This window comes from Lithobates pipiens, unplaced genomic scaffold, assembly GCF_037356315.1.
Source record: "Lithobates pipiens isolate NorthernLeopardFrog02 unplaced genomic scaffold, aLitPip1_a1.2 Scaffold_18, whole genome shotgun sequence".
Classification (NCBI taxonomy): domain Eukaryota; kingdom Metazoa; phylum Chordata; class Amphibia; order Anura; family Ranidae; genus Lithobates; species Lithobates pipiens.
In genome coordinates, this window is record NW_027507758.1 from 432486833 (window position 1) to 433565681 (window position 1078849).

Genomic DNA, 1078849 nt, shown 5'->3' on the forward strand with positions numbered 1-1078849 from the left:
AGCTGTTTCATGGCCAGGTGTGTGTTATTCCCTCATTATCCCATTTACAAGGATCAGATAAAAGGTCCAGAGTTAACTTCAAGTGTGCTATTTGCATTTGGAATCTGTTGCTGTCAACTCTCAATATTAGATCCAAAGAGCTGTCACTATCAGTAAAGCAAGCCATCATTAGGCTGAAAACAAAACAAAACAATCACAGCAGAGAGTTAGCAACATTAGGTGTGGCAAAATCAACTGTTTGGAACAGCCTTAAAAAGAAACAACGCACCAGTGAGCTCAGCAACACCAAAAAACCTGGAAGACCACGGAAAACAACTGTGGTGGATGACCGAAGAATTCTTTCCCTGGTGAAGAGAACACCCTTCATAACAGTTGGCCAGATCAAGAACACTCTCCAGGAGGTAGGTGTATGTGTGTCAAAATCAAGAGAAGACTTCACCAGAGTGAATACAGAGGGTTCACCACAAGATGTAAACCATTGGTAAGCCTCAAAAACAGGAAGGCCAGATTAGAGTTTGCCAAACAACATTTAAAAAAGCCTTCACAGTTCTGGAACAACATCCTATGGACAGATGAGACCACGATCAACTTGTACCAGAGTGATAAAGAGAAGAGTATGGAGAAGGAAATGAACTGCTCATGATCCAAAGCATATCACCTCATCAGTGAAGCATGGTGGTGGCAGTGTCATGGTGTGGGCATGTATGGCTGCCAATGGAACTGGTTCTCTTGTATTTATTGATGATGTAACGGCTGACAAAAGCAACAGGATGAATTCTGAAGTGTTTCAGGCAATATTATCTGCTCATATTCAGCAAAATGCTTCAGAAGTCATTGGATGGCGCTTCACAGTGCAGATGGACAATGCCCCGAAGCATACTGCGAAAGCAACCAAAGAGTTTTTTAAGGGAAAGAAGTGGAATGTTATGCAATGGCCAAGTCAATCAGCTGACCTGAAGACAAAACTGAAGGGAAAATGCCCCAAGAACAAGCAGGAACTGAAGACAGTTGCAGTAGAGGCCTGGCAGAGCATCATCAGGGATGTAACCCAGCATCTGGTGATGTCTATGCGTTCCAGACTTCAGGCTGTAATTGGCTGCAAAGGATTTGCAACTAAGTATTAAAAAGTTAAAGTTTGATGGATGATTGTTAATCTGTCCCATTACTTTTGGTCCCTTAAAAAGTGGGAGGCACTGTTGTAATGTCTACACCGTTCACCTGATTTGGATGTAAATGCCCTCAAATTAAAGCTGAAAGTCTGCAGTTAAAGTACATCTTGTTTGTTTCATTTCAAATCCACTGTGGTGGTGTACAGAGCCAAAAGGATTAGAATTGTGTTGATGTCCCAATATTTATGGACCTGACTGTACATTATTATATACAATCTAATAGGGAGTTAACAATGATACATTTTTACCAAAGTATGGGACAAAACTATATAACAGGATGGGGTTTATTTATTAACGGCAAATCCACTTTGCACTACAAGTCCACTGCGCTGTGCAGTCACTGTAGATCTGAGGGGAAGCTCTGCTGATTTTATCATCCAATCATGTACAAGCAAAATACCGTTTTTTTATTTTCCTTGCATGTCCCCCTCAGATCTACAGTGACTGCACTTCCAAGTGCACTTGTAGTGCAAAGTGGTTTGCCTCTAGTAAATAAACCCCTATATCTCTTTTTCAAGATGAGTAGAATAAAACACAAATGCTCTCATTTTGTAGAAAGCAGACCGACCTCTACTTCCAGATGCGTTTAAAATAAACATTATGAATTTACACTTTTCCCTGCCATGAAAAATGCCAAAATCATGGGATATCTTTTCTTCAGATAAATTCTGCTTCCAATATTATTGCCTGTTTCTGTGTTTGTATCCATTTTTGCGGTTATGGATATTATGAGTACATATGTTATGGGTATGGCTGTTCAGCACCAGCAGTGTGGCGATGAGCTACCACTAGAGGGTGCTGTATGGAGGTGGTGCATCTGCTCTTCATTGAGCTGAATGAGCAATCCCTCTTTACAGGAGCTAATTTTTCAGACAGGATGTACACAATATTTTGACAAGTATACTGTATACAGCTGCTGCTGGGACAAGTACAAATGTTTATTTTTTGAGGAAATGCAGATATGTTTTAACTTTCCATTGCTCCTTCTATTTTCCAGGACTCAATCTCATTTCCACAATAACAGTCCACATGGCCAGGTTACTCCAAACATCATCTGTAAAAAATGATTTTTTTACAGGTAAATTAATGAAAACAGCAATTAGGTCTCTTGGAAAGTGATTTTATATATTATATATATATATATATATATATATATATAAAACACCCCTGGCAAAGAGTATGAAACCACCAAATGTTCATTCAATTGTAGAAGCAACAAACTAATCACAGACATGCCTCAAAACTTTTTTCATTTAACATTCCAACTTTCTGGCTTTAAGGAATCCTAGGGGCAAAAAAAAGGGTTAAAAGTGCCCGCTGCCTATTGATTTCACCGCTCCTACAGCTCCTCTAAGATGCTGCTTGCAGGACTTTTTTTAGCGTCCTGCCAGCGCACCGCTCCAGTGTGAAAGCACTCGGGCTTTGACACTGGAGTGAGAGGAAAGGCGCTTTAGAGGTGCTTTGCAGGCACTATTTTTAGCGCTATAGCGCCTGTAAAGCGTCTCAGTGTGAAAGTAGCCTTAAAAAAAGAAAGAAAATTGTTGTCAATTGCAGCTGTGTTTGCAGATCAAGCAGAAGAAAAAAATAGGAAACCACTCAATACTGAGTAAAATATTATGGAATCATGAAAAAAAACACTACAGTTCACCACTAGTACTTTGTTGCACCGCCTCTGGCTTTTATACCAGCTTGAATTCTCTGAAGCATGGATTTAACTATCCACAAACAGTATTCTTCATCAATCCAGCTCCAACTTTCTCTTATTGCAGTTCCCAGATCAGATTTGCAGGTTGGAGCCTTGTCATGGGCTATTTTATTTAATGTCCACCATAGATTTTCAATTGGATTGAGGTCCAGACTGTTTGCAGGCCATGTCATTGACATTATATGTTGCCCTATTGCAAGATGCATTATCATCCTGAAAAATGATGTCATCATCACTAAACATCCTTTCAATCGATGGAATAAGAAAAAAGTGTCCAAAATCTCAATATAAACTTGTGCATTTATTGAAGATTTAATGACTGTCATCTCCTCTGTACCTTTGCCTAACAAGCAAACCCATATCATCAATGATTGTGGAAATTTGCATATTTTCTTCAGTTTCATCCAGCCATCCACACAGTCCGGATTGCTTTTCTTTAGCCCATTGTAACCTTGTTTTTTTCTGTTTAGATGGTAATGATGGTTTTTCTTTGGTTATTCTGTATGTAAATCCACAGAGACATTGATTCCAGCTTCTGACCATTTGTTCCTCATTTGTTTGTTGTGCATTTTCTGTTTTCAAGGCATATTGCTTTAAGTTTTCTATCTTGACGCTTTGATGTCTTCCTTGGTCTACCAGTGGTATCCCTTTAACTACCTTCCCATTTGATTTGTACTTGGTCCAGATTTTAGACACAGCTGACTGGGAACAACCAACATCTTTTGCAACATTCCATGATTATTTACATTCTTTATAATACTCTCCTTTGTTTCAACTGACATCTCTCTTGTTGAAGCCATGATTAATGTCAATCAGGTTGGTGCAACAGCTCACCAAGGTCTTTTTTTTTTAACTGCAGACTAATTATCAGATTGATGCTGAAGTCCAAATTTGGACAATTGTACCCAAACCAAACTGTAGTTCAGGTGTAACCTTAAATTTGAAAAACACATAGCATGTGCTCTTCAGGAGACGGCGCTCTATATATATATATATATATATATATATATATATATACACACACACACACACACATATACACACACACTGTAATATTGGGAGTTATTTAGCTTCAGTGTAGAGCTTACCAGTGAGCTGCAGTTTAAGGGCTTTTTTTGGCCCATGTTTATTGAAGTAAAAGAAAAAAAAAACAGTCCATCCAGGATTCCCACACAGTGGTTTCATCTTCAAAGCAATAATGAAATAACAAATGGAAAATACCAAGCCACTTGGCTCTCTGGTCAGCACAGCTGTTCAGGCGGTGACCTCTGTCTTTTTGACCCTGTAACTGTGTCCCTGTTTGGTACCCACTCTGTACCTCTCGTGACACTCTCTCTTACAGTTTCCTGGTTGCTACAGCCCACCGGCTTGGGCCCTCTGTTTGCTCTGTCAGACTGTCCTGTGCCAGTCCTCAGGAGGGTGGAGCCCAGAACCCTGGTCCTGGCTCTGCTATAAGCCCAGGACCCACCTGTACAATCAACAAGCCAGACTCCTGGCTGTTCCCAAAACCCGGTCCCAGGATTCGAGTTTTCATCCTACCCAGATCGCTATGAAATCTCCAGGCTCCAGGTCCCCAACTGGATTTTACCAACCACAGAGGAAACTGATAAAACAGCTTCCTCCAAATTAAAAAATCCTCCTGGAGCCTCTCAACCTGCCTATTTGAGAATACGCTCATCTGTGTCTTTATGAACCTTGTTTGTGCACTGGTGCACAGTCATGTTGGAACAGTAAGGGGCCATCCCCAAACTGTTCCCACAAAGTTGGGAGCATGAAATTGTCCAAAATGTCTGGGCATGCTGATGCCTTAAGAGTTCCCTTCACTGGAACTAAGGGGTCAAGCCCAACCCCTGAAAAACAACAACATACCATAACCCCCCCCACCAAATGATTTGGACCATTGTACAAAGCAAGGTCCATAAAGACATGAATGGGCAAGTTTAGAGTGGAAGAACTTGACTGGCCTGGAGTCCTGACCCCAACCCAATAGAACGACTTTGGATGAATTAGGGCGGAGAATGCAAGCCAGACTTTCTCATCCAACATTAGTGTCCAACCTCACAAATGTGCTTCTTGAACTCGATAGAACATCTTTGGAATGAATTAGAGCGGACACTGCAAGCCAGGCCTTCTTGTCCACATCAGTGCCTGACCTCACAAATTCTGGTCAAACATTCCCAAAGACACACTCCTAAACCAATCAATATTGAACCCTATGGACTAAGCCCTTGTACACACGGTAGGACATTCCGACAACAAAATCCGTCCGATTTTGTCGGATGGATTTTGTCCAAAACTGGTGTTGCATACACACGGTCGGACAAAGTTGTCGGAAAATCCGATCGTTCAGAACGTGATGATGTTATTTTGTTACGACGGGACTACGTTCAGGCAAGTAGCCAATAGCTTTGGTCTAGAAATTTGACCTGAGCATGCGTGGCACTTTGTCCGATCGGAATTCTCTACAAATGATTGGACAAAGTCCCATCGGATCATGTTGTCGGAAAATTTTATAGCCCAGCTCTAAAACTTTGTCGGTCGGATATTCAGACGGAAACAGTCCGATGTAGCCCACACACGGTCGGATTATCCGACAACACAGTCCGATTGGACATTTTCCGTCTGAATATCTGACCGTGTGTACAAGGGCTAAGACTGGGATGCCATTAAAGTTGATATGAATGTAAAGGCAGACGTCCCAATACTTTACACACAGATAGTATATGAACCCTTATATATTTTCAGTGAGAACGGCTGGTAAAAACATGCTTACTATAAGTGTATGTGTTTTTTTTTCATTTTGGAAATAGTACAGAAGGGTTAAAACCCAGTGGGTTATTCTTTGTTTTCTCTGTACCCCTGAAGAGATTTCCTGTCTAGGAAATGCAACAGAAAATGAAAGGGAATCTTTACAAATTCAGTCACTGGAAGTATCTCTTGTTCTGGTGACGACTCTAATATGTTGGAGTTCTCCTCACGTCCTGTCTTGGTGCCAGTGCACACCACATGCAGTCCAGTGTGTTTTTTATCTGCATTAAAAACACATAGAAAGTAGGTTATATGGTTTTCAATGGCATAGTTCAAACCAGTGCTTGCAGTTCCTGTGCGTTCCAGTTGCAGAAAAAAAAACGTTAGAACGTGCTGCATTTTTCCTGCACTGGACTGTAGTAGAACGCTTTATAATGCATCAAAAACACACCGAAACGCACCTAAATGCACCAAAAACATCCTGGAACTCACACGTCCTTATTTGAGGTAAATAAAGAGGGGGGAAAATGCACTGGACAGCATAAAAAACGCACCAAAAACACATCAAAAACACACATGCAGAAAAGCATCTGGAAAGCACCTGGTCTGTGTTTCTATGGTGTGAACTGGCCCTGACTCTGGATAGTGGGCACACAGAGACCTAACATGGATGATAACCCTACACTATGCTATCCGAAGCTTGGGTAACCATATACATTTACTTTGAAAGAAATGCCATTCCAATGTTTTGTTGATAGTTTAGAAAAATAAATGCTCTTATTTACTTATTCACATATGTAAAATTTCCTGGAAATATGTATTGAGATCACCTTTGGGGCCACCAGTGACCACAAGTGCTATAATAGAGGTGGCCTTACTTATGGAATCCCTTTTTCTATTCATTTTTTTCTTCCCTTTACACAACATCCACTGCAAAATCATTCTATTTTCATGCAATAATTCTTAATGACACACAGGGATTCCAAAGCAGAGCTGGTATAATTGAAGCCTCAATTTGTTTAATCTATCTATCTATCTAAGGAAACTTAAAGAAATGTTTCATTTCTGAAATAGTTTCTGAAGAGTCAGATTAAGGTCATTCCTCCAATGTGGAAACACACGCAGGGAAATAGAGGGAATTGGAAATACAAACACAATCAAGCGCTATGAAGTTTCCTGAGCAGATCCATCATTGTCAGAACCCCTTTACTATATGAATATCGTATGACCAGAAAAAGGATTGCTGACTGCAGGAGATATTGTTTTCCTCACATAAATATTAACCTGTGAGTTTCTTGTGAGAAAAGACATCATGTACACAACATTTCAGCACCAAAATGTTACAATAAGCATTAATCAATCTATGACAATAATTACCATGGTTATGTTTAGTTTCATTTTTTTTTTAAATAAACGAGGGAAAAAAAAGTATAATTTGGAACATTCCGAGCATAATCAGCTTTGGGAATGTACGTTCCTATACAAAGTAGGCTCATTTACAATATGCGTATATTAAGTATAGATAGAGGGAAGACAGCATAGATGTTGTTTTCTTGACATTTATTAGGAAATAGGACATACAGCTTGCAGTAAGCTGAAAAGTAAGCAGTATTAGATTTGTTAACAATATAATCTCTTATATTAAACCCAAAAATAAAGCTTGATTTCCAGAAGGAAAGTCTACAACATAATATTTAGTGCGGTTTTACTAAATCACAGAGGGATACAGGAGAAGATATTCTAAAGGGTGCCTCTATATTCTGATAATTCACCCACCCAATGACAATCACATCCCTTTTGGTGGTCAGAATGTGGGGTGAGGCCTTTGTCTGTTCAACATTGGGACCAGATGCCTTGCATGGGGAAGGGGGGAAGGCACCCTTCCCATGGTTCAAGGCACCACCCTCCCCTGGCCACCTAAGTTGCATGCCTGTGTAATGCCGCGTACACACGACTGGTTTTTCCATCAGACTAAACTGGTGGTTTTTCTGAAGGATTTCCACTGAAACGGACTTGTGTCCACATGATCACACCAAAGTCCGATCGTTTAGAATGCGGTGACATACAACGTGTACGACAGGACTAGAAAAAGGAAGCTAAATAGCCAGTAGCCAATAGCTGCCCTTACGTTGTTTTTGGTCTATCGGAATAGCATACAGACAAATGGTTTTCCCGATAGGAATTGATTGCGTCGGAAAGATTTAAAACATGTTCTATTTCTAGGTGTGTCAGAATTTTCGAAAGAAAAAGTCCACTGAAGCCTACACACGATCGGACTATCCGATGGAATGATTCCGTCTGACATTTTCTCTGCCGGAAAGTCCGACTGTGTGTACGCGGTATAAGGTTCTTTTATAAATTTTAAGGGGGACGATAATTGTATATAATTTTACAATACTGCCTGGCTTCATACAGAATACTGTTATTCCTCTGTATGTGTGCTTTGAAGATATTGGGGGCATTCAGTAATGGTTCCTTCAAAAAGTCCTATACCCAATTCATGATAGCCTTGCAACAGTTTTCTTAAGAGTTCCAACAGGTGCAACAGATTCAGGTCATTCTTATTTGCTTCACATTCATAAAGTGTTGCTATTGCTGTGACAAATTGAAAAGAGAATTACTGCCAGTTTGTAAATAATGAACCTGGAGATACTTGAGATCATTAAAGTGATTGTAAGGCTTAGTTTTTTATTTGTTTAAAATAATAAACATGTCATACTTACCTTCACTGTGCAGTTTGTTTTGCACAGAGTGGTCCCCGATCCTCGATTTCTGGGGTCCCTCGGCAGAGCTGGTAGCTCCTCCCCTCTTCATATAACCCCGTAGGAGAAGCGCTCTCCCGAGGTGTCACCTTGCAGGCACTCAGAATGCCAGACTCGACCCCGCCCATTTGAGTGACAGCAGCGGGACCCAAAGGCTGCACTGCTATTGATCTATCCAATCAAGAGCTGAGACAACGGGCAGAGCAGAAGAGCGCGTCTCCGGGAGGCAAATACACGGCTCAGGTGAGTAAAACGGGGGGCCAGTCAGCGACAGAAGTTTTTTCACCTTAATACATTGGATGCATTAAGGTAAACATACATGAAGGTTTACAACCACTTTAAGATCAACACACAGAGACAGACCAGAGTCTTCAAAGTAGGGCCCTACTGTGTACATCTTTGCATTTGATACCCCCTACCTCCCACACCCACCACTGTGTCACATATTGCTGTGGGGATTGTGGGGTACACAGCCGACTGTATCCTAGCAACCAGTGACACTGTGCACCCGACAGTAGCCTGGCAACCAATGACAGGTTGGGAGGTAAGGTGCAGTATGCAACACTCTTTAAACATTTCTAGGGTTACTTTTACACTTATACACAACCTGCAGGCTCAGCGTTAATTTGCCGCATTTTATTTAATATGCATACAGTGCCTTGAAAAAGTATTCACACCCCTTGACATTTTCCACATTTTGTCATGTTACAACAAAAAATGTAAATGTATTGTATTGGGATTTTATGTGATAGATCAACATGAATTGGAACATAAATGTGAAGTGGAAGGAAAATGATAAATGTTTTTTAAATGTTTTTTGAAAACTGTGGTGTGCCTTTGTATTTAGCCCCCTTTACTCTGATACCTCTAACTAAAATCTAATGGAACCAATTGCCTTCAGAAGTCACCTAATTAGTAAATAGAGTCCACTTGTGTGTAATTTAATCTGTTTACAAATACAGTTGTTCTGCGAAGCCCAAAGAGATTTGTTAGAGAACCTTAGTGAACAAACAGCATCATGAAGGGACACACCAGACAGGTCAGGGATAAAGTTGTGGAGAAGTTTAAAGCGGGGTTAGGTTATAAAAAAATATCCCAAGCTTTGAACATCTCATAGAGCACTGTTCAATCCATCATCCGCCATCAACTGTAAACCTACCAAGACATGGCCATTCACCTAAACTGGCAGGCCGGCCAGGAGAGCATTAATCAGAGAAGCAGCCAAGAGGCTCATGGTAATTCTGGAGGATCTGCAGAGATCCACAGCTCAGGTGGGAGAATCTGTCCAAAGGACAACTATTAGTTGTGCACTCCACAAATCTGGCCTTTATGAAAGAGCGGCAAGAAGAAAGCCATTGTTTAAAGAAAGTCATAAGAAGTCATGTTTGCAGTTTGCAAGAAACCATGTGGGTAACACAGCAAACATGTGGAAGAAGGTGCTCTGGTCAGATGAGAACAAAATTAAAATTTTTGGCCTAAAAGTAAAACGCTATGTGTGGCGGAAAACTAACACTGCACATCATCCTAAACACACCATCCCCACCGTGAAACATGGTGGTGGCAGCATCAGGTTGTGGGGATGCTTTTCTTCAGCAGGGATGTGGAAACAGGTCAGATTTGATGGGAAGATGGATGGAGCAAAAGACTTGAGACTGGGGTGGAGTTTCACCTTCCAGCAGGACAATGACCTCAAATATACAGCCAAAGCTGCAATGGAATGGTTTAGATCAAAGCATATTCATGTGTAAGAATGGCCCAGTCAAAGTCGAGACCTAAATCCAATTGAGAATCTGTGGCAAGACTTGAAAATTGCTTATAGACACTCTACATCCAATCTGACAGAGCTTGAGGTACTTTGCAAAGTAGAATGGGCAAAAATGTCACTCTGTAGATGTGCAAATCTGGTAGAGACATGCAGCTGTAATTGCAGTAAAAGGTGGTTCTACAAAGTACTGATTCAGGAGGGCTGAATACAAATGTTTCCAGGACAGGCAGTGAAGGGAAATCTCTCCAACTAAACACAGACAGCAAAAATTAGACCGACAGAGTTACAGTATAGCCCTTACACTTATTACTAACACAAAAAAAAAATGTTGGGCTATAAAGTTTTAAAAAAAAATTCAAGGAAATCCTTGATTTCCAGATCACCATCAGTAATAACAAGGTATAATGTATTAGCCCCATGCCCTGTCCCTCTCACGTGTACAAAAAGACAATAAAAGAAACTGACACTGTGATAAAAAAAAGATATACAAATTTGTGCTTCATCTACTGGGTTATGTCCATGGTTCTCCTTAGTATAATATCACAATGGTCATTCAGAATAAAGTGCTTGTTTTGTTGTCTACATCATAAATAATCTACAAATAAAGAAATAGAACACGTTTCTGTATTTTTAATTTATTCATTTTCTATTGCAGCTATCATTGCTGCACAAAAACAGGACTTTTTCAGTGACCAAGGTTACATTAGGAACCGTGTCCTTCAATAACCATTGTAAAATGCCTTTACAGCTGGTAGCAGACTCAATGTACAATATATGCCATTTAAAGCTCTTTTGGCCATACTTCTCCTGTGAGTCACAGGAGTCCAATTAGTTCTACACTCCTATGGCCCAGGTTCAGCCGACAGTGGGCTAATGCACTCTGTCAGCTGAGGTCAAAGAGCTGGTTCTGACTCAGTAATGTCACAATCTGCCCACATGCTTGACCAGCAGCTAGCTCAGCCTCTCAGTGTGCCGCCCAAAGTCTGAGCCAGCTGCTCCTGCCCCCTCCACAGTCTGGTGCTCCAGTGAGTGCTTGAGGGGCAGAGCAGAGAGTGGTTACTGACAGTCACTGCTCTCTGCTCATTGAAGACTGAGGGGTCTTTGATCTCTCAGTTCTCAGTGTAGAGGTGGTGGGAGACAAATAAAGCATTCAATCGGTTGTTCACCAGTCCAAATGCTAACACCAACTCTGGGTAGAAAAAAAAAGCTTCTAAACCCCGTAGTTTCACAGGACCCTCATTGGCATTACAATGCCAGTCCTTTAGGACTAATGGACCCTATGTGGACCCTAGTGGTGGAAAACAATAGGCAGTGCCCACTTAACCTGGAAGAGGTACACACTGAAAGAAGGATCCTTACACACACTGCAGAGAAGAAGGACTTAAAGTGGATGTAAACCCACTCTCATCCTTTGTAAACTACTGCAATATTGGTTATCTAGAAGGATATACATACCTCCTGCATGTATAATTATCTGTCAAATTTCTCCCCTCTGTCTGCTATGAGACCCGAAAAAAACTGCCAATTTTGGGGGTGGGCTGTTTTCCAGAGCTCAGTGGGTGGAGTCGTGATGTCAGTAGACTCCCTGCCCACCTCTACACTCACCTTATCAACATGAATTTTCTCCTGTGTATTTCTTACACTGAACTTCTGCTATGATCACTAACATCCAGTCAAAACCCAGAAAAGTCCCCACATGACTTCAGCATGCCAAATCATGCTGAGGTGTGGAACAGCCAATGCTTGCAGAGCTGCTGAAGAAAGGAGTGGGGGTGTGAATTAAAAACAAAATGCATGTCTTAGGATAGTGCACGAGATATGTAAATCACCTGTCAATCACACCAAGGGGGAAGAACGGACGTTTTCTAAGTTTGTCCATTTTATTTCACTGAAAAAAGATATGAGGATTGCTCAGAGCTGGATTAACTCTTTGCGGCAAGACAAAAAATAAAATAAAAAAATTGGGTTTACATCCACTTTAAACACAGTCTGTCACATCTTATTGCTTGAATTGGATGGACTTTTTTCAACCAGATTAATTATGTAACATCTCCTGTCATCCACTGGGTAAATTAGAAAAGGTATTTTTTAAATACCCAGTGAGGGGCATTGAAATGACTCTGTCAATACGGGGTCACTTTCATTCATAGTGCCACCTGTAATAGAAGACATTCCACCTTTCTGTTGGACCATGTATTGAAAATCTGCCACATCTCCGCTGCCCAAGCGTTGTAAGTATTCGACCATTGGAAGAGCCCAATGCTTGTGCTCCCCCCTGGCTTCTATGGTTTTTCTCCATGGCTATTGTGTCCTGCTGAAAATGCAAATAAACGTATTTCTTCTTTTAGAGGTGGCCATTTGAGTAAAAGTGAATTTGTATGGACAGGATAATAAAAGAAATAATGGGATTTTTATATACAGCTTACCTGTAAAATCCTTTTCTTGAGAGTACATCACGGGACACAGGAGCTTCATTACATAGTGGGTTATATAGGCACCTCTGGTGATTGGACACTGGTTGACCCTAATTAAAGAGAATTCCTCCCCTATATAACCCCTCCCATCTGGGAGGCACCTCAGTTTTGTAGCAAAGCAATAAGAAACCACGTAAAACCCAAGAGGGGCGGGAGCCCTGTGTCCCGTGATGTACTCTCAAGAAAAGGATTTTACAGGTAAGCTGTATATAAAAATCCCATTTTCTTGATCATACATCACGGGACACAGGAGCTTCATTACATAGTGGGATGTCCCATAGCAATGCTCAGGTTGAGGGGAGGGAGACACAGACCATAAACATAGACCGCCAGGGACCTGAGGACCTAAACTGCAGCCTGCAGTACACTGCGCCCGAAGGCGATATCCTCTTGCCCTCTGACATCCACCTGATAGAATCTGGTGAATGTGTGGACTGATGACCAAGTCGCAGCCTTACAGATTTGAGCCAGGGAGGCCTGGTGATGCACTGCCCAAGAGGCACTGACAGCCCTAGTAGAGTGCGCTTTCACCTGAAAAGGAGGAATCTTCCCCTTTAAGCTATAGGCCTGAGAAATAACTTGTCTGATCCACCTTGAGAGAGTGGACTTTGACGCTGCCTGACCCCTTCTAGGGCCTTCCGGCAGAATAAATAAACAGTCAGTTTTCCTTATCTGAGCAGTTGCTTGAAGATAAAGACTGATTGCTCTAACCACATCTAAAGTGTGTAAAGACTTTTCCTCTATGGACTGAGGGTTCGGAAAAAAGGATGGTAGGATTATGTCCTGATTCAGATGGAAACCCGAAACCACCTTAGGTAGAAAGGACCCGTTGGGACGCATAACCACCCGGTCCTTATGGATAATTAAATACGGCTCCTTACTGGAAAGAGCTGCCAATTCTGATACTCTTCTAGCCGTGGATATGGCTACTAAGAAGACCAGCTTTTTAGTCAAGAGAGCTAAAGAAGCCAGATGCAAAGGTTCAAATGGTTGGCCCTGTAAGGCCGAGAGAACCAAATTCAGATCCCATGGGCATACCGGAGGTTTAACTGGCGGTTTTATCTGCATAGCCCCCTGGATAAAAGCCCGTACTAGGGAATGTGATGCAAGAGGTTTTTGAAAAAATACCGACAGGGTCGAAATCTGCACCTTGATAGTGCTTATGGCCAAATTCATTTCTAGGCCTGACTGGAGAAAGGCCAAGATTCTGTTAATGACATACTTTCTAGGATGCCACCTCCTGAGTTCACACCAGGAAACATATGTCCTCCAGATTTTGTAATAAATACGCCTGGAGGCCGGCTTTCTGGCATTGACCAGAGTAGAAAGGACTGGCCCCGAAAGGCCACGGTCTCTCAGAATGTGGGTCTCAGCAGCCAGACCGTCAAATTCAGACTGCGTAAAGCAGGATGGTAGATTGGACCCTGTGAGAGCAGATCTGGCCGGAGAGGGAGGGTCCATGGCCTGCCCACTGCTAAACTTCATGATTTCTGCAAACCATGGTCGCCTGGGCCAAGCTGAGGCCACCAAAAGGACCGACTTCGACTCCCTCTTGACCCTTCCCAGGAACCGCGATAGCAGCGGGCTCGGGGGGAAGGCATAGATCAGATTGTACTGATCCCAGGGAACCGTCAGAGCGTCTGACCCCTGGGCAAGCGCATCTCTTGTCCTTGACACAAACTTGTCCAGTTTCCTGTTGAATCTGGATGCAAACAGATCCACGTCTGGAGTGCCCCACTTGTGACATATGTTCTGAAACACGTCGGGGTGCAGGGCCCATTCTCCTGGGCATAACTGCTGGCGGCTGAGAAAATCCGCCTGCCAATTCTCCACTCCTGGGATGAAGACTGCAGAAAGACACGGAACATGTTCTTCTGCCCAGACAAGTATGCGATTCACCTCCCTTTGGGCCACCAGACTTCTGGTACCGCCCTGGTGATTGATGTAAGCCACTGCGGTGGCATTGTCGGACTGAATCCGAACCGGGAAACCTCGCAGTCTGTAAGACCACTCTATGAGTGCCATGTAAACTGCCTGAATCTCCAAGATATTTATGGGCAGCAGACTTTCGGTCGCAGACCATTTCCCCTGCGAGCACGTTCCCTCCAATACAGCTCCCCAGCCTGTCAGGCTGGCATCCGTTGTAACAATCTTCCATGAGAGGGGAAGAAAAGTTTTGCCTTTCAGCAAATTCCTGGTTTGTAACCACCAGACAAGACTTTTGCGTGTCCCGGGGGATAAACGCATAGGAAGATCCAGGGATTGGGGCTTCCTGTTCCAAACCGCAAGGATGCATCTTTGCAGAGGCCTTGAGTGGAACTGGGCGAATGGGACGGCCTCGAATGAGGCGACCATCTTTCCCAATAGTCTCATACACAACCGAATGGAGGAAGATCTTCTGCCTAGAATCAGACGCACCAGCTCTCCAATGGCCAAGGCCTTTAGCCTTGGAAGAAACACTCTGCCCTGAGCGGTGTCGATAATCAAACCCAGGTAATCCAACCTGGTGGTCGGTTGTAGGGACGACTTTTCTAGGTTTATAATCCAACCTAGGCGCTCTAGATGTTCTAGCGTCCTGGTGACGCTGTGACTTAGGCACGCTGCAGTTCTCTCTACGAGAAGCAAGTCGTCTAGGTAAGCCATGACGGCTATGCCCTGAACTCTTAAGATTGCTAAGAGAGGGTCCAGAATCTTCGTGAAGACTCGAGGGGCCGTAGCCAGCCCGAACGGCAAAGCCACAAATTGAAAATGGCGCCGCTCTACCGCGAACCTTAGAAACTTCTGGTGTGCGGGAAATATTGGCACATGGAGATATGCGTCTTTGATATCTATTGATGCCATGAATTCTCCCCCTTGCAGGGAGGAGACCACAGTGCGCATTGACTGCATCCGGAAGGTCTGGATGTGTAAAAACCGGTTTAGGTCTCTCAGATCCAGGATAGGTCTGACACTTCCGTTTGGTTTTGGAACGGTGAAGAGATTTGAATAAAACCCTGAACCCTGATCTTTCGGGCTCACTTCTACTATCACACCCTGGGATAGTAACTGATCTAAGGCCAGGAATAGCGGTTTCTGCTTTACTGGATCCTTGGGGATCCTTGACCTTAGGAAACGAGAAGGTGGAATCTCCTGAAACTCTAGCCTGTAGCCCAGAGATACTGAAGAGATCACCCACTTGTCTCGAATCTCTTCCCGCCAGGCGCCTGCAAACTGCAGGAGCCTTCCCCCCACTCTGCCGAGCAGGGGCGCCCCTTCACAAGGAGGTTTTGGGGGTCTGCTTGGCAGGCTTTCGCCCCCAAGTCTTTTTCTGTCCCTGGGCTCGGCCTTGAGGCTTTCTAGCAGAGGAGGGCTGAGAAGGCCGTCGCCACTGTTTAGAGCTTGATGCTTCGAGAGAGAGAGCACGCCTAAATGAAGGACGTTTGCTCTTTTTGACTGGAAGGAGAGTAGACTTACCTCCTGAAATATTTTGGACGAATTTATCTAATTCTTCCCCAAACAAACGCTCCCCTTTAAACGGGAACCCAGTCAAATGCTTTTTGCATGACAGCTCAGCAGCCCAATTCTTTAGCCATAGGGCCCTTCGCATGTGAACCAACATGAGGGACAAACGCGATGCTTGTTGGACAGAATCCAAAATCGCATCAATTATGAAACACAAGATGTGAGGCATCTCTGCATAATTTTTTACTTCCTCACTGGGAAGGAGTCCAAACATCTGTTTAACCTGTTCCTTGAGGAACTGACACAACCCCACGGCTGCGACTGTAGGCTGCACCACAGCGCCAGCCATGGAAAAGGAGGCTTTTAATAAGGTTTCCAGCCTTTTGTCAGTTGGATCCTTAAATACCTGCGCATTATCCAAAGGACAAGTTAGGTTTTTATTCACACAAGAAACAGCCGCATCGACAGATGGGACCCCCCACTTCTTGGTGAAACTTTCCTCCACAGGATAATGCATGGAAAACCTTTTGGGAGGAGTAAACAGTTTATCGGGATGTCCCCAATCCTCATACATCAATTTATCCATTAAAGGATGAATTGGGAAGGAACAAGCAGTCTGTGGGGCTTTCCTGACTCCCAGGGAAGAGACAGAGGATGTAGCGACTTCAGCAGCCGGCATTCTGAATGTGGTACGCACCAATTCAGTATAATACTGCACCTGCTTTCTGAGTGCCTGGGAGGAGGGGACTATCTCCTCTTCCTCTGACTCATCCGACTGCTCATGATCCCTATCCAAAGATAGGGATCCCTCCTCATTTTCAGAACAACTATCTGAGAGAGGGATTTCAGCAGAGGGAGGGGATCTACCCCTTTTCCTGCTATCTTTTAGGGAAGCAGAAATAAAATTCATGATCCTCCCTTCAAAACCCTCCAATGTAGCCCTAAGGGAGTCCTCAGTGACATAGACCGGGGCTGCGACATTAGGAGAGGCTGCAAAGCCTGAAAGGGGCACCGACTCGTCTTGAGAGGCAGGCTCCAGTCTTGCAGAGGGGGATGGTAATTTACAGGCACTTTTGGAACCCCTGGACCTAGGCGGTGACTTGCCAGTGCTCTTATTACCTCCCCCTGAGACCCTCTTACGAGGAGACATAGTACTAAGCTACAAAGCAGAGGTACTAGTACAAATGCGATCACTGTTGCGCTTAAAGTCTCACAATAAATCAATATATGCTTAAACTGCACAACCTGATGCTGAGTAGGTGTCTTAAGGTTTGCCTGGATCCAATCCCCACGGATGCTTACAGCCCACAGCTCCTGTGTCTCCAGTTACAGTCCCCTGACGCTCTGGGCTTTTTAAAACTGCCGCCTGGCGCCTGCGCAGTACAGCGCCGTGCACACTAACGTGCACGGCTCGCAACCACACCCCCCCCCTCCTCCATTAGGCCGGGAGCGCGCCCGGCTCGCGTGCACGCGCCCGCGCGCGTGCACGAGGACCGCGGAATCCGGGGGGGGGGGGGAAGGAGAACCCAAAGGGAGCAACGTGGAACCCCTGACCTGCGTGGGACCCCTTTTTACCTTTATCTGTGGCAGGAACTGTAATGGAGACGTGAGTAGCTGGAGAACCAGGCTTTCACTGAGCGTGTTTGTATTGAAAGGCATGTAAGTATGCATCAGGCTGCTCTTACTCCCTCTAGTGGTGGAGACCAGGTAAGACATACAACTACTCACAATGAAGAAATCCATTCATATACTTAAATATACAGGATGACTTCCCTTACCTGTCTCCGCCGCAGGAATTGCTGATATCAGACCAATTCCAGCCTTCACCCATCACGGCGGGTATTGTTAGCCAACCTTCAGGTATATCTGGGGCTCTTACGAAAAGATCCTCCCACCTGGGCCATGTAGAAAGCTCTGCCAGAAACTTTCGGGCGCTCTGAGTAAACAGTACCCCAAGTCTGGTTTTCCCAGAGCCCAGTCTTCCAATGGAGAGGACTTACAGGCAAAACCTTGTTTCTTCGGCAGACGAGGCCCGGGTACCATACCATCTTGGGAGTCAAATATCGGCCCGAGGTATGGATCCGGTTTGTTGTAGCCCTTCGGCCCTCGCAGGGACCTGCATAGAGCTAAGTTTTACGTGACCATCAACCAGACACTGGCGAAAAAACTGAGGTGCCTCCCAGATGGGAGGGTTTATATAGGGGAGGAATTCTCTTTAATTAGGGTCAACCAGTGTCCAATCACCAGAGGTGCCTATATAACCCACTATGTAATGAAGCTCCTGTGTCCCGTGATGTATGATCAAGAAAGAGACTTTATCTATGTTCCTGGACAGTTAGTCCTTAGGTAGACGATAGTGTTTTCACAGTGTCACAGGCACATATACAATGATATAAATTCCATTCAAATTATAAAGCCTGTCACATAAAAGTGTATGTAAACCTTAACAATGACATTCACCTATTTGCTCCTATTCAGTCTGTTTAATATACTATCAAAAGCATTTTGTTATTTCTAGATTGTAAGCTCTAACGAGCAGGGCCCTCTGATCCCTCCTGTATTGGATTGTATTGTAAGTGTACTGTCTGCCCTCATATTGTAAAGCGCTGCGCAAACTGTTGGCGCTATATAAATCCTGAATAATAATAATAATATCCTGTATGATAAATGTAAAAAAAAAACCTGTGGCTGCTGCCGGAAATCAAGTGCTGTCCTGTGCATTTGGCAGTCCTATATCGAGAAGTGTTGCAAGCCCTACCAAGGTTACTTCTGTGAACTAGAACAGCTAACCTAATGTAAAGAGATGAGTGGCGGTGTCCTGTAGTCCTAAGTAAATACAATATGGAAAGCGTTGCCACCCTAGGGCAGGAAGTGTATAACTAGTAGGACAATCAGATATGAATAAAGGGGGGAAGAAAAAGTCTAAAACATGAAAGCAAATGCAGTCGCCACATCTAAGACATGTTAAGTTGCAATATTAAATATTTAATTAATATTTAAATGAAATATTTCTTTTTGGGTTTACATACATTATACGTGACTTTCCATCTTGAATGATATTTTTGGGTTGATGTAAGCTTCATGATATTTTGTTATCAGGATTACAATCTGGCTTGTCTGGTCCCTGTGTATACTTTTCCTCCTATACAACCCTTGTTTCCCAGAGATGAAATATCATTTCCATTTTAGGGCAGACGTGACAGTGATAGCTGTCTGTTTTCCAAGGGTTGCTTGTTAGACATTGCATATTTAGTGTGTGATTTAGGAGCTACAGATCACACTAGTAATGGTATTTGTAGTCTTGTACAGTATAATCCGTCCTTTATCATCACGAAACACAAATCTGCAACTCAAGCCAGCACAGTATGGGATCCATTTATAAAGGTTTTCACACAAGATTCCCATAGCTTTCTCCCAAGGCTCACACATTTTTCTAATTGGATTCAATTGGAAAAATGTGAGAATCCTTGGAGAAAGCTATGTGAAAACATTTACAAATAAAGCCCTAAATGTTTACCTATTGACTAAAGCAGCAGTCATATATCATTAATCTGTGCAATAAGGAGAGGTTTGTGGGATGGTTGTAGCAAACAGCTTTATTATATACTGCTGCTGTTATGATAAAAATATGACAAAACAGAGCTTATGTGATAATACAGTAAAAATTTGTATGCAACCTAAAAACTAAATTTGACGATGTTATAGGAAATATTTTGTAGTAATGAGACAGATGCAAGCATCGCTTGATGAGCATGTGTCCAACTCCAAGCCTATATTAAAAATGGCATTTTAATCTAATAGAAAGCATGAAAGTAGAACTTAAGGAATTATCTTTATTGCCAATTTACACCATAGCTTTTATGGCGGGGATGCGGAAACCAGTATTGTGGCCCATGCTACATACAGTGATAGATGCAATCCTAAAGTTCCTGGTCAAGGGTCATTCCTTCTGCAAACTGAATGGAGGGAGTCGCTTGCTTGGCACTGCTGCCATCAAGAGAACGCCTTGTATTTTTTTCAATAAATACAGGATGTTTTCTGAATGGACAAAGTGGAGAGGAGATGTGGATGACATTAAACTATCCTCATTCAATCAGAAAATGCTTGAATTAATTTGGGAAAAAAAAATGCAAGGGGTTTTAGAATGGTGGCAGTAGCAAGTGAGTGACTTCTTTTGGTCAATATGCAAAGCCACTTAAGCAGGACCCAAAAGATTGTGTTTATTGCTGTATGTAGTGCAGGCTCCTACAGTGGTTTTCGGCATCCCCAACAGCCCACCAAATATCATATTTGGATGATTACATTGTACCAAGCTGAGCTGAATATAACGTGGTAATAAAGATAATTCCTGGGGTTCTGCTTTAAATGTATTTTTACATATCAATCTGCTACCATTCTCTGCAGAGAGAATGTGGGGCACTACTGTAAGCCAATTGAGGCTCTTAGTCTCAGTATTTAGTTGTATCCTTTTAAAGTGGTTCTAAAGCCTGAATGTTTTTTTTACCTTCATGCATTCTTCACATGAATATAAAAAACCTTCAGTGTGCACCTTTCCCCTCATACTCACTTGAGCCCAATCCCAATCCAGAGATGTGCCAGAGAGCTGAAGCTCTCCTGGGTCTCTGTCCCCTCATTGGCTGAGACACAGCAGTGGGAGGCAGCTCCTCATATAGACACACAGAGGTAGCTTGGAAGGGAGTATGCATGAGTGCCCCAGAGCAAGAAGCATTCAGCAGGAGGGAGGGGCCAGGAGCATCGGCGAGAAAAGAAGGATTGTGGCTGCACAGAGCAGGTAAGTATGACACGTTTAATATTAAAAAAAAAGAAATCTGAATCTTTACAAACACTTTAAGGCTCCATTCACACTTGTATGACTCCAAAGTTGATTGACTTTGGAGTGCAACTTTGATGCAACTTTGGATGAGTGAGACTTTGGCTTTGACCAGTGATAATGGACAACTGTTGCTCACAAGTTGAACTGGTACGACTTTCATGCAACTTCTGAGGGTTAACATTGAAGTCTATGGCCCTCAAGTTATTATTATTATATGCAATGTATATAGCATCAACAGCTTATGCAGTGCTTTACAATGTAGAGGGGGGACAGCACAATTACAGCACGGTTTATACAGAAGGTACAGGAGGGCCCTGCTTGTGGATCTTTCATTCTAAAGGGAGGGGGTGGTGGTACGAAAGGTAATAGCTGCGGGGAATGATTTTATGGGGGTGGCTCAGGGACAGTTGTTAGGTGGGTGTGGGATAAGCTTCCCTGAATAAATGAGTTTTCAGGGATCTCCTAAAGGTGGAGAGGTTAGGGACTGATCGGACATACCAGGGCAGGGAGTTCCAGAGGATGGGAGAGGCCCTGGATAAGTCCTGAAGGTGAGCATGGGAAGAGGTAACAAGGGAGCTAGAGAACAGGAGGTCCTGGGAGGAGCGGAGGGGACGATTTGAGCAATATCTGCAGATGAGGTCGGTGATGTAGCCAAGGGCAATGTTGTGGATGGCTTTGTATGTTGTGGTTAGCATTTTGAATTTTATACGGTGGGGTAGGGGACGCCAGTGAAGGGATTGGCAGAGAGAACCAGTAGTCACAGATCGGTTAGTGAGGTGTATTAGTCTAGCAGCAGCATTTATAATAGACTGGGGGGGGGGGGGAATAGCCTACATAAGGGTAGGCCATTAAGGAGAGAGTTGCAGTAGTCAAGGCAGGAAATAATCAAGGAGTGAATACGTTGCTTTGTGGTGCCATTAGTCAGGAAGGGTCAAATTCTGTAGGTGTTTGTGCTGTTGATCTTAATGGTAAAATCATGGGGAGGGGGTCTGGGAAGGAAGAAATATAACAAGCTCAGTTTTAGAAAGATTGAGTTTGAGAAAGTAGTGTGACGTCCATACCGATATGTCATTCAGTAAATTTGCGATCCATGAGGAGATTGAGGGGGTGAGTCAAGGAGTTGAGAGATAAATCTGGGTGTCGTCGGCATAGAGGTGGTATTGGAAGCCATGGGAGGTTATCAATTGGCCCAGGGAAGAGGTATAGAGCGAGAATAGCAGGGGCCCAAGGACAGAGCCTTGGGGTACCCCAACAGAGAGAGGAAGAGGAGCTGAGGAGATGGAGTTGTGGCACTGAAAGTGCGCTGAGATAGGTAAGAGGAGAACCAGGATAAAGCAGAATCATGGAGGCCAAGGGAGTGTAGTTTGCTGAGGAGGAGCAGTTGGTCAACTGTGTCGAAGGCAGCAGAGAGGTCTTAGCCCTTGTACACACGGTCGAACATTCCGACAACAAAATCCATCTGATTTTTTCCAACGGATTTTGTGCGAAAGTGGTGTTGCATACACACGGTCGGACAAAGTTGTTGGAAAATCCGATCGTTCGTAACGTGATGACGTTCGTTCATTTTGACGGGACTACGTGGCGGCTAGTAGCCAATAGCTTTGGTCTAGTAATTTGATCTGAGCATGTGTGGCACTTTGTCCAATCAGAATTCTCTACAAACAATCGGACAAAGTCCGATCAGATCATGTTGTCAGAAAATTATATATCCAGCTCTCAAACTTTGTTGGTCGGACATTCCGACGTAAAAAGTCCGATGTAGCCCACACACGGTCGGATTATCTGACAACATGGTCCGATCGGACCTTTTCCCTTGGAATTTCCGACCGTGTGTACAGGGGCTAAGAGTATGAGTATGGAGTAATGGCCATTGGTTTTAGCAGTTAGTAGGTCAGTTAGCAAGTAGGTCTGTTAGTTGCATGAAAGTCGGACCAAAGTAGTGCATGAACTACTTTAAAGTTGCTGCAACCTAAAGTCACACATATATGAATGGTTATCATTGGAAAACATGGGGAATGACTTGCCATGCAATTTTGATATCTAAAGTTGCATGACAAGTCACACAAGTGTGAATGAAGCCTAAGAGTGGACGCTTTCTCAGAGGAGGAGACAGCAGAGAGATGATCTAATCAATGTTGTGCTGCTTCTTCTCTGACCAATCTGAGGCTGGGGTGGGTCCTCAACAAGGATATTTAGCTCAGCATCAGCATAGTCAACAGCTGGCTTTACAAAATTAAAAATCCCTTCACAGGTATAAAAATGTGCATATTTGTACTTTAACTGTACAGTTAGTAATTTGCCTAGAGTTCAGCTTTTACGAAAAATAGATAACATGCAACATAAAAGTTTACAAAATATATTTTGTGTCATCTGCAGAAATCCTCACAGGAATCCGAAACCTTTTGCCATTTGGCAGCAGAATTGGTTTGAAAAACAGCACTAGGCTGACTAAAGATCCTTTGTTTGTTTAGGCATCAAACCGTGGAAATAAAATGTACTGGGGACGATTTTGCATTTTTCACCCTGGTGTGTGCCGAGTCTCCCAAAGGGTTCAGAGGAAATTTCTATTTGTTTTAATTTCCCTTGGGCAAAAAGGACTCCTTTAGTATGTCCCATTGTCTGACTCAGAAATACATATCACAACAGCGTTGAGTGTTTGGGAATTATTTTCTTTGATTGTTTTAATGCGTGTTGTGACATGCTGTAACCGTCCATCCACTATGAAGCCTAAATGAAAAAAGATAAGTGTGATTTATTAAAAAGAAAATTTTACCCCAGCCTGGGTTAACTTCAAATAGCCAGTGGGGATCAGCAGATCAGAAAAATAATCGTTTTTTTCCTATGTAACAAACACTGTTTGTATATATGACAAACATGCTAAAATATCCTGTAAGAGTCTCCTACCAGGTACCTTGGAGTCACATGTAGGTCCAAGCCTTGCTGATGTTATCTGTAGCAGATTTACCCTTCTTAAAAAAAATATATTTGAAAAAAAAAATCAGTCCTGTTTTGCATAATAATAATAATAATTAATCTTACTTACTGCTGCTTGGAATATCCAAATTTACTCCACAAAAGGAAACAGGTTGAGCACCTCCGCTATTATAAATTCCAGGTCCTATGCTAGTCATAGAATTTCTTTTGTCAACAGTTTAGCATTAATTTGATTGGCTCATTGGCTTTCTGAGCAAAACAATTGTTATACCATGTAGTCAAATGTGGACAATGCTTATAATTGCTTGGGACATTTAGGAAGTGTGTGCTTCATCCGTCAAAGTGCTTGTGATCGAAGGTCTTTAAATGGTGTTATCAATGATGTATAATCATTGCAAGCTACACTATAGAGTGGTTGTAAAATTTCTATAACACATATGACAACAGAACTCATCCTCAAAGGGTTCCTGTGCAAAGCGTGTGAAGTTTCCCTCCATCAGTTTTTCTGGATTTTATAGAGCGAATTGGTCTCTTTAGTTATTTTGAATTACAATCCTGCCATCTAGTGATCAAACTGTAAAATGCATGGAACTGTTATTGGCGTTGATTTACTAAAGGCAAATAGTCTGTGCACTTTGCAAAGTGCGATTGACTCTGCAAGAGCAGTTGCTCCAGAGCTTAGTAAATGAGCAGTAACTCTGCTGACTTCCATCATCCAATCGTGTGCTAACAATTTAATTTCCCTTGCACGTGATTGGGTATTCTTTGTACGGTGAAGCTTTACCTCATTTACTAAGCTCTGGAGCAATTGCACTTGCAGAGGGCAACTGCACTGTTTGCCTTTAGTAAATCAACCCCATGCTGTCATGAAAAGAAATTGAGGCCACCATATGTAAAAATATCTTCTTTTGACACTTTAGAAAGAGTTTTTCTGATCCTATCATTTCATACAAACCCCACTGAGCAGAAACAACCTTTTTCTGAAACTACTAGTTACTAGGTTGTTATACTAATCCTCTGGCTTCAGTACTTTCTAAATCACTGACTTGGAGCAAAGATGTTATATCAGAAGCTGAAAGTAAAGGCAGAAGACCATGTTTGTTTTGGGTCCTGAAGCCAGAGGATCAGTATGACAGTCAAGTAGCATTTGCTGTACAGGAAGTCAGCCTCGCTTTTCGCAGGAAGTACGTTTAGGCTGGGTTCACACTATAGCATGGAGCGGCTCACAGCAGGGGTCCGGTACGTCTCCACCCACTGGTTCAGGTACGATTTCAGCACAAATTTTGGGCTGAAATGGACCAAAACATACACAGAACTCCTGTGCAATTCACACCAGAGCCACTCTGGAGATGTGTGAACCAGCTCCATAGAGAGCCAGTCACGATCACCCAATTCACAATAGTGTGAACCCAGCCTTAAAGTAGAACTTTTTTTTTTCATTTTGGATAGAGTAAGTGAGGTTTATAACCCCATCTGTCCTGTTGGGGAGATTTCCCTTCCCATAGTCAAAACAGAAAGGGAGAAGAAATCCCTTCAAATTAAGGGAATCCCTTCAGCGGCCCCTATGTCACCAAAACTAGTGTCCCCGAGATCCACCCCCTTTTCTTACCTGAGCCCGTTCCAGCGATGTGCACAAGCCGTGTCTTCATCCTCATTGGATAGATTGATAGCAGCAGGAGCCATTGGCTCCCACAGCTGTCAATCAAATCTAGTGACCCGGGAGCTGGGGGTGGGGCCTAATCCTGCTGTCTGTGTCAATGGGGGACTCAAGAGAGCGCCCGCACAGGTGCCACCTCGGAAAGCAGCTCTCCTTGGGGGCACCCGATGAGGAGGAGGAGCCAGGAGCGTCCCCGGGCACCCCAGAAGAAGAGGATCGGGGCTGTTCTGTGCAAATCCCTTGCACACAGCAGGTAAGTATAACATGTTTGTTATTAAAAAAAAAACACTAACTTTTACAATCACTTTAAAAAAAAAAAAAAAAAAGTTTTTTTCTTTAGTTTAACTTCAAGTAACAAACAGAAATCAGAAAAGTTTTTTTTCCAGATCAGTGGCAAAGTATTGGAGGGTCAGTTTGATAACCAGGCAACTAATATCCTCAGAAGAAGTCAACAATTGCAGCTTCCAGATTTCTAAAAAAAAAGGATCAGGTTTTTAAAATGGATTTGAGAAGACTCATTTATTTGCAATGTATAAACATTAAATAAACGTTCATTATAGCAGTACAAGGCTTCCTGCCTGCTATTTTTCTTTTAGGGTATTTACATTTGTACAGTACATTAACACACATGTTAACCTGCTTTGCGTCAAGGTAGCCTATTCATTGCGAATGGGCTGCCAACGCATCCCAATGTTTCCAAAAAACTGCCAAGACAAAAGTGTAATTTGACCCTAATAGACTACAGCAGCAGTTCTTGACCCTTATTTTTAGCCCAAGTACAGGACACGTTTACACTAGAATTTTTAATTGCAAGCCATTAACTTTAGCCATTAAGCTGATCTTATCTGTGGAACTGGTCCCTGCATTATCCTGATTTAGAGAGACAAATCCTAATCCACCAATGATGTTTTTTTTCTACAAAATCTTGAGCATGAAAAACTCTGTTGTTAACCTAAAGAAAACAGTAGAGAACTTGCCATTGTTTAATTTAACCCCTTCATGACAGAGGGTAAAACAAATATTTAAACCCTACTTTTCATATAACCGATATGTGGCGGCTGTACCATGAAAAAAGTATACTGTTCTCTTTGTATTGATTCCTTTGTGTGAAATCTCTGTGTTCCTGCCAGTCCCTCTGCTTTCCTATTAAAAACTGACCACACTAGGCATGAGAGCACAGCATGGTCAATTCTCTAGCTATGCTGGGAAGTCAGCCAGCCCTCCTCCAATGATCAGACGTGTCCTGAGACATCCCTTCCAACACAGTCTTCCACTGGGAAGGCCAGTGTTCTGCTGTTTCTCTCCCCCCCCCCCCAGCTCTTATGCAGCTAAGGACAGAGGGATTGTAATTGCGTATAAAAAAGGGAAAAAGGTATTTGCAATGTAATTATATCTATACACAAATGTTTTACCTTTCATTTCTAATCTAAACTGAATGAGGTCCTTTTACAAGGTGAGAGTTTGCACCTGAACACAGTTTTGCAGCTTTGACATACAGTATGTTAGTACGTATCATCGCAACTACTTTGTGTATCCAGTTCGAGTATACCTAGCTTTTTTTTCAGAACATATTGGGTTTTCATTTGGTGGTAAGTGCTAATGAATATCTCCTATTTTTTTTTATTATTATAATAAAAGGAAAACTGGCACATAATAGTAAAATATATATTTTTTTAAATGTAACTGTAAATTTCTTGCAATGAATGTAACCTACCACCAAAGAACAACCCAAAAGAAATTATTCTGCTGCTAATGATCACAGCAATCATATGTGTGTATATTATTACTATATATGTTGTGTGTACCCATAGTATGGTCCAGAAACAATAGTGCACATTTTGCTTTTTATCTGACCTAAAAAACACACTGACCCTCATACTAAATAAAAAATTTTTTTTTTTTTTTTTTTTAATCCTACCTAAAATATACACTTTTTTATTTACAACTTTCTCTTGCTAGCAAAGAGAAAAGGGAACAGTGGGTTTGAGTTACTAAAGGCAAATATACTGTGCACTGCAAGTACACTTGTTTCAAAGCTTAGTAAATGAGGTAAAGTTTCACTTTGCAAAGAATACCCAACCACATGCAAGAAAAATAACAATAAAAAACATAATTTTTACTTGCACATGATTGGATGATAGAACTCAGCAGAGCCTTTGACATGCATTATAGAATATGTTGTGTTCAGCTATAAGCACATAACCACCGTCACTTGTGTTTTTCATTTTGAAAAATACACCAATAGGCATGCAATTGTAAATATGAGTGTCAGCAGTTACGTATGAATAGCTGTGCACTCAGTGTATTCTGTAATGCATATCAATAACCAAAATCAAGCTAAATTTTGAGGGTCCTGGGCGCCCCCAACAACAGGCTTATTTTACTCTGTATGGTTGCATGTCCTGATGTACAGTCACGTACAAGACCCTTAAAGTATTCATCAAAGCTTCTGGGACCTTCCTAAAACCTTTGGCTAAGCCTGATGTACACACTACCCTTAAACAAAACAGAAGCCCTTTAAAAAGAGGCCCAGAGGGAAGCTGTAAGGATAGAAATAAGGGTCTGCTACTGGTGACGTGTTTTTGAATACATATATAGTACATCAGTGTTGCCAACCTCCTGCAACTTTCTTTACTGGCAACACATGACATTTACTAATGGAAATATATAGGAATGTACCTCTCTGATCATGCTTTCTAAATTGCCTTAATTGTATGTTTCTATTACATTTGTGTATTCAGACAACACAGTGGGAGAAAAGGGAAAAAAGTATTTGATCCCCTGCTGATTTTGTACATTTGCCCACTGACAAAGAAATGATCAGTCTATCATTTTATTGGTAGGTTTATTTTAACAGTGAGACAGAATAACAACAAAAATATCATTAAAATGATAGACTGATCATTTCTTTGTCAGTGGGCAAATGTACAAAATCAGCAGGCAATCAAATATTTTTTTTCCTTTCACTATATAGTTGTCGAATTAGATTATCATTGATTAACGTAGTCTAGACCAGCCTTTCTCAACCTTTTCAACATGGAGGAACCCTTGAAATAGTTCTCCGGTCTCAGGGAACCCCTGCTAAAAATTAGAAATCTACAACTCATGATATATTAGTGTGATGGTCAGTGAGAAGCATGGTCCTTACAGGCAGCTAAAAAGATCAATGGTTCCAGTGGGAACTTATCTGAGAGGCAGAAATTGCCCAATGCTGAAGGAACCCCTAGCAACCTCTGGAGGAACCCTAGGGTTCCACAAAACCCTGGTTAAGAATCACTGATCTAGACATTGATAAGCATGTCTATGTCTTTATATGATGGGCTTATGATTTTGATCCTGTAATACTTTGCTTCCTTATCTTTTATTCTTATTGATCAAAAAACCCGACACTTAACTTGGTTAGTTGAATTTGTTATTAATTTTTGAGTCTAATAAAGCGTTTTATCTTTTACAAAATAAAATAAAAATAAAATTACTGACGGAGCACATTGTTTACTGACATCGCAAGATATAGACAGAAACTGCTATTAAAAGCCAGGACAAGCGATACTTAACCACTTGCAGTCTGTATAACATAATTAGACCCCTTTTACACTGCTCCGCCCATAGCGTCGGTGGTAAAACACGCTATTTTTAGCAGCGTTTTACCATCAGATTTGCGGCACATTTTGGGCAAACCAGTTAATATACGCTTATTGGGATTTTTTTAACCAAAAATATGTAGCAGAATATATATTTGGCCTAAATGTATCAAAAGAATTTGATTTTTTTACATTTTTATTGGATATGTTTAAATAACAGTGTCTATAGCATAAAAAAAATTTAAATGCAGTGGTAATCAATCACCATATTGCAAAACATGGCCTGGTCATGAAGGGGGGTAAATCTTCCAGTGGTCAAGTGGTTAATTAGAATAAACAATATGTAAAGAATAACAACACTCACAACAAAAAATCTGCTGTATTTATAAATAAAAACTCTAAACAGAGTGACAAAATATGAGCATGACTAAGATTACGAAAGAACAGGGGCACATGAAAAATAAGGTGATCAGTATGTATGGCCAGATTTTGGCTAACAGTGTGGGGGGGGGGGGAATATTCCTAATTACTGTACCACAACTGACAGCTTCACAGACACAAATAAACCTCAGGACAAAAGATCCATTTTAAAAAACAAAACGTTTCCATCATATATGCTTTTACGCACACAAAAATGACTTACTATCTGAGCCAAAAAAGAACTTCATTAAATCCAGCAACTTTTGGGACAATGAATACATATGGTCATGGCTATGCAATATACAACAAAATGTATAGAGTGCAGGGGTCAGCAGTATGTAATATACAAAACAACATATACACAACACATTAGTGCAGCATTCAGGATGAACCATCTGTTCACATATAAACCCCCAATACATTAGGGTTCCAAGAGTCCCTCTTTACATCATGGTCCCTTACACCATAGTGCCCACCTTACATCAGAGTCCACAGAGTTCCTCCTTAAATCAGAGTCTTGCAAGCATTCTCTCCCTATATCAGAGTCCACAGAGTTCCTCTTAAAGTGCAAGGGGGAACTTTGCAGACCATGATGTCAGGGGGAATGCTGCAAACTTTGGTGTAAAGGGGATCTCTGATGTAAGGGAGTCTCTGGCCACCACTGCCACCCCTTACATTGCGGTCCACAGCATCAATCCTTACATTAGCATCCTTCCTTACATCAGAGTTCTCCTTTACACCAGAGTCCACAGAGTTCCCCTTTTCATCAGAGTCTGCAGGGTTACCCCTTAAAGTGCAAAAAGGAACTCTGTGGACCATGATATAAAAAGGGAACTCTGGTGTAAGGAGGTCTCTGGTCACCACTGCCGCCTATCCGTTACATCACGGCTGCAGTGTTCCCCCTTAAGTTAGCATCCCTCCTCAAATCAGAAGTCTGGGGATGGGTGGAATAAAGTGATTGGACAGGAGGTGGAGTCAGGATTTAAGCCGCCTAGAGGGCAGCGGCCATGCCTTTGATTCAGAACTGGCTGAACACTGTGTGGTGGGTTGGTGAGTGGTGCTGTAGGGGGAGGGGGACGGACAGGTTGGAGTTAGAAAGTATTATTGGCTGTGGTGGTGGAGGTTCCTCCTTCTCCTGCTTACTGGGGCAAAGAAATGTACAGCTGTCACTGCACTGCAAATCTTCTGGCTATGGCTGCTGAGTCTATTTTTTTTTTCTCCTGCCCTAAATCCTGCTGCCGCACAGCACAGCCAGAGTAACATTTGGCTGGCTTTAGAACGGAGCATGCAAAGTTCCAAAGCTGGCCCATGGCCATGTTTTTTTTACATGCACCCGCTGCCCGTAACTAACATTTATGGACAGAGTAAAGATTGCCACTTTTTTGCAAACTATCCATAACTTTAAAGCCTCATACACACTATCAGATTTTCTGCTGATTTTTGTCTTCAGATTTACCAAAACCATATAATATGAGGTAAAACCTTAGGAGTTTCAATTTGTATGCAATCAGGCAGGCCCTTGTACTACATGGTTTTGGTAAATCTGAAGACAAAAAATCAGCAGAAAATCTGATGTGTGTATGGGGGTTTAGGGCTGTTGGCAACACTGATATCCATTCATATTCTTTATGTAATATGAGGACCTACCTAATTTATCCAAACAATAAGTATCCAATCAAGCAAACCCTGATCCTACAAAGTTGTTGGCAGATCTAAAGGGCGTGCGCTGCACATGTCCCACTGCGCTCTGCTATTGGCCAGTCAATCTTCTGGGACCTGTGACGTCTCCCAGAAGATTGCTGGCAGGGAGGGGCCATTTAGGGTGAGGTAGAGGAGGAGTCGACTAGGCAGCCGAGAAGAGGAAGAATGAAGTGGGACAGGAAGTCCCACTAAAAAGAATTTACCCACCCCCCCCAAAAAAATGACATGCCAAATGTGGCAAGTAAGGGGGAGAGGAGTGCTTAAAGCGGAAGTTCCACTTTTGAGTGGAACTCCGTTTTAAGATGACTAAGATAAACGTATACAAAATCATTACAAACTTTTTAAAAATGTGCAAATGTATTTTATTTTTGTTTACTATCCATACAGTATATTCTAAGCCCTTGTACACACGGTTGGAGATTCCGACGGAATGTGTCCTATCGGACCGTTTTGTCGGATAATCCGACTGTGTGTGGTCTCCATGGGACTGTTTCCGTCGGAGTATCCGACGGACCAAGTTTTCCAACTTGTCTGTAAAATTTTCCGACAAAATGCTCCAATCGGACATACTCCGATCATGTGTAGCCTACTCCGATGGACAAAGTGCCACGCATTCTCAGATCAAATTCCTAGACCAAAGCTATTGGCTACTAGCCTGAATGTAGCCGCGTCGTAACTAAATAACGTCATCACGTTATGTACAATCGGATTTTCCGTCAACTTTGTCCGACCGTGTGTATGCAACAGTTTTGGGACAAAATCCGTCTGAAAAAATCCAACGGATTTGGTTGTCAGAATGTCCGACCGTGTGTACAAGGGCTAAGAGTAACTAGCATTAAAAGCGCCTTCAAAAATACAGGACCAGTGACATAAGCAATTTTTTGCTTGCATAAGAGGTTAGGTTACTTAGTGATTAATGACCACAGAGATAAAGTAAATACTCCATGAAACTGAACATTTCTAAAGAATGGATTTGTTCCATTCAGACTTTAAACAATGTACGCTAAGCTGGCATGCAGGTAGTGTTTAGTTACTGCAGACTATTGTATTCACAGGAGAAAGCTGACTTGAGTTGCATTAAGGTACAGTTAAAAACATGTGAACTTATAACTTAGGTAGTAGAGCATACTTTTAAAACTTTTTCAACACAGAGGAATCCTTAAAAAAAAAAAAAACTTTCCAATCTTAGGGAACCCCTGCTAAAAAATAAAATAAAATGGCTATATCTACAATGCTTGATACATTAGTATGATGGTCATTGGGAAGAATGCTCCTTACACTTATGGTCAATGGAAAGAATTACTCCCTAGATAGCTAAAAGGATCAACGGTGTCAGTGGGAACTTATCTGAAAGGCATACATTTTTCATTGCTCAAGGAATCCCCTAGCAATCTCTGGAGGAACCCTAGGGTTCCACTGCACCCCGATTAAGAAACTCTGTATTCATTTTAGTAATATTTTTAAGTGCATATGTTAACTGAGTAAATGTCAACAGGTAGATCGCTCAAACCAGTGTATTTTAAATCTCTGACAACTAGTAAAAATTATAGAATACTCCTCAGAGTTAAGGAGAAAAGTCTCAGTGGTTGTCCAGACTGCAACATTTTGACCCAATATGGACACATCCTATAATTTCTTGGTAAAAGATCTGTCTATGAACAGACAACTCTGATAACAAATATGGTTGATTCAGTGATCCAATATCAACTGCGTTATTACAATTCCAGCATGTCTTGATCAAAGCCTACTATGCAATATGGGTGGTTTCATCGGTGACTGACTTTCTGCTTGTCACAGGTTATCATTCTCCCAAAATAATTTGTGGATTGCTGAAGTTACTTCAGAGATGTTGTTGGCCCCATGGCTGATTTTAGATTATTGCTCCACATACCCAGTTAAAGAGATTTGATTGATCACCCTTCTCCAGGCAGAGTCGTAGTTGCTCCATATTTTTGTCACGTAACAATGCATTAAAAAGAATAAACCTCTGCATCTCATTTACATTTATATGTGTAGTACCAATTGCTTTTTTTTTTATCTTGTTTTCATATGATGTGAAGAAATGAAAAGGCATAGGGCAACATCACACTTTGAGATCAAAGGTCACAACAGAGGTCAGGTTAAGGATCAAGCATCAGGTGCACAGATGCAGCCACATGCATTTACCAATAGCATTTTAAGTCTCTGCTTTTTCTATAATTTACAGCCAATTGAAAGTCAAGTGGCACTAAAACAAATCTGTTTCTTTTCTTTTTTATTGCTTATTGATATTAATCTCCATTACTCTGTTTTAGCTTGCAGCTGCAGGGCTTTATACGACATTAGTTACGATTTGGTGTTCTGGTAAGCACACTTTTTAATAGTGTAATACATACTGGATTTTTATATTTGCCAAGCAATACTGGTAAATGTTTTGCCATATCCATTAACTGTCCAGACTTTCATAACTCAAAAGTTTTTGTAAAGGTTCCTAATTTAAAGATGAATGCTACCCAAAACTGTCAAATAACTGACATGCTCCCACCCCCCCCCCCCCCCCCCCCCCATGTATGTCCCTCTAATTTAATAGTATTGAATTGAATTGGTATTTTGCTGCTTCAATACCGGGCACTTTTACCCCCTTCATGCCCAGGCCAATTTTCAGATTTCAGCGTGGTCACACGTTGAATGACAATTGCAACACTGTACACATATGACATTTTTCTTTTTTTTTCACACAAATAGAGCTTTCTTTAGTTGCTTTTTAATCACCAATGGGTTTTTTATTTTTTGCTAAAAAAAGAAAGAAAAAAGACCGAAAAAGTTGAAAAAAATAAATAAAATTACATTTTCCTTTGTTTGTCAGAAAATTTTGTAAATACATTTTTTTTCTCCTTCACTGATGTGCGCTGATGAGGCTGCATTGATGGACACTGATAGGCTGCACTAATAAGGCGGCACTGATGAGCTGGCACTAATATGCAACACTGATGGGCACTGATATGCAGCACTGTCTGATATGCAGCACTGATGGGCACTAATTGGCGGCACAGAAAGGCAGCACTGACTGGCTTTTCTGATAGACACAGATTGGCATCACTGCAGGGCACGGTTGGGGCTGCACAGATAATCGGGGCACTAAGAATCAGTGCCCTGATTATCCATACAGGTCTCCTATGAGGAGATGTCGCTGATTGGTTTCCCCTCTCCTCACACTCTGTCACTCATGGTTAAACAGCCACGTCATCAGCTCTTTACTGAGATTGGGGTTGCGCCGTGTCCCTGGGACACTGCACTCCCGCGATCGCCGCGCTGAGACTAGGGTGACATCATAAGATGTTGTCCCAGAATGAGAGGAGACAAATAGATAAATTATGGCAGGTGAGGAGGTTAAAGAATAAGTTCAACTTTTGTAACATGTTACACTCATATTCAGGGTGTAACATGTTACAGATTCACAGGCCCCTGTTCTTCCAAGCCCTCGTTCTGACCTCTCTTCAGGGGGTTCTTCCCTCCCCGCCCCCGTTAGTTGTTACAATCTGCAAACAATGTTAGTGTGCTGTGAATGGGAAAACATCAAGGTCCGACAGCCCTTGCAGCTAAACAACCATTGAATAGATGTCATGTACAATACTGTTCCATTTTCTAGACTTCCTCAAGAAATAGAGCAAGTGTCTTGTCTACAAGATTCAAACAGACTTGGAGGGCACACCCTAAAATGCATTTACATTCAAGATGGTGCTGCTATAAGACCGTAAACAGAACAAAATATATTACAGCTCACATATACAAAAATTTCATTTAAATCTTGCAAGGCTATTTAACACCTGAACATATTCAAAAATATGGGGATTTGGTTACACTATACAGCTATATAGTACTAAGCCCACTACTGCATCATCGGTCTACGGTGTACGGTCTTATAGCAGCACCATCTTGAATGTAAACACATTTTAGGGTTGTGACGGGAGGGCCCGTTGAACCCAGAATCCCTTGGAGAGGTTAGGAAACCATTGTTTCAGCTCCCCATGCACCTCCTATGTCTAAGACACCGTGTCCATTAGGGGCACAGGGTGAATGAGAAAAATGATGGACAGCCGTTTAACTGGTTTGCGACTGGCTTACGCAGTTATACTGTGACAGAATAGTTTCTCTGGCCAAAATCCCATACGTCCATTACTTTAGCGGCCACCCGTTGCACAGCGGGGGACCTGATGCACATGGCCGGCGGGCATGATTGCCGCCAGCCATGCATGATCTCATGCACGAGCGCCAACTCTCAGGGAAGAGGAGCCATATCATTTGTTCCTATTAAGTAACTGAGCTAGTCTGGTCTGGATCTTGGTTACAATATATCGGCTGTAAAATCTGATATCTGAAGGTCGAGATTGGAGGAAGTGGTGCACTCAAGAGGAGTGCAACAGGGATCCGTTACAAGGGTGTGCCCCCTAAGTCTGTTGTTTGTATATCGTAGGGGTACTGACCAGATCCCTTGGGCCAGAGCACCCCCTTCCCCCTTCATTACCTCTTATTAGTGTCCACCTGTGTTATAGGAGTCCTTATAGATCTCCATAAGAGGAGTTTGTCTCCCGTGGTTGAGATGCAGGACCTTTCATTCTATTAACAGTGTAGGACCCACTCATAATGGGGTACTTTGATGCAGTAGTGGGCTTAGCACTCTATGGTCATATGGTGTAACCAAATTCCCATATTTTTGAATATGTTCAGGCTTTTTAAATGTAATTTTTGTATGTGTGCGCTGTAATCTATTTAGTTTTGTCTACAATGATACACTCACCAGACACTTTATTAGGTACACCTGTTCAATTGCTTGGCAACACAAATTTCTAACCAGTCACATGGCAGCAGAAACTCAATGCATTTAGGCATCTAGACGTGGTGAAGACAACTTGCTGAGGTTCAAACAGAGCATTAGAATGGGGAAGAAAGGGGGCTGAAGTGACTTTGAACATGGCATGGTTGTTGGTGCCAGACAGGCTGGTCTGAGTATTTCAAAAACTTCTGATCTGCTGGGATTTTCATGCACAGCCATCTCTAGGGCTTACAGAGAATGATCAAAAAAAGAGAAAATATCCAGTAAGTGGCAGTTGTGTGGATGAAAATTCCTTGCTGATGTCAGAGGAGAATGGGAAGACTAATTTGAGAGGATAGAAAGGCAACAGCAACTTAAATAACCACTTGTTACAACCAAGGTATGCATAATACCATCTCTGAACGCACAACACATGGAACGTGGAAGCAGATGGACCACAGCAGCAGAAGACCACACCGAGTGCCACTCCGGTCAGCTAAGAACAAGAAACTGAGGCTACAATTCCCACAGGTTCACCAAAATTGGACCAAAGAAGATTGAAAAAATGTTGCCTGGTCTGATGAGTCTTGCTTTCAGCTATGACATTCAGATGGTAGGGTCAGAATATGTAATAAACAACATAAAATCATGGCTCCATCCTGCCTTGTATCAACGGTTCAGGGTGGTGGTGGTGGTGAAACGTAGACATGTGCAATTCGTTTCGTATTTGTTTTTCATCGAAATGCAACAAATTAGTTGAGTTCTCGGCAATTTTAATATTTCCAAATTACCGAAAACCCGTTTAACGCATTTTTCTGAAATTCAAAAATACATAAATTCAAAAGAACGAAAATCCGAAAATGAGAAAATCTGAAATAATAACTAACTAATAATAACTAACTAACTAACTAAATAACTGGCTGTTAGTGAACATAATGAATACGAATTTATCTGAAGTTACAAATTATCCAAAACAACGAATGCTGCATCTAAACAAATGGAACTTAACTAATTAATAATAATAAAAACTTTTTATTATTATCATTCATTATTATTATTAATTAGTTATGTTCCATTTGTTTAGATGCAGCCTGTTATTTCGGATAATTCGTGAATTCGGATAAATTTGTTACGTTCCCTAACAACCAAATTTTAAGTGAAATTCCAATACCTATAATTTAATAGTTAGTTAGTTATTTCGGATTTTCTTTCTTTTGAATGCTTCCTTTCTTATTTTTCGGATTTTCAAATTTCTAATTTATTCAAAATACACATTTCAAACATAACGAATGACCCGAAAAAAAAAACCCACACAAATGAAACGAAGACGAACAAATTTTTTAGCAGTGCACATGTCTAGTGTAATGGTGTGGGGGATATTTTCTTGACACCCTTTGGGCACCTCAGTACCAACTCACCATTGTTTAACCGCTTTACGACAGCCCCATAAGGGCTAGTTTAAACTTACTTCAAAACAAGGCTTCGGACAGGCTTTGCTAAACCTCTCTGAATGCCAGTCAAAGCCCCTGTCACTAAATAAAATGGTTATTTAACAGTCCAGTTTACACCTTGCTTTTGCTTGGTGCTTCAATGAGGCTTTGTGAGGCTTCAAGCGAGCTATAGAGTTCTATGGAGGCTTTGAAGATGCTTTGAAGCACCACTAAAGCTACATGGGGTGTCATTTTTGAAGCGAAGCCAAAGCAAAGCAAAGCAAAAGCAAGGTGTAAATAGGACTGTAAGATAACCTTTTTTTTTTGTTGTTGCATAAATGTTTTATTGAACGTTTTTCAGGGTACAGAATAGAAGATGAGGGGTGAAGGGTACATAAGCAATATAATATATACATATTTGAGCTACTTCAGCTTATGTTAACATATCCAATAAAGAGTCTCCTATGTTAAAAGTAGACAAAAAACAAAAAAACATAGAGAGCAAAACGTTATAGAACGATCCATATCATCGCAGTTAAGTCACATTTGATGTACTTTATAGGGTGCCCTATCCTCCTAGGGAGAGCACCAAAGGTGTTATCTAATTAGTATAGTTGTGTGAGTCGAGCTAATCATTGTGATCATTTCTTTCCCAGGAGGCAGGCTTTATAGTGATGGCCCTTATACGAGATAACTTTTTTATTTAGTGAAAGGCTTTGACTGGCGTTCAGAGAGCTTTAACAAAACCTGTCCGAATGCTTGTTTTGAAGCAAGTGTAAACTAGCTGTTAATGTGTGTTGAAGCCAAAGCAATTGTAAAATGAACCCTTACAGGATTTATTGCTACAGGGCGGCTGCTCTGTGCAGAATCTCCTTTTATATATGTGATTCTGCACTTCGGGGTTTTAGGCGTGAGCGTGTGCAGCCGGCGGCTTTCTCTCACTCTGATTTTACACAGCGGGACCCGCAGGCCCAATGTTCACTCGGTACTCTGACAGAATGACAGTTTGCCTTTGTAAATAAGGCAGACTGTCATTCTGTAAATACAGAAGACATGGATCCTGTGAAGCAGGAACATCGCTCCCTGTCTTCAAGTAGTAAGAGTACCTCCTTCACAGTTAGTAATCACTGCCTAGGCACACATTTAACCCTTTGAGTGCCCCTGTTAACCCATTCACTGCCAGTGCCATTAATAATTAGTACAGTGACTGTGCATATTTTTAACACTGATTGCTGTAATAATGCCACTGGTCTCTGAAAGGGTTAATCCTGTGTCTAGGGTGGTCCCTTCAACCTCTCAGACCTTAGATCCAATGTATTGTATAAATTCAGAGCGTTCTGGAATCAATTCTCGAAGGACAAATAAAACCACACACACACCATGGCGTCCTTCAAGAACTAATTGTATTGAGTTATTACAAAGCGATTGATATAGTAAATTTCGCGTCACACAGAATAAGACATGCGCAGTAGACATCAAGACGATTACAGCTGGTCAAGACAAAATGCTATTGTTCTTTGTTAATATGAGAAAAAGATAAGAGACAGTACATGATTTCTTCAGTAGCTAAAGGAATGCTGAGAAAATGTGTGAAAGTTTTAGATAAGTGTGTGAGAACAAATGAGTTAGAAGAATCTCATGTTGAGACAGTTATCTGAGAAGTTAAAGGGGTGTTCAAACTATACATATTGTAAAATGGAAGTTTGTGAATATTAAGATGGCTGACAGAAACAAGATGGATGCTTAATATAACCTTTCAGTCTCCAAGAGTGTCAGTTAGGTGTCCAATTTGTCCGCCACAATATTGAGTCTCACTATAAGGTCGCTACCTGCCGCCATTACTGGTAAAAAAATAAAATAAAACGATATCCCATAGATTGGTTTGTGCAAAATTTGCATCATATACAATCAATATATGCTAGGTAGGATTTTTTTTTACCAAGATTATGTAGCAGAATACAAATTGGCCTAAACTGATGAAGAAATTAGATTTTTTTTTTACATTTTATTTTATTGGATGCGTTTTAGAGCAGAATAATATATATATATTTTTTTCTAAATTGTTAGTGGTTCTTTGTTTCTGTTTTCAATTTATTTATAGATATTCTTTATAGCCAATATATATCAAAAGATAAAAAACACTTTTCTTGATCATACATCACGGGACACAGGAGCTCATTACATAGTGGGTTATATAGGCACCTCTGTTGATTGGACACTGGTTAACCCCAATTAAGGAGAATTCCTCCCCTATATAACCCCTCCCATATGGGAGGCACCTCAGTTTTTTGGTTGGTGGTTGGTCACGTAAAACATGTGCTATGAAGAGAGCTCTGTGCAGGTCCCTGCGGGGGCCTAAGGGGCTACAACAAACCAGATCCATACCTCGGGCCGATATTTGACTCCCAAGATGGTATGGTACCCGGGCCTCGTCATCCGAAGAAACGAGGTTTGGCCTGTAAGTCCTCTCCTATTGGAAGACTGGGCTCTGGGAAAACCAGACTTGGTGTTCTGTTTACACATGTGGCACGAAAGTTTCTGGCAGAGTCTGTTACATGGTCCAGGTAGGAGGTTCTTCTGAGAAAGAACCCCAAAAAAACCTGAAGGTTGGCACAACTCAGCCCGCCGTGATGGGTGAAGGCTGGAATCTGTCTGTTTTCAGCAATTCCTGCGGCGAGGACAGGTAAGGGAAGTTAATCCTATATATATTATGGATTTCTTCATTGAGTAGTAGTATGTCTTACCTGGTATCCACCACTAGAGGGAGTAAGAGCAGCCTGATGCATACTTACATGCCTTTCAGTACACACGCTCAGTGAAGCCTGGTTCTCCAGCTGTCTCACGTCTCCACTACAATCCCTGCCACAATAGAGGTAATACAGGGGTCCCACGTAGTCTGGGGGTCCCCACGCAGCTCCGATGGAGTTTCCCTTTCCCCCCCTGGATTCCGCGGTCCACGTTCACGCATGCCGAGGGCGCTCCCGGCCTAATGGAGGAGGGGGGAGTGTGGTTGTGAGCCGTGCACGTTGGTGTGCACGGCGCTGTACTGCGCAGGCGCCAGTTTTAAAAGCCCAGAGCGTCAGGGGACTGTAAGTGAGAGACACAGGAGCTGTGGGCAGTAAGCATCCCAGGAGATTGGATCCAGGCAAACCTTAGACACCTACTCAGCATCAGGTTGTGCAGTTTAAGCATATATATTTATTGTGAGACTTTAAGCACAACGGATAAGGAAGGGGCTTTACCAGCCCCAAAAAAGGGGGGGTGGGACTTTACATGAAGCACATGACTGCCAAAAAAGTAGTTGGGTGATCATAAGGGAATTTTATTTACATGATATTGGAACATACAAGTGACAATCACGAATTGCATGTAATCATACAACAAATGCACAGGTAAGTCATAAAATGAATGGACATACATTGTAGTATTCATATCAATGGTAAAATGATAAATGAATTAATAAACAATATACAAAGCAATTGTCATTAAAGGTAAGACCTCCATAAAATTCCCTGGTTCACCACAATCAAAATGGAATACAATCATAATTAAACGATATAACCTGCAGACCTAAGGCCTCACTAAGCCTGTAAAGATGAGTAGTTGATAATATTGTAGAGAATCGAAATCAAAAAATATATACGACCACAGCAATTATTGGCTCTACGCGTTTCGTGGCTTTCGTGCCACTCGTCAGGAGCAAGCACATATGGTATCATGGTCTGTAAAGATATAAATATGAGTAAAAGCGGAGTGGACAAAAACAAATATAATCAGGGGTGGGACGTAAAAAACTCCCCAACCATTATATGTATATATACTCACTAATATTCTATGTAATGATGATGTAGTGGCGGGGTACCACCAGTCATCCAGGGTACCCCCAACCGGGAGCCGCGGCAGGGGGCCCCGCAAAGATGAGACGGGTGCCAAACAAGGCCGGCACAGGAACTGAGGCATATCTATAAGAGAAGTGAGGTGGTGATTGGTGCATCAACATATAATAGTGAAGCAGGAGAGTGAAAGCCAGTACAAGTGAGTCCATGAGTGAAGGGAGAGGCAAAATTGCCACGGGTGAAGAGTAAAAAGTGAAGGAAAAATAAGAAGCCCACAAATGAGAAGTGGGATACTGAAAAGTAGAAGTGAGGGACATCGAGCCCACACTACAAAGACCGATGGGAAGAAGTGAGCAGACAATATGAAAGGTTGCCAATGGTGACAAAAGGAAAAAGATAAGAACCAGTTAAAACAGTGAGAAATCAAAACGACAAAAATACCTGACAAGATTTAATTCCCAGAGGAAAGGGGAGAAATGGAAACCCAAATGCTGTGATGTCCGATATAGAGAATGCCTCGAGTACCCCATCCGCCCGCAGAGGCATCCATATAACGCCAAACCGGGACCGCCCACCAACGTCACGCCGTGTGGCGAGGGAGAAGAGCGTCGCTAGAATGGCCGGAAATACATGACCAAACAGCACGCCTCTAAATTCCCCTCAGCCCACGAGTCTGGAAACAGACGCCGGTGCGCGACGCCTCCAGCAAAGGGACGCCGCACGCACAGCGTAGGTGCGTGACGTTGACGCGCAATAGCGGCGCATCCACCCGCCCCAAAGGTCGGAGGCGGGAGGAGACCCGCAATGCAGGTCACAGCTCCCGGACGGGGAGAAAACAACCAGACGGCAGAGCAGCCCCACCAATTGATCGCCATCAATAGCTGAGCAACTGGTTGAGTAACTTTTTTGGGGCTGGTAAAGCCCCTTCCTTATCACTTATATTGGGATGGAAATTTATGACCTTACCGGGCCATTATTTCATTTAAAGTCCCCAGGGATGGAAATGTGTGACCTTACCAGGCCATGATTTCCTGAAAGTCCCTGTAAACTCCTCCTTCTCTTTTCTCTTTTGCACTTTAAGCACAACAGTGATTGCACTTTGTACTAGTACCTCTGCTTTGTAGCTTAGGACTATGTCTCCTCGTAAGAGGGTCTCAGGGGGAGGTAACAAAAGCACTGGTAAATCACTGCCTAGGTCCAGGGGTTCTAAAAGTGCCTGTAAGTTACCACCCCCCCCCTGCAAGACTGGAGCCAGCCTCTCAGGATGAGTCAGTGCCCCTGTCAGGTTTTGCAGCCTCTCCTAATGTGTCAGCCCCGGTATATGTCACTGAGGACTCCCTTAGGGCTACATTGGAGGGTTTTGAAGGGAGAGTAATGAATTTTATTTCTGCTTCCCTGAAAGATAGCAGGAAAAGGGGTAGATCCCTGCCCTCTGCTGAGATTCCTCTTTCAGATGACTCTTCTGACAATAAGGAGAGATCCCTATCTTGGGACAGGGATCTTGAGAAGTCGGAGGAATTAGAGGAAGAGGAGAGAGTCCCCTCCTCCCAGGCGCTCAGAAAACAGGTGCAGTATTATACTGAATTGGTGCGTACCACATTCAGAATGCCTGCTGCTGAAGTCGCTACGTCCTCTGTTTCTTCCCTGGGAGTCAGAAAAGCCCCACAGACTGCCTATTCCTTCCCAATTCATCCCTTAATGGATAAATTGTTGTATGAGGATTGGGGACATCCCAATAAACTGTTTGCTCCTCCTAAAAGGTTTTCTATGCATTATCCTCTGGAGGAAAGTTTCACCAAGAAGTGGGGGGTCCCATCTGTTGATGCGGCTGTTTCTTCCGTGAATAAAAACCTGACTTGTCCCTTGGATAATGCGCAGGTAAAAGATCCTACTGATAAAAAGCTGGAAACATTATTAAAAGCCTCCTTTTCCATGACTGGCGCGCTGTAGTGCAACCTACAGTCGCAGCCGTGGGGTTGTGTCAGTTCCTCAAGGAACAGGTTAAGCAGATGCTTGGCCTCCTTCCCAGTGAGGAAGTAGAGAATTATGCAGAAATACCTCATATTCTGTGTTTCATGATTGATGTGATTTTGGATTCTGTCCAACAAGCATCACATTTGTCTCTCCTGTTGGTACACATGCGAAGGGCCCTATGGCTAAAGAATTGGGCAGCTGAGCTGTCATGCAAGAAGCATTTGATTGGGTTCCCGTTTAAAGGGGAACGTTTGTTTGGAGAAGAATTAGACAAATTCGTCCAAAAAATTTCAGGGGGTAAATCTACTCTCCTTCCAGTCAAAAGGAGCAAACGTCCTTCATTTAGGCGTGCTCTCTCTCCCGGAGCATCACGCTCTAAGCAGTGGCGACGGCCTTCTCAACCCTCCTCTACAGGAAAGGCTCAGGGCAGGGCCCAGGGGCAGAAAAAGACTTGGGGGCGAAAGCCTGCCAAGCAGAGCCCAAAAGCTTCCTTGTGAAGGGGCGCCGCCGCTCGGCCGAGTGGGGGGAAGGCTCCTGCAGTTTGCAGGAGCCTGGTGGGAAGAGATCCGGGACAAGTGGGTGATCTCTTCGGTATCTCTGGGCTACAGGCTAGAGTTTCAGGAGATTCCACCTTCTCGTTTTCTAAGGTCAAGGATCCCCAGGGATCCAGTAAAGCAAAAACCGCTATTTCTGGCCTTAGATCACTTACTATCCCAGGGGGTGATAGTAGAAGTGGACCCAAAAGAACAGGGTTCAGGGTTTTACTCGAATCTCTTCACCGTTCCGAAGCCAAATGGAAGTGTCAGACCTATCCTAGATCTGAAGGATCTGAACCGGTTTTTACGCATCCTTCCGTAAGGAAGGACCGTTCCGGTCCTTCCGAATGCAGTCAATTCGCACTGTGGTCTCCTCCCTGCAAGGGGGAGAGTTTATGGCATCAATAGACATCAAGGATGCATATCTCCATGTGCCAATTTTTCCCGCACACCAAAAATTTCTAAGGTTCGCGGTAGATCGGTGCCATTTTCAATTTGTGGCCTTGCCGTTCGGGCTTGCTACGGCCCCTCGAGTCTTCACAAAGATTCTGGACCCTCTCTTGGCAAACCTAAGAGCTCAGGGTATAGCCGTCATGGCTTATCTAGACGATTTGCTTCTCATGGAGAAAACAGTAGTGTTCCTGAACCACAGCGTTACCAGAACGCTAGAACACCTGGAACGCCTAGGTTGGATTATAAACCTAGAAAAGTCGTCCCTACAGTCTGCCACCAGGTTAGAATACCTGGGTATGATCATCGACACCGCTCAGGGCAAGGTGTTTCTTCCAAGGCCAAAAGCCTTGGCCATTGGGGATCTGGTGCGTCTGATTCTGGGCAGGAGATCTTCCCCCATTCGATTGTGCATGAGACTGTTAGGGAAAATGGTCACCTCCTTCGAGGCCGTCCCATTTGCCCAGTTCCACTCAAGGCCTCTGCAAAGATGCATCCTTGCGGCTTGGAACAGGAAGCCCCAATCCTTGGATCTTCCTATGCGTCTATCCCCAGGGACACGCAAGAGTCTCGTCTGGTGGTTACAAACCAAGAATTTGCTGAAGGGCAAAACTTTTCTTCCTCTTCCATGGAAGATTATCAAGACAGATGCCAGCCTGACAGGCTGGGGAGCAGTGTTGGAGGAGACGTGCTCGCAGGGGAAATGGTCTGCGATCGAGAAGCTATTGCCCATAAATGTCTTGGAGATCCAGGCAGTTTATATGGCTCTCATAAAGTGGTCTTACAGACTACGGGGTCTACCTGTTCAGGTTCAGTCCGACAATGCCACAGCAGTGGCTTATATCAATTACCAAGGCGGTACCAGGAGTCTGGTTGCGCAAAAAGAGGTGAATCGCATACTTGTCTGGACAGAAAAGCATGTTCCGTGTCTTTCTGCAGTCCTATTCCAGGAGTGGAAAATTGGCAGGCGGATTTTCTAAGCCGCCAGCAGTTGTGCCCAGGAGAATGGGCTCTGCACCCCGACGTGTTTCGGAACATATGTCACAGGTGGGGTACTCCAGACGTAGCTCTGTTTGCATCCAGGTTCAACAGGAAACTGGACAATTTTGTATCAAGGACAAGAGATACACTTGCTCAGGGGTCAGATGCTCTGACAGTTCCCTGGGATCAGTACAATCTGATCTATGCCTTCCCCCTGAGCCCGCTTCTGTCGCGGTTCCTGGGAAGAGTCAAGAGGGAGACAAAATTGGTCCTTTTGGTAGCCCCGGCTTGGCCCAGGCGACCATGGTACGCAGAGATCATGAAGTTGGCAGTAGGCAGGCCATGGATCCTCCCTCTCCGGCCAGATCTGCTCTCACAGGGTCCAATTTACCATCCTGCTTTACACAGTCTGAATTTGATGGTTTGGCTGCTGAGACCCACGTTCTGAGAGACCGTGGCCTTTCGGGGCTAGTCCTTTCTACTCTGGTCAATGCCAGAAAGCCGGCCTCCAGGCTTATTTATTACAAAATCTGGAGAGCATATGTTTCCTGGTGTGAACTCAGGAAATGGCATCCTAGAAAGTATGTCATTAGCAGGATCTTGGCCTTTCTCCAGTCAGGCCTAGAAATGAATTTGGCCATAAGCACTATCAAGGTGCAGATTTTGGCCCTGTCAGCGTTTTTTCAGAAGCCACTTGCATCGCATTCCCTGGTGCGGGCTTTCATCCGGTATGCCCAGGGGATCTGAATTTGGTTCTCTCAGCTTTGCAGGGGCAACCATTTGAACCTTTGCATCTGGCTTCATTAGTTCTCCTGACTAAAAAATTGGTTTTCTTGGTAGCCATATCCACGGCTAGAAGAGTATCAGAGCTAGCAGCTCTTTTCAGCAAGGAGCCATATCTAATTATTCATAAGGACCGGGTGGTCATGCGTCCCAACAGGTCCTTTCTACCTAAGGTGGTTTCGGGATTCCATTTGAATCAAGACGTAATCCTACCATCCTTTTTTCCGGACCCACAGAAGAAGAATCTTTGCATACTTTGGATGTGGTTAGAGCAATCAGTATATATGTTCAAGCAACTGCTCAGATAAGGAAAACTGATTGCTTGTATATTTTGCTGGAAGGCCCTAGGAAGGGCCAGGCTGCGTCAAAATCCACTCTCTCAAGGTGGATTAGACAGGTTATTTCTCAAGCCTATAGTGTTAAAGGGAAAATCCCTCCTTTTCAAGTGAAAGCGCACTCTACTAGGGCTGCAAGTGCTTCTTGGGCAGTGCATCACCAGGCCTCCCTGGCTCAGATCTGTAAGGCTGCAACATGGTCATCAGTCCACACATTCAGATTCTATCAGGTGGATGTCAGAGGGCAAGAGGATATCGCCTTCGGGCGCAGTGTACTGCAGGCTGCAGTTTAGGTACTCCAGTCCCTGGCGGTCTATAATTATGATCTGTGTCTCCCTCCCCTCAATCTGAGCATTGCTTTGGGACATCCCACTATGTAATGAGCTCCTGTGTCCCGTGATGTATGATCAAGAAAATGGGATTTTTATATACAGCTTACCTGTAAAATCATTTTCTTGAGATTACGTGGTTTCTTATTGCTTTGCTACAAAACTGAGGTGCCTCCCATATGGGAGGGGTTATATAGGGGAGGAATTCTCCTTAATTGGGGTTAACCAGTGTCCAATCACCAGAGGTGCCTATATAACCCACTATGTAATGAGCTCCTGTGTCCCGTGATGTACTCTCAAGAAAAGGATTTTACAGGTAAGCTGTATATAAAAATCCCATTTTCAAACACCATCACAGCTTGCAGTTATTATACCCCTCCACCCCTTTCCTCTCTCTTCCCGCCTTTTATTGCTTAGTGTCTGCCGTGTCTCCCAGCCTCTCCCCTTCATCTGCTCCCATCATTTCTACGTATCTCCTTGTCTGCTTAAACTCTCTTCAGACCTTCCACTTCATTTCAAATCCTTCCATTCCCTCTTCTCCACAAAAGATGTTCCATATTATACATTTTATTTTCTTACACCAACTCCCCATTGTGTGGCTTTCTATCTCCTGCCACTGTTGAGGTATTAAACTTTTGGCTGCATTTATTAGACAGGGCACCAGTTTTCTCAAGTATTGTTTAGTTGGCATACTAACCCCATGAAACAAACACCTTCAAGGTCTCTCTGGTATTTCTATATTGGCAATCGCCTTAATTAACTGCAACACTTCTCTCCAATAGCTTTTGATTTTTGGACACATCCACCATATGTGGGCCATAGTTCCCACTGTGCCGCATCCCCACCAGCATAACCTCCTTTTAACATTTATGTGCCTTAACAGGTGTAATATACTGGTGTGCTAGACATTTATAATTCATTTCTGTGGCGTTACTATCTATTTCCATGGTGTGTAATCTTAAGTATTTTCCCCATGTCTTGATCTTTTTTTTCGTTTTCCCGGTTATTCCTACTTCACTATGAATGGTGGTATTTCCAGCCTTTTCAGTCCCACAAGCACTTTATAGATCCTAGAGAACCCCCTCTTTGTGCCTACTGCTGTACATAGCAGCTCAAACGGCTGTAGGTTTTCATCGGATCTTACTGGTTGAGGCAGTGATGTGACAAAATATTTCAGCTGGGAGTACCGCCATTCATTAAGTACCATTAAATCATTTTTGTTTTAAATCCTGTAACGTGTGTATTTTACCTTTCACCATGATGTCTTTTAACCACTTAATAACCGCCCTATAGCCGAATGACGGCTTCAGGGCGTTTCTTAACTCTGGGAGGCCGTCATATGACGTCCTCCCAGAATTCCGCTCTCGCGCGCCCCCTGGGGCACGCACTCGAGAGCATCCGTGACCGCCGGGTCCACAGGACCCGGCGCATCACGGATCACGGTAAACGGCCGCTCATAGCGGCCGTTTACCACGTGATCGCTCCGTCAAATGACGGAGTGATCACTTGTAAACAAACCGGCGTCATGTTATGACGCCGGTTCCTCCCTCCCCCTCTCTGTACCGATCGGAACAGCGGAGGGGGAAGAGATCGGTGTCAGCAGCGATGTGGGCTGCATCTGCAGTGCCCACATCGCTGCTCACCGAAAATTAACCCCTCAATTCCCTGCAAATACTCTGCAATACCCTGCCATTACTCTGCATTACTCTGCAACACTCTGCATTACCCTGCATTACCCTGCATTAACCTGCATTACTCTGCAATACCCTGCAATACTCCGCATTACACTGCATTACACTGCAATACCCTGCAATACTCTGCAATACACTGCATTACTCTGCATTACTCTGCATTACACTGCAATACACTGCATTACCCTGCAATACCCTGCAATAACCTGCAATACTCTGCATTACACTGCAATACCCTGCAATACCCTGCAATACCCTGCAATACTCTGCAATACCCTGCAACGCTCTGCAACACTCTGCAATGCTCTGCAACACTCTGCAATGCTCTGCAACACCCACCAATACCCTGCAACACTCTGCAACACCCGCCAATACCGTGCAACACTCTGCAATGTTCTGCAACACCCTCCAATATCCTGCAATGCTCTGCAACGCAATACTCTGCAACACCATACTCTGAGATACCCAGCCATACTCTGATATATCCAGCCATAGTCGGTGATACCCTGCAATACCCAGCCATAGACACCCCCCCCCCTCCCGCCGCCCTCCGGTGCTTCTACCGACTCGCCAATACGATCAAATCCAGAATCTTTTTTTTTTTTTTCAGGCTTCCCAGCTTAGAGGTGAGATGTGGGTCTTATTGACCCCATATCTCACTGTAAAGAGGACCTGTCATGCCATATTCCTATTACAAGGGATGTTTACATTCCTTATAATAGGAATAAAAGTGATCAAAAAATTTATTTTTGGGGAAAAAAATGTCAAACTAAAATAAATAAAGTAAAATGAACAATAAAATGTTATATTTTTTTTTAAAGCGCCCCTGTCCCCATGTGCTTACATGCAGAAGCGAACGCATACGTAAGTCCCGCCCACATATGAAAACGGTGTTCAAACCACACATGTGAGGTATCGCTGCAAACGTTAGAGCGAGAGCAATAATTCTAGCCCTAGACCTCCTCTGTAACTCAAAACATATAACCAGTAAAAAAAAAAATTAAATCGTCGCCTATGGGGATTTTTAAGTAGCGACGTTTGGCGCCATTCCACAAGCCTGTGCAATTTTGAAGAGTGACATGTTAGGTATCGATTTACTCGGTGTAACTTCATCTTTCACATTATGCAAAAATTGGGCTAACTTTACTGTGTTTTTTTTTTTTTTTTTTTTTTTTAAGCACAAAACTGTTTTTTAAAAAAAAAAAAGCATTCGAAAAAATTGCTGCGCAAATACCGTGCGAGATAAAAAGTTGCAACGACCACCATTGTATTCTCCAGGGTGTTTGCTAAAAAAAACATATATATAATGTTTTGGGATTCGATGTAATTTTCTAGCAAATAAATGATGATTTTTACATGTAGGAGAGAAATGTCAGAATTGTCCTGGGTGCTCCAGAACGCCTGATGGCGCTCCCTGCATGTTGGGCCTCTGTATGTGGCCGCACTGTGTAAAAGTCTCACACATGTGGTATCGCCGTACTCGGGAGTAATAGCAGAATGTGTTTTGGGGTGTAATTTGTGGTATGCATATGCTGTGTGAGAAATAAACTGATAATATGACAATTTTGTGAAAAAAATAAAAAAAAAGTAAAAAAAAAATCTTGATTTTGCAAAGAATTGTGGGAAAAAATAACAACTTCAAAAAACTCATCATGCGTCTTACTAAATACCTTGGAATGTCTTCTTTCCAAAAACGGGTCATTTGGGGGGTATTTGTACTTTTCTGGCATGCTAGGGTCTCAAGAATTGAAATAGGCCGTCAGTACTTCAGGTGTGATCAATTTTCAGATATTGGCACCACAGCTTGTGGACTCTATAACTTTCACAAAGACCAAATAATATCCACCAATTTGTACTTATTTTTACCAAAGATATGTAGTGGTATAAATTTTGGCCAAAATTTATGAAGAAAAAAATTACTAATCTGCTAAATTTTATAACAGAAATGAAGAAAAATTCATTTTTTACAGAATTTTCTGTATTTTTTCTTTTATAGCACAAAAAATAAAAAACCCAGCGGTGATTAAATACCACCAAAAGAAAGCTCCATTTGTGTGAAAAAAAGGACAAAAATTTCATATAGGTCCAGTGTTGCATGACTGAGTAATTGTCATTCAAAATGTGAGAGCACCGAAAGCTGAAAATTGGTCTGGTTATTAAGGGTGTTTAAGTGCCCAGTGGTCAAGTGGTTAATTCTACATTTTTTTTTATCCATTCCCCAAACAGTCTCCTCCCATTCCCTAGTGGAAAAAAAATGCGTTTCTCTTAATGGTATGAAAAGGTAAATGGAATTCCCATTTTGCCTTTATGTACATCAGATCCCATATTGCCAAAATGTTCTTTGTTATAGCATGTGTATTTTCACTCAATTCTCTATACTCCGGTGGTATCCATATTATTTTCCCCAGTGCTGCGTTACTAATCTTGGTTTTCCAATTTAACCCATCTTTTTTCCTTATTCTTTTTTACCCATTCGAACACACGTGAGAGTACCGTATTTTCCGGCGTATAAGACGACCTTTTACACTTAAAAAAACTGAGCAAAAAGGAGGGGTCGTCTTATACGCCGGGTCAGCTGCTGGGATGCCTTCTGGATGTCCGGTAATACTGTATGTAGCTTCGGCTACATACAGTATATACCACTGAACCAATCCCAGTGAGCGATGTATTCAAATGAATACAGAGCCTGCTCGGATTGGAGTAGCAATCTCTGCCAATCCGAGCAGGCTACACACAGTAGCCTGCTCCGATTGGCTTTGAGAGTGAGGCGCGGGCTGATGATGTAAGAGCCTCCGCCAATCCCAGCAGGCTTTGTATTCATTAAAAAAATACATTGCTCGCCGTGATTGGCTCCAGCACCAGCAAGAAGGAAGAAGGAAATGGCTCCAGCAAGAACGAAGAAGAGGGATATGAAGCGTCGGAAGCCTCGGAATGGGGGGTCGTCTTAAACGGTGAGTATGGGCAAAACTTTTTAAAAACCTGCAAAGTTAGGGGGTCGTCTTATATGCCGGGTCGTCTTATACGCCGGCAAATACGGTAATATTGCATTATATTCGTTTTTGAGATTTGGCACCCCTAGCCCCCCCTTGCTTTTTATATCTTTATTCAGTACCAGCAGGCTTATTCTAGGCTTCTTATATAAACCTTAGCAATAGCGTTTTTAATGTCTTAAAGTATACTTGTGGGAAATTGGCAGTATTTGCATTTTATACAAGATCTTTGGCAAAATTGCCATTTTAAAGATATTTATTCTTCCTAGCCGAGAGGTATCTTGTTGCAGTTTTATTGATTTCCATTTTTATTTCATTCAGAAGTGGGATAAAATTTGTTATCTCCTCAGATGGTTTTATTTTTACTCCTAAATATTTTAGTTATTTTTCTCTACATATAAATTGGAACTCTTGTTGAAATGTCTGCACGTCCCGTTTCCTCACATTGATATTAAGAATCTCTGATTTAGAGGGGTTCATCTTAAAATGTGATATTTCTCCATAGGATTTTAATAGCTTCATTAAGTTGGACTGAGTTACCTTAGGCTTGGTAACGTAAAACAGTATATTATCAGCATAAGCCGCTAGTTTATGCTCCTCGTTAGGAATGGGCGAACGGTTCGGCCCGTGCATAAGTTCCGGCCAAACTTTTGGTGTGCGGTCGTTTGGCGAGTAACCAAACTGGTCGCTCGACCATTTGTTCAGCCCCCTGAACCGACCATAATGCATTGCAGCCTTGAAAAGTGCATTGTAAGCCCCGATTTGCTGAAGCAGTGAAAGCTTCAGCCAGTCAGGGCACAGAGCACTGTCAAGAGTCATGATTGGACACTGTCATCATGGCTTTTTTCCAATCATGGCTCATTCCCACCCCACAGTATAAAATTATTCTTTCAATGGCAGCCAGTATGATTTTGGCATGGAGAGAGATAGAACAGGGATCTGTTTAATGCTATTAGTGTACTATGCTGTGCCATTTTGCTTCAATTGTCAGTGTAGAATATTGATTAGTGTCAGTCTAGGGATAGTGTGAGTGTAGTGAGGAGGACCATCATTCAGCTTTGCATAGTGTACAGCTAGAGTAGGGGCAGCTCAGATAGTTTCACGGTAGTGTAGTGAGACCGTGTCATTCATACATACATTAGTGTAGAGTAGGGACAGCTCATATATTTTCACTGTAGTGTAGTGAGTCCGTGCCAGTAATCTTTACATAAGTGTATAGCTAGAGTAGGGACAGTTCAGATAGCGTCAGTGTAGTGATGGTTGAACACCGTCTATTTGATTGCGTTACTGCCAGTTTAATGCCATTTACTTCTGTGTGCGTTACTGCCAGTTTAACGCCATATAGTTTTGTGCGTTACTGCCAGTTTAACGCCATATAATTTTGCGTGCATTACTGCCAGTTTAACGCCAAATTTGTGTGCGTTACTGCTAGTTTAACGCCATGTCGTTTTGTGTGCGTTACCGCCAGTTTAACACCATATCGTTTTGCGTGTGTTACTGCCAGTTTAACGCCATATAGTGTTGCGTGCGTTACTGCCAGTTTAACACCATATCGTTTTGTGTGCGCTACTGCCAATTTAAGGCTATATTGTTTTGTGCGTTACTGACAGTTTAATGCCCTTTACTTCTGTGTGCGTTACTGCCAGTTTAACACCATATACTGTAGTTCTGTGCGTGTTACTTCTAGTTTAATGCCAAATAGTTCTGTGTGTCACTGTATGTATGGCACACTATATTGCAGAATATTATAGTGTATCCGTGGAGTGTGTCTGTGTAATGTGAGTACTCAAATTAAAGTGCACCAAACACCTCTTTACATTGATTACAGTGCATCTACATACAGATTTCAACTTCTTTATATGTGCTTATAAGCACCGCCCCCTCCCTCCCAATGTCTGGGAGGACAAGGAGGAGAGGCAGACGTTCCCTTGGCACTGTAAGGGGGCCAGCAACAAATGTGTCCACAGGCAAAAGGTGGACATGGTAGTCAGTCCTCAGGCAGGGCATAATTTCCTGTTTAGTGAGTTTGCCCATGGAATCCAGCCACAACATGCAGAAGAGGTGGTAGACTGGCTTACTAAACCTTCCTCATCCTCCAACACTCAAGCAGAGACAAGAGTGCTGTTCCCTGCAGTTGCCAGAGTGGATAAACCTGCCTCCTTGTCCACATCGATTTCTGTCATAGCCCCAACATCAGCAATTGAGGCAGCTGTGTTACTTGATCACAGCATCAGCCACTTGTGACTTGATGATGCCTAGCTATTACTGGATTCAGATTTTGGTTCTGAGGTTGAAGATGACAGGAACATGAACCTAGAGAGAGCCTAGAGACAGGGAGGAACACTGGTAGACAAATTGGCATTCAAGCCACACCGTATTGCCAAGTTGTCTCCAGTGGTAATAATGAAGATGGAGATGATGAGGTCACTGATGTGACTTGGGTGCCAGATAGAGCAGAGGAGGAAACTGAAGGCGAGGCAGCACAACCCCAAAGAAGACTGACAACAAGAAAGAATAGAGATCAGCCACCCTATTCCATCACATTCTGCAGCTGTTAACTCCCGGCCCACTCCCCAAAGTTTAGCTATCTGAAAACGGTGTCTCAGGCACATCAAACGTGGCAAAACACCAACCATTTGGGTACCACAAGGAATTTAATGTCCAACCACTCAGCCCTTTGGCAAGAGCACTGAAAAGCCACACAAAAGGGGCACAAATCTGCCCCTCCATCTTACCCACTTCAGTCTGCCCTGCGATACCGAGTAATTACCTCTCGGCAGCCTCCACTGACAGGGATGATGGTATAGCACAGGGTGTCCCAGGTCCTAGCAGCACATCTGCCAGAAACACACCACCAGCTGTAGACTGACGACAAATTTCTCTGCCCCATCTGCTGCAGTGGAAAAAAGAATACAGTCCCTGCCACCCACACGCCCAGCATCTGAATGCAAGCCTGTCAATGCTGTTGGCTCTCAAACTTCTGCCTTTCAGCCTGGTGGATTATGCCTCCTTCCGTGAATTCGCACAATGTGCTGTACCACAATGGCAGGTTCCCAGTTGCTGCTTTTCACGTAAGGCTGTTCCATCTCTCTACCATCACGTGGAAGGGAATGTTCTAGCATCATTGGGCAAGGCAGTCAGCCAAAATATCCACCTTACTGCTGACACATGGTCCAGCAAGCATAGGCAGGGATGATATATTTAGTTCACAGTACATTGGGTAATGCTGCTTGCAATTCAAAAGGGTTGCAAGATGTACTAAAGCAGGCCAGAAGAGTCTGTAGCCATTTCAGGCGGTCATACACAGCCAGTGCTCGCTTGGCTGAAATTCAGCGGGAATTCCACCTGCCTGTAAACCGCCTGATTTGTGACATGCCCACCAGGTGGAACTCAACTTTGGGAATGCTGCAGCGGCTATACATGCCACAGAGGGCCACCAACAAGTATCTGTCCCAGTACGGCACAAAGATAGGCTCAGGCCACCTCTGCTTTTTTTACCCATGCCAATGGCTGATCATTAAGGACGCATGCACTGTATTGTCACCATTTGAGGAGGCCACAAGGATGGTGAGCAGTGACAGTGCACACATCAGTGACACAATCCCTGTTGTGTTCCTGCTGGAGTAGACTCTGTGTGGCATTATGGACAGGGCACTGGAGGCAGAGCAGCAGGAGGAAGAGGAGGACTTCCTTTACTCTCAAGGCCCACTTTAACCAGACACAATCATTCCTATGTCACAGAACACACAGGAGGAGAGAGGGGAGGAGGATTCTGGCACTTTCATAGACTTCGAAGAAGAGGAAGACATGCATCAATCTGTAAGCGATGGCTTTCCAACCCCAGGACCCTTGGGAGTAGTACATGGCTGGGAGGAGGAAGTTCCAGATGCTGTCATCCTGAATGACCCGAGGAGTCTGCTTCTCAAGCCTCGGCAAATTTGAGGTGCATGGGCAACCTCATGCTTCAAAGCCTACGAAAGGACACAAGAATATGTGGCATAAAAAGATTACTGGTTGGCAACTCTCCTTGACCACCGTTATAAGGGGGAAGGTCTCAGAACTCATCCTGTCCCCACAGAGTGCAGAAGATTAAATCTCCTGAGGACACGTTAAAGAGGATTTTATTGAACGTTTTTCCTCACTCCAGTAGGCTACAGTGTAATGGAAAACATAGTTTTGAGTATTCTGTTAGTCAAGAGAGAAGCGTTGGAGGTGTCTGCCTAAGTGAGGCATTTCGGATTTTTTTTGTCCTCAGCGCCCAGGGCTGTCAGCTGTCCACATCCATTCGGCAGCGTCAGCATTGCATGGTGGACGATTACCTCTGGGCCAAAACAGAGATGGAGTGCTTTCCAGCTGATGATCCACTGACTTATTGGGTCATGAGAATAGACCACTGGCCAGAATTTTCCCAGTATGCTATGGAGTTGTTGGGCTGCCCTGCATCCAGGCATTCAGTGCTGCAGGTTTTGTTACTGATCATAGAACGCATCTTTTCCCAGACTCAGTGGACCGTTTGACTTTTCTAAAAATGAATCAGTCCTAGATTGCCAGCTATGAAGCGCCTGATGCCGATGTCACTAATGCCGCGTACACACGATCAAACAATCCGGTGGAAAAGTCCGGCAAACTCAAGTCCGCCGGACAATCCGCCCGCGTGTAACCTCCGGCGGACTTTTTTTACCCAAAAGTACGGGCGGACTTAGAACGTAGTTTTGCACTCCAATCTTACCGCCAGACTCGCATTTCGGCAGACAATCCGGCCGTGTGTGTGCCAGTCCGCCGTACTTTTGAAATGAATGGACTTTTCCCGCCCGGAGAAAAGTCCGCTCATTTTGAGCGCGGCTCCAGGTAGCCGGGGCCAGCGAAGGGGGCGTCGCTGGCCCCGTCACCTGGTATGGACTTAAAGGGGAACCCCTACGCTGAAAAATCGGTGTGGGGTCCCCCCCCCCCAGGTCCACATCAGACCCTTATCCAAGCACGCTACCCGGCCGGCCAGGAAAGGGGGTGGGGACGAGCGAGCGCCCCCCTTCTGAGCTGTGCCAGGCCGCGTGCCCTCAACATGGGAGGTGCCTTAGGGAAGGGGGGCCGCGGGGCCCCCCCACCCCAAAACACCTTGTCCCCATGTTGATGAGGAAAAGGGCCTCTTCCCGACAACCCTGGCCGTTGGTTGTCGGGGTCTGCGGGCGGGGGGGCTTATCGGAATCCAGGAGCCCCCTTTAATAAGGGGGCCCCCAGATACCAGCCCCCCACTATTTGTGAATGAGTATGGGGTACAATGTACCCCTACCCATTCACCTGTGAAAAAAAGTAAAAAAAAAAAAAAAAACACAACACACAAGGGTTAAAATAGTTTATTGCACAGCTGCGGGGGTCTTCTGTCCGTCTTCGGGGATCTTCTCGCCGGACTCCTCCGCTATCTTCTGCTAGCTCTTTTGCTAGCGGGGGAGCCCGGCTTTCTTCTTCGCCGCCGCCGCCCTCTTCTTCCGACTTCGGGGGTCTTGTCCCCCTCTTCAGTTCTTCTTGCCGGGCCACCGCGCCTTCTTCTAGCTCTTTTACAGGAGGGAGCCCGGTCTTCTGTCGCCGTCTTCTGTTCTTCTCTTCCTCTCTTCAGATGTTGCCTTGTCGCATCCTCCGCTCACAATGGCAGGGACACGGCCCGTGGCGACTTATATAGGGACATCACCGGATGATGTCCCCGCCTATTATGATGTCACAGTCCCAGCATCCTCTGGGAAAAAAAATCTAATCTTGTTCCCAATGCACTACATTGTGGCCTCATCATACACACTGGCTCCCCAGCTGTTGCTGAGCAAAATAAAGGCAGCTTGCAGGGAAAATTGCATTTATAAAGCCAAAAAAATGACATAATTGCTGCAGAAGATTCTAGACATGGTGCAGATCTGCCACTTTACAGGTACACTAAGGGGACGCCCAGGCACTATATTGGAAGGAATTTTTCATTTTTATGCATTCACTTTAAAAATTTAAAAATCACTGCTCATTTAAAAATTACATTTTTCACAAACTTTTTTTCATTGATACATGTCCCCAGGGCAGGACCCTGACCTCTATACCCATTGTATGACCAATTACTTGCACATAAGCCTACAAAATGGGTGCTTTTGATGTTCGTTATTCGGGTCCGAACTTTTGCGGTGTTTGAAAGTTCTGGTAAAAACTGAACAGAGGTCTGTTCAGCCCAACCCTACTCCTCACCCCCCCCCCCCCCCCATATCTGAGTTCTATCTGATCCCACAGTAAGGGGGACAACCTGGTCTTGTTACATTATGCATCTCAAAGGGTATAGATACTGTTCCGTTAACCTTTATCCTACCTGTAGGGTGGTTATGCAGTGCTTTAATCCAGTGGTTCATCTTTGGGCCTACTCCCATTACCTTCAATGTCATCAACAACAATCCCGTCTACCCTATCAAACGCTTTTTCAATGTCTCTTGAGAGTAGTAGCCCTCGAGATTTTGCTTTTTTAATTTTCTGCACTAGTAGCAACGTTCTAACCCAATTATCTCTCCCTTCCTGGGATGAATCTGACTGGGTCCGCATGGACCAAGTCATTCATTAGCACTTTCATCCTACTAGCGAATACCTTGGCAAATAGTTTTGTATCTGCTTTTAGCAGTGAGATAGGGCTATAGCTTGAACATAGGGTAGCGCCTTTTCCTTCATTTGGAATAATGGTAATGGCGACCACTAGAGCCTCCCTGCTCATTTCCCAACTCGTCCCTATCCCATTCATGTAGGTACGTAATCTGGGGATTAATATTTCCTTAAACCTCTTGTAGTAAAATGTTGTCAACTCATCTGAGCCTGGGCTTTTCCCTGAGGCTGTATCTTTTAAAGGTCCGACTAATCTAAACTAAACACTTAGTTTATCTTCTGGAATTTTGTTTAGGCTCACTTCCCTCAGAAAGGCTTTAATCTTTTCTGTCCTCTCCTTTTCACACGCTGGTGTCTCTTTCTGTTTTACGGAGTACAGTTCTCCATAGTATTTTTGGAATACTCCTGCCATTTCCTTTGTTGTATAAACCATATCCCCCGTGCTATTTAGAATTTTATTTATATAACTTTACAATTTTTATGTTTTTTTTATATTTTTGCCAGGTACTTCCCTGTCTTATTCCCCCCAAGATAGCCCTCCTTCTTAATTCTATTAAAGGTCATACGGGTTCCCTGTTCTATTATTCATCCCTTTTAGGGTGAGCGCATTATATACTTCTTGCTCGCCTTTTTATTTTTTATTTTTATGCTGCTGTTCTTGTGAATTGACTTAGTTAGTACTTCCATTTTTCTAATGCCGCGTACACACGACCAGACTTTCTGGCAGAAAAGGTCAGCCGGACTTTCGAACAAACGGGCTTTCCCACACACGAACGCACTAAAGTCTGTTCGAAAGTCCGTTCATTTTGAACGTGATGACGTATGACGGGACTAGAAAAGGCAGTTCAATAGCCAGTAGCTAATAGCTGCCCTTGCGTCATATCTGGTCCGTCGGAGCAGCATACAGATGACCGGTTTTCCCGATAGGAATTGAGTCAGTTGGACAGATTTGAAACACATTCTATTTCTAGGTCCGGGGGGGGGGGGGTGTCATTAACCACTTACAGACCGGACCATCTTGCTGGTCAAAGACCAGACCACTTTTTGCGATTCGGCACTGTGCCGCTTTAACTGACTATTGCGCGGTCGTGTGTCGTGGCTCCCAAACAAAATTGACGTCCTTTTTTTCCCACAAATAGAGCTCTCTTTTGGTGGTATTTGATCACCCCAGCGGTTTTAATTTTTTGCGCTATAAACAAAAATAGAGCAACAATTTTGAAAAAAAAAAACAAATTTTTTTAACTTTTTGTTATAATAAATTTCCCCCCAACAATATATAAAAAAACATTTTTTTCCCTCAATTTAGGCCGATACGTATTCTACATATTTTTGGTAAAAAATAAAAAAAATCGCAATAAGCGATTAATAGTTTGCGTAAAAGTTATAGCGTTTACAAAATGGGGATAGTTTTATGGCATTTTTATTAATCATTTTTTATTATTTTTTTTTTACTAGTAATGGCGGCGATTTTTATTGTGTCTGCGACATTATGGCGGACACATCAGAAATTTTTGGGACCATTGTCAGCTATACAGCAATCACTGCTATATAAACGCAGTGATTCCTGTGTAAATGACACTGGCAGTGAAGGGGTTAACCAGTGGGTGGCAGTGTAGGGGTTAAGTGTTCCTAGGGGTGTGTTACTAACTGTAGGGGGGGTTAGGCTTTCATTTAGCGAACAGTGATCTCTGCTCCAATCACATGGAGCAGAGATCAGCATGACTAGTTGCTAGGCAGAATGGAGAAATGCTGTTTACAACAGCATTTCTCCATTCAGCCGTCCCGTGAGACGATCGCGGGTATGCCCGCAGCGTTAGAGTCCGCGGGACCCGCGACTGGACTCACGGGGGTCCCGACCATCACGTGAGTGCGCCGGCGCGCTCACGATGGCAGGGCGGCATTGAAGATTGGACGTACCTGTACGCCAATATGCCTGCCCGTGCCATTCTGCCAACGTACATCGGCCTGCACTGGTCGGGAACCGGTTAAATTGTGCCGCAACAAAAGCACCCCATGCTTGTCAATGTGTGGGGTACCATTAAAGAGGAAGTAAACCCTGATGAGTTTACTTCCTCTTTCATTCCCTGCAAAGGCAAAGCATAATGGACTACTATGCATCGCATAGTAGTCCATTATGTGTCACTTACCTGACACAGGAGCCAGCGAAGTCACCGCTGTCCCCTGTAGTCTGACGCATCCATCTTCTCGGTGGGGTCTCGCAGCTCCGCCGCTGTCATTCGGCGAAGCAGTCACTCCCGCGCATGCGCACGGGAGCCAACACGCGTGGCAGCTCAGTTGTTGAAAATGCCGCGCTCAGTGCACCGCTGTCTACGGGCAAATATCTCCTAAATCGTATAGGTTTAGCAGATATTTCTTGGACCTACAGGTAAGCCTCAATCTAGGCTTACCTGTAGGTCAAAGTGTGTTGTAAGGGTTTACAACCACTTTAATAAGTGATTGAACAGTACTTACTGCAAACTTTAAGGCTTGTTTAATCTTTTTCCTATTGTTAAAAAAAAATTCCATCATCTTGGTACGCAGGTCGTTTCTAATTTACAATGTACACACACACACACACACACACACACACACACACAAATTGTACATTTAAAAAGCTACAGCTGAGGGAAATTAACCTTTAATTACCATTTGAACCACTTGCCGACCGGCTTACGCGATATACGCCGACACAATGGCGCGGACAGGCATATTAAAGTACCTGTATGTTGCCCTTTAAGATGCAGCATTGTAAGTGCAAGCCCCATGAGTGTGATTGCGGGTCCCGTGGACTCAATGTTCGTGGGGATACCCACGATCGTTTTCCCCGTTCTGCCTAGTGATAGGACACCAATCACAGCTCCCTGTGATCGGGAGCGGTGATCAGTGTCATTACACACGTAGCCCATACCCCCCTACAGTTAGAACACAGCCCTAGGACACACGTAACCCCTTCAGTGACCCCTGCTGGTTAACCCCTTCACTGCCAGTCACATTTACACAGTAATTCAATGCATTTTTCTTGTACAAAAGGGTTTTATTGAATATACATAATCAACAAGAACATACTAATAATTCAATGCATTTGCAATCGCACCGATTGCTGTATAAATGTGAATGGTCCTAACATATCGCCAAACATGTCCGATCTGTCCGCCATAATGTCGCAGTCACAAAAAAAAAAAAAAAAAAAAATAGCTAATCACCGGCATTTCACTTTTTTTGTTTATAGCGCAACCCCCCCCAAAAAAAAAAAAAAAAGCAGAGGTGATCAAATACCAAAAGAAAGCTCTATTTGTGGGGGAAAAAGGATGTCAATACATACACACAAGGGTATGTAAACATTTGATCAAGGCCATTTGGGTGATTTCTATCATTATGATCTAAAAAAGGAGCCAAAACAACTATGTGATAATAAATGGCTTCATATGATCACTAAAAGTTTTTTGCATGGATTAGTCATATTTTGATATATTTTAATGCCAATATTTCACAATTTATATGTACATAAAAGTCTGTGCGGAACAGCAAAAAGTTCATAGCGTCCAATTGGAGTGTTCAGAATGACTTTCCGCTGATCTCAATGCACCAGAAGCAGCACCTCTGAGGAGACTGAAGTATCTCTAGGCAAGTAGATATGAACAACAGTGGTGTGCAATCTGAGTGCACCAGGTTGACAGATTTATTGTGGTGAAAAGGCAAATTACATTGTGACTGTTAAAATCAGGCTCATCACATAGTAAGGGCTTCCGATGGACAGTCTCACAACACCTGGGAACCTCAGACCAAAATAGGAATACTGGGTGGATACACCTGCAGAACAAAAAGAACACACCGGTAGTACCACCCCCCCCATGCGTTTTCTTGGTCCTGCAGGTGTATCCACCCAGTACTCCTATCTTGGTCTGTGGTTCCCTGCTGTTGTGAGACTGTCTATCAGAAACCCTAAGGCTCCATGCACACTGAAGCTGATAAACTGCAGTTTATTGGAGTTTGGGCGTTTTTTGTAAAAGCCCATAAACTCCACTCTATGTTAGCCTATGTGTCCATGCACACATGGATGTTTTTTAGCTTTAATGAGCAGTGGAGTTTATGAGCTTTTTTCTGAACGCCAGAAATTCGCGTTCAAAGTGCCGTTTTGCAGCGCCAAAAAACGAAAAACGCCAATAAACGCTCATAAACGCTTGTAAACGCTCATAAATGCTCGTTCATTAGTGTTCGGCATTCTATTTTTCAATGCATTGTGGGATTTTTGGAGTGTCCTCTGTGTATTTTTATAAAAAACGCCCATTAACGCTAACGCTGTAAAACGCTCATAAACGCTAGTATAAAACGCTGTTAAAAGCAGGTTTTTAAACCAGCGTTTTGTGCCAGCAATCTGGCGTCCAGAAATAGCTTTTTTGAGCTTCAGTGTGCATGGAGCCTTACTACAGTGGTGTGAAAAAGTGTTTGCCCCCTTCCTCATTTCCTGTTCCTTTGCATGTTTGTCACACTTAAGTGTTTCGGAACATCAAACCAATTTAAACAATAGTCAAGGACAACACAAGTAAACACAAAATGCAATTTGTAAATGAAGGTGTTTATTATTAAAGGTGAAAAAAAATCCAAACCATCATGGCCCTGTGTGAAAAAGTGATTGCCCCCTAAACCTAATAACTGGTTGGGCCACCCTTAGCAGCAACAACTGCAACCAAGCGTTTGCGATAACGTGCAATGAGGCTTTTACAGCGTCCTGGAGGAATTTTGGCCCACTCATCTTTGCAGAATTGTCCTAATTCAGTTACATTAGAGGGTTTTCGAGCATGAACGGCCTTTTTAAGGTCATACCACAACATCTCAATAGGATTCAGGTCAGGACTTTGGCTAGGCCACTCCAAAGTCTTCATTTTGTTTTTCTTCAGCCATTCGGTGGTGGACTTGCTGGTGTGTTTAGGATTATTGTCCTGCTGCAGAACCCAAGTTCGTTTCAGCTTGAGTACACGAACAGATGGTCGGACATTCTCCTTCAGGATCTCTTGGTAGACAGCAGAATTCATAGTTCCTTTTATCACGGCAGGTCTTCCAGGTCCTGAAGCAGCAAAACAGCCCCAGACCATCACACTACCACCACCATATTTTACTGTTGGTATAATGTTCTTTTTATGAAATGCAGTGTTCCTTCTACGCCAGATATACTTGGACACACACCTTCCAAAGAGTTCCACTTTTGTCTCATCGGTCCACAGAATGTTGTCCCAAAAGTCTTGGGGATCATCAAGATGTGTTGTGGAGAAATTGAGACGAGCTTTGATGTTCTTTTTGCTCAGCAGTGGTTTTCTCCTTGGAACTCTGCCATGCAGGCCATTTTTGCCCAGTCTTTTCCTGATGGTGGAGGCATGAACGCTGACCTTAACTGAGGCAAGTGAGGCCTGCAGTTCCTTGGACGTTGTTGTGGGGTCTTTTGTGACCTCTTGGATGAGTCGTTGCTGCGCTCTTGGGGTAATTTTGGGCGGCCGGCCACTCCTGGGAAGGTTCACCACTGTTCCATGTCTTCGCCATTTGTGGATAATGGCTCTCACTGCTGGATTCCCAAAGCTTTGGAAATGGCTTTATAACCCTTTCCAGACTGATAGATCTCAATTACTTTCTTTCTCAATTGTTCCTGAATTTCTTTGGGTCTCGGCATGATGTGTAGCTTTTAGGCTGGGTTCACACTGCTGCGGGGGGAGATCCGGATGTGATTCGCACCGCAAATCACATCCGATCTCCGTAGCGATGCGAGTACAGCCATACAGATAGTATGGCTGAATTCGCATCGCTCCCGCAGCAAACTCGCACGGGACCCTTTTTTTGGTCCGCAACAGAATCGGATCGCATGGGTGTTCACACCATGCGATCCGATTCCTGTGCGAGTCGGCAGATCGCACTGCGATATGCGGACGGATCTGGGGGTGTCATTAACATATCATTGACACTCCCAGCCGTCCGCATAGGGCAGTGTGAACTGCCGGCGGGAGTAATGCGATGCGGGAAAACGCCGCGGATTCGCGGCGTTCCCGCATCGCAGCGGTGTGAACCCAGCCTTAAGGATCTTCTGGTGGACCTTACTGTGTCAAGCAGCTCCTATTTAAGTGATGCCTTGATTGTGAACAGGTGTGGCAATAATCAGGCCTGGGTGTGGCTAGAGAAATTGAACTCAGGTGTGGACAACCACAGTTATAGTATGTTTTAACAAGGGGGGCAATCACTTTTTCACACAGGGCCATGATGGTTTGGATTTTTTTTCACCTTTAATAATAAACACCTTCATTTACAAATTGCATTTTGTGTTTACTTGTGTTGTCCTTGACTATTGTTTAAATTGGTTTGATGTTCCGAAACACTTAAGTGTGACAAACATGCAAAGGAACAGGAAATGAGGAAGGGGGCAAACACTTTTTCACACCACTGTATGTGATGAGCCTGATTTTAACTGTTACATTGTGAGTTGCCACTCATCTTTTCACCACAATAAAATCGGTTAACATAGTGCACGCTAATTGTGCACTGCTGTTCTTATCTGTGTGCAAACTGTTGAGCACAAGTTTATGCTAGGGAATAATGCATGCACCTGGTTACATTCCCTATACATGAAAGGTCAAACATTTAAGTAAATTGTCTCTGGGTCAAGGTTTAGATTTGTCTACTATCATTCAGAACCAGGAAAACTTTGTAGAACTGTTACCTTGAAATGGCAATATCCTTAGTTCAGTCTTTTGAAGCATCTTATGTATTTGGGCCACTGAAACAAACAAATTAATGATAATGACAAGCAAATTATTGTATCTGATTTTAGAGTTCAATCCCCTATTGTGCACATGTGTGTCACCCCCTATATGGGTTCTATAAAACCAATAGGAAATAAAACAAAACAAAAAAAAAACACTAAACCAGTCAAGAACAGGTGACCGCACATTGCGGTTACAGAAGTTGGTGAATATTGTAGCGCTAACACAAATGCACTTATGCATATATTTTCTCTTGTATATCAATATAAGAATGTACAAAAGTAACATGTGTATATAAGAAAATTATAATATATCTATATCTACAGGGCTGCCTAATATTGATTGGACCCTGGGCAAACATTTTCTTGGGCCCCCCCCCCATGCAATTTCGTTTTCCACCTGCTCTGAGACATAAAATAAATAGCAGCTAGACTTAAAATCAGCTTACTGTATCAGATCAGGCAGCAATTGCGACTGGCTGCCAGAAGTTACTGTGTATCATTACCGCTTACTGACTGGTTGCTAGAGGTTTCAGCACACATTACGGCTCACTGAATAGACACGGGGTCTGCAGGTGAGTCATCTGTATACAATAGGGCAGAGCTGGGCAGCATTAGTAGCAGCACTTCACACTGCGATATCAGGACACAGCAAGGGACTACAACTTCAAGGGACGAGGGAATTTAAACTGAAATAGTTGGCAAGTATGAGGCAGCTGCTTGGGGCCCCACAACGACAGGGCCCAGGGCAGCTGCCCCTTTTGCCCTGCCTTAAAGACGGCCCTGTCTATCTATCAAAGTCCAATAATTGAAGAAATTAATTGAGAGAAGCCTGTACATCCACCACCAGTAGAATCAAGGTTGAAATAAACTGCCACTGTCCGGCAGGCAGGACATCAAAAATGGCACATGTTCAGCAAAGAGGAAAAGTATATGTACTCTTACCAGAGCTTTTATGACTTTGTCCTTGACATTTGAGTCCACCTGTTCTGGTAAGAGTACATATACTCTTCCTCTTTGATGAAGATGTGTCATTTTTGATATTTATCTATATCACTTCTGTACATTTGTTATTCATATATTTTCTTATATATATTAATATAAGTGCATTTGTGTTAGCGCTACAATATTCACCATTTATGTTTATATGTTTGTCACATTTTTGTAGCCGCTTCGTTTTCACTCATTTGAGGTTAGCGCAGTCATGCTTATATTCAGTTACAGAAGTTACTGTCATTTTCCCATTAAGACAATTAAATTCAGAGCTACAAAATCACATTGTATCATTATCTAAAATGCATGCCAATATGTGCTACATGCATTCCCAATCCCATGTAATATAAATATGGGAGAGAAAGAAAACATCATCAATGTGCCAACACAACAGGTAATGGCTTTTTTTTTTTTTTTAAACTTGTGCAATGAGCCTTGGCTACATATATAATGCTTTAGGATTTGAAAGGCTCACACTGTTTCATGTTCACATAACAAGGTCATCGCAATTAGCCCAAATACTAAGGCTATAATCCTGTTACATAATCTTTAAATGCAGTGAAGTGATCACCGAGTGGATACATTAGATAGACATTACACAAAGCACAAGAAAAGTTATTACTGTGCAATAAAACCTTTAGCCTGGCAAAATATCTGGGGTCTTTGGCCAGTTTTAAGACTACAGTTGTAACAATGGGGATTCCAGAACATTTTCTGAAATAAAGGCCCTCATAATCCCAATTATATAGCTGTCATTTATATTACAGGGACAGGACACGTGTAATAAAAGCACAAATTAAATCTGCCCAATTAAGGGCTGCAATACAGAAGTCATTTATTCCTTTACATACCTCAGAAAGTAAATTGAACACTTGAACATCAGCTAATGTTAGGTCAGCCCATTAGGACATCAGAAACTTCTGAAGAATTGTAATGACATGCACCATTAGATCTGAAGCCTTTTCTCTTAGGATATATAGTACTGTAGATCCTTTTTCACATTACACATTCGATAAGCCATTTTGAAAGCTTTACCAAATTAAAATTAGGCTTTCACACTGCACAATTTCAAAACTAAAACGAAACAGCTGTAGAATATAAAAGACACATACTCCCCCAGCTTTAATAGAATCATTTTAATTAGTTTAGCGTTGTAGCTCAATTTACAAGCAGTTATTGCCAAATACAGTACTCCACACTGTCAAGTTTTAAAATGTCACAAGACTCAGCAGGCTGATACTTGGCCTGAGTGTCAACAAATGCATTGATGAAAATCAACAGACAGCTACTGCTTTAGAGACCTTTGCTTTATGAATTTAACCATTTCCCATGCATTTCAGTGAAGTATATTACAGGCGTTTTCATAAAGGGTTACATTTGTGCTCAGTTTACCTCACTGAAAGCTGTGAAAAAAAATAAAAAAAATAAAAATCTATAAAATTACTGCCCCTAGGATTTATTGATCCCTGTGTAGAATATTTGGTGTTATGAGTAGGCTACAAGAAGACAGCACATGACACAAGAGGGTTTATTTACTAAAGCTGGAAAGTGAAAAAGCAGGCTCCCTTTTGCATAGAAACCAATCAGCTTCTAACCTCAGCTTGTTCAATTAAGCTTTGGTAATAAAACCTGGAAGAGGATTGGTGTCTATATAGAAGTGAGCCAGATTTTGCACTTTCCAGGTTTAGTAAATAAACCCCAAGGCAACAGGATGGAGGGTGTTCACCCTGCAGTGAAAAGAACTGAGCACAGAACACCACATGGAGCACAAATAACATCCCAGTGTATTATGTCAAACTATATTTACACAGTAGCCACAAAAAAAAAAAAAAAAAAAAAAAAAAAAGTAACACATACTTGCACAATGCCAGTTAGCATGTATATTACGAACACGTAGATATTAAAAAAAAAAAAAAAAAAAAAAAACCCCACACACATAAATGAGATGTCAGACCCCTTCCACACTGGGGAGTTTTTCAGGTGCTTTTGGGCTACAAATAGCACCTGAAAAACATCTCCCCTGCAGTCCAAGCTCCTGCCCAATGAAATGAAAAGCTAGCTGCGTTTTACAACTCCTGTTTGCCTCAGTGTGAAAGGGGTCTAACAGGCTTGGTCACAATACGCAGCTTTTCGGAATTGCTAACAGCATGTATAAAATAGAAAAACATAAATCAGAACATTCTTGAAGAATTTAAAGCGGTAGTAAACCCGCAATGTTTTTTTTTTTTTTTTTAAACCTGCAAAGCAAAAGGCATAATGAGCTAGTATGCACCGCATACTAGCTCATTATGAAATACTTACCTTAGAACGAGGCCCCGACATCTGGCCCGATCCACGCCGAGGGAGCCGACATGCTCCCTCGGCGTCTCTTCCGGGTATCGCGGCTCCGGCGCTGTGAGTGGCCGGAGCCGCGATATCGTCATTTCAGTCCGGCCGCACGAGCGCTGCCGGATTTTCACGGAGAGAACCCCCTTGTGCGCATGCGCCGCTGCAGTCAGCGGCGCATACCGAGGGGAATATCTCCTAAACCGTACAGGTTTAGGAGATATTTTTTTTACCTACAGGTAAGCCTTATTATAGGCTTTCCTGTAGGTAAAAGTTAAAAAAATGACCATACTACCACTTTAAGTATACCATAAGAACTGCTTTTGTTTATTGATCACAAATTCTGTGGGATGAATCAACATTTGAGAGCATACCTAGTCACAATAAACTGTTTAGAACCATTAGGTTGCACTCTGTAAAATGTTGTTCCGGGTTGGAAAAAATAAAGCTGCTTTTCTTTTGTGCATAAATTGTTCAAAAATAAACCTTTACACCAAGTCAGTTACATAGAAATAGTAAAAGGCAGGTCTAAACCCACTATATGGCCGTCTTTAGAAAGTGAAGCCAAACAGTGCATTGGCTAGATTAAGCATTCTATTCAGCCTATTTGGCAGTCAGAACATAATATTCAATAAAAAGGTTTATACAGCAGGTTAAGGAAAAAAAAAAAAAAAAAAAAAAATCAGTGGCATAAAAAATAAAAAAATTTAACATTGCACTAATTTAGAAAAGTATTTGCATTATATAAGTGCTTTTAACATATTTATTTTGGTTTTTAAAAGGACACCTACACACAAATAATGCAGTTGATTTACTAAAGTGCTGCTCACTTGGCAAGGGAATTTTAGCTTGGCTTAGTAAATGAGGTAAAGCTATACAGAATTCCATCATTCAAGCATGTGCAAGAAAAAAAAAATGTGCTTCTTTTTTCCCTTGCACATGATTTGGTATCATTTACAAAGCAAAAATTTCTCATCACATTCATGAAGCTACAAAAAGTTTCATTGTAACAGTCTAGTTCCCTTTAGTAAAATCAATCCCGATGACCCAGAATAATGAATAAGAATGATGCAGAGGAATAAAAGTCAGGGCTTCTAGTGTGAAAATCTGTGTCAAATCAGTGATACATAAAATTCTTAAGTTAATGGAGCAAAATAACAGCCAGGGAACAAGTATTCAGCAGGGTTGGCCACCAATATAGACCCCGCTATACATTCCCAGTAGCAGGTTTCTGTTGAGGAGCCCATTCAATCGACCAGTGCTGGTTGGCAGCTCAAAGATGCTTCATGCAGAAGTTATATCCTTATCATGAAGTAGCATAAAAATATATATATATATATATAACACACACACACGTTTAGCACATGAAAAATGTGCAAAATTGCAAGGCCCAAAAACATGCCAAAGTTGGCTCCAAAGAAGGGTACAGGAAGTCACTTTGACAGGTTTTTGGAAAGAGGGGGAGCCCATTGAAGCGAATGGTGCCGCTCCAAAACATGCCAAAAAAAGTGTAGCACTATTGCACACTACTCTGACTGAGCCAGTAAAGTTTAATTACCTCTGCCTTAGCCTATTATATTTTTGATACAATATAAGCATTATAATGATTTTCTATGGTGTTTGTATCAGACACTCACGTGTCATACATTCTATTCCCCTGGTTAGCGTTGTACTGGTGTACATTCCGACATGGGTCAGTATATTCTCTTCCAAGAAAAATGGCTTTATGTGGATACTATAGAAAAAAAAGTAAGTGTTTCCAAGACCTTTAGTATCCAAACATGTTGGACTTTCCAATTGGAGAGGCCTGCCTCAGCTTTTTACCGGTTGGCTACCTCTATCGGTCTTAGGCTCGATTCACACTAGCGCGTTTTTGATGCATTTTGCAGAAATGCAAGGAAATTTTTTTAACATGGGTTCCTATGGAACATGTTCACATCAATGCCTTTTTGTGCCTCTGCGTTTTTGGAAAGGGTCGGGGACTTTTTTTCATGCAAAATGCAGCGTTTTATCATGCAATAGAAGTCAATGGACCTGCATCAAAATGCAAGTACTGCGTTTTTACAGCGATTTTGCCTTTTGCATTTTTTGTTTTTTCATTTTTTTTTCACTGTATATATCTGGTTGCTAAGCAACCACAGTGTAAAACATTTTTTTTTAAAAAAGCGCGTCCAAAAACGTGGCAAGCACCGCAAAAACGCTCAAAAGCAACATGCATAGATGTGAATCGAGCCTAAATATTCACGTTTGCGATGCTTGCTTTGTAACCGATTCAGATTTTTCAAAGACAAAAATGCATATCTGTGTTTGTGACCAATCCCACTTTTATATTTTGTTATTTTAGATCAAAACATGGCACAGCACCTTGACAATCAAAGAAGAATACAGACTATGCTCTCACAGCTCCTTCTACTGGCCAGCAGAAGGAGCTGCGAGCTTGCTTATTGCCTGTATTCTTTGATTAACAATCCCCAGCTGGAATGTCTGCGCCCCCCCCCCCCCCCTGGTGACATCACGTCCGCTTCCACGTTCCAGTGGGGTCAGCGTGGAGCGTCCCATCTTCCTGGTTCACACAGACAACAGGAGTAAAGATTCTATCAACCGGGAGGACCGACAACGGAGACCGCAGAGTGACATCTGAGTACCCCAGGACTCATCCTCTGATGGCATCCTTTTACCCCATGGGACTATGTAAGTGTTCTCTGTGTACACTTCCTTGACTGAACTCTTTAGTACACATTAAGTTGGCATCTACCCACCTTCCTTTTTTTTTTTTAAACACTTGTCACAGAAGTACTGGACACCCTCTGAGGATGGCTGCCTTTTTTTTTTTTTTTTTCAAAAATTCATCAGATTATTAAAAAAGGGGTGTTCCAGACAATACATTTTTTCTTTTTTTTTTTAAGTCAGCAGCTACAAAACACTGCTGACTTTTAATAAGGACACTTACCTCTCCAGAAATCCCGCAATGTCGGCCGCCCCATTCCTGCCAGCGCCCCCATCTTAACGAAGGGTAACAAGCAGTGGAGCCTTGCGGCTTCATTGCCCGTTTCCTACTGCACAGCGCTTTGTGAATGGCCCCATTGTTTTCTGGGACACACAGGTCCCAGAAGGCAACAGGGCCACTCACCGAAGAGAAGGAAGCGCAGCGGAATAGGAAGAGGCAGATTAGGAAGACTGCCTAGCAATAGCGGTTTCAGGTAAGTGACATTTTTTTTTTTTTAAGATTATTAATGCATTTTTTTTTGGGTGGCCCTCCACTTTAATTATTGCCATTACAGCCACCTACTATTTTTCACTAAGTGCAACACACAACTTGGAGCACCAGAATCCCCCTTATATCTGACTATTCCAGATTCAAGATGCTTTGGAACAAAACTTCTAGACACCACCAGATGGCAGATGATGTTCTGTACTTCAGTAGCTCACACAAAAATACTGCTGATATTGGAACCAACAAAGAAGGTAAATTAACCCGATATTCTCTTTCCCCCCCCCCCCCCCCATTTTAAAACTCAGAACTGGAAATTTGCAAAACTGCTCAATACCTACTGTAACTATACACCTTACATTATCCCTCTACTGTCCCTTCCTAGACTGATCAAGTAAAGATAACTTAACTTTAGAGATAGGGTTTGTTTTTACTTGATGTTAACAGCCTTTCCTTTTGTACATACTGTATAGCAAACAATTCACCTGCTATTCTGCAGAAAGATCCGATTGTTATCTACATAGAACAACTGTATGCAAATATAAGTGGTTAAGCCTGCTGAATAATTTAGAAGCTGCCACGATAAAACCGGTTCTCAGCCACCAGTTAAAACATTATAACCGAGCATTATATAAAACATCAGATCTATAATGTTCAGTTACAATGTACACAGAGATATTTCTTGAACAGTGTACTATACATTACATACATGTGTAAGTAATACAAAATAAAACCCCAAGTTATCCTAATATATGAAAACAAACATGTTCTACTATTCTTACTGAATAAACAAGGTTTGTTACTCTAAAAAGGGAATGTAGTTAGGTATAACTGTATATCCAAAACAAACTGGCTTTTTAGTTACACATTGTGGGAAAAAAAAAAAAAAAAAAAAAATAAAAAAAATAAACCCAACCCCACCAGTTACATATGCAAATTAAATATTCATTTTTAGGGCAAAAGGGCCAAAATAAACGACATTTTCACTGGAATACTGCTTTAAAACGAAAGGGGGTTTTCTATGTCTAATACTGGAATTAGCAAAATGTTCATGTAACTTTAAAGTATGACTTGTTATAACCACCGCCTTAGCAAAGCAATCATATCCAAAACTGGATAAACTGCATTCTCAAAATATTCATGTAATTTTAGGCATGATACACAGATTACGCTTTGGTATTCAATAAAATAACAGTATAACTAATCAGATGGCAAAAACCTTACAAAAGGTTTTACATTAGGATTTGACATTCACTAAAACCAGTCACCAAAGAATAAGCTAGATCCGGAGAATACTGCCTCCCCCCCCCCCCCCCGATGTAACATTAAACCAGAGTAGTTAGAAATACATAGCGTGATTGATGCAATTAATGCAGCTCTGCCCACTTGAGTTGAAGGCAGTGCAAATAATTACCAATTGATGAATACCCAAGTACTGAAACGATTGTGAATAAGTAAACATAAGTAACAGTATGTACCTGCACATTCAACAAAAATTAGAACGTTTTGGTTTAAAATGGATACATTGTGCAAAATTGCATTTATACAACTACCAACTGTATACTTCTAAACATTGTTTACATAAATTAATATATACATATGCCCATACCATCTACTTAAGGAATCTTGCATATTTACATCCCTGCCAAAATTAAATTCAAAAATATAAAACTAAAATATATACATTTTTGAAAATGGCACCCTTCAGTAAGAGGGATTCTGATAGGACATCTGAATAATTATATATGCCGTTATCTAAAAATGTTTATTAACACAGGAAATAAATGTAAACAAAAACATAGATGGAGATACACAAGCTGGCGAGAGACTTCAGGTCTCCTCTTCATCTACAAGCAAAGGTTCTACTTCCAGGGCCAACAAGTTGGATTGTCTTGTCTTGTGCTTTCGATAAACAATGAACTGTGTAGTCATCTGTTTGTTGTTGAGGAAATTATGGCTGTATATATCCACACAAGAAATTGCGTATTAAAGAACCCACACTAAAAAGTTCACCCTACAGTAAAACGGATGACGCATACACACGACCAGACTTTCCGGCAGAAAACATTAGTCTGAATCTTTTCAGCGGATATTCCGATCGTGTGTGCACTTTAGCAGATTTTTTTTTCAAAAATTCTGACGAACCTAGAAATAGAACATGTTTTAAATCTTTCCGACGGAATCAATTCCTATAGGGAAAACCGTTAGGCTGTAAGCTATTCCGACGGACCAAAACGACGCAAGGTCAGCTATTGAACTTCCTTTTCTAGTCCCGCCGTATGTCATTGCGTTCTAAACGAACTGACTTTGGTGTGATCGTGTGTAGGCAAGTCCATTATAGTGGAACTCTGTAAAGCATTAAATGTAAGTGTCTATACCGTTTAAAATCCAGTAATACACACTGCAACTACTGGGCTTCAGCAAAATGGCAGCCTCCAGCAAGAAGAAAACAAGGAGCAATGCTGGAAGCAATTTACAGCACACACTCTTTTCGATAGCAAAATTATTAATGTGGAATGGATGTTCCTTGCTAAAGAACATTTTCAAGTTGTTATGGGTAAAGTTCTACTATAAAGCGGAGTTCCAGCCTGTAAAAATTGTTGTGCAGCGATTTTACCAAGAAGTGGGAGTGGGCACCTGGTTTTGACAGGTATCTGCTCCCCCCCCCATAACGTGCCAAATGTGGTAGTGGAGCGGGCAAACAAGTGGAGCTTCCCCTTTTCGGTGGTGCACCACTTTAAGTAACTTCCCTTGTTTTGTTAACTCTGGGACTTTGTAAAAGTGAAGAACTTTCATGGTCTATATAAAATATAGGTCAGTACATTAATGCTAGCTACATGCTTGATGGGGAGGGGAGGTTGATGACATGTTAATCGACCATGCTAGTTTAGAATCAACAGCACTTAGAAAGACTGGACAAAGTGGTAAATTCGCCTTGTTTTCTGGGCAACTGGAGCAAACTCAGAAAACGTTTGGGGAGATCTCTTTAAAAAAAAAAAAAAAAAAAAAAAAAAAAAAAGAAGAAGAAGAGGCACCTTTGTTGTCTATAGTTAACCAGAGGTCATTGATCCCTAGTTGCCCAGACTAAATTTAGCAGTGTCTTGGCAACAACTATGACAAAGTTTAACATGTTTTAGAAACACATAAAAAGGTTCACCAATCTGTGAAAAGCTGCATTTAAAAATTGGTCGATCAATTCCAGAATGTTCAACGTAAAATTGCAAAGACTTTAAATACCATCACTTACATTATTGGCTAGGGTAGGGTTATCCTCCATCATGTGTATTTTACCTCTCAGCAATTGTCCTTAATCTACCCTGGGACTGATATCAATGACCCCAAGTGCAGAGTAGAAGTTGGTAGTTTCCTACACATGGTATGGTCCTGCTCACATATGCAGGACTTTTGGAAATGTGTTGTCGTAGATCTTAATGCGCTTTTGGACCTGCAAGCCCCTTTAGATCCTGTGTTTGTCTGGGGAAGCTACATACTGAAGGTTTTTTTTTTACCTTTTGAACTACTTTAAGCCATATCTAAAAAAAAAAAAATCTCGTCCTTTATACACTAATGCTAAAACTGTATCTGATAAAAAAAAAAATATAAAAATATTTGCATAATATTTTTTGTGTGTATATATAGCCATTTTTCAGAGAATATGAATGATAACACAAAATTGAATTTATCAACTGGGTTTACTCTTTTTAAATCATAAATCACAACAGAAACTACTCAAATGACTCTGATAAAAAATAAATAAATAAATAAATAAATAAATAAATAAATAAAAGTTTACATACCCCAGTTCTTAATACCATGTATTGCCCCCTTTAACATCAATGACAGCTTGAAATCTTTTGTGGTATTTGCAACTGAGGCTCTTCATCTTCTCAGATAGCAAAACTGCCCATTCCTCTTGGCAAAAAGCCTCCGGTTCCTGTAAATTCTTGGGCTGTCTTGCATGAACTGCACGTTTGAGATCTCCCCAGAGTGGCTCAATGATATTGAGGTCAGGAGACTGAGATGGCCACTCCAGAACCTTCACTTTATTCTGCTGTAGCCAATGACAGATCGACTTGGTCTTGTGTTTTGGATCATTGTCATGTTGGAATGTCCAAGTACGTCCTATGTGCAGCTTCTTGGCTGATGTCCCTCCAGTATTTTTTGATAACATACTGCATTCATCTTTCCATCAATTTTGACCAAATTTCCTCTGCTGTTGTAGCTCACACATCCCCAAAACATCAGCGATTCACCTCTGTGTTTTTACAGTAGGAATTGTGTACCTTTCGTCATAGGCCTTGTTGACTCCTCAACAAATGTAGTATTTTATGGTTTTGGTCTCCTCACACCACATGACTGCCAGAAGGTTTGAGGCTTGTCTCTGTGCGGTTTGTTATATTGTAAGTGGGATACTTTGTGACATTTGCGTAGTAATGGGTTTCTTCTGGCAACTCGACCATGCAGCCCATCTTTCAAGTGCCTCCTTATTGTGCATCTTGAAACAGTCACACCACATGTTTTCAGAGAGTTCTGCATTTCATCTGAAGTCATTTGTGGGTTTTTCTTTGCATCCCAAACAATCTTCCTGGCAGTTGTGGCTGAAATTTTAGTTGGTCTACCTGACCATGGTTTGGATATTTTTATATCCCTTTGCTGTTTTATACAGTTCAACTACCTTTTCCTGCAGATCCTTTGACAATTCGTTTGCTCTTCCCCGTGACTCAGAATCCAGAAATCTCAGTGCAGCACTGGATGAAAGATGCAAGGGTCTGTCAGGAGTCCAGAAACTCACTGACCTTTTATACACGCATACTAATTACAAGCAAACAGATCACAGGTGAGGATGGTTACCTTTAGCCATTCAAACTCCTTTGTGTCAACTTGTGTGCATGTCATCAGGCCAAAATCATCATCAGGGTATGTAAACAGTCGATTGATAATAAATGGCTTAAGCCAACCACTAGCCATGAGCGAAAGAAAAGCTTGTGTTATCATTCACATTCTCTGAAAAATGGCCAAGAAATCATAAATTCTACCAGAGTATGTAAACCTATGAGTACAACTGTACACTGATAAGATTAACAACAGGTATTTTTTTACACATATCCAATTAAATATACAAATTTATAAGGTTGTATTCCAACAGACCAAAACAAGGCAAAATAACTGAAGTTCCTTGTTAGGGTTTACATACTTTTTAACTGGCACTGCTAAAATTTGGTCATAAAAATGTTAACGATGCAAGCAGACTTCACATCCCTACACATTAGTGCAAGGCACCACAGACTATTTACAAGGCAGGCAGAATATTGGCAGAAACACACAATCGGAATGAACCTTTACCTGACAGAGAAGGACATGCATTAAATATCCTGTGAAATAAAAATAAAATACTTTTCTGATACTGATAAGGGAGCTGCAGCATCAGATTAATCCAAAAACATATTTACAAAGTGATACAAGTATGTAGTGCAGCTTTATAGGCAAAATATATTCCACTTCTAGTACACATACAAAAAAAGGATACAAAAAAGTCCAGGACAAGGACACCAAAGCTGCCAATTAGCCAAGGCAAATGGTGCATAATATAGGTGTTCTTATTGTGTCGAACAGCAGGTAACTTCAAAACAAGACTTAATCCGTATGTGAAGTTTCCAACCATTGCCAATACAAACAACATATAGGAAGTTCCCTCTGTAGATTTCCTCTGGAACTGTAGAATATAAATAGGGGTCTGTAAACTCACAATCCTTAGCAATGCAAGAATGACAGTATCACAAGTTTTATACAATGCAGAACCCAGAAATGGCCAATAATGACTAAGAACCTCATAATTTAAAAGATACTTACATTTTTATAGAGTTGGGGAAAACGAGAACCCAAATAAAACACTGAGGAAACATATCCACAAATGAATCCAGACATTTCAGTAATGCCAAGTGTTTTCTATAATAAATGGAGTAACATTAATAATTTTAATTAAATGGGACCTTTCAGTAACTTTACAAGTCTACATAAATAAAAAGCACAACAGAATCATTTAAAAAGAGCTGTACCTTTAATAATTACAAACCATTTCTTGAGCTCCTGCCTGACCTTGGCGATGCTGAGATAATGAGGGTTATTTATGAAAGGAAAATTTGCATTGCACTAACAGTGCAAAGTGCACTTGAAATTGCACTGACAGTGCACTTGTAAGTAAAGTTGCTGTAGATCCGAGGCGGACATGCAAGGAAAAACAAAACAAAAAACAAAAAACAGCATTTTAGCTTGCACATGATTGGATGATAAAATCAGCAGAGCTTTCACTCATTTCAGATCTATCTCTCAGATTTACAGCAACTGCACTTCCAAGTGCACTTTCATTGCAATTTCAAGTGCACTTTGCACTTGTAGTGCAAAGTTAAAGCGGAGGTCCACCCTAAAATGGACCTCCGCTCATCGGAATCCCCCCTCCGGCGCCACAATTGGCACCTTTCAGGGGGGAGGGGGGTGCAGTTACCTGGATAATCCAGGTAACTGCACCCACTTCCGGGATAGCTGTCTGCGGAAAGGGGCGTAGATTACGCCCCTTTCCGCAACTGCCCGCCCCTTTGCGCAAGTGCCCCGCTGCCTGCTGGGAAACACACAGTTCCCAGAGGCAGCGGGGACCGTCCGGATTGCGCCGCGCGGCTCGCGCATGCGCAGTAGGGAACCGGGAAATGAAGCCGAAAGGCTCCACTTCCTGATTCCCATACCCAAGATGGCGGCGGCAGCACCCGAGTGTCGATCTAGAGATCGGCTTCGGGTGCCGACATCGCGGGCGCGCTGGACAGGTAAGTGTCACCATTTTAAAAGTCAGCAGCTGCAGTATTTGTAGCTGCTGACTTAAAAGAAAAAAAAAAAAAAAACGCGGAGTCCCGGCGGACTCCCGCTTTAATTTGACTTTTGTAAATAACCCCAATGTCATTATCCTGTTGCAGGCAGGAGTAAACTATTTCCTCAATATATACCCCTCCTACCTGTGCTCAGATAGTAATATTGTAACTTTGTAGCAAGTCAAAAATGTAAGAGGCTGCAGCAGAGCCTGATCCATGTTAGACAATCGTCTACATAGGTATATCCTGTTACTTGCACAGCACATGGCTAACAGTCATCCGAGCCAGCATCTCAACTAAGGAAGCAGATTCTCATGCTGGAGGGAGGATGACTAACAAAGATGGCTCCTTCTGGAGAGAAAATGAGGGGAAGGTAATGTCAGAAGCAGGACTATCGGGTAATAAATACTTGGGCGACGCTTATACTTTACCATACCTGCGTTTAAGCTGCATGCCAAGGAAAATTGTAATACATATTATTATATATTTATTACCGTATATACTCGAGTATAGGCCGACCCGAATATAAGCCGAGGCCCCCAATTTACCCCCAAAAAAACTGGCAAACTTATTGACTCGTGTATAAGCCGAGGGTGAGACATGCCTGTCCATCCCTGTGTGTGTGTCCGTCCATCCCTGTGTGTCCGTCCATCCCTGTGTGTCCGTCCATCCATCCCTGTGTGTGTGTGTGTCCATCCATCCATCCATCCCTGTGTGTGTGTGTCTCCATCCATCCATCCATCCATCCCTGTGTGTGTGTGTGTCTCCATCCATCCATCCATCCATCCCTGTGTGTGTGTGTCTCCATCCATCCATCCCTGTGTGTGTCTCCATCCATGTGTGTGTGTGTGTGTGTGTGTGTGTGTGTGTGTGTGTGTGTGTGTGTGTGTGTGTCCAGCCTACCTTTGTCCCGAGCCTCCGTCCCGTGCCTTGCCTCCGTCCCGTGCCGTGCCTTGCCTCCTTGCATCCGTCCCGTGTCGTGCCTTGCCTTGCCCCCGTCCCGTCCCGTCCCGTGCCGTGCCGTGCCGTGCCGTGCCGTGCCTTGCCGTGCCTTGCCTCCGTCCCGTGCCCTCTTCGTCGGCGGCCATTGTAAAATTCAAAAGCTGCGCCGCCGCCTTCGCCTGTGATAGGCGGAACACTGAATTTCCCAGCAGCCTGTGTTCCGCCTATCACAGACGTCGTATCATCCTCGTCCGTAGTACGAGGATGATACGATGTCCGTGATAGGCGGAACACAGGCTGCTGGGAAATTCAGTGTTCCGCCTATCACAGGCGAAGGCGGAGCCGGAGGCGCGGCTTTTGAATAGAATGGCCGCTGTCTGTCTGCTCGACACGCTGATCGAGCGGGCAGACAGCGATGACTCGAGTATAAGCCGAGGGGGGCACTTTCAGCCTCAAAAAAGAGGCTGAAAATCTCGGCTTATACTCGAGTATATACGGTACATCTCTGCAATACATGCATATTTCACCATATATTATTATATTGGATTTATATAGCACCAACAGTTTGCGCAGCGTTTTACAAAACGAGGGCAGACAGTACAGTTACAATACAATAAAAGGAGGAGTCAGAGGGCCCCACTTGTTAGAGCTTATCCCTTTAAACATGTGGCAAGTACAAAAAAAAAATAACTGTTGATTTGCAAGAAATATAGTGTACTCCTACCGTCCTCTTTAAAAGGATAAGTTCACCTTTTAGGAACAAATAAATGCACATATTTTTGCAGGGGAAAAAATAGAAGTGCAGTTATTATATTTTCACTAACAGGAGCCTGGAAAATACTGCACCCATGATCAATGGATCAGAAGAAGTGCAAAGCCAGACTCTTGCAGGCAAACCCTGCAGCTTTCAGCCGTACCTTCATATGAGCTTACTGTTTACAAGCTGCAGGGCTTGTGAGTGAACTAGGAGGTCACTCATCAGCGACCTTGCAGTCCATTCAGAACTACAAGTCATCAGCCACAATGGATGAAGGTAGTTGTAGTTTGTGCATTCCCAGGAAACTGAATGATTGACGCAGCTGTGTGGGAAGAGCCCAAATGGCTGCATTATTTTCTAACAGTGACAGTGGACACAGGGAGAAGATCCCCTGCTCGCTGTCACAGGAAGGGGGGGGGGGAGAGGTTGCAAGTGCTGGAAACAGTTACATGTTCCACATCACATTAAAAGGGCAAGTTCACCTTTTGGAACAACACTGCTGTGAATTCCTAAGCACTCAGTGTCAATCCTGCTTATGTCATTTCTGATGCATTGCAAAGTACACAGGTCTCTCCTCATCTCCTCTCCCTTGTCTCATCTCCATAACCCATCTCAGTGCACGACAGCGTACAGGAAATGATCAGCTATAAAGAATTCTAGCAAAAAATTAACAGGTTTTTTTTTGTTGCACTTATAACTAAATACTTTCAATGGTATACTTAGCAGATCAAAAGGAAGCAAAGAAGTTTTTTTGGGGAGGTTTACGGTCAGAATGTGTGGGGACATTTTTGTTAACATGTTTCCGGCATAGAAAGCAATTGGTTGAGGTTAGGGCTTAACTTGAAGGAATCACTCACTCATTTAAACACACACACACACACACACACACACACACACACACACCAGGAAGATTCACTCTGCAGTGAAAAAAAGTAATTGGTGTCAGATACAGTAACCCATACGGGTTGATTTACTAAAACTGGAGAGTGCAAAATCTGGTACATCTCTGCATGGTAGCCAAATCAGCTTCTAACTTCAGCTTATTCAATTAAGCTGAAAAGCACTGCTCTAAACAGGACACTTAGAGAGTCACCCTACAGGACCAGGTCTCTCTGGTATGTGCATCTCCCCAGATGATCCTGCAATAAGGAAAATAGTTACTCCTACTCCAGCGATAATATATAAAAGGGCCACTTCAATCAAAGATTGCCCAATACAAAGCGAGTACACAGGAGATAAAAGAAAAGATCCATGTCAAGATTTGGGCACCTTGTGGAAATTGTTCTTATTGCCCCTATGTGAAAAGAAAGAAGGAATTCACAAATGGAGAACCCTTCAAACCCAAACATTTTATAAAATTGCAACACAAAAAGGAGTCATTTACTTGTTACAATGTGAGTGTGGCTTCTTTTATGTAGGGTCTGGGTGCGACAATGCATTTTTTTGCAGCCAATTTGTCAGAAAAAGGCTGGTGTTAGCACTTGAGTCATCATAACACCATGGTTAATATGGTGTCAGGATGATTGAAGCGCATTATTTTTTATTATTATATTGTAATATGAAATTAAATATTTCAACTCACCATAACGCAGAATCTGACACCAGATGCAGCTCCATGCCACCAGATGCAGATTGCCACAGTCACTTGCCACATGCAGATTGCACATGCCGATGTCTACTGCTGCTAGACGCAAATTATCACTAAGCATAGAGGCAGTGGAGTGGTGGGTTCTGCATGAGAGAGGGAACAGCGGTCATGCGGGGCGGGCAGTGAGAGATCATGTCATCTCTCTGCTCCCCCCGCTTCACCGCTAACAGTTATGTGTAGGCGGGTGGGTCATGGGAGAGGTTATCTCTCTGCTCATGTGCTTCGCCCCCAACAGTGTAGTGGCGGGGCTGTGTGGGCACAAGTGCAGTGCTGGCGGTGACCTCTTTGCTCGCACGCAGCACCTCAGATTGTGGAGACTTTGCTCCCACCTATAAACAGGCGGTGGCCCGGGGCTTGGAGACCCCTGCTATAGGCTGTCCAACTTAATTGAAAAACAAAACTGAAATCTTTTTGGGGGGGGGGGGTCAAGTAAAATAAAATAAAATGTGGTTTCATAAGTGGGCACACCCTCTTATAACTGGGGATGTAGCTGTGTTCTGAATTAAGCAATCACATTCAAACTCATGTTAAATAGGAGTCAGTACACATCATTGCCATCATTTAAAATTGCCTCTAATTAACCCAAAATAAAGTTCCGCTGTTCTAGTAGGTCTTTCCAGTCATTTTCTCAAATTGTATCCTACAGCAAAAGCCATGGTCAACAGAGAGCTTCCAAAGCATAAGAGGGATCTCATTGTTAAAAGGTATTATTCAGGAGAAGAAGGTTACAAATGAATTTCCAAGGCATTAGATATAACATGGAACGTAGTAAAGACGGTCATCAAGTTGAGAAAATATGGCACAACAGTGATATTACCGAGAACTGGACGTCCCGCCAAAATTTATGAAAAAAGACAAGAAGAAAAAACTGGTCAGGGAAGCGGTCAAGAGGACTACAGCAAGATTAAAAAGAGCTGCAAGAATAACTGGAAAGTACTGGCTGTGTGGTATACGTGACAGCAATCTTCATATGTCTGGCCTTTGGGGTAGCGTGCCAAGACTTTTCTTTAGAAAAATATCCTAGCCAGACTAAATTTAGCAAACACATCTGAAGTCTCACAGAAGCATGAAGGAAAATGTGTCTGATGAAACCAAGGTTGAAATTTTTGGCCACAATTCCAAGAGGTTTGGCACAAAAACATTGCACCAAAAAGTACATCAAACCCATAGTGAAGCATGGCGGTGGCAGCATCATGCTTTGGGGCTGTTTTACTTCAGCTGGAACAGGGGCCTTAGTAAAAAGGTAGAGGGAATTATGAACAGTTCCAAATACCAGTCAATATTTGCACAAAACCTTCAGCTTTCTAGCAGAAACCTGAACACGAAGAGAAACTTCATCTTTCAGCATGACAACAACCCAAAGCATACATCCAAATCAAGGAATGGCTTCACCAGAAGAAGATTAAAGTTTTGGAATGGCCCAGCCAGAGCCCAGTACGGAATCCGATTGAAAATCTGTGGGGTGGCCTGAACAGGGATGTGCACAGGAGATGCCCTCGCAATCTGACAGATTTGGAGTGTTTTTGCAAAGAAGAGTGGGCAAATATTGCCAAGTCAAGATGTGCCATTCTGATACTCATACCCAAAATGACTAATAAAAATCAAAAGGTGCTTCAAGAAAGTATTAGGTTTAAGGATGTGCACACTTATGCAACCATATTATTTTTGTTTTTCCATTTTTACTTCCCTCCACCTAAAAGATTTCAGTTTGTTGTTCAATTGAGTTGTACAGTTTATAGGTCACATTAAAAAGGTGGAAAAAGTTCTGAAATTATTTATCTTTGTCTCATTTTTTTACATCACAGAAACCTGACATTTTAATAGGGGGTGTGTAGACTTTATATCCACTGTATATGATGGAGGACAATTTCATTTTTTTTTCAAAAATATTCTAAGGCCTCTTGCACACTGCAGCTTGAAAAAGCTCAGTACAGCTTATTTTTTACTGAGCTAAACTACAGTCCATTAATTCTAATGTGCCCATGCACACAGGCGAGTAAATAAGTGCGGTGTATTCTACAGGAAAAAAAATAAAAAAAAACTGCATTTTTTGTCAGCAATTTACGCCTTATGCATGCAAATGTGCACATTTGTGTGCAAATGCCCACTGACAATTTGTGAACGTGAAAATAAATTTGCGCACATGAAAATGTGCTAAATTGAGCAAAACGCATATGCATGAAAAAAAAAAAAAAAATAATAAAAAAAAAAAAAAAAAAAAGCCTGAAAAAAATATGCGCTCAAACAGGGGTATCACGTGCAAGAAGCCTAATACTCAAGCATAGCGGAATAATTTCCATTTTTGATTTCTTGTTTTTCTCTGATTGGCCAGCAGCCGTAAATAAAGATTTGAGAAGAGATATGTTAAAATTAGCTATTTTTGCAGTAGTGTCGAATTAGAGGGAATAGGTTTGGTTAGGCATTTGGTAATTTTTTTTTTTTTTATAATGTAATACTGTTGTGATTTCATGTATTGAATTTTATAAGCCGATCTCCCTGGATGTAGTTTTCTCTTTCCCTCACAAAGGGGCGCTGTAGATTCTCAACATGGCACACGAAGCCATAACCTTTAAAGATAGGGCTCCCCCCCCCCCCCCCCCATTTCCTTCTGGATGATGCCTGAGCGGGCTCTGCATGACTGGGCAGGACTGAAATGATGTCCCTGTTTGTGGGGCTTTGTCTGAGGCGTGAGCCCCATGCAGAAATGTGTTTGCGGTTGCCCACTCATGGCGTTATAAGAACTTCCGGTATTCCAAACCCAAAAGTGATGCCGTAACGTAGCGCATGACGTCACGCGCATGCGCAGTGGCAAGGGAACACAGAGGACTACATGAGGCGACTCAGCCTCAATTGTTTTGGGCCCTAATAAGCTGCTCCTCTGCAGCATTAAGTGCCAATTGCTCTCCCTACATATAAAAGAGAGCCTACAGGCAAGTTATAGGGCCTTCCACTTTTGTAAGTGGACATCTATCGCTCTGGGACCTATTTTTGAAAACTCCTATGGTTAATGGGGAATTTTTCCCTTACTCTCTTTTGTATTGCTTTTTGTTTTGTTCCACTTTGGGCACTTTGAAACGCATTTGCACTGTGGAAACTATTCCTTAGGAACCTATACTTTGAAGTGAGGAAACTCATTGCTAGGAGTTGGACACATGACGAGCAACTCCCTCTGAGGATGTGGATGAAATTAGTAAATGCAGATGATGTATAAGATGACGTACGAAGCTAGAGGGGCTGCCAATAAGTTTAGGAAGGTATGGTTACAATGGGTGGACTCAGAATATATTGGAAGAGGAGGGGTCCTAGACCATTAGATAGGCAAGCTCTATTGCTACTGCCTAATTTATGGCCAAGGGAGGATAGTTGGCCTACTCCCTTCACTATAGACAGACTAGACAAGGCAAACGAATGCTGTATTCGTGGAGATGTAAATGTTGATATAACCCCTATCTGGTGTACTGTATGAATATTTCTTATGTGCACAATACATTTTTTTTTATTATTTTTTTAAAGAAAACACTGTCTTTGATGTTTTTATGGAAAGCCATGAGCCTCATGGAGGTTTATCTTTTAAACTTTTTGAAGAATAAAATGTATATTTTTTTTTATATAAAATATGCTTCTTGATTATATTGGTTGGCATGAAAAAGTCCCATTGAAGTATGTTTATCCTATTTAAAAAAGGGATGATGGCAACTGTGGCCCAACACTGATGAAATTATTGCAGTATTCAATTAAGCTTTGACAAAATAACTGGAATCTGATTGGTTTCTATGCAGATCTGCACCAGATTTTGCACTCTCCACTTTTAGTAAAGCAACCCCACAATGTTGCAATTGTGTTGTATGCAAGCAATATTTTTCACTTGCTATCCCAAATTTTTTTTTCTTTTTTTAATATGAAAATGAACCACTTTTTTTTTTTGTTTTCATATCTGAAACATGTAGTGAAAAAACAGACTCAAATGTAACCACTTGTGGCGATCTCTGCCGATTCATCTGTCAAGGTGAGGCAGGATCACACATTTCTCGACAGTTCCATTGAAAAATAGTTTTCATTACAATGGTATTTTCCAATACCCCTCTGCAGGCATTAACAGGACATTAGACAGAACAAAGCATCAAAATACAGCAACGGTTAATCTGTAAATTTAAAGAAATATTCCCATAACAATTGTGAGAAATGTTTGTTTTAATAAGATGTAAAAGGAATACTGTTAAAGTGTTTAGGTTTGGGTTAATAATCTACCTGATCTACTTCTAGATCTGCAGTCTTCTCAAAGCTCCTCAGAAGCAGCTGACTAGGGAGTATCACAGACAATGTAATACATCCGATGACCCAAGCTATACACATTCCTTTAAGGCTTCCACTTCCTTGGGGGGAAAAAAAAGAAGAAGAAAAAAAAAAAAAAAAAAAATTAAAAAAAGAAGAAAAGTTTAAAACATTTGTAAAAAAAAAATGTAACACAAGCCCCCCCCACAAAAAACAAAAAAAACACCCAAATGGTATTCAGATTCAAGTTTCTTGACGCTGTCATTAACTAGTGTGTTCACATTGGCAGAGTTTTGCAGACTCTGCAGACATTGGTGTCGATGCAGCAGAGCTGTTCCTGGTCACGTGATGCATAATCTAAGTGTCATGGGACATTTTTTTAAGGTTTTGAGTCAAGCGATTACTGCCTCCCTGGTGTAGTTTACGTCCACGTTAATAATGACTTAAGACTGAGACTTAGGCTTCTTCTGCTGGACAGATGGGTACTTTTGAAACTAGCGACATCAACAGTGAAGGTGTCTAGGCCAAACAACAAAATGTTGTCCCTTGAAGGTAACTAGGGATGCACCGAATGGGTTTTTTGGTGCCGAAACCGATACCGAAAATGAAAAATACACTAGGCCGAAAACCGAAACCGATACCGAAACAGCACCGATACCGAAAATGACTGTTTTTAAAAAATATTTTTATACAGGAGGTGGCCAGAGACTGGCGACATGGTACAGGAGGTGGCCAGAGACTGGCGACATGGTTCAGGAGGTGGCCAGAGACTGGCGACATGGCTCAGGAGGTGGCCAGAGACTGGCGACATGGCTCAGGAGGTGGCCAGAGACTGGCGACATGGCTCAGGAGGTGGCCAGAGACTGGCGACATGGCTCAGGAGGTGGCCAGAGACTGGCGACATGGCTCAGGAGGTGGCCAGAGACTGGCGACATGGCTCAGGAGGTGGCCAGAGACTGGCGACATGGCTCAGGAGGTGGCCAGAGACTGGCGACATGGCACAGGAGGTGGCCAGAGACTGGCGACATGGCACAGGAGGTGGCCAGAGACTGGCGACATGGCACAGGAGGTGGCCAGAGACTGGCGACATGGCACAGGAGGTGGCCAGAGACTGGCGACATGGCACAGGAGGTGGCCAGAGACTGGCGACATGGCACAGGAGGTGGCCAGAGACTGGCGACATGGCACAGGAGGTGGCCAGAGACTGGCGACATGGCACAGGAGGTGGCCAGAGACTGGCGACATGGCACAGGAGGTGGCCAGAGACTGGCGACATGGCACAGGAGGTGGCCAGAGACTGGCGACATGGCACAGGAGGTGGCCAGAGACTGGCGACATGGCTCAGGAGGTGGCCAGAGACTGGCGACATGGCTCAGGAGGTGGCCAGAGACTGGCGACATGGCTCAGGAGGTGGCCAGAGACTGGCGACATGGCTCAGGAGGTGGCCAGAGACTGGCGACATGGCTCAGGAGGTGGCCAGAGACTGGCGACATGGCTCAGGAGGTGGCCAGAGACTGGCGACATGGCTCAGGAGGTGGCCAGAGACTGGCGACATGGCTCAGGAGGTGGCCAGAGACTGGCGACATGGCTCAGGAGGTGGCCAGAGACTGGCGACATGGCTCAGGAGGTGGCCAGAGACTGGCGACATGGCTCAGGAGGTGGCCAGAGACTGGCGACATGGCTCAGGAGGTGGCCAGAGACTGGCGACATGGCTCAGGAGGTGGCCAGAGACTGGCGACATGGCTCAGGAGGTGGCCAGAGACTGGCGACATGGCTCAGGAGGTGGCCAGAGACTGGCGACATGGCTCAGGAGGTGGCCAGAGACTGGCGACATGGCTCAGGAGGTGGCCAGAGACTGGCGACATGGCTCAGGAGGTGGCCAGAGACTGGCGACATGGCTCAGGAGGTGGCCAGAGACTGGCGACATGGCTCAGGAGGTGGCCAGAGACTGGCGACATGGCTCAGGAGGTGGCCAGAGACTGGCGACATGGCTCAGGAGGTGGCCAGAGACTGGCGACATGGCTCAGGAGGTGGCCAGAGACTGGCGACATGGCTCAGGAGGTGGCCAGAGACTGGCGACATGGCTCAGGAGGTGGCCAGAGACTGGCGACATGGCTCAGGAGGTGGCCAGAGACTGGCGACATGGCTCAGGAGGTGGCCAGAGACTGGCGACATGGCTCAGGAGGTGGCCAGAGACTGGCGACATGGCTCAGGAGGTGGCCAGAGACTGGCGACATGGCTCAGGAGGTGGCCAGAGACTGGCGACATGGCTCAGGAGGTGGCCAGAGACTGGCGACATGGCTCAGGAGGTGGCCAGAGACTGGCGACATGGCTCAGGAGGTGGCCAGAGACTGGCGACATGGCTCAGGAGGTGGCCAGAGACTGGCGACATGGCTCAGGAGGTGGCCAGAGACTGGCGACATGGCTCAGGAGGTGGCCAGAGACTGGCGACATGGCTCAGGAGGTGGCCAGAGACTGGCGACATGGCTCAGGAGGTGGCCAGAGACTGGCGACATGGCTCAGGAGGTGGCCAGAGACTGGCGACATGGCTCAGGAGGTGGCCAGAGACTGGCGACATGGCTCAGGAGGTGGCCAGAGACTGGCGACATGGCTCAGGAGGTGGCCAGAGACTGGCGACATGGCTCAGGAGGTGGCCAGAGACTGGCGACATGGCTCAGGAGGTGGCCAGAGACTGGCGACATGGCTCAGGAGGTGGCCAGAGACTGGCGACATGGCTCAGGAGGTGGCCAGAGACTGGCGACATGGCTCAGGAGGTGGCCAGAGACTGGCGACATGGCTCAGGAGGTGGCCAGAGACTGGCGACATGGCTCAGGAGGTGGCCAGAGACTGGCGACATGGCTCAGGAGGTGGCCAGAGACTGGCGACATGGCTCAGGAGGTGGCCAGAGACTGGCGACATGGCTCAGGAGGTGGCCAGAGACTGGCGACATGGCTCAGGAGGTGGCCAGAGACTGGCGACATGGCTCAGGAGGTGGCCAGAGACTGGCGACATGGCTCAGGAGGTGGCCAGAGACTGGAGACATGGCTCAGGAGGTGGCCAGAGACTGGCGACATGGCTCAGGAGGTGGCCAGAGACTGGCGACATGGCTCAGGAGGTGGCCAGAGACTGGCGACATGGCTCAGGAGGTGGCCAGAGACTGGCGACATGGCTCAGGAGGTGGCCAGAGACTGGCGACATGGCACAGGAGGTGGCCAGAGACTGGCGACATGGCACAGGAGGTGGCCAGAGACTGGCGACATGGCACAGGAGGTGGCCAGAGACTGGCGACATGGCACAGGAGGTGGCCAGAGACTGGCGACATGGCACAGGAGGTGGCCAGAGACTGGCGACATGGTACAGGAGGTGGCCAGAGACTGGCGACATGGTACAGGAGGTGGCCAGAGACTGGCGACATGATAAAAAGAGATAAGTGTTTGTGTCCCCTCGTGCAGCCAGTGCTTGTGTCCCCCTCGTGCAGCCAGTGCTTGTGTCCCCCTCGTGCAGCCAGTGCTTGTGTCCCCCTCGTGCAGCCAGTGCTTGTGTCCCCCTCGTGCAGCCAGTGCTTGTGTCCCCCTCGTGCAGCCAGTGCTTGTGTCCCCTGTGTAGTCAGTGATGCAGAGAGAGAGGAGAGCCGCCTCCGCCGTCTGGATCAATAAAGCGCCGGGAACATCACAGCTTTAATTTCAATAGCTGTGTGTTCCCCCGTTGCGCGCCGTCGCATATGGCCCCTCCCCCTTGTCCGGGGAACTGTGATAGACAGATCCCCCGTCCAATCAGGACGGGGGATCTGTCTATCACAGTGCCCCGAACGAGGGGGGGGACTGATTGCGACGGCGCGCGACGGGGGAACACACAGCTATTAAAATTAAAGCTGTGATGTTCCCGGCGCTCTATTGATCCAGACGGCGGAGGCGGCATTCCTGCGCTATACACCTCCCGTGATGGGCAGCACCAGGGGCGGGGGCGGAGCTATGCCCCGCCCAGGCCACGCCCCATTTTCGGCTCAATTATCGGCCGTTTTTTCCTTTCGGCAAATTGCCGAAAAGGGCCATTTTCGGCCGATATGTTTCGGCGGCCGAAATTTCGGTGCATCCCTAAAGGTAACCAAGCGATTTTTGCATGCAAAGAGTTTGTTTTGCCCTTGATCTTAGTCTATCAAACTGCAGTGCAGGGCCCACTAGGGAGAACAGAGTTCTAGAAAGGGACTCTAGCAGCTTGTTGTTGGGGTCCTTAAAAATAAGTGCATCCTCCACTAGATTGACAGGCAACAGTTCGAAGGATGTGATACTGCCAGATCCACAAGGCCCTCCTCAAATGGATACAAAGCTGATGGCTGCTTAGGAAGGACAAAATGGCTTGTCAGGGTTTTTCCAGGCTCCTTAATGAAAGACTCTGAATAGCGACAGTACCAGTAAAGTCTTGGCAGACAGTGCTGGTAGAGGCTTCAGGCCGGTTTTGAAAGGTGGTGCAATGTTTAAAGGATTAAAAAGAGGCAAAATCTCTGTGGCTGAAGTCTAAAGTTGGCCATACACTAGTAGAATTTTGTTGGAAAATTTTAGATTTCGGAATGTTTGTTTAAATTTTATAATGTTAAGTGGGGTGAACTTTAATTGAATTTTCGACCATAAAAAATTTGAGGGGGCGCATGATGGAATTTTTTTCTCCAACAAACTAAATTGTAAAACACAACAGAGTTTTGTTTTGCTTGGGAAAGATCTAACATATTGAAATGCACAAAATAAAGCTTTATTAATACATCTGCAATTAAGTATCAGATCTGGATAACATTTTAAGGGCTTTCAAACAAAATTCATTGACGCAATGATTTTTTTTCAAAAATTTCCATACAAACGTTCAAAACTAAAAAAATTCTACTAGTGTATGGCCAGCTTCAGGAGGATACTGAAGTCGCAATCAGATCAGATAAAGATTCTGCAGGGAAGGCTTCTGGGGGCCATAAGTCAGCATTCTAATGCACTACTTGGCCCATAAAATCCTGCATGACTGAGGTAAATTTCAGGATATGGCCAAGGAGGCAACTACACAAACCCGTCTAATGGCCAGTACACACGATCCGAATATATTACGAAAACGATCGTCTGAGGAAGAATCATACGATTTTCGGATCGTGTGTACAGCTGATCACGACCGTTCATCCACTCTTATTTGATCGGGCATGCATGAAAATTTTCCTCGTATGATTCCAGATCGTAAAAATTTTGGTCAGTATAGTTGTTGTCTGAAAATTCAATACAAATACATTACAACACATGACATCACTTACGATTTTTTTAAGACTTTATTTAGCTATTCAATTTCTACTTGCGACTATTAAGCGGAAACGGTCGTACGATATTTTCGGATCGTGTGTACGGGCCATAAGGCAGACTCATAGAATCGCAAAGACTTTTGCAGAGGGCAAAAATCCAGGCCGTCAGAGTCAGGCACCACAGTGGGGCTGTTCCCCCATGTGCCTAGAACTGTACATGTTGCACTGCAAGGCAGAACATAACATAGCTCAAGATGCAAGGCTAAGTCTCAGATACTCAAAAACCATGTTGCCGGATAGCAGTAGTGTCAGCGCCTGAAAGTAACCAGATCATAGTAGTCTGGAAACAGGAAAAACAGAGGAAAGTTCCACGTGTCTTTGTGATCAAGAGCAGAAGGGGGAAAAAACATGGGCATGCAAAGAGTAGGAAAGGTTACCCTGGCCCACAACTTTTTGGTTTCCAGATGTCTGGTCCCCCTGTAAGCAGCATTAGTCCCTGCATTCCTTGGTCCCTCAATGGTGGAGAAAGAAAACAATTTTGTTGCTCATGTGAACTAAGAAAGGCATAGCACAATATGCTAAATGTGGGCATTTTCAATACAGGTTTGACAAACAGGTGTAAAAATAGAAATGCAGAAGAAATGTTTTACCTTTCATGCTCTTGTTTTTTAATTTGTAGTAGGCAAACTGTGAAATCATTATGAGATCCATGTTGACATAAAAAATGGCAGTGACAATCTGTAAAGAAGTAAAAAAATTATATATAGTCTCAAGAAAATGAAGACCTTTTACACAAATGCTAGCGTTTAACAGTAACAGGTCTCTTGTTTGGATTTGTTGGGAACTTGGCTAATTGGTTCTGGAAAACGGTTTTTGAAATGAACATTGCTCTTTTACACAATTTAAATGAAAGCAACTCTCAAATAAAGTTTTTAACCAAAGATGAACCTGCAAAGAAATATGTATTTGGTTCTTCCATTGCCCAAGTCACTGAATTCTGCTATAACGAGGAGGAATCACCTCCCAGAGTCTATTCCAATGAGTAGCATTTGTATGTCCAACTGCCTTGTTTGGGGACAGATTCCCTGTATTACAGAAGAACTATACTCTTCTCTCAGTTTAGAGCTTAATTTCATGCATAGATATTTGTATAGCACAGACAGCAGAGCCTTTAAAACAGAGCTTTTAAAGGGTCAAAATAGCAGTGCTGACCGATGCACAAGGGTATACACCAACGCTACACACTTTGCAATACTTAAGAAGATGCCAGCCTCTGTGATTTGTCAGTCTTATGTTTGCTACTTAAACCGGACTGGTTCACTATACATACGCCAATTAGCACTATACCCAATTACCTCCGAGGAGTTTGCGTTTGCCAATGGTTTATCTCCCTGGATATATAAAAAAGTGTATTCAATTGCTTACCAGCAATACAGTCCTGTCTATCTCTGCTGCTGAAAAGTTCTTGAATGAAAAGCTCCTGATGAAGTGTTTTTCGTCGTGCAACATGTCAAGCTGATAACTGAATTACTAAAAAATGTATAGGTTACTTGTAAAGCCCCACTCTAGGCAGGAAAATTCCCACTGCAAGGGTTAAAATGATCAATAAAGCTGAACTCCAGAAACCCTAATTTATGTCTAGGAGGGAGATTAGGAAAAGCACATTTAGTTACCCAATCCTCAGCACCTCTGCATTGCTAGATTAATCCCTGCAGCTCTCCTCTCTCTCTGCTGTGGTAGTCCATAGGCTGAAACTGGACCTGAACATGCCAAGGGAGGACCAGGTTTGGGTGTAGTATAAAAAGGTGCAATACTTACCTCACTCACTCCAGCAGGCTCCCTCCATAAGTGCGAACAGACCTCCAAAGTCTCCTCTATCTGCTGCTCTATTCAGCGGTTGCCCTTTGGCGTCATATAAAAAAAATGTAGGACATATAGTTCTGTATTGTAGGACAGAGAGGGCTCACCCACAACCAAGAGCAAAAAATAAATAAATAAATAAAAAAATAAAAAAAGTGCCACAGCAAGGAAAAAGGTTTTACTATTACTCTACCGCTAGACTTTACAAGTTTTAACCCACTGCCAGGGTAACTTTTGTTTAACTTCCCCAGAAGTCCAGTGTTAAAAAGCAAAAAAAATAAATAAAAAAAAATGAAAAATTTAAAAAAGTGTGACTGCAACTTGCCCCTGCATGCCTGCAAAATGAGAATGTGCATTTTCTTCAGTACAGGCGGTCCCTGGGTTTCAAACAAAATAGGGACTCTAGGTTTGTTCTTAAGTTGAATCTGTTTGTTGGAACAGGTACATTTTAAGTGTAGCTCCAGCCAAAAAAATCTATTTTTAAGCTTTTTGGATAGCACAGGAAAGGGTTAACAGCCCTGTAATGTATATTTTGCTGTCTGTGCCCCTGTTCAGAGGATTTCACCACACTGTCTGTGCCTGTGATAATTGGATTTTGAAAATGTTGGGTTATTGTGGAAACATGAACTGCTGATAAAGCATCAGTGGAGACACGTTTTTCCCATAATAACTCTTACAGGAGTGAATTTTCCTTCCTAGGGGTAGATTTCCTCTCACTTCCTGTTGTCCACGTCCATTTGTAAGTAGGAGTCATTTGTAAGTCTTGAAAGTAGGGGGGACCGCCTGTACACTTCAGTTAGCATTTACATAAGATACTAATGTTTTAAAGAGCCAGCAATTCACAGCAAGGATGCAGTGCTGTATAGTATAAATGTTTTACCTGTATTGGCAGTTGTTTGGTCAGATAGCAACCTACAAGGTTTGTAAAGTCCCCTCCCAACCAACATAACAGAAAGCCAAGGGAAAGTGCTTGGTCAACTTTTCCATTCTTGTAGGCAACGTAAAGCTGACTGGAGAAAGAAGAAAAAAGGATTTTTTCATGTTAAAAACAAAAATGACATGACATAGGAACTTCAAGACACGGGTATTAGCTGGAAAATGCTAAAACAGGTCGATGGCAACATGCACGACAAGTAGAGGCGCAAAAGATCAGAAAATAATATAATGGTAACATGCTAATGTGATAAACTTTAAACCCACATTAAAGTCAGGTCAAGGAGCCACATGGCATATTTTGTCTGCAGTTTCAGCTCATGACACGTTTTGCATCAAAATAAAAAGCCCCATACACACATTTAAGATTTTCTGCTGATTTTTGTCTTCAGATTTTAGTGCAAGGGCCTGCCTGATTGCATACACATTGAAACTCAGTATATGGGTTTTGGTAAATCTGAAGGAAAAAAAATAAAAATAAATCTGCAGAAAGTGTTATAGTGTGTATGGAGCTTAAAATTAAAATTACAATTACATTTTAGTCAAAAGACTAAAACTAAATTGAAATGTTCATACCTCAATACCTTAAATAATAACATGAGATTTTTCACTCCAGCAGTATATAATGAGTTTGGAAATTGTAGAGAAATGTTAACTAATGCATTACAATTTAATTACACCCATTCAATTTCAGACAACTAAAATTAGTTTTAGTCAACTAAAAACAATTGCAGAAGACTAAAATGGGACTAAAACTAAATCGAAATTTTCTGCCAAAATTAACACTGAACCTCTGTCACCTTTTTGTTGTGTGACGTTTCCCTGTTGCAGATTTTCAGTCGCTTCCTATCTGGTAAAGCATTATCAAAGTGAAGGGAACCCCCCCCCCCCCCTTTTTTTTTTTTTTTTTTTTTTTAACAGATACACTTCAAAGAGGAACCACATCTTGCTCACATGATATGTAATATAAACACCTTTGCCACTCTGAAGCTTCCCTCCAACGACTTTGCATATTATTTTAAATATACTGCGATTTTGTACATGCTGCAAAAATCTCCCTCCAGTAAGCCTGGCTACAGCCATTTTAACTGTGGGCAGCTGAAGTTGCTGCCTGTTCAGTTCTTCTCCCTGAATCCGCTGGAACGGGGCAACCTTCTTTCCACTTCAGAAAGCAACAAGATCCACCTCCGGCCGGCCCCAGGTCTTCACTGTCTGCTTGAAAACACTGCCTGGTTGAGCGACCATTCGTCTCGTTTTACTCGCTGATGGCTGAGAAAATCATTCAGGGGAGTTTGGAGTCCCCATTAACCACTTGGCGCCCAATGTATGTCCTTGACTTTCCGGGGGTATATCTGAATGATGCCTGAGGCTACAGACATCATTCAGATATCGGCATTTTCAGCCGGCGATTCCCTGCACCATAAGAATGATCATAGCGGCTGTTTTGTTAAAAAAATTAAAGTAAAAAATAAATAAATTTAAAGCGCTCCTGTCCCTGTGAGCTCGTACGCAGAAGGCAACGCATACGCAAGTCCCGCCCACATATGAAAGCGGTGTTCAAACCACACGTGAGGAATCGCCGCGAACGTCAGAGCGAGAGCAATAATTCTAGCTCTAGACCTACTCTAACTCAAAACATGCAACCAGTAAAACATTTTAAAGCGTCACCTATGGGGATTTTTAAAATACCAAAGTTTAGCGCCATTCCACGAGCGCGTGCAATTTTGAAGCATGACATGTTGGGTACCTATTTACTCAGCATATCTTCATCTTTCACATTAGGCTAACTTTACTGTTTTTTTTTTTTTTTTTTGTTTTTTTTTAAAGCATGAAACTTTTTTTTCTGAAAAAAAATGTGTTCGAAAAATTACTGCGCAAATACCATGCAAGATAAAAAGTTGCAACAACCGCCATTGTATTCTCTGGGGTCTTTGCTAAAAAAAAAAAAAAAAAAAAAAAAAAGGATATATGTTTGGGGGTTCTATGTAAATTTTCTAGCAAAAAAAATATTATGCATTTTACATGTAGGAGAGAAATGTCAGAATTGGCCTCGGCACGAAGTGGTTAAGTGGACTGCTGTCAAAGAAGCCCGGTTTATTTCGGCCTAACCAAAAATTTTGCCTGCTATCAACTGTAAGGCAGGGCTCCTGGTCCCCTCTGCTCGTTTATGTATGCGACTGAGGCCGCATTGTCTGACCTTACTTGAAGGTGCTGTCCCCTTATTCTTTGCTGGAAGGACTCTAAAGTCCTCTGCACTGCCAGTAGCTCCCTCTGATTCAAGGTCCGCCTGGCTTCCACCTGAGCCAGATCCTTTTCCAGGTGGGCTCCCCAGCCAAAAGGAACTGCCATTTGTTACCACCAGAGCTGTTGGTCTGAACCACAACAGACCCCTGTCTAGTTTGTGACTGGTTCACTGTCACCACCACAGTGCCCTTTTGACTCTGGTTGATATGGGCATAGGCTGATCCAAACTCTACTGGCTGTCATCCCAGCAACGTAGGAGAGCCTGTAATGGGTGCTGGTGAAACCTTTCCCAGGGGACTGCTGGGAAACAAGATGTCATTAAACCCATCTCATGACATCTGATATGGGTTTCCTGATTGGTCTGAAGCGGTGCCACCACTAGACCCACTTTCTCCATCTTCTCTAATGGGAGAAAGATCTTCTCTGTTGAAGATATCTTGTATCCCAGGTTCCTGGGCTGGGATCAGCTGGGACTTGTCCCGATTGACCAGCCAATCAAGGGAGCACAGGAAAACTTGTGCCTCCTGTAAGTTCTCTTCCAGCTGCTGAAAGGATTGGGCAACAAACAGAAGATTGTCCAAATAGGGGATCACTGTAACAGCCCTGACACGCAGCGGAGCTAAGGCTTCTGCCAGGACTTTCATGAAAATCCTCTGAGAGGATGCTAGTCTTAATGGCAGTGCCCTGAACTGGAAATGAAGACCTTCTGTATTCACTCTGACTGCTATCCTGAGGAATTTCTGTAAATCTCACTGTATTGTCACATGCAAATATGCGTCCCTAAGATCGATCGTAGGATCGCAGGAGATTTGTTACCGTGAAGATAGGACTCCATCCTGAAACACTTGTATCTGATAAATTTGGAGGACGGAGGTGGAGGATTAACCTGAACTTGCTTGATGGTTTTCCGACTACGAATATGTGGGAATACACCCACAACGTTCTGCGTGTGGCACTTGGCTGATGACTTGTTGATCCAACAGCTCCCCTAACAGCAAACTCAGAGCCCCCGCTTTCTCCCAGTCTCACAGTAACCAGAAAAGTGGGAGGGGAAATTGCATTGATTTCCAACTTGTAGCCATTTCTTATTTCCAATATAAACTGGCTTGAAGTTGCGTTGGTCCATTGTGGGAAGAAGTCCCCCAATCTTCCTCCCACCGGGACACAGAAGTCACTGGGCCTTTGAGGCAGTCTGAGGAGGATTGAACAATATTCCTCCTCTTACATTCCCCTCCTGACCTGTCCAGTGTTTTTTTAGTATGACCCTCTCTGCTGTTGGGTCTGCTGCCTGTAACTTTGAAAAAAAACCTTTACCTTGTAAGAGGTGATCATCTGAGAAACACAATCCACAAAGCTTAAGCTTTGATGCTGCATCCCCTAACCAAGCTTTTAACCATGGGGCCCTTCCTGCGATGTTTACCAATATTGCTCACCTGGCTGCCAGCTTCACTGATTCAGCAGAGGCATCTGCTAGGAAGCTGACTGCTTTAAACAGTAATGCCGTGTACACACGGCCAGACTTTGACTGCAACGGTCCGACGGAACAAATCCGTTGGATAATTTGATCGTGTGTGGGCTTCATCTGACCTTTGCTGTTGAAAAATCAGACGGACTTTAGATTTAAAACATGTTTCAAATCTTTCTGACAGACTCGAGTCCGGTTGAAAAATCCGTTCATCTGAATGCTAGTCCGACGGACGAAAACAGACGCTAGGGCAGCTATTGGCTACGGACTATGAACTTCCTTATTCTACGTCATCACAGTCGAATCCGTTGGACTTTGGCGTAATTGTGTGTGTCCATTTCCGTTCGGAAAGTCCGTCAGAAGTCCGTCGAAAGTCCAGACATGTGTACAGGACATTAGGGAAAGATTTGAGCAGTTGTCTGGATATGCCTGCAGAAATGTGGAAACCTTAGCCAGCGGTTTATCCAACTTTGGGATTTTGTTCCAAGGATGGGCTGCATCCTTTTCACAGGGAAATCTGCATTGAAAAGCTGTCTGAAAAGAATGGTCTTCTTTCAGGGTGCTCACACTCTAGCAAGATCGATTCCACTAGAGATTTGTGCACGGGGAATACCCTGGATTTCTGTGCACTGACCCCCTGATACATGAGGTCATGCTTAGAAAGTTTCACCGACTCCTCTCCGATTTCCAATGTGTCATAGATCGCCTTCAGCAAGTCCTCCACATCATCCAGTGTCAATCTGTACCTGGACCCTCTGGAGAAATCGTCCTCTTCCTCTGAATCAGACCCGGAGTCCACTTGAGAGGAGGCAAGCGACCTGGGTTCCCTTTCCCTATCTTCCTGACTAGGTTCTGATAGGACAGGCATACTTGCTGCTCTGGATAGGGACATAGAGGGACCCTGCATCCTTTCCATCATACCTTTAAAAGACTGGAATGTGGGTGCAATCTCATCTTTAATGGACGGAAGGATCTTATGACATGCCGTCATAGAATCGTCCTTAACCAAACTGCTGACACATTCAGGGCAAAGTGTTTTTTCCCCAATTGGAACCTAGCTTTGACCCACAAATGCCACATCTTCTCCTGGGGGCTGCATCTGGGCCTTATCCTGGGCTTTATCCTAAAAGTCAAAAAGAAAAAAAACAAATGCACATGAGTGTCTGGCCCAGACCTTCAGCACCACTGGGATTGGGATCAAACAGAAGAAGTGCTCATCCCTTCACCTGTGGTTCCGCACCCACAGCTGAACGTGACATAATCAAGTGGGTGGAGTCGAGCGACATCTGCATTCAATGCACACAGTGATGGTATGAGGAGTTGGCATTTGGAGGGTAAAAGCAGATGGCAAGGAGTCAAAGTGTTGCCCCCTCACTGTCCGTTAAACACCTTCTGAACATTGTTCCATTGCAAAGGGATGGCAGTAGAGCCTCAGCAGCCTTTGGGTGATTTGATTTCCTTTAAAGCCCAGTTCAAATTATAAGAAAATCGGTTGAACGATTGGTTTTCCCCGATGTTTCATAGGAAGTCAAAACAGAGGATGTACTAATTGTACGAAAATTCTCATAAGACAAAGGCTTTTTTTTTTTTTTTTTTTTTTTTTTTTTTTTTTAATTGCTTCTGGGTATGCGCAGTTTTTTTGCAGCAGATCGCTTGTACAAAAACAGTACACATTAAACAAAAATCGTTAATCCTGTTCAGGTATGAGAAAAACTTCGCATTTTGCCCCCTTCAGAAATTTTTGTTTAGAAAGACTGAAATCAGGATGTTGTTGTGCACTATATGAAAATTTAGATACTGTGTACACAGCTTAAAGTAGAACTATAGGCAAAACTCCCCCCCCCCCCCCCCCCATTTTGGATAGAGGGAGGGAGGGTTATAACCCGTCTGATTTTTTTTTTCCCCCGCCATCTGTGTCCAATTGGGGAGATCTCCCTTCACATTGCCAAATCAGGAATTGAGAGGAAATCCCTACAAATAAAAAAGGATTTCCTTGGGGGCCCCCAGTTCACCAAAACTAGTGTCCCCATTGGAAGATTTCTCCTGGAGTTCTCCTCCTGTAATACCAGAATAGGTTGTTTTTTGCACTCTGTGTACCTTTTGGGGAAATTGTCTTGTTTCAGAAATGACAGGAAGTTGAAGCACAACTATAGGCAAAACATTTTCTTACAATTCAGATAGAGCAAGAAAGAGTCATAACTATCCTAGTCATTCCCCATAAGATTTTTCTTTTTTTTTCTTTTTTTTTTTTCGCCATCTGTGACCCATTGGGGAGATCTCCCTTCACGTCCTGTTCCATAGCCAAATCAGGAAGTGAAAGGAAATCCCTGCAAATGAAAGAAAATTTCTTGGGGACCCCCAGTTCACCAAATCTAGTGTACCCATTGGAAGATTGTATTACTTTTCTGGGGACAACTCAAAATTTGGGGGTTTTACTATGATAATGGTAAACAGGACAAATATAGAGGGGGAGTCTCCCTAACAGGCACAGACCACAATAAAAAAAAAAAAACCTGATAGGTATTCTAATTTGTCTCTACTCTATCCAAAAAAGTTTTACCTTTTTTAATTATACTTTATAGTATAACTAAATACAAAACGTGTTTTTTTTTTGTTTTTTTTTTTAAAAAACACATTTTGCCTTTAGTTATACTATAAAGTATAATTAAAAAAGATAAAACTTTTTTTTTTTTTAGCTTTGAATACATGGAGATGGATTTTAACACCTGTCAGTTTTATTGCGGTTGTGCCCGTTTTTGTCTTGTTTATCATTATCATGGAAAGTAAGGGCCAGTTCGCACCATAGAAACGCAGTCCGGATATGTTGTGCATGCGCATTTTTTTGACACATTCCAGTGCTTTTTTTGATGCAGCCCGGTGCATCCCCCCTCCCCTTTTTCTTAGCCTTAAAGCGGTAGTATAGTCTATTTTTTAACTTTTACCTACAGGTAAGCCTATAATAAGGCTTACCTGTAGGTACAAAGAATAGTCTCCTAAACCTGTACTGTTTGGGAGATATTCCCCTCGCAATGAAACGCTGACAGCGGTGCATGCACTCCGGGGATTCACAGCTGAAAGTCTGGCAGACGCCAGACCTTGCCGGAAAGAAATATCCGGCACGCATGTGCAGGAGTGATGACATTGCAGCTCCGGCCACTCACAGCGCCGGAGCCGCGATACCCGGAAGACACGCCGAGGAAAAATGTCAGCTCCCTTGACATGGATAGGGTGAGATACCAGTGCCTCATTCTAAGGTAAGTATTTCATAATAAGCTAGTATGTGCATACTAGCTCATTATGCCTTTTCCCTTACAGGTGTAGAAAAAAATAAAAATAAAGAAAGTCAACCGTTTTAAGGGCCAGTTCACACCATAGAAATGCAGTCTGGATGTGTTCCAGATGCTTTTCTGCATGTTTTTGAGGTGTTCTGGTGAGTTTTTGATCCAGTCTAGGGATCTCTCCCCATCTTTTTTTCTTAACTTTAAATAGGGACATGTGTGTTCCAGTGCGCTTTTGGTGCACTCTGATGCGTTTTACCACATTTCAGTACAGAAAAAAAAATGAAGCATGTTCTACTTTTTTTTTTTCTTTTTTTCCTGGAAGTCACTGGAACTGACCACACTGCTGTGAATTATACCATTGAAAACCACATAATCTATTATCCATGTGTTTTTGATGCAGAAAAAAAAAAAACACACTGGACTGCATGTGGTGTGAAACTGCCCCATCTTCTAATGGGGACACTAATTCTGGAGATTTGGGGGTCTCCATGGAGTTCCCTTAATTTGCAGGGGATTTCCTCTCACTTCCTGGTTGGCTATATGTGACAAGTGAAGGTAAATCTCCCCAATGGGGCACAGATTGGGGGAAAAAAAAAAAAAAAAAAACTTACAAACTTACTCCCTTGCTCTAGCCAAAATGTAAAAAGAAAAAAAAATTGCCTATAGTTCCAATTTAAAATGATTGTAATTATTATTTTTTTTTTTAAATAACAAACATGTAATACTTACCTCCTCTGTGCAAGGGTTTTGCATAGAGCGGCCCTGATCCCCCCTTTTCTGGGGTCCCTCCGCGATGCCCCCGGCTCCTCTTCTCGGGTGCCCCCATGGAAAGCCGCATGCTCCCCAGTTTTGCTGCTGCGTCTATTGACATAGACAGCAGGACCCCCCCCCCCCGTCACTGGATTTGACAGCAGCGGGATCCAATGGCTTCCACTGCTATCAATCTATTGAATGAGGACCCGAGACAGCAGCTGGAGCTGCTGTGCTCAACCCTGTTGCTGAAACGAACAGGCTCAGGTAAGTAAAAGGGGCATTACACTGCATAAAGTGTTTCATCTTAATGCATAAAATACATTAAGGCGAAAAATCGTGGGGGTTTACAACCCCTTTAAACGCTTGCCGACCGCTGCATTTACATTTAAGTCAATAGAATGGCAGGGCTGCGCAAATGGGTGTACCTGTAGGTCCCTTTGAATTTGCCGCTGTGCCATCACCGGCGCACGCACCCACCGCGAGCAAGATCGCAGATCCGGCGGATAAGGATACCTGTGATCGCCTCACGGAGAGGAAGAACGGGGAAATGCTGATGTAAACAAGCATTTCCCTGTCCTGCCTAGTGACACTGACCTGTAATCGGGAGGGCTAATCAGTGATTTGACACACACCCCCCCCCCCACAGTTAGAATCACTTTTTAGGACACACTTAACCCCTACAGCGCCGCCTAGTATTAACCCCTTCACTGCCAGTTACATTTACACAGTAATTAATGCATTTTTAAATCGCACTGATCGCTGTATAAATGTGAAAGGTCCTAAAAATGTGTCAAAATTGTCCGATGTGTCCGCCATAATGTCGCAGTCATGATAAAAAAAAAAGATATATATCTATCTATCTATCTATCTATCACTGATCGCCACCATTACTAGAAAAAAAAAAAAAAAATTATATATATAACTTTTGTGCAAACCAATCAATAAACGCTGAGGGAAAAAAAAAATATGTTTGTTATATATATATATATATATATATATATATATATATATATATATATATATATATATATATTTTTTTTTTTTTTTTTATTATTATTATTAATTTTTTTTATTTTTATGGGCAGATTTATTATAGCTAAAGCGACGCAGTGCCCAATACCAAAAAAACGCTCTGATCTTTTCACGGACAAATGGTCTGGGGATGAAGTGGTTAAATTGGTGTGTTTCTAGAACAAGACCATTTCCCCACACAGAGTGCAAAAAACAAGGTACCCTGGTATTACAGGAGAGCTCCAGTGACAAGAAGACAGGGCTCATTTGTGAATGAGGATATGAGAAGTGTCTCCCCCTGCTGGTAGTTGTAGTCCCCCCCTCATGTACACAGAGAGCCGGGGATGACCTCTTCCAGACACACACACACACACACACATGGTAATGCGGGATAATTACGGTAATGCTGCGAAGAGGAAGCAGACGATGGACACCAGACCGATGATGACACTCCAGTACTCCCAGCTGTTCTCCACACACTGCTCCAGCAACTGCCATATCCAGCCGCTACCATCAGGGCACAGCATCCGCTTCGCCTCAGCCTGGGACACGTTTACCAGACGCCATTGGGGCCCCCCGTCCGCCATCACACCGCCGCCCCCTTATCCTCAGACCGCAGGGCCCCCGGTCTCCCGCTCAGGGACACAGCGCCCCACATTCAGCGGACACAGCGGCCTGCCACCCTCCGCTGTCTCCCTCAGCGACACCTGGACAGTGACACCGGATGATCCGCCTCTCATTGGTTGACGCCACAGAAATCCCCGCCCCGAGTTCATTCCCCGCTCCAAGCAGCGTGTCCTTGGGTACGTCAGCACGGAGTGCTTGGCTGTCAGTCCTGTATACACTCTATACATCTACACAGGGCTCGAGTCCTGCGGGAACGCGTGGGAACGGCGTCCCCGCACTTTTTTCACAGCAGGAACGCCGTTCCCTTTGCAGGACCAGAGCCGCCCGAGGCTCTAACACAGTCCGCTAGCTGCTTTGTCTTCACAGAGCTGACATCGGAAGAGCAGCACAGTGATGCACGGAGGGCAGGGGCTGGCTCAGTTAACTGATTGGTTAATAGAACTGCTCTGCATTCTATCAACCAATCAGTTAACTGGGGCAGGTCCCGCCCTCTGTCCATCCCTTTGCTGCACTTCCGATGTCATCTGCTGTGTCCTGTGTAAGGTAAGACAGGGAAGAGGGCACTGTTATGAAGGAGGGAGGGGGAAAAGTATCAGAAACAGAAAGGAATGAGGAGGGGTGACATAAAAGGGAGGCAGGGCAGGAATGTGAAGGGGGGGTCTACAAAGGGGGTGAGGACAGGAATGTAAAGGAGGTGCCATAAAGGGGCTGAGGACATGTTTAAATTTTAAAACTAGCTACTTGGTCATCTTCTGTACTATGTCGCATTCGCAGTCTGATCATCTCCTGTAGTATGTCGCATTCGCAGTCTGATCATCTCCTGTAGTATGTCGCATTCACAGTCTGGTCATCTCCTGTAGTCGCATTCGCAGTCTGGTCATCTCCTGTAGTCTCATTCCCGGTCTGGTCATCTCCTGTAGTCGCATTCCCGGTCTGGTCATCTCCTGTAGTCGCATTCGCAGTCTGATTATCTCCTGTAGTCGCATTCGCAGTCTGATCATCTCCTGTAGTCGCATTTGCAGTCTGGTCATCTCCTGTAGTCGCATTCGCAGTCTGGTCATCTCCTGTAGTCTCATTCCCGGTCTGGTCATCTCCTGTACTATGTCGCAGTCTGGTCATCTCCTGTAGTCGCATTCGCAGTCTGATCATCTCCTGTAGTCGCATTCGCAGTCTGATCATCTCCTGTAGTCGCATTCGTAGTCTGGTCATCTCCTGTAGTCGCATTCGCACTCTGGTTCTCTCCTGTAGTCGCATTCGCAGTCTGATCATCTCCTGTAGTCGCATTCGCAGTCTGGTCATCTCCTGTAGTCGCATTCGCGGTCTGGTCATCTCCTGTAGTCTCATTCCCGGTCTGGTCATCTCCTGTACTATGTCGCATTCGCAGTCTGGTCATCTCCTGTAGTCGCATTCGCAGTCTGGTCATCTCCTGTAGTCGAATTCGCAGTCTGGTCATCTCCTGTAGTCGCATTCGCAGTCTGGTCATCTCCTGTAGTTACATTCGCAGTCTAGTCATCTCCTGTACTATGTCGCATTCGCAGTCTGGTCATCTCCTGTAGTCGCATTCGCAGTCTGATCATCTCCTGTAGTCGCATTCGCAGTCTGATCATCTCCTGTAGTCGCATTCGCAGTCTGGTCATCTCCTGTAGTCGCATTCGCGGTCTGGTCATCTCCTGTAGTCTCATTCCCGGTCTGGTCATCTCCTGTACTATGTCGCATTCGCAGTCTGGTCATCTCCTGTAGTCGCATTCGCAGTCTGGTCATCTCCTGTAGTCGCATTCGCAGTCTGGTCATCTCCTGTAGTTACATTCGCAGTCTAGTCATCTCCTGTACTATGTCGCATTCGCAGTCTGGTCATCTCCTGTAGTCACATTCGCAGTCTGGTCATCTCTTGTAGCATGTCGCATTTGCAGTCACTGTATTTTTATGTGAAATATATATATGCATATGAGCGTATCTTTTTTTTTTTTTTTTTTTGGTAGGGGAGTGGATCTTGGGTGGGAGTTCCCACACTTTTTTCCCCAGGACTTGACCCCTGCATCTACATACATAGCTAGGAGGACACAGGCTCATGTATATACACTGTATACATCTACATACATAGGAGGACACAGGCTCATGTATATACACTGTATACATCTACATACATAGGAGGACACAGGCTCATGTATATACACTGTATACATCTACATACATAGGAGGACACAGGCTCATGTATATACACTGTACACATCTACATAGGAGGACGCAGGCTCATGTATATACACTGTACACATCTACATACATAGGAGGACACAGGCTTGTGTATATACGCTGTACACATCTACATACATAGGAGGACGCAGGCTCATGTGTATATACGCTGTACACATCTACATACATAAGAGGACACAGGCTTGTGTATATACACTGTACACATCTACATACATAGGAGGACATAGGCTTGTGTATATACACTGTACACATCTACATAGGAGGACACAGGCTCGTGTATATACACTGTAAACATCTACATAGGAGGACACAGGCTCGTGTATATACACTGTAAACATCTACATAGCAGGGCACAGGCTTATGTATATACACTGTACACATCTACATAGGAGGACACAGGCTTATGTATATACACTGTACACATCTACATACATAGGAGGACACAGGCTCATGTATATACACTGTACACATCTACATAGGAGGACGCAGGCTCATGTATATACACTGTACACATCTACATACATAGGAGGACACAGGCTTGTGTATATACGCTGTACACATCTACATACATAGGAGGACGCAGGCTCATGTGTATATACGCTGTACACATCTACATACATAAGAGGACACAGGCTTGTGTATATACACTGTACACATCTACATACATAGGAGGACATAGGCTTGTGTATATACACTGTACACATCTACATAGGAGGACACAGGCTCGTGTATATACACTGTAAACATCTACATAGGAGGACACAGGCTTGTGTATATACACTGTAAACATCTACATAGGAGGACACAGGCTCGTGTATATACACTGTAAACATCTACATAGCAGGGCACAGGCTTATGTATATACACTGTACACATCTACATAGGAGGACACAGGCTTATGTATATACACTGTACACATCTACATACATAGGAGGACACAGGCTCATGTATATACACTGTACACATCTACATAGGAGGACACCAGGCTCATGTATATACACTGTACACATCTACATACATAGGAGGACACAGGCTTATGTATATACACTGTACACTTCTACATACATAGGAGGACATAGGCTCACGTATATACACCGTACACATCTACATACATAGGAGGACACAGGCTCATGTATATACACTGTACACATCTACATAGGAGGACACCAGGCTCATGTATATACACTATACACTTCTACATACATAGGAGGACACAGGCTTATGTATATACACTGTACACATATACATACATAAGAGGATACAGGCTCATGTATATACACTGTACACATCTACATTGGAGGACACAGGCTTATTTATATACACTGTACACATCTACATAGGACACAAGCTCATGTATATACACTGTACACATCTACATAGGAGGACACAGGCTTATGTATATACACCGTACACATCTACATACATAGGAGGACACAGGCTCATGTATATACACTGTACACATCTACATAGGAGGACACAGGCTCATGTATATACACTGTACACATCTACATACATAGGAGGGCACAGAGTCATGTATATACACTGTACACATCTACATACATAGGAGGGCACAGAGTCATGTATATACACTGTACACATCTACATAGGAGGACACAGGCTTGTCTATATACACTGTACACATCTACATAGGAGGGCACGGGCTCATGTATATACACTGTACGCATCTACATAGGAGGACACAGGCTTGTCTATATACACTGTACACATCTACATAGGAGGACACGGGCTCATGTATATACACTGTACACATCTACATAGGAGGACACGGGCTCATGTATATACACTGTACACTTCTACATAGGAGCACACAGGCTCATGTATATACACTGTAAACATCTACATACATAGGAGGACACAGGCTCATCTATAAACACTGTACACATCTACATAGGAGGACACAGGCTCATGTATATACACTGTATACATCTACATAGGAGGACACAGGCGTGTGTATATACACTGTACACATCTACATAGGAGGACACAGGCGTGTGTATATACACTGTACACATCTACATAGGAGGGCACAGGCATGTGTATATACACTGTACACTTCGACATAGGAGGACACAGGCAGGTGTATATACACTGTACACATCTACATAGAAGGACACAGGCTTGTGTATATACACTGTATACATCTACATAGGAGGACACAGGCTTGTGTATATACACTGTAAACATCTACATAGGAGGACACAGGCTCGTGTATATACACTGTAAACATCTACATAGCAGGGCACAGGCTTATGTATATACACTGTACACATCTACATAGGAGGACACAGGCTTATGTATATACACTGTACACATCTACATACATAGGAGGACACAGGCTCATGTATATACACTGTACACATCTACATAGGAGGACACCAGGCTCATGTATATACACTGTACACATCTACATACATAGGAGGACACAGGCTTATGTATATACACTGTACACTTCTACATACATAGGAGGACATAGGCTCACGTATATACACCGTACACATCTACATACATAGGAGGACACAGGCTCATGTATATACACTGTACACATCTACATAGGAGGACACCAGGCTCATGTATATACACTATACACTTCTACATACATAGGAGGACACAGGCTTATGTATATACACTGTACACATATACATACATAAGAGGATACAGGCTCATGTATATACACTGTACACATCTACATTGGAGGACACAGGCTTATTTATATACACTGTACACATCTACATAGGACACAAGCTCATGTATATACACTGTACACATCTACATAGGAGGACACAGGCTTATGTATATACACCGTACACATCTACATACATAGGAGGACACAGGCTCATGTATATACACTGTACACATCTACATAGGAGGACACAGGCTCATGTATATACACTGTACACATCTACATACATAGGAGGGCACAGAGTCATGTATATACACTGTACACATCTACATACATAGGAGGGCACAGAGTCATGTATATACACTGTACACATCTACATAGGAGGACACAGGCTTGTCTATATACACTGTACACATCTACATAGGAGGGCACGGGCTCATGTATATACACTGTACGCATCTACATAGGAGGACACAGGCTTGTCTATATACACTGTACACATCTACATAGGAGGACACGGGCTCATGTATATACACTATACACATCTACATAGGAGGACACGGGCTCATGTATATACACTGTACACTTCTACATAGGAGCACACAGGCTCATGTATATACACTGTAAACATCTACATACATAGGAGGACACAGGCTCATCTATAAACACTGTACACATCTACATAGGAGGACACAGGCTCATGTATATACACTGTATACATCTACATAGGAGGACACAGGCGTGTGTATATACACTGTACACATCTACATAGGAGGACACAGGCGTGTGTATATACACTGTACACATCTACATAGGAGGGCACAGGCATGTGTATATACACTGTACACTTCGACATAGGAGGACACAGGCAGGTGTATATACACTGTACACATCTACATAGAAGGACACAGGCTCGTGTATATACACTGTATACATCTACATAGGAGGACACAGGCTTGTGTATATACACTGTAAACATCTACATAGGAGGACACAGGCTCGTGTATATACACTGTAAACATCTACATAGCAGGGCACAGGCTTATGTATATACACTGTACACATCTACATAGGAGGACACAGGCTTATGTATATACACTGTACACATCTACATACATAGGAGGACACAGGCTCATGTATATACACTGTACACATCTACATAGGAGGACACCAGGCTCATGTATATACACTGTACACATCTACATACATAGGAGGACACAGGCTTATGTATATACACTGTACACTTCTACATACATAGGAGGACATAGGCTCACGTATATACACCGTACACATCTACATACATAGGAGGACACAGGCTCATGTATATACACTGTACACATCTACATAGGAGGACACCAGGCTCATGTATATACACTATACACTTCTACATACATAGGAGGACACAGACTTATGTATATACACTGTACACATATACATACATAAGAGGATACAGGCTCATGTATATACACTGTACACATCTACATTGGAGGACACAGGCTTATTTATATACACTGTACACATCTACATAGGACACAAGCTCATGTATATACACTGTACACATCTACATAGGAGGACACAGGCTTATGTATATACACCGTACACATCTACATACATAGGAGGACACAGGCTCATGTATATACACTGTACACATCTACATAGGAGGACACAGGCTCATGTATATACACTGTACACATCTACATACATAGGAGGGCACAGAGTCATGTATATACACTGTACACATCTACATACATAGGAGGGCACAGAGTCATGTATATACACTGTACACATCTACATAGGAGGACACAGGCTTGTCTATATACACTGTACACATCTACATAGGAGGGCACGGGCTCATGTATATACACTGTACGCATCTACATAGGAGGACACAGGCTTGTCTATATACACTGTACACATCTACATAGGAGGACACGGGCTCATGTATATACACTGTACACATCTACATAGGAGGACACGGGCTCATGTATATACACTGTACACTTCTACATAGGAGCACACAGGCTCATGTATATACACTGTAAACATCTACATACATAGGAGGACACAGGCTCATCTATAAACACTGTACACATCTACATAGGAGGACACAGGCTCATGTATATACACTGTATACATCTACATAGGAGGACACAGGCGTGTGTATATACACTGTACACATCTACATAGGAGGACACAGGCGTGTGTATATACACTGTACACATCTACATAGGAGGGCACAGGCATGTGTATATACACTGTACACTTCGACATAGGAGGACACAGGCAGGTGTATATACACTGTACACATCTACATAGAAGGACACAGGCTCGTGTATATACACTGTATACATCTACATAGGAGGACACAGGCTCTTGTATATACACTGTACACATCTACATAGGAGGACACAGGCGTGTGTATATACACTGTACACATCTACATAGGAGGGCACAGGCCTGTGTATATACACTGTACACATCTACATACATAGGAGGACACAGGCGTGTGTATATTCACTGTACACATCTACATAGGAGGACACATTAGTGTGTATATACACTGTACACATCTACATAGGAGGGCACAGGCGTGTGTATATACACTGTACACATCTACATAAGAGGACACAGGTGTGTGTGTATATACAGTACACTGTATACATCTACACAGGAGGACACAGGCTTATGTATATCCACTGTACACATCTACATATATAGGAGGACACAGGCTCATGTATATACACTGTAGACTTCTACATACCGTATATACTCGAGTATAAGCCGATATTTTCAGCCTCTTTTTTGAGGCTGAAAGTGCCCCCCTTATACTCGAGTCATCGCCGTCTGCCTGCCCGATCAGCGTGTCGAGCAGACAGACGGCGGCCATTCTACTATTCAAAAGCTGCGCCTCCCTGTCTGTGATAGGCGGAACACTCAATTTCCCAGCAGTCAGTGGTCCGCCTATCACGGACATCCGCTCATCCTCATACTACGGACGAGGATGAGAGGATGTCCGTGATAGGCGGAACACAGACTGCTGGGAAATTCACAGACGGAGGCGCGGCTTTTGAACAGTGGAATGGCCGCTGAGGCGCCGACGCCGTCTGTCAGACGAGAAGAGCGGCGATCCTGGCATGGCAGAAGCACACAGGCTCGGGACGGAGGCGGGACGCAGGCTCGGGACACAGGTAGGCTGGACACACAAGGCTGCACACACAGAGATGGATGGACACACACACAGTGGACACACACACAGGGATAGATGGACACACACACAGGGATGGACGGACACACAGGGATGGACGGACACACAGGGATGGACAGGCATGTCTCACCCTCGGCTTATACACGAGTCAATAAGTTTCCCAGTTTTTTTGGGGTAAATTGGGGGCCTCGGCTTATATTCGGGTCGGCCTATACTCGAGTATATACGGTACATAGGAGGACACAGGCTTATGTATATACACTGTACACTTCTACATACATAGGAGGACACAGGCTCATGTATATACACTGTACACATCTACATAGGAGGACAGAGGCTCTTGTATATACACTGTACACATTTACATAGGAGGAGGGATGATGGTATAGCAAAGGATGTCATAGGTCCTTGCAGCATGTCTGCAAGCAGCATACCACCAGCTGTAGAGTATAGCAGGGAAATTGTTCTGCCCCAGCTGCTGCAGCGGAAAAAAAAATACAACCACTGCCACCCACATACCCAGCGTCTAAACTCCAGCTTGTCCAAGCTGCTGGCTTTACAACTCCCGCCTTTCCATCAGGTGGATTCTGCCCTCTTCCATGAATTTGCAGAATGTGCTGTACCACAAACGCAGGTTCACAGTCACTATTTCTTTGCAAATAAGGACATTCCAGCTCTGTACCATCACATGAAGAGCAATGTTGTGGCATCATTGGGCAAGGCAGTCAGCCGCAAAGTCCACTTGATGACTCATGGTTCAGCAAGTATGGTCAGGGACACTATGTTTCATTCACAGCACACTGAGTAACTCTGCTTGCAACTAGGAAGGATGCAGGACAGGGCTCAGTGCTGGAGCTTGTTTTGTCGCCACGTCTCCATATAGCTGGAGGTGATGATGTGAGATTTGTCAGCCCCACCCCCTCCTCCTCCATGCCCTCCTCTGCTGAATTGTCCTATGAACCACTAGGACACCCTAGTGTAGGGGCTATTCAACGAGTCAGGCTAATAGATGCTAATAGATGCCCTACACAGCTCTACAGGGGCAGGCCTAGAGGTGGTTCATTTGAATTTTATGCTGTGGGGTAGGGGAAACCAGTGAAGCAATTGGCAGAGAGGGGCAGCAGTCACAGATTGATTAGTGAGGTGTATTAGTCTAACCTGAAGGAAAAACTTAGCAGAAAAACTGATAGTGTGTATGGGGCTTAAGTCATGAGGCCTGTTGAATAGAATCTCTCTTATGCAGGCCATACACGGTCAAATTTCGAACTAATTTTCTTTTCAAAATCAGAAAATTCGTTTTTTTTTGTGATCCGATGATGCCACCATTGATTTTCGAAATTCGGCCGACCAAGCCTTCAATTTCACCTTATATTGCTACAGAAAAGAATTTTCTTGGCTGGGAATCTTCTTTTCTCTCCATAAATTTTCTTTTATCTCCGTACATTTTCTTTTCTTATTACCGTATATACTCGAGTATAAGCCGAGATTTTCAGCCTCTTTTTTGAGGCTGAAAGTGCCCCCCTCGGCTTATACTCGAGTCATCGCTGTCTGCCTGCTCGATCAGCGTGTCGAGCAGACAGACAGCGGACATTCTATCCTTCAAACGCCGCGCCTCCGCCTCCGCCTTCGCCTGTGATAGGCGGAACACTGAATTTCCCAGCAGCCTGTGTTCCGCCTATCACGGACATCGTCTCATCCTCGTACTACGGACGAGGATGAGACGATGTCCGTGATAGGCGGAACACAGGCTGCTGGGAAATTCAGTGTTCCGCCTATCACAGGCGAAGGCGGAGGCGGAGGCGCGGCGTTTGAAGGATAGAATGGCCGCCGAGGCGCCGACGAAGAGCGGCGATCCTGGCAAGGCACGGGACGGAGGCAAGGCACGACACGGGACGGGACGGAGGCACGGCACGGGACGGGGCAAGGCACGGCACGGGACGGAGGCAAGGAGGCAAGGCACGGGCTCGGGACACAGGTAGGCTGGACACACACACACACACACACACACACACACACACACACACACACACACACACACACACACACACACACACACACGGACACACACACACAGGGATGGATGGATGGATGGAGACACACACACACAGGGATGGATGGATGGAGACACACACACACAGGGATGGATGGAGACACACACACACAGGGATGGATGGATGGATGGACACACACACACACAGGGATGGATGGATGGATGGACACACACACACACAGGGATGGATGGATGGATGGACACACACACACACACAGGGATGGATGGATGGATGGACACACACACACACAGGGATGGATGGATGGATGGACACACACACACACAGGGATGGATGGACGGACACACAGGGATGGACGGACACACAGGGATGGACGGACACACAGGGATGGACGGACACACACACAGGGATGGACAGGCATGTCACACCCTCGGCTTATACACGAGTCAATAAGTTTGCCAGTTTTTTTGGGGGTAAATTGGGGGCCTCGGCTTATATTCGGGTCGGCCTATACTCGAGTATATACGGTACGTTTCTCGCACGATTCTCCCATCATTGATTAGAAAATCGTTAGTTTTTCTAAAAATTTCCAACATGTCCGATTCCTCAAATTTTATTTCCGCACGAAAATCGGCTGTTGTTGCAGCCCACTAATGGTGCGAAATTCATACGAAAATTCTTATATCCGATTTTCGAAAGAAAATTCTTTCGAAATTCGAACCGTGTATGGCCAGCATTAGTGTCTATTGTAAAACATAACACCCCTGGTATTCCGGCCAAAGGACTGACATACACTGATCACTGCCAGCGCAGGCTGAACCATTGAACCTGCCAGAGAAATATTGTTTTTAAATAGGAATTCCAACTTCTTATGCGATGGATTCTTCAGCATGTGAGCATTGTGTACCGGACAAGTCACATTTTTATTCACAAAGGATATAGCAGCATCAATTGCTGGAATCCCCCAATTCTTATTAACCACTTAAGCCCCGGACCAATTTGCAGCCAAAGGACCAAACCCTTTTTGCGATTCGGCACTGCGTCATTTTAACTGACAATTGCGCGGCCGTGCAACGTGGCTCCCAAACAAAATTGGCATCCTTTTTTTCCCACAAATAGAGCTTTCTTTTGGTGGTATTTGATCACCCCTGCGGTTTTTATTTTTTGTGCTATAAACAAAAATAGAGCGACAATTTTGAAAAAAATGCAATATTTTTTACTTTTTGCTACAATAAATATCCCCAAAAATATATAAAAATAGTTTTTTTTCCTCAGTTTAGGCCGATACGTTTTCTTCTACATATTTTTGGTAAAAAAAATAGCAATTAGCGATTATTGCTTGGTTTGTGCAAAAGTTATAGCGTTTACAAAATAGGTGATAGTTTTATGCCATTTTTATTAAAAAAAATGTTTTACTAGTAATGGCGGCGATCAGCGATTTTTATTGTGACTGCGACATTATGGCGGACACATCGGACATTTTTGACACATTTTTGGGGCCATTGTCATTTATACAGCAATCAGTGCTATTTAAATGCACTGATTCCTGTGTAAATGACACTGGCAGTGAAGGAGTTAACCACTAGGGGACAGTGTGGGGGTTATGTATGACTTTATTTGTTTTTTTTTTATTGTAGAGCGCGTGGCCTGGCATGTGACGTCACCCTATAACAGGGAACAGACGATCGGTGACAGCCACAGTAGAAAGCACGGGGAGAGGTTTGTTTACACAGACCTCTCCTCGTTCTTCTGCACACTCACTGCAAAGTGTCACAATGCATTCCAATGCATAGACTTGAAGTGTCATTTTGTGATGCTTCAATAAGGGTAAAAAAAAGAAATAAAAAAGCAATCTTTACTGGCCATGGGGAATTTCAGTTTTCAGAACTGCAGGGCAATACAGGGCACACAGCTGTTTGTGTTACTGCACCGTGAAAGTCACAAGGAAAAGTCCCCTGAGGGGATAGTTTGCCTTCCTTATCATTTTAAATTTAAAATAACCAGATATAAAAAAAAATCTGTTTGCTTTGAATAATTCAATTTACATAACTTTCAGACTAGTGTACTAAGTGTATTTCAATAAATAGGATATCCGGTTGAAGCTGTGAGAAGAAGCCTGGGGGCTACATTTACCATATTTAACCACTTCAACACCAGCCTATTGTGACACTTTTCTCCTACATGTAAAAATCTACATTTTTTTCGCATTGCCATACTTATAATCCTCAAACATTATATATATATATATATATATATATATATATATATATATATATATATATATATATATATTTTATATATTTATTTATTTATTTATAATGTGTGTGTATATATATATATATATATATATATATATATATATATATATATATATATATATATAATGTATATATTTTTGTTTTTACAGCAGAGGCTAGAGAATAAAATGGTGTTGCATTATATTTGTGCAGTGGTTTTTCAAATGCAAGGGACTTAGGAAATTGTAATGCACAAAAACACAATATAATAAATATATGAACACAATATAATAATAATATATAAACACAATAAAATACACAAGAGTTACCTAACACGTAACGCTTAAAAATTGTGCACACTCATAAAACAGTGCCAAACAACATACCTAAAAATTTCCATAGGCAACATTTTATAAATGTACAAATCAGTGCTGCAACTTGACAGCTGGAATCCGATGGAAGCAGACAAGTGGGTGCCAGACCAACAGCCACATACTGCAAAGGTAACTTGAAAGGACTTCAGACGGCACCACCAGCAGACTGCAATAAAATCTTCTATAATTAAATAATCCACAGGGTGGAGGCATTTCCACCCCCAAAGGGCCTTAGTCATAACAAACATTAAAGCTGGAAAGTTGGGTACACACAGGCTTGTCTAAAGACAACGGGCACTTAAAAAAAAAACAGCCAACATTCGGCCCTGTGTGTATGTTGGTCTTCTGTTGGACGTGCATGCTGGAAAACCAGCAGCCGACTGACTCCCGATCAGTGCTCTCAGCCAATGGCAGAGAGCGCTAATCAAAGTGGAGTGGGGAGCATGCCCCTTTCAGAACACAACAGCCCAGGGAGGAGATCGCTGAACTAACCTTACATGGTTAATACAGCGGCTCTGAAAAAAAACTGATATTGTGTACCAGACTTAACTGTGAAACAGCACAATATGTAGGCAACACCCAGTGAGAGAGGAGGAGCAAAGAATGTAAGGCCGCGTACACACGCGGGGACTGTTCGCTCAACTTTGTCCGCTGAACAGTGTTTCGGCGGACAGTCCGCTCGTGTGTGGGCTTCAGCGGACAGTCTGACGAACAAAGTTTTTCGGAAATTCCGAAAAACTGTCCGCTGAAACTTGAGCGGACAGTCCGCCCGTGTGTAGGCTTGTTCGTCAAACTAAGTCTCCCGCATGCTCAGAAAGAATTTACACGCCGAAGGTTGCATTGCAGTGTATAGGACGTCGTTTTCTAGTCCCGTCGTACGTGCCGTTCACGTCATCGCGCACGGTTTCAGCGGACTGTTCGTACGTCGTGTGTGGGCAAGTCCGTTCATGCTAATTTTGAGCGGACTGTCCGCTGAAACTGTTTGACGAACAAAGTTGAGCGAACAGTCCCCGCGTGTGTACGCGGCCTAAAGCATTAACTTGGAGGGGATGATAAGAGACTATATACAAGATTTAGTAATGAGAACGGTATCATTAGCAGTAATCAGCATGGATTCATGAAGAATCCTTCTTGCCAAACCAATCTATTAACCTTCTATGAGGAGGTGAGTTGCCATCTAGATAAAGGAAGATCCGTAGACGTGGTGTATCTGGATTTTGCAAAAACATTTGACACAGTTCCCCATAAACGCTTACTGTATAAAATAAGGTCCGTTGGCATGGACCATACGGGGAGCACATGGATTGAAAACTGGCAACAAGGGAGAGTTCAGAGGGTGGTGATAAATGGGGAGTACAGAGGTGGCTAGTGGGGTCCCCCAGGGTTCTGTGCTGGGACCAATCATATTTATTTTGTTCATAAACAACCTGGAGGATGGGGTAAACAGTTCAATCTCTGTATTTGTGGATGAAACTAAGCTAAGCAGGGCAATAACTTATCGGCAGGATGTGGAAACCTTGCAATAAGATCTGAACAAATTAATGGGGTGGGCAACTACATGGCAAATAAGCTTTAATGTAGAAAAATGTAAAATAATGCATTTGGGTGGCAAAAATATGAATGCAATCTATACACTGTGGGGAGAACCTCTGGGGGAATCTAGGATGGAAAGGACCTGGGGGTCCTAGTAGATGATAGGCTCAACAGTGGCATGCAATGCCAAGCTTCTGCTGACAAAGCAAACAGAATATTGGCATGCATTAACCACTTGCTTACTGGGCACTTAAACCCCCCTCAGTCCCAGACCAATTTTCAGCTTTCAGCGCTGATGCACTTTGAATGACAATTGCGCGGTCATACAACACTGTACCCAAATGAAATTTTTATCATTTTTTTCCCACAAATAGAGCTTTCTTTTGGTGGTATTTAGTTACAGCTCGGAGTTTTATTTTTTGCTAAACAAACAAAAAAAGATGCAAAAAAAAAAAAAAAAATCATGTTTTAATAGTTTGTTCTAAAATTTTGCAAACGGGTCATTTTTCTCCTTCATTGAAGTGCGCTGATTAAGCGGCACTGATAGGCTGCATTGGTGGGCACTGATGGGCTGCATTGGTGGGCACTGATAGGCTGCATTGGTGGGCACTGATAGGCTGCACTGGTGGGCACTGATAGGCATAGTTAAGGCGGCACTAATAGGCACAGATAAGGCGGCACCGATGGGCACAGATAAGGCGGCACAGATAAGATGGGCACAGATAAGATGGCATGGATGGGTGGCACGGATGGGTGGCACGGATGGGTACCACTGATAGATGGGACTGATGGGCACTGATAGGTGGCACTGATAGGTGGCTCTGATAGGTGGCACTGCTGGGCACTGATGGGCGGCACTGCTGGGCACTGATGGGCGGCACTGCTGGGCACTGATGGGCGGCACTGGGGTGCAGCACCTTTGAGGCAGATTGTGGGCACTGTGGGTGGCACTGCTGGGTGGCACTGTGGGTGGCACTGTGGGTGGCACTGTGGGCACTGCTGGGTGGCACTGACGGGGGGCACTAACTTTTATTAAATTGGCACTGCAGGGGGCAGGTGGGCACTGGCAGGGGGCAGGTGAGCGCTTACATTACTGGCCGTGATCGGGACTGATGTCCCGAACACGGCCGCCGGTGATCGGCTTTTTTTCTTTCTCCTCGCGCTGTCAGCGCGATGAGGAATAATAGCCGATTACCGGCTCCGTACTATCACATGATCAGCTGTCATTGGCTGACAGCTGATCACGTGATAAGGGGTCGGGATCGACCCCTTGCACGGATCGGTGATCAGGCGAGTCTCATGGACTCGCCGATCACAGAGCGCGCCGCGCGCGCCCCTCAGGGGGCGCGCAGGCCGCTCGTACACGGGACGACGTCAATAGACGTAGTCCCGGAAATGTAGGTCCGCGCTAATGCCGTCATTTGGCAATAGTGCGGTACCGAAGTGGTTAAAAAAGGGATTCATTCCAGAGATAAAACGATAATTCTCCCGCTCTTCAATACTCTGGTCCGGCCGCATTGGAGTATGCTGTCCAGTTCTGGGCACCAGTCCTCAGAAAGGATGTACTGGAAATGGAGTGAGTACAAAGAAGGGCAACTAAGCTAATAAAGGGTCTGGAGGATATTAGTTATGAGGAAAGGTTGCGAGCACTGAACTTATTCTATCTGGAGAAGAGACGCTTGAGAGGGGATATGAGTTAAATTTAAATTACCATACTGGTGACCCCACAATAGGGATAAAAACAATTCTCAGAAGGGAGTTTAACAAAACATGTGGCCACTCATTAAAATTAGAAGAAAAGAGGTTTAACCTTAAACTATGTAGAGGGTTCTTTACTGTAAGAGGGGCAAAGATGTGGAATTTCATTCCCCAAGCGGTGGTCTCAGCGGGGGGCATCGATAGTTTCAAAAAGCTATTAGATATGCACCTGAATGACCACAACATACAGGGATATACAATCTAATACTGACATAAAATCACACACATAGGTTGGACTTGATGGACTTGTGTCTTTTTTCAACCTCACCTACTATGTAACTGCAATATCTGGAAAGAAAAGGAGATTAGGCTCTCTCACTCTCTCTGGCTGTCCCATAATTGAAAACAAGAACAAAAGTATACAAAATTGTTGCAATATTACAATATATATTCTACAAACTGGGGACTATATCAGGGGAGTGGGAGAGAAGCCACCAGAGAAGCCAAATAAATTATTTAAAATGAAGATCCAGGTCCCACCTAATGTTTAAAGTGGTTGTAAAGGCAGAAGGTTTTCTATGCATTAAGATAAAAAGCCTTCTGTGTGACATCCCCCCCTCATATTACCTGAGCCCCATCTCAATCAGTGATGTTGCACGAAAGACTCGGCTGCCTGGGACGCTCCCTCCTTATTGGCTGATACAGCAGCAAAGCCCCATTGGCTCCCACTGCTGTCAATCAAAGTCAGTAAGCCATTAAGGAGAGAAAGTGGGCAGGGCAGGGCTGGGCTACAGCTCCATGTCTGAATGGCCTGAATTTCAATCCACCTATGGCCATTCCCGTTTGAGGGGAGTCGACCTAGTGATCATCTCCTCCTAAATTGGACTGCTGCAAAATTTGTGTTCAATCAGCACATACAGCCAATTGACTGCAGCACTGATTGGTGTATTCTGGCAGAATACAATAATGCAGCGGTGAGGATTTCCCCATCAATTTCAAATGTGTAGGTGGGAAATCTGTTGTTTTTTTCAATCAACTCACTGGCTGTAATGTAATGTATGGCCAGTTTAGATGAAGTAATTTCTCAGGAACTTAAAGCGGAGTTCCACCCAAAAATGGAACTTCCACTTTAAGTGATGGTGACCCCCTGACATGCCACATGCTGGGCGCCCACAGTAAGAATGTGTCAGGGCTGGCTTAGCCATTCCTCCTCTGGGCTGGCCGCTCAGCTGTCGGCTAATTGCCAGCTCTCTTCTCTTTCCACAGTTACCAGCTGTTCCCGATGATGCTCGTCTGACCTGCCTATTTAAAGCCTTCCAGCTCACTTTTTCCTTCGTCTTCGTGTTGGTCACATCAGAAGAAACCATATCCTGCTGTTTGTTTCAAGACTGGCTTGCTGACATCCCTCCTGGCTTCTTATCCTGCTTGCAGTTGCTCTCCTTGTTTCCCTAACTTCTGGCCTGGCTGATTACCCGATCTGGTTAATGAACTTTGGACTGGCTGACTACCCGATCTGGCTACTGGACTCTGGCTATGCTTGACTACGCTTTTTTCTATTTACCTTTTTATTTTTATTAATAAACAAGTGTGATTTGATTATACTTCTGTCTCAGTCTGTTTAATGGTTTCTGACAGAATGCCGTGGAGAGGAGGGAGAGAGGAATGGGACTTCACACGCCCGAATCGCTGGACCGTGGGACAGGTGAATGTCTGATTATTAAGGGTCAGCAGCTATTCGAGTTCCAGCGAAAAACTATTTAGCCGGAACTCTGCTTTAAACATGCCTATAAGAACAGTGACCCTCAGGTCTTCAATACCAAGGTCAATTCTTAAACATTGCACACACAAAACCAGGTATGCTACACTGAAGGAACTGCAGAAAAAACATTACCCTGATCATATGTACCTGCACATAGTCAGTGTTTTATATGAATTACAGCTCTCACACCATTTTTGTAGGTAGAGAGTTAAACCTTTTTAGATGGAGAATAATGCTTAAATTCCTGCACCACTAACAGTGCTCAACTAGATAAGAAGTGAGGTAAAATCTCTCCAGTAGGGACTCAGAAAACATAAAAAAAATGTTTTTTAATAGAGTGGGAAGCAGGACAGGAAGTAAGAAGAAATTTCCCCAGTCGTGTCAAAAGACGGCAATAAAGGAGCATATTATAGATATTCTAAGATCCATAGTAGTGCTGAAAAAATAGATCAATTAAAAGAAGAAAGAAATTATAAATTGTTACTATGAGTAAAAAAAATATTCCTTTTTACTTTCTGTTCTGAAAGGGCAGGCTTCATTTTACTAGCAGTGTGCCCGAGGTTATTGACAAATATGTATTGATAACACCTTCTAGCTAATAGCTATGCTTCAATTAGTTTAGTGACCTTTAAAGCCCAACGCAGGACACAATACAATTAATAGTGTAGTGCCCAGTAGGCTACTAGTGTTAAATTTTGTTTTTGGTCTCCCAGGAGCCAGGGAGAGCAACAATTGTTTACTGGTGTCTATTCTGGGTTCTGCCGTTGCAGGCTTGTTTACTTTCCCCTGCATCCCACTGTGTTATGGGATATAGTGGGTGGAAGAACACAGACGTTGGCCTCTTCAAATGCCTCTTCAGCCAATTCCTGGTAAGTGGAGTGAGGGACCAGCAGGGGACTGAAGGGGTATAAATAGGCTGGGACCCAGAACGGAGCTCTCTTGTTCCCTGGGGGAGTAAGACCCAGCCTGAGGGCTGTGGCATCCCTCAGAATTTACCTGCAGCTGAAATAATCAGTTTTGGGGTCCTTGCTTCAGCTTTGGATGGGAGATCTCTGGCCTAGCCAGCTGTATTTCTGCAGAGAGCTCATCTAATGATCCACGACATAGGCCATTTAAGTACAGAAACTGACTGATACTACAGGCAGCTTCACAGTATTAAGGACACAGCGAGTACCAGCCTTCTGGACTTTTAGACTTGCTTTGGCCTCATCTGGGAGAACTCTGTACATTCAGGACTATACTTCTGTTGAAGAGTCCCTGTTTAGTACCTTCACTTTAACCACTTCAATACAGGACACTTATACGCCCTTCCTGCCCAGACCAATTTTAAGCTTTCAGCGCTCTTACACTTTCAGTGCCAATTAGTCATGCAACACTGTACCCAAACAAAATTTTTATAATTTTTTTCCACACAAGCAGAGCTTTCTTTTGGTGGTATTTAATCACCACTTTGTTTTTTATTTTTTTGCAATATAAGTGAAAAAACAGCAAACATTTTGAAAAAGAAAACACTTTTTTTTTTCGTTTCTATGCTAAAATTTTGCAATAAGTAATTTTTGTTCAGAAATTTGGGCCAAAATTTATACTGCTACATATATTTGGTAAAAATAACCCAAATACGTGTATAATATCTGGTCTGTGTGAAAGTTATAGAGTATAAAAACTATGGTGCAAATCATTCAAAATTGATCACAGCTATCACACCTAGGGTCTCCAGAGACGAGGCGGCCTATCTCGTCTCTGGAGGCCCTGAAATGTCAAGAAAGTACAAATACCCCCCAAATGACCCCTTTTTGGAAAGTAGGCAGTCCAAGGTATTTAGTAAGAGGCATATTGAGTTTTTGAAGTTGTCATTTTTTCCCACAATTCTTGAGAAAAGTAAGATTTTTTTTTTTTTTACACAAAATTGTCATAATAACAAGCTATTTCTCACACACAGCATAGGCATACTTCAAATTACACCCCAAAATACATTTTGCTACTTCTTCCAAGTATGGCGATACCATGAGACTTTTTCACAGCCTGGCCACACAAAGAGGTCCAACATGCAGGGAGCATTGTCAGGCGTTCTAGAAGCATAAATTGCAAATAAACATTTCCTAACGACCTATCACATTTTTGAAGGCCCAAGATAATTGAATTATCCACAAAATTACCCCATTTTGGAAAGCAAACACCTCAACGTATATTCTATGAGGCATTATGAGTCTTTTGAATGGTTATTTATTTTTTTCCAAAAGTCTTCGACAAACGTGGAAAGAAAATTAAAACTTATTTTTTAACAAAGTGGTCAATTTATAAGATATTTCTAACACACAGCATGTACATAGCAAAAATTACACCCCAAAATACATTTTTCTACTCATCCCGAGTATGGCAATACCATATGTGTGAGACTTTTACACAACCTGGCCACATAGAGAGGTCCAACATTGAAGTAGTACCTTCAGGTGTTCTAGGAGCATAAATTACACATATAATAGTGGGCTTGTGACAGGTACACGGGTACTTTGATGGGCTGGTGACAGGTACTCAGATACTCAGATGGGCTGGTGACAGGTACTCGTGTACTCAGATGGGCTTGTGACAGGTACTCGTGTAATCAGATGGGCTTGTGACCTGTACTCGGGTAGTCAAATGGGCTGGTGACAGGTACTCGGATACTCAGATGGGCTGGTGACTGGTACTCAGATGGGCTGGTAACAGGTACTCAGATACTCAGATGGGCTGGTGACAGGTACTCTAATGGGCTGGTGACAAGTACTCGGGTACTCTGATGGGCTGGTGACAGGTACTCGGGTACTCTGATGGGCTGGTGACAGGTACTCAGGTACTCAGATGGGCTGGTGACAGGTACTTGTGTAATCAGAGGGCTGGTGACCGGTAGTCGAGTACTCAGATGGGCTGGTGACAGGTACTAGGGTACTCAGATGGGCTGGTGACAGGTACTCAGATGGGCTGGTGACAGGTGCTCAGATGTGCTGGTGACAGGTACTCAGGTACTCAGATGGACTGGTGACAGGTACTCGGGTACTCAGATGGGCTGGTGATAGCTATTCGGTTACTCAGATAGGCTGGTGACAGGGGCTCGGGTACTCAGATGGGCTGGTGACAGGCACTCAGATGGGCTGGTGACAGATACTCGGGCACTCTGATGGGCTGCAGATAGGTACTCGGGTGCTCTGATGGGCTGGTGACAGGTATTCGTGTAATCTGATGGGCTGAAGACAGGTACTCAGATGGGCTGGTGAGAGGTACTCATTACTCAGATGGGCTTGTGACAGGTACTCGGGTACTCAGATAGGCTAGTGATCAGGGAATAGAACCTGGGACCAAACAACCAGATTAGTACTCAGTATGCTCTACAATAGGGCTATAGCAGTTATGATTTCATTTGCATCAAAAGTCAGTCTGGTAATGCAGGCTTTCTTCTAAACCCATCATATCTGCTTGTTTACATGCCAAATTAGTACAGCCCCTGCTGTACTACTGGACTGCTCAGGATAAAGCGCTACAGGTTTCTTAGACTCCAGCATTGCAGTCGTATCTCTACCTCCCTGTTCTGCAGGTCCGTTTTAAATCAAACCTCTCTGTTAATTGGCAGATTGATCCCAATGAGAGAAGAGATAGGCTTAGTAATTATGATTCAGGGGCCAGATGGTTAAATTTTTATGTTTTTCTGAGTTAACGATTGATAAAAAGCCACTATGTAAAAACATGGTTCAGGGTTCTCTATCCTAGGAAAAAACATGTTACTCTCATCTGTGCTCGCCTTTGGGGGATAGAGTGAGAGATATGAAGTCAGGGCAATTTGAGGTTGACTGTGATTAAACTGAAACAACATGGATGATATCTGATTCAAATTACTTTTTCCCCCTTGTGAGGTCCTCCCAAAAGAAAGGAGAAACATTCACAGTTGGTGAAGGGCCAGAAAGATGCTAAGCAGAAGAAGGAATGAGCCTGACTTATGAGTAGCTCAATCTGGGCACAGAATGTGTCCTACAACATAGTTCAGGTGCAGTGTTTGTAGGGTGGTATGGTGGACAAGGATCAATTTGCTGAATAATTACTTAAGTACCCACTGTTGAGTCTCTGAATTTATTACTGATGTCTTTCTGTGGAAATTCAAAACTTATCTGTCTTATACTGTTCAACTCTAATACACCTATTTTGACAAACATGCACATATATAAAAACAAAAGTCTGTTAAAGATTTGTCACTAATCATCACATTGCTATATTGCAGATTGTGTAGGTTTTATTTTCTAGCAAAGATTCATTACCCACAGATAGGGATGACCCCGATGTACGAGTCGAACGTAAGTCCCCAAGCCGTAAGGGGATTTTTTTTTTAAATTTTGGTGTGGGGTTCACCTTAAAATCCATGGAATTTCGAGTGACCCCCACGCAATTTTTTTTTAAATTTTGGTTCAGGGTTCCCCTTAATATTCATACCATTCATATTGACTGTGGGGGAATCCCATAGTTTTTTTCAATGACTTTTATGTGTATTGCCGGGACCGACAATTCATTATAGCTACGAGTACTTTTAAAGGACTTTTTTTCCTTTAGAAATGTAATTTTGCTCTCGGACTGTTCTAAACACGGGAAACATGCACCACTTTACAGGCGTACTATAGACACCCCCCAGTTATGAAATTGAAAGGAATATATTACTTTTATTGTTTCACTTTAAGCATTATTAAGATCACTGCTCCCAAAAAACGTCAGCTTTTAAAACTATTTTTTTGCATTGATACATGTCCCCTGGGGCAGGACCCAGGTCCCCAAACACTTTTTATGACAATAACTTGCATATAAGCCTTTAAAATTAGCACTTTTGATTTCTCATGTTTGTGTCCCATAGACTTTAACGGTGTTCCAACAAATGTTTTGCCTGTTCGCATGTTCTGCTGCAAACCGAACCAGGGGGTGTCCGGCTCATCCCTACTCACAGACATAAATGTCAATGGACCCGATATATTGTAAAATGAACGTGTTGCCCACAGATTCCTGCTTTCATTGTTTCTAGTATAGGTTAGGAAATGAAAGCCAACATCTGAAAAAAAATTTTTACACAACACAAATTTACTTTTGATTTCCTCCCCTGGCATCTTCACATAGATAGCCCACAATGCAGCCATACCTCTCATAGAGTGAGCATGTAACTCTGAGGGAGGAGAAAAACTCATAACCCATAGACTTGTAGGCAAGTTGGATGATTTTAACTATCCAAGAAGAAAGAATTCTAGATGACGCTACTGCATCTTTTCTTTGAGCCTGAGGGAAAGATAAAAAGTTTCTTCTTGCCTGATGATCATGCCAGATGCACTGATTGGGTATGAGCCAGATCCAGATTAGACCATTTTCAATTATGCTCTGACCGTTCTGATGAGTTGAAGGTTGATATCTTCCTCTTCCAGTTAACATGGAAAAAAAAGATGAGATCTTGGGTAAGAAGGTCAGAAATGGCCTAAGGATTATTTTATCCAAAAAATACTCCTTCATTGACAGGACATGCAACTCTGAGGCCGCGTACACACGCGGGGACTGTTCGCTCAACTTTGTCCGCTGAACAGTGTTTCAGCGGACAGTCCGCTCGTGTGTGGGCTTCAGCGGACAGTTTCAGCGAACAGTCTGCTGAACAAAGTTTTTCGGAATTTCCGAAAAACTGTCCGCTGAAACTTTGTTTCAGCGAACAGTCCCCTCGTGTGTAGGCTTGTTCGTCAAACTAAGTTCCGCGCATGCTCAGAAAGGATTTACACGCCGAAGGTTGCATTGAAGTGTATAGGACGTCGTTTTCTAGTCCCGTCGTACGTGCCGTTCACGTCATCGCGCACGGTTTCATCGGACTGTTCGTTCATCGTGTGTGGGCAAGTCCGTCCATGCTAAGTTTGAGCGGACTGTCCGCTGAAACTGTTTGACAAACAAAGTTGAGCGAACAGTCCCCGCGTGTGTACGCGGCCTGACACTTCCTTAGTCCAAACGATTGCCATTAAAAATAAGTCTACAACATAAGATTGCATTCAGGCAAGAGAATATTAGATCAAACAGAGGTTTCATTAAGGTCTTCAGGACAAGAATGAAATACATTTTAACCACCTATTTTGACACTGTCGACCCACATGAGGCAAACATATGGACTTGTAGGGTATTAAAATTCAAGCCCATGGTATGACTGGTATAGTTGATGTCAAGAGACTGTGGCACCTCATACAATCCTATGCTAAAACATCTCTTATTTTCTTTAAAGGCATAAAAGTTTTTGCTTGGACACTGCATGATCTTTGTGATGGTTGCCTTTCTTTAGATTCACCAACCAGACAAATCAAGCTAAAGATTGTAGCATATGATCCCTTTGTGAGATTGTTTCCTCAAGTTTGAGGAGAAGATAGTGGAAAATATGGATCGCCTGAGTTCAGAGAGCAGCTGTTGGTGATGAAAGAATTTTTGAGGATGTCCTTGGTCCTGTACATAGCCCCAGGGTAAGCAGCAAAGCTGGTTGCAAAATGATTATGAGGTATAGCTAAGCTTTGAAAAGGCCTATTGAAACCATCCAATGACCCTTTCTTACCTGGGAAATAATAATTTCCATGGACTCCACTCAAGTGCTGAACTTCCAGAAAGCATACTTTACCAAGAAGATCACAATGTAAATGCCCAATCTCCTCTCTTGAACTGGTACAGACACAATGGAACAATTCTGTTTCGTGAAAACACTGCAATTTGCTTTAAATGCTGGAAAATGAATCTATTTTTGAATTATATATGTGCAAGAGATTTCTTCAACCCAGACTGGCTTGAAAATAGACAGTCTTGTCCCCCTGGGACTGCCAAGGTGGGCGCACCTTCAAAATCCTTTGCCACCTTGGCCTTACTGGGCCTGACGAATGAAGGCTACTCTATTAACCAAGATGATGGGAAGATGATCTCTGGAGGTCCTGTTGATCTAAAAGAGCTGACAATATCCTTTTCTCTCCTGGGGAATAAGATCTGACTTACCTACTGAGATAGGTTTATCAGTTTCCCCAAGGGTTTTGCCAAAGAGCAGCTTTCCTGTGAAGTGTATTGAACATAAACTCTACTTAAGACAAACAAGGCTGACAGCGCTTAGGGGCTGAAGTGGTTAATGATGAAAATGGCTGTAATAATCCGCAGTATGCCCAATGCACTAACTTGCAATTTATTCACCTTATAATTTTAAAAACAGTACATAATCCATAATACATGGGGAAAAATCTTAAATGAACACTATGGTATTTTAAAGCTGGACCAAAGATTTGCTTCCACATTGCCTCTAGCCCCTCAGGAGAACATGTACGTTGAAAAATATTTTAGCCCCCAGGAAGCTATAGATCTCCAATAAAATATGCTCTATGATATCAGATCCTATTTTGCGTCCCGCGTCCTGCAAACTCGATGTTCGCTGGTGGCCCGCGATTGTGGCGAGTAGAGGCAGAACGGGGAGATGCCTATGTAAACAAGGCATTTCCCTGTTCTGCCTAGCAACATGACAGGGATCTACTGCTCCCTGTCATCGGGAGCAGTGATCTCTGTCATGTTGTAGTGAGCACATACCCCCAGTTAGAATTACTCCCTAGGACACACTTAACCCATTGATCGCCCCCTAGTGTTTAACCCCTTTCCTGCCAAATACAGTAATCAGTGGCTATTTGTAGCTCTGATCGCTGTATAAATGACAATGGTCCCAAAATAGTGTCAAGTGTCCGAAGTGTCCGCCATAATGTCGCAGTCCTGATAAAAATCGCAGATCATTGCCATTACTAGTAAAAAAAAGAACAATAAAAATGCCATAAATCTATCCCCTATTTTGTAGACGTTATAACTTTTGCGCAAACCAATCAATATACACTTATTGCTATTTTTTTAAATCAAAAATATGTAGAAGAATACATATTGGCCTAAACTGTGGAAGAAATTTTTTATTTATTTTTTTATTGCAAAAAGTCGTTATTTTTTCTTTTTTATTTATAGCGCAAAAAATAAAAAACTCAGAGGTGATTAAATATCACCAAAAGAAGGCTCGATTTGTGGGGAAAAAGGGCGTCAATTTGGTTTGGGTACAATTTCACACGACGGCATAATTGTCATCTAAAGCAACACAGTACAGAATCGCAAAAAATGCTCTGGTCAGGAAGGGGGTAAATCCTTCCGGGACTGAAGTAGTTAATTATTTTTTATAAAAGAGTAATAAAATAATATTGTGTGCACCATTCCATGACACATTTTTTTGATATGCATACAGTCAGGTCCATAAATATTGGTACATTGACACAAGTCTAATCTTTTTGGCTCTATACACCACCACAATGGATTTGAAATGAAACAAACAGGATGTGCTTTAACTGCAGACTTTCAGCTTTAATTTGAGGGTATTTACATCCAATCAGGTGAACGGTGTAGGAATTACAACAGTTTGTATATGTGCCTCCCACTTTTTAAGGGACCAAAAGTAATGGGACAGATTAACAATCATCTATCAAACTTTCACTTTTTAATACTTGGTTGCAAATCCTTTGCAGTCAATTACAGCCCAAAGTCTGGAACGCAGACACATCTCCAGAAGCTGGGTTTCATCCCTGGTGATGCTCTGCCAGGCCTCTACTGCAACTGTCTTCAGTTCCTGCTTGTTCTTGGTGCATTTTCCCTTCAGTTTTATCTTCAGCAAGTGAAATGCATGCCCAATCGGATTCAGGTCAGGTGATTGACTTGGCCATTGCATAGCATTCCACTTCTTTCCCTTAAAAAACTCTTTGGTTGCTTTCACAGTATGCTTCGGGTCATTGTCCATCTGCACTGTGAAGCACTGTCCAATGTGTTCTGAACCATTTTGCTGAATATGAGCAGATAATATTGCCCGAAACACTTCAGAATCCATCCTGCTGCTTTTGTCAGCAGTCACATCATCAATAAATACAAGAGAACCAGTTCCATTGGCAGCCATACATGCCCACGCCATGACACAACCACCGCCATGCTTCACTGTTGAGGTGGTATGCTTTGGATCATGAGCAGTTCCTTTCCTTCTCCATACTCTTCTCTTCCCATCATTCTGGTACAAGTTGATCTTGGTCTCATCTGACCATAGGATGTTGTTCCAGAACTGTGAAGGCTTTTTTAGATTTTGTTTGGCAAACTCTAATCTGGCCTTCCTGTTTTTGAGGTTCGCCGAAGGTTTACATCTTTTGGTGAATCCTCTGTATTCACTCTGGTGAAGTCTTCTCTTGATTGTTGACTTTGACACACATACACCTACCTCCTGGAGAGTGTTCTTGATTTGGCCAACTGTTGGGAAGGGTGTTTTCTTCACCAGGGAAAGATTCCTTCGGTCATCCACCACAGCTGTTTTCCATGGTCTTCCGGGTCTTTTGGTGTTGCTAAGCTCACCAGTGCATTCTTTCTTTTTAAGGATGTTCCAAACAGTTGCTTTGGCCACACCTAATGTTTTTGCTATCTCTCTGGTGGGTTTGTTTAGTTTTTTCAGCCTGATGATGGCTTGCTTCACTGATAATGACAGCTCTTTGGATCTCATATTGACAGTTGACAGCAACAGATTCAAAATGCAAATAGCATGCTTGAAATGAACTCTAGACCTTTTATCTGCTCCTTGTAAATGGGATAATGAGGGGATAACACACACCTGGCCATGGAACAGCTGAGCAGCCAATTGTCCCATTACTTTTGGTCCCTTAAAATGTGGGAGGCACATATACAAACTGTTGTAATTCCTACACCGTTCACCTGATTTGGATGTAAATACCCTAAAATTAAAGCCGAAAGTCTGCAGTTAAAGCACATCTTGTTCGTTTCATTTCAAATCCATTGTGGTGGTGTATAGAGCCAAAAAGATTAGAATTGTGTCAATGTCCCAATATTTATGGACCTGACTGTAGTTTCACTCCTTTAACACACACACACACACACACACACACACATACACATACATATATATATATATATATATATATATATATATATATATATATATAATCTCTTTATTTTTTCTTTATTCTTATTTATTTTCTATTACATTATTTTGTATAATTTGCTTTATTTAGCATTTATTATCTCTTATAATGATTTGTTTTTTTATAATAACTGTTTATTGATATTCTTTTGTTACATATACAGTATTTCACAAAAGTGAGTACACCCCTCACATTTTTGGAAATATTTCATTATATCTTTTCATGTGACAACACATTGCTACAATGTAAAGTAGTGAGTGTACAGCTTGTATAACAGTGTCAATTTGCTGTCCCCTCAAAATAACTCAACATACAGCCATTAATTTCTACATCGCTGGCAACAAAAGTGAGTACACTCCTAAGTAAAAATGTCCAAATTGGGCTCAAAATGTCAATATTTTGTGTGGCCACCATTACTTTCCAGCACTGCCTTAACCATCTTGGGAATGGAGTTCACCAGAGCTTCACAGGTTACCACTGGAGTCCTCTTCTACTCCTCCGTGACGACATCATAGAGCTGGTGGATGTAAGAGACTTTGTGCTCCTCCACCTTCTGTTTGAGGATGCCCCACAGATGCTTAATAGGGTTTAGGTCTGGAGTCATTCTTGACTAGTCCATTGCCTTTACCTTCAGCTCCTTTAGCAAGGCAGTGGTCATCTTGGTTTTGTGTTTTGGGTCGTTATCATGGTGGAATACTGTCCTGCAGCCCAGTGTCCGAAGGTAGGGGATCATGCTCTGCTTCAGCATGTCACAGTACATGTTTGCATTCATGGTTCCCTCAATGAACTGTAGCTCCCCAGTGCTGGTAGCACTCATGCAGCCCCAGACCATGGCACTACCACCACCATGCTTGCATGTAGGCAAGTCACACTTGTCTTTGTACTCCTCATCTGTTTGCCGCCACACACGCTTAACACCATTTGAACCAAATATGTTTATCTTGGTCTCATCAGACCACAGGACATGGTTCCAGTAATCCATATCGTTAGTCTGCTTGTCTTCAGCAAACAGTTTTCCAGATTTCTTGTGCATCATCTTTAGAAGAGGCTTTCTTCTGAGATGACAGCCATGCAGACCAATTTGATGAAGTTTGCGGCATATGGTCTGAGCACTGACAGGCTGACCCCACCCCCCCTTAAACCTCTGCAGGAATGCTGCTAGCACTCATACGTCTATTTGCTAAAGACAACCTCTGCATATAACACTGAGCACGTACACTCAATCTCTTTGGTCGACCATGGCGAGGCCTGTTCTGTGTTGGCCTCGCCATGGTCGACCAAAGAGATTTTATTATGGCCTAGGCCAGTGATGGCGAACCTTGGCACCCCATATGTTTTGGAACTACATTTCCCATGATGCTCCACTACACTGCACAGTGCCAGAGCATCATGGGAAATGTAGTTCCAAAACATCTGGGGTGCCAAGGTTCGCCATCACTGGCCTAGGCCATCTTTATGTAGAGCAACAATTCTTTTTTTTCCGATCCCCGGAGAGTTCTTTGCCATGAGGTGTCATGTTGAACTTCCAGTGACCAGTGTGAGAGAGTGAGAGCAATAACACCAAATTTAACACACCTGCTCCCCATTCACACTTGAGAGCTAACACTAACACTAACGAGTCACATAACACCAGGGAGGGAAAATGGCTAATTGGATACAATTTGGATATTTTCACTTAGGGGTGTACTCACTTTTGTTGTCAGTGTTTAGACATTAATGGCTGTGTGTTGAGTCATTTTGAGGGGAAAACAAATTTACACTGTTATACATGCTGTACACTCACTACTTTACATTGTAGCAAAGTGTAATTTCTTCAGTGTTGTCACATGAAAAGATATAATAAAATATTTACAAAAATGTGAGGGGTGCACATACTTTTGTGAGATACTGTACATATTGTTTCAAATTTTAAAGCATTATAGTTTCATTAAATAGGTGTTCTATTACATGAAAAGGGCACTGATGGGTTAACTGGTGTATTCTTCCTTTAGCTCTGCCCACTCCCCGCCTCCACATTGGGTTTAAAATTTCTGTTAGCGTCATTTTAATGACTTGAAAAGCACATGCACGCAAATCGTGTTGCCATGGCAACAGGAACGCATGCGTTTCATGCTGGCCACAGCGACTTCCTTCTTCCGGGTACCGCACTTCTGCTCAGGGGCTTCAGTGATGCCACCCTCATGCGCCAGAAGGGTCCGACTTGGATTTTCCAGCAGCTTACTCCATCCTTGTTGCCATGGTTGTTGGCACCTCTGCATGGCTATCCATGTCCCGCATACAGTAATCTATCAGTGCCCGAGCCAGCTCCAGAGTCAGCTTGGTAACGTTGTAACCATGCTTTATGGATTATGTACTGTTTTTAAAATTACACTGTGAATAAATTGCCAGCTAGTGCATTGGGCATACTGTGGATTATTACTACCATTTTCATCATTAACCACTTCAGCCCCTTAGTGCTGTCAGCCTTGTCTCCAGCTTCTTAGCATCCAATCCTATGCTTCTGAACAGCAGCACAGTCGAGCTGTTATTGTATACACCCCACAGTGGGTGGCTTTACAGGCAGTAGCACCCGGAACCCAGTTTTTATAAACTCTGCTTAGAAGCTGTATCAGCAGACTATTGCCTCAGCCAGAGCACCCTTCTGGCCTTTACGTATTGACTATTACTCTGGCATATTACTTAACTGATGGTATGGCATGATGGATACATATCTGCCTGTAGTTCTCAGCAAAGAGGACACCACTGATCCTGACCAAATCTCCAACTCCATTTGGAGAAATGCAACCCCAAATGTGCAATGAAACCTCCACCATGCTTCATTGTTGCCTGCAGACACTCATTGTTGTACCGCTCTCCAGCCCTTCATGAACAAATGGCCTCCTGCTACAACCAAATATTTATATTTTGACTCATCAGTCCAGGGCACCTGCTGCCATTTTCTGCACCCCATTTCCTATGTTTTCAAAACAGACAGCACTTGTACTTTTTAGAATTCTGCCAGCAGTCAGCCTTTTCACACAACAGCATACACCCACAACAAAGGGAGCAAGAGGATGAGTCTTGAGCATCAGCTCACATATTGAAGGCTTGTGGACAGCTGACAATACCAAGGTCTGGCTACCAGCTGAAGTGTGGACCTAGGAATTGAGACTTTATCCCTACCAAAGCTCTATAAAGCTTTCAGACTCCATGACCCAGAACAGATCTTATTATCTGAGACAACAAAAAATATGTTTTTTCCATGTCACTATAAACCTTGGAGCCCCTCACCTTGTGTATGTGAGAAACCTGTGTGACATATACACACCATCCATTACCTATTCCTGATACGTTTTGTGTAGGCATGAGCCTGAAACTGTATAGTAGAGAGCAAAGTTCATGGTCTAATGCAGTAATGTGAAATAGTCACAAAATGAATAATTTACTAGAAAAATCCAAATTCCCAAGTATAATTATTACTTGTTTTATTAATACTTTTGGGAACCACATCATTGCACACCATGTTATAAATTAACATGAATTGTTCTACTTAGTTAATAATTAAAATTGTGGCATACCACAAACTGCTTAAACAACTTAATGCATTTTAGGCTTTCCTGTATTCCAGCTAATGTCTCTGAAATGGTTCAGAATTGAGCTGAGAAGAGGGAAGAGAAGACTTTTGTTTCCTTTATTCCACATGAGAACTCCAGGGTAACTAAATAGCTTTTGCTTGGTTTGACAGACAATACTGTGAGCCAGCAGACTCATTCTCACATACCAGAGGCAGGGGCTTTCAGGGGGTATTCAGACCACTGTAATGGAAGGCACCAATGCATCTACAGGCACTTTGCAGGCTCTCTTCATTGCTTACAGACAAACTGGTGGAATGGATGCAAAATTCTTTTTGATAGATCACTTTTTACAATAATTGAATATCGAGGATTCATAAACACTCTGAAGGGGAGAAAAAAGGGCTCTGAAAAAATGTAAGTATGGAGAGTATGAACCTGCTATACTTAAATTTAGAACAGGTGGAATACCTTTTGTTTTATGGTTCTGTTTAATTGTATTGTTGCATGAAAAAACAGATGTAATTAATACGCATTGATTATGTTACAAGTGGCAGTGAAAGTGACAGCTATACAAAACTTTTAGGAATTTCCTAATTATATTTTAATTTTATTATTTTCCTAGTATGTACCAAATATGTTGTACAGTAAGAGTTTTCTCTAGCTATAGTGAAGTTGTAGGGAGATCTGTATTCCATTATTTATTTGGGTCACCCTGTGAATTTAAAGTGAGTTAAGACAGACATAAGTCCTTTCAGTTAATTTATTTAAAAGAAACTCAAGTCATTGTCCCAAATTTTCCACAGTAAAAAGCAGCTTTATTGGGCAAAGCTACACAAGCACCAATAATTTCATATGCCAGTCACATATGTGTTAAAGTAAGTAAATGTAATATATCTGCTTTATATATTTAATGACTGTAGCATTAAACTTAAAATTGGTTGCTTTTTTTTCTGCATACGTACATTATTTGTATTAGAATTACATTAGGCATATTTATAACACAGTGAATGTGACATTCACCATAAATTCTCTGCAGATAAATGTCCCTAATGAATGGGTTTTTAGACTGCTCCGATCTATTCACCATCTGCTTTATAAATATGCCCCATATATATGCCTCAACTTAATGGGGTTGATTTACTAAAACTGGAAAGTGCAAAATAAGATGCAGCTCTGCATTGAGACTGATCAGTTTCTAGTTTTTTGTAAAAGCCTAATTGAGCAAGCTGAAGTTAGAAGCTGATTGGATACCATACACAGCTGCATCAGATTTTGCATTCTCCAATTTTGGTAAATCAACATCAATGTGTACTACTAACTTGAAAGTTGTCGTAGAAATTCTAAATAAACAGATTAATACCACCAATCTCCTATGCTGGATTAAGGAAATGGGTTTAGGTAAATGACCATTATTTTTAATGTAATAATCATACTCTTCACTATGGCTCTTATCCTCCAGTCTTGTCATTTGAAGACTCATGTCCTGTAAGTAAAGCCCCATTTGGCCAGCATCTCCTTATGCCTGCTCTGGTCTGCTAGAAAGATGCAAGAGATTGTCAGAAACCATGAATCAGACTGAGAAGTACAGTTAAATCACACTTGTTTATTAATAATAATAATAATAATAATAATAATAATAAAAGGTAAACAGAGTAAACGTAGTCAAAACATAGCCAGAGTTCAGGAACCAGAACGGATAGTCAGACGAGCCAAACCGTCAGGGAGCCAGAGTTGATTGTAGTAGAAAAGCAAGCAGGATCTGGAGCCAGAAGGAATGTCAGCCATGCAAGTCTTAAACAGGAACACGGAAGAGCGTCTCTAGATATGTGACCAAGGTGAAGGCAGAGATCATCTGGACTGGACGGCTTAAGTAGGCAGGACTGATGAGCGGGATATCATCAACAGGTGAGGCACTGTGGAGAGATAGTAGCTGGCAATTAGCCGACAGCTGAGCGGCCAGCTTTGAGAAGGAAGGGCTGAGCCCAGCCCTGACAGTACCCCCTCCTCAATGACCCCTCCCCCTTGGAGGACCACCAGGCTTGAGGGGAAAAGTCTATGGAAATCATGGAGGACAGGAGCATGTAGTCCGAGAATGAAACCCAAGAGCGTTCCTCCGGACAGTACCCTTTCCAATGCACCAGATACTGTATGCGCCCATGGAACCTACGGGAGTCAACAATAGACTGTACTTCATACTCCTCATGGTTTTTAACCTGTACAGGATGAGGACGAGGCACCAAGGTGCTAAACCGGTTGCAGACCAAAGGTTTTAATTAGGAGACATAAAATACATTTGAAATATGCATATTAGAAGGCAGGTCTAATGCGTAAGCCACTGGGTTAATCCTGCAAAGCATACGGAAAGGCTCAATAAACCGAGGTGCAAACTTCAGAGAGGGAACACGAAGTCGGAGGTTGTGAGATGACAGCTAGAACCTGTCCCCAACTTGGAAGGAAGGTGCAGGCAAGGAGAGTAAAGAGGTGGACAGGACCTTGGCTACCTCCTGGGAGCATGTCTTACTGCATTGTGAGGAGAGAACCTCAGCACTGAGCCAATCAAAAGAGGGGTTGTGCCTCTGTAACCAAGACTAACCAATAACCAGTGGAAACTTAGGTGTGGAAATAACTTGGAATTGAATTATCTCATCTTGAAGAGCCCCTATGGCCATGGACAACAGAACAGTCTCATGAGTCACATGGGCAGGCCATAGAGGTCTTCCATCAAGAGCCTCAATGGCAAGTGGAGTGTCACACAGCTGCAGCGGAATCGAGTGCTTCAATACAAAGACAGCATCAATGAACAAGCCTGCAGCCCCAGAGTCGATTAGAGCCTGTATCTCGATGGACGACTCAGCCCAAGAAAGGGTAACCGAAACCAGGAGCTTATGCTTCTGGATAACTGGTGACAAAACAACGCCACCTAAGGTCTGTCCGTGACAGGACCTCAAGGTTAGGGCATTCCCTGGACAGGTAGGAGAAGACTTAAAAAAGTGACCTGCCTGAACACAATAAAGGCACAATCTCTGCCTCCTCTAAAGGGTTCTCTCATCCGCAGAGAGACACGTGAAGCCCAAGTGCATGGGTTCATATTCACAGACAGACTCGGTACCAGGAGGCATGGAAAGTGAGGGAGGCAAGGGTGGGACTGCAAAGTTCAGAGACAAATGTATAGGAGGCTTCCACAAGCACTCCTTAAAAGGGAGTCTTTCTCAGAGTCAGGAGTCAATGAGGATGGCAAATGTGATCAACCTCTCCAGCTCAGTGGGTATATCTCGGGCTGCTATGTCATCCTTGATGGTATCCGAGAGAGACCATGAGAAAAAGCAGCCACGAGGGCCTCATTGTTCCAAGCAACATCAATGGCGTAATCAGCAACAGTTCTTGTACTCTGTTTGATGGATATGAGGCACTTGGCAACAGAAGCGAAGCATGTGGGGACATAAAATACCCTTTTAAAAAAAGTCACAAACTCAGGGTAACTGGATCACCCCAAAATCGCTGGGGAAGCAGAGTGGTACCAGACATACCTCTTATAGAGGTAATACTCGAGGCAGGTGCCTGCACAGAGACTGGAGCAGCAGCAGGGATGGCCTGTAACACAGGTTGTACCAGAGCAGCCACAGTGGGAGATTCCAGGTGAGCCGTGCAACTCAGGAGCATTTGTAACACCATGGCAAACTGATCCATGTGGTGATCCTGCTCATCCAATCTGAAAAATATATTAGCAACAAGTGGATTGACTGCATCTTCTGAATTCATGGCCTTCACCTACTATCAGAAACCATGGATCAGACTGAGACAGAAGAACAGTTAAATCACACTTGTTTAATAATAATAAAAAAGGTAGACAGAGTAAATGTAGTCAAAACATAGCCAGAGTTCAGGAACTGGAATGGATAGTCAGACAAGCCAAAACATCAGGGAGCCAGAGATGAGCATAGTAGAACAGCAAGCAGGATCTGTAGCCAGAAGGAATTTCAGCCAATCAAGTCTTCAACAGGAACACAGGAGAGCGTCTCTAGAGATGTGATCAAGGCAAAGGCAGAGATCATCTGGACTGGGTGGCTTAAGTAGGCAGGACTGATGCGCAGGATATTATCAACAGGTGAGCCACTGTGGAGAGATAGGAGCTGCCAATTAGCCGACAGCTGAGCAGCCAGCTTTGAGATGGAAGGGCTGAGCCCAGTCCTGACAGAGAGATAGGTCTATATACCCTGTTTCCCCCGAAAATAAGACCTAGCGTAATTGTCAATGATGGCTGCATTAAAAGCCCTACCCCCCAAATAAGCCCCAGTTAAAGTCCTTGTAGATCTTATTTTCAGGGTAGGGCTTATTTTTGGGGAAACAGGGTAGGGATTATTTGGGGGGTAAGGCTTATATTGCAGCCATCACCGACAATCATGCTAGGTCTTATTTTCAGGGAAACAGGGTAGAAGGTCCTGGCCCACAAAAAACACAGGAAATTTCCCCAGGGGTTTTTTAGCAGCAGAGAGTTGGTATGAGAAATTGAGAATAATTGATGTGAAGAAAAATCATTTATTTAACAGACAATAGTAATTCCAAATGAACAATAGTACATCATCCATATAGGCAGTGCGACAAAAACAAACATGGAACATCACTCATAGCAAAAAGACACTCTATGTACAGGCATGGTTTGCCAATTGTATTTGTAACATATGTATCCACATGAAAAACCCCGATGCATTTCGACCCTTGCGATTTTCAGTCTCTTCAGGGGGATTTATATTCTAGGGAAATGTCAAAATATCTAATTAAAGACTTTGGACAAAATAAAAAATATATATAGGTGTAGCATTTTAAATTGAGAAAAATTATATCTCCATGCATATAGAGGTATAGTTACCAATGGGTGAATGAGGACATGGCCTATGGACATGACCACTAAGCAGCGGGTCTGGATTCTTACCCATCTGGAACAGTAGGCACAAGAATGAAATTGTTTGTTTTATCATAATCATATCATCTCATGAAGGGTAATGGAATCTGCTTTAAAGCAAAAAAAATATTTTTATCTTTGGATGGAGTGTGCAAAAGTTGTCTTAAAATAAAATAGTTACGTTTTGATTGATTTTCATGTCCAGATTTTTGTCTCCATGACTGAAAGTGAAGGAAAGATTTTCAAATGTGGATTCAAATGGCAATGAAACCTGACAAATGTGTTAAGTTTCCTTCCCCTTCAAAAATAAAAAGTGTTTTTACTGCTGTTGTGTCCTTTTGAACAGATGTATCCTTACAGGTATGGTTGGGGGACTGGAGATAAGGGCATTGCTCCCAGTGGGGACATAGAAATCAATACAACCTGAACCAGTTTCTAACCCTTCCCTGCTAGAATCAAAAAGATTATTACTAAAACAAGTAGATAAATGATGATGAATAAATTGTTGCAACTGCTGCAAAAAAGTGCTATAACTTTTAAATACAATGAACATATGAAAGCAGCGCTAGCAAATAAAAAGTGAAACACAGCATGTGTGCATATGTGAACGAATATCAAAAAATGTGAATTAAGTGAAATTCCTAAAATTATTGATAATAACCAAAAGTCCTTTGTAAATCCAGAATTCTTATAGTGCAAAAAATGCGAAAAAGTGAAAAAAAGTGTATCCCCCTTAGGAGACCACACTCACCAAACTAGAAGAGTCCTCAACTTTTCAGTCCAAGGATCAAGCACGTAAAACAGCCCCAAAATTGATGATGAAAAATTTCCAAAGATGAAAACATCCAATGAATACTTGATAAGGAAATGCCACACTCCACCGGTAAAAAAAGAGATGGAAAAACACCATTAGACTGTATAAAATACCACTCATTATGGCGCTATTTATAGAAGCGGAGAAATATGAACAAACACTCAGAAAGAACTTCCGAGATCGCTGCATTTTCGGAGTGCTTTCTACAGAGGAAGGAAATGGCGTGACTGGTTAAGCCGTTGGCTGGAAATTACGTTGACGCGTTTCGCCCCCCCCCCCCCCCCCCACTACAGGAAGTTATCAAAGACATCCATGTTTTTAGTAATGCTGTGTTTTACTTTTTATTTGCTAGCGCTGCTTTCATATGTTCATTGTATAACACACTATTAGACATCTTACAATTTTGAAAAATAATTAGTAAAATTGTATATTAATAAAGTGCAAAAAACTATTGGCCCAGGGCTTGGAAAATGTAGTCATTTTCTAAGCCCAAACCTTTTCGGTCCAAACATTCTACAAATCGAATACTATACTCATGCTCATATAATAGCCTTTGCTTGCAGATGGATGTGATAATCATTCATAGTTTACTAATCCCCAGATATTGTCATTCAGCATCATTGTTTCTTTTTCTTTCATCCAAGCTGTCATTGTAATCTTAGATGTATGCTAGGGCTTTTTGATCACTGTGACCTTGGGAAAAATGCAGATGCAATAGATTTCACATCTTATTGTATCATATGTAATGACATATCCTGTATAGGCCACTATTATGAGGATGTAAAATATGTGTAGGATGTAAAATATGTATTTCTATATGAAACAGTTGCTCCTTTGGCTTGCCTATTTTAAATTGCTTTTTATGCAGCGTAGCAAACCTTATTACATGTAGACCATAAATTCCCAAATTAATCGTACTTTTTAATTTCTACTTTGTTAAAACAGCCTATATAAAACAAATGTGCAAATTTTATATCAAATTATTTTACATATTTACCGTATATGAAAGTATGTTTGCTTCAAGCATCCTAGTATAGTATGGTACAGGAACTATTTAAACTTGCTATACAGTATGGCTTAAAAAAGGCAAACAAAAATGCACATATAAAGCCATGGTACATACAGTAGTATAGTAGAATACTACCTAGACCATATGAGAACATCAAAGGTTGCTCTGGAGGCACAGAAAGTTTAAAGAATAACCAAATCCGAGAACAAAAATTTAGTATATTGTAGTTTACAGTCCTCAGATTAATATATCTTCCTTCCTAGCTATCTTCCTAAACTACCAATTGCCCTGCCCCCGTGTAATGGAGATGAAGAGATATAGATATGTTTGTAGTCCAGATCAGAAGAGCAACCTAGTGTGACAACATGGACCCCCATAGATACAGTGGAAGAGTGACATTGCCTCCCAGGGACATGAAATGTGTTGTGTGCAGGTTTACCAAGCATAGCAAAGAAGAATAGGATGAGTGAACTGCGATATATATATATATATATATATATATATATATATATATATATATATATATAGATAGATATGTATATATCTATATATATATATATATATATAGATATTCTAGATTGTAAGCTCTAATGAGCAGGGCCCTCTGATCCGTCCTGTATTGATTTGTATTGTAAGTGTACCTTCTACCCTCATATTGTAAAGCGCTGCACAAACTGTTGGCACTATATAAATCCTGAATAATAATAATTATATATATGTATATATATATATATATATATATATATATATATTTTTTTTTTATTTTTTTTTTTCAGTATTAAACAAATTAAATATTCTTTATGAACAGTAAAGGAGCTTTCAATTGTTTTTCAGTTGGTTTTCTAACACCTGTAGTCCGTGAATATGCTCCTTCTTTATGCAGCCTCATCTGCCCATTCATGTCTATGGGGACATGTCTATGGAGACACAGCAGCTGCATGGACACAGATGCTTGCTACAATTTGACAACCACACATGTGCTAGTGAGCAGTCTGGAAAGCTGATGATCTGCGTTTGGGGTCCCTCACTTGCACAGCTGCCAAATGGGCATGAGTGTCTGTATCAGCGCAGCCAAGTGACGACTCTAGGAACAATGCCCCCCTGCACATAAGATACCACAGTCAAAACTGGGGAGGGGGGGGGCACTAATAATTTTCAGCACTAAATCATACCACTGAAAAAACTAAATAAATATATATATATATAAAATTACAAAATACAAGAGAAATCCTATATGCAATTATACCTTTTTATTGTACTAACCTAAAACTTAAAGTGGTTGTATACTCGATTTTTAAACTTTTACCTACAGGAAAGCCTACAATAAGGCTTACCTGTAGGTAAAAAAAATATCCCCCTCAGTATGCGCCGCTGACTGCAGCGGCGCATGCGCACAAGGGGATTCTCGGCCTGAAAATCCGGCAGTGGCCGGCGGCCGGAATGAAATCTCCCGCGCGCATGCGCGGGAGTGACAATATCGCGGCTCCGGCCACTCACAGCGCCGGAGCTGCGATACCCGGAAGAAACGCAGAGGGAGCATGTCAGCTCCCTCGGCGTGGATCGGGCCAGATGTCGGGGGCCTCGTTCTAAGGACGAAGTATTTCATAATGAGCTAGTATGCCGCCCTAATAGGCCCGTCCCTTAGGAGCACATGGACTCCAATGTTGTTTGTTTTTTGAAGCCCATGATTAGAGCCAGAGGCTCTAATAGGCTTCAAAAAAGGATGGGCTCAGGGCACAGAGCCCCCTAGGTCCTGAGACCCCTTTTCTGATTGGCTGAAAGGAGAAACAATCCTATTGGCCTAGGAGGAGGAGGGATGAGACGCACGGCTGCCGTGATGCCAAGGAAGAGAAGCAGCCATCATTGACCCCATCTCTGCCCTGCACCCCATATTTGTCCCGTCCCCCAGCAGCATCCATCCAGTGCTCAGTCCTATCTGCCTTGCTCCCTTCACCCTGCTCTGTGTCAGTGCCTTCCCCAACACACTGTCAGTTGTCCTTACTTCCCGCCCCGATGATCTGTGATGGAACCTACCCAGAGATTTACCAAGAGCCTGCTGAAGCCCAGGTTAGCCATGGAAATCAGACAGAGAACATCCAAGGCAATGGGACCTGATCAACGCCCAGTGAGTGCTATGGACAAATGGGTAGGGGGGTTTATAAAGTCTGTGGGGGGGGGGGGTAACTGAAGTGGGAGCTATACCAGAGTAAATTGTAGAGGGGGTACTGATGAGGGCCATGACATTAAAGAGTTGGGGTACTGATGAGGCTATGACAGGGAGAAAGAAGGTACTGGTAGGGGCAGAAAGTTGAGGGGGGCACTGTCCATTACAGACAAAAGTGGGGCTACTCATGAAGGTTGGGGGGATACTAATGACACTGCTGAGTCCCTTGTCTGTCTGTCTGTGGGTGGCTTTAGTTTACCCCCCAAATATTTTGTACCCGTTGCCACTGCACCCTAACTTAGTTGCCTGCCCTGAGTATGTGACTGTGCAGGTGTCAGTGTGTTCAGTATGCCACAGTGCAAGTGTCAGTATGTTCAGCATGTAACAGTACAAGCAATGTGTCAGTATGTTCAGTAAGCCACAGAACAGGTACAGGTACCAGTGTGTTCAGTATGTGACGTTGCAGGTAAAGGTGTTAGTGTGTTCAGTATGTGAAAGTACAGGTACAGGTGTCAGTATAGTTTGTATACCACAGTGCAGGTACATGTGTCTGTGGGTTCATAAGCAGCCCCCCTTTATATCTGGAGTCTCTCTTTACATCAGGGTCTGCAGAGTTCCCCTTTGCACTGTAAAGGGGAATCCTGCAGATACAAAGGGGAACTCTGAGGACACTGATTTAAGGGGGAAAGCCAGGAACTCTGATATGGGGGACCACCTTCCGTAGAGTGAATACACTAAGGTAAGAGGGGTTACTGATATAGGGGGGAACTTTTATATAAGAACCCCCTTACCTTACTGAATACACTCCTCCTTGCATTGGTGACCCCCCTCAGATTGGCCTCACAGCCTTGTCACTGCTCTCCACTCATGTGAACCATGCAAGTTTGAGTCGGAAAGGTCCTCTGGTGGCTCTGGTTTCATCCTATATTCTCCTCTCCACAGTCCACACATGTCTGACTCCTCCCATGACCCCTGTCCCAGTGGTGCTCCTGCTCTTGACTCCCCTCAAGGCTAACACTCAGAGAATGCAGACATGATACAAGAAAAGAGATGGCCAGAGATTTTGGACATGATACAGGAGTTGGTCAGAGACTGCGGACATGAAACAGGAGATGGACAGAGACTGCGGACATGTTACAGGAGTTGGTCAGAGACTGCGGACATGATACAGGAGTTGGTCAGAGACTGCAAACATGTTACAGGAGTTGATCAGAGACTGCGGACAGGATACAGGAAATGGTCTGAGATTGTGGACAGGATACAGAAGTTGGTCAGAGACTGTGGTCATGATACAGGAGTTGGTCATAGTGGAGTCTAAGGACAGCAGTTCTCCGACCCGAGGCTCCTGGCACCGGCAGACAGCACTCCCGCTTCCCCAGCCACTCCTGGCTGTTGCTGTGATTCAAAAAAAGGCACCAAGTGGCGCCGTTACATTGCTGTGGGTCCGACCCCGTGCCGAAGCCCAGCCGTGCACAGCCCAGCCGAGACCACTTCCCATGCCTGAGCATGGCCGAGACTGCCCAAGCCCAGCTGAGACTGCCCGATACAGTCTGCCCCTGGCAGGAGGGCACGGGTTAAAGGAATAACCTAGGGGGGCAATTTCCCCCCTTTCCCCCTGTAGAGACGCCACTGATTGTGCCAATGAATGGGAGCAAAACATCTTGCCTGTTCAGGCCCAGTCCTCATCACTTCCTTTAGGCTAGATATGGATAGACTGGGCAACATGGCAGGATAAAGCAAGGGAATATTAAAAAGATTATTTTTTTATTGACAAAGAATAAACAGAACAATTGAGTCCAAAGCACCAAATCTGGTTACTCTCTAAACTCTCCTCTCTATACTATGAGGGTGAGGGTGAAGTATATTTGTAGTGGGTACTTATCCTACCTGGAGGACGGAGTATGCTGGAAGCCATTGTTTCCTTTCTTCTTCCTCTGGATATCAGATGGATTCTTTTCATGCAGGGTATGAGCCTAATTGTCAGAGTAGCAGGATGATGATAGCAGGGGGTATTACATTTAGGTGGATAAAGTAGGAAATGTGCTGTGACTACAGCAACAACATATATTGCATATTTTATGCCCTGAGCTCCCTTCGCCATCTCTGCCCTCCGCACAGTGTTACATGTACCTGTTTTCATGTTTCCATCTCATGTTTGGCTTAGACTTATATAGGACATTAATCTTCTGTAATTAAAACTAAAAGCTCTGCTGTACCCTGAGACAAGGAAGGGTGAGAGAACTTCATCCTGGAATGCCCTATCGATAGTCATAATATCCTCATATTTTAAACAATTTTCATTATGCCATTTTTGGATGAAGAATCCTTATATTTCTATTCTTTTAATAATATACTAATAGTGACATAATGTACACTTCATTGTTTCTTTGTTTTTGCTTGTGCTAAGCATATTGCTACTTTTGCCTGATGTGTGCAATAAAGAAAGACATTCATTCTACCGGCTAATAAAAAGCTCCTGCCTATACTGTAGTTTGATGTCCTTGGCTTTTTCTAGCTGGGGGCATTGGTACTTATGATCACATGACAGCGTCATGAAGTCGGTTTAATCTGCATTCCACAGATTCCATTGGCAAAGCTGCAGTAGGTTAATAGATGGCCATTTGTTTCCATACTGGAAAATATTATTTTACATAACAAAGAAAAATGTATGTCCAACCAAACATTATTATTATTTTTTTATGTATTTATTTTAGCTTTGGGTGGAGTGGAAGTTGTTTAGGAACAATGACACCTTTATAAATATCTCTGATCTTTTACTTGATATTTATCCTGGAGACCATTATCACTAAGGCTCCATGCCTACTGGGTTTAAAAAAAAGCACAATTTCCTATGGCAGGAAAACAAAAACATTCAAATAGAGTGTTTTTGTACACACGTTTAGGTGCATTTAGGAGTGCTTAGTGTTTTTTTTTATGCCAGAAAGCCCCAATCAAAAATGCAAACCAGAAGGGTTTGTTTCCTGCCTCTAAATTAAAATACGCCTCTAAACATCCTGATGTGCATAGACACATAGGATAACATTGATGTGCTTCTACAGATAAAACACAAAACTAATGTGGAAGCAGCGTTTCTTAAAGCTAAACTCCATCTTTGGATACACTTTCCATTAGCTTGGCCCAAACAAATTATGTCCCTCACTATAATATGAGACCACTGGATGTGTGGTATAAGCTGTATCTAGCTGCGGCTACATACAGCATACCGTGCTGGGTTCTAGGTTTGAGCCAAGACTTCCAGTCTCATACCTGGAACACAGTAGAGTCTATCACAGTGGCGCTCAGCCATTCAGAGAAAGCAATGTATTCTATCGATGAATACAAAGCTCCCTCTGATTGACTGAGTCAGAAGTTGTGACATCATCAGCCCACCTCTCTGACTCCAATCAGAGGAAGCTTTGTATTCATTGATAGAATACAACACTTTTTCTGAATGGCTGAGCACCACTGTGATAAGACTCTAGCGTGTTTCGGGTATAAGACTGGAGGTCTCAGCTTGAACACAGCGTGGTATGCTGTATGTAGCCTCAGCTACATACAGTTTAAACCACACATCCAGAGGCCTCGCATGTTAGTGAGGGACATAGTTTGTTTGGGCCAAGCTGACCCAAACAAACTATGTAAAGTGTATCCAAAGATGGAGTTTAGCTTTAAGCCAGTGTGCATGGACCCTTAGACAAAAAGTGACAGGAAAGCAACAATTTTTACAGTTGTCACCAGACTTAAATCTTCCTTTGAGGACACTTGTTCTGAGAAACTGTCTAATGCCTCGTACACACAGTTGGATTTTCCGCCGGAAAATGTTCGATGGGAGCTTTTTGTCAGATATTCCGATCATGTGTAGGTTCCATCGGACAGTTTCCATCGGAATTACCATTGCACAAAATTTGAGATCTGGTTCTCAAATTTTCCAACAACAAATTCCGTTCACGCAAATTCCGATTGTGTGTACACAATTTTGACGCACAAAGTGCCACGCATGCTCAGAATCAAGCAGAAGAACAGCACTGGCTATTAAGCTTCATTTTTCTTGGCTCATTGTACATAATGTACGTCACTGCGCTTTTGACGTTCGGAATTTCCGACCAAGTTTGCGTGACTGTGTGTATGCAAGACAAGTTTGAGCCAACATCCATCGGAAAAAAAACATGTATTTTGTTGTCAGAATGTCCGATCGTGTGTACGGGGCATAAGAGAGGTTATGGCTATGCATACACTTTAGCTTTTGCCATAATATATACAAAGGAGGAACTCGAATGTGGAAACTGTGTCCAAAAAGGCAGACAAAGCACAAAGAACTAATCCCCAGTATTGCCTGTGGTCTCCCTGTGGCTTGTCTATTTCCAAATACTGGCTTGCCATGCCTTTTCTCTGCACTGTGTCACTGTGTAGAGATGATCACCTTGGTAGGATTTTTCTTTTTCGTGTCAGGGCCTCCAGCAAGGAGAGGAGTAAAGCCTCATACACACGATAGGACTTTGTACAAACTTTCCCTTGGATTTTTGTACAAAGGACATCGGCCCTGAACTTGTATTGCACACTCACGGCAGGACTTTTTCAGCCAACTTTCACCAAATCACGTGGTTTTTCTGCTCTTTACCGCCACCTTTGGTCAACTTCTGTATTGTTGTCTGATCTTTTGCATTGGTTCTGAGCATGTGTGTTTGTACTTTGTACAAAAGTACTATGGTTTTTCTGTACACACGATCAGACTTTGCTCCATTGGACTTTTGTTGCCAGAAAGTTTGTCCGTTTGCACAGCCAACAAAAGTCAGATGAAAACCGAAAAAGTTTGTCCGATGGAGCGTACACACGGTAGGATGTTGCTCCAAAACAGCTAATTTGCATGTTTGTTGTCAAAAAGTCTGATCGTGTGTATGGGCATTAAGCAGCACAATAGTCACATCAACAAACCTTGTGAGACTTGAGCCCCATACACACGGTCGGACTTGTACAAACTTTTCCGTGGACTTTTGTACAAAGTGTGTTGTCCACAAGTTTGTATTGCATACACACGGTCGGACTTTTTGACAACAAACACGAACGTAATGACGTCACAACGTACTGACGCCGCTTCAAAAGAGGACGTTCAATGACTCCAGCGCCACCTTTGGTCAACTTCTGTATTGTAGTCTGATCGTTTGCAATGGTTCTGAGCATGCGTGTTTGTACCTTGTACAAAAGTCCGATGCTTTTGCATACACACGGTCGGACTTTGCTCCATCGGACTTCTGTTGTCAAAAAGTTTGTCCGTTCGCAGAGCCAACAAAAGTCCGATGAAAACAGAAAAAGTTTGTCCGATGGAGCGTACACACAGTCGGATGTTGCTCCAAAACAGCTAATTTGCATGTTTGTTGTCAAAAAGTCCGACCGTGTGTACGGGCCTTAAAGGCCCATACACACGATCAGACTTTTTGACAACAAACATGCAAATGAGCTGTTTTGGAGCAACATCCGACCGTGTGCATGCTCCATCGGACGAACTTTTTTGTTTTTCATCTGACTTTTGTTGGCTGTGCGAACGGACAAACTTTCTGGCAACAAAAGTCTGATGGAGCAAAGTCTGATCGTGTGTACAGAAAACCATAGGACTTTTGTACAAAGTACAAATAGGCATGCTCGGAACCAATGCAAAAGATCAGACAACAATACAGAAGTTGACCAAAGGTGGCGGTAAAGAGCAGAGAAAACACGTGATTTGGTGAAAGTTGGCTGAAAAAGTCCTGCTGTGTGTATGCAATACAAGTTCAGGGCCGACGCCCTTTGTACAAAAATCCAAGGGAAAGTTTGTACAAAGTCCTATCGTGTGTATGAGGCTTAACTTCAGTCAGATGCAGCTGTGAGGCTATAGGCAAAGGAGAGTCTAGCCACACTCACATACCAGAAAGTTCAATGCTACCTTTTAGGTGGAATTCAATAAAATACATTTCCACATCACTGCATAGGCTCAGTTAAAATTTTGAAGTGTTCCATATTATTTATTTATTTATTACAGATACTTATATACTTATATACTTATATAGTGCAACAGTTCACATATATTCTGCACATTCACATCAGTCCCTGCCCTCAAGGTGCTTACAATATAAGGTCCCTAACTCACATTGTTTTTTTATCTTTAGGGACTCTTTAATGACTGAAATAGTACCACTGGATTGAGATAAGGCCAATGTGGTGCCCATATTTAAAACGGGACCAAAATCTTTACCAAGTGACTATAGACCTGTTAGTGTAACTTCTATAGTTGGGAAGCTACTGGAGAGTTTAATAAAAGACAATATAGATGGGTTTTTGCTGGAAAAAGTATTTTAACCACAATACTGGGCACTTTCCCCCCTTCCTGCCAAGGACAATTGTCGCACTTTAGGCCCATACACACGATCAGACTTTTTGACAACAAACATGCAAATTAGCTGTTTTGGAGCAACATCCGACCGTGTGTACGCTCCATTGGACACATTTTTTTGGTTTTCATCTGACTTTTGTTGGCTGTGCGAACGGACAAACTTTCTGGCAACAAAAGTCCGATGGAGCAAAGTCTGATCGTGTGTACAGAAAACCATAGGACTTTTGTACAAAGTACAAACAGGCATGCTCAGAACCAATGCAAAAGATCAGACAACAATACAGAAGTTTACCAAAGGTGGCGGTAAAGAGCAGAAAAACCACGAGATTTGGTGAAAGTTGGCTGAAAAAGTCCTGCTGTGTGTATGCAATACAAGTTCAGGGCCGACGCCCTTTGTACAAAAATCCAAGGGAAAGATTGTACAAAGTCCTATCGTGTGTATGAGGCTTTACTCTGAATGGTCTAAAGGCCCATACACACGATCAGACTTTTTGACAACAAACATGCAAATTAGCTGTTTTGGAGCAACATCCGACTGTGTGTACGCTCCATCGGACAAACTTTTTTGGTTTTCATCGGACTTTTGTTGGCTGTGCGAACGGACAAACTTTCTGGCAACAAAAGTCCGATGGAGCAAAGTCTGATCGTGTGTACAGAAAACCATAGGACTTTTGTACAAAGTGCAAACAGGCATGCTCAGAACCAATGCAAAAGATCAGACAACAATACAGAAGTTGACCAAAGGTGGCGGTAAAGAGCAGAAAAACCACGTGGTTTGGTGAAAGTTGGCTGAAAAAGTCCTGCTGTGTGTATGCAATACAAGTTCAGGGCCGATGCCCTTTGTACAAAAATCCAAGGGAAAGATTGTACAAAGTCCTATCGTGTGTATGAGGCTTTACTCTGAATGGTCTAAAGGCCCATACACACGATCAGACTTTTTGACAACAAACATGCAAATTAGCTGTTTTGGAGCAACATCCGACTGTGTGTACGCTCCATCGGACAAACTTTTTTGGTTTTCATCGGACTTTTGTTGGCTGTGCGAACGGACAAACTTTCTGGCAACAAAAGTCCGATGGAGCAAAGTCTGATCGTGTGTACAGAAAACCATAGGACTTTTGTACAAAGTGCAAACAGGCATGCTCAGAACCAATGCAAAAGATCAGACAACAATACAGAAGTTGACCAAAGGTGGCGGTAAAGAGCAGAAAAACCACGTGGTTTGGTGAAAGTTGGCTGAAAAAGTCCTGCTGTGTGTATGCAATACAAGTTCAGGGCCGACGCCCTTTGTACAAAAATCCAAGGGAAAGTTTGTACAAAGTTCTATCGTGTGTATGAGGCTTAAGGTGGTGTACCCCAAGGTTCAGTTCTGGGACCCTTACTTTTAAATATCTTTATAAATGATATAGGGTCTGGGATTAAAAACATTATTTCAGTCTTTACAGATGACACCAAGCTATACAGTAGAATAATGTCCTTACAAGATATCTCCAACTTAAAAGCCTACCTCAATGCACTGTTTATTTGGGCAAATGAGGTTTAATATTAATAAAAGTAAAGTTATACACTTGGGGGCTAAGAATATGCATGCACCATACATACTAGGGGGGGGGGGGCAGTGGCGGTGCATCCATAAAGGGCGCAGGAGCGCCCCCCTCTCCTCTCACTCAATCACTCTCTGACATACATACATTCATGCATTGCATTCATGCATGAATCTATCTATGGTCACCGCTGCCGCCCCCAATTCATGTGCCCGGCCCCTTGTTGGGCGCCGGGCATATGAATTACAGTGGCAGTTTTTTTTTTAAGCCCCTGATTATAGCCATAGGCTCTAATAGGCTTTCTGTTTAGAGCCATGGACTCCAATAGGCTTCCAAAAAGGTTAACAGTGGGCGCACTGCTGTGCGTTCACTGATTACTCATTGGTGTGTTAGGGAACCAAATATATTGCTTCCCTAACACTGACCCTGCCTCTCAGCCAATCAGGTTGCTCGGGTCTGGTTACCTGTCACCTGATTGGCTGAAACAACAGGCGCCGCTATTGGACACCTGACGGGAGGAAAGGACAGGAGAAGTGCAGGAGACACATGAAGGTGGGCACACTGTCACACCATCACACTGGCAGTTTTGGGCACACTGGCAGCATTGGGCACACTGGCACACTGCCAGAATTTGGCACACTGGCAGCATTGGGCACACTGTCACACTGGCAGAATTCGGCACACTGCCAGCATTTGGCACACTGGCAGCATTTTATGGACATGCTGGCAGCATTTGGCACAGTGGCAGCGTTTGATGGGCACAGTCGCAGCATTTGATGGCACAGTGGCAGCATTTGATGTCACAGTGGCTGCAATTGATGGCACAGTGGCTGCAATTGATGGCACAGTGGCTGCAATCGATGGCACAGTGGCTGTGTTTGATGGCACAGTGGCTACGTTTGATGGCACAGTGGCTGCAATCAATGGCACAGTGGCTGTGTTTGATGGCACAGTGGCTGCGTTTGATGACAAAAGTGGCAGTGTTTGATTTTTTTTTTCAAAATGTTTTCAGTTTGTTTGCCCCCCCCCCCCCATTTTTTTTAGCACCAGCTGCCACTGCTAGGGGGAGTACAACTGGGGGAATCAATAATGGAGAAGGATCTTAGTGTTTTGATAGATCATAATCTTAATAATAGCATACAATGCCAAGCTGCAAAGGCCTTTCTAAGAGGTACAGTGTAGACTACAGAGAGAAGGTTATCATTTCGTCACCACTGACATCTTCACTTATTGTTTCAAAATGCTCTTGGCAGGGCTTTCAGACACAACGGTACACACCCAATACTGAGTGAGACATTAAAGATCAAGAAGCTGTGATCTTATTTTAGCTTACTGAAGCTCTGCATGCACATGTGATTTCCAAAAAGTGCTAAAGGCACATTTATGTCATGTGCTTGTTCCTTGCTGTTTAAACCTAGTTTTTATAATAAACCTATTGGACTCTTTTGCAAGCACTGCATTGGGTAGCCAACTATACTGAGTTTAAAGTGATTGTAAAGTCTCTTTTTTTTTCCAATAAAAATAACAAACATGTTACAGTGGATTTGCACAGAGCAGCCCCGATCCTCCTCTACTTGGGTCCCTCTTCTGTGCTCCTGACCCCCCCCTCTCCTGTTGAGTGCCCCCACAGCAAGCAGCTTGCTATAGGGGCACCTGAGCAGAGTCACAGTTCTCTGTGTCGATTCAGACAAGGAGCTGCGGCCTGGCCCTTCCCCCTCTCTCCTGATTGACTTTGATTGACAGCAGCGGGAGCCAATGGCGCCACTGCTGTGTCTCAGCCAATCTGGAGGGAGAATCTCCGACAGCCAAGACACTCGTAGACATCGCTGGACAGAGATGAGGCTCAAGTAAGTATTAGGGGGACTGAGGGGGCTTTTGCACACAGAAGGCTTTTTATCTTGATGCATAGAATGCATTAAGATAAAAAAAAGCTTTCTGCATTTACAACTCCTTTAAGACTGTAAAGAGAAGGGAGCTTGACAGTAGCAACCGGGGTACCGGCCCCTATTCACGCATCCACCCTCTTATCTACATGCAAGGTGTTGGACGCATGGATTCCAATGGAGGTTTTTTTTTTTTTTGAAGCACATGATTAGAGCCAGAGGTTCTAATAGGATTCAAAAAAGGGTGGGCTCCAGGTGCTTACTGTCACACTGATTCTCCTCCCGGCCAATAAGGAAGCGGGTTCCTTGGCAGAAAGGAGAAGCGTATCCATTTTAAAGGATACGTTCATCTTTACCAACATGTTACATGTTACACCTGTATTTAGGGTTTAACATGTAACATGTTTTCGTAATCATCTGCCCCTCACACATGTGAAGCGCTGTCACATGTAAAATCAGCGTGGCTGTGCAGGAGCTCCTCAGTAAAGCATCCAATGTGAAAAGGGTCAACATTTTTAGTTGTTTTACTGTAAGACCCCTTTCACACTGGGGCATTTTTCAGGCGCTTTAGCGTTAAAAAAAAGCGCATGTAAAGCGCTTGAAATAAGCCTCATCTGCAATCCCAGCGTTTTTTGAGCGCTAGTGGGGCGCTTTTGACCCCTGCTAATGGCCAAATAAAGTGTCAAAAGCACCCACAAAGCACCGCTGCCAAAAGCGCTTTGCAGGCGCTTTGTAGGCGCTTTTCAGGCATTTTCCAAGGCGCTTCCCATTGATTTCAATGGGAAGGAGCGCTTTTGGATTAACCGCTCCAAAAGCGCTGCAAAGAAGCTGCTTGCAGGATTTTTTTTGATGCCCTGCCAGCGCGGCGCCTCAGTGTGAAAGCACTCGGGCTTTCACATTGGGATTGCAGTTGCGGCTTCTTTCAGGCGCTTTACAGGGTGCTTTTTTTTAAGCTAAAGCGCCTGGAAAAACGCCCCAGTGTGAAAGGGATCTCAGTGTGAAAGCACTTGGCCTTTCACATTGGGATTGCAGATCAGACGTCTTTCAAGCGCTTTACAGGTGCCTTTTTAAACTCTAAAGCGCCTGAAAAACACCTGATAAACGCCCCAGTGTGAAAGGGCTCTAAGCCCTTGTACACACGGTCGGAGAATCTGTCGGAATGAGTCTTATCGAACCGCGTCGTCAGATAATCCGACTGTGTGTGGTATGCATCGGACTGATTCCGTCCGAATCTCCGTCCGACCCAATTTTCCAACATGTTGGAAATATTTCCCGACCAACTGGGCCGGACGTACCTAATCCGATCATGTGTAGAGCATTTTCATCGGACCAAGTGCCACGCATGCTCAGATCAAATTCCTACATCAAAGCTATTGGCTACTAGCCTGAATGTAGTCCGATCGTAACGAAATTACGTCATCACGTTCCGTCGGACTAAATCCGACAGGCAAAATCCGACGGATTTGGTTGGCAAAATCTCTGACCGTGTGTACGTGGGCTAAGAGATATTTCAGCCTGAGGACTTTCTTTGAATGGGCTGCCGTACAAATGGGTATCTGTCATCTCATGTCTGTCCTAAAATGTCATGGATAATAAAAAGACATGTAAGACGTGAATCTGTTTGTGATTTCTGCACAATTGTCAGAGGTTTGGCAAATCTAGTGGCACTGTTTATGACACAGCTGAATACTCAAACATGTACAGTGTTTTTCTATACCTTTTTTGCAACCCTGTATGTCAACAATTTTTTTGCTACGGAATGTACTAAAGGAGATTAGAAGAACTTCAGGAAATACGAATTTGACCTTTAAAATTTAGACATTTTGAAATTGTTGATCTATATCTTGTTTACCACTTATATATAATCGTTGTTTTACAAGCAAAAAATGTAATACATTGCAAAGGATTTCGGAAAACACTAGGTGTTAGCTAAAGAGACAACGCAGCAGTAGTTGCTAGCTTGAGGCACTGCTTTATCTGATGGAAAATTGAGATTGAGCTGTGAGATTTGGGATGACTCACTGTTGAGAAATTGAGATGCCTCAATGCTGATAAATCATACATTTTTTTTGCAAAGATGTCATTCCCCTTAAAGTAAAGTTTTTTTTTTTTTTTTGTCCATAGATAAAAACAGGCTGCATAGGAAAAGTGGTGGTGGAGGGTGGTGGGTGAGTGAAGAAGGGGATGCCATCTTGCCAGACAAATTGCTTCCTGGAAAAGTTTGCTTGATAGTAAATTGTGTAGTTATTTGATGGTAAACTCTATATGAACTAGTTTAATTTTTTTTCTAGGCAGAGAGTCATATCTTTATCCAATGGATGTTTCAAATCAGGCCAAAGATAATCGAAATTAAATATGAAAGAACAAAATGCATATCTGAGGGATATTAAACCTAATCGTTAAATATGGAGACCCACCTAGTTATTGCACAATTAAAGAATGTCAGTTATATTTTTTATCTGGTTATCTTTTGTAACCTGCTAAAAAAAATACTTTTGGTAATCCGCACTTTAACCTCTAGAGATCCGTGCTATAGCCGAATGACGGCCACAGCGCGGACCTGCTTTGCAGGGACAACGTCTATTGACGTTGTCCCGTGCACGAGTGGCCTGCGCGCCCCCTGAGGGGCGCGCACGCCACACTCTGTGAGTCTATGAGACTCACCTGATCCCGGATACGAGCAATGGGTCGATTTACCACGTGATCAGCTGTCAGCCAATGACAGCTGATCATGTGACAAAACAGAGCCAGTAATCGGCTATTTTTCATCCTCGCGCTGAGAGCGCGAGGAGAAAAAAAAAAGCCGATCACCGGCGGACGTGATCGGGACATCAGTCCCGATCACGGCCAGCGTATCAGTGCCCACCTGCCCCCTGACAGTGCCACCTATAGAATAAAAAAGTGCCACCCATCAGTAACCACCGTGCCACCCATTAGTGCCCACAGTGCCACCCATTAGTGCCCACAGTGCCACCTAACAGTGCCCACAGTGCCATCTATCAGTGCCCACAGTGCCACCTATCAGTGCCCACAATCTGCCGCAAAAACAGTGCTACACCTCAGTGCCACATATCCGTGCCCATCAGTGTCATCTACCAGTGCCCATCAGTGCCCAGCAGTGCCGCCCATCAGTGCCGCCCATCAGTGCCCAGCAGTGCCACCTATCAGTGCCCATCAGTCCCATCTATCAGTGGTACCCATCAGTGCCCATCCATGCCACCCATCCGTGCCACTCATCCGTGCCACTCATCTGTACCACCCATCTGTGCCACCCATCCGTGCCACTCATTTGTGCCATCTTATCTGTGCCCATCTTTGCCCATCAGTGCCGCCTTATCTGTGCCCATCGGTGCCACCTTATCTGTGTCTATTAGTGCCAACTTAACTGTGCCTATCAGTGCCCAACAGTGCAGCCTATCAGTGCCCACCAGCGCCGCCTCATCAGCGCATTTCAATGAAGGAGAAAAAGGACCTGTTTGCAAAATTTTATAACAAACTATTAAACATGATTTTTTTTTTTTTTTACTTTGCATATTTTTTTGTTTGTTTAGCAAAAAATAAAACTCCCAGCTGGAATTAAATACCACCAAAAGAAAGCTCTATTTGTGGGAAAAAAATTATAAAAATTTCATTTGGGTACGGTGTTGTATGGCCGCGCAATTGTCATTCAAAGTGCATCAGCGCTGAAAGCTGAAAATTGGTCTGGGCAGGAGGGGGGTTTAAGTGCCCAGTAAGCAAGTGGTTAATCCTTTTCTTTCCTGTAAGATGATTATTTTCATGGGACATTTATGAAACAGTAACACACATTTGACTATCTATGGTTTATCAAAACTAGTAATATGTAACAAAATACATACTGATTATTAATTATCAATGACCTCCCAGTGCATAATATATGACAAACTACGTACTGTTTGAGACGTACTTAACACGTATTTGGTCTAAAGTATTCGTTTTGAGCTGTGGAAAATGTTTGGCTAGGATATAAAAACTCAGCAATCCTATCAAGGTTCCTCATTTTGTACCTACACTATCATCTCCCCCACCAAATAAATACTTAGCAAAAGTGAAATTGAAACTATTGGAAGGAATAAGGAGATGTTAAATCTTATTCTGGCCAAACATAATTAATTTGATTTTTCCTACAAAAATGTGTTGTAATAGCAAAATTAGTAATTTTTTTTTTTATTTGAAAAACGGAAGGAGAAAAACAGTTAGAAATGCACAAATTAGCAAATCTATCCGTTGGATTAAGGAAAAGAAAAAGTTACTGTATATCATTAAGAAAAATAAAAATTACAATTCTTGTATAATGTAAAATTGCTGACATAATAGATCAAAATACCGCACTACCACTATATGAAAATGTCCAAGTGTGCCACATTAAAAGCAGAATAAAGCTAGAGTTACACACATTGAATTCAGGATGGAAAAGGAAATCTAACATATTTTTCTATTGTCATTAATAGGGTGGATGGACGAATCTCCCCTACCGGCTTTAGTATTCTGACAGCTGACAACCATGGCTGTCAGAATACCCAAACATTGACTGCATCTGAATGGATGCAGTCACTGTTCAGCCAACAATTTTCAACATGTCTTCTACTAAGTTCGTATTTAGGCAGTGTAAGTTGAAGAAGATAGTATCCAACAAATCCTAAATCCCCAAGGTTGCCTCATGACCTTTTCAATTATGCAGCAGAAATATACAGTGCCCCCTATACAATTCCTACAGTATGCCGAGATCAAAATTTTTTTTCAAAAAGATTGGATATTGACAAAATCTTTCTCTCCCCCAGGTACTTTCCAGGTCCTAGATAAACCCTTGGAAAATTACCATGGGTTTACATGACCTTCAAAACTGCCCAGTGCCCAGACCCCCCATTGCCCCAGGAACTCCTAACCAAGTGAGCTATTTTTTTTTAAAGTGGTTCTAAAGCCTGGACATTTTAACCTACTGCATTTCACAAATTAGGGTAAAAAATGACCCAGTGTTTGTATCGTCCTCTCACCATCCTTTAGATTTACCTAAGTCTTATCTCAATCCAGCTCTGTGCTTGTCTGCAGCAGCTCTCTCCTCTCTCTTTCTGCTCACAGGGGCAGCAGCAGGAGCCATTGGCTCCTACTGCTGTCAATCAAATCCTGTGAGCAAAGAGCAAGGGGTGGGGCTGATAGACGAATCAATAGACGCACACAGTTTGGCTAGGCATTGAACCTGCACATCTGCCCCATAGCAATCGATTTGCTATGGGGGCAGACGGAGAAGAGAAAGAGGACAGAGTCAGTTGGGGACCCCAGATGAGGTGGTTTGGGGCGCTCTGTGCAAAACCATTGCACAGAACAGCTAAGTATAACATATTTGTTATTTCAATTAAAAAAATACCTTTACAGAAGGCCTGGCTAATCCTTCAACAGAGCTGGCTACATACTAAACAGACAACAAAAAAGAAAACTCCGCTCTAGGTGAGTGATAAGAGACAGGTGGGGAAAAGGACTCCTCCTACGGGTGCACGCCTCGCTTCGCCGGCCATGTGCAAGTACTCCTAATACTCAAAAGTCCCTTTTATTAGAAGTATAAAAACATGAAAAAAGACCACAGGATAGTACCCAAACAATAGCATTTAGACACGTTTCACACAGTGGCTCTGTGTTTACTCATTACGTTAACTGCTTCCCGACCAGCTGTTTTACTGTGGCAGGTTGGCTCCCCTGGGCGAGCTGTTGTAGCTTTATGTCGGGCCCTTTAATACCACTAGGGGGCACGCGCGTGTCGCCAGAGCCGCACACGCTCGTGACTGTGGCGCAACGTTGGAGCTTATGCACGTGCCTGGTGGTCGCGATGACCGCTGGCCACCCGCGATTGCTCTAAACAGAGACAGAATGAGGTCTGTCAATGTAAACAAACAGATCTTCCTTCTGTCAGGGGAGAGGAGCCATATCTGTTGTTCATAGTAAGTATGAACAATGATTGGTCTCCTCTCCCAGGCAGTCCCATCCCCCCACAGTTATAAACACTCCCTATGACACACATGTAACCCCTTGATCAGCCCTTAGTGTTAACCGCTTGACAATTATGCAGTAATCAGTGGCTATTTTTAGCTCTGATCGCTGTATAAATGTCAATGGTCCCAAAAAAGTGTCAAAAGTGTCCGATCTCTCCACCGCAATGTCGCAGTCCCGATAAAAATCGCTGATCACCGCCATTACCAGTAAAAAAAAAAAAAATAATAAAAATGCCATAAATATATCTCCTATTTTGTAGACGCTATAACTTTTGCAAACCAATCAATATACGCTTATTATTGCGGCCTAAACTGAGGAAGACTTTTTATTTTTTATTTTTGGGGTATATTTATTATAGCAAAAATTAAAAAAAATATTATTTTTTTCAAAATTTACGCTTTTTTTGTTTATAGTGCAAACAATAAAAATCGCAGAGGTGATCAAATAGCACCAAGAAAGCTCTATATGTGGGAAAAAAAGGACGTCAATTTTGTTTTCGTACAATGTCGCATGACCGCTCAATTGTCAGTTAAAACGACGCAGTGCCGAATCACAAAAAATGGCCTGGTCATTAAGGGGCCAAATCTTCTGGGGCTGAAGTGGTTAATGAGTAAGCACAGAGCCACTGTGTGAAACGTGTCTACCTGCTATTGTTTGGCTACTATCCTGTGTTGTTTTTACATGTTTTTATACTTTTAATAAAATAGACTTTTCGGTATTTGGAGTGCTGCCATCCCAATTTTTTCGCTTGTACTTACTAAACAGGCTATTCTAGTCAAATCATGGAGGGAAATACAATTCAAACTTATATAGAGGGCATACCAAACCACTAATATATCCCCCCTCCTAAAATTGGCTAGCCTATTACCCTAAATGCAAACTAAACAATTCAAATTTTATGCATCTAATGTGGAAATGTGCAGCCATTAAAACGTACAGGTGACTTGCATAATCATATACAGTATACACAGGATCTAGTGTAAAAGGTAAAGTCTAGGTTCACCTACAAAAGTTAAAAGCAAACTGAGCACAAAGGACATGACAACTTCAGTATGATATGCCTCTTGTTTCTTGTAGTTGGTGACCAGGTTTGCACACATCTCAGGAGGGATTTTGGTCCACTTTTCTTTACAGATCTTATCTAAATCCTTAAGGTTTCTTGGCTGTCACTTGGCAACTCAAGGTTTCAGCTCCCTCTATAAATTTAAATAGGATTAAAGTCTGGAGACTGGCTAGGCTACTCCATGACCTTAATGTGCTTCTTCTGGAGCCACTCCTTTATTGTCTTGACTGTATGTTTTGGGTCATTTTCATGCTGAAAGACCCAGCCATGACCCATCTTCAGTGTTCTTAGCGCCATTTTTCATTGAAAGTATTTCAGTAATTTAAACAGATTACAGATTAACTTAGATAAGAGTTGTTAATGTTTTTTTTCCTAAATCTAGAGTATGCACAAAGCACACTCATACATTAAACATTAATCTTCCAGGAATATAATTTGTAACATGTATAATGCACTCATTCTTGTTGGATTGCAGGAGTGTGTATTGGACAATAAAGGTATAGAAGTTCTTTCTATAATATTTACAGGATTGACTATTAATATGCTGTATTTTGCACATTGATGTATGCTGCCTATTTATTTTGAAACACATGGCAAAGGACCAAAAACCAAACCTACAGCATTTTTTTGCAGCACACCACAATGCAGGCCATGCACATTTTGTGCTTGTAGCATGGGTCAGTTGGCATGCCTAAAGTGAAACAATAATAATTAAACATTACTTTAAATATCATGTCTGGGGGTCCCCTTGTCGGATATTCCGATTGTGTGTGGTCTCCATCGGACTGTTTCCGTCGGAATATCCGACGGACCAACTTTTCCAACTTGCCGGTAAAATTTTCCAACAAAATGCTCCGATCGGACATACTCCGATCATGTGTAGCCTACTCAGAGTGCCACGTATGCTCAGATCAAATTCCTAGACCAAAGCTATTGGCTACTAGCCTGAACGTAATCCCGTCGTAACGAAATAACGTCATCACGTTATGTAGAATCGGATTTTCCGACAACTTAGTCCGACCGTGTGTATGCAACATCACTTCCGGACCTCTTCCGGAATTAATCCGTCGGAATTACTCCGACGGATTTGGTTGTCGGAATCTCCGACCGTGTGTACAAGGGCTTACAGTGCCACAGCAAAATGAAATTTCTAAATGAAAAAATTTAATTTAAAATTGCTTGCGGTTGTAATGTATTGATGGCTTCTGTCAATATAGATAAAAAAATCTAGGAAAAATTTGGCGTTGGTTCCCACCTCCCATTTCGTAACAAGCTCTTCAGGTCTGGTATGGATTTTAAGGGGAACTCCAAGCCAAAATGGAAAAAAAAATTGGTGTGGGGTCCCCCCAAAATCCAAACTAGAGCCTTATCTGAGCATGCAGCCTGGAGGTCAGGATGGGGGGGCAGCGGGCGAGTGCCCCCCCTCCTGAACCATATCAGGCCACATGCTCTCAACATGGGCAGGGTGCTTTGGGGTCCCCCCAAAGCACCTTGTCCCTATGTTGATGGGGACAAGGGCCTCTTCCCGACAACCCTTGCCGGTGTTTCTATGCACTTTATATATATATATATACTAACTGAACTGCCTGGATGCCACTAACTAACCTGCCTAATCTAGCTCAAGTTTTTTTATCCACTTTATCACACTATACATAGCTGCCGTGTAAGCAGCCTTACATAGTGTGGGGCGTGGACTTAGCCCCCTGAGCCATGACTGTCCAAAGGCACCCTGCCTTTGGTTAATCATGGCTCTCACAGCATATCACGCTGTGATTGGCCAAATAATGCAGGTCAGGTGCATGCTTTGGCCAGTTAGCAGCCATCAGTGCACTGCGATCTTGCAAATTTGCTTTGAACGCCCCATATGTTTGTTTGTTCTGTGAATAAACAAACATCAGATGTTGGAGTCGAACTTATGTTAGACTCCAACATCGGGACCATCCCTAACAGCAAGTAAAGGACCGTGCATTATAATTTTTACTACATGTTTCTCATGGGTCTAAAGGGGGCCTAAAGGTTTGGTGGGTGGATGGAGTGTTTATACTGTAACTGACAGATTTGTTTTATGTCATTCCTATTGCTGTCCTTGCAGATTTGTTTTTAAATTTACAAGCTCCAAGGTTGTCATCCCAATTCTGATTGCATAGCTAATGAATCACATATGAATCACATATCATAAGCAAGCATGCAGAAAATAAATTCAGAAAATACAGAACTGTCCTGCACTAGGGACACCCTAAAGAACAATACTATCTAAAATAAAAGATTGCCCCCCCATCTACAGTTTGCTTAAGACCATTTGTAAAATTTTGCATATTCTGTAGACATATGCAAATTAAAATTTATGGCTTAAATAGGCTGTAAACCTCAAAAAAATTAAAAAAATTAAATAAAAAAATAAATAAAAAAAAGAGAAGAAAACCTGCAAAACAAAGGTAAAATGAGCTAGTATGCATCGCATACTATCTTATTATAAAATACTTACCTTAGAACGATGCCCTGAATTGGCACCGGCACACTGCTGACAGGGCCAGCATTTTTCCCAGATTTAGTTACAGGTTCGCGGGCTCCGGCACTGTGATTGGCCACAGCCGCAATGACGTCACTCTCGTCATGCGCGGGAGCCGCCGGTCACAGCACGGGCCCTGAAGAAACGGCACAAGCGGGCCTTTTCTTCAGTGCACATGCGCCAATTATGTCAGCAGCAGCATATATAGTAAATATCTCCTAAACGGTGCAAGTTTAGGAATATTTACGGTACCTACAGGTAAGCCTTATTATAGGCTTACCTGTAGGTACAATTTAAGAGGAAGACTTTACTTCCTCTTTAACTTTCAATAATTTCTTTGTAAAATACATTTTTGAGTTGGATTAGAAGCATTGCATTTCATGATAGGCAAAAGCTGCATTCCAGCATATGGTGGTGGTGATATCATGATTTGGACCTGCTTTGCCTCTGGATCAGGATGGCTTGCTGCTATCAGTAATGGAATTATCAATTCAGAATTGAACCAGCACATTCAGGGTACTTGTTCATGAAAGAGTAGCTCAAGAGAAAGTCAGTCATGCAAAGACACTAATAATTTAAGTCAATCTGCTAAAGCATGGTTAAAGTAGAAGAAAGTTATTGTTCTGCAATGGCCAAGTCAAAGTCCCGATCTTCACTTTATAGAAATGTTGTGTGAAGCAGGCAGCTCATAATACAGCTGCTCTGTAAGGAAAATGGGATAAAACATACCCAGGTCAATGTGTACAACTAACTTATGTACAGGTACACTTTATTTCATTTTTTTTTTCAGTGAATAAGTGCAGACACTCCCCCTTTCAAGTTCCCCCTTGTCTCCGCCCTTACCCACCTCCAAGCATGTCCCTTGATTCCTCCCCCTATCCGCATCCCAGTCCCACCCCTTTTAGAGAATAAGTATAATTTTATGGTGTTAAGTAATTTGCATGGAATTTGTTAATGATAAGCTGTAAAATATATCCCTTGCAGCCATCAACTATATACCCCTCTTTCAAAAATAGTCCCCCCCAGCAACAATAGACCCCCCACAACAAATTACCTTAAAGCAACAATAGATCCACCCCAGCAGTAGACCCCCATCTGCGACAATAAACCTCCTAGCAGCCAGCATTAACAGACCATTTAGCAGCCAACAATAAAAGACCACTCCCTCATTTGTAGATTTCTCCCAGCAGCAATTGAACCCCCTTTCCACAGCAACAATAGATCCTCCAGCAGTCAGCATCAATAGACTCTCCAGCAGCCAACAATAGACCCCTCTCTCAACAGTAGATTACTCCCAGCAGCAACTGAACCCCCCTACCCCAGCAACAATAGATCCTCCAGAAGCCAGCATAAACAGGCCCTCCGGCAGCCAACAACAATTTACCCTCCCCAAGCAACAATAGATTCTGCAGCAACCAGCATCAATAGACCATCCAGCAGCCAACAAGAATAGATGCCTCCCTCAACACTAGATCCCTCACAATAATAGATCCTCTAGCAGCTCCCATTAATAAACCCGTAAGCACACCCCAGGACCCCTTGCCATTACATGTATTCAGTGTCGGAGGTGCAAGAAGTGCGTTCCCCCACATTTCCTCTGAAAAAAAGCCCTGCTTTATTTGATATGTGTTTGTCACAAAATTTGTTTTACAACATATGCATACATACTGGTATACAATTTGGTTCTGCATGTAAAATTATGGAATTACTATGATTTTTGCTTGTACCAGAATGTTTAACTTCATATACTAAGGCAAGTTTAATATTTCTACCCATAGACAATGCTGTAGATTGATGTAAATTAATGTCTAAATGCTGAAGTATCTCCAATTACAAACACCTGCCCAATATATTTTGTGATAACTTGCCTAGGGGGCAAAAGCCCTCCGGTCTCCCATGCCAGTCTTCTGTGCTTGAGAGTACTTTGCCAGTATGCTAATACTTGTAGTTTATCTGTGTAGCGCCCACCAAATTTAGGTGGGTACTAAATAGGTTTAGATAAGGTAAGTGTTAGGTAAATTTAGCCAGGGCCTTACACTTTTAGGCCTGGTTGTTTGTTTTGGGAGAGGGGAGTGGCAGAGTAGAGGGGGTGTAGCCATCTACACTCTAACCCGGAAAGATTCCCCTTTACCTTCCATTGGAAATGTTCTGGAAGGGAGGCGAACTTGGGACTGGGGTGCAGGCAGCTTGTATGGAGAGCCCTGGACCAATCATTAAATTGCATTGGCAGGAGCAGGACTCGCATATAAGCTGGGGGTCACATGCTTCCAGGGGATGGGAGGAGTCTGAAGCAGAGAAGGAGGAAAGATGTAGCGAACATGGAGCAGGCTTAAAGGCCTGGGGGTTCAGAGACCCCAGCGCTGGATAGCAGGAATGGGCTTGAAGGCCTGAGGGTTCAGAGACCTCAGTGCTGGATGGTCCTAGCGGCCATCATATAATCCGGAGAGGTGAACCAGGCATCCCAACCTGGGATGTACCCGAACATGCAGAGGAAGAAGTAACTGAAAAGAGGATGGAGTAACCTGGGATCGACCTTCTGTAGCAATCATGGACTATCGATGGGAGAGAGCAATGGGAGTGCAACCCAGCAGTGCTTATCCGTCAAGGACACTTTCCTAAACTGACACCGGGAGGATTGCAGGAGTCAAGATAGGCAAGTGAGGCCTGGGGCTTCTAACATCCACAAACCACAATGTCTTTCAGAGGGACATTGGTCAGTTCACTACAGGAAAGGATATGGGGACAAAAATAGGAACCAGAGTGTTAGAGGTAACTCATATTCCCTAACCATTATGTAACGTCCTTCAAGCAAGTAATAAAAGTTTTCTAAAGTTATCATGGACTGTCTGCTGTTTGTGGAATTTGTGCAGGGGTGGGAGCAAGTTAACAGAAAGGTAGGGAGTAGTGCGCTACATCTGCATGGCCTCACCTTTTCCAAATGTAGAGTATGCCATATTTAAGTACAAAAAAATAGGTATGCTATATAAAATATTTATGTTTTTTCTTTTCTAGAGAGATCTGAACAAAGGATGCAAGCAACCCTTGAAATAATGGACTGTAATGAACTCTTGACACATGCATGGATGTGAATTTTAATTTGTGGAATGAGTAACAGCCATGCACCATTTGTTTCAGCTGGTCTTGGAACAGAAAGATCTGTCCAGAGCAGGTGACTTGTTCTCTTTAGATGATTTTGAAATTGAAGGTAGCCTGTCTGAAGCTCTGGAACAAATCAGGATTATATCATCCTCCTCGGTAAGTAAAAATAAAAATGTTTTTAAGCCCCCCTGTGTGTTTTGATGCACATCGTGCTGAATGCTAATATACAGGTCCATTATTTCTGTCAATGTAGGGTGTGTAAAGATGAAGCCAATACTAGTGCTCCTACTATGTTTGAAACATTTCCTATGACAGCTTGTTTTGCTGTAACACAGAAACTGAGTCAGCATGCACCTGCTCTCAAGTTGATCTCTCTGGATTACACCAGTGTGACTTTGAAATTGTGCTACTTCAGCGTAATTTCAAAGCCGTAAATCAGTGCGATTTGAATCTCCGATTTCATTGCAGCTTGTGACTTAATTTTACTGATGTCAATGCAAGTCGCAATAAAATCACAGAAAAGTAGTGCAAAAATCGTTTTCAAAGTTGCTGTGACATGAGGCGCAATCGATTTGAACAGTTCCATTGCTGAAAATAGAGTGGGACTTGTCATGAGATTTTGTACTGTCCATTCGCATGACAAATCACATTGGTGTCAACAAGGGCTTTTGCTGATGTGGACCAGCCATAAGGTTCCCTGGCGTAAATTTAAATCAATGTCTATAAACATGGAAATACTCAAGCCGCGTTCACACGGGCGGACTGTTTGGCCAGCTTAGTCCGTCAAAACACATTTCAGCGGACAGTCCGCTCGTGTGTGGGCTTCAGCTGACTTTTTCAGCGTGCAGTCTGGCGGACTAAGTATTTCGGAATTTCCGTAATACTGTCCGTCATACTTTGGTTTCAGCGGACAATCCGCTCGTGAGTAGGCTAGTTCGACGGACTAAGTATGGCGCATGCTCAGAAAGGATTTACACGGCGGAAGGTTGCATTGCTGTGTATTGGACTTCCTATTTCTAGTCCCGTCGTACGCGCTGTACACGTTATCGCGCAAGCTTTCGACGGACTGTTTGTGCATCCGTGTGTGGTCAAGTCCATTCATTCGAAAGTAGGACGAACTGTCCGTCGGATTGTCTGACAGACTAAGTTGGCCATACAGTCCGCCCGTGTGTACGCGGCTTAAGATCCCCAGGATGTCTGTTACAGATCTGCAGCTTTGCTACTGATCTGTGACCTCTATTCCCAAAGACTAACAGGCCTGCTTGTACATTTAGTTTATTTATTTGACATAGTTACATTGGACCAGTATAACTTCATATATAACATAAAACAAAATGAAAAGTGAAGTGCAACCACAGCCAAAAACAAAGGCTAAGTAAAATGGGTGAAAATAATCAAAAGTGTAAACAATCCATGAGCACCTAACAATGAGCAAAGAAATAGTCCAAACCAATATCTGTTGCTAAGAGGTTCAGAAGAAAATTGATCATAAAATACAAAGTGAATCACACTTCTAATGCCGTGTACACATGGTCGGACTTTCTGGCAGAAAAGATCCGGTGGACTCATTCCATCAGATATTCCAATCATGTGTGGGCTTCATCTGGCTTTTTCTTTCGAAAATTCTGACGGACCTAGAAATAGAACGTTTTAAATCTTTCAGACGGAATCAATTCCTATCGGGAAAACCGTTTGTCTGTATGCTATTCCGACTGACCAAAAACGACGCAAGGGCAGCTATTGGCTACTGGCTATTGAACTTCCTTTTTATAGTCCCGTCATACGTCATCGCGTTCTAAACGATCAGACTTTGGTGTTATCGTGTGTAGGCAAGTCCGTTTCAGTGGAACTCTGTCGGAAAGGCCATCAGAGTTTATTCTGATGGAAAAAACGGTCATGCACGTGTCTAAGTCTTCATGAGTCACAATCCAAACTTTAGTGACCAAGCACACCACCGTATCCTCCACCGTTCTCTATATGTGCTCACCTCACATGGAGACCCACCATAGGGTCTAATGGCGCCTTCCACTCGGGGGTAACAATCCAGCAATCTGTAGTTCCTAGGTCCTAAAGGGACTCCCAATCACTCAGGTGTAGTTCCTCATGGTAGTGTGTCATTAGGTAGGGAAAAACTGAACATAGTGTTTTACCATTTTAAAAAACTTTTAATAAAACCACAGTATAAAACTCAAATTTGTGGATGCACTATCCTGGTGCATGCAGGTGAAGCGCTTGTATGACAAAGATGGACAATCACTGAATCACTAAAACATTCACAACTCCTGAGCCCAGTGTCCCCAGCGGCTCGTGGACTGCTTCCTGGATGTGTGTGATGATGTCACAGGCTCCGCCTCAAATCCGTTTCATTACTACACCCATGACTGATCAAGAGATGCCACGAGTGTAGTGACGAAACGCGTTGAGGCGGAGCCTGCGACATCATCACGCACATCCAGGAAGCAGTCCACGAGCGGATGTTTCAGTGATTGTCCATCTTTGTCATACAACCGCTTCACCTGCATGCACCAGGATTGTGCATCCGCAAATGTGAGTTTTATACTGTGGTTTTATTAAAAGTTTTTTTAAACGGTAAAACGATATGTTGATTTTTTCCTACCCTTATGACACACTACCACGAGGAACTACACCTGAGTGATTGGGAGTCGCTTTAGGACAGAGGAACTACAGATTGCTAGATTGTTACCCCCTGAGGGGAAGGTGCCATTAGACCCTATGGTGGGTCTCCATGTGAGGTGAGCACATATAGAGACAACAAGTGGAGGATACGGTGGTGTGCTTGATCACTAAAGTTTGGATAGTCATTCATGAAGACTTATGCCGCGTACACGCGAGCAGACTTTTCAACATCCAAAGTCCGACGGACTGATTCCGTCAGACTATTCGATCGTGTGTGGGCTGCAACGGACTTTTGATTCGCCAAAGTCTGACGGACTTTAGAATATGGAACATGCTTCAAATTTTTCCGACGGAACTCCGCCGGACCCGGTCCCTTCGAAAAATTCGCTCGTGTGTATGCTATTCCGATGGACTAAAACCGACGCTAGGGCAGCTATTGGCTACTGGCTATGAACTTCCTTATTCGAGTCCAGTCGTACGTCATCACGTTCGAATCCATAGAGTTTAGTGTGATTGTGTGTGGCCAAGTCCGCTCAGTCGAAAAGTCCGGCAGAACTCCGGCAGAACTCCTTCGGAAGTCTGTCGGACATAAGTCCTCTCGTGTGTATGGGGCTTTAGACATGTGCACTAAGAAGTGTGATTCACTTTGTATTTTATGATCATTTATCTTCTGAACCTACTAGCAACAGATATTGGTTTTCACAGGCTATTTCTTTGCTCACTATTAGGTGCTCATGGATTGTTGACACTTTTGATTATTTTCACCCATTTTACTTAGCCTTTATTTTTGGGTGTGGTTGCGCTTCACTATTCATTTTGTTTTACATTTTTGTGGGAACACTTTTTTGTGTCTAAGCAGCAACCATTTTCACGGTTTACACATATAGTAGCTCAGAAGTATTTTCATTTCGTATATACCATACCTGGCCAATGCCCCTGGAAGCTAGAAAGCACTGCTACTCCAGTGAGCTCCACTTGCTTCCAGGTCCTGTGCTGAGCAACCAGCTGCATGCATTGTGCAAAGTGTTTTCTGTGATGTCACTGCCTTGCTCTCCACCTTGTCCATTCAGACAATGCTTTGTGTTCATTCAGTAAAAGCAAAGCATTCTCCGAATTGTGCCTGTGCTCAGCAGTTGACTTTCTGTATTCAAAGTGCATTAGGCCAGCAACTCGGCACGGGACACAGAAACTAGTGGAAATCACTGAAGTAGCAGCATCTACTTCAGTGATATGCAGCTTCTAGAGGCATTAGCCATGTATGGTACTGTATATACATGCTTGAAATTCATCTTTAAGTTGCAGGGTTTCGCTATTAATTGTATCCCACAAGATCTGTGTTCACCTGCAGTTACCCAGTGTCACCCAGGCCAGCTCCCTTTCTAATTAGGCTGAGCTAATTTCTTCAATTAGTTTCAGTCTGTAGTTCTCAGTGTATTATATATAACATTATAAACTGGTTGGCATAAAATACATTTAATAACTTTCATGGAAAATCATGTAAACATTTCACAAAATTATCAGAACATACCATATCCTGCTTTATCCATTATATACGAAAATCAATCACTAACTGGAACCAAACACAGGCACATGTAATGCCACATACACACGAGCGGATTGTCCGTCAGAAAAAGTCAGACGGAAGCTTTTCATCGTATATTCCGATCGTGTGTATGCCCCATCAGACTTTTTTAACGAAAATTCTGACGGACTTAGAAATAGAACATGTTGTAAATATTTCCGACGGAACCAATTCCTATCGGGAAAACCGCTCGTCTGTCTGCTGTTCCGAAGGACCAAAAATGGCACATACTCTGAAGCAAGTATGAGACAGAAGCTACTGGCTATTGAACTTCCTTTTTCTAGTCTCGTCGTACGTGCTGTACGTCACCGCGTTCTTAACGATCGGACTTTGGTGTGATCGTGTGTACGCACGACAGTTTCAGCGGAACTCTGTCGGAAAAACCTTCAGAGTTTATTCCAACGGGAAAACCGGTCATGTGTAAACGGCATTACACTATGATTGTGTTTCTGGTTTTGTCCCTACACATTTGCCCTCTCTGCCTGTTAGCAAAAATTACCATTCTTTTCATTCCTTACCCTCTCATGTTTTAAAATGGCTACTTCTGTACATTACTAAGGTAATGGATAAAAATAGTCTGAAACAAGTCCTGTCTCATTCTTCTTCTTCATATCTTTTTCCCTTCAGCTTATAAAATGAAAATGTACAAGCTGATTGGCTGTGAACAAGTTGAGACAAAGTTTGTCTCAAATGCTTTTTATTAATTCTCCCTATGTATGCTCTCCAAACACCTCTTTCTCACATATTGTCCACCGTCATATCCTCCACACTTCTCTCCAGCAAATACTGCCTGCTGTCATACCCTCCGCACTCCATGAAATACCTGCCGTCATACCCTTGGCAGTCCTATTCAGCAGATACTACCTGCCATCATACCGTCTGCACCTCTCTCCAGCAAATACCAATGGCTGTCACACCCTCTGCACTCCTCTCTAGCAAGTATTACCTGCTGTCATATCCTCTGCACTCCTCTCCAGAAAATACTTGCTATGCTATCATAACTTTAGCACTCCTATCCAACAAACACTATGTGCCATCATACCCTCCAAACTCCTTTCCCAAAAATACTACCTGTCATCATACCTTCCACACACCTCTTCAGCTAATACTACCTGCCGTCAAACCCTCCACATTCCACACTCTCTCCTGTACATACTGGCCATTAGCCACGCTGCTCTCCTGCACATACTGTGCCCTGCTATACCATCTTGCACTTCTGTCCTTGCATATTCTTCTCACCTAGTAGTCAGGGGTTAAGCCTCTGTATAGTTAAGTCGTGTCTAATGGTGTATCATGGGGGTGGGTCACCTTGTTGGGCATATTTGTCTTGAGGTGGAGCTAAGAGAGATGTGTGAGAAGAGTTGGTCTCAGACAAAATGTAGGCTGTGAGAAAGGTGAGAAGCCACCTAGGAAAGCTCCTGTTTGGAAGGGACCAAAATTTAGGACTATGGGTGAAGAAATGTGGTACTCAGGAAAAGGCTGTGTGAAAGCCTCCGGTTCTTGGAGTTGTGAGATGTGCTGGAGAAGAGGGAAAAGAGCTTGGCAATGTAATGTGTTATGGAACTATTCTATGTGATTCAAGTAAAGCATGAGAAAGGCAACTGGCATGGACGATCCTTTATTTCAGAATATCTTCTGGTATATGAAGTGTGGGCCTTGGTCTAGGTGACCGGGAGTGCACAAAATGGTGGAGTGGATTACTATAGGTATATGCAGACCCAAGTTCTGTGGTAAGAAGAACAGGGGAAGTACCCTTCACCAGTTAGCAGGAAAAGGCAGCGAATTCAGGTTGCTGACAATCTTCATACCTTATATATTTTTTTTTTTTGTAAATAGTTTTTATTGAAAGATTTTCACGAAACTTTACAGTACAATGCAGGAATAGTCTCAAATATTTCCCCCATGCTGTCACAACATTACATAGCATAGTACAATCAGGTGGTGGGGGAGAGGGAAAAAGCAATCTGATGGACATACTGTAGAACAAAAAGAAACAAAACATTAAACAAACAACAAAGAACTCGAAATGGTTGGTCTGTCATATACCCAGAGGAGGAAGCCTATATGCATGATAGCAGTAATGTAAGTCACAGAAAGGTTAGTACATTATAACAGGAAGAGCCGAACACCAGGGTGTGGGTTCACGGCAGGGGAGTACACTTATACCATGCGTTCCAAATTTTCCATTTGTTATCAAACTGAATTTTTTTCCCCATCCTGAGGGCCAAGACCAGCTCATAGGAATAATGTAGGGAGGTAGTCGACCATACCTCAGAAACACTGGGGGCCTGGTCATTCTTCCAAAATCTGGCTATCAGAGACCTAGCCACCAGGAGGATATGGGAAACAACAATTCTGAAATCAGGTGGATATCTATCAATACCTAAGTTAAGAATTGCCAAGCCTGGTTCAGGGGTGGATAGGAAACCTGTAATATCGGAAATAGCTCTGAAAATAGCGTTCCAAAAGCTTCGAAGATGCTTACAGGACCAGAACATATGCAGTAAATTACCAACCTCCCCACAGTTCCTCCAGCACAAGGGGGAGGACTCCGCCAGGCCAAATTTGGAGATCCTAAAGGGAGTGAGGTACCAGCGTAAGGCAATTTTCTGGGCAAGTTCCCAGTGTCCAACACACCTGGAGGCCTTATAATTAGCCTTGAGTGCCTGACACCATTGTGCCTCAGAAAAGGCGCGGCCTAAGTCCTCCTCCCAGCGCAGGAAGGGACGAGATTTGTTAAAAACACATTTCTGCTGTAAAAAGTTGTAGAATAGGGATATACCTTTAGGTAAGGGGGGATCAGCAGCAAGAAAGCGCCAAAGAGAGTCGGCCACCGGAACATTGGTGACTCCACCACCCCGAAACAAATGGGCTATTTGGTAATATTTATAAATGTCAGTAGGTTTTAAGTGGAATTGCGTCCTCAGAGATTGGTACGGGACCATGGAAGGTCCCTGGAAAAGATCTTGCAATGACAGCAGCCCTTTCTTGACCCAGTCTCTGACGGAGAAGTTGGGAATTAGGAATTCTAAGGATAGTAGAGGAATGGGCAGAGGGACCAATTTACAGGACGAGGGTGTGGACCTAAGAAGATCTCGCCAGGCTTGCAGGGAAGCGCAAACTGTGAGAGGGAGGGACTGTAGAGGCCAGGGTTTAATTGAATCGATGAGGAGAAGAAGTTTTAGATCTTGAGTGGGGGTAAGGGCTCGTTCAAGGCAGCACCATTTCGGCTCGCTGGCCGAGTTAAACCAATGGGAGAGCTGTGCCAGCCTGGATGCAAGATAGTAGTCCTTGAGATCCACTAGTCCCATACCCCCAGCCAACCGGTGCTTCAGTAAAAGTGATCTTGAACATCTACGTTTTTTAGAGCTCCAGATGAATTTATTCATCAAGAGAGTGAGATCAAGGAGGTGCTTCCTAGAGGGGGGGGGACGGGCAATGCTCTAAATATGTACAAAATTTGGGGGAGTAATAGCATCTTGAAGGAGGCCAGTCTTCCCGACCAAGAAAGTTCAAACTTAGCTAGCCTGTTGGCCTCTGTCGTGAGTTTGTCAATAAGAGGAGGGAAGTTAGCCTCCGCTAGTCGGCTCGCAGATTTGCTTAGGTTTATGCCCAAGTACGGGATGGTGGAGTCACTCCATTTATATGGAAATGTGGTCATCAGTCTTGCTCGTAGGGAGGAGCCGAGGCCTGTATCTAATATTACTGACTTAGAGAAATTCACCTTATAGTAGGAGATTGAGCTAAACTCGTGGAGTATCTGATGAGCCTGTGGTAGGGAGGAGGTTGGGGAGGTCAAAAAAAGAATGATATCATCCGCGAAGAGGTTGATTTTGTGAGGGCCCTCCTGCGTAGATATGCCTGTGATTAGGGGGTGGGATCGGATTTTTTCTGCAAGCGGTTCAATAAGAAGATTAAAAATTGTAGGGGATAGTGGGCAGCCTTGCCTAGTGCCATTGGAAATGGCGAAGGGCGATGATAACATATTGGAGGTGAAGACCTGTGCTGAAGGGGCCGAGTATAGGGCAAGGATGGCTGATAGGAACGGTCCACTGAAGCCAAACTTCCGAAGGACCTCGTCCATGTATCCCCAATGGATCTGGTCGAACGCCTTCTCCGCGTCCAAGGAGAGGAGCAGAGAAGGCGTTCGACGGGCCTCTGCAAATTGAAGAACTCCCAGGACACGTCTAGTGGCGTCTGAGGCTTGCCTGCCGGGAGTAAATCCCGACTGATCCGGGTGGATCAGCTGGGGGATTAGGGGGAGGAGTCTTTGGGCAAGAATTTTAGCGTAGATTTTGACGTCGGTGTTTAGAAGGGATATGGGCCTAAAGTTGGAGAGGGTGTTAGGTTCTTTACCTGGCTTGGGAATCGTAACCACATAGGCTCTAAGCATCTCCTGGGGAAAGGAGGCAGATGAAAACGCTTCAGCCTAAATTTCCGAAAGCACCGGGGACAGAAGGTCTGCAAATGAACGAAAATAATCATTAGTCAGGCCATCTGGTCCCAGAGATTTGCCCAGAGGTAGGGATTGGATGCATTTTATAATTTCCGCAGGTGATATCGGTATGTTTAGGGGTGCCAATTGTTCTTCCGTAAGGGAGGGTAGATTGATAGAGGAAAGGAAGGATTGTATACTTTCTATCGTGGGCTGGGGCGTCTCGGAATCAAGCTTCAAGTTGTACAGAGAGGAATAATAAGCAGCGAAGGCGTCCGCAATCTCTTGCGGGTTAATCCTTTTCTGTTTATCCAAGGGGTGGTAAACATAGGGGATCTTAGCTTTAATTCTAACAGCCCTTACTCTATTGGCAAGGTATTTGCCAGCCCGGTTACTAGAGGAGTAGTGTGACAACTTCAATGCATGTACATATTTATCATACCTGGCCAGTAAAAGGTGGCGGAGTTCAACACGGAGCTGAGTAAGTCTGTGAGCCGTGTTGGAGTCCGGCACCAACTTGTTGGAGGATTCCAAAGACCGAATGTCCGCCAGAAGGTCATTCAGCTTTTGGGTTCTAGCCTTTTTATCCCTGGATGAGATTTGGAGCATTATGCCCCGCATAAAGGCCTTGTGGGCACACCAGAGGGTAGCGGGACTCTGCACAGAGTGAGCATTCAGTTTAAAAAATTCCGTCAGATTTTTGGAAATAGCAGCAACATGCGAGGGATTTTGAAAGAGTTGAGAATTCGCCCTCCAAACATAGGCGGAGCGCGGGGTGTGTTCCTCCACCACCCCAATAGAAACAGGAGCATGGTCCGACCAAGAAATATCGTGGATGGTGGAGGAAGACACCGCCTGCAACAGCAACCTGTCTACTAGGATCAGATCTATCCTAGAGTAGGTGTTGTGTCTCGCAGAGTGAAATGTGAAATCCCTTTCACTCGCATGTTGACATCTCCATGCATCAAAAACATCTTCAGCAGCAAGTAGAGGTTGGAGCCTCGGCAAAGGCCGACTCGCCCTGGACGTGGTGTCCAGGGCGTAGTCGACCGTTACGTTGAAGTCCCCACAAACCACTAGAGACCCCTTACGGCATTTGTTAACCTTACGAAAAAGTCTGTTCAGAAACCTTAGCTGGTGTACATTGGGGGCATACAAATTAACTATGGTGTAAGGCCTATTGTTCAGTAGAGCTAATAATATCAAATACCTCCCATCAGGGTCCATAATAGTGTCAGTGAGGGAGAAAGCTACCGAGTCCCTGATAGCAATAGCCACCCCTCTTTTCTTCTCAGAGGCAGAGGCCAGGAAAATGTGCGGGTAGTTCTTGTGCAGGAAGTATGGATTGGCTTTGTCAAGAAAGTGGGTCTCCTGAACACAAAGAACATCCGCATCCAACTTCTGAGCTTCCTTCCACAGGGAATTCCGCTTGACTGGATGGTTGAGGCCGTGGACATTAAAAGAGACGAAATTAAGCGGCATTGGAGGTAGCAATTAGGTGCAGATGAAAGGGGAGGCAACCAGGGACACAATGGGACCTCAGGGCTCCCAGCGAGACAGGCTTCCAAGGGTAGGCTAAATATGGCACACGTGGATTAGGGCTAGGCGATGCAAAGCCACTCGAGCAATGACAGACCGAGGTAGGGCTGCAACAGTGCAGTGGATAAAAACAATAAAACAGGAACCAAAAAAACAGAACAGAGGTCAGTAAAAAAGGGAATCTCTGGTGAGATCCGAAGGCACTATAAATGCCCATTAACTTGGGGGGTAAAGGAGAAAAAAGAGCGCTGGACGACCTCCAGCGACCGGGAAAGCAAAATCAAATAGTAGGTTGCAGCAAAGTTCTCAGGGGCTTCTTGCTTTGGTTTTCTTCCGGTGTCTCCTCTGAACCACCTGCCAGTCTTCCTGATTTTCCAGCCGGCTGGGAGGAGACGATGCCGACGGCCCCACCGGCTCCTCAGGGATGCTGTCGAGGGAACGTAGTAGATCCAGCCCTTCTTGCAGTGTAGAGACCACAGAGGATTTACCTTCATGGGTAATAAGAAGCTTCAGAGGATATCCCCAGCGGTATGGAATTCCGTGGTTCCGCAGAGCTTTAGTGACAGGAAGAAGAGCTTTGCGTCTCTGAAGGGTGAACTGGGAGAGATCAGCGAACAGCTGCAGGTGGGAGAATCTCTCTGGGAGCCGGGTCTCCTTCCTGAATGCTGAGAGCAGTTGCTCCTTGGCATGGAAAAAATGAATCCGCAGGAGAACATCCCGCGGAATATTGTCAGGCAGGTGGGACGGCTTAGGCAGTCTATGGATACGATCAATAAGCACATCCTGATCCGACAAATCGGGCAGCAGGGTTCTCATGAGATTCTGGACGTATTGGGCCAACTGGGCAGGGAGGACAGTTTCAGGGACCCCTCTGACTTTTATGTTATTGCGCCTGGACCTGTCTTCCAGGTCCGCCATCTTGGATTTGAGCCAAGCAATGTCTTCAGACTGATCATTGTGCGCGTCAACCAAAGTGTTATGGGCAACCGCAAAGTCCCCCATTTTTTGCTCCACATGATCTAATCTGCCTCCCAAAACACCCACTTCGGCTTTAAAGTTGCTGACACATTGCATAAAGTCTTTATGAAGTGAGGCACGCAGAGAAACTAACATGTCCTTCATGGTGGATTCAGAGACAGGCTGGTTAGTGGCAGGGAACTCAGCTATGTATCCATGTAGTTCTCTGGTGTCAGCAGAGGAGTTTTGTTCAGCGCTCACCTGCAATGCTTCTTCTGAGAGCCTTGGTCTGGACTTCGCTGGGCTGCTGCTGATCGGTGTGGACGTCCCTGGCGATCCCCTTGCTTGTGCGGCCAAGGGCGTCGGGCTCCCCGAAGAGGCCGACGAACGACCCGGGGAGGAGCGCGTGCTGCCGCCGGTGCCATCTTGGCCAGATTCGCGGGCCGCGGGCGGAAAGAAATCCGGCAGTTTCTTGGGCTGCCTGGACCCTCTCCGCTTTGTCGGCATCTCCGGAGGGTGAGGAGGCTTTCCGGAGTATGGTAACGTATGTTCGCCGGCTCAGGAAGTCCACAGTGAGGATCAAATCCCGTCGCTGGAGCGGAGCTCTTCTCCTATGCTGCCATCCACCAGCGCGCGGTAGCCACGCCCCCCCATACCTTATATATTAATATACTGCACATACTGCCCCCAGTAATACCTCTGGCACCCCTGTACTGGACATAACGCTAACTGTAGTACCCCCCTGCGCATACTGTCCACATTTTATACCCATAGCCACCCTCTTCTGTACATACTGGCCCTTCTTATACCCTCTTGTACCCCTGTTTTTGACATTCTACCCACTGTAATAACCTATGCACTCCTCTCCTGCACATACTGCCCACCTTCATACCATCTGCACTTCTTTCCTGCACATACTGTCATATGTTTGCAATTCTTCTACACATACCGCTTGTCATGCTCTTTGCATCTCTTTTCTACCTTCACTACCATCCACTGTTCTCACTTGCATATATTGCCTGCTGACATTCACTCCTCTCCTGCATATACTGTCCCTGTTGTTCTTTTTGGGGGAAAGAAGGTTGCATGGTTCAACAGGTTGTTATTTGACTGTAATACTATCAAAAAACTGTTCATGGGCCTTCAGATGGAAATGTTAGCTTAAAGAAGATTGAATAGAGTTCCTAATTTTAGCATGGTGTCAATGTTTCTTGGCTAGAAACAACACTGCAATGAATGGTTGAAATAATGTTTGCCTGAAGTTGCTCTTTAAAGAGCAACTTCAGCCTTTCCTCTTCCCCTATTGTTTCCCCTGCTTAACTGATACTGTGTTCTGCACAGAAGGAAAACTCCCCTAGCCAGGAGACACAGCATTGAGCTGCTGGGATCGTCCTGTCTGCAGCCACTGCACAGGTCCGGCACCGCCATGTTGTGGGATGGAGAGTTTACTGGAAGGGAGAATCTGCTTTAAGTAGTTTGTATAAGTAGCACTGACCCTGTAGGAGCTGCTGATAGTTTTAGGCCCTCTGCTCTTGTCTAGCCCTATGCGAGGCCTCACCCTCGCTGACACCACCGGAATACCTTATCTGAAAACATCCAGCAGATGCAAAAAAATTATACTGTACACACCACCCTTTAAAAAGATAAGCAGACTGTATTGGCAAACTAAGATCACAAAAATTATAAAGCAGACGGCACATGAAAATCATTACACATAAACAGAATAGTAAAGGGTACTATTGTAATGGTAAGGGTACAGTGTAATTCACAGGGTTACCTTTTAAAAGTAAAATCTCAGCTTATGCTATAACATCAGGGCCATAAGCGGTAGCTCCCAGGATGAGATGTTATACCTCAAGCGACCAGAGGTGTTAAATAAGGGTCAGAGTAGGCTATGTCAATTGAGGGCTCTCAAACAAAGGGACTAGGTTTAGGCCTTCAAACTTAAACTCTGTAATAGAATTCTGTTGTCAGGATAGAGTAACTCAGGCAAGTCTCTATGATGAACTTCCTGCCACCTACATTGGGGCCCTTTGAAACCAATGGTATGAATGGTGTTGGAGATGAGTCAATAGGTGGCATTTAACAGCAGTATAAAGCATGTAAATTCCTTTATGGTAACAAGTGCAAAGAGTAAGGCAAACCCAAATGTAGCAGCTGTGGTATAGGAAATTAGAATGTTATGTGGCAATAGCAGTCAGATGGGGAGCAAAGACAAAGTCTGCACCCTAGATGAGGACTCTCGTCTAGGACTCTACGGATAGCTCTGTCAGCCCCAAAGTAGTAATGAATTTAGCAACAGGTGTGATAAGTCTCTGAGTGAAGAATGCCAATAGTTGGGAATAGCTTGTTAATAGGTCTGGGCTGAAGGGAGTTAACGAGTGGTAGTAACTGAAATATGAGTCTAAAGCCCCGTACACACGAGCGGACTTTTCAACATCCAAAGTCTGACGGAATGATTCCGTCAGACTTTTCGATTGTGTGTGGGCTGCAACGGACTTTTGATTCGCAAAAGTCTGACAGACTTTGGAAAATGGAACATGCTTCAAATTTTTCCGACGGAACTCCGCTGGACCCAGTTCCTACCGAAAAATTCGCTCGTGTGTATGCTATTCCGACGGACTAAAACCGACGCTAGGGCAGCTATTGGCTACTTGCTATGAACTTCCTTATTCGAGTCCAGTCGTACGTCATCACGTTCGAATCCGTCAGAGTTTGGTGTGATTGTGTGTGGCCAAGTCCGCTCATTCGAAAAGTCCGTCAGAACTCTGTCGGAACTCCGGCAGAGCTCCGGCAGAACTCCTTCGGAAGTCTGTCGGACATAAGTCTGGTCGTGTGTATGCGGCATAAAACCCTCTCACCAAATTCCTTTCTCAACAGTCTTTTGGTAGCAATAGGTGAATCCAGCTCAGCAGCTTGCTCTCCAGGCACAGCACAGCTTGGCACAACACAGTTCTCCCCAATCCTCCCTGGTTGGTGTGCTTCCCCCCAACTGTCCTCAGCTCTTTCTTGGGCTTTTTCTTATATCTGACCTCTCCTGCTCCCAGGTTTCTATGGGCAATGTAGTTGCAGCCCAGCGATGATTATAGCTGAAATCCTCTTCCGAGATTACATCTCCCAGACTGCTCCTGTGTAAAGTTTTGTACAGTAGCTAGATAACTGCCATCAATTTTGTGTGCAAAGAAAGTTCTGCAACCAGTAACATTGTCCATTGTTATATATATGTTATAAGTAGCACTCTTAGACCCCTTTCACACTGAGGCGGTTTTCAGGCGTTTTAGCAAGAGAAATAGTGTCTGAAAAGCGCCTGAAAACCGCCTCCCATTCATTTCAGTGTGACTTTTCATACTGGGGCAGTGCGCTTGCTGCACTTAGGAAGTCCTGCAAGCAGCATCTTTGGGGCGGTTTGGGAGCGCTGTATACAGCGCCCCCCAAACGCCCTGCCCATTGAAATGAATGGCCGATTCTTCCAAAGTGACTTAAAAGTACATTGGATGCGCCGCAACATGGGTGCTTTTAACCCCTTCTTCGGCTGCTAGCGGGGGTTAAAAGGGCCCTGCTAGCTGGCAAAAAAGCTAACGCTTGGGAGGCCCCAGTGTGAAAGGGGTCTTAACTTTTCCTTAGCATTTGAAATATTGGGACTGATATTAATGTACAATATACTGTATATGTAAATTGCTGTGTAAATTGACAGCACAATATACTGTAATGCCGCGTACACACGTAGCCGACTATCCGGCGTACTTAGTCTGGCGGACTTCCCGCCGTACTGTCACACTGAAATGAATGGGAGGCGGTTTTCAGGCGCTTTTCAGACACAATTTCTATTGCTAAAACGCCTGAAAACCGCCTCAGTGTCACCTGGTATGGACTTAAAGGGGAACCCCTACACCGAAAAATCGGCGTGGGGATCCCCCCTTAGGTCCACATCAGACCCTTATCTGAGCATGCTACCCGGCCGGCCAGGAAAGGGGATGGGGACAAGCGAGCGCCGTACCAGGCCGCGTGCCCTCAACATGGGGGGGTGCCTTGTCCCCAAAGCACCTTGTCCCCATGTTGATGAGGACAAGGGCCTCTTCCCGACAACCCTGGCCGTTGGTTGTCGGGGTCTGCGGGCGGGGGGCTTATCGGAATCCGGGATCCCCCTTTTAATAAAGGGGCCCCCGGATACCAGCTCCCCACCCTATGTGAATTAGTATGGGGTACAATGTACCCCTACCCATTCACCTGTAAAAAAAAAGTAAAAAAAAAAACACAACACACAAGGGTTAAAATAGTTTATTGCACAGCTCCGGGGGTCTTCTGTCCGTCTTCGGGGGTCTTCTCGCCGGACTCCTCCGCTATCTTCTGCTATCTCTTTTGCTAACAGAGGAGCCCGGCTTTCTTCTTCGCCGCCGCCCTCTTCTTCCGACTTCGGGGGTCTTGTCCCCCTCTTCGGGAGTCTTGTCCCCCTCTTCGGTTCTTCTTGCCGGGCCACCGCGCCTTCTTCTAGCTCTTTTACAGGCGGTGGCCCGGTTTGCTGTCGCCGCTGTCGCTGTCTTCTGTTCTTCTCTTCTTCTCTTCAGATGGTGCCTCGTCGCTGCCTCCGCTCACAATGGCAGGGACGCGGCGCGCGGCGACTTATATAGGGACACTGGATGATGTCCCCGCCCATTATGATGTCACAGTCCCAGAGGATGCTTTTTTTTACAGGTGAACGGGTAGGGGTACATTGTACCCCATACTCATTCACATAGGGTGGGGGGCCAGTATCCGGGGGCCCCCTTATTAAAGGGGGCTCCCAGATTCCGATAAGCCCCCCGCCCGCAGACCCCGACAACCAACGGCCAGGGTTATCGGGAAGAGGCCCTTGTCCTCATCAACATGGGGACAAGGTGCTTTGGGGTGGGGGGGCCGCACGGCACCCCCCCATGTTGAGGGCACGCGGCCTGGTACGGCTCAGAAGGGGGGTGCTCGCTCGTCCCCACCCCCTTTCCTGGCTGGCCGGGTAGCGTGCTCGGATAAGGGTCTGATATGGACCTAGGGGGGACCCCCACGTCGATTTTTCGGCGTAGGGGTTCCCCTTTAAGTTCATACCAGATGACAAGGTCAGAGACGCCTCCTTCGCTGGCCCTGGCTACCTGGAGACGCGCTCAAAATGAGCAGACTTTTCTCCGGGTGGAAAAAGTCCGTTCATTTCAAAAGTACGGCGGACTGGCACACACACGGCCGGATTGTCCGCCGAAAATGCGAGTTCGGCGGACAGATTGGAGTGCAAAAATACTTTCTTAGTCCGCCGGACTTTTGGGTAAGAAAAGTCCGCCGGAGCCTACACACGGGGGGGAATGTCCGCCGGACTTTTCCGCCGGATTGTTTGATCGTGTGTATGAGGCATAAGTACCTGGAATAAATACATTATAAATAAATAATAGTATGTGTTCTGTAAAGAACACTTTCTCTTCACATAACTGTGGGTGTATTGTAAATAGACAGTTAACATGTAGGTGAGTAGTTTACAATTCATATATACAGAGGAGGTGTATAATCACTAGTGCTTGCAGGTCACACTCATTTCCTACAACCAAACCTTAAAGTTTGAGACATGAATGTTCTTTTTGATTTGCAATACATAAATTATACTTTAAAAATAAGAGAGACTTGTCAAAAAAGTCCTTACAAGCACAGTAACAGGGAGCAGTATAGAGTATAGAGTATGGAGGGGGGGGGGGGTTATAACCCCTGTAATTTTTTTATTTTTTTTGCTATATATGTCTCATTCCCTTGATTTCCTGTCCCATTACCAAGGCAGGAAATCCCTCCAAAGTGAGGGAAATTCCCGTTAGTCACCAGGGTTACCTGAAATACATTTCCACTCTCTTCCTGTTTTGATGACTGCACAAAATTTGGGATTTTGTTTCACTTTCATTTTTGGTGATAACAGTCATCAGGACAAGAGAGAGAAGAAAATCTCCCTAACAGGGACACAGACAGCGATATAAACCTGACAAGTGTCCCAATCCTTGTCCACTTAATGTAAAACTAAAAAACATTTGCCTTTAGTCATGCTTTAAAGTGATTGTAAAGTCTTGTTTTTTTTTTCTTTAAAAATAATAATTATGTTACCTGCTCTGTAAAATGATTTTACACATGACAGCCTGGATCCTCCTCCTCTGGGGTCCCTTGCCCTCCCTCCTGGCCCCTCCCTCCTGCCAAGTGCCCCCACAGCAAGCGGCTTTCTATGGGGTCACCCGAGCTGAGCAGCAGCTCCGGGTGTCTATTCAGACACGGTGCCGCAGTTTAGCCCCTGCCCCCTCTCTCTCCTGATCTCCAATGGCGCTTCTGCTGTATTTCAGCCAATCAGGAGGGAGAATAATGGATGGCTGAGGCACTTGCGTTACATCACTGGATCGAGATGGGGTTCAGTAGGGGGGCCGAGGGAGGCTGCTACACACAGGTTTTTTATCTTAATGCATAGAATGCATTAAGCCCCATACACACTATCAGACTGTCTGCTGGTTTTTTCCTTCAGGTTTACCAAAACCATGTAGTACAAGGGCCTGCCTGATTGCATACACATTAAAACCCCTAAGGTTTGACCTCATATTATATGGTTTTGGTAAATCTGATGGAAAAAATCAGCAGACAATCTGATAGTGTGTATGGGGCTTTAGGATAAAAAACCTTCTGCCTTTAAGGCTCCTTTAAGGTCCCTGGTTGAGTAGTTGAGGAGAAATTGACAAAAGAATCGAAAATGGGGTCAGCAGAGTTAAAGTGGTTGTAAACCCTTACAAACCACCTTGACCTGCAGGTAAGCCTAGATTAAGGCTTACCTGTAGGTCCAAGAAATATCTCCTAAACCTACACGGTTTAGGAGATATTTACTAAAAGATAGGCACTGCTGTCTACGGCGCATGCGCCATAGACAGCTGCGTGCAGGCGCACTATCGCTGTGAGTGGCCGGAGCATTAATACCAGGAAGAAGATGGACGCTCCGTGCTACAGGGGACAGCGGTGACATCGCTGGCTCCTGTGTAAGGCAAGTGACACATAATGGGCTACAATGCGATGCATAGTAGTCCATTATGCTTTACATTTGCAGGGAGACAAAGAGGAAGTAAACCCATCAGGGTATACTTCCTCTTTAAAGCAGAACTAAACTTTACCAGTCAACAATAACTATTTTAAATCTTTGCTACTAGCATTAGTAAATATATGTTTATTTATGTTAAATATTGTATCTACATTTCTTTATTTGCATTCTTGTTGCTGTCCTAGGCCAAAAGGATAACTAATGCCCCATACACACTATCCGATTTTCTGCTGATATTTTCCTTCAGGTTTACCAAAACCATATATTATGAGGTCAAACCTTAGGAGTTTCAGTTTGTATGCAATCAGGCAGGCCCTTGCACTACATGGTTTTGGTAAATCTGAAGACATAAATCAGCAGAAAATCTGATAGTGTGTATGGGGCTTTACATTCCAGGAGTCTTCATGAACATTTTTCCTTTCATATGAAGGAGGGAAGGAGAGGATTTCTCAGCTAAGCAAATCTTCCTAAGGGAAGATGGATTCCAGCAAGTAAATACTACGTGAATCATCTGCCCTTACTTTGATGGCTGCAGCTAGAAATGCTAGGGGGATGTTTTTCAAAGCGGTCTCTAAACAAAATAAAGCATAAAGACATGGAAGGATGAGTGAGTTTGAATCTTAAAATTAAATAAATTGCATTTTCGGTTTGTGGTGATCAGATGCAGTTTAGGTCTGCTTTAATAATAATTTTGCAGTGCCAGGGTCTTGATATGCTGCTAGCTAAATATAACATATATACTATAGGTATACTTATCCAGTTGATCATGAAGTTGTTATACAATGAAACCACTAGAGGGAAATATTGCAGCATGATTGGAGTACTATATGCAGGAGGCCATGGATTTACAGAACTGTCCTAAATTTGAAGTGAATGTTCCTGTTTTGGAAATTCCTCTATCCCTCACCACTTCTCAGATATTCCTCTTTTAGCTCTAGTGTATAGATCTTTATACATTATTGTTGATATATTAATATATACTATATTAGCCACATTTTTTTTATAGAAAATTGGATAGAGCGGGACAAGAGTTACATTTTCTGTCAGGTTTTTATCCAGGTCTGTGACTCTGTTATTAAAGTTTTCCTTTCCTGGACACCTCTACAAGGAATACATGGGGGGAGTTCACTGAGACAGGAAGCACAGACAGCACAATAATCAAAATATTGTGCAGCGTGAATCTGTTCACAGACCTTCCAAAAATGTGTTTTTGTTTACTTCCTGTTTTGACAGGAACTTTCTTACAGGAAGTAAGCAAAATCCCCCCCCCCCCTTCCCTTTGGGACACAGATGGCAGTAAACACCTGACAAATGCTTATTATTCTACATTCACACCTAAGCATCATGTTTTCAAGCATTTTTGATATTTGGAGCAGAATTGCACATTTTTGCAGCTTTTCTCAGGTGTTTTTTCAAGTGTTTTTTTTACTAAAAGATGTGGAGTGCTGCTTAACCACTTGCTTACTGGGCACTTAAACACCCTTCCTGCCTAGACCAATTTTCAGCTTTCGGTGCTCTCACACTTTGAATGACAATTACTCAGTCATGTAACACTGTACCCAAATTCATTTTTTGTCCTTTTTTTTTCCCCACAAATAGAGCTTTCTTTTGGTGGTATTTGATCACCTCCTGGGGTTTTTATTTTTTGTGCTATAAATGAAAAAAGACCGAAAATCTTGAACAAAAACGCATATTTCTTTGTTTCTGTGACAGAATTATGCAAATGATTAATTTTTCTTCATAAATTTTGGCCACAATTTATACTGCTACATATCTTTGGTAAAAAATAACCCAAATTAGTGGATATTATTTGGTCTTTGTGAAAGTTAGAGAGTCTACAAGCTTACAAGCTATGGTGCGAATCGCAAAAATTGATCACATCTGATGTACTGGTGGCCTATCTCGCTTCTTGTGATCCGAACAAGTCAGGAAAGTACAAATACCCCCAAATGACCCCTTTTTGGAAAGTAGACATTCCAATGTATTTAGTAAGAGGCATGGTGAGCTTTTTGATGTTGTCATTTTTTTCCCACAATTCTTTGCAAAATTAAGATTTTTTATTTTTCTACACAAAATTTTCATTGTAATAGGTTATTTCTCTCACATGGCATTGGATACCACAAATGACACCCCCCAAAAAATTCTGCTACTCCTCCTTAGTATTACAATACCACATGTGTGGGACTTTTTCACAGCCTGGCCACATAGAGAGACCCAACATGCAGGGAGCGCCATCACGTGTTCTAGGAGCATAAATTACACATCTAACTTGTTGACTACCTATTACACTTTTGAAGGCCCTGGAGCACCAGGACAATGACACGTGACACTGATGACAGATGGCACTGATACGTGGCAATGATGACACTTATACGTGGCACTGATGACAGATGGCACTAATATGTGGCACTGATGACAGATGGCACTTATACGTGGCACTGATGACACGTGGCACTGATGACACATGGCACTAATACGTGGCACTGAAGACGCGTGGCACTAATATGTGGCACTGATGACAGATGGCACTAATACGTGGCACTAATACGTGCCACCGATGACAGATGGCACTAATACGTGGCACCGATGACGCATGACACTGATGACAGATGGCACTGATAAGTGGCATTGATGACACGTGACCTTGACAACAGATGACACGTGGCACTGATGACAAATGGCACTGATACGTGGCACTGACAGATGGCACTAATATGTAGCACTGATGATAGATGGCACTATGTGGCACTGATGACACGTGGCACTGATGAAAGATGGCACTTATACGTGGCACTGATGACAGATGGCACTTATACGTGGCACTGATGACAGATGGCACTGGGGACAAATGGCAGGTGGCACTGGGGACAGATAGCACTAACAGGTGGCACTGGGGCAGGATGGCACTGGGGCAGGATGGCACTGGGGCAGGATAGCACTGGGGGAGGATGGCACTTTTTTTGAACTTTTTTTTTTTTTTTACACTCACGGCCGCTGCAGCTGTACATCTCTCCCTCCTCACACGCTGTCTGTGTGAGGAGGGAGAGCGGCGCTGAGAGATGATCTCATATGTTTAAATTTATTTATATATATATGAGATCATCTCCCATTGGACACGCCGATCGCGCTGTAAACGACCGCTGTGATTGGCCGTTTACAGCGATCTGTGTTTGCCTGTCTCCGGGAGACATGGCAAACACAGAACTTCCCCGATGCGCGCCCGCGGCGGTGCGCATTGCGGAAGTAAATAACAGGCCTCCCAGACGAAAGCGCCTGCTCTACGGCCGTCATTCGGCTATAGGGCGGGGGCGAGGAGGTTAAAAAGGGGCAGAGAGCTGCTGCTCATCTTATGCTTTTCAGTCGTTTCCATTGACGTCTATAGAGGCAAAACCGCACAGTTGTGCCTGAACAGTAGCTCATGTATTTTTTTTTTAGCTACAGGCGTTTTGCTACAAGCTACAGAATGCTCAGATGTAAACAAGGGCTATTGAAAACAATAGGTTTTTGCTTATTGAGGCTGGATTCACACTATTGCGAATTGGATGCGTGAATTGGGTGTTTCCAATTCACATAGCAGGAGATTGTGACCGACTCTCTATGGAGCTGGTTCACACATCTCTGGAGTGGCTCCGGTGCAAATTCAGCCAAAAATTTGAGCTGAAATCGGACCTGAGAGGAGACACACTGGCTCCCTGCTGTGAGCTGCTCCATGCTCTAGTGTAAACCTAGCCTTAGCGTTTTTGAGCTACTAGCTACAGTGTGAACAGGGCCTTAAGTCTTCCCTACTCTTTTATATTTAAAAAAAAAAAAAAAAAAGTTTTGGATGGAGTGGAGCTTTAACTTTAAAAAATGATTTATTGGACTAGACTTTCCCTCATTATTTAAACTAGGGGTTGGTAACAGATCAGACACTATCTACCTGTCAATCACAGGTATGTGACAAGTAGATAGTGACTGGCTTTTGTGGTCTGAACAAACCCACTGATGGGTAGTGACAACAGTGCAACAACACCTGTCAGATAACAGACAAGAGTTGTGTGTATTTGGAACAGGCAAGCTATTTGTATCTGGAGGCAATGAGACACTACTGACTTTGCTACCCTTACTTTTTAATATGGCCTTGCTTAGTTCGCTCCTATAAAAAAATAAAATGCAGAGTGGCACCCACACTAATATTGTATTAACACATGAACCTTCACTCACACTGTCCGGTATTTTCTTCTATGACCTTCATTTTAAAGTGGTTGTAAACGTCTGAAAGAAAAAAATAAACAAACCATATCCTCAATCTATAGCACCTAGCATGGATTCTTGCTGCTCTCTCTTTCCCCAAAAATCTGCATCTATCACTTCTGGCAGTTTTCTGACACCAGGCAGTCCATGGTGACAGCTACCCTTACCCTCCTTCCCAGCACGCAGCTGGCATTTGACTGCCTCAGATGTGTATGATTTCCTAAGGCTAAGTTCACTCATGTTTTTTGCGAATTGTATTTCTGTTTTTACTGCAAATAAAAGGCATTTATTTAGCAGCTCAGGTGTATTTTTGATGCAGTTCTGATGCAAAGTTGCAAGGCTCAGGACCAGGTTTTCAGTGCTGGTCAATACATAGTAGATAAAAGGTGCCAACTTCTGTAGTAGAACGATCCGTGCTGAAAACCTGAACCCAATCTGGAATTGAATCCTGAACACAACTAAACACATGTGTGATTCATAATCATTCCCATAGAACTGAATGAGCCTGGAATTTGCTCTTGAACCACACCACAGTGCTCAGAAAACGCACAGGACTCTTTTTAAATTCGCACTGCAGATGCACCGCATGTATGTGAACAACTTCAATGGAAATCAATGTTATTTCACATGTCATGCGAATAGAATGCTGTTCAAAATGCATCCATTTGGCATATATGTGAACCGAGCCTAAGCGACTGTTACATAGTTACATAGTTGGTAAGGCTGAAAAAAGACAGTTCATCAAGTTCAACCTGTGTGTGCGCTTCTATGTTAATATTACATTGTATATCCCTGTATGTTGTGGTAGTTTAGGTGCTTATCTAATAGTTTTTTTGAAATTATCGATGCTCCCTGCTGAAACCAATGCCTGTGGAAGAGAATTCCACATTCTTACCGCTCTTACGGTAAAGAACCCTCTACGCAGTTTCCAGTTAAATCGCTTTTCCACTAATTTTAGTAAATGGCCGTGAGTCTTTTTAAATGCCTTTTCCCTGAAAAGTTTTATCCCTATTGTGGGGTCACCAGTATGGTATTTGTACATTGAAATCATATCCTCCTCAAGCGTCTCTTCTCCAGAGAGAACAAGTTCAGTGCTTGTAACCTAGCCTTATAAGTAAGGTCCTCCAGTCCTTTTATTCGTTTTTTTTGCCCTTCTCTGGGCTCTCTCCAGTTACAGCACATCCTTCCTGAGAACTAGTGCCCAGAACCGGATGGCATACTCCAGGTGCGGCCGGACCATAGTCTTAGCCCCTGTACACACGGTCGGAGAATCTGTCGGAATGCGTCTTATCGGACCGTGTCGTCAGATAATCCGACTGTGTGTGGTATGCATTGGACTGATTCCATCCGAATCTCCGTCCGACCCAATTTTCCAACATGTTAGAAATATTTCCCGACCAACTGGGCCGGTCGGACGTAATCCGATCATGTGTATAGCATTTTGATCGGACCAAGTGCCACGCATGCTCAGATCAAATTCCTACATCAAAGCTATTGGCTACTAGCCTGAATGTAGTCCCATCGTAACTAAATTACGTCATTACGTTCTGAAAGATCGGATTTTTTGCCAACTTGGCCCGACCGTGTGTATGCAACAGTTTTGGACACAATCCGTCGGACTAAATCCGACGGGCAAAATCCGACGGATTTGGTTGGCAAAATCTCCGACCGTGTGTACAGGGGCTAAGAGTAGAGTAGAGTGGGAGAATTATCGTTTTATCTCTGGCGTTAATTCCCTTTTTAATGCATGCCAATATTCTATTGGCTTTGCTTGCAGCAGCTTGGCATTGCATGCCGTTGCTGAGCCTGTCATCTACTGGGATCCCCAGGTCCTTTGCCATCCTAGATTCCCCCAGAGGTTCTCCCCCTAGTGAGTAGATTGCATTCATATTTTTGCCACCTAAATGCATTATTTTACATTTTTCTACATTAAACCTCATTTGCCATTTGTTAACTGCCCACACCATTAATTTGTTAAGATCTTCTTGCAAAGTTTCCACATCCAGCGTAGAAGCTATTGCCCTGCTTAGCTTAGTATTGTCCGCAAATACTGAGATTGAGCTGTTTATCCCATCCCCACCAGGTCATTTATGAATAAATTAAATAGGATTGATCCCAGAACAGAAGCTTGAGGGACCCCACTTTCCACATTGGACCATTCTGAGTACTCCCCATTTATCAATACCCTCTGAACTCACCCTTGTAGCCAGTTTTCAATCCACTTACCGTTTAGTCAATGCTGAGAGACCTTACTTTGTACAGTAAACGTTTATGGAGAACTGTATTAAATGCCTTTGCGAAATCCAGATACACCACATCTACGGGCCTTCCTTCATCAAGATGGCAGCTCACAGCATCATAGAAGGTTAATAGATTTGTTTGGCAAGACGATTTTTCATGAATCCTTGTTGATTACTGCTAATGATATCATTTTCATTACTAAAATCTTGTATATAGTCCCGTATCATCCCTTCCAAGGCTAACTGGTCTGTAGTTCCCAGGGATATATCTTGGTCCTTTTTTAAAGATTGGTGCTACATTGGCTTTTCTTCAATCAGCTGGTACCATACCAGTCAGTATACTGTTCATAAAAATTAGGAACAACAGTCTGGCAATTACGTGACTGAGTTCCTTAAGGACCCTCGGGTGCAAGCCATCTGGTCCCGATGACTTATTTATGTTAAGTTTTTTTAAAGTCTGTTTCTGATTTTATCCTCTGTTAACCATGGGGTACTTCCTGTAATGTGTCATGATAAACATTGCAATTTTGGTTACTGAAGCATCCCGTTTTCCCTCGTGAAGACTGAGGAGAAAAATACATTCAAAACCTTTGCCATCTCCCCATCCCTTGTAACCAGAATCCCTTCATCATTCTTTATGGGCACCAATATGATCTGTCCTTCCTCTTTTACTAGTTATGTACTTAACTGACTGTGAAGGGGAGCATGTCCATTCCCTCCACTCAGGTGTCAGATTACACTCAGCTATGTGCTTAGTGCAGTGTATGACATCAGGTCCTCGCACCCTACTGAAGCTGAGAAATACACTTTGATCTGTGTACTTTGAACACCTTTGGGGAAAAGAGGGCTGCAGATAAACAGGCACAGCTTTTGTAAGAGGAGTGCTTCATCATTATGTATAACCTAAGGCTAGTCATTTTAGTGGCCTTTAAAATACTTTATTACCACTTTAGGCCCCCTGAAATGCAATTGGTTACACAGAAATTTATTTCATGGACTCTTGCAGAGCTTGCTGAGCTTTGACTGGTGTTATAGGTTTGCACATGCGTTGACATATGTTGATTTGCATTGTATTGTGTTCAATTGCCCATGTAACATGAATTATTCGGCTGAAACATATAGCCATGCATGCAAAAATAGAACAGGCTGCATTTTATATCAGTGCAACATACGAGACACTGTGTACTGTGCCATGCTGCGTTGCAGTGCACATGCGTTATGCATATAAATAAATACCTATAAATGAAACTGGTACAATAAATGGCACTGGTACCAATGCATGTAATGTGAGTTATCATTATGCAACTATTTTAATGGGCCCTAAATCAACGGATTAAAGAAGAACTCCAGCAATTACAGGTCTTTAAAAAAATTGTGAGTTAAGTCTGACAAGGTGTTTGCAACTCCTGGACTTCTCTTTTTTTTTACTGTTTACATTTTTACTGAGCATCAGGCATACAGATATCCCTATACTTCTGGCATGCTTATGTTGGACCTTTGGGTCTCTGAACCTACAGATGCAGAGGCCTTTGCAGCTACTCTGCGCACCACTTCTCACCTCTTAACCAGTCACAAAATGATTTGTATAATGGGGACTGAAGCAAAGTATTCTGTGAATGGACTGCAGAGGCAATGGGCAGGCAGTGTGGCTTTTCTAATTACACTTTAATTTACAATCTAGGATTAAGAGGTTGAGTTCTAACCAGGTTTTTAACTGTAGTGCTTTGGCAGCCTGGCTGCTGTGTAGCGGAGCACATCTCTTCTGTCAGTGCGCTGGGAGTGTAGTGAAAACTGTACTCATGTACTCATGGCACTCAGTAAAAATGTTAATAGTTGAACTTAACCAAAATAAGTCAGCTTATTTATAAAATGGCTATAATTCCTGTAGTTCCACATTAAGACAGGCTTTTAATAAAACTTGTGTAGGGATCTGCATCCCTCTACTGCTAATATCAGAGTGTTATGTACAATTATTTATTAGCACTTCCTGTCTCTGAGGAGATTACGTAGAAAAAACCCATAATGAGGAAATGGGGAGAGAGAGAGAGGAACTGTCAATGTCCATAACTGAACCTGGGGCCTTTTCAATGTCTGGTTGTGGTTCTTCTCGCCATGCCACCTGAGATGCTGGACAGCTCCCTGTCTGACCCCCAACAATATTGCCTTGCATCTTGTTTTGGCGAACCTTTAAGTCTTTGCTCCTCCCATGAACTTCCTGAATTAAGCCATGTCTCTGCACTTCCTGTTCCTCTCCAGCCTATGTCTTGCTCCTTGCTTACCTGCAGCTGTCTTTATCTTCACTACCATTTTTTACTGAAATTCTGCTTGATCCCAACTTGCAACCACTTGTTACAGTTATTTGGCTCTTGTTGACTGACTATGTTTCTGCTTGATCCCTACCTGCTACATCTGTTACAGCCCCTGGTTATCTCAACTCCTGGTCGGGCTATCCTGAGGGCTGCAACCTGGCACTAGCATGCAGCGAAGCCTATATCCATCATCAGGAGCTCTCATGAAGACCAGTTAGTGCTTAGACCCTGCTTCTCGGATGAGCCCACGTCATCCACCTTTGTGACCTGCTTGTGTACTATTCCCGTTGATCAATGTGAACCTCTCTACTGCTATAGCTACTGGTCTCTGAGCCTGACCCATGATCGTGACAGGAGCTGGCACCACATATCCACCACAAGAGCTGCAATACTGTATTTTGTCCAAGCCAGAAGCAGGGACTATTAGGGGTAATTGTTCCTGTGTTCTAGCTGTTTAAGTGTGGCTGCTCACAGCTTCTTGAGTTTGATTCTCCGTCCTATTGTTATCTCACATGCACAGTTCCAAATAGCTAAGTCTGTGTTACTGTATGTGTGTAGTGCTCACCTTCCACTATATCAGTAGGTGAACCTGTTTATTGCAATAGAGTTCTTATGCAGCTCCTGTTATTTTGATTATATGCAGCTCCTGTTATTTTAGTTAACCCTGTCCCTTCTGGTCTGGGATTCTATAGATAGTTTTAACTTTTATGGCTTGATAACCAGCAGGTTAGGAATCCGATGGCCACTTTGGTAGTTAGTGGTCCAGTTGCATGTCAGATTAGAAAGTACTAGGGAGGGACTAAAGTACAGAGTAGATAGGGTTTACTTCCTCTTTGTCTCCCTACAAAGGTAAAGCATAATATGCTACTATGCATCGCATAGTAGCCCATTATGGGTCACTTACCTGACACAGGAGCCAGCGATGTCACCGCTGTCCCCTGTAGCACGAAGCATCCATTTTCTTCCGGGTATCGCTGCTCCAGACACTCACAGCGCTGGAGCAGTGATGACGTCACTCCCGCGCATGTGCACGGGAGCGGTCACTAACGGCATATCGATGTTAGCAGCGGAATGCTCAGTGTGCCTGTGCGCCGCTGTCTACGGCTCATGCGCCATACACAGCGGTGCCTGTCTTTTTGTATTTCTTGGACCTACAGGTAATCCTTAATCTAGGCTTACTTGTAGGTCAATGTGGTTTGTAAGGGTTTACAACCACTTTAAGAATCATGTGTTGCATGTAGCTAGTCACTCTGATCTGGTATATGCACTGAGAATTCACAATATCTGTTGAAGGAAACCGCAATGAAAATAGGAAGCATCAATCTTGTTCAATACATAGGATATTTAGCTTACCTCTATTAAGTGTGTGCTATACAAGTATTAAATGCATTTAAATGACAAAAATGTTTTTTTTTTTGAAAACAGGATTACCAAACTAATGACAATGATCAAGCAGTTGTAGAAATTTGCATCACTCGTATTACAACAGCAATTAGAGAAACAGGCACCATAGAGAAACACGGCCAGGCTCTTGTGTCACTTTGGGAATCATGTTTGGAGCACAACCTTAAGCCACCAGCAAAAGATGAGGATACTCCACATGCCAAGATTGCATCTGATATCATGAGCTGTATTCTACAAGTAAGCCTATGGTTTTACAATTACAAATACAGTAAATAATGCATATACCACATGTTATATAGAATTTAACCACATGAGGACTCCCTTTCCCAGCAAGCTCGCAGCACATTTGTTACAATATTTTTGAAGCTATGTTATTTTCTATATTTTCAAACATTATGTCTTGCTCATGATGTTTATTTGTTCATTTTGTTCATTTGTTAGTAATGTTAACATATTTGTGTGGGCTACACTTATTTTTATTTTGATGGGGTTTGTATGTTTTATCATGTATCCACCTCAATAACACTCCACCTCAATAGCTGGTAAAATCATCTTCTAGTGGTAATATGTTATTGTACTCAGAACACGCTGAATTTCAAAGGCTGCGTTGGCCCACCTTTTCTCCACATCTACAAAGTAAAAATCTGACTGTATTCTAAAATTATCTTCAGTTTTACTTTCAGTAACTAACTAACACATGTAATTCAAAATAAATTTTATACCAAGGATATGAAAAAAAAGTTATGCCTGCTATAGCAGATATTAGACTCAGTTCACCAAGCTTTTGCAAATGGCTAAGGATCCAGTACAGTGACTAAGTGGTTAGAACTTCAGCCATGCAGCATTTATATCCTCAGTTCAAATTATGTCCTAGATGCTATCAGCATGGAGTTTGCTTGTTCTTCTTGTGGGTAGAACAAGCAGACACTCCAGGTACTCCGGTTTTCTCCCACATTTCAAAGCCATGCTGGTAGGGTAATTGGCTCTCATCTAAATTGGCCCTAGTGTGTATGGATGTGTAATAGGAACCTTAGATTGTAAGCCCCTCAAGGTCGGAGACTAATGTAAATGTACATGTTGGTAAAGCGCTGCATATATAACTGTAATTAATCACTTTTCTCCCAGGGTACAACTTTAGGCAGCAGATCTATGACCCATTATTTACACAGTGCCTTTTTATAATCCGTAAGCACTGTGTACCAAGCTTTCATTAGATGGCTCAATAAACAGACAAATTTTACCAAGTTAATCCAAGGGTTGGGTACCATGTCAAACCTGTTATTGATCATCACAGTGATTGCATGCTATTGTGTACAGTGTTGATCCCTCCCCTTCCTCTTACAACAGAGGAAGGAGAGAGATCGTAGTACTTGTCAATAAGGAAAGAATAAAAGGATTAGCATCTGCTTCCAAGCTTATGCATATACTGTACAGTAGCACTTTTATTTTCAGTGAATGGAATTTCTTTATGATTGGCCTTTCATGCAGTAAAATCCACATGTTTTACTACAGGAAGGAAAACAGACAAGTGTGACTTGGTCGTTGGAACTAAAAAACAGTTTACAATGTTTACAGGATGTGTGGAGGTACCAAGGGAATTATGCATAGAAAAGCCTTCGTAAAGTAACACCATGTTTGTTGAGAAAAAACAGTCCCTTCTGGGAGATCAATGTACATTGCAAGGATTTTTACAAACCTGGTATAATCTAAAAAAGAATATTCAGGGGTAAATAAATAAGCATGCCAACTCCCTAATTTATACTGTGGTCTTAGCGGTCCCTAACTAAACAAAAAAACAAAAACAGGTTGTGACATAGACATCACAGCCATAATGGCAATCACTCTTGAAGAGGCCACATGGCAGTGGTCTATCATCAATATGTGCAGGGTGTGCGGAGAACATGGCCCAGAGAAAAGGGGGCCTAGTGTGCCCTGACACACACTGCCCACATGGATTATAAAAAAAAAATCTACACCAAAAATTTCCCTGAGCCCAAAGTGGGTAAAAGTACTGTTTATATGCATCGGCAACTTTGAAACTTTTTTCTATCTTACCAGCTGCCTTTGCCAATGCTATGATTATAGTTTCGGCTACTGTTGCTCACAGCCAGTGTCTGGATGCAAAGGGATACCTGACTTGAGAGCTGGATTGTAAGAGCTGTAGCCCGAGCGGGAAGTAGCATCAGGTGGTGGCAGCCAGGGCCAGGACAAAGGGGGGCTGTGCGAGCATCATGCTGAGGAAGGGGGGCCCACTAGCGATGTGGGCGCTCATACTGCTCCTCACTGACAGTAGTGATTGTCACTCCTATCACAAGGAGCAGTGGCCAATAGCTGCAGATGTGGAGGGGAATAGGCATTCTCCTCCCTCCAACCTGCAGGTGGCAATAGAGAGCAGGTGCTGATACTGAAAACTCTCCTCAGTCTCAGCATGGTGCTACTGTGGCGGGCAGACTGCCATTGTTCCTCTTCCTTTGTCATGTGACATGTCACAGAGGAACAAGTTGCCTCACTGTGATCTTTGAGTACAAAGGGGAAGGGGACAACTAAGACCTCCCTCTTTCCTCCTCAGACCCCCTCCTTCTCCTCAGATCTCCCTCTTCTTCTCAGACCCCCCAGACCTCCCCTCTCTCCTCCTCAGATCCCCCAGACACCCCCTTTCTCCTCCTCAGGCCCCCTCTCCTCCTCATAGCCTTCAGACCTTCCTCTCCTCCTCAGACCCCTTAGACCTCCCTTATCTACTCAACCCCCCTCTCCTCAGAGTCCCCAGACATCCCCTCTCCTCCTTAGAGCCTTCAGACCTTCCCCCTCCTCCTCAGACCCACCCAGACCTTCACCCTCTACTCCTCAGACCCCCTCTTCTCCTCAGACCCTCCAGACCTCCCCTCTCTATTCCTCAGACCCCCCTCTCCTCCTCAAATCCCCCAGACCTCCCCTCTACTCCTCAGATGACCCCTCACCCAGACCTCCCCTCTCTGCTCAGCCACACTCTCTTCCTCAGACCCCTTAGACCTCCCTTCTCTACTCCTCAAATCCCCTCTCCTCAGAGCCCTCCAGACCTTCCCTCTCTTTCTCAGAGTCCTCAGAGCCCCTAGATCACCCCACTCTCCTCCTCAGACCCCCCCAGACCTCCCTTCTGCTCCTTAGAGTCCTCAGACTTTCCTCTACTCCTCAGACCCACCCAGACCTCCCCTCCACACTCCTCAGACCCCCCTCTCCTCCTCAGATCCCCCAGACCTCCCCTCTCTACTCCTCAGATGCCCCCCGGACCTTCCTCTCCTTAGACCCCCAAGACCTCCTTCTCCTCCCCAGACTCCCCCAGACCTCCCCTCTCTCAGCCCCCCTCTCCTCCTCAGAGCCCGCAGACCTTCCTCTCCTCCTCACACCCCTTAGACCCCCTTCTCTACTCCACAAACCCCCTCTCCTCACTCGTCACACCCACTTCCCTCTCTACTGCTCAGATCCATCTCTCCTCCTCAGAGCCCTTAAACCTTCCTGTCCTCCTCAGACCTACCCAGATCTTGCCTCTCTATTCCTCAGACCCCCTCTCCTCCTCAGATCCCCCAGACCTTCCCCTCTTTACTCCCCAGAAGTCTCCAAGACCCCCTTTTCCTCCTCAGACCTCCTCTCTCCTCCTCAGACCCCCATACATCCTCTCTCTCCTCCTCAGACACCACCCCACTTCCCCTTCTCAGAGCCCCCAGGCCTTCCTTTCCTCCTTATAATAGAAATAGCTGTTTGGCTATGTGTGAAATGAATGTGAGTGGGAGTGGCTTTTTCAGTATCCGTCACCCGATGTACTTTTACTGCCTCAACTGTTAGCTGTTATTATCATAGATTTATGTACAATTTTGTACGTAATTTCCTGCTTATGCTGGCTGGGCTGTGAGGGAGAAAGCGAAGAGAGACAGAGAGTCTCAGACACATGTGTACTGTCAATGCACCTACACCCCAAGACAGAAGGGATTTCTATGATCTAATAGCTTAACTGTAGTTTCTGAATGTATATTTAAATCCTTGCAACAGACAAATTATTTCTACTGTGCCTTTGTTATTGTTTCATATGCACAGTGCCAGATAGCTAAGTCTTTGCTACTGTATATAAAATAAAATGTATAGTCTTATAGTGCAGTAATTAGGAAAAACATTTTATTCAAATAGTTATTGCACTTGCATGTAAAAGGAAAAAAGCAAGCAGTTAAAGCAGTCCAGTCTGCAGGGCCGCGGGTCCTACCAGCATGCCCGTGCATGATGACATCACAGATCTAGCTCCATCTGATGCATTTCTCCACAATAGGCATCCTTTAATCTCACATACCCAAGGATGTCTTTTATGGAGAAACACATCGATTGTATAGTAATTTATTGTTTGATAAAACATATTGATTGTTGATTTTATCATATGTTTTGTTGACATTAAAATTTTAAAGAGACAGCACACTTTATTCTTCATGAAGTTTGATTTTGGGTCCGGTATTCAGGATTTTTTAGGTGCGGCAGTCATTTAATTTTCTACGTTTGTAGTATATTGGTAGGTGAATATGTTTAATGCAATATATAGTATTTTCTATGCAGCTTGTTATTCTAGTTAACCTTGTCCCTTCTGTGTTGGATTCTGTATCTAGGTTTAGCTTAGGGCTCAATAACCAGCATGGGCTAGAGCCAGGTTATAGCTTCCACTGGCCACTTTGGTATCACAAGCTTAGAGGTTCTGTCACATATCAGATTAGAAACTGTTGGGGAGGGACTAAAGCACAGAGTAGATAGGCTGACTCTGAGTTCCAGTGTCACAGTTCCAGTGCCACACCACAGCTCCTGCAAGTGAGATCTTAGCTTCAGGTCTCCAACACAAAGGCATTCACCATATCATCCTCAGGTGCCCCTGCAACCGGACCTGGGTATATATGCACTATTACACCAGGACACCTAGAGGGCCTTTTGCTGTTAATAGCTGTTTGTATATTGAATGTATGTACTGTATTCATCTTTTCTTATATAAAACTTGTATTATTTCTATACCGGTGTGCATCTGTATGTCGATGGTTAATGTTATATGCTGGTTGCAGTGGTTCTTCTTCTACCAAATACTTTGTTTAGATTATTGATTCATTTCCCAGCAAGAGAATCCCCTCTGTTCACAGAGGTCCTGTCCTGGATGGAGGTACTGCCAACTTTATTATCAAACCCACTCTTCCACCTGGTGAAGGTTCTGATCCTCTAAATGACCTATAGGTTAAGTGCAATATTCTGTCTGGGGAGGGCCATTTCTCATAGCCAACCCCCCCACCCTTCCCCAAAAGAGGGCTACACCCTTGCAGTGTTCTAATTAAGAACAATGCAGTGTCTGAATGGCTTTAGGAGTGATGAACCCTTTAGGAGCACTTCACCAAAAAAAAATTTAATTGAAAAGGATGCCTAAAACGTCACTTGAATCTTGGTCCACACTTCTGGAAAAAATCAGTCAACCACACAAGCAGAAAATTACATTTCTGGGGATGTTTTGTACACCAACTGTGTACAGAAGTCTTTCAGGTTGCCATATTGCATTACATCTTAAAAAAGATGAAAGCGTGCAAATTGAAAAGGAAAGGTAATTTTTAATTACATTCAAAAACAATATGGTATGTTTAGCAATTATATATGCTATATATTTTTTTAATTTGTCATTTTTTTTTCTGATGTATGTGTGCCCATCATGTGTTGGGGCACTGTTTCCTTCAAAATCAAATACTGCAAATCAAAAAACCACAAGTTGATAAGTAAAAAACTCTACATAAAGACGGTGTACCGACAACATAATCAAATCACTGGCACACACAGCGTGATGTATTGTACTGATTGTAGGCTGATCAGTTGTTCATTTATTCCATTTAATGGGAATTACCTGTAAAAGTATATAAATGTACTCCGGATGCCTAGCAATTTATGCTTGTTTGGAAATTTCTACAACTACGTTTGTGTACATCACTTAACTTATTTTACAATTTATATTGGCAGAATTATAACAAGCCTTCAATCATGTCCCTGGCAGTACCGCTTGCAGTGAGATTTCTTCAGCAGGGAAATAAGGAGTTGTGCAGAAACATGTCGAGTTACATTTCTCTGGTAGCCATTGCTAAAGCAGATCTGCTGGTGAATCACACAGAGGCAATTCTAAGGAGCATCCTGCAAGGTACTAATGGTTATTGCATATGACTTTGTTTTTGGCTGCAGTAAATATACAGAGTCATAATAAAAGGCATTATTATGCTACAATTTTGTGAACCATGCCTTATTATTGCATGTATTCCAAATGCTACATTTATTATTTTACAAAAGATATAGACTAGGTTCAGAGGCGGCTCTCTAATTAGGCAAATTAGGCGGCCGCCTAAGGCCTCGCCCTCACAGGGGCCTCGTGGCCGCCTAATTTACATCTGCTCGATCACTGGACTGAACAACAGGCTCCAGGTGCCATCTGTAAATGCCGTGCGGGCAGCCATAGGGCACACCGGGCGGGCCGCAAGTCCATGTGGGGCCCTAAAGAAACTGAGCTGCTCCTGCTCCTGCAGCCCGCGCCGCTCACCCACCTGGCCTCTCCGCGTCTGGCCGGCTGCCTATTGGGGTCAGGAGTCCAGCCAGGCTGCGGAAAATATCCCTGCCCTATGACTGTGAAGGGGTAGGAGGAGCTCCGGTGATCCCATCCCAGCGCCTGCTGCATTCTGGCCGACTACCCCCAGAGATCGTGAGTGCCCGGCCGTGCCGCCCTCCTGTGTGCCTGGATAGGAGGAGCGGCGGGGACAGCTGCATATGGAGGAATTTAGCTTTCCATATTCCTCCTGCAGCCGCTGAATGACCGCTTCTTCTGCGGGCATTCGCCGGCTGCAGAAAGAATATGGAAAGCTCAATTCCTCCATATGCAGCTGTCCCCGCCGCTCCTCCTATCCAGGCACACAGGAGGGCGGCACGGCCGGGCACTCACGATCTCTGGCGGGGGTCGGCCAGGCTGCAGCAAGCGCTGGGATGGGATCACCGGAGCTCCTCCTATCTAACTCTTTTACTGCCCCGATGCTTCCTGGTTCCTCACAGTTCTCCCTGCATACCCTCTCTGCTTCCTGGCTCCCCCCAGTGCTCTCTGGTCCTCCGTGCTCTCCCACTGTGCTGTCCAGCCCCCCCCCACTTCTCCCCCCGTGCTCTCCCCCCACTGTGCTGTCCAGTCCCCCATTCCTGTGCTCCCTCACAGTGCTTCCCCACAGTGCTCTCTGGTCCCCACAGTGCTCTGTGCTCCCTGGCTCCCCCCATGCTCTCCCCCCACTGTCATGTTCAGTCGCCCCCCCACTTCTCTCCACCTCTCCCCCAGTGCTCTGTGCTCCCTGGCTCCCCCCCCCACTGATTCCCCCCCCCCCAGTGCTCTCTGGTCCTCCCTGTCTCCCCCATACACTCCCCCCAGTGCTCTCCGACCAACCCGTGCTCCCTGGCTCCCCCCAACAGTGCTCTCCAGCTCCCCAGAGCTCTCTGCTCCCCGTGCTCCCTAACCTCTCCCAGTTCTAACTGCACCCCCAGTGCTCTCTGCCCCCTGTGCTGTCCAGTCCCCCCCCCCCAGTGCTCTCTGCCCCCCATGCTCCCGCTGTGCTTTCAACTTACCCCTGTGCTCTCCAGCTCCCCCCACAGTGCTCTCCAGCTCCCCTTTGTGCTTTCCAGCCCCCACTATTCTCCCTGGCTCCCCCCATGCTCTCCACTCCACTATGCTATCCAGCTCCCCCCAGTACTTTCCAACTCCCCCCACCTCCCCCGTTCTCCCTGGCTTCCCCCATGCTCTCTACCACACTGTGCTATCCAGCTCCCCCGGTGCTCTCCACCCCCCACCCTCCCTATGCTCTTCTGCCCCTTCCCCAGGTCTCTCTGGCCCCTATGCTCTCCATCACCCCCCATGCTCTCTGCCCCTGCCAGGCTCCCCACTCCCGCCAGTGCACCCCCCCAGTGCCCTAGCTCCCCCAGTGCTCTCTTCCCCCTAGTGCTCATGCCCCCCACACTCTTGCCCCCCCTGCTGCTCTCAGCCTCACTCCAATGCTCTCCGCCACCCCTGTTCTCTTTCTGGTTCTCTTTCTGGGTTCACCCCCGGGCAGCTCTGCTAGGTTTCCCCTCTTTTCACTTAGGCTGCTGCAGGGGTCTCTCAGGCTGGGGAGTGTGGAAGAGACCGCTATTATGGGCTGCTCAGTCTATTTTTTGTCCCAGTCCGGGCCTGGTGGGCAAGTTGAGCAGCGAGACTTGCAAGGATCGATAGTCCTGGAGACGAGCTCTAAAGACTTCCCAGGACTGGAGTACAGGCTGACTCGGGCCGGAAAACGAGGACAGATGGAAGGTACCAGATCCTCTGGAAGGAGCAGGACACTGTCCCCACCCAGACTGAGAATGGACCCTGCCTGCTGCTGGCCGTCATGAACACCCTGCTGGCATGGAAGGTAACGTACCGAGCATCACACACAGCTTCCCATAGACAGGCACTGCAGACTGGGACATGGTACACAGGAGGGGCTACAGACAGGAACGGGGCTAGAGATCTCTCTCTCCACCTTCCTCCCTACCCTCTCTTCCCCTCCCCCTCCCCTCTCTTCCCCTCCCCCTCCCCTCTCTTCCCCTCTCTCCCCTCTCTCTCCCCCGCTCCCCCTCTCTCTCTCTCTCGCTCCCCCTCTCTCTTTCTTCCTCCCCCCTCTCTCCCGCCTTCCCCCCTCCCCTCTCTCTCCTTCCCCCCTCCCCTCTCTCTCTCCCTTCCCCCCTCTCTCTCTCTCTCTCCCTCCACCCTCTCTCTCTCTCCCTTCCCCTCTCTCTCTCTCCCTTCCCCCTTCTCTCTCTCTCACCCTTCCCCCCTCTCTCTCCCTTCCCCCCCTCTCACCCTTCCCCCTTCTCTCTTTACCTTCCCCCTTCTCTCTCTTCCCCTCCCCCTCTCTCTCTCTTCCCCTCCCCCTCTCTCTCTCTTCCCCTCCCCCCCTCTCTCTCTTCCCCTCCCCCCCTCTCTCTCTTCCCCTCCCCCCTCTCTCTCTTCCCCTCCCCCTCTCTCTCTCTTCCCCTCCCCCCTCTCTCTCTTCCCCTCCCCCCCTCTCTCTCTCTCTTCCCCTCCCCCCCTCTCTCTCTCTCTTCCCCCTCCCCCCCCTCTCTCTCTCTCTTCCTCCCTCTCTCCCCCTCTCTCTCTCCCTCCCTCCCTCTTCCTCCCCCTCTCTTCCTCCCCCTCCCTCCCTCTCCCTCTCCCTCTCTCTCTTCCCCTCCCCCTCTCTCTCTTCCTTCCTCTCTCCCCCCTCTCTCTCCCCCTCCCCTCTCCCTCTCTCTTCCTCCCTCTCCCTCTCTCACTCCCTCTCTTCCCCTCCCCCCTCTCTCTCTCCCCCGCTCCCTCACTCTCTTTCCCTCCCTGTCACCCTCCCTCACTGCGCTGGGATCCCCCCACTCTCATTCCTCTGTGGATGTGGAATGATTCAATGACACCTCTTCCCATTCTCCCAAGGCAAAGGGGGAAATCCTAGAGGGCTTGTCACCTGTCCCAGATGTTGTATTGGCTGCATATATCTGAGGAGGGTGCTCTGGAGGTGGTGCTGATCGCCTGTGGGCTAGATCCACGCATCTTTCTGCAGCCATTTTTACTTGCTTGAATTTTTTTTTTATCCATTATGGGCGTGAGTGGGGCCTCGTGTCTAAATTTTGCCTAAGGCCTCACAAAGCCTAGAGCCGCCTCTGACTAGGTTTGATCTATGTTTATGTACAAATAGGATAACATAAAGATTATGTCCAGGGAAAAGTAAAATGCCCCCTGTAGTGGGGCTGTCCCCACACAGAAAAGGTTAAAGCGGTTGTAAACCACGGATGTTAAAAAAACAACAACCTGCAAGGCAATAGCATAATGTGCTAGTATGCATCGCATACTAGCAAAGTATGAAATACTCACCTTGAAACAAAGCCCTCCAGGACTGTACTGTCAGTGCTGAGAGGGCTGACATGTTCCCCCCGGTCTTTCTTCTGGGTTCACGAGCTCCAGCACTGTGATTGGTCAAACCACAATGACGTCACTCCTGCGCCCATGCATTTTGACACAAAGTTCTGAAGTTCCAGCAAGGTATGCCAGACCTTCAGAGCACATGCACCAGTGATATCACTGGCTGCATGCAGGGAGAATTTCTCCATAAACGGTGCACATTTAGGAGATATTTATTTTATCTAACCTTTTTATAGGCTTACCTGTAGGTAAAAATTACCAAGCAGGGTTTACAACAGGCATTGGTTAAAAGCAGAAAGGAAGAAGCCTCATAGTGCAGTAATTATGAATAACATTTTAATATAATAGTTATTGCACTTACCTGTAGAAGGAAAAAAACCAAGCAATTAAAACAGTTCAGTCTACATGGCAGCGGGTCCAGAGAAACGCATAAATAGTATAGGTCATTCATTGTTTGATAAAATGTATTGATTGTCACTTTATCATATGTTTTGTTCACATTTAAATTTCCAAAAGATGGCAGACTTTATTCTTTATGAAGTTTGATTTTGGGTCCGGTATTCAGGATTTTTTTTAGGTGAAGCAGTCATTTACGTATATAAAACATGCATGTATTATTGCATGTATTGCAAATGCAGCATATGTTATTTAAAAAAAAAAAAGATATAGACTAAGTTTCATCTATGTTTATGTGCAAATAGGATAACATAAAGCTGAAGTCCAGAGAAAACTAAAATGCCCCCCCTAGTGTGGCTGTCCACACACTGCAAAGGTTAAAGCAGTTGTAAACTGTGGATTAAAAAAAAAAAAAAAACTGAAAGACAATGGCATAATGTGCTAGTATGCATTGCATACTAGCACATTATGCCATGAAATACTCACCTTGGAATGAAGCCCTCCAGGGCTGTAAAGTCACTGCTGAGAGGACTGACATGTTCCCCTGGTCTTTCTTCCGGGTTTGCGAGCTCCGGGGCTGTGATTGGCCAGAGCCGCAATGACATTCTGGCACAAAGCTCTGAAGTTCTGGCGAGGTATGTCGGACCTTCAGAGTGCATGTGCCAGTGGTATCACTGGCTGCACACAGGGTGAATATCTCCTAAACGGTGCACATTTAGGAGATATTCATTTTACCTGCAGGTAAGCCTTATTATAGGCATACCTGTAGGTAAAAATTACCAAGCAGGGTTTACAACCACTTTAAGTGCAAACTGCACTTTTATTTACCCAATTCTCCACTCCCTCAGGCTCCTCTCCTCCCAATGCTCCAGTGGTGGAAAGCTCCTTGATATCATCAAGACCAAAGCAGAGCCCAAAGCCCTGCATTGGACATGAGGAAACCAAGGGACAGTCCAATGCCCAAGATTATAGGGGAGCAGAGGAGAACCCCAGCTGCTGGGGAGCAGAAGAACCAGTAAGTAAAACTGCTCTTTGCAGCCTCCTAGACAATAACGAACAGGTCACTCACAGTATGAAGGCAGCCCCACTGTTTTCCCTGGAGATAGGCTTTAAAATGGTTGTAAACCCTTACAAACAGGTAAGCCTAGATTAAGGCTTACCTGTAGGTCCAAGAAATATCTCCTAAACCTACACGGTTTAGGAGATATTTACAAAAAGACAGGCACCGCTGTCTACGGCGCATGCACCATAAACAGCGGCGCGCAGGCGCACTGAGCAGGCCGCAGATCAGGGTGATATGTCACTTGTGTCGGCTCCTGTGCGCATGCGCGGGAGTGACACTGCATTTTCTCAGGCTGTACAGGACACCGTTTCCTTTTGCCATAATGGAAATCAGAGAATGCACCAGCATATCATCGGCCTGAGCGGGATCCAGAGTGCTAAGTTGGGGGGTGCTGACAGACATAGTCATCTAGGTGTAGAGAGTGGATACAAAGGTTAATTGCACTTAACGACCACTAGGTATAGAATAGAGCTAGAAGTTGGGGGCAGGAAGGAAATGGTATAACCATATTCAAACTATATTCAAAAACAGTCATTGCTGGAGATTGTTGCTGCTCTTCTAACCAGGGCTTGAGTCATCTAATACACATACTAGGAACAAACAGAAGAGGACGTCACCATCTAAATGTAGAATGTTTATTAAAAAGGGGTTAAAAAACAAAATTGCACTGTGAAGAAGCATGGTGGAGCAATTCACAGTCTACAAAGATTGGCAGGAAAATGTCTAGTAGATGTAGAGTAGTGCCAGGAAGCTGCTTTTGAAAAGATGAGAACCGCTGTCAGGCTGGAACGCAAGTTCTCTTGCTATGACAGATAGGTATTAGTTATCAGTTCCAGAGTTTATTTCACCCTGCGGAGTGGGTTACGTGTTTCAGGGCACGGGCTACCCCTTTATCAAGCCAAAAGAAAGGATTGGGCAAGAGATGAAATATATTTAAAGCAGTGGTGAGCAGAGAGTGCTGTTTTGTTTTTGTTTTTGCCAAGGTAACAATAACAAATACTGGAGAATAGAAAATGTGTGATAAACTATGTGAGTTGAAATGGAATATTGAATTACAATAATAGAACTATAGAAACACATAGCATATGCTAAAACTAATTATGTAGTGAAGACTCTGCTTTGGGATTCTATAAATATGCCTGGTTCTGACAAGATAACCTATATTGTAGTAGTAGTAGATTATAATAAGGTGTACCTTGCCTATTAAAATTCAGAATATCATAACAAATTCAGAATATCATACCATGGGTTTCTTATCACATTCCTGGGATTGTCTTGAAGAATAGTATTGCAAAATAGGGAATGTATTGTAGATCTTATATTATAACAAGTTTTCCATCTGACTCTGTTAAGCTCAAGCTCCCTATTCACCTGTGAGGAGTTAAGGTGTTCAAAGAAAAAATCCAGTAGGCCCTCCTGCTCACAGTGCCTATTGAACTATTTCGCCTTTGTGCAGTCATTTGGTGTGCTTTCAATGACTCAGGCACAAAGCTCTGTAGTGGATTGCCCATGGACAGTTTTAATATGTCTGGGAACACTATAATTGTTACAAATCTGTTCTATAGCCTGGCAATGTTCGCCGAATATGGCTCTAAGAGCCTAAGAAATGGAATGGGATTTTCTGTTTGCTGCAATGGATTTTTGCCTGTGTTGGACAAATTGACATGTCCAACATTTTAGCCTGCAGCATTAAAACATACCAAACAGATTGCACAAAAAGTGGAGGGTCCTTGTATGCTTTTTTTCAACTTTTGGTTTAATGTTTACTTGGGGCTATATGGCTCTTGTTTGTTATGAGCTCTTTGGTAGATGACCATAGGTCTTGTGGGGATCAATGGCCCAAATATTGGGTCCTGTAAGAGGATATTCCAATGTTTAGCAAGGATTTTTTCCATACATCTGTATTTCAGATTGAAATTGAGTGACAAAGTGAACAGATACTGGGTCCCCATTGGGTTTAGGAGCTTTGTCTCTCTTATAGTCTCCCGGGTGGAGAAGGGATCTCACCGCTCCAGGAGCACACATGCAGGCTGTAAACTGTCTCTTTGGCTGGGAAGCCACAGATGCTGGCTATTACCACTGGCAACAGATGAAAAACAAGCTCTGGACTGCCTCACTCTTCAGAAGACCACTTTCTTTTATTGGAAAATCAATTTTTCCTTGTTCGCTGTGTTTGTTGAGCTGTGATGTGATTTTCCAATAAAAGAAAGTGGTCTTCTGAAGAGTGCGTCAGTCCAGAGCTTGTTTTTCGTCTATAGTCTCCCGGGTGTAAGAAGAATGCTTATTCAATAAGGTTGGTTTGGTAGCCTTTTTTTAATGAATTTTTTGTTTTGAAACTGATACATGTAATTAGTCTCAAGAGTGCAATTTTTACATAGGTGCTGAAATTGGCTGTGGGGAATATTCATTTTCCATTTAGTGGCGTGGTGGTGTTTTTAAAATGGTTTTTGGATGTGACGGTAGACCATAGTCATTGTTCCAACATGTGACAAAGTCTGGAACAGTGGAAATATGGGCATTCCATATGACTATATCATCTATATACCTTAAAAAAAGATATGTTAAACAAAGGGATTGTGATGATAGATGTATTGATATTTTTATAGTACCATTGTAAGGGTGGCATAACTGGGGCAAATCTTATCTTATCCCCAAATGTTATCCCCATAGTGGTACCTTACATTTGGAGGTAAATTTGGCCATAAAAATTGAAAAAATTGTGTTCCAGGCAGAACCTTGTTTGTAATGTATTTGTGAATGGCTGGACAAAAAAATAAAATCCATGGTCTTCAGCTCATAGCTGAGCATTGTAAAAGGGTATGCTTCTTCTGACAGCTGAAGAAACAAAAAAATATAAGAATATACACTTTTTGGCAGGAATTCAGGGACAAAAGAGGAATCTTCAACAAATTTTGTACTTTATGAGATGGTGTCATCATTTAAGTGTGTCTAGGACAGCACAAACCCTAAATACAGCCCTGTTCATTTGAAAAATAACATTTTGTACAAGCTGATGAGCTGTTGAAATTGTAAGCTCACTTCAAATAAACACATTTGATATATGGCATAATTTTATACATAGCATAATTTTTATCCTCCCCCTGCAGGTATTTTTTTTTTTTTGGGGGGGGGGGCACTCTTCTTGGTGCTGGAAGCTTAGTGAAAAGGAACAGGCAATCGGTTAATTCATTCCCCAGTGATCGGAGGCAGGTTTCTGCACAGATGTCAATAGAAATCGCACCCCAAAATCGCCAAAAGTAGTACAGAAACGACTTTTGGGAATCGGTGCGGCACTGCAAATGCGGCTTCGCACTGATTCAGACGTTGCCATTACCACCAATTTGACACCTCTTTTGACCTCCTAAAACATCATAAAAGGCTGTGAAAAGGAGGTTAGAACTTGAGCTTTACAATTATACATTCTCCAAATTTATAGAACAAGAAATAATTATGTATCAGGAAAAACCCCAAGTGTATTTTGTATCTGTATCAGGATGCAGTAATCACAGTTTTACTGACTGAGATCACGGAGAGGTAGCATCACATTTAGGGCAACCTATTCATTTCAGTTTGAATGGTGATATTTGAATGATGCCTGCAGTTACAGGACCCTCGGGAGGTTGGTCAGAAGATTTATATGGAAGGACAGGAGAGCACATATTTTTTATGGATCTCTGACAAGGCCACGGTCAAAGGGGGGTTTATACCTCCCAGACTTTGAGAAGTACCATGAGGCAGCGTTGTGACGGAGGGCGATCTATTGGGTGCATCTCAGAAAAAATGGGTATCACTGGAAGAAAATTTGTGTGGAAGATAATTAAGTCAAATAATGTGGGTACCCGGGAAGTATAGGGACATCCCTGGTGATGTTGCTCAAATCACAAAAGAAACCATAAGAGCCTGGGATAATCTATTTAAAACTAGGCTATGGCAATATAACAGCCCGTTAATGCCCTTGTCAGGTACAAACTATTTCCTCCCAGGTAAGGAGAACAAGTTATATCTGAGGTGGACACTCTCGGATGGATTAAGATTAAAAGATGTTATGGAGGGAAATGCCCTGTGTACAATAGGTGAACTAAGCAAGAAATATGGGGAATCACCATGGGATAGGTGGAGATATAGGAAACTCCAACATTTGTAGATACCCTCCCAAAATCCTTTTTTTTTTTTTGAGGTATTAGAGGATGAGAGATATATTATACATTTTGGATAGTCTCAATGTTAAATGTATAATCTTAATTGTTAAGTGTTAAATGTAATGTGTTTTGTAAATATGTAATGTATATGATTGTATTTTTATAGGATGAGTTTTTAACTGCTTGCCGACCGCCGGCTGTCAAATGACGGGCAGGTGGCACGGCTCTTGTGGCGGGAGGCCGTCATATGACGGCCTCCCATTTAAACAGGGAATGCGCGCGATCATGCGCGCGCATCCCTGTTCCTTCGGTGGTGGCGTGTCACGGAGACACCGCTCGGCTGTTTACCACATGATCGGCCGTGATGAATTTACGGCCAATCACAGAGGGTTACACCCCCACTGTGCACGGTGCGTGCGCGCGACTGTGCCATGCGTGCACGTCGGTGGCGGCGTGTTCCCGATGCTGGTAAACAGCCATTGCCCAGCTGTTTACCCACTAAATGTAAATAAACTGCGGTAACGATCGTGTGTGAGGAGGAGATTGCGGTAACATCTCGTTACCACTTACAGTGTACACCAATCACACTGATTGCCCCCCCAATAAAGAAGACCTGTCACCACCCATCATAGTACCTGTCACTCACAGTCCATCAGAGTACCTGAGTAGCTGTCACAGCCCATCAGAGTACCCGAGTACCTGTTACAGTCCATCTGAGTACCCGAGTACCTGTCACAGCCCATCTGAGTACCCGAGTACCTGTCACAGCCCATCTGAGTACCCGAGTACCTGTCACAGCCCATTTGAGTACCCGAGTACCTGTCACAGCCCATCTGAGTACCCGAGTAGCTGTCAAGTCCATCGGATTATCCGAGTGCCTGTCAAGTCCATCAGAGTACCCGAGTACCTGTCAAGTCCATCAGAGTACCCGAGTACCTGTCAAGTCCATCAGAGTACCCGAGTACCTCTCACACTCCATCTGTGTACCCGAGTACCTGTCACAGTCCATCTGAGTACCCGAGTACCTGTCACAGTCCATCCGAGTACCCGAGTACCTGTCACAGCCCATCCCAGTACCCGAGTACCGGTCACAGCCCATCCGAGTACACGAGTACCTTTCACAGCCCATCTGAGTACCCGAGTACCTGTCCCATTCCATCTGAGTACCTGTCACAGTTCATCTGAGTACCTGTCAGTCCATGTGAGTACCTGTCACAATCCAGATGAGTACCTGAGTACCTGTCAGAGTTCATCTGAGTACCCGAATACCTGTCACAGTCCATATGAGTACCTGAGTACCTATCACCGCCCTTCAGAGTACCCGAATACCAGTCACCAGGCCATCAGAGTACTCGAGTACCTGTCACCAGGCCATCAGAGTACCCGAGTACCTGTCACCAGCCCATGCCTTATAGAATATACATTGGGGTGTTTTCTTTCCAAAATGGGGCCATTTTGTGGGTAATTCCACTGTCCTGGTACTCCTGGACCTTCAAAAGTGTGATGGGTACGAATGAAATGAGATGTGTCATTTATGCTCCTAGAACGCCTGAAGGTACTACTTCAATGTTCGGGCCTATCTATGTGACCAGGCTGTGTAAAAGTCCTACACATGTGGTAACGCCATACTCGGGAAGAGTAGCAGAATGTGTTTTGGGGTGTAATTTTTGCTATATACATGCTATGTGTTAGAAATATCTTATAAATTGACAACTTTGTTTAAAAAAAAATGCGTTTTCATTTTTTCCCACATTTTCCAAAAACTTCTGGAGAAAAATGAACCGTTCAAAAGACTCATTATGCCTCATAGATTATACATTGGGGTGTTTGCTTTCCAAAATGGGGCCATTTTGTGGGCAATTCCATTGTTCTGGTACTCCAGGGCCTTCAAAAGTGTAATAGGTGGTTATGAAATGAGATGTGTAATTTTTGCTCGTAAAACGCCTGAAGGTGCCACTTAAATGTTGGTGCTCTGTATGTGGCCAGGCTGTGTAAAAGTCTCACACATGTGGTATCACCATACTCGAGAAGAGTAGCAGAATGTATTTTGGGGTGTAATTTGTTGTATGTTTTAGCTGTGTGTGAGAAATAACCTGATAATATGACAATTTTGTAAAAAAAAATAAAAAAATTAAAAAAAATCTTAATTTTTCAAAGAACTGTGGGAAAAAATTACAACTTAAAAAAACTCACCATGCTACTTACTTAATACCTTGGAATGTGTACTTTCGAAAAAGGGGTCATTTGGGGGGTATTTGTATTTTCCTGACTTGTTAGTGCCTCAAGAAATGAGATACAACTGATGTACTGAAGGCCTGATCAGATGTGATCAATTTTCAGTGATTGGCATCCTAGTTTGTAGACTCTATAAGTTTCACAAAGACCAAATAATATACACTAATTTGCATTATTTTTACCAGGTATGTAGCAGTATCAATTTTGGCCAAAATGTATGAAGAAAAATTACTAATTAGCAAAATAAAATACAAATAAAAAGGATTTTTTTTCACAAATTTTTTTTTTTCTTTTTAATTTATAGCACAAAAAAATAAAAAAACCCACTAGTGATTACATACCACTAAAAGAAAGCTCTATTTGTGTGGAAAAAAAGGATGCAAGTTTCATATAGGTACAGTGTTGCATGACTGAGTAATTGTCATTCAAACTGTGAGAGCGCTGAAAGCTAAAAATTGGTCTGGTCAGGAAGGGGGTGTAAGTGCACTGTATTGAGGTGGTTAAACTTTGCTTTTGAAGCTGAAACTGTTCTTTGTTAAATGTTGTCCTTATCTTTTCTTAAAAACAATAAAAGAGAGTTGAAAACAAACAAAAAAATCTGGAAAATTAAAAAAAAATAATAATAATTTCATGTTTGTTATAAAATTTTTCAAACAGGTAATTTTTCTCCTTCATTGATATGCGATGATGAGGCGGGAATGGTGGGCACTAATAGGCTGCACTGATGGGCGCTGATAGGCACAGATAAGGTGGCACTGTTGGGCACAGTATCTTTTTTTTTTCTCCTCATACTATCAGCACGAAGAGAAAAAATAGTCGATTACCGGCTCTGTTTACATCACATGATCAGATGTCATTGGCTGAAAGCTGAACATGTGGTAAGGGGTCGGGATCAACTTCTTACTCCGATCTGTGATCACCCGAGTGATCAGCCAAGTCTCATAGACTCGCTTATCACAGAGCATGCCGCGTGTGCCCTGCAGGAGGGCGCGCAGACCGCTCGGGCAAAGTAGGACCGCTGTAGCAGTCATTCGGCTATAGTGCGAATCTGAAGAAGTTAACTAAACTTTTCTTTTTATTATAAAATAAGAGCAAAATCACTATCATGCCATAATGGACCAGAGTAAGCATGGGTAACCTCGTAATCTGTACTGTATTTATCAAATATACCCATGTAAACTACACAAAAACCCAATGTGACTCAAGATTCCATCTCTTCTATCTGCTGCAATTAATTTCTTAATAAACAAAACACATTAGAAAAGATACAAGGTTCACTATGTTGCCAAAAATAGGATGAGACCTTCATGAGACCTTGAATGAATGCCCAGGTCATTTATTGATGCTGTCATTTATTTATTTATTGGTGTACACTATGTCTACCAGAATACCACATACTAAGAGAGGATTCAAGAAACCCCAGTCATAAATCTTTTTGTCTTGACCATTGCAAATAAATATAATTATTAGGTACAGGCGTTTTCTTTTGTCTAAAAGTAAAGTTAAATGCTTTCCAATTTGAATAGGATTCATTCAAGTTTGAGCAGATGTTAAAGATTAAACAATTCGTCTCACATTAAAAAAGAGCCAGTGACTTAATCTAACTAGATGGGGCAGTTCAAGGTTAAGAATGAATTTATGCCCCCTGGGCAGTTCAAAAGCATGGATAGTTGTATCCAAACAGTGAAATACAACATACTTCTACCAGTCTTATGAAAGCTAATTTTTACATGATAAAAAGAGTAACAGGTCCCCAAATTACTTTGGAATGGTTTCAATTTAATTATTAAACCAGCCAATAAAGGCAGAGCCATCATTTTGCTGGACAAAAGGAAAACCATACAACATTTGGGATTTCTTTTTTACTTGTGAAACCTACTTTTGTGTATCTCCTGAAGTGATCTTGTTCCTCGTTTATATAGGGAAAAATGTTTAGACCTTTAAAAAAAAAAAAAGGTTCCAAAAACACTGGTCTGATATATAATTAGCCTTGAAGGGAGCTCAACAAAATAGATGTCAATAAACCATTGGCTTCACATTTTGCCAGGAATCTCATCAAGGCTTACATTGGCTTTACATTTTGCCAAGATTCCTTGTCAAATCCATGAACCGAGTGATCAAGTGATAGAGCATGTCCCAAGATCAAGTAAAGAAGTCTTTTGGATCCACAATTTCACAACATTGTTCTTGCATGGCTCTAACACTGGCATGTTTTTAGATGATAGGTGTATTTATTCATACATTTTTATTCTTGAAAATGATGGGTGCTTGTATCTGCCGCCTACTAACAAATGCTTCTTGTTTTTTTCGTTTTTTTTTTTCTAACCCTCTTACTGTGTCATGATTTCAGCCTTTTTATTTTATTATTCATATTTTCACACGGTTTTGTTGATCACCCTCTGCCTGGTTTATACATTTTTTTTTTATTTCTCCATCATTTGCAGTTTTGTGTCAATTTCTGATGTGTATGTACCTGTTTAGCATTCTGGCTACATGGCGACTTTGCTTAAGCTGTGTTTGAACAAACACATTTGGGCATGTGCTGAGCGGGATCAGCTGCATTCTTGCTGGGGTTTGCTAGTTAGCAGATCAGCATCCTACGGTCATTTTGTTGGCAATAATAAGCACCTTAGGGTTTTATTTTTATGCTGATATGCCTAGCTGTACATGGTTCTCTTGTGACTTTTTTTGTTTTGTGAAAATAGCCATATATTTCCTGCAGTAAGTGTTCTACAGGGTGCACAACAATGACATTAGTCCATGTGAAAAAAAGTTTCATTCAGTCAGAATTGCCAGGCTGAAAATCCCCTGATGGGCCCTAATCTCTGCGATTAAGCCTTTTTAGAGTCAAACATTTCAGAAAGGTATAGCTTTAAGCAGGGACTTTTAGCATGTTGGTTCTAACTGAAAAAAAAAAAAAACAATGTGGAGTGATGTCGTCAGTGTGTGCCCTTTGTGGAACACTTATAGTAGTCTACAAAGCAGAGAAAGGCTCTTCAGGTGGGGAGAGTGGTGAGGTTTGAGGCCGCCATCATTTCTTTCAGTCTACCAACAATATATTTCCTCTAACCTTACATGATTTTGGCAATGTACATGAGTGCATATTTTGTAAATGGTCTGTTTACCATTAATTACGGGTGCTTAATTTGTCTATGGGGTTAGATTTGTAGCTGTACTATTTTAAGGGTCTGGTCAACATTGTCACTGTTGGCCAATAAAGGAGTTGATGTAAAGAGCTGCAAAACATTGCTATATCTTTTGGGACTAATAAGGAAAATTAAGAAGTGACAATGATGTGATGAACAATCAATCCTGAAAAAAAAAACCATTTACTTAACTACTTGCCTACAGGGCACTTAAAACCCCTTCCTGCCCAGGCCAATTTTCAGCTTTCAGCGCTGTCGCACTTTGAGTGACAACTGCGCGGTCATGCAACACTGCACACAAATAGAGCTTTCTTTTGGCTGTATTTAATCTGGGGTTTTTATTTTTTTCTAAACAAACAAAAAAAGACTGAAAGTTTTGAAAAAAGAAAAAAACTGTTTTCATAGTTTGTTATAAAATTTTGCAAAGAGGTAATTTTTGTCCTTCATTGTTGTGCGCTGATAAAGCTGTACTTATGGGCACTGATAGGCTGCACTGATAAGGCACCACTGATAGGCACTGATATGTGACACTGATGGGTTGCACTAAAAGGCACTGGTAGGTAACGCTGATGGGCAGCACTGATGATTGGGAATTGATTGGCAGCACTGATCGGCACTTATATGTGGCATTGGTGGGCATTGATAGGTGGCACTGGCAGGTGGCACTGGTGAGCACAGATGAGGCAGAGGTGGCTCTCTGTGTGAGGGACCAATGTCCCTCTGACAGTAGCCGGTGATCAGTTTTTTTTTCTTCTCACGCTGTCAACATGAAGAGAAAAAATGGCAGATTACCGGCTCTGTTTACATCATGTGATCAGCTGTCATTGGCTGACAGCTGATCACGTGGTAAAGGGTCCGGATCAGCCCCTTCTCCGATCTATGATCAGCCGAGTCTCCTTGACTCGCTTATCACAGAGCGCACCACACACTCCCCGCATGGGGTGCGTATGTTGCTCGAGCATGGGAGGAAAAACATGGATCAAAAAAAACAGCACGTTTATTATCCCTTTAAATAATGTGTTGTCATTGGAGTAGGCCATAATTGTCATAGCAATACCATTTTTTTTTAAAAATGAATCAGAGATAGGTCAAAGATATATTGAGTACTATACTAATTGACATACAGCCAAAGAACATCATTTTAATTTATTTTTTATAGAAAAAGCTTTGAAATAACAATATGATTATAATAATTAAACAGAATACAACATTATCAAGAAATCAAAAGATGCTGTTACAAAGTGAAAACAATAAAACTAGTTAACATTTTGTGTCTTAAAATATAATTATTTGCGAAATACAATGTTTAATATCCCACAGTAAGAATATTCCAATAATGTTTTGTTAATATGATACTTTGTATTCAAAAATCCTTATAGTTGCAAAATATATGTATTTTTGTTGCATAAAAAAATGTAACCTGAACTGTGACAGTTGTTTTTAATTTTTTTTTATCCCACAGAATTCAGAATTGTGACAGTGTGAACAAACTTTAGCTTTCTATGGTACAATTTTACAAAAATACAGTAGAATTTATTTCATGGCGTTCTTACAAGTTCAATTTACAATATAGTACAGCTTGAAATAATTACATATATAATGATGTTAAAACAAGTGGTTATAGTTAGTTTAATAAAGTCTATTGGAGTCATTGTTGCATATTTTCAATTCACATTTAATGAAAGCATTCTTGGCAAATCTGATCAGAGAGAATACTTTGCTTGCTGCTGCCCCAGGACTGATTATTGTTGTATGGGTACAATAGAGAAAAGGGAGGAGATGCTGTCTACAGTGATTTGCTGAAGATTTTAAATAAATTAGATAGCCATCATATCTCATACAGATGTAAACATACTTAAAGTGTTTGTTACCCCAACACTTCATATTCCTGATATGTGCCTGATATACCATGTACGGTACTTGCATGAGAAAGTATCCAGTTCTCTTTGTATCGCTTCCTTTGTGTGAAACCCCTGGTGTTCCTGCCAGTTCCCTTGCCTTCCTATTAAAAACTGACCACACTGAGTAAGAGAGCAAAGCATGGTCAGTTATCTAGCTATGCTGGGATCTCAGTGTACTCTCCACCAATGATCAGATTTGTCCTGACACATCCCTGCTACACAGCTATACTCTGGGAAGCTCAGCGTGCTGTTGCTTCTCCTCCCCCAGCAGCTGAGAACAGAGGGAATGTAACCAATTATAAGAAAGGGAAAAAAGGTATTTATAATGTTTTTTTTTTTTTTTTTTTTTTATCTATCTATACACAAATGTGTTGCCTTTCATTTAAATTTTTAACTGAATGGGTTGTTTTACAAGGTGATAATTTACAACCACTTTAAAGGCTAAGTTCATTTTTTTTTTTTCTTCTAAATTCCAATACAGTATACCATTAATGTTCCTCCTTTGCAGAAAAGAGCAATGTGGAGCAGAGCTGTAGTGTTAAAAATAGCAGAAGTGTGCCCCTGGATTTTGTAAAGCTCATCATGAACTATACAATCTGTACAATCTCTTCTAGATCTAGCATCAACTATGTAGTGCAAGAGCCTGCCTGATTCTATACAGGGCGATTGGATAGATAAGCGTGTCCTCTTAATATAAAGTTTTGGTAAATCTAAAGGAGATCGTACAGAGATTCTACAATCAGATTGTATAGTGTATGGCCACCTTTTATACACCTAAAATTAACTAGTTGCCCTTTCAGTGCTCTTAATTGTTAATGGTACCCTAAAACAGAAGCAAAAAAACACACATTTTACCATATGAAAAAACAAGTGAAAAACGCAGCAAACTGCAACACACCAAAATTTCCCATGAACTACTTTCCCCAGTTGTAAGGCAGCCCATTGAAATCAGTGGGTTGCCCTATGTCCATTGTGGGAAAAATTTGGCAAAAATTGTGCTCCCGCTATGCTAGGTGTGAATGGGGCCTGAAAGTAAAATTGGTGTTTCTACAAAAGAACAATAAGGCTCCTTTTACATTTGGGCGTTCCTGAATGCACGACAAAATGCACAGAAAACACGCACTTTTCAAATTTTTGGGGAATTGCGCTGCAAACGCACATCACACTTGCAATGCAATTAAATGTTAATGGCACTCAGAGCGCGGGTAGCAGGTTCGTGTCTACTGTGCAACAAACGCGCACCAAAAAGTGCAGAAAAAAATGTGCCACACTCTGCTCTAAACAAAAGTTCTGGAGATTCTATGGGGCATTTGTCATGCATAGGGCAGCCGTTCAACTGAATGGGCTGCTCTATGCTTGATGAGCAGAAATGCTCCAAAACACTCCCCCCAATGAAAAACCCTGTGTGCAGGAATGGTAGCTCTTGTTATGGGGAAATTTGACAGCTGAGTGTCTCTGTCCACTCCCTCCTATATAAAACAAGAATTTGTATAGTAATGAGGGAGGTGTGGTCCAGACTGATAAAACACGTCTATTCTGTGATGCAGCAAGCAGTGCATGATGGGAGATGATCTACATGATCAAAAAGAAACGTGAAATTTCGAAGCTTCCGTGGATAAGATAAGTGGGAGATAAGAACATTGAGATGGTTGGGGCTAAAAGGGCATTTGAAGAAGCTTCTATTATGAAAAGTGAAATTCTGCTCCAGCCTTTAAAGACTAAAGCTCCTCAAAGAAACACGAGTTTGGTGGGGGTTTTTTCTGCGTGTAAGAGCATATGCCTGTAAACTTCTGTAAGAGCCCTAGTGTACATGGACACATTGGCTGACATGGATGGGAGTTTCCAGGTAGAAAAAAATAAGAGCTCAAAACAGCTCAAAAGCCTTCTTTGAGCCTCTTTAAGATGCAGTGTGCATGAGTCCTAAATGTGTGCTTATGTGGTTTAGATCATGAAGATTGTTATCTGCATTTATGTGATTTAACAGCATTAAAGGATGCAGTTGTCTACTGCGGCGCACAGGATTGATTTGCTTGGCTCTACACCTTTTTCAAGGTGAGGAATAAATGTCTTTGCATATAATTTAACACAAGTATTTATTACTTTTCACAAGAATAAAATATTACTATTCCCAACAATTCCTTTATCCTCTTTCTCTGTTGAAGGCTTTGTTAAGGCATCATCCAACATCCGCATCTACCCCTGTGGCTGAGTGGTTATCTCAGGCTCTCAGCGGTACACCGAGAGAGTGAGCCATCTGCCGGTAATGCATCTGGGTGGATTCCGACATTATTGTCATTATCTCTGCCAAGCCTGTCAGGAGAGAACCTGTCAGGAAAGCTGCTACCTTTCCCATCTGATGCTGAAGGCTACCATTGGCTAACTGTCAAATGCACCACTGGCACAGACAGACACCTAACCATATGTAATGCCGCTTAGGCTTGCTCTGTTCGGAACTAGCATTACTTTCGGTAGTCAGTGACAGCCTACAGCATTTGATAGAGCCTTGCATGTAACTTCCATCCTCACATCTTCCTTTCGTTATCTTTAAAATGTTTCTATTGGCATCACAGTTGAACCCGAATAATAAAGGTTATATGTGCATTAAGACCAGTGGCTATATTACTCAAAACAGAACTTGAATATAACACATTTTTAGTCCAGTGTTACTTTGAAAACCATATGTTTTTTTTTTATGCTTAAGTATAATTACTTTAAATAAATCTCCTATTATACTTCCCTTAGCCCCCTGTATATAATAAATCAGCAAACAGCACAATGAGCCAGTCATGAACTAATAAAAAAAAAAAAAAAATTATATATATATATATATATATATATATATATATGAGAGAGAGAGATATCTATCTATATATATATATATATATATATATGTGCACTATGTTGTCATCCTAACATGTTTCAGGCAATATAAGCTGTTTAAAACATCACAAAACCACAGAGCAGAAGACTTGAGGGTCTCATCCTCCAGGCTATGTAGGGTTGCAGGAGCTTAAGAATCACAAGTGTAATTGAACACTTTTAAAATATTCCAGAAGAATAAACATTTCAAATATGTGTGTTTCACCTGTATATGTAGATGTCTGACTGGAGCATAGCGTTAAACAATCTTGTACAGTATACAAAAATTCGTAGCCATAGGATGTCTTGGCTACAGCAGACCAACTGGCAAATGCCAGAACTTCCATATTGCTACTCCTAGCTTGGCCATTCAGTTTCCAATCAAACCAGCCCTCGTAATTCCAGTGTTGTATAGCATTTCTTTATGGAATGACATATACTTTCTTGGTCAGAAGGCAATGATTGAGGCCAGCTGTACTGAGGGATTGATTTGTCTCCAGATGGACCTCAGCTCTAATTCACAAAGCTGATGATTAGGTGATGTCACTGAGGATACAGTGCTCTTCCAGCAGCAGAGGCACGGAACACATTAACAAGGGAACTACACATTCTGGCAGTCCTTACTGAATACACAGTTATCATCTGTTTACTGGTTATACTACTATTTCATGTCATAGAAAAAAAACTTAATGTACTCTAGCATTAAGCCAGTTTACGATGTGTACCATACATCAATAACATTTATGCTGATCGTGCATTACTTTATTTTCAACTGATTCCTGCTTAATTGTAACACACCCCCTAGCTTGACTAATTTTGACAAAAAAATCCAAAGAGTTGGGTTGAAAATTCTCGAATGTATCCAATCAGATGCAGTCACTGTTTCTTGTCTACAGACAGCCACAGGTACTGTGTTTGAATACAACAGCCAGCAGGGTAGATTCCTCAATCCATGCTCTTTAGTGTGGGGGGGGGGATCAAGTGATTTCTCGCATTCAATGATTCAGTGATTTCTAAAAGTACATAGCTAGTCTTATGTTGACTTTGATCATCCTTTTTATAGAGACATGTTTGCCTTTCCTAATGAAACACTAGTGCTCCTTATGTGCAAAGCTAAGCAAGGTCTGCTCTTGAGTGTAGAGTTACAGAATGTAAGGCAGGATTTAAATAGATTTTTTTAGAATGAATCGTTTTCCATATGCAAATTCAACATTATTCACTGTTTATTGTTGTGCATTTTATAGTTGTTCTTTGAGCTACATAGCAGACTACTGTATGCATATTATATAGTCCTCTAACCCTGCTTATTTACCATTTGTTGGCTTTCCAGCGCCAGAGCGGCCAGATTTCATACCCACACATTCTTTCTAAATGCTGATATTTTGCACAGCCATTTCATATTTTCGGTAAGTGGAAACTCCAACTCCTAGCAGAAGTTTTCTATTACAGTTCAAATTTACAGTAATAGTATTTGGACGACAGTGAACTAATCTTGAAGAAGGATTACTCAGCACTTTTAAACTGCCTTTGGACGTAACGCTGCTGGCTCAATTCTCGGAGCTGAGCCCCTCCCCTTTCTTTGGTGTACATTTTTGTTATGAAGTTATATCCGATACCACACTGTACACAATCTAATTCTAACTGTCTGACTTATAATCAAAAGACACAAGGGTTACAATAGCTCACAGTATAAGACATTCAGCACATCTGGGGGTGATTATATATAATTTACGATTTGTCAGCATTGTCTTTGGAACTGAGACAGTGCATGACAAACACTGTACCTGGAATTCCTCCTTGTTACAGTATATCCTGTAAAAGCTATCTGAAGAAATTTACAGCATCTTACATGCCGGCCTAAATAAGGATCAATAGTCTGTGCAGAGAAAAAAAATCTGTATGTACATGTAAGAAATAAAGTTATTGTTGTTTCAAACAATGACTACTACCTAGTACAGTTTCTTTACCTGCAGGTAATCATGCCGAAACAGAATCACTTTCTGCTTCATCTGCAGGTTCTACTTTATTCTGGTAAGAAATAAAGTTATTGTTGTTTCAAACAATGACTACTACCTAGTACAGTTTCTTTACCTGCAGGTAATCATGCCGAAACAGAATCACTTTCTGCTTCATCTGCAGGTTCTACTTTATTCTGATCTGCGTCTTCTCATTCCTTCAAGAGATTTTCAATGCGTTGAAGTCTGTCTGCTATGTCCTGATTTACAGCAATTGATTGTTCCACATTTTTATTCAATGTGTTTTTTGGCTGACACTTCGAATCCAGCAAGCTTGAAAAATCTTTTGTAATGCTATTGAGGCAGTCGCTACACGATCCCGATGTGTTTACTCGTAGGTGCCAAAGCTCTTTTTTCACAATCTGTAGTTCCACCTTAAATTCTTCAAAATACTGAAGCAGCATATTCTGTCTCATGTGAGTGTTCTCCAGCACCGTCATCAGCTTATCCCATTTTGTGTGCTCTTTTAGTTTGCAATCTGGTAAAGTCACTACAGTATAAAAGATACAAGTTGTCATTGTCTCTAGTTATATTGCTTAGCTAAACATTTTAAAGACAGCTGGCAAGTCTTACATCTTTCAACAGAAACCGTAAACTTAACAAATTTCCTATCAACGAAAAAATAAAATAATTTATACTGTATATACATATACAATGGAAGGGTTCATGTAACACAATTTGAAGAATAAAGAAATATATATAAAATGCAAAAAGAGTAGCATGTAACAGTATCATGATGCAAACCAGTTTAAAGAAAAAAAAATATTATACACATGTAAAATAATTTGGAGAACAATAACTAAAAACATAATTAAAAAACATTTTTTAGTACTTGCCTTTTTCGGTCACTAGTATCTGATTATCCAGCTCTTGAACATCGACAGCAATAGTCAGAGCAGAAGACAGACATAAAATTGCACAAAAGAATATCTGTAGTGCCATCATGATCTTGCTGAAGTTAACAGTGAAGAACGGTGGACTATTGCAGTTGCTGCCTTTTGTGCTAGTGATGTTCTCTACAGCAAAGCAGAGTGTGGCTCTGTGGAGAGTGAGGAGGAAGCCCCCTAATAAATGCTTTGGGAGAACCAGGTGAATACTGAAGGGCTGCAGTATTGTTCAGTGGCAGTATTCTGTAGAATATGATGTTACGTAATAGCAGTCATTTTAAAAGGGTGGAAGCCCTGGAGTTATGGCAGTTAAACAAGTTCCTTAATGGCTCATGTGGTGGGTGGATTCAGCCATAAGGTCAAACTTACATGGGGGTAACATAAATCTTTGGGGATTATCAAATAAAAAACATCAGGGATCTTTCTCCACTCCATATGTGGTTTATGATTTCCTCTATTGCTTCTGCTCGATGCAAGTTTTTTTTTTATTAGTTGCTAAAGGAACTGTAAAATCTCCTAAAATAATGCTTGCATAAATGTTAAGAAGTACAGTATCTCACAAAAGTACAACCCTAACATTGTTGTACATATTTTATTCTATATTTTCATGTGACAACATTGACGAAATTACACTTTTTTACAATGTAAATTTAGTGAGCGTACAGCTTGTATAACAGTGTAAATTTGCTGTCACTTCAAAATAATTCAACACACAGCCATTAATGTCTAAACCGCTGGTAACAAAAGTGAGTACATTCCTAAGTGAAAATTTCCAAATTGAGCCCAAAGTGTCAATATTTTGTGTGGCCACCATTATTTCCCAGCATTACCTTTTAACCCTCTTGAGCATGGAGTTCACCAGAGCTTCACAGGTTGCCACTGGAGTCCTCTTCGACTCTTCCATGACGACATCACACAACTGGTGGATGTTAGAACCCTTGTGCTTCTTCACCTTCCGTTTGAGGATGCCCCACAGATGCTCAATAGGGTTTAGGTCTTAAGACATGCTTGGCCAGTCCATCACCTTTACCCTCAGCTTCTTTAGCAAGGCAGTGGTCGTCTTGGAGGTCTCCGAATACAGGGGATCTGCTTCCATATGTCACAGTACATGTTGGAATTCATGGTTACCTCAATGAACTGTAGCTCCCTTGTGCTGACAGCACTCATGCAGCCCGAGACCATGACATTCCCACTACCATGCTTGACTGTAGGCAAGACACACTTGTCTTTGTACTCCTCATCTGATTGCTGCCACACATGCTTGACACCATCTGAACCAAATATGTTTATCTTGGTCTCATTAGACCGCAGGACATGGTTCCAGCAATCCATGTCCTTAGTCTGCTTGTCTTCAGCAAACTGTTTGCGGGCTTTCTTGTGCATCATCTTTAGAAGAGGCTTCCTTCTGGGACGAAAGCCATGCAGACCAATTTGATGCAGTGTGCGGCATATAGTCTGACAACTGACAGGCTACCCCCCCCCCCCCCCCGCCCCTTCAACCTCTGCAGCAATGCTGGCAGCACTCATACGTCTATTTCTCAAAGAAACCCTCTGGACATGACACTGAGCACTTGCACTCAACTTCTTTGGTTGACCATGGTGAGACCTGTTCTGAGGGCAACCTGTCCTGTCTTCGCTACAGTGCTGCAGCTCGGTTTCAGGGTCACTTGTTTGGCACCACCACCATTTATAGAACACCTCTTGAGGCGATTCAGTTCGCATTGTAGCGCTATACAAATTATTCATTCATTCATTCAAATTTTTTTTCAATGAATACAAGGCACTCTCTGATTAGATGAGATAGAGATTGTGATCCTGAGCAGGACCCAGTAGATTGTGGCTATCACTGGAGCCATGCTGACTATTACAATGGTTTCCAGCTTCCCCAGTGGTCCATCAGGTGTGAAATATGCATACTTATGTCAAGCTAGATGAATGTAAGCATACAATGAAAATCATACCTGGAGCTCAGCTTTAAGGTTGCATTATCACTGCTAATATTTAAAGTGGAACTTCAACCAAAAGGGGAAGTTTCCACTTTTCGGTCTCAGGGGGAGGGGTTACCTGATTTTGACATGTACCCACACCCACTTCCAGTCGGAAGGCCACGGCGGATCCATCAAAAGTTCTCCTCCCGGCCCACAACCTTCTGGGACACATCACAGGTCCCAGAAGGCTGCGGGACCATTCACAAAGCACAGAGGGCTCACGCACGAGCAGTGGGCAGCTGGCTGTGAAGCTGCAAGGAGTCACACCTGGCTGCCCACAGTTAATATGCAGGCACTGCAGACCCGAAGACTAGGGAAGAATCATCTCGGTTGGGGATGGCGCTGGATCCCTGGACAGGTAAGTGTAATTTTATTAAAAGTCAGCAGCTACAGTATTTGTAGCTGCTAACTTTTTAAACTGTATGCTCCTAGGGTGAAGAACTGCTTTAAGCAGCTGCACATGCATGAGCCTACATTCCTGTGGATGACATAACACCATCTTCATGTAGCCCTCTGTATGTTGATAATGTATTGTGTAATCTGGGCAAACAGTATTTACACGAACTTGAGCTTATGCACCAACCAAGCCATTTGTTAAATCCGAATTATCACCTATACACGGCAGGAAACTCTCCTGCATGCACATATGAATGTGTTACATGCAAGAAGAAAATCAGTGCTATGTGAATTCCACCATGCCCCAACTAAGTTTTTCTAACAATGCTTACCACAGCATTAGTATGTGGCATTGTAAAGTATTTGTGTTCTCTGATTGTGTTGCCTGTGCTGTGATTGAGTGCACTCCCTTTCTCTGACATTGTTGCTGTGCCTGGCTGCACTCTATCTGTGTATTGTGACTGTGCGTTGGGATTGAGTGTGCTGCTTTGTCCGTGCATTTCAGACTAATATGTGGGCTCTCTCTGCATCTGCACATTCTGCATGCTCTGTGTGATTTCTCTGACTGCTGTAGTGCTGTGCTTTCAGGGCTGACAGATCCAGCTATGGCTGCAGGAGTTACAGCCAGGTTTGGGACTCCATTTATCTGAGCACAACCCCTGAAATTGGGGACTGTTTCTGCAAGTTGGGTATGTCTGGTCAGCCTAACATAAAATATTTTCTACCCACCAAAATTTGTTTAGCTTTTTAGTGGGTTCGATAGATACTGGCACCCAAGATTTTTCTGCCATCGATTTCTTCTCTGAAGTCTTGCAGGTTAAAATTTACTGCTCTTTGTTATTTTGTCTGACCCCCTTATCTGATTAAAGTGGAACTTCACTCAGAAAGTGAAGTCCCACTAGTCCACTTCCTCCCCCAGTCTGTAATTTAGTTTCAGGTTTGTTTGGGGGCAGCAAATACCTCTCCTAGATGAGTATCATGTTTATTGCCATGCCCCCTTCCCTCCTGAAGCCTCCTTGTTCCACCCCCCAGAGGCTGCAGAACAGTTCACAAATGTTGTGGGAGTTCATACATGCGCCATGGAGAGCTGTGGTTCCTCAGGAAGTCACAGTCAGCACCCCTATTCAAGATAGCAATGCTGGAAACCCACAACGGTAAGAAGACTTGGCTGTGGAAAGATAGCACCAGACCCCAGTTACTGGTAATTACCTGATGTTTAAGAGTCAGCAGCTATAGAATTTTTAGCTGCCGACTTAGAAAAAAAAAGTCTGACATTCCTCTTTCCCCCTTTGCCTCCAGTTTTTCACAGAATTAAAGGCTAAGTTGACATTATGAGTAAAATGTCCCATGCACACAGGGGCCCCCAATTATTTACATTGCACTGTGCATTTTTTCTAAATGTGTTTGGCACACCTGTAAACCTCTGATGGTACCCCCTGTCTAATATACTTACATATTGTTTACTTTTACTTGTCCTTATAGCTTCTGGGACACAGCAAAGCTTAAGCGCTAGTTCTTGGCGTCACCCCAGCACAATTCTTTTACAAAAAAGGTGCATCTACCAGGAAACAGAGCACACACTGTGTGGGCTATGCTTCCGAAAAAATGATGCTGAACACAAGCATGGGCCATATTACTGATCAGGTGGACTATGCCTTCAAAGTAGTTGTAAACCTTAGACATGAAATGTGAACAAAGTATATTCCTCTATAGTGTGTACTAGCCTGAATCTCTGTGTATTACCTGAGGTTAGTCACTTCATTGAGTATATGTGAGGGATTACAACTATTTTTTAAAGGTTTCTCCTGTAAGTAACAACTTCTCATCATATAGCCAAAATATTTGAGCTTTAATTTGAAAATGATGTGCCAAATTCTGTTAAAATGCCGGCAAGCATGCACACAATTAAACACTCATTTATACCAATTACCTGAAAACTAACTAATTATCTGATGCATAGTCATCACTCCAAGCCACCAACCTAGAGGATGTTTAAAGTATAACCAAGGGAAGTTTTTTTTTTTTAGTTTTGAACAGACTAGAGAGGAAACACCTGGTAGGTTCTAATTGTTGTGTATGCTCCCATTAAGGAGAGTCACCCTCTCTATTAGTCCTGTATACCATAACCCTCCCCTTCTCTATCCAAAATAAAAAATACAATTTTGCTTTTGATTCTACTTTAACACCACATGTACCTCAAGCAATAATTCTAGACATATCAAGTAAAAAACATTTGTACTGCCCAATAATGTGTTTTATGTTGAACTTTGTGCACTGCTATCTGTACATTCTTTGTTAAATCATACCAGTTTTGTTTGTTGTAGACATCTTGCTGCAAAGGAGAAGAGTTAAAGTGGCACTAATGCCATAATGTTATAAAAAGTTGTTGGCTGGGAGGCTTTTATTGCTAAAGAGACTCTGTATATCTTTCTGCAATAACATGTCTTCAACCCAAAGGCATCTCTAGGATTGTGAAAGATCTGGGGCACCCTCTGTTTAATTTTCTGAAGAAAAATGATGCGGCGTACCATGGTGAATAGTGAGTGGTGTGGCCATGTTGCACTGGCAGTGGGAGGGGTTTTAAAGGGACAAAGTTAAATAAAATGCCACAATCCTCCAAGTGTATGTATAGCTAAAACATAAAAAAAAATAGATTTACCCCTCTATGTGTCCTGGTGGCCATTGTCAGAAAGAAAGTGGGGGGGTTTACTAAAACTGATGCACACCGCTGTGCACAGTAACCAATCAGCTTCTAGGTTGTATTGTTAAGGCTCCGTTCACACCTGAGCGATCCCAATCGTACAATTCTGCCAGCAATTCGAAATCATGGCAAATTGGGGGAGGCTTGTGTGATTTCATTACTTCTTAAAGGCATCTCAATTGCGGCGTGATTTTGCTACAATTGTCACGCAATAAATTTGCGGCAAAATGCAACGCTTGTCATTCAAAAAGGAGCAGGAACTTCTTTTCAGTGATAGTATTGCTTGTTGCAATTTTCAGCGATTGCAAAATCACGCTGTGATTGAGTTGTCATTAAGAAGTAATGGCATTGCACAAGTGTCCTACGATTTGCTGCGATTTTGAATTTTGATTTCAGATCGCTCAGGTGTGATCCTTAAGCTTAATTGAACAAGCTGAAGTTAGAAGCTGATTGGTGACTATGCAGAGCTGCACCAGATTTTATGTACACGAGTGTTAGTAAATCACCCCCCCCCCCCATAGTTTTATGCACCCTATAAAAAGTAATATATTTCTGTTATGTGTTCTAGTTATAGCACATTGAGCTCCATTCACAAAGGGATATCTATCACTTTAATAAATACAGTAAAATACCACTTAGCGTCTTTCATACAGTACTTTTTCAGGATTTGCGGTATTTAACTCATGAAGCCGTATTGTATTTTACCGAATGTCGTCATAGCCAGCAGACGGCAAGTCTTTTCCGGTTCACACTTCTCAGGGACTTGGCAGAAGGGAGCGATGGTGGAGGAGAGCTCAGTGGAAGAGAAGCCAAGCATCTTGGATCTGGTGGAGCACATGGTAAAGCACCTTTTATCCCTTGAATAGCCTCATCTGTCTTAGCAGTTATGCAGTTTCATGCGTTGCTGAATTGTGGAACATTCCTGGCTCATTTCTGCATAGTCCTACATTTGTGGCCTGCCAGTTCTGTGTGCCTTTCTATGCTTGCTGCTCGCCTGGCTTGTTGCTTGTGGAACACATTTATGCCTCATTTCTGCATGTTCATACCCGTTTTTAGCTTTACACTTCTGAAGTGTTCTTCTATGCTTGTAAAACACATGGCTCATGCTTATTTGCCCAAAAATGCCCATTGCAAATGTTTGGACTTTCTTCCCCATTTGTTTGGAATTGTGAAACATGCTCCAACATGTTTGCTATGCAGTTGTTTTATATGGTCTAGAATAGGAAAACTAGATAAGCAGAAACAATATTTACATTTTAATCTTAACACGATTTGGTTTTTTTTTCAGCTGAAAACATCCAACTTTGAGGCAGAGCTTGCATCAGCAGAGGTAGATATACCTATATGTGCTTATATATCCCATTTGTTTTTTGTTCTCTTTACTGTCAGCATTTCAATTCAACAGTTGGAAAAAAATATATATTGTTCTTTTTTCTTATTTTTTTCAATATCTTAATTGTTTTTTTCATGACAAATAAATATCCAAATATAAAAATACATCATTTACATCCACTAAATACTAATTAAGTTTATTAATTCGCCCCACCCCCTTTTTTTTTCTATTGCTAAAACTCTGGCGTGGCTCCCTACCCCATCCCTTCCTCTACTCTCTTTAATTATATATATCTCTCTGATTGCTTAAACTCTCTCCAGATCTTCCATTTACTTTCAAATCATTCTATTCCCTCCTATCCACAGAGCCTGAGATATTCCATATTATAAATTGCATCTACTTTTCTACACCAGCTTCCCATCCTAGGGCTTTCTTTCTCCTGTCACTGCCAGTGTAATCGTGAGAGTTCCTTGTGATATTTATTTGCTTTTTCCGGTGTTCTGTACCAAAGTGCTAAGCATTTATAATTATGTTTCTGGTTACAACTGTATTGTTAGAGTAATGTGATCAGGAGGGGGCAACCTCCTTCTGAATTGTTTATATAAGATTGTATTCTTGTTCTAATAAAGATTCTATGTTCAAGCTGTGCAACTGAGCTAGTCTCGTCTGGTTCTTACAATATATGGGCTGTAATATCTGATAAGGTCCAGACTGAAGGAAGTGGTGTATGACGAAAGCACTCAAAAGGAGTGTGGGACATTTTGTTACAATCCCGAATTGAGCCAGAAGCAAGAGAGGGGAAAAAGAAACAATGTTGAAAAGGTAAGTCACGATAGCTTCCTTCCAATCCTCCACCATGTGACTTAAACTGCTCTCACATGTACAATGTTAATAGTCTGCTTAAAATATGTGTCTAGTGTTGTTTGAAGGAATTTCATGTTAAAATAAGCATGTTTACTTTTTTCTTTTGTATGCACCCCAAATATTCATGCCAGAAAAGCTGAATAGAAAAAAAAAAAAAACCTCAGAATGGCAAATTTCAAAAGTGTCCTATTGTATTATGGTAAAGGTATGACATGTGCAGAATGAAAAAATTCCATTAGGTTTCGGTATTTACATAACTTCATTTGGTGCAATTCGTTTAATTTATTTACGAAATTTGCTTTGTTTATTCAAATCGATTTGGATTTAACTAGATTCGACCAAATCAAAATTTGAATTGATTCAAATTCCATTAAAATTGCATTCAAATTGGATTCCATTCAAAATCAAATTTATTTATTGAAAATTTAAATTTTGTAAGATGGTTATATTCTTTTTATTCCATTCTATTCTATAGTTTTTTCTATTCTATTCTTTTTATTTTCTGTTCTATTCTATTCTTTTGGAAAACAGTTATATTATGTTCTTTCTATTCCTTTCTGTTGTTTGTTCTATTCTTTTCTATTTTATTCAAATTCAAATTTCTTCTATTTAAAATTTTAATTTTGGAAGATGGTTATATTCTTTCTATTCTATTGTTTTTTCTATTCTAGTTTGTTCTATTATTTTATTTTATTCTATTCAAATTTATTTTATTCAAATTTTGGGAAATGGTTATATTCTTTGCATTCTAGTCTATTGTTTTTTTAAATTATATTCTATTCAATTAGAATTTTGAATGAATTATATTCAATTATAAGAAATGTAACAAGAAATGTGTCTGAATTTCAATTCAGAAAGAAACAAAACCGCACATGTCTATTCCTATCCAAACACACATATCTCAAATTTCTCCCCCTAACTGTGCACACTTTTGGCATTTTATTGTAGTTGCAACATTCATTACCAACAAAAAAAAAAAACTCACAGGGAGGATGGAATTGTTAAAACCAGCCAAGTTTAGAGTAAACAATAGATGGTAGTTTTATATCTCACATGTAAAGTGAAATCCTCAGCAACTGAAAATTATCTTTGTGTTTTTCATAGTGCCCCAAGCACAGCAATGTAAGAGAAGAAACCAATCCAAAAATAATCAGGTTGTCAACAAAGTTAGCTTCATTTGGAAGAAAATAAAGCAAGGTTAGCCTAAACCACTGAGAATGGTAAAGCCAAACAAGTGAACATGTTAGTGATGTCCTGTAATTCTCTCAGCAGATATGTCTTTCACAAGCTTCCACCATCTTGGCGAGTGACAAGGAAGGAGATTCACAAAGGACAACTACTGAAGAGAGAAGAAAATACCATTTAACACCTAATCAAGTGAATTATATAGATAGCACTTCAGAAGTGGATGATGAGGCTGCAGACTGAATTTAATTGCGCTGTGGTGAGAAACAGTCCAGTGACAGCGATGCTGGTTGCATGAAAATACCCCTAGCAAGACCCCAGAAAAGCACACACCAGGAAAGTTTGAGTGACAGCAATGTCAAGCAAATCTCCACTACATCTAACAAGAAGAGGAAACAATCAGAGGGTCGATAAAGCAATATGAAGTTCACATATGCAGAAAATGTGACTTTAGTAAAAAATCTGGCTCGTGCGTACGAGAAGTTGCAGGGCCCCCACATGCTTAATAGCGATCAAGCTTGGAAAAGAAAACAATGGAAAAACATTACAAGAGCTGTAAAATTCAGTGTGAGTAGCACCCTGTAGTGAGAAAAATCTCAAAAAGAGGTACCAAGACATCGAGGGCAACATCAAGAAGAAAATGGCATTGGACAGAAAAGAAAAGGTTAGTCTGATTATGCGTACTGACATTAGAAAGCATGACAAGTAAATGTCACTTCATCTTTTCCAATGTACATCTTATATGTTTTACTTGTTTTCTTATCTCCTTTCATCTAGGAAAAAAAAACTGGTGTCAGTTTAAGAACTTCTGTACATATGTTGGACAATGACCAAATGCTGATGCCCTTTATCCATGAACAGACTGTAACAGGACTGCTCAAAGGTTTCAATACCTTACTCAAAAAAGAAAGGTAAATAAATTGTGTTATCGAATATTCAGTATGTTAACTATTCATGTTCAGTGTTGTTGCTGGGTTCTCCCTTGCAGCCCTAATGTATGCTTGCCGGAGGAACTCCCCCCTCCTTCAAAATACAATGCTGGTTTGGCAGTCTTTTACTAGAGGTGACCATGGAGCATCTTTGCACAGCGCTGGATTTATTATAGACTTGGGTACATTTTCAAGAAGAGGAGTAAATGGGCCAACTTTGAATTAATCAGTATCTGTTCTGTTGCAGATGACCTCACAGATGAAAGAACACTGCTCCTCTATTCTGAACCAGATGTTCCTGATATAGCCTTCACTCCACCTGATAAGAATGAGGACAACTTCAGCCAGTCTCAAGAACAGCAACCTGATCTCATTGTTGAGGTAGTCAACCTTCTGCCAGATACTCAAGTTCCAAACCAATGGTTTCTAATTTATCACAAAGTTCAGCAGATGGTAACACTAGTTTGGGGTCTCCCACTCTGCCAATTCCAGTAAGCTCATAGTGCACTTTGTGAAATGTTAAAGGGTCATTTAAAGGCCATTGAAGTGGAAATGAAGGGCACGAAGGCATGTACACAGGAATTCTTTACAAATACAACAGTGCTTGGTGTTAATGCACTACCTAATTTTGCCTCATTCTGCTGTTGCCTTTTCATTACATTAAACTATAGCCACCACATTTATGTCTAATGTCTATTTTTTTATGTGACGCTTGTATTGTACTGCAAGAAAGTGTAACTGAAGGTGATATTTTTTTATTTTTGGATACAGCAGAGGGGTTAGAACATCTGACAGTTTTTCTTGCTCTCTGTACCCAATAGGGAGATTCACTCTCTCTATTTCTGCTGTTTCTGCTTATCAGTGAAAGTTAAAGGACTAGAAAATTCCACATTTTGTCATGTCATCCAACCAATAATAGAGGGTGAATCTCACCAATGGGACATAGATGGGTAAAACACACTGACGGGGGCCCGTTTCCAAAACGAAAATAACGAGTGCCCTTAGTTACACTTTTAAGTCCTTTTGGATGTTCTTTATGACAAAGTCATTGCTATATCTTGGCACATGTGTGCTTTTTTTTTGATGGAGAATAGGTATTGGCTGCTATTTACTAAATCTAGAGTCTAGATAATATGGTGCAGCTGTTCATAATAATGAAACTAATACTGAATAATGAAGCTTGGAAAATAACACCTAGTAGCTGATTGTTGGGCCCAGATTGTATGTGCTCCAGTTTTAGCAAATACCCACCATTTTCATTATAGACCATGTTGAGCCTAGTTCTTTGATCTTAAACATCTACTCATTAAGGTAATGAGATGTTTAGGGGTGTGTATCAGAGTGGGATGGGACTCCTAAGTTCCTTTTGACATATATCTCAAGACTTGTAAATACAGTGGATTTGCACAGTTCTGGTCTAACAATGGTTGTTTGGCCTAATATTAATATTGCTGGAGAACATATTGGTTTTATGTTTTATTTCTTTCTTTTAATGAAAGTTTTTGTGAGCAAATATATAAAAATGCTTTTATGTGTCATAGATTTTCGCCAGAGATACCTCCAAAGATCTTTGTGTAAAATTAATGTATTGCCACTACATGTGACATATTTTTATCCAACAAGCCCCTGTAGAAGACACATATGTCGAAACGCGTTGGGCGAGCTGTTGGCACCCTACATTGCTTTTAATCTTTATTTTAGACTTTCTATGTGATCACTAAGTCATTAATTATTTTTTGACTTCAATAAATCAACCTTTTTTATACCGCCTGACCTGCACCATGTGGAGCCTTTTTTCTTTTTTCCTTTTTTCTGTTTCTCTGGCTTAAACCTCCACAACGTCTCCCTCCCTATTTGGGTGAGATTGGAGCATCAGTACAACGGGCTACGTCTGAGCTGGACTACATACAACCTTGACGTTCCATTTGAAAGGATCCATCACAGGGCCTACAATCGTTTGGAGCTCATCAATCAGCTCAACAGACCTTCCTCTTTGTACTCCTTGGTCCCAAACTGTGACCTAAAGCCTTCTAGACTCAACTGTCATATGACTGTATGAGTCCAACTAAGTCGGTAAGAAGTACTTTATCCATTTCTCTCTGATGTTACAGTCAAGCAGACTCGTATGAATACACCCGCCTAGTCCAATTTCCCCCCTCTGTGACGGTTCGGCCACCCTCGGGCCTGCTACATAGTGGAATGTGCGGCCAATGTTGGACTTTTCTTTAGGCATTCATATTCATATTATCTTTGTCTTTATTTATATAATTTATGCTGACCACATCTATTAGTGAAGCGCTACACTGTTTTTATTATTTTATCCAAGGGCTCAGAGTTTCAACTGAAGCTGCTCAAACAAGCTTGTGTTGAAGTGAGAAGGTTACAGACAGCATGAAATTGAGCCACTTCCTGTGTTCCTTTGCAACAACTGCAGCCTTTTTTTCAAAAACATATTAAAAAACCTGGTATGATTTCCAGAGTAAGCGTTGACGCATACCTTGAAAAATAGCTTTATATGAAGTGCTGTCAGACTTCATGGCCACACTCATCATGATGGGATTCAGGCATTGGTTTCATAGTGTCTTGAACCTCAATATCAAGAAGAAATCCTGCATGATAGGCTAAGTTATGAAGGACACAGCAGGCCAAAAACATGTTGCCAGCTTTTTCTGGGCTATCATATATTTATTAAAGGGCATAAGAAGCAATAAAAGGGGAGAGGGTTGGCACAATTCATAAAGCACAGGTTTTGTATTTAATGGCTAGACAGAATTGTAATGTGGCGACCTTAGGCCATATGTAAACTCGCTTAGGTGGAAATGGTTAGACCAGGATCATGGCTACAGGTGCAGCTGTAATTCTGGCGTTAGTTTGTGGAGCATGCACTGTCCTCTCCAGCTAGCCAATAAATGAACAGGGGGCAGAAGGGGGCACCCTCTTGTAAACACCACCCAGCTTCCTTCCTGGGCCCTGACATTACAATGGGGAGCAAGGGAATAATGCAAAATGAAATTGGTTCAATCTCTTGTGTGAAGTAATGAACCAGAAACAACAAGGCTTTTAATCCTTTGGTTTAGTTGTGTATGAGCCATCACTAGCTCTTAGACAAGCCAAGCCAAGCCAAACATCTGATTTGTAATTTTTGTCTGCGAGGTGTGAGGAGTGAACAGAGGTGAGTCACATATGAACATATACTTCCACATATCATGTATGTGGCATGCATTGATTTATAATAAAAAGTATCTTACCAGGAAGCCAGCCTCCAGTTAGTATGGAATTGTCAAAATGCTGGTAGAGATGTGACTGTCTTAATATGTGTGCATCATGGACAGATCCTGGGAAGCCAGTGACCACATTTCTGATAAACACGTTTGCATCACAAACAACCTGGCTATATATATATATTATCAGAGGGGGCAAAAAAGGCGCATGAGTGTAGTCTGTTACACCCAAGACATTGGGAATCCCAGCTACCGCATAGAAATAATTCTTAACTTGATCCCACTCATGACATGTGGTAGGTATGTATATATATATACAGTATTTAAGTGCAATTTGTCCAAAATCCTGCAAGCCGTTAGTAAGTAGACGTGAAAAAGATGGCTGGGATACTCCAACTTCCTTTCCTGCTACCATCTGATATGAAGCCTTGCCAAGAAAGTTCAGGACAGCCAACAACTTGATCATTGGTGGAATGCCGTGACTGCGCTGTGTGGTGGGCTCCAGAAAAGGTCGCAATTCCCCAAAACAGCAGCATATCCAGCTCTTTAGACAGATGAAATTTAATGAGAGCTTCTGCTTCAGTGAAATCCTCAAGCAAGATGCACTGCTTAAATGAATGTGGGCACATTACAACCACTCTTCTTCTCCTCGCCCCCTTAGAATTTGCCTGAAATTCCAACAAATTAGCCTCAAAAAAGCTCCATTAGAGATAAAGGGGAGAGCAATGCTATGTCCATCTGCCAAATGTGAGTGTAGACTAGCCAAATGCTCATTAGATTGCGAATTGGTGCCCTTTTTTAAATACGTCCATGTTCTGCCCATTGAGATGGGGTGACCAAAGTCATAACTGGGGACAAAGAGAAGGCAAATGTATTAAATACTTTTTTCAGCTCTGTGTATACAATGGGGCAGCTCATGTCCATAATGGAGATGGTATTGACACATCTCCAAATGATCCACAATGCTCAAAAGTGATATGGTACAGAATTATTTAGACAGATAAAGGTGGATAAAGCACCTGGACCAGATGGCATCCACCCACGGATCCTAAAAGAATTGAGCTCTGTCATTTCAAAGCCATTGTTTCTAATTTTTAGGGATTTGTTAATGACTGGAATGGTACCACTGGATTGACATAGGGCCAATGTGATTCCCATATTTAAAAAGGGATCAAAGTCTTTACCAAGTATCTATAGACCTGTTGGTTTAACCACTTGACAACTGGGCACTTAAACCCCCCCTCGTGACCAGACCAATTTTCAGCTTTCAGTGCTCTCACACTTTGAATGACAATTACTCAGTCATGTAACACTGTACCCAAATAATTTTTTTTTCCTTTTTTCCCACAAATAGAGCTTTCTTTTGGTGGTATTTGATCACCTCTGGGTTTTTTATTTTTTGCGCTATAAATGAAAAAATACAGAAAATGTTGAAAAAAACGTATTTTTCTTTGTTTCTGAGAAAATTTTGCATATTATTTTTTTTTTTCATTAATTTTGGCCACAATTTATACTGCTACATATCTTTGGTAAAAATAACCCACATTAGTGGATATTATTTGGTCTTTGTAAAAGTTAGAGAGTCTAGAAGCTGTGGTGCAAATCATACAAAATTGATCACATCTGATGTACTGGTGGCCTATCTCGCTTCTTGTGACCCGAACAAGCCAGGAAAGTACAAATACCCCCCAAATGACCCCTTTTTTGAAAGTAGACATTCCAAGGTATTTAGTAAGAGGCATGGTGAGCTTTTTGGTGTTGTCATTTTTTTCCCACAATTCTTTGCAAAATGAAGATTTATTTTTTATTTTTTTTATTTTTCACAAAATTGTCATTGTAATAGGTAATTTCTCTCACATGGCATGTGTATACCACAGATGACACCTCAAAATAAATTCTGGTACTCCTCCTGAGTATTATGATACCACATGTGTGGGACTTTTCCACAGCCTGGCCACTTAGAGAGGCCCAACATGCAGGGAGCACCGTCACGTGTTCTAGGAGCATAAATTACACATCTTACTTGTTGACTAACTATTACCCTTTTGAAGGCCCTAGAGCGCCAGGACAGTGACAATGACGTGGCACTGATGACAGATGGCAATGATACGTGGCACTGATGACACGTGACACTGATGTGGTCTGATGACAGATGCCACTAATACGTGGCACTGATGACACTAATGACAGATGGCACTAATATGTGGCACTGATGACACGTGGCACTAATACGTGGCACTGAGAGGTGGCACTAACATGTGGCAGTGATGACAGATGGCACTAATACGTGTCACTGATGACAGATGGCACTAATACGTGGCACTGACACGTGACACTGATGACAGATGGCACTGATACGTGGCATTGATGACACGTGACACTGATAACAGATGGCACGTGGCACTGACAGGTGCCACTGATGACAGATGGCACTGATACGTGGCACTGATGACAGATGGCACTAATATGTGGCACTGATGACACATGACAGTGATATGACACTGATGACAGATGTCACTATGTGGCACTTATGACACGTGGCACTGATGTGGCACTGATCACAGATGGCAGTATACATGGCACTGATGACAGATGGCACTTATACGTGGCACTGGGGACAGATGGCACTGACAGGTGGCATTGGGGCAAATGGCACTGACAGGTGGCACTGGGGAAAATGGAACTGGGGACAGATGGCACTGACAGGTGGCACTGGGGACAGATGGCACTGACAGGTGGCACTGGGGACAGATGGCACTGACAGGTGGCACACTGGGGACAGAAGGCACACTGGGGACAGATTGCACACTGGGGACAGAATACTTACGGCCGCTGCAGCCGCTAATCTCTCCCTCCTCACACGCTGTCTGTGTGAGGAGGGAGAGCCAGCAAAGAGAGATGATCTCATATGTTTACATATGAGATCATCTCTCATTGGGCACGCCGATCGTGCTGTAAACAGCCGCTGTGATTGGCCGTTTACAGCAATCTGTGACTGGCTGTGTCCAGAGGACATGGCCAGCACAGAACTTCCCCGATGCACGCTCGCCGGAGCGCGCATTGCGGAAGTAAACAGGAAGACGTCCAGGGACGACCTCCCGGCAATTGGCGTCCGCTCTGCAGCCGTCTTTCGGCTATAGAGCGGACGCCTAGTAGTTAACTTCTATAGTTGAGAAGATACTTCTTTACTAAAAGACCACATACAGTGCCACATACCATGTGCCTTGCGAAAGTATTCGGCCCCCTTGAACTTTTCAACCTTTGCCACATTTCAGGCTTCAAACATAAAAATATACAATTTTAATTTTTTGTGAAGAACCACCAACAAGTGGGACACAATTGTGAAGTGGAACAAAATCTATTGGATTTTTGAAACTTTTTTAACTAATAAAAAAATGAAAAGTGGGGCGTGCAAAATTATTCAGCCCCCTTGCGTTAATACTTTGTAGAACCACCTTTTGCTGCGATTACAGGTGCAAGTCGCTTGGGGTATGTCTCTATCAGTTTTGCACATTGAGAGACTGAAATTCTTGCCCATTCTTCCTTGCAAAACAGCTCGAGCTCAGTGAGGTTGGATGGAGAGTGTTTGTGAACAGCAGTTTTCAGCTCTTTCCACAGATTCTCGATTGGATTCAGGTCTGGACTTTGACTTGGCCATTCTAACACCTGGATACGTTTATTTGTGAACCATTCCTTTGTAGATTTTGCTGTATGTTTGGGATCATTGTCTTGTTGGAAGATAAATCTCCGTCCCAGTTACAGGACTTTTGCAGACTCCAACAGGTTTTCATCCAGAATGGTCCTGTATTTAGCTGCATCCACCTTCCCCTCAATTTTAACCATCTTCCCTGTCCCTGCTGAAGAAAAGCAGGCCCAAACCATGATGCTGCCACCACCATGTTTGACAGTGGGGATGGTGTGTTGAGGGTGATGAGCTGTGTTGCTTTTACGCCAAACATATCGTTTTGCATTGTGGGCAAAAAGTTAGATTTTGGTTTCATCTGACCAGAGCACCTTCTTCCACATGTTTGGTGTGTCTCCCAGGTGGCTTGTGGCAAACTTTAGACGAGACTTTTTATGGATATCTTTGAGAAATGGCTTTCTTCTTGTCACTCTTCCATAAAGGCCAGATTTGTGCAGTGTACGACTGATTGTTATCCTATGGACAGACTCTCCCACCTCAGCTGTAGTTCTCTGCAGTTCATCCAGAGTGATCATGGGCCTCTTGGCTGCATCTCTGATCAGTCTTCTCCTTGTCTGAGCTGAAAGTTTAGAGGCACGGCCAGGTCTTGGTAGATTTGCAGTGGTCTGATACTCCTTCCATTTCAAAATGATCGCTTGCACAGTGCTTCTTGGGATGTTTAAAGCTTGGGAAATCTTTTTGTATCCAAATCCGGCTTTAAACTTCTCCACAACAGTATTACGGACCTGCCTGGTGTGTTCCTTGGTCTTCATGATGCTCTCTGCGCTTTCAACAGAACCCTGAGACTATCAAAGAGCAGGTGCATTTATACAGAGACTTGATTACACACAGGTGGATTCTATTTATCACCATCAGTCATTTAGGACAACATTGGATCATTCAGAGATCCTCACTGAACTTCTGGAGTGAGTTTGCTGCACTGAAAGTAAAGGGGCCGAATAATTTTGCACGCACCACTTTTCAGTTTTTTATTTGCTAAAAAAGTTTAAAATATCCAATAGATTTCGTTCCCCTTCACAATTGTGTCCCACTTGTTGGTGATTCTTCACAAAAAATTAAAATTTTATATCTTTATGTTTGAAGCCTGAAATGTGGCAAAAGGTTGAAAAGTTCAAGGGGGCCGAATACTTTCGCAAGGCACTATATGGTATGTGGCACTGTATGTGGTCTTTTAGTAAAGAAGTATCTTCTCAACTATAGAAGTTAACTACTAGGCGTCCGCTCTATAGCCGAAAGACGGCTGCAGAGCGGACGCCAATTGCCGGGAGGTCGTCCCTGGACGTCTTCCTGTTTACTTGAAAAGTTCAAGGGGGCCGAATACTTTCGCAAGGCACTGTAACTGAGTTCTTGCTGTAAAAAAAATATTTAAAGGAACAGACAGCATGGATTCATGAAAGACAGAAGTTGTCAAACAAACCTTGGACAGAGGGGTGGCTGTGGACGTGGTATACTTGCATTTTGACACAGTTCCCCACACACGGCTAATGTGTAAGGTAAAGACTACAGGCTTGGAAAGATTACTTTGTAAATGGATAGAAAACAGGCAAAAAAAAAACAATTTAGAGAGTATTGGTTAATGATTCTTACTCTGCTTGGTCTAAGCTGATCATTGGTGTACCTCAAGGTTCAGTGTTTGGACCCTTACTTTTTAATATCTTTATAAATGATATAGTGTCTGGGATTAAAAGTACCCTTTTAGTGTTTGTAGATGACGCCAAGCTATGCAGTGGAAAAATATCCTTACATGATGTCTCCAACTTACACGCGGACCTCAATACACTGTTTAATGGGGCAACTGTGTGGCAAATGAGGTTTAATATTGATGAATGTAAAGTTATGCACTTGGGGGCTTAGAACATGCATGCATCATACAAACTAGGGGGAGTACAACTGGGGGAATTCATAGTGGAGAAGGATCTGGGAGTTTTGGTAGATCATAAGCCTAATAATAATAGCATGCAATGCCAAGCTGTGATTTCCAAAGCAAGCAAAGTTCTTTCTTGTATTAAGAGAGGTATGGACTCCAGAGAGAGAGAGAGATAATTTTGCCCCTGTACAAATCATTAGTGTTGAGTTATTCACTTTAACATCATCAAAGAGGACAAGGGGGCACTTCTCACTTAATCTTCAACATGGAAAGGTTTCTTCACAGTAAGGCCCCCCCTTCCCCAAGGCACCCCCCCATGTTGAGGGCACGCGGCCTGGTACGGCTCAGGAGGGGGGGCGCGCTCGCTCGCCCCCCTTTCCTGGCCGGCCGGGTAGCGTGCTCGGACAAGGGTCTGGTGTGGACTTTGGGGGAACCCCCACGCCGATTTTTTTCGGCGTTGGGGTTCCCCTTTAAGCCCATTCCAGGCGGCGGAGCCCGCGACGTCTCCTTCGCGGGCCCCGCCTACCTGTACACGCGCTCGAAATGGGCGGATTTGCCTCCTCCTTACGTGGGCGAGTCCGTTCATTTCAAAAGTTGAGCCAACTGTTTGGCAAACAGTTCGCTGAAACAGTCCGCTCGTGTGTGGGCAAGTCCGCTCATGCAAATTTTGAGCGGACTGTTTGCCGAAACTGTTTGCCGAACAAGGTTGGGTGAACAGTCCGCGCGTGTGTACGCGGCCTAAGGCCGCGTACACACGCGGGGACTGTTCGCTCAACTTTGTCCGCTGAACAGTGTTTCGGCGGACAGTCCGCTCGTGTGTGGGCTTTCAGCGGACAGTCTGACGAACAAAGTTTTTCAGAAATTCAGAAAAACTGTCCGCTGAAACTTGGTTTGAGCGGACAGTCCGCCCGTGTGTAGGCTTGTTCGTCAAACTAAGTCTCGCGCATGCTCAGAAAGAATTTACACGCCGAAGGTTGCATTGCAGTGTATAGGACGTCGTTTTCTAGTCCCGTCGTACGTGCCGTTCACGTCATCGCGCACGGTTTCAGCGGACTGTTCGTTCGTCGTGTGTGGGCAAGTCCGTCCATGCTAATTTTGAGCGGACTGTCCGCTGAAACTGTTTGACGGACAAAGTTGAGCGAACAGTCCCCGCGTGTGTACGCGGCCTAAGAGCTTAAAAATGTGGAACAGACTCCCTCCAGTGGTGATTCTGGCCAGCTCAGTAGATTGCTTTAAAAAAAGGCCTGGATTCTTTCCTAAATGTACATAATATAACTGGCTACTGACATTTAGAGGTAAAGTTGATCCAAGTAATATCCAATTGCCTCTCGGGGGATCAGGAAGGAATGTTTTTCCCTGTTGCAGCAAATTGGATTATGCTTTGCTGGGGTTTTTCGCTTTCCTCTGGTTCAACTGTGGGTGTCAGTTGCAGGTATGGAGATCAAGATGCTAAGAGAGCTCCCCTTGCGGCCAAGTGCAGCGCGTCCCTGGAGTTGGGAACAGGGAGCGAGGTTCCCAAAGAAGCACGGTTGGCCAGGTGCTTGTTTGCAGTCAGATGGACTTGGCCACTGAGGGATGACCAGAGCAGGCAGAGCTGAATTTGCTGTATTCTGGTAAATGGAGAAACTGGGAGCCAGGCCTGAGGTCATACACGGATAAGTCAGTCCAGAGCATAAACGGGGATGAGCCAAGGTCAAACACGGAAGACAGGAACAAGCAGGGTCCAGGTACAAGCCGAAGGTCAAGCCAAGTAATCAGGAAACAGAGGCAGTTTTCAGAAGCAGGCCAAGGGTCAAACTGGGAGATCAAAGAGCGAGGTCTAGGCAAGCAGGGTCACAACGGGTAATCACAATCAAGAAGCAAGGTCAAGGCGCACAGGGAAGCTGAGGAGATAATCCAGCAATGTCCTTTAGTCCCAAGCTGCCTTAAATAGGGCCGTTGGCGTCAGCGCCTGTCACGCCACTTGCGTGCGTGTGGCGATGCACGCTGGTGTGTGCTGACACACAGCGCACACTCGTGCACGTCTCGGAACTCTCTGTGAGCATCCATGTAGGTTCTGGGAAACATTGCACTTTATGTGACTGCCATGTCCCTGACAGTGGGTTAAGGGTTGTGTATATAGGATTGTATGATTTATTTTTTATTTGTTGAACTAGATGGACCTGTATCTATTTTCAAAATGACTAAATATGTAACTTTCATCATTTCTGCATGCCTAGACCACTACTTCATTACCGCATGCATTTCATGTATTTCCTTCTGTGAATTTACTTTAGCGCCTTTTTATGTGGTATTTACTAGGGATGAGCTCGATGTTTGGGTCGAACACAAGTTCGACTCAAACATCGGGGGTTCGACGGTTCGCCGAACAGCAAACATTATGGGGCCTTTGCAGAAAATGCGCTGTGGAATGCCCCATGATGCACTGCAAGATCACAGTGCATTGCTGTATGTTGTTTGGCCAAAGCATGCACCTGACCTGCATGCACCTGACCAGCACGCTCTGCTAAGAGAGCCATAGTTGGCCAAAAGCATGGCTTGGCTCAGGGGGATTAAGTCCACGCCACACACTATATAAGGCTGCTTACACGGTGGCCGTATGTATTGTTGTTGGCGTTGACAGAGAGATAGCTTGACTTAGATTAACCAGGCAGGTTATTCAGTTAGTGGCAGTATATATATTTATATATATATATATATATATATATATATATATATATATATATATATATATATATATATATATATATATATATATATATCATTTTTTTTATTTACTTATTTATTGTGTGTGTGTGTGTGTATATATACACACACACTATAATATATATTGCTCTGCATTTAACATAGACTATAGACCAGTGATGGCGAACCTTGGCACTCCTGATGTTTTGGAACTACATTTCCCATGATGCTCATGCACTCTTCAGTGTAGTTGAGCATCATGGAAAATGTTGCTAAACAAAAAATACATCATGTCCGAAAGGCCACCAAGGAGAGGCAGACACTCACAGGCCACTAAAAGAGGGCAAGCAGCCTCTGTGTCTACAGTCAACAGTGGTCGTGGACATGGTGCATCCTCTACAGGTGGCCGTGGGGCACGCTTGTCCTTTTTTTCTGCTGATGGCCGTGTTATTGAGCCATAACATGCAGAAGAGTTGGTGGAGTGGATAAAAAAACCATCCTCATCCTCCTCATCCTCTGTCACCCAGGCTCAGGGTAGTTTGCCTTCCAACGCAGCTACCAAAGCAGCAAATTCCATCCGCTCCTTGTCCACAGTCAATCCTTCCATAGTCCCACCATCATGCACAGAGGAGTTCCCAGAATTATTCAACCACAGTGTTGGGTACAATCTGCATGGGGATGTACAGCGATTTGAAGACTCAGATGTTGGTTCCCACGTTGAGGAAAGGAGTAATGTGAGCCTAGAAAGGGGGTGTTTAAGAAGGACAAGAAACTGGCAGTCATGTTCCCCAGCATACTGCCAAGTTTTCTCCAGTGACGAGGAGGGAGAGGATGATGAGGTCACTGACTGTACTTAGGTGCTTGAGAGGAGGAGGAGAAGGAGGAGGAGGCACAACTCCATTGAGGCAGGATGTCCTTTAGGGGGCAGCTTAAGGGCAGCCACCCTATTGTATCACACCACAGAGCTCTGCAGGTGCAGAGCGCTGCTGAATCCCCACCAACTTTTAAAAGTTCCTTGTTGTGGGCCTTTTTCGACACGTGTGCAGCAGATCGCACCATTGTTGTTTGTAACTGAAGCGGATCAAGTGTGGCTAGAACAGCAGCCGCTTGGGCACCGCATGCTTGACCAGACATATGATGACCCGCCATGCAGTCCGTTGGCAACAGCACTTGAAAGACCCACTTTAAAGAAAAAGGCAGACTTCTCCTTGCTCCTCATATGGGATCTCCAACCCTACTATATCTCCAGTCCTCTCAAAAACCTGCATTGAGAGGAATGAAGGTATAGCAGCAATAGTGTCCCAAGTACTTGCAGCCAATCTGCTAGCAGTACATCTGCGGACGGTTGACACCACACCTTGGGTGTTGATCTTGATCTTTTAAAGTCCTTGATCTTTTAAAGTCCTTTAAGTGGAAACTCTGGTTTGGAAGGATTCCTTTTCTTTTATACACAGTGAGTTGGTAACTATGCACTTTCTATATGTTTTGCCATTTTGGAAGACACCAGGGCAAGATTTGGAATCTAATATGTAATAATTTTATAATTTTTTTACAGCAAACCAAAAACCTCTGAAGAAGACCCCAGTGTTAGGGGTTGAAACGCGTCAGTCACTGTCTATGCATAGATGCATGAAATATGTCAAGTGTTATAGACAAGTTTGTGTTTGCATCTTGTGTACAAATTTCAATAGTCCTTGTTACTAGAGTATATATGCTAATGGTTATATCTTAATTGTTATGTTTACAACATATACTTATGCAATTAAAAATATTTTATCATACATGCATCATGCTTGTTAATTAGTAAATAATGCTGCCTAAAAACCCCATTAGGGGAAAATTCCCATCTTATCCCAGTGTTGTGGCACCACCACCACCATAGGCCCAATTTTTCTGCCCCTGTTTAACAGGGGCATGTAATTAAAATTTTTGATATAAAATGTCACAGAAGGGCCTGTTCCTGTATCCAACAAGAGTATCTGTAAGGGTTTACAATGTTGTGGCACCACCACCACCACTGCCCAAGGCTCAATTTTTCTGCAATATTTCACAGTAGGGCCCGTTCCTGCGCCCAACAAGAGTAACTGTGAGGGCTTACAGTGTTCTGGTACCACCAACACCTAAGGCCTAATTGTCTGCAGAGTATGTAGGGCAGGCCGTATAGTATATATACTGCCGTTCAGAGTATGTAGGGACCCCCATGATATTTTAAAAAAAAATGGGTGCGGGGTTCCCCTTAATATCCATACCAGACCTGAAGGGCCTGGTATGGAATCTGGAGGGGTGACACCCACGCCATTTTTGGGGGGGTATTTTTATCTATATTGCTGGGATCAGACCATACATTACAGCTGCGAGTAGTTTTAAATTCAATTTTTTCCTTTAGAAATTAAATTTTGCTGTGTCACTGTTATAGACATGGGAAAGATGTGCTACTTTACAGGCATACTAAGGACACTCCCCAGGCACGATATTTAAAGGAATATTTCTTTTTTATTGTTTCACTTTAAGCATTATTAACCTCTTGCCAACCAGCCGCCGTCATTATACTGTGGCAGGTCGGCATTATCCCGCGAATCACCGCCATTGTATGTCGGCTCGCGGGATCGGGATGGCAGGAATGCGCAGAACACACAAATCCCTGTTCTGTTCTGTGAGAAATGACAGATTGGGAGCTCCTAAAAGGAGGTCACCCCCCCCCCCCCTAGTCAGTTAACCAATTGATTGCCCCCTCGTGTTAACCCCTTCCCTGCCAGTGCCATTTTTACAGTAATCGGTGCATTTTTATAGAACTGATTGCTGTATAAATGCCAATGGTCCAAAAAATGTGTCAAAAGTGTCCGATGTGTCCGCCATAATGTCGCAGTCCCGATAAAATTCACAGATCACCACCATTACTAGTAAAATATAATAATAATAGTAATGCAAATACTATAAATCTATCCCCTATTTTATAACTTTTGTGAAAACCAATCAATATGCACTTGTTGCGATTTTTTTTTTTTTTTTTACCAAAAATATGTAAAAGAGTACATATCTGCCTAAACTGAGAAAAAATTTGCTTTTTTTAAAAAAAAAAAATGGGGATGTTTATTATAGCAAAAAGTTTTTCAGTTTAGGTGCATCATCGCACGACCATGCAATTGTCAGTTAAAGCGATGCAGTGACGAATCGCAAAAAAAGGCCTGGTCATTCAGCAGCCAAATCTTCCGGGCTGAAGTGATTAAAATCACTGCTCCCGAAAAACACCCGTTTTTAAAACTTTTTTTTTGCATTGATACATGTCCCCTGGAGCAGGACCCAGGTCCCCAAAAACTTTTTATGGCAATAACTTGCATATTGTCATTCAAAATGTGACTGCATTGAAAGCTGAAAATTGTCCTGGGCAGGAGGGGGGGGGGGGGGGGGAGTACCTGGTGTTGAAGTGGTTAATGAAGCGTTATGCATTTTTTCAATGCGCATTTTGACACGTTTGTAGTGTATTTGTCAAACAAAAGGTGTGGTAAAATGCATGTCTGCTAACTGCATTTGGGGTGACATTAACCATGAATAGCACTCAAAAGAGCATATATATATTTTGACACAATTTTACAGCAACTTGGAATTGTGGGAAGAATTCTGCCAACAATTCTGCATTGCTCAGATGTGCATGGGTCCTAAAAGAAAATACTTTATAACTATACTGTGTGTGTGTGTGTGTATGTATGTATATATATATATATATATATATATATATATATATATATATATATATATATATATATATATATTTCTACACTTAAACATATATAGTTATAGTTATATTATCAATCTCTGTTTGCTGTTGCTGATATTAGGAAGAAAGAAGCCTCCTTCCTCACGTCACAGCAGCTTCTCATCCCTATTCTCCACATCTGAACTGGATAATCTGTGACAGAGATATTTTACAGACATGGTCAGTGAGATCTTCGGATCTCACCTTCATAAACTGGTCATCTGTGTAAAAGTGAATGACAGAAGGGTGTGTCCTGTGATGAGAAGTGAAGAACATGTTCTCCACTCCTCATCTCAGCTTCATAAACTGGCACCCCTGAGTGATCAGCCGTGATCATCAGGATCTTGGCTCTTCTCTGTTTGATTAATGTTCAATGTGTCACAGGAGTTGGACTTCCCGCATGATGTTGCTAATTGGGCCAGTGCTGTCACATATAGTGAGTCACATGCTTTTGCGTGCCACATCTTATGCTGAACAGAATGTTAGGGGGGCAACGTAAACATTAGCACAGTACATACTTCTGGAGACAGGGGGATTAAAGTACTTATGCTTTGCCTATTCAAGAAAGCATTACATTTCTGACCATTGCAACAATAAAAGTCTGCTATCATTATTAGGGCCCCCCAGGTGGGTTATGCCATAATACCTAGCATAATACTGAGCCCTCCAGCGCTGTACTGTGATTGATCTGGTGGGTCCCGGATGCTTCCATCTTTGCCCTGTCTTCCTTCCAGGCTCTGTGCCATCAAATGCTTGAATGGCTGGGCCACAATGACGTCACTCCCACACATGTGGGGCCATAAATGTCTGCTGAGCTGCGCATTTGCAGCTCCTTGTACATGACTACTGACAGGCAGGAGGAAGCATTTCTGACAGAAGAGACTGATAGGGTCTCTGCTGTCATAAGTATCCTGTCTGTCAGCAATAAAAAAAAAAAAAAAGTTTACTACCACTTTAATTATCGTGTTGTAATTGGAGTAGGCTATAAGCTTCATAGCATTACCATTTTTATCTTCTTTTTTGTTTTATGAATCAGAACTCAAAGATATATTGAAATAGTACTAATGTGCATCCAGATACAAGCTGCACAAATTAACATACAGCCAAAGAACATCATTTTAATTTATTTTATAGAAAAAGCTTTGAAACAACAATATGGTTAGAATAATTAAACAGAATACAACATCATCAAGAGATCAAAAGATGTTGTTACAAAGTGAAAACAATAAAAATAGTTAACATTTTGTCTTAAAATATAATTATTCCTGAAATACAGTGTTTAATATTCCACAGTAAGAATATTCCAATAATGTTTTGTTAATATAATACTTTGCATTCAAAAATCATTATAGTTGCAAAATATATGTATTTTTGTTGCAGAAAAAAAATGTAACCTGAACTGTGACAGTTGTTTTTAATTTTTTATTCCACAGAATTAAGAATTGTGACAGTGTGAACAAACTTTAGCATTCTTAAAATCCTATGGTAAAATTTTACAAAAATACAGTAGAATTTAGTTCAATTTACAATATAGTACAGTTTGAAATAATTACAGATACTGTATAATGATTAATTTAAACAAGTGACTATAGTTAGTTTAATAAAGTCTATTGGAGTCGTTGCATATTTGCAATTCACATTTTATGGCATTCATGGCAAATATGATCAGAGAGATTAATTAGCTTGCTGTTGCCCCAGGACTGATTAGAGAAAAGGAAAGATAAGCTGTCTACAGTGATTCGCTGAAGATTTTCCATAAATTCGACAGCCATCATATCTCATACAGGTGTAAACATACTTAAAGGATAAGTTCACCTTACCCCCCCCCCCCCCCCCCCCCAAAAAAAATCCAGAATTCCAGCTGCCCTATGTACCAGCATACCACTAATGCACTTCTTGTGCAGAAAAGAAAAAGCTTTCTCTGTCTTTCAGGACAGGCCTTACCCCAGCCCTTGGTGTGTTCATAGAAAACTCATTCATTACTTCCCACCTCATCCTGAATTTGATATTGTAGGAGATAAAACCAATAGAAGGAAGTAGTTCACCAGCTGATCTTAAGGCTAGCCTTAGATTATACAATTATCTTGAACACTTTTCCTTTAGATTTACCAAAACCATATAACATAAGGTAAAACCTAAATACCTTCCAATTTTTATGCTGTCAGGCAGGCCCTTGAACTACATAGTTGAAGGTAAATATAAAGGAAATTTAATAAGAAAATTGTATAATGTATGGCCAGCCTAACACAGACTGCACCTGCCTTACCCCTCCCCCACCCACTTCTGTGCTTAGATACACTCATTATGAGTCGATATATCATTATTTGTTCTCACTAAATACACAGCCAGTGATTTTTTTTTTTTGTTCCTTCATCTTGCACAGATTGTTTATTTGGTAGAGCGTGCAGCAGCTGAGTGGTCACAGCCTATCTGGAGCAGAGCTGTAGTGCTGAAAACAGGATAATCATCTGGATTTTGTAAAGCTCACCATACACTATACAATCTGATTATGCAATCTCCTTTAGATCTACCATCAGCTTTGTGTAAAGGCCTGCCTGATTTGATACAAATTGAATGTATTATTCAGCTGGGTCCTCCTATTCCACAGTTTGGGTAAATCTAAATCTAAAGAAATATGTACAGAGATTGTACAATCAGATTGCATAGTGTATAAATACATAGGAGGGAGTGGACAGAGAGTGTGGTGCGTTTCTACAGAAAGTGGGTGGAAATAAAACAAGAGGTGGTATAGTAATGAGGTGTGGTCCAGATAAAACCTGCCTATTCTGTGATGCAGCAAGCAATGTATGATGGGAGATCATCAGCAGGAATTGATGGCAGTAAAAAGCATTTTTTTTTCATTAAAAAAAAAAACCATGAAATTTTAAAGTGTCCGTGGAAAAGATAAGTGGGAGTTATGGACATTAAGATAATTGTGGCAGAAAGGACATTAGAAAAGGCTTCTATTTATTATGAAAAGCGAAATGCTGTCCGAAAAGGTGAACTCAGCCTTTAATGTGGTTCTAAAGCCTTAAGGTTTTTTTTACCTTATTACATTCCATGCATGAAGGTTAAAAATCTTCTGTGCTGCAGGATCCTCCCCATCCAGCCTTATACTTACCCGAGCCCGATCTTGATCCAGCGTTGTGCACCAGAGAAATAGCTCTCTCTGCTCTTTCCCTTTACTGGGCCATTGGCTTCCACTGCTGTCAATCAAATCCTGTGACAAGATAGCGGGGTCTATGGATGTAGACAGGGTGGTTCAGGAGTAAGCCCGCGTGAGTGCCCCCATAAAAAGCGGCTTTTTATGAGGCACTCACCGAAGAGGAGGAATCAGGAGTGCCGGCAGAAGGCACCAGTAGAAGAGTATTAGGGCTGCTCTGTGCAATACCATTGCAGAGAGTTAGTAAGTATAACCTCTTTATTATTTAAAAAAAAAAAAGTAAGCTTTAATATTACCTTAAATATAAAAACTTTTTGAGTATTTCATTGATATTTAGATTGAACATTTGGATTTGGCTAGTTTGGTGCTTGGACCAGGGAAAAACATTTTCCTAGCACTTTTTTAATTGACACAAGCCATTTGGTTTCCATAAAAAAGGCAATAAAGGAGAACTCCAGCCTAACGCGTTATGTGGTAGGGAAGTAGGGAGCAAATAACTCATTGGATTCTTTATCTTGCTACTTTACAGATGGGAATCATCTTTACCCTATATGAATAGAGTTTTGTAACCAATGCAAGGTAATATGTCATACTATATGGCTTGAAATTACCTGTGATAGTTGCTTATCAAAAGTGTTTGAATAAGTTACAGATCCTTGCAGCCTCTCTGTTTCTACTAACCTCTGTTTTTAACTCATGATTGGTCATGTGGTCACCTAATCCAGTGTTCCAAATGTTCCGTTCCTAGGTAATTCTTCTATGGCCTGCCATTTGCAGTGTAATCTAAGTGTCAGCACCTAAATGTCTTACTTTAGCTTCATATATTCATAATTGACTGCCTGAAAATTCTCCATCTTGGAAGATGGCCAAATCCAACTGATATGGGCCTCATGCCTTGTGAGAAAATTGATTGAGGAGAAGACAAGTCAAGAAGTTGGAAATTATCTTTCTCTATCCTTAATTGGACAGTATGTGGGCACTTTTAGACTTTTTTGAAGAAAGTGTCAGTGTGACACTCTAAGCAGTGTGTAGGAGACATCAGGGGGCTGATTTATTAAAACTGAAGAGCAGATGAGAACAAATGTGAAGTTGTTGTCCACAGCAACCAATGTGCATTCTTGTTCTTTTTTTCCATAAAATAAAAGGTAAAACCTTATCATTTGCTTCTGGCAACACCTACAGTTGTCTACTCATGTTCTTTACTTCAATTTTATTTAATAAGCCCCAGGGTTTAGAGACAGGAACTTTACATTGTCAGATCATGGGACTTTCATCATAAAAATAGGATAGAGTACCATTTCTTCCTCTCTTCTTCCCCTTACATAAACATATTCATTGGAATTAACCTTTAATTTATATGTTATCCATTGTTTTTAAGCTATCAGTGCTGATGAAAATATTCAGCCTCCCCATGTGGTTGAATTGGTGTTGTTCCCCATCCAATAACATTCCCCTGAATTTCACAGCCAAATTCTCCTGCAGATTTTACAATGTCTTCGTCATCGAGGACAGAATCCCACAGATTAAAGCCTGTGATCTCTCCAGAGAATGCTAATGATTCATCAAAACCCCTTCCACCACAGCAACCATACTTCTCTTGACCAAGTTGGTATAGACCTTTGTCAGAAATCATATGACCCTGGGCCAATCCAAAAGTAGCAATTTTATTTTCCCCATTGACCCAAAGTGTTGCTTTGCCATCTACAGAGTTCCATGTACCACACAAGTGATACCACTCTCCTACTTGGATTTCACTGTTTGCAGATAGCTCTTCCGTACCCACAACCAACACAGGGTACTCATGCTTCAAATACAGCTGGATTTCATGAGGGTCACGTCTGGTGCCATAGGAGACGACGATGGTTTTTTCTAAAGCTTCTGTTACTTTAATCCACACACAAAACGTAAAGGCCTGGAGAGACATCTCTTTAGGGAACACACTTGCAAAAATTTTGGGTGATCTCATTGGAAATAATATAGCTGTGACACAGTCTGAAAGAAATAAGGGAACAGACACATGCTGTGATGTTAGAACATGTATTGTGTTTTTTTTTAAAACAAGCATAATTATTACTCGGGAACTCACCACTGTTCCACTATCTGCTCAAACTGCCAAGAACAAGTACATGCCTACAAGATCATTGTTGTTTTCCCTCCTATTCTTGAATCAAGTCAAAGAAAATTGTAGTTGCATACAATTTGTTTTCTATGTAAGGATTTACCATTAGGACATACTTGGATTTATGTTATGGCTGTAAAAGCAGACATAGATATTTGTTGCCAAAACTTCTGTATTAGTTCATGCACATGATACATTTCAGCCCCTCTATCAAATTACATTAAATACAAGGAAATTTAAAATGGTGAAATAAGTTTATCCTTACAAAGGAAGTGTTACATAAACATATGTTAGAGTAGTATCTATAGTCAACAAGTCCATCTACCAAATGTTCATTGATTACTTGATTGATTTTTTTTTTTTTATTCAAACAATTTTTAAAAACAAACAGGTGGCAATTTTGTGATGGATCTCTTTCTTAGCAATCATGTCACATCATTATTTTCCTGAAAGAAAAATAAATAAAACACATGCTCAAAAATAAACAGCATACTGTCTAAGTTTAGTAAATCTGTGCCTATACTATGGTAAAATAGGTTTAAAACAATCCCTCATTGATCTCTGCAGCTGCAGACACTGTTGAGTAATTCATCCTCAAATTTAGTTTCAGACGTTTCTAACAGCTTACAGCACATGCTCTTTGTTTACATTAGAAAACTGGCAGGCTGCAAAGTTCCTTGCCACAAGAGACAATAAGCAGTGAAAAGCTGCAACTTTAGTGCCTGTGTTGTAAAATGTGATGATTCTTTTTTCCACAGTGCATACATCTACAAAGGTCATTAAGTTGCTAAAAGCTCCCTTACTGTTTGCTGTGAAGTACTAAAATATGTAAATACTTCAGTGTCCATAGTCTGCAGTTATTTAATCTACGCAGAGCCTACAATTTATTTCACCATTACTTATTCAATTTACAATCCACCTTCTGGTGTTTTTTGTTCACAAGTGTTAAAATTGATGGGACTGAATAAGGAGAATATTTGAAGAATAACTAAGGATCATTTATTTGTTTTAGTTTTGGATAGAATGCAGACATTTTTATTGGTGTCTGTACCCCATTGGGGAGAGTTACCCTTTCTATTTGTCATATTTATTGATATCAGCAAAAGTAAAAGTTTAAAAAACCCTACATTTTGAATTGTCACCAGAACAAAAATAGGGGGAACATTTTCCAATGCAGACACTATTTTTGGTGACCCTGGTGACAAGCAGGGATTCCCTCACTTTGGACGGATTTCTTCTCGGTTCCTATTTCGGTTATGGGACAGGAAGTGAAAGTAACTCTCCCCACAGATGGCAAAAAAACTGACAAGGGTTATAAACCTCCCTTACTCCATCCAGAAAAAAATAAATAAAATGTTTTGCCTTTTAGTTCTATATCTTTGAAAATGTTTGATTTACTTGAATATTAGCATTTACAACTGTCTGACCTTTAGAAAATAATTCAATTTGGGGCAAGTTTCATTGATGACATGTATGATTCTGCTCTGACTGTACAAATATGTTTTTAAATATTCAGGCGACGAGGGGCTTTGTATTCAGCTACCTTGCAAATTGTTTGCTTCTTACTATTAATTACGGTATATGCTTTGCTGCTGTCTGATTTTACCCTGATGCCAAAGGCATGCACCTACAAGTGCCTTATAATAATTATAGCCCTGGCAACAAGCATCGCACCTTTATAGCACATATGTCACCACAGGGAACAATGATCTTGATGGCAAACATTCATTGCAAATGTGTGAAAAGCTAAATTCAAAGTGAATATAAATTCTTTAGCTTTGTTGTAACAAAGAGTCGCTGAAAACCAATAATTTTAGTTTTCCATTGTGAAACATGCACACTGGTCTGTTGGTATGTGCAAATTACATATAGTTAATAATTTATATAGGAAGTTTAGAACTTTGAAAAAAAAAATTTGAAGTATTTAATACTTATGGAACTCTAGTGTGCTGAAAGGTTAAAATGTAACTGTCTAATAGGGTCATATGCCATTAGAATGATACTTCACTGTATAAAAGTTTCACTGAAGTTTCATGTTTCTTAAGGCTCTAATCTTAAACACTTACTAGTGTTCAAACAAAGATAACCAAACTCCAAAAGAAATTAAAAGATTACAAAATGAAAGCTAAAGTGCAGGGGAGCATTAGTTTGTCATGATTAATAAAATAGCACTCCATTAATGAAGCCTGCAGGGGGCCAACTCCAGGGAATGCGGCTGACTCATTTCCTGTGCATAGAGCCAGTGTGGCTTTAAATTATCCATGCTCATAGTTGGAACAAATGAAAGACTCCACATTTACTCAATTTCTGAAAACACATGATTTGTTCCATTTAATTGTTTAGATAAAACTTACTGAATATAACTTTTTCCTTCACTTTTGTTCACTTTGTTACAAAAAAAATATATCAGAAACACCGTCTGATATAGTCTATTTCATTAACAGACATTTGACTTGACTGTCAAGGGCTTGGTAAAATTAAAAACAGTTCTGAAAAAGACCAATAACAGTGTGATTAGAAACTCCCTTAAGAGCCTCGCTGGCTTCTCTCCAGACTTTGTGTGAAATCAAACCCAGTTGCAAAAGTTTCTTTGAAAGCCTCTTTTCAGTGCCTGAGTAACTTACAGCTACATCCTCTATGCTTGCAGATCTGACACATATGTGTTTCCAACTATAAATGTGTGCATATGTAGTTTAGATCATGAAGGTCGTTAGCTGTATTTACGTTATATAACAGCATTACAGGATACAGTTGTCTACTGGGGCACATAGGATTGATTTGCTTGTCTCTACACCTTTTTTTCAGGTGAGGAATAAATATCGTTTTTATTTCTGATGAAAATGATATGTAAATACCTCCTGTTTTAAAGAAGACCCTCAATTTTGTTAACTTATGCATAAAATTAACACAGGTATTTATTAGTTCTCAGAAGGATAAGAGCACTATTCCCAGCAATGCCTTTATCCTCTTCCTCTCCTTAAGGCTTTGTTAAGGCATCATCCAACATCCGCATCTACCTCTGTCGCTGAGTGGCTAGCTCAACATCCACATCTACCTCTGTGGCTGAGTGGCTAGCTCAGGCTCTTAGTGGCACACTGAGAGGGTAAGCTGTCTGCTGGTCAGGCATCTGGTAGGATCCCGACATTATTGTCAGTATCTCTGCAGAGCCTGGACTGGCTCTGTGATGTCAGCTGACAACGTGCTTCAGCCCACTGTTGGCAGAATCAGGGTCACAAGAGTGCAAAACTAAGTGCACTCCTGTCATTTATAGGAGAAATATGGCCAAACAAGCTTTGTTCATACTACTTTAATTAATCTCCAACTTCTGACACTTCTCAGAGAACACCATTGTCAAAATCTCCTTGCAGTAGTTTGACTTTATTTTTCTTTATACTGACCACAATGAAGGTATCACTCTCTTGCTTCCTTTATCCATATCTATACCATAATATGCAAATTCTCGGTTGAGGCTCTAGTTCTAGCCAATCGCATCAATAGATCAATAGGGTTGTACAGAGTTGGCCACAACTCAAACTCCTGAGCTCTGGTTATAATGTATATAACAGCATTTAGGCCTTCAAGGTACTCTGGAGGTAAAGTCATGGAGACATATTAATAGCAATAAAGTTGCCATTGGTGCAGCCAGGGCAGTACACCTTTGTGCCTTTAGGGTTTAAGTTGGGTTGATAAAATTCCCAGGATCCAATCTCTAGACAAGACTTAAATCAATATTTAGTATTAACAATGAGCTAAACATAATCCTGTCTATTTTTTACACTGTGATGATGATGTATCTTTTCGAGAGACGAGTAAGTGATCTCTCAAAAGTTAAGAGAAATCTCCTCTAAGGCTCGGGTCACACTAGCCGCTAGTTGCACTGAAAGTCGCTCGACTTTCAGTGCAACTTTGGAGTCCGACTATGATGTGACGTTTTGCACTCTATGGCATTGAAGTCGTATTAAAGTCAGACCAAATTAGTACAGGAGCCTTTTCTAAAGTTGGACAGACTTGTGTAGTATCAGTTAAGACAGCTCTCATATGGAAACATGGAATTTCACATGTCATCCAACTTGAGGTCTCACAAGTTGGATCCTATGTCTCATCAGTGTGAACTGAGCCTAAGACCCCATACACACTATTAGATTTTCTGTAGATTTTTGTCTTCAGATTTACCAAAACCATGTAGTGTAAGGGCCTGCCTGATTGCATACAAATTGAAACTCTTAAGGTTTGACCTCATATTATATGGTTTTGTTAAATCTGAAGACAAAAATCTACAGAAAATCTAATAGTGTGTATGGGGTCTTAGGCTCAGTTCAACTTGTGAGACCTCAAGTTGGATGACATGTGAAATTCCATGTTTCCCTATGAGAGCTGTCTTAACTGATACTACACAAGTCTGTCCAACTTTAGAAAAGGCTCCTGCACTACTTTGGTCTGACTTTAATCGAATAGTGTGTATGGGGCTTTAGACGGCTTTCACTGGCAAGGTATCCAAGTTGAAAGATTCTCCTCCCACTCCCATTTCTGTTCCCATGTAAACTGTGGCTTTAGAAATCATTTTCTGTCTTGATGACAATGATCACTTGAACAAGAGGATCAATCTTCCCAGTGGACAGCCATAAAAGCCTGACAGTTAATGCTACAGTAAAATTTTTTCACTTTATCCAAAACTTAGGTATACTTTATGTGTTATGGGGAGGTTAAGAGGTTATGCATAAGGATTAGATTAAGTGTTAAGACTCAGGTGAGATAGCATATATGTGTTACTGTCACAAAACATCTCTCATCTCAGGATTATTATTTTCCAGATTTTCTTTTTGTTGCTAAATCTCTGCCATTTGAAGATCTTTTTTATATTAGGTTATTTACAGTCAGCCCTCCTTGTTATGTTTTTTGAGTAGACAAAAGTCATGAAAAGTGGTAAATGACTGCTTAAGAAATGTAGAATATAATACTATACCACAATAAGACAACTTTAGTCTGGAAGTCAGGTGAAGAAAGGTATTTTCATACTAATTTGAGTTGAAAAAGTTCCTTATTTTGTTTGGTTATACTGTATTCCCATACAAGAGCTGCTTCATACACCTGATGGTCACTGCAACTAAATGCAAAACTATTTGTGTTTAGCTGTTCATTTAAATGTTTTGATGCTAACCAGGTTACCTAATAAAGTATATGTTAAACGTTTTTTTTTCTTTTTTTTCTTTTAGCTTTCAATAGATTTGGGATGTGTTCAGAAGTTTTATTGTTGTCTGTGTCCCCACTGGATGTATCACCCTCTCTATTTGTCCTGGTGACCATTGTCAACAAAACAGGAAGTGACTGGAATTCCCCTCACTTTAGGTTGATTTCCTCTCACTTCCTGTTTATTACATAGTTGGTAAGGTTGAAAAAAGACACACGTCCATCAAGTCCAACCTGTGTGTGTGTGCACTGTGTGTCAATATTACATTGTATATCCCTGTATGTTGTGGTAGTTTAGGCGCCTATCTAATAGTTTTTTTTAAATTATCTATGCTCCCTGCTGAAACCACTGCTTGTGGAAGAGAATTCCACATTCTTACCGCTCTTACCATAAAGAACCCCTTACGCAGTTTCCGGTTAAATCAATTTCCCTCTAATTTCAGTGAATGGCCGCAAGTCTTTTTAAATGCCCTTTCACTTAAAAGTTGTATTCCTATTGTGGGGTCACCAGTATGGTATTTGTACATTGAAATCATATTCCCTCTCAAACGTCTCTTCGCCAGAGAGAAAAATTTCAGCGCTAGTAATTTTTCCTCATAACTAAGATCCTCCAGTCCCTTTATTAGATTTGCACATCCTTCCTAAGGACTGGTGCCCAGAACTGGACGGCATACTCCAGGTGCAGCCGGACCAAAGTCTTGTAGAGCGGGAGAATTATCGTTTTATCTCTGGAGTTAATTCCCTTTTTAATGCATGCCGGAATTCTATTAGCTTTACTTGCATCAGCTTGGCATTGCATGCCGTTGCTGAGCCTGTCATCTACTAGGACCCCCAGGTCCTTTTCCATCCTAGATTCCCCAGAGGTTCTCCCCCTACTGAGTAGATTGCATTCATGTTTTTGCCACCTAAATGCATTATTTTACATTTTTCTACATTAACCACTACAATATAGGGCACTTTCGCCCCCTTCCTTCCCAACCCAATTTTCAGCTTTCATCGCTCTCGCACTTTCAATGACAATTGCGCGGTCATGCTACACTGTACCCAAATGAAATTTTTATCATTTTGTTCGCACATATAAAGCTTTATTTTGGTGGTATTTATTCACGACTCCGTTTTTTATTTTTTGCTATATAAGCGGAAATTTTGAAAAAAAACTATATTTTCTTTTTTCTATTTTAAAAGAAATCCAATAAAATCAAATTTTGTCATAAATTTAAGCCAAAATGTATTCTGCTACATGTTTTTGGTAAAAAAAATCTGTTAAGTGTATAATAATTGGTTTGTGTGATTACGGACATATGTCCGCAAATGATCATGTACATATGTGTGCAGGTGATCACGTACATATGTGTGCAGATAATCATTGGAACATGTGATTTTAGTGGGACATATGTGGGGGACATGTGTTTTTTTATTTGGGGACATGTCTTTTTATTATTTGGGGACATGTGTGTTTTGGGGACATGTGTGGTTACATGTGTATTGTGGTGACAGGTGTGTTTACACTGTGTGGTGTGTTGTGTGTTTACACTAGACTGGTGATCAGTTAGTAAAAAGCTGTAAAAACAGCTCATACTCACTGATCACCAGCCGGCTGCAGCGATCTGCTCTCCTCTCCTCAGCGATGACTTCTGTGTGAGGAGAGGAGGAGCCGATTGCCTAGCAACCGGCTGTTTGTTTACATCACATGACGGCCGTGATTGGACACGGCCGTCATGTGATCAGGAGGGCCAATCACAGAGCCCTCCTGCCGATCCGAGATGCGCCGTGTCCGGGTGACACGAGCACATCGGGATCGCGCCGCTGCGCGGGCACGCGCGCCTGCGATCCCCCTCCTTCTGAAGGACGTTCCTGAACGTCTTCTCAGAAGTAGACGGCTCCCACCCGGCCGTATATGTACATTGACTGGGTGGGAAGTGGTTAAACCTCATTTGACATGTAGTTGCCCGACCCATTCATTTGTTCAGATCGTCTTGCAAGGTTTCCACATCCTGCAGAGAAGCTATTGCCCTTCTTAGCTTAGTATCGTCTGCAAATACTGATATTGAGCTGTTTATCACATCCTCCAGGTCATTTATAAATACATTAACCACTTAAGTACCAAGCCTCTTTTTGAGATGTGTTGTTTTTGCTAGAAAATTACTTACCAAACATTATAAATTTTTTTCTAACACCCTAGAGAATAAAATTTCGGTTGTTGCAATACTTTCTGTCACACCGTATTTGCACAGCGGTCTTAGAAGCGCACTTTTTTTGGAAAAAATACACTTTTTTGAATAAAAAAATAAAACAGCAGTAAAGTTAGCCCAATTTGTTTTTATATTGTGAAAGATAATGTTACGCCGAGTAAATTGATGCCCAACATGTCATGCTTCAAAATTACGCCCGCTCGTGGAATGGCGACAAACTTTTACCCTTAAAAATTTCCATAGGTGACGTTTAAAAATTTCTAGAGGTTGCATGTTTTAAGTTACAGAGGAGGTCTAGGGCTAGAATTGTTTCTCTCGCTCTGCCAATTGCAACTATACCTCACACGTGTGTTTTTAACACATTTTTTATATGCGGGCACTACTCGCGTATTCGTTCGCTTCTGCAATTGAGCTTGGCGGGACATTTAAAAAAAATGTTTTTCTTATTTATTTTACCTTTTTATTTTTTATTTTTACACTGTTTTTTAAAAAAAAAATTGTGTCACTTTTATTCCTATTACAAAGAATGTAAACATCCCTTGTAATAGAAAAAAAGCGTGACAGGACCTCTTAAATATGAGATCTGGGGTCAAAAAGACCTCAGATCTCATATTTACACTAAAATGCAATACATTTTTTTTTTTTAATTGCCATTAAAAAAAGTCCCTTTAAGAGCTATGGATGGAAGTGACGTTTTGACATTGCTTCCGCCCTGCAATGTTATGGAGACAGGTGGGTGCCATCTTCCCCTCACTCGTCTCCATGCCCAGCAAGGGTGAACATCCGATCGCCTGGTAAGCAGCGGAGGGTACCCAGGAGCGGTGGGGGGCCCCTCTCCTGCCACCGATAACAGTGATCTCGCGGTGAATCCTCCAGAGAGATCACTATTATCGGAAACCGGACCGCCGTCCGAACAAGAGGATACCAGGGTTATGGCAGCTAGCTGCTGCCATAACAATGATATTCCTCTTCAAAGTAAGGATGTATATCGGTGTGTGGCGGTCCGGAAGTGGTTAAATAGGATTGGCCCCAGGACAGAACCCTGAGGGACCCCACTTTCCACATTGGACCATTCCGTGTACTCCCCATTTATCACTACCCTCTGAACTCGCCTTTGTAACCAGTTTTCAATACAGGTACTCGCCCTTTGGTCCATGCCGACAGACCTTAGCTTGTATAGTAAAAGTTTGTGGGGAACTGTATCAAAAGCCTTTGCAAAAGCCAGATAGACTATGTCTACAGGCCTTCCCTCATCTAGATGGCAGCTCACCTCCTCATAGAAAGTTAATAGATTTGTTTGGCAAGAACAATTTTTTGTTAGGCTAGTTCCCAGGGATATATCTTGGTCTTTTTTTAAAGATTGATGCTACAGTTGGTATTATACCAGTCAGTAGACTGTTCGTGAAAATTAGGAACAACAATCTGGCAAATACTTGACTGAGTTCCTTAAGGACCCTCAGGTGCAAACCATCTGGTCCTGGTTTTTCAAGTCTGTTTCTGGTTTTATCCTCTGTTAACCATGGGGGTGCTTCTTGTGACCTGTCGTGTGGATAAATATTGCAGTTTTGGTTACTGAAGTCCCCCGTTTCCCTTGTGAAGACTGAGTAGAAGAATTCATTCAAAACCTTTGCCATCTCACCATCCTTTGTAACCAGAATCCCTTCATCATTCTCTTTGGGGCCAATATGATCTGTCCTCTCTCTTTTACTATTCATGTACTTAAAGAATTTATTCTGATTTTTCTTACTCTTCTCCGCTATGCGCTTTTCATGTTCTATCTTAGCCACCCCGATTACACCATTACATTTCTTATTGCATTCTTTGTACAGTTGTAATGCTGATGATGATCCTTCAGCCTTGTATTTTTGAAGGCCTTTCCTTTCCTTTTATATGAATTTTTAAATTGGCGTTAAGCCACCCAGGGCTTTTATTAGCTCTTTTAAATGTATTACCCTTTGGGATGCACTGGCTAATACCCTTATTTAATATGCTCTTAAAGCACACCCATTTTCCTCTGTGTTCTCTGTTCCTAGAATTTTATCCCATTTAGTATCTTCTAGCAAGGAGCGTAGTTTCTGGAAGTTGGCTCTTTTGAAATTCAGTGTATTTTTATTCCCCTTATGTTTCCTATTTGTGTGATTTATGCTGAAACAAATTGACCTGTGATCGTTGTTTCCTAAGTTGTCCCGTATTTTTACATCTGTGATCAGGCCTGTATTGTTGGTAATTAGTAGGTCTAGTAACGCATTGTTTCTTGTTGGTGCATTTACCATCTGACCCATAAAATTGTCCTGTAAGACATTTAGAAAATGGCAGCCTTTGATGAATGCACAGTTCCTTCCACCCAGTCTATGTCTGGATAATAAAAATCCTCCATTATAATGACCCATCCTTGCCATCATTCCAATTAGTATTACTTTCTCCTTGTTTTCCTCCCTTTGTAAGGATTCCACCTCATCACTTGCTCCATTAGTTATGTCATCTCTCACATTCACCTGTATATCTTTTTTTGTGGGGTTTGTGATCCCCTCTCTCAACAACACAAAAATGGCATAACCTGATATGGTTTTTAACCATTTCTCTCTCTTTACAAAGTTAAACAAAAAGGAATACAGGCTTTATACCGTAAATATATATACTTTAAAAGAGGACAATATGATACTGAAGATCAGGAATATACTGTACTGTGCAAAAAAAAAAAAAAAAGTTGTTGTAGGAAGTACTTTCTGTTTGGTCTAGGAAAAAAATATAATAGCTTATAATCAGGACCCGAAATTACAGTATCCTAGATTTAAATTAAAATGTAAGCACTACAGAGATACACTAAACCTAATGCAGTCCAGATGTATCTACACATTTAATGCATAAAGTTTTTCCAATCAGAAACTTTCAGCAATAAATCATTTATTTTTATTTTTTTTGCTTTTACATGTTTTGCTCAAATAATACCAAAACATCATGGAAATAAGCCCCATTTCAAGAACAATATGTTACCAATCAATTTTTAGCGAGTTTATAACAGAATCAAGCCAAAAGGATTAAATACATTTGGATGGCCAAATAATGGACTAATGCCAATTTGACTTGAGATTTCAATATTCCTAATACAATTTGATCCTTTGTATCCTATAATTTTCTTTGTGTATGTATAATCCAATATCCTGACCACATGTTTATAAAATTTCTCAATTAAAAACATGTTTTGTTTATTCATAGTGCTCTTGAGGCTACAATTTCTCCTTGACACTAAGAGAATTTGGGTTAATTTGGATGTTTTACGTTTTGCAGACATTAAAGGGTCTAAGATGCAGCATGCTTAATCAAAGTGACATAAACCTATGTGTTTACCAGGTTGAATGACAGCTAGAATAATTGCCAACTTACATGAACTATCCAGAATGTAGAACTATGTATGTTGGCTAGAGACAAATGCCACATGACTTCCTAAAAGCAAACTTAATAAACATGCCTTTATACAAGAAACAGGCCTTTCTTCATGCAGCAAAAGATTTTAGACACCAACATTGCGTCCAAAGTAAACAATACTCAGTACGTGAATATATGATGTAAAGTAAACCTGTCATAAACCTGGCCAATTTATACTAAGAATTGAATTGCTTAGGTCTGCGATAGGTTTACTTTAAAGTCAATCTACAGACCATTTGAAGCTTTTTAGATATACATAAGAATTGAATCAGCCTAATGGAAACAATCTTGTGTTTTTTTTAAATTAGATATGTATATGGAGACAGCCATGTTTTCCAAGGTTGTCTCTGCTTTCTACTTAGTGATGCCACAGAAAGATTGTAATTTACTGTTTCTCTCTGTCCATACAAGTCTATCAATCAAGACTAGTTAGACATTGATAGACTCTCTAGACTTTCTATGATGCTAGTTCATCTTAATTTGGCAGGCCTACTTCAGTGTCACTGCTCACTTATACAGATAGCAGTAAAGGGGAATTTATAAACCTTTTACATAAAAAGGTATCAGAATATGGATCAGTAAGCAGAAAATTGCTTTGGGTGAACAATGACTCAAAAAGTGTTGTTGCTGAAAGCCTCTATTGGAGCTTACATCACCACCCAAGCGTACACCATGCAGATTTAATCCTTTTTACATTGACCCGTTCTCCAGTATTATCAGATAATTGCTTGGTTATGTAGTGGCAAAATTCAACATAGCTGCACATAGCATTGCTGCCTTATGCCGCGTACACACGGGTGGACTGTATGGCGTACTTAGTCCGTCGAAACACATTTCAGCGGACAGTCCACTCGTGTGTGGGCTTCAGCGGACTTTTTCAGCGTGCAGTCCGGCGTAATAAGAATTTCGGATTTTTCGAAATTCTGTCCGTCATACTTTGGTTTCAGCGGACAATCCGCTCGTCAGTATGCTAGTTCGACGGACTAAGAATGGCGCATGCCCAGAAAGGATTTACACGGCGGAAGGGGGCTTTGCTGTGTATTGGACTTCCTATTTCTAGTCCCGTCGTATGTGCTGTACACGTCATCGCGCAAGCTTTCGACGGACTGTTTGGGTATCCGTGTGTGGTCAAGTCCGTTCAGTGGAAAGTATGACGGACTGTCCGTCGGATTGTATGACGGACTAAGTACGCCATACAGTCCGCTGGTGTGTACGCGGCATTAGACATGTGCCTAATTTGCCAACATGCCAAATAAGTTTCTGATTTGGAAGAATGGGTACTGTCTGCTATTGCATGAGTTCTTATTTTTAAATTGTTTCTTTTTAGCAGAAGTTAGTTCAGCTAGTGATATAAAATAGCTCTGACACTGCTAATATTTAGTGTCTCAGATGGTTTAAAGAGAACCTGTCAGGAATGCTGCTACCTTTCACAGCTGAGGCTCTCATCTGATGCTGGAGGCTGCAATTGGCTGACTGTACAATGTATTGCTGGCACAAAGGGCAGATACTGAAGCATATGTAATGCTGCTTAGGCTTGCTCTGTTTGGAATTAGCATTGCTTCCTGGAGTCAGTGATAGCCTACAGAATTTGATAGAGTCTTAGCTGTAACTTCCATCCTGACATCTTCCTTTTCATTATTTCATATTTTTTATATTATCTAATTTTCAATATTTCATATTGGGTAGCCTTTGAACTGTCAAAAATAAAAAATAAATCTTTATATTGGCATTACATTTGAACCAGAATAATAAAGGTTATATGTGCATTAGGTAAGACCGCTGACTATATAATTCTAAGATTATTTAATGATTAAGTATAAATTACCTTTAAAGAAATCTCCTATTTGACTTCCGTTAGCCCCCCCATACATTATACATTGGCAAACAACACTATGGGTGTTATTTACTAAAGGAAAAGCCACTTTACACTGCAAGTGCACAGTCGCTGTAGAAACCCGAGGGGGACATGCAAGGAAAATAAAAAACAACAGCATTTTAGCTTGCACATGATTGGATTATAAAATCAGCATAGCTTCCACTCATTTCATATCTACCCCTTAGATTTAAAGCAACTGCACTTCCAAGTGCACTTTCAGTGCACTTTCAAGTGCACTTGCAGTGCAAAGTGGATTTGCCTTTCTTAAATAACCCCCAATGAGCCATTCATGCAATAAAACATTGCACTTTATTGTCATCCTAACATTTTTCAGGCACAAGAAGGTGTTTACAGCATCACAAAACCACAGAGCAGAAGACTTGAGGGTGTCATCCTCCAGGCTATGTAAGTGTTGCAGGAGAATGAGAATCACAAGTGTACCTGAATGATATGGAAATAATCCAAAAGGATAAACATTTCAAATATATGTGTTTTACCTGTATATGTAGATTTCTAACTGGAGCATAGCTTTGAACAATGTTCTATATGAATTCCTAGCAATAAGATGTCTTGGCTACAGCAGACCAACTGGCAAATGCCAGAACTTCCATATTGCTGCTCCTAGCTTGGCCATTCAGTTTCCAATCAAACCAGCCCTCGTAATTCTAGTATTATGTAGCATTTCTTTATTGAATGACACATCCTTTTTTGGTCAGAAGGCAATGATTGAAGCCAGCTGTACTGAGGGATTGATTTGTCTCCAGATGGACCTCAGCTCTAATTCACAAAGCTGATGATTAGGTGATGTCACTGAGGATACAGAGCTCTTCCAGCAGCAGAGGCACGGAACACATTAACAAGGGAACTACACTTTCTGGCAGTCCTTACTGAATACGCAGTTATCATCTGTTTACTGGTTATACTACTATTAAAACTAGATGTACTCTGTCATTAAGCCAGTTTACAATGTGTACCATACATAAAAACAATCTATGGTGGTCATGCATGACTTTATTTTTCACAATTCCTGCTGAATCAGATGACACCCCCTAGCTGGACTAATTTTGACAAATCAAAGGAGGGTGGAAAATTCTCTACTGGACAGCGACTGTATGTAATCAGAGGCAGTCACTGTTTCTTGTATACAGACAGCCATAGGTACTGTAGTTTTTTTTTAATACAGCAGGGTAGGTTCCTCCATCCATGCACTTTATTGTGGATGGAGATTTTGCTTGTTCAATTATTCAGTGATTTCTAAATGTGTATGGATATTCTTATGTTGGCTTTGATCATCCTTTATAGAGACATGTTTGTCTTATGTGAAAGCAAGGCAAGGGCTACTCTTCAATGCAGTTACAGCCTATAAGGCAATATTTCAAAACCTCAAAGATTTCAATTCTTTTTTAGAACGTTATAAAATAGCAAATATTTTGCCATTTGCAAAGTCAAACAGCAGTCGCTATAGGATTTTTTTGTGCTTTTTGTAGTTCTTTTGACTGTGAGCTACATAGCAGACTATGGGGGTTATTTACTAAAGTAAAATCCACTTTTCACTGCAAGTAGTAGCTGTAGATCCGAGGAGGACATGCCAGGAAAATAAAAAAACAGCATTTTAGCTTGCACATGATTGGATGATAAAATCAGCAGAGCTTTCACTCATTTCAGATCTACCCTTTAGATTTAGAGCGACTGCACCTTCAAGTGCACTTGCAGTGCAAAGTGGATTTGCCTTTCGTAAATAAACTCCTATGGTGGTTTTTTCACGAAAGGCAAATCCACTTTGCACTGCAAGTGTATTGAAGTTGCACTGAAAGTGCACTTGGAAGTAAAGTCCCTGTAGATCCGAGGGGGACATGCAAGGAAAATAGAAAACCGCATTTTAGCTTGCACATGATTGGATAGTAAAATCAGCAGAGCTTCCACTCATTTCAGATCCACTCCTTAGATTTAGAGTGGCTGCACTTCCAAGTGCACTTTCAGTGCAAAGTGGATTTGCCTTTCTTAAATAACCCCCAATGTATATTCTATAGTCCTCTAACCCTACTTAATTACCATTGTTGGCTTTCAAGTGCTGGGGCAGCCAGATTAAATATCCAATGGAAAATCCAACTCCTAGCAGAAGTTTTCTATTACAATTCAGATTAATAGGAAAAGTATCTGGATGACAGTGAACTAATCTTGAAGAAGGATTACTCAGCACTTTTTGACTGCCTGTGGAAGTAACGCTGCTGGCTCAGTTCTCGGAGCTGAATTCCTCCCCTTTCTTTGGTGCACATTTTTGTTCTGAAGCTATATCAGATACCACACTGTACAAAATCTAATTCTAACTGTCTGACTTATAATCAAAAGACACAAAGATTACAATAGCTCACAGTATAAGACATTCAGCACATCTGGAGATGATCGTAAATGTTTTCCTATTTGTCAGCATTGTCTTTGGATCTGAGACAAGTCGTGACAAACGCTGTACCTGGTATTCCTCCTTGAAAGGCGATTTGAAGAAACTTGCATTTAAATGTATGTGAAGCCTCTTGCACACCGACCTAAATAACGATCAATATTCTGTACAGAGAAAGAACAACTGCATGCACATGTTAGGAATACAATGACTACTACCTAGTACAGTTTATTTACCTGCAGGTAACCGGCTTTGGTTGACCAAGTTTTGTGTTTGCAGGAGGTCTTGAAGAACTGGATCTAACGTTTGTGCGAAAACAGAATCGCTCTGTGGTTCGTCTGCAGGTTCTACTTTATTCTGATCTGATTCTTCTCTTTTCTTCAAGAGATTTTCAATGCGTAGAAGTCTGTCTGCTATGTCCTGATTTACAGCAATTGATTGTTCCACATTTTTATTCAAAGTGTTTTGTGGCTGACACTTCGAATCCAGCAAGCTTGAAAAATCTTTTGTAATGCTATTGAGACAGTCGCTACATGATCCCGATGTGTTTACTCGTAGGTGCCAAAGCTCTTTTTTCACAATCTGTAGTTCCACCTTAAATTCTTCAAAATACTGAAGCAGCATATTCTGTCTCATGTGAGAGTTCTCCAGCACCGTCATCAGCTTATCCCATTTTGTGTGTTCTTTTTGTTTGCAATCTGGTAAAGTCACTATAATATAAAAGATACAAGTTTTAATTGCCTCTAGTTATCTTGCTTAGCTAAACATTTTAAAAATGGCTGGCAATTCTTACATTCTTACATCTGTTAAGAGAAACACTAAGCTTAAGTTTCCTATGAATGAACAAAAAAAAGTGATACAAAAGCAGCATTCATGTAAAAGAATTTGAAGAATAAAGATAAAAAAAGCATATGTGTGAAACAACTTTAAGAATAAAGAAATATATATATATATATATATATATATATATATATATATATATATTATTATTATTATTTTTTTACACAAAACAAATAAGCATTCATGATGCAATTTAAACAAAAGTAAATGTAATATCTATAAATATAGATATTACACAAAACAAGCATTTGTGTAAACCAATTTGAAGAACAATAACTAAAAACATAAGAAAAAACATAAGGAAAAAGTTTCTAAAAGCTTTTAGTACTTGCCTTCTCCGGTCAATAGTATCTGATTATCCAGCTCTTGAACATCTACAGCAATAGTCAGAGCAGAAGGCAGACATAAAATTGCACAAATGAATATCTGTAGTGCCATCATGATCTTGCTGAAGTTAACAGTGAAGAACTGTGGACTATTGCAGTTGCTGCCTTTTGTGCTAGTGATGTTCTCTAAAGCAAAGCAGAGTGTGGCTCTGTGGAGAGTGAGGAGGAAGCCCCCTAATAAATGGTATGCAAAAGCCAGGTGAATCAGAAGGGAGCTGCAGTATTGCTCAGTGGCAGTATTCTGTGGAATATGATGTTACGTAATAGCAGTCATTTTAGGGGGTGGAAGCACTGGAGGTATGGCGATTACACAAGTTTTCCTTAATGGCTCATGTGGTGGGTGGATTCAGCCATTCAGTCGAACTTGCATGGGGGTAACACAAATCTTTGGGGAATATCAAATAAAAAGCATCAGGGATCTTTCCCCACTCCATATGTGCTTTATAAATTTCCTCTATTGCTTGGGCTCGATGCAAGTCTGGCATGTTGTTTTTTTTTTACTCGCTAAGAGAACTCTAAAATCGCCTAAACTGATGTTTGCGTAAATGTTCAGAAGTATTTATTTTCATTTATGTATTTAACTTTTATGTGTGTGTGTGTGTGTGGTGTTATTAACGTTACCAAAAATGGATACATACAATAGGTTTTTCTAGGTTTTTTTTTGTTTTGTTAATATAATGTACACATTACATGTACATACAACAATACATGTAATATGAGTGTTCATATGCTTGACTAGCAAAATGTGCCTGGTCCTTAAATGTCTAATTCAGAATAGCGTGTTTCATTTAAAGCTGAACTCCAGGCAGATGAAAAAAAAAAAGAATGCAGTCATTTATTTTTGTGCTTTATGGCAACACACAGTAAAACATGTGCTTTGCTACAGAGTATTGCAATGCGCTTGCTCCAAATGTGTTGCAGTTTCATTTATTGTGAATGACACCCCATTGCCTAGCTAAAAATCTTGATGTGAATTTTTGATCCACTGCTGTTCATTGGCAGCCCATTCATAATATTATGGTTATGTTAAATCTGAATTCTATTTATGATCTTTATTGCATACTTACTGTACATTGGTCCAGCTTGGCACAATGCAGGTATGCATACCTCATACCCGATAGAATGCTGGAGAAGCTGACAACCACTGTAGTAATTAATGCTACTAGATAGCTATGGTCTTCTGGGTCCTGCACGCTAACCACAGGGGGTCACTTGTTTGGCACCACCACCATTCATAAAAACCCTCATAATTTTTCAATGTATACAAGACACTCTCTGATTGGATGAGATGGAGATTGCGATGTCACCACCTCTTCTACTGTATGTATTGTGGCAGTGATAAGTAAATGACTCCCTGTGCTCAATGTGCAGTGGTGCAGCTGCTCACATAGATCCTGAGCAGGAGCCAGAAGATTTTGTCTATCACTGGAGCGGTGCTGACTATTACAATGGTTTCCAGCTTCCTCAGTGGTCCATCAGCTGTGAGATATGCATAATTTTATTGTGTCACGCTAGATCAATGTAAGCATGCAATGAATATCATACTTGGAGCTCATCTTTAAGGCAAAGATCAAGGATGACTGTTTGAGTACAGCAGCTACAATGTTACATTATCACTGCCAATATTTAAAGCAAAACTTCACCCAAAAGGGGAAGTTCTCCTTTTTGGCCTCGCCCCTTTGGACAGTTTTTTGAGGGGATGGGCACCTGGTTTTGCTAGGTACCTGCACCCACTGCCAGTCGGATGTCCATGGTGGATCCACCAAACGTTCTCTTCCCTCAGCCCACAACCTTCTAGGAGGCATCACAGGTCCCAGAAGGTTGTGGGACCATTCAGAAAGTGCATCATAACTCATGTATGTGCAGTGGGCAGCTGGTTGTGAAGCCGTAAAGAGTCACAGCTGGCTGCCCACAGTTAAATACCAGCGCCAGGGACCCAAAGACCAGTGAAAAACAATCTTGGGTGAGGATGGTGCTGGATCCCTGGACAGGTAAGTGTCCTTTTAATAAAAATCAGCAGCTACAGCATTTGCAGCTGCTAACTTTTCATTTTTTGCTTCTAGGTTGGAAAAACTGCACATGCATGAGCCTACATTCCTATGGATGACATAACAGCATCTTCATGTAGCCCTCTGTATGCTGCTAATGTATTGTGTAATCTGGGCAAACAGTCACATATTTACACAAACTTGAGCTTCTGCACCAACCAAGCCATTTGTTAAATCCCAATTATTACCTTGCAGATATACAGCAGCAAACTCTCTTGCCTATTAATGCATTACATGCAAGAAGAACATCAGTGCTATGGGAATTCCACCATGCCGCAACTATGTTTTTATCTTAACAATACTTACCACAGCATTACATAGATCCCAGTTGTCCCTGATTTCGAGGGACTGTCCCTGATTTGGGGCAATGTCCCTCATTCCTCCTCATTTGTCCCTCATTTTGGTCTGATCTATATAGATGTATATAAAATGCACTTTTTATCTATCAAAAAGTGTTTCCTAGTGCTAAACCTTTCATCTGATTTCTAAATTGCTGCATTTGTAAATTGCAAAAGCCAATATAAAGGAATAGTAGTGGTAAAAAAAAGTGCTCCTGAGTTTAACCAATCTTGTTTTTTTGTACAAGTCTCCTTTAAGGGGGCATGATAAGGGGTGTGTCCAATGCCTGCATACTTTTGCTGATAGGTGTCCCTCATTCCCATCTCAAAAAGTTGGGAGGTATGGCATTAGTATGTGGCATTGTAAAGTATTTGTTGTGTCGCAAGTATGATTGTTTATTTATTTATTTTTTATCCTGCACTGCTCTTTTAAATTCAGCTTTAAGGAAGTGTTACACTAATCCTAAATGCCTAAATAGTGTATTTGCGAAATCTGACATTTACATGAAACTTGTACTTAGAGAGTAAGGATACTACCATTACTAACTTCTCCTGAAAATGGTATAATCTTGCCTGAATATTATGCAGGTCCAGTGGGGCACAAACCTGGGATTAGTATACAGATTGGGAGTTTGGACTCTATTTCATAATCAAAATATTGGTCTGGGAACATATTGAGACTAGGGCCGGCCAGGCAAGTAGTAATTTTAAAATGGGGTCAGCAATAGCAACCTGTAAGAAGGTGTAACATTGTTAAGTGAATTAACCCTACTTTCTCACTGTAGTATGGTAACAGAAGTTCTGTTCTCCGGTGAAAACATTTTCCCCAACCACTAGAAAGGATAGCTTATTCTAAGATTATGATGTATCATTAGTCAAGTAGAGTCAGCCATGGGAGGTAATGGTGAAACTCCTCATAAGTTTTATTGTCAAGCGACACAATACAGAGAGTGGTTACAGATGCAAATTTTTGCTGGAGTGACAAGTACTGAACTGAGAAAAAGAGGCTCTTCGGTTACAAGAAAAGCATGTAAAATCATCTGGTCATTCTAATAATTTAATCACATCTATGTTTAAAAATATTACCTTGCCCATTAATTAGACTGGACTTTTTTTTAGAGGGTAAGTGCCCTTTTTGACTTTATGGACTCTAAACTCTACCCACATTGTCTGCAGCGTTTTATGTAATGCATCCACACACCTCAGATGTGAGAATACAGTACGTTTATGCTGTTGGTATGCCTAGATCTAGTACAGTGTTGGCATACCCAGATTAGTATAGTATAGTGTTGGCATGCTCGGTATTCCCATCTTCTCCTAAGAAAATCTGCACATGCTGTGGGAGACATCATGGAGAATAATGGTTATCTCCACCACTCATGCACTCGGCATCATCATTATGCTCTATGGCAGGGGTGGCCAACCAGACAAAGACCAAGAGCCACATTTTTTACCAAGTTACCGCAAAGAGCCACATCATACGCATGGGCACACATGAACATCACCCCATCCCTTCCTCATACACACATACGTTTGCTCAGCTGGATTTATTGTAAATGTCACACACTGTTTTAACACTACAAAGACCACAGGCCAGTCATTTTCAACAATGAACACTGTGTGCACTCTCACACAGACAAACTCTGTTTAACCAAATCCATAACAAGAATAATAGAACAATTTACAAAACATTTTACCTTTTATTATGCGCATTATATGTGTTATTTAGTGGGACTTCTGGCAATCCTTGTCTTGAACAATCCTGTTCAAATCTGGCTTGTACTCCGTTGTTGTAACTCGAAGCAATTCTTTCACATGAGTGTCGGTCAGAACAGACCGATGCTTCGATTTCACGTGTTTCAGGGTGGAAAACACAGACTCGCAGACATATGTTGACCCAAACATTGACAGTATCTTAAGTGCAGCTCGTTTGACATTGGGGTATTTTTCCATTGGCACAAGTTTCCAAAACTCAATGGCCCCTTCCTTTAAAGCAGGTTTCAGTTTGTCCTCTTCACGAAGATCAATCATCTCCATCTCAGCCGCACCCTCATCTATGACTAGCGGGGCTTTCAAACAGTCCGTCTCAGCGTTAAATGGGTCGACAAGGAACGTAATCTGTGGCCTTTTCAGTTGTAGATCACGGAACCGGGCCACAAAGCTTTCGTGCAGCTTTTTAACCAGTGTTGCATATCTGGCTCTTTGCTTGTTCAGGACGGCGCTGGTGACCTGCCCACTGGCTTTTAGTAGAGTGGGAAAATGTGTTAAATCTCCCTTTTGAATATGCGCCTTGAACAAATTCAGTTTGTTGACAAATGCAAACACACTTTGCACCAGATCAGGCAGCATTTTTAACTTACCCTGCAAGGTCAGGTTCAGTTTGTCCAAGTGACACAGCATGTCAACCAAAAAGGCCAGATCCATAACCCACTCGAGGTCCGAGAGCTGTGGATAGTCCTTGTTCTTCTCTTCCATGAACAGTTTCACAGCATCCAAAAGCTGGAAGAAGCGAGAGAGTACCTGGCCTTTTGACAGCCACCTTACAGTGCAGTGTTGCGCCAGGTCACCTGGAAGCCCTTGGTCCAGCTCAGCGATGAGATTCTTGAATTGCCGGTGGTGAAGCGCATGTGTACGGATGTAGTTGACGATTGCCATCACAGGCTTCATGACACTGTCCAAATTCAATGTTTTAGACACAAGTTGCTCGCTGTGTATGATGCAGTGGAAATTCCAAAACTCTGGAAATGTTTGGTCAGCTTTGCACAGCCCCACAAGCCCATTCACAGATCCAATCATGGCTGGCGCTCCATCTGTGGCTATTGCAGTTAGTTTCGCTATGGGCAGATTTGCTTTCACAAATGCATCCATCATTGTATCTTTCACATCTATGCCACGGGTTCTGTCTTTTAAAGGCATAATATCGAGGAGTTCCTCTTTGATCAAACAATCGTTTGACACAGACCGTACAAATATTGCCAATTGAGCCTTGTCTTGTATGTCACAACTCTCATCCAATGCGACACTAAAATACTCACAAGCTTGAAGATCAGAGTGCAACTTTGACTGAATAGACGTGTTAATGTCTGATATTCTGTGCTCAACAGTGTGGCGGGACAGTTGGAGGTCTGATACCATTCGTTTTAGTTTGTCGTTTTCAGGAGACAAAATTTCAACAATGTCACAGAGGCATTTTTTAATGAACTCCCCTTCATTGTATGGCTTTTTGGCCCGTGCAATGTTCCAAGCCAGTTGATACGATGCAAGCGTTACAGTCTCTGTGTGCTTTGTAAGTTTTTTGAAAAACTTTGCCTGCTTTTCTGTCTGACTTTTCAAAGTAACCAACTTGTGCTTGCGAAGTTCAGTCCCTTTTGGAAATTCCTGGTCGATGTTAGCATGGAGTGAGCTGAAGTGGCGCTGAAGGTTTGAAGCTTTGAAATGCGACAAGGACACCTGACATATAAGGCAGAATGGCTTTCCATTACGTTCAACAAAAAAATATAAACTCTCCCACTCTGTTAAAAACGTCCTGTGTTCTTCTTCATATTTTCGTTTTGCTGTGCATTTTTTCCCTGCCATTTTGCTCTTACTGAAAAACTGCCCACGTGTGCATTTGACGTAAATACAGAGCAAGGGGGCGGGGTAGTGAGAGTGAGGGGTGAGCGGAGGTGTGTATGAGAGTGGCAGAGTTCTGGCCGAAAAATTTTAAACAAACTCCGACGGATTCGAACGTGATGACATACGACTCGACTCGAATAAGGAAGTTCATAGCCAGGAGTAGCCAATAGCTGCACTAGCGAATTTTTCGGTAGGAACTGGGTCCGGCAGAGTTCTGGCCGAAAAATTGGAAGCATGTTTTGCAATTCTGACGGACTTTCCGAATGAGCGGACTTGGCCACACACAATCACACCAAACTCCGACGGATTCGAACATGTACGACTCGACTCGAATAAGGAAGTTCATAGCCAGTAGCGTGAGAGCCGCACGGAACCGGGCAAAGAGCCGCATGTGGCTCGGGAGCCGCGGGTTGGCCACCCCTGCTCTATGGTGTCTCCTTGTGCATGCGCTGGATTACAGAAGAAGATACCAATTCAGATGCTGCACTAAAGCTCCAGGAGGTAGATTGAGTAATGTGGTTACAGTATGAAAGTTGCCAAATAGAGTGTGTTTGTGTGTGCATTGATGCCAAAGTTCACACAAAGGTGCCATTTAGAAAATAAAACATATGGCTATAGAATGTTATATTCTTTGAAACAGCCACATATTGTAGTTAAAAGTGGTCTGGGGCCAGACTTTTGTTTTATGAAATGTGATTCATGTTATGATGTCATTCAAAATTGTGCCGTATATGTTTCATACAGATGTGCCAATCCTATAATTACACAGCGTTAATCCTGCAGCAAAATGATTGCATAGCTCTGCTCTAGAAAACTACACATAATAATGTTAAAATGCATACAATTTACATAGCCAAATTGTTACCAGTACCTGTACTGTTGCCATTAAAGCACAGGCGCTAGAAGTGTCTCAATTCATAGCTCCAGATGAATGTAGAATTGTAGAATGTAGAAATTTTTAAATTTGGTACTGGTGACTAGCTTCCAATATGGTTGAATATGGTTGAATAATATGGTTCCAATATGGTTGAACAAATAGCTGAGTAAAACAATGACACTGACAGAAGGTGCAAGGTTCATAAAGACATGGATGAGTGAGTTTGGGGTGGATAAACTTGACTGGCCTGCACCTCAACCTAATAGAAAACCTTTGGGGTTAATTAGAGTGGAGACTGTGAGCCAGGCCTCCTCTTCTACATCAGAGCCTGACCTCACAAATGCTCTTCTGGAAGAATGGTCAAACATTCCCATAGAAACACTCCTAAACCTTGTGGACAGCCTTCCCAGAAGAGTTGAAGCTGTTATAGCTGCAAACAGTGAGCCAACTCAATATTGAAACCTACGAACTAAAACCGGGATGCCATTAAAGTTAATGTGTGTGTAAAGGCAGGTGTCCCAATATTTTTGACAATATAGTGTATGTTTTAATGAACACAGTAACAACTCCCAACATAAATGCTTGTGCACACAATAATAACTTCCAGCATTCGTGTCAGTGGACACAAAAATAACCCCCATCACGGGTGACAGTAGAAGCAAAAATGACCCTCCCTCCTTCATTGGTATTCAGCAGTAATAATATTCATACCCCCTCCAAATTCCCCTTTCATATTTCGTTTTTTTTTTTTTTTTTACTGAGCACATACTCTGCTCTTCTGCCTCTCTTCCAGATGACATCACACTGAACCATACTTAAGCCCCATACACACTATCAGATTATCTGATGAGTTTTTCCTTCAGATTTACCAAAACCATGTAGTAGAAGGGCCTGCCTGATTGCATACATATTGAAACTCCTAAGGTTTGTCCTCATATTATATGGTTTTGGTAAATATGAAGGAAAAACTCAGCAGATAATCTGATAGTGTGTATGGGGCTTTATACTATAAGGCAGAGATCACTCCACCTGACAATACTAGCATCATTTCAGTGCTGGATGGTGGAATGCAGAGAATTGTTACAAAAGGCCATAGATCCTGGAGCTAGTCTCTCAGGGTAGGAGGCAGGATTCCTGTATAGGAGATGAAAAGCTCTTGTTGGCACAAAAGTTTCTAGCCCTGGGGCAAGTGGTTTTCATTTTAACATACAGTACTAAGGTCAACCTGAGATCCTCTGAAGTTCATTTGTCACAAACTACTGTACAATATGTACCAGAGAAGTTACTGTTTCAGCTTGGACATCCTGGTTCTCTATTTGTTTCCTCTGCTATATTTATTACCCTGTCCTTTACTCTTGCATCAACATGGAAAATCAAGTTGAATTTTGTAATGTTCATTTAAAGTGTTCAGTAGTAATATACAATATAGGGCCTTTGTACATATTGAAACATCAGTAATTGTTTTTTATTTTTATTTTAAGTACAATTCCATGTAGAAAAAAAACATCTTGGTAGCACCTCTACCCCACACTGCATATACTATACGTAGATCGCATTTTGTCTGGAGGGGCTTTAATAGAGCACAATACTTGCCTCATTCCACAGTCCCATATGCTTCCTCCATTCTAGGTGACCTCTTCCCCAAAGCTGCTGGTCTTCCCCAACCCTGTTACTGAATACATCACTCTCATGCCCTGCCCCCTGTGTACTATGCAATCATGAGCCCTGCAGCCTGTGTGCTATGCAATCATGAGCCCTGCAGCCTGTCTGCTATACAATCATGAGCCCTGCAACTGCTGTGCTATGCAATCATGAGCCCTGAAGCCTGTGTGCTATGCAATCATGAGCCGTGAAGCCTCTGCGATATGCAATCATGAGCCCTGCAGCCTGTGTGCTATGCAATCATGAGCCCTGCTGCCTGTGTGCTATGCAATCATGAGCCCTGCAGCCTGTCTGCTGTGCAATCATGAGCCCTGCAGCCACTGTGCTATGCAATCATGAGCCATGAAGCCTGTGTGCTATGCAATCATGAGCCCTGAAGCCTCTGTGCTATGCAATCATGAGCCCTGAAGCCTGTGTGCTATGCAATCATGAGCCATGAAGCCTGTGTGCTATGCAATCATGAGCCCTGCAGCCTGTGTGCTATGCAATCATGAGCCGTGAAGCCTCTGCAATATGCAATCATGAGCCCTGCAGCCTGTGTGCTATGCAATCATGAGCCCTGCAGCCTGTGTGCTGTGCAATCATGAGCCCTGCAGCCTGTGTGCTGTGCAATCATGAGCCCTGCAGCCTGTGTGCTATGCAATCATGAGCCCTGCAGCCTGTGTGCTATGCAATCATGAGCCCTGCAGCCTGTGTGCTGTGCAATCATGAGCCCTGCAGCCTGTGTGCTATGCAATCATAAGCCCTGCAGCCACCATGCTATACAATCATGATCCGTGAAGCCTGTGCGCTATGCAATCACGGGCCGTGAAACCTGTGTGCTATTCAATCATGAGCCCTGAAGCCTGTGTGCTATGCAATCATGAGCCGTGAAGCCTGTGTGCTATGCAATCATGAGCCGTGAAGCCTGTGTGCTATGAATCATGAGCCCTGCACTATTTGCACTACAAACAGTAGACAGAACAAGAGAAATGTGTTGGAAAAAAGGAATTCAATGTTTGAAACTGTCACGATATTCTGTAAAATGAAACTGGAAGAAGTCTGTGGAGTTTCGCATTTGCATATCAGATGTTTTGAATTTTAAGTTATGCTTCCAGAATTATAGAATAGGAGAGAAGTGGCAACATTTATTACAGAGAACGGGTGTAGCTATAAAAATCTTAGGTGAGAATGTGATATGCAGAGAGCTAAATATCACGGTAGTCAGTATTTAGTGTGCAGTCATCCTGAGTACTGTCATCTCCTGGTATTAATAGCATATGATAGCAGAGGGAATATATCAAGCATGTTGGTGACAGAATAAAGCACCTTTCTAGGTTAAGGTTGGTGATGTTTTTTGTCTATGTTTACCACCCTTGTACCTGGACAGATAGCAGAAACAGTTTTGTAAACATCTTCATCAGATTGTATTGGTAAAAAAAATGATAAAGGAACTTTGGAAGTTTTGTTGCATAAAGGCACATACAACTGTCATGACACATTGTGTGCACATAGCTGTAGCGCTACCCCCTCAGGAGCCGCTTAGTATTCTGGGTATCCCGTTCACTACTGAGCCTGAGTAGAGTGTTGCCACTGTTGACACCACCGAAATACCTTGGCCAGATGACTCCCTGGCCATCACACAAAAGGATAAACACGCACATGCTGATGAGATAAATGTTTAATGACCCTGGTGTTAACCCCTTCCCTGTCATTGTCATTTATACAGTGTCAGTGCATTTTTTTTTTTAGCACTGATCACAGTATTGGTGTCACTGATCCCTAAAAAGTGTCACTTAGTGTCAGATTTGTCCGCCGCAATGTCACAGTCCTGCTAAAAATCACTGATCGCCGCCATTACTAGTAAAAACAATAAAAACAATAAAAAGTCCATAAAATAACCCATAGTTTTTAGACGCTATAACTTTTGTGCAAACCAATCAATAAATGCTTATTGGCATTTTTTATCCGAAAATATATACCAGAATACATATTGGCCTAAATTGATGAAGACATTTGATTTTGACATTTTTTTTATTGGGTATGTTTTATAGCAAATCCCCAAATAGTGATATAAAATGTTAAAAATAATTACGTGGGGGGCCCTTCAGGTCTGGTATGGATTTTAAGAGGAGCCCCGAGCCAAATTGTAACAAAAAAAAAAATGGCATGGGGCCCCCCTCCAAAATCCATACAAGACCCTTTTCCAAGCAAGCAAAGCAAGCAACCCAACCCGAGGGGCCTGATATGGATTTTGGGGGGACCCCCAAACTGTTTTTTTTTTTAAACATTGGTGTGGAGTTTCCCTTAACAACCATACCAGACCCAAAGGGCCTGGTACGGATGGGGGGGGGGGGGAACCCACGCCGTTTTTTTTCCTTGATTTTTATCCATATTCCCGGGATCCAGCAATACATTACAGCCGCAAGCAAGCTTAAATTAAATTTTTTCCTTTCTTTTTCCTGTAATTTTTCTGCGGGACAGTTAAACACATCACACGTATGCGGTACTTTACAGGCAGATTAAAGGGACCCCCAGGCACAATATATTTAAAGGGATATATCATTTTCATTGTTTCACTTTAAGAATTCTTAAAATCACTGCTCCTGAAAAAACTGATCTTTTTAAAACTTTTTTTGCATTGATACATGTCCCCTGGGGCAGTACCCCGGTCCCCAAACACTTTTTTAAGGCAATAACTTGAGTTAGCCTCTTGTAGCAAGGGAGATGTTGTCAGCACTCCTTCGGCCATGATCTGTCTCCCATAGCAACAGGAGCAGATCTGCACACCCGGGGCCCTCATCATGTACATAGGTAAGTAATTGAAAGAGTTACGTGCATGCATTGAGTCTGTGCTAGATGCATAGCCGGACTCCATACCATTACTGGAAGTGAGATAGAGGTGATACACTGGACAGGTGGATTGGGCATTGGCTCTGCGTGTCCCTCCTAAATGCACAAGTAACCATGCTGATGCTTAATACATCCAGAGAGCTTACTAAAGTTAGTTCATGTTTAGTCATCCATCCGGGTTGTGAGCTTGGCTCAATTAAAGGTACCCCATGTATGGCAGTGACCCTGTACAAAGTGCCTAGAATAGCCCAGAAGAACCTACCCTGGGGTAGGCCTCTCATGTGACCCTTGCTTGGCATCTAACAAGGAGAATGTAAATGACCCCCCCCCCCCCATTTACAGGAGTGAAAAAGGATACAATGGAACATTAGCTCACATTTGTTGTTGGGTCCAAAGAAACTGTGCATTACCTCTGGCTTCCTAGGGGTTCCTTGAGCAATGAGACATTTCTGTCTCTCAGATAAGTGAAAATTAACACTAATAATCTTTTTAGCCATCTGTAAGACTACGTTCACACTTGTGTGTTGCGGGAACATGTACAAAAGTGAGTGCATTCCTGCAACACAGAAAAATGTGCAGCCTTTTGGCAGACATGTGGCTGTGCCATTATATTTTTTTATGGCACCCTATGTATCTAGCAGTGATTGTAAAGTCTTGTTTACATTTTTTTTTAAAATAGCAAACATGTTACACTTACCTCCACCGTGCAGTTGGTTTTGCACAGAGCAGCCTGGATCCTCCTCTTCTCAGGTCCCTCCTTGCTGCTCCTGGCCCCTCACTCCTATCGAGTGCCCTCAGCCAGCAGCTTTCTATGGGGGGCACCCAAGCTTAGTCAGAGCTCTGTGTATCCATTCAGACACAGAGCCCTGACCTGCCCCGGCCCCCTTTTTCCCCTGACTGGCTGACTGACTTTGATTTACAGCCACAGGAGCTAATGGCGCCGCTGCTGTGTCTCAGCCAATCAGGAGGAGTGCCCCAGATGGCTTAGACATTCTTGGACATCGCTGCAGAGAGAAGGGGCTCAGGTAAGTAATTAGGGGGTGCTGGGGAGGCTGCTACACACAGAACATTTTTTCCTCTACAGTCCTCCGCTCTACCAACTGAGCTATTGAAGGAGCTACACAGAACATTTTTTATCTTAATGCATTGAGATAAAAAAGACTTCTGCCTTTACAACTCTTTTAAAGAGTCCTGCACTTCTTTAGTGTATATTTTGTGTATAGGATAGCCCATTGAAAAAGGCTGTCCTAAATGTGAGGCACAGAGGAAGTGTGCGCGCTCCATCGCACCTGCATAGGTGTGAATAGAGCCTTTGGGTGGATTCCTTCTACTCACCAAAAATTTAAGAAGAATTCTTCCTACTGACCATCATGCTAATAATCAGTGAACTGCAGATGTAGTAAATAATAGCAGTGGGTCCTGAGACCATAAAGTTATTTCAAGGGTTCTGCATGTAGAAGCGGTTGAGAAAGTCCGCTATAGAGAATCCATTCTTAGAAACATGGCACTAACATTTAAAAGTGTAATTGAGCTGGGCAGAGCTGAGAATCTTTATCTTTATCATGCCAATGGTGTCTCCAAGCCACATAAATCTGGCTGTAGATGGAGCGACCACAGGTGGCAGAAAAGAAAATCGTTTGATTCCCCCATCAACACAGTCAGTGTTGATTGGGAAATCCCTCCCGTGGAGCTATTGTGTTCTCCCTGGAGGAGGCAGAGGAGCCAGCCAGGAGAACGCACAGTGATTATTACTAGTGGCTGGCAATAAGCGCATGATAAATCAGACAGGCTGTTTGCACTCAAGTTGATCATTAAATCAACTTGATTATATTTAGCCTGGCCAAAGATGCTGCAAATTTTAGCCAGCCCCTGCTGAACCACACAAAAGATCCATGCTGCTCACAGGTGAGCCGACTTCAATGGCATGATCTCCTCACTGCAGGGTGCTCACCCAATTGCAGCTGAAGCAATAATGAAAAGAAAGTCAGGATGGCTGCATACCAAACTGAGATCAAAATGCCTTTATTCACATAAAACCACAAAGAACGTGAAGAGCACTACATGTACAGGCAAGGGAGGAACTGCTTACACGTTTCACACATGACTTGTGCTTTATCAAATCCCCTGGACTTTGATAAAGCACAATTCATTTGTGAAACGAATAAGCCATTCCTCCATTGGTTGCACATGTAATGCTTTTAATGTTTGTTATGGTTTTATGCGAATAAAGGCATGTGGATCTCAGTTTGGTGTGCAGCCATCCAGACGTTCTTTTCATCCCTGCTGAACCAGCCCAGATTCTAACCATCTATGGCCGACTTAAGAAACAAGTACCTGTATGTATTTCAGCTATCCATTAACAAATACATTTTTTTAAATCCTACCTAAAATACACTGACCCCATCCCTTGACCCTGACCTTGACCCTAACTCTAACACTGCCACTGACCTAGATCAAACCTAGATCTACCTATTTTTTCTTTATTTTTTTAACTTATTTTTTTTTTTAACCACATTTGTTTTTGTTTACATTTTTCTCCTCTAGCAGGAGAAAAAGATACAGTGTATCTTTCTCTCTGTTCAAGAGAAGAAAAGAACACAGGGCTTCACAGTGACTGATCCTCTGATTTTACTATCACATTGATCAGGCTATCAGGAACCGCCTTCTCGGAGAGAGCCCAGTCCCTGTACTGGGAGTGCTCTGTGCAGTGTGTCCCCAGTACAAACATTATGTATGCACATATGCAGCCTCACAGAAGAAGATGCCACACATGGCGAGAATGGATTAAAGCTGAAGTTTAAGTATGACTTTTCTTATATAGACCAAGCTGGACCAATGTAAGCATGCATATCTTTTACCTGATTGATACCTGTGGAAGCTGAAAATCACTGTAGTAGTCTACTACCACAGTGATAGTGGCAGTCTTCTAGGTCCATTGCTGACCAGCTGTCCTATTTGCATAGTAACCACACAGAGTCAACCATTTTGCACTGTTGTCATTGAGAGAACTATGCAGAAGGGCAACCGATTGGCACTGGACCTGGAAGCCTGCTGCTATTACAGTAGTAGTGGTGACTATTACAGTGATTTCCAGCTTCCACAAGGATTGCTCAGGTATGAGATATGTTTGGACTAATGCAAGAAAAATCTGAACTCAACTTCATCTCTAAACACTGCATTAAATTCACCCTTTGTTCCCACATTTATTTGAATTCTTGTTTGTAAAGCAGACCAGTCACTGGTTTGCACAGTATGTGCTCAGAACTTCAAACAACGGGAAACAAAATCACATTTGAATGCTCAATATCACTCATGTTATAATTGTGCTAAGTGTTCAATGACTGTACCAAAACACAGATGTCATCCATATGTTAAATGGATTCACAATTAAATGCCTGGAACAGTTTGTTATTTTTCATCTCTGTGCTGCAGAGGCACAGTTTTATATTTGTTTTGTTTACACTCATAAACACATATTTGAAAAGTATATTTTTTTTGCTCCAGTGTATTTCCCTTTATGTCAGACACTGGCAGAAACCCTCTGTTTTAGATTTTGCTTGCTGTGCCACCTGCTGGTAAAATCTGGTATTACAGTATATTTATTCAGTAGTTTCGCTGTAATTTGCCAATTTATGTACAATTTGAGACTTTGGGAATGGGGCCCCTTTTTATGACTACTCGGAAGGGACTCATTAGGAAGGAAATTTTCATTTATTCTTAATTTGGACACACACACACAGTAGTCTCAGTGCCAGAGTAAATTCCATTGGGCTTATGTATATCAAGAAGCAAGTACAGTACATGTAAAAATGACATAGAGCTTGAAAGCAGGATTTTGTTTAAAGTTTGTACATAATGTTAGCACTTGTATCGGTGCATTGTTTACTTATTTCAGATTTCTTAAGGCTTGCGTCACATTGTAAATGCACACATGAATTAAATTAGTTCTCAGCTGTGTCTCAGCTGGGTTAAGTCTTTGTCAATACTTGAGGATTTCCAGCATACTATATTACTAAATAAGCAGACTGCCCCTTAGTGTGAATTATTGACTTAGATTTACAGTATTTGCTACAATATCCTAACATGGCGCCTTAATACTTAGGAATTAGCACTGCAATACGGACCAGGCTGTATTATTTTTGTGTTATTCACTACATGAATGGGTTTTATTTTATCACATATGATATGCTGTAGGCAATTTTTTTTTTTTTGGGTCACATTTTAAAGTTGAACACCCAAGAATTATGTTTTGTTTTTTAAATCTACATTGATATGCAGTGCCTTGAAATAATATTCACACCCATTTTCCACATCTTGTCATGTTACAACCAAAAAAGTAAATGTATTTTATTGGGATTTTATGGGATGGACCAACACAAAGTGGCACATAATTGTAAAGTAGAAGGAAAATTATAAATGGTTTTCAATTTGTTTTACAAATAAATCTGTGAAAAGTGTGGGGTACATTTGTATTCTGTCCCCTGGACTCAATACTTTGTAGAGCCCCCTTTCACTGCAATTACAGATGCAAGTCTTTTTGTGGATGTCTCTACCAGCTTTGCACATCTAGAGAGTGACATTTTTGTCCATTCGTCTTTGCAAAATAGATCAAGCTCGGTCAGATTGGATGGACAGCAGTTTTCAAGTCTTTCTACAGATTCACAATTAGATTTAGGTCTGGAGTTTGACTGGGCCATTCTAACACATGAATATGCTGGAAGGTGAACCTCCGCCCCAGTCTCAAGTCTTTTGCAGACTCTAACAGGTTTTCCTCTATGATTGCCCTGTATTTGGCTCCATCCATCTTCCCATCAACTTTGACCAGTTTCCTTGTCCCTGCTGAAGAAAAGCACCTCCACGACATGATGCTGCCACCACTATGTGTCACAGTGGGGATGGTGTGTTCAGGGTGATGTGCAGGGTTAGTTTTTTGCCACACATAGTGTTTTACTTTTAGGCCAAAAAGTTACATTTTGTTCTCATCTGACCAGAGCACCTTCTTCCACATGTTTTCTGTGTCCCCCACAAGGCTTCCTGCAAACTGCAAACAGAAATTCTTATGGCTTTCTTTCAACAATGTCTCTCTTCTTGCCACTCTTCCATAAAGGCCAGATTTGTGGAGTGTACAACTAATAGTTGTCCTGTGGACAGATTTTCCATCTGAGCTGTGGATCTCTGCAGCTCCTCCAGAGTTACCATGGGCCTCTTGGCTGCTTCTGTGATGAATTCTCTCCTTGCCCGGCCTGTCAGTTTAGGTGGATGCCCATTTTTTTATTTGGTAAGTTTGCAGTTGCCATACTCTTCCCATTTTCAGATGATGGATTGAACAGTGCTCCATGAGATGTTAAAAGCTTGGGATATTTTTATAACCTAACCGTGCTTTTTAAACTTCTCTACAACTTTATCCCTGACCTGTCTGGTGTGTTCCTTGGCCTTCATGATGCTGTTTGTTCTCTAAGGTTCACTAACAAACCTCATTGGTCTTCACAGAAGAGCTATATTTAAATTACACGCAGTTGGACTCACAGGTGGACTCTATACTAATTATGAGACTTCTGAAGGCAATTGGTTCCACTAGATTTTAGTTAGGGGTATCAAAGTAAAGGGGGCTGAATACAATTGAATGCCACACTTTTCATATATTTATTTGTAAAAAAAAATTGAATACCATTTATTATTTTCCTTCCACTTTACAATTATGTGCCACTTTGTATTGGTGTATAACATGAAAACCCCAATAAAATACATTTATGTTTTTGGTTGTAACATGACAAAATGTGGAAAAATTTCGAAGTGTATGAATACTTTTTCAAGGCACTATATCTTGGCTGCAGCTAATTCTTTATCTCTCACATCCAAAGGTCCATCGGAGAAGCAGAAATTCTCTGTAATAGCCTGTGTTACATACAGTGAGTGCTGATCTCTTCCAGGTGCTGCTTGAGTAACTTCTGTATACTGAACATGGGGTCACTAGCTTGGTACCTCAACCATTCAGAGAATGGCCTGTTTTTGTTTTTTTCAATTTATTCAAGGTGTTCTCTGTTTGGATGAAGCAGAGAGGAGGGGTGAATGACATCACAATCTCCAGGTTGGCCAATCAGAGAACGCTTTTTATTTCATAAAAATTTGTAGACATTCTCTAAATGGCAGACATGCCGAGCAAACAATCTCCTGTGTTCAGTATACAGAAAGCAAGCTGCTCACGCAGCACCTGGAAAAGATCAGCATAGACTGTATGTAGCACAGAGAATTTCTACATCCCCAGCAACCCTCCGGATGTGAGATATTAAGAAATTAATGTAACCGAGTTAAACAAGTGTAGGTTTTAAAAAAGTATTTAGATTTTAATGTGATTTGATGCATTCTGATTTTGTGCTGAATATTTCAAAACTAATGGTAATTAAATAATTGTAAATTGTGAATTAAAAAAATAAACCCATTTATTTGTAGTCACTGTTGTGTAGTGGAAAACAGGATCATGCTATAAATGAATAGAAACCTAGAAATCTGACCTCTTTCTCAGTGTAAAATTACCTTTTACTGCAATCCATAGTCACTATCTAAAACTACTAAATACGGTGGGTTATGCTGTTGTAGCCTGTCATTTTTTTTGTTCAATCAAATCTAACTGTTTGCTTTATATGTATTCAGTAATTGGTGCTTGTTGTATAAAAAAAACAAATGACTGCATACAAGGTCAGGAGACAGGGAATTTGTCAGTGTTTGCACTGTATAAATGAAAGAATATGAGCCAATGTTTTAGCTGTAGAAAAATATTATTTGACATTTTTCTTTAGTGTAGAAATGCTCATACTTAACATATGATAACTACTGTTGATGTTTCCAATCAGAATTGTTTTTCATGCTTACAACAAGGTTACACAATGAATGCTAAAACCTTACTGGTCATAGGCAACAGCTGACTTGTTCTAATGCATGTTGCATTTAATGTAGGCTCCTTTTCATCTGTAGCTGTATAGCTGGTCTAGAAATCTGCAGTAACTACATTTAAGCCCAACTAAAGGTTACAGGCACCAATACTTGGTCATTTATTATTTTTTTTCTAATGATTCGTTTGTAGATTGGTCATTTGTATATGAACTTCACTCTCCTGCTTCTATTTTCTTTTCCATTCCCTCTTAAATTTAATGCTGAGTTGTGGTCAAGAAACATATTCACCCACCCAGCAAATCCGAAAAAGTCCTATAGGTTTCCCCAGCTCCGCTGCTGCACACCAGGTCCTGGTTCTTGTGTGCAGCATTGGAGTTGGCTGAAATTTGAGCTGTAGTTGGACCTTTTGCCATCGCCCAGCTCAAAAAAGTCTACTGAGAAATAAAAGGAGCTACTGTAGGTGGAAAATCATCATCTAAACGTATCTGCCCCAGGTGAGCAGGGGTGATTTCTCCATCCGCACTGTTTAGCATGGATGGAGGAATCAAGTGAATCGTTATCATTTAGCCCAACAAGAAAAAATGTACTGTGTATAGCTAGCCTTAAAATTTAATAATTCACAAACTGGCTGAATCACTAACAGAGAATATGGCAATTATAGTGTAGCACCCTCTATGAAGGTAAGTGCTAGAGGCAAGAATTTTGATTAGAGCAGGTAAATTTAGGCAGGCCTAACTGGAAGCTAGGTCTGTTTGTTTTGATCTGTGTTGGCTGGGAGTGGCTCAGTGCAGGCTGGTGACTCACAGACAGCATCACTCTACTTTCACCTCCCCTTTCCTTCTAGAGGATTCTAGATGAAAGGCAAGGAAGAGAGGTGGAGCTGTCTGAGGTGTCTCAGAGAGCCCTAACCAATCCCAAACTAGCATTGGCAGGGGCCAGGCCTCCTTGAGTCAGACCAGCTGGGGAGGAGTTGTTGGGTGGAAGAACTGAGGATGGAGTGCTAGGCTGTAGGGGGGCTTTGAGGGCGCTCCCTGTTCTGGAGGGGGGTGACCTTGGGCCTGGGACTCAGGTACAGGATGGATCCCTTCAAGAATGTATGAAGGATCTGAACAGGAGGCACAGAGAGGAAGCAGAGAGGACAGCGGGAGCTAGTACTGCCAGGGCAAGTCTTCAGGAGGGAACCACCAGTATGCAGCCAGGAGGGCTGGTGAGTGACATGTCCTTATGAGAGGACTAGAGAGGCATGCCAGAGAGGACTGGGAGGAAACAGTCAGAGCTGGGTGTGGAGACAGTAACGATTTCAGTGTCACAGGCAGTGAAGTCGGATAGCTGCAGCCAGGAGGGCTGGCAGGGCCTGAAGAGGGCTAACTGGGAGCAGTAGTCCACCATAGGTCAGCTAGCACACAAAGACTTCCTATTCTTTTGCTTGATTAAAGGGGCCTGCGGTCCCTGCGGTCTCTGCGGTCCCCGCGGTCCCTGTCTGCAAATGGCAATTTCTAGGGTCTGACTGAGTCAGTGTTGAGCCTAACCATGTGCTAGATGTACCTGAAGGGAAGTGTTGTGCAGGAGAGAGAGTGAGAGAAACAGTTTGCAAGCAAGTGTTGTGCTGGAGGAGACTGGAGATGTAAAGTGTATATAGTTGTCCCAAAGAAATGAGATACAATTAACCAATTTCTCGTTTTACTGGGAATCCCATATATTCCCATCCCTATCCAAGTTCAAATCTCTCAATAAAAATACAAAAACAAGCACATGAACTGTTCATTGTCTTCAAGCTAATTGGGAAGTAAATGCTGGCTGGGCAGAGTGACAGGTGGGCCACACAACTTTCAGCAGTCCCTACGGGGGTACCGCTACAATAGCACATTTTAAAGCCTAATAAAAGTTTTAGCAATAAATACCTATTTAAATTAAGACTGTATAAGAACTATGTTTTTTAAATGACCTATGAACTATGATCTTTAAAATTTAGCAGCACCAGACTGTATTCTGGCAGTTCAGACAGTATGCTGCAGGGAAGGACTGCTGCTCTGTGTAGAAGCAGCTGCCTCCTAGCAGATGTCTGACATGCCCCTTGCAAGGTCAGAACTACAGCTTTATGATTTGTAATGTGTGATCATGATTACAGAGCTATTGCTATATTCAGCAAGGTTCATATCGGAGTGCTGCAGTGAGACCGCTGTTTCTGCAAAGATCAGCAGTCTTTTTCTTCAACTGGAGCGGAATTAAAAAAGATAACATTCCAATTGCTTTCAAGCCTCTCACTTCCTAGAATGCTTCTAAGGCCAATGGCCTTCCATCACCTCCCTGATACGGATCTCTGGTCCAGTCCACCTTGACTCCTGGAGAGCACTTAACATTAGACATTTCCTTCAATCCCTGCCCCCATATCTTCCAACAAGCTCTATCTCTCCTAGACAAACTATGCCCAGGGCAAAATAAAGCCCTCCTTCTCTCTGACATACGCCATAATGAATACTCCACCTGGCAACTATAATCCTAATTACATTCAGAAATGGGAAGCTGATCTAAACAAAAATTTGAACAACAAACAGTGCAGAAGTATTATCTGGTTCCCTCTCGAATATTCCATATCCACAACATTGCAGGAACCAAATGTAAAACGTATGGCAAGATGGTACCGGACCCCTTCTGCTCTCCACACTGTCTCCCCTTTTATCTCAGACTGTTTATGGAAATGCCAGGAGGGCAGGGGAAACCTTTTACATGAATCTGGTCTTGTCCGAAACTGACACAATTCTGACAAGTGGTGCAGAGAATTTCCAAAATATTTATGGATTATGTCCTTCCTCTTTTTTTCTCCTACATAACTCCGAGATACCAATTAAAGCTTACGAGACATCAGTTCTAAGTCATCTGATCAATGTTGCCAAGTCCTGTATTTTCTTAAATTTGAAAGACCCGCATACACCCACTCTGTCACTATGGTTGTCCAAGACTGAAGACAAGACCTAGTCCTCTCCTCACACAACCAATTTTGAAAACTTGAATATTATAATAAAACATGGTTCCATTGGAACACCTTTCAATACTCAGACAAGGGAAAAGCATTACTTGAGACCAGTCATTGACTTATGACAAGTGACGTTACTGTTGGTCACTAACTACCTGCCCCTTACCTCTTATTCCCTTATGTGGCCCTCTCCCCCCCCCCTTCCCCTGGAATCTTTTTTTTTTTTTAATACTGGGATGAAAGGAGGAGGTGAGAATTAAGTTTTTCTCTTTTATTGTTCTGTTCCTCTTTTTTCAAATTGATATATATGATTATATCTAACCTAAACTTTCATTCCATCCACACCTCCATGTACCACATACGGTAGTTCTCTTCATCCTATTCAGGATACTGTTCTCCTCTCAATATATTCAATCCCTAATTTTCATTACCGGATATGTTTCCTCATTTTTTTACTGTGCGTGTTGATATTATATATATATATATATATATATATATATATATATATATATATATATAAAATCTCGTCAGGGGTTAGCTCAAGGGGGATCACCTTCCCTGGGAAAAAAAGTACTCCAAACAGCAGGTTTCCTAAAATCTGTAGTCAATCCAATTTTACGGTTGAAAATGTTTTTATTGGTAGTATAAAAAGCATGACAGAAATATGATTGATACATCAAATAAAATAAAGCAGCAATGAGCGGGCCAAATGGCTATCGCCTACAGCAGTGCTTGCACCTGAAATTTTCATAAACATCTAAAAATTCATATTATGTCAAGCGATAAATGATCAGGGGGAGAAAGAAAGGAAAAAGAAGGATAGGAAACAAAACGATTGGGAGAGAAGGAGGGAGAAGGAGGGAGGAAGGGGGTGGGGGAAGGAGTCTGCTGGGAGAGCCTGGGGTGGAAAGACAATAACTTGACTATTGAGGATCATCGTCATACATTTGATGGAAAATCATGGCAAAGGTTGAGTTGAGTTGAGCTTGAGGGGACATGCCAGCTAAGGTATCTGAGGAGGAGAAGCGCAGCCAAACAGACCACAAAACCTTATGTTTGTTATAAGTGTTATTGTCCAGCGCCAACATCTCCTCCATTCTCACAGTGTCATTCGACAGTTCTATTTTAAAAGGTTGCATGAAAATAACATAAATAAAAACACAAAATAAATCCTTGCCATCCAGGCACTAACTGAACATTGCAGGTTCCTAACTCACCGGTAAAGGGCTTCTCCCAGTCACCCACAAAACAAACATAATGCAAACCTTTTCTCTCACAAACAAAACTTCACATAAGCAGCTATCTCAGGCTTTGGCTTCCTGAGTCCCTGGCCAAGAGCCACTCTTTGCTCCGGACCAGCTTTATTTATACCACCTGCTGGTGGACACAAGTAGGCTGCAAAATCTAGTCCGGAACCAACCCTGGCAAAGTGGCTGTGTCAGAGGATCAACAGACTTCAGCGTCAGTGTTTCCTGTGTGCCTGTGGGATAGATCAGCACAACGGCGCACACGGGTGTGCGATGCGGCGGGTTTGCGTATACGGGTGCGCAAATTAGCGGGTCCGCATGCACACAGTAGAACGGGTTGGCGCACACATATGCGCGATATGGTACAACGGCGCGTGCGCGTGCGCATGCGCACGGCTATGTGCACCACCTGATCACTCTGGCAGGCCTATAAAAGGCAACCATTTGCTCTGTGTCTTTGCTGGTTTGTCTCTTCAGCTCCAGTGTTCCTGTGTTCCTGTGCCTTGTTTCCTGAGCCTTCCCGATGTGACCTGGATCGTACCTGACTACTCTCTCAAACCTCTCCTGTGATTGACCTCTGGCTTGCTTCCTGGATTCCCCTCTCTGCTGTTTCTGTGTTTGACCCCTGGCCTGCCTCCTGGACTTGTCTCTGCCTATTCCCTGTGTTGTGACGCCTGGATTTATGGACTGACCTTTTGTGTATGACCTGGCTTGCTCTTGGACTCTGATCTAATCTCCCTGGTGTTTGACCCTCTGCCTCCTGCTGTGCTTCACTCCAGGTGTTAGAACCCCTGCCGGGTGTTCTCTTCCAAACAAGTCCCAAGACCATCTGCACGGGCATCTCTTCCTTCAGAAGACTTCCTGCATACAAGTCACCTGCTGGCAACCCGTGCCCCTTCGTGTCCTGTACCCGCTGTTCCACCCTCAGGGGTACTGTGCACCCAGTTGCAAGGGAAGCCGCTCTCAGCGCTTCGGCCCCTGGTGAGTACCTGACAGGCTGGTAAAACCCAGACCGGATTCCACCTTAGTTCTTGACAAACAAACGCATGCGAGGTGAAACATAATGTCCGTCAATCACCTCCCCTTTCATAATGTCACTATCTATATGATAGACTAACACAAAGTGGCACATAATTGTAAAGTGGAAGGAAAATGATAAACGGTTTTCCAAATTTTTTACAAATAAACATGAGAAAATTTGTAGAACCATCTTTCTCTGCAATTACAGCTGCAAGTCTCTTTGGGGATGCCTCTACCAGCTTTGCACATCTAGAGAGTGACATTTCTGCCCATTCTTCTTTTCAAAATAGCTCAAGCTCTGTCAGATTGGATGGAGAGGGTCTGTGAACAGCAATTTTCAAGTCGTACTGCAGATTCTCAATAGGATTTAGGTCTGGACTTTGACGGAGCCATTCTAACACATGAATATGCTTTGATCTAAACCATTCCATTGTAGCTCTGGCTGTAAGTTTAGGGTCATTGTCCTGCTGGAATGTGAACCTCTGCCCCAGTCTCAAGTCTATTGCAGATTCTAACAGGTTTTCTTCTAAGATTTTCCTTTATTTGGCTCCATCCATCTTCCCATGGACTCTGACCAGCTTCCCATTCCCTGCTGAAGGAAAACATCCCCACAACATGATGCTGCCACCACCATGAGTGTGTTCAGAGTCATGTGCAGTGTTCGTTTTTCCCCCCACATAGCATTTCACCTTTAGGCCAAAAAGTTCAATTTTGGTCTCATCTGACCAGAGCACCTTCTTCTACATGTTTGCTGTGTCTCCCACATGGCTTCTCACAAACTGCAAACGGGACTTCCTATGGCTTTATTTCAACAATGGCTTTCTTCTTACCACTCTTCCATAAAGGGCAGATTTGTGAAGTGCATGATGAATAGTTGTCCTGTAAACAGATTCTCCCACCTGAGATGTGGATCTCTGCAGCTCCTCCACAGTTACCATGAGCCTCTTTGCTGTCTGTCAGTTTAGGTGGATGGCCATGTCTTGATAGGTTTGCAGTTTGCCATACTCTTTCCATTTTTGGATGATGGATTTAACAGTGCTCCATAAGATGTTCAAAGCTTGGGATATTTTCTTATAACCTAACCCTACTTTAAACGTCTCCACAACTTTATCCCTGACCTGTCTGGTGTGTTCCTTGGCCTTCGCAATGCTGTTTGTTCACTAAAGCCCCGTACACACGAGCGGACTTTTCAACATCCAAAGTCCGTCAGACCGAGTCCGTCAGACTATCCGATCGTGTGTGGGCTGCAACGGACTTTAGCTTCGCAAAAGTCTGACGGACTTTAGAAATGAAGCATGCTTCAAATTTTCCCGACGGAACTCCGCCGGACCGGGTCCCCTTCGAAAAATTCGCTCGTGTGTGTGCTACTCCGACGGACTAAAACCGACGCTAGGGCAGCTATTGGCTACTGTCTATGAACTTCCTACGTCGAATCCAGTCGTACGTCATCACGTTTGACTCCGTCGGAGTTTGGTGTGATGGTGTGTGGTCAAGTCCGTTCGGTCGAAAAGTCCGCCAGAACTCCGTCGGAACTCCGTCGGAACTCCTTTGGAGGTCTGTCAGACTTAATCCCTCTCGTGTGTACGGGGCATAAGGTTTACTAACAAACCTCTGTGGGCTTCACAGAACAGCATGTATTTATACTGAGATTAGGTGAACTCTATTTACTAATTAGGTGACTTCTGAAGGCAATTGGTTCCACTGGATTTTTGTGTAAAGGGGGTTGAATACAAATGCATGTCACACGTTTCACATATTTATTTCTAAAACATTTTGGAAATCATTTATCATCATGTGTGTGTATATATATATATATATATATATATATATACAATATACACATTTTGGTAAAGGGAAATTACAGTCAATAAGTAAAACCAAACTGTTAAACTCAGAAGTCTAATTCTAAACTTCATACATTTCCGAAAGCCAGAATGTGCATGCTTTTAAAAGTGCCTCCTGGTGCATGATTGGCTGATATTCCTAACAACCATAGTAATTTAGGAGGAAAACAAGCAAAAGTTTATTCTTCAAATATGTTTGTACTGTAGTAGTATGACAGTTTGGGAAAATATAATGGACTTTGTCAGCAGCAGCTGTACGCATTTTGAATTTAGTTACAAATTCAGTTTTCTGGAATGCACAAGATACACAGTATACATATAGTAAATGACAGATTTTATACAATTGAACTTTATTTAGATGTTAACAGCATGGAAATATCTAACACCAGTTTTGATATTTATTCTATAGGAATATACTGTAATTATTTGATTTTGCTTCTTGCATCTTGTGGATCTGGATTTTGGTCTATATTTGCAATATACCGTTCACTTATCCTACACTCATTGTTGTATCTATTGCTTCAGTGTTAAATTCAGGTATTTGGGTGGAGCCCCATCCCACCCCACTTTCTTCAACTTTTGCTATGGAAACATTTTTTGCTATCCTTTTTGTAATGGAGGAAAGGACTTACAGTACATACCCACTGTAGGTTTCTGACTGTCTGTTACATCCAGAATGTCTGATGCATCAACATGAAATTCCAGCCAGCACTCATATCCAACCTTGGAATTTTTAATCTGATCATTGATAAAACATGCAGAGAACAACACAGACTTCCACATGTGAGGAACTTTGGTAAACTTTTAGGTGCCGTAAGCTACCAAGAACCCAGATGACCTAAAACATTGTGGAAATGGTATTTTAGCACAGTGGCTGTTTATGGCATTAGTAGCTCACTTGTTGGATTTACTTGCTGCCTGGAACTGCTTTTTTATTAATACATTTTCAGTTGAATAAATGTTATGTTCAGTCGCTCATGAACATGCATGCAAGGTAAACACAAACAAGCTTGTAGCTGGCGCACAGTGACAATAATTCACACAGACGGGTGCAATAACAAACTTGTATTGAAGCAATGCAGCAACAGTTCACAACAATCCTGGTGGGAGGACTGCCCAACTAGGTACACTCACAGTTATAGCAACGTTAACAGAGCAGGTTTTTAGCCAGAGTGAGAGTGTCTGTCCCCTGGCTGTCTTGTGCTTAATCGTGAAGATATCCAGAAGAGATGTGACCCTACTCTTTCCCTCCTCGTCAGGAACGTTTCCCTTCCGCTAGTACTGTCCCTTACAGACGGGGTACCTTTCCCTGCACTACCCACTAGCATGAAGCATCCCAAAAGCCAAGAGGCAGGGCCCTAAATAGTTTCTGCATGACCCAAAATGGCTGTAAGAGTCACATGGGGCAACAGCATCCAACTGGATCATTTCCAGTGACCCAGGAAACCATAGAGGAACCAGGTTCCTCCTGATTTCCTCTCCAGCTGCAGAGCTGCAATTGAGCGCCACCTGCAGTGGAGAAAATAAACTGCACCTGCCTACAAGCACATTCATGTGGTTATATTACAACTATTCGGAAACAGCCACATTGGGGGATTGCCGTCATGTGACAGTAATACAATAATATTGCAGAACTGCAAAATTACTGCTGTATAATAAAAAATGCCCCCTGCTGCCCATAACTATCAAGGATCAGTAAGAGACAGATAGTAAGACTGTAAGCATTCAAAATAAAAAAAATAAAATAAAAAAAAGTAGTGATTTAAAGCCTTCTGACTGGAATTTATCTGATCATAAATGCACAAAACACCCTTGGCCATGAGGGGATAAACATATTCAACTTAATGAATAAACTGTAAATAACTATAAAATTCTGACGGACCTAGAAATAGAACATGTTTCAAATCTGTCTGACGGACTCAATTCCTATCGGGAAAACCACTCGTCTGTATGCTGGTCCGACGGACCAAATATGACGCAAGGGCAGCTATTGGCTACTGACTATTGAACTTCCTTTTCTGGTCCCGTCGTACATCATCACGTTCAAAACAAATGGACTTTCGAATGGACTTTAGTCCGTTCGTGTGTGGGCAAGTCTGTTCGTTCGGAAGTCCGTCGTAACTCCGTCCAAAGTCTGTCGGGAAGACCGTCGGACCTTTTCTGCCAGAAAGTCCAGTCGTGTGTACGCAGCATCAGACTGCAGAAAAAACAAAGATCCAATATTATTTGTAGTTTTTGAAGGAACATAATGTATGTTTGTGCATAAATGTTTTCTGATAACTTTGGTTCTGCAGTTTGTCAAAGCACTGTGGTATGTCAGGCAGGATTTTACATTTTCTATAGTCAAACAAATGTATATATAATATTGTTAGCTATACAGTCCAAGAATTTTCTGATAAATGGCCAAGTATGTGGAAAATGAGTTTAAATTGTTCAGAACTGTATGTGTCAAACCACAGGAATCTGTTTTCAGTCCAATGCATTGTTCTTTCTTATAGGTAATAGCATGCTGCTCCGAGTGCTTCCATCAGTCTATGAGATGAGGCCTCAACCTATACATCATTGCTTGAGGGAACTGGTATCACAGATGTCCCATTTAGATGAAGGAGAAACGCATCACATGCTAAGGTTACTACATGCTATTGCAAAAACAAAACAACCCAAGGTAATATATATACTGATTTGTCCATTGTTATTTCAGTTATAAATGGATGCCCCTGGGTTAATTTCAGATCTAGGAGCAAGACTTCCCAAAGTAGTTCTTAGTTTTTCACCCTTCTACTAAGAACCTCTCTTCTATTCTTGCAGCAGTAGGCATTTATTTTCTCCTGCTTTATTATTAAAACTCCAACACAGTGATTGAAGCCCCTTGTAACAGGCTCAGTGGGTTGGAGATCTTGAGAATAATGGTGTCAATAGCCTACCACTGGTGTTTCCACGCACAATTGAAGACATATCATTTTTGGTGGACAGGCCATTTAAGGTCTTCATGATTTAATAAAATGTATTATTGCCTCAGCTGTGGTGATAGAAGTCGTTGCTATTATCTCTTAAAAATGCTTGTTGTCTAACTGACTTTGGAAAACTCTGAACTCCTGGAGAGATTATGTAGGTTTCTGTTGAAGGAAATTGCAACCACACACAGATTGTCTGAAGTGTTGGCAAATCTGTACATGTGGATGCCCATTGTTGCATTTTCTATGAAGAAAAGAGAACAAGAATGTCTCTGTGTGCCATATTTACCCACTCTCTAAAAATAAAAACTTTGCTGTGAAGTTTGGGTAGAGGTCCCCAAACAAGAAATTACTCGTTAACAGCAGGGACCCTACAATATTACTTTTACATTACCCAGCAGAATAATATTTATTGGTAATTGTACATAGCCATTAAACATGAATGGACAACTTGCAGTCAGTCTTGATAACATTTTGAATGCTGTTCTAATTTATCTGGAGATCATATAGCTACAGGAGACCAATTTTATTCAAATATGAAAAAAAAAAAAAAAAAAAATATATATATATATATATATATATATATATATATATATATATATATATATATATATATATATATATATATATATATATATATATATATGACATTTTTTAATCTGAATTTTTAAATATGATTGGTTGATATAGGTTACTGAACTGTGCAGTTACATCATTGTTAACTGCATTGTTCAGAAGATACACCTAAGGTGGCAAATTATTTGCAAAGAAACAAAAGGTGGGGGGGGGGGGGGGGCGGTTGTTCAGTAAATCGTATTTTGTCTGCTGGCATTTGTCCGTTCAGTTACATGTTGCCCACTCAGCCGATGTTACAGAAACTGATGTCATGTACCTTTAGTGAAATAACAGGATGTAGAAATATGTGTTCTTTGGCTGCTAGTCATGTGATACTCAACGTTGGTCTCAAGATTAGACACACTTGATCTCTGGCTCTAGCTCTGTAATACTTGGGTGGTCAATCTTCAGCCTGTATTTATTTTGTAAGGTATAGTCCGAACTACTTTTTTAAGCCGCTGTCTATTACTGTAATATTTCCAAATTGACAGCCAATATATGGGTTATTTCATTCTTTGGGTCTTCAGTCTTAATTAATTTTGACATTCTAAGAAAATGCTAAAAATTGTGTACCTTTTTCCTGTTAAACATCAAACTTTCTGTACCTAGAAAGTATTAAAGAGCCTAATAAATGAAACAATGTTACCAACAATTACCAAATAATTAAAGAATAATGAATCCCATTCAAAAGTGGGAAAAAAATATATGTTGTTAAGTACTAAATAGAATATAATTCTATACAAAATTAAAATATATGGCAAATTTCACATTTAAGAAACATTATCATTTTTTTCCATGCTGCATATTTCCTTCATTTATACTAGAGACTCATTATTATACTTAACAAACTAACAGTATAAGGGTTGAATTTCTGTATAGCTAATAGTAGGTGGACACACATCACTTTGCATACAGTTTACCTATACTTCATCTACTGAGTCCCCCTACACCTTGAACCAAACTGCAGTCATACTAGGATGACCATTTGCCCAGCTCTTCCAGACAGTTGTTCTTGCTGTGAAGACATAGAGCAGACATCAACATGTCTAATAGTGCAGTGCTATCTTTCAACTTAAGGTAGAACTAAAGGCAAAACTTTTTCTTTATTTTGGATAGAGTAAGAGGGTTATAATCCCTGTCAGTGTCCCATTGGGGAAAGTTCCCTTCATGTCCTGTCCCACAGCTAAAACAGGAAGTGAGAGGAGATCTCTCCAAAGTAAGGGAATTCAGGGGTGTCACAAGGGTCCTCAGAACTCGTGACCTTATTGGATAATTTCCCCTCCATTTTCTGGTGTCAACACAAAATTTGAGATTTTCTTTTACTTTCACTTTGATGATAACAGTAAACAGCACAAATTAAGAAATCAATCTCCCTAAGTGGGACACAAATAGCAATAAAAACTGACAGGTGTTCTAAGGAGATTCACCCTGAAAGTAAAAAGAAAAGTAATAGATGGAAAATCTTCCAATGGTGATACTAGTTCTGGTGAGCTGGGGGTCCCCAAAAAATTCCTTTAATTTACAGAGATATCCTCTCACTACCTGTTTGGCTATGGGACAGGAAGTGAAGGGGAATCTCCGCAATGGGACAGAGATGGCAGAATTTTTTTTTACAGGGGTTATTACCCTCCCTTACTCTATCCAAAATGAAAAAAAAAAGTTTTGCCCATAGTTCTACTTTAATGCTTTTTTTACTGTATTTTTACTGTATATATACTGTATATAGTGATTGGCAGTATTATGTTCTATTAGCTTCTCATCTATATCTAGTGGCCATAATGTTGTATTTAACCTCCCTGGTGATATAATTCATTCTGGTTTTAGGTGCTGAAAGCGGTACAATTATTTTGCATGGAAATTTGGCGTTTTATATTGTAGTCCTGTAATTCTTAGGCCGCGTACACACGGGCGGACTGTTCGCCCAACCTTGTCCGCTGAACAGTGTTTGGGCGGACAGTCCGCTCGTGTGTGGGCTTTCAGCGGACAGTTTCAGCGGACAGTTGGACGGACAAAGTCTTTCGGAAATTCCGAAAAACTGTCCGCTGAAACTGTGTTTGAGCGAACAGTCCGCCCGTGTGTGGGCCTGTCCGCTGTACTTTCGAAATGAGCGGACTGTTCCCGCTCGGAAAGTCCGCCCATTTCGAGCGCGTGTACAGGTAGGCGGGGCCCGCGAAGGAGACGTCGCGGGCTCCGCCGCCTGGAATGGGCTTAAAGGGGAACCCCAACGCTGAAAAAAATCGGCGTGGGGGTTCCCCCCAAGTCCACACCAGACCCTTGTCCGAGCACGCTACCCGGCCGGCCAGGAAAGGGGGGCGAGCGAGCGCGCCCCCCCTCCTGAGCCGTACCAGGCCGCGTGCCCTCAACATGGGGGGTGCCTTGGGGAAGGGGGGGCCGCGCGGCCCCCCCCCACCCCAAAGCACCTTGTCCCCATGTTGATGAGGACAAGGGCCTCTTCCCGACAACCCTGGCCGTTGGTTGTCGGGGTCTGCGGGCGGGGGGCTTATCGGAATCCGGGAGCCCCCTTTAAGAAGGGGGCCCCCGGATACCGGCCCCCCACCCTATGTGAATGAGTATGGGGTACAATGTACCCCTACCCATTCACCTGTGAAATAAAGTACAAAAAAAAACACAACACATGGAAAAAGTATTTTATTGCACAGCTCCGGGGGTCTTCCGTCTTCGGGGGTCTTCTCGCCGGACTCCTCCGCTATGTGTGTGTAGCTCTTTTGCTAGCGGAGGAGTCCGGCTTTCTTCCTCCCCGCCGCCGGCCTCTTCTCCCGACTTCGGGGGTCTTGTCCCCCTCTTCGGTTCTTCTGCCGGGCCACCGCGCCTGGTCCGGTGGCCCGGTCTTCTGTCGCCGTCTTCCGTTCTTCTGTCGCCGCCTTCGGTTCTTCTGCCGGGCCACCGCGCCTTCTTGTAGCTCTTTTACAGGCGGTGGCCCGGTCTTCTGTCGCCGCTGTCGCCGTCGCCGCCGCCGCCTTCCGTTCTTGTTCTTCTTCTTGTTCTTCTCCTGGAGATGTTGACTCGACGAGCTCTCCGGCCGGAATGCCAGAGCCGCGCTGTGCGGCCACTTATATAGTGACAATGGGGCGGTGTCACATGGTATATGTCACATGGGTTGGTCACATGGGTTGATGTCACATGGGGACTATGACATCGTAAGGGGGCGGGGTCACCATGTGACCAACCCATGTGACATATACCATGTGACACCGCCCCATTGTCACTATATAAGTGACCGCACAGCGCGGCTCTGGCATTCCGGCCGGAGAGCTCGTCGAGTCAACATCTCCAGGAGAAGAAGAAGAAGAACAAGAAGAAGAACAAGAACGGAAGGCGGCGGCGGCGGCGACAGAAGACCGGGCCACCGCCTGTAAAAGAGCTACAAGAAGGCGCGGTGGCCCGGCAGAAGAACCGAAGGCGGCGACAGAAGAACGGAAGACGGCGACAGAAGACCGGGCCACCGAAGAGCCGAAGAGGGGGACAAGACCCCCGAAGTCGGGAGAAGAGGCCGGCGGCGGGGAGGAAGAAAGCCGGACTCCTCCGCTAGCAAAAGAGCTACACACACATAGCGGAGGAGTCCGGCGAGAAGACCCCCGAAGACGGAAGACCCCCGGAGCTGTGCAATAAAATACTTTTTCCATGTGTTGTGTTTTTTTTGTACTTTATTTCACAGGTGAATGGGTAGGGGTACATTGTACCCCATACTCATTCACATAGGGTGGGGGGCCGGTATCCGGGGGCCCCCTTCTTAAAGGGGGCTCCCGGATTCCGATAAGCCCCCCGCCCGCAGACCCCGACAACCAACGGCCAGGGTTGTCGGGAAGAGGCCCTTGTCCTCATCAACATGGGGACAAGGTGCTTTGGGGTGGGGGGGGGCCGCGCGGCCCCCCCTTCCCCAAGGCACCCCCCATGTTGAGGGCACGCGGCCTGGTACGGCTCAGGAGGTGGGGCGCGCTCGCTCGCCCCCCTTTCCTGGCCGGCCGGGTAGCGTGCTCGGACAAGGGTCTGGTGTGGACTTTGGGGGAACCCCCACGCCGATTTTTTTCGGCGTTGGGGTTCCCCTTTAAGCCCATTCCAGGCGGCGGAGCCCGCGACGTCTCCTTCGCGGGCCCCGCCTACCTGTACACGCGCTCGAAATGGGCGGATTTGCCTCCTCCTTACGTGGGCGAGTCCGTTCATTTCAAAAGTTGAGCGAACTGTTTGCCCAACCTTGTTCGTCAAACAGTCCGCTCGTGTGTGGGCAAGTCCGCTCATGCAAATTTTGAGCGGACTGTTTGCCGAAACTGTTTGACGAACAAGGTTGGGCAAACAGTCCGCGCGTGTGTACGCGGCCTTAGGAATAACTCTATTAAATCTGTTCAAACCAGAGTCTAGCAGACATCCCGGATATGATAAAGTTTATAATATAATAAAGAATAATAAAAATTATTAAATAATGTAATCAAATCCTAAAACACTGAAAAAGGGATACTTTTTGGTTGCTATGGACAATCTCCAAATTCCAGGTAGAAAAAACAGTATTTATAATATAAAAGTGCACGCAGGGCACTGCACAGACCACTAGGGACAAAGGGGGTGTGTAATCTTTTAATACAGTACTGTAATCTGTAAGATTACAGTACTGTGTGTGTTTTGTGTCTTTTTACTTTTTTGAATTTGGCGCCGATCTCCCCTCCCGTGTGCCGTAACGTCGCAGGGAACGGAGCTCGGAGGCATTCGGCACTGTGTGAATCGAGCGGAGGACAGCTCGATCTCACAGCGTGGAGGACATCGCTGGATCCAGGGGACAAGGTAAGTAACTCTCGCTGTGTCCTCCCTGCATCCAGCGATGCGATCCCAGACTCAGGATTACCGCTAGGGAAGTTAAGACCCCTTTCCCTAAAAATAGCGCCTGCAAAGCGCCCTGAAAGAGCCGCTGCTGTCTCTTCCGTGTGAAAGCTTTTGCACTGGAGCGGTGGGTCGGTAAAAAAAGTTCTGCTAGCAGCATCTTTGGAGCGGTGAAGGAATGGTGTATACACCCCTGCTGCCCATTGAAATTAATGGAGCAGTGGTTTTAACCCTTTCTCGGCTGCTAGTAAGGGCTAGTATAGGGCTGTATCGCCCAATAGTGGCCAAATACCGCCGCTAAAATGACGGTAAATCGGTGCTAAAAATAGCGCAGTTTTACCGCCGTTTTACCGCCGATGTCGCTCCCACCCCAGTGTGAAATGGGCCTTACTATATTAAAGAATAAAAGAACATTTGTTTAGAAAAGAAAACACCCTAAACACATTTGTTTTTGCCCAATTTGCGCAGAAAGGATGTACATTTATATATTTTCTGTATAAAATGGCTATGCTCATTTTTTATAAATAGACCCCCTAAGGTGTATTTGAATCAGCACAGTTTGCCCAGATTGCATTGGCACAGATTGCAGTGAAGGAAGCATATGAGAATTTGATTTGGGGACTTGGATATACCTGTATATTAACACATTGGGATATATTGTTTTATGTGGTTATTACTAGAATTTGGATTTCTTTTGTTGTTGCAGTGATTGGTCTCCATTGTATGCATATTTGCAAATGTGTTTTTTTTCTATGTTAAATATATGATAACAGAAATTGTGCCTGTCTCTGTATTCAGTGTAGCAGAATGGCATGTTTGCTGCCACTACCCCCTCCCTGTCACCGAATGCTAAGGACGATGTCAGCTTCACAGCTGACAGGCTCCTGGAAACCAGTGATGCTGCAGTGGCTGGAGCTTGATGGGGAAGCTGAGATACTAGTTTAACATGGTACATTAATCTGTCCCCTGCACCGACATTTGTGATGTAGAGTCATATTAGACACTCTTTATGAATTCCCCTGATTGTGTTTTCATCAGTGAGTATGTTTTTGGAAAATGATTGACACCCTTTTTTTATTCACTTTTTTTTTTTTTTATTGTTGGATCACATATGCAGTATTTATTGGTGGTAAACAAAAAACAAATATTAAGGTAAGAGACTAGCGCTGCACTATTAGTACTTTTGGTCCACATTATGACAGTCACAGCTCTCATCCCCAAAGCGCCGGAAGTACAGCGTTAGCTGTACTTTCTGTTATTAATGAAACTAGGATGTTTATCTTACATGGCAGCGATAAAGACCTAGAACAATTATCATTGGAGGAAATTTATTTGGACATAGCTCAAGACAGAAACATTTTTTCTAGAGTTTTTCTTTAATGTGGTCTGTATAGCTGTTTGGTTGGTTTCCCCCTCACTACTGGTGACATGACAGGGGCACAAACAGAAAAAAAAAAACTTATTGTCTTGTTTTTATTGCTGTCTGTGCCCTGTTTGGGGACAGTTTGGGGACAGTTTCCCTTGTTTCCTGCCCAGGTGAGTTACAGACAACAGTAAAGCTCCTTCTCCACTCTTTTCTTATAAAGTTTTGGATAGATTTATTTGGATTTAAGATTTAAAGGGGAAATATGGGAATGCAAAAATAGGTAGTACATGCTACCCTCATACCTGCATTGCATTTCTTTCTTTCCTCAGTCCTTTAGTTTTTGCAGAATAATATTTTATTTTATTATGTTCTATTAGCTTCTCATCTATATCTAGTGGCCATAATGTTGTATTTAACCTCCCTGGTGATATAATTCATTCTGGTTTTAGGTGCTGAAAGCGGTACAATTATTTTGCATGGAAATTTGGCGTTTTATATTGTAGTCCTGTAATTCTTAGGAATAACTCTATTAAATCTGTTCAAACCAGAGTCTAGCAGACATCCCGGATATGATAAAGTTTATAATATAATAAAGAATAATAAAAATTATTAAATAATGTAATCAAATCCTAAAACACTGAAAAAGGGATACTTTTTGGTTGCTATGGACAATCTCCAAATTCCAGGTAGAAAAAACAGTATTTATAATATAAAAGTGCACGCAGGGCACTGCACAGACCACTAGGGACAAAGGGGGTGTGTAATCTTTTAATACAGTACTGTAATCTGTAAGATTACAGTACTGTGTGTGTTTTGTGTCTTTTTACTTTTTTGAATTTGGCGCCGATCTCCCCTCCCGTGTGCCGTAACGTCGCAGGGAACGGAGCTCGGAGGCATTCGGCACTGTGTGAATCGAGCGGAGGACAGCTCGATCTCACAGCGTGGAGGACATCGCTGGATCCAGGGGACAAGGTAAGTAACTCTCGCTGTGTCCTCCCTGCATCCAGCGATGCGATCCCAGACTCAGGATTACCGCTAGGGAGGTTAAGACCCCTTTCCCTAAAAATAGCGCCTGCAAAGCGCCCTGAAAGATTTAAGATTTAAAGGGGAAATATGGGAATGCAAAAATAGGTAGTACATGCTACCCTCATACCTGCATTGCATTTCTTTCTTTCCTCAGTCCTTTAGTTTTTGCAGAATAATATTTTGAAGTGCCCAACCTCTAACGTTTTTTTTTTCAGTTCAAAAGTTTGCAGGGGGCGGACACAGCTCCACAATCGAGCCACTCCCTCAGTCCCTCCCTCTGGAGACTATGTGGGTGTGTTTTGTGAAGAGGTGTCCACCCAGGCTGCTATCTAGAACAAGTACCTTGTTCATGTGCCTCTCTTTCCATGGCAACGTGTCCCCAGCTAAAACCCGGAGGCAGGAGCAGTGTGATACACCCTTCTCTGGCTGTTATCTGCAAGCTCTCCTCTGCAAGACTCCAACACCTCTCCCCTGGGGTTTGATGTTCCTTCCTGTGTACTCCGAATTCCCTCCCCCCCCCCACTCATTCAAAGTTCATGTCAGCATCTCCTCCAGCCAATGGGGGGGGAGGGTGGAGAGTCACTGAAAACTACTCATGTACAGAGATGAACACTGGTGAGCTCTCTACACATAGCACTGTGTTATATCATAAGAGGAGACTTAGTAAGGAGCATAGTGACATGTGCCCTGTGTCTGTTCTCTGAAATGAACACAATGCTATGTGTACAGAGCATACCTGTGTACAGTACAAAGGAGAGGGAGACTGACAACTCCCCGATATGTCCCCAGAGTCCTTTATTGTACATTCAAATCATCCCTCTGTCACATACCCCACCCCCCACCACCACCATCCCTCTGTGACTGATCCCACCCCCCACTGCTCCACTGCCACTGATGTCATCCCTATCCACATCCCCTGTACTCCTATACAGTCCCACCATCCCCATCCCCTGTACTCCTATACAGTCCCATCATCCCCATCCCCTGAACTCCTATACAATCCCATCATACCCATCCCCTGTACTCCTATACAGTCCCGTCATCCCCTGTACTCCTATACAGTCCCGTCATCCCCTGTACTACTATACATTCCTGTCACCCCCATCCCCTGCACTCCTATACAGTCCTGTCATCCCCATCCCCACCCCCTGTACTCCTATACAGTCCCATCATCCCCATCCCCATGCGGCATGTTGTGACTCTGTACTTCATGTGATGGTGCTGTACGTCATGTGATGACTGTATGGCATTTGATGGCTCTGTACGGCATGTGATGGCACTATACTGCATGTGTTGGCTCTGTACGGCATGTGATAGCACTGTATGGCATGTGATGGCACTGTACAGCATTTCATAGCACGGTACGGCATTTCATGACACTGTACGGCATGTGATGGCTCTGCACGGCATGTGATGGCACTGTACCGCATGTGATGGCTCTGTACGGCATTTGATCCTGTAATACTTTTTTTACAATGAAGGGAACATTCTTGCTATAGGGCTACTAGGTAATACACCAATCATGGGGGAGCAAATATCTGTCCATATCTGAGGAGCTCTGTGCTTCAGTATAAAAACAGAAGTAGATGTGAATGGAAAGTTTCATTGTCTTATATAAAAATCCAGTCAATAAAAGGATTCATTCACAATGTTAGCTCTGATTTTATTTCATTTTACTATACCAGTACTGCATGGAATGCCTGTGTGCTGTCACACCATATGTGTATGCTGCTTTACAAATATATTGTTTTCACTCTAGTAGATAGTAATATGTAGAGTACATTTATATACACAGTACTATCAGTGACTTTTCCTACCTTACTCGCTTAAGTGCTGATATCTCTGCTGATTCTTCTGAACATTGGAACAGACTGAAGAAGAGGAGGTAGGAGGGACAAGGGAGGGAGGAGCAGCTATGCTCCTCTGGAAATCTTGGAAGCGAGCAGAGAGAGGCAAAATGACAGGAAAGTGGGTGGATCCAGACTCCAGAGCCAGACCATTGTCTGTATTATGCTGTATGAAAGTCTGTAGACCCTCCCACAGGTATTTAGCTTTATTTTAACAGAATAGGGGCACTTCTGAGAAAGTTGGAAAGATTTGCAGATATCAGCAGCTCACATAGAATAGATGTAAGCAAAAAAAAGTAAGCCCATACTTCTCTTTTCATGCAATCTTAATTAATTCAGTACAGCAGGTAGGGCTTATAGTATGGAGCTCCTTCACACAACCTCCATTGAGCTGTGGGGATCTGCACATCAGACATGAACACTCTCCATGTTTTATGTCCTTAACATGTTTTGTTGTTATATACGCGTCAGTAAAACCAATAAAGGTGTTTTAGTCATTCCAAGCTGCATGTTTAAAATGGTTTCTGAGAAAAGGGTAAAATGGCATAGAGCTTTGTATAACTGAAATTGGTATGGTACTAAGTGGGCATACTGCATCTGCTACATATTATGGATGTACATAACATATGGTGTTATCATGCTTTAAAATTAAATCAACTTTTACATACTTTTTGTTTTGTGATAAAAAAAAACGTAATATTTTTTAGTAATTCTTGGAACATAAGCACAAATGCTTTTTATTTAATAGAAGGCAAATGGGAATGTCATGCTTTGCATTAATAATGAGATGGTATAAATAGTGAAAATGGAGCATTCAGCAACATCATAACAATGTAGACTTCAAAATCTTTTTAACTTGAAACATGTATTTTTCTCAAGCTATATGTAATCACAGGATAATGTATACAAATGAAAGCCATTTACTTTGGCATGGGCTCATTTTATCACTTAATACAGTAAGGCGATTATGCAAGCAGAAGGCATGGTTCCTTCATGTGGCTACATAACATTTAACATATTGTAAACTGTGTCTGATTCCTGCTGAAATATTTGCCAATTGACAGTCATTTAGATTGTTGTAGCGTTTACTTACTTACTGGAAGTTTATAAAATTTAGAAAGAATCTTGTGTTAGTCTATTGTACAGAGTAAATTAGGAAGAGTGCAGTCATTTTATTTTCCTAGCAATTTATGTGCTCTGGGTAAAACAGCATTTTTTACTGTGAAACGCAACCTGGTTCCAGATTGACAAAGGAATAAGACAATACTATGTTCTCTCCTTTATTCTGAAAATATACCAGGGGATCCAGTTGAACTGGAGTAGGATAATAAAAGTTTGCAGACTGGTGGAAGTAATGCAAACAATCTTCGATATGGTGATGACACTACAATCATAGCTGAAAATGTATAAGGTCTCAAAGGTCTCATAGAAAAAATTACAGAACAGAATTAAAAAAAGGATTATATCTAATATCAAGAAAACTAAGGTTATGATAGCAGGGATGACAGCAAAATTCAGGGTTAATGGTACAGTAAATACATAGGAATGCCTCCCTGGATCAAATATTAATAACAAAGGGTTCAGTGGCACTTGGTAAGACGTAGAAAAAGTACTTGTGTGGAAAGAGTGCAGTGGTCAGGAGCATGGGATACATAGCCCAGGACAGAGAGTACAGTGAATGAAGCTGTCATATTTTTCACATATTATGAGAAGAATTAAATAACCGGAATGACAATTATACTTGGTAAAGTTGAAGAAAAGGCAGAAGAGGATAATAACCAATATGCAATGACTGAACACCCAAGCAAAAGACATATAATTCTGAAGAAACACTACCCATGTAGTTGCCATGTGTTAACATAAACTTGAACAACATATAATAAAAATAATAATAATTTATTCACACTGTAAAATATTGCTAATAACTACTGTATTATTACTATTATTATTATTATTATTATATAGCACCAACAGTTTACACAGTGCTTTACAATGTATAGTGGGGACAACACAATTACAGTACAGTTCAATACAAAAGGTACGGGAGGGCCCTGCTCATAGAGCTTACATTCAAAAGGGAGGGGGTGGTACAAAAGGTAATAGCTGCAGAGAATAATTTGATGGGGATGGCTCGGGACAGTTAGGTGGGTGTGGGGTAGGCTTCTCTAAATAAATGAGTTTTCAGGGATCTCCTAAAGGTGGACAGGGTAGGGGCTGATCGAATATACTGGGGCTGGGAGTTCCAGAGGATGGGAGAGGCTCTGGAGAAGTCCTGAAGACAAGCATGGGAGGAGGTAAAGCGCAGGAGGTTCTGGGAGGAGCGGAGGGGATGATTTGGGCGATATCTGCAGATGATGTTGTTGATGTAGATGGGGGCGATGTTGTGGATGGTTTTGTATGTTATGGTTAGCATTTTGAATTTTACACGGTGGGGTAGGGGGAGCCATTGAAGGGATTGGCAGTATTATGTGTCATTCAAAAATTAAAATGGATCTACAGAATGGTATTTACTACTGGTATAGGGCTACTAGTTAATACACCAATTATGGAGGAGAAAAGCTCTGTCCATGTCTGAGGAGCTCTGTGCTTCAGTATAAAAATACAAGTAGATGTGAATGCAAAGTTTCATTGTCTTATATAAAAATCCAGATAGTCAATAAAAGGATTCATTCACAATGTTCGCTCTGATTTTATGTCATTTTACTATACCAGTAAAGCATGGAATGCCTGTGTGCTGTCACACCATATGTGTATTCTGCTTTACAAATGTACTAATGGAGTACACACACACTGTCTCTTTCTAATCTTATGATAGTAATTCTTATTAAAACTGGGTAATCACTTACCATTGTTCAGTCCCTAGAAGCCAACTTCAGCCTTAGAAAGCATATAAGAAAACGTAAAACAGGATTAAAAGGAATACAGTTTTGTTTTGCACACATAGCTGATAGATAAACATAAGCAGTTATGGTTAGGCACCTCAATGTCATATACCGGGGGGGGGCAATTTCCCTATTCTGTGCTGCATCTAGTTATGCTCCCTTATTGTATATTTCCAAAGTGATTATGTTTTTATAATCTGAAATATGAATATTTTAAAAGCTTGAGAATAAATAGACAAGACAATATCATATCCTATAAAATATTATGATGGCTTTGAAAAAAATATTTTATTTTTATATTTTTGTCTTTTGATAGGTATTAACAGAGACTGTCCCCTTTCTTATGGAATATTTATCTGATCCCAGTTATAATGATATCATCCTTAACATACTCCTGGATATATCATCATATGAACCTCTAACACTGACTGGATCTCTTTCCACATTAAAGGAAGTCGGTGAACATTTCCCAGGACTTATTGGACAGATAGCAAAGATTTATGGAGCAGTGGGTCATGTGAATGAGGTATGTAGCTTCTGACTGTATATTGTAATTTCCAATTTAGCTAGTGTTTATCATATCCTTATCTTTAGTATTGCAGCAATAGTTCTGCTATTAGCATTTCATTACAAAATTAGGTCAAATGTTATAAGACAATGAAAGTTCGTGGTTGGTATGATGAAAACCGGATACTTAATATAATCTTGCAGATTAAGCAATACTAATGATCTAATACCTCCAACATAATTGCAAAATTACTATCATAGTTCAAATAAAAGTTATCTTTATATTTAGTAGTTTTGTAACTTTCATTTCTGTGAAGTATTCATTAAAAAATATTCAATTAATTTCATATTATGTTCCCATCTTATAAAGGGACCTAGGGTCTAAAACCCCAAAAATGTAATGAAAGAGCTAATCACAACTTCACAAATATGTACTATATGTATATAGAAATTTAGCAACGATTAACCACTTCAGCCCCGGAAGGATTTACCCACTTCCGGACCAGGCCATTTTTCGCGATACGTCGCTGCATTGCTTTGACTGACAATTGTGCACTCGTGCGATGTTGTACCCAAACAAAATTAATGTACTTTTTTCCCCACAAATAGAGCTTTCTTTTGGTGGCATTTGATCACCTCCGCGGTCTTTAATGTTTGCGCTATAAGCAAAAAAAGAGCAACATTTTAGAAAAATTTTTTTTTTTTACATTTTGCTCTAATAAATATAAAAAAAAAGAAAAAAAAAGAATTTCTTTCTCATTTTCGGCCAATATGTATTCTTTTCCATATTTTTCCACATCCCAATTAGGGTGTATTGATTTGTGCAAAAGTTATCAGGTCTACAAAATAGGGGATAGATTTATGGCATTTTTATTATTATTTTTTTTTTTTACTAGTAATGCCGGTGATCTGCAATTTTTAACGGGACTGCGCCATTGCGGCGGACAGATCGGACACTTTTGACACTTTTTTGGGACCAGTGACATTTATACAGATTATACAGTAATGCAATGATTACTGTATAAATGACACTGACAGGGAAGTGACGATCAAAGGGTTAAATGTTCCCTAGGGAGGTGTTTTATAACTGTGGGGGGAGTGGACTGACAGGGAGTAGACAGAGAGATCGTTGTTTCTAATCACTAGGAACAGACAATTTTACTCTACTCCCCTGACAGAATGGGGGATCTGCTTTGTTTACTCTGACAAATCCCCATACTTCCTCTCTGGGAAGCGATCGCGGATGGCCGGCGGACAGTGGCGGATTGGCTCCCTCCGCTAGCAAATGGGCACCTACAGATCGCCATGTATGCACCAGACGTCCAATGATAGCGATTTGTGCAGGAGAACCAACCTGCCGCAGTACAACAAAAATTACTGTGCAGTCTTCTTCCGTTGGATTTGTAGACAGGAAGCCATCCGTGTGTTTGTAAATATCAGTCTCCATATACCCTTTATTCAGTCATGAATATTAAAGGTTTTCTTATCTAAACTGATATCAACCACTTACCTACCAGGCACTTACACCCCCTTCCTGCCCAAGCCATTTTTCAGTGCTGTCGCAGTTTGAGTGACAATTACGCGGTCATGCTACACTGTACCCAAACAAATTTTTTATTATTTTCTTCACACAAATAGAGCTTTCTTTTGGTGGTATTTAATCACTGAAAAAATTTTTTTTTACTTTTTTTTTTCTCTCAGTAAATTTTGTAACTAAGTAACTTTTCTCCTTCACTGATGTGCACTGATTAGGTGGCACTAATGAGGAGGCACTAATATGCCGTACTTATGGGCACTGATAGGTGGCACTGATGAGCACTATTAGGTGGCACTGATGGGCACTAATAGGCGGCACTGGTGGGCACTAATAGGCAGCACTAGTGGACAGTGATAGGCGGCACTGCTGGGCAATGATAGGCGGCACGGATAGGCGGTACTGATGGGCACTGATGGGCATTGATGGGTGGCATTGATAGGCAACACTGATGGGCATTACTGATGGACATTGATTGACACCAGTGATGGGCATTGATGGGCAGCACTGATAGGTGGCATTGATTGCCAGCACTGTCTGGCATCGCTAATGGGCACTGATTGGTGGCACTTGTAGGCAGTGGTGGGCAATGATTGCTGCCACTGATAGCTGGCATTGGTGGGCAATGGTGGGCACTAATTGGTGACACTGTGCTGCACTATTGTAATCAAGGCACTGATGATCAATGCCCTGATTACATTCCTACATGTCCCCCTGTGAAGAGATGCCGCTGATTGGCTCTCCTCTCCTCGCACTCTGTCAGTGTGAGGCGATTACCAGCACTTCCTTGTTTACATAGGACCGGCTGATTGGACACAGCCAATCACATGTTTAAAGAGCTGTGGACGTGGCTCTATACAGAGATCGGGGTCGCGGCATGTCCTAGCAACACCACAAGGCTGCAATCTCTGAGCGCCCACAATCGCTGCACCGCACGCTGAGGGAGAGTTCGGCTTCAGGTGCCGACATGACGAGCGCCCTGGACAGGTAAGTGTCCTTATTTTAAAAGTCAGCAGCTGCAGTATTTGTAGCTGCTGACTTTAAAAAATAAAAATCGGTGGAACTCCGCTTTAAGGACAGAGCCTCGTTTTGAGATTTGGTGTTTACAAGTTAAAATCAGGTCTTTTTGCTAGAAAATTACTTAGAAACCCCACACAGTGTGTGTGTGTGTGTGTGTGTGTGTATATTTTATAACACCCTAGAGAATAAAATGGAGGTCATTGTAATACTTTCCATTACACTGTATTTGCGCAGCCGTCTTACAATCGCACTTATTCTGGAAAAAAAATACTTTTTCGAATTACAAAATAAGACAAGAGTGAAGATAGCCTAATTTTTTTTTTTTTTTCATATATTGTGAAAGATAATGCTATGCTGAGTAAATTGATACCCAACATATCACACTTCAAAATTGCGCCTGCTCGTGGAATGGCGACAAACTTTTACCCTTAAAAATCTCCATAGGCGATGTTTAAAACAATTCTACAGGTTGCATGCTTTGAGTTACAGAGGTGTTACATGTGGTTTGAACACCGTTTTCATATGCAGGCGCTGCTCACATATGCATTCACTTCTGCACGTGAGCTCGTCGGGATGAGGCACGTTAAAAAAAAAAACGTATTTATTTTACTTTATTTTTTATTTTTATACTGTTCTTTTATTCCTATTACAAGGAATGTAAAAAAAAAAAAAGCGATAGGACCTCTTAAATATAAGATCTGGGGTCAAAAAGACCTCATATTTACACTAAAATGTAATAATAAAAAAAAAAATGTCGTTTGAAAAAAAAATAAAAAAAGATGCCCCTTTAAGAGCTATGGGCGGAAGTGATGCTTTGACGTTGCTTCCACCCTGCAATGGTATGAAGCCGAGAGGGGGCCATTTTCCCCTCAGTTAGTTCCATACCACAGACTGAGAAGGATCCGATCGTCTCCACCGCTACCGACGGCTGTGAAAGCGGAGGCCATGGAGCGCAGCTAGGGGGGCCCTCTCCCTCCACCGATAAAAGGGATCTCGTGGCGAATCCGCTGAAGAGACCATTTTTATCTGAAAGCCGCCCGCCCACTGAAGAAGAGGATACCAGGGTTATTGCAGCTAGCTTCTGGCATAACAACAATACTCCTCTTCAAACAGCCGACGATGGTGGGCGGTCGGCAAGTGGTTAAGCTTTCGTAAATACGTTTTGCATACCTTTTACTAGTTTAACTTTAACATGTTGAAAAAATAATTTTAGGTCTGAAGATACATAAAACCAAAATATTATATATTTTTTGAAAGCAGACAAAATAGAGAATAAAATAGTGGTAGTTGCAATACACGATATTAACGCAAAGGTCTAGAAAATGCAACATTTCAGTACACAATGCACTAAAGTTAGGTTTAGGACAAGAAACACAAAAATATGGTAAAATATAAAAGAGCAGGTCACACTGAGTAAATAGATACTCAACATATCAAACCTTAAATTTTTTGTGGGCCTGTGAAATGGTGACAAAGTTTAGTACCCTATATTTTTCATAGGTGACACTTTAACAGCACCCTATAGGTCATCAGTTTAGCGTTATGGAGATTGTCTGGTGCTAGAAATATTGCTCTCACTCCAGGGTGCACGGCAATTTGTAACATGTGCATCTCAATTGATGTTTATAATTAGTAAGCGTCCCTGACATGCGCATTTATGTTTGTATGTGCGTATATGTGGAGATGGGGATTTGATGTGCTTGGGTGTAACTTACATTTTTTACAATTTAAGAAAAAGTTCTCTGTGTGTATATTTTTTAGTGACATGTTCTCTCTAATGAGACATTCGGGCTATAAAAGACAGTGGATGTCTCCCCTGTGCCCCACTGAATGTAATACAGTTCACATAACTCTGCATTACATGCTCTCCTGATCATACTGGCTGGGGAAACTATATACACACACACACACACACACACAGATACATATACCATATATATTCAAAACATGGATCAGGCTTCAGAGCCAAGGGAGATTTAGATGCACAGCTAAATCTACCACAATAGAGATTGTGTGGCATTTACTCCAGCATTTGGTCATTTGCATGGCATTGGAAAGAGTCTGGAGCAAGTTTAGTAATTTTTTTTAGCTTTACAGCACCAGGGACATAACACACCTCTAACATAAGTTTGTTCCATATCTGCCTGGCTACTGGAGGTTAACTTCAATCACTGTGAGTGTGAAAAAGTTGTGCCGTTTGCCCGCACTTTCCAGCCACCTTCTCTATTCATAGAACTCAATGTATTCTTTCCCAGAATGCCATGTTCTGTGATTGGAGGAGGCAAATCTTGTAATTTCTCTTCCCGTCCTACATTGACAGAATGCTTTGCATTCTGGGAAAGAAAAAGACATTCTATAAGTGGAGGAGAAAGGCAGAATGGTAGGGTGAGCAGTACAATGCTTTCACATTTGCAAATGTTACCATAGCAGTGCCAAAAGACCAGTGCTATGGCGAGGACACTGTAGCAGTAGTGAGACCATGTCTACATTATGTAGCAGCCACCAGGACACACTTCATCACAGGTAAGGTATGTCCCTGGTGCTGTATGGCAAAAAAAGTTAACTAAACTTCATCTTTTATTGACCAGCTTTAGCAGAATAAATGGGAATCCTAGTTGCAGCAAGTGCCTGTTTAAGCGCTTATATCATATTACAGGAGTCATATACATTTTTCATTGGAAAAGTTTTACCAGAATAAGCATATTTCATTCAGATAGTTGGCTGTTGGTGTCACAAAATATAAAAGAAAAATGTAAGAGGTGACAAAAAAAACAATTTTTTTTATGATCCTAAAAAAAAGCATTTTACATAAGAAAGGGCCTTAGTTTCATCTCAAAGTGAGGGGAAAAAAAAAGATGGTTTCTTTCTACTGGCACAAAAGCAGGATTTTTCTCTCTTCTAATATTTAAATAAAATATCCAAAATATCATAAAATAGAATGCATATTATTGTGTATTTTTATTTAATTCATTTTATGCTTTCAGCACTAAAAAAACATCGTTGGGCTCGCTCTCTGTGTTTTAATGTAAAAACAAAAAAAAAAACAAAAAAAAAACTGCTTCAGCCAAAACGAAATGGCATAAAATACTACATCCCTACATGTATGTAAACACTTTGCTTGAAGTTCGGCTTGATAACAGATGTTAAATCCATTCACTAAAATCTCATATAAGCTTGTACATGTTATGTAATTTTAGAAGTTGTTTTCAATCTTTTAAAATCTACAGCTTTTATTAAAAGAATAGCTGGTGATCCTGCCATGAAGTTCTTGTTCACATACTTTCTTATAGTGTGACAACTGTGCTCCAACTAGGGTTGCCACTTCATCCCTTTAAAACCGAACACATATTGATTACATAGGTTCTGTGGCTAAATAAGGTGGTAATTAAACTCACTTGATGCCTTATCTGCATTAAATTGGCCTCAGAAGTGTAATTCTTATGTGTTCGGGTTTAAAGGGATGAGGTGGCAACCCTAGCTCCAACTGTGCTCCTGTGTTGTCACCCTGTGTCACATGCTCTCCTGGTTGTGACCTTGTACAGGTACAGTTCAATGTTGTTGCTATGACATACCTAGTCCACAGCAACGATGCGTACCTCTGGAGTGCATGAATGTCGACAGGAAGAAGCTAAAAAAAAGACTGGCAGATAACAGTAGAATAATAATACAAAATAGGAAACAAAAAGGCGAAAATTGTATTTTATGAAAATAAAAACATGGAAGTTATCTAAAGGCCTGTACACACGATCGGACTTTTTGACAACAAACATGCAAATTAGCTGTTTTGGAGCAACATCCGACCGTGTGTACGCTCCATCGGACAAACTTTTTTGGTTTTCATCGGACTTTTGTTGGCTGTGCGAACAGACAAACTTTCAGATGGAGCAAAGTCAGATGGAGCAAAGTCTGATTGTGTGTACAGAAAACCATAGGACTTTTGCACAAAGTACAAACAGGCATGCTCAGAACCAATGCAAAAGATCACACAACAATACAGAAGTTGACCAAAGGTGGCAGTAAAGAGCAGAAAACCCACATGATTAGGTGAAAGTTGGCTGAAAAAGTCCTGCTGTGTGTATGCAATACAAGTTCAGGGCCGGCGCCCTTTGTACAAAAAAACCAAGGGAAAGTTTGTAGTCCTATCGTGTGTATGAGGCTTTAGTTACATAGTGAGAGAGATTTACTAAAACTGGAGCTTGCAAAATTTGGTGCAGCTCTGCACAAAAATCAATCAGCTTCAATATTTTATTGTCAACGCTTAATTAATCAGACTGCATAGCTGCCCCAGAAGCCTAGTACAGTACACACTAGTCGTTTTTTTTCCGTTCAACCCAACAGGGCTCAGGAGGAGCAACTGTACTAACCCCCCCCCCCCCCCCCGTCTGAACACTCTGGTCAGAGTGCTGATCGGGAGCCGATCGGCAGACCTTTTTCAGTCATGCCCCTTCGACAGGTACACAGGGGCTGAATGTCGGCCGGTTTCTATTGCTGTCCGTTATTGGCCCCTGTGTACTAGGCTTTAGTGCTTCAGTTTTAGTAAATCTCCCCCACTGCTTTACAGATACTGATATGTTGCTTGGATAAATTGTGATTTGCAGAACTGAATCCAATTACTGCAAATTGTTCCTTCACTTGATTACACTGTGTGTAATATGCTCTAAATGCTGAAGTCTCTTCTAGTATGTGGATTCTTGATTAAAGTTTATTATACTTGGAGGGAAATTAAAGCAATCTATAATTTCATCGCTGCCAGATAGAAAAAACAAACAGCAGCTATTTGTGTTCCAATTTATGAGGATTTTAAATGTACAATATAAAGTCTTTCATTGTGTTACTGCAATGAATATGTAATGCAAATATATACTCATATGTTATGTTTAATAATCACATACTATTCTGCTCTAATTTCATCTTTCTTAAGTTAGTGTTACAAATGAAAAGTAACATCTTTTTCGGGGGGGCCAATCCAGGAAAGTCAATGACTGCTTTACAATAAAAAAATAAAAAAAAAAAAAAAAAAAAAAGATCAAACAAGAAAGAATTATGTAAGCACCACAGTCTCACCTGATCAAAGCTTTCCCAAATTGAAAGAACAAAATAAACAAGGAGAACTCAATGACCATTTACCTGTTCAGTCATAAATAATTATTGGAAAATAATAATAAAGGGCTTCCACACATAGGTGCGAGGCATGCTGAGATGCACGCCGAGCATCAGGTACACTCTCATGGTGCCGGACCGGCTTCTGCTCTCTTTTACATCTTATATTTGCTGTACCTTACACTGAAGGAACTGGATTTGTAAGTGCTGCTTTTTAAGCTATTAAAAAACTTTACTACACTATTCATGCCTTTCTGTGGCCTTTCAAGGGGAGCCACATTTTGCAGATGAATTGGATGTGAGCTGGTTCTTCTAAGGAGTTACATTCACATATGCATACCACTTTCGTTTGGATTGAGATTTGGTTGCGCTATAAACAGCTGGTCTATGCTGTAAGACCCATGAAGGGGTACATCAGATGAAAGAGGTCTTCTGTTTACTACATGCCTGGTGATCACTTGGTGGCCCGATACAATCTGGTGAGCGTTTTGATATACCACTTCGGGTGAAGCACTTTACTTTGAAGTACTTGAAGCACTTATATTTAAAGCATTTAGCAACTATATTCCACGCCCTTTATTATTATTTTCCATTTTTGTTTATTCGTTTTTACTAATTTTAGGTGCATTATCAGTTTATGATAAGTGTATGACATTTGAATTGGCACCGTACCCATTTTTCTTTGTATCAAAAATAATTATTGTAATGCTTAGGACCTCTGTTAGGTCCACAGAAAGCAGTAAAAACTATCGGGGAGAGAACATTGTCATCGGGACAGGAACTGAGGGTCCAGACAGCAACAAAACTCTCCATTTGAAGATTTTCCTTTACTTCTTGACCTGCTCACAGCATTATCCCCGGGGGCAAGAATTGAGGAAAAGTTTCCTTGACAAAACTTCAGACAGCAATGAAAAGTGGAAAGAGGTTCTAACCGTTCCTCACTTGGTCTCAAAGTAGAAAGCATGGCTCAAGCTACACTTTTAGCAACTCTAGGGGGCTAGTAATTTTCCCTACAAATGCTATCTCTTGTCCTCCACAAAAAAGTTTATTAAAGCATGTAGAATTATTTTAAAGTAAATACTCTCACCAGTTATCACCAAACTATCTCTACAGAGCTTAAAAAAAAAAACATGAGCCCACAATCCAAGGTCCCCTTTCATGTACTAGGGCTAATTTTGGACAGAGGCCAATTAGCCTACCTGCATGTCTTTGGGGTGTGGGGGGAGTCCGGGGTGCCTGGGGGAAGCCCATGCAGGCACAGGGAGAACATGCAAACTCTAGGCAGGTAGTGTTGTGGTTGAGATTTGAACCAGCAACCCTTTGTTACTGCTAGGTGAGAGTTCTAACCACTACACCACTGTGCCACCCCTAAAGGTACTATGTAAAAGTACTATGTAAAAGTACTAGTTTCATCACCACTATCAACAAAGATGATTAGTTAATTCAGTTAGATTTAGTTAATTCAGTTTTGTTGAAAAAAACTTTCAAGTATGTTTTTTATTTACTTTTCAGGAAATCTATCATAAAAGTGATAGCTGCTTGGCTATCACACAGCCTCTTGAGCCTCCCAACTGGATGGGAAAAAGTATGTAGTTCAGGTGTTCTGACTTCACTTTGATTCACAGATTGCATGTCTTTTCTAAATTGATGAGTCAGATCATACTGGAACCAAAGGGTCAACATGGCAGTCAGCATTGCCACAAGGCTATCTTTAGCAGTTTACAGATATCTCACATAACATGTTTCAAAATGAATCTCTTTATTAAAAATTAAAATAATTAAACATCCAATAGAACTTAATGCAGTTAAACAAAATCCTCATTTAAAGTTGAACTCTCCAGCCTTGGAGCCACCCTCCCATTTTTCCCAGAACACACCCACCTTTATTTATTTAATGATTGATTGATTTTTATCATAGTCAATGGACATTGCAGGTCTTTCTTCCTCTTCTGGTGGGAAGATCCTGAATATTGCAGAGACCAGTGCCATATAATGTTATTCCTGACAGCTTGGGTTCACAGGGCTGGGGATATTCTTATTATTTTTTAATTTAAAGTCTAGCATTATTTAAAAGCAACTCTCAATGTAACATTCCCCTGCAACACCCATCATATTATTATTATTATTATCATTATTATTATTATTATTATTATATATAAATCCTGTATAATAATAATAATAATAATAATAATAATACGATGGGTGTTGCAGGGGAGTGTTACAGTGAGAGTTGATTTTAAATAATGCTGGACTTTAAATTAAAAAATAATAAGCTGGAGTTCAGTTTTAAAGTAGTACTCATAAAGTAAACCTGTGACAAATCTGGGAAATTTAAGCTGAGCGTATAATGACAAAACACATATATTTTATTTGGTTACATTTACTGAATACCACATGCAAAGGTAATCACATATTCATCAATAAAAGCAGATCAAGTAATATGAGCCCCCCTATCAGTGCAGTTAAATTTGGGGGTCCCTCCAAATAGAAATAAATTACAGGACAAATAAAAAAAGTAAACTGAATTGAATGATCAGCCACATTTGTTCTAAAAAAGAATATAAATTAGGTTAAAAAAAGGCACTTCTGATTTTTTTTTTCCACAATTTTATTGACTAGAAGAATACACATTACACAGGTAATTGGAACTGGCAAGTCATACATCACAGTTATGCATCACATTACAATATTTACAAAAAGTCTTTCTTCTTGCACTTAGCATCTGCAAAATATTTAACTAACTCATCAAACTGTTTCATCTTAAGGACACTGCTCTCGACTGCCAGTAGGCACAAACCACTTCGTCTTTCATGGGTCTTTATCAATACCATTTTGCTGAACGACCTTTCTCTCAAGCAACTAGGGACCATCATGATCAAATATAATTTAGGAGCTACTGTTTGTTAACCCCTGGAAAGGTATCATTAAGCCTTTCATTGTGTAATAAAACTGCCTGTTGAGATGGAGTGAGACATGACCAGAGTTTGGCAAAGGCTGCAAACTGGACAATATCCTCAACAAACACACTACTGATTTCTCAAAGGAAAGCACTAGTAAGTTTCTTAGCCTCAGTTTTTATCTCTGCATCAGGTAAACTACATAAGTCGACTATTACTTTGAACCTGTCATACATTGATTGGTATGCTACCCTGCACTCAGGGTAGGCAACAGACAACTGATCTAAAATAACATTGAACGTTTCATATCTGAATATTTCTCTGGGAGAAAAAACAGTTTCCTCTGAGACTGATGTTGGGCATCATATCACTTGTTTCTCTTTGTTGACCTGTCGGTAGATGATTTGTAGTCTGCATTGCCACAGAAGTTCCTGGCATCCAGTTCCAGTTTTTCATACCTATTTCAAAGCGATTCCAAAAACTTTTTCAAAGAATCAATTAGATCCATCACCAAGGAAGTCTGGGGCCCTGTTTACCCCCTCATAAGTCCCACACTGCTCTTTATTAGCACTGGTTGATAGGCTTTTGTTCACATTAGAGAGGGTCTCAATTCCCATTATAAATTAAAAAAAAAATTTTAAAATCTACATGAAACAGGTAAAATGCAGGTCTGAAGGAGGTCAACTGTACCTGTCAATGAATTTTGAATGATCCCAGAAGCATTTTTAACTATTGTCAAACTGATGTCAACACAGGCCTTAGTCATTGATGCTAATCACACTGTAAAGGGCCAAGATGTAGGCTTAGAATTAAAGGGGGGATAGACCCATAGCCTAAACCACTCAAAGTTTGTATGTAAAATTAGATCCATTTTTTACAAGTCAAAATATCTATTTATTCTCTTTTGAGGGACACAGGATTGCTTGATCTTCCAGGTTAAACTGCCACTTACAAGATGAATGGACACTGGAAAAAAATCTGTGGACTAACCCTGCTCAATACTAGCAAGTATCAAGTGTTTGCTACTGTCCTTGGGAGAGTGGCTGTGTTTTCTTCAGCTCTGACTTCAACGGACATCAAGGACACTTAAATACATGTCCCAATCTTTCCAGAACATCTACATTTTCCTACATGTTTCTGTGAGGCCTCTACATTTGCAATGTGTTGCCCTTATTGTCACGGTACTACTCACAGTGAGCCTACAGGCGAGCAGGTGACATGTGATCCCCCAGGGCGTGGAATCTAAGAGCCAGCCGATGTTCCGCCAGGGACCCCTCATGAAGGTTTGGGCTTAGCTGCATGCTAACCCCAGGTCATGACCCCCGGATTCACCCGGCTCGCTAGGGAAGTACCAGAAGACACTGTTAGACAAGGATGGATGGATGAAACAAAGGAGAGACAGATAGTGAGCCAAGGTCAGGGCGGGCTGCAGACAACATAATCAGAAAAATCCGGGTCAGTACACAAGAGATCAGTTCATGAGAGGTCAGGTAAAACTGGTTACACAAAGGGAGCTCAGAAACAAATGTTGCTCAAGCAATGAGTAGCTGGTTTGAAAGAGATTTAAATAGAGAAGCACATGAGGGGCTGGACAGGAAGTAGCAGGAAGGAAACATATATTAGGCAACAAGTGATGGGCGGCGACACCCATAGCTGCAGAGTGCACAGAGCTGAACACCAGCTAGTGGAACAGCAGATGCCAGCCGACCTACATCAGTAAAGTAAAGACACAAATCAGCTCTGCAGCTGATCTGTGACACTTATCTTGTCTGCACCTTGGGTGTTCACCAAGATACTATCCTTAGTATTAGCCCTGCTGTGCTCTAGTGGCATTCTCATTGTGGGATACTTGAACAACCTCCTTTTGAGGGTACAGTCGATGTGGCCTTTTCAGAAAACTGTGGCTTAAACTGTCCAGAAGTAGTGTTGGGTGAACAGTTGGAGCTGAGAAAAAGTTCAGCCTGAAAATTGGCTGTCCACCCATTTGGAGAGCGCTTGAAGTGGCAGGGCGTTTGACCGGTTGTTCGGCCCACCGAACGCCCCACAATGCACTGTCCACCACACAGTGCATCATAAGCCCTGACTGGCTGATGCAGAGAAGGCTTTGCCCAGTCAGGGCACAGAGCACTGTCCGAGCCATGACTGAAGACATTCTTGATGATTTAGCCCAATCTTGGCTCATTGCTCATAGACCCATCCCACGCTATAAAAGGTTCCTTACCAGAGGAGCCATTTGCAGTGTGATGTTGGAGTGGAGATAGATAGAACAGGGCTCTGTTTATTGCTTCTAGCGAGTTAGTGTGTTATAGTGTGCTATTGTGATTCTATTGTAAGTGTAGAGTGTCAGTGTAGTTTGAATATAGTGATAGGGCAGCATCAGTGTATTGCACCTGTGCAGTTTTACTGTAGTGTCAGTGTAGTGCGTCAGTGCAGTTTTACTGCAGTGTATTGAAGCCTGTCAGTGCAGTGTGTCAGGGCAATTTTACTGAAGTATATTGAAGTGCGTCGGTGCAATTTTACTGCAGTATATTGTAGTGCGTCAGTGCAGTTTTACTGTAGTTTAACCACTTCAGCCCCGGAAGAATTGACCCCCTTCCTGACCAGAACACTTTTTGCGATTCAGCACTGCGTCGCTTTACCTGACTATTGCGCGGACGTGTGACGTGGCTCCCAAACAAAATTTATGTCCTTTTTTTCCCACAAATAGAGCTTTCTTTTTGGTGGATGTGATCACCTCTGCAGTTTTTATTTTTTGTGCAATAAACAAAAAAAAGCGACAATTTAGGAAAAAATACATTCTTTTTTACTTTTTGCTATAATAAATATCCCCTAAAAATATATAAAAAATTTTTTTTTCCTCAGATTAGGCCAATACGCATTCTTCTACATATTTTTGGTAAAAAAAAATTGCAATAAGCGTTTATTGATTGGTTTGCGCAAAAATTATAGCGTCTACAAAATAGGGGATAGTTTTATGGCATTTTTATTGATAATTTTATTTTTTTACTAGTAATGGCGGTGATCAGCGATTTTTATTGTGACTGCGACATTATGGCAGACACATCGGATAATTTTGACACGTTTTTGGGACCATTGGCATTAATACAATCAATGCTAAAAAATTGCATTGATTACTTGATAAATGTCACTGGCAGTGAAGGGGTTAACCACTAGGTGGCACTGTAGGGGTTAAGTGTGTCCTAAGGAGTGATTATAACTGTGGGGGGGGCTGGCAAAAAGACTCACTATACGGTATCAGGGGAGGCGGTGATGCGGATGTGAGAGAGGAGAGGGGAGGGGCTTGACTGCGGCGTCCTCGTGGGAGATGGAGGAGGTCCCGAGGAGCAAGCCGGAGATGAGCACAGTGAGAGGGCGCTCTGCTCCGGCGTGAAGACCGATCATCCACGCCGACCCCCAGCCCCGTCCTCCCCGATCGAATAACCGCCAACAGTGATTCGTGGGTTTATGGCCGGCCCGTTCGTTTACCCGCCTGCCACTCAGCAAGCAGGGCGGGAGTGACTGAAGGGAACGGCGGCACGAGCGGCATGAACTGGGAACAACACTAAGGCGGACGGGAAGTAGGAGATTCTTTCGGAGATAGCGGAGCCTCCCCCGGACCCCCCCATGAACCCACTCAGGTCCCCGGTCCCCTCTGTGAGGACACAGAGGAGGGAAGATAAGGTCAGATCTTTCCATTTGGCAACTGCTTTAATGTGATTGAATGTTCTTACAGACAAACACAGTAATGGGACGGACAGTGTGATGAGAAAAGATAAGCAATATTGCAGAGGTCTGTAAGGGAAAAAGTGGTAATCCTGGTAACTCAGAACCCGGTTCCAGGAGGCAATGTTTAAAGCATAGAGGGACTAGGTCCTCGCACTCTCTTGATCCTCCTTTTGTTCTCGCTTTTTCTATGTCTGGCTGTTTTTTTTTTTTTTTCTCTCCCACGGACTGCTGAAGCTAATTAAGGGGACAGTACCACATTTCACATTTCACATTTTCAAGGGAGCTGGTGTAATTATGGTATAAAAAGTAGGGCTGCGGAAATTAACGATTAATTGTTCGATTAATCGTTAATTTCTTTGATCGATCAAAATAATTTTGATCGAGGACGATCCGCGGAGTGAGCTCCGCAGTCTCGCCCATAGGAAAGGCCGCGGCTTCGGCCTAGCTCCGGAGCCGCGGCCATCTTGGTCCACCCATCGGTGGCCTAGATGCGCGCGCTGGCATCATCATCGCGCGCCTGCTTGTGTCTACTCTGAGGACGGACGGGTCTGCCTGCTGTCTATTCCAGACAGAGCAGACAATAATGAATATTAAGGTATGGGGGAGATGTGAGGAGATGTGGGCAGTACTTTATGGGGGGGAGATGTGGGCAGTACTTTATGGGGGGAGATGTGGGCAGTACTTTATGGGGGGAGATGTGGGCAGTACTTTATGGGGGGGAGATGTGGACAATACAGCATGGGGGGAGATGTGGGGGAAATGTGGACCGTACAGTATGGGGGAGATGTGGACATTACAGTTAAAGTTAAACTAACTTTCTACGTTTTTCTTAAAGTTTAATAAAAAAAATTGTAAAAACTGTATATGCATTATAATTAATCGAAATTAGTCGATTAATCGATTAAAAAAAAAAACGATTAATCGAACAGGAAAATTTTAATCAGTAACAGCCCTAATAAAAAGCCTGCTAAACTGAGGAGCGGTAGTGACAGCATAAGAGAAATCTCCAGTTCAGGAACCGCTTAAAACAAGAAATAATAATGCAGAGAACCGGAAGGGAGAAAGTGGTATTGTTTTTAAATTAAAGTCGGGAACCCAGGAAGCTGTGATAAAAGTATATTGGGTTTAGGACTTTGCAATCCCTTTCCCCGTTATGGTTGTTTAATCTTCCCGTGGTGGACGATCAAAGGTAATTAAAGGGACAGTACTATATCTTATTCAAGCTGCTTTAATTACGGTTTAAAAAGACTGCAAATCAGAGGACGTGTGGTAATAGCACAAGAGAAACCTCCAGTCTGGGAATTTCTTAAAATAAAAGGAGAACCCTGGGGAAAAGAAAGTTAAAGGAGAACATGAGGGGAAAAACCCCCAAAACAAACGAGCCCAAAAACTCAAGGGAGAGTTTAAACACCAGTTCGATTCAAAAATATTTAAAAGAAACAAGTCAAAAAAGCCCGGGTCTCGAGAGAAATCAAAGGGGGGCGAGAGAGCGGAAGAAGGAGGTTGGAAAACCAGAGGAGGCAATGTTCCTGAAACTAGAAAACACAATTAAAGCGGAGATTCTAACAGTAAGGAAGGATATGGGGCATTTGCTGAGGCGAGTGGAGGAAATGGAGGAACAAACAGGAAGACAGGCCAGGGAAATATTGGACCTAAAAACACAAGTAAAGAAATCGCAGGAAGCGCATAGAGAGATCCGATATAAGATGGAGGAACAGGAGAATCAAAATCGAAGACAAAATTTGAGAATTAGATCACTACCAGAACAACAGGGAGAAGAGCTGGGCGTAAAAATGGGAATGTTATTCAATCCCTTATTGGGAAAAGAAGAAGGGACAGAGTTAAAATTAGAGCGTGCGCTCAGAGTGAGGAAACCTCAGGGGCTGAGGGAAGAGGTCCCGAGAGACGTAATAATAAAGTTTCAGTTATATGAAGACAAAGCTAAGATCTGGAGTAAGCTCAGAGGTTTACCCCCAATTCAATATGAAGGATCAACGTTACAGGTCTTCCCAGACCTGGCACCGGGAACCCTGGCGCGGAGAAGAAGATTAAAACCCCTATTGGACCAACTGAGAAGTGCAAACATAAAATACAGTTGGGGTTTCCCGGCAGCTCTTCTAGTGCAGAAGGAGGGAAGGACGGTTAAGCTCAAAATCCTACATGAAATAGAGGACTTCTGTAATAAAATAGGAATTCTAACCCCCCTGATCCCGTTAGACCCATGGGAGGTGTAGGGATAGCAGAGGTGTAGGAAGGGGGAAATGTATGAAATTTAGCGGATGTGTAACTGTTCTTCCTGGCTTTCTTTTTGTTTTTTTGTTTTTGGGGTTTGGGGGAGGGGGGGAGGAGGGAGGTGGGGGAGGGGAGGAGTGGTTGGAGGGAAAAGAGGGGGATTGGGGCCCCTGGGGGGGTAAGAAGAGAGGGGACGCAGTCAAGGTCAAACCCCAGGAGAAAGGGCTTGCAGAAGGAGTAAGACTTACTATGCAAAGCAGAGGCCTGGATAGGGCCGGGGGGGGGGGGGGGGGGGGGTGGGGGGGAGGGGAGGAAGGGATGGGGGGGGAGGCGGGGGGAAGGGGGGGGAAATGTTCCTGGCAGGAGAGGGGAAGAGGGAAAGTAAAGGAAAATAATGAAGAAAAGAGAGGGGGTTCAAAGGTATGTCATAAGGTGCAGAATAAACTTTCCCAGGGTAGGATCAGATGGCAGAGATAAAGTTTGTGTCATATAATGTTAAGGGTTTGAATTCTCCAGATAAGAGATTCAAACTTTTAAAAGAATTACAACAATATAAAGCAGAAATAATATTTTTACAAGAGACGCATTTAACGCAAGACACAAACGTGAAACTGTACTCCGAAAACTACCCAAATTGGATTTACGGAGATTCGCCAATTAGGAGGGCTAAGGGAGTGGCAATTGGGTTTGAGAAAGGTATAAAATTTGAGGTGTCCGATAGGCTGACTGACCCAGAGGGGCGATATTTGTTCTTGAATGGGAAAATAGGGGATAGAAATATCACCCTAGCTAATATATATTGCCCAAATAAAAATCCAGAGAGATATATGATACAAATATTAGGGAGACTCGCGGAGTTTAAAAAAGGAGATGTAATAGTGGCAGGGGATATTAATTTCTGTATGGACCCGGCATATGACAGTACGTCCGGTGCAAAGGGGAAGAGTGTGAGGAGTTTAAAAAAAGTTAGGCTTCGGTTGAGGCGAAGCCAACTGATAGATGTTTGGAGGATACAGCATGAAAAAATAAAAGATTACACGTTTTTTTCCCCAGTGCACGGGACGTACTCCAGGCTGGACTATATATTGGTTGAACACAGATTATTAGAGTCTGTTATGGAAACAAAAATAGAAATAGCAACTTTCTCAGACCATTGTCCAGTGGCAATGAAGATGAGGATACCCGGGATACAGAGACGCCCGTTTACATGGAGGCTAAATGAGGAGCTCCTTTGGGATAAGAAAACGGCGGAAACGATACAGAAAGAAATAGAATTTTACTTTATGACAAATGGTACAGGGGAGGTGTCGGGTGCTGCCCTCTGGGAGGGCCATAAGGCGTACGTTAGGGGTGTCCTCATCTCCATAGGGACCAGGAAAAAAAAGGAAAGAAAAGAAGAAAAGGAGAAGCTGATGAGAGAGGTCCACAGACTGGAACAGGAGCATAAAAAGCAAGGGGGCCGGCAACAAGAGATCTTCCACCGACTGATTAATAAGAGAGAGGAACTTAAAGATATTTATGACGAGGAAACTAGAAGGGCATTATTAGGTAGAGTTAGAGAAAGGTATTACGGGGAAAACAAAATAGGAAAAAGCCTAGCGAGACAAGTGAAAAGTAAGAGAGGGGTTAATTTTATAGACAAAATAAAGGATAAGAAAGGTAAAATGGCATATACCTCTAGGGAAATAGCGGAAGTATTCAAACACTACTATGAAGCACTGTACAACATGGAACAGAAAGGGGAACAGGGTAAAGGGAAAAAGGAGAAAATTAAAGAATTCTTGCATAAAGCTAAAGTACCCCGACTAAAAGATGGGGATAGGGAGGATATGGAGAGTCCCATTACTGAAGATGAAATTTATAAGGCTTTAAAAGAGACAGCTTCAGGGAAAAACCCGGGCCCAGATGGGTTTGTGACCTTGTATTATAAAAAATTTAAGGAAATCTTAGTCCCCCAATTATGCAAATATATAAACGGAATAGGCACAGAATATGATATGGGGAGAGAAACATTGCGAGCCGCGATCACGTTGATCCCGAAAGAGGAGAAAGATCAAACACTATGTGGCAATTATAGGCCGATAGCTCTGCTAAACACGAACGTAAAGTTATACGCCAAAGTAATAGCAGCAATACTAAAAAGAAATATGACAGAATTGATACACCCGGATCAAGTTGGATTTATTCCCGAGAGAGAAGGCAGGGATAATGGAATAAGGGCATTGCTCCTCATCCAAGCTTTAAAAGATAATGGGTCCCCAGGGCAATTCCTGTCAATGGACGCTGAAAAAGCCTTTGACAGGGTAGACTGGGGACTCATGCTAGAAACATTAGAAGAGATGGGGGTGGGTCCGAGGATGTTATACTGGATCAAGGCACTATATAAGAACCCACAAGCGACGGTAAGGGTTAATGGAGAATCTTCCACACTGTTACAAATGGGAAACGGCACCAGACAGGGGTGTCCATTGTCGCCCCTGCTGTTTGCGATCTCCCTTGAACCTTTGTTGGCTGCAATTCGAAATAACTCAGACATCAAGGGGATTAGAATGGGAGAAGAGGAGCACAAACTAGCCGCATACGCGGACGATGTGCTCTTCTTTATTACAAACCCCAGGATAACGATCCCGAACCTGCTAAAGACACTTGAAGAATATGGACAAATATCAAATCTGAAAATTAACCTCGGAAAATCAGAAGTCTTAAACATAAATATTAGTAATCAGGAAGAGGAGAGATTACGAGCACAATTCTTCTTCCCCTGGCGTAAAGAAATTAAATATCTGGGAGTCCTCCTATCGAATACCATAAGATAAATATACCTGAAAAATTATATCCCTCTATTAGAGGAAATTAAGAGTGAGATAAATAAAATTTCATCCAGTCCCCTCTCGTGGTTAGGTCGGATAAATGTGGTAAAAATGATTTTAGTTCCGAAGATAATATATAAATTTCAAATGATACCCATTGCACTCCCTGCGACCTATTTTGTAGTTTTAAGGAAGATAATATCGAAATTTATTTGGCAAAACAAAAAACCGAGAATCTCGTTCGCGGTACTAAGGAGGGGGAAAAAACAAGGGGGGGGTGGCAGCTCCAGATGTAAAAAGATACTATAATGCAGTGGTTCTTTCACGGGTGGTAGAGTGGGCGAAAGAGGTAAATGAAAAAAGATGGGTAGGCATAGAAAACACGCTTTCTCAAACACAATTAGGGAGAATAATATGGAATCCGCCACAATACAGGACACTGGGTTCAAATACACACGAGATAACACGACAAGTATTTAAACTATGGGATCAAATACACACACAAAATAAATGAGGATACAATTCACCTTTGATTTTTTTGAAAGATAACGAATATTTTCCATTAGGACAACAAGAAATAGGGGGAAATTGGATAACAAAAGATAATGCACAATTAAAAGACATTTTAGTAAAAGATAAATTAAGCACTTTTCAAGCACTAAGAGAAGACACAGAGTTGATGAGGATCGATGAATGGCGGTACCTCCAGCTACGACAGTTTGTCATAAAGTTACCCCATCCCTTACGGAGTAAAGAAGAGCTTAGACCTTTTGAACAGATATGTCAGAAGGATAAACTAATAAAAAAAAGAAAAAACATTGGTTTGATTTATAAAATACTCTCAGAGGGGGACGAGCTGGACGAACCGGCGTTCATTAAAAAATGGGAAAAAGAACTGGGGGTACAATGTAACACCCAAAACAGAAAGAAAATATTTACATTAACTCACTACGCGGGGGAGGGAGTAAACTGATAGAAACAAATTACAAATGCATAGCAAGATGGTACGCCACCCCTGATAAACTAAGTAGGTTCAGAAATGATCAATCTCTGGAGTGCTGGCGAGGATGTAAGACTATCGGGAGCATGGGCCACATATGGTGGGATTGCCCCACAATTAAAGAATATTGGAAGAGGATAATTGATATAATAAAGGTGGTTACAGGAAAAGAAGTTAGAGACGACCCATGGATGGTGTTATTCCACGGGACAGAGGAGCCAACAAAACAATATAAAGCATCATTAGTCCCCATATTACTTGATACCGCAAAAAGCCTAATTCCGAGAAAATGGCGAGAGAAAGAAAGTCCTAAAATCCAGGAATGGATTTCTCGGGTAACCGAAATTCAACATCTGGAAGGTGGGGAGGGAGGAGAAGAGGAATCAGCCATAAAGGAGGAGAGGGACAGGAAATGGGATCTCTGGGAAAAATTCAAAAAATCATGGCGATACGTAGAGGAAATAACACAGTAGTAATAACGGGAAAGGAAATGTGGAAGAAATGACTAAAGTAGAACCCCGAGTGAAACCAATCAGGAACAGAGGGGGGGGGGGGGAGGGGATAGATGAGAATATAAAGGGATAAAGGGAGGAGGCCCGATTGAGGGTGGACGTTTGACGTCTTGTTGCAAGCTCTGGGTTTCTGTCTCCTTTCTTCTACCTGTATTGGAATTAAAAGAGGGGGGGGGGGGGGTTTGGGAGGGGGTAAAATAATGTGAAGAAGCAGTGCGAGGGATGATATGGGTTAAATTCTAGGGATAGTATAGGATAACTTGGCTCTATTTTTGTTTTATATTTATGAACGAATAAAGATTATTGTTGGTAATGTTAACTTAAAAGATGAGCTACAATGATGTGAAGACGAGGAAAACTAAATGAACGTTAAGTTGATTGGCGCCTCGCAGATAAATTCGCTGATGTAGCAAGAAAGAAAAAAAAAGAAAAAATAACTGTGGGGGGGGGGGAGGAGCTCTGTGTTACATGTCACTGATCAGTGCTCCCGATTACAGGGAGCGCTGATCATTGACAGTGTCATTAGGCAGAACGGGGAGATGCTTGTTTTCATTAGCATCTCCCTGTTCTTCCTCACCATGAGACGATCGTGGGTACAGAGCTCCTGGCATGCATACGCGTGCCCGCAAGCCACCTCTTAAAGGGCAACATACAGGCACGTTAATCTGCCTGTACGGGCCTTTCTGCCACAGTATATCTGCGTAAGTTACTCGGGAAGTGGATATTGAAGTGCATCTGTACAGTTTTGTTGCAGTAAATCGAATTGCATCTGTGCAGTTTTACTGCAGTATATTTTAGTACATCAGTGCAGTTTTACCGCAGTATATTGAAGTGCATCAGTGCAGTTTTACTGCAGCATATTGTAGTGTGTCAGTGGAGTGTGTCTGTGTAGTGCAGTGTTTTACACCGCATTACATAACATTTACTACTGTCAGTCACTTTCTCCTTGACGAGGAACAGGAATTACTTAATTCTGATGTTAGTTCTGAGGTTTTGGGAGGTAGGAACATGTGCCTACAGAGAGGGGAGAGCACTTATAAACAAGACATTGGCAGCCATGTTCAAGTGATGATGAATATGGAGGGGATGATGAAAATGAGGTCACTGACAAAACTTGGGTGCCGGATAGAGCAGAGGAGGAAAGTGAGGGTGAGACGCAACCCCAACTAGGCAGGATGTCCTCTAGAGGCATCCATCATGGAAGAGTAGAGAGCGCCACACTATTCCATTAGATTGTTGAGTTCTTATCTCCTGGCCCACTTTCCACAGCTCAGCTGTCTGTCTTTTTTAGCACATGTGCAGCCAATCACACTATTGCAATTTCCAAACTTTGCCTCAAGCAGATCAAGCATGACAAATACACCAGACATTTGGGTACCACATGCTTGACAAGGCATTTTATCTTCCACCACTCAGCCCATTGGCAAGAGCACCTAAAAGCCACACAAAAGGGATGCAATTCTCCTCCTCCTCACCTTTCAGGTCCACCCCCGCTATATCTTATCACAGGTCCTTGCAGCACATCTGCCGACAGCACATCACCCGCTGTAGAGTATAATAGGCAAATTTCTCTGCCCCAGCTGCTGCAGCAAAAAAAAAAAAAAAAACAATACAGTCCCTGCCACTCACATGCCCGGTGTCTGAATTCCAGCTTGTCCAAGCCGCTGTCTTTACAACTCCTGCTTTTCCATTAGGTGAATTCTGCCCCCTTCCACGATTTTTCAGAATGTGCTGTACCACAATGGCAGGTTCCCAGTTGCTACTTCTAGGCATGTAAGAGCATTCCAGCTCTGTACCATCACTTGGAAGACAATGTTGTGGCATCCTTGGGCAAAGCAGCCAGCAGCAAGGTCCACGTTACTACAAACAGCATGGTTAAGGACAATATATTTAATTCACAGCACACTGGCTAACTCTGCTTGCAACTAAGAAGGATGCAGGACAGGACTCAGTGTTGGAGCTTGTTTTGCTGCCACATCTCTATACAGCTGGTGGTGATGATGCAAGATCCTTCTCCTCCTCTATGCCCTTATCTGCAAAATTGTTCTATGAACCACCAGTACCCCCTAAGCATTCAAGGGGATATTGAACGAGTCAGGCTAAAAGATGCCATGCAGCGATTCAGCTGGTCTGTCTAGGGGATAGGAGCCACATCGGAACAGATATTCTTTCAGGTCTGCAGGGGCAGGCTCAGAGGTGATTCATGCCACACCAGCTTGAGTCAGGAATGGTGGTGTGTGATAATGGCACTAACTTCCTGTCTGCCCTTCGATAGGGAAACTTGACACATGTGCTATGTCTGGCACATGTGCTCAATTTGGTGGTGCAGCACTTCTTAAACAGGTTGCAAGATCTTCTAAAGCAGTCCAGAAGAGTCTGTAGCCATTTCAGGCGGTCAGACACAGCCAGTGTTCAGTTGGCGGAAATTCAGCGGGAATTCCACCTGCCTGATTTGTGACATGCCCACCAAGTGGAACTCAACTTTGGAAATGCTCAATTTTTCCCCAACTGTTTGACCAGGCATATAATTAAATTTTTTGACAGCAAGGCCAATTTTTTCTTTCATCAACAGTACCACAATAGGGTTACGGTGTGAATACACAATACAGATGTGCCACTTTACAGGCAGACTAAGGGGACCCCCATGCACTATATTTAAAGGGATTTTCACTTTAAGCATCATTAAATCACTGTTCATTTAAAAATTATCCTTTTTATAAACTTTTTTTGCATTGATACATGTCCGCCAGGGCAGTACCCAGACCCCCCATATACTTTGCATGCCCAATAACTTGCATATAAGCCTTCAAAATGGGCACTTTTTTCCAGTTCAGGTCCCATAGACTTTAATAGGGTTCGTTGTTTGGCTCCGAACTTTTGCAATGTTCGAAAGTTATGGCGTGAACAGAATCGGGAGGTGTTTGGCCCATCTCTATCCAGAAGTTACAGTGGTTTGGGTGTTTTCTGTACTTACTAGTCCAGATATAGTTCCTTCCACAGAAAAAAAAACCCTTTAGATTCTCTAGTCTCACATTCCAATTCTGTACAGGAGTCACAGATGCTCAACCTTTGCATGAGAGTCCTAGGCCTGTTAGTAGCCTGCTTTAAGGCAGTTACATTTGTGAAGATTCACTTTAGACTTCTACAATGCATTGTCATAGGTCAAGTTAAACAGTTACCTGGACAGATCAATTCACATGGCACAATGCTCTGTAATCTAATCCTGTCTCTTGGGAGGATCAGCCTGTTGGGCTGAGAAAGAGCCCCTAGGTACTCTGCCAGTGCAGGGGATTTGGATCTCAAAAGTCACTTGTTTCATAGGGGTCAGATGGATGACATTCTTTTGTTCCTCATTGTGCCAGAAAGACTCAGCTGGATGTGGTATGTTGACCTGTTAAGAGTCCTGGAAGATGCTCTATGAGCTGGATTATAGGGATCTTCTGTTTAAAGTGTTTTTAAACCTTTACTTTGTAAAACAACCCATTCAGTTTAAAATAGAAAGGCAAAAAGCTTGTATGTATACAGGACACCGGAAGTGTTTTCTGTTCAGCAGGTATATTGCACCAGATAGTTTGCAGGGTGAGGGGTTCCGGGGTGATCTGGTTGAAAGAGGAGACTGATTGTCAGTGCTCTCTTAGTTGATAAATTCTTTTAAGGGACCCAAAGTTTCGGAGGTTCAAATAGATTTTGCTGGGAAGGACCTCCAAACTCTGACAACCAGGACTCTGGTCCCAAAGAGGTTAAGCCACAGGATGGGGAGGCTTGAAAGGCAGCAGAGGGAAATTATCATCTGTGTCAGGGAAGTAGAGTGGAGAGGGAGTCTCACAAGCTGTGAGTAAAGTGTTAGATCGAGATCTCAGAGAAGCTGAAACTCTGGTTGTTGACTTTCATGTGGCCTGTCTGGCACCCTTACCATGGAGGAGTCTGACCCCAGTATGGGACCAAATAGACTGGCGGTGCGCCTGCTGTATAGTTTTTTGGTACCAAGACTTTGAACTGTTGACTTGTTTTGGCTGAAGTAAGCTATTCTTGGTTTATCTGTTTTTTAAATAAAGGAACGGTTTGCTTTTACCAAACCGACTAGCTGTCATTCTTGAGCTATCTCATATCACTAATATATATATATATATATATATTTATGACAAAAAAAAATTAACTACCCTTTTTATAAGTGATCACTAGGGATGAGCTTCGTGTTCGAGTCGAACGTACGTTCGACTCGAACATTGGCTATTCGTGCGTTCGGCGAATTCCGAACGTTTTGGCCGTTCGCGTCAAAATTCGAGTGACGCGCGTGCGGACCATAATGCACTGCGTTGGCGCAGTGCATTGCTGCCCGATGATTGGCCAAGCATGCACTGTGACCCCGCATGCTTGGCCAATCGCAGCGCCGGCAGCGAGGAGAGCCATGATTGGCCACAGGCATCCTGCCTGTGGCCAATCATAGCTCAGGCTGTGTAGTGCACGCCCCACACTATATAAGGCCGCCTTTGAGGCGGCCTCGTGTAGTGTGTTACTTAGCATCTGAAGCAGTGGGTGTTCTGTGTACCTTCAACACAGTACACACCAATCGTTTTTGGCTGATTTCCTATCTTGCTGCTGTGTAGTGGTTGGTTGTCTGTGCCCTGACTGCAGTATACACCGCTATATTCACCTCACCTATATAGCTAGTGATCTAGCTTTAACCACTTAACAACTGCCCATTGCCGATTAACGGCTTCAGGGGGGTTGTTTAACTCTGAGAGGCCGTTAATTAACGGCCTCCCAGAATTCTGCTCTCGCGTGCCCCGAGGTGTGCGCACTCGAGAGCATCCGTGACCGCCGGGTCGCATCACGGATCACGGTAAACGGCCGCTCGTAGCGGCTGTTTACCACGTGATTGCTCCGTCAAATGACGGAGTGATCACTTGGAAACAAACCGGCGTCATGTTATGACGCCTGTTCCTCCCTCCCCTCTCTGTACCGATCGGTACAGCGGAGGGGAAAGAGATCGGTGTCAGCAGCGATGTGGGCTGCATCTGCAGTGCCCACATCGCTGCTCACCGAATTTAACCCCTCAATTCCCTGCCAATACTCTGCAATACCAGTGCATACTCTGCAGTACCCTGCCATTACTCTGCAGTACCCCCCATTACTCTGCAGTAACCCCCATTACTCTTCAGTACCCCCTAATACTCTGCAGTACCCGCCATTACTCTGCAGTACCCTGCTATTACTCTGTAGTACCCCGCCAATACCCCGCCAATACTCTGTAATACCCTGCCATAAATTGCCATACCCAGCCATACTCAGAGATACCCAGCCATACTCGGTGATACCCTGAAATACCCAGCCATAGACGCCCCCCACCCCTCACCGCCCTCCGGTGCTTCTACCAACTCGCCAGTACGATCAAAGCCAGAATCTTTTTTTTATTTTTTATTTCAGGCTTCCTAGCCTAGAGGTGAGATGTGGGGTCATATTGACCCCCCAGATTTCACTGTAAAGAGGACCTGTCACCCCATATTCCTATTACAAGGGATGTTTACATTTCTTGTAATAGGAATAAAAGTGATCAAATATATATTTTTGGGGAAAAAAATGTCAAACTAAAATAAATAAAGTAAAATGAACAATAAAAAAATAAAATAAAAATTAAAGCGCCCATGTCCCCATGTGCTCGCATGTGCCACACATGTGAGGTATCGCCGAGAATGTTAGAGCGAGAGCAATAATTCTAGTCCTAGACCTCCTCTGCAACTCAAAACATGTAACCAGTAAAAAAAAAATTAAAGTGTCGCCTATGGGGATTTTTTAAGTAGCGACGTTTGGCGCCATTCCACGGGCATGTGCAATTTTGAAGAGTGACATGTTTGATATCTATTTACTCAGCGTAACTTCATCTTTCACTTTATGCAAACATTGGGCTAACAAGTGGTTAATAATAGAGCTTGCAGTCAGTAGTGTTAGGAGATAGTGCGTGCTGTCTGCGTGCTCTGTACCCAGTACATACCGCTATAATATAGGGCAGGCCCCTACTTTCAAACATCCAACTTACAAACATCTCCTACTTGCAAACGCAAGGAGACAGCAGCAAGTGAGATGAAAAAAGATGGACGACAAAACAAATTATACAGGGGTGATAACCCTTCCCTATGTTTTCCAAAAAGCTTAAAGATAGTTTTTTTGACTGGAGCTACACTTTAAAAATGTACCGGTTGAAAATGACAAACAGATTCAACTTAACACAACAAACCTACACAGTCCCTGTCTTGTTTGCACCGCCTGTATACTGCTGTTCTGAGTATATAGGGCCTGGGGGCCACACGCATTTCCTTTTTTTAATATGGGTACGGGGTTCCCCTTAATATGCGTACAAGACCCAAATAGGCTGGTAATGGGCAGGGAGGGCTACCCATGCCATGTTTCTCAATGATTTTCAACCATATTGCAGGAACCAGATATAACATTAAAACCGCAAGCAGTTTTAAATGGTGTTATTTCCGTTTAATGTCATTTTGTGCAGGGACTGTTCTAAACACGGGAAACACGTGGCACTTCACAGGCATACTACAGACACCCCCCAGGCACCATATTTAAAGGAATATTTCACTTTTTTTTTCACTTTAATCGTCATTAAAATCAGTGCTCCCGCCAAAACGGCCGTTTTTAAAACTTTTTTTTGCAGTGACCCATGTCCCCTGAGACAGGAGGCAGGTCCCCAAACCCTTTTTAGGACACTATCTTGCATATTAGCCGTTAAAATTAGCACTTTCCAATTCGAACGTTCGAGTCCCATAGACTTCAATGGGGTTCTAACGTTCGTACCAAACGCGGGGGTCGTTCTCAAGTTCTGGTGCGAACCGAACCGGGGGGTGTTCGGCTCATCCCTAGTGATCACCTGGCCTCTGTTCTCAGCTGCATAAGGGGTTATAAAGGTGGGGGTTGAGACACCTTCTGACAATGTTGGGGGTGTGACAACAGCCACTTGAACAGAGCACAGGCATAGCCCTCTGTAAAATGCAGAGACAGAAATGCAAGCTGGGCAGGGGGCCATGTCAGCAGGAGGCAGAGAAACAGCAGTACACTTATTTTCCTTAATGAAGAACTGGACAGAGAGGCATGTCAGCAGTAGTCTGACCACTGGAGTACAAGCAGGCTACTCTCCCAAACAGAATGCAAAGAAGCAAATTGACCACGATCAGATGGATGTGCCTTCATGCCTGGGATGATCAGTTTGAAATAGGAAAGCAGGTGGCTGTCAGGATCACCAGGTATTTTACACAAATGAAGCAATGCAAAGAAAATTAAATATTTTTCCATACAAGTGCATGTTAACACAAACACATATAAGAAATATAAATTATAGAGTATAAATTATAGAGTACACTTGAAGGACCAATGCTGCTACATGGTTGCTGACTTTAATGGCAGCCTAGGTTCTGAGGGACAGGGCACGTCTTTATCAATAATTCCTATGATGCTAAATGCTGGAAAGGCTACTTTCTTCAAGGTCTAGTGTTGGACTTGAAAGACATTAAAGAGTCAGTTGACTTCTCTTTCTTCTTGATTAACTCAGTTGGCCTCTTTCTCCTTCTCAATTTCTCTTCTTGATTAAGACCTTTATACAGGGAGTCACACATGCAGCTCACACTGTCTGTTCCACTGTGACATTGTGGGATCTAAATCTGGTTCTCTTTGCCTATTTAGAATCCATTGTGGGGGTCTTGGTTGGATAGACTGGGGCTCCCTTCATAGGTTGAGTAGAGATTGCAGACTTCGCTACAAACGCTGGTTAAGGCTCCTCTGTTCAAGGTATTCTTCTCGGTGCCCCTTCTCCCCCTCGCCCTCCCCCGGAACCTGCGGACAACATGGGAGTTGTTTTGTTGGAATCGGGGGGGGGGGGGGGGTGAAGTAAGGTGTAAAATGGGTGTACAATAATTGTGATGAGGGGATAGGTGGGGGGGGGGATATGGGAGGCAAGGAGAATAGGGAAGGTATTAACATAAGCAATGTACCTGTTTAAATAGAACAAAATTATTTTAGATGTTTGGTTAAGCATGTTAAAAAGAAGTTTTTCTCTTTTTTTTTATCTATGTAAAATGACGGATGATTTGTTTGTAATGTATAATTAAATAATAAAAAGTATAAAGTTAAAAAAAAAGAATCCATTGTTGAACCCATTATAGACATTTCTTTCTCTACTCAGGAGGTGATTGTACTTTTTGCCCATCACTTCAGCAAGGATATGGTTTCTACATCATTCTGTCTGGTTCCTGTTCACCCAAAGGATTATTACCTCCATTGTCTGGATGTGGTTTGGGTTTTCAAAATAAATACTGTATATGTGGTTCTTTCAAAGACTGATAATTTCAGGTGAATCTTTGAGCTGTAAGCGGTCCCCAATTCTCTTGGGCATGTTAGCGTTTGTTTTCTGTGTTGCCCACCACTCTGCTTATGGACATTCCAGCAGTCTAATAAATCCTGTGTCCATAAATGGAAAAGAAAGAAAATTGAATTTTTGTGCTCACTGTAAAATGCTTTTCTTTAAGTCCATAAAGGCACACAAGTCCCTATTCCTCTGCGTTTATGTTCATGTTAGAAACTTATAGTCTAAAGGTTAATTCACATGGGCACTGACCCCTTTATCGTGTGAAGAACCTGTTTGTTTTTGGAGCAGCATGGAGTGGAAATGAAAAGACTCACACGCACAGCCAAGTTTTACATGTACACAAGGATTGATGTATGGCCTTGAATGCAAACAGTGTGTATTCAGGGCCTTATGCTCATCTCTGCATACCCATCAAACTTGGCTGTGCAGGCAGAGCAAGATTTAGACAGTGGGAGGGCCCAGGGGAACTTCAGGTTCGGGGGGGCCCCTTATACATAGAGTTGGTTTACATTCTCAATGACAGTCATACATTTTTAAAATTCTGAGGTCATACATGCAGTCATAGTGCTCTATGTGTGGTTTGCTTGAGCTGCCAAAATTCATTTTGAAAAACGATACAACATACCAGTCCAGAGTTTTACAGACGATTGCCAACAAAATATTACTTCACAAGATACACTTAATAAGCTCAAATAATTTTTTTATTATACATTTTATATTATTTTATTTTTTATTATTTTATATACCATTGTTTATATTGTTTTTATATAACTTTTGTGTAGAGGGGGGCCCCTTCTGTCAGGGAGACCCAGGGGAATTTTCCCTTTTGTCCTTTTATAAATGTAGCCCTTTGTGTAGGTAAGTCTGTGTCTCCATTCACCTACAGTATTTAAAGCTTCATGCTACTCCAAAAAAAGATAAACAAATGGTGCTTTACGCCAGGAGTACAGTACTGCTGAGTAATGTGTAAAGATGAACGGTGGAAATTCTTGTAAGCTCTGGGGATGAAGAATAACAGGGATTTGTGACTAAATTCCAGTAACAGTTGTCATTAATCATTTACAAGTTCAGATGCTACTTACTATTATGCCGTGTACACAAAATCAGAATTCCGTCCAGAAAAAGACAGATGAGAGCTTTTCATCGGAAAATGTGACCATGTGTATGCTCCATCGGAATTTAGCTGTCCGAATTTCCGCCAGCCAAAAATTGATAGCATGTTCTCAATTTTCCCGATGGAAAACTTTCTATTGGTAATTCCGATCGTGTGTATGCAATTCCAACACGCCAAAAATAATGCATGCTCAGATTCAACTACAAGACAGAAGCTATTGGCTACTGGCTATTGAACATCCTTTTTCTAGTCACGTCGTATGTGTTGTATGTTACCGTGTTATAAATGATCGGAATTTGATGTGACCGCGTGTAGGCAAGACAGCTTGAGCCGAATTCCGTCGGGAAAACCATCAGAGCTTTTTCCGACGAGAATTCCAATCGTGTGTACGCGGCATAACAATGCATTTTTAAATATTGCTCCTCCTAACAACCTACATATATTTGTAAATAGGAACAAAAGACAGCCATAACGTTTTATTGGAACTTCAAATTCACTAAATTAAAAAATAAATGCACCATTTTACCTTTGGTTATTTATAAGACAAAAAAACTAAGCATAGACCATGATAGTAAAACCAGTAGTCTAAGCAGTTAGTAAACACAAGTGTCATTTTGTGATGTTTCACTTAACATAGCTTTGTGAGTCAGTTCAGAAGGTCTTGGGTCCTTGGATCTTAGATCAGGAAGTTCTTGAATAACAAATCATCACTTGAGAAGCACAGCCTGTGACCACATTTAGCACAGGTCAGTACTTCCTTTTCTCATCATGCCAAACTCAGTGTGTTTACACTATTCCTAACTAGGAAGAAGCAGCTGAGTAAACAGCAGATACTGTATGTGACAATAATGTTTTCTATATGCTGAAGTGCTGATGGAAATATCATCATGCTCTATTAGTGACCCTCTCCATTCATTCACTGGTCATTACATGTATCGGTTGCACATCTTGATATTTGAGTTATCTGAGCACAGCGGCGCAGCGGAGGGGATATTATTACTCTCTGGATCGTATACAGCATAATTACTATGATAGATGACATTAGCCCAACGGTTGCAAGTTACATTTGATTTAGGTGATACCTGTTAAGGAGTATTCACTAGCTATGAAAGTGTTTATTTTTAAGGGGGAAAGAGGTACATGAAAACTCGAAGGAAGGAAGCAAAGTCCACAGTGCTTATCATACAAGTGGATGAACCACTGCAAACTTTAACTTGAATAAAATCTAATTTGCTCCCTCTACAAGCTCTGAATTAAAGATACAGTCAAGCAGAACTCCAGTCCAAAAATCCCAGAGCTCTTGAGAGGGGAAACTGATATTAAGTAAGTGGTAGAAACAGACTTAAAACAGGGGACATGCACAGAAAAACCTTTGTCAAGGGCTTAACGGGCAAATTGTGTAAAAACATTTAAAATAAGTATAACTATTGTTACCAGCATGGTTAAATATTGTCCATGATGATGGCTAAAGCTCTGTGTCAGTAATTCTTGGACCTAGAAGATGGGGGTAGACAACTGAAACCTTGTCTTGAGAATGAATTGTAAGTGCAAAGCAGCCATAATTACTTGCCTACTGGACTGGTTCCACATCACTAACCCATACTTTCTCTGTATCTATTCACTATCAGGGAAAAAAAAAACTACAAAAATGCTATCACATTGGTACAGTTGTCCTTTCATTCTGCACTGCACATTCCCCTTCTCCTCCAACATTTGTTGGCACTGTCAACAATATAAAGGGATGTGTCTGCATACTTGGTAGAGTTTCAGTAGGATGCAGCCCTATTGGTAAGATTTTTTTTAAACCCACCTGCATTATGCAATATCCACAGACAGTTGCAACCCCTGAAGCTCCATTGTTGTTCATGCTTCCTGGCTTCAAAACATGCATCAAAGCACACATGCTCAGGTTTTGCCTGTCCGCGGCCCACTATTTCTGAATGCTGGGGATCTCACCACTTCTGCCTGGACAGCCACAATAAATGAGATGATGCATATGCAAAGCCTCATTGTAGATAACAATGGTTGTATGGACCCGGCTCTGCTCCGCTCACAGTCCCGCCCAGTCCCGCCCTATGATGGACATAACACAGGGACTGGGCATGACTGTGAACCGAGCCGAGTACACTCGGCTACTCTCGGCTCCGCGAGAGGACCCAAGAGCCACTGTAACGACATATTCGGTGACCCATCACAGTTTGCTATGGAAGTGACGTTCTGTCCCCACCATCTTGCTACACCCACACTTGTCTACAGTAAGGATACACTAAGAAGGTGTAAAGCGGACATATTGTTACACCCACCGTAGTTTTGCATTTTACACGTATATTTATAACATTAAAGTTAGTATATAGTGAAATACAGTACTTACAACTCCATCTGATTACTTAGATGTTGAATTTTAAAAGCAGCGAACTTCTGACAGATTAGCAAACCTGTGAGATGAGCAGGGTTGCCGCTGCTTTTAAAATTCAAGATCTAAGTAGTCAGACGTTGTTCTAAGTCCCGTATTTCACTATATAAACTGACTTTACTGTTATAAATACGTGTAAAATGCAAAACTCTGGTTGGTGTAAAAACATGTTCGCTTTACCCCTTCTTAGTGTATCCTTACTGTGGACAAGTGTGGGGTGTACCAAGATGGCGGCGACGGAACGTCACTTCCATAGCAAACTGCGATGGGTTGCCGAATATGTTATTACACCGGCGAGATACACAGGACTGTATCTTGGCGGCGCATTTTAAAACTTCAAGACTGCAATGACAAGGCAGCAAATGACAATGGGGCAAGGTTGCAAATGACAATGCTACACTGAAAAGGCTGCAAATGACACTGGGCAAGGCTGCAAATGACACTGACAAGGCTGCAATGACACTGGACAAGGCTGCAGATGGATAGGCAAGGCTGCAAATGGACACTGATAAGGCTGCATTGATGGGCACTTAAATATAAGTTTTTTCCTTAAACTTCCCTCCAAAAAGTTTTTTCCTTAAACTTCCCTCCTAAACTTGGGGTGCGTGTTATACGCTGGTGCGTGTTATATGCCACTAAATGCACTATGGTATAGAAGGTAGGGCCTAAAAGTGACTCAAGCCCAGGGGCCCCCACCACCCTAAGTCCTGCCCTGCTTCTGGGTCTTGGGAAAAAGTAAAAACAACCCATATAACCATCTAATGCCATAATCTAGCTTTAATCGCCCCACCTCATGAATATTTTCCTGCCACTAAGCTCTGTCCCTGCCAGAGGGGAACTTTTCCCCATGATAACCACTCACATAAAGCACTCCAAACCCTGGGAGCTGGAGTCTTAAATAGGCTCTGCCTGACCCCAGATTAGCCCCCGAGGCCACATGGGACATCAGTGTCCAATCAGAAAACTGTCTCCCTGTGACCGCAGAAAGTCATAGCCGAGGAACCAAGCTCCTCACAATTTTCTTCTTCTGCGTTGCCGCTTTGGTCGAGCGCCTCCTACAATGGGGGATTCAGGCTGCACCTGAATACATAACGTTTCAAATTTTCTGTTCCATTAAAGCTAAAATGCATTGTCATGACATATTTACAATTTGCCTGTATACTGTACTTTTTGTGCAGGCTTTATTCCAACTTTGCCACAAGTTCTTGAATTATGCTTTTGATCATTCTGTAAACACAAAACCTATTAAATGTTCAACCAAAAAAAAAAAAAACATGTTGTGTACAGATCACAGAAACTTAGGGTGAAATCTGAACATATTCTTGAGGAAAATCTGCTGTCCTCTGCTAGAAAGTTGTCAAGGGGAAACTTTCTACTGTGGCTTTAGGAAAGAAGTGAAGTAAAACCTCCCCAGTAGGATGTACATGGCAAAAAAACTTACAAGTTATAACCCTCCCTTACCCTATCCAAAATTAAAAAATATAGTTTTGTTTTTAGTTCTACTTTAAGTCTGAGCTGATGGCCATGGGTGCCTGGATCACAAAACTGACCAGTTACACCGAATGACATAGTAAATGTAAAACCTATATACGTATTTAGATTCTTGTGATGTTGATGTTTTTGTAGTACCCTCCTAGGCCAGGTACTAGAAATGAGGCAAATTTTGTTTTTGACTATACGGTTAGAAGTGGAGACTGCATTACTCTGAACTCTGTCTCCCCCATCTTTCCAGAATCCTGGAAACATAGTGAGCAGGAGAGGGCAGAGTCTGAGCTGGCACTTGATACAGTCCTTGGTCAAGAAGAATGGTCAGCATGGGGCTGACAGATGTATATGGGACTAAGAGCAGAGAGTAGCAGGGCCCTTTGCCAGCAGGGAAGTGACCCAGCCGGGAAACTCTGTTGGACCGTCCAGCGAGGAGCCATACGTTCTTCCCTAAAGTCACAGGAACATTCAAGGCAACACTCAGAGGGGATCTTCCTGGGAGAAAATGTATGCAGAGCTAAAGCTGAGAGGAGGTCTTCAGACTGCCTGGGTCGCAATGAGTAGGCCTTAAGAGAATTCTCAGCAGAGAGACTGTTGCCTGTGCACCCCCTTCTTGTTAGAGTGATTGTTCCAGACTTGCTTCCAGAGTGTGCCTTAGAGAAGAGACAGCCCCTGTGCTATAACTTTGTGCTACCTTTTTTGTGGAGGTGAACTCTGCCTCATTTGCTTAGCTGCTTCAAGATAGTGTCTTAATTCAAGTTGTTTAGTTCTGGACATCCCAAAGCTTTTCCCAATCCCTATCCCAATTCTACAAAACAATAAATACAACAACAAAAAAACACAATTGCCTGTTTCCTGTCTGAGAACTGGGTGAGTTTGGATGCATCTGGCTGAAAATACCCTCTGCCTGGCTGCTTGCTCCATTAACAATTCAGAACTTTGATTTAAATCAGGGGTCTGCTGCATTTTGCTTTAACAATTAATGTTTTCCTTGTAATTTTTTTAACCATGCATATATTTATATCATGCATGAAGAAAACACCACAATTTATTAGACAGACAGATTAACGGTAATAAAAAATAACATTTAGTTGGTATAATATTCTCTTCTGAAATGTAACTATTTTTGGGGTGGCTCCACTGATGTACTTTGCATGACTCCAGACATGAGAACTTTTATTCAATGCCACAGTGAGCATGAAAACTGTGTCAGTGTTCCAGAGCAGAGGTAATTTGACTACAGAAATAAGTGAGCACTGAATATCTAGACAAGAACCAGACTTCTGCGATAAGCAATGAATAGTCCATTGAAACTAGTGACTTGTATAGCGCTGATAAAGGATGTAAAACTTTAGGACAATTCTTTTCAAAGCCATCCAACTATTGCATAACTCTATTCACTTGTTGATGTTAGCCATTTGGGTGTTCTACTTAAGATTATAGAAACAGTGTAAATATTCTATAAAGCACCTCTGACTGTTGTGCTGTTGTTGAGCACTCATTTCATGTGATATATGAAGGAAGTTCTTAGATGTGTCCCTATCAGTTTAAATGCCCACCACGACAAAAACCGATATTGGACTTTTTTTTTTTTAACCCAAGTATGTAACTATGTATCTACTGTAGGTATGAATGCAAAAATGACTCTTTTATCATTCAGGAGTACTAAGGATGAGCTCCAGGTTTGGCCTGAACAAAGGTTTAGTTAGAATTGTGTCTGTTCCTGGCCATATTTGGTCAATAGCTGGTCAAAGACATCACTGGGGAGACCCTACCTTTGTTTAATTTTAGCGATGGGGCCCCGAGAGATATAATTCACAGCAAGTCAGGGACATATATTTGGTTTTGTTTTTTTTAACCACTTGACCTCTGAAAGATTTTACTGACGCTGACACTGTATTAATGACACTGGCTAGGAAAGGGGTTAACATCTAGTGGCAATCAAGGGGTTAACGGTTTGCCTAACATTGTGTATTGTGAGTAATGTGTGCAGCTTTCTGATCTAGCTGTTTTTTCCCTGCTTTTTAGGGAGAAGAAATGTTCATATCAGATATCGCTGTTCCCTGTACACAGAGTTCTGTGTTTTTATAAACACAGAACTCTGTGTGTGATTGGACACAGCTGATCGGCAAGTTTCAGCTGAATTTATTGGCTGAAATCTGTTGCCAAACTCATGCCTTTATCCAGTCTCGGAAGAAGGCCGGTCATGTACATGAAGGCAACTGTGCCTGTACCTGTCACCCACTTGCTCGCAGTAAATTTACTGTGACCCGTCAGCAGGTAGTTAAATAAGGAACTTTGTTGGCTGTGTTAACTGTGTTAGCTTATTTAATTATCTTTGGGGTACTCATTTAAGAGGTGGGGTATCTGGGTGTTTCCTATTATTAAATGAGGCTTCCAGATTCAGCCCCAACCCGCAGACTCCCACAATCACCAGGGAGAGGCCCTTGCTGAACCCTGGCAAGGTACCCCCCCATGTTAAGGGCATGTGGCCTGGTATGGTTCAGGAGAGGAGGAGGGGAAAGGACATATGCATTTTTTTAATATGGGTGTCCCACTAACATCTATATTGGACCCTCATCTAGGAATAGATAACACTCATCTGGTATTGATGAAGGCAATCTCAGGCAATGAAATTTAAACAGCATTTTTTACATATGTAAATGTCAGTCTGCTGTAGAAGGTTATATTATATACATTGTACAGATGCACCACTTCACAGGCACCTTCGAGACATCTTCCAGTCGTGTTATTTGAAATAATTTAGCAATTTTAATGTTTCACTTTAAGCATTATTAAATTCACTGCTCACCAAAAAAATATGTTTTTTGTTTAAATTTGCTTTGATACCCCCAGTGCCTAGCTATTTATCTGAAAATGCTCTGCCTTTTAGCCCAGAAAATGGCCATTACTGTTTTTTAACATTCAGATTCAATTGACTCGGTTCAGGTTTGGCACCTGAACCTTAAGCCCCTTACACACTATCAGATTTTATGCTGATTTTTTTCTTTCAGATTTACCAAAACCATGTAGCCTGATTGCATACAAATTTAAACTCCTAAGGTTTGACCTCATATTATATGGTTTTGGTAACTCTGAAGGAAAAACTCAGCAGTAAATCTGATAGCGTGTATGGGGCTTTAGTCATGTTCTATAAACCCACCTCAAACTGAATCTAGGTATGTCAGGCTCATCCCAATTCAGGACCATATGACACTATTCCCTTTATGCTCTCACCCTTTACAAATAACCACTTGCCATGTAGGCCAATTCTGACACTTCTCTCCTAATCTCATACTTTTTTTTCTAGAAAATTACTCAGAACCTCAAACATTATATATATCTATCTATAGATAGATAGATATCTATACATATATATTTTACCAGAGGCCCTAGGGAATAAAATAGCGGTCATTGCAATTTTTTATGTCACGTGGTATTTGTGCAACAATTTTTCAAACGCCAACACTTTCATGAATTAAAAAAACAAAAACAAAACACAATATTTTCCCATTTTTGTTATTTAACCCTTTCCCGCCGAGCGTACGCACATCTGCGTACTCGGCTTCCGGGGGTTATACCGGGATGATGCCCGCACCTGCAGGCATCATCCCGGTACCGTTTTTTACAGCAGGCGATTGGCTATCCAGGCATAACAACCGATGCGGCTAAAAGCCGCTCGGCTGTTATGCCGGAGGAGCGGGAGGGGACGTCCCCCCCTCCCGCCGCCTCTCGCCGCTGTTACCGGTGCTCCCGCTCGATCGGGAGCACCGATTAAAGATCCGTCGGCTCTGGCTGCTGGGGAGGAACTGGAACGAAGCCGTAATCGGCTTCGTTCCAGTCTCCTCATCGTAAACACGGAAGCGACGTCATGACGTCACTTCCCGTTTACTCGGCTGCCAATGGCGCCGGTTTTAAAAAAATATCCGGTATTCAGAATCGCCGTTTTCGGCGATCTGAATACACTGAAGTGTAAAGGAGGGATGGGGGTTCTTTTAGACCCCCGATCCCTCCATAAAGAGTACCTGTCACCACCTATTACTGTCACAAGGGATGTTTACATTCCTTGTGACAGCAATAAAAGTGATCAAATTTTTTTTTTTTTTTTTTAAACAATTTAGTCATTTAAAAATAAATAAAATAAATAAAAAAAAAAAAAAAATTTTTTCAAAGCGCCCGCCGTCCCCGCGAGCTCGCGAAGCAAAGAAAACGCATACGGAAGTCGCGCCCGCGTACGTAAACGGTGTTCAAGTCACACATGTGAGGTATCGCCGCGATCGTCAGAGCGAGAGCAATAATTCTAGCAGTAGACCTCCTCTGTAACGCTAACCTGGTAACCGTAAAAAAAATTTAAAGCGTCGCCTATTGAGATTTTTAGGTACCGTACTTTGTCGTCAATCTACAAGTGCGCGCAATTATAAAGTGTGACATGTTTGGTATCTATTTACTCGGCGTAACATTATCTTTCACATTTCGCAAAAAAATTGGGCTAATTTTACTGTTTTGTTTTTTTTTATTCATGAAAGTGTCCCTTTTCCCAAAAAGTTGCGTTTAAAACACCACTGCGCAAATACCGTGTGACATAAAATATTGCAACAATCGCCGTTTTATTCTCTAGAGCCTCTGCTAAAAAAATCTATATAATGTTTGGGGGTTCCAAGTAATTTTCTAGCAAAAAATATGTATTTTAACTTGTAAACACCAAATTCCAAAAATAGGCTTAGTCATGAAAGGGATAATGTGAAAGATGATGTTACGCTGAGTAAATAGATACCCAACATGTCACGCTTTAAAATTCCTCACACTTGTGAAATGACGCCAAATAAGAGTACTTAAAAATCTCAACAGGTGATGCTTTAAACATTTTTTTACCAGGTTACCAGTTTAGAGGTACAGATTCTAGGCTAGAAATATTGCTCTTGCTCTAACGATTGCAGCGATACCTCACATGGGTGGTTTGAATGCCGTCTACATATGCGGGTGCTACCTTATTATTGTTTATCATTATTATTACTGATATTATTATAATTTATTTTTCCTTTTTTTGTGTTATACTGTTGCTTTAACAAGAATGAGAACACATTCAGTGTTTCTTCTTTTCTTTGCTTTTGTTTTTGTGTTGCTCTGTAGCCCTAATAAGCATGTTTTCTTTCTCCTTCTTGGTTTTTATACTTCTTAGTCAATTAATGTATGTCCTTTTTGGCTCCAATAATTAATACATTAAGATATTTGTACTTTTATTCTTTTATGTACTTATAGTTTTTAACACATTTTCAGGATTATTTGTATTTACTTAATTGTATAATTCTTAGCCCTGATGAAGGGAAAATACTAAGCCCCGGAAACGCATTGGCTGTTACAAAGAAAAACACCTTTAAAAGTCTGTAAAAGCTGGTGTGGTATTCCCATCCTGTCTAAACTTCAACAAAATGCTCTTGGGGGTTCAGAAACATCCCACAGTTGCTGGTGAGCAGCCTCTAGGACCACAAACCACCCATCTTGTTAAAATGCATATGTATAAGGCTCAGTGCTCCTACATCCCAAAGAAGTATTTATTTAAGTCTGTGTCATTGCACCCTGACACTTGTTCTGCTGACAACAGTCCACGAGCCTATTCAAAGAGGTATCATCATTTCCAACTAGTCCATCCATGGACTAATATTGAGCTTGAAAAATTGACAGATAGATCTGATTGAAATACACGTGTGTAAGGACCCAAAGAGGGGAGTTTCCTTAACTTTGTGGAGAATTCCTTTGCTTTACCATTGCATCTCTAGGCCAGGTAGTGAGGAGAAATCTCCTGAACAGACAGAAAATATATAAAATGAAAGCACGATCAGATTTTCCGACGGGAAATGTGTGATGACAGGCTGTTGCTGGAAAATCCGACCATGTGTATGCTCCATTGGACAATTGTTGTCGGATTTTCCGTGGACAAATGTTGGATAGCAGGCTTTAAAATTTTCTGCGAGCAAATATGTGTTATCGGATTTTCCGAGGGTATTACACAAGCATGCTCGGAAGCAAGGATGAACTGGAAATGGCCGGTCTTGTAAGCTAGCGTTTGTAATGGAGAATTAACATTCATGACGTGGCAAATTATGAACTCTTGAAATGCAGCGCACATTTGCTTCTTCTTCATTTAATGGGATAATAATGAAGCTGCTTTGCTGGTGATACTGATGGAGTTATGGCAAATAATATTATTATGCTTTTTTTTTTTGGCAAGTTACCACAACACCATTATCCCATTGTTTTTAAGATCAAAGACACAACTATGTTGGTGTCCCTTGTTTTACTTTGTGTTTTACTTCAAACTGTCAAGTAAAACACATAGCCAAGTATTATTCTACACAATGTTTTTATTGTGTAAACAATATTTAATCCTCTATTAAAGCAAAAACCAAAAATAGTGAAATAAATAGTGGCGCTAAAACTAATATACTAAAAATAAAAAATAAATGGATTTTTTATCTCAATGAAGAGAAAATATTGATAGTGTTAACAATATTCATATCACCTTATAATAAGTGAAACAACACTAATAACAAACTTGATAGTTTATAAACAATAATTAGTGACCTTATAAAATTTCTATCACCCTGTGACAAGTGAACAAAAAATGAAATGACCAAAAACGCATTTTTGGTGAGCATAAATTGTGTACAAAAAGTAAATAAACCATAAAGAACAGAAGAAATCCAATGATGTGATGTGATGCCAATGTCCTTTTCTTCTATTCATCCACCACACCTCTGTGCCAGTGATTCCACCCCCCTCAAGAACTGCACTCACCAGCTTAATTGGCCTCACACTCTTGTGTTTGGCTACACTCACTTGCCTTAACCCACACAACAGGGGGAAATGTAGTACGTCACTAAGTTCGTGTTTGTTGGTTGACAATTCCTTGCCGTTTGCATGCAAGACAAAATTCAGGCACACACCTTTGGACAAAAGTCAGAGGTTTTGTCTGTGGAAAATCTGATTGTGTGTACGAGGCTTTAGGCAGGCCACACATGGTCAAATTATGAATGAATTTTCAGCCTTCCATTTCACCTCATGTTGCTACAGAAAATAATTTTTGTGGCCAGGAATCTTCTTTTCATTCCAGGAATTTTCTTTTCTTGCACTCATGTGCATTCCTTTTTCTATTACATTTCTTGCACGATTTTCCCATCATTGATTAGAAAATAGTTTTTCAAAAAATTTCCAACATGTCCGATTACCGTATATACTCGAGTATAGGCCGACCCGAATATAAGCCGAGGCCCCCAATTTACCCCCAAAAAAACTGGCAAACTTATTGACTCGTGTATAAGCCGAGGGTGAGACATGCCTGTCCATCCCTGTGTGTGTGTCCGTCCATCCCTGTGTGTCCGTCCATCCCTGTGTGTCCGTCCATCCCTGTGTGTCCGTCCATCCATCCCTGTGTGTGTGTGTGTCCATCCATCCATCCATCCCTGTGTGTGTGTGTCTCCATCCATCCATCCATCCATCCCTGTGTGTGTGTGTCTCCATCCATCCACCCATCCCTGTGTGTGTCTCCATCCATCCACCCATCCCTGTGTGTGTGTGTGTGTGTGTGTGTGTGTGTGTGTGTGTGTGTGTGTGTGTGTGTGTGTGTGTGTGTGTGTGTGTGTCCAGCCTACCTTTGTCCCGAGCCTCCGTCCCGTGCCTTGCCTCCTTGCCTCCGTTCCGTCCCGTGCCGTGCCGTGCCTTGCCGTCGTGTCGTGCCTTGCCTTGCCTCCGTCCCGTCCTGTCCCGTCCCGTCCCGTGCCGTGCCGTGCCTTGCCTTGCCTTGCCTTGCCTCCGTCCCGTGCCCTCTTCGGCGGCCATTGTAAAATTCAAAAGCCGCGCCTCCTCCTTCGCCTGTGATAGGCGGAACACTGAATTTCCCAGCAGCCTGTGTTCCGCCTATCACTGCCTTCGTATCATCCTCGTCCGTAGTACGAGGATGATACGATGTCCGTGATAGGCGGAACACAGGCTGCTGGGAAATTCAGTGTTCCGCCTATCACAGGCGAAGGCGGAGCCGGAGGCGCGGCTTTTGAATAGAATGGCCGCTGTCTGTCTGCTCGACACGCTGATCGAGCGGGCAGACAGCGATGACTCGAGTATAAGCCGAGGGGGGCACTTTCAGCCTCAAAAAAGAGGCTGAAAATCTCGGCTTATACTCGAGTATATACGGTACTCAAATTTGATTACCTCATGAAAATTGGCTGTTGCTGCAGCCCATTATTGGTGCAAAATTCGAATGAAAATTCTTAGATAAGGTTTTCCAAAGAAAATTATTTCGAAATTCGACCCATGTATGGCCAGCCTTACAGGGAGTTTACTTTTCACTACTCGATCTAAAAACTTAAAAAAGAAAAAAGTTTTAGTTATATACAGCAGGTAAAATAATTACTGAACACCTCACCATCTTTCTAGGTAAATATATTTCTAGAGGTGCTATTGACATGAAATTTTTTTTTTTTATTCTTTATTTATATCCAACTTTTATCATTACAAAAAAAGAAAAAAAGATCTAAAAATATCACATATATAAAACATAAGGGGGAGAGAGCCATTATACCCTCACCCCATTACATCTAATAACACAATCACCTATACACATTTTTACTTACTTATTTCATGTTATCTATTTCCTCTGTCCCCTCATATACACCCACCCTCCCCATTACCTCCCCTCTTTCCTCCACCCCACCCTCATCCCGCCCCTTTTTAAATATATGGAGCCAATGGGGAAAAGAAAACCTCCTTTCCCTCTTCTCCCTACAACTTAAACACCTCACTGTATCACCTTGTTAATCCTGAGACATTCCATCCTATATATTTCATCTATTTTCTCAAACCATTCCTTTATCATAGGGCCTTCTACTTCCTTCCATTTTTTCCGGATCAAACTTAGCTGCGTTTAACAATTGAGGTGTCAGGCAATTTCTGTATTCTTTTAAGGGTATATCGACCCCATGGAATAGACACATCCAGGGGTTTTCGGGAACCTGCATATTAGTTATCTCCTTTACATATTTTAATATTTCCCCCCAATATCTTTTAATCTTTGAACAGTTCCACCATATGTGTACCATAGATCTTATTTGCCTGCATCCCCTTAAGCATTCCCTAGATTGCCCATTTTGGTATTTTGCTACTATATCAGGTGTCCTATACCACTTCACTAAACATTTAAAATTTGTTTCAGTCATCCCTATATTTAACAAGGAGCCGTGTATCAACGTTAATATTTTCCCTACCTCCTGTTTCTCACCTCGTGGGCCTATTTCCTTCTCCCATTTTTTTTTTTAAATGCCGGTACCTCCAGCTCCTTTTCTCGTACTAAGATCTTATATATCTGCGAGATCCCTGTCATGCTGTTTTTCCCTCGCATATACATTCAAAAGCGGTGAGTTCTTCTCCACCTTTCAGCGGCCGTGATAAGACAGAGACAAAATGTCTGAGCTGGAGGTATCAGCAATCATTCAAATCAAACATTCCTTTTTTCATCTTAAATTTTTCCAGTTGAACATTTTCATCTTTTATCCAATTCCCTCCCCATGCACTTTTACCTGGTGGAAAAATATCTTTCTCTTTTAAATATATCAGTGAGGAGTTATATTTCCATTTTTTTGTGTTTGTGTATTTCATCCCAAACTCTAATCATATTTCTAGTCAATGTAAGTGTAGTTCTCCCTAATGATCTATATTGTGGTGGTGTCCAAATATCCTTCCCCAAATTTGTGTCTGCCATAAAGTGCTCTATTTCCAACCATCTTTTTTTACTCTTTTGCTTCGTCCATTCTAAAACCCTTGTTAATATCACAGCTTCATAGTATTTTTTAAAATCTGGTACACTTGCTCCTCCCTGATCTTTTTTCCAATTGCAGGATCCTTAAAGATATTCTAGGTTTCTTATTTTGCCAAATAAGTTTTGTAATTAAGGTTCTAATACTTCTGAAATACGCCGGGGGTATGTAGATCGGGAGCATCTGGAATTTATACAGTATTTTAGGCAGTATTATCATTTTTAAGGCATTTATTTATGTCCAATCCAGGACAGGGGTTTCGTTGTGATTCTCCTTATTTCTTCTTTAAGGTCATCTAACAATGGGATATAATTTGCCTGGTAAATTTTTTCAAGGGATGATGTAAGCTTAAATCCTAAATACTTTATTCCTGTCCTCCTCCAAGGGAAAATAAATTACGACTGGAGCTCTGCTCGTCCTTTGAACTGATATTAATATTTAATACTTCTGATTTTTCTGGATTAATCTTGAAGTTGTATAGTTCTCCATATTCTTTTAAAGCCCTTAGGAAATTTGGCATAGCAATTCGTGTGTTGGAGATATAGAATAATACGTCATCTGCAAATGCAGCTAATTTGTGTGTCTCCTCCCCCACTCTGACTCCTCCTATGTCGGGGTTACCCCTTACCATCATCAAAAATTATTGACGTGACATTTTAACCACATGTCGGCAACAACCCATGCAATCCATACATACAAAGAAACCAAAACAAATAAGTTCAGAAATGAAGTTACATGTATGTGTAATAAAATGACACAGGGAAAATTTATTGAACACTTTAACTGAAATGTATTTAATGCTTCATACTAAATCCTTAGTTGGCAATGACAGCTTCAAAACACCTCCTATATAGAGAAACTAGTCACATGCATTGCCCAGGTGGTATTTTGGCCCATTCTTTCACACAGTCTTCAAATATTGAAGGTTCCGTGGGCCTCTACTATGAACTCTGATCTTTAGCTCTTTCCATAGATTTTCTATATTATTGATGTCAGGTGATTGGTTGGGCCATTCTGGCAGCTTTATTTTCTTTCTTGAAAACCATTTGAGAGTTTCCTTGGCTTTGTGTTTGGGATCATTGTCTTGTTGAAATGTCCACCCTCGTCTCATCTTCATCATCCTGGTAGATGACAGCAGATTTTTATCAAGAATGTCTTGGTACATTTTTCCATTCATCCTTTCTTCAATGATAGGCAGTTTGCCAGTACTGTATGCTGAAAAACAGCGCCACACCATGATGTCTTCACCTCCAAACTTCACTATTGGTATGGAGTTTTTGGGGTGATGCGTGATGCCATTTGACCTCCAAACATGGTGTGTATTATGGCATCCAAACAGTTAAATTTTGGTCTCATCTGACCACACTATATTCTCCCAGTCTTCAGCAATGGAATCTTGCTTAGTGAGCGTGCATACGGGCCATGGCGGTTGAGTACATTACTTATTGTTTTCTTTGAAGCAATTGTACCTACTAATTACAGATCTTTCTGAAGCTCTCCACAAGCGGCCCTTGGCTTATGGAGAACTCTTCTGACAATTCTTTTCACTCCTCTGTCAGACATCTTGCAAGGAGCACCTGGTCGTGGCCGGCTTTCAGTTAGTGGCTTTCCAGGCTTTTTTGCACCTCCCTTTCTTCATGTGTTCAATACTGTTCCCTGTTGCATTCCATTTTATGACACATAACTTAATTTCTGAACGTATTTGTTTTGGTTTCTTTGTATGTATGGATTGCATGGGTTGTTACTGACATATGGTGAACATTGCATGTCAATAGCACCTTTAGAAATAGTATATTTACCTAGAAAAAGTGAAGTGTTTTATACTTATTTTAACCACTGTATACACTTTAAATGGTTACAAATACCACCAGTGACATGCACAAAATTGTGAAAATTTTTAAATAAATATGTGAGTGTAATAATACATTTGAATGACATCTATCAAAACCAAGCAAACAACTATCTATCATCTTTGTGTGTCAAAGTCTAAACAATATAAGTGAAAAACACTCAAAGTGGTGCCCCTTTAATTTTCCATGACCAGCTATAGGCGACAGGCTCTCACTGTGGATTTCCCTCTCTTTCCAGTCAAATTCAGCATCGATGCAGCTCATAAAAACATAAACAAAAGACCCAATAGTACTCTCTATTTAAAACGTTTTCGGTCACTTTATTAAAGTAATAAAACGCTTAATAGAGTATAACGTGTGACGAAAACTGATAGAGCTGTGTAATCCTGACAGGGATCCACATAACAAGCAAGCTCCGCCCTATGCGTCACACCAATCTTATGAATTCTTCAAAGGGGACTTAAAAGGGTAAATTTGAAGTAACTGGCACACACAGTTCCCTGAGTGGATTTTAAACACATTGGAGTATGAAGACATTGGTATAGAGTAGTGTGAAGACACAAGTCGGTAGCGTGTACCTGTTATAGATGAAACAGCCTATAGTAGAGAGGGAGATTTTGTAGGCACTCCTTCTGCCAGCAGTTTCCCAGAGCAACAGTAGTGAATTTGCCCTGCAAAGGTTCCTATCCTGTACAGAAGTATGAAAGTACTTCTATGTAGTGTACCCCATGTGTAGTAAAGTGACCCTGTACAAGGTGCCTAGTGTAGTCCAGAAGAACCCACCTAGGGATGGGTCTCTCATGTGAATCTTGTTTGGCACCCAACAAGGAGGGAAACATGGAAGACGTGACAAATAACTACTACCTGCCTACGTGCTTACAAGCTTGGTAGTTTTTTTTCTGTCAATTGACCCTTTTACTAGTAGAAAGACAGTGATATGTTGACCAGGTAACAGGTAGACAGTAGTGGTTGTGATAAAATATTTAACTAGACATCTACAGTATATTGTAAAGTAAAGGGTCACAAAATGGAAAAAGGGTTTTTATTAAGTTCTTGAGAGGCATATAAAAGTGATTTGTTATGAAGACAAATGCCTCAACATGTAGCAATTAACTCAACAGGCAAAAATAACATATCAATACTGATTCTAGTAGTGTTCATATGTTACAGGGTAATTTAATATGCACTCAGAGCGACACTATGGGGGTTATTTACTAAAGGAAAATCCACTTTGCACTACAAGTGCAGTCGCTGTAGATACGAGGGGGACATCCAAGGAAAATAAAAAACAGCATTTTAGCTTGCACATGATTGGATGATAAAATCAGCAGAGCTTCCCCTAATTTCAGAGCTTCCCCTCAGATTTACAGCGACTGCACTTCCAAAGTGCAAAGTGGATTTGCCTTTCGTAAATAACCCCCTTATGTACAATAACTAGTTGCAGTGTCTTGAAACTGCTTTTTGCTATAGTGCCATCAATTTTAATAGGCCCCAAAATAACTACTTTTCCACTGCTGAATACTCAGCAAAGGCAGCGTGAAATAGAAAATAAAGTGGATTTAATTGTTTCAGTGTTCTTTTCATACCTGTGATCTTTATGTGCCAATTTTTACGCAATAGAAAACATTCATCATTTTTAGATAATTTGTCATTCCTTCCTTCAACACAGGATTGAAAGCAAATACAGTGTAGTCATTAAATAATTATTTACTTAAGTTTTATAATAGGTCTATCCTTTTCAGCTCATTGCATGTGTGGTTTGAGATTTTCTTGATATAAATATCTACTATTGTTTGTAAGCAATTTAACCATGGTTTGAGTTTGTCTTGTACACAGTTATATATTGTCCTGTATTAAGCATGTTTTATTGTTTACTTTATAGATGATGGCCAAGATGTGTCTAACGTATCTGGTGAATCAGTTGAATAACATGGAACACTCATTTCATCATTTACTCCTCATGGAGATTAGAAACCTCACAAACACATTTAATGAAGTCCTGGGCATTCCAGGAAGAGACATGTGCAGAATGAGTAACAGCCTGACTGCAATAGCCAAGATTCTGAATGAACACCTGACAGATGAAGCAACGCCAGCATGCAGGTAGTAGTGATTGCTATCATCTGTTCAATGCCTTAGGTTAGATTTTTCTATTAAGAGGAAACTGTGCTTATTTCAGAAATCTATTATGATACCTTGGATTACATCATAGTGCTTGCTGCTGTTATACAACCCGTTTAGCTTTCCAATATTATACACAAATGTTACTTAACCACTTCAATACTGGGCACTTTCAACCCCTTCCTGCTCAGGCCAATGCTTTTAGTGCTGTCGCATTTTGAATGACAATTGCGCGGTCATACAACACTGTACCCAAAAAAAATGTATCATTTTTTTCCCACAAATAGAGCTTTCTCTTGGTGGTATTTAATCAACACTGTTATTTTTTTTTTTTTTTGCACTACAAATAAAAAATACCCAAAATTTTGAAAAAAAAAATGTTTTTCTTTGTTTCTGTTATAAAACTTTGTAAATAGTTAAGTTTTATCCTTCACTGCTAAGCACTGATGAGGCAGCACTGATGGGCAATGATGAGGTGGCACTGATGACGAGCCACTTATATGCAGCACTGATAAGCAGCACTGATGGGCACTAATAGGCAGCACCGATGGGCACTGATAGGCAGTCATAGGCAACACTGATGGGCACTCATAGATGGCACTGTTGGGTGGCATTGATGGGCAGTGATAGATGGCACTGATAGGCAGCACCGATGAGGAAACACTAACAGGCATTACCGATGGGCAGAGATTGGCACTGTTTGCCATCCCTGTGGACTCTAGTGGGCATCTCTGGTGGGCTCTAGTGGGCATCCCTGGTGGGTCTGCACTAGGGTAGCACTGATACCAACTATTACTCATGCAAAAACTCTGATGCTTCACCTGGGCAGTTAAGGATGACCGGTGCGGTGTTGGGGGGAGTTACAAACACCAATCTCCCTGTATAGATTTCAATAAAGCAGCTGACAGACACTCCCCCCCCCCAAAAAAAAAGTGCAATAGCAATAGTTATAACGATGTGCCGAGTGTGCTCCTGCACCCGGCACAACATTAGCATAGTTGAAGAAATGGATTCTGACAGCTGCACTCTGATAAAAGCCTTTATTGTAATGAATAGTCAAAGTTCATGTAACAACAGAAGCAGGACAAACAGCTGACACGTATCACAACATCATTGTTGCTTAGTCCACAACATTAGCATAGCCCAGCCCTTCACTTCTCTATCAGCCACGATACCCCGCCTGACAGGCACTTTGTAGTTTCGGCTCGGCGGACGTCACTGAGTGGCCAACTGCCGGTGGAAAGGCGAGATTGTAGAGGACCCAGAGGAGAGGGGCATAGTGTGCTGCTGGAGCTGTGACCCAGAGGAGCCGCTGAGCTGAGGAGGATCCAAGCACAAGTCAGCAGATTACAGATCTCCATCTGCATATGGAGTTAACTCTTTGGATTGGGATTGGGGGCAGGGGAGCTAATTAATTGTAATATGCAGCATGAGGGGGTTAATGTATTGCCATTTGTCACTGATGCATTAGGGACCAGTGGCAGTTAATTAACCCCTTTGTGCTGCATTAGTGGCAGCAGTGTAAGTGTTAACATTGATACTGTTGCTACTAATTTAGCACAAAGGGATGAATTAACTTGCCACTGGTCACTAATGCATCAGTGACCAATGGCAATATATTAACCCCTCATGCTGCATATTACAGATACCATTGGTAGTTAACCACTTACCGACCCGTCATAGTACTGAGACGGGGTGCAAGCTACAGGCATACATCGCTGCTTGTTTCAGGGTTTTCGGGTGCATGCCCCCACCCACCTCCTCCCCTGTGATTTGACACAGCAGGAGACTGTCAGCAGATCCCAGCCAATGACAGACATCCCAAGGTTCCCCGTGAGGTGCGGGAGCCCCCCGTATTGCTGCTGCGGCTCCCACACACCCACAAGTGCCTCGCGATCTCCCTGGAATGATCGGTGCAACAGGGAACAGCTGTGAACACTGATCTCTGTATAGATTTTTAGCTGACAGACACTTCTCCTTCTCTCCCTCCCACAGCTGTGAGCTAAAAAGCTATACAGGGAGATCGGTGATCACAGCTGTCCCTCCAGCCGCACTGATCATTACCAGCTGTTCTGATTGCTCCTCCCCCGGACCCCACTATGTTCTTCTCCACCCCCCCTGTTCTTTTCCGGACCCCGTGTTCTCCTCTGCCCCACCTGTCCTCCTCTGCCCCCCCCTTGTCCCCCACAGCCGGTGTTCTGGCATATTCAGTCCGGTCATCATATAGCGTCCGCCCCGTACTGCGCATGTGCAGTACGGGGCAGAAGAAGCTTCGTAAAATTTCCGAAGCTGAACGGCGCCTGCGCCGTGAGTGGAGGTGGTAGCCCCACCATCCAAGTGGACATAGGGTTGTGAAAATTAGACGGCCCCTCGCAGGCGAGCTTCGCTCACCACGCTTCGGGCTCGGCCTCGCTGCGCTCGCCACGCTTCAGGCTCGACCTCGCTGCGCTCGCCTCTTTTTTATTCCTACTCTATGTCCACTTGGATGGTGGGGCTAGAACCTGGACTCAGTGCACAGGCGCCGTTCATCCTCGGCTATTTTCGGAATCTGTGTTGCTGTGTACTGCGCATGCGCAGTACACAGCGGATGCTATCTGATGGGGGACCTTATATGATAAGACACCGGCTCCCCTCCCCTCCTCTCCCAGCGGTTGGAGGGGGGGGCTGTCAGGAATTGGACATAGTAGCTGAGCAGAGTAAACTGTGCTCGGTTTATGAATGAACAGGAGCCTCTGTTCCCTGTTCATTCATATTTTAGTGCTGAGAAAGGGACTGGGAAATGTGTCCTGAGTCCCTTTGTCTGTTTTAAAGAGGAGATGTCAGGGGTCTGTTTAGACCCCTGACATCTCACCAAAGCCCCCCAAAATATATTTAAAAAAATTATTGTAAAAAAAAATGAAAAAATGAAAAAGTGTAAAAAAAAAAAAACTGACACCACTCTCCCCTACCCTACCAACACTGTCCACTGCCCCAACGTCCTCTCCCCAAAAAAGCATTGTGCATTTTTTTAAAAACAAATTAAATTGTAAAAAAAATAATTTATTAAAAATAAAAAAACTACTGACACTGTCCACTGCCACCTAGAGGCAGTGGACTTCACAGGCAGTTAAATAAAATCTGGCTAACATTTGGCCCGAGTGTATGTCAGTCTGTCGGACGAGCATGCTAAAAAAACTGTAGCAAACCAATGGCGGGAAGCACAGCTCAAAGTGTTCTGGCAGTGTTTTAAGCCCTTGAACCCTGCAGTAGCTCAGCTGTGTGCATTACACAGGGTTTTATTGCACCCCAACCCAACCACTAATGTGAACGAGCCCTAAGGGAGGTGAATTTCAAAGAATACATTGTGGTTAATAATAAAAAATGGAATAGGAGTTCTTTTGGAAAATTCTTTATTTTGCTCCAGTTTTCTGTACACTGACTTTTGTAAATCAGCACCACGGTCAGCAGTTGTTATCTAAATTTTTCACTTTGCATACAAATTCTGATATACTGTATACATAAAGGTTTGTGAGCAGACAGTTCCTTGCAAAGAGGAAGAAAGGTTACCTGTGTCGTATGTAGTTATTAGCCACTTCAGCCCCGGAAGGATTTGTCCCCTTCCTGACCAGGCCATTGTTTGCAATTCGGCACTGAGTCGCTTTAACTGACAATTGTGCGGTTGTGCGACATTGTACCCAAACAAAATGTTCTTTTTTCCCCCACGCATAGAGATTTATTTTGGTGGTATTTGATCACCTCTGCGTTTTTTTTATTTTTTGCGCTATAAACAAAAAAGGGTGACAATTTTGAAAAAAAGCACACAATATTTTGTAGTTTTTGCTATAAATATCCCAATTTAAAAAATAAATAAATACACCTTTCCTCAGTTTAGGCCGATATGTATTCTTCTACATATTTTTGGTAAAAAAATTAATACCGTATTTTCCGGCGTATAAGACGACCTTTTACACTTAAAAAAACGGAGCAAAAAGGAGGGATCGTCTTATACGCCGCGTCAGCTGCTGGGATGCCTTCTGGATGTCCGGTAATACTGTATGTAGCTTCGGCTACATACAGTATATACCACTGAACCAATCCCAGTGAGCGATGTATTCAAATGAATACAGAGCCTGCTCGGATTGGAGTAGCAATCTCTGCCAATCCGAGCAGGCTACACACAGTAGCCTGCTCCGATTGGCTTTGAGAGTGAGGCCCGGGCTGATGATGTAACAGCCTCCACCAATCCCAGCAGGCTTTGTATTCATTAATAGAATACATTGCTCGCCGTGATTGGCACCAGCAAGATGGAAGAAGGAAATAGCTCCAGCAAGAACGAAGAAGAGGGATATGAAGCGTCGGAAGCCTCGGAATGGGGGGTCGTCTTAAACGGTGAGTACGGGCAAAACATTTTAAAAACCTGTACAGTTAGGGGGTCGTCTTATATGCCGGGTCGTCTTATACACCGGCAAATACGGTAAATCACAATCACTGGAAAAATGTCTCCCGACATTTGGCCCGTGTGTACCTGGGTTTACAATGTTATAGAAGGCCATATGCTGCAGATGAAGGCAATAGAAATTGTAGGTGCAGCATATGTTGAAGGCATTGTGCTAATTTGGTAGACGGATGTTAGGCCCTATCAATCAACCCATGCTAAATTGAGGAGTGACACTACATATGGAGTTTGCAGAAGGCATGCCAGTGTAAAATCAATGTTTGCCAGCCAAATATGCTCAAGCTCAACAAGTATTAGCCTGTTAACTGCTGGTATTAATGTTACAGTAATTCCATGATAAGGTCTGCCTACAAAACACCTGCCATGAGGGCGATTTGGAGGATGCCACTGCTACCCTCGTTTCTTTCCTAAAGTGATAGTTGTCTGGTTGGCCTTTCATTCGTATCTAGAACAAGCATGCATAAAATGAGTCAGAACCTCTTATCTGCATACTTGTTTCAGATTTGTATTAAGGTGGTTGTAAACCTCAGACATGACAAAACCATATCCCTCTATAATGTGTACTTGTCTCAATTAATTTATGTCTGCTGATTCATTCCTCTGCTATGAGCATGAATCACTTCTGACAAGTTTTCCTGACACCTAGAGAAATATAGTGACAGAGGAGGGACCTCCAGCATATTGACAGCTTCAGCTCTTTTCCTGCGTGCTGTGTGAAGCGGGTGTGTCCCTTCCCTCCAATCAGCTTTCAGAGCTGTACGGTTTAGGAGCTTTCAGAGCTGTACAGTTTAGGAGATATTCCCCTCGGTATGCGCCGCTGACTGCAGCGGCGCATGTGCACAAGGGGATTCTCGACCTGAAAATCCGGCAGTGGCCGGCCGGCCGGGAATGAAATCTCCCACGCGCATGCGCGGGAGTGACGATATCGCGGCTCCGGCCACTCACAGTGCCGGAGCCGCGATACCCAGAAGAAACGCCGAGGGAGCATGTCAGCTCCCTTGGCGTGGATCGGGCCAGATGTCGGGGCCTCGTTCTAAGGTAAGTATTTCATAATGAGCTAGTATGTGGTGCATACTAGCTCATTATGCATTTTGCTTTGCAGGTTTAAAAAAAAAAAAATTGCGGGTTTACTACCGCTTTAACTCTCAGAAAAGCTTTATAATTCAGCACTTTGAACTGATGTAGAGAAGAGACGACTGCAGATAGACAGGAAAACGTATTAGGAGGATGTGTTTAATCTCTGTGTATCACCTGAGGCCAGTCACTTCACTGTGTATATGTAAGCGTTTACAACCACCTTAAAGCTGACATTTCAGCATGACAGGTTTCCTTTAATATTATAATTTTATGTCTTATTTCCTTTTATTTTATTGCTTGCATAAACTCTTAAGCCACACCTTTCCTTAATGCATTCATTTTATGACTGCAGTTAGTTGACATATGTACTGTTTCCTATTTAGGCAAATTAAAAAAATTACATTCAGCTAAACCACCGGAAACTATTTACACAATTGGATAATTTTGCTTTGTCATGCTAAGCTAAACAATCTGTCTAGCATTATCATCATCATCAGCAGCACTGCTGTATAAACGTATTGCTCTTTGTTGATGTTAGTTCTTTATACATGTAATGGTGCATCCATCTTCTGTTCAGTATATATGTCATCCTCCTTTGAGTATTTATTTTCATAATTTTCATTACATGGTAACTATTCTTTGATTGTCATTAAATACATTAACGTTCATCACTTAATAAGTATCCATTGATCTCGCTCAATGTCACGTGCAAAACTTATAGTCTGATCCTTACAGATGTGTTTTTTAAAATAAAATGTAAATATAACATTTATAAACATACAGTATAAGTATAGCACTTACCCCCGAAGGAGCTGCTGAATTTTTCTGGGCTTACTGATTACCTCCACCAGCTCGTATTCGTTGTCCTTGTCTAGGGGTTCCCAGGGTTGATGACCCAGTAATTGTAGAGACCGACACCTGAATTCCTTGTTAGGACTTTTATTTTGCATAAAACATTTGAACAAACTCAGTCTCTAAGTTGGGAATAGAGGGTATCGGGACAAAGTTTAGCTCAGGTGCTTGGAACTGCTGACTTCAATAAAAGTCTCTCTCTGTACATAATCCAGGGAACAGCCGCTCGCAACTGAATTCCTTAACTGTTGGATAAATCCTTGAGTTTGGGTTTAGCAGCCAACAGATAATTCTAGCTTTTCAAAGTCTCTCACACAGACTTGGTTGAAAAACTTAGTTGTAACCGGAAGGATAGAAGTAGGAACTTTTCTTACTGTACCAGAATCTTTCAGCCAGTCCGGTGATACCGTAAGAATTGTGGATTCAATCAATGTCCATGAAGCTCAGCTTCCAGGCACTTACTGAGCAGCCAGCCCTGTGCGTGGCTCTCTTACTGAAGAGTCCTCCCCTGGTCGTGTGTAGAGTTGCTGGGCCTCTCTAAACCTGAGACGCCACCGGAACACCTTAGAATCCTCCTTCCAGTTACTGCGCCTCAGACTAGCCAGTTTGGAAATGGATGGATCCGCATCCCAGGCCATGAGGGCCCCCGGATCTGGTCAGGAGGACAGGGACCATGGAGTTAGCAACAACCTCTGGACTGGAACCCAGAACCATGTGACTTCAGCACCTTAAGTACCCTCTCCCGGAATACACAGCGAGACAAACTCCCACTGATTGGCTCAGAGAGAAAGATTGGTACCTAATACATCCAACCAGACTGCGTTCTAAGGCCTCTCACAGGTGTGAACCCCACCTATGATCAGGCAGAACCTTGATACAGCCCAGCCAAACTGATGCCAAAGTACAATTTAGCACAATTAACCCCAAAACTTAACTATAGTTTTGGACAAAAACAAAATTTGCGAACATAGCGCATACTCATTAGGAGTACCGCGCTACATAAGTTCCAAGAAATCTATCACTGATAGGATGGCATGATAAAACAATGTTGCCAGTGTGCATTTATTAACAGACACACCAATAATAAAACAAAGCTGTTTATTTGTGGGGGATATGGGTTGGGGGAAGGGGGGCAGAGGCATCATTAGGACTAGGGAACTGAACATATAGACTGTCAGCATATATACTGTATCTCTTACCATAACACATTCCCATTTACTGCCTCCTAGAGCATCCTTGCTACTGAAAAGAATGCTCACTCTTGTCCCTATTTACAATGCAATACCTAGAACTTAAAGGAAATCTATGGTCACAGCTTCCATTTTATAACATCAGCATTGTAAAAGCAATAGGTATTTATGCTAATCCAATATAAGCTTACTTGAAAAATCTATAATTTTGTGAGTTCCACCTGATGCTGGCCATCTCTTTCCACAACTTCCTGGATTCTCTGCATGCTTTGCAGCTTCTCCTCTGCCGTTTACTTGCAAGCTCTAAGGACTAGGCAGCGACTCTTGTATTGACTTTGCCCATCTCTGTAGTTCAAAAAGGCAGGATCTATTAATTCTGTGGCACCGCAGTTCCTATCAATAGTGAATACATGTCACGTAATTCATGGAAGTAAATGTGTGAGGATCTTCACAAATTAAGTTTACAAATGTCAAGGTTGTTTAGATTTAGGCGTAGGCTAGAAATTACTTTGAATACAATGTGGAAATTAATGTATAATTTTTCATTTTGGCCAAAGATATGCTTTAAATCAGGAGTCCCCAACCACTGGCCCATATCCCACTACCAGGCTGTGGCTTCTCTGCAGCTGGGTCGCGGTGGGTGGGAGTCATGAGAAAGCCGGGGGCAGAGCAGATGAAAGAAGCGAGCGGGCAGGTGTCAGTAAGCCGGGGGACGGGCAAATAAAAGGGCTGGGAGGGTGAGAGAAGTGAGCGGGCAGGCCAGCAGAGATGAAATCATCTCATTCCACCCTCCCTGCATCACTGCTTTTCCACCCTCACAGCCAGGCCTCTTCAATTTCGGAGGAGCGGCAGTGGGGAGAAGAGAGATGACATCATCGCTCACCGCCCACTTTGCATCACCGCTCTCCTGCACTCACTGTGCCTGCCTCTGTTTTGAAATGGAACAGTGCTGCACCAATACAGTGACAATCCACATCTGGTGGCCCTGGCAGGTGACATGGCAAGTGATAAGCTACATCTGGTAGCAGGCAATGTGGCAAAGGACAAGCTGCATCTGGTGGTAGGCAATGTGGCAGGTTTTTACATCTGGTGGCAGACGATGTAACAAGTGACAAGCTGCATCTGGTGGCAGGCAACGTGGCAAGTGACTCGCTACATCTGGTGGCAGGCGACGTGGCAAATGGCAAGCTGCATCAGGTGGCAGGTGACATGGCAGGTGACCTTTGGCATCTGGTGGCAGGCGATGTGGCAGGTGACATTGCACATCTGGTGGCAGGCGACGTGGCAAGAGACAAGCTGCATCTGGTAGCAGGTGATGGTGGCAAGTGACACGCTCAGGGCTCCCACTGCATTATGGTGAGCTGAACTATTTTATTTTATATATTACAATGTAATAATAGAAATAATGTGCTTCAATCACCCTGACACCATATCGACCATTGTGCCATGATGATTGAAGTGCTAACACCAGCCATCACCCCAACAAATAGTCCACGAAAAATGTCTTACCCCCTGCGCTTGATTACTTGCTGGCACAATAAACAAAAGGATGGCCAACTATCCAGATTATGTGTTTAGTCAAACCTGAAAGAAACAAAGTATATTAACAATTTATGATCCCTCTCTCTCTCTCTCTCTCTCTCTCATCCCAATGACCCATACGCCTAAATTAGTTAGGAGAAAAACTTAGAGCTAGCCGTCATCACAGCCCCTATCCAAAATGAGTGAGAAGAAAAATGAAAACCAGAAATGTTACGTTTTTTTTTTTAAGACCAGAAGAGAGAACAGCTGCAAACTGAAATCTTATCAAAGTGGCTAGATCAGTATGAATGAAAAATTTACCAGCAAACATATGTCTAACTGACAAATATTCTGAAGCATTAACAATAGGACAAATAACCAAATTAGAAGATCCATATAATGTAATTAGACAGCCATTGCCCAATAAATCAGTTTTAAATCTATTAATGATCAATTTTAGAGAATTTCAGAGGCGCCTCTGATGATATCCACATAGGATGAAACGTGTCAGGCTAGCTGATGCAAGCACGCTGTGAACCGCAGATTTTTTATATGTCTTGATGTTTCTTCTGTCCTGTAAGTAGACTACAATAAATACTCATGTGTTTTACTTTTACGGGCTTCACTATTGCTGCTTTTTTTCTTCATTGGGGTTTACATTCTGGTAATGATTGCATAATACATCCATCTTCTGGTCCTGATGCTCTTTCTGATATTGATTAACCTCAATACTTTTATGATCTGTCTATCAAGTTTGGAGTGTGCCATTCAAGTCCATTATTGACATCTTTTTCATATCATTCTGGTAAGCAGATCTAGAGCAAGTGGGTGTGGTGTGCTTTTCATATGCACATTGAAACTTGGTGGAGGATCTACGTCATCTTTATTTTTATATGGACAATTACATTTAATGTTTAATTTATTTTGATTTTCATATGGACAATCACATTTCATTTTTGATTTATTTGAGCGCTGCACTTTGGACTTTTTATTTTCAATAGAGGAATTAGCCTAAGGCAAAGACATATTAACAGGAGGACTAAATTAATTCAAATGCATGCCATCACCTGCAGACGGAGGGTTAAATGAACCATTCCAAAATGAACCAATGTCTTACATGTTCTGCCTTATGAAAATACTTTGTCACCATTTTGTGACATGATAAAAGCCCCAATAGGATGTGCATCTCGAGAATAAACAACTTTATTAGTCTTGTAAAGCATAAGTGCTCTGTGGCCCCCTAAATTGGCTCTGAGACATACCAATAGTTTTCTCCTTTTAAGCAAGCCAAAATTATTAGCTTCAGAATATACAACACCCAATTCATTAATATTAGAGATAGAAATGTTCTCACCAGCAGAAGTAGAAGACTTCTGTTGCCCACTATTAGCTGCTTCGGGAGCTGGCTGAGTGGCTACCTCAGCAAGGGACCGGAATGTACCTTCTGCTGACCGAGTGGGGTGCTATTCTTGTTGAATGAAAGACCTGGTAGACTGACAGAGTGAACTGCGCATATCAGCAGCTGCTTGTTCCATTTTGGCTGGGTTATTCTGCACATTTTCAGGAGGAGAGAAACAGGAATCTCCCTCTAAGCAGCATCTCATCTGCCATTCCTCTGTCCTAGAGCTTGTGGCTTTCTCTATGAGGTGGCCAAGGAGGCTTTCTATCCTGTCAGGGGAGTGGTGCTCCATCCTCCCAGCCAGTCGCGGTCCGATTTCCTCAGAAGTGGTGACCAAGCAGGATGGAGCAGGCTTTACAAAAGGTTTGGTAGTGCGGGCTAAGAAGCAAAACCAATCTTTTGACAGAGGATGTCGTTTTAGAAGCCAGTAGCAACCTGTAAAATAGAGAGGGAAGGGGGAGAGAGCTTAAAGCCCCATGGGGGTGCCGCTGAGTGCTAGGGACACTGATATTCTCTTTGTAGTTATAGCCTTAAGCTTGTTTACATGTTTGTCTTTCATCATGATATATTCTATACTATTTTGGATACATTAGTGATGGCCATCTATGACACAGAACCCATCCAAAAGTTAAAATGTTACTCCGGGAAAGCATCTAATTAGATTGCTGAAATACATATATGAAAACTGGTGCACCAGTCAGTGGATCTGACATTTTGTTCAGTCAGCCTAATGATTTACACACCTCTGCTATGCTGTAAATGCTGAGCCAGTAAAAAGTGAAGTTCCTGGTTATACACGGCATCAGGCCATGTAAATTACCAGACTGACTGAACTGATTTATAAATCTTTGATTGACAAAGTAGATAATATATATGTAGTCAAATAGTGTTTTCCTGGAGTAAGAGTTTAAAAAGAGAAGTATGGACTTTTAAAGAAAAAAAACATTTATATTCGATCCTAAGCTGCATCTGTCTCCTGCCAGCTCTGCAGTGAGGACTGAGTGAGCAAACAACCGCGATTGCTCAGTTTTCCCCTCCTTTGTCAGACACTGGCTCTCTGCTATGCCCCTCCAGTGCTCACTGGATTGCCGAGGGGGTGTAAAGTGCTAGATTAGCCTCTCAGCGAACTGCTGAGAGGCTGAGCCAGCTGCCGATCCAGGCATCTGGATGGATCCTGACCATATGGTCGAGCTATTTACAGAAAGCAAGTCATAGGCAGCACTCCAAACAGCTAATGTTTTGATTTTCATATATTTATGAAAGCAACAAATACAGACACAACAGTACAACAGAGCACAAGATTGCCCCACAGTTTCTCTATTTAGACAAACTCTCAGCTACAAGCAACATATTAATTTTCATTAGAACAAGGAGGAGATCCAGGCTAATAGTGCAGCAATTATCAAACATCAATGCACATAGATAGATACCAGAACAAAGCTTCAGCTGAAATGCGGACACTCAGGATTTGGCAAAGGAATCACAATGTTTCTGAGTAAAAAACCCTTTCTTGAGTGAGATCTTTTTAGATCCTGAACTGACTCTGATGTCAGTCGACAGTGGGCTTTTAACCCGCTGTCGGCTGAAAACGAGTCATGGGAGTGCAGGTCTAAGTGCACTCCTGTGACATAGCCAAAATAGCTTTGGCTATACTTCTCCTTTAACTGTTCAAATACAAATGATATAGTCTGGATGTCATGGATTTCCACCACCAAAAAATCCAAACATTTTCCAAATACCCCATGGCAGTCAAAGATTAACAGGAGATTGTGACTACAGTTACAATAATCATCTCATTTTAGTTTTAGTTCACAATACTGATGGCTCCCACTGTCCTGATACCACACCTTAACCTTCAAGTTTAGCCCCACACTTCCCATCTGATCTGGACCTCCACTGGTGCTCATCTCTCAACAGCACCCACTCCTGCTGAACCAATACAGAAAGGGCTGTCTGACTACATACTTTACAGAAAAAAATGGTTTGGCTCCCCTGCACTTTATAGCCATAAGTTACATTGACCTTTCAAATGCATCATGGCAAACTGATGTTGATCAGGCCTCCCTAATTAGTTGAATTTCCTTGATCTGGTCAGATTATGGGGGGAGATTTTGTGATGGCAATCTTCTACAATGCATTAGGAAAGCTTACGCTAATTTTAGCAAAAATGTGATTGATTTCTTACATCTATTTTTACAGTATACATTTTTTTTGTCTGGTTTATTGCAATTTTGGCTATTTTTTGAGACTACTCATGGGACTGTGTATTGTTTACTTCCAGACTTCAGGTCTAGCTTAAGTATATTATTTTCACCCATTTCTAGTCAACAGTTCATACTTTCTCCATCTTATTTCTCAGTGGAGTACAAACTAAAGCTAAAACAGATGTTGCTTTTCTTCAGCATTGTTCTTTAAACTGAGATTTATAGCTCTATATGTTTAGTTTGGAATGCCCTTGTTTCTATTCATTAAGTACAATTAAGCATATTTTCATGCCTTACAACAGTATGTGATTTCTAGCATTTAGAGGAAATTATTTAACAACAATCTACTACTCCAATGTTTAAGTAGTTAATTCTTGCTGTCAGATATCATGTTGGACGATAAAGGGAAGTAATCTTCTTATGAAAGGCACAGTTACTGTTTAAACTCACTGTAAGAGAATCCATTTCCATGATACCTGGTGCCTAGGTCAGAGTCAGAAAAATTAGGCCAGACAAATGCCAGACACTCCCTCTATACTTCAGATTACTTTATAGGGTAAAATGGTAAATTAAATCTTTATAGTTACCATACTCAAGACATTGTCCATTAAAGCTGGTGAATGGCAAAAGTAATAGTGTTGCTCTTAGCTAGATGTTTTATTTTATTTTTATAACATACATAAATAATATTATAGAGGAACTTTGATTAAATTGGACAACTCATTTCAGGGATGGACTACAGCCAAATGGAGCCCTAGGCCATGTTACAACTTATCCCTTCCCTAGCTCTTTGATTGATATTGATAAGGATTGCAAAAGTCACAGAAAAGCCACCCCATTTGCTTTTCTACTACACACCAACTGTAGACACATACATCCTCCTATGTGCATAGCTTTAACCAATTGTGCTATACCCTTTGTTTACTGCAGGGGTTGAAAGGTTGTACCTGGCCCCCTTGGACATTCACTGTGACCTAGGCTACTGCCTAGGATGTCTTTTGAAGGTTCTGTCTCTGAAATCTTTACTTTTCTCTGTAGTTTTTGTAAACAAGTCCCCCAACGTGGCCTTTTTTTCAACAATATTTTCCTTTAGGTTGAATTCCAGGATGAGAAAATATTGTATATTCATATTTGAACTATGGCGTGCTTTGTGTATTTTTTTCAGATCTGTCCAGTAATCCAGTATAATGGCTTGCTTCTGTGCAGGAGCTTCCTGTTGGACCCCTCCCACAGCTCTGCTCACTGCACAGGCGATGTACAGTACAGCGATGATATCACTGCCACTTTTAAAAGGTAATATATGGGTTTGCAAAAGCATTTGGTGCACACAAAGTGGATTTCTATCCATTGTGGCTACTGAGAAATACAGTATATTTAAAGTTGTACTAAACTCACAACAGTAAAATCAGTGTGTATATGCAGTAAAGCATGCTTGTTATACTCACTGTGGAACCTAAGGGGTTAATCCTCCGCATTGTGTAAAAAGGCTGTTTTTAGATATCGTCTCTGATCCTCCCCTATTCCACTGTTCCCAATCAATCTCCTGATAAGATTCTGGGGACAAGCTGCATATGCTCAGTTTGGTGTGTGTTGCTAAATAGTTTTTTTTTCTTGGGAGGGTACATGTGATCAACACAGAGCTAATCAGCACTGTGAAGGCAAAGGGTCAGGAGTCAGGCAGCCTCATAGGACAGTCAGAGGAGAATGAAAACTCCTCCTACAGGCTTTAACCAGACACTGCTGATAAGAAAAGGTATTTGAAGGTATTTGGCAGTTTATATTTACTAAAATAATTACATTTTCTTGTTCTGTGTACTGTGGGAGACCAGATATAGTGAATGCAGGGTCCTGGTGTTAGTAACACTTTAGCTTCTCTTCATTTCTTCTTTTTTTTATGTCTTCTTTCTTCACTTTCTTCAACTTTTTTTTCTCCATTTCTGTTCTTTTCTATTTTCTTACTGTTCCTATATAAAGGTAATATAAAACGTGCTTTAAAATCCTTTATCCCCATTACTAGCATTAGGGAGTCAAAGTCTGACTATTCTGGCAGTGATGGACCTGTATGAAAATTATTTTCTGGGAGGAGCATGCGCAGAAACATCCAAGATGGCTGCATAGCCCTGGAGCTCCACACCGCAACGGGTCTCTAAGCCCAGCCACAGCACACAGGAATGCCGTTAATGGCCCACACCACTACTGACAGAGAGGGAATACCCAAGGAACCACCCAATGTCCTCAGGATCAGCACGCGGGGACCTCTCACGTCAGCTGAACTCAGCACAACCACAGCCCAGCCAAATCAAGATGGAGGCCACAACTACACAAGGCCCGAACCAGGAGGCAGAGGAGTCCATTGCAAACCAGGACGCAGCACAGGACATTACAAACCTCACACCACTCCCGCAGGAGCACACCACAGTGAGTACCTGGCACCACTCCACTCACTCCCCTGCATCCACTAAATCCCTGATTCGGAAACTGATGGAAGACCTCAATCTAACTCCGCTGAGCAAGGTGCTATAAGTTTAGAATCTGGGGCCTACCTGAGTCAGTCAAGGAGGTACATGCCGCAGTCCATACGCTGATAAAGGTCTTAATTCCTGCCATACCAGAACATTGCCTGGAGATTGACAGAGATCACAGAGCCCTGCAACCATTACGCATTGGATGGCCTACCACGGGACATTATTGTAAAACCCCATTTTTACACTGTAAAAGAAGAGGTATTGAAAAGGTTCCACAAAACTGACAAGCTCACTATCCAAGGTCATCAAATTCAGATTTCTGCAGAGCTGTCTCCTTATACTATCCAAAAAAGGTGCTCATTGAAACCACTTATTCAAGTACTGACGCAAAATGAAATTGCTTACCGATGGCCCTTCCCCTTTAGGCTGAACTTTTGTCATCAGAACAAGACATTTGGTTTCTCATCAATCACAGAGGGTGTTTTCTTTTACACAAAATAATGCTCCCATCTACTTTCAGAGGCTCTTCATCTGTGAAAAGGCCATTCCCACTGAGTCCTCTCACTCCGGTCTGGCAGCAACAACAGTCGAAATAAATTGAGGGAAGCTCATCCTACCTGAGGAAGGGGCCCAGGATGTGGCCAAAGATGTCTGGTTTTACACCTTCAGGAACTGAACTTTAGAGAGTAACTTCTCCATCACACTTTATTGATAATGCACTCCACGGTTTAGGCACAGGTAGAACCTTAAGACCCCGGAGTAGTCTCCCAGGAGAATGAGATAGCCCTGGATTCATGTTTATTCAGTCTTACTTAGGTTTACCTGAAGCTTTATCATTTACGAGCCCTTTCATTATGTAGCAACTGGGACTCTTGCCCTTATGACAAGAGGTCTAAATTTAGCGAGCACAGTTGACAGTTCTAATTTAAGTACCCAGGGTGATGCCTGTTTGTTTGTCCCCTGTCTCCCCAACCTGTGGGAGTCTGGCCCTACCTCAGGAGGACTGGGCATAGGGTTGGTGGAGATGAGGGGGTTTAGCACGCGGATCATATCAGTAACTTACGGCTGGGGACAGGTTTCTGTTAACGTAGTACTTTTCTTGTTGAAGAAAATGGCTGGGTAGCCGTGGCGCTTGCAATGCGCCTCCACCTGATGTTGAAGGATCCATGTTACTTTTTCGGGGTCAGACTGACGTCCCCCCCGATTAAGGGGATATCAACCTTTTTTTGGTTTGAGCCAGGAAGCAGCTAGTCCCTTCCTGACCTAAACCGATTTGGTAAAATTTCTGGCCTGTTAGTCAATCAGGATAAATCAGAGGCGCTGAATGTCAACTTACCAACTTCAACGCTCAAGAGTATCAAATCCCAATTCCCCTTCTCATGGCAACATTTGTCCCTTATTTGGGTATTAAACTGACCTCTGATATAACCTTGTTATACAAAACTAACTACCCGCCCTTATTCGCCCACCTATTGGAAGACGTGGTCCGATGCGAACCTGTCATGGATGGGTAGAATCGCATTGGTCAAAATGACAGTCCTCCCACGGCTACTGTATTACTTTCGAACTCTACTGATCCAAGTCCCCATCAACGCCATATGCCGCTTCCAATCCAAAATCCTCCATTACATCTGGGGTTCTAAAAGGTCCTAGAATAGCACGAGCAACAATGCACTCCCGAAAAGATGAGGGGGGTATGGGGGTACCCGAATTTTCGAAAGTATTATATAGCCGCATAGTTAGCCCAATTACTCTAATTGCACAGCCGTCATTATTGCCCTGAGTGGGTTACACTGGAGGCTCAGGCATGTGCTCCACTAGCAATGGACCTTATCCTTTGGACTTCCCCAGGCACTCATTCCTTAACCATATGGGAAATGGGCTTTAAAAAATTGTCTCTGAGGTCCGCAAACACTCCAGTGGCCCCACTCTTCAGCAATCCCCTGTTCTCCCCAGGCAGATAACCTGACAGGTTTAGCTGGTGGGTAAACAAGGGATTGTTCCGGATAGGCGACTACCTAGATCACAGAGGAATACGTCCTTCCTCACACAGGCAGCTTGGAGATGACTCCCATTTTCTCCAATCTTTACGGAAAAACAGGTCTGACCTAACAGTGCGCACCACCTTTGAGAATAGGTGCATGCAGGATTATGCTATCTCCAGGGGGGCATCTCCATGCTCTACAAACAATTCCCCGCCCCTCTCACCATGCTCTCGTACAAGGTGGCATGTGAGGGATCTGGAAATTAGCCCTGAGGCAGAGGACTGGCGTAAATGGAGCATAAGAATCCACAAAGGCATCCTCAATGTAGCCCTGATTGAGGCGGGATATAAGGTACACACCTTTCCAAAATGTATCCAGGAGCCTAGGACTTCTGCTTAAGGGGTTGTGGACCCAGGAGCCTAGGCCTTCTGCTTCAGGTGGGTTCACCACTCCATGTGTGGTGGATTTGTCCCAAGGTCCGTTGCTTCTGAATCAGGGTCCACTCACTCATATTATTGATCAGGGTGGTTAATATTGTTAAAGACGCCTCAGTCGCCCTCCTAAACAAACCAGTGGACAATATCCCTAGACACACTCAGACTTTAATATATTACATATTCTTAGTGGCAAAAATAGCAATTGCGTCAGCCTGGAAAAGCCCCATTGTAGATAAAGCATTGATGAAATGCAAACTAAATTGGATCATGTTAAACGAGAAAATAGTGAGCATTCTAAATGACAAACAAACCCATGGCTCACTTACCTACAGGCCCCAGAGATATAAGGCTATCCACTCAGAAGGCCGACCACGGATTCCTGGATGGACCCACCTTTCCCTCTTCTCTCTCCTCTTCTACCATAGCTTTATCTCATGCTTACATCTGGCATTATGAATCCATGATCTTCTCACTTTCCTTCTTCTTGGTTCTTGGACTTGCCTAGGAATATTGTTGAGTATAGTATAGGGTTCCCTATAGGGGACAGTTATGTTAAACAATTGCTGAATGAATCTTACCCACTACGGTATGAAGCCATCCAGACTATTTTGCTATGATTTTTACTGTAGCTAGGATGTTTCACAGAGACCAAGTTGTCCTACATACACACAACGTATGGCAGGGTGGCTGATAGAATGACTGCCCCGCAGAGTACAAGTAATCTACCGTGTTCTACCAGTATTTCAACACTAGACACTGTCCTGCCTCCCATCTTAGTTAATGTATGTTGGGGTGGGGGCCGCAATAAAGGACCTAACCTGCGATTCAGGTCTATTTTTGTCTGTGTTAAGCCTAGCATTCAATCGTTGAATTTGTAAACTGTTTCCATGCTTGAATGTTTGCATTCATGTTCAACAGTGTTTTTTTTTTATACATGTGGAGCATTTCTAGGACTGTTCGCTGTTCTACTGATGGTTCTTTAACAATCTACGTAAACGATTGATTAAAACCATTGAAACAGAAATAGAAAATTATTTTCTGTGGAAAAATAATACCTTTTTTGGATATACCACCTGGAAGGATGAAAAATGCAAGCATGCCATCTGTCCTGTACATATAGAGAACTTTACTCAGAAAATGAATGACTGCTACAGAGAATAAAAAGAGAGAAGACAAACAAAGCAAGCCATGTTAATTGTCAACTCCAGTCCTAACCTTTTTTTTATTTTTTAGAATGGGTAACCCAGGGGCGCCTGTCCATTAGGGGTGCATGGGCGCCACCCCCTCTCTCCAGGCCACCCCCTATATGCAATGGATAGATTCATAGCATGAATCTATCCATGGCTGCAATGATCGCCCCCTATTCATGCGTCTGGCCCCTTTCAGGGCACCGGGCGCATGAATTACAGTGGCCAGTTTTTTTTAAAAGCACCTGACTATAGCCAAAGACTCTAATAGGCTTCAAAATAGGGTGGGCTTGGGTCGCAGAGGATGCATCCGGAGCCCAACCAGGTGTGTTGCAACAACAAATGAATATGAATCTGATACCAGTTACCCAATTGGCTGAAAGGACATCTGATCCTATTGAATGCCTAGAAGGAGGGGAGGAGACACACAGCAGAAGCGAAGAGGAGAAGAGTCTATGCCTGAATGCTCGATCCCGCCACCATTTAAGTTGCTGCGGGGGGGGGGGGGGGGGGTAGGGGGGTTTGGTTGTTTGCCGCCTCCCCTAAACAAAAAACACCAGCCAACACTGGAGTAACCAACCCACACGTGTACGCAATCTCTTATAGAGACATAAACAGCAGCAACAACATATTTTTTGTAGGCTGGAGAAGTGCCTTTGTTGGGTTGCTTCCTGTATCTCCACTGGAGTGATTTCCTTTCACTTTGTATATTGGTGACAAGGTGTGTCCAGAATAGGAAACAAGAGTGTAGAAATCTCATCAGCACACCAAGGATTCCTCAAAAGGGTCCAAAGCTTTATTTACATGGTCACACGGTACACATACGGCAATGTTTCTGAGCCACGCAGGACTTCTTCGTCAGGCATATCACTTGACGAATGGGCCCTGTATGGCTGAGAAATATTGCCGTATGTGTACTATGTAACCATGTAAACAAAGCTTTGGATCCTTTCAAGGAATTCTTAGGGCCCGTTTACACTACCGCGACACGACTTGCGCGCGACTTATTAACGTGACTTCGACGCGACTTCGACGCGACTTACAACACGACAACAAGTCGCCTCAAGCACAGGCGACTTTGCCTGTGGCCAATCAGCGCTACTCAGCTCTTGTGACATCATTGTTGTTCCTGTTCGCTTCCTGCTTCCCTGTTGTGTGTCTGTGTCCTGTCACCACAATGTTGTCATTGCCTTATTTGATGACAGCTGTAGTAACTGCTGGTGTGGCAGTATTAATGGAAGAGGAGGAAGAGAGGAAGTGAAGGATGAGGATGAGAAGAAGACGCCGCTACTGGATCCATCCAATTATTGCAAGTAGAGAGCCAATTTTGGGCCATCTATGAAAATTTGCGTGTTTTTGAGGACAAGTTTCACAACTATACCCGGATGTCAATTGCAAGGCAAGTACATATGCTACTAGACTATTTTGTCCCATTTAATTTTTTTTTGAAAGATATATTTTGTAGCATTTAACGTAGAGAATAAAATGGCGAAGATTGATATTTAGCAGAATTGTTTGTCATCTACCTATGCTAAACATCAACTGGGGTGATCGGCAAGCTTGCATGTATCACACTGAAGCGGTGCGCTGGCCGGAAGGTGAAAAAAGTCCTGCTAGCCGCATCTTTGGAGCGGTGAAGGAGCGGTGTATTCACCACTCCTAAACCGCTCCTACCCATCAAAATCAATGGGACAGGGCCGCACAACCGCCGGCAAAGCGCCTCTGCATCGGCGCTTTTAAGCCTTTTTCGGGCGCTAGTGGGTGTTAAAACCACCCCGCTAGTGCCCCCAGACCACCGCTAAAACGACGGTAAAACACCGCTAAAAATAGCAGCCTTTTACCGCCGACGGCCGCACCGGCCCAGTGTGAAAGGGGTCCTAGAGGCATCAGATTTGCATATGTTATTACATCGGTAATAGTGTAGCCACAAATGTCAGATATTTCTTATGTAGAATATAGCAAATTACATTTTTTATTCATTTTACAGTTTTGATGAATTGCTTCGTCTAGTTTACAACCATCTGGAGCGACAGAACACCTCATATAGGAGGAGCATCTCACCTACTGAAAGATTGATTATTACGCTCAGGTAAACTATCTATTTTTTTGATGCACATTACTATTATCACATTGTTATTATATTTGCAACAATCTAGCCTGAGCTCATTTGTCTTGGCTTCTCCTACGGGTCATATGAGTGCAATTATTTTGCAATCCTGTGCCCCCTTTTCAGTGCAGAGTGAGCAGAAGTCCACTTTGTGCAGATATCACGAAGATTAGTTGAGACAGCGCATCATCCTTCATTTGCCAGCAGCTGGCTGGACTGATGACAGTGTCAGCCTCTCAGCAAGCTGCTATCCACCCCTCCACATTGAGCGTGGGGGAGCAGAGCAGCTGAGAGACAGCACCTCCCATCTTGGGGAGAGGACAGAACAGAGACATAGACGATGTATGTTGACTCAGTTCTGTGTGAAGAAACAGCAGTGGACAGATGCATCATTGCTGCGATGTTGCATCCACCTAGGTACGCAAGATTCTTCCAAATAAACATATTGTTGAAGAAATATTGCAAAATTTATCACACCAACATCCTTTTTTTGAAAAAAACTTTAATTATTAGAACAATATATAACAATATATCAACAAAACAGAATTTATTTTTAAATCTTACAGATTATGGTAAACTGGCTCATATAGTGAGGTTATAGAGCTGGTGGAAGGCCTTGGGGATGGTGTTGGTGGAACATTAGCTAAATTAGCACTGTATGCTTGGTTTAGTGTTGTGGAAGTTGCTGATGGCAGTGGGGATGGAGAGGGATAGGGTATAGGTGGATGGGCAGGATTAAGGCCATTTCCATACTCATCGGAGTAGGGACGGAAGCGAGGGGGATAGTAGGGATGGGTTCTGGGTGGTGGAGGGGTTGAGTAGGTATAGTAGGGTCCGGATGGTGGTGGTGGTCCAAACATGGAAGAGGATGGAATTGGATCATTTCTAATGCTTGCTTCCATGAGATCCATCACTGCCTTCTTTACTTCATTTTTCCTCTCCTGCGGAACTCTTTGTAGCATTCCGGCGACCATGAGTCCAAAACCATGGTTTTCAGAATGCAGTTCGTCCAATTTTTGGTTCATATGATCAACCAGTTCGGCAAATCGCTCTATGTTTTGGGAGTTACTTCCCCTTGCTGGTCTACTTCATCGTTGACGGAGTCGGATAGGCTCAGCCGGCTGCTGACTATTGGAAGCCTCTCCCTGGTTGCGGTCTGGTTCTTCATCTTGCTGTTCTTCCAGCAGCAAAGGATGATCCAAGGACAGCGACAACGAGCCTTCCACTTCTTGAGATGCTGCCTCCTGTGCTGCATCCTGCCCTTCATCAGCAACTTCCCAACTGGATTGTGTTCTGCAATAAACATATAAAAGAACAGTTAGGCACCCCCTTAGAATTGTATAGTATCACTTTACAAATATGTAAGATGTTATCTTACTCTCTCAGCTCCAGGAAAGGCCGCAGAAACTCAAGTTCGTCTGCGTGCACATAGGGTACGATACGTTTTCCTCCAGACCCACTCCTGGCCTCATTCAATTTGCGAATGTAGCGAGTAAAACAGTCGCGCAAACCCTTCCACCGGATTTGTAATATTGATACTGCAAAACATAAATAGGAACATAAAATGGTTTATGTCTTTTGTCTTTCAGATACCTGGCAACCGGTCATTCCCTAGTTAGTCTACATTATGAGTTCATGTTGGGCAGATCAACAATCAGCTACATTATCCAAGACACCTGCCAAGTCATATGGGATGTGCTTAACAGCATGGTTATGAAGCGGCCTACACAAGATAATTGGCGTGATATAGCACAAATATTTTGGCGTCGGTGCAATTTCCCAAATTGCATTGGAGATATAGATGGGAAGCATGTGCGTGTCGTTAAGCCTGTTGGTAGTGGAAGTATGTTCTACAATTACAAAAAATATTGTTCTTTTGTACTTCTTGCTGTTGCCGATGCAAACTACTGCTTCACCTATATCGATATAGGATCCTACGGAAGTAGCTGCGATTCGCGTATTTATGCAAATTCCTCCTTTGGTGAAAGGCTACGATCTAATCAGCTAGATATTCCTGAGAACTGTCCTCTTCCTGGCACAACTGAACCCCCAATACCCTATGTGTTTGTCGCAGATGAGGCTTTTGCATTGTCGCAACACCTAATGAGGCCTTACTCCAATAGAAATCTGACAACCCCCAAGAAAGTCTTTAATTACCGGCTGACAAGGGCAAGAAGGATGGTTGAGTGCACGTTTGGAATTCTTGCCAATAAATGGCGTTTGTTACATACGCCTATTGCATTAAACATTGAAAATGCAATTACTGCTGTCAAAGCAGCTTGCGTGTTGCACAATTTTGTACGGGTACGTGACGGGTACCGTTTTGAGGATTCCCTTATGCATGACTTGGAAAGTGCACATATCACTGCTGCAAGGGGATCCTGCGATGGTGCCACTGTTAGTGAAAAGTTTGCATCATACTTTATTTCACCGGCCGGTGAATTAGAATGGCAATTGGATGCCATTTCCTAACTGCTTTACATCTAGAATTTGCTAATGTGTTATTACGGTTATAATGTTTTCATGCTATGTAATCTTTATTTCATGTAATAAAAATGATATGTTGGTTAATTTTTTTTGTCTATAATGTAATAATAAAAGAAAACACTATTATTAACGATATTGATCATTCATTATTAACATTTATTAACACTAGCAGTTAACATCAGTGAAAGAATACACAAAAGTGACGTGGCAGGTGACTTGGCAAGTGACGTGGCAGGTGACTTGGCATGTGACTTGGCAAGTGACGTGGCAGGTGATGTGGCAGGTGATGTGGCTGGTGACGTGGCAGGTGGACAATCCACAACTTGTGGCAGGTGGCATGGCAGGTGACGTGGAAAGTGGACAATCCACATCTTGTGGCAGGTGACGTGGCAGGTGACGTGGCAGGTGACGTGGCAAGTGACGTGGCAGGTGACGTGGCAGGTGACGTGGCAGGTGACGTGGCAGGTGACGTGGCAAGTGGACAATCCACAACTTGTGGCAGGTGGCATGGCAGGTGACGTGGAAAGTGGACAATCCACATCTTGTGGCAGGTGGCATGGCAGGTGACGTGGAAAGTGGACAATCCACATCTTGTGGCAGGTGGCATGGCAGGTGACGTGGAAAGTGGACAATCCACATCTTGTGGCAAGTGACGTGGCAGGTGACGTGGCAAGTGACGTGGCAGGTGACATGGCAGGTGACGTGGAAAGTGGACAATCCACATCTTGTGGCAGGTGACGTGGCAGGTGACGTGGCAGGTGACGTGGCAGGTGACGTGGCAAGTGACGTGGCAGGTGACGTGCCAAGTGACGTGGCAAGTGACGTGGCAGAACACATGCATAATAAATAACACCATGAATTTTATAAAAAGGTTAAACTTACATTTGTCACTACGATCGGTCGGCAGCATTGTTTCCCAATCTTCAATGGTTAGTCTGCATATTTCCAACCAAGCACTATCCCTCTTGGATTGATCCTTGTAGTTGGGATCTTGCTTATTATATATGCAGGGTCGCTGCCTCACATGTCTGATTAGAGACTCATTATCCACTGGCTCCCTGTGCTGCACTTCTCTGCGGCCTCGGGATGACATGATATCTCAATTCTTCTTTTCTTCACCTCACCTCACACCTACCCACACTTCACTTCACACAGGAAGTGATCTGTGTATGGGAAGGGGGAGGGCTGCCATAATTGTGTTCTTCTTCCTGTTAAGTCGCTTGGTTACAGACAGTGATCCGACTTGTAGGCGACTTGTATTGAAATCTATGGGTACAAGTCGCCTATAAGTCGCCTTGAAGTAGTACAGGAACCTTTTTGGAAGTCGCTCCGACTTGAGTAGCGGTCATTAAGACGGCTCTCATTCACTTTAATGCAATTACTAATGTCAAGCGACTTGGGGCGACTTGCGGTCTGACAAGTCGCGTCCCAAGTCGCGGTAGTGTGAACGGGCACTTAGTGTGCTGATGACATTTCTACACTCTACGGTTTCCAGCCAGTGGTCATTACAGCACTCAGCATTACTACAGTCATTTTTAGGAACACGTGCGTGGGGAATATTACGTTCAGAATAGGAAACACGGGCTCATCACCACAACAGGGAGACTGTAACTTAAACCTGATTCAGGTTCCTACCCTTTCACTCAATGCAAAACAAATATAAATGCAATACAAGTCCAGCCTAAGCCCTTGTACACACGGTCGGAGAATCTGTCGGAATGAGTCTTATCGGACCGTGTCGTCAGATAATCCGACTGTGTGTGGTATGCATCGGACTGATTCCGTCCAAATCTCCGTCCGACCCAATTTTCCAACATGTTGGAAATATTTCCCGACCAACTGGGCCGGACGGACCTAATCCGATCATGTGTAGAGCATTTTGATCGGACCAAGTGCCACGCATGCTCAGATCAAATTCCTACATCAAAGCTATTGGCTACTAGCCTGAATGTAGTCCCATCGTAACGTTCTGAAAGCTCGGATTTTTCGCCAACTTGGCCCGACCGTGTGTATGCAACAGTTTCGGACACAATCCGTCGGACTAAATCCGACGGGCAAAATCCGACGGATTTGGTTGGCAAAATCTCTGACCGTGTGTACGTGGGCTTAGTCTTGCACAATTGTATGGGATCCTCCTGTACTGAAATTGCTTACTCTAATTTCACTGCACATTGAGAGTTTTTTACAGTCTGCAATAGAAGCTGAAGCAAGTCAGATAGTGCCCGCCTTATTTCCTGGCTGGGGCAACTTCAGCTTCATCTATTCCTTTCCGTCCTAGCCCTACTGTCCCTGGCCCACAACTTTCATTTGTTAAATGTTGGTTCTGTTAATAATGGAGACTCAGAATCACATGTGGGCATTATCTGGTGCTGTTTGCATGCACATGCAGCCTGCCTAGGATCACCCACTCTTCCAGACTGACATTCACCATTGAAGACGTTTAGATATTTGCATAACCCATTACTTGCATCATGACTCTTGAAAGCAGTACTGAGGCAGTTGTTGCAATGTTTTCATGAAGCTATTTAAAGCACTGTTGTAACTTCTCCCACCAGCCATGCTCTGCCTGCATCGTATATAGAAGCTCAGAGACACAGTGATGATGTTATTGGGTCTAAAATAGGGATGAGCTTCGAGTTCGAGTCGAACTCATGTTCGACTTGAACATTGCCTGTTCGCCTGTTCAGCGAACATTGATCCATGTCCCCTGGGGCAGGACCCGGGTGCCCAAACACTTTTTAGGACAGTAACTTGCATATTAGCCTTTAAAATTAGCACTTTAGATTGTGAACGTTCGAGTCCTATAGACTTTAATAGGGTTCTAAAGTTCACACGAAGTTTAGGTCTGTTTGCAGGTTCTGGTGCGAACCGAACAGGGGGGTGTTCAGCTCATCCTTAGTCTAAAATATAATATGTAATGAAAATGTAACAGTTTTATTTTTAAAAATGTAATTAGCATGTTGATGGGGGGACCTAGAGGACCAGGGATGGAAAAATATAAGCAGATTAATATTAGCTATATAATTGCTATTTTTATAAAAGGGTTTTATCATCCAGTTAACACTTTAGCATATAAGGCACATAAAGGCTTTGGATTGAGCAGGGTATGGTAGCTAATTTTGTTTTGTGTAAGCACTTTGCCTATATATGATGATCTTAAAAGCATTAAGATTTGGGGAAAAAAAATGCTTTTTTGGGGAGGGGACTTTAAATGAGAAACTGCTGTTCGGTAGCTCAGATCCCATAGGAAGGTAAATTGTACAAAGCAAAAATATCACAGATTCAGCTTTGTTTCCTTCGGTCAGTCTTACCCCATAGTCTACTCAGGAAAAAGTTGGCCCAGCTGCAGTGTCTGCTGATCATTTTAATCATTCCAAGGAACAAGAGTGTAAACACGCATGCCAAACTGTACCGTTTGGATCATTTTTATTAACGCCTGAATTAAATTATCTAATTTTCCTGTACTCGAGGGGTCTTGTTTGACATATGGTACAAGTTACAACTCATGTGTTTTTCATTGACTGTGCAAGTGGTCTGTCTTTTTATGATGATGGAATGGGCAGTTTAACTATGTTAAGAATTTGCATAGGAAGACAATAGGGAATTGCTCAAGAAAATAAAAAATAAAATGGGTTTGAGTTTGAAGAAATTGTTTTTTTTCTTCTTATGTTTAATTTATTGCATACATCTAAAATTGTTGGGGGCATTCTTGTGTGCTTCCATGTGGCGTTTCATGCTGTTTGTACTCCACTCTCATAAAGCAGATTACAGCAGAGGAAATTCTTCTTTGTAATGAATTGTAGCTGTGTGTTTTTTTAATATGACCATTTAGCTGTGTCATTTGTTGATGATAGTATGAGCTTGAATATTTCATAATAAGTGTTGGGGAACAATGCTCACTTGTTTTTTCCTCAAATGCGATCATGAGAAGGGATGAGTTCAGTGTTCAGTCTGGTATTGGGTGCTCACCTGCATTTCTACCACTACTATACACAGTATGACAGCTTTCTTCCTGTCAATGGTTAAGTATGTAGCGGGTGCTAGCACCCGCTCTGTTCTTAGTAACCAATAACATCACGCAGCCCATCTATTTGCCGCCCAGGAATCCCTGCTCATGCAAACAAAGGAAAACGGATGGTAGTTGCCAAATTATGGCATGGCCAAATTAGACCAGTGATGTCAGCCACCATCCCCGACCTTTGTCTACATTCCACATGATAGCTCAGAGGGCTGTCATTAGCTACAAGGAGGTTGCCATTTTTTTCTTTTGTAATTGACAATGAATTTATTCCGCCTGATATTTTTCAGAAAGGACTTCATAAAAATAGTTTTTTTGTGCCTGAATAGTAGTACTATATAGCCCTTACTTATTCACATAGAGGTGGGTGCATATCTGGATTCTCCTTTCCCTTAGGGGACTTCCAGATTTTGATATGCCCCCTCCATTTTGAGGGGATTTTGCTTCCTTGTATGGTTTGGGGAGGGGGGGGGGGGCTATGCATGCCCAGATTATTGTTGTGGTATGGATTTTGGGAGGATCTCATGCCCTTTTTTTTTTTGAATGAGCTTCCCCCTTAAAATCTGCACCTGAATTAAAAAATCTTGAATGGGTTATGGGGAAAGGGGGGCACATCATTTTATTTTATTTTTTGCATGCATCCAAAGGGTCTGGTATTGATGTTATGGGGGACTCCGTGCCATTTTTATTTTATGTGAGGCCCCCTAAAATCCATACCAGACACAAAATAGCTGGATTCTTGGAAGCACATCAGGGAAATATACCAATGCAAAAAAATAAAAAGTTTTGCACGCAGCAGTGATTTTAAAATGGAATTCCAGGCTAACCCTAACTAAGCTTAAACCTGCACCTACCTGAGCCTGCTCTGGTTTGATCACATGATCCGCTCCCAGCGGCAGATTTAGGGGAGATTTAGGGGAGAGAAGGGACAGCTGACAATGGATGCCCCATAGTAAGCCTATGGGTGATGTCACTTCACAGGCATTACAGCCTGCCCCAGCCTACTCTCCGCTGAAGCCAGACGCTGTGGAGATCACGTGACCAGACCAGAGTGCCCTCAGATTAGGCAAGTGAGCATCTCCCTTTCACAGAGTAGTTAGAATAGGATTTAGAAGGTAGATGGGAGCAGGTTTAACCACTTGCTTACTGGGCACCTAAACCCCCTTCCTGCCCAAGCCAATTTTCATCTTTCAGCACTCACACTTTGAATGACAATTGTGTAACACTGTACCCAAATTTAATTTTTATAATTTTTTTCTATATAGCTTTCTTTTGGTGGTAATTAACAACTGCTGTTTTTATTTTTTTGCTAAAAAACAAAAAAAGACCGAAAATTTTGAAAAAAAAAAAACAGTTTTATAGTTTGTTATAACATTTTGAAAACAGGTAATTTTTCTCCTTCATTAATGTGAGCTGGTGGGCACTGATAGGCTGCACAGATAGGCACTGATAAAGTGGCACTGGTTGTCAATGAGAGGTGGCACTGAAGGGCACTGGTAGGCAACACTGATAGGCACCACTAATAGGTGGCACTGATGATTAGACATGTGCAACTCATTTTGTTCCAAATTCGTTTAACGGATTTCGACAAATTTGTTAATTCCGAAATATCCGAATTAACGAAAACCCATTTAATGAATTTTTCCGAATATTCGAAAATTCGTAAATTGGAAAATCTGAAATAATAACTTTCAAATTATCTGTATTGGAAATTCCTTTCAAATTTGGCTGTTAGTGAATGTAACGAATATGAATTTATCCGAAGTTATGAATTATCCAAAATAACGAATGCTGCATCTAAACAAATGGAACGTAACAAATAATAAATAGCATTAATAATAATAAAACATTTTTTTATTATTTATTATTCATTTGTTCCATTCCATTTGTTTAGATGTGGCATTTGTTATTTCGGATAATTCGTAACTTCGTATTCATTACGTTCACTAACAGCCAAATATGAAAGGAAATTCCAATGCCAATAATTTAATAGTTAGTTATTATTAGTTATTGTTAGTTAGCCTTTCAAATATTTGGATTTCCCTTTTCTTATTTTCGGATTTACAAATCTACACATTTTTGAATAAATGAATGTACAAATTGTTATCATAACGAATGACCTGAAAAACGAAAAAAAAAAAAACAAGCATGAATAAAACGAAAACTAACACATTTTTCAGCAGTGCACATGTCTACTGATGAGTAGGCACTTATAGGTGGCACTGGAGGGCACTGCATAGCAGCAGTGCCTCTCCCTGTTTGGGACCGATGTCCCTCTGTCAGGAGCCAGTGGTCGGCTTTTTTTTCCCTCACACTGTCAGCGTGAGGGGAAAAAAAAGCAGATTACCGATCTTCTGTTTACATCACGTGATCAGCTGTCATTGGCTGACAGCTGAACACGTGGTAAGGGGCCGGGATCGTCCCCTTACTCTGATCTGTGATCAGCCAAGTCTTGTTGACTCGATGATCACAGATCACGGATAGGCAGCTCATGCTCGGGAGGACATCTATGGACGCCCTCCCGGCAATTAAAGCCTGTGCTGTAGCCGCCATTTTACTATAGAATGGACGGAGGTGGTCAAGCATAGCTAGGAACAGCTTGGAAATGTACTTTTTTTTTTTGCATTGGTACATGTCCCTCAGGGCAGTGCCCAGCCCCCATGACCTTTTTTGAATCCCTTGCCTATTAGTCTTGAAAATGTGGAGACTTGCTTTTATAGATTTGGCTCCCAGAGGACTTCAGTGGGATTTGGACTTGACAAAAGTTATGATATGATGTCTAATTGGCTCTTTTATGGTAAAAATGTTTTTTTTTGGCTTTTTTTACTGTTGCAATGAATTGTGGCCATTCATTAAGGGCAAAATGACAGTGTCTTTGCAGACTCCTCAGCTCCTTTCCTTATCGCAGTCAGGGACAATGCCCAGTGCTTCCCAATATGGGGGTTGCATGCGACTTTCTCCTGTGTGACAATTCTTGGGATGAACAGCCAATTGTTAGGCCCAAGCACTGTCTCATGACAAAGGGGCTGAAGTCATCGTTCTCCTTAGCATCTGACAAACGTTATTGCCAGCTGTGACCGAGTGACATCTTTGGGGCAGTTCTAGTAAGTGTTAGGGGTCAGGAAACCCCTTTCCAAAGTCATTATTGCTTTGCCCTGAATGAGGAAACATGGTGCATTGCAGTGCATTTTTTTCACATATATATATATATATATATATATATTCTTAGAAAAGGGGAGTGTAAGGGAAAAACTAAACCAGAAAGTATTTTGTGAACTGAGAAATATGACTACTGTTTTGTGAAAATTATATGGACTCGACTAAATACAACTTAAAATACCATATCATTATCCATGATATGGGCTCAACTAAATGACCATACTAATACCATATCATCATCAAGGAAGTCCGTGCTTAAAGACTTCTCTGCAGACTCTGATCCCAGGTACAATATGTAATGCCCAGCAGCTGTCCATGATTGCAGGTCTAGCTCTGACTGAGGTCTAAATGGGGAAGTACATTTGTACTAGCCTAAGGAGCTGCCCCCCAGTCCAGTCCTCCCCTGCATGTAAGCAGATTTGTGATTCATTGTCTGTCTTGCAGTTTTAAAGCAGTAGTGAAAATCATGTAAAAACAACAATTAAGAAATATAAAAACTATAGCCTTCTTCCTCAACCTAAGGCCCCTTTCACACGGGACGGATCCGTAATGATAATTAATGCTATTTATTATTGCCGTTTATCCCCGCTGAGCTGGCGGATGACAAGGCGGTCCCTGCACACTGTGCAGGGACCGCCCTGTCAGCTCTCCGCTCTCCTCTATGGGGGATCGGATGAACACAGTCCGTCTGTCCGTGTTCATCCGATCCACTCTGCAGACGGATATAAAAATAGGATTTTCCTCTGTCTGCAGAATTGGACCATTGTGGAGACAGACGATATTGGGTGTCTGCGTATGTTCATCTGCAGACACCCACTATCCCATAGGAATGAATGTATGTCCGTATTTCATCTGAAAATGGATGGATGAAATACGGACATACGTTCCGCATGTGTGAAAGGGGCCTAAACTAATGCACTTTCTTTTTAACCATTGTATGGTAGAAACACTGGACAAATGTTAGAATATTGGGTCATATGACCTTCTCTTTCATATCAAACAGAGTTCCTTCTAGCATGCAGACATGTGTAAAGTGATACACACTTTGTCAGTAGAAACAGTTGCTCATACTTGGCTCCCAGTAAGAAATGCTAGCCTGGCAGTTCTTTTCACAGTCCAGCTCTGGACTGTTCCATCATATACTTCAAAGCTGTTTAAAAGCATTAGCTTTTCACTGCTAAACACTAAAAATCATGTTAATTTAAAAGCATGAATATTGAAAATATATTGTATTGTGTGTGTGCATTCAGGGCCTTCTCTGCTTAGACTTTCAAGCATTGAATCACCTCACCACATGCCACCCACGATAAATGGTTAGTGGCCCCCTCTCAATAAATTGGATGACACTGACTAGTGAGGGTGCAGGCTGGGGAAAGCTTTGTCCACACCCAAAGCATGCTGTAGAAGTAGGAAGCGTTAACCCGGCTTTGCACACCTCATCCGACCCAAGTGGTTAGCAGATAAAAGCAGCTTCAGCTTAAACCATCCAAGCCATGCACCAACATGTTTCACCCCAGCATGCCCCCAGCATGGTGGTTTATATGAATCGAGCTGAGGCTGCTTTTACCTGCTAACCAATCGGGATGGTGTCAGGAGTCTATGGTAGTGAGCCCCTGTCGATCACCAACTCAGGTTTCCGCAGGGTGCGGTGTCTAAGCCCCAGAGTGCTTCTTCACCAGAGCCCCTGATGGTGCAGATGGACGTGCAGCAAGCTAGAACCAGGTTGCGGCCCCCAGGTACGCCAAACTGAGAATGCAGAGACCACTCATGTGTGCAGGGTACAAGCAGCAGATGACAGGAAATCCAGGAGACAAGCTGAGGTAAGGGTGGGTAAATGAAGCCGAGGTCAGTACATGGGTAATCAGCCACATTATAGACAAGTGGTAAGCAAACGGGAGCTCAGAGAACTGTGAAATTGCTCAGACAATATGGGTTACACTGAGCAAAACAACCTTAGACAAACAACCTAGGAGGTGGGCCAGGAAGTGATGGAAGGCAAAGAAATAAAAGCACACATAATAGCAGACAACGCCCATAGGTGAGCACAGCCAAACCACACATGTGAAAGTAATCAGGTAGAGAAACACTGCAGCAAGGAGGTAAGAGTACACAAGCAGGAAACTGCAGGCTAACTTGTTACAGTACCCCCTCCCCTCCTTTTGTGAGCTCTCCCCACTTGTTTAGGGCCAGGCTTGAGAGGAAACTTCTGATGAAAAAGTTTCACCAGATGAGGGGCAGAAACATCAGTAGAAGGAATCCAACACCTCTCCTCAGGACCATATTCCTTCCAGTCACTTCGATACAAAAGCCTCCCCCTGGAGAATTTGGAATCCAAGATTTGCTTGATTTCATACTGATCCGAGGTACTAATTGTTAGAGAAGGATGATGGAAAAACCTATTGATGATGTATGGTCTAAGGAGAGAAACATCTAAAACATTAGGGATTCTTAGATGTGAAGGGAGACGGAATTTGAAAGTGACAGGGTTAACTTGGCAAATACTTGTAAAGGGACCAATGAAACAGGGAGCAAATTTCATAGAAGGTACTCAGAGATGGATATTCTTGGTAGAGAGCCAAACCTTGAAGAAATTTGGGACTCACACGGTAATGATGATCTGCCGCTACTTTGTACCTGAAGCTGCCAGATATAAATTCTTGGAAACATCTGCCCATATAGAATTGAGAGATCGTTGCATCTCTGCAGCTGCAGGCACCTCAGCAGAGATCGGAACAGAAAATGATACTGAAGGATGGTGACCATATACCGTGAAAAAGGGAGACTCACCAGTGCATTAGTGTGATTATTGAGGGCACAGGGTAAAAGGTCTACCCAATCATCCTGATGGGCAGAAATGAAGGCACGAAGAAACCGTTCCACATTCTAGTTCACCCTTTCAGTTTGTCCATTTGACTGCAGATGAAAGGCTGGGGAGAAGTCCAACTTGATTCCAAAGGATGTGGCCAGAGCCCTCCAGAATTGGGTTGTAAACTGAACTCCTTTATCAGATAATGTGCGAGGGCATACCATGGAGACAAAAGATTTCCCTAATGAAGATGGAAGCCAAAGTGACAGCAGAGGGAGATATTGGAAGTGGAGTTAAGTGACACATTTTAGAAAACCTGTCCACAAACACCAAGATAACAGTAGAGCCCGCTGAAGGGGTAGTTCAGAGATAAAGCCCGTGGAGATGCAAAGCCAAGGTACACATGGAACAGGTAGAGGTAAAAAGAGACATACTAGAGCAGGCGAAGAGGACTTAGACTGCACTCAAATGGAGCAAACCTGGACATATTCTTCAGCATACTTCCGAAGTGAGGTCCACCAGTAGGAAGAAAGGCACAGGTGCATTGCACACCAGGATGGCCTGAGAGTTTAGAGTCATGCGCCCATTTGAGAAGCATGGAGTGAAGGGAGGGCACCACAAAAGGTCTTTCTGGGGGGATACGTGGTGACTGAAATGGGTGAAGGCCAGGATACAATTGGCAGGAATAATAGGTTTTGGTTCGATGTGACAATCAGAGTCAGCAATGTCAAATGATCTGGACAAGGCGTCAGCACAAGCATTTTTAGACCTGGGCCGGAACGTGATGTCAAAATTAAACCTGGCAAAGAAGAGAGGAAATCCAGGAGATAAGCCAAGGTCTGGACAGGTAGCAAACAAATAGAGATGGTAAATGAAGCCGGGGTAGGTACATGGGTAGTCAGACATAGTATAGACAAGTCGTATACAAACGGGAGCTCAGAAACCTGTGAAGTTGCTCAGGCAATGTGGGTTACACTGAGGCCGCGTACACACGCGGGGACTGTTCGGCCAACTTTGTCCGCTGAACAGTGTTTCGGCGGACAGTCCGCCCGTGTGTGGGCGTTCAGCGGACAGTTTCAGCGAACAGTCCGCTGAACAAGGTTTTTCGGAATTTCCGAAAAACTGTCCGCTGAAACCTTGTTTCAGCGAACAGTTCCCTCGTGTGTAGGCTTGTTCGACAAACTAAGTTCCGCGCATGCTCAGAAAGGATTTACACGCCGAAAGTTATAATGCAGTGTATAGGACGTCGTATTTTTCGTCCCGTCGTACGTGCCGTTCACGTCATCGCGCACGGTTTCAGCAAACTGTTCGTACGTCGTGTGTGGCCATGTCCGTCCATGCTAATTTTGAGCGGACTGTTTGCCGAAACTGTTTGACGGACAAAGTTGGCCGAACAGTCCCAGCGTGTGTACGCGGCCTGAGCCAGTGGAAGCCCGTCCATTAGGGGAACCCCAGCACTGCCACCTCTATCCACGGCCGCCACCCCCTATTCATGCATTCAGCCCCTTTCAGGATGCTGGGCACATGAACTACAGCAGCGGGGATGTTTTTTGAAGCACCTTATTAGAGCCAGAGGCTCTAATAGGCTTCAAAATAGAGCATTGCACCATGGGCCCACCCAGGTGTTACAACAGCAAATGAAAATTTGCTGTTGCAACACTGATCCTCCTCCTGGCCAATTGAGAAGCAGGTCTGATACCCATCCTCCGATTGGCTGAAAGCACAGCGATCCTATTGGATGCTCAGGAGGAGGGGAGGAGACGCACAGCGGAAGCGAGCAGGAGAAGACACAAGAGGCGCTGCCCGATGCCCGCCGCAGCCTGATGTCTGCCGATGCCTCAATCTCCGCCAATGCCGCTGATGCCCAGATCCCCGCCGCTGCTCAATGTGCCCACCGATGTCTGATCCCCACCACTGCCTAGATGGGGTTAGTGCCGGTGGACAGCGAGGGGGGTGTTTTTTTGCCATGCCCCTAAATGAAAAAAAAAACACACTACTGCACTGAGCATGCCTTATATAGGCAAGCAACCTAGGAGGTGGGCCAGGAAGTGATGGAAGGGAAGGAAATAAAAGCCCCAAAATAGCAATGCCCATAGGTCTCTGTTGCTTCCCAGTCTGGAGAAACTACTAGAAGTTAGTGGGCGGAGGCCAAGAGGGTTGACTTGCATATGTAGGGGAACTTGGCCAATCCCTAAGCAGTGGGCCTGGCAGGGTGGATGAGCCAGCCTTTATATATGAATGAACAATGCTAGCAGGGGAGTTGGGTGGGAGATGGAGTGCTGAGGAGACTGTTGGTGGCCTAGGAGGATTTGCCTAGGTCTTGGGGAGACCCCAGCTCCAGGCTGGGCTCAGAAGGATCCATTGAGATGAGTGGTTTGATATCGAATCTTGCCTGAAAAGCAGAGGGAGCAATGAGGGCAGCGTGAACACATCAGCACACCCAGGGACATTCAAGATGAGAAACTGCCATATGTAGCAAGATTTCTTAAGCCGCGTACACACGGGCGGACTGTCTGGCCTACTTAGTCCGCCGAAACACATTTCAGCTGACTTTTTCAGCGTGCAGTCTGGCGGACGAAGTATTTCGGAATTTCCGTAATACTGTCCGTCGGACTCGCATTTCGGCGGACAATCCGCCCGTGTGTGTGCCAGTCCGCCGTACTTTTGAAATGAGCGGACTTTTCCCGCCCGTAGAAAAGTCCGCTCATTTCGAGCGGGTATCCAGGTAGGCGGGGCCCGCGAAGGAGACGTCGCTGGCCCCGCCGCCTGGTATGGACTTAAAGGGGAACCCCAACGCCGAAAAAAATCGGCGTGGGGGTCCCCCCCAAGTCCACAACAGACCCTTGTCCGAGCACGCTACCCGGCCGGCCAGGAAAGGGGGGCAAGCGAGCGCCCCCCCTCCTGAGCCGTACCAGGCCGCGTGCCCTCAACATGGGGGGGTGCCTTGGGGAAGGGGGGGCCGCGCGGCCCCCCTACCCCAAAGCACCTTGTCCCCATGTTGATGAGGACAAGGGCCTCTTCCCGACAACCCTGGCCGTTGGTTTTTGGGGTCTGCGGGCGGGGGGCTTATCGGAATCCGGGAGCCCCCTTTAATAAGGGGGCCCCCGGATACCGGCCCCCCACCCTATGTGAATGAGTATGGGGTACAATGTACCCCTACCCATTCACCTGTAAAATAAAAGTACCAAAAAAAACACAACACACGAGATAAAATACTTTATTGCACAGCTCCGCGGGTCTTCCGTCTTCGGGGGTCTTCTCGCCGGACTGCTCCGCTATCTTCTTGTAGCTCTTTTGCTAGCGGAGGAGTCCGGCTTTATTCCTCGCTGCCGGCCTCTTCTCCCGACTTCGGGGGTCTTGTCCCCCTCTTCGGTTCTTCTGCCGGGCCACCACGCCTTCTTATAGCTCTTTTACAGGCGGTGGCCCGGTCTTCTGTCGCCGCCGTCGCCGCTGCCTTCCGTTCTTCTTCTTCTTCTTCTTCTTCTCCAGGAGATGTTGCCTCGACGATCTCTCCGCCACTTATATAGGGACAATGGGGCGGTGTCACATGGCTTTATGTCACATGGGTTGGTGTCACATGGTGACCCCGCCCCCTTACGATGTCATAGTCCCCATGTGACATCAACCCATGTGACCAACCCATGTGACATAAAGCCATGTGACACCGCCCCTTGTCCCTATATAAGTGGCCACGCAGTGCGTCCCTGGCATTCCGACCGGAGAGATCGTCGAGGCAACATCTCCTGGAGAAGAAGAAGAAGAAGAAGAAGAAGAACGGAAGGCGGCGGCGACGGCGGCGACAGAAGACCGGGCCACCGCCTGTAAAAGAGCTATAAGAAGGCGCGGTGGCCCAGCAGAAGAACCGAAGAGGGGGACAAGACCCCCGAAGTCGGGAGAAGAGGCCGGCGGCGAGGAAGAAAGCCGGACTCCTCCGCTAGCAAAAGAGCTACAAGAAGATAGCGGAGCAGTCCGGCGAGAAGGCCCCCCAAAGACGGAAGACCCCCAGAGCAGTGCAATAAAGTATTTTATCTCGTGTGTTGTGTTTTTTTTGGTACTTTTATTTTACAGGTGAATGGGTAGGGGTACATTGTACCCCATACTCATTCACATAGGGTGGGGGGCCGGTATCCGGGGGCCCCCTTATTAAAGGGGGCTCCCGGATTGCGATAAGCCCCCCGCCCGCAGACCCCGACAACCAACGGCCAGGGTTGTCGGGAAGAGGCCCTTGTCCTCATCAACATGGGGACAAGGCACCCCCCCATGTTGAGGGCACGCGGCCTGGTACGGCTCAGGAGGGGGGCGCTCGCTCGCCCCCCTTTCCTGGCCGGCCGGGTAGCGTGCTCGGACAAGGGTCTGTTGTGGACCTGGGGGGGACCCCACGCCGATTTTTTTCGGCGTTGGGGTTCCCCTTTAAGTCCATACCAGGCGGCGGGGCCAGCGACGTCTCCTTCGCGGGCCCCGCCTACCTGGAGACGCGCCCGAAATGAGCGGACTTTCCTCCGTGTGTGTGGGCTAGTCCGTTCATTTCAAAAGTAGGGCGGATAGTATGGCGGACTTAGTACGCCGTATTAGTCCGCTCAAAAAGTGGTGTGTGTGGTCAAGTCCGTTCATTTGAAAGTATGACGGACTGTCCGTCGGATTGTCTGACGGACTAAGTTGGCCAGACAGTCCGCCCCGTGTGTACGTGGCTTTAAAAGAACAGCTCTGTGCCTAACCCTTTTATTGCCTTGTCCAGGGAGCTCTTCAGAGCAGCCAGGAGGGCCGGTAAGGCCTGCAAGCAGTGTAGCTGGCAGCAGATCTACACAAGGAGAGGATAAGCTCCTGCATGCAGTTTGTCTCACGTTTTGTGTGATTTCCTAGAAGGGCTGAGAGCTCTTAGCCTAATGTCTCCTGTTGTTGTTTGATTCCATGAATCCCTTCACCCAATTCAAGTTTTTACCCCTAATAAAACATAAGAACAAAGCCAAAGGGGCAGACTTCTTGTGTTTGGATGCAAACAGAGAGTGTGTTGCCTGGCTGTGCAGGAGTTAGGTGGGCCAGTTACCAGCAGTCCCTAGCGGGGGGGACATGCAAAGTCAGACTGGCTAAATGTGCAAACTTATGGCTATGATGAAAGAAGGGGTAGCATTTCTAAACATCCTAGCTTATGAAAAAGAGTAGAGATTGGTGTGAACATCCAACCCAGCCAATTGACTCTCTCAGATGATGAGGGGATGCCTGGAGAAGGTTGGCAGTATATTGTGAAGAGTCAGCCCAGGGCCAGGTTGCCAGAGACTATTATGTGCAGACACAAAGCTGTTATACCTTTTTTTTTTTTTTTTTTTTTTGCATTGAAGCCAAAGGAAAAGCCTGTTTGTTTTGCTGATTAATAAAGTAGGCTTTATAAACTGTATTGCCAACATCTATTTACCCCCTGATCCTGACAATATACAGACAAAATCATGGCTTAATACAATCTTTACTAGCTATATACAGTAACCTCTTATGTCCCGGCCCCTTACCATGTGATCAGCTGTCAGCCAGTTGATCACATGATCAAAACAAAAGCTCGGTAATCGTTTTTTTTTGTCCTCACACTGACAGCGGAGGAGAAAAAAAAAAGCCGATCACCGGCTCATCTTAAAGGGACATCGGTCCCGAAACGGAAGGGGCAATTATGCCTCATTTATACCACTTAGGCTGGCTATAGACAGTTCGAATCTCAGCTGATTCAGAAGGAGCCAGATTTGAACCATGCATGGTCAGGCTGGATGTACCAAGCATGCAATTATTGTTAGCAGCTGGTACAGCAGCTAGCAATATTCACTGTTTTCTCCCTATGGGGATGACTTCCCCCGCCTGGAAGAATATAATGAATATAGTGGGAGGGATTCCCCGATCAACACTGTCTGTGTTGATGGGTGATTCAACCTAATTTCTTTTCTGCTAACCGTGGTTGCTGGAAAGAAATTTGCATCAATTATGCCTTTCTTTACTCACACTGCATATATATATATGGGACTGTAGACACAAGAGTTCCCCTCATTAGGAGTAATGCCAAACATAAGATACACATTTCTAAAAGTTTTGCTAAAAAGAATTATGGAATTTTTCCCTTAAAGCGGAACTACACTGCATCTGAGTTCAACAAACCAAAAAGCCAATTTAAAGTGGTTGTAAACCCTTACAACCATTTTTGACCTAGAGGTAAGCCTAGATTAAGGCTTACCTGTAGGTCCAAGAAATATCTCCTAGGAGATATTTACCCGAAGACAGCCACTGCTGTCTACGGCGCATGCGCCGTAGACAGCGGCACGCAGGCACACTGGGCAGGCCGCAGATCGCGGCGTTATGCCGCGAGTGTCGGCTCCCATGCGCATGACATTATCGCTGCTCCGGCAGATCACAGCGCCGGAGCAGCGAGATCCGGAAGTCACTCTGGAAACCATGGCAGCGGCGGACATGAAGACGGAGGACCGATTCGGGGGCTTCGTTCTCGGGTAAGTTATTCATAATGAGCTAGCATGCTATGCATACTAGCTCATTATGCATTTGCCTTACAGGGTATGTTTTTTTTTTTGCCTTTACTTCCTCTTTAATTCATTTTTACTATTCAAAGCAAACTCCCCATCCATCCATGTCTCCATGCTTTATTTTGCTAAGAAATTACTTTGAAACACACCGCTAGTATTTCTGGATGTGGCCATCTTGCGTAATGGCAGATGATTCATTATGAACCAAATGGAAACTGGTGTGAGCCGCTCAGTCTGTAAAGGGGTGCTAGTCCTAAGCCCACCTCTGTGAGTGTCGGCCATGGAAGAAGCTTGTCCCTTCTCCAGACTTCAGTGTGTGGTGAAATGGATGTCCTAGAAGCCACAGATTGACGCAGACCCGCTGTACTGTGGTATATAGCAACCTCAGCCTGGACTCCAACCAGTTGGTTGGAATCTAGGCTGAGGTTGCCATATATCACATTACAATAGGTCTGCATCAATGTGCGGCTTATGGGACATCCATTTCACCACATATGCCAGATGATTCATGTAGCATTTACTTGATGGAATCCATCTGCCTTTAGTTCAGGCATGCAGGTGAGAGGTCTGCTTATCTGAGAAAGCCCCTCCATCCCTCCTGAAGATTCCTTGGATGTATGGCATCATTTGCCCAAGCATGGAAACCAAGAAGGAACTGAAGAAATGTAAAAAATAAAACGTTTACAACAAGTAAATATGCTATACTTATCTATCTATTTACTAAGTAAGCTCCAAGAGAGATGTCCGTGGCCGGAGAGGGGGTCGAGGATGGCTGTGGGGGCTTTGAATACATAATGAGCTAGTGTACTATGCATACTAGCTCATTATGCCTTTGTCTTGCAGATGTTTTTTTTGTAAGGGTTTACAACCACTTGAAACAATCATATTTTGGAGTTTGATATGGAACTGTACCAATATGCCTTTTGCATTAAAAGATTATTTTAGAAGATTCTCTTTTTATGGGTATTCTCTCTCTAATTTAGGAAGGAACAGTGAGGAATGGATCAATGATGGTGCTGAAATGGCCCAGTTTTTATTGTAATACCCAGAAAATACATAGGACTGTTTTGCTATGTCCATGCCAGCTGTTCATGATTTCTCATGATTTTGAGAATTGCTCCAATGATTTCACAAAGTCCTCTTTTTCCACATGGCTCATTAAATTGCGGCCTGATGTATTCTAAAATACTGTTGTGCAGGATCATTTAAGTATATTATTTTTTAAATCAGAATTCTTTATACTATTCCAAGCTTCACTGAAAATGATTAAACCCATATGTTAAGTCCAAAACGCAGCACATTTACATTAATCGTTAATGACAAAGGTTTGAGATTAATATCTATCCCTATTGCTTAGAAATTGTAACTAGATAAAAACAGCATAGCAACACATGTTGTGTACTGATGGGCATATGTGATAAAAATGAAATATGTGTGCTATAAAGCCAAATGCCAAATAAAAAGTCTGCCAAATCTATATAGATTATTAGTTTACTGAGGTCTGAGCCATGCTAGGATCCTATCCAGCATGCTTACCAAGCTTTGAGAATAAATATATGCATGTATGTAAGCATATTTGAGGTTTTCTTTATAAAAAAAATTTATAAAAAAATGATAATAATAGTATCCAATGCAAAAGGAGAGGAGGACAATTTACTTTTCAAACAAAGGAGAAGGAACCCTAAATGATCCCACTTTTTTTTTCTTTTCATAAAACTATACATTACAGGATTCTAATGTGTACAGAGTCAGGAATCATCCAGTATCTGTTCCTTCTATCTTTAAGTAAGATCTCTGCCTCCAACCAGGATATTTCATAATGCATTTGTTTCATAAAGGAACATTGTTGGAAATATTGGGTGTCCTTTTGACTATTTTATTCTTGACTTTAAGCAGGCCATAGATGGTTTGAATCTCGGCTGGTTCAGTAGGGACCAGCCGAGATTCTAACTATCTATGGGCAGACTGATTGTGCCCAAGTCAATCCATCGACTGACTCGGTACAACCAGCATGCTGGAATTTTACATGCAATTTTTGCCAGCAGCTATAGCCGCTAGCAATAATCACTGTGTTCTCCTGACAGGGAAGGCTCCCTGTGTCCCCCCCCCCCCCTTCCCCGCCGGGAGAACACAACAGCTACTGTGCCTGTGGTGGCAGGAAAGAAAGTCACACCATCTATTGTCTGCCTTACTGCTGTCCTAACCAGGAAATATTGCAAGTCCTGTCTGTCTGCCTTTGCTCTTACATTAATGAGCATGTAAAGACAAAACCTTTTTTTTAGTTTACTTTTTGATGACAAAAAAAGGGTCTTGCACCATTTAGGTGTGAATGCAATTCAGTCATACAAACTGTGCACAGGAATGCGGTGCAAATCACATGCAATGTCTGCAACTGCATCAGTGTAAACCTAGCTTAAATTGTAGGATTTGTCATTACTTTCTATCTCAGTGACAATGGTCACCATACCAAACAGAGGGGTTAATCTACCCAGCGGGAAACACTGGAAGAGGGCGTAACCATTGCCCCACTTTATCCAAAAACCAAAACATTTTGCCTTTGCTTACACTTTAGAATTCACAATTAAACATTTGAACAGATATTGTATCCAGCCCATGCATAAAAAAGGAAACATTCTAACAAAGTTTCCTTACCATTTTCCTGTTACTCTCCTGAATCTCTATTCTAGATCTTGTAGCCAAGGCCTGCAGCAAATATTACATTCTTCTACCTGGTTTTCTCCAATGCATGCTCAGTATAGCTCTGAAGACTTCTATGAGGCTGGTAGATAACTGGACAGATGTTGAAATGGCTGGGAATTACCAGTAAATATAGTAAGAGATCTGCATGAAGGCGAAGGAGCATGGCATCCTACACATGCCTAAAATATTTAGATGAAGATTTTTTGGGCGTGTGTGGAATGCCCAATGTATCCTTGAAGTTAGAAAGATGCACAGATAGTTTACCAGTTAATATTCTGTGTAGCATGCATAAGTGTTGGAACTCATTTTTTTTGTTTCATTGTTGTATCTATCATTGAGTGAGGTAGATGCACCCTAACAACGTATGGTTGGGTTTTGTAGCCTTGTATTCAACTGCTACTCAGGTATGGCATTGCATTTTGTTTGAGATTAATTATGCTGTATTGTCTTGTTTTTTTCAATAAAGAATTCCTGATTTGTAAAAGAATGCCCATAACTGGTTCAAGATAACAATCTAGATCACTAATGTAGTAATTTAATACAGTGCGAGTATTTTTTAGTTTGAATATGAAAAAGCAGAAGTTTCCTAGGGCTTATGGAAACACATTTTTGGATTATGAGCTGTTTTTCTTCCCCTTGTTCAATGTGAATGCAAAAGTAACATGAGGCAACTCAGAATCAGCTCAAAGCAACATCTTATCTAATCCTAAACATCTTGAAACAAGTTAAAACTACAGCCGTGACCAAAAGTTTTGAGAATGACACAAATATAAATTTTCACAAAGTCTGCGGCTTCAGTGTTTTTTTATATCTTTTTGTCAGACGTTACTTTGGTATACTGAAGTATAATTACAATCATTGCATAAATGTCAAAGGCTTTTATTGACAATTACATTAAGCTGATGCAAATAGCCAGTATTTGCAGTGTTGACCCTTCTTCCCTTCTTATTTCAAGACCTCTGCAATTCTCCCGGGCATTCTGTCAATCAACTTTTTTTTGCATAAGCAATGCTTTGAGTTTGTCAGAATTAGAATTTTTTTTTTAACCCACCTCTTGAGGATTGACCACAAGTTCTCAACAGAATTTAGGTCTGGGAAGTTTTCTGGCGATGGACCCAAAATTTCAATGTTTTGTTCCCCAAGCCACTTGGTTATCAATTTTGCCTTATGGCAAGGTGCTCCATCATTCTGGAAAAGGCATTGTTCGTCACCAAACTGTTTTTGGATGGTTGGAAGAAGTTGCTCTAGGAGGATGTTTTTGTACCATTCTTTAATCATGGCTGTGTTCTTAGGCAAAATTGTGAGTGAGCCCACTCCCTTGGCTGAGAAGCAACACCACATGAATGTTCACAGGATGCTTTACTATTACATGACACAGGACTGATGGTTGCGCTCACCTTTTCTTCTCTAGACATGATTTTTTCCAGATGTCCGAAACAATTGGAAAAGGGATTCATTGGGGGATTCATCAGAGAAAGTTACTTTACCCCAGGCTTCTTTGCTGCCCTTCCTGACACCAGGCTATCCTTCAAAAGTCTTTGCCTCACTGTGTGTGCAGATGCACGCACAGCTGCCTGCTGCCATTCCTGTGCAAGCTCTGCACTGGTGGTGACCCAATCCCACAGCTGAATCAACTGTAGAAGATGGTCCTGACCCTTGCTGGAATTTCTTGGGCGCCCTCAAGCCTTCTTCCCAAATTCAGTGGAAATGTTTTTTTTTGTAATTTTTCAATTAATTGCACATTGCCATTATAAAAACGGCGGCAGCAGACTTTGCGAAAATTAATATTTGTGTCATGCCCAAAACTTTTGGCCACAGCTGTACTTACACGCCATCCTGCAGAACACGGCTCATCCACAGGAAGGAACAAGGTTGTTGCTGGTGTAAGCACTAGCAAGGACATTTTTAGAAGAAAGGCTGAATGCTGGTTGGAACAGTAAGCATTGCTGGAACAGGGAGGAAGATAAGATTTTAACATGGCAGGCTACTTTTTTAAAGGATACGCTCAGGGTGTAACATGTAACGAATGGACTGGCCCCCGACACCTCCCCGATCCCTGCTGTGACAGCTAGCGGGGTTATTCTAGCTCCCTGCTAGCTGTCACAATTTAAAAATAACATGGCTGAGTGGGGCTCCACTTGCCCGGCCGTGTCACTGCTTTACAGGGCTTTGTTCATGGAAAACTACAAGGTCCGGCAGCCTTTGTGGCTGTCAGCTTGTAGTTTTCAATGAACTACCACGCTGCTGTGGAGCGCTGTAGTAGTTCATTTATGCATCCTGTCAGATTGTAGCTGATTATCTATACAGGATGTACAGGCACACAGACAGATCTGCTGGAGACCTGCATGACATCAGCGATCTTCTGATCACTGGTGCAATGCTTTACAGGTTCCAAAAAATAAAATGAATTTATTATTTATTTGTTTTCCAAAAAGTGAACTTATCTTTTTAAGTACAAGTTCATTAAAGTGATAAAAAGGTTGTTCATTAATGTGGTAAAAAACCTTTCGGTACCAGTTTCTTCCCCTGACCCCAAAACACTTACAGGTTACATCCATTGAGGTGCCTGTTTGCAGCGCTGCTCTCTTCTCTTCTTCTTCTCATATTGCCCACAGTAGGCAGTGGAAGCCATAGGCTCTTGCTGCTGTCAGTCAATTTTTGTGAGAAAAGAGTGGGGAGTGTGACCAAGTGTGCTGTGTGTGTCTATGGATACACATAACCCTGCTCAGGAGCATGCCTGCACAAGTGCCTCTTCAGAAATGGGTTGCTGAGGGGGCACTCTGAGAAATACCATTGCAGGTAAGTAGACATGGGCCGAACACCACCCTGTTCAGTTCGCAGCAAAACTCCCAAACAGGGGAAATATTCTAACCTGAACAGCGAACCCCATTGAAGTCTATGGGAGTAGAACAGGAAAAATCAAAAGTGCCCATTTTGAAGGCTTATATGCAAGTAATTGGCCATAAAAGGGGTAAGGGGGTCCGGGTACTGCACTGGGGACATGTATCAATGCAAACTTTTTTTTAAAGATAATAGTTTTTTCAGGAGCAGTGATTTTAGTTATACTTAAAGTGCAACAATAAAAAGGAAAAAATGTCTTTCCTTTAAGTATAGTGCCTGGATGTTCCCCTCAATGTGCCAGTAAAGTAGCCCATCTGTAGCATGCATAAAACATGCTGCAGCAAAAATGAAATTTCGAAAGAAACAAAACAGAGTCAAATGCCATTTAAAATGACTTGCGGTTTACATGATTTCCGGCACCTGGCTATTGAAAAAATAAAGAGTGCCCCCCAGTCCATACCATGCCCTTTGATTCTGGTATGGATTTGGAGCGGAAACCCACACCAAAATAAAAAAAACACTTATCCCTTATCCGGACATGCAGCCTGCAGGTCAGAAAAGGGGGGGGGGGGGGTGAGCAAGCGCCCACTGAACCATACCAGGCTACATGCCCTCAACATGGGGTGGGTGGTCTGGGGCGGGGTGCTCTGCCCCCTCCTCAAAGCACCTTGTCCCTATGTTGATGGGGACAAGGGCCTCATCCCCACAACCATGGCTGGTGGTTGTGAGGGTCTGCAATCAGGGGGCTTATCAAAATCTGGAAGCCCCCTTTAACAAGGGGAACCTGGATCCCAGCCCCCCTATGTGAATGAGTATTGGATACATAGTACCCCTACCCATTCACCAAAAAAGTGTCAAAAAGTAATAAAAACAAGAGACAAGTTTTTCTTATTAAATCTTTTATTAAAAAATAGTGTCCCTCTATGACCCGAATGCCTCCCACTGAATGCCTACTCTGCGTTTTAACCACTTCCCGTCCGGCGCACGCCAATGTACGTCGGCAGAATGGCACGGCCTGGCATATTGGCGCACAGGTACGTCCATTTTTAAATGCCGCCCTGCCATCATGTGTGCGGTTGGGACCCCCGTGAGTCCGGTCGCGGGTCCCGCGGACTCGATCGCCGTGGGGATACCCGCGATCGTCTCACGGGGCGGCTGAACGAGGAGATGCCGTTGTAAACAGCATCTCCCCGTTCTGCCTAGCAACAAGTGATGCTGGTCTCTGCTCCATGTGATTGGAGCAGAGATCAGTGTTCATTAAAACAAAGCCAAGCCCCCAACAGTTAGTAACACAGCCCTAGGAACACTTAACCCCTACACTGCCACCCCCTGGTTAACCCCTTCACTGCCAGTGTCATTTACACAGGAATCACTGCATTTGTATAGCAGTGATTGCTGTATAAATGACAATGGTCCCAAAAATGTGTCAAAAATGTCCGATGTGTTTATTAATAAAAATGCCATAAAACTAACCCCTATTTTGTAAACACTATAACCTTTGCGCAAAGCAATCAATAATCGCTTATTGCGATTTTTTTACCACAAATATGTAGAAGAATACGTATTGGCCTAAACTGAGGGAAAAAAATGTTTCTTTATATAGTTTGGGGGATATTTATTATAACAAAAAGTAAAAAATAATGCGTTTTTTTCAAAATTGTTGCTCTATTTTTGTTTATAGCGCAAAAAATAAAAACCGCAGGGGTGATCAAATACCACCAAAAGAAAGCTCTATTTGTGGGAAAAAAGGACGTAAATTTTGTTTGGGAGCCACGTCGCACGACCGCGCAATTGTCAGTTAAAGCAACGCAGTGCCGAATCGTAAAAAGTGGTCTGGTCTTAAGCCAGCAAAATGGTCCGGTCTGAAAGTGGTTAACATTTTTTAAATTTTTTTTTCTAATAAAGGATTTTCAAAAACTCGTCTCTTTTTTTTTTCACTTTTTGTACACTTTTTTTGGTAAATGCGTATGGTTGTGGGGATGGGTATGGTTGTGGGGATGAGGCTCTTGTCCCCATCAATATGGAGCCAAGGTGCTTTGAGGTAGGGGGGCAGAGCCCTCCCTGCCCCAAAGACACACCCCCCATGTTCTGGGCAAGCCCAGGTAAGGGTCTGGTATGGATTTTGGGGGGTACCCCACAGGGTTTATTCTTTTGTTATCAGCAGAGAAACCAAGGAAGGGAATATTAGTACAATGACAGGGAAATTGGATAACATAATTTATATGACAGAATTGATTTCTGTGGCTCATTTAGACCTCCAGGCACGAGGGCATCCAGGGTATAAATCTAGAAAGTTTCCCTCTCACAGAGATGTTTAAAATGCTCTGCAAGAAAGAGAGTCCTTGGTATCTGTTCTATAACCCAGACCCAAAGTCCCTCAGTTGATCGCTGATGGAATTCTTTGAAATGTCTAGGAATACTTAGGGATACTTAGGTTACAGTCTTCGTCTACTGACCTACGATGTTCACCGAACCTTTTTCGTAATATCCGGATAGTACGACCAATATAAAGCAGACCACAGGGTCATAAGACACAATATATTAAAATCGGAAGAACAATTATAAAATTTGTTTAGGAGTTATGTTTTCCCTTTGGCAGTGAAGGATTTCTAAATGCGGATAACAAATTTGCAAGTCAGGCATTGTAATTTTTTTTTTTTTAATTTCATAATCTTTATTCATTTTCAACATACTTTTACAAAATAAAAGCAAGAAGAACATTCTCTATAGCATGTATAGCACTTATTTCTCCTTTACAAATACAATAATACTTTAATGAGTAATAAAAACCTTTAGAAAACATTCCTATCCATGATGTGTCAATATTTCTTCTATCTAACCCCTCTTTTCACTCATGACTCATATAATCCTCCTTCCCCTCCTACTTCCTCTCTCTCTACCCAACTTTCACCTCTCCCTTACCTCATTCTGGGTATCTCATTCTATCCAGCCAGGGTTTCCACATCTTTTTAAATTCTTTAAGATTTCCTCTCCTCAAATATATCACCCTCTCCTTCCATATTGTCTCCATAATTGCTATCTGCCAGTCCTCTACTGAGGGAGCATTTTTTGCTTGCCACCTTTGAGCTAACAATTTTCTTGCCTGAAACAAACATCTCAGAATTGCTTTATTGGTATGTCGCGATCTCCCTATTGCTTCACCCATGCCCAGCACACATATCCTGGGATCCCCCCTGATCGTTACACCAAATGTTTCATTCAAGGTGATAACAATCTCTGACCAGTAGCGAAACAATTTTGGGCATCGCCAGAACATGTGAGCTAGGTCTCCAGACTCTTGACATCTAGGGCACTTATCATCTGCTCTACGTCCGAAACTAAACAGTCTTTTTGGTGTATAATAGGCCCTATGCAGCAGCATTAAGTGTGACATCTTCTGGGCAGGCGAAACTGAGATTGAGTAACCATCCTCCAGTATTTTCCTCCACTGTTCATCCGTGAATATTCCCAACTCCTCCTCCCATTTCCTTCTGCATTTGAACCCTTCTGGGCTTCCTATACTTCCTTCACATATAACTGGATATACATCCGCTATAAATCCTTTTGTCCTCACTGAGGCATTTAATCTGCTAAAAATAGGGGAGTTATTCCACACAGGCCCTTGCCTATTAAATTGTTTCCCTAGGGCATGTCTAATTTGAAGGTATTTATAAAATGATTGTTTGGATATATCAAACTCTGATCTTAAAGCGCTAAATGTTTTTAATATTTTCCCTGTATATAACTGGGCCAACTTATCTATCCCTTTGACTTCCCAATCTTTATACACCCCTATTTCTTCCATTTCCTGCAGGTTCCGGTTATCCCACAATGGGGTGTACTGAGTCAAGCCTCCCAGGCCTTTAATTGCCTTAACTGCCTTCCACACCTTTACTACTAATTTTATTGTGGGAATTTTTTTTTTGGGAAATGCGTTTGCCTCCAGAGCTTCTACCATATTATTATGGGGTGTCTCCATTAATATTAAGGCCCTATTAATTCCTCCACCCATCTCCTCACTCATGTCCAGGTGTTGTAATTGCGCAGCTAAAAAGTAGCTCCTTGGATGTGGAACTGCCATTCCTCCTTTTCTTGTAGGTAATTGCAAAGTTTGTAGAGCTATCCTGGATACTCCCCCTTTCCATATAAGTTCTCGGAATAATACCTCTATTTTCCTAAACCACATTATGTCTACCCAAATCGGGGAGTTATGTAACACATACAATAACTGAGGCATCCATACCATTTTAATCAAGTTACATCTCCCTGCATTCGATAATGGGAGTCTTTTCCAGATTTCGATTTTCTTTTTGAATTTAGCTATTAATGGAACCAGATTATCATTTATATATTTATTAGGATCTCTTTGTATGTGTATCCCCAGGTATTTCATGCGCTCCACAACTTCCAGCTGCGCGCCTGTCCCTGGGCTTTGGACCCTACTTTTATCCAATGGCATAAGAACTGATTTTTCCCAGTTTATCTCCAGGCCTGAGAACCTCCCGAAATCTGTAATAAGTTTCATCCCTTGTCTGAGGGACTGCTCTGTGTCCCCCAGAAAAAGGAGAATATCGTCCGCGTATAGCGCTATCCTCTCTTCCCTCATCCTCCTTTGAAACCCGACCATATTCCTACTAGATCTAATTGAAATAGCTAATGGTTCTATTGCCAGAGCAAAGATCAGGGGTGACAGAGGGCACCCCTGTCTTGTCCCCCTCTCTAGGAAAATCCTATCTGAATATTCATTATTGACCCTAATTCTAGCACTAGGGCCATTATACAGAGTTTTTACCCATGCAATAAAATTAGGGCCAAACCCAAATTCCCCCAGTACCCGCCAGATATAGGGCCATTCTAAGCTGTCAAAGGCTTTGATTACATCTAAAGCCATTATTGCCTCATTACCATCATTCTCTATAGGTATCTGCATATTAAGATATAATCTTCTTATGTTCGTACTTGTAGTTCTACCTGGGATAAAACCTGTTTGGTCGGGATGTATCAGCCTGGAGATAATTTTATTCAATCTAATGGCTAATACTTTGGCCAATATTTTAGTGTCCGCACAGAGAAGGGAGATAGGTCGATAGGACTGAGTTTCCAATGGGTCCTTCCCTTCCTTGTGTAGGACGATTATTGTTGCCTCCGTCATTGACGTCGGCAATCTCCCCTCCTTTTTTGCCCAATTAAATACTTTAAGAAGCTCTGGAAGCAATATTTTACTGTAGTGTTTATAAGTTTCCGCAGGAAGACCATCTGGTCCTGGAGATTTCTTATTGGCCATTTCTGCTACTGCGCACTGAATTTCCTCTATTGTTAATGGGGCTTCCATTATCTCACTCTCCTCCTTTGTTAGGGACGGCATTTTGATATTCGAAAAGAACCTATCCATATCCTCACCAACCTCTGTCCCCCGAGAGGAATACAGTTTGGCATAGAATACCCTAAAGGTATCAGTAATCACTGAGCTCTGTGCTGATATTTCTCCATTCTCAGTCCTTATCACTGGGACAGTGGATGGCGAGGAGTTGCTTCTTACAATCTGTGCCAACATCTTTCCTACTTTTTCCCCTTCCCCATATTCCACTTGTTTCTGGAACAATCTTTTATTCTCTATTTTCCTAGTAACCACTACCTTATGTTCCTGTTGTTTCTCTAACCATATATTTTTTTTCTCTGGGGTAGGGTTTTTTATATATGCTTTCTCTGCTATTACTAAATCCCTTTTGACCCTGTTCTCATATTCATTAGAAGTTTTCTTGACATTCGCTACCTGTTGAATGAGAATACCCCTAAGATAGGCCTTCAATGCGTCCCATATTACTCCTACTTCTGCAGACCCACTGTTAAACTCCATAAACTCTGCCACTCTACGCAGCACCCTCTCGGGGTCTCCTATTAACTCAAACCACACTGGATTCATATTCCATACTCTTGGGGGCTTTATCCCCCCTAGATTTATCGTTACTGTCACGAGCGAATGGTCTGACACCCCTCTAGGTTGATAAGCTATTTCCCTTACTACACGGCTCGCCTCCTCATTCCCGAGGACTAAATCTATCCTTGAGAGTGAGGAGTATGAGCTAGAGAAACATGAGTATTGCAACTGGTCCGGGTTGCGCATTCTCCATATATCAGACAGGCCCCCCTCCCGCAAAAATCGGGACAGCCGGGTCTCAGCCTCCGTTTGCATATATATTCCTGGCGGAAACCTATCCTGGCTTTTATTTATAACCTCATTAAAGTCTCCCATCACTATAACAGGAATCCCCGATTTGTCCACTATAAATTCCATCAAACAATATAAAACTTCCATTTTAAATGGGGGAGGAATGTAAACATTTGCAAAAACATACTCCTGATTTTCAATTACACAGTGTAGAAAGATAAACCGCCCTTCTTTGTCTATATCGATCTGCCGGCAGGAAAACGCCACCTCTCTCCTTACCAACACGGCCACTCCCCTCGAATAAGAGGTGTGGACTGAATGGTACTGGACTTGAAATTTCCTACTCTGAGTTTTTAATATAGTTTCTTTAATTAGGTGTGTCTCCTGTAGGCAGATCAATCCTACTCTACACTTTTCCAGGGTGTCAAACACTACTGCTCTTTTTACGGAGGCTCCCAGCCCTCGGACATTCCAAGAGCCAATATTCAAAACTCTAGACTGCATACCTCTAGGAAGTGTGAGAAAAGAAAAAAGAAGAACGAAGAAAGAGTAAAACCTGAAGGCTCCAAATTAACATTTAAATTCCCTGAATTCCCTGACGTTAAGCAGAAATAATCCCAGCTTCTCCCTCTATAGTTCATGCCGAGGAGGCGAATGCAAGGGGGGGATGTAAAAAAGAAAGTGCAATCCCGCTTAGTGAGTACTTTGATAAAGCTATACCATCTTTTATACTCCCAAGTGACATCCCTTCTCAGTCTCCTCTTGTGAGCATGAGAACCAAACCTTCTGTCTACCCACACCATTACCCCGTATTTACTCATTACTTTTAAATTGACGTCAATAATTGTGCAAGTATTACCCATTTCCTTTTCCTGAATTTTGTATGCTTCCATTTTCCCTGTTCCCTCCCCCCTACCCTCTCCGTACCTATCTAGGTTACCCCTAGGGGCTTTTTCCGTGACCACTACACTCCCACACGTACCCTCATGCTCCCCCCTCCCCCCTCCTTCTCTCATACCTCCATCCCCACCCCCCTCCCACTCCCCCCCAGTACTCAACAACCCCCCCCTTTGACCCTCCCCTTTCTCAATCATAAATTCTTACTATATTGTGTGTCATTCCCTACACCCTGACTTTAATGTATCATCTACCCTTACTTCATTTACAGTGCACCCGCTACATCCCCCCTTCGCTAATCTTCCCCTCCCCCAATAAGAGAGGGAGGGGAAAGAAGAGGAAAAAAAAAAAAAAAAAAAAAGGATAAATGAGATGAAAAGGGGGTCGTACACATACATATGTAGAAAAGAAAAAAACACATCACTTCTTCAATAACTGATCTCCCTTCTCCTGCATCCATGCTTCTACCCTTGCCGGCGTGTCAAAGAATAAGGTCTCTCCCAATGCTACTACCCGTAACCTTGACGGATAGAGCAGAGCATATGTAATATCCAATTTCTGGAGTCTGCGCTTGACTTCTATAAACCCTGCTCTGCGCTTCTGCAGATCAGGGGAAAAATCAGAGTAAAACGAGATTTTGGCACCCTTGTAGATGACACTCCCCATCTCCCTGGCCCTCCGAAGCAAAACAATCTTATCCCGGAAATTCAAAAATTTGATTAATACAGATCTAGGCTGTCCCCCCCGATGCATAATTCTAAGCGGAACTCTGTGTGCCCTTTCAATAGCAAATTGTTGGGAGAAAGACTCTCTGCCAAACACTTCAATAAGCCATTTTTCCAGAAACTCAGCTGTGTCAGAGCCTTCACACTTCTCGGGAAGGCCTACCAGTCTTATATTGTCCCTGCGGAGTCTGTTTTCCAATTCATCCAGTTTCCCTTCATATTTGCCCATCTGTATTTTTAAATCTTTGACCTCTTGATTTAATGGGTACACCTCATCTTCAATCTGAGAAATTCTGCCTTCTGCTGCTGTTAATCTGTCAACCGTTAACTGAAGTTCCTGCCGTATAAAGGCCAGCTCTTCTTTAATACTTCTTGTTTGATCGCATAACTCCAATAATGATTGTTTACAAACATTAACAGCCCCAAGAACCTCCTTCAGCGTTGGCTCTTCTTCACCATTTATTGGGTGTACCAGCATGGGATCTGTCTCTGATCTTCCAATTGCTCCTGCATTTTTATGATTTATTTGTTTTACGCCTGCTTGTGACAGTTGCCCTTGACTCTTTCTATCCGTTGGAGGTTTCACTAGACTCCCCTGTCCCCCCTTGGTTGGCGTATTATCAGGGGTATGAGCATGGGCATATTTTTCCAGCTTGGCCGCAGCAGCTATCCCAGCTGTTGTTGCAGTAAACGGGGGGTCTTTTTCTTTATCTTTTTCTTTGGCAGATCTCAAAGATTGCGCCCCCACATTTTCCTGCCTAGCATGCTCCTCCCCCCTCCTCCTTGCAGACATCGTTCAAATCCGCAAGTGTCCCCGAAAAAAAAAGAGAAAAAAAAAACAATATCTCTTTTGAAGGGGGGGGGTAAATTTCCCTAGGCCAAGGCAAAAAAAAAAAAAAAAAAAAAGGAGAGGTCAGCTTCGGCTACTCCGCAGTTAGTCCAGAACTTTAAGAATGAATGGGCTAATTTGAGCTAATTTCTTAAAGGGCAAGCAGCAGCAGCAGGAGCTATTTTTCCAGTATATGTATTTATATATTTCTTTCTTTACTGCAACACTTTCCCCAAGGATAAAACAGCGTTCACAACAGCTCCCCTCTTACTTCTCCTTTAAATCAGCTCAAACAGGGCAATGATGGGGGGGATCTGGCATGAAATAAAAACGTCTCTCCACAGTCACTGCATAATAGTATATCTATGCCATTTAAATTTCTTCGCTGGGTTTAGCAGACTTTTACCTGGACGTGGCTGTACCTCATCCCCAGTCTCAGTAATGTGGCTCCTCTCTCGAGCGGATCTCACGGGGTTTCACCACCAGGGGCTGAGCTGAGAAATCTCTCCTCCGTTCACATTCCTCCACACCCCGCCGGTGTACGAGAGATCCCACCGCTCCGCCACACTCTGCCTCTCCCGACCGTCAGCAACCACTGCTGGGCACCGCAGGTCCCCCCAGCACACCGAGCCAGAGCCTTCTCCGTTAGGGAGATCAAGCGGGGATGTCACGGGCGCCGCTGGTGCCAGCTCCCGTCAGCGTGCAGTGAGAGCACACATCTCTCTCACACTCACTCCTCACACACCGCCGCCATCACCATCCGGTCACGCCCCCGCAGTAGTCCTTCTTAATTTAATTGCTAAACAGAAATTATTTTTCCGAGGAGGCATTGTAATTTTTTAATTCATACATGCCTTTGATTGAAAGGAAGATCAGGGATGGGGTGGGTTTTTTATGTGTGGATTTTAGTTTGCTTGGTGCAATGCGGCTTTTTATGTTTCTGGCCTTCCGATATGTGATCCTGGGTGCACTCAGGAGGCGTGTCTTTAGCGAGGGGTCTTCTAACAGTATCCCCCAATGTTTTAGAAAGATTGCTTCCATCTTTTTGTGCTGGGAATGGAATGGAATTATGAACCTGGTGGTGTGAGGTTAAGTGGAAAGTGCTGGTTCAGTATGTGAGAGAGATTAGGAATGAGCGGTGGAGGTTTCACCATCTAAAAAGTTAGCAAATGCTTCCTCCACCAAGGCTGACGGGTACCCTTTGTCTTCAAATTTGGTTTTAAGAAGGTTGCCTTGTGAGATATAGTCTGAGTTGTGAGTACAATTTCCCTTCAAATCGTTGAACTGGCTTTTTGGGATGTTGGATTTCCATCTAGGGTGGTGGCAGCTTTGATAATGTAAATATGAATTTCCTGCTGTGGGTTTTATGTAGTTTTTGGCATAAATAGCATTGGCAGTATGACTCAGCTCCAGATCCAGAAATGCCAAACTCTCAGGGCTACAGACGGACACGAAGGAAAGCCCTAAGTCGTTGGAGTTACAATGGGAGAGGAATTGTTTATACAGATGGTCCAGTCCTATCCCAGATGACAATAATGTCTATGTAAAGTCCAATCAAAATAATGTACTTGGAGAAAGGATTGTCATTCCAGTTGGACAGATGTTCCCATAGTCCCATGGCCAAATTGGCGTAACTGGGCGCGGGTTTAAAAAATGCAAAACGCACCACAAAACATGCCTGAAAAACGCAGCAACCGCATAGTTATGAACCTAGACTGAATCTTGATGTACCCAGTCAAACTATTTTTACTGTTTTGTATGATTCACAGTTTACCCAATCCCAGACATACTCTAGTGAAATCTGCTTGGTATTTTTCTACTTATAAACAAATCTTCAGTAATGAGGACCATGCATCTAGAATACATTAAGATGCAGAGCATATGTGTACAAATAACTCGATATCTGAAGGCTTCCCCCCAGGAAAAACACTGTTATCACCTGAGACTCACTTCACTATGTTCTAGTTTAGGATGTCTCATAAAGACAGCAGGAGAGGAATGCAGTGTGAAATCAGTTGCACATGCGTGGGTCCGAAATAAGTAACACTGCAATATCATTCATATTATAAACTTTTATGTTTAAAACATGATGTAATATAATGTAAGGAATGGAATATCACCCCCTGCACACATAAAAATGTTTAATATTTAAAACAATTGAGGTTCATAGCACAGTTATCAATATCTTATTACGCTCTTAAAGTTCCTAAACACTGTATTTGTTTTTTTTGTGAGTGTTCAAATATGTCTATTTTCTAAATCATAGTCTCTATCATTCTCATGTACTTCTTCCATTTGAAGAACCTAGTTGATCCTGCCAGCCACCTTTCCTCCTTGATCTAAACCTGACCACACAAAGCACATATGCACCTGTGCTTGGTGGTCAGTTTGCCTCTTTTGGCTGACTATTCAGAGGTACAGGACACTGTGCAGACACACAGCATGTCTGTATTGGGTAGGTTGTCCAGCCACCTGACCAACCACAGCCTGCCTCTGGCACACACCTCCTCCAATCACATCCTGCCTGCCTGCCAAGCATACCCCCTGCTCAAGCACATCCTGCATCTTGCCACAGGCTGAATAGACTATGGAATACAGGCACACTGTGTATCTGCACAGTGTCTTTTAATCCCATCCCCACTATAAGGAATAGATGCATGGTCACATGACATGATGATAACACTGTGTTCACAGCTACTTTAAAGATAAGTTAGCAAAGTGAACAAAATGTGAGCTGGTAATTTTAAAACCAGAAACAGAGGGAAATTAGTTGCAGCAATAGAAGTTTAGGGGACAGCTATTTACAGAAACTAATTTATAAAATAGTGTAGCAGGGACTGGAAATAGAGAGTGCATGAACCAGAAAATGGAGCTAACCTTAAAGTGGTTCTACAGCCAAATAGTTTTTACCTTTTTGCATTCTATGCATTAAGGTAAAGAAAAAAAAAATTCAATAGCTTTCCCCCCTCCTTACCTAAATACTTACCTGAGTCCTGTCTCGATCCAGCGCTGTGCTCATCTGCATGTTATTGGCTCATACTGCTGTCAGTCAAATCCAGTGAGCAGTGAGTGGGGGTGAGGCTAAGCCATGCTGTGTGTGTCAATGAACGCACACAGCCTGGCTCAGGAGGGAGCCTGCACATCTGCCACCATAGGTGGCAGACGGAGAAGGGGAGGAGCCAAGAGTCCCAGCAGGATACCCCAGAAGTACCCTTGCACAGAGCAGGTAAGTATAACATTTTTTTATTTGAGTAAAAAAAAATCGTCTATCCTTACAGCTGTTTTAACACTGTACTTTCACAGTTTTTGTAAAGCCATAATTCAGGAAGGAAGTTTTACACTCCTCTACAGCTATCTTTTCCTGTTACATTTCCAGAGTTCACCTGTAAGCATACTGTAATTCCATCAAATTCCAAACATTTAATAATCAGTTAAACTGTGTGGCTTAAAGAGAATGTATGCATTTTTGACTCAGAGCAATGATTCTCCTCCTTCCTCTCTTTATGGATGGGATGTGGATGTAAAGTGGATATAAACCCAGTGAAGTGAACAGCCTTAGATGATATACAGAGATTAACCACTTCAGCCCTGGACCATTTGGCTGGGCAAAGACCAGAGCGTTTTTTAGTGATTCGCCAATGCGTCGCTTTAACTGACAATTGCACCATCCAAACAAAATTGATGTACTTTTCTTCCCCACAAATAGAGCTTTCTTTTGGTGGCATTTGATCACCTCTGCGGTTTTTATTTTTTGCACTATAAACAAAAAAAATAGTTACAATTTTGAAAAAAAAAAAACGCAATATTTTTTGCTATAATAAATATCCCCCAAAAAATATAAAAAATATTTTTTTTCCTCAGTTTAGGCTGATACGTATTCTTCGACATATTTTTGGTAAAAAAAATTGCAATAAGCGTTTATTGATTGGTTTGCGTAAAAGTTATCGCGTCTACAAAATAGGGGATAGTTTTATGGCATTTTTACTATTATATATTTTTTTTACTAGTAATGGCAGCTATCTGTGATTTTTATTGTGACTGCGACATTATGGCGGATAGATCGGACACTTTTGGTGCTATTTTGGGACCATTCACATTTATACAGCGATCAGTGCAATTAAAAATGCACTAATTACTGTGTAAATATGACTGGCAGTGAAGGGGTTAACCACTAGAGGGTGCTTCAGGGGTTAAGTGTGTCCTAGGGAGTGATTCTAACTATGGGGGGGATGGTCTATGTGTAACACGACACTGATCACCGCTCCTGATTACAGGGAGCTGTGATCAGTGTCCTGTCACTAGAAAAAAATGGGGAAATGCTTGTTTACAGCAGCATTTTTCCGTTCTTCCTCTCTGTGAGACGATCGTGGGTATCCCCATGGATATCAAGTCCGCGGGACCTGCGATCACACTCACGGAGCAGGCCCACATTGCCGTGTCTTAAGGGCAATGTACAGGTACGTTAATATGCCTGTACATGCCCTTCTGCCGGCGTATATCGGCTTGAGCCAGTCGGCAAGGGGTTAAACAAATCTCCCTACATAGGTTTTACATGTATATCTGCTGTATTCAGCTTTATATACTGTTTAGAAAGTGCACGTCCTGTTAGAATTTTCTCTTCCTGATTCACCTGTGGGTGTGTATTCTTGCCATACACTGTGAGACAGCTGATTGGTGGAAAGGCACACACCCCCCTCTCCACATAGGCAGAAAAAGTAAGAAACAATAGAGAGCTATGCTGTGAATAGTCCAGCTCCCTGCTAATCTATCTATAGCACCCACCCTGATACAAATTTCAGGCTGGTTTTATCACAGTTGACAGAGAACTTGTCAGAAGTTATCATGCTGATAACAGAAAAATGGAGCAGGAGAAAGTCACTGGACTTAGGGCTTTGAAGATAGATAAGAAAACACTGCAGATATATGTGCCCAGCTCAAATTTCATGAATGTGGTTTACATCCACTTGAATTAGTTCAGATGGGCTGCCTACAAGCATGCAAACAGTGCAAAGCCTTATTGTTAGAAAAGCCAACATGCAAATACAGTGCTACAGAGGTACTCTATATTGAGTACTAAACTTTTAACACTCTGTGCTCACCCCTTCTACCGAATATACATAACTGCTGTGCTTATATATTCTAATTTATACATGAAACCAACAAATACATTTCATTCGGTTCAGTTTGCATGTTTGGCATTTTTATTTGTTGGTTATTAAACGCTTTCCTTTTTTAAAAATAACACAAAATAATTTTAAAAATATATTAAAAGATACATTTATAAAACTGTAAATTTAAAAAGCTAAAAATGTGAACATATATCTCCAATATTTTGTAGAATGTAAGGTGTTTATAAGCTGCTCTTGGGTAATCGTTACAAATTTTACAACATTTCAGTCAAAACTGAATTTTAATTCCTGAAGGTAAAACATATGCCAATACAGTACCTCAATTCAGGTTTACAACATTAGCATGCTTTAGTAAACTGTACCTTTAATCACAACTACTTAGTGTGTCTATGGAAATTATACCTTGTTTTTTTTGTTTTTTCCAGAATAAATCGGACCACCATTTGGTGGTAAATATAAATGGATACAGCGGGTAAAATAAGTATTGAACACATTACCATTTTACTAGGTAAATATATTTTCAATCTCATGATTGGTAAAAGCAAAGATCCCTCTCAAGACCTTCACAACCTTATTGTTGCAAAACATACTGAAGGCATTGATTACAGAAGGATTTCTAAACTTCTGAATGTTCCAGTGAGTACTGTTGAGGCCATAATCCAGAAGTGGAAAGAACATAATTTCACCATAAATTGGCCATGACCAGATGCTCATCGCAAGATTTCTGACAGAGGAGTAAAAAGAATTATCAGAGTTATGAATAAAGTAATGCACTCAATCATCATGGCCTGTATGCACACTCACCATGCAAGACTCCATTGCTGCATAAAAATTAAGTTGACCTGTTTAACCACTTCCCGACCAGCGCACGCTGATGTACGTTGGCAGAATGGCATGGGCAGGCAAATGGGCATACCTGTACGTCCCTTTAAATTTGCCGCCCTGCCATCGCGAGCGCGCCACCAGCAGTGGGCTCGCGTGCCGATCGGGACCTCTGTGAGTCCGGTCGTGGGTCCCGCTGACTCGATCGCCCGCGACCGTCTTACGGGGCGGCTGAACTGGGTGATGCCGTTGTAAACAGCATCTCCCCGTTCTGCCTAGCAATAAGTGACACTGATCTCTGCTCCATGTGATTGGAGCAGAGATCAGTGTTCACTAAAAGAAAGCCAAGCCCCCAACAGTTAGTAACACGCCCCTAGGAACACTTAACCCCTACACTGCCACCCACTGGTTAACCCCTTCACTGCCGGTGTCATTTACACAGGAATCACTGCATTTGTATAGCAGTGATTGCTGTATAAATGACAATGGTCCCAAAAATGTGTCAAAAATGTCCGATGTGTCCGCCATAATGTCGTAGTCACAATAAAAATCGCTGATCGCCGCTATTACTAGTAAAAAAAATTTTTTTTATAAAAATGCCATAAAACTATCCTCTATTTTGTAAACGCTATAACTTTTGTGCAAACCAATCAATAATCGCTTATTGCGATTTTTTTTACCAAAAATATGTAGAAGAATACGTATCGGCCTAAACTGAGGGAAAAAATGTTTTTTATATATTTTTGGGGGATATTTATTATAACAAAAAGTAAAAAATAATGCCTTTTTTTCAAAATTGTCGCTCTATTTTTGTTTATAGTGCAAAAAATACAAACCGCAGGGGTGATCAAATACCACCAAAAGAAAGCTCTATTTGTGGGAAAAAAAGGGCGTCAATTTTGTTTGGGAGCCACGTCGCATGACCGCGAAATTGTCAGTTAAAGCGACGCAGTGGCGAAACGCAAAAAGTGGTCTGGTCTTAAGCCAGCAAAATGGTCCGGGGCTGAAGTGGTTAAAGTTTGCTGCATAACATTTAGACAAGCTTGTGAAATACTGGAAGTATATCAGAATATAGTCTGATAAGATGAGACCAAAATTTAACTCTTTGGATGCCATAATACACACCATGTTTGGAGGTCATATTGCACTGTGCATCACCCCAAAAACACCATACCAAACGTGGAGTTTGGAGGTGGGAACATCATGGTGTGGCTCTATTTTTCAACAAACGTTACTGGCAAACTTCATACCTTTGAAGGAAAGATGAATGGAAAGACAGTCTTGATAAAAATCCGCTGCCGTCGACCGGGATGATGAAGATGAAACGAGGGTGGACATTTTAGCAAGACAATGATTCCAAACACAAAGCCAAGGAAACTCTAAATTGCTTTTAAAAGAAAATAAAGCTGATAGAATGGGCCAGCCAATCGCCTAACTTGAAAAACAATAGAAAATGTATGGAAAGAACTAAAGATCAGAAATCCTAGAAGAGGCCCACAGAACCTTGAAGATTTGTTGACTGTGTGGAAAAATGGGACAAAATCACACCTGAGCAATGCATGCAACTAGTTTCTCCATAAGGAGACGTCTTGAAGCTGTCATTACCATCAAAGGATTTTGTGCAAAGTATTGCATACATATCAGTTAGCGTGTTCAATACTTTTTCTCTGTTATTCCATTTTATTACACGTAGCTTAATTTCTGAAATTATTTGTTTTGGTTTCTTTGTATGTAAGCATTGCATGGGTTGTTACCAATGTTGTGAAAATTTAATGTCGATAGCACCTTTAAAAATATATTTACCTAGAAAAATGGTGACCTGTTCAATACTTACAGTGGTGTGAAAAAGTGTTTGCCCCCTTCCTCATTTCCTGTTCCTTTGCATGTTTGTCACACTTAAGTGTTTCGGAACATCAAACCAATTTAAACAATAGTCAAGGACAACACAAGTAAACACAAAATGCAATTTGTAAATGAAGGTGTTTATTATTAAAGGTGAAAAAAAATCCAAACCATCATGGCCCTGTGTGAAAAAGTGATTGCCCCCTAAACCTAATAACTGGTTGGGCCACCCTTAGCAGCAACAACTGCAACCAAGCGTTTGCGATAATGTGCAATGAGGCTTTTACAGCGTCCTGGAGGAATTTTGGCCCACTCATCTTTGCAGAATTGTCCTAATTCAGTTACATTAGAGGGTTTTCGAGCATGAACGGCCTTTTTAAGGTCATACCACAACATCTCAATAGGATTCAGGTCAGGACTTTGGCTAGGCCACTCCAAAGTCTTCATTTTGTTTTTCTTCAGCCATTCGGTGGTGGACTTGCTGGTGTGTTTAGGATCATTATCCTGCTGCAGAACCCAAGTTCGTTTCAGGTTGAGTACACGGACAGATGGTCGGACATTCTCCTTCAGGTTCTCTTGGTAGACAGCAGAATTCATAGTTCCTTTTATCACGGCAAGTCTTCCAGGTCCTGAAGCAGCAAAACAGCCCCAGACCATCACACTACCACCACCATATTTTACTGTTGGTATAATGTTCTTTTTATGAAATGCAGTGTTCCTTCTACACCAGATATACTTGGACACACACCTTCCAAAGAGTTCCACTTTTGTCTCATCGGTCCACAGAATGTTGTCCCAAAAGTCTTGGGGATCATCAAGATGTGTTGTGGAGAAATTGAGACGAGCTTTGATGTTCTTTTTGCTCAGCAGTGGTTTTCTCCTTGGAACTCTGCCATGCAGGCCATTTTTGCCCAGTCTTTTCCTGATGGTGGAGGCATGAACGCTGACCTTAACTGAGGCAAGTGAGGCCTGCAGTTCCTTGGACGTTGTTGTGGGGTCTTTTGTGACCTCTTGGATGCGTCGTCGCTGCGCTCTTGGGGTAATTTTTGGCGGCCGGCCACTCCTGGGAAGGTTCACCACTGTTCCATGTCTTCGCCATTTGTGGATAATGGCTCTCACTGTGGTTTGCTGGATTCCCAAAGCTTTGGAAATGGCTTTATAACCCTTTCCAGACTGATAGATCTCAATTACTTTCTTTCTCAATTGTTCCTGAATTTCTTTGGGTCTCGGCATGATGTGTAGCTTTTAAGGATCTTCTGCTGGACCTTACTGTGTCAAGCAGCTCCTATTTAAGTGATGCCTTGATTGTGAACAGGTGTGGCAATAATCAGGCCTGGGTGTGGCTAGAGAAATTGAACTCAGGTGTGGACAACCACAGTTCTAGTATGTTTTAACAAGGGGGGCAATCACTTTTTCACACAGGGCCATGATGGTTTGGATTTTTTTTCACCTTTAATAATAAACACCTTCATTTACAAATTGCATTTTGTGTTTACTTGTGCTGTCCTTGACTATTGTTTAAATTGGTTTGATGTTCCGAAACACTTAAGTGTGACAAACATGCAAAGGAACAGGAAATGAGGAAGGGGGCAAACACTTTTTCACACCACTGTATTTTACCACCTGTATCTCCTATTTTTTTTTTTTTATTATCAAATAGAAACTAACCTAAAAAATCATTACAACTTTAGCTGTATATTTCTTGCCATTACCATGATGACATACAAAAAACCCAAAGTAAATTCTCTTACTCCTGCTATTTGTGGCAATATCATATATGTATTTTATTTATTGTTTGTACCCATAGTAGAGTCCTAAAACAATAGTCTGCATTTTGTTAAATTTTTTTGTTTATCCTACCAAAAATGCACTGGCACTAAATAAAAAAAAGTTTCCTTTTAATGAGAGTAAGGGGATGGGCTTTAATGAGTGATCACTGTGATAGCCAATCACAGGCTATTATGACAATCATGCGAGACCAGGCCAGACTTTGTTGATAGCGACAGCTTAGTCACTGTGTTGGGAGCATGCTACGGAGCATGCCTCCAGCACTAAATGCCTCTGAAATAGACCCACCTCTATCCCCCACATATGTGTGTGTGACGTAGACGTCACAGGATTTATTTTATTGAATATAAAACCTTAACTGTAAACATAAGAACATAATCTAACTAGTGAGTTTTTTTTTTGTTTTTTATCTATATATTGCTATACTGGACCGATGGGGCGATTGCACTTCTTGGAAAAAGCCTCCTTGCTGAGATCTTGTGTTGTGCTAAGCAGGAACACGAATATGTCTTCCTCCAGTCAGAGCAACCCCCCACAGTAAGCAAGCAACTACTAGGGACACATTTAACCCAATGATCGCCCCGATGTTAAGCCCTTCCCTGCCAGTGTCATTAGTATAGTAACAGTGCATAAAAAAAAGTGTCAAGAGTGTCAGGTGTCTGATTTGTCCACCACAATGTCACAGCCCCACTAAAAATCACTGATCGCTGCCATTACTAGTAAAAAAAAAAAAAAATGAAAAGGCCGTAAAAATATTCCATTGTTTGTAGACGCAATAACTTTTGCGCAAACCAATCAATACATGCTCATTGGGATTTTTTTTTTTTACCAAAAATATGTAGCAGAATACATATTGGCCTAATTCGATGAAGAAATTAGATTTTTTTTTTTTTTAAATGTATTGGATGTGTTTTATAGCAGAAACTAAGAATTTTTTTTTCTCAAAATTGTCGCTCTTTTTTTGTTTCTAGCGCAAAAAATTTAAACCACAGATGTTATCAAATACCACCAAAAGAAAGCTCTATTTGTGTGGAGAAAAAAAGAACATCAATTGTATTTGGGTACATTGTCGCATGACTGTAAAATTGTAAAGGCAGTGCCGTAAAAAAAAGTGGCCTGGTCCTTAAGGGGGTAAAACCTTCTGGGGCTACTTAGTGGTGAAAAGCCCATTGCCTAGCTTTGTGTTTCTTTATTTTAAAAAGGTCCCCCTCCAGTAAAGTATTAATAAGTTAAGAAGAAGAAGTTAAGAAGAGGCTTTGGCTTTTACAGATAACTCATGTAAATGTTCACTTTAGTACTGTTATCTTGAATTACTACTTACAGGAAAAGGGAGAGATTTATCAAGGCATTTGATTCTGAATTTAGTGCCTATTCAATACAAAGATTAGTGACTCAGAGTTCAACATAACTGTTGCACAACTGTTGGGTTATTTTGTTATATAAAAGCTGGGGAATCTAGCTACTACATTCCTTTATACATGCATAAAAAATGTATCATCTGCTATGTGTTAGTATTAAAAAGATCAATATTAGGTCTGTTAAGACATGGTTTAGGCTGGTTTAGCTCAGTTTCTGACCATTAGAGAATGGACATCTGCTACTAGTAAATTTGTCTCAAATGTTGCCATGGATGAAGATACAGTGTAGAATAATATTATTATTATCCTGCAGTGTAGAACTAGACACAGAATTTACAACCAGGTGTCAATGAGAGACTTCCAAAGTTGTTACAGGCCTAGTAACTGACTTGTAACCATACATGTTCTGCTAAATAAATGAACACAAGAATTAGCAAACACAACTTAAAGTGGATCTAAAGGCTAAAGTTTTTTTTTTTAACTTAATGCATCCCCTGCATTAAAGTAAATAAACCTTCCATGATTAGCTCCCCCAAACCCCCTCGCCCTCCACTAAATACTTACCTGAGCCTTATCTCAATCCAGCGTTGCTCTTTCTCTCCCCCTCCTCACAGGCTCTGAAACAGCAGTGGGAACGATTGGCTCCTGCTGCTGTAAATCAATTCCAGTAAGGAGGGAGCAGTGGTGGGGCTGAATCGCGCAATGTGTGTTTATAAACCACAACATCTGTTCCTCCCATGTCAAGTGGCTTGCTATGAGGGCAGACACAGAAGAGGAGGAGCAGACAGCACTGGAAGAGAACTCCGGAAGAAGAGGTTCAGGGCCACTTGCTGCAAAACCATTGCAGAGAGCAGGTAAGTATAACATGTTTGTTATTTTATTTTTTAAAATTGCCTTTAACGCTTTTAATATTTACAGATCATCTTATTGTGTATGCTGTTTTAATTAGAATTATTACATGCATTTATTCTAGGAAAGAAAGCATCATTCGAGAAGAACCAGCACTTTATGTCCAAGATACACACCAGGTCTCTAGTCATAGTGGCGCAGAAGAGAAGAATATAGAAGTAGACATTCAAACTGATGGTAATCAGACTGGACAGAATGACACTGCTCCTGAAACAGTCTGTCTACATAATGATATCAGAGTATCCAATGAAGACAGTAAGGACATGGCATTTAACAGGTAATCACCATCTCTTGTATTAAGAGAGGTATGGACTCCAGAGAGAGAGATATCATTTTTCCCCTGTTCAAATCATTAGTAAGACCTCACCTGGAATATGCAGTTTTGGGCACCAGTTCTCAAAAAGGATATCGGGGAACTGAAAAAAGTGCAGAGAAGGGCAACCAAACTGATAAGAGGCATGAAGGAACTCAGCTATGAGGAAAGATTAGAGGAACTGAATTTATTCACTCTTGAGAAGAGGAGAATAAGGGGGGATATGATCAATATGTTCAAATATATTAGGGGTCCATATAGTGAACTTGGTGTTGAGTTGTTCTCTGTACGGTCAACCCAGAGGACAAGGGGGCACTCTTTACGTCTAGAGGAAAAGAGATTTCATCTTCAAGTACGGAAAGGTTTCTTCACAGTTAGAGCTGTGAAAATGTGGAATAGACTCCCGCCAGAGGTGGTTCTGGCCAGCTCAGTAGATTGCTTTAAGAAAGGCCTGGATACTTTCCTGAATGTACATAATATAACTGGGTACTAACATAGGTAAAGTTGATCCAGGGAAAATCCGATCGCCTCTTGGGGGATCAGGAAGGAATTTTTTCCCCCTGCTGTAGCAAATTGGAGCATGCTCTGCTGGTTTTTTTTTCGCCTTCCTCAGGATCAATTGTGGGCATAAAATTGGGTATTTGGATTGTACGATTATTTTTTATTTTATTTATTTGTTTTTAAGGTTGAACTGGATGGACTTGTGTCTTTTTTCAACCTGACTAACTATGTAACTATGTAACTATGTCCATTTGTCATTTTCATTTTATGGTCTGAGCCTGGGTTTCACACTTGTGCATCACAGACATCACATGTGATTGGCACGGTGCCAATCGCATGTGACATCTGTGCAATGGAAATTCAGCCATACAGCTGTATTTGCAGGAAAATAGTGCAGTGACTTTTTGAAAGACGCAAAAAACATTGTCCTGAGTTAGAGTTTGTGGCTTCCTTTAAAAGGGTATTTGATATTCCCGCACACTCTGCTTCTGCTGCCGAGTGCCTCATGTCCATCAGAGTGTGAGAACTGTTGCCATTGAATTCTGTACTCTGGCAGCAGAGGTTATGTGGAACATGAGACCCTCTTGGCTGCTTTTTCTCATGCTCTCATGCTCTTTCAGATACCATCAAAGATGAGATAGCAGCCCAAGATATACCCACTGAGGGAGAGATTGTGCCTTTATTGTGACCAGGAAGGTCACTTTTTGAAGTCTTGTCCTACTCATCCAGGGAACATCCAAACCTTGAGGTCCTGTAATGGACAGACCTTAGGTGGCATTGTTTTGTCCCCAGTTATCCAGGAGGATAAGCCCCCGGTTCCGGTTACCCTTTCTTGGTCTGAGCCGTCTGTCGAGATACAGGTTTTAATCAACTCTGGGGCTGCAGGCCTGTTCATTGATGCTGCCTTTGTATCTAAGCACTCATTGAGACTCTTGACGTGAGACCTCTACAGCTTGCCCATGTGACTCATGAGACTGCTCCATTGTCCATGGCTGTAGGGGCTCTTCACCATGAGATAATCCAATTACAAGTTATTTCTTCCCCTAAGTTTTCACTGGTTATCCTTGGTTACAGAGGCACAACCCCTCTTTTGATTAGCTTCGTGCAAAGGTTATCTCCTGGTCACCACAATGCAGCAAGACATGTTTCCGGAATGTGGCTAAGGTCCTATGCACCTCTTCACTCTCCTCCCTGCTGGAGGAGTACAGCGCTTTTAGTGATGTCTTTGACAAAGGTCAAGCTGGTAGTGTGCCTCCACACCAGGCGTATGATTGCACAATTGACCTTCAGCCTGGTCCCATACCCCCTCGTGGCCGGGTTTACCCTTTGTCAGTCTTGGAGGATGAGGCTATGGAGGAGTATGTTGCAGGCGCGCTTTCTCAAGGATTCATCTGCAAGTCCCCGTCCCCTGCTGATGTGGTTTCTTCTTTGTGAAGAAGAGTGGTGAACTGAGACCTTGTATTGATTATAGGGGTCTAAATCCTTTCACGATTAAGAATGCTTATCCAATTCTGTTGATTATGGAGTTATTTGACCCCCTCAAGGGAGCAACAGTTTTCACAAAGCTTGATTTGAGAGGAGCATACAATCTTGTGAGGTTTAAGAAGGGCGGCGTATGGAAAACTGAATTTAATACCAGAACAGGCCATTATGAGTACCTAGTAATGCCATTTGGCCTTTGCAACGCTCCAGCAGTTTTCCAGGAATTTATTATCAATGTCCTCTGAGATTTGTTGCAGCTATGTGTGGTGGTTTATCTTGACGATATCCTATTTTTTTTTCCACATCCCTAGAGAGCCACCACACAGATGTCTGTCATGTGCTTCAGAAGCTGAGACAGAACAAACTCTTTTGTGAATTGGAGTTCCATCATGAACAGGTTCAATTCCTGGGTTATATAATTTTCACTTCCGGTTTTTCGATGGACCGAGAAACTTTCAGCAGTCCTACAGTGGCCCTGACCCATGGGTATACATCCTCTGCAATGTTTTCTTGGCTTTGCCAATTATTATTGGAAGTTTATTTGTAACTTCTTGTCTCTGGTCAAGCCCCAGACTAATATGACCAGAAAGGACGGTAACCCACAGAGTTGGTCTCCGGAGTCCATTAAGGCCTTTAAGAGTCTCAAGGCTGCCTTTGTTTCTGCTCCTGTGTTTGTACATCCTGATCCTACGTTACCCTTTATCCATGAAGTTGATGCTTCGGAGACTGAAGTTGGCACCCTTCTGTCTCAAAATCCTACCTCTGAGAGCACTATGCATCTATGTGGCTATTTTTGCAAGAAATTGTCACCTGCACAATGCATTTACGAGATTGGAAACAGAGTTGTTAGCGATCATATTAACCCTTAAAGAATGGAGGCATCTCCTCAAAGGTACCACTGTGCCGGTTTTCATTCTTGCTGACCATAGGAATCTCACATTCTTGTTTGAGGCTAAATGCCTCTCTCCCAGAAGGGTACGATGGGCTCTTTTCTTGTCAAGTTTCAATTATATTGTCTCATTCTTACCCGCTACTAAGAATGTAAGGGCTGACGTTTTGTCACAACAATTTTCCTTCACTTCCAAGATGGAATCAGTTCCTGTTCCTGTGATTCCCCTGATCGTATTCTGGCTACAGTTCGCACCAGTCTCACTTCTCCTTTGGGTGACAAAATTCTTGCTGCTCAGGTCCATGTTCCTCCTGAGAAACCTTGTGACCACTGCTTTGTCCCTGAGAATCTCTGTACTGCCGTGCTCTAGACTTACCATTCTCTCGAGGCTGCTGGCCACCCAAGGAAGAATCAACTCTTTTGGGCCATTTCCCAACAATTCTGGTGGCTTAGTCTAGGTGCTGATGTAGCTGCCTTTGTAGCTGCTTGTTCTGTGTGTGCTCAGAGTAAGACACCACAACACTTTCCAGTGGGCCTTGTACCCAATGGACCCACCTGTCCATTGATTTCATTGTGGAGTTACGCAACTCTCAGGGCAACACAGTTATCCTTATGATGATTGATTGGTTCTCGAAGATGTCTCATTGTATTCCACTTAAAAATTTGCCCACTGGCTTCCAATTTTGCTAGGGAGATCTTTTGCTTACATGGGCTTTTCAAGGCCATCGTCTCGGACAGGGGTAGTCAGTTTGTGTCGCGGTTGTCGCCAGCCTTTTGTGCACAGTTGGGAATTCAGCTTTCTTTCTCCTCTGCCTATCACCCGCAGTCTAAAGGGGCCGTAGAATGAACCAACCAGTCATTGGGGCAGTTTCTACATTGCTATATTTCTGACCATCATAACAACTGGTCAGGTCTTTTACCTTGGGCGGAGTTTGCTCACAATAATGCCTTGAATTTTGTTTGCCAATTGTCCCCATTTATGGCAAACTATGGTTTCCAACTATCCATGCTACCTGACTCATTTGTTCTGCAGAGCATTCCTGCATTAGAGGAACATTTCCAAGATCTTCATGCCACTTGGGTACAAGTCCAGGAGGCCTTGCAACATGCCAATGATGGGTACAGATTCCATGCTGAATGCAGAAGCCTGTGCCTTCCTATCAGGTTGGGGACAGGGTCTAGCTGTTATCTCGCTACCTCTGACTCCTTGTTCCCTAACTGAAGTTGGTTCCTCGGTTTATTGGGCCTTTCCGTATTCTCTGCGGGATTAATCCAGTGGCTTATTCTTTAGACCTTCTTTCCAATATGCGCATCTCAAATGTATTCCATGTCTCCTTATTAAAACTTTTGGTCTGCAACCACTTCACCACCTCGGTGCCACATCCACACCCAGTAGAAGTTGAGAACCATGAGGAGTATGAAGTACAGTCCATTGTTAATTCCTGTAGGTTCTGTGAGTGCATACAGTACCTGGTTCATTGGAAAAGGTTTAGTCCAGAGGAAAGCTCTTGGGTCTCCTCCTCTAACATGCATGCCCCTGTCCTCCTCCGTGCTTTCCATCAATGTTTTCACCTCAAACCTAGTGGTCCTCTGAGGGGGAGGGGTCATTGAGGAGGGGGTACTGTCAGGGCTGGGCTCAGCCCTTCCTTCTCAGAGCAGGCCGCTCAGCTGTTGGTTAATTGCCTCGCCTCGGTCAACACATCCAGAGACTCTCTCCTGTGTACATGTTGAAGACTCACTTGGCTGACGTCCCTTCTGGTTCCTGATCCTGCTTACTGTACCACTATGCTGATTCTCCGGTTCCCTAATTTCCTGGCCTGTCCTGAATTATGCAGATCTGTCTGGCAGTCTGGCATGTCCTGGCTTGTATGACTATGCGTTCCGGTTACCAAACTCTGGCTATCATTTGACTACATTGTTCTGTTTACCTTTTTCTATTATTATTAACTCCTTCCCGTAGAGCGTATGCAGATGTGCTTACTCGGCTTCCGGGGGGTATACCGGGATGATGCCCGCACCTGCAGGCATCATCCCCGTACTGTTTTTTCCAGTGGGCAATTGGCTATCCAGCCATAACAACTGATGCGGCTAAAAGCCGCTCGGCTGTTATGCCGGAGGAGCGGGAGGGGACGTGCCCCCCTCCCGCAGCCTCCCGCCACTGTTACCGGTGCTCCCGCTCGATCGGGAGCACCGATTCCACATCCGATGCCTCCGGCTGCTGGGGAGGAACTGGAATGAAGCCATAATCGGCTTCGTTCCAGTATCCTAATAGTAAACACGGAAGTGACGTCATGACGTCACTTCCCGTTTACTCGGCTGCCAATGGCGCTGGTTTTAAAAAAATATACGGTATTCAGAATCGCTGTTTTCGGCGATCTGAATACATTAAAGTGTAAAGGAGGGATGGGGGGTCTTTTCCATAAAGAGTACCTGTCACCACCTATTACTGTCACAAGGGATGTTTACATTCCTTGTGACAGCAATAAAAGTGATCTTTTTTTTTTTTTTTTAAGCAATTTAGTCATTTTAAAATCAAATTTTTTTTTTTAAAGAGCCCGCCGTCCCCGCGAGCTCGCAAAGCAAAGAAAACGCATACGGAAGTCGCGCCTGCATATGTAAACGGTGTTCAAATCACACATGTGAGGTATCGCCGCGATCGTCAGAGTGAGAGCAATAATTCCAGCACTAGATCTCCTCTGCAACGCTAACCTGGTAACCGTAAAAATAATTTAAAACGTTGCCTATTGAGATTTTTAGGTACCGTACTTTGTCGTCAATCCACGAGTGCGTGCAATTATAAAGTGTGACATGTTTGGTATCTATTTACTCGGCATAACATTATCTTTCACATTATGCAAAAAAATTGGGCTAGTTTTACTGTTTTTTTTTTTTTTTATTCGTGAAAGTGTCCCTTTTCCCAAAAAGTTGCGTTTAAAACACAGCTGCGCAAATACCGTGTGACATAAAATATTGCAACAATCGCCGTTTTATTCTCTGGAGTCTCTGCTAAAAAAATATATATAATGTTTGGGGGTTCCAAGTAATTTTCTAGCAAAAAATATGGATTTTATTGTAAACACCAAATGCCAAAAATAGGCTTAGTCATGAAAGGGTTAAACAAGTGTGATTTTTAACTGCACTGCTGTCTCGGTCTGATTCATGGTTTCTGACAAACAGCTAGTGCTTAGACCCTGTGCCTCGGGTGAGCCTGTGTCCCCTGCAAAAGGAACCTGCTTGTGCATTATCCTGCTGGTTTCTGTGTGAACCTTTACTGCTATAACTATTGGCCTCCGAGCTTGACCCCTGAACTTGACACTACCATCTAATCTTCTAGGCCTGTGCCCTTTCTGCCCTACCCCTCTGCCACCTTCAATCTCCCTTGTATACAGTCCAGATCTGCCTGCTAGGTTTTCTGATAAGAGAGACTAAGGTACTAGTTGGCTGCTTGTGTTGTGCATGACTGTTTGCTTGAGATGAGCATTAGTCACAACAACATAAGCCTGCAACAACACACACCAGCTACTACTCTAGTTTCTGCCCTCAGAGTAGCAGGCTTGTGGGTCTGGGCCCAGTTTTCTGATAGAGGCTAGAGTACTAGCTAGTGAGTGTTGGTGGTTTATGTTTTTGTAAACAAAGACATTCATCTTCAGCGTGCTGTAATTCGCAAACATACAACCTGCCAGTTGGTACTCCAGGCTCTCTCTTGTGAAGTAACTTGAGGCCCCTGCAGAATGAATAAATCTTGCTGACCTCTCACATGCTTCAAGATCCTGTCATCTGGCAGCTTTCAGAGAAGGTAATGGGCCTTTTCTGGCTCTTTTCTGTGTGTGCTGTCTGTTGGAGAGGGTGGGTGCACTCTTGACCACACTAGCTCAAAAATACGGCATGGATCTGAACGGTACCAATTGCTATGTGTACTGGGCCCCTTGGGTTATTTACCAAGCATTTTTAACTGCTGGTGCCTATTTTTTTTTTTGTACAATAACTTTTTATACAATTTCTATTTTTTCTTTAAACGTACATGAGGTTTTGTATTTCACATACAATCATAAACGTTTTACAACATGTATACATCGAATTGGACATAAACAACATCTGCTTCTCTTTTATAATGGCAATAACACATTTACACTTCCCCCTAATTGGAGGCAGTACACTATTGTTAGTGTACTATTTCTATGTTGAATCTAAAACAGTGAAATAAGAGTGATGTTTCTGATCCCATACAAGTATGTGGTTGCCTTTTGCATTCATTGATACGTTAATGCATTAGCAATTTCTTCATAGGTTATGTTTAGGTACACTAAAATAATAGAGAGTGGAACATACTGCAAACATTGCATTTACATTTGTATTATTAAAATTATTTGCTAATATTTAACTTTATAAGCACAAAGTTACAAAAATACTTCCTGGTATTTCACAGTATGTTGGGGAACTGTGAAAACACTTTAATGTCTCGAATTGAGGAAAATTGTGCAATGTTATGGTTAAACAGTATAAAGGATGTAAAAATTACACTTTTGTCCTATATGAATAGGCCTCCTATCTCATATATTGATCTACACATCACACAGGTTTGCTTTAGAGCACCATAGATTCCCTAGATTCCTTGTTCTGCAAATACCAACCTGCTTTCCTGGCCTCACTGAGATGGGAGGTGTTTGGGCTTGGCTTTAGATCAAGAGAGCTGATTAATATTTGCAGAGCAGATCACCTTGGGATTTGGAGTAACAAGTGGGTGAGAAAATCTTTAGAAAGTTGGATTAGGTATTTAGCAAAAACAGGCGATAACAAAAGAAAACGCATGCATACCTAGATTGGACAGCGTTGGAGAAGGGCATACTCACAGGGTAAGTGGGGTAGTGGCATAAGCTTACTCACTTTACTTCCGCTTTAAAGAAACATAACAGAGCAGACAGGCTTAAATGGACCATAAGTGTCTATTTTAGTTACTTTAATAATGAACACAGATTTGCTTCATGCATTTTAAAAATATTATGACTTTATTTCTAGTAAAAACGTTGTTTCCAGAAGGTATATTCCTAGCACTTATCAAAAAGGGACCTAGCTGAAACCACCTCCTAAAATTGCAGTAAAAGCAAATGATTCAGTTGCATACATTTGCAAATATATGTGGTACTTGCCCACAACTATCAAGGTGCCTCTGGAAATGTGGTCTTAATGTAATATGCAGTATAACCCACACTGGGAAATGACTGAGAGCAAAGCTTGCAAGAAGATTATGCCAGAGTGAGTGCCTGTAAAGTTCTGTCGATCAGAGCTACTAAAGAAATCTGCAGACATCTTGTAGGTAAATCCCTAAAAAAAAAAAAAAAAAAAAAAAAAATGCACGAGAGGTGCAAGCTAACACAATCAAGTTATAATCAGGAAATGTGCATTAGAAGATATTGGGTTCCTTTCACAGAACCAGATCGCATGTGGTATTTATTTTTCCCAAATACCGAATGGGATCCTGCAGTATTTACTGCATAAAGCAAAAATTCTTGGTAAATACTGCATAAAACAGGAGTGAAAAGTCTATTCACAAAGAAATAAAAATGCATGTGGTAAACAAGTAGAATCCTTTACAACTAGTAAATAACATGAGTCATCTGATAAGTCATAAGCGACTGATGAGTTCCCCGCTGACAGCTGAATTAAAAAAAATGCATAGGATGAAAAATTAAGAAAAAATAAAAAAAACAATGTGGACTCCCCCTCCAATTCCTACCATGCCTTTCGGGTCTAGTATGGATTTTGAAGGGAACCCACATGCCAAAATGTTTTTAAAAAATGGCGTGGGGTCCCGCCGCTAACAGCTGATGACTTATTGGTTGTTAAGGATGTGGCGGCCGCTTGCTCCTTTTCAACCATGACAATTACAGGTTGTTAAGAAAACCGGTGGCTGACCGCCCGATCCTTAACAATCCACTATTTGCAGTCCGTGATAAGGATGCCAGCTGCTGCAGGTGGTAAATTACTGCAGGCTTTCACTGCTAAAACACTGGTAGTAAAAAGAAAAAACTAATAACTATAACCTAAACGCACCCAGTGAGCAGCAGCTCAAATCGCTATACGGCGACACACACAAATTAACAAATATAAGGAGCTGCGCTAAAAAAATTTTTTGTATATAATGTGAATAATTGTGATCACCACAAATATTTTTTGATACTAATCTGGTCAAAATAAGAAGTGCACACAATATCGAATAAAAAAAATGTGAATGACAAAAAACACATAAGAAAACACAATCTAAATTACAGATATCGTAATGAAATAAATATCACAAATGTGCTCAAAAATAAATAAATAGATAAATAAGGAAATACATTTATGAAATTACAATAAATAAATAATAATTAATAAATAAAAATTATTAATTTGATATGAATAATTGATATAAAAAAGTATAAAATTATTAGTCCATAATGTCCCATCAAGAACTGAAGGAATTCATGCAAAGTAATCAACAGGAACTCAGTGTGGAATCAAACAGAACACCGCTTGAAAAAGTGCTTTGAAGTATAGAAGATGCCACCACCAATGATAACTCTGGCCGCTTACCAGAACCTTAGGTCCCTATTATATGGGACCTAAAAACACATGGATTAATCCTCAGGATTGACACTGAGGATGGCAGACAGGAAATCTCTCACCCCCAGCAGCGGGATATCAAAAAGCGATAAACAGTTCCATATAAGAAAAGAAAAATGCTCGCATAGCGTAAAACCTTTATAATTTATTAGCATAATACATAGATGTAAACTCACATTATCCGTATAGAAAGCCAGCCGGCTCTCGACTACCGCCCGTCAGTTCCGGGACTGGTGTAGAACGCGGTGCTGTCAGCACGCCGTTCCTCCCGACTGGCACTGCAAGGACGGGGTCACGTGGTTATCCAGATAATGTGAGTTTACATCTATGTATTATGCTAACAAATTATAAAGGTTTTACTCTATGCGAGCATTTCTCTTTTCTTACTTTTTTATATCAATTATTAATATCAAATTAATCATTTTTAATTATTATTTATTTATTGTAATTTCATCAATTATTTCCTTATTTATCGATTTATTTATTTTTGAGCACATTTATGATATTTATTTCATTACGATATCTGGAATTTAGATTGTGTGTTTTCTTATGTGTTTTTTGTCATTCACATTTTTTTTATTCAATATTGTGTGCACTGCTAAAACTTAAAATAACTCATGCAGTATTTTAGTAGGGTTTTTAGTGAAAAACACTGTGCAGTATCTTACTACATTCTCAGATGCCGTAAGATACCGCTTTGTGAATGGAGCCCATTTATTTCAAGCTAAAAAAAAATTGCATAAACAACCTAATTTAAATTTGAATCCACCAATAAAGGATTTTTAACTCCAAGGTGAAGTCTATTGTATATCACTTAAAGATTCTGGCAGCAATATTTTCATCTGTCATTGTTCTAATTTGATTGACAGATCATGCCCAAGCAATTTTCTTTTACACTGTGCTTTTATTACTCCATGTGACTTCATTACCAAGTTTGTAAAATCTTTTTTGCAGTGGTAGTTGCTGGAAGCAGGGATTAGCAGGGTGCTTTAGATCTTATGGATGTGGTCATGCCTCTACCAAACTACATTTCCCAAAAGCCTACACATAATATGGGCAGGATCTCCTGGGAGTTAAAAGAGAAGTTCGGGAATAGAAAAAAAATAAACATGCATACACACCTTTGTGGACTGGATGCAGCGTCTCCTGCCACCTCTAAGACCAAGAACCAAGTAGTGCACTCCTGTGATCCATAGGAGTAGTAGGGCCAAAAGATCTTTGGCCCTACCTTTCCTTTAATCAGCAGTATTGTTTTTATGGGAAATAAAATGCATTGTATACATGAGGAGAGTGACAGAAGTAGTGTTGTCAGCCTACAACAGAAAATTGGGAGCTCACCAGGCATTTATCTGTACTTGCAGCATTTTTAAAGCAAAACAATAACAAATTAATGAGGAAATGTGCATGTTTTGCAAAGATTTACATTTTTTTACTTTAAACCCTGCTTCTATAATCATAATTCAAAGCTGTTTTAGTTATGTGAAGCCACATACCACTAATAAAATGCCTCTTTTGAAATGAAAAGCTGTTTGGGCACATTTTGTTGATGCTATTTAATGTTTATCAAACGTTACCTTAAAATCACTTTTGCTCTTGTTTTTGTCTCAGGTCAAAAAATGTGGCATTGAATTCATCAAGCACAAAATGTTTGAATTTGGATAGTGGTCAAGACCCTGAAAATTCAGACATTGTTGGTTTAATGTCTTCTTCACATATGTTTCTACGTCAAGACAATGAGAGATTACCATCTGGCTCCAACATTGATGAATCCCAAATGGGAAAAACTTCAGAATTAGTTCAATTTAAACACTGTATTGAGACAAAAAGTGAACTGGAGCCAGAATATATTGAAAGCCAAAAAAGGATAATTAAGGAACTTCATAAGGAACATGATACACTTTTTCAACATTTGAAGGATAATATAAATGATTTAAAAATCTATGTTACTGAAATGGGGAAGAAAATTCCTGTGCCTGACCAATGTGTCATTGAAGGTAAGTAATATTGCCCTTTTATTTTAAATATCTTGATAAGCAAATAATGAGGAACATTTATGATGTGGGATGCACACTGAAATATTATCTTCCCTTTGCCTTTTTCGGAAAAAAGATCCAGATTTCCTATCAACAAAGTTCATGATTGTCTATAAAAATAAGCTTCATTGTCCTTGCTTGTGGGCTTAAACTCTGCAAAAATAAAGTCAGGTTTGTGAACCAAGCTTACACTGCCATAAACTCATCTAACAATAAAGACAACATCCTTTCATACAATCACAGTCACAACATAAACCCTACCATATATGCAGTGCTCCCAGTGGGTTCTCCATAGAGCAGTGATGAAAACACAGGCCTGGTTTAATTTGCAATTTTTTCACAAATCTTGCTCAAAAATCAGTCAAGTCACACTATGCAGTAAACCCCAGTGAAGTCTGTGGGGAGAATCTTGTTTTTCAATTCAGGCTAATAAGCAAGCTTGTTTTAAACAAAAGGCTTGGGAAGTTGAGCACCACCATGGAAGATGAGTAACAATGACACTGGTTTAAAAAAGACACTGTGCAGTAGGAAAAGGGTCTTTTTATATAGCTTTTAGGGAGACATAAAAAAATACAAATCCTTCAAATTACAGCTTGGGGCATACCTCAAAGCTTGTGTGTGGTGTTAAGGAACAGGGTACCATTGAAACCCACCATTGCAGCCCACAGTATAGCATAGTATCTCACCCTACATAGGACTGACTTCTCTCCATAACAATTCCAACATACTGATACTATGGTTTCTTTAAGCCCACCCTTTTATAGTTCAGTCACTGAGTTATCCATGCCAAGAGAATATTGGCTCTTGTGACTCAGCTGACCAAGGACGAATGCTATAGAGTAAATTATGGGGTGTTCCTAATATATGGTGCAAATCCTTACATTTTTTTCAGCCAACAGTACATGATTCAGGGGAGCCTCCTTGAACCCAAGATAGAGGTAAACTCAAACATTATCCCTTTTAGAGATTCTACTTAGGAGATTGTACAAAAGATGACTGTATGTCATGAGCTTATGTACCAATTGTTGAAGGGGAAGGGGTGCCCACATCCCTAATAGAATATACTATGCTAACCAGTGGAAAATGTTCTTCGACATACCCAGACATATATTATATACTTTATGTTCCTAGCAGCCAAAATTGCCGTTGCCACAGCATAGAAAAGCCATGGAATAGCTTTAATGAAACGCAAACTTACATGGATCATGCTGAACAAAAAGCTAGTGAACATTATGCATGACAAACAACCCCTTTCGATAAAATATGGTCCCCTTGGCTTTCCTATTTACAGGTCGCTGATACATAGAGTTGTTTACCCACATGATCGACGGAGAGTTCCTACATGGATCCACCCTTTCTTCTATTTTGTTTCCTGCTTTCCCTTTCACCTCATTGTCTCGTGCCAACCTTGGCATTGTATTTCCGTAACCCTCTGACTTCTCCTCTTCTTCTTTTAACCCAGACACTTCTGGGTATTTATTTTTGGGAACATGGACCCCCCATATGGGACAGTTGTAATGTTTGATAGTTTTAAGTGCCTTTATTTTTGCACAATATGGGTAAGAGGCATTATCACCACCTGTACCAATTTTCTTTGGTTATGTCTAAGCTGTACCAATTTATTAGGGTTTTGTCTTAGTAATGTTGTGCACCCATGATCAAGTTATTTCTCACGTGCATGATTCACAAGGTGGTTAGCCGGATGGTTACCTCACAGAGTTTATGATGTTCAAATGTTTTATATGTAGTTTATAATCAGTTACTGTCCTTATACACAAGTTTGGGTGTGTTAGGGGGCCTCATGGCAGATCTAACCTGTGTATTATGGTCTTTACTAGTTCCTATTAAGCCTCACATTTATTTGTTTCTTTTTTTACATGCTTGGAGCATGAGAGCATTGTTCACTGCGCTACTAAATGATCTTCTTTCTTTGTTTTTCTAAAAACAATTATTAAACTATTGAAACAGAATATACTATATTATGTGGTATTTTTAAGGGCATAATGTTCAACATGTATTTAAAGATTCACAATAAGCTTTATTTTTACACATTAACATAGTATAAATGTTACAAATGAAATATTGATGTGGTTACATAACAAATATTGTTGTGCGTATACAAAAATAATCACATAATCCTGTCAAAAACTGGATCATGAAGACAGAACACATGCTCACGGTTAAACTGTTCTAGATGTTCATCTAATTCTTTATCATATTGCAAATATAACAAATGGTTCTTGTGATCCAATAATTCCTTAGATCTTCTCTGATACTCATCAATAAGGAGGGACTTCATTTCCTAAGAACAGTTATTCTGAAACTGTGTGCCGCGGCACAGTAGTGTGCTGCAAGAGATGTGAACGTGTGGTGTGGGCAGTGGTGGACTGACTATTAGAACACTCGGGCACTTCCAGCACTGAGCTCCGGGAACTGGAGGGGGCGCTTGTGCCAAGCACTCAGGACACCTTTACCGAATCTCTTGTGGGTTGCCTGGGCTCCCTCATGCAACGATCGCCCTCTGTAGCAGGTGACACCTGCAATTCTCCCCGATGAGCCTGCACACCACACAGAGCTCTCTGAGGATCCTCCTCCTTGGCTCTAAAGTACACCAACAGGAGGAGGAGAGGCCAGAGAGGAGAGATCTTACACTGCAAGAGCCAAGCTGATCTATCTGCTAGCTGAGGTCTGTGCATAGTTTATGGATAGAGGAGGGGGACAGAGTAACTGGGAAAAGGGGGCAGGTAACAAGGATACACACATGGAGAAGTGATGGGAGAAGGGGGACAAGAGGATATGTGCTGGGGGGGTGGTTCTTTTGAAGGGGAGAGAACGTGTGATAGTAGGGGGGGTGGTGGTGTGGGGGATTTTAAATCTCACCGCTCCTACTAGCACAAGTCTTCTCCCCTTCAAAAACACCCCCCAGCACATATTCTCTTGCCACACTTCTCCCATCACTTGCCACTCTCTGTGCTTATTCCAGGACCCCTCTCTGATTTCATCCCAAGCCCCCCTCTGTTTTAATCCCAAGCCCCCCTCTCTGTTCTCATCTCAGGGCCCCCTCTCTGCTGTCATCTCAGGGCTCCCTCCCTGCACTCATCCCAAGCTCCCCCTCTCTGCTCTCATCCCAAGCCCCCCTCCCTGCTCTCATCCCAAGCCCCCCCTCCCTGCTCTCATCCCAAGCCCCCCTCCTGGCTCTCATCCCAAGCCTCCCCTCTGCTCTCATCCCAAGCCCCCCTCCCTGCTCTCATCCCAGGGCCCCCTCTCTGCTCTCATCCCAAGCCCCCCTCCCTCCTCTCATCCCAGGACCCCCTCTCTGCTCTTATCCCAAGCCCCAACTCTCATTCCAAGCCTCCCCTCCCTGCTCTCATTCCAAGCCCCCCTTCCTTGCTCTCATCCCAGGGCCCCCTCCCTGCTCTCATCCGAAGCCCCCTTCCTGCTCTCATCCCAGGGCCCACTCCCTGTTCTTATCCCAAGCCCCCCTCCCTGCTCTCATACCAGGGCCCCCCCTTTGCTCTCATCCCAGGACCCCATCTTTGGGACACAGTAACCGGGAAAGGGGGGCAGGTAAAAAGGATACACACATGGAGAAGTGATGGGAGAAGGGGGGCAAGAGGATATGTGCTGGGGGGTTCTTTTTAAGGGGAGAGAACGTGTGCTAGTGGGGGGGGGGTTGGTGGTGTGGGGGGATTTCAAATTTCACCCTCCTACTAGTACAAGTCTTCTCCCCTCCAAAAACACCACCCCAGCACATATTCTCTTGCCCCCCTCCCTCAAATCAAAGAGATATCATCTGCCAGTCTCTGTGCTTGTTCCAGGGCCTCCTCTCTGCTCTCATCCCAAGCCCCCCTCTGTTTTCATCCCAAGAACCCCTCTACTCTCATCCCAAGCCCCCCTCCCTTCTCTCACCCCAGGGCCACTCTCTGCTCTCATCTCAAGCTCTCATCTCAAGCTCACTCTCTGCTCTCATCTCAAGCCCCCTCTTTGCTCTCATCTCAAGCCCCCTCTCTGCTCTCATCCCAAGCCCCCCTATCTGCTCTAATCTCAAGCACCCCCTTTGCTCTCATCTCATCCCAGGGCCCCCTCTCTGCTCTCATCCCAGGGCCCCCTCTCTGCTCTCATTCCAGGGCCCTCCCCGCTCTCATCCCAGGTCACCCCCGCTCTCATCCCAGGGCCCCTCTCTGCTCTCATCCCAGAGAGAGAATTCTTAAAATCGATGATGCGCCCTTTTCAGGTTTTCCGTGAACAATTTTAGATCTTTTTCGTGCACCACAAGACAAAAAAAGTTTGAGAAACATTGCCTTAGAGCATAAAGATTGGATTTTTTTCCAATTAATTATTAATGGATACCTCAGTATTTTCCAATGTTGAGAAAATTTGTATCCGTAACCCAAATGGGTTGATATTTTCTTTAATATATTGCCCAAGAAATATATGTGCCAGTGGTAAGATTTATTTTCTAATGTCTTCCTAAGGTTGAAGAATAGGGATGAAAGCTTTGTATCTCTACATTCCTTTTGAGTAAACTCTTTATAAAAGCTGGACATCCATGAGACCCAGTCTTTACCTGAATAGTTGGTCATAGTTTCAAGTTTTTATAAGAGTCAATCCCCAAACAACAATATTTAAAGAGAGGGAGGGGTATTTTTAATCTAGGTCATTGGTACATAAAGTCATTTAATCTAATGACCTTATGTACCAATTGTTGTTAAAGGGGAAGGGGTGCCCACATCCCTAATAGAATATACTATATTAACATACCCTCTTAGTGGGATTTTTAAGGGCATAAACAGGGGTCAAGTCCTGGGGAAAAAAGTGTGGGAACTCCCACCCAAGATCCACTCCCCCACCAAAAAAAAAAAAAAAAAAGATACGCTCATATGCATATATATATATATATATTTCACATAAAATACAGTGACTGCAAATGCGACATGCTACAAGAGATGTATCCAAAAAAAACTGTCAATGACAATCAACACTGCGCTAACCCCAAAAATTACATACAAAAAAGCTGCTAACACAATCACAAGGATATACAGTAGTGAAGAAAATTCCAAATGTTAAATTATAGTGTAGCGCTATATAAAATATGATTAAACCACTAAGTGATGTGACAATAATATATAAATATCAAAATTGCATGACATACAAAAGTGCTTGCCCAAACTGCCCAGCAATTGCATAAATAATGAAAAAATTATAATGAACCCAAAAAATGTGAAAACAGTCCAAAAAATCTGTTATTCGATTAAATCCAATCCACACGTGAGAGGGAAAGAGCCATCCACCTTCGTCCTATGAAGATCACATGCAGGCACCCTGTGGCATATCCATCACCAAATAAGATGTAGGCTTACCAGATAGAATGGATCCAAACGAATATACATTCGAAGGATCAATCAAACTTCAGAATATTCTCATATAGAGTTGTCCAACATAAAAAGGCTCTCCTGGGAATTCTCAATCAAGTATTCAAACGATGGGAAAATCTTCCACTTTAAACCTCAACGCCCATTGTAGAACTCATACAGGAGGAAAAATGAGGGCCACAATAGTGTAAATCCGTTTTAAAAAATGTAATGAAATAAGTAATGAACTTACATGAATCCAAATGAATAAAGCGCTTTTATCATAAAAACAGAGCTGCAGTAGGAGTCCCGACGCGTTTCGTCCTCAAAAGACGTCATCTGGGGTACTACTCCACTGCAGACCAATTCCTTTTATACTTAACTTACTAATTTGGGCGAAAATTCGATCTGCCTGTGTCACCGCATATTACTTCCGGTTCGACCAGACTTCCGGCGTGCGTTCCACGCCTCGTTACTGTGTTATTTAATAATTGACCCCGTATTAATATATCACCGAATGATGGAATAAAGCTTAACTTAATAAGCGTCAAAACCAGCCTCATAAACGTTACTGAGTAAAGAGAGGTGAGTATATTAAGATCGTGACATTATGCATAGTACGTCACTTCCGGGTCACGAGTACCAGTAAGCTGGTTGACCAATCAAAGGGCCAACCCACAAATTATTCCGACATCACTTCCGCTTTTCGCTGAGCTGTGACGGAAGTGATGTCAGCCAAACAAAGGCTAAGACGCACCACGCCTCCGGAATTCCCACGTGAGGACACGTCGAATCCCGGAAGTGATGTGGATAAACGTCCCGACGTCTACCCGCAGCGGAACGCAAACAGAAGTGCGCTGGAGCGCACTTCAAATAAACTAAACTTTATTGTAAAAATGACAGCAGATAGTCGCGCACTACAACCAATTGCTAATGAAACGCAAATAGATGTGCGCTTGAAGCGCACATATTCAAACCGGAACACCTGATAATACCGGGTCCAAAAAACGAATAGAAGAGGAAAAGGAGACAGAAAATATTTTTTGTATAATCGTTTAAAAATAAAAATAAAATTAAAAAACATAAAAAATACACTATCCTCATATAAAAAAGATAAAATACATGCCGAATTTAAATTTAACAAAAATAATTGCATGCCAAATTATATTTTATCGAAAATGTTAAAATGTACAGAATAGACAGATTTCCACCACAAACTCCTTACAGTGGAACGTCCATTCCTGAAATTATCAGGAATGGATATACACATGGTGGTACACATATGTGTATATAAGACCCAACCGTAATTCTGTATAAGCCAGTGAGTACAAAAGAACCCAAGGACCAATGCGTTGACACTGAGGGCAGATAGAATTCTATCCCAAAACAATACATTACATAAATAAATAAATAGCGGCTACATCAAAAATAAAATAAAGTATATAGACAAACATGTTCACATAAGATGAACCCCAAAAAATTCAAGTGGCTTAGAAACTAGAACCATCAGGACAATTACCAGCATAGATCTACCCATCATTAATGAACGCGTTGATGTCCCATTCAATATTTAAACCAAACGGAACATAAGATCGAATTGTGTATATCCAGTAGGTCTCTAACTGGGAAACACCACGAGTCATAGCTCCACCCCTCCAAGGGGGTGTGTATTTGTCGATGGCCAGAAATTGTGTGCCTGTAGGGTCACTGTTGTGACATTCTCTATAATGTTTCGGGACAGTATGTTTAGAAATCTTACTTTTTATCAGGGATATATGCTCTCCTACTCTAGTTGCAAACGTTCTCGTGGTTCTCCCCACATACTGTTTCCCGCACGGGCAAGTTATTAAATATACCACGTGTCTAGTACTACAAGTACAAAATGTCTTAATAGTGTGTGTTATATTGGTTGTTGTTGATGTAAACTCAGTTGTTTTGTGCCTACCAGCGATGTTAAATTGGCACACAATACATTTTTTACAGGGATTTTTTGGACTGTTTTCACATTTTTTGGGTTCATTATAATTTTTTCATTATTTATGCAATTGCTGGGCAGTTTGGGCAAGCACTTTTGTATGTCATGCAATTTTGATATTTATATATTATTGTCACATCACTTAGTGGTTTAATCATATTTTATATAGCGCTACACTATAATTTAACATTTGGAATTTTCTTCACTACTGTATATCCTTGTGATTGTGTTAGCAGCTTTTTTGTATGTAATTTTTGGGGTTAGCGCAGTGTTGATTGTCATTGACAGTTTTTTTTGGATACACATTGTTTGGATATACACACTGCTGCATATTCCCTTCACTCCTTTCTTTCTTTTAATAAGTCACTGTGGAGATGGATATTTTTGAATATCGAGCTTTACACAAGGTTAACACGGACGGTGTATTTGTTGCAACTGGTAGCAATACAGAGGTGGGAGGGATGTTCATGAGACTTAAAAATATTATGACATCTGAACTCCATCTACAATGGGACATAGTGTTCCTGCAACAGTATATTGCGGAGCACATGGTCCCAAGAAGTCTTAGGTGGGATGTAAATCCCCAACAAGGTGAAATTGATTTGGACACTTGGTTCAAATATTTTAATGAAGCAGGAATCAATCTTTTGGGCTTCCTGATTGCTAGGAAAAACAGCAGGATGGTTCTCCTTGATCAGGAAATCAAAGAGATTAAGGATAAATTGGGGGGTTATAAGGACACCCCGGAATATAATTCTCTTTCCGCTAATTTGCGGAACCATCTAGAAAAGGAAGACAGGGAGCAAAAATATAAGAAACAAAAGAAGTACTCCAGAGACGTTAACGACTATAAGACGGGCACTGTTTTTAGGTGGCAGAAATCTAGCCAGAATGTGCCTGCTACTGATCCACAATCCATTGGGGGATCCCAATTTGCAGGCCCTGCAGTACCGGAGAGGGTTGACATACCCCCCAGGCCTTATAGTGAAGCAGTACATAGTAGGCCGTATGATGGCCCACCATCCTCCCAACAAAGGGTACTTCATTATACCCCTCATACTCCTAACAACCCCCAAAGAGGAAGGGGTAATAATCGAGGTAGGAGAGGAGGTCGTGGGTTCAATAGAGGACGTCCGTATAATCACAATACTCATCAATATGGAGAATATAACAATTCACCTTATTACTCTCCATCACCTAGACGTGCCCCCCCCCCTCCTAACCCTCATTATGAGGGATCCCAATATTCAAACGTGGCTATGGTGTCTACACACAATAGGTTCTCCCCATTGAGGGAGGTATATGACAGAGATAATAGGAATAACACATATGTACCATCTGTGTATAATCCACCTAATACCAACTATAGAAATCAGGATTTTCGGGAGGATCCACACGCCCGAAAAAGGGACCAAGATCCAAGAGAGGGTGCAGAGGGGGAAAACGAGTACAAAGGAGGAAAAAGAAGGCGTGTTTAAGAGGACAGGGTGTTTTCAACTTGAGTAAAAAAGTTTTTTCTCAGGCTGAATTATCAGTACTTGATAAAGGACTGAAGTATGCACCTCCCAAACAACTTAATAAGTTTGGTACATTTATAGACATACACAAATTTATTAGAAAAATTAACATTCAAAGGTATTTAACAACTAACCCTTTTAGGACTGATTATCTAGCGGCTACATCAGGAACAGTACATTCGGGGTTGGCTAACCCATCTTTATTTGTACCCCCTGTGCCCACTGCGCCAGCAGTAAAAATATTTAAGGACTTGGTATTAAACGACCTAGACAAATTGCCCGCCAGACGTGTAAATCGACCTTCCTTTTCCAGTATTGGTTTTAGGTCCTTGTGTGAACAAAAGGATGTCGTTATACGTCCGGCGGACAAGGGTGGGGGGGTTGTGATTTTAGATAGAGAACATTATGAAATGGAAATGCAGAGAATCCTGGATGAACCAGGCACCTATAAACGACTCCCTAACAATCCTACGAATTTATATAAAAGACAACTTAGGGATCTGATAAATAGAGGCTATGAATTAAAAATTTTGAACAATAAAGAGAAAGCATTTTTAGTTCCCATTGCTCCTCGAATTCCCACAATCTACTACCTACCGAAGATCCATAAGGATCCAGTAAATCCTCCTGGTAGGCCGATAGTAAGTGGCATTAATTCGGTCACTTCACGAATTGGCCGTTATATTGACTTTTATTTGCAACCCCTCGTCAAAAAAACTCCTTCCTATCTTAAGGATACCGGGGCTACAATCAGGAGGCTTGAAAGTATTGAGCCTTATGAACATTGCATTATGGCTACAGCGGATGTAGCGTCCCTTTATACATGTATCCCACAAGGGATGGGTATTGAGGCTGTTCGGCATTACTTAAATCTTGATGACTCTTTGGCATCATTCCAATGTGAATACCTTGTGGAGCTTTTGGAATTTGCCATGGAGCACAACTACTTTTGGTTCAATGATAATTTTTATTTGCAACAACAGGGGGTTGCAATGGGGGCAAAATTTGCCCCTAGTCTTGCGAATTTATTTATGGCTAAATGGGAGGAGGATGTCGTCTATGCCCAACGGAACCCTTCATTGGTCCTTTGGGCTAGATATATAGACGACATCCTCCTCCTATGGAATGGCTCTCCAGAGTCTTTGGTGAAGTTTTTTGATGATTTGAATCGCAATGACAGGGGTATTTCACTTTCAGCTGAAATGAGTTCCTCCAAGATTATTTTCTTAGATTTGCAAATAGAGATTGTGGACAGTAAGTTTGTGTTTAAAACACATTTCAAACCAACAGATCGAAACAGTTTTATTTCCTTGGACAGTTGTCATCACAGATCATGGTTCAGTTCAGTTCCACGCAGCCAATTTTTACGTCTGCGGAGGAACTGCACTGACCTTGATACATTTAAGACTCAGGCAGAAACCCTCAAGCAGAAATTTGAGGTTAAAGGATATGATGCCAGTATTTTGGATGGTGAAATACGGAAAGCTATTGACACCAACAGGGAGACTCTTGTTGCTGAAAAAGCGTACAGGGAGCCGGATGACACTTACAGATGGTCTATGCTGACATCTTTTTCGATACAGCATAGACAAATTAAAACCATTATAAATAAGCACTGGGATGTGTTGAGGAGCGATCCTGTTCTAGGCTCTAAATTGCCAGAACAGGCAAAGGTTCTCTTTAGGGGAGCACCTTCTCTACGGAGTTTAATTGCTCCTAATGTTGTTAATCCACCTAGGCGGCCATCGTTTTTCCACAATTTAACGGGCTATTATCCCTGTAAAAAATGTATTGTGTGCCAATTTAACATCGCTGGTAGGCACAAAACAACTGAGTTTACATCAACAACAACCAATATAACACACACTATTAAGACATTTTGTACTTGTAGTACTAGACACGTGGTATATTTAATAACTTGCCCGTGCGGGAAACAGTATGTGGGGAGAACCACGAGAACGTTTGCAACTAGAGTAGGAGAGCATATATCCCTGATAAAAAGTAAGATTTCTAAACATACTGTCCCGAAACATTATAGAGAATGTCACAACAGTGACCCTACAGGCACACAATTTCTGGCCATCGACAAATACACACCCCCTTGGAGGGGTGGAGCTATGACTCATGGTGTTTCCCAGTTAGAGACCTACTGGATATACACAATTCGATCTTATGTTCCGTTTGGTTTAAATATTGAATGGGACATCAACGCGTTCATTAATGATGGGTAGATCTATGCTGGTAATTGTCCTGATGGTTCTAGTTTCTAAGCCACTTGAATTTTTTGGGGTTCATCTTATGTGAACATGTTTGTCTATATACTTTATTTTATTTTTGATGTAGCCGCTATTTATTTATTTATGTAATGTATTGTTTTGGGATAGAATTCTATCTGCCCTCAGTGTCAACGCATTGGTCCTTGGGTTCTTTTGTACTCACTGGCTTATACAGAATTACGGTTGGGTCTTATATACACATATGTGTACCACCATGTGTATATCCATTCCTGATAATTTCAGGAATGGACGTTCCACTGTAAGGAGTTTGTGGTGGAAATCTGTCTATTCTGTACATTTTAACATTTTCGATAAAATATAATTTGGCATGCAATTATTTTTGTTAAATTTAAATTCGGCATGTATTTTATCTTTTTTATATGAGGATAGTGTATTTTTTATGTTTTTTAATTTTATTTTTATTTTTAAACGATTATACAAAAAATATTTTCTGTCTCCTTTTCCTCTTCTATTCGTTTTTTGGACCCGGTATTATCAGGTGTTCCGGTTTGAATATGTGCGCTTCAAGCGCACATCTATTTGCGTTTCATTAGCAATTGGTTGTAGTGCGCGACTATCTGCTGTCATTTTTACAATAAAGTTTAGTTTATTTGAAGTGCGCTCCAGCGCACTTCTGTTTGCGTTCCGCTGCGGGTAGACGTCGGGACGTTTATCCACATCACTTCCGGGATTCGACGTGTCCTCACGTGGGAATTCCGGAGGCGTGGTGCGTCTTAGCCTTTGTTTGGCTGACATCACTTCCGTCACAGCTCAGCGAAAAGCGGAAGTGATGTCGGAATAATTTGTGGGTTGGCCCTTTGATTGGTCAACCAGCTTACTGGTACTCGTGACCCGGAAGTGACGTACTATGCATAATGTCACGATCTTAATATACTCACCTCTCTTTACTCAGTAACGTTTATGAGGCTGGTTTTGACGCTTATTAAGTTAAGCTTTATTCCATCATTCGGTGATATATTAATACGGGGTCAATTATTAAATAACACAGTAACGAGGCGTGGAACGCACGCCGGAAGTCTGGTCGAACCGGAAGTAATATGCGGTGACACAGGCAGATCGAATTTTCGCCCAAATTAGTAAGTTAAGTATAAAAGGAATTGGTCTGCAGTGGAGTAGTACCCCAGATGACGTCTTTTGAGGACGAAACGCGTCGGGACTCCTACTGCAGCTCTGTTTTTATGATAAAAGCGCTTTATTCATTTGGATTCATGTAAGTTCATTACTTATTTCATTAAATTTTTTAAAACGGATTTACACTATTGTGGCCCTCATTTTTCCTCCTGTATGAGTTCTACAATGGGCGTTGAGGTTTAAAGTGGAAGATTTTCCCATCGTTTGAATACTTGATTGAGAATTCCCAGGAGAGCCTTTTTATGTTGGACAACTCTATATGAGAATATTCTGAAGTTTGATTGATCCTTCGAATGTATATTCGTTTGGATCCATTCTATCTGGTAAGCCTACATCTTATTTGGTGATGGATATGCCACAGGGTGCCTGCATGTGATCTTCATAGGACGAAGGTGGATGGCTCTTTCCCTCTCACGTGTGGATTGGATTTAATCGAATAACAGATTTTTTGGACTGTTTTCACATTTTTTGGGTTCATTATAATTTTTTCATTATTTATGCAATTGCTGGGCAGTTTGGGCAAGCACTTTTGTATGTCATGCAATTTTGATATTTATATATTATTGTCACATCACTTAGTGGTTTAATCATATTTTATATAATGCTACAAGAGATGACCAGACTGCGAATGTGACTACAGGAGATGACCAGACTGCGAATGCGACTACAGGAGATGACCAGACCGGGAATGAGACTACAGGAGATGACCAGACTGCGAATGCGACTACAGGAGATGACCAGACTGCGAATGCGACTACAGGAGATGACCAGACTGCGAATGCGACATAGTACAGGAGATGACCAGACCGGGAATGAGACTACAGGAGATGACCAGACCGCGAATGCGACTACAGGAGATGATCAGACTGCGAATGCGACTACAGGAGATGACCAGAGTGCGAATGCGACTACAGGAGATGACCAGACTGCGAATGCGACTACAGGAGATGACCAGACTGCGAATGCGACTACAGGAGATGACCAGACTGCGAATGCGACTACAGGAGATGATCAGACTGCGAATGCGACTACAGGAGATGATCAGACTGCGAATGCGACTCAGGAGATGATCAGACTGCGAATGCGACTACAGGAGATGACCAGACTGTGAATGCGACTACAGGAGATGACCAGACCGGGAATGAGAATACAGGAGATGATCAGACTGCGAATGCGACTACAGGAGATGACCAGACTGCGAATGCGACATAGTACAGGAGATGACCAGACCGGGAATGAGACTACAGGAGATGACCAGACCGCGAATGCGACTACAGGAGATGATCAGACTGCGAATGCGACTACAGGAGATGATCAGACTGCGAATGCGACTACAGGAGATGATCAGACTGCGAATGCGACTACAGGAGATGACCAGACTGCGAATGCGACTACAGGAGATGATCAGACTGTGAATGCGACTACAGGAGATGATCAGACTGCGAATGCGACTACAGGAGATGATCAGACTGCGAATGCTACTACAGGAGATGACCAGACTGCAAATGTGACTACAGGAGATGACCAGACTGCGAATGCGACTACAGGAGATGACCAGACTGTGAATGCGACATACTACAGGAGATGATCAGACTGCGAATGCGACATACTACAGGAGATGATCAGACTGCGAATGCGACTACAGGAGATGATCAGACTGTGAATGCGACTACAGGAGATGATCAGACTGCGAATGCGACTACAGGAGATGACCAGACTGCGAATGCGACTACAGGAGATGACCAGACTGCGAATGCGACTACAGGAGATGACCAAACTGCGAATGTGACTACAGGAGATGACCAGACTGTGAATGCGACATACTACAGGAGATGACCAGACTGCGAATGCGACTACAGGAGATGATCAGACTGTGAATGCGACTACAGGAGATGATCAGACTGCGAATGCGACATACTACAGGAGATGACCAGACTGTGAATGCGACATACTACAGGAGATGATCAGACTGCGAATGCGACATAGTACGGAAGATGACCAAGTAGCTAGTTTTAAAATTTAAACCTGTCCTCAGCCCCTTTATGGCACCTCCTTTACATTCCTGTCCTCACCCCCTTTGTAGAACCCCCCTTCACATTCCTGCCCTGCCTCCCTTTTATATCACCTCTCCTCATTCCTTTCAGTTTCTGATACTTTCCCCCTCCCTCCTTCATAACAGCCCCCTCTTCCCTGTCTTACCTTACACAGGACACAGCAAATGACATCGGAAGTGCAGCAAAGGGATGGACAGAGGGCGGGACCTGCCCCAGTTAACTGATTGGTTGATAGAATGCAGAGCAGTTCTATTAACCAATCAGTTAACTGAGCCTGCCCTCCGTGCATCACTGTGCTGCTCTTCCGATGTCAGCTCTGTGAAGACAACACAGCTAGCAGACTGTGCTAGAGCCTCGGGCGGCTCTGGTCCTGCAAAGGGAACGGCGTTCCTGCTGTGAAAAAAGTGCGGGGACGCCGTTCCCACGCGTTCCCGCAGGACTCGAGCCCTGGGCATAAAGTTCAACATGTTGTTAAAAAGATTCACAATAAGCTTTATTTTTTACACATTAAAATTGTATAAATAATGGTTACAAATTAAATATTGATGCGGTTACATAACAAATATTGTAAACAAAAATAAACACATAATTCTGTCAAAAACTGGATCATGAAGACAAATAACCAGAAAATTCTGTCTTTGTGATCCAGTTTTTGACAGAATTATGTGGTTATTTTTGTATACTCACAACAATATTTGTTATGGAACCGCATCAATATTTTATTTGTAACCTTTATACTATTTTAATGCAAAAAAACAAAACTTATTGTGAATTTTCATAAATACATGTTGAACTTTATGCCCTTAAAAATCCCACTAAAAGGGTGCGTTAATATAGTATGTCATCTGAGCAGTAGAGAGTCTCGACATCAGCTCAGTTTTCTCACCTTTTTTCTTTCACTACTATTGCCAGATTTCACCACAGATATCCAGTGGTAGTCAAGGGGGGGGGGGGGGGGAGTAAAAACAATGCATACAAGTTGTGCTTGCAATAAAGGGAGGAGAGATAATGAATATGATAAAGAGAATGTTCAAGTGCCACAGGAGTTAGAAAGGCTTACAGTTGTCAGTTGGGAATTGATGTTTTAGAGTGCTTGTTCTAGTGTTTGGTGTATAAATGTCTGGTTTCATATGTTTTCATTGTTAAATCTTTAAAATTGTGTCTTTTTATGGGCAAAATGTTTTATTTATATAGACCGACTTTTATAACTGTAAAAACATATTCTGGCAAACAGGTTGAGACTTAAAATTTTACTGTGGCATATAAACATTTAGTAAAAGCTATGGTATGGAAAGGTAAAAAAATACAATATAAAATGTCCTGTAACCCATGTACTCCCACCAGTATCATAAATCATGTCGGGTGCATGTCATATATGAATTCCGTTATAAAAATAAGCATTTCATAGGTTTCTTATCTGCAGCCTTTTGTCTGAACATTGTACACTTTTCTCTATAATGCTGTTTCAAATTTTTACTTTTTCACAGGAAAGAGGGAAACAATCAGGGGGCTGGTGGTTTATATCATAATACTGAAATCAGAAAACAGTAATAGAGGTCTTGGCAAGCAGGGCCACTTAGGATTTAGAGTGTAGGTCATGTTGATTTATTATTATTATGATTATTATTTTTTTGGGATATATAAAGCAGTATTTACATTCCTAAGGTTCTACCAATGCAGACTATTACCTGATTTACCTAGAACTTTGTCTACATAATGTTTAGTAGCATATATACCGTAAGTAAAACCACCCTTATAGAGCACATTCCACAGTGTTATTAATGGGTGGACATTTTATGTATTCATAAAAGCAACTTCAATATAATTATTTTTCTCAGATAGGAGTTTCTTCCCATACCAAACTCTTCATTAAATGGCTTTATTATCAAAAATGTCCATCTACAAAGGACACCTTTTTGATATCCTTAATCATATTAAAAAGAGAGAGAATCCAGAAGCAGAACTTACAATTAAGACTTGTTTCACAATGTATTGTATTGTATTTTTAGATTTCAGGCTATTTCTCTAGAAATTGTTATTACCTTTCCAATTTAATGTTTTCTTGATCCTCAAAGTAAACATTTTAGATAACATTTAGTGAGAATAAAGTTATGGAAAGCCCAGACAATAATAATTAGGAAATAGTGCAGGCATGTATCTCATTACTTATGTTTTGAAAAAGTGAGCGAGTGAGTGAAAGATTTTATCATCTTTCTAAAGCCGCGTACACACGGGCGGATTGTCTGCCCAACTAAGTTCGTCAGACAATTCGACAGACAGTCCGTCCTAATTTTGAATGAACGGACTTGACCACACACGGTGAACAGACAGTCCGCCGAAAGCTTGCGCGATGACGTACGGCACGTACGACGGGACTAGAAATAGGAAGTCCAAGACACAGCAAAGCACCCTTTGGGCTCCTTCTGCTGACTTTGCGTTAGTAGAAGTTTGGTTAGAGACGATTCGCACTTTTCAGACTTCAGCTTAATTTGCCCGTTTACTGCGGCGCAGTCTACCTGTGAGGTTTGTATCTGTCTTTCGGTACGCGTGGATCAGTTGTACCTGTTATTAGGCGCTTCTGGTCCGCTCGTTTCTGGGTTTCAGGTCGTTCTTCATAGGTCTGGCTGTTCTTCAGTGCGTTCAGTTGAGCTTGTTTGTCCAGCCGACCATTTCAAAGCCATAGAGAGTGGACGTACTCGGGAACGAGTTCGTGCTATATTGGGGCTTGGTGTTGGGGTTAATACTTTGACCCGAGCCCAGTCTGTGAACAGGGTGAGGAGGAGTTCATGGACAAAGAATTGGTTGCGCCAGCGTGACCAATTCTCGCATATGCCTTTACTCCGTGAGATCCGTTAAAATAATCCTGATGATTTCAGGAATTATCTCAGGATGACGGACCCCGTTTTTCACCGTCTGCTGGCTTTGCTGACCCCTTATATCAGCAGGCAGGATACCTGCATGCGGCAAGCCATCACTCCGGAGCAGAGGCTCGTCGCCACGTTGCACTACTTGGCGACAGGGAGAAGCCTTCAGGACCTCAAGTTCTCGACAGGCATCTCCCCCCAGGCTCTGGGGATCATTATTCCAGAGACCTGTTCTGCCATTATTCGGGTCCTGCAGAAGGAATATATGAAGGTAAGTTTGTTCTTTTAATATTGCATTATATGCATTGTATGTTTGTATTCATTTCATCATGACTTTTAATATCCATGACAGGAATATGATGTGAATGTCCCCTTTATATGAATGCATGCATTTTTTTTTTTTTTGATGTTTTTTTTTTTTTTTTTGGAGCTTTTTACCTTTTTGTGTCCCACGTGCATATTTGCTTTCACTAACGTCCTCAGCATTCAATCCTGGGCCCCTATACACCCACAGCCGAGACAGTTTTTCTCTATAATTCATAATGTCAGCTCCATTGTACTATTTTACTGGCCCCCCCACCCTTTGTATACTCTTTGTATACTCTTTGTATACACCCTTTGTGTGTGTGTGTGTGTATATATAGATATAGATATATAGATATATAGATATATAGATAGATAGATATATAGATATATATATATATATATATATATATATATATATATGGATTGTCAACTCATTAATTAGTCCCCCCACCCCACTCAAATTGGTTGCAGGTATTGTCTACTCATTAATTAGTCCCCCCACCCCACTCAAATTGGTTGCAGGTATTGTCTACTCATTAATTAGTCCCCCCCACCCCACTCAAATTGGTTGCAGGTATTGTCTACTCATTAATTAGTCCCCCCACCCCACTCAAATTGGTTGCAGGTATTGTCTACTCATTAATTAGTACCCCCACCCCACTTAAATTGGTTGCAGGTATTGTCTACTCATTAATTAGTCCCCCCCACCCCACTCAAATTGGTTGCAGGTATTGTCTACTCATTAATTAGCCCCCCCCCCCACCCCACTCAAATTGGTTGCAGGTATTGTCTACTCATTAATTAGCCCCCCACCCCACTCAAATTGGTTGCAGGTATTGTCTACTCATTAATTAGCCCCCCCACCCCACTCAAATTGGTTGCAGGTATTGTCTACTCATTAATTAGTCCCCCCACCCCACTCAAATTGGTTGCAGGTATTGTCTACTCATTAATTAGTCCCCCCACCCCACTCAAATTGGTTGCAGGTATTGTCTACTCATTAATTAGTCCCCCCACCCCACTCAAATTGGTTGCAGGTATTGTCTACTCATTAATTAGTCCCCCCACCCCACTCAAATTGGTTGCAGGTATTGTCTACTCATTAATTAGTCCCCCCCACCCCTAGTGTGTGTGTGTGTGTGTGTGTGGGGTAGCGTGTGTGGTAGTGTGGGTGCGTGGGGGGGTAGTGTGTGTGGTAGTGTGTATGTGTGTGTGTGGGGTAGCGTGTGTGGTAGTGTGGGTGTGTGGGGGGGTAGCGTGTGTGGTAGTGTGTGTGTGTGTGTGTGTGTGGGTGTAGTGTGTGTCTTGCCTACATTGTCACAATATAAATAGTGTGCATTTGGTCTGACATTATTTATTTATTTTTTATTTTTTTTATTTTTTTTTCAGAAATCAAAATGCAAAAGTATAACCCAGACCCCTTTAAGGAGAAGGCCTTCCTCTCCACATTTATTGATCTAATAGAATCACACAGGAGCCTTTGGGATTCCAAACACCCACAATATTCCAGCCGTCCTGGCCGGAGGAAGACACTGGAGACAGTTTTGACGTTTGTGAAAACCCGACTCCCCCAGGCAGACACTGACTTTGTGAACTCCAAAATTCAGAACCTGCATAGCGTGTATAGGCGGGAGTGCAAAAAGATCCTAGACTCCCAAACATCAGGATCAGCAGCAGGTCAGCTCTATGTACCTAGGCTGTGGTATTATGACAGGCTGCGTTTTCTGGATGACACGTCAGAAGCCAGGCAGTCACTTTCCACTCTTCCGTCTACCCTTCCCTCCACCCTTACCTCCACCTCAGGTGAGCCATCCCTGGAAGATCCAGACCCTTCCTTGCTGGACGAAGTTGATGCGCCCAGCTGGAGCCAGGTATATTTTAGTTTCTAAAGTTAGGATTGCTCAAATATTAATGATGTAAAGTTCAATGTTTGAATTGCTTCCAAATCTAGGATTTCATCACAAATTAAATTAGATATAAGGATACAGTAGTTTCCACAAATGTGGCTCAAATCTTGGTGAACTGATGGAAAAATGATGGTGTCAAAATGATAGCCTTTTGTATTTCAAGACAAATGTATTTGCAAGTGAGAACTGTAAAATTGTTAGTGATTGATGATTTCAAAATATAGACATATTTTATTTATTGATTTCTTTGTTTTTTTACACAGGATGAGCTCACCCAGGAGGAGGCCGGGACCAGTGGTATGGAGGAGGAGGCCGGGACCAGCCACACACAGAAGCTAGCTGGGCCCAGCAGGAGTCGGACCGAAAGCCAGGTCCCTCCCCTCCGCCTAGCCAGCAAAAGGCCCAGGAGGATGACACGTACAGAGGAGGAGTCCTTGGCACTTATACGCCAAGCCACCCAAGTGCTGAGCAAACCCCCCAATCCTGAGGAGGCCTACGGTACTTATTTAGCAAGCAGGTTGTTAGAAATGGAGAAGGCACAGCGCAACTTGTGCAAAGCCATTTTTTTTTTATGCCATTCAACGGGGTCTGAAGGGTGAGCTAACACCGACCACCAAACTGTATAACACAGACCCTACTGCTCCTCCTCCTCCTACCACAAGTCCACCACCAGAGGCACAGCCTCCAGCGAAGCGTGGAGGGAAGGCTAGACGGAAGAGTTGGAAGTGACTGCCTGGCTTCAGTCTGCTCTGAAAGAAGACGCAGGCTGTTGTAGTACCACAGTCTGGGGACATAGATCTCATCTGCTGCTGTTCCTGGTCTTTGGGATTCTAGGACCATGTTGTGCTCCCTATTTACATGTTACACAGGTTCTGAATTTTGGTGGCCACTCACTTGATGTGTGCCTGGGGGACAAAAGGCTTCACAAACGTTAAAATTGTCTCCAGTGTTGCCTCCCTCTTGATTTAGTTTTGTTCTGACGAAAAATAAATATTTATTATTTCCAAAAATATTGTATGTTTTTTTTTGTTATTTTGGCTTAAAAAACAGAGTTTATTTGTGAGTAGGCAGGTACATGTCAAAAGACTCTGGGGATTATTTACAAAACACACGTTCATGTTAATATAAATATGCTAACTTCAAGTGCAATTTTTAAAGCACTGCAAGTGCACTTGGAAGTGCAGTCGCTGTAAATTTGAGGCTTAACATTTGAAATGAGGGGAAGCTCTGCTGATTTTGAACATGCAATCATGTGTAAGCTAAAATGCTGGTTTGGGTATCTATCTATCTATCTATCTATCTATCTATCTATCTATCTATCTATCTATCTATCTCTACTTACATAGTCCTGCTTGGCCAAAAAAAATGCAAGTCCATCTTGTTTCAAACCCCCCCACACACAAAAAAAAAAAAAAAAAAAAAAAAAATTTTTTAACTGACAATAGTAGTTCCAAAAATATATAGTAATAGATAAATTCTAATTTATATATATATATATATATATATATATATATATATATATATATATATATATATATTTTTTTTTTTTAATATATATATATATATATATATATATATATATATATATATATATATATATATATATATATATATATTTTTTTTTTTTTTTTTTTGTTTTGTTTTTTTTTTGTTTTTTTATATATATATATATATATATATATATATATATATATATATATATTATTTTTTTTAATATATATATATATATATATATATATATATATATTTTTTTTTTTTTTTTGTTTTGTTTTTTTTTTATTTATTTTTTTAATATTTTTCTAAAATTGGAAGACTAATCATAGGATGAGGATGAATAAAAACATTTGGTATAACTCTGTGTGAATATAAGCAGCAAAGCTACTTCACTTTTCTTGCATTATGAAGAAGAAAAGAATGGGCTATATTAAAAAACCACAAAATTAGCAGCATGACGAATATGCTAGCTTCAATACGAACACTAGTTTTACAAGACCGAGCGCTTCTGCCCTGTCCGCCCTGTAAATCCTTTCTGGGCATGCGTCATACTTAGTCCGTCCAACTTGCCTACTCACGAGCGGACTGTCCGCTGAAACCAAGTTTGGACGGACAAAATTACGGAAATTCTGAAAGACTTAGTCCGTCAGACTGTCCGCTGAAAAAGTCAGCTGAAGCCCACACACGAGCGGATTGTCCGCTGAAACACGGTTCAGCGGACTAAGTTGGGCAGACAATCCGCCCGTGTGTACGCGGCCTTAAAGTGTCCTAAATTAACTGTTTTGGATATTTGCCTTTAAGTAAATATTTCCGTTTCTTTTTTTTTCTTTTTTTTTTTTAGTAAGTATCCCATACTAGCTGCATTGTGGTCTGCCAAACAAGGTTTCCAAATATGGTCTTCTTATTTATATATTATTTCAAGGAGTCTGGCAAAATTTCAGAGCATTTCCACTACTGTAATTTCCTGTAAATTTCTCCAGTAAACTTATTATAAAACAGTTTGACTGATGTACATGACTCACTGCAAATGTATCCAGCAGCCAGGAGGTACAAGGATTACGTGGGGAAAACTGGTCTACTTCATAACTGACAATAGCTGAATTATTATTTTTAACTGCTTTTAATTATACAGTTGCAGGGTAAAAAATAAGCCAAATCAAATGGCTGATAAAGTGCCTGCTATTCAGAATTGTAATTTGCCCAATGATGGATGTTAGATTAATCATTAGTGCAATCAATATTTTTGTTAATAAGACTTATAGACAGGAGTATTCTGTATTATAATTTATTATATATGGATTACCACTATTTACATATACTGTATTGAGATTCTTCTTTAGACATAAAATAATTACAAGAATTATTAAAGCAAAACTACAAGAAGAAGAGATTTATGATATGTGAACAAAAACGTTAACTGTAACGAGGTATATCTTATGTCAGGTTCACTGCTGTGTAGTGTAAAAATAATTTTCATTCATACTCGGGAAGTACTGCTTGCTCTGTACTTCCGGTGCTGTGGGTATGGGAGCTTTTGTTGTCACACAGGACAGAAATCCTGTTCATTATGCTCTATTTCCTCTCCCCTTGCCCATTCACAAAGCCAAAGGGGAGAGAAGTGGATAACCAGGATCTCTGTGAACACAACACAGTGTTCTGTGAATGGACAAAGGAAGCAGAAAGGGAGGGTAAGAAACGGAATGCCTTCAGTGTATGGGTGTTGCAGCTCTCATACCTGCAGTACCACAATTACAGCCCTTGCTGGGGTGAATAAAATTGATTTGCACTCTACACTGCAGAAATTCAGATATAGGATATACATCATAGCAGGATAACTTTGTTGTACACAAAAGTATTTTGCTTGGATTTCCACTGTAAATAATATGACTGAAGGAAATACTAGGTATTCTGGAGGACCACCCATCTATTAGGTACACCAACAGCACCCTCAGGTATCTGGAGACACCATGAAACAAGAAGCAAGTTATGCATTCGTAAAATGTCTGCCTTTATTAGGTGGGTTACAGCTTATATATGGTTCAACATACCAATAGAAAGAGGGGAGCGGGACTGGTTAGTACATGATATATTTGTATAGGAATATATAGTTACATGGTTATACAAGTCAGTGACTCTCCAAGATACCTCATCATGAGTTAACATGGGTCAACAGGCTGTCTAGTTATGAGTCACAAGTCATACATCCTGTCCTATGGCTTACCAACCTACAATGACGTATGTAGAGCACAGTGCTTGTGCACGCATCTTTCTAAGCATTCTGTTAAGCCCCATATACTAAAGATTTACCAAAACCATGTAGTGCAAAGGCCTGCCTGATTGCATACACATTGAAACTCCTAAGGTTTGACCTCATATTATATGGTTTTGGTAAATCTGAAGGACAAAATCAGTAGAAAATCTGATAGTGTGTATGAGTCTTAACAGAACGCTTAGAAAGATGCGTGCACAAGCACTGTGTTCTATATACATCATTGTGGGTTGGTGTGTATGGGGCTTTATAGTTGCAAATTTAAGCTCTCTTGTATACCAAAATAGCAGAGCATATCAAAGCATATCAGTCACAATGGTTTGGGCATATTACTACAATCCTCTCTTTTGCCGCTAACGTGACAAACACAAACCCAATATGCCCCCGACATTCACCTGGACTACTTTCCCACAAATTTATCACCACACTAAGCATGTAAAGATAGAAAACAATAAACACATAATCTCAGCTGCATAGCAATTGTCCATGAAATCTAAAGGGGGAAGGGGTGTGACAGTCCATAAAAGCAAGTGGGAGGGGCATGACAGTCTTTAGGCCAAATAAAAATAGTCCCAAAGAAAAGCACAAAAAAAGTCTCTTGTATGGCTTCTGAATGTCCATTAAATTCATAAAAAGGAAGGAAAAGGAAATGTCCACATTATAATTCTCATTCTCCTAAACTTTTCCCAAAAGGTTTGGTTCGATTCTGTGCTTACCCATATTTTACAGAGACCCTCCATCTCAAAAATCCTACCTCTCTTTGTAAGGATAGAACTCAATATCCACAGACAGGCTGGAACTGATGCATTGAGCTAGACTTGGATCTTTGGGCTGGCGTATCTGGATCACTGGGGTGGGAATTTCTTCATGTGCGTGGGGCTAGGGGTGAATCCTGGCTGGTCGGATCGGATATTCCTCACCCAACATGAATAATCACAGAATCTACCTGACCAATTCAGGCCTTAACCATTGGAGATATTAAAAATAATATTTCTCATTGACTCAAACATAAGTAAAGCATGCAGAAATAAAAAAATGTTTCTCAGCAACATTCTTCATTGTATAGATTCAAAAAATTTAACTAAACACTTTTTCCCCTTCAAATCCTGTATTTCAGCAGGATGTCAACAAAACGTAAACACCTTTTATTTCCTTCTATCCCTGGGACCCAAGTGGACCCGAGGGTCTCCGAACAGAACATTTTACCCAAACACATATTCTGACTCAGAAGTCAGTCTCCCAACTTTGCAAATATATCCGATCATCAGCAACAAACAAAACATTGATGGATAAACAACTATTCATCATTAACACGGTAAATATATTCATAATAGTCACTCTGACTGTTATTCAAATAAACATTCCCCTCAATATTTTAGTATCTCATGGACTCAATACATGCAGCAATTTATTTTTTGTCCTGGTTACTTAAAGTGGTTGTAAACCCTTACAAACCACTTTGACCTACAGGTAAGCCTAGATTAAGGCTTACCTGTAGGTCCAAGCAATATCTCCTAAACCTATATGGTTTAGGAGATATTTGCCCGAAAACGGGCACCGCTGATGTTGGTGAGTCTTTTTTTCAACATCATTGATGTTTTCCTTGACCTTTTCCAATTCATGATTGCACACCATTATTTTGCTGATCAGGATCTGTGCACTTGCACTGTTCAAGTGAGTTTCTTCTTCTACAACATCCACATCGCCTAAAAAAAAAACTGCACACCATGTATTATAAATATGCAGGCATACATTTATTACCTGAAACTGTGGTCTCAGACACTGACCTCTTCTGGTCACTATTTTGCCACCCTTCGTGTACCTCGGAATCCACATCTTCATCATGGTGTGTGGGGATTTCCCCTTCAGGAGGTGTGGGGTTCCTGATGTCCTCAGGTGTCCCAATTCTTTTCTCCCCTATGTGAATACAAAAAAGGTATACTTAGCACACAGATATTTGAGGCGAGAAATAGTAATATGAAACATTGCTTGTGTCGTCAAATTGTTTGTTTTGGCAGAGTTCCAAGCTGAAAACATAATTTTTTCCTTTCAAAAGCTGAACTACTTACCTGTTTTGTGCAAGTTTCATGCATGGAGAGACCCCTAGTATCCACTGGAGCACCTGCGTGGAACACCATAAAAAGGTTGTTCTGGTGTCCGACACTAGTGCTTCCATGTCCAGATGTGTAAACAGCTGCTGAGTGTCCTCTCCTTATAATGAATTAAGTTTGCATTTCATTATAGTTAGAAACACATCTAGACAACAATGTTCTAAGCTTCTTTTCATACAAATAGGCATGAACAAATGTAGTTAACCTGTATCTACCAAAAAGTTGTATTAGTGGTCGAACAAACAATGTTTACTACAAATGATTACTGTGCCCTCGAACCTCAAACTTGCCATTTTAAACTGTACAACAGTAAAGAAAAGCACATAGAGCAGCACAGTAATAATAATAGGAACACACAACAGATACTTACTTTTTAGAAGCAGTTTCCTGATCCTTCTATACTGATTGTGCTCCCTGAATTTAAGGTCTGACCAGCGTTTCCTCAATTGTTCCTTGGATCGTCGTACCCCAAAATTCCTGTGCAGATTTCTCACAACTTTAGTCATGATCTTGGCCTTTCTCACATTTGGGTTTGGGTAAGGTCCATGAGAGTCCAATTTGTTTTGTTTAATAAACTTAGCATTATTATTTGAATATACTACACCATTGGAGGAATTGTTTTCTCCTCTTCTTTCTCTCGGTGAGTGGCATGTTATTGTGGATGTGGTGGCTTGGCGCCCATTAAACCAACTTTAGGGATGGAAGGCCCCCTGGTGGTATAGAGCAATAAGGAGAAGGAGGTCACCTTAGACGTACATGTGTCCACATTATTAAGCTGTGGAAGTACAGGAACGGAAGACCCCCTGGTGGTGAATAGTGAGACAAGCAGGAGAGTTATCTAAGAGAGATGCTGTTATGACAAAGGAGTGGAGGTGAGAGTTCTGGGAGCCCAGTTTTGGATTTCACTTTTGATGAATTATTCCCCTTTGTTTGCGGAAGTCCAGTTTTTCTTTTTTTTATATATATATATATATATATATATATATATATATATATATATATATATATATACCATCCTAAGAGACTCTTTTTATGTTTTATGAATTAGATTTGACCCATTTTTCTTGATATTCAGGACAATTATTATTGATATATTTTGTATATTTATTGCTATTTTTGTGCCTTTATCACCATACATTATTTTATATTATTTATATTTGAGATTTATACACACTTTTGCACAGGATCATTATGCACTTTTCTATTTGTTAACATTCAATTTGCAACAGTCATGAGCTCAGAAATGTGTGTGAATGATGACCAAAAAACTAAAACTAGTACCAATTTCATACATAGGAAAGTCTCAGCCAGGTGGAGGCCGTGGAACGTGGCAGTCAGGAGGTGTCCGTGGAAAGCAGCCTGACCAAATCTCATGTTCCTCCCCTCCTCCTTCCAACAAAAAGGTGACTACTTTGATTCAGCAGTCTACTTCGGTCTTCAAAACAACCCCTGGTGGACCTGAGTCATATGGCTGTTTGACACCCAGTAAAATTGAACAAATGGAGGAGGGCCAACATTTCATCTGTGAGGAGATAATACTTCAGGCCCTAAACAAGGGGATGAGGGGCCAACTCACAACTAAAAGCCACATGTGTGAGTTGGACCATATTACTCCTCCATCACCTCCAGCAACACCACTTCCAGAAACACCTCCAACAACACAGCCACCCAACCCACCACAGCAGCCTGGAAGGAAGCGTGGAAGGAAGTGTTGAGAGTGATGGCCTGCGTCTGGTGTGGTCTGGCAAAAGACGCAGGCTGTTGTAAGACCACAGCCTGGGGACATATATGTTATCTGCTGCTCCCGATCTCATGGAGTCCTGGACCGTATTGTTCTCCCTATAAAATGGACTCCTCAGGTTACCAATTTTGAAAGTCAAATAATTGATGTCTGCCCTGGGGTACAAAGGCTTCACCAATTCCAACAGTTTCTCCAGTGTTGCCTTCCTCTTTATTTTTTTTAGGACCCCTAATAAATATGTGTTTTTACTTCAAAAAGATGTGAATAGGCAGGTACATTTCAAAAATACAATGTCAAATTAACAAGGGACATCAACACCAACCAACCTCTTTGAGGTTAAAAAATAAAAGATAATAATGGTGTTGTGGTAACTTGACACACAAAACGACAAAAAATATTATGGAGATCACTATAAAAAAAAAAGAAGAAGATTATTCTGGAGATCTGGAGAAATAAACAGAAAAAATTAGATCACTATAAAAAAATAAAAAAATAAAGATTTTTCTGGAGATTTTGCTAAAAAAACAAAAAAAAAACATTATTCATGAGATCATGAGAAATAATAAAAAATCCGTTTGTCCAGAACTCTGTGTGAATATCAGGAGCACTTAGCAACTTCTTTATTCTAGGGTTATAAAGAAGAAGAGAATGTGCTGCATTGAAGGATTTCCAAATTTGCAGCATGATGGATGTGCCATCTCCATTACGAACGCTAGTTTTACAAGACAAGACTGATCGCTTCCGTCCCGTACTTGATTCTGAGCATGCGTGGACTTTTGTGCGCGGACTTGTGTACACATGATTGAACTTTCCAACAACATAGTTTTGTTGTCGGAAATTTAAGAACCTGCTCTCAAACATTTGTGTGTGAAAATTCCGACAGCAAATGTTCAATGGAGCATACAAGCCGCATCCTTGTGCCCCTTCCCATTGAAAACAATGGGGCAGCACTGCTGAAGCAGCAGTTTTAACAATTTTTTGGCTGCTAGCAGGGGTTAAAACCTCCCCGTTAGCGGCCAAATAGACAGCAATCACTGCTTTGAGCTAATTCTACAATATGCTGGTTTCCCCACAGCCATGTTTGCGGGGGCACAGCAGCTTATTCATTGGAATGAGCTGCTGTACCTTCAGAAAACACAAGAAAAATGTCCTCATACCTTTTCGGAAAATGCAGCCACAGTGAAACCACATAGTTCTATGCGATTTTCATCATGGGAAAGCATGCTGTGGTTTCTAGTGTGTGTGGGTGTCATTAGGAATTAATATCACTTCTCTGTGTCCGCCAACAGCAGCATATTTTTGATGCGGATGTGGGAAAGCATGAGATTACATGCAGCCCTGCATCCGCATATAGTGTGAACCTAGTCTTACTGATTACTTTTGTTTCTTCTATATTGGGGACTTCTCAGTCTATGACAATCTTTAGTTATGACAAAATGTTGTGGACTAAAGAACAGATGCCTGTTGTGCATTTGGAGATAATTGCCACAATCACATACCTGCAATACTTTTAAAGCACTGCGTTTTTGCTTTGAAGGATTATAGTTTTGCAATCACTGTTTTCTGTTGCATGTTTTATTACACACAAATGAATGCAAGGGTCTGCATTGTATTATTATTTTACTACAAAAGAGAAAATAGGCTAAAGTGCATTCAACCAGAAGACAAAATAGCCTAAAACAATAGCATAAGAACATTTGCCCAGTGGAATAAATACCACTTGGTTAATTCAAACAGAACAACTGTACATGCAGTTTTTTTGTATTATTATTTTTATTAATAGACCCCTTAAAGTGGTAGTAAACTCTACCTCTTTACTCAGCGACATGTCAAACCTTACTTTCCCTGGCAGTATGATTATGTCAGATCTTTAAAGCTCAAAGCGGTACATTGCTTTGCATAGAATTTTAGTGTTTTATATTGTAGACCTATATTGTAGGCCTGTAATTCTTAGGAATAACTCGCCTAAATCTGTCCAAACAAGAGTATAGTAGACATCCTGGGTATGATAAAGTTTGAAACACAAAATCATAAATTATAATATATAAATAACTATAAATTATAACAAAAAATAATATAATAATAAAATGTATTCAATAATGTAATCAAATCAAAAACACTGAAATTTACTCAGTTGCAGAATTATAGCTGTCATTACTTTCAGTGTTTGACGAATTTCCCCACTAATCACTATCACTCAATTCTGCAATTGATTCTAATTTATTATCGCTGTTTTCAGCTGGTCCAAAACCGCTTTTGGGCACAAAGGGACACTTTATGGTTGCTATGGACAATCTCAAGTTTACAGGCAGAAAGAACAGTATATATAATACAAAACTGCATGCAGGACACTGGACAAAGCATTAGGGACAAAAGGGAGGTGAAATTATTTGATACAGTACACTGTAATCTTACAGATTACATTATTGTATGTGTTATATGTTTTTTTTCACTTTTTGAATTTGGCGCCGGGCTCTGTCCTCGTGCATTGCAATGCTCGCAGAGAAAGGAGAGACATTGCAGGATCCCTGGGACAAGGTACTTAACTTTTCCAGGATCCTGCAATGCGATCCTGAGTGTGGCTCGGGGGTTATCACTTTTGGTAGGGATGATTCACCCCGAGCCACACTCGGGATTACCGCTAGGAAAGGCTAAAATATATGTAGGTTCCTTTAAATCCTTTTTGAGATGTTTCGTTTAGGAGATTTGGCCCTGTTCTCTGTCTGATTGAGTAATTTGTGCAGTGGAAGTGTATAGCGGTGTGCCATGGTCATGTAATCCTCACTCTTTGGCATTGTAGCTGTCCCATGTGAGCTCAAAGTATCAGCTGAAACCCCACATGACTAGCTATGTCACAGGGGTTGTTTACGCTGTAACGTAGCAAGCACACAGGAAGTGAGGATGACAAATGCTTATCTGTGTGCGGTAAAGTGACCAGTTTCCCAGCAGAAAACCATACAAAGCAGACAATTGAAATAACAGAGGATTCATCACATCTTATGCCACATACGTGAGATGGCTGTGGCAATGTAGTAGAAGGGTAGAAATCGGCTTCAGGAGGTTTCTCTAAAGATGGCACCGGCTTTAGAAACATTGGAAGAAAAAAAAATGGATACAAATAAATTAAGGAGACTCCAATGGCACTGTAACATACATGTTTAGATTGTAATGTGCATTGCAGTGCAGGATGGTGTTTAACTGGATTATGCAGTACTGAGTTTACTACTGCTTTAATGATTGCAAATCTCTTCAATGACTTGGGTTTTAACCATTTCTCACTCTATCCAAGGCTATAAAATATGTTTTAGCTTTAAGTATACTTTTAGACCCCTTTCACACTGAGGTGCTTTGCAGGCGCTTTCACGCTAAAAAAAACGCCTTAAAAGCTCGTTTTCACACTGGGGCAGTGGGCTGGCAGGGCTGTGAAAAAAACGCCCCTCGCCATTGAAATTAATTGAAAGCTCTTCAAAAGCACTCAAATGTTTTACTGGCAGTTTAGAAGTACCTCAGTGTGAAACGGGCCTAAACTTTATACTTTTTCCTTATTCCTTTTGTGGGCACATGCCTTTTATGTCCAAATGCTTTCCCGTGTCCATTCAGCAACTGTCCATACATCCATGACTGTCACAGATTTTTCTGTTGAAATATATTTAAACATATCACATTCATTTGCGCACCTGTGTCTCGTTTGAACTGGACTTGCTTTTCCTTTCTTTCGTTTTTGTTAATTTGGTCATGCTGAACTGATTTAGCTGTATTGACTCATATAATGCCTTGCCTATTAATTCATGTTATCTGATTCAGCCATTAGCACTGCTTGGGTTCTTGCAATATCAATGGCTTTGCTTAAAATACGATCAGCATCTTGATTCATTAATCTGGCCTTTATTTTGGAGGAGTTTGTACCTGAAAGCTTCAGATCTGTCACAAAAGGAAGGGGAGGTATTTACTAAAACTGTGGCACAGGAATCTGGTGCAGCTGTGCATAGTAACCAAGCATAGATGGTGAAATCTGTTATATTTATTTTGTTCAGCCTGCGACTTGTATTGTATTAGTTAAGACGGCTCATATGGGGAAACATTGAATTTGACATGTTATGCGACTTGGGGTCTCACAAGTCAGATCCGATGACGCAGCAGTGTGAACTGAGCCTTAGGGTCATATAATCATTGTGTCATTTGTAATAAGCCTTTTGGATATTAAATGTAAATATTTCTTATGCCGCGTACACACGGGCGGACTGTATGGCCTACTTAGTCCGTCGAAACACATTTCAGCGGACAGTCCGCTCGTGTGTGGGCTTCAGCGGACTTTTTCAGCGTGCAGTCTGGCGTACTAAGTATTTCGGATTTTTCGAAATTCTGTCCGTCATACTTTGGTTTCAGCGGACAATCCGCTCGTCAGTAGGCTAGTTCGACGGACTAAGAATGGCGCATGCTCAGAAAGGATTTACACGGCGGAAGGGTGCATTGCGGTGTATTGGACTTCCTATTTCTAGTCCCGTCGTACGTGCTGTACACGTCATCGCGCAAGCTTTCGACGGACTGTTTGTGCATCCGTGTGTGGTCAAGTCCGTTCATTCGAAAGTATGACGGACTGTCCGTTGGATTGTATGACGGACTAAGTAGGCCATACAGTCCGCCCGTGTGTACGCGGCTTTACTCACTTTACTCAGCCGCTTCTATTTGTTGCTCAACCAGTCACAGGCTTTCCGATGCCATCATGTATAATGCAGGACCATTGGTCTTGAATTTAATGTTATGGCAGCGAGGGCCCACCCAAATCATAGGAGCAACAAGGAGAGGAGAAGAATGCCAAATGTCTTGGGACAATGGAATAAGGTAAATATTTGTACTGCCTTCCAATTTTTAAGGACAAAACAAGCATTTAACCCATGCAATGCAAATGGGGGGGGGGGGGGGGTTAGGCACTGCTTGGGTAAACTTTTCAGCAGCCCACAGTATAGATTTAGTCTAAAATATATACTTAGAGCAAGTGCTCTGGAAAGAAAAGGGGGGGGGGGTGTGCTGAGATCTGACTTACTTACCCAAAAACAAAAATTTTTTGTTACATTTGAGAATACATTGCTTCACATTGTCAGCAACCACAGAGGTCAGTGAGGGCTTGTTTTAACCACTTAAGGACCAGCCACCATGGTTATACTGTGGCAGTTTGGCTCTCCTGGGAAAATGACTGCCATGGTACGTCGGCCGCTTTAGGACCACTAGGGGGGCATGTGTGTGCCACTGAAGGTGCGACGCCAGACCCGATGCATGTGGGCGCGATGCCCGCCGGCCACCAGCAATTACTCCTGACAGAGCTAGAACGGAGATCTGTCAATGTAAATTGACAGATCTCTGTTCTGTCAGGGAAGGAAAGACAGATCTGCTGTTCCTACTGATTAGGAACAGCAATCGGTCTCATCCTCCATGCAATCCCATTTCCCACAGTTAGAAACACTCCCTAGGTAACAGATTTAACCCCTTGATTGCCCCCTAGTGTTAACTCCTCTCTGCCCGTGACATTTACACAGTAATCAGTGGCTGCTTATAGCACTGATCTCTGTATAAATGTCAGTGGTCTCAAAAAAGTGTCAAAAGTGTCCGATCTGTCCTCCGCAATTTTGCAGTCCCAATAAAAATCACAGATCAGCGGCATTACTAATAAAAAAAAGAAATAATAAAAATGTCATAAATCTATCCCCTATTTTGTAGACACTATAACTTTTGCGTAAACCAATCAATATATGTTTACTGCGATTTTTTTTGACCAAAAATGTGTAGAAGAATACATATTGGCTTAAATTGATGAAGAAATTTTGTTTTACATTTTTTTTTATATTTATTATAGCAAAAAGTAAAAAAAATATAGATTTTTTTTTTTTCAAAAATGTCCTTCTTTGTTTGTTCATAGCGCAAAAAATAAAAACCAGAGGTGATAAAATAACACCAAAAGAAAGCTCTATTTGTGGGAAAAAAGGACATACATTTTGTTTGGGTACAACGCGGCACAACCGCTCAATTGTTACACATAACTTCGCACAACGCAGTGCCGTTTCACAAAAAATGGCCTGGTCCATAAGAGGGTAAATTCCTTCCTGGGCTGAAGTGGTTAAAATGTGTATTTTACCTCTCAGTGGTATTTAGGAGTTCTGGAATATGCAACTGTTGTACTAGCAGACATAATCATCAGATGCATATTCATATGTGTCTTGTATATGACATATTTCCTAACTTTGGTCAATTGCTAATAAATATGACAGCCAGAATTAGATAATACTTTCCGTACATTGTAATATTAGACACTGCACACATAACAACTGGGTTTAAAGGTTATATTGGTAAGGAACAGTTTGCTTGTCATCACTGTCATGCTTCCATGCTTCTCATCCACACATTTACTAAATCATTGAATACAATGTGCTCATTTACCCGCTTCTGGTAACAAAGAGTAGTAACATTGGAATGAAGCTTGATTTGTACAGAGTAAACCCATATGCACTTCATTATATAACGTATTTAGTCAACTCACTGTAAAAAACAAATAACCAATTCATATACTATTATTATCAATGTTTAGCACTTACTTTATTATTCATCTTAATTTCACCGTGGAAGAAATTTAGCTGTTAAAATCTACAGGGCAACTGCAGCCAAGTTGTAGAAGAAACCATTGAATCTACCTGCTAATAAGTTAGTAAAGGTATGTACAGTATGGGGTTGATTTACTAAAGGCAATTCTTTCCAAATTGCTGTTAAATTTGAATTGTCCATAGCTTAGTGAATGAGGTGACACTCTGCTTACGTCCATCATTCAATCAAGTGCAAGCAAAAATACATTTTTTTAATTTCCTTGTACATGATTATTCTTTGAAAAGCGAATTTTCATCCCATTCATTCAATATGCTCTTTTTATCCATTCACCCCTGTTGTGATATGTGACTGCATAGAATAAGAACATAAACAATCTTTAGGGTCTTCAGACTCCTAGTTCATTCATTTTAGTCACAATAAAATTGCCTCTTGGGTTTTGAAAGTATTAAAATCAACACCAAGTATTTTCACACCAGAAATAGAACGTAAAATATGACAAGATCATATTTAAAAGGATGATGTTTGGCACCAAAAAAGTGATACAAACGAAATACATTAGAAAAATCTTGAACCAAACCATAGATAAAAAAAACCTGCTTGGGGTGATGCAGACCCTATCTGACACTAAAACTAACTGATGTCACCTGCCGGGTAATCAGGAGGTTAAACTTTTATTTAGGTAATATATGGTGGGTTCCCTGACTATAAAAAGAAAACTAGAGAACCAGCATCACCCGTGACACTAATACAGTGATCACTGGTGACAGGGGGTGATCAAGGGATAAACCTTTATTGCATGGGTCCCTAGACCTATCTGGGCTTACACTAAGTACCTAACACTTATTTTTGTCACTAATGACACCAGTAGAGTGATCAAAAAACACAAAGACATAGTGACGGGGTGAAGGGGTTAACTGGGGGGGTGATTGGAGGGGGATCGGGGGTGACAAGTTTACCTACGTGAACTGCTGTCAGTGTAGTGTTGGTGCACTTACTCTGAAATGTCTTCTCTCCTCTCTTTGGAACGAAAAAGAGTTCCACGAGAAGAGATGACATCACTTCCCCTACTGTGTTTACACTTACACATGCAGGGGAAGGATTTCATTCGCCAGGACCGATCACCAGGTCCAGGCCAGAAACCATTGGTCTGGGCCTGGAGATTGATCTGTTCTGAAGCAAATCTGATCAACGCGGCCGCCTAGGGGGACGCAGGTGCGACGTATAGATACGACGCTTCACCCAGCCAAGCCAAACTGCCGCAGTATAACTGCAGCGGCTGGTCCAGAACTGGTTAAATATATTTCCTTCTAACTGAAATATATTTCTAATTGAAATATTATTTACAGCTGTTAATGGAGATTTCACATAAACCCATTATGTAACACTTGCATGTCAGAATTTGGTGTTGGCTTCCTCAAAGTGGAATACGAAAATCTCCAGTCAGATTTAACAGTAAGACCAGGTCCAGAAGAGCATCATCAAAGAAAGCTGGATTTAAATTGCAGGGCTGCTGAGATAAGTAGGAACGTACATACAGTATGTCTTCTTTCTACTCCAATGCAGTTTTTTTTTTTATCCCAGTATAGTGATCCCCTAAAATGGATAGCTTTGTTTAGGTAGACACTCAGTAATTCCCTAACATTTCATCTGTAATAAGTAATAGCTAATATTCAATTAGTTGGAAATTTTGATAATCACTACCAAATTTGAAGGAATTCTGAAAATCTGAATATTATAAATTCCAGAAAAATGTACCATTCATTTTAGCTAAACTCTACAATGAGAGAATATAGCCAGGCATATTGGTTAAACATCCTGTACTACAAATAATTATAAATGATTTGAGAAATATGCAAGTCTGTCCATGCTCAATGTAATATAATGACATCGTTTTCTCTCGGGTTTATATTATCCCATCTTATTCTAAAAATGCCTATGAAATAAACTTGTAAAAGCTTGACTGAGAAGACGTACACTGTGAATGCCTACTGCATAGAACAAAGTGTATTGGACCATTTACATGAGTCAATTGTTTTACGTGGGATTACCTTCTGATTTGAGCATTTGTTAGACTGTAACCCTCAGATATCTGGATCAGCTATACAAAACATGACATCATGTCATCTTTTCACTAAGTTTTATTATTAGCAGCAGGGTTTAATTGGACAGACAGAGAAAACTTCTATGACATTTGGCAACATCCACTTGCAGATACTAAAGATACCCTCAAACTCCCAAATGCTGTTCTATTATACTTCAAAATAAAAACAAATGATCTAAATGAAGCAAATTATTATGATTGGTAAATTACTTTGGGAGTCCCAGAGCTTATGTGAAGTAACTACATAGACAGCTGTTCAATATAATTATTAATAACTTCAGTTGGAAACAACAGTACTATATAGAATCTCAATAAAAACTGTGGTTCAGTGACCTTTATGACAAAGATGGATTGTTCTTCCAAATGTTTCACTATTTTTGCAGTGTTCTTAGTAAATTAAATGTCAGTGTATCCAGCTTCTAGAAAAACTGTATTGAAGGTTTCAGCATTGCTTGTTGAAATTCTTTAATCACTTGAAATGTATAACACTTGCTGTGGATTTTTGAAGGATCATAAACTTTAATGCAATTATGAAGCCGCAAAATATAGAATTCCATTCAGCGCGATTTCGTTCCCGCATGTCAGTCCTGACTTCGAGGGCGATTCCAGAGACATCTGTGCGGGTTTCTGCACAGATGTCAATGTAAATCGCACCCTGAAATCGCCATAAGTAGTACAAAAACTACTGTAGCACTTACCCCTGAAGGAGCTGCTGATTTGCTGGGCTTACCATTACCTTCTTGACCTCGTGTACGTCTAGGGGTTTCCCAAGGTAGATGGCCCAAAGATTTGTAGAAACTGACACTGGACCCGCTTCTGGGATTTCTATTTGCAAAAAAGAGTAGACAAAACACAGTCTCTCAATGAGGGTTAAAGGGTTTAGTTAGAAAGTTTGGGTACTCTTGGAACTACTCAAAATAGGAAGTCTCTCACTATAGAAATCCAAAGAATAGCCACTCACAACTGGATTCTCACAGCTACCAGATAGACCTCCTCTCACTAGGCCTAGCAGGCGATAGTGTTCAGATGAGGAGAAGCCTCTGCCACAGACTAGCATATGGAACGTTTGAATAAAGTCTCTGCCACATACTTGTTGTAGAACTCTTGTAGTAAAGTCTCTGCCACAGACTTGTGTAGAACACTTGTAGTAAACTGAAGGATGTAGACAATTTTAGAGAGCCCTCATACGGTACCAGTATCTTACAGCTGGTCCGGCGATACCATACGAGTGTAGATTCACTTGGGGTCTTTCAACTAAGCCTCCAGGCTCCTTCTAGGAAGCCAGCCTTCAGAATGGCGTCCTCCCGAAGAGTCCTTCCCTGGTTGCCTCTTCAGTTGCTGGGCCTCTCCACAGATGAGAAGGCACCGGACCACCTCCGAATCCTCCCTCCATTTACTTTGACTTGGGCTAGCCGGCCCTGAGACTTGGAATTGGATGGATCCGCACCCCAGGCCATGAGGGCCATGGGGGCTGGTCAGGATGACCAGGACCAAACAGACAGAAAAATCTTATGGACCGGAACCCAGAAGCATGTGATATCAGTACCTTAAGTACCCTCTCCTAGAATGCACAGCAAGATGATAAAGCCACAGAATTGTTTTAAAAGCCAGACAGTCATGTCCCAGCCAGGGTCTAAGCGGTGTAGCCCATTGGAGCTCCACAGGTGGTGATGCACAGTGAACAACCAGCGAGACCAGCAAAAAAAGATTAGGCGCACCCACAAGGGGCGATCATGTACTTGAAAGAACTTGTAACACTGAAAGGGTCCCTGCAGTCTATTTAAACAAGGGAGGAAAAAAGCGTATACAAAATATACCCAAGAAGTATATATGTCCAAAAAATATATATCCAAAGAACATAATATACCATATACATGTATGAATATATGCTAAGTGCATTACAAAATGTCGCTGGGACTGTTGTTCAAGAATTCCTGCCACCGAAAGCTGGCATAAGTTGCAGGCTAAACACCGCTAATAGAAGCGCATGGCATGGCGCGTTGACACCACGCTAATGTGACATGTATTAAAACAATTGCCTATAAGTGGGAGCGCACGGCGCGATGTGATGACGTCACGCCCATGCGACATGAGCTTCAAACTGGCCCCCAGATGAATGCCCAGAAGGCGTGGTGACATCCCGTATCACACACCCGCCAACGTGCACAGGGGCCAAACAAAGGCGGCAGTGCAGATAAAGAAGGTTGCCTAGCAATCCAGCAGGCCAGACAGCAGCCGATGAAAAAAGGGGGCCCATAGATGGAAAAAGACTGCCACTGGGTGCAATTACACCGACTGGCCTGGGCTCGCCAGGTGGAAGGTCACTGATTCAAAAATGGAGGCAAGAGGGCAAAAACAAAACCGGGAAGACCGCGCAGGACAGGAAAAGGCTGGCATCCATACAAGTCTGTGGAGAACAGAAATATATGAAAGATGAAAAATACATAATGCATGCAATAGCGCAATATAGAGCAAAAACGTGTGCATAGCTGTACTATGGTTACTGTAAATTAGGCAAAAGATCCTAGCCAGTTTAGTTTCTGCCATCCCATAGATTTTTATAAAGTGCATGTAAATAAAGGTGACAGATCCCCAATGGATGAATGACAAAATTGAACAGAAAGGGATCCCCCCCTCTTAGTTGAGAGAGAGTTAAGAAATAATCACTTTTCCCAGCCACCCAAAACAAATCCCTCCAAAAAGGGCTTAAAGTTTATGGCTTCATTTAACCCCGGAGGGGACGTTGCCTGTAATGAATAGATCCACCGTAGTTAAGACTGGAACTCTTTTTATTTTTAGAATAAGGAACTGTATATGGGGGAATATCTGCCATTGTGCACAGTTATGACATGGCGCCCCATGGTAGATCAGGATTTTTTAGATTTAATGCTTAGAATGTGCCCATATGCTCTTTTCCAAAATTCTTGAATGATTTTACCCATATAAAAGCAGCTGCACTCACAGGTCAGAAGTTATACCATGCCAATCGTTTTACAGTTTGCATAGAGTCAATGCCTAAAGATGGCACCATTTGGTAAACTAATAATTTTGTCGGTGTGCATATACTGGCAATAATAGCAGCCTCTACAGTGAAAAGTGCCAAGGTATTTGCAAGGATCTTTTTTGAAACTACCTTTAAATTTGCTGTGGATCACCAACCAATTTTGCATGTCTATAAGTAATTGCAGGCTTGTCTGGCACAAAGGGGCCAAGAGTGGGGTCCATGCTCAACAGGTGCCAATATTTTTCCATAATTCTCTTGACCTGTGAGTGCTGGCTGCAGTAGCGGGTTATTACATGAGTACTGCTATCTGTCTTAAGTTTTTTGGGGGCATAAAGAAGTGAATGTCTTGTAGGTGTAACAGCTCATCTATACGCCTTTTTTTTTGAGAGAGAGAACTTTTGCAGGGCTGACAACATTGTTTGGGATTTCAGAGAAGCATTGGCAGCCCACTACAGGTTGAAAGCTCGCTGTATTTTATCAAATGGAAAGAACATGCTTCTAAAGGTACATTTAAAAGACGTTCTTCCTTAGGGTATGCATACGCTTTAATTTAAAAAAAAAAATTCTATAGATTTTATTTGATTATATTACAAGTAGAATTGAGATTGTGGAATTATTCATAATATAATTGATTTTGATATTATTATTATTTATATATATATATATATATATATATATATATATATATATATATATATATATATATATTCAAGAGAGAGAAAAATATAGAGATAGATAGAGATATAGGTAGAAATATATATAGATAGATATATAAAGATGTACATTTGTGTATATATATATATATATATATATATATATATATTTATGGCCCAGAGCCCTCTGACCGATACGGATAAGGATGACAAACAAGGCTAACATAAACTCGCTTACTAGAAATGGACCTGAAAGTGTGCCCTGGCCTAACGTAGGGTATACCAAAATAAGGGGGCATACCCTAGATAGAGAAATGAGTAATAAATGAAATGAAAATGAAATGGAGTGAAATGAGTACTCTCCCGAGGAGTATAATGCTTGAGAAATGCCCTGAAAGGGGATGGGTGGGTGGGTATCGCGCACCGGAACCGACGAGGGAGCTAGGCGAACGGGCTGGTTATCTACTCCACCGGGCTCCACCCATAATTCCAGGCCACCATACTGGCCTTTCTATTTATGGCCCAGAGCCCTCTGACCGATACGGATAAGGATGACAAACAAGGCTAACATAAACTCGCTTACTAGAAATGGACCTGAAAGTGTGCCCTGGCCTAACGTAGGGTATACCAAAATAAGGGGGCAAAAACATACAGGTAGGGATTGCACTTTATTGATTCGAGTTTGTTACTGGGTGAGCTTGACAAAGGCCTGGGCCATCTCTACTTGCGGATTGGGTATGTAACGGGCAAAACAGGTGGACTTCCATCTACCCAATTCCTTGATGACATGGACCGGGACCCCTTGGCGGGAGGCAGTCGAAGCAGCTCCGATACGAAATGAATGTCCGGAGTAGTGAGCCGGATTGAGGTGAAGGATGCCCAGGAGTATCCTGACATGCTCCATGAACTGGGCTGCATTCAGTGGTTTACCGTGAAATGGCAGAAGTGGGCCAGTTCCTGGTTGATCGGCCAGAAGGGTTAACAAGCGGGTGAGAATGGCGACCGGGCACCAGCGGTTATTGGTTTTATAAAAATGTATGTCCGTACCTGGGCCAAGCTGCTGCGTCTTGGAGACTGCTATGTGTAGGATGTAATGGTCTCCGTGCCTGACCAGGTGGTGCTTGCACAGCATGCGAGCTGAGGGGCTACTGGAGGTAAACTCGCCTGGCCGTAAGAAGCCGTAGAAGGCCAGGTGTATGGCTGCTTGTATAATGATGCTAATGTGGAGACCGAAAGGTGAAGTGGCCAGAATATCAGACATGTTCCTGAAACGTCTCCTGTGATAGGCAGGCGTTTGGTGGAGGCCGTGGGCTGGCGTTTCTGGATGCCGCGCATGACAGCCCGAATGGCGTGGAAAGTGAACAAGGAGGGTTCGGCAGGGTCCTGGAGGGACGTGAAATGTTGTACCCCGGCCAGGTATAACCGGATCGTGTTAAAGGACAACGCCAACTCCGAGTGGCAATAGGCAATGAAGGCCAGGACTTGCTTGACCCGGGAGGTCTCTGTGGAGTGAAATGTTAAGAAGCGGTTAAAGGCCCTCCAGGCTGTCTGATAGGCCTTGCGGGTATTGTCTGAGAGGGAGAGGTCGATGAGTTGAGTTGCGGCTACTAGGTGTGGGGTTAATCCAGGGTCAGTTGAGACCAGTCCGGGATAGCTGCTGATGTTGGTCCGGCTCCGGGTACCTGATCAAAAAGGAAACTAAGTTAAAGCGGGAGAGGGCGTCCGCTGCCCGATTGAATTTACCGGGGATAAAGGCACAATGAACGTTGAATTGAAATAATAACGAGAGCTGGACCAGTCGCCGCAGGAGGGACATAATTTCTAGAGACCTAGACCTGCCTTTGTTAATGATTTCCGCAGTGGCCAGATTGTCCATTGAAAAGGTCACTGTTTGACCCGACCAACTGCGGCCCCATGTGTGGGCAGCCGCTACGATGGGGTACGACTCAGACAGGGAGGACGTCTCGGTGAAGCCCGGAATTGCCAGTATCTGAGGAGGCCAGAGGGCTGCGAGCCAGAGGTGGCCAAAAATTGCCGCAAAGCCCGTGGAGGCCGCTGCGTCGGTCACCACCTGAGGTGAAAAGGAGGATGCGGAGGGGATGAACAGGGACACGCCGTTCCAGGACGTTAGGAATTCCTCCCACATGGCAAGATCTGCTATAGCTGCGGGGTCCAGGCTGAGGACATGGTCCGGGTCTTGTGAATGGGACAGTAGGACTAACAGGCGTGATACGAATGCGCGACCTTGAGGGATGATGCGCATGGCAAAATTAAGCGTACCGAGAAGGGACTGTAGCTGTCTCTTGGTGCAAGTTCTGGCGCGGGTGAAGTCCCTCAGGACCGTCCTGATGCGGCTTAGTTTATCCGGGGGGAGGCTGGCCTGCATAGTGCTGGTGTCTAAGCTGACCCCGAGAAAGGTGATTGCCTGCGCTGGACCCTCCACCTTGTGCTCGGCAATGGGGACGTTAAGGTTATTGAAGACCACCCTTAGTTTATCCAGATCCCCTGGAGGGGGGCCAGGTGACTCGATCAGCAGGAAGTCATCCAAATAGTGCATGACTCCCTGGCACTGGGCTACGTGCAGCAAGATCCATGCGAGAGTCTGCGCAAACGAGTCGAAGAGCCAGGGGCTACTCTTGGACCCGAAGGTTAGCTTAGTGGCAAAATAGTAGAGCTCCCTCCACTTGATGCCATGCCAGCACCAGAGAGGTGGATGGATAGGAAGGAGCTTGAAGGCGTCTGAGATGTCGGCCTTGGAGAGCCATGTTCCTGTGCCTGACTTGAGAATGGCCTGGATGGCCATGTCTACAGATGCGTATTTAAGGGAGAACTCCTCAGAGGGGATAAGGGAATTAAGACTGGGGACAGAGGAAGAATGAGGCGCTGACAAATCGTAGACCAACCTGAGTTTATTGGAGAACTTGCCCTTGACAAGCCCAATAGGGCTGACTCGCCAGGTGTTAAATGGGGGCTTTGTGAAAGGGCCTATGATGAAGTCCCGGTCTAGCTCTGCCTGTAATAGCTGGTCAATGGCTTGTACATCCGTGGCTGCTGACCGCAGGTTCTGGCACTCGTATGTGAGGTGAGGGAGAGAGACAAATCCCGTATGAAAGCCCTGAGTGAAGCCCTGAACTAGGTAGGCGGCAAGTGAGGGGGTGGGATGATTGGCGAGGTAGACACTGAGCCACGAAACGTCGACCCGGCTTAGTCAAGATTTTTTAGCCTGCTTGACCTCGCACATAAGCCTGGGATGAGCTCTATGACACCGCGTGCATACGTGGAGCAGCCTGCACTGACTGAAATTGCACGACCCGCTGTTATAGTTGCAGATGGCTGCACCTCCCATGGTCTTGACCGGGCGCCCCAGTTTATCTGTCTGCGGCAGGCGTACCGGCGTCGGTGGGCCCTGGGCAGTACCTGAGGTCGACGGACCGTCTAAGGGTGGGGCTGCCCCTGAGCTGGCACACCAAGTCGCGGTGTGAGTAGCCGACTGGCAAATCGCACAGAGGGGAGACCGCAGCCCCGCGAAGTGTCGGCAGAACAGCTCGGTGTCCATGGCACTCCAGTCAGTAGGCATCTGAAATTGGGAGAGCCTGGCGGCCGCCTTGGCGGAGAAGGAGCGGTGATAGTCATAAAATGAAAAACCGCCGTATTTATAACCCAGGTCAACTACCACGTGGAGGTAACGATCCAGTTCCTCCCTCCTGCCGGGGGAGGCCGAGCAGATGATGTCCCTCAACATGCCGAAGGCCAAGGTGAACTCGGTGACAGAAAGCTTCCTGTCCAGCCTGAGGTCTTTGGCTTTGAAGACCACCGACACGTCCCCCCAAGTGTAAGCTTTGTTTTCTGCCAGCTCATGAATGGAGATAAGAAGGGAAGCCAGATTGACGTCCTTGCCCTCTAGGATGTCCTTCCTGATGTTGGCTGATATCAAATGAGAAGGGTACACTACTGGTGTACGCCCAGGGGTACCTGCGATAATGTTATCCACTGCCTGGGATGCTGGTGCTGGAGGAGAAACGGATGGGCGGGTCTCGAGGAGGGCCACCCGACCCTGAACCTCTGATATTGAGGTTGTTAGAGATGACACCAGGGTGTGAAGCTGCGTGATGGAAGCAGCGATAGAGCCCAGGGAGGCCTGCTGGGTGCTATCCTCCACCGCGGCTGGGGGAGGAAAGAGGAGCCCGAAAAGCTCGGCCTTTCTGGCTGTAGCTGGAAAGGGTACACCCCTGCGCCTTAACTCGGCTGTTAGCCTGGGAATGGTCCATGCTCTGAAGGACCTTTGGCTGCCGCTCTCTGAGACAAGAGAAGGAGACAACGGAGCCGTGTAGTCCTCGCTGCCAGCCTTTATTTTTTTTTTTTTTTTTTTTTTTTTTGCAAGAACATGAATGGCACGAGAACATTAACAGCACAAGAACGCAAACTGCACAAGACTGCAAATTGCACAAGAACGCAAATTGCACATAGTACGTGGAGCTTAGGCGGGGGGGGGGAGGCCCGCCGCGTGGAGCTCAGGCTGGGGGGAGGCCCGCCGCGTGGAGCTCAGGCGGGGAGGGGAGGCCCGCCGCGTGGAGCTCAGGCGGGGAGGGGAGGCCCGCCGCGTGGAGCTCAGGCGGGGAGGGGAGGCCCGCCGCGTGGAGCTCAGGCGGGGAGGGAGGCCCGCCGCGTGGAGCTCAGGCAGGGAGGGGAGGCCCGCCGCGTGGAGCTCAGGCGGGGAGGGAGGCCCGCCGCGTGGAGCTCAGGCGGGGAGGGAGGCCCGCCGCGTGGAGCTCAGGCGGGGGAAGACAGCTCACACATATTATACATCTGCCATCTCATATAATCTAAACCAGCATTGTGCAGGTAATACGATTTTGCTTTGCTACTTTTTTCTTTTTTTTTTTTTTTTTACAATAAAAGAATCCGTCTCTGGAGCATGTACTGAAATGAGGCGTAGCAGCTGGGCACGCCAGGACGAATTGGTGCATAGCAGAATGCGACAGGATTCGAATTAGCGCGTAATAAGTGACAGAAATGAAAAGCCATGACAAAGACTAGAATCAAGGACCGTGCTTGAACCTGCGAGTGACTCAGTCTCTGGAGCATGTACAGAAATGAGGCCGAACCCTGGGGCACTTCGAAGCGAATCGGTGCATTGGAGATGCGACGGGATTCGTATCGGAGCGCGGTAAGTGACAGAAATGATGAAATGATTTAAAAATTGTAGAAATGAAATGATCCGACATAACAGACTGAAATGATTGAAATGACTCGAAATGATTGAAATGAAATGAAATGAAATGACAGACATAGTACAAACGGCATGAAATGATTGAAATGTTTAACCTTATTCGGATTTGAAACGGTCCGACCGTTTCTATGGTTTTGAACAACATGAGATTGACATTGTCCGGAGTGCTCAGTTTAACGTGACAAGCAGACAGCTGTAATTTCGAAATGGTTCGATCGATTCGAACATAGAGAAATGAGTCGTTCAGTTTAGTAACGACGTGCTACGAAACGAAGTGCCTGGTGGCACGAACGGCATGTACCGAAAAAGTGATAACGACTTCTTTCGAAGAAGGGGTAGTGACATGAAGTAACGAATACGAGTGCCACAGTTAAGACGTTTCGTGCAATCTAGAGTGAGTGGTTCGTGAGTTCAGGAATCTAGTTTACGTGACTTTGTAACACATGAAATGAAACGGGTGCCGAAGCCCTACCTGCGACAGCCGGCCCGGACGTGTTGTACGACAACGGAAAATTTCGATTTGAGTATAGCGACTCAGACGGCAATCAGACGGACGCTGACGAACGACAAGGCTTTGTCGACACGAGGCGGACGGAATAGCGTGGGAACTCACGAACCCGGCTCACTGTAAGGTCTCGAGGATAGTCGGCCCTTGATTTCTGACGTATCAGATATCGCGCACCGGAACCGACGAGGGAGCTAGGCGAACGGGCTGGTTATATACTCCACCGGGCTCCACCCATAATTCCAGGCCACCATACTGGCCTTTCTATATATATATATATATATATATATATATAGCAAAATACAAAACATTTTCGCATGCTATTTGCACATCAGCAATTGGCCTTGAATAACATAAATATTTCTTCCACTGCAAACCCATGCTACCAATTTAACAATAAGTATCACTTTTTAATATTAGTAAATAATAATAATCCTTATAAAGATTAAAGATTTTGGTTACTCGCACATAGTTACATAGTTAGTTAGTCCATCTAGTTCAGCCAATAAAAAGGGGAAGACAAAAAAAAACAAAAATGTTTTTTACAATCCTATATACACAATCCTATACACACAGTTGATCCAGAGAAAGGCAAAAAAAACAGCAAAGCATTATCCAATTTGCTACAGCAGGGGAAACAATTCCTTCCTGATCCCCCAAGAGGCAATCGGCTGTTCCCTAGATCAACTTTAAATATTAGTATGTTAGTATCAAGTTATATTACATTTTACATGTAGGATAGAATCCAGGCCTTTTTTAAAAGCAATCTACTGAGTTGGACAGAACCAGCTTTTGAGGGAGTTTATTCTACCTGTTCACAGTTCTTACTGTGAAGAAGCCTTTCCGTACTTGTAGATTAAATATCCTTTCCTCCAGATGTAAAGAGTGCCTCCTTGTCCTCTGTGATGACCTTAAATCAACACCAAGTTCACTATATGGACTCCTTATGTATTTGTACACATGATCGCATCCTCCTTATTCTCCTCTTCTCAAGAGAGAATAAATTCAGTTCCTCTAATCTTTCCTCATAGCTGAGCTCCTCCATGCCTCTTATCAGTTTGGTTGCCCTTCTCTGCACTTTCTCCAGTTCCCTTCCATATCCTTTTTATGAACTGGTGCCAAAACAGAACTGCATATTCCAGATGAGGTCTTACTAATGATTTGTACAGGGGCAAAATGATCTCTCTTTCTGGAGTCCATACCTCTCAATACAAGAAAGGACTTTGCTCGCTTTGAAAACCACAGCTTGGCATTGCATGCTATTATAAAGCCTATGATCTACCAGAACACCCAGATTCTTCTCCACCATTGATTCCCCCAGTTGTACTCCCCCTAGTATGTACGATGCATGCATTTATTAACCCCCAACTGCATAACTTTACATTTATCAACATTAAACCTCATTTTCCACATAGTTGCCCAATTAAACAGTGCATTGAAGTCTGCTTGTAACTTTAGATCCAGAGTATGAATTCAGACTATGAAAACATTAACCACTACTACAGCACTAATCGGTTTTGTCTGACTACTGTCATTTATGAATCTATGCTGTCTTTTACTTAGAATATTTTTTTTGCAGCAAGAACCGATCTATGTGGTCTTTTATTAACCACTTCAGCCCCGGAAGTATTTACCCCATTAATGACCAGACCATTTTTTGCGATACTGCACTGCGTCAGACAGACAAACAGACAATTGCGCGGTCGTGCGACATTGTACTCAAACAAAATTTATGGGTTTTTTTCCTCACAAATAGAGTTTTCTTTTGATGGTATTTGATCATCTCTGCATTTTTTTTTTTGCGCTATAAACAGAGACCAACAATTTTGAAAAAAAAACTATATTTTTTACTTTCTGCTATAATATATATATATATATATATATATATATATATATATATATATATATATTATATATATATATGTACAAAAAAATATATGTATATAATAAAATGTATTTATCAGTTTAGGCCACTACGTATTCTGCTACATATTTTTGGTAAACAAAATCGCAATAAGCATATATTGATTGGTTTGTGCATAGTGTCTACAAAATAGATTTATGGACTTTTATTCTTTTTTTGTTTTTACTGGTAATGGCGTTGATCTGCGACTTTTAGCGGGACTGCGACATTGTGGAGGACAAATCTGACCCCAAGTAACACTTTTTGGGGACCAGTGACAATATTACAGTGGTCAGTGCTAAAAAAATGCACTGATCAATGTTGCATTAAATAACGTACAGAGCCGCCCTGCTGCGGCATATATGTGGTGGGTGGTCTTAAAGTGGTTAAACTCTCCAGTATCTTTCCAACTACAGAAATATAGGCACCATATTTTCTTTATGCCAATACAGTGGTACCATTCCAGTCATTAATGAGAAACAATGGCTTTGAAATAACACAGCTCAATTGTTTAAGAATTTGTGGGTGGATGCCATCTGGTCTAAGTACTTTATTCACTTTTATTCTGTCTAAATATTTCTGCACCATATCACTTTTGAGCCATTGTGGATCATTTGGGACTGTGTCACTACTGTGTCACTACTACACTACGATATGAGCTCCCCCATGCTCCTTTGTATACATAGAGCTGAAGAAAGTATTTTATAAAATTGTCTTCTCTTTGTCCCCAGTCACCCACTCTAGATCATTCTGCAAAGGGCCTACATGCTCAGACCTGTCCTTTTTACTATTAACCACTTCAGCCCCAGACGATTTGGCTGCTCAATGGCCAGGCCATTTTTTACAATACGGCACTTCATCACTTTAACTGACATTTGCACGGTTGTGAGACGTTGTACCCAAACAAATTTGGCGTAATTTTTCCCCACAAAAAGAACTTTCTTTTAGTGGTATTTGATCATCTCTGCGGGTTTTATATTTTGCGTTATAAATGAAAAAAGAGCAACAATTTTGAAAAACAAAACGCAATATTTTGTACTTTTTGCTATAATAAATATCCCCAATTTATTTTTAAAAAAGCAATTTTTTTTTTCCTCAGTTTAGGCCAATATGTATTCTTCTACATATTTTTAGTAATAAAAATTGCAATAAGCGTACATTGATTGGTCTGCGCAAAAGTTTATAGCATCTACAAAATAGGGGATAGATTTATGTCTTTTTTTTTTACTAGTAATGGAGGCGATCTCTGACAAATCTGACATTTTTTACAATTTTTGGGACCATTGACAATTATACAGCGATCAGTGCTATAAAAATGCACTGATTACTGTATAAATGTCACTGGCAGGGAAGAGGTTAACACTAGGGGGCGATCAAGTGGTTAACTGTGTTCCCTAGGTGTGTTCTAACTGTAGGGGGGATAGGACTGACAAGGAGGAGAGACAGATCGATGTTCATACATAGTATGAACACACAATCTGTCTCTACTCCCCTGAAACAACTGGGATTTGTGTGTTTACACACACCACCTAGGCTCATTGTAGCTGAACACAAGCCAGCCATTTTCTTTGTGTTATGCACATCAAATGTTCACAAATCATGCTCAGATCAATGCACCTTTTGCATCCTTGACCTTAAATACTAATGCTGGCCACAAGAGTAGAGTTTACTACCATCTATTTCCTAATATTTTCTGACTATTAGACACAGAGGATTCCAGTTTGTTCTTTAGTAGAACAGTGTCTGTCTAAACGAAAAGACAAAATATAACAAAATTGTGCCCTGTGCGTTTTTCTAATCAGTTTCTAATTTGATGTGAACTGATGCATATACCGAAGATTTATTACTTGAAAATGTTCAAAAAGACAGCTTAAGCACATTTTTTTGATCAGGTGAAGAAAAAAAAAGAAAAAACAATATTCAATGTGTGTGGCCAAAGCATAGGAGTGCAATCAGTCACTTCATATATTTAATAAAAGTGTTTATATAATGCATATTTTAGTCTACAATGCCCAAGACCATATAGCCTTTACTCTAGGCTTGAATTCTCCTTTAAGCAAATGTAATGATGTATATTTATTTTGAAACAAAGATCTCCAAATATACAGTACATATTTCCAACATTTTACATTGTATGTGCACTCATCTAATTGTGGGCAAACTATTATTACTTTACTACATGCTTATGCACTTATCTTGGAATGTAATTATTCTAAATGTTAATCGTAATTATGATGTATTCTGTTTGCCTTTGGAATAAGAGTAATAGTTAGACAGACACCAGGGATAGTTTTCTAATATATTATATTCATAGGCTAGTAAGAAGTTCTTGTTGGGTTATTGTTTTTGAGTATAGGGAATTTTGCGAGTGGTGTAATCCATGTATACCTTGGCTTCTTTTCTGCTTAGATGCAAATAACTTCAACACACTGACCATCACCAATATAGAAGTGCAAAAAATGTAGCGCACAAAAAATATATACACCAACGAAAAATGTATGGAAAGTCCAAAGTCCAACATAATAGAAAGAACAAATATGTGGAATGAAGAATCTTTACACAAATCTCATAGCATGAGTCCCAATAAAAGAAACTAGGTTAAGATCCACAACAAAGTGATAATCTTCAAACGTGCTGGCTGCAATTTGCAGTAGGGATGAGTCGAACACCTCCTCCCCCCCCCCCCCCCCCCAGGACTTGCGAATAGGCAAAAAATTTGTACCAACATGTGAACAGTTAGTCTATGGGACATGAACGTGAAAAATCAAACGCTCATTTTAAAGAGGAAGTAAACCCTGGTGGGTTTACGCATGCGCATGGCGCATGCGCACGGGAGCCGCCACTCGTGGCATATCGCCGTTGACAGCGGCGTGCTCAGTACGCCTGCCGTCGCTGTCTACGCCGCATGCGCCATAGACAGCGGTGCCTGTGTTTTGGCAAATCTCTCCTAAACCGTGTAGGTTTAGGAGATATTTCTTGGACCTACAGGTAAGCCTTAATCTAGGCTTAGCTGTAGGTCAAAGTGGTTTGTAAGGGTTTACAACCACTTTAAAGGCTTATATGCAAGTTATTGCTATAAAAAGTTTTTGGGGACCGGCCTGGCCTGGTAGCCTGCCCAAATCCCAGGTCACTCCTCACCGCCTTCCAAAAAAAAGACCCAGGAAGAGGACTAACTTGGAGGAGGTAGCACTTGGCCTATTTAGGAAGGCTACTGTGGCCCTCGGAACCCCCCCCCCCATAATGAAAACGACGATGCCTACATGGCAGCCGGCAAAATGCAGGAAATGAAGGAGGGCCAACGACTATTATGTGAGGAAGTTACAAGCCCTAAATAAGGGGTTGAGAGGCAAACTCACAAGCCAAAGCCACGTTTGTGAGTTCAACCATTGTCCTCCACCTCCACACAAAACAAAAGGAAAAATTATGGAGATTACTATTAAAATAAATAAATAAATAAATAGGAGACCTGGATAAAAAAAAAAAAAAACACTATAACCAAAAATTCAAAACATTATTATGGAGATCTGACGAAAACCAAAAATAAAAATATTCATGAGATCACGAGAAATAAAGAAATCAGTTTGTGAGAACTCTGTGTGAATATCAGCAGCAAAACAACTTTATTATTCTAGCATTACAAAGAAGAAGAGAATGTGCTGCAGTAAAAGATTTAAAAATTTGCAGCATGACGAATGTGCTATCTCCATTACGAAAGCTAGTTTTACCAGACCGAGCACTTCCATCTCGTAATTGACTCAGAGCATGCATGGAACTTTGTGCGTCGGAATTGTGTACACACGATCGGAATTTACGAGAACGGATTTTGTTGTCGGAACATTTGAGCTCCAGATCTCAAATTTTGTGTGTCAGAAATTCTGACAGAAAATGATCGATGGAACCTACACACGGTCGGAATTTCCAACAAAAATCTCCCATCGAACATTTTCTGTCGGAAAATCTGACCTTGTGTACGTGGCATTAGTGTGTACCTGGCTAAAGTCCCACATGGGTGAAATGCATTGGGGGGAGGAGAGGAGGATCTTTTGGTAGGAGAACTGAGCTGAGGCCAGTACTCATCATATTTTAGTATCGTAGCTTTACAGTCTGTCGAACCTGCCTGTGGTGAGGCACCATTTTCCCGTAGTGTTAAAAACCCATTGTTTTAAATATAGTCCGTTCATGCGAACTCTGCTAACTTCCATTTTAAGTTCAAACATTGACTGAAAAATGTACTCAAATCTAGATAAAACACATAAATAAACCATTATTTATTAATGCATTTTAAAGGGTCAATCCACCCAAAGGTTATAGCCCCTCACTCCTTATGTCTAACTTAAATTGGAAGGAAAGACTTGTTTCAATCTGTTACACCATATTAGTACATTGATATGAGTAAAATATGTGAACAATGTTTCTATAAAAGAATTAGAAGCATTCTTACAGCTCTCCTTCCTTATTTCCTGCAAGCCAGAGCTAGGCTAGGAGGACAGGAGGAGCTGAAACACATTCCTGTTGGAACATACGACATCACAGATTTGTTGGGTGGGGTGGGGGTGGAGCTGGGTGAGATGGGGCGGAGCTGGGTGGGGTGGGACAGGGGTGGGGCTGGTTGGAGATGTGTTGTGATGCTTACACAGACACTGACAATGGTTCCAATGTAGTGCCTGTGAGCAGCCTCATTCAGGTGCTAAAAAAAACACATACCTCCACCACTAATAAAGGCAACATTGTCTATTCACCACTGCAGCTGCTCACACAGTGCTCACATGCATATACACCTCTTATTATAAACCCTCTTGGGGTGATGGATAAAAGAGGCCTAACATGACCTGCCTGACAGCTAGAGCATAACACAGTGAGAGGCCACCTCTCATAAGTAGTACTGACCTAATCGCCCTTCACTCCTATATCAGGCAGTCTCAAGAGAGTCACTGGGGACTAAACACCTAGTAGTTTAGTCAAGGCGAGCCATGGCCTTTAATCGCAAATAAGATTTGTATGAGAGCCTCACGTAAACTCTCTATTTAAAGTGGTTGTAAACCTTAGTCATGGCATTTGAGCAAAGCACATATATCTGCAGTGTTTACATATCTCTCTCCAAAGCTCTGAGTGTCATTTCTCTCTGGTGCTTCGTTCTTCTGTTATCAGCATGAGTCACTTCTGAGAATTTTTCCAGACACATGAGATAAGTTTCTGGGAGGGAGGGGGGCAAGAGCTCAGAACAAAGCTTGTCTGTTCACAACATAGTTCTTTTGCTGTGTGGAGGGGGTGTGTTCCTTTCCTCCAATCAACTTTCACACACTGCAACTGCAGTCTCTCCGTCCTCTCCTGGGCTTTGGTTTGTGGCAGAATATTAGAATGTCGAGATTCTATAAGATCTTCAGTATAGTAGAAGCAAATTATTGCTCTCTGTTCTTAGATGTAGAAGCATAAACCTACTACAGAGAAACCTTGTTATCATTTTTCCATGTCTTTCATAGTTGCATAGTTACATACCCTGTTTCCACGAAAATAAGACCTAGCGTGATTGTCGGTGTCGGCTGCAATATAAGCCCTACCCTTCAAATAAGCCCTACCCTGTTTCCCCAAAAATAAGCCTTACCCTGTAAATAAGACCTACAAGGACTTTAACTAGGGCTTATTTGGGGGGTAGGGCTTATATTGCAGCCATTACCAACCATCATGCTAGGTCTTATTTTCGGGGAAACAGGGTAGTAGGCGAGGTTGAAAAAAGACACAAGTCTATCAAGTCCAAACTATGTGTGTGATTATATGTCAGTATTACATTGTATATCCCTGTATGTTGCGGTCATTCAGGTGCTTATCTAATAGTTTTTTGAAACTATCGATGCCCCCCGCTGAGACCTCCACCTATGGAAGGGTATTCCACATCCTTGCCACCCTTACAGTAAAGAACCCTCTACGTAGTTTAGGGTTAAACCTATTTTCTTCTAATTTTAATGAGTGGCCACATGTCTTGTTAAACTCCCTGCCGCTGAAATTTTTTATCCCTATTGTGGGGTCACCAGTATGGTATTTGTAAATTGAAATCATATCCCCTCTCAAGCGTCTCATCTCCAGAGAGAATAAATCCAGTACTCACAACCTTTCTGCATAACTAATGTCTTCCAGACCCTTTATTAGCTTTGTTGCCCTTCTTTGTACTCGCTTAATTTCCAGTACATCCTTCCTGAGGACTGGTGCCCAGGACTGGACAGCATACTCCAGGTGCGGCCGGACCAGAGTCTTGTAGAGTGAGAGAATTATCGCTTTATCCCTGGAGTTAATCCCTTCTTTAATGCATGCCAATATTCAGTCTTTGTTAGCAGCAGCTTGGCATTGCATGCCATTGCTGAGTCTATCATCTACTAGGACCCCCAGGTCCTTTTCCACCCTACATTTCTCCAGAGGTTCTTCCCCTAGTGTATAGATTGCATTCATATTTTTGCCACCCAAATGCATTATTTTAAATTTTCCTACATTAAACCTAATTTACCAAGTAGTTGCCCACCCCATTAATTTGTTCAGATCTTCTTGCAAGGTTTCCACATCCTGCAGAGAAGTTACTGCCCTTCTTAGCTTAGTATTGTCCACAAATACAGAGATTGAACTGTTTACCCCATCCTGCAGTGTCAAACTGTGTCAAAGGCTTTTGCAAAATCCAGATACACCATGTTTATGGGCCTTCCTTTATCTAGATGGCAACTCACCTCCTCATAGAAGGTTAATAGATTGGTTTGGCTAGAATGATTCTTCATGAATCCATTCTGAATACTGCTAATGATACAGTTTTCATTACTAAAATCTTGTATATAGTCCCTTATCACCCCCTCCAAAAGCTTGTATACTATTGATGGTAAGCTAACTGGTCTGTAATTCCCAGAGATGTATCTTGGGTCCTTTTTAAATATTGGTGCTACTTTGGTACCATTTCAGTCAGTAGACTGTCAGTAAAATTAAGGAACAATGGTCTGGCAATTACTTGACTGAGTTCCCTAAGTACCCTTGGTTGCAAGTCATCCTGTCCCAGTGATTTATTAATGTTAAGTTTCCCAAGTCTAATTCTAATTCTGTCCTCTGTTAGCCATGAGGGTGCTTCCTGTGATGTGTCACGAGGATAAACACTGTAGTTTTGGTTGCTGAAGCCCCCCAATTCCCTCGTGACGACTGAGGAGAAGAATACATTCAATACCTTCCCCATCTCCCCATCCTTTGTAGCCAGATGTCCTTCCTCATTCTTTATGGGGCCCATATGGTCTGTCCTCCTTTTTATTGTTTACATACTTGAAGAATTTCTTGAGATTTTTTTTTGCTCTCTTCCGCTATGTGTCTTTTGGGTTCTATCTTAGCCTCCCTAATTGCACCCCTACATTTCTTGTTGCATTCTTTATAAAGTTTGAATGTTGGTGATGATCCCTCAACCTTGTATTTTTTGAAGGCCTTCTCTTTTGCTTTTATATGCATTTTTATATTGGCATTAAGCCATCCAGGACTTTTGTTCACTCTTTTAAATTTATTACCCAGTGGGATGCACTGGCTAATGCCCTTATTTAAAAATTATTAAAGCAAACCCATTGGTGTTCTTTGTTCCTAAGATTTTATCCCAATTTATATCTTCTAGCAAGGTTTGTAGTTTAGGGAAGTTGGCTCTTTTGAAATTTAGTGTCTTTGTATTTCCCTTATGTTTCCTATTTGATTTATACTGAAGCCAATTGACCTGTGATCGCTGTTTCCTAAATTGCACCATATTTCCACATTTGTGATCAGGTCTGTATTGATGGTAATCAGTTAATCTAGTAACGCTTTATTTCTTTCATGTTGGCTGCATGCAGTCTTCCTTGTTGTGTATACTAAATATTATATTTGCCCCAAATATTTATTTTTCTTTGAGGATTTGGTTTCTGTTTATACTTTGAAGAAAAGCACTATAACTACAGTGTTTCCCCCGAAAATAAGCCCGGGTCTTATAAAAACGTTGGCCACGAAAGACACAGTAGGGGTAATTTTTGGGGTAGGTCTTATCATGTCATGTACGGTCTTCTCTCCCCCTCTCCCTTCCTGCCTGTCAGGAATCTCTAGTGGAACCGAGTAAAAATGGTTGTAAAATCCTAGAATCCACTCTATTACGGTAATATATACTGTAAACTGTGTAGGTTTCTGTAACATATTTGTGAAAAATACCTTCTTATATCGCTGCTCAGCACTTCCGTGACTCTCTTTCCTGCTCTGAGCATTACAGAGGGGGACCGAGATCCCCTGCTGACAGCTGGGAGAAGAGCAGGAGAGCAGCGGGAGGTCAGCTGAGTGCCGAACGGTGCTGTTCCAGGTATTTGGCATAATTAGATTACAGAAACATACACAGTTTACATTATATAGTACTGTAATAGATTGGGTTCTAGGATTTTACAAACCATTTTAAACTAGGGCTCATTTTCGAGGTAGGGCTTGTATTGCAGCCCTCCTTGAAAATAACAGTAGCTCTTATTTTCAGGGTAGGTCTTATTTTAGGGGAAACATGGTATATCAATTAACTTTGAATCAAATTAATTGAAAAGTGTCATCGAGAGTTAAGCATGGGTACAATATCCTAAATACAGGTATAATCATGCTGCAAACAGTGTGTATGCAGAAGATGGATATTCTTGGTACTCCCAGAGACTTTGCAATACAGCAATTGTTTAAAAATCTAGCAGAGAACATTTTATTACATGGTTATTAATTTTAAGTTTATTAATTTTAAAAGAAAAGAAATTTAACAGTCACTGTGCCTAAATAGAGCTCCTGAATAGCTGGAATACTGTTTCCATTCTAATAACTGAAGTATACGCCGTAGCATAAAATACACAATCAAATATTTGGAAATTGTTCAAACAATCAAGCATGAGGAACAGATCCAACATTCCTGATTCTCTACATGTTTCACAGCATACAGCTGCTTCCTCAGAAGATGTGGGAGTTATGCCGCTTACACACGACCGTTTTTTCCATCAGAATAAACTATGAAGTTTTTTTCAACGGAGTTCCGACGGATTTTTTACAAAACAGACTTGCCTACACATGATCACACCAAAGTCAGATCGTTTAGAACACAGTGACGTACAACACGTACGACAGGACTAGAAAAAGGAAGTTAAATAGCCAGTAGCCAATGGCTGCCCTTGCGTAGTTTTTGGTCCATCAGAATATCATACACAGACAAACGGTTTTCCCGATAGGAATTGATTCCGTCTGAGAGATTTTAAACGTGTTCTATTTCTAGGTCTGTCAGAATTTTTGAAAAAAAAAAGTCAGATGAAGCCCACACACGATCAGAATATCCAATGAAATAATTCCGTCTGACCTTTTCTGCCGGAAAGTACAGTCATGTGTACGGGTCATTACTGTTTATGAAGATAAATAAATGGACAATAACAAAATAATAAAAGCTTGCCCAGGCTGGAAAATGATCCATATCTTTGATTCTGATGCATACTGAAATGAACTATTTGTACCAATCAATTGCCATATATTACTTTTTCTTTAGCTATCCAAGTTCAGTAAATGAAAATTGATGATCAATAGGGCATTTATAGCAGCCAAAATACCTGGTGAATTTCCTATAACAATAAAATGTACAGCTATGCAACATGTGCATTCAATTCCAGCTGGAAAAGATCTCAAATCATCACCACCCATAGAACTTGCTTACGTCTTTATAGGATTACAGGATGTATAGGGTTTTGAGAAGCCTATGTGTTAATAGCCCACTTAAACTCAAGTCATTTAAAAAGTGCTGCCAAGTCAGCACTAAGGAATTCCTCCTAAATCTAGGGGATGTAACTGTACATTTATTTCATATTCCCAAAATAAATCTTTAACTTTTCCTGTAGTCCCTCTGCACATTATAGTGTCAATTTCACTGGAGGTGTAAATGTTCTCTTTAACATCCGAAACAGCTGTAAAGGTTGTTAGCCAATGTTATATTTTATGGGTTATTTTAATGGTATTTTAGACCAAAATTTCTTATCCATGGGTGCCTGTTAGCGTTAGTGTAGCTTTAATAGGTTTAGGGGGAACCTTTGTTTCCTAAATTAAATAAACATATGTCTATAAATGTAAGAACATTTAATTAAGTCAAGGAATGTTCAGTACTACCAGAGGAAGAACACATCACCCCCCTTTACTTACACTACTGGTAGTGCTAGGCTTACTGTACATTGTAAAAAAAAAAGCCTGGCATGCTACTCAAACTAATGCCATATAAAATAGTAATATGCTTACTGTTATAAAGGTATGTATAATTAAACAAACATTGCTATGTTCAGTTCTTTCCAGCCCCTCCAGCTTTAGTTCAAAATTTCTTTGATCTAGAAGCATTATGACTGCTTGCTCTTCAGGCCAGAGGATAGTTATATTTAGTAACGTTACATGAGCCATAATAACAATTACACCTGTGGATTTGTGAAGAGAACTAGGAAACTTGTACTGTTACTGGTCCCTTAGGGGCCTTTTGGGGCTAAGTGCAGTATACCTCTGAAAGTGGAACAGTAGGTATAGTGCCCAAAAAAGCACAGGTTGCCGGCAGGGTCTGGATGAGCTGGGCAGATGACCACCCGGAGACTGTGTAGGATCACTGAGAAGTAAATAAGATGAATGTCTCTAGGAAGTCCAACTGTGCCTAAGGTAATCTGTGCATTCAGGATGTAGTAGTAGAAGCCAGGCCGAGGGTCATACAAGAGGTAAGCAGCAGCACAGACCGTGAAGCAAGCCAGGGTCATTCACAGGTGATCAAGCAGTAAGCAGGAGCACAGTCCATGAAGCAAGCTGGGTCATGCACAGGTGATCAAACAGGCAGAAGGTCAGTAGAACAAGCCAAGGGATATGCCAGGAGAAGAGGACAAGCAGGTCTGGAACAAGCTGGGTCACAACGGGAAATCCATGAGGTTCAGGAGCACAGAAATTTGTGAGAGACAGCAGCAGACATTTATAGGCCAGCAAAAGATTCCATCAGTCACGTTATGGCCACGCCATTGCGCATGCACATACGCTGAATCGTGTCATTGCATATCTGCCTGCGCCGATTCACCAAACTTCAGCCAGTGCGCATGTGCACAGGAATGCACCTGTGGCACCCATCTCCATTGCTGGCAAAGATTGCCATTTCTTCCACAGCCATTTCCATGACCTACTGACTATCAGGCTATGGTCAGTACTTATTTACAATGTTTGTGGCAGAGCTCAAGACAATGTACAGGAACAGATAAGGAAATTTAAAGCCTATCTTCGGCTTGCCCCATCTCCTCAACCCTGTATTACTGATTGCTAGTATTAAAAAAGGCCCTTTTGACTTACCTAAAGATGCTGTCATGTGACGCTTCAGTTCCGACTTTTCTTTCCTCTTCTGTTTACATGAGACATACTCCTTGTTCGGATGTCCACTGCCTGCATGACGTGAACATTTCCTTTTTGCTGTTCGGTAGCAGGGTCCTCTAAGGATCTAGAAGAGGAGTGATATCAGAGCTATCGGACTGCTAGGGACCAGCCAGCAGATTAGCCGTCCCAGCACCTGGAAACACCACTGGTGAGGGACCAGGACAGTGGACTTGGGAGGTATACCTTGGTACACAAGGTAAGAAAAAAAACTTGCAAGATGAATTAGAGGGAGTTGGGAATGGACTCATGTTTTGCCCAGAAAGGACATTTAGGCAGGGTGCCTTCCATATGGGGAGCATATTTGTTTATTTTTCTTCTTGAACACATTTCTTTTAATTGTTTAACACATAACATTTTGTAGCTAGCAGTATCACTTTGGACATTTTGGAGTCTGAACTGTTCCAATATTTGTGGATACATCAGGATGGGAGTCATGACAGGCATGTGTCAATAGGCTCTGCTTTTAGAAGGGCAATTGTCTGAGGGTAGGTAAATTGCTAGCATCAAAGACACTCAACACCTCTCTTGGCTGGTGCCTCAGGTTACACTGATGGAACTCCCTGCAATAGTGAGCCCTGTTTTGATAGCTGTCCCTCGACCTGCCCTGTTGATCTTCCCCCCAATCTCTTCAATAGTGGTTCTACACATTTGGGAAAATGGTGCGTGATGTCTGCTGTATGTCATGCCATTTCTCGCAAATACCATCCCTACAAATGAACACGTTCACGCCAAGACAAAGACCAAATGGCTGGCACTTTTGCCAACTACATGCCGCGCATATGTCACAGAAGACAGACAGTCAAAATCTGCCTCTGTGAAACTCATGCCACTGCCCTCTGACCATTACATTTTCCAGCCCAAACTAAATATATCTGACCTGGCCGTGGAGTTGATGTGATGTGGCAAAGGCAGATTGGAAGGGTTGGGTCAGCTGTGTCTGTGACCACTTTTAAAGGGGTGTGCAGATGCATAGTGAAATTAGAATATAAAGTAGCCCCATATGTTTATATTGCAACATACAAAGATAGCCTTTTGTGCAGTATCACATCTAGCAGTATATATACAAACAAACTCTTCTTTACTGCATATGATATTGCAGTCACAGGTCCATAGATTGCTATGGATATGTCATGCCTAAAGTATCAGGAGACTACCAGAACTGTAGCATATCATAACGCAGTGTTGCAATATAGACACATGGAACTACTTTGTACTACTGATTTATGAAGTTACACTCTCTCTCTGGGAGTTGCTATACAACGTGAAACTGATTTGTTAGTAGCCCCATGAGTTGAAAACCTGTCTGCATTAGGCTCAAAGGGGCAAATTTTGTAAATATTATTTATATTATATTGTTGGATCAGCAGATGGAGTTTCAATTATCCCTCACATTAGATGCTTGCTGTATGAATATACAAAGGCTTGTTGTATTAAAGATGATATTAAAATACAACAGATATTTTGAAAAATTATTGATCTAACAAATGAGAGACATACAGTGGGAGTTGATTTACTAAAGGCAAATAGGCTGCACACTATGCATTGTTTTGCATTGCTTTAAAATAGAAATACTACAATTAGCTACTAAATGGTACTAAGTACCCTTAGCACCATGTAGTGGCCAAATATGGTATTTTCTATTTTAAATAAATTAGCATCAAAGCATTTAACCAGCACAAAGGAAAAGCCTAATAACATTATTTCTGCCCTACTTGCACAGGATAAATGTAAATGTACCTTTAGGCTGGGTTCACACCTATGCAAATTGGATGTGGGTTGTCCACAACATACTCCTCCATGGCCTGATCCTCCAAGGGTAAACCTGGCCAGGATTGGGTATGGCACCAGGTTGAAGGTCAATTGCGCAATCATATGGCCTGTGTTTAGGCAAACTACGGGCTTGACCTTTGTCAAAGACATTGCTAAAATCGTGTTACTCTTCCAGCAGGGAGGAGAGTGAAGAGGTGCACAGAACCTTGGCTACCTTCTGGAAGCATTTCTCGCTGCATTGTGGTGACCAGGAGAGAACCTCAGCACGGAGCCAATCAAAAGAGGGGTTGTGCCTCTGTAAGCCAAGGATATCGAAATACCCAGCAGAAACTTAGGTGAGGTAATAACTTGGAATTGGATTATCTCATCGTGAAGAGCCCCTACAGCCATGGACAACAGAACCATCTCATGAGTCACATGGGCAGGCTGTAGAGGTCTCCTATCAAGAGCCTCAATGACAAGTGGTATCACGCAGCTGCAGCAGAATCGAGGGCTTCAATACAAAGGCAGCATCAATGAACAGGCCTGTAGCTCCAGAGTCAATTAGAGCCTGTATCTCAACAGATGACTCAACCCAAGAAAGGGTGAACGAAACCAGGGGCTTATCATTCTGGATAACTGAGGATGAAACAACGCCACCTAAGGTCTGTCCATGACAGGACCTCAAGGTTCAGGCGTTCCCTGGACCGGTAGGACAAGACTGCAAAAAGTGACCTGCCTGGCCACAATAAAGGCACAATCTCTCCCTCCTCCTAAAGGTTCTCTCATCTGCAGAGAGATGCAGTAAATCCAAGTGCATGGGTTCAACTTCACTGACCGACTCGGTACCAGGAGGCATGGGAGGTGAGGGAGGTACGAGTGGGACTGCAAACAATGCTAGGAGACAAAAGTACAGGAGGCTTCCTCAAGCGCTCCTTAAAAGAGAGTCTTTCTCTGAGTCTGGAGTCAATGAGGATGGCAAACGTGATCAACTTCTGCAGCTCAGTGTGTATATCTCGGGCTGCTATCTCATCCTTGATGGTATCGGAAAGACCCTGAAAAAAATCAGTCATGAGGGCCTCATTGTTCCACGCAACCTCTGCTGCCAGAGTACAGAATTCAATGGCGTAGTCAGCAACAGTTCTTGTACTCTGTTCGAAGGACATGAGGCACTTGGCAGCAGAAGTGGAGCATGCGGGAATGTCAAATACCCTTTTACACGGAGCCACAAACTCAGGGTAGCACAAGACAACAGGTTTTTGTTTCTCCCATAGAGGGTTTGCCCAGGCCAAGGCTCTCTCAGAAAGCAAAGCTATCACAAAAACTACTTTGCTTCTGTCCGTGGGAAACGTCTGGGGCAGTATCTCAAATTATATCTCAACCTGGTTGAGAAACCCTCTGCATTGGATTGTATCGCCCCCAAATTGCTGGGGAAGCGGAGCAGAACCAGTCATACCTCTTATAGAGGTAATACTCAAGGCGGGTACCTGCACAGACTGGAGCAGCAGCGGGGTCAGCCTTCAACATAGGTTGTACCAGGGTGGCCACAGTGGGAGATTCTAGGTGAGCCATTTCACTCAGGAGCATTTGTAACGCCATGGCGAACTGATCCATGCAATGATCCAGTTCATCCAATCTGGAAAAAATATTACCAACAAGTGGATTGATTGCATCTTCTGAATTCATGGCCTTCGCCTACTGTCAGAAACCATGAAATCAGGCCGAGACAGAAGTACAGTTAAATCACACTTGTTTTAGTAATAAAAGTAAAAAGAACAAACGTAGTCAAAACATAGCCACATTTCACTAACCGGAACGGATAGTCAGCAGCCCAGGCACTGAAGGAGGCAGACTATGAGGGACACCCTAGCAACAGGCATTTAGAGGTGAGTTAATTTTTTATTTTCCAAGTGTTTTTTTTATTTTATTTTTTAGGAATTTTAATGATTTTTTTTTCTGCGGAACACCACTCTAAGTAGGCAGGACTGACGAGCAGGATATCATCAACAGCTGAGTAACTGTGGAGAGAGATCAGAGCTGGCAATTGGCCAACATCTGAGTGGCCATCTCAGAGAAGGAAGGGCCGAGCCCAGCCCTGACATCCCTCAAAATAACTCAACACACAGCCAATACTGTCTAAATGGCTGGCAACAAAAGTGAGTACACCCCTAAGTGAAAATGTCCAAATTGGGCCCAAAGTGTCAATATTTTGTGTGGCCACCATTATTTTCCAGCACTGCCTTAACCCTTTTGAATGAATGAATGAAATACTTGTATAGCGCACAATGCGAACTGAATCGCCTCTAGGCGCTGTGGCGAGCTTTGATCATCTGCTAAAAGAGGAAGGTCTTGAGTTTTTTCCTAAAAGCCAGGTGATTTTCTTCCAGGCGGATGTTGATTGGTAGAGCATTCCATAGCCGAGGCCCTTGGACAGTGAATCTCCAATCACCCTTGGATTTATACCGGGCTTTGGGCACGAGGAGGAGGTTTTTGTTTGCTGATCGAAGACTGCGGTTTGGTGTGTAATGATTTATTTTCTCCATTAGGTATTGCGGAGCTTCTCTATGCACGCATTTGTGGGTGAGGCAAAGGGTCTTGAACGCGATCCGATTTTTTACGGTTAGCCAATGTAAGCTCCTCAGTGAAGGAGAAATGGATTCCCAGGGTTTTTTTCCTGTTATCAGCCTTGCCGCCGTGTTTTGGATCAGTTGTAATCGCGCAAGTTGATATTGTGGTAATCCTATGTAAAGCGAGTTTGCGTAGTCCAGTCGTGAATTAATGATTGTTCCAACTACCACTGCTTTGTCATTCTTTGGGATAAAAGGGATGAGTCTGCGAAGCATGCGCAGCAGATGGTGAGATCGACTGACTACAGATCCTATTTGCGCATCCATTGACATTTGTGCGTCTAAAATAACCCCGAGACTCTTCGCTTTGGTCTTTGGGGAGATAGTCTGCCCAAAGACGGTTGGTGGAGACCAGGAGGTTTTGGTTGCGGGCTTATGATTTGGGTGTAAGATAAGAAGCTCTGTCTTTGATTGGTTCAGCTGGAGGGAGTTGGTGGTCATCCAGTCCTCTATTGATTTGAGGCAGTTTTCAAGTTGTTGTTGGTGATCTTTTTTTCCATTGATCCGGAAATAAAGTTGCGTGTCGTCAGCGTAAGAGTGGAAGCAGAGATCTGAGCATCTGATGATTTGAAGGAGTGGGCGAATGTAAATGTTGAAGAGAACGGGTGACAACGGAGAGCCTTGAGGGACTCCGCAGGTGACTGCCCGAGTTTCAGAGAGGAATTTTCCTAGTTTCACTGTCTGTGACCGATTTCCTAGGAAGGACGCGAACCATTGGAGATCTATGTCTTGGACTCCGGCTACTTCTGTGAGGCAGACGAGTAGAGTATTGTGATCTACTGTATCAAACGCTGCACTTAGGTCTAGCAGTACGAGGAGACACGGCTCTCCGTCATCTGCTGCTTCGAGGGCGTCATCCCAAATCTTGAGGAGAGCTGTTTCTGTTCCATGACCCGGGCGGAAGCCTGATTGCAGCGGGTCCAGAAGTTTGTGAGTATCCAGGTGAAGTTGTAGCTGATGTACTACAGCTTTCTCTATGATCTTAGAAATGGTGTTGAGGCTTGTAATCGGCCTACGGTTGTTTGGATCCTGAGGGTCCAGGTTTGGTTTCTTGAGTAGAGGTTTGACGATGCCTTGTTTGAGGATGCTGGGAACAATCCCTTCGTGGAATGATCGGTTTATGAGGTGGGTTATGGTTGGAGCCACGATGTCGGAGCATTCTTTCAGTAGTTTTGTGGGGATGATGTCAATAGGTGAGGTACTGTCACGCAGTTTATTAATGATGTTTTTTGCGGTGTCTACGGTAATTGGGGATAGTGAAAATTTTGGCGGTTGCGGTATGTTGGTGCAGACATCCTCTTTATGTATTTGCTGGCTGAGGTTGGATGTTTTCTTCTGACAAATTGTTTCCCTGATGGTTTTGACTTTATCGATGAAAAAATCCGACAGTTTGTCACAGTAATCCTGGGATTCGCTTTCTGGGGGTTCTAGGCACACCGGATTCATTGATTGATTAACCAGTTTAAACAGTTCCCGTGGTTGGTTTGCGGCCGTTGAGATTGTATATGAGAAGTGGTCCTTTTTGGCTTTGAAGATTGCTTTCCGATAATTCTCTGTCAGACCTTTGTAGTTAAATAGGTTTTCCTCGGTGGGATTTCTTCTCCATGTTCTTTCCGCTCTTCTGCGTTCTTGCTTTAGTACGGAGAGGGAGCTATTAAACCATCCAGCATTTTTCTTCCTGATGAGTGCCCTGCATTTTGGTGCTACCGAGTCTGCTGATTGCAGTAATGCCTTGTTCAGGGAGTTGAGTGTTTCCTCCGTAGAGTGGTTTAAGGTTATTGTAGATATCTTTTTGGACAGAGTGGTTTTGAAGGCTTCGGAGTACAGTTTTTTATGCGATCTGGTCCAGTGCATTGTTACAGGTTTCCGTTTTGCGTTGGTGATGTTGGTAGTGGTTTTGAATTTGATGGCGTGGTGATCCGTCCATTGCAGAGTTATGTTGTCGAGTATGTTGACGTCGATGTTCTGTTTGAAAATGAGGTGCAGGGTGTGTCCTGACCCATGCGTGGGATTCTTTATCAGTTGCTGTAGACACAGTTCTTCTAGTTGATTGATGCAGGCAGTCGCGATGGGGTCTTTAGGCTCGTTTGCCCAAAGGTTGAAATCTCCGAGTGCCAGGAAATTTTTGAATTTTAGGGTGTGCATTGCAAAGGATTCCGTGAGGGGTGAAAGAAGATTGGACTTTGGTCCCGGTGGTCTGTAGCACAGTAGAATATGAGTGGTGTCATGGGGTGTTGGTTGAAGATGTAGCGTCAGGGTTTCCATAAAAGGAACTGGGTTCTGAGATGATGGTTTAGTGAGATCCAGGTGACCTTTAAAGATCACTGCTAGGCCTCCTCCTTTTTTCCCTATCCGGTGTTCGGTTAGGATCCTGTAGTTTTCCGGCACCAATTCGGTGAGGATGGTGTTGCAGTCAGAGGTTAACCAGCTTTCGGTGATGAAGAGGCAGTCTACATTGTTCTCGATGATGAAGTCGTGTACTTCCAGTCTATGTTTGACTGCAGACCTGGCGTTAATCAAGGCGCAATCTAATTGTAGTGGTCGAGTAGATGTCTTCCTGTGGTTGGGAGCTGGTTGTCGTCCGGTTTTTAATAGTTGTTCTCTTTGAAGTATTTTTTGTATGGAAGATGACAATGTGGTGTTGATGTTCCTTAGTCTGTGCAGAACTTCAGCTGAGTATTTGAAGTAGCACATGGTTTGTGGATGCTGTTGATGGTACTATGGGCCTAAGATGATGATCCTGATCAGGGTATTGATCCTGAGGTGGGGCTAGGTATCAGACTTGCCGCCGTGCTTGAGGCTATTAGTGCGCAAGTTGATCAGGGGATGCCTATATGGATGCGGAAGGAGTTGTTGTATTCGGTTGCTGGCTGTTCCAGCTACCTTTACTTAAGGTGGAGGTCTCCGCTCAGAAAAGAAGTCTGGCTGTGATCTGGACTAGTCGTCCTAGGATAGCGTAAAAAATGGAAAGGGGGCCGGAGGTAGGGGTATGCTAACCTATGCCTTTTGGGCATGGAGTTCACCAGAGCTTCACAGGTTGCCACTGGAGTCCTCTTCCACTCTTGCATGATGACATCACAGTCTCTGGTGGATGTTAGTGGCCTTGCGTTCCTCCACAGATGCCCCACAGATGCTCAATGGGGTTAAGGTCTGGAGACATGCTTGGCCAGTCCATCACCTCAGCTTCTTTAGCAAGGCAGTGGTCATTTTGGAGGTGTGTTTGGGGTTGTTATCATGTTGGAATACTGCCCTGCGGCCCAGTCTCCGAAGGGAGGGGATCATGCTCTGCTTCAGTATGTCAGAGTACATGTTGGCATTCATGGTTCCCTCAATGAACTGTAGCTCCCCAGTGCCAGCAGCACTCATGCAGCCCCAGACCATGACACTCCCACCACCATGCTTGACTGTAGGCAAGACACGCTTGTCTTTGCACTCCTGACCTGGTTGCCGCCACACATGCTTGACACCATCTGAAACAAATACGTTTATCTTGGTCTCATCAGACCACATGACATTGTTCCAGTAATCCATGTCCTTGGTCTGCTTGTCTTCAGCAAACTGTTTGCAGGCTTTCTTGTGCATCATCTTTAGAAGAAGCTTCCTTCTGCAATAACAGCCATGCAGACCAATTTGATGCAATGTGCAGCTTATGGTATGAGCACTGACAGGCTGACCCCCACCCCTCCAACCTCTACAGAAATCCTGGCAGCACTCATACATCTATTTCCTAAAGAAAACCTCTGGATATGACGCTGAGCACATGCACTCAACTTCTTTGGTTGACCATGGCGAGGCCTGTTCTGAGTGGAACAAGTCCTGGTAAACCGCTGTATGGTCTTAGACACAGAGTTGCAGCTCAGTTTCAGGATTTTCTTATAGCCTAGGCCTTCTTTATGTAGGACAACAATTCTTTTTTTCAGATCCTCAGAGAGTTTTTTGCCAGTGACCAATGAGAGAGAGAGCAGTAACACCAAATTTAACACACCTGCTCCCTAGTCACATCTGAGACCTTGTAACACTAACGAGTCACATGACACTGGGTAGGGAAAATGGCTAATTGGGCCCAATTTGGACCCTTTACTAAAGGGTGTACTCACTTTTGTGGCCAGCGGTTTAGACATTAATGACTGTGTGCTGAGTTATTTTGAGGGGACAGCCAATTTACAATATTATACAAGCTTTACATCATAGCAAAGTGTCATTTTTTCAGTGTTGTCACATGAAAAGATATAATAAAATATTTACAAAAATGTGAGGGATGTACTTACTTTTGTGAGATACTGCAGCTGGAAAAAAGTCGGGGGTGCGTGCCAACTCTTACAACTCAATATACCAGTGCTGCTCCTAAAATTAGTGTGTACTAATAAATCCATACATTTCTGTAGTAAACAACTCTTCAATATATTCTCCTGAAGAGTAATAAGTGCTCCAATGCTCCAAAACAATAGTGTATCCACCCAAAGTGAATATAGAATGTGCTCACCAGATTTACCGGCCAGCAAGTAACCATAAAGCATGAATTTCAGAAATGCCAAACTGCTCGATTCAAAGGTCAGTGTCCGTCTGCATCAAATTCCACATCTATCTCTCCCCTCCATACATGGGTAAATATGGTCACAATCAAATAAGTAGGGATATGTTATAAAAATGGCACAAAGGCAGCTCAAAGGTCTGTAGAAATGTTCCCGCACCACTGTGTGACTAGCGGCATGCGGGGTGCATTCCAGCAGCCCGGCGGAAGTGAAGGGCTCCTGTCAGTTTGCGTGTCAAGCCTCCCTTCTATGCATTTCATGCTGTGCGTGCGTCATCAGGAAGTCACTTCTACTTCTACACTTCTACAGACCCTCAAGCTGCCTTTGTGCCCTTTTTATTACATTGGACACATTTAAGTGCAGCTTTATCTTAAATAAAACTATATTACACTATACCTGCCTTCTGTGGCTCTTTGTGGTGGAGCCAATTTCACAGTCTTGTGATGGGAGAAGGAGACAGGTAAACAAAGTGGAGGATATATGATACTGGAGAGCTTTTTCACATATCCCTGCTTATTTGATCGTGACCGTATTTACCCATGTATGGAGGAGAGAGATAGATATGGAATTTGATGGAGATGGAGACTAACCTTTGAATCGAGCAGTTTGGCATTTATGAGATTCATGCTTTATGGTCACTTGCTGGCTGGGGGGTAAATCTGGTGAGCACATTCTATATTCACTTTCGGTGGAGTACTATTGTTATGGAGCATTGGAGCACTTATTACTTCAGGAGCACGGTGTTGGAGAATATATTGAAGAGTGGTTTACCACAGAAATTTATGGACTTTTATGTATATTGATCATTTGTGCACATTTTGATTAACATACATTTTATTTATTTTATTGATTTACTCATTTAAGCTATATTTAATTTATAGATTCATCATTTTATTTTTGACTTTTTTTGTTGTCCATATAGTGCCCATTACACACACTTTTTTTATGAGTATATGGCTGGGCCAATCCACCTTAACAAGAACAACACAATTGTTTTGTTTATAACTTGCATAATATTAGCATAGAATGCATGTTGCACTTCCCATCACTTGCGTGCATGTCATAGTAGGTTAAAAACATTTTTGTAGCAGCTTATTTTTAAATGAATGCAAAGAAAGTAATTAACAAAATGAAAACTGGGGAATTAGAATTTTGAATTCTTGGAGAGATTATTGTATTTTCATTCAGCTTTCCAAAATAATTCTATGCAATCACTTCTACACCTGTATATATCTAATTTACTTGTATACAAAAACAAAAAGTGTTCAGACACAAAAAAATAACAGAAAAATGAAATAAATTAAAAATAAATCACATAGCGTTTTTTTAACCACTTTCAGACCGGACCATTTTGCTGGTCAATGACCAGAGGTCTTTTTACAATTTGGCACTGCGCTGTTTTAACTGGTAATTGCGCGGTCATGCAATGTTGTACCCAAACAAAATTTGCGTCCTTTTTTTCCCACAAATAGAGCTTTCTTTTAAAGGTATTTGACTGACTCTGCGATTTTTATTTTTTGCGATATAAACGTAAAAAGACCGCAAATTTGGAAAAAAAATGATATTTTCTACTTTTTGTTATTAGAAAAATCCAATAAACTCAATTTTAGTCATACATTTAGGCCAAAATGTATTCAGCCACATGTCTTTGGTAAAAAAAAGTCAATAATTGTATATTTATTGGTTTGCGCAAAAGTTGTCACATCTACAAACTAAGGTACGTTTTCTGGAATTTACGCAGCTTTTAGTTTACGACTGCCTATCTCATTTCTTGAGGTGCTAAAATGGCAGGGCAGTACAAAACCCCCCCAAATGACCCCATTTTGGAAAGTAGACACCCTAAGGAAATTGATAAGAGGCATGTTGAGCCCATTGAATATTTTATTTTTTTGCCTCAAGCGATTGAATAATGACAAAAAAATTATTATTATTTTTTTACACAAAGTTGTCACTAAATGATATATTGCTCACACATGCCATGGTTATATGTGGAATTGTACCCCAAAATACATTCTGCTGCTTCTCCTGAGTATGGGGATACCACATGTGGTCGACTTTTTGGAAGCCTAGCCGCGTACGGGGCCCCCGAAAACCAAGCACCGCCTTCAGGCTTTCTAAGGGCGTAAATTTTTGACTTCACTCCTCACTACCTATTACAGTTTTAAAGGCCATAAAATGCCAAGATGGCACAAAACACCCACATATGACCCCATTTTAGAAAGTAGACACCCCAAGCTATTTGCTGAGAGGCATGTTAAGTCCATGGAATATTTTATATTTTGCCACAAGTTGCGGGAAAATTACAAACTTTTATTTATTTTATTTATTTTTTCACAAAGTTGCCACTAAATGATATATTGCTCACACATGCTATGGGCATATGTGAAATGACACCCCAAAATAAATTCTGCTGCTTCTCCTGAGAACGGGGATACCACATATGTGGGACTTTTTGGGAGCCTAGCCGCGTACGGGGCCCCGAAAACCAAGCACCGCCTTCAGGCTTTCTAAGGGCGTAAATTTTTGACTTCACTCCTCACTACCTATTACAGTTTTGAAGGCCATAAAATGCCAAGATGGCACAAAACCCCCACAAATGACCCCATTTTAGAAAGTAGACACCCCAAGCTATTTGCTGAGAGGCATGTTGAGTCCATGGAATATTTTATATTTTGCCACAAGTTGCGGGAATATTACAAACTTTTTTTTTTTTCACAAAGTTGTTACTAAATGATATATTGCTCACACATGCTATGGGCATATGTGAAATGACACCCCAAAATAAATTCTGCTGCTTCTCCTGAGTACGGGGATACCACATGTGTGGGATTTTTTGGGAGCCTAGCCGCATACGGGGCCCCGAAACCAAGCACTGCCTTCAGGATTTCTAAGGGTGTAAATTTTTGATTTTACTCCTCACTACCTATCGCAGTTTTGAAGGCCATAAAATGCCAAGATGGCACAAACCCCCCCCCCCAAATGACCCCATTTTGGAAAGTAGACACCCCTAAATGTAGGGGTACACTAGTGAGACTCACAGGTAAAAAAGCACCTAGGCTGTCAGCGACTGTATCAAAACGCTACAAAAAAAACTGTTAGCGATCACAGGGATCAGGCCTGACTCTGCGAATGCTGCAGTTATGTGCGTTGTGTTTTGTAAGTGACAGTGATCGATCGATACTGCACTTGGGTGGGCTGGGCTGGGCTTGGCGGACGGGCTAAACGCAGGTGCTAGCAGGTATCTGGGCTGATCCCACTAACAATGCGTTTTGGGAAACCTAAACTGTTGGCGACGCTAATATAGATCTGATCAGATACTATATTACTAAGGGAGGTGTATGCTTTGCGCGTGGGTGTTAGCGGTACTGGCACTAACCTGACGCTGCCTGGGGCGACGCAGACCTTATCTGACCCTCAAACTTATATCACCCGCCGGGTGATCAGGGGGTTAAACCTTTATTAGGTAATAAATGGCGGGTGCCCTGAAACTATAAAAAAATAACTAACCAACCAGCGTCACCTGTAACAGTTATATGGTGATCACTGGTGAAAGGGTCAACTAGGGGGCAATCAGGGGGCTTTATGCGGTAGTATATGGGGGTCCCTGGCGCTATAAAAAGCTGCGGCGAACCTAAATACCTACCTGCCTAACTAGCGTCACCTGTGACACTAATACAGCGATCAGAAAAACGATCGCTTATTAGGCTGGGTTCACACTGGAGCGATGCGGGAACACCACGAATCCGCAGCGGGTTCCCGCATCACACTGCCCTATGCGAACTGCTGGGAGTGTCAGTGAAATGTTAATGACACCCCCAGATCAGTTCGCATATCGCAGTGCGATCTGCAAACTCGGACAGGAATCGGATCGCATGGTGTGAACACCCATGCGATCCGATTCTGCTGCGGACCAAAAAAAGGGTCCCGTGCGAGTTTGTGGAGGGTGCGGCGGGTGCAGCGGGTGCGATGCAAATTCAGCCATACTATCTGTATGGCTGAACTCGAATCGCACAGAGATCGGATGTGATTTGCACTGCAGTGCGGTGCGAATCACATCCGTTCTCATAAACCGCTGCAATGTGAACCCAGCCTTAGTGACACTGGCGACGGGGGGTGATCACGGGGTTAAACCTTTATTGGGGGGGTTAGGGGGGTACCCTAGAACTAAAGGGGGCTAACCCTAACTGCCCTAACAGTTATTGTCACAAATGACACCAATGCAAAAAAAAAAATGCAATTGGTGTCACTGTGACTGGGGGTGCAGGGGTGATTGGGGGGTGATCGGGGGGTGAAGGGGGGGTGAGAGTGTGCCTGGCATGTTCTACTGTATTGTGTAGTGTTGGTGCAACTCACCGATCCTCTCTCCTCAGTGCCGGAACGAAAAATACTGACACGGAGGAGAGATTACATCACTTCCTCTGCCTGTGTTTACATTACAGAAGAGGAAGTGATGTCACGCTGCACTTCCATTCGCCAGGAGCGATCGCGAGGGGGTGGCCATGAACGAATGGCCGCCCCCTCATCCCGGATCGCTCCTGAACGGATTCCGACCGCCGCTGGCACCGGGGGGGGCCCGATCGGGCCCCCCACCCGCGGGAAGGCAGGGACGTACAGGTATGCCCATATGCCTGCCCGTGCCATTCTGTTGACGTACATAGTCGTGCGGCGGTCGGCAACTGGTTAAAGATGATATTATAGGCTGATCTGAGACCAGCCTTCATTCTAAAGCTTGACAGCTATAGCAAAGTACAAAGTAATATTATTACCTTGTATTTATTAATGAAGATTGTAACAAGTGTCCCCTGTGCATTCAACAGGGGCTGCTGTCATCACACCTGCAACACAGACTGGGATGTCACAGCCAGGTCCAGGTCATTACACTCAGCAGGAGACATATATGTTCTCTCTTAATCCTTAAAGTGGAAGTCTAGTCTAATTGCATCTGATGGATGTGAAAACCATAGATGCCTAAAAATCCAGGGTCCTAATTAGAGAACTTCTTCATAAAAATATTCCCTCTAGTAATATTTGAGATGGCCAGAGTAAAGCCACCACCAACAACAAAGCCTCTCTCTATATTGCAAGGGATGAGACCAATATGTTGCTTTTCCAGCACATATCAACCCCTGAAGTAATGTCCCAGTGTTCCCCTAATTCTTTATTTCTTTGCATGCATTCATAACATAGGTTATTAGTAATGCTTACGTATAATTACTTATAAAAAACACTTTCTAACCACGGCATATTCTATTTGACAACAATACAAATAAAAAACATAATGTATTCCTGCCAATTTTATAAACAAACAAATAACATTATCAATTCCCCATAGCAACCCTCCACTCCAGGGCCCCCTTTTTCTTTTTTTGTTCCAAAAAAAAAAAGGGAAAAGATAGGGAAGGGGGAGAGGAGAGAGGTATGTCACCCTTACCCACTGGAGAGTAAGATTCACATCACACACCCAATTAGTCTAATCCTCAAATTCCTCTCCGATCAACCTTTTCCCTTCCTCTGACTGTAAATTTCCAGGGAGCCCAAATTTGCAATATAGATTCCTTTTCCTCCGGAGGCATAGGGAAATGTCCCAGTGTTAAATGATTCACCCAAAGCAATGCCAATGGGATCCCTTGATTTTCCTGTGTTTTTATACACTATGCTGACATGGTTTGTGTATGTATTTTATAGTGTGTACCAAAGGACTTCAACTAGGTAAAAGCTACTGTACAGTATATGTGGTTACTGTTTGAAATCATCTTTTTTATTCAGCAAAATCAAAAAGAGTATCATATCAAAACTATCTCTAGATATACAGTATAGCACACTTTTTTTAGGTGGTTGGCAAGCTAGCTGATGTGAGCCTCACAGGAGAACTATGACTATTGTCTGTTTTAAAATACTTGTCACAGGATTAATACATTTATAAGGGTAATTACAATAATAAAGGCTATATGATGATTTGAGTAGAAGTTCCTCTTATTCTTTATTCAGGTTTTGGAATTCATGTATTATTGGGTAGATGTGCCCCATCAATATTGGTGGCTTTGTTTTTTGGGGATGAGGCAAATGCATTTCTTAGAATTGTTTTTGTTGATACTATTACTTTAAATAGATTTTAAATGCCATTATGATGACCTAGCTCAACATTGCTTCTATTTATCATTTATTAACAACTATGGCTTTATGAGCATCCAGCTATGTGAAAAAATGACTACTTTCATCATTTCCTTATGTAAACGGTGTTCTTTGTCAAGATAATTTACGATGAGTGGGTGCATATATATATATATATATATATATATATATATATATATATATATATATTTTAACGTGGGTCCATATGGGATTACATCTGTACCCACCTAAAAAGAATAATTGTTTGCATCTGTCATTTATAATTAGAGATGGGCCGAACATCCCCCTGTTAAGTTTGCAGCAGAACTCCCTAACAAGTGAAAAGTTCTGACCCAAATGGCGAACCCTATTGAAGTCTATGGGAGCCAAACAGGAAAAAAAAGTGCTCATTTTGAAGACTTATATGCAAGTAATTGGTCATAAAAGGGGTATGGGGTCTGGGTACTGCCCTTGGGAATATGTAACAATGTATTTTTTTTAAACAATCGTTTTTAAAGGAGCAGTGATTTTAATGATGCTTAAAGTGCAACAATAAAAATTAAAAAATCCCTTTAAATATAGTGTCTGTGAGGTCCCCTTGGTCTGCCTGTAAAGTGGCACATCTGTAGCATGTATAGAACATGCTGCAGCAACAAAAATATTTATAAAGAAAAAAAAAAACAAGTAAATTCCCATTTAAATTGACTCAAGGTTGTAGTTGCTGGCACCCAGCTATTTAAAATAAAAACAGAAAAAAACGGTGTGGGGTCCCACCCCAGTCCATACCATAGTCCATTTTGGCATGTGGTTCTGTGTTTAAAGCAGACCCCCATGCTATAAAAACTTCAAAAATCACTCTGCACTTATTGAGGGCTGGCCACAGAATGCCTCCTCTACCATTTGACAGTTCTTATATAGGCAAGGGCGGGGCCACCTGGCGACGTTACCTGGTGGCACTGCCCCCTTGTGACGTCACTGACCCACCATGCACCAGTCCATGACATCACAAGGAGGTGGTGCCACCAGGTGACATCAAATGGCAAGCCAACCATTCAGGGGATTTGCTTCACAGCAGGTGGAACAATTTGTATTTGTTCTTTTTCGGGTGTGGCGGCATTGTGATTGGTGATGGATCTACATGGGGGGATTTTTTTATTTTTTAATAAAGGAATTGTCAAAAACTGTCTCTGTGTTTTTATTACTTTTTGGACGCCATTTTTATTTTACAATTTTTTTTTACCGCCAATGTTTTTTTTTTCAGCTGTCAGCGAGGAAGCCCATTTACAGCTGATGACTTATCAGTTTTTAAAGTGATTGTAAAGGCTCTTTAAAATAAAATGACAAACATGTTATACTTACCTCTCTGTGCAGTTGGTTTTGCACAGAGCAGCCCGGATCCTCCTCTTTTCTGGTCCCTCTTTGCTGTTCTTGGACCCTCTCTCCTTTGAGTGTCCCTCAGCCAGCAGCTTGCTACAGGGTGCAACCAAGCCAAGTCAGAGCTCCATGCATCTGTTCAGACACGGAGCCCCGACATGGCCCCGCCCTCTCTCCCCTGTATGGCTGACTGACTTTGATTGACAGCTGCGGGAGCCAATGGCGCCGCTGCTCTGTCTCAGCCAATCATGAGGAATGTCCTGGATAGCTGAGGGGATCGTGAACATCGCTGGAGAGAGACAGGGCTCAGGTAGGTAATTAGGGGGGTGCTGGGGAGGCTGCTCCACACAGAAGGTTTTTAAAATGCATTAACCGATTGCTGACCACCTCATGATGATATACGTCGGCAGAAGGGCTCTTAAAGGCAGAATCACGTACCTGTACATTGCCCTTTAAGAGGCGACCAGTGGGAAGGCTCCATGAGTCGGGTCGTGGGTCCCGCACACTCGATAACCACAGGGATACACACGATCACCTCATGGGGAAGAAGAACGGGGAGATGCTAATGTAAACAAGCATCTCCCCATTCTGCCTAGTGACAGTGTCACTGATCTCTGCTCCCTGTGATTGGAGCAGAGATCAGGGATGTGTCACGCACAGCCACGCCCCCCACAGTTAGAAGCACACCCCTAGGACACACTTAACCGCTATACTGCCACCTAGTGGTTAACTCCTTCACTGCCAATGTCATTTACACAGGAATCAGTGCATTTGTATAGCACTAATTGCTGTATAAATGACAATGGTGCCAAAAAAGTGTCAAAAATGTCCGATGTGTCCGCCATAATGTTGCAGTCATGATAAAAATCGCTGCTCACCGCCATTTAAAAAAAATATATTAAAAAAATGGCATAAAACTATTCCCTATTTTGTAAACGCTATAACTTTTGTGCAAACCAATCAACAATCGCTTATTGTGATTTTTTTTACCAAATACAAATACGTATCAGCCTAAACTGAGGAAAAAAATAGTTTTTTTAATATATTTTTGGGGGATATTTATTGTAGCAAAATGTAAAAAATAATGAGGTTTTTTTCAAAATTGTCGCTCTTTTTTAGAGCACAAAAAATAAAAACCGCAGGGGTGATCAAATACCACCAAAAGAAAGCTCCATTTGTTGGAAAAAAAGGACGTCAATTTTGTTTGGGAGCCACGTCGCACGACCGTGCAATTGTCAGTTAAAGCGACACAGTGCCGAATCCCAAGTGCTCTGGTCAGGAAGGGGGTAAATTCTTCTGGGGCTGAAGTGGTTAAGATAAAAAAAAACTTCTGCCTTTACAACTCCTTTAAGGACGCCGCGGCTGGCTTCTCAGCCCCGCCTCTTAACAACCAGCTTTTACTGTGTACGGATTGGCCAATCAGGGCGCAGAATGCACTGTGCCGCGCGCAGTGCATTGCAGGGCGTTTGGCGGGGTGAACACCTGCCAAACACCCTGAAAATTCGGGTGTTCCCTGAATGGTGCGAGCAGCTAATGTTTGGCCCAAACTCATGTTTGGGCTGAACCGTTCGCCCAACACTATTTATAAAAATAGAGGCTTATCAATTGGGGCACTATTTGCAAGTTCCATTTCACTCTCTTTCTGTCAGAATACCTGGACAAGCATCAATGAAACTCTTTGTATCCACTTTGCCAAACGGTCTAAGATATCTAGGACCGCAACCCCCCACCAAAAGATTTGTCCACATATTGCATTTGGACAAATGTAGAAGCAAAACTTTTCACTGTTCCTTACTTTGTGATATAAAGCTAAGCCATTTGTATTGACAGTTATTAATAGCCACCCTTCTATTTCATAATGTTAATCCAGGTCTTCTAGAATTCACAAACCTACCTTCATTAATTTCCTTCCTATTACTATAGTACCATCAAATGAAATGAATTTGATAATTACATGTACAAACACAATTTTGTGGCTTTATTGTTTATTCTTGTAATCATGTCTCCAAGTTGTTCAGCTACTTTAAATGAAAACAGTCTGGCAACAATGTCAGGTATTTTACAAGTATGAAATACCCCTAACCAGCCTGGAAGGTCTGTGCTTAGGTCTGGTTGTTATTATGATTTATAGATGGTATTGAATCATGAGTCAGACCTGTAATTGATTGCACATGTGGAAATAGATGTAAAAAAAAGGAGGTCCCCTGCAGAGTCTTCATGCGTACCTCTGCGCAAAATGTAAGCATACCAAGAGCCAAGAATTTATTTGGAACACATGGTGTATAGCTAATTCTGCGAGATCACAACTAGTCCATTTCCAAGAATTGTGCAACAATAAAGAAGTCTATATGGAATCTGCAAATGTGATTGGCTGCTGAAGTGATAACATTCGGAATATATAGTTATGCGTGGGGTGATTAGGTTGCCAGTTTCCATACACAGTATGTTAATATGGAATCAAGCAACCAGATGAGTCACTGTACCTAATTATATTTGTTTTCATCCTACCTCTGCTGTGTATAGAGGCCAGCTGGTTGACAACACAAAGCATCACTGTCATTGGTTACTTAAAAAAAAAAAAAACATTGCATTGCTTGATTATTTATAACAATATGAACCCTAATATCGAATAATACATTAGTCATTTCTTGGAAATACTGTGCTCCAGGTTTCCCTTTTATAGAAAAGATGTTAATAGTTATAACGCATAACTTAACAAGAAAACTAGAAATTGGACTGAACACCAGGAAGATTTGTGTTTTTATTTAGCAATTCTTTGTGCAAATATTACTGGTGTATTGCTTGTCTATTGCATTTACATAAAACAGTTGCAGGGACATAGGCGTGCGCACAGGGTGTGCCAGATGTGCCTGGGTATACCTTAATCTCCACGTGGTCCCTCCTGCTTCCTGGTGCCCTCTGTCTCCTTCTGTAGTACTGCCAGCTTCCCTCCTCTCCTGCCGGCTGCTGCAGGGGATGTTTCAGGATGGAGAGCAGGGGAAGGGGCCAGTAAATATTTTATTAACTGGCCCATTGCTTTTCTGAATGAACACAGTGAGTGATCTGTACCAATCGCTGCTGTGTTCATTCTTAACTGAAGCACAGTAAACTGTGTTTACTATGCTTCCGTGTGTGAATGAACAGGAAGCTGCAGAGAAAGAACTGGAGAATCTCTGTCCTCAGTCTCTTTTTCTGTCTCCAAAGTAAGACATCAGGGGTCTGTTTATAACCTTGATATTTAACCAAAGGTCTCCTAATTAAATTTTTTTTTTAATGATAAAAAATTCTATTGTAAAAAAGAATGAAAAAAAATAATAAAAAAATAATAAAATTGAAAAGTACTGACACCGTACACTGCTCTGCTAATATACGCACATGTGTGTTTGTGCTCTGGGGTGCACATCCGAAGCAATAGGCTGCGCACTCCAATGTGAAGGGGTAAAACAATTTGCTAAATAATCAATAATTATTGATTTTCCGATTTTCCAAATGAACAGAGTCAGTAATCACTGACTCTTTCCATTCATAACTGAGCATCGCAAACTGTGTTTATGATGCTTCCGTTAATGAATGGAGAGGAGACTCTGTCTTCTGTCCATTCATCTTCAGTGCAGCTGAGGCTGCAGAGAAAGGGACTGGGGAATATGTGTCCTCAGTCCCTTTCCATTTCTCAAAGGGGAGATCTCAGGGGTCTGTGAAGTGGTCATTGTTAACTAAAATGAAATCTTGAAACTTTTTGGTATTGTGAAATGCATGGAGTACACTGGAAGCATATTCAATATCTGTTTTATTGACTTGGATTATGGTGTCTTGCCACAACAAGTACTGAGTAGGAATGGGCGAACGGTTCGGCCCGAACTTTGGTTGTTCGGATGTTCTGCGAACACCGAACAATATGCAGTGTTCGGGGCAAATTTGAAAGCTGCCGGAACACCGTTAAAGTCAATGGGACACTAACATGAAAGATCAAAAGTGCTCATTTTGAAGGCGTATATGCAAGTTATTACCATAAAAAGTGTTTGGGGACCTGGGTCCTGCCCCAGCAGACATGTATCAATGCAATTTTTTTTTTTTGAAAACTGAAATTTTTTCAGGAGCAGTGATTTTTTTAATGCTTAAAGTGAAACAATAAAACTAAATATTCCTTTGAATATTGTGCCCGGGGGTGTCTATAGTATGCCTGTAAATTGGCGCATTTTTCCCATGTTTAGAACAGTACCACAGCAAAATTACATTTCTAAAGGAAAAATTGTCATTTAAAACTGATTGCGGCTGTAATGAATTGTCAGGTTTCAGCAATATAGATAAAACGCATTGAAAAATAGAGCATGGGATCCCCCCTCCCCCAGTCCATTACCAGGCCCTTTGGGTCTGGTATGAATATTAAGGGGAACCCAGAACCAAAATATAAAAAAATGTGTGGGGGTCCCCCTAAAATCCATACCAGGCTTTTTGGGTTTCATATGGAAATTAAGGGGAACCCTGCGTTAAAATTTAAAAAAATGGCGTAGGGGCCCCCCAAAATTCATACCAGACCCTTATCCGAGCAGGCAACCTGCCAGGCCTCAAGAAAAGAAGGGGGAAGAGAGAGCACCCCCCCTCCTGAACCATACCAGGCCACATGCCGTCAACATAGGGAGGATGCTTTGGGATAGCCCACCAAAGCACCTTGTTGCCATGTTGATGGGGACAAGGGCCTTATCCCCACAATCCTTGCCCGATGGTTGTAGGGGGTCTGCAGGCGGGGAGCTTATCGGAATCTGGAAGCCCCCTTTAACAAAGGGGACCCCAGATCCCGGCCTCCCCGCTGTGTGAAATGGTAATGGGGTACAAGTACCCCTACCATTTCACAAAAAAAGTATCAAAATGTTAAAAATGACAAGACAGCTTGGGGACAAGTCCTTTATTAAAAATAAAAAAATAAAAATGTCCCATGATGACCTCGTCAACCAATCCTCCTCTATGGGAGGCTCCCATCATGTAATTCTTCATCTCCTTTGACGGTTCTTATATAAAACTGAAGACAGGACCACCCAGTAATGTATCTGGGTGACCCCCCCCCCCCTCTGATGCACAGGGACTTCCCCATGGCTTTCCCTTTGCAGCAGGATCATGCGGTTAGGTAGCCCCGCCCCCTCTGACACCACTAGGAAGCCATGGGGAAGTCCCCGTATGTCAGAGGGGGGCGGGATTGGAGACATCACCGCGTGGCCCCGCCCTCAGTTATATAAGAAATGTCAAAGGCGACGAAGCGTCAAACGGCAGGAGCCTCCCATAAAGGAGGATCGGTTGCAGAGTTTGTTTGTTTTTTGATCCATCGCGGCATAAAGAAGATGAATGGACATCATGGGATATTTTTATTTTTTTATTTATTTATTTTTTATTTTTTAATAAAGGACTTGTCCCCAAGCTGTGTCTTGTCGTTTTTTAACATTTTGACACTTTTTTTTGTGAAATGGTAGGGGTACTTGTATCCCATTACCATTTCACACAGGTGGGGTAGGCCAGGATCCAGGGTCCCCTTGTTAAAGGGGGATTCTAGATTCTGATAAGCCCCCCACCCGCAGACCCCCACAACCACCGGCCTATTCCCACAAGTACAATAATAATAATTTCCAGAGATCTTTGTATTACCAAATTCTGTATTCTGACGTCAATGACAAATGACTTCCACTATGCCAGAGGTTATAAAGTATAATCGCTTTGTATACAGAAAGTAGGTTAGATGTAGTGACCCATGAAACGAAAATTATTTAGAACTATGAACAATTAGTGTTATTACTATACCATCCTATAATTTCCAAGCTGTACACACTAAATACACACTAAATAGCTTCCCTTTAACCACTTTCAGACCGGACCATTTTGCTGGTAAATGACCAGAGGTCTTTTTACACTTTGGCACTGCGCTGCTTTAACTGGTAATTGCGCGGTCATGCAATGTTGTACCCAAACAAAATTTGCGTCCTTTTCTTCCCACAAATAGAGCTTTCTTTTGATGGTATTTGATTGCCTCTGCGATTTTTATTTTTTGCGATATAAACGTAAAAAGACCGCAAATTTTGAAAAAAAATGATATTTTCTACTTTTTGTTATTAGAAAAATCCAATAAACTCAATTTTAGTCATACATTTAGGCCAAAATGTATTCAGCCACATGTCTTTGGTAAAAAAAAAGTCAATAATTGTATATTTATTGGTTTGCGCAAAAGTTGTCACATCTACAAACTAAGGTACGTTTTCTGGAATTTACGCAGCTTTTAGTTTACGACTGCCTATCTCATTTCTTGAGGTGCTAAAATGGCAGGGCAGTACAAAACCCCCCCAAATGACCCCATTTTGGAAAGTAGACCCCCTAAGGAAATTGATAAGAGGCATGTTGAGCCCATTGAATATTTTATTTTTTTGCCTCAAGCGATTGAATAATGACAAAAAAAAAAATTTTTTTTTTTTTTACACAAAGTTGTCACTAAATGATATATTGCTCACACATGCTATGGGCGTATGTGAAATGACACCCCAAAATAAATTCTGCTGCTTCTCCTGAGTACGGGGATACCACATATGTGGGACTTTTTGGGAGCCTAGCCGCGTACGGGGCCCCAAAAACCAAGCACCGCCTTCAGGCTTTCTAAGGGCGTAAATTTTTGAGTTCACTTCTCACTACCTATTACAGTTTTGAAGGCCATAAAATGCCAAGATGGCACAAAACCCCCACAAATGACCCCATTTTAGAAAGTAGACACCCCAAGCTATTTGCTGAGAGGCATGTTGAGTTCATGGAATATTTTATATTTTGCCACAAGTTGCGGGAAAATTACAAACTTTTTTTTTATTTATTTTTTTTTAACAAAGTTGTCACTAAATGATATATTGCTCATGCATGCCATGGGCATATGTGAAATGACACCCCAAAATAAATTCTGCTGCTTCTCCTGAGTACGGGGATACCACATATGTGGGACTTTTTGGGAGCCTAGCCGCGTACGGGGCCCCGAAAACCAAGCACCGCCTTCAGGCTTTCTAAGGGCGTAAATTTTTGAGTTCACTTCTCACTACCTATTACAGTTTTGAAGGCCATAAAATGCCAAGATGGCACAAAACCCCCACAAATGACCCCATTTTAGAAAGTAGACACCCCAAGCTATTTGCTGAGAGGCATGTTGAGTCCATGGAATATTTTATATTTTGCCACAAGTTGCGGGAAAATTACAAACTTTTTTTTTTTTTTTTTTTTTTCACAAAGTTGTCACTAAATGATATATTGCTCACGCATGCCATGGGCATATGTGAAATGACACCCCAAAATAAATTCTGCTGCTTCTCCTGAGTACGGGGATACCACATATGTGGGACTTTTTGGGAGCCTAGCCGCGTACGGGGCCCCGAAAACCAAGCACCGCCTTCAGGCTTTCTAAGGGCGTTACAGTTTTGAAGGCCATAAAATGCCAAGATGGCACAAACCCCCCCAAATGACCCCATTTTGGAAAGTAGACACCCCTAAATTTAGGGGTACACTAGTGAGACTAGGTAATAAATGGCGGGTGCCCTGAAACTATAAAAAAAATAACTAACCAACCAGCGTCACCTGTAACAGTTATATGGTGATCACTGGTGAAAGGGTTAACTAGGGGGCAATTAGGGGGCTTTATGCGGTAGTATATGGGGGTCCCTGGCGCTATAAAAAGCTGCAGCGAACCTAAATACCTACCTGCCTAACTAGCGTCACCTGTGACACTAATACAGCGATCAGAAAAACGATCGCTTATTAGGCTGGGTTCACACTGGAGCGATGCGGGAACGCCACGAATGCGCGGCGGGTTCCCGCATCGCATGCCTCCCGGCGGCAGTTCACACTGCCCTATGCGAACTGCTGGGAGTGTCAGTGAAATGTTACTGACACCCCCAGATCAGTTCGCATATCGCAGTGCGATCTGCAAACTCGGATCGCATGGTGTGAACACCCATGCGATCCGATTCTGCTGCGGGCCAAAAAAAGGGTCCCGTGCGAATTTGCGGCGGGTGCGGCGGGTGCGGCGAATGGCTGAACTCGAATCGCACAGAGATCGGATGTGATTTGCACTGCAGTGCGGTGCGAATCACATCCGTTCTCATAAACCGCTGCAATGTGAACCCAGCCTTAGTGACACTGGCGACGGGGGGTGATCACGGGGTTAAACCTTTATTGGGGGGGTTAGGGGGGTACCTTAGAACTAAAGGGGGCTAACCCTAACTGCCCTAACAGTTATTAGTCACAAATGACACCCGCTGGGTGATCAGGGGGTTAAACCTTTATTAGGTAATAAATGGCGGGTGCCCTGAAACTATAAAAAAATAACTAACCAACCAGCGTCACCTGTAACAGTTATATGGTGATCACTGGTGAAAGGGTTAACTAGGGGGCAATCAGGGGGCTTTATGCGGTAGTATATGGGGGTCCCTGGCGCTATAAAAAGCTGCGGCGAACCTAAATACCTACCTGCCTAACTAGCGTCACCTGTGACACTAATACGGCGATCAGAAAAATTATCGCTTATTAGGCTGGGTTCACACTGGAGCGATGCGGGAACGCACGAATCCGCGGCGGGTTCCCGCATCGCATGCCTCCCGGCGGCAGTTCACACTGCCCTATGCGAACTGCTGGGAGTGTCAGTGAAATGTTACTGACACCCCCAGATCAGTTCGCATATCGCAGTGCGATCTGCAAACTCGGATCGCATGGTGTGAACACCCATGCGATCCGATTCTGCTGCGGGCCAAAAAAAGGGTCCCGTGCGAATTTGCGGCGGGTGCGGCGGGTGTGGCGGGTGCGGCGGGTGCGGCGAATGGCTGAACTCGAATCGCACAGAGATCGGATGTGATTTGCACTGCAGTGCGGTGCGAATCACATTCGTTCTCATAAACCGCTGCAATGTGAACCCAGCCTTAGTGACACTGGCGACGGGGGGTGATCACGGGGTTAAACCTTTATTGGGGGGGTTAGGGGGGTACATTAGAACTAAAGGGGGCTAACTCTAACTGCCCTAACAGTTATTACAGTCACAAATGACACCAATGCAAAAAAAAAAAAAAAAAAAAAAAAATGACATTGGTGTCACTGTGACTGGGGGGCAGGGGTAATTGGGGGGGTGATCGGGGGGTAAAGGGGGGGTGTGAGTGTGCCTGGCATGTTCTACTGTGTGTGTAGAGTGTTGGTGCAACTCACCGATCCGCTCTCCTCCGTGTCGGAACGGAAAATACCGACACGGAGGAGAGAATACATCACTTCCTCTCCTGTGTTTACATTACAGGAGAGGAAGTGATGTCACCGGGGATTTCTATTCGTCGGGAGCGATCGCGAGGGGGTGGCCATGAATGAATGGCCGCCCCCTCGTCCCGGATCGCTCCCGGACGAAAACCGACCGCCGCAGGCACCGGGCGGGGGCCCGATCGGGCCCCCGACCCGCGGGAGGCAAGGGACGTACATGTATGTCCTTATGCCTGCCCGTGCCATTGTACCGACGTACATCGGCGTGCGGCGGTCGGCAACTGGTTAATATTCCTGTGAAATGTCCTGACAAAATGTTAGGAGGAATCTTAAAAGGCACAAATTGTCAAATTTAAAATAAAGTCAATACACATCCTTCCAATAATATATACTATATCCATCCAAACCAATCTTTTTTATATATTATTACAAATTTTATTTATTAACTTTAAGAATTATCACAATAAGTAGATACTGTATCTAGTATCAGTAAGCCCAAAAATTAAAGTGAAACAACTTGAACTCTGTTCATTGCAAAGACATTTGCAAATTTTATTACCAATTCATACCTTTTTTTTAGTTATGAATATATTGACTGCTAAGTGTGAGGGTCTGTGTTCATTATAGCCAACTAAATATTTTCAGTTTTAATAAGAAATCAATCCCATTACATTTTGAAGCTCTCTCAAATGGCTCATTCACACCAGAATGCGGTGCAGGAAACCTGCGTTCCGTGCACATTCCTGCACCGCTTTCGAACTGTGTGTGTGATCTTCTGCAGGTGTCAATATAATCCTAACAACAGCCCAAACACAGATCACAAACACAGTGCGTTTGCCTGCACCGGAAAAAGTGGTATCGGTGCAACCCTAGTTTCCACATATGTTAACCCTGGCAGATGCATCGGACAAGTGATGTATTTTGTTCTGAAACCGGAATCTCATGTGCTGTGTTCATTTCTCTTTTTTGTGGTTACATGACTTGTATGCTTTGCTGAAGGATGTAATAAAACTTAGCCCCTGTACACACGGTGGGAGATTTCGACAACCAAATCCATCGGATTTTCTCTGTCGGATTTTGTCCGTCGGATCTTGTCCGAAACTGTTGCATACACACGGTCGGACTAAGTTGTTGAAAAATCCGATCTTTCAGAATGTGATGATGTAATTTCGTTACGATGGGACTACATTCAGGCTAGTAGCCAATAGCTTTGATGTAGGAATTTGATCTGAGCATGCGTGGCACTTGGTCCAATCAAAATTCGCTACACATGATCGGAGTATGTCCGACCGGCCCAGTTGGTCGGGAAATATTTCCAACATGTTGGAAAATTGGGTCCGACGGATATTCCGACGGAATCAGTCCGATGCATACCACACACAGTCGGATTATCTGACGACACGGTCTGATAGGACACATTCCGATGGATTCTCCGACCGTGTGTACAAGGGCTTATACATGTTAAAAAAGGTTGTGTTAACCCACATTGTGCATGATACCACTTTGTAGGCAGTATGAATGGGCATTAAGATGATTCAAACAAGAAGAAATGTTACCCTTTTTTTAAACAGTTTTTATTTTATTTTTTTCGTTTTTTCCTTACTCTAATACTGTGGCATTACTTCTGAAATATTGTCAAATCATCACAAGAAGTCTTTTTATACAGTGACTTATTGCCTATTCTTTCTTCTCCCAAGTGGTCATTGTTGACTAAAATTTAATCTTGAAACATTTTGCTATTGTGAAATGCATGGAGTACACTGGAAGCATATTTAATATCTGCTTTATCGACTTGGATTATGGCTTCTTGCCAGAACAAGTACTAAGTAGGGATTGGCGAACGGTTTGGCCCGAGCATATATTCAGGCTGAACTTTGGCTATTCGGATGTTCTGCGAACACCGAACAGTATGCAGTGCTCGGGGCAAATTCAAAAGCTGCCAGAACACCGTAAAAGTCTATGGGACTCTAACATAAAAATCAAAAGTGCTCATTTTAAAGGCTTATAATCAAGTTATTGTCATAAAAACTGTTTGGGGACCTGGGTCCTGCCCCAGGGGACATGTATCAATGCAAAAATATTTTTTAAAACTGCAATTTTTTCGGGAGCAGTGATTTTTGTAATGCTTAAAGTGAAACAATAAAAATGAAATATTCCTTTAAATATTATGCCTGGGGGGTGTCTATAGTATGCCTATAAAGTGGCACATTTTTCCTGTGTTTAGAACAGTACCACAGCAAATTGACATTTCTAAAGGAAAAATTGTCATTTAAAACCGATCGCGGCTGTAATGAATTGTCGGGTCTCGGCAATGTAGATAAAACTCATTAAAAAAAATAGCATGGGATCCCCCAGTCCATTACCAGGCCCTTTGGGTCTGATATGAATATTAAGGGGAACCCGGAACCAAAATTAAAAAAAAAATGCATGGGGGTACCCTTAAAATCCATACCAGGCCCTTCGGGTCTGATATGGAAATTAAGGGGAACCCTGCGCCAATTTTTTTTGGGCCCCCAAAATTCATACCAGGCCCTTATCCAAGCAGGCAACCTGGCAGGCCGCAGGAAAAGAGGAGGGGACGAGAGAGCACCCCCCCTGAACCGTACCAAGCCACATGCCTTCAACATGGGGAGGGTGCTTTGGGGTAGCCCCCCAAAGCACCTTGTCCTCATGTTGATGGGGACAAGGGCCTCATCCCCACAACCCTTGCCTGGGGGTTGTGGGGGTCTGTGGGCGGGGGGCTTATCAGAATCTGGAAGCCCCCTTTAACAAAGGGACCCCCAGATCCCGGCCTCCCCCCCCTGTGTGAAATGGTGTCAGAGGGAGTGGGGCCACCCAGTTATGTAAACGGGTATCCCACACCACCCTCTGACACCACGAGGAAGCCATGGGGACGTCCCTGTGCATCAGAGGGGGGCGGGATCGTCTGGGCACATCACCGGGTGACCCTGCCCTCATTTATATGAGAACTGTCAAAGGTGATGAAGCGGGAGCCACCCATAGAGGAGGATCGGTTGCGGAGGTTTTTTTTTTTTCAGTCCATTGCGGTGTGAAGAAGAAGATGAATGGACATCGTGGGACATTTTTTTTTAATAAAGGACTAGTCCCAAGCTGTGTCTTGTAATTTTTCACATTTTGACACTTTTTTTATGAAATGGTAGGGATACTTGTACCCCATTACCATTTCATACAGGGGGGAGGCCGGCATCTCGGGGTCCTTTGTTAAAGAGGGCTTCCAGATTCCATTAAGCCCCCACCCACTGGCCCCCACAACCACCAACCAAGGGTTGGGGGGGATGAGGCCCTTGTTCCCATCAACATGGGCACAAGGTACTTTGAGGGGCTACCCCAAAGCACCCTCCCCATATTGAGGGAATGTGCCCTGGTATGGTCCTTTTCCTGTGGCCTGCCAGGTTGCGTGCTCAGATAAGGGTCTAGTATGGATTTTGGAGGGGACCCCTACACCATTTTTTTAAATAATTTGGCGCAGAGTTCCCCTTAATTTCCATATCAGACCCAAAGAGCCTGGTATGGATTTTAGGGTGACCCCCATGTATTTAAAAATAAATAAATTGGTCGGGGTTCCCCTTAATATTCATACCAGACCCAAAGGGCCTGGTAATGGACTTGGGGGGGGGGGGTGGGGGGGAACCCATGCTCTTTTTTTCAATGAGTTCTATCTATATTGCCGAGACCCGACAATTCATTACAGCCGCGATCAGTTTTAAATGACAATTTTTCCTTTAAAAATGTAATTTTGCTGTGGTACTGTTCTAAACATGGGAAAAATGTGCCACTTTACAGGCATACTATAGACCCCCCCCCCCCCCCCAGCACAATATTTACAGGAATATTTCATTTTTATTGTTTCACTTTAAGCATTAAAAAAATCACTGCTTCCAAAAAAAAAAGTTTTGCATTGATACATGTCCCCTGGGGCAGGACCCAGGTCCCCAAACGCTCTTTATGACAATAACTTGCATATAAGCTTTTAAAATTAGCACTTTTGATTTTTCATGTTCGTACCCCATAGACTTTAATGGTGTTCATGTGTTCTGCTGAATTTTTTGCCTGTTCGGTATTTTCTGGTGCGAACCGAACAGGGGGGGTGTTCAGACCATCCCTAGTACTGAGCAGCGTTACGATTCCCACAAGTACAATAATAATAATTTCCAGAGATCTTTGTATTACCAAATTCTGTATTCTGACGTCAATGACAAATGACTTCCACTATGCCAGAGGTTATAAAGTATAATCGCTTTGTATACAGAAAGTAGTTTAGATGTAGTTAGTTACCCATGAAATGAAAATTATTTAGACTTATGAAGAATTAGTGTTATTACTATAGCATCATATAATTTCCAAGCTGTGCACACTAAATAGCTTCCCTTTAACATTCCTGTGAAATGTCCTGATAAAATGTTAGGAGGAGTCTTAAAAGGCACAAATTGTGAAATTTAGCCGGTTTAAAAAAAAAAAAAAAGTCAATACACATCCTTCCAATAATATATACTATATCCATCCAAACTAATTATCTTTTTTATATATTATTATGGATTTTATTTATTAACTGTATGAAATATCACAATAAGTAGATACTGTATCTACTATCAATAAAAAATTAAAGTGAAAAAACTTGAACTCTGTTCATTGCAAAGACATTTGCAAATTTTATTACCAATCCATACCTTTATTTTTGTTATGAATATATTAATTGCTAAGCGTGAAGGTCTGTGTTCATTTTAGCCAACTAAATATTTTCAGTTTTAATAAGAAATCAATCCCATTACATTTTGAAGCTATCTCTAACGGCTCATTCACACTGGAATGCAGTGCAGGAAACCTGCATTACATCAGAGGGGGGTGGGGTCACCCATACATCATTGGGGAAGCCCGACTTCCCCACTTGCGTCAGAGGGGGGTGGGGTCAGGTGACGGGTGGCCCCCGCCCTCCTCATATAAGAAACGTCAGGCCGCCGGGGTCCAGCAGTGTCTCCGACAGTGGAGACAGAGGAAGGATGGACTTCGCTGCGCTGGACTGAGAGATCACTCGTCGCTGGATCAGATCAGCCATCGCTGGACCCCGCGCTGGACCCCGGAGAGATGATCATCCGTTGCTGGATAGCAAGAGTGGATTACCATGGCTGGAATCTTTTATTATTTATTTTTTATTTTTAATAAAGGACTTTTTCAAAAGTGTGTTTGTCTTATTTAACTATTTTTTACACTTTCTTTGTGAAATGGTAGGGGTACTTTTGTACCGACTTACCATTTCAAATGGGGGGGCCGGGATCTGGGGGCCCCCTTGTTAAAGGGGGCCTCCAGATTCTGATAAGCCCCCTGCCCGCAGACCCCCACAACCACCGGCCGGGGTTGCGGGGATGAGGCCCTTGTCCCCATCAACATGGGGACATGGTGCTTTGGGGGGACCCCAAAGCATCCTCCCAATGTTGAGGGCATGTGGCCTGGTACGGTTAGGGGTGCACTCTCTCATCCCCCCTCTTTTCCTACGGCCTGCCAGGTTGCGTGCTCGGATATAGGGTCTGGTATGGATTTTTAGGGGGACCCCATGTCAATTTTTTTTTTATTTGACGCGGGGTTACCAGACCTGAAGGGCCTGGTAATTGAAGTTGGGGGAACCCCACGCTTTTTTTTGTGTTCTCTGTATTACAGGAGCTGACAATTCATTATAGCCGAGAGTGATTTTAAATGACTTTTTTTTCCTGCAGAAATGACACTTTGTGCAGGGACAGTTCTAATCACGGGAAACATGCGTCCCTTCACAGGCATACCATAGACACCCCCCAGGTATGAAATTTAAAGGAATATTACAATTTTATTGTTTCACTTTAATCATTATTAAAATCACTGCTCCTGAAAAAAACTTCAGTTTTTAAAACTTTTTTTGCATTGATACATCTCCCCTGGGGCAGGACCCATGTCCCCAAACACTTTTTAGGACAGTAACTTGCATATTGGCCTTTAAAATTAGCACTTTAGATTTCTACCATAGACATGTACAGGGTGTTCCATGGCTTTTCGAATTTGCCGCAAACACCCCAAATTGTTCACTGTTCACTGAACAGGCGAACGGGCAATGTTCGAGCCGAACATGAGTTTGACTCAAACTCGAAGCTCATCCCTAATCCCTGATATGTCCCTGCTGTACCATGTACCTGAAAAAGTATCCTGCTCTCTTTGTATTGCTTCCTTTGTTTGAAATCCCTGGTGTTCCTGCCAGTCCCTCTGTTTCTTATTAAAAACTGACCACACTAAGCAGGAAAACACATCGTGATCAGTTCTCTAGCTATACTGGGAACTCAGCCTGCTCCCCTCCAATGATGAGACGTGTCCTGAACCCCCCCCCCCCGCACAGCCTTTCAATGGGAAGCTCAGTGTGCTGTTACTTCTCCTCCCCCAGCTCTTATGTAGCTGAGAACAGAGGGAATGTAATCACTTATAAAAAAGGGAAAAAAGGGTATTTATAATGTTTTTCAATATCTATACACGGATGTTTTGCCTTTGTTTTGGTTTTAAAATCAATGGGTTGTTTTACAAGGTGACCACTTTAAAGCGGTTTTAACCCCAAAAGCAGGGCTTTCTTTCAGCAGGAACTTGAGGGAACGCAGTTTCGGCACCTCCAGAACTGAATGGCAAGAGGTGCTGGGGTCTGCTGGAGAGTCTAGGAATGCTGGCTGTTGAGGAATCTATTGTTTGCTGGAGGGGATCTATTTTTGGGAAGGAAGGAGGTCTACTGTTGCTGGGGAGGACGTCAGTTGCTAGTGGGGAATCTATTGTTGCTGGATGTGGGTCTTATGTTGCAGGGGGTTCAATCATTGCTGGGAGAAATCTACTGTCGAGGGAGGGGTCTTTGTAGTTGCTGCTGGAGGGTCTATTGATGCTGTTTGCTGGGGAATCTATTGTTGCTGGATTGATTCTTTTTTTGCAGTGGGGGTCTATTGTTGCTGATGGGGGATGCATTGTGGCTGGGAGTGGGTCTTATGTTGCAGGGGGTCAATTGTTTCTGGGTGGGATCTACTATTGAGGGAGGGTGTCTATTGTTGCTGGCTGCTGAAGGGTCGATTGATGCTGGCTGTTGGGAATGCATTGTTGCTGGAGGGGTTCTATTGTTGCTGGGCTGTCTATTGTTGCTAGATCTATTTTATTGCCTTTCGTGTTATCATTAACAAACTTCATAAAAAATACTTGGTTCTGTATTCTCTTAAAGGGGCAGTACTGGGAGGTGGGTAAGGGTTGGACCCAAGGAACAGTGCTCGGAAGTGGGTTGGGGGCGGAGTCAAGGGGTGACTCAGAAGGGGGGGTTCCTGCACCTTCTCGATGAGAAAAAAAGCCCTGCCAAAATAGCAAACATTTATTTTATTGTAGCTTACCAGTTCTTAAATGTGGTGGCTGCATTCGTTTTCTTTATTAGGGTTTCTTTTTTTCTCCTGGTGTAGCAGTTAGAGAGTTAGGAGGTGTGTTACTGACCAGGTCAGCAGTTGAAAACAGAGGTAAGAAATTCTAAAAAAGAAAACGAAAGCAGCCACCATATCTAATGATTGGTAAGCTGTAACATATTACATTTTTGGTTAAACTCACTTTAAGCTCTGAGATCAACTTTCTTTGCAAACACTCTGCAAGTTCTGGTTTGGTTATGTTGTGTAACAGTTATCCCACCACAGGGGTCATTGTGGCTGAATTTTCATCATTGCTCCCTGCTGTGTGTAAGGTTTTTTCTTTATTTGGTGCTGGGGCAGCCATAGAATCACTTTGGGAGTGGTGTGCAGAGAGGTGAGTGGCAACCATGAGATCTGATGTGGAGTTCAGGGAGGTAGAACTCAAGCAGTGACTAACCCAAATATCCCATTGGTGTACCACAATTTGGAATGTTTTTTTTCCTTGTTTATATGGTGAGATTTAGTAGAAAATTTTTGTATTTAACAAGAGATTGAAATAGAAACCACAAAGACCCAGTGCACGAAACCTTCTAGTTCCACAAGGACTACAAATCCCAGCAATACAGTAACAATGCAGAATACCACCAGCTATATGGGGTGTATATAGAGAGCCATGCATTGTATATAGAGAGATGACTGCACTGTACTGTGTTGTAAAGAGATCCGTGTACTGTGCTGTATACAGGGAGATCCATGCATTGTGCTGTATACAGAGAGACCCATGCATTGTGCTGTATACAGAGAGATCCCTTTCATGGGAAATAGGAAGAGGTGAATACTTTTGTTCCCACCTATACTGGGCTCGACTCACACTACAGAGATCTCAGGTCACATGACCTTTCTGGCCTAGGCATACCCTATATCCCTAAAGCAGAGAGATGAACTGAAGGTTCCCCCACTACTGGTTTCTCCATTGTACTGTATTAAGCATGGTCTATAATTGGCTAGGTTTGCCTCCTACATTGTGTGCAATGTCTACCATTCCCTCTTACATTCTGTTGACGTCTTCTGTATGTTTATTCCTGGCTGGCTATTCTCTGCAATATCTGTATTTATGCATCTGTTGCCCCTTGATCTGAAAACACGATGATTGCCATCATGGGATGCCCTGTGTATTTGTGTATATGTAATAATAATAATACAGAATGATGCACTAATTCAAGAAGCTTTGTAGCAAAACTGAAAAAATATGCATGAATTACTATCCCTAATTTGAACAAAAAATAAATAAATTCAGTAATATGCGATAATATGCGATAATGCTGTGAAACAAAGATAAAGTGCACTAATTCAAGAAGCTATGCAGCAAAAACAAATATGCATGAATGACTATCCCTCATTTAAAAAAAAGCAGTAATATGCATGGATGACTACCGGTATATCTAATTTAAAAAAATAAATGTAAAAAATTCATTAATATTCAATAATATGTGAAACGGTGATGAAGTGTGCTAATTCAAGAAGCTAAGCAGCAAAAATAGACAAATATGTATGAATAATAATAAAAAAAATACAATAATATGTGAAACCGTGATAAAAGTGCTCAAATCAAAAGCAGATATTCCTCTGAATTTACATAAAAAAAATAATAAAATATCTGCTTTTGGTTCGAGCACTTTTATCACTGTTTCACATATTATCGCATATTATTGTATTTTTAATAAAATAAGGGATAGTCATTTATGCATATTTGTCTATTTTTACTAATTAGCTTCTTGAATTAGTGCACTTTATCACTGTTTCAAATATTATCGCATATTACTGCAACTTTTGTTTTGTGATTTTTTTTTTTTTTTAATTAGGGATAAGGATTCATGAATATTTGTTTATTTTTGCTGCATAGCTTCTTGAATTAGCGCACCATTTTTTATTATTATTACATATACACAAATACACAGGGAATCCCATGATGGGAATTGTTGTGTTTTCAGATCAAGGGGCAACAGATACATAAATACAGAGACTGCGGAGAATAGCCAGCCAGGAATAAAGCTACAGAAGACGTCAACAGAATGTAAGAGGGAAATGGTAGACCTTGCACACAATGTAGGAGGTAAATATAGCCATTTATAGACCAAGCCCAATACAGTACAATAGAGAAACCAGTGGTGAGGGAACCCTCCGCTCATCTCTCTGCTTTACTGTCAGAGATATAAGGCATGCCAAGACCAGAAAGGTTATGTGACCTGAGACCTCTGTAGAGTGAGGTTAGCCTGGTATAGATGTGACAAAAGTATCCACCTTTTCCTATTTCCCATGAAAGGGTTCTCTTTGTATACAGCACAATGCATGGGTCTCTTTACAACACAGTACAGTGCAGTCAGTCATGGCTCTCTAAATACACCCCTTATAGCTGGTGGTATTCTGCATTGTTACTGTATTGCTGGGATTTGTAGTCCTCTATACAGTGGTGGAACAACCAGGTTTCTTGCACTGGGTCTTTGAGGTTTTCATTTCCACCTCTCAAAAAATACACGTTTTCTGATAAATCTCAGCATATAAACAAGGAAAAATGAAAACATTCCAAATTGTGCTACACCAGTGGGATATTTGGGTTAGTCACTCCTTAATTTCTACCTGATCTCATGGTCACCTGCGACCACTCCTAAAGTGATTCTATGACTGCCCCAGCACCAATTCAAGAAAAACCTTACATACAGCAGGGAGCAATGATGAAAATTCAGCCACAGTGACCCCTGTTGTGGGATAACTATTACACAACATAACTGAACCAAAACTTTCAGCAGACTTGCAGAGTGTTTGCAAATAAAGTTGATCTAGAGTCATGCAATGCAGACTTGCTGCAATTGTGAAGCCTTGCAAGTCTAGCCATAGCTTAGCAAGTCATTTTCAAACTTGCAGCACAATTGCTTGCTATCTGGTATCCAATCATGGCTCATTGCTCTTAATTCCGCCCCACACTGTAAAAGTATTCTTTCTATAGTGGCCATTTGTAGTGTGATAGTGGCATGGAGAGAGATAGAACAGGGCTCTGCTATTAGACAGATAGTGTGCTATTCTGATTCTATTGTCAGTGTAGAATATCAGTTTAGTGTGCATCTAGGGATAGTTCAGTGTGAGTTTAGTGCGATCACCATTCATTTTTACATTAGTATGAATGTAGGGAAAGCTCAGTCAGAATGGAGAAACCGTTTAACACAGTTTTTATTTCTGTGCGTTACTGCAAGTTTAACGCCATATAGTTCTGTGCATTACTTCAAGTGTAATGCCGTATATTTAATTGTGTTACTGCAAGTTTACTGCCATATAGTTCTGTGAATTACTACAAGTGTAACGCTGTATAGTTATGCGCATTGCTGCAAGTTTAACACCATATAGTTCTGTGCATTACTGCAATATTCTTGTGTATCCGTGGAGTGTGTCTGTGTCGTGAATACTCAAATTAAAGTGCACAAAACACCACTTTCCATTGATTAAAGTACATTCACATACACATTTACACATCTTCATTACATTTTGTTAATAAGCACCTCCCACTCCTCCCATCATGTCTGGGAGGACAGCAAGGAGAGGCAGACGTTCCCATGGCACTGTAAGGGGGCCAGCAGCGTATGTGTCCACAGGCAAAGGTGGATGTGGTCAGTCCTCAGGCAGGGCATCATTTCCTCTGTTTAGTGATGTTGCCCATGCTATCCAGCCACAGCATGCAGAGGAGGTGGTGGACTGGCTTACTAAACCATCCTGATCTTCTGTCTTCCAAGCAGAGACTAGTGCACAGTCCACTGTAGCTGCCAGAGGGGCAAAACCTGCCTCCCTGTCCACAGCTATTCCTGTCATGGAGGAGTCAGCAGAGTTATTTGAACACAGCATCAGCTACTTGCTCCTTGACTATGCACAGCCATTACTCGATTATGATGTTGGTTCTGAGTCTGAGGTTGAGGAAGGCAGGAATATGAGACTACAGAGAAGGGAGAATACTGGTACGCAAATTGACAGTCATGTTCCCCCAGCCACAGCGTATTACCAAGTCGTCTCCAGTGGTAATGAGGATGGAGGAGATGATGATGATGAGGAAGTCGCTGACTCGACTTGGGTGTCGGATAGAGCAGAGGATGAAAGTGAGGGTGAGGCACAACCCCAATGAGGCAGCCATCATGGAAGAGTAAAGAGCAGCCCCTCTATTCCATGACATTATGGAGCTGTTATCTCCCGGGCCCACTTTTTTTCTGCTGCAGCAGAAAAAAAAATACAGTCCCTGCCACCCACATGCCCAGCGTCTAAATGTAATTTTGTCAAAGCTGCTGGCTCTACAACTTCTGCCTTTCTGCCTGGTGGATTCTGCACTCTTCCGTGAATTTTCAGAATGTGCTGTACCACAATGGCAGGTTCCCAGTCGCTAATTCTTTTCACGTTAGGCCATTCCATCTCTCTACCATCACATTGAAGGCAATGTTGTGGCAATGTTGGGCAAGGCAGTTAGCCGCAAAGTCCATGTTACTGCTGACACGTGGTCCAGCAGCATGGGCAGGGACGATATATTTTGTTCACAGCACACTGGGTAACTTTGCTTGCAACTCGGAAGGATGCAGAACAGGGCTCAGTGCTGCAGCTTGTTGTGCCCCTACATCTCCATACCGCTGGTGATAATGCCAGATTCGTCAACTCTACCCCTCCTCCTTCTCCTCCTCCATGCCCTCCTCTGTTGAATTCTCCAATGAACCTCATGTACCCCCCCTAAGCGTTCAAAAGGCTATTCAATGATTCAGGCTAAAAGGTGCCATGCAGTTCTTCAGCTGGTGTGTCTAGGGGACAGGAACCACACCGGAGCAGAGATTCTTGCAGCTCTGCAGTGACAGGCCCAGAGGTGGTTCACTCTAGCTGGAGCCAGGAATGGTGATCAGAGTTGAGCTTTATGTTAGAGTCAAACTCATGTTCGAATCGAACATTGGCTGTTCGTCAGTTTGCCGAACAGCAAACAATTTTGGGTGTTCGCGTCAAATTCGAAAGCCGCGGAACACCCTTTAAAAGTCTATGGGAGAAATCAAAAGTGCTAATTGTAAAGGCTTATATGCATGGTATTGTCATAAAAAGTATTTGGGGACCTGGGCCCTGCCCCAGGGGACATGTATCAATGCAAAAAAAAGTTTTAAAAACAACCATTTTTTGGGAGCAGTGATTTTAATAATGCTTAAAGTGAAACAATAAAAGTATAATATTCCTTTAAATTTCGTACCTGGGGGGTGTCTATAGTGTGCCTGTAAAGGGGCACATGTTTCTGTGTTTAGAACAGTTTGACAGCAAAATTACATTTCTAAAGGAAAAAAAGTAATTTAGAACTACTCGCAGCTACAATGAATTGTTGGTTCGCAATACACATAAAAGTTCATTGATAAAAACGGAATGGGGATTTCCCCATAGGGGAATCCCCGAACCAAAATTAAGAAAAAAAATGTGTGGGGGTCCCCCTAAATTCCATACCAGGCCCTTGAGGTCTGGTATGGATATTAAGGTGAACCCCACGCCAAAATTTTTAAAAAAATGGCGTGGGGGTCCCCTCAAAATCCATACCAGACCCATCAGAGCTTCAGAGAGAAAGAGTAGAATAGCATCTATGGTTCCTCTTTATAGCTTGTGGATTCTCCAGTTACTGACTAGTATGGCCAAATCATCATTTTAATTATGTAGGTGAATATAATTTACCAATGACCCAAAGCTGGCCTGATATAAAACCTAGGTATATCATTTGTGTCCATTAAACAAGGGTTGATTTGGTTGACTTATTATAAAAAAATAATAATAATAATAATTCAGTGTATGAGCATTATTGCAACAATTTAAACAACAAACTATTTTTTTCCCTTTAGATACATTTAAAAGCTGTGTGGCAAAGCTATTCTTTAGCTGTCCTATGAAGGGTCATTACTGCCTTTACAGTAAATCCAGTTTTGTCTTAATCAGTCGACATCCACAGATTTGGATCCACATTATGTTTCTCTTTCAGCAGGTGAGTGAACATCAGTACTGTAGGTACACTGAGAAGGGAAATTCTCAAGCCCCATACACACTATCTAATTTTATGCTGATTTTTTTCTTTACCAATACCATGTAGTGCAAGGGCCTGCCTGATTGCATACAAATTGAAACTCCTAAGGTTTGATCTCCTATTATATGGTTTTGGTAAATCTGAAGGAAAAAATCAGCAGAAAATCAGATAGTGTGTATGGGGCTTAACTCATGATAGTTATACTAGTAGTCCTATGTCTGTTTCTGTTAAAGTCTTAATAGGTAAAATACAGCTATGATTGTGTCTGTGAAGGGTCCTAATTATCCAGGTCATGTCACAGTATATCTTTTTGTAGTTTGTTACATTCACCTGAACCTGGTCTGTAATGATTAAGAGGTTTCGTAGGTTGTCCAAACCACTTCTTCAGAAGAACTGGCTTTGATAAACTACAAAATGTTCTTAACATTACAGTTCAAGTTCAGTTGAATGTAACTAATTACTACTAGACAAAGCTATGGTTGTCATTTAGTAATTGTTTGGTTGTAAATTGTAAAGTTTTTCAGTATAATTTATCTAAGGACAAGATAATGGCAAATATTAATTTCCATCTTCTGTATGTTTATCTATAAAACTGGATGTAACAAACAGTGAAATCCAGCAGAAGGATACTTTCCAATTTGCATGTATATACAGTTCCTATAAATAAATATATATATATATATATATATATATATATATATATATATATATATATATATATATTAGATTTAGATGTTTATTTGCAGAAAAAATCAATTCTACTAGATAAGTAAACTTGCCATGAAATAGCAGCCAGTGGAGATGTTTTGCCTCGACTGCTAAATCCTAACAAAATGTATCCAGTCTAGAATCACTTGTCATTTACAGCAGTGCATTTGTTTCAGATCCTAAAGGGTATTTTGAAATGAAAGCCCATAGCCCATACCACTTCAGTGAGATGCAGAAGACCCAAGCTCTTTTTTTTTCCAACTCCGCAGTCCCTGTAATAAACTAGTTCCCATTTGGGAGAAAATATTAAATAACAAAACAATATTTTAAAGACAGAAAGCAAGAAGATTAAGACCAAAGTTAAAAGACCAGAAGAATTTGAAGCTCCTTTTTAAACTCACAGGCAAGTGTAGAGGACTACTAAATGGCCCTAAGTGGCCCTTTACTGGATCAAATATGGAGGAATATACTGGCAGTAATTTAAGGGGTATCTTTATATTGAAGTGAATGTGGCATTTGACAAACGTTCACTGTAGGTGTATCCTCCAGGTGCACAAGTTTTAAACGACAGTGATTGATTCACTTGCAGGGAATATTTGGTGAATGCTTCCTAGTGGTCTATTAACCACTTAAGGACCAAGCCTATTTCTGACATTTGTTGCTTACAAGTTAAAATCAGTATTTGTTGCTAGCAAATTACTTAGAACCCCAAACATTATATATATATTTTTTTAGCAGAGACCATAGAGAATAAAATGGAGATTGTTGCAATACTTTGTCACACAGTGTTTGTGCAGCGGTCTTACAAATGCATTTTTTTTTAAATACACCTTTTTAATAAAAAAAATAAGAAAACAGTAAAGTTAGCCCAATTTTTTTGTATAATGTGAAAGATGATGTTACGCCAAGTAAATTGATACCTAACATGTCATGCTTTAAAATTGCAAATGCTCGTGGAATGGCGACAAACTATTCTACTTAAAAATCTCCATAGGTGAAGCTTTAAACATTTTTACAGGTTACCTTTTTAGAGTTACAGAGGAGATCTAGTGCTAGAATGATTGCTTTTGCTCTAAAAATCATGGCAATGCCTCACATGTGTGGTTTGAACATTGTTTACATATGTGGGCACGACTTGCGTATGCGTTCACTTCTGCACGCAAGTTCAGAGGGATGGGGCGCTTTAAATTTTATTTTTATTATTATTATTTATTTTACTTTTTATTTTTACACTGTCCCCATTACCCTTTTTTTTAATCGCCTTTATTCCTTTCAATATAAATAAGCAGGACAGGGCCCATCACCCGGCCACTGCACATAAAAGGCTGGGTGGTCCTTTCCTCGTTTAGAGTGGACATTCAGGACATACATCCCTCAGAATGATTACAGGATCCAGCTGAGCAGAGACTGGGATATGGGTGATGTAAATAGAGACTGTGACAGTTCCCCCCATCGAGCTCAGTGCGCGGGGGGGGGGATATGTAGATCTGTGACATATCACCCCGCAAAGTACACCAAGCACCACTGATACCCCTTTTCTTATACACATTTCAGTGTCCCGATAAAAAATATGTCTGTCCCCCATCACTGCCGACACCAAATAAACACTGATTTTGGTTATTTTTACCAAAGAAATGTAGCAGCATCATTTTTGGTCAGAATTTATCAAGATAAATTACTTATTTGCAAAATTTTATAACAGAAACTAATAAAAATGCATTTTTTTTTACATTTTCAGTCTTTTTTTATTTGTAGCATAAAAAATAAAAACCCCAGCGGTGATTAAATACCACTGAAAAAAAGCTCTATTTGTATGAAAAAAAAGATAAAAATTTAATTTGGGTGCAGTGTTACATGACCGCGCATTTCTCATTCAAAGTGTGATAGTGCTTCTTTTTTTTTTTTTTATGTCATTTTTTTTTTCACATAAAAAAAAATAGTCCCTTTAAGGCCGGAGGGTGGAAGTGACGTTTGGCGTTGCTCCGGTCCTCCAAGGGCATAGAGTTGCTTTTGAAGGGCATTCGACTTCCTGTTCATCACTCTATCGGATCCAATCGCTTCTGCCCCTACTGATCTCTCTGGTAAGAGGTGGAGACACCCGGGAAGCGGCGGGAGGGGGGCAGACACCTCTCCCACTGTCCAAAAAAGTGATCTTGTGGTGAATCCACTGTTCGGACCACTTTTATGTAACAGAGGATTGCCCACTGTGAAAAAAAATACCGGGGTTAAGGCAGCTACCTGCCATAACCCCAGAATGAAAGTGTATGCTACTTTAATTGTTTATTTTTTTTTTGTTATATGTGCTATATTTGTGTTAACATATATGTATTTACACACACAAATCCTGGTTCTCCGTGTGCCCTGAGCAATCGCGGGAGCCCAGCAGTGATCGTGACCCCGAGGCACTCGCATAGAATCCATGGTCGGGCAGGGGGTGTGCGCGCCCCTAGTGGCCAAATCTAGAAGCGACGTAACATGACGATTCGCACAGCCGAGCCATGTTGCCAGAGTACAACCGTGGTGGCTGGTCAGCAAGCGGTTAAATGTAGGAAAGGACACATTTATAATTTCTTGTAAGTGTAACACACATACTCATCACCATGCTTCATCATTGACCTGAAGCTGAAGCTGTCCCCCACTTGCTAAGACTGAGAATGGAGCAATCCAATGACTACTACCATCTCAGTTCTTGGTCAGCTGCTCCTGCCCTCCAGAATGGGGGCAGTGGTGGCTGGCTCCGGCTCTTAGGCTGAGCAAGCTGCCTATCAGGCATCTGTGCAAATCCCAAAAATATGGTCTGGATCCTTCCAGAACATGGAATGGCTCTTTGGCATTAGCCAATAGTGGACTTTAGCCCGCTGTCTCTGATTCTGGGTCACAGCAGAACACTAGTGAACTCCTGTGACTGCAAGAGAACCATGGCCAAAGAAGCTTTGGCCATACTTTGCTTTTAAAGCCTATGTTTAGTTTTGTTTTTTAAATCAGCAAAAGGGACAGCACAGCACTGACCCCCCCGGCAGCCTGTAGCATGGCACTGACATCCCCCCACCCTGGGAGGCCGGAGGTGCGGCACTGACAACCCCCCTACCTGATTTAGTTCTGGCGGGCTGTGGTGGCCCCTCCTCCTCTCCCAGGGTGCGGGCAGCGGCTCCGGTGTCCTCTCCTCCCGTGGCTTGCTCCCCCGTGTGTCTCCTCTCTGTTCCTCCTAAGCAGTAGGCATCCAATAGGATCGCCTGATGCTTTGGCCAATCGGGAAACAGGTCTCATGACCTGCCTCCTGATTGGCAAGGAGGGACTTAGTGTGAAAATTAATTTGCTATCTTCACACAACTGGGTGGGCTCAGAGCGCAGTGCTCTGCGCCCCAAACGCACCCTCTTTTGAAGCCTATTAGAACCTCTGGCTCAAATCAGGTGCTTCAAAAAAACACTCCCCCCCCCCATTGGAATCCATAGTCCAGTGCCCTGATATGTAGATCAGGGGACTAGACATATGGATGGGGGGCAGCGCCCTCTGTGGATGGGCTGCCGCTGGATTGGACACAACCAATCACATGACAAAGGGCTGCTCTAATTGGCCCTTTACCTCGATCTGTGATCAGCTGTGTCCGAAGGCGTGAAGGGGGCAGGGTTCTGGGAGGACATCTATGGACATCCTTCCAGAACTATAGTACTGCTCTGTAGCTGCCTTGTGGCTATAGTGCAATACTAAAGTGGTTAACCCCTTCAGCACTGGAAGATTACCGCTACAGTGCTATAGGGAGTAGGGGGCAGAAGACAGAAGATTTCAACTAAGACAGCAGCCACCAGGACACTTCTCATTAAATGTAAGCACTATCCCTTATGCTGGTTTAAAAAAAAAAGAAACATAGGCTTTTTTAAAACAGGGACCTATTTATAAATGTTTTTACCCAAGATTTATACATTCTTCTAATTGGACTCCATTGGAAAAATATGTGAACCCTAGGTGAAAGGTGCGTGACTCTTGTGTGTAAAAAATTTATAAATAGACCCCCTAAGGTATCAGTTTTACTTTTGCAGCACAAGGCAAAATGTCAGCTTGAAAATATGTTTTCTTTATTAATATTTGTAATAATTATACGTATCAGTTTTCACTATTCATTTCCTGAGATCAGTTGATACACCTACACATGCGGTAGTATGTGTTAGAATGTCAGGACATCACGATCAGTACATTATTAAATCCTTATCAAGGAAAGTGCCATGTACAAGTCGAACATAAAACTGTCTTGGGATGCAGACCATCTTTCCTATAAACTTGCAAAGTCACATTATATCAGCTAAGAACTCATTATTTCTATTTTAGCATAAATAGAAGTGAAGTTGTTGAGTTGGAAGATAAGATTTGGAATGTAGTAACATTGTATAAATGTAATATATTGCTTGGAGATTATGAAAAACTCTACATGCACAGAAACACAAAATGTCTGGAGGTTACTGAATTTCTACCCTGGGTGCCCCCCCAGGACCTACTCTGTCTTGTGAGCCTTCAGATACAGTCACAATTACGAAATATTTTTTCTTGCAAAAATCAAGAATTGATAAGGAAAAAATGCTTAACTGCTTCTATTCTGCTGATACTGATTCCTGAGGCTGAGTGTAAGTGGAATGGTCTGCTTGTATAATCACACAATTGATATATTCTTCTTATTAGGCTGGATTCACACCTATGCAGTTTTAGTGTTTTTTTGCATTTTGCAGATTTGCACTACAGAACGTGTTCCATAGGAAACCATGATAAATGGACTGTAGTGCAAATCTGCAAAATGCAAAAAGCACTAAAACTGCATACGTGTGAATCCAGCCTTAGGGAGAATGCTGCACTGCCAGCACTTCTGTATATTTATGGGCAGCATTTGACAAGAGGTGAAAGACTCATCGTTGTGAACCTAAACCCCAATTTTTTTCCAGAGACACAGCAGGAAATGAGAGGCAATCTTTTTAAAGATTTCCTGGAGCCTAAAAGAAAAAAGGAAAATGATAGGAAATCTCTCCTAAATTTCTAAATTAAAAATACTTTAAACAAAATTGATGATTTTCTAAAAACTTGCACTATTAAATAAATCCACATCCATCTTCACCTGTCTTCCTTCCAGAGCTGTGTCACTGGCCAGAGCAACGTGACGTCACTCCCGTGCATGTGGGACATCATCGGCACAGTATACAGTAAATATATCCTAAACGGCGCACGTTTAGGAGATATTTACAGTACCGATAGGTAAGCTTTATTCTAGGCTTACCTATAGGTACAAAGTATACAGAAAGGTTTATTTTCTCTTTAAGAATTCCCTTCACTGGAACTAAGGGGCCAAGCCCAACCCCCTGAAAACAACCCCACACCATAATCACCCCTTCACAAAATGATTTGGACCAGTGCACAAAACAAGGTCCATAAAGACATGGATGAACAAGGATGAACATGGATGAACACGTTTTGGGTGAGGAACTTGACTGGCCTGCTCAGAGTCCTGACCTCAACCCAATAGAACACCTTTGGGATGAATTAGAGCGAAGACTGTGAGCCACTCCTTCTTGTCCATATCAGTGCCTGACCACAAAAATGTGCTTCTGGAAGAATGATCAAATATTCCCGTATACACACTCCTTCCCATATACACACTGGACAGCTTTCCAGAAGAGTTGAAACTGTTACAGCTGCGAGGGGTGGGACAACTCAATATTGAACCCTACAGACTAAGACTGGGATGCCATTAACGTTAATTTGGGTGTAAAGGCAGGCATCCCAATACTTTTGGTAATATAGTGTAGCTGGAGAATTTGTGCCGATTCCCCAGCTCAGCTTCAGCATCTTCATGTCTTCCCCTTCCCCATTGACAGTTCACAGTGGGCTATTAAATAGAAAAAAAATGAACATATTCCTCCATCCATACAAGCAGGGTGGATGGTAAAATCTTTCCCATTGTACCATTGTATTCTGACAGGAAGACACCTGCTGTCAGAATACACTGATCCAACGGCTGTAGCTGATTGTCAAACATTCCTATTCAACAGAAGTCAAGCAGGAACAACCACAGATGGATCAAAATTTGTCCTGCCCTGCTGAATCGGCCCAACAGAGTCTCTTTAAAGGGTTGTCACAGAAACAGTAGTATTTTCTATTACCTCTTCCTCTGATGACAATTCATAATTTTTGGATTCCCCCTGGCTTTTTATCTCTGTGACAATTGTCTCTTGAACAAATATAGAGGTAAATCTCCTCTACAGGTACAGAGGCAACAATAAATAATTGACAAAGTGTACAATTGTTCCATTCTGTATGGAAAAAAAAAAAAAAAACTTTGGCTTTAGATAGATTTTAACGCTGAAGTGAACGTACAGTATACAGAGTTCTGCGAAAATTGTTGGCATTACACTCTCCGGCCTCTTTATTAGGGCTTGGACCCATTTTTGCCATCAGAATTAATCTTAATTCTTTGTGGCATAGAATCAACAAGGTATTGGAAACATTCCTCCATTTGAGAACAGTAAACTCATTGTCATGTGTAAGAAACCAGTTTGAGAGTATTTGAGTTTTGTGACATGGTACATTATTCTGCTGGAAGTAGCCATCAGAAGATGGGTACACTGTAGTCATAAAGGGATGGACATGGTCAGCAACAATACTCAGGTAGGCTTGGCATTTAAACAATGTTCACTTGGTACTAAGGGGCTTAAAGTATGTCAAGAATATATCCCCCACACCTTTGCACCACTGCCACCAGCCTGAACCACTGATACAAGGCAGGATGGATCCATACTTTCATGTTTATGTCAAATTCTGACCCTACCATCTGAATGTTGCAGCTACAATTGAGACTCATCAGGCCAGGCAAAATTTCTCTAATCTTCTTTTGGCGAGCCTGTGTGAATTGTAGCCTCGGTGTCCTGTTCTTAGCTGACAGGAGTGGTACTGGGTGTGGTATTCTGCTGCTGTAGCCCATTTGCTTCAAGGTTCATGTTTTGTGCATTCAGAGATGGTATTCTACATACCTTGGGTGTAATGAGTGGTTATTGGAGTTACTGTTGCCTTTCTTTCATCTCAAACCAGTCTGTCGATTTTCCTCTGACTTTTTCTGCCACACAACAGCCGCTCACTAGATATTTTCTCTTTTCCAGACCATTCTCTGTAAACCCTAGAGACGGTTGTGTGAGAGAGGTACAGGCAGTAGGTTTTTTACCTTAATTTGTAGAATGCATTAAGGTAAAAAAAATGGTACCTTTTAGAAGCACTTTAATAAATGCACTTGAATACAGTGATGTATTAATTATGAAATCACAAAATGGATTTAATTTTAGATACAAATGCTCAAATTTGACTTTATTTCACGTGCTTGTAATCTCCTGTACAGCAGCACTTGGACTGGGTGATTGAAGAGCAATGCTAGAGACAAGAAGGTGACCTACCTGAGTTGCTTAGGTCACCAACTAGCTGTGCTGTATGGCTGTATGAATTATGGAGGAAGCATGCAGAGATTTGCATTAGTTCATAGACAAAACTTACTCTTTGGCTTAGAAGGTTGGCTTAGTGTTAATCTCTTAATCTCTTTGAACACAGGGGGTTTTCAAGGCAGAAGACATGGGGCCTCTCTTCTCATATGTCATTGATGGAAAGAGGCCTTAGTTAGGTTTTACAATTTTATGACTGAAAATGAAAAATATTATTTGACCTTTTATACCAGATTTTCTGCTTTAGTATAATTTTGGAACTATAAGGCAGAAAGACATATTAAGCACAATGCTAGTAATTGTCCAATGTTTCTCATAGCAAAACATTATTTATCATGGTTCTTCATATATATTCCATCAGAGTTTGCTGCCTGAGCCACTGTCCACTCAGACTACTTCTATGCAAGTCCTGAAAACACTGTGGGAGAAAACACAAGTGAAAGGAGCACATAGTTTTGAAGCGTCCATCACCCAGTCAATGTTTCCACATAAAAAGGTAATTTTTTGTTGAGTACCATTTTAGCGCTGTAGGGAATGTAAGCTTATGTCTGAAAAGGTACAAAATTCCATAGAGAGAGTTGGAGAAAAAATCTGGTTACAAGCATGGCAAAGCTGTATCAGGTGTTATTAGCACATTTTACAAAGAAAATTCTTGTTAATTACAACTCAATTGAACAGCATGCAATGTAACTGTAATATAAGGAAACCAGCAATTTTATACTTCATTAACCACTTGCTTACTGGGCACCTAAACCCGCCTCCTGCCCAGACCAATTTTCAGCTTTTAGCACTCTCACTCTTTGAACGACGATTGTGCGGTCATACAACACTGTACCCAAATTAAATTGTTATAATTTTTTTTCCCACAAATAGAGCTTTCTTTTGGTGGTATTTGATCAGGGGGAAGGGGAGGATTAGAAGTTTCCATGTGCTTGGATATACCATAACATCAGTCCACCATGCATATAGATGAATACAATGTTGTATATTAAGCCTTTCCCAACAAGCAACCATAGCTCTTTCACCAGGGATCTCTACAGGTCACCAAGCTATACACCATATGACACAGACTGTAGTTGCATGAAGAGGGAGACACCAGCTATAGTATACAAGCCAAATGCCCATGTTTATCTTGATAGTGAAGAGAAATTCTTAGCCATCCACATCAGGCATAATTGATCTGGTCCATTCTATGAGGTACTTAGGGTCCGATCCATTTGTGGTCTAGTCCAGGCGTCTCCAAACTGTGGCCCTGGGGGCCGGATGCAGCGCTTTGCTTATGTTTGCTTATGTTTCTCTGGCCCTTGGAGCACTCTTTCATCCACTGACGCCAATATTGGGGCACTATTCCTCCCAAAGACACCATCAAAAGGGCACTGTTTCTTCCACTGCAGGCCAGTACATTTTCTACTCTTATTGGCCACAGTCTGGTCCCCCTAAAGTCTGAAGGGCAGTAAACTGGCCCTTTTGTTTAGAAAGTTTGGTGATCCCTGGTCTAGTCCATTAAGAGGAACCTGGAAATAAGGATATAAGAAGGATACCTGACCGGTGAGATATTATTTTATTTTTTTAACACAAATCATTAACATAACATTTACATGAAAATTACTTCCTACTGGCTAATAATTACAATTGTTAGTCTTACACAGTTGAAGAGGCTTCTCTCTTGTACATAGAAAGGTATTCTGACAAGAAAATAAAAACATAAAATATATACACACACACACTCATTGATACATAGCATATGTGGAGACAGTACTCAGTGTTTCAATACAATTAGGCTAGAGAGACCAGTGCACGAACAAGTATACACTATTATTTAGCATTTCTTCAGATTCAAAACTAATTAGAAAGTGGATACCAGCAAGATAAATTCCAGGCAGCCGCTCAGCATGGGACCCAGAAGCTATCGGAAATCACTGTGTACTAGTGACGCCTGCTACAGTGATTTCCAAACTCCATTTGGGAATCCATGGTTATAGCACATGCATACTTATAATAATATATATATATATATTATATATAACAATGTATGTGTGTATATATATATATATATATATATATATATATATATATATATATATATATATGGTTTAGATCCCTATGGCCAATACAAATATAGATGACATACAGGGTTAAAATAAAACTTACTACATAAAATGGACCTGAAAGTGTGTCTTGGTCTAACGTACGGTATGCCAAAATAAGGGGGCATACCCTAGATATGAAATAAGGAATGAAATTAAATATGAAATGGTATGAAATGAGTAATCTGTGAGGAGTATGAATACTTTGAGAAATGCCCTAAAAAAGGGATGGGAGGGAGGGTATCGCGCACAGGAAACCAACAAAGATCACAGGCGAGTGGGCTGGTTAAATACCACTCAGGGCTCCTCCCATGAATTCAGGCTACCATACTGGCCATCTTATTTATGGTTTAGAGCCCTATGGCTGATATGGATATAGATGACATTCAGGGTTAACATAAAACTTACCACATGAAATGGACCTGAAAGTGTGCCTTGGTCTAACGTACAGTATACCAAAATAAGGGGACAAAAACATTCACATTTATTGATTTGAGTTTAGTCATTGAGTGAGTTTGGCAAAGGCCTGGGCCATTTCCACTTGCGGATTGGGGATGTAACGGGCGAAGCAGGCAGACTTCCACCTGCCTAGTCTTTTAATAACGTGGTATGGGACCCCGTGACGGGGCGCTGTTGAGGCTGCCCGATACGGAATGAGTGTCCGAAGTACTGGCTAGGGTTCAGGCGAAGGTTGCAGAGAAGTATCCTCATGTGCTTCATGAATTAACGAGTGTCTAGGGGTTTGACAGGAAAGGGTAGAAGGGGACTAGAGTCCGGCTGCTCGGGCAGTAGTAACAACAACTGATTCAGTGTGGCAACCGGACACCAGTGGTTATTAGTTCTATAGAAGTGGACATCTGTTCCTGAGCATACTTGCTGAGTTTTGGAAACTGCTAGATGCAGAATGAAGTGGTCTTTGTAGTGGACCAAGTGGCGTTTGCGTAGGACTTGGCCTGTAGGGTTGCTACAAGTGAATTCTCCGGGACGTAAGAACCCGTAGAAGGCCAGGTACATGGCTGCTTGTAGGACCATACTAGGGAGGAGACCAAATGGAGATGTAGCCAGGATGGTTGACATACCTCTGATGATGTCTCCCATTATGGGTAAGTGTTTGGCACTGACCACTGGTTGGAGCTTTTGAATGCCACGTAGAATGGCTCGTATTGCGTGAGACGTAAATAAGGAGGGTTTTGCGGATTTTTGTTGCATACCGGCTAGGTATAGCCGAATGGTGTTGTAGGACAGAGTCAACTGAGTATGACAGTGTGAAATGAAGGCCAGTATGTGTTTGATGCTAGACGTTTCCTTGGAGTGATATGTCAGGAATTTGTGGAAGGCCCTCCAGGCTGTCTGGTAGGCCTTGAGGGTGTTTTGGGAGAGTGAGGAGTTGATGAGCCGAGTTGCTGTCTACAGATGTTGAGCTAATCCAGGGTCAGCTGAGACCAGGCCGGGATAGTGACTAATACAGGATTAGCTCCGGGCATCTGTTAAAAAAATGATGTGTAGTTAAAACAGGAGAGTGCATCTGCTGCAAGATTGCGCTTGCCCGGAACAAATGAACAATAAATGTTAAACTGAAATTGTAACAACAGTTGTACCAGCCTACGGCTGCCACTATAGGGTAAAGTTCGAAGAGGGAAGATGTGCTGGTAAAACCAGGTATTGCTAGTATCTGTGGCAGCCAGGGTGCTGCAAACCAGAGATGGCCAAAAATTGCCGCCAAGCCTGTGGATATCACTGCCTCTGTCACTACCTGGGGTGACAGGGAAGACACGGTGGGAATGAATACTGATATACCATTCCATGTGGAAAGGAACTCCTCCCCCATGAAGAGGTCTGCTACTTGTGCGGTGTAGAAAGGTACATTAGTAGGCGGGACACAAAGGAGCCACCCTGTGGGATGATGCGCATGGCAAAATTGAGCATCCCCAGAAGGGATTGCAGTTGTCTCTTGGTGCACCCTCTGGTGCAGGTGAAGTCTCGGAGGACCGCCCTAATTCAGGTCAGTTTGTCTGGGGGGAGGCTGGCCTGCATGGCGCAGGTGTCCAGATTGATACCAAGAAACATGATCATCTGTGCTGGACCGTCGATTTGTGTTCAGCGATGGGAACATTGAGATTTTTAAACATGACCCTTATCTTGTCGAGGTCCCGTGGGGATGAGCCGGGCGGCTCTATTAGTAAGAAGTCGTCTAGATAATGGATGACCTCTTGATACTGGTCTTTGTGTAAGCGGATCCATGTGAGCAATTGCGCAAACGTGTCAAATAGTCAAAGGCTACTCTCTAACCCGAAGGTCTGTTTGGTAGCAAAGTAATACGCCTCCCTCCATTTGATGCCATGCCAGCACCAAAGGGATGGGTAGGAGTTTAAAGGCGTCCGAGATATCGGCTTTGGAGAGCCAGGTACCTGTGCCTGTTTTGAGTATAGCCTGGATCACCATATCCACAGAGGCGTATTTGAGGGAAAATTCTTCGGAGGGGATAAGGGAATTAAGACTGGGGATGGGGGAAGAATGAGGCGCTGACAAATCGTACACAAGACTTGTTTATTGGAGAACTTGCCCTTGACAAGCCCAATAGGGCTGACTCTCCATGTGTTGAAGGCGGGCTGAGTGAAAGGGCCTGTCTGTAGGAGCTGGTCTATGGCCTGCTCATCGGTGGCCGCTGAACGTAGGTTCCTGCACTCATGGGTAGTGTGAGGCAGAGAAATGAGGCCAGTGTGGAAGCCTTCCGTGAAACCTTGGATAAGATAGGCGACCAGGGAGGGAGTGGGGTGTGCGGAAAGGTAGAAGCCGAGCCATGTGACATTGACCCGGCTTAGTCATGCCTTTTTCAGTTGCTTGACCTCGCAGTGGATCCTAGGATGTGCCCTCTGGCATAGGGTGCAGATGTGAAGCAGGCGTCACTGGCTGAAGTTACAGGAACCATAATTAAAAGTATTGCAGGTGGCTGCTCCTCCCATGGTCCAGACTGGGGCATGGGTGCAAGGGCCTGCTGCCCCTGAACTGCACTGGAGGTAGAGGGATTTTAAAAGGGGCGACTGGCTGTCGCGTTGGCGCTCCAAATGGCGGTGTGGGTAGCCGATTGGCAGATTGCGCACAATGGTGAGCATAGTCCAGCAAAGTGGCGACAGAAGAGATCCGTGTCCATGACACTCCAGTTTGTGGCCGTTTGAAACTGTAGGAACCTGGCAGCTGCTTTGGTGGAGAAGGAGCAATGGTAGTCGTAAAAACCAAACCCTCCTTACTTTTAGCCCAGGTCTACCACAGTATGGAGGTATAGATCCAGCTCTTCCCTTCTGCCAGGAGAGGCTGAACATATAACATCCCTCATCATACCGAAGGCCAATGTGAATTCCGGTACTGACAATTTCCTATTGAGCCTGGGGTCCTTGGCTTTAAGGACTACTGATATGTGCCCCCAAGTGTAGGCTTTGTTCTCCCCCAAATCATGTACAGAGATGAACAAAGAGGAGAGGCTGATGTCCCTGCCTTCCAGGATGTCCTTCCTGATGTTGGTCGGAACCAAATGGGATGGGTACACAACGGAACTCCACCCTAGGGTACCTGCAGAAGGGGTTGTTGTAGTCTGGACTATGGTAGGGTCAGTGACAGCACTGGCCGGGCGGGTCTCCAGGAATACCACTCTGTTCTGGACCTCTGAAACTGAATCGGTCAAAGATGACACTAAGGTGTGCAGCTGAGATGTAGCCAACGAGATGGAATCAAGGGAGGCCTGCTGGGTGCTGGGTCCTACTGCATCTGGCGGAGGAAAGAGAAGCTTGAAGAGCTTGGCTTTCCTAGCTGTAGATGGTCCATCCCCTGAGCGACTGTACACTGCCACTCTCTGAGACCGGAGAGGGGGACAGAGGGACCGTGAGATCTTCACTGCCGGCCTTTGACATGGTTCTGGTATTCTAGCACCCTAGGTGCGGTGACTTGTCCTCAGGGTTGAGTCTTGACTGATTGGAACCTATTGAGGGTGACATGAATTACAAGTTTTGCTTGTGTTCCCTAACTATATACAGTGGTGTGAAAAAGTGTTTGCCCCCTTCCTCATTTCCTGTTCCTTTGCATGTTTGTCACACTTAAGTGTTTCGGAACATCAAACCAATTTAAACAATAGTCAAGGACAACACAAGTAAACACAAAATGCAATTTGTAAATGAAGGTGTTTATTATTAAAGGTGAAAAAAAATCCAAACCATCATGGCCCTGTGTGAAAAAGTGATTGCCCCCCTTGTTAAAACATACTATAACTGTGGTTGTCCACACCTGAGTTCAATTTCTCTAGCCACACCCAGGCCTGATTATTGCCACACCTGTTCACAATCAAGGCATCACTTAAATAGAAGCTGCTTGACACAGTAAGGTCCACCAGAAGATCCTTAAAAGCTACACATCATGCCGAGACCCAAAGAAATTCAGGAACAATTGAGAAAGAAAGTAATTGAGATCTATCAGTCTGGAAAGGGTTATAAAGCCATTTCCAAAGCTTTGGGAATCCAGCGAACCACAGTGAGAGCCATTATCCACAAATGGCGAAGACATGGAACAGTGATGATCCTTCCCAGGAGTGGCCGGCCGCCCAAAATTACCCCAAGAGCGCAGCGACGACTCATCCAAGAGGTCACAAAAGACCCCACAACAACGTCCAAGGAACTGCAGGCCTCACTTGCCTCAGTTAAGGTCAGCGTTCATGCCTCCACCATCAGCAAAAGACTGGGCAAAAATGGCCTGCATGGCAGAGTTCCAAGGAGAAAACCACTGCTGAGCAAAAAGAACATCAAAGCTCGTCTCAATTTCTCCACAACACATCTTGATGATCCCCAAGACTTTTGGGACAACATTCTGTGGACCGATGAGACAAAAGTGGAACTCTTTGGAAGGTGTGTGTCCAAGTATATCTGGCGTAGAAGGAACACTGCATTTCATAAAAAGAACATTATACCAACAGTAAAATATGGTGGTGGTAGTGTGATGGTCTGGGGCTGTTTTGCTGCTTCAGGACCTGGAAGACTTGCCGTGATAAAAGGAACTATGAATTCTGCTGTCTACCAAGAGATCCTGAAGGAGAATGTCCGACCATCTGTTCGTGTACTCAAGCTGAAACTAACTTGGGTTCTGCAGCAGGACAATGATCCTAAACAGACCAGCAAGTCCACCACTGAATGGCGGAAGAAAAACAAAATGAAGACTTTGGAGTGGCCTAGCCAAAGTCCTGACCTGAATCCTATTGAGATGTTGTGGTATGACCTTAAAAAGGCCGTTCATGCTCGAAAACCCTCTAATGTAACTGAATTAGGACAATTCTGCAAGGATGAGTGGGCCAAAATTCCTCCAGGACGCTGTAAAAGCATCATTGCACGTTATCGCAAACGCTTGGTTGCAGTTGTTGCTGCTAAGGGTGGCCCAACCAGTTATTAGGTTTAGGGGGCAATCACTTTTTCACACAGGACCATGATGGTTTGGATTTTTTTTCACCTTAAATAATAAACACCTTCATTTACAAATTGCATTTTGTGTTTACTTGTGTTGTCCTTGACTATTGTTTAAATTGGTTTGATGTTCCGAAACACTTAAGTGTGACAAACATGCAAAGGAACAGGAAATGAGGAAGGGGGCAAACACTTTTTCACACCACTGTACGTACCTAAGCGGTGTGTATATTCACTCTCTTTTTTTTTTCTTTTTTTTTATTACCGGGGAGGGGGGGGGGGCACCATCCAAGCTGGTGCAGGGTGGGCCTCGACTGACCTGAAGAAAGACGAGAGGTGAAAACTCATGAAGGACTTGTTTACCTGTCTTGATAAAATGACTAGAATGGTGACTTAAACAGGCGGCAGTGAGTCAAAATGAAAAGGAAATGAAATGAATGAAATGTTTGCCTTGAATGAAAATAAAATATTTGCCATGACAGAGGCCCGACTTGGTCATGTCGCCGTTGCGACCGACAGCAAACTGGATTCTGGAGCATGTACTGAAATGAGGCAATTGGTGAAATGAGGAAAGAAAGCACCGGGACGAATCGGTGCATCGTAGATGCAAGTGGATTTGAATCGGAACGCAGTACGTGACAGTGAAATGATTAGTTCTGCCATGACAGAGGCACGAATCGCCATGCCGCTGTTTGCGACTGACCATGAATCGGACTCTGGAGCATGTACTGAAATGTGGCTTAGACCTGGGGCACGCCGAGACAAATTTAGTGCGAAGATGTGACTAGACTCGTGTCGGAGCGTGATACGTGACAAAGAAATGACGTGCCATGACAAAGACAAGAATCAGTGACCGAACCTACGACTGACAAGTGAATCCGTCTCTGGAGCATGTACTGAAATGAGGCCAAACATCTGGGCACACCGGAGCGAATCAGTGCATCTTTAAATGCGACTGGATTCATATCGGAGCGTAATAAGTGACAAGAAATTATATGCCATGACAAAGACAAGAATCAATGACTGAACCCACGACTGACAAATTAATCTGTCTCTGAAGCATGTACTGAAATGAGGCCGAGATTAACTGGGCATACTGGAACGAATTGGTGCATCGGAGATGCAACTGGATTCGAATCAGAGAGCGGTATGTGACAGAAATTAATGAAATTATTCGAAATGCTTTGAAATGTTTAGAAATGAATAGAAAATGCTTTGAAATGTTTATAACGATTGAAACAATTGAAATTATTTGAAATGATTGAAATCTTTGCGAAACGAATGCCTGATGTGGCATCAACCGGTGTGTCACAAGCGAGCGGGAGTGAATCACCTTGTGACGCATGGTAAGAACGTTTGTTTGGACATGCAAACACGACGGTGTGAAATGAAAGTATACGTACGGATTACGTGAAATGTTTGTGAGTAATTTGTTCGTTTGGACATGGTAATTTACAAAGCATGAAATGAAAAAACATGAGCCGAAGCCCTACTTGTGACAGCCTACCCAAGAATTGTTGTACAACAACTGCGACTCGACACCGACTGCTTCGAAAACCTCGTAAGATGGCAACTTACGAACGGGGAAGCTCACGGACACAGAGCTCACGAAGACATAACTCGGAAACACAAAACTTACGAAGACGGGACTGATGCATGCAGGATCTCACGAACATAATAATGGATCAATGTAACTATGTAAAAATTGCCATACCTGGAATTCAGCTTTAATGAGGTGATTATTGTGGCAGCTGGATTCACAAATGAATTTCAGGGTGAAAATAAGAGGCTCCCATTATCAGGGCTGTAAGGTAAAACTGGCCATACACTTGTGGTTTTTTTTTTTTTTCATTCAGCCTGCACAATGCAGGCGGATGAATTTACCACTGCATTCTGACAGTCGGCACTGCCGGCTATCAAAACACCCGAACAATGCCTACATCTGTTTAGCCAGCAGTTGATGTGGGTGGCCAGCTTAATTAGTAGAATTCTTATTTGACTATACAGGCATACCCCACTTTTAAGTACACAATGGGGTTTATTTACTAAAGCTGAAAAGTGAAAAATCAGCTTCTAACCTCGGCTTGTTCAATTAAGCTTTGGTAATAAAACCTGGAAGCTCATTGGTTTCTATGCAGAAGTGAACCCTGATTTTACACTTTTCAACTTTAGTAAATAAACCCCATTGTTGTGTACTTAAAAGTGGGGTATGCCTGTAATGTACCTTTAGGTACTTGTAAATTGCACCTGTCAAGAGGAGCTTGAAACTAATCTGCAAAGAAGATGCTTTCTCTTTTTGTAGACTCTGAACCATTGGAGATTTAAGGGGAAATAATTATATATTCTGAGTTATACCCTGTTTCCCTGAAAATGAGACCTAGCGTGATTGTCGGTGATGGCTGCAATATAAGCCCTACCCCCCAAATAAGCTCTAGTTAAAGTCCTGGTAGGTCTTATTTTCAGGGTAGGGCATATTTTCGGGGGAAACAGGGTAGGGCTTACTTGGGGGGGTAGGGCTTATTTGGGGGGTAGGGCTTATATTGCAGCCATCACCAACAATCACGCTAAGTCTTATTTTCGGGAAAACAGGGTAACCACCAGAGCCAGTCTTGACTAATCTTTAATCAGGTAACTTAGTAATGGGCGGCAGTGAAGAACTGTAGATGAGTGATACACTCACCAAGCTAGAGTTTTTGGCTCCATTATTACTTCTCTCAGACTGTAGAAGGAGCTATTTCAATGTGTCCACATAAGAACCATATGTGTGCATTTAACACTGTTACAAGACATCCTTTATAAGGTGAAAAAAAACGATTTGGTGTGATTCGTTTTCTTGCGCTGGGAATTAATTGGATTACTCATGCCACAACACCATGCATTCCAGTTACTATATATCACTGCCAGGAAAACAATCATTACCTTTGGGAAGCTTGATACATTTTACTGATTGAATTACAAGCACCTTTAACAATGTATTGAAAAAAGAAAAAAGAAAAGATTCAGTGACTCCCCCAGCAAGGCCTTTTTTTTAAAATATGCTTTCAAGTCAATATGTTCTTATGCTTTGGATTACAGATATGGCTTAGAAAAGTATTCATCTCATCTCAGGGCTTAGAACCCTGCTCCAGCCAACACTTTATTTTATTCTGGAGAGACCAGGATCGGGTTTGCGCATGTATTAAACTTTGCGCATCTAAAGAAAGAGATTCCCCATCAGGACAGAAATTAATGGAAAGTCTCTCCTATAAGGATACAAATAAAAACAAATCTATAATAGACTGAAGAAGGGTTAATTTGACAAAGTTTGTATTGCTCCCTTGACTTCCTGTCCGGATGACAAGAACATTCCCATTTTCCTGTATTGGTATTACAGGGAGGGAAATGCGGGAAGATTTCTGCAAGGGGTAACAGACAACAATAAATGCCTGACAAAAATAAAGATAAAAACTTAGGCTGGAGTAAATATTTAAAGTGTATATCCATTTTTGTAGTCAAATTTGAGAAAACCCCACTATATGAATGGTATGTGTTCCTTTCACACTGCATACCCCCCAAAAAATGTATTTCTTACCTTTTCTGAGGAAAGGTGTCATGGCTGACTGCAGACATTACTCATGTAGCTAAGCATGATCTGTCAAAATAGCTAGGCTGGAGAATGGAGAGTTCAGTTCTCATTAACACACAATGAAGAAGTTCAACTCCTAACCCTTTAACCTTTTTGTTAATACAGCTTACAGGTTGTTTTGGCCAAAGCTTAACCACTTGACCACTGGGCACTTAAACACCCTTAATAACCAGACCAATTTTCAGCTTTCGGTGCTCTCGCATTTTGAATGACAATTACTCAGTCATGCAACACTGGACCTATATGAAATTTTTGTCCTTTTTTTCACACAAATAGAGCTTTCTTTTGGTGGTATTTAATCACCGCTGGGTTTTTTATTTTTTGTGCTATAAAAGAAAAAATACCGAAAATTCTGTAAAAAAACGAATTTTTCTTTGTTTCTGTTAGAAAATTTAGCAGATTAGTAATTTTTTCTTCATAAATTTTGGCCAAAATTTATACTACTACATATCTTTGGTAAAAATAAGTACAAATTGGTGGATATTATTTGGTCTTTGTGAAAGTTATAGAGTCCACAAGCTATGGTGCCAATATCTGAAAATTGATCACACCTGAAGTACTGACGGCCTATTTCAATTCTTGAGACCCCAACATGCCAGAAAAGTACAAATACCCCCCAAATGACCCCTTTTTGGAAAGAAGACATTCCAAGGTATTTAGTAAGAGGCATGATGAGTTTTTTGAAGTTGTCATTTTTTCCCACAATTCTTTGCAAAATCAAGATTCTTTTTACTTTTTTTTTTTTTTTCACAAAATTGTCATATTATCAGGTTATTTCTCACACACAGCATATGCATACCACAAATTACACCCCAAAACACATTCTGCTATTACTCCCGAGTATGGTGATACCACATGTGTGAGACTTTTACACAGCGTGGCCACATACAGAGGCCCAACATGCAGGGAGCGCCATCAGGTGTTCTGGAGCACCCAGGACAATTCTGACATTTCTCTCCTACATGTAAAAATCATCATTTATTTGCTAGAAAATTACATAGAACTCCAAAACATTATATATGTTTTTTTAGCAAACACCCTGGAGAATACAATGGTGGTCTTTGCAACTTTTTATCTCGCACGGTATTTGCGCAGTAATTTTTCGAATGCTTTTTTTTGGAAAAAAAACTGTTTTGTGCTTAAAAAAAAAAAAACACAGTAAAGTTAGCCCAATTTTTGCATAATGTGAAAGATGAAGTTACGCTGAGTAAATAGATACCTAATATGTCACTCTTCAAAATTGCACACGCTCGTGGAATGGCGGCAAACGTCGCTACTTAAAAATCCCCATAGGCGACGATTTACATTTTTTTTACTGGTTATATGTTTTGAGTTACAGAGGAGGTCTAGGGCTAGAATTATTTCTCTCGCTCTAACGTTCGCAGCGATACCTCACATGTGTGGTTTGAACACCGTTTTCATATGTGGGCGGGACTTACGCATGCGTTCGCTTCTGCATGCGAGCACATGGGGACAGGGGCGCTTTTAAAAAAACATTTTTTTTTATTGTTCATTTTACTTTATTTATTTTAGTTTGACATTTTTTTCCCCAAAAATAATTTTTTTGATCACTTTTATTCCTATTACAAGGAATGTAAACATCCCTTGTAATAGGAATATGGCATGACGGGTCCTCTTTACAGTGAGATGTGGGGTCAATAAGACCCACATCTCACCTCTAAGCTGGGAAGCCTGAAAAAAAAAAAAGATTCTGGCTTTGATCGTATTAGCGATTCGGTAGAAGCACCGGAGGGCGGAGGGCGGCGGGAGATGTCTATGGCTGGGTATTGCAGGGTATCACCGACTATGGCTGGGTATCTCAGAGCATGGTGTTGCAGAGTACTGCGTTGCAGAGCATTGCAGGGTATTGGCGGGTGTTGCAGAGCATTGCAGAGTGTTGCAGGGTATTGGCGGGTGTTGCAGAGCATTGCAGAGTGTTGCAGGGTATCGGCGGGGGTTGCAGAGCATTGCAGAGTGTTGCAGGGTATCGGTGGGGGTTGCAGAGCATTGCAGAGTGTTGCAGGGTATCGGCGGGGGTTGCAGAGCATTGCAGAGTGTTGCAGGGTATTGGCGGGTGTTGCAGAGTGTTGCAGGGTATTGCAGAGCGTTGCGGAGTGTTGCAGGGCATTGCGGAGTGTTGCAGGGCATTGCGGAGTGTTGCAGGGCATTGCGGAGTGTTGCAGGGCAATGCGGAGTGTTGCAGGGCAATGCAGAGTGTTGCAGGGCAATGCAGAGTGTTGCAGGGCAATGCAGAGTGTTGCAGGGCATTGCAGAGTATTTGCAGGGCATTGCAGAGTATTTGCAGGGCATTGCAGAGTATTTGCAGGGAATTGCAGAGTAATGCAGAGTATTTGCAGGGAATTGCAGAGTAATGCAGAGTATTTGCAGGGAATTGCAGAGTAATGCAGAGTATTTGCAGGGAATTGAGGGGTTAATTTTCGGTGAGCAGCGATGTGGGCACTGCAGATGCAGCCCACATCGCTGCTGACACCGATCTCTTCCCCCTCCGCTGTACCGATCGGTACAGAGAGGGGAGGGAGGAACCGGCGTCATAACATGACGCCGGCTTGTTTACAAGTGATCGCTCCGTCATTTGACGGAGCGATCACGTGGTAAACGGCCGCGATGAGCGGCCGTTTACCGTGATTCGTGATGCGCCGGGTCCACTGGACCCAGCGGTCACGGATGCTCTCGTGTGCGCGCCCCAGGGGGCGCGCGAGAGCAGAATTCTGGGAGGCCGTTAATTAACGGCCTCTCAGAGTTAAACAACCGCCCTGAAGCCGTTAATCGGGAATGGGCGGTTGTTAAGTGGTTAATTGAACAAGCTCAGTTTAGAAGATGACTGGCTACCATGCACAACTGCACTAGATTCTGAGTGCTCCAGTTTTAGTAAATCAACCCCTGTGTGTTTGATTTTAGTACAACTAAGATATGTACCTCTAGACAGGGTTAAGTATGGTAAACACAGCTCCCTTCATAACAAAGAGCATTAAATAGATGTTTCCCTGTTGGGAGTTCCAAAAAAGAGCATTTAAAAAGGTAAGCTGCAATTTATTTTTTTTTCCTTAGTTTTGCTATGTGAATGGGAACATGTAACAAGTATAAACATAGATATTATCCTGATTTGCTTGCAAACGTGGAAATAACATTTAAAAAATATGTCCAACTAAAATAATTCCTGTTGTTCCTGAGTAGAGAAGGACTAGAACCCTGTTTGGCTTTTTATTGCTGTGTATGTTCTTGTTGCAGATTTTTCTTCAATTTATGTCTGGTGAAGCCATTGTGAGTGGAACAGTAATGCCCTGTACACACGGTTGGACTTTCAGATGGAAAATGTGCGATCTGACCGTGTTGTCGGAATTTCCGATCATGTGTGGGCTCCATCTGACTTTTTCTGTCGGAATTTCCGACACACAAAGATTGAGATCTGGATCTAAAATTTTCCGACAACAAAATCTGTTTAAATTCTTATCGTGTGTATACAACTCTGATGCACAAAGTGCCATGTATGCTCAGAATAAATTACGAGATGAAAGCTATTGGCTACTAGCCTCTTTATAGTCCCGTCGTACGTGGTTTACGTCACCTCATTCTGAACGATCAGATTTTTCAACAACTTTGTGCGACCGTGTGCATGCAAGACAAGTTTGGGCCAAAATCCGGTGGATTTTGTCGTCGCATTGTCCGACCGTGTGTACAGGGCATAAGTGAGGGAAAATCTCTGCAACAGAGCTTTGGAAAGTACTGTATTTGCCGGCGTATAAGACGACCTTTTACACTTAAAAAAACTGGCCGAAAATCGGGGGTCGTCTTATACGCCGGATCAGCCCCTCCGATGCCTGCTGAGGGTTCGGTAATACTGTATGTAGCTTCGGCTACATACAGTATATACCGCTGAGCCAATCCCAGCGAGCGATGTATTCAAATGAATACAGAGCCTGCTCGGATTGGAGTAACAACCTCTGCCAATCCGAGCAGGCTACTCTGTAGCCTGCTCGGATTGGCTTTGAGAGTCAGAGAGGCGCGGGCTGATGATGATACAGCCTCTGCCAATCCAAGCAGGCTTTGTATTCATTAATAGAATACATCGCTCGCTGTGATTGGTTCCAGCAAAAGCAGGAAGAAGGATATGGCGCCAGCTCCTGCTCCAGCAAGAAGGACGGAATATCAAGCGTCGGAAGCCTTGGAAGGGGGTCGTCTTATACGGTAAGTACAAGAAAAAAATGTAAGATTAACAGTAAGATTAGGGGGTCGTCTTATATGCCCGGTCATCTTATACACCGGCATATACGGTAGTAAAAAAAAAAAAAAAAAAGGATAGTGGCCTAAAATTGTCAGTTGGATTGAAGTTTAATTTGAGACTTTGGTAGATATTAGTACTTTGCACTTCACATTTTTTTCCCTTACTTGTAACGTGTCCCATGCTCTGTGTGCCTAATTTACTATACCTCTTAAAAAATAATAATCTACAGTATTGCCCCACAATCACTACTTAGACTTTAATTTTCAAAACCATCAGGATTTACTTTTGTGGGATATTAGATTGTTTATTTCAAAATACCCTATATAGTTTTAGTAATGCACAAATGGAATTGTCATTTGTCTGAACTTCCAGGGCCAGCACTCTTCTACTTTTATTCCAAAAAATAAATACAAATGTTCTCTCTGCTGTGCTTTGCCCCAACATGAGTATTTATTTATTTTTTTACATCTGTGTGGAAATGTACATTTTAAATATCTGCACATTAATCTATGCATGTATTTATGGGTCTATCAATGTACATACATCACGAGAAAGCACAAGGGGTCTGTGTGTATGTTTAGAGAGCACTTGCCCAGGAAACCCATATATCACCTGCATGTGGTTTAGGAAACCCACAAAACACTCATAAAACCCACAAAACACTTGAGAAAACTATTACCCTTGCTTACACTGTACACAGAACACTCAAGAACAAGAAGGAACAGGAAACTCCAAAGCAGCTTAGTACAATAAAAAAGGGAGCATTCTGAAAGGGCACTGTGATTTTTTTTCTGCTTTTCCTGTAAGGGTCCTAAAATGCAATTAATGAGGTATAGAAAAATGAATATCAAAGGTAATCTAAAAGTGTATGTAAAGACAAAACTGTTTTTATATTTGTAGATTTTCATAGAGTAGTAAATGGTTACATTTTGTTTGTATTTTATTTTAGTGACAACTGTAAAATTGTAGATTTGCCATAATTTTTTGTCTTGGTGGCTTTGCTCACAGTGAAATTATTAATTTAACCAGCTAGAACAAAACAGCTTTAAAATAGGACTAACAAATGTTTGCTCTTTTTTACTTTAGCATGCTTGTAGCATGCCCGGAATCAAAGCCTGTTTATGATATCAAATACATGTGCTTTAAAATTGTTTGGTGCCAAGTGCAGTATACCAAGACATACAGTATCTTCCAGCAAGCAAACAAAAAAGATTTGAATATATGCGCATGCCTGGAATTCCATACCTTCCTGAACTAAATCTATAAAAAATATAATATCCTAAGCAATAAATATATCTCCAATCCATCATATTTGTTTGCATAACCAAATAGAGAAAATATCAGCCTGGTATCATACAAGCTAGCAGCTATTTGGTGTACCTGCATGATAATAGAATTTGGTGGATACATAACCATAAAGGGCCGTTCACCTACTATCTAATTTCCACAGTACAAAAATAAAGCAAGGATTCTGATTGACTATGTGCTGTGTGTAATGTTTGTACAGCATCTCTCACAAGGGTACAAGTATATTCTCTGAAAAATTCTACAGTTATGTAAAAATTGGGGCTGATTTAATAATACTGGAGAGTGCAAAACCTGGTGCAGCTGCACATTGTAGCTTCTAACTTCAGCTTTTTCAATTAAGCTTTTAAACCTGGAAGATGACTGGTTTCTATGCAAAGCTGCACCAGATTTTGCACTCTCTAGGTTGCGGGAGAGGTGTGGGGAGCAGGTTGCAGAGGGAAGAGTCAGGCCGTTGCTTCTCCTCCCGGCCGAACAGGAAGCGGGTCCTGAGTCCCAACTGGCTGGGAGTCCTAAGACTCTCTGGCCAATCGAGCCTCAGGACCTGCTTCCTGGTTGGCCAGGAGTCCTAAGACTCCCTGGCAATTCGGGTCTCAGGACCTGCTTCCTTTTTGGCTGGGAGGAGAAGCAGGAAGACATTAGCGAATATTAATTTGCTAATGTCACACAAATGGGTGGGCTTGGGACGCAGTGCTCTGCACCCCGAGCACACCCTTTTTAAAGCAAATTAGAGCCTCAGGCTTTAATGGCGTGCTTTAAAAAAAAAACACATTGAAATCCATGCGTCTGGCCCTAAAGGCCGGGCGCATGGATTAATGAGCAGGCCACCACTGGTTTTAATACATCAACCCCAGCGTTCATTCATTATTTCTCCTATAGTGGGCAGATTCTTGCCTTCTCTTTGAGTTTGTTTTATTTTTTGCAATCCATCCCTCCATCCATGCAATTGTTTGTGTCAGAATAATCACTTACTGTATTTGAAATTAGTTTTGCCAAGCAGTAAAAAGTGCTGTAATGTAATTATTAAAATATTTTCACGCTTTCACGATTTTTTTTATGCATATAAATATTTCAGAAAGAAACCAAAAACATGCAATAAGAAGCAGTAAGATCAAGTGGAAATTGTTTGTTTTTTTTGGGAATAGCACATTTCCTCTTTAATTAATAACAGAACAGAAAGAGATTATCTGTGGAAGATTTATTGGGTTACACCACATATTCTTTTTAACGAATTGAAAGGGGAGTGTAGCTCAGAAATAGTTCTCATTGGTTCTGCTTCCTTTGTGTTCAACAATCTAGCAGTAACCAGTGATGTTCTGCACTCTTCTTGCTAATGTGCTCCACTTGTGTTTAACCATTGCAGCAACAAGAGACATTTACTCAGTTTAAAAATCACACAATAGCATAAATAATATGATTTTAAGAAATATTTGTTTCTTATCATCACACATATTCTGTAAAAAGTCAGTCTGGGCACAGACAGCAATAAAAACCTGACAAGTGTTCTAATCCATCTCCACTCTATCCAATACATAAACAAAGTTTTGCCTTTAGTTATACTTTAACAGTCCGAGTTCACTAAATGGCAACAACAGACACGAGCAGCAATGGGGATTCAAAACTCTGTACTTTGTTAAGATCACAAAATTAATTTAGTCAACTTTAAAAGCAGGAATGAAGTGTTGTAACTTTGCAATCAGTTACATATGCATGAACTTAAAGTGGAACTATACTCTCTAAGCGTGAACTATTTTTATCTTTATGCTGCTACCATCAGTAAATAGATAGGACAGTATGTTATATTTACTTGTTTTAAACTTTCTTTTTTTTACATTTCTTCTGTTGCTTTCTGGTTGACCCTATGACTAAGCTCTTGTGAGGAGTAAAATGCATTGGGGCTGTCATGGCACCAGGTGAACTTTCCAGTATATTATATGGCTTTAATAAATTAATTAAAAGTTAAGGCTTTTATGATGAGGGTTCTCCCATTATTTTAGAGTATTAAAAAATTATAGACCAAAGTGATGTCATACATTCCATAAGTCTTCATGGAAATTATTTTCTGTAAACTGTAAGAGGGGAGAAAGAGCTTTCTCAGCTAAGCATGCCCTCCTGTATACATGCATGAGCTAAGAGCAGATGGATTCCAGGAAATAAGTGCTACATGAATTATTTGCCCTTATTCAACGTGTCCAAGACTAGAAATGCTTTTCACTTTTTTCAAAGTGATTTCTCAACAAAATAAGGCATGGGGACATGGATGTATGAAGATTATATTAGCACACAGGGAAAAGTCAGCATAGTCCAAGCAGCTGGAAAGCTAAGCCATCCTGGGCAGATGAAAAGATATAAAACAAGATCAGGGCTTTTCCTAAAGATCCCACTGACCAATGCAGTCCATAAAGATATTTTATACTCTCACCAGAAAAACCTACCCTTAATATTTCATATGGGTCAAATTAAGTCTGTTGTGAACAATCATCCAGCAAATGTGTTGTGCATTTATTTTCTACAAATCCACGTTTTCTTTAGGACATGTGTTGTATTCAAGGACCGAATAAAAACAAGAAAATATAGTGTAGTACATCCCAAAAAAGTTTCAAAATTCTAAATGTATTATTTATGTGCTTAAATTATTTTAATAATGTTATGTGCTTGATAAAACACCCAGTGATCATCTGTGCAGTGAACTCCCCCATGTATAACTACCTTACAAGGTATTATTTTCACTTCGGCACATATCACAGCTCTCAGAAAAGCTTCCATCTTTTCCAATATCCAGATGATTCCCACTCCACAACTGTATGGTAACAAAAAGGAAAATGTATAACAATAGTGTGAAATTGTTTTTAACAGGGTCACATCATTAAAAGACCAACATGATATGTGTATTGTGTAATTCCTGGTATGGTATTTTGTACATGGGCAAGTTCACTGCATGGATGATCACTGGGTGTTTATCAAGCACATGACATTATAAAATAAAGTGAGCACATAAATAATCATTTTTTAATTTAGAAACTTTTTTGGGACTACACAATATATTTATTTTATTTTATTTGGTCCTTGGATACAATGTATGTGATGAGGAGAAAGTGGATTTGGAAAAAATAAAGGCACAACAGATTGGGATGATGGTTCATACAAACTTTTTTACCCTTATGTAATATTAAGGATCTGTTTTTTTTGTGAGAGTATAAAATCATGTAGTGCCACCCTGAAGATGCCGCTGTATAATTTTTTGTTCTCTGCTCCAAGCCTCGACTTCAAGAACAACCTCAGCCCCACTGATGCACCTGGTAGAAGGTAAGACACTGTAGGCATGTATAAAGACACAATAGAAAATACATTTTTTCTGGCTGTGTTTAACACCAAATAATGAACACATTCTTGTCCCTGATTTGGAGGGACTGTGCCTGATTTGGAGGGACTGTACCTGATTTGGAGGGACTGTGCCTGATTTGGAGGGACTGTCCCTGATTTGGAACAATGTCTCTCTGTCTCTCTTTCCTTCTCATTCGTTCCTCATCTGGGTCTGATCTATATAGTTGTATATAAAATGCACTTTTTATCTTTCAAAAAGTATTTTCCTGTGCTAAACTAATCCAGTTTCTAAATTTCTGCATTTGGAAATTCCAAAAGCCAATAAAAAGGAGTAGAAGTGTTAAAAAAAGGCACTTCTGGGTTTAGCTAATACTTTTTTTTTGTATAATTCTCCTTTAAGGGATTGTGGCAGGGGGTGTTTCCTATGCATTCATTCTTTTGCCAATAGATGTCCCTGGTTCCCATTTCAGAAAGTTGGGGGGTATGCTTTTTGCAGTGGCTACAGTGGAGGATAGAGCAGCAAAGCAGTGCCTCAATGGTAAATATAATTAGGATGAAGTGGACTAGCAAGAGAATCTGTAGCTTTGGGGTAAATATCTGGGGATGCACAAACTATGTAAATGTTGCATTGAAAAAAGTTATATTTGAAAGGTGAATTTTTTTATCTAAAAAAAACCCTAAGGGCTATTTTACATTTGCTTCAAAACTGCTTCGGACACACTTTTTTTAAAGCTCTCTGAACACCATTTAAAGCTTCTGTCACTAAATAAAATGGTTAGCTTACAGTCCTGTTTACACCTTGCGTTTACTTTGCTTCGCACTTTTGCTTCAAAAATTATACCCCATGCCACTTTAGTAGTGCTTCAAAGCGTCTTCAAAGCCTCCATAAAAGTCTATGACAAAGCTCGCTTGAAGCACCTGAAGCCTTCGAGAGATTTTTATTCAGCTATAGCTTTGCTTTGTTTTGGAGAAATTGCAGGTATAAGATAGCAATAAACACAGGGCATATGTCAAGCTTCATTAAAGCTTTATAAAAGCACCAACCGAGGCATCATCGAAGCATCATTGAAGCACCACCAAAGCAGCACAGAAGCATTGCAGAAGCGTCAAAAACACATAAAAAAAGCACATTGAAGTGGTAGGTGCCTTAATATGTGTTGAAGTTGAAGCAAGTGTAGGAGCCCTAAGAAATACAACTATATTTATAAAGATCTACCAAATTAACACCCTATCTGTCCTACAAAAAACAATATATAATGTGTTACTAAAGGCCATAAACACTAAAGGCATAATGTTTGGAACTGAGACATTTCCAAAACAAAAAAAATGCTTTGGGACTTATTATAGACACGTGCAGAAAGTAAAAACATTTTCTTTTTTTCGATTGTTATTTACATAAATTTGTTTAGTTAAATTAGTTTAATCCGTTTAATTTGTTTTCAGAATTCCTTTCATTTATTCGTATTTGAATCTATTCGAATTTTCAAATTCGGATCGATTTGAAACGTTTTCAAATCAATTTCGAATAGTTTTCAAATTCGAAAAGTTTTCGAGTTCGAACAATTTTCGAATTTGAAAAGTTTTCGAATTCTAATCTATTCTTTTCTATTCTATTCAAATTCAAATTGATTGTATTTGAATTTTGGGAAATGGTTATAATCTTTCTATTCTATTGTTTTCTATTCTTTTCTATTCTATTCTATTATTTTCTATTCAAATTCTAATTTATTATATTCGAAAATTTAATTTTGGAAGATGTTATATTCTTTCTATCCACGTTTGTTTTTGTTTTTTATACTATTCTGTTATTTTCTATTCTATTATTTTCTATTCTATTCAAATTCTATGCGTTTTGGGAAATGGTTATATTCATTCTATTTTATTTTTTTTATTCTATTATTTTCTATTCTATTATTTTCTGTCCTTTTTTTTCTTATGTATTCAAATTTATTCTATTTGAAATTAGAATTTCAGAAGATGGTTATATTCTTTCTGTGTTATTCTATTCTATTCTATTTGTATTCTAGTCTATTCTGTTCTTTTATTTTATATTCTATTTTGTCCTGTTTTACTCTATATTATATTCCTTTTATTTTATATTATATTCTTTTCTATTTTATTCTTTTTTTTCTATTCTATTCCCTTATTTTATGATCTATTTTATTCTCTTTGAGAATTTGAAAACTATTCAGATTCGAAAACTTTGAATTTGAAAACTTTTCTAATTCAAAAAGTATTAGAATTCAAAAAAGTATTTGAAAATGATTCAAAAACTATTCGAAAATTATTTTAATTTTAATTTTGTCCACATTTTTTTTGTTATGTCAGATTCATTTAAATTCAGTACTATTGTAATTTGGAAATTCGGATACATCCGAATTTCTAAAAAAATGAAAATTCGGAACAAAATGAACTGCATATGTCTAGTGGATTAAGGGAGATAGACCAAGACTCAAATGCTAAAAGAATCAGTAAAGAGAATGAGTAGGCTTGGGCCAAGCTTTGCTTTAAAGGAGAATTCAAGATTTGCATGTAGCATCAGAAGGCTATTTTGTTATGCCTGCTGATATTTCTGACATGGCGTTTTCACAAATGGTAATCTCTGCTTATGCATCATAAAATCTCCCCAGGAATCTCCAGTGTGATAAATGAGGCAGACTACATTCTCTGCAGGGGTTGAATGTAATGGTGAAAGATCAGGATGTTTATAAACTGAGGTTCTCAGAGATATATAGCCCACCAAAATCAACAGTCATTTTCTCACTTCTTAGTAGTTCTATTCTTATTCATGGTCTTTAGTTACTGTGTAAAATTGCTATACATATATAATTTCTGCTTTTTAGCAATGGCGAACTAATGAGTTCAGTATCAAATTTAATCAAAAACAGCATGTCTATTCACCAATTTCCTCCACACAAGTGAAAGAACATAAAATGAATAATAAACAACACTTAACAAGCCAAATTCCCACCTCATGTGTGAAATATGAGGCACACGTCTGTAGAGAAGGTCGGGTACATAAATATAAATAAATTAGATGTGTGCCAGAGTCTACAATGTCAAACATCTGGACTTTCTGATTTGTACTTAGAGTGTGTGGCTCTATGAAGAACGGTCTCTTGGTAATTGTGTCATTCATGAATTCCCACACAAAAAGGTAAAATAATACAAAGTCCCACAAAGCACTAATGTCACAGAAGAATGTCGGGATGAGAAATAAATACTCTATGTGAAAAAAATTTACATAATTTCTAAGCACACTGGAATAATTTGACTCATTAGTTGTCAACTAGTTAGAGAAATAACATGGCTAGTAACTGTATAGTGAAGGACACTGTTCTCAATAACAAAAGCCAAATTGTATGGTTCTATTTACACTTTTTTATAGGGGTAATGCATATAACATGCATTACGATATTGCTGTGACATTCATTTATGAATGGAACCTCAAAACATTAAAGCAACTCACCTGCCTTGTTGCATGCTGTAATGTATTGTAGAGCATAGCGGGACATGGAAAAAAGGGTCATTTGGATTAAGGTGCATTATTGCACATCATAACGCACTATACCACAAAGATGTAAATGGACCTTAAGGACTGTCAGACTCAGACTCATAAAATTTGTATGTCGTTGCATGTATCATGCAACTAAAGGAATGTGGATTTGGTAAGGAATAAGCTTTTTTTATTGCTGGGTCACGGCTTGTTTTGTGTCAATTTTGGATACAAATAGCATTTATTGGTTTTATATGTAGCGGCGGGCTCCTGAAGAGCACGCGCTATGTTTTCAAAGTTAAAGCTTTACCCAAACTACAGTTTGGTTTGGGCCTATTTGACTAAATTTGGCTTTGGTGTCAGTCTGACTGGACTGTGAGATGTTCAGCCTGGCCTATGGTCTGATTAGGCGCTTGAATTATTCCCTCTCCGAATCAGGTCAGTGGGAATGGCCCTCCCGCTGTGCCCTCTGGGAGAGGGTATTTAAGACACAGACGTCACGTGGTTCTGGGTTCCGGGCCAGTATGCTGTGCTGAGTGTATGGTCCTGGTCCTCCTGACCAGCCCCCGGAAAGGCTGTGGCCTGGGGTGCAGTTCCACCCGACTTTGATGCCTTGGGGCTGGCTAGCCCAAGGCAAGGGAACTGAGGAAGGATTCCGAGGTGGATGGGTGCTGTCTCCGGTCCGGGAGAGACCCAGTGTATTTCGAGCATTCCAGGGGAGGACTCTTTAGAAGAATACCACGCATGAGGTTGGTCTTCTTAACAAGAGCCTGGAAGGGCTGAAGTAACCGAGAGAATCCAGTCTTGTGGATAACACTGAGTGGGCTGAAAGATCCAGGTATCCTACAAGTATTCTACAGCTTAGTTTCCCTATGTGTTCTGCAACAACGTCACTGATAAAGACTTTGTTCCTGAGTAAGAACCTTGTTGGCTGCTAGGCCTTGTGAGAGAGGGACTGTCCAACCTGAGTGCTCATCCAGCTGCGAATGGCTATTCTCTGGATGCAGTCAATGTAAGCAAGTTCCTTAATGTTGATAGACTTTGACATGAGAGTACCTGAACTTCCTTTCCAACCCTCTGATCCCAAGTTAAAAGACTGTTCAATGGTTGACGTTTGCAATAAAATCCATTCAACTGGATCTATTGTCAGTCTCTAGTTACTGGGCCATCTACAACGGGACATCCCCTAGACGTGTCCCAAGGAGAACAAAAGGTAACGGTATGCCCAAAAATAGCCAGCAGCTCCTTCAGGGGTTAATGCTACATATACATATATTTGACCATAAGAAATAATTTAGCCTGGAGTGAGAAATTCCCATTAAACAGATGCAGGGGGGCATTTTCTTTCCAGATGTAACGATTTATTGCAAGGGTCCCCAAACTTTCTAAACAATTGGCCAGTTTACTGTCCTTCAGATGTTAGGGGGCTGGATTAGGGCCGATGGGAGTAGAAAATATCCTGGCATCTAGTGGAAGTAAACAATGCCTTATCTTTGGTGACAGTGGGAGGACTAGTGTCCCATCACTGATGTCATTGGAAGAAATAGTTCCCCATTGTTGGAATCAGTTGGAGGAATAGTACTCCATCATTGGTGTTAGTTGGAGGGATAGTGCCCCATCGTTGGTGTCAATGAAAGGAATTCTACTGCATTATTGATGTCAGTGGGAGGAATTTTGCCCTGTTTGTGTCAGTGGGAGGAATTTGCCATGTCATTGGTGTCAGTGGGAGGAAAAGGGGCCCATTGTTGGTATCGATGGAAGGAATTATGCCCCATCAATGGTGTCAATGGAAGGATTTGTGCCCCATCATTGGTGTCAATGGAAGGAATTGTGTTCTTTTGATGGTGTCAATGTGAGGAATAGTGTCCCATTGTTGGTGTCAGCAACAGGAATTATGCCCCATTGGGTGTCATTGGATGGAATAGTGCCCCAAGGGTTGGATAAAGGCAAGCAAAGGCCTGCAGTTTGTAGGCCGCTGCTTTATAGGGTTGTTAAAGTGAAAGACAAACACCATGTTTTTAAAATTCAGTTTTGATGTTATTACCTTATACATATATTATGCATCTTGGTGAACAAATGTGGTCCAATGGGCCCCTTTACAGTTTATATTAGAAAGCCAGCAACCAATCTACCCCTACAGGTAGAACTTAGGCACACATTCTTACACCTCCTTCTAGAGCATTAGTGGTTCAGAAAAGACTAGAGTTGGTGTTTTGGAGTAAAAGCCATCCTCTTTTTGGGTTTACCACTCAGTACTGAAGTTAACCCGATTGGTATCTGCATGGCAAGAGTCCTTCATACTTTGAAACAATGAAGATATCAACTTGTATGAATATTGTCATAAAATACTGAGGACTTACCTGTTTGCATTAGGTTTTCTGCATGTTCTGGGTCTTCCTGAAAGAATTCTTTCAGTTGTAGATGCCCGAAACTGTTCCATTGGATGCCATCTAAAAGGAAATTAATAGGATCCATTATTATCTCAAATGATTCCACTAAATTTGAAGTACTGTAGATTTATAATAACACCTCAACTGCAAAACTGTTCACACCTTGTTTTGAGTCATTGGCTTGGCAAAGAAAAGCATTGCATTGTTTTTACTAGGAAAATGTGACATATTGTAAACTGTAATGATAGTGATGTATCCACAAGCTACATTTGAAACTCCTGATGCTAAATTGTAATGATTGGGGGGGGGAAGATATGGGGGGCGTGAATTTCGTACTGATTTGAAAAGGACATCACATTTTTGTAGTGACTATTTATTTGACTGAAAGCTATCTCTCCATTGAGCTCATTTAAAGGAAATGTAGTGTTTTACATGTAAAATATGTATTTTTCCTTGAGTTCTTTTCTTGACTAAATATAACATTATTAAAACTTTTTTCTTTAAGTTGGATAAAGTATGGAATATTGCATATGAGGTAATATATGTTAAATACAATGCAGGTGGTGCCCTAGGCTTCGTTTCACATGATTACCTGTCTATTATTAGCTGCTCTGTTGAATAAAAATATTATTTACAGAGCTGAATAACTCAATTTAAACTCACAAGTGAATGAGCAAGAGGAGTAATTTACCGTTTTTCACTTGTCCTTCTTGTGGACTTTCCTTCAACATTATTCAAAATTTAGGACAGTTGATGTCTACGCATACTGTGTTTAATTGTATTGTGTATGAACAAACAGTTGCAATAGACCTTTAGCTTTTATGCCTACAAAGCTTAGAACAACTCAGTCTTGTTTTGCCAGTCACGTTTGTCTAGGTTATTACCTATCTCTAGTAAAACACCATTGTGAGTACAAAATGTTTCTTTGTTTTGAAATACCGTTGGTATTGATGCTTAGGGATGAGCCGAACACCCCCCGGTTCGGTTAGCACCAGAACTTTCGAACGGACCCCAAATTCTTACGAACGTTAGAACCCCATTGAAGTCTATGGGACTCGAACGTTCGAAATTAAAAGTGCTAATTTTAACTGCTAATATGCAAGATACTGTCCTAAAAAGGGTTTGGGGACCTGGCTCCTGCCCCAGGGGACATGGGTCAATGCCTAAAATGTTTTTAAAAATGGCAGTTTTGGCGGGAGCACTGATTTTAATGACGATTAAAGTGAAAAAAAAAAGTGAAATATTCCTTTAACTATCGTGCCTGGGGGGTGTCTATAGTATGCCTGTGAAGTGCCACCTGTTTCCCGTGTTTAGAACAGTCCCTGCACAAAATGACATTTAACAGAAATAACGTCATTTAAAACTGCTTGCGGTTTTAATGTTATATCTGGTTCCTGCAATATGGTTGAAAATTATTGAGAAAAATGGCATGGGTAGCCCTCCCTGCCCATTACCAGCCCCTTTGGGTCTTGTACGGATATTAAGGGGAACCCCGTACCCATATTAAAAAAAGAAAATATGTGTGGCCCCCAGGCCCTATATACTCAGAACAGCAGTATACAGGCGGTGCAAACAAGACAGGGACTGTGTAGGTTTGTTGTGTTAAGTTGAATCTGTTTGTAATTTTCAACTGGTACATTTTTTAAGTGTAGCTCCAGTCAAAAAATCTATTTTTAAGCTTTTTGGAAAACATAGGGAAGGGTTATCACCCCTGTATAATTTGTTTTGCCGTCCGTCTTTTTTCATCTCGCTTGCTGTTGTCTCCTTCCGTTTGCAAGTAGGAGATGTTTGTAAGTTGGATGTTTGAAAGTAGGGGCCTGCCCTATATGCTCTGCAGAAATGGCGGAACAAGGTGTTGGTTTTGCCACAACATTGTAAGCCCTCAAAGTGACTCTTGGTGGGCGCTGGAGCACCCTGCTGTGAACGATTATATCAAGAATTGGAATTACATGCCATTGTTGAACAGTGGTAGAAAAATTGACCTTTGGTGGTTGTGGTGCTGGTGCCACAACATTATAAGTCCTCACAGTTACTCTGGGTGGGCACAGGGACGGGCCCTCCTGTGAAATATTATATCAAGAATTGTAATTACATGTCCCTGTTAAACAGGGGCTGAAAAATTGGGCTGCTGGCACTGGTGCTGGTGCCACGACACTGCAACCTCTCCCATATACTCTAGTTGTAATGCAGGAATGAGCCCTGCTGCAAAGCATTGCATAAAAATTTTTAATTAAACGCCCCTATTAAACAGGGGCAGAAAAATTGCGCCTTAGGCACTGGTGCTGGTGCCACGACACTGCAACCTCTCCCATATACTCTAGTTGTAGTGCAGGAATGAGCCCTGCTGCAAAGCATTGCTTCAAAAATTGTAATTAAACGCCCCTGTTAAACAGGGGCAGAAAAATTGGGCCTTAGGCACTGGTGCTGGTGCCACGACACTGCAACCTCTCCCATATACTCTAGTTGTAGCGCAGGAATGAGCCCTGCTGCAAAGCATTGCATCAAAAATTGTAATTAAACGCCCCTGTTAAACAGGGGCAGAAAAATTGGACTGGTGGCATCACCCAGAACCAAAAATGTTCTTCCAACATATCAGCGGAGGTGGAAGAGGATAGACAATCAACATAACAAGACAGTCACACAGCATCAGCATAGGCAGTCTTGAAGGGATGTGATATTTCTAATATTATTCGGTTACATCAGCTTCAGGTGCTTGGTAGCTGTGGGTGATCCAAGACTGATTCATCTTGATGAAGGTCAGTCGATCAACTGAGTCGGTGGACAGGCGCACCCTGGGATCGGTAACAAAGCCACCAGCAGCACTGAAGGTGCGTTCCGAAAGAACGCTGGATGCAGGACAGGCCAGTAGCTCAATTGCATACTGTGCAAGCTCTGGCCAGCGATCCATCCTCAAGACCCAGTAAGCCAGAGGATTTTCGGTGGGAAAGGTGTCCAAGCCTGACCTTGCCCCTAGGTATTCCTGCACCATGTAAATCAGACGCTGGCGATGGTTGCTGGAATCGATCATACCTTGGGGCTGCGGACTAAAAAATTGTCTGAAAGCATCAGTCAGACGGCCACCTTCTCCACCGCTCCTTCTGACCGATGCCTCAGCAACACGTTGTCCAGGACCAGGAGTTTATAACCTCCCAGTCTCTGGGAACGCGTTGCACAGACCTTTCTGCAAGACCTCCCAGAGATGTCTCATCCTTTGCTCCCTCTGCGACGGCAAGATAAGGTCGGCAACCTTACCCTTGTACCGTGGATCAAGGAGAGTGGCCAGCCAGTAATGGTCCCTCTCCTTGATCCGAAGAATACTAGGATCCTTCCGCAGGCTTTGCAGGATCAGGGAGGCCATGCAGCGTAGGTTAGCTGAGGCATTTGGTCCGGAGTCCTCTGGGTCACTAAGGACAACATGATCTGCAGCTACCTCCTCCCAGCCACGTACAAGTCCACGGGTTTCTTGGGACTGTAAATCATCCCTACAAGACTGCTGCTGCTGCTGATGCTGAGTGCCAGCCTCCACCTCCATGCTGACACAATCATCCTCCTCATTATTATTATTATTATTCAGGATTTATATAGCGCCAGCAATTTACGCAGCGCTTTACAATATAAAAGGGAGACAATACAGTTACAATACAATTAAATACAAGAGGATTAAGAGGACCCTGCTCAGAAGAGCTTACAATCTAAAAGGGTGGGGCAGGTGGTACAGAAGGTTATAATTGTTGGGAATGAGTTTATGGAAGTGGTAGGAGATTAGTTTGAGACCTGATAGGCTTCCCTGAATAGATGAGTTTTCAGGGATCGTCTGAAGGTAGCAAGAGTAGGGGATAGCCGGACCGGTGGAGGTAGCGAGTTCCAGAGGATTGGAGAGGCTCTGGAGAAATCCTGGAGACGAGTGTGGGAGGAGGAGACAAGAGAGCTTGAGAGTAGGAGGTCTTGAGAAGAACGGAGGGGACGGTTTGGGTGATATTTGGAGACAAGATTGGTGATGTAGCTCGGGGCAGAATTGTGAATGGCTTTGTATGTGGTGGTTAGTATTTTGAATTTAATTCGCTGGGTGATTGGGAGCCAGTGTAGGGATTGGAGGAGAGGGTTGGCAGACACTGAGCGGTTGGTAAGGTGGATAAGTCTGGCAGCAGCATTCATGATAGACTGAAGAGGAGATAGCCTATGGAGAGGCAGGCCAATGAGAAGGGAGTTGCAATAGTCAAGGCGAGAGATAACAAGGGAGTGAATGAGGATCTTAGTAGTTTTAATTGTTAAAAAGGGGCGAATTTTAGAGATGTTACGGAGGTGAAATCTACAAACTTTTGACAACGATTGGACTTGGGGCTGAAATGACAAGTCAGAGTCTAGGGTTACACCTAGTACCCTGGCGTGAGGGGAGGGCCTGATGGTTGCATTGTTGATTTTGATGGAAAAGTCATGGAGGGGGGCATGTGCAGGGGGGATTATTAATAGCTCAGTTTTAGAGAGGTTTAGTTTAAGGAAATGGTGTGACATCCACGCTGATATGTCAGTTAGCAGGTTAGTAATGCGAGAGGAGACTGAAGGAGTGAGGTGAGGAGTAGACAGATAGATTTGGGTGTCATCCGCGTATAAGTGGTATTGGAAGCCGTGGGCGGTTATCAGGTGACCAAGGGAGGAGGTATAAATAGAGAAGAGAAGGGGTCCAAGAACAGAGCCTTGGGGGACCCCCACAGAAAGGGGCAATGGAGAGGAGGATACAGAGTTGTAGGTGACACTGAAGGAGCGCTGTGATAGATAGGCAGAGAACCAGGAAAGCGCAGAATCTCGGAGGCCAAGGGAATGTAGTTTATTGAGGAGGAGTGGGTGGTCAACAGTATCAAAGGCAGCAGAGAGGTCAAGTAGTAGGAGTATGGAGTACTGGCTGTTGGTTTTAGCAGTTAGTAGATCGTTAGTGAGTTTTAGTAAGGCAGTTTCTGTGGAGTGCTGAGAGCGAAAGCCAGACTGTAATGGGTCAAGAAGGTTATTTTCACTGAGGTAGGAGCTAAGGCGGTTGTAGACTAAGCGTTCTAGAAGTTTAGAGGTGAATGGGAGCAATGAGATAGGTCTTAAGTTGTTCAGGTTGGTGGGGTCCAGAGAGGGTTTTTTAAGTATGGGGGTGATCTGCGCATGTTTTAGAGGGGAGGGGAAGGTGCCACTTGAGAGGGAGAGATTGTAGATGTGAGTGAGGGAGCATAGGATAGAATTAGAGGGTGACCTTAATAGTTGTGAGGGAACAGGGTCCAAGGGACAATTGGTTAGGTGAGCATCTGAGAAAAGTTTTGCAACCTCTTCAGTAGTAGTCAATTCAAAAGAGGAGAGTGTTGAATGTGCTATTGGGCCAGGTATGTTGGGTGGGGAAGATGTACGCACAGCGGAGGTGTCCTCGCGAATTGCATCAATCTTGTCTTTGAAGTGATTGGCAATCTCTTGGGCAGTGAGTGAGTTGGTGGGTAGAGGGGGTGGGGGACGAAGCAGAGAGTTAAAAGTTGAGAAGAGCCGACGAGGATTGGATGACAAAGTATTAATAAGAGATACAAAGTAGGCTTGTTTGGCAGCATGGAGGCAGGAATTGTATTTTAGAAGGGCAGATTTATATATGATTAAGTCTTGGAGGCATTTGGTTTTACGCCACAGCCGTTCAAGAACACGGCAACGTCTCTTGAGATTTCTAGTGTTGTCAGTTTGCCAGGGTTGTAATGGTCGGGGCCTGATTCTGCGTGTGGTTAGAGGAGCAAGTGCATCTAGTGATGAAGAGAGTGAACTGTTGTAGACAGAGATGGCAAGGTCAGGACAGGACAGGGGAGAGATTATATCATATAGGTGGTCAGTAGCAGAATAGAGAAGAGAAGGCTTAAGGTGGCGAAGGTTTCTACAAGTGATAGTTTGCTGCTTGGAAGGATGGGTGGTTGGAGACAAAGATACAGTGAAACTAATGAGGTTGTGATCAGAGAGAGGAAAGGGGGTGTTTGTGAGATTGCTAGGGTTGCAGAGATGAGAGAATACAAGGTCAAGGGTATTACCATTAGAGTGAGTGGAAGTACGTGTCCATTGGGTTAGGTCAAAAGATGAGGTTAAGTCAAGAAGTTTAGCTGTAGTTGGGTTGTTAATGTTGATAGGAATGTTAAAGTCACCAAGAATGATGGTGGGTATTTCAGAGGAGAGAAAGTAGGGTAGCCAGGCAGCAAAGTCATCAAGAAAGCGTGACACCGGTCCAGGAGGCCGATAAATTGCTGCAATTCTCAGAGAAATAGGAGAAAACAGGCGAATACAGTGCATCTCGAAAGAAGAGAGGGAAAGAGAGGGAGGGATGGGAAGGATTTGGAAGGTGTATTGTGGGGATAGGAGCAATCCAACTCCACCTCCTTTCTGTCCATTGGGTCTGGGGGAGTGAGTCCAATGGAGACCACCATGGGAGAGGGCAGCAGGAGAAGCTGAGTCCAAATTTTGAAGCCAGGTTTCAGTTATGGCAAGTATGTTGAAGCTATGAGAGATGAAGAGGTCATGTACAGATGTTAGCTTGTTCCTCTTCCTGTGTGATGGGTGGCACAGCAGGAACACTGTCTGGATAAACGGGGGCCTTGAGAGGCAAGGAAGTCCTCCTCTTCCTGCCTCTGTTCTGCCTCAAGTGCCCTGTCCATTATTCCACGCAGCGTATGCTCCAAGAGGTGGACAAGAGGTACAGTGTCACTGATGCATGCACTGTCACTGCTCACCATCCTTGTGGCCTCCTCAAACGGTGACAGGACAGTGCATGCATCCCTGATCATGCCCCACTGGCGTGGTGAGAAAAAACCGCGCTCCCCTGACCTTGTCCTGGTGCCATAGTCACACAGGTACTCATTGATGGCCCTCTGCTGCGTGTGCAGCCGCTGCAGCATGGCCAACGTTCCACCTGGTGGGAATGTCACATATAAGGCAGTTCTTGGGCAGGTTCAACTCCTTTTGGAGCTCAGCCAGCCGAGCACAGGCATTAAATGATCGGCGCAAATGCACACAGACTTTCCTGGCCTGCTTCAGGACATCCTGTAAGCCCGGGTACCTGCCCAAGACCCGCTGCACCACCAGGTTAAGGACGTGAGCTACACAGGGCACATGGGTCAGTTGTCCTGTCGGAGAGCGGAGAGGAGGTTGGTGCCATTGTCGCAAACCACCATTCCTGGCTTAAGCTGGCGTGGTGTCAACCACCTCTCGGCCTGCCCCTGCAGAGCTGACAAAACATCCGCCCCAGTGTGGCTCCTGTCCCCCAAATAAACCAGCGCAAGCACGGCATGGCATCGTTTTGCCTGCGTACTTGCGTAGCCCCTGGAACGCTTACGGAGCACCGCTGGTTCTGAGGACAGAGCACTGGAAGAGGCCATGGAGGAAGAAGAAGAGGAGGGGGTGGAGGAGAGAGGTGTGTCACAACCAATAGTAGCATTTTGGAGGCGTGGTGGCGGAACAACCTCCAACACTACTGCACCTTGTCCTGCATCCTTCCCAGCTGCCAGAAGAGTGACCCAATGGGCCGTGAAAGACAGGTAATGTCAGTGTCTATGCCTGCTGGACCATGAGTCAGCGGTAATATGCACCTTACCGCTGACCGCCCTGTCCAGCGAGGCAAGGACATTGCCTTTCATATGCCAGTAGAAAGCCGGAATCGCCTTCCATGAGAAAAAGTGGCGTTTGGGGACCTGCCACTGAGGAACCGCACATTGTACAAACTCACGGAAGGGGGCCGAGTCTACCAACTGAAAAGGCAGCAGTTGAAGTGCTAGCAATTTAGCCAAGCTAGCATTCAACCGCTGGGCATGTGGATGGCTGGGAGTGAACTTCTTTCGCCGGTCCAGCAGCTGGGGAAGGGACATTTGCCTGCTATAATCGGACATGGGAGTACTGCTAGCAGAGTGCCCGGAAGCACTTGGCTGTGACACACCTAATTCTACACCTTCATTCCTCTCAGAGCAGATTTTAGAGAGGACTGAAGGTCTAGTGGGGTTGGAGATCCCAGCTGATGAGGAGCAAGGAGAGGTCCGCTTTGTTCTTTGGTGTGGGTCTTTGAGGTACGCTTGCCAACGAGCTGTATGGCAGGTCAACATATGTCTGGTCAAGCATGTGGTGCCCAAGGGGCTGATGTTTTGGCCATGTGAGATACGCTTGAGACATATGTTGCAAATAGCAGCGGTGCGATCCGATGCACTCGTCTCAAAAAAGGCCCACACCAAAGAACTTTTAGAATAACGCGCAGAGGCAGTGCCCTGCACAGGTGGAGCTCTGCGGTGTGATTCAGTCGGTGTGCTGCCCCCAAGCTGGCCCCCGGAGGGCATCCTGCCTCATTGGACATGTGCCTCCTCCTCCTGTCTCCTACCAGGCACCCACGTGGATTCAGTGCCCTCATCATTCCCTCCCTCTTCATCGCTGGAGCAAACCTGGCAGTATGCTGCAGCTTGTGGAACATGACTGCCAGATTGCTGTCCTTCTTGAGCATCCCCTCTCTCTGCATTCACGCAACTGCCTTCCTCTAGCTGAGTATCATCATCAGAGCCTACAAAACACTGGGCATCCTCCTGGAGCATGTACCCAACACTGTGCTCAAAGAGTTCAGGAGACTCCGCAGGAGGACGTGGTGGGTCTAGGGAAGGAGTCACTGATGATGACATTGAGAGGAGGGAAGACGATGCGTAGGTGGATATAGCGGTGTATACTGGGTTAAGGGCACGCAGACAGCACGCACAATCTCCTACAACTGACTGCAAGCTCTATTTAAAAAGAGCAAGATAGTTAGCTATATAGGTGGATATATCAGTATATACTGGGTTCAGAGCACGCAGACAGCACACACAATCTCCTACAACTGACTGCAAGCTCTATTTAAAACGAGCAAGATAGCTAGCTATATAGATGGATATAGCGGTGTATACTGGGTTCAGGGCACGCAGACAGCACGCACAATCTCCTACAACTGACTGCACGCTCTATTTAAAAAGAGCAAGATAGTTAGCTATATAGGTGGATATAGCGGTGTATACTGGGTTCAGAGCACGCAGACAGCACGCACAATCTCCTACAACTGACTGCAAGCTCTATTAAAAAAGAGCAAGATAGTTAGCTATATAGGTGGATATAGCGGTGTATACTGGGTTCAGGGCAGTCAGACAGCACGCACAATCTCCTACAACTGACGGCAAGCTCTATTTAAAACAAGCAAGATAGCTAGCTATACAGGTGGATATAGCGGTGTATACTGGGTTCAGAGCACGCAGACAGCACGCACAATCTCCTACAACTGACTGCAAGCTCTATTTAAAACGAGCAAGATAGCTAGCTATATAGGTGGATATAGTGGTGTATACTGGGTTCAGAGCATGCAGACAGCACGCACAATCTCCTACAACTGACTGCAAGCTCTATTAAAAAAGAGAAAGATAGTTAGCTATATAGGTGGATATAATGGTGTATACTGCGGTCAGGGCACAGTGCATGCTTTGCCAGTCATGAGCCAGCAATGCACTGTGATGGCGCAGTGCATTGTGGGCCGTGAGCGCCACACAAATTTGGCGCGAACGGCCCATAACGTTCGGAATTCGCCGAACGGGCAAACAGCCGATGTTCGAGTCGAACGTATGTTCGACTCGAACGCGAAGCTCATCCCTATTGATGCTTATGCCAGGTCTGGTGTCTTGCTGTGCTTATAGCTACTCCACTCTGTCAAGCCCTCCACTGGCTTCCGCTCACCCAACAAATTAAATTCAAAACACTAACAGTTACTTGCAAAGCCACCCACAACTCTGCCCCCAGCTACATCACTGACCTAGTCTCAAAATACCAACCTAATCATTCTCTTCGTTCTTCTCAAGACCTCCTGCTCTCTAGCTCCCTCATCACCTCCTCCCATGCTCGCCTCCAAGACTTTTCCAGAGTCTCTTCAATCCTGTGGAACTCCTTACCCCAATCTCTCTGATTATCTCCTACTCTATTAGCTTTTCGGCGATCCCTGAAAACCCTCCTCTTAAGAGACGCCTATCCTACCCACACCAACTGTATTTTCATTTTCTTCATCTGATCATCCCCCACAGCTATTACCTTTGTTCCACTTGACCCTCCCTTCTAGATTGAAGGCTCTAACAAGTAGGGCCCTCTGAGCCCTCCTGTATTGAATTGTATTGTAACTGTAATGTCTGTCCCCAAGTTATAAAGCGCTGCACAAACTGTTAGCACTATATAAATCCTATATAATAATACTAATAATAATAATAATAATTACCTGGCCTGATGGTCCTTATTATATTGCACTCTGGCACATCACTTAGCAATCCATATACCCAGCAGGTTTGGAATTAGAAATAAAAAATCATTCTTCTATGAAAAGTCTGTAAGTGTGAATTTGCCAAGGACACAAAGTATTTCCAGATGCGCCTGAATTTCCAGTAAATGACAGAACTATTTATTATCAGAGTTTGGGGAATACAGCTTTATAGCACAAAGGGTTTAATATTCTCGAGCTGTCTTCTGTCCATACTAGTGTGTTTCTTACTTTGCTACTGCAAGAGAATACCAGTCATATCATAGATTCAGCAATAGTCATCCCCTCATCTACTTTGCATTTCTGTATGTGAAAAGGATGACATTCACATTTAAAATGACATTTAACATACTACTATCAACTTGCATTATTCCTCATTATTGCACAGCTATCTGCAGTTTTCATCTTTGTTTCTGCCTCCTGGTTAAGAAGGTATTTATTTCTTATCCATTCATGTTACCAACTCACATGCCATCTTTTTTTTTTTGCAATGCTTTTTGCTTTTGCTAACCTTTATTTGGGATGGACTGGCCTGCTGGAGGACCTGGAAGAGCCTCAGGCGGGCCACTGCTCTCATAAAAATACAATGTTCCTGTTACAAATATTGTAGATCACAAGCTGTCAATTTCAAAGCCTGGCATGCCCCTGTGTGCCCATGATTTACCCACCTTCCTGGAGCTTTAGATAGGTTGACCTCATACAACTTGCAATCCAGTCTTGGAATAATGTAAGGACTTGGAGGTATTGAGATTGCAGTCATGTAAAAGCTTCATGTGTGATAAGGCAGTCTGGGCCAGATTTGGGAGAAAATAGGCCCACCAATAGCACAAGTGTGTGCTGTTCTTTTAGCAGTATCAGGATGTGAGGACATGGCTCCATGTCAGCGGCCCCCTTGTCCGCTGATGAAGTCCCGCCTACTTTTGGGACGCAACGCGTACGGACCACGTGACCTAAGCCGTGACGTCATCCGCAAGCTAACACACTGATCCGCGCATGGATTTTGGGCTGTATTTGTTTTCATGCTCAGCACTCGGCACTGGAGATCAGTGCTTCCAAATGTGAGTGTAACTTTTTTACTATTTGTTTTTTTAATAAACTCGTACCAACGGAGAGCACTAGATTTTGTTTGTTCTTTATGTTTATGCATGGAATCATACTGATCTGATGACATGGAGAAGGATTTATCTTGGAGTACTCCTGTTGTGTCTGCTGAAATTCTGTGATTTACCCTTGATGGGAACATGCGTTTTCTGACCTGTCTGATATATCAGGGGTCCATTATCTGAGGTGAGAGTCCAACTTGCTCAATGGTGAAGGGATCACATCATCACTTGTTATATGATTGAAGACACACTGCACAAGCGGACTCTTCTTGATTACTGCACCTTTTTTTCTCTCACTTATGGACTTTTGTGTATTATGCACTTTTGTTTTGCCATGAGGTGCCATGTTGAACTTCCACTGACCAGTATGAGAGAGCAAGAGCAATAACACATAATTTAACACAACTGCTCCCCATTCACACCTGAGACCTTGTAACACTAACAAGTCACATGACACCAGGGAGGGAAAATGGCTAATTGGGCCCAATTTGGACATTTTCACTTAGTGGTGTACTCACTTTTGTTGCCAGTGGTTTAAACATTAATGGCTGTGTTGAGTTATTTTGAGGGGACACAAATTTACACTGTTATAAAAGCTGTACCCTCACTACTTACATTGTAGCAAAGTCTCATTTCTTCAGTGTTGTCTCAGTGTGTGTACTCACTTTTGTGAGATACTGTATGTTTATGGATATATTTTGTATGCAGTATATTAAATGTCCATATTTGTAGTTATTAATTGTCAGGTTTCAATCAATACCTACCTTGTTACACACTTTTTCATATTAAATATTTATGCCTTCTCCGCCAATCCCTGGGGAGGGTGCCAAATAGGTGGCTAAGAGGTGCATAAATAGCCTAGGTTCTGCAGCAGCCCTGTTCTTTACCAGAAGAAGTTTCTAGCCTAAAGGGAGGCTGTCCTTCTAGGCAGCCCAACTGATATTCTGCCTGTGTGCACCGAGGTTCCTGTCTCTGCTGAGCTGGGAGAGGCTACTTCCTGAGATTCACTGAAGCTATACATGTTTTTTTTTTCTTTTCCTGAGGATCCAGTCTGAAGGTTTAAAAAGGAAAGTCTGTCGGATATAGAAAGGTGGCACCCAAGTAATCAGGGTCACTGTTAGTACAGACCTGTGTGCAGGATTCCGGTGACTGCTGCAATCCCTTGTGCACTAAGGCTAAAGCTCACCTGGCCTGGGACATGGTATGGTATGTCAGTGCTGTTCACCTACTGGGCTACCACTAAAAGGACTGTGTTAAAATGAAGCTACAGAGTGAAACGTGTGCTTTTTGTTACTGCTCATGGTTTTTGAGTATCCCATGGGACCCTATGCCCTATCCCAGTTTTTCAGCAATACATTTAAAAGAAAATGCAACCCCTAGACTGTTTATTGAACCTGAAAAGTGACTTTTGCTGTGTGCCTAGCTTGTACTGCATTAAATTGAGAGAGGAACCTGAAGCAAACCAGTGGCCCAGTGCTATATATATATATATATATATATATATATATATATATATATATATATATATATATATATATATATATATATATATATATATATATATATAATTATGAGCTGCCACTGTAAGGAGGTGGTCCTATTTCTTGATGTCCTGACACAAGCTGCTAATTTGGTCACCAATGACTAAACAGCTTCAATTGAGTGAACACTGACAAAGCAAAGCTGTAGTGTCAGCCCACCTTAACCAGTTGCCACCGCCGCACATCGATGTACGTCGACAGAATGGCACGGGCAGGCATATGGGCGTACCTGTACGTCCCTGCCTTCCCGCGGGTGGGGGGCCCGATCGCCCCCCCCCCCCAGTGCCAGCGGCGGTCGGAATCCGTTCAGGAGCGATCCGGGATGAGGGGGCGGCCATTCATTCATGGCCACCCCCTCGCGATCGCTCCTGACGAATGGAAGTGCAGCATGACATCACTTCCTCTCCTGTAATGTAAACACAGGCAGAGGAAGTGATGTAATCTCTCCTCCGTGTCGGTATTTTTCGTTCCGGCACCGAGGAGAGAGGATCGGTGAGTTGCACCAACACTACACTACACAGTAGAACATGCCAGGCACACTCTCACCCCCCCTTCACCCCCCAATCACCCCTGCACCCCCAGTCACAGTGACACCAATTGCATTTTTTTTTTTTTTTGCATTGGTGTCATTTGTGACTGTAATAACTGTTAGGGCAGTTAGGGTTAGCCCCCTTTAGTTCTAGGGTACCCCCTAACCCCCCCAATAAAGGTTTAACCCCGTGATCACCCCCCGTCGCCAGTGTCACTAAGGCTGGGTTCACATTGCAGCGGTTTATGAGAACGGATGTGATTCGCACCGCACTGCAGTGCAAATCACATCCGATCTCTGTGCGATTCGAGTTCAGCCATACAGATAGTATGGCTGAATTTGCGTCGCACCCGCCGCACCCGCCGCAAACTCGCACGGCACCCTTTTTTTGGTTCGCAGCAGAATTGGATCGCATGGGTGTTCACACCATGCGATCCGATTCCTGTCCGAGTTTGCAGATCGCACTGCGATATGTGAACTGATCTGGGGGTGTCATTAACATTTCACTGACACTCCCAGCAGTTCGCATAGGGCAGTGTGATGCGGGAACCCGCCGCAGATTCCTGGCGTTCCCGCATCGCTCCAGTGTGAACCCAGCCTAATAAGCGATCGTTTTTCTGATCGCTGTATTAGTGTCACAGGTGACGCTAGTTAGGCAGGTAGGTATTTAGGTTCGCCGCAGCTTTTTATAGCGCCAGGGACCCCCATATACTACCGCATAAAGCCCCCTGATTGCCCCCTAGTTAACCCTTTCACCAGTGATCACCATATAACTGTTACAGGTGACGCTGGTTGGTTAGTTATTTTTTTATCGTTTCAGGGCACCCGCCATTTATTACCTAATAAAGGTTTAACCCCCTGATCACCCGGCGGGTGATATAAGTTTGAGGGTCAGATAAGGTCTGCGTCGCCCCAGGCAGCGTTAGGTTAGTGCCAGTACCGCTAACACCCACGCACAAAGCATACACCTCCCTTAGTAATATAGTATCTGATCAGATCTATATTAGCGTCGCCAGCAGTTTAGGTTTCCCAAAATGCATTGTTAGCGGGATCAGCCCAGATACCTGCTAGCACCTGCGTTTAGCCCCTCCGCCAAGCCCAGCCCAGCCCACCCAAGTGCAGTATCGATTGACCACTGTCACTTACAAAACACAACACACATAACTGCAGCGTTCGCAGAGTCAGGCCTGATCCCTGCGATCGCTAACAGTTTTTTTTGTAGCGTTTTGATACACTCGCTGACAGCCTAGGTGCTTTTTTACCTGTGAGTCTCACTAGTGTACCCCTAAATTTAGGGGTGTCTACTTTCCAAAATGGGGCCATTTGGGGGGGTTTGTGCCATCTTGGCATTTTATGGCCTTCAAAACTGCGATAGGTAGTGAGGAGTAAAATCAAAAATTTACACCCTTAGAAATCCTGAAGGCAGTGCTTGGTTTTCGGGGCCCCGTACACGGCTAGGCTCCCAAAAAATCCCACACATGTGGTATCCCCGTACTCAGGAGAAGCAGCAGAATTTATTTTGGGGTGTCATTTCACATATGCCCATGGCATGTGTGAGCAATATATCATTTAGTGACAACTTTGTGAAAAAAAGAAAAAGTTTGTAATATTCCCGCAACTTGTGGCAAAATATAAAATATTCCATGGACTCAACATGCCTCTCAGCAAATAGCTTGGGGTGTCTACTTTCTAAAATGGGGTAATTTGTGGGGGTTTTGTGCCATCTTGGCATTTTATGGCCTTCAAAACTGTAATAGGTAGTGAGGAGTGAAGTCAAAAATTTACGCCCTTAGAAAGCCTGAAGGCGGTTTTTGGCTTTCGGGGCCCCGTACACGGCTAGGCTCCCAAAAAGTCCCACACATGTGGTATCCCCGTACTCAGGAGAAGCAGCAAAATTTATTTTGGGGTGTCATTTCACATATGCGCATAGCATGTGTGAGCAATATATCATTTAGTGACAACTTTGTGAAAAAATAAATAAATAAATAAAAGTTTGTAATTTTCCCGCAACTTGTGGCAAAATATAAAATATTCCATGGACTCAACATGCCTCTCAGCAAATAGCTTGGGGTGTCTACTTTCTAAAATGGGGTCATTTGTGGGTGTTTTGTGCCATCTTGGCATTTTATGGCCTTCAAAACTGTGATAGGTAGTGAGGAGTGAAATTACAAATGTATGCCCTTAGAAATCCTGAAGGCGGTGCTTGGTTTTCGGGGCCCCGTACGCGGCTAGACTTCCAAAAAGTCGACCACATGTGGTATCCCCGTACTCAGGAGAAGCAGCAAAATGTATTTTGGGGTACAATTCCACATATAACCATGGCATGTGTGAGCAATATATCATTTAGTGACAACTTTGTGTAAAAAAAAAAAAAAAACATTTTTTTGTCATTATTCAATCGCTTGAGGCAAAAAAATAAAATATTCAATGGGCTCAACATGCCTCTTATCAATTTCCTTAGGGTGTCTACTTTCCAAAATGGGGTCATTTGGGGGGGTTTTGTACTGCCCTGCCATTTTAGCACCTCAAGAAATGAGATAGGCAGTCATAAACTAAAAGCTGCGTAAATTCCAGAAAACGTACCTTAGTTTGTAGATGTGACAACTTGTGCGCAAACCAATAAATATACAGTTATTGACTTTTTTTTTACCAAAGACATGTGGCTGAATACATTTTGGCCTAAATGTATGACTAAAATTTAGTTTATTGGATTTTTCTAATAACAAAAAGTAGAAAATATCATTTTTTTTCAAAATTTGCGGTCTTTTTACGTTTATATCGCAAAAAATAAAAATCGCAGAGTCAGTCAAATACCTTTAAAAGAAAGCTCTATTTGTGGGAAAAAAAGGACGCAAATTTTGTTTGGGTACAACATTGCATGACCGCGCAATTACCAGTTAAAGCAGCGCAGTGCCAAATTGTAAAAAGACCTCTGGTCATTGACCAGCAAAATGGTCCGGTCTGAAAGTGGTTAACCCCTTTTTTTTGTTAGTGTCCTTGGGTAATGGATGCCTTCTCTCCCTCTGAGAGAAGCTTGTTCAAGCAAGTCTAATAGCTTCTACTTTGCCACAGTGGCACCTCAACAGTTTTTCAGAGTGGCTGACTCAGCAGCAGCTTGGGAGGCTGTACCCAGACTCTGCCAGAAGGAAGATACAGGGCCAGCCTTTAATGTCGCTTTGAGCCCTGGATCCTGTGTTTGATGCTGACCTTGGCATTGCTTGTATCACACTGAGTTAGCCGCAGGGTGGTATACGGGTCCAGGGCTGTCACCCATCTGGTGATGGAGCCATGTCCCTGAAAACTTCTTTATAGCATGAACCCATCCTCAGGGCATAGATCTGCATGGGGTCGCCCATTAAGTTTACCATAATCCTGTGGTGTTCCATATCCTTGGATTCAGGTAAACTTGGGTTTATGTCCTACCTTGGTGCACACTGTGCTGTTGCAGTCTTGTCCCTGAAAGGTTAATTCAGAATGCTGGCTGCAACTCTTTCAGTCAAATCAAAACAGCAGAGGACAGCCTAATTACTAGCTTATAATTGGCACCCTTTCTGTGCCCAGGCACGCTGGGCTGTCTGCACAATCTTACTTCCAATAATCCATTCTGCACATCAGCACAGCATTTTATTTGGCTTCATGCACACCCCAACCACTCCCTGAATCCTGCAGACATAGATTACAGCACAGACCAAACTTTGGATGCACTACAAGCTCTTGGGGAACACATCAGCTCTAGTCCTGCTATCAGCTGCTGAGCCCCCACTAGGGATTGTGACAGGGTTGGACTTTTGCCTGTTCCCTGGATCTTTCTCTGCCCATTCAGGGATTCCCTGCTCCTAATTATGTGTGGAGGAATTTGAGTTTATGGAAATATTGGCTGACCTTCAGAGACATCAGACCACAGAGGCCACAAGCAAGACCCCTCATCCTCCATAACACAAAAAATATTTCCCTACACATTCTACACATAATTTTGCCTATATTATTATTATTATACAGGATTTATATAGCGCCAACAGTTTATGCAGCACTTTACAATATAAAAGGAGATGATACAGTTACAATACAATAAAATACAAGAGGATTAAGAAGGCCCTGCTCTGAGGAGCTTAGAATCTAATAGGGTGGGGCAGGTGGTACACAAGGTTGTAACTGTGGGTGATGAGCTGATGGACATGGTAGGTGATTAGTTGGAGACATGATAGGCTTCCCTGAAGAGATGAGATGAGGCAGCAAGAGTAGGGGATAGCTGGACCAGTGGAGGTAGTGAGTTCCAGAGCATGGGAGAGGCACTGGAGAAATCCTGGAGACGCGCATGGGAGGAGGAGATGAGAGAACTTGAGAGTAGGAGGTCTTGAGAAGAGCAGAGAGAACAATTTGGGTGATATTTGGAGACAAGATTGGTGATGTAGCTCAGGGCAGTTTACTAGTTTCTGAGACCCGGAATTATTGTGGATAGTAAATTATTATGGGTCCTGATGGAATGTGTGCGCTTCCGCGCACGTTCATTTGCGTTCCATTAGCAACTGGTAGTTGAGCGTCATTATCTGATGTTATTTATTCCTACAATAAAGTTTTAGTTTACAAGATGTGCGCTCCGGCGCACGTCTATTTGCGTTCCATCATTAACTGGCATTGGGGCGTTTCTATCGACATCACTTCCGGGATCTGACGCATCCCCACGTGGGAGCTCTGTAGGTGCGGTGCGTCTCAGCCTCTGTCTGGTCGTAGCCCAGCGAAGACCGGAAGTGATGTCAGAATAGTTTTTGCGTTGTTTTCCTGATTGGCTGATGAGTTCACTGCTACCCATGACCCGGAAGTGACGTGCTGTGTTTTCCTGATTGGCTGATGAGTTCACTGCTACCCATGACCCGGAAGTGACGTGCTGTGTATAGCGTCACGGTTTTTGAATATTCACTTTTCTGCGTTATGGAACATTCGTAAGGCCGGCTATGATATTTATTATGGAAGGCTTTATTTTTAGTATCTCGTGACATATGATTATGGGGTCGTTTATATAATAACATGGCAATGAGGCGTGGAACGCACGCCGGATGCCAGGTCAAACCGGAAGTAACATGCGGTGACACAGGCAGATCGAATTTTCGCCCAGATTGGTATGTCTAGTATAAAAGTAAGTGGTCTGCAGTGGAGTAGTACCCCAGATGACGTCTTTTGAGGACGAAACGCGTCGGTACTCCTACTGCAGCTCTATTTTTTATATGATATAAGCGCTTAATTCATTGGATACATGTAAGTTCATTACTTATTTTATTAAAAAATTTTAAACGGATTTACACTATTGTGGCCCTCATTTTCTCCCTGTATGAGTTCCATAATGTGCGTTGGAGTTTAAAGCGGAAGATTTTCCCATCGTTTGAGTACTTGGTTGAAAATTCCCTGGAGAGTCATTTATGGTGGAGAGCTCTATATAAGAGTATTTAGAAGCCTGATTGATCCTTCGAATATATATTCGCTTGGATCCATTCAATTTGGTAAGCTTACATCCTATTTGGTGATGGAAATGCCACAGGGTGCCTGCATGTGGTCCTTATAAGAAGAAGGTGGATGGTTCTTTCCCTCTCACGTGTGGATTGGATTTAATTTAAATTACCGTATATACTCGAGTATAGGCCGACCCGAATATAAGCCGAGGCCCCCAATTTACCCCCAAAAAAACTGGCAAACTTATTGACTCGTGTATAAGCCGAGGGTAAGACATGCCTGTCCATCCCTGTGTGTGTGTCCGTCCATCCCTGTGTGTCCGTCCATCCCTGTGTGTCCGTCCATCCCTGTGTGTCCGTCCATCCCTGTGTGTGTGTGTCTCCATCCATCCATCCATCCCTGTGTGTGTGTGTGTATCCGTGTGTGTGTGTGTGTGTGTGTGTGTGTGTGTGTGTGTGTGTGTGTGTGTGTGTGTGTCCAGCCTACCTGTGTCCTGAGCCTTTGTCCCGAGCCTCCGTCCCGTGCCGAGCCTCCTTGCCTCCGTGCCTCGCCGCCGTGCCTCGCCGCCGTGCCTCGCCGCCGTGCCTTGCCTCCGGTCCCGTCCCGTCCCGTCCCGTGCCGTGCCGTCCTGTGCCTTGCCTCCGTCCCGTGCCCTCTTCGTTCGTCGGCGGCCATTGTAAAATTCAAAAGCTGCGCCGCCGCCTTCGCCTGTGATAGGCGGAACACTGAATTTCCCAGCAGCCTGTGTTCCGCCTATCACAGACGTCGTATCATCCTCGTCCGTAGTACGAGGATGATACGAAGTCCGTGATAGGCGGAACACAGGCTGCTGGGAAATTCAGTGTTCCGCCTATCACAGGCGAAGGGGGAGCCGGAGGCGCGGCTTTTGAATCAGAATGGCCGCTGTCTGTCTGCTCGACACGCTGATCGAGCGGGCAGACAGCGATGACTCGAGTATAAGCCGAGGGGGGCACTTTCAGCCTCAAAAAAGAGGCTGAAAATCTCGGCTTATACTCGAGTATATACGGTAATACAATAGACTATTTTTTTGTATATTTTGGACTTTTTCACATTATTTGATTTCTTCAGTTCAAAAATTTTTTCACGATTTTATGCAAGTGTGGTGCAGTCTGAGAAGCATCACTGAATGTTATTTAATTTTGACACTTATATAATATTGTTATATCACTAAGTAGTTTAAATAGACTATTTTTCTTCTTTTTTCTATAGCGCTACACTATAATTTAATATTTGGTATTTTGTTCACTATTTTATCCTTGTGATCGTGTTAGCAGCTTCTTTTTGTATATAATTTCTTGGGGATAGCGCAGTGTTGATTGTCACCGACAGCTTTTTGGATAGCTCAGGGCAGAGTTGTGAATGGCTTTGTATGTTGTGGTTAGTATTTTGAATTTAATTCGCTGGGTGATTGGGAGCCAGTGTAGGGATTGGAGGAGAGGGTTGGCAGACACTGAGTGGTTGGTAAGGTGGATAGTCTGGCAGCAGCATTCATGATAGACTGAAGTGGGGTTAGCCTATGGAGGGGCAGGCCAATGAGAAGGAGTTGCAATAGTCAAGGCGAGAGATAACAATGGAGTGAATGAGGAGCTTGGTGGTTTCATTTGTTAAAAAGGGGCAAATTTTAGAGATGTTACGGAGGTGAATTCTACAAACTTTTTACAAGGATTGGACTTGGGGCTGAAATGGCAAGTCAGAGTCTAGGATTACACCTAGCACCCTGGCATGAGGGGAGGGACTGATAGTATACTAGCAGTATTCAGAGCAGTAATTATGGAATACCAGGAAAACATCATTACGATTTGTCAAATGGCCTATTTTCTACCATTCTTGAACAATCCAGAACTGTGTAATAGCTTTTAAAACAGTTGTGATCTCACATTTCTGAATGACGCACAGATAAATGTAACAGTCAGAGTCCCCAGGGTTATGTACAGTACAGTAAAGCCCCATACGCACTATCAGTTTTTCTGCTGAGTTTTCCTTCAGATTTACCAAAACCATATAATATGAGTTCAAATCTTAGGAGTTTCAATTTGCATGCAATCAGGCAGGCCCTTGCACTACATGGTTTTGGTAAACCTGAAGGAAAAACTCAGCAGAAAAACTGATAGCGTGTATGGGGCTTAAGTGTAATTGACCATTCAAATACAGATATTTTAAATATTGGTAAAATGCTGTTAAATTTTTGCAAGCAGAGACATATGTTTCTGGAGAATGTTTTATATTTGAGGAAAATGTGCAGCGAAACTGCAGTGAATGCAGTTTCCCCTTGTCCTTGTCATCATCATAGTTTAGAATTAGAAAGTTAGCATTATGTTTAAGGAACTATAAAAATGACTTGTAGCCCACATGACTCTGACAGTGGCCAAACCTTTTCATCTTTCCAAACACATTGTGGCTGAATCATAAACCAACCAAATTTCATATTTTACATAACATTCCTCTATCTATATGAATATGTTCTTTGTTACTCCTCCTAAACATTTGTTTATTGTTTCAAGCATCTAACTTCTTTCCAATGCTCCTTTTGGATGTTAAGACACTGTAATATTATTATATTTCATAATAAAGTAAGTTGCCTTATTGTTTCTAAGTTCTGGTTAGTCCACGTAATTTGAAAATTTGTTTTCCAACAGAATTTTCCATTTTGAGGTTTTGCTCCAAATATCATTGTATAAAAAAATTCAGTTGAAAGCAGTAAGGCTAAAATGTATTTGCAGAAACAATTGTGATAATTTAATTTCTATTCTGAAGAATCACAATGTTTACTTTTTCTTTAAGCTGATCTCCAGTCTTACCTTCAGTCCTGCATAGTTGAAAAGACTCCTCACCTGTATTAAAATAGCTTATTCTGATTTCATTGTGGGCTTCTTAATCTGACAACCACCCATCAAGGCATTTTTGTTTGAACCAGAATTTATTATAGGAGGCAAGGTATAATTACAGATATTGGTTATATCATTTGACGTCTGTGATTATTATACAGTGGTCAATGCTCAAATAATAAAAATGAGAACAAAACCATCAAGGTGAGTGGTATGAAAGCATATTAGGTCCTCAAGAACGTGAAAACTAAACATGTCACCTTGGTATACCTCTGTAGGTTTTCTAGCATTTTTACAAAATTGTTAGAAGAATAAAGCAAAAGGATATAGAGGAGAAAAGAAAGAAGAAAAGGGGGGGGGGGGGGGGAGGTGGAACAAGGGAAGAAAGGAGAGAACCGGCTTATCCACAAAGTCCTGGAACGAAAACCTGGTTAGGTATTTTCAGGTCTAATGGAAAGAGAAGGTTTAGGTAAACTTTTGCTTAAGTTTAAGCATGTCGGGAGAGACCTACCAAGACATCCATACTTTTTATAATTCCTCAGATTTATCATTATACTTTGCAATCATACATTCGGTTCATACAATTTCGCTCAGGACCTTGAACCACTCCGCCAAGGCAGAAACAACTTGTGACTTCCAACTCCATGGGATTATTTGTCTTGCAGCTATTAAGAAAAGTCTCAGAGCGGAGTGTCTCACTGATTTCACTCTAACTGGAATCAAAGCTATTTGTGGGGTATTGCTGTATTTTGTCATTTACATTGTACAATTTGAAGAACATGTCCCATAATTGTTTATTAATTGGAAAACCACACAAAATATGTACAGTACATACAGTAGGTGCCTTCATCTCTGCAACAGCGCCCATCAAGAAATTTTAATATTTATATAACTCCTTCCAAACGCCAGCCCATTGCCTGCTTTAGAGCTGAGGCTCTTGACCTATGGATGAGAGAGCACAAAACCAGGAAAAATCAGACAGAACCAACAACAGTTACTTGATCTATTTCAATAAAAACATTGTACTGCAACCAGAAAACTGTTATGTTCAAGGTGCTAAGAGTGGTGATTTAGGGGGATTGGTGTTGAGAAGGGGGGTGGGGGAAGATTTATGCTAGGAGAAATGAGAAAATGGGAGACATTTGTGCTGGAAGTGGGATTTGAAGTGGGGACAGAAGATGTTTACTAGGAGGGGACATTTTAGAGGTAGAGGATTTGTGTGCTAGGAGTGATTTTTTTTTGGGGGGGTCATTTGTAGGTTGGGGGAGCAAAGACGTACTTAGAGAGGGAAATTCAGCAGGGAGACACATTAAAAGGAGGAGGAATTTATGCTTGGGGGTAAACTTGCAGATTAGTGCTCAGTGTTTTTGTGGGGGGACTTTTGCAGACAAATAATGCTCATACATCTTGAGGGGGGGGGGTGCAATTTGGCATGTTGGCACTGGGCTCTAGATAACCTTGTCCTGGTACTGTTTGGTGGTCTTGTATTTAGAACTACAGGGCAGAGCTGACTTTTTGTGAGATAAAAGCAATTGGGTGCCGATCCCTTTTCAATGTCTAAGAAAGTTTATTTTGTTCAATAAACTCAGGAGAGAGGGTTAGGGTACAGGATGATACCAAAAATGGGTACAAAGGTCTCCAGGCCTGTCTACAAATAACAGTCAATACTGGCTTTGTACCTAGAAGCTGAGACTGACAGAATGTTTAACATATTCCAGCACCACAATTACCCTCCAAGTTGAGCAGCCAGAACTTCCAGCAATGTCCACCGGCAGATTTTACCTAGCTCTCCAAGTTACTTTTCAGCAGTGAAGTCTCTTCCCAAGATGCTCCACACAGGCACACAGACACAGCCCTCTTCCTGCCCCACCCCATCTGGATGTGCCCTCCAGCAAGGCAGCATAGATTTAGTAAAATTGGGCTCAGGCCCAGGGGAGTTGTTAGGTGGCAGAAAGACCAGGGGCTTCAGCCCAAAGTCCAAGGCTGGCACGGGCAGGGGGGATGAGCAGTGGCGGTAGTGGCACAGGATTTTTTGGCTGGGCGGTGGGATTATGTGGTTGGGTGGCAGGGGTAAGCTCACTTGCTGGTTGCTGCCTGGCTTACCAGTGCCTATCAGTGCTGACCACTAAACGCACCTGCCTCACACACTGACCCCAGCTACCTGACATGCACTGACCTACCTGACACGCACTGACTTACCTACCTGACATACATACACTGACCTACCTACCTGACACACACTGACCTACCTGACACGCACTTACCTACCTACCTGACATATCTACACTGACCTACCTACCTGACACGCACTGACCTACCTGACATGCATACACTGACCTACCTACCTGACATACACTGACCTACCTGACATGCACTAACCTACCAGACGCACAATGACCTACCTTCCTGACACACACTGACCTACCTGACATACATACACTGACGGTAGTGAGACACACTGACCTACCTGACATACATACACTGACCTACCTACCTTATACACACTGAACCTACCTGACATGCACTGACCTACCTGACACACACTTACCTACCTGACATACATACACTGACCTACCTACCTGACACACACTGACCTACCTGACACATGCTGACCTACCTGACAGAATCTGACCTACCTGCCTGACACACACTGACCTACCTGACATACATACACTGACCTAGCTACCTGAGATAAATACACTGACCTACCTACCTGACACACACTGACCTACCTGACACGCCTGACCTGCCTACCTGACATACATACACGGACCTACGTACCTGAGATGCACTGACCTATCTGACAGGCACTGACCTACCTATCTGACATGCACTGACCTACCTGATATATATACACTGACCTACCTGACATGCACTGACCTATCTGATGCACACTGACCTACCTACCTGACACACACTGACCTACCTGACATACATACACTGACGGTAGTGACACACACTGACCTACCTGACATACATACACTAACCTACCTACCTGACACACACTGAACCTACCCTGACATACATACACTGACCTACCTACCTGACATACACTAACCTACCTGACATGCACTGACCTACCTGACACACTCTGGTCTACCTACCTGACACACACTGACCTATCTGACATACATACACTGATGGTAGTGACACACATTGACCTACCTGACCAGAAAACAGACTTCATGACATGTCCTGCAGCAGCTCAGCTCAGCCATGGTGTGCGGTGCGCAGTGTTTCCATCATCACAGCAGGCAGCCAGAGGAGGAGAGCCGAGCACCGAGCAGGGATCTCAGTCATGTGGTGAAGCGGCCGCATTGTAATTCCCGGCTTCTGGAGCCTGCAGCGCTTATGATGGACGTCACATGTTCCACGGTCCCGCCATTGGACCAGTGGGACGACCATTATAGGCACTGCAGGCTCTAGAAGGCAGGACCTACTATGCACTCAGTCCAACTCGGCGGCGCTCGGGATCAGATTGGTCCCCGCTCGGCAGTGCTTGGGCCTACTAATATAGCCGTGCATGCCTGAGACCCGGGGCTTTTTGGGGACCCATTCGGGGGGTCCAGCCCTCCCCTCCAGACGCCACTGCTCAGGCCCCATTTTTAGCTCACACCCTCCCACAGGCAGCAGTCCTGGGAGATGAAAAAACCTCATGGACAATATCCTGGCAATGCCTGAAAGGACATATTCATCCTCTGCTTACAGGAAACCTGGAGACAAAGGTTGTTTCCCAAGGTCCCCCAAATATTATATTATTCCCCAGTAAGAACCACTGAAAATAAGCCACCTAATGATTTTCCAGAGAGGAATAGGCTATCATAATTAAATAATGTTTCTTCTTGTTCTACCTGCCAGGGTCATTTCCTAACAACATTCAGAAATAAACCCTAATCTGAATTTCACTTTTGTTGAAAAAAAAGAAAAAACTCCCCTCTGGGTGATCAGTGTACATTGCAAAGATTTTAAAAAACTTTGTTGCAGATTCCTACCTTTTGTTATCCTGAAGAAATATCTGTTTGTGTGTCTATGTGAATCTTTATATAGAGTGGTTTTATAGTTCTCAATCAGCTGGTGCACCGGCAGGGCACTAATGAGAAGAATGGTAGTGTATGCATCCCTTTAGTGCATGCCTTTAGTGATTTCCCTTTGCTAGAATGTCACCAAAAATGACAAAAATTACAAAATTATGACTGTATCTTAGTGCAGACTACTAAGAAAATCAGTGAGCCAATCAGACGAGCAGAAAATTACATTTTCAGAGGGCGTTCTGTACACCATCTGTGTACAGAACGCCTCCAGGTAGCCATATTGCATTGCATTTTACAGAAATTGACAGCACTGCAGATTGAAAAGCAAAGGTAACTTTTAACAAGATTCAAACACAATATGACATGAGTCGCAACTGTATACACTATATTATTTTTTTATTATTTGCAATTTTTTTCCCCACTAAAGTGAGTAACCCTTTAAGGGGTTCCACTAAATACAGAAATAATAACAACCAGAGATCAGACTGACCACAGCTTAGCTGCAACAAGAAAATTTGAATAGGAAATTTCCAGCTTAATGCATGGTCCCCACACAACCAGAGTATTGTCTTATAATAGCACCTGTAGTAAAGTCAAATAAGACTATCATTTAGCCATTCATATTTTGTAGAATTTGTAATTAAATTGATCTGTGTAAGTGATGTTCAGATCTTTGGAACATTTTAGGAAAAATCTACATCTTTAACTCTACTTTCCATAATTCAACTTGCTTGCCATAGCCTTTCTTATATCTTTTTAGGGCCTTATATCTTCTGTCATTTTATTTGTGATGTTAGAGACTAGCAGTATAGGTCTATGTATCATAAAGTGAAAAAAATATACTGGTATGAAGACCTGTAGAGGTTAAAGTGTCATTAAACCCAAAAAGTTTTTGTGTGTATTACTTATATTACATTTAAATAAGCAGCCTGTATTTCTCTTGCGGTTACCTGTGGGTTTTTCTTTGTATCCTGAGCAATTCTTCCGCCAGTTGTGGCTGAAATCTTTCTTGATCTACCTGACCTTGGTATCAAGAGATCCCTACATTTTTTACTTATTAAGTAATTGAAGAGTACTAACTGGCCTATTTAAGGCTTTGGATATCTTTTTAAATTCTTTTCCATCTTTGTAAAGTTTCATTACCTTGTTACACAGGTCTTATGACTGTTCTTTTCTACCTCCTCATGGCTCAGTGTCTAACCTGCTTAGTGCATTCATGTGAGAGCTAACAAACTCATTGACACTAATTGTGATTTAAAAAACCACAAATGTGGGAAATTAACCTTTTAATTGTCATTTTAACCTGTGTGTGCCACTTTCTGTGTCTGTACCAAAGCCAAACATTCCAGGGTATGTAAACTTTTTATCAGGGCCATTTGGGTGATTTCTGTTATCATTATGATTTAAAAAGGATCCAAAAAAAGTGATAATAATTGGCTTCATGTGATTGCTATCTTTAAATAAAATACTTTTTGGCATGATCAGTCATATTTTCAATATTAATGCCAAAATTTCACAATTTATGCCAGGGTATGCAAACTTTTGAGGACAACTGCAGTCCCTTATCATCCCCTCCAATAGCTTGCAGACTATTGCTGTAAGGCTAACTGGTCTGTAGTTCCCAGGGATATATCCCAGCCCTTTCTTAAATATTGGTACTACATTGGCTTTTCTCCAATTGGCTGTTACCATTCCAGTCAGTAAACTGTCCATAAAAATTAGGAACAATGGTCTGGCTATCACTTGACTGAGTACCTTAAGGGCCCTTTGGGTGCAAGCCATCTGTTCCCGGAGACTTATTTATGTTAAGTTACGTTTTTCAAGTCCATTTTTAATTCTGTCCTCTGTTAGCCATGAGGGTGTTATAAAGATTAACATTACTGTCTTGGTTACTGTATCCCCCCTGTATCCCCCGGTTTCTCACTGAGGAGAAGAATATTTTCAAAACCTTCGCCATCTCTCCATCTTTTGTAACCAGGTTCCCTTCATCATCCTTTATGGGACCAATATGTTCTAACCTTCTTACTCTCTCCTGCACTATGTGCCTTTCGTGTTCTATCTTAGCCACCCTGATTGCACTCTTTAATTTTTTATTGCATTCTTTGTAGAGTTGGAATGCTGATACTGACCCCTCAGCTTTGTATTTTTTAATGGCCTTTTCTTTTACTTTTATATGCAATTTTACATTGGAGTTAAGCCACCCAGGACTTTTGTTAGCTCTTTTTAATGTATTTCCCATTGGAATGCATTGGCCAATACCTTTATTTAATATGCTCTTAAAGCCCTCCCCTTTGTACTCCATGTTCTTTGTGCCCAGGATGTTATCAAATTTAATATCTCCTAGAAAAGAGTGCAGTTAAAGCAAGTCAGCTCTTTTGAAATTCAGTGTCTTTGTATTTCCCTTGTGTCTCCTATTTCTGTGACTTATACTGAAACAAATTGACCTGTGGTTGCTGTTTCCTAAATTGCCCCATATTTCCACATCTGCAATCAGGTCTGTATTGTTAGTAATCAGTAGGTCTAGTAACGCTTTGTTTCTTGTTGGTGTATTTACCTTTTGACCCATGAAATTTTCCTGCAAGACATTTAGGAAATGGCAAGCCTTAGACGAATGTGCAGTTCTTTCCGCCCAGTCTAAATCTGGATAATTAAAATCCCCCATTATAATGAAACTTTTCATCCTTGTCACCATTCAAAACTGTGATTGGAGGTCCTGCTTTATTTCAACAGCTGCCGCTCTTCCCTTGGAAGTTGAAACAGGCTTGACTCTGGCTGCAGCAGTCACTCTGCTCCTATTGTGAGACCTGCAGCTGAGAGGAGAGGGATAGACATGATAGCAGTGGTGGCTGTAAGGAGAAAAACATAAGGAAGGTGAAAGCAGCTCAGTGGTATACTCAGGAGGGACATAGACACCTGCTTTCCACCATTTTGTTACATGTGAAAAGATTCAACTTTCTGCATTGCTGCAAGTGCAGTATATCACATGACCAAACTTTCTAACAGAATTTCTTTTTTTAGAAATTCTGTGGGTTGAACACTGTTGCTTCCATTGAAAGATTTGATATTGAAAAATTTGAATGTTTTATATGTAGCTATACCCCTGCAGGAGATGCTGGTATTTTGCCCAGCTCTTCCCCACTTTTGCCCCCAGCCAGGCACAAGGTAGATTCCCACAGCCAGGTGCACACATACACTTTCGCTTCTTGTCTCCAATAACCAGTCTAGGGGATTTGTTTTGTTGCTTTATTGGAGAACTTGTATATGGAAGGGATATAGCAAGATACTCCAAACCGGAACTATTCACATAAGCACTCTAACTTCCTTTCTTAGTGAAACGCGACCAAAGTCCCTGCAAAGGCACATGGAGTCTTCTTCACAGCAGCAAAGAGCAATGTCCCTTATAAAAGTAGTGGACGGTTCTGGATAAATATCTAAAAACACTAGCCAGCCTTCTTCCTTGCGTGGACCTTCAGCTAACTTGTTTTGAACTGATTATTAACACCTGCTCTGAGTCTGGGGGGATTGAAGCAGTCAATGCTGGTGTGGGCATAGAGGCCCCAAATCTTTATCCGGGTCTTCCAGTTCTCAGAGTCTGTGTGTTTTGGGAAGACATGGACCCAGACCTTAAGCAAAACCACTCCATAGGTTCCCCAGGCACACACCTCCCAAAGAATAGAGCCCCCTCAAACGCCAGGGCCCATAGTCAGTAGGTAAAAAGCTACCCTTAAGTCTCCTCCAAAAGCCCCTGTCCTAGTTGGGTCTGTCATAAGAGCCATCTCTGATCACTTAAATGCTTATGGTGCTCATCATATCACACTGAAATAGCTCTATGCACATACCTTTTAGAGACTTGCAAATATCTGTACAAGAACCTAAATCTTTCCAAAGTTCTGTGAAAAGGGGACTCTGAAGTAAAAGGAAGTTGCTAGATCCTGCTTCCAAATAGCTCCAGTGTACTGTGGTCCTTCATAGGAACGCTGTGTAAGTAGTTCAGAATGAAAAATGATTGCAGTCTGTAATAATTGTGATGCATGTTCTAAGGTGGTGGACTGTCACAGCTTTGTTTATGATCTTAAAGTTGTCTTATGGAAGCTGAGGACTGCAAACAAGAGTACAGAGGTTCTAGGAAGCAGACTAAATACCATTTAACAAACATCTGGATTGTTTTCATTAAGGCAATAGACGCTGTCCTTTTGTTGCATTTCTTTTTATCCCATTAGCTAATGCCTAAAATGTCTTCAGTTTAGCCACCAATTAGCACTGTGTGAGATATTTGTTTTCAGACTTATAAGGCTTTAGCTAGAAGAAAATATTTTGAATTTCTATGGAATATTTGATGTTTATGTGCCAAAGTAATATTTATTTTTGCATATGTTGTTCTAGGATCTGGACCTTGTGCTTAAGCATCTGGAAGAAGTGAGGTTTTTTGATCTTTTTGGATATAGCGAGGAAACTGGGTCATGGCTATGTTTTATGTGCAACAATCCAGAGAAAGCTACAGGTAATAAATACTCTTCCTGCTGTTAAAGCAAGGGGAGGTAACAAGAAAATATAGAGAAACGTAAGGTGGCTAATGTCTATTTATGGAGTATGAATACAAAACCTCTTCAACATCTCAAGTTTTCTACAAATAACTTCCACATCTGGATAGAAGAAAAACAATTCTGTAATGGATGACATTTGCATTATGTAATAGATTTACACATGTGTAGCTTTATATCAGTGTAATGAGACATCCTTAAAAGTTGATTTTGACAAAGGTACAAGAATAAGTGAAGTACAGGCAAAAGAAAGCAGTTCTCAAGCAAAAAGTAAAAGTTATAGGTAGAAACGATATAAGGGCCTGGTCAAGCTGGTGTTGGGAGACTCAAGTGTTGAAACAGTAGAAAACAAAGTTCACCCATCTATCTTATCTGCTTTCTGTAATCCATGTGTGTGGCCCACAGTAGCAGTTTATAGCGTTTCTGAGAAATGTTTGTTTTGTATCTTTTAACTGACTAGTGGAAAAACCACAGACTCCTCTATGAGCAAGAGACTGCACCGTGGGAATCTCCCATGTACCCTTTTTACCAAATCTGGTTTGGCTTCTTAACATAAATTCCTTATCTTATAAAATTAGTAAATTTGCTTCACCGCTATGATTTGTTCCAGCTACTAATTGTTTCCATTCTCTGTGCTCTGAGTAATGCCAGCTTTTACATTAGTAAATGTGTCAAGAACCTATCATTAATCTTGTCACTAGACAAGACTCTTTCTTTATTGTTTAATAAGTTTAAAAATAAATTGGTCTCTTGTGTAACTTCCTTTTTTCCATTTAACATAAGATATCAATTCTTGTGTCACATATATCACAGTATGTAAATCTCCCCAGTATTTGGGAAAAACTAGCCTATTACTGAGCCATTTCTTCTTTAAATTCGATATTTTAAGTAAATATTAAGGACAACATGACTACAGCTAAGCCAGCTCAATAGTACACACATTTAAAAGCTGTTGTCAATCTATGGATTAGATTACTCAGCTACCACATAGTAAAGCAATTATGGCTTCATACAGCGCCTGGGTCCGTGAAGTTCCAAGACCCTGTGTACTCACTTTTTATACTTAAAAAAAAAACTAGGTCTAGGTAGAATGCGGATACTTTAGAAACCTTGCTATGTTTTTATAGCTGTCTGTGTCCCATTGGAGAGATTCATTCTCACTGGTGATCACTATCACTTGGGCAGAAAATGATATGACTCTCTCTAACAGAAACACAACAATAAAAACCTAGCAGATGTTTTACCTGTTATCCTAAGCCCTTTTATACACGGTCAGACATTCTGACAACCAAATCCGTTGGATTTTGTCCAACGGATTTTGTCCGACAGATTTTGTCTGAAACTGTTGCATACACACGGTCGGACAAAGTTGTCAGAAAATTTGATTGTACATAACGTGATGACATTATTTTGTTTGCGACGGGACTACGTTCAGGCTAGTAGCCAATAGCTTTGGTCTAGGAATTTTATCTGAGCATGCGTGGCACTTTGTCCGTCGAAGTATGCTACACATGATCGGAGTATGTCCGATCGGAGCATGTTGTTGGAAAATTTTATAGACAAGTTGGAAAACTTGGTCTGTCGGATATTCCGACGGAAACAGTCCAATGGAGACCACACACATTATCCGACAATAAGGTCCGATCGGACACATTCCGTTGGAATCTCTGACCGTGTGTACAAGGGCTTAGAGTGTAGGCTGCTAGATAAAGGATACTGATGATGCTGCTTCACTATAGTTCCAAATACAGATTAAGGTTGAAAGTGACACTTGATATGTATATTGTAACCTGCAGTTTATATACACTGTTCATGCTCTAGAACTGTTTGTTGTTATGTCGGTATGTTCAATAAAACATTTTGTTTGAGAAAGTAAAAAATTGTTCCAAATACAGTCCACATTTCACTTCTGACAAATGTGTGAGAGCGGTGTCAACTGAATTTTGAAATGCAGTGTAGCAACAATTATCCTTTGAGGCCATTGGTGGAAAATAAGTTTCTAAATTGTAAAGATAAAAAGCTAATTATGCATATGCTGACATTATCAATATAATGACCATTGAGAGAGAGAGGGGTGTAGTTAGTAGATGGCATTGAATGTATGATGAGGAGAGCTTCATAGCTCCCCCAGCATAGGAAGCTCTCCTACTCCAATCCAGGACTACAGCGGGAGGGGCTGAGTGGCCAGCACAGCAGTCACGTGACCTTACCGGTTGACGTCAGAGGGAGTGGGCAGGCGAGTGCAATGTATAGTCTCATATTTTAGGGTGTTGTACTCTCCAAACATCTATCATTTGATTCTTTAATCATTTATATAATTTAGTTTCTTTAATATCTTCAACTGTACATTTCCAGTCCCCTGTACTCGGGGCGTACTATCCATCTTAGGTTCCATACAGAAGTAGAAATTGTTAATGTTTGTCCCCCTACCCGGCATGAACCTGGACTGGTTCACATGCACAATACTCGTGGCCAGTGTCCAGTCGCGATGACCTCTGGACAAGAGCAATTGCGTGCACGAGAGACAGAACAAGGACAAGTGTGTGTAAACATCCCCTCCCTCTTCAGTTAGAAACACGTAGCAGGGAACACAGTTAACCCCATGATCGCCCCCTAGTGTTAACTCCTTCCCTGCCAGTGAAATTTTTACAGTAATCAGTGCATTTTTATAGCACTGATCGCTGTATAAATGCCAATGGTCCCAAAAATGTGTCAAAAGTGTACCATGTGTCTGCCATGATGTTGCAGTCCCTATAAAAATCACAGATCGCTGCCATTACTAGTAAAAAAATAATGAAAATGCTATAAATCTATCCCCTATTTTGTAGACGCTATAACTTTTGCGCAAACCAATCAATATACCCTTATTACGATTTTTTTTTTTTTACCTAAAATATGTAGAAGAATACATAGCCTAAATTGAGAAAAAAATAGCTTTTTAAAAAAGAAAAAAGGAGATATGTAGTATAGCTTAAAGTACAAAATATTGTGTTTTTTTTTTTCAAAATTGTCTCTCTTTTTTTGTTTATAAAATAAAAACCGCAGACGCAATCAAATATCACCAAAAGAAAGCTCTATTTTGGGGAAAAAAAGGACATCATTTTTTTTTTGATGCATCGTCGCACGACCATGCAATTGTCAGTTAAAGTGTCGCAGTGCAGAATCGCAAAAAATAGCTCGTCATTCAGCAGCCATATCTTCCGGGGCTGAAGTGGTTAATGATCGAGCATAGATTATTGGAGTCAGTGAATAGTAGAAACATTGAAGTAGCAACTTTTTCGGTATCCAGTGTCCAAAATAGGCTAAATATATGGAGATTAAATAAAGAACTAATCCAGCATAAGGAAGCTGAGGACAGAATAAAAAGAGAATTAGAACAATACTTTAGAATAAATGATACCAGAGAAATAACAGAAGCTACACTTTGGGAGGCCCATAAAGCCTTTATAAGAGGTATTCTGATAGTTATGGGAGCAGGAAAAAAAAGAGAACCTGGAAAATAGAAGTATTAATAAAAAAAACTATGAATTAGAACAGCAGCATAAAAAAGGAGATGAAGCGGAGGTATATTATGCTGTTCTAAAAAGGGAGGAATTAAAAGGTTTGATGGAGCAGGAAACAAGAAAGATCTTTAATATAATTAAAAAGTAGAGTTATCAGTGGGGGAACATGACTCGGAAGTATTTAGCTAATATATTAAAAAAGAAAAAAACAGCAAATTACATAGAGAAAATACAGGATAGCACTGGTAAAATAGTACATACAGCAACGGAAATAGCAGGAGTATTTCAGAAATACTACGGGGAATTGTACACAGTAAATCAGAGGGGAAAGCAGGACTCTGAAATAGAGAAGGTAGGAAAAGAAAAGAAAATATATATATATATTTTTTTTTAAAGTGGGATTAAATAAAATTCCAGGAGACAAACTAGGTGCCCTTGAAGAATCTATAACAGAGGAAGAGATCAGCTGAGCCCTAAAAGACTCAGCAACTGGGAAAAGCCCAGGACCCAATGGGCTCACGATATACTATTATAAAAAGTTTAAGGAAATGCTAGTTCCCAGATTATGTTCCTATATGAATGGGATAGGAACAAGTTGGGACATGAGAAGGGAAGCATTATGGCTACATTTACCAAAGGAAGGAAAGGATGCTACCTTATGCTCAAGTTATAGACCCATCTCACTATTAAACGCAGACACAAAGCTGTTTGCTAAAGTGCTGGCAAGCAGGATGAAAGTTGTAATGAATGACTTTGTACATACTGACCAAGTCTGATTCATCCCAGGGAGGGAGAGGAGAGATAACTGGGTAAGAACTACGCTATTGTTGCTACAAATAATTAAAGAAGGCAGATCCCCGGGGCTACTCCTCTCAATAGACACTGAAAAAGCGTTTGATAGGGTAGACAGAGGATTTATGATGAGAACCCTGGAGACAATGGGAGTAGGCCCAAATATGGAATGCTGGATGTCACTGGAACCGCTACTAGCAGGGATTAGAAGGAACCCAGATATAAGGGGAATTAAGATAGGGGATGAAGAGCATAAAATAGTAGCATATGTCAATGACATTTTGTTCTACGTAGATAGGCCTAAGATAACATTGCCCAACTTGATAAAGCTATTAAAATCTTACAGAGAAATCTCAAACCTTAAAATGAATCCCTCAAAATCAGAGATCTTGAACATCAATGTGAGGAAACAGGAGGGGCAGGTTTTGAATCAAGAGTTCCCATTTACATGGCGGAAAACAGATTTAAACTATCTAGGAGTAACAATAGCACCAGCCATGGAGACAATATATCAAATAAATAAAAACAGAAATAAAACTGCAACAAGGTATCTTTCCTGGATAGGAAGAATCAATATTATTAAAATTGTAATACTGCCGAAGATTCTGTATAAGATGCGAATGTTACCAATCCATCTCCCACAGGTTTACTTTAATACATTATAAACCATAATTTTAAAGTTCATATGGCAGAAAAAGAAATCAAGAATACGTTTTTCGGTCTTGAACAAAGATAAATTGCAAGGAGGAATGGGGGTACCCAATTTCAAAAACTATTATAACGCAAAATTGCTATCATGGGTGTTAGAATGGGTAAAAAAAATAACAAAGAAAAAAGACGGATGAAAATACTATTAGTAATGAATCACTGGGGAAGATTATATGGATACCACCACAATTTAGAGAATTTAGTGAGAACACACATGAAATAACACAGAAAGTATTTGCAATCTGGGATTATATGCATACACAGGAAAAATGGGAATTTAATTCACCCTTAATACCACTAAGAGAAACTGATTTTTTCCCACCAGGGGAAGAGAAATGGTTTGGGGAATGGATAAAAAATGAAATGCACAATTAAAAGATATAATGGAAAATGGGAGAATACATACACTTGGAGAATACATACATTACACAAACTAAAACACAAAAAAGGAGTTAATGGTGATAGATGAATGGGGGTACTCCCAGCTGAAACACTTCATGACTACCCTGCTGAAACAAATTAGATCCGGGGAGAACCTATTACCGTTTGAGCATTTATGTTCAGCAGCAAATATGAAGAATGGGATCTCTCGGATATAGTATATAAAGTACTAGTGGGAATGAAGGGGCTGGAAGTATCACTGTTCATAGAGAAATGGGAAAGAGAACTGGAAAAGAGAAAGGAAGACCTACATTTGAAGAAGATATTTAAGATGGTACATGGCACAGCAATAAATAGTAATACCATAGAAATTAACTACAAATATATTTCACGTTGGTATATAACACCAGAGGTAGCACACAAATACCAAAGTGGGGTATTGCGGCTTTGCTGGCGGGGATGCAACACTGTGGGAACCATGGTGCATATATGGTGGACATGTCCCAAAATAAAAAAATACTGGAAAGAGGTGTTGCAGGGGATAAAGGAGATTACTAACATAGAGGTACCTGAGGAACCTTGGAGGTGTTTGTTTCATGGAGTTAAAATGTCAATAAGGCCATATAAGTGGACATTAGTACCCCATCTGATGAACGCATCCAAAAGTCTAATACCTCAACAGTTGCAAGAATCAGAAAGCCCCACGATCGGAAGCTGGTGTAAAAAAATAAATTATATATACAACCTGGAATACTTAAGATATAGTGGAGAAGAGGAAATGCAAGGATTTGAAAATAAGTGGAAAGAGTGGAAGGAATTTTAGCAGACAAGCAGATCTGTAGAAATGACGGGAGCAGAGGAAGTGGATAAACAGAGAGAAACAGGAGATGATAAGTAGTAAAAGGGGGAGGAGAGGTTAGGGGAGGGGGGGGGGGGGTGAGGACTTGGGGATTTAATAAATGTAAAATGTTACTGTGTAGAAAATGTGTATGTCTACATTTGATACAAAAAAAAACATTCATAGATTGTTCACCCATATAGATCTGGCTGACGAGGGCAACTCAGGGGTGGTAGCGGTAATCCTTTTGCGCCAGGATTCTAGGGTGAGGGGAATTTCAGTTGGAGTACTCCAAGAAAAGGTGTCTCTTTCTGCGGACAACGCGTTGTTATAAATGGCTGAGGCGGGTGTCTGCTTTGGAGATCATTGCCCTCTGTTCAGCGCTGTTGTGTCTCCAGCTCTGCATGTATGCCCCAGTAAGGTAGGAAGGGGCAATGTATAATATGCAGGGGTCCAGAGCTGGTGGGGAAATGTTTAATGCAGGGGTCCAGAGCTGGGGGGGGGGCAATGTGTAATATAAAGGGGTCCAGAGCTGGGGGGCAATGTATAATGTGCAGGGGTCCAGAGCTGGAGGGCTAATGTGCAGGGGTCCAGAGCTGGGGGGACTGAGTAATGTGCAGTGGTCCAGAGATAGTGAGTGGGGGGGGTTGTAATGTGCAGGGGTCCAGATATAATGTGGGGGCTGTGTAGTGTCCAGGGGCCCAGACTTGTGGGGGGCTGTGTAGTGTAATGTGGTCCAGAGGTGCATTTGTGGAGAGGTAGTGACAAAGAGATATTGGGGGATGCAGAGGTATGCAGGGGGCACAGTGGGGTGTTTTTACATTTTAAATGTGGGGGGTACCAGATATAGGATCCACCCTGGGTGCCAAATGCTCTAGGTATGCCCCTGGTTGTAACCCCAGAAAAACAAAATGTATCCTGTTCCTTTAAAGCAAGAATAACAGCACAGTGCTTGTGCTGTGTAATTTGTCCTATTCTATCATCTACAATACCTGGCTGATACTGCCTGGTGCTGCTCTCCCTTCTGTAAACTGACCACGTGATCCCTGACACCATGGTCAGTTTACGTGCCTGCATCATTCCTCTGTCTCTCCTCTCTCCCCCTCCCTCGCTGTCTGTCAGCTAGTTTCTGACAATCCGCTCCCTGTCCCTCACCTCCTGCTGCTAAAATAACTTTGTTATCTTCCTAGAATCCCCTATGTTTCATTAAGTGATGTGCCCCAGTGTATGCTATATATAAAAAATATGTAGATTTATACCTTATTTCAGAGTGCTGCTCAGCACTCACATAACCACCTGCTGCTCTCCTCCTCTCCTCCCCTTCTTCTGTGTGACGTCAGCGAGGGATTCTCAGCCCCTCCCGCTGTACTTCTCAGATCGGCAGAGAAGAGCATACAGAACATAGAACATACACTGGGGCACATAACATCATGGAACAGAGGGGATTCTAGGAAGATAACAAAGTGACTTTACAACCACTTTAAGGTACTTGTTTTAGGGTCTTACTGTCATTACTGTTATGGCTTGACAATTGTCTCCAGACTGTGCTATTGGGTTGTAATCCAGTCACATATGTCCCAGGCGCACATTGTATAAGTACTGTTGTCACTAAAGGAAAGTCGGTTCAAAGCAATGATGATGTGTACATGATGCTAGACTGAGTGCATATAGACAGGAAGTGATTGAAAGAGGTTTGACTAGATTCAAACTCACAAACTCAGATCTTGCTGCAAGCATGTCCTGTTCCACATCACACCTTACCGACACGTGCCGACTGATTCCTGCCCTTTTCAGACATCTCTCACAAGGTCGGTTAAACATTACAGGCCCAAGATACCCATAGTCAGGGCTGGAGGCTCTTTTCCTCCCACAGTATCTCTGAGACACAAAGTTTTGGGTCCCATACCAGAATTTTCCAATTCTGAGAAAACTGTAAATCTGTTTTCTCACTTTGCCTAATCACTCCCGAACTCCTCATTACTACATGGGTGAGAATCCATGAGCACTTCACACTGGTATTTCTTTTCATCCCCCTTAAAGGGACCACAACCCAAATAATGGGGACACATATCTTCTTTCCAGGACCCATCCCTGGCATTCTGTACAATATATAGTGTTCTGGAAACCTAAATGTCATCTAAGCCTAGTACACATGGGCCAAATGTCAGGCGGCATGGGCTGGTTCAATAGAAACAGGCCGAGATTCAGCCTGTGTGTGTGTAAGATGACCCAACAAAAGCTGGCCATTGGCTGAGAGTGCTGACCAGGTGTTCTGGCAGGGCGGTCGCCTCCCTGTCAGAACACAATCGCACAGCAGGGGAGATCGCTGTACTAACAATGGATTGTTTGTATAGTGGCTCTGACCTGAGCTAGTAGTGTGCACAAGGCTTTAGGGTTTAGATCTACTATAAGATTGTGATGAAGAGCTTCACACCTCTGAAGGTACAGATACGGTTGTAATTTCAAAATCTGCAGAAAGACAGAAGACATGCCAGCTTATTGTCATGTGCATTTATTATTATTTGTTGATTGTTTGCTGTGGGTTACTGCAATTCGTTCAATACCTCTGCTCTTAGCATGCTATGGACCTCAACATATCTGCCTGTATGCAGCTGATATAACATGCCTATGTTCACATACATTAGATCTATAGGAAAGCGTGTGTTAGAAGTGTTCACACACAGCTAAGTAGAGTTCTAGTTTCCTCTTCTATAGAAGCAGAAAAGGAAGTTATTTCGAAATAAACAATCAAGATTTCTTCAGGGGTTTAAGGGATGGAAAATATATTTCAGGTATTATGACCACATCACACAAAGTAATAGGCAGCTATAGCACAAGATTTAAATGTTTCCTTTCCTGTACTGATAATTACAGTCATCTGGAATCAATAGAAACTGAGTACATTGTATGCTCCTAAATATGGCTCGTCTGTATCAAATTTAAGCTAAATGTACTTTTTCCTTATTTGCTGAGTCACAGATGAAATTGTTTTGTCATTGTGGTGGAAAAGAATTCCATACAGCTTTCCCTCGCAGTCTGTGTGGCTCATATCTTACAATGCCAAAACCACTACTAGGCTATGTTTTTATAAATATTTAAAATAAGCATTATAGCATTCTTCACTGCTTTATATGTTTTAAGAGGATAAGATGGCAGTAATGGAAGAGGCATTAAAATAAGTAAGTTCACCCAAAGTGACTTAACAGTTACAGGTAGGGTGCAGTAGCATGTACCCCTATTACCCATTGGTTTTGGGTTGACTGCATTTTTTGCCATAAATAGTAGAGGATGATTGGACAACTTCAAACAGATATCTATTATAGTCCCCTGGTCTCAAAACTTTGCCTTAACCTGGGCTGTGGACAGTAAGGGCCAGTTGATAAACAGTAATCTTACATTTTAATTTTTAGCCTAGACAGAGATGGGGGGGGGGGGGGGTCATGCTGCAGACACCTCTAGTACTGCTCATCTAAAAGAAAATATTTCTAACCTGTCCATATACAATGCCTCCCAAACACTGCAGACATCTGCATTTCTAACCTGTCAATTATTTGTTTTTTGTTTTTCCCAAAAAGCCACAGTAAGTGGTGTCTGCAAACTAGTATCTATTGGTACCACAAATAACATTTATATTCCACACAGCAACAGGAGATATGCCTCATCTTCTGCCTCTTGTCTCCACTGATGCACACTAATATAACTGGGTTCTAGACACATTAGGCTAATCAGATACACACTACAGGGAACAATAAGAAGCAGGGCTTAAACAATAATAGAACATTTACACTGGTATCTACAGTACTAGGGGTACAGCCAGCACACATTGTGAGCTCCTGCATCTACACTACTGCATTCTGCTGCCACTTTTCCCATGTCCCAACACTTTGACGTATTTATTGGAAATGTACAAAGTGGGTAAGAGGCTCTTTCAATGAGAGTGTCCATTCCCAGATAGCAAGGATAACGTGCCACAAATTTGTGGCAGTGTTGAATTGTAGGTCTGTTAACTTGCTGTACATTTCACAGTCAAGTTGTACACTTGCAGATCACTTGAAGCACAAGTTCTAGTTGACACTTTTTCAATTTGTAGCAAATTTGCGTGGCAAGTCTCTAGCAAGAGCAAAGTCACAGTGGTGAGTCTACAGCAATAGTTCTGCAAGTCTACATCATGAAAATTCAGCCACAATGACCCCTGTGGTGGGATAACTATTGCACAACATAACTGAACCAGAACTTGCAGCAGACTTGCTGAACGTTTGCAAACAAAGTTGATCTGGAGTCATGTAAAACGGACTTGCTGCAAATGTGTAACAAACTTGTGAAGTCTGGCAAGTCTAGCAATAGCTTAGCAAGTCATTTTCAAACTTGCAGCACAATTGCTTGCTATCTGGGTTGGTGTGTGTTTTTATACCAAAACAGTGCTGTGCTGCCAATTATATAAATGTGTGGATAATAAGATTAATACTAGATCAATTTTACCTGCAAAAAAATGTGCAAAATACAATGTGGCCGAGGGGTTTGAATACTGACATTGACCTGAACTGCTTTATTAGTAACTTGTAATATGTAATTTTAAAGTTCTTTTTTAATTATTGTTTTATTTTAAAATGATTTGATATGAAAATAGTTTTTTATATATTTTTTTCATTTTGTGTAAATATATGTATTTGAGCAATGCTTTAACCATATTTGCTGTTTGATATATATATGCAGAGGGTACTTGCATGATGGAGTCACCAACCTATTTTTATTTAGCCAGATTTGGGATGATTAGGTGTTCTAACTGATTGTCCCCGTTAGTATAGTGCTATTTGGCTACTTCCTGTTTCCTCTGTGAGACACAAGGTTGTGTCTCATGCAGCTGGTTCTGTTAATTTAATCTGGATAGAAAGGGAGGAGCCGTTGCACATTACGAGGGTACAGCAGTGTATTTAAACAGCGGTGAGACATCCTGTCTACTTCTCTTACTGAAAAAGTCACGCCCATTTGATGTAATGCATTCGCAGAGTCGCAGAGGTGACGTCATCCTGCTAGTATCATGCTGTTCATAGCAATCCTTAGCCCGCACTGCCTATGTGCTTCGTTTGTGAGTATTTTTTGTTGTTGTTCCTATCTGGACAAATAAACCTTTGGCATAGAGAGAGCACTAGATCTGGTGTTTTTTTTATCCTATGTTGTGCCGGAGTCACTTGAGGGAGGTCTAAGACTGGTCAAGCCAGTAAAGAGAGAGAGGTTGAAACGGATTAATAAGGAGCCTCACGCCAGGCTGATTCATTGATTACCCCCAGAGGGAATCTGCTTTATCTGACCTGCTGGTAAAACAGGGGTTAGATTTTAAGGTGAGTGGCTAGGATATCGAGAGCAAGGAGAGCACCAGCACTTTTTATTTGTTGTGCGCTATTTGGTGAAGTCTTCGATTTGGCAGGAACTGTAGACTTTTGTCACTTTGGACTTTCACTGTTATTTATTTGATCAGGCGCCGTTCTATTCATTTGATCAGGCACTAGCAGAAATTGGGTGGAGGTGTAGTTTTACACCCTATTTTGCACGGAAACTGTACATTTTGCAAATTTTTTGCAGGTAAAATTGATCTAGCCACTTAAGGACCAGGCCTCTTTTTCAGACTCGGTGTTTACATGTTTAAAACAGTTTTTTTTGCTAGAAAATGACTTACCCCCAAACATTGTATATTGTTTTTTTTCTCACACCCTAGAGAATAAAATAGCGGTCATTGCAATACTTTCACACCGTATTTGCTCAGCGGTCTTACAAGTGCACTTTCTTTGGAAAAAAAATCCCTTTTTTGAATAAAAAAATAAGACAACAGTAAAATTAGCCCAATTTTTTTAATATTGTGAAAGATAATGTTACGCCGAGTAAATTGTTACCCAACATGTCACGCTTCAAAATTGCGCCCGCTCGTGGAATGGCGTGAAACTTTTAGCCTCAAAAATCTCCATAAGCGACATTTAAAAAATTCTACAGGTTGCATTTTTTGCATTACAGAAGAGGGCTAGAATTATTGCTCTTGCTCTACCGATCGCGGTGATACCTCACATGTGTGGTTTGACCGCCGTTTTCATATGCGGGCGCTACTCACGTATGCGTTCGCTTCTGCGCGTGAGCTCGTCGTGACGGGGTGTTTTTAAAAACCTTTTTTTTTCTTATTTATTTTAATTTATTTTATTTATTTTTACACTGTTTAAAAAAAAATGGATCACTTTTATTGGTATTACAAGGAATGTAAACATCCCTTGTAATAGAAAAAAGCATGACAGGTCCTCTTAAATATGAGGTCTGGGGTCAAAAAGTCCTCAGATCTCATATTTGGACTTAAATGCAATAAAAAAAATAAAAAAAAAGTCATTTGAAAAATGACATTAAAAAAATATACCTTTAAGAGGTATGGGCAGAAGGGACGTTTTGACATCGCTTACGCCCTCCTATGGTATAGAGACGAGTGGGGGCCATCTTAGCCTCACTCGTCTCCATACCCAGCTAGGAAAAGGACCCGATCGCCTCCGCCTCTACTGACGGCTCCGGTAAGTGGCGGAGAGCGTGGGAGGGCGGCGGGAGGAGGGGGGGTGGCACCTCTCCCGCCGCCAATAGCAGTGATCTCGCGGCAGACCAGCTGCGGAGACCACCGTTATCGTACAGACGACCGACGCCTGAAGAGATGGATATCTCGGTTGTGGCAGCAGTTGCTGCTGTTACCGAGATACCCCTCTTCAGAAATAGGAGGTACATCGGCGTGCACTGGTCGTTAAGTGGTTAGTATTAATCTTATTACTGCACATTTATATGATTGGCAGCGCAGCAGTGTTTTGGTATATAATCAACTAATGTAAAGTGGACGCGTTGTCATTTTGCACAGGTTTTTTAATATTTAATGTCACCAAGTTTAAGTTTATTTGCGCTGATAGAAACTGTTTATTGGTGTGTGTTTTTGTTTGTAAATTGTTAGCAATAGCCCCTCTATAGTAGAAAATAAATTATGATAACTCAGTCTTGTATGCATTTCATTATGAAAAATACCTGCAAGAAAAAAATAACTAGAAAACAAACCAAAAATACATTTTAATTTTAGACCTAAAAAAGCAGTGCCATTTCATGAAAAGTTTATTGGTACTAAGCCCTTGTACACACGGTCGGACATTCCGACAACAAAATCCGTCGGATTTTGTCCGAAACTTGTGTTGCATACACAAGGTCGGACTAAGTTGTCGGAAAATCCGATCGTACGTAACGTGATGACGTTATTTCGTTACGACGGGACTACGTTCAGGCTAGTAGCCAATAGCTTTGGTCTAGGAATTTGATCTGAGCATGCGTGGCACTTTGTCCGATCGGAATTCTCTACACGCAATTGGACAAAGTCCGATCAGATCATGTTGTCGGAAAGTTTTATAGCCCAGCTCTAAAACTTTGTCCGTCAGATATTCCGATGGAAACAGTCCGATGGAGCCCACACACAGTCGGTTTATCCGACAACACGGTCCGATCAGACATTTTCAGTCAGAATGTCCAACCGTGTGTACTACACTAGTTATGTTTGTATATACAGTATATACCCCACATACTAGTAAGGATCCACATCTACCTAGCCAATGCACACACTAATTATAAATAATATAGTAGTTGTAAACTCTGGCGCATTACTAATTATCAAATATAACAAACATTCTGCGTGTTACTGAGAAGAATCCATGTAACAAGAATTGTTAGAACTGAACAAGAATTTTCCAACCCTATTTATATATAATTTCATTATTGGATTTGAACATCCTACAAAAACAAAAGACGTCCACATCACATCTCCTTCAGCACTGACCACACATTAATAGGAAATACAGAGTAAACAATTACACAAAACTACAGGGATGATAACTATTCACTTCCAGACTTCCAGAGAGTAATAAATATAAATTTCACAGACAACCTTGCTCAATAAAGCCATTGTTTTTAAGAATGTTTTATACTTGAAAATGACATTAACCAGATTCCCTTCAGTAAGCTTTCAAAGCTTGAAATTAAATGCAGTTGGCAAGGGCTTACGTAAAGATTTCTAGTGTTTTTCAAGCATTTAAAAAGAAAAGTTTCAAATGATGACAAAACAATAATAATTATGTTTTTTGCTTCTTGCAAATTGTTTAGGTGAAATCACTAATCATTTCAACTGGAAATTAAATGAATGAATGAATGAATGAAATACTTGTATAGCGCACAATGCGAACTGAATCGCCTCTAGGCGCTAAATGGCAAAACATTTTTTTTTGTAGATATAAAATTGGCGATGAATTAATTTACGATTGCTTGTCATTGTTGCAGACAAATGTAGACTGCCATATCCAGATAACATAGCTATTAGTAAAAATATTATGTTTTCCATTGGGCACAGTGGATGCTTGCCCAGACTTTGCAGGTATAACAAAACAAGAGGCATATTCACCGCCGTTAGAAAGGAAACAATAGCCATTATAGCTAATAGCCAATACAATTTATTATCTTACTTTGATATACATGCAAAAATATTTTCTTAAAACACCAATCCAGCCAAAATGTTTATTTTTTATTTTTTTATAAATTAGAAAAAAGTGGGAAGGGTTAGAACATTTGTCAGGCTTTTATTGTTTGTGTCCCCAACAAGGAGTATTCCCCTCACTTCCTATTGTTATGTGGGACAGAAAGTCAGAGGAGATCTTTCCAACAGGGGCAATCATTTAAAAAAACTTTTTCTCACTTTGTTATATACAAAAGGAAAAATGTTGGCAAGGTTATCAAATTAAAGGGGCACTGCTACCATGCCCATTGAAGGCCAGTGGCCATTCAAGGCAAGTGACACTGTGTTTGCAAAGGGCGAACTCTCAAGCTATACTGAGCCTTGCTGTCCCTACCCCTGCTGCAGCTGGGGTTAATACCCGGTTCTTTTGGGTATGGGGAAGCATGTGGCTTCTTCCCATGTGACAGTGCTTGTGTCTAGCAGCCAATCGCTGAGCCTAAATACTGTTACGTATGATGCACAATAAATGGCTGGTGTGCATGGACATAATGTGTCTCAGCCCAATATACAATACATTATTACAAAAAACAGCAATGCCCAAGGGACTTTATGAGACACATTGAAAGTGATAAAAAAAATTTACATTTTATTTAGGATAAAAATCTTTAAAAGGCTCACGTCGGATATAAAACTTGATAAATGTGCACTGTGCAATAATGTACATAGAATTGAAGTGGTTACATGAATTTTTCAGCAGCCCACATGATTCATGGTAAATAAGCTCTTGCCCAAATCTCTCGACGCGTTGAGCGAGACAGTGCTCGCTTCCTCAGGATATGTGAGAATGTATAGATATCTTTGGAGAAAACAGAGGTTGTTAGAGGAAAAACATACACACATGATACAATATATTGTCAAAAGTATTGGGACACCTGCCTTTACACACACATGAAATTTAATGGCATCCCAGTCTTAGTCTGTAGGGTTCAATAGTGCGTTGGCCCACCCTTTACAGCTATAACAGCTTCAACTATTCTCAGAAGGCTGTCCACAAGATTTAGGAGTGTGTCCATGGGAATGTTTGACCATTCTTCCAGAAGTGCATTGGTGAAGTCAGACACTGATGTTGGAAGAGAAGGCCTGGCTCACAGTCTCCGCTCAAATTCACCCCAAAGGTGTTCTATTGGGTTGAGATCAGGACTCTGTGCAGGCCTGTCAAGTTCCTCCATGCCTAACTCACTTATCCTTGTCTTTATGGACCCCTGTTTGTCTACTGGTGCGTAGTCATGTTGGAACAGGAAGGGGCCATCTCCAAACCGTTTCCACAAAGTTAGAAGCATAAAATTGTCCAAAATGGCTTAGTATGCTGATGTCTTAAGAGTTCCCTTCAGTGGAGCTAAGGGGCTAAGCCCAAACCCTGAAAAACAACCCCACACCATAATCCCCCCTCCACCAAATGATTTGGACCAGTGCACAAAGCAAGGTCAATAAAGACATGGATGAGCAAGTTTGGGGTGGAGAAACTTGACTGGCCTGCACAGAGCCCTGACCTTAACCCAGTAGACCTGATAGAACACATTTGGGTTGAATTAGAGCAGAAACTGTGAGCCAGGTCTACTTGTTCAACATCAGTGCCTGATCTCTCGGCTTCTGGAAGAATGGTTAAACATTCCCATAGACACACTCCTAAACCTTGGGGACAGCCTTCCCAAAAGAGTTGAAGCTGTTATAGCTGCAAAGGGTAGGACAATTCAATATTGAACCCTACAGACTAAGACTGGGATGCCATTAAAGTTCATGTCCATGTACTTTGCCTGCCCTTACATGGGCAGGCATCCCATGTAAGGGCAGGATATAGAAAGAAAAGAAAAGTGTAAACTGGACACTGATCTAGCTGGCATATTTTTGCCACACTCATTTCATTTGCTTGGATCAATATCCAGTTTACGGTTTTCTTTTGATATGCTAGTGGATTTGTAAGTGTTTTTTTTTTCCTCTAACAACCTGTTTTTTCCCAATAGACAACCATCTATCCTAACATATCCTGAGGAAGTGAGCGAAACATGTCTAGAGATTTGTGCAAGAGCTTATTTGCCATAAATTATGTGGGATGCTAAAAAATTTATGTAACCACTTCTTTTCTATGAACATTATTGCTCAGTGTGTGTTTATCAAGTTTTTATATTTGATGTGATCCTTTTTATAAGATGTTTTTCTTTAATAAAATGTACATTTTTTTATCACTTTCAATGCTTCTCGGAAAGTCCCTTGGCCATTGCTGTTTTTGTATTAATTTACTGTTACAAGATGGAGGGGGTGCTGCCACCACTACCCCTAGCCAATGGCTCCTTGGATTTTAGTGTTGGCTGCAGTAAAGTAAGGAGCTACAAGGGAGCTCTCGTAAAACACGTATAACTGGGATGGGGGCCTTTACAAAAACAGTGTCACTTTGCTCTTCATCTGCAAGGTGACAGTGTCTCTTTAAAGGCATTGCACACTTTCAAATGTTTTAACTAAATTTTAGTGTAATTATACTCCTTGTGTTGTTTATTTGCCTCACCTTGTAATGATGGGCTGACATTTGTGGCTGCAGTATGTAGATGCGCACTGCAAGGGAGAACTTTTAACACTGCTATAAACTAAAGGCTCTGTACATTTTGTCAATTTAATAAGAACCTGTTTAAATAGTATAAATTGTGACGAGCATGGAGAATTAGCAGTGGTTCCAGGTATCAGGATGTGCTGAAATATTTGTGAGTAGGAATACATTTGGGTTTCTCAGATGTTTAAATGAATCATTTATCTTAAATGAGCATAATGAATATGGATATCTAAGCTAAAATGACTAGGGATGCTCTTCTTGCACTAAATCAGAGTAACTTACCCCCTAGTCATTGTACTTTATCCACCAGCACACAGGAAAGAGACTAGTGTTTCCCAGTTTAAAACCGTGTCAAATAACACATTTGTAGCAGTTTTGTGTTTCTCCAAGGAGTAAAAAGCATGGCGGAAAAAGAAATGGAAAATTAACATGGAGAAATGGAGAGGGGAACCTTTTCCCAGTCCCTCTGTGAGCTGTTTCTGGTTCAGTTGTGTGTATACCCTTCCATGAGGGCAATAGTTCACATATTTTTCCCTTTATGTTCTTGTCTTTCTTTTATGTGAGTACAATAGTTTACTTTTTCTACCATTTATGTTTGTTACTATATTATACTTTGTGTATTTTATACAGTTTAACAGATTTGCTTCAGTACATATTGACTTCTTTGCATTCTTTTTCTATAATCAAAGGGATTTGCATCTATGCTTCTGTAATGTTGGATATATGTATATAGTTCTGTTTTATATAAAATGACCCTCAATGACAATAGGCAGACACCAAAATTAAACAGAATAGTCAGGAAACAGCATTAATAGACAACCTGATAAAGACAGGCGGCAGGCAGATGGACACAGCACTATGGTTGAGCTGAACGTACCTGGGTTTGGTTTAAAGCAAGTTTGCAGAACATGACTGATTTTGGGATGCAGAATCTGACCCTTGAAGTCAAGGGAATTGAATGTAAAAAACAGTAATGGACATTTTGGGGCACTGCCCTAGGGAACATGTATTTTTTAAATTCCATTTGATGGGGAGCAGCAATTTTAATAATGCTTTAATGGCAACATTAAACATGTAAAATTTGTTTATATAACATTCTGGAGGAAAGGTGGTGCCCTTAGTCTGCCTGTGAGGTGGCGTATTTGTATGATATATACTAGGTACTGCAGCCAGCAAAGGGCAGGTATAGCCACTTTACTTGTGAACAAATGGCTGGGGATTACCTTCACATATAACAGATTCTTATTATAGATGAGGGCCTGATATAGATGTTAATGGGGAATCTACACACACAAAGTGCAGGGTCCACCCTTAAAATACATAACAGACCCTTGTCCTTGACAAGGGTCTGGTATGGCTGTCAAGAGGAACTACATGCAAAAACAAAAAAAGCAGGGCGTCCCCACCAAAAATCCATACCAGATCCTAATCAGAGCATGTAGCTCCTCCTCCTCCTCCTGAACCATACCAGACCACATGCCCTCAACATAATGGGGGGGGGGGGTACCTTGTCAAGGGGAACTCTTTTCTTCAAGTTTTAGTCCAAGGGCCTCTTCCTCACAACCTCACAGTCTGCGAAAGAAGGGCTTATTGGAATCTGTAAGTGCCCTCTAACAATAATCGGAGTCTCCCAAGTGGTCAATTATATCACCCAACCCTTGTGCTGTTTGACATCTTCTAAAGAAACCAAAGTGTTGGCAGCTGGCAGTGTTTTTCTCCATCTGTGGGTGACATTCATCATGACTGACACTGATCTGCATTTATGGATAGTTGACAATAGATTTACATATTCAGAAATTTTTGGGGGCTTTGCATAAAAAATTATTTAGTTTAAAAAAAAATTTGTGAATGAGTAGCAGCACTATATTTCCCTCTTACACATTCACATGGGGAAACAGTATCTGGGAACCTTCTTATTGTTAAAGGGGCTTCCAAATTCCAATAAGCCCCCCCTAGCAGACCTTAGCAACCACCAAGCCAGGGTTGTCGGGAAGAGGTTCTTATGCTCATCAACATGGGGACAAGGTTCTTTGCCAGGGGGTTCTCCCCCGGATTGGTATTGCCATATTGAGGGCATGTGACCTGGTATAGTTCAGAAGTTGAGAGGAGCAGGCTTATCCCCCCTTTTCCTGACTGTGCAGATCAGAGTTTGGTGTGGGGAACAGAAATTTTCATAATGAGGGGAATCTGTTACATTTAGCAGCAGTAATAATATCGCTGCTATTCCCTCTGCCGCCAATATAATTTCACTTGTTTGTTGAACCTCCAAACTAAGGATGAGCTCAGGCGTGTTCAACTCCACGTGCCCATGCCTGCCAGGAAGATGACACCCCGCAGCTCTAAACACAGGTAGTGAGACATTTCCAATCTGTGCAGCTGCGGATCAGGAAATGTCTCACTGCCTGTGCTTAGCACTGTGGAGTGTCAACTTCCTGGCGGGCATGGGCACGCACAGTTGCGAACACACCTGAGCTCATCCTTACTCTCAACAAGAAAAATATGGTCTGAGCCTAGGTTCAAACTAAATAAGCAGCTCATTCCTAAAACACAGAATATATCAGGCTAAGGCTACTAACTAAGTAACCGGCAGGATATACTTCTGTCCGATATATAACAACTTGAGATTGAAATTACAGAATACTTATGCCTGAAAATATATTTTCAGATACACAAGCCCAATTACACAAGTCCAATATTTAGATTTATTACACAGGGGAAGGAAAAGGAAGCAACTACAATACAAGAATTAGGATTTGGCAAATGTAGAAACAGGTTGGGTAGTAGACTACTGACATAACAGCATAACGTGGCTGGTGGCAGAGAGAGAACCAGTCCAGTACCTAAAGTAGAAGGCGGGGTCGGCCGTGTAGACCTGTTCGCGGCCGACAGGCTTGCCAACCCCCTGCTATACAGTATACAAACACCCAATCACGGAAATCTCATAAATTTAAACATGTTAATGTTCTTTCAAAAGTTATTTTCAATCTTAATAAATCTGCGGGTTTCATTAAAATAATACCCAGTAACCCTGCTATGAAGATCCTTGGTCAATCACTTCTTGTTTTAGGTGTCAAAATTCTCTTCGAACTGGTAGCAACTTCTTTCTCCCTGAGCTTTTTGCATGATCTTGTCCACATATAGTATTTATTGGCATTTCTTTGACACAGCCTTTATATGCATTTTTTTGGTAGAGTTTACATATGCAGCATTTGTGTACCAGTTTAAGAATGTATTTCTTTCAGTTTTAGACATGCACATATATATGTATACATTTTTTCTTTTGACTGTTATATTAGGCTTTTGGACTTTAAGTATACCTCCAGTGGTAATGACTTAAAATTGTTATTACATTTTATTAATACAAGTTAAGAACATATGTATAATGCCTCCAAAATCATTAATTGAACGTGCATTTAACTCCAATATTGTTCTAGATAGTTTAGTAACTTATATAGTAGAGTCCTTGGAGACCATTAAATATGGGTCAACGCGTTTTGCAGGTTCATTCGCTTCCTCAGGATCTCTCATCTCCACCGGTAGTGTTATCACTACAATCAGGGCAGGACTTAGGGTGGTGGGGGCCCCTGGGCTTGAGTCACTTTCGGGCAGTACCTTCTATACATTACCATATTTATCGGCGTATAACACGCACCCCAAGTTTAGGAGGGAATTTTAAGGAAAAAACTTTTAGGAAGGAAGTTTAAGGAAAAAACTTACATTTAAATGCCCATCAATGCAGCCTTATCAGTGTCCATCTGCAGCCTTGCCCATCCATCTGCAGCCTTGTCCAGTGTCATTGCAGCCTTGTCATTTGCAGGCTTGTCATTGCAGTTTTAAAGTTTAAAAATGGTGCTGCCGAGATACCCGAGTCCTGTGTATCTCGGCGGCTCTCGGGTCCTCTCGCAGCCCCGAATGGAGCTGAGAGTAGTCGAGTGTACTCGGCTCGGCTCACAGTCATGCCCAGTAACTGTGAGCAGAGCCGAGCTGGGTAGATTCGGCTATGTATCTTGGCGGGGCCCCCTATTGGGTGGGGCCCATGGGCTTGAGCCCAGTCAAGCCCAATGGTAATGGTCCTGCCCTGACTACAATAATATAAAGAATTTCTTGACATTATTGTAGTGATAACCCTATAAAGGCTGCTATTACATATTATTAGAATACTTTGAGTTGATGAACCAGACCATCAACAGTCTCCATTCAGGGAAGCACATACAGCCATGTATGCATATGACTGCTCAGATTCAGATTGCGGCTATTTCCAGATGTGTGCATGAAACTGAAAAGCACATTTTGGACCTTTCAATATATTGTTGGCCCACCCTTTGCAGCTATAACAGCTTCAACTCTTCTGGGAAGGCTGTGCACAAAGTTTAGGAGTGTGTCTATGGGTATGTTTAACTATTCTTCCAGAACCACATTTGTGAGGTCAGGCACTGATGTTGGACAAGAAGGCCTGGCTCAAAGTCTCCGCTCTAATTCATCCCAAAGGTGTTCTATCAGATTGAGGTCAGGATCCTGTGCAGGCCAGTCAAGTTCCTCCACCCCAAACTCGCTGATCTATGTCTTTATGGACCATGCTTTGTTTCTTATCCTGACAACAACTCAGAGCAATAGCAATCATTCCAGTAATTCAGTGGATAATCTGCTATGTGAAGGTACCAGTAAACTAGTACAGATGTCTAAGGAAATAACAATACACCTCCTTATAACATAAACCTGCACAAAGCACATTGGCTCATTCTTCTTGAGATATTTTCGGAAAACTGATTCAAAAACACTTCCAAACATAACAGGATGGTGACATTTTCTCTGGTCTGGCCATAACTGATATGTTTGTTCAAGAAACCCAAAGAACTGCTGGAAGAGAAATTGTTTTACTAAATGAAGAGAAAAGCTTGTTTGTGACCAAAAGAGATCCCTTAAATGCAATTCATACAATTTAGTAGATTTTTTACATTATATTTCCAAGGCCAAGCTTTATATAAACAAAGTTTTAGAACCATGACAAACACCAAAGCCCAAAATGCCTGCAAAAGCACATTTTGTAAACATGGTTCACAAAAATTGTTGTTTACATCATTCATAATACAACTCCAATTCCAAAAAAAGTTAGGATGCTGTGTAAAATCTACATAAACACAGAATACAATATTTTAATCACAATAGAAAAGAGAAAACATGTCAAATGTTTAAACTAATAAAATAAACCATTTTATAAGTTTAATGAAGGTAATTTTGAAAGTGATGGCAGCACCACATCTCAAAAAAGTTAGGACAGGTCCATGTTTACCGCAGCAGCCCTTCTTCTTTTAACCACTTAACCTACTGGGCACTAAAACCCCACTCCTGCCCAGACCAATTTTCAGCTTTCAGTGCTCTCACACTTTGAATGACAATTACTCGGTCAAGTAATACTGTACCCAAATGAATTTTTTGTCCTTTTTTTCATACAAATAGAGCTTTCTTTTGGTGGTATTTGATCACCTCTGAGTTTTTTATTTTTTGCGCTATAAATGAAAAAAGACGGATAATTTAGAAAAAAAAGCATATTTTTCTTTGTGTCTGTGATAACATTTTGCAAATTCTTAATTTTTCTTCATACAGTTTGCCCACAATTTATACTGCTACATATCTTTGGTAAAAAAATAACCCAAATTAGTGGATATTATTTGATCTTTGTGAAAGTTAGAGAGTCTACAAGCTGTGCTGCAAATCACAAAAAAAATGATCACACCTGATGTACTGGTGGCCTATCTCATTTCTTGTGACCCGAACAAGCCAGGAAAGTACAAATACCCCCCAAATGACCCCTTTTTTGAAAGTAGAGAGTCCAAGGTATTTAGTAGGATGCATGGTGAGGTTTTTAAAGTCATTTTTTACATTTTTCTTAGCAAAATTAAGATTTTTTTCCCATAAAATTGTCATTTTTTTCTTATTATTATAATAATATTAATATTATTATTTCTCTCACATGGCACGTGTATACAACAAATGATGCTCCAAAATACATTCTGCTACTCCTCTTAAGTATTACGATACCACATGTGTGGGACTTTTTCACAGCCTGGCCACATAGAGAGGCCCAACATGCAGGGAGCGCATCACATGTTCTAGGTGCATAAATTACACATTTAACTTCTTGACTACCTATTACACTTTTGAAGGCCCTGGAGCACCAGGACAATGACACTGATGTGGCACTGATGACAGATGGCACTGATACGTGGCACTGATGGCATATGACACTGATGTGGCACTAATGACAGGTGGCACTGATATGTGGCACTGATGGCACATGACACTGATGTGGCACTGATGACAGATGGCACTAATACGTGGCACTGATGACAGATGGCACTAATACGTGGCACTGATGACAGGGGGGCGGGGTCAGGTGACGGGTGTCTCCGCCCTCCGCATATAACAAACGTCAGGCCGCCGGAATCCCCGCAGTGTCTCCTCAGTGAAGACAGAACACGGATGGATTTGCTGCACTGATTCAAATGAGCCATCGCTGGACCCAGAGAGATGATCGTCCGTCGCTGGATAGCAAGAGTGGATTACCACCGCTGGAATCTTTTTTTTATTTTTTTTTATTTTTGATAAAGGAATTTTTTCAAAGGTGTGTTTGTCTTATTTAACTATTTTTTACACTTTCTTTGTGAAATGGTAGGGGTACTTTTGTACCCCCTTACCATTTCAAACAGGGGGGGCAGGATCTGGGGGTCCCCTTGTTAAAGGGGGCTTCCAGATTCTGATAAGCACCCCGCCCGCAGACCCCCACAACCACTGGCCACTGTTGTGGGGATGCGGCCCTTCTCCACATCAACATGGGGACAAGGTGCTTTGAGGGGTCACAGACCCCCAAAGCATCCTCCCAATGTTGAGGGCATGTGGCCTGGTACAGTTCAGGAGGGAGGGGGGCGCTCTCTCGTCCCCCCCTCTTTTTCTGCAGCCTGCCAGGTTGCGTGCTCAGATAAAGGGTCTGGTATGGATATTTAGGGGGAACCCCAGGTCAAATATATTTTTTTTTTGACGCAGGGTTCCCCTTAATATCCATACCAGACCTGAAGGGCCTAGTAATTGAATTTGGGGGACCCCCACGCTTTTTTTATTTATTTATTTATTTATTTATTTTATCAATGACTTTCAATGAGTGTTCTCTGTATTACAGAGCCGACAATTCATAATAGCTGCAAGTGATTTTAAAGGACTTTTTTTCCTGCATAAATGACACTTTGTGCAGGGACAGTTCTAAGCACCAGAAACATGCGCCCCTTCACAGGCATACTATAGACACCCCCCCCCCCCCCCCTACGAAATTTAAAGGAATATTACACTTTTATTGTTTCACTTTAATCATTATTAAAATCTCTGCTCCCGAAAAAACGTCAGTTTTTAAAACTTTTTTTTGCATTGATACATGTCCCCTGGGGCAGGACCCGGGTCCCCAAACACTTTTTAGGACAGTAACTTGCAGAATCTTTTCTCTCTGTCAAATCTTTTTTCTCTGTCGAATATTTTCTCTATATAATCTTGGACTAATAGAGGTAAGGTTAGGCACATTCGACCACAGGTTCTATAGACACAGATTGTTATTGTCAGTCACGCCGAATCTCCTATTCTATATCGAACTGTTGTAACAATGAAAACGAAAATAAAGCATTTATTTATGTTGGATCTTTCGTTTTTCGGATTCTGTGCTTTCGTTATCGTTTGTCAAAACGAAAATAGCTGAAATTCGGACGAAAATGCATTCGGACGAAAACGAATGCACATGTCTACTGTTTACTTCCTATCAACTTCCCTGTGTCAGAGTTTACACAAAGCTATTGACATGCCCCCACATTCGCATGACATGCCTAAAAAGCATTCAGCCTCTCAAGCCCTAAAGGGTTGGCCTTCACTGTGTAGTATACTGTGCCCAATCATCCAGGATGTAGGACTTCACAAAATTATATATATATATATATATATATATATATATATATAAGGTATTGGGACGCTTGCCTTTACACGAACATGAACTTTAATGGCATCCCAGTCTTGGTCCATTGGGTTCAATATTGAATTGGCCCACTCTTTGCAGCTATAACAGCTTCAACACTTCTGGGAAGGCTGTCCACAAGGTTTAGGAGTGTGTATATCTGAAGGCTTGAGTATTCTTCCAGAAGCGCATTTGAAGGCACTGATGTTGTATGAGAACACCTGACTCGCTGTCCCCACTCCAATTCATCCCAAAGGTGTTCTATCGGGTTGAGGTCAGTCATGTTCTTCCACCCCAAACATGCTCATCCATTCTTCAAGAAGCGCATATGTGAGTGAGGTCAGGCACTAATGTTGAATGAGAAGGCCTGGCTCGCAGTGTCCACTTGAATTCATCCCGAAAGTGTTCTATTGGGTTGAGTTCAGAACTCTGTGCAGGCTTGTCAAGTTCCTTCACTCACAAAGTTGTGAGCATAAAATTGTCCAAAATGTCTTAGCCCTTGTACACACGGTCGGACATTGCGACCGTGTGTACAAGAGCTAAGACCTACAGTTCCAGTCTTAGTCTCCAGGGTTCAATACTGAGTTTGCCTACCCTTTGCAGCTATAACTGCTTCAACTCTTTTGGGAAGGCTGTCCACATGGTTTAGGAGTGTGTCTATTGGGATGTTTGACCATTCTTCCAGAAGCGCATTTGAAGGCACTGATGTTGGGTGAGAAGACCTGGCTCACAATCTCCACTCCAATTTATTCCAAAGGTGTTCTATCGGGTTGAGGTCAGTCATGTCAAGTTATAGCTGCAAAGGGTAGGCCAACTCAGTATTGAACCCTACAGACTAAGAAGTTCATGTCCATGTAAGGGCAGGCATCCCAATACTTTTCCCAGAAGAGGTGAAGCTGTTAAAGCTACAAAGGGTGGGCCAAAGAATTATTAAACCCTATGGACTAGAACTGGGATGCCATTAACTACTTCCCACCCAGTCAATGTATATATACGGCCGGGTGGGAGATCTCTCCTTCTGACTGGACGTTCCTGAACGTCCTTCAGAAGGAGGGGGATCGTGCGCGTGCGTTCCCATGCAGCGGTGTGATCCCGATGCGCTTGTGTCACCTGGACACGGTGCATCTCAGATCGGCACGGGGGCTCTGTGATTGGCCCTCCTGATCACATGACAAAAAAGGAGTCCCCTGGGGGTGGATTTTTAAGGCACGTACAAACTAAAATAATATACAAATTATTGTATTACATAAAACAGACAAAAAGCTATTTAGTATACAGTATACATCTAAAAAGTACACCAACGGGTATATATACAACCAGTATTAATACTACATTCGGTTACGTCGTATCATTCATTTGGAAAGAATCACCCTACGCGTTTCAGAGCTTGACAAAGCATGTCCTTCTTCAGGGGTATAAATACAACGTTTTTGTAGAATCTGATAGATAGCAGGGAACAAGGTGTCACAATTAGGTAATAACTAGGGTCTCCAGAACACATGACGGCCATGTCCAATCACAGCCATCATGTGATGTAAGCAAACAGCCAGTTGCTAGGCATTCGGCTCTCCTCTCCTCACACGGAAGTCGATGCTAAGGAGAGGAGAGAGGATCACTGCAGCCGGCTGGTGATCAGTGAGTATGAGCTGTTTTTTACAGCTTTTTACTCACTGATCACCAACCTCGTGTAAACATACATGTCCCCAAAACACACATGTCCCCAAATAATAAAAACACATATCCTCAAATAATAAAAACACATGTCCCCCACATATGTCCCACTAAATTCACATGTCCCAATGATTATCTGCACATATATGTCCATGATCACCTGCACACATCTGTACATGATCATTTGCATACATATGTCTGCGATCACACAAACCAATTATTATACACTTAATGGGAATTTTTTTATTAAAAACATGTGGCTTAAAATTATGACAAAATTTGATTTTATTGGATTTCTTTTAAAATAAAAAGAAGAAAATATTGTTTTATTTTCCAAATTTCCGCTATTTTTTCGCTTATGTTGCAAAAAATAAAAAACGGAGTTGTGAATAAATACCACCAAAATAAATCTCTATTTGTGCAAACAAAATTATAAAAATTTAATTTGGGTACAGCGTAGCATGACCGTGCAATTGTCACTGAAAGTGCGAGAGCGATGAAAGCTGCAAATTGGTCTGGGAAGGAAGGGGGGAAACTGCCCTGTATTGTAGTGGTTAAAGTTCATATGCATGTAAAGGCAGGCATCCCAATACTTTTGACAATATAGTGTATCAAATGTTTGAATCATTTCCTTATTTCAGTACCATATCCCATAGAGTGTGAAACCAATTTTCACAATAATTTATGGTGGGGGTGTCCCTGAATGGTGGCTTGTCCAGGGGCATGTGCTGACTTACATCAATCCTAGGCCCGGGGCTATTTCCAGGATTTTAATCGTATTACCTTAACAACTGTTTTTTTTTTCTTTTGCTGCAGTTGTAAATCAAGAAGGTCAGCCCCTCATTGAAGGTAAACTTAAAGAGAAGCAGGTCCGGTGGAAGTTTATCAAAAGATGGAAAACTCGTTATTTCACCTTGGCGGGAAACCAGCTTCTCTTTCGTAAAGGAAAATGCGTGAGTGCTCGTATACAGTACATTTGCCTTTCATTGATGTTTATGTATGTTCCCCTCAAGGTTCTAATTATTCATTGCCCTTGATAATACAATTTGTAGCTCCCAGCCAAAGTTTCTTGTCATGTTTGTTTTTTGATCAGTGGAGTCTGTATCTTCTCTGTGGAGAAACTGCGCACATGGCCCTTCTTGTAAATGGGTCTTTAGGGTGCTGAGTTACCCTGAACAGTTCTGTACATGCTGTTCATGTGTGATGACTCTAAGATTAAATCTGACCAAATGTTGGCTGTAAAAAAAAATAAACTCAAGGCAGCAAGTCTAGAGCAAGAAACTGACACAAAGCTGGTCTGTTACCAAGACTGTTGTTTGTATGAAACTTTTTAAAAGTTTTTTTTTCATCTGACATACTTTGTTAGCAGTCTATGATTTTAGTAAAATGTTGCTTAACAGAACACTGCATATGTGTTAAGCTGGGTACAAACGGATCAAAATATGGCCGGTTCAATAGGAACCTGACAAATTTCAATCTGTATGTAGCCCTCTCTGTTCAACAGAAGCCAATTGTTAGATGTCAGACAGTCCTGCTGGAAAACCAGAATTTATTCAGCCACTACAGCTAATGGCAGAAGCGCTGATTAGTATATTCTGATAGGGAGGGAAGTACCCACAATAGCACATCAGGGGAGATACCTGCATCCACATTCCTTGTGTGGACGCAGGAAACTAAAAAAAAATTCGTTTAGCCCACTGGTTGCATAATTAAAAAAAACTCAGTGTGTACCCAGCTTAACAAAACATATGTCCTTTACCACTAGCTAGGGACAAACTAGAGCTTTAACGTAAATATAGTGCAATTTTCTTTTTAGCCATCTATGTCCTGTTGAGGGGATTTTCACATACCATTTTCACATACCATCCTGGACCAGAACACACACAATGAAGTGACTAGAAATCTCTCCAAGAGTCATGCCGCGTACACATGACCGGTCTTTTCGACAGACTAGGTCTTCCCGATGGTCTTTCCGACGGACTTTCGGCGGAGGTCCGACAGACTTTCCGAACGAACGGACTTGGCCATACACGACCAGACTAAGTCCGTTCGAAAGTCTGTTCATTTTGAACGTGATGATGAAAACGGGACTAAACAAGGAAGTTCAATAGCCAGTAGCCAATAGCTGCCCTTGCGTCGTATTTGGTCAGTCGGACCAGCATACAGACAAACAATTTTCCCGATTTTTAGTCCGACGGACTCAAGTCCGACGGACTAAAAATCGGGAAAATTGTTTGTCTGTATGCTGGTCCGACTGACCAAATACGACGATTTGAAACATGTTTTATTTCTAGGTCCGTTGGACTTTTGGGGAAAAAAGTCCACTGGAGCCCACACACGATCCAATTGTCCGACGGATTCCAGTCCGCCGGACCAAGTCTGCTGGAAAGTCCGGTCGTGTGTACGCGGCATCAGAGGAAATCTCCTTTTAGTATGCACCACAACCTACTGTATGTTCCTTTTTGGAAGAGTTAACCACTATTTCTGTTCCAGTAACAGCCCCAATATTTTATTTTGGAATTCCCATTGTTTTTTTGTCCTGGTGACCAATGGATCTCCCCAGCTGCACTGGGTGGCTAGTTTTCATTTTTTTTAAGGATGCCATTTCATTCATGCATTCAGCGAAAATGCATCAAAAATCTGCAAGGACAACATTTTTAATGCAACACACTACAGTGCACGGTAGTGTGATACTGTGCACTGTGGTGCCCTGCAATGCATGTCCATCACTAAGGTGAGTTGAGGTGCCATCCAGAGTTTGCGTTGCACCAACACAATGGTGCAAATGGGGCCACAAACAGCAAAAAAAAAATAGGTTAAAACCCCTCACCACTCTATGCAAAATTAAAAAATTAAAAAATTTTTTTCTTTAATTAATTTAACTGTAATAAAAGCAAAACAAACAACTAAAAATACAGGATATCCCAATTTGTTAAATAAGAACTACCGTAAATGCTAGAATTCAGTTATAAATATACAATAAATACCTGTTTGCTTAAGGTTTTTAGATATACTGTTTGAAAGAAGACATTTTTTAAAATTTCTGATTCAACCTTTCTCAAGCATGTTATTACTGTCTGTCCTTGCATTGTGGAGATTTTCCCTCACTTCCTGTTCTGACACTCCATTACCTCAACAGAATTGGACATAAACAGCAATAAATTACCTGACCGCTTCTAAACATTTTCACACTAAACTAATCATTCCCAAACAAAGATTTCAGCTGGAGTTTGGCTTTAAGAATTGGGAATTGGGATAGCTTTGTAATGTTTTCTAGTTTTAAAGCTAGGCTTTGCTTTAGGAATACATACACAAATAAAGGGAAGGTACGCTTCTAGTGGCCAAGGCAGTTTTGTAGTGATAGAGGAAGTAAGTTAGACAAGCTTACATGAGTTTCAGTCTCCCCCCCTCCACCCCAAAAAAAGTAAAAGTCAGCAAGCTACAAATATTGTAGCTGCTGACTTTTAATAAAAGGAAACTTACCTGTCCAGGGATCCAGTGCTGTCCTCACTTAAGCTGATTTTTCAATGGACTTCGGGTCCCTAGCGCTGATATCTTAACTAAAGAAAACTGTCTGTGGCTTCACACCCAGCTTCCCACTGCACATGCTCAAGCCTTGCTGTGTTTTGTAAATGATCCTGCAGTCTTCTGGGACCTGTCATGTGTTCCAGAAGGCTGTAGGCAAAGAGGGGGGGGGGGGGAATCTGCTCAAATCATTTAGGTGATATGGGCAGAACTGGGAGTGGGTACCTATCATAAACAGGTAACCCGCTCCTCCCCAAAAAGAATAGGTGCCAAATGTTAAAGAGGAGGGAGGGAAGGAGGCGAACAAGTGGAACTTTCCCTTTTTGGGTGAAGTTCTGCTTTAAGCAAATTATATGTGTGCAGCTGCTTTGTATCAGTCAGACTGCAATCTCTTATGGTCCTAAAAGTGATGTTGTCTTTTAAAAGATACCTACCAACTATGCCAACTTGGCCCTGTATTCTGTGCATTGCTGCATATATTAAATATGATTTGATTTAAAGCTAAAGTTAATTTCTGGTCTAGGTTTATGACAAGTTACCCCAAATTGAGAAAGTAAATGAAATACATTAAATAACCAAAACTGTAATTTCACTAAAAAAGCAAAAATTGAATCTTGAGAAATCAAAACCATATGTATTTTTTCAAGTGGGATTTAAACTGTTGCTTATATCATTCTATTGTGGATTGCTACATTAAATGGCATATGTCTTTTCAGCTTGCTTAACTGTGTTAAATTATACCAGTCAATTTTACTGAAACATCTTTATAACATCAGATGTTTCAGATTTGGATTTCAAGTGCTGCAACAGACATTGCTGGAATCAAAGTATAACTCTTGTTTTTTGATAGCAATGTAATGATATTTATCTCTTTTGTTAAAACGTGGTGATTCAAAGTCAGATCAGGAATAAATGAGAAAAAAACTGTTTTTATATGTCCAGTTGTGCAATACTAATCTACTATATTATAAATCATTTTTTGAAATTAAAATTGAGTTTCTGTACAGTCTTTTTTGCATAGGTTTAATGGTGTTGGGAGATTATATATATGTACAGTGGTGGGAGAGATGAGAAAGGTGTTCAGCAGTGAGACAGAAGAGTACAGTAAAGTGATAGGGCAGATGAGCAGCGGGGTTACAGTGATGGGACAGATGAGCAGGGTGGGTTTAGTGTTGTGCCAGATAAGAAGGGGGTTGCAGTGGTGGAAAAGAAAAGCAGGAGGTTCAGTGTTGGGGCAGATGTGAAAGGGAGGTGTATTAGTGGGACAGATGAGCAGGGAGTTACAGTGGAGGGGCAGAAGAGCAGGGGGTACAGAGGTGGGACAGAAGAGCAGGGAGTACAGAAGTGGGGCAGAATAGCAGGGAGAACAGCGGTGGGGCAGAAAAGAGGGGGGTACAGAGGTGGGGAAGATATGCAGGGGGATACAGTGGTAGGCAAGAGGAGAAAGAAGGTACATTGGTGAGACAGATGAACAGGGGGTTACAGTGGTGGGATAAAAGAGCAGGGAGAACAGTGGTGAAGCAGATGAGAAAGGGGATTACAGTGGTGGGGCAGATGAGCAGATGGATTCAGTGTTAGGACAGGTGAGAAGGTGGTTCAGCAGTGAGACAGAAGAGCATGGGGGTACAGCGATGGAGCAGATGTTCAGGGAGATACAATGGTGGGGCAGATGAGAGGGGGGGTTACAGTGGTGGGACAGATGAGCAGTGGAGTACAGTGGGGGGACAGATTTGCAGGGGGTACAGTGATCTGAGGTGTGAAGGTGCAGGAATTGGGGCGGATCTGAGGACTGGAGGTACAGAAATTGGGGCTGATCTAAGGCATGAGAGTGCAGGATGTTAATTAGTCACTATTACTCAAGTAATTTACAGCATTTACTTTATAAAAAAAAACTTTTTTGTGATTGAGAGTGTGAAGTTAAATTTTTTTTGTTAAAAAATCAGCACGCTCAATTTCTGTGAAAACATTTTTTGGCACACTGTGCTCAAAAGTTTGCCTACCCCTGATGTAAAGAATGGATTAAATGATACTAAACATCATTAAGGCTAAAGTTTAGGTATGTATATTTTTGAATAGTTGTTTTAGTCCAGCTTGGACTAATGTAAGTATGCATGTATCAAACATAGAAAATCCCCCTGCAAGCTGGAAATCACTGTAGCAAGCAACAATCGCTCCTAGCTTCATGGTCTCATGCCGAGTGGCTTCCCTGCTGCTTATTGAACACGGGATCACTCGCTAGGCACAAACACCATTCAAAGATCACTTTGCATTTTCTAAATGAATGTGATCTTTGTTTGGATGAGGTGGAAAGGTGGAGACAGTGCAATCTTCAGACCAAAAGGGAGCAAATAAATTCATTTTTAGGGTGTACATACAGCTTTAACATCTACTTCACAATCTAATATTGTAAGGCAGGCAATAAATGTTTTAGAAATTATATTTTTAGTAAGAATGCATTTAACAATGTTACTGTACGTGTTTACCTTGAAATCATTTTTGATGTAATTTTTACATTTTAAAATTTTCTAATATCATTGCCTTAATAGCTATATGCCACTCACCAGCTACCTACTCCATATCTCATTAAACTGAATGCATAAAGTGAATTGTTTATTCCAGCAATACATGTCACAATTATTGTCTGTGACTATCATTTCATGTTATCATGTTTCAAATCTATTATTCATCATTACTATTAGCCCTTGTACACACGGTCGGAGATTCCGTCGGAATGTGTCTGATCGGAGCATTTTGTCGGATATTCCGACTGTGTGTGGTATGCATCGGACTGTTTCCGTCTGAATATCCGTCGGACCAAATTTTCCAACTTGCCGGAAATATTTTTCGACAAACTGCTCCGATCGGACATACTCCGATCATGTGTAGCCTACTCCGACGCACAAGGTGCCACGCATGCTTACATTCAAATTCTGACACTGAAGCGCTCATTCAGTTAAAACTACTGCTCGTAATCGATATAGCACATTCGTCACGCTGCAATGTTAAAAATTCTTTCATGAAGCGCATTCTCTTGTTCTTTACAATGCTGCAAAAAGGAACTTCTTTAGATGCTCATAGTCACACACACTTCTCCCGAACGTATTTCCTGACTCTTTTTTAACCATTTCAGAAATACAATTTTGGATGTCGTCACATCTACACAATTTTTTAATTTTTTTTTTGGATGCCTTTTTTTTTTTTTTTCTAAACATCTCCTTTTTTGACAGTTTGCTAATTTCTAAATTTTTTGGGGTGTGTTTTGTGTGTAAACTTACCACAACAACATTATTATATTTTTTAGATTTTCTTTTTTAATCTGCAGGAGGTTGTTTGGTGTTGGTACCCCTTGTTATTCATTTCACTTTTTTTTGTGAAATGTACCAGCCTGCTCACAAATAAACTGGCCTTTTGGAAGGAAAACACATACGCAAGTATTTCATCAAACAAAAAAAACCTTTATTTTGGTCGCAATAAAATAAAAAGAAGAAGGCAGCGCTGGAGAAACTTGTTACTTTGGTGCAGCCTTTGGCCTCCATGGCAGACATGAACAAATTAGAATCAGAAAAATTGGTGGCCTGAGAAGTACATACCTCAGGGAGAGAAGTCTGGTCCAGAAGTCCTAGAGATCAGGAAAATCAGATGGCATTTATGTCCCCAGGATTTGGTTCTTCAAGAGGCTGCATCTTCTGGCAGACCAGACTGAACCCAGGCCATCACTCTCTTGTCTTCCTTAGGCACTTCCCACCAGGCATCCTTCGAGGCTGTGGCTGGGCTCCTGTAGTTGGGGCAGGAGGAGAAGGAGGGCGATGGTCGACCTCCTGGCTGCCACTTGCCACAGCCTCCCCCCGACTGAGGTCTTCCTGTGTATGAAAATGGGACATAGTTTTAGTTTTTTGATCATCAATCACACCATTTTGAGCTCCTGACTTTTGCAAATTGAATGTTACCAAATAGAACAGACTATCATTCTGAGCCCAGCATTTTTCATTCCCGTCCCAATCATTTTTGGTCACTACTGTCTATTGAGATGTAAACCACTTTGTTCAATCAGAACTTACTGATCAATATGAACATCTAGTTAACATCATTAAATGTACCACAAGAAATATGTTCAACAATGCAATACCTGTCTCAAGCTGGGGCCCACCACATGTTGCTGCCTGGAAGTCCCAGGTTGGACGTTGGAAGCCTCAGCTGGGGGTGAAGGATGCCTTGAAGGAAGATGGTTGAGTGGTGGCCTGGGTACCCCCTGGTCTACCAGAAAATGCAGCCTGTGGAAGTAAACCATCCTGGGGTAATAAACGGCATCTGGATCTCCTGATCTCAAGGACTCCAGGTGCTTCTTTCTCTCCCTGAGATATGTAATCTTCATGGCTCCAATTTTCCTATTCATATAGGCCATGTCTGCCGTGGGGACCATGATCCGCACCAAAGAAAGAAGTTTCTCCAGCGCTGCCTTCCTCTTTCTTCTGTCGTGATAAAACTGGTTGTTGATCTGCCACAGGCAGGGCATCTCCTTGTACAGTTGGAGGAATAGCCCCATAAAATTGGGGTTTCCGAATGGATCCATCTTGTCTGCAAGACACAACACAAGGCAACCCCTAAAATACTAATAATGCCATGAAGAACCCTCCTAATATTGTCCCAACATCGGCCTAGATAGAAGCAGTCTAGTCGAGTGATGCACCAAGTTAAAAATTTTACCTTCGTTTGCACGATCGTTGCGTCTGCGCTTCACTCTGTTCCCAGATCGTACTTCCGACACACGCGTGTTGCGTTTTTTATACAGTGCGCATGCATGAAACTCCACCCGACCCTGACGTTCTTTCTAGACTATTCCCCGCCCCTTCGCTTTCGGCCCAGTGGGGAGAGCACATGGCAGAGAGAACACAGGTGCGCAATCACAGTTCCACTAACGAGGAGGAGGGGGAGGAAAGCCCGGAGCCTGAAACGTCCCGATCCAGGAAGAGAAGATTTAAGGCCTGAAATATATCTTTTGGTGAGATGTTGGAGATGGTGTACATATTGAACAGGACCGACTATGATGGGAAGTATGGACCTTACCCAAACCCAAATATCAGAAAGGCCAAGATCATGACTAAAGTTATGAAGAGTCTTCATAAGAATTTTGGGGTACGCCGATCCATGGATCAACTGAGAAAACGCTGGTCAGACCTGAAACTGAGGGAGCACGAGCAGTACATAAGGATCAAGCGTGTTCTTAAAAAAAGTAAGTAGTCGTCGTGTGTTCATATGATTATTCTTGCTTGCATACTGCTCCATGTGCTTTGATTTCATGTTGTGCATTTTAAAATGGCCACTTTCAAGTTCATGGTTTCATTCGTTTGTAAGAAACATCATTCTGCAGGTAAGTATTCCAGCTTCACAAAGTGTCCACAATAATGTTCTCACCTTGGAACTCGGCCAAAAAACACAATTGTACAACACTTCCAAGCAATGTTTCATATTCCTATTTCTGCCCTCTGTGTGCTAATTATTCTTTTTTTACATTCTCATAGGGGAGAGAAGACTCGGCAAGTATGAGGACACCAGGGACCACACCCCTCCCAAAGAAGGCCAAATACCACAACCAGAAACAGAGGAGCAGAAGGAGGAGGAGGAAGGAGAGATCTTTGAGGTTGGGCAAATTGTCACCACAACAGGTGAGTGTCGGAGAACACAGCTTCCGGTAAGCTCATCAATGTATCTCACCATATTTTCATTACATGGTGTGTTTTTTTGCTTTGTTTTGTAGGTGATGTGGAAGAAGATTCCCGTTTTACCAGTGAAAGTGCCCAGATCCTGATTGGGGAGATAATGGGGTGCAATCGGGATTTGGAAAATATACAGCAAAACATCAATGATGTTAAAAATAAAATGAAGAACATCATTGATGTTTTGGGGAGAGTGTGAAACACCAAAAACTAGCTAGGGTTTTAGTTTTGCTATTTTAAAACACAACTTTTGTAGTTTTAGAAAATCCAAATTTGGAAGATGCACAGAGTGTGTAAACATTCTCTATCACCCATCATGGGGGATCAATGTACGCATTTTGTGTAAAGTGGCTGAGATTAAAGGGTTGCAGCCCCAAAACATGTACATTGATCCCCCATGATGGGAGATAGCACATGTTGACACACTGTGTGCATCTTCCAAATTTGGATTTTCCAGGGGTGACACCCCATGTGATGAAGGCAATATCAGCCCAGTTTGTACATACTCATGTCTGATATTGTCTTCACTTTTCAAAGTTGAACTTTGTAAGTTCCTGTGTTATGTATTTTACGTTTTGATACATGCCTGTTTACACCAAAACACCAAGTAAACCAAAATTAGCTGAAAGTCTGTTTTTGATACACACAATTTCTTGGTTTGTTGTAAAAACCATTTCTAAATACACATATGAATGTGTTTGGATTAAAAAGTTAAATTATCAACAATGTGTGGCTTCCTTTTTCATTGCACCAAACATGTATTTGGAGTACAATTTTAGTTTGCGGTGAGAATGGGTGTTATATACTAAAGGAAACTCCACTTTGCACTCCAAGTGCAGTTTCAGGTGTACTTTTGCAGTGCACTTGTAGTGCATAGTGGAAGTGCCTTTAGAAAAAAACACCCACAGTGATCTGTAAATTTTGACAATCATGCCATTTTCCTGCCATGGTGCTGAAAATGAGCACGATTTTGGTCAGTAATGCACTATATACATTAGTTACCAAAAACAAGGTATGTGTGTAGCAGACAAACATAATAAGCTTATCTGAAGAAGAGACTGTCCCCTCATCTCGCTCAGAAATTGGATTTGCACTGTTGGTGAAAAAGGCACAACAAGAAAAAACCTAAATTTACCTAGGAGACACCTAAAACCAAGCCAAGCAGAAAATGAAGGAGTTTCAAAGAAAAATGTATTTGGAAAATGCCTCTCAGACATTGTCTGGCATATCAATGGCCCCCCTATCCACAAAGTAGTCCATGTATTGGGTTCTAACCTCACGGGCGCTTTGGGGGGGCAAGCCAGGATGAGCAGGTTCAAGGCCCGTGAGGTTATTATAATTTTTCAGCAAGTCTGCTTCTTGTTGGCCAACTGAGACCGCATCGTTCACAGAAACTTTTTTTTAGAAAATTGTGCAGAACACAGTACGCCAGCACTAAATGAATGAGTTTGTATTCCGCCATGTAAATAGGCGTTAGAAAAAGGCGGAATCGGCTGGCCAGTATACCAAAAGTGTTCTCCACAACTCTTCGGGCTCTGGACAGGTGGAAATTAAAAATCCTCTGGTCTGGGGTGAGGGTCCTCATCGGGAAAGGCCGCATCAGATGGTTCGCCAGGGCAAACGCCTCATCCGCGATGAAGACGAATGGGAGTCCTTCCTGATTCTCCTCTGGGGGTGGCAAGCCCAGACTGCCACTCTGTTGTGCCAGATAAGAAGGGGGTTGCAGTGGTGGAAAAGAAAAGCAGGAGGTTCAGTGTTGGGGCAGATGTGAAAGGGAGGTGTATTAGTGGGACAGATGAGCAGGGAGTTACAGTGGAGGGGCAGAAGAGCAGGGGGTACAGAGGTGGGACAGAAGAGCAGGGAGTACAGAAGTGGGGCAGAATAGCAGGGAGAACAGCGGTGGGGCAGAAAAGAGGGGGGTACAGAGGTGGGGAAGATATGCAGGGGGATACAGTGGTAGGCAAGAGGAGAAAGAAGGTACATTGGTGAGACAGATGAACAGGGGGTTACAGTGGTGGGATAAAAGAGCAGGGAGAACAGTGGTGAAGCAGATGAGAAAGGGGATTACAGTGGTGGGGCAGATGAGCAGATGGATTCAGTGTTAGGACAGGTGAGAAGGTGGTTCAGCAGTGAGACAGAAGAGCATGGGGGTACAGCGATGGAGCAGATGTTCAGGGAGATACAATGGTGGGGCAGATGAGAGGGGGGGTTACAGTGGTGGGACAGATGAGCAGTGGAGTACAGTGGGGGGACAGATTTGCAGGGGGTACAGTGATCTGAGGTGTGAAGGTGCAGGAATTGGGGCGGATCTGAGGACTGGAGGTACAGAAATTGGGGCTGATCTAAGGCATGAGAGTGCAGGATGTTAATTAGTCACTATTACTCAAGTAATTTACAGCATTTACTTTATAAAAAAAAACTTTTTTGTGATTGAGAGTGTGAAGTTAAATTTTTTTTGTTAAAAAATCAGCACGCTCAATTTCTGTGAAAACATTTTTTGGCACACTGTGCTCAAAAGTTTGCCTACCCCTGATGTAAAGAATGGATTAAATGATACTAAACATCATTAAGGCTAAAGTTTAGGTATGTATATTTTTGAATAGTTGTTTTAGTCCAGCTTGGACTAATGTAAGTATGCATGTATCAAACATAGAAAATCCCCCTGCAAGCTGGAAATCACTGTAGCAAGCAACAATCGCTCCTAGCTTCATGGTCTCATGCCGAGTGGCTTCCCTGCTGCTTATTGAACACGGGATCACTCGCTAGGCACAAACACCATTCAAAGATCACTTTGCATTTTCTAAATGAATGTGATCTTTGTTTGGATGAGGTGGAAAGGTGGAGACAGTGCAATCTTCAGACCAAAAGGGAGCAAATAAATTCATTTTTAGGGTGTACATACAGCTTTAACATCTACTTCACAATCTAATATTGTAAGGCAGGCAATAAATGTTTTAGAAATTATATTTTTAGTAAGAATGCATTTAACAATGTTACTGTACGTGTTTACCTTGAAATCATTTTTGATGTAATTTTTACATTTTAAAATTTTCTAATATCATTGCCTTAATAGCTATATGCCACTCACCAGCTACCTACTCCATCTCTCATTAAACTGAATGCATAAAGTGAATTGTTTATTCCAGCAATACATGTCACAATTATTGTCTGTGACTATCATTTCATGTTATCATGTTTCAAATCTATTATTCATCATTACTATTAGCCCTTGTACACACGGTCGGAGATTCCGTCGGAATGTGTCTGATCGGAGCATTTTGTCGGATATTCCGACTGTGTGTGGTATGCATCGGACTGTTTCCGTCTGAATATCCGTCGGACCAAATTTTCCAACTTGCCGGAAATATTTTTCGACAAACTGCTCCGATCGGACATACTCCGATCATGTGTAGCCTACTCCGACGCACAAGGTGCCACGCATGCTTACATTCAAATTCTGACACGGAAGCGCTCATTCAGTTAAAACTACTGCTCGTAATCGATATAGCACATTCGTCACGCTGCAATGTTAAAAATTCTTTCATGAAGCGCATTCTCTTGTTCTTTACAATGCTGCAAAAAGGAACTTCTTTAGATGCTCATAGTCACACACACTTCTCCCGAACGTATTTCCTGACTCTTTTTTAACCATTTCAGAAATACAATTTTGGATGTCGTCACATCTACACAATTTTTTAATTTTTTTTTTGGATGCCTTTTTTTTTTTTTTTCTAAACATCTCCTTTTTTGACAGTTTGCTAATTTCTAAATTTTTTGGGGTGTGTTTTGTGTGTAAACTTACCACAACAACATTATTATATTTTTTAGATTTTCTTTTTTAATCTGCAGGAGGTTGTTTGGTGTTGGTACCCCTTGTTATTCATTTCACTTTTTTTTGTGAAATGTACCAGCCTGCTCACAAATAAACTGGCCTTTTGGAAGGAAAACACATACGCAAGTATTTCATCAAACAAAAAAAACCTTTATTTTGGTCGCAATAAAATAAAAAGAAGAAGGCAGCGCTGGAGAAACTTGTTACTTTGGTGCAGCCTTTGGCCTCCATGGCAGACATGAACAAATTAGAATCAGAAAAATTGGTGGCCTGAGAAGTACATACCTCAGGGAGAGAAGTCTGGTCCAGAAGTCCTAGAGATCAGGAAAATCAGATGCCATTTATGTCCCCAGGATTTGGTTCTTCAAGAGGCTGCATCTTCTGGCAGACCAGACTGAACCCAGGCCATCACTCTCTTGTCTTCCTTAGGCACTTCCCACCAGGCATCCTTCGAGGCTGTGGCTGGGCTCCTGTAGTTGGGGCAGGAGGAGAAGGAGGGCGATGGTCGACCTCCTGGCTGCCACTTGCCACAGCCTCCCCCCGACTGAGGTCTTCCTGTGTATGAAAATGGGACATAGTTTTAGTTTTTTGATCATCAATCACACCATTTTGAGCTCCTGACTTTTGCAAATTGAATGTTACCAAATAGAACAGACTATCATTCTGAGCCCAGCATTTTTCATTCCCGTCCCAATCATTTTTGGTCACTACTGTCTATTGAGATGTAAACCACTTTGTTCAATCAGAACTTACTGATCAATATGAACATCTAGTTAACATCATTAAATGTACCACAAGAAATATGTTCAACAATGCAATACCTGTCTCAAGCTGGGGCCCACCACATGTTGCTGCCTGGAAGTCCCAGGTTGGACGTTGGAAGCCTCAGCTGGGGGTGAAGGATGCCTTGAAGGAAGATGGTTGAGTGGTGGCCTGGGTACCCCCTGGTCTACCAGAAAATGCAGCCTGTGGAAGTAAACCATCCTGGGGTAATAAACGGCATCTGGATCTCCTGATCTCAAGGACTCCAGGTGCTTCTTTCTCTCCCTGAGATATGTAATCTTCATGGCTCCAATTTTCCTATTCATATAGGCCATGTCTGCCGTGGGGACCATGATCCGCACCAAAGAAAGAAGTTTCTCCAGCGCTGCCTTCCTCTTTCTTCTGTCGTGATAAAACTGGTTGTTGATCTGCCACAGGCAGGGCATCTCCTTGTACAGTTGGAGGAATAGCCCCATAAAATTGGGGTTTCCGAATGGATCCATCTTGTCTGCAAGACACAACACAAGGCAACCCCTAAAATACTAATAATGCCATGAAGAACCCTCCTAATATTGTCCCAACATCGGCCTAGATAGAAGCAGTCTAGTCGAGTGATGCACCAAGTTAAAAATTTTACCTTCGTTTGCACGATCGTTGCGTCTGCGCTTCACTCTGTTCCCAGATCGTACTTCCGACACACGCGTGTTGCGTTTTTTATACAGTGCGCATGCATGAAACTCCACCCGACCCTGACGTTCTTTCTAGACTATTCCCCGCCCCTTCGCTTTCGGCCCAGTGGGGAGAGCACATGGCAGAGAGAACACAGGTGCGCAATCACAGTTCCACTAACGAGGAGGAGGGGGAGGAAAGCCCGGAGCCTGAAACGTCCCGATCCAGGAAGAGAAGATTTAAGGCCTGAAATATATCTTTTGGTGAGATGTTGGAGATGGTGTACATATTGAACAGGACCGACTATGATGGGAAGTATGGACCTTACCCAAACCCAAATATCAGAAAGGCCAAGATCATGACTAAAGTTATGAAGAGTCTTCATAAGAATTTTGGGGTACGCCGATCCATGGATCAACTGAGAAAACGCTGGTCAGACCTGAAACTGAGGGAGCACGAGCAGTACATAAGGATCAAGCGTGTTCTTAAAAAAAGTAAGTAGTCGTCGTGTGTTCATATGATTATTCTTGCTTGCATACTGCTCCATGTGCTTTGATTTCATGTTGTGCATTTTAAAATGGCCACTTTCAAGTTCATGGTTTCATTCGTTTGTAAGAAACATCATTCTGCAGGTAAGTATTCCAGCTTCACAAAGTGTCCACAATAATGTTCTCACCTTGGAACTCGGCCAAAAAACACAATTGTACAACACTTCCAAGCAATGTTTCATATTCCTATTTCTGCCCTCTGTGTGCTAATTATTCTTTTTTTACATTCTCATAGGGGAGAGAAGACTCGGCAAGTATGAGGACACCAGGGACCACACCCCTCCCAAAGAAGGCCAAATACCACAACCAGAAACAGAGGAGCAGAAGGAGGAGGAGGAAGGAGAGATCTTTGAGGTTGGGCAAATTGTCACCACAACAGGTGAGTGTCGGAGAACACAGCTTCCGGTAAGCTCATCAATGTATCTCACCATATTTTCATTACATGGTGTGTTTTTTTGCTTTGTTTTGTAGGTGATGTGGAAGAAGATTCCCGTTTTACCAGTGAAAGTGCCCAGATCCTGATTGGGGAGATAATGGGGTGCAATCGGGATTTGGAAAATATACAGCAAAACATCAATGATGTTAAAAATAAAATGAAGAACATCATTGATGTTTTGGGGAGAGTGTGAAACACCAAAAACTAGCTAGGGTTTTAGTTTTGCTATTTTAAAACACAACTTTTGTAGTTTTAGAAAATCCAAATTTGGAAGATGCACAGAGTGTGTAAACATTCTCTATCACCCATCATGGGGGATCAATGTACGCATTTTGTGTAAAGTGGCTGAGATTAAAGGGTTGCAGCCCCAAAACATGTACATTGATCCCCCATGATGGGAGATAGCACATGTTGACACACTGTGTGCATCTTCCAAATTTGGATTTTCCAGGGGTGACACCCCATGTGATGAAGGCAATATCAGCCCAGTTTGTACATACTCATGTCTGATATTGTCTTCACTTTTCAAAGTTGAACTTTGTAAGTTCCTGTGTTATGTATTTTACGTTTTGATACATGCCTGTTTACACCAAAACACCAAGTAAACCAAAATTAGCTGAAAGTCTGTTTTTGATACACACAATTTCTTGGTTTGTTGTAAAAACCATTTCTAAATACACATATGAATGTGTTTGGATTAAAAAGTTAAATTATCAACAATGTGTGGCTTCCTTTTTCATTGCACCAAACATGTATTTGGAGTACAATTTTAGTTTGCGGTGAGAATGGGTGTTATATACTAAAGGAAACTCCACTTTGCACTCCAAGTGCAGTTTCAGGTGTACTTTTGCAGTGCACTTGTAGTGCATAGTGGAAGTGCCTTTAGAAAAAAACACCCACAGTGATCTGTAAATTTTGACAATCATGCCATTTTCCTGCCATGGTGCTGAAAATGAGCACGATTTTGGTCAGTAATGCACTATATACATTAGTTACCAAAAACAAGGTATGTGTGTAGCAGACAAACATAATAAGCTTATCTGAAGAAGAGACTGTCCCCTCATCTCGCTCAGAAATTGGATTTGCACTGTTGGTGAAAAAGGCACAACAAGAAAAAACCTAAATTTACCTAGGAGACACCTAAAACCAAGCCAAGCAGAAAATGAAGGAGTTTCAAAGAAAAATGTATTTGGAAAATGCCTCTCAGACATTGTCTGGCATATCAATGGCCCCCCTATCCACAAAGTAGTCCATGTATTGGGTTCTAACCTCACGGGCGCTTTGGGGGGGCAAGCCAGGATGAGCAGGTTCAAGGCCCGTGAGGTTATTATAATTTTCCAGCAAGTCTGCTTCTTGTTGGCCAACTGAGACCGCATCGTTCACAGAAACTTTTTTTTAGAAAATTGTGCAGAACACAGTACGCCAGCACTAAATGAATGAGTTTGTATTCCGCCATGTAAATAGGCGTTAGAAAAAGGCGGAATCGGCTGGCCAGTATACCAAAAGTGTTCTCCACAACTCTTCGGGCTCTGGACAGGTGGAAATTAAAAATCCTCTGGTCTGGGGTGAGGGTCCTCATCGGGAAAGGCCGCATCAGATGGTTCGCCAGGGCAAACGCCTCATCCGCGATGAAGACGAATGGGAGTCCTTCCTGATTCTCCTCTGGGGGTGGCAAGCCCAGACTGCCACTCTGGAGACACCAGTAGAACTCCGTCCGTGCGAAGACTCCACCATCCGACATCCGTCCATTTTGCCCCACGTCCACATACAAAAAGTCATATGTCACAGACACCACCACCAACATCATGATACTATGAAACCCCTTATAATTATAATAGTATGACCCCGAGTTGGGTGGTGGGACGATGCGGACGTGCTTCCCATCTATTGCTCCTCCACAATTGGGAAAGTCCCAATGACTGGCAAAGGGGGAGGCCACAGTCTGCCATTCCTGTGGTGTTGAAGGACACTGTGGAGTGAAACAAGAACCAAAATTTGTAATTTGACAAATCAACATTGCAAGCAGATTAGACACCAACATTTTTGGTCTAAATTAGTATAACATTTTGGGAACTGAGTATTTAAAGCCTAAAATATAAGGTCCCCTTATGAGAGTCATCATTCCCCCTATCCCTCCTCCACCCCCATCCCCCCCATCTGATGGGCCCTTGCTAAAAAACGAGGGGGGATGTTTTGGACAGGTAACCCTCTCCACTTGATTGAGAGCTGAATGCCTAAATAATGTGTGATACTTTGGAAAGCCCCTCCTTAGTTACACTATTGGCAGCCCACTGGACAGGTAATAAGTGTCATAATACCAAAAAGAAACCAAAATGGAACCACATTTTGACATTCTGCTATTACATATCAAGGTAATTAATAGGTGAAAAAAAAACAAAATAAAAATAGCATTTGAAAGTATTGAGGCAGGCCCTTGCACTACATGCTTAGGTGAATTCATCCATAAATGTGAGCATCAAAAAGGTAGGTATAGTGTGTATTGGGTTTGGGTTTTAAGTCATCAGATAGAGGATTGCTATCAGCTGAGCTAGCAGTTGGGGGGAGGGGGGTTCCTAATGAGTTTGACACAACCAAAATTTTTTTAAAAAGTCACTCTGCGTGAATTGAAGCACACACATCACATTTGTAGACATTTTAGGGGGTGTTTAGGGGAAAGCAATACTATGGAGCTGACAAAAGACATTGGTAAGTGACTAGACTATAGTTTTATGGGCCAAGAAGAGAATGGTGGGGAAGTTAGTGAGGCAAATATGCCTGAGGACAAAGGGGCAGAGCATATGAATTAGAGCATATTGCAATGATGGTAATTAGGGAATGAGGAAAGAAATGCAGGACATTAGCAATCATGAAATACATAGAATGTGATGTTAAAGGATAAAACTTACCTTCATATAGTCCTTCTGCAGGACCTGAATGATGGCAGAACGGGTCTCTGGAATAATGATCCCCAGAGCCTGGGAGGAGATGCCTGTAGAGAACTTGAGGTCCTGAAGGCTTCTCCCTGTCGCCAAGTAGCGCAACATGGCGATGAGCCTCTGCTCCGGAGTGATGGCTTGCCGCATGCAGGTATCCTGCCTGCTGATATAAGGGGTCAGCAAAGCCAGCAGACGGTGAAAAATGGGGTCCGTCATCCGGAGATAATTCCTGAAATCATCAGGATTATTCTCCCAGATCTCACGGAGCAAAGGCATGTGCGAGAACTGATCACGCTGGCGCAACCAATTCTTGGTCCACAAACACCTCCCCTCCCTGGTTCATGGACTGGGCTTGTGTCAAAGTAAGAACCCCAACATGAAGACCCTGCACAGCACAAACTCTACGACGAGTACGTAGACGAAACATGGTTTCAAAACGGTCGGCTCGTCAGAATGGACAACAGAAAGCACCGATAAACAGCAAGGCCTGAAAGAACGACCTGAATAGCAGAAGCAAGCAGACAATAAGAAATGCCTTTCAAAGCGTACTATACCAAGATATAGTCCACAATGAGAAACAAATACTTACTGGCTGCACGCACTAATTATCAGATACGCAAAGACAAGCACAAACCGAAGAGCAGTAGCGATCTGAATCACAAATCTGAAAAGCGCGAATCGTCTCTCACCAAACTTCTACTAACACGCGATAGGCACGAGATCAGCAGGAGCCCAAAGGGTGCTGGACGTGGTGCTGAACTTCCCTTTTGTAGGCCCGCCATACACGGCTTACGTCACCGCATTCGTGGCAACCGGAAATTCCGACAACTTGGTCCGACTGTGTGTATGCAACATCACTTCCGGACCTTGTCCGGAATGAATCCGTCGGAATAACTTCGACAGGATTTGGTCGTCGGAATCTCCGACCGCGTGTACAAGGGCTTACTCTTTTTCAAGATTACTAGATTTGTAGTCAAAGTCAGGATACTGCAGGAGACGTAACCCCAACTATGACGACCTGAGGTGTGCCATGGTCACCCATGAGAGTAAGCTTAAAAGAGGACATACCCTGAGTATAGAATATGGAAAAAGGGGGAATGGGTGGGAGGGAACCCGGAAATGCAAGCTGATGAATACGTGAAAGAGGAGGGGGATTATATGGCCCGACTGCTCCTAAAACACAGGCTAGCCAATGGCCTGCCTTCTAACTTGTAGTCAGAGTCAGGATATTGGGGATATGTAACCCCAAGTATGGTGACCTGAGGTGTGCCATGGTCACCCGTGATAGTAAGCTTAAAAGAGGACAAAAGAGACACCAACTAGGTATGGATAGTGACATTTAATGAAAACATGATAAATAACTTAATCCAGCAAAATAGCAAAAGCACGTTTGACCTCAACATGGGGATCAGGAATGAACCAACTATAGCAAGATGATTGCTACCGTCCCATGTATTTAATAACTTGGGATGTGATCCCCTGCTTGAAAGCTGCAGATGCTCCCCCGATCCTAAAAGAATGGCCGTGAACTGTTTTGGGTTCAACCCCAAGTTTGCAATCAGGATCCTAATATGTGCGACAAACTGACTGGAGGTAAGAGCCTGTTAAGGGAAGGGAAGCAATGGGCTATCGAGAGGGGCTGCTGGAAACAATGGCGTTAAGCTGATCCACGACCTTCAGAGGACCCCAGACAGCGTTGGTACTGTAATACTTGATCACAAAACCCTGCCCTGTCTGCTGGTTCTTGTAGTTGGGGAGCTGAAGAGCATAGTGATTAGGAAACCTGTAGAGACTACCTTTGAGGAGAACTGGCGTGTGAAGACCCTCTCGGGATACCTCACCAGGTCTGAGAAAATCACTGCCTTAAAGACCAAGCAGGGACCGAAACCAAAGGGTGAAAGGGACAACAAATCTGCTAGATCACAGAATATCTGACCGAAGATAGGCAAGAGTGTGACCCTAGGCTTCCCCTGCATTTTCTGGATACCTTTAAGTATGGCTTTAAAAGGACGATCTGTCAGGATGGAGAAGGGAAAAGAAGTGCTGTATACCTGTAAGGTATAGCTTAATGGTATTAAAGGACAGTGACAATTTGTTATAACAATAGGCCATAAGTCATCATGTAGTTGACATCCCCCACCCAATTGCAGGGATAGAGGAACCTGAAGCCACAGAAATACCTCCACACTGTCTTGTATGCCCTGAGGGTGTTCCTTGACAGTGACACATTCACCAGAATGGATGCCTGCACCCTGAGTGCGTCTAATTCAACATCAGTAGGGCAAATGGTCAAACCCAGCCTGCCCACCTGATCCGCTTCTGGATGCTGTTGGAAGAAACACCGGAAATCAGTATAATGCATCAGCAGCCATTATAGACCCCGCTAATGAACTCCCCTTAGAAATGAAAGTTATACCTGAGGCCCAACCACGTTAACCTGCGCATGAATGACATTATCAGTAGATACCTAGATCTACCCTTATTGATAATCTCAGCAGTGGCTGAGTTATCAGTGAAGAAAACCACTATATGTCCAGACCAAGAGGGTCTCCAGGTGATAGCTGCAGCCACAACTGGCTACATTTCAAAAAGTCCTGATGTCTGGGCAAACCTGGGAATGTCCAACACCTCCGGAGGCCAAGGCCCTTATAGCCACTGACTCCCAAACACAGCTGAAAAACCTAATGAGGCGGCGGCATCCGAGAAAACTCTGTGAGAAAAAGTTGTAGGTGGATTTATGAACATGGAGATCCTATTCCACTCACACAAGAACTGGAGATCCCTCATCAGCAGATCTGCCCGAGCATCGGCCTGCAATTGTACCGCTATATCAGTGTCTTGGTAGAGAGGAAGGAGAGCCAAAAGCCTGGACACAAATGACCTGCCCCGAGGAATAATCCTCATAGCAAAGTTGAGCATGCCTAATAGAAACTGCAATTCTTAGAGCACACTGGGAACCTGACTAAACTGTGTATGATGCCATGGATCCTGACCAGCTTGTCCTGGGGCAGACTGGCAATCATGCGGACAGTAACTAAGGTGATACCTAAAAAGGTAATTACAGTGGAAGGCCCATCAATCTTATGGGCAGACAAGGGGATGTTCAGATCCATGAACAATTCCATGAGTGCTGCAAGGTCCTTGGGAGGCAGTGCCAGGCTTTCCAATAACAAGAAGTCATCCAGGTAGTGAATGACTTTGCCACACCCCATTTGAGAAGACAAAACCCAATTAAGAGCTGAGGCAAACGTATTGAAGAGCCAAGGACTACTTTTGGAGCCAAACGTTAACTTGGTAGCAAAGTAAAAATGCTCCCGCCATTTGAACCCATGCCATTGCCAGAGAGACGGTTTGATGGAGAGCAGTTTGAAGGCATCCGAAATGTCAGATTTAGACAACCATGTGCCCTAACCCGACTGCAAAATATACTGGATGGCTAAGTCTACAGATGAATATTGCAATGAAAATTCCTGTGAAGGAATGAGGGAATTTAAACTAGGTATGGGTGATGAATGAGGAGCCGACAGATCGTAGATTAAACAAAATTTATTAGAAAATGTAACACTTACCACATCAATGGGGCTAACCCTCCACATGCTGAATGGTGAAGACACAAAAGGCCCAATGATGAACCCCTTGGCTAACTCACCCTACAATAAACCATCTACTATCTGGGCGTTAGACGACAATAAATTGGCACATTCAATCGTCTGCAAAGGTAGGGTGATAAGGCCTGAATGAAACCCCTCAGAAGAGCCTTCAACCAGGACCTGTCTCAGAGCTGGGGATGGGTGGTGAATTAACCAGAAATCTAACCTGGGGATATTAACTCTATGTACTGATAACGTGATGTGGCCGCCCAGTGAGGGGCTGATGTGTGGCCACCAAGCTGTGAAATAATAAGACATGGCAGTGTGCCTGGGAAAGACAGATACCTGAGAAACTGACCCCAGGAGTGGCTGCCCGCTACCAGAACTGGTGTGAAGCACCATGTACGTGGGTGTGGGTGATTTGGCAACACCCCCGGTGCAGCAGACCCTGATTGCCCCCCAAAAAAGTGCTGCTAACATCAGACCTGGTTCCCTAAGGACTGGCACCAGCAGCCCCCTTCCCCTACCACCTCGCCCCCCACCTACCTTAACAGACCGCTTTACCTGGAACAAAAAGCAGAAGGTCCTGTGATGAAAAAGCATTCAGATACAATAGGCACTGATAGCCTGAAAACAGTGACATCTAGTGCACAGTGACAGGCGCCCATGCTGAGTACCAACAAAAGCCCTCCCTCTACAGTTTAAGAAGTTTGCTCTGGTTAAAGTGGTTGTAAACCCTTACAAACCACTTTGACCTACAGGTAAGCCTAGATTAAGGCTTCCCTGTAGGTCCCAGAAATATCTCCTAAACCTATACGGTTTAGGAGATATTTACCTGCGCCCTAGACAGTGGTGTGCAGGCGCACTGGGCAAGCCGCAGATCGCGGTGATATGCCACGAGTGTCGACTCCCATGCGCATGCGCGGAAGTGACGTCATCGCTGCTCCTGCGAATTAGAGCGCTCTGTTCCTATATGAGACTGTGTTATTGGATGTTATCACTGCAAAATAAAACCTTCCAAAAGGACTTTATTGGTGTCAGCGTCCAAGTTGTTGGGTATCAACCCTGGGAACCCCTAGACGTGGAAGAACAAGCCAAGCAGATATAACCGGTAAGCCCATTAAGTCAAGCCCGCCCTACAAAGGGTTATGGCCAGTACATTTCATTAATACATTTGATTCGTTTACACTGCTTGGATAGTTTTTGCCTACTTTATAGTTTGTGCTGTACAACTGTGTTTTCTTTTGTTCTATGTTTCTGATCAACCTGTTGGCTTTTTGTGGTTGATGGGTCAATTGCAATCAACGGCTTGCCAACCCCGTTCTGGAGGTAATAAACCATTGGCAGGAGCCTGGATTCCTATAATTTGAGGGCTCTGAAGTCTGATTAGGCAAGTGATAGATGGGTTACTTGTACAACAAAATACCCACAGTCCACTTCAGGTTTTGTACCCTGGAGAAAGCCACAGGTTAGTCATGAAAATACATGTAATTCCAGGATGAGGGAGAAAGCTGTAATGGTATTTGCCTCTGGTCATGAGATGTCTGAGCTGACAGGGTATGTGTATGGACAGTATGTATGTGTGTGTATATACTGTATATATAATCTCCTACTCTATTTGCAGAAATGCAGCCCCAAACTTGCAAGGAACCTCTACCATGCTTCACTTTTGCTTGCAGACACTCATTATTGTACCAGTTTCTAGCCCTTTGTGAACAACCTGCCTCCTACTACAGTCAAATATTTCAAATTTTGACTCATCAGTCTAGATCGCCTGCTGCCATTTTTTGAACCCTAGCTCCTAGGTTTTCATGCATAGTCGAGTCTCTTAGCCTAATTTCCACATTGAAGGTATGGCTTTTTGACCAAAATTCTCCTGTGCAAACTAATTCTAGCCAGATTTCTCTAGACAGACAGTAAATGGGTGTACCTGGGTCCCACTGGTTTCCACCCATTCTGTACTGGTGGTACTGATGGAAACCTTCCGATGTCAAAGGGAAGTAAGCATAATGTGTACTTCTTCTGCTGCATTAAGTTTCCTTTGCCGATCAAGGTATCTACAGCCCTCAACCTTGCCCAATCAATGTTGTCCTCAATGCTTAGAAATAATCATCTGAGATAATTATCTCTCATACCATACCAATAGGAAAGCGTGTAATTGCCCCCAAATTTATTCTGCAGCAGGACAACTACCCCAAACATACAACCAATGTCATTAAGAACTATCATCTTCTTTAGCATAAAGAAGAACATGGAGTCCTGGAAGTGGTTTGGCCCCATAGGGCCCTAATCCCAACATCATTGAATCTGTCGGAATTACATGAAGAGACATAAAGATTTGAGGCAGCCTACATCCACAGAATATCTGTTGTTAGTTCTCCAATATGTTTTGAATAACCTACCTGCCAAGTTCCCTCCTGTGTGCAAGCCTAGCTAGAAGAATTGATACTTGTTTAAAGCTGAAGGGTAGTCACACCAAATATTGATTTGATTTAGATTTTTCTTCTGTTGCATTTTGCAAGTTGATACTGTATGCATTTTGAAATAACAACTGATATATGTTAAAGGGTTCATCTGTCTTTTTGACAAAGAAATCTATTAGAAATGTCCTGTTATTTTATTTGTTCATTAATTATACAGTCATGTGCAGTGTGACTAACCTGAAATGGTATTGTAATTACTATGTCTGGTGGTCGTTATTCACTCACGTCAGACCCCTTGCAACAAAAGAATGCTACTAGAGTTGCCAACACAAGAGCTAAACAATGGGAACTTCCAGGGAATATGTGATATAATGCATAGCATGTGGAATATGTATTATTGCCTCGTCGTGTGCTTGTTTATGTCAAAGTGCACTTTATTACTGCAAGTAATGAAAGCTCTCCATTCAAATTTATATATTGTGTCTTTGATTTATTGGACTTAAATTTAGTCTGTAATTGACCCAAACCCAAGTTGTTTGCAGAAAATGGCAAACTAATGCAGCTGTTAGCCACTATGGTAACCAGTTACCAATAATGCATTTTCTGGTCTCTGAGCTGTCATCAGGAGGCTCAGAATGGCCTTTTTCTGTTTCAACACTCTCCCTATAAAATGCAGTGTTCCCAGCAGCTGTTTTTCGGTGCATGTTGGAGAAGAAATAAAATAGATAGGAAGAGAACACAGAGTGTTTGCAGATAGTTTCTGCCATTGTACTATATAGTAGGGATGAGCTTTGTGTTCGAGTCAAACACATGTTCGACTCGAACATCGGCTGTTCGCCCGTTCGGCGAATTCCGAACGTTATGGGCCGTTCACGCCAAATTCGTGTGGCGCTCACGCCCCACAATGCACTGCAATGGGGCAGTGCATTGCTGGCTCATGATTGGCCAAGCATGCACTGTGACCCCGCATGCTTGGCCAATCACAGCGCCGGCAGCGAGGAGAGCCATGATTGGCCACAGGCAGGATGCCTGTGGCCAATCATAGCTCAGGCTGTGTAGTACACGCCCCACACTATATAAGGCCGCCAGCGCGGCAGCCTTGTGTAGTGTGTTGGCGTCTGAAGCAGTTAGTGGTTGTTCTGTGTACCTTCAACACAGTATACACCGATCGTTATCGGCCGATTTTTCGTTCTTGCTCTTCTGTAGTGGTTGTTGTCTGCGTGCCCTGACCGCAGTATACACCGCTATATTCACCTATATAGCTAGCTATATATCTATGTTTTATAATAGAGCTTGCAGTCAGTGTTAGGAGCTTGTGCGTGCTGTCTGTGTGCTCTGAACCCAGTACACACCGCTATATCCACCTATATAGCAAACTATCTTGCTCGTTTTAAATAGAGCTTGCAGTCAGCGGTAGGAGCTTGTGTGTGCTGTCTGCGTGCTCTGAACCCAGTACACACCGCTATATCCACCTATATAGCAAACTATCTTGCTCGTTTTAAATAGAGCTTGCAGTCAGCGGTAGGAGCTTGTGCGTGCTGTCTGCGTGCTCTGAACCCAGTATACACCGCTATATCCACCTATATTGCAAACTATCTTGCTCGTTTTAAATAGAGCTTGCAGTCAGCGGTAGGAGCTTGTGCGTGCTGTCTGCATGCTCTGAACCCAGTACACACCGCCATATCCACCTATATAGCAAACTATCTTGCTCGTTTTAAATAGAGCTTGCAGTCAGCGGTAGGAGCTTGTGTGTGCTGTCTGCGTGCTCTGAACCCAGTACACACCGCTATATCCACCTATATAGCAAACTATCTTGCTCGTTTTAAATAGAGCTTGCAGTCAGCGGTAGGAGCTTGTGAGTGCTGTCTGCGTGCTCTGAACCCAGTACACACCGCTATATCCACCTATATAGCAAACTATCTTGCTCGTTTTAAATAGAGCTTGCAGTCAGCGGTAGGAGCTTGTGCGTGCTGTCTGCGTGCTCTGAACCCAGTACACACCGCTATATCCACCTATATAGCAAACTATCTTGCTCGTTTTAAATAGAGCTTGCAGTCAGCGGTAGGAGCTTGTGCGTGCTGTCTGCATGCTCTGAACCCAGTACACACCACTATATCCACCTATATAGCAAACTATCTTGCTCGTTTTAAATAGAGCTTGCAGTCAGCGGTAGGAGTTTGTGCGTGCTGTCTGCGTGCTCTGAACCCAGTACACACCACTATATCCACCTATATAGCAAACTATCTTGCTCATTTTAAATAGAGCTTGCAGTCAGCGGTAGGAGCTTGTGCGTGCTGTCTGCGTGCTCTGAACCCAGTATACACCGCTATATCCACCTACATAGCTCTTCTCTATTTGAGCCATCTGCCATCTGCAGGAGTTATTGGAAGTTGTGTGTGCCTCCAGCACAATATACACTACCCAATTGCTGTTTTTCCCAACTCCCTTCAGGCCATTACCATGTCTGGAAGGCCAGCAAGGAGAGGCAGACAGGCGCGAGCCGATAAAAGAGGACAAGCAGGCTCTGTGTCTAGAGACAACAGTGCTGGTCGTGGACGCGGTGCATCGTCATCATCAGCACGTGGCCATGGGACACGCTTGTCCTTCTTTTCGGCAGCTGGACATGTTGAGCCGTAACATGCCAACGACTTGGTAGAGTGGATGACCAAGACCTCTTCATCCTCCTCATCCTCTCTCACCCAGTCTCAGGGTACTAGCAAAGCAGCTGCCAACGCATCATCTTCCCTCCTCTCAATGTCATAATCAGTGACTCCTTCCCTAGACCCACCACGTCCTCCTGAGGAGTCTCCTGAACTCTTTGAGCACAGTATTGGGTACATGCTCCAGGAGGATGCCCAGTGTTTTGTAGGCTCTGATGATGATACTCAGCTAGAGGAAGGCAGTAGCGTGAATGCAGAGAGAGGGGATGCTCAAGAAGAACAGCAATCTGGCAGTCATGTTCCACAAGCTGCAGCATACTGCCAGGTTTGCTACAGCGATGAAGAGGGAATGGATGATGAGGGCACTGACTCCACGTGGGTGCCTGGTAGGAGAGAGGATGAGGAGGAGGAGGAGGGAGGAGGCACATGTCCAACGAGGCAGGATGCCCTCCAGGGGCCAGCTTAGGGGCAGCACACCGACTGAATCACACCGCAGAGCTTCGCCTGTGCAGGGCGCTGCCTCTGCGCGTTATTCTAAAAGTTCTTTGGTGTGGGCCTTTTTTGAGACGAGTGCATCTGCTATTTGCAACATATGTCTCAAGCGTATCTCGCGTGGCCAAAACATCAGCCGCTTGGGCACCACATGCTTGACCAGACATATGTTGACCTGCCATGCAGCTCGTTGGCAAGCAATCAGGCAGAAGTTCACTCCCAGCCATCCACATGCCCAGCGGTTAAACGCTAGCTTGGCTAAATTGCTAGCACTTCAACTGCTGCCTTTTCAGTTGGTAGACTCGGCCCCTTCCGTGAGTTTGTACCTCATAATTGCGCTTCTGGAAGAATGGTCAAACATTCCCATAGACACACTTCTAAACTTTGTGGACAGCCTTTCCAGAAGAGTTGAAGCTGTTATAGCTGCAAAGGGTGAACCAATTCAATATTGAACCCTACAGACTAAGACTGGGGTGGCATTAAAGTGAATTGTGGCAGGCGTTCCAATACTTTTAGTATTATAGTAAACATTGTGGTATGCAATGGATATTATGTACCCATGTCACAAACAAGTTTTTGCTACTGAAAAAAAAGACAAGACAATATACCTTCATTCAAACAAATAAAACTTAAAATACTAAACCTCAATCCTGAAACCCTTAACCCCAATCCCTAGTGCTTGCATAGTTTGAGTGCAATATATATGGTTTTTCTGTAAACTAGTTCACTGTAATTTTAATTTCTTGATTAAAACCTACTTGGTTTCTCTCTGTGAAACCATGGCCTAGTAAAAGTGCATAAGTACTGTAAATTTAGTCCATACAATATTCTTGGATAAATAATACACCCATTTTATTTATTTTTTAGTTTGTTTTTTTTTTAAATAAAAGTTGCCTGGTGTCTCCTGTTTATAATGCAGCTTAGTAAAAGTGAATGAAAACAACAAATTGAGTCAGTACAATATTTCTGGCTTTTGCTCTGTGGAATAATGCACTCTAGTATTGATTTCTTGATTTAAAAGCTGTCTAGTGTCTCCCTTTGAAAACTGTAGCCTACTAAAAGTGCTTATGTACTGTGCTTGCACTCACTACAATAATTCTGTCTTTTTTCTGTAAAATAATCCTGTCAAACTGTGGCCTAGTAAAAGTGCTTATATACTGTGCATGAAATCACTACAATATTTATGTTTTTATTTGAAATTAAAATAATTCAAATTTCTTTATTAAACACTAAATGGTGTCTACCTGCAATACTGTGGCATAGTAAAAGTTACTTATGTGCATTAAGTGAGTACAATATTTCTGGCTTTTTTTCTGTAAAATAACGATTTCTTGATTATAAACTTGGCTGATCACTCCCTGTGAACCTGCAGCCTACTAAACCCACTTCTGTCACTGTAAATTACCTTCTGTGATTCAGTGCTAGCGATTCCTCACTGTCACACAGTCGCGGGCACTTTCAGGCTTTACCCGCAGCTGTGTCACCTGACGTGTTGGCACATGGAATCCACATTTAAACTCAAGCAGGACACTCTGTCACCACTCTAGCTAGAAACAGCACCCCTGAGCTAATAAAGTCAGTACAGCATTTTCAACCTAAGTCAAAGCCAGCAAATAACTCAAAATTACAGCCCTAACCTGTGCTTCACTCATAGTCTTCTTCGCACTCACAGCCTCCACTGCTCCTCCGCTGCACTATAGTCTTCATTGCACTCGCAATCTCTGGTGCACCTCAGCTGCACCCACAACCTCTGCTGCATGCACTGTCCGCACCCCCAGTTTCTGCTGCCTCCAAAGTTGGAACCTTTGCTGTATCCTCAGCCTCTGCTGAATCTGCAGCCTCTGCCTCCGCCTCCACTGTATGCACAGTCTCTGCAGCATTCACAGTCTAACTCCAGTATGCAACAACTGTACATCCCCAGTCTATGCTAACTCCACAGTCAGAACTTCCACTGCATCTACAGCCACAGCTTTCGCTGCACCCTCAGCCTTTAATGCATTTGCAATTATTGCTTCTACTGTGTGGCATCTCAGCAAACAGAATTCAAACAGCTGACACGAATAATCCATAATATGTCTAATAAGTTTATTTCCTGAAATGTTCAGCTCCATCTAGTGGCCATAATGTGGTATTTTCCTGATTGAAGTATTTTAGGAAAATATTGTGTTATAGCCACTAAATGTAGCTTACATTATAGAAATAAAGATATTAGGCACATTATGTGGATGGCTGTGCAAATGCTGTGCCATTTATACAAGCTGAGACTTATAAATAGACCTCTTTGGGTCCATTAAATCTGTACAATATGTCTGACTATTGTCTGATCTCTACTCAACTTTTTTTTTTCATTTTGAAACCTGCCTCGGTCTTGCTTATGTACAGTGCATCAGCTGCACAATATTTTCTGCAATTGTGTATGCCTGTATGGGGCCTAATGTGTGCTAATAGAGGCCCACAGTTGGAACATAAGCTGTCCCACATGGAAGAAGGGAGAAGCTGCCCAGGATTGAGATCCTGAGATGAAAGCTCTGTTTGAGGAGGTAGTTGGAGGGAGCTGGATTACAGCGGTTCTGGTGTTAGCTTAAAGGTCCTTTACACTGTACAAGCTGGAAGGGTAACTAGAGTCTTTAAATGTTGCCAGGTGTAGCCACAGCCCTCTCTCTCTGTTTCCTAAACAGCCACTAAAGTGACTGGTACCCAATGTTTCTCAATCTCCGATATCTAACCATGGATTCAATGCTGGTAAATGCCAGTCCAGCCTGCCCTCACATGCCTTTGGGGGTCAGGGGGTGCTAGATAAATATAAATAAATTAAATGAACCTACACTTTTATAGCTCTGCCTTTACAAATCATTGATAAGTTTGTTTTTATTCTGCTGTGGAAAACATTTGTATTAAAATAATCCAAAAAAAAGCTGGTGGCTCCAAGAAAAATATATTGGTAACATTCCTCAAACCACAGAGTAATATAAACCGAAACTGTAACCTGAGACTCCACAGAGGCGGCTCTTTAATTAGGCAAATTAGGCGATTGCCTTAGGCCTCGCCCACAGGAAGGGCCTCGCCATCGAGCGATTGCCTAATTTGTCTCTGAGGTGTTGTGCTGCACTGTCTGCTGCTGTGTGGAGTGTCTCTCAAACGGCGGGGTGAGCGAGCGGCGGGCGTGCTGCACACAGCTGCAGACAGAGTGAGCTCCGCGGCGGTGGATGAGGGGGGTGATAAGAGTATGTCCGACTGTCTAATATGCATGGCTTAGGCTGCCTGTGTGTCCAATAGCAGCAGCGCTGTCCTCCGAGTCCTAGCCCTTCCTTCCCCTAACGGCGGCCCCATTGCATGCCGGGAATTGTAGTTCTCCCACAGAGCACAGGCACATAGACTTTAACATGGCCGTCTGGTGCCTGTGCTCTGCAGAGACTACAACTCCCAGATTGCACTGCAGGGCAGAGCTAGAACATCATGTGTTGCTTCTCCAACTGAGTCCTGCTGCCTTTACCAATTTGTCACCAAGGCGAGGAGCAGGATCATCAGGTACAGTTTATATATAGGTTTTTCATATATATATATATATATATATATATATATATATATATATATATATATATATATATGAAAAACCTAACAACAATGCACCCCCACCAAATCTAAGAGTCCAAAGGCCATATTAACTCTGCATTGACAAGACAGTTTTATTTTCACACATTCTAAAAATAACTTTTCATCTGCTTTACTGAGGATGCTTTACAGTGGCTGTGTTTGATGGCATGGTGGCTGCAATTGATGGCACAGTGGCTGGGTTTAATGGCACAGTGGCTGCAATTATTGAGCACAGTGGCTGCGTTTGATGGCACAGTGGCTGCATTTGATGGGCACGGTGGCTGTGTTTGATGGCACAGTGGCTGCGTTTGATGGCACAGTGGCTGAGTTTGATGGGCACAGTGGCTGCGTTTGATGGCACAGTGGCTGCGTTTGATGGGCACAGTGGCTGCGTTTGCTGGCACAGTGGCTGCATTTGATGGCGCAGTGACTGCATTTGATGGGCACAGTGGCTGAGTTTGATGGCACGGTGGCTGCAATTGATGGCACAGTGACTGCATTTGATGGGCACAGTGGCTGAGTTTGATGACACGGTGGCTGCATTTGATGGGCACGGTGGCTGTGTTTGATGGCACAGTGGCTGCAATTGATGGGCACAGTGGCTGCGTTTGATGGCACAGTGGCGGCGTTTGATGGCACAGTGGCTGCGTTTGATGGCGCAATGACTGCATTTGATGGGTACAGTGGCTGAGTTTGATGGCACGGTGGCTGCAATTGATGGGCACAGTGGCTGAGTTTGATGGCACGGTGGCTGCAATTGATGGGCACAGTGGCTGAGTTTGATGGCACGGTGGCTGCAATTGATGGGCACGGTGGCTGCAATTGATGGGCACAGTGGCTGCATTTGATGGGCACGGTGGCTGTGTTTGATGGCACAGTGGCTGCGTTTGATGGCACAGTGGCTGCATTTGATGGCACAGTGGCTGCGTTTGATGGGCACAGTGGCTACGTTTGATGGCGCAGTGACTGCATTTGATGGGCACAGTGGCTGAGTTTGATGGCACGGTGGCTGCAATTGATGGCGCAGTGGCTGCATTTGATGGGCACGGTGGCTGCATTTGATGGGCACAGTGGCTGAGTTTGATGGCACAGTGGCTGCAATTGATGGGCACAGTGGCTGTGTTTGATGGCACGGTGGCTGCTTTTGTTGGCACGGTGGCTGCGTTTGATGTCGCAGTGGCTGCGTTTGATGGGCACAGTGGCTGCGTTTGATGGGCACAGTGGCTGCGTTTGATGGCACAGTGGCTGTGTTTGATGGCGCAGTGGCTGCAATTGATGGGCACAGTGGCTGCGTTTGAGGGCACAGTGGCTGCGTTTGAGGGCACAGTGGCTGCGTTTGAGGGCACAGTGGCTGCATTTGATGGCACAGTGGCTGCGTTTGATGGCGCAGTGGCTGCATTTGATGGGCACAGTGGCTGAGTTTGATGGCATGGTGGTTGCAATTGATGGTGCAGTGGCTGCATTTGATGGGCACAGTGGCTGAGTTTGATGGCACAGTGGCTGCAATTGATGGGCACAGTGGCTGTGTTTGATGGCACGGTGGCTGCTTTTGTTGGCACGGTGGCTGCGTTTGATGTCGCAGTGGCTGCGTTTGATGGGCACAGTGGCTGCGTTTGATGGCACAGTGGATGCGTTTGATGGCACAGTGGCTGTGTTTGATGGCGCAGTGGCTGCATTTGATGGGCACAGTGGCTGCAATTGATGAGCACAGTGGCTGCGTTTGAGGGCACAGTCGCTGCGTTTGAGGGCACAGTGGCTGCGTTTGAGGGCACAGTGGCTGCGTTTGATGGCACAGTGGTTGCGTTTGATGGCACAGTGGCTGCGTTTGATGGCGCAGTGGCTGCATTTGATGGGCACAGTGGCTGAGTTTGATGGGCACAGTGGCTGCAATTGATGGGCACAGTGGCTGCGTTTTGGCACAGTGGCTGCGTTTGAGGGCACAGTGGCTGCGTTTGATGACACAGTGGCTGTGTTTGATGACACAGTGGCTGCGATTACTGGCACGGTGGCTGCTTTTGATGGCACAGTGGCTCCTGTATCATTGTCCGCCCACAGTCTCTGACCATTTCCTGTATCATTATCTGCGCACAGTATCTGACCATCTCCTGCATCTTTGTGACATGATTGTCTGTCAGCACCCTGTCAGTGGCTCCAACTTTTCATACCGTGTTAGCCAGGTAAGAGTTTGCTTGTTATTACCATAATAAAACCGTCTCCTGTATCATTGTCTCTGCAAGTCTCTGACCGTCTCCTGTATCCTTGTCCACACACAGTCTCTGACCGTCTCCTGTATCCTTGTCCACACACAGTCTCTGACCGTCTCCTGTATCATTGTCCACACACAGTCTCTGACCGTCTCCTGTATCATTGTCCACACACAGTCTCTGACCGTCTCCTGTATCATTGTCCACACACAGTCTCTGACCGTCTCCTGTATCATTGTCCACACACAGTCTCTGGCCATCTCCTTATTCATTGTCCACACACAGTCTCTGACCATCTCCTGATTCATTGTCCACACACAGTCTCTGACCATCTCCTGATTCATTGTCCACACACAGTCTCTGACCATCTCCTGTATAATTTTCCGCAGTCTATGACCATCTCCTGCATGATTGTCTGTCAGCACCCTGTCAGTGGCTCCAACGTTTGATACCATGTTAGCCAGGTAAGAGTTTGCTTGTCATTACCATAATAAAACCATCTCCTGTATCATTGTCCACAGTCTCTGACCCTTGCCTGTATCATTGTCTGCACAGTCTCTGACCGTCTCCTGTATAATTGTCTGCATAGACTCTGACCATCTCCTGTATCATTGTCCACACACAGTCTCTGACCATCTCCTGTATCATTGTCCACACACAGTCTCTGACCATCTCCTGTATCATTGTCCACACACAGTCTCTGACCATCTCCTGTATTATTGCCCGTACACAGTCTCTGACCATCTCTTGTATCATGGATGTGAGGTCGGTGACTGTCCTTTAGCTGGATTGGACTGTCTCTTAGCTGGGCTGTCTCTTATCTGGGACTGTCCCTTAGCTGGATTGGATGGGTCGGACTATGTCTATCAGCTGGGTTGGACTATGACTATATCCCTCAGCTGGGACTGCTCCTTAGCTGGATTGGACTTGTTGCATTAAACAGGTTATGTTTTAGAATATGTTGTAAAATTACTTTTTTTTTTGTTTTATACTTTGTTGACAAATTAATTTCACATTTATGAGACAGCACAAAGGATAATGAGTAGGCAGCTGCACAATTTGATCTATATCTGTGTGCGTGTAACATATATACCCACCCACCCTATGTTTAATGATATTTGATTAAAGAATAATTGGCTAGAGAAATTTATAGAAACGGTGAATTCATAGTTCATAGGAATTAAGTTAATATATGCATTCATACAGTTAATTTTTATCATTTTTATAATATTTTTCCCATTATGGGCGTGAGTGGGGCCTCATGTCTAAGTTTTGCCTAAGGCCTCAGAAAGTCTAGAGCCGCCTCTGACTCAGTATGTAGAAATAGTGGGTGAGAATATGTCACTACTAACTTTGTTTCATAAGTGGCCCCCTCTGTGAGCAATTGCATTACTGTAGGAAAATATTTCTAGACCCAAATATTAGAAAGAAATTAATGGTTGGCCTGCTTTCCCTAGATGGACTTCTATTTTCCATGTTTTGACAGACCCTAGTAGTTTCTTGACAGCTAGAAGTTGTTTTAGTGTTTCATTATGGTTCTGCTGAGAATCTTCCAACTGACTGTGTTAAAAGTCAAACTGGAAATTGGCACAATGAAAATTAAAAAGTGAAAGGACATTTTGTCTTTACACTCAAAAACCTAAATACATTCATGAAATAAAGCTCTGGTTTTACTGTTCTACTAAGTCATTTAGATATTGTCAAATAAGTCTTCTAATTTGAAAATGCAGGGTTTTTGTAATTCAGAAATCTTGATTTTATTTGCAGCGTGTTGGTGCTGATAGCAGTTCTGTAATCCAATAATAAGCTATTTGGCAACTGTAAAATACATTCTGGAGTGGGGAAGAATTCTGTCCCCACCTAGGTATTTCCTGCTTTGTGAAACTGGTAGGTAAATATCCTTACACTTCCAGCATACCAATGACAAGTTTGTATGGCTAGCGTTTAAGTCACCATAACGTGGTCACTAGCTTTGGGGAGTTCTTCATTAGAAATAAGTAAATTATTTAAAGATTGATCTGCCAGCAATTCGTGAGTCTCTACATGTGGTGGTATGAGAGCTCTTTCACTTGCTTGTTTTAGTGTGTAATCAAGAATTATTTTCAGGTAACTAACACCTGTTCTCAAAATTTTTTATACATGCCTTGTACTTATGTCTCAAAGTTCTCAGTGTTAGGGTAAATTTGAAAGACCCTTAGGAACTGTGAGATACCAAGGTTGTTTTTTGAGATTTTTAGGTTGGGCATTCTGTTATGTCAGTGGTGAATTGTACTCTGGTGTGATGTGGTGGGTTGTTGATGACCCTTAACCAATGACATGACCTCTAGAAATTCTGTATCTGTCTGGAAACTCTCATGATTAAATACAATGCTTTTAGTGATTTCGTTTAAAACATCCACAATCAATTGAATCTAGTTCTTAGGAGAGAAAAAATATTATTATATACTGTATCTTTTCATGTTTTCACATTTGTTATGTGTTTTTTTTTCTCTAGGTAGCCAGCAAATACATTGGCAGACAAAGAGGCTGCATGGCTGCCCATGGCAGCCTACATTGTTTGTAAAAGAGATTGCCTTTCAAATCTAAAATACTTATTTGACAAAACTAGAGAAAGGACCACTTAAATAATTTGTAGTAAACTATCCTTTCATTTCAGCAAAAGTGTTCTACTGCACATATGCCCTAATGTGTTGGTATACATGTATAAAGCAAGGAAATGTCCATCTTGAATTTAAGTCTAGGTAGGGCAAAATGTGTTAATCTCTTGAAGTGTCTGCAGAAAGTCACTTGTGTCATGGGTGTAAGATTATAAGCTATTAACCAGTTTGGCTCTAGAGTAGATTTTTGCATTTTTTGCAGAATAAAAATGTGATATTTGCAAATATTTATGTGTATTAAATGCAAATTTCTAGGAAAAAATATACAAATAAAATAAATTTAAGTGCCCTCTCCCTCCAGAAGCCAGCAGTTGTGGTCCCAGGCTCCCAGTAAGCGCAGGGGCGCTCGGGAACCAAGAGGGGGAGAGGGGACCCGCTGGCAGGCTCCCTTGTGATTCCAGGGTGCGTCCAAAGAGCTAAACTGGTTAACTAAAGGCTAAAAAGCATAATCAATGAATCAATTCACAGAGTTCATGCCTAACACTATAGGTTTAAAAGATAGAAAGTAGAGACCCTTGTGCACCTCCAGTAGGTTATATGTGATAGGCCTGTATGGGTGCTTTAGATTTAATAGTCAGTGATCTCTTCAAAAAACCATCAGTTATTGAGTGCAGTGGAGATCAGATCTGAAAATACATTATGTACAAATATTTGCTCTGCAAATGTCTGAACATTCGCATGAAAGTCATCCACATGTGTGGAATGTCAGTTTCTATTGTCCTTGCAGGGTGAATGTAAAACTCCCTAACATTCGATCCTAAGAGGGAAAAAAGCCCTAAGAGTGTTAGACCAACAGAGAAAGCTGGGACATTTACTAAGCAAATTTATTATACCCAGAACCCATAATATTTCCCTGATGGAATGCTATATAATCTCAAAGTGACAGAGCCTGTCTACTGGTATATTGTGAGACATTTTAGATCTACAACCTGATCACAATCTTTTGCTTGTTAAAAGGTAAATATTTTGCTCCCCACCACATACACTATTGCTCTTGGCATGTTGGGGTTATATGCTATATGTTATATATACAGTATCTCACAAAAGGAAGTACACCCCTCACATTTTTGTAAATATTTTATTATATCTTTTCATGTGACAGCAGTAAGAGTACTAGTGACTAATAGTAAGTGTACAGCTTGTATAACAGTGTCAATTTTAAAGTTAAAATTTTTATTATACCTTTTCATGTTACAACACTGAAGAAATGACCCTTTGCTACAATGTAAAGTAGTGAGTGTACAGCTTGTATAACAGTGCAAATTTGCTGTCCACTCAAAATAACTCAACACACGGCCATTAATGTCTAAACCGCTGGCAACAAAAGCGAGTAGACCCCTAAGCGAAAATGTCTAAATTGGACCCAAATTGTCAATATTTTGTTTGGCCACTATTATTTTCCAGCACTGCCTTAACACTCTTGAGCATGGAGTTCACCAGAGCTTCACAGGTTGCCACTGGAGTTCTCTTCCACTCCTCCATGATGACATCACAGAGCTGGTGGATGTTAGAGACCGTGTAACACTAACGAGTTACATAACACTAGGGGAGGGAAAATGGCTAATTGGGCTAAAGAAGCTGAGGGTAAAGGTGATGGACTGGCCAAGCATGTCCCCAGACCTAAACCCTATTGAGCATCTGTGGGGCATTCTCAAACATCCACCAGCTCAGTCATGAAGGAGTGAAAGAGGACTCCAGTGGCAACCTGCGAAGCTCTGATGAACTCCATGCCCAAGAGGGTTAAAGCAGTGCTGGAAAATAATGGTGGCCACACAAAATATTGACACTTTGGGTCCAGTTTGGACATTTTCACCTAGGGATGTACTCACTTTTGTTGCCAGTGGTTTAGACATTAATGGTTGTGTGTTGAGTTATTTTGAGGGGACAGCAAATTTGCACTGTTATACAAGCTGTACACTCACTACTTTACATTGTAGCAAAGTTTAATTTCTTCAGTGTTGTCACATGAAAAGATATAATAAAAAATTTACAAAAATGTGAGGGGTTGTACTTACTTTTGTGAGATACTGTGTGTATATATATATATATATATATATATATATATATATATATATATATATATATATATATATAATATCCTACTCTATTTGCAGAAATGCAAGCATACTGTATATGTGTATATATATATATATATATATATATATTGTGATATTGGGGTGATTAAGCTCAATTGGTAGATGCGCGTTTTAGTCTACATCAGGCAGGCGTTTTATGGTTAAGGGCCTGGTAGCCCACGTTTATTATAAGAAAACAAAATATTTAGTTCATCCAGTAATCCCACGCAGGGGTTTAAATTCATTCAGCACACAAATGAACATACCAAGCCACCTGGCTCTCAATTGTCAACAGTTCCTCTGCTTGCTCCCAACAGATTTGTCAACTCTTTCCAGCCCCCTGGACTCACCGACTTCCTTAGTCTTCCTGACTCTCAAGGTTGTCAGCCTTTCCCAGTCCCTTACACGGACTACAGTCTCCCACAGGGCAAACCACTCTTTAGCCAGCAGCAAGCTGTTCACACTCCTCCACCTTCCACACCAACAGCCCTTCATTTATATGGCTTATATGCAGCTGGGCACACACCCTGCTCGTTAACATCAAGACCCAGACACAGGGCTGGAGATATGCAAACTCTGTGTCTGCGTCTCGTTTTCCTCCAATTTCATAGGGACAGAGCCTCGCTCTGTCACATATCCCCCCCCTTTGTTTCGATCCGGAGGGAGGAACACCAGCACCCATCATGATGGTTGGGACACCTCTGTGCTGGCTGTCAGCCACGTAGGCCCAACCTTTTTTCCGGGTGCGCTTCCAGGAACATTCCCCCCTGGATCTTAACAGGTTCCTATATTTTCCTATACTCAGCCTTCCTCTTCTTTTGGGGTCCCTGGGCTTATTCACTTTTCTTGGGGGAACTCTGCCTTCCTTGAGCCCTCCTTTCACCTTACAAATACCCATTTTACCCTTCACCATCGGTATTTCAGGTTTAAAACAGTTTCTCTTGGTACCCACTGCAACCAAATCATTGTTTACAGAACGAACTCTTAACAGATCACAGCTTTCCAATTCAGTGTTTGTTAGAAGAAGACCTGAGGAGGGACTACATCCGACGGGACCATAGCACAGCTCCACCTCACCCGTTGTCAAACACTCCATGGGTACCTGTTCTAACAAACTACCCTGACCCAAGCATAAACCATTTTTTCCAGGTGTACACATTACATTGTTATGGCAACCAACATTAACACTTTCTCCCATAGTGTCTCCGGGCACCTTAACTTGTACCTCTGGGCCAGTGACAGAAAGCATCTCTGCTACTGCTGAGTCCATTCTGGGCCCTCTCTTCTCATGAGGCCTAGCGGGTAAGGCAGTATCTGCGCCCTCTACTGACCACTGCTCCGCCGCACCTCGGACCACACCAGCAGAGATGTTTCTAGTCACCGCATCAGACGGAGAGACCTCTGATATCTCAGGCAGTTCTCTCGCGTGCCTTCCATACCAATCAATAACTAGAAGTACGCTCACAGAGAATCTGGAGATCCTGTGCCAAATGGGTAACCATTGGTCCCACCAATTCCACTGTTGGTCAAGGTTTCCCAGCACTGCCTGTACCACCTGGCTCCACCCATTGGTGCTACGCAGCACCACCTGGTCCAACTGTGGTGGAGATACCCAAGTATACAGCAAGTTCATTTTTACCAACTCTAGCATTTCCAGTAAGGTTTCTGTCATCTCTAAACATCCCATGTCTAAACAACAGAACTTTCTAGGGTCTTTTACCCTGTCCAAGACATGGAGGGGCTCAGCGACTGCAGGTTGAAAGGGTGAGACATTTGAAGAGACCTCATTACATGTAGACACAACTGCTGTTTTTGTGGTTTGTTTATGAGCCACCATAACCTCTGAGCGACTCTTCACAGCTCCTGCTCTCTGTAAAGGGGCACTTTTGCCTATTTGGGCAGCTCCATAGCTGACCTGGGAAACTCTCTGCTCTAACACTGCAAGCTCCTTGGAAGTTTCCCTGGGCAACCCTGCAGCAGCTGTCACTAGGGAACATGGTACCAGCACTGTTTTGGTCACCCCTAGCTCAATTTTCCCAGCCATCTGCTAGATCATAGCAGGCATATGCAGAGTCCCCATGTCCTTTTCAGTCTTTAGCCCTGCGTCTAGTTGGGCTTTACGCTGCGCCTCCCCACTGCTCTGGGTAGCACAATGCAGAAAGTCTATGTCCATTTGTACTGCGGATCTCCCCACTGGACATACTCCCACTTCACTGGATTCAGCATCATAAACTGAAACAGTCTTACCAGTTCCTGCAGCTGATGTCATAGCCTTCACTTGAGTGCGTTGTCTCACTGGTGTGGTGTCTCCACAGGCTGACTCCCCCATGTGGCCAGGGAGCAAAACTGCAGCCTTTCTGGACCCACTGACGCCCCCTGTAGGTAACACAAGATCCTTGTTGCTAGGGGTAACTGCAGACTTGCGCTCCAAAGCTGGTTGGCTATACCTCATGCAGGATTCAGGCTGATATACTCTCCTTTCTGGACTGACCCCTTTGCCTAAGTGGCCATGACAGAAAACCTTACGTTTCTCTGGATTTCCAATTCCTAGGACTTCCGGCGACACTTCTCCCATCCTGGAGCATTGCTGGCGGCCCGTGATACGATGGAACTCTCCTCTAAGAAGGATTTCCTCTTTAAACTTGCGATATTCATCCTGGCCCCCATCCATCAAATGGTAAACCGACCGGAACTCTATCCGCAATAAGGTTTGTAGCAGTTTTGGCCACCGGTCCCTAGGCCATTTTCTCTTTACAGCAACATTTTCAAATCTTACAAGGAAGTCTCCCACCTCCTCTGTAGGCAGCATGGGTTGCATATAGTCAGAGGCCAAGATCTCAGCCCCTTGCAGTGCACCCGACTCTTTGCGATTCCGCTTGAACCATTCATTCGCTGTCTCACATGTCACTGGCCCCTTTTTACTGGTCCTACAAGGTGGAGACATCTTCTCAGACCATGCTGAGCTCACTTCTTGGCATCTCCTCCATGACTGGCTCTCACTCGTTGCCATTGGATACCACTTCTGAGGACACAGCTGATCACAATCATTAGTAGATGAGCTCCAGAATTCATCAACCTCCCATCCAGCTTGGTTATTCCACAAACATTCCTGTGACAAGGGGCAATGGGCAACAGCATGTCCCCACTCACTACAACGGATGCAGCGCAGAGGCCTCCTTGCGTCATGCTGTGGCACCTTTGGGCTCAGGCTGCCAGGAACAACATCCTCTTTAACTTGATTAAACATGAACTTCTTGCTTTTTGACTGCCTCATCCTTGCAATCACATGCACACAGCAGCTTGTAACAGTTCTCAGCAGAGAAAGGAAAAAAAAAAAATCTGATGTTTAATTCTTCCTTCACAGGTACACAACCTGCATGCAACACAGTCCATCAAATAAACGTATACGCAATGCTGTTCGCCTGGCTGCCACACACAGCTAGCAGTAGTTCCTGATGCGACTCACCATGGAGCAAGGACCCGGATTCCACCGTCCACATGCCCGCATTCGAACACCACTTGTGATATTGGGGTGATTAAGCTCAATTGGTAGATGCGCGTTTTAGTCTACATCAGGCAGGCGTTTTATGGTTAAGGGCCTGGTAGCCCACGTTTATTATAAGAAAACAAAATATTTAGTTCATCCAGTAATCCCACGCAGGGGTTTAAATTCATTCAGCACACAAATGAACATACCAAGCCACCTGGCTCTCAATTGTCAACAGTTCCTCTGCTTGCTCCCAACAGATTTGTCAACTCTTTCCAGCCCCCTGGACTCACCGACTTCCTTAGTCTTCCTGACTCTCAAGGTTGTCAGCCTTTCCCAGTCCCTTACACGGACTACAGACTCCCACAGGGCAAACCACTCTTCAGCCAGCAGCAAGCTGTTCACACTCCTCCACCTTCCACACCAACAGCCCTTCATTTATATGGCTTATATGCAGCTGGGCACACACCCTGCTCGTTAACATCAAGACCCAGACACAGGGCTGGAGATATGCAAACTCTGTGTCTGCGTCTCGTTTTCCTCCAATTTCATAGGGACAGAGCCTCGCTCTGTCACAATATATATATATATATATATGTATATATATATATATATATATATATTCCTACTGAATGTTATTCCTCCAAGATTTACCATTATACATGGTAGGCTTACTTTGCCTGGTGCAGGAACAGGAACCTGCCTCCCAGGGCATACTCTGTCACACATATATATATTTGACCTTTCTTTGGTTGGGCTTGGCCAACAACCTGCCGGAAGTACCCTTGACCACTGGGCACTTAAACACCCTTAATAACCAGACCAATTTTCAGCTTTTGGTGCTCTCACATTTTGAATGACAATTACTCAGTCATGCAACACTGTACCCATATGAAATTTTTGTCCTTTTTTTCACACAAATAGAGCTTTCTTTTGGTGGTATTTAATCACCGCTGGGGTTTTTTTAGTGCTATAAAAGAAAAAAGACCAAAAATTCTGTAAAAAAATGAATTTTTCTTTGTTTCTGTTATAAAATTTAGCAGATTAGTGATTTTTCTTCATAAATTTTGGCCAAAATTTATACTACTACATATCTTTGGTAAAAATAAGTACAAATTGGTGGATATTATTTGGTCTTTGTGAAAGTTATAGAGTCCACAAGCTATGGTGCCAATATCTGAAAATTGATCACACCTGAAGTACTGACGGCCTATTTCAATTCTTGAGACCCTAACATGCCAGAAAAGTACCCCCCAAATTATCTTTTTGGAAAGAAGACATTCCAAGGTATTTAGTAAGAGGCATGGTGAGTTTTTTGAAGTTGTAATTTTTTCCCACAATTCTTTGCAAAATCAACATTTTTTTTTCCTTTTTTTTCACAAAATTGTCATATTATCAGGTTATTTCTCACACACAGCATATGCATACCACAAATTACACCCCAAAACACATTCTGCTATTACTCCCGAGTATGTCAATACCACATGTGTGAGATTTTTACACAGCGTGGCCACATACAGAGGCCCAACATGCAGGGAGTGCCATCAGGCGTTCTGGAGCACCCAGGCAAATTCTGACATTTCTCTCCTACATGTAAAAATCATAATTTATTTGCTAGAAAATTACATAGAACCCCAAAACATTATATATTTTTTTTTTTACCAAAGACCCTAGAGAATACAATGGTGGTCGTTGCAAATTTTTATTTCGCACGGTATTTGCACAGCAATTTTTCAAACACGTTTTTTTGGGGAAAAAAAATGTTTTGTGCTTAAAAAAAAAAAAAAACAGTATAGTTAGCCCAATTTTTGCATAATGTGAAAAATGAAGTTATGCTGAGTAAATAGATACCTAACATGTCACCCTTCAAAATTGCACATGCCCGTGGAATGGCGCCAAACGTCGATACTTAAAAATCCCCATAGGCGACGCTTTAATTTTTTTTTACTGGTTACATGTTTTGAGTTACAGAGGAGGTCTAGGGCTATAATTATTGCTCTCGCTCTAACGTTCACGGTGATACCTCACATGTGTGGTTTGAACACCGTTTTCATATGTGGGCGGGACTTACGTATGCGTTCGCTTCTGCATGCGAGCACATGGGGACAGGGGCGCTTTAAAAAAAAAAAATTTTTATTGTTCATTTTACTTTATTTATTTTGACATTTTTTCCCCCAAAAATAAATTTTTGATCACCTTTATTCCTATTACAAGGAATGTAAACATCCCTTGTAATAGGAATATGGGATGACAGGTCCTCTTTACAGTGAGATATGGGGTCAATAAGACCCTGCATCTCACCTCTAGGCTGGGAAGCCTGAAATAAAAAAATAAAAAAAAGATCCTGGCTTTGATCGTATTGGCAAGTTGGTAGAAGCACCGGAGGGCGGGGCGTCTATGGCTGGGTATTGCAGGGTATCACCGAGTATGGCTGGGTATCTCCAAGTATGACTGGGAATTGCAGGGTATCTCCAAGTATGGCTGGGTATGGCAATTTATGGCAGGTTATTGCAGAGTATTGGCAGGGTATTGCAGAGTATTGGCGGGTATTGGCAGGGTATTGCAGAGTATTGGCGGGTATTGGCTGGTATTGCAGACTATTGGTGGGTATTGGCGGGTATTGCAGAGTATTGGCGGGTATTGGAGAGTATTGGCGGGTATTGGAGAGTATTGGCAGGGTATTGCAGAGTATTGGCTAGTATTGCAGAGTATTGGCTAGTATTGCAGAGTATTGGCTAGTATTGCAGAGTATTGCAGAATATTGGCGGGGTATTGCAGAGTATTGGCGGGTATTGGAGAGTATTGGCGGGTATTGGAGAGTATTGGCTGGTATTGCAGAGTATTGGCTGGTATTGCAGAGTATTGGAGAGTATTGGCAGGGTATTGGAGAGTATTGGCTGGTATTGAAGTGTATTGTCAGGGAATTGAGGAGTTAAATTCGGTGAGCAGCAATGTGGGCACTGCAGATGCAGCCCACAGCGCTGCTGACACCCATCTCTTCCCCCTCTGCTGTACCGATAGGTACAGAGAGGGGAGGGAGGAACCGGCGTCATAACATGACGGCGGTTTGTTTACAAGTGGTCACTCCGTCATTTGACGGAGCGATAACGTGGTAAACGGCCGCGATGAGCGGCCGTTTACCATGATCCGTGATGCGCCGGATCCTGTGGACCCGGCGGTCACGGATGCTCTCGTGTACGCTCCCCAGGGGGCGTGCGAGAGCAGAATTCTGGGAGGCCATTAATTAACGGCCTCTCAGAGTTAAACAACCGCCCTGAAGCCGTTAATCGGCTATGGGCCGGTTGTTAAGTGGTTAAGGAACAGCTTTCTACTTTATCCATTCTGTTCCAGAAGCCTCTTATTTTGCAGTACCCAATCAAGACTTTTCTTTAAGTAGTTTCTCAGATAAATTTCCCAATTCAACCTCCTGTGTAACCTTGGGATCTGAATTCTAAGCTCTGTGTTCTTCAGAAACCCCAACCCGAACTGTTTGATAACATTCTATTGGAAGGCCTCACTTAAGGATTGTTTTTCAGATGGCCATTACATCTGTTTTTCCGAGTTGTCATGTAAAGAGCTCTTTCTTGTTTTGCACAAGGTGGTTTTGAGATCAAAATCTATCTTTCTGCCTAAGGTAGTCTCTTCTTTACACCTCAATGAGAACTTTGTCCTTTCTTCCCTCTATCAGGCCTGCATGAGGTCAGGACTTTCAGGGTCTACTTTGCAGCCAAAGCCTCTGTTTGCAAGTCTGAGTCTTTATTTGTTCTGCCTGTGGGCCCTCGTAAAAGGCATTCTGTTTCCCACTCCACCGTTGCTAGGTGAATCAGGCAACTTATCCTCAGGGCCCAATCCACCAGAACATATTTCTCAGAACCCATTCCACCACGGCTGTGGGGCTTTTCAGCATCAAACATCTGCTTCAGAGATTTACAAGGCCACCAGCTGGTCCTCTGTTCACACGTTCTCTATGAACTCCTTATCTTGGAGTACTCCTCTCTGTGTCTTGATCACATCTTATTGCTTGCTAAAAAACTGAAAGCTCATGGTATGCTCTAGGTCAGGGGTTCCCAACCCCCGGGCCCTGGACCGGTATGGGTTTGTGGCCTATTGTGGCTGCACAGCTGAAGGTGAGCGGTGACCATGGTCTGGACAAGACTACTACAGACTGCGGTCACCACTCAACTTTCGCAGTACGGCCATGCCTGTGTGTCCTCTTCTGGCTCTCCCACCCTGCTGACTATGTCATCCTATCAGCAAGGCAAGGGGTAGTGGGAGGATATGGAGATCTACACAGAGAATGGGAGTCTTTCACATTAACAAGTGGGTAATAATCCAGTTGTTAACATAAGTTGGGCAGCTTCTGCCCTCCATCCAGATCTGCAGCTCCTCCCGCACCTTGTCCTGCTACTAGGAGGACATTGCTGGTGGGAGACCCTGGAGAGGACACACAGGCTGAATCCTGCCTCTGCAGGATGACGGAGCTGGCTGGCAGTAGGACTGAGACCACCGGAGCGGAGGCATTCAGTTATCCAGGCCTGGTGTGGTGAGAGGGCTGTTGCCCAGAAGTTATATACAGCACTTCACACACTTAGACTAATCTCATAGCATTGCTGAGATCTGTAGTCCCACAGAACAGTCCTTTCAATTAGACTGTGCTCAAATAGGCCTCAAAGCTTAACTTCACTAACAATTGACTGACGGAAGGGGTACATTCCCAGCAAAGGAGTTTATAAGTGCATTGCACGATTGAAGTTACTGTTGTTCATTACTTTACGTCACATTTCCACCTGACAATTCTATGGAATACAGATACTGCAGTATAATGGCTAGCTGAAGACAGAAGACAAGAGACTACATAATTTACTGTAAGGTTTATAGTGTTGCCGCTACATACAAAGAACTGCATTTACCACAGAAGGAGCTCTTGAGTAATTACATTGCGTTACATTGTTTTGCTAGCACTGTATAGTGTGGTACAGTTTTAGAGTGTCTGCACGGCTGTTGCTGGAAGTGGGAAGGTGCCCAGTGCCAAGAGTTTATCGCTCTGAGCGTTAATCCCACTTTGAGACATGCCTGTAGGGGTCATTTAGGTAACCCTTGAATATAGCCATTAACAAATGCTCATCTCAGTATTGTGTCAAAATTGTGTGTCAATACAGTTCTTGTACCTATTATTTAAACCTGATTCAGTAAACTTATATTTTGGTTTAAGTACAATTGTTGTGGGGCTTGATCATTCTCCTAGCAGGCGGAGCTGTGTAAACCCAGGTAACAACCAAGGTACAATGTATGTGAACTGTCGTTATTAAATTGTTCTTTGTTATTGGACCTTCGCAATAACACTGTTACACAGCTGTGTCAAGCTGTGTCAAGTGGGTTGAGCCAAATTATTGGGGGTGGAAAAGCAGAGTACAGGCCCATTCAATACCAGCAGCTCCTTCGGGGGTCAGTGTTACAGTGGTATTTGATCACCGCCGCGTTTTTTTATTTTTCCCGCTATAAACAAAAGAAGAGCAACAATTTTGAAAAAAAGCTATATTTTTTACTTTTTGCTATAATAAATATCCCCAAAAAAATATATTAAAAAAATGTTTTCCTCAGATTAGGCTGATATTTATTCTTCTACATATTTTTGGTAAAAAAAATTGCAATAAGCGTATATTGATTGGTTTGCGCAAAAGTTATAGCGTCTACAAAATAGGGGATAGATTTATGGCATTTTTATTATAATTTTTTTTTATTAGTAATGGAGGCGATCTGCGATTTTTATTGTGATTTTGACATTATGACAGACACTTTTGACACTATTTTGGGACCATTGTCATTTATACAGTGATCAGTGCTATAAAAATGACACTGGCAGGGAAGGGGTTAAACACTACCGGGCGATCAAGGGGTTAAGTGTGTCCTAGGGAGTGATTCTAACTGTCTCTGTCTTGTCACTAGGCAGAATGGGGAAAGGATAAATGTAAACAATTACTTGTTGACAATTGGTGCGCTATTATCAACCTTAATTAAATGCACAGTTTCCTTTAAATAAATAAGTGCTGACTCCTATACTAATATAAATCCCCAAAATGTTGTATAAATATGTGCAATCTGTAAAATAAATAAAATGTATATGTGTTACAATGTATTACATGCAATATAGTTGACAATTGGTGCGCTATTATTAACCTAAGTTAAAATGCGCTGTGCTTCTTTAATGAATTGGTGCTGACTCCTATACCAATCTAAATCCAGAAAATGGTCTATAAATTGTGCAATCTGTAAAAAATGCATAAGTTGTGTATGTGTTACAATAAATTGCATACAGTATGGGCACTCCAAAAAACACACTCAACTTGCAATCTCTATAAAAAGTCCACATACATATACCGATCAACTTGCTTCAGTGAATGGAGACAATGATGTTAAGAAGCGCATACTTCCTTCAGGTGTCTAATACACTCCTCAGAATTCTATGCCTTTCTCTGCTCAATATCCATCATAATGCCGATCTCAAAAAAGAAAGAATTAAAAAAAAAATGTTTATATAAGATCTAGAATTTTCTTTATTGCTTGCTTTTCTTTTTGGCTGTCTCTTAGGTTCTCATAGTGCACTTGTAGTGCCAAGTGGATTTTCCTTTAGTAAATAAGCCCCATTGTCACTGTAAACACAAAATTACTTACAAAACTGGTATTGAGCATTGAAAGAAGAAGCCACGGGGGGGCGTGGCCGGACGGCGAGGCGACAGGACGCACTGAGGCTGAGCTCCGCCGACCGGTTCTGAATCCACAGCCATCCTCCGCTGTGGATGCCTTTTTCCATCCCAAAAAGGACTTACCTGCTCGCCTGGGCTCTCCTGTACAGCCCCATCCAGGTTTGGCGGCTCCTCTCGACCCTCGGGCTGAACGATTCGGCCCGCCGCGGACCCCACCAGCGGCGCGCCGGCCGCCATCTTGCGGCCTACTTGGCCTCCGGGATCGCCGCTCTCGCTTGACATTTCAGCCGGGAATCCCCGCATCGGCAGCGGGAGGTCGCCAGGTGAAGACCCTCCTGGTCGCCGGACCCCGAAAACGGGAGCCACCGCTTGATCCCCTCCACGGATTTCTCTGGGCCTGGTAAGTCACAGGACGGGCTGCTTCCTAACCCCCAGGCTATTCTACCCCAACCGGGCGGGTATCATCTTTCTGGGCTGTGAGGGGACTGGATTAGGACGGGCCCTGATAACCCCCCCTGAACCAAGGCCACGTGCTACTCTGCAGCAGCCCCTTTTCTTAGGAAAGGCCCTGGCTTCGGCCTGCTCTGGATGACAACGGCCATCTTGCTACACCCAGCACCCTAAAGTTTTTCCTTCCATAGCCTGTTGGTGTGGGGAGAGACTGTAATTCATTGACATTACCTAAAATCATTACATACTGAGGGTGCTCATGAACTAAGAACCAAGATGGTCGCAAACTAATGGCGCTTCTCCACCACCGACCACACTGACAGTGAAATCGCCGCTCCTGCACATTAATTTGGGCTCGATATACCCCGCAATTGAGGCTGACATTATGGGACGCAAATCAGGCACAGCGCGGAGCACCTCGAGGAGACAGGCTGTGTGTGCAAGCCTCGAGGCCTTTTCACCGGACGGTCCGCTGAACTCGCAGGCCTCGGACATGGACTTCACCCCTCTGCTGCTGACTGGTGAGCCCGAAGCTTGCTCAGATGCAGAAAGTATACCTGGAATCCAACAGCCATGTGTAGTGCCTTCATTGCGGGACGCTGACCTGCTATCTCGCTTTAAAACCATGCTGCAGGGGGAACTGTCAGCAGCCACCTCCAAACTGGGCACGCATCTCACGAAGGATATTCGTGAACTTGGCAACCGTACGAATGCGTTGGAAGATAGAATGGAGGCCGCAGCAACGGTCATTGATCACCATGAGCAGGACTTACAAGACCTGCGCAGGGACCTGGACGCAGCTCTCCTAAAATTAGAGGACTATGAGAACAGGTCTAGACGTGGGAACCTTAGGCTTAGGGGACTTCCCGAAACTATCGAGGACTTAACTTCCACGGCCACGGGCCTATTCCAGGAATTGGTCCCAGGCATCCCTATTGATCGCATGGAGTTTGACCGGATCCATCGGGCCCTGGGGCCGAGGAAGGAGGGGGGCCCCCCTCGGGACATTATCATCAAGTTCACGTACTACCGTACGAAGGAAACACTCCTTAGAGCAGCACGGGACAAGCCTGATCTCCGCTTCCAAGGTCACAAATACCAGCTCTTTACTGACCTGGCCCCCACCACGGTGCAAAAGAGACATCAACTAAAGCCATACACTTCAGCTCTGGTGGAACGTCACATTAAATACACATGGGGCTTCCCTTTTCGCCTCGCTTTCACCTACCAAGGTCGGGGCTACACTGTGCGCAACGCGGAAGAAGCTCAAGCAACTTTTGAGGCATTACACTTGCTCCCCCCTCCGGATGACCCCAGCATCCGTGAGAGGGCTCCAGGTCCTAAACCCACTTCTCGGCGCTTGGGCCGTGTATGGGAGCCGGTCAGCAACAGGAAACGACCCCCACCTGATGCCCAGCAGCATGTGCGATCCCCTTATTCAGATCCAGGATGACGACTGCACGGATGAGCCCGTACATGATTCTTTGCTGTTTGCTTGGTTGCCTTCCCCAGGCCTTTGGAAAACTGTTTGTCTCTTCCTGGTGAGGGACTTTGTTTTCTACCGGATGATGTGCCCAAGCGCTCCTTGTTCATACCTCCACCCCCCCTCCTTGTTGTTATTTCCAAATTTTTGGTTGGTTCTACTTTGGTTTTTTGTTTAACCCAGAGGCCCTATGCGCCTTCCTTTATGACTTTGGGCTGCTGCCAGTGATCCGGCCCTACTTAGACTGCCTAATTTTGCCCAGACCACTCAGCTAACCTGAGGGTCCTATATCAGGACAAAAATTTTATGTTATTTATATTTTACATTTTTTTTTGTATTTTTCCTTCTCCCTTTTAGGGAGGGGAGGGAAGGGGAAGGAAAAGAAAGGAAAAAGTCAGTGAAATGGGACTATAATTCTGGTGGGATAGGGGCAGTCTGGGGGGCCTGTATGTATTGTCTACCTATTGTGTATGCAGGTTGCCCTCTGGACCCTAGGAACCATCTGGGGCTTCAATTTTGCATTTTTCTTTTTTTTTTCCCTTTTTTTTTTAATTTCGTATATTTTTACCCTTCCTCCCCCCTCGTCCCCACCCCCCCTCCCCTTATCCATGGCCCCTCCCCGTTTCCCTTTCAATTCTCCTACTCCCCTTACCCTGCTCCTCTATTTTCCCTCCTTCCTGCCCCTTCCTGCTCCTCCCTGCTTCCCCTCTTGCTCCCCTTCCCCCCCTCTCCACTTAACTCCCTCCCTTCCCTTGCCTCTCCCTCCCTCTTATACTTTTTTTGACTCCCGGGGGCCTGGCGGCGAACCAACGCGGGGGTCACGTTTGGGGACCGTGGTTGCGTCCTCTCCTCGGGCGCTCCCTGCGGGGTGGCGCCCGGTTGGGAGAACCTATAGTCCCATGGCCAGTTCTAATCACTGCCACCCGGTAGCGGTTCTACGAGATGGGCCTGGCTCGTCTCACCTGTTTTTGGTCTAGTTTTCGTAGCCCTGTGCAGGGGCGGTAATAGGGTAATAAGGTAGTAATGCTCTAGCAAAATTGAAGTATTATTGTTCCTACTGTTGTTATGTTTTACTATTTGTTAGCCTTGTGGTTGGTGGTGCAGCCACCTCTATTAGTGTCCGGTAACGGGATGCTATGCCCACCCATTGTGGTGTTTATGTGTGTTACATGTCTACTCAATGTTTCCTCTTCTCTCTCTTCCTCTTCTCCTCTGTGTTCTCCTCCCTCCCGCTCCCCTACTCGGGCTCGGACTGCCTCGCCATGGGATCAGGGTAAGTACGTACCTTGTTGGCTGCGTTATCATTATATGTACCTTCCTTTACCCCCCAGATGGCTCAAAATGTGTTGAAAATATTCTCGCAGAACATACATGGGTTCACTTCCCCCAATAAGAGATCGAAGGTCTTCCGCCATTTAAAATCTCAATCTATTGATGTGGTGTGTCTTCAGGAGACCAGGTTCTCCCAATCCTCATCCCCCAAATATTTGTCCCCCCATTATCCAATGTTTGTTACGGCCTCCACCTCTGAGAAGCAAAGAGGGGTGCTGATGGCTTTTCGGCGTAACCTCCAATTTATCTGCTCTAAAGAAATAGCAGACCCTACGGATAGATATTTGATCCTGCAGGGCACCCTGTGGAACCAGGAGGTCACTTTGGTTGGATACTACGCTCCTAATTCATTTCAGCAGAAGTTTTTCTCCCACCTACTCCAAGTGATCACCAGGCACCAAAAAGGCCTTCTGATTATGATGGGAGACCCCAACTCTGTTTTTAACTCCTCTTTGGACAGGCGTAGTCTCAGGGAAGTGCCTCCGTCCCCTGATGCTTCTCAGGAACAACTATTGCATGATCTTTTCCAATCTTATGGCATGGTGGACGTGTGGCGTGAGCAGCATCCATTGTCTCAGGATTTTACCTTTTTTTCTAACCCCCACCAGAGTTTTTGTAGGATAGACCACGTGTTTCTGCAACTTAGCTCCCTGCCATTGGTACAAAAGATCGCTATTGCCACCTCTCCATGGTCAGATCATGATCCCCTGATCTTTGGAATCACTTTAGCGGGATTCTCCCGCCCGGCCTACCTCTGGCGGATTAACGAATCCCTCCTGAGTACAAAAGCTACATCCTCCCAGATAGAAACTCATATCCAAACTTATTTTGCGGAAAATGTAGGCTCAGTCGACTCTCCAGTCGCCTTGTGGGAAGCCCACAAGGCGACGGTCAGGGGCCATTTGATCCAGATCGCTTCCCGTACAAAACGGGCCAGGGAGCAGCGGATACGGGAAATTACCTCCTTGTTAGAGGCGGCGAATGCGACATGGAAGGTACACCCTACGGTTACCCATAGGCGGACACGTGACAAATTGGCCACTGAGTTGGACTTGCTCGCCTCTGCTCAGGCGGAAAAGGCCCTGCGTTGGTCCAAGTATAAGTTTTATAGTTGCTTGAACAAACCTGGTCCTATGTTGGCTAGGAAACTTAATTCGGTGGGACGTCCGGGCAGGCCGGTTCGACTACAGGTGACGGGAGGGGGATTTACGTCAAATCCATCTAAAGTAGTAGCAGGCTTTGCCTCCTTCCTCTCATCCCTATATAATAGACCGGCAGCCTTCGACCGAGACAAGGCTGAGAGATTCTTCCAATCGATTGGCCTTCCTACATTGTCTTTGGCGGCACGAGATAATTTGAATGCTCCTATAACGGAAATGGAGGTCGCCCAAGCCCTAAGGTCCCTTAAGCCTTCCAAGGCTCCGGGTCCGGACGGCTTTACCGGTCTATATTATAAGACATTTGCATCCCTGCTCACGCCCCATCTCACATCTTATTTCAACGCTTGGCGGGACGGTGCGAGACCCTCGCCGGACTCGCTGAAAGCCCATATCTCTATGATCCCTAAGTCACCTGAGGAAGCCACGGACCCACAGTCCTTTCGTCCCATCTCCCTGTTGAGTGTTGACCTGAAAGTACTGGGCAAGGTCCTAAGTACGCGGGTCAACAGATATCTTCAGGCCCTCATTCACAGGGATCAGGGGGGCTTTGTGCCCGGTCGCCAGGCGGGGGATAATGTCCGCAAGGTGGTCCATCTCCTCCATATACTTAATCAGCGCAAAATACCAGGACTGCTTTCCCTAGATATATATAAAGCGTTTGATTCGCTCTCGTGGGATTACCTTTATTTTGTTCTAACCAAATGGGGATTTGGTTCACATTTCCTGCGATGGATCCAGGCCCTCTATTCCGCACCGTCGGCGTCAGTAAAATACGCGGGCTTCCTTTCTGACCCTTTCCCGATACTCCGGGGAACTAGACAGGGCTGCCCCCTGTCCCCGCCACTGTTTATCCTGGCATTGGAGCCGCTGGCGGCGGCGATCAGGGCCAATAGTGATATCTCGGGAATTCCTTAAGCGGGCACTCAATACAAAGTGAACCTATTTGCGGACGACGCCCTTTTGACCATTTCAAACCTGCTCATCTCCCTGCCCAACCTGCAACTTGTATTAGATCAATTTTCAGCCTTCTCAGGTCTTCAAATTAACCCCTCCAAAATCACAGCGCTGAATGTTAACCTCCCTCTGGAACTGGTACAGCGACTTCAGGACCATTTTCCTTATCGTTGGGCATCTCACTCGATTGACTATTTAGGTGTCAAATTGACTCCAGCTTACTCCTCCCTATTCTCTGCCAATTATTATCCCCTATTACGCATGGTGTCCACCCTTATGCAAGCCCGGCAATTTCCCTCACTCTCCTGGGTAGGAGGGATCTCAGCGGCAAAGATGACGATACTCCCCAAAGTCCTTTATTATATTCGCACTTTGCCTGTCCGGGTACCCGCTTTTTTCCTTCGACTCCTGCAGAATAGGATCCTCCAATTTATATGGGCGCACAAACGCCCCAGGGTACCTAGAGCGACCCTTTATACCCATAGGCTCCGGGGAGGCCTGGGGGTCCCCAATATCTCTAAATACTACATAGCGGCCCAGATCTCCCCATTGACCATGCTTCATGCAACCACGGATGTTCCTCTGTGGGTGCTCCTAGAGGTACCTGGTTCTGACCCGTGTTCACTTCAGGCACTCCTCTGGCTCCCCAGGAATCTACGCCCTCCCTCTCTGAGCGCCATGCTGCTTCATGGTCTGCAGGTGTGGGACTCAGTTCGCTCGGCTAACAATCTGATGTCCCCCTTCCTACCCCTACTCCCCATCACCCATAACCCTCTTTTTCCTCCCGGTCTGGTGGAGCCCCAGGCATTCTCCTGGTGATCTTCGCATGGCTACCCACAAGTCCAAAATTTTCTATCTTCACGTTCATTCCCCTCCTGGGAGAGTATCAGGGAAGTGCAGGGGGCGCCGGTCACGGAGCATTATCACTATATCCAATTAAAGCACTGGATTGTAGCATTGCGCCGCACGTCCACCTACCCCTTCCAAAAACTTTTTTTGAACATACATGCCATCACTCCCCAGGGTCCCCGGGCCTCATCTCGGCCATTTATGCCTCCCTGAATGGTCGCCCGCCATCGGCACCCCTCTCTTATATGACTCAATGGGAAAAGGACCTTCAGGCCCCAGTAGACCCAGAGGATTGGAACAGAGCCTGGCACACGGTCGCCAAATGCTCGTTCAACACAAATACCCTAGAGGCCGCATATAAAGTAATGTTCCGATGGTATTGGGTACCTGCCCGCACGGCTCGGGCATTCCCTGGGAGTACTGACAGATGCTTCCGCAACTGTGGACAGTGAGGTGATGTCATGCACACATGGTGGGCTTGCCCAAGGTTGGTGGGGTTCTGGTCTAGGATCTTTGGTTTACTGCAGACACTCTTTCATCTAACAATTCGAAGGGACGCTAGGCTAGCTCTCCTACATTGCCCGGTTCCTGGCCTGCGCGGCCCTCAACAGAAGCTGGCTACCTATCTGTTTATAGCGGCCAAGCGGACCATTGCCCAAGCCTGGAAGTCACAACGGGTAGATTTTCAAGGGGTTAAGACACGCATGACTGCTATGTTACTTCAGGAACGTATGTCCAGTATTGTCCATGATTCTCATGCTAAATTTCTAAAGATCTGGGAGCCGTGGATCTCTTATGAGTTCCCCACGCTCAAAGCGGCATGCCTGAGCTTGGTCTAAATTCCCCTGGCGGGGCGTCCGAGCCCGAGCTTTCCCCCCTTCCTTTCCTCCCCCTTTTTTTTCTCCTTACCCTTCTTTCTTCTGTTCCCTGTCTCTCTTCTCTCTCCTTAGTAATCTCTCCCATTGCTAATAAAAACTGCTACCACCCATGGACGGGGGTAGTAGGAACAGGACTTACTCGCAGAAAATGATTAAGGAACGAGTTGTTTGGCACTGAACCAGTCTAGATTCCATCTCTTGCTCATCTCCCTTCCTTATCTTGAGTTTACTAGAAATATATTGTGATGGTTAGCCCTTTGGATTTATATTCATGATTAGTGGCCCCTGCGAGGGCTCACAAGGAGTTGATTGTAATCTCTTGTTTATTACTGTTTATTCAAAAATTCTCAATAAACATATTGAAACAGAAAGAAGAAGCCACATTGTTCTATTTCAAAATACATTTCAAAATGTTCACACGTGCGTTTTAGAAAATTTGTTACATTTTTTTCCTCAATATATATGTATTTTTCTCAATATTTTTATTTATTTTTTTAACAAACATGCATGTTTTAAAACATAATATACACAACTCTGGAACTTACAAAGTTCAAATATAAAAACTGAAGGTAATATCGGACATTATAGTGACAAAAATGTCTTGATATTGCCTTCATCAGATGGGGTGATGTCACCCCTGTAAAAGCCAAATTTTGAAGGCGCACACAAATTGGGAGTCCAAATGGGTAATGTCAACATGTGCTATCTCCCATCATGGGGGATCAGTGGACGTTTTTTGGGGATGCAACCCCTTCCTCTCACCTACTAGAGTTATGAAGAAGGGGTTGCACCAACAAAACGCATACATTGAGATCCCCTGATGGCAGATACCACATGTTGACACACCATGTGCATCTTCAAAATTTGGCTTGTAAAATGTACAATATCAACATTTTTGGGGAATATAAAAACAAAAATAAAACATATTCTGATTCTCCCCAAAACATTGATTATGATCTTTATTTCCTGTTCCATAATGTTAAGGCAATTTCTCATCACGTCAGTTTCCCCATTCCAGGTCATAATTTACTGGATGAGTGCTTGGGCACTGGCCCTAGTGAAAGGTTCTGCCGCTTCCTCTTCCACAACCAGCACATCAAAAAAAAATGCATTTAGAAATATGCAGGCATACATAGATTACCTGAAGCTGGGGTGGCAGACACTCACCTGGTGGGGTGCCCATCTCGCTCACTTCCTCCACCTCTCTTTCCTCCAGATCCTCAGGGGGGCTCGGGCTAATTTGCCAATTTGGCAAGGTCGGGGGTCTCTGATATCCTCTGACAGCTGTCTGAGTCTTTTCTCCCCTATGAAAATGAAACAAAAGGTATACTTAGCACACAGATATTTGAGTCCAGAAATAGGAATATGAAACATTGCTTTGAAGGGGTGTACAATTGTCTGTTTGGGAAGAAATCCAAGTTGAAGACATGATTAAAATTCCCTTTTAACCAAGCTGGCATACTTACCTTTTTTTGGCCAGGTTTCACAGATGGAAACACCCCAAGTATTCAGTGGGCGGAGGAGCTCTGTGTGATCGGCGCTGTACAAATCATTTCTGGTAGAAAACAAAACAAAAAACAAAACCCTCTCCTACAAGTCACGATGAGGAACACTTTCCAAGTGTTGGCCTTTTGCTTATTACTGGTAAGATGGCATTTGTGAGGAGTGGTTAACCACTTGAGACCCGCGCTATAGCCGAATGACAGCTACAGCGCGGATCTCCTTTGCCGGGACGACGTCTATTGACGTCGTCCCGTGCACGAGCGGCCTGCGCGCCCCCTGAGGGGCGCGCGCGACGCGCTCTGTGATCGGCGAGTCTATGAGACTCGCCTGATCACCGATCTGTGCAAGGGGTCGATCCCGACCCCTTATCACGTGATCAGCTGTCAGCCAATGACAGCTGTTCATGTGATATAACGGAGCCGGTAATCGGCTAATATTCCTCCTCGCGCTGACAGCGCGAGGAGAAAAAAAAAAGCTGTTCACCGGCGGCCGTGATCGGGACATCAGTCCCGATCACGGCCAGCCCTGCCAGTGCCCACCTGCCCCCTGCCAGTGCCCACCTGCCCCCTCATAACTATACATAATTAAGAAATAAGTGCCCCCCGTCAGTGCCACCCAGCAGTGCACATAGTGCCACCCAGCAGTGCCCACAGTGCCACCCAGCAGTGCCCACAGTGCCACCCAGCAGTGCCACCCAGCAGTGCCACCCAGCAGTGCCCACAGTGCCACCCAGCAGTGCCCACAATCTGCCTCAACAAAGGTACTGCACCCCAGTGCCACATATCCATGCCCATCAGTGTCATCTACCAGTGCCCATCAGTGCCCATCAGTGCCGCCCATCAGTGCCCAGCAGTGCCACCTATCAGAGCCACCTATCAGTGCCACCTATCAGTGCCCATCAGTCCCATCTATCAGTGGTACCTATCAGTGCCCATCCGTGCCACCCATCTGTGCCACCCATCTGTGCCACCCATCCGTGCCATCTTATCTGTGCCCATCTTTGCCCATCAGTGCCGCCTTATCTGTGCCCATCAGTGTCGCCTTATCTGTACCTATTAGTGCCGCCTTAACTATGCCTATCAGTGCCCACCAGTGCAGCCTATCAGTGCCCACCAATGCAGCCTATCAGTGCCCACTTTTTAGCGCCCAGAAGGCTGGAATGGAGAGCTAAACATTTAAATAATTATAATATTCATGACTGCTTTTCAGGAATTGTAAGGGTGTCTACCTCAATCAGCCATTTTCTTTTCTTTCTTTTCTTTGTTTCAAATAATCCTAGAGATACATAATAAAAACAGTTTGAACCAGGATTTTTTTTTTTGCAAAATAATTAAACATTTATTTTTGTCTTATAAAATCTCCTACATCACCCACATATGAACATCACATTTTATATAACAATTTCTTAGATGCTAAAAAATGTCCTACTTCACACAGACACCATCACTTAGGGGGGGGGGGGGGGGGGTTGAGAGGGTAGCTCCTTCTTCTCTTCTCCCTCACAAAGACATCTTCTACAACTGCAGGTTTTCTCTCCATTTTACACAAACACACAGGACATGTAAAGTCTTAAAAGACCTCAAAAAAGGCAATTCCTCTGAAACTGCCTGCAACCCAGAGTCTAATGTCTTTTTACTATCACAAATTGAATCTTCCTGATAATTTAAAACAATTCCTTCTCTGATTGGTAAGGATTGCGAGCACAATGGGGTTCACACAACATAGGAATGGGCTTGCATGCCGATCACCTACTAGCCTCTTTCTTTTAACATAGTTACGGAATTAAAACATTTTCTATGCTTTCAGAATGTACTACAGCTTACAATACAAAAACCCAATGTTAAACCCAGCACAAACAATCTAGCACAATCCTGCCACTACACATTCTATTAATCATTTCTCTAGCTCACACAAACCGAATACCCACTTCTGGTACCTAATGTTTTCATGGATACGTGGTCATTTACGTTTTTGGGGTTGCATTCGAGATGTGCAAAGAGAGATCACACAAATACTTATAAGTATAACATATAATTAAGTAATGACAGATATAATAATATTAGAAAACAAGAATACTAACTAAAGATGCTATTTCACTATGGAGTCCCGTCCGCTTTCATACGGCATGGTACAGATGATCGGACTCAGGTGCATGCTCGCCCTGGTAGAGACTGAATATGTGTTATATACAGGACTTCTGTGTAAGGAAATGCCCAACTCCCCTTGTAAGCAGCATGAAAATTTAAGAACTTGGTCTGTTTGTAATGACATTCATTTGGTATGAGGTCAGCTAAGGTAATCAGTAGGGATGAGCTTCGTGTTCGAGTCGAACGTACGTTCGACTCGAACATTGGCTGTTCGGCCGTTCGGCGAATTCCGAACGTTTGGGCCGTTCGCCTCAAAATTCGAGTGACGCGCGCGGACCACAATGCACTGCGGTGGCGCAGTGCATTGCTGCCCCATGATTGGCCAAGCATGCACTGTGACCCCGCATGCTTGGCCAATCGCAGCGCCGGCAGCGAGGAGAGCCATGATTGGCCACAGGCATCCTGCCTGTGGCCAATCATAGCTCAGGCTGTGTAGTGCACGCCCCACACTATATAAGGCCGCCTTTGAGGCGGCTTCGTGTAGTGTGTTACTTAGCATCTGAAGCAGTGGGTGTTCTGTGTACCTTCAACACAGTACACACCAATCGTTTTTGGCTGATTTCCTATCTTGCTGCTGTGTAGTGGTTGTTGTCTGTGCCCTGACCGCAGTATACACCACTATATTCACCTCACCTATATAGCTAGTGATCTAGCTTTAACCACTTAACAACTGCCTATTGCCGATTAACGGCTTCAGGGGGGTTGTTTAACTCTGAGAGGCCGTTAATTAACGGCCTCCCAGAATTCTGCTCTCGTGTGCCCCAAGGTGTGCGCACTCGAGAGCATCCGTGACCGCCGGGTCACATCACGGATCACGGTAAACAGCCGCTCATAGCGGCCGTTTACCACGTGATTGCTCCGTTATGACGCCTGTTCCTCCCTCCCCTCTCTGTACCGATCGGTACAGCGGAGGGGAAAGAGATCGGTGTCAGCAGCGATGTGGGCTGCATCTGCAGTGCCCACATCGCTGCTCACCGAATTTAACCCCTCAATTCCCTGCCAATACTCTGCAATACCAGTGCATACTCTGCAGTACCCTGCCATTACTCTGCAGTACCCTGCCATTACTCTGCAGTGCAGTACCCTGCCATTACTCTGCAGTGCAGTACCCTGCCATTACTCTGCAGTACCCCCCATTACTCTGCAGTAACCCCCATTACTCTGCAGTACCCCCCAATACTCTGCAGTACCCGCCATTACTCTGCAGTACCCACCATTACTCTGCAGTACCCCCAATACTCTGCAGTACCCTGCCATTACTCTGTAGTACCCCCCAATACTCTGCAGTACCCTGCTATTACTCTGTAGTACCCCGCCAATACCCCGCCAATACTCTGTAATACCCTGCCATAAATTGCCATACCCAGCCATACTCAGAGATACCCAGCCATACTCGGTGATACCCTGAAATACCCAGCCATAGACGCCCCCCACCCCTCACCGCCCTCCAGTGCTTCTACCAACTCGCCAGTACGATCAAAGCCAGAATCTTTTTTTTATTTTTTATTTCAGGCTTCCCAGCCTAGAGGTGAGATGTGGGGTCATATTGACCCCCCAGATTTCACTGTAAAGAGGACCTGTCACCCCATATTCCTATTACAAGGGATGTTTACATTTCTTGTAATAGGAATAAAAGTGATCAAAAATATATTTTTGGGGAAAAAAATGTCAAACTAACATAAATAAAGTAAAATGAACAATAAAAAAATAAAATAAAAATTAAAGCGCCCATGTCCCCATGTGCTCGCATGTGCCACACATGTGAGGTATCGCCGAGAATGTTAGAGCGAGAGCAATAATTCTAGTCCTAGACCTCCTCTGCAACTCAAAACATGTAACCAGTAAAAAAAAATTAAAGCGTCGCCTATGGGGATTTTTTAAGTAGCGACGTTTGGCGCCATTCCACGGGCATGTGCAATTTTGAAGAGTGACATGTTTGATATCTATTTACTCAGCATAACTTCATCTTTCACTTTATGCAAACATTGGGCTAACAAGTGGTTAATAATAGAGCTTGCAGTCAGTAGTGTTAGGAGATAGTGCGTGCTGTCTGCGTGCTCTGTACCCAGTACATACCGCTATAATATAGGGCAGGCCCCTACTTTCAAACATCCAACTTACAAACATCTCCTACTTGCAAACGCAAGGAGACAGCAGCAAGTGAGATGAAAAAAGATGGACGACAAAACAAATTATACAGGGGTGATAACCCTTCCCTATGTTTTCCAAAAAGCTTAAAGATAGTTTTTTTGACTGGAGCTACACTTTAAAAATGTACCGGTTGAAAATGACAAACAGATTCAACTTAACACAACAAACCTACACAGTCCCTGTCTTGTTTGCACCGCCTGTATACTGCTGTTCTGAGTATATAGGGCCTGGGGGCCACACGCATTTCCTTTTTTTAATATGGGTACGGGGTTCCCCTTAATATGCGTACAAGACCCAAATAGGCTGGTAATGGGCAGGGAGGGCTACCCATGCCATGTTTCTCAATGATTTTCAACCATATTGCAGGAACCAGATATAACATTAAAACCGCAAGCAGTTTTAAATGGTGTTATTTCCGTTTAATGTCATTTTGTGCAGGGACTGTTCTAAACACGGGAAACACGTGGCACTTCACAGGCATACTACAGACACCCCCCAGGCACCATATTTAAAGGAATATTTCACTTTTTTTTTTTCACTTTAATCGTCATTAAAATCAGTGCTCCCGCCAAAACGGCAGTTTTTAAAACTTTTTTTTGCAGTGACCCATGTCCCCTGAGGCAGGAGGCAGGTCCCCAAACCCTTTTTAGGACACTATCTTGCATATTAGCCGTTAAAATTAGCACTTTCCAATTCGAACGTTCGAGTCCCATAGACTTCAATGGGGTTCTAACGTTCGTACCGAACGCGGGGGTCGTTCGCAAGTTCTGGTGCGAACCGAACCGGGGGGTGTTCGGCTCATCCCTAGTAATCAGTATATTGGAGGCTCTGTTAGACATTGTGAGACAACTTTAATAAGGAAATATGACATTTCCCCATCAATATTCTGCACAGTGAGTTCCCTATTCCTCGTTATGTTCTTTCTGCTGTACATTCTGTACTCTGCTCTACATTACATATTCCTGGCTATTGCAGTATATATATGCTGTGATTTATGTTATATACTCCTGACTGCTGCATTTGGTAAACTGTGCTTGACTGTTGTACTGTATACACTGTGTATAACTTACTATATTACCATGCCTGCCAACAAGAGACAGTTACGGTACTCATTAAAGAGCACTCTAGCTTCTCCCACCTTTCAGTACACATTTTACTCCTGACTGCTCCTTTTTTACTCACCAAAATCATCTGTCTTAGCCACAATATTCGTAGAACCACACTTAGTGTATAGCAAAATCAACAGGAACTATGGTATGCTATTATTTCGGTTATGCAAACCAATTTCTCAGGAATGTGCTACATAAAGCAATCCATTATTTAGAGGAGTAAGCCTGTTTTTTTTTTTGTATTATTGATTTGTGTGTGGGAACAGAAACTGAGTTGAAAACATATTTGCAATGTACTGTAACTGTTAATTTTTATGTGTTTTTTTTTTCTTTTTCAGAAAGATGACCCTGACGATTGTCCTATCGAGCTCAGTAAAGTTCAAAGTGTCAAAGCTGTTCCTAAGAAGCGCAGAGACAGGAGCTTTCCAAAGGCCTTTGAAATCTTCACAGAAAATAAAACCTACGTGTTCAAGGCAAAGGACGAAAGGAATGCAGAAGAGTGGCTGCAGTGTATCAACATCGCTGTGGCACAGGCCAAAGAAAGAGAAAATAGAGAGGCTACTACTTACTTATAGTGAGATAGATACTTTCCATGTTCCACCAAGATTTTGAAGGCCCCTAGATGAACAAGGACCAAAAATACCAAAAAAAAAAAATTGTTATTGGCTTGATGTTTGAAAAGTTAGCTGAAAGTAAATGTTAGCTTCCTTAGTTTTTTTTTCAACCTGGACCTTGGAAATTACAGATAGAAACTGCTTGCTTGAAATGGGCAACTATAATGCCTTGTACACATGACCAGTTTTCCCATCGGAATAAACGCTGAAGGTTTTTCCAATGGAGTACCAACAGAATTCCGCTGAAACTGTCATGCTTACACGCGATCACAACAAAGTCCGACCGTCAAGAACACGGTGACGTACAACACGTATGACGGGACTAGAAAAAGGAAGTTCAATAGCCAGTAGCCATTAGCTTCCTTCTCGTACTTGCTTGAGAACATGCGTCATTTTCCCAATAGGAATTGGTTCCGTCGGAAATATTTAGAACATGTTCTATTTCTAGGTCCATCAGAATTTTTGTCGTAAAAAAAAAGTCTGATGGGTATACACACGAATGGAATATATAATGAAAAGCTCCCGTCAGATTTTTTCTGTCGGACATTCCACTCATGTATACACGGCATAAGTTTGAACTTTAGTACACTTTTCATACATTATGCAGGTTGTGTGTTTTACATTTTGACATTTGTTAGTTTGTCGATAGTTTAACATTTTATATTGTTTTTGAATACATGGCTTTAAATCATCAGTAACTTTAAATTTGTGATATAGCACTTAATGAATTGTTATCAAGAACCAAATCTCAAGGACAAATTGATAAAATAAATACTTGATATTCACACAAATCATGTCTATAATTAGTATATATGTATTTTAAAAAGATCAACGTTCATTAATTGTACCTTCAGGCAATATGCAACTGAAATATGCCACAGAAATACTGATATATCTAATGTTTAATTGCCAGAGTGTACAGCAGCCTGTTCGACCGAAGTCGGCCGAACAGGTGTGCTGAAAAAACAGCAGCTGAGAGGTGGAAAATATGCTATACGTAATTTTCCAACTTCCTGTTACTCTGACTCCGCAGCTAGCCATCCTAAACATAAACATATACTCAAATGTTTATCATAGTTCAATACTGCGTACATACCTTGTTTCATGCGTGCATTGTTAAAACAAGTTTATATAAATGTGCTAATTCTTGTACAGCTTTTTGCTTGAACAATTCCATGACTTTACAATTGTATTATTGAAAAACTCTATTTGGGGAAAAAAACAGCAGGTGATCAGCACTTGCAGCCAATTGCTGCAAGCGCTGACTGTGTGTTCTGGGGGTGGGGGGGGGACCTGTCAGAACACAACAGCACAACTGAGAGGTCACCTCAGTTTTTTTTTTTTTTTTCAGCCCGCTGGGTTAAAAAAAAACAAAATACTGTGTTTTAGGCATTAGTCTTCTTCCTGACACTTCTGCCTCCAGGTTCAGCACTACTACTTTCTGATACAGTTTTACTGCTTCAAAATAATGTAATGATACTGAGAGCAGACAAGACACGAAGAGGTGTCACATGAAGCTGATTTGTTGAACCAGGAAATAAGTGGCAATATAGTGTGGCAGAGGTGAATCACAAGACTGGATGTACAGAATAATATTCTTAGCAGGTAAAACAGCCCCCATGAATATATTTAAAATTTGAATGTACAGTATCTCACAAAGGTGAGTACACCCCTCACATTTTTGTAAATATTTTATTATATCTTTTCATGTAACAACACTGAAGAAATTACACTCTGCTACAATGTAAAGTAGTGAGTGTACAAAAAAAAAAGCCGGTGTCTTGTCAAATAGGGTCCTCCATCAGATGCTGTCCTCTGCGTACTGCACATGCGCAGTACACAGGAGCACAGATTCCGAAAATTGCCGAGGACGAACGGCGCCTGCGCCGTGAGTCCAGGTTCTATCCCCACTATCCAAGTGGACATAGAGTTAGAATAAAAAAGAGCCGAGCGCAGCGAGGCCGAGCCCGAAGCGTGGCGAGCGAAGCTCGCCCGCGAGGGGCCCTCTAAAATTCTAAACCCTATGTCCGCTTGGATAGTGGGGCTACCTCCTCCACTCACGGCGCAGGCGCCGTTCAGCTTCGGAGATTTTCCGAAGCTTCGTCTGCTCCGTACTGCGCATGCGCAGTACGGAGCGGACACATATGCATGGCCGGACTCTATTAGGCAGAACACCGGCAAACAGTTTGCTGAAGACAAGCAGACTAAGGACAGAGATTACTGGAACCATGTCCTGTGGTCTGATAAGACCAAGATAAACTTATTTGGTTCAGATGGTGTCAAGCATGCGTGGCAGCAACCAGGTGAGAAGTACAAAGACAATTGTGTCTTGATTACAGTCAAGCATGGTGGTGGGAGTGTCATGGTCTGGGGCTGCATGAGTGCTGCCATCACTGGGGAGCTACAGTTCATTGAGGGAACCATGAATGCCAACATGTACTGTGACATACAGAAGCAGAGCATGATCCCCTCCTTTCGGAGACTGAGCCGCAGGGCAGTATTCCAACATGATAATGGCCCCAAACAAACCTCCGACCTGACCACAGCCTTGCTAAAGAGCTGAGGTTAAAGGTGATGGACTGGCCAAGCATATCTCCAGACCTAAACCCTATTGAGCATCTGTGGGGCATCCTCAAACAGAAGGTGGAGGAGTGCAAGGTCTCCAACATCCACCATCTCCATGATGTTATCATGGAGGAGAGAAAGAGGACTCCAGTGGCAACCTGTGAAGCTCTGTTGAACTCCATGCCCAAGAGGGTTAAGGCAGTGCTGAAAAATAATGGTGGCCACACAAAATATTGACACTTTGGGGGCAATTTGGACATTTTCACTTAAGAGTGTACTCATTTTTCTTGCCAGCAGCTTAGACATTAATGGCTGTTTGTTGAGCCATTTTGAGGGGACAGCAAATTTACACTGTAATACAAGCTGTACACTCACTACTTTACATTGTAGCAACGTATAATTTCTTCAGTGTTGTCACATGAAAAGATATGATAAAATATTTACAAAAATTTGAGCGGCGTACTCACTTTTGTGAGATACTGTACATGTTTGCCTTGCACTTCCACTTATATGAGCAGAAAAAAAGTTTTATATACAGAAAGAACAACACATAGGTAATAGTAACGGTTATACGTAATGGTTAAACAACATTAAACTATGTATTGCCACAGAAAAGTACACAAAATATACACTGATGTTCTAAACATAATGGGGTTTATTAACTAAAACTGGAGAGTGCAATATGATTGCTTACTTCTGCATAGAAACCAATCTGCTTCCAGGTTTTATTGCCAAAGCTTAATTGAACAAGCTGAGGTTAGAAGCCAATTGGCTTCTATGCACAGCTATGTCAGATTCTGAGTGTACCAGTTTTAGTAAATCTACCCCGATAGCTATTTTACTGTAATATAATATATACAATTGCACTGTAATATACAAAATGACAGTGTAAAGCTCTATGTTATCATTGCTAAATTTTAAGCCCTCAACTGGCTCTTTTTCAAGCCCAAAGTTTTTTATAGGGATTTTTGTGTAAACGGAAGTCTGAAGAAGCCTAAAGTGTTGTGATTTTTTTGCATAAGAAAAAACAAAGATGCATCAAGTTTGCATATTATCATACATAGTTACATTGTTACTGTAACGACATCCCGAGTATGAAAGGGGTTAAAGTCGTTTAGGACATTACATACCCAAACACAAAGGCAGCTACCGAATAATTCTCCCCCAAGTACAAGACGAGGCTCTGTCTTGAGGTTCAAGCAGAAATGAATCTTTATTCAAACACATGTTATACAGATCCCACTTTAACCACTTGCCGACCGCCGCACGCCGATGTACGTTGGCAGAATGGCACGGGCAGGCATAAGGGCTTACATGTACGTCCTTGCCTGCCCGCCAGTCGGGGGCCCGATCGGGCCCCCGCCCGGTGCCTGCGGCGGTCGGTATTCGTTCGGGAGCGATCCCGGACGAGGGGACGGCCATTCATTCATGGCCACCCCCTCTCGATCGCTCCCGGCGAATGAAAATGTCCGGTGACATCACTTCCTCTCCTGTAATGTAAACACAGGAGAGGAAGTGATGTATTCTCTCCTCCGTGTCGGTAGTTTTCGTTCCGGCACCGAGGAGAGAGGTTCGGTGAGTTGCACCAACACACCCCACATACAGTAGAACATGCCAGGCACACTCACACCCCCCCTTTACCCCCGATCACCCCCCAATTACCCCTGCCCCCCCAGTCACAGTGACACCAATTGCTTTTTTTTTTTTTTTTTTTTTTTTTTTTTTTGCATTGGTGTCATTTGTGACTGTAGTAACTGTTAGGGCAGTTAGGGTTAGCCCCCTTTAGTTCTAATGTGCCCCCCTAACCCCCCCAATAAAGGTTTAACCCCGTGATCACCCCCCGTCGCCAGTGTCACTAAGGCTGGGTTCACATTGCAGCGGTTTATGAGAACGAATGTGATTCGCACCGCACTGCAGTGCAAATCACATCCGATCTCTGTGCGATTCGAGTTCAGCCATACAGATAGTATGACTGAATTCGTGTCGCACCCGCCGCAAATTCGCACGGGACCCTTTTTTTGGCCCGCAGCAGAATCGGATCGCATGGGTGTTCACACCATGCGATCCGAGTTTGCAGACCGCACTGCGATATGCGAACTGATCTGGGGGTGTCATTAACATTTCACTGACACTCCCAGCAGTTCGCATAGGGCAGTGTGAACTGCCGCCGGGAGGCATGCGATGCGGGAACCCGCCGCGGATTCATGGCGTTCCCGCATCGCTCCAGTGTGAACCCAGCCTAATAAGCAATAGTTTTTCTGATCGCTGTATTAGTGTCACAGGTGACGCTTGTTAAGCAGGTAGGTATTTAGGTTCGCCGCAGCTTTTTATAGCGCCAGGGACCCCCATATACTACCGCATAAAGCCCCCTGATTGCCCCCTAGTTAACCCTTTCACCAGTGATCACCATATAACTGTTACAGGTGACGCTGGTTGGTTAGTTATTTTTTTATAGTTTCAGGGCACCCGCCATTTATTACCTAATAAAGGTTTAACCCCCTGATCACCCGGCGGGTGTCATTTGTGACTGTAATAACTGTTAGGGCAGTTAGGGTTAGCCCCCTTTAGTTCTAAGGTACCCCCCTAACCCCCCCAATAAAGGTTTAACCCCGTGATCACCCCCCGTCACCAGTGTCACTAAGGCTGGGTTCACATTGCAGCGGTTTATGAGAACGGATGTGATTCGCACCGCACTGCAGTGCAAATCACATCCGATCTCTGTGCGATTCGAGTTCAGCCATACAGATAGTATGGCTGAATTCGTGTCGCACCCGCCGCACCCGCCGCAAACTCGCACGGGACCCTTTTTTTGGTCCGCAGCAGAATCGGATCGCATGGGTGTTCACACCATGCGATCCGAGTTTGCAGATTGCACTGCGATATGCGAACTGATCTGGGGGTGTCATTAACATTTCACTGACACTCCCAGCAGTTTGCATAGGGCAGTGTGAACTGCCGCCGGGAGGCATGCGATGCGGGAACCCGCCGCGCATTCGTGGCGTTCCCACATCGCTCCAGTGTGAACCCAGCCTAATAAGCGATCGTTTTTCTGATCACTGTATTAGTGTCACAGGTGACGCTTGTTAGGCAGGTAGGTATTTAGGTTCGCCGCAGCTTTTTATAGCGCCAGGGACCCCCATATACTACCGCATAAAGCCCCCTGATTGCCCCCTAGTTAACCCTTTCACCAGTGATCACCATATAACTGTTACAGGTGACGCTGGTTGGTTAGTTATTTTTTTATAGTTTCAGGGCACTCGCCATTTATTACCTAGTCTCACTAGTGTACCCCTAAATTTAGGGGTGTCTACTTTCCAAAATGGGGTCATTTGGGGGGGGGGTTGTGCCATCTTGGCATTTTATGGCCTTCAAAACTGTAACGCCCTTAGAAAGCCTGAAGGCGGTGCTTGGTTTTCGGGGCCCCGTACGCGGCTAGGCTCCCAAAAAGTCCCACATATGTGGTATCCCCGTACTCAGGAGAAGCAGCAGAATTTATTTTGGGGTGTCATTTCACATATGCCCATGGCATGCGTGAGCAATATATCATTTAGTGACAACTTTGTGAAAAAAAAAAAAGTTTGTAATTTTCCCGCAACTTGTGGCAAAATATAAAATATTCCATGGACTCAACATGCCTCTCAGCAAATAGCTTGGGGTGTCTACTTTCTAAAATGGGGTCATTTGTGGGGGTTTTGTGCCATCTTGGCATTTTATGGCCTTCAAAACTGTAATAGGTAGTGAGGAGTGAAGTCAAATATTTACGCCCTTAGAAAACCTGAAGGCGGTTCTTGGCTTTCGGGGCCCCGTACGCGGCTAGGCTCCCAAAAAGTCCCACATATGTGGTATCCCCGTACTCAGGAGAAGCAGCAGAATTTATTTTGGGGTGTCATTTCACATATGCCCATAGCATGTGTGAGCAATATATCATTTAGTGACAACTTTGTGAAAAAAAAATAAAAAAAAATTAAAGTTTGTAATTTTCCCGCAACTTGTGGCAAAATATAAAATATTCCATGGACTCAAAATGCCTCTCAGCAAATAGCTTGGGGTGTCTACTTTCTAAAATGGGGTCATTTGTGGGGGTTTTGGGCCATCTTGGCATTTTATGGCCTTCAAAACTGTAATAGGTAGTGAGAAGTGAAATCAAAAATTTACGCCCTTAGAAAGCCTGAAGGCGGTGCTTGGTTTTCTGGGCCCCGTACGTGGCTAGGCTCCCAAAAAGTCCCACATATGTGGTATCCCCGTACTCAGGAGAAGCAGCAGAATTTATTTTGGGGTGTCATTTCACATATGCCCATAGCATGTGTGAGCAATATATCATTTAGTGACAACTTTGTGTAAAAAAAAAAAAACATTTTTTTTTTGTCATTATTCAATCGCTTGAGGCAAAAAAATTAAATATTCATTGGGCTCAACATGCCACTTATCAATTTCCTTAGGGTGTCTACTTTCCAAAATGGGGTCATTTGGGGGGGTTTTGTACTGCCCTGCCATTTTAGCACCTCAAGAAATGAGATAGGCAGTCGTAAACTAAAAGCTGCGTAAATTCCAGAAAACGTACCTTAGTTTGTAGATGTGACAACTTTTGCGCAAACCAATAAATATACAATTATTGACTTTTTTTTTACCAAAGACATGTGGCTGAATACATTTTGGCCTAAATGTATGACTAAAATTGAGTTTATTGGATTTTTCTAATAACAAAAAGTAGAAAATATCATTTTTTTTCAAAATTTGCGGTCTTTTTACGTTTATATCGCAAAAAATAAAAATCGCAGAGGCAATCAAATACCATCAAAAGAAAGCTCTATTTGTGGGAAGAAAAGGACGCAAATTTTGTTTGGGTACAACATTGCATGACCGCGCAATTACCAGTTAAAGCAGCGCAGTGCCAAATTGTAAAAAGACCTCTGGTCATTTACCAGCAAAATGGTCCGGTCTGAAGGTGGTTAAAACACTTCCACCCACCCTTGGGAAACAGGGCCGGTTAAACTGCCCAATGACAATGGACACACAGGTCAGGTGTGTTTAACTTCTCATCAGTAAACAGTCTTATTAGGGAGGCTGCTGGAGGAATCCTCCCCCTCCCTCTTTCCTCACAGCAAGACACTTAGACATCCCATAATAGTTGAGGCAGACAGCCACAATAGACAATAGAATACAGTCACACCCCAAACTAGCAGAGCAAATAGTACACAGCATAATGAGACAGCACACATTATATATACATATATACAGCATTAAGTCTGACTAGCACAGATCATATTGGGGTTCTCATTCACCCTGTGCCCCTATTAGTGACTCCCGCCACAGTTACATAGTAGGTGAGGTTGAAAAAAGACACAAGTCCATCAAATCCAACCTATGTGTGTGATTTTATGTCCGTATTACATTGTATATCCCTGTATGTTGTGGTCCTTCAAGTGCTTATCTAATGTTTTTTTTTTTTTTTAATTATCGATGCTCCCCGTTGAAACCACTGCCTGTGGAAGGGAATTCCACATCCTTACCGCTCTTACAGTAAAGAACCCTCTACGCAGTTTAAGGTTAAACAACTTTTTTCTAATTTTAGTGAATGGCCGTGTGTCTTATCCTGGAGATTATCTCTGGAGTGGATCCCCTTTTTAATGCATGCCAACATTTTTTTGGCTTTATTTGTAGCAGCTTGGCATTGGAAGCCATTGCTGAGCCTGTCGTCTACTAGAACCCCCAGGTCCTTTTCCATACTAGATTCCCTCAGAGGTTCTCCCCCTAGCAAATAAATTACATTCACATTTTTGGCACCCAAATGCATTACTTTAAATTTTTCAACATTAAACCTCGTTTGCCATGTAGTTGCCCACCCCATTAATTTGCTTAGGTCTTCTTGTAAGCTTTCCACATCCTGACATTATTGCCCTGCTTAACTCTGTATCATCTGCAAATACTGAGATTGAGCTGTTTATCCCATCCTCCGGATTGTTTATGAATAAATTAAAAAGGATTGGTCCCAGGACAGAACCCTGGGGGACCCCAATTTCTACACCAGACCATTCCGAGTACGCCCCATTTATCACCACCATTTGAACTCACCTGTGTAGCCAGTTTTCAATCCAGGTATTCACCCTATGGTCCATGCCAACAGGCCTTAGTTTGTACAGTAAACATTTGTGAGGAACTGTATCAAATTCTTTTGCAAAATCCAGATACACCACATCCACAGCCCTTCCTTTATCTAGATGGTAGCTCACTTCTTCATTGAAGGTTAATAGATTGGTCTGGCAAGAACTATTCTTCATGAATTCATACTGATTACTGCTAACGATATCGTTTTCATTACTAAAATCTTGTATATATTGCCTTATCATCCCCATCAATAGCTTGCAAACTATTGATGTTAGGCTAACTGGTCTGTAGTTCCCCCAGATATATCTTGTCCCTTTTTTAAATATTGGTGCCACGTTGGCTTTTCTTTACTTTTCTTTCATCGGCTGGCACCATTCCAATCAGTAAACTGTCCACAAAAATTAGGAACAATGGTCTGGCTATCACCTGACTGAGTTCATTAAGGACCCTCGGGTGTGAGCCATCTGGTCCCGGTGACTTATTTATGTTAAGTTTTTCAAGTCTATTTCTAATTCTGTCCTCTGTTAGCCATGGGGGAGCTTCCTGTGACATGCTATGAAAATTAACATTACTGTCTTGGTTACTGTATCCCCCATTTGCCTTGTGAAGACTGAGGAGAGGACTATATTCAAAACTTTCCCCATCTCTCTGTATTTTGTAACTAAATTCCTTTCATCATCCTTTATGGGGCCAATATGATCTGGCCTCCCTTTCTTACTATTTATATACAACTGTCCAATAAGTACCAATAAATAACTGTCAAGCATTTTTTTCTCTGATTTACAGATTAGGCCTCTTTAGCTGGGAACCCTAAAAATTGTATCTTTATCATTGTCTTTATCGTTACATTGTCTTTATCATTACAAAGCTTTCTAAATTAATATATTAAAAAAATAGTGTAAAAATATCTAAGCACCCTAGTTAAGTTCTCATCTGTTACAAACAATTTAAACACATAAAACGTGCAACCAACTCTAAAAAAGCAATGTGCTTTAAACCATAACATTATTAGAGTACATGATTCCTTTAAGAACCATTCATGTAGCGCTCCAGTACATTATACTTGAAAAACCAAAGTGCCAGTTCAAATTCAACAACTGTGCCAGAACACACAATCAAACCAATGCATGTGTTCATATATAAACAATATAAAACCTTGTTCTCCTTTATACTTCTTAAATGTGCTCTCATGCAGAATCTTGCTGCAAGTGAATCAATCCACCAATCAATCTCCACCTCTTTGCCCCTTTTGCATGGAAGCTCACCTCATTTGGACTGCCCTTTTTTCTAGGCAAGGTCAGTCACAGCTCTGTTTTACTCCCATAAAGATTGTTTTTAACGAGGCACTCCCCTGTTCCTCGGTTGCTCTCACCAAGCAGCTTATTTAACCAGTCTGGTCAGAACTCCTAAGGAAATAAGAAAGCCCACATAGTGTGTACCATCAATAAAATCCATATAATATAATGTACTCACAGTTTGCCAGTTAGAAAGTACTTGTCAGAGTGTGTAGTATCACCAGATAATCCCTAAAGTGTTACTAAACTAAACCACAACAGTAAAATCAGTCTGCATATGCAGTAAAGCATTCTTGTTATACTCGCTGTGGAACCTAAGGAGTTAATCCTGCACATTGTTGTTGTGAATTCATGAAGAAATACATTTAATATTCGCTGGCCGAGATGAGGGATTTCAGTATTTTATTGAACTGTGACCTCTTGGAGACCTTTAAAGCAAAGTACAAGATCTCGCAGGTTTTTTTTTCCAAATGTTGAAAGGATTAGTTCTTGTTAAACTTTTACAAAACCTGTGTTTAAAAAAGAAACTCGCTGAAACAATGGTATCTTCTGTCACCAAATAAAAAGCTGTTTACTTATTTTGTTGGTTAGAGTGAGAAGGCCAAACTTGCATAAGTATTTATCACATGGAAATAACCCTTAACTAGAGAACCCCATTGTACGTAAGTAAAAGACTATTTGGACAATATACAACCGTGCAAATAGCTGACGCCTCATCCAAAAACATATTGAAGGACACAGCTAAACCATTTAATCATTTATTGGAAGCTCAGAGTTCATCCCAAAACATGCTGTAAGATTCATCTACCAGTATCATCTATATTTTTCTAAGTCATTCAATTTATACATAGGTCACAACTGAGATTATAAATTTAGTATCTAATGATCTAAAGAACTTTGTCATAAAGAATTATATATGAAAGTGTGATTATAAGTAGAAGTGTTTTAGCAACAAATTAGTATTATGAAAAACATATAATCATGATTATAATTGTATAAGAATTTAACCTATGTTTAGATAAACAAATATTGATTGGATACCCAAATTATACATGGATCCATATAGATAATTACTTAGGAAATATTGTGCGGGAAAATTCCTTAAAAAGCACAACATTGTGTAAAGGCGGTTTGATCTTGTTATCTTTGATCCTCCCCTTTGTTCATTGTCCCCAACCCATCTCTTGATAGTACAGAGCCTTGGGGGCACTTTGCACATGCTCAGTTTGGTGTGTATTGATATTTTTTGGGAGGGTGCATGTGAACGGCACAGGGCCAATCAAAACTGTCCAGACAGAGGGTCAGTGGTCATGCAGCCTCATAGGATAGTCAGAGGAGAATGAAAATGTCTCCTACAAGCTTTAACCAGTGCTCAGCCAGACACTGATAGGAGTCACAAGACTGCAATATACTAATGATTAGAAAAAGTATTTAGCAGTTTATGTTTACAAAAAAATTTGCATTTTCATCTTCTGTGTACTGTGGGAGACCAGATATAGTAAATACAGGGTCCTGGGTTTAGTAAAACTTTAATCAGGTAGATAAAATCCTTCTCAGTCTTTCTGGTATGATGTTATAATACAACCCCGCCTCCCTAACATACTGTATTATAGCTACCCCTGTGCTATCGTTGCAGAGGGTCTGTTGTTTACCAAAAAACTGCTACGCCTGGAAATCCAAAGTTACTAGGAGGAGGCTATAGTCTTTATCCATCACCAGCTTGAGAGGGGGACCTTTGCTGGCCTATGAGGGATTGCTGGAGACCAAGGACTAACTTTATCAGTGGTGAGAGGCCTCTTGGCAATCTGAGTCTGTTGTATATCAACTAAGCATTCCACTGTGAGGATAAGGGCTGATACATTGAAAGGACCAGGTTATTGAATTTGCCACCTTATTCCACTTTTCTTGTCTTATGGTAAACTGTTTGACACTGCATTGTCTTGGTTTGTCTAACTAATTCCTTTTACAGGGTTGTACTCCCTTTAATAAAGCCCATTCTAAAAAAAACTTTCAGGTGTATTGGTGTCACCCAGGTCCAGGTAAGGGTGGCTCATCACTGGTGCAGGACACATGGACCCAAATAATCCAGAAACGCCTCCGATGGTAGTGTTACACAATGATGTAGTAGACTCTTAAAAAGCAGCAGTTTAGTCAGGAAAAGCCAATCTACAAAGGTTTTTTTCTGAATGAATAAACTATGGGATGCAACGCACCATGTTTCTAATAACAATTATATTTCCAAGGAAGGTATGGTGTTAGGTTTGAAAAGGCGATAACAATATGTAATATTAGAGTTTTTTAAGTCAATGCCTTATAAGTTAAAATAAAAGAGTGATGTCAATATAAGTTCTTGGTGTCATACACCTTCCTGGGAAATAATGCTTTTGAGCCAGGCCAGGCAGTCTGTCAGACTGTTTGGCATGCACCCTGTAGATCAAGTATATGCTAATAGCAATGATATAGGGATTGTGTAGGTAAGGGATCTTCAAACTACAGCCCTTCAGCTGTTGCAAAATTCCATTAGGCATTGTAAAACTCACATTGATAGACATTCACAGACATGACTAGGCATGATGGGAATTGTAGTTCCTGAACAACTGGAGGGCCATAATTTGAATACCCCTGATGTAGGTGATCACATGAAGTCACCCACATTGATGTAATTGATGCAATTACATCATCATGATCTTAAGATGGAGTGCTGTTGATGATGTGCAAAATTGACAGAAGTACTTTATAAACTAGATTTAAGCCTCTCATTTAAAGAATCTGTCTCTTTATAAAAAAAATTGTAAATAGAAACCTGCCAAGTTTCTTTTAACTCCCTGGCGGTATTCCCGAGTCTGGCTCGGGGTGGAAGTTTTATACCAAAAGCGGTAACCCCGAGCCAGACTCGGGACCGCATCGCTGTATGCAGGAGGACGTTTACTTACCTTCTCCCTTGGATCCAGCGATGTCCCCCCCGCGACGCACGGGGACGGAGATCGGCGCCAAATTTAACACACAATATACATACAGTATAATGTAATCTTACAGATTACATTGCTGTATGTAATAATTTCACATCCCCTTTGTCCTTGGTGTTATGTCCAGTGTCCTGCATGCAGTTTTATATTATAAAGATTGTTCTTTATGCCTGGAAACTTGAGATTGTCCATAGCAACCAAAACTGTCCCTTTACATCAAAAATGATTTTAGACCAGCTAGAAAACAGCGATAATAAATTGTAATCACTCGCAGAATTGAGCGATAGCAATTTGTGGTGAGATCCATCATCAAATACTGAAAAGTAATGACAGTGACAATTCTGCAACTGAGCAAATTTCAGTGTTTTTGATTTGATTACATTATTGAATAATTTTTATTATTGTCATATTATTTGGTATAATTATTTATAGTTATTTATTATATTATAATTTATGATTTCATTTTTCAAACTTTATCATACCCGGGATGTCTACTAGACTCTGGTTTGGACAGATTTAAGTGAGTTATTCCTAAGAATTGCAGGACTACAATATAAAACACCAAATTTCCATGCAAAATAACTGTACTGCTTTCAGCACCAAAAATCCGAAATAATCGTACCGCCACTGAATGGTAGATAATTCCCTAGTGATAACACTCTTAAATTAAAAGTCACATGAAAATAATCATTACCCCCTGACCAAATCTGGTGTACAGTTGTTATTGGAAAATGTCTGGGAAAAGCTTCACTGCCTTTTTGAATTGACTATCAGTTTCTTAGCATATTAGAAAATATCTTGTGTAATAATGATCACTTCTAAAGACTGGAACTCCTCAAAACAGTTATATTGCTTGCTTAAAATCAGGCTGTCTATGATCACCTTTAAACAAAATAACAGTTTTGTTTTCATATTAACGGTTCTTTCCATAATGTTTTATACCAGGGAGAGTTTTCACTGTCGGATGTTTTAATTCACGGTCAAAGCCCAAAATGCTCAGTGGAATGTATGCCATCCTCATAATGACTAATCTCACAGATGACTTGTGCCAGATCTTCGCACAGGTAATTTATCTTGATGGGACATCCGGCTAGTTTAAGCCAATTATTGCTGAGCACTAATCTCTGCAATGAGTCAAAGCTCTAAAATATACTCTTTAACAATAACTCTGCCTTTAATCTGAAACACAGCCAACTATGTTAACTACAGCTGTCTTTATCGCTAATCCCTAAATGGAATAAAAGTTCAGAATGTAAGGCTAAATCCTCATGACCTGCAAAAACAGATCTTTGTAAATGCTGTAATGGACAGACATAATTTCAAACATGATTTACATGACTTTGCATTTTGAAATAAAAAGGCAACAGAATAGGCCATTTACAGTTTCCTCTAGCCCAGGTATAAGAAGTGCCCAAGTCTTCTTAGCCCTTGTACACACGGTCGGAGAATCTGTCGGAATGAGTCTTATCGGACCGTGTCGTCAGATAATCCGACTGTGTGTGGTATGCATCGGACTAATTCCGTCCAAATCTCCGTCCGACCCAATTTTCCAACATGTTGGAAATATTTCCCGACCAACTGGGCCGGACGGACCTAATCCGATCATGTGTAGAGCATTTTCATCGGACCAAGTGCCACGCATGCTCAGATCAAATTCCTACATCAAAGCTATTGGCTACTAGCCTGAATGTAGTCCCATCGTAACGAAATTATGTCATCACGTTCTGAAAGATCTGATTTTTCGCCAACTTGACCCGACCGTGTGTATGCAACAGTTTCGGACACAATCCGTCGGACTAAATCCGACGGGCAAAATCCGACGGATTTGGTTGGCAAAATCTCTGACCGTGTGTACGTGGACTTAGACGTACTATATATGCCAGATATATTTACTAAAGGATACTGATAAACCATTGGTGCTTTAATACTAATAATTGTCATATATTATCATTATTTTATCATTAAAAGGTATTATACCAATACCAATTATACCAATTTCACCAACCATATAGTGACCATGTCCAAACACTTAGAAGAAAAGTATGAGGTTGGAAAAAAATAAACATTTATACTCACCTAGATGAATGCAGCATCGATCCAATATCTGCCCTCTGACAGCTCTACATTGAGACATAAGCGATCAAACACCGCTAATCACTCGGTGCTCACCTCCGCTCTGGGCAGAGAATGGTGACTGTCAGTCAGGGAAAACAGATCACAGAAGTTCAGAACTAACTTCACTTCTGTGATCCATAGAAGAAGTAGGGATAAAATAGCTTTAGATATACTTCTCCTTTAAAAATTATCCCGGAGTGGGGCTTTAACATAATTGGTTATTGGCTAAATAACTGGACAGAGTGTATATGTATCCTGAAGTTTAAATAGGTTAGAATGTAAAACAGTTTAATGGTGCCAAAAAGCATGCATAATACATAATGCAATAATACAGAACAAATTATGAAAGCTGCACAAACATGGGCTTTTCACAGGAAAGTCTCTGTGACTGTGTAATATATTACAACTTAGCATAGTCTATATAAGACTTTAGAACAACTGAGCGTTTATCTAGGTATCACAAATTCAGTAAACAGGTAACACAGCTACTTGTATTTATCCTATATACAGCATCCCTTTCAATGAAGTGTGGGGTAGCTCTAGTAACCCAGACAAACTTCTGGAGGGATCCCAGACCAGAGGATAATGGCTCACCCCACTGTAACTGTGGTAGCGATCCCGGGAAAGAGGCTCCTATGGTGGATTGGTCCATGCTGTGTTCTACTAGGCTCCTGCCTGGCTATCCAGTGGCTATTTGCACCATTTCGACAGTGAAGGGCAGTTCACAGCCCAGCTACCCCTGTCTCACCAGGTGTGGCCTCTCCGATCTGCAGAGGAAGGAGAGCTGAGGAAATTCTCCTCCCTGGGTTTGTCCAGGAACCCAGGGAGTGGTGAAAAATTGATTTCAATGGGTCTGCACCTGCATAGGAGTATGGTAAGTAGACAGTCTACTGCATACCTAACAACTTTAATCTTTAAGAGTTAATATTCTGCCTATGGCAGATATTACAAAGTTGCCGCTATCACCTTCAACAGACAGAAAATACTCTTCTGTGTGCCTCACTAAAACTACGTTCAATTTGTTACTATGGCCTGGCTACCCTGATTTGTGGAGTAAATATTTGTAACCACCACAAGATACTGTAGTGACCTAAAAACAAAGTTAAAGTAGTGGGAGGCATAGAGTGAATGGTTTTATAACTAACAACTAACTAATAACTAACAATTGTACTAACAGCATGTGGTATCATTTTTTAGGCTGGGATTTTACTTAGCTAACAAAGTTTTTGCCTCACCCCCAAGAACATCAGCCCCTCTGAAACATAATGTACAAACATACAACATCACAGGAAATGGCTAAAGGTAATATTTAGTACCAAATAATAGTGCTATAGCAAAGAAAACAGACACCAAACCAGGTAGTAAAGGCAAACTTAAAGAATATGTGAATCCAACTTTTTTACATTCTTGATATGTGCCTGCTGTACCATGTAGTTGTATGAAAAATATCCTGTTATCTTTCTATTGTTTCCTTTGTGAGAAATATTCTTCTCTTCTGTCAAAAACTGTCCACACTGTGCTTGAGAGCACAGCCCGGTCAGTTCTCTAGCTGTACTGAGAACTCAGCCTGCTCTCATCCAATGACCAGACTTGTGCTGACCCCCCCTGGACAGCCATTTACTGAAGACCAGAGAACAGAGGGTATGTGATCACTTATAAAAAAGGGGAAAAAAAGTGTTTACATATGCCTTGAAAAAGTATTCATAACCCTTAAAATTTTCCACATTTTGTCATGTTACAACCAAAAACGTAAATGTATTTTATTGAGATTTTATGTGATAGACCAACACAAAGTGGCACATAATTGTGAAGTGAAAGGAAAATAAATGGTTTTCAAAATGTTTTACATATAAATATGTGAAAAGTGTGATGTGCATTTGTATTCAGCCCCTCAATACTTTGTAGAACCACCTTTTGCTGCAATTACAGCTGCAAGTCTTTTTGGGAAGGTCTAGCTTTGCACATCTAGTGATTGAAATTGTTGCCCATTCTACTTTGCAAAATAGTTCAAGCTCTGTCAGATTGGATGGCGAGTATCTGTGATCAGCAATTTTCAAGTCTTGCCACAGATTCTCAATTGGATTTAGGTCTGGACTTTGAGTGGGCCATTCTAACACATGAATATACTTTGAAGTGAACCATTCCATTGTAGCTCTGGCTGTATGTTTAGCGTCATTATCCTGCTGAAAGGGGAACCTCGGCCCCAGTCTCAAGTCTTTTGCAGACTCTAACAGGGTTTCTTCTAAGATTACCCTGTATTTGGCTCAATCCAGCTTCCCATCAACTCTGACCAGCTTCCCTGCTGAAGAAATGCATCCCCACAACATGATGCTGCCACCACCATGTTTCATGGTGGGGATGGTGTATTCAGTAACAGTGTTACTTTTTTGCCACACATAGCACTTTGCTTTTAGACCAGAAAGTTCAATGTTGGTCTCATATGACCAGAGCACCTTCTTCTACATGTTTGCTGTGTCCCCCACTTGGCTTCTCACAAACTGCAAACAGGACTTCTTATGGCTTTCTTTCAACAATGGCTTTCTTCTTGCCACTCTTCCATAAAGGCCAGATTTGTGGAGTACACGACTAATAGTTGTCCGGTGGACAGATTCTCCCACCTGAGCTATTGATCTCTGCAGCTCCTCCAGAGTTACCATGGGCCTCTTGGCTGCTTCTTTGATTAAGGCTCTCCTTGCCTGGCCTGTCAGTTTAGGTGGATGGCCATGTCTTGGTAGGTTTGCAGTTGTGCCATTCTCTTTCCATTTTTGGATGATGAATTGAACAGTGGTTCGTGAGATGTTCAAAGCTTGGGATATTTTTTTTTTAAAACTAACCCTGCTTTAAACTTCCCTACAGCTTTATCCCTGACCTGTCTGGTGTGTTCCTTGGCCTTCATGATGCTGTTTGTTCACTAAGGTTCTCTAACGAACCTCTGAGGGCTTCACAGAACAGCTGTATTTATACTGAGATTAAATTACACACAGGTGGACTCTATTTACTAATTAGGTGACTTCTGAAGGCAATTGGTTCCACTAGATTTTAGTTAGCGGTATCAGCGTAAAAGGCATTGAATACAAATGTACACCATACCTTTCAGATATTTATTTGAAAAAAAAAATTTGAAAACCATTTATCATTTTCCTTCCACTTCACAATTATGTTCCACTTTGTGTTGGTCTATCACATAAAATCCCAATAAAATACATTTACGTGTTTGGTTGTAACATGACAAAATGTGGAAAATGTCAAGGGGTATGAATACTTTTTCAAGTATTTGTACACTATTATGTATTTGCTTGTACACTGATGCCGGTTAGCTGCGTGGATCGGAGGTCTGTCCCCTTGCCACTGAACACAGGGGAAAGAGACCTGCTAGCCGGGAGGAGATCTGGCAGCCATGAGCCATGTTTTCATAGCAAAAAGCTGCGGTGGCTGGTGACATTGCCAAAAAAAGTCCTGCAGGTAGAGGAAGGAGCTGAATGTGTAAAAAGCCACGCTCAGTGCGCAGCGAGAGCTCTGATCTACCACTGGGAGTGAGTTGACAGAGTGGCTGGCTGGTGTCCACCTCAAAATGCTGCATTCAGAAGACAAGGTATACAGTGTCGTAGGAGAAGAGGGACTTACTGCAAAGAGCCTCAGATTTAACAAATGACTGTACAAGGATACATAAATGTCAATACATGGTATACTTTCACTTTTAATGACAACAGTAAACACGTTAGATATAGAGAGTGAAAACATACATATACCTACAGTCAGGGGTGTATACACAGAATGCATTCTGGGACACTTTGTGATCATTTGTGCAGGAAGTTACTGTGAGACTGTCATTGCCTAAAAGGTTTAGGAGATAATAGCAATAGAAATAGTAGCACCAATGTATATGGCACATGCGCCATAGACATCAGGCGCAGGCGCACTGAGTGGGCCATTTCTAACAGCAATCATGCCGTTAGTGGCGGCACCAGCACGCATGCGCGAGAGTGACGTCATTGCGGCTCCGACCAGTCACAGCGTCGGAACCGCGATACCCGGAATTCATTCCGTGATGGATGGCGGTGTCGGAGAAGGCGAACGAGGGCTGAAGCTGGGGCTTCGACCTCAGGTAAGTAATTCATAATGAGCTAGTATGCTATGCTATGTTTTTTTTGTTTGTTTGTTTTTTTAAGAGGCTTTACTTCCTCTTTAACTCAGTTCTGTTCTATTGTGAGCAATAATAAATAGTGATCAATCGCTGCAAACAAATATCCTAACCTAAAAAGCCGCTATAACACTCAAGGTCAAAATACAAATCCTCAGTAAACTTTTAAAAACATAAATAGTGCAGCGCTAAGTAAAAGTAGATTAAATCGCTAAGGATTAATAAATGAATGAATTTAAAAACTACAGAGAGAGAGAGTCCATGCATAAAATAGGGAGTAAGGCAGATAGAGTCCTCAGCTGTGAACACTTGTGCTGGTAAAGATACTTGTCAATCTGGTACAGATTTATGAAAATACCACCACCGACAGAAATACAGGCCTCACTTCCTATTTTATGCATGGACTCTCTCTCTGAAGTTATTAAATTCATACATTTATTAATCCTTAGCGATTTAGTCTAGTTTTACTTAGCGCTGAACTATTGTGACCAATGTTACGTTTCTGAAAGCTTTTGTGACGCTTCATTTACTTTACTGTTGCCTTGTTTACGTAAAAATGTTTTCACAAAGGCTTTCATCCATCGCAATAATCTTTTCTACGCTCCCCAAATGGCTTAAACAACATGGATTTAATAAACATTTAGCAAGACAGACTCCAGCAATCATGCCAGGAACAATTATCTAAAACAGGAAGCTTCATTTTAGTCCTGCATTTCATTAAACTTTGGAGTAATATAAAAGCAGCATAAATATACATACTTGTTTACTTGGAAATTTAGATATATGCTTAGAAATAAGATGAATAAATGTAACAAAATTCCAAGATTCATCGGGGGTAACCATGTTGTGGTCTGAAAAACTTTCCTTTCCAAATGATCTTCTGGGAGATTGAGAAATGTCTGCTAAAAAGCCAAACTGCAACGCTTTACAGGAAAATGCTATCCTTCAGTTTACCTATTTATATTGTGTGTATAAAGCTGAACCTCACATGATGTGATTGCACCACCTTTGTGCCTAAGCTATGATCCATCATGTCCCTGGCATCATACACTAAAGACAGCAACGCTGTTGTAGGGCCCCAAACTTTATTTCTTGGCTGCTGTAATTTTTGTTCTTGGCAGACTCCTTGCCTGGATGTGTTGGAGTGCCAACATACAAATTATAGTAAACAACGGCAGCCATGCAGAACCTCCCCTTCCCCTGACTGCCAGCAACACTTGGTTTTCAGTTCTCTTGACAGACTGACATGGAAGACAATCTGTGTTTTTCTCCAATAAAAGTTATTTGCTGTGCTCCTACAAGATACTGTGAGAACATGCATTATGAATACATTGGCCTTCAGGGCTGGAGTTACACAACTCGTAAGCCACAAGCGCCTTTTTATTTTATTTTTTTATTTTTTTTAATGGTATGGCAATTCTGTGCATCATTTTAAATCCCTTTTCCCTAATAATTCTTTGGCCCTGTAAAATACACTGGATGCACTTTCATACTTGCCAACTGTCTCATTGCTGAGACAGTCCTGCTTTTGCAGTAGGCATGCCGACTCATGTGTTTCCTGGGTCCCTACACACATCTGCATACATGAAAACATACTATGTACCCTGACACCTTCCCTATCCCAGCATACTGTGTAGCTTGGGTACCCTGCACAGGCTCAAAGAACAGGCATTTGATTTTAGTGGAGCACTTCCGAATGGATGCTGAGGAGTGCCTGTGCAAGGCAATCACATGTGAGTGGGCTAAAACCCTTCAGGTCCACCCTCAGCATGTACCGATGTCTGGCCTGGTACACACCAGTATCAGAAAGAAGCATAGTGTGCTGGAGGAGAAGGAGGATGGAAGCAGAGCTGTGCTGGAAGGGGTGGGGGGAGATGGAAACAGAGGTGCACTGGTGGAGAGGGAGGATGGAAGGGAGGATGGAAGCAGAAGTGTGCTGGGGGTGGGGGGTAGATGGAAGCACAGTTGGGAACTGTGCTGTAGCAGAGGAAGGATGGCAGCAGAGGTGTGTTGGACGAGATTAAGGATGGAAGCAGAGGTGTGCTGGAGGAGATTAAGGATGGAAGCAGAGGTGTGCTTGGGATGGGGGGGGGGGGGGGTAGATGAAAGCAGAGGTGTGCTGGAGTAGAGGGAGGATAGAAGCAGAGGAGTGCTGGAGGAGAGGGAGGATAGAAGCAGAGGAGTGCTGGAGGAGAGGGAGGATAGAAGCAGAGGAGTGCTGGAGGAGAGAAGCAGAGGAGTGCTGGAGGTGAGGGAGAATAGAAGCAGAGGAGTGCTGGAGGAGAGGGAGGATAGAAGCAGAGGAGTGCTGGAGGAGAGGGAGAATAGAAGCAGAGGAGTGCTGGAGGAGAGGGAGGATATAAGCAGAGGAGTGCTGGAGGAGAGGGAGGATAGAAGCAGAGGAGTGCTGGAGGAGAGGGAGAATAGAAGCAGAGGAGTGCTGGAGGAGAGGGAGGTTATAAGCAGAGATGTGCTGGAGGAGTAGTGGGAGAATTGAAAGCAGGGGTGTACTGAGGGTGGGGAGCCTGGAGGCAGAGAGAAATTGGAGGCAGAGGTGTGATAAGGGAATCAGAGGTAAAGGTGTACTGGTGGGGCACTTTAGGCATGCTGGGGGGGCATTGGTGATAGAGATGTGCTAGTGGGGTGGACACAGAGGTGTGCTGGGGGGGGGGGGGGGGGTGGAGGCAGATAAATGCTTGGGGAGGAATTGGAGACAGAGGTGTGCTAGCGAGCATTGGAGGCAGAGATGTACTGGGGGAGGAGGGTTTGGAAACAGAAGTATGCTGGGAGGATTAATTGAAAGTAAAGGTGTGATGGGGGAATTGGAGAGAGAGAGAGAAAGGTGTGGTGGGATTGGAGACATTGGCGCTAAAGGTATGATGGGGGTAGGGGTCATTGGAGGCAGAGATGTTCTCAGGGAGTCATTGGAGGCAGAGGTGTGCTAAGGGAGACATTGGAGGCGTAGGCGTTCTGAGGGAGTCATGTTGCTTAGGATAACCTTCACTGCTGGTAAATAAGCTCACTAAAGCTATAATGATTTTTGTTTTAAATGAATGTCTTGCCTCTAATTTGAGTTCCTTCTCCACCTATAGTGGCCAGCCGCACACACACACACACAAAAAAAAATAAAGTGTCCCTAGAATTTTTTTTTTACTGTCGGCAACAATGCACTTTATACACTCATGCTCCCACTTAAGGCAAACTTTTGACTTCAGGGTTTAAAAGCAACTATTTTATGGAAAAAACATAGATTTTATGATCTTTGTTGATTATATTTTGTTATGAATATCTGTGGCTGTTCTAATTCTGTACTGGTTGGGTTATGAAAAAAGGAACAGAAAAGCATACTTTATTATTCTTTACTCTTTCTTCCAAATAAAAACCCATATGATAAAAATTTATGAAATTTTGTTTCAAAACAAACAAGCCATATCTGTCCAAAAAAAAAAAAAAGGAAAATAATATACTATGAATGAATAATCATGTAAAATTGGATATGGTGCAAAACCTGTGCATCCCCAAAAAGTGCTCTGAGTTACACCTTTCAGTTTAAATCAGCTAAATACATAATAGGTACTTTGAAACAAAGGTGTGCAAAGTCTTATAATTTATTTTCTTTCAGAAGTGCCTTAACAGAAAAGCCTGTCCCTTCCCAGCATGCTGCAGAGAATGACCCTTGCTCTCTATGTGGAAGTAGAGGTGTTTATGCGGAAGTCCCGCGCTCCCTCTGCTGATTCAGAGAAATTGCTTTGACTGCTTCCTAAAGAAAATCAACTTTATTTGTTCACACTATGGTGCATATGTTAGTATATGCATGTGTTGGCATGTGTTTTTTTTTAAGATGCTGTGCTGCAATACTACAGTATTAATATGTGCTGCAGTGGGTTGTAACGCATTAGGGCTCTTTTTTTGTCCAAGAGCTGGGAATGTGTTGTGAACAAGTACTAAAGCCCTGTACACACGGGCATCCTATTCTACTTTACATTTTCCACAGATTTGGTAAGAAAGTGGGCAAATTTTTTGCCAAACTTTGTGCAGGCCCTAGACGGCCAACGTATATTTCTGCTCTAAAGAATGCTACAGGCTCCCTCTCCTGTGGAGATTAGTAAAATACTGGTGGATTACTATACTTCCCTTTATTCTGAAGACCCGATTGATCAAAAGGCAGCGGAGGCTTTGCTAGCCAAAGTGCACCTACCTCAACTCTCTTCGGCTCATAGAGGCTCTTAATGCCCCCATCTCCATAGATGACATTTGGGCGACTACTAAATCTCTGGCATTGGCTAAGGCCAGAGATCCTGATGGATATACCGCTGAATTCTACAAGCTCACCAAAGAGTTAATTCCTGATACTCTAAAACATGTTTTTATTTCTATGGGGGAAGGTGGTCCATACCTCCCAATGGCAACACAGGCACAAATTAAGCTCAAGAAAAATATCCCTTAAACCCTGGCTCATATCGATCAATCTCCTTAGTTAACGTAGACATCCAAATTCTTTCTAAAATAGTGGCATCGCACCTAGCTCCTCTGCTACCTTCTATAATCTATCCAACCCAATCCAGTTTTGTTCCAGGACAGTCTGAAACCCTGAACATTCGTAGTGTTTTGGTATTGGAACCAGATCAAAGTGTCGCAATAATCTCACTTGGCGCAAAAGGGCATTTGACAACATTGTGTGTAGTAGGAGGGAGGAGGTTGAGGGGAACCCCCAGGCCTGAAACTTACCATCAAACAGTTTAATCATATAGTTTCACATTGAGGTGTGGAATGCAAACAATAGGTTTGCTTCCTCCCCGTTGAAATGTATGTAGAGAACGTGTGAACCGGAAGTGGTGTGTGACTACTTCCGGTTTCACAACGAGGCTTGGAATGCAAACATTGGTTTCTGTTCTCCTCTGTATGTAATGTGCTCTATCACCAGGAACCGGAAGTGTCGTATGATCACTTCCTGTTTTCAGATAGAAGCTTGGAATGCAGACAGTGTTTTGCTTCCTCCTTTGTGGATTGCATGGAAACAAATGTGACAGTTTTGTGCAAACTTGGATGGTTAGATTTGCTGCCTTTACATATAGACGGCAAGATCTGGCTTTGTGGTATAATCTTTGATAATAGATCATTTATATATTGGAGTTGATTACCATTTCCGGTTTTCTGGTATTAACCCCGGTGGAACGCACGCACGGCTGCCATTTTGGATCTGATGGTTACCTGCCCTCAATTATTTTCTTGAGATGGAGTGTTTAACCATTCATTGTAAGGTGAGATAATGTTGGCTGGTTGCTGGTACTGTCAATGCGTGCGGCGCTGTGTGCACACACATCAAGGGTTAATGGAAGAGGTGTTGGAGGAGGTGTTTTCTGACAGGTGGGAGACATTGATTAATCTGTAAAGACTTATATATATATGGTAGCAATATGGGGGGGGCAGGTAATGCCCCAGTAGAAGGCTTATTAGTCAAAACGCGTCAGGCTAGCATTTCCTGCTCCCCATATTGCTCTTTTTATCGTTCATTTTTATTGGATCACGTGATTCTTTTTGGATATTTTTTATGTCATTATTAATATGTCATTTGGATTTTTTTTCAAATAAAACCTTTAATGGTGGAATTTCACTATCAGAGGCATTGTGTCCTTACCTTTTGTTTATGGTGAACCCACTCCGAGCTCCTAGCTGACCGAAACCTTCGAGAGAGAGTTGAAAACCCTGGAGATCTGAGGTGTATTGATCCTGAAGTGGGCAGCGACTATTCGGATGGTGATCCATGACCTGATGTATACGAATGGTGTGTGACGCACATAAGCCTGCATGAAACATTTACTATATAGTAGTTCATGTCCACCATTTTCGGTAAGGGTATCCACCGTTTTCTATAATAATTTCTGTCTGTGAATGGAAGGCTATACATAGTTCATACCAACGGATTATCTGGACTCACGTTTCACATTATTTTGTCATAGCTGGACTTTTTTATGCTCATATTGTCAGTTCACTGTAGCACATTTTCTGTATTCCTTACTGGACTGCACAACATGTGATATGTGTGCTGACCTTTTAAGTTTGATTTCACTACCAGATCATTTGGTGATTTATGTCTAGGTTTTTTACATTCTTTGACATTATAGCGCTACATTGTTTGTTATCATTCATTAATCATATAGAACTCCTGAGATCTAAGGATGTGACCCCCTTAGATCTCAGGGCCCAGGATTCATTCATGCTTGAACCGCATAGCCACCAGAAACACCACACACCCACCAGAGACCCCACACAGACACTTGAGACCCTGCACAGCCACCAGGAACCCCACACAGCCACCAGAGATCCCACACAGCCACTTGAGAAGGAAGGGGTGGGACAAATTTAGATGGGGGGCACCCGATTTTAGTCTTGCCTAGGGCAGCATAAAACCAAAATACACCACTGCTGCCTCCCTCTCTGTGAGGTAATGGTGACTGCAGGTGAAACTGACAGTTTTGCTGACTGTTAAAGATGGCTGCCATCCTCTGCCTGAGGTAATGGTGAGCAGGACAGGAAAATCCAACAGGCTTTGTGCTTAGACCTTTGCATCCTTTGCATCCTTCTTCAACTCTGGTCTAATGCAACGTTCAACTCACTTCTAGCTATAGACACAGGCTAGAAAACAGTCAATCCCCAGTGCTCCTTTATTTGTGACACAGAGAAAAAGGTCGGGACTTTAAATGAAGTGTCTATATTGTAGCTAATCGAAGGAGTCAAAGTAAAACATGAACACGTATTTATTTGTTTGCCATGATTAAGTAGGTACATGGCAGACAATACATGAAATAATGGCACATCATATAGCAAATCATGTATCCAAAAACATTTACATGTTAAAAAATATGAATAGAATATTCAATAGTATTGTCCTCAATAATAAAAATCATTGTAATATTACAGTTATAATCCACGGCATTGCCTGAATCCAAAGACCATGTGGGTATGTATACATTGCATCTAGGTTAGGCCCAACGCGTTTCATGGGATCTATCCAATCATCAAGGGCGGATGCATGATACATCTATAAAAAGAGGTAAATATATCAACATCAACCATTCGTGGACAAAAAATTAACATACATACAGGGAGGATAAGGTGGTCATCTCTGTAAAACTCACGTATCTGCTTAGTGTGAAACAAACACACTGCCGGGGTGCTAGGGCTGAAAGGAATGCCTGTTCCGAAAGCTGTGGTAATAGGGTCCAACAGAAACACAGGGAACATGAGTATGGATGTAACCCAGAACGTCTGGAACAATGTAACAAAGGGGCTCCATTCTGTGGAACAATAAAAAACATAAATACACCAAATGGTGCTAAAGATGTAAAAATTTAAACTAATCAAAGAAAGGAGCCCAGACTAAAATGAGTTTGAACTGATATCAAAACTCACTGAACCCCAAATGTCCATCCCACCGTCAGCCAGGATGGTAGCATCTGCCCGTGTCAGCAAAACATTGACTGCAGAAGCAGCAGTGTGGCACTGATGCCAGGGCAGACAGCCCCGCCCAGGTCCCTGCTTTATTTGTGACAGAGTCTAGCTATATCCCCAGGGCTCCTTTAAATTTGTCAGAGCCTGGAACCAGAACATCGCCAGGAGTCCTTTTAGATGTGTCAGAACCTTGAAGCAGTGCATCCCCAGGGTGCCTTTAGATGTGACATACATGCAGCACATCCCTGGTGCTTCCTTAGATGTGGCCAAGCCTAGCTATACACAATACGTGAACTTGATGGTTTACACTCTTGTTTTGTATTGTAAACTTTAATAAAAATATTGCGCAAGAAAAGACAGAACACATTTGTTGTGTTCTACACAACTTACTCAATTGAAGCTTTCTTTATTAATTATATGACGTTATTTACACGGTGTTCCAAATATGGTGTGTTTTTATCTTTTTGTCTGAGAGGCTCTTGACTTGAAAGTATACACGACTCATCAGTTGTACTCATTTTTAGCTGAATGTACTAAACAAATGTTGCTATTTTTTGTTTATCTAAATTCTCAGCAGAAGATATAAAAATTATTATTTGTGGCTGTAAGAGAATATGTGTTATCTCCATTTGCTAAAAAATGTATATATGGAGTAAATATAATGGGGAGATAAAGGGTTCGCACACACCCATGTTTGATTTCAATCAATAATGCAGTGAGAATTTCTAAAATCATAGATGCTATTGTACTATGATCTCTAAGACCCAAATTGTTCATCTGTTTTATGTGTCTGTAGCTCGTTGCTTGTATTCCATAGTGCTTGTATGCTGCTGCATCCATTGCAACTCATACTACTGCACCACAGGTCCTTAGTACAATGGGGAACCCTACTCTGCAGAGTAGATGCCTAAATAACAGATCAATGGCATTTCATAACATTTTCCAAAATTAAGTCAAATACTTGGGTTTGCAAGTACCAAGATTTGACAATGACTCTGCAACAATCTGAATGGGTTTTTAATTATCTGTAAGTTAATTTAACTAATGGGAGAGAGAAAATCCACTGCTCCAGGCCGATCCACCGAAAAACTGGCTACTCTTCCTCCAAAAAGATAGGGGTCCCAGGTGCAGGCTAATTGCACTAGCCAAGTGTAAAGGAACAGAAAAACTCTGGATAGCCGCACTCCGGATCAGGTAAAATAAGTAATGCCTTTATTGTTTCCACTCAAAAAATCTTCACGCTGAAATTAGCGCTTATTCATAGATTAGTTATGAATAAGCGCTAATTTCAGTGTGAAATGCGTCAGTATTTTTAGCTCTATTTTCTTTATCCCTTTGCTGTTGTGATCTGTATGATGTGAAGATTTTTTGAGTGGAAACAATAAAGGCATTACTTATTTTACCTGATCCGGAGTGCGGCTATCCAGAGTTTTTCTGTTCCTTTACACTTAATTTAACTAATAATGCTTTCTGTAAGTAGACATTAAGGGGGCAGAGGTAACCTAAAGCATAATCTCTCAATGGTCAACAAACTTTGATCTTGCAAGGCATGGCAAGACCCACTAAGCTGAACCAGTGCAAATGGCATTGAAATTCTGCCATGTGGATCTATACTAAATGGCACCCCCAAAGTGTTATTGGTTAAGGTCAGTTTAAAAATGTTGTAACTTTTCCTGAATGCTGTGGGGGAAAAAATTGTATGTGTCCAGTGGCAGTGCGTTATAAAAATCCTAATGACACAATACACAACAACAGCATATTGAGGTTGATTTACTAGAAGTGGAGAGTGCAAAATCTGGCACAGCTCTGCATATAAACCAATCAGCTTCCAGTTTGTTTTTCTTTCAAATCCTAATTGAACAAGCTTAAGTTAGAAGTGGATTGTCTACCATGCACAGCTGCACTAGGTTTTGTACTCTCTGTTTTTAGTAAATCAATCCCAGTGTACCAGAAAAAATATAGCTTTTATTTTTAAAAGAAATCTTTGAGAACCAGATAAGTGACTGTGCCTAGGTCTAAGAGGTATAGCCTAAATAAATGTCATTAGTCTGCTACGAAAGAAATATTACCTCAGGCTTTCCTTCCCAGATGGTCATACACTTTGACTGTTCATTGTCATTGCTTTATCACAAGTAGCAGGGTGACAGGTAGCAGCGGGGTCTGATCTGAACAACAGTTTGATTGGTGTAACACAATATGTAAACACACTGCCCAAAAGAACAGAATCCAGGATTTTCAGGATTGTGACACTTAGGGGAAGGACTTTAGTCCAAAGGTTGATGCTGCTTTATATGATATTAGCACAAACAGGACGCTGACCTTTAGGGGTGAAAGGAAGATAAAAGCATTTTATGGAGACATAGTGGGTTCATTTAGTGATCTTTAGAGCTTTTATTTTCATTAAAATTATTTTATTTAATATTTAAATTGTTATTTTTGTAGCACCCTGTCCTAGTCAGGCTAAATTGAGTTTTGGCTCTGCTGCACTCGGAGCCAGGGCCGATCCTGGACGGGGTGCACAGGGTGCAGTGCACCCGGGCGCCACAGAGGTGGGGGCGCTGGAGCGCCAGAGTGCTCCCCTCCCTCCTCCTCCTCTCCTTGTCCGTAGGCGGCTCTCTCCGCCTGTCACCGCCACCACCGCAGCCACTGTGTTTCCTCCCCAAGCTCATCCCCCCTCCCTCCTCCTGTCAGCGGAAAAGAAACAGCTGGAGACTGGAGAGGCTGTCTCTGTGTGCAGATAGACCAGCTGCGGCAGCGCAATAACGTCATGGGGGGGGGGCAATCTGTGGTCTCCTGTGTGTGACTCCCGCCTGCTGCCCAGCAGCACAAGCCTCACACACGCTCTGTTCTGTGTTTTTAATTAGCCTAATGGGGGATGGTTTGTCCTGGGGGGTCTATACTAATGTGGGGGGGTGGTTTGTCCTGGGGGGGCTACACTAATGTTGGGGGGTTTGTCCTGGGGGGCTATACTAATGTGGGGAGTTTGTCCTGGGGGGTCTATACTAATGTAGGGGGGTTTGTTCTGGGGGGTCTATACTAATGTGGGGAAGTGATTTGTCCTGGGGGTCTAAACTCATTGAGGGGGGTGGATTGTCTCGGGGGGCTCTATACTAATGGAGGGGGGTGGTTTGTCCTGGGGGTCTATACTAATGGAGGGTGTGGTTTCTCCTGGAGGGGTCTGTACTAATGGAGGGGGGGTGGTGTGTCCTGGGGGGTCTGTACTAATGGAGTGGGGTGGTTTGTCCTGGGGGGTCTGTACTAATGGAGGGGATGGTTTGTCCTGTAGGGGTCTGTACTAATGGAGGGGGTGGTTTGTCCTAGGGGCGGTCTGTATTAATGGAGGGGGGTGGTTTGTCCTGGGGGGTCTGTACTAATGTAGGGGGGCTGGTTTGTCCTGGGGTCTATACTAATGGAGGGGGTGATTTGTCCTGGAGGGGTCTGTACTAATGGAGGGGGTGGTTTGTCCTGGGGGTCTGTACTAATGGAGGGGGGTGGTTTGTCCTGGCGGGTCTATACTAATGGAGGGGGTGGTTTGTCCTAGGGGGGTCTGTACTAATGGAGGGGGGTGGTTTGTTCTGGGAGGGGTCTGTACTAATGGAGGGGGGTGGTTTGTTCTGGAGGGGTCTGTACTAATGGAGGGTGGTGGTTTGTCCTGGGGGGTCTGTACTAATGGAGGGGGGTGGTTTGTTCTGGGGGTTTGTAGTAATGGAGGGGGGGTTGTTCTGTACTAATGCAGGGGAGGTAGGTTTGTCCTAATGGAAGGGGGTGGTTTTTCCTGAGGGGGGTCTATACTGAGAAAGGGATTTATACTTAGTGGGGGGTCTGCACTGACGGAGGGGGGTCTATACTTAATGGAGTGGGGTCTGTACTGAGGGGCGACTATAGTTGGTGGAGAGGGGGTTATACCATGTTTTACTGCACCGGGTGACACCAATCCTAGTGACGCCACTGTGGCCGCAGGCTCTTATTTCCCCTCTCCCTCTCCTCCTCGTGTGCGCTGCTGTACTAATGACCGGCACACTATGTTTCTTTCCTGCCTTCATATCGGCCAGGGAAGAAAAAACAAAGGAGCAAAGAAGAGGATTGTGGGACATGTGGTCCGAAGGACTGGCAGCCCCACTGTAACATGGAAACTGCAGCCCAAACAGCATGCTCAGCTGAATGGGAGAGAGAGAGAGCCAGGAGCTTTCAGGGAAGTACACCCAGAACTCAAGAGGGAGAGGACAGTGCTGAGAGAACACCATCAGAGAGAGAAAGCCACACAGCCTGGCACCATCCCTGGTGCAGGAAGGAATGGATTCATTGCCAGAATACAGATATGGGCTCTACCCAGCGGAGCCGCCATGGGCAATTCAGAGTGAGTAGACTCCTGATCAGAGGAACCGTTGTTGCTGTATCGCTGGGTCAGGTGTGAGGGCTGATCGGCGATTATCCACTAACATCCATAGGAACTGCAGTCTCTGACCATCTCTTGTAACATGTCTGCAGTCTCTGACCATCTCCTGTAACATGTCTGCCGTCTCTGACCATCTTCTGTAGTATGTCTGGGGGCTCTTTCTAACAGACTCTCTAACAGAAGCACCCTCTGTGTGCATCAGGGAGACTTCCCTCCAGGTCTCATTAGTGTACGCTTTTCCTGTAATTTCTTTATTGGTAAAAGATCATGGGAGAATCCCAGGGTAACGAAGACTTCTTAAAGGAGCATCTCTGTGTTTGCATTGTCATAAAAACATTTGTAAAGGGCAGGAGTTGGTAAGATGACCACGCCTACGTGGGGGCACCAGAAATATTTCTGCACCCAGGCGTCTGTGACCCTAGGATCGGCCCTGCTCGGAGCAACAATCTATTTTCTATCTCTGGCCAGGTTTCACTAAGCTTGGTGATTGATCGCTCTTGTCTGCCTCTGTAGGAAGCTTCCAGAGTTAGCCCTTGTACACACGGTCGGAGATTCCGTCGGAATGTGTCCGATCGGAGCGTTTTGTCGGATATTCCGACTGTGTGTGGTATGCATCGGACTGTTTCTTCCGTCGGAATATCCGTCGGACCCAATTTTCCAACTTGCCGGAAAGAATTTCCGACAAACTGCTCCGAATGGACATACTCCGATCATGTGTAGCCTACTCTGACGGACAAGGTGCCACTCATGCGCACATTCAAATTCTGACACGGAAGCGTTCGTTCAGGTAAAACTACTGCTCGTAATCGATATAGCACATTCGTCACGCTGCAATGTTAAAAATTCTTTCATGAAGCGCATTCTCTTGTTCTTTACAATGCTGCAAGAAGGAACTTCTTTTGTTGCTCATAGTCACACACACTTCTCCCGAATGTATTTCCTGACTCTTTTTTAACCATTTTGGCAATTTAGATTTTTTTTTTTTTTTTTTTTGATGCATTTTATTTATTTATTTTTCCTAAACATCTCCTTTTTTGACAGTTTGCTAATTTCTCAATTTTTTTTGGGTGTGTTTTGTGTGTAAACTTACCACAACATTATTATTGTATTTTTTATATTTTCTTTTTTAATCTACAGGAGGTTGTTTAGTGTTGGTAACCCTTGTTATTCATGTCACTTTGTTTTTTTGAAATGTACCTGCCTGCTCACAAATAAACTGGCCTTTTGGAAGTAAAACACATACGCAAGTATTTCTTCAAACAAAAAATACCTTTATTTCGGTGTCAGTAACAGATAAAGAGGGAGGCAGCGATGTAGAAACTGGGGAGATTAGCGAAGCCTTTGGCCCCCAGGGCACACATCAACTATTTAAACGCAAAACTTGGTGGCCTGAGGAATACATGTCTGAGGGAGAGAAGTCTGGTCCTGAAGTCCATGAAACCCGGAACAGCAGCAGATGTGTCAGGAAAGGTTCCCTCCGCTGGTAATATCAATCATTTGGCATGCAGTACTGCGATCCACCAGCAGGTGTCTCCTGCTGGAATTATGTCATCTTTGGTCCGCAGTACTGGTGTCCACCAGCGGAGGGATCCTGGCAGTATGGAGCAGGTATTGCCCTCTGCAGTCAGGCGTCACATGACTGACAGCAGCCATTATAAATACCCGGCAAGTTCATATACACTTCGCCTTGGTATTGTCCTTGAGCCCTGACCTGCAGCCTGTTTGATACCTGTTACCTGTTACCTGTTACCTGTTACCTGTTACCTGTTACCTGTTACCTGATCCCCGATCCCTGTTTCCTGTATCCTGCCTCCTGTACCTGTTCCCTTTCTCCTTGTCCCCCTATTCTGCTACCTCCTATTTATGACCCTGGCTTGACTACGATTCTGGTACTCCCTTTGTTACATTATACTGGTTTATTTGCTTATCTGCACTGTTTGGTTGTTAGTTTGTTAACTTAGTTTGTATTGGTGGTGTGTTCACATTTGTATGCGTTTGCTTAATAAATTTACCTTCACTTATTTGTGTCTGGTTCACTTTGTCGCAGTCACACAGTTCTGGTCACATCTGGTTCATGACAGAATACCAAGGCCTTTCCTGACCAGAAGTGGCTGCACAGGGGAACCATTTGCTTCAGTTTGGTTGCAAACATGAATGCTGATGAGATCATTTATCTTTCTCTGCTGGCATCTGAGAGTGGTGATTATTGCCGCCAGGCTTTGAAAGGATGGACTAGTGACCAGTTGTTTGCAGCTATGCGTTTGGCTCACTCCCTGGTTGATCAGGGTTATATATTGTTTGGGGAGGTGCAGCCTTTGATAAAGATCTGTACTGAGCTAGCCCTGCCCTGTATCTCAGATGGCCGTGATGATTTCACTCCTCCTTTTGATATGAATCAGGTTGTATCTTTAGTATGGCTTTTTGAAGATGATCCTTCTGATTTTCGTGAACACTACTCAGCCTGTTCCCCACAGGTGATTGCTGAGTGCATTGTATCTGCTCAGTCTTTTGTTAGACAGGGAGGCTTAAAACTTCAGTTTGTACAACCCTTACTTTCAGCATGGTCTGACATGGTGCAATCAGCCCCAGCCAAACAATCCACCTCTGCCATCAGATATGAGCCTACCCAAAAGTATGTTTCCCCATCAGCCATGTCAACCTCAGTTGCAGCCCAGTACACGCTGCTCCCAACCAAATACTCCTATCCAGTCTCTGCTCCCTGTACTTACCCTGCATTCAAATCACCTGCCTCCTCTCCGCTGTCTACTAACCCACAAGTTCTTTCCCCAGCTACTGGTACCTCTTCTCTGCCATATCACAATCCTCCTTTCCAGTCTGCTGCACCCCTTATTTACAGTCCTGCAGTCACCTACAGAGCTTCAGTAGCTAAGCCAAAGAAAAAGCGAAAGTTTTTCCCAACCAAAATGATCTTACCATTAACCCAACCTGCCTCCACACCTACCAATCTGTCCCAGCCCGGAGTGCCAGAGCCGGAGTTCCAGCCAGACGCCTTCCAGCCTGATGTCCCGGCCTTCCAGCCAGACGCCTTCCAGCCTGATGTCCCGGCCTTCCAGCCAGACGCCTTCCAGCCTGATGTCCCGGCCTTCCAGCCAGACGCCTTCCAGCCTGATGTCCCGGCCTTCCAGCCAGACGCCTTCCAGCCTGATGTCCCGGCCTTCCAGCCAGACGCCTTCCAGCCTGATGTCCCGGCCTTCCAGCCAGACGCCTTCCAGTCTGACGTCTTGCAGTCTGATGTCCCGGCCTTCCAGTCTGACGTCTTGCAGTCTGATGTCTCGGCCTTCCAGTCTGGCGTCTTGCAGTCTGATGTCTCGGCCTTCCAGTCTGGCGTCTTGCAGTCTGATGTCCCGGCCTTCCAGTCTGACGTCTTGCAGTCTGATGTCTCGGCCTTCCAGTCTGGCGTCTTGCAGTCTGATGTCTCGGCCTTCCAGTCTGATGCCTTCCAGTCTGATGCCCCGGCCTTCCAGTCTGATGCCTTCCAGTCTGATGCCCCGGCCTTGCAGTCTGATGCCTTCCAGTCTGATGTTCCGGCCTTGCAGTCTGATGCCTTCCGGTCTGATGTTCCGGCCTTGCAGTCTGATGCCTTCCGGTCTGATGTTCCGGCCTTGCAGTCTGATGCCTTCCAGTCTGATGTTCCGGCCTTGCAGTCCGATGCCTTCCAGTCTGATGTCCCGGCCTCGCAGTCTGATTCTTTCCAGTCTGATGTCCCGGCCTCGCAGTCTGATTCCTTCCAGTCTGATGTCCCGGCCTCGCAGTCCGACGCCTTCCAGTCTGATGTCCCGGCCTCGCAGTCCGACGCCTTCCAGTCTGATGTCCCGGCCTTGCAGTCCGACGCCTTCCAGTCTGATGTCCCGGCCTTGCAGTCCGACGCCTTCCAGTCTGATGTCCCGGCCTTGCAGTCCGACGCCTTCCAGTCTGATGTCCCGGCCTTGCAGTCCGACGCCTTCCAGTCTGATGTCCCGGCCTTGCAGTCCGATGCCTTCCAGTCTGATGTGCCTGCTGTCCAGCCTGATGTGCCTGCCTTCCAGCCTGACGTGCCGCTGCCCGCCTTCCAGCCTGACGTGCCGCTGCCCGCCTTCCAGCCTGACGTGCCGCTGCCCGCCTTCCAGCCTGACGTGCCAGCTTCCCGGCCCGATGTGGTTCTGTCTGCTGCCCTGCTTGAAGTGTCTGTTACCCAACCTAATGTGACTTTGCCCATAGCCCAGCTTGACGCAGTGGACTTTCCCCAGCAACTGCTAGTTGGAGCGTCCGGAGGTCGCTCCTTTGAGGGGGGGTACTGTCAGGAAAGGTTCCCTCCGCTGGTAATATCAATCATTTGGCATGCAGTACTGCGATCCACCAGCAGGTGTCTCCTGCTGGAATTATGTCATCTTTGGTCCGCAGTACTGGTGTCCACCAGCGGAGGGATCCTGGCAGTATGGAGCAGGTATTGCCCTCTGCAGTCAGGCGTCACATGACTGACAGCAGCCATTATAAATACCCGGCAAGTTCATATACACTTCGCCTTGGTATTGTCCTTGAGCCCTGACCTGCAGCCTGTTTGATACCTGTTACCTGTTACCTGTTACCTGATCCCCGATCCCTGTTTCCTGTATCCTGCCTCCTGTACCTGTTCCCTTTCTCCTTGTCCCCCTATTCTGCTACCTCCTATTTATGACCCCGGCCTGGCTTGACTACGATTCTGGTACTCCCTTTGTTACATTATACTGGTTTATTTGCTTATCTGCACTGTTTGGTTGTTAGTTTGTTAACTTAGTTTGTATTGGTGGTGTGTTCACATTTGTATGCGTTTGCTTAATAAATTTACCTTCACTTATTTGTGTCTGGTTCACTTTGTCGCAGTCACACAGTTCTGGTCACATCTGGTTCATGACAAGATGACATCTATGTTCCCAGGCTGTGGTACTACAACAGGCTGCATCTTCTGTCAGACCAGACTGAACCCAGGTCATCACTCTCTGGTCTTCCTTCCACGCTTCCTTCCAGGCTGTGGCTGTGGTGCTGGAGGTGTGGCAGAAGGAGGAGGAGGAGCAGGGGCATTGGCCAAACCACACAAGTGTGTTTCTTGTGTCATTTGGCCCAACAGACCCTTGTTGAGGGTGTGTATAATAACCTCCTCACACAAGAGCTGTTTCCCCTGCTCCATTTTATCAAGCTTGCACGCAACCAAAGGCGGCAAAGGCCTCTTGGTAGGTGGGTTTTGCTTGGAGGGCCGCAGAAGCCTCAACAATCAGCCTCAGGGCCGACTCCTCAACATTCCCCCCCCTTTCTCGCCCTTTTGCGTGGAAGGCGGAGGGGAGGGACCTGGCATTCAGTGAGGCTCCTTTGCCCGCCCACCGCCTAGCTGCCACTTACCCCCGCCTCCTCCTGGCTGCCACTTTCCACAGCCACCTCCTGGCTGCTGCATTCCACACCCTCCTTTCTAAACTCAGCAATTAGTGAGCAAAGTTAACAGTTAACATCATTCATTTATACTCCCAAAATATGTACAACAATACTATACCTGGCTCAAGCTGGGCTCCCCCAGTTCTTCCTGAGTGGAAGGCCCAGGTTGGGCATTGGAAGACTCATCGGGTGTGGAATGTAGCATAGGACGCGTGGAAGGAAGAGAAGAGAGTGATTCTCTGACCTCAGCCTGGTCTGACAGAAACTGCATCCTGTCATAATACCACAGGGTGGGGACATAAACGTCATCTGCTGCAGCTCCAGATTGCATGGACTTCAGCACCTTGGTCCTCTCTCTCAGATATGTACTCCTGAGGCCACCAATTTTCTTTTTTAAATAGGTGACGTCTGCCCTGGGGACCACCGGCTTCACAAACTCAACAAGTTTAAACATTGCTGCCTGCCTCTTTTGTCTGTTACTATATTGAGGGTGTGTTGGTTGCCACAGGCAGGGCATGTCTCTGTATTTATCGATGAACAGAGGGAGGAAGCTATGATCGTTGAAGCCGTCCATAATGTCTGCAAGACACAACACAAGACAAACCCTAATGTCAGGCTAAACTCCACTAATGCAGGCCTCAATCTAGAAGCAGTATAGCCTAGTGATGTACCAAGTTCAAAATGTTACCTTCGTTTGCACGTTCGTCCCGTCAGCTTCTCCCTCTGTTCACAGATCGTACGGACGACACGCGCGTGTTGCGTTTTATATAGAGTGCGCATGCGTGAAACTCCACCCGCCCCTGACGTTCTTTCTACACTATTCCCCGCCCCTTCACTTTCGGCACAGTGGGGAGAGCACATGGCGGAGAGAACGCAGGTGCGCACTAATAATAGTTCCACTAACGAGGAGGAGGGTGAGGAAAGCTCGGAGCCTAAAACATCCCAATACAGGAAGAGAAGATTTAAGGCCTCAAATATGTCTTTTGGAGAGATGTTGGAGATGGTGGACATATTGAACAGGACCGACTATAATGGGAAGTATGGACCTTACCCAAACTCAAATATCAGAAAGGCCAAGATCATGACTAAAGTTGTGAAGAGTCTTCATAAGAATTTTGGGGTACGCCGTGTAACGGCACCCCTAATATAAAGGGGGTTAACGCCGTTTACGATGTTCCCTCTCCTAGACACACATCCACTCGCTACCAATATCCACAGCTAAACGACCCTTTCCTATAGGAGCCGACCCCTCTGGCAAAAAGACGAGACGCACTCTGTCTCTTCTGTAGTAGGAATGACTTTATTAATGAGAAACATTGTAACTTTATACACAATTCAAGGCACATGCTTTAACATGAACAAGGGCCCAGCTCCACCCACACATCCCAAGACTCAACACCTCATCCTGACGTCTGCTAGGCTTCAAACGATCCCACCCAATACACATCTTTTCACAAAGGGTTGGCAGCCAGTCTGTCTGGCACTTTACAATACACACAAGGACAGACTTAAATGAACAATAGAAATGCAAAACAACTTAATTCCTCACAGCAATGATACTTAACCCCCATATACAGTATACATCCAATCTATATACAATGTATATACAGCCTTGAATATGGCTATCACAGACCATATCGGGGGTTTCTTTTATTCACCCTGTGTCCAAAGTGACCCCACTGTCACACGCCGATCCATGGATCAACTGAGAAAATGATGGTCAGACCTGAAACTGAGGGAGCACGAGCAATACATAAGGATCAAGCGTGTTCTTGAAAAAAGTAAATAGTTGTCGTGTGTTCATATGATTGTTCTTGCTTGCATACTGCTCCATGTGCTTTGATTTCATGTTGTGCAGTTTAAAATGGCCACTTTCAAGTTCATGGTTTCATTCGTTTGTAGGAAACATCGTTCTGCAGGTAAGTATTCCAGCTGAACAAGGTGTCCCCAATAATGTTCTGACCTTGGAGCTCCGCCAAAATAAACAATTGTACAACACTTCCAAACAATGTTTCATATTCTTAATTCTGCCCTCTGTGTGCTAATTATTCTTTTTTTAAATTCTCATAGGGGAGAGAAGACTCGGCAAGTAGGAGGACACCAGGGACCAGGAGGAGGAGGAGGAAGGAGAGATCGTTGAAGTTGGACAAATTGTCACCACAACAGGTGAGTGTCGGAGAACACAGCTTCCGGTAAGCTCATCAATTTATATCACCATATTTTTAATACATGGTGTGTTTTTTTGATTTGTTTTGTAGGTGATGTGGAAGAAGAATCCCATTTTACCAGCGAAAGTGGCCAGATCCTGATTGGGGAGATAATGGGGTGCAATCGGGATTTGGAAAATATACAGCAAAACATCAATGATGTGAAAAATAAAATGAAGAACATCATTGATGTTTTGGAGAGTGTGAAACAGCCCAAACTAGCTAGGCTTTTATTTTTTTGATTTTAAACCACAATTTTTGTATTTTTCAAAAATCCAAATTTGGAAGATGCACAGAGTGTGTAAACATGCACTATCTCCCATCATGGGGGATCAATGTACGTGTTTTGTGTAAAGTGGCTGAGATGAAGGGGTTGCAGCCCCAAAACATGTACATTGATCCCCCATGATGGGACATAGCACATGTTGACACACTGTGTGCATCTTCCAAATTTGGATTTTCAAGGGGTGACACCCCATGTGATGAAGGCAATATCAGCCCAGTTTGTACATACTCATGTCTTATATTGTCTTCACTTTTCAAAGTTGAACTTTGTAAGTTCCTGTGTTCTGTATGTTAAGCTTTGATACATGCCTGTTTACACAAAAACAACAAGTACACACAAATTAGCTGAAAGACTGTTTTTGATACACACAATTTCTTGGTTTGTTGTAAAAACCTTTTCTAAACGCACATGTGAATGTGCTTGGATTAAAAAGTTAAATTATCATCAATGTGTGGCTTCCTTTTTCATTGCGCCAAAGATGTATTTGGAGTGAAATTTTAGATTGCAGTGAGAATGGGTGTGATTTACTAAAGGAAACTCCACTTTGCACTCCAAGTGCAGTTTCAGGTGCACTTTTGCAGTGCACTTGTAGTGCATAGTGGATGTGCCTTTAGTAAAAAACACCCACAGTGATGTGTTAATTTGGACAATCATGCCATTTTCCTGCCATAGTGCTGAAAATGATCACGATTTTGGTCAGTAATGCACTACATACATTAGTTACCAAAAACAAGGTGTGTGTGTGTGTGTGTAGCAGACCCACAACATAATAAGATTATCTGAAGAAGAGACTGTCCCCTCATCTTGCTCTGAACTTGGGTTTGCACTGTTGGTGAAAAAGGCACAACAAGAAAAAAACTAAATGTACCTAGGAGACACCTAAAAGCAAGCCAAGCAGTAAATGAAGGAGTTTCAAAGTAAAATTTATTTTGAAAATGCCTCTCAGACATTGTCTGGCATATCAATGGCCCCCCTACCCACAAAGTAGTCCATGTATTGGGTTCGGGGGGGGGGGGGCAAGCCAGGATGAGCAGGTTCAAGGCCCGTGAGGTTATCATCATTTTCAGGCAAGTCTGCTTCTTGTTGGCCAACTGAAACCGCATAGTTCACAGAAACTTTTTTAAGAAAATTGTGAAGAACACAGCACGCCAGCACTATGATATTCAGTTTTTTATTCCGCCATGTGGCTAGGCGTAAGAAAAAGGCGGAACCGGCTGGCCAGTATACCAAAGGTGTTCTCCACCACTCTTCGGGCTCTGGACAGGCGGAAATTAAAAATCCTCTGGTCTGGGGTGAGGGTCCTCATCGGGAAAGGCCGCATCAGATGGTTCGCCAGGGCAAACGCCTCATCCGCGACAAAGACAAACGGGAGTCCTTCCTGATTCTCCTCTGGGGGTGGCAAGCCCAGACTGCCACTCTGGAGATGCCAGTAGAACTCCGTCCGTGCGAACACTCCACCATCCGACATCCGTCCATTTTGCCCCACGTCCACATACAAAAACTCATATGTCGCAGACACCACCGCCAACATCACGATACTATGAAACCCCTTATAATTATAATAGTACAACCCCGAGTTGGGTGGTGGGACGATGCGGACGTGCTTCTCATCTATTGCTCCTCCACAATTGGGAAAGTCCCAACGACTGGCAAAGTGGGAGGCCACAGTCTGCCATTCCTGTGGTGTTGAAGGACACTGTGGAGTGAAACAAGAACCAAAATTAGTAATTTAAATAATCAACATTGCAAGCAGATTAGACACCAACATTTTTGGCGAAGATTAGTATAACATTTTGGGAACTGAGTATTTAAAGCCTAAAGTATAAGGTCCCCTTATAAGAGTCATCACCCCCCCCCCCCCCCCATCTGATGGGCCCTTGCTAAAAAATGAGGGGGGGGATGTTTTGGACAGGTAACCCTCTCCACTTGATTGAGAGCTGAATGCCAAAATAATGTGTGATGCTTTGGGAAGCCCCTCCTTACTTACACTACTGGCAGCCCACCGGACAGGTAAGAAGTGTCATAATAGCAAAAATAGAAAAAAAATTGAAGTACATTTTGACATTCTGCTATCACATATCAAGATAATTAATAGGGGAAAAAACAAAAAAATTAAAAAGCATTTGAAAGTATTGAGGCAGGCCCTTGCACTACATGCTTTGGTGAACTCATCCATAAATGTGACCATCAAAAAGGTAGGTAGAGTGTGTATTGGGTTTGGTAAAGTCATCAGATAGAAGATTTCTATCAGCTGAGCTAGCAGTTGGGGGGAGGGGGGTTCCTATTGAGTTTGGCACAACCCCCCCCCCCCCCCCCAAAAAAAAAGCACTCTGCATGAATTGAAGCACACACATCACATTTGGAGACATTTTAGGGGGTGTTTAGGGGAAAGCAATACTATGGAGCTGACAAAAGACATTGGTAAGTGACTAGACTATAGTTGTATGGGCCAAGAAGAGCATGGTGGGGAAGTTAATGAGGCAAATATGCCTGAGGACAAAGAGGCAGAGTATATGAATTAGAGCATATTGCAATGATGGTAATTAGGGAATGAGGAAAGAAATGCAAGACATTAGCAATCATTAAATACATAGAATGTGATGTTAAAGGATAAAACTTGCCTTCATATAGTCCTTCTGCAGGACCTGAATGATGGCAGAACAGGTCTCTGGAATAATGATCCCCAGAGCCTGGGGGGAGATGCCTGTAGAGAACTTGAGGTCCTGAAGGCTTCTCCCTGTCGCCAAGTAGTGCAACGTGGCGATGAGCCTCTGCTCCGGAGTGATGGCTTGCCGCATGCAGGTATCCTGCCTGCTGATATAAGGGGTCAGCAAAGCCAGCAGATGGTGAAAAACGGGGTCCGTCATCCGGAGATAATTCCTGAAATCATCAGGATTATTCTCCCAGATCTCACGGAGCAAAGGCATGTGCGAGAACTGGTCACGCTGGCGCAACCAATTCTTGGTCCACAAACGCCTCCCCTCCCTGTTCATGGACCGGGCTTGTGTCAAAGTAACAACCCCAACACGAAGCCCCTGCACAACAGAAAGCACCGAAAAACAGCAATGCCTGAAAGAACGAACTGAATAGCAGAAGCAAGCAGACAATAAGAAATGCAAATCAATCTGGTCGTATAGACAATTGAGACATTTCCTCGCCTCGGAAAACCCATCCACCACGTGGAGTAGACAACTTCTTCCATTTGAACGGCTTTGTACAAGCGCCACCCCTTTGCGACACTTAATATCGAGCATATATGTACTTCTACATGATGAGTCAGACCAGACACTGATGACACCCACGCGTAGCTCCTGGGAAAAAGAATTGCAGATCAACCTTACCAGTGAACAGTGGGAGGACATATTTACTTACGTCCATAAAGGTTCGATGAACGTGGCAATCCAAGAAAATGGATATAAGATCGCCACTAAATGGTACAGGACCCCTGCTAGATTACACAAATTCTCCCCTACAATTCCCAACACATGCTGGAGATGCCAGACAGCAATAGGTTCAATGATTCATATATGGTGGGAATGCCCCTTAATACAACCCTTCTGGCAAGAAGTCCACTCCATTATCACACAGGTCACCACATACACCTTAAAATATAACCCCCTGCAATATCTCCTCCACCTTTCGACTCTACCTAAACGGACCTACCTCAAATCAATAGCCATGCATATGGTTAACGCAGCCAGGCTGTGTATTCCCACACACTGGCGATCTACTGATATTCCCTCCATTCGGGAATGGCTGACCAGAGTCGCTAAGATAGAGGAGATGGGAGAGCTGATATATAACACACAAGACCGGCTACAGAAATTCTCGACTATCTGGGCGTGTTGGAAACATTTTCAATCCACAGATAAATACAAGACATTCTTTCCCCCACACTTATAAAACAAAGAGGCGCAAGGTCGGCAGGGGCCGGGGGGGACACCCACCCGCCCCCTCTTCTTCTTTCCCCCCTATACCCCTACTTTCTATTCCCCTTTACCCCCCTTCCCTCAATCCTTTACCCCCCCCACATTCACCCAACCAGATGTTGATTCCCCCCGTAGAACATTTACCCAACCGTTCATTTTATAGGGCTGCAACAAGGCAGCCGTTTGCTATCCCACTCGGTCACGAGTGTCGGGAACTACATCACCCTAAACACCCTAGCTGGACCGGAGGATACGGGTTCTGCAGGCTAGGTACTCAGGCCCAGCACTACCTGGCACGACTTGAGTAAGCCTCTTCAAAAGATAGGATCATATTAGTTATATATTTGTTGACAAGTTATACATCTGTATAGCACTGTTCTACTAGTCACGACCACTGCAGCAGTGTAATAGTGCTTTCTGTACTGCGAGTGGATAGGGTCGTGGCAGCACTTTTTGTTTATGATGATTCTCTGACTTGCACGTTTGTATGCTTTGAATCTTTCAATAAAATCTTTTATGGAAAAAAAAAAAAGAAATGCAAATCAAAGCGTACTATACCAAGATATAGTCCACAATGAGAAACAAATACTTACTGACTGCACGCACTGATTATCAGATACTTAAAGACAAGCACAAACTGAAGAGCAGTAGCGATCTGAATCACAAATCTGAAAAGCACGAATCGTCTCTCACCAAACTTCTACTAACACGCGATAGACACAAGATCAGCAGAAGGAGCCCAAAGGGTGCCGGACGTGGTGCTGAACTTCCCTTTTGTAGGCCCGCCATACGTGCCTTACGTCACTGCGTTCTTGGCAACCGGAAATTCCGACAACTTGGTCCGACCGTGTGTATGCAACATCACTTCCGGACCTGGTCCAGAATTAATCTGTCGGAATAACTCCGACGGATTTGGTCGTCGGAAATTCCAATCGTGTGTACAAGGGCTTAGAGTAGGAGGGTCAGCTACAGAAGTTATGAATATTTATCTGACCTCAGTCAATCCCAGGAAGGGTGTGCTCAGAGGGTGTCTGAGGAGAAGATATGTTTTTGGGAAGCCTATTCATAAGTGTTATTCTCCTAGGGCTGCTGTCCCTGGGAGGCAGCCAGTGTACTGAAGAGTTGTTGTTAGGCTTTGGCATGTGCTTGGCTAAGGGCCTGAAGGAACGTGGACTAAAAAATATTTGCTGGTGGGCATCACCTGTGAAAGGTGGGCTGGAGAAGGACCTCTTCTCTCACTGAAGAGTGTCGCATTGGCCATAGAAGCTGAGTGGACAACTGCTGTCCTTTGACATTGTGAGTAGGACCTTGACCTAAGACTCTAGGTGTGCATGTTTTTAGGAGGGGTTAATGGCAATGGTTGCTATAAGGACTGGGACTGCTCATATGGAATTTTACATTACCTGGCCGTCCCCACTACATCAACAAAGGCTGCTGTTAAATAATTTTTGCCCAAAAATCTGTCCTCCAGTATATGTTTTGGCTTTTTGGAATACCTTACACCCTTATCCCTCTCTCCTGTTGAATTACTGCAATCTACAGAAAGACATATTTTTGACTGAGTCAGCGTTTTTTCAGTGTGCTTGGAACTGGTGACTTGGCCTGGTAGCCTCTGAACATAAGGAATACCTGGGTTCTTGAACTCTATGTTTTATTTTTGCATTCAAAATAAAAGGTATAATAAGAATGTGATCACTGATCAGTATCATATATTGAATTATATTTTACAGTAACTGACAGCATATATATAACCCATAGAGCAAAACAGAAAAAGAATCCACTTAAATATTCCCATTTACGGATAGACACACAGCTATTTAGCAGTGCTAACTTAAATGTTAGACAGCTAAGCCCCCCATCACACAACAATGGAATTTTACACATGTTTTCCTAAGCTGTTCACAGGCAACTTCAAAGTTCAACCTTTGTGAACAAAATAACAAATGTAGAGTAAACACTACAAAAAGACTGGTCAAAGAGTGCTTTGGCATCACACTTATTTGCAAAATTCCATCTCACTTGCAAGATAAATTCAACAGTATTTCCACATTTTAGCCAAAAAAATTAAATTACACAACTAAAGTACTATACAGGATTTATTGCTTTTCTGTGTGTTTATTATTTCATGTGCTTTCATGTTTCCCCCTTTATAGCCCCATCATTAAACAATTTTATTTAGTCATAAATCAAACCCAGAACTTATATATGTGCCTACAAGGAGGCAGCACAACTTATTTATACCAGATGATTTTTTTTATTGCGTTATGTGCTTTAGGAATATGTACATTTTTTTAGTATGACAGTCAGTGACTGTTTCCTTTTCAAACATCCATTTTTCAGGTAGTTTCAGTATAAAGGTCCAGGTGTTTTCATTCTGTCCATAGAGCAGCATTTAACCGAAAAAGGTAATCGTGTTTACTGGAGTCAAAACTTATATGGCTTTCCCCCGGGCTCAAAGTTCCATATGTGTGCAACTGCCATCAATAACGGTTCATTGCTTGGGGATGGAGCTTGTATGCATGGTGGTTAAAACCAGCATGCCTTTAGAAACATCTCAAAACAAAATCACCATGGAGCAAATTCCTAGATGAGCTTGGACGCTTTCCAGGAATTCTTCTAGAACTCCTAAACGGTCACAGAGTTATAATTGAGCTTACACAGCAAAAGTTCCTGCTTGCAAGAGGAACGCCGTTCTCAAAGCAAACTGGTCCACATAAAAGTAATTTCAGTAGATTCTAATATTTTGTTTCTGTTCATTTTTTTTTTTTAATCTAATGTCACAATTTAGTGAATAAGAGACTATCATGTTGTTTGCATTTATACAAAGCATCATGGATAAAGAAGTCAAAAAATTGGATTACGAGATTCAGTTTTTTTTATTTTTATTTACTTTTACTGGTACAGTACATGATAGAGATAGAACTTAATTCAAGACAACATCTTAGCTTGTACTTAAGGAAAGATTTAGAGCTATTTCTCCTATCATCACTGGGGAAATACCATACCCAACTATCCCTAGAACCCTTTATTACCACAAGCAATGTGCAATATTGTACAACAGGCAATCATCAATGATTCTATGTTCTGGGATAGGGCAACAGACGTTATATTCAAACATGGCAATTCCTTTGATGCCATTGTTACAAATCTATGCCATCTCTTCATTACTATTGCACCTTATAAAAATACTGATTATCAGATATTCAGGTATTGAACATAAGTATCCCAGTCTATTGCAAACTAAAAAAGTTTTCACTCAGTCACCAGAAACCAGTAATGGCCTACTGACAAATACAGTTATTTATGGTAGCTGCAATATCTGATTTGGTGTATTTTTGAAACATGTTTAGATGTTTCATGTTTAGATTCCCATGGCAACTTCCTGTCCTAGGGTGACAAAGTGTCTGAGTGTATGTTTATGCTGGAGGGGCTTTGTCATACTAGGATCCATACTCCAGCTGTAGACTACACGTGCCTACATATTTAGCTGCAGCTTCAATAGCATCCACTGGCCATGTGATTGATAGTGGTCAGAATCTCAAGATTTACTTCATAGTGTGCAGGATTCAATTGATAGTGTGTTATCTGTAGCGTTACCCCTGTAGGAGCCACTATAAGGTTGTCTTGGCTTCTTTTCCCAACCGTTGCCCTGCAGCCAGCCACACAGCAACTGTCACTCATCAGCTCAATAAACAGTCCAGGGGTGTTCTTTTTTGTGTTTTTTTTTTTTTGGCACTTTGGATAGGGTTAGGGGATTCAGTGGGATACTCCAAAAAGAACTGTACAAGATGAGGACACTAGACGTACACTAGACTTCGTTCTGTAGAATTGTAAGCAAAGTCCTTGTAAAAGCAGTCAGTGGACTTGGCTTTGTAGTAGTAGCTAGGCACAAAAGCTTCCTCTTTTGCGCAATTTGAGTCCCTTCACAAAGAACTATATGGACTGAGATCTTCAGGACACCAGCCCATGTCCCCTTTTTTTCCAAACTCACAGCTGACTCTCTAGCACCAAAGGGACAGCAGTAACCCACAGTCCCTAGGATCCCTTTCATTAGTCTGTACTCACAAATGTCCTTGGAAAGTCTCCTTGCTTGCCTTCTTCCAACATTCATGCAAAACTTTCTCCCAGTATCCATCTGGGCTCCCTGCCCAGGGATTGGCCAGGGCTGTATAAATACTTATGCGGCCCATTTGCCTTGCTCCACATCTATGTTCCAGAACAACCTGCAGTTCTCCAAAAAGCAGAGAACGCAATAAAACCTGCAGCAAGTTAAACACTGAACAGACCAGAATAATCAAACACTGCCCCACTGAATACAACAAACTGCAGTTCCACTGGATACAATGAGCCATAACTAAATTGACCTAATCCTAACACCTTACTAGAAGAGTGTTACTTAGCTAATTCTCTTATGTATATTATTTTCAAAGAAACCATATCAAAATCCTCTCTACTATTTTATATTTTGCTACTAAAAATAGTTATTTAAAATTTTAAAATATCCATTGATACTGAAAATAATCAAATGTACTGATATCTTCTTTCAGTAGAAGCTCCTCCTCCATCCCAACTACCCAGTGAAGTGAACATCAGAAAAAACTAAAACTTCTATCATACTTACCCCATAATCTTTCTTTCAGGTGCACATCCATTGCAGTATACATGTGGTCAGTATATTGCCATGTTGGCACCAGGAAAATATAAAATGCTACCATGCAGTATTTTCTAGCAAAACAGGTGCATTGGTTAATCGTGTGACCTTTGTGTATACTATTTAAGTGTTACTTATTTAGTTTTTTGTCAGCCATGACTAAGGACTACCTTCCGAAACGCATAGGATATTTTATGGCTTTGTATATGCATTTAATAAAGAAATACTATTTTGGATGTCATCCTGAGTGCTGACCATCCTTTTAGTTTATTTTGGTGTCAGCAGCCTCAAGGTCTGAGCACCAGGCGGAGCTTTCATGTTGGAAGGTTGCAGCGCCTATACACCTGTTTTCTGTGGATGTTTTCTGGGTGGGCGCTCGCTCCCTTGCAGATTCTAACTTCAAACATTTGCATATACTGATCATGTTGGCTCTGCACATCCATGATTCGAGTAATATGGATAAAAGCACGTACTCTGCCTCAGGACAAGTGCAATTGGTTAATCCATCCCTGAGTGGGACCATGAATGAGGATCACCAGGCAAAAATGTCACAAGTTTTCAACAGGGTTGTGAGTATGATCCCCTCTGATACTGCTTGCACTGGAGTTTAGGAAGTTACTTCATATCAGCAAGGATAAAACGAGGATTTGGTGGGACTTGACAGGTCAAAAACAGTATGTTCATGAGAAAATGATCCCTTGTGGCTTAAGGTTGAAAAATATACCATCTATTGTTTATTCAGATTCCTTTGTAAAGGAATGGAACAATATATTATCGGACTGCTCTTTGGAATTAATGAAATTAACCATAACATATGATGAGACTGCTTTGAAAACAGCAACATTGGAAATACAGAGTTGTAGAGCCTCTTTTGATGAATAAATATATTTACCTATATACAGTATGAAGATCTGAACAAAAAAAAAAATTAAAGATATGGAGGACAATGTGGAGAAGGAAATCATAAACACTAAATGATCCAAGTATTTGTGTGATGTAAAGGACTATCAAAGTGATTGTGTCTTTGAATGGGGTAGATAGGATCAGAATGCTACTTCCATTCCTCATTCATTTTTGAAAAAGAGGAGAAATTTTAAATATAGGAAAGCTGGAATAATAAAAGGAATATCAGCTTTAGCTCACCAAAAGTATCTGATGTACTGTCTGACCTATCAGACCAGGAATTATGTAGACCCCTTTCAGACTCTGAAGTTCAGCCAATACAGTTTTTTCCCATGAGGAGGATAGTAGCCAACCCCCCAAAAAACAAGACTCCTGGGGTTATTCCAAGGTAGCCAAAGAGGAAAAAAAGGGAAAAAAGAAAAAAAGAAACAACGGGGAGGCCAGAGGGTAAAGAAAAGAAAAGAAATATTCTATATGGCAAATAGTGCAGAAGAAATAAATAGTAACTCCCAAGTTTCAAATGTGGTTACTAGTTCAGGCTTCCCTTTGACGGACGCAGACATATCCTTATAGTCCCAGGGTCTATCCTTCCCCGCCCCACTTTTCATTTTAATTTATTTATTTTAATTTATTTTCCCCTCCATTGACTATACATCAGCAGATTGGTTAGAAATGCATTACTAAGAAAGAATTTTGCAGTAGTGTGGATGTTTTCGAATATAGTGATGGCGGAAGGGGGGGGGGGTTAGATGTCCCTTTTCAGAGTGATAACTATTTGTTCAGGGATATGCATGCAAAGTTTGTTTTGGAACAGAGTCTTCCCAAGGTGTGTTTGGTACTCCCAGCAGTGTTCTAAGGGGATAAATATTTTTACCCAATTCATACCAGATGCACTGCTGTGGAGGTATTTCAAGACATTATGGAAAATGAAGTGATTATTTTAAAGGATTCTTCTGATAAATATAACAAAGAGAATTTAACTAAGCAGGAACAAATTAATTATGAATCTAAAAAATAATAAAAATTTAGTACAACAGGAAGCTGATAAAGGGGGTGCAGTAGTCATACTTAATACCACACAATATTGTCAGGAAGCATTGAGACAATTGGCCAATACTGATGTATATCGCCCACTAAAACAAAACCCTACACGTTTGTTTAAATCAGCCCTAATGGATCTTAATGCGAAGGGTAGGTCAATAGGTGTTTTGAGTAATAAAACTGCAGAATTTTTGGTGGTGAGGGATCCAGTCTCTTTGGCGTTCCGTCACCTACCTAAGATTTACAAACCCTCTGTACCTATACATGAATGCCCCATTGTAGCAAGTATAGGTTCCCTCTTATAACCCCTTAGTGAATGGGTGGATTTACATTTGCAACCACTTGTAGGGAGGCTTCTGGGTTACATTACAACCATCACGACTGGCCTTAGCAGCCTGAAAATTGAAAGGAAGGGGTTACAAGAGTTAGCATGTTCTCCAGAGGTTATTAGAACTTTACAGAGTTCCAGAAAGGGGTCAACCAATGCCATATACTCCAGAATATAGAATAGGTTCACAGGCTTTGCAGCTGGACATCCGTTTGACGCTAGTGACTCAAATGTATCTCAATTCCTGTCTTTCCTGCAATCTGGATTGTATTGGGGCTCAGTCTAAGTTCGCTTAACCTCCCTGGCGGTATGATTATGTCAGGAATTTTGTACCAAAAGCAATACAATTTTTTACATGGAAATTTGGTGTTATGTATTATAGGCCTGCAATTCTTAGTGATTACTTACTTAAACCTGACCAAACAAGACTCTAGTAGACATCCCAGATATGATAAAGTTTGAAACACAAAATCATGAATTATAATCTAATAAATAATATAATTTCATTCAATAATGTAATACAAAATAATAAAATTTGTCAAATAAAGAAAATTCAATAAACATCCTGAGTGTGATACATTTTGAAACAAGGTACAGCACACAGTTTGAAGTCACAATCAGGACAATGGAACCTGCTTTCTTTTCTGACTTTCTTTCCATTGCCATCTCTCTTTGAACAGCAAACCACGCACATCCTGGTAGGTTCTGTCTTTTTTGCGGTTGGCTGTATGTAGTCCATAAAGTGACGACCAGTCAGGCGTTCTGGGTTGGCAACGTCAACAGCAAGTTGTCCAGGTCTGTTCACACCTACTGATGGCATCTGGTGGTTGACAAAAATCTTTGATCAAACATTGTATGGCTCAGAGCAGTGGGAAACAAAGTCTTACTTTGGAAGTTTGCAGTCAGGGTGTCCAAGCTGAGGTGTCCTCCCACACACCAATAGACAAACGGTCATCGAATAAAAGCAGCCGGCAACTCCATACCATCAAGCGTATTTATTTTCAAGCCTTCAGAGTGAGTACAATCAGCAGCAGACTAGTTTCGGCGATAAGCCTTTTTCACAGCACTCCAGAAGATACCTGAAATTCTTCTTATAATATTTTTTTTGCTGTTTGCACATAGCCGGATAAAATGTCATTGCCTGATCTGCTCTGTCGACACCTCCCATGGTGTTATTATAGTCTATCACGACTTGCGGCTTCAGCACATCTTTCCCACCTTTTGTGTGGACCATGGCAGTGGAGGTATTGTGCATAGTACTCCTGAGACACACTTCTTTCTTGTCTCACCATCGCATTACCATCATCTTACCCTTCTACCAGGCAACCATTTCTCCGGTTTTTAGTTTTTTCTTGGCAAACATAGATGGCATGTCACTTCGGTTAGGCCTAACGGTACCATACGCATCAGTCTTGTTTTGTAGCAAAACATCAAACAGTTCTGGAGACGTGTAGAATTTGTCCATGGTCACACAATATCCCTGGTTCAGCAATGGCTCCAGCAGTGTAAGGACAGATGATGTGGCCATCCCATGGCCGCTGTACCTGGGGTTGAACTTCGTGCCTTTACCATTGTAAATGACCAAATTCAAGATGTACCCAGTGGATGACTCGCAGAGCATGTAGGATTTGATGCCAAACCACGCTCTTTTGGATGCAATAAACTGTATCCAGCTTATGCATCCCTTGTGGGCCATCAAACTTTCATCCATGCTGACGTCCCTTTCTGGCACGTAGGTCCGCTGGAAATTGGTCACAATAATTTGGCATACCTCCCAGATTTTTTTTAGTTTGGGCGCAGGATTGCCAGGAGAAGGTAAGGGGCTCCGTTGATTACTCTGCAATGTTACGCCGAGCGTGACTCTGGGTTACCGCTCCTGGCAGAGAAAATCAACCCAGAGTCATGCGCAGCAATACCGTTAAGGTGGAAGTTTCAGCCATCTCGGCTTTTACCCAAATTAAAGTGGCAGATTTGCTGGTGGAGCACTTCATGAGAGTGATACTTAAGCCCCATATACACTATCAGATTATCTGCTGAGTTTTTCCTTCAGATTTACCAAAACCATGTAGTAGAAGGGCCTGCCTGATTGCATACACATTGAAACTCCTAAGGTTTGTCCTCATATTATATGGTTTTGGTAAATCTGAAGGAAAAACTCAGCACATAATCTGATAGTGTGTATGGGGCTTTAGACTACACCCTCCCAAGAGAAATAGGTTCCATCAATAGGACTTAGCAGTAGTTCTCAATTTTCTAGCAAACCCTCCTTGTGCTCCGACAGAACTGTTCATTATGGGATATCACTTTAAAAACGGCTTTCTGAATAGCCATAACTTCAGGGGGAAGGGTGTCGGAACTCCAAGAATTGGGGGCAGCCGAACCTTATTCCATTTTCTTCCCAGACAGGGTTATGCTGAGACCATTGGATCACTTTGTCCAAAAAGTGGCATGGATATTTCATCTCTCCAGTGAATGGGTGCTTCCAGCCTTCTCAGCGGAATCAGATGCTGATCTGCACGAGATAGGCATGCTAAAAGTCCTCAAACCCTGTTTCCAGGCTACTTCTACATTCAGATGTTTGGACAGACTTTTCATTACACCTACCGGAAAATTTAAAGGGAAAGAGGCCTCAGCCAGAACCATCTCGGCCCGGATAGTAAAAACTATTTACCGGGAATATTGAGCAGCCGGGAAGGATCCTCCGGAGGACATTAGCGCTCACTCAACCAGGGCCATGTCTTCTTCTTGTGCGGCATGGGCAGGAGTGTCTCTGGAGACAGTCTGCAAAGTGGCTAGCTGGTCATCACATCATACATTCTTAAAACACTACATGATGCATTCAGCAGCTCTTAATACAGTAGAGTTTGGGGGGAAAACTATCCAAGCTTATATATCTATTGTTAAATAAAGACTAAGTTTGCAGCATTAAATCCTCCCTCTCAAAAGCTCATTATTTATCATATGTATGCTGCCAGGTTGGCATCAGGAAAATTGAAAATTGTATCAAATACTTACCGTAATTTTCAATTTTTCATTTCCTCTGCCAAAAAACAACAGGAAGTAAGAGGAAATTTCTCCAAGGGTGAGATCAAATCTCCTCTTGGACAGTTGTCACCAAAACCGATGCCCTCATTAAAAGAATCTAGCTGATCTCCTGTTCCACTGATAAATGCAAAGATGTTAGATTTCCAATCACTTTCTGACCCGATCAACAGGGTAAATAGGGGTGGATCTCCCCATTGTATTGATAGATAACAATGATGTTTTAACATTTTATTATGCTATAAAAAACAAAAAGTGTTTTTTACTTTACAATAGATCTGCCTGAATAAAAATAAAAATGTTTTTAATCTGAATGCTTGTTGCAGGTCAGCAACTTGAAGCAGTAACATCAGTGGGCCAGCGTAACAGCGTAACACTGCTACTGGCTCTTTTGCAAATATCAACCCTCCCCAAACAGAATATTGGACTAAACCTGTAGGTAAGTTAGAGTGGAAGAGTGGGTTTGATAATAAAGTTTGTAGTGCCTCAACCCAGAGCAAGACCTCTGTGAATAGAGGGGATTGTCTTCCTGGAAAGTTAATTAGTAATCTAATCCAGGGCTGGGACACGGGGTGGACAGAGGGGGTGGCTGCCCTGGGCATTGTGATATCAAGTGAGGTGGGGCGGACACCATGAGGAGATTTCGGAGGTAGCAGGAGGTAAGAATTGTTCTAAGAGGGGAAATTGTTTTTATTTGGGGGGGGGGGTTGAGTTAGGAGGTAGATTTGTGCTGCGAGGGGGAGGGTGTGTACTCGGAGAGGAAATTTGAGGGATTTGAATGGTAGAGGATTTGTGCTATAAGGGGTGCTTTGGAGCAGAGGAACTACTTTAACCAGCACATATATCATTAACCAGAATAGGAGGTAGATTTGTGCTGCGAGGGGGAGGGTGTGTTTTTGGAGAGGAAATTTGAGGGATTTGAATGGTAGAGGATTTGTGCTATAAGGGGTGCTTTGGAGCAGAGGAACTACTTTAACCAGCACATATATCATTAACCAGAAGTATACAGATGCACGCCAGTATGGAAATAATGCAAGCATTTTATAGGAAAAGATTAAAGGGTAACTCCGCTTTTGTGGGGAAAAAATTAGCAAATAAAAATAAAATACAGCATATACAATTGTGACTCAAGTCATATTATAGTTGAATGTTATCAAAAATCACCTTTACTTTTCAATCTGCAGCTCTGTAATTGTCTGTAAAATGCAATCCAATATGGCTGCCTGGAGGTGTTCTGTATACAGAATGTGTACAGAACGCCCTCCAGAAACATAATTTTCCGTGTGATTGGCTCACTGATTTTCCCAAAATTCTACACCAGGGATATGCAATTAGTATCCTCCAGCTGTTGCAGAACTACAAGTCCCATGAGGCATAACAAGACTCTGACAGCCATAAGCATGACACCCAGAGGCAGAGGCATGATGAGACTTGTAGTTCTGCAACAGCTGGAGGTCCGCTAATTGCATATCCCTGTTCTACACTAAGATTCAAGTCAGATATCAGGCTTCCCCTGCAACAAAAATGTTATTTTTGGTGAGATACTCCCAATAGGAATCGCAGATCCAGCAGCTGGTTGATAATCATAAAACCACTCTTATTAGATTCACTTACCACATGGACACAGACTCAGCCCTTGTACACACGGTCGGACATTCCGACAATAAAATCTGTTGGATTTTGTCCGACGGATTTTGTCCGAAACTTGTGTGGCATACACACGGTCGGACAAAGTTGTCGGAAAATCCGATCATAAGTAACGTGATGACGTTATTTAATTATGACGGGACTACATTCAGGCTAGTAGCCAATAGCTTTGGTCTAGGAATTTGATCTAAGCATGCGTGGCACTTTGTCCGATTGGAATTCTCTACACACAATCGGACAAATTCCATTGGATCATGTTGTCAGAAAGTTTTTTTAGCCCAGCTCTAAAACTTTGTCCGTCTGATATTCCGATGGAAACAGTTCGATGGAGCCCACACACGGTCAGATTATCCGACAACATGGTCCGATCGGACATTTTCCATCGGAATGTCCGACCGTGTGTGCAAGGGCTAACACACAGCTATTTCTTCAGAATAACAAAAGGTAGATATCTGCAACAAAGGTTGTTAAAAACCTGGTAATGTACATCACCCAGAGAGCAATCTTTTTTTCTCAACAAAGGTAAAGTTACTCTGTAAGAACAGAGCATACATCTATTGTACAAACAGGTATTATCATAACATTTTCACATTTTATATTTTATTGATTTCTTCAGATAGTAGATAGTTAATTTAACTAGTAGATAGTTAAATAAAAATTTTTATGGAATCTGAGCTCACTGCTAATGGTAATCAACGATTCCACTACTGTTTCCCATTACTAGTCTAACCTTGCTATGTTACTTTACATGAGCTAGGCTCCCTGTCTCTTTTCCTAATTATCTGAGTAATACGCAGGCTCAAGTCCTGAGGGAACGCATGGGAACGGAGTTCCTGTACTTTTTCCACAACAGGAACTCAGTTCCCGTTATTAGCCGTGTCCTGCAAGACTTTGAGAATGCGAGCTGTGTTGCAGGTGCTATACCAGAAGCTGCCGACACAGCTCGCAATAGTAAGTGCCGCACACCTGACCATTCAGGCATTGCCAGCAGCTGGTCCCATGACAGCTTCCGCTTCGATCTACCTGTCAATCACAGCTAGCTGACGGGTAGATCAGGTCCCTGCTGCTAAGAGATTGTATTTAGTCAGACCTCTCGTGATGCGCTCCTCCCCGTCTGCCCCTCCTGATTTTCTGTCTCCTCATCCCCCCCCCCCCCCCCAGAGGAGGAGTACAGCTATTCTGCTCACAGGACATGCAGGGAGAGAGGTGAGCTGAGGGAGGAACATCAGTTTGGGGTGGTAAGCTGAGCACAATACCTGGCAAAGTTTAATGCCAGGAGGGAAGTTTATGTGGAAATATGTGAAGGGTTGGAATAGCAGCGAGTGTGTGTTGGAGCCCTGCAGAGTTTGCAGCCCCCCCAAGCAAACATACATCTCCTAAGCAGGAACACATCACTATCTCCCTAAGCATTCTGTCCAGATAATGTGCAGTTCATTTATGACCTTTCCGTTTAACCCTGTGTTATCCAAACTCTGTTCAATGAAAAGTGTAAACTCACCACATAAACACTCTATATACAAAATAACATTCCCTAATAAAGATCAGAACATGATGTTCACATTTGCATAGAAGCACAATTGAATGAATGCTGATTATTGAGAGAGTTACTGTATTTATGTTTATTGAGGATTGTTTTTTTTATGTACTAACAGTTAAGCTTCATAAACACAATACGAAAATTGGATGAAAAATACCACTTTTGAAGTGTTCGTGCGTATCATTTTTATTTATTTTTTGTTTTTTTTTGGATCTTGGATGGGAGTTCCCACACTTTTTTCCCCAGGACTTGACCCCTGGTGATATGTATCTATTTTAAATATTGATTCAGTGCCACCTTTAGGGCAGGGCAAAATGGACAAATGGCCCAAAGTAAGCTGTCTCATACTTGCCAACTATCCTGGTTTAAATTATCTTGTCCCTTTAAGTTTTAGTCTGGTGCTGTGTCCCAGTATCTCGGTGTGAAGTACTGCTATTAATGCTCCCCATCTCTGCCCTATTGCCTTGTACAGATGACTTACCTGCAGACCCTGTGTTTACATGTAATTAACCGGTATTGATATGTAAATATCATTAATAAATAACTGGCATTAATATGTAAATAGTGGTGGTGCAGCAGTGTTGATATGTAAATAGAGGTGGTATTCATATGTATATCATGCCACTCTAAGGTCATATCCACCATCACCTCTGCTGAATGCTGCCCAGTGGGAAGGGGCATGTTTGAAAGTCATGCCTGCGACTGTGCTCATTAAGGCTACCATCAGCCTGTTCTGCAAAGGTAAGCAAATTGGAGGGGGGGAGCAGAGGTACGCAGAGAAGGAATTACAGTTTGAGCAAGGATGGGACGTATAGAGGTAAGGAAGGTGGGTGCAAAGTTGAGCAGAGGAGGCAGGTAGAGTTAAAGGGGGGAGGGGTTGAAGTGGAGATGATGGGGGAGGTTTGGGTTGCAAAGGGGTGGATAAAGATGTAGGTCAGGTGTAGGGCAGCCTATTCATTCAAAGAGCTGCTTTATGTGCTAGAAATTCAGAAAAAGTCTTGAAGCCTTTTTCGAAATCACATAGGGGGTTATTTACTATAGGCAAATGCACTTTGCACTACAAGTGCACTGCAAGTGCACTTGGAAGTGCAGTCGCTGTAGATCCGAAGGTGACATGCAAGGAAAATAAAAAACAGCATTGTAGCTTACACATGATTGGATGATAAAATAAGAAGAGCTTCCCCACATTTCAGATCTACCCCTCAGATTTAAAGCGACTGCACTTCCAAGTGCACTTGTAGTGCAAAGTGGATTTGCCTTTCGTAAATAACCCCCCATGGTGTCACAGCACTGTCAATTTTGGTGCATGTGAAAATGTACATATCAGCAGATGTGTGAGGGTATCATTAACAATTAATTGCACTGCTGTGCATCTGCTAAAGGGCAGCATATTTGTAAATCCCTCCTTGCATTGGTGGTTACTGTGAATGCTCCTATTAAATTAGTGGTCAGTGTAAATCCCCATTACATTGATGGCCAGTGTAGAAACTCTTCTTTATATTGGTAGTTGGTGAAAAAATCCTAACTTGCATTTGTAGTCAGTTTTGAATCCCCCCTTACATTGGTGGTAAGTGCAGAATTAACACACTTTAGGCACTCATATATTTTGTAAAATCAATATCTAACGTGATATTAATTATACTATATCAAACAAACAGTGAAAGGAATAATAATATGGTGAAAATATCGAATAGTCCACAGTTAAAATTAAGAGATGATTCTTCAATCCTCAATAGTGACACCACACACGACACCCTCAGAAATGTGACAGGGTACACCAAGGAAATATCCTCCACCGATAAAATTACTGCCGCTTACTGGCCAGATCTCTTTTTTAAGGCGATCCAACATGCCTGTGGCTTATTCCCCAGCTTGGGTCTTTGTGCAGAGAAGAGTATGATATAGCTCAATGCACCTCTCCAATCAGCTAAATACTCCCGACTTGTTCAAGGTACCAAGATGTTGCCAAATTTTCAACCCTTCCTCACAGCCGTCCACAGCATAGCTGATAAGTGCTCATTGTACACATAGAAACAGAAAGGCTTCCATAGCGTAATTCAGTAAAACTATTTAATCAAAACAATTTGTAATAATCATGCACTTACAATATTGCCGTATGTATAAAAGCGGACTCTCTCTCTCTGATGTCAGCACGGCGCTCCTCCCTATGCCGTTTTGGCAAAAGATGACATCTTCCAGGGGCACCAAGGAAGTGCCCCTGGAACACGTCATCTTTTGACAAAATACGTTTATAGCATACTTATATTTTGTATGTTTCAGCACAGCTTTTTTCGTTATTTATTATTCATTGTGTGTATCTCACATTAAGTTGCAGCAGAAAGAGAAAAACTAATTTTTCCTATCAATTTGATTCACAATTAAGTATTTATTTTTAGTAATTTTGAGAGATCATTAGACAGCGCTGTATTACCACGATTTTATAAGTGCAGAATTGTCCTTACACTGGTGGTCAGAATAAATACCCCTTTACATTGGTGGTCAGTGTAAATCCCCCCTAATATTGGTGGTCAGTGTAGAAGTGTCACCTCACATTGGCGATCAGTAAACATCTCTTCAACAATAGTTGCAAGTGTAAATTCCCACTTACATGGAGGTCATTGTATATTCCCCCTTACACTGGTGGTTGGTGTAAATGCACCTATTACATTGGTGTCAGTGTAAAAATCCCTTTTTATATTGGTGGGTCACGTAAAATCCCCCATTACATGGTGGTCAGTGCAAATCCCCCCTCATATTGGTGGTAATTGTAAATTCTCCATTACATTGGTGGTCAGTGTAGAATCCCTCACTATATACTTGCCAAAGATTTCCAGCTTTGCTCTACATGATTCAGAATTTGCCACGGTGTACTGCCTCCTAACTAATCCTCTCCCCCCACCACTGCCATTTTGTCACATCAACCTCCAAGTATTGCCACTGATCACATCCACCCCTCCCCCAGCATTGCCACTGATTCCAGGAGTCCTAGGATCCTTAGTGAGCAGTAAATATGTGCAGTAACCTCTTGAAACCAATCAGTGAGTGGTAAGGATATGCAGTAACCTCTAGCAACCAATCAGTAAGCAGTAATAATGTACAGTAACCTCTATCAACCAATTAGTGAGTGGTAAGGATGTCCAGTAACCTCTACTAACCAATCAGTGAGAATTATTGATGTACAGTAATCACTAGCAACCAATCAACAAGCAGAAGTCATGTGCTGAAACCTCTAGAAAATAATCAGTGAGCGGTAATGATATTCTGTAACCTCTGGCAACCAATCACAATCGCTGCCTGATCTGGTTTAGTAAACTGATTTTGAGTCTAGCTGCTCTTTATTGTATGTCTAAGCCCTTGTACACACGGTTGGAGAATCCATCGGAATGTGTCCTATCGGACCGTGTCGTCGGATAATCCGACTGTGTGTGGTATGCATCGGACTGATTCCATCCGAATATCCGTCGGACCCAATTTTCCAACATGTTGGAAATATTTCCCGACCAACTGGTTCGATCGGACATACTCCGATCATGTGTAGCGAATTTTGATCGGACCAAGTGCCACGCATGCTCAGATCAAATTCCTACATCAAAGCTATTGGCTACTAGCCTGAATGTAGTCCCATCGTAACGAAATTACGTCATCACGTTCTGAAAGATCGGATTTTTCGACAACTTAGTCCGACCCTGTGTATGCAACAGTTTCGGACACAATCCGTCGGACTAAATCCGACGGACAAAATCCGACGGATTTGGTTGGCAGAATCTCCGACCGTGTGTAAAGGGGCTAAGTCAGAGCATGTGGAGAGCGAAATTGCATGGGGGGGAGGGGGGTTCAAAAAAATGTTTTCCAAGGGTCAAATCAATATTAAACACGGCCCTGTATTGATTTTTTTTTTAGCTACTTCAAGCTGGTTTAGTGACCAGTGTCACATACTGCAAGGAGTGGTCTATAGTGCCTCACAGCAGTAGTAATATTTTCATATTTTACTTCTTCAGAATGTAAGAGGAATAAGTTAAACATTACCAGAATCTTAGCTCAATGCTAAGGGTTATAAACAATTCCCTTACTGTTCCACATAACTAGTCTGACCCTTGCTATGTCACGTTACATGACATGGACTCCCTGGCTGCTTCCCCAATACTAATAGTAATATGTATCTACTTTAAATATTAATTTATTTCCACAGCTACATCCAGATGGCAGAACAGTTTGTCATATGGTAATTCATTTGAGATTTTTATGAAGATACTCTGTCAATCAGATGCAGTACTCCCGAGCGTCTTTTTGTGCATAGATAGTTCCCTTTGAATTTTCTTCTTTGAATTCCTTTTATTTGATTTCTATCCCCAAACATATTCATATCCTCAAATGAACTGCCCATGTTCCCTTCTAATCATGATAGGGCACACCCAGTATCTGCAGTTTTCTTGCAATCTAGTCTGCAGTAGCCTTTGACTGTTTCCACTGGCTGCTTTCAGATTTTATAGGAATGAGTGCTGACCAGATGCTTCTGCTCTTTTGATTTTTTTTTCTAATTTACATAGCAAAGAAGAAGATGTTTCCACTGGGTAACACATTTGGCAAGTTCACCAACTGTGCTTTTTTGTATTTTGTTAACAGTTCTTTGTTCAAATAACAGTATAGATGGAAGATCCATTAGAGTCACCAATACTTGCATTACAAGGAGATCCTGTGTGCTGGATTTTCAAGTCCCATCTTAGGGTGAAGTTACCAAGGTGGTTGCCTTAGTCCTCAGCTTTTGAAAGGCACCTTTCCACATGGGACTTTTTTGCAATTGTTTCTCTTGGTTTCTTGTTCAGCCTGTTCAGGTACCCAAACCCCAGATTTACATACAATTTTTGAAAACCTCTCTGCAACCCAGTTATCAACCAGACGCATTTCTAGCCATCAAGTGCACCCTTGGTGTAATACAGTTTTAATAATCAAAGATCAAAAAACATAAAATGTTCCACTCACAAAGGTAACAATAGAACAAGCGAGAGACCGGTGATGGTTCTGTGCATTGATGTTCTGCTGCTGGAGGAGCTATTAGTCTATGCTGCTGTGCCACGGCTCAGATGTCAGAAGGATGTCGGAGGACGCTGGGGGAATGAGCTGTCAAAGGCAGGGAACTCAAGCTGTCAACCTCAGATAAGAACAACCAATCAGGATGTATTTCTGAGGCAAGCCACACCTCTTTCCTTAGCCAATAGTTATTGGCTGAGGAAGGAGGGGTAGCTTGTCTCTGACACCGGAGCCGTGGGGCAGTGACATGGACTGACAGCTCCACAGGGGACAGGACATTGCTGCACAGAGCCTTTACTGATCTCACGCTTGATCTATTGTGTAAGCCAATCAACTTAACAAGTCAATCCACTTGTTGGTAAGATTTTTCCAGATTGAATGAACTGGATCACCGCATGGATCAGTTCACCATGGCGTTACAAATGCTCCTGAGTCGCACGGCTCGCCTGGAATCTCCCACTGTGGCCACCCCGGTACAACCTAAGTTGCAGGCCGACCCTGCTGCTATGCCAGTCTCTGTGCAGGCACCCACCTCGATTGTTACCTCTATAAGGGGTATGTCTGGTTCCACTCCACTTCCCCAGCGATATGGGGGTGATCCAGTCCAATGCAGAGGGTTTCTCAACCAGGTTGAGATATACTTTGAGATGCTGCACCAGGTGTTTCCCATGGACAGAAGCATAGTAGGTTTCGTGATATATTTGCTTTCTGAGAGAGCCTTGGCCTGGGTAAACCCTCTATGGGAGACGCAAAAACCTGTTGTCTTGAGCTACCCTGAGTTTGTGGCTTAGTTTAAAAGGGTATTTGATGTTCCTGCATGCTTCGCTACTCCTGCCAAGTACCTCATGTCCATTGAACAGAGTACGAGAACTGTTGCTGACTACACTATTGAATTCTGTACTCTGGCAGCAGAGGTTGCTTGGACCAACGAGGGCCTCATGGTTGCTTTTTCTCATGGTCTCTCAGATACCATCAAAGATGAGATAGCAGCCCAAGATATACCCACTGAGATGGAGAAGTTGATCACGTTTGTCATCCTCATTGACTCTGAACTCAAAGAAAGACTCTCTTTTAAGGAGCTCTTGCAGAAGCCTCCTGTACGTTTGTCTCCGGGCTTCCCTCACCTCCCATGCCTCCTGGTACCGAGTCGGTCAGCAAAGGTGAACCCATGCACTTGGGTTTCATGCGTCTCTCTGTGGATGAGAGAACCTTTAGGAGGAGGGAAGGATTGTGCCTTTATTGTGGCCAGGCAGGTCACTTTTTGAAGTCTTGTCCTACCCGTCCAGTGAATGCCTGAACCTTGAGTTCCTGTCACGGACAGACCTTAGGTGGCGTTATTTTCTCCCCTGTTATCAAAAGTGTCAGTTAAGAAATTTTATTTGAGAAGGGTGCTTACAATGAACAGGGTTTATTATTTGGGTAAAGCCTTCATCGGAAGTCCACCGAAAGTCCATCTGAAAGACCGTCGGACCTAGTCTGCCGGAAAGTCCGGTTGTGTGTACATGGCATTATTTGGAGTTTATCTTTAATTTGATAGTCTAGTAGATCCATCTAAATTTTCTAGTGCATCTAATGCCGCGTACACACGAACTGACTTTTCGATGGACTAGGTCCGACGGTCTTCCCTACAGACTTTCGGCAGAGGTCTGACGTTTTGAACGTTATGACGTAAATGGGACTAAACAAGGAAGTTCAATAGCCAGTACCCAATAGCTGCCCTTGTGTCATATTTGGTACGTCGGACTAGCACACAGACAGTTGTGCCGATTTTTAGTCCGTCGGACTTGACTCCGTCGGATAGATTTGAAACATGTTCTATTTCTAGGTCTGTCTGATTTTTTTAATAAAAAACGGTCAGACTAGCCCACACACGATCGGATTGTCCGACAGATTGATCCCGTTTGACCTAGTCTGCCGGGAAGTCCGGTCATGTGTATGCGGCATAAGGTCCATTTCACAAGGGTGGACCGATCAGGTCCATCAGTCTGTTTTTCAGGCAGACTGGCTTGGACCCTCCATTATGTTCTATGGAGAAAAAATCCGTTTACACCTGCCGACATCCAATCCGATCAGCTAAAAACAGATGGGAAGAGATTCCGTCTAGCACAGAGGTCTCAAACTGGTGGCCCTCCAGCTGTGGCGAAACTACAAGTCCCATGGGGCATTGCAAGGCTGACAGTTACAAGCATGACTCCCACAGGCAGAGGCATGATGGGACTTGTAGTTTTACAACAGCTGGAGGGCCACCAGTTTGAGACCCCTGGTCTAGCAGATCGGATCCGATGGCAGTCAGGTGTAAACAGACAGGTGGTCTGTTTATTTCTGACTACCCACAGAGGAGAGCAGGTTGTGTCTGCTCTGCATAAGCAGAGCAGACACGGACCAGCCATTTGCCTGCTGAGCGGGGATCAGTAGACAGATTCCCCGCTGAGGAGGCAGACTCCTTGTGGAGTCCGCCCCATGTGGAGAGGGCCTAACACTACCATCTCCACAGATTGACAATGCTGCTGTCCAAAAGTGTCTTCACGGCTCCCCTATCCAGAATGGAGACAACCTTTGACACAAAGGGGTTGACTTACTAAAACTGGAGAGTGCAAAATTTGGTGCAGCTCTGCATAGAAACCAATCAGCTTCCAGTTTTTTTTGGCCAAAGCTTAATTGAACAAGCTGAAGTTAGATGAGGATTGGCTACCATGGATTCTGCATTCTCCAGTTTTAGTAACTCAACCATTACTGGCCAGGTCACCAGGTGAAAATAAAGGAAAAAGCCTAAAAAAAAGAACAAGAATGCAGCCACCACAATTAAGGATGGGTAAGCTACAAAATATTATTTTTTTGTTAGTTTCATAACAGGGTCCACACTAAACAAAACCAATGCTGTACAAAGGATATGCTGTATTATTTACATTTTCAGCATACCGTATCTCAAAACTCTGTAGTTTTGCTGATCCATGACCAAGTGTTCTAAACACCAGCTCTTCCAGTGGTTTCTACGGCCAGCTTGTATGTCCTGTAGTGACAGGTGTCAGAAAAGTAAAGACACCCTGCAATTCTGTTCCAATTTATGGAGCTTTCCATCCTTAACCAAAGCAGTCTGCCACCAATGATTGTTATCAATTCATAGTTTTAAGTGACCAGATGATTACAATTGATGTTGAAATCAAACTGAAATTACTTTTAACGGGCCTTCCTTTCGTTTTGTAAAATTTCCATTGCAAGGGAGACAAGTTGCTGTAGTTGGAGGCTGGTGATACCTAACAATTGTACAGTGTGTGGCTAGTATTAGTGACTGTGTAGATGTGCAAACTGCTAGCAGGAAATATTAATAACCTATGTGTAGAAGTGAAGCTCTTACCTCTGGACAATGGTAATATCCGTGTAATAGCGCAGCATTTATTCTTTCATAAATATCCAAGTAACAATGGCAAAATCTGTGTGCCTTTTTACATTTAGATTTCTACAAGAAGTTAAAGCAGAGAGATAGAGTGGAAAGGAAAGGAAACAGCCATTTAGAAAGTTATTATCAATGCAAAAGAACAAAAAACATGTGGCTTATAAAAGGGAAAAGAACATGTGGCTTATAAAAAGGAAAAGAACACGTGGATTATAAAAAGGCAGACAGATAATAGCATAGAGTTTGGGGAAGTGAAGCGAATTTAGAGTTATTCCACAATCTGAAATTCTTTGATATGATTTATGTTCTGTAAAAAAACAGTATTTATCTGCATCCTGCATTGCATAGCGAAGAGGTATAGATCATGTCTATCAGTAAATGTATGCCAACACAAACTGGAACACCCCAGTCCTATATGTGAGGCCCAGCTGTCCTATTGTTTGTATCAAGAGTGCTGACTACAGCTATTGATTTTTTCTCACGGGCATCTTTACTGTTTGCAATAATGGGGCCTTATAAGCTTTGGCAGCTATCAAGAATGCAAATTTAACAAAAATGGTAAAGTTTACCAAGGTTGGGAAGGGGGGTAGGAAATGCCATATTAAATAATAATAAATGAATGTCCATAATTACCGAATAGGATGTTCAATAAGCTCATATACTATAAGTGTGATGGCCATATAACATACTGTATCCAGCAATCAGACAGACCACATTTTTTAGTAAATCACTCTCCATGGAGTTTTGAATTGCCTTTCCCTAATAGACACCACAATGCACTCTTGCTCAATCCTTAAGACTGCTGGAATGGCTGCCACACATCTAATCACAATCCATTGTCTATGGCAAGAACCAGAACCTCGTGTTGTTTTACAGCTTTGGAAGATGAGGTTATTTTTCCTGAACTCTAATATTTATTTTTTTAATACCATCGAAAAATAATTGATCCAGCTGGCTAGTGTATTGAAATTTGTGAAGTGGTCTGAAATATTCCTCTTCCATACATAAAATGTCCTAAGTGGTCACTACTATTTGATGAATGAGTTCCCTGTGGGGAGCTGAGATGTGGAGTTGTATCTCTCTGCAGGATAAAGTATGTCAGGTTTATCCTTTTTCATTAGAGGGTCTGAAATGATGATGTCCATACACAACACAATTCAGGATAACACTTTCTGAACTAGCAGTGGTCTGAATAAATGGCAGTTTGCCCAAAGTCAGATTTAGAGATATCCAAAAGCTCACAGGACAGGAAAGCTGGAGATTCATTGATGTACAGGGAGCAATTTCCTCTATGAATCCTTTACCATCTGTCATTTATAGAATAAATTCACGTTCACCGTCATTAAATATACGCTGCAAATTTTCCATTTAGGCTTTCATTTCTTTCTAAGAAAGAACTGAAGATAAAGATCATCTCATGAAAGTAAATTGTCAAATGCATTTTGTTGGATGTCAGTGTAAAATAGCGCAGAATAAATGTGTATGCTGCTGCACAATAAAAAAAATGAAAGGTCATGTTTAGTGTTTTTGTATGTTATCTATCTACTATGTTCTGGAGTACAAAAAAAGGTTATGCATTTTTTTTTCTATCAGATTAATTCTAAATGATGCATATAAATATTTATTATTAACCACTTTTAGATAGCATGTAGGCAGGTTGTCAACTGTATTGTATGTTTAGTTAGCACTTGGCTGGACGGGGTTAAAGTTTCTTGGTGCCTTCCCTAATCACGTTCGCAGGCTTTTTCTGGGATCCGGGCTCTCCTCTAATATGGTGCAAAAGGGAAGAGGTTTGAGTCCCAGGAGAGTGGACCACCTCAGGAGCGCAGACTCTTTGGGATATCAATGACTATGGACATCTCTACTCAAGTTCTTCCAATATTGGACTTCTCCCAAAAGTACATCACCATTTGCAGGTATGATGGGGCAGCCACAGTTAGGTGTAGTTAGGAGAAGGACATTTGTTCTTGTTGTACATGTTTTGTGGAATTCCCAATAAAAGTTGTTCAACTGCTTTGAGCCTGGTCTAAAGTTATTCAAGAGGAGCATGTTGGGTTCTTGTGTTCCTAAAGAATCTGGGTCTGTAAAATCCCTATGGGTATGTGTAACATTTGTACAAAAGGTTAACTCATAAGGCAAAGAATAGGAGGTAGTTGGCATAGGTAACCGAAAGGAAGAACAACTACAGCAACCAGTCATTTGGCATGGTACATGGTTGGGTGATAGATTTTCTGGTAGTGAGGGGGTCGGTGCTCTGACTCCATTTATAGCTGACTGTCTCCTCCAGTCACCGGGAACAGAATAGCATTATGGAGATACAGAGCCTGATCACTAGGTGTGGAAAGAGAACAGTTACCTTAGGATACACATGAGACTCATGCTATGTGTCCGACGGGGTTGCATTCCAGTACTGGGAGTGAGGCAACAGAGGTACGCTAGACTGGTGTAGTGGGCAATGGCTCTGCATGACCCTCTGAATAAAACATTAACACAAGTGTTTCGTTAATTGGGATGCAACATTTTAAGGAGAAACTCCATACATTAGTGCTGCAAACAAGTGCCTCATCTTTGAGTCGGGGATTGCCTTAATGTTTAATTCTTCACATGACCACAGCCTCCGCCTGGTCCCAGGCATTAGTGAGCACTCCTTCGGGCGAGGTGTTCCCCCACGTACGCGGATGACAGTTAGACCCTGCCCACAAGCAGGTAGGCAAAAACAGTAGCTTTCTGGAGGTTGATGCGAACAGACCCAAATAGCAGAAAAGATCCGTTTACACAAGCTTTAAAATTATGTAAGTGAGTAACACACTTTCTATCAAGCAGATATTTACTATCTAGCCTGGTCAGCTATACACAGGTATCCTATAGGCAAACAGGTAGCAGTGATCCTTTCCATTAGAAATGTTGGCATGCTCTGCAAACTAAGGGTTTTAGAAAAAAAACACCTTGTATTAAAATAAGAAAAATCATTACAGACTATATACAAGCAATAAAAAATATACAGTATAAAACATGGTCAGCTTGATTTTGTTGAGAAGATCAACCATGCCAAAGTTTTGGCTGGAGTTTCCCTAAAATAAATAAAGCCCAAATGACCAAAGAGCTGTTTTACATTCTCAAAGTACAAGGTGTAAATGTGATAAATCAATTCTCATATGTTAGTAAAACAGCTAAGATAAATCTAATGTATCAGATGTGCAAGTATATATATCTGTAGCGGCCATAACCCTTTGCAGGGCGGCCTTAACTTTCTGGGCTTACCGGTTACCTCCGCTTGGCTTGTTCTTCCACGTCTAGGGGGTTCCCAGGGTTGATACCCAACAACTTTGGACGCTGACACCAATAAAGTCCTTTTGAAAGGTTTTATTTTGCAGGGGTAACATCCAACAACACAGTCTCGTATGGGAACAGAGGGCAAGGGTGAAGAACTCAGGCACCTTGAACTGCAGACATAAAGTCTCTAGTACCACCCAGAGGGTAGCCACTCACAGCTGGGCGCTTCAAGGCTGAACAAATCTCTAGCCAGAGATTATGGCAGTCAGCACTTTTGATTCAGAACTTGTAAAATCTCAGACCTTGAACAAGTTGTAACTGAAAGTGAACAGGAACCTTTTTCCTCAGTACCTGGAACGTTCTCTGTCTCCTTGAGAGTACTGGAAAAAGCGTGGATTCGTCAATGTCCTTCCCAACTCAGTAACCAGGCACTTCTCAGGATGCCACTTGTTGGTCCTCCTCTGAAGAGTCTTCCCCGGTCACTTTCACAAGCTGTGGTGCCTCTCCAAGCCGAGAGCACACCCGGATGCCTTGAATCCTCCCTCAGTTACTGCCCCTTGGACCAACCGGTTCCGAGACTTGGGAACAGACGGATCCCTACCCCAGACCAGTCGGGTCTATCGGGGGTCACCAACAGAAGCATGTTGCGGAGCGTCGAACGCTCCGTGACTGGGACCCCTCGCGGGGCTGCCCGGTCCAGGAAATGGGAACAGACCGCTAGGGCCTCAGGAACGAACTACCCGTAACACGTGACCTCAACATCTTAAGTACCCCTCCCCAGACTCCTCAGCGGGGCCCGGCACACCCACTGATTGGTTCTGAGGAAGCTGATACCCAAAACGTCCAACCAGGCCTAGTTCTGACCTGTCATGTGCACCTCACCGTACACATGACCAGGCAGAACTCACACAGCCCAGCCAAACTGATGTCAAACTTAACCTACATAATTAACCCTCAGAAGACCATTACCATTCTGAGGCAAAAACTAAATTTACACATGAATGACACTTTGTGCAAAATGTCATCCACTACATATCTTTACTTTTGTGATGTAAACTGTAGACAAGCACAGGTAATGGTTTAACATGAACCTTTCAGTCACTTTAATCCTGCTTGACAGCAGTATTATATTTGTTAACTAAGAACATCTCTTTCATAGGACCCCCTGATGTGGTTTCACTATGATCAAATTCTGTCAAGTGAGATGTTCCCAAGAGGAATACGTCTAAAGGGATGCAGGCCCAGAAGATTTCCTCATTAGCTGACGGATAATTATGAAGCCACTCCCATTAGACTTGCTCAGAACAGAGATACAGAGGAACAAACAGTGAGTGAGGTAGGAATCTGCAACAAAGGTTGTTATAATCCTTGCAATGTACATAGATCACCCAGAGGGGAATGTTTTTTTCTCAAAAAAAGCGGAGTTAAGCTTTAACAACAATTGGAGAACTCTTGTTGGGTAAGAAAACAGCATGTTGTGCTGTCTAGGCAAAATTATTAAGCATTTTGTAGCTTCTTCTCTTATGCAAAACATTACCAATCTCACAAGGCCTGAATGCGAGAACTGAACCAAATCACTGAACCACCAATGTTATGAGGCTTGAATGGGGGGTCTGGACTACACCACTAAACCACCAATGGTATGAGGCTAGAGTGAGAAAACTGGGATAGAATTTAAAGAAGCCATAGAAAAGTGAATGGACAGGCTGCAAAAACCTTTTCCAATTGCTTTTTTGGTTCTTTCTAAGTCAAAAGCCTTATAAGTCCCAGCCAATGCTTCTTTAATGACCATGCCCCATGTTTCATCCTGCCCAGTGGGGCTTAGCCATAGAGGTAGGACCTGGCCACCTCATAGTTAAATAAGAAGAGGAAAATTACTTGTTTTGTCATGCATCCAAACAAAAAAAAAGGCAGAAAATTCATTAATAATCCATGACCCTCCCTGGAGATATTTCACCTCAATTCCTGTTACTCTGCCAGCAGAACAAGAAATGATGGGAAAGATATGGCAAAACATCATTAACAGTAATAGCCTGACAGAGGTTCTAACCTCTTCCTCTACAGTAGTGTAAATTTTATTTTTGTTGCAGACTGCTCCACTGGGGAGATTTTCCAGGACTTTTTCTCCTGATGGAAAGGGAGGGGAGATCTTCCAAATGGGGACACTGCAATAAAACCCTGATGAAATAATAGGCCTTCTCTATTATCTACAAAACTAAAAAAGATTTGCCTAGAGTTGAGCTTTAGCATTTTATGGATACCTTGAGGCAGTAAATGATGCACTAGGTACCAATAGGTGCCAGGTACTCCATTATTGCCTCATTGACATTTCCAGCTCTGTCTCCTTCCTCCCAACAACAAATTCTCCTCCTACACTGTCCAAATTGCAAAGTATATGGAAATCCAACACAGAAGGTATGACACATCCTACTGGCTGTAGCAGGTCAGCAAACACTTTACTGCACAGATCACAATGTAGGAACCATTAAAAAAATGTAGGAAACTGGCCAGTGATTAGACGGACAGGCATCTATCCAACACTGAAATATCAGTTTTGAATGAACTTTTAATACTGATTTCCTATGTTGTTCACTGCTTTGGGACAGACAGCATTTTGTCTTGTGGTCGCTTAGTATAGTAACCTGAGAAGAGTCACCACAGCAAATCAATAAATGTATTTTAGATATGCGTGCCAGCCAGGGGGGCTCCTATATGCCAGAGAAGTATGTGGTGTCTTATGGAGGACATATGCTTCTAGTTTTACAGCTTTTGGAAACTATGTTGATTTGATTACATGAAAGGTAACGGGGAAAGATGAAAAGTAATGGACACATTAATGCATTCTTGGGGGCTGCTCTCCCATTACAACCCCTGCACTTTTATGCTGTAGTTTTCAGGAAGGCATATCGTAGTGTGTATTAGCAGAATAGTTGAAATGCCTTATGGATGAGAAAAACTTTAGACATAAATAATATGATCCTTTCATTGCGTTATTTGTCATCACGCATATTTGTTACATCTGCTTTTACGAAAAGTTTATGCTCTTGCAAAAATTCTTTGAAGGCTCCTTACATCCATTATATATTATCTTATTAGAGAAGACATCCATGTAATATGAATATTCCAGTGTTAAGAAATACATTACTTTCCTGTATACAAGTTCAATTTCTATCACTTTCTATCAATTACACGCATTTTCAAGAATTATATTGAAATGTGTTGGAAAATTAATTCAGTAAAAATATTTTCGTTTTTTTTCTAAGGTATGTGCAGAATTTACTTGGGATCGTGAGGTGGTCTAGTCAGCCAAAGTGTGGCTGAGGTATATCTGCTAACAAATAACAGTTGGTCAGTCCATTAATCTCTCTACTGTTCATATGCTAGTCCAGCGAGAGTTGCACTGTGAGGCTGGTCATGAATTTGCTTAGAAAATGAACAGTCCATGAAAGGTGTGAAAATAGGTTTCGCCATTCTACCAGCAGACTAATAAATTGACCTTTACTATAAAGACTGTGTCACAAATTTATGGACTCAAATACATTATTTGAGGTGTAGTCATTCAGTCTAGTCAGTAGATGTCATTCTGAAATCAGTAAGGAGAAATAGGATTTTTATAACAGCTTACCTGTAAAATCCTTTTCTTGGAGTACATCACAGGACACAGAGCACCATAGTAATAACTATGTGGGTATACACCACCTATAGGTGAATGGACAATGGTACACTCAAAAAAAAAACAGGAAGTCCCCCTCCCATACAGGGAGTACCTCAGTTTTTGTAGCAAAGCAATATATACTTATGCCAATAAGAGGGACAGGATCGCTGTGTCCAGTGATGTACTCCATGAAAAGGATTTTAAAGGTAAGCTGTTATAAAAATCCTATTTTCTTTATTGTACATCATGGGACACAGAGCACCATAGTAATAGCCATGTGGGATGTCCCAAAGCAATGCCACCTATCAGACTGCTACGTACCTGACCGGCGAGTCCGCTTGGGCAGAGGGTGGTCTCCCTTACGTATCCGACTCACGGCCCCTGGTAGAGAAGACAGGTAGCACGGGAGTACAGAATGGTATGAGAGCCTGGTAATGAGGATCCTGATGCTGGAAGTAGGGGATCTTCAGACAGCAAGATGGTAGACAGGAACACAGGCAACGGGTGCTGAGCAGAGCAGGCAAGTCTGAGTTCAGGCCAGGTTCAGCAACAGGCGGGCAGCGAGGTACAAAGGAGTAGGCAGAAGCGGAGTTAATCAGGCCGAGGTCAAGTGCAGGCAGAAATCCAGGGAGTCTGAGAGGCAAGCTGAGTGGTCAGGAGATCAGAACACAGTTACGGATACAGGAGCAATGTCACGGTAAGCTGATGATCAGGCAACACAGAGCAAAGGGTGCTGCAGAACTAAATAGACCGGTTGACGCCAAACAGTGCGCACATACCTGCACATGCGCACACTGGCACACGCACCGGCGCCCATAGGAGCACACGGACAAGTGCCCACAGGAACACGCGCGCCATTGCATGCGCGCACCAGGGCCAGCCGGCACATGCACACCAGTGCCCACAGGAGCGCGCATACCCGCGCACGTGACAATGTCCAGCGACCAGCAAGTCAACCAGCCAGGTAACCTCTCTGACACCACCTGAGGGGAGGGAGACAAAAAGCAAAACAGCCGCTGCCAGGTGTGAGGACCTATACTGCTGCCCGCAGCACACTGTGCCTGAAGGCGCTGTCCTCCTGCCATCTCACATCCATTTGATAGAATCTTGTGAATGTATGTACTAACAATCAAGTAGCGGCCTTGCAAATCTGAGCCACAGAAGCTTGGTGATGCACTGCCCATGAAGCACTGAATGAATGAATGAATGAAATACTTGTATAGCGCACAATGCGAACTGAATCGCCTCTAGGCAGCACTGACTGCCCGGGTAGAGTGTGTGTTAATCTGAAAGAGAGGAACCTTTCTTTTCAGACCATAAGCCTAACTAATCACCTGACAAATACACACTTAGCAATAGTAGATTTCGATGCTGCCTGGTCCTTTCTAGGGACTTCTGGCAACACAAAAAAAACATCAGTTTTCCATATCTAAGCTGTCGCTTTCAGATAGGCCTTAACTGCTCTCACTACATCGAGAGAATGCAGTAACTCTTCTGCAGAACGAGGTTCTAGAAAAAAAAAGGAAGGTAGGGAAACATCCTAATTCAGATGAAAACCAGACACTACCTTTGGTAAAAAGGTTGGGCGAGGACGTAGCACCACCTTATCTTTATGAATGATTAAGTATGGCTCTTTACAGGAGAAAGCAGTCAACTCTGAAACTCTTCTTACGGAGGTTACCACAACTAGGAATACCAATTTCCTTGTCAAAAAGGAGAAAAGGAATATTACGTATAGGTTCAAAGGGTTGTTGGCCACACCATTAAATTTAGTGACTGTAAGCCTAAGGTAGGATGGAATACCTGTCCCTGCAACAGCGGATCCAGACAAAATGGAAGAGTCCGTGGCTCTCCTACTGCCATTCTCACGATCCCTACATACCAGGGTCTTCTGGGCCATGCCGGGATACTAAGATTACCAGCTTCCCTTCTTCCCTGATCCTGTGGAGAAGTCGTGGTATTAGCTGAACTGTAGGAATGCATAAATCAGTGAAAACGGATCCCATGGAGTCACTAACGCATCTATTCCGAATGCAAGTGGATCCTCTGTTCTCGCCACAAAGTTGTACAACTTCTTGTTGAACCTGGACGCCAAAAGATCTACGTCTGGCGTACCCCATCTTTGGCATATGGCCTAAACAGACATTGGGATGTAGAGACCATTCTCCCGGCAACTGTTGGCGGATCAAAAAATCTGCCTGTCCATTTTCCACTCCTGGAATGTAGACTGCAGATAGGTAAGGAAAATGTTTCTCTGCCCAAGACAGAATATGGTCCACCTCCCTTTGGGCTGCGTGGCTTTTGGTGCCTCCTTGGTGATTTATATAGGCTGCTGTGGCATTGTCGGATCGTATCCTGACAGGAGAATTCTGTAACCTGGGACTATCAGAGCCAGACGTACTGCCCGAATCTCTAGGTTATTGATGGGCAAGGTCTTCTCGGACTCTGACTTCGGACTTTCCTTGAACTGTGGTCTCATCTAGCACTGCTCCCCAGCCCCATAGGCTGGCGTCCGTTGTTACTACTCTCCAGGAAACTGGAATGAAGGATTTTCCTTTCTGTAAATTCCTGATTATCAACTACCAATTGAGCCTCTGGCTACTTTTGGAGCCAGATTCATTGGATAATCCAAGGCTTGGATCTGTTTGTTCCAAGCAGACAGAATACTGTGTTGCAACAGTCTTGAAAGAAACTGGGCATAGGAAACTGCTTCGAAGGAAGCTACCATCTTCCCTAGTAATCTCATGTAAAGGCGAATGGAAGGACCCTTCCTTGCCTTGGCCATTTGGACAACACCCTTTCCTGGGTTGTGTCTATGACCAGGTCCAAATACTTCAGCCTTCTTGCTGGTCGTAAGGATGATTTCTCTAGAATCCATCCAACGTAGATGTCCCAGACACCCCATGGTTTAACCGTGCTATTGACTGATCTACCAGTAGCAGGTCGTCTAGGTATACCATTACTGCTATACTTTGGCCCCTTAGTCTTGCCCCTCAGTTTAGCACTGGGGCTAGAACTTTTGTAAATACTCGGGGAGCGGTAGCTAACCTGAAGGGCAAGGCCACGAACTGAAAGTAGCGCTGCTCTACCGCAAACTGCAGAAAACTTCTGATGAGCGGGAAAAATTGGCACATGTAGATACGCATCTTTGATATCTATGAATGCTAGAATTTCTCCTCCCCATAGGGTGGATACAACTGACTGGATTGACTCCATTCAAAAGGAGCGGATGTTTAGGAAGTAATTCAGATCTTTGAGAACTAGAATGAGTCTGACATCTCCATTTGGTTTTCGTACCGTAAAGAGATTTGAATAAAACCCTATGTCCCTCTCTTCTGAGAGGACCTCTATTATTACTCCCTGAGACCTTAACCGGTTCAGTGCCAGAAATAAGGACCTTGGGAACATTTGATTTTAGAAAATGAGACGGTGTAAACTCTTGGAACTCTAGTTTGTAGTCCAGGGTTACCACAGAGAGAACCCATTTGTCTTGGATTTCTTTTTTGGGTTAGTTTCTGAACCCACCGAAGTCTTCCCCCCACTCGATCGCCCCTTCACAAGGAAGCTTTGGGACTCTATTTTGTGAACTTTTAACCCCAGTGCTTTTGATGGCCCTGTGTTTGGTTATGAGGCTTACTCTTTTCCCCTGACGGTTGAGGCTGTTGAGACTGCCTGGAGGCTGTTGCCCCAGGCATCAGGAGGGAAGCATGTTTAAAAGAAGGATGTTTATTCTTTTTCTTAGCCGGCAAAAGGGTACTCTTACCCCCGGAAATCTTTTTGATATATTTATCCAAATATTTCCCAAACAACCTTTCTCCATGAAAAGGAAACCCAGCCAAGAGCTTCTTGTATGGTAAGTTGGCTGAGCAGTTCTTTAGCCACAGAATCCTACGCATATGTATCAACATGAGTGCAAGGCGAGACACCCGATGGATAGAATCATTGATAGTGTCCACTGAAAAACATAAAGCCCTAGGTAGCTCAGCTAAACTTTGGGCCTCTTTAGTTTGAGCAGGAACTCTTTTAATGACCTGCTTGAATTTGTCCCTAAGGGATTGACATATGCCTATTTCTGCCACTGCAGGTTGTGCTACCGCACCAGCTACAGCAAATTAGGTTTTTAAGCAGAGATTCCAACTTCTTATCAGCTGGATTGCTAAACACTTGTACATTGTCCACTGGACAAGTTAAACTCCTGTTCAGAGAGGAGATAGCAGCATCTACTGCTGACCTCTTTGTAAACGTTTTCTCCATAGGATAAAGAAGAGAGAACTTCTTAGGAGGATAAAACTGCTTATATGAGTGGTCCCAGTCAGCATAAATCAGTAACAGGTGCATAGGGAAAGCATGTGAACCCTGTGAAAGTCTTAGTGAACCCAAGGAGGAGAAGGAAACCTCATCCACCTCTGCAGGGGGCAACTTATATCCAGAACGGACCAACTCCGTAAGGGATTGGATTAGCAATTTCTTAGATTGCGAAGTTGAGAAAGGTTTTTCAGATGCTGAACCCCCACAAGAGGAGTCATCTGAACTTCTTTCTGCCTGATCCCCCAAAGGTACCCCAATACCTCCTGCCCCTTCTGGTTCCAATACTGGAAGGTTAAGGGCAGAAGAGGGGGATCTGCCACGTTTTCTGCCCTTTGAGAAAACGGAGGAGATAACGTGTTATTTATTATTGGCCTTGGAGTTATTGCTTTGACCCAAGCCCAGTCGAGGAACAGGAGGAGGAGGATTTCTTGGACCAAAAATTGGTTGCTTTATTAATTGTGACCAATTATGTCATATGCCTTTGTTGCGAGAGCTCCAAGAAATAATCCAGATGATTTTTGGAATTATCTCCGGATGACGGACCCCTGCTTTCACCAACTCTTGGCATTGTTTACTCCCTATATTAAGAAGCAGGACACATGCATGAGGCTTTTAAATTTATTTATTTTTTTTGAATAATGATTTGTTTTGGTATATTTTCTATATTTTTGGATGCATAGAATGCACTTTTTGGTTAAGTACTATTGGCAGATAGCATGTCAAATTTTATTTGTTTTCTTTTTTTTAATGCACAATAAAAAAAAATGTGGAGAATAATACTTGGCAATGTGTTTTACTTCAAATGAGAGTTTGGGAGTATGCAATTACATTTAAAAAAATACAATGTAAAATTAACAAGGTACACCAACATAGTTGTATCTTAAAAACTACGGGATAATGGTGTTGTGGTAACTTAAAAATAACAAGCATAATAATATTATTCTTCATATCACTAGAAAAAAAATCCTTTGAAAATTTGTTTGCCATAACTCCATCAGTATCACCAGCAAAGCAGCTTCATTATTATCCCATTAAATAAATAAGAAGAGAATGTGCACTGCATTTCGAGAGTTCATAATTTGGCACGTCACAAATGTTAATTCACTATTACGAACGCTAGTTTACAAGACCGACCACTTCCAGCTCATCCTTGCTTCCGAGCGTTTGTACTTTAGACTTTTGTCTGACGGATTTGTGTACACACACTCGGAAAATCCGACAACAGACATTTGTCCACGGAAAATTTTCTTTCAATAGATTTTTATTGAGAATTCAAAGAAGTAATGCAAAACATTAACAATGCATATTAATAGAGACAGAAGCATAGTACCGAACATAAACATATTGTAGATATTGTGGAGAAAAAGACCTTGCATCGTGCTGAAGGACTGAAGTTCTAGTATGCTAGGTCTTATTCAAAGATAAACAAGAAAAAAAAGGAAAAATCTTTTTTATAACAACCTCTCTGTATCCGAGTAAGGGACAGGCTCCCCAGTCCCAGCACCCCTAAAGGGAGCGAACTGTGCTGGGGACTGGAGAACCCTACCCCCCAGGTGCAAAGAACACAGTGAACCATCAATATCTAATAAACACAACGGTGATCAGTGCTGTCCGTGGAAAATTTTAAAGCCTGCCATCCCACAATTGTCCGATGGAGCGTACAAACAGTCGGAGTTTCCATCAACAGCCTGTCATCACACAATTCCTGTCGGAATTCCCCTCGTCTGTACGAGGCTTAAGTGTGCAGTCCCATGTAACTCAAACACACAGCACAAAAATAATTTGGAGTGAAAAGGTCACACCTAAACAGCGGTTACCTTCAGAGGCTATGTGGCATGACACAGATCAATAAATTAATGTTAAATTAAATCATTGATCTGTGTCATGCCAAGTACCCTATGTAGGTAACCACTGTTTAGGTGTGACCTTTTCCCTCCTATTTATTTTGTGCCAGCCATAATGGCTGCCCCCTGCTAGATGAGAATTGCAAAGTGGTCCCCCTAAATATGGCTGCTGCACTTCTGCATTATTGAATATTCAGTTTAACCCTGTCTACACTGCAGAAGGATAATACAGCAGCAACAAAGGAAGTTCCGCGGCAGTTATCAGCTACAGGCCAGGTTACACAAGACATTCTGCTTTCTCCAATTAAAATTGTGGGGTTCTTTTTTGTCTCGGCATTTCAGTTCAACCCACAAATGTGTAAGTGATACATACATTGAAAATGTCAGTTCTTCAGAAACTCAAATTAAACATTTTCAAACTAAAAATAATTAGCTGTACCTAACTGCAGGAAAAACACATTTGGGACCTCTGCGCACAGGATTTCTATATGTATAAATTGTTTATACATTCCCAGATGACTTCTGAGCTTAGAAAAGCTAAACGCAGTACTTTCAATGTGAATGAGCACTTTGGGTCCTAAATACGAGTATCACTTAATACATCGGTCAGTCCCGTCCAGCCGTAGTATACTGTATATCAGCCTGCCATAGACTTTGACAAGCAGCAGAGGTGGACGCTGCACCTGAGCCTCCTGAGTGCACTAAAATGCCAGAATTGCACACACAACAGCTAAATACTCCTTGTGCAAGTGGCTTCAGGGCTCATTCACACTGGCACTCCTGAGTTAAGCTTTTATAAATGCTGGGAAAGTTATTTGGGTAGTATGAACAATAATTCCTCCCTGATTACTTTTTCAAGCCTTTAGATGTTCTTGCTTTTGGTGCTTTTACCTGTGTTTAACCATGTTAAGAATGTCTAGTCAGATCCTGGACACATAGGGGGAGATTTACTAAAACTGGAACACTCAGAATCTGGTGCAGCTGTGCATGGTAGCCAATCAGCTTCTAACTTCAGATTGTTCAATTAAACTTTGACAATAAAAGGCTGGTAATATACGGGGGTGGCAACAATGCACTCACAGCCACCCCCCCGGTCTGTCAGGTCATCTACACCCCCCGGTCGGTCATCTGCCCCGCAATTACCCCCTCTAGGTCTCGGATAGCGCTTCCTCTGTGAAGCAGGCGGCAGCTTCCCCTGCGTCTCCTCCTCCTCGGCATCACAACGGCTTTCTAGGCGGCCAATAGGATTCTCCTCTCGACCATTCAGATGACGGGTCTCAGGTGTGTATTGTCAAACAACCCCACCCTTTTTTGGAGCCAATTGGAGCTTCAGGCTCTAATCATGTGCTTCTAATTACAAAAAAAACATTGGAATCCATGCGTCCGGCACCCTGGGGGCCGGGCACATGGATTAGTGGGGCAGTATGGGGTGATTGCTTTCTATGCAGAGCTGCACCAAATTTAGCACACTCTAATTTTAGTAAATCCCCCACATGGCAATTCTTAAACACAGGAAAACACACAGGGTTATTTACTAAAGGCAAAAAGTTTGTTACTTTTGCAAGGGAATTTTCCCCAGAGCTTAGTGAATGTGGTAAAATTTCACTGTCCAAAAAATACCCAATCTAGTGTAGAATCTAAAAAACTATTTTTACTTGCTCATGATTGAGGTTCACACTGGTGCGGTATGCGCTCCAACTTTGAGAGCACAAGTCGCATGACAAGTCGCGCCCTATTTATTACAATGGAAGCGTCTTGAGTCACTCTAAATTAGAAAAAGGTTCCTGCACTACTTTTGGTGCGACTTTGGCACAACTTGCATTGACATCTGTTAAAGAAGTTTTATGCAAGTCGTGCTGAAGTCGTGCTGGGATGTCCGCTTTAAAGTCGTGCGACTTTGAAGTCGTGGCAGTGTGAACTGGGCCTGAATGTTGGAAGCTAGCAGAACTTCACCCCAATCACTATGCACTGGGGAAAGTTGCACAGTGAACAGTCTATTTGCCTTTAGTAAATCAACCCCATAGTGTGAATGGCACCACTGAAAAATCCTTACTTACATTAGGGCCTCATGCACGCTATAAGCTAAAAAAAATGTCATATAAACACTGAATGAAGTGTTTTTTTTCTGCTGGCAAATCGCTCCCAAAAATGCAAAAAAAATGTTTTTTTTCTGCTCCTAAAGCTGAAGTGTCAAAAAAGCTTCTAGACTAAAATAGTGTGCATGAACACATAGGATAACACTATTTGCTTCTAGAAGCAGAAAAAAAAAAATCTCAAAAGCTGCTACTAGGAGCGTTTTTTTTAAGCTAGTGTGCCTTATATTTGTTTAAAATTGTCCTGTAAACCTGGCTCCACTAATCTGACACCCCTTTTCCTGCTTCCCTCTCCCAGGGTGGCCTTCTCTGGACTCACTCCCCTAGGCCTAATGAACGCAAGGGAGGTGGAGTGGGATTCCTCCTATCCCCCCAATGCACCTTCCTGGTTATTCACTCCACTCCCTCTCTTTCCCTCTCATCATTTGAAGCTCACTGTATACGTCTATTCTCTCCAACTTCCCTAAGAATTGCTGTGATCTACCGCCCCCTGGACTTTCATTGATGAGTTTTCTGCCTAGCTACCCTACTTTCTCTCTTCGGAAATTCCCACAATCCTTCCCGGTGATTTCAACATCCCTGTTAATACAAACACTCCTGCTACTTCTAAACTTCTTAGTCTAACCTCTTAATTTGAGCTGAAGCAATAGGTACAGGCTTCTAATCACTTTGATGGCAACACCCTTGATCTTGTATTCTCCTACCTATGCGCTCCATGCAACTTCTCAAACAATCCTTTTCCTCTCTCTGATCACCATCTTATTAGTTTCTCTCTCTCACTGTCTTCCACCACCTTTACCTCCAATTGTCTAACCATCACCCGTAGAAGTTTTCGCAACTTCAACTGTTCTCTCCTCTATTCTGCTACTGACCACCTCTATGACAAAATCTCTCCCCTGTCCTGCCCCAACCAAGCCACTTCCATCTACAATAAATCCCTGTCCTCCATGCTGGACAAGCTCGCTCCCCTCACTACACACAGAATCAGGCAAAGTCAAAGACTTCAAACAATACAAATCTGCCCTCCAAAAATATTATTATTTCCTCCACACTGCCAAGCAGACCTATTTTACAACTCTTATTAACACCTTCTCATCCAGTCCCAGGAAACTTTTCTCTACCTTCAACTCTCTACTTCGTCCTCCACAGCCTCCACCCACTGACTCACTCACTGCCCAGGAGATTGCTAATCACTTCAAAAACAAGATTGATACAATCCATGATGAAATCTCCACTCTACAGGTATCTTCCCCAGTTAAGACTCCATATCAACAAATACAATTGACACTCCCCTTATTCAAATCTGCTATGACAGACAAAGTTGCTAAGCTTCTTTCTAACGCCCACCTTACCACCTGCTCCCTGGACCCTATTCCCTCTCAAACACTACGGTCTCCCTCTGAATCTATCTTACACTCTTTAATCCACATCTTAAATCTCTCCCTCACCTCTGGAATTTTCCCCAGTGCTCTAAAACATGCACTGGTCACCCCCATACTTAAAAAGCCGTCCTTGGACCCTACCAATCTTAACAACCTACACCCTCTCTCGTTGCTCTCCTTTGCCTCTAAACTCCTTAAAATCCTGGCTTACAACCAACTGAGTGACTACCTCATTAACCACTTGGGTACCGCGCTATTGCCGAATGACGGCATTAGCGCGGACCTAGATTTCCGGGACTACGTCTATTGACGTCGTCCCGGTTACGAGCGGCCTGCGCGCCCCCTGAGGGGCGCGCGTGGCGCGCTCTGTGATCGGCGAGTCCGTGAGACTCGCCTGATCACCGATCCGTGCAAGGGGTCGATCCCGACCCCTTATCACGTGATCAGCTGTCAGCCAATGACAGCTGATCATGTGATAGAACGGAGCCGGTAATCGGCTATTATTCCTCCTCGCGCTGACAGCGCGAGGAGAAAAAAAAAAGCCGATCACCGGTGGCCGTGATCGGGACATTAGTCCCGATCACGGCCAGCAATGCAAGGCACCACATGCCACCTGCCAGTGCCCACCTGCCTCCCGCAGTGCCATCCTGAAGGATAAATAAAAGTAAAAGTAAGTGCCCCCCGTCTGTGCCCATAGTGCCCACAGTGCCACCCACAATGCCACCCACAGTGCCACCCACAGTGCCACCCACAGTGCCACCCCACAGTGCCACCCACAGTGCCACCCACAGTGCCACCCAATCTGCCTCAAAGGTGCTGCACCCCAGTGCCGCCCATCAGTGCCCAGCAGTGCCGCCCATCAGTGCCCAGCAGTGCCGCCCATCAGTGCCCAGCAGTGCCACCTATCAGAGCCACCTATCAGTGCCACCTATCAGTGCCCATCAGTCCCATCTATCTGTGGTACCTATCAGTGCCCATCCGTGCCACCCATCCGTGCCACTTATCCGTGCCACCCATCCGTGCCATCTTATCTGTGCCCATCTTTGCCCATCAGTGCCGCCTTATCTGTGCCCATCGGTGCCGCCTTATCTGTGCCTATTAGTGCCGCCTTAACTATGCCTATCAGTGCCCACCAGTGCAGCCTATCAGTGCCCACCAATGCAGCCTATCAGTGCCCACCAATGCAGCCCATCAGTGCCCACCAATGCAGCCTATCAGTGCCGCCTTATCAGCGCACTTCAATGAAGGAGAAAAATGACCCGTTTGCAAAATTTTATAACAAACTATTAAAACATGATTTTTTTTTTTTTTTTTTTGCATCTTTTTTTGTTTGTTTAGCAAAAAATAAAACTCCGAGCTGTAACTAAATACCACCAAAAGAAAGCTCTATTTGTGGGAAAAAAATGATAAAAATTTCATTTGGGTACAGTGTTGTATGCCCGCGCAATTGTCATTCAAAGTGTATCAGCGCTGAAAGCTGAAAATTGGTCTGGGACTGAGGGGGGTTTAAGTGCCCAGTAAGCAAGTGGTTAAGAATAACCACCTTGATCCCCTTCAATCTGGATTTCGCCCTCAACACTCCATGGAAACTGCTCTTTTAAAACTTACAAATAACTTAATAACTGCAAAAACCAACGGACACTATTCTGTACTCCTACTTCTGGATCTTTCAGCTGCCTTTCCCCCCCCCCCCCCCTCCTCCTCAAAAAATTTTACTCCCTTGGTCTCCGTGGCTGTGCTCTTTGGTGGCTCTCATCCTACCTATCCCAATGTACCTTCAGTGTCACTTACAATTCTACTTCCTCCACTCTTCTTCCCTTCTCCACCAGGGTTCCCCAAGGTTTTGTTCTTGGACCTCTTTTATTTTCAATATACACCTCTGCCCTGGGTCAGCTGATAGCCTCTCATGGCTTTCAATATAATTTCTACCGTGACGACACACAGATCTCTCCACCCCTAAACTCTCTCAATCAGTCTCCTCACGTATCACTAACTTACGAACAGACATATCTGTATGGATGTCACAACACTTCCTCAAACTCAACTTGTCCAAAACCGAGCTTATAATATTTCCTCCCCCATTTGCCTCTTCCCCTGACTTCTCTGTCAAGAGCAATGGCACAACCATCCACCCATCCCCATATGTCAGGGTGCTAGGTGTTATCCTGGACTCTAAACTCTCCTTTTGGCCCCACATCCAATCACTTTCCAAAGCTTGCCGCCTTAACCTCCGCAACATCTCCAAACGACGTCCCTTTCTAACCAAGGAAACCACAAAGCTCCTTATTCACTCCCTGGTTATTTCTCACCTTGACTACTGCAACTCCCTCCTCATTGGCTTACCTTTAAATAGACTATCCCCCCTTCAGTCCATCATAAATGCTGCTGCCAGACTCATCCACCTTACAAACCTTACAAACCGTGTCTGCTACCCCTCTCTGCCAATCCCTCCATTGGCTGCCACTTGCCCTACGGATTAAATTCAAAATATTAACATTAAGTTACAAAGCCATCCACAACTCTGCACCCAGCTACACCATTAGACTAGTCTCAAAATAGCAACCTAATCGCCCATCTTCGTTTCTCCCAAGACCTCCTGCTCTCTAGCTCCCTTATCAACTCCTCCCATATCCAGCTCCAGGATGTCTCCCGAGCCTCGTCCATCCTCTGGAATTCACTACCCCAATCTGTCAAAATGTCTCCAAATGTATCCACTTTTAGACGATCCCTGAAAACTTTCCTCTTCAAAGAAGCATATCCTGCCTCCATCTAACAACTGCACTATTTTCTCCATTAGCTCATCCCCCACAGCTATTACCCTTTTGTATAACTTGACCCTCCCTCCTAGATTGTAGGCTCTAACGAACAGGGCCCTCTGATTCCCCCCTGTATTGAATTGTATTGTAATTGTACTGTCTGCCCTAATGTTGTAAAGTGCTGCGTAAACTGTCGGTGCTATATAAATCCTATATAATAATAATAATAATATAAATGCAGTTGGACAGTGCCATTGTGAATGTGGCCTAGAGTAGAGAAGAGAGGTTAGAACCTCTGCCAAGCTTATGTCATTTTGTGTGACCCCAGAGGGAAGATTTTGCCTGTCTTCTCTAAGTGACCAGTAGCATCAGGAAGTAAAGGGCAAATTTTTCTAAATAAAACACATGTGGAAAAAACCACTTATTCTTATAAGAATATGGAAATGTTAGAATTTCTGCCAAGCTTTATCATTGTTTTAAGGGTCAGTTCACTGAGCTATAATGCATGTGTTATATATTATAAGGACTTTTATTTTCAGGCATGCAACTGTGTGTTTTAGTTTTATTATGTCTCTCTTGCTGAAAATAAAGAACGTTAAATCAAATAATATTCATTATAGTTTAGTGAATTGGGTCTTGTATCCTCACTGGAGAGAGACTGTGGTTCTCTTTCCCAATCTGAGGAAAATAAAAACGTTATACGTTAGAAACATTATAGTTATGCTGCATACACGCGACCGGACTTTCCGGCAGAAAAGGGCAGACAGAATCATTCAGTCGGATATTCGGATTGCGTGTGGGCTTTATCTGACTTTTTTCTTAAAAAATTCAGATGGACCTAGATATAGAACATGTGACACAAGGAGGATTAAATGAATTACCTACAATGTTGAGTTGCAGTGACCATTTTGGGGAAAACTATTAACAATGACCAGCTTTGAAGTGTATTCAATCTTGGGGGTGGCCATTTTGGGTGAGGCAATATCTATGCAGGATTGTAGCTGCTGTGCATATTTATTTTATTTCATTTTTTTCCACATTGATCACTGGCTCATTCAGAAAAGGAAGAGGGCAGTAAATTACATATTTACTGGCTCCTTCCTCCGCTCTACATCCTGACACATCCCCGCAGCAGCCGGCTGGAGAGGAGAGAAGCCGGAAAAGCCGAGGGGGAACGAGGGGGGGTGAAGACACAGGGGGGCCAGAGGAGCCCACGGGGGCAGAAGGACACAGGGGCCGAAGGAGGACACAGGAGTGCCGGATAAAGACACAGGAGTGCACGAGGAGCAGAGGCAGCTCTTTAATTGGGCAAATTCTAATTAGGCAAACATCTAATTCCACAGCCTGTAACAATTCACTTAGCCCCAGCACAGTGTACAGCTGGCAGTACGTGCCTTCACACCATTCTACTGTGCGCTCCCGTGCTTCCTTCCCTGACATCGTGGACGGGCATGCTTCGTGCCCATGGGAAAAATTTGAGAAAAGAATGGAGGGGAGGAGGAGATGCGGATTAACTGAAACATGTAGAAGAGAAAGTGAATCGGATTGGAGGAGGGCAGGAGGAGGATCGATCACTGGCACAGCCCCAGCTTGGATGATGAGCATGCCTGATCTTTCTCGTTAAGGGATAAGGAGGGGTCTAATGCCATCAGAGAACAGTCCGTGACTTTGTTTTTGTTATTTATTTAGGGTTAATAACTTGGATACAGAGGGAGTTTATGGGATGCTTACTTGACTTCAGCAAAACTTCAGCAACAATTTCAGGGGCATCTTCCTATATACATTCTATATACAGTCTCCTTTACTTTCCTCCTGCACATACTTTCTTGCTCCAGCTGATTCACTGCAGAGCAATCTGACAGGCTCCCAGTCAGATTTTTGGCAATAGCTCCATACAGGCAGGAACTCGCAGCCCCTTGTTGTGTAGCAAGAGTGTAGTGAAACAGCTTGCACTTCTCCTCTGTGGCTACTGGTCCCAGCACCACCTCTTCAGGCACTTCTAGCCTGACCTGGCTGCAGCTGCTCCTTTCACTAGCCCTCCGGGCTAACTCTTACACCAGTCCTGCCGACTGACTCTACACCAACTCACCAGATTGACTCTCAGGAAATCTCCCAGGGAAGGATGAAGACTCAAGCCCCCCACTGTCCTCAGGGAGACTGTCCACATGTGGCAGTACCCCCCCCCCATGAGTCCCCAACACTGCACCTACTCAAGCTGTCCTCTCTTTCTCCCATGCCTCCAGGAAGGGCTTCCTCCCATGTTTTATGGCTGGATCCTTCCAGCACCTGAACCTCAGCCCAAGGCAGGACACCCCCCAGACTAGGAGGCACCCCTAAGGGCCACTGACAGCCTCCTCAGCACAGTATCTCAATCATGTACTTGACTGCACGCATGCCTCATGTCTATTTATAAGGTAAGCTCTGCCCCCTGCCAGCCCACTACTGGGGATTAGCTGAGGCCTCATAAATATTCAAGACAGCTCTGCCTAACCTCCACCCACTAATTCTAGAAGATTCTCAAACCTTCTAGACCAAGGGAAGGCACCAGAGGAGGATGAGTCATCCACCCCTGAACTTCACTGAACCCTGACTCAGATTCCATAGCTCAGGCTTAGCCCTGAGCTAAGCAAAAATGTACCTACTCTACTTCTAAAACACACTGCACTACTTCTAGCACACACTAAAGGATGCTAATCTATCAATTAAGCAGCTGAAATCCACATGAGTGAGAGGAGGAGAAGCGGCTGTCTGTTGCTTCATTAAAAGCTGAACAGGGAGATCAGTGCCTGTAACTGCCCCCACCACTGCACCGATCAGCTCCGACTGTAAATCAGGGACAAATCATCCATGGGTGCAGTGTTGGTCAGACCACAGTGGCCTCCCCCCCTCATGGCCCATGTGCAGTGAACACTTTGGACCCATGGATGATACGTCACTGGATAAAAGTGAAAACAGCTTTTTTTTATGTAAATGTGTTTTGTTGTTTGAATAGAGTTAAAGAAAATTTATAAAAATGAAAAAAATGCATTTTTTTTATTACAAAACAAATGGCAGTTTATTGTAATACACAGGGGAGGAAGTATTAAAACTGGAGTAGATAGGCTATAGAGCAGCTGTGCATAGTAACCAATCATCTTTTGGCTTCAGCTTGTTTAGTTATGCTTTGAAAATGAAAGTTAGAAGCTGATTGGTTGCTCCAGATTCTGTCTGTTCCAGTCTTAGCAAATCCCCCTCTTAATTTTTTAACAAACTAACTAAAGTAAAATTAAACTTCCTCATAAATACATTTTTGAAAATTGTCCCTGGGAGCTAAATGCCATAGTGTACTTGTATGCACAGTATATTGGCATATTATGGCAAACTTATCTGCCAATTGATCACCTCCAGCTCTGCGTTGTCAGCGCTCCCAGCTGCAGTGGGCACTTTTCCAGGTTTGAGCTCTTTAGCTTCTTGACTGGTCAGGCTGCGATGATATCAGTTCCAAGCAGACGCATGGGAGTCACATCACGGCTCAGAGCAGTGCTGTGACTATACACTGAGCTGCGCATGTGCGGTTCAGTGTACATAAATGCCGACAGGCAGGGAAAAGGGTTTATGACAGAAGAGAGCAGGGCTAATTCATTAATTGATTCATATGTAATAAGATAACAAGCCTGTCTGCTCTTACTCATTACATTTTTTTAAATGAATTTTCATATATTACATCAGTGATTCTCAACCAGGTTTCCATGGAACCCTAGGGTTCCTCCAGAGGTTGCTAGGGGTTCTTTCAGCATTGGACCATTTCTGCCTCTCGAATAAGTTCCCACTCACACCATTGATCTTTTTAGCTATCTGTAAGGAGGTAATTCTTCCCAATGACCACAAGAGTAAGGACCATTCTTCCCACTGACCATCACACTAATGTATCATGAGTTGTAGATTTCTAACTTTTAGCAGGGGTTCCCTGAGACCGGAGAACTATTTCAAGGGGTCCTCTGTGTTGAAAAGGTTGAGAAAGGCTGTATTACATAATCATAATGTGGAACTGGAACATGGAAATGTCCTAGAATCTTCAGTTCCAGTACTATAGTGAATCACAGAGATATTTGCTAATTCTGTTGCTGGAAACTGCATAATCCTATATTTAGGGTCAACCCTTAGGGGTTTTTAATGACAAGAAGTTCCACACACAGGGCAGAAAAAAAAAGGCTTTCTTAAATTAATTTCTACTTTTTTAGAATGAAGAAGTCATGCTTTTGTGTCAATCTTACACTTTATTTTCAGCATTCTCGCCTTACTGTGGAGATACCAGCCTACCTTGTGCTCCACATATATATATATATATATATAAAAAAAATATATATATACATATATATATATGTATATATGTATATATATATATATATATATATATATATATATATATATATATATATATATATATATATATATATATATATATATATATATATATATATATATATATATATGTGTGTGTGTGTGTCTATATATATATATATATATATATATATATATATATATATATATAGTGTCATTAATCACCTGAATGGATAAGCTTACTCATGACTATTCAACTTTACATATGCATACGTGAAGCTCAATGAACAAAGTGAAATACATTTACAGGAAGATACTGCCACTTAGTGTTGATTCAGTTAACTGTAGATAGGCTTAAATAGACTATTTCTGCATGGACTACCTTTCAATTATCATCATGTAACCTGACTTGATTTATGGCTGTTTTAATAAAATTCCTGCAGAGTGGGGAAACCCCATAAGTTACGATAATATCACTGTCCTAAAACAAATATAGAAATCAGACATAGAACCTACTGAGGGTCCTCTGAGTAACCTTCACCATAAGTTACCTCCTGTAGCGTAGAAAAGCTTGATTTTATTGCCTTCTAATATCTTATTTTGTAAAACATATCTAATTTTTCACCCTATATTGCACCCTTATAACTTGATAAATTGATGGCACATGGTAACTCCAAATTCAATATTGCAGACACCCCATAGACAACGGGGGCCAAAGTGTAGAAATATGTTGAAGTGAACATAGAAAGCAACAAGTTCATTTTTAACTTCCTCAAACATGAAATTTGAATAACACACAACATTTTATACTTTATACCTGTCTCTATCCAAAGCACTGAGTGTGATTTCTCTCTGCTGCCTCATTCTTCTGTTATCTGCATGAGTCACTTCTGGCAGCTTTTCCCACCTCCAAGAGCCAATTGGTGATGGTGGAGTAGAGCTTCAGCACGCAACCTGTGATTGACAGCCTCAGCTGTGCATGTTCCTGTGTATTGTGAGGAGGGGGTGTGTATCTTCCCTCCAATCAGGGCTCAGAGCTGAGCTCACAGAGCTCTGCAGTATGAGATTTCTCTTCACTACCCCCTACTTTTCAGAGATTCTTTGTAAAATGTGTGTTTTGGAAGTCTGTAGAGAAGAGATGGCTGCAGGTAAACAGGTACAACTTATGTAGCATTTCTTTAATCTCTGTGTATCACCTGAAACTAGTCACTTCGCTGGGTATATGTAAGGGTTTTAAATCACTTTAACTCCCCGCCTCTTTGTTTGGTTGCCGGGAACAGAAGAAGCCACACCAAGTCATGAAATGTGACAGCACTGGAGCTTGGTGATTGGGACAGCGCTTTCACATGGAGTGAGTCATGTATCAGATTTCTGGACAAAACAGCAATGCAATAACATGAGAACAGTAGAAATAAGATCTTTCTGGGGAAATTTTAAATACATGAAAATACAGAATACCTCCAATGTTGCCATTGTTTGCTTTTTGTCAGAGTTGAAAATAACTTTTTTTTGCGATTCTGCACTACGCCACTTTAACTGACAATTGCGCAGTCGTGCGGCGTGGCTCCCAAACAAAATTGACATCCTTTTTTCCCCACAAATAGAGCTTTCTTTTGGTGGTATTTGATCACCTCTGCGTTTTTTGTTTTTTTTTCGCGTTATAAACAAAAAAACAGCAACAATTTTAAAAAAACAATCTTTTTTACTTTTTGCTATAATAAATATCCCCAAAAAGATATAAAAAAAATGTTTTCCCTCAGTTTAGGCCGATACGTATTTTTCTACATATTTTTGGTTAAAAAAATCACAATAAGCGGTTATTGATTGGTTTGCGCAAATTTATAGCGTCTACATAATAGGGGATAGTTTTATGGCATTTTTATTAATTTTTTTTTATTAGTAATGGTGGTGATCTGCGATTTTTATCATGACTGCAACATTATGGCAGACACATCGGACACTTTTGGCGCTATTTTGGGACCATTCACATTCATACAGCAATCAGTGCGATTAAAAATGCATTGATTACTGTGTAAATGTGACTGACAGTGAAGGGGTTAACCACTAGGGGGCGCTGCAGGGGTTAAGTGTGTCCTAGGGAGTGATCCTAACTGTGGGGGGGGGGCTACGTGTGACACGACACTGATCACCGCTCCCGATCACAGGGAGATCTGATCAGTGACACTGTCACTAGGCAGAACGGGGAAATGCTTGTTTACATCAGCATTTCCCCATTCTTCCTCTCCGTGAGACGATCACAGGGATGTCCGTGGGACCCGCGATCACACTCACGGAGCTCGCAGCAGGGCGGCAAATTTAAAGGGACGTACCTGTATGCCCATTTGCCTGTCCGTGCCATCCTGCCGACGTAAATGTTTGTGCGGCGGTCGGCAATCGGGTAATAATAAAAATTACAAAATGGTTTGTGTGGCAGTTGTAAAGGTTAACCCCCCTGACGGTATTTCCGAGTCTGGCTCGGGTGGAATTTTTTTACCAAAAGCGGTAACCCCGAGCCAGACTCGGGACCGCATCGCTGGATCCAGGAGGACACTTACTTACCTTCTCCCTTGGATCCAGCGATGTCCCCCCGCTGTACGAGCGCTGCGACGCACGGGGACGGAGATCGGCGCCAAATTTAAAAAGTGAGACACTCACTATGCATACAGTATAATGTAATCTTACACATTACATTGCTGTATGTAATTATTTCACATCCCCTTTGTCCCTAGTGTTCTGTTCAGTGTCCTGCATGCAGTTTTATAATATAAGAACTGTTCTTTATGCCTGGAAACTGGAGATTGTCCATAGCAACCAAAACTGTCCCTTTACATCAAAAATTATTTTAGACCAGCTAGAAAACAGCGATAATAAATTGTAATCACTCGCAGAATTGAGGGATAGCGATTTGTGAGGAGATCCGTCATCAAATACTGAAAAGTAATGACAGTGACAATTCTGCAACTGAGCAAATTTCAGTGTTTTTGATTTGATTACATTATTGAATAATTTTTATTATTGTTATATTATTATTTGGTACAATTATTTATAATTATTTATTATATTATAATTTATGATTTAATTTTTCAAACTTTATCATACCCAGGATGTCTGCTAGACTCTGGTTTGGACAGATTTAAGTGAGTTATTGCTAAGAATTACAGGACTACAATATAAAACGCCAAATTTTCATGCAAAATCATTTTACCGCTTTTAGCACCTAAAATCCGAAATAATCGTACCGCCAGGGAGGTTCATTTATTTTTGGGGAAAGTGGCATTTTCTGTTAACTATACAGACTAACAACTTTTATACATATATTTGTATACTCTGTATGTACTGCTGGGTAATAGCAACGCATTACATCAAGACATGGTTAAACCTCTGCAGCTTTGAGTACTCTTAAAAGAGGAGGCCAGTGCGCCTACATTCAGTGCACCCTCCCCCCCCAGCCAGAAAAAAGGGGCATTTACATGACCTCTACATCAAACTATAACTCGTTGTATGCATTTTGCCCAATAAAGCAGATATTTAGCAGATATTTTATTATGGCAAGTTTGTTTAATGCACAAAAAAAAAACACGTTATCCATTTATACAAGAAATCTTTTACTGCTTTTATTCTTTAGAGCACAATCGAAGTTCAAAATCACTATTCACCCAACCTAAAATTACCTTTTATTAAACAATTTAAGGCCTGGATAATCACAATGTTGATAACAAGGACATGTAAGTGCATATGTTTTGCCTCTGGTATCTTATATCACCCTTGAAATTCATATTGCTGATTTGGAGGTCAGAGACGGTTTATAAAATTCAAATTTTGTCTATATAAAAATAATAGCTTATAAAAAACGACCTATGTCGACGATCTGTCTATGAGACATCTGTGTATCATTTTGCTGGGATTTATTTATAATTTATCAAAATGAAAGTAATAAATCTCTACTTTGTTCAACAGTGAAGAAAAATAATCACATATGGGAAATATTAGTGTCTCTTGCAGCATGATGTGCAGCTCTGATATGGCAGTCTTTTCAATCTGCATTCTGTTCAGTTATATCACATAACAAGACTGCTGAGTGACAGGACAGTTATCCTGACTACCATGTGTATGCAAATTACATCTGACACATAATTAAACCATTGTTCCTATCACTTGACTTTTATCCTTCACTTTGTAAATTAAACTAATATGATCTCAAGAGACAGTTAATATGTAAGCTTTATTTGGGTTAAATAGAAGCAAGTGTAATTGTTATATTTTATCAAGCTTGCTGAAATTGAATTAAAACATTATTCCCAAGATGGTAATCATTAGGATCTGGTTGATTTGATGATATAATTCCCTAATAAAGAAGATATTATACAGTGGTGTAGTGCCATCCCCTCCCCAGCAAAGCAGTGTTCTTGCTGGGTAGGGGATGGCAAAATCCTCAAGTCACTTAAAGTTATACTAGACTAAAAACTTGAGTCTAAAATATATCGGACTCCATGTAAATATTTGGATACTTAAGTTCATCATCTATCAAGAACTAGCCTGCCCCTTCAACAGTGGTGTAGGGACTGGGGTCACATCTGCAACAAAGCAGTGTTTGTGGTGGGAAGGGGTGGCAAAATTCCCAAAATCCCCAAGTCACTTAAAGTTATAATAGATTTAAAACTTAAGCTTATAATATAACTGACTCCATTTAAACATTCAGATACATTTGGATACTTGAGTTTGTCATCTGTCAAGATCTAACCTGCCACCTTCTATCCCTCCTTTTATTTGGGTCAACCTTCAAGGTAGGCAGCCTTTATAAAGCTGTCTACACACTAGTAGAAATTATTTAGAAATTTTTAATTTTAAGAGCATTCATTCAATTTTCTAATCATTAGTGGGGTCAAATCCACATTCGTTTTTAACTGTAGTGATGAGAAAAGTTGGAGAGACAGGAGGGAAAATGTCCTCAAATTAACAAGTTTGTAACAGTGAATGCGGTTTTTGTTTGGTAAAGTTCATGTGTTCCAGAATCGAATGGTTAAAGCTAACAAAAGTTTGAAGTCCTTCAGCTCATCAAGCCATCAAGTGTTCTAAGAATTTTTGCAAAAATTTTCATACAAATGTTCGTACTTCATTCAAAAGTTTATTGGAGTATGGTAATCTTTATTGTCATAATCTTTACTTGGTGTAGATGAGAAGGTGTTTTATTTTCGTCACAATCATTACACACTGAATGCTAAGGTGGGAAGTGGTCAAGTTTTTTATATATTGCACCAAGGTGCTTAACAAGGCCTTTGCTACATTCTACCTGCATAGAGCATTGATCTATCCTGAGAATTTCATTTCTGGTGTGGGTTTGTAGTTTCTACTCATTTGAGCTATGTCCTGGTTTGGGTTCAAAGCTTTTTGCTCAGCATTAAGTGGCTTCTTGGGTCTGGTGCCCAGCTAAACTGTAGAGCGATTACATCACTTGGGGACGTTGAGCTGTTGCATTGATGTCACATGAAATCCTTATATCTAATACAGTGCCAAGGGGTGATCCTGTGTAGGAGACCAACCAGACCTGGAGAAGGGCCTTGCCTGGGCTAAAGCCACAAGCGCATATGATCCCTTGATCCCTTGGTGGAGGCACTGATGTTTTAATGATCACTATGGTAGTGGAAGGTGCAGATTGACATCAGGATTTAAACATATCACATCACTTGTGGACTGTTTTCAAATATTTGAATCATTCTCATTTATATAATATAAATTGATTAGCACAACCTATATGTTTTTTATGTTTTTTCCTTGTGCATATGTCCCACAGGAGGCTTGTTGATTATATTTTTTTATGTTAGGTTATTCTTTAGTGTGTTTTTTTTTACATGTTTTTAATCTATCGATTGCAGAATATTGCATGCATGTTTGCCATCAGCAGCATTGGTAATTTAAAGCAATAGAAGAGAGATTTGATTAAATATGGTAATCTGTGATCAATTATAAATCCTAAAAAAAACATTAGGTTAAGAATTTAAATTTAACATAATTTATTAAATTTAAATGTATTTAAAACTGCAACACGTTTAGATGACATTGAAAATGACTGGCATCTGAACATGTGTTTTGCGATTGCAGTGCAATTTGAGATCGCAGGCAGAATCACAGCAATTCTCACAAGATCCCAAGACACCAAATGTGAACGCAACCTTAATCTTGTTTGTGAAATCATTATGCTTGGTGGAATAATGCAGTTCAAGATTTGTTTTTATCAGAACAACCTCAGTATTTCTATGAAAACAAACACACTTCCTTGTTGTTAACAATTGTCTTTCAAGGTGAATAGAACAATTCACACTCCCATCTAAAATTACAGGCTGTGCTTTTTTAGGTGTGCTTTTTGAAAGACCATTAGAAACCTATAATTACTGCTGAGTGCTATGAATAGTTCAAAAAATAGTTATAGCAGGATGGGGCTTTTCTCTGACATGAACATAGATACCATCAGTTGTTGCTAGGAGGTCAAACAAATGTGTGCTTTAGAGGCATCAGCAGCAATTCTAATTTAACATACATGCAATTATTTTAAGGGATACTGTACTGGAAGAAACATAGGTCCGTCACTGCTGACTGCCTCCTAAAATGTTGGTTGCTTGGCTGTCTCCGGCTTCTATTCTTTCTGAGCCACTCACCTGGAGCAAACATATTGTTCAGTAGAGTGAAAGTGAAGTCAAAGGTCCTGATCTGCATATTTGTTCCTAGCTAGTGATCCAGAAAATATAAAAACTATCAGATCAGCATAACATGATTTGTTATATCTGTTTGATAAGTGCAAAATACTATTATTATTATTATTATTATTAATAATAATAATAATAACCTTTTCAAAAATCATGTAATCTGATAATCTTCTGCACTTTCTGCCTTTGCTGACTATCGTCAGAAGAATAGTTTCCAGACTATTACACTCTAGTGATGAACATAACTGGGTTCGGTTCAGGACAGTTTCAGCAAACATTACTAAAGTTTGAACGTTGAATCAAAACCCCCCGTGCCGGTTCACACAGGGGCAACCCGACTTACAGCACGACTTTGCAAGGCCATTTGGAGGTGACTTAAGCGCGACTTTGAGCAACTTACAACGTGACTTTAAGTCGCCTCCAGGACAGGCGACTTTGCCTGTGGCCTATCAGAGCTAATCAGCTCTTGTGACATAATTGTTGCTCCTGTTCTCTTCCTGGGTAAATTATTTTCTTTTTCCTGTAAAGTCGCTTCACTATAAATGAGGATCCAACTTGGAGGCGACTTCCATTTAAATCTATGGGTACAAGTCGCCTAGAAGTAGTACAGGAACCTTTTCTGAAGTCGGAGCAACTTCAGTAGTGTACTATAAGACAGCTCTGATTAACTATAATGGAATCTTTTATGTACAACGACTTGGGGCGACTTGAGATCTGACAAGTCGAATCCAAGTCGCTGTAGTGTGAACCGGTACTTAAAGTCAATAGAAGCTGAATGTTAAAAAAAAAATAGTTCTGGCCATTTTCTGGACTAAATAAATGGCATGGGGGGCTGAGCCCCCTTGCTCTGGGGCATATGTACCAAGGCAAAACAAAATGTGAAAAAATGCATTTGGCAGGGAGCAGTGATTTTAGCAATGCTTAAAGTGAAAAATTAACAATGCAAAACTTAATTAAATAACATGCCTGGGGGAAACCCTGATGCTACCTCTTAAGTAACTCACCTGTATGATGTACACAACCTAATAATAGGTATGTTTAAATTACAAGAAAAATACTGCTCCAAGCTGTTTCATTCTGTTTTCACACAAATGGCTGAGGATTCCATTCATCCATACCAAACACTTATCCTAGATGAGGGTCTAGTATAGATGTTAATGTAATATTCCCTAGGCAAAAAGAAAAAAAATGTTGTAATGCTCCCTCTCCTATGGGTATGCTGTGAGTTTGGAGGGAGAGCCCCACACATAAATCAGCATAAGAAAGTGAGGCAGGCCAGTAAAAGGAACACATGAGTGTGAAGCCCCCTTTCCTCCTCAACCATACCGGACCACATGCCTTCAACAGGGTGGGTATCTTGCAAAGCACCTTGCCCACATGTTGATGAGGACAGTTGCCTCTTCCCTACAACCATAGCCCCATGGTTGTAGAGGTCTGTGGGGGGAGGGGGGGCTTTTTGGAATATGGAAGCTCCCTTTGGCAATAAGGGTGAATCCTGATTTGCACGAGCTCCGCACGAGCTCCGTAAGTGTGATTGCGGGTCCCGCAGGCTCGATGTCCGCGGGGATATCCGCGATCGTCTCACAGAGAGGAAGAATGGGGAAATGCTGATGTAAACAAGCATTTCCCTGTTCTGCCTAGTGACACTGACACTGATCACAGCTCTCTGTAATCGGGAGCGGTGATCTGTGGTGTGTCGCACGTAGCCCCCCCCCCCCACAGTTAGAATCACTCCCTAGGACACATTTAACCCCTGCCGCGCCCCCTCCTGGTAAACGCGTTCACTGCCAGTCACATTTACACAGTAATCAATGCATTTTTAATCGCACTGATCGCTGTATAAATGTGAATGGTTTCAAAATAGCGCCAAAAGTGTCCGATCTGTCCGCCATAATGTCGCAGTCATGATAAAAATCGCAGATCGCCCCCTTTACTATCCCCTATTTTGTTGACACTCTAACTTTTGCGCAAACCAATCAATAAACGCTTATTGAGATTTTTATTTTACCAAAAATATATAGAAGAATATGTATCGGCCTAAACTAAGGAAAAAACATTTTTTTTATATATTTTGGGGGAAATTTATTATAGCAAAAAGTAAAAAATAATGTGTTTCTTTTTTCAAAATTGTCGCTTTTTTTTGTTTAGAGCGCAAAAAATAAAAACTGCAGAGGTGATCAAATACCACCAAAAGAGAGCTCTATTTGTGGGGAAAAAAGGAAGTCAATTTTGTTTGGGAGCAATGTTGCACGACCACACAATTTTCAGTTAAAGCGACACAGTGCTGAATCACAACGCTCTGGTATTTGGCTAGCCAAATGATCCAGGCTTAAGTGGTTATAGATACAGTATGGTTGAACGTGTCCCTGATTTGCCGTTAGCTGCTGCCAAGCCAGGCACTCCCATCTCCTTCATGCTCAGAGATGTATTAGGGTACACACATATCTGTATGGGGGGGGGGGGGGGACTCCATCATCTTAGCTGCTAGCATTCTCCAGGCCTGGGGTTCACCTCCGATAATAAGGCCTGGTTCACACCTATGCATTTTTAGTGCTTTTTGCATTTTGCAGATTTGCACTGCTGTCCATTTAACATGGTTTCCCATGGAACACATTGGGGGTTATTTACTAAAGGAAAATCCACTTTGCACTGAAAGTGCACTTGAAAGTGCACTGAAAGTGCATTGGAAGTAAAGTCACTGTAGATCCGAGGGGGACATGCAAGGAAAATAAAAAACAACATTTTAGCTTGCACATGATTGGATGATAAAATCAGCAGAGCTTCCACTCATTTCAGATCTACCGCTTAGATTTAGAGTTACTGCACTTCCAAGTGCACTTTCAATGCAAAGTGGATTTTCCTTTTGTAAATAACCCCCAATGTGTAGTGCAAATCTGCAAAAAGCACTTAAAATGCATAGGTGTGAACCAGGCCTTAACCTCCCTGGCGGTAATCCCGAGTCTGGCTCGGGTTAGGATTTTACTATCATAAGCGGTAACCCCCGAGCCAGACTCGGGATCGCATCGCTGGACACAGGGAGAAGTTACTTACCTTGTCCCCTGGATCCAGCGATGTCCTCCGCGCTGTGTGATCGAGCTGTACTCCGCTCGATTCACACAGTGTCCGAATGCCGCCGAGCTCCGTTCCCTGCAACGTTACGGAGCAAAGGGGAGCGGAGATCGGCGCCAAATTCAAAAAAGTTAAAATACACAAAACACACACAGTACTGTAATCTTACAGATTACAGTACTGTATAAAAAATTACACACCCCCTTTGTCCCTAGTGGTCTGTCCAGTGCCCTGCATGCACTTTTATATTATAAATACAGTTTTCTTCTGCCTGGAATTTGGAGATTGTCCATAGCAACCAAAAAGTGTCCCTTTATGTCAAAAAAGTGATTTTAGACCAACTAGAAAACAGCGATAATAAATTATAATCACTTGTAGAATTGAGCGATAGCGATTTGTGGGAAAATTCGTCATCAAACACTAAATCTAATGACAGCGACAATTCTGCAAATTAGCAAATTTCAGTGTTTTTGGATTTGATTACAATATTGAATAATTTTTATTATTATTTATTATATTATAAACTTTACCATACCCGGGATGTCTGCTAGACTCTGGTTTGAACAGATTTAAGAAAGTTATTCCTAAGAATTGCAGGACTACAATATAAAACGCCAAATTTCCATGCAAAATAATTGTACCGCTTTCAGCACCTAAAACCAGAACTAATCATACCGCCAGGGAGGTTAAGGAATGTCCACACGGAAGTGGGTGCAGATACCTGGATTATACAGGTATCTGCACCCCCCTAACCTCCTGAAAGGTGCCAATTGTGACACTGGAGGGGGGGAGGTTTCCGATGAGCAGAAGTTCCACTTGAGGGTGGAACTCCACTTTAAGCTTAGAAAATAAAACCTAGAAGTTGATTGGTTACTATGCACAGCTGCACAAGATTCTGTGTGTACCAGCTTTAATAAATCTCACCCAGAATGTCTGGCCAGCTCTTCCACTCTCCTCAATGTAGGTTCTCCACCAGTGAATTCTCCCTCAGAGTCTCAGTGTTCTCAAACTGGTGGCCCTCCGGCTGTTGCAAAACTACAAGTCCCATCAGAAATTGCAAGGCTGACAGTTACAAGCATAACTCCCACAGACAGAGGCATGATGGGACTTGTAGTTTCGGCAACAGCTGGAGGGCCACCAGTTTGAGAACCCTGATCTACAACCTACCCTGAAAGGGTTCTCTCCTTCCCAGGCTACAGACTTACATATCGTATATCTGGGGTAGCCTGTTCCCATTACCCCTCCGCCAAAGATTTCCCCCACACCAGCTTATATAGGTACACCATACTCCACCCACTAGCTCTAGCCAAAAGAAGGACCTTACTAAAAGAGGTAGTAACTCCTGCTTAAATTGTAAGTTTTGTCACTAAAGAAATGGAAGTGTGAAACTGGCAGGATCACCAGGTGAAAATAAAGGAAGAGAAAACGAAAAAAATAATCTAATTCAGCTAACCACATCTTACAATTGGTAAGGTGCAATATATTAAATGTATGTTATTTGTTTTAGCTACAAATATACAATACAAATACCCATGGTATGTTATAATACATGACAACCAAACGGAATTTATTGTTCAGCAAAAATCTTGTTGGATTGTTTTTTAATGTCAATTTTTTTTCTTCTGTCTGAGGCTTTTTTGTGCCCGTGGAGACGTTTAGGAGGTTTATGTTTTAGATATGAGTTTATCTTCACTGAGACATTAAATCCATTCACAATTTCACATGTTAACATGTTCTTTGCCACGTTTGTGATAATATGGCATATACAAAAATGTAGAAGTTCCCTGTGTATGGCAGATGTATCCTTGAGAAATAACTGCTGTGAGGAAATTAGCTACCTGCTGAGTACACTGACTTTGAACTACATTCAGTAAAAGTCTGTCAACAGAGTTCTATCCATAATCCTGCACTGAGAGGCAGCAAAGAACCCTCGCTGTGCTGCACTGTTAAGCAGAATGCACGGTATGTGATGAGAAAATACAGATGTTCTCATGTAAAATATGATCAAAATAAAAAACGAAATTAAGAACAAGGTTAAAAGCATCTTTGTCATAATACGGTTTGCATTAGTCCAATATGTGAAAGTTATACACATAAAAAGAATGCAGATTAAGGGAAATAATTGATGAATTTTAGTTTAAAGTGAATTTTATACAGTATGAAGGTACAAACAGAGGCGGCTCTAGACTTTCTGAGGCCTTAGGCAAAACTTAGACATGAGGCCCCACTCACGCCCATAATGGGAAAAATATTATAAAAATGATAAAAATTAACTGTATGAATGCATATATTAACTTAATTCCTATGAACTATGAATTCACCGTTTCTATAAATTTCTCTAGCCAATTATTCTTTAATCAAATATCATTAAACATAGGGTGGGTGGGTATATATGTTACACGCACACAGATATAGATCAAATTGTGCAGCTGCCTACTCATTATCCTTTGTGCTGTCTCATAAATGTGAAATTAATTTGTCAACAAAGTATAAAACAAAAAAAAAAGTAATTTTACAACATATTCTAAAACATAACCTGTTTAATGCAACAAGTCCAATCCAGCTAAGGAGCAGTCCCAGCTGAGGGATATAGTCATAGTCCAACCCAGCTGATAGACATAGTCCGACCCATCCAATCCAGCTAAGGGACAGTCCCAGATAAGAGACAGCCCAGCTAAGAGACAGTCCAATCCAGCTAAAGGACAGTCACCGACCTCACATCCATGATACAAGAGATGGTCAGAGACTGTGTACGGGCAATAATACAGGAGATGGTCAGAGACTGTGTGTGGACAATGATACAGGAGATGGTCAGAGACTGTGTGTGGACAATGATACAGGAGATGGTCAGAGACTGTGTGTGGACAATGATACAGGAGATGGTCAGAGTCTATGCAGACAATTATACAGGAGACGGTCAGAGACTGTGCAGACAATGATACAGGCAAGGGTCAGAGACTGTGGACAATGATACAGGAGATGGTTTTATTATGGTAATGACAAGCAAACTCTTACCTGGCTAACATGGTATCAAACGTTGGAGCCACTGACAGGGTGCTGACAGACAATCATGCAGGAGATGGTCATAGACTGCGGAAAATTATACAGGAGATGGTCAGAGACTGTGTGTGGACAATGAATCAGGAGATGGTCAGAGACTGTGTGTGGACAATGAATCAGGAGATGGTCAGAGACTGTGTGTGGACAATGAATAAGGAGATGGCCAGAGACTGTGTGTGGACAATGATACAGGAGACGGTCAGAGACTGTGTGTGGACAATGATACAGGAGACGGTCAGAGACTGTGTGTGGACAATGATACAGGAGACGGTCAGAGACTGTGTGTGGACAATGATACAGGAGACGGTCAGAGACTGTGTGTGGACAAGGATACAGGAGACGGTCAGAGACTGTGTGTGGACAAGGATACAGGAGACGGTCAGAGACTTGCAGAGACAATGATACAGGAGACGGTTTTATTATGGTAATAACAAGCAAACTCTTACCTGGCTAACACGGTATGAAAAGTTGGAGCCACTGACAGGGTGCTGACAGACAATCATGTCACAAAGATGCAGGAGATGGTCAGATACTGTGCGCAGATAATGATACAGGAAATGGTCAGAGACTGTGGGCGGACAATGATACAGGAGCCACTGTGCCATCAAAAGCAGCCACCGTGCCAGTAATCGCAGCCACTGTGTCATCAAACACAGCCACTGTGTCATCAAACGCAGCCACTGTGCCCTCAAACGCAGCCACTGTGCCAAAACGCAGCCACTGTGCCCATCAATTGCAGCCACTGTGCCCATCAAACTCAGCCACTGTGCCCATCAAATGCAGCCACTGCGCCATCAAACGCAGCCACTGTGCCATCAAACGCAACCACTGTGCCATCAAACGCAGCCACTGTGCCCTCAAACGCAGCCACTGTGCCCTCAAACGCAGCGACTGTGCCCTCAAACGCAGCCACTGTGCTCATCAATTGCAGCCACTGTGCCCATCAAATGCAGCCACTGCGCCATCAAACACAGCCACTGTGCCATCAAACGCATCCACTGTGCCATCAAACGCAGCCACTGTGCCCATCAAACGCAGCCACTGCGACATCAAACGCAGCCACCGTGCCAACAAAAGCAGCCACCGTGCCATCAAACACAGCCACTGTGCCCATCAATTGCAGCCACTGTGCCATCAAACTCAGCCACTGTGCCCATCAAATGCAGCCACTGCACCATCAATTGCAACCACCATGCCATCAAACTCAGCCACTGTGCCCATCAAATGCAGCCACTGCGCCATCAAACGCAGCCACTGTGCCATCAAATGCAGCCACTGTGCCCTCAAACGCAGCCACTGTGCCCTCAAACGCAGCCACTGTGCCCTCAAACGCAGCCACTGTGCCCATCAATTGCAGCCACTGCGCCATCAAACACAGCCACTGTGCCATCAAACGCAGCCACTGTGCCCATCAAACGCAGCCACTGTGCCCATCAAACGCAGCCACTGCGACATCAAACGCAGCCACCGTGCCAACAAAAGCAGCCACCGTGCCATCAAACACAGCCACTGTGCCCATCAATTGCAGCCACTGTGCCATCAAACTCAGCCACTGTGCCCATCAAATGCAGCCACCGTGCCCATCAAATGCAGCCACTGCGCCATCAATTGCAGCCACCGTGCCATCAAACTCAGCCACTGTGCCCATCAAATGCAGTCACTGCGCCATCAAACGTAGCCACTGTGCCCATCAAACGCAGCCACTGTGCCATCAAATGCAGCCACTGTGCCATCAAACGCAGCCACTGTGCCATCAAACACAGCCACCGTGCCCATCAAATGCAGCCACTGTGCCCATCAATTGCAGCCACCGTGCCCATCAATTGCAGCCACCGTGCCATCAAACTCAGCCACTGTGCCCATCAATTGCAGCCACCGTGCCATCAAACTCAGCCACTGTGCCCATCAATTGCAGCCACCGTGCCATCAAACTCAGCCACTGTACCCATCAAATGCAGTCATTGCGCCATCAAACGCAGCCACTGTGCCATCAAACGCCGCCACTGTGCCATCAAATGCAGCCACTGTGCCCATCAATTGCAGCCACTGTGCCATCAAACACAGCCACCGTGCCCATCAAATGCAGCCACCGTGTCATCAAACTCAGCCACTGTGCCCATCAAATGCAGCCACTGTGCCATCAATTGCAGCCACCGTGCCATCAAACTCAGCCACTGTGCCCATCAAATGCAGTCACTGCGCCATCAAATGCAGCCACTGTGCCAGCAAACGCAGCCACTGTGCCCATCAAACGCAGCCACTGTGCCATCAAACGCAGCCACTGTGCCCATCAAACTCAGCCACTGTGCCATCAAACGCAGCCACTGTGCCATCAAACACAGCCACCGTGCCCATCAAATGCAGCCACTGTGCCATCAAACGCAGCCACTGTGCTCAATAATTGCAGCCACTGTGCCATTAAACCCAGCCACTGTGCCATCAATTGCAGCCACCATGCCATCAAACACAGCCACTGTAAAGCATCCTCAGTAAAGCAGATGAAAAGTTATTTTTAGAATGTGTGAAAATAAAACTGTCTTGTCAATGCAGAGTTAATATGGCCTTTGGACTCTTAGATTTGGTGGGGGTGCATTGTTGTTAGGTTTTTCATATATATATATATATATATATATATATATATATATATATATATATATATATATATGAAAAACCTATATATAAACTGTACCTGATGATCCTGCTCCTCGCCTTGGTGACAAATTGGTAAAGGCAGCAGGACTCAGTTGGAGAAGCAACACATGATGTTCTAGCTCTGCCCTGCAGTGCAATCTGGGAGTTGTAGTCTCTGCAGAGCACAGGCACCAGACGGCCATGTTAAAGTCTATGTGCCTGTGCTCTGTGGGAGAACTACAATTCCCGGCATGCAATGGGGCCGCCGTTAGGGGAAGGAAGGGCTAGGACTCGGAGGACAGCGCTGCTGCTATTGGACACACAGGCAGCCTAAGCCATGCATATTAGACAGTCGGACATACTCTTATCACCCCCCTCATCCACCGCCGCGGAGCTCACTCTGTCTGCAGCTGTGTGCAGCGCGCCCGCCGCTCGCTCACCCCGCCGTTTGAGAGACACTCCACACAGCAGCAGACAGTGCAGCACAACACCTCAGAGACAAATTAGGCAATCGCTCGATGGCGAGGCCCTTCCTGTGGGCGAGGCCTAAGGCAATCGCCTAATTTGCCTAATTAAAGAGCCGCCTCTGGGTACAAAACTCGCAGGTGGACAGCACATCAGTCTGCTCTGAAGTATGTTTTTCACCAAGAGCTTCCCTAATTATGAATGCCCCAGTCTATCAGGTGGCAAACAATAATGATCAAACAAAGTTTTCTATACCTTAAGAGTTACTAAAAGGTTGTTCACTTTGCAAGGGTTTTTTTTCCCCCAGAGCTTGGTGAATGGGGAGAAGCTTTACTGATTTCCATCATCCAATCATGTGCAAGCAAAAATGTTGTTGTTTTTTTTTCCATGCACATTAGTGGGTATTCGTTACAAAGTGAAACCTTACCCAATTCACTAAACTATGTGGCAAATTTCCTTGCAAAGTGCAACTTCATTTGCACAGTGCACAACCTATTTGGCTTTAGTAAATCAAGTCCTTTGTGTTTGTGCCGTTGTGTTGAAGCGGTAGTAAACCGCTTGTCGTTTTTTCTAACCTGAAGGGCACATTATGTTAAACTAACCTGAAAACTTAGCCTTCCAGCGCCAAGCTGTCACCGCTGCAGGCGCTTCCATCTTCACCCGGTCTTCCTCCCAGAACCACGGTCTCCAGTTGTGTGATTGGATGGAGCCACAATGATGTAACTTCCGCGTATGTCTGGGTGGCCATTCCTTTAGAGCACGTGCACCAGTGACGTCACCGGCTGAATGCACAGTAAATATCTCCCAAACAGTGCCCGTTTAGGAGATATTTACAGTACCTATAGGTAAGCCTTATTATAGGTTTACCTATAGGTAAAAGTCAGGAATGGGAGTTTACTCCCACTTGAAGTGTGAAACTCGTTGGGGTTGATTTACTAAAAGAAAATAGACTGTGCACTTTGCAGGTGCAGCTGCACTCATTTTCTCCAGAGCTTAGTAAATGTTTGGGGATTTTTTATTCTTTACTAATATCTGGGGAAAATGAGTGCAACTGCAGTCTATTTGCCTTTAGTAAATCAACCCCTTTGTATTGGATTGCTCTGTGCCTACTCAAAGGAAAATTACTTATTCTAGGTCTAATTTGATCTAAATGGTTACCATTTAAATTTTTCTTAAAGAAATTCTAAAGGCTATACTTTTTTCAAAAAATAACATACATGTTATTTTACCTGCTCTGTTAAAAGATATTGCACAGAGCGGCCCCGAACCTCCTCTTCTGGGGTCCCCCTGCTGCACTCTAGGCTCCTCTTCTCCATGTGCCACCATAGGAAGCTGCTTCTTATGTGCTAAAGAGGAGTATGAGCGTGTTCACTCCCAAGTTGGACTGTGTACACCCACAGACACACACAGTGCGGCTTGACCTCGCCCCCTTGCTCCATCCTCACAGGATTTTGTCAGGGCTGGCTTAGCCCTTCCTCCTCTGGGCTGGCCGCTCAGCTGTCGGCTAATTGCCAGCTCTCTTCTCTTTCCACAGTTACCAGCTGTTCACGATGATGCTCGTCTGACCTGCCTATTTAAAGCCTTCCAGCTCACTCTTTACTTTGCCTTCACGTTGGTCACATCTCAAGGAACCATCTCCTGCTGTTTGTTTCAAGACTGGCTTGCTGACATCCCTCCTGGCTTCTTATCCTGCTTGCAATTGCTCTCCTTGGATCCCCGACTTCAAGCCTGGCTGATTACCCGATCTGGTTAATGAACTTTGGACTGGCTGACTACCCGATCTGGCTACTGGACTCTGGCTATGCTTGACTACGCTTTTTTCTATTTACCTTTTTATTTTTATTAATAAACAAGTGTGATTTGATTGTACTTCTGTTTCAGTTTGTTTCATGGTTTCTGACAGATTTGATTGACAACAGCAGGAACCAATGCATAGTTTCCAACAGTCCAGATTTGGGACATTCCACAACATTCACAAAATTCAGACCCATGTCCCGGTCTGACAGTGCCCTGGACAAAATCCCAGAAAATAGGCTTTGTTCCAGGCAGGGCTGGTGGGTTCGATCCACCATAAAATAGCCACATCATTCTGCCGTCAGCCAGTGTGGTGTGAGCATGGTCAGATGGTTAGCTAAGGTGATAGTAAAACTGGGTAGGCTGGCCGTAGGGACTGGGCGATGGAGGAAGAGGGAGGGATGTAACCAAAAACTTCAGCCAGCTACTGGCTGAGGAAGTAGCAGGAGGCTAGCTACACAGCATCCTAGCCAATGGGTGCTCTTTAACTGGCCATCTGGTGGCAAGAAGCTCTTGTGGCAAAAGATGTGGTAGTGATCAATGTGAGCAAAGACACATGCCTGAAAAGTACTAGAATCTCTCACTGCAAAGAATAAAGTGTAGCAGAGGCAGTCACTTCCAAGAAACCCAGATCTCTCTCTCTCTCCTACCAGCAGCTGTGGAGCTACAAGTCTCTGCAGTTTGATACATTGCGCCCTGACCTAGCCTGGGAGCCTGTCAGTAAAATTCCATTCTCTTACTGATCAGTCAACTCCAGTCATGTTGATTAGAAGACAGATTTATTACACAAAGGGGTGATAGAACCCTTACAGCAAGGAGTTCCACAGCAGAATCACACCAAGAAATCTGTACATAGTTTTTTTATAGCAGTAGAAGAAAAAGAGAACGTTGGGACTTTAAATGAGGCGGTGACCGGGTAAGGTCAGTTGCCTCCATCCCTATTTGAATGAAGCAGGCAGGTGTAAAACATTTAAATTTATTGGAAAATCAATGGTAAGTTGCATGAGGGTAATCATGAGTACACCAAGAAGACCAATATATTCCATTCAATGGATAAACATACAGCAATAACAAATGACCACTAAAAATACAAATCACATATTACAAGTGATCATTAAGTAAGTAAAACATATAGTTGGCATAAAACATGGCATATAGTAGCTCTATGCATTTCGTGGATTCATCCATTCTTCAGGAGCATGCACGTGGAAAACTGAATGCTGTAGTATAATAATAACAAGAATATCTGTAAGGTCTGACCCTGTCACGGAAAGCAGAGATTAAAATAAAGTAATTAGAAGTAATATTGGCTAGGATAAACCCCCCAAAACCACTCTCAAAAGTACTTACATTATCTGTATCTATGCAGTAGCAATGTGCCAAAATGAATCAGAATAACCCCATACGGGTATCACTGGTGGGAGCTGAGGTGGTTAAGGCAGACCAGGACTGGACAAAGATGGTTTCCAAGAAAGGAAATTCCAAAAAATAATAATGGTGGTCAACAGTGACCATATGTGCTAAAAATAAAAGAAAGATTGTAAAATAGGTTGGAAGATCATATTATGTGGTACAATAGGCCATCTGTCCTAAACTTGGTAAAGGATAGGATAATGAGATGCTAATGTATGCTAGTGTATAGATGCTAGTGTATAAGTAAGGTTAACTTAATGAGAGTAGAAAGTTAGAATAATTAGAAAGGTGAAATACATAGAATATAAAAAATGTTTTAGAAACCATATCAACCAAATAGATTAGATGAAATAAAATAGAAGTGCAGCATAAATCAAATAGTGAAAAAGTAAGATCAAATTACCTAATAGACACTTCAGTGTTGAGTGATCCACAAAGTGTGCAGATAAAGGGCTGGAACCACCATGTGAGTCAATCTGCCCCAGAAGACTTATAAGGGCTAGTCTGCCACACCCACCAACGTCACGTGAGAGCATGCACTAAGGAGGATAGGCAGCTGCAGCTGGGCGGAACCGCCACCCAAGCAAAACAGTGCCAAATTATTCCTCCACCTGGCTGCTAGATGTAAAAAGTGATGGAAAGCGGTGGCGCCAAAGACATGGCGCAGCGGTTCCATCACATAAAGTGTGACGTCGATGGGTGGACCACCCTGCACTACGCATCAACGTCACGCTTTATGTGATGGAACCGCAAAGGGGTTAACGACTGGGGCAATCAAAGGGTTAAAGTATAACTAAAGGCAAAACTTGTCTTTTAGTTTTGAGATAGAGTGGAGGGGGATTAAAATGCTTGTGCCCCCATTACCCTCTCTATTTTATCTGTTTATTATTATCTTTGAAAATTAAAGTAAAGGAAAATCCCAAATTTTGGTTTGTTCCCAGACAAGTATAGAGGAGAAATCATCCAATGAGGATACTAGTTATGGTGACCTTAAGGTCGCCAAGGAATTCCCTTAATTTACAGTGATTTCCTTTCACATCCTGTTTGGCTATGGGACAGGAAGTGAAGGGAAATTTCCATAATGGGACACAGATGGCAAAAAAAAAATTGACAGTGGTTTTACCCTTCCTTGCTCTATCCAAAATGAAAAAAAAAAGTTCTACCTATAGTTCTACTTTAACTGTGTGCCTAGTAATTTGTAAAGTGTTTACTGTGTGGTACTTTTACTAGTGGATGTGCTGGTTTTTAGTCCCTGCTTTCGCCATTGTCAGTAGAGAGTTTACATACACAGAGCTCTCTCCTGTCACTCGCTCCACCAAGTGGGTCCTGACAATAAATCCTTGGCTGGGACCCAGTGATCGGCATGTGCAGGGGCCAGTGACAGCACATGCAGGTGGATGGGCATGCGTCCTACCTGGAAATGCAAAATCGTGTATATATATATGGCCCGCACTGTAGCATTATTACTACGGTGTGGTGTTGGCAAGTGGTTAAGCAAAAAATTGTAGTAGGGGGTTTGGAATCTCTTTCAGTTTTTTTTACTGCATTATGTGTCTCCACTGGAGAGATTCACCAATTTTTTTTCACCGGGACTGAAAGTGATGGAAAATTACACATTCTTAATTGGAACAAGAATAATGCTGAACTTGGGTTTCAGCATAGACCCAAGTTCGTCCAGGCTCAGAAGTTAGCTGTCATTGCTGTGCCAATGAGCTGCAGGTATATGATTCCCTGCCCCACAGCTGACGTACACAAAGGGGTGGGAATGCTTGTGACATTTGGCTATATTAGTTCAATGATGTCCCAAGCACCCTACCCTTTTCTGCAGGGTGGGGATGTTTGTGACATCTATAAGATGCCCATATTAGGTCAATGTCATTGACCTAATATATCAAAGTGGTCATATCAGACCCATGATGTCAGGGGCATTGACATTGTATACGTACAGCTGCGGCATGGATAATCTCCCATCCGCAGCTCACTGACCAAGCAGTAAAAGCTAACTTGCAGGTTCGTACTGAACCTGGATCACACTGGACCCAAGCTCATCCCTAAACAGGAAAAGAGGGGAATTTTTAAGTGGGGACACTGGTTCCAATGGCAACTGTCTAAATGTAGACTCTCTCTATGAATTGGTGGTTTAATGTGCTTTTACGTCCCAGCACTGGCACCAATGGCACATATTCCTGTAGTAATAAGTATATACTGTATATACTTAAAGTGTCTCTAAACCCAAAAATAAAACTATTATATATCGCAGCTTGCCAGAGATGTGGTGGCTGTGTTAGTTTTCTTTTAAACGAATAGGGGGGGGGGGGTGTTCTATAGTTCGCATAATCAACCTGAAAAAGGTAAAGACTGTTTAAGTTAATACAGGCACAGTACATTCTGGCAGGAACAACCAGGATTTTTTAGCACCGATATAATAAAATAGTATACAGTATTTACCAGACAAAAAGGGAATAAATTCAGATGTTCATTGTTAGGGTTTGCATGCATTTTATTGTGTATGTATAGCCAAAAGTTTTTTTTTTTTTTTTTTTACTTTTGTGGAATATTAATATTTTGTGTGATTGGGGGGCTCTGTAATAAAGGGGCCTGTGTAACTGGGGGGGAGGGGGGCTTTGTGATGGGGGCTGTATGATTTGGGGACTGATGTGATGGGGCAACTCTGATGTGATGGGGAGACTCTTTGATGCATGGGGGTGACTCTGATGTGAAGAGGGAAATTTCTGACATGATGGGGGGCTTTGTTGTAAAAGGGGGACTTCTGATGCCAAGGGGGAGAGGGGCTTCTGAAATAATGGTAAGTTGTGTGCACTGATACAGGCTCAGGTTTCCCTTTGATAAGTACCATTTACAATATTTACATTTTAGACTGGGGTACCTTGAGACTTTGCATTCTTTTAAAGCATGCTGCAACTTAGGTTGTGAAATGCTGGAATAATTAGATGTGAATATGAAATCTGACTTAGAGGTAATGTTTTTATTCAATAATACAGTATATCAATTCAGACAAATAGCTTTCTGGCTAATCATCAGCATGCAAAGCTTTGTTCATTGTTTCAATACCATGCTCTAATGTTTACATCCATCATGTTACAAAGGACAGAATGTTGGAATAAATTACAAGTTAATTCCAATGACCTTGAGCAAAGCCTTAGCACACCAAGTGTCAAATTGTGCTGCCCATGACAACCGCAAAACAGGAATAGGCTCAGCAGTAATCTGACAGCTCTGGAATGTGAGACTGTACTCTTAGACTTGAATGCAGTGACTGTACCTTGCTTTACGCTTCTTTCAAGCTAAGAAGTAAAATAATTATATCTATGGCTGAGCAAATGGAAATTGCATGGAAACTCCTTGATTTACATGACTCCATCTCACTTTCCAAGACAGAGAGACAAGTTCGAAGGACAGGGGGACTGAAGCAATGGCAGCTGGATAGATGTCCACACTTAAATTCATCAATGACTAACTCACTGGAACACAAAAAGACCTTATTGTATGAGGCTGCCTGGAGAGGTGACATGGACCAAGTGAACACATTACTCAACTTTGGGATATCCGTGAACTGCCAGTAAGTTCCTTTAAATTTTAAGGTGCATGAGAAGGACATAATACCATTACCAGGCAGAATTTGTTTAATGTTAGTCATTAAAGCAGTAGTAAGCATTGCTTAGGCACTTGTACCTACAGGTAAACTTACAATAAATCTTACCAGTAGGTACAAAAAACATCTCCTAAACGTGCGCCATTTAGGAGATACTCACTGATACATGTGCTCTGAGTCTGAAGGAAGGGCATAGTCATGTCATTCCTTCAGAGCCCTGTGCTTAGGCGTAAAAATGATGGACATTATCACAGCTTGGCCATTAAAGCGGTCAGAGTCTGTGTACCCGTCAAGAAGACCCAGTGAAGATGGAAGTCCTCTCAGCGGTGACAGCACACCGCTGGAGGGCTTCGTTTTTAAGGTAAGCATAATATGCCCTTAACTTGCGGGGAGAATTTATTTTTAAGGGATAAGGTACACTTTAAATTGAAAGACTATGAACTAAATAGCACTCCTGGGGATATGTTATATAAACCAAACACGTAATTAATGTATTTAAAAAAAAAAAAATCATTAGGGACTAGTCTTTCTGGCTTTATGCAAAAGTAGCTTTTAAGGTAATCAATACTGTTTTATTATTATATTTTTTACTTGGCTTAGTAAAGCTGCAAAGGAAAATTCAATTTTTACACTGTCCTGCACATGCTTGGGCATTAAACCAGTTTACAAGTTCAATATAAAAGAGAAAAATTCCTTTTTTAGTTTCTGCCCAATGGGTCTGGGTTAAATTATTTATTTGAATCTGGATAGAAGAAATAAATAATATAGAATCAATGTTTAAGGTGAACTAGATGTCTTGAATAATCTTAAGCCGCGTACACACGGGCGGACTGTATGGCCTACTTAGTCCGTCGAAACACATTTCAGCGGACAGTCCGCTCATGTGTGGGCTTCAGCGGACTTTTTCAGCGTGCAGTCTGGCGTACTAAGTATTTCGGATGTTCCGTAATATTGTCCGTCATACTTTGGTTTCAGCGGACAATCCGCTCGTGAGTAGGCTAGTTCGACGGACTAAGAATGGCGCATGCTCAGAAAGGATTTACACGGCGGAAGGGTGCTTTGCTGTGTATTGGACGTCCTATTTCTAGTCCCGTCGTACGTGCTGTACACGTCATCGCGCAAGCTTTCGACGGACTGTTTGTGCATCCGTGTGTGGTCAAGTCCGTTCATTCGAAAGTATGACGGACTGTCCGTCGGATTGTATGACGGACTAATTAGGCCATACAATCTGCCCGTGTGTACGCGGCTTTACAGATTGCAGGAGTTTTTTAAATTATTAAAGGACTCCGAGGGCAGATATTGTGGCTCTCTCAACCTCCCACAATCCACTGGGTGTGCCGTTGTTAGCAGCAGTTTCGCCATTTTTTATATTAGGAGAAAAATACAGAACTCTCATACTTGGCTCTGTAATAGCTTAAACAAATCACAGTCATATGGTCTGGCAGGGAGATTGTGTTACAGGAATCCCCAATAGATATAAGAAGACACAAGTTTGAGGGCATTTACTAAAACCGGTGCACACAGAATCTGGTGCAGAATAATAACCAGTCAGCTTCTAGACTTTATTGTAAAAGCTTAATTGAACAAGCTGAAGTTAAAAACTGAATGGTTAATATGCACAGCTACACCAGATTCTAAGTGTCCCAGCTTTAATAAATCACTCCCAAGTTGTTTAATCAAACAGCTATAATAAGAGTAGACCAGCAGTATATGTAGTCAATCAGGTCTGTTGAGGAAAGTCAAAGCACTTTCTAAATTCAAGCCTTAATAATTCCCAATGCTATTTGTTTTCTGTTTTCAGGGACACTCCTACACCTAAAAAAGCTCATAATGATAATGTAACAAATATTATCCTTACTATGTGTCCACCCCTATAGAAAAAATATCTAAAATTCTACTTTTAATAATAATTAATACATATACAGTGTGTCATTTTATAGACAGAGGATTTATAGATACAGTTTGTTTGAGAGACTATATATATATGAGAGTTACCTAAATTGCTGCACAGAATTATTGTACAATAAGTGAGTCATTAGCGTGTGAAGGTCAAAACCCCTGGTGTGGGGCAGAAACAACTTTCACAGAAAACCAGTCAGACCTCAAACGGAAAGATCAATGTTGCCATAGAATTACCAAATCTGTCAGTGTGTCTGATGTTATTCTACAATCACGTTTATTGTCTCTTGCATGCAATACTGTCTGGAGTCATACAAACCCTGCATTATTTCTTGTTTAGGATGTCATAAAAACAACAGAGTGCATTTTGACGTTATTATGTAGAATGGTTTTATGTTAACGTTAAAGCATTGTGTTATGTTATAGCAATATACTACAAATAATAGGTGGATCATATTGCTAAGTATACTTGAATAGCGGTCACAGACCAATGCTGGCTTTTACTGTTGCCATTACTTATCTTCACGTAGCCGTGATTAAGTTCATGCACTCTATCAGTCCTCCCAGGTATAAATGCTCTTTGTGTTCAGGACCTGTGATTTCAGCTCTGTAAACAAACACCAAAGTAATACATGGTAACATTATTGTATCTTGAGCTGTGTTCATAACATAGCAAATACCAATTTGTTTGGATTGCTATAACACATTGTAGCCAGTACTTCAGAAATGAAAAGGCTATTAAGTTATATAGAAAATAATCACACAATAGAACATGATGGAAAGTTTACAATGCAAACATGTTAATGGCATCGGGATTTCATGAGGATGTGCATCGCATCGCATATTAGCACATTATGAGAAACTTACCTTAAAACAAAGCCCTCCAGTGTCGCGCTGTCACCTCTTCCATCTTCAACCGGTTTTCATAGAAACATAGAAAAGTGACAGAAGAAAAATTTTGAGTAGTTAATCGAGTCTGCAAATTTTATTTATTTAATATTTCATTATTTGTTAGTTTTTTTGTTTTGTTTTTTCTTCATTAACCTTGTTGTCTGACTATAGATATGTTTATCCCAAGCTTGTTTTAAGCCATTTACTGTTGACTGTCTCCCTCTGTTTATTCCAATCCTTAAAGCGGAGCTCCCCCATAAAAAAAAAAATATTAAAAGCCAGCAGCTACAAATACCGCAGCTGCTGACTTTTAATAAATGGACACTTACCTGTCCAGGGTGCCCACGATGTCGGCAGCAGATGACGAGCAATCACTCATCTCTTGGCTGCCCCCATCGCCATCCTCGGTCAGGGTGTCAGGAAGTGAAGCGTTGCGGCTTCACTGCCCGGTTCCCTACTGCACATGTGTGAGTCACGCTGTGCATCTTCACTGGTCCCCATTGTGTTCTGGGAACTGTGTGTTTCCCAGAACACAATGGGGGCGGGGGGGTGGGTATCTGCAGCTATTCTGAGCCTAGCTATGCCACAAAGTGGGTGCAGATACCTGTATTATACAGTTATCTGCACCCCCCTCCCCCTTGAAAGGTGCCAATTGTGGCGGAAGTTCCACTTTAGGGGGGAGCTCCGCTTTAACTATCCTTTCAGTAAAATAATACTTTCTAAGATTTCGAACTTTGGTTTGAGGTCATGTCCCCGTGTTCTTGATGTTGGTTTCATATTGAAAAGACTGCCTTCCTGAACCTTATTTGTCCCCTTTATGTATTTAACCACTTGAGATCCGCGCTATAGCCAAATGACGGCTACAGCGCGGATCTCCTTTTCCGGGACGACGTCAATAGACGTCGTCCCGTGTACGAGCGGCCTGCGCGCTCTGTGATTGGCGAGTCCATGAGACTCGCCTGATCACCGATCCGTGCAAGGGGTCGATCCCGACCCCTTATCACGTGATCAGCTGTCAGCCAATGACAGCTGATCATGTGATATAACGGAGCCGGTAATCGGCTATTATTCCTCTGACGGCCGTGATCGGGACATCAGTCCCGATCACGGCCAGCCCTGCTAGCGCCCACCTGCCCCCTGCCAGTGCCCACCTGCCCCCTGCAGTGCCACACTTATTAAAAGTAAGTGCCCCCCGTCAGTGCCACCCAGCAGTGCCCATAGTGCCACCCAGCAGTGCCCACAGTGCCACCCAGCAGTGCCCACAGTGCCACCCAGCAGTGCCACCCACAGTGCCACCCACAAAGGTGCTGCACCTCAGTGCCACATATCCGTGCCCATCAGTGTCATCTACCAGTGCCCAGCAGTGCCGCCCATCAGTGCCCAGCAGTGCCACCTATCAGAGCCACCTATCAGTGCCACCTATCAGTGCCCATCAGTCCTATCTATCAGTGGTACCTATCAGTGCCCATCCGTGCCACCCATCCGTGCCACCCATCCGTGCCATCTTATCTGTGCCCATCTTTGCCCATCAGTGCCGCCTTATCTGTGCCCATCGGTGCCGCCTTATCTGTGCCTATTAGTGCCGCCTTAACTATGCCTATCAGTGCCCACCAGTGCAGCCTATCAGTGCCCACCAATGCAGCCTATCAGTACCCACCAATGCAGCCCATCAGTGCCCACCAGTGCAGCCTATCAGTGCCGCCTAATCAGCGCACTTCAATGAAGGAGAAAAATGACCCGTTTGCAAAATTTTATAACAAATTATTAAAACATGATTTTTTATTTTTTTTTTTTTGCATCTTTTTTTGTTTGTTTAGCAAAAAATAAAACTCCGAGCTGTAACTAAATACCACCAAAAGAAAGCTCTATTTGTGGGAAAAAAATGATAAAAATTTCATTTGGGTACAGTGTTGTATGCCCGCTCAATTGTCATTCAAAGTGCATCAGCGCTGAAAGCTGAAAATTGGTCTGGGACTGAGGGGGGTTTAAGTGCCCAGTAAGCAAGTGGTTAAAGGTTTCAATCCCCACACCTTTCACCATTTTTGTAACCCGTCTCTGGACTCATTTTGTATTATCAATATCATTCTGTAAAGCCCCATACACACTATCAGATTTTCTACAGATTTTTTCCTTCAGATTTACCAAAACCATGTAGTGCAAGGGCCTGCCTGATTGCATACAAATTGAAACTCGTATTATATGGTTTTGGTAAATCTGAAGGAAAAAATCTGCAGAAAATCTGATAGTGTGTATGGGGCTTAAGTGAGGGCTCTAGAAATGCACACAGTATTCTAAACACTCACTAAAGATCTATATAGGGGAATCAGGACCTCCTTTCTCCTGCTGGTGATCCCTCTAGTAATGCATCGATGTCTATTCGCTTTTCCCACTGCCTGGTCACACTGTTTGCTCATTTTGCAATCATCTGAAATAAGCACCCCCAAATCATTTTCTTCTGGTGCGTAAACATGAGTTGCTTTCAGATCCGTAATACAGAATCCAAAAATCTGCATCTAAGAACATGCGATTTACGCCCTTACGCATATAAACACATGTGTACACATTTGTATGCGCATAAATTAAGTAAAGAAAAAAGGCGAAAAATTAATTATCATAAAAACAAGTTATGTACACATAGACATCTTAATGGGTCTTTACACATTTATACACATCTATACGCACCTTTTTTACTCATTACGCCAGAACTTTTCTTCTAAAAAAACACGTGTCATAACATTTTTACAACCATGTAAATAAAGCCTTAGGTCCCTTTTAGATGAAGTGGGCTCAGCAGGGGATCTCTCTGCTGATCTCTCTGCTGATCCCCACTGAGCAGTCAGATGACGGGTCCGTATCCGCTCTGCTATGCAGAGCAGACACAGCCTGCTGTTTTCTATGGGGCGGTCAGATGGAAATGGACTATTTGTCTGTTTCCTTCCAACTGTCCATCCGATCCGCCGACCAAATTGGGAACTGGTCACATCCGTCTGTTTTTAACAGGCCGAATCAGATGCCCGCGGGTGTCAGCACCCATCCGCCGCTCAATAGAGAGTAACACGGACAGGCAGACCTGATTGGCCCACTGGTGTGAAAGGGGCCTTATACTTCATTCACACAGCTGTAAAAAAAAACACACATGCAAAAGTTTTTTTAATTATGGATCTGAATGCAGCTGCATTGTTTTCAATGAAACCATTCAAACAGGTGGGTAAACATGAGCTTTTTTCAGATCCATAACACAGAATCCAAAAATCTGCTTCTAAGAACATCTATATGCGTTTGTAGGCATGTGAATCAAGTATAAACAAAGGCATAAATTATCATAAACACAAATCATGGATGCATATGCCTCTTTATGCATTTAAATGCATCTATACACATGTATTTTACTGATCATTAAGCAGGAACCTAAGCAGGAACATAGTGTGCTAGTATGCGGTGCACACTAGCACATTATGCCTTGCAGGTAAGAAAGAAAAAAAAGTCCACCACTTTAAAGTAACTCGTCAACGCTAGCAAAAGTTCAGGACTAAAATTTAGTATAAAATGTGAATAAATCGAATGCATAATGGGCCAATGGAGTTGGTTTACTAGGGAGGTGCATTTTTCAGGTTACTGAAGCTGTATTTACACTAATCACCCAATCATAAGCAAAAAGAACCCCCCTTTTTTTATTTTGTCTACATTTGATTAGGTGTTCACACATGTTCTCTTGGCTAAATAAACAATAAACAATGTACTCCACTACATCTAGATACTTTAGGTGTATTTATAAAGCAGTGAATGTGACATATACCAAATATTTACTGCAGGTGAATCAATAAATCATATTGGGGGTTATTTACTAAAGGCAAACCCACTTAGCACTGCAAGTGCAATTGAAAGTGCACTGAAAGTGCACTTGGAAGTAAAGTCGCTGTAGATCCGAGGAGGACATGCAAGGAAAATAAAAAACAGCATTTTAGCTTGCACATGATTGGATGATAAAATCAGCAGAGCTTCCACTCATTTCAGATCTACCCCTTAGATTTAGAGCGGCTGCACTTCCAAGTGCACTTTCAGTGCAAAGTGGATTTGCCTTTCGTAAATAACCCCCAATGTCTTTTAAAACACATGCACTAGCACTGCACTACATATTTGTTGAATGTTATATCCATGGCCTAGAAATAGTATGATACAGCATAGTCATGTTTTTATATATATATATATATATATATATATACACAGGGTACCCATGCTGAGAATCAAAAATATATTATGCCAATCGTTTGTCTGCTGCAGTCAGAAAAGACCCTCTCCACTCTCGGGTTAGGCTATAAAGAAAAAAATGTGTTTATAGACTGCGCCAACTTTTAAAATAAATTTGTGCACCACCACTTCTATTTATAACCATAAACCTTAATAATGTATATTATTGTCAAAATATCCTCACAGTGTGCTCTTTAAAAACTTTTTGTTCAGTAATTAATAAGCCCTCGCACTACTAATTATGCCCTTCAAGAAATTATATATACGTGCTTGTGTGCCCAAATGAAAAAAACATATAAATGTATGTGTCCTAAGTCATAGAATTCAAAACCATGCATCCAATGCCAAAGTGAAAATATGTAGAAAATGGACAAAAGTAAAACATAAAAATGCTGATGTGAAATAAAATAAAAACATTCAATGTATATCTTTAGTGAAAAGTTAAATACACTCAGTAAGTAGCTAATAAGTCCCAGATGAGTCGCCTCAGTGAGTGATCAGCCAGCTCCTATAGATTCATCTATTGATTTTGCAGCTAAATACCACCATTTTGTGATTCCATGATCACTTATAGATTGGCCACTCACCAAATACAGGTGAATGTGTGCCTTTGGTTCATTAGTTGGATAACCACTCCACACAATGGAACAATCTGCACCCTCTTCTGACAATGTATTAATGGATTTGGTTTCTCTTGCACTACCAGTTCTCATGGAAAATAAATGGCCATCATGGTATAATATATCTAAACTTGTTTATTTAAAAAAGGTATAAAAGACTATTGCACTCACATGCTGATGTGCCCATAAGCCTGTCACCAAGCTGTTCCAGCCGTGCATGTGGGGTTTGGAATGCCGGTGTGCGTTCCCGTGTATGTGGGGTTTGGAATGCCGGTGTGCTTTCCCCTGTATGTATCCTACACATGGACCTAGGTCAGTCATAGTAGGTGGTTGAGTGTAATTAATACTTTGTTACTTTGGGCTCTTCTGCCCTCCCCCCTCTTCTGGGACTTGTAGTTTGGCCTTCCTTGGATCCCCTTCCCCCATGACAGGTCCTATGTCCCCTTCCACTGACTGGTGTATGGCTCAAGAACAGGAAGGCATAACCAGCTCAGTGACGGGGTGGGGTTACCAATCTTAAAATCCCTTCCCCAATGACAGGTCCTCTTTACCCCTCCCACTAGCCAGTGAAAGGTTCACAAACTGTTTGCTCCTCTCCTGCATTACCGGACCGTCATATCTCACTCTCTGCCTCCCGCCCCACCCCCTCCGATGCTTCCTCGCACCATGCTGGGTACTATGGATTCTGGGCTTTGAATGAAGGCAAACAGAGCTTGAAGGTGGTGCCTGAGGGGAAGAGTTCCTGAGGTAGGGGCATGGCGAGCTAGACATCGTGCACAGACCTGACAGAAGGACCTGACAGAAGGGGCAGCAGGGGTGACATACATAGGAACTGTCACCCCCATGGCCCCTCCTATCCAGGTGCACTAGGGTGCCACATGGCCCCCTAAAGCATGGGGCCAGGTCACAATTGAAACCCCTATAGCTATGCCCCTGCCTGCTTCTATGGATGGAGGATCTGAGCAGGAAGGCATAATCTGGTGCTCTTGATGAGTGTCTGTGATAGCTCTTAACTTTCTAATTATCCCCACTGCACAGGAAAATTACAGCAGTAGGGGTGGGGGGGCATTGAGGGGGAAATGTTCTGCTAAACGAGAGCACAGCAGCACAAGGGACACATCTCACTGAAGGTAAGTAATATCCATTTGGCATATTCTGTAGCTGACTCAGCCTCTCAGAGCATCTCTGAGACCCTTAACAAGCCGTTACCACCCCCCTCCACTGTCCAGCACTCCAGTGAGGTAACTGACAGTCATTGCTCTGTGCTCAGAGAGGTCCTGAGAACTGAGGGATCAACTGTCTTTGATCAATCAGTGTAAAGCTGATCGATATTACAGCCATCTAGGTGAGTATTTATGTTTGTCTTGTTTTTTATGAACCCACACTTCCTTTTTTAAGTAGTCGAATACATTTTTTAAAGGCCTAATAATAAAAGGCAGGTTTGGTGATAGGGTTTTTTTAAGAAGGAATGGACTAAAAAATGTCCCCATCGTACAGATCTGATCAGCACCTACAGGAAACATTTGGTGTCGATTTCTGCCAGCTAGTCAAATTATACCAATACTAAATTCTAAAAACGTGGATGATATTTTTCTCCATCCTAAATGGTGTCATATAAGCAATGTATTAAATAAAGACAGCTGCATTTTATTAGTTCATTTATTATGTGTTATCTATTATTTTGCTATGTTGTAAAAGCTATTCGCATAGAAATCATCCAAATTATTCATAAGAGTTTGCACATTTTTTCCAGCAACTGTGTGTGTCCTATTGTGTTTGCATCATATTCAAGCTTAAAGTTAGACTCCCAAGCCAAACTTAAAATCTCAAAAAAAATATCAGCAAGTGACCAGATGTGTTCCTCTGGACTGTTTGCAGTTTAGACAATAAAAACTGTCAAACTACTCAATAACCAAAGGTTAAACAAACAGGTCAAAGTTCATATTATTAACTAAAAAATGTATCTGTCAAAAGATCATGATTGATCTGCTGTTTTGAATTCCTGCTCCATGACAAGCTGCTGGACCACAAAAGGACGTGTGTGGACAAACTGATCCTTAAAGAATATGTAAACCCAATGTAGCACTGACCCCCGAAGGAGCTGCTGGTTTTATTGGGCTTACCGTTAACTTCTTGACCTCGTCTCTGTCTAGGGTTTCCCATGGTAGATGGCCCAAAGAAATGCAGAAACTGACACTGGATCTTCTTTTGGGTTATTTATTTGAAATAGAAACAAGATCTCTCAGTTTAAGGTAAAGAGTTAGGAGGAAGTTCAGGTACTTTGGACTATTAAAAATGGAAAGTCTTTATAGAAAGAATCCAGAGAACAACCATTTCACAGCTGGATTTTCACAACCCTCCTCTCACTAGGCCTAGCAGCTGGTAGGGTGTTAAGTAAAGTAAAGTCTCTGCCACAGACTTGAGCGTAACTGAGGGACATAGACACATTTATAGAGCTCAGGGGGGAATATGGATATCTCCTATCTCCCAATGGAGACATCAACAAAGGCAAATGAGCATAGGGACTGTTACAGGGCACATAGAATATATTAATTCATAAGAATTCGATATCAAAACAATAAATCATATTTAAAAACAATTTATTTGAAAAAGACATATAAAAATAGATAAATAAAACATCTCAAAATACAGTTGGTAGAGACGAATGAGGTAATTATTCAACTAGTTTCGCTTCATAGCTTCATCGGGATATTACCTAAGTCTGGAGATATACAAGTTTAATATAACAAATCATTAATGTCAATGGTCACAATATAAGCATGACAGATAAGTATAATCATTTAAACATGGGAGACGTTGTCATCACAACATTTTGACATGGGGGCGGGCTCCTACCTCTCTCTCCAACCCTATTCCAGCTCCCGGTCGGATTCAGTGGTGTAGAAGGGGAGGAAAGGATCTTTCCCGGCGACTGGGAGAGTAATATTTCACAACACCGACAGCGGATCCGATTATAGTAGATATTAGCTAAATATATAAAGATATATAATAGTGATATTTAATAATAGAGTAAGTCACTAGAAAGATAGTGAATAAGGAGGAGAGGAACCACCAAAGAAAAGAGGTGAATGACCACAGTGGATAAAACTGGATATTAATGATCCAGAGATTGTGAGTAGACTAGAGAGTCACTAGTTCCCATTCCACAAGTAGAGAAATTCCGTGATATAAAAACAAACAAGTGTACCTGTGATTGCAAGTGAATAAATAAATAAAAGGATAGAAGATAAGACAAAGAGACCAATAAAACCGTGAGGTATAAGGGTAAATGATATATCAAAGGAATATCAAGAGGATATACACATATGTATAATTACCCCTTATTGGAAAAAGGGGAGAGAATTTGAAGGATCCCGGAGGTGCCAGAGAAACTGGCTTAACTAGAGATATCATATCCTGATGATCTATATAGGTAGTAGGTACGGTGCAGAGTCCATCTTAATTAATTAAATAGTCTATATGGCCTCAGTTGCTGTCTGGTCTGCACTTGTAGGATGACAATGAAATGAACATATTCAGAACCATATCTAAAGAAATGACCATAAGCTAAGCATGATGTCCTATGGAGTAAGTTTGGGCTCACCCTTGTACCAAATACCCTCCGTCTCCACCGGGTCCCGTCGCTGCTACGAACTGGCGTTTGAATCGCCATTTAAACCCCCCAACCCCGTGATCACAACGCCGTGTCGCTGGCGTATGACGTCGGCGGGGTCAATGTGCTACTAATCTTTTGTAAATATTTTGTATGCTTGTTTGGAGATATGGATGCGGGCTCCAGCTCTAGATATAGATATAGATCATCGGTATATGATATTTCTAGTTAAGCCAGTTTCTCTGGCACCTCCGGGATCCTTCAAATTCTCTCCCCTTCTTCCAATAAGGGGTAATTATACATATGTGTATATCCTCTTGATATTCCTTTGATATACCTTTTACCCTGATACCTCACGGTTTTATTGGTCTCTTTGTCTTATCTTCTATCCTTTTATTTATTTATTCACTTGCAATCACAGGTACACTTGTTTGTTTTTATATCACGGAATTTCTCTACTTGTGGAATGGGAACTAGTGACTCTCTAGTCTACTCACAATCTCTGGATCATTAATATCCAGTTTTATCCACTGTGGTCATACACCTCTTTTCTTTGGTGGTTCCTCTCCTCCTTATTCACTATCTTTCTAGTGACTTACTCTATTATTAAATATCACTATTATATATCTTTATATATTTAGCTAATATCTACTATAATCGGATCCACTGTCGGTGTTGTGAAATATTACTCTCCCAGTCGCCGGGAAAGATCCTTTCCTCCCCTTCTACACCACTGAATCCGACCGGGAGCTGGAATAGGGTTGGAGAGAGAGGTAGGAGCCCGCCCCCATGTCAAAATGTTGTGATGACAACGTCTCCCATGTTTAAATGATTATACTTATCTGTCATGCTTATATTGTGACCATTGACATTAATGATTTGTTATATTAAACTTGTATATCTCCAGACTTAGGTAATATCCTGATGAAGCTATGAAGCGAAACTAGTTGAATAATTACCTCATTCGTCTCTACCAACTGTATTTTGAGATGTTTTATTTATCTATTTTTATATGTCTTTTTCAAATAAATTGTTTTTAAATATGATTTATTGTTTTGATATCGAATTCTTATGAATTAATATATTCTATGTGCCCCATAACAGTCCCTATGCTAATTTGCCTTTGTTGATGTCTCCATTGGGAGATAGGAGATATCCATATTCCCCCCTGATTCAAATTATTGGGATGAGGGTGCACACATGTAGCTATATAACCATTATATCCCTAAGCTATTTCCTTTTCCACATTTATAGAGCTGTCATACGGTACCAGTATCTCTCAGCCAGTCCAGCGATAGCTTATGAGTGTGGATCCATGAAGTGTCCTTCAACTGAGCCTCCAGGCTCCTTCAGAGAAGCCAGCCTTGTGCATAGCCTTATCCTGAAGAGTCCTCCCCTGGATGCTTCTCCAGTTGATGCGCCTCTCCTTAGATGAGACGGCACCGGACCACCCTTGAATCACCAGGCCTTGACATCCATTCAGGCCTGTCCCTGCAGTTGCTTCACCTTGGGCTATCCAGCCCCGAGACTTGGAAATGCATGAAACCACACCCCAGGCAAGGAGGGCCATGGGGGCTGGTCAGAACCAAACAGACAGAAAAATCCTCTGGCACGGAAACGCAGTAGCATGTGATGTCAGCACCTTAAATACCACCTCCCAGAGTGCACAGCAGGAGAACACTCTCACTGGGCTGGTTCTGAGAAAACTTGGCACTCAATACACCCAGCTAAACTGCGTTCTACCACTTGCCGGCGGTGATAGCGACACTTGCGGCCAAGGAGGACCCAGTGCAGCCCAGCTGGACTGGTACTGCAATCATAATTTGGTAAAATTAGCCCTAAAACCCAACTGTGGTTTCAGGAATATTCATTTTCATAAACATATAGTGCATTCTCGTCAGGAGCCAGCGCTACACAAATATTTCATTTTCTTGATATGTGCCTGCTGTACCATGTACTTGTATGAAAAAGTATCCTGTTTTCTTTGTATGCTTCCTTTGTGTGAAATCTCTGTTGCTCCTGCTAGTCTCACTGGCCACGCTAGGCATGAGAGCACAGTGTGATCAGTTCTCTAGCTGTACTAAGAACTCAGCCTGCTCTCCTCCGATTATAAGACTTGTCCCAACACTCCCCCCCATAGCCATTCACTGAGAAGACCACTGGGCTGTTGTTTCTCCTCCCCCACCTCTCTGAGCTCTTTATACAGCCAAAAACAGAGGGTATATGATCACTCATAAAAAGGGGGAAAGTATTTATAAAGTTTTTAAATATATACACAAATGTTTTGCATTTAATTTCAATTTTGAACTGAATGGGTTGTTTTACAAGGTGAGGGTTTACATATACTTTAATAAGGCCTTCCTGCAGGGTGTCAAAGGTGCTTCCAGACTGTCTCTTCATCCCATGCTTTAAAGCAGCACGCAAACTGCAAGCAAGGTCCATGCTACTGCCATTAAGCATTTGGAGTAATTCCAGCACACCTCTGGAGTGAGGTGGTTCTGTTTAGTAATAGCCTTCTTAACCTTTATGCTGCCAGGCTACAGACCTAGCATTCTATCTTCTGCTAGAAGCTCATGGTTACTTAGTAATTCAGGATTTGTATTAAGGCAGAGTGCTACACACCACACTCTAGAGCAGGGGTAGGTATGCTTTGAGGGGTGGAGATCTACCTGAACAACATGAAAGAGATCAAAGTCACAGGGATTCAGCGCCTTTTGTTTTTTGTTTGTTTGTTTTTTAGAAATCAACTACAGATGCCAAAACTAAATAACTAAATAAATAGTAAGAAAAACTTAGACAAATATAACAAAACAAATGTCACTGTAAAAAATATAAATTTACACTACCTTAAGGCTGCATTCACACCTGAGCTTAGCGTTTTCAAGCGTTTTTTGCTGCGTTTTTTACCGCGATTCGCTGCATTTTTTACCCGTGCTTTTTACCGCGATTTGCCGCGATTTTGTGAAGGGCAAAAGGTCACCAATGTTAAAAGAAAAACGCCCAAATCTGCTCAATTCGAGGGACAAAAAAGGGTCCGGAACTTGTTTGAGCTTCAGGCGTTCGGCTTCAGGCGATATGTAGTGGAGATGTGAACCATCTCCATTGAGAATAATAGAATTTTTCCCCTCTAGCGTTTTGTAGCTTCAGGCTTCAAGCTACAAAACGCTCAGGTGTGAATGGGGTCTAAAAGTTGACAGTATCAGTCAGTCGAGCAGTGGATAGTGTGTAGCCATTGCCGGTAGGTCAGTGAACAGATTGTGGACCGTGTCAGTAGGGCAGAGGATGGCATCAGTAGAGCAGTGGACAGTGTCAGTAGGGCAGTGAATGGTGTCAGTAGAGCAGTAGATATGTCACAAGGGCAGAGGTTGGTGTCAGTAGAGCAGTGGCCTTTGTCAGTAGAGCAGAGGTTGGTGTCAGTCATTTATTTTTATTATTTTTTTAAATATTATTTTTTATTATTATTACATTTTTTAGGAGCCCCTTTGACTTTAGTGGAATATCAGGGATCTAAACAGACCACTGATATCTCACTTTTGAGACAGAGAATGGGATTGAGGGCGGAGATTTCCCAGTCTCTTTCTCTGCATCCTTAGCTATACTGGATAGCGAATGAATGGGAAGCGCTCTGTGCTGAACGGCTTTCTGTTCATTCACAAATTGAAGCTCAGCAAACACAGTTTTGAATGTACCCAGTGAGCGATCATTACCACTCTTCATCCTGAAACATCCTCCACAGCATCCGGCGGGAGAGGAGAAGAGGGAAGCCGGGAACGCTGCAGGGGGAAGGGGGGACCAGTGGAGCACAAAGGGGCCAGGCAGCCAAAAGAAGAGAAACAGGTACAGAAGGGGCAGCGGGGGTGACATTTACTGTAATTGATCATCTTTCCTACTCCACCCGTTAAATGCCTGTGTAAGGGATCGGTACCAGTAAATTCAGTCCCCGGTGCTCCTTCTGTCCAAGTTCTAGGGGTTGGCAGGGATTGCAGTCTACCTGTGACCTGCCCGTGATCATTAGGTAGATCACAGTTGATGGGTTTCCAGCTCCCGCTCTAGAGTATTATTTCTGAGTGGAGAAGACTGGCTTGTTAGTGCTTTCAGAATAAGAGAACGTTTACCCTCACAGGGTTTTCAGCCTACTGACTTCCACTTTGCAACACTGCTGCTCTGGCCTCATGCTTCAGGCTCTTCTGTGTTCCTCCAGAGAGTATAAAAAAAACACAGTGGTCACCTGCACATTCATACACCACACAGCTTTATACTGCACTGGCCTTCTACCCTATTTCTGGAAAGATGACATCCCATCTCTTGGGTGGGGTACTGAACTTTAGTCAGCATCCTTAAAAAAAACCTGGGCACACCTGTACAGTGAGTATGCTGGTTTACGGCAAAATGTGGACCAGGGTTGGAGGTTTTGTCCCTCCCAAGTCTCTACAAAGTATCCAGGGTCCATAACCCAATCCAGGATCTATAAATCCCAGAAGGAATTGGAATTGCAGTTTCCTCCATCTGAGAACTAAAATTCCAAGTTTCCTCTGTGTTAGATATGCATTCTGAAACCCTTCACCTTGTATAAATGAGAACTTTAGATGCCCATGGCTCTGCACCTTCATATATATATATATATATATATATATATATATATATATATATATATATATATATATATATATATACATACTGTAGTGTATATAGATAGAACTGGAGAAATAAATGATCAATCTGAAAGCTAAAAAAAAATTTGCGTACATTTTTTAATTTATTTTTTACATTGTAACAGCTTACCTTTAAATAGCATGTATATTTGTTTTTTTGTTTTATTTTCAACCACTTTCATGGTTTTGTGGCCAGTTAAAGAAGATCAGAGATTATAAACCGCAGATAAAAAAGGAAAAACAAGAAGGGATATTCTTGGAAACTGCAGACAATAACTGGAAACATATTATATTAGAACACAATTTAAGAGAATAGGATTAAGCTGAAGAAGTATAATGAACCAGATGTCTTCTACCCACTCAAGTCTAAAAATATGAAAGCAGCAAATGTGGGAAACTTATATCTTTTGTGAAGTTTAATCTGATGATTACTTTGATTATTTTATTAGATTATTTTATTTGATTAATTAATATTAGCAAAAGTGAGTCCATTCCAGGCTGGGAACAAAATAAACAAATTAAAAGAAGTAACGTAGTCAATAGTATATACAGGAGAGCATATTAGCAGGTGCAACCTGACATGGGCACAGTATGACCTCACCAGGCACCACAGACCAACCCATGCTCAGATTCCTATGTCTACATGGACCTCACTTCTGTAGGAAGTATATTAACTTACAGTTCAGATGTAACACACCATGCTTGTCCACTGTATTCCCAGCATAATCAGGTTCTTTCTGGATAGGCCTTGGAGAAAGGAGACACCAAGTTGATACTTGATAACTTAATTGAAGTAGTAATACCAGTTAAGAACTCTTAGCAGGCCAACATTCTAGAACATAGAGGCAGTTCACTGGTGGCTGCTCAGCACTTCCCATTGTACAGGGCACACCTCTCTTGCCCTGGTTCTTCCTTTTTGGGCCACAGGCCCTTGCAGGTATTCCCAAGTCAGGGAACCAGCCTTCCACTGGTGAGGTATACATGATGACAGTAAATGCTTGACCAGTCCCACGCGTACCAACACAGGCAGAGGCTGCTACTTTATACCCACGCTCATTACTTTTATATTGTTTTAAAGTAGCAACACCTAGTGGCCAGGTAAGGGAATGCTATGCCACGCTCCCACCAGTAATATATGTGCGTATGTGTGTAATGTATGTGCAGGAGAGGAGTAGGAAGGGTATGACAGAAGGCAGTATGTGCAGAAGCAGAATCTGAAGGGTATGACAGCAGGTAGTATGTGCAGGAGAGGAGTACAGAGTATATGACAGTGACAGTATGTAGAGAAAAGGCTTGGGGATTGTATGAATGGAAGCAATATGTGCAGGAGAGCAATGCAGACGGTATGCCAGGGGGCAGTATATACAGAAGGAGAGTGTGTAGTGTATAGCAGTAGACAATTTGTGCAAGAGTGAATTCTGTACAGCAGAAGAGTGCAGAAAACCTTACAGGAGAGAAGTCTGGACAGCTGAGCCTCAGATCAGGGTATACAGCTGAGCCTCAGATCAGGGTATACAGCTGAGCCTCAGATCAGAGTATACAGCTCAGCCTCAGATCAAAGTATACAGCTCAGCCTCAGATCAGGGTATACAGCTCAGCCTCAGATCAAAGTATACAGCTCAGACTCAGATCAAAGTATACAGCTCAGCCTCAAATCAAAGTATACAGCTCGGCCTCAGATCAAAATACAGTGGTGTGAAAAAGTGTTTGCCCCCTTCCTCATTTCCTGTTCCTTTGCATGTTTGTCACACTTAAGTGTTTCGGAACATCAAACCAATTTAAACAATAGTCAAGGACAACACAAGTAAACACAAAATGCAATTTGTAAATGAAGGTGTTTATTATTAAAGGTAAAAAAAAATCCAAACCATCATGGCCCTGTGTGAAAAAGTGATTGCCCACCTTGTTAAAACATACTATAACTGTGGTTGTCCACACCTGAGTTCAATTTCTCTAGCCACACCCAGGCCTGATTATTGCCACACCTGTTCACAATCAAGGCATCACTTAAATAGGAGCTGCTTGACACAGTAAGGTCCACCAGAAGATCCTTAAAAGCTACACATCATGCCGAGACCCAAAGAAATTCAGGAACAATTGAGAAAGAAAGTAATCGAGATCTATCAGTCTGGAAAGGGTTATAAAGCCATTTCCAAAGCTTTGGGAATCCAGCGAACCACAGTGAGAGCCATTATCCACAAATGGCTAAGACATGGAACAGTGGTGAACCTTCCCAGGAGTGGCTGGCCGCCCAAAATTACCCCAAGAGCGCAGAGACGACTCATCCAAGAGGTCACAAAAGACCCCACAACAACGTCCAAGGAACTGCAGGCCTCACTTGCCTCAGTTAAGGTCAGCGTTCATGCCTCCACCATCAGGAAAAGACTGGGCAAAAATGGCCTGCATGGCAGAGTTCCAAGGAGAAAACCACTGCTGAGCAAAAAGAACATCAAAGCTCGTCTCAATTTCTCCACAACACATCTTGATGATCCCCAAGACTTTTGGGACAACATTCTGTGGACCGATGAGACAAAAGTGGAACTCTTTGGAAGGTGTGTGTCCAAGTATATCTGGCGTAGAAGGAACACTGCATTTCATAAAAAGAACATTATACCAACAGTAAAATATGGTGGTGGTAGTGTGATGGTCTGGGGCTGTTTTGCTGCTTCAGGACCTGGAAGACTTGCCGTGATAAAAGGAACTATGAATTCTGCTGTCTACCAAGAGATCCTGAAGGAGAATGTCCGACCATCTGTTCCTGTACTCAAGCTGAAACGAACTTGGGTTCTGCAGCAGGACAATGATCCTAAACACACCAGCAAGTCCACCACCGAATGGCTGAAGAAAAACAAAATGAAGACTTTGGAGTGGCCTAGCCAAAGTCCTGACCTGAATCCTATTGAGATGTTGTGGTATGACCTTAAAAAGGCTGTTCATGCTCGAAAACCCTCTAATGTAACTGAATTAGGACAATTCTGCAAAGATGAGTGGGCCAAAATTCCTCCAGGACGCTGTAAAAGCCTCATTGCACGTTATCGCAAACGCTTGGTTGCAGTTGTTGCTGCTAAGGGTGGCCCAACCAGTTATTAGGTTTAGGGGGCAATCACTTTTACACACAGGGCCATGATGGTTTGGATTTTTTTTCACCTTTAATAATAAACACCTTCATTTACAAATTGCATTTTGTGTTTACTTGTGTTGTCCTTGACTATTGTTTAAATTGGTTTGATGTTCCGAAACACTTAAGTGTGACAAACATGCAAAGGAACAGGAAATGAGGAAGGGGGCAAACATTTTTTCACACCACTGTATATAGCTGAGCCTCAGATCAGGGTATACAGCTCAGGCTTAGATTAGAGTATACAGCTCAGCAGGGGCAGCCGGGAGCTTGTGACACTGAAAGCTGAGGGAGCACCCCCCTCCCCCGGGGCTTTGAAGGCACAAAGGCACACACCCTCGCACATCTCCCACCACCCCCCAGCACTTACTGGTCTGTATCTCCTCCAGAGTGTGAGCAGCAGGCAGCATCACCAGTAGAGGTGTCCATTCCTCCAGCGTGTGTCTCCTCTGCTCCTCTGCGTGTTTCCTCTTCCTAAACGCTAGGCATCCAATAGATATGACGTGACCTGCCTCTTGATTGGTGGGGAGGATCGTTAGCGTGAAAATAACTAAAATGAATTCTCTATGGTCACACAACAGGGTGGGATTGGGACGCAGTGCTCTGTGCACTGAGCCCACCCTATTTTGAGGCTTATTAGAGCCTCTGGCTCTCATCAGGTCCTTCAAAATACACACCCACCGTCTATCCCCACCATAGTAATTTGTGTGTCTGGCATCCTGAAAGGGGCCTGGCACATGGATAGGGAGGGCGGCGGAGGTGTTGGAGGGGCGATGCTCATGCGCCCACAATGCACGGGCCGCCACTGAGTCTGGAGGCATGACAGACTGCAGTATGTGCAAGAGAGAGTTGTGGAAGATATGACAGCAGGCATTATGTGCAGAAGGCAAGTGTATAGGATTTGACAGTGGGGACAGTTAATCTTTTGACACTCAAATGGTGGATACTGATCTTTCTAGAATTGGCAACAAAATCACTAAAATGTATGGTCATAGCCATACAGGTGTAAGTGGCCTTGTGAATGGCTAGTGATGACAACAAGAGCACAAATCCCTGCCCCTCTTCCTCTCCTACCAGAACACCAACCCACCTGCTAGAGTTTTTAACCCTCCTCCATCTTTGCCCATCTCCATATCAGAGGCCTTCTCATGACATTTCCAGCCATTGACCTTTATATCCCAAGGAAGGAATGTCCACACAAAAAGTATAGTAGTATTGCTGCACTTTACTGATGTTACTTTAAGATGAAATTATAGTCACGTCGCATAAACATACTAGCATGGGTCACTTGACAGCATTTTGTCAAAAACATATAGTAGACACACCGCAGCAGTCACATGTGAAAGCAGCATAAAGTACATTTTAGTAAACCTTCTTCCCTACTGTATCTCTCCTCCCGGAGTCATCAGCACTCACTCAGAGGGCCCTGGTTTCCCTTGCAGGTAGTTTTTCTGAGACAGGATCACTGCAGTAACCTCTGACTTGGTTAAATTTCTCCTAGGTCCTCCGAGGGGATAGCCTCACTTCAGGAAACACTTGGTCTAGCCCAAAAGGCCTTTTAAAACCCTCTCTAGCCTCCTCAATCTTAAGAGCCAGGGTGTCTACAGCCAGCTCTTCTGGGTGCAGGTGTATCTCTCCCTGCCTACTAGCTGACTACATCTGACTGCACTAAAGCTCCTCCCAACCTGGCTTATAAGTGGTCACTGACTCACCCATTACATCACCAGGAGGAGGAGTCAGTAGACATGAGAGTGTATAGTTGCCAACATTCCCAAATCGGCCGGGACACTCACAAATTCTTAACAGCTGTCTCAATATTTCCTTGTCCTGGGCTGAATCCCAGAAAAACACCATCTACCAGGGGAAGCTGCATACTTTCCCGTGATTTAGACCTTTTTCCCGATTTTAGCGTTTCCCGGGAAATGTTCCGGGAAAATTTTTTTTCCAGATTTTCCTGGCCTCCCACTGCTAGAGGTCCGTGGCCGGTCAAGACATTACCCCCTTCCCCTGCTGCTGGTCTGTCTATGACCTGTTGTGGAAAGGGGGGGTTTATCCCCCCTCAACCCCTGTTACTTCTGCAATTCTGTAATGGTGGCAGAGACACCGCTGGGGGGACATCTGATGTAAGGGGGACACACCACTACAGGGGTACCTGATTTAAGGGGGACACTGCTTGGGGTATACCTGATGTAGGGAGGATACCTGATGTAAGGGGGACACCACTGCAGGGATACCTGATGTAGGGGGGATACCTGATTTACGGGGGACCGCGCTTTGGGGACACCTGATGTAAAGGGGGTGCCGCTGTAGGGTTAACTGATGTAGGAGGGATACCTTATGTAAGGGAGACAATGCTGTGGGGATACCTGATGTAAGGGGGAGACTGCTGGGGGGATAACTGATGTAAGGTGGACACCGCTGGGGGGATGGGATACCTGATGTAAGAGGGACACTGCTGGGGGGATACCTGATGTAAGGGGGACCCCGCTGTGGGGACACCTGATGTAAGAGAGATACCGCGGGGGGACTCCTGATGTAAGGGGGACACAGCTGCTGGGATACCTGATGTAAGAGGGATACCACTGGGGGGACTCCTGATGTAAGGGGGACACCGCTGCTGGGATACCTGATGTAAGGGGGACACGTCTGCGGGGATACCTGATGTAAGGGAGACACCTGATAAAAGGGGGACTCTACTGGGAATGCCTGATGTAAAGAGGGACTTCGCTGAGGACACCTGGTGTAAGGAGGGACTCCACTGGGAATGCCTGGTGTAAGGAGGGACTCTGCTGTGGGTACCTGATGGTGGCAGGCGATGTGACAAGTGACACGCTTAGGGCTCCCACTGATTCTGCATTATGGTGAGTTGAACTTTTTCATTTTGTATTACAATGTAATAATAGTAATAATGCGCTTCAATCATCCTAACACCATAATAACCATGGTTATGATTGAAGTGCTAACACCAGGTGTTTGGAGTATGTTTATCTGCTGATTGTTAAGCTTTCTGAAATACATATATTTCTGTTGTGATGTAGGATCTTTACCTGCTGTCCCCCCATGCCTCCTTCTTTCCTTCCTTCTCTCTTTCTCCCTTTGTTTCTCCCTCCATCCCTCGTTCATCTCAGACACTAACCATACCCCTTTGAGTCACACCCCCTTAAAGGCCGCCCAATATTTAACTTAAATTACGCCAATTTTTCGCCCTGCACACTTTTTTCTTTCTCCCATTGCATCACACCTTCAAAAGAATGCCTCATCCCCTAATTCTAAAAAGACTCTGCCTACAGGCAAAAAAGCGTCCCTATACGTTTTTTTTACAATGTTGGCAACTATGCAGCTGTGAACTGTACATTCAAAGGGGCTGGTTGCACTCAGACCTAACAGCAGATGATGCAGCACACACTGCTGGGAACACTCTCCCCAAAACTACCTCCTTCCCCAGCAGCTGAGCTGCTCAGGTGGCTCCAGTATTCCGGACTCTCACTCACTGAGATGAGGAGGTCAGGTCTCTCTCTCTCTCTGTTTTTTTTTTTTTTTGGAGGGGGAGTGAGCAGCAACCATTTGGGGGTCTATATCTCGTGGGGATGGCTGTCAAACACGCACCTCCATCCTGCACACACGCACAGTTATCTCTATCCTACACACACATAGTGTATGTTTAAATTATCTTCTGGTTTATTATCATTATTCATAAGGATTAACCCTTTCGTGCTAACCCTATAAGAGTCCTAAAATCTGGGAGGCGAAGGCGGTCATTCGGGCCATGTGGCCGCTCTGATTGGCTGTCACATTGGGCACATGATCAAAAAGCTCCTCATGGCACGTATGCATCAGGAGCTTACTGATCCCCACTGGCTATCGCGCTGGGAGAATGCAGGTAGCGTGCTCTCAGCATGGTAAGTTGTTTTAACAGGACCATGTATATGTGGCCGATCGGCATTAAAAGCCCTGGGGCACCCTTGGGCACTTTAAGGAAAGCAATAACTGTACCCTTGTCAAGGGCAATTTGCGCTAACAGTGAAAAGGGTTTAAAGGGCTATGGTTGAATAAAACGTATCCATATTAATACCACCAAGCAAGATGACTACAAAATGGTAAACTTAGGGCCAAGTGTGGTTTAAAAAGTCTGCGGCATTCCTCATGACCAGCTGCTGGCAGATGGAGAAGTATCAGACTACAGGACAGCACGCCATAATTCACATTTACGGAAAAAAACATGGATAGTCACAGCATGGAGACTCAGGCCACCCACTGGGGATGCTTGTTTGCTGGGGAGAGACTTCTTAAAACAGGGGCTGTCCCTGGACCCTGGCAAATGGAGACAAATGACAACCTTAAAGTGTTACTAAACCCAGGACCTTGCATTCACTATATCTGGTCCACCACAGTATACAGAACATGTTTAGAACAGTTGAATAGCCTTACTCAGGGAACTCTTGGCCTGACCTAAAACACGCCCTAGTCCCCACCTCTATAGGGGTCAAGAAGTCTACAACTGACTCTCCTGGATGCAGGTCTACTCCTCTCCAGCCTCAAGCCTTGTCCAGGACCTCCAAGTGTTGGTTATATCTGTACTGGCGTGGGGTATTTGGCTCAAGTTCCCCAACTGCACTAGGGCTCCTCCCAACCTGCTTATATGTGGACACTGACTCACCCATGACATCACTGCAGGTGGGTTCTAAGGAAAAGGGGCCTAGCACCTGATAACACTGTCTGCTGTAACAGGACACCATTTTGTAACCAGACACCACCTAGTGGCAGATTAGCTAGCTGCACCTGCCTACATGCCTGCCACTAAACTTTATACTGTAAGAGTTTATAAAGAGGATAAGAGCTTACTAAATACTATCTTCTATATTTTATGTGGCAAGTATTGTTAAATGTGTAGTATAAGGCAATTTTTAATAAATGACTTCTACCATTATGTTTACACTTGATAAAAGCGGGCATTTTCTCAGACACAGAGATACAGAGACTATTGATATCATTTAATAATGAGGGTTCTTTAAATTGTGGCCTGTGGCATGTAAACCACCAGGGTTCTCTATGTCTGTGATGCCTGACACAATGCTCAGATGTTACATTAAGGTAGACCTTTTAATATTTTCTTAGTCCAAAACAAATAAAAAACATCTGCTTTTACTAATGTTTGCTAAACAACCTATAAAACCCTTATTTGATGTAACTAACCTTATTTGTTAACCTTTTTTTTTTATTTTATTTCTATATATATTTTTATACCATTAATTGGAAGTTTACTGAACATCAGACAGTGAGTACCACTGTGAACCCTCAGGCACAGAGTTAATTACAAAGGGGAAAACGACAGATACATCCACTTAATTACTTTAGGGAACCGTGTGCAATCTGATAACACCAAGAAGAACAGGAAGAACGCAAGTAAAACAGCATCACATATCTTTTCTTCAGCTGGATATGAATAGATTATTTAACTCAAAGCAAATACATATCCCTAAGAGACAAGAGTAGGAGTTCATCCGAATGTAACAGTTTACTAGGCAACCAAAGTATTCAACTTTTTTGGGAGAAATTTGATACCAAGAAAATAAAATATACTTACAAGTCATCAATGGGCACTATTAACATCCCTTTTTTTTATAAAAGGATATAATGTTGTAAAGAAATAACCTGTGAATTTTGCAAAATTGTAATAGTCGTCATGCACTTTGCCAAGCACAAAAGGTAAACTATCATCATAAACTGTTTATACCCAAAGCGCTAAAAAAAACAAAATAAAAAAACTCACAATACAGTGCAATACAGTGCAAAATGAAAAAGTCAACTTGAATCAGCACAACTTGAAGTTTACTAAAAGTTGTTTACTATAGCCGATGCTCCATAATGTGAGCCTGCAAATGCTTCAGGGGGCTCATGGGCCTCCCTGTCACATTAGGTCGGGGGTTGGCAAATGATCGATCGTGATCTAGCAGACAATTGCGGCTAGGTAACTGGTAGATCATGCCCTCAATTGGTCGACCCACCGTCCGCAGAGTATCTAACACAGCGCAGTCAGTGCTCAGTGCTATATAAGCAGTGGGACCATATCTGTATTGCGGTTGAGCCAGCGCCGGGTGCGGAGGAAGAAGAGAGCAGCCACATAAGCCAATACCTCCTCTGTAGTGCCAGCTGCCCAGTGATATTAACTGCACCCTCTTATCCCTGCTAGTAGGATCCGGGGCGGTGCCAGCAGCAGCTGCAAGACAAGAAGAAAAGCTCTGTATTGCACTGAAAGTGGACTCTTCTCTCCTGTAATAAGTTCTTCAGGTCAGTGTGCCTTACACAAGCAATACTGAACTGTGCATAGTAGTAATAAAGCCCCATAGTTGAGCCATGTTTTAACCACACCCCCTTTTAACTATAGTGGGCAGGGGTGTACACATGTTGTGGCCACAGTAGGATTTATATGCATTGACATGCTTGGCAGGTGTAGCGCCTGTTAAGCATGTCCCATTCAAGTGAATGAGGCTGCTCTGCAAGCACCCTGCAACCTTGTGCAGTACGGTGACCAAGATGTTAAAGCAAGCAGTGAGGAGTTGTATCGCCTCCTCACAGCCTGCTTTAACCCCTTGGACCCCATAGTTGCTAGGTGCTTGCAGAATGCCCCCATTTACTTGAATTGTGATTGGTGAATGGTACCTCCCACCGAAAGTAACAGGTGGTTTAATTTCTGCTGCGGCATATGTATACCCTTGGCTACTGCCTCTGCAGCTAACGGAGGTAGATATTGAGGGCAGTAAGACTCCAGCTCAAACGTAGGGTTTAACCATCCCCCAACCTCACGTGAACTAGTCTTAATGCCGCATACACACGGTCGGAATTAAGGTCGGAAAAAGGTCTGATGGTTTTCCGCTCAAGCTGTCTTGCATACACACAGTCACACCAAATTCCGATCGTCAAGAACGCGGTGACGTACAACACGTATGACGGGACTAGAAAAAGGAAGTTCAATACCCAGTAGCCAATAGCTTCCATCTGGTAGTTGCATCTGAGCATGCATGAGTTTTTGCACGTCGGAATTGCATACACACGATCGGAAATTCTGATGGAGCATACACACGGTTGCATTTTCCAATGAAAAACTCTCATCGGTCTTTTGCTGGCCAAAATTCTGACCGTATGTACGTGGCATAGGGGTGCCGCTGCTCAATGCACCTCAGAGCTCATTAACAAATGTGGCAAATAGAGGTAAAAATCAAGCATCAGGAGGTAATATTGGTCAGAATGCTTGACACTACCAGTGATCTTTTATTTCTCCCATGTTGTTTAGGTAGATCTCCACCTCCTTAGGTTTCTTACCTCTGTAAACTCTATGTACAGGTATTCAAACGGATTAGAGAGGTATCTCAAAATGTGAATCCTCTCAATATGTAAATAAAGATCTAAAATAACTCTTTAGCCACTTGGAGTATCTTGGTACGTGGTGGAAACACCAGGTGGTAGTGGGAGGCCCCAGGTGAAGTTTTGCATTGGGGCCAACAAGCTTCAATCTATGCCTTTGCATCACTCCTATTAATCACTTCAATACTGGGCACTTTTACCCCCTTCCAGCCAATTTTCAGCTTTCAGTACTGTCGCACTTGGAATGACAGTTTTGCACTGATGTGCGCTAATGAGGCTGCACTGATGGGCACTGAAGAGGCTGCACTGATGGGCACTGAAGAGGATGCACTGATGGGCACTGAAGAGGCTACACTGATAAGGTGGCACTGATGGACACTGATAAGCTGCACTGGTAGGCATTGATAAGCTGCACTGATGGGCACTTGTAAGCTGCACTGATCTGCACTGATGGGGCTGCACTGATAATCAGGGCACTGATGAGCAGTGCCCTGGTTATCAGTGTAAACAATACACTGACAGCTCTACTTTCCTCCCACAGACACAGCACGGGAGGAAAGGACTTAATCAACAAGTCTGTTTATGTGATTGAATCTTTATCGCGATCTGTGATCCGCTGTGTCTGAAGGACACAGCAGTCACAGAGCCTGCTTGATGCAGTTCCCTCCCAAAACTGGAAGCCCGTGCTGTAACAATTTTTTGGCTATAGCACTGGTGGAAAGAAGGTAAAGTAAATCTTTCAAGAACCTGGCCAATTCAAACGTAACATTTGACAAAAAAAATGCCTACAAGCTTAAGCTCCTAAACCTAAACTCTTTGTCAATACAGTTAGGAGTACAAAACAAGGCACTACTCCTGTAACATTTGTAGTTAAACCAATGTGCCACAAAATCTCATAAAGCAATAATGTGCATCAAACTTATAAAAAGCGCATAAATGAAAATGGGGAAACAACCCAAAGACTGTGCAGTAGAGTGAGTGGTAATTTCTTCTATTGCATCCAACCACAGTGCTTCCACTATGTATGTGTAAAATGCTCACTCACCAACAGTAAATGGCCCAAAGGCCTAATGAGCCTTGCAGACGACCCACCCCCGTGGGTCGGTCGGTCGGGTCTGCACACAACCACCACATCAGTCAGTCGATGAGCCTCGCACTAACCCACAGGCAGTGCTTCCCTCCGAGCGGCAGTTTTGTCCCCTGCATCTCCTCCGGTGAACTCCCTCCTCCTCTCTCCTCTTCGTGGTCCAATAGGATCGCTTGTTATTTTGGTCAAACGGGCCTCGGGACCTGCTTCGCGATTGGCAGGGAGGAGATTCAGTGTGACAATTGCGAATATTCATTTGCTATTATCACACAACTGGGTGAGCTCAGAGCCCACCCTTTTTTGAAGCCTATTAGAGCCTCTGGCTCTAGTCACAGGCTTCCAAAAAAATACCCCCCCATTGGAATCCATGCATCCGGTGACCCGAATGTAGATTAGGGGGCTGTACGCATGGATAGAGCGGTGGCGCCCCTGCGCCCCTAATGGATGGGCTGCCCCTGATGGGATGGATATGATGGACTCAGTACCTAATTTGTCCAATGCTAATACACTCTCAATTTTACACAACACAATACATTTTTTTAGTTTTTATTAAAATGGACCCAATTTTTAAACAGATGTATTGCACTTATATTTTCAGGGCGCCACAGAGGCACCTCAACAAACCACTCTCACTTAGTACCCAGGCATGAGCTGCTCGTAACCACCAAACCGGGGTACGCTCTAAATCCTAGAAGTGGTGTGGGGACAATAGCAAAAATGACGTCAGTGACATGCCTCAGTGCCTCAGTGCGTCTTCAGGTAGAATAGTGGCTACAAGATGATACACGAGTGAACTATGGTATATGGTTTTGTTTTCATAGCACAGGAAGCGATGGCTAAAATCTCACTATCTGCGATTGCACTTTTCCTGCATGGCTCATTAGAAGTGTCACTATTATGAGAGGTTCAAAGCTGCTTGTTAAACAAAAAACATTAGATAAAAATGACTGAACATTGTCAATTCTATTAGTGCAAGAGGGTCATAGATTATCATCTAAGGTGGCATTTACTTTACAAATGTGGCTTAAGTTTCAATATAGAAATGTATTGTGCTATGATCCAGCGGCAGAGAGATAATAAGTACATTTTGGTTATAATATATGCTGCATTAAACAAGAAAAGCCTCTGTAGCATTCTGCTGACACTACTATAAATGTGAATCAGTGTGCTGACCGAAACATGTCCCCAACTTGGGGTAAATTTATAAGATCTGTACCTTCAGCCATCTGGTAGTAATTTCAGAGCCGTTATTAAAGTGTTTCTTTTTATAGAGGAATGTTTCCTGATGGATCATGGAAAGATTAATTAAGATCTTGATGACTTAATAAAATGTAGGCTGATATAAGAAGTCATATAAGGTAATCCCCACTAAAGAGATATGCAGCAAAGAGCACACAAAGTATGTGCAGACATATGTGATAACGTAGCTTCCTTCCAGAACACAAAGAAATTGATTGCCTGTATAAAGTGATACATTAGCATTTGAGTCTGGTATGGATTTAAGGGAGAACCATATGCAACCATATGAATATATAGTACTCCTACTTATTCACAAAAAATGTTGAAAAGCAAATAAACACACACACACACTTTCTGACAAGTCTTTTAATTTAAAAAAATGTCCCAAAGTGTAGCTGCATTGTCATTCACGTTGTCCATCAATACAGATCCATATCAATCATGATAAACGACTCTCGCAAACCCGCCGAAAGACAAAAAACCTGGGGGTCGCCCCAAAAATTCATACCAGGATTATTGGAATCTGAAAGCCCTCAGTAACAATACAGGGGCTCTAAATACTGCCAGAACCCCTGTTAATACATAGTACAAGTACACATTCACAAAAAAAAATATGAAAAGTCCTTTATTTTTTATATATAATTATAAATATATATATAATTAAAAAAAAAAGTCCCACAAGGTAACTCCACTGTCAATTACATCATCCATCAATGCAGATCCACGTCGATCATGATGAATGACTTCTGCCAACCAGGCAAAATAAAAAAAAACCTCTGACTGTCAACATATCTTCCCTCAGTTCAGAGAGATCACATGGAGATGTTATTTAGACCAAGTGTAGCAATTGAATCAGATTTATTGGCATTCGAGATATTGGCATTTTTGTTTGACAGGTCAGTGAGTCTCGTTCATTGTGATAAATGTGGATCTGCATTGCTAAACAATGTGCGCTATGGGTTTTTCTTTTAATACCTCTTACTCATTCACATGAAGGGGCAGTACCTGGGGGCTTACTTATTGTTAAAGGGGGGTTCAATATTCCAATTAACATCTATACTAGACCCTCATCTAGTATATGGGTCAGGCAGTGGCGGCTGGTGAAGTTTTAGGATGGGGGGGGACCAGACTCCGCCCTTCCTTTTTGACCCCTCCCACGTGGTGAACATGGGCGTGGTTTCAGTGAAATCGTGGGCGTGGCTCTAATGTGGTGTGGTTAGTGTCTAAGATGAATGAGGGACAGAGGGAGAGAGGAATGTAGGGACAGCAGGCCCAGGTCCTATACAACAATAGAAATATGTGTATTCTAAAAAGTTTAACAATCAGCAGATAAAGATATTTCAAACACCTGGTGTTAGCACTTCAATCATCCCGTCACCATGGTTGTTATTGTGTCAGGATGATTGAAGTGCATTATTTCTATAATAACATTGTAATATAAAATTAAATCATTCAACTCACCATAATGCAGAATCAGTGGGAGCCCTGAGCATATCACTAGCCACGTCACCTGCCACCAGATGCCATCAGGTGTCCCCAGAGGAGTCTGTCCTTATATCAGGTGCCCGCAGCGGAGTCCCTCCTTACATGCAGCCTGTGTCCCACCAAATTGCAGCATCCCGTGTCACCGTCAATTGCAGCAGCATGTGTCACCATCAATTGCAATAGCATGTGTCACCACCAAATTGCAGCAGCATGTGTCACCACCAAATTGCAGCAGCATGTGTCGCATCAAATTTCAGCAGCATGTTTCACCATCACATTGCAGCAGCATGTGTCACCATCAATTGCAGCAGCATGTGTCCCACCAAGTTGCAGCAGCATGTGTCACCACCAAATTGCAGCAGCATGTGTCCCACCAAATTGCAGCAGCATGTGTCCCACCAAGTTGCAGCAGCATGTGTCACCACCAAATTGCAGCAGCATGTGTCCCACCAAGTTGCAGCAGCATGTGTCCCACCAAATTGCAGCAGCATGTGTCACCATCAATTGCAGCAGCATGCGTCCCACCAAGTTGCAGCAGCATGTGTCCCACCAAGGTGCAGCAGCATGCGTCCCACCAAATTGCGGCAGCATGTGTCACCGCCAAATTGTAGCAGCATGCGTCAGCAACACACATAGGGTCAATGATCCCTTCAGGGTCTGTACTCACAAGATGTCCAGGGACAGCTGGTAGCCTCCTTCCAACTTCCAAGTGACACTCTATACCAGTGACACACGACCAGATCCATAGACTTTCTCCCTTAGTCAGATTGCACAGGAACCCTGAGTTGTAGCTTGCTGGCTTCAGGACCTCAGATTTGCAATCTGAGGCCATGTGGCTTTCCACGCTGGGGAGAGGCAGCCACCTCAGAGGTGGGCTGAACTGGAACCCCGAGCCCATGAACTCCTCGGACTTACAGTTGTGCTCATAAGTTTATATACCCTGTCAAAATTTATGATTTCTTTTTTCAGAGAATATGAATAACAGAAAAACTTGGATTTCACTCATGGTTAGTGTTTGGCTGAAGCCATTTGTTATCAATAAACTGTGTTTACTCTTTTTAAATCATAGTGGCAACAAATACTACCCAAATTACCCTGATCAAAAGTTTACATACCCCAGTTCTTAATACCGTGTATTACCCCCTTTAACATCAATGGCAGCCTGAAGTCTTTTGTGGTATTTGTGGATGAGGCTCTTCATCTTCTCAGATGGTAAAGCTGCCCATTCCTCTTGGCAAATGCCTCCAGTTCCTGTAAATTCTTGGGCTGTCTTGCATGAACTGCACGTTTGAGCTCTCCCCAGAGTGGCTCAATGATATTGAGGTCAGGAGACTGAGGTGACAACTCCAGAATCTTCACTTTATTCTGCAGTAGCCAATGACAGGTCGACTTGGCCTTGTGTTTTGGATCATTGTCATGTTGTAATGTCATTAGACTCAAGTCTTCAAGACACTAGCCAGTATCTCCTTTAGCTCACAAACCCAGTATGCTGCCTTCTTTGGAATTTTGACCAAATCTCCTGTGCCTTTGTAGCTCACACATCCCCAAAACATCAGCGATCCATCTCCATACCTTTCATCATAGACCTTGTTGACTCCTCCCCAAATGTAGTCTTCATGGTTGTTGCCAAAAAGCTTAATTTTGGACTCATCATTCCAAATGACTTTGTGCCAGAAGGTTTGAGGCTTGTCTTTGTGCTGTTTGGCATATTGTAAGTGGGATATTTTGTGGCATAGTAATGGCTTCCTTTTGGTGACTTGACCATGCAGCCAGGGGAGGGCTGGGCCAGGGGGCAGGGATGCAATTGCCCCCTGGGCTGCTCTGATATGCGGTGGCAAAGGCTGCTGTGTCGTCAGCTCAAAACCGCAACATGCACAGTTCTTGAGCTGGCCGAGTCCAGTACTGTGAGCCAGGGATGTCTTCATGTCAGGGCTGACAGTCTGTGTTACATAGCACAGCCCCGCCCAGCCCCTCCCTACTCCACACCATTGGCTGGCAGAGGCTGGACCTGCTCTCTGCTCAATCTGAGCAGTTGGCTGGAATCCAGTGAGGCTCCTGGGAGGCTGGGACCATCCAAGTAAGTGAGCTCCTCCTCTCTCCTCCTCTCTACAGCCAAAGAGTTTTTTACTAGCAGCCTGTGCCAGTACCTTGCCCTCCTAGGGCTAGGTGGTATGATGAGGGCTCTCACTGATATGCTGCAGTTTGGCTGCAGTGCTGGTGTACTGGCAGTCATCCTGCATGTTGCCCCTGGGACATAGAGGATGCACATTTTTACTGCATGTTCTGAAAGTGCACAAAACGTCCTGCATGCTGCATGTTCGGTGCACTTTCAGAACATGCAGCAACAATGAGTAACCTAAAAGAAGTCTGAGGGGGTGTGACATCCGCCAGTACACCCGCACTGCAGCCAAACCGCAGCACACCAGTGTGAGCCTAAATGCTTGTATTCACTTGCAGCAGCCACTGCCACTCCTCTGAAAAGTGATCCATGCTCAGGTCACTTTTCAGAGGCATTTGACAGGCAGTGAATAGTTGATATCACATTTCATCCCTGCCTGCTTTAACCTCCCTAAATGCCAATCCCTGCAGGTAATGACACAGTTCACTTTGAACTCCACCTTATTTCCATTACTCTCTGTAGGTATTAGATGTGGTCTCACCTTTTTGTTTGCACATCTAATACCAAAGGGTACTTTCACACTGGGGCGATGTGGGCGGTAGTGGTACAGCACTGCTCGTTTTAGTGGCGCTTTATCATTGTTTTAGTGGCGCTAGCAGTGCACTTTTAACCCCCACTAGTGGACAAAGAAAGTGTTAAAAACGGCCGTGTTGCATTCATTTCAATGGGCTGGGCACCTCTCCCAAACCGCCCCAATAATGCTGCTTGCTGGACTTTTCAGAATGTCCTTCAAGCGCACCGCCCCAGTGGGAAACCTGGGGTGGCATAAGAAGCGCTTTACAGGTGCTATTTTTTAGCACTAAAATGCCTGTACAGCGCCTTCAGTGTTAAAGGACCCTAAAGAGAGTTCTGGAAATAAGGTGGAGTTCAAAGTGAATTTCTACACCTAAGTGGAGCCCCCCTTTCAGAAGATTTGAGGATATTATTAAACCCAGAGACTGGTGGACTTAGGCCACAATAGACAGATTGAAATTCTGCCGGTTCAGCAGACATTTCAATCTATCTCTGTGCAGACTGGTTGTACAGAATTTGACTCGATCAACTGACAGTACAACCAGCGTGTCTTTATGTTTTTTAGAGATCAGTGCTGGCTGCTATAGCTGCCAGCAGTGATCACTGTATTCTGATGGCTTGGAAACTTTCACCTCAGAGCACACACCGACACACGGCTCTTACGGAAGCTTGGTAATTCAAGTTCTGGGCTTCCCTAACATTACAGCCCTGTGGGGCTGTGACCAAGTCTGGGCAAGAGCTGGGATAGGACATTACTTACCTCATATCCCTGCCACTCCTAAACCTGCTCCACTGCAGCACCAGGCCCACAATGCCCTTAATCTGGCCGGTGCTCCGGCATGTGCCTGCATGTGCATTTCTTACTATCCGCAATTGAGACAGGAGGAACCTGCACCCTGGTGAAACTGGTGTTCATGCCGGGGAGACAGCAGGACTTGCGTGTTTAGCCTGCTGCGCTCACTGTGACTCTCAGCTACTCTGCTTGCTTGGCTTGCCCAGTGGTGTGGTGCTCACTCACCAGAGAAGCTCCGGACTCCACAGGTAGTGCTTAGTGTGGTGGCAGTGACAGCACAGTCTTTAGTCTTCATCTTCCTGCGGTCTCATTGGTCTGTGTACTGGGTGTGGGGAAGGGGCCAGCTCTTTTACTCAGTCTCTCTGGGGGCAATCATGCAGTCTCTTTCTGAGAGACTGCTCCATTCTCTGAGAGACTGCTCCACTTCACACTGCCTGTACAGAGACTGACTGCTTCATAGTGCCAGCAGAGAAAGTGACTGCTCTCTCTGTGTAGGCAGTGTGAAGCGAGGTCTGTGCAGGCAGTGTGAAGCGGGGTCTCTCTCTGTGCAGGCAGTGTGAAGCGGTCTCTATCTGTGGAGGCAGTGTCAAGCAGTCTCTCTCTGTGCAGGCAGTGTCAAGCAGTCTCTCTCTCTTTGGGGCAATGTGGAGCAGTCTCCCTCTCTCTCTGTATGGGAAATGTGGTGTAGATGGGTGGCTAGCTGATTCAGTGGTTCAATGGGCCACTTGACTGGACTTGCCCCCCAGGCCTAAAGCTGCCAGCCCTCCCCTGCATGCAGCCCATCTTTCTTCAAGTGCCTCCTTATTGTGCATCTTCAAACAGCCATACCACATGTTTTCAGAGAGTTCTGTATTTCACCTGAGCAAAAGAAGGATTTCACCATGTCAGACAAGTGTGTTGTTGTCACATCCCTAATTGTAGAGCAAGAAAAAAGAATCCCCCTTCATTGGGATTTTGTAGGCAACAACCACACATAAATAGATTAAAGAATACATTTATTGGATATACAAAAAATCGTTTGATCTTTCAAAACATAAAATGATCATTAAAAGGCATATAAAAAAAAAACACATATTTCAAAAGAAGAAAAAAAGACAAAGAACATGACAGATTACATAATTTTCGTGACATGGAAAAATTACTCTCGGGTACAAAGTAGTCTCCAAACGATTTGAACGATTTTATGTATATCCAAAAAATGTATTCTTTAATCTATTTATGTGTGGTTGTTGCCTACAATGTCCCAACGAAAGGGGGTTCTTTCTTCTTGCTGTAGTTCACCTGAAGTTATTTGTGGGTTTTTCTTTGCATTCCAAACCATTTTTTATGGCAGTTGTGGCTGAAATTTTAGTTGATCTACCTAACCGTGGTTTAGTTTCAACAGAACCCCTCATTTTCCACTTGTTGATTAGAGTTTGAACACTGCTGATTGGCATTCTCAGTTCCTTGGATATCTTTTTATATCCCTTTCTTGTTTTATACAGTTCAACTACTTTTTCCCGCAGATCCTTTGACAATTCTTTTGCTTGTCCCATGACGCAGAATTCAGAAACATCAGTACAGCACTGGATGAAAGATGCAAGGGTCTGTCAGGAGTCCAGAAACTCATTGACCTTTTATACAGTCACACAAATTACAAGCAAACAGATCACAGGTGAGGATGGTTACCTTTAATAGCCATTCAAACCCCTTTGTGTCAAATTGTGTGCATGTTATCAAGCCAAAATCACCAGGGTGTGCAAACTTTTTATCAGGGTCATTTGGGTAGTTTTGTTACCATTGTGATTTAACCTCCCTGGCGGTATGATTATTTCAGATTTTAGGTGTTGAAAGCGGTACCATTATTTTGCATGAAAATTTGGCGTTTTATATTGTAGTACTGTAATTCTTAGGAATAACTCACTTAAATCTGTCCAAACCAGAGTCTAGCAGACATCCCGAGTATGATAAAGTTAAATCATAAATTATAATATAATAAATAACTATAAATAATTATACCAAATAATAATATAATATTCATAAAAATGATTCAATAATGTAATCAAATCAAAAACACTAAAATTTGCTCAGTTGCAGAATTGTCGCTGTCATTACTTTTCAGTATTTGATGACGGATCTCCCCACAAATCGTTATCGCTCAATTCTACGAGTGATTCTAATTATTTATCGCTGTTTTCTAGCTGGTCTAAAACCTCTTTTGATGTAAAGGGACAGTTTTGGTTGCTATGGACAATCTCCAGTTTCCAGGCAGAAAGAACAGTTTTTTATATTATAAAACTGCATGCAGAGCACTGGGCAGACCACTAGGGACAAAGGGGATGTGAAATAATTACATACAGTAATGTAATCTGTAAGATTACATTATACTGTATGTAATGTGTGTGTTTTACTTTTTGAATTTGGCGATGTGATACATCGAGCAGAGGACGAGCCACTCGCAGTGTGGGGGGACATCGCTGGATCCAGGGGATAAGGTAAGTAAGCTCATCCTGGATCAAGCGATGTGATCCCGAGTCTGGCTCAGGGTTACCCTAAGTTTGCCCTTGCACTTTTCTCTTCTACCACTAGGTGGCCGGGTACCTGGTGGTACTAGATACGAGAGGGGCGATGCAAGGTCAGATTATGTGTATATGGGGCATTTCAGTCAATGGGCAGGGGTTTTCTTGAATCTTTTGGTCTGCTGGGAGAACCTGTGTTGTGCGCCACCTGGACGGCCGTCTGGGTGGACGTGTGTTGTATTGCCTGGGCTGCTAGGCCAGAGATTGGGTCTATCCTGGGCACATCTGGCTGCTAGACTGTCTGAGGGCCTAACCAGAAGCAAGAGAGCAGCGCAGGATTGGGATTGCGGCTTGCAGTCCAACCAGAAGTGACTGTTCTGCCAGCCAGAGAACCTGTCGTGGTCAGCCGTAGAGGGTAAGCTATCGCCACTAAAGAACCAATCACCTTATTACCAGGGACCACAGTGAGTAACTGAAGCAAGTACCAGAGCAGCATTTTTACCAACCAGGGATGGTGAAGAATCCAGAAACTTCAGTGGGTATCAAGCCAACGGAGGTGATGCTTGCAAAGCAGCCTTGTGTGTCAAGCCAGGGACTGAGCAGGCCACTGGGGTGAAGCTTGAGAGGTATCTTGAGTGCCAAGCTAGGGACCCAGGAGAGAGGCGGAGGTGACACTTGAGGAAGATACCACCATGAAGATTGGAGGAGCTCAGGGGATTCAGTGGCAGTGAATCAGCGGGTCTAGTGAGAGACTGGGAGCTCAGTGGGCTGAAGAAATACAAGGAGTAATTGTAGTGGAAGTGAAAGAACTGTTGCGCTTTGTGTTAGGAACTGTTAAAGACTTTTAGGAGACAGCATTCCTTCACATGCAGATGTGGCATCTTTCTGGATGCCTTTCCCTGCATGGCTATCCACCTGTTGAAGTCTTGAAATCTGCCAATTGAACTTGCAACTAACTAAGGGTGGCCTGGCCCTAACCCTCTCTCACCAAAAAGTTTAAGAGAAATAAACTTTCTTTTGGATTCAAGAAGTGTCTGCCGCCCAATAAATTTAATTACCTTGCACCCTCCATGCCTTACAAACCACCATATACAGAAGAATGTCCACTATCTCTGGCCCTGGCAGGGGCAGATCCAGAGTCCAGTCTCGGGAGGGGCACTGCTATAAAATATGTTTTTTTTGGGGGCAATTTATATGGGAAATGGCTGGTATAGGCGCTTCAATCATCACGGCACCATGGTTGTTATGGTATCAGAATGATTGAAGCGCATTATTTCTATTAATACATTGTAATATAAAATTAAATGGTTCAACTCACCATAATGCAGAATCAGTGGGAGCCCTGAGGGTGTCATTTGCCATGTCGCCTGCCACCAAATGCGGATTGTCACTTGCCACGTCACTTGTCACCAAATGCGGATTGTTACTTGCCACGTCACCTGCCACACTTTGCGAATTGTCACTTGCCACGTTGCCTGCCACACATTGCGGATTGCCACTTGCCACGTCACCTGCCACACATTGCGGATTGTCACTTGCCACATTGCCTGCCACACATTGCGGATTGCCACTTGCCATGTAGCCTGCCACACATTGTGGATTGCCACGTGCCACGTCACCTGCCACACATTGCGGATTGCCACTTGCCATGTAGCCTGCCACACATTGTGGATTGCCAGTTGCCACGTAGTCTGCCACACATTGCGGATTGCCACTTGCCACATAGTCTGCCACACATTGCGGATTGCCACTTGCCACGTAGCCTGCCACACATTGCGGATTGTCACCTACTGTGTCACTTTTCTGCTAAGGTGTTCTTTTGTTGAGTCCAGAGTGAAGATAGGCAGCAGAGAGATGATGTAATCTCTCTGCTGCACACAGCTTCCCGCACAGTGAGGGCGGAACTGGAGGGATGCAGGGCAGTGAGAGATGATGTCATCTCCCTGCTCCCCTGCCTGCTGGCTTCCTGATTGGCCAGCAGCCCTCCTAAGCCACCCAGCTGCCCCCTCTCACCCGTCTACTCAGCGCAATCACCCATGGAACCGGCCGCGCTGGCACCCGTGGAACCAGCCACGGAACCGGCCGCGCTGGCACCCGCAGAACCGGCCGCGCTGGTACCCGCGGAACCGGCTGCGCTGTCATCAGCTGGCGGTATTCTCGGAGGGGGCAATTATTCCGTTGCCCCCCCCTGGATCCGCCCCTGGGTCCTGGAGCTTCTCATTAGACCGAAGGAGGCCTGGGACCTTGCTAACATATATATACTGTATATATATATATATATATATATATATATATATATATATATATATATATGTACACATATATATATATATATATATATATATATGTATATGTATATATATATATATATATATATATATACTGTATATATATATATATATATATATATATATATATATATATACACACACACACACACACACGTGTATGTTTGAGCTTTGGAATGCACACCATAATGCAATAGGCTGCTCACACTTATGGTCTTAGGCATTTTTCTAAGATGAAACATTTGACAAAAGAAAACAGTCTAGCCTAAGACACATTTGATATAACACAGGCCAGATAAGAATGGATGCAGAGATGTCATAAAACCTCTGCTATGAGGATCTGAAGAACACTAATAATGAGGCATGTGGTAAGTGACCTCCTGTAAATTGTCTAATCAGCAATACATATCTGTGAGTCTAATTTTTGAACTAAAGCTGAACTTCCATACATCTCAAGCTCTCATTTCGAGTTCATGACTCATAACTCTTGCTGTAATTGGGGTTAGCGTCATAACAAGTGGTTCCAGGAATGTGTAGGAAGATAACAATCAGGTGGTCACCAAACAAGCCAATATGAAAAGGTCCAGAAGACTGATGAAACCCATTAAACTACCCAAGAGAGACATATATAACATCTAAACCATATTTGGTTTCAATAGAATTGTAATTAATATTATGGTGGTTGTAGGATTGTGAAACCTTGTCACATACATAGATACAGTGCCATGAAAAAGTATTCACACCCCCTGAAATTTTCCACATTTTGTCTTGTTACAGCCAAAAACGTAAATGTATTTTATTGGGATTTTATTTTATAGACCAAGATAAAGTGGCACATAATTGTGAAGTAGAAGAAAAATTATACATTTTTTATTTATTTTTTGTTTTTTTTTAACCTCTTCTTCAGGGGTGATAGGTTTAATGTCGAAGGAATATACGTCTATGGTTAAAATAGGGGGAGAGAAGGACAACATTTGTAAACATATATACAGTGCAATACACAGTTATTGTATCTTCAGCAAGCATAGTCTTGTTGATCATATGCATGATAATCATATTATACAGAGACATATGTAAAAATACTGACCATATATGTTATATCCCAGCTCTCCAAAACATCCCCAGCATCCAATAGTATGTCAGTCAGCTGCAGCTCCAGAGAGGCCAGAGAACAGCGAAGACAGAGAGAAGCAAAAAGATGAGAGAGAGGGAACAAGAGGCAGGGAGGAGCCCCCAAGAAAATAGGTACTATGTCCCTCAGGTGGACAATAGTTCTCACCAACCACAACTCCACAGAGGGCACCCCCAATGATGCACGTCCCCACTCCGTAAAGGGGTAAAACAGGACCAAATCAAAAGAAATGGTTAAACCAGCCTCTCCTAGACACTAGCAAAAAATACAAAAATGCCATATAAGAAAACCTGCATTATTTTCATTAATTAGCAAACTTTGAGATACATGTAAAAATACACATAGCCAAAAATAAAAGTCATATAGGTGAAGTCAAACATAACGAAAATCTCGGCTTGCAGTGGTGTAATCACAGTTATAAAAAGGAGACTACCATGCTTGTTTGATCAATCTGAGATAGAATGAAGGTTACAATATAACCTCCTTCTGATATATCAGGCTTCATAAATCTAAGGAGATCAAGTACAGGGAAGCAATATTAGTTCCCTGATTAAAAAGGTGGGGTATACATGGGCAGGGCAAAGGGGGTGGAGACAGGAGTGGAGCCAAGGAGGGTGAGGCAAAATGAGGTTTCGCCTAGGATGTCAAACATCCTTGCACCAGCCCAGCAATTTTCAAGTCTTGCCACAGATTCTCAATTGGATTTAGGTCTGGACTTTGACTGGGCCATTCCAACACATGAATATGCTTTGATCTAAACCATTCCATTGTATCTCTGACTGAATGTATAGGGTCGTTGTCCTGCTGAAAGGTGAACCTCTGACCCAGTCTCAAGTCTTTTTCAGATTCTAATGCCCTGTACACATGGTCGGAAATTCAGACGGAAAAGGTCAGATCGGATTATATTGTCGGAAAATCCAATCATGTGTGGGCTCTATCAGACTTTTTCCGTCGGAAATTCCGACGGAAAAAATTTGAGAGCAGGACCTCAAATTTTCCGACAACAAAATCCGATCTGACTTTTTCCGATCGTTTGTAGAGAATTCTGATCGAACAAAGTGCCACGCATGCTCAGATCAAGTTACGAGACCAAAGCTATTGGCTACTAGCTGCAACGTAGTCCCGTCGCAAGGAACGAACGTCTTCACGTTCCGAACAATTGGATTTTCCGCCAACTTTGTCCGACCGTGTGCATGGACCACCAGTTTCGGGCAAAATGCGTCGGAAAAAATCAGACGGATTTTGTTGTCAGAAAGTCCGACCGTGTGTACGGGGGCTAACAGGTTTTCTTCTAAGATTGCCCTGTATTTGGTTCCATCCATCTTGCCGTCAACTCTGACCAGCTTCCCTGTCCCTGCTGAAGAAAAGCATCCCCACAGCATGATGCTGCCACCACCATGTTTCACGGTGGGGAGGGTGGTGTTCAGGGTGATGTGCAGTGTTAGATTTCCGTCACATGGTTGCATTTTTCTTTTAGGCCAAAAGGTTCATTTTGGTCTCATCTGAGCAGAACACCTTCTTCTTACACCTTATTCTTCTTGTGTTTGCTGTGTCCCCCACATGACTTCTCGCAGACTTTTTATGTCTTTTTTAACAATGGCTTTCTTCTTGCCACTCTTCCATGATGGCCAGATTTGTGGAGTGCACGACTAATGGTTGTCCTGTGGACAGATTCTCCCACCTGAGCTGTGGATCTCTGCAGCTCCTCCAGAGTTACCAAGGATCTCTTGGCTGCTTCTCTGATTAATGCTTTCCTTGCCCGGCCTGTCATTTTCAGTGGACGGCCATGTCTTGGTAGGTTTGCAGTTGTGCCATACTCTTTCCATTTTTGGATGATGGATTGAACAGTGCTCCGTGAGATGTTCAAAGCTTGGGATAATTTTTTTTATAACCTAATCCTTCTTTAAACTTCTCCTCCATGGTGCAGATTTAGGAGATATTAATTTTACCTACAGGCATGGGTGTCCGCAGGTAGGGGAAAGGGGTGTCAAATTCCCCCCCCCCCATCTGGAATCAGGGATTGGATCCTAAATTTAGCACAGTTGCGTCGCTATCGGGGTGTGGGCAGCCTGCACCCGGGTGCCACCCGCCAGTGGGGTGACACTATCGAGGTGCTGTCAAGCCCCCCTAATCAGTGTAGTGTGACTTTGGGCTCTTTTCCCTGCTCAGTCCAGTAGAGAACTTGGTAGCGCTGTGACAGGAGAAAGGCAAGCAGCAGGTTATCAGAGGTTTCCCTCCCTCGCCCCCCCCCCCCCTTTCTCCTGTCAGGGAGAAGAGACGGCGACTCTCAACAGGTTCCCCACCCAGCTTCCTGCCCGCTCTGTTCCCTCCTTATTGCCCATAACTGAGGGCCAATCAAAGGAGACTAGGAGATGAGAGCATCATGGGAAATGTAGTCTCAAAGATTGGTGGCCCCATTTTCCACAGGGAGGAGGCTACAGCTCAATCAAGAGAGAGAGATTGACAGACTGAATCCTGGAAAAAAGCTGAGGGAGAGAGTGCTACAGGACAAAGAATGAGAGAGAGCCACGTTGCCCAGCACCACCAGAGAGAGCCACGCTGCCCAGTGCCACCAGAGAGAGCCATGCTGCCCAGCGCCACCAGAGAGAGATAGCCACGCTAATCAGCGCAACCAGAGAGAGCCACGCTGCCCAGCGCCACCAGAGAGAGAAAGACTGAGCCACTATCAGGGTACAGACATGATATACTACTGACCAGAGTTGCCCCCGGGGAACCCAGAATGAGCGATTGTCCAGCCGGAGGGATCACTGCTGTAGTTTCGCAGGGTCTGGTAAGAGGGCCTGTTGGCCATTATCCATTACTTATCCTAGGGACTGTGCTAAGTCTGCAGTCTCTGACCATGATAATGTGATAATGACATTGTCGAAAAGGCGCGGTGCATGGGTGACTCTAAAATGATGCCACCCCCCTGAAAAAAGTTCTGCAGACGCCCATGCCTACAGGTAAGCCTTATTATAGTCACAAAGCGGGCTTTACTACCGCTTAAGGCTGGGTTCACATTGTTTTCGGATGTGGCTCACAACAGGATTCCGGTGCATCCTTGTTCCCCATTTCGGGGACGAATGAGGCAACAATTTTTTTCCTGATATTGGCATAAACATATTTTTTTTTTCTTCCACTTCCGTATCCCCTCTGCTTGTATGCATAATATACATTAAATCGTGTTCATAATTCAATCCCGTTTCGAGTACATATTTTTTTTAAATTACTTACCTTCGTTTTTGTCTTCCTTCCATCTTGATTGTGGTCATGTGAAGCCCACTAGGACTCTCTTCCAGGATAAGGTGCTGCTGGATACCCAGCATCCACCTCCTGATCTCACGCATGTGCATTCTACACACATTAACACAATGCAATCCTTCTGCGATGCCCACTGACTCCTGGGAATCGATGACACACATCTCCCAGAAAATCAGGCGCCACAGGATATGATGTACATCGCCGCTGCCTGGAAACTACGGATTACAAGGGACCCCATGGCAACAAGACAGATACAGTAAGGAAAAAAATAATTTTGCCCAAATGTTGTTATATAAAGATGAAATTATGGGTGGAACTCCGCTTTAAGTAGTTAAAGGGTGGATTTTAGTTAAAGAATTATTCAAAACACTACAGGTATGACATGCCTGACGAAGGGGTCCTGCGTGGCTCCAAAACTTTGCACTTTTTATTTGTGATGTGATTCTCTTCATTAAACCTTTTGGATGAAAGTTTGTTGATCCATGGTGTGCTGGTGAACATGTACGCCAAAACACTGACACTATACAGGCATCTCATTTGTAATATCATGAACAGTAAATTATGTGTTTTATAGGTTTGGTTAATTATTTTAAAAGAGAATTTATGTATAGACGTCTGTCTATGCTTGCAATTGCATCTAATTTGTTATGTTTTATTTCTGTATATCTTTGTATTTGACAGGAATCGCAGTGGATGGTCCCCATTACACATAGCTTCATGCTGTGGAAATCTTGATCTAGTGAACTACCTTCTACAAAAAGGTGCATCTATAAATATCAAGGATTTGTGGAATTACACCCCACTTCATCGTGCTGCATGGAACGGACATACACAAATAGCAGAACTGCTCTTACAGTGTGGGGCCTTGCCTGATACACAGAACTCTTCAGGAGAATCACCATTGCATTTGGCTGCAGCAAATGGACACCTACAATGTGTTCAAACCCTGCTAAAATATAAAGCTTCTCCCACCATCAGAGACAACAATAAGTGGACTGCACTGCAGTGGTGCTCTGTCAATGATCACATAGATGTGCTGGATTACCTGGTATCTCTTGGACTGTCCCTTGAAGATGAAAGTAACAAAGGCATGAACATGCTCCATCTGTCTGTGTTGGCCAAAAACATACAAATTACCAACTACATACTAAAAAGAAAACATGATGTAAATGTGAAAGATGCAAAAGGGACAACAGCTCTACATCTAGCTGCAGAAAATGGTTACTGTGAGGTAAGTGGATATGTACTATGGAAAAACACTAATCGCACACAGACTAAATAGTGGATATATGCTTTTAACAACCTGACAACGACTTTAGGCCTCATGGACACTGGGCTTTTGCTCAGCTCATCTGAACACTTTTTCCCCTGGCAGGAGAAAAACAGAGTAAAAAAAACGCACCAAAAGCTGCATTTTGTAAAAGCTTTTAGAGGTGTCAAACGTTTGGGCATTCATTCATTCCATCGGCCAGAATATTAGTTTATTCTGTCCATTGAAATGAATGATCATTCAAGTGCTAAATGAATTGAGCCTTGAGTTTAGGCGCATCAGGCCTTATTTTCTGCTGAAATGCTCGTCCCTGAACATGCAAGTGACAGGGATTATTTTCTACCTTTAAACGCCTGTAAACACATATGGGTGCTTGGAATCATACGCTAACATGGATGGGAATTTAGAGGCGGAAAAAAACCCCATCAAGCACCCTTAAAAGAAGTATTTTAGACGCTCAATGTGCTTGAAGCTTTATTGGTCTCCTAGTGATAACTTTAAAGAGAACAAGGTAATATCCTGAATATTCGATCCTACATTGTTTAATAGTGCAGCCTTACCTCATATTTTATTATTATTATTAGCGATTTATATAGCGCCAACAGTTTACGCATTGCTTTAAAATGTATAGGGGGGACAGCACAATTACAGTACAATACAGAAGGGTCCTGCTCGTAGAGCTTACATTCTAAAGGGAGGGGGTGGTGGTGCAAAAGGTAATAGATGCAGGAATGATTTGACAGGGTTGTTAGGAGGGTGTGGGATAGACTTCCCTGAATAAGTGAGTTTCCAGGGATCTCCTAAAGGTGGATAGGTTAGGGGCTGATCGGATATACTGGGGCAGGGGGTTCCATAGGATGGGAGAGGCTCTGGAAAAGTCCTGAAGAGAAGCATGGGAGGAGGTAACAAGGGAGCTAGAGAGCAGGAGGTCTTGGGAGGAGCAGAGGGGACAATTGGACAATATCTGCAGATGAGGTTGGTGATGTAGATGGGGGTGATGCTGTGGATGGCCTTGTATGTTGTGGTTAGCATTTTTAATTTTATACGGTGGAGTAGGGGAAGCCTGTGAAGGGATTGGCAGAGAGGGGAAGCAGTCACAGATCGATTAGTGAGGTGTATTAGTCTAGCAGCAGCATTCATAATAGACTGAAGGGGGACAGCCTGGGTAAGGGTAGGCCATTAAGGAGAGAGTTGCAGTAGTCAAAGCGGGAAATAATCAAGCCATGAATAAGTTGCTTTGTGGTGTCATTAGTCAGGAAGGGTCGAATTCTGGAGAAGTTGCGGAGGTTAAAGTGGTTGTAAACCCTGCCCCACAACTTTGTCCCATGTAAATCAGCATAAAAAACCCTAATGAACACTGCTTGTAGATATCTCCTTACTTGCTTAGTATTGTTGTAATCCTTGTTGTTCTGTAGAATGAAGTCACTGAGCGTGCCCAGATCTCCCCTTTTTGCCATTTACGGCACACTCTCTATGTGCTTATCTATCTGTTATCAGGACTTCCTACGGCACAACAATGAACTCTGCTAATCACGCAGAGCTTCATCCTACACCCCATGTGATCGTGTGACCTCACATACAGTCTAAACTTGGCCATTACTGCAGTCTTATCAGCTGAAGCTGATAAGTCTGACAAAGGCAAACATTAGACATCAGCACAAGTAAATACTATGAAATAAACAAGTCAGCTATGAACAGGGAAGCAGGGTTGCCATAGAAATGTTGAATTGAGAAGGAGGCTTCGTTAACAGTACAGGAAGTGCTCAATGTAAGGGCGGAAATACACTCCACTGTGGACTCAGAAAACAATACTTAAGATGGCGCTGCCTAACCCCTGGAAACAAGTTTTTTTAAAGTTTCCTTAAACAGTAAGTAATATGCGATTTGGGCTGGATTACAGTGGCTATAGTCTGATAATTACTTATTATAATGGACTAAATGAAAAGAAGCATCAGAGTGAGAAAGTTTACTACCTCTTTAAGGCGGCAAGGTTTAGCCAGTGATTGCATGTGGGGGATGAAGGAGAGGTCAGAGTCAAGGATTACACCCAGCACCCTGGCATGTGTGGAGGGACCAAAGGTTCTGCTGTTTATCTTAATGGTAAAGTCATGGGGGGGGGGGGGGGAATAAGGAAATATTACAAGCTCAGTTTTAGGAAGATTGAGTTTGAAAAAGTGGTGTGGCATCCATACCAATATGCCATTCAGTAAGTAGGAGGAGATCGAGGGGTGAGGGGTGGGTTGAGGAGTGGAGAGATAGATATTTTATCATTTTAACTAAAAGCCTTCATTGAGGCTGTCTCATCTCCTACCTGGCCTCAGTGCTGGTGACAGTCATAAACCAATCATATAACAAAAATAGTGTCTGGATTAAATTAAGGAAAACTTAAGACTTTGTTATCTGGCAAATAGTTATACCCCTCCTAAAAAAAAGGGGAATAGGACAAAAATTCATGAGATATTTTTGGTGGCTATATATATACAATACAAACATATTTTGATAAAATGTTATAGTCAAAACAGGCGGTCCAGCAGCATGAAGCTGAACTCTAATTTATACGTTATAAGCAGTTACAGAAAGCTGTATTTTGCTTTTGGGATAAAGGTTTTATATAAAAAATGAAAGCTGACCACTCTAAGCACCTAAGCACCCATCAGTGTTAAATGGTTTGTTTCGACCCTCTAATTTATACTTTGTCTGGACACCTTTGTCTGTTAAAGTAAAGGCTCATTCACATCAGTGCGATGTAAAATGCGATATGTTTTTTAAAATATCTTGTTTCTAGTACATTTTTAAAATTCAGTGCAATGCATGTAGGAGGGTGGTCGGGTGGGATAGTAGATGAGGTGTCACGTCCTCTATGTTTCCCTACTAGTTGAGTGCCAAGCAAATGTCACATGAAAAGCCTACCCTGAGGTGGGTTCTTCTGGGCTATGCTAAGCACTTTGGTTAGAGTCACTGCTTTACACACGGGGTACCATTGCTTGAACTGACAACTGAACTCTATTAAACTCTTTCGATGTTAATGTACTGTACACAGTCACAGTCACCACGGTCACTGATACTGTACATTTACGGGGGACATGCAGAGCCCTTGCCCACTCCACCTGTCCAGCATATCACTCTCAGTAACAGTATGGAGCCACACCATACAGCTAGCATTTACTCCATGTATGCACTTCACTTAACTCTTTCTCATCCATACCTGCGTATAGGCTGGGGACCTTTGCAGTGGTGACTATGGGAGATTGACCTGCTCACAGGGAGAGTGCTGACAAGAACTCCTCCTGCTAGAAGCTAGAGAAACCTATGTTACCCTTGGTAACCACTTGAATCTTCACACTGTATTACCTCTTGTAACTTCGTACCTCTATGTGCTTTAGCTGACCCAAACTGCAGACTATATGTGCCAGTTACTTGCATTAAACCCTTTTAGTGACTTCAGACCAGGCAAGGACAAGGTTTCCAAGTTTTTACCTAAATAAATTGATAGCATAATGGAATTCATAGGCAACAGTCCAACATAAAGTACAGTCTTTTCCTAACATCCCTAGTCCCTAACTTCAGGCTTGTGACTGCCCCAGCATACCTGCATAGGATGAAAGTCCATACTTGGTAGAGTCCATGAAAGGTTACTTTAAGGAGCACTGCAAGTCCCAGCAAGCTCCCCTAATAGCAGGAACTCAGATTTCAACATGGCAGTGTTGATCCAGACTCCGGCCATGTTGACAAGCAATACATCTCTCTAGCTCTGAGCCCCTTCTGCCCCCTGCCCCCCGCTGTCCCTTTTATAATGCACAGAACCAGTGGGTCAGACCAAGAAAAGCCAGCCAAGACAAGAACCTGAAACACAATTAACCCTAACCTTCCTGGACTCCGGCAGCATTAACCACTACCTGCCTACACGCATAATGAGTTTAACATGGCCCACCAAAAAAAAAAAAATGATACACTCATATGCACGAATGCTTCAAAAGTGGTATTTTTCATCCAATTTTTGTATTGTGTGTATGAAGCTTAACTGTTAGTACATAAAAAAAAACAATCCCCAATAAACATAAATACGGTCATTCTCTGAATAATCAGCATTCATTCAATTGTGCTTCTATGCAAATGTGAACATCATGTTCTGATCTTTATTGGGAAATTTTATTTTGTATATAGATTGTTTATGTGGTGAGTTTACACTTTTCATTGAACAGAGTTTAGATAACACAGGGTTAAACAGAAAGGTCATACATTAACTGCACATTATCTGGACAGAATGCTTGGGGAGATAGTGATGTGTTCCTGCTTAGGAGATGTATGTTAGCTTGGGAGATGTATGTTAGCTTGGGGTATTGTGCTCAGCTTACCACCCAAAACTGATGTTCCTCCCTCAGCTCACCTCTCTCCCTGCATGTCCTGTCAGCAGAATAGCTGATCTACCCGTCAGCTAGACCTAAACCTGATCTACCGTCAGCTAGCTGTGATTGACAGGTAGATTGAAGTGAAAGCTGTCATGGGGCCCCCTACTGGCAATGCCTGAATGGTCAGGTGTGCGGCACTTACTATTGTGAGCTGTGTCGGCAGCTGCTGGTGTAGCACCTGCCACACAGCTCGCATACTTCAAAGTCTTGCAGGACGCTGCTGCTAATGGGAACTGAGTTCCTGTTGTGGAAAAAGTACAGGAACTCCGTTCCCATGCTTTCCCGCAGGACTTGAGCCCTGCCTATTTCAGCCCTTGTAGAAGAATCCTCCAGCAGTGAAAGCAGAAATTACAATCTATTTATACCACACAGGAGAAAGGACTGATGAAGTCCAGCCCCGGACGTAACGCTTAGCCTTGTTGATGATGTTGTTTCTATGACCATCTTAAATAGCTGGATGGTGAGAATGGTACATGCAGACATTGCCATTAGAGATTGTGAAATGCTGTTTTAGCACGTGTAGTGTTTTTGTATGTTTAACTGTTTTTTATTCATTGTGTGGATGACTGAAGTTATACAGAGACCTTTTTGTCTTTTATGCATAACCATATTTATTTGAGCTGCTTCAGAAATCTTAAAGAGTGATGGAATCCAGAGCAAGAGTACAGTTCCCTGTAGTAGTCCAAGGAAAAGGGGAGATATAAAGCACTATTTAACCTTGAGTTTTCATTTGAGGTCAAATAGAGAGGTGAACATTTATTAATTCTTGTAGTGGATGACACATTTTTCACTGTGGATAGAAGAGCATAAAGATATCACAGGCGTCACCATATTGATAGGACATTTAGATAGTGGACTTTTATACTGAGAGATCTGTGCATCAATGATTTAGGTATTTTTAGGAGTTGTGCTATACTTATGTATTTTATAAAACAGTATATGATTTATTTATACAAAAAAGACTAAAAAAATAAAAATCTTTACATAAAAAGACAACTGTTCTGACATCATGATACATCCTTCCAACAAAAGTGACTCTGAATTATCACAATACCCATATAACCACTGGCAGGGTAAACCTTATACAATATCAACCAACAGAATTTCTTAATCAAGTGCCCCTTCCCCAGGGAACCCAACACATTTCAATTTACTCCATACAAATTTTCTTCATAGGAAGGGAGTTTTTTTATCTATGGAGGAAGTGTATAACATAGCATAAAAAACAATACCAATATTATTTATACATGTGCCCTTATAACATGTATGATAATAATAATAACAACCCATATACAGTACACTTACATCTTCATCTTCTTATGTCACCATAAAACATGGGTCAGAAAATATTAAAATGAATACCATCTCCTTGAATTCAGGGGCCCCAGGACATTGACAAGGACAGCCAATGAGCACACAAAAGGACCGCATGGATATCTAATGACCGGTTCACAAAATGGCCACCATGGGCAATAGCCTAACTATATTACAAAAAAAAAACCCAACGAAAAAAAGTAAACTATATATACAGGTATATGGCAGAATAACACAAAGCACAAAATCTGGGCCAATAAAATGACCAGACCCTCATTCCTACTTTCAATAGAACAATCTAGCTGGTATAGAATGATAGAACTTTATAGGTGTCTGAGCTGTTAGGAAAAAAAACACTACAAAAGCTTTACTTGAAACCAAACAGTAGCTGCCTAGCAGAAAGGAGGGAAAGAGGAAACATTTCCAAAAGGATACCGCCTAAGAAATTTTTAAAGAAAAAAATACAAAAGTGTTTTTCACAAATTATATAGATCCACACTCCTCGCCACAAAAAAAACTTGGTGGTGGTACTCTACTCCTAAAAGTAGAAAAATAACTAAACCTAATAGAAATATTTAGCTCATTAGAGCTTACAATATAAAAGCTATACCTTTATTAAACAGTATATTGCCTTCTCAACTTTTAGTTGTTTTTCCAGTTTATGTTTAGCATTATAAAATATTTATATGCTTAAACTAACAGTGTGTCAGAAAAGCTTTAAATCACGCTATTTGTAGACTTGAACATCAGAAACATCTCAGTGTCAGTTAACAAATGCTTACAGACTGGGAACATTTGGTAATGTACCTGCAGATGAAAAGGGCACAATATGTTATTCTCATGCAGGGACACATAGTGTCCCTTTACTAAGTTTTATTGCATTGTCCTAGTCAAGTAGTGCCTGTCAACATAAATGATAAATACATTATGGAGATATCTAGGTAACTAACAAAAGGGCCACCAGGTGGCAGCATACTACCATAAAGATGAATGTAGTTCTTATGTAAAGGGAACAAAAACTAGACTTCTTCTAATGGCAAAGCAGGAATATATATATATATCTACATATATATATATATATATATATATATATATATATATATATATATATATATATATATATATATAGATAGATATATATATATAGAGAGAGAGAGAGAGAGAGAGAGAGAGAGAGAGAGAGAGAGAGCTATATACTGTATATTATATATGATTAATTGTTAACATGCAGGCATAAGAAGCTATTCCACAAACAGAACGCCTGAATTTTCATCTTTGCCATAATAATAAATAAAATAATAAAAATAATTTTAGTGATGTAAGTTACTAATATTATTATTATTATTTTCTGCCAATAACTACTTTCATATAGTTGATGGGATGTAGAAGAAAAAGGGTTTAAACATGAAAACGATTAAAGACATACGAGTTAGTTTGTGAAAGCCCATAATAGGACAAGACATAAAAATGTAAATGAGGCTTGTTGATATTTTACAAATTACAGTAAAATAAGCACCCATTAAACACTTTTTTATACATTTATCAGTCATGTACCCTAAATTTCATTTTCTATTAAACTATGTGATATACTGTATATCAATAAAGACTGTAAAAAAAAAAAGTGTACTAAAAATTGACAAGCGGCGGGAAAAGGACTAGTTGCCAATATTACCTTTGTATCTTTTGCGGCTCATCATTTCCCCATTACTGACTTACCTTGCCTTGCTTTACACTGTGCCGCTGCATACTAGTCATAGCTCTAACTGTCCCCCATTTGTAGAGATTGTCTTCATTTTGGAACCAAATCCCTCGGTGCCTCTTTTCTCAATTGGTTTGGTCTGATGTATCAACTGATATAAAAAAATAACGTATTATTCTATTACTAAAAGTGTTAAACTACACTGAATGACTACATTTTTTTATAAGCAACCTCTAAATAACTGCATTTTGAAAGCCCAGTATAAAGGAAAAGTGGTGGTGAAAAAACAATTGTTTTTGGTTTATAGGCTGTTTTAATGAATGACCATTAAAGAAGAAGGGAGATCCTGGCAATGCAGGTCCTACGATACAGCTTTCTCTACATAACAGTGAGCACACAGTAATGGCATTTGTAGATCTCACTCAGCAGCCGTGCCTTAGATGCCTTTACACTGCACATAACCAGCTATCCAGGATACAGAACAGGAGTGCATAGGCCCTAGGCACAGTCTTATGTCAGGAAGTCAACTAACTGCTATTCTTCAGGGGAAATGGAAGAGAAATGGAAAATTTTTCAGGGTAATGCTTTGGCTCAATAAACATTTCTGAAAGTTCTCTAAAACATAGGAAATCTTCACTTTTTTGAGTTCATTTCAAAGTAATTACATCTCTGCCATTCAGGAGAAGCTTTGTATATTTACCAATCAATACAAGGCTTCCTCTAATTGGCTGAGGTGGAGAGACAGGCAGATGAGGTCACAATTTCCACAGTGCTTCCACAGAAGCCTTGTATTCATTCAGGGCCGTCTTTAAGGCAGGGCAAAATGGGCAGCTGCCCTGGGCCCTGTTATTGTTGTGGGGCCCAAAGCAGCTGCCTCATACTTGCCAACTATTCTGGTTTAAATTCCCTTGTCCTTTGAAGTTTTAATCTTGTGCTATGTCCCGATATCTCAGTGTGAAGTGCTGATAATAATGCTCTGCCCTACCGTTATGTACGGATGACTCACCTGCAGACTCTGTGTTTACATGTAAATAACCGGCATTCATATGTAAATAGTGGCGGCATTCATAAGTAAATAGCTGCGGCCAGCGGTATTGATACTGTATGTAAATAAAGGCAGCATTCATATGTAGATCATGCCCCCCTGCAGTGAGCAGTATTACTCTACAGTAATCTCTAGCAACCAATTAACAGGCATAAATCATTTGCTGTAACCTCTAGCAACTAATCAGGGAGCCATAATGTGTGCTGTAACCTTTAGCAACCAGTCAGTAAGCAGTAATGATATGCTGTAACCACTGGTAATCAATCACAATTGCTGCCTGATCTGATAGAGTAAACTGATTTTAAGTTTTCTTGTATGTCTCAGAGCAGGTGGAGAGTAAAATTGCATGGGGGGGCCCCAAGAAAAATTTTGCCCAGGGTCCAATCAATATTAAAGACGGCCCTGTATTCATTGATAAAAATACATTGCTTCTCCTGAATGGCAGGGAAGTATTCAGCTGGAGTTTATTTCACTCCAGCAGTAGATGGAAGGTCGCCCATACTGCTGCCAGAAGACACACCACATACTGTATGTAGCTAATGCTACTAAAGCATATTGCAGCACTCACAATGGCCATTTAGTTATGAAATAGACATAGCTTGTTTTGGGCCAGCTTGGCCAAACTAAAATATTTAAAGACAAAACATTGAATGTAATTTTAAGCCTAGATTTACACTAGTGCTGCTGCAAAATTATGCATTTTTTTCCTGCATTTTTGTAGCAGGTTTTTTGAAAAATGTTTATATACATGTTTGATGTATTTTCACGCTTCATGCATTTATTTTGGAGGAGGAAACTGGTTGTCAAACCCCAAACCTTGCCAAAAACACAGAAAAAATGTATGTACATGAGTTTTTCATGGGCACCCATTGAAGTATATGGGGCCAAAAACACACTATGCTGCACCAAAAGAGGCACCTGTCACATTGATGTGAGCGGGCACCATAAACAATAATGTGATTTACATTGTCATGCATTGCGGTGTGATGGCAGACAGAGAAGAAATCATTACAAAAAAAAACTTGTTTTCACCACAAAACTGCTAAATTCTAAATAATCTACCCAATACTACTATTTTTAGCTGATAACCCACTAAAGAGGTCCCCAGATTTTCACCTGCATCACCACTGTGTGTAGAAATGCAGACAGAGAAATATTACCAAACTGGGACATCTGTAAGAATACCCCTCTACTTACCGGAAAACTCTTTATAAAAACATAAATAACATTCCAGATATTTCACTATGTTTTAGTATGATGTATATATATATTTTTTGATTTGTCTGATTATTGTCTGATTTTTTTGTTAGTTATCGATGTATTATACTTGATGTATTACCACTTCTAACCACAAGATGGTGCTGCTTTACCGGTTTATTTGCCTATTATAGCAACAGATTGGTTTTTAAACTAATATTGTCCCGCATGCTCTAGAGAATTTTTAAATTCAATATGAATTGATGTTTTTTATATGTTATAATATGAGAATGTTTGTATATATATATATATATATATATATATATATATATGAGCCATCCTTAAGTGTGAGTGGCCTGTGGTTGTACTTCCTGTTCCCTGAAACGCAGCCAATACCTGCAGTTTGTGTAAGCCGCCCCCTTTATAAACAACAGCATTTCATGCCTAGCCATGCACCTGACAACGTCATCTGATGACAAAATGCATAGGAACGTGTGACACGAACATGAACTGGGACGCAGCGGCCATTTTGTTGGTTAGAAATGCTGGTAGTTTCCATATGCATGGCTTTTTATCTAGAGCATGTGAGTTCAATCTTTTTACTCAATAAAATCACATTTACTGGATGTCTGCGCAATGAGTATTCTTCTCTTCATCTTTGAGAGTACCATTGCTGTGGTGAGGACCCTTTATTGGCTTTCCTGGTGGTCGATGGTGGAGTGTAGAAACTGACATCCATATCTGTGCATTGGAATCAGCATACTCTTGGAGGAGTGGATTCATTTGCAGTTGAGGATCGCTGGCATACTATCGGGTTACCCGTTGTGCATACATCTTTGGTTTAGGGTAAGAGTCAATATGATTGGGTGTTGGTGACGACTCTCCTATCCAGCGTACCAGTACATACCTCCCAACGTTTTGAGATGGGAATGAGGGACACCTACCAGAAAAAGTATGCAGGCATAGGACACACCCATTGCCACATCTCCTTAAAGGAGAATTGTACAAAAAAAAACAAGATTGGTTAAACCCACAAGTGTTTTTTTACCACTGCTATTCCTTTATATTGGCTTTTGGAACTTACATATGCAGCAATTTAGAAATCAGATGAAAGGTTTAGCGCTGGAAAACACTTTTTGAAAGATAAAAAGTCAATTTTATATAGAACCATATAGATCAGACCAAAATGAGGGACACATGAGGGGGGAAGAGAGACATTGCTCCAAATCAGGGACAGTCCCTCGAAATCAGGGACAGTTGGGAGCTATGTAAGTATATACTTCAGGATCATCACTTAGACTCATTATGAACTTTTATTTGACTTTTAATTAACTAAGCACTGCGCATTTTTTATCATAGATACATAAATGCTAAACATTCAACTTTATAATTTATCATTATCAAAAGAACCACCACTGACAAAAAATTTAAAAATGTATTCTAATAACTGTATATGCTATTCTTGTAATCATGGAATTCAGTGTATGTTATTTTTATTTCTACATTTTTTTACATCTTTACATGCAGACCAAGCTATACAGCAAAAGTGACAAAGGCTAGGACATGCATAACCCTGCCAAAGGTGCTTACAATAGTCTCCTTTTATTCGCATGGTTTCAATCTCTTTTTTATAGAAATTATGTTCAAATATTTAAGCGCGTCTGAAGTAAACATTTCATGTATACTTCAAAATATGCACTAAATAAAAAAAGTATAATTTTACTTTGAAGTACGTAAACTTGTCATGAGAGAAACATGAGTGCTGCTATTGTGGAACTTGAAGCAGGAATGTGACTTTGATGTGAGCTCACAATTTTACAAACTTGGTTTGTCCTGATTGGGAGCTCTCCATTCATTCAACAGTTTTAATTTAGGGGAATTTTAAATTATTTTAAAAGTACCAAGTCAAAAAAGAGCAGGAAAAAGCGAAGGAGGCTTCGCTCATTGCAATATATAAGGCATTGACATACAGTATCTCACAAAAGTGAGTACACCCCTCACAACACTGAATAAATTACACTTTGCTACAATGTAAAGTAGTGAGTGTACAGCTTGTATAACAATGTCAATTTGCTGTCCCCTCAAAATAACTCAACACACAGCCATTAATGTCTAAACCACTGGCAACAAAAGTGATTACATCGCTACGTGAAAATGTCCAAATTGGGAAAAATTTGTCAATATTTTGTGTGGCCACCATTATTTTCCAGCACTGCTTTAACCCTCTTGGGCATGAAGTTCACCTGAGCTTCACAGGTTGCCACTGGAGTTCTCTTCCACTCCTCCATGAAGACATCACGGAGCTGGTGGATGTTAGAGACCTTGCGCTCCTCCACCTTCCATTTGAGGATGCCCCATAGATGCTCACTAGGGTTTAGGTCTGGAGACATGCTTGGCCAGTCCATCACCTTTACCCTCAGCTTCTTTAGCAAGGCAGTGGTCATCTTGGAGGTTTATTTGGGGTCATTATCATGTTGGAATATTGCCCTGCGGCCCAGTCTCCACAGAGAGGGGATCATGCGCTACTTCAGTATGTACAGTAAATGTTGGCATTTATAGTTCCCTCAATGAACTGTAGCTCCCCAGTGCCGGTAGCAATCATGCAGCCCCAGACCATGACACTCCCACCACCATGCTTGACTGAAGGCAAGACACTCTTGTCTTTGTACTCCTCACCTGGTTGCCGCCACACATGCTTGACACCACCTAAACCAAATAAGTTTATCTTGATCTCATCAGACCACTGGACATTGTTCCAGTAATCCATGTCTTTAGTCTGCTTGTCTTCAGCAAACTGTTTGCGGGCTTTCTTCTGCATCATCTTTAGAAGAGGCTTCCATCTGGGATAACGGCCATGCAGACCAACTTGATGCAGTGTGCGGCGTATGGTCTGAGCACTGACAGGTTGACCCCAAACCCTTCAACCTTTGCAGCACTGCTGGCAACACTAAAACATCTACTTCCCAAAGACAACCTCTGTATATGATGCTGAGCTCGCACATTCAACTTCTTTGGTCGACCATGGCGAGGCGTGTTCTGAGTGAAACCTGTCCTGGTAAACCTCTGAATGGTCTTGGCCACCGTGCTGCAGTTCAGTTTCAGGGTCTTTGCAATCTTCTTATAGCCTAGGCCATCTTTATGTAGAGCAACAATTCTTTTTTTCAGATCCTCAGAGAGTTCTTTGCCATGAGGTGCCATGTTGAACTTCCAGTGACCAGTGTGAGTGAGTGAGAGCGATAACACCTAATTTAACACATCTGCTCCCCATTCACACCTTAGACCTAACGAGTCACATGACAACAGGGAGGGACAGTGGCTAACTGGGCCCAATATGGACATTTTCACTTAAGGGTGTACTCACTTTTGTTGCCAGTGGTTTAGACATTAATATCTGTGTTATGTGTTATTTTGAGGGAACAGCAAGTTTACACTGTTATACAAGCTGTACACTCACTACTTTACATTGTAGCAAAGTGTCATTTCTTCAGTGTTGTCACATGAAAATATATAATAAAATATTTACAAAAATGTGAGGGGTGTACTCACTTTTGTGAGATACTGTATATTTAGTACAAATATTTACTTGCTTATTGAAATAAAGATGTATAAAATGTAAAGTTTGTTTCAGTCTAATCCCAGTAATTGGAGGCTCCCGCGGGACTTGATAATACACTGTAATAATGGAAAGAAAATGTATTAAATAGGATTGATGATAGTGAGATTCATTTAGGCTGTTTTTACACTTGCAGTTAGAGGGCAGTAAAAATATGTAGTCGAGCTGAGTTTTCACAACCCCCCCCCCCCCCTTAAAGGGTTGTAAAGGTAAGTGTTTTTTCACCTTAATGCATCCTATGCATTAAAGTGAAAAAACACCTGCCATTGACCGGCTCACAGTCCCCCCATTGGCTCCCAGCCATTGGCTCCCGCTGCTGTCAATCAAATCCAATGACACGTCTATGGACGCCGAATGCTGGACTCGGGAGCACGCTCTCAAGGTAACTCCCCAGGACAGCGCTTCTCCCAGGGGGTTATCTAATGCAGGGAGGATCCGAGAGACCCGCAGAGGGACACCAGAAGACAAGGATTTGGGCCACTCTGTGCAAAACGAGTTGCACAGTGGAGGTAAGTATGACATGTTTATTATTTTTTTTTAATTTTTACTTTAGTGTCACTTTATGCTGCTAAGGCAGCATGAGGACACATGCCATGGCCACAATGCAACAAAAATAATCCCCTCAACACATCCAAAACATAGTGCATGTGGTAAAAGCATTAAGTGTGGGTTTTTAGGAGTTAAAACAGGCATTGAGAAGGCAACATAATTCCTCCTTACCACCTGTCAAATGCCCTCTGAAAAAATATATGTTGTTAACAAAAAATGGGACATAGGAGATAGCAGTGAAAGGGTCAAATGAGAAGGCTCCTCTGGTGTTATTTGGACCAGGCAAAGGGGTATCCTGTTGGAATGTTATCTCCTCCAGGTATGCCAACTGATAAAACAGAAGGGGGGGGGAAGAAATAGAGAGAAGAATGACTGGAATTTTGGAGGAAATAGATGGAGGATTGCAGAAAAGAGAAATAGAAGGGGAAGGAAAGGAATGGTTATTGGAGCTAGGCAGTGGCGTCGCTATGGGGTGGCTTCTGGGGCTATAACCCCCAATCTGGGGTCCATAGCCCAGAGTCGCTTCCTGGGTACAGTGGTGCACTCTGAGATTTTCTTTTCTTTTTTTTTTTTTTTTTTTCAAAGGGCAGCGGAGCTGCCCACTCCATTAGAATTGGTGCCTGGTGGAATAATATGCTTTGGAGTGCAGTGCCCAGACTCAGAGGGTGGGGCTATCCAGCGTGGGCGAACTGAAGGCTGAAGAAGTGAACTAATCCCTGCCTGCAGCCATTGCCGAGCCTTACACAGACACACTGTGCTTCACCAGCTGCAGTAAGTAGGCACCTGCTAGCTAGTAAAAGAATTGAGGCATGCTTCTCTCTCTCTATCCACAGTCCATTATCTCCTGTATCTTGTCCACAGCCCATAATCTTCAATACCGTGTCCACAGCCAGGCCTGGACTGGCCATAAGGCAGACCGGCATTTGCCCGGTGGGCCGGGGCCGCCTGCTCCATAACATGTTGCTGTTCAGGCCGCACAACGGGAGGTAAGCTGCGACCTGAACATGGTTAACACAGGCTGTGTTCGCCGCTCGACGCTACCGCTATTAGGCCACTCCTGTATCTTCTCCGGTGGAACTTTTGGCTGCATGGGCTGAACTGTGTGTCTCACTTACACACAGCTCAGCCTCAGAGCCGCGCTGACAGTTCCGCTCTTTGCTCCCAGGGGCTGCTCCTCCTCCTCCAGCCAAGGTGTCCACACGGTGGGGCAAGGGGCAGGGCTGTTGCCATGATGTTTCCCCCGCTCGCCCCCCCCTTCTCTTGTCAGCAGGCGGCAGCACATGTGAGGAGAAAGCTTCCCTCACCATTGGCCACAACAGAGGGCCAATTGGAGAACTGGAGGGGCATCATGGGAAATGTAGTCCCAGAGATTGGTGGCTCAATTGTTTTCAGCAGGGAGCTGACTACACTCCCCAGCATGCACACGGCTGGGGGGGGGGGAGAAAACCTGGAAACAAGCTGAGAAGTGCCTGTAGCAGCTACTACAGGAGACATAAAAAACAAAAGAGAGGACTGTGCTGGGGGAACTAATAGCCCCAGCACCACCAGAGAGAGAGCTACGCTGCACTGCACCACCAGAGAGAGAGCCACGCTGTACCGCACCACCAGAGAGAGAGCCACGCTGCACTGCACCACCAGAGAGAGCCACGCTGCACTGCACCACCAGAGAGAGAGCCACGCTGCACCGTACCACCAGAGAGATCCACGCTGCACTGCACCACCAGAGAGAGAGCCACGCTGCACCGCACCACCAGAGAGAGAGCCACGCTGCACCGCACCGCCAGAGAGAGAGCCACGCTGCACCGCACCGCCAGAGAGAGAGCCACGCTGCACCGCCAGAGAGAGAGCCACACTGCACCGCACCGCCAGAGAAAGAGCCACGCTGCACCGCACCAGCAGAGAGAGAGCCACGCTACACATTTTTATATTTTTATTACTTGGGACAAATACCTAAAAAAATCCTTTATTTTTATTTTTAATATTTTTTATTTTTCATTTTTATTTTATTTTATTCTATTTCTGGAATTTTTTCACCTCCTTTTAAATTTATTTCCATTTTCAATTTTTCTTTCTTTTTTCACTCGTAATATTTGGCATGTTTCACGTGGGGTATTGATATTTATCACGGATTTATTGTACATTTCAGTATTGCACGCATAGATTTTATTTGTCACATTTGTGCACAATTGTATTATTGCACGCATAGATTTTATTTGTCACATTTGTGCACAATTGTATTATGTTTATGGTTCATATTTACATGTAATATTTTTACCTGATTTATTAAGTAGCTCACATGTTTAAGGTATTCATGTGATTAAGAGTGCATAAGGTAATCACCCATTTAGGTTTATCGCACCTGAGACAATATTTTATTTTCCAGCCAGCATGCTGGTAAATTTTTAACAATTTATACACATATATTTTTGAGTTTTTACTTCCCACCTACAGTTTATATTTTATACTTTATCCCAACACTAATATATTGCACACCAACTCTTACACACCGGATTAATGTAACAACTTCAAATTTAATTTAGCACATTAATTAAGTTTCTGACACACAGGTATAGCGCCAGATCTATTCATAGCACTCCTTTATCTAACATTTTCCACCCCACCAGGTGGATAGTAATAGAGGCAGCTCTTACCTATTTTCCTTTTTTATATTTTATGTGGATTCGCTCATAAGTTCCTTAGCGCAACCTACCCCTTTTATTCTCACGCTACACCGCACCACCAGAGAGAGCGCGCTGTACCGCACCACCGGAAAGAGAGAGTCACGCTGCAGAGAGATCCACACTGCACCACACCGCCAGAGAGAGAGCCATGCTGCACTGCACAGCCAGAGAGAGAGCCACGCTGCGCCGCACCACCAGAGAGAGCCGCACTGTACCGCACCACAAGAGAGAGAGTCACGCTGCACCGCACCACCAGAGAGAGCGCGCTGTACCGCACCACCGGAAAGAGAGAGTCACGCTGCACCGCACCACCAGAGAGATCCACACTGCACCACACCGCCAGAGAGAGAGCCATGCTGCACTGCACAGCCAGAGAGAGAGCCACGCTGCGCCGCACCACCAGAGAGAGAGCCACGTTGCACCGCACCACCAGAGAGAGCCACACTGTACCGCACCACCAGAGAGAGAGTCACGCTGCACCGCACCACCAGAAAGAGCATGCTGTACCGCATCAGCAGGGAGAGAGCCACACTGCACCGCACCACCAGAGAGAGAGCCACGCTGCACCGCACCACCAGAGAGAGCCATGCTGTACCGCACCATCAGAGAGAGCCATGCTGTACCGCACCACCAGAGAGAGCCATGCTGTACCGCACCACCAGAGAGAGCCATGCTGCACTGCACCACCAGAGAGAGCCACGCTGTACTGCACCACCAAAGAGAGAGCCATGCTGTTCCCACACCACCAGAGAGAGCCACACTGCAAAGCACCACCAAAGAAAGAGCCACGCTGTACCGCACCACCAAAAAGAGAGCAGGTCAGTGTCACTGGGCAGTGTGGGCACAATAGGAGCCAGGCAGTACTAGCATTGTATGGCCACAATAGGACTGGGACACTGTAATATAAAGGGGACTGCACTGTAAAGGGGCTCTGTAATCATTGCAATGCCCCTTTACAGTGCAGTTCCCTTTATATCACCGTTTCCCTGCACATTACAGTGTGGAGGACCGATACCAGCCACCCCCGCGAATGTCTACCAAACGCCCAACCCCCCCGCTCTCTGGAAAAGTTGGCTGCTCAGTCTAAAATGCCCAGGCCTATTTTTTGTGCCAGTCCGGGCCTGTCCACAGCCCATGATCTCCAGTACCGTGTCCGCAGCCCATGATCTCCAGTACCATGTCCATAGTCCATAATCTCCAGTACCATGTCCACAGCCCATGATCTCCTGTACCATGTCCGCAGCTCTTAGTACCATGCCCACAGCCCATGATCTTCAATACCGTGTCCACAGCCCATGATCTCCAGAGTACAGTGTCAACAGCCCATGATCTCCAGTATGGTGTCCACAGCCCATGATCTCCAGTATGGTGTCCACAGCCCATGATCTCCAGTATGGTGTCCACAGCCCATGATCTCCAGTACAATGTCGTAAGCCCATGATCTCCTGTACCATGTCCACAGCTCAGTACCATGTCCACAGCCTATGATCTCCTGTACCATGTCCACAGTGTATGTCATCTCCTGTACCATGTCCACATGTCCTTTAGGAGGATTATATTTAATGTTAGAGGAGGAGCCGCTGTGGGGACCCTGATGTAAGGGGGGCGGCTCTCTGGGGGCTCTGAAGTAAGGGGGGCTCTCTGGGGACCCTGATGTAAGGGGGGACTCTCAGGCGACCCTGATGTAAGGAGAGGCTCTCTGGGGACCCTGATGTAATGGGAGGTTCTCTGGTGGCTCTAATGTAATAATGTAAGGGGGGGCTTTCTGGGGACCCTGATGTAATGAGGGGGGCTCTGGGGACCCTGATGTAATGAGGGGGGCTCTGGGGACCCTGATGTAATGAGGGGGGGCTCTCTGGGGACCCTGATGTAACAAGGAGGGCTCTGGGGACAAAATCAATTATAAAAAACCATGGGATCCGCACTCAGATTTGTAACGATATTTTATATATACTGTATATCTACACACACACAGGTATATTATATACAAATGTAGGCCCATCCAAGCGTATGACTTTCTTTTACTTCACTGCTATGGGCTCGAGCCCCAGATCTTTTATAGACCTAGCAATGCCCCTGGAGCTAGGCCTCTAAGAGATCCACACAAGTATTATACAGTGTAGTCCATAAAGGATAATTCAAGTTTTATGAAGTTTATGTAGAGCCCATTAGGTCTTGGTCTTTTTGAATTTAGACACTTTGCGAAGGAAAGCTGTGAGTTTTTTATTTATCATATACCTATATCATATCATATATATAAGTCATCTTCTGCTTGACCTGTTAGTTTGTAAAAGTGCCAAACCATCAAGCTTTGCCATCCTTTGTACTGTATAAATAAATTTTAGGAGTTAAACTGTTTTTTGCTGCCGAATGAGAAGGGCTTCATAAGGAATTTTACATATGTCATTTGCTGATGTGGTTTGGACTAATTGGTAAACTTGAGTCCAGTATCCACAAATTCTAGGACAATCCCACTAAATGTGCATTAACCTTTCATTTGATCTACAGGCCCTAAAGGAACTCTGTATTTTAATGTAAGCTTCCAAGGAAACCTGTGAGATAGGGGCTTTCATTATTGACCTATTTCTGAAAATACTAGTTGTCTGGCTGTTATTCTGCTCCCCCATCTTGTTTCTGAGTTATGGACTAGCAAGTGAAATCAGATCTCCTGATTTTTTTACTTGTTTCAGGCAATTGACTTAGAGATGAGCACATAAAAAACAAATATGACTGCTTCAACATACATGTAGCACTTACCCCCAGAGGAGCCACTTTTTTAACACGGGTTCTCTGTTCTTTGCCAGGACTCTGAGAATTACTTCGACCCCTCTGATACACCTGGTTATGTATTGAGATGCTGCAAACACCTATGAACTCAGTTATCAGTAATACTACCCACAACTGTGCCAGAATGTAGGAAATAAACACCAGGCTATGTAGTAGTAAATAAGATAAGTATATTATCACCATGCAAAGTTGATGATAATACTCAGAAGCCAAAGAACAAGTAAAGGAGGCCGTTTAAATGCAATAAACTAGCTGACCAGAACACTAAGCTATAATCTGGCATCTTGGCAAGATCACTGTGGTACTAAGCAAACTCACCTAATATCTGCAGCACTGGTAAAGGGCAGCATAAACATTGAACCATTTAAACAATGAACAACATAAACAGTAAGAAAAAAGTCCCAGAGTGCACTCTGTGTATATTCCCTCTGAATGTAGGTGTATGTATAGCTCCTAAAAGGGATACCAATGGTAGGTAATTGTATAGTGTTTGGTGCCTCGTTTGCAGATGCCAGCTGGCTAACAGTGGGGTCCAAATTGTATGGTGGTGCACTTTATCTTCCCTTTTAATCTGCATTGGGATTTGTTACGCAAATAAGCAGTCTCCTGTTGTACTGAACTGCTAACAGTGGTGTAGTAAGTATAGCCACAACTGCTCATGGGTCCTGGTATCCAGTGAGTTTTGTCCCGGACATGAATTTGTCTATGACCTATGGAACCCCCCGGTCCTGGGTGGCTCAGTCCTGGCAACTCATTCTTCAAAGCACAGTTTCAGTTTCAGTTTTCAACTCACAAGATCAGTCCTGGTATTCCAGTCTCTGTACAGGCTCGGCCACAGCTCTCCAGTTCTGACACAACAAAGACAGATGTTACCGCTCTGGCTTCCACACAGCTTCATTGCTAAAAGCCTGATAAAACTCTGCACTCTCCTCCTCCTGCTGCTGGGTGTTCTGTTCCTTATAGTTTGCAGCCCCATCCACTTCCTCAGCACCTCCACAAAGCTACAGTACATGTTCCAGTGTACCAGCTGCATCATCTTCTCCTTGTGACTGATTGGCTCACCGCCACTGCTGCTGGGAGGGAGAAGGGGTAATAGGTGAAGGCTTGGACACACAGCCAATCGGTCCTCAGTGCAGCAGTGGTGGAGGGGGAGAAAACAGGCTGGGGAACACACAGACTGCTCTGTAGCAGCCCAGACAGTGGCAGGGTGGGGGAAGTAAGTGTAGCCACAACCACACCACCCAGTCGTGCCAGGTGCCCAGCTACATACACATTTATAAACTATACAGACAAACAAGATTTTTTTTTAAATACCAAGAAGTTACATCAAATTGATCTCTTTTATATATAGATCTAAAAATACTGAAAAGGCAATGCATTCCCTGTATCCCAGTATATACACAAGGGCTCATGCACATGGGGACATTCTTCTTTACAGTGTAATCACACTGTGTATTTGGTGCTCAGGAGCCCCTGGTCTTGTGCACAGTTGCCCCTAGATATATATGTAGACGGCTGTATGCAAGCATGTTCTGCTACATGTGCAAAATGATGCATGCATACAGGTGTAGGGTTTGGAACGCAGATTATTTTCTATTTGTTTGACTCCACAAAATGACAAATATTCCTAGATTGTAGGCTCTAACGAGCAGGGCCCTCTGATCCCTCCTGTATTGAATTGTATTGTAACTGTACTGTCTGCCCCATTTGTAAAGCGCTGCGCAAACTGCTGGCGCTGTATAAATCCTGCATAATAATAATAATAATAGTTATGCATAGACTGGAAACCAAAACATTGTATTTTGATCAGTTTAGATTTGTCTATCTCTGAATGTGAGGCAAATGAGAGGCTTGCAGAGAAAAAACGAGAGCGTGAGAGAGAGAGAGAGAGAGAGCCCTTCTGGTGTAATATTGTGATATAAAATGAGTGTGAAGGAAAGAAATGAAGAGTAGTAATGGTAGTAGATTTACTTACATCTAGTGACGTTTTGCTGGACTACTAGGGTGGTGTGCTCAACAAACGTGTTCACTTTGTTGCATCTGTCTACACGCAGGTCGTGTTTACACTCAGGGGTGACTAAATTCCATTTCTACTTTGTGGAACTTCAGAATGGTAAAGCAATTATGTAATAGTAAAACAAAGAAATGATCAATCCCGAGTGCGCTTTGACTTTATTAAGGCCTTGTTTACACTTGTGGTTGGGGAGCAGTAACAGCACTCCATTGAAATGCATTTTTACCTCCGCCAACCACATCCTTTTAAGCTGAAAATATAACAGACAGGGATGTACATATGCCATAGCCATGATATTTTTGGCCATGGTTTGCCCGCTCACACAACCCCGTCACATTGCCATCTACTGCACCTGGTGCGGGTTTTTAGGGGTTAAAATAGGCGTTGAGGAGGTGACATAGGGCCTCACCCCCTCCTGTCAAACACCTTCTGAAAATTGATCCACTACATCATCCTCTGAACAGGGCGGTGCCAGTGTAAACGAGCTCTGACAGGTTGATTTTGTTAGATAACATGTTTCCTAAATAATGATCACTTCTTACGAAATGTGGTGTGACATATACTTGTCAGGCTGATATTGCGATTTAAGAATGTCTTAAGCAGAGATTGTATGTTATAGGTTGTAATGCTTTTCCCACTCTTGTTCCAGATAGCAGAGTTCCTTCTGAGGAAAGGTGCCACTTTGCAGACGCTGGATGAAAACCATCTCACCCCATTACATCGGGCTGCAGGTCGAGGCCATACTGACATAGTGAAACTGCTGCTGATACAAAGAGCAGAAGTGAACAGTGCTGACTTGTTGAACCTAACACCTTTACACCATGCAGCCTACCATGGTCACAATGTGGTATGTGCGTATCTTCTTCAACATGGAGCCAACCTACATGCCAAAGACTGGCTGGGAAAGACTGCATTGCACCTGGCAGTAGAGAGAGGCCATACTGCTGTGGTTAAAACGCTGAAGGAATGGGGAGCTGATCCCTGTGTTAAAACAAAATGGAATGAGTCAGCTTCAGACATGGCTCCACAAGGCAGCTGTAAGGATATTCTTAATATTTTAAACATGGGAGGTATGAATCTATGCTAGAGCAATAGAAATATATAATGAGACTAAAAACATTAAACCCAGTACACACTACATACACAAATTATAAAGACAGTTTTCATATCTGGCAAAGGTGAAGCTAATTGTTTGAACTTTAAGAGCAGTATGTTATGTATTCCACTATTGCATTGGTCACTATTTTCTTAAGCACTTTTTTCCTGCACAATTCACATTAAACTGTATCTATTGTCAAAAATAAAAAGTTGACATGTTTCCACATACAAATGTAATGTAATTCTATGATTTGAATTGTGCGCATTCTGTTATATTTCAATGTTGCCCTGTTGATCTTGCCAGAAAACCAAGGGTTAATCAACTTCCTGCAGTCTGGTAACAACCCCAAAGCTGGCTGTGCAAATATCCCTCCAGCACTGTCACCTTCTAGAAAGCCAGAGACCGTAAATTAATACGGGGATGTTGCCAGTGTCGTCACATATTTCCCCTGCATTCTCCTCTCGTACTTTTGCATCTGATTGTTCCCTCATGTCAATCAAGCTGCAACTCTTCATTTCAACTGCAGTGACAATAGATTCTACATTTCTGATTACACATACAGCAATGACCTTAGAGGTCATCTTATTTTTCATTTTTCAGGTTCAGAACAGTTTTATCAAGTACAAAAAAAACACCTGTTGGTTTAGTCAGAAATGTAGTGTCTTTCTCACTTTCTGTTAGATGAACTGGAAGCAAAATCAATGTTATCTCTGTAGCGGCCATAACCCTCAATGGGGCGGCCTTGACTTTTGGGCTTACCGGTTACCTCCGCTTGGCTTGTTCTTCCAGGTCTAGGGGTTGCTAGGGTTAGTACCCAATGACTTTGGACACTGACACCATAAAAGTCCTTTAGAAAGGTTTTTATTTGCAGGGGTAATATCCAACAAACACAGTCTTGTATGGGAACAGAGGGCAAGGGTGAGGAAACTCAGGCACCTTGAACTGCTAATCACTAGAAAGTCTCTAATACAACCCAGAGAGTGGCCACTCGCAGCTGGGCATTTCAAAGCTGAACAAATCTCTAGCCAGAGATTATGGCAGTCAGCACTTTAATCCGGAACTTGCAAAGTCTCTAACCTTGAACAAATTTGCAACCGAAAGTGAACAGGAACCTTTCCTCAGTACCTGGAACGTTCTCTGTCTCCTTGGCAGTACTGGAAAAGCGTGGATCCGTTAATGTCCTTGACAACCCAACAGCCAGGCACTTCTTGGGATGCCAGCTTGTTGGCCCTCCTCCAAAGAGTCCTCCTCGGGTTCGCTTACACGAGCTGCGGTGCCCCTCCAAGTTGAGAGCACACCCAGATGCCTTGAATCCTCCCTCAGTTACTGCGCCTCGGACCAGTCGGTTCCGAGAAACTGACCATGTTGCGGAGCGGCATACGCTCCCCTGACCGGGACCCCTCGCGGGGCTACCCCGGTCCAGCTTCAGGAATGGGCAGCTCTGGCCTAACGAACAAACCCGGAACATGTGACTTCAGCCTCTTAAGTACCCTTCCCCAGACTCCTCAGCAGGGCCAGACTCACCCACTGATTGGCTCTAAGGAACGCTGATACCCAAAGCGTCCAACCAGGCCTGGTTCTGGTCCTGTCATGTGTACCTCACTGTACACATGACCAGGCAGAACCCTAACACAGCCCAGCCAAACTGAGGCCAAAGTTAAACCTGCACAATCAACCCTCAGAACCCCTTTACTGTTCTGAGGAAAAACTAAATTTGTACATAGCGGACACCTTGTTAAAAGTGTCACCGCTACATCTCTTTATCTATAATACGAATCCTATTAGTTCACGTGTCACAGAAATGAAAAAAGGCAGACATTTCAATTCCAGCCTGGGTAGGAACCTTGTCTTCCGCCTTAGATACAGTGGAGGAGTTAGCATAGCCAGCCATGGCTTGAACGTGTGTTAATCCCAGGATTACCAAGCGAAAAAGAGTCAAATCCAGAAAAAAGAAACCTCATACAGCCATCACATCTAAGAACTAGTGAGTTGCAATATGTTACAGTTTTGTTTTTGGGTTCAGTTACACTTTAAAGAGAAACTTCACTCTAAAATAAATAAATAAATAAAAGTAAACATCTACTAATACTGTAGCTGCTGGCTTTTAATAAACATGTACTTTCCAGTCCAGGAATCCAGCGATGTCCTCACCCGGGCCTGTTCTTTGCCTGTCTTTGGGTCCACGGCATCGCCATTTTGGATGTGGGAGGTCAGCTATGACTCCCTGTGGCTTCACAACCGGCCTCTCACTGCATATGCTCAAGTAGCGCAGTGCTTTCTTAATGGGCCCAAAGCCTCCTGATTGTAGATTTACCAGATTAATGTACCGTATATACTCGAGTATAAGCCGAGATTTTCAGCCTCTTTTTTGAGGCTGAAAGTGCCCCCCTCGGCTTATACTCGAGTCATCGCTGTCTGCCCGCTCGATCAGCGTGTCGAGCAGACAGACAGCGGCCATTCTATAATTCAAAAGCCGCGCCTCCGGCTCCGCCTTCGCCTGTGATAGGCGGAACACTGAATTTCCCAGCAGCCTGTGTTCCGCCTATCACGGACATCGTATCATCCTCGTACTACGGACGAGGATGATACGATGTACGTGATAGGCGGAACACAGGCTGCTGGGAAATTCAGTGTTCCGCCTATCACAGGCGAAGGCGGCGGTGCAGCTTTTGAATTTTACAATGGCCGCCGAGGCGCCGACGAAGAGGGCACGGGACGGAGGCAAGGCAAGGCACGGCACGGGACGGGACGGGACGGGACGGAGGCAAGGCACGGCGGCAAGGCACGGAGGCAAGGAGGCAAGGCACGGGACGGAGGCTCGGGACAAAGGCTCGGGACACAGGTAGGCTGGACACACACACACACACACACACACACACACACACACACACACACACACACACACGGATGGATGGATGGATGGAGACACACACACACAGGGATGGATGGATGGATGGATGGAGACACACACACACAGGGATGGATGGATGGACACACACACACACAGGGATGGATGGACGGACACACAGGGATGGACGGACACACAGGGATGGACGGACACACAGGGATGGACGGACACACACACAGGGATGGACAGGCATGTCTCACCCTCGGCTTATACACGAGTCAATAAGTTTGCCAGTTTTTTTGGGGGTAAATTGGGGGCCTCGGCTTATATTCGGGTCGGCCTATACTCGAGTATATACGGTAACCCATAGCAACATATTTGTTGAAAACACCCTGTAGCTAGATATTTAGTGTGGGGTCTAAATAAGCAGACTATACATTTCAGCCAGGGGCAGTGATTTTTTTAAATGCTCAAAGGGGAACATTAAAAATGCCCAATTCCTTTAAATCACTTTCCCGGTGGTGCCCTAATCCTGCCTGTAAAGGGGCACATTTCTGCAATGTACAGAAAGTACTGCAGCAGCTTCTTTGTATTTAATAAAAACCTACACAAATACTGACATCCATCCATGCTATACACCTACTCCATCTTTTACTATCTCCACTCCACCTACTAAGATTAACCACTTACAGACTGGAAGATTTGCCTGCTTAACGACCAGGCTTAATGACAGGCCATTTTTTTGTCTCTTTAACTGACAATTGCGCGGTCGTGTGATGGTGTACCCAAACAAAATTGACATCCCTTTTTTCCCCAAAAATAGAGCTTTCTTTTGGTGGTATTTGATCACCTCTACAGTTTTTATTTTTTGAGTTATGAACAAAAAAAGAGCGTCAATTTTGAAAAAAACAAAACAATATTTTTTACTTTTTGCTAAAATAAATATCCCAAAAATGTTTTTCAAAATCTAATTTCTTCATCAGTTTTGGCCTATATATATTCTTCTACATATTTTTGGTAATAAAAATCACAATAAGCGTATATTGGTTGGTTTGCTCAAAAGATATGGTGTCTACAATCTATGGGAAAGTTTTATGGCATATTTATAAAATTTTTATTATTATTTTTTTTTTTACTAGTAATGGTGGTGATATTCGATTTTTATCAGGACCGCAACATTATCGCAGACAGATCGGACACTTTTTTTTTTTTTTTTTTTTTTTACCAAAATCAAGTTTATTGAGCATAGAAATAAAAAAATGTCATCATACATATGAATAAACCCTGGTGCAACAAGCACCAATATACACAGTACCCAATAAAACAAGCATCTTACGTCTGACATACAAAAGTGAAACATCTTGGCTGCCGCATATACAAGCATTTTAAACTGATGTGTTCTGGAACAAATGCCCCAAGAGGCCAAGGTAGCGTAAGGGAGTGGAGGGGAGGTCGGGCCCCGCAATGGCGTGGTATATGCTCTTCAACCAGAGCAGCTATCTGCACTCTCCATCCATCTATCCCACACCTTACCAAATTTGTCTGGGCACCCTCGGTTGGCATACATTACTTTTTTAAACGGTAAGACACTGTTCACTGCCCCTCTCCACTGCTGGATCGTAGGGGGAGTAGGCCTAAGCCACAAGCAGGCTATCTGCATCCGAGCAGTGAAGAGGACCTCTTGCAAAAATGTCCTAAAGTGTTTGTCCTCCTCAGGAAGAGGAAGAAGACCCAGGATACACTGCCGTGGGCATAGGGCAACGGGGGAGCCCATATGGTCATGCAGAAACTTAATTATTTGCTCCCAGAAACCCAGGACAAGCGGGCAAGCCCATATGAGGTGGTAGAAAGAACTGTTGGTATCACCACAGCGGGGGCAAGCAGGGTCAAAGTCTGGCTTGAATCTGGACAGGCGTCCAGGGGTAAGATATGTGCGGTGGAGCATGTAGAGATGCGTGAGCCTATCTGACAGCCTCGGAGACACCACCCTAGATACACTCAGGACATCACTCCACTGGTCATCCTCCAAGGCCCCAACATCATCCTCCCAGCGTGCTTTTAACCTGTATGCTCTAGCCGTGGCCTGGGGGGTAATGAGAATCTGGTAGAAACAGGAAATCAATTTCCTCGAGTCGTCTCCGAACACCAAATCCGCCAAGGCTGTGGATTCCAGTGGTGGAGAGGAGCGCCCAAATTGGGTCTGAGCCGCATGACGGACCTGCAGGTAGTGAAACAACATAAAGTTCGGGAGGTCATACTCCTCCTTTAGCTGCTGAAAAGTTTTAATGCCCTGAGCCCCGTATAGCTGGGACAAGTATATTATCCCTCTGCATATCCACAGCTTATAATCCGGCACCTTCAGCATCTCGGGTAGGGAGGGGTTCTCCCAGAGAGGCGTGTGGGCATGCAGGATGGGAGCCGCAGTCGCCCTCTGGGCCCCACTCCAAATTCTACTATGGTGTAAAAGCATGAGCTGCCTCGAACCCGAGCGGGAAAGCCCCCGATGGCTACAAAATAGAATCTGAAAGGGGTGCGCAACCACGTCCGTGACCGGCGTACATACCAGAGTAGAGTAGCGAAGTCTATCATAAGTGTTAATATAGAAAAGGTGGGACAATTGGGAAGCCATGTAATAAGCCGCCAGGTCCGGAAGCGCCACTCCACCCAGATGGACAGGACATTTGAGAGTCTGCCAAGCCAGCTTGCGCCTGGAAGACCCCCAAATAAAGGAATTTAAAATAGATTCCATATCGCGGAAGACATGGGCTGGGACAGATACCGGAGCATGCCAGAAGACATAAAGCAATTTAGGGAGGAGGATCATTTTCACAAGCCCCAGCCGTCCCATAACCCCAAGCGGCAACCTAGACCAAACCTGGGTCTTACGTTTAAGGATGGGGAAGAGTGGCTGTATATTCAGACGGAGATAATCCGCAATGGAGCGGGAGCACTGTATTCCCAAGTATTTGATCCGGTCCGTCCGCACCAGGGGAAGCGCCGCCTGCAACGACGTGGGGGCTGTCACATCTAAGGGGAGGATTTGGGATTTAGACCAATTTATACGCAAGCCCGAGAAGTTGCCGAATCTCTGAATCAACTCCAATGCTGCCGCCAAAGAGGGGCCAGCATCCTCCAGGTACAGCAGCATATCGTCAGCGTAAAGGCTGAGAACCTCCGACACCCGCCCCCTACAGAGACCCCGGATGTCAGGGTGAGCTCTGATGGCGATAGCCAGAGGCTCCACAGCCAGCGCGTACAACATAGGCGAGATAGGGCAACCCTGGCGCGTGCCGCGGGATAACGGGAAGGAGTCGGACATCTGTCCATTTACCAAAATACGAGCAGTAGGGGCCTGATAAAGAAGCTGAATCCAGCGAACAAATTTGGGGCCGAAACCGAACCTGCGGAGGCACTCCCACAAATACTCCCATTCCACAGAATCAAACGCCTTTGTGGCATCCAGGCTAACCACCACCCTAGCACCAGCATTGTCATGAGGAGCCTGTAGATTCATGAAGAGCCTCCGCAGGTTAAACGCCGTGTTTTTCGTGGGCATAAAGCCAGTTTGGTCTGTATGGATAAGATGGAGAATTACTTTATTAAGCCTAAGGGCTAAAATTTTGGCTAATATTTTAACATCCAATTGCAATAGGGAAATTGGTCTGTACGATTCGGGGTAATGGGGGTCCTTATCGGGTTTCGGGATGAGAATAATCAGGGCCTCACTCATGGAACGGGGGAGGGAGCCTGTTGCAAACACATGGGAATAGAGCGTTTGGAGCCTGGGAATCAATACCTCCTGGAACTGGGAATAAAACTCCAGAGGGAGGCCATCGGAGCCCGGAGCCTTAGCCGGCGCCAAACACGCCACGGCCTCCGCAATACATTCTTCAGTGATGGGGGCATCCAGGAGCTCAGCCTGAGAGTCCGTAAGAACAGGGAAATCTATCTCGTTCAACAGGGCATCCAACTGCTCTCGAGAGCCATCAGCTCCCGAGGCATAGAGATCCATGTAAAAACGACGGAATTCACGCGCCACCTCCACGGGATCAGACAATAGTTCCCCCGCAGCCGAAGTCAACTGAACGACTACAGGGGGGCTATGGTCCATTCGAGCCAGATAGGCCAATATCTTCCCCGCTCTCTCACCATACTCATAGGTTTTTTGTTTACTATAGAATATGGTCCTGTCCGATTTTTCATAGTGTAGGTGAGCTGTAAGCCTGGACTGCAGGCGCAACCTGGCAGAGTTCGAGGGCGTAGGATCCGCCACAAACTCCCCTTCAAGCTCCCTCAGTGTCTCCTCAGCCTGCCCCAACACCAGACGTGAGGAGGCCTTATGCCGGTTAATACGGGTAGATAAAATCGTACGGGCATGTAATTTTAAGGCCTCCCAAACTGAGCCAAACGAGACCGAACCCACATTGGTTTGAAAATAGTAGTCCCACTCCCGCTGAACCTCGTCCAGATCCGGGAGGACCGTCAACCAAAATGGGCTCAGCCTCCACAGGCGAACAGCGGAGCCAGATGGCACTCCAATACGGACCCAATAGGGTGAGTGGTCCGACAGGGCCCTAACTCCAAAACCCGTCTCCCGCAAATACGGGAGCAGGGCAGGGGAGACCAGGACCATATCTATACGGGACATGGCATTGTGCGCCGGTGAAAAGCAGGAATACGCCCTATCAGTAGGGTGCTTATACCTCCAGGTGTCCGTCAGCGCGAGCTCAGAGAGAAACTTACCAAATCTAGTGAGTGAGGGGCGGGACGAATGACCAGCAGAGTGAGTAACCCTATCAAGGCCAGGATCAATCACCGCATTAAAGTCACCCGCCCATATAGCAGGTAACGCAGGGTGTTGCAACATATATTGGACCCCCTCTCGAAGTACCCCAAAATGAAAAGGGGGGGGTATATAAAAAGCAAGCAGGAGGAACTCCAACCCCCCCCACCGTGACATGTAAAAAGAGGTATCTCCCTTGTCTATCCGATTGCAGGCTGTGTAATTTAAACTGAGTACCCCTGGCCACCAGGACAGCCACCCCCCTAGAATTACTCGTGTAGGAAGTATGGTACAACCACCCCACCCACGGCCTTTTAAGGGATAACTGTAGCTGGCCTGTCATGTGAGTTTCAAGCAAAACCACGATATCCGCCTGCATCTGCTTAACACACGACAGGACAGCCACCCGTTTCTGTCTGGTCCCCAAACCCCTCACATTCCAGGTGACCAGCTTAAAGGTTCCCATCACCATCCAGTCATCTCACACAGAGCCAGAACCCCATCCGTGGGTCACCCCACGTCGAGGCCCAGAGATGCGCACGAACAGATGGAGCCAACCATACCCTCCCCACCTCAATCTCTCTCCCACACCAGATAAAACAGTATAGCAACCACATAACACTTGAGCAGCAGTCAGATACAGTGATTAGGAAAACAAAAAAAACAGACTTATAAGAGCTAAACAGTGCAAAAATAACGTGAACAACTCTGGACCAACAAAACAACTCGAGCTCCACGCCACCCTCCATCTCCGCGTGGGCCGAGGCCGGCCAGGGAAACTTATCTTGAACAGTCAGTGACGCCCGCATCCGGCCACTATGGCTTACGTGGAAGGCACCGGATGACAAATAAAAAAGAGGACCCGATGCGTCCGCCACCGGCAAAAGGGACGAACAAGAGTTAACTGTGCTGCACAGCCAGGTGGTGGCGTACGGCATCCAACACCAACAGAGGACGGGGTGCAAGAATCCGGCTGTCAGAAACGTTTGTGAAAAGAGGGGACCGATCCAGTGTATAAAATTGTAAAAATCAAAAGGAGGATAAGATAAAAAAATTAAAAATAAAAAGGGGGGGGGAGGGAGGGGGGGAACAGGTAAGGAGAAAAACCCCGCCGCCACCATACACATAGGGCAAAGGTAAGTACCATGGAGTACAGAACCACATATGGACAGGCAACATCAGGAACCAGGGCAGCCATAGGGGTCCATCTCAGGGGGGCAACAGTCAAGGATAACTCACACGTTGAGTAGCATGTTTCCCCCACTACAACCTAGGGGCATAGGGCAGCAGATGAACAAACATCCTTCGGGAGCAGCAGTTCACACTTGGACATCTGCAGGGGCCTGCTCCAGCCAAGACAGCACCGCATTGGGATCTTCAAAAAAATGCGCCTTTCCATCACGGATGATCCGTAGCTTAGCAGGGAACAGCATTGCATATACCAAATGTCGGGCCCGGAGTCGGCGCTTCACCTCTGAAAACTGTGCCCTCCGCCGCTGCACCTCGGTGGAGAAGTCCGGAAACACTGCAATACGCTGGTTCTCAAAGGGGATATTACCTTTCTCCCGGGTGAGGCGCAAGACCGCATCCCGATCGCGGTAATTGAGCATCTTCGCAATGAATGTGCGGGGAGGGGCTCCTGCCGGCGGGGTTTAGAGGCCAAGCGGTGCGCTCGCTCCACCGCAAAAGTGGTAGAGAAGGCCTCCCTACCAAATGTGGCAATAAGCAGGCGTTCCAGAAACACAGGGGGATCCGAGCCTTCAGCCCTCTCAGGCAGCCCCACAAAACGGAGATTACACCGGCGCAGCCTATTCTCGATGTCATCTTGCTTGCTCAGTACAACCTGTAGCTGATGCTGCAGCCGTTCCGTGGTAACTTGGAGGGGGGGGGTGTCATCTTCCACCTGCCCAATTCTGCGTTCTGTTTCGCCGACTCGTTCCAACTTATGTAGGTCCTGGCGGATAAGGGAAATGTCCACTTTCACCTCCTCAATTCTGGAGGTAAGAGTCGTGCGGCAGAGCGTGACAGCCTCCAGGATACGGGCGGTGTCATCCGATGGCGCGGTGTCCTCGCTCGGGCCTGATGCGGCGCCATCTTCCTCCACGAGGTCCGGGCCGTCCGCCCGGAATTTCCCGAGCTTCGCGATCGCGCTCTGGGCCCTCTTGGTCGGTGACATGCCACCGGGGTGTACACCGAAGGTAAGTAGTCCGAATTGCCCCCAATGAGGTCAGAATCGGTCCTCTAGGATAAAAGTAGGATAGTAGGCAGCCGGAGCTCACACTAGAAGCGTCCTACACCATGCAGCTTCAGGCCACGCCCCCCCAGATCGGACACTTTTGACACATTTTTCGGACCATTAACATTTATACAGCGATTGGTGCTATAAAAATGCACTGATTACTGTTTAAATGTCACTGGCAGGGAAGGGGTTAACACTAGGGGCGAGCACAGGGTTAAATGTGTTCCCTCAGTGTGTGTTCTAACTGTAGGGGGAAGGAACTGACTAGAGGAGGAGACAGATTGTTGTTCCTAGCTAAATACACAAATCCCTGTTCTGGCTCTCGTGCCCTCGATCGTGCATGTCCGACGGTCATTCCGGCAGTACATCCCTCTTTTAACTCTGCTGCCATAGAGAGGGTTGCTAAACTCTTTTCTAACACCCACTTAAAAACCTGCCCTCTGGACCCTGTTCCAAACCACTATAGCCACTCTCTATTCTACATTCTCTAAATCAGTGGTTCTCAACTTCAGTCCTCAAGTACCCTCAGCTATTCTTTATCTTTCCTTATCAGGTGCTTTAAATCATAGTCATGGCTGAGTATTTTGGACGGCTATTTTACCTAAGAGAAATTCCCAAAACATGGTCTGTTGGGGGTACTTGAGGACTGACGTTGAGAACCACTGCTCTAAATCACATCCTCACAGCCCAAGCTACCATCTCAACCATCTTGACCTCTTTCAGTCTGGATTTCACCTGCAACACTCCACAGAAACTGCCTTCCTAAAACTCACTAGCGATTTACTATGTGCTAAAACCAATGTTCAGTAGTCCATACTATTAAGCCTAGTACACACGATAAGAATCGTGCATGCTAGTCTCATTTTGAAAACCAATAGGTTACAAAAGTTCCAAAATTTGTCATACCAAAGAATTCAACTTGAGAAGTAATGTAATGTATTCTCTTGTATTGTATAGACATGTGCAGAGTAAAATATTTTGTTTCGTAATTTCGTTTTCGTCCGAAAAATTAATTTATTTCATTACTCCCGAAATTAGTTTTTATTTATTTCGTTTTTCGTTCAAAAATTGCATTCGTCCGAAAATCCACATGAATTACGGTCGAATCTGTCTTTGAAGGCTTATGGTGTCTGTCGAATGTATAAAGAAGATTCGACGGAGCAAGTATATAGCATACTTCGTGTGAACTTTAGAACCCTATTAAAGTCTATGGGACTCCAACGTTCAAAATCTAAAGTGCTCATTTTAAAGGCTAATATGCAAGTTACTGTCCTAAAAAGTGTTTGGGGACCTGGGTCCTGCCCCAGGGGAGATGTATCAATGCAAAAAAAAGTTTTAAAAACAGCAGTTTTTTCGAGAGCAGTGATTTTAATAATGATTAAAGTGAAACAATAAAAGTGTAATATTCCTTTAAATTTCGTACCTGGGGGGTGTCTATAGTATGCCTGTGAAGGGGCGCATGTTTCTGGTGCTTAGAACTGTCCCTGCACAAAGTGTCATTTATGCAGGAAAAAAAGTCCCAAACCTCTTCTTTAGCCCACGGCCCAAAACCCTCAGCCCAAAACTCACAGGCCGCAGCCAAAAACCCGCAGCCTAAATCCCAAAACCCTCAGCCCAAAGCCCACAGCCCAAAACCCATTTCAGAACGTTAGATCAGAAAAAAATAAAATAAATGAAGGTTTGCAGGAGTCTGAGATCACTAAAAAAACTGAAAATTGTATACTCACCTTTGCGTAATTTTCCTTTCCTGACGCATCCCATGGCAGCACACACATTGGGTTGTAACTCCGCCTCCACAACCTGATAGGACTGGTTAGCTCGAAGAGGCATCCACCGTTTCATTCTCAGTAACTATCACCTTAGAGGGGTGGGACCCTGTGTGCTGCCATGGGATGCGTCAGGAAAGGAAAATTACAGAAAGGTGAGTATACAATTTTCCATTTTCCTGACGCATCATGGCAGCACACACATTGGGAAATAACTCGCTACATGGGTGGGTGCTTTCAAAAGACTTATTTACTCAAGGACAAGGTATGGATGAATTAGTTTGAATGATTGATCTCCCGCATTCAGCTGTAGTTAATTGAGCCGGGTCTACTCTGTAGTGTTCCATGAATGTGGTTTTTGAGGTCCAAGTTGCTGCCTTGCAAATCGTTTTTGGGGACACTCTATAGTATGCTGCCTAGGAGGTCGCTACTGCTCTTGTCGAGTGGGCTCTCAATCCCTCTGGTATCAGGAGAAGTTGAATTAAGTATGCTTTTCTTATGGTTCTAATCAGCCAAGATGCTATCGTTCTCGAGGATGCTGCCTGGCCTTTCTTTGCACCATGTGGTATGACTAGAAGGTATTCCGTTTTTCTAAATGCACGAGTAACTTCTAGGTAGGTGGAGATGACAGATTTAACATCCAAGGTGTCAGGAAGGGCAGGCCAGCACCCAAGATGATTGCCGAAGAAGACGACCTGTTACCTCTTCATGTCAGGAAGGGCATGCCAGCACCCAAGATGGCTGCAGAAGAAGATGACCTGTTACCTCTGCCCCTGCCATTGGTGCGCACGCACCATGTGACAGCTTTTGCCGCCCAAACAGGCTATTTAAACTCAGCCAGTTTCCAGGCTCAGTGCTGTCTGCTCTACAGCGTTCCCTGTGTAACCTGCAATTACTTACCTGCCTTCTGTTCCTGTTGTGACCCAGCTTGCTTCCTGACGTTCCTGTTTCCTGTCTGCATCCGACCCCGGCTTGTCCCGCACTCTGCACCTGCCTGCTCCTTCTGCCACTCCGCTGCCAGCCTGTTGACGACCTGGCCTGTAATCTGATTCTGCTTCTGCTTCAGCCCCTGTTCCTGACGCGCCCGTTGTGTATGACCCGGCCTGCCTCTACTTGCCTTCTCTTCAGCCTTGAGGGTGCCACCATCCCTTCTGCTGCATCTGCACTCCTGCCTGTGGGGACCGGTTGTCTACTTGTTCCAGCTACCTGCCTACCACTGCTCTGGGATTCCTACAGACACCTCTATAGCCCGGCCGAGCGCTCCGAGCCAGCTCCAGGTTCAGCGATCCCGCCAGGCACTCATGCGACTCTGCATCTCGGTGCTTCCTGTCAGCTCTATCAGGGGCTCCAAGTCAGAGTTGTAAGAGAGGCCGTCCTCTGCATATCAGGCTCCATCACCAGGTACGTGACACAAGGGATGAGGATTCCCCTCGCTATTGAGAAAGACTGGAAGATTGATTTCTGAGTTGAAGTGAAAGGCAGACGCTACCTTGGGTACAAAATGATCCGAGGGTCTGAGGACAACTCTGGATAAAAAAAACAGATGCGGTTCTTTAATTAGCAGGGCTTGGAGTTCCGAAACCCTCTTGGCCTTGTTATTGCCACCAAAAAAGATAACTTAAGCGTTAAGTACCATAGGGATACTGAATCTAGAGGAAAGAATGGTTCCTTCGACAGAGCTTCTAACACAATTGATAGGTCCCAGGTCGGGAAGATTGGCTTCCTGGGGGGCCTAATTTTCAGACATGCTCTCATGCCCATTTAACTCCTGTCATTGCGGACAGAGCAGAAACTTGGACTTTTAAGGTGCTAGAGCTTAGCCCCTTCTCCAGGCCTAGTTGCAGGAACTCTAGAACCTAAGAAACTGACGAGAATAGTGGGTCCCAGGACTGCTGTTGAGCAAAAGTGGAGAATTTTTCCCAGATTTTATTATATATGTTTTTAGTTGATTTTTTTTCTGGCTTGCTGTAGTGTGGATACTACTCTGAGCGAACACTCTTGATCTAACAACCTCTCCCTTTCAATCTCCAAGCCGGTAGATGTAGTCATTCTGGAGATTGGTGTAGGAACAGTCCTTGTGAGAGCAAGTCCAGGTACAGTGGAAGCAGGAGTTGTTCTTCCGTGTTTAGTTCCAGGATGGTCGCAAATCATGGCTTCCTCAGCCAAAATGGAATACTGTCACGACTGTGGACATCGAGCTCCTCAATCTGGCCAGAAATCTGGCTATTAGGGTACCGGAGGGAATATATACCCTAGGTGAAATTCCCAAGGGTGGGGGAGACAGTCGATCCCTGCGGCTGTTGGGTAGGCTGTTCTTGCTAAGAAAGTGGGCACATTTGTTGTTCTCTGGCATTACCACTAAATCTATGTCTGGCGTCCCCCACCTGCTCGTGAGAAGGGCAAAGGCCTGGTGACTGAGGGACCACTCGTTGTTTGACACAAATACTCGGCTCAAGTTGTCCGCATTGGTTGTGTTTTGCTGGGATATATATCGCCTTCAAGTCCGCCAGGTGGACCTGCGCCCATTCGAGTATGGCCCGGACCTCCTGCATCAACGTGTTGCTTCGGGTACCCCATCTGTGAACGTAGTTTACTGCTATCGTATTGTCCATTCGCAAGAGGACGCTTTTCCCTGTGAGGAGTGGGCCGAAGGTTAGGAGTGCTTGGCAGGCGGCCCTGAGCTCTAGGACGTTCGAAACTATGCCCTGCGGTCGAAAGGCCCAATGGCTTTGTGCCCCCTGGTGTTTATAATGTGCTCCCCAACCATGAAGACTGGCATCCGTTGTTATTATTTCTGGTAGTGGGGGGTACAATGGGACAGCAGTGTGTCAGATTGCTGATTTGAGTCCACCATGGTGCAGATTTCTTCACTGCCTGAGTGGTCACTATTCGTTGATTCATAGAATATCCGTTCCATTGTTTTGGGAACGAGTTCTGGAAAGTTCTCGAATTCCACTGGGACCACTGGATCATTAGGAAGGTAGAGGGCATTGATTTGATCCTAGGATGCTTAAACACCATCTTGCTGACAGATGATCTGCCGACAGGAGCCTTCTTACTTTGTGGATGAGTGGATGTAGCTTCTCCTGGGGAAGACCAACTGTGTTGGAACTGGTATCTAGTTCGGCTCCCAGGAAAATCATCTTCTGTGTTGGGACCAGGCTGCTCTTTTTTCAGTTTATTATCCACCCAAATTGCTGGAGTGTGGAGATTAGCACTGTTCGATGTTGCAAGAGTGTTTCCTGACTGTTGGCTAGGAGGATAATATCATCTATATAGTGTAGGCCTCTCAGTCCTTTCTCCCTCAGATGTGCTATAAACGGAAGTAAGACCTTTGTAAAGGTTCTGGGTGCCATTGAAATCCCAAACGAGAGGCTTTGGAACCAGAAATGTCGTTAGCCAATGGCGAAGCGCAGGCACGTCTGAAAGATTTGGTGCACGGGTATGTGCAAAAAAGCATCACACAAATTGACCGAGAGCATCCAGCCTTTCACTCCTACTGCTAGTAATATGGATTGAAGACTCTCCATCTTGAAGGATTCGACCAGAATCGTTTGGTTGAGATTCTTTAAATCTAGCACCGGCCTCAAGTCTCCTGTCTTCTTTGTGACTAGAAAAAGAGGGTAAAAAAAACCTACACCTCTCTGCTCCCATGGGACTTCTATAGTAGCTCCATGATATATTTGACTAGAAATTTAAGTTTTGGGCGCGAGGATGGTAGCCTGGTAAATCTGAAGTGATTTTTGGGAGGTCTGTATTTGAAATTCCATCTGTGGCCTTCTTGAATGGTAGAAGTCGTCCAGTGATCTTGTATATGGTCCATCCATACATGAGCAAATAGCCTCAGCCTCGCTCCTACTATTGCGGGCTGGGCAAGTGTTGCATCAAAAAGATTTTGGTTGGTCTCCTGGGGTGGTCCCCTTTGACTTCTGTACCCTCACGAAAGACGGCTGCGTGTTTTGCCAATTCTGCTTGAACTCCTTCCCTGGTTTATAAGATCTTTCATCCCGATATCTTTCGGGCAGATGGCGCCTGAAAGATGGGTTCTTTTGTTGTTTGGGCCTTCTATCCGACGGGATGAGACCCAATTTTCCTCCTGTGAACTTTGATATTGCAGCATCTAACTTAGGGCCAAATAGGTTGGTACCATCGTAGGGAATCTAACACCAACTGGACTTAGAGGTCGTATCCGCGACCCAGGGCTTGAGCCACATTTCTCTTTGGGTAGTCACAGAGGCCAGCATTGCTTTTGCTGAGGATCTTAATATATCCACCACAGCTTCTGCCACGAAGTCCCCCACTAGGCTGAGTTCCTGCAGAGCGGATATGATTCTTTCTTGATCTGCTGCTTCCAGCAGTAACTTCTCCACATTGGAAGTCCAGCAGGTGATGGCTCTACCGACTGCTGCCAGAGTGACCGCTGGCCTGCAGGCCCCCCTGCCGCTGAGTAAGCCTTTTTAAGGTCGAGATCTATTTTGCGGTCCATCACATCCCTAAAGGTCACGGCGTCTTTGATTGGCAGGGTTACATGGCGCGTCAGCCGCATTAGTGAGGAGTCCACCACTGGAGCCAGAATAAGGGGATTCACCGTTGGTTCTTATAGTGGATAGAGCTTGCTCAGCCTATTGTTTAGCCTGTATTTTTTGTCCGGTTATTGCCACTCATCCTTTATCAGTTCTTCGAGTTCCTCGATGAATGGAAATGTTTCGGGATGTTTCTTTAAGTTAGGAAAATATTTCCTTAACTTAGGTGGAGCCTCCTTCTCCTCCTCCCACCCGATCGCCTCCTTCACTGATTTTCCAAAGAAGTCTTTTAGTGCAAAATTGAATGCAGTTGGCGGTAGCACTTCATCGTCTTCTGGAGAATGATCTTGGTCTTGATGAGTGTAGGAGGTAGAGGCTGAATTAAAAGGTCCGATCGTTTCGTAGCTGCTACCTGCATGATTGATTCTTTTACAGATTCTATTATTATATTAGACGCCTTCCTTGAGTCGGATTCTTTATCACAGGTCGCCTCTTCTAAGCAGATTTGGCACACTAGTTGACTTGGTAGGGCTTGTGCGCTGCAAACCCAACATGTATTAGGTGCAGGACGTGTATGCCCCCCATCTTGATGTTGGTGAGAGGAAGATGAGCTTCTGCGGTGGTGGGAGGATCTTGAACGGCTTCTCAGGGAACGGGAATGCCTTGAAGGGGAACGCTCTTTTCTTTTAGAATGTGATGACCCCAAAGACCTGCCAGAACTGCCAGGAAAAAAGTGGCGTAAGTGGCAATGCTCTCTTCTTCTTACTTACCAATTCAGACGCCCCCTTACCTTGTGATTCGTGGATGGACTGCTGAAGCAGCGGCCTCCATAGGGGAAAGTAAAGTGTACTTGGTCTTTATTAGAAAGCAATAGCAGAGTATGAGCAGCAGGTGCTGGGATAGTAAATAGATGGCAGACCGCTTACCAGATACCAGGGCAGACAGGGCTCAGCAAGGCAGCAGTTGAGCAAAGAAAACCAGGATAGAGAGTGGCAGTGTTTTTAAAAGTCTGCAGCTTGAATTAGGCACAGATTGATTTTTAAATATGCGATGGATATGACGTCATTGCCGAGCATGCGCCGTAGTATTCCGTGATGCTCAGCGCCATTTTGGAGCCTGGCAAACCTAGGAATAGTGCTTGTGTCACTTCCGTGGTGCCTGGAGAGTCCTGATGTGGCCACCATGATGGAGGGAGCAGCTCGGCTGAGGAACTGTAGAGTCCAGTGTGAAAAAGTAAGAGAGAAAAAAAAAAAGTAGGTAAATGAAAACCTGCACAGCAAGGGAAAAAAAAACGAATGAAGGAAACGTCTGTAAATGCTACTCAGAGAAGAGTAGGAAGATGAGAGAAAAAAAAAAAAATAGATGGGAATGACCGCTGCACACCTTCTTAAATCTGTTTAAGGTTTTTCAGGCATTTTCAAAACTCATAGCCCCTGAGACCATCAGAGTAGGGCTTCCCTTCTTTTAGCTCATTTAGAGACTGTACAGACAGGGCTTCCAGCTAGGAGAGGCTGAACCTAGATTGGGCGAAACAGTAAGGGGATTCCGTGTTTCTAACCGATCTTGACCAAACGATCGTCCACACAGGTGAGGAAAAAAAGGGAGAATGCAACGGTGGACTCCTCTTCGAATCTTATAGCTAACCATATCAGGTTGTGGAGGCGGAGTCACAACCCAATGTGTGTGCTGCCATGATGCGTTAGGAAAGTACTTTTTTGGCTTAAGAACACATACCTGAATTGCATAAATATTTTTTAAACCAGAGTTTAGTGTCACTTCATTAACATCTTTCAAAGAAGGAGTGTGATTGGCCAGCTATAAGGGGAGGAATAGGCAGGATTTTTATTTTTTTTCTACAATAAACAGTATCCTTTTTTTCAGTAGAAAATCATACATATCCCCTGGACTTGCACAAAAGAAGCGTGATTGGGCATCTGTAAGGAGAGAAGGAAGCACACGGCCCAAAGCTACTTTTTTGGGTTAAGAATGCATACTTAAAGCGGGATTCCACCCTAAACCTGGAACCTCTGCTGATCGGAACCCCCCCCCCCTCCGGTGTCACAATTGACACCTTTCAGGGGGGAGGGGGGTGGAGATACCTGTCAAAGACAGGTATTTTCACCCACTTTTGGGCATAGACTCCCACGGGAGTCTACGCCATTTCCTGCCCTGCCGCGCTGTCTGCTGGGACACACACGGGTCCCAGTGACAGCGCAGAGATTTCCGATTGCGCGGCGCGGCTCGCGCATGCGCAGTAGGGAACCGGGAAGTGAAGCCGATTCGCTTTACTTCCTGATTCCCTCACCTCGAATGGCGGCGGCAGCAGCCGAGGCCCGAGCGGTCGATTGGCCTCGGCTGCCGGCATCGCTGGAACCCGGGACAGGTGAGTGTCCATTTATTAAAAGTCAGCAGCTGTAGTATTTATAGCTGCTGGCTTTTAATATTTTTTTTTTTGGACGGAATCCCTCTTTAACTAGTTTCCGACCAGCCGCCGTTGTTAATACAGCGACAGGTTGGCACTTCTGTGCAAATCACCGTACAGCGCTCGCACCAGAGGGTAGGGGGCATGCGTGCACCCCTGCCATGCTCACAGCAATTGGGTTCATTCCAGAATCGATCAGTCTCCAGGCCCAGGCCATTGATTTCTGGCATGGACCTGGTGATCAGTTCTGGCGAATGAGAGACTGTCCTCTGCCTGTGTAATGTAAACACAGGCAGAGGAAGTGATGTCACCTCCCCTCGTGGGGCCCTTTTCTGTTCCAGAGCGAGAGGAGAGGATATCTTACTGTGAGTACACCAACACTACACTGACACCAGTACACATAGGCACACTTGTAACCCCTGATCACCCCCCAGTTAACCCTTTCACTCCCTGTCATAGTGTCACCCTAAAAAAGATGTTGTGTCTGCAGAAAACGCAGATTTAAGCGTGACACATGGTTTTATTGTCCCTTCTGTCCTGACCAATCTGGTCTCTGCATCGGTGACTGTTTCCTTCGCTACCACATACTAGAGGCGTATTAGCATTGGGTACAGCACGGCACAGTCCTAGGGCACACTTACACAGGGTCTCGAAAGATGTTAGATGGCCATGGCATTTTGAGACACCCTAACCTGGAACGTTCAAAGTTATGCCCCGTACACACGAGCGGATTTTCCATCAGAAAAAACTTGGTTGGTTTTTCTGATGGAATTCAACTCAAGCTTGGCTTGCATACACACGGACACACAAAAGTTCTCTGAACTTTTGACCGTCAAGAGCGCAGTGACGTGCAACACTACGACGAACCGAGAAAATTAAGTTCATTGCTTCCGAGCATGTGTCGGAATTTTACGCATCAGAATTTGTACAGACGATCGGAATTACCGATCAGAACATTTTGGGACCGAAAAATGGAGAGCCTGCTCTCAGTCTTTTGCTGGCTGGAATGCTGGCAGCAAAAGTCTGATGGAGCTTACATGCGGTCGGAATTTATGACCAAAAGCTCACATCTGACTTCCTGGCAGAATTTCTGATCGTGTGTATGGGACTTTAGAATAAAAGTGTAAAAAAAAAAAAAAAAAAAGCCAAAAATAGTTGTCGTTTTAATATTCTTCTCTCTCTCTCTCTCTATTGTTTTCTCTCTATTCACCTCTGTTTTACTGTATTTTAGGATATACTGTAATGTTTTATTGTGTTTGATTTGCGGATATGGTATGTCCTACTGTTATACTGTAATGTTACTGTGCTTTATTGTTAACCATTATTTGCTTTGCAGGTACACCATTCAGCTGCAGCATGGGTTTATTTATTCTGACAGCAACAGGGTTTGCTCTCACGATGCATAATGCCATGACTCCAGCGCTGTAGGAGGGGATTTCACCACCACAGTTAAAAAAAAGAGCATATATGCCGAAGCATGGGGGCAGCAGGGGTGGAGGAGCGATTTGCTCTTACCTCTTGTGGGTGGATGCCCACATGCTTCGGCATATATATATTTTAGGCACAGGTTGCGTTAAAAAATGTTTTATTTTTTACGATTTTTTTGGGTATTTGGGGGCAGCAGGGGTGGAGGAGCGATTTGCTCCAAATGCCGTGTACATACGGTCAAAATTCCGACAGAGGCTTGCCTGTGGAAAAGTCCGACCGTGTGTATGCGGCATAACTTTTTTGTGAGAGGAAACCCCCATGCTTCGGCATATATATATTTTACGCACAGGTTGCGTTAAAAAAAAAAATGTTTTAACAGTTTGCTTTGCAGGTATGGTATGGTAAGGTCTTACTGTTATACTGTAATGTTACTTTGTTTTAATGTTAACCATAATTTGCTTAGCAGGTGCGCCATTCAGTTGCAGCGCAGATTTATTTATCTTGACAGCAACAGCATTTGCTCCCACGATACATAAAGCCGTGACTCCAACGCTGTAGGAGGTGATTTCACCACCACAGTTAAAAAAAAGAGCATATATGCTGAAGCATGGGGGCAGCAGGGGTGGAGGAGCGATTTGCTCCGAATGCCGCGTACATACGGTCTAAATTCCGACAGAGGCTTGCCTGTGGAAAAGTCCGACTGGGTGTATGCGGCATAACTTTTGTGGGAGGATGCCCCCATGCTTCGGCATATATAAATGGTGCATGTATGCCCATCATTAGAAGTGGGTGGATGAAGGGAGGTATTCTAATGGGGGGCATACCCACCAATCAATCTCTTTTTTTCATTCAGCCAACAGGCTGCATGAAAAAAAAAAAAAAGATTACAATATATGTCCAACAAGGACCAGCAACGTACTGGTATGTTGCTGGACTTTGGTTATACCAGAACGATGCCTGCAGGTTTAGGTATCATCTTGGTATCATTATTTTCAGCCAGTGATCGGCTTTCATATAAAAGCAATCCTAGTGGGTAATTAGCCTCTAGACTGCTTTTACAAGCAGTGGGAGGGAATGTCTCCCCTCCCGGATATAAACATTGCCATTGGGAAATTTGGAAAGCATTTTCGCACTGAACTTGGTGTGGTCAGATGCTTTGAGGACATTCCCTAAGATAACAATAAAAATGATTAAAAAAAAACAAAAAACTGGAAGGAACAGTTTAAAAATAAAATAAAAAAGCAAAATAAAAGCACCCCTGTCCCCCCCTGCTCTTGCGCAAAGGCGAACGAAAGCATCGGTCTGGCGTCATATGTAAACAGCAATTGCACCATGCATGTGAGGTATCACCACGAAGGTCAGATCGAGGGCAGTAATTTTATGGCCTTCGAAACTGATAGGTAGTGAGGAGTGAAATCAAAAATTTGCGCCCTTAGAAATCCTGAAGGCGGTGCTTGGTTTTTGGGGTCCCGTAAGCGGCTAGGCTCCCAAAAAGTCCCACACATGTGTTATCCCCGTACTCAGGAGAAGCAGCAAAATGTATTTTGGGGTGCAATTCCACATTTAACCATGGCATGTGTGAGCAATATATCATTTAGTGTGTTATTTTTTTTGTCATTATTCAATCACTTGGGACAAAAAAAAATATTCAATGCGTTCAACATGCCTCTCTGCAATTTCCTTGGGGTGTCTACTTTCCAAAATGGGGTCATTTGGGGGGGGGGGTTTGTACTGCCTTGCCATTTTAGCACCTCAAGAAATGAGATAGGCAGTCATAAATTAAAAGCTGTGTAAATTCCAGAAAATGTACTCTAGTTTGTAAACATTATAACTTTTGCGCAAACCAAAAAATATACGCTTATTGACATTTTCTTTTTACTAATTAAAAAAACAAGACGAGTATGGGACTTTAAATGAGGCAGGCTCAAAAAACAATGTTAGAGTAGAAATTTTATTATCAACTATACACAAATGTCGGGGACAGTTTCTATGTGACCAAAAAGTGTTCAATACATGTACAGGCGTAACAGGCGTAACATCCAAGTAAACATAATATAGAATATTGAGAATCATAACAGGAAAAAAGATTTATAAAAATTTCCAAAGAAGTAGTACAGTAATAATATACAATAGAATTCATAAAAATGTTGTAAAAAAATTATGGAAATGTAAGGGGTTGCATCCTCAATAGCTCGACGCGTTTCGTCGGTTGACCAACTCATCACATATATACAATGTCTGTAAATAATAAATAATAACAGAAGTACTAAATTAAAAAGCCTATAGTATAGGAAATATTATAAATAAATACATTTTATATAAAAAAGAGATGGTCAAGTCCACAGAACTTACACCCCGTATGAATGCCGAGCATGAGTTGTCCCGGTGTGCACGCGGGTCTCCACATCAAGCCTCCCCCGGGAGCTGAGGCACAGAGAGCCCGCCCAGAGCACCCGGCCGACAATGAGAAGCCCCCAGCCAACAGATAAATAGAGTAATTGGAGTATTATGCCAATAACGGCAAGTAGAATCTATAAGATAAATAGAAGGCATTTTTTATGTGATGAACCTGGTAGCACTGCCAAGTACCAAAGAAATAAAATGCCTGGAGTGAAGCGACAGTGCACAGATAGAGCCATTGAAACAGCCACCTAGAAAATGTGCAAAGAAGGTTGCAGAAGAGTAGAACAATACAAAGTGAAGAAAATATGTAGACCGAGAGAAATGAGGGATAGGCAAGTGACCATATGCGATAGTATTAAGTGATGACCATAGAAGATCAGCATGAATATAATTGAAACAATAGTGAGAAAAGGAAGTATATAAAAAAACCATAGTGTGTGTAAATACCCCTAAATAGCGGGTATCAAATCGATACGTGATATGAGGCAGGCAGGGCAGACCGGTCATCTAGTCAGCTGTGAATGGGGATGCCCAAGCCGGCCAGCCAAATAGGGCGGACGTGCGCCAACGTCACGCAAGCGTGATGACGAGCGGGAGCCATCCGGCCGCCAATGGCGCCAAAACTATACTCCCGCCAAACATCAGCTGAATGGACAATGCCATGGTAACCGAGTGATGCTCACTGAGGACGTCACTGGTGCGGCATGAGCGTGGCGTCGATACGCACAAGGCTGTACGCCCCCATGCCACCTGGTCAAACCAATGGTGGGCAGGGGGCAACGCCTGGCGCGAATCGCAACTCCCGGGAAAAAGAGGACAAGGAGCAACCCGAACACAACAGGCACGATGAACAGCATCCACCAGGGGTGAAAGAACTGCGGAACATAAATGTATGGAAATTAGGTCACACATAGTAAAAAAATAAATTATATATATACATATATATGTGTACATACATATATATATACGCATTACAATTGTGCATAATCGATAGATGCCATCTACAGGGTAGGAGTCATGGAATAAAATCCCATCCGTCCCTGAGGAAAATGTAGGTGATTAAAGGGTAGGTATGAGCTACCCATTGCATTAGAGCTCTGCCTCCATCCCAGTTGCAACATGCAAAAAAGGGGGGGGAATGTATATCTCCATATACTGGGACTTTAGATGAAACGCACAAGGAAGGGGGGGCAGTGCGTCTCCATCCCTATTCAAAATTCAAAAAACAAGACGAGTATGGGACTTTAAATGAGGCAGGCTCAAAAAACAATGTAAGAGTAGAAATTTTATTATCAACTATACACAAATGTCGGGGACAGTTTCTATGTGACCAAAAAGTGTTCAATACATGTACAGGCGTGTAAACATGATATAGAATATTGATAATCATAACAGGAAAAAAGATTTATAAATTAAATTAAAAAGCACTATGGTTTTTTTATATACTTCCTTTTCTCACTATTGTTTCAATTATATTCATGCTGATCTTCTATGGTCATCACTTAATACTATCGCATATGGTCACTTGCCTATCCCTCATTTCTCTCGGTCTACATATTTTCTTCACTTTGTATTCTGCAACCTTCTTTGCACATTTTCTAGACGAAATTGTATCTCCCATTGAGAGATACCTCCTACGATGTGCGCATGCGCCCTGGTCATGTCACTCCAGCTGATCGGCAAATCAGCTGTTGTGATGTTCCGTTCTGCGCATGCACAGTCCACCATGGACACTATTCGATGGGGGGCACTTCTCGACTGGACACCGGATGTGCATGGACACACCCTAATCACACCATATGGCGCAGATTCCCCCCTGCTGCCTGGGCTTTCCTTCTCTCCTGCCGGCTGCTTCTACGGACACACATGGGGATGTTTCAGGATGAAGGGACTGGTAAATATGTAATGTGAGCACAGTGAGTGATTGATACTGATCACATGCTGTGTTCATTCATAACTCAAGCATAGCAAACTGTTTACTATGCTTTCGTTTGTGAATGACCAGGAAGCCACTGAGCTCGAGCACTCCACATTCATTCACTGTCCAGTGGAGCTGAGGCCGCAGAGAAAGGGACTGTGGAATCTCTGTCCTCAGTCCCTTTATCTCAAAAGTGAGACATTAAGGGTCCTGTGATATTTCAAAGATATAATAAAACATATAAAAATTGTTAAAAAATAAAAAAAAGTAATAAAAAACTACTGACATCATCTACTGCCCTACTCACATCAACTTCTGCCCTACTGACACATCCACTGATCTACTGACACTGTCCATGTTTTAATACATTTTAACACGTTTGTTTACATTTAAGAGTGTGAGTGTGTGTGTATATACATATACACACATACACACACAGTATTTCATACACACACAGTATTTCATACACACAGTATTGCTCAAAAGTGAGTGCACCACTCAAATTTTTGTAAATATTTTATTCTATCTTTTTATGTGACAACACTAAAGAAATGACACTTTGCTACAATGTAAAGTAGGGAGTGTACAGCTTGTATAATAGTGTACATTTTCTGTCCCCTCAACACACAGCCATTCATGTCTAAACCACTGGCAACAAAAGTGACCACCTAAGTGAAAATGTCCAAATTGGCCAAATTATCAATTTTCCCTCCCCGCTGTCATGTCACTGGTTAGTGTTACAAGGTCTCAGGTGTGAATGGAGCAGGTGTGTTAAATTTGGTGTTATCACTCTCACTCGCTCATACTGGTCACTGGAATTTCAACATTGCACCTCATGGCAAAGAACTCTCTTAGGATATGAAAAAAAGAATTGTTGATCTACATAAAAATGGCCTAGGCTATAAGAAGATTGCCAAGACCCTGAAACTGAGCTACAGCACGGTGGCCAAGACCATACATCGGTTTAACAGGACAGATTCAACTCAGAACAGGCCTCGCCATGGTCCACCAAAGAAGTTGAGTGCACACGCTTAGCATCATATTCAGAGGTTGTCTTTGGAAAGTAGATGTATGAGTGCTGCCAGCATTGCTGCAGAGGTTGAAGGGGTGGGAGGGCAGCCTGTCAGTGTTCAGACCATACGCCGTACTCTGCATCAAATTGGTCTGCATGGCTGTCGTCCCAGAAGGAAGCCTCTTCTAAAGATGATGCACAAGAAAGCCCGCAAACAGTTTTCTGAAGACAAGCAGACTAAGGACCTGGATTACTGGAACCATGTCCTGTGGTTTGATGAGACCAAGATAAACCTATTTGGTTCAGATGGCATCGAGCGTGTGTGGAGGCAACCAGGTGAGGAGTACAAAGACAAGTGTGTCTTGCCTACAGTCAAGCATGGTGGTGGGAGTGTCATGGTCTGGGGCTGCATGAGTGCTGCCAACTCTGGGGAGCTACAGTTCATTGGGGAACCATGAATGCCAACATGTACTGCGATATACTGAAGCAGAGCATGATCCCCTCTTTTCAGAGGCCAGTATTCCAACATGATAACGACCCCAAACTTACCTTCAAGACGGCCACTGCCTTGCGAAGCTGAGGGTAAAGGTGATGGACCGGCCAAGCTTGTCTCTAGACCTAAACCCTATTGAGCATCTGTGGGGCATCCTCAAATGGAAGGTGGAGGAGAGCAAGGTCTCTAACTTCCACCAGCTCCATGATGTCATCATGGAGGAGTGGAAGAGGACTCCAGTGAAAACCTGTAAAGTTCTGGTGAACTTCATGCCAAAGAGGGTTAAAGCAGTGCTGGAAAATAATGGTGGCCACACAATCAATATATTGACACTTTGGGCCAAATTCGGACATTTTCACTTAGGGGTGTACTCACTTTTGTTGCCAGCGGTTTAGACATTAAAGGCTGTGTGTTGAGCAATTTTGAGGGGACAGCAAATTTACACTGTTATACAAGCTGTACAGTCACAAAAATGTGAGGGGTGTACTCACTTTTGTGAGATACTGTACATATACATTATATATATATATATATATATATATATACACACATAAACACTCCATGCATGTGTGTTTGAGCTTTGGAGTGCACACCCTAATGCAATAGGCTGCACACACCTATGCTAAAAACTTATCGATGGTCAGAAGTGAGAACAGGTTTGGGACACGCTGGCATAACTTACTGGTGCATATGTCCCCACTGCCCTGACATTGCATTGATATCATTGGCTGCTCCAGTGAATTAAACAAATAACATTCTGTCATACAATTGACAGAAAGTGCTCCAGGGAGACTTATCCGGGGTAGATTTACAAAACTGGCAAAAGACTTCACTAACTATTCCTGCACAAACATTGTGCATTTGTACACTTACCTTGTATACATTAAAGAGGAAGCAAACCCTGATGAGTTTACTTCCTCTTTGTCTCCCTGCAAAGGTAAAGCATAATGGGCTACTATGCATCGTATAGTAGCCCATTATGTGTCACTTACCTGACACAGAAGCCAGCGATGTCACCGCTGTCCCCTGTAGCACGGAGCGACCATCTTCTTCCAGGTATCGCTGCTCCAGCCACTCACAGCGCTGGAGCAGCGATGATGTCACTCCCGTGCATGCTCACGGGAGCCACCACTAACGGCATATCGCTGTTAGCAGCAGCATGCCCTGCGCGCTGCTGTCTACGGTGCATGCGTCGTAGACAGCGGTGCCTGTCTTTTTGTCAATATCTCCTAAACCGTGTAGGTTTAGGAGATATTTCTTGGACCTACAGGTAAGCCTTAATCTAGGCTTACCCGTAGGTCAAAGTGGTTTGTAAGGGTTTACAACCACTTTAAGTACAATAGTAGTATCCTAGGTATGGCTGGTGTTGTGCATAATTTAAGTAAAACACCAGTTAATCATTTTTTCCAGTTTCTAGTTAAATGGAGAGAAGGGTTATAACCCATAAGAGATTGTATTGACTGTTTGCTAGTTGCCTGCCTGTCATCCTGCAGCTGGCCATACACATGTAGATCTTTTTTTTTTCATTCAGCCTGAGGGCTGAAGAAAAAGATCTTGCAGATTCCTATATCCATGCTATACAGCACAGATGATTGAATCTTCTGTAGCTATTGTATTTTAATAGCCACCCCACCAGCTGTCCCCCACAGCGGCTGCATCTGATTGGAGCTGCTGTTCAGCCAAGAGTTTTTAAACCTGCTCCTTTGATTTTTCAGTTGAAGCATGTTGGGTGGGAGGGTCTGACAGCACCACACACTAAGTGAAATCTCAATCAGTTCATCAGGAACCAGACAAAATGTGTGCAGTGTGTGGTCAGCTTAATGCTTCGGCATGAATACTTTGAGTCACTGATTTACAACAACAAGCATACAGACAAAGATGTCTCCACCCCCCCCCCCCCCCCCCCCCCCCTACACTTTATTTGCTGTATGCTTATTATGAGTGAATAAACTGATTGTAAAGGCTCTTTTTTTTCAGAAAATAAAAAAAAACATGTTATACTGTAAGGGTATTGCAGAGTGGCCCCTTACTTCTTCTTCTGGGGTCCTCTGCTAGTGCCCTTTGCTCCGCCTCTTCTCTGAATGCCCCCTTCACCCCTTCCGCTCTTGAGTTGGGCTGTGTGCATCAATAGACACACACAGTGCAGCACATCCACGCCCCTGCTCCCTCTTTACTGGATTTTACTGACAGCAGCAGGAACCTATAGCTGCCACTGCTCTCAGAGCCTCCAGTAAATAGAGAGGAGAAGAGCAGCAGCAGATATGCACAGCTCTGAATCAAGAATGGACTCCGGTCCCTGTTTAAGGGGGGGGGGGGGGGCAACAACTGCTATTGAAAAGTGTTTTTTAATAGCAGATAATGCATTCATGTAAAAAAAAAAAAAAACTGTTGACTTTAAGAAATTCTGAATCCGGACTGATACAAGCAATAATAAAGAGGTCACAAATTAGAAGATGCAGACTTAATAAAGTTTGCATATTCTGATTCCAGTAGGAAGAGGTAGAAACATATAAACATGTGATACATCAGTGGGCCTTTAAAGTACTGTAAACCTTTTCTAATAGAAATACAGGGGCTGCCATTGGCGATCTTATAAAAAATTGCTGCTGGCATCACCCGTCTGTTATATGATCCACTGGCTTCAATACATTTAATCTAAAATAAGCACCCATATTAGCAAAGTTCTTTTCTGCACACTTGTTCAGGTGGTGACTCTGAATTGAAGCTAAAGGACCAGTATTACAGTCATGCAACTAGCATTTGCAAAACTTTCACATTGGTAGCGTTTATGTCTCTCTCAGGACATAAAGAATTGTTTACACCAAAATAAAAACATACTTCAGGCTTGGATTATTGCCCTTTAAGGGCTATTCCAGATAGACAGTAATGCTCGTACTTGCAGTGGATCACTGTGCAGAGGGCAGTATAGCAGCAGCTGGCTGGTAATCCAGAGGCGCTACTGCCACCGCCTGTTTTTTTATTTTTTTTATTTAATTGTCAAATGGAAATTTTACATTGTGGGACTGCACTATAAAACTCTTTGCTTGTAGTTGTGATGTGGCCCCATTGATCTCAATAGGTGAATATGACAGGCAGAGCTGCCCATCAAACTCTGCAGATTGAGTTAAAATGACCGCGGGCGTGAAGCAAAGCATTGTGATCGCAGCGTGTAAACAGACCTTGTCAGGGTGAAATGTTAGAATTCTGTTGGGGGTCAGGGCTGTTTTCCCTGATCCATGGTTGCAACTGTGAAAAAGCCCCAAAGCAATTGCCTTGTTTGTAATATCCTAGACCTTGGCAGTTGTGCATGTTTAGAAATTAGAGCTTTCTCAAGTTATATCTTTACCCTGTACCAGAAAATTGGATTGTCAGGATTAGGGCACCATTTGTATTGCCTACCTTTTCAGATAAGTCATTTCGAATAGTATCAATATATTATCTTCTACCCTTTTGCAGGTTCATAGATCTAGCACCACATGGGAAAGATCGTGAAGGCTGGACTCGTTTTGGAATACAGAATCAACTCCACAGTGGCTTCTCCGTAAATAATGAAATACACATAACTGGCATTTAAACACTTGCCTTAAACACCCCTCATGACCAGACCAATTTTCAGCCTTTGGTGCTCTCACACTTTGAATGACAACACTGTACCCAAATGAATTTTTTGTCCTTTTTTTCCCACAATAGAGCTTTCTTTTGGTGGTATTTGATCACCTCTGGGTTTTATATTTTTTGCGCTATAAATGAAAAAAGACCGAAAATTTTGAATTTGGTCTTTGTGAAAGTTAGAGAGTCTACAAGCTGTGGTGCGAATCATACAAAATTGATCACACCTGATGTACTGGTGGCCTATCTCATTTCTTGTGACCCGAACAAGCCAGGAAAGTACAAATACCCCCCAAATGACCCCTTTTTTGAAAGTAGACATTCCAAGGTATTTAGTAAGAGGAATTGGGAGCTTTTTGATGTTGTTATTTTTTTCCCACAATTCTTTGCAAAATGAAGATTTTTTTTTTCACAAAATTGTCATTGTAATAGGTTATTTCTCTCACATGGCATGTGTATACCACAAATAATGCCCCAAAATAAATTCTGCTACTCCTCCTATATATTATGAGTATGGCGATACCACATGTGTGGGACTTTTCCACAGCCTGGCCACATACAGAGGCCCAACATGCAGGGAGCGCCATCACATGTTCTAGGTGCATAAATTACACATCTAACTTGTTGACTACCTATTATACTTTTGAAGGCCCTGGAGCACCAGAACAGTGACACTGACGTGGCACTGATGACACGTGGCACTGATGTGGCACTGATGACACGTGGCACTGATGACAGATGGCACTAATATGTGGCACTGATGACACGTGGCACTAATATGTGGCACTGACAGATGGCACTAATACGTGGCACTTACAGATGGCACTTATACGTGGCACTGATGACAGGTGCCACTAATACGTGGCACTTACAGATGGCACTTATACGTGGCACTGATGACAGGTGCCACTAATACGGGGCACTGACAGATGGCACTAATACATGGCACTGATGAAAGGCGGTACTAATACGTGGCACTGATGACACGTGGCACTAATATGTGGCACTGACAGATGGCACTAATATGTGGCACTGATGACAGATGGCACTAATACGTGGCACTGACATGGGACACTGATGACAGATGGCACTGATACGTGCCATTAGTGACACTGATAACGGATGGCACGTGATACTGATAGGTGGCACTGATGACAGATGGCACTGATACGTGGCACTGATGACAGATGGCACTAATATGTGGCACTGATGACACGTGACAGTGATATCGCACTGATGACACATGGCACTGATGACAGATGGCACTTATACATGGCACTGACAGGTGGCATTGGGGCAGGTGGCACTGGGGCAACTTGAGCTGGGGACAGATGGCACTGACAGGTGACACTGGGGACAGATGGCAATGACAGGTGGCACACTGGGGACAGATGGCACTGGCACATTGGGGACAGATGGCACACTGGGGACAGATGGCACTGGCACACTGGGGACAGATGGCAATGACAGGTGGCACACTGGGGACAGATAGCACTGGCACATTGGGGACAGATGGCACTGGCACACTGGGGACAGATGGCACTGGCACACTGGGGACAGATGGCACTGGCACACAGGGGACAGATGGCACACTGGGGACAAATGGCACATTGGGGACAGATGACACACTGGGGACATTACTTACGGCCGCTGCAGCCGTTCATCTTTCCCTCCTCACATGCTGTCTGTGTGAGGAGGGAGAGCGGCGCTGAGAGATGATCTCATATGTTTACATATGAGATCATCTCTCATTGGGCACGCCGATCACGCTGTAAACGGCGGCTGTGATTGGCCATTTACAGCGATCTGTGACTGGCTGTGTCCGGGGGACACGGCCAGCACAGAACTTCCCCGATGCACGCTCGCGGAGCGCGCATTGCGGAAGTAAACAGGAGGACGTCCAGGGATGGCCTCCCAGCAATTGGCGTCCGCTCTGCAGCCGTCTTTCGGCTATAGAGCGGATGCCTAGTGGTTAAGCCAAAGTTTAGGAGGTGAGACTCAAAGACTGAAATAAAAAACAAAATATTCCACAAACCCAAACCTTTTATTCATCTGCATACAGGAGACCATTGTCTAATAATGTCAACTATGACAGCTATTGTTATGCAGCTTTCCTTCTCCACTCCATAATTCCTGTTGCGCTCTGTTGTCACATCATTTAGGTGGTACAGCACAGAATGGTCCCCTGAAGAAGTCACGTGATTGACGCAACTCGTAGGGAGTGGCCGTACGTCGTACCGGAAGTGAAGTAGGACTGGCGGAAAACGCCATAACACCATTTTGCTTCTTGTGCTGTTCTTTTTTGTTTAAATGTGAAGCCGCGTACACACGGGCGGACTGTATGGCCTACTGAGTCCGTCGAAACACATTTCCGCTCGTGTGTGGGCTTCAGCGGACTTTTTCAGCGTGCAGTCTGGCGTACTAAGTATTTCGGATTTTTCGAAATACTGTCCGTCATACTTTGGTTTCAGCGGACAATCCGCTCGTCAGTAGGCTAGTTCGACGGACTAAGAATGGCGCATGCTCAGAAAGGATTTACACGGCGAAAGGTTGCATTGCTGTGTATTCGACTTCCTATTTCTAGTCCCGTCGTACGTGCTGTACACGTCATCGCGCAAGCTTTCGACGGACTGTTTGTGCATCCGTGTGTGGTCAAGTCCGTTCATTCGAAAATAGGACGGACTGTCCGTCGGATTGTATGACGGACTAAGTAGGCCATACAATCCGCCCGTGTGTACGCGGCTTGAGAGTCAGATTTTATCATTTTCTTCAATTAAACTCTAATATTTTAATTAACTACTACACTATCAGAGCCTTCCCTCTCTCTCCATGTTTATTATTTTTTGAGCTGCACATCTCTGTGAATACTTTCCTCGCAACAACATTACTGTCTACATGCATTATATGGCCCCCTTGTGGCCCTGTGTGGAGATTACCGCTTCCTAGTTGGCTGCAGCAGAGGACCCCCCTGGTGGCTGGAAACTAAAAGTGGAGATGGTCAGCCTGGTTTGATGTGCCTGTTTTTTATACTTGGAGGTGAGAGTTCTGAGAGCCTGTAATCCTGGGATTTTATAACACTGCTTCTATCTGCGTTTTCACCACGGGTGCCAGTGAATTACACGTTGATATCCACCTTATGGACTTTTGTATTTTGTTTATTTTTTATATATTTTTAGTTTTTGGTTTCTATTCATTTATATTCCACTAGCACTTAGCACTTTATCTAGGACTTTTGATTGATTTGCGCAGGACTTATTGTTTATCTTTATTTTTGTTAGATAGTTTGTGTATGCTATCAGGTTCAGCTGCATTTCTAGCACCTTATACATGCACGTGCACTTTTGTCTATGACCTATTCTATATATATATATTTTTATATATTTATTTACACTGATTTTCATGAAGAGGTATATTCACCCAGTTTATTAGTTTTACCTGTTGCATAGTAGTGCGAAGGCCCTTTACACGATTTTACAGAATGGTTACTTCTCATCCTACAGAAAAAAAATGACCCTACATGTAAAATCTTTGGGACATGTGAACTGCGAAGGTGATAAGTAGGGATTGAGCCTAATGTTCGACATGAACATCGAGTGTTCGCCGAATACCGAACTTTATGGGGGGTTTTGGCAAATTCGATTGCTGAACTCCCCATAATGCACTGTGAGATTGCAGCGCATTGATGTCTAATGATTGGCCAAAGCATGCACCTGACCTGCATGCTTTGGCCAATCACAGCGCATTCTTCTGTGAAAGCCATGATTGGTCAAAGGCAGGGTGCCTTTAGCCAATCATGGCTCAGGGGGGCTAAGTCCACACCCCATACTATATAAGGCTGCTTAAGTGGTGGCCGTATATAATGTTATGAATGAATGTTAGTTAGAGGCAGTTTAGAGTGTGTGTGTGTGTGTGTGTGTGTATATATATATAACCATGAGTGAAAGAAAAGTTTTTGTGTTATCATTCATAAAATGGCCAAGAAATCATAAATTCTACCAGGGTATGTAAACTTATGAGCACAACTGTACATACACAGTGCATTCAATGTACAGTATATAATATAATAATTATAAAGTGTATTGAAGTTGTTAAGGGGAACCCAATGACAGAATTAAGAAAAAAAAAAATCGGGATGAGTCCCCCCAGTCTATACCAGGCTCTTTGGGTCTGGCATAGATTTTAAGGGGAACTCCACACCAAATGAAAAAAAATTGGCATGGGTTCCCCCTCAAAATCCATACCAGACCCTTATCCAATCAAATAACCTGGCAGGCCAGGATAGGGGAGAGGGACGAGCAAGCGCCCCCCCCCCCCCCCGAACCATACTAGGCCACTTGCCCTTAAAATGGGGAGGGTACTTTGGGGTTCCCCCCAAATCACCTTGTCCCCATGTTGATGGGACAAGGGCCTCATCCCCACAACCCTTGCCCAGTGGTTGTGGGGTTCTGTGGGCGGGGGGCTTATCGGAATCTGGAAGCCCCTTTAACAAGGGAGCCCCTAGATCCCGGCCCCCCTATGTGAATGGGTATGGGGTACATTGTACCCCTACCTATTCACCAAAAAAGTGTCAAAAAGTAAAAACCACAATACACAGTTTTTGACAATTCCTTTATTAAAAAAGACAAAAATAAATAAAAAATGTCCCGCGATGTCCATCCATCTTCAATCACAGTGCAGACGGACCCAAAAAATAGAAAAAAAAAAGAGAAAATACTCTGCCTCCATGGGAGGCCTGCCGCCGACTGCTGTCTTTTCGCTGTGACAGCTGTTATATAGGCAAAGGCGGAACCACCCGGTGACATAACTGAGTGACCCCGCCCCTTCTGACATTATGTGCCTTAAAATTTTCCACAGAGCTTGAGCTATTTTTCAAAGAAGAATGGGCATAAATGTCACTCTCTAGATGTGCAAAGCTGGTAGAGACATTCCCAAAAAGACTTGCAGCTGTAATTCCAGGTGGTTCTACAAAGTTGAAAAGCTGAATACACAATACTTTTCACATATTTGTAAAAAAAAATTGAAAACTATTTATCATTTTCCTTTTAATTCACAATTATGTGCCACTTAGTGTTGGTCTATCACATGAAATCACCAATAAAATACATTCACGTTTTTAGTTGTAACATGACAAAATGTGCAAAATTTCAAGGGGCATGAATACTTTTTCAAGGCACTGTAACAGCTGTGATTGGACACATTTAAAGAGCCACGTCATTTAGAGATCAGTTTGTGCTGTGTACTAGGGACACGGCGAGACCACGATCGCAGGTCCGGATTAAGAGCATCGTGGGCCTGGTGCTGAGGATTTTAATGGGCATTTTTATAGAAATAAATAAAAAAAAAAATTTCGTTAAAATAAATTAAATTTTTTTAAACAAACCACTCATTCACACTGTATGCACAAGAGAACCTATGTGAATAAGCGCTTCATTTTTTATAATTATTTATTACATTTTTAAATGTATTATTATTTGCTGCAGTTTTTCTATTTTTTACATTTTTTTTTCCACAATGCTTTTTTGGGGGAATGGAGCAGTGGAAGGTGTCAGTACTGCATACACGGGGGCCCAGAGCAGGGGAATCTAATGGACAGTCTGGGATGATCAGTGCAGGAGGGGGTGCAATTACAAGCACCGATCTCCCTCTAGAGGTGGAGTGGCTTTCAGCTGCTTCATGGAGAGCCAAAGAGGGAGACTGTCGTGGTGATGGTGCTTGTGATTGCCCCCCCCCCCCCCCCGCTGCACCCATCACCCCGACTTTCAGATTCCCCCTGCTGCAGGAGGTACAAGGAGCGTCTCATGCAGTGCAGTATCCAAATGGTCATTCCGTCACTGCTGGGCCTATATTAAGGTAGAGGCCTGGAGCTGCAGCTTCAATAGCCCCTATGTTAATCCGGCCCTGAAATACTTATTAACAGAGATATCTTCAGATGAATGTTGCAGCAAAGTCCAGTTGTAGGCCCCCCCCCCGGTGATGCGGCATCTGTGTCAGAGACCTGAAGAAATAATCTGCAATGGATGAGGAGATCCTCCACCCATTACCCAACCAGTCTGGACCCAGTCCTAGTTTTCTGGCAATAATAGTCTCTTGTGATTTGTAATAAGTAGTAGGTATAGAGCATGTGGCGGAGACCTTCCCTCTCTTCTCTTCCTTCTTCCAGAATCTTTTCCCAACGAACACAGAGTCTGGAAGTGACATACATAATTATACATTACAGTATGATACCGACAGCTGACAGCAGGGGCAGTGGATTGGTTAAGGCAGTTCACAGGCTTTGGAGAATAGAGTGGAGTGTGGAGTTGCCCTTTAAAGCCACCTCCATGGGCCTGCCTGCATGGAACACATGTGCATCCCAGACAATTCACCTCAATGGGCCTGCCTGCATGGAACACGTGTGCATCACAGACAATTAATCTCAATGAGCCTGCTTGCATGGAACACGTGTGCATCACATACAATTCACCTCAATGGGCCTGCCTGCATTAAACACATATGCATCCCAGACAATTCACCTCAATGGGCCTGCCTGCATGGAACACATGTGCATCCCATGCAATTCTTCTCAGTGGGCCTGCCTGTTTGGAACTCATGGGCGTCCCAGACAATTTACCTCAACGGGCCTGCCTGCATGGAACACCTGTGCATTCCAAAAAATTCACATCAATCAGCCTGCCTGCATGGAAAACATGGGCGTCCCTGTGGTCGTTAACATGGTCCTCCACAAGGCCTTACGTTCAAGGCAGCGGCGGAATTACCAGGGCCCCAAGGGTCACTTATGCGACCAGGCCCTGGCGTTCTGCCACCATGGGGGGGGGGCCCGGACCTGACATTTCCCCCTGCACCTTTGGTTCACTATGTAGTGGGGGTGATCAGCAGGGTGATTGGCAGCTCTGTGATGCCCGCAGCATCTCCCTCCAGCCAGTAGTTCAGCTAAACAGTGAAGGGGCATCTGACCTGGGCAGGCACTGGCTTCAGAGCACAAGCAAAGTGATCTACTTGTGTACAGAAGCTGGAGCCTGACTGGGTCAGAGGCATCTCCACTGTTTAACTACTGACCAAAGGAGCAGGGAGAGATGCCACATGCACCGCAGAGCTTCTGATCACCCCCTCCTCCCCACTACATATTGAACTGCTGGCTTGAGGGGCAGAGGGAGATGCAGAGAACTACAGAGCTGCCGATCAATATGTGCAGGAGAGGAGAGTGGCTATGGGTTAACCAAGATACCTGAAGCACATTGCTGTGTGTGTTGGGGGGTTAAAGAGATATTCTGTGGAGGTGTGCTGTGGGGTTGTTGGAGGAGCAGAGATGTGCAAGTGGGTACAGGGACGTGCCTTTAAGAGGTTTTAGATGCCAGGAGACGGCGGCAGAGATTTCAGTCATGTGACTGCTGTGATTGGCTGTCACATGGTTGGAAAGTAGCAATCGGGAGCTTTTCGTTGCCTACTGGTAACTGTGCCGGGTGCGCACTCTTGGCACAGTTTTTTTACATTTCCGTAAGCATATATGTGGCCTCTCAGCATTAAGGCCCACCTCCCGAGAGGTCACGCTCTGTACATGCATATGGCCAGCTATAAGGTGTTGATATAGGGTTGCCACCTCATCCCTTTAAAACCGAACACATATTAGTTACACAGGTTCTGTGGCTGAATAAGGTGGTAATTAAACTCCCTATCTGCATTAATTTAGCCTCAGAACCTGTGTAATTCATGTGTGTTTGGGTTTTAAAGGGATGAGATGGCAACCCTATGTTGAAACGTTCTCTGCCTAAAATGGTTGACAGAGCACATAACAAAAAAAAGGTGTCCCTGAAACTTTTTTGGGAAAGGTTGGCGCCCGCTGCAGAACACATGAAAGGGTCCTGCTGCTGCTGCTGGACCATCATAAAGGTTACGGGGTAAGATCAGGGGGACCCTTCATGGTTTTTTGTATCGGGCCCTGAAGGTTCAAGTTATACCTTTAGTTCAAGGAGTTTATTTTGAGGGAGATTTATCAAAACTGGAGGTGTTGTGAATGACAAGCAATCATTTGCAGAGTTTATCCAAACAAACTTAAGTTGCCATGCACAGCTTAGCAGACATCTCAAGTCTCCCGCAACTCGTGGGATACTCCCGCATTTGATGATGAGCTCAGGGACACAGCCGCGAAAGTGCCACGATCTCCCGGCTGAACCTGCACTGCCACTCAGTCTGGGGTATTCAAAAATAGCGGGTGTCTCTCGCTGTGTCATGCAGGTGCAGTCTTAATTTTTTGGTGGCCATCCATGATAGACGGAACACTGATTAAAATTCCCAGCATTGTATCAGTGTTCAGTTCACTGTCTCTCATCGATGAGGAGGTGGGGCTTTGTTACAGTGGATGACCACCAAACAATTAAGATTGTAGCTGCATGACACAGGGGGAGACACCCGCTGTGTGTAATCAAGGTACTACCGAGGCTGCAGGTGGGCACTGATGAGGATACAGATGGGCACAGTGAGGCTGCAGATGGGCACTGATGAGGATAGAGATGGGCACAGTGAGGCTGCAGATGGGCAAAGATAAGGATACAGATGGGCACAGTGAGGCTACAGATGAGCACTGATGAGGATACATATGGGCACAGTGAGGCTGCATTGTTGGCACTGGTGAGGATACAGATGGGCCCAGTGGGGCTGCAGATGGGCACTGATGAGGATCCAGGTGGGCTTAGTGAGGCTGCAGATGAGCACTGATGAGGATACAGATGGGCAAAATCAGGGCTGTCTTTAATACTGATTGGACCCTGGGCAAAACTCCCCTCCCCCCCCCCCATCCATGCAGTTTCGCACTATACCTACTCTGAGACATACAATAAATAGCAGCTAGGCTCAAAATCAGTTTACTGAATAAGATCAGGCAGCTATTGTGCTTGGTTGGCAGAGGTTACAGTGTATCATTACCGCTCACTGACTGGTTGCTAGAGGTTACAGCTCACATTACTGCTCACTGATATGTTGCTAGAGGTTACAGCACATGATTTCTGCTTGTTGATTGGTTACTAAAGATTACTGTGGATATTACCTCAGCGGGGCATGATATACATATGAATGCCAGTAATTTACATGTAAACATGGGTCTGCTGGTGAGTCATCTGTACACAACAATAGGGCAGAGCTGGGCAGCATTAGTGGCAGCACTTCACACTAGGGGCAAGGTCATTTAAACTGGGATAGTTGGAAAATATGAGGCAGCTGCTTTGGGCCCCATAACAATGACAGGGCCCAGGGCAGCTTCCCCTTTTGCCCTCCCTTAAAAAGGGCCCTGGGCACAGTGAGATTGCATTGTTGACACAGTGAGGCTGCTGAACAGATGAGCACAGTGAACCTGCAGGTGGGCACTGATGAGGATACAGATGGGTGCAGTGAGGCTGCATTGTTGGCACAGTGAGGTTGCAGATGGGCACTGATGAGGATACAGATGGGCACAGTGAGGCTGCAGGTGGGCACTGATGAGGATACAGATGGGCACAGTGAGGCTGCTTTGTTGGCACAGTGAGGTTGCATTGTTGACACTAATGAGTCTGCAGATGGGCACAGTGAGGCTGCATTGTTGACACTAATGAGTCTGCAGATGGACACAGTGAGGCTGCACTGATGGCTCAGTGAGGCTACATTGATGAGCATTGACTAGGCTGCATTGTTGGCACTGAGGCCGCAAATGGGCACAGCGAGGCTGCATTGTTTGTTGGCACTGATGAGGCCACAAAGGGGCATAGTGAGGGTGCATTGTTGGCACTGATTAGGCTGCAGATGGGCACAGTGAGGGTGCATTGTTGGCACTGATTAGGCTGCAGATGGGCACACAGTGAGGGTGCTTTGTTGCTGAGTGTGGCACATTATCTTTTAAAGTATTATTTTATTATAAATGTGGGGGGGGTGGGTTGTCGGCACAGAGCTGCCCTCCCTGAGATGAGTTTTGCAGGTTGGTATGACTGGCCTAGCCTAGTTCTGATAAGTCGGCCATGTGAGGACTATGGGGGGACTATGAGGGGACGCACGTGGCCAGCACTGGTGTAGCGGGTTCGGCGATTCCAAGGAGCTCCTGTAGGCGGTGTACAGTACAGTAAATAGGCCGAGAAGGCGGCCGCGCCGTTTCCGAGCCCCAGCAGGGGGCAGCAGCGGCCACAATGACGCAGGCAGGAGGATCCTGGGAGAAGACCAGTGAGAGGCGGCCAGTTGTTCGTTGCAGTTACGTTTGTGGTAGAGCGCGATGGCGGCCTTACCCTACCTCTCCGCTCCTGCGGCTCCGCAGCGGCCTAACGAGGGCATCCTGATCGGGGACCGGCTCTACTCACAAGTCTACCTCACCATTGACAACTCCATCGTTCCGGAGGAGCGCCTGTCACCGACTCCGTCTATGCTGGACGGCCTAGACCTGAGCTCGGAGACGGACCTGCGTGTGCTGGGCTGTGAGCTCATCCAGGCTGCCGGGATCCTGCTCCGTATGCCGCAGGTGAGGGAAGGGTGTGGCGGGTGTTGTGGGTGCCGGGCCTACTGCACCGGGCGGAGCGCCGTCTGGGCCGGGGGCTCCTAAGATGGCGGCGGCCTCTCATCTTCCTCCCATTTTCTTGTCTCTCCCTCAGGTGGCCATGGCGACTGGTCAGGTGTTATTTCAGCGCTTCTTCTACTCCAAGTCCTTCGTGAAGCACAGCTTTGAGGTGAGCCATGCCTGGTGATGGGGGGGATGTCAGGGGGGTCTATAGTGTGTCCTTCTCTCACAAGAGACTGTTCAGATCTAATCCCATGTATGTGTTTACACTTCATTCAGGGATTCACTAAGCCCCTCCAAACATAAAAATATATATTTATATCTATATGTTGGGTGGTAGAGGGTTCTACTGAGCCGATGTAACTCCAGCACAGCAGTTACATCATCGCAGGCGCTGGACGCAGAAGACTACGGGAAGTCACCCGTGACGCAGCGACAAAGGTGCGTGCACGTCCTAGATTGCTGGAAGAGGGCACATGAGGTATTAAAGCGTTAATCGCAAACAATCAGTGCAGTGGCTGCATTCATTTTCTTTTTTCTACCTGTGGTTTTACCTGGTGATCAGACCAGGAACACACCTCCTGTATGCTTGGGTCACACCTATGCGGGTTGATGTGTTTTCCTGGCACATTTTGCCATTGTTCACAAGCCTTTTGGCGAAGACTCCATTTGTCGTGTGGGAGAAACGTGCAAAAAAAGTTGCAGTAAGAGTTTTGTTTCTTCTTGGGATAAAAGTTTGACGTAAATGAAAGCTGATCATTGTAAGCACCAGGCTTGGCTACTGAGTCACTGATTCGAATTGGTAAATCCACTCGCTACAGAGTCTGAAAGAATCGAATCATGAAAGTGAATCTGATTGAATTAAAGTGGCGTTCACCCAAAAGTGGATCCGCTTATCTGCCTCTGCTCTCTCCTTCCGCCGGTGCCACGTTTGGCACCTTATTGGGGAGGGGCGGTAACTGTTTATGCCCAGGTCCCATTGGTGAACTCCACCCAATACTGGGTGAGTCGGTACTCCCTTCCTAGACCCTGACCTGTGGAATAGCGTCAGTGTGGTCCACATCCCCCCCTTTTCTATTCTAGTGTTTTTGACAGGTACCCTTCCTCACTTTCAAGGGCAAGATCATTCAGAAATTCGGCCCCCTCTGGGCCATTAAGAGAGCACTATGCACAGTTGGGAACTGGCTGTGAAGCCACAAGGCCACAGCAGAACCCGAGAGCCAATGGAAATATTGGCTGGGGTGCCAACATCGCTGGAAGGACTTACCAAGACAGGTAAGTGTAGCTGCTGAATTTTGTTTAGTTTTGGGGGGAGCGCCACTTGGTCAGTGTGCCTCCTTTTCCAGGATGAGCTCAGTCCCAGCTCCTGATTTGTAAAATGAGCTATAACATGATTAGCTGTGTGAGCCAGCAAGACTGTAAGTCTCTGAATAAATCAGAGCACACAGAGATGCACTCTTTTGTATCACTAGCTGTCAGTCTTGCTGCAGCCTGTATCACACACAGTCTGTGAATGACAAGGTCCCAGAGAGCACACAAGAATCAACATTCTGTTTTGTAACATGGGCTGTGTGTGTGAGCCAGCAGCATGAATGAGTTTAATGATGTTCAGTAATTGAGTGATGCAAAAACGGCAATGGCTATGGGCAGCCGGCAATTGGCAGCTTAATCACAATTTACCCATCCATGCATCACGTTTAGTGCAGAGGTTTTTGGCGAAACTTCAAATCATCCAGGTGACTCAGTCCTCTCTCTCTCTCTCTCTCTCTCTCTCTCTCTCTCCCCCCCCCTACAGCCTAGGTTTGGTACCCTGCGACTTCTGCCTTTTCCCAAAGCTAAAATCGCTTTAAAAGGGAAGATATTTTAGACTGTAAATGAGATTCAGGAAAAGACAAGGTAGCTGAAGGCGATTTCATTAAATGATTTTGCAGTGTTTTGAACCGTTTGATGTCCCAAGGTGCCTACTTAAACCACTTCAGCCCCGGAAGATTTGGCTGCTGCCAGGCCATTTTTTGCGATATGGCGCTGCGTCACTTTAACTGACAATTGCGCAGCCGTGCAATGCTGTACCCAAACAAAATTGCCGTTCTTTTTTTCCCCACAAATAGAGATTTCTTTTGGTGGTATTTGATCGCCTCTGCGTTTTTTTTTTTCCCCGCTATAAACAAGAGCGACAATTTTGAAAAAATAAACACTCTTTGTAATAACCCCATTTTTAAAACAAAAAACACATTTTTCCTCTGTGTAGGCTGATATGTATTCTTCTACGTATTTTGTAAATGAAAATCGCAATAAGCGTATATTGATTGGTTTGTGCGAAAGTTATAGCGTCTACAAAATAAGAAAAGATTACTGGCATGTGTTTTTATTTTTATTTTTTTCACTAGTAATGACGGAGATATGAGATTTTTATCAGGACTGCGATATTGCGGCAGACGAATATGACTGACAGTTCTGTCTCGAGTCCTTCTGAGACAAAATAGCAGGATCTCGCTGTGCCCACCCCACTTTTCTCTCTCGCTCCTTGTAGACCCAAAGAAAGCCTTGTATTCTGTTCTTTAATTACAAGGCTTTTTGTAAATGGACAAGGGGAGAAGAGTGCCAGGTATATAGCAGGATCTCGCCTTGTCCATTCTCACAATGACTTTTATTCTGTGAAAAGAATACAGGGTATTTTTTTTGAATGGATAAGGGAAGAAGAAATGACATTGTGGGCTTGACAAGTGCAGCCCCTCTAAATGGTGATATGCGGTGGATCCCTTTTCAGAGAGTGTTTGACACACCGCAAGGAGGCAATATGTCGCCTCCTTGCCCTTTAACCCTCAAAATGCCAGCCCACTGCGTGGCAACCGCATGCATTTTACCACCTGCTTTGGCTGCCCCTGCGCACAAGTTTTTCGAGAGCTGGAACAATTTTCAGCACCAGAAGAGCACCGACTAATTTCCAGCATCAGTGAAGCTATCCTTCTCTTCCCCCCGCCCTCTAGGCAAATGTGCATGTTCACATTAAAAGTTAAGTTCCCCTTTGGTAACATGTTACACCTGTAGTTAGGATGTAACATGTTACCAAAAAGCACCTGTCTGCATCCCTCCGATCTCCTGCTGTGACAGTGGGGATCTTCTCCCTTCACCTGCTGTCAGAGTTCTGTGAATGAATGTACTAAAAGTACCATCTTCCACTGTGGCAGATGGCTTGAACTTCCCAAATGATCTTGGTTCATTGATCTTCCTGCTATCCAGTAATTGTCTGCCAATACGTGAGATATGGACAGACAGCTATACTGAGATTCTGCAGGGGTCTGACATTGCAAATGTGACCTACTGATCATAGATGCAATGCTCTGCAGGCACCCGAAGAAAGAGTGCACTATTTTTATTTATTTTTTACCTAAGAGAAAATATATATAATGTATATGTTCTTAGCCTTTAAAGCGGTTTTCCAGGTTTCCTGACGTTTTAAATAGTTTGGACCAAGCTAGTCCAAATAAACCGTCTAAGCGCTCATTTTAACATAAACAAGTGTAAAATGCAAGACACTGCCTGTACAGAAGAGATGTTAACCCACTTGGTAAAATGGACTGATGTCTCTATGGCAGCAGTCTGCCGTAGGAGGTTTATGCTGCAAAGGCAGGTTTTATCTGCCTGTCTAGGATCATTTCCATTGATCGTTAGAGGGGTAAAAACTGTTCTTTCATATGTAGGAGTCCCAGCATTCTTACAATCGCAGTACCCAGACCACACATTGCCAACAATGTACTCTTGGAAGATGCCTTCTTGCGATGTGCAAGGAATCATATGGGGCACCCTCCAACTTGGTCCTGATGAGACAGCAGTTCTGTTCTTACCAATGTGGTGCATTCAACAAGTCTAGAGAATATCCCTTTATAGTGCTGTCAACCTGCGCTTCACCATTCAAGTCAAATAATTAGAGACATTCAGAATTGCATCGTGCACCTATAATAAATTGAATGCGTTTTCAGTTACACCTAACATGAATTATTTAGTTGACATAAAATCATTGCAGCCCCCAAGATGAATTGCTAATTTGGCAGGAAGCAGATTGTGTTTCTTTAAAAGGTGGATAAGAAAATGGGGTCCTCCATTCCCATAACAGATAACTGAAGAGCCTCTGCTGTGGTGCAGTTTAAATTGCTCGTCATTACAACTATAAAAAAGTGTTCCCATAATGATTAATAGATGCACTTTTAATGTGCTTCAGACTCCTTACAAAAGTACAATTGAAAAAGTATGTGATGTTAGAGTGAAAAATACTCTTTATCTTCATTGACACTTTCAGAACAGAAGATTTTCAGTTTTACAGATTTCTTGTAGCTCTTGTGTGCGCACAGGAACTTTCCAGAGCTCATCCCACCTGCACAAGCATTTTACTTTAGGTTCAGGTAACACAGGTTTGTGTATATACTGCTCAAAATCGAGCACTTTGTTCCACATACACCAAAGATTCTTCAGACTGATGTCCAATGCAAAACCTAAATACACATGAACGCTAGCTTTTACTTTGTCCAAGTGAAACGCTGGCTAAAGTTCTTTCCAAGGTCCGAAGTGCACATTCAGAATCGGGCAGAAGACTTCAGGTTCCATAGACTCTGTGCCTCATTAAGGACAGTTTTCAGATCTTGACGAGTTTCTTTGGAGTCAAGGATTGTGCACCAAGTGCCCACTTTAACCATTCCTTAAATCCAGTAACTGAATTGTATTTAAATTTGGTATTTTTGCATTTTACTATTTTGAGAGGTCCATGTGGGCCTATATTGGGACCTGTTCTCACCAGTGCTTTTAAAGTCAGTCATTTCTGCTATATGGCTTTAATGGACTTCCAGCTTTTCAGAATGTGCTTCCAGATGAACATTTTGGTTCTCTGCATGTAAATCGTACTAAAGAACAGTGTTTTGTGAATTGTACAAAACCACTGTTGTAGATATGTTGGCTTTTGCTCTTACAAGCTCTACACGTTTGCGTTGTGTTTCCCTGGGTGCCAACTATGAAAAGTGTGTGAATGCTGAATATTTAATTTCTGTGCATCCATTACTGAAAAAAATTGGTGAGAATGGATATTTACTGCTTTTCTCAGATCTTGCTAGGCATCACCACACTGTAAAACAAAATGTCATGTCACAGTAGTGCTCATGTCATAAGGGATAGGATCATTATACAGTTTGTCCGTTTCCATCTGACTATCCGTCACTGGCTAAATGAGCGTACTGTCACTTCCATGCACACTGCATTGGTTTAGCTAGGGAGTGACAACTCGCTCATCTGAGGGAGTGATGCATGGAAGGGGTGTATTATTATTATTATTATTATTATTTATTTTTTTTCAGAAGTTTTTTTGGTGATCATGTCACTAGCTACTTGTTGCCAGCAACTGGATCATATGTTGCTTGGCCCTAAGTGTTAAACGGGTTACTGTATGTGTCATAAGCTTCTGAGTTTGAGTATTCATACCTTTGCAGCAAACACTAATAAATATATATATTCAAGAAGTTTAACAATGCTTTTCATTCCACATCGCTTCCTTGCTTTTTTTTTCCCTAACCAAATGTTGAAATATGGTACTCTCATCACATTGACTTCTTTTCAGATTGTTGCCATGGCTTGTATCAATCTCGCTTCCAAAATTGAAGAAGCGCCCAGAAGGATTAGAGATGTGATAAACGTTTTTCATCACTTACGCCAATTAAGAGTAAAACGGTATGTTTCTTTGTTATGCAAATGCAATTACTGGTTTGTCAAATAATTTTCAAAGAAGCAGCTTTACAATCTTGCATTCCTCCATCCAATATCTGTGCCTAAAGAACAGAAATAAGTATTTTTCCAGCCTCTGTAGAATTAAAGAGGCTATATACATATATCAAATAAGACAGTTTAATTATTTCAGTGTGATAACATTTCTAAAAAGGCCATTTTTATGAATATTCCAGCTTTGATATCTTGAGGAAATATATTTTTACAACCGTTGCTTACACAACAGATTTGTGTTGTGGACTTTTTCTTGCTCCCCATATTTGTGCATCGTGCCGAACATTCTCGTAATCTCATTTGAATATAATGCTTAATTTTTCCGTTAAAATCTTGTGTTGGAATCTGTTTTCAGCACTTAGCTATGTATGGATTCCCCAGGCCTAATTAACAGACTTCTAAGTTAGAGACAAGCCAAGAGCCAAGACTCAGGTTTGATTTTACAGTAGAATGTTTAAGTAAAAACAAGTAGGGTTTTTTATTTTATTAAAATAAAGAGCATGTCAGATATATTTTCAAGAGGGTTTTTATGTTTCTGTAATCTGTGAAGTATTGCATGTTCAATTATTTCCTTTAAAGCTGATCTCTGAGCAAAAACTTTTTCCCTTCAAATGGGGCTGTGCCTGCATTACAAGAATTGCTTGTTTGTCTATCGGAGAGATGACGAGAGTTATACTTACAGTATCTCACAAAAGGGAGTACTCCTCACATTTTTGTAAATATTTTATTATCTTTCCATTTGACAACAATGCTGAAGAAATGACACTTTACTATAATGTAAAGTGGTGACTGTACAGCTTGTTAAAACAGTGTAAAATTCGCTACAAGTTTGCTATTACTGACAACACACGGCCATTAATGTCTAAACTGCTGACAACAAAAGTGAGTACAACCCTAAGTGAAAATGTCCAAATTGGCCTCAATTAGCCATTTCCCTCCCCGATGTCATGTGACTCGTTAGTGTTACAAGATCTCAGGTGTGAATGAGGAGTAGGTGTGTTCAATTTGGTGTTGCCGCTCACACTCATACTGGTCACTGGAAGTTCAACATGGCACCTCATTCGAGGATCCGAAAAAAAATTGTGTTGCTCTACATAAAGATGGCCTAGGCTATAAGACGATTGCCAAGACCTTGAAACTGAGCTTCAGCACGGTGGCCAAGACCATACATTGGTTTAACAGGACAGGTTCCACTCGGAACAGGCCTTGCCATGGTCAACCAAAGAAGTTAAGTGCACATGCTCAGCGTCATATCCAGAGGTTGTCTTTGGGAAATGGACGTATGAGTGCTGCAGAGGTTGATGGGGTCGGGGGGGTTGATGCCCAAGAGGGTTAAGGCAGTGCTGGAAAATAATGGGGCCACACAAAATATTGGCACTTTGGACAGTTTCACTTAGGGGTGTTTTTGCTTTTTCTGCCAGCGGTTTAGACATTAATGTTAATCTATTTTGATGGGACAGCAAATTTACACTTATACAAGCTGTACACTCACTACCTTACATTGTAGCAAAGAATAATTTCTTCAGTGTTGTCACATGAAAACATATAATATATTTACAAAAATGTGAGGGGTGTACTCACTTTTGTGAGATACTGTACCTGATCCATGGCCCTCCTTGCAGCTCCTGCACCTACACTCTAGCAGTTTTGAGCAGTGGATTGTTCCTGAGGTCATCAAGCCCAGAGCAAGCTCTATAGACTTTTTGCTGGTAGAGAAGAGTATTATGTGCGTATAAGTCTTACTCCACTCCCCTGGACAAAACAAGCCCCTTTAACACTTTGTGCAGGCACAGCTTCACTGTTAGGAAAAACATTTTTTTTTTTGCCTGGAGTTCGACTTTAATTTAGTTTTGTGACATTTCATAAACTGTCCAACCTCCGATGTGCTTCATAGATTTGTGTTGTACTTCAGTTTAAACAATTGCATACTAGAGCTTTTTTTAAAAAACAAAATGAAAATGTATTGCTGGTTTGCATTCTTGGTAAAGACCAGTAGAGATATGAAACTTGTCTGCACTTCACCACTTTTAAAGGCTTAAACCGCACACAAGGGCTACATATAGTTTTAACAGAATAAAGCCCCCTTCTCATGTAATCACAATTCTTCTTTAAAGAGGAAGTAAACCTGGGTGGGTTTTACTTCCCCTTTGTCTCTCTGCAAAGGTAAAGCATAATGGGCTACTATGTATCGCATAGTAGCCCATTATGTGACACTTACCTGCAGTAGAAGGCCGCAATTTCCTGTCTTCCTTGCTAGCGAGTGTCCCTTCTTCACCCCTCTTCCTTCCGGGGCCACAAACTCCGGCTCTGTGACTGGCCAGTCACGTGATGTCACTCCGGCGCATTCGCCAGTCACGGCATGACCCGAGCTAGAAACGGCACAGACTTTTCTAACTCTGGTGCATGCGCAGAAGAAATCGCCGTGTGGCGATTTTCAAATATCTCCTAGACCAAGTAGGTCTAGGAGATATTTCAAGCACCTACTGTAAGCCTTAAGCTAGGCTTACCTGTAGGTTAAAGTGGTCTGTAAGGGTTTACAACCACTTTAAAGACAGTCACACTTGATCATCAAGCCATGTAGAAGATAGCTGTAATTTGTTTTCTGTGCATGAGTTCATTAAACAAGGCTGTATAACCATTTCTAGAAATGCTTTTTGTGAGCCAGATGCACATTCATTTTCAAAGGCGAATACCATTATCTTCAATTCTATTAAAGTTTACATGACTTTGAACGATTAATCATAGTGCAGACATTACATTTTATTGAGACTTGTAGTTTTTGAAGTCAGCTCTGGTTTTGGATTTATTTTATTTTTTGTTAGCTAGCCATATTTCAGGGTCTCAAATTGCAACTCATTCAGCCTAAGGATTGACTCGGATTGAAAACGTAGTTATGTGATGTGTGTGTGTGTGTGTGTTCATCATACAGTTGTGAAGGTAGTACCTTCTAAGAACTGGGCTTAATTCTCAAGTATTAAATGTTCTTTTCTTCTAAATTTTCTTCACACCTAGCATGGGGCAAGCCAATCCATCACCATCATTCCTAGCTTTACTACAAGGCTAGGTTCACACTCTTGAGCTCCCCACGTGAAGCGATTTGAATAGGCTGCTGTACCTACCAGAAACGCAAGGAAAAGGTCCCTGCACTTTTCCTAAAACGCTGATGCTCAGAAAGCACATGGTGTTTTTTCACCATGCGGTTTCATGCACCCGAAAACAGGGTTTTCTGATGTGTGGGGGTGCCGTTAAGAATTAATGGCACCCCTATTCATCTGCAGGTTCAAGACTGCATGTCGTATACATGGCTGTCCTGTACCCACAACAGTGTGGTTTTTTTATTTTTTATTTTGAAGTCTTATATTTAAATTTTGTGTGTACAAATTTAAGTACAGTCAATGAGATGTCTTGTTTTTATAAACTTGGCTTGCTTTACAGTTAATGTATGTACACACTGGTGCAAATAGAGATACTTTTTACATTGCATCAGCACGCATGTCATATAGAAAGAAGACCTTGAAGATATTCAAGCAACGATTTAATATAGTCTTTATTTTCATTGCATATGCCTACTGGATCTAAGTTATACTTTAAATATTAAGTCAGGACATCTTTTATTAAGTAATCTGGCAAACCCCATGAGTAGTGGTTATGACATGTAAAGCAAGCAGAAGAAAAATCATGTAACCTTTTTATGTCTTAGACATGTGTATTGACTTTATATTTTTTTCCCTTGCAACCGACTATACAGCAACCAGCTACATTTACCAATGCCTGGGTGATGTGGAGTGGTACATAGAGATGAAGCTTTCGTCTTGGCAACAGTGAGTGAAGTGTCGAAAATCCCCATGGAGAAGCCAGTGCTCTGAGAATAGGTCACTGGAATCGGGGACTCACAGGTTGGCCACTGGTGAACCATTTGAACAGACTCCTGTGTCATGTTAAACTTTTGTCTTTGCTGTCCAAGTTTAATTTAATGGTTATGTATGTTTCATCTCTCTTCCAAAACGAACATTTGTATGAAGAGTCAAATCTTACAAGAAAAACATCTCTTCTAGCTTTTTACCAACACATTTTATTGTTAAAGGAGTTCAGTATTTAAGATTTTACTTATCCATGAGAAAGTGACATTACTGAAAGCTTTAGGGTTTCTAATCTTGATACTTTAAGGAGCTACGCTTCAAAGACATATTTTGTACTGTCTTGAGGGAGACTTAATTTCTCAATCTTTCCACTGCTTGCTGTAGGTTTGCAGTTGTAATATACATTATACGTTCACTTCTACTCGCTGTCTTGCTATACATCACAGCAGCAGAATCTTTTACATTTAGAAACTAACATAAGTAACCTATTTGAGGGTTTAAAGCAACTGCCTTACAACATGCTTTAAATAGTGTTGATGATGTATTTCATTTTTGCAGCCAAACTGGCAAAACACCTACGTTATATTTGTTAAATGCTCCCATTCACGCACCTTACCATAATTTAAATATTTAAACATAGCTGCCTACCTATTTTACTTGCTGAACAATCCAACCTAGCTTGGGTGGTATGTTGTGTGTCCCTAAAATTCACCCCCCAATTTCAAATTGCAAGCTTTTCTGAACTATATAAGTTGCCTGTAGAGTTCTAGGTCTATTTTGCTTCAAAGTAACAACCAGAAAGGTAAGAAGTGTTGTTTTTTTTTTTTTTTTTAATGCTGTGTGAATGTTAACATAGTTGGGGTTTCTTAAATTTGACTGCAAAGGTTGAATTACAATTTTAAATATCTCCAAACTTTGATCAGGCATATCTCCTAACTTTCAGACATTGTAGGTGAGGTTTAAATGGTACAAAGACACATCATACACCTTTAAGTTTGTTGTTCTGTGTTTTATGAAGTAGACAGAACAGGTTTTGGCAAACAAGATCTCAAAATGCCTTGATCAACCATCTTAAAGGGGGAACTAAACCCACAAATGTAACTGTTTCCCAAAATACTTCCATGGCACACTTCGGATGATAGCTGTCAAAATAGCTAGGTTGCTTATGTCCATTGTCACCTGAACTATCAAGTAGCTAGTGTCAGTTGATCACATGTGCAGCAATGACAACTTCAGCGCAAATAGCCCAAGATGGAAGCTTCATTGGCTGCCAAAGAAAAAGCGTTTAGTTCTGATTTAAAGTTGCAATTTAAAGAGGAGTTCTTCCTGGGGGGAAAATAATTTTAAGTCAGCAGCTACAAATAATGTAGCTGCTAACTTTTAATATTAGGACACTTGCCTGTCCAGGGAGCCTGCAATGTCAGCACCCCAGCCTATTTTCGGATTGGCTGTCGGGGTGCTGCTTCCGCCAACATCTCCACTAAGGGAAACTGCTTTGGTTCCCTACTGCCCATATGCGAAGCGCGCTGTGCTTTCTAATTGGCCCGATGGGGGCCTAAACTTCTGAGGGACGGCACAGTCTACCGGAAGTGGGGATGGGGACCCAATAACAGGTTCCCAATCCCCCCCCCCCCCCCCCGAAAGGTTCCAAATGTGGCACCGGGGGGAGCAAGTAAGCGCAAGTTCCACTTTTGGGTGGAACTCTGCTTTAATGGAAATATTCTATAATCTGAAATAGTACCTGTGTTTTCAAAACATATATGGATTCAATACATGATACAGAAATGTTAGTGTTACTAAACTCAGGACCCTGCACTTTCTATGTTTTGTCTCCCACAGTACACAAAATGGGAATGCAATTTTAGTAAATATAAAATGCTAAATACCTTTTCTCATCAGCAGTCTTGTGACGTCAGTGTCTGCTTAAAGCTTGTTGTAGGAGTAGGTTATTCTCCTGAGTGTTCTATGGGGCTGCAGGACCCCTGATTCTCTCTGAAAAGTGCTGATCGTCCCTGTGCTGATCACTTGCACCCTCCCAAGGAAATAAAAAAAACTTTCTAGCAATACACACCAAACTGAGCACGTGCCGTGACTCCAAAGGCTCCATTATCCTAAGAGGTTTTTGGTACAGTGAGAGAAGGGGAGGCTCAGAGAAGACGGGATCTAACAGCCTTTTTACACCATGCGCACAATTAATTCCTTAGGTTCCACAGAGAGTATAACGAGCATCCTTTACTGCATATACAGACTGATTTTACTGTTTTGGGTTTAGTAACACTTTAAGCTGCCGCAAAGCTTATAAATGGCTTTCTATTTAGTCTCTGATAGAAGCAGACCCCCCTTTTTTTTTTTTTTTTTTTTCTTTCTGGGGACACTGTTTAAATATATTGTATTTATCTGCTGGTCTTTGAAGTGCCACAAGCACATTAGTCCAAGCCCAGAGGTTACTACATATCTCTTCAGCATTCAGTGTACCCCTGAGATACACTCCTACATGGAAATAAATACTTATCTGGAAGTTGTTGCTTCTTTCTACCTCAGGCGCCCAGTAAGAAGTGCCAAATTCTTAACAGAATTTAGTATTTGTTCTTTGGAAACAGATGTGCCTGCATGTTGACAGCATTTCAGACTAATACCTATTTGTGCTTGTGTTTGGGAGAGGTTTAAAAAAAAAAAAGCAACCAATTTTTTGAGTTTTTACCCCCCCAACCTGCTCCGCCTTATGCTGCAATGGCAACAGAGGGGGGCGTACATATGCAGTGGCTGCGATGCTAGGCAAAAATAATTAAGGGGTCAAAATGGGTGGCAAGGAGGTCATACAACACCTGTCAAATGCCCTCTGCAAAGCAATCTGGATGTGAATCAAGCTTCAGAGAGCAACACTGATGTAAACTAGCCCTAAGTCCTGTGAAATGTTCAGCTTTACTGGAAGTAATGTAGCTACCCTGGTGATAAAATGTTATGCAGAAAATGAAATTTTCACGAGTTTTGTGGTTAGAGATGGGTATTTAGCCCTATAACAGTTTACTCCTAAACTTTAAAAAATGATGTACATTTACACTTTAAAATGTTCCTTTTTGTATTTAAATACAGGTCAATGGATCCTTTTGTGTCTGTACCACAGGTAATCAATGGCTGAGCAGACAGCAGCAAATGCCTGCAGCTGCTGGTAATCTGTCATTATAGGGAATGGGGCCAGTGACTGCATCCAATTGCTTGGAATCATAGCAGGAGTCTGATTCCTTCTGCTACTATTTGTACCAATGACAAGGCCATTTTTCAAAATATTTCACTGTGTTGCTTTGACTGACAGTTGCACGGTCATGCAATGCTATACCCAAATAAAATGTGTCACCCCCCCCCCCCGCCCCAAAAACATTGAGTCGTCTTTTGGTGGTATTTGTACTATAAACAAAAGGCCATCTTTTTTTTTTAAGGGGAAAAAAACACCTTTTTTTTTTCTTTCTGTTTTTTCCAGTAAAAGTAAAACGATTTAATCAATTTAGGCCAATATATCTGCTACTTATTTTTGGTGAAACCCCCCCCACCCCCAAAGGGTATATATTGATTGCTTTGCACAAAAGTTATAGCATTTACAAACCTATGGTGTGTGTAAATTTTTTATTTTTATCTATCTATATCTATCCACTTCCAGCCCAAGGATGTTATGACGTCTGACTTTCAGTGGGGCTATCTGAATGATGCCTGCATCTACAGGCATTATTCAGGTATCAACTTTTAGAGCCGACAGATTTTTACCGGTTTTGCTGTGAGTATTTCACAGAACATGTGACTCAACACGGGCGCTTTTTTAAACATGTTTTCAGTGCATTTTAAATGGGGATGTGTGGGTTTTTTTTTTTTAACCATAGATGCACCAGAAATGCTGGTAGCTAGATTGTTCACACCTGTTATGTTAGACTTTTTGGTGACCTCTTGCTGAGAATTACAAGGTTTTAGTGCTAACTTGTGCTTAAAATGTAACTTGCAGTAAATGTGTATAATGCATTCTCTGAGATTTGGTCTGATCTCGAAAATGTTTAGTGTTTATGGCTAGATATTGAATGGAGTTTTGAAGGCTACATTTAAAACTTGACCACTGCTAGAGACCCCTCTGTTTTAATACAGTCCCTCTTTTCTTAGCTCTGTGAGCCTTTTTAAGATTAGTTTATATTTGCTAGACCTATAAGATATAAAAGTACTTTTTAAATATAGTTAACACAGTGGGGAGACACTGTACAATGTTTCATTATTGTATCATTGACTAGGTATTACTGCAGGTTTTTACTTGAAAATGGCTACACAAGCAGAACCTGAAGTGATGGCTTCTATATAACTACCTATTTTTTGCAGTGTGGTACATAGATTCATACCGCTGCTCATTATTCTTTTACATTAGCACACTAAAAGATGCTGGAGTATGCTCATGGTTAAAAAAAAAGCAGTGCAAATATGTCCCCCGGTGGCTCTTTATAACAAGTATGGCCAAGTTAATTGGAACTCAGGAGCCAACCTGCCCACACTAGGATTTGGGGAAATATTATCCAGTTGATAGCAACTAAAAATTTTCAGATATGAACAGCTTTGCATTAAAATTAACCTAAAGTGAAATGTTTCTACCTGGTCATGTCACGTTCATCCTTATTTCTCTCTCTAAGTGTGAAAGATCCAGTAGAAAGAAAACGTTTAAGAAAAAACAAAATGTTGCAATAGTCTCCTGCCCAGTTACATGACTGATACCAAGGATCTTGGGAAATTGACTAAGTGCTCAATCACACCAGACAGGCCTTTGATTGCAATAGTGTGCTTCACAAACTGCTGCGCTGAAAAAGAATACTACATGCAGTAAAGGAGTGGATATGTCGCAATTCAAAATGACAATCTCAGAAAACTTTGGAAGCTGCTATTTCCAGACTTGCAGACAAAGTAGTTGCTAGACATTGGGCTTGATTTACTAAAGCCAAATATACTGTGCACTTGCTCCAGAGCTTAGTAAATAATAATGTTTCACTTTGCAACAAATACCTAATCACATACAAGGAAGATAAACCTAATTTTTGCTTGTACATGATTGGATGATGGTAATCAGCAGAGCTTCCCCTCAGATCTAAAGCAAATGCACTTGCAGTTCACAGTATATTTTACTAAATCAACCTCCCCATCTTTATATGCAGTGAACAAAATACGGATTAGAAGGGGCTTTTGTGGCTTGCATTCTCCCTACGTCTTTCATGATGGTGGAATTAAAGGTACTGCTGCGAGTAAGACCACTACCAAAATAATGAATAATCTGTAGACTTGTACCAAAACCAATAATTCAGCATATAATTAATATAATGCATTTAAATGAATATGAATTTGCCGCCCATTATCAGCACCTTAAGCACAAGAAATGCTGAAGAAAAATGCATTGCTTTTAAATTCTATGCATGTCTTTACCCTGGTTCGTTTGTGGTGGTAAAAATCTTGCTTGCTGCATTTTTGGACAGTTAAAAAAGAAAAAAAAAAAGAAAATGCACCTCCCTGTTGAAATGCATTGAAAACGCATCAATAACGCACCCGTTACTTTTTAATGCATTTTTTTGAGTCACATAACCTATGAAAAACTCACCGTAAGCACAGTAAAATTATGACAAGTGTGCATTATCGGCACCAATTTTGCCCACTGAAATTTCAGTGCATTTCCTATTAATCTGCTTTTGGATCAGAGTATTTCTTTTTATTGGTGGCTTCTATCTTTTGTTTTCATATGCATTTTTGTTCAAAAATACCTTTTTGTCTGCTGAACTGACTGGCAACATATTTCATTTGTCGAATCATGGCATAACGACTAGCTAACATTCAAAGTATCACATTGCGCTCATCTAATTTATCAGTTACTTTCCTGCAAAGTCTTATTCTCAGCTGTCCGTGTTAGATCCACACAGTGTGGCCCATGGTGAACTGCTGAAAACTCCCTGGATAGTCTATTCCTACATAGGTGCCATATATTATGCACTCAAGGGATTGACCACGCCTCCATAGAAATTTATGGGATTTGTTTGGTGTATGTGCGGGGTAAAAAGACCAGGAGAGTTTTTGTGGTGACAGCTGTGCAGCTTCCCCTGAGCCTCTGCACATGGATCTTGCGAAAGTGGCAGTTTAAATGTGGTTGTAAAAGCAGAAGGTTTTATATCTTACAGAATTCTATTCTCTAAGGTAAAAAAAAAAAAAAAAAAACTACTGCATGCAGCCCTCCTTAATACTTACCTGGGTCCATCTTGATCCCGAGGTGTGCAGGAGAGCAGAGGCTCTCTCGAGTATCTCCTTCCTCTTCGGCTCAAATACAGCAGCAATACAGCCATTGGCTTCTGCTGCTGTCAGTCACAGCTGGTGAGGGGGTGGGTCCAAGCTGCGCTGTATGTCAATGGACACACACGGCTTACTCGGGAGCAATAATGCATGAGGATGAGAGGAGGGTCATGGCTGCTCTGTGCAAAACCATTGTACAGAGCAGGTAAGTGTGACATGTTTGTAAAGGTTTTTTTTTATTACCAAATAAAATAACAATCCCTTTAAACTTAAACCCCTTATTTCAAGTCCTAATGTTTTAGAAAAGCAGTCCTATGAAACACTATTAACCCTAATTAAAAATATATATATATATCCATGGATACGAGTGGCCTCATTTTGCAGTTACACATGTCTCAGTAGTGGTGATAAATGGATACTAAATTCTGCTAGTTGCACAGCATATTTGCAAACTGTCAGTTACCTCCGCCTCCTGCGCCCCCCCCTCCCCCCCCCCTTACGTGTAATCTTCCAGTCATGACAAGTCCAGAGTCCAGTCACTACTCTGCCAATGTTGCTTTAATATTTTATCATCCCTGGCATCTGGCACGCTGGGAATGAGCCAGTATGATTAAGGCTTACCCTCTAGGTCTAAGAAATGTCTCCTAAACCTACACTGTTTAGGAGATATTTGCCGAAAGACAGGCACCGCTGTCTATGGCGCAGCGGTGCGCAGGCGCACTGAGCGCGGCGCTGTCAATGGCGATATGCCGCGAGTGGCGGCTCCCGTGCGCATGTGTGAGGGTGACGTCATTGCGGCTTCGTCGAATGACAGCGGCGGAGCAGCGAGACCCACCGAGAAGATGGATGCTTCAGACTACAGGGGACAGCGGTGACATCGCTGGCTCCTGTGTCAGTTAAGTGACACATAATGGACTATGTGATGCATAGTAGTCCATTATGCTTTACCTTTGCAGGGAATCAAAGAGGAAGTAAACCCATTAGAGTTTACTTCTTTAAGTACACTGTGCATTCACTTTGCAGTGCAAATTTAAAACCTGAAAATTGCAAGCAGTTCTTTCTAAGAACTGAACTTCTTTCTAAGCTATCTGGTTTACTGTTCTAAACTTGTCTTTTAAGGGCTCGTTCACACTTTTTACAGTCTCTTACAGCTGCCTACAATGCAGGGGGCTAAAGCAGGCAGTGAGTAGACAATGCACCTCAGCATCTGTCATGCTCTCTGGGAAGCGATCCACATGTAAATTGCTTTTCAGAGAGCTTCAGAGAACTAGTTTGAATAAGCCCTTAAAGTGTCTAGCCTATTATGTAATGAATGTCTTTCTCTAAAGTATTCTTTGCCTGTATCAGTAAATGCTCAGTAACCAGAGGGCATGGGGTTTCAGTACTATAGGACTGATTTATGAAAACTGCTGTTCATTGGAACCAATTTTTTGTTTCTAATTCAGAGAGCTAAATAAACCATAAATAAATTCAGAGATGAATATACCTGACTGCTTTCTGTGGGAAACTGACTTTTAGATCCAGTGGTCATACATTTAAACCATTAGCGTGAAACAGCTTTTCAGAAGTGTATGATGGTAATGGCTTTTCCCCAGTTAACAGGCTGCATATGAGTTCAGGGGCAGCTACTTCACCCAATTAGAGTCAGAATAATATTGTTCTCTAACGAGCATATGTGGTCTTGTTGGAGATTGATAACATCTGAGATGTTCTGTTTGTGACAGTCTGCTTAAACCATTTGTAGGTTTTGAATATAGATATAACGTAAGTTGAACTAAATATTAAACCGTATAAACTGAAGTAGCGTTCAAAACTAACCGTTGATGCACCATACTGCTGACCTGGTATCGTGCAGCCTTTATTATATATTGAGCTATGCGATTTTATTCTAAAATATTTACAGCAGCTTGTATTTTACATGGTACTTGGAAAAGTGATGTAGGCTTATATGCCAAAAAAGGCTTTCTTTACTGAATATTACTTATAGTTGATAAACTGGATATCCATAGTTTATGGTACCTGATATCACCATTTCATTTTACCATAACTTTGTGATCCTTTCCTAATATGGCTGGCCTACTGCTAACTTTCTGTTAGGGAGCCAAAATGAGTTCCATGTTAACACATCTGTCGTGTAGAGAAATGTTTCCTACAGCTTTTGAGCTCTGGCTTCCCACATTGCCCGCTAAATTTAAAAACCAAGAATTCATATTGTATCTGCTAGTCTTAATGATTTGTCATTTCCAGTGCACTCACTCTTAAAGTGGTTGGTTGTAAAGGCAGAAGCATTTTTATTTTAATGCATCCTATGTATTAAGATAAAAAAAAAAACCTTGTGTGCCCCTCTCTTTCCATACTTGAGCCCCATCAAGATCCAGTGATGTTGCAGGAGTGTCTTGGCTGCCTGGGCTCCCCTCTTGATTGTCTGAGACACCGCAGAGGCGCCATTGGCTCCCGCTGCTGTCAATCAGTTAGTTGGCCAATCGGAAGAAAGAGAGGCCAGGGCCGAACTGCAGCTCTGTCTAAATGGACAAAGGGAGCTGTGGTTCAGGTGCCCCCATAACAAGCTGCTTGCTGTGGGGGGCACTCAACAGGAGGGAGGGGCCAGGAGCACCGAAGAGGGACCTAAGAAGAGGTATCTGGGCTGCTCTGTGCCAATTCACTATACAGGGCAGGTAAGTATGTTTTTGTTTTTAACAAAAAAAAACTTAAAAAAAATAAGCCATTAGTATCACTTTAACCACTTTCAGACCGGACCAATTTGCTGGTCAAAGACCAGACCACTTTTTGCGATTCGGCACTGCGTTGCTTTAACTGACAATTGCGCGGTCGTGCGACGTGGCTCCCAAGCAAAATTTACGTCCTTTTTTCCCCACAAATAGAGCTTTCTTTTGGTGGTATTTGATCACCCCTGCGGTTTTTATTTTTTGCGCTATAAAATAGAGCGATAATTTAGAAAAAAACGCATTATTTTTTACTTTTTGTAATAATAAATATCCCCCAAAAATATATAAAAAAAAAAACTTTTTTCCCTCAGTTTAGGCCGATACGTATTCTTCTACATATTTTTGGTAAAAAAAATCGCAATAAGCGATTATTGATTGGTTTGCGCATAAGTTATAGCGTTTACAAAATGGGAATAGTTTTATAGCATTTTTATTAATAATTTTTTTTTTTTTTTTTACTAGTAATGGCGGCCATCTGCGATTTTTATTGTGACTGCGACATTGTGGCGGACCCATCGGACATTTTTGACACATTTTTGGGACCATTGTCATTTATACAGTAATCACTGCTATATAAATGCAGTGATTCCTGTGTAAATGACACTGGCAGTGAAAGGGTTAACCAGTGGGTGGCAGTGTAGGGGTTAAGTGTTCCTAGGGGTGTGTTACTAACTGTGGGGGGGTTGGGCTTTCATTTAGTGTACACTGATCTCTGCTCCAATCACATGGAGCAGAGATCAGCGTCACTAGTTGCTAGGCAGAATGGAAAAATGTTGTTTACACAGCATTTCCTCCATTCGGCCGCTCCGTGAGACTATCGCGGGGATGTCCGCGGGTCCCGCGACCGGACTCACGGGGGTCCCGACCAGCGCGGGAGCGCGCCGCCGGCGGCGCGCTCCCAATGGCACGGCGGCATCGAATATTGGACGTACATGTACGCCAATATGCCTGCCCGTGCCATTCTGTCGACGTACATCGTCGTGCGCTGGTCGGGAAGTGGTTAAAGTCAACTCGTGGCACCTTCTGGATGTTGGTATTCTGCCTTTTTGATTAACTGGCACAGGATGTTGCAACACCTGTGCAGCAGTTCAGTCAGCCTGACACAAAGTCATGTGCCGGAATGTAAACTGAGCTTTGCATGCACAGATCGGTGTACATTCTACAGATAATTGAGAGCAGATAGGTTTAATTTATTGCATGTCTTCTGCAGTAAAAAGCCTGCCTGCTAGTGGTGTGTGTTGTTTTTTTTTTTTTTTTGTCACACTTTAACCCCTTGGTTTCTCTGTGCTAACCAATGATCAAGATGAGTTAAAGCTACAGGTGAGAGTTGTCTGGCTGCTCAGAAACCGAGCTGTCCATACGCAGCCCCATAATATAAACAAAATATGTGATGGACTGCTGGAATTGGTTAAAACCTTTTATGCTGCACATGTGAAAGCCGTGACACCAGCATTTTGACAGGTTGACAGTTCAATTGAGATTAGTAAGCACATTAGTAACTAAGTGCCAGTTCACACAGGGGCAGCTTCCAAGTCGCCGACTCTGAAGCTGCCCCATTCAGCGCAAAACTACTTCTGTATAGAAGTCAATGCAAGTCGCCCCAAAGTAGTACAGGAACCCGTTTCGAAGCTGGAATGACCTGAGTTGCTCCTATTAGACCGGTTCCATTGCAATGCAGGGATCGCATCTTTTCAGGCGACTGTCACTTGACAGGTCGCCCCTGCATGAACAAGCGCTAACCGTTATTCAAGGCATGTCTCAAATGTAACTGTTTTGGGACGCCATTATATCAGTCATTTTTTTTTTTTTTTTTTAAGTGACCCTGTGTTAACTTCTGACATCCAGTCAGAGAGAGCTTGTGCAGTTTACTTAATTTTAATAAAACAAGCCCTTTTAGTCAGGAGGTTGCAGTTCTTCACTCGCAGCATAAGGTTTTATTTTATAACATTAGCCTTCTGATAACAATACAAACATTGATAATTTGCTACCTGCAACTAGTGATTCCTATATGTGGTGACTGACTTTTTATCGCATGGCAAAATGTCTCACTGTAGGGACACACGGGAAGCAGTTCTGTGCCATTCTCACTGTAATGCAGCCTACTGCTGTGCTGCCATACATTTTATTGCAGCACGCTGGCCCAAATAAACGACGTGTGTTTTTTGTACATTTCAAATAAGGCTCTGACAGAACAAAAATACAGGGAGTAGTGTGATCTACTGAATCGCACCACACACTGCCCCCTAGTGCAGCTGGGAATGGAGAGCTGTCAGCGGTGAAGTGCTGTGGCAGCTCTCCTAATAGTGTGAATTTGCCCTTACTGACTCAACCTCCTAAAACTCCTTCCCTCTGTACCTCTGTAGTTCATAATGCAGGCTATGTGAGTTCTGTGACAGCAGGGCATGGTAAACATGTCATAGTAAGGCCCCTTTCACACTGCCATGATTTTTCTGTAAATTTGAGGTCTATGGACCATACCTTGCATGAAAGTCGGACTAAAGTACAGGGACTACTTTTGAAGTTGCAGATATATGAATGGTTATCATGGGGAACTACTTGTTATGTGACTTTGCAGTCCTAAGTCACAGGACAAATCGCACAAATGGGGCCTAAATGGATGGGGATCTTCCCAAATTACATTTACAAACTTTGAGACTGGCTAAGATTAATAGGAGTAGGCTAGAAATACAATGTGGACATGACTATAACATTTAACATTTTGACTATAGGTATACTTTTTAAACATTTGAGAACAGACATATTTCGCATCATTCCCATCTGTAACCACTCTTGGGAGAAACTCAATGTGTGAGCACTGTTATTCACCCCAGTTCCCAAACCATCTAAACAAAGGGCCAGTTTACTGTACTTCAAACGTTAGGAGGGCTGGCCTATGGCCTGTGGGAGTAGAAAATATCCTGTCATCAGTGGGAGTAAACCATTCCCCATGATTGGTATTAGGGGGAGTAATGGTGTGCTATCATTGGTATTAATGGGAGGAATAGTGCCCCATCATTGGTGTCGGTGGTAGTAATAGTGCCCCGATGTTGGTATCAATGGAAAGAATGGTTCTCCATCATTGGTGTCAGTAGTAGTAATCGTGCACACATGCACCCCCCCCCCCCCCATTAGTATCAATGGGAGGAATAGTGTGCCATTATTAGTTGCTGAGTGGGGGGGATAATGTCCCAAGGGCCAGATAAAAACAAGCAAAGGGCCACAGTTTGGAGACCACTGCTTTAAACCATTAGCTACTAAAGTCAGGTGTCTGTAAGGTTACAGACATGAAATATGAACAAAGCCTATCCTTCTATAGTGTGTACTTGTCTCAATTAAGAGCACAAAGTGTAATTTCTGTCTGCCGCTTCGTTCCTTTATCAGCATAAATCACTTGTGACAAGGTTTCCTGACACCAAGAGAATAAATGTGATAGGAGGGACTTCCAGCACACAGCCTGTGATTGATAGCCCCATCTGTTGCTGTGTGAAGGGGATGCGTCCCTTCAATCCAATCAGCTCTTAGAGCTCTAGTCGCTGAGCACTTCAGAGATTTCTCCCCACCCCCTTCTTTCTAAACGCTCAGACAAGCTTTATAAATTCTGGACTTTAAACGGATGTAGAAAAGACCTCAGATAAGCAGGTACAACGTGTGTAGGAGTATTTCATCTCTGTGTATCACCGGAAGCCAGTCACCTTAATTGGGTCTATTTAAAGGTTAAGTGTATAGCTGGGGCAGAATAACTTAACCTCAATTGTGCATATAAAGATTGGAGAGGGAAGGCATGGTATAAGGCAGGGATATGCAATTGGACCTCCAGCTGTTGCAGAATTACAACTCCCATGAGGCATAGCAAGACTGACAGCCACAAGCATGACACCCAGAGGCATGATGGGACTTGTAGTTTTGTAGCAGCTGGAGGTCCGCTTATTGCAGATCGCTGGTATAAGGCAACCCTTCATATTTGGCTGGTTTCCACTGAATATTAACACCTCCCATAAATCTCACTAACTGAATAAACTTTCACAATGTAGCATTGTTTTGAGTAAAGGTACACACAGGAGCCAGGCAACAAGCATTTTTCCAGGCAAATGCACAGGTGAAACATGACCAGCTGTGGAGGTTTTCATGTGTTTGCTTTTAGGCTTTGGCCAGTCATAGGTTGACTTGAGTGTGTCATACTCTTACAGCATCTGATTACCCAAATATGAAATGATTCTTTCATCCCTGCCAGAATGTCCCTACATCCCTACAGAATGTCTTACCCTAAAAGCAGGTGGGCTCTCTTAATCCATGTATTTTCCTCAGTGGTAAGGTTTTAAACCTCTGAGAACTGCATTGATCATGCCATTGTGTCCTGGCTATACAAAAATTCACCAGTGTATATTCTAGTTCAGTTAATGTCCAAATATCTCTTAAATTAAACTTGGACAGTTTGAGACGAAGGTTTGGACTTGGCTGCAGGAAGCTAATTTTTAGTTTCTGTTGCCGTCTAGTCGGTTGGAAGGAAAGAGAAATTCTGCAATAGTATTTTTTTTTTTTCAAACCCATATTGATTTATTTCCCACAAATTAGGACCCCAAGTCCACTCATACTTGATCAAGGCTACATAAATACCAAAAACCAAGTAATCAAGGCGGAAAGAAGAGTGTTGAAGGAGCTGGGATTTTGTGTTCATGTAAAACACCCACACAAGGTGAGCTGATGCATTAATATTTGTGAATACTTATTAAATAGATTTCCTTTTCATTGTGTTGCTGTATCCTTAATTTAGTATGCTGGACAAATCATAACTACACTCTGGTTATGTGTTTTTTTTTTTTTTTTTTGTTTTTTTACTTTTAATCTTTAAGCTAAAACACTTTAATGCCTTTTTGTATTTTTTTTTAATGTCACGATCACGTCTTCTATTATGGATTTCAGTTCCTGCAGCAGGGATAATGGGTGTGTGCAAAGAGCTGCTGCTGCTCAGCCAGTACAAAGCAGTGACCGGCAGAGGTGCCACAGCTACACACCAGATTTTGCATGTAGTGTATATGCACATACAGGGGCAGGTCCCACCATGCCCGCACAGGAATGCACTGTGCGTTCCTGTGAGATTCAGTCCGCATGCAAAACGCACTCAATTTGCGATCTGCAATAGAAAGTTAACGCCTCAAATGCAGGTCATAAACACAGTACATTTGCCCGCACTAATCGCCTGGTACTTTTGTACCAGGTGATCGGCTTACAGTGTGCTTTAAAAAGTAGTGCGTGCACTACTTTGATGCAGTGTGATTTTAGCCCATTCAGAATGTTTTTGCTGAAATCGCACTGTATGCAAATTCATGTGCATGGTGTGAATTAGTCCCTCAATGATTACTTGAAGTTAGAAGCTGGTGATTGTTTCTGGAAACAGCTTGCTACCAGGAATGATCATCTGTTCCTGACAACAGGTAATTTCTAGATGTGGAGATACGTTTGAACAGTGGTGTAGAGCTGTGACCCCCTCTGTGACTGCTTCGTATAGCAGCTGTTCAAACACACACAATTGCTGCTTTAGGAGTTTGCGACCCACTATAATCACGGTAGTGAATGAGATCTCAAAAAAAAAAAATAATAATCTACTCCACGTCTTTTTGGAGGGGGTTTACAACCCTTTGGCATCTAGTGCTTATGCCAATGTTTTCTCAGCCGCAGTCCTCAAGGCTCCCCAACAGATCATGTTTGCAGGATTTACATTATTTTGTACAGGTGGCTTGATCATTTTCACTGCCTTAGTAATTACCACAGCCATTTCATCTGAGGGAAATCCTGAAAACACGCCCTGTTGTGCGCCTTGAGAAACCCTGGTCTATGCAATATCTGCCCTGCATTTAGGATGTATTATTTTTATTTATTTTTCTACACTGTACATGTGCAGTAAGGATGAGCTCATCCTTAATGAGCAGTAAGGTGATTTTTTTTTTTAATTTGTGAATATTTTAGTTTGACACCCACACTGGAACAACAATCCCATACTGGCTTGTTAAATCTGCAGAAGCACATATACGCACATATACACGTGCTGGTACTGGCCATGTGAACACTTACCACATCATTGGCCATTTAATCGCAGTTGAGGATTTGGTGGTCTGATATTCAGGCACAGCTTCTTCCAACATAGATCAGTTATCAGGTTCTGACCACGTCAAAATTCCAAAGTGTTTGGGTGTAAAGTTTTTGCATGTTTTGTTTGTGCATATAAGGGAAGAGGATAGTCAAATCAGTGAAAGTGTGCTACTTAAGTGTAGGTGATCTTTAAAGGTTATGTCCACCCAAATGTGGTTTTAGTTATGAGGTGAAGCCTAGTGGGCTGAATTATTCCCTGGCTTACAACTACAGTGAGACTTTCCGGTTTGACTTTTTGGGGTTGATTTACTAAAACTGTAGAGTGAAAAATCTGGGGCAGCTCTGCAAAAAAACAATTATCTTCCAGGTTTTTTGTGAAAGCTGAAGTTAGAAGCTGGTTGGCTACCATAAACAGTTGCACCAGATTTTGCATGCTCCAGTTTTAGTAAATCAGCCCCCTTTCTGTTTCTCTGGAAAATCAGGTGTTTCTGCCTAACCTTGTACCTGCTTTTGCTGTCAGAAGCCCCATGTTATGTCAGTGGCAGGTGTGCAGAACTTAGAATTTCAGCGCAGAGATGTCACCACTGGAGTCTACAGGGTGATTTTTAAGCTATTCAGCCTTTGTTAAAAACTGAAATCTCGGTTTTTATTAGACTGAATCTTTATGTAAGATATAACTATGCTTAATTTCACCTTTTTATGTAAAGCGTAATGTTAAAGTAAAACATTTTTGCAACTTGTTTTTTCAGATCATTGTAATGTACCTTCAGGTCTTGGAATGTGAAAAAAACCAAACTCTGGTTCAAACAGCTTGGTAAGCTTGTTTTTAATTTCTTAGTGAGCCAGGGAAATAGTAGCAGAAATATTTATAAATGTGTTCCAAGAAATAACTAGAGAGCAAATCATTAGAACATATGGCTACATATATGTTTCTGCTTACTGTTTTCATGGCTTGAGCTAGACCTCAGTTGGAGATCTCTGTTTAACTTTGTTCTTTTTTTCTACTCTTTGGTTAAAGGGTAGTCCATGATGGTAAGTCATAGAACTGTACCCTCAGCACCACACCAACCTCTGGATGGCCTGATTGGCTGCCCTTCTCTTCAGCCAATGCAGTGCAAGCTTTCATCCGAGATTCACTGAAGTGGTCCATATTCATCTGGCCGCATCTCCTAAATCTGTCCTGGGTTCCAAAGGATTTGTATATTTGCTTTCAGAACTTCTATGTTTTGTGCACTTAAATAGGGAAAAGTATATATTTAGTTAAATATCCCTATATGATGTTTAGAAAATAGTCATGTATGAAAAGGAGATATTCCACTCAGTACTTTGTAATAAAGTATCACTTCTATGAATAAAAATAAGGTGAGTTAACACACATAATGTTATATTCATCTATGCATTGGAACTTTTTTTTTATTTTTTCCCCACACTGTCTTGTTTTTTAAATACAGTGGGAAAGTAAGTAAGACAAAAATAATTCCCTGACATGTCTGATCCAACAAGCACACATTCTTTAATGCTTGGAGCCTGTGGCCGTAAAAACAATCCCTTTTGCTTGCACCAAACCATTTCAGCAATGTAATCCTCTTGGCTCTTTTCAGAGCAATTTAAATATTGAGGGTTTATTTCTAATGTACTAATGTCAGCTGTATTGTTTCCTACTTTGACTTTGCATTTCAATTTATTCAAAATTTACTCTAAAGAGCAGGAAACTGCTATGGCATCATTTGTAATTTTATGCAAAGTGTATTTTCTTTATTAAATACATTCTCGACTGATGCATGATTTATCCATGACTGGAAATTATCATGAACTTACAAAATAAGTACGTGTGCCTCTTGGAAACTGAGTTAGCTGTAGTGGACCATTCCTATCAAGCTAAATGTGATCTGTACATATGCAGTATATAGCCAAACTGCTTTTTAAAAGGCTTTAATAATGCTAAAATATAAACTTCAGTTTTTGTTTAAAGCTTAATGTGTGAGCTACTGTATTAAGGTAAAAATAATCTCTTCAGTTAATAGTAAGCCTGTTTGACTAATATAAAACAGATGTTCTACTTAACTTGTGATTTCTAGTATTAAGTTCCATTTTCATTTCTAGAAAAAAAATCTTAGTGTTTTTATTATGAGTTCATATATACTGCTATCTTTTTGCTCTGTCCGTAAAATACTGGTGTCTCCATCAGTTTTCAAACTGGCTAAAGAACAGTCATTATCTAAAATTAAGCTTACTACTTCTGTGTCTGCTCTAAGCTAAAATGGAATTGTGTATATAATGTGATTTTATGCTAGATTTCAGAGAGAAGAAAAAAACAAAGTATAATGAGTCTCCAAAGGATTTGTGCCTGGTATGGCACATTTTACAATTAACCAGTTTTCATTTTTTGTGTTTTTCAGGAATTATATGAACGATTGCCTTCGTACAAATGTGTTTGTCAGATTTGATGCTGAAACAATTGCATGTGCTTGTATTTATCTTGCTGCAAGAGTATTGCAGGTAGGATGTGCTCTTCTTTTTGTGTTTAACACCATGGGTGTCTTTCTGAGGTTAAAAGATAGCATTGCTAGGTGGGAGACATTGATGTTGGTAAGTTTAGTATGTAGATGACTTTAGCCTACATGCTGTTCTTAATATTTGTTTGAGGTTCTAGTTGGAATGGCTTGGTCCTATCAGACTGTAATGTTAACTATTACTGCTAATGGACTGTCTAAAAAGTTGCTAAAGGCTAATGGTTTTTGATCCTCTGATCAAGAAGTACCCAGCTATTTTGGAATCCAAATACTTTTTTCTGCTTCCCTTTATACATTTATAAACTGCTATGTTTGTAATAAAAAGTTGACTGTTGAGCCCATGCTTAAAGCAGAGTTTCACCCCAAAAGTGGAACTTGCGCTCATCTGTCCCGCCCCCCCCCCCCCCTGCTTTTGACAGGTGCCCACTTTTGCCGGACCTTGCCGTGGCGAGGTATGTCGGAGGTCCGGCTCCCTCTACCGCCATACCAATAGGAGAGCACAGCGCGCTTTACATGCACAGTAGGGAAACCGTCTGTGAAGCCGCAATGCTTCACTGCCGGGCTCCCTTACCGGCAATGTCGGTGGCAGCACTCGCCAGCTGATGGCAACATTAGCTCCAATGACATCGCTGGACTCCAGGATAGGTAAGTGTCCTTATAATAAAAGTCAGCAGCTGCAGTATGTGTAGCTACTGGCTTTTAATTTTTGGAGGGGAGGGCAGAGCTCCGCTTTGCTTGTATTGTCAAATGTGTGCTTGAGGGTACATTTGCCAATGTAGGACGGTCCTTTAAACTACTTTATGCAAAGCTAAAAGTGTAGTGTTTTTGGGTAACGGATTTGATAAGCTTTCCTTTGTTTCAGATTCCTTTACCCAATAAACCTCACTGGTTTTTACTTTTTGGAGCTACTGAGGAAAACATGCAGGAGATTTGTGTCACAGCTCTAAGACTTTACACCCGGAAAAAGGTAAGGTTCATCTATTATAACGTTTATAATATTGTCATTTAATGCTTTGTTCTGAACATTCACAAGCCTATTGCATAAAAATGTTGTATACACTTGTGCATATTTTCCAGCCAGTGAGCTATGATCTCGTCAAATTTTACTTCTACTTAGATTCGGCTGTAAATGGTTGATCTTTTAAAAAAAAAAAAAAAGTGAAACCCATTTTATATAAAATGTTTCTAGCAGTCACTAGACAGTGAGTTGCAAATATTCTATTGACCACTCTCGTTTCAAATAAGTTAAATTTCCGGCACGTGTCAGGAATGTAACCCTCCCATTGGTTGTGCTCTCAACCAGTCTGTCATACCATCCAATGGCTGGTGTCATAACTGATCAAGCGGGCAGCATCATGGCAGTTGCAGATTAAACTGTGGCCAAGATGGCAGCTCCCTTGGCTGAAAATGACAGGAGGGGTTTACTTCCACTTAGCATGAAACCCTTGGGACAGTCCATGTGTCCTAACCTTGTTCATTTGTTTCCTTTTACCGACTGTTCAGTAAATTGGATACTATTGAGCTATGTGGCTTGTAGAGTGGTATTACAGGCACTGGTCTGGGAGAGTGTTTCAGGAGTGCTTTGTACCACCCTCTTCATGAACTGTAAATGCAATGTTGATGTGAATAAGAGATGAGGTGTGTTGGTAGCTACACTGTTCCACAGGCTTCTGCATATAAATACCCTGCATGGATTTGTCAATAAAAGAAACCAAGTGATTTCAGAAACAAATCCTTGTGCAGTGTGTGTTTATACATTTCGCAATAACTGGGCATCAAATACAATTTACCCGATTGGCTACCTTTTCAGCTGAGCTGGTGGAATCGGGAGGTCCAGTTCCTGTTTGACTTTGGACACCTCAGCAATATGATGTCCCTGCCATAATTCTGCACTTTGTTCTAGTTCCTGCAGTTGTATCCTCTAAATATAAAACAAAAATCCAACAGGGAATTAGTTGGTCACTGCCTCATAGGTGGCACATCATATGTGTAGAGATTAAAAATAAAAGTATTCAGCGTCTACCAAATGCTAAAATGTCTGTTTTGTGAGGACTGACCCTTTTACATTCCTGCAGACTCCCAAAAGGAAGCGTAATGTGTTTATGTTGCACTTTTTTTTTTTTTTTTTTAATACATGATTTTGATCATTTTACTGTATATTTACCATTTCTGATAATTCAGTTTTTTGTTTTTTGTTTTTTTTCCTTTTTATTCTGAGCAGCCAAATTTTGATGTTTTGGATAAAGAAGTAGAAAGGCGAAAAGTGGCCATACAAGAAGCCAAGTTAAAGGCTAAGGGATTAAACCCTGATGGAACACCTGCTCTTTCTACAATGGGAGGCTTTTCCCCTGCATCTAAACCATGTATGTTCCTATTCCTTCTTTTTTTTTTTTTTTTTTTTTTTTCTTGGTAGTTATTGGTCTAATCTCCAGCAATTCATTTGTGTAGATTGTTTGTTTGAGAAAATTCCTTATTTCTGTCTTGCTCCCTTTTTTATCAGTTCTAGATATATTTGTACACAGGTTAGAGAAATATCAGGTCTTCTCTGTCGGCACACAACAAAACAATTTAATTTTTAGCAGCCTGAGTGGCCAGAAAAATATGCTGTTCTGTTGAGATCAATATTGGTAATTTTAATTTAAACTGTAAAATGTAGGTGTATTGCTTTCCTGGCCCTGTCCAGACTTGTTCTATGTAGTATGGGTTCTGAAAAATGTATCATTTGATCGGATTTTTGTGCCAAGAAGTTAACTTTTAGTTTTCTTGTCTTAGAGCTAGTTTACACCACAAACGTCCTTCAGAACCGTTCAGTCTGCTTGCACGTTTTTTATGCATTTGTTTTTTTCACTGTACGGATCTGGTGCTTTTTTGATGCGTTTTTTTTTTACTGTGGTACAGTTCAGTGCAGAAAAAAATGCCCCTCCTCCTCCTTTTTCCTAGCACTGGTGTGAACTATGCCATAGAAAACCAACATGCTTTCTATGCATTTTTGGTTTCAAGAAAAAAAAAGCACTGGACAATTGTGGTGTGAACTAGCCGTAAAAGATGACATTGACGTTCAGCCAAGGGCTATTCTGATATTCATACTCGAAGGCTCCATTCACACCTAGGCGTTCTGGATCACGGACGATATAGCCACGATTTCCAAATCTCCACAAAACCCATTGCGGGACACCCTTGCAATCCCGTTACTTTCAATGGCACCCCAATCGCGGCGCCTAGGTGTGATCGGAGCTTAATACATTGTGGATGCTTGTAATGTAGATTTATGTTGGCCGTCAATTTACGCAGCTCTTTTCATTTATATATTGTACATTCACATCAGTCCCTGCCCTCGAGGAGCTTACAATCTAAGGTCCCTAACTTGCATTCATACATATACGTACACATACTAGGGACAGTAAGAAATAACTGGTGAACCAATTTTATTTGTAGGTTATAGCTCAGATTTAGTATCCAGTTGTCAGCTTAAAACTCACATCGTTTGTAAAAAAACAAAAACATATTTCTAAAGCTTCCCTCCAATCACTTTGCATATTTTATATATACTGTGGTTCTGTACACGCCAAATATTCTGCAGAAATCTCCCTCCACTGAGTCTGGCTGCAACCGTTTTAACTGTGTGCTGCTAGTTCACTTCCTGGATTTACAGAGGCACACCTCCAGCTCTGCAGCTCTCATTAGCCCTCTTATGACTCATCCCCCCTCCCTTCCTGGCAAACTCTCAAGGAGGTGAGAGAGAGCTGTGCATGATGTCATAAGCCTAGACCAGACAAGAAACAGGAAGTGGGTTGTATAAGATGTTTACTGGCAGGGGAAAAAAGTTTTACTATCCAAGGTTAATACAACAAGGGCAGAAGATTTTAATAGCTGGAAAGATGAAAAATTACTGATGGTCCGCTTTAAACTTCTCCAAATGTCTTTTAGTTCAAGGCAGTAAAAGCACAAGTATGTTTGTTTTTCAGGCTAGTTGTCCTCTGTTTTTACAGTTTCCGAATTAGATAAATTTAGAGGAATTACAGCAGCTCCCACTTTCCCTGTACAGCACAATAGGTGGTTAAAAAAAGTACGTTTTGCATCAACTTAATACTATTTGTCATTTTCCCGCAGCAACTCCAAGAGAAGTGAAAGTAGAAGAAAAATCTCCAGTACTTGCAAAAGTTAAACGTGAAACTGATGAAAAGCAGTCCTTAAAGAGCCCTTATAATGGGTATGTAATGTTTGGGATAATTTTTAGATTCCAGCTGTTGAGAATTGCTTCTTTAAAAGGGGACCTTCATTCGCATTGCTCCCCCACCCCCATATTCAAATTTTATATAAAATTTGATATTTTATTTTTCTTTACCTTTTTGCTTTTGTTGGTTTGGTCTCACCACCTCTTCTCACGTAAGGGAGAATATCTCCTCTTCTCTGAAGCCACCTGGGATATGCACGTTGCATATACCAGGATGCTTCATGTTCCATTTACTGCAACTGGCGGTCCAGAGGACGCATCATCGGAGGGCCAGCTGCCTGACCCAAAAAGAAGCAGTCGAAATGTAATACTTTTGGTAGCAAATATGGCAGTAAATGGACAAGGTGTGCAGATCATGGCAGGAGAGAGCTGGATTTGTTGGCGTGGCGATGTAACTTATGAATTTTACAGAACACTTGTAAGAGGGGGAAAAGAGCCTTTTGGGGGGACGGGGTTGGCTAGTGAAGTTCCTCTTAAACACACTAATCTAGTTTGGGTAACTTGAAAGGCAATACTCTAGTTTCTCTTTAAAAATCGTTTTCTTTTTATTTAACCACATCCACATGGGAGACTTTTTTTTTTGTATTGTATTATGCCATAGTTGTAATTTGCAAAGTAATTTTCATCTATCATTTCTATATCGGATAGGTTGCGAAAGGAAATGAAAAGAAGTCGCAGCGGCAGTAGATCAAGATCACGGACAAAATCAAGATCTCGATCTCCACGAAGACAGTAAGTTAAAGCAGAGCTCTACTGTATCTGAGGGCACCAAAAACACCATTTAATTCATTTTTGATGTTGAAAGTAAACTCCCCCATCCATATATCTCCATGCTTTATTTTGTTGATAAATCACTTTGAAAAACAAGCCCATAGCATTTCTAGCCTTTGGAGTCTTTTAGGTGCAGACGGTTCGTGTAACAGTTACTTCATGGAATCCATCTGCCCTTATGTCAGGCAGGAGGGCATGCTTGGCTGCTGAAAAAACCCATATACCCTCCTCCAAATGAAAAAGAAAAATGCCCATGAAGATGCCAGTCATGTATGCAACTATTTTGGCCTAGGGCAGAAATAAAGTAGCAAATTAAGAAATGTAAAAAAAAAAAAAAAAAAAAAAAAAAAAAAAAGCTTGAAACGAGTAACAATATACCTTCCTATCTATTTATGAAGACTAACAGCATAAGGATGTTAAATCACTTTAACATTATAAAAACAATGCACATATAACAATAAAGTTCCAAAGGTTGCTGCACTTAAAAAATTTGTTGCTTTATTCCATCAAATCTTTGGAAAAATTACAAAGCAAGTAGTCATTCCAGACAAAATCATTACAATCATCTCTTCAGACAAAGATTACGTTTCAGGCTGATTTGTTCGATGTATTTTTTACAATCCAATATAAACTTAAATTAAAATCTGTTTTCATGTTGTGAGTTCTCCCTGTCTACTGGCCATCTATTTTCCACAACTTCCTGGATTCCATGAATGCTTTACAGCTTCTCCCCCCCACGCCACCACCATAAAACAAAAATAGACTGTTGCAGTTAGCAGTGTGAGCCAGAGTTTGGCCTCAATTTGTTGGTCTGTCTACATCTGCTAGTACATCTAACTCTACCCTCCACCCAGATGCCCTAGTACGCCTTCATCCAGAGTGGGGGCACTGTAATGCAGGAGGTGTGTGTGTGTGTGTGTGTGTGTGTGTGTGTGTGTGTGTGTGTGTGTGTGTGTGTGTGCAAGTCTTTCACACTGAGGCGTTGGTGATAATGGCAACTAGGGATGAGCGGAACACCCCCCTGTTCGGTTCGCACCAGAACCTGCGAACAGACCTAAACTTCGTGTGAACTTTAGAACCCTATTAAAGTCTATGGGACTCGAACGTTCACAATCTAAAGTGCTCATTTTAAAGGGTAATATGAAAGTTACTGTCCTAAAAAGTGTTTGAGGACCCGGGTCCTGCCCCAGGGGACATGGATCAATGCAAAAAAAAGTTTTAAAAACGGCCGTTTTTTCAGGAGCAGTGATTTTAATAATGATTAAAGTGAAACAATAAAAGTGTAATATTCCTTTAAATTTCGTAGCTGGGGGGTATCTATAGTATGCCTGTGAAGGGGCGCATGTTTCTGGTGCTTAGAACTGTCGCTGCACAAAGTGTCATTTGTGCAGGAAAAAAGTCTTTTAAAATCACTTGCGGCTATGAGTCAATGAGTGTTCTCTGTATTAGCCGACAATTCATTCAACCTGCGTTACATCAGAGGGGGCGGGGTCACCCACACGTCACTGGGGAACCCCTGGCTTCCCTCTCCTGCGTCAGAGGGGCGGGGTCAGGTGACGGGTGGCCCCGCCCTCCCAATATAAGAAATGTCAGCGCTCGGCTCTCTGCAGTGTCTCCGCAGTGGAGACAGAAGAAGGAGGTATGGACAGCGCTGGACTGAGAGATCCCCCGTCGCTGGATATGATCATCCATCGCTGGACCCCGGAGACCCGTCGCTGGATAGCAAGAGTGGATTAGCACCGCTGGAATTTTTTTTTTATTTTTAATAAAGGAATTTTTCAAAAGTGTGTTTGTCTTATTTAACCATTTTGACACTTTCTTTGTGAAATGGTAGGGGTACTTTTGTACCCCCTTACCATTTCAAACAGGGGGGGGGCGGGATCTGGGGGTCCCCTTGTTAAAGGGGGCTTCCAGATTCTGATAAGCCCCCCGCCCGCAGACCCTCACAACCAACGGCCAGGGTTGTGAGGATGAGGCCCTTGTCCTTATCAACATGGGGACAAGGTGCTTTGAGGGGTCACAGACCCCCAAAGCATCCTCCCAATGTTGAGGGTATGTGGCCTGGTACGGTTCAGGAGGGAGGGGGGGCCGCTCTCTCGTCCCCCCCCTCTTTTCCTGCGGCCTGCCAGGTTGCGTGCTCGGATAAAGGGTCTGGTATGGATATTTAGGGGGACCCCCACGTCAATTTTTTTAAAAAATTTGATGCGGGGTTCCCCTTAATATCCATATCAGACCTGAAGGGTCTGGTATGGATATTTGGGGGGACCCCCACGTCAATTTTTTTTTTTAAATTTGACACGGGGTTCCCCTTAATATCCATGTCAGACCTGAAGGGCCTTTTCATAGAATTTAGGGGAACCCCCACGCTTTTTTTTTTTTTTTTTATCAATGAATGAATGAATTGTCGGCTAATACAGAGAACACTCATTGAGTGTTCTCTGTATTACGGAGACCCGTCAATTTAGCCGCAAGTGATTTTAAGACTTTTTTTCCTGCACAAATGACACTTTGTGCAGCGACAGTTCTAAGCACCAGAAACATGCGCCCCTTCACAGGCATACTATAGATACCCCCCAGCTACGAAATTTAAAGGAATATTACACTTTTATTGTTTCACTTTAATCATTATTAAAATCACTGCTCCTGAAAAAACGGCCGTTTTTAAAACTTTTTTTGCATTGATCCATGTCCCCTGGTTCAGGACCCGGGTCCCCAAACACTTTTTAGGACAGTAACCTGCATATTACCCTTTAAAATGAGCACTTTAGATTTCTCCCATAGACTTGTATAGGGTGTTCCGGCTTTTCGAATTTGCTGCGAACAGCCCAAATTGTTCACTGTTCGCTGAACAGGCGAACAGGCAATGTTCGAGTAGAACATGAGTTCGACTCGAACTCGAAGCTCATCCCTAATGGCAACGCTATTCAGCTGCTTGTGGGGTGCTTTTAACCCCTGCTAGCAGCTGAAAAATGGTTAAAAGTGCTGCTGCAGTGGTGTTTTGGCAGCGATGCCAATGGGCAAGGGCATTTTAGGAGCGGTGTGCACAGCGCTGTAAAGATGCTTGCAGGACTTTTTTTTTTTTTTTTTTTTTTTTTTTTTTTTTAACCGTCCTGCAAGCGCACCTCTCCAGCTTGAAAGCACTCAAGCTTTCACACTGGATTGAGAGGAGAGGCTCTTTACAGGCACTATGCAGGTGCTATTGATGGCACGTGTGAAAGCAGCCTTACTGGCCAGATCACCAAGTGAAAACGGGTATATACAGTTCTGCCTGCAAACTTAGTACGCAAAGTTAAATTTTCACAACAAATGTCCACTTCTAGGTGTGGGTGCCTGGACACCCATGTACAAGAGGTTTTGCTTGAATGAGCATGGAAATGGTTTTTGGTGGTTAGCAAAAGTGTTTTTTTATTTTTTTTGTATTTGCTTGCTATGTTCTGTATTTGAGCTCACAAAGACAACTTGTATGTTTGTGCCACTGCGACATTAATGATTCATTCATGAGGGAGTTGTACACATTGTGTCTGACTGGACAGAGCCTGCTTGATTACACTCTATGCCTTCAGCCATTCTGTGCTGGCTACACATTAGGTACATGTCAGCCAGCAGGGTCCATGCACACTGAACCCATGTTAACATTGGCACAAAGTTTAAAATTGTACAGCATTAAGTATGTCCATGTGTATAACCTTGGACAGCGTTTTATTTATTTATTTTTGGTGATTCGCATTCTAAGATCAACTAATTTACAATACTTTTTCCTGAGAAAGGGTAGGTAAAACCCTAAAAATTCAGGTGAAAATTTATGTAAGGGGGTGTATAACCTTTTTCAGTTGGAGCCTCATACAGTTCACATTCCTAACTGGCTTGAGGCCCACAAAGGAAAGGAGTGAAGGGGCCATATGCAGCCTAAAAAAACATGAGGTCTACATGCCTGGTTTATGGTAATGCAGGATATAGCATTGATAAATCAAACACCACTAAACAGGTTTTCTTTTCCTCAAGCTACAACAACCGACGGAGCCGATCCGGAACTTACAGTTCAAGGTCAAGAAGCCGTTCTCGAAGCCACAGCGATAGCCCACGCAGGCATCACAACCACGGGTCGCCACACCTCAAATCCAAGCATCGAGGGGATGACCTGAGAGTTTCAAACAGACATGGACATAAACGGAAAAAGTCACATTCCCCTACTCCAGGCAAATCCAGAGAACATGGGGATCCTGCCAAGAAGCACCGACATGACCGCAGCCATCATCACAGGGATAGACGGGAACGATCACGTTCTTTTGAAAGGTCGCATAAAAGCAAACATCACAGCAGTAGTCATTCTGGACACAGTAGACACAGACGCTGAGCTCTACATCACCTATGAAGCAAATAGAAATAATTTGCTGGATATGGACTCTTGTCATTGTGATTTTCTAATAAATTACATTAAAAAGACATTTAACAGGCTGTTGGTTTTCTTTCATTCTATACTTTTTGCACATTATACCATGACAGTATATTTCTTATGGAATCATGGTCTGATGACATTGATCTAGATTTATGTATTAAAACAGCTTCTGTTGCTGAATTGCTGTAAAATGTTGTATTTTTATATGAACTGGTTGCAGACACTGTTATATTTAAGGATTATTTAAAGAATTGTGAAATCTTTCATACTGGTTTTAGTCTGCATGTGTACAAAATTAATTTTATTAGGAAATAAATTAGAAAATTCTAATGTGTGCTGCATTCTTTAAATGTGAATAAATATCTATGGGGGAGGGGGATTTTTATCACCATGCTACAGCAGTGAAATCACTTTTCATGCACAAGCTCTCCTTGGTAGTTGTGATCAAAAGCTCAAGTTTGAGCTGGGCGTAGTCCATATGCCCCATAGTTAATGCAGCTTTCAGAGAGGAGTTTTCTGTTGTATGCATGATCCCAAAGCTGTTTACAGTAGAATATCAAAATCCTAATCGTACAGTAAGGGCTTAGGCAGAAACTTCATACACCATGGGTTATAGGTGTGCGCCTTTTGGGTGCCTTCCCTATAACCATATCCCACTGAGTCTTTTTTTTTTTTTTTTTTTTTTTTGCATTTTCCTGAGCCCTTTCTCATTCATGGAGAAAATCGACTTTAGCTTACCAACGTAGAAGCAGGTGGCAACTGTATTATGAATGAGTAGTCAGAAAAAAGGTTAGTTTGTCTGCATACAGAATGCATCATTTGTTAACATATCGGGAAATACAGTGCAGCACACATACAGCTCATTACATCATCTATACATGTCAGTAAGTGCCTGAGAACTTGTAAGTGTATGAGGAGCAATGCCTCATGGAACATGTAGTCCTGGGCAGGAAGTGGGTGGGTCTAAAGACAGAAGTTTTCTTTAACTTGCTATTGGGACACTCTATACTGTACTAAACGCACAGCAAAAAGCGGTGTAGAAACAGATCAAAAGCAAACTGCATAGGTGTGTATCCAGTCTTATGCTGGCCACATGGATCAATTTTCAGATGAGAATATTCATATGAAAAATCCTTGTACATTCGCTGAATGAAAGAATGTTTGAAATTCTTATTTGCGTTTAAAGTTCTGTTTTAGAATGAATGTATTTTCTGAACGAAAACCACATACACCGTCTGAAAATTCCTTTGACCAAGAAGTTTTCTATTTCTAAATTTTCCTGTCACTGTGGTTGGAAACGAATGTCGATTTGACCCCACTAACGATTTGAAAATTGAACGAACGTTCTTAAAATTAAATTAAAAAATAAAATAAAAATTTAAGGCAGACATTGTTTCTGTATGGTCAGTATATAATATATTATAGTTCTGTTTGAAAGTCTGCAAAACAGTCTAAAAAAAAGTAAATAAAAATCTGAGTCTGACATTTATCAGATTCAACCTCTAATAGTATATACAGTATATCTCTTCTGTCTGTCATTCTCAGAGTGGATTAGAGATGTTGCTCTCTAACCATATAGTTGGATATTTATATTTACAACTGCATATAGATATTTATGAATAAACTGCCCTTTTTTTTTTTTTTTTTTTTTTTTGTTAAACTCTACGTGTTAACCACTTTCAGACCGGACCATTTTGCTGGTAAATGACCAGAGGTCTTTTTACAATTTGGCACTGCGCTGCTTTAACTGGTAATTGCGCGGTCATGCAATGTTGTACCCAAACAAAATTTGCGTCCTTTTCTATCTTCTAAAAAGACCGCAAATTTTGAAAAAAAATGATATTTTCTACTTTTTGTTATTAGAAAAATCCAATAAACTCAATTTTAGTCATACATTTAGGCCAAAATGTATTCAGCCACATGTCTTTGGTAAAAAAAAAGTCAATAACTGTATATTTATTGGTTTGCGCAAAAGTTGTCACATCTACAAACTAAGGTACGTTTTCTGGAATTTACGCAGCTTTTAGTTTACGACTGCCTATCTCATTTCTTGATGGCAGGGCAGTACAAAACCCCCCCAAATGACCCCATTTTGGAAAGTAGACCCCCTAAGGAAATTGATAAGTGGCATGTTGAGCCCATTGAATATTTTATTTTTTTTGCCTCAAGCGATTGAATAATGACAAAAAAAAAAAAATTTTTATTTTTTTTTTCACAAAGTTGTCACTAAATGATATATTGCTCACACATGCTATGGGCATATGTGAAATGACACCCCAAAATAAATTCTGCTGCTTCTCCTGAGTACGGGGATACCACATATGTGGGACTTTTTGGGAGCCTAGCCGCGTACGGGGCCCCGAAAACCAAGAACCGCCTTCAGGTTTTCTAAGGGCGTAAATATTTGACTTCACTCCTCACTACCTATTACAGTTTTGAAGGCCATAAAATGCCAAGATGGCACAAAACCCCCACAAATGACCCCATTTTAGAAAGTAGACACCCCAAGCTATTTGCTGAGAGGCATGTTGAGTCCATGGAATATTTTATATTTTGCCACAAGTTGCGGGAAAATTACAAACTTTTTTTTTTTTTCACAAAGTTGTCACTAAATGATATATTGCTCACGCATGCCATGGGCATATGTGAAATGACACCCCAAAATAAATTCTGCTGCTTCTCCTGAGTATGGGGATACCACATATGTGGGACTTTTTGGGAGCCTAGGCGCGTACGGGGCCCCGAAAACCAAGCACCGCCTTCAGGCTTTCTAAGGGCGTTACAGTTTTGAAGGCCATAAAATGCCAAGATGGCACAAACCCCCCCCAAATGACCCCATTTTGGAAAGTAGACACCCCTAAATTTAGGGGTACACTAGTGAGACTAGGTAATAAATGGCGGGTGCCCTGAAACTATAAAAAAATAACTAACCAACCAGCGTCACCTGTAACAGTTATATGGCGATCACTGGTGAAAGGGTTAACTAGGGGGCAATCAGGGGGCTTTATGCGGTAGTATATGGGGGTCCCTGGCGCTATAAAAAGCTGCGGCGAACCTAAATACCTACCTGCCTAACTAGCGTCACCTGTGACACTAATACAGCGATCAGAAAAACGATCGCTTATTAGGCTGGGTTCACACTGGAGCGATGCGGGAACGCCACGAATCCGCGGCGGGTTCCCGTATCGCATGCCTCCCGGCGGCAGTTCACACTGCCCTATGCGAACTGCCAGGAGTGTCAGTGAAATGTTAATGACACCCCCAGATCAGTTCGCATATCGCAGTGCAATCTGCAAACTCGGATCGCATGGTGTGAACACCCATGCGATCCGATTCTGCTGCGGGCCAAAAAAAGGGTCCCGTGCGAATTTGCGGCGGGTGCGATGCAAATTCAGCCATACTATCTGTATGGCTGAACTCGAATCGCACAGAGATCGGATGTGATTTGCACTGCAGTGCGGTGCGAATCACATTCGTTCTCATAAACCGCTGCAATGTGAACCCAGCCTTAGTGACACTGGCGACGGGGGGTGATCACGGGGTTAAACCTTTATTGGGGGGGGTTAGGGGGGTACATTAGAACTAAAGGGGGCTAACCCTAACTGCCCTAACAGTTATTACAGTCACAAATGACACCAATGCAAAAAAAAAAAAAAAAAATGACATTGGTGTCACTGTGACTGGGGGGGCAGGGGTAATACCGACACGGAGGAGAGATTACATCACTTCCTCTCCTGTGTTTACATTACAGGAGAGGAAGTGATGTGACGAAGGATTTCTATTCGTCGGGAGCGATCGCGAGGGGGTGGCCATGAATGAATGGCCGCCCCCTCATCCCGGATCGCTCCCGAACGAATACCGACCGCCGCAGGCACCGGGCGGGGGCCCGATCGGGCCCCCGACCCGCGGGAAGGCAAGGACGTACATGTAAGCCCTTATGCCTGCCCGTGCCATTCTGTCGACGTACATCGTCGTGCGGCGGTCGGGAAGTGGTTAACTAAATTATACACCACACTTTTTTTTTTTTTTTTTTAAGGTTATTAACCAATTAATCAAAACAATCGGCCAACTAATCGATTATGAAAATAATCGTTAGTTGCAGCCCTAATTTTAACCACCTCTGCACCACAGAAAATTGTAAATTCGCCTTTCTATAATTTTTCCTTTTCTGACGCATCTTCATTGCAGCATACACATGGGGTTGTGACTCTGCCCCCACAACCTGAGACTGGATAGCTATAAAATGAAAGAGATGATCGCATTACAGCATTCTCTGTATCGATCACCTTTAAAGGGTGGGAGTTTGTATGCTGCCATGAAGATGCTTCAGAAAAGGAAAGTTACGGAAAGCTGAATATACAATTTTTCTGATGCAGCATACACTAGCTCTTTAACCACTTGCTTACTGGGCACTTAAACCCCCCTCAGTCCCAGACCAATTTTCAGCTTTCAGCGCTGATGCACTTTGAATGACAATTGCGCGGGCATACAACACTGTACCCAAATGAAATTTTTATCATTTTTTTCCCACAAATAGAGCTTTCTTTTGGTGGTATTTAGTTACAGCTCGGAGTTTTATTTTTTGCTAAACAAACAAAAAAAGATGCAAAAAAAAAAAAATCATGTTTTAATAGTTTGTTATAAAATTTTGCAAACGGGTCATTTTTCTCCTTCATTGAAGTGCGCTGATTAGGCGGCACTGATAGGCTGCATTGGTGGGCACTGATGGGCTGCATTGGTGGGCACTGATGGGCTGCATTGGTGGGCACTGATGGGCTGCATTGGTGGGCACTGATGGGCTGCATTGGTGGGCACTGATGGGCTGCATTGGTGGGCACTGATGGGCTGCACTGGTGGGCACTGGTGGGCACTGATGGGCTGCACTGGTGGGCACTGATGGGCTGCACTGGTGGGCACTGATAGGCATAGTTAAGGCGGCACTAATAGGCACAGATAAGGCGGCACTGATGGGCACAGATAAGATGGCACGGATGGGTGGCACGGATAAGTGGCACGGATGGGCACTGATAGGTACCACAGATAGATGGGACTGATGGGCACTGATAGATGGCACTGATAGGTGGCACTGCTGGGCACTGATGGGCGGCACTGCTGGGCACTGATGGGCGGCACTGCTGGGCGGCACTGGGGTGCAGCACCTTTGAGGCAGATTTTGGGTGGCACTGTGGGCACTGCTGGGTGGCACTGTGGGCACTGCTGGGTGGCACTGTGGGCACTATGGGCACTGCTGGGTGGCACTGACAGGGGGGCACTTTATTTCAGGATGGCACTGCGGGTGGCAGGTGGGCACTGGCAGGGGGCAGGTGTCCGTTTAAATTGCTGGCCGTGATCGGGACTGATGTCCCGAACACGGCCGCCGGCGATCGGCTTTTTTTTTTTCTCCTCGCGCTGTCAGCGCGAGGAGGAATACTAGCCGATTACCGGCTCCGTTTTATCACATGATCAGCTGTCATTGGCTGACAGCTGATCACGTGATAAGGGGTCGGGATCGACCCCTTACACGGATCGGTGATCAGGCGAGTCTCACGGACTCGCCGATCACAGAGCGCGCCGCGCGCGCCCCTCAGGGGGCGCGCAGGCCGCTCGTATCCGGGATGACGTCAATAGACGTAGTCCCGGAAATGTGGGTCCGCGCTATTGCCGTCATTTTGCAATAGCGCGGTACCCAAGTGGTTAACAAGCATTTGATGTATTTGCCTAAATGACTGACTTCCTGAATTCCACAGTTGTCAGCTGTGCGGAATCAAATTTATAGTGAGACATGAATGTGTTCCTGAAGGACCAGGTTGTGGCTTTACATATGGTCTTTGCAGATATGCTGCCCATGAGGTTGCCACCACCCTGGTAGAGTAAGCCCCCAGGTATTGGAATCTGTTTAATTGAATAGGTCTTTCTCATATCGTCTTCCAGGACAGCCTCTGAGATATAGGGCTCCTCCCTCCGGGACAGGAAACACGTCAACCCAATCAAATAAAAGGTGTGGTCCTCCAGGCCCTCCTCAGTTTTGTGTTTCCTGCCGGACGGGAAGGAGCACGTTGGAACTAGTAAGGGGAGCTCCTTCTCAGGGGTTTGTCCTGGGGGTAGCACCTGGAGGACCTGACCCTTGGCACCCCTCGGTCCGTTCGGAGGGAGGAGAGGGTAGCTATCAGTCCCCGCTGCCATTTAAACGTTCGGAGAGAACGGGACCCCGATGGGCGGCAATCTCCCCCATCTGTAGCGCTAACCGCTCGTACCTGGTCGGTCGGATGGCGGGCGAGAGACGTTCGTTTCACCGGCTGGCGTTCGGGTACTGTGAGCGGTGCGTTCGTAAGGAACTCACGGCATTGGGGGCGGAGTCTTTGCGTTCCGGCATCCGGAAGTGGGAGAGACGCACTTCCGCCGGATTCGCGTCATCTGGGGGCGCCGCAGGACCTGTTCCAGTCCTTTGGGCGCGGCGGTGTGACTACAGGGTTGCCTGGAGCGGTGTGAAGGCTCAGAGAGACTGAGTAAGACACAGGAACCATGGAGGGCGCAGTTGTGCAGGTGGACTCCGGTTCAACAGGCTCCAGTACCTCTCAGGTAAGCTTGGTGAGGGCAGACCAGGACTTACACTGGGGGGTGGAGGGGTCACTCTGACCTTAGTACCCTCCCGGGGTGGAGAACCTGCTGGTGAGGGGGGGGGGCACTTCCTAGGCAGACCCTAGAAGCACAGTGGTGTGGTCAGGGGTGGTATTGTAATGGGACCCTGTTTTTTCATTGTTTTTAGGTTAAACAGGACAGAGCCCAGATACCTTTGCCCAGAAGGAAATATGCCGTGTGCGGGGCTAAGTTAGGCACCGGTTGGGAGAAGCCTCTTTGCCCGGATTGTGTCAGTAGCCTGGTGAAAGAGGACTCGGTGGCAGCTTGCCACAAGGTTTTGACGTCCGTAAAGGATGAGATTGCATCCACCTTCCAGTCATTTAAGAGCATGATGGATAGGGTGCAGGGTCCTTCTGTCTCTTTACCCAGGGCCGTGAGTATACCCTCCTTGTCTGAACCAAGTCAGGAGGAGGAGGTGGATAGGGAGAGGTTACCTAGGTCACTAGCCTCCTCTAGGACAGAATCTACTTCTGAGTCAGAGGGGGAGGAAGAATCCATTAGATCAGCCAGATACAAGCTGTCTTTGGACGATGTGGGTGACCTCCTCAAGGCAATATATGACACTTTGGAGATCAGGGAAGAACAGGTCCAGCTTTCAAAACACGACATGATGTATCAGGGGTCGAGTGTGCTGAAAGACAGGGTATTCCCCGTCCATAAATCGCTGGTTGAGGCGATTCTGCTGGAGTGGGAACAACCAGAAAAAAGGCAATTTTTTTCAGGTAGCCTTAAAAGGAGGTTCCCTTTTGAGACGGATGCGGTGCATCCCTGGAACAAGGTTCCCAAATTGGATGCTCCCTTGGCTAAAGTCTCTAAGAAGACAGATTTGGCCTTTGATGATATGGGTTCACTCAGGGATCCTATGGATAAGAGGGGAGACGTGCTGCTTAAGAGGGCCTGGGATGCCTCTTCCATTGGGCTTAAACCAGCCTTAGCAGCTACCTGTGTGGCCAGAAACTTAGAGTGTTGGCTTACACAGTTACAATCGCATATTTCAGCGGGCACTTCCAGGCAACAGCTGTTGAAGTCCTTCCCGCTACTGTTCAAGGCAGTGGGGTTTTTGGCCGATGCCTCTGCAGAATCAGTCAAATTGGCTGCTAGATCTGCAGCACTAGTGAACGCTGCCAGAAGGGTCGTTTGGCTTAAAACCTGGTCAGGTGACGCAGCTTCAAAATTGAAGCTATGTGGATTACCCTTTTCAGGGGACCATTTGTTCGGGCCCGGCCTGCAAGAGGCGTTGGAGCGCACGCAGGATAGGAAGAAAGCTTTCCCAGAAAGGAAAAAGAAACCTGAAGGGAAGCGCCTTTTTCGAGGCCCTAGGCAGCAGAACCTGCAGGAAAGGGAGGTTCGCCCCAAAAAACATTGGACGGGTCACAAGGGAAGGGGCAAAGGAGGAATCTTATTCAATCCTCCTCAACCCTCCCCTAAAACCCAGTGACTCCTGCGTCCCAGTGGGAGGAAGACTGGGGAAGTTCCTTCCACAATGGGATACTTCAACCGAAAGTCCGTTCATTCGAGATGTAATAAGGAACGGCTACAGGTTGGAGTTTGGTTCAGTTCCCCTCCCAAATTTTCAGGTAACCAGGTTACCAAGGGACCAAGAGAAGGCAAAGGCTCTGGGTCTTCTCCTGGGGGATCTGGTGGACCAAGAAGTACTGGTGCAGGTGCCTCCGGAGGAGCGAGGCTTGGGGGTTTACTCCCACGTATTCGTGGTAAAGAAACCTTCGGGAAAATTCAGGCTAATACTGAATCTCCGCCCCCTGAACAGGTTCATAAAATACAAACGGTTCCGTATGGAGTCAATCTTCTCGGTAACCAAGTTTCTGTTTCAGGGCTGTGGATCTCAGGGATGCATATTTGCATATCCCGATTCATCTGGAGTCCCAGAGGTTTCTCAGGTTGGCGGTGAGGTTGAACACGGGTGTGTTACACCTCCAGTTTCGAGCTCTCCCTTTCGGGCTTTCAGCCTCACCAAGGATCTTTACAAAGGTCCTGGCAGAGGCACTGGCCCAGTTAAGGCTCAAGGCTATAACAGTGATTCCATATCTGGACGATCTACTGTTCATAGCCCAGTCGGCCCAACAGCTGCAGAAGGATGTGCAGGAGGCCTTGGGTTTCCTGCGCTCACTGGGGTGTCTAATAAACCAGGAAAAATCCCAGTTGACCCCCTCACAGGAGGTCCTGTATTTAGGATACAGGATTTCTTCAGTGGAGATGAGGGTATTTCTTCCTGCAGAGAAGATCAACAAGCTAGAGCAGGCGATAGCCCAGCTTCAATCAGGTCGGGAAGCCCAGATCAGGGAGGTTATGAGAGTCCTGGGGTTGATGACTTCATGCTTTCCAGCGGTGGCCTGGCAAGGCATTATCAGCGCCCTTTGCAGAGACTCATGCTCCGTTATTGGGATGGCAGGCAGCAGAGCCTGGATCAGGTTATGCCCCTATCCTCGGCCGTCAGGAGGTCTCTGTGGTGGTGGCGGGCCCAGGTCAACCTAGACAGGGGTCTTCCCTGGTCCCCACAAGCTACGGTGGTGGTCACGGACGATGCCAGTGCGCTGGGTTGGGGTGCCCACCTAGAGGGAATCTTAGCCCAAGGTACCTGGTCGAATCTAGAGACAGGTCGTTCCTCAAACCAGAAGGAGCTTCTGGCAGTTTGGAAGGCTATAGAAACCTTCCAGTCCCAGTTACAGAGCAGGGCTTTGCAGGTTCGGTCAGACAATGGGGCAGCAGTAGCCTACCTGAACAAGCAAGGGGGAACCAGAAGCCCCGTGCTGCAGGTGATTGCGGACAGAATCTTCTGCTGGGCAGAGAAGAACTTGTCCTCAATATCAGCCATTCATCTGAAGGGAACTCAGAATTTGCTGGCCGACTTTCTCAGTCGCCAGAAGATAGGTCAGGACGAGTGGTCCCTCAACAAGGAAGTGTTCGAGGAGATTGTGTCATGCTGGGGAAGGCCAGAAATAGACCTATTTGCAACAGAAGGCAACAGGAAGGTGACAATTTTTTTCGGTTCACCCACAGGATCGGGCCAGGGGGATAGACGCCCTTGCCAATCCATGGCTGTTCGGCCTGTGTTATGCCTTTCCTCCTGTAAGGATGGTGGCGGAGGTTCTGCAGAAGTTCCGATCGGAAGCTACGGACCTCATTTTAGTGGCTCCTTTTTGGCCAAGGAGACCCTGGTTTGCCAGCATAAAGAGATTGGCTGTTCATCCTCCGCTGTTTCTACCAGTCAGGGAGGATTTGCTTTCCCAGGGGCCGATCCTGTATCCTCAGATAGAGAGACTCAAGCTTGCGGCCTGGTATCTGAGGAACAGATCTTAAGATCACAGGGTTTTTCAGAAAGAGTGGTTAAGACCTTGTTAGAATGCCGTAAACCTGTAACTAGAGCAATTTACGCCAAGATAGGAAAGAGGTTTAATTCCTGGTTGCGAGAACAGGGGATTGCAAGTCCCGGGGTCCCGGCAGTCCTAGATTTTCTACAAGCAGGGGTAGAACTGGGCCTATCTATCAGCACTCTAAAGGTACAGGTGGCAGCCTTAAGTGTTTTCCTTCAGTCCTCCCTCCAGCAGAATCCTTTTGTCAGAAACTTCTTCAAGGCTTTAGCTAGATCCAGGCCTGTGAGAATGAAGACCTGTCCTACTTGGGATTTGTCCTTGGTTCTTAGGGCTTTGACCTGAGATCCATTTGAACCATTAGAGGGAGCATCACTTAAGTGGATGGTACTAAAAACTGTGTTTTTGATAGCAATCACGTCAGCTAGAAGGGTCAGTGATCTGCAAGCGCTCTCGGTCACAGAGGACAGGGTAGTACTTAAGACTGACCCTAGTTTTCTTCCTAAGGTTGTGTCCACTTTTCATAGGACACAGGATATTATTTTACCAACATTTTTCTCAACCTCAGGAGAGGAGGAGGCGAGATCTTTAAGTTTGTTAGACGTCAGGAGAAGTCTATTAATTTTTTTAGAGGCCACTAAGGTCTTCAGGAAGTCAGACTCACTTTTCAATTTTTCGGGCGCCCACAAGGGCTACAAGGCGTCCAAATCGTCTATCGCCAGGTGGATACGAATGGCGATAGTTAAAGCCTATGAATTAGAGGGGAAGCAGGCACCCTTAGTTAAGGCACACTCTACAAGGGCGGTTTCCGCATCATGGGCAGAGAGGGCTGGAGCCTCTCCGGAGGAGATCTGCAAGGCAGCAACGTGGTCCAGCTACTCAACGTTTGCAAGACATTACCGTCTGGATTTATGGTCTGATAAAGAGCAGACTTTTGGACGTAAGGTCCTCCAGGCAGTGGTCCCGCCCTGACAAGGTGAGCTCCTTGCTTATCATCTCAGAGGCTGTCCTGGAAGACGATATGAGAAAACCGGAGTTAGACTTACCGGTAACTCTTTTTCTAGGAGTCTTCCAGGACAGCCTGGTTTCCCACCCAAAGTTGTTTAAGTTGGACTAAGTGGTGAGGATGTGTACTAACGTGATTGTTAGTGTGTTATGTCTTTCAGAGCCTTCCGGCGGTTCTTGGAGTAAAACTGAGGAGGGCCTGGAGGACCACACCTTTTATTTGATTGGGTTGACGTGTTTCCTGTCCCGGAGGGAGGAGCCCTATATCTCAGAGGCTGTCCTGGAAGACTCCTAGAAAAAGAGTTACCGGTAAGTCTAACTCCGGTTTTTTGATGTATTTCCCCAACCATGAATCAATGGTGTGTGGAGAGGCTGCTTGACCTGTCTTGAATACATGGGGAATAACAAGGAGGTTGTCTTCCTCAAAGAGCTCTAGTTGCCTAGAGGTACGCTGAGATGTTACCTTTGCGGCTCACTCTGGCTTGTGAGGAAGGTTGGAAGACTTATTTCTTGGTTAAAGTGGAAAAGGGAGGCTACCTTTGGAACAAATTGGTCCGAAGGTCTTAGCCCTTGTACACACGGTCGGAGAATCCGTCGGAATGTGTCCTATCGGACCGTGTTGTTGGATAATCCGACTGTGTGTGGTATGCATCGGACTGATTCCGTCGGACCCAATTTTCCAACATGTTGGAAATATTTCCAGACCAACTGGTTCGATCGGACATACTCCGATCATGTGTAGAGAATTTTGATTGGACCAAGTGCCACGCATGCTCAGATCAAATTCCTACATCAAAGCTATTGGCTACTAGCCTGAACGTAGTCCCATCGTAACGAAATTACGTCATCACGTTCTGAATGATCGGATTTTTCGACAACTTAGTCCGACCGTGTGTATGCAACAGTTTCGGACAAGATCCGACTGATTTGGTTGTCAAAATCTCCGACCGTGTACAGGGGCTTAAAACTACTCTGTCTGGGTAGATCAAGTAGGGTTCTTTGCTGATGTTATAGCGATGAGGAACGTTCCCTTCAGGGTCAAGTCCCATAAGGATAAAGGCTCGATCGAGGCTTCATCTCATGAACACCAGTGGTAGACACATCACAAATGCATTTGGCCAGGCATGTAACAATACCCATCAAGGATGTTGTAACGTTCAGGGATGTATTGGATCGCAAAATCAATCTTGACTTGGAAAAGGGCATTTTTGTCAGTAGGGGGCACCTGCAGACCAGCTGTTGCCTTAGCAGCTGTCAGGAGAGCCATTTTCAGCTGCACATCCAACTCAGAAAAATTGATTCTAGAAGGGTCAGAACAAGAAAAAGTTATATCAGCACTTCAAGAGCTCAGCCTTGCAGGAGACTATGGTGGAGGCTTCAGTGGACATCATTGGATCCTCCGCTAGAACAATGCTGGCTACTGTTGCTAGGACACTGTGCAACCCACGGTCTCTGTAAAGAGCGACAGCTCTTTAACCATGTGATCGGCTGTGTCCAATCACAGCTGGTCACATGTAAATATGGAAGTGCCGTGAATTGGCTCTCCTCCCATCACACTGACAAAGTGTGTGGCAAAGAGTGCCGATCAGCAGCATCTCCTCACAGAGGAGACCTGGGCAGGTAATCGGGGTACTCATCATCAGTGCCCTGATTACAGGAAAGCCTGATCAGTGCCCATAAGTGATGCCAGTCAGTGCAGCTATTCGGTGCATTTCAGTATATTAGTGCCTCATCAGTGAAGGAGAAAAATTACTTATTTACAAAATGTACTGACAGAAACTAAGAATTATTTTTTTTCTCTTATATTCACCGACCAACACAGCTCCTCTCTTAGCCATTGGGTTGTTACGCCCATCTTTAGGAGAATACTAGGCATTACATGTCATGCAACACACAGAACTTTCCAGTTCTGCCCAGGGGACGGTCCCTTGGGTAACAACCTTCCAGCCTGCCATGCAGCCATCAGTTTTATTTTGCCTAGTGAAGAAGGATCTAGGAACCCTGATGGGCACATTGGTCCATCCTGTTTTTTCTGCAGAAGCTTGGCTATTTGTGCAAGACAATAGATCCTGTGATCTATCAACAGCCGGCTGGGTGACAGGCTGGATACCCTTATCCTTGTAGTCTCCCCAGAGCTCCGTGCTGGGTTGGCCACAACGAAACCTCAGCTTCATAGGTGGTCGGTGAGCTTTCATGCTCCGGGGCACACATATGACCAGGCTACTGATTTCTGCCTCACAGTGTGCCAGGGCAGCAGCCACCCTGCACTGATCAGTGAGTGGGTCTGTAATGGAATGTCTCCCAGCTCTTCAGGACTGGTAAGTACCGCTCTCCCTGCCTTGGTGGGGCTGAGCAGCTGGGCATTCCCTGGGAGGTCGATTCGGGGCTCCCTCACCACCTCCTCTCCCTGTCCCTTTCTCCCTCCCTGTGGGGGATGCTGCAGAGCGGTATGTGTGTCTATGCCGGGGCTTTCACCTGGGGGGGGGGGGGGTTGCACTGGCTGGCTGTGTCCTGGGTCCTGTTTTTCATGTCCCTGGAAGGTGCCTGTGAGGCTGCGCTTGTGTCCTTTGCAGCGCTGTTTCTCTCTGTCCCTCATGGCTTTTACATCAGCGGCCATCTTAGGTGTGGGCAAGGGAAAGCATGCTTTCAATGACCCCTGGCATCTCACTCACTGATGAGTACCTTTGTTCAAGGGGTGCGACATGTAGTCCCTCCGGTGCGTCCACCGTTACCCCCGTGGGATCTGAACCTGGTGTTATCGGCACTTCAAAAACCGCTGTTTGAAAATATCAGAGATTCCCCTGTTGACTCTTTCCCACAAAGTGGTCTCTCTAGTGGCCATTACATCGGCCAGGAGGGTTTCGGGACTGGTGGCCTTGTCCTGCAAGTCGCCCTACCTGGTTATCCACAAGGATAAGGTGGTGTTGCGTCCGCAACAGTCTTTTCTGCCAAAGGTGGTTTTGGCGTTTCACATCAATGAGGACATTGTGTTACCATCTCTGTGTCCTAAGCCGGCACATCCTAAGGAGGTGGCCCCTCACGCTGTGGACGTAGTTCGAGCTCTGAAGGTGTATTTGTCTGCCACGGCTCCCTTCCGGAAGTCAGATTCGCTGTTTGTTTCGGTGGCTGGTCCAAAGAAAGGCATGGCGGTCTCGTCGGCCACCATTTCCAGGTGGATCAGACAGATTATAGTACAAGCCTACGCTTGAAGGGGCCCACTCCACAAGGGCAATTGGAACGTCTTGGGCCTTCCGTCTGGCTTCAAGTGTGTAAAGCGGCAACCTGGTCATCTGTCCACGCGTTTACCAAGTTCTACAGGGTAGACGTCAGTGCATCGGCTGATGCCTGTTTTGGCCGCAAAGTTTTGCAGGCGGCTGTATAGTTGCAATTGAGTATGCAATATTTTTCTTTTTTCCTGGTTTTTAGATAAAAAACGCAATACCGTTAAGTTAATGCACTGTTGCATTATATTCCGCAGTTTTTAGTGCGGTTGTGGGTAGTCACTCCTGTTGAGGGTACCCTGGTTTTGTGGTGGATTCTTTCCACGCACTGTTGTTTTTTTTTGTGGATAAAGTTACACTAGTTCCCATTTTCCATGGTGGATGGAGTTTTTTATGCTGTTTTCCCATTCCTCGTTTGGCACTGCTTGGAGATGTCCCAATGTCTAAGAGAGGAGCTGTGTCGGTCGGTAAATATAAGAGAAAATAGGATTTTTTGTACTCACCGTAAAATCCTTTTCTCTGTAATTCACAGACAGATACAACACCCTCGCCTGCTTTTTCTCTTTACGTTATACTGCTTGTTGACGTACTGATGACTGTATGGCAGGCTGGAGGGTTGTTACCTACGGGACCGCCCCCTGAAACTGGAAAGTTGCATAACATGTAATGCCTAGTATTCTCCTAAAGGTGGGTGTAACAACCCAATGGCTAAGAGAGCAGCTGTGTCAGTCGGTGAATTACAGAGAAAAGGATTTTACGGTGAGTACAAAAAAATCCTATTTTTTTTTTTAATTAAAGGTCTTTTTTCTTTTTTTCCTGTAAAAAAATAAAAATCCCAGCAGTGATTAACTGCCACCAAAAGAAAGCTCTATTTGTGTGAAAAAAAATTAATTTGGGTACAATGTTGCATGACCGCGCAGCTGTCATTCATAGTGCAACAGTGCTGAAAGCTGAACAATGGCCTAGGTAGGAAAGGGGTGAAAGTGCCCTGTATTGAGGTGGTTAACAACACTTCTGCTTAGAACCTTTATAAGGTACTCAGGCACTTCCACCTGCCCTTTCATCATGAGGACTCGTTGCAGGAGAGTCTACACCTGGGTTACTGCATAGTCCTTCCAGACACTCTTATCCTATACACCGCACCTTATTCAATGTGTACCTCACAGTGGAATGCCCTCACTTTGTAGCTGTGGCATTGACTAGGCAAAAGGGAGCCAATGCAAAATGACAGGTGAAAGCTCACTCTGCCGAAGGCCACACAATGCTCAGTCTGTAGAGTGAGGTGCCCTTTGTACTGAAGCAAGAACCGGCTCTAACACCAGTCTCTGCATCAGATTCCAGCTGTATTTCAGGCATGCAACAAGTGGCTTGTTTGCCTAAAGCAGAATTCTCTCCATCTGTCATTTTTCCTCGGACGAATTACAGCCTTAATACAGCTTCCTCTTAGGCTCAAAAATGCCATGTCGCTCCTACTTTGTTTCTGAGTCAAAACCTGGTAAGCTGGCCACAAAAGGGAAGGAAGAGGATATTAAAGTGTTACTAAACCCAGAACCCTGCATTTACTATATCTGGTGTCCCTCGGTACACAGAACATTGAAATACAATAGTTTTAGTAAATATATTCTTTCATCAGCAGACCTGTAACAGTGTAATCAAGCTTGTGGGAGGAGTTTACATTCTGCTCTCACTGTCCTATAAAAGTGCTGATTGGCCCTGTGCTGATCACATGCACTCTCCCAAGAACAAAAAAAAAATCTCTAACAATACACACCAAACTGAGCATGTGCAGCCTGTGATTCCTTCCATTTATGAAGATCGAAGGAGACATGATCAAACAGCCTTTTCTTTTCATACATCAAGGGACACAGAGCCATATTAGTTACTATGTGGTTTATAGGCCACCTTTAGGTGATGGACACTGGCATGCCCTGAGACAAGAAGTGCACTCCCTATATAACCCCTCCCACTACTGGGAGTGCCTCCGTTTTTTCGCCAGTATCTAAGGTGTTGGTCACGAGTAAAGATGTGCTGTGCTGAGCTCCACTGGAACAATCCTTGCTGGGGTTAGCCATGCTGACCGGATTCATTCAAAGTGTCTTTTTTGGGCCTAATGGAATGGTACCCAGGCCTTGTATCCAAAGAAACTAGGTTTTGCCTGCGAATGCTTCTCTTTTTAGAGAGCTGACCCCTGGGATCCAGTACTTTTTGGTAGTAAGGCCATAAAGTTTTACTGGCAGAGTACTGTTGCAGGTTTAGGATTGTGGGTTACCTCTAGGTTTCCCTGCTCCTGAAGGTTATGGAGCCCACCGTGAAGGGGGAAGATTGGGTTTACCACAGAAAACCCTGCGGCGGGAAGGTAAGTGGAGTTTTCTAAGAAATATCTTAGAATTTTCTTATGAATGTCTCCTTTAAGTAAATAATGTTGTCATGCCTTTGTGTCACCACTGAGAGCTGTTTTGAGCACTCACCACTTCATGCTGGAAACGGCTGTGTCAGGAGCCGATGACTTCCTCCTCCTCCGGCCAAAGCAGTAGTCCTGCGGTAGGCAAGAGGGGGGACTTGTCTTCCCGCCTGTGGCCCCCCTATGCTAGGATTCCCCCCCCCCAGGGGGTTTGAGTGCCCATATTCACTTTTTGAAAAAAAAAGGCAGCAGCCACTCTGCAGTTTTTTTGTATACCCCCCATGCTAGCTCTGGGTGCTAAGGTACCTGTAGTCTGCCGCTCGCACAGGAAAACCCGCCCTTTTAAAAGCAGGGATAAAGCCGTAGACAATGCAGGGGGCAGGGCTAATGGCATTAGTGTTCTCCCTTACTAAATTGGTTTGCTCAACCTTTTTGCTGCCCGTAGCACAGTCTATTGATGAGCCCACCTCTGGTTTGGGGTCACTAAAGCCTTTCCCATCTGGGGATGGTTTTTCCTATCCATTCATGGCTAAAAAAGCTGATATATTCGGAATGGGAACACCTGGATAAGCAGTTTTTTCCTCCAAAAAAGTTTTCTACACTGTATCCTATGGAGGAGGAATTCTATAAGAAATGGGGGGTTCCAGCAATTGATGCTGCAATCACCTTGGTGAATAAAAATTTCACTTGTCCAGTGGACTATGCGCAGATGTTAAAGGATCCCACAGATAAAAAGTTGGATTTTTTTTTTAAGAACAACATGTCTCTGGCAAGTTCAGTAGCGAAGCCGGTTCTTGCGGCAATTGGTGTATCTCAGTCCATAAAGGATCAGTTTGTAGAGATACTTAAGATTCTTCTGATCAGCAGGCCCAGCAATGGGCTGGCGTATCAGATGCACTATGTTTTACGGTGGATGCTATGAAAGATTCTATCATTCAAGCCTCATGGATAACGCTAGGACTAGTGCATACACGCAGAGTGTTGTGGCTGAACAATTGGTCAGCCGAAGCACCTTGTAAGAAACTCTTGGCCAGTTTCCCATTTTAATTTTTGGGACGATCTAGATAAATACATACAACGAATCTCTAATGGGAAAAGTTTTCTTTTACCAGTAAAGAATTTTAAACATTTCTCCTTTAAGCGTGCTTCCTCTCCAGTGCCAGAGGCATCTGCCTCTAGGCAGTCTCAACAGCCTCCACCGTCAGGTTCAAGAGGAAGACCTCAAAAGCAGCCCCAGGGCCAAAAGAGGACTTGGGGCAGAAAGCCCGCAAAACAAAATGCTAAAGCCTCCTTATTGAGGGGCGCCCCCACTCGCTCGGGTGGGGGGAAGACTTCTGCAATTTTCAAAGATCTGCCAGGAACAATGTCAAGACAGATGGGTGGCTTCCTCAGTTTCTCTAGGTTACAAACTAGAGTTCAGAGAATTCCCGTCTGCTCGTTTTCAAAGATCAAATGTTCCCAGAGATCCAGAGAAAAGGAAGTCTCTTTTTCTAGCTCTGGATCATCTCTTATCCCAGGAGGGGATATCAGAGATTCACTTAGAGCATGCATGTCCAAAGTACGGCCCGCGTTCCTTTTTTCGGACGCCCCGTCTGGTCATGTTCACATATATATCTTTTGTGGCCCCCAATGAATCCCCGATCGCCGGGGGCCACAAAAGATAGATATGCTGGCTGCCATGGAGGGGGCGGGACGAGTGCCGTGTAAAAGGAAGTCCCGTCCTGCGCTGCCATTGGACAACCGTTTTGTCCATCACAGGAGGCGAGACTTTCAATTAAAGAGGCCGTCGATAGAAACAGGAGTTTCTCCTGTATGTCTGTCGGCACTCATCCCGCCCCCCTCCCTGTCTCCTCCAACGCTGCAGAGGGACATGAATCAGGCTGCACTGATGGCAATGGTGAGTCTGCATTCATGGAAATGTGTGGGCTGCATTCATGGAAATATGGGGGCTGCACTGATGGCAATAGTGAGTCTGCATTCATGGCAATATGGGGGCTGCATTCATGGCAATGTGTGGGCTGCATTCATGGCAATGTGTGGGCTGCATTCATGGCAATGTGTGGGCTGCATTCATGGCAATGTGTGGGCTGCATTCATGGCAATGTGTGGGCTGCATTCCTGGCAATGTGTGGGCTGCATTCCTGGCAATGTGGAGGCTGCATTCCTGGCAATGTGGAGGCTGCATTCCTGGCAATGTTGGGGCTGCATTCCTGGCAATACTCTGGGGGCTGCATTCCTGGCAATACGCTGGGGGCTGCATTCCTGGCAATACGCTGGGGGCTGCATTCCTGGCAATACGCTGGGGGCTGCATTCCTGGCAATACGCTGGGGGCTGCATTCATGGCAATACGCTGGGGGCTGCATTCATGGCAATACACTGGGGGCTGCATTCATGGCAATACGCTGGGGGCTGCATTCATGGCAATACGCTGGGGGCTGCATTCATGGCAATACGCCGGAGGCTGCATTCATGGCAATAGGCTGGGGGCTGCATTCATGGCAATACGCTGGGGGCTGCATTCATGGCAATACGCTGGGGGCTGCATTCATGGCAATACGCTGGGGGCTGCATTCATGGCAATATGCTGGAGGCTGCATTCATGGCAATATGCTGGAGGCTGCATTCATGGCAATACGCCGGGGGCTGCATTCATGGCAATACACTATGGGCTGCAGATGGGCACTGACCCTTATTTTGCTTCACATGTCTTTATTTAAAATGTAAGATTTATTTATTTATTTTTTTCCTGAGACTTCCTTTTTAAAGTTAAGGTGTGTGGTATAAGCCGATTAAATACAGTATAGCCAAATAACACACCCAAGCTCATCTGTTCACCACACACAGCACAAAGGCAAGATAATTCTTGTTGGGCCATGTATTAGTGCTCGGATGAACACACTTAGACTGAATTTTAATGGTTTAAAGAATGTCAGACAAAATGGTTGGCCCTCAAGCATGTTCACTTCATCAAATCTGGCCCTCTTTGAAAAAAGTTTGGACACCCCTGCCTAAGTCCTTGTACACACGGTCGGACATTCTGCCAACCAAATCCGTTGGATATTGTCTGATGGATTTTGTCCGACGGATTGTGTCCGAAACTGTTGCATACACACGGTCGGACCAAGTTGTCGGAAAATCCGATCGTTCAGAACGTGATGACGTTATTTAGTTACGACGGGACTACGTTCACGCTAGTAGCCAATAGCTTTGGTGTAGGAATTTGATCTGAGCATGCGTGCCACTTTGTCCGATCAAAATTCTCTACACATGATCGGAGTATGTCCGATCGGACCAGTTTGTCGGAAAATCCCTTTTACCAGCATCCTGGAAAGTGGTAACAACAGGTGCCAGCATTCTAGGCTGGGGAACAGTCCTGGAAGAAGCTTCTGTCCAGGGGAAATGGTCCAAGTCAGAAAGGACCTTGCCCATCAGGGCGCCCCCCATCCCCAAAGCACCCACCCCTCCATGTTGAGGGCATGCGGCCTGGTACGGTTCAGGAGGGGGGGTGTTCACTCATCCCCACCCCCCTTCCTGACCGGCCAGGCTGCGTGCTCAGATAAGGGTCTGTTATGGATTTTGGGAGGACCCCCACGCAATTTTTTCGGCATAGGGGGTTCCCCTTAAAATCCATACCAGACCTAAGGGCCTGGTATGCTCCCGGAGGGGGAACCCATGCCGTTTTTTTATTTAAAATTTGGTGTGGAGTTCCCTCTTGAGAGCTCATTATTCTCTTATTGGCCATGGCCAAAGTCATCTGGCCTGGGTTGTCAAGTCATGTTGAAGTCGCGCTGTTATCCATACTCAAGTTGTGTCCAAGTTGCTTCCAAAAGTCACGCTGAAAGACGTGTTGCCCCTGTGTGAATGGAGTCTCACCCTCTCATACTGGTCACTGGAAGTTCAACATGGCACCTCATGGCAAAGAACTCTCTGAGGATCTGAAAAAAAAGAACTATTGCTCTACATAAAGATGGTGTAGGCTATAAGAAGATTGCCAAGACCCTGAAACTGAGCTGCAGCACTGTGGCCAAGACCATACAGCGCTTTAACAGGACAGGTTCCACTCAGAACAGGCCTCACCATGGTCAACCAAAGGAGTTGAGTGCATGTGCTCAGCGTCATATCCAGAGGTTGTCTTTGGGGAATAGACGTATGAGTGCTGCCAGCATTGCTACAGAAGTTGAAGGGCTGGGGTCAGCCTTTCAGTGCTTAGACCATATGCCGCACACTGCATCAAATTCGTCTGCATGGCTGTTGTCTCAGAAGGAAGCCTCTTCTAATGATGGTGTACAAGAAAGCCAGTGAACAGTTTGCTAAAGACAAGCAGACTAAGCACATGGATTTGATGAGACCAAGATAAACTTATTTGGTTCAGATGGTGTCAAGCATGTGTGGCGGCAACCAGGTGAGTACAAAGAAAGACAAGTGTGTCTTGCCTATAGTCAAGCATGGTGGTGGGAGTGTAATGGTCTGTATCTGCATGAGTACTGCCGACACTGGGGAGCTACAGTTCATTGAGGGAACCATGAATGCCATGTACTATGATGTACTGAAGCGGAGCATGATCCCCTCCCTTCGGAGACTGGGCCACAGAGCAGTATTCAAACATACCTTCAAGATGAGCACTGCCTTACTAAAGAAGCTATGGGTAAGGGTGATGGGCTGGCCAAGCATGTCTCCAGACCTAAGCCCTATTGAGCATCTGTGGGGCATCCTCAAATTGAAGGTGGAGGAGTACAAAGTCTCTAACATCCACAAGCTCTGTGATGTCATCATGGAGAAGTGGAAGAGGACTTCAGTGGCAGCCTGTGAAGCTCTGGTGAACTCCATGCCCAAGAGGGTTAAGGCCCTGCTGGAAAATAATGGTGGTCACACAAAGTATTGACACTTTGGGCTGAATTTGGACATTTTTACTTAGGGGTGTACTCACTTTTGTTGCCAGCGGTTTAGACATTGTGAGATACTATATGTATATATATATATATATATATATATATATATATATATTAATATCTATATATATAGATATCTATAGATAGATATATATACACAGCAGGGACGTGCAGTCAGGGGAGGCAGGTGAGGAACAATAAAAATAAATAAATCAATAAATTTAAAACGATTGACTTTGAGGGTCGTAGCTCGTCGACCTGGGGTCAAAATTGTGGCTCCTACGACCTATGGTTCTGGAGATACGGGGCTCCTTGTGCAGCCTGTCAGAAGCTACATACTTGGCTCACAGTGACTCTCACTTCTTATCAGAAGCACTGAGCTCAATGGACAGCTTGAAGTCTTGGACTAATGGTAAAGTACCATTAGCCCAAGCTGTCCAATGAAAATGCTACAGTGGAGGCACACCTCTCACTGCAGTGTCATAGAAGGGGAATGTGTCTAAAAGACACATGCTCCATTCTACCCCTGCCCTCTTAACTACAAGAAAAAAATATGTTTATGGGTATAAGATTTACCCACAATCCCATGTTTTTCTCACAGTTAAAAAGGAGAATGAGAATCTGCTGCTGCTGAAAAGGTACAAACTAAATCATATATTATTATGCTGTACTGTATGTTATAATAATTTATTATTTATGTATTTACCCTGAAATTACTGGTTGGAAATTATAACTTCAAACTTCAGTAATGTGTCCATTAAGCCACCTGCTTGATTACAGTTTTTGAAAATATAGTAAATTATTTTAAAAATGACATAATTATTTGTATATTATTTATGATAATTAACCTCGTGCCACCCAGGCCATGTCTGACATTTCTCTCCTACATGTAAAAATCATATTTATTTTGCTACTCAGAACCCCCAAACATTATATATATTGTTTTAGCAGACAGCCTAGAGAATAAAATGGTGGTCATTGCAACTTTTTATGTTACACAGTATTTGCGCAGCAATTTTTCAAATTCATTTTTTTTTTTAGGAAATAAACTGTTTCATGAATAAAAGAAAAACACTAACAAGTTAGATTTTTTGTATACTATCAAAGATGATGTTACGCCGAGTAAATAGATACCGAATTTATTGGCATATAGCACACACTTTTTCACCCTTAAAATCAGGGGAAAAGCACTTAGCGTGTTATATGCCAAACGGCTGCCTAGAAGAGGAAGGAGAGAATGAGCGCCATCAAAATAGACAGAGCCGAATCTCCTGTGTACTCGGCTCCACTCACAGTCATGCCCAGTCCTGCCTTTTAGCATTGACATCCCGCCATTGGACCTGTGATATGTCCATCATAGGAGCTGGGCGGAACTGCAAGCCGAGTACACAGGAGATCCAGCTCTGTCTATTTCTGCAATAACAAGGATGCAGATGCACACTGATCAGTCTGCAAAGAGGGGCAAGACTGCAAATGGGCACTGATCATGCTGCAAAGAGGGGCAAGACTACAGATGGCCACTGATCATGCTGCAAAGAGTGGCAAGACTGCAGATGGGCACTGATCATGCTGCAATGATGGGCAAGGCTGCAGATGGGCACTGATCATGCTGCAATGATGGACAAGGCTTCAGATGGGCACTGATTATGCTGCAATAATGGGCAAGGCTGCAGATGAGTACTGATCATGCTGAAATGATGGGCAAGGCTGCAGATGGGCACTGAGCAGACTGCAATGATTGGCAAGGCTGCAAATGGGCACTGGTCATGCTGCAATGATGGGCAAGGCTGCAGATGAGCACTGATTATGCTGTACTGCAAACTTCAGTACTTAAAAATTTCCATAGGCGTTGCTTTAAAAAAATGTTTACAGAAAAAGAGAACCTAGTGCTCAAGGCACAGTATAACCCCTCTGGATTTTAAAGGCAGACCAGGTAATATGGTAAAAAATATAAATTCAATTATAATAAACATGCAATAAAAAATTGCATAAGCAAAGGTAGTAGAAATTACATATAAAATGAATCAAATAGCAGTATACTCAAATGTTACATCTGTATGGAACTAAGCTGCCCTGCGAACAAGGTTGGGCTAGCATGAACACATACTGACAATGATGCCTGACATATTTTAGACCATGTAATCCATCTTCAGAGGTTTATGTCATTTTGAAATTAGTATTTTTTTTTTAAAGTATCTGGCTCTGATACTGGCCAGTGCCTCACCAGCCTTTCACCTCACCGCACGTCCCTGATATACAGAGAATACTAGGTACAGTTAAATTCCAAGTAAAAAAAAAATAAACCCAGGTGCAACCATTACATTTTCCCTTTCACAGTCATTGAATGAATATTTGGTACATAAGCACTAAGCAAGTGGTTCTCAACCTGGGGGTCGAATGACGATTTGGGTCACAAAATCCTAAGCAGTTCCTGAAGCCCGCACTGCTCTCCAGCCTTTTTTGTGGTCACCCAGCAGAGCTGTCCCTGGAGCCTGTGGCTGCCCAGCTGGGCTGTTTTTGGAGCCCGCGGCCACCCACACAGCTTCTTCGCAGCCCCCCATTCAGTTGACGGCATGGCTGGTGAGCAAAGACTAGAGGTCAGCTGACTAGTGAGGAATGTTAATGGGAGGGGCTGAAGGAGACCCCATCTCCTAATTTCGGCATAGGTGTCACTGCTACGAGACACCACAAAGTCGGAGACACATTGAGTAACACTACCTGTGATTATAGTTGCCATTAAAAGTCCCCACTACAGTTCTCAGATCAGCAGATGACCTTGATCAAGAGCACCTAAGTTGGCTGATCCCAAATCCCCGCCAGCACTGCCACTCATCCCGTTCCCCCCCACCAAGGAGTAAGAGAAGGAATTAAAATGGAAAATTCCTATCAAAATACTTACCGTAATTTTCCTTTCCTGATGGACTCCATGGCAGCAACGTGTGGGTTAAGTCCCGCCTCCACTACCCATAGGACACTACTCCCATAAATCTTTGCTCCCTGCCCCTGGCCGTGTTCGGTAACTAGCCTACTCCAGCCATTTTGGGAGGGAACTCCTGCTGCCATGGAGTCCATCAGGAAAGGAAAATTACGGTAAGTATTTTGATAGGAATTTTCCATTTTCCTGACAGACTCCATGGCAGCAACGTGTGGGAAATAACTCGCCAAACATACCCGGGTGGGCAAAAAATGCTGAACAAAAGATTTATTTAACACTGTCGGCCGACAGGACTTTCAAACCAAAATCAACAGAGGATAAAGAAGCTGGCTCAACACAATAGTGAGACATGAAAGTATGAATAGAAGACCAGGAGGCCGCTCTGCAGATTACATCAGGTGCAACGTGGCGTGAAGCCGCCCATGAGGTTGAGAGACTTCTGGTAGAGTGAGCTGTAACCGCCTCAGGAGGAGCCAAGCCCTTCTCTCTATAAGCCCATTGAATTGCTTGAACCACCCAAGCAGCGATGGATCTAACGGAGGCCTTGGCGCCTCTACTTTTCCCGTTAAATAGCACGAAGAGGAAGTCAGATTGACGAAAAGAAGCTGTAATATCCAGATATTGTTTTAGAGTAACTCCCAAATCGAGTGGATGTGGATCTTGACTTCCAGCAGAATTGAAGGTAGGAAGAGTGATTTCCTGGTTTTCATGGAAAACAGAGGTCACCTTGGGATTTGTCCCCAACATCGGAATTAGGACCACCCTATCTGGAAAGAAGGTGAGAAAAGGTTCCTTTGCACCTAGAGACTGAATTTCGGAGATTCTCTTCGCCGAGGTTATGGCTACCAGAAAAGAGGTTTTAAGGGTTAATTCTCTGATTGAGAGCGTTCTGTCAAGTTGAGAGAAGAAATCTAGAACCAATGGAAGATCCCATTTGGGGAATCTAGGCTTCCTTTGTGGCCTAAGCCTGACTGCTCCTTTGAAGAATTGTTGGACCAAGGGATGATTGGCCCATGCGACTCCGGAAAAGGCTGAAATTGCTGAAACCTGGACCCGGAGAGAACTAACCGAAAGGGAGATATCCAATCCCGATTGCAAGAAGCTTAAGACGTCCCGGACTGTCAGGGTATTACAGGAACTGGATCTTGAAGACAAGTGATCTGCAAACTTCGCCCAAATTCTCTCATATACCCGGTTAGTACTGCTTCTTCGAGCACTAAGAAGAGTGGGAATGACTTCTTCAGGACAGCCTAAAGCCTTCAACCGTCCCCTTTCAAAAACCAAGCCTTTAGGCGCAGGTGATCCGGGCAAGGATGTAATCTCGACCCTTGAGACAGAAGGTCTGGCCTGGATGGTAAAGGAATTGGATCCCTGACACTGAGGAGCATCAGAAGCGGAAACTAGGGTCTGTTGGGCCAATAAGGGATTATGGCTATCACTTCTGCTGTCTCTGACCTGAGTCTCCTCAGGAACTGATGAATAATAGGAGTTGGGGGAAAGGCATAGGCCTTGTGGAACCACCATTTCTCCGTCAAGGCATCCACCCCGTAGGCTTGAGGATCCCTGTACCTTGAATAATACTTCTCTAGTTTTTTGTTGCAAGGGGAGGCAAACAGGTCGACTTCTGGGGAGAACCCCATTGTCAGGATCCAGCTGAACACTTCCTCGTGGAGAGACCACTCGTTGTTGTCCAGAAGTATCCGGGAAAGAAAGTCTGCCTGAACGTTCTGAATCCCTGGGACATAAGATGCTGTCAGATCCTTCAAGTTCCTCTGAGCCCAGGTCATGATCGGTTCCACCTCCTGGAGAAGGGATAGACTTCGGGTACCCCCTTGCCTTCTTATGTACGCCACTGCTGTGGTATTGTCTAGCCTGAGAGAGACCGAGGCTCCTGAAATCAGATGCCGAAAGGCTAGCAGAGCTTGAAAGGCTGCCCTTAACTCCAGGATGTTCGACACCGTCCCTCTGGAGGGGAGAATCCAGGTGCCCTGAGCCATTTCCGCCAGACAGTGGGCGCCCCAACCCCTGTTGCTGGCATCTGTTGTTATGGTGACCCATGAGATGGGGAGAATGGAATGGCAGTTGCAGAGATTTTCCCGTTGGAGCCACCACAGAAGGGAATTCCTCATGGATAAGGTGATCCGAATCAGCTGGGTTTTGCTGCCTGACCATTGAAGAAGGAAACCCCTCTGAAAGGGCCTCATCCTCCACTGTGACCACCTCACCATCGGAATTGTCGCTACCATAGTGCCTATAATTTTCAGGCACTGGAGAGCCTGGAGATGAGAGGCAGAGAGGGCTGGACGGATTCTGTCCCTGACTACTGACAACTTCTCTTCTGGCAATGAGATGGTGCCTCTGACAGTGTTGAATAGGGCCCCTAAGAACACCAGCCGCTGAGATGGGACCAGCTGGCTCTTCTCCAAGTTCAAGATCCACCCGAATTCCTGTAGGGTGGAGATGACCTGCTTCCTGTGTACCAGAAGTTGATCCTTGTCTTGAGCCAACAACAGAAGGTCGTCTAGGTAGTGATGTAGACGAATCCCTTTGGTTCTCAGGAGAGCTACCACTGCCAACAATACTTTTGAAAATACACGAGGAGAAGTTGATAGCCCGAAGGGAAGGCAAGTAAACTGAAAATGGCTTTCGCCCACGGAGAAGCGGAGATACTGCTGGTAATTCTCTGCAACTGGGACATGAAAATAGGCGTCCTTGAGGTCTATGGAGACCATCCAGTCCCCTGCTTGGACCGATTGTTGAATTGTGGATAAAGACTCCATCTTGAATTTTTCTTTTTTGATAAAACTGTTCAAGTGGGTTAGATCTATGACCGGCCTCCAGGCCCCGCTCTTTTTCCGGACCATAAACAAAGGAGAGTAGATTCCCATGCCTCGCTGAATGACTGGAACATGGATAATGGCGCCTTGAGCCAACAAAGATTCCACGTAGGCTAGAAGAATTAGCCTTTTTTCGTCTGAGGCTGGGAGAGAGGTGGGGACCCATCTGAGTCTGGGAGATTCCTTGAAGGTCCAAACATGACCTGAGGAGACTGTCTTGATGGTCCAGAAGTCTTGGATCGAGGCCGCCCAGACATGGCGAAAGTGGAAAAGACGAGCCCCCACCTGCCCTGTCTGAGCGGGCCCAACCTCAAAAGGATTTAGTTGGTTCCCTCTCTCCCTTCAAATCACTTTTTGTAGATTTTTTAAAAGAGGATTGTCTTGATTTCCAGGACCTGGAAAATTCACGGCCTGGTCTGTAACTGCGAGCTTCCCTGGCTCGTTCCTGGTACTGTCTCTTTGGAAAAGACCTTCTCTGGGCTTGCAAACGCCGGTCCTGGGGGAGGAACCCCGACTTTCCACCAGTGGCTCGGGTAATAGCCTCATCCAACTTATTGCCGAAAAGGGAGGACCCTTCAAAGGGGATGCGGCACCATACTTGTTTTGAGGCTGGGTCTGCCAGCCAGGGGCGGAGCCAAAGAGCCCGTTTAGCCGTAACAGAAGAAAGCATCACCCGAGCCACCAGGCGTATAATGTCGATAGAGGCCTCCCCAAGAAAGGCGGAGGCCAGCCTAAGCTCTTGGATAGGCGAGCTCTTAGCTGTATCTTCAGAGATATTTCTAAGTGTCTCATCTACACTATCTGTCCATATCTCCATTGCTTTGGACATAGCGGCCAGAGCCAACGCTGGCTTACAGGCCATTCCTGCTGTGAGATACACGCTCTTCAAATCAGCATCAATTCGTCTGTCCAGAATGTCCTTAAAAGACACGGTATCCTCTAAGGGAAGTGTGACATGTTTCACCAGCCGCATGACTGCTGCGTCTACCAACGGTGCTGACTCCAAATGCTTCACCTCTTCTTCATTGAAAGGATAGAGTTTCGAAACCTTTGATAGCATGGAATTTTTCTTCTCCACCTTGCCCCATTCATCTGTGATAATCTCACCTAGCTCAGAAATAAAAGGAAAATTAATCCGTTCCTTCTTTAATTGCTTAAAGAATTTTCTTTGTTTGGAAGGAGCAGCCACAGAATCTTCCCAGTTCAGTGTCTCTTTAACAGCTCTGACCAGAGGAGGCAGTAGAGCGAAATCAAAACCCACACAGGGATCACTTTCATCAGAGTCACTGTCAGATATGGCAGCTGAGGGGTGGCTATGCGCAGAGGATTCCCAAGTATCCTGCAGCTGAGTCTCCCTTCCTGGAGAAAGTGGCAGCTCTGCCGGGGGAACATAGGACTGGCCCTCAATATTTCTGAGGGACTCCTTAACAACTTTCTCCACCAGGGTTTTAAGTTGTTGATCCGCGTCACCCCTTTCATTAGAAGCCTTGGCATAGCAAGGATCGCATAAAGATTTTCCTGCCGGTACAAGAGCTCTGCACCCCCAACAAGCACTAGCTGAGTGACTAGATTGAGTCCTCGAGGAGTGCGATCTTTCTTCACTACGGTGTCCTGATTTTGAGGAGGAACCATAATGTTTAGATTTGGAAGAGGAGTGCCGGTGATGCGACTTGGAGGAGTCGCTCCCTCTATGAGAGTTGCGATGCTGTTCTGACCTGGAAGGGCTGAAAAAGACACAAGACAAGAAACCACAAGAGACAAGACATCAGGACAGAGCTAACAGATACATACCCCTCCCCCACCAGACCTTCAGGTGATCATTAGAAATACCTTTTATGAGAGGGCTGGCCACAAGCAGGCGGTAAGGAATCCATGTCCTCAGCGATATCCATACGCGCTGAAAAGATGACAAGGGATCAGTGCAAGGGACAGGGAAGGGATAGCCTCCCTATCCCAGAATGCCACTTACCAGTGGATGCAACACAGAGGCAGGGGGAAGTCACCGCAACAGCCCGCAAGCATTCCCAAAGCTTGCAGACAAATTCCACATTTAAATAGCCCGCCCCTGTGATGTCACCGCCGTGCCTGTGCGCATGCGCGAAACAGCGGCATTTTGCCGCTATCGCGCATGCGCGAAACCAAGCCTCGATCTCAACCGCGTTCGCGCATGCGCAGTACGGCCGAAAACGCAAACCCGGAAGTAGAACGGCGGCTGGAACGCGGAAGAACCAGCCGCCATGCCTGCACATACAAACAAACAGAAACAAACGAAGACAAATAATAAGATACAAAAACTGCTGCCATAAAGAACTTTTAGAACCTCTCACCACTCCCACCACGATCGATCACTCGGCCGAAGATAAGGTAAGATGACACCGGACTTTCCAGGGGGCAAAACAGGTCACCTGCTAATAGCTGGCTATCCGACCAATGCGCAGCCTGCCTGCCAGTGGCCAGGACATGTGGCTTCTTCACAGCGCCTCTTCCACTGCCCACTCCATACCCTGCTAATAGCTAGGGCTTAGCGGAGTAATGCGACTTTCCAGACCCAGAGTCGCAGACCGGCCGACCTCGATCGTGGGGATGATAAATCTTCAGGTAGGAAGACCACTTCTGGGTCCTTCGGAGGAGGACAAAAAAAGAACACGGCCAGGGGCAGGGAGCAAAGATTTATGGGAGTAGTGTCCTATGGGTAGTGGAGGCGGGACTTAACCCACACGTTGCTGCCATGGAGTCTGTCAGGAAAATAGAGAATACATGGAAGGGAGAGGAAAAGATGGGGAGGAACAAAAAAAAAAGGGAGAGAAAGAATAAGAGAAAGAACAAGAAAAAATGGCTAAAGAGATAGAGAGAGGGATGGGGAAAAGAAACAAACAAGAAATTAGGATAGAGAGAGATAAAAGGGAAAGAAAGGAGAACAAAGAGAAAGTGGTACATCCTAAAATGTACCATAAGGGGTTTTAAAACTGTACGAGTGGAAGGGACTCAGGGAACACTAAATGTCTGTGGGTTAGGGGCGCAAATTACTTGTCTTGCCTTGGGTGCTGACAACCCATGCTATGAAAATTATTTAACTGTTAGGGGTCCCCACAACTTTGGAAATTTTATCAAGGGGTCACGGAACTAGAAAGGTTGAGAACCACTGCACTAAGGGGCATAATTATGAAGCCGTAAATGTCACTTTTGCCAATTATTCACTGGCAGTGAATTAATCACTGTAATTTAAAACCCATTCACCAGGAAGATTCACCTGCAGTGAATGTTTGGTGAATGTCAGATTGATTGCTTTATAAATGTACCCCTAAGTGACAAATCCCAAGTGTGAAAAACACAGCACGTTGAAGTGTTAAGAAAATAGCTTGGCTGTTTCAGGGATATGCCACACGATGGCGCTATTCAACCAGAACTTTTGTGGAGTTTTAGGGAAGTTCTTTGTACTTGTTCTTCCAGTCTTTGTACAGGGCACTCTTCATCAAAGGTACAGACTGTTGTCAGTTGATAACAAGCTTTCATGTTTAATTATTTTTACATTTCCTGAGAACAGTACTTACACAATGACATTTTATTCAAACGAACTGAACGACAGTGCACACTGAACTCCCACAGTTTATCATACTTCCATTAGTGTTTTCTCAGCCGTGCTTTCAGCCTCATGCGCTTTCTATTCAAAGGCAGGGCTATGGGTATTTGTACATTGCCTGTGTTCTGTAGACCACCAGACTGGAAGGCTGACATCTATCAGACCACCATGCTCACCATGTGCATAATTTAAATTCAAGATGAAAAAAAACATTTGCTCTCATTTTAACTACAGCTGAGAAGGGTTTTCTATGTGGTTCTGTATTTTTAAAGTTTGCCCAGTCATGACAATGATTGACTGCTTTAATTATGATCTAATTTCTGTAATTTTGGATTACAGAAATTAGATATTTAAAAATATATTCAGGTATGTATTCTTAACACAAAAGTACCTTCTATTACTCTTATGCCGCGTACACACAATGGTAATTCTCGTCAGAAAAAGCTCTGATGGTTTTTCCAACGGAATTCTGCTCAAGCTGTCTTGCCTACACACGGTCACACCAAATTCCGATCGTTTATAACGTGGTGACGTACAACACGTACGACGCGACTAGAAAAAGAAAGTTCAATAGCCAGAAGCCAATAGCTTCTGTCTCGTAGTTGAATATGAGAATGCGTGATTTTTGGTGTGTCGGAATTGCATAGACACGATCGGAATTACCGATAGAAAGTTTTTCCGTCAGGAAAATGAAGAACTTGCTATCAAATTTTGGCTGGCGGGAATTCGGACAGCTAAATTCCGATGGAGCATACACACGGTCGCATTTTCCAATAGAAAGCTCTCATCGGTCTTTTTCTGGCTGGAATTCCGATCGTGTGTATTGGCCTCCTCCAAATTTCCAGATTCCATTTTATTTTTTTCTGTTGTGATCTGACCCTCTTGTTAGAGGCTGACTATGTTGTTCTCCATGATCTCACTGGGTATGTAAGAATGTAGGAAAATACATATCAAGAAAACAGATACAAAACAATACTAACCAGATGGTACAAATTTTACATAAAATGAGTCCCCAAGTGTCATCTTTATGCTGGCGGTGGCAGAAAACGGAGCGATCACTCCTTCCTACCCATTTTCTGGTACTGCCCGGCACTGGCCAACTTTTGATCGGGTGTTAAAACTTCTATCAAAACTCTGACCAGATGGTCACTCTCTGCCAAACTGGCCACTTATCTCCTACATTATATGCAAATATCATTCAAATTATATAAGAATTCACTTCTTAAACACCTCTTAAATGCTGCTAAAGCTTGTATACCGGCTCTCTGGAAGAAAGAATGGAAGTACAGCATTTTTGAAGGATCAATCAGAAGAATACTAAAATATGGGCACCCTGATTAATGTATAGGGATTCTATTTAGATAGAAAAGACCTGCTATTTGACTTCTTGGTGGAGGGTGTCAGTCTGACCCTTCTCCCCTCCCTTTTTTTTTAACCCCCTTGCTTCTTCTCACATTTCATTTACACCCCTATCATTTATCCTAACAAAATTGAAAACAAAGATCATGGCAGGAAAGTTGTTGGACAATATTACATATAAGTTACATTGTACTTGATCTGAGTTAATGACTTAATCTACGTTTAATGGGAAATATTTGGATTGTCAGGTTATACTCAAACATGTTATATCTTAATATGTACCGTATATACTCGAGTATAAGCCGAGATTTTCAGCCTCTTTTTTGAGGCTGAAAGTGCCCCCCTCGGCTTATACTCGAGTCATCGCTGTCTGTCTGCCCGATCAGCGTGTCGAGCAGACAGACAGCGGCCATTCTAGGATTCAAAGGCCGCGCCTCCGTCTCCGCCTTCGCCTGTGATAGGCGGAACACTGAATTTCCCAGCAGTCTGTGTTCCGCCTATCACGGACGTCCTCTCATCCTCGTCCGTAGTATGAGGATGAGCGGACGTCCATGATAGGCGGACCACTGACTGCTGGGAAATTGAGTGTTCCGCCTATCACGGACATCCGATAGGCGGAACACTCAATTTCCCAGCAGTCAGTGGGAAATTGAGTGTTCCGCCTATCACCGACGGAGGCACGGCTTTTGAATCCTAGAATGGCCACCGACGAAGAGCTGCGGGACGGGCCGGGACGCAGGCCGGGACGGGACGCAGGCCGGGACGGGACGCAGGCCGGGACGGGACGCAGGCCGGGACGGACACAGGCTGGACGGACACAGGCTGGACGGACACAGGCAGGCTGGACACAGGTAGGCTGCACGGACACACACACACACACACACACACACACACACACACACACACACACACACACGGATGCATGCACACACAGGGATGGATGGACACACACGGATGCATGGACACACACACACACACACACACACACACACGGATGCATGCACACACACAGGGATGGATGGACACACACACACACGGATGCATGGACACACACACACACACACGGATGCATGGACACACACACACACACACACGGATGCATGGACACACACACACACGGATGCATGGACACACACAGGGATGGACGACACACAGGGATGGACAGGCATGTCTCACCCTCGGCTTATACACGAGTCAATAATTTTTTCCAGTTTTTTGGGGGTAAATTGGGGACCTCGGCTTATATTCGGGTCGGCCTATACTCGAGTATATACGGTATGTTTAAATGCTCATCCATCATTGGATTAAATAAATATTTTATAAAAAAATTATGTAGCCACTCTCTTTTGTTGGCTCCCAAGGTGGACTATGGACTATAACGCCTGGGATTTATAGTCTGCATAGAGCAGTGTGCATGACCCCAACTAAAAAAAGGAAAGGTTTGGGAGCTCATAGAGAACATTACAAGGAGGCAGAAAAACACAATAATTACTGTATTAATATTTTTCTAATGTAAAATAGATTACAGGGTTATTAAGTAGTGAATGTGCATTGGTTATTTTTGAAGAATAAGGCTATAGTTCAGTGTCACTTTAATATAGTCTCTTACCATTATCACTGAGAGAGAAAGTGAAAGAAAATCCCAAATTTTGAGTTGTACCAGAACAGAAATAGAGGTGAAACTCTCCAATGTGGAGACTAGTTGTGGTGATTCTGGGGAAAACCAGAGATTTCTTAACTTTGAGGGGATTTATTTCACTTCCTGTTATGACCATAGGACAGGAAGTGAAGGGAAATATCCCCAATGGGACACACATGGCAAAAAAAAACTGACAGAAGTTCAAACCCTCCCTTAATCCAAAATGCAAAAAAGTTATGCCTTTAGTTCAACTTTAACATATTAATAAAGACAATAAGGACATAAAAAACCTTAAATCTTCTTGTTGAATATTACTTTTGAACAGGGGCCAACCCCAATAAGCTTTACCCACACTCTCCTCTAACTTGCTGTAGTGAATTCAACAAAATACTGTAAATTATTACCTAAATCCACAGTCAGATGATGTGCTGAATGCCAAGTTCTCTTTCTTTGGGTCAGCAAAATGGGAGGGTCCTTTTATCTGGTGCCAACATCCATGTCTGGGTAACTTGGACACTTCCCACTGGATATCAAATGGTAAGATCTAGAAGAGTTTAGCTGTGTGTTGACATCAGAATGAGGGGAGGCAAGAAGACCAGTGATCCCAGACTGTCAAGTGATGATGGACTCTCACTGGCTTTGTGAACAAGGTGGAGGTGAAAAACTTTCTTGCAGATGTATTTTAAAGTAAATCTGTAATTTGTTTATACTGTAAGAAGTAACAGAATAAGTTTACCACAAGGACCCTAAAAAGCATTTGCTTCAAGCCCTGCATTGTGAGGAGACAGAAGAACTGCCAAGTGTTCAGCTATACCTCTGCTGGGTATTTCTCAAAGCTTCAGCAGCAGATAACGGGTGAACAAATAGAAAGTAAGTGCTCCTAACCCTCCCTGGAGTAACATGAACCTATACATTGGCCTAAAATGGGCCTCAAATTGCCTAATAATGCATGTTGACAGAAAGATAATGGTAGCCTTAGACATCAGTGGTGGTTCCAATGCCTGAACAATACTTTCTTTTTACAAAGGTTTCTATTAACAAATAACATACGTATACAGGGCTGACTGACATGTATTAGAAGCCGATACATCTGACATAACTTGAGATATAATTCCAAATACAATATAGTGAATTAAGTAAATGATTGCAATAAGTAAACTGAACCACTGTATTAAAGAAGTGGTCTAGTGTTCTCCAAAATGGAAGCATAATGATCAGTAGTAACAAAAACAAAAAGTAAAAAAAAAGAACTAGAGGAGGCCAAGCCTCAAAACTATCAAGAGTGACAATGAGTTACAGCATGCTCTCGGCTGCTAAGCCGGGAGGATGTGAGTCAGTTGAAAGTAAGAAAGAATAGGATGAGAAAAGGAAAAAATAGAGAAAGAGCGAGAGAGAGAGTGGTCTCGGAGGGTAATATGCCTGAGGGTATCACAATGTCAGTAACATTTGGTCAAAGGGTGATAGAATATCCAGGCCAAACTTGCAGAAACTGGTCATGAGTATCGGAGAGTATAGATGTTAATTTCCCATTGACTATAATGTTATTCATGTGATATTTCACCACTTCAAAATTGAGTGCAGGAGTTTTCCAGGCTTTCGCTATAGTTAGTTTAGTTGTGACAAAGAGGTGCATTTAGGTTTGAAAAGGAGGGCTTTGCAGGGGTTTCTTTTTATATCTGAATGAAGTATTCTTAAAAGCGTGTACACCCGGATACACAGCCTAGTCGCCATAGGGCAGTACCACCAGATATGGGAAATCACAGGTTGATGGATATTGGGGAATTATATGAGCCAGGTGCACTGGTGTATAGTACCATCTGTATAAAAACGTAAAAGCATTTTCAAGAGCAGGGGTCACAAACTGGTGGCCCTCCAGCTGTTGCGAAACTACAAGTCCCATGAGGCATTGCAAGGCTGACAGTTACAAGCATGACTCCCACAGGCAGAGGCGTGATGGGACTTGTAGTTTCACAAAAGCTGGAGGGCTGTCATTTTGAGACCCCTGTTCTAGAGTGACTGAATTTCTGGAACTCTTTGAAGCAGGCTTGAAGCGTAATCTGCCAATCCACCAGTGCCAACTCCACAGCTAGCTCATGCTCCCAGTGTTGTTGGAAGGAGCGCATTGGCAGTTTACCTGAACAATACTTTCAATATCATGAATGATTGTATTACCCAAGCATACGTATTGTCAATACAGAAGGAATGTCAAACATACCTGGTGCTGGCGTTAATACAGCCTAAACAGAAAATGTGACAAGTGTAGGGACCAGAACTATTCTGGCCGTTCCAGGCCATTAGAGATACTCTAAAGCCTCGTACACACTATCGGACTTTCTGCCAACAAAACCATGGAATTTTGTCCGAAGGGTGTTGGCTCAAACCTGTCTTCCATACACACGGTCACACAAATGTTGGCCAACAATTACGAACGTAGTGACGATTTGTACTTTTCTTTTCGCGGTTTTCATTTTTCACTTTGTGCTTTTCAGTTAGTTTCTGAACAGCTGTTCGTCAACCAGACATGTTGCAGTATCGGTGGAGATAACGTGTTATTTATTATTGGCCTTGGAGTTATTGCTTTGACATAAATTTTTTGGGCTGAATAATGATTTCATTTGGTAAATTTTCTATATTTTTTGATGCATTCTATGGCAGATAGCATGTCTATTTTATTTTATTTTTTTAGTGCACAATCAAATAATTGTGGAGAATAATACTTGGCTATGTGTTTTATTTCAAATGGCAGTTTGGAAGTAGGCAGTTACATTTTAAAAAATACAATATAAAATTGACAAGGGTCACCAACATTGTTGTATCTTTGTTCTTAAAAACTACAGGATAATTGTGTTGTGGTATCTTAAACAAACAAAAGTAAAAAAAACCTAATATTAATATTCTTGAATCACTAGAAAAAAAAAGCCTTTGAAAATTTGCTTGCAATAACTCCATCAGTATCACCAGCAAAGCAGCTTCATTATTATCCCATTAAAGAAGAGAATTGTGTGCTGCATTTGGAGATTTCATAATTTGCCACGTCACAAATGTTAATTCTCCATTATGAACGCTAGTTTACAAGACCGACCGCTTCTGCTTCCGGGCATGCGTGTTTGTACTTTGGACTTTTGCCCGACTTGTGTACACACGATCGGAAAGTCTGACAACACACATTTGTTGGGGGAAAATTTGAGAACATGCTAACCAATATTTGTTGGCGGAAAGTCAGACAACAAATGTCCAATGGAGCATACGCACGGTCGGACTTACCGCCAACAAGCTCACATCCAACATTTCCCATCAGAAAATCCGATCGCGTGTATGCGGCATTAGGCTGGGAGCCAGCAGAGCATTGCATAAATGTTGGCTCACTGGATTGTGAAACATTGCCCACCTAATGTTCAGGAAAGGGTAAGTCACAATTGATATTTGAATCCAAAAATTACAGAACTTTTTGCTCCAAAAGTGCTATTATTGCTTAAAAATATAAACATGTTCTAATAAAGCAACAAACTACATTACTCATTATGTGGGCAGTTATATGGTGTCTTAACTCTTACTTGTTGCTCCCAGCTGGACAGGTGGTTGTTTGGAGAATAACAGCGCATTGTGCTTCATTGCATCTCAGAACGTTTCAAAATATCAGCTTGTGCTCACCAGCATACAGTGTACTAGAATGGCAGGCGCTACCCAAGTACACATTATGCTTAACTTGATACAGTGAACCTTCCCAAAATACAATAGCATTTTAAGCAAGATTGCTCAGCACTTATTATTGAACTATTTTAATTAAGGCATTGAAAGATATTTAGACTTGTGCTTTTCCACTTTTTTTTCTCAGATAGTTGCAGCTTATAGTGTTCTTTCTGCAATAACTTAAGAACGCATTAATATTCTATAGGAAGAAATGTTCCTCTTCCTCGATTTTAGTGATACAGGTACTATGAGGCTGTATTTACAATTATGCACTGAGGTTTTTGCTGAAAGCCCGATTTAGATTGTAAGCTCCAAAGAGCAAGGCCCTCTGATTCCTCCTTTAATTCAATTGTATCATAACCGTACTGTCTGCCCTCACTTTGTAAACCGCTGTGCAAACTGTTAGCACTATATATATCCTGTATAATATAAATAATAATAATAATGACAGTTTGTGATAGCCAACATTACTGTTTAACATCTACAAAGCTGCCCAATGCTTGCTGAAAGCTTTCAAATGCCTTTTAGCAGCTTGCTGTGCATGCCACTTTTAGGCTATTTCCATGCAGGCAATTCGTTTACTGTACTTTGTGTTATAGCCACATACAAACTGGACGATTAGCAGCAGACAGATTGAGTGCAGCCAGAAATCCAGCTGAAATGCCATCCTTAAACAAACAGGGGTTGATTTACTAAAACTGGAGAGTGCAAAATCTGGTGCAGCTCTGCATAGAAACCACAGGTTTTCTTTTGTTGTTGTTAAAGCTTAATTGAACAAGCTGAAGTTAAAAGCTGATTGGCAGGGGCGGACTGACCATTTGGCCACACGGGCACTGCCCGGGGGCCCCGGGCCACTAGGAGGCCCCCATCAGGGTTGCCAGCCTCAGTAAAACCAGGGACAGTATGTAAAAATGTGCTTTTTTTTACCTCTGTCTCTGAAATGTCCCTTACCGACATCCTTTTGGTCTAAAAGTTCTGAGATTATAGCTGCCCCACCTCTCCAGTACCTTCTCAGCCAATAGAAACATGTATGTGTATACTGTGTGTACATGTATGTGTATACTGTGTGATTGTATACTGTGTGGCCCCATAATATCTGATTGCCTGGGGGCCACATAATCTCCTATTGCCCGGGGGCCCCATGAGTTGTCAGTCTGCCCCTACTGATTGGCTACCATGCACAGCTGCACTAGGTTTTACACTCTCCAGTTTTAATAAATCAGCTCCAAATCTGTCTGCATCCAGAGTCAGTTGGAGGCCTTGTTGGCATGTAACAGCTGAGATGTGCAGATGCATGTGAAAAGTGGTGCCGCTGACCATTGGTTTTACAATTGTGACTCAAGTCATATTGTAATTGAATGGTATTAAAAATTACCTTTCCTTTTCAGTCTGCAGCTCTGAAATTTTCTGTAAAAGGCAATGCAATATGGCTTCCTTGGAAGTGTTCTGTACACAGAATGTTTTGTTCACTCTATTAGTAATGGGGGTAAACAGCGATTTTTAGCAGGACTGCAACATTGTGGCGGACAGATCGGACACTTTTTCGGGACTACTGACATTTATACAGCAGTCAGAGGTAAAAATAGCCACTGATTACTGTATAAATGTTACTGGCAGGGAAAAGTTTAATACTAGGGGGTGATCAAGGGGTTAAGTGTGTCCTAGGGAGATGTTTCTAATTGTATGGGGGATGGGCTGCCTGGGAGAAGAGAGAGAATGCTATTCCTAATCACTAAGAACAGCAGATCTCTCTCTCCTCCGCTGACAGAACAGGGATCTGTTTAGACTGGCAGTTCCCTTTTCTGGCTCTCTGTAGAGCGATCGTGGGCGGCCCGGCAGTCATTAGAACCCTGCAGGTGCAGCAGCTGATTGATAATTATGAATGAATAATAATTAGATTAACTATCAGAAAAAACACAGTGATTTAGTCAGAATAACAAAAGGTAGGAATATGCAACAAAGTTTGTTAAAATCCTTGTAATGTACATAGATCACCCAGAGGGGAATTTTTTTTCAACAAAAGTGGAGTTACTCTTTAACCAGTTTTGAATTTAAAGGATGACTTTACTTATAAACACTCTGATGCCAACTGCTCTCCTCAATCTCCCTATGCAACCTATAGCCCCCTCCACAGACATCAGATCAGAAAGCTCCCTTTTAGGCATTAAATTGGGCTACACTTCCACTAAGCTGCCAGGCTTCGGTATACTGTGTATATGTGGTCTTCTCTCTGTAAAGCCCTAATGGAGAAGCTATATTAATTAGGACCTATCCAGGGAAATCAGTACCTGTTGTGGCCCACTTCACCATCACAAGCATCCATTGAGGACCTGTTATCCACTTACACTGTGCACATTGTGTGCCATTAAGCTGAGGAGCACTCATCAGTCCTCCTAGGTATGATCTATGGCTCTCAATCCTAGTAAACATTGAATAAATCACATAGCAAGCAACTATCAGGCCATGTATGGACACTCCTGACAGCCCAGTAGCTACATTTTACAGTGATTTTCCACTGGGAGGTATAGAAAGGAGGATGAGAATCCTCAGAAGAAAACATCACGTAAATGATGCATACCTATAGCAGGTATATATAAAAATGGAAGAACGTTTGATGAATCATGAAGGACAGGTTTACAGCACATTTACCATGACGGCAGAGAACATGACACATTACTACTTGCAGCTAAATGCCTGTGGATTTTCTGTAATAGTCGTTTAGTTCCTGCCTAGATAAACAGAGTATAGTCGCCGGTGTTATGTACATTTTATGTCTGAGTGTTTGCTGAGTAATTCCAATAAATTAAGTAACATGAGCTCTTAGAATATCCAACTGTGCAAGTATAAAAATTGACCTTGGTTGTTCCTCTTTCAGTAATGGGAATAATTACTAAACATTTTTCCAGCAATCATCTGCAACAATTTTGCAGATTTTACAGGGGAAGTGATGGGAACATTGCTGTTCTAGGATAAGAAAATAGGTGTTATTAAGTAAAGAATATAGTGTGGGTCTGTAATGATAGATCATGCGTATACTCTTCAGTTTCCAATATTTACAGGGAACAGATGACTGTGTTTGCTACAAGTAGGGGTGATTGCTCATCACAAATATTTCCACTGAAACACATGGAGAAGCTCGCTTACTATCATTCCCTGACAGGAAAGCACAGGCATGGCCAGCTTCATAAACAGACATCTATCCATCAAAGTAGATTTTGTTTCTTCTAATAAATTGTTCCACTCGAATCTTAACAAAAATGACTTATGAGCTGCATTTGCGTTGCGATGCTTTGCGTTGCAGCCGTGGAAAATTTAGCACGTTGAGTTGATAGGTGGCACCACCTGTCATACTTAAGTCTATGATGCCATGCCGCAATTGCAAACCAAACGCTTGGCATGCGGTTGTGGTGTATTAGTCCTATTGAAAATTGCTGTTTGGCCTCCTGAACACCTGACAACATATTTCTTTTTTAGAGAATGGGTCCATGTGAACTTTTCTTAAATGTGGTGATAAGTAAGCTCTCCTTGCCTGTGCATATTTTATCAAATTAATTCCTTTTCTTTGTCAGCAGTACATCGAATCAAAGATTTGATGGCTTATAACGATCACCTGTGGGTTGCCTGTTTCCTTACAATAAGTGGATCCCAAATTGTGTACCAGAGTTTTAAACACTCATTCGTCAAAAAAACACAGCAACAGTCTCCTTTCCCAGTAGATGCTTTGTAAAGAGAAACGTGTCGAGTGGTGCCAAGGACCAGACATACGGTACAGTCTGCATGAGCAGCTGAACATATAGAAGTTTATATCGATACACCGCTTTTTTTACCTTTTTTAAGAAAAAAAACTTTTTTTGTATGCTGCAGTGTTGCTGTGTTTTTTACATACCCCTTTGGTTGTTGGTCATGTGTGGGCTTTTTAATAAAGAAGCTTTGATGTGTTAAAACCTATTGCACTATATACGTTTTTTTTTTTGCCCTATATGGTGGACGGAGGAAGTTTTTTGGCACATTCACAGCCAGTGAAGCAGGCGAGTAGTGTGGATGGAAAACAGCTGAGCATGAAGCAGGAGAGTGATCACCTTTGATTGGAGAGCAGATCGTCCTTGCTGAGGAAGAGAGTGGCATATCGCTCGGTGTGGAGGGTTCATTCTGATATATGCCCATTTGATCCTTGGATCTGGTAAGCGGCCATCTGGTCATTTTCATATATCGCTTGAGGGATTACATGTGGAGGCTGTATTAGAAGAAATAGAGCAAAAAAAAAAAAAACTGTTGCCATTCAGTTAAAGTTTGCTTATTTTCCACCATTTGGGAAGGAATTCTTTGAAGTTTTTTTGCTTTGACCCTGCAGAACATATGGACTTATAACCATAGCCACCATTAATTCATATAATTGCGTGTTGGACATTTGTTTAATTTATTCACATAACACTGTTTGTTTATTTATGGATTCAGTCATTGGGTAATTTAAAAGGGGGAAAAAAAGAGAAAAAATAAATTAATTTTTTTTTCCCCCTTAGGGGATGAACGACACTATTTGTCACTTATTATTTATTGATTTGTTGATAATATTTGATGATTTATTTATATTATCTCACTAAACCTCACCTAGGTCGAAGCTCTTTTTCACTTACTCTTAACCCTATATTCAGTTTTTTTAGTTGCAGCACCTGGCAATGGTTTATCACCTTTTGAGTGTTGTTTTAGGTGGAGTTTATTTACTTCAAAAAAAAATTATTTTTTTCCCCCACATACCTTTTGTACATTGTTGCACATTGTGTTTATTTGAGGTCATTTGTACCTCGTTAATCAATTATCACCAGTTAGTGCAGATTTTTCCCTTTTAAACATTGTCAGCAATAGGCTTTATAACATTAAACACCAGACAACGCATTGCACAGATGTGAACTAGCACCATTTAACCACTTGCCTACTGGCCACTTTTACCCACTTCCTGCCTAGGCCAATGTTACGCTTTCAGCGCTGTCGCACTTTGAATGACAATTGCGTGGCCATGCAACACTGTACCCAAACAAAATTGTTATCGTTTTGAGACAGAGCTTGATTTTTTGTGGTATTTAATCACCACTGGAATGTTTCTTTTTTGCTAAATGAATAAAAACCAAACATTTTGGAGAAAAAAAAAAAAAAGGTTTCAGTTATAAAATTTTGTAAATAAGTTATTTTTTCTCCTTCACCAATGTGCGTGCATAAGGCTGCACTGATGCAGCTGCACTGTTGAGGAGGCACTGATAAGGCTACACTGATAGGAGGCACTGATAGACGACAACGATGGGCACTAATAGGCGGCACTGATGGTTACTGATAGGTGGCACTGATGGTCACTTATTGGCACCACTGATGGGCACTGATAGGTGGCAAGGACAGATGGCAATTATAGGCGTCACTGATAGGCACTCTCAGGCAGCACTGATGGGCACTGTTGGGGCCACACTGATAATCGGTGCCCTGATTATTAGTGTAAATGCCTCCTCTCCTCACGCGCTGTCAGTGTGAGGAGAGGAATGCTGATAATCGGTAAATCCTGTTTACACTGTGGACACAGCTGATCACGTGGTAAAGAGCTGCTGTAATTTACCACAATCTGTGATCAGCTGGGTCTCAAAGATACAACGATCACAGATGCTTTTGAATGCGGGGGGGCACACGAGAGGCATGATCAGAAGAGGAAGTCATACAATACGATGCCCTCCCAGCAAAGTAATTCGGCTATAATGCGGTCATGAAGAGGTTAAACCAATGTCTACCCTGTGTATAAATGTGTACTAATGTGTGTGTGTGTGTGTGTGTGTGTTGACATACATTAATATGTTTTGTTGCACTAAAACACATAGGTGTAAATAGGCTTAAAGGCAGCCCATCAGAATGAGTGTGTGTGTATAAGGCTTTTTCAGGGTGAAAAATTTACAAATATCGTACTGGTGAATAGGGATAAAACTTTTTTGCGCAAGGGAGTTTAATAAGACACGAGGTCACTCATTTAAAATTAGAAGAAAAGAGGTTTAACCTTAAACTACATAGAGGGTTCTTTACTGTAAGAGCGGCAAAGATGTGGAATTCCCTTCCACAGGTGGTGGTCTCAGCGGGGAGCATCAATAGTTTCAAAAATCTATTAGATATGCACCTGAACGACCACAATATACAGGGATATACAATGTAATACTGACATATAATCACACACATAGGTTGGACTTGTGTCTTTTTTTTCAACCTCACTAACTATGTTTCTATGAAACAAAAAGCGCATGAAAACTGTTGCACAGTAAATCCTATGTAATTGTTCACACTGCAATTGCGCTGCACTTTGAAAGCTGCAGATTTGGTGAAGTTTTTCAAAAAGGCACCTTCCATTGTAGGTCAATGGGAAAGCATTGAAAGTGCATCAGTGTGAAAGGACCCTAAAAAACCAACCCTAATGCCACGTACACACGGCCAGACTTTCCGGCAGACTAGGTCCGACGGTCTTCCCGACGTACTTACGGCGGAGTTCTGATGGACTTTCGAATGAACGGACTTGGCCACACACAATGACACCAAAGTCCGATGGATTTGAACGTGATGACGTACGACCGGACTAGAATAAGGAAGTTCATAGCCAGTAGCCAATAGCTGCCCTAGCATTGGTTTTCGTTTGTCGGACTAGCAAACAGATGAGCAGATTTCTCTATAGGAACTGGGTCCGGCGGAGTTCTGGTGGAAAAATTTGAAACATGTTCAATTTCTAAAGTCCGTCAGATTTTTTGACTGCAAAGTTCAGATGGAGCCCACACACAATCGAATTGTCTGGCAGATTCGTTCCGTCTGACCTTTTCTGTGGAAAAATCTGGTCGTGTGTATGCGGCAATACTTCTACCTGACCTGAGAGAGCATATTTCACAGAAAGGCTCTATAAACATGCATTTACCAATTACATGTGATATTGTAGAGACTAGGTCCATTTCTCCTCATGTTGTATTGTGTGACGCTTGCTGTACTAACCACAGGCATCGTTTCCTATTGTGTAGTTCACATTTCATTGAATGACTGCAGTTTTGTTATTCTGCGTCTGCAGTCGCAGTTGTATGTATATGCAAAACCTTTCAATCAACAGAAACTAAAAAAAAAACATGCACTTGCCAAAGCTTCTGCTTTAATTTTCACTGTGAAACTTTAACGTGACCACAGACTTCAGTGTTTATGGTTAATGATACCACAGCCCCGTGTATGACTATTTGCTCACTCAATGGAAAGCCACTGCTGCTGGGGTCAGCAGAACACCTAGTGAACTCTGGCCAGGTTCAATACTAGCACCAATGATGGGTTACATCCCGTAGTATGGGTGTGCTCCCACTTGGAGACTAATAGTCTTAAAAGTCTGTTTTACTGCAACCTGAGATCATATAGTGTGGAGCAGTCTAAGATCTGGGCATGCCTGTGCTCCCTTTTCACCCACTTTAAATGTATAGGACGTGATGAATGCATCCTCAAACTGTTTTCGAAATGGGCCAGCTCATTATTTCTAATGAGTATTCGGTTTCTCTAGGTGAGTGTTGGTGAACCTTGGCACCCCAGATGTTTTGGAACTACATTTCCCAGGATGCTCATCTACATTTCAGAGTGCAAGAGCATCCTAGGAAATATAGTTCCAAAACATCTGGGGTGCCAAGTCAAGTGCAGAGGGTTCAGTTTTCAACTTCTGTAACATTCTGCACAGAACAAAGCAACCGTTTAATTTACAGACTGATAGACTTGCAATGTGGTACAGAATGAAGCAAAACTACTCTGTAGTACTGCACAACAAAAAGTGCAATTTGTGTAGGTGTGGAGCAAATATGGCAGATATATATATATATATCTCTATATATTCTATCCATCAACGGCTTTATAGCTTTAACTAGTTTTGCTCCGTTAGCCAAGAAACTATTAAATCTGATCTTGATATCATAGTGACTTTTGTCTGGTCCTTCTATGTAATACTTTGATCAGGACAGTACTTTCTTACGGAGCTGTGATCTGGGCTCTACAAAACCAGCGATGAAGTCTATCAGTACTTTGATGTTCAGTTACATCAAAGCTGAACTCTATTGTAGGAAAACAAACTAAAAGGTAAAAGGTTTTCTTCCCATAATGCATTCTCTGCATTAACCGCTTGCTGACCAGCTCACGCTGATATACATCGGCAGAAGGGCATGTACAGGCATATTAACGTACCTGTACGTTGCCCTTTAACCACTTACAGACCGCACCATTTTGCTGGTCAAAGACCAGACCACTTTTTGCGATTCGGCACTGCGTCGCTTTAACTGACAATTGCGCGGTCATGCGACGTGGCTCCCAAACAAAATTGACGTCCTTTTTTTCCCACAAATAGAGCTTTCTTTTGGTGGTATTTGATCACCCCTGCGGTTTTTATTTTTTGAGCTATAAACAAATATAGAGCGACAATTTTGAAAAAAAACGCATTATTTTTTACTTTTTGTCATAATAAATATCCCCCAAAAATATATAAAAAAAACATTTTTTTCCCTCAGTTTAGGCCGATACGTATTCTTCTACATATTTTTGGTAAAAAAAATCACAATAAGCGATTATTGATTGGTTTGCACAAAAGTTATAGCGTTTACAAATTAGGAATAATTTTATGGCATTTTTATGAATAATTTTGTATTATTTAAATTTTTTTTACTAGTATCAGCGATTTTTTTTTTTTTTTTTATTGTGATTGCGGCGGCACATCGGACATTTTTGGGACCATTGTCATTTATACAGTAATCACTGCTATATAAATGCAGTGATTCCTCTGTAAATGACACTGGCAGTGAAGGGGTTAAGCAGTGGGTGGCAGTGTAGGGTTTAAGTGTTCCTAGGGATGTGTTACTAAGTGTGGGGGTGCTTTGCTTTCATTTAGTGAACACTGATCTCTGCTCCAATCACATGGAGCAGAGATCATCGTCACTAGTTGCTAGGCAGAATGGGGAAATGCTGTTTACATGGCATTTCCTCCATTCAGCCTCCCCGTGAGACGATTGCGGGTATACCCGCGGCGATCGAGTCCGCGGGACCCGCGACCGGACTCAAGGGGGTCCCGACCGGCACGCGAGCGTGCCGCCGCCGGCGTGCTCATGATGGCTGGGTGGCATTGAAGATTGGACGTACCTGTACGCCAATATGCCTGCCTGTGCCATTCTGCCGACGTACATCGGCGTGCGCCGGTCCGGAACCAGTTAAGAAGCGGTTTGCACGCATGCCTGCCGCGAGCTTCGTGAGTGTGATCGCAGGTCCCGTGAACGGATACCCGCGATCGTATCACAGAGAGGAAGAACGGGGAAATGCTGATGTAAACAAGCATTTCCCCGTTCTGCCTAATGACACTGATCACAGCTCCCTGTAATTGGGAGCAGTGATCAGTGTCATGTCACACATAGCCCCTCCCCCCACAGTTAGAATCACTCCCTAGGACACACTTAACCCCTACAGAGCCACCTAGTGGTTAACCCCTTCACTGCCAGTCACATTGACACAGTAATCAATGCATTTTTAATCGCACTGATCGCTGTATAAATGTGAATGGTCCCAAAATAGCGCCAAAAGTGTCTGATGTATCCGCCATAATGTCGCAGTCACGATAAAAATCACTGATTGCCGCCATTACTAGTAAAAAAAATTTTTTTTATAAAAATGCCATATAACTATCCCTTATTTTGTAGACACTAACTTTTGCGCAAACCAATAAATGCTTATTGCAATTTTTTTTTTTTTTTTTTAACAAAAATATGTAGAATAGGTATCGGTCTAAACTGAGGGAAAAAAATTATATATTTTTTGAGGATATTTATTATAGCAAAAAGTAAAAAATAATGTGTTTTTTTTCAAAATTGTCACAATTTTTTTGTTTGTTTATAGCGCAAAAAATAAAAACTGCAGAGGTAATCAAATACAACCAAAAGAAATCTCTATTTGTGGGGGAAAAAAAGGACGGAATTTTTTTTTTAGGAGCCACATCGTACGATCGCGCAAATTGTCAGTTAAAGCGATGCAGTGCCGAATCACAAAAGTGCTCTGCTCTTTGGCCAGCCAAATGGTCCAGGGCTTAAGTGGTTAAGGTAAAAAACCTGTGTGCAGCCCCCCCCATCCCCCTCCCCTTATACTTGCCTGAGCCCAATCTCGATCCAGCGCTGTTTACATGAGCAGCAGCTCTCTCCACTCTCTCTCTCATCACTAGACAGAGAGGCAGCAGCAAGACTTATTGGCTCATGATGCTGTCAATCACAGCCAGTGAGCAAAGAATGGGGGGCAAGGCAGAGTCACACTCTGTGTGTCAATAGACACACAGAGCACAGCTTGGGAGTGAGAACGCATGAGTGCCCCCATAGCAGGCTGCTTTCTATAGTGGGCACTCAGCAGGAGAGAGGAGCAGAGAGTCCCAGTGGGGGACCCCAGAAAAGGAGGATCTGGGCTGTTCTGTGCAATACCATTGCACAGGGCAGGTAAATATAACATGTTTGTAATGTTTGTAAAATCACTTTGAACCACTTAAAAAAACATATGAGGGCACTGTCTTACTTGTATTTCTGTTCACCCAGTCCTGAAATACAGGCAGTCCTGCCAGACAGCACAGCCATCCTGGTTAACTTACTTTTCTTTACTATAGTTAGGCAATACAGTCAGGTTACCCCCCTCTTTCCTCCCTCTCATCCTGTCTGTAATTGAATGGTGAAAAAGTATCAAAAGACTGATGAGGACATCTATTTGCTTTCTCCTCCTGTCAGCATGTTTTTTTTTTTTTTTTTTTACAAGCAAATCTGCACTGCAGTACATTGATTCCCCGGCATCGTGCCTGAGTGCTGCTGTACAGGGGATTACAAGAACACAGAATCAAGTCAAACTCGGGTACCTACACGGTTTTATCAATATATACATGACTGCATGAATAAGTGTTTTTGTATATCTGTCCAATGTTCTGCTTATGTAGGCAAGTCCTGTTATCCAAATGGATGAAAGCTACTCTATTAACCGAGCCTGGAGAAGAGACACCCAAAAAAGAAACCATTAACTGTGGTGGCAATAAGAGATTCAAATGGTCACAGCAAGACTAGGATGTTATGTAAGACCCAACCTGGGTTACAGCACCAAAATAAAGGGAGAGCGTTCTGACACCCACTTCACTTCACTTGCAGGTATTAATGGAAGGGAGCACCCAGCTGATTGTCCACCAAAACACAAGTAGCCAGACCTCCAAAAAATACAACCCACAGATTAAAAAAATAATCTTATGAAGTCAATCTTTTAGCAGCTGAAATTACAATAATGATAAGCACGGGACCATATAAATATTTTCATGACATCTGGGTAATCACGGACGTCACTTCCTGTCACTGACCCGCATCAAATCAAGGCTTGGAACGGATGCCGATTCCGGCAAACTAAAAGCTGAACCCTAAAAACAAACTGCTGGAAAGACTCAGTGCCGGCACTTTAAATTGTGAGTGCACATTTCAGACATTCTGGATATTGTTTTATTGGCTAAAATATTTTTTTTATAAGTACATTTCGCAGTGATGGATGTTTAAAATTTTTATGAGATACCAAGACTGGCATGGAGAAGTATCTAATGGCAATCTAGGTGGAGGAACGCCAGGATAGTGGAGTGGTTATCCCAATATGAACCAAAGGCAAAACTTTTTCTAGGTTCTGGTTTCAGAAGGTGGTGGTGGCACATGAAGTGGTGAAAAGTCCTCTTTATAGAGTGCGGATGTAAATTGGGGCACAATATACACATTGAACATATATGGGAAACGGAAGTGGACTTTGGGGATTATTGAAAAATATTTATGTTTTGGGGTTGTAATATTTTGCCTATGACATTTTGCACATGATGATTTATATATTGATATATTTGCAGGTTGCACTTTGTACTTTATTGTATAGCAGCCTCTCTTGACCATTTCAACACAGAGGAACCCTTGAAATAGTTCTCTGGTCTCAGGGAACCCCTGCTAAAAATGATAAAGCTACAATTCGTGATACATTAGTGTGATGGTCAGTGGAAAGAATGGTCCTTGCACTTGTGGTCATTGAAAAGAATTATCTCCTTACAGATAGCTAAAAAGATCAATGGTGTCAGTGGGAACTTACCTGAGAGGCAGAAATTACCCAATGCTGAAGGAACCCCCTAGCAACCTCTGGAGGAACCCTAGTTGAGAATCACTGTTGTATAGGTTGTATACAAAGTACAGATACCGTTTTAGTGGATATATTGCACAAGCACTTTTTGGATCAGCGCAGTTACACTTTCATACACATCAATTTTCATGACATCATTCGAGTCAGTACTACTGCGTGTTGGATTTTTCAAGACAGTCTCTTGGGAGGTCAGGAAGCTCTTTTATGTAGAACTAAGAACAGTAAGTAATTAATTGTGTGAATGGCTTCCTATAAACACTCACCTACAGTACTGCTGAATTTCAACTTTCTCATTTTACTTTGTCGAGATGCAGTATGTAATGCCAAGCATTATTAACTTTCCACTTTGAGAATTAATGGTTTATAAACTAGAGCACAGATGTCATACTGTAATGTAAACATAGATTGTCCTTTAAATATTCCTATACTTTTTAGAACAAAATCTTCTATCCTATTATGTGAGCTGAGCTGCCTTTACCTGGTTCACATACAACCATACAAGATTCAGGTTACTGCTGGGGATCACGACATTTTTATTTTTGTATTTGCTTAAAATTGCTGTGAAAATTTAGAGATTCTGTCTGAATTAAATTTTTATCAACTTATTAAAGGTAATGGGGAAAATGGTATTAAAGCATATCTTAACCAAAGAAAAACATTTTATATATTGCTCCTTATGAGTCCTTAGATGTGGTGGCTTTTTTTCTTTTAAAAACATATTTCTATTTATTTTTACATGGTGATCAAGGATACAAAGCTGGCCATACACGACTAGATTTTCAAATTAACATTCATACAAACATTCGCAACAATATGAAAATTCTCAGTACATTTGATAGCTTCATCAATGTTGTTTAACATTCAATTTCAAAATGAATGGACTATACTAAACGAAAACATCAAATGTTTAAAACGTGTTCGTTTGAAAAAAAAATTAATTCTATCCTGCACCTTTTGAATTTTCTGGTTACTGCAAATCAAATGTCTGATTAGAAAACTTACAAACATTATTAAAATTAAACATTTCTAACAAAATTCTACTAGTGGATTGTCAGCTTAAAACAATGTCACCAAGTCATCACAAGTTCTGAGGAGCGATGGTTTTATTTGGGACAGTATATTGTTGAAAGGTTTCATCTGTTATAGTGCTAGTTGTGTTGCTTTCCGTGCCCTATCACCCTCTAAGCAGGAGGGTTAACTGATTTCAATTGTGTACTGTTGGCTATGTTTTATGTGTATCATGACCACTGCCTATTTGGACCCATTTTGTTCATCTACATTAATTTATTTTGAGATTTTTGTTTCCAAAACGTTTGAAAATTTTAAATAAAGTTTTTACATTAAAAAAATAAATTACAACGGTCGCTCACCAGACTGTGAAGCAGGTCTATGGTGAATCAGTGTTGTCACGTAAGGACAGATCTACACTTTCCCTTCTCCTGTTCTTTATAGGGGCATAATTCTAGTCTTCATAAATAGCTAGGAATAATAAAAATCATAAGAATGTACACGTTATAAGCTGGCAAAACTTCTGGCAGGATCAACAGGTATTTTTAGCACTTTTTATACAGATGTAATAAGCCCTTTCAATGGTATTCAAAAGAGACCAAATAAGAGACGTTCTTACTGTTCATTATTGGAGTTTGCATACCCTTAACGTGGCTTTTGGTCATTTTTAAAGGTGCAGTGAACTTCAAAAGTCCTTGAGGGTTTCAGATGATCCTTTCAACTATTTGGGAACTGTTCTTGTGCCACAAAATGCCCCCTCATTTGTTGTATTTTTTTTATTTTTTTTTGTCGTATGCATTTTTGTTTTTTTTTTACAAAAAGAGAGTAAAAACAGACAGTAAAAAAATAAGAGTATTAGACAAATAATAAAATAATTTACAAAAAAGCCCTAATACAAAGAACACTACGTTTAGAAAAAAAAATAAAAAATCACCCTAAGTACACCAAAAACGCACACATCTTCTAAATAAAGAAGAATTGAAATTTTTTAAAGGAAATTTCTCTGAAGCAGCTCAATGAGCAAAACTTATGCCGCGTACACACGAGCGGAATCTCCGACAGAAAAAGTCAGATGGAATCTTTTCATCGTACATTCCAATAGTGTGTATGACTCATCTGAATATTTTTCTCGAAAATTCTGAGAGACCTAGAAATAGAACATGTGTTAAATATTTCCGATGGAACCAATTTCTATCCGGAAAACCGATCATTCCGACAGACCAAAAACGACACATGCTCTGAAGCAAGTATGAGACGGAGGCTATTGGCTAATAGCTATTGAACTTCCTTTTTCTAGTCACCGTGTTCTTGACGATCGGACTTTGGTGTGATCATGTGTACGCAAGACAGTTTTCCGACGTGAAAACCGGTCGTGTGTATGCGGCATAAAAGAGTATCCAATGTGAGGAAATTCCACTGAAGGCAAAATCGATTTAACTGAAATCGCTCTTTTGCACAATTATTTAACTTCTACTCCATGGCTAGTCTCGAATGTGTGCTAAGAAAGGAGGAAAGCTGGGTGCAGCATTCTACAAAATCAACAATGGCTTAGGAAATAGTGAGAATAGTGAGAAAATGCTGTCCAAACTAACTGTAGTAGCATCATTTGCCAGCGGTATTATAAAATAAATTTGTTTTCACAGAAAGCTTTGTCGTTTTTATAGTCAGGTTACTTGGCTATTTTAGATAGAAAGCGAACATACTAAAATGTGTAAATGTTTTCATTAAGGACCCCATCAGCTGGCTTATTATCCTTTGATACGTGAAAAAATGAAAGGAACAACAGTTTCCCATTTTCTCTAAATGCAATTTAAATTTGGAACAGGAAATTACATTCTTATTCTCCATTCTATTCTCCATAATGTGATAATAAAAGAGCATGGAAAGAAATGAATAAGCAGGCATCACGATCCTGGAATCAGGGGAGTACAGCGGCGCAGCGCGAGATGCTCTGTTGCTTTAAGCCATCCTTTGTACAGTTCTTGTTGACTTATGGCTGTCGAATGACGTATGCTGTTATTGTAGGGGATACATCTGTAGGGCATAACGTGCTGTCAACATATTACCCACAACATGTCAACGTGACTCATTGTTTCACTTCTTAATTGTAATGAGATTGCTGGATTCTTTTTCTAGACAAACAGTTCAAGGGTCCATACCGGGATTTGGAAAGTGTTGCTGGAACATTCTCTTCCAGTGTAGATTAGTGAGTTCTTTTGGCTTTGCACAACGTAGATATTTCACAGGTAGATTAATGAATCAGCATTGTCATTACTTGCTGTGGAACTAGGTCCTGGAATGTTGTCTAACGAGCAATGCATGGGGGTCAGGATGCACAGATGAAGGACAAAACAATTGTGGCTTACTAAAAATGTTACCACCGTCCTGTTTACATACTTCATGTCTACTTAGATTTAGGAACACAACCATGCAGAAACTTCTTTTGAGTTGTGCTGAAAAATTGGAAGACAGGTATTGCATAGATAAATACCTTCAAGGCACCTTTTTAAGGCCTGGTGCACCCTTTAAGGCCTGGTTCACACCTATGCATTTTTTTTGTTTTGTGCTTTTTCACTTTTGCAGAAAAACACTACAGTCCATTTAACGTGGTTTCCTATAGGCCGTGTTCACATTTGTGCATTTTATGGAAAGGGTGAGGGACTTATTTCTGGTTTTTGGTTCCATTGACTTCAATGGATCAAAAACGTGTATTGAAAAATGCACCTGGAATATGCAAACTGCAACCTGCATAGGTGTGAACCAGGTTTTAGAGGTCTCGCATGAGGCCTACCGTCCTGTCAAAGCCCTTGTACATATGGTCGGACATTCCGACAACAAAATCCGTCTGATTTTGTCAAACTGGTGTTGCATACACACGGTCGGACAAAGGGATCGGAAAATCCGATCGTTCGGAACGTGATGACGTTCATTCGTTGCGACGGGACTACATTGAGGCTAGTAGCCAATAGCTTTGGTCTCGTAATTTGATCATACATGGCACTTTATCCGATCGGAATTCTCTACAAACGATCGGACAAAGTCCTATCGGATCATGTTGGAAAATTTTATATCCAGCTCTCAAACTTTGTTGGTCGGACATTCTGACGGAAAAAGTCAGATGCAGCCCACACACGGTCGGATTATCCGACAACATGGTCCAATCGGATCTTTTCCATCTGAATTTTCGACTGTGTGTACAGGGGCAAAGAGATGCATACAATCAAATTTTATTTTGCTCACAAAAAAAAGCAAAGAACTTGGATAGCAATGGCAAAAACTGATTAATGGAAGCAATGCATTCTAATCAGCTTGGAGGTGTAATGATAATGCCTAGAGACCAGGTTCAAGTTTTTTTTTTTTTTTTTTTTTTTTTTCTTGAGTATTGTGTCAGAGGCACCACCCTATGGCCCATGGATTCTGCACAAAACTCAAATTTGGCCTCTGCCCCCTCCTGCCAATTGAGCTGTCCTGTTGGTCAGAGGGGAACAACCCAAAACATCAAAAGACCAACAGGGAGGCTTGGAGGAGAGAAGAGCTCCACTTCTGCAGAAACAAATGAATTTTGTATATAGCTGTGACATTTAAATTGCCCAGGTTTAGACAGGTTTACTGAAGAAAAACTCCTGCAAGTGATCAGATGGCTACAGCAAAAATGACTAAAATAGTTTTGCATTTGTCACATAATTTTCCAAACCACCTTGCCCAATTTGATAAGGAAACAAACAATAGTACTGAAAAAATATCTACATTGTGCTTCAGGTGGTTTCTTTTTATTGTTTTTTTTTTTTTTTTTTAAAGCTGAGCTCCCAGCAGCTAAACACATAGTTGATTACATATTTTTCAAATGATTTAGAATTCCCTCAGGGGGTCATCTGATAAAGCCAGATCCCAAAGAGCTCTACAAAATGCATTGCAGTTAAACAATACTGACTGGTGTTAGAACACACCCAATCTGTTATTGAACAGTTAAAGTGGAACTTCACTCGCTCAATCAAAATTGATATTTTTTACATTTCTTAATTTACTTCCTGGTTTCCGGCCTAGGCAAATGATGTCATACATCCCAGGAGTCTTCAGGGGAAAAGGAGGGGTTTTCTCAGCTAAGCACACCCTCTTTCCTGCATGCCTGAGCTAGGGGCAGATAAATTCAATGAAGGAAATGCTATATGAATCATTTGCCCCTACTCAAGATGACCACGGCCAAAAGTGCTAGGGGGGTATATTTCAAATTGATTTCTCAGCAAAATTAAGCATGGGGACATGGATGGATGGTGAGCAATACTGACTGGTGTAGAACACACCCAACCTGTTAATGGACAGTTAAAGTGGAACTTCACTCTCTCAATCAAAACTGACTTTTTTAACCATTATGTTGCTAACATTTGTAAATAGATAAGAACGTATATATCATATCTACTTGTTGTAAACTTTTTTTATTTTTTTTACATTTCATCATTTACTTCCTGGTTTCTGGGCTAGGCAAATAATGTCATACATCCTAGGAGTCTTCAGGAGGGGAAGAGGGGTTTTCTCAGGTAAGCACCCCCTCCTGCCACATGCCTGAGTTAGGGGCAGATAAATTCTAGGAAGTAAATGCTATATAAATAATTTGTCCTTACTCAAGAAGGTCATGGCCAAAATAGCTAGGCGTTGGGTTTTCAAAGTGATTTCTCATCAAAATTAAGCATGAGGACATGGATGGATGAGCGAGTTTGCTTTTAATATAAAAATTTAATTAAATAGTGTGCAGCCCACAAATTAGGTAATCAGTGTGTTTTTTTTTTTTTTTTTTCCTCCTATCAGGAAGCTCACAGTGTTAAGCCGGGTACACACAATCAGATTATCGGACAAATTTGGTCAGTTTTTTTGTATGAATCTAGTCTCGTATCAAAAATCCTCATAGGACAGAATTCAATGTCAGAAGTGACATCATGTGTTGAATTGTTTTGCATGTGTTCTTTCGTTTCTAAGCATGCGCAGTCCTGCTCTTACGATTTTTTCCACCCAAAAAACTGTACTAAATACAAATCGGGCGTTGTGTTCACATCCAACAAAAATTTTAGAGCCTGCACATACAGTTTTAGTCGTCCAAAAATTTGTAGTCGGTTGTCGAAAGCACCGTACTAGGGATCCAAAAATCGGCAGATCGTTCATCGGACGAAATTTTACTTCCGATGTTCTGATCGTGTCTACAAGCACTGTGTGATATAGTAGAACATAATTTGCTCACTGTGCTACCCCTTCCTCTTCCACTCTATTAAAGTATTACAGAAGAATATTATTAAAACATTTTCAGGTACTTGCATGTATACACTAATTACATTTATTCCTGGTATAGATTAATATTTAATTGGTTCAGGTTTTTTTTATTTCTGAATAAAGTTGCGTTCCATAACAATCTTCAACCTAAAACAACCTCAATCTGCTTGATCTAATTGCTTGATCTAAGTGTCAAAGCTGGCATTGTTGACCATTCCTTTTAATTAAAAGTGTCCACATACTAACTGGTCTTTGCAAAGTCTGCACTGCTGCTGTGTTATGACAATTGACCTTTAGTTCAGATACTTGTAAAGATCAAATTAAAATGTTCAAGTTTTCAAGTTTCCATTTTGTATTGTACTATAATTGTGTTGTCCCCCCTATACATTGTAAAGCGCTGCGTAAACTGTTGGCGCTATATAAATCATGAATAATAATAATTCCATTATTAGTAAAAAAAACAAAAATAAATTTTCTGATAAAATTTGCACTAGTATGTATGTATAACAGTTCACGCATTGGGCATACGCCATTTGGATAATCCAATAAAACTAGTTATATTGGATCGGGCAGCACAGTGGTGTAGTGGTTAGCACTTTCACCTAGCAGTAAGAAGGGTCGCTGGTTCAAATCCCAACCATGACACTACCTGCCTGGAGTTTGCATGTTCTCCCTGTGCCTGCGTGGGTTTCCTCCGGGTACTCCGGTTTCCTCCACAATCCAAAGACATGCAGGTAGGTTAATTGGCTTCTGTCCAAAATTGGCCCTAATATATGAATGGGTACCTAGGATTGTGGACTCCTTGAAGGTAGGGACTGGTGTGAGTGTGCAGTGTACAGGGATGGGGTCAGTTGTAGACACTCACTCAGGTTGAACTGGATGGACTGGTGTCTTTATTCAACCTTACTAACTATGAAACTAGTTATCCAAATTTTTAAAATTAAAATACTTTTCAAGGCTCCTGTATTTACAAAACTGCATTTGAGTGAATGACACAAAATATACATTGTCTGTTTTTCCCAGCAGCAGTGTGGCACTTCCTTCTACTGAATGACGTCAATATCAGCAAAAAAAAAAAATGCAGAGATCGAGTGAAATGCAGAGAAGTAAAAACAGACATAGCATAGTGTGTCAACAACTTCAGTGACAAATGCTGCGCTATTTGTGTAAGCTCTAAACATCGGGTAAAATGTCTTCCTAACTCCTGCCTAGGAGTAACACAGGATTAAAGTTGTCTCTACTACAAAGCATTAAAAATACATAGACAACACGCATATGCCTGCGGTGACATATGCCATGTAATACTGTGCAAGCAGGCCTGGGACCCAGAACATCAATACTGCAGTCAACCATCTGCTGCTCAATAGCCGTCCACTCAGTAGGATTGAAGTAGTAGCTGCGTGCAGCGATCTGTTGTGTGGTGTCCTGGAATGTAACACTTGTATGTCTTGGCACCTCCAGACCTAGAAACGTTACACTATTTAATTTAGATCTGACTGCAGCTAATTGTACATTATAGACAAAATCCACAACCATATGGTAATATTTAAAAGAGATGAGCTAACTGTAAATGCTGTGCTGGCTTACAATCTATGACCGCATACAAGATACAGTGTGCTAGTTGTAAAAGAAATTTTATTCTGAAATGTTCTAATCAGTAACAGAACCGTCATGGATGTTCTTTCCTGTTATGCTACCATAGTAGGTTCCTTTATCTTTTATACTTTAAGAACCTAGAGAGGACTGGGTGTGCACAAAGGTCACGATAAGGTTGCAGTAAAACATTGAAAATTGGAAATATTTTTGCTTGTTTTGTGATCCTGACACATTTCTTCCCTAAGGTTCCTGCTAAGATTAAAGTGACACTAAACTCTGGTTTAAAAGAAAATCTATTCAAGTATAAATTCTTAAAGGCTAAGTTCACCTTTGTTTGCCATTTTTTTTAAATAAATTCCAGCTCCCCTATGTACCAATATAGCATTAATGTATTAGCTTATTTGGCAAAAATAAAACCCTTTTCCATAAACTCTGCACCAGCTTACCTCACTCTCTTCATAGCTGTTTAAACACACTGCTCGATTACTTTTGCCTTATATCCTGGTCAGACTTTAGGTCATGACACAGGAAGGAGTTGGCTAGCTGAGGGTAGCTGAGGCAGGGTGTATTCTAATGAGATCAGCTGGTCAATTCCTTCCTGTGTCATGACCTAAAGTCTGACCAGGAAGTAAGGCAGAAGTAATCAAGCTGTGTGTTTAAACAGCTTTGAAGAGAGTGAGGTAAGTCTATGTAGAATAAATGGAAATCAGTTTTTTGCATACAAGTACATTAATGCTATATTGGTACATGAGCTGGAATATAGAAAAAAAAGGTGAACTTAGCCTTTAAAGTATATTTAAACTCTCACCTCATAAAACGACACATTCAGTTTAAAAAAGAAATGAAAGGCAAAACATTTGTGTATAATAAATTATATATATATATATAATCTCATAATAAATATCCTTTTCCCCTTTTTTTTTCTATCTTTTAGATATTTCTGTTTCCTCCAGATCTCCAAGTTCTTTTTTTTTTTTTTTTTTTTTTTTTTTGCTGCTGTGATCAAACTCCCTGTTAGAGGGTGGTTACTATCGTTCTCCACGGCCTGACTGTATGTAAGAATGTAGGCACCCACTCTTGCTTATTCTCAAGATGGACTATGGGATTTGTAGTGTACATAGAGCAGTGCACATGATCAAAACTAGTGTGCAATGCTCATTCCAATGAAATGGAAGTGAGGTGGAAAAGGAAAGAATTGGGAACTCAATGAAGGATGTTCCAAGGAGGCAGAAAAATCAAGTAAGCGATTATATGAAAAATAGAATGAAGGGCCATTAAGTAGGGGATGCGTATGGATTAAGTTTGGAGGATAAGGATATAATTTTGTGTCAATTTAAAGCGTAACTTTAACCATAACAATGTGATAAAAAAATAATGTTCTTTAGCAAGGAACATACATTCCACATTAATAATTATGCTACCAAAATAAGTGTGTGATATAAATTGACTCCAGCATCACTACTGTTTCTTCTTGCCAGAGGCTGCCATTTTACTGAAGCCCAGAGCCCCTGAACAGCAGTAATTTTTTAGGCTGCCAACAGATTGGCCTCTACAAATTCAGCACGTTGGCTAAAAATAGAGAACAACTGAGCATGTGCAGAGCAGGGTGAGACAATGTATTACTGGATATTAAACAGTACAGTTACTTACTTTTAATGTTTTACATAGCTATACCTGCAAAAGTGCATAGTGCTTGAGGGCCACCATGATGGTGAAAGCTCTATGGGACTGTGTCCAGGCAGTGGTTTGGGAAATGCATTTCCTATACTTGCAGCATACAGAGCTCTGCGTTCAAAAGGTCAGTGAGGCAGTGTAAGAACTGTATCTCTGTCACCACAGAGGGTGTACAATATGAAAGAGGAACACTCTATTTCCTATCCAGTAACTATAGGAAGTACAAAATATGCCGTTGTATGGACACTTAACTTGGCACCCAGCAAAAGCCATAAATTAAGCCTCCCCTTAAGCCTTTATAGTGCAAGCTGCAAAAACACAAGAGTGACTCCACATGTCCCAACTGTCCTACATTTAGAGGGACTGCCCCTCTTTTAGGGCCAAATCCTTCTGTCCCTCTTTTAGGGCCAAATCCTTTGATCCCTCTTTCCTCCTGGAATGTCCCCCCTTTTTGGTCTGATGTATAAACCTCAATAAGAGTGTCCTATTTAACTACCAAAAATGTGTTATCCTATCCTAAACCTTTTCTCCGCCTTTTAATTTCATGCAATTGTGAAGTCAGAATAATTTAAAAGTAGTGGTGAAAGAAGGTTCTTGTGGGTCTAACACAACGTTTCTATGTATTTTTGCATATTAGTTCCTCTTTGTCTGCGTAGCTGGGGGATTATCCTTTGCCAACATACTCAAAAAGTTTGGAGATAGATATGGTGACTCTAGTGCCCATGAACATGAAAGTATGTTCTCATAATGCCAATACTAAGGATAGCAACATTCAAAATACATATCCAATAGATATAAATTACATTACATAGTGATGATGAGCGTTTTTTCATGTGATACCGGTGCAAAACCACATATGCTAAGGTGTTTGTGCAGTGCGCAACCGCCAAGGGTAACACCCTTATTAGTAGAAAAATAGTGGCCAGTTCTGAAGATCCAACCCAAACAAATACCCCTCCCCTCTTTCCTCTCCCTATTATTAGACTGATATCTGTTCATAAATTAAATATCTATGTACCCAACTTTATTTTACTATCCTGCAATATTATTTGGAAAAAATCCTGCAGTAACTGTATGCAGCCAGCAGAGAGAAGCAGTCAACCTGTTTGCATACTATGTTATTATCCATACCATACATCGTATAGAGCAGTGGTGCTCCAGTCCTCAAAGTTTATTAGCAGTATATGTTATCCTTGCTATTAAGCTCATCTACACTACATTGACAACCTATGTAAAACAACACTAATTATCTCACATACTGTATTAGCTTGTGATACTCACTGCTACAAGACCTAGAAGAATGGTGCCACCACTAATACAGAGATATCCAAAAATCTAGAATTTATTTTAGAGTTTTTTTCTTCCCTCTGCATCAGGGGTTCCCACACCTGTCCTCCAATGCCACAAACAGTGTATGAATTAGAGGTAATCCCACAGAGCTGTATGGACACTCCGACCTCAGTGCGGGTACTGATATGGACGTGATTTGGGTGCAAGCACTGACACTTTTGTTGCTATACCCTGATGGGCCTCTGAAAGGTGTCTACAACACCCTTTATGAATTCCCTTGACTGTTTCTAACCATTATTATTTCTGATAATGGTTCAATAGCAAATACATTTCATCAACTTTGTTCTGCCTATAATGTGATAAAATTCTAATATAGTTATGTGGTCTAAATAATGTACTTTGTGGACTGTGCTAAGATTATGTTACGTCCTGTTTAGTCATATCACATATGCGTGTTGCATTGCATAGTCTACAGTAGAATAGAATTCTAATCAGCTTCACTTGTCACGGATGGGTGTCGAGTCCGGTGACAGTAGAATGTGTTCCGCAGTGTACGCACACAGATGTACCTGCCTGCAGCAATGTGTGTGGAAATATTATCCAGTGTTCATAAGCATGGTTTTGTTCTGTACTTTTCTTACAGGAATGGAACACATGGAATAAGACAGGAGGTCAGCTTGTTCTGTATCGAGTAATGAGTATAAATCTATTAGTAGGATATTTCAAAGTCTATTTAAACAACAATAAACTTTTCTTATTTGCTCCTTTTAGGTCTGTTGAATATACCATTAAGCCCTTGTACACAGGGTCGGACATTCCGACAACAAAATCTTTCGGATTTTGTCCGAAACTGGTGTTGCATACACACAGTCGGACAAAGTTGTAGTAGCCAATAGCTTTGGTCTAGGAATTTGATCTGAGCATGCGTGGCACTTTGTCCGATCGGAATTCTCTACAAACGATCGGACAAAGTCTGATCGGATCATGTTGTCGGAAAATGTTATAGCCCAGCTCTAAAACTTTGTCGGCTGGATATTCCGACGGAAACAGTCCGATGGAGCCCACACACAGTCGGATTATCCGACAACACGGTCCGATCGGACATTTTCCGTCCGACAGTGTGTACAAGGGCTTAAAAGTGCCATGTTATATCTGGTCAGTAAGTGCAATAAAAGTTTTATATAGATACTTATTGATCTTTTTAGACATTCAGTGCTTTTCTGTGTGTTCCGTTTCAAATGCCGACTTATGCATTGACATACCTCCTTAGACCCAGCCTGTCTGGACAGTATGGTCACCTGCTGGCTTGGCACCATCCACAGACAGCCTTACTCATAGACACAGACTCCAACACAATTTTACTTCAGATAATTGCAGTACAGAGGATGTTTACCAGTCTTTTAAGTGTAAGACAATGAATTTCCTAAACCCAGTCTCTGAAAAGTACTAACACTAACTGAAGAACATGGAAGAAAAAAGGGAGGATCTAGCTAGGGTTAAACTAACCTAGCATGAAACAGAAGAGGAAGACAGAGGGTGATACCAAAACACATGGGTATACAGGTTGTAGTGTTCCTAAACTCCCACAATTCAGTACAAAACATAGAAGTGGGACAGCACTTTCGGGTTGATTTACCTAAACTGTAGAGTGCAAAATCTGGTGCAGCTTAGCGTGGTAGCTGATCAGCTTCTAGCCAGTGGCTGAACTACCAGAGTCGCAGCAGTCGCACTTGCGACTGGGCCCTGGTGTTCCACCATTGTGAGGGGCCCCTCTGACTTCTCTAGTTACACTCAGGTCGGAACAGGGACACTCACTGCACAGCGGACCAGCCACACTGTCTCTCCGCCGGGTCTGCCCATTCCATTTGCAGCCGCAGGTTGATGATGGGGCGTGCAGTTGAGGAGTTAAATCTAGAAGCGTGCCAGCAGACCCAGTACAATGATGGGGGAGGAGCTGCAGGAGGTCGCGGCCGCTGTGTGAGAGGATCCCATGTACTAACAGATGTAAATAGAGACCATGTGGAGCTGAGAAAGCAGAGAGAGACACAGAGCACTGCAGGGGAAACCGAGTGGACACTGACAACAAGTGTCTCTGATCCTGGCACCCAGCGCTGCCAGTGAACCCAGTCCCCACCACCGCTGATTCCATCCCACTCACCCACCACTGCCACTCACCCCCCCCCCACCACTGCCACTCATCCCTCCCCAGCATCAACCACCACTCATCCCCCCCCCCAGCACTGACACTGATCCCACCTCCCCAGCACTGACACTCAAGGTGATGGACTGGCCAAGCATGTCTCCAACCTAAACTCTATTGAGCATCTGTGGGGCATCCTCAAACAGAAAGTGGAGGAGTGCAAGGTCTCTAACATCCACCAGCTTCGTGATGTCGTCATGGAGGAGTGGAAGAGGACTCCAGTGGCAACCTGTGAAGCTCTGGTGAACTCCATACCCAAGAGGGTTAAGGCAGTGCTGGCAAATAATGGTGGCAGGACAAAATATTGACACTTTGGGACAAATTTGGACATTTTCACTTAGAGGTGTACTCACTTTTGTTGCCAGTGGCTTGGACATTAATGGCTCTGTGTTGAGTTTTTTTGAGGGGACAGCAAATTTACACTGTTATACAAGCTGTACACTCACTACTTTACATTCTAACAAAGTGTAATTTCTCCAGTGTTGTCACATGAAAAGATATAATAAAATATTTACAAAAATGTGAGGGGTGTACTCACTTTTGTGAGATACTAGATATATATATATATATATATATATATATATATTACACACTATATTACCAAAAGTATGGAGGTGCCTGCCGCCTGCCTTTACACGCACATGAACTTCAATGGCATTCCCGTCTTCGTCTGTAGGATTCAATATTGAGTTGGCCCACCCTTTGCAGCTATAACATCTTCAACTCTTCTGGGAAGGCTGTCCACAAGGTTTAGGAGTATGTCTATGGGAATGTTTGACCATTCTTCCAGAAGCACATTTGTGAAGTTAGACACTGATTTTGGATGAGAAAGCCTGGCTTGCAGTCCCTGCTCACTAATTCATCCCAAAGGTGTTCTATCGGGTTGAGGTCAGGACTCTTTGCAGGCCAGTCAAGTATTCATGGACCTTGCTTTGTGGACTGGTCTAAATTATTTGATGGAGGGGGGTTACGGTGTGGGGTTGTTTTTCAGGGGTTGGGCTTGGCCCCTTAGTTCCAGTGAAGGGAACTCGTAAGGCATCAGCATACCAAGACCTTTTGGACAAATTCATGCTCCCAACTTTGTGGGAAAAGTTTGGCGATGGCCCCTTCTTGTTCCAACAAGGTCCATAAAGACATGGATGAGCGAGTTTGGGGTGGAGGACCTCAACTGGATAGAACAACTTTGAGATGAATTAGAGTGCAGACTGCGAGACAGACCTTCTCATAGGTGTCTGACCTCACAAATGTGCTTCTGGAAGAATGGTCAAACATTCCCATAGACACACTCCTAAACCTCGTGGACAGCCTTCCCAGAAGAGTAGAAGATGTTATAGCTGCAAAGGGTGGGCCAACTCAATATTGAACTCTAAGGACTAAGACTGAGATGGCATTAAATTTCATGTGAGTGTAAAGGCAGGTGTCCCAATATTTTTGGTAATATAATGTGTATATATATTTTTTTATTTAGCCCTGAAATTCACTTTGACATGGTGTGGCTTTAAGAATGTAGTCCTATTCTGAATTATTACAATGGGCAAGATGTAACATAAGCTTCCCTGTACTTAACTAAAAATTCTCACAATCAATCATTTCATCTGAAGGGGAATGGAGATATTGATTACAATATTGTACAGTGATGACAATGAAGGACATGCATTTGTTACAGAAATAGATGTTTTCTTTTTACTGCCAATAATTAAACTAAAATCAAAAAAAATTAACATTTTCCCTGTTAATCCCCCCTCCAAAGTTCCACAATGTAAAATTGTTATTTGGTAATTTAATTAGAAGAAGCTAAGTAAGCTTACCATACCGCCTGCCTGAAAGAACCCTTATGCCCTGTACACACGGTCGGACTTTCCGACAGAAAATGTACGATTGGATCGTGCTGTCGGAAAATCCAATCGTGTGTGGGCTCCATCTGACTTTTCCGTCAGTATTTTCGACACACAAAGTTTGAGGGCAGGATCTAAAATTTTCCGATAACAAAATTCGATCTATTAAATTCCGATCATGTGTAGACCATTCCGACGGACAAAGTGCCACGCATGCTCAGAATAAACGAAGAAAAAGCCATTGGCTACTGGCACGTTTATAGTCCCGTCGTACGTGGTTTACGTCACCGCGTTCAGAATGATTGGATTTTCTGACAACTTTGTGCGACCGTGTGTATGCAATAGTTTCGGACAAAATCCGTCGGAAAAAAAATCCGACGGATTTTGTCGTCTGAATGTCCGACCGTGTGTATGGGGCATTAGACTTCAATAAAAAAAAATGTTCTCAGGCCTAGAGCTTTCCTTTTAAAAACCATGAATGATTTTACACATCAAAGCACATTTTCCAGGGCTCCGAACATTAATAAGAGAGAGCATGTAGAACTTGTTATGTGAGATATGATCAATTAGCAGAAGTATTAATTCTTCACCGAGGCTTGGCACGAAACAATAGCACAGTTCCCAAGACGGCGTTATGGAAATGATGACTTCCGTGCAAGCAGCTGAGATGCGTGACACCTAATATTAGACTGGTCTTGTTTGTATCTCTTTCACTTCAATCCTGTAGTCCGCCGTAACCCATTCACTGCTGCCTGCCACAGCTGCATACATTTTATCAGCTAAAAAGCAGGATCTGCTAAAAGTACGTGTGCTATAAGTGCATAGATATTCAAATGTCACCTGTCTTGGGACCCAAATCCTTCTGTTATTACACATACTGTATGATGCATAGCTCTGCAAAAATAAATGGGTATAGCAGGGTTATTGCTTTTACAATCCACCCTTTAATCAATCTCTTGCCTAATACCCACTTGACCTCTGGAGTCATTGTGCAGTCATGCAATGCTCTACATAAATTAAATTGATATGAAATTTTTTCCCACAAATAGAGCTTTCTTTTGGTGGCATTGGAATACCACTGCGTTTTTTTTATTTGTTGCGCTATAAAGAAAAAAAGACCAGTAATTAAAAAAAACAAACAAAAAAAACATTTTTACATTCTGCTATAAAACACATCCAATAAAACAAAATTGAAAAAAAACGAATTTCTTTATCAAGTTAGGTAAAAATGTATTCTGCTACATGTTTTTGGTACAAAAAAAAAGAAATCACAATAAGTATATATTGATTGGTTTACGCGAATGTTATAGCGTCCAAAAACTATGGTATATACAGTATTTATAGAATTTTTTTATTATCTATTTTTTTTACTAGTAATGGTGGCAATCAGTGACTTACTATAGCAGGACTCCGATATTCCGGCAGACATCGGACACTTTTGACACTTTGCGGAAATCAGTGATACTAATACAGTGACCAGTGTTAAAAATATGCACTGTCCCTGTACTAATGACACTGGCTGGGAAGGGGTTAAACATCTAAGGTGATCAAAGGGTTAACTGCGTGCCTAGCCAGTGTTTGTGTTTTACTATGTGTGCTGCTTTTACTACAGGAAGAGATTGTTTGTTTGTTTTTTTTCCTTGCTTTGCAGGACCACAGAAGCCATCCCTTCCCCCCCCTGTCAGAACATAACTTCTTTAAAATGTAAACAACGTATAAATGAAATCCTATCATTATATCCGCTGTATATAGTTAACAGCATGTATTACTTGAAGAAAACCCTAACTATATCTATTCTTAGAAATGTTCCTTCCCACCTTCTCCTACCTATCCTGCCTAACCTGTATAGTAAAAGATCTGTATACTTATCTATTGGTAATCCGCTCCTGTCTGATCACATGATCTCGCAGCTCCTGCTCCCCTTTGTCAGTGACTGGCTGCTGCGGGGATGAGGAGGGAACGTCGACACTAGCTGGGCTATGGGAGGACGTCTTGGTTCTTGGATTTCAGAGCCATTGGCAAGTACTCCCTTATACAAAGTTGCGGGATCACGTGACCAGTAAGCTACAAAATAATACATTTTGCTTTTGGGTTTAATACTGTTTTAAGTAAAAATGACAAGTGTTTGGACAAATTCTGAGAGTCTGTTTACATCTGCGCATTCCCAGAACACGCATAGAAACATGCATTTCCAGAACACCCAAAAAAATGCACTTTCCACTTGCAGTGCTATTAATTGTTATGCCCACCCCATTACTGCCTGCATACCTAGAGGCCCCAACGCTCATAACTTCTTCTCTATGCCTAACCTACCCCAACACAAGCTTGTCCTTCAGGAGAACTGAACTAAAGAAGGCCCTGCATATGATTGGACTCTATGAGCTTTCTCTGTACAAAAAAAAAAAACTTCACGTCTAACCCCTATTATTTGAGAATTTGTAGGGTGGGTGGTGCATTCAAAGCTAAATAGGGCTCTAGTGCTTTTCACAGAGGAGTCAGTCATGTTGTGAATAGAAGAAAGGAGTTCTTACACAAACTTTGTATCACCTATTACCTAGTATTAGTACTTTTCTTTGTCCAATCACAGGTTGGGGTGAGCGCTTGACCAGTCTGAAGTTTTTCAATGTAGTGTAATCTGCAGAGGGGGCCAGGACAAATCTATGATGTCTAGAGGAGGTATAAGTTTAACAAGGTTGGCTAAAGAAAGTATAAACATCTTAAGGTAATTAAAAACCAACCCTCACATATATATTATTGATTTAGCTGGTTTAAAGCTGATGTTTAGGTATGGCACTTGTTCCATAGTTACATCGGTCTAGCTTGGCCCTTTATAAGTATGTATATGCCATACCTGTGGGATCTCTGTAGAAACTGCATCACTGTAGCAGACACCGCTACTCCAGGGATCTCCACTAGCTTCCAGGTCCCATGGCATGGGTGCCATTGAGGGAACACTGCACATTTTTTCAATGAATGCAAAGAGTTCTCTGATTAGACAAAGTGGAGAGTTGGGGTAGGGATGTCACAATATCTCCCTTGTTCAATTAGAGAGTACTTTGCATTTATTAAATGGCCAATTTTGTGACCTTTTGTGTTCAGCAAGTAGCAGGATAGTGGCTCAGCATGGGACCCAGAATCTAGTGAAGCTCACTCTAGTAGTGGTGCCTACTACAGTAATTTCCAGCTTCCATGGGCATCTGACAGTTATGGCATATGCATACTTACAATGGTCCAAGCTAGACCAATGTAACTGTAAAATTGTAATACCTGGAATTCATCTGTAATGTACAGTGGGGAAAATAATAATTTAAACCCCTGCAGATTTTGTAAGTTTTCCCACTTACAAAGAAATTAAGGCTCTATAATTATTATCATAGGTGTATTTTAAATGACAGAATATCAAACAAAAATCCAGAAAAAATATGATACAAATGTTATAAATTGCGTTGCACTTCAGTGAGTAAAATAAGTACGGTATTTGATCCCCTTCGAACCAACAATAATTCTGGATCCCATAGACTGGCTACAGTATGTGTTCATGTGGTACACAGATTAGTCCTGTCAATTTAAGACGGTGCTCCTAATGACAACTCGTTATGTGTATAAAAGACACCTGTCCACAGAATCTCTTATGCTGGGTTCACACTTGTACGACAAACGCTCCGACATTGGGAGTTTATGTTGCATGATGTGTGAAAATCAGTCTTTCCCTATGAAAGCTGAAGTCAGTCCGACTTTGAAAATGCTCCCTGCACTACTTTGGTCCGACTTTGATCCTTCTTCAGCCCATTGAATATCATTGAAGTCGGATCAAAGTCGGATCGCCGTCTTAACTGATCCAAACTTGGCATGCTACTTGTGCTCTAAAAATCTTGAAGGGGAACCCCATACCAAATAAAACAAATGTCATGGGTTCCCCCTCGGTCTGGTATGGATTTTAACCGTACCAGGCCACATTTCTTCAACATGGGGGGTGTGGGTGCTTTGGGGCAGGGGGATCTTGCGCCCCCCACTCTAAAGCACCTCGTTTCTATGTTGATGAGGACAAGGGCCTCTTCCCAACAACCCTGGCCATTGGTTGTCGGGGTCTGCGGGTGGGGGGGCTTATCGGAATCTGGAAGACCCCTTTAACAAGGGGGCCCCCAGATCCCTGCCCCCCACCCTATGTGAATGAGTATGGGGTACATTGTACCCCTACCCATTCACGTAAAAAATAAAATAAAAAAATAAAACACAGTACACAGTTTTTTTAAGTAATTTATTAAGCCAGCTGCGGCGTCTCTTCTGATTTCATCTCCCTCTCTGACTCTTCTTCCTCCTCCGCTGACGTCTTATGCTGGTTCTTCTCCGCTCTCTGCTGATGTCTTCTATTAGCGCTGTAAAAATTAAAGATTAATTCCTTGATTAATCATTAATTTTTTTGATCAATCAAAATTCTTTTGATCGGTACTCACCTCTCTGCCGGCTTTTGGGTCTTCAGGGGGGGGTCGATGTCCGTGACGTCACCGGACAGCCTGGACAGTGATGGTAAATATGGATCTGGTTAACTGGGATCATGCAGTGAGCTAAGTGTAGGCAAATTTTGTAAAAAAAAAACAAAATGTAAACACTCTGGTATGTCTACGTGATTGGCTAACGTGATGCCTACTTGCCTACTATAAAGTGGCTGACAATCAATATACTAGATACGTTTTATAATTAAAGTTAAACTAACTTTCTAAGTTTTTCTTAAAGTTTAATAAAAAAAATTAATTATGTCAGTGCTACAGTTTGAATTTAAAACGTATTTCTGTGAACTGTGAAGTTAAGTCATGGATTGTGGAAACAAACTAGTGTCGGGTGATTGTATATAGTGTATACTACATTTACCACTCACTAATGCAGAGTTGCAATGTAAGGAGATCAGCTAAAAGTAGTTGGATCTGTATGTGCATCATAATTAATCAAAATGAGTCGATTAATCAATTAAAAAAAATTGTTTAATCAAACACAAAAATTGTAATCAGTAACAGCTCTCCATCATCACTGACTGAAGGTATACATCATCTGTCCCTCCATACTGTACAGGCTGCTGCATATGATTGGCACGGGTGAGGCTGAAAATTACGGGCACAGTAAGACCGCCTATGATTGGCACGAGTGAGGTAGCATATGATTGGCACAAGTAAAACCGCATATTACAGGCACAGTGTGGCCGCATATGATTGGCACAGTGTGGCCGCATATGATTGGCACAGTGTGGCCGCATATGATTGGCACAGTGTGGCCGCATATGATTGGCACAGTGTGGCCGCATATTATGGGCACAGTGAGGCCGCATATGATTGGCACAAATGAGGCTGCATATTATGGGCACAGTGAGGCTGCATATGATTTCATTTGCACACCCCCCCCAAAAAAAAGAACCAACCGCCACTGAGGAGTATAGGGCAGTCATGTTTCTTAATGCATTTGTTACACTTCTTGTTCTTGTTTAGTAATGCAGTGCAGTGATTGTTCATTACTGTCCTCTTAATCTCAATATAAGGCTAGGGCTCCATGGGCTAATAAATCCCTTTGCTATTAAAAGTTGTGCCACTCATCACATTTGCAGCTCCCCAAAATGAATTTAATGCTAATGATATAACTGTCATCAAACAGTTATTTTCTCAGTTACAAAAATATTTCATTGCCATCGTAGCCCTAGGCTAAATCTATCATCTAGCTCCGATGGATGAAAATAATACAGTTTGGTGGTGTCTGCTGCTGTAATCTCAGCAGTTGCTTGGCAGGGGTGCTTGCTACATTGCTGTTCTACAAATAACCACCAGGGGGAGAATTTACATATTTGGATATGAAACAGTCATAAAAGTACAGAACAGAACGCTTGTAAAATAGTTACATAGTGGCATTCTCACAACAGTGATTTAAAAATGCTTACTCACTGAAAACGCATATTTTTCCTTTAAGACAGAATGCCCGGAATCACAAAAAACCCAAGTATATGAGTTATTCGAATACAGGTACTCCTCACTTAACGACTGCGTTCCCTTTCAGCGACCCAGTCATTAAACGAGGAACCTAAAGTAATCAATATTTTAAGCATTCCTAACTACTGTACTGTACTTTATTCTGAAAAAACGGTCTAAACACAAAACCCCAATGCAATAATGTTTTATTTTGCAGAAGTACAGAACACAAGATCATAAACAACAAAAATACTGTACTGTATGTACTGTACAGGATACAATGATGTACAGTGCCCAAAAAGTAAATGTCTGCTGTACAGTAGACATTCAGAGTAACATTTTAGTCATCAAATCCTTCAAAGGGTGATGGTGCTTCAGGGTCATCAGTATCATCATTGGAGTTACTAGCAGGGTCATCAGGCATTATAGATGAGGGAGAAGATGGCAAGGAAATGATAGAACTGGTGGTTGGGGTAACTTGCAAGAAGAATTCTGTTAAGGTGCTCTGCTTTGTAATTTTCTTCTTTTTTTTTTCTTCATAAATTTCACGATAAAATCGCATAAGTTCCTTCATCTGCCATTCCACTTTAGAGAATCTTTCACCATTTGGGTCCATACGCTCTAATTGTAATGAAGCTACATTCGCTTTTGAGAACACGCCAGCTAACCCCCTAACTGTGGACTTCTTTTTGTACTACTTCCATTTTTTTCCCCCTCCTTTTCTTCCTCTTCCTGTTCTAGGTGCTGCTGTGCTTCCAGCTCTTTTAAATCTTCATTACTTAGCTCTCCCTCAACAAATGTCACTAATTCTTTAATATTGGTAACTTTAACATCTAAGACAAGCATGTTAGCAAGTTGCACAATTTTTTGATTTACAACTTCAACATCTGTTTCATCAAACCTTTCGCTATTGTTCACAAAACGCTTTAAGCATTTTTTTCCATATACCCTGCATATGCTTTTCTGTTATTCGCTCCCAAGCCGATGCAATGTTTTTTATGCAGTGTAAAATGTAAGCTTTCCAAAAATCACAAACGGTAACTTCATCATTTCCAGTTGCTGCTACAGCTTTGGAAATGGGTGCAAATAGTAGGTCTTGAATGTTGCTATTGCACCTTAAGACATGTGTTGTAGAATAGCAGTTGTGTTTTTAGTAGGGATGAGCTTCGTGTTCGAGTCGAACGTACATTCGACTCGAACATTGGCTGTTCGTCCGTTCGAAATCCGAACTCTTAGTCCGTTCGCGTCAAAATTCGTGTGGCGCGCACGGCCCACAATGCACTGCGCAGGATGCCTGTGGCCAATCATAGCTGAGGCTGTGTAGTGCACGCCCCACACTATATAAGGCCGCCATTGAGGCGGCCTCGTGTAGTGTGTTAGCATCTGAAGCAGTGGGTGTTCTGTGTACCTTCAACACAGTTACACACCAATCGTTTTTGGCTGATTTCCTATCTTGCTGTTGTGTAGTGGTTATTGTCTGTGCCCTGACCGCAGTATACACCGCTATATTCACTATTCACTTCACTATATTTATATATCTTTAATAATAGAGCTTGCAGTCAGTAGTGTTAGGAGATAGTGCGTGCTGTCTGCGTGCTCTGTACCCAGTACATACCGCTATAATCCAACTACATAGCTGTTCTCTATTTGAGCCCAATTGCCATCTGCAGGAGTTATTGGAAGTTGTGTGTGCCTCCAGCACAGCACAGTATACATCTGTATATACCCCTTTATCTCTGCTGTTTTCTGGTTATTGTCTGCGTGCCCTGACCGCAGTATAGACCGCGATATTCACCTAACCTATATAGCTAGTGATCTATCATTAATAATAGAGCTTGCAGTCAGTAGTGTTAGGAGATAGTGCGTGCTCTGTACCCAGTACATACCGCTATAATCCACCTACATAGCTGTTCTCTATTTGAGCCCAATTGCCATCTGCAGGAGTTATTGGAAGTTGTGTGTGCCTCCAGCACAATATAAACTACCCAACTGCTGTTTTACCCAACTCCCTTCAGGCCATTACCATGTCTGGAAGGCCAGCAAGGAGAGGCAGACAGGCGCGAGCCAATAAAAGAGGGCAAGCAGGCTCTGTGTCTAGAGACAACAGTGCTGGTCGTGGACACGGTGCATTGTCATCAGCACGTGGCCATGGGACATGCTTGTCCTTCTTTTCGGCAGCTGGACATGTTGAACCGCAACATGCCAACGACTTGGTAGAGTGGATGACCAAGCCCTCTTCATCCTCCTCATCCTCTCTCACCCAGTCTCAGGGTAGTCGCAAAGCAGCTGCCAACGCATCGTCTTCCCTCCTCTCAATGTCATCATCAGTGACTCCTTCCCTAGACCCACCACGTCCTCCTGAGGAGTCTCCTGAACTCTTTGAGCACAGTGTTTGGTACATGCTCCAGGAGGATGCCCAGTGTTTGGTGGGCTCTGATGATGACACTCAGCTAGAGGAAGGCAGTAGCGTGAGCGCAGAGAGAGGGGATGCTCAAGAAGGACAGCAATCTGGCAGTCATGTTCCACAAGCTGCAGCATACTGCCAGGTTTGCTACAGCGATGAAGAGGGAGGGGATGATGAGGGCACTGACTCCACGTGGGTGCCTGGAAGGAGGGAGGAGGAGGGAGGGAGGAGGGAGAAGGCCAGCTTAGGGGCAGAGCGCTGCCTCTGCGCGTTATTCTAAAAGTTCTTTGGTGTGGGCCTTTTTTGAGACGAGTGCATCAGATCGCACCGCTGCTATTTGCAACATATGTCTCAAGCGGATCTCACGTGGCCAAAACATCAGCCGCTTGGGCACCACATGCTTGACCAGACATATGTTGACCTGCCATGCAGCTCGTTGGCAAGCGTACCTCAAAGACCCACACCAATGAACAAAGCGGACCTCTCCTTGCTCCTCATCAGCTGGCATCTTTAACCCCACTAGACCTTCAGTCCTCTCTGAAACCTGCTCTGAGAGGAATGAAGGTGTAGAATTAGGTGTGTCACAGCCAAGTGCTTCCGGGAACTCTGCTAGCGGTACACCCACGTCCGATTATAGCAGGCAAATGTCCCTGCCCCAGCTGCTGGACCGGCGGAAGAAGTTTACTCCCAGCCATCCACATGCCCAGCGGTTGAATGCTAGCTTGGCTAAATTGCTAGCACTTCAACTGCTGCCTTTTCAGTTGGTAGACTCGGCTCCCTTCCGTGAGTTTGTACAATGTGCGGTTCCTCAGTGGCAGGTCCCCAAACGCCACTTTTTCTCACGGAAGGCGATTCCGGCTCTCTACCGGCATGTGGAAGGCAATGTCCTTGCCTCGCTGGACAGGGCAGTCAGCGGTAAGGTGCATATTACCACTGACTCATGGTCCAGCAGGCATGGACAGGGACGTTACCTGTCTTTCACGGCCCATTGGGTCACTCTTCTGGCTGCTGGGAAGGATGCAGGACAAGGTGCAGTAGTGTTGGAGGTTGTTCCGCCACCACGCCTCCAAAATGCTAATATTGGTTGTGACACACCTCTCTCCTCCACCCCCTCCTCTTCTTCTTCCTCCATGGCCTCTTCCAGTGCTCTGTCCTCAGAACCAGCGGTGCTCCGTAGGCGTTGCAGGGGCTACGCAAGTACGCAGGCAAAACGATGCCATGCCGTGCTTGCGCTGGTTTGTTTGGGGGACAGGAGCCACACTGGGGCGGATGTTTTGTCAGCTCTGCAGGGGCAGGCCGAGAGGTGGTTGACGCCACGCCAGCTTAAGCCAGGAATGGTGGTTTGCGACAATGGCACCAACCTCCTCTCCGCCCTCCGACAGGGACAACTGACCCATGTGCCCTGTGTAGCTCACGTCCTTAACCTGGTGGTGCAGCGGTTCTTGGGCAGGTACCCCGGCTTACAGGATGTCCTGAAGCAGGCCAGGAAAGTCTGTGTGCATTTCCGCCGATCATTTAATGCCTGTGCTCGGCTGGCTGAGCTCCAAAAGGAGTTGAACCTGCCCAAGAACCGCCTTATATGTGACATGCCCACCAGATGGAACTCAACATTGGCCATGCTGCAGCGGCTGCACACGCAGCAGAGGGCCATCAATGAGTACCTGTGCGACTACGGCACCAGGACAGGGTCAGGGGAGCTTGGTTTTTTCTCACCACGCCAGTGGGGCATGATCAGGGATGCATGCACTGTCCTGTCACCGTTTGAGGAGGCCACAAGGATGGTGAGCAGTGACAGTGCATGCATCAGGGACACTGTACCTCTTGTCCACCTCTTGGAGCATACGCTGCGTGGAATAATGGACAGGGCACTTGAGGCAGAACAGAGGCAGGAAGAGGAGGACTTCCTTGCCTCTCAAGGCCCCCTTTATCCAGACAGTGTTCCTGCTGTGCCACCCATCACACAGGAAGAGGAGGAGGAGGATGATTGTGTCAGCATGGAGGTAGAGGCTGGCACTCAGCATCAGCAGCAGCAGCAGCAGTCTTATAGGGATGATTTACAGTCCCAAGAAACACGTGGACTTGTACGTGGCTGGGAGAAGGTAGCTGCGGATCATGTTGTCCTTAGTGACCCAGAGGACTCCGGACCGAATGCCTCAACTAACCTACGCTGCATGGCCTCCCTGATCCTGCAAAGCCTGCGGAAGGATCCTCGTATTCTTCGGATCAAGGAGAGGGACCATTACTGGCTGGCCACTCTCCCTGATCCACGGTACAAGGGTAAGGTTGCCGACCTTATCTTGCCATCGCAGAGGGAGCAGAGGATGAGACATCTCCGGGAGGCCTTGCAGAAAGCTCTGTGCAACGCGTTCCCAGAGACTGGGAGGTTACAAACTCCTGGTCCTGGACAACGTGTTGCTGAGGCATCGGTCAGAAGGAGCGGTGGAGAAGGTGGCCGTCTGACTGATGCTTTCAGACAATTTTTTAGTCCGCAGCCCCAAGGTATGATTGGTTCCAGCACCCATCGCCAGCGTCTGATTTACATGGTGCAGGAATACCTAGGGGCAAGGTCAGACTTGGACACCTTTCCCACCGAAAATCCTCTGGCTTACTGGGTCTTGAGGATGGATCACTGGCCAGAGCTTGCACAGTATGCAATTGAGCTACTGGCCTGTCCTGCATCCAGCATTCTTTCGGAACGCACCTTCAGTGCTGCTGGTGGCTTTGTTACCGATCACAGGGTGCGCCTGTCCACCGAATCAGTTGATCGACTGACCTTCATCAAGATGAATCAGTCTTGGATCACCCACAGCTACCAAGCACCTGAAGCTGATGTAACCGAATAATTTTTTTTGAAATACCACATCCCTTCAAGACTGCCTATGCTGATGCTGAGTGACTGTCCTGTTATGTTGATTGTCTATCCTCTTCCTCCTCCGCTGATATGTTGGAAGAACATTTTTGGTTCTGGGTGATGCCAGCAGCCCAATTTTTCTGCCCCTGTTTTTAACAGGGGCGTTTAATTACAATTTTTGATGCAATGCTTTGCAGCAGGGCTAATTCCTGCAATAAAACTAGAGTATATGGAAGAGGTTGCAGTGTGGTGGCACCAGCAGCAGTGCCTAAGGCCAAATTTTTCTGCCCCTGTTTAACAGGGACATGTAATACAATTCTTGATATAATATTTCACAGGAGGGCCCCTTCCTGTGCCCACCCAGAGTAACGGTGAGGACTTATAGTGTTGTGGCACCAGCACCACAACCACCAAAGGTCAATTTTTCTACCACTGTTCAACAATGGCATGTAATTACAATTCTTGATATAATCGTTCACAGCAGGGCGCTCCAGCGCCCACCAAGAGTCACTTTGAGGGCTTACAATGTTGTGGCAAAACCAACACCTTGTTCCGCCATTTCTGCAGAGCATATAGGGCAGGCCCCTACTTTCAAACATCCAACTTACAAACATCTCCTACTTGCAAACGCAAGGAGACAGCAGCAAGTGAGATGAAAAAAGATGGACGACAAAACGAATTATACAGGGGTGATAACCCTTCCCTATGTTTTCCAAAAAGCTTAAATAGTTTTTTTGACTGGAGCTACACTTTAAAAATGTACCAGTTGAAAATTACAAACAGATTCAACTTAACACAACAAACCTACACAGTCCCTGTCTTGTTTGCATCGCCTGTATACTGCTGTTCTGAGTATATAGGGCCTGGGGGCCACACGCATTTCCTTTTTTTAATATGGGTACAGGGTTCCCCTTAATATGCGTACAAGACCCAAATAGGCTGGTAATGGGCAGGGAGGGCTACCCATGCCATTTTTCTGAATGATTTTCAACCATATTGCAGGAACCAGATATAACATTAAAACCGCAAGCAGTTTTAAATGGTGTTATTTCCGTTTAATGTCATTTTGTGCAGGGACTGTTCTAAACACGGGAAACACGTGGCACTTCACAGGCATACTACAGACACCCCCCAAGCACCATATTTAAAGGAATATTTCACTTTTTTTTCACTTTAATCGTCAGTAAAATCAGTGCTCCCGCCAAAACGGCCATTTTTAAAAACATTTTAGGCATTGACCCATGTCCCCTGGGGCAGGAGCCAGGTCCCCAAACCCTTTTTAGGATAGTATCTTGCATATTAGCCGTTAAAATTAGCACTTTCCATTTCGAACGTTCGAGTCCCATAGACTTCAATGGGGTTCTAACGTTCGTAACGAACACGGGGTCCGTTCGAAAGTTCTGGTGCGAACCGAACCGGGGGGTGTTCGGCTCATCCCTAGTTTTTAGGCAGATACACTACCTTTACTCCTGGATGTAGGTCATCAAAATGCTGGGGGTGGCCTGGGGCATTATCAAGTAGGAGGATCAATAATAATAATAAACAGGCAGTGTGTGCTTACTAACCTGCTTCAATGCACGTGGGTTCTTTAAATGATAGTTGAGGAGAGGCTTTAAACTTGAACCTAGCAACATTTACTCCCAACAACAACGTGACCCTGTCTTTAAAAGCCTTAAAACCGAGCATTGTTTTATCTTCTTTGTGTTTGAAGGACCTTTCGGGCATTTTTTTCCAAAAAATTCTAGTTTTATATAAATATCTTCTCTGGACACTAGGCATTTTTTTTCGATGATTTCATCAAACTCCACCACAAATTTTTCAGCTGCCTCCATATCTGCACTTGCAGCCTCCCCACTGATACTCTGGAAATAGAGGTTTAATCGTCTACAAAACCTTTTGAAACATCCATGGCTTGCTGTAAATGCTTCAGTCGAATCTTCTCCTTTGTTCACTTTCAAATTTTCAAAAATACTGCGTGTTTTGGTTTGAATCAATAAAAGATTCATTGCCATTCTTTTTTCTATTTGGTGCTCAATCCATACCGCCAGCAATTTCTCCATTTCATGAATGAGGCCTTTCCGCTGCCTAGTTATTATGGCTTTTTATCCTGCCATTGCTTTGACTGCCTCTTTCACTCTATCCTTATCCTTTAGGATTGTTGAAATGGTAATGGTAAAAATTCTGCGCTGGACTGAAAATTCACCTACTATAGCAGCAACACCACGTGAGATATACACCAACAAAAATCAAAATCAAAAAGGTTGCGCTCATAAAAATAAAAAATAATATAAATATTACATTAATCTGAAATAACGCAATTTACACCTAAATAAATCTTAAATCCTGTGAGAGAATTATAGATAACAATTCCTACAGATTAAATTAAATAAATGAATATCAAATATAAAAAATAAATCAATAAATCCTATTTATTGATCTGTAGGAATTGTTATCTATAATTGTCTCGCAGGATTTAAGATTTATTTAGGTGTAAATTGCGTTATTTCAGATTAATGTAATATTTATATTTTTTATTTTTATGAGCGCAACCTTTTTTGGATTTTTATTTTTGTTGAAATGGTAGACTGTGCTAGTTCCAATTCACTTGCTATTTCTTTAACTTTCTTGCCAGCCTCAAAGTCCTTAATGATCTTATTTTTCATATCGAGATCAATCGATTTTCTTTTTTTCTGATCACGTTCTGCAGGTGCAGGCACACTTTTTTTTCTTTTCGCTGACGTGGCGTGGGTTTAAACACTGTAAGGGGCATTTAGGAGAACAGAGTACATTATGTACAGTAAGACATAAAACAGTACAGTACTGTATAAAGAACGCTGGAAGGGGCATTTAGGAGAATAGAGTACAGTACGTACCTATAAATTAGCAGGCCGGGAGTGAGAACGAGGCTGATGCAGAGTGATGACATGATGTCCTATGCGCGGGTCGGGAGAGCTGGTCATAAATCTGAGTGGTTGGTAAACAGGTAAGTCATTAAATGAGTATCTGTACATTTCTTTTGTCTTTGCTAACGTACATTGCTGTAGAGCATCTAAACACGCAAATGGTCTACTTGCACAGCAGGCTTTAAGAAGATGACATAATCGAAGCATGAAATAGAAAAGACAACACCATAAAAGCACAGACAGACTGCTGCCTTTGTTTTCTATTCTTTTTTTTTTTTTTTTTACTTTAAATTTCGAAAACATACATAATAGCATGTAATATTTTGTACCATAATGACAGATACTGATCCAATTGTAAACACAGTAACAGTATAATATACAAAATCTGCCAAAAACAACCCAAAGGTGAATAGTGGCACTGAACATGCAATAACATAAACAATGAACATATTTTACACACCCAGTGAGTAGTAGTTCATAAAAAATTAACATAAAAAGAAACAGTCCATAATATATGATATCCAATTCTGGAAAAATAATCCATGATAGTCAGTTGATCGAGTGACTTGACTCCACATCACATGAGGAAAAACCGTGTCTCCACTTCTTCAATTGGATGTACACTCACCGACACTATTTGCCTCACAATCTAATGTTCGGCATAAAGAGCATTGTACCCCATAGGGTTGTGGATATCCCATCAATCGATCCAAGCATCCAAAAACCAGCAGATATCCATAATATGCAAAGGAAAACAGAACTTCAAATAGTACAATAACCTCAAGAAAAAGTAATTTATTAAAACCACAGAATGGTAATACAATTACAAGAAGGCAAATTAAAAGCGCATTGGTATGATAAACAGACACCAAGCATATTCCAGTCACGGCAGACATAAGGATGGGCACCGTATCTCACCCAACCAACAAGCCAGTACACACTGAGCATCACTTCCTGTGATACGTAAATGTCACTTCCAGTTGCCGTTCAGCCACGTCCCCACGCGTTTCATCATCATGACTTCATCCTGGGATGTCAGTGAGTATACATCCAACTGGAGAAGTGTAGACACATTTTTCATCACGTGGTGTGGTGTCAAGTCAATCAACTGACTATTTATCACAGATTATTTATCCAGAATTGGATATTGTATGTTATAGACTGTTTGTTTCTTTTTTATATAAATTTTTTATGCACTACTACTCACTGGGTGTATAATATATATGTTCATTGTTTATGTTATTGCGTGTTCAGCTTGTTGAAGGGAGAGAATGATAGAGACTGTAATTTTTGGGTAAAGACCTATTCAAGCCCAACCTAGAAGGCAGCAATAAGGTTATATTGGCAGCCAGCTACTGTGGTGAAGTCACTTTCCTATACTGTTAAGTGTTTGGTGCTCTGTACCCTGTTACCAAAGTGCCAAGAGAATCACTGTTCAAGATATATTATTAGTTTATTTATATATATATATATATATATATATATATATATATATATATATAAAAAAAATCTCCTAGTCTTTGTATATACCTTTAAAGGGAACCTTGTGTAGCACCCTCTACTTAGGTAGGTGCTAGAGGTTAGGATTTTTGTAAAGTGCAGGTACATTTAGGTAGGCCTAGCTTCGGTTTGATCTGTGTGGGCTGGGAGTAGGCTGGTGACTCACAGATAGCATCACTTCTCAGTTATCTGCCTGGAGGGGAAGAGAGGTGGAGCTGTTTTCAATATTTTATTCTACAATGACAGTTGAAAAAGTAACATGTTCAAAGATGAAAATGATAAATTGTTTGAAAATGAAAAAGATGTTTTAAAATGATTGAAAAATGGCAAAACAATTAAAAACTGCCGTAAAAATTTACCACATTTTTTTTTTTTTAAGTTATGCATTTTGTGAGTAAATAAATTAATCTCTGTACACAAACCTTAGACTAGCAAGAAAAACACAGATATGGCTATAATGGTACTCTTAAGCAATCCACTTGGCTTACATGTGTACTTTGATATTTTAAACAAATGCCTTTAAATTTAGATATGTGATTGCATGCAATATCAATATAGCTTTGCAGGATTCATATATAGTTCACTTACAAAGAATCCAATTGTTAGCATGTTGAATTCTATAACAGTTCCCAATGTGCTGTGCCCTCTGCGTGTGTGGTCTGCTGCTGATAGAACAAGCATGGTGGTGGTATCCAGCAATCCAGCTGTCAAGCAGGCCTCTACAAGAATGAGTCTTCATTGTGACCAGGGGTTGTCATGTGATGTGTATGAAGAATAATAATAATGACATACAGTAACTAGATGTAGATTCTGGATTCATCAAACTCTTCTGTTAGTGTTGCATATGGAATCACTTTTAGTATGGATTCAATATATTTAGACAGTGACACAACACTTTGTAGATACACAGAGCCTGATATTGTGCTATGCAAAGGGCAACACATCCAAGAGAAGATCATAAGATCTCACAGTTTCCATGGAATCAATGACAGTATTGATGCATTATCTAACAGCCAGTCACAAGAGACAGAAATAAAGCCTTCTACGTCTGTAAACTGATTTAACCTCACCTGGTACCCGCTCTGTTATATGATCGGCCCCTATGTGGAAGCGTTGTTTGCAGAGTGTACGTGCCGGGAGGTAGAATACTTTGTGAGATGACAATAACACAGAGTGCTGCTTTGATCTGCTGCTTTCTATTTGCATTTCTTATTTAGAAGTAACATTGAGTACAGTTTTGTTTATTTTTTACAGGTTGAGGTTTGTATAGTTCTATTCTTTATATTTAGACATGAAATTAGAGAAAGGGGCCCAAGTTAGGATTTATCCTTTTAAGCTAAACACCTGAATTACTAGTGTAGCACTGACCCCCGAAGGAGCTGCTGGTTTTATTAGGCTTACGGTTACCTTCTTGTTTACCTCTCCTACTAGGGGTTCCCGTGGTAGATGGCCCAAAGAATGTGGAAGCGGACACTGACTCTTCTTTTGGGTTATTTATTTGTAACAGAAACAGTCTTTCAATAAAGGGTAGATGGTTAGGAATGAGTTCAGGTACTTAGATTGTAGATATTATGGAAGTCCTTAGAGAAAATCCAGAGAATAAAGACCGTTTCACAGCTGGATTTAACAACCCGCGGATAGACCTCCTCTCACTAGGCCTAGCAGCCGGTAGGGTGCTCGATAAAGTCTCTGCCACAGACTTGTGATGTACACTTGAGCTTACTGAGGGACGTAGATACATTTAAATAGCTAACATACAGTACCAGGCGCTCTCAGCCGATCCGGCAATACCATATGTGTGTTGATCCAGGTTGCGTCCTTCAACTAAGCCTCCAGGCTCCTTCAGAGAAGCCAGCCTTGCGCACGGCTTTCTCCTGAAGAGTCCTCCCCTGGGGTTCCTCAGTTGCTGGGCCTCTTCCTTCAGCTGAGACGGCACCGGACCACCCTTGGATCAGTAGGCCCCAAAATACAGTCAGGCCTGTCCCTGCAGTTGCGTCGCCTCGGGCCAGCAGGCCCCCGAGACTTAGGATGCATGGTTCGGCACCTCAGGCCAGGAGGGCCATGGGGCTGGGTCAGGAGGACCACCAGAACCGAACAGACAGAAAACAGAAAACTCCACTCCCAAACCACGTGGCATCCATACCTTAAATACCACCCCCCAGAATGCACAGCAGGAAAACACTCCCACTGGGCTATTTCCTAGAGAACTATGGCATTCAATGTACCCAGCTAGACTGCGTTTCTACTCTTGCCGGCGGTGACAGCGACACCTGTGGTCAAGGAGAATCCAGTGCAACCCAACTGGACTGGTACTTAAACCAGAAATTTAATGAACACTATATTGTCAAAGTATTGGGACACCTGTCTTTACACGCACATGAATTTTAATGGCCTCCTAGTCTTACTCCATAGGGTTGTAAAAGTTGGCCCACCCTTTGCAGCTATACCAGCTTTAACTCTTCTGGGAAGGCTGTTCGCAAGGTTTAGGAGTGTGTCTATGGGATAATTTGACCATTCTTCCAGAAGCACATTTGTGTGGTTAGGCACTGATGGTGGACGAGAAGGCCTGGCTCGCCGTCTCTGCTATAATTCACCCCAAAGGTGTTCTATCAGGTTGAGATCAGGACCAGCCAAGTTCCTCCACCCCAAACTCACTCATCCATGTCTAATATAAACCCTTGCTTTGTGCACTGGGTGCCATCCCAAAACTGTTCCCACAAAGTTGGGAGGATGAAATTGTCCAAAATGTCTTGATATGCTGAGGTCATAAGAGTTTCCTTCCCTGGAACTAATTGACCAAGCAACCCCAGAAAAACAACCCCACACCATAATTCCCCCTCCATCAAATGATTTGGACCAGTGCACAAAGCAAGGTTCATAAAGACAGAGCTATTGTGTTCTCTCAGCAGGGAGGGGTGCATTGAGACATCCCTGCCAGGAGAACACGCAGTGATTATTGCTAGCGGGTATAGCCACTGGCAATATTCGCACGAAAAATCAGACATGTTGGTTGTACCCAAGTCAATTGATGGATCGACTTGGGTAAAATCAGCCTGGTCATACATGGTTTGAATCTTGGCCAGTCCCTGCTGAACCGGCTGAGATTCGAACCGTCTATGGCAAGCTTAACCCCCCTGGTGGTATTCCCGAGTCTGGCTCGGGGTGGAATTTTTATACCAAAAGCGGTAACCCCGAGCCAGACTCGGGACCGCATCGCTGGATCCAGGAGGACGCTTACATACCTTCTCCCTTGGATCCAGCGATGTCCCCACGCTGTATGAGTGGCTCGTCCTACGCTCGATTCATCACGGAGCCGATCTCCATTCCCTGCGAGCGTTGCGACGCACGGGGACGGAGATCGGTGCCAAATTAAAAAAGTAAAACACACACATTACATACAGTATAATGTAATCTTACAGATTACATTGCTGTATGTAATAATTTCACATCCCCTTTGTCCCTAGTGGTCTGTCCAGTGTCCTGCATGCAGTTTTATATTAAGAAAACTGTTCTTTATGCCTGGAAACTGGAGATTGTCCATAGCAACCAAAACTGTCCCTTTACATCAAAAATGATTTTAGAATCACTCGCAGAATTGAGCGATATCGATTTGTGGGGAGATCCGTCATCAAATACTGAAAAGTAATGACAGTGACAATTCTGCAACTGAGCAAATTTAAGTGTTTTTGATTTGATTACATTATTGAATAATTTTTATTATTGTTATATTATTTGGTACAATTATTTATAATTATTTATTATATTATAATTTATGATTTCATTTTTCAAACTTTATCATACCCGGGATGTCTGCTAGACTCTGGTTTGGACAGATTTAAGTGAGTTATTGCTAAGAATTACAGGACTACAATATAAAACGCCAAATTTTCATGCAAAATAATGGTACCGCTTTTAGCACCTAAAATCCGAAATAATCGTACCGCCAGGGAGGTTAAGAGACGCCTAGTTGACAAGATTGTCAGGCAAGGTACTTCGCAACAGATTCACAAACAATAATTTGCTTATGAAAACTGTAAACAGTGAAGCCTGATGTCAAACATACTAAAAATAAATTTGGGTTCACATAAATTTTAATAGCTATAATTAGATGTACCGTATACTATTTTCAGATCTTTAACACTCCATCTCGCCTCACTTTGGGGTTGATTTAGTTGCTCCAGAGCTTAGTAAATGAGATAAACCTTCACTTTTGAAGCATTTTTGCTTGCACATGATTGGATGATGGAAGTCGGCAGAGCTTCTGCTCATTTACTACGCTCTGGAGCAACTGCTCTTGTAGAGTACAACTGCACTTTGCAAAGTGCACTGCCTATTTGCCTTTAGTAAATCCAACTAAATGTGTCATTCTCATTACAATCTTTTGTTGGTAATGGGCAAACATATCAGGTGGAACTCCAAACTGACAGCTAAATATACAGTTGACATACATGTAGCTTTACTGTTTCACCTGTCAAGAAATTGGTAATGGTGTTCATCCACTCAGGTGATATACTCACTTTTGTCACATTGCACTGCTGACTGATGACACACCTATTTATTCATCAATTAAGCTTCCTTGGTCACTTCTCTGCTTGTAGCTTTCTCATGAATCAGTATTACAACCTTTGTCCACTGCCCCAGGAAAAAATAATTCTAATTCCTAAAGTAGGGGGGATAATTTTGACTACTGATGATCATTCGTCCGATAATCTCATAGTTTTTACCAGGCATAAGCATCCTCCTCTGCAGTATGCCAGCGAAGGACAGGCTTTTTGACTCTGGATGTGGCTACTTTCTAAAGAAAGGAGACTGTAATGCCGCATACACACAATCGGAATTTTGGTCGGAAAAAGCTCTGGTGGTTTTCCCGACGGAATTCTGACGGAATTTCGTTCAAGCTGTCTTGCATACACACGGTCACACCAAATTCCGACCGTCAAGAACGCGGTGACGTACAACACGTACGAAGGGACTAGAAAAAGGAAGTTCAATACCCAGTAGCCGATAGCTTCCATCTCGTAGTTGAATCTGAGCATGCGTGAGTTTTTGCGCATCGGAATTGCATACACACGATCGGAATTTCCGATGGAAAGCTTTTCCGTCTGAGAAATTGAGAACATGCTCTCAAGTTTTTGCTGGCGGGAATTTGACCAGCTAAATTTCGATGGAGCATACACACAGCTCTCATCGATCTTTTGCTGGCCAAAATTTCCGATCGTGTGTACGTGGCATAAGGCCTTTATTCACACCAGCTGCCTGTACAAATGAATGACCAGGCCATTGCTGTTCACATGTAACTGCTCATCTAAACAGTCACATGTGAATAGAGCCCCTGACTGACTCTGGACATAGATAGTTTGTATCCAAAAATAGCATCTCTGCCCTCAGCTGGTCAGATATTTTGTAGACGGCATAGAGCTAGCATAGTGCTGCTACATCCAGAGGTGGAATTTAGCTTGTGTAAATGAGGGCTAGCACTTTGCACACCTCTTGTTTCCATGCATCTGGAATTTAAACTAAAGTTCAATTGCGCTTTGAAAATTCAAAAGCAACTGCAGATCTCAAATAACCGCAGAGGCTCATGACATCCAACATAGTTTCAGTTTTGACACAAAACGCTGCTTGCCAATGGTTTGTTTTGAATAGATATATACAGCATATGGAGATAATATCTTGACCGTACCTATAGTGTGGTATACCAGAAGTAGGCCTATACATGGCATTTTACATTTCTAACTTACCTGTTGGAAAAGCTTATGGCAATTTCTTTGGTCATTATATGCCATATTTTAGTTAAATTGGAGTTCCGCCTTGGAGGAAAAAAAAAAAGTCAGCAGCTACAGTATTTGTAGCTGCTGACTTTTACTATATGGACACTTACCTGTCCAGAGAGTCCGCAATGTCAGCACCCCAGCCGATCTGGAGATCGACTGTCAGGTACAGCCGCCGCCATTCCAGTTAAGGGAACCTGGCGGCAATGAAGCCAGCCAGCTTCACGCCCGGTTCCCTACTGTGCAAGCTTGCTGCGCTTTTTGATTGGCCCGGTGGTGGAGGAAGGAGCAGGGGGCTGAACATCCCGGGAGATTGGTCTGTGTCAAAAACCAGTCCCCGTTCCCCCCCCCCTCTCCCCTGAAAGGTGCCAAATGTGACACCAGAGGGTGAGAGGAAGCAATTAAGCGGAAGTTCCACTTTTGGGTGGAACTCTGCTTTAAGGTGAAAGCTACAAAATGCAAAATTGCAAAATGTTTGCAGATAGGCTTTACAATTTAAAAATACTTTGACATAATTATTTGCATTAATATCTCATGAAATAAACAACTCCACACATGCTTTTGAAATAAGAATTTTCTCTTTTCGATGTATATAAACAGAGAAACAATTAGGGTCCGTTCACACAAAATGGTTTCTTAAATGCATCCTGAATGCATGCACGGTAAAATGCACCAGAACACACATAAACGTGAGGGGAATCCTTAAAGGAGAAGAAGGGCCACAGCTCTTTTGACCCGACTCCCCCAAGGTACAAAAGGAATGCACTTATTTCTGCACTCCTGTGACCCATTTTCAGCTGACAGGAGGCTAACACCACTGAGCCAGTCCAAGCTCTGGAGAGATCATGACTTTAAAGTTGGGATCCACCCAGATGCCTGGACCGGCAGCTGGCTCAGCCTCTCAGTGAGCCCCTGGAAGACAGAGCCAGCCGCTCTCATCCCCTCCCCAGTACGATGCTCCAGTGAGCGCTGGTGGGGCAGAGTCAAGAGCCGTTGACTGGCAGTGTTCACTAAAAACAGAGAACTGAGAGATATTAGAAGCACCGGGCCACAAATAACAGAGGACCAATAAACTGATATAAAGGGAAAAAAATACACTGTAATGCTATATAAACACAAAAAAGTGTGTAAATACACATGTGGAAACACGCATGTAATGGGGTGACTGGGGTGTGAACTAGCCCTTAGATCCCTGCGGCTCTTTGGTATATGATGTGCGCCCCTCAAACCTCAGCAATCTGTAATGGGAACAGATATTAGGGTAATGGCATTGATCTCTTCTAGCCTCATGCAACATGTTCCCAGTTTTGTATTGTCTTCTACAGCATATCCCCAATCAAAAATGTAGCATGTCCACACTCTGACCCTCATTTTCTCTATTAGATCTGCATATTCTGACAGTTCTCTCAAACATTACATATATTGGATATTATGTGCGGCCCTTTGGGGCCACATTTGAGGCTTTAGCGCATAAGCTGGCTACCACTGCCTTAGACAATGTTTGGGTAAAGCGTAGTGAGATGGAAAGCAATGTTCATGCTAATCTTTTTATAGAGATCATAAGATCTAGCACAATAAAGAGAGCTTTAACGAAAACTACAAGTGAGACATGCACACAGTCATGCTCCAGAGTCTAGTATAACACCCATAAGCATATTTAAGTTGATCATATCTTATGACAGTAGAAAAAAAAAATCAGGATTGGCAGAGTTAAACAAAATGCAAGCATGTTGTCTTCTGCACAAAACATTTGTGTGTAAGGCTTAAGCCAAAAGGCCACATTCCAGCTGCCAACACCCACTTTGTTTTACGTCAACAATCATTAAAAAAATGTCTCCGGTTGCCAAGGAGATGAGTGCAATTGTAAGGAAGTGCAGGTGTGGGAGTGCAGGCTCTATCTTGCTTTGGACTGAACCTCTTAAGGACGACTTCCAGGTTGTCAAAAAGTTTAAGGTGGATTTGCAGTTTACTTTGATGTGGAAATCATTGAGTATAAATTCTTAAAGGCTAAGTTCACCTTTGTTCACCTTTTTCTCTTCTAAATTCCAGTTTCCCTATGTAACAATATAGCATTAATGTACTTATTTTGCAAAAATAAAATAACTTTCCATTAATTCTACACCGGCTTACCTAACTCTTTTCATAACTGTTTAAACACACTGCTCGATTACTTCTGCCTTACTTCCTGGACAGGCTTTAGGTTATGATACAGGAAGGAGTTGATCAGCTGAGTGTAGATGATGCAGGGTGTGTGCTAATGAGATCAGGTGAACAAGGGTGAACTTAGCCTTTAGACCCCTTTCACACTGGGGTGGTTTTCGGCGATTTGGCACTGGAAATATCCTCTGCTAAGCAGTATGTGGTAGGGGCGCTAATAAAATGCTATACAAAAATACTATTAGTTGATAATATACATTTGTGATGAAGCAAATATAATAAAGTGCATAGTGCTAATACATGAATCAAAATAAACAATTCATAATATTGGTAATAATCAATCAGTCCAAAGTAGTATTTTTAGTGTTGTGAATCTTATCCATACACTGTCACCAAGGCAAATCTTTGTGAACATCACCTGATGAGTGTGAGTGAATTGCCTACTCACCAAATGGACATGACCTCTTTAATTAAAAAGAAGGTCACAGCAGGCTGTTTGTTTATATAAGTAGGCTTGCTGGTCTATAAGTGGAGCAGGAGCTGGAAACCTTTATGATCCTCCTCTCCACCATAGGTAAACCATTATAAAATAAACATAATGGGACCATAGCGGGATATATTTTATTACAATTTTTATATAAAAACAATGCCAATTGGCTGCTCACATTTTAGGGTGCCTTGTCCCTCCACTGGGGCTAACAGCATGAAACACCAGGTAGGAGGCCCACAGCTGCCCAGCCTCTGCTCGGTAACTGGCGTGCATTCAACCGCCGTAATATTGAAACTGGAAGTTGATGACCAGAAGTGACGTGACTTGGATGTGCCTCATCGTACGCTTCGTTTTACAACGTCATCAGGAAAGGTGTTGTAAAACGAAAACTTATTTTATAACGGTTTACCTATGGTGGAGAGGAGGATGATAAAGGTTTCCAGCTACAGCTCCATTGGCAGACCAGCATGCCCACTGATATATACAAACAGCCTGTTGTGACCTTCTTTTTAATTAGAGGTCATGTCCATTTGGTGAGTAGGCAATTCACTCACACTCATCGGCTGATATTCACAAAGATTTGGTGATGATGTATGGTTAAGATTCAAAACACTAAAAATACTAATGGACTTTGGATTGATTGATTATTTATCACCAATATTATCAATTGTTCATTTTGATTCATGTATTAGCACTATGCACGTTATTATATTTGTTTCATCGCAAATGTATATTATCAACTAATAGTAATTTTGTATCGCACTTCATTAGCGCCCCCTACCACATACCACTCCAACATTAAAGTCAGCACACTACTTTAAGGGGAGCAGCTTTAGCAATAATAAATTTGCACATTTCATTTCTATAGCACGAGATTCCTAACATTAGCCTCCGCTAGGTGCCTGAAAACCACCTCCCATTCATTCCAGTGTGTCTTTTCACACTGGCGTGGTGTGCTTGTAGGACGTTCTAAAAAGTCTTGCAAGCAGCATATTTGGAGTGTTGTATTTAGCGCTCCCAAAATGTCCTGCCCAAAGCACCTCCCAAAGCACCTGAAAAACACTTTGCACTTTGAAAGCGCTGCAAAACAGGAGTTTTTAACCCTTTTTTTGGGGCTAAGGCGTCACTAAAACCAGGCGCTTTCAGTGTGAAAGCAGTCTTAAGGTCTTTTTACTTTTTTAAGAAGATTGAAAAGAATAGAACTGCTGTTTTACATTTTTTATTTACTGGGACCAGGGCAAGGATGAAAACAAAGAACCTTTTGCATGGAAATTCACTCCATTTTGCATCTTAAAATATTTGTCCTTTACTTTTTATTATCACTAGCCAGAACCTACAGTCGTAACTGATGGCAGAAAGTTTTGGGTTATGGCTCTTCTGATAAGGTTAAATGTGTCTGTAAGAAATGTGGTAGAAATATGACATATCCAAAGGCTATTACTGTACGTGTTGCATAGCTACTTATGCTAAGGTCTCGGAGTATGAGGAGAGTTATAATGACATTTGTTATGCAGCTGGGTGCCACAGTTTCATTCTGAGGAAATGATGAGTAGTGCTAATTATACCGCCCTTCGTGGAATTACAGCAAAAAATAGACTTCGCACTACTGTAATCCATCCCTCCTCCACATAGTAAAACAGCATACAATCTTTTTAAAATATGTTTATATTGACCTTGTTTCCCATTCGACCCCCCCTCGCCTCTATTCTTGCAGTCTCCTAGGATACCAATGTCACATATCTTAGGATGCATCGGCTTTCCCACAGATCATGAAGGTGCTTCTGGTGCTGCATCATCAGCAACAACCTGGAAGAGACAGCCAACTCCCAATAACAAAGAAAATAAACATGGCGCTGTGAGAAGGAGGGACGTGCTGCAGAAGAGCAGTGGAAAAGAAAAGGCAATTCAGGATTCATTGGGCTTTGGAAATTGTTTTTCTTTTGCCCCACTTTCATGAATTTTTTTATGTCTTGTATTGAATTACATGAGGTTGTTATTGTCTACTCTTTAGCATGCCAACATCTAGCGGTGGCTTCTGGCCACTACAACTAGTTTACTAATGTGATTTTGTTATCTTCCTCTGCCCTCTCCTCCTGTTTACTGCTAGTTTGTTTAATCTTAGCTAGGCTCTCCCTGCTTCTTCTATGGTCCCTCAGTCAGTTTTAGTTATTCACAGAAACACGACTTAAGCCGGCCATACTGTACAAGTATCAGAATTAGGCTGGTTCAGCAGCAGTGGCGGATGGTGATGTTTTAGGATGGGGAGGCGCCAGACCCTGCCCTTCTCTTTTTACCCCTCCCACTTGGTGAAAAAGTGCTTGGTTTCAGTGGAATAGTGGGCATGGCTGTAAGGTGGTGTGGTTAGCATCTGAGATGATAGGAGGGAGAGGGAGGGACAGCAGGGCCAGATCCTGCATAACAATAGAAATGTGTATTCTAGAAAGTTTAACAATCAGCAGATAAAGATACTCCAAACACCTGGTGTTAGCACTTCAATCAACCCGGCACCATGGTTGTTATGGTGTCAGGATGATTGAAGTGCATTATTTCTATTATTAGATTGTAATATAAAATGAAATCATTCAACTCACCATAATGCAGAATCAGTGGGAGCCCTGAGCATGTCACCTGCCATCAGGTACCCCCAGCAGAGTCCGTCCTTACATCAGGTGTCCCCAGCGGAGTACCTCCTTACATCAGGTGCCCCCGTCAGCAGAGCCCCTCCTTACATCTGTGTCCCCGTCATCAGAGACCCTCCTTACATGAATGAATGGGTGACTTGGATAGCGCTACCTAGGCAAACTGAATGGCCTCTGGGCCTTTTCTTGCCACTGGTGTCCATCTGCGCCTTTGCATGGTCCTTTACCCCATAGGGTCCCGACACACTTACAAACACATACAACATACACATACTATGACCAATTTTTAGACAGGGTCTAATTATTCTAATTACCAGCATGTCTTTGGCATGTGGGAGGAAACCCACGCAGGCACAGGGAAAACATGCAAACTCCAGGCAGATGGTGTTGTGGTCGGGATTTGAACCAGCAACGCTATTGCTGCTAGGTGAAAGTGCTAACCACTACACCACTGTGCTGCCCATCTGTGTCCCTGTCAGCAGAGCAGCAGGGTCCTCCTCACATCTGTGTCCCCGGTAGCACAGCCCTCCTTCAAGCTGCGTCTGTCTCTCCCCAGCTTGTTCCTGGCTTTCTCTAGGCCTCCCCTCTCTACTGAACACAAGGTGATTAGTCCTCACGGCAGCCATCTTTTTGTAGCCAGCAGGAAGTGACTTTGTTCTCACGCTGGCGCCTATTATGGACGGACCGCCACTGTTTAACAGGGATCAGCCAAATTTCAATCCATGTATGAGTAGTCTGATTGTACATAAGTTGATCTATCGAATGACTTGTGTACAACCTGGCTGTCTGGCTTTTCCAGAATGATCACTGCCACTGGCTCTAGCTGGGAACATTGATCATTGTATTCCGACAGTGGGGGAAGGCTTCCCACTATCGGCTACAATACCACAGTGGGAGGGATTCTCCCATCCATATCAAATATGTGGAGGAATCAAGGCCTTTTCTTTTGTTCAACTTGGTTGAATTGTAAAAAATGCATAACATATGGGCTGCCTTAGGAAAGTCATTGACATCTTACACTTCAAAAGACTGGAAAAACATCCTTTGTACTGAAATTAGCTGAAGTAAATTTGCATTGGATTTATATTCTGTGTCATATTGAAGAGTTAAAGTGTTACTAAACCCAGGACCCTGCATTCACTATATCTGTTGTCCCACAGTACACATGAAAATGCAATTATTTTAGTAAATATAAGCTGCTAAATACCTTTTCTCATCAGAATTATATAGCAGTTTTATGACTTCTATCAGTGTCCGGTTAAAGCTTGTAGGAGGAGTTTTTTTCATTCTACTCTGACTGTCCTATGAGGCTGCAGGACCCCTGACCCTCTGTCTGGACACCACCCTTTCTTTTTAGCTGCTCAATTCATAGAAGCCAGACAACAACTTCTATGGATGAACAGGATCTATAATGAAAGGACGAGCAGAAGATTGATAGTTTTGCCCCCTCCATTCATAGGTCTTGTTTCAGAGTAGGCATATACAGTTCAGACGAAGACCCTGTACAACTGTGCCAGATCCAAGCTGGTAAGCTGGATGTCAAGGATCATGAAACAGGTGTGAGATTCCAGGCCCAAAAATCCATACTTATTCACAACCACTCAGCTGGCGATCATAGAATACATTCTTCCTCTGTGTACTCTCAAGGATTAAAATGAATAAACAAGTCTACAAACAGCATGTCCTTTTCTAAATCACCTCCCAGCACACACACTGCTCCTCCAGTCACTGTGAGGAAGACAGGAACCTTTTCAAATGAACACATACACAACCACCACCTGGCCGGATATCAAACCATAAAAGCAAAATGTTCTTCAAAACACTCTTATAGCCTCAACACTACACAAAGCACAATACAAAATTACTTTAAAAAAAATTGTTCTCTGTGTAACGCTGAAGTTCATCTATAAACACTTCCTGTTATAGGATGACAACACTTGCTTCAGAAACACACTTTACTGAGTTAGAGTTGACCCTCTAGGACAGAAAGTGTGTCACTGCCACGAGCACCAAATTTAAAAAAATGACAGAAAAATGGAAAAGTAATGCTTCCACCATATCAATATAGTACATTTTTTCCTTGGGTTTAGATACCCTTTACCTGCTTCTGCCCATCCTATAAACAAATGATTGTCAGAAGAGACCTCTCCCATTCTGGGTGGCCTTCACATGATGTCCTCTCAGGGTCACGTGCAATCTGTCACCTGCTGTGTCCACTGGACAGAGAAGGTGACAGATCAGTGTACCGGCCTGCTGCCAGTACCATGTGATCGCTGTGATCAATCACAGCAATCACAAGACAATTGTACACAATGGATGGCTTCTATTTATGCCTTTCATTGTCTACTATTGTGATGATCTCTATGATTGGTCACAGTGTTCACATAGTACAGACAGTGCCAATCACAGCCCATCTGTACCATGTGATTAGCTGTGGCCAATAGAACACATTGGTTTATAACTACACATTCATTGTTATAAGCAATCATAGAGTGGAAAAAAATAAATCTTGATCACCTTCCCAGAGTAGAACAGGACCAGACCCCCCATCCCCAAGAGCGGCAGTGCGGTGGGCAGACCCCCCTGACTGGAACCGGCTCCCCACGACCGGATCGGACCCTCTCGCGACCAAGAGCGGCAGTGGGTGACCCAGGGGCCTAAAGCAGCGGCAGGGCGGGACATCGTGGTGCGGGAGCGGGTGTAGTGAGGACAGTAATCACCCCACAGACACGGACAGAGGAGGCGGGAGGACATCCAGCGGGACCGGGGGCTGGAAGGCTGACAGGGAGAGGCGGCGGGTAAGTGAAGTGCACACCGGAGGAGAGCATGTGAGGCCGATCAGTTGAGCGGCAGCACTGAAGGTGACTGACTGACTGCTATTGTCAGATTACAAGGGGAGGCTGTGCAGAGTGACATAGAGATAGTGTATGTGAGTACCTGTGTATTGTGAGTACCTGAGTATTGTGAGCACCTGAATATTGTGTGTACCTGAGTATTGGGAGTACCTGTGTATTGGGAGTACCTGAGTATTGGGAGTTTTGGGAGTAAAAATTTTATATTGGAGACATTTCATGTCTATATGTCTCTTTTTATTACTCTGTGTATTATGAATAAAATGATGTTTTAGCTGTATTTTGGTGTTGGTGGTCTCTTAAAGTCCCATCCAAGGGGGATTTTCTTTTGTCCTTCAATGAGATTGGGGGGGAAGCAAAGGGAAAGGAAAGACAGATTCTGGTGGAAGGGGACTCAATTCTTAGGACAGAGAGGGCAATCTGTGACAAAGACCTGAAGCGCCAAACTGTATGCTGTCTGTTGGGCGCTCGGGTTCGGCACATCACGGATCTGGTGGACATTTCACTGGGAGGGGCTGGGGAAGACCCAGCTGTCATTGTGCATGTTGACACCAATGACAAAGTCAGAGGCAGATGGAGTGTCCTAAAGAACAATTTTAGGAACTTAGGAGCTAAATTGAGAAAAATTACCTCCAAAGTAGTATTCTCAGAAATACTACCGGTACCCCGAGCCACATCAGAAAGGCAGAGGGAGATTAGGGAAGTAAACAAATGGTTGAGGAGCTGGTGTAGTAAGGAGGGGTTTGGGTCCCTAGAGCACTGGGCTGACTTTTCAGTTGGTCATCAGTTCTATAGAAGGGACATACTGCCCCTAAATGAGGGGGGTGCAGATTTGCTCGGAGTGAAGATGGCCAAAAAGTTAGAGGGTCTTTTAAACTAGGCAACGGGGGGAGGGTCCAGAGGTAGAAATAGTCAGCGAGGAACATATTCCAGAGGGTAATATTGGGGGCAATAGTGGTAGGTTGACTAAAGCACATAAACCCGAGGTAAGTATAGTAACAAGTCCTATTTGCAATCTCGGAACGCCCAATAAGAAGACAGTATGCGACCGGTATAAACTACATGGCATGTTCACCAATGCCGGGAGCCTGCCGGACAAGATGGGAGAACTAGAGATACTGTTGTACGAGGAAGATTTTGATTTTGTGGGAATTTCAGGGACTTGGTTCAACAGCTCTCATGATTGGCTGGCAACCATTCAAGGCGATTCCCTTTATTGCAGGGATAGAGATGGTAAAAAAGTGGGAGGGATATGCCTGTATATCAAGAATAATGTATAAGTTAATGTGAGAGATGACATCACTAAGGGATCTAGGGAGGAGGTGGAATCCTTATGGGTAGAGCTCCAAAGGTATGAAACTAAGTGGAAAATAATACTGGGAGTATGCTATAGGCCCCCTAAACCGAGGGAAGAGAGGGAGACGGACCTCCTATCACAATCTGGATTAGCAGCAAGGATGGGAAGTGTAATCATAATGGGGAACTTTAATTATCCAGACATAGACTGGGCGGAAGGAACCACGCATTCATCTAAGGCTCGCCAGTTCCTAAATGTCATGTATGTCAATTTCATGGGTCAGATGGTAGATGCACCAACCAGAAACAAAGTGTTACTAGACCTACTGATTACCAACAATACAGACCTGATCACGGATGTGGAAATAAGGGACAATTTAGGAAACAGCGATCACAGGTCAATTAGCTTCAGTATAAATCACACAAATAGGAAACATAAGGGGAATACAAAGACACTGAATTTCCCTAAGCTACGAACCTTGCTAAATTATATAAATTGGGATAAAATCTCAGAAACAAACAACATGGAGGAGAGATGGGTTTGCTTTCGGAGCTTATTAAATAAGAGCATTAGCCAGTGCATCCCATTGGGAAATAAATTTAAAAGAGCGAACAAAAGCCCTGGATGGCTAAACTCAAATGTAAAAATGCATATAAAAGCAAAGGCGAGGGCATTCATAAAATTTAAGGCTGAAGGATCATCATCAGCATTCAGACTTTACAAAGAATGCAACAAGAAATGTAAGGGTTCAATTAGGGCAGCTAAGATTGAACATGAAAGACACATAGCGGAGGGGGAGCAAAAAAAATCCCAAGAGATTCTTTAAGTTTATAAACAGTAAAAAAAGGGAGGACAGACCATATTGGCCCAATAAAGAATGAGGAAGGAAATCTGGTTACAAAGGATGGGGAGATGGCGAAGGTATTGAATTTATTCTTCTCAGTCTTCACAAGGGAATCGGGGGGTCTTCAATAACCAAAATTGCAGTGTTTATCCTCATGACACATGACAGGAAGCACCATCATGGCTAACGGAGGACAGAATTAGAAATAGACTTGGAAAACTTAACATTAATAAGTCACAGGGACCAGATGGCTTGGACCCGAGGGTCCTTAAGGAACTCAGTCAAGTAATTGTCCATGGTTTCTAATTTTTACTGACAGTCTACTGACTGGAAAGGTACCAGCTGATTGGAGAAAAGCCAATGTAGCACCGATATTTAAAAAAGGGCCAAAATACATCCCTGGGAATTACAGACCAGTTAGCCTAACGTCAGTAGTATGCAAGCTCCTGGAGGGGATGATAAGGGACTATACACACGATTTTAGTAATTAAAACGGTATCAGCAGTAATTGGTTTGTCAAGAACGATTCTTCATGAGTCCATGCCAATCTATTAATCTTCTATGAGGAGATGAGCTGCCATCTAGATAAAGGAAGGCCCGTAGACATGGTGTATCTGGATTTTGCAAAAGCATTTGACACAGTTCCCTATAATCGTTTACTGTACAAAGTAAGGTCCGTTGGCATGGACCATAGGGTGAGTACATGGATTGAAAACTGACTACAAAGTCGAGTTCAGAGGGTGGTGATAAATGGGGAATACTAAGAATGGTCAGGGGTGTAAAGTGGGGTTCCCCAGGGTTCTGTGCTGGGACCAATCCTATTTAATTTGTTCATAAACAACCTGGAGGATGGGGTAAACAGTTACATTTCTGTATTTGCGGATGATACTAAGCTAAGCAGGGCAATAACTTCTGCACAGGATGTGGAAACCTTGCAAGAAGATCTGAACAAATGAATGGGGTAGGCAACTACATGGGAAATGAGGTTGAATGTGGAAAAATGTAAAACAATGTAATAGGTGCAAAAATATGAATATGAATGCAATCTACTCACTGGGGGATGGAAAAGGACCTGGGGGGTCCTAGTAGATGATAGGCTCAAAGTGCCTATCAAAGTATTACTACCTATATTAGCACACATAAAGTAGCTGATGTAACAGAATAGTAAGGAATAACTCCTCTAGACTTGAAACAAACACCATCAAAGCTTTTTTTTTTTTTCAAATTATTTATAAAAGAGAACTTCAATAAGGCTCATTCTTGTTTTTCACCTTTCCTTTCAATATTTTTATTCAAGTTTTCAACTTAGAAGTTACAATCTCAGTCATTAACATCATTAAGACACAGAGAATCAGAAGTCTTATAACAACATAACTCCAATTGCATAACAGTAACCATAAAATGACCAGCAAAAAAAAAAGAAAGGAGTCAACTACCAATAACATACCAGAAGAGTTTACTCCAATGGACCACGCCCCCCCACTATTTTTTATTTAAAAGGAGGGAAAAAGAGAAAAGAAAAGAAAAAAAAATGAAATAAAAAAAAAAAGGGGGAGGGGGGACAAAAGACAAAAAAAAAAAAAAAATATGAAACAAACAAATCCCAGAGGAGATGGATAACTTGCGTCCGTCGTTAACCACTTCAGCTCCGGACCAATAAACACCTTAAGGACCAGAGGTCTTTTTCCAATTTCGCACTGCGCTGCTTTAACTGGTAATTGCGCGGTCATGCAATATTGCACCCAAACGAAATTTGCGTCCTTTTCTTCCCACAAATAGAGCTTTCTTTTGATGGTATTTGATTGCCTCTGTGATTTTTTTTTTTGCGATATAAATGGAAAAAGAGCGAAAATTTTGAAAAAAAAAAGATATTTTCTTCTTTTAGTTTATTCGATTTTTCTTATAACAAAATTTTAGTCATACATTGAGGGCAAAATTTATTCAGCCACATGTCTTTAGTAAAAAAAATGTCAATAAGCGTATTTCCTGACAGACTCCATGGCAGCAACGTGTGGGTTAAGTCCCGCCTCCACTACCCATAGGACACTACTCCCATAAATCTTTGCTCCCTGCCCCTGGCCGTGTTCTTTTTTTTGTCCTCCTCCGAAGGACCCAGAGGTGGTCTTTCTACCTGAAGATTTATCATCCCCACGATCGAGGTCGGCCGGTCTGCGACTCTGGGTCTGGAAAGTCGCATTACTCCGCTAAGCCCTAGCTATTAGCAGGGTATGGAGTGGGCAGTGGAAGAGGCGCTGTGAAGAAGCCCATGTCCTGGCCACTGGCAGGCAGGCTGCGCATTGGTCGGATAGCCAGCTATTAGCAGGTGACCTGTTTTGCCCCCTGGAATGTCCGGTGTCATCTTACCTTATCTTCGGCCGAGTGATCGATCGTGGTGGGAGTGGTGAGAGGTTCTAAAAGTTCTTATGGCAGCAGTTTTTGTATTTTTTATCTGTCTTCGTTTGTTTCTGTTTGTTTGTATGTGCAGGCATGGCGGCTGGTTCTTCCGCGTTCCAGCCGCCGTTCTACTTCCGGGTTTGCGTTTTCGTCCGTACTGCGCATGCGCGAACACGGTTGAGATCGAGGCTTGGTTTCGCGCATGCGCGATAGCGGCAAATTGCCGCTGTTTCGCGCATGCGCACAGGCACGGCGGTGACATCACAGGGGCGGGCTGCTTAAACGGGGAATTAGTCTGCAAGCTTTGGGAATGCTTGCGGGCTGTTGCGGTGACTTCCCCCTGCCTCTGTGTTGCATCTACTGGTAAGTGGCATTCTGGGACAGGGTGGCTATCCCTTCCCTGTCCCTTGCACTGATCCCTTGTCATCTTTTCAGCGCGTATGGATATCGCTGAGGACATGGATTCTTTACCGCCTGTTTGTGGCCAGCCCTCTCATAAAAGGTATTTCTAATGTTCACCTGAAGGTCTGGTGGGGGAGGGGTAATTATCTGTTAGCTCTGTCCTGATGTCTTGTCTCTTGTGGTTTCTTGTCTTGTTCCTGTTTCAGCCCTTCCAGGTCAGAACAGCATCGCAGCTCTCATAGAGGGAGCGACTCCTCCAAGTCGCATCACCGGAACTCCTCTTCCAAATCTAAACATTATGGTTCCTCCTCAAGATCAGGACACCGTAGTGAAGAAAGATCGCACTCCTCGAGGACTCAATCTAGTCACTCAGCTAGTGCCTGTTGGGGGTGCAGAGCTCTTGTACCGGCAGGAAAATCTTTATGCGATCCTTGCTACGCCAAGGCTTCCAATGAAAGGGGTGACGCGGATCAACAACTTAAAACCCTGGTGGAAAAAGTTGTTAAGGAGTCCCTCAGAAATATTGAGGGCCAGTCCTATGTTCCCCCGGCAGAGCCACCACTTTCTCCAGGAAGGGAGACTCAGCTGCAGGATACTTGGGAATCCTCTGCGCATAGCCACCCCTCAGCTGCCATATCTGACAGTGACTCTGATGAAAGTGATCCCTGTGTGGGCTTTGATTTCGCTCTACTGCCTCCTCTGGTCAGAGCTGTTAGAGAGACACTGAACTGGGAAGATTCTGTGGCTGCTCCTTCCAAACAAAGAAAATTCTTTAAGCAATTAAAGAAGGATCGGATTAATTTTCCTTTTATCTCTGAGCTAGGTGAGATTATCACAGATGAATGGGGCAAGGTGGAGAAGAAAAATTCCATGCTATCGAAGGTTTCGAAACTCTATCCTTTCAATGAAGAAGAGGTGAAGCATTTGGAGTCAGCGCCATTGGTAGACGCAGCAGTCATGAGGCTGGTGAAACATGTCACTCTTCCCTTAGAGGATACCGTGTCTTTTAAGGACTTTCTGGACAGACGATTTGATGCTGATTTGAAGAGAGTGTATCTCACAGCAGGAATGGCCTGTAAGCCAGCGCTAGCTCTGGCCGCTATGTCCAAAGCAATGGAGATCTGGACAGATAGTGTAGATGAGACACTTGGAAATATCTCTGAAGATACAGCTAAGAGCTCGCCTATCCAAGAGCTTAGGCTGGCCTCCGCCTTTCTTGGGGAGGCCTCTATCGACATCATACGCCTGGTGGCTCGAGTGATGCTTTCTTCTGTTATGGCTAAACGGGCTCTTTGGCTCCGTCCTTAGCTGGCAGACCCAGCCTCAAAACAAGTATGGTGCCGCATCCCCTTTGAAGGGTCCTCCCTTTTCGGCAATAAGTTGGATGAGGCTATTACCCGAGCCACTGGTGGGAAGTCGGGGTTCCTCCCCCAGGACCGGCGTTTGCAAGCCCAGAGAAGGTCTTTTCCAAAGAGACAGTACCAGGAACGAGCCAGGGAAGCTCGCAGTTACAGACCAGGCCGTGAATTTTCCAGGTCCTGGAAATCAAGACAATCCTCTTTTAAAAAAATCTACAAAAAGTGATTTGAAGGGAGAGAGGGAACCAACTAAATCCTTTTGAGGTTGGGCCCGCTCAGACAGGGCAGGTGGGGGCTCGTCTTTTCCACTTTCGCCATGTCTGGGCGGCCTCGATCCAAGACTTCTGGACCGTCAAGACCGTCTCCTCAGGTCATGTTTGGACCTTCAAGGAATCTCCCAGACTCAGATGGGTCCCCACATCTCTCCCGGCCTCAGACGAAAAAAGGCTAATTCTTCTAGCCTACGTGGAATCTTTGTTGGCTCAAGGCGCCATTATCCATGTTCCAGTCATTCAGCGAGGCATGGGAATCTACTCTCCTTTGTTTATGGTCTGGAAAAAGAGCGGGGCCTGGAGGCCGGTCATAGATCTAACCCACTTGAACAGTTTTTTTTTTTTTTTTTTTTTTTTTTTTTTATTTATAACCGGAACAGGACCCAATCGGGTCTACAGAACACAAAAATACACACAGTACATGAGATAGAGAATAAACACCTTAATCAGAAAATACAGAGACCAACAGGCCACGTTGTGATTTCACCGGATACAACCGTAACAAGTGACAGGATTGGAGGGGCCAGGATATGGCAGATTCGGGTTATCGTCTACTCCCTTGTGGTCTTAGCTAATGCAGTTTGGTTCCGTTGGTTCAGGTGTCACTGATTGGTCAGAGCCGGTTCAGGGCCCCTATTTCTTTCAAGGGCAATTGTGTGTAGTATTAATGCGGTGAGAGTTGTCGAAGGTAAGAGTCCAGCTCCTTCGTTTTATGTTCTTTACAGTGGAAAGGGATAAGTAGGTCCCCTTATAAGGAGGGGTGGGGGGGTAGCTATAAAGGGTGCTAAAGAGAAGGCAAGAGATAGGTACAGTAAGAGGGAGGGGGTGGGGGGGGCGGCAGGAGGCCGTTTGGAGGGAAGGCGGGCGCGTAAAGGATATGGTTACGGCACTGTGGTGATTAGGGAGGGCATAGCTGCAGGGAGTTTTTATCTTACCCCCTGTAGATAAGGGTAGCTGTATTAATGATACTCAGGATGGGGTTACGGTTGGAGGGGGAACACATGAAGGGGGAGTGCGACCCCCCTCATATGATGCGGTTCCCTTCAGCATCTGGCCTTCGGCCGAGTAGATAAAGGCAATCCACATCTGCCAGGTTCCCGAGAACGTTTCCTGTCTATGTTGCGCGGTGAGGATTAAATCCTCCATCCGTCTTATGTCTTCCACTCTAGCTATCCATGAGGCTATCGTCGGGGGCCGTGTGGACTTCCACTGTAGCGGTATACAGGCTTTAGCGGCGTCCAGTAGGTGTCTAATCAGAGATTTTTTGTATGTTTTTTCCGGGGTGTCAGAGGCGTGTAGTAAGAAAAACGCGGGGTCTTCCGGTATCCTACGTTCAGTAAATTTCTGGGTGACCTCCCGGACCACTGTCCAGAAATTGTGCAAATTGGGACATGACCAGAAGATGTGTAACAATGTACCCTTATCTGCCCGGCATCGCCAGCACCTGTCCGACACCACCGGAAAGAATTTATGAAGCAATTCAGGGGTTCTGTACCAACGTGAAAGAATTTTATAGTTGGTCTCCTGAATTTTGGCACAGATAGAGGATTTATGTGTAAATTTGAGTATCCGTTGTCTCTTGGCAGTACTGAAGTGACAATTTAGTTCTGACTCCCACTTAAGTAGGCCTGGGGGTACAAAGTCAGGTTTTGGCACATTCAGTAAAGTGTAGGCTTGAGAGAGTGTGTGTATTACCACGCCCGTGGCATTACACAATTCCTCCAGAAACGTGAGGGAGGAATTTCATGCGGGCGGGGGTTTCAGCGAGTGGAGAAAGTGGCCTAGTTGGCGAGCCCTCAGGAAGTCCAGACTGAACTGACCCGAGGGCTCGGAGAGTTCTGCTATTGTGTACCATCTGCCTCCAGTACTAAAGTGTGAGGATTGAAAGAAACCCCTGTGCGCCAGTCTACGGAATACTGGATCGTGTATTCCCGGCAAAAAATTGGGGTTCCCCAAAATGGGGAAAAGAGGCGAGTTAGACGATAAGGAGTTCTCCGTCATAAGGCGGGCGCAAATATGCAATGTGTTGCCGATCAGTGGGTGTCTCTTGACTCCTGCGGGTAAGGACGCGTGGCACCAAGGGGCTCTGTTAAGGGGGATCTCACTTTGATGTTGTTCTAGTTGCGTCCAGAGCTTGGACTCAGTATGCCGGGTCCAATCTATGAGCCTCCCTAGATGTGTTGCTCGATAATACGTGCGGATGTCTGGCAGCGCAAGTCCGCCATGTTGTTTGGGGAGGACTAAGAGTTTGTGTGAGAGTCGCGCCCTCCTCTTAGCCCAGACAAACTCTGTGAGCGTAGTTTGTACCCGTTTAAAGTAGGACGTCGGTATGTGAATGGGTAGGGCCTGCAGGAGGTACAGGAATTTTGGGAGAATCATCATTTTTAATATATTGCAGCGGCCTATCCACGAGTGTAGTCCCATGTTCCATTTGGTCAGCAGCAATCTAATCGTGTTCAGGAGGGGCGGGAAATTAAGTTCGTACAGTCTCGCGAACTTGCAGGGTATGTTCGTACCTAAATACTTCAGGGCGGTTGTTGTCCATTTCAATTTGAAGATTGTAGGTGGGCCAGCTGGGCAGGCGGGATCTCCATTCCCATGGCTTCCGATTTGGCAAAATTAATTTTTAAGTTGGAGATAGCTCCGTACGTGTTAAATTCCTGCAGGAGGTTGGGGAGGGAGGTCGCGGGGGTGGTGAGTGTAAACATAAGGTCATCCGCATAGGCGGAAACCTTGTGTTGGGTCAGACGAATCTGCACGCCCGTGATGTTGGGATTGGACCGTATATGACAAAGGAACGGTTCTAGGGACAGGGCAAACAGGAGAGGAGACAACAGGCAGCCCTGCCTCGTCCCGTTAGTGATCGGAAATGGGTCTGAGAGTACACCGTTGGCCCTAACTCTAGCCGACGGGGCCTTGTACGTTGCGGATATCCAATGTAACATATTGTCACCTAGGCCTATATGTCTCAACGTGGCAAACATAAACGCCCAACTCACACGGTCAAATGCTTTCTCAGCATCTGTGCTTAAGAAAACGCAGGGTGTTTTGGTGCGGGTTACCGAATAGAGCAGGTTCAGGACTTTTGTGGTGTTGTCCCTTGCCTCTCTTGTGGGCACAAAACCCACTTGGTCCAAATGTATCAGTTGGGGCAAATGGGCCTGTAATCTGGTAGCTATTATTTTAGTGAACAATTTAAGGTCTGTATTGAGAAGGGATATGGGTCTATAGCTTCCGCAGTTGGATGGGTCCTTACCCTCCTTCGGTATAACTGAAATGTGGGCTTGTAGAGTGGTGGTGTGTAAGTTGCCTCCATCTGTGAGGCCGTTGAGCATCTTAAGCAGATGGCCGCTCAGCGCCGGAAACAGAACCCTATAGTATTGGAGTGTGAGTCCATCAGGCCCAGGGGCCTTACCCAGTTTGGTGTTCTTAATCGCCGTTTGTAGTTCGGTTACCGTAATGGGAGCCTCTAATAGTGCACGCGAGTCAGTGGGGAGAGTGGGCATGCGGGAAGTGATAATGTAGTCAAGTATGCGTTCAGGTGGCGGAGGTGAGCTGTTCAAATTGTAGAGTGATTCATAATAAGATTTAAACTCCTGTGTAATTTGCTGTGGTAGGGTTACCTTTTGTCTGGTCGAGGATTGTACGAACGGTATGTAAGAGGCTGTCCTCAGGTCACGTAAGGATTGGGCAAGTAGTCTGCCACATTTGTTACCCGATTCGTAGATCTTCCTGCGTGAGATTTGTAGGGCCGTCTTCGCCTTAAAGCTAAGTAAGTCAGTGACTTGCGTGCGCAATGCGTCGAGTTCCCCCCCAAAGAGTCTGACGGGGTTTGTTTGTGGCTGGATTCTAGGGTTTGGAGTCTGCTAAGTAGGGAGGTCAGCTGGGCCGTCCTCTGTCGTTTGAGCCTTGCACCGTGTTTAATAAGTACCCCGCGTATTACCGCTTTATGGGCCTCCCAAACCAGGCCCTCATCGCTGTCGGGTCCGCCATTAGTGTTGAAGTAGTCAGAGATTTCTCTCGTCACGTCTGCGAGGGTGTCGGGATCCTGCAGGAGGCTTTCGTTGAGCCGCCACGACTTCCCTTGACGTCTGTGATGGTCAGTCAGGATATAGCATAGAATGACCGGGGCATGGTCCGACCATGTGATGGACCCTATAGAGGTGTGGTTCACCGCCTGGAGTTGGTTATGTGGTAGCAGGATGTAGTCAATTCGGGAGTATACATTGTGGGGACGTGAGAAGAAAGTGTAGTCCCGTTCTCCAGGGTGGAAGAGGCGCCAGGTGTCTAACAGCTGCGCTGCATGGAGGGCTTGGTGAATGGATCTACGTGCTTGCCCGGAAATGGAGGAGCGGCCTGTGGATGTGTCTTCCTTCGGGATTAAGGGAATATTGAGATCTCCACCCACAATGAGTTGTCCCACAGCAAATCTCCGTAGAGCAGAAAGACGCTTTTTAATAAAAGCGTCCTGCTGGGTGTTTGGTGCATAGAGGTTCGCAATGGTCACCTCCACGTCCCCAATCCGGCCCTTGAGGAATAGGAATCTACCCATCGGGTCCGTTTTGTACTGCTGCCAAGGTCCAGGGAATTTTCGCTGATATCAAAATGGACACCCCTCGGGATTTGGCCTCTGTATATGTCGAGTGATATACCGTTGGGTAGTATTTGTTTTTGAGAATCGGTAGGGTATTATCTCGGAAGTGCGTCTCTTGCAGAAGGACAATATCTGCTCTTAAGCGCCTCATGACGTTAAGTAGCATTCTCCTTTTTTCGGGACGTTCAGTCCCTTCGCGTTCAACGTAACAATGTTTAGAGCTTCCATAATTTAGAGGGAAGTGGGGCAGCTAGATAACAGGTGGGTGGGGGGGGGGAGGGAAGGTGGGGAAGGGAAGAGGGTAGGAGAGGTCAATACAAGAGTTTGGAGGGGGTAGAAAGTAGAGGAGTGAGGAACAGAATCCTCTAGAAAGTATCAAGTCTAAGATGGCGGAGGCGCACTCTCGCAGGCTGGGAGCCCGCAACCGTCGCCCACCAGTCAGACTGATAAACTAAACTATTAGCAAAGTATATGCTATGGCGCTCCCCAGAGAAACTGGGCAACGAGCGCCGACCTAAGTGGGGGTGTGTGTGGCAAAGGCCTTTGGGAGTCTCCCAGTCCCTCCCCGGCCACGTAGACCCTGTCTAAATGCAATAGGTGTGGGCCATCCATGTGTGGTCAGTGGAGCATGTTAGACAGGCACGTGCAGTATAAGAAATATAGTACCATAGCATGTGGACTATCACTTTTTATTTCCCATGTTTAGCTGCTAGGTATCTTATAGTATGAAATATGAACATAAACATAAACAACAGAACATTTACAGCAAATATAGCAGAATGCATAAAATGAGTCCTCTAAAGCAGAGTGTGTCTCCCCGCAAATTGGCCTCCCCCCGCCCCCCCCCAGCGCATCTCCCATCCAGCAGCACCCCCATGCCACCGCAGGGTGAGGCGGGGCCGGGAAGGGTGAACCACGGTGCCGTCACCCCTGGCATCACCAGGTAACGTCCTTAAAGCAGTTGCAGTCACTTCCCCCACCCAGCCCGGTCCCACCCCCAGGCGCACCCCAGGGGCCGCATCCCCCCAGGCGAAGACCCACCGCTCCAGTGGCACCCTCCCCCTCAATGTCCCGATGGGGTCAGCCGCTTCGTGGGTTCAGGGTCTCGTCCCCACCCGCGTGTTCGCCAAGGGTGTCATCCCCGCTCTCCACCAGCACCTACGTTTCCGGTGTACATGCCGGTATGTGGGGCCCTTCCCTCAGGGGGGCAGCAACAGGCCCTGTAGTGGAGGCCTCTCCAAGTCGTGGGGCGACGCGGCCGATGAGGCGAGAAGCGTTCAGGCTGAGTGTCTCGGTGACTCTGGTTGGCATAAACTGCAGGAGGGTCAGGAGGGCTCTCGCACCTGGCCAACAGTGGGGCACCTCCCGCTACCCGCAGGGAGGGCGGTGTGCTGCCGAACAGAGTGCGGGGCCAAATCCCAAGTCGCGTCATCAGTGCAGGGAAGAAGTCCGGGCCCGAGGCAGAGTAGAGTATGTCCACGGCTCTCAGGGGCGCCCCTCACGGCATCTCCGGACTATAGCAGTGCAGGAAGGGGGGGCAGGGTCCGGCCAGAAAGAATGCCAGAGTGCGTCAAGCCGGGGGGGACGGGGACACAGGGGCAGGGACACGGAGTGTCGTGTTGCTGCGGCGGCTCCGGCATCTCCGGCAAAACAGCCGATCAAAAGTCTGAGTCTGCCGCAGGACGCATGGCGAGAAGGGGAGGACAACACCCACAACAGTAGTAAAGGGAAAAATAAAAAATAAAAAAATAAAAATAAAAAAAAAACATTCTGACTATATGCCATGAACAGTGCGGTCAAGAAAAGCAGTAATGACCCTTAAGACTCACGTGACTCCACATTGGTGCTGGTGCGGGAGCGACCCCTGGACCTCTGTGAGTGTGGGGGCCGAGGGGGTCTGCCCACAGCCTGGTTAGAGCGCCCTGGGCCTCTGGGGAGCCTCAATAGCCAGTTAGGGACCGGCACCGGATCCGCTCCAATACAAGTAAAGAATTCCGGCAGATCTGCAGGTGATCGTAGAGTGAAGGAGGTCTGTGCTTTGTGGAAAGTGACCGCCAGGGGGTAACCCCAGCGGTAGGTGAAGCCATATCTCCTTGCCGCCTCCAAAGCCGGCTTCAGCATCGCTCTTCTCTGCAGTGTCGCTCTGGACAGGTCCGGTAAAATCTGTATGCCGGCCCCGTTGAACTCAACCTCCCCCGAGTCCCACGCCTTGCGTAAAATCGCCTCCTTCTGGGTGAAACGGTGCAGGCGGCACAGCACATCCCGCGGTCTAGAGGGGTCCGCCGATCTGGGTCCCAGGGTACGGTGAACCCGGTCAATTTCAAGGGACGGCGGCGGGGGGTCTAGGAGTCTCTGGAAAATTGCAGTCACCGTCGCCTCCAAATCTTCCGGTCCCATGGCCTCAGGAAGCCCCCGCAGCCGCAGATTGTTGCGGCGGCTGCGGTCCTCCATCTCCTCCAAGTGTAACTGCATCTCCTGGCTGACCAGCTCCTGCGAATCCCGTGCCTGCTCCAGGGCCTGAAGTCTGGTCTCCAGTTCTGACGTACGGGTTTCCCCAGAGGCCACTCGCTCCTCAACCGTGCGGAGCTCCGTCCTCACCTCCTGGATGTCCCTGCTGTGCGCATCCTCTATCCGCTGGATGAGCGATTCTATGTCCGCTCTGGTCGGCAGGGCTTCTATGTCGGCTCTCGTAGGGAGCGCCCGGAGCATGGTGCGGAGGTCAGCATCCAGCTGGGTGTGTGCGGGGTCCGGCATGTCTAAATAAAGTGCCGCTGGGGTTGCGGAGGAGCTGTCCTGTGTCCCCCGAGAGGCCAATGCAGTATGCCGGGGCGAAGCTGGGGCCTGTGTCATATGCGTCTCGTGCGGTACGGCTACCGCGTTGCCCGCAGGTCCCCGCTCCGGGCCTCCAAAGAAGCTCTGAATACTGGGCTGGGAGGTCTGGATTCCGGTCCCTCTGGAGGACGAGCGAGTCTTATAGCGGCTGGGGGTGTTCATGCCGTGCCCAACGGACTGAAAAGTTGCATTAGGGCCGCAGATGGTCGGGTTAGGCCGGGAGCTCCTTCTAAAAACGTCTTCACTTGGCCATTGCCAAGCCACGCCCCCCACTTGAACAGTTTTATCAAAAAAGAAAAATTCAAGATGGAGTCATTATCCACAATTCAACAATCTGTCCAAGCGGGGGACTGGATGGTCTCCATAGACCTCAAGGACGCCTATTTTCATGTCCCAGTTGCAGAAAATTACCAGCAGTATCTCCGCTTCTCCGTGGGCGAAAGCCATTTTCAATTTACTTGCCTTCCCTTCAGGCTATCAACTTCTCCTCGTGTTTTTTCAAAAGTACTGTTGGCAGTGGTAGCTCTTCTGAGAACCAAAGGGATTCGTCTACATCACTACCTAGACGACCTTCTGCTGTTGGCTCAAGACAAGGATCAACTTCTGGTACACAGAAAGCAGGTCATCTCCACCCTACAGGAATTCGGGTGGATCTTGAACTTGGAGAAGAGCCAGCTGGTCCCATCTCAGCGGCTGGTGTTCTTAGGGGCCCTATTCAACACTGTCAGAGGCACCATCTCATTACCAGAAGAGAAGTTGTCAGTGGTCAGGGACAGAATCCGTCCAGCCCTCTCTGCCTCTCATCTCCAGGCTCTCCAGTGCCTGAAAATTATAGGCACTATGGTAGCGACAATTCCGATGGTGAGGTGGGCACAGTGGAGGATGAGGCCCTTTCAGAAGGGTTTCCTTCATCAATGGTCAGGCAGCAAAACCCAGCTGATTCGGATCACCTTATCCATGAGGAATTCCCTTCTGTGGTGGCTCCAACGGGAAAATCTCTGCAACTGCCATTCCATTCTCCACATCTCATGGGTCACCATAACAACAGATGCCAGCAACAGGGGTTGGGGCGCCCACTGTCTGGCGGAAGTGGCTCAGGGCACCTGGATTCTCCCCTCCAGAGGGACGCTGTCGAACATCCTGGAGTTAAGGGCAGCCTTTCAAGCTCTGCTAGCCTTTCGGCATCTGATTTCAGGAGCCTCGGTCTCACTCAGGCTAGACAATACCACAGCAGTGGCGTACATAAGAAGGCAAGGGGGTACCCGAAGTCTATCCCTTCTCCAGGAGGTGGAACCGATCATGACCTGGGCTCAGAGGAACCTGAAGGATCTGACAGCATCCTATGTCCCAGGGATTCAGAACGTTCAGGCAGACTTTCTTTCCCGGATACTTCTGGACAACAACGAGTGGTCTCTCCACGAGGAAGTGTTCAACTGGATCCTGACAATGGGGCTCTCCCCAGAAGTCGACCTGTTTGCCTCCCCTTGCAACAAAAAACTGGAGAGGTACTATTCAAGGTACAGGGATCCTCAAGCCTACGGGGTGGATGCCTTGACAGAGAAATGGTGGTTCCACAAGGCCTATGCCTTTCCCCCAACTCCTATTATTCATCAGTTCCTGAGGAGACTCAGGTCAAAGACAGCAGAAGTGATAGCCATAATCCCTTATTGGCCCAACAGACCCTGGTTTCCGCTTCTGATGCTCCTCAGTGTCAGGGATCCAATACCTTTACCATCCAGGCCAGACCTTCTGTCTCAAGGGTCGGGATTACATCCTTGCCCGGATCACCTCCGCCTAAAGGCTTGGTTTTTGAAAGGGGACGGTTGAAGGCTTTAGGCTGTCCTGAAGAAGTCATTCCCACTCTTCTTAGTGCTCGAAGAAGCAGTACTAACCAGGTATATGAGAGAATTTGGGCGAAGTTTGCAGATCACTTGTCTTCAAGGTCCAGTTCCTGTAATACCCTGACAGTCCGGGACGTTTTAAGCTTCTTGCAATCAGGATTGGATATCTCCCTTTCGGTTAGTTCTCTCCGGGTCCAGGTTTCAGCAATTTCAGCTTTTTCTGGAGTCGCATGGGCCAATCATCCCTTGGTCCAACAATTCTTCAAAGGAGCAGTCAGGCTTAGGCCACAAAGGAAGCCTAGATTCCCCAAATGGGACCTTCCATTGGTTCCAGATTTCTTCTCTCAACTTGACAAAACGCTCTCAATCAGAGAATTAACCCTTAAAACCTCTTTTCTGGTAGCCATAACTTCGGCGAAGAGAATCTCCGAAATTCAGTCTCTAGGTGCAAAGGAACCTTTTCTCACCTTCTTTCCAGATAGGGTAGTCCTAATTCCGATGTTGGGGACAAATCCCAAGGTGACCTCTGTTTTCCATGAAAACCAGGAAATCACTCTTCCTACCTTCAATTCTGCTGGAAGTCAGGATCCACATCCACTCGATTTGGGAGTTACTCTAAAACAATATCTGGATATTACAGCTTCTTTTCGTCAATCTGACTTCCTCTTCGTGCTATTTAACGGGAAAAGTAGAGGCGCCAAGGCCTCCGTTAGATCCATCGCTGCTTGGGTGGTCCAGGCAATTCAATGGGCTTATAGAGAGAAGGGCTTGGCTCCTCCTGAGGCGGTTACAGCTCACTCTACCAGAAGTCTCTCAACCTCATGGGCGGCTTCGCGCCACGTTGCACCTGATGTAATCTGCAGAGCGGCCTCCTGGTCTTCTATTCATACTTTCATGTCTCACTATTGTGTTGAACCAGCATCTTTATCCTCTGTTGATTTTGGTTTGAAAGTCCTGTCGGCCGACAGTGTTAAATAAATCTTTTGTTCAGCATTTTGCCCACCCGGGTGTGTTTGGCGAGTTATTTCCCACACGTTGCTGCCATGGAGTCTGTCAGGAAAATGGAAAATTCCTATCAATATACTTACCGTAATTTTCCTTTCCTGATGGACTCCATGGCATGGCAGCAGGAGTTCCCTCCCAAATGGCTGGAGTAGGCTAGTTACCGAACACGGCCAGGGGCAGGGAGCAAAGATTTATGGGAGTAGTGTCCTATGGGTAGTGGAGGCGGGACTTAACCCACACGTTGCTGCCATGGAGTCCATCAGGAAAGGAAAATTACGGTAAGTATTTTGATAGGAATTTTCCATTATTTTTTGGTTTGCGCAAAAGTTATAGCGTCTACAAACTAGAGAACATTTTCTGGAATTTACACAGCTTTTCATTTATGACTGCCTATCTCATTTCTTGAGGTGCTAAAATGGCAGGGCAGTACAAACCCCCCCCCCCCCCAAATGACCCCATTTTGGAAAGTAGACACCCCAAGGAAATTGCTGATGGGTATGTTGAGCCCATTGAATATTTATTTTTTTGTCCTAAGGGATTGAATAATGACAAAACAAATAAAAAATAAAAATTTTTTACAAAAAGTTGTCACTAAATGATATATTGCTCACACATGCCATGGTTATATGTGGAATTGCACCCCAAAATATATTCCGCTACTTCTCCCGAGTATGGGGATACCACATGTGTGGGACTTTTTGGGAGCCTAGCGGCGTACGGGACCCCGAAATCCAAGCACCGCCTTCAGGATTTCTAAGGGCATACATTTTTTATTTTACTCCTCACTACCTATCACAGTTTTGAAGGCCATAAAATGCCAAGATGGCACAAAACCCCCCCAAATGACCCCATTTTGGAAAGTAGACACCCCAAGCTATTTGCTGAGGGCCATGTTGAGACCATTGAATATTTTTTTTTTTTGTCCCAAGGGATTGAATAATGACAAAAAATAAAAAATATTTTTTTTTTTTTTTACAAAAAGTTGTCACTAAATGATATATTGCTCACACATGCCATGGTTATATGTGGAATTGCACCTCAAAATATATTCCGCTACTTCTCCCGAGTATGGGGATACCACATGTGTGGGACTTTTTGGGAGTCTAGTCGCGCACGGCACCCCGAAAACCAATCACCACCTTCAGGATTTCTAAGGGTGCAAATTTTTGATTTAACTCCTCACTACCTATCAGTTTCGAAGGCCATAAAATGCCAAAATAGCACAAAACCCCCCAAAATTACCCCAATGACACCCCAAGCTATTTACTGAGAGGCATGTTGAGTCCATGGAATATTTTATATTTTGCCAAAAGTTGCGGGAATATTACAAACTTTTTTTATTTTGCACAAAGTTGTCACTAAATGATATATTGCTCACACATGCTATAGGCAGAAGTCAAATTACACCCCAAAATAAATTCTGCTGCTTCTCCCGAGTACGGGGATACCACATGTGGGGGACTTTTTGGGAGCCTAGCCACGTACGGGACCCCGAAAACCAAGCACTGCCTTCCGGATTTAAATATAAAATGCTACCAAAAAAACTGTTAGCGATCGCAGAGATCAGGCCTGACTCTGCGATCGCTGCAGTTATGTGTTTAGTGTTTTGCAAGTGACAGTGATCGATCGATACTGCACTTGGGTGGGCTGGGCAGAGGGGCAAAACGCAGGTGCTAGCAGGTATCTGGGCTGATCCCGCTAACAATGCGTTTTTTTGGAACCCTGAACTGCTGGGGACGCTAGTATAGATCTGATCAGATCAGATATTGCTCTGTTCAGATTCTATACCACTACGGGAGGTGTATGCTTTGCACGTGGGTGTTAGCGGTACTGGCACTAACCTAGCGCTGCCTGGGGCGACGCAGACCCTGACCCTAAAACCTAATTGATATCACCCGCCGGGTGATCAGGGGGTTAAACCTTTATTGGGTAATAAATGGTGGGTGCCCTGATGCTATAAAAAGCAAACTAACCAGAGTCACCCGTAACACTTATCTGGTGATCAGTGGTGAAAGGGTTAACTAGGGGCAATCAGGGGTTCAAATTTTTATTAGGTAGTATATGGGGGTCCCTGGCGCTATATAAAAACCTGACGGGGAACCTAAATAACTAACTGGCTAACCAGCGTCACCAGTGACACTTATACTGTGATCGCTGGTGAAAGGGTTAACTAGGGGCAATCAGGGGGTTAAAACCATTATTGGGTAGTATATCGGGGTACCTAGCGCTATAAAAACCTGGCGGTGAACCTAAAAAAATAACTAGCTACCTAGTGACAGTAGCGACACTGATGCAGCGATCAGAAAAATTATCGCTTAGTGACACTGGCAAAAGGGGGTGAAAGGGTTAACTAGGGGCAATCAGGCTGTTATAACCATTATTGGGTAGTATATTGGGGTACCTAGCGATATAAAAACCTGGCGGTGAACCTAAAAAAATAACTAGCTACCTAGCGACAGTAGCGACACTGATGCAGCGATCAGAAAAATGATCGCTTAGTGACACTGGCAAAAGGGGGTGAAAGGGTTAACTAGGGGCAATCAGGATGTTAAAACCATTATTGGGTAGTATATCGGGGTACCTAGCGATATAAAAACCTGGCGGTAAACCTAAAAAAATAACTAGCTACCTAGCGACAGTAGCGACACTAATGCAGCGATCAGAAAAATGATCGCTTAGTGACAGTGGCAAAAGGGGGTGAAAGGGTTAACTAGGGGGCAATCAGGATGTTAAAACCATTATTGGGTAGTATATCGGGGTACCTAGCGCTATAAAAACCTGGCGGTGAACCTAAAAAAATAACTAGCTACCTAGCGACAGTAGCGACACTGATGCAGCAATCAGAAAAATGATCGCTTAGTGACAGTGGCAAAAGGGGGTGAAAGGGTTAACTCTAGGGGCAATCAGGGGGTTAAATCTTTATTGGGGGGTGATAGGGGGCTACCCTGGACCTAACACTAACTGCCCTGACAGTTTTTACTTTTACAACTGACACTGAATGCATTGATCAGTAAAGAAATGATCAATGCAATCAGTGACACTGTGACTGGGGGGGGGGGGGCGATTGGGGGGGGGGGTTTGTGTACCTGTGTGTACCTACATGTCAGTGTAGTGTTGGTGCACACTTACTATTAGTCTTCTCCTCGTAGTCCGGTCAAAAAGACCGCCCCGAGGAGAATGACATCACTTCCTCCTTCCTGTGTAAACAATACACAGTGGGAGGAAGTTCGTCATTGGCCAGGAGCGATCCAGAGGGGGTGGCCAGAAACCAACGGCCATCCCCTCATCACGGATCGCTGCTGGAGGGAAACGGACCGTCGTATCCAGCGGGAGGGGGTCCGATTGGACCCCCCCACCCGCTGGAAGGCAGGCACGTACATCTACGTGCTTGTGCCTGCCTGTGCCATTCTGATGACGTATAATGGCAATACGGCGGTCCTTAAGTGGTTAATAAGACCAAAAAAAAAAAAAACAACCCCAAGACGGGAGGATCTCATTACCCGGAACAACTCTCTAGTAGCCTCTTCCCCTCTTCTGAATATACAAACAAATCCCAAGAAGACCATGTTTTAGTATACTGGTCTAGGATCCTTCCAGAACAAAGTAATACAGGCTTTAGCGGCATTAACCAAGTGACAAAGCACTGATTTTTTTTACATTTCTGTAGTGGAATTTGTGAGCAATGAAGCATTGGGCAATCTGTAAACTCTTGAAAAATCTTCTGTACCTCTAACCAATATGGTCTAATCTTTGGACAAGAACAAAAAATATGGAGTAAAGTCCCCTGTCCCTCTCAGCACCGCCAGCAGTGATCCGAGGCCTCTGTAAAGAATTTGCAAAGCGTTGACGGGGTATATTACCAACACGTTAGTAATTTATAGTTCGATTCCTGGGTCCGCATGTAAATAGATGATTTCAACGAGAGATGAATAATATTCTGACGTTGGACCGATATAAAGTCCCATTTACTAAGACACGGCATCAAAAACGTCGTCTGGGTGGGCTATCAACAAGACATACATATTGGAAATAGTACGGGAGAGAGGCTCCTTTGCCTCACAGTATAATTCAAATTTTTTTCTCTGGCGTTGATAGTTTGCCGGTGATCCTAAGGATCCAAAATAGTGGCGCAATTGCAACGCCTGCCAAAATTTTATTTCATATCGGCCTCCCAGCTGAATCAATGAATCTACTGTGGGTCAAGATTCAGAGATCAAGAAATGTAAAGCTTGAAAATAACTGGGGGTTTTGGTAGATCATAAGCTCAATAATAGCATGCAATGACAAGCTGCGGTTTCCAAAGCGAGCAAAGTCCTTTCTTGTATTAACCACTTTCAGACCGGACCATTTTGCTGGTAAATGACCAGAGGTCTTTTTACACTTTGGCACTGCGCTGCTTTAACTGGTAATTGCGCGGTCATGCAATGTTGTACCCAAACAAAATTTGCGTCCTTTTCTTCCCACAAATAGAGCTTTCTTTTGATGGTATTTGATTGCCTCTGCGATTTTTATTTTTTGCGATATAAACGTAAAAAGACCGCAAATTTTGAAAAAAAATGATATTTTCTACTTTTTGTTATTAGAAAAATCCAATAAACTCAATTTTAGTCATACATTTAGGCCAAAATGTATTCAGCCACATGTCTTTGGTAAAAAAAAAGTCAATAATTGTATATTTATTGGTTTGCGCAAAAGTTGTCACATCTACAAACTAAGGTACGTTTTCTGGAATTTACGCAGCTTTTAGTTTACGACTGCCTATCTCATTTCTTGAGGTGCTAAAATGGCAGGGCAGTACAAAACCCCCCCAAATGACCCCATTTTGGAAAGTAGACCCCCTAAGGAAATTGATAAGAGGCATGTTGAGCCCATTGAATATTTTATTTTTTTGCCTCAAGCGATTGAATAATGACAAAAAAAAATTTTTTTTTTTTTTTTTACACAAAGTTGTCACTAAATGATATATTGCTCACACATGCTATGGGCGTATGTGAAATGACACCCCAAAATAAATTCTGCTGCTTCTCCTGAGTACGGGGATACCACATATGTGGGACTTTTTGGGAGCCTAGCCGCGTACGGGGCCCCGAAAACCAAGCACCGCCTTCAGGCTTTCTAAGGGCGTAAATTTTTGAGTTCACTTCTCACTACCTATTACAGTTTTGAAGGCCATAAAATGCCAAGATGGCACAAAACCCCCACAAATGACCCCATTTTAGAAAGTAGACACCCCAAGCTATTTGCTGAGAGGCATGTTGAGTTCATGGAATATTTTATATTTTGCCACAAGTTGCGGGAAAATTACAAACTTTTTTTTTTTTTTTTTTTTTTCACAAAGTTGTCACTAAATGATATATTGCTCACACATGCCATGGGCATATGTGAAATGACACCCCAAAATAAATTCTGCTGCTTCTCCTGAGTACGGGGATACCACATATGTGGGACTTTTTGGGAGCCTAGCCGCGTACGGGGCCCCGAAAACCAAGCACCGCCTTCAGGCTTTCTAAGGGCGTTACAGTTTTGAAGGCCATAAAATGCCAAGATGGCACAAACCCCCCCCAAATGACCCCATTTTGGAAAGTAGACACCCCTAAATTTAGGGGTACACTAGTGAGACTAGGTAATAAATGGCGGGTGCCCTGAAACTATAAAAAAATAACTAACCAACCAGCGTCACCTGTAACAGTTATATGGTGATCACTGGTGAAAGGGTTAACTAGGGGGCAATCAGGGGGCTTTATGCGGTAGTATATGGGGGTCCCTGGCGCTATAAAAAGCTGCGGCGAACCTAAATACCTACCTGCCTAACTAGCGTCACCTGTGACACTAATACAGCGATCAGAAAAACGATCGCTTATTAGGCTGGGTTCACACTGGAGCGATGCGGGAACGCCACGAATGCGCGGCGGGTTCCCGCATCGCATGCCTCCCGGCGGCAGTTCACACTGCCCTATGCGAACTGCTGGGAGTGTCAGTGAAATGTTACTGACACCCCCAGATCAGTTCGCATATCGCAGTGCGATCTGCAAACTCGGATCGCATGGTGTGAACACCCATGCGATCCGATTCTGCTGCGGGCCAAAAAAAGGGTCCCGTGCGAATTTGCGGCGGGTGCGGCGGGTGTGGCAGGTGCGGCGAATGGCTGAACTCGAATCGCACAGAGATCGGATGTGATTTGCACTGCAGTGCGGTGCGAATCGCATCCGTTCTCAAACCGCTGCAATCTGAACCCAGCCTTAGTGACACTGGCGACGGGGGGTGATCACGGGGTTAAACCTTTATTGGGGGGGTTAGGGGGGTACCTTAGAACTAAAGGGGGCTAACCCTAACTGCCCTAACAGTTATTAGTCACAAATGACACCCGCCGGGTGATCAGGGGGTTAAACCTTTATTAGGTAATAAATGGCGGGTGCCCTGAAACTATAAAAAAATAACTAACCAACCAGCGTCACCTGTAACAGTTATATGGTGATCACTGGTGAAAGGGTTAACTAGGGGGCAATCAGGGGGCTTTATGCGGTAGTATATGGGGGTCCCTGGCGCTATAAAAAGCTGCGGCGAACCTAAATACCTACCTGCCTAACTAGCGTCACCTGTGACACTAATACGGCGATCAGAAAAATGATCGCTTATTAGGCTGGGTTCACACTGGAGCGATGCGGAAACGCCGCGAATCCGCGGCGGGTTCCCGCATCGCATGCCTCCCGGCGGCAGTTCACACTGCCCTATGCGAACTGCTGGGAGTGTCAGTGAAATGTTACTGACACCCCCAGATCAGTTCGCATATCGCAGTGCGATCTGCAAACTCGGATCGCATGGTGTGAACACCCATGCGATCCGATTCTGCTGCGGGCCAAAAAAAGGGTCCCGTGCGAATTTGCGGCGGGTGCGGCGGGTGCGGCGAATGGCTGAACTCGAATCGCACAGAGATCGGATGTGATTTGCACTGCAGTGCGGTGCGAATCACATTCGTTCTCATAAACCGCTGCAATGTGAACCCAGCCTTAGTGACACTGGCGACGGGGGGTGATCACGGGGTTAAACCTTTATTGGGGGGGTTAGGGGGGTACATTAGAACTAAAGGGGGCTAACTCTAACTGCCCTAACAGTTATTACAGTCACAAATGACACCAATGCAAAAAAAAAAAAAAAAAAAAAAAAAATGACATTGGTGTCACTGTGACTGGGGGGCAGGGGTAATTGGGGGGGTGATCGGAGGGTAAAGGGGGGGTGTGAGTGTGCCTGGCATGTTCTACTGTGTGTGTAGAGTGTTGGTGCAACTCACCGATCCGCTCTCCTCCGTGTCGGAACGGAAAATACCGACACGGAGGAGAGAATACATCACTTCCTCTCCTGTGTTTACATTACAGGAGAGGAAGTGATGTCACGGGGGATTTCCATTCGTCGAGAGCGATCGCGAGGGGGTGGCCATGAATGAATGGCCGCCCCCTCATCCCGGATCGCTCTCGAAGAAATGCCGACCGCCGCAGGCACCGGGGGGGGGCCCGATCGGGCCCCCCACCCGCGGGCAGGCAGGGACTTATATATACGCCCATATGCCTGCCCGTGCCATTCTGCCGACGTATATCGTCGTGCGGCGGTCGGCAAGTGGTTAAGAGAGGTATGGACTATAGAGGTATGGACTCCAGAGAGAGAGAGAGAGAGAGAGAGAGAGAGAGATATAATTTTGTCCCTGTTCAAATCATTAGTAAGACCTCATCTGGAATATGCAGTTCTGTTTTGGACACCAGTTCTCAAAAAAGATATTGTGGAACTGGAGAAAGTGCAGAGAAGGGCAACCAAACTGATAAGAGGCATGGAGGAGCTCAGCTATGAGGAAAGATTAGAGGAACTGAATTTATTCACTCTTGATAAGAGGAGATTGAGGGGGATATGATCAACATGTACAAATATATAAGGGGTCCATATAGTGAACTTGGTGTTGAGTTATTCAATTTACAGTCAACATAGAGGACAAGGGGGCACCCCTTACATCTAGAGGAAAAGAGATTTCATCTCCAGATACGGAAAGGTTTCTTCACAGTAAGCCCTTGTACACACGTTTGGACATTCCGACAACCAAATCCGTCGGATTTTGTCTGACAGATTTTGTCCGAAACTGGTGTTGCATACACACGGTCGGACAAAGTTGTTGGAAAATCCGATTGTTCAGAACCTGATGACGTTATTTCGTTATGACGGGACAATGTTCAGGCTAGTAGCCAATAGCTTTGGTCTAGGAATTTGATCTGAGCATGCGTGGCACTTTGTCCGATCGTAATTCTCTACAAATGATTAGACAAAGTCCAATCGGATCATGTTGTCGGAAAATTTTATAGCCCAGCTCTAAAACTTTGTCGGTTGGATTTTCCGACGGAAACAGTCCGATGGAGCCCACACACGGTTGGATTATCCGACAACATGGTCCGATCGGACATTTTCCGTGTGTACAAGGGCTAAGAGCTATGAAAATGTGGAATAGACTCCCTGCAGAGGTGGTTCTGACCAGCTCAGTAGATGGCTTTAGTAAAGGCCTGGATTATTTCCTAAGTGTAAATAATATAACTGGATACTAACATTTATAGGTAAAGTTGATCCGGGGAAAATCCGATTGCCTCTCGGGGGATCAGGAAAGAATTTTTCCCCTGCTTTAGCAAATTGGATCATGCTCTGCTGGGGTTTTTTGCCTTCCGCTGGATCAACTGTGGGTATAGAATTGGGTATATGGGATTGTATGATAATATTTTTTTTTTTATGGTTGAACTGGATGGACTTCTGTCTTTTTTCAACCTGACTAACTATGTAACTATGTAACAATTCAATAATGGTTCTAATGAGAGAGCAAATAGTAAGGGAGAAAGGGGACAGCCCCGACGTGTACTGTTTGAAATAGAAAATGTTTTTAAAAACGCTCCATTTACTGGCAATCCACTGAAGCATGTGATCTCCTATGCCCATGTGTTTCAGAACTGCCAACATGAAGGCCCAATTTACCCTGTCAAAGGCTTTTTCTGCATCAGTACTCAAAAAAGAGAGGGAGTCTTCATTTGATTAGTATAATGGGCCAAATTTAGCACCTTAATAATATTGTCTCTCGCTTCACGAGAAGGCATAAAACCAACTTGGTCTAAGTTGGCCAATTGGGAAAGCTGAGATTGAAGTCGAGAGGCCAATAATTTAGTAAAAAGCTTTAAGTCCACATTAAATACAGAGATTGGCCAGTAACTACCACAGGCCGATGGGCCTTTCCCTTCTTTTGGAATAACTGATAGATGTGTCAAAAGTGTGTTTGGAGGAAATTATGGTTGTAACGCACCCAAAGACTCCAGTTTTTACCATTGGTGTGAATCTTTATTCTGAGTTGTTCAGAGTACAATGTATACCCGGATTATACTACCATTCCTGAGGATGGGATATTATCTGCAGGGACACATCACAGCCTCCCCAAGTGTTGATCAGACACACAGAGCAACATGAGCGTACATCCCCCCATAGCCGATAATGTCTTTGCAAAATGAACACATTTCCCTTAGATGAACGTCTGTGCATTGCACAGGGACCCTTCACTGGCGGACATATCCCCACTCTGCAAACACATCTGCAACCCCAGGAAGCTTTCCACTACCAAAACGAGTCTCAACTGGCATCATACTGCCCCAGAGCAGGCTGCAGGAGAACTAACACTGGGAGACACTGTGACAATACATATTAAATACATCTTAATAAAATTTCCACAACAGTCCCTCATATTTGTCATATGCTTTCATGTGTTCCTTGATGAATCTTGATCTTCTTCTTAAACCTGGAAATGAATCAGTCCTTACAGTCCATATAAGTCCATAAAAAGGAAAACATGGCTTGACTTGTAGACTCTATTCTTCAGGAGGGATGACTTAGAGGAGGACATGAAGGCCAGTCAGTCTGGGATCCTCTTAGTCACCTGGGGGAAAAAGTGTCAATAAAAAAACACACTACACAGGTTTTTAAAGTAGTTTATTAGGCAGCTCCGGGGGTCATCTTCCGAATTCGGGGGTCTTCTACCAACTTCTCCACGCTTTCCGGTTCTTCTGTTGGTCTCCTCTGCTATCTTCTCTTTTGCTAGTGATGGCCCAGCTTTCTCCTTCGTCGTCATTGCCGTCTTCTTCTCCTTCCTTCTTCTGATGTTGACACAACGCTCTCTCCTGCTCTAATGACGTGGACGTGGTGCACGATGACTTATATAGGCATAAGGGACGGGGTCACAGAGTGATGTCACCCCAGGGGACCCCGCCCTTTATGACGTCACAGTCCCGGGGCATGCTGGCGAGTGACCTAGCAATGTCCTCTCATTGCTAGGACACAACACGACCGTGATCTGTGTAAAGTCCCGCAGCTCTTCAACCATGTGATCGGCTGTGAGTGTGAGGAGAGGAGAGCTGATCAGCGGCATCTCCTCACAGCGGATAGTTAGGTATGTAATCAGGGCACTGATCATCAGTGCCCTGATTACAATTAAGTGCCACGAGTGCCAGCAATGATTGCCCACCACTGACAGCAATCAGTGCCAACCAGTGCCCTCAACTGCCACCAATCTGTGCCAGCAATCGGTGGCCATTAGTGATGCCAGTCAGTGCTGGCTATCAGTAATGCCCATCACTGCCGCTCATCAATGCTCATCACTGTTGCCCATCAATGCCCATCAGTGCTGCCTGTCTGTGCCGACCAGTGCCACCCATCTGTGCCCAGTACCCACCAGTGCCATCAGTGCCCATAAGTGTGGCATATTTGTGCCTCATCGGTGCCACCTCATCAGTGCCCATCAGTGCAGCCTGTCAGTGCCGCCTCATCAGTGCCCATCAGTGAAGGAGAAAAATTACTTATTTACAAAATTTACTGACAGAAACTTAAATTTTTTTTTTTTTAAAGAAAAAATTTAAAACCCAGGAGTGATTAAATACCACCAAAAGAAAGATGTATTTGTGTGAAGAAAATTATAACAATTTTACATGGTTACAGTATTAGCATGACCGCGCAATTGTCATTCAAAATGTGACAGCGCTGAAAGCTGAAAAATGGCCTGGGCAGGAAGGGGTGTAAGTAAGTGCCCTGTATTGAGGTGGTTAGTGATAAGGTTATATTTTACAGCGTTAAGGTACATCATGAAACACACTAATTCTGAACCTTTTAAATGGCTTAAAATAAGCAGTTAAAAATTATAGCAGTGTGTTTAAAAAAAGTGAGTAAAGCTCAAAATCCTTCTAATAGCTTTTATTTTCATACACACAAATGCATTGGGAACACTGCACAGTCCATTCCAAATCATAACATGAAGAGAAATGTTTCAAATTTGTTATTACAGAAAGTGAAGAAAAAGGAATATTAGGCTTTTTCAAAATTAGCAGTGTCACATTTTTCTTTACCAACTCAAACATTTACTGTATAAACTGATCAATGTTTGAATATTTAGGTTTCCTGTGAATCACTGAACTAATATTAGTTATTGTTATTATAACCAACCTTTGGCACCTGTGAACGGGTATTCCAAATCAGGACGATTGCTCTACATTCCACAATTCTTCTGCATTTCTTGGTTTTACCTCAAACAACATTTTTGATGTCACCGCACAAGTCTTCTATTGGATTAAGGTCCAGGGGATTGGGCTGGGCATTCCATAATGTTAATCTTGTTGGTCTGAAACTAAGATGTTGATGGACGTCACACATCCCGCAGTCCCACCATTGGATCAGTGGGACATCCAACATAGGCGCTGCAGGCTCCAGAAGGCGGGACCTGCTATGTGACTCAGCTGCACTCGGCGGCACTCGGAATCAGATTGGTCCCCGCTCGGCAGCGGGCAACGGTGCTAATAATAGAACAGTGCCCATTCAAGACCTGGGGCTCTTTGGGGACCCACTCAGGGCTTCAGCCACTGCCTAACACCATAGTATGAGACATCCCCATATCACGATGCTTGTGCCACCATGCTTCACTGTCTTCACAGGGCATTGTGGCTTGAATTCAGTGTTTGGGGTTCATTTGACAAACTCCTAGACCCCAAAAAAATCTTGCTTTCATCAATCCACAAAATGTTGCGTCATTACTTATTAGGCCAGTCAATGTGTTCTTTGGCAAATTGTAACCTCTTCAGCACATGTTGTATTTTCAACAATGGGACTTCTTACTGATAGCTTGACTTCACATAGACATCTTCTAATTGTTACAGTATTCACAGGCAACTTTAGACCTTTTTTGATCAACTTGGAGCTGATCATTGGCTGTCTTTACTATTTTTGGCTATACTTCAATTCATTTGAAAGGTAGTTTTCCATTTATACCACGTGTTTCTGGTTATGGTTGACATTTTTAAGCATTTGAGATCATTTTAGCTGAGCAGCCTATCAGTTTCTGGCCTTTTTTTTAATATGTTTTCCCCTCTCCAATCAACTTTTTATTCAAAGTACGCTGTTCTTCTGAACAATGACTGTAACGACCCATTTTACTCAGATTTTCAGAGAGAAATGCACTATACCTATACCTAGCATGTATAACATTTGCTGCCTTCCTCCTTAAATAAGGGCCACACAGAATCAGCAGCATGCATGCCATGACTGTTAGGTCTGTTGGTTTCCTATCACTGTACTATCACTACTAGTAAATATATTGTATACTAAAACAGTGATTGATCTGGTTAGGGATGTTAAACTGCTATTATTTTGAACACAACTGTACGTGGTAGAGTGTAAGGCTTTGTGTTATGCGTGTATTATAAATCTTTACACATTAGATAAAATCTGAATAAATAAAAAGAATCCACCGACAAAGCACTTTCTTCTACCTGAAGCTACCTGCACTGTTTATTGCACAGCTATTGCTAAACAGTGAGCCCACACTTGGCTCCTCTGTGACTTTTATGGATAAGGTAAACACTGTAATCTGACTTTGCTCTATATACATAGCTCTTTGGACACTACAGTGAAGTATCAACTCTACCCCGCATGCCATTTCATTACAGGTTACAGTTTTATGGTGATTACCTGTTTCCTAGCCTGCTGTTGCTACAACTATGAGCTAGAGAAATATCTGTTATCTAGCCCTTTTCCTACCTTCCTTGTAAATGTGTTTATATACTGTAATTATGTTCCTTAAATGTACCCAACTAAGGTTTCCATTTATACATGTTCACTAGAAGGCTTAACTACATTGAAACAGGAATTATATAGCATTCCCAGAAGTAAAGTGGAACTATGGGCATAATAAAAAATGACATATATGATGGGCATACTCCTGTTTTGCAGAGTAGGACTATTCCTCCCAGTGTCACCTATGATGGGGCACTATTCCTGTAATGAATACCAATGATGGGGCGCTATTCCCCTTACTGACACCAGCAATGGGGCACTATTCCTCCCACTGACACACAAGATAGGGCACTATTTCTCCCACTGACACCAATGATGGTGCACTATTCCTCTCATTGACGCCAATGATGGGACACTATTCCTCCAACTGACAACAATGATGGGGCACTATTTCTCACATTGAAAGCAATAATTGGGCACTAGTCCTCTCACTAACACCAACAATAGGACACTTTTCCTCCCACTGACACAGACGATGGGGCATTAGTCCTCCCACTGACACCAATAAAGGGGCACTGTTCCTCCCACTGACACCGACGATCTGGCACTAGTCCTCCTGCTAACATCAATAAAGGGGCACTTTTCCTCCCACTGACACCAATGAAGGGGCACTATTCCTCCCACTGACACCAATGATGACACTATTCCTCCCACTGACACCAACGATAGGGTACTATTCCTCCCACTGACACCAACGATAGGGTACTATTCTTCCCACTGGCAATGATGATGGGCCACTAGTCCTCTCATTGACGTCAATGATAGGGCACTATTCCTCTCACTGACACCAACCATGTGGCCTTTTTCCTCCCACTGAGACCGATGATGGGGCACTATTTCCCCCACTGATACTGACGATGGGACTCTATTCCTCCAACTGATACCCAATGATGGGGCACTATTCCTCCCATTGACACAAAAATTGGGCACTATTTCTCTTACTAACACCAATGATGGGGCACTAGTCCTCCCACTGACATCAGAGAAGGGGCAAAAATCCACTCCCTACTGATCACACTTGCTATGTAATTTTTTTACTCCCACTAACTGTAAGGGTTTTACATGGTTCCCCACTATCTATTGTGGTTGGTGAGATCTTAGCATTTGAACCCTTGCTGGTACTTTGCCAAAACTAACAATGGGACATATTCTACTCCTACCAGCCACAGTCCAGCCCAATTAAAGTTTGAAGGTCAGTAAACTGGCAGTTTGTTTAGAAAGTTTGTAGACCCCTGTTATAGTCCCAAGGCAGTAATAACCTTTTGGCTATTCTCCTTTGGTTATATTTGCATCTATAGATTGTTGAAACCATATGATGTCTTAAACAAATTGAGACAGCTATACCGAGACTAAGGAAGGGCATATGTGTCTTGTAAGCATTTTACTGCCGATCCTGTTGAAGTGGATTTAACTATGAAATATGTTGAAAAGTCAACAGCAGTCGCTGCTATTGAGAAATTGCACTGCTCATCTGCCCCTTCTGCCTTCTCCACCATTCACAGATCCCACAAAGCATCACAATCTGAGAATGAGGGATGGAGAACTTGCCTTTCAATTTCTCCTCATTCATAGGAGAATATTGTGGGACAAGCAGTTGTAATTCTTCCAGAGCAGCTAACAACTTGATACTAGTTCTCACAAAATTAACAAAAGGTGTGTACTGAATTAAACCCACAAAATATGACAGGAAGAAAGGTATGCCGATTGTTTCTAACAGTCACCAATAAAATGATACAATAAAAATGAGAGAGAGAGATTTGGTAGGTCATTTCTAGACAACATTTGGCCAAACAAGTACTTTGGACTGAAGTTTATAGGGACTGTGGGGTGTCATGTTTGAACACTGTCATATATGGATCAGACACCGTCATATATAGAACAGACATAAGCTGTGTGCTGTAACAGGCATTATTCTTCAAACTCTCAAATTCGGGAGACAAAAAGTCTAAGCTGGGGCCAGTACATACACAGAAGTAATAATAGTATGTTGAAGACAAACCTTTGAGGAACTCTCTAGTAACCATTTCAAATCCATGGTGTTGCAGGATGCAGGATATACTGATATGGTCAAATGGTACATGTAATAGTAACATACAATTTCTATTCCTCCTACAGAACAGAGTACCAGAGTCTTGGTTGCCTTGGACCTTAAAGTTACAACACACTTTGACTTACAGGTAAGCCTAGATTAAGGCTTACATGTAGGTCCAAGAAATATCTCCTAAACCTACACGGTTTAGGAGATATTTGCCGGAAGACAGGCTCCGCTGTCTACGGCGCATGCACTGTAGACAGTGGCGCGCAGGAGCACAGAGCGCGTCACCCGTCAACGGTGCTATGCCACGCATGGTGGCTGCCGTGCGCATGCGCGGTAGTGACGTCATCGCGGCTTCGCCGAATGACAGCGGCGGAGCAGCGAGACCCACCGAGAAGATGGATGCGCCGGACTACAGGGGACAGCGGTGACATCGCTGGCTCCTGTGTCAGGTAAGTGACACATAATGGACTACTATGCGATGCATAGTAGTCCATTATGCTTTACCTTTGCAGGGAATGAAAGAGGAAGTAAACTCATCAGGGTTTACTTCCTCTTTAAAAAGGCATTCAATTCTGTTGCCTGGCCTTACATGGAGGAGGTACTCAAGATTCATGGTTTTGGCCCCACTTTTAGAAAATGGATTCAGCTCTTATATCAGAAACCAACAGCAGAGATTAAACTTGGAGGGGTGTTATCCTCTTCATTCCCTGTGAAGCGAGGCCCCCGATAGAGGTGTCCTCTATCCCCGTCCTCTTTTCCCTGATGGTTGAGCCCCTGGCTGTTGCATTACAGTCCTCGGATGCTGTCGGGGGGGGGGAAGCAGGTCAGATCCTTGGAGGAAATAGTAACACTTTATGCTGATGGGATCATCCTTTTCCTTCGGGATCCGGGGCCCTCCCTCCGGGCAGCGTTGGAGCTCCTCTCACGCTTTGCTGACATGTCAGGGCTAAAAATTAATCGGGACAAGTCCCAGATAATGCCAGTGGATCCGGGCGCTACACAGTTAGTGGATCCGTCACTTCAACTACAATGGGCTGAGAGTATAAAATATCTTGGCATTCATATTTCCCCCAGAGTACAGGACTCCTGTAGTCTTAACCTTCTCCCTCTCCTACAAATTTTTCAAAATAGGTTGAAAGCATGGGCTAACCTCCCCCTCACATTGATTGGAAGGATCAATTTAATTAAAATAAAATTTAAAAAACTTTTCTGTATGTAGTGTGCCATTCTCCAATGTGGATACCCAAGGCACCTTTTAACCTCCCTGGCGGTATGATTCAGTCTGGAATTAGGTGCTGAAAGCGGTACAATTATTTTGCACGGAAATCTGGCTTTTATTTTGTAGTCCTGTAATTTTTAGGAATAACGCTCTTAAATCTGTTCAAACCAGAGTCTAGCAGACATCCCGGGTATGATAAAGTTTATAATATAATAAAGAATAATAAAAATTATTCAATAATGTAATCAAATCCTAAAACACTGAAAAATTGACACCTTTTGGTTGCTATGGGCAATCTCCAAATTCCAGGCAGTAAAAAACAGTATTTATAATATAAAAGTGCATGCAGGGCATTGCACAGACCACTAGGGACAAAGGGGGTGTGTATTTTTTAATACAGCACTGTAATCTGTAAGATTACAGTGCTGTGTGTGTTTAGTGTGTTTTTACTTTTTTGAATTTGCCGCCGATCTCCGCCCCCGTGCGCCGTAACGTCGCAGGGAACGGAGCTCGGCGGCATTCGGCACTGTGAATCGAGCGGATGGCTCGATCGCACAGCGCGGAGGACATCGCTGGATCCAGGGGACAAGGTGAGTAACGCTCCCTGTGTCCTCCCCTGCATCGAGCGAAGCCATCCCGAGTCTGGCTCGGGGTTACCGCTCCTGTCAGTATATTCCTACCCCGAGCCAGACTCGGGATTACCGCTAGGGGGGTTAAGCTGCTAAATTCTCACATATCCAGTTTTTTTGTGGTTCTCTCCCCCCCCCATTTCTGATTGTCTATTCTGCAAAGACCTTGGACCCAAGGGGGCCTAGCCTGCCCTGATTTCTTCCTTTATTTTATTTCAGTGATGCTTACCCATGCTCACAACTGGCTCATATTGCATGCCACTAATGCAGCAGTTGCCTTGGAGGCTGCTGTTGTGGGGTCATTCGAAGCACTGCGGAATGTTTTATTTCGAGGTACTAGGGCTCTACATCCCCTAACTACCTCAATGAAAATAGTGCTTGGAGCATGGTCTGGGGTGGCCGGCCCCAGGTTGGCCGATCCCCAGGTGCGCTCCCCAAATATTCCACTATGGATTAATTCTTCTCTACCTGAATTATATTCCATTCCGGACCCAGTGATATGGGTGTCATGGGGTATTCAATATTTACATCATATTTGTGAGAATGGTGCACTGCTGACATGTGACCAACTTAGATCTAGATTTGACTCGCCTATGTGTACTTCTTCCAGTTCCTGCAGCTCCGCCAGGTCTACAGGGCACAGTTCGGGGGCTCTCCCCTGACCCTTTACCAGTCAAACACAGAATCACTTTTACGTCAAGAGACATTAAATAAAGCATTAGCCACAATTTACAAGGCTTTGCAGCCTACCGTGCATCACGGTTTGGAGAGACTTTGTAACTTCTGATCGTTGGAGCTGCCAGAATTGGATGGGAAGCACTGGGAAGATATCTGGGACTTCCCCTTTGGACACATGGTCTCTTCTAGAGTTAGGCTGATACAGTTTAAAATATTACACAAGTTTTATTATACTCCATACAGGCTTCACAAAATATACCAGACTGCGCATCGCAGTGTTGGCGCTGTCAAGCTGACTCTACGGGTTTCTTACACATGATCTGGTCATGCCCCGATGTACAACATTACTGGTCTTTTAATTATAACCTTCATCCCTAATCTGACCACAATCCCTATACCCCAAAAGATAGAGATTTGCCTACTTGGCCTGGTTGATGCTCTTGCTCCTTCGAAGGCGGTCCGTACACTACTAGGATTGCTTCTCTTCTATGCCAGGAAACTCATCATACTCAAGCGGAGAGCTCCCGCATCTGCCCTTACACAAAATGCATGGAAATCATAAGTCAACCTTGCACTACCCTTATATTAAAAAAAAACGTACTCTAGTAGAGGATGCCCCCTAAAGTTTCAAAAGGTTTGGAACATATGGCTAGACTCCAAAACGACAACTGTACAACGAGAAGACCCTGCAGGACTACCGATCTGATTAGATTTCACATATGAGATGATGGTTCCTCTGACTGTTCCTCCTGGGGTGCATTCTGACTGACCACATGCCTATAACCACCCACTTTCTTGTAGACTTTTTCTTGGGTGATACCTGTCGTATATGACATATCTATGTAAATTGCTGAGCATTACACTTATCCTGTTATTTTTAGCAGCAAGCTATGGGGTTGTTTGTTTGTTGAACTAGTTTAGGCAGTAGTTAAGGTATGGTATGCCTTGCCTAATGTTTTATACACCTTGAGCTGGGGAATGTCCAGAGGCTCTGTTATGTAACTTTTCTTTTTCTGAAATAAATAAAAAGAATAAAAAAATAAAATTAAATAAATAACATATGATTTCTTGTTCTGTACTATGTAACTCACTTGCAAATATGTGTCCATCATGTTTTGTGTCTGGAAATGAAGGGGAGATCCTGCAGGCCCTGGTATTAGTCTGCTAGTTGGTTGCAAGGTGCCATAATTGGCTGGGTATAGTGTGGGAAAAGCGTAAGATAGCCAAGATTCCCATATTTTTACTAATTTAGAGTGGAAGTCATGTAAACTGCTGGACATCTTTTCATTGAGTATCATAGTGGCCAAACAGTCCTTCACAGCTGGAAAGGAGATGTAGGTTTTTTCCAGGCCTTGGCTGTGATACGCTTAGACACAAGGAACAAATAGATGACCATTTTCTGATGATAAGAAAATAGATCTGGGATAGAGCAGTTCAATAGGGCCAACTTTGCACTCTTATGAATGGGTAAACGGAATAAGGTGTGAAAGTCCTAGAGTAAAATCCTTTAAGGTGCGGACAAGTCCACCAAGTATGGAGGACATCTCAGCATAGGCCACAGCGCCTAAAACATCTATCACTATATGAAGGATTAAATTATCAGTGGGAAATGTAGCACTAAAAATATAAAACAATAAACATTGAACAATATAAGTGTGTAAATAATAAAAACTTTGTGATAAAAAATCAATCTCAAATATAATGAATAGAAAACAGAACATGTATATAAAAAGTAGAAACACAGGTGAGAAAGTCCCAAAGGTGAAACATTCCTATGGTAAACGTATATAGAGTCCACTACAAAAAGTTGCTGCTCCGAAGTGGGGTACAAAGGCGTCAGCAGGCATGTAGAGCATCAGGGATAGTGTGTCCTCCTCCCGAGATAAGGGGTATACACTCTTACCAGAAATAGTGGACTCGAATGTCAGTGACAAGAGCCAATCAAGTGAGGATGGCCGATCAGCAGATTTCCAAAACGATCCAGGGAATCCAAAGAGCTTCAAGAACGAATCCAGGGAATCGTGCAGGTAACCATGAGGCTGGAACTCGGATGTTAACCAGCCAGACTGGAAAGCCAAAAACTCTCATCTGATTACAAGATCACAATCACATTGTTGAGTCATCAAAAAGTTCACATTCTTCACTTCTCTCAAAAGTGGTAGTGGCTAGTTCCCAACTAGTAGAAGGAATAATAAATTGCTGAGATGGTACTTGAGGCCCCTAGAGAGTGCAAACAGATGTGCTCAAAGGATGGCCGGATGGCCGTAACCGGAAGTGCGTTTCAGCAAGGAACGCAAGCTCTGGGATCTGGAAGTGACGCGTGGGCCAATCAGAAGACGCGTTTCACAACTTCAGTTGTTTCCTCAGTTCTCTGACGTTTAACAAAGCTAGAAACCGATGAAAACCATTGGAAATACAGAGGTGCTGTTCCAAATCGGCTTTTGGAACACAGAGGCAAGGCTATTGTTGTCCCCCTGTCTGCTTTTATACTCCATCAGCTCTGCAAACCATGTGGACCGGATTGAGACATGGATGCATCCCTATTTCATTTACATGCCTAAATCTCTCTGACCTTTGTGAGTAGCCATTTGGCTTTATGTTTTTCATTTTAATAAATACTTTATCTTTTATACTGCACTTAGTCTGGCGCACCTTCTCCCTGTTCTTTGTGTTTTCGAATTCTTTAGAGAGCCCTGCTTCTCCTCTCAAGACTGTTGCTGCCGACGGTGCTTCCCCTATATTATTACAAATGCTATTGTTATTGATATTTTAAAATACTCATACTCAAATAGAGACTATACAGTGACTGATTTTTTGCGCCATCTGTTCCCAAATATCTCTCTTCATATGTTTCTTGAATGGAGGGCCACGAAGGAAAGGAACAAGACACGAGGAAGTGGCGTACCTTGGCCACTCTTCTTAACCAAACCTCATGGTACCAATTTACTCAGCGGGAGCACACCTCCTAATTCGCATTTCTGATAACTGCACCCACATTGTCTCAATCTTTCTCAAACTCTGAGTACATATTGAAGAGATTGCCCTTAGAGATCCCACTTGTCTGATCGCTGTAAAACCAAAGCAGTGGGACTTGATGCTCCTGGTGAGTGTCCAAAACAGCTATCCAAGAAAACAATATCTAGGACACTCGCAGCATGTAATTGATTTAATCATAAATTACAAAGGCTATAAACCATTAAAACACATCCAGCCAATGAACGTTTCTCATGCAAAGCACATGCTTTTTAAAGACATTGGATCTAAGAAATGTTAGTGGATTTGATATGTTTTAATTGCTTTTAACCTAAGGAATTTATGATTAAAGTGGAATCCCAAGCTAAACCTTTAAACCTGCACCCCCTTATAACCCCTTTACTAACTTATCATAACTGAAGAAGTAACACGCTTATACTTAACTATTCTCAGGGTGCTCTGGTCAGATAGACCAACAAATGTCTTGACTACACCATGCAAACTTTCTTTAGTCTTACAATCTTTGTAAATGCTGTTATATGAGAGTCAAGGCATGCTGCCATGTTTAGTATGTACAGCACTGTGTTGTCACATGCACATCTCTGTGAATTAGCCATAATTGTGCATAAAAAAGGTGTGGTAGAAAGACAGGTGATGTTCAGATACAGATTCTTCTGGATGATTCAGCCCTCATTATGAAAGTCAATAAAAGCACTGCAGCTGGTCCTGCTGTCAATCTGGTGATGTTTTATTACAGTAAAAATGAGGAGTACAAAGCTGACGTGTACTTTTGACCTCACTTGTTCTTAGGTATATATTACTGGGTTTTTGTGTTAGTCCCCGGAATGAGAAGCGAACTGGATGTTTGTGTTCTATCTACAGCACTTTATATCTCACAGAACAAGAGCTTCAGGTGTGTCTGTATTTCTTTATCTCTAACATATCTGTCAAGTAGCTGACATGGACTTTATGAAAGCACAGTGAGCATTTTACAATGAACAGACAGACTACAAAGACAAATCAACATTATCAAGAAAACACAAACTGCTTCTTGTGAAACATTAGCACCAGGTAAAGTCAGGCAGCTGTGATGAGGATTAATAAGATCCAAGTATATGGCTGTGCCGTGTCACTGATCATTAATCACTGAGGTATCAAAGGCAAGGGAGGAATTCATAAAGAACATTGCCATAACAAAGAGTGTGTACCGGCACTGGAAATTCATTATAACCACAGGTCATGGTATAATATTTGATGATTAGTGATATTTTGGAGTTCATGGATTATTCATATCTCCAAATAAAAGATGGATCATTTGTGTGCATGGTTGTCAATTTACATATACATAAAAGCAAACATGCCAAAAAGTATCTGAATAAGGAACAGTTTGGGTTATCTATAGCAATCACCTTTTATCAGCAATTTTATTAGCTTTGCTAGCTGGTGAGCCACATCCTTAGGCCTGGTACACATGTTGAGATTATTAGACGAATGATCGTCCGTTCTTTTTTTTTTTGCATGCTAATCTCATATAGAAAATAAAGAGGTTACTAAAGTTAAGAAAATTCTTGTACGACAGAGAAAAAATTTGAAATTGATGTAATGTATTGTATTTTCGGACAAAAACGGTATATACGATGATGCGATCTGGTATCATACGAGAAAATTTTTCGTGCTTATCCCATCGGATAATATCAGATGAACTGTCATGATCGGCTCTCAAAAGTAATGTACTAATGATCAGATTATCAGATGATTGATTCGAAAGCAGTATTTTTCATACAATTCTTTGATCGCATGTATGGCCATGATATTACACATGGAGATTAAGCTGACCATAGAGAGATTTAAATTTAACTGGCCCAGCAAGGAACATGTTAGACTTTTTTTCTATTGATCAGCAGTTGCTGTCAGAATATAATATCCTGGCAGCTTTAATTTACATTCTGACTTGGCTAAAGCTGGCCATACACTAAAAAAGGAAATTGATCCCTAACGATGTCATCTTTGATGAAAAGTGCACATCCTGCACTTGATGGTAGGACAATTGTGAATGGTAGAGAGGAGTGACATTGTAAATGTGGAGAGGTGGAATCCGTCTGGGTAGAACTTCAAAGACAAGAAGTGGGAAATTATTAGTGGGGGTATGTTATAGGCCCCCAACCTGAAGGAGGAGGAGGAGCTGGACCTACGATCACAGTTAGAAATGTCAGTGAGACAGGAAAATGTCATCATAATGGGGGACTTCAATTATCCCAATATTGACTGGGCAGAGGGGACAGCTCACTCATTAAAGGCCCATCATTTCATTAATGTGTTACAGGATAACTTCATGTCCCACTTGCTGGATTCCCTTCGGGACAACTTAGGATCTAGCGATCATAGGATGATCACATTTAGCGTAAATCGTAGAAAACGTGGCACGAGGGTAGCACAAGAACAAGGAATTTCAAACTAGCCAATTTTTCTGAACTGCGGTCATTACTACATTACATCAATTGAGACCAAATCTTAGAAACATTGAACATGAAAGGAAAATGGGAATGCTTTAGGAACAAATTAAACAAAGGTATCACACAGTGCATTCCAATGGGCAATAAATATAGAAGAGCAAATGTTAAACCTGGATGGCTAAACGGTAATGTAAAAAGCCTCATTAAAGAGAAAAAAATTGACTTTAAAAGATATAAAGGGTAAGGGTCATCGTCAGCATTCCAACACTACAAGGAATGCAATAATAAGTGTAAGAACTCAAGCTAAAAAAGACTACGAGAGACACATAGCAGAGGAGAGTAAAAAAATCCAAATAATTTTTTTAGATATATTAGCAGTAAAAAGGCAAGATCAGAGCACATTGCCTACATAAAAGAAGAGGATGGGAGGATGGTTACAGATGACACCAAGAAGACAACTGTACTAAATGCCTTCTTCAGTTTTTTTCGCAGGAAAAAGAGGGGTATATCGACCATGAAGCACTGATAGTGACACATCACAGGGCGTATCCTTGTGACTAACAGAGGCCGGAGGCAAGGAAAGACTAGATAAGCTTAATACAAATAAACCACCAGGACCGGATGGCTTACACCTGATGTTATAGCCATGTTATACCCAGACCATTGTTCCTAATGTTTGCGGACAGCATACTGACAGGAATTGTGCCAGCTGATTGGAGAAAAGCCAATGTGGTACCAATATTGAAAAAAGGGCAGAGACAAATCACTGGAAACTGCAGGCCAGTCAGCCTAACATGAATAGTAGGTAAATTATTGGAGGGGATGATAAGGGACTATATCCAAAAAATTACAGAAGAAAAAAGTATCATTAGCATGGGTTTACGAAAGGTTGTTCCTGTCAGACAAATCAGCTAACATTCTATGAGGAAGTGAGCTGCCAGCTACACGAGGGGGGGGGGGGGGGCGCGTGGATTTGGTGTATCTGGATTTTCCAAAAGCATTCCATACAGTTCCCCATAAATGCTTAATCTACAAGCTGAGGTCTGTAGGCATGGACCATAAGGTTTGTTCTTGGATAGAAAATGGTCTGGAGTGGTACGTGGGGTACCCCAAGGTTCTGCCTTGGGACCAACTTCTCTTCTTTTATTCATAAATGATATAGAGGATAGGTTATATTGCTAAATCTGTTTTTGTTGACAGCACAAAAAAAAGCATGGCAATAACTTCACATGAGGATATAGAAATTTTACAGAAAGACCTGAAATATTGGAGTAAGCAACTACATGGCAAATGAGGTTTACTGTGGAGAAATGTAAAGTAATGCACTTGGGGACAAAAAGTATAAATACAAACTACTTACTAGGTGGAGAACCACTGGGGGAATCAAGAATGGAGAAAGATCTGGGGGTCCTAGTAGATGACAGACTGAGCAATAGCATGCAATGTCAAGTTGCAGCTACCAAAGTCAGCAGAATTTTAGCATGCATAAAAAAGGGGGATATACTCCAGGGATAAAATGATAATCCTGCCACTTTAAAACTTATACCACATCTGGAGTATTCTGTCCAGTTTTTGTGACCAGTCCGCAGAAGGGATATGCTGGAGCTAGAGAGAGTCCAACGAAGGGCAACAAAAATTATTAAGGTGACCGGAATACCCCAATTACGAGGAATAACTACAAGCACTAAATTTATTCTCATGTCCCCTCTCAAGCGATGTATATACCTCAATGGTGATCCCAGCATAGGAAAAACTATTCAGTCTTAGGGAGTATAAGAGGACATGGGGCCACACAATGAGATTGGAGGAGAAGCGTTTTTTTTTCACTGTTAGGGCAATAAGGATGTGGAACGCTCTTACAAAATTGGTGGTGGCAGCAGGGAGTATGGATATTTTTAAAAGATTCTTGGATGTGCATCCTAAAGGAGAAGTCCACTCAAAGCTTTTTTGGCTGGGCTTCACCTATGGATCACAGGAGTGCAATTAATTTTGCACTCCTGTAACCGTTTTCAGCAGAAAGCAGACTGAAGTCTGCTCTCTGCCGACATCACGAATATCAGGCCAGGCACCGCACCATCCCAACAATGGGAGTCTAGAACTGCCAGGTGCCTGGACCGACACCCACCTCAAGTTCTCAGAAAGCCGCTGAGAGCCTGAGATGGCTGCTCCGCCTCCTTCACAGCTCAGTGCTCCAATGAGCGAGAAGAGCAGAGAGCTGTGACTATTGCTGTGTACACACGACCGGATTTTTCGACGGACTAGGTCAGACGGAACGAATCCGCCAGACAATTTGATTGAGTGGGCTTCATCGGATCTTTGCTGTCTAAAAATCAGACGGAGTTTAGATTTAAAACAGGTTTCGAATCTTTCTGACGGACTTGAGTCCAGCCGAAAAATCAGTTCGTCTGTATGCTAGTCCAACAGATGAAAACCAAGGCCAGGGCAGCTATTGGCTACTGGCTATGAACTTTCTTATTCTAGTCAAGTCGTACGTTATCACGTTCAAATCCATTGGACTTTGGTATGCTTGTGTGTGGCCAAGCCCGTTTGTTCAGAAAGTCTGTTAGAACTCCGCTAAAAAGTCAGTTGGGAAGACTGTCGGACCTAGTCCGTCAAAGTCCGGTCGTGTGTACACGGCATGACAGTCTAAATCTCTCTGCTCACGGAGCTGTGAAAAGCGAGTGATCGGCGGTGTTCGTTCACACAATTTTCAGTGCAGAGGCACAGGGGGACAGATGCAGCATCTCACTGATGCTGCATTCACCTAGGAAAGCATAAATCAAAAACGATAAAAAAAAATAAACCCATAGATCTCTTTTAAAGAACACAACATACATGGATATGGGAAATAATGATAGACACCAACACACATAGACCTACACAAGTTGAACTGGATGGACTATTGTCTTTATTCAACCTTACCTACTACTGTTGGATTTATCCGCACTATACAAAGCCTTTCTCCTTTCTTTACATGTAATACACAAAAGAACAGCAGCGACTGATTATAAGTTGGAGTTTGGCTGGTGGTTCCACTGATCCTTTATGGGGATTTCCACTAATCTCTTAATTC

General features: G+C 42.9%; 5 protein-coding genes and 2 long non-coding RNA genes across 16 annotated transcripts; 4 read left to right on the forward strand and 3 right to left on the reverse strand.

The window, feature by feature from the left end:
* Positions 1-72954: 72954 nt before the first annotated feature.
* On the reverse strand, positions 72955-103229 carry SLC66A1 (solute carrier family 66 member 1). Its single transcript, XM_077488091.1, has 7 exons — positions 102896-103229; positions 93690-93819; positions 91600-91687; positions 85657-85781; positions 77055-77150; positions 76732-76917; positions 72955-73136 (listed from the first exon to the last, which is right to left on the reverse strand). The coding sequence occupies exons 1-7, from the start codon at positions 103081-103083 to the stop codon at positions 73035-73037; spliced, it is 915 nt and encodes a 304-aa protein (XP_077344217.1). The 5' UTR covers positions 103084-103229; the 3' UTR covers positions 72955-73034.
* A 31139-nt stretch (positions 103230-134368) lies between these two features.
* On the forward strand, positions 134369-688579 carry VEPH1 (ventricular zone expressed PH domain containing 1). Of its 8 annotated transcripts, none has more exons than XM_077488092.1 (14): positions 134370-134747; positions 165599-165841; positions 194112-194327; positions 200085-200259; positions 296749-296915; positions 310087-310296; positions 358030-358250; positions 424183-424395; positions 435512-435897; positions 533277-533416; positions 541989-542123; positions 597711-597828; positions 625667-625803; positions 687513-688579. In XM_077488092.1, the coding sequence occupies exons 2-14, from the start codon at positions 165704-165706 to the stop codon at positions 687747-687749; spliced, it is 2493 nt and encodes an 830-aa protein (XP_077344218.1). In that variant the 5' UTR covers positions 134370-134747; positions 165599-165703; the 3' UTR covers positions 687750-688579. The 8 variants fall into 8 exon arrangements, 6 of the variants coding, with proteins under 6 accessions (XP_077344221.1, XP_077344223.1, XP_077344222.1 ...); XM_077488094.1 differs by having other exon boundaries at positions 310222-310296; XM_077488093.1 differs by having other exon boundaries at positions 134379-134472.
* PTX3 (pentraxin 3) lies at positions 249242-269133 on the reverse strand. Its single transcript, XM_077488098.1, has 3 exons — positions 268849-269133; positions 267913-268386; positions 249242-252470 (listed from the first exon to the last, which is right to left on the reverse strand). The coding sequence occupies exons 1-3, from the start codon at positions 268955-268957 to the stop codon at positions 251860-251862; spliced, it is 1194 nt and encodes a 397-aa protein (XP_077344224.1). The 5' UTR covers positions 268958-269133; the 3' UTR covers positions 249242-251859.
* Positions 688580-713715: 25136 nt separating the features above from the next.
* Positions 713716-716619, reverse strand: LOC143990197 (uncharacterized). The gene is made up of 3 exons (XR_013277210.1): positions 716497-716619; positions 714115-714273; positions 713716-714017 (listed from the first exon to the last, which is right to left on the reverse strand). It is a non-coding gene; the product is annotated as an uncharacterized LOC143990197 (long non-coding RNA).
* An 81626-nt stretch (positions 716620-798245) lies between these two features.
* LOC143990199 (uncharacterized) lies at positions 798246-865382 on the forward strand. Its single transcript, XM_077490315.1, has 3 exons — positions 798246-798563; positions 842156-842705; positions 864702-865382. The coding sequence occupies exons 1-3, from the start codon at positions 798313-798315 to the stop codon at positions 865137-865139; spliced, it is 1239 nt and encodes a 412-aa protein (XP_077346441.1). The 5' UTR covers positions 798246-798312; the 3' UTR covers positions 865140-865382.
* On the forward strand, positions 810526-810913 carry LOC143990198 (uncharacterized). The gene is made up of 2 exons (XR_013277211.1): positions 810526-810640; positions 810775-810913. It is a non-coding gene; the product is annotated as an uncharacterized LOC143990198 (long non-coding RNA).
* Positions 865383-904727: 39345 nt separating the features above from the next.
* On the forward strand, positions 904728-941789 carry CCNL1 (cyclin L1). Of its 3 annotated transcripts, XM_077488099.1 has the most exons (11): positions 904735-905066; positions 905197-905271; positions 910705-910814; positions 928312-928432; positions 930576-930640; positions 932226-932325; positions 933202-933306; positions 934561-934702; positions 936450-936549; positions 937222-937305; positions 941347-941789. In XM_077488099.1, exons 1-11 carry the CDS (start codon positions 904824-904826, stop codon positions 941696-941698), a joined length of 1497 nt encoding a protein of 498 aa, XP_077344225.1. In that variant the 5' UTR covers positions 904735-904823; the 3' UTR covers positions 941699-941789. The 3 variants fall into 3 exon arrangements, 1 of the variants encoding a protein (XP_077344225.1); XR_013276870.1 differs by lacking the exons at positions 934561-934702; positions 936450-936549; positions 937222-937305; positions 941347-941789 and adding an exon at positions 930845-930858 and having other exon boundaries at positions 904728-905066; positions 933202-933218; XR_013276869.1 differs by lacking the exons at positions 934561-934702; positions 936450-936549; positions 937222-937305; positions 941347-941789 and having other exon boundaries at positions 904728-905066; positions 930845-932325; positions 933202-933260.
* The last annotated feature ends 137060 nt before the right edge of the window (positions 941790-1078849 follow it).

What these genes read in the sequence shown, in the direction of transcription:
- VEPH1 (XM_077488092.1), top strand. Translation starts at nt 165,704, where the DNA reads ATGCACCATTTGTTTCAGCTGGTCTTGGAACAGAAAGATCTGTCCAGA. An exon ending in TCTAAGGAGCATCCTGCAAG is followed by an intron (nt 200,260 to 296,748) that starts GTACTAATGGTT and finishes TCTTTCTTATAG; the next exon opens with GTAATAGCATGCTGCTCCGA. An exon ending in TGACCAATGTGTCATTGAAG is followed by an intron (nt 435,898 to 533,276) that starts GTAAGTAATATT and finishes TTTTCCCTTTAG; the next exon opens with ATACATTTAAAAGCTGTGTG.
- SLC66A1 (XM_077488091.1), bottom strand. Translation starts at nt 103,083, where the DNA reads ATGGCGGACGGGGGGCCCCAATGGCGTCTGGTAAACGTGTCCCAGGCT. An exon ending in CCAAACAACTGCCAATACAG is followed by an intron (nt 91,688 to 93,689) that starts GTAAAACATTTA and finishes ACTTCTTTACAG; the next exon opens with ATTGTCACTGCCATTTTTTA. An exon ending in TTCCCCAACTCTATAAAAAT is followed by an intron (nt 76,918 to 77,054) that starts GTAAGTATCTTT and finishes TATATTCTACAG; the next exon opens with TTCCAGAGGAAATCTACAGA.
- CCNL1 (XM_077488099.1), top strand. Translation starts at nt 904,824, where the DNA reads ATGGCGGCCTTACCCTACCTCTCCGCTCCTGCGGCTCCGCAGCGGCCT. An exon ending in TCCTGCTCCGTATGCCGCAG is followed by an intron (nt 905,067 to 905,196) that starts GTGAGGGAAGGG and finishes TCTCTCCCTCAG; the next exon opens with GTGGCCATGGCGACTGGTCA. An exon ending in ATGTAAAACACCCACACAAG is followed by an intron (nt 928,433 to 930,575) that starts GTGAGCTGATGC and finishes TTGTTTTTTCAG; the next exon opens with ATCATTGTAATGTACCTTCA.
- LOC143990199 (XM_077490315.1), top strand. Translation starts at nt 798,313, where the DNA reads ATGGCTGAGCAAATGGAAATTGCATGGAAACTCCTTGATTTACATGAC. An exon ending in GGGATATCCGTGAACTGCCA is followed by an intron (nt 798,564 to 842,155) that starts GTAAGTTCCTTT and finishes TGTATTTGACAG; the next exon opens with GAATCGCAGTGGATGGTCCC. An exon ending in CAGAAAATGGTTACTGTGAG is followed by an intron (nt 842,706 to 864,701) that starts GTAAGTGGATAT and finishes CTCTTGTTCCAG; the next exon opens with ATAGCAGAGTTCCTTCTGAG.
- PTX3 (XM_077488098.1), bottom strand. Translation starts at nt 268,957, where the DNA reads ATGATGGCACTACAGATATTCATTTGTGCAATTTTATGTCTGCCTTCT. An exon ending in GATACTATTGACCGGAGAAG is followed by an intron (nt 268,387 to 268,848) that starts GCAAGTACTAAA and finishes TTTATATTATAG; the next exon opens with TGACTTTACCAGATTGCAAA. An exon ending in CCAAAGCCGGTTACCTGCAG is followed by an intron (nt 252,471 to 267,912) that starts GTAAATAAACTG and finishes TATTTCTTTCAG; the next exon opens with ACTGTGTCACAGCTATATTA.